General features: G+C 39.2%; 5 protein-coding genes, 1 long non-coding RNA gene and 3 pseudogenes across 13 annotated transcripts; 3 read left to right on the forward strand and 6 right to left on the reverse strand.

The window, feature by feature from the left end:
* Window positions 1-5,456: 5,456 nt before the first annotated feature.
* On the reverse strand, window positions 5,457-841,733 carry TTC28 (tetratricopeptide repeat domain 28). 5 transcript variants are annotated; one of them, XM_037817391.1, is made up of 23 exons: window positions 841,555-841,733; window positions 784,391-784,669; window positions 353,775-353,922; window positions 344,561-344,833; window positions 343,463-343,593; window positions 198,515-199,022; window positions 127,816-129,157; window positions 125,994-126,517; window positions 122,372-122,481; window positions 120,643-120,772; window positions 118,433-118,651; window positions 116,311-116,476; window positions 49,318-49,458; window positions 34,875-35,019; window positions 24,070-24,249; window positions 20,965-21,685; window positions 19,651-19,775; window positions 18,195-18,426; window positions 17,540-17,616; window positions 16,053-16,076; window positions 15,106-15,235; window positions 12,222-12,329; window positions 5,457-10,836 (listed from the first exon to the last, which is right to left on the reverse strand). In XM_037817391.1, the coding sequence occupies exons 1-23, from the start codon at window positions 841,654-841,656 to the stop codon at window positions 9,227-9,229; spliced, it is 7,425 nt and encodes a 2,474-aa protein (XP_037673319.1). In that variant the 5' UTR covers window positions 841,657-841,733; the 3' UTR covers window positions 5,457-9,226. The 5 variants fall into 5 exon arrangements, with proteins under 5 accessions (XP_037673319.1, XP_037673322.1, XP_037673320.1 ...); XM_037817394.1 differs by lacking the exon at window positions 841,555-841,733 and adding an exon at window positions 693,206-693,279 and having other exon boundaries at window positions 784,391-784,457; XM_037817392.1 differs by lacking the exon at window positions 16,053-16,076.
* LOC119519641 lies at window positions 14,417-16,880 on the forward strand. 2 transcript variants are annotated; one of them, XR_005214058.1, is made up of 3 exons: window positions 14,417-14,685; window positions 15,110-15,254; window positions 16,599-16,880. It is a non-coding gene; the product is annotated as an uncharacterized LOC119519641 (long non-coding RNA). The 2 variants fall into 2 exon arrangements; XR_005214057.1 differs by lacking the exon at window positions 14,417-14,685 and having other exon boundaries at window positions 14,716-15,254.
* Window positions 296,914-297,794, reverse strand: LOC119519640 (annotated as a pseudogene).
* On the reverse strand, window positions 383,107-383,583 carry LOC119519639 (annotated as a pseudogene).
* LOC119519638 lies at window positions 390,135-396,684 on the reverse strand (annotated as a pseudogene).
* Window positions 841,734-845,082: 3,349 nt separating the features above from the next.
* CHEK2 (checkpoint kinase 2) lies at window positions 845,083-887,121 on the reverse strand. Its single transcript, XM_037817121.1, is given in 20 exon segments — window positions 845,083-845,317; window positions 846,115-846,183; window positions 849,858-849,943; window positions 850,979-851,096; window positions 851,320-851,484; window positions 852,940-853,026; window positions 854,578-854,603; window positions 854,606-854,676; window positions 856,199-856,260; window positions 863,591-863,644; window positions 865,514-865,622; window positions 872,957-873,047; window positions 875,496-875,643; window positions 875,762-875,886; window positions 883,995-884,322; window positions 886,034-886,153; window positions 886,303-886,383; window positions 886,683-886,743; window positions 886,870-886,944; window positions 887,090-887,121. Coding segments are annotated over 15 exon segments (1,623 nt in total). The 5' UTR covers window positions 884,317-884,322; window positions 886,034-886,153; window positions 886,303-886,383; window positions 886,683-886,743; window positions 886,870-886,944; window positions 887,090-887,121; the 3' UTR covers window positions 845,083-845,227.
* A 248-nt stretch (window positions 887,122-887,369) lies between these two features.
* HSCB (HscB mitochondrial iron-sulfur cluster cochaperone) lies at window positions 887,370-895,120 on the forward strand. Of its 3 annotated transcripts, none has more exons than XM_037817123.1 (6): window positions 887,370-887,740; window positions 888,579-888,675; window positions 889,023-889,112; window positions 889,697-889,841; window positions 892,715-892,762; window positions 894,983-895,120. In XM_037817123.1, exons 1-6 carry the CDS (start codon window positions 887,448-887,450, stop codon window positions 895,072-895,074), a joined length of 765 nt encoding a protein of 254 aa, XP_037673051.1. In that variant the 5' UTR covers window positions 887,370-887,447; the 3' UTR covers window positions 895,075-895,120. The 3 variants fall into 3 exon arrangements, with proteins under 3 accessions (XP_037673051.1, XP_037673052.1, XP_037673053.1); XM_037817124.1 differs by having other exon boundaries at window positions 887,370-887,648; XM_037817125.1 differs by lacking the exon at window positions 887,370-887,740 and having other exon boundaries at window positions 888,628-888,675; window positions 889,023-889,117.
* Window positions 895,121-910,977: 15,857 nt separating this feature from the next.
* On the forward strand, window positions 910,978-938,303 carry CCDC117 (coiled-coil domain containing 117). Its single transcript, XM_037816954.1, has 5 exons — window positions 910,978-911,272; window positions 911,964-912,014; window positions 934,610-934,834; window positions 935,261-935,398; window positions 937,123-938,303. Exons 1-5 carry the CDS (start codon window positions 911,091-911,093, stop codon window positions 937,358-937,360), a joined length of 834 nt encoding a protein of 277 aa, XP_037672882.1. The 5' UTR covers window positions 910,978-911,090; the 3' UTR covers window positions 937,361-938,303.
* A 4,638-nt stretch (window positions 938,304-942,941) lies between these two features.
* XBP1 (X-box binding protein 1) lies at window positions 942,942-947,851 on the reverse strand. Its single transcript, XM_037816953.1, is given in 6 exon segments — window positions 942,942-944,087; window positions 944,390-944,473; window positions 944,476-944,535; window positions 945,385-945,513; window positions 946,397-946,493; window positions 947,592-947,851. Coding segments are annotated over 6 exon segments (1,158 nt in total). The 5' UTR covers window positions 947,822-947,851; the 3' UTR covers window positions 942,942-943,529.
* Between the last annotated feature and the right edge of the window lie 31,082 nt (window positions 947,852-978,933).

The following is a 978,933-nucleotide window of genomic DNA, read 5'->3' on the forward strand; positions in this document are numbered from 1 at the left end:
AATTCTCTGAGACCCTGCTCATATTTTTCCATTCTTTTCCCTATCTGTTCTTTTGTGTGTAGGATTTCAGATGTCCTGTCCTCCAGTTCATGAATCTTTTCTTCTTCCTCTTCAAAGCTGTTGTTATATGTCTCCATTGTGTTTTTCATGTCTTCTGTTGTGCCTTTCATTCCCATAAATTCTGCCATCTGTTTTTTCAAGCTTCTTAGTTATTCCTTATGGTCACCCAGTGTGTTCTTTATATCCTTCATCTCTTTTGCCACATTTTCCCTCATCTTGTTGATTTGATTTAGAAGATTTGTTTGAACATTTTTAATTAGTTGTTTCAACTCCTGAATTTCATTTGGAGTGTAAGTTTGTTCCTTTGATTGGGCCATATCTTTGTTTCTCCTAGTGTGGCTCATAATTTTCTTGTTGTCTAGGCATCTGGTTTTCTTGATTACCCCAAACAGATTTTCCTAGACCAGATGGACCCAGGTCTCAGGAGGAGTGTGTAATCAGTATCTAGTTACCCTGAGGATGAGACCCAGCAGACTGTCAGACTTTTCTGTGGGACCTTTAGACTCTGTGATTTTCCTATCCTGCCCAGAAGGTGGTGCTTTTCAGCCCACAGTTCCCCACTGGTGTAAAGATATGCAGTGCCTTTAATTCTCAGCAGATCTTGTCCCAGGCAGGGGCCGAGGGTACAAGCTTAAGTTTTTCTGTCCCTCCACCCACTCCCAGGCCCTGGGGTCTGAATTCTCTGAGGGAGGGCAGTCACTTCAGCTGGGCCCCATCCACCCCCTTTTCCTAGGGAAGATACACCCTTTACAGAATTATCTCCTTCAGTTGACGTCTTCCTTTGTCTCTCTGATATCTTAACTCCACCCTTGCCTGGGATAACACTGACAATTAAAAATTCCTGAGGCTTTCTTTAATGAGCTACTTAAAATGAGAGAAAAAAAAGAAAAAAAGAAATAGATCCCCTTTTTAGATCCAGTCCCCAGCCCCCCAATTTTTCTGGTAAACTGGAGTGAGTACCCAGTTCTATGTGCCCCTTTTCTTGGGACACAGCCATTTTCCAGTATTCTGAGCTCAGCTGTCTCCAAAAGCCTCTGTTTTTATTTATTTATTTTTATGTTAGTCCCACCTCCTCTCTGCTTGGGGAGACCTCAGGGTTCCTTTCCTGCTTGCTTCAGGCTTATCTGTGCTTGAAGCTTGTATTCAGCAGTCCAGATTTGTTAATTAAAAGCACAATTGGAGCTTGGTTGAGTTACTTACCCTTGCACCTAGTAGACTGCTTCTTTTTCCCACAGAGGAGTCTTCCAACTCAGCCTGCCACACACTGGGGGCGGGACACCAGCTCTGCAGTTTGGGGGGCTTTACTTACAGTTCTATGCTGTAATCTCAGCCCTCCACCCATTTCAGACTGGTGTACTATGTGTCCCCAGTCACAGATGACCTGCAACAGTTGTTCCAGACTATCTACTAGTTGTTCCTGGCTATTTACTAGTTGCTCTAGAGGCTAACTTAATTCCACATCTCCCTGTGCTGTCATCTTGCCCTGCCTTGATAATGCCCTTTTATGCAGAAAATATTTTAATTTTAATGTTCATTTTATCTGCTTTTTTTTTACTTGTGCTTTGGTGTAAAATCAAAAAGTCAATTGCTTACTACAAGATCCTGAAGAAATTTCCTTATATTTCGTCTAAGGGTGTTATAGTATTAGCTCTTATACTTAGGTCATTGATCCATTTTGAATTAACTTTTGTATATGATGATAGGTAGGGGTCTACATTCATTCTTTTACATGTGGATTTCCAGTTGTCCCAGCATGGTTTGTAGAAGAGACTATTCTTTCCCAATTGAATGGACTTAGCACCCTTATCAAAAATCAACTGACCATAGATGTCTGGATTTATCTCTGGATTTTCAATTCTATTATTTTGCTGTGTATGTGCATCCTTATTCTGCTGTCCTGTTTTCTTTAGTGTAGCTTTATAGTAAGGTTGGAAATCAGGAAATGCAAGTCCTCCAACTTTGTTCTTCTTTTTAAATATTGTTTTAACTATTTGTGGCCCCTGAAATTCTATATGAATTTGAGGATCAGCTTTTCCATTTCCATAAAGAAGGCTACTGGAATTTTGACAGTGGTTGCATTGAATTTGTAGATTGCTTTAGGCATTATTGACATCTTAACAGTGTTAAGTCTTCCAATCCATGAACGTGGGATGTCTTTCCATTTATTTATATCTTTTTAAATTTCTTCTCATTGTTTTGTAGTTTGGGTTACATTTTTTCCTAGGTATTTTATTATTTTAGATGGTGTTATGAAGAATATTGTTTTCTTGATTTCCCTTTCAGATTGGTCATTATTGATGTATAGAAACTCTACTGACTTTTGTACTTTTTGTGTATCCTGCAACTTTGCTGAATTCCTTTATTAATTCTAGTAGCTGTCTTTTAATGCATCCGGATTTTCTACACATAGGGTCATGTAATCTGTGAATAGGATAATTTGACTTCTTCCTTTCCAACTTGGATGACTTGTATTTCTCTTCCCTGATGGCTAGAATTTCTAGCACAGTGTTGAATACGAGTGGTGACAGCAGGCATTCTTCCTTGTCTTGTTCCTGATCTTGGGGCCAAAGCTTTTGAACTTTCACTATTAAGTATGATATTTTCTGTGGGTTTTTCATAAAAGCCTTTTATCATGTAGAGAGAATCTTCTTTTCCTAGTTTATTGAGTGTTATTATCATGAAAGGATGTTCTATTTGTGTTATTTTGGAGGTGGATGAGATGCAAGAAGCTGTGATTATTATTTCAGTTTAATAGTTATTGATTTCTTTCACTTTTCTCTTTCCTCTTGCACCAATTTTTGCATTTTTTTTTTTTACCAAACATTACATTTTTTCTAGAGGTTTATCTAGATTATCTAACATTGGTGTCATTGCTAATAATATTTATCACTCCCTTCTTCTTAAATTGATTATGAAATAGTTCAGACACAGGAAACGGGAGAGTTGCATATCTTAGTGCTTTGTCCTGAAGTCACCTGTCATGCAGAGTCCAGTCCCTTTGCTGTCCCTCCCCCATGTGGTACCACTCACCCTCCTTCATTAGTGGATTATCCTCCCTCATTGCCTGACACCTTAACCACGTATGTGTGTCCAAACCATGAAGTGTTATTTTGCTTTTTACATTTATTGGCATAACATTTTTCATAGTATTTTCTTATTGTCAATCTCTGCTGCATCTTTTGTTGCACCCCCTTCCCTTCCCTTTTATTCTCTCTCTCGCACACGGAGACACACACATGATCAGCCTTCCCAGAGATTAGTCTGTTTTATTTGTCTTTTCAGCAAACATTTGCCCTTCTTAATCTTCTGTATCTTTTTCTTTCATCTAATTTTTCATGTTCCCTTTCTTCTTTTCTATCTGGGTTTGGTATTCTTTTTGTAACATTTTAGGTGGTAGGTGTTTATCGTTTGTTGAGACTTGCTCTGTGGCCTGTACACGGTCTGTTTTCATAAACTATTCCATGTGTGCTCATGAAGAACATGTAGTCACAAAGTCAGAGACCCAATTCTCCGTAATTCTATTTCATAAGCCTGTTTTCTATACCTTCCATATGCATCTTAATTTTTTTTGTCTTCTTGATCTGTCAATTATTTTGAGTAGTGGGTTAAAATCTCCTATTATGATAGTGCATTCTTCCAAACTTGTAGTCCTGTCAATTTTTGGTTTATGAATTTTGAGTCTATATGGTTAGTTGCATATAAATTTAGAGTTTTGCCCTTCTGATAAGTGTTTTTATCACCAGGAAATTGATCTTCTTTGTTTCTAATAGTGCCTTATACTTTAATGTCCATTTTGCCAATCAACTTTTGCTATCAACTCTTTGGGGCCCTTATTTTTCTTTTTAAAACAGTATATAGATTTTAAAGAGCATATGGCATATTGTCAGTCTGTCACTCTGTTTTCAATTAAGTTTTGTGCACTTATATTTACAGTGATTACTGATAATATTTCATCCTTTTTTTATATGTCCTGCTTTTAAAATGGTTTTATTGTCATTTCCTCCTTTTTCTATTCATTTAGATCAACTAAGCTTTTAAAAATATTAACGTATTTCCCCTTCACTAACTGGTTTAGAAGTTACACAAGTTATATCCTCTATTTCTGTTTTGTTAGTGATTTTGCATATTTAACTTACTTTGAAAATAATCTACTCTTTCTTCTCCTCCCAAACAATATTGTGGACTTATAACACTTTCCCTTATTTTGCACATAATTCTCTAATATTTTAATTTTTTATTACTATCCAAATGAGATATTTTTTCACAGAGTCAATCTTTGTTTTGATTTATTCACATTTGCTTAGTCTTTGCTCACTATTCCTTCATTATTCTCAGGTATTTCTATACAGGATTGTTTTCCTTCTGAAATAATTCCTTTGGAAGTTTCTTTAGATATGGGGATCTTGTGGTGATAAACTCTGTTTTTCTGTCTAAATATTTCTTCATCTTGTTCTCTAAATGATACCTTGGTAGGATATTTAATTCCAGATTGACTTTTATTTTCTCTCACCACATTGAAAATTAATCCGTTTTTCTAGATTCCTTTTTTGTTGTTGTTGAAACTGCTGTTCTCATAATTGTGTTGTTCGTTTGTAAGTGGCAGGGCTTGTCTGCGGTGGCGTAGAGGATTTTCTCTTTATTTTTGGTATTCAGCAGTTTAATTACTCAGTGCCTACATATGGTCTTTTCAGTATCCTGTTTAGCATTCATTGTCTTTCCTAAATATGTTATGTCTTTCAACAAGCTGAAAAAAATCTTAGCAGTTAGCCCCTCATTCCCTCTCTGGAGCTCCTTTTGTGGTGTGTGTCCCACCGTCTCAGTGCCTCTGAACCTCTTTTATACTTTCAGACTTTGTCACTGTGCTGCAGTAAGTACTTTCTTCAGAACTATCTTTAATTTATACCATGTTCTGCTTTATCTAATCACAGCTGTCTGATCTGCCTGCTTAGTTGTAAACTCAATAGTTACATATTTTCTTTCTTGACAGTTATTGGTTGTATTCCACTTTTGACACTGTGCAGCTCTGCTGCCGTTTTCTGCCGTCACCTCACTGAGTTCCTGCTCTCCGACCTCTCCAAACCGTGCCTCCTGCCTCCCGCCCGAGGCGTTTGCAGGGTAAAGGAAACGTTACAAGCGATGGTGCCTGGCAGTGAGTGGATGGGGCCCGGGGAGGGCAGGTTCCTGAGGGAGGCAGCCCAGTGACGGCGGGGGAGTGGGCGGGCAGGTGCCCAGCAGGCCTGCGGCGGGGGCGACTCACGGGGGCTGTGAGCATATGTAAGAGGGTAAAACTCCAGGCAGAGATATGCGCCCGTTAATGGCACACGATCACTCCCTGTACTGAACAGAAACCTGCTAAGTGAGGACCATGTAAAGGAAGGGATTCAACGACACAGCACTTAAAACCCAGGGAACTCATGCTTTAATAGACACTGAAGTCACAAAGGAAGAAGGCCAAGTGCCTAAGCAATCTCAATAAAAATATGAAGTTCTTTTTACATGGTAAATTTCATAATATAAAAAGTTTTAATGCTGTCTGGAAACTGTGTAATTTATAAAAAAAAAAAAAAAAAGTCCGTGTAGGCTACAGCAGCCTGACGCCGCCCCCAGCCGCGAGCTGCCGCGAGGGGAGGGCGCGACGGGCGCCCTCACGGGGGCATCTCGGGAGGCTCCGGCACAAACGAGGGCCCAGTTCACAAAGCACACATACAATCAATTCAGCTAAAACAACAACTATGTGAACGGAAGTTTCACAATGTTCACTTTTTGCCTACGTAATAAAAGTAAACCAGATTATTGTGTGTATTTTTTCCAACCTGAATTGAAACAGACAGCGCTACCCTTCTCCTTGTGGGTCTGCAGGTGTGTGTCCGGGAGGCCGTGGGACAGGCCCTGCCCTGGGCTGGCCGCAGGCATCACCTCGTCCGGAGACTCGCTTTGGGGACAGATGGGGACAGGGAAAGGACAGTGTGAGCAGCCTGGCTCCAGCTGAAGCCCAGTGGGTATAAGTGGGGACTATTTAGTTTTTTAAATGGGATCCATATCAGTGTGAATCAAAATAAACGTTTAACAAGCTAATTTTTTCTTGGCGTTTTGACTTAGTTAAAATTTCCAAAGTAATTGAGTAGTTGGCTTGGTGGGAACTAAGAGTCTGCTGCCTTGCTCGACGGTCACGCCAAGCTTTCTGCAAGAGGGAGGTTTTATTGCCTGTACTCAGTGTATTTGCATCTGATGGAGTCGAGTAGGCAGGGCAGTTCAGGTTCCTGAGCTGGAAAATAAACATATCCAATGCTTTCTTCAATTGGGAAAGAAAAATGTATGTAAATTTTACCCACATCCATTCACTCCTTCCAAGTGAGGCAAAAAGCCAGGGGTTTGTGTGGGAGTCACTTGTTCCTTTGTCCACACGGGCCCACACATGTTCAGGGCTCCCGTGCATGCCAATTAATCTCATCCACAGTGGGACACTCACTTTCCCTAGATTGTAGAAACAAAACGTTATTCCAATTGTGTTTTCTCTCTTCTATACCAGATGTCGGCAGATTTGCTCTTAAAGGCCCAGATATTAAATATTTTAGGCTTTGCAGACCAAGAGGTAAATTAAGACTACTATGTAGGTACTTATAACTAGTGTATGTGTGGGGGGGAGTGGCTGACCAGATTTAGCCTATGGGCCATAGTTTGCCAACCCCTCATCTTTGCAAATTATACAACCTCACATTAATTTTAAGTGCATTCTTTTTTCAGTGTAGCCTTAACATTCACTTTGATTTTATGATTTTATATGCATTTCACTTGCATAGAAACACTGGGAAGGACACTCAGTAAAGATAAAGAATGATTTTTAGATTGGGTCTATTATTTCATCATTTTTGTTTCTCCCTTCTTATTGAAGCTTGTATCTAGGACAAAAAAAAAAATCACAAATATCATTGTGGCTCCTCAGTATGAAAACTAGAACCGCAGTGGACTTAGGACTAAAACTAGGCTAGAGTCCACGAGTCTTCCTAACAGGCTTGACCAGCCCAAGGTGATGAGGCCACGGGACACTGTCAGGGTGATGGCGGGCGAACCCTAGAATGACGACATGGGATCACACCACTTGTCCCCACTGGGGGCGAGCACAGACCCACGCCTTTACCTGGGGCGCCACGGCACTTGGGAAAAGGCTGCGAGATTTGCTGAGAAAGGGGCAGCTTAACTATCAACATGTGGAGTCAGAATTTACTTTGAGGTTTATTATTCTATGGCTGAGAACCCGATTTTGCCATCTAAATGCACTGTGCTATAAATTTGGCTTTCATGTGCTACCCTGGTACTTTTATTACCATTTATTTTTTCCATGCTAACGTAAAATGGCATCCTCAAAATTGCGTGCTTCTTTATAATGTATTTCTCTTCTAATGTTGGGGTCGGTATTAGAATGTGACATTTTTATTGTTTGCTTTCATCAACATGGCCGTGGGGTTAATGCAAAAACCTCTCTGGATAGCTGAGGAGACAAACACAAGTTGGATAAATATGATCCCTTTCACCCTTCAGAGCAGTACACTGAGGAACACAGATGAAGTGGTCAGTGTGTGTGGAAAGTGGGATCCACCCGAGGCCAAAACCCGCCTCCATGTCTTGCGCCCACTGCCCTCCTGCACCGCCCTGTCACGGGGCCCGGGCTGGCGGGACAGCCTTTGTGTGGTCTCCATCCCAGTGAGGATGGTGGAATTATCTCCAACTAAACTGAGTAGTAATATGATTTTCAGCATTTCATGTCTTTACTAAAATAAATAAATGGTTATTCCTAAGTAGACTTCCCTTTTCTCATCCCAGCTGGCAACACTGTCACAGTGGTAGGAAAAGTTTGCTTTCCCTGTTTAGCAGTAATTTGTGTATATCCCAGCAAAGGCCACACCTGCTTCTTGGGACATGGACACTGAAACCGTCTGTGGTACACGGAGGGGCTCGTCCTTCATTCAGCAGGAGCAGGAGAGGCTGGGCACAGCGAAGATGAGGCTCGGCGGGCATTGCACGGCACAGGAGGGTGCCGGGACTGTGTGACGTGGCAGTGGACTGAGACAGAAGAGACTCGAGAGGCCTGCAGACAGGGACAGAGACTACAAGCACACAGCTAATAAAAGGGAATAGGAGCTGGAAGGCTAGATTCTGGTTAAATCTAGTTAGCCATGGATGTATTATTAATTTTGCTTGTAAAGAAACTGCATAATTTCAACTTTTCCCCTAAACTTGATAGTTATTGATGACTATTCAAAATTTGACATTTTAAAAAACTTTTTGAGCTTTTAAAAATAATAGTTATAAATGCAAAGTACTATTGATAATAAAACCAAGTTGTTTATCCACGTACAAAAAAGGTCAATAATGTTTAAAAGCACAAGTTGCATTTAAAATCACAATTGCATAGTTCTAAAATGCCTGGTTAAGAGTTACATAAATTTTTTAAGAAAATTCAAGTTTGGTTGACTGTGGGGCCCAAAAGGACATGTGTAGAGATCGATGGAGCTGAGAAGAGTTCAGGGTGGCAGCACTGTTTCATCCTGAATTATTGCATTGTTATTATGATGTTACAATACTGTGAGACCAAAATTGCTACAATTTAATTACAAATCATAGGCATTTTGAAAACCATTATTCTGGTTTTGGCTAATATAACACTATCACGTGGATTCCAACGTAGAGAGATTTTTATATATACCAGCCCCAACCAGTACCTGAAAGCCTTAAGAAAAAAAGCTCTATTTGTATTTTTGCGTATAAAAGGTACTGCATATATACCTCTTAGCAAAATGTGTGCTCCCTTTCCTCTCCCCACCTCAGGAACATGACCATTTTTGTACAAAAATCCTATTGAAGAATCACAGCAAAGGTGAAAAGGTGGGGAGGTCAAAGGTAAACATTTGGTGCAGTGGGCGGACAGTTCCATGAGCCTCCTGTACCGACCCCATGTGGTGACTCTGGCCCAGGGTCCTGGCAGAGGAGCTCTCGGCATGTGCTGGGCCGTGTTTGGACGAGGTGATGCCCGTGCCAGGAGGGTCGCTGTCCTGAGGAGGTGCAGTGGCTGCGTGGGACCTGTGCATTCAGACAAGGCGCGTAGGCAGAAGTGACTATGAGATCCCCTCCGTGGGCTGCTGCACTTGGCCGCGGTATAAAAGGTACTTTAGCATTTGGAGGAAGGGAAAAATCTTCCTGGGGACAGAAACTTGTAGCCGTTTCCAGAAGGAAGTCTCAAAGGGCGCGTGGGAGCCGCAGCAGGAGGGCTGGTGGACTGTGGCAGTGCACTCAGCCTGGTGGTCTCCGTGCGCCAATGTCCATTGGGTGGATTTTTGTGTGGCATTTCAGGCTGTGGCAAAGAAAGCTCCTTAAGTTCAAGCTTATCTCCTCCTTCCTCCTTCTTGTGCCGAGGTGACAAATGTAATAGGCTGAGGACATCTCTTTTGGAAGTCATCGTTCCAGGGGTCCCACGGAATATTTTCATTGGTCCTGTGGGATGCTGGGGTGTGCTCTGCCAAAACATCTTGAGGTTGTGGATAGCCTGCACCTTCTCATCGATGTCTGCCATTTTCAGTTTGTCTATGTCGGGCGCGTCAGCAGGACTTGAGCGCGCGGACCCAGCGGAAGAGTAGGAGAGAGCTGGGGACGGGGCACTGCCAGCAGGAGACGGAAGCCCTGAGCTCGGGGACTTGGAAATGTGGGCGCTGTACGGAGAGCTCGGGTACTTCAGTTTACAGAGGGGCTGGTCAGTCAGGGAGGCCTGGGAGTCGGAGCCAGGCGATGGGCGGCCGCTGTGCTGGCTTGGGCTGGCCTTGGTGGGCGTCTCCGAGGCGGTGGGGCTGCTGTATCCAGAACTCACCTTGGGGAGGGACGAGCTTCTAGCTGGAGGCTTTGGTTTAACAGGGACTGGGGACTCCTGGCCCCGCTGGTGGGAGAGGATGGGCCTGCTGAATGCGCTCGTCTCGGACGCTCTGAAGACAGAGGTGCTGCTGGGGGCAGAGGCGCCCTCTTCGGAGCTGTTAGTCTTGCTCACTTGGCTGCCGCTCCTCTGAAGACGCTCCACTGCCATGAGGTGACTCTGCGTCTCCTCTAGAATTTTCTGGGCCAGCTCCTGTGGATCAAGCTTTGGGTTGCTCTCTTCTTGGGATTTCACGGTACTGTCTGTTTCGGTGCTGGACTGGTCCGATTCTCCCGTATCTGAACTTGCTAGTTTTCCAACCTTCTGGAAAGGTGAGTTTGGGCTGGGAATCAGAGTCATTTTAACAGGAGAGTTTGGAGTGCTTATGCTCCCCTTGGAGCTCACTGAAACTTTAACTCCTCCAGCTGCCCCCACTCGGGACTGCTTGTGGTCTGGTGAGAACTGTGTTTTCCTGTTTTCTTGGTAGGTTGCCAGAGGCTCAGTGCTGATGATGGAGAACCCCTCATACTCCTCCTCGTCTTTGCTGCCTGTGGCGCGGGCCTGGGGGGACATCTGGCTCCGAGGCAGGGTGGACCTCTGCGGGGGAGCGTTTTTCGACTGGTCGTGGTCCTGCCGTCCTCTGGGGCCCCCACCTTCTAAGCCACCCTCGGGCTTGGACACGAAGCTCATGGAGGAGGCGATGGAGCTCAGACTGTACACGGAGATGGCGTCCGAGGCGATGCTGTCTGGACCGGTGGGCGAGAAGGGCGGGTGCTGGTAGCCCGAGGGCAGGGCGTTCGAGACGGACTGCGCGGAAGCCAGGGACTCCAGTGAGGACGAGCTGTCGAGGCTGAGGCGCTTGGGCAGCTCGGTAGAATCTGAGCACAAAAACACAAGTGCCCAAGGGGCTGTTAGAATTCTACCTGGTTTTGATTTTTATTTCAAAATCACAAGCATCCTTATATGCATAGAAGCTAGCAAAGAGTTATAGAAGTGTTACTTAGAAACTATTTGAATTAATCTTATAATTCTGAATAACACAGTCCTGTTGGGAAAAGAAGTAAATCTGACATAGGACAAAACCACCCTAGCAGAGCTCACGGCCCCTCGTGCCTCAGGCCTCCTCCCGGCCCCCTCTGCTCTTGCGGCGCAGGGTCAGCAGGGAGACCCCGGGTCACCTTCCCCCTTCTGTGGCTGCCGTGCTCCTGGGGCCAGCCCTCTGCTGGGTCCCACCCTAACCCCTGCTCGCACCCAGCCCACCATCCCTTCCAGCCACAGCCACGGCTCCGCTCTGCGTTCCGGGAAACCTCCCAGGAGTTGTCTACACTTGCTCTGTCTCTGTGCTGCCTCTTCTCTCACTCTCTCTCACCCATCCCCTCAGGCTTTTGTGCCCTGCTTGGTGGGACTGGCCTCAGCTGACCACTCCACTGCCTTCCCAGGCTCCGCCTCATCTTTCTGACCCCTGAACCCCGGAGCACCCAGGATACTTCCTCCTCCCATCCTGACCTTCAAGCTCTCCCTGGGGATTCTGTCCACATTTGTGTCTCCACCCTGGCCTCTCCTTGAACTCCAAACTCATCTAAACTACTGCCTAGATAGTTGTCTAATGGATGTTTCAAAATGGAACGAGTCTAAGACTGAACTCAAACCCATTCTTCCTGCCACGTTCCCAGTCTCAGCAGAAGGCAGTTCCCTTCCATGGGCTGTTCCAAAAAACATGGGATTCCTTTGGACCCTCTCTTTCTGTCACATCACACATCCTTCAGCAGAGCCCGTTGGTTCTGCCTTCAGACCGTAACCACGTGCCAGGCAGCACCCACCCTTCCACAGCGGACAGCACGGTCCCACAAGAGCACCAGGGAAACCAGGGCTGCCCTCCTGGCACCTCGCAGTTGACGCCCAGGCCCACGGGACCCGGTGCCTGCTCCTGCCAGACCCCTGGCCCCTCTCTCCTCATTCAGCTCAGCAGAGGGACGGGTGCGTGGTGCCCCCTCGCTCTCTTGTCAGCTCCTGACCTACTTCAGTTTTTTTCACAACACTTGTCATCTCACAGATGTTATGTATATTATTTTTTCTTGTCTGTCTCCCCCTACTGATCATTACTTCCATGAGAGCAGGGAGCATTTGTTCACTGCTCTAGAATAGTCCTAACGTGCACAAAAAAAGTTGATTCATTTTCCCCCCTTCTCAAAACGTCACCAGGCAGGATGGTGCCTCTGTGCGGGGCCACCTGGGGGTAGCGTAGGTGCTGAGGGGCCCTTACCGAAGAGGGACAGCAGGGACTGGAGTGCAAAGTGCATGGCCCGCCGACTGGCTTGCTTTCCAGTTTTCAGAATTACTTCTTCCTGACCAACTTCACAGAGATCAAAACCTGGAGGAAGAAAGCATAAAAACATCTGTTTTCTTAAGAAAGATTCCATACCGTGAAAATGGTTAGAGCTGTAGGGTCCCGTGCACTGTGACTGGCGTGCCCTCCTGCCCGGGCCCCTCGCTCCGCCCACTGCAGGTGCTTGTCCCCCACACATCCGGACGCCGAATGGTGGGGAGGAGGGCCCTGCTCTCAGCCCGATCAGCGGGGGCCCACGGTGCTCTGGCCACCTCTCCCGTATCATCCACACGCCTGGGCTCTTTGTCTTTCTGTGCAGGCAGCTCTCACCTCCAGGCTCTCCTTGGCCCCTTTCCTACCCTCAGACAGGGCCTTTGAGAGCTGAAGTCCAGACTTACCAAGGCTCATTAATGCTGTCATTTCCCCTCCCACAGAACAGCAGATACATGACTGAAGAACTGGCCATGTCATTTGGGAAGGTGGAAGCTTCTCCAGGACAAGAATGATGTCTTCCTAAAGCTTAGGGTTTGCCACCTTGGGCCTTCACAGCTGCCCAGCACTTAGTGATGAAGAATCTGCTCTTTGGGAGGGAGCGCCCTTCAGGGATTGAGCCACTGCAGCGGCACCCAGCAAATACACCTCACCAGGACAAGCTCAGGAGGAAGAGGCCAACTCCAGAGCCATGGCCATGGGCTGGGCCCACAAATAGGGCGCACCCGCAGGACCTGTCTTCAGCATTGACAGTCTCTACCCAGTGCCCTCAGCGAATTGCTGAGCACCGCTGGACACGGGCAAGATGCTTGAGCGAAAGCTCCAGGGGCCAAGCCCCCAGAGCACCACACCCCCTCCTCTGGCCTCACAGGTCAGTGGATCAGTGGTCCACTAAGACACAGGGCCCACTCTCATCAGCCCTCAGCACGTGGGGCATCTCCTGACTGAGCGTGCTCACCACAGGAGAAATTATATGGATATATAAAATACATTATTTTATTTTTCCTAAAGGATTCTATTACTGGGCTGAATGCCATCATTCCCTTTGGAATTAGGGTCACTCAAGGAGCCATTCAGCATTCTGGTTGCTGTGGGAAGAGCTTTCCTCTCTGAACTGGAAAGTAAACAATCTTTGAAAGCAAAGAAATGGGAAGGTATCATCCTCTGAGAACTCAGCACTTGACAACAAATGACTAATAGTAACATAAACATAATGATTCAGTCAGAATCCTCCACTGTCACCACTGAGGCCTCCCTCGTCTGGGTGGGAGTGGGTGGGCCTGCGGCCTGGGAAGGGCGTGTTCTCTGAGCCCAGGCCCGGCTCACCGCCACAGCTCTGTTCACTGGAAGGATTTAAAAGACTGAGTGTCAGTGGAATTTGGAAAGTTCAGAAAAGTGTAGGGACGTCAGTGAAAATCACCCACAATCCCAACACCAGAGAAAGCTAGTGTAAGATGTTGTTGGGTTCCCTTCTGGAAAACCATCTTGGGTGTGGACCTGGCATGTCTCACTCTGGCCTCCAGTTGTTAATGACTCTATTTATTTAGATCCTCAGGAAAAAAGCAAGTAGTGCAAATGACAGAGGACAACTCCAAGAGGATTTGGAGCCCACAGGGCTGTGCAGGCCCCCTTCAAGAGACATGGATGTTCTGGAAACAAATGGAGCCACTGTGAGTTGAGGCAGTTTAGGACCAGTCATCCACAAAATAAGTTAGAGGAGATGGTCTGGCACTCAACAGCCAGGCTTTACAAGCGGGGACAAAACGTCCTTGGTAAGGACTCACTGCCCCAGCACCTCAGATGGCTGGTCCCTGTGCGGGCTGAGTTGGACCCTGACATCTTTCTAAGGCTCTCCCCTTCCCTCAGGCTAAAATCCAAAATGTTCCTGCAGCCCTGCAGGCTCTCCTGCTCCTGGGCTCCCTTGCCCCAGCTCCCTGGGCCTCCGGGCCGTCGTGCCCTCTGCCTGGATCATCCTGCCACAAACATCACATGCTCTCTGCAGCCCACCCTGGCCACTGGGTCAAGACTGCAATCTGCTCCCAGCCCCCACCCCTCCAGCCACCCCTGACTCTGCTCTGTTGGCCACATGGCTTCTTCACATTCTCTGGTGTCCCCCTTAGGTAATGCCTGTGCTATGTTAGCTCATCTTCCTCTTAGGATGTAAGGAGGGTGGGGATTTTGTCTTTTGCTCATTAAAAATTTGTTGAGTCAATGCTTCCCAAACAAGTCACACACACACACACACACACACACACACGAGTGGGGCAGGAGAAGCATCTCACAGCCTGTGGTGAGTAAACAGCGGTTACATAGGGAGTGAGCTCAGCTGCGTCACCCCATTGAGGAAGGTTTCCTGGATTGAGCAAGGATTCTGCTACGTGCCATTCAAGATGCCTGGGCCAAATCAAAGGTGATTTCAATGGTATTTCTTTCTGCCAGTTTCCAATAGCCAATGATAGAGACCACCACTGAAACCATTATTCTATGAGTATAATTTTAAGTTTTCTCTAGCTCTTAATCAGGGCTTGACCCCCCAAAATACTGGAATCTACCAGATTCATATTAAGATAATGAGAAAAAACAAGGGAGATTAAATTATAGCCTAGGGGAACTGGGACAAAGCTGGAGAGTCATTTGGGAATCCTGGGAAAGCATCAGAATCTCTGTTAGGTATTTTTAAATAAAAAAAATACCTAAGAAAACAGTGAGATAAGACCTAAGAGTCTATCACTCTACCCAACAAAAGCCAGGAGATAAGTAAATAAGTAAGTAAGTAAAAAAATAAATAGGAACTAAAAATCCCGACTGAATCAAGGACGCTTTGTCCTACCTAGAGCTGCCAGGAACTCGTGACATCCTGGGAGCCGCCACAGCTGGACACTGATGGAGACCTGGATGGGAGCCGACGCAAAATCCTGCTCCTTCTCGCCAGCCTGGAGCTGGACCAGCACCTGGTGGAGCTGAGCAAGGCAGACAGACGTGAGCACTCTCCTCCCAGTGCCTGCTTCCCCCGTGACCTTCCTCGGGATTGTCCCCAAGTTACTCTCAGGCCTCCTGCTACTGTCATCACTAATTCCGTCACCCTGCACGTGCATGGACAGCATCTGAAACCCTTCAAGTCCTTCCTTCCTACTGCTTGTTATCCTCACTTTGGGGAGGGTCAAGGGGCAGTGGGGTCAGAGCGGCCAGGAGGTGAGGTGCCCGGGGCTGGGCTGGCCTCACGCAGGCAGGGGCCGGGAGCAGGGGAGGGGGCCCAGGGAGAGACGGCGGGTATGAGACTGGCCACCTCCTGCTCTCTTTCTTTTAAACTCATCTTTATGATCTTGAGGTAAATGGTGAAGAGGAATCCAGCATAGTTTAGTGCCTGAGAACTTGGGGAAAAACCCATGTCCCCAGCTCGGGTGGCCCTGGCAGATTCTGTCAGTCTGTGAGCTCTACCTAGCTCTCCGTGCAGGCTCATGCCGCAGTGCTTGCTCAAGTCGGTTCTGCCCCTGCTGCTCGCGTGGAATTGGAGAGGTCAAATCAGGAGCACAGAAGGGTGAAGCAGGAAAGGGGGAGCCCGAGCAGAGGACGGGGAGAGTCCACCAGTGCGGCAGCCCTGGCATCCCCAGCCTGAGCTCCACAGCCCAGAGTGGCTGTTGGCACATTCCTGCGTCTCCACTACAGACGGACATGAAGCCAACGGCACGCGCACACCGCGTTCACAGCACCGCCAGCTCAGGGTGTGGGGGGTGAGGGGCTCACCTGGTGGCAGTTGCTACTTAGAGTGGTACTCACCATTCCAACCATATTTTTAACAGCCTTCGGCCAGCAGATTATAAGAAAAAGAAAGAAAAAGAGAGAGAAAGAAGAGTTTAGACTCAAGCACAGGTTGTTAATGCAACACGAGCTGACCACCGCTTTAGGAAGCGCCGCACCAGGCCCGCGGCTCTGACCGGGAGGGGAGAGGAGTGAGAATCAGCAGGGACGCGACAGGAGCACGCACAGCCAGGCTAGGCCAGACGCTCTAGGGGCAAGGGGCTCAAGGCCGGGTTCAGCCGGGCCCTGCCCTTCTGCGAATGGAGGAGAGCAGGGCAGGCCGGGCCTCGAGCGGAGAAGGGCACCACGGGGGCGTCTATATGCCGCTCTGTAAACTGAAGCCCGTGGTTCCAGAGCAATCCAGGAATCTGCCAACCCCTGCAGGCAGACGCTTCCCTGGGGCCTGGCAGTGTATCAGGTGGAAAGTCCCTGTGCTCCCACCAAAAGCAAGAAATCAAGCAACTGGCTGTTTGGTTTGGACCCAGCCCTGCCCTGCAATGTAATTCTAGCTCTCTTTTTCTGCAGAGCTCAGATTTCCAGCCCTCCTGGGTTCAAGATGTTTGGATATGCTTTGTTCTGGAAGTGTCTTCCTGATGTTATTCAAAAAGCCGACATAACACACTGACTACAAAGTGAGTGGGAGCTCAGTGGAGGGGCAGTCGCTGAGTGGAGCCACGTTTCCCAAACCCCTGGTCGAGGAGGGCCGGGGGAGCCACTCTAGGTTCAGAGGTTCCTCTGCGGGGGAGCAGTGGTATTTCCACATAGAAAATTCTCTGCCTGAAATAAAGCCTGCAGACATATCTTTAATAACAACGTATGTTATTTTTTCAAATGATTACACTCTGAGATAACCAGAGAAGGCTGCCTGCTCTGTGTCCTTCGGGGCTGCTGCCCCACCAGAAGCCCCCCTGGCATGGGCCAGCCCCAAGGGAGGCAGGGGAAGGGCAGTGGGCACAGGGTGCTCCAAGGGCAGTGGGAAGGGCCTGTGTTACAGTAAGAGGAAAACATTCTCCAAATTCCTGAATCAGATTTACATTCTTCAAAAAGAAACACGGTTTTCAAAGCCACGAAGCAATGTGAGGATTCTGTCTTCCTGAGAGGTGACTCTGCCCACTGCTGTCTCTCACTGTCCCTTGGCCACCTGTGGCGGCCCTGACGGGCTGGTGCTGCCCCTGCTCACACAGGGAGGTGGCTGTGATGCTTGTCATTCAGCTGAACAAGCTGGCAGCTGGGGGATGATGGCAGGGCCCCCCCAGCACCCTCAGGTGCTCAGTGAGACCTTGCCCCTTTGTGCTCAGCACAGTCTGTTACTCCCAGCCCTCACCTTTGCCTCCTGGTTCACAGGCTGAAAGTGGACATGCCACTGCGTCACTTGCAGGTTCCTCTTTAGGACCTGATCACCAATGTCTTTCCCAATGGGTACAGCCCTCAGCCCTGTGCCCCAGCAGTCCTGGCTCAAGACTTACCCGGCTGATGAGCTGCTCGCCTGTCTCAGAAGCAGTGATGAGTTTACAGAGGGCTTGAAGGGCAGGGTTGGGCAAACCTAAACCAGGACAAAGGGGGCAGGGCATTACCCAGAGGGCCTCTGGACCCCCAGTCCCACCTTCCCAGGGAAAGTGCCGGACATGCTTGGTACTGGTGGCGCTCGAGAGCTCAGGCCTGGCAGACGAGTGCTTCCTGTCTGGCCAGGAGAGCCTGTGGTCTCTAAGAAAGGCAAGTCAGGGATGGGACCAGCCCTGGCCCTGCTGTCGCCTCCAGGTGGGTGGTCACACTCCTAAGACCCCATCCCGGTCTCTTGGTGGCACCCCCACTGTACCGAGCACAAAAGGCAGCCCTGAAGGTCTGTTCCCCATGCCCTGGGGACAGCCACACAGCTCTGTTGGAGCCACGGCTGCGATCACGATGTTCCTGGCAGCTGGTGTTCACCCAGGATCACCTCCCGTCATCTGGGACCCCAGCCCCTCCCGCTGCTGCTCTCCAAGCCGCAGCTGTGATGCATCAATGATCGGGTGGCGGCCGTGCCCGACTCCCTGCCATTTCTCAGGACTAGCTCCCCCTCCTTGTGAATGTGGGGCCCACGGTGCCAACCATGCTGGCCGTCCCGGGGCCGCCCGCGCTTACCCAGCAGGGCCTGGAGGGTGGAGCTGCACTGCTGCAGCCGGTCGCCCGGGTCGGAGGTCGGGAAGAAGACGGCTGCAGGCAGGCCGCTGGCCGGGGGGTCCAGCCGGAAGCCCACAGCAGTGAGGAGGGCCTGCCAGCCGGGGATGCCCCCCACCTTGTTCTCCACACTCTGCTGGGACGTGTACATGGCGTTGCGCTGCCCATTCTGGATGCGCTGCAGGGACTTCTCCACCTGGTGGGGGAGGACGTGGGAAGGCGTGAGGCGCCGCTCTGCCCATAGGCTCAGGTCACAGGGGACCCCACCCCGTGGGAAGCCGTGCAGGGCTGAGGACCGCTGCCTCCAGCAGGCCGTGTGGTGGGTCCCTTCACCAGAGGGTGTGGCCTGGGAGAGAGCCTGTGCCCTGGGGAGTCCCTGCCTCCCGCTCCAGGCACTGCTACTGAAGGCCCAGAAGTGACGTGTCTGCAAACCAACCTCAGGCCAGGGCTCCCACCACTGTAGGACCCACTCTCAGATCCCTGGGTGGGCAGCACCCTCTTCCCATTCCCCAACTCCTCCCTCTCCCTCAGCAGGGGCTCTGGACCCCTGCCCCCACCCCAGAAGCACCCTCCTGGCTCCCGGGGCCTAAAGCAGGGTGTGGCACAGGCGGGCTGGGGTCATCGGGTCGCTGCTCAGCCTCTGACAGCACTCCCTGGGGGGCCTCAGGCCCCACGTGAGGAGCCCAAGGGTAAGAGTCATCTGAGATGTCACCTGAGGCTTTTTTGACACTAAAACTGGAGTGCCATGGGCTCTGTTGTCACAGGCAGGAGGAGGTGGGCCTCACTCCTAGCAGCTGTGAGGAAATGCCAGGAATGGGCATTCCTGGCAGGACAGATGACCAGCCAGCTGCTGTCCCTTGGTTGGAAGGGCCCCGGAGCCACACTGCCCATGGGGCCGAGGGGTACCAAGAGGCACTTGGAAGGAGGTAGGGGCAGTGAACTTGACCCCCTGGCCCCACAGCCTCCACAAGAGAAAGCCAAGACAAGAGAAAACCCTTAAATGTGCCTGAGGGGCCTCGAGGCAGCACGGGGGCAACCAGCCAGGGGCCTGGGGAGAAGAAAGCTGAACTGGTGGAGGGCAGTTCAGTCACCTAAGAAAAGTGGTCTAGGGGCTGCAGCCAGGAAGGACGGCAACTTTGGGGGCTGACGGGGACCTTAGTGGAGACAGCAGGACTGGCGTGTGGGCCCCACGGGGCAAGTGTGGCTCCGGGGCATGTTCCCCTCCCGGGCTCACTCAGGGCCCCATGCAGACTGCTGTGTTGGGGTGTGTGACACCCACAGGCTCGCCCGTGATGTCGGGGTGGCCCAGTCACAACATCCTCTCGCCGCCTCATGCCTCCTGGTGCCAGGGCTCCCTCCGGCTCGCCCCTCCCCTCCGTGCACTTTCAGCAGCCCCAGGGGGGCTGAGTGAGAGGCTCACCAGGTGCAGCAGCACCCGCAGGGCGTCCCGTGCGTGCTCTGGGTGCTGCAGGATCTCTGCGAGGGCCTGGCCGACCAGGGACGAGGGGCTGTGCAGCTTGACGTCGCTTCCGATGAGCACGAACCCTGCGGGGTGCCGCACAGGGAGCACCTCAGACACCTTCCCCATCTCAGCGGGGCACTGGGAGGCCCTGGACCCCGGTCCCCTCCCCAGACCCCCACCCCATTCCCCAGGCCCCTGCCAGCCCCCCAGCCCGGCTGGTTGCAGCTCATCTCTGTCTCACGGTTAACCCACCCGGACGGAGAGCAGTGGGAACAACTAACCGGCTGCGTGGCAGTTTGGGGTCTCTTTGGCCCCTCCCTTTTAAGAGTCAGTGTTGCTCAACTGTTGAGGTAAGTGGAGACGCTGCCCCACCGGGCCCCTCTCTGCTTGGAGTCCCCAGGCCGGGGCTGGCATGGCGGGTCCCTGACACTCGTTCTGCTCGTTCCTGGGCCCTGAGAGAGGGACAGCCGGGGCCCAGGTGCACCCGCGGGGGCCGGGTGGGGGCAGCGGGGAGGAGGGATGAGGTTGCGGGGCCTGGGTGGGTCAAGAGCAGTGGGTCCCCATCCCGCCTTCCTCCTGCCTTCCTCCCGCCCAGGGTCTCGGGGCCTGGGGAGAAGGCCCGTGGGACTGACCTGCCTCTGAGGAAGGGGGAAATGGTTTTCTAAGAGAGTGAGATGAGGCTCTTATCAGAGTAACGAAACAGCACCATTAAAAAATGCTTTCCCAGCACAAAGTTGTGACTTTTGTGTCTGTCAATGGAACCAAACAGGGCCTCTTTTCAAAAACATCACATCTATAAGCACACTGGGGAGTCGGGATGGGGGCCCCACAGAGGGCAGAGGGGCCCTTTCAGGAGCGGCAGCCAAGCACAGGGCCGGTTCTTGGACCCTGTGGCACCACCGTCACCAGGCCCCTGCTCCTGCGGAAGGCACTGAGCTTTAGAGAGGGCGAGAAACTTGCCTCAGGCCACAGAGCCAGGACATGGAGTCCGACCAACCCGTGTCCCAGTCCCCAACCGGGGTCTTCCCGCCACGTCACTCTTTTCCACGGTCCCGGGATTTTAAATGTGGGCGCCATAAAACAGGTCATCCAGAGGGATAAATTTTACAGGCATCTTCGGGGGCAAACTATTCTGCTGCTCTCTGGTCAAAATGACTATATGAATACCATAGTATTAAAAAACGGATTTGGAGGGAGTTAAGAATCACGGCAAACACGGCTCTTCCTGGATCTTCCCGTGGCCGCCTTCCCTGGGCCCCCACCTGCCCCTACCTGCCCAGTTGGAGGGGTGGGCGAAGGGCTTGCTGCTCTGCACGGACTTCATGGCCTCGCCCAGGGCGGCACTGGCCTTCAGCCCGTTCAGCAGGGACGAGTAGAAGGCGTGGATGAACATCTTGGAGGCGGCCACCGGCACGGGCCACAGGGACACGAGCACGCACTGCGCGCCGGCAGCCAGGAAGGCCCGCGTCAGTGCAATGACCCCGTCGGCCGTGACCTTGCTGCTGGACTCCTGCGAGGAGCCAAGGACCACCAGCTTCACGGGCAGCCGCAGGTCCAGCACGTCCGCGGCCGTGAGCAGCAGCTCCTGCAGGGGCGGGCAGTCCGAGATGCTCTCCACGTCACTGGCATCATCCTGCACCCGCAGGGACTCGGGGATCATGTAGGGGTGGCCGAAGGAGCTCTTGCTGCTGGCTGGGTTGCCGTCCACACTGGGCGTGAGGACCAAGGCCGAGAGCTTCCAAGAGATGTGGGTGGCGAAGTGGACGCACTCGGCCTGGGTCAGGGCGCTCATGACCCGCTCCTTGGTGGCCACGCTGCCCACCAGGGGCTGGCAGCCCAGCAGCTCGGACACCATGTAGGCCTCCTCCTCGGCCGACGGCATGGGCCCCCACAGCCACCTGTCCATCACCGCGGCCGGGAGCTTGGGGTTGCCGACGACGGCCGCCATGGAGGTGCAGCTGGGGTATATGGGCGGACTCCTCCTCAGGTGGGCCTGGGGTGGGGTGGGGGACACAAGCAGACGCCCATCAGCCACGTGGCCCCCACAGACCCCATGCACGCTGTCAGTCTTTTTGACACAGATGTGTGATTTAGAGAACCACGTGCTGTGCTGAGCTCTTGAGAATGACCAGGACTGGATGACGTGTGGGAGACTTCCTGATTGTGGCGACCCTGGGGCTGGCTGAGGTGACGAGATACGTAGGAGGGAGGCTGTGGGGCCCGATTGGCCCTTTCTGTCCCTCACTCCCACATACCCCTCTGTGTTGCCCCTAAATAAGGGGAAAACCCACTCCAGATAAATCAGGGGTTTCCAGGAGTGACTTTGTTTAAATTGTGCAAAAAGCAGATCAATCTCCAGTGAGACCAAGTCAAATTAAGTCCTTCAGGGACTCTATGTACTGGAAAGATCATCGATCCCTCTCTCTTCACAGACTTCAAAATACAAACATCACTGAATTATAAAACCAGCATAAAAAAGTCCAACAAACTTTTGATTTTTCCCCCATGAGGACTTGTGATGCTTTTTGGAAAACATCAAGTATCAACTTATTTCAAAACTGCAGTTTTGGTGGCTCTGTTTGGTGGTGCTTCATGCTGTGCTGTCAGGGGACGGGTTGTTTCCAAATCCCTGGCTAAGCTGGCAAACGACTCACTGTCATCAAGAGAGGAACCACTTGCATAAGAAGGTGAGGTCTGGCCCGAGGTGCCTGTCGCTGGGCAGCCCAGCGTCAGATGTGGCCAGCGCCCCCCACATCTGGGATTCACAGTCAGCCATGGCAACTCAAGTGAAAATGATTTCTTTTGCTTTGAACTGATTCTGTCTCATGAGACAGGGAAGGTTCAGCAACAAAAACAGCCAAACCTTGAGAGATTCCAAATGGAGTCGAGAGGTCACTCTGGTGGACATTCTTATGTACTATATAGATAACACCTCTTAGGCTTTAATGTATTGGAATAGCTAGAAGTAAATACCTGAAACTACCAAACTCCAACCCAGCAGTCTGGACTCCTGAAGACAATTACATAATAATGTAGATTACAAGGGGTGACAGTGTGATTGTGAAGACCTTGTGGATCACACCCCCTTTAGCTAGTGTATGGATGAGTGGAGGAATGGGGATAAAAACTAAAGGACAAATGGGGTGGGATGGGGGGATGATTTGGGTGTTCTTTTTTCACTTTTATTTTTTATTCTTGTTCTGGTTCTTTCTGATGTAAGGAAAATGTTCAGAGATAGACTGTGGTGATGAACGCATAACTATGTTATCATACTGTGGACAGTGGATTGTATATCATGGATGATTGTATGGTGTGTGAATGCATTTCAATAAAACTGGATTTAATAAAAAAAATAAAATAAAATAAAATAAACTGAAAAACAAACAAACAAACAAAAACAGCCAAACCTAAGATTTCTAAAAATCCACAAGACAGAACCCAACCCCGTTAGAAGCAGCCAATGACTCACATGAACAACCAGGCCAGGCGGGTCCGTGTGGCGCCTCACGTGGGGCCTAGAGCCCAGCTCCGAGCCCAGCTCACCCCCCCGGCGGCTGCCTGAGGCCCACTCTGCCAGCCGTGGGAGATTACAGACAGACGGGGTCTGGGGCACAGTGGGCAGCTCAAGTGCATCTTAAGGTTGGAAGTCTGTGTTCTTCGTGGTAAAGCTTATTCTTTTCCTGTGGCTGGGGCAGGAGGGATTGTTGCAAGTGGAGCGCCAGTGGGTGGGAGTCTCGGGGGCCCATGGAGAGTCAGAAAGAAGTCAGGGTTTCGGGGGTTCTCAGAGAGTTTGGGGCAAGGGAATGGGGTTCAGGTTTGGCTCAAAAGTCCAGACCAAGGGTGGCCATGGGTGGCACCCGCGGCTCTGGGGAGGGCCCTCTGCTGCCTCCTTGATTTGCACAGACCTTTCTCCCCAGACTGGTTTTTCTGGCTGAATGAGACCCGAGTCCCTGTGCCCTGCAGGCCCCCCGCTGCCTTCAGTTCCTTCACTGCCCAGCCGGACTCTTCCACTCGGCACTGGGTCTTACCCGTCTGCCCTCCCTGGCTGCGGCCCCTCCGCTGGGCAGCTGGGGGCTGTGCTGAGGCGCCCGTGGCCCTGAGGGCCGCGTAGACTGCAGTGAACAAGCAGCTCCCTCAGACTCAGCCTGGCCTGAACCTGCCTCGGTGCATCCTAGAAGCTCACACCTGATGCCACAGCCAAGAAATGACCAGAGAAAGACGACCCAAACCATGGCTTCTGGAGGCACGAGGGGTCATGAGGGCCATGCCCCTGCCTTCGGACAGGTGCACCCTAAGGCCATTGTGCCCAGCTGAGACCGTGTCCCACCCCATAGTGGCGGGAACATCCCGTGCCCTGTGCCCATGCTGTGAGGTTACCTTGGAGTGCGGGCCGAGGGAGCGGACGGACGGGACGGCGATGAGGGCGAAGCGCTCGTAGAGGTACTCGTTGGAGGAGCTTCCCTTCAGGAGGGCGAAGGGCATGAGGTAGAGCTCCCCCTCCAGGACCAGGACGAGCTGCCGGTGCCGGCCCACGGGGCCGCTGGAGTGCATCAGGCCCTGTGGAGCAAGCATGGAGAGGCTCAGGCATGGCCCCACCCATGGGCGCTTTTGGGGGCCAGAGAACCCTGAGTGGCCAACAGAACCCTGAGTGGCAGGCTCCGAATTGCCGGACACGGATGGCTGGCTGGTGGCGCTGCCCACGCGGGGAGTCACCAGGTGGGGTGCTGCACAGACTGGCTGTGGCGCTGCCCTGCAGGCCTGGAGGACGGGGCATCTCATCTGTGGGTGCCCTGGGGCAGAGCAGGAGGCCAGGTCACCAGACGTGAAGAGCGATGTCCACAGAGACAAGGGCAGGCCCGAGCAAACGCAGCCGGTCTCTATGGGGGTCGGGGATGAGCAGAATGGCAGATGACCCACAAAGAGGTCTGTGTGCCATGCTGTGCCCCAAACGCCCAGTGTCAGCACAGGGAGCCCAGGAACAATCAGCAGTGACTCCTCGCAACCCCGCGGCAAGAACCTGACCTAGTGGGCTACACTGTCCATTTCAATGGACAGGGGACTGGAAAATCACAATAAGGATGGAAGATTCTGGAAATTAGGATGACATCTGCTGCAGGAGAAGGTTTCCTACAGGGGGAGGGGCCAGTCTCTGGGGCTTCCGGAGCCTTCCGGCCCTCTGCTCCTTCTCTGCAGAGATGCTCCTTGTCCCCTTGGCTCTGGACGGCTCTGCCCCTTGCTCCTTCTGGGATGCCTGGGGACCCAGCACATGGAGGTGACACCCCTCACTCCCGAAAGGCCCGGAGAGCTGCCTGCAGATCCACAGCAGACAGACTGACCAGCAGACAGACGGAACCCACTCACTCCTGTTCTCTACAGACACATTTCTTTCCCAAAGAATTGCAGATGGAGACTAAGGCATACGAATCTTGATAAAATAAACGGGCAAGAATTGTGAAACCTGGACTGACACAGGCCGGGGTGTGACTGGAGAGGAAGCTGCTACTCAGGCACTTGCCGCCCAGAGCCTGCGGGAGGGAAATGTCCTGGCCGGGTGGGCGCCGGCGCTGGCCCAGAGTCTGTGCGGGGGGCTGGGGAGTGCTGGGGACCCCTCGCCCTTGCCCCTGTCTGCAGGGATGGGCTGACGAGTGGGCGCCCACCAGGACGCTGCTGTGCTCCGGGGGAGCCGATGTGCACGTCTCCTCATCTGACTTCTGCCGTGGGCCCTTGGCTAAGGGTGGCAGAAGGCGCTCGGCTAACCCAAAGTGACACGTGCCTGGTGGGACATTCAGTCTGAATGGCCCCCTCTGGCTTCTGTGCTTTTTTTTTTTTTTTTTTTTCAATTCTAGCTGCATCTAAAGAAAGCAGAAATAAAAATGAAAAAACGATTAGGGCAGTTCGCTTCTTGTTTGCTTTAAGAGCTATTTTCCAAGACAGGGTTTATAGTAAACAAATTGCTGGACAACCCAGAAAGGGGGTGTATCACAGTTGTGGGATGAGTTTCTGGGGTGGCACTGGCAGGCAGGGGCTGGGCAGGCTCTGCTGGGGGCTGCACCTAAGGTGGGTGTCGCAGCCTAAGACCCCTGGGTGTCACACGGGGAGGGGGCTCTGGGGGCCGCACTCCCGTGCCGTTTCAGGGTGCCACGTGCACCTGGAAGCAGGACCACAGTGCCAGAGCCAACTGTCCCCCGATCTCAGTGTGGGGTCAGCAGCTGTGACAGTGACGATCTGTTCACTGCCCGGTGAGCACCGGGCTGCCTGAGACGGGTAATGAGCTGCCGACGTTGCGCGGGGCTCAGCCCACCTGCCATGTGCCAGCCGGCCCGGCCCTCGGTGGACCGAGCCATGTGGCGCTGTGATGAGGTCCTCCCTGAGCCCCTGCTGCCTGGCTCAGACCCGGTGAGGTTCTGTCACGCATCCCACAGGCCACTTGTGGACAAATCCCAATCACAGCAGCCCTTGACCGCTGGGGAAGGCAAGGGGTGTAGTGTTGGGGCTGGAATCCGTGTAGAGAAAGCGTTTGCTGGTGGGGTCTGCAGAACTCTAAACCTCCCCCACCAAATCTTAGCTGAGGCACCGGCCGGAAGACTGGGGAGTCCATGCTGTTGAACGCTGCGAGTGTGTCCTCTGACACGTGATTTCTGCTCCCGACAAGGGAGTGACCATCTGATGTGGCCTTATCATCATTAGCCTTTTGCCCAAGCTTGGCCTCAGCTGCTTCCAACAGCCATTTAATTGTGTTCACCGGTGCCTGCCGGGCACTGTGGAGAAGGCGGGCTTAGGACACAACCCCTGCCTGTGCACTTGCGATGCAGTTAAAAGAGCGTAACACACAAGAAGCCATTCTTTAATAAGACAGCACTAAATGCTGGAGCCCACCCGGCCAGGACATGGGGGCCGGCCTGTGGGGGGCCCTGGAGGGCAGGTGTGAAAGGTGGTCCTCGCAGGCCATCAGCTCTGCCTCACATCCTGCCACGTGGCCAAGGAGCCGCCGGGAGGCAGCCTGCAGCACAGGCGACAGGACTGTGCACGGCAACTCAGGCGTCGAGAGAGGGGGACAAGGAGACCTGCCGGGGCTGGGTGAGCAGTGAGTTTAGGGGACCAGGAGAGGGAGAGTATCTGAGTTCAAGCCTAAGAGGTCGGAGACTTTTCTTTTAGCCATTTTATCCCAAATTTACAGTCCGGATCCCCCGGGGCAGTGCCTGGAGCAGGCACAGGGCCCGGCTTGTGTGTCCAACCCTGGGCAAGCACCCGAAGGTGACCTGTCTGGGCAGCATGAAAGGAGGGGGTGACCGCAGCAGCTGCTCTCTGAAACGCAAGGCTTGTGGGGACAAAGGCTGGGCCGGCAGGTGACAGCTCCAGTTAAAAGGCAGCAGGAAGGAATGATGCTGGGAGAGAGGCCCTGGAGACTGCCTTCTGAGCCCTGCCTCCGGATATGCAAGCACTGCCCTTGTCACGAGAGAAGATTAGCCCTAATCCACTGTGAACCTGAAAGTGGAAAATCAAGTGACATCTCTATCCAAATTACATATCTTCCGCTAGACTGAAAAGGAGAGACAACTCAAGGAAACGCTACTCTGTGTCTTGGCATGTCACTCTAGGATGGGGTATTTACCACCTTCCCACATCTTGAGTTTGGAAGATAGAACGGCTTAGGGCTCAGCCCTACCCTGGCAGCTAAGAGTGAGTTCAATTTCCAGCAAAGACTCAGACTTCCTGACCCTTGCAGTTTCTAGAAATGGGATTTTTTGAAGTAGACCAAGACAGGGAGGCCAGGTAAACAAAAATCTGTTCATTCCCAAAGGGTGCCTCCTCTCCCTCCACAGACGGGCTGTGGCCCTGACCACGACCTGGAATCCCAGGCAGCGAGTGCTGCCCGAGCTCACTGTGTGCCGGGCCCAGCAGCTCACAGAGAAAGGACACGGCAGGCCCGACGCCGTGGCAGGCAGCAAGAGGGTGCAGGGCAGGGGTAGGCATGGCAGGGAGAGGAGGTGGGTGCAGATGCGTGCACGCTGGCGGAGGGGCTGTGAGCAGCTGTGAGCGCACCGCCGCACAGCTCCAATGCCTCCCCCCGCCCGTTCTACAAAGTGAGCAGGTGTGGAGCTCCCTCAGCAGCAGGACGGAGGGACGGTGGGTGGAGGGCACAGACATGGCCCCTCTGCAGCTTTGCAGCCTTGGTCTCTCTACATAGAAAGCACCATCTCTGCACAACCTGTGTGCTCTGGAGGCCCTGCCCCGCCAGTGCCCCAGCTCCCGCTGAGTGCCCTGCCCTGGTGGCAGAGCAGCCACAGTTCTGCCTGCTCTCTGGAGGGGGCCTGGCCCCAGGACACTCATCTCTGCTCTCGGGTGGGCTGGAACGCACCTTCTCAGTGGTTGTCCTTTCTCAGTACATCCCTCAGCCCTAGAGAACCACAGTTCCCTTATATTTTATAGTTACATTTTTGTCATAGTTAATAACTTTATGAGGCTTCTATCTTCTGATTAGACCCAGATCTCTCTTCTGGGCTGGACTTAGAAGGAGGGAGAGCTCTGCCAGGGGGACAAGGCAGGGAAGCAGGATTCTGGGTAGCGGGGAAAGATTGACCAAGGCAAGGAAGTCTGGGCCGGCTGCGGTGCCGGCAGCTCTCAGAAGCTCGGAACTGGGAGGCAGGGAGGCATGGGTGAGGCAGCAGCAGGTGCAGGCTGGGAGATGGTGGTTCTGAGCCCTTCAACAGGGCATGGACCTCCCTGCCCAAATCCCCAGCAGCTCTAAAGCCACATCTCACAGGCTCAGGACGACTAAGCTAGCTGCGGTGGCACAGGGAGGACGCCATGCCTGGTGCCAGGGGGCACTCGGGAACATGGATCCAGTGTGAATTGACAGACGACTTCAGGTGCTTGGAATAAGTTGAACACAAGCCCCTATTTATATTCTTTTCTCCTGAGCCTCAATAATTTTTCCAGGACAACTCATTCCCTTTCCCTCCAGTGTTCACAAATATTCATGCAGCTCAAATGTCCAAACGGCCTTCCTAGAGCATCCTGCTCCAAGTTTTACCCCCAGGGAATAAGAAAGACAAATGTCACCACGCCCTGCTCCTCCTCTTCCTTATGACCCTGTCACGGTCACCCACAGCTGTCTACTGAGTCACCACAACACCAGGCACCCGTGGAAGACGCCACCACGCAGTTTCCTTGAAGTCAAATCTCCCCGCCTGCAGTTCTGGACAACCCCCACCAATCCTGGATGTTTGTTTGGGTGGTGAATTCTTTCTTTTACTGTTTTGGCTATTGTAGAAGTTTCTGTATATACCATGGCAACCAGAGTCTTGAATGCTTCAGAAAGTACCAATATCAAATGTTTTGTTCCAAGTGTCCTGTCCACAAACCCCCTGGGGCCCAAGCGGCTCCGTGTCACTGGAGGAACAGAAGGTCTCTCAGGGTTTCACAGCCTCACAGGCCAGAAGCGTGACCATCCCTGATCACTGCGGGGGTGGAAAGGACGGACGCTCCTGGGTCTGTGAGTTTTGGGCTGGGTAGATTTACCACGAAACAGACTTTACCGTCTATGATGAGGATTCCAGGTGCAAAGGACTGCTGGAAATCTAGACACCCCAGAAGTACATATAGAGCTTAGGATTCAGAAGGCGTTTGGTTATGCTGTGCTGAATGAAAAAATGAGATTTTTCCTGACTCGTATTTTTGAATGAGCAAATCGATCAAACAGAACTTTTTAGGTTGAAGAACCTTTTCTGTGTTGCTTCTGAGCAATCTTGTCATCCCAGATAGATGTATCCAGTTTAAGCAAATATCTCATACCTATGGGAAATAACCCTCAATCAAGCACTGAAATCTACCAAGACCATAGATACTGTTTTCCAGCCCCAAAATGGAAAAGTAAAATTTCAATCCACTCAACTGTGTTCTTTGGCCAAACAACAGACTGCAGGTTTGCTTAAAGAGCCTGAGGGGGGTGGGAAGGGCGGGACTGGGTGTTGGAAAAGTATGTCCCACCGCCCCTTGGAGCCAGAGGGGCCTGCCCGATACTCGGCGTCCAACGTCAGCCAAATCAGCCTAAAGGGACCACGCGGGCAGCAGGAGCCTCCTGCAACAGGGCAGATGTCTCTGTCTTGGCTGCCCTGGAAAAATGAGCCCACACACACTGCCCTGGCAGGAGGATGCCGCAGTATATCCGGAACCTGCCAGAGAAAGGCCGGTGGCTGCTTGTAGACTGTCAGCCAGAACAGAGCCAGGACACAGGTGAAACTCACCCGACAGCAGGGACCCAGGTGAGAAAGCTACTTACAACTCGTGGGAAATCACTGACTCTTCTGGTGCTCTCACCATCAGTGGTTCGGACAGCTTGCAAGTAACTGCTTCCATTTTTCCTCCTCCTAATCAGTTGTAGAACTGATGGAAGTCCTTGAGTGACATTTGTCCTCATTTAAATATTACTACAGATGTTTCAATCAGAAATCAACTAGATGGCCTGGCGGAGGGGCTGCCAGCCCCAAGGGCCTCTTCCTCCATCCCACCCTGTGGAATCCACGTCCGATCATTTCTATGGATAAAAACTCCCTGGCTGTCTGCAAACACGCCAATCTATCTGGAAAACGGGCACCGAGTGGTCAGTTCTCATCTCGTGTTGCATCTGATCCAGGGTAAGCTGGCTCATCACACTTCTTGATTTTGAAAGTAACATTTTATGAAACTCCATTTGCCCCAGTGAAGTACTTGTGGTCCTGACCCAGCCACAAGCCAGGCTATCCTCTTGGCAAGTCCTTGGCAGAGCCGGACCCCAGCTTCACGTTCTCAGATGATCGGTTTCAGGTGAACCCCCTGAACTCCTGCTCCTGGGTTTACGAAGCAGCTCACCTGTCTGACAGATGTGAACATCAAGTTTAAGTAAGTTTAAACTTGGGGTCTTAAGCTGGTAACTCAACAGCTTCATCGATCAAGAGCGAGGGTGAACCAGGACTTTTCTTTCCCATCAAGGTCCTTCTCTTTTGCTGGCTGCCCTAACAGTGCCCGTAGAATTGGGAACATAAGGAGCAGCGGGTGTAAGTCAGCTGAGATGGAGACTCTATCACCAGGATGAGTCCAAACTCCAAGGATCCTGAGAAGTCCTCAAATCCAAACCCTGGAAGAGTGACTTGATCCACTCCTAGGAAGTTTCCTACTCTAAATTTGGTTCCTGGTTATAGCAATTTCTGGCTTCTCATGATGCCTCTGTCTGTAAACTGTGGGGCTCATTTGGATGTGAAGTAAATAAGCAGCTTCCCAGAGAGCAACCCTGCCTTGCGACCCGCACACCACAGGGGCCTGGTGTGGAACTCTGCTGGGTGGAGGACAGCCAGTCCCTGGCCACCCAAGGGTGTGGTTCTGTGCCTGCAGGCCGTGGGGACAAGACTGGGAAGTCCTGGCTCAGAGGCCACCGTTACCACTCTTCCCTTTAACTTGATTAAAGATGAATGCTGTGGACACACACAGGGTCCCAGTCCCGTTTGCACTAAACACTTGCAACTTCCATCTGGTGACACTCTCTGCTTTGGGTGTCAGACAGGGTTTGATTTAATGTCTGATGAAGGCTTGTGTGCACACGCCGCGCTCTTCCAAGATAACTGGACACGGTGGTGCCAGCCTGATCGCAAAGGACAGCGCAGTTCAAGGAGAAGCCACGGCAGTGATTCCCTCAAGCCAAATTGAATCAAATACTGGTGCACGGCCTAAGGTAAGATATTATTCTGTTCTGCTTTTCGCACTGTCTGACTTAGTCCCTTAGCAGCGGGGCTGCAGCTAAATGAAGGCAGTTGTTCAAATAATTATCATCCCCAGGTGAAGAGGCTAATCGTTTTAGTCTTGAACTGTCAGTGATTCGTAATCTTGGACTTTTGGTTTTGATTTGTATTTTCATTGAATACAATGAAAATGGAGAAGGACCCGGCAGCTGACAGCAGCAGCCGGCGGGAAGCTGGCTGATGGTGTCGTGTCGCCCTCTAGTGGTCCCAGAGCAGGGTGGGATCCCCTTCCCCACCTGGAACCCCCCACCCCCGGCTCTGCGGCCCCTGCTGCGGAGGCCCCCCTGCAATGCTGGAGGGCTGGTTGGCTCATTCGCACAGCGAAGCTCTGCAAAGCTCTGGAAAGCTCCCAACTCTCCGGAACGCAGTGAATGCAGAGGGGGCCACGCGCAGCTCTTAAGAAGCCATCCCACTTTCTTGGTGACGGGCCGTCTCCTTTCAGGAATTCACTTAAACAGGCATTATTTTGGTCATTGTTCTAACCTGATTGAGACCCGAGTCTGTAACCGCCCCCCTTCCACAACCCTTGAAGGAAGGGCAGGCTGTGCAGACACAGGCCACCGCCAGCCCCCTGAGCGGGCTGTTATCCCTTAAGTCACAGAGTAAAGTCCTCGGGGAGGAAACTCCAAAGCCACATGCAGATTTGATAAAATCATAGCATCTTCTTCAAGGATGACTCCTGGTGCTGGAGCAGCTTCCCAGGTCCAAGTTAACGCAGAAGCCTCCCCGTGCCCCTCGGCTTCCTCTCCGAGCTCTCTCCCCGGGGGAGCAGACCCCTCCCACAGTCTCCGTCCTCAGCCCAGCTAAACATGGGATGCCTCGGCCAGTGAAACAGCCCGAGGAGTGGTCCCACTTTGGGCACATCAAGTGCACTTTTGATCCCTGAAAAGCAGGCCTAGCGTCTTCCTTCTTCCTCACAACCCCTTGGAAAGCCCCCAGGTTCCATACAAAGAGTGGCTCCCCTCAAACTTTATTAACTGCTTCCCTTCTTGTGTCTTCTGCTTTCCATGCCAAGCTAGACCCAAAACGCAAATGCAGCTTTGGACCACAAAAGCATTCCATAAACTTTACTGAGTGCCATGTGCCAGCTACTGGGGACATGCCTTAAGGGTGTGGTGGTGGGCAGTGAGGCAGAGAACCGGAGGCAGCAAAGAGCTAAGTCCTGAGTCCAATTAGGAATCGGTGCCATGAAAGGCACTTGGGTATGGATGGGGCTGTGGTAAGGGTGGAGGGGAAGGGGTGCAGGTACAGTGCAGGGAATAGGACAAGGAAGGCTTCACAGAGGAGGGGACACTTGGCTGGGTCCAGAAAGATGAGAGGAGCTTGCAGGGAGTAAGATCCCTCCAGCTGAAAACGGCTTCTGCCTTAGTGAGTGCCAGGGGCCCTGGGAGCAGAGGCTGACGGTCACAGGGCAGTCTGCCCCCATCAATCTAATTGACAGCTAACCTCCATGTTTGCCTTCTGCACCACTGTTCCTCACCCCCCACCATCATTAATCAAATGTAATTTGGGGGCCCTGAATGCAAATGAGTAAATGCAAAAGAACTCAGAAGGCCCAAGAGAGCAAAATAATTGAGGGTTCAAATATCCTTCAGAGGAGCTGGAGGGTCAGTGGAAATGCAGCGGGGAAGGCTGGTAGTAAGTCACTGAAACGGTGTGCATGATGGTGAATGGCAGTAAAGAAAACTGAAAAACCACTCTAAGGGTCTAGGGATATATTTCTTCCTCTGAGGCATGGCGTATAAGTCAGGGTAAGTTATTATGGCACCGGAGAAGCTCCGAGCGGGAAAGCTCTCTGCGGTCTGCAGTCCTGGAGACCTCACTGAGGCTGATGATGGACAGGAAGGGAGGTGGGCTGAGAGCAGGCCGGGCCCACACACCAAGGGCAGGGCAGAGCTGACTGTGATACAACCTGAAGGTCTGGAAGCACCGGGAAGGCCTGGGCAGGCAGCGGCCGTGACTGAGGGCTGCAGGTGTGTGTCCGCGCATGGGGGCCACTGCTGTCCACATGCTCTCTTATCTGGTCTGGTCCCTGCTCTCCCCTGATGTGTCCGGTGGGTTATCCTCATTTCATATGAGGAAATGGATCCACGAGGAGGGATAGCAGCTTGGCCAAGGGAGCCAGCTAGGACAGAGCAGACAGGAGTCCAGGTCTGCTGGCTCCTAGAGGCTCTACACTTTTCAATACACCCCACATCCCTGAGCTAAGGAAAGGCCAGAGGGTACTGGCAGACAAGCTGCCTCTTTCAAAGCATTAGGTGAGCTGAGGTCCCTGGGAGGCCAGGCAGCAAAAGGTACAGTATTTCCTGCGGACAAAGAAATCATTGTCAAGTTGCGATTTCCTGAGGATGCACTTCACCTCTGTCATGGCTGGAGCAGAAGAAAGGGTTGTTAAGGGGTCACTCCGACATCTGCAAGGCAGAATGAAGGAGGGAAAAGCAGCCTGGCCAAGATGGCTTGCTGCCTGCTGTTTGCGGACCGGCCATGCCAGCTTCCCTACCTGAGAGTTGGTCCCTCCAGAGAGTGCGGCCCCATCTGCTGCAAGTGCCGTGGGCTTTCCCAACAGGCCATTTACAAAGGCATTTGATGGTCTCAGAATTCAGATTCAAAAAGATCCCCAGGTCCTGTGACTTACCTGACCATTAGAGAGCTGTGTCTGAATTAACAGGTGATACACGAAGACACGTATCACAAAGGGCAGGTGAGACATGCCACAGAAAACTAACCGCAACTGCTTCCAACCTTCTCAAGAAAACTCAAAGGCAAGCGTGCCTTTACAACTGGAGTCTGTGTGATGAACTCAGAGGTTCCTGACAATGTCAGAGGCCGAGGGAAAGAGAAAGGTGGGACCTGCTTCTCTGAGACCCATTCCCGCCTGAAAGCACAGCCCTGCCGTGAAACCACCTAGGCAAGATTCTAGAATGAGATGTGGGGAGGTGGGGGAGCACCCCCGGCAAGGCGTGAGCACAGGATGGAAGACGCTTCCTGGGAACGGCAGTGCCACAGTCACATCCCCCATGGAACCTGCCAGATGGGGAGTGGCCATGATGCAGGTGCCCCAGGCCCACTCTGCAGCCGGTTCCTACCGCCAACTGCAAAATGTGCACAGCCCTGGGCCTCCCCGCAAGTGTGCTGCACAGGCCAGGAGGGGGTGTCAGGTTGCTGAGAGCAGAGCAGAGCTGGACTGGAACCCACATCTGCCAACTGGAATCTCAGCCTTGCTCACAAACCAGCCAACCAAGACCGAGTCCACTTCAGCTTTGAAACACTGAGCGAGAAGCCCTGTGTTCCGGAAAAACTCCTGTTGTCTCAGGAGCCCCTTCTTGCATATCAGGGCGATACACGTGGGCACTGGCCAGTAGACGACGTGGAACAGCAGGAGGCTGCAGGTGCCAGGGAGGCACTTACCCCTTCCATGGGTGCTATGAGCAGGTCGTACAGGGCGCGCAGCGGGGGCTTGGCGAAGGACCCCTGCCTCCTGGGAAGAGAGGAGGCCCCGTCCTTGGCGGGCGACATGGTGTTGCTGAACAAACTCGTCATGCTCTGGCAGCTCCTGGGGGAAGAAGGCCAAGGGGTTAGTCGGGCCGGAAGGGGGTCTGGGGTCCCTCCCCACCAGTGCTCCAGGTGCCCCACCCACCCCCTGGCCGGCCCCGTTCGCCCCTCTCTCCCTGTTCAGGTAATTTTCACCGTACAGTCAGCACCGACAGAAACCGCAGGATGAAGCAGCTGCACACAACGGCTTACATTTCTATGGAGCTTTCTCACATCATCAGAAAGGCCTAAAGTGCTGTTCAAAGGATTTAATGACATCCCGTGTGGAGCAGTGTGTGCAGCAAACGTGAGGACCGTTAGGAAAGCAGCAGCTGCCAAGGGCAGGAGGAAGACAGCGCCCTGCTGCCAACTTGTCCGCGGATGCGCAAGGGGCATGTGGCCCCGACCGCGGCACGTCCCGCAGCGGCTCCTTCAGGAGGGGAGCTGGGAGCTGGCCACCAGGAGCGGCTGACCGGCGGTGGTGCCTGCAAAGGGCACCAGTTCAAGCGTGGCTGGGTTGTTTTGTTTTGCTCTTTATGTCCCAGTACTTCTAGTTAGTTTTACTAGCACAATGGCATTTTCAACCCCCAAGGACCCAAGTTTCACACTTGCAACATAGGATGAGACCACTCCTTCATTCATTTATTCACTCTCTCATTTAACAAATGTTTCCTGAGTCCCAGCCATGTGCCAGGCACTGCTGTACACCCTGGGGATCGTCAGAGAACAACACGGGTGAGTGGGTGAAGAGCCGGTGCAGGGGAAACAAACCACATCCAGCGCGGGGCCAAAGTGCCCCCCAGCCCTCCTCTCCAAGCCCGGCCTGCCGCCCGGCACAATGGGCCCTGGCACAGCCTTCTCATGACTCTTGTCTGACCACTGAGCAGCCAGTCATGTGCAAACCTTGACTGGACACTGCACACAGTTCTGGCATTTCTGCCGCGTAGGCTAGGAGCCCTAAGGACAGGAGCCATGTCATCAACAAGGCACACTGCAGAGCTGCAAAACGTCCTCTGGGCTGCTGTTGGCAGCAGCTCCTTGACTGCCTTCTCTGCTGGGTCAGCCCAGCAACCACCAGAAAGCTTCAGTTGTATTTCCCAGGTATGGCTTCTGTCCCTGGTCGTCCCTGACCTTGCAGCATTCGCTGGAACCTCCCACTTGACCCAAATTCTAGTGTCGAGCCAAGCCAGGCTCTGAGCCCCGCTGGGCTCCTACCCTGGCTCCCTGACAGAGACGAGGGCCCGGAAAGCCTGCTCACATCCCCTCGTCGGCCTCGCTCATTCAGGGAACGTGTAATTACAAGGGATCGGGGCCGTGTTGTGTCTTTGCCAACAGAGCCACTGAAGCACAGATAACCCTGCAGTGACACTCAGAGGCTCACTTAATTCCAGCGAAAACCCTGCAAAGAGCAGTTCTTCCCAGGGGAGACGCCTGGTGTGACATGCGGTGTCTGCCACAGCGCTGCTTGCTCCTCAGCAGATGGGACCTGGGCCCTAAAGAGGCAGGTGCTGCAACGGGACAGCAAGATAGGGTGGCTCCCTTGTTCTACATGCCAGGTCAGTGTTGACCTGGACTGGGGGCTCCAGCCCTCCCACTCGAGGTCCGTTGGGCACCTGAACCCAGTCAATCCAGCTGGGGGATTGGGGGAGCCACATGTCTCCAGACAATGCTGTGGGCACAGGTCCTCACGGCAACTGCTGGGCGCTCCACAGGCCACCAGGCCCTTCTGCTCTGAACTAAAACGCTCCTGCTGGAGGAAGGTTCCCCAGCTCTCGGGCATTCCCCACAGGCTCCCCTGCCTGCCTCTGTGATGTAAGGAGCCCTGGGTAACCCAAGCTGCACAGGACAGGCATGCGGGCTCCTTCCAGCTAGCTCACAGCATGGACAGCTACTTGCTCCAAGAGCTTAGATCCAAGTGCCCAGTCCATGGGAGCCCCTCCCCTGATGAGTGGGCTCCTGAGGGCACGGGAAGTCAGGGCGAGCCCTGGAGCCTGGGCAGGGAACCCCTGCTGGCAGTGTGGCTGCAAAAGCATGGTTTCTGGAAGCACCCCAAGGACATACCAGGGAAGGGCTGGAGTCAACAGCCTAGCACTAGCCACCAATTCAAAAGAGGCCGAGGCATGGAGGGAGGGGGTGGGGCCTGAACTGAAGGACAGGGCTGGCGGCCAGACCTGCTGGGCCTGCAGCCCACCTTGGGCCAGTGACTTACCCTCGGCCTTGCTTTCTGCCTGTGCAAAAGGGATGTCACTGCGGGAGTGTGAGGATTGGATGGTGGAGGCACAGCCCCAGAAAGGACGAAGGCACCATGAGTATCAGCCCTGGGAAGGATCCGTGAGGGAGACCTGGGGCAGGAGGGTGCCAAGGCTGGGTCCACAGAGGGGGCCAGGCTGGGGAAATGGGCCTAGAGCAATTCCAGAGTCCCAGGCTGATGGCTGTGATGCCATTTTATTGAATTCCAGGACATATCGGAGGCATCTAAAGAGGCCCAACAGTGCTAACCTGTTCCACAGACGTGGCTGCCCACAAGGTGCTGGGCACGGCGGGTCCACAGAGGGGGCCAGGCTGTGGGTCTCTGCACCAGGCAGCTTGGCACAGCCGAGGGCCGTGAAGAAAGGGAATGGCGCCACCAGAGGTGGTGGAGACACTGAGGCACGAGTCATGGACTCTAGTTGGCGGTCAGGGAGGGCTGAGGGGAGGCTTTTGGGAGAGTGCCATTAAGGCTGGGCCACAAGGGATGATCTGGACAGAGAGACAACACGGGGAAAGGCAGATGCTGGGAAATGGAGCCTGGGGTGCTAGGGGTGGTGAGTGTGAGGGACGTGGGTGGGAGAAGGGAGCAGGCCAGGTGGGCCTGGGGTTGGGGGTTGGAGGGAGGCTTGTGTGCCAGGAGAAAGCTCCGGGTTTTCCTGTGGGGAGGGTGGAGGCAGGCCTGCTCGCCTCTTTAACAACCAGCCTCCCTCGGGGATGACCAGAGGGAGGCCATCTGCAGTGTGCACCCCTCCCTGGGAACTTTTCCCCTGGTCCCCAGGCCAGCCTCAATGGAGCAGCTAGTCAGACGTCTGTGTCCAGGGCTGGCAAACACACGGCTGCTCAAGGAACCCGACTATTCTGCGGAGGTTTCCCGGGAGACCCTCCGTGGGTATCTGGGTCTGCTTCCAGGCATGCACAGCCCTCACATGGAGGCCGTGTGTCTGCATCTGCACCTGCCATGACATGCGATTCTGTCCTGCCCTCTCCCAGGCCGGCCAGCCTGCCTGCGCCCCATGTGCACCTGCTGACTCTGCCACCCGGATGCCACACCACGCGTGGCTGCCTCTCAGCCTCCCACTTAGCAGCTGCTGGGCCTTAAGCCGGGGCCTGCCCAGCCTGGCTGGGGTGCACCAGAGCCAGCTACACGGCCTCTTGCCCCAGTCAGGCAGGAAGCCCCTCTAATCTGTGTTTCTATTCAGAGGAGGACACTTATTCCTAGAGATATCTTTTTCAAAGTAAAAACAAAAGCCCAGAAATATCCGTCTGTGGTAAAACAAAAAACAAACAAAAAACCCGAAATCATTTGAGGCCACTGCCTTGGGCAGGAAGGCATCTGTTGTGAGGCCTTGGGCCCTCCCTTCCCCAGCAGCCTGGGGGCAGGGGCTGCCTGCTTCTCCATGCTGGTGGCCCCACACTGGCTCCCTCTGCCTCCACAGCGCCTGCAGGTCGTGGGGCCACGAGAACAGTCCCGGAACCACCATTCCACAACAGAGCCTCAGAGGGCAGGAAACCAAGACCAAGAACGGATGAGGGCCCCCTGGCCCCAGGCCCTCGGAGGCTGGGGCTGGAGGCTGGGCCCACAGCTGCCTCGCCTCCACGAGCCCTGGGCGCCGCTGCAGCCCGTGCTGTGAGCAGGTGAGGCCTTCTAGATAGGATGGTCTCCCTTCACGCATGGCTTCTGTTCTGTTCTGTTACCTGCTACAGCTATTTTACTGGGGTACATCTGCCTAGAGTTCTGCATAAAGATAGATTTGTAAAAATTTAGAAGAGTGAAGCAGTCAGCTGGGGCGCCTCAGCCCTAGAGTCTGACAACAGGGAGCGTCTACGGTGACCTGAGTGGGCCAGGCTGTGTGACTCTGGCAAGGCACGTCCCTCTTCTCCTCGCCTCTTTTCTTTGCTTGTAAAATGAAGGGCTGGGGCTAATGTCCTCACAGGTTCTTTCAAATGGGCTGGTCAGGGCACGAGTACAGCGTCCAGGTGCTGTAACCTGCCCAGGTGACAGGCATGACTGGTCCACACCCCCATGGTGGAGGAACCTGGGCCAGGGAACACCCTACGGAAGTGTGGTTCTGGGCCCCGAGCCCCAGGGTGGTGGACTGCTCACAGGGGCTGCCAGGCGTGGGCGGGGGGCAGACCTCCCCTGCTGGCCTCCCTCCTGTGCGGGCGTGTGCCCGGGCATCCCTTGCCCTGCAGAAGGCCTCGACTGGGAAGGGTGGGGCCCACAACGGCAGGACCTCGGTGACTGTGCTGCTCCCACTTCTGCAGCACCTTCCGGCCTGGGTGAGCAACTTCACTCTGCCTCCGTTCTCTGGACAATAAGACCAGGGAATGTTTCCTTCATGAATCAGGATGGAGCCTTGAAAGGGGGTAGAGAACATGCTTCCTCACGTGCAGGTTGGGAGCTGCAGGGTGGCTGCACCATCCACACACAGAGGCCCCAGGAGAGAACGCGCTGCACCACCCCCCGCACCGGCCTGCCCTCCATGCCCATCTCGCCCTCTCAGGTCCTACGAGGTGGGGCTACTCCTCCTGTTCAGGGAAGAAACTGAGGTTCAGGGAGAGCAAGAGACTTGCCCAGGGTTGGCGGACAAGGCAGAGGCCAGGCCTCTGGCCGAGACCTCGTGCCTGTCACCTGGACAGCGGGGCAGGGGTTTCACTGTCCTCCCAGCGGCTGGTTCCATCCAGGTGGTGCTGTCAGCGAGCCTTCATCACCCCCCAGCAGAGCACGGAAGCAGCAGGGCGGCCCCCTCAGCTCCCGGGGGTTCCGTTGCGCGGCCAGGCTGGCGGGGCGGCGGCTGCACCACCCCAGGACCCCAGCAGGGGGCGCCAGCGCACCGTCCTCTCGCCGGCCTGTTCCGCAGGGACCCGGGTGGGCTGACAGCCTGGCTCTCGGCGGAGAGGGTTTCCTCCTAGCACACTGTCTTTATTAGCTCATTCCTTAGATGATGTTTATTAATCTACTTCTGGAGAAATATTAATTTTCTCCATTTACAACCGTCTGTGTGATGGCAGGCAAAGGAGAGGGAGCAAGCATATATCCAGGGGGAGAGGAGGTGAACCGGCGACAGGGAGAGCTGGCCCTCAGAGGCAGGAAATGCAGAACCACAAGAGGACACGTGCGTGGCTACCGAGGGGGCAGAGGCATCAGGGGTGAAGCTTGAGTCTGGGCTGATGACAAACACCACCTGGCCCAGGCTGCACTCGCTGCTCGTCAATCTCCTTCTCAGGGGATGAAAAGTTCTATTCCCGAGGCAGGAGAGGATTTACAACCATGGGACAGGCCTGAAGCAGACGCTGCACTGCACGGACTGTGGGCCCAGCTGTGGGGGGCACTGGTGTGTGCTGCCCTGGGGGCCAAATGGAGGGGGAGCAGGCAGTAGGGAGCCTCCATCCAAACTGCAGTGCTCAGGAACACTGGGCCAGTTCCCCTGGTTTCCACCAAGGTGCCATTTAAAGAAGGGACAGGAGAATGTGGCAAGCTGCTCCACGTGCCCCCCACTGGTTTCCTGGCCTTTCAAGTTCAAAGGTGGAGAGCTAAATGAATCAACTCTGCTTGAGCCAAATAAACTCCTCTCAGGTTGCTGGGATGGGAGCCCACCCCTGTGGAGTTGGCAGGCCCGGCCCGCCACGGTTCAGGCTCTCGGCTCAATGCCCTCCGTCCTGTTGGCCTGATCTGGCTCTCAGAGGCGGCGATTCTACAACACTGCGGTCTTGAAGACTGAGCCTCCCCACAGGCCTGTACAGGGAAGTGAGTACTGGTCAGCAGCAGAGAGCAAGAGGAACAGGGTTCAGAGGCCGCTCAGGGAGAATGAGACTGAAGATTATGGGGACAGTGGAGCCGGTCTGGCCCTTGGGTGCCGTGGCAGGGCTGCCTGGGCAGGCGTGGAGGGAGGGGCCAGTAGGCTGCAACTGGGCACAATCCAGAGACTGCATGAGAGGCCAGAGCTCCATAGAAACAGGCTCTCTGGGGCCTTCTCCTGCAAGCACAGTGGACCTGAGGCTGTGAACAGACACCGTGCTGAGGAGGGGCAGGAGCTCAGGCAGGGCCCAGGAGGGCAGCTGGAAAGGGTGCCGTTTCCTGAAAACCCAGAGGCGATCAGAATGAGGAAAGAACTAGCTGCCTGGGGTTTGGTCCCCATGGCACCAAGGAGAAATGATTCAGTAGGAAAACACTGCATCACTGAGTGCTTATTTGGTGCTCGCCCTCCCGGAGCTTACAGTCGAATGAGGATGAAGCAAGGTCTGTCTGAGAGCTGCTGTGTGAATGTGTGAATGAGCGTGAGTGAGTGTGAGCGAGTGAGCATGTGTGAGCCCGTGGTCTTAAGCCTTGCATGCAGACTGGAGAGAGAAGGCCTCTGGGAGTGTCTCGTCTGTTCCCATCTCTTTCTGTGACCTACCCTTTTGCTACTCTGGGGCTCGATTCCATGGCAGGCCCACAGTCCTTGGCTTAACCTGTCCAGACACCGGGCAGTGAGGTCATCACCTTCTGGGGCAGATTCTGGGCTGGGCCAGAGCTCGGCTTTGACGTGTGTAGACCATTCTAGTCCTCACCATGGGCTGGGAAGCAGGGCTCATCCCCATCTCCACTTCCATGTTGCAGGTGAGTAAAGGGGGCTCTGGGTTAAGCATCTCACCAAAGGCCCTGGTGCCAGAGGCGGAGCCCTGCTCCTCGAGGCAGTCAGGCAACAGGAGGTCTGCAGCCTGGGTGCTCGGTCCTCTGGGGAGTCCCAGGCCTTCACTGCCAGAGAAGCACAGGGAGTTGGGGGAGGAAGGAGGTGGCCCTCCTGGCTCTAGAACAGGCCGTGGCAGCCCCATTCAAGGTGTGGTCACCGTTCCTGAGCCATGCCATTTCTTCCTTGTGTGGACACACGGCTCCTCATCTCAGGATGTTTTCATCATGCTTTTTCACTTTCCAAGGGTCCCATGGAGGGGTGGGCCAGGCTGCTCAGCCTGGTCCTGGGGGCTGTGCCCTGCAGTCAGGGTTGTCCAGCTCTTAGTCTGGCAAGCCCACAATTCCCCCAGCGGGGCGACCCTCCTCACAGGTGAGGGGTACTCCAAAGGGCACCCGGCAGGCAGTGAGCCAGGCCCCCACTCTGTTGGGATCATGCTGCCGAAAGATCCCTTGATTCCTTTCTCTCTCACCCTCGGCCCTGACATGACACTCCAAAATCCCCTCTGAGGCTCTGAACGCTGGGCTGTGTCTTCCGAGGGACTTGGCCTCCAATTTGAACAAGTGCCTGGGTTTTAAGGCACCAATAGAAAAATTAATTGGCTAAATCCATTATATTCAAATAGCCAGAGATGCTTCAATTCAATTAAAATAAATTAAAAAAAAAGGATACTGACACCACTCAGCGACTCCCCTCCATGAACATCCTTATGCAAAGGGCTGTCTCCTCTGGGAGAAGAACACTGCCAAACGCTGCATTTTAAGTACTTATTCAATAAGCTGTGGGCGCTTTCTGCCTGCTCACCTCCTTAATTACCAGGCGCCCAGCTCCATGGGTCTGGGGTTTCCTCAGGAGAATCATGAGGCTGGGCGGGCTCAGGCAGGGCCCCCTGCTCTTCCCATGGTGCCTGGCAGCTCTTGGGCCCAGGGATGGGTCTGGGCTGCAGGTGGCTTCTCCCACCTTGCTCCTGAGCTCTCCTGAACTTGCTGGGTCACTGGGCAGATTCACTTTCTAGGCAAGGGTCGTGACACAGCCTCCACCAAGAGGGCCTGGGCCTGTCCTTCCGCAGGAGGTGCCGCTGCAGTGGAGGGGCCCAGCCTCTGCCCACTCGGGTCACTTTGCTATGGACCTTGCTCCTTGCTGTAATGTGTATGAAGCTATGTGTCTAAGCCTGGAAATGGTTGCCTTGGAAGAATACGATGCCCAAGCCAGCCTTGCACGTTGCACAAGTTTTTCCTGCTGACCCCAATTAGGCATCAGGACAGATGGCCTAGCTGGGCAGTCAGTCAGGGACAGGCTTATCACATGCTCAGGGATGGAGAGAAGACAGCCCTGTGTGTGGCAGCCTGCCTGGCTGGTGTGTGCTCAGCAGCACAGCACAACCCCTTTCCGATGGGCCTTGCTCCCTGAGGCAGTTTGTGGGTCCAAGCCTGTCTAGCCCCCCACCCCCACAAACAAATACGTGGGGTTTCACTCATGGGTTCACACTGAGCCTCCAGAGTTATCTGGAGAGAATGCACTACCTCAGTAGGTAACGAGCCCTCTGTTACTGAAGGAGTTCAAGGCTGGGTGGCCACTTGGGAGGGGTACTGGAGAGGGGAGAGTGGGGTGTCTTTGGGGTCACACAGACCTGGATGCTAACACTGGCTCTGCCACTTACCAGCCATGGGACTCTGGGCAACTAATTCAGCCTCTCCGAGCCCCAGTATCCTTAGCGTTAAAAAGGGGGTCGTAATAGTATCCCTCGTGGTTGTTGTAAGGATTAAATAAGATAATACATATAAAGCACTGTGCCCAGTGCTGGGAACATGGGGTGTAGGGAGTAATCAACAGAAGGTCAGGGCCATCATTCTTCTTCTTCATCGTCGTCGTTGTCGTCATCGTCATTATCATCATCATCATGACCGTCATCATCCTCATCGCTGCTGTTGTTTTATCAGCCTCATCATCATTATTTAATGTCTCCCAATCCTGACATTCCTTCCTTTTCTCAATAAATGGGCAAGGACCTGTGCCTACCGCACAGGCACCGTGCTAGGCACCTTGGGGGAAATACCAAGAGAGACCAGGCTTGACCAGGCCTTTGGCGAGGGTGTTGGGAGCTGAGAGCACACAGGTTTGAGGCGGGGCCAAGGCAGTGTGTCCAACAAAGGCCCTGAGGGGGGAAAGAGCAGGTGGAGGAGTTCCCCTGGCTTAGGACAGAGGGTCAGGGCAGGGGTGGAACACGAGGTGGGAAGGATGGCAGGGCTGCAGAGTGAAGGGCTCGAATGCCAAGCACAGCCACCCTGACCCAGCTCTGCTGGGGGCCCCAACAGCCCTGAGCATGAGAGTGGTGCCAGTGGAATGAGCTCCAGCCAGAGGGGAGGATGGCGACCAGGCCCGGGTGGCTGGGGTGGTGACGTGAGGCCCTGGCTGCAGGGCAGCAGGGTTGGAGTGGAGCCCCGCTCTGCGAGGGGCAGATCTCATCTCTGCCACTGACAAGTTACGGACTTCAGGCAATTAACCTCGCTGAGCTTCAGCAACCTTGCAAAGCTGTTCTCAGGATGACATTAAATAGTAATTTAACGAGAACAATGAACTCTCAAGGAAGGGCCGTGGCAATAGGAATAGACAGAAGGGATGGAGACCAGAAATGTGATGGGGTTGAACCAGCAGGTTCTTGGCAGCAAACTGCATTTGGAGAGTGAGACTGCTGGGGATGCAGATGCAATATCGCATAGGGCGATGCAGAGAGGAGCAGGTCTGAGGGGTTCAGGGTTCAGTACCCCTGAGAAACAGCTCTAGGGTGCCATCTTCAGGCAGAGGTGTAGCAATGCTTCACAAACTTCAATTTGCATACAAAGCCCCTGGAGACTTTGTTGAAGTGCAGGTTCTGAGTCACTAGGTTTGGGACAGGGCTGGGAAACCACACAGTCCGGCCTGCATCCATGGGGGGATCTGTCTCCAGCAGTGCTGCATAAACTTTACTCCTTCTCTCTTACCTGTTTTTCCCTCTATCTTGATTTTCTCACCCCTTTATTTAGTTTTTATTTGATCTTGTGGCATCTGTATATGTTTTGGTAAACTGTTTTAAATAATTTCTGGAACAATAAAGTGAAGAAACGTGGTAAAGAAAATATTATTTATAAATTGTGCTGTAAAGTATATCGGCAAACTTGATACTTAGAGACAACCCACAGGCCACCCTTTTCCATTTCGAATAAACTTGCCACCACCAGATGGCAAATTTAAGGTGCTTTCAAGGTGACTTTTGATGGATGTTTCTTAATTTCACCCCTGCACCTCATTTTATTTACTGTTGCCTGGAGAGAAGCACAGAATGTGAGTGTGTGCAGGCACACCAGGAGGGTGCACACGGGAGGCCTGGGGCCTGGAGGCAGTGTACCAGGACAGGCAGGGAGCCTTGATGTGGGCTGACCATGCTCGCCGGTCACACGCCAGGACAGGGACTCCTGCCTGAGCCCCGGTGGCTGAGCCCACCTATGGAGCAGCTGTTTGCAGGGAAGGCGCCTACCAAGAAGAGACATAGGATGGGGGGATATGGTAGGGGGCTGACTGGGAGCTCAGGGTCCATCAACAAAGAACAGGGGACAGGGATGGCAGGACACCAGCCACAAGCTGAGCATTAACCTCAGGGGTTCAAGACTGTCACTGATACCCAGGAGAGTCATGTTTGCATTGACTCAAAGTCTCTCGGTACCTGGGAACCAGAGAGAGCCTGTATGGGGGGGGAAGCATCAAGCTGTCCAAACAGGTTTCTGGGTGGAGATCTGATTCAGAAGGTGGTTGATTTACCCCCAAAGGCACAGAAACCTCAGACCCACAGCAGGGAGAGAAGGAAACTCCTTACTAGACAGCAATCTCTATTACACTTCATTGCATTTGTCGCACCTCATAACTTTACCAGCAGGCATTGTTACCCCCATTTTCCAGATGAAAAAAAAAAAGGCTCAAGGTCACTCACTAATAAAGGGTAGAGCCTGGTTCCAAAGTGAGGTCTGCCTGGCCCCGGAGCCCAAGGTCTCTCCCTTCCACCCCACGGCTGATCAAGGGAAATGTCCAGGCCTGAGCCTTTGGGTGGACAAGGGCCTCTGGGTGGACAAGGACTTCTGCAACCTCACTACAGCGTGCTTCAGGCCAGCTGGTGGAGCATTTACAGGGCACTCCAGCCACACATTCATGCAGAGGCCAGCACGATAGGCATGCAGAGAGGGACACAGAGTCGCACAGGCCTCCAGCCCACTGAGCAGGCTGACCGTAGGGGGACAAATGGCCAACAGTTTGACTTTCCTCTAGTAACTGCTTTCTACTATGTCCTGCTGACTCTGCCTTCCCCACCCCTGTAGAAAATCTTGGGCAGATCCAAATCGTCAGCTTCTTATGTAACCTATATCTCATCTCCTCCCACCCCCACTGCAGGTCAGATGCTAGCTCACAGGATTTAGAAGGCAGGTCTGGCCCTGGGGCCACTCCTCCTTCCCCACTGTCAGCCTAACCCTCAGGTGGTGAGGGCAGCAGCCAAAAAGGAGAAGGAGGGTGGCAAGCATAGTTGATGCCCTCCACATGGCTCCCTCAAGAAGCACATGCATGAGCACTTTTGAGCCGTATGGGGGCCTCCCCATGCACCGTCCAACATAGGGCAATCGGCTCTGGCTCCCCCAGAGCCCTCTCAGCCCTGTCCCAGCTGTATACCCCATAACTCTCGCTGCTGAGGTCCCTGGCCCAAGCAGGCAGCCCCCTGGGTGGGGAAACAGCAAGTTGCTGAAGCCCCTGTGACCGACCAAGCAGGAAACATGTACATCCATGCAGGTCGGCCGTGGCCACCCATCCTCACCCGGTCCTTCTCTTTAGTCCCTTCTCCCTCTCCCATGTCACAGGAGCTGGCCTACACTTCCGCGCACTACCCGAGCACAGGACCATCCTGCCAGGTGGAGGTGCTTCTCCCTCCTTCTTGCAGGACTCCCACTCTTTGTGAGAAATTTTCTTGGAGGGCCCCTGGCCAGGCTGAGGAGCCTATCCTCACTTTGATGTCCCCCGCCTCCACCCCGCTTCCAGTTTTCTTCTAAAGATGGTAGTGGGGCTGGAGTGTGAGCTGGAGGTCTTGGAGACCCAAGGGAGATGTGGCACCTCTCTTTAGACTAGGAAACAACACATCTCTGTCCTTTGTTTGGGCTCTAGTCACCAATCCCTGGGCAATAGGAAGGCTCCATCCCCTCTGCCCGCCCCCTATCTTGTTACACATGCGGCCACAAGATATGAGACCTGGGATGCATGCTGCAGTAGAGTCAAACATTTCTCTGGGATACTGGTTCTCATTGATCCTGGACAGGCACAGAGTCCAGGATGCAGTCAAAGCCTAACTCATAATAACTCCTCTTTTCTGCAGCGAACGTGATCTACTGACCTCCATGTTCATCCCCCACCCACACACACTGACCTTCCAGTTCCCAGCCCAACTTCCAGGCAACGCTGCCTCAGGGCCCAAACCGGGGTCAGGATGTTAAACAAGGGAAGGGTTCTTGTTTTGGTTCATGGGTGGTATCTGCCCCAAAATGCAAATGTATATTCTGCCTAAGTACACAGGCAAGAAGAAAAACAGTGGTTGCAGAGACTGCAAAAAACAAAGGCAGAACAAAGACCAATTCCTGGAGAGCAGGAGAGAAAACTCTAAAGCCAAGTCTTGCTTGACTTTCACTAGCTTTGCAGCCTCATACGCAAATTGGTCCAGCAATCGACCACGGAAACGGAGAGACCCTGGAGAGGGGAGCTGGCACTGCCCCAGCAAGCACAAGGCCCCCCGCACATGGCCTCTTCTCCTTCATCACTGTGGGCTCCAGGGACGAGCCCCTGCCAGCCTTTGGTGCACTCACCTGCCATGTGAAGGAAGTGTGGGGCATGGCTATTTCTCCAGGTGGTCAACACCTGCTGCAGGTACATACAAAGTCCATCCCTTCCAAAGTCTACCCACCCACGTCACCTTAGGAATTCAAGTTTAGCACTATCCTCTCCCTTCGCTCAAAACAGTCAGAAGTTGCCATGTGTACGGTTCCTTCTGTGCACTAGGTGGCCTGTCAGGGCTTAGATATTTATGTCAGCACCTCTAATTCCCACATTAAAGGAGCCCTGCAAGGGAAGCAGCTTGTCTCCCTTTCGGACATGGGGAACCCTGAAGCTCACGGTGGCGAAATCACCCACCCGAGGCACAAGGCCAGGAAGCGAAGGGAGGAACCTCCTGGCACTCCAGTTCACTATGATAGCATCGAGTGGCAGAGTCAAGGATCACCTGCCTCACGGGCTAAGCAGCCAGCAGAGCAGGGGCTTGAGCCCAGACCTGCTCCACAGGCCTCCTCATACCTGGTTGCGTCCCCACAGGAAACTAAGAGCCGAGTGTGATTCCTGGGAGGGGGGTGGGGGGAATGAAGGAACTGGGGGTGAACAGGCTTGAGGTTTTGGCTTCCTTTCAACCAAGCTGCCAGTACCTACATCCCCAGACCCTGGCTCCTCTCCCACTCAGCTCGCCCCCCGGAAAGGAAGCATACAATTGTCACCCAGATAGCACAACAACGAGAGGAAACCAGGGCACTGGAGCATGGATGGGGTACCCAATGCCCCACACAGCAGGGCTGCCAACAGAGGCCGCCTCTCATCCACATCATGCCTGCTTCCCTCTCAAGTGAGCCCTCGAACCCAGGGCAGGGACTTATGACAGTCTGTGAGAGCTCTATCAAAATGGGACTTCCAGGTTGTTGCCAGGCAACCAAGTGACAGTGGCCAACACCCCCACTCTCCCTGCCTCCCCCTGTTTTTTGGGACCCAGCTCAGTAACACCCCTGATAAGAAGAAGCAGTGTGCTCACTTGGCGATTTCAACCTCAACTCAATCTTAAAAGCACTAAGGCCTATTTGGTCAAGTAATAGGGAAAGGGGCCTCGGGGCAGAGGTGAGAGTCTGGGCCTGGATGAGGCTGTCCTTAGACCCCGTTTCCCCCTCCAGCAGTGCTGGCATCTCCACTTGACCCGACCTCCTCGACACTCAGGCTCAGAAAATCAGCGAAGGGGTCTGGCCCAAGGTCACCTACAGGAGCTGGCAAAGCAGGATGTGAAGCCACTCTGAATGGGAAGTCAGTTCTGAGGCTATGAGGAGACGCAACCAGCCACCCCCTGGGCCGCTCATCCCAGACTCATGAGGACTGTGCTGTCAAGCCTGGCTGTCACTGCTTTCCCATGTGAACCGGAGTGCTGCTGAGAAGCAGAAGCCCTGACAAGTGGGGATCCTGTGTGCCTGACACTCGCTGTGTAAAACGGGACACAGAGCCAGAATCCTGACCAGCCGGAGGGAACGTCGGCTGAGAGCACAGTGTCCGTGCCCTGCACCTGGCCTGGAAACAGACCCCACACGCACCTGTTGAAGAGGTTATTGCGGCTGACCATCCGCAGAAAGCCGGTTGGGTCAGTAACCGAGTTGAGTTTGTTGTTCATCTCTTCAAACTGCTGGTCCATGAGGTCTCCAGCTTCACTCTCCGTCTCGCTGCTGGCACAGGCCCTGCAGGAAAAGGTGGCAGAAAAAACCAATCAGAGAAGAAAAGTGCTGGGCTAAGGGTGTCAGCTCTGAGGGCTCCTGCCCTTCTGCCACCCAGCAAAGCTTTCATGAGTGCCTCCTGATGACACTGTCCCACCACACTTATTTATAAATAATTAATTCCTTTATTTTTAATTTTGTAATTTAAAAAATTTGTTTCAGATTTATTTTTGTTTTTTTTTGTATAAAATTATTTATTTATACACATGGGAGGTGTCCTGAATTTCAAGAAAAATGATTTATTCTAAATATAGAAAAAGTCTGAAGTCAAATAATAAAACATCAGTTGAGTTTGACTTTTAGAATCAGAAATACCATTTTATTTTTATAAAATATGTTACCTTGCTTTCAGATTTCTTTAAGTTATGAAAGTTATGGGTTTACAGAAAAATCATGTATAAAATACAGGGTTCCTGCATACCACCCTACTGTAAACACCTTGCATTGGTGTGGTACATTTGTTACAACTGATGAAAGCACACTTTTATAATTGTACTATTAACTACTCCATGGTTTAACTTAGGGGGTTGCTGTTTTTTTGTTTGTTTTTGGTTTTTTTAAAACATATTTGTACCTTTTATTATAATCATTGAGCACCCTAGTTTCCCTGAGTTATACAGTCCCACTCTTTATCTTTTGTCTTTTGTTCTGGTGTCCCACATGGTCCTAACCTTCCTCTTTCAACCATGCTGACAGTTATCTTTGTTCAGTGTACTTTCATTGCTGTGCTACTATCTCCCAAAATTGTTTTCCAAACTTCTCACTCCTGTCTTTTCCTTTCTGTCTGCAGTGCTTCCTTTAGTGCTTCCTGTAAAGCAGGTATCTTGTTCACAAATTCTGTCATTGTCTGTTTGTCAGAGAATATTTTAAGCTCTCCCTCATATTTGAAGGACAGTTTTGCTAGATATAGGATTCTTTGTTGGTGGTTTTTCTCTTTCAGTACCTTAAATAAATCACACCACTTCCTTCTTGCCTCCATGGTTTCTATCGAGAAATCCACACATAGTCTTATCAAGCTTCCTTTGTATGTGATATGATCGCTTTTCTCTTGCTGCTTTCAGGATTCTCTCTTTATCTTTGACGTTTGATAATCTGATTATTAAGTGTCTTGGCATAGACCTATTCAGATCTATTCTGTTTGGGGTATGCTGCACTTCTTGGATCTGTAATTTTATGTCTTTCATAAGAGATGGGAAATTTTCATTGATTATTTCCTCCATTATTGCTTCTGCCCCTTTTCCCTTCTCTTCCTCTTCTGGGACACCAATGACACATACATTCCTGCTCTTCATTTTGTCCTTAAGTTCCTGGAGACATTGCTCATATTTTTCCATTCTTTTCTCTATCTGTTCTTTTGTGTGTAGGATTTCAGGTGTCTTGTTCTCCAGTTCCTGAGTGTTTTCTTCTGCCTCTTTGGGATCTGCTATTGTATGTTTCCATTGTGTCTTTCATCTCTTGAGTTGTGCCTTTCATTTCCATAGATTCTGTCAGTTGGTTTTTCGAACTTTCGATTTCTACCTTTTGTAAGCCCAGTGTTTTCATTATACAGTTCAGCTCTTTTGCCGTATCTTCCCTAAACTTTTTGAATTGATTTGGTATTAGTTGTTTCAATTCCTGTATCTCAGTTGAGGTGTAAGTTTGTTCCTTTGGCTGGGCCATAAGTTCGTTTTTCTTAGTGTAGGTTGTAGTTTTCTGTTGTCTAGGCATGGTTTCCTTGGTTACCCCAACCAGGTTTTCCCAGACCAAAATGGGCTCTGGTCCCAGAAGGAAGAAGTATTCAGTATCTCGTTTTCCTGAGGGTGTGTCTTAGAAAATTGGTACACCACGTGAGGCCTCAAGTCACTGTGCTTTTCTGCCCAGCAGGTGGTGCCTGTCAGCCTGTAACTCCAGACTGGTGTAAGGAGGTGTGGCCCGTGGCTGTTTTCACCCAGGCTCTGGGATCTAGTTCTGAACGGAAGGCAGGCAGTAGAGCTGGGCCCCACCTCTTTCCTCTTAGGGAAGATAGACCCCCTAGGGAGAGGTCAACAGCATTTCAATGGTCTCTCTCTGCCTGTGCTATCTCCACCCTTGTCTGGGTCAGATCCCTGGGAACTGAAAATGGCCGAGGCTTTCTCTACTGAGCTGAAACAGGGACAGAAAGTCCTCTTTAGGGCCAGTCTGCAGCCACCCTCTGGCTCTCCAAGGTCAGTCGTCACCCAAAGCCTCTGTCTGTTGGGGATTTGTAGCTTGTATCGAGCAGTCCACATTTGTTAATTAAGAACCCAGCTGGAGCTCAGCTGAGCTGTATTCACTTGCTCGGAGAGAGCTAGTCTATACCACCAGGAGGCTTTGCAGCTCAGGCCATGGGGGGAGGGGGCTCCCAGCTTGGATCCACAGTTTTTACTTACAGATTTTGTGCTGCAATCTTGGGGATTCCTCCCAATTCAGGTTGGTGTATGATGAGTGGATGGTCACGTTTGTCCCCCTGCAGTTATTCCGGATTATTTACTAGTTGTTCCTGGTTGTTTATTAGTTGTTCCAGGGGGACTAACTAGCTTCCACTCCTCTCTATGCCACCATCTTAGAGCCCCTCCCTGATTTATTTTTTTGAGGAGAAATTCACATAGCACAAAATTAACCACTTTAAAGTGTACAATTCAGTGGCATTCAGTACATTCACACTCTAGTACAACCACCGCCTCACTCCAGTTCCAAAATATTCTCAACACCTCAAAAAGAAACCTAGTACCCATTAAGCAGTTGGTCTACATTCATCCCCCTGCCTCCAGTCCCTGGAAACCACCGATCTACTGTGTTCTGGCACTATGGATTTCCTATTCTGGTCATTTCATAGAAATTGAATCATACACTAGACTTTTTATGTCTGGCTTCTGTCACTTAGCATAATGTTTCTGAGGTCCATCCACAGTGCAGAATATATCAGTACTTCATTCCTTTTATGGCTGAATAGTATTCCATTGTGTGGAGAGACCACAATTTGTTTATCATTCATCTGTGGGCTGACATTTGGCTTCTTTATGCCCTTTGGCTATCATGAATAGTGCTGCTATGAACATGCATTTACAGGTACTTGTTTGAGTCCATTTTGAATTCTTTAGGGTATATACCTAGGAGTGAAATGCTGGGTTATATGGTTATTTAACATTTAACTTTATTTTTATTTATGTTTTTATTAGAGAAGTTGTAAGTTTACAGAAAAATCATACAGAAAATAGAGTTCCCATAAACCTCCCCTCACACACAGTTTTCCCTATTATTACTATTTTTTATTAGGTGGTAACTTGTTACAATGGATGAAGCAATATTATTATAACTTTTAACTATAATTCATTGTTTACATTAGGGTTCCCTGTTTATGTTGTACAGTCTTTGGGATTTTTAAAAAATTTTTATGCTAGTAACATATATGTAACCTAAAATCCCTCCTTTTATCCACATTTCAACTTATAACTTAGTGCTGTTAATTACATTCATGGTGTATTGCTACTATCACCACCATCTATTACCAAAACTTTTCTGTCACCCCAAACAGAAATTCTGCATGATTTAAGCATTAACTTTCCATTCACTATTCCCACCCTGGCCCCTGGTAACCTGTATTCTAGTTTCTGACTATATGAATTTGCTTATTCTAATTATCTTATTATCTAATTATCAGTGATCGCATACAATATTTGTCCTTTTGTGTCTGGCTTATTTCATTCAACATGATGTCTTTAAGCATCATCCATGTTGTCGCATGTATCAGAATATCATTCCCTTTTATGGCTAAATAATACTCCATTGTATGCATATACCACATTTGTTTATCCATTCATCCTTTGATGGACACGTGGGTTGCTTCCACCTTTTGGCAATTGTAAAATAATGCTTCTATGAACATCAGTGTGCACCTATCTGTTCAAGTCACTGCTTTCAATTCTTTTTGCTTTATACCTAGATGTAAGATTGACAAGTCATATGGAATTCTATAATCAACTTTCTGAGAAACAACAAAACTATCTTCCACAGTGACTGCACCATTTTACATCCCACCAACAATGAATGGGTGTTCCCATTTCCCCACATCTTCTCAACACTTATTTTCTGTTTTTTTAACAGTAGCCATTCCAGTGGGAGAGAAATGGTGTCTTATTGTGTTTTCATTTGCATTTCCTAACAGCTAATGAGGCTCAGAATCTTTTCATGTGCTTACTGGCGATTTATCTTCCTAGGAGAAATGTCTATCCAAGTCTTATGCTCATTTTCTAATTGGGTGTTGTTTTTTTGTTGTTGAGTTGTGGGATTTCTTTATATATTCCAGATATTAAACCCTTATCAAATATGTGGTTTCCAAATATTTTCTCCCATTCTATAGGTTGTCTTTTTACTTTGATGATGAAGTCCTTTGATGCACAAAAGTTTTTCATTTTCTTGAAGTCTCATTCATCTTTATTTTCCTTTGGCTATTTATGCTTTTGATGTAAAGTCTAAGAAAGTAACACAAGGTTCTGAAGATGCTTCCCTGTGTTTTCTTCTAGAAGTTTTATAGTTTTGGTTCTTATATTAAGGTCTTTGATCCATTTGGAGTTAATTTTTGTATGTGGTATGAGGTATGGGGTCCACCTTCATTCTTTTGCATATGGATGTCCAGTTTTCCCAGAACAATTTGTGGAAGAGACTATTCTTTCCCCATTGAGTGGGCTGGGCATCCTTGTCAAAACTCAATTGGCTATAGATGTGGGGGTACATTTGTGAACCCTCAATTTGATTCCATTGATCCATATGCCTGTTCTTGTGCCAGTACCAGGAAGTTTTGATTACTGTAGCTTTGTAGTAAGTTTTAAAATCAGGAAGTATGAGTCCTCCAATGTTGTTCTTCTTTTTCCAGTTTTTGGCTATTTAGGGCCCCTTACATTTTCATATAAATTTGATGATTGGATTTTCCAATTCTGCAAAGAAAGCTGTTGGAATTTTGATTGGGATTTCATTGACTCTGTATATTGCTTTGAGTAGAATTGACAATGTAACAATATTTAGTCTTCCAATCAATGAACATGGAATGTCTTTCCATTTATTTAGGTCGTCTTTGATTTCTTTTAGCAATTTTTTATAGTTTTCTGTGTACTACTCCCTAAAACCCACAGTTAATTCTATACCTAGGTATTTGATTTTTTTAGTTGCTATTGCAAATGGATTTTTCTTTGTTCCCTGTTTGGATTGCTTACTATTAGAGTTCAGCAACACCACGGATTTTTGCATGATCTTGTACCCCACCACTTTGCTGAATTCATTTATTAGTTCTAGTAGCTCTGTTGTGATTTTTCAGAATTTTCTATATATAGGATCATGTCAACTACAAACAGGGAAAGTTTTACTTCTTCCTTTCTAATTGGGATGCCTTTTATTCCTTTTTCTTGTGCAATTGCTCTGTCTAGAACTTCACTACGTCTTTGAATAACAGTGGTAAGAGTGGGCATCCTTATCTTGTTCCTGATCTTAGAGGAAACATTTTCAGTCTTTCACCATTGAGTATGAGATTAGATGTGGGTTTTCCATATATGTCCTTTATCATGTTGAGGAAGTTTCCTTCTATTCCTAGTTTTCTAAGTGTTTTTATCAAGAATGGGTGCTGGATTAGGTCATATGCTTTTTTTCTGTCAACTGAGATGACAATGTGATTCTTTTTTCTTTGTTCTATTAATGTGGCTTATTACATTAATTTATTTTCTTATGTTGAAACACTATGCATACCTGGGAAAAATCCCACTCGATCATGGTGTACAACTGTTTTAATGTAATGTTAGATTTGGTTAGCGAGTATTTTGTTGAGTACGTTTTGAAATCAGGACATGTGAATACTCCAACTTTGCTCTGTTTCAATGTGTTTTGGCTATTTGGGGTACTTTGCAATTCCATATGAATTTGAGGATCAGCTTTTCCATTTCCGCATAAAAGGTTGTTGGAATTTGATAGGGATTGCACTGAATCTGTAGATATTAACAATGTTAAATCTTCCAGTCCACGAATATGGGATGTCTTTCCATTTACCTACGTCTCTTCAATTTTTCTCAAATGTTTTATAATTCTTGTGTACAAGTCTTTCACCTCTTAGGTTAAATTTACTCCTAGATATTTTATTCTTTTAGATGCTATTGTAAATGGAATTATTTTCTTGATTTCCCTTTTGGATTTTTCATTGTTGGTATAGAGAAACGTGACCGATTTTTTGCATATTGATCTTGTACCCTGCAACTTTGCTGAATTCGTTTTTTATTGCAGTAGCTTTCTTATTGATTCTTTGGTATTTTCTATATATAAAATCATGTTATCTGCAAATAGGAATAGTTTTACTTCTCCCTTTCCAATTGGGATGCCTTTTATTTCTCTTTTTTGTTTAATTGTTCTGTCTAGAACTTTCAGTACAATGACATATAGCAGTGGTGAAAGCAGGCATTCTTGACTTGTTCTAATCTTAGGAGGAAAGCTCCCAGACTTTCACCATTGAGTATGATGTTACCTACAGGTTTTAAATAAATGCCCTTTATCATGTTGAGGAAGTTCTCTTCTATTCCTATTGTTCTGCGTGTTTTTTATTTATTTATTTATTTATTTATTTATTTATTTATTTATTTATTTATCATGAAAGGATGTTGGCTTTTGTCAAATACTTTTTCTGCATCAACTGAGGTGATCATGTGGGATTTTCCCCTTCATTTTATTAATTGGCATATTGTATTTTCTTATGTTGAGCCACTCTTGTATTCCTTGGATAAATCCCACTTGGTTGGCATACCCCTTTTATATAGTGATTCTTAAGATGAAGTCTGATTCCTTGTTTATAGCCTATTCCCCCACCTCAGCTGTGTCTGAGTAAGTAGTGCATTCCCACTGTCTAGCAAATGTCCAACATAAATTAGGTACTCAAACAATGTTTGCAGAAGGAATAAAATTATTTGCTGTATCTACGATAGGCTGGGCTAAGCACTATCCCCAGAGTAGAGCTAAAGTGAATACGGCTGTGTGGCAATCCTCCAGCACTCATTCCACTTCGTTCCATTCCAGAAACAGCAACTAGGCACCTACAATGTGCCAGGCACTATGCTGGGCACTGGGGAGATACAGCCTAAAAAGGTGTTTTCCAGATGGAGGAGACAAACATGCACACAAATGGCTGCAGCGCCAGGCAGAGCAGGGACTATACGAAATGAAAGCTTGAGAAACACTGCTGATTGGGGGCCCACTTCCAAGTTCACCATGAGGAAGTTATAATTTTGAATTAATAAATCCATATTTCCCCTATGACAGACTATAATAGAATATCTCACAATGGGTTTCAAATAAACATAAATACCCAGGCGTGCTTTGATTCATCAACATGATTAAAATAACAAAAGGCTAATTAAATGAAAAGCCCTGTACTGTGCCCTGGTGCGATCCAGACAGACATGACGAGAGCAAACACATCCGAGGGCGAGCTGCCCAGCTGCAGCACCATCCTCCACCTCACACCTCCCCTCTACCCAGGGAAAATATTTCAAGCTCAGTGGAAAAAAAAAAAAGTGGGGGTTCTTTTGGTGTCATGATCACATTCAGACTTTGTTGGAATGCTGAGTGATGGCTCTTCCACAGATAACTCCCAGCCCACAAGACAGCCTCTTTTAGAGTTTTCTGCTGACTAAGGATCCGTGTGGAAGAGTGGAGTGAGCCAGGGAACCAGAGGCGGACAGACTCACGGACATGCAAGCCTCTCAGATGCTGGGGAAGGGGGTGCTCTGTCAGGGGTGGATTTCCTGTTGGGAGAGAGGGAACAGGCTCAGAGCATCAAGATTTGGGTTTAAGGTGAACATGTCCCACTTCAAACAGGCAGGCTGGTGAAGCCTGTGACAGTGGGTTACATTACAAAGAAGCCTGATGGGTGCCCTCACCAGTTGTTATGGAGGTCGAATGAGCTACGGTGTGAAGCTGCTTGGTAAACTTGAATGTTCTACACACATGCCCATGCCAGGGGTTAGGCACCAGTGTCCCAACTCAGCCATGCTCTTTCCACGAGTCAAGAGGCTAATCCTAGAGAGGAAGCATTGAGAGTGGCACACAGAAGTTGGACTTCTTGGCCACCTTCTCCCCTTGGCTCTGGAGCTATGCGGGACAGCTTGTAAAGGCCTGGCCATTATCTGCTTTCCTTCCGGCCCACACAATCTTGCACTGGCCCTTCAAATGCAGCACAGCACCTGGCATGCAGTAGGTACGCAATGGGGCCTTATTGAATGAATGCATGATTTATGCTGGAGAGCATTATACAATGTGCAGAGTGTTTTTACACATATTTAATTTTATCTGTATGACAACTCGGAGAGGTAGCTCTTATTATTTTCACCTTATATCTGAGGAAACTGAAGCTCAGAGACGCCAAGGAACTTGGCCAAGGAGAAGTGAGCATAGAGCCAGGACGCACCCAGCTTGGGTCTCTGGCACTGACTTCCCCACTCCTTCCCCCTTTAAGGCTGTAAGCCTCTCAGAGATGCCTCTCCATGCTGGGGTTTGATCGGGGTGAATAGAGGAAGTGAGGGAAACCAGGAAATTTCTCAGAATCTAGGCAAATCACCACAGCTTCCGTCCTGCTGGAGAACAGAGAAGCACGTTTCAGTCCTCTCACGGCCCCGCAGCTTCAGTGAGCAGGTGAGCAGGCGAAGGCTCGAAACGCTCCCTTGGGCTCCCCTCACCGAGACCTGGTAAATATCACTCAACAAGCTCCTCTGTCCAGGGACACATTTATCATCTGAATGTGACTGCCTGCTTGGAGCTGAGAAATCTGCTTGTCATTCAGCACTTTGCAAGGGGGAGAAGAATTGGCTGGCACGGGTATCAGCCTCCATTATCTTGCAGTTCCACTCCTGCTGTCAGCCGTAGACTGAGCCCTCAGAGTCTCATGCTTACTGAAGTTGTTTCCTACTCCCTGACCCGCCAAGTGTTAACAGTGAAGGGAAAAACAAGCAGGCAACGTCACAGTTGAGGAAACCTCCCGTTTATGAAACAATCCCCATCCATAAAACAGCGGTCCTGGGACAAACTTACCACTAGTCCTCATACAATCATGACCCCTCCCCCACCCCATTTCTCTGAGAGATTTTCTAGAAGTGGCACATCACACAGAGAACTGCTCACCAAAGACTCTGATTCAATTCACTTTGATTCAGCAATGATTACTAAGTAGGACTTATCTGCAAGAACAGCAGGAGCTAAGCAGCCCAGAAGCACATTACACCTGCCTTCAAGGCATCTAGTGAGAAAGACTGAATGAACAGTCAATTTTGGCTAAAGAGGCTTAAGAAGGAGTGCAAGGAGGCATCATCTATAACCACATCTGTAACTATACAGTTATAACTCTGTACTCAGGGAGGGCAGAACGGCTGTCCTGGAATGAGCTACAGTATCTGAGAGGTGTTTTGAAGGATCCAACTCTGACAGGCAGGGATGGGGGAGAGAGCCTTCCAGGCAGATGGGATAGTATGAGCAAAGGTGTGGAGAAGACACAGTGGGGGCCTATTTGGGACCCGGGAAATAGCTCAGCTGAGCTGAAACAGAGAGAAAGAGTAGGAGAGAAGGATGAGATAATGGTGAAGGGTCTTGAACTTGGAAGGTAGTTGGGAGGTGTCCACCCAGACCTCAGAACAGAGAGGTGGTAGGCTCAGGGCTGCTCTCAGAGACTGGCCCCGAGAGGAGAATGCTGTTTCCTCAGGGAAGAAGGAGAACAGGTAGCTGCCTATTGTCAGCACCTGCCCAGAAGCAGCCCTGAAGACCAGGATCAAGCTCGATGAAGCCTGACCGGTCCCCCGCACCTACTGGGAGCCCCATTCTCAGGAGCTACTGTCATGTAAATACATGAGTGTACCTGGGTCTAAACATCCCAGGGCAGGCAAGTTGCCCATGAATCCTTGGGCTCTGAGAGCTGCATAGTGGTTCCTCCACTGTCCTAACCACTCACTCCTGGCTGCCCTACATTCAGACTAGCCTAGCTGGAACGCCACTTTCCTGATTCCTTCCTGTTTCTCGCTCTCTGTGGTCATCAGCAATGGTTCTGGCCTGTCCTGTGGTGGGCCAGCTATCCCATCAGCCTAAATTTGAGGACTAGGGTGGCAAGGCTGAGAGGAGAAAAGTGGCAACAGACAGGGGAAACGTTACAGAAGAACTCATTTGCCTGGGAAACTAACTGAAGGGAGGGTGTAAAGGACAGCAGCTCCCACAGGCACCTAGTGGTTAAAATATGGCTGATGGGCAACTGGTGGCAAATAGAGAAACTGAAAGCAGAAGCTAGTCTCAGGCGGAAGAGAAATGGGTTCCGTTTGGATACACTGAAGGTGCAGTTGTGATATTTAGTTGGGGGTGCCAAGTGTGCAGATTGTTGATTCAATTACTTAGCCCTCCTCCATCCAGAAGGCCTGAAATGCAATCTACTGCTTAGGAGAGGTCAGGAACTGCTACTCGAGGTCTCATTCATTTGCTCATTCAATGAATGTTACTAAGTATAAATACCCTGCTATACCGGGTTCTGGTTCCAGGTAAAATGGAATAAGCACACTCTACCCAGTCCTTCCTACTGAACACAAATATAAACCCTGGGCAGACTGTAGGAGCAGCTATCTGAGGACTCTGAAAAGTAAAGAGTATCAGAAAGAATTGGTAAGAAGACCCAAATTCAATGTGCCACCAAGTTGGCAGAAGGCTTCTTGTTTTGTTGCCCTACAGAATCTTTCAGACAGGCCTCAGAACAGCCCAAAAGGCAGAAGTGGGCATCCGTGCAGACAGAGAGAACTTGTGGAAGCCCTCTATTTCTGACTCAGAGAGAGCAGGGAAAATCTCCCTTTTTCTTCTGTTTTTCTTTTCTCTGTTATCTCATATCCTGCCCTACAAGCAATTCCACATGGTAGTGGAAGTGACAGCAGTGGCAGCAAGGGGCAAAAGAGTCTGAAACTCTGAGGGAGACAAACCTATCTGTCTGATCAGGGGAGACATGGTCTCAAGAAGGGTGGGAACAAATCCCATGTTTTATTTTCCTGACTGTGAAAGGAAATACCATGCAATGGGATGGCTTAAAAAATGGGAATTTATTGGTTCATGGTTTTGAACCCAGGATAAGTCCAAATCAAGGCCTCATCAAGGCAATGCTTTCTTCCCAAAGACTGGCATTCCGGGCTGGCTGCTGTTGATCCTTGGCTTCTCTGTACATGATGGCCTCTCCTGGCCTCTCCCTTCTCTTCCAGTTTCTGTTGACCTTCAGCTTCTGGCTGCCCCCCCCCCCCCCCGTAGGCTCATAAAGGACTCTAGTAACAGGATTAAGACCTAACCTGATAGAGGTGGGCCACACCTTAACTGTAGAAACCTCATCAGAAACTTACACTTTCACACACACAGGAATGGATTTAAGTTTAAGAACATGTTTTTCTTAGGTATACAGCTTCACCCACCATACGCCCTTTCTTTTTTCTTTCTCTATCTTCCTGACACTTGGCCCATGACATGAGAGGAAATGTGGGAAGGAAACAGAAGAGCAGGGTAAATAAAACAAAGCCCTGGTTTTATTTGGCAGGAGGACCAAAAAGGGGAGCCCCAGGTAAACAGAAAGTACTAGTAAGATCACAGAGAGGTTAGGAGCTCAGAAAGGGACCTCATAAGGTTGTTTATGAATTCCTGGACTCATCCCTATGCTGCATACGCATACATCTGACCCTGAAGACTTTGAGAACTTAAACACAAGACAGACCACTGCCCAGTTCCTAGACAGGCCACTGGATAGTGCACCTGTGGGACAGATCTGAATAGCACTGCAAAGATTTTGAAAATGGAACTTGAAACAAAAGCTTACCAGACCTGGTTACCAAGTCAACTGCCTGCTAAAACAAATTATCAACTCCCAGCTAAGAAAAAAAAAATCAACATCATCCACAGGATTTAAATAAACAAGACTCAGAGTGTCATACCATGATATATCCAGAATATAATCCCAAATTACCCAGCATATGAAGAACCAGGAAAATCTCAAGTCGCATGGGAAAAGGCAATTACCACATCGCAATGCTAAAATGACACAGATGTTGGAATTACCTGACAAAGACATGAAAGTCACTATTATAAAAATTCTACAAGTAAGGGCAAAGACTCTTGGAATGATGGAAAGATAATAGAAGAGCTCAATAAAGAAACAGAAAACATAAAAAAGAACCATATAGAAATTTTGGAACCAAAATATAACAACTGTAATAAAAAATCTAATAGGATGGACTCAGTGGCAGAATGGAGATGACCCAAGAAAGTCAATGAACTTGAAAATAGATCAACAGAGATTATCCAATCTGAATAATAGAGAGAAAAAAGATTTTCAAAGGTGAACAAATCTCAGGGAACTGTAGTTCAATGCCAAAAGGTCTAACATCCATGTCTCCATAAGGAGAGGGGAGAGAATGCAGAGTCAAAAAATATTTGAAAGAATAATGATTGAAAACTTCCCAAATATGATGTCATATATAAACTTACAGATTTGAGAAGCTGAATGAACCCCATACAGAATAACTCCAAAGAAATCCATGATCAGACACACCATATTCAAACCACAGAAAACTAAAGACAAAGAAAAAATCTTGAAAGCAACCAGAAAAATAGATGCATTATGTAGAGGGGAAATAGCAATTTGAATAACTGTAGATTTCTCATCAGAAACCATTCATGCCAGAAGGAAGTAGAAAAACTTTTAAAGTGTTGGAGGAAAATAGTTGATAACCCAGAATTTAATATCCAGTGAAAACGTCCTTCAGAAATGATGGTGAAATACAGACATTCTCAGACAAAGGAAAATTATGGCAGACTCTAAAATAGCTCCCAATTATCCCTGCCTCCTGTTCACACCTTGTGTTTCACTCCCCTGAGTATGGATAGGACCTGTGTGACTTACCTCTAATCAACAGAACATGGAAAAGGTACTGGATATCACTTCTGTGATTACAGAGCATAAGACTGTAACTTTTGTATCACTAGCAGATTCTCTCTTTTGCTTTTATGGCTTGCATTTTAATGATGCAAGCAGCCATGTTGGGGAGGTCCGCCTGGCAAGTAACTGAGGGTAGCCTTTGGCCAACAGCCAGCAAGAAACAGAGGCCCTCTGTCCAACAGGTTAACAGGAACCGAATCCTGACAATAATCATGTGAGCTTGGAACTGGATCCTTTCCCAGTCAAGCATTCAATTGAGACCCCAGCCCTGGCTGAAACCTTGATTTCAGCTTTGAAAGGAAACCTGAAACAGATGACCAAGCTATTCCATGCCTGGATTCTTGACCCTTAGAAACAGTGAGATAATAAATATGTGTTGTTTTAAGCCACTAAAATTTGCAATTTGCAGTTTTTGTATTAGAGGATAACTAATACAAAAACTAAGAGAATTCACTTCCAGCTCACCTACTCTAAAAGAATGCTAAGGGAAGTTATTTAGACAGAGGGAAATGCAACCAGAAAGAAATCTGAATCATCAAGAAAGAAAGGATAACAATAGAAAGGTGAAGTATCTTGGTAAATATAACTGACTATTCTTATCCTCTTGAGTTCTTTAAAAACATGTTTTGTATTTTAAAGTAAAACATTATAACATTTCTGATGGCATTTTAATATATGTAGATATAATATATAAGACAAAACCTTGTATTTTGGGAGTTGGGGTGGTAAAGGGTCCCATATGGTGGCAAGATTTTAATATTTCACTTGAATTAATAAAATATCAATAAATAGACTGCAGACTATCAAAAGTTAAGTATGTATATCATAATCTCTGGAGCAACCATTAAAACAAGTATAAAAAGAGAACAAGTAAAAACACAAAAGTAAAATCAAAAATGGATTACTAAAAATGTTCAAATAGCCCAAAAGAAGGGAGAAAAGGACAGAGGAATGAAAAAAAGAGAAACAAACAGAAAACAGAAATAAAATGGCAAACATAAACCCATACACACTGATAATTATATTAAATGTAAATGATGTACACATAGAGAGCAGCAGAATGGATTTTAAAAATGACCCAACTAAACGCTTCTGTAAGAAACTCGTTTCAAAGACAATGATATAGGGAGGTTAAAAGTAAAAGAATGCAAAAAGACATAACATGAAAATGCTACTCCATATAGGTTACCAGGAGCCACAGTAGGGGTAGGGAATGGGGAGTTAATGCTTGCATTGTACAAACTTTCTATTTGGGATGATGGATTGTGGTGATGGTAGCATGACACTGTGAATGTGATTAACAGCAATGACTTATGTATTTGAATGTGGTTAAAAGGGAAAATTTTAGGTTGTATATATATTACTAGAAGAAAAATATTTTAAAAATCCACAGGACTGTACACACAAACAATAAACCCTAAAGTAAACCATGGACTATAGTTAATAATACAATTACAAAAATGTTCTTTCAACAATTATAACAAGTATTCCACACTAATGCAAGGGCAGTATATAAAAACTCTCTATTTAATCATGATTTTTTTCTGTAAACCTACAACCTCTCTAATAAAAAAGAGGGAAAAACACTTTTCAAAACAAAACTGGATTAAAATCAAAGTAGACTTCAAAGCAAAGAAAATTATCAAGGATACAGAGGAACATTATGCATGAAAAATGTGTCAGTTCACTAAGAACACACAGCTGTCCTAAATGTCCATTCACCTATGGATAGTGCTTCAAAATACACAATGCAAAAACTAACAGAACTACAAGGATAAATGAACAAACTAAGATTAATTAGAGTTAAGAGATTTCAACATTCTTCTCTCAGTAGTTAATAGAACTAGTCAATAGAAAATCAGCAAAGATATAGAAGAACTGACCAACATCATCAACCAACTGGATCTAACTGACAGTTAAAGAACACTCCATCCAACAACAGCAGAAAATATATTATTTCCAAGCACACATGAAACATTCTCCAAGACAGAGCATATCCTGGATCATAAAACAACTTTAACACATTTAAAATAACTGAAATCATGCAAAGTATATTCTCTAAACACAATGAAATCAGACTGGAAAGTAATAAAAGAAAGATAACAGGAAAATCTTCAAATACTTGGAAGCTAAATAACACACCTCTAAATAATCATCAAAGAGGAAGTCTCAAGAGAAACTAGAAAAACATTTTGAACTGAAAAAAAGAAAATACAACATAATAAAATTTTCAGGATGTAACTAAAGTAGTTTTTACAGAGAAAATTATAGCATTTAATGCTTATATTGGCAAATAAGAAAGATCCTGTATCAATACTTTAACTTCCCACTTTAAAAAAGTAGGGGGAGAAAAGAGCAAAATAAACAAAATGATGAAAGAGAAAGAATTAGAATAAAAGCATGAATCAATGAAATTTTAAACAGGAAACTACTAAAAATAAATAAAGAATTGATTCTCGGAAAAGATTAATAAAACTGAGAAACCTCTAGCTAGGAAAAAAGAGAGAAGGCACAAATGACCCATATTAGGAATGAAAGAGGAAACATAATTACCAATTTCACAGAAGTTAAGCAGATAATAAGGGAATACTATGAACAACTTCTCACACACAGATTCAACAACTTAGATGAAGTGGACCATTTCCATGCAGACCACAAACTACTAAAACTCACCCAAGATGAAAGAGATATCCTGAGTGGTCCTATAACTTTCAAAAGAATGGAATTCATTGATAAAAACCATTCAAAAAATAAATCTCCAGATCCAAATGGTTTCACTGGCAAATTTTACCAAACATTTAAAGAATTCAATATGTTCTCTTCCAGAAAAGAGGATGGAACATTTCCTGAGTCATTTTATGAGACCAATATTATCCTGACACCAAAAGCAAAGACCATGAAAAAAAAACCTAAACAAACATACAAACCAATGTTTCAAATAAAAACAGGCATAAAAATGTTCAACAAAGTATTATCAAATATAATCCAGCAATATATAAAAAGAATTATACAGTGCAGTTAAGGGGGTGGGGACGTTGTTACTCCTGAAATGCAAGGCTGGTTCAATATTTGAAAATTAATCAATGTTATCCACAACAGTAAGAGATCGGAAAAAAAAAAAAAAAAGAAAACACCTGATCCTATCAATTAATGCAGAAAGAGCATCCAACAAAATGCAACACCAATTCATGACAAAAACTTAGAGCAAACTCTGTGCCGGTTTGGATATATTATGTCCCCCACAAAAGTCATGATCTTTTAACCCAGTCTTGTTGGGTGTAACCTCTTGATTGTTTCCATGGAGATGTGACTAACCCAACTGTGGGTGACACCTTTGATTAAATTATTTCCATGGAGGTGTGGATGCTGCCCACTTGATTGGTTCACTGGATTACTTAAGAGAACTCAAGAGCTGACATCAATGCTTGCTGATGCTTGGAGATGCTTGGAGATGCAGACAGAAGGACATTTGGAGATGCTAAGCTAAGAGATGAAGCCCAGAGTTTGCCCTGGAGAAGCTAAGACAAGGACCCCTAGACACTTAGAAAGAAATGCCCTAGGAGAACAAGCACGGATGCACAGGAGCTGAGAGAGAGGAGTGAAGACAGAAGCCCAGAGACATTTTGGAGAAAGACATTTTGAAACACAACCTGGGAGCAAAGGACCAGCAGACACCAGTCACGTGCCTTTCCAGCTGACAGAGATGTGCTGGACACCACTGGCCATTCTTTAGTGAAGGTACCTCTTGTTGATACCTTAGTTTGGATACTTTTATGGCCTTAAGATTGTAAATTTGTAACCAAATAAACCTCTTTTATAAAAGCCAATCCATTTCTGGTATTTTGCATAATGGCAGCTCTAGCAAACCAGAACACTAGGGATAGAACAAAACTTCATTAACTTGATAAAGAACATCTACAACAAGCCTATAGCTAACATTATACTTAATACTGAAAGACTGAATGTCCTCCTACCCCCACCTCCAACACCAAAATTGGGAGCAAGGTAAGTATATCAGCTCTCATCACAGATATTCAACATAGTACTGGGAATCCTAACAAGTGCAAAAAGGAAAGGAAATGAAAGGCATGCAATTGGAAAGGAAAAAATAAAACTGCCCCTATTAAAAGAAGATAGGATGCCAATGTAGAAAATCCTAAGGAATCTATAAAAAGAACTGTGCATCCATATGCCAAAAAGAAATCTCATACTAAATTTTGTACCTTATACAAGAATTAACTAAAACTGAATCATAGATCTGAGTATAAAATGTAAAACTATAAAACTTTTAGAGGAAACATAGGAGAAAATCTTTGTGAACTGGGGTTAGGGAAAGACTCCTTAGACATTTCACCAAAAGAATGATCCCTAAAAAAAAGATAAAATAGACTTCATCAAAATGAAAAAGGTTGCTCTGTGAAAGACAATGTTAAGAGAATAAAAACACAAACTAGAGACCGGGAGAAATATTTATTTGCAAATCACATATCCGTCAAAGGACTTGTATCCAGAATACATAAAGAACTTTCCAAACTCAACAATATGAAAACATACAGCCCAATTTAATAACAGGCAAAATACTTGAACAGTCAGTTCACCAGTGAGAATATATGGATGGCAAATAAGTACATGGAGCAATGTTCAACATCATTAGCCATTAGGGAAATGCAAATTAAAATCATTTCCAGCAAGTTCCACCAGTGTGGCACTACAGCAACTTCCTCTCATCTCCACCTCCAACAAATAAGCCATGGCCATAGCTTCCCCAACAAGTCTGAATCTTAGCCCTGGAGGGTGAACCTCTTCCTTCAGTAGTCTAGCTCAGTCTTCTGGTTAGTGGGTGCTCCCTATATCTGTTATTCCTGTATCCTTTACAGTTCTCTTTACTTGTTACTAGCCAATCCCTTGTTATTCCAATCTCTGTTATAGTCAATAATTCTTCATCTTGAACTTTTCCTGTCCAAATTACTACGTGGTTTCTTGCTCGCAATTTGCTCCTGACTAATAATTACTGTATGTTAATTTTTTAAAAATACTGCTATTGCCAAACCCTGGGAGAGACTTGGCATAGTAACAAAAACTTTGGTGCCATCCAGCCATTTGTCCGGCCAATCCTCAGGAAGATTCGTTGAGTGACCAGTGCATGCCAGGCCCTTAGCTGGGGCTGGAGTTACCCAAACTGAAGACAGCCTCTGTCCTTGAGAAGCTCGGAGAAGTTGCTAGATACACTAACATTTACAACACCAAATGATTCGTTTCAGAGGGGTGCGTGTATGTGTATACAGAGAGAGACTCAATGAACAAAAGTGGGTGTGAGTGTGCATGGGGGTTGAGAGAGAGAAGAAAGAAAAAATGAATGAATAACTAAACAGTGTGTGATGGCTTGGAATTATGTACCCCAGAGAAACATGACCATAATCCATTCCTGTGAGTGTGAACCCATTGCAAGTAAGACCTTTTGATGAGGTTACTTCAGTTAAGGTGTGGCCCAACTGAATCAGGATGGGTCTTAATCCTGTTCCTGGAAGACTTAGAGAGAAGACCACTGAGAGAGAAGCCACTAGGAGCAGCCAGAAGCTGCAAGTCAACAAATGTGGGAAGAGAAACAAGATGCCACCATATGCATTGCCATGTGACAGAAAACCAAGGAACCCCAAAGATTGCTAGCCAGCCAGAAAATACCAACCCAGGGAGGAAGCAAGCCTTCTAGTCTCTGAAACCATTAAGCCAACCCACTGTATGGAATTTGTTTTTAGCAGCCAGGCAACTAAAACACAGTGGCTGTGCAGGAAGAGCTCCTGGGGTACTTGAACTCATGGCCTGATTTTAGCCACTCTCCTGATGTCCCAGATTCTGAAACAGGAACAGAGAAATGCTGGCTTTTTAGATAAAACTGGTAGTCACAGCTCAGCAAAGAGAACATTAGAAGACCTTGAGGGGGAAAGGGGATGTGAACCGGGTGGCAGGGTAGGAGCAGCAGAAAAGGAGGGTATTCCGGACCGACAAGCCAGGGATGTACCAAACGTTAATATCCCACTTCTCTTTTCTCCCCATTCTACTCACATCCCATTCCTTATACTCAGCTATGGATCTCCGGCCCTGACTACCATTTCCAGTATGTCCTGCCCACTGGAGTTGACTACCACATTGTTTCCCCTTCCCTTGTTGCTTCTCTGGGCCTAAGGATTCCGGTTTGAATTTGCCTCCCAGGCGGTTTCAACTTCTGGACCCTTTGGGGGCAAGGAGAGGACTTTGCTATTGCTTCGTGCCCCTGACTTGGCACTTGCCCACTGGCCATAGTCCTGGCTCATTCCTGCATGAGAGCTGGAGGGAAGGTTGGGGTTCAGATCATTTGGGAAAAGCAGAACAGTGAGGGAACAAGGATAAAGCCAGTACCAAACTGGTACTAAGTGTGAGACAGTAAGGTATGGTCCTGGGGAGGGGTTTAGAGTGGGAGCCAGTCCCAAGGCGGGGCAGCGACTTCTCATGGTGCATACCTGCCCTGCCAGCATCTGCCCCTGGGCCCCGGGAGAAGCCTGGCGCCCCCACCTTCTGCTCTGGGGAATATAAATCATGCCGTCACCAGAGGCAGGCTCTAGATACTATTCACATGCAGCTTTCCCCAGAGACATGGAAATGGCCCATGAATCAAGCACTGCAGAGCCGTGCCAGAGCTCATCCTGTTCTTGGGGACAGGGCTTGGCAAGAGGCTCCAAAGAGGATTATCATTTGAAAGCCTGGCCTCCTGATCTCTCCAAGTACAAACTCTCTGTCATCCTTTTGACAGTTGCGACTCTGAAACTTCACACAGGCACACATTTATTTATGTCTCAACATCCTTTGCTAACTCACTCTTTCTTCACCTCCCCCTGCCCCCATCTCTAGGCTTCTCTTGCACTGATAACCAGTTACTTGCCGAAAAGTAATCACTTGCAAAGCTGATGACACAAATTATGGATGGGAAGCCCCCTCTTCAGTTTCCTGTGCACAGGCAGTGAGGCAGCACCTGTACCACTAGTCACAAGCCCCGAGGCCATCAGATCAAGGGCAACAAAATGCCCCTTCTTTCAAAGCAAAATTCTCTTTACAACTGATGGAACTTGAAAAAAACAAGAGTTCACTCGCTGCCCACTGTGTGTAATCATTTTGAGCCTTCTGACACAAGCGTCTAGGTCTGACTGCCAGCACCCTGTGTTTTGGGATTTCCAGAACCAGTCTGCAGAGAATGTCCTGGAGATATGAAAGACGCACGTGACAGGTACCATAGGTGTTGGCTGTGCTTTGCAGAGTCAGTCTGCTGACAGCTGAAAGGAGCTCCAGGGCCCTGTTTATCCCAGAAGCCACTTAGCAAGGGTACCAGAAACGAAAAATATGGTACTTTGGGGACTCAAGATTTCCAGATCTTTCAAACTTTCCCATGTGAATTACTTGCTAGGCCCTCTGTGTTTCTTCTTAGTTATTATCAGTAAACCTTTAAAGTGAAAACACCCTGAGGCTTACTCTTAGGGACAGAGCAAGGAAAGAGGGAGCTGGAGAAAAAGAAGCACAGAGGCTGTTGGAAGCCTCTAAAGCAGGGAAATAGGCTACATCTTGGGAATGGGGGAATAGGGGGTGTTATGTAGTAGATACCTTTGGGGCATCTGCCCTAATCATAAAGATTCTGCTCCTAGAGATTACCTCCCCAATTCACAGGGTTGCAGGGGTGAGTTCCCAGTGCCAGGTTTATACTCTATGACCCTTCTCCCCATCATTGCTGACTGGACCAGAGGCGTACATCTGCTTCAAGCTGGACCAATCCTTTCCCCCCAAAATTAGCCCATCGGAATTCAGGGAGAGCTGAGGGTGACTTCCTGTGGCTAGCTCTGCTGGCAGCAGGTGAGCACAAGAGCTGCTTAGGGTGGCCGTTTCCCCATTTCCCACTTTGGGACTAGGAGCAGTGAGGGCCTATTTGCAGGAGGAGGGCAGAATGCAGAGGCACTGAGGAGAACCAGATCGCCTCACACAGCCCAGGGGCTCCCTGCAGCTTTCCACTTCCTGATGGCTTGCCTTTGGATTTCATGGGACTCCCCACCCCCATAACCTTACTGTACATCCCTCTTTTTGGTTTAAGCAAGCTTGAGAGGTTTGCTGCTACTTGCAACCAGACCCTGTCTAATATGGAGGGAGAGGAAAGGGACTGCTGAAAAGTGTCCTTTGGAGACCTGGGTGGCCCTACTGTGCAGAGCCGAGCCACAGCTGCCACGTGGTTCTGGCATCATTCAAACTTGTATGACATACTGATAGAGCAGGAAGAGTCAGTGGAGAGAAGGTGCACTATCTGTACACTAGAGAACGGTATGTTAGTATAATCACCCAGGAAGGCAGGGACAACATGAAGGCTATTCTGCTCAGAAAATCCCTCCCAGTGAGCCCCCCCAGATCATGTACCAGACTCAAAGGACTGAAGGGAGTGTAGTGCAGCGGAGACAGACCTGGCAGCCAAGCCCTTGCCTGCAGCACTGCCGGGGGTATTACAGTATCTTATCAGAAATACAAAGTCACTGCCAGAAATTCACTCGCCTCTCTAGAAATGCTTATATTTGGATGAAACTAGATTTAATTTCTTGCTCTTGCATGTTATGCCAAAAGTTTCTTTTCTCTGTATCATCTCAAGACTCTTAAACCATACTGTTATCTAACTGTTATTTATAGAATAAACCTTCTGTTGGTCTGAAGTCAATGATTACATTTACCCACTAGGAATCTATACACACACGTACGAGCAATCAATACGTTCTTATGTGTGCTCTGAATTGTTATAGTGATAAAAGAATAAAAATCCGTTCCCAAAATGCCCTCTTAAGAAGACTGTTTGAATTAAAAACAAAAGAAGCCTTCCAGCCTTTGGGATCCAGAATAATTGTGCAATTTTAACTCAGAAGCATCTTGTGAGAACCCTGCTATCTCATGGCCTGGAATTATCTAGTCTGTACTTAAGTGTTAAAAGGAGGGCATGGGGTTTTTCCCTAGCTTTTCTTCTTTCAGTAAACACAGTGATCGAACAAATGAGAAGGTTTCACTTCCGCTAGCTCAATAGCCTGTGTGTAAGAATATGGAAAGGCTGTAATTGATTGGAAGGCCTCATTACTTGGTCTCTTATTTTTGAAATCTCTACTGAGAAAGTATTGGCGATGAAAGTCTCCCCTGGCCATGCGGACCTCAACCCTCTCCACAGATCGGATTTGCGACATCGATAGAGGCCAGATCACTGTGTATGGTCGTAGACAGAGTCAAAGCTCGGGGTCTAGGAGACTTGTGTTTGAAACCCTTCCCTTTCGGTGTGTGACTTGGAGCCAGCAAAGCTCTCTTGGAGAAACAGTTTTTCTTTGTAGGTAAAAGAGGGACAATTAGAAGATCAATGAAATGGTTAGCACAGCACCTAGAGTAGAATCTGAGGCCTGGTACGCACCAACCCTGTGACTGGGTGTGACGTGAGGGACTAGACACACACACACATGCAGGACCAGCGAGGAGAGGAGGTCGGTCCCTCCCCCGCAGGGCAGCCGGGAGGATCAAACACCAGCTCGCGCAGAAGCTCCCTATAAAGGGGAACTGTACGAATGAAGGGCATCCTTGTGTTATTGTAAGTTCTTAATGGAACTTTTAGCCATACTGATACTTAGCAGCAACCTGTGCCTTCTTTGGTGAAAAATGCCAATGGCTAGGAAAAAAACAGTATAGTCATTTAATCTTCTTTACTCGCTTTTACTTCTAATAGGATAACCTACATGTGGTAAATATTTAAATTGGTTCAAGAGGTAACAGTGAAAAAATAAAAGCCCCTCTCCTCCCGCAAACTAAGCACTGCTACCACTTATGATTGTATAAACCTGTGTGAGAGAGATGTACACAAGTGCATGTGTGTGTGTGGCGGTGGGCAGGGGATGTTTGTCTACTGCATGTACAAGAGACAGAATGTTAGAATGGGACCTTTGTAACTGAGGTGTCAATACAGCAAATACCAGACACTAAAGGGACAGCCCATGGCCCAGGACTCTTGGGCCCCAGCCAGACCAAGGATCTGAGAGGAGGGAGTGAGGAGACTGGTAAGAGATTTCTTTACGAGAGCTTGTACCTTACAGTGAGTCCTCATCCCTTCCCTTTTGGGAGAGGAATAGGGGGCACCATCCCTGACCCCAAGTCTGGTAAGGGGTTGTGCCAGTTTAGATACATTATGTTCCCAAAAAAGCCAAGTTCTTTAATGCAATCTTGTGGGGGCAGACTTATTAGTCTTTTGATTAGGGTGGAACCTTTTGATTGTTTCCATGGAGATGTGATTCACCCAGCTGTGGGTGATACTTTTGATTAGATTATTTCCATGGAGGTATGTCCCCACCCATTCAGGATAGGTCTTGATTAGTTCACTGGAGTATTTAAGAGAGAAGCTAAGAGCTGACACAGACGCAGATGCTTGCTGATGCTTAGAGATGCTTGGAGATGCGGACAAAAGGCTGAGATGAAACCCAGAATTTGCCCTGGAGAAGGTAAGAGAGGACCCCCAGAGGCCTAGAGAGAAATACCCTGGGACAAAGAAGCAAGGACTCACAGGAGCTGAGAAAGACGAGTGAAGACAGAAGCCCAGAGGCATTTTGGAGAAACATTTTTGAAACGCAACCTGGGAGCAAAGGACCAGCAGACACCAGCCACATGCCTTCCCAGCCAACAGAGGTGTTCCAGATGCCATTGGCCTTCCTTCAGTGAAGAGATCCTCTTGTTGATGCCTTAGTTTGGACACTTTTATGGGTTTAGAACTTTAAATTTGTAACTGAATAAATCCCCTTTATAAAAGCCAATCCATTTCTGGTATTTTGCTTAACAGCAGCATTAGCAAACCAGAACAGGGGTTTCTTCATGGGAGTACTTGGAAGTGTGCACCATGAAGTTAGGAGAGAGGCTAGGAGAACTGGAGCCTGACTGGGTCCTGAGTGGGCTCTCACTAGCTCACCCTTGGCCCTGCAACTCCAAGAGAGTGAGGCTGGGGCAGGAGCAGCCTGTGCTGCTAGATTTTGTCAGGGACAGGAATGTAAGAATGTTTCCTGTGGACCAGATACAGTCCATAGGGAGGGGAGAGGCAGCATGGGTCACCTTGGGTCCTGTCCAATAATACCACCTGGAAGGGTTGAGAAGACATCTCAAGGGAGCACCCAGAAGGATAAAGGACTGGAGTTGCTTCCATCCAAGTCCAGCAAGCAGCAGGGAACCTCCAAAGAGCCCAGGAAGGGACAGTAAAAGTAAGATTCCACTTTAACCATCTGTTGGCCCAAAGTTCACAAAGCCACCTGGCCAAGCAGGAACTGTCCTGTCTCCTCACCTGCCCTCCTGCAGTCCCTTGTGTTAGCAGAGAGGGGGATCTACTCCCCCCTCACCAACAGTAGGCTTCCAGCCCAAAGCAGACCCAAGGTGCGTGCAATGCTTTCCATGCCCTGGCAGTAACGGGCCCCACCCTGGCTGCTGCCCACAACCACACTCAGGTAATGTCATAATTTATCTGATGAAAGAGTATATCCTGGGTTCAGTTTTCCCTTCTGCCATGAAACCATAATGTCCTAGGCCTACAGGAGAGGGGACACTTTTGTCCTTCTTCCGGATTCTTTCCCAGAGTTAGGCTTTTGCTAAAAATTGGGGAGAGAGCTACCCTGCTCCTTCCCATTTCCCAAAATGGGGCCCTAGGCTCAGAGCCACCATCCTGTGTCAGAGGACTACGGAGAAGCAGCCATACTTGCACATCCTGCCTGGGTAAATCCATAATGATCTGGCTCCTGGCCTCTGAGAAGCAAACTGAGGGAACTGAAGTGTGAAAAATACATAGTCCAGAAGAAAATGTACTCATTATACAGATGTTCTTGAGAGCCTGCCCTGTGCAAGATGCCATGAGAGATCCCACAAAGTGCAAGAGTCTGTGTCTCCAAGGAGTTCAGTCTAGGAGGGGAGCTGACATGCAGACAGATGTGCCTTGACCACAAGCCAGGAGCTGCAGATGTTGGACGTGGCTGGGAGAGGCAATGCGGAGTCCAGGAAGACAGCTTGTGTCCTCCAGAGAGAGTGGCCCTTGAGAGGAGTTTTGAGGGATAATCAGGTGGGGATGATGGGGTAGGATATTATGGGGGAGGATGAGGGAGGAAACAGCTAAAGCAAAAGCATAGAGTGGTGGCATTTGGATAAGACACATACATGTTGCTTGGTAATCTTCTTACACCTGCACACTGATGGGGCATCAGTAGCACGTGTGCCGTACAGGCCGCCCGCACTCAGCAGTCAGAGTGCCGAGTCAGTACTTGAGATGCCCGTTCTGGAGCTCCAGCCTACCTTTCAGGGACTATCTCCCCCACTGGCTGGAAGAAACCCACCCCATGCAAACCAGGGCACTCCATTCCAAGATCACACCTTGCAATGTGCCCTCTGCTCTGCTTTGGCTGTGCCCTTGGCTTGGAATCCCTGCCCTGCCTACATATGTGGAAATTGTGCCTTTCCCTCAAAGACTAGCTCAAATGCCTTCTCCTTTACAAAGCTTCCCCAGAATACCTCCATCCCAAAGCGAGCTTCCCTTCCTCTGCATCTTAGGAAACAACTCCTAAGATGCAGACCTGCAGTCTGCTTGCCTTTGCCCCCTTGTTAGATGATCACGTGTGGCCACACATCACATCTCTGGTCCCCAGAAGGCCGGGGCATTGGCTATGGCAGAGCATAGCACAGGCTGGGTGACTGCATGAAGAAGTTTAAGGGCCTCCTTGACCTCAGCACCAGCACCTGAGGTGACTGCACTTGCCAACCAGGGGAGACAGCACCACAACACCAGCCCGGTGCAATCGATACAGTGCAGCTGGTTTTACTGCAAAAATCCCGACCACATAGTGCCCTCTTGGGAGGACCAAATCAGTTACTAAAGAAACAAAACTTGGCACCCTTAAGTAAACAGTGGGTTTGTAGAAGTTGTAAAATGCCTTTCTTCCATTTCTTTCCTAGAATCCTGAAACTTTCTCCTGTCAGGTGACTAGAGAAAGGGGGAACTATCACACAAAGGATTTTTATAAAGCAGCTTTGGGTTTTGTATCATGTTTCTGAAGCTCTGAAAGATGCTGTAGCTTGGAATCTGGTCCAAAATTCATGGCACTTCCTAGAACATCAGGGTTTGGCTATTCCTTTCCCCCCACTGGCTGGGTGCTGTATAAGGGCTCATGGTGACCCTGCTGCACTGCATCATGGGGCGTGAGGGAGTGCATGCATGTATGCATAACGCGAGGCTATGTGAGGGTGTGCGATTTTGAGGGCGGGGGTGCCTATAGTGTATGGTAATGAATGCATGAGATGTGTGTGTGTAAGTGTAGTGTGTGCATGCCATGTGGGGGCTGTGTGAAAGAATGAGGGTGTGTGCAGACAAAGCATCCTATGGGGTGAGTAGTGCTGGGCCTTTCCACTGCTGGGTATCTGAAACAAAGTAGCTATTCTGATCTATACTCCCCTCCCCCCAATTACAAATCCAAAAGGCAATAGAGTGGAGGCACGTTATTAATAACAGCTGAAGTCAATTACAGAGCATCGGGGCCTACCGCCTTGCACATTATCATCAATTCTTGTAGCAGAGCACTGAGGCAGAGTGTATCTCTGTTAAAGAAGAAAGACTCAGAGGGGTTCAGGCACCTGTCCCAGGCCCTGCCAGTAGTAAGTGGCAGGACCCGGCCTGGGAGATGGTGAGTGGGTTCAGACCTGGGCCCTGTCCCTCCACCTATCCAGCCTCTAAGGTATGGAGGCTCCTTGATCCAGGAGCTGAGAAGCTCAAGAGTTCCCAGAGGTGCTTCCATTATCTCGGCCCTCTTAGCAATGGCATCTGCTCCCCTATGCACACTTTTAAATGTCATTTGTTTCTATGTTCTTGTGGAAAACACAGGCTACAAATAATTGAAAATGATCTTCAAAGATCCCCAAGAGGTCCTTCTCCCTAGTTCATTAATTGCTGAGCAGGTTTCTGGGAGGCATATTTGCATGTCTGGTGCACAGGCTATGGATTATTTGGGGGCATTTATACAGGGGTGTGAGCAGGGTGACGGGAGTGTGCCAAGTGTGTGCATCCCTTTTATTAACTGTTCAAGAGAGACCCACCTGAGGTGGTGTTTAAAGAGTTCTGTTTCCTACAAGTGCACTAATACAAGTCATATTAAAAAGCAAAATGACCCCTTTAACAAATGAAAGAGACGAAGGTTTCTGATAATGAGAGCATTACAGCAAAGCTCACACTGGGCCTGCTTGTAAAGGGAGTCCTGCAGCCAGACCTCCGTGGAATGCTGTGAGAATGGCCCCCTTCTGAGTTGTTATAAATACAAAATCCCTAATATGTCATAATGAAAATGCATATTCTAATACATGATCCCCTTAATGAGGAAAACTGGAAGAGGGTATGTGGTAGCTTTATTTATAACCCTCTAAATCTAGGTAAATTGCACACATTTAAAATTTCCATACAAATAACGTCACCAAGAGCTACCAAGCAGAGTCTATTTGGTCTGGATAACAAGACCACTTAACAGAGAAAATCAAGGTGTGTCCAAATGCAAGGCAATGACTGAGGGGGAGGGGGAGTTATTTTTCCATACGGGTGTAGTCCCTAAAAGCTAAAATCACTCCGTGTTCCCTAGATCTTTTCTAAGACCATTCAAAACCAAGAAGCAAGAGTTGGAGGGGGAATGTGACTCCTGTGCTTCTAGGAGGAATCACGGAAAGCCTTTTGATTCCGTCCCCCCATCTCTGTGATGCTCTTTGCAGAATCACATTTGTTATTGTTTAAGCGGAACTTTGGGGAGGGAAACGGTTCCCTGTTCACCTGCAGTTTACAGTGTTTGTTTCTTGAGAAGATACCCAGAAACACTGGGTTTCTGAAACAAGTCAAGGTAATATAGGATTTTCCTTTGTTAATATTGAAGTCTTTCACCTCTGGGAGAATACCTATTCTTTCTCCTCTCTCTCTCTCTCTCCAAGGAGCTCAGCTTATTTCCTTCTCTCTCTAATTGTATTTTCTAAAAGAATCTGGTTCCTTTTCTCTATTCCAGATGCTCTTGATATAGTACTATATGAAAAGCCCCTGGCTGGTGTCGTTCTTGTCTTTTTCTGCCACATTAACCCAGTAGGGGGTTTAACAGCCCGCGATTCTGAAAAGCTGTTGTCAAGTCATGAAAGCCCCCAAATGCAACTTAAATGATTATTAGCTAGTGGGAAACGTCCTCTGCATTCTAATACCTCCATTTAAATAACAATAATAAAGAAAATAATAACAATGGTGGTAAACTCCATGCCTGTGCAGCCTTGATTATACCCTACCACCCATAGGCCACACAGTCTATAGCTAATTTCTATAGGTCCTGGGGGGTGAGGGTGCAGGTTTTGGCTTGGGTGGGCACACACTCCTGATTTTACAGTCAGCCAGCAGGGGTCGCCCAAGTCATCTAACAGCTGAATCAGTGCTGCAGTGACATCCTGGATAATTCCTTTAAACAATCTAAGGCACAGACAAAAGAGCCAAGGGGGTTCCTTGCTCTATTAAAAGCCCTGAAACACATATATATTTGCCAAATGAAAAGATGCAGAATTAATTGGAAAAGAGATGGGATTTGTATTCCTCAGCTCCCTTGGGGGTTTTTTAATTCATAAATATTTGTAAAGCATTTGATAAGTATGAAGCACCATATATGTGCTAAACAAAACAAGCTTTTGCAGACATCAGAATGGGCTTGTGGTTCATTCCGTATCAGTTCAAAACGCATGAAGTTTAAGAATAAGTAAAGCAATAATAATAGTGCCATATAATGACCCTTTATCATGTGCTAGGTATTTTATCTAAATTATTGCTATTCCTCACAATAATCCATCAAGGTAGATATTATTATTATGATTCCCATTTTATGGATTGTTTTTAAAAAGCCTAAAGCTCTGAGAGATTTGGTCACTTGCCCCAGGAAGCCCAGCCAGTAAGTGGAAGAGCCCAGATCTAAACTGGGCTTTATACCCAACTCTTTCCAACTTCCCACTGGGTGTTCTTTCTACAGCGCTGCTGCATAGCTGGCATAAAGTTATGAATTCCTTATGCCAAGGATTCCCTAAAGGAAATCCTACCACAAGGAAAAAAAAAATTTAAAAAGACCAACTATTTTCAGGAATAATTAATGAAGTACAAATTGTTTAGGTAATACACACACACACACACACACACAATTGAGCTGGCAATGGGGCTTCTAAAATAATGTCTCAAGTGGTTTATATTTCCTTATGTATATTCAATACTCAATAAAATATCTACAGATGTTAAAACTATAGTAAATATGTTCTGCAGTCTTAATTGCTAAATGATTACGAAGTAACTAAACAAGAAGTGGCAGGTTGCCCTGTGGCTTTATTCATCTTCTGGAGAGCAGCAAGATCGTAAAGCCTCCTCTAACACAACAGGTTTCTATGGTTACGTGAGACGTAAATATATTATATGTCCTGTGTAATGTGAAAGGACCAGCCAGGCGCTGTGTGTGCAGCAGACGCCCGGAGGGAGAGCACTCATGTGGATGGCACTCCACAGCCAGCTAAATATTTGTTTCCAGGTTTACAATGGGGTGGGAGCAGGAATAAAAGCTATTGGTGCTAGAGAGACTGTCTGCACAGCTCAGTGAATGTATCAGTGTGTTGGCTACAAAGAAATGCAAGGAAGGAAATGGCTTCTGCCTGCCTTGTTTGAAAACTGGGGCTTAGAGAGCCATGTAAGGCAGAGGCTTGCCCAGCATCCCTTCTGGAAGCAGGATGGCCTGTCTTCCACTGGCTGTCTGCACAGAATCTACACGTATCTGAATCATTCTGCTGGTGGTCTGTACTTTTTTTTTTTTAAACCTTGAAGAAGTGTAACAAGATAGTGGCTGCCGAGAAGCCAAATGTGAAAAGTAGTCTCCATTCAAGATAAGATAGGATTGGAGAACTGCTGTCTCTGAATCCACGATTTACTATTTGCATCATGAGAAGCAAGAAATTGTAATAATCTGCATCATTAAGACTCAGGATGAAATACTGGAAAATTCAAATTCAAAGAGTGAGAATAATAACAGCTTAGAGTTCTCCACTGCTATTTTTATTGAATCATTTGTGATACCTGTAGAGCAATGTTAAATGAAGAAATGCTGTTGCCTGTTAAACAGAATCCCTAAAACTTATCTGAACTACACCCGTCCCCACCTTATCCCTGAAGCGTTCTGCAGATCACCTACCCTCAACTGCATGTATTCCAGAGGCCCTGGAATCCAGGAAAGTTATTACCAGGGTAGCCACTTTTTCATTCTTCCTTTTAATGATTAGAGAAAAGAAAAAGAAGGACAGGACAAAAATTCCTAGAGAGAGCTAGGAATTCTGGAGAGAGAGCTTTTACCCAAAGAAAGTGCTCATTGGTATTCTTTGGAGCAAAAAGTAATGCCAGACATGTGTGCTTTTAAGGTTCTAAGAACACATTAAACAATTCTTCTTTTTAATGTAAATGCTCTTCATGCTTGTTAGCCAAAGGAAGGCTTAAACAACCCCTTTAATACCTGACCAAGTCAAAGGGGATGAGCTGGGTTAGGGAAGTAACATAGAAACCCCTTTAGGAAAGAAAGAGCACATCTGCTGACATCTGGCCCTCCTGGAGAGAGTAAGAAATGTGTTGATGGCAGGAATGGAGAGGGAAGGATGAGATGGAGCAAAGGGAAGGCTGTGGTGATCCCTGGACCGTCCTGCAAGAGCAGACTGCTGGCTGGAATGAGGTTTCCTGACGAGTAGCTTGGATTGATTTCATGACATGGAAATATCAGGCTGAGGCTGTGCCAAAGGTCCCTCTCGGGTTTTGGGCCATCTCAGCTGGCTGCCTTGGGTGCTGAATACAATGCAAAATCAACATTTCCAGCCTGAAATGTAGGGTTCCAAATGTGCCATTTGAATTTCATTTTAATAACTGAGGTTAGGCCATGTCTTTGGCCCAGATAAAAGGAGGAAGAGGGTGGAACCAAATCAAGGATGAGACGGGTGTGGGAAAGGATGGAGCAGATGAGCTCTCCACTCATCTACCTGCCATCGTCTCCCTTTTACGTAATGTGATAATCTCCTCTACTGCGTGGCTCACTTATCTGTTCATCTCCAATCCTTGGCTCGTGTCACTCTACATCCTTGAAATGTTCCACCCTTTCTTTAGACAACCCACATCTCTTACCGCTGATAAACTCTGCTTAATATTTATGTCCTCCACGAAGGCAATCTCCCTAAATCCAATAGGCTTTGAACACCCAGATGTTTCCATCTAGCTTTTAGCATTCAAGGGCTTGATAACATAAAATCTAAGATCACTTCCAGCTCTAAAATTTTAGCCATAATTTATCAGGGTAGCTGAAGGAGCACCCACAGTAATGACAGTCTTCGAGACTGGAAGGGTTCTGGCCACATGCCACAGCAGATCTTTGTTAGGCTCATGCCTTTGTACCTGTTTGTTTGGACAAATTCAGTAAGTCTGGCAGTATCTGAGGGGTGGGTTAATAAATCAATGTGTTTATTAGATTGTGCTGAGTGAAAAGAGCAGTGAAAAAAGCTGGTAATGTCTATTCTTTCACTCACTCATCACATATTTTTCAGTCACTTCCATGTGGAGACAAACTGAGGAGTCATACACACAGTCTCTGCCCTCTTGGAGCCACAGTCAGGGAGACACACAAGTAAACACAGCTACAATACTGGGTGACAACAGGCAGATGATACCCAGGAAGCTGTGGCACAGCTAGAAAAATGAGAAGATAGATATACACAAAGCAATTCTAAAGCAACTCCACACACATGTGAAATAAAATGATATAGCATGGAATGGGCCAAAAAGCGGGGGGGGGGGGGGGATACGACACGAAACAAAGTTTCAGTGGTTGAGAAATTTCAAATGGAGTCGAGAGGTCACGCTGGTGGGCATTCTTATGCACTATATAGATAACGCTTTTTAGGTTTTAATGTATTGGAATAGCTAGAAGAAAATACTTGAAACTATTGAACTGCAACCCAGTAGCCTTGACTCTTGAAGACGATTGTATAACAATGTAGCTTACAAGGGGTGACAGTGTGATTGTGAAAGCCTTGTGGATCACACTCTCTTTATCCAGTATATGGATGGATGAGTAGAAAAATGGGGACAAAAACTAAATGAAAAATAGGGTGAGTGGGGGGATGATTTGGGTGTTCTTTATTTTATTTATTATTATCTTTACTTTTTTCTGGTATAAGGAAAATGTTCAAAAATAGACTGGGGTGATGAATGTACAACTATATGATGGTACTGTGAACAGGTGATTGTACACCACGGATGACAGTATGATATGTGAATATATCTCAATAAAACTGAATTTTAAAAAATGGAATGGGTAAAAAGTGCTACAGGCCTTTGGAAAAAAGGAAAAAGAGGACTGGTAATGTGGAGTTAGAGAAGGCACTGAGAATTCAGACGAGTGAAAAGGAAAGAAGCGAGTAGACCTTTGCTGAATGTCAAATGCTGTGCCAGGGACTTCCTGGATCTTGCCTAGTTTTAAGGCTCACAACAACTTTGTGAGGCAGAGATCATAACCCCCAATTCACAGACGTGAAAAGTGAGTCAAAAGAATGTTTAACAACATGCCCAAAGTGGCATGGCTACTAACTGGAGGGGTCAAGATCTGATTCTTAAATTTAATGCTTTTCCATACACGCACCTGCTCTCCCTCCCTCTCTCCCCATTACCTGTAGTTCATGCAAGGCCTGTCCTCCAACCAGCCAGCCCCTGGCATTCCCAGAGCCCACCCACATTCCTTTTACCCATCGGCAACCATTATAATGTGTTATTATATATCGTTTTGTTCAGATGTCTCCCCCAAAATCTGTACACAGTTTTAATTACATAAATTACATTGTACTATGTAGCTTGTTCTCTTATTTTTGCACTATATCCTATATTTTTAAGATCCAGCTGTCCATGCTATTATGTATCTTCCCCAAATTTTATTATGAAAAAATTAAACACCCAAAAAAGTTCAAAGAGCTTTACAGTGGCTACCCATATACCTATTGCCCAGATTCTATATTAACATCATTTTTTTAAATTTTATTTTGAAATAAATTCAAAGTTATAGGAACAGCTGCAAAAACAATACAAACCCCATACACAGAACTCCAGCATTCCCTGACCCCCTTCCCCGGATACCCCAATCCACTAACTTTAACATGTTGTCACACCACTATTTCTTTCCCTCCCTCCCTCCCTCCCTCCCTCTCTCCCTATCTATCATCCATCATCCATTGCTCTGTCTTCTGAACATATGAGAGCTAGCTGCACACATCCTTGAACAAACACTGTAATTCACATATACGATTCCCATGAACAAGAACATTCTTTTATGCAATCCCATTAAGTGCAGCTAAGAAGTACAAGAGATTCAACAGTGATACAAAGCTTACATTCTATATTTCCTTTTCCTTATGTCTCAACTGTGTCCCTTTGAGCCTCCTGTCCTCCATCCTCAGATCCCATCCAGGGTTATCCTTGGCATTCAATTGTCATCTATTTAGACTGTCTTTTTTTTTTTTTTTTTCTCAATTGTGGAAACATATATACAGCCTAAATCTTCCCATTCCACCCCCTCCCTAGTCTTCCATTAGTGGGATTAATCACATTTAGAATGTTGTAATGCTATCACCTTCCCACCATCCATTACTAGAAATTTCCCTTTACCTCAAACAGCAACCCTACACTCATTTCTTAACTACCCATTGCCCCTTTCCCCACTTCTCTTAACCCATACTCTACTTTTCATCTCTATGGTCATATTCTCTGATAATTTCTTTGTGATTGCTGTGGGGCTTAAAATTAAACTTCTAAATCCATAACAATCTTGTTTTTCTTTGATACCATCTTAATTTCAATAGGACACATAAACTATGTACCTGTACTCCTCCATTCCCCCACCTTTATATAGTTCTTGTCGAAAACTACATATTTTACATTGAGTTCAAAACCACTGATTTGTCATTAAAATTCATGTATTTTATATCATGTAGGAAGTAAATAGTGGAGTTACAATTAAAAAATTATTGACTTCTATTTGTATTCCATTGTGGTCAGAGATTGTGCTTTGAATATGTTCAATTGGTTTTTTGGTTGTTTGTTTGTTTTAATTTATTGAGGCTTGTTTTATGTCCCAGCATATGGTCCATTCTAGAGAAAGATCCATGATCACTAGAGAAAAATGAGTGTCCTGGTGATTTGGGATGTAAGATTCTATATGTGTCTGTTAAAATTCTCTATATCTCTTTCTCCTTTCTTTGTTTCTCTGTTGGTAGGGTTCCCTTTAGTATCTGAAGTAGGGCAGGTCTTTTATTAGCAAAAGCTCTCAGCATTTGTTTGTCTGAAAATTTTAAGCTCCCCCTCAAATCTGAAGGAGAGTTTTGCTGGATAAAGTATTCTTGGTTGGAAAATTTTCTCTCTCAGAGTTTTAAATACGTCATGCCACTGCCTTCTCACCTCCATGGTGGCCGCTGAGTAGTCACAACTTAGTCTTATGTTGTTTTCTTTGTATGTGGTGAATTGTTTTTCTCTTGCTGCTTTCAGAACTTGCTCCTTCTCTTCAGTATTTGAGAGTCTGATCAGAATATGTCTTGGAGTGGGTTTATTTGGATTTATTCTATTTGGAGTTCGCTGGGCATTTATGCTTTGTGTATTTATATTGTGTAGAAGGTTTGTGAAGTTTTCCCCAACAATTTCTTTGAATATGCTTTCTAGACCTTTACCCTTCTCTTCCCCTTCTGGGACACCAATGAGTCTTACATTTGGACATTTTATTTTATCTATCGTATCCCTGAGATCCTTTTCGATCTTTTTCTCCATTCTTTCTTTTTTTTTTTTTTTAATTAAATTCAGTTTTATTGAAATACATTCACACACCATACAATCATCCATGATATACAATCCACTGTCCACTCTCCATTCTTTATTTTGTTCTTTCACTTTCTGTTCTGTGGACCTCCAGGACACTAAGTTGTTGTTCAACTTCCCCTAATCTTGTATTATGAGTATCCAGAGTCTTTTTAATTTGGCCAACAATTTATTTTATTTCCACAAGATCTTCTATTTTTTTTTTATTTAATCTTGCAATTTCTTCTTTATGCTCTTCTAGGGTCTTCTTTATGTCCATTTTATCCTGTTCTATGGTCTTCTTCATGTCTTTTATATCCTGTGCTATGTTTTCGTTCCTCAATTGTAATTGTTTGATTGATTGTGCCAAGTACTGTGTCTCTTCTGATATTTTGATTTGGGTGTTTGAGATCGGGTTCTCCACATTGTCTGGTTTTATCATATGCATTAAGATTTTCTGTTGTTTTTGATATCTTGGCATTTGCTTTGCTTGATAGGATTCTTTCAAGTTGTAAAAAAAAAATATCAATCTAATTTTTCAGAAATACAAGTTGGTGGCGTACACTTTCTCCAACTAACCAGCAGATGGCGTCTGCGAGTCACCTATACGCTTCAAGTCAGTTCTCCCCAACTCTGTCTCTGTGGTGTGTGGGGAAATGATTTTTGTGGGGTTCAGTTGGTGAACTCAGTTTGGGTTTGTTGTTGGAGCTGTCCACCCTGAACGTGGGGCATGTGTCTGGGTGGTCAGGGAGGCAGGGCAGCTTTAATATTCAAACCTCCCAGGTGTTCCTGGAGGTTCAAGGCTGTTGCAAGAGCCTAAGCCTTCATTTCAGTTTTGCCCCAGATTTTCTCTGTCACTGACCCACAAACCACCGGCATTGACGTAGCATCCTTGGGTTTTCCGAGCGGGCCCCCCTTCTCAGCTGTGATCTTCCAGGACCTCTGCTGAGGGAAGGCTGTGCTATGTCACTAGTGCGCGTTGTCCCTCAAGGGAAACCCCGGGCCTCCGGGCCGTGCAGGGGCACTCTCTGCCTGATGCAAAGATTAGCCTATAATTCTTGACTTGTGCAAGTTCTGAATGAAAGGCAGGTAGCAGAGCTGGGCACCACCCCTTTCCTCTCAGAGAAGATAGATGCCTTAGGGGGAGGTCATTAGCATTTCAATGGTCTCTCTCCGCCTGCACTACACCCTTGTCTGGGTCACAGAACTGGGAACTGAAATGGCTGAGGCTTTCTCCACTGGGTCGAAAAAGGAACAGAGCCAGTGCGAGGCAACCCTCCGGCTCTCCAAGGTCAGTCGTCACCCAAAGTCTCTGTCTACCTTCTGGGGACTCGCACCTCATAGTGAGCAGTTCACACTCGCTAATTAAAACCCCAGTTGGAGCTCAGCTGAGCCACATTCGCCTGCTGGGAGAAAGCTTCTCTCTGGCACCACGAGGCTCTGTAGCTCGAGATGTGGGGGAGGGGTCTCTCAATTTGGATCCACAGTTTTTACTTACAGATTTTATGCTGTGATCTCGGGCATTCCTCCCAATTCAGGTTAGTGTATGATGAGTGGACGGTCACATTTGTCCCTCTGCAGTTATTCCGGATTATTTACTAGTTGTTTCTGGTCTTTTTTAGTTGTTCCAGGGGGACTACTTAGCTTCCATGTCTCTCTATGCCGCCATCTTAGATCCTCCCCTATATTAACATTTTAGTAAAATTATTTTATCACATATCTATTCAACTATTTTTCCCTCTTTCCATTCATCAATTCATTCTGTTTTTCGGATGTACGTCAAAGAAAATTACAGACTTCAGCTAAAGTTCTCCTAAATATTTCAGAAGGCATATTATTCGCTAGAGTAAAATATTTGCTTATAGTTTCTAATGTAAAATTTATATACAGTAAAAATGCAAATAATTACATCAAACTGCACAAATCTTAGGAACATTTCAGTTAGTTTTGACAAAGGCATGCACTTGTGTTCACAAACAAATCAGGACTGCTTTCACTCCAGAAAGTTCCTGCATGTCCCTTCTCACTCAATCCTTACCCCCACCCATCCCAGAGACAATGCTATTCTGATATTTTTCTAGATTAATTTTGTTTGCTCTAGAACTTCATATAAATGGAATCATACACTCAGTATATATTCTTTTGTGTGAGGCTCTGTGCTGGTTTGTATATATTATGTCCTCCAGAAAAAAAGCTGTATTCTTTAATGCAATTTTGTGGGGGCAGACATATTACTGTGGATTAGGTTGGAACCTATTGGTTCAGTATCCCTATGGAGGCATGGCCCCAGACATTCAGCGTGGGCCTTGATTAGTTTACTGGAGCTCTATAAAAGCTCAGACAGAAGGAGCTTGTAGCTAGCTGGAGCTGAGACAGACATTTTGAAGATGGCCGTTGGAAGTTGATGAAGACATTTTGGAGAACACCATTTCAAAACGCAACCTAGGAGCAAGTGGACGCCAGCCACATGCCTTCCCAGGTAACAGAGGTTTTCCAGATGCCAGTGGCCTTTCTCCAGTGAAGGTACCCTTCACTGATGGATACTTTATGGCCTTGAGACTGTAACCTTGTAACCAAATAACCCCCCTTTTATAAAAGCCAATCCTTTTCTAGTGTCTTGCATTCCGGCAGCATTAGCAAACTAGAACAGGCTCCTTTCATGGAGCAAAATGTTTTTGAGAGTCATCCATGTTGTTGTTTGTAGTTGTAGTTTGCTACTTTTTATTGCTGAGTACTATTCTATTGCATGATTAAAGCACGGTTGGTTTAATCATTCTCCTATTGACAGAAACCTGAGCATTTTCCAGTTTGTGGGCATTGGGAATAAAACGGCTAATAACATTCATGTATAAGCTTTTTTGGTGAATGTGCAGTTTCTTTTCTCTTTGGTATATTACTAGGAGTGAAACTGCTGAGTCATAGGGCAGGTATATATTTATCTTCATAAGATACTATTAGAATTTTTCCCAGAGTGGTTGTGTATATATATATTCACTTCAATAACAAATGAGCATTTCAGTTGCTCTATATCCTAACCAACACTGTGTTGTGAGTCTTTTAAATTTTATCCATTCTGATGGGAATGTAATGGTTTCTTCTTGTGGTTTAAATTGCATTTCCTTGATGACTAATGATATTGGTTATCCACATAACTTCTTTTATGAAGTATCTATTCAAATCTTTCCTCTTTTTAAATATTGAATTGCTTGCTACTTTGTTATTGAGTTGTAGGAGTTCTTCACGTATTCTGGGTTCTAGTCCTTTATCAGATATATGATTTGTGGCTTGCCTTTTCATTTCCTTCATGACATCAACTGATAAGCCTAAGTTTTAAATTTTGATGATGTCTAACATAATTTTTTCCTTTTATGGTTATTGTTTTCTGTGACCTGGCTACCCCTAAGTCAGGAAGATACTCTGTCCTACATTTTCCTCTGAAAGCTTTATGGTTTTAGCTATCATGTTGATGTCACTGATCCATCTTGAATTGATTTTTTGTATTTGGTATGAGGTATGGGTTGAGGTTCATTTTTTTTTCCCATAGAGATAGCACCATTTGTTGCAAAGATTTTCCTTTCCCCATCGGATTGGTTGATCAAAAACCAAATGATCATATAAATGCTGGTCTATATCTGGGCTGTCTATTGTGTTCCACTGACCTACTTGCCAATTCTTATGCGTCACACCATCTTGATCACTAATATCTTTACTGTAAGTCTTAGAGTCAGGGAGTGTAAGTTGCCAATTTTTTTCTTTTTCAAGATTGCTTTAGATACTCTAGGTCAAGTGTCAGCAAACTTTATTTTTTTACAGGCCAGATAGTAATAGTAAATATTTTAGATTTGCAGGCCATACGAAGTCTGTTGCAACTACTGAACTCTGCTGTTGTAGCATGAAAGCAGTCATAGATGATATGAATACAAGTGGGTGTGACTGTGTTCCAATAAAATGTTATTTTCAAAAATAACAGCTGATCTGAAGACTATGGTTTGCCAGCCCCTGTTCTAGGGTTTTCACATTTCTATACGAAGTTTAGAATTAACTTATCAATTTGGGGACAATGATTGAGATAGTGTTAAATCTATAAATTAATTTGGGGAGAGTTGACATCATATCAATATTGATTTCTTGAAATCTACTTTGTCTGGCTGAAGTACACTGAATGTTAAACCAAATATTATGGATTGAATTATATTCCCCAAAAGGATATCTTCAAGTCCTAACCCCTGGTCTTGAGAATGTGACCCTATTTGAAAATGGGATCTTTAAATGTGTTATTAGTTAAGTAAGATGAGGCCAAACTAGATCAGGGTAGATTCTAATTCAGGATGACTGGTGCCTTTATAAGAAGGGGGAAATTGGCCATAGACAATCAGACAGACAAAGACTGCCATGTGATAGAGGCAGAGAATGAATAATGCCACAAGCTAAGGAATACCATGGATTGCTGGCAAGCCACAGCCAAAATCCTACAGACTTCAGAGGAAACGTGGCCCTGCTAATGCCTTGATTTCAGACTTCCTGCCTCCGGATCTGTGAGACTGCTGTTTTAAGCCAATCTGTGGTACTTTGTTATGGCAGCCCTAAGAAACTAAGACACCAACCTTGCATTCCTGGGATAAACCCTAGTTGGTCATGCTGTCTTTGATGTGCCAGTATTGGTCAAATATTTTTGGACCTACATTCATAAGACATATTGGTCTATAATTTTCTTTTTATTTAATATGTTTAACAGATTGTTTTTATTAGGGATATGTTGGCCTCATAATAGAAGTGAGAAAGTGTTTTCTCCTCTACTTTCTCTAAGAGTTTGTGTAAAATTGTGGTGTTTTTTCTTAAATATTTGATAGAATTCATCAGTGAAACCCTCTGGGCCTTAGGTGAGCTTTTCATTGTTGTTTTTAGAAGCCTTTTGATAATGAATTCAATTTCTTTTATATATATATATTCAGATTTTGTTTCATCTGGTGTTGGTGGTTTTGGCAAATTGCAATTATCCAGGATTTTTTTCCATTTCCTTTTAGTTGTTGAATTTATTGATATAAAGTTGTTCATAATATTCTCTTATCCTTATATTTTCTTGGCTAGTCTCACTAGGGTTTATCAATTGTTTGTTCCTTTCAAAGAACCAACTTTTAGCTTTGTTAATTTTTCTACAATTGTTTTTCTGTTTTCTATTTCATTGATTTCTGTTCTTTATCATTTCCTTCTTTCTATTTCCTTTGCTCTTTTTTTTCTAGCTTCTTTAGGTGTATCCCTAGGTCACTGATTTTATACTTTTCTCCTTTTCTACTACAAGCAGTCAAAGCTATAAATTTCTCTCAAATCCCACAAATTTTGATATGCTGATTTACATTATCATTTATTAGAAATACTTTCTAATTTCCCTTTTGTTTTCCTCTTTGACCTATGGATTATTTAGAAGTATGTTTAATTTCCAAATATCTGGGGTTACAAAACATACTCTATAGTATTTCAATCCTTTTAAATTTATTGAGATTTGTTTTATGGCCAAGCACATGAGTCTACCTTATTAAATATATTATGGGTATTTGAAAAGAAAATGTATTCTTCATTTTGAGAGTATTGTGTGCTATAAATATAATTAGGTCAGCATGGTTGATAGTGTTTTTTGTATCATTTATATGTTACTATGGTTTTGTTTTGTTTTTTTATCTAATTGCCCTATCACATACTGAAATGACAGTGATAAATTGCCAACTACAATTGCAGAAGTGTCTATTTCCCCCTTTAATTCTACCAAATTTTGCTTCATGTAATTTGAAACTTTGTCATTAGGTAAATATACAGTTATGGTTTTTATATCATTTGGATGAATTGATCCCTTTATCATTAAGAAATGTTATACTGGAGAACCTAAGATGGCGGCTAGGTGAGACAGGACAAAAAAACACTTCCATGAAAAATACTAGATAAAAACCAGAAAGTGACCCAGAACACCACTTCCAGAGTAGCGCCAGCCAGACAAGGTCTGCTAAATCTACAGGGACCATGCATTTGGTGAAACCAGGAGTCTGCATTCTGAAACAAGTGAGTGAGTCAGCTGAAAGTCCCTTGGCCATGCTGCGGTGTGGGGAAACAGTGGGTTGGTGTTTGGAGACGGACTAGTTCTTTAAACAAACAAAAAAAAGCCCAGGAGCAGCTGCAGATACGATGGGAGCGGGCTGGGCTAACACCTCGGTGTCTGGCATGGAGGATACCCCTTGCCACACCCACTGCTGATTGTCTCAGGCCCAGGGGAGCAAAGGCGAGCCAAAAGGAGAAAAAAACGCACAACTTGCAGCCATCTCCCCGGCGGGCGGGGCACTCCTGCCCGGGGCCAAACCCACAGCACAGAGCCACGCCAAGAAACCCAGTGTGACAGGGAGTCTTTCCTGCGGCACTGCGCACATGCCACAATATCCGCCGTGGACAGTGGCCTTTAATACACCCACGGCTGATTGTGCTGGAGCTGGGAGGGTGGAGCTGTGCAGAAAGGGGGAAGTTAACGCATCCCATTCAACCATCTTTGAAGAGGGCTGGGAATGCCCCTGCACGGCCCGGTGTCCCAGGGCTTCCCTGGAGGCCGGCACACACTTGTGACGTGGCACGACCCTCCCTCCCTCAACAGAGATACTGGAAGAACACAGCAGGCAAGGGGGAACCACTCGGAAATCCCAGGGAACCTATGCCAATACCAAGGACTTTTGGGTCAGCGGCAGAGAACAGCCTTAAATCTCCGGGAACACCTGGGAGGTTTGATTATTAAAGCTGCCCTTCCTCCCTAACCTCTCAGACACACTCCCCTCATTCAGGGCGGACAGCACCGACAACACACCCAATTAAGTGCACCAATTGGACCCCACAAGAATCAGATCCCCACACACCACAAAGACAAAGTTGGGGAGAACTGACTTGAGGGAAATAGGTGACTCACGGATGCCATCTGCTGGTTAGACAGAGAAAGTGTACACCACCAAGCTGCAATTCTGACAAATTAAAGATTAAGTAAAGCAAATGCCAAGAGGCCAAAAACAACAGAAAATCTTAAAGCATATGATAAAACAAGATGATATGGAGAACCCAAACCCAAACACCCAAATCAAAAGATCAGAGGAGACACAGTACTTGGAGCAATTAATCAAAGAACTAAAGATGAGTAATGAGAGCATGGCACAGGATATAAAGGACATGAAGAAGAGCATGGCACAGGATATAAAAGACATAAAGAAGACCCTAGAAGAGCATAAAGAAGATATTGCAAGAGTAAATTAAAAAAATAGAAGATCTTATGGAAATTAAAGAAACTGTTGGCCAAATTAAAAAGACTCTGGATACTCATAATACAAGATTAGAGGAAGTTGAACAACAACTCAGCCTCCTCGAGGACCACAGAACAGAAAATGAAAGAACAAAAGAAAAAATGGGGAAAAAAATAAAAAAAATTGAAGAGGATCTCAGGGATACGATGGATAAAATAAAACATGCAAATTTAAGACTCATTGGTGTCCCAGAAGGGGAAGAGAAGGGTAAAGGTCTAGAAGGCATATTCAAAGAAATTGTTGGGGAAAACTTCACAAACCTTCTACACAATATAAATACACAAAGCATAAATGCCCAGCGAACTCCAAATAGAATAAATCCAAATAAACCCACTCCAAGACATATTCTGATCAGACTCTCAAATACTGAAGAGAAGGAGCAAGTTCTGAAAGCAGCAAGAGAAAAGCAATTCACCACATACAAAGGAAACAACATAAGACTAAGTAGTGACTACTCAGCAGCCACCATGGAGGTGAGAAGACAGGGGCAAGACATATTTAAAACTCTGAGAGAGAAAAATTTCCAACCAAGAATACTTTATCCAACAAAACTCTCCTTCAAATTTGAGGGAGAGCTTAAATTTTTCACAAACAAATGCTGAGAGCTTTTGCTAATAAAAGACCTGCCCTACTTCAGATACTAAATGGAGCCCTACCAACAGAGAAACAAAGAAAGGACAGAGAGATATAGAGAATTTTAACAGACATATATAGAATATTACATCCCAGGTCACCGGGACACACATTCTTCTCTAGTGATCACGGATCTTTCTCCAGAATGGACCGTATGCTGGAACATAAAAACAAGCGTCAATAAAATAAAAAAAATAAAAAAAAAGGAATTTGTTCAAAGCACATTTTCTGACCACAATGGAATACAAATAGAAGTCAATAACCATCAGAGACTTGGAGAATTCACAAACACCTGGAGGATAAAAATGAGGGGTTTGAAAACATTCATGGATAATGAAAAGCTGAGGGACTTTATCACCAGTAATCAATCCTATAAGAAATGCTAAAGGGAGTTGAGCAGGCTGAAAGGAAGGGACACTAAACAATTGACTGAAACTACATGAAGAAATAAAGATTTCCAGTAAAGATCACATGGTAAATATAAATACCAATACTACTGTATTTTTGACTTATAACTCCATTACATAAACTGTAATGATAAATCAATGGTTTTGGACTCAATGTAAAATATGTAATTTTTGACAAGAACTACATATAGGTGGGGGAATGAGGGAGTAAAGGAACATACTTTATGTGTCATATTGAAGTTAAGTTGGTATCAAAGAAAAACAAGATTGTTATAGATTTAAGATGTTAAATTTAAGCCCCATGGTAAACACAAAGAAAGTATCAGAGACTATGACCATAGAAATGAAAAGTAGAGTACGGGTTCTGAGAAGTGGGAGAAGGGACAATGGAGAGTTAAGAAATGAGAGTAGGGTTTCTGTTTGGGGTGAAGGGAAACTTCTAGAAATGGATGGTGGGAAGGTGATAGCATTGCAACATTCTAAATGTGATTAATCCCACGAATGAAATGCTAGGGAGGGGGTGGAATGGGAAGATTTAGGCTATATGTATGTTTCCACAATTGAAAAAAAAAAAAAAAAGTCTAAATAGATGACAATTAAATGCCAAGGATGATCTTGGATGGGATCTGATGATGGAGGAGAGGAGGCTCAAAGGGACACAGATGGGACACAAGAAAAAAAAAAGGAAATATAGAATGTAAGCTTTATATCAGTGTTGAATTTCTTGAACTTCTTAGCTGCGTTTAATGGGATTGCATAAAAGAATGTTCTTGTTCATGGGAAATGTATATGTGAATTATATTGTTTTTTCAAGGATGTGTGCAGCTTGCTCTCATGTTCAGAAAACAGAGCAATAGATGATGGATGATAGGGAGGGAGGGAGGGAAAGTGGTGTGACAGGATGTTAAAGGTGGTGGATTGTGGTATCGGGGGAGGGGGGTCAGGGTATGATGGAGTTCTATGTATGGGGTTTGTACTGTTTTTGCAACTGTTCCTGTAAGATTGAATTTATTTCAAAATAAAATTTATTAAATTAAAAAAAAAAAGAAATGTTAAACTATTTATCTTGAAGTCTATAATATCAGGCTGAAGGCTCTCCAGTCTTCTTTATGCTTACTGTTTGTATGGTATATGTTTTTCCATCCATTTACTTTCAACCTCTCTGTAAATATCTGTAAATAACAAATAGTTTGGTTCTCTGTGAGATCCTCTCTCCCCGCCCCATTCCTCCTTTCCTATTGCTTTGGATTATTTTAATATTTTCTACAATTCCATTTTAATTTGTCTATTTATTTTTTTAGATATATATCATTGTATTTTTTAAGGGATTGCTCTAGGGATTACAACATACAACCTTAACTTTTCAGAGTATCATTTCAAATAAAGTAGAAGCCTCACAACCATTTGGTCTATTTAATACCACCTCCAACCTTTATTGGATAGCTATCCTATATATTGCATTTAGAGAGCATTACAAATATCATAAGACAATTTGATATTTTTTGTCTGATCTGTCTTCAAGTTCATTGGCTCTTTCCCCTGTCATTTCCATTGCATTGTTAAGCCTAACTAGTGAGTTTTCAATTGTTGATATTATATTTCCAAAAACATAAGGGAAAACTAGTTTTTTGTTTTTACTCACATATTTCCCATTTCTGATGCTCTTGAACCTTGAACATCCAAGTTTCCACTTAGTATTTCCCTTCAGCCCAAAGAACTTCTTTTAGCATTTACTGTACCATAGCTCTTCTGATGATGAATGCTCTCAGTTTCCTTTTATCTGAAAACATCTTTATTTTGTCTTCATTCTTGAAAGATTCTCTTGTTTATAGAATTCTGGCTTGATGGTTTTTTCTTTTAGCCTTTAAAAAAATTCATTCCACTCTCTTCTGTCCTTCATCCAATCTCATAAATCCTGTCATTTCAATCATTGTTCCCTTTAATGTACTGTGTTGATTTCACTAGCTGCTTTCAAGAATTTCTCTTTATCTTGTTTGTTGACATTTGGTATGATATGCCAAGGCACAGGTTTTTTTCTTAGTTATTCTGCTTGGGGTTCTATTCTTGAAATCAGGAAATCTTTTGGCCATTATTTCTTTAAGCACTTTTCTGTTTCATTTGCTTCTCCTTTTTTTCCTCGGCTCTAAATACATGTATATTAGACTTTTTGATATTGTCCTATAGATCTGTGAGGCTCTATCAATTTTTTTTCAATCATTTTTCTCTCTTTTCTTAAGATTAGACACTTTCTATTGATCTGTCTTCAAGTTCATCGGCTCTTTCCCCATCATTTCCATTGCACTGTTAAGTGTACCTAGTGAATTTTTAATTGGTAATATTATATTTCCAGTTTTGGAATGTCCATTTTGCTTTTTTAAAGTTTGTAGTTCTCTGCAGAGGTGTTTTATATTTTTATTCATTGTGAGCATAGTTCATTGGGCACAGTTGCAACTGCTTTAAAATGTTTGTCTGCTCATTCCAACATCTGAGTCATCTCCAGGTTGGTTTCAGTTAATTGCCTTTTCTTTGAGAAATGAGTCGCATTTTCCTGGTTCTTTGCACATCAAATAATTTTGTAACATATGCTGGACATTGTGAAGGTTTCAATGTGAATTCTGTTATATTCCTCTAAAAGAGTGATAGATATTTTAATGCAGGTAATTAACTTGGTTACATTCAAACTGAAAATTCTGTCTCTTGGGTGGGAATCCAAATCTTAGGTTAGTTTGATATTGTTAGCTAGAAGTTGTCCCATTCATTTATGGTTCAGGGGTCAGTCTGAGATTTGCGCACAGTTTATACACAAAATTTGGGTCTCTCACTCACTCTCTCCATGCTGGGATACACCCCCTATGCCCACATCCCCACCCCCACCACTTTCCAGAGCTGTGTTTGTCCTGAACACTATCATTTGGTTCTCCAGACCAGAAAGGCTGACGTTTCCTACTGGAGTTTTAACTGCCAAATGTGGCCACTGACTGTAGTCTGACCTTAGTCTAGAAGCTATAAAAATGAGAAATCCATTCTGAGCCATTCCCTTCTGGTTTTGACACCCCTACAGAATCTGTCTGCTTTGGTTTACTCTCCAGTGTCTTCAGGTAGTTGGGTTTTGTTTTTAATTTTTTATCCAGAGTGTTTAGTTGTTGTCTGGTGAGAACTGTCCCGGAAGCAGCTGGAAGTGGAACTACTGCGGATCCATGGCTGCATCCATGATGTGCAGCCATCACATTTTACCTATCCGCTCTACCAGTGACGGACGCTCAGGGACTCCAATTCCTCTCCCACACAAATATCACAGCCCAGTGCCCTTTCTACCACATGCCTCTGTGGTGGGAAGGCATCTGCATGAAGATTCCACCCCAAGCAAAAGCAAAGAGGTGACATGTGCACCTGGTATGTGAAGGACGGAGAGAAGACCAGCATGGCCATGGGGAGGAGGAGTGGGAGCTGAGGCGGGGATGTGCACAGAATGAGTCACTGCAGCCCAAAGCAGGCAAATAATGGGGCAGCTGTGTTTTAAGTGGGCTCTTCTGCCTGCAGAGTGTTTGTTGGGCTGGACTGCAGAGAGACTGGGGTCCAGGAATCTGGTTTAGTGTCCACTTTTTTCAGCCCAGACTTGATGGGATATAAACCAAGATAAGCATGGTTGGGGGTTGGGGATCAATGCAAAAACAAAACAAAACAAAACAAAACTGATGTGAACCTCTTAATTTTTCTGGGGATGAAGGAGAGGTGCAATATTTATAGTCACTTTAAATTTAGTTTGCCAGGCTGGGCCTCAGGAGACTAGAGATGAAGAATTGGAAGGAATATACTAGAACTCATGTCTGTGGGTTTCATGTCTTGGGAGGCTGGTGGTATCACTGACAATCAAATTGGAGGAAAAGGATGACTTCAGGCTTGGAAGAAGTTTCTATATGATCTCCTGGGCCTCTCTAACTTCAAATCTCTCCAATTCCATGTTTCCAAGTATGGTTTTATGATCATATTATTTAAGTTCTTATGTTTATTTGTTTCACTTCTGTACCTTCAACTTGATGGCAACATTCTGAAAGCAGAAACCAAGTTTTGACTTCTTTAAATAATATCCTATGGTATTTTAAAGAAGTTCAGCACTTGACTTTTTATAATCTTTTAATAACTGCTAATATACTTGCTGGATCTTTAAATAAATCTAATATCTGTATTACAGAGATAACAACAATTTCCGCTTTGGTCACCAAATCTGGGGAAGCAACCCTGCTTGGCAGAAATACACAGAGAACCAGGTTTGAATCCTAGTTCCACCACTTTCAAGCTGTGTAGCCATTGGCAATCAACTTCATCTCTCTGTGCCTCAGTTTCCTCATCTGTAAAATGGGCTAATTCCATCCATCTCACAAGGTTGTTGAGACATTAAATGGGGTTCGTACAGTATCTAGCATAGTGCCTGGCACAAAGAAGGACTCAGATTAGTCATGAGGAGATATTTTTATTGATATGGGTCTTCTTTAATAACCCTTCACAGCGTTGCTTGCTTCTAATATTTGATTGAAGGTGAGAGGCAAAGTATTTTAAAAATAAGAATAGATTCCATTTACAACTCAAAATATACAGTAAAGGAATATCCCCCTACAGTTGGTCATGTTCCATCGGAGAGAAGTATGAATACAAGGGGACTCAGTAGAATACATGTAGCCTTATTCTTCCACTGATTAGCTGTAAGACATAATGAAAGGCACATACTTTTTCTTCACCTAGTTTAATGAACTGCTCTTATCTATTTTCTAGATTGTAATAATTGGAATAAGTCATGGAATAAGAATATTTTCTACTATAAAATATCCTATATAATAATAATTTATTGTTAAATAGGTCAAATTATACCTCTCAACGCTTCAAATAACTTTATACATTCAACATCAGCTCTATTTTCAGAACGAAGGCTGCAAAGCAGTTTTACCACACTCATCATTAAACACAATCACTGTCCTCGAGAAGCAAGGAGACAGACATATCAAGAGTTAATGGATAAGAATGTCCTTGGAAAGGAATCCAGGAAACTTACATTGACAACTCCAGGGAGGAGAATTGGTGGCAAGTAAAAGGGATGGGAGGGCAATTTTCCATCATTTTCTATTTCGAACTTGTACCATGGACAAGTATTATTCATTCAAAAACGAAGATAAACATTTAAATAGTGAATGAGTAGTACACATACACGAGACAGCTCTCAGTGCATCAATGCATACTTTTGATACACACAGGAATGTACAGCTTTCCCTATAGTGTCTAAAATCCAACAATGCCTCCGGTGATCTGGCCAGGCCATCTCCCTTGCACAGTGACTTGGCAACAGTGCTAAACCTCATTGGGCCAGGCAGCACAGACTCTTACCATGCTAAGGTATTTTCTTTCAGTGATTATGGACACACGTTCTCTTCCCAAAGTGGCATATGCAAGGATAATTATACTTCCCACCAAGATGAGATTCTTGCAAAGAAGAATGTGAAAACCCTTGGATGCTGAAGAAACTACTGATTATCTGCCACAATTCATAATCTACATACTTAACCCTCATTTCTTCTTTCTCCATTGACTAGTACATGCTCCGAGGTCCCTGAGAATCTTTAACCTAAGCAAGCTGACGTTCTTTCCAGACTGCTCTGCCACAAAAACATTACTATTCTTCATAAAATGATCAGGCCAACAAGGGTCAGGAATGCTGACTGTGATCATTTTTCATTTAAGAAAACACCCTATAAAGCCAAAATAACTTAAGAAAACATGTTTTCCCATGGTTAAACTGAAGCCCTGCAAGCTCCTTTGACAGCTCTGCTTCTGCAGTATTTACAGACAGCTAATATGTCATAGCCTCATCTGTCCTTCAGAAATCAAAAAAGCACATTTCTTTCCACTGTTTTCTTTTATGTTTATTGTTACTGACACCGAGTAGTTCAATTTTAATTCTAAAAGAGAACAGGGTAAAAAGAGAGCGTAATGCCATTCCAGAGTCTTGGATTCCACTTAGTGAGGCCTTTGCTGTGCCTGGTGGTTTAAAAGAGAAGGGATTTGGGTTTGGACTGTGCACAGTTAAAACCCTGCTTGTCCCTGAGATAGGTAATTTTCTACCAATACTATCAAAGCCATTATGAGGAAATATACGTATTTTATACTTGACTTACTCTTACAACATTTGCTGGATGAAATCAGAATATTATTGTCTAGTGCTCTCTAGATCTAGAAAATAAGTCTCCACTCTTGTATGCACTTGCTTGACAGCAGATGCTCAACATGACTTTTAACTATACAGCAGGTTTTCAAAATGGCTCCTTTTTTTTTATTCCTTAAAATAATACACCACGTAAAATATTTAAGCCAAGAGACCCAGGGAGAACAGAGCAAATGATCTTGAGATCTCAGTGGACAATTTGGGACCATGTGGTCTTTCAAAAATGCAAACCTGACTATTCCATGCTCCTAGCCCTGCTGCATGGCAACAACCCCGCTCTGGGGCCTCACAGCCTCTGGCCCTGCACACCTCTTCAGCCTGCTTCTGGTGGTGTTGTGGTTGAAGTTCTCCCTGTATGTTATGCTCCAATTGTGCTGCCCTCAGTGTGGCAACTGTTTACCCCATGCCTCAGCTTGTGATGCTCCCTCCACCTTGTCCTCAGGCTGCTCTGCTGGCATGGCAAAGTCCACCTTCACTCTGGATGCAGCTCAAGCCGCACCTCCTCCAGGAAACCTTTCCTGATTGAGCCTTCCTCAAGGCACAAGTGACCCCTCTGACCTCTGACCTCTCAGAACCCCCTGCACTTCTCTCAGAAATGACAGCAGCGACTATGTGAAGGCTTCTTACATGCCCAGCTTTGCGCTACTGCTTTTCAGAGCATTTTCTTTCTATTGTTACAAAAACCATAAGAGATTAAATTACTTGCCAAAAGTTACACAGCTAATAAGTGGCAGAGTTGGGACTGGGCATATTTGATTATTTTTAGACTGAGCGCTCCTTACGGCAGGACATATGTTGGCTTTATCTCTGTAACCCCAATACCCAGCAGAGGCCCAGGCATGTAGTATGCTTTTGATAAATGTTTGCTGAATGAATGAATAAATGAATGTCTCAATAATTGGATTTCTCATAAAATAGACTGATTGCAATACCTTCCTGTAATATGAAATACTGAAAATTCCAACATAAGAAAATAAAAGATTTGGAAAATTTGCAGGCAGGTAAACTTGGTGCCCAACATATTTGTGAAACTTACACCGTGTGGCAGAGTGTCTCTACCTGCGACAGCTACAAGCCTACTGGTTTGTGAGTTCCTCAAGGACAGGAACTGTCCTTTCTCTAAATCCTCAGGGCCCAGCACAGTGACTGGCATATTGGAGATACTCAGCAAATGGTTGCTGGTGAATAAACAAATAAAAGAACAAGATTTAAAACTCTATTTGGACACAAGGCTAACTTACTTTCAAAAATAATTTAAAAATTGTCCACACTATTTTCATTCCAAACATTTCACAGCTGTTCTTTTAGCCATAGTTATATTCACCAACACCTTATTTATCTCCTCTTTGCTACCTGCTCCTTAGCCCACTTTTATTTAAGCAGCTCCAGATTTATCCAAGAATCCACATGTTCAAACTATGTAGAAGTTAAGTAGATGAGATTATTTGTATAATATTGACTTACATTTGGCTCATCTGCAATCCTAGAATTACAGCAGAAAATAAATTCCATTTTCATAAATACTGTTATAAACCCCAGGCAACATTCATATGTCTCAAATATCATTTGCTAGGAAAAACTCCATTACTATCAGACTTTGCATGAGCCTTTGCAGATCTTTGTAACAAGAGCATTAATTGCTTGTGGAAAGAGTAGTAGACTGAGGTTTGAAAACCTGGGATCAAGGTCTGACTCTGTCATCTTTAGCTGTGTGACCTTGGATAAATCGGTCAGTCTTTGAAGCTTAATTTCCTCATCTCAAAAGGAGGGACCACAATAGTTATCCTGCCTATTTCAAAGAGCTATTGTAAAGATAAATGAAGATGCCCAGTAGGCGTTATTCAAAGCACTATATATATATATGTATGTATATATGTATATATATATAAAATAGGTGATAGTATTGTTAGAACTAATACCTCATTCCATTCTTGGGTCCTATACATGTCTCTTTTTCTCTTTTCTAGACTATGGGCAAAGGATTTACATGTGAAGTCTCTATTTCTTTAGTATTGCTGCTCACTTTCAAATGAAGTCAAATATACAACAGTTCCAAGTCTGTTTCAAGGTTGAGCTAAAATCACCAAAGTAATTATTTGGGGAGGGTTCAGGGAATTGAATGTAAGATTAAATGATCACTTTAATGTTTGTATGGAAAAGTGGTGAATTCTGAAGGACTGTTGAATTATTACTTTCATAATATGGCTAGTTATGAACTGCTTTCATTTTAAAAAATATCTAGGGTAATGAAGGATTTATTTTTTTAAAAGATTATTCAAACGAAAGGACTTTTATTTTACGTCTCAATGAGAATTCTCTGTGCATTCATACTCAGGCCTAGTAAGATAGCTTAAATGATGTGTCAAATTGTACTGTGGCAGAATCTCTTCATTTTCACTTTGTGGAATTTTCTACATTTTTCTTTCTTCCATAATATTGCTGAGGTCCAGTGAGAATGGAGAATACTCAGTACTTGGAGAGCTGACGGAAGTTTTCCGAAGTGGAGGGGAAAAGTCCATCAAAACCTCCAAAGGGATGGCAGAAGTCTGGAAGGAGTGGATGAATCATTTTCTTTTGGTCCTGTTCTCACCCTCAAACAAAATCATTTGAAAACGCAGTTCTAGAGCCCCAGGAGGCATGTTGGCATTTATTTTATTTATTTTATTGTTAGAATGTATAAAAATGCATTACAAAGAGCACAGAAATAATTGCAATTGCTTTAAAAGTCACAAATGTCTGACAATATTATTGTCATTTTGTTTTTTATGTCTTCATACTGTTTTAAACTTTTAAAATATATATACAACTCAAAATTTCCATTTTAACTACTTTCAAGTATACAATTCAGTAGTACTAATTATGTTCACAATATTGTACTACCACCACCAATATCCCTTTCCCCGACTCTTTCATCACCCCTAGCAAAAACCCTGCACCCGTTAAGCAGAAACTCCCTCCCCTACTCCCATCCCCAACCCCTGGTAACCTAAAACTACTATCCATCTCTACAAAATTTGCTTCTTCTAGGCATTTCAGGTGAGTGAGATCATATAATATCTGTCTTTTTGCATCTGGCTTATTTCATTCAACATGATGTCTTCAAGGTTCATCCTTGTTGTAGCATGCATCAGAACTTCATTCCTTTTTATGGCTGAATAATATTACATTGTGTATATTTGCCACTTTTGTTTATCCATTCATCTGTTGAAGGATACTTGGGTTGCTTCCACATTTTGGCTATTGTGAATAATGATATACTATAAATATTGGTGTACAGATATCTGTTTGAGTCCCTGCTTTCACTTCTGTGGGGTATAAACCAAGAAGTAGGACTGTTGGGTCATATAGTAATTCTATTTTCAACTCTTTGAGGGACCGCCAAACTGATTTCCGCAGTAGCTGCTCCCTTTTACAATGCTACCAGCAATGTATAAGGGCTCCTACTTCTCCACATCCTTACCAACACTAATTATTTCTGTTTTTTAATAGTGGCCATCCTGGTGGGTATAGAGTGGTATTGCATTGTGGTTTTGATTTACATCTCCTTGATGACCAATGATGTGGACCATCTTTTCATGGGCTTATTGATCATTTCTGTATCTTCCCTGGAGAAATGTCTATTCAAGTCCTTTGCCCATTTTAAAATAGATGTTGAGGACACTCTCTGTTTTTTGAGAAGGTCTTTCTAAAGCCCACTTTTGATTTCCAGTTCCAGCATTTAACAAGCTGTGCAACGTTGGTAATTTGTTGAAGGCTCTGAGTTTTTCATAGGCAAATTGGGTACCATAATCACTGCCTCACAGGATGGTTGCAAACATCAAGTGAGTTCAGATGCTTGTGTCTGGCTTACCGAAAATGTGAAGCAAAGACCATTTCTCTCTTCTTTATCCAAAAAAAAAAAAAAAAAAAAAAAGCAACCTGAGAGGTTCTAATAGGGAGTCAGAGTTAAAGTGTGAACACTGTCACATAACAGAGTATGCAGTAGGGTATCGGTTCGGTTTGGATGTATTATGTCCCCCTAAACACCATTATCTTTGATGCAGTCTTGTGTGGGCAGGAAATGTATTTGTGTTCATTGGGTTGGAGACTTTTGATTGGATGTTTCTGTGGAGATGTGATCACTCAACTGCCAGTGAGATCTTTCACTGGATAATTTCCATGGAGGTGTGGCCCCACCCATTTAGCATGGGCCTTGATTAGTTTACTGGAGCACTATATAAGCTCAGACAGAAGGAGTGAGCTTGCTACAGCCAAGAGGGACACTTTGAAGAATGCACAGAAGCTGAGAGAGTAGCTGCAGATGAGAGACAGTTTGAAGATGGCCGTTGAAAGCAGACTCTTGCTCCAGAGAAGCTAAGTGAGGACAAACACCCCAAGAGCAACTAAGAGTGATATTTTTGAGGAACTGCAGCCTAGAGAGGAACGTCCTGGGAGAAAGCCATTTTGAAACCAGAAATTTGGAGCAGACACCAGCCACATGCCTTCCTAGCTAACAGAGATTTTCCAGATACCATTGGCCATCCTCCAGTGAAGGCACCTGATTGCTGATGACTTACTTTGGACACTTTATGGCCTTAAGACTGTAACTTTGTAACCAAATAAACACCCTTTATAAAAGCCAATCTATTTCTGGTGTTTTGCATTCCAGCAGCATTAGCAAACTGTAACAGTATCTTATGCATCTGGATGCTCATGCTGAATTAATATTATTTATTAGTGTAAAATGAAATCAAAGCTGTATCTATCTACTGAGAAATCCTATCTGACATGGGAAATTAAAATGACTGGTATGTTACAGAATCTGGATTCTCTTGCCTGTTTGACTCATTTTCAAAGGCTGAGTTAGATAAATAGCTTTCCCTCCTTGCAACTTAGTTCCAACAATAATTCTTTATTTCTTTTTAACTCATCCATTTTTAATATTCAAAAATACCATATTCCAAAGGCCTTATTCAGTATAAACTCTGCTGAGTTTTATCCCTAGGGCTACTTCTACCTAAGTAGGAGGAAGTAAACAAGAAGAAAATACAATTAAGCATTAGCCTACAGTTGAATGAAAGTTTTACACACACACACACACACACACACACACAACTCCCTTTGTTCTTTTTTTATTTCACTCTGGTGATAGTTAAGTTCACTTATTCTGTGTCCTTGGAAATAATAGGCTAGTCCTATTCCAGCATTGATCAGAAACTTCCTTCAATTTTAACATAATTATGAATAGACAGTATCTATATAAAAAAAAAGTAGGTCCATTTCATTTACTCACTCAGAAACTGTCTCCTGAGAGCCAACGATGCTCTGGGCACTGCCCTGAGTATGTGATATAAATTGGGCAGACCCAATCCCCACCCTCCACGGGCCTCCAGTCCGACGGAGGAGACAGACATTATTAACCCCCAGATAAGTAACTAATATTGTGATTAGGGACAGCCAAAAAGGAAACACACAAGGTGGTAAGATAGAAGATAACGATGGAAACCTCCAACCGGAAAACTCTGCAGACTAAATGGCTCCTTTGAAACAAACCCAAAGAGATTTCCTAAGTTCTCTACAGGGATGTGCCCCCAAAGCAAAATTAAGAAGGAAGTCTAAAAGAAAGAAGAGAGGGTTTGAAGTGGACAGATAAAGGAGAGGAAATCAATGTTGTGTATCATTCAGTCTCTTTCCAGTTAATCTCATCAAGAAGGCTGCCTTCAGCCATGACATAAAAATCAATACATGATGCACACAGTTTCAACCTTACCAGCCTATGTTAATAAAAATATATATTAACTTACAGTGTGATTTGAAAGTTATCCCACGTCTATAGCCTTTTGTGGATAGGATATGTTAATCCAACTTCTAGTTTTAGGTAGAAACCCACTGTTGCTTGACCCGACTATGATATAGGAGTTGAGGACACAGAAAACAAACTGAAACCCGTATCAGTAATGAACCTGAGGGAGCCCTGGAGTTGGGGCATGGGAGGGAACAAATGTGGGCCAGCTATTTGTCAGCTCTGGAGGTGGGGGTACTTAGTTCTTTCTAAAAGCAAGAATCTTTTATTAGGGCTGCCAGAAAATGAAGTGTTATCTTCTGATGTCTCTAATTAGCAGGGAAAATAGCAGCATGCACAGAAATAAAGAAAAAGACAAGTTTATGATAACTTTGTCTTCATCAGCCAGTATGTTTTTGGAAGTGACAGATCCTTAAATCAATTCGGCCTCTCCCTGCTTATTAGAAGTGACTCCCTACTGCATTAGCATAAGTCAATCAAAAGCCAGGCAAGAACCTCTCATTACTTTTGAAGGCTTAACAAGTCTAATGTGTTACTGGGAATCAGAAGAGTTTCATGTGCTGGCCTCGGGGTCAAGTTTTATAATATGGATGTTAGTTCAAGGTCTGTCATTAACCACCTATCTGGGGACATCCACCTCTTTGAATGTCTAGGATAATACTACGCTTTCTTGGTACTTTACAGAGGCAGAGATGGGAAGGGAAGACTAGAAAAATATAGGAAATGACAAATACACGTTATCTGTTGTAACATGCTTTTTCTACATTGTTGCTGACACATGAACCATACATTAATGATGCTGTGTTGACATTGTGTCCAGGAGAAGGTGTGCCTTGTTCTCTCAGCCCCCAGCACTTTGTTCTTTCACTCCCTCACTCATCCATTCATTCCACAGACCTTCATGGAGTGCCTCTTATGTACCAGGCACCGTTAAGAGCTGGTAATGTAGATGAAACGCACAAGCACAGCCGCATCCTCGCTCTGGTGTGCAGAGACATTCGTCACGGCGGCCAAGCTTATTTGTCCAGCTGTATTATTTAATTCTAGTTAGCCAACAAGTATACATCAGAGTGCTATGTACTGTGTGCCAGGATCTTCTAAATCCTGGTGTGGAGTAGAAGAAGGAAGGGCATGGCAGGTCAGCGCCACAGCAGGTATCCTCCGCTTTAGCCAGTCCAGTCTCCTTCATACCTCCCCGCATTTTGGGCTTCTTCCCACCTGTGTAAGCAATCACTGCCTTGGACTTCTGTGAAAGGCCTTTGGAAAAGCCATGCCCCGAGGAACAGGATCACGGGCTGGCAGAAGAAGAAAGCAAATGCAAAATCATGGGAAGGTGCCTGGTGCTGAGGTGACAGGGGAAGAACTTGGCCCCTACTGAATACAGAGATGACACCAAGTAATAGAGCAGGACAGGCTAAATGGAACAATGGGGAAGGTAGGGGGAAGATGGAGGCTTTAAAACAAATGAAAACATTGGGAGTAAAGGTGTGTCAGATTGGGAGGTGCCTGAGAAAAGGTATAACTTTGGCTATGCTGAGTTGGAGGTGAATTCCAGGGGACCTGCTTTGTATACAGGGCAAGCCTCAAAATCAGGTGAGACATTGGGGCAGGAATACAGAGCTATGTCCTTGGGGAAGATTAAGTTTCCAAGGGAAGAGCCAGGAGAAATGCCCACTGTTTTGGAGTAAGAGGAAGGTGAGAAGCCAGGCAAAGTGCTTTCAGAGTCAAGTACCAGCGTGTGCTGTGTTGAGGGGGCAGAGAGAAGCAGACAATGGTCAACCATCAGATGCTGAAGGAGCATGAAGCCCAAGAGAAACTCGTCTTATTCTCTTTCCAGATCTCCCTGGCACTGGGTGTATTATCGTTTACTACATAAGCACTCTCCTTCCCTATTCTGGGGAGGAATATATTCCCTGTCCTACTGATGTTGGGCTTGATCCATGACTTGCTTCAGTCAACGGAATGGGTGTGGACGAAGAGGGGACCAGAATAGTTAAATGTGTCTGATAGTTTTCCTTGGTATCTTGTGATACTGATTTCAGCAACAAGAAGAGTTTTTTGAGTAGCTGCTGGTCACTGAATAATGAGATGCTGGGAGCTGATGGAAATCCAGCTGGTGCCTAAAGCAGAACCAACCACTGAATCACAGACCCAGAGCAAGAAATAAATGTTTGGGGTTATAAGTCCCTGTAATTCTCGGGGGTTATGTGGCATTATCCAGAGGAAAACCCAACTAATATTGTGAGAGCTGTGGGTCTGACACAGCAAAATCTGCTCCTTTAAGAATGACACCCCTCCACGGCCTCCTTTCCACTGTGCTCAAATGATAAAAGTAAAAACGGGATGAAAAACACTGTCTATTTTAGCCTGTGCAAAAAGGAAATTGGTAACTATACTGGGGCTATTTTGACAAACCAAGATAAGTCAAGAGCTATATATTAAATGTCTTAAATATTGATTGTTAAATACACAATCAAACAGAAAGAAAAGGATTTCACTGGGACAAAGAGCAGGACAGACAAAGTGAGGGATATTGAGATTTGATTAGTTCAAAGAATACTTACAGAATTGGTTGAGGCAACAGCCCCCCAACAGTCAATATGCAATCCAGAGAGAAGCACTGGATATCTGGACTGATCAACAAATTCAGCCCTGCCCTTTCTCCCTCCAGCCCTGTATAAGCAAGAATGTCAATCCAAGCTTCAGGACCATGAACAAAGGATCTGGGACAAGAGATGAAAGAGGAAATATCTGGTGACCAAGAGTGCCCCTGCTGGGTCTTCATGGCACCTACCAAACCAGGCCCTGCCCTAGGGCACGGGTGCAAAAGTGTCAGCCCCTGGCCCAGAGAAGCATGGGCCATTCCAGACCCCTACAACTGTCAAATGACAAGCAGATGATGGTTTCCTTGTATCACTGCTATCTGCTTTTTATCTTTAGGTGGATTCTACCATTTGTCAGATTATCCCTCCTATGTACAAGGGGGAAACTCATCCTTCACTATTTCAAGAACTCTGCTTTAAAAAAGTTCATGAGAAATACAAAAGGGTATTCAATTTAGGCTCTCTCAGAGACTATACAAGAAGACAAACTACGTTGATCCTTCTTGCTAAGCTGCTGATTTATACTAAGAAGCTTACTGAATTCTTCTGAGACTCATTTTGTACTCAGGTTTTGGGAAGAAATCCAAATTGAGGAATTAGGGGCAAAAGACCAAAGTTGACAACATGTCCTACTCATTCTTGTACCTGTATCCTTCAGTGCTCTAGAGCCTAGCCTAGCATCATCTTTGTTTTTTCTCCTCAAATAGCTATAGCTGAGCCTGAGGGATCTGTTTTGTACATGGGGCTTTTCTCACCTTTGGAACCAAGCCATGTCAGAAGTGGAAGACCACAACCAGAGAGGACCTACAGGCTCAGCCAGAACAATCCCACCCCATCAGAGAGGGACCCCAATTTTGCATCTTTCAAGAAAGAGCTGAGCCAGGAAGGAGAGCTGTAGAAGGCTATGATTCCTGCAGCAAAAGACCAGTCTCCTCTTACAACCACACTCATCATCTGCAAAGCCCTGGGCCCTTTCATTCCTTCATGCCCTGGCCTGTGAGGAACTCCTCTGCCTAGAGTGCTTTCCTGCCCTCACCCTTCAGGGCTCAGCTCAAATGCTGCCTCCTTGGAAGCGACTTTAACCAGTGCCATGCCTCCAGGAAGGCAGAGCGAGGCACGGCCTTCTCTGTTCAGCTCTTTGTCACAGCGCTTCTCATGTGGTGGATTAATAATTGATGTATTTGTTGCATGCGCCACACTGTGAGCTACTGTAGGGCCAAGAATTCCAGCTATTATTCATGCATCTCTCTCCAGGCTTGGTACCAACCCTGGCACAGACTACATGCTCATAAAATATGCTCAGAATTGTACTACCCTAATTTACAATGAAATTGGAAAGTCTTTGTTCTAAGGGACAAAAAAAATAATGCCCCCCAAAATTATATCCACTTTTTCTTCATAGAGTTCTGGTAAGGATATGGGGTAAGGAAAATATCTGACATGTAAAATAAAACCTAACTAGTTTGGATTAATTGGGAGGTCAGTCTTGATTAGCAAAAACCAGAATTTGAAAATATCCATAGAGATAGTTTAAAACTTTCAAGTACACATTATACCTTGAACTAGGCTAATGACACAACCACAACCTAGCAACCATACAGGTGCTTGGGTCCTTGCTTTACAGAACAGATACAAATAATTTGAATTGTTTTTTCACATTGATAGATTAATATGTCCTTATGCAATCTTGCTTTTGCAATTCATTTGCTTAAAAACCCTAGCTTTGATGATGAAAAAAATTTATGGATGGTGGTGATGATAGCACAATACTGTGACTGTAACTAATACCACTAAATTGTACACTTAAAAATTGTTAAAATGGAACACTGTGTTATACATAAACGTTAGCGCAATCAAATTTTTTTCTAAAGCAGCTTTTTCCTATCTTTTCTTTGTGTGGGATGTCTTTGGAATTGGATTAATCATAATCCTTGTTTCATGATACCCTTTCATCATTGGTCCATGCAGGTCTGCTTTCACTTATTTATTTACTAATTTTTAACACTATAACAAGCACCCACAAAACTATCACCCTAAACAAAAGCCAGGACCTCAGGAATTGTTACCTGTCAGTGACCCCATCCCCTGCTTCCCCAAGCCTAAGGTAAGTACCATCCTGAACTCGTTGGCTGACATGCTCTGATCATCCTTCCTATATGGTTTTGTTGTAGCTATCTGTTTTCCCAAAAGCAAATTAAATTTAGTCATTTTAAAATCTATTGAAAGGATTGTCATTAAATAAAAATGCTGTTTTTTAAAAGGATGTAGATAGTATTCTGGGACCTACTTTTTTCACTTTTAATAGTATATTTCTAAGATTTAGCCATATTTGGGGACTCACTCTGGCTCATCTGTTTCTGCTGCTGCATACTATTCCATTTTATGAATACACCATCATTTGCTCCTTCAGTCTCCCATTGATATCTTCAGGTTTTTGCTGTTGTTCACAGCACAGCTCTGGCCATTCCTATTCATGCATAAGAGCTTCCCTTGGGTATTATACCCAGAATATACACCTGGGTCAAAGGGTGTGCAAATAGCTTTAGGAGGTGATGCCAAACTGTTATCAATTTACTCTCCCCAAGCCAAGCCTAAGGCAGTCTATGGAGCCACATCTCCTCTGACACTTGGTATTGTCAGATTTGTTAATATTTGCCACATGTAGTCAGTCTAGAACCAAGTGGAGTCATCGGCGTTTATGAATTAGTGTAACATAAATTATTCTATGTTTTTAAATAAGAAAATGCATTTGACTACAAAAATAACTTTCACTGTAGGAAATTCATAAATATAGAAAAGCATCAAGAAGAAAGCATACATAACCATATTAGTTTATCAAGGTTAAAATTCATTTACAAGGAAGGAACATTTACCTGACTCTAAGGGCAGTCTATAAACTGCAGTTTATTAAAGACCCCTTGAGAAAACTCTTTCCAGAGCTGACCTACTATTGAATGCTGCCTGCCAGTGTTCTAACCTGTCGGCTTAGCATTCTCACTAAGTGTCAATGCACTTTCCCAGGTGCCCAGGGAGCAACTTACATACTGCAAAACTCTGGCTAAATACCAGGGATAAAAACTGAAGATGCATTTTGAAATTCATAACATGTGAACATGGGAGGCCCATGTTCCACACAGTGGTTCCAACTTCTTTTGATCTGAGAGGAAGGGCTGGAAGTCCTTATTAAACACTTAATAAAAGCAATTCTTATTTTTAAATCCATTTTCAGAAACTTCTTTGTAGTGTTTTACTTCCTTTCTGCAGCAAGAAGCCATTAAGGAGAGCAAACTGGTCTGCAGAATAACAAGGACACTAGTGCTGGGCTGTGGGTAATAGAATGAAGGTGCTCCCCAAGGCAAGCAGACTCAGTTTCTAGGGACAGAGTGTATTTTGCCTCCTCTGGAGAAGGAGAATCCTAAATCGGCCGAGCATGAACAGAGAGTCTGCTCACATTGCTTCTTTGGGTGACTAAATTTCAAGTTCACTGATGCCTCCCTGTGTTGGGAAGTGAAAATCCCAAGAGGAGGACACAGCATATGCTTCCCAGGATGTCATCATCAGCTCCAAAGACACACGAAATGAGCAATTACAAAGCGAGGAAGAATGACCTAAGAGACATCACTAGGTACCACAGAGACAGGCAAAGAGCTGTCTTGGACTGACAGAGATGTGGGTGGTCCTGATGGACTCCATGTGATATTTGAGCAAGGCTCTAAAAAGTGAGTAGGTTAACTATGGGAAAAGATGAAGGATAATTCTGAGCAGAATGGAGAAGTACTTCATTTATCAGAATCAGTCATTTGTTCACTCAAACTCTGGGTGAATGAAACTGACAATGGAGCCTTTGCAAGACATTTCCAAGGAGGTACCATTTAAGCAGAATGTTGAAAGAAGAGAAGTTACTCGCCATACCAAAAGCAGCTGGTAGAACTTTATAGAGAGAAGGAATGGCACATGCAATCCCAAGGAGATAAACAAAGGCTGGGCATGGGTAGATGCCAAGCCGGAGAACAACTAGAGGTGCCGCTGAAGGGGCAGTCAGAGGCGAGAGCACATGGGTCATAGAGGTCGGTATAAGGAATGTGAGCTGGAGTCTAAAGACCATGGAATCCTTTGAAGGGCTTTAAGATGGGAGAGCAAGGAGATGCAGCCTGAAACACATCTTTGAAGGACCACTGTGGCTGAAGGGTTTTTGAAGGCAATACCTTCTCCAGAGAGGATAGAGATGGTGGTGACCTGTGTGGTGCTTGTAGCATTGGAGAAGGACGTAGATGGACTCAACTGTATTTTATAGGGAGAGTCTGCAAGACTTACTTACAGTTTGGAAAGAGGAAGAGAGAGAAGAGAGGGTGATGTTTCAGCTTTTGGCTTAAGCAACTGATTATATGATATGATTATATGATAGTGCCATGCATCAGGATGAGATTGGGGTAGAAATGTGGAAACTCAAGAATTGGGCTTTAGATATATTGGAGTAGTGATGCCTGGAAAATAGCTAGGCAGAAATGTTTAGGCTGGCTGCAATATATGTCCAGAGCTTAGAGATGCCTGAGCTAGAGCAGAGGGGAAGAAATTTACAGGGCATGATTAGAAAGTAGAGAGGAAGGAGAAGGAGCTGGAACATGGAAAATAAACACAGAATGCCTTCCTAGAGCAAGATCACAGAGCCTGTCTCTCAGATTTGGATTTTGTTTTCCTTCTGAATGACAGAGCTATTTGACTGTGGCTGATTTATTTCTGATTTAAAAAGTAATATATGTGCATTGAGAAAAAAACTGAAAAATTAGGAGAAGAATAAAAAATAAAATAACAAGCATCCATAACCCCACCATCTAGCTATAATTACCATTAACATGGTAACCTATTTTCTTCCAGGATTTTTTCTTACTTTTCATACATATTTTGCATATATTACAAAATCAAAATTATACCATATACAATAATTCTATATCCTACTTTTTACACCTAATATTTTTTCACAAACTTTTAGTGACATAAAACATAATTTTAATTCTGAAATATTATATTGGGTAGATATAAGATAATTTGTTTGCCATTGAATAATTACTGGACATTTAGTTTGTTTTCGATTTTTCTATAACAAGTAGATTTATGATATATATCTCTATGTTTAAATCTTTGCTCCATTTCTAAAATGAGAATTTTGGGGTAAAAAGGCATGAACAATTTTAAAGAGTTTTGATAATACTGGCAAATTAGTTGTAGAAATGCTAACCCAATTTATATTCCTCGTGTATGAGATGCTCACCCCATCGCATCCTTACCATCATTGAACAATATGGTTTAAAAAATTATTACTAATTTTATAGATGAAAAATCATTTCCTTGCAATGGAATGGTGTGGCAGAAACAGAGTCTCACAAAAAAAACTCCATGCCAGTAAATACAAACCAAGTCATTGAAGTGTTCAATTTTAATATTATAACAAAAACCTGGGATTAAACTCACACATAAAAAAGAACCAATTTCTAATAAAACTAGATCAAAGCAACAGGAAAGACCTTATTACTGACAGTCCATGCTGGAGACCAAAGCTACTGAGGGCAACCCAACAACGTGATGCTGAGCATCAGGCTACACAACATCCTAGCCCTAAGGACTGGTTCTAATTTGTTAGCTTTCTGTGTGGGGCAGAGGAGAACAGATTAAGATGGGGAACACAGCAAGTTACAGTTCCTCCTCTCTCCTAGTCATTGCTGAAGAGCTGAACTATAACTCAAAAGCCATTTTTCAATTCAAAAGGCAGCTGGTAGCAGAATTACTCAACCTCCAGTATCATATAAAACAAATGCTCAGGCACAAGTGTTTGGAGTTAAATCATCGTGCCCAATGAGGAGGGGGCTAGGAAAAGCATGTCAAAGGCGAATTTTTGTGGTGAATTTAAAATTAGACATATAAAAACTGGGATCAAGTAAAATCTAGATTTTCACATGGGGCTGAGCTCTGTCAATGGATGGCCTGGACTGAGATGTCCTGGATGTGGCTCCCACAATGCCCCCAGTCACTGAGAAGCCACCTTTGCACGGGCAGAGGTATCAAATGGCAGGTGCCACACACTTGGGTAACTTCATGAGCTTGTCTCATTTCAGGCTCTAGACTGTGGCCTTGTAAGTTTGAAAACCTTATGTTGTTAACATGCCCAAAGAGCTATGACTCTTGGGAGCAAACTTTTACTAACCAAGCTCACAGAGAGTTGCCCAATCCAGGCTGCCAGCTTATTATGTGCACTCTCTACCTATAAGTCAATTTATATAAGAAACCAAATGACAATTTGAAAGGCTGACCAGGCTTCCTGTGACTGGAACAAGGGAAGAAAGGAAGACAATTTAAGAGGTTCCCACCAAGGTGAACTAGGGTCTGTGCACATACTGCCTAGGGTGTCCTTCATCTATCCACTTCTCATCATCTTCACAGCGCAGCTCAAATATCCCTTCCTCAAAGAGGACTTTCCAATCCCAGGCCTCTGCACCCCACTCCTGAGCCCTCTGCTTATACATTCCTACTACACCCTGAATTTTTGATTAAGCATTTATTACAATTTTAATTAAAAAGTTTTATATATTCTTGTTTATTGTCTTTCAGTTCCCTGAGATCAGGGAGCAGATCTGCCCTATCCATTACTCTATCTCCAATCTCCAGTGTAGTGCCTTGGGCACTGAGTAGATACTTGTATACTTCAGACCTTGGGCACTGAGCGGACACTCAAATACTCATGGAAGGGAGGGATGGTGGGAAAGGTAGGACAGCATGATGACCTCGTGCCTACCACGAGAACAGCTGTGCAAAGGGACTTCAAGGCCCTTGGCCAGGAGTCTCTGTCTCCCTTTGACAGTGTCAAAAATGGGCACTGCCAAAGTCTGCCTTGCCTACTCTCCCTTTTCTTGTGTCTCTAAATGAGAAGAATGATCAACAATTTTCCCCCAACTCTTGCTTTGGATATGCCACACCTTTTGGTCAGGTTACGGTCTAATCACACTGGTCTAAGTGCCTTTCTGTCTCTCAGGCAGCTTTGCATCCAGCTGTCCTAATCTATTCTATGGTCGTTTATAATTTAAATCACACCAAGCAGCCTTACTTCCACGTTCTTGGGGGAGACCATACTGTGAATCCCCTGAGTGTGATGCTCAGGCTTACAGCAGTTATAGGGGAAATCAGACAAGGATGTGGGCATGTGGCGAAAGCCTGTTCATACTTAATAAAAACAGAAGCTAGAGATGACATTCTTACACGCTTTGGCTATTTTCTCAAAATGTGATATTAATTTTGATAATTAAAAGCAGAACCAGCACTGGCCTGGGTGTCTGGGTGAGATCTAGATCCTTTTGATCCTGGCTGTGCCATAACTTGGCTGTCAGCAAGTTGCTTTTCCTGCTGGATTCTGTTCAATAAAGGGGTTGGATTCGATGAGCACTGCAGCCCCCTCCAATCTTGCCATCACAAGATCCAGTGATTATTTTTCACCTAAGAACTCCTCCCTGATTTCACAACAACTGCAAAGACCAGTCCAGCTGCTGGCAACCACCACACACTCAGGAATCGGGGCTAAGCATCATCTGAGAAATCTTAGAGCTATCTCAGGATTTTCAGGGTGACAAATGATTTTGCTCAAGACACCAGCAGATGTTCTTGGGAACTGACACTGCAGGGAGCTTCAAGCTAACGATCTTCCCGATGCATGTTAATCACTGGAGGAGGACTGATGGGCTGGGGAAGTCGGGCTACACCCAGCTCTAAGGAACTCTCGGCTTCCAATTTTCCCCAGAAGTAGGATGTCTGTGGAAATTATCTTCTAGATGTAAAATAGTTAACCATTATGATAAAATGTAGGCTTTCCATAACCTTATACCTTTTGCAAAAAGCAGTTCCCTTCTTTCTTCTTGGTATTTGGGAGTTCAACTTCCTTCATCTTGGCCTCTCAACACATAGATTCATGCAATATTTTGGCACTGGTACTAGATTACTCTCTTGAACCTGTTCAGCTATAGTACAAACAAACTCACTATGAATCTATTTATAACCCCTCAAAACTCAACCTTAATTAGCTGGTATGTTAAATTCAAACTCTTGTTTATGCTTAAACAGTCTATGACCCCCTCCTTAGAGAAAGGGAACCTCTGATAAGGCCTTTCCCTGTCTGAAGGGAAACTAACAAAAAGAATAGACGAGGTCACTGCCTAGACATCCCTGAAGATTGGGAAAGTGACTAAACTAGGGGAAGGGGTAGCAACAGACAAGGTGGAATTTAATAAAGGATTATGAATACTGACTCTTCATGCAATTTTCTTTTTCATAGTTGCTAGGGTACTAGAATAGCTAGAAGGAAAGAACTGAAAAGGTGGAACTGTAACCCACAGCATCCTTTGAAATTTGTTCTATAGCTACTCGTTAAATTGTAATTTGAAAGTTATACCTTTATTTATATATATATATATATATATATATATATATATATATATATATAGTATTCACAATAAGGAAATAACTGAAACTATGGTACTATTAACTCATAACAACTCTGGAAATTTCCTATATATCTACTTGTTAAATTATACTTTGAAAAATATTACCTTTTTATATATATTTTATATCTTATAATAAGGAAATAACTGAAACTGTGGAACTGTAACCTATAATATTTTTTGAAATTTGCTCTCTAACTACTTGTTAAATTGCACTTGGAAAGTTATCACTTCTACATATATATGTTATATTCAACAATAAAAAATATGATTAAAAAATAGAATAGGCAGCACACTAAGGGGTTTGCACTCTAGGGACATATACCTGGTTCTACTGCAGGAACTGTGAATACATGGGGCACAAAAGTGTGAATTCCAAAATATTTCTTCCATTGACTCATATAAGATGGATACAAAAAATAACTTTGAGATTGTATCTGGAGATGGGCTTGGGAATGTTTTACTACCTACCTTGAGTAGTAAGACTCCACACCCAGGGCCTCTCGGACACTGGTGATGTGCTGCTCTAAGGCTGAGCTGGTTGCCATTGGGAGGGCTGTACTGCTGCCAGCCTGGAAGTCACTGGAGTTTTCCACTGCATTATCACCCAGGTAGTGCTCGTGAAACTTCAGAATCCCTGAGCCAAGACAGGCACAGCCAATATTAAACGTGGTTGTGGGGGAGGAAAGTAGGGGGCAGGGGACAAAAATGCCAGTGCTATATGACTTCTTTGACAAGCATGCCATCCCCCAAACCATGTGAAGAAATCTGAAATACAAAGTCTCAAGAGGGCTTTCAAAATTTTGGTCAGTGCCCTATTTACAGCTTTTACTATCAGGTTTGGCTCTTGAAAGCAAGAAGGTCAAAGTACAGTTTTTGCTTCTGATGATACATTCAGAAGCTCCTGGAATTACAACTACTTCATATGTATTTCAAAGCAGATGCTTCTCAGAAACACGAACTAGGGAAAGTCTCCCCTCAGGAATAGTGTATGAATATGTCAAGGTATGTTCCTTGTAGAAACTGAAATCCTGAACAACAATATAATTAGCCCAGTGAAAATTGTGTTACTCAAAGACCTTTTATTTCACAAAAGTAAATCAAAATAAAGATACAGTTTTGAGGCCAGAAAAAAACATTTTAAACAATTTTTAAAAATAAGACTAGCTAGTCAATGGTCATTGATAGATTGAGAGTCAAAAATGATGGCAGGATGAAACTGAGGCAATCCACAGTGGTTTTCTGGCAATAAACACAGGACATATTCTCAAATGGTAATGAAGTGTGTCAGCCCTGGAAAATGCTGCTCCTCTCTGATTGGATTAGAGCCCCAGCGAACGCTTCAGAGCCTCATTAGGAGCAAAACAGACGGGAAGGAGAAACAATGGGCACCTCATTATCCATGGCTCATTATTATAGGGACTTGGATATACCACCTGTCAAATCATGCCCCCTAAACATCACAACCACAGGGAGAAAAAGCTGGGTACCCTCCAGGTATCACTCGTCCTCACGGTGTTATTGCTGCGTCTGGGAGCTGTGAGACACAGGGATTCCACTGTGGCAGGCGTCAGCCACGTCACCATGAAAATCACACTTTAAAACCTTTGACATGAAAAGGTTGGAGGTAAGAATGTTCTTTGTGAGACAGCCTATAAATAATAAGAAATTAAGTGGGAAAAGATGATATAAAATAATGCTGACTCACAGAATGTATAGGCTCAAGTGCTGAGAACCTAAGAAGCTTCTGGGGGGCTGTCCTCCAACCATCACTTTCTTTTTTTTTTTAAACCAAAGGGACAGAAGCATAATCAAGAAAATCTTGTCAAACCTTGCTGGCAGTTGAACTTTCTGAAATTGGCTTACAGATACCCAAGAATCGCATTCTTCAAGATTCCCAATTATAAGATCCACTTCCCCAGTCAATAAACTCTAATTGGCTCTGGTGTGCCTCCAACATGGTAAAGCCATCAGCATTTTATTATGCAAAAAATATGGCCATAACAGCTAATTAGTGGTTCTGTATTTAGTGGAACTGTTACAGCCTGAACATTTAAGGTCGATTTAATCAAAGGGGATTTTTACTTCTGAAAGAGATTTACAACAGAAGTGTTTAAAAATGGGTTCTGTTAAACTCAGAAATTCTAAGCATAAGACTCCATTTAAATATTGTGGTAGGCTTGCCATGATCATTCTAGTCTCTTTGGCTTTACCATGACAAAGGGTCACAATTATTAAATCATATCCAGAAAGAACTCATTAGGACTCGCAGTTATCACTTTATCAGCTAATGAACAACAGCTGCCTATGAATAGGGCTGCTAGGAAATTAATCCTCCTGCTCTGAGTCCTCCTTGACAAAGGCGTCCACATGCACTGGCGAGGAGCAGAGATTTCTTGGGGCAATGAGAAAGCTGGGCATTCCTGTTAATGGACTGCCCCACTACAGAATATCCTCAGTGGCCGAGGTTCTGCTGAAACCCAGCAGGGGCTCTGTGGTCTGAGCTACAATGACACATCTCTCCCACCTCTACTCATTAGACATTGCAGATCCAGCATCCTGATGGCCCTGCTACCCCAGAAAGAGATCTTACCTGCCCCGGGAGCCAGCAGCCAGCTGTACAGGTAGCCTGCAGCCAGGGAGTAGTACAGCACTAGTCCCCTCTGGCCATTAACCATCTCTAGGATCTGGTCAACGGTGACCGGGGAGTAGGGGTCAGAGTCCTGCTGTCCTGTCTGTCGCTCCACCAGGAGGTCAGCAAATGCCCTCGTCCGTCCTCTTTCTGCCACGGCCAGGGCTTCATCGTGATGGCCTGGGGGACATGGGGACAGGCCGAGGAGTCCACAGTGAGTGTGCATACTGAGAGAGGGACGGAAAGCCCAGAGTTCTGGACAGAACCTCACGGCCTCTGCACTCTGAAGTGTGACAGGTCTCACACTGTTTCAAATTCAACTTCCAGTTTCAGGTGATGGGCGCAGCATCAACTCTTAGAAAATCCCACGTTTTAGACCCAGCGCAGCTGATTCTGCATCACCCTCCCCTTGTCTTGCGGTCAGCACCGTGAGAGCCGACTTTATTCAGCGCGTGCGTCCTAAGTCCTGTCTGTTCTCTGCTCCACATCTGGAGTTGCTCCCTGATCTCCTGGCTTCTGACACCTCAAACCCCATTCACTTCACTCTCTGGCCCTGAGGCTTTGCACCACTCCTCTGGTTGCTCTCTCACTCCCATGCCCAACTTGGATTCTACCTGGGCACTGGCAGATGAGATAGATCTACATGACAAGCCTCTGGCCGTCTTTCTAGTCTCTCTGCGATACAGCCCCTCTATGCATCACATTGCCCAGCCCCATCTCACTCCACATTCCCCCCTTAGTAAGCCTCTGCACCTTCACAGATGCTGGTCCCTGCACTGGGCATGCCCTACCCCTTTCACTGACTGGCAAGCTTTCCTCAGCCTTTCAGTCCAACTTTAATCCTACTGCCTCTAAGAAAACTAGTCGGTAATCTAGTTTAAAGTGCAATAAGAAAACACAAAAAAAACATAAAAAGATGTGATTAAATTGAGGATTGTTCATGAATGCTGGAGGAATTCAATGCAGAGGATTGATCAGTTTGCATCGTAAATAAAGAGGTGCTAAAGAGAGGTGCAAAGACAGAGATAAAGAGGTGCAAAGAGAGAGAGAGAACAGAAGCAGGAGACCAGATGCTGCAGCTCCAACAGCACTTCAAGGATACCCTGCTTCCTACAGCTCCAGTATCAGCAGCAAGTGGGGATTTATAGGCGTGTATGCAAATGTCTTCTTTTACTCTATTAAGTTATTAACAGGAACAGCAGGGACAATTTCTGTGCACATTGGAAAATTGGCCCCAAAGTGCTAGACAGACTTAACACTGTGATTATAATAGATAATAAATTATAATCCCAGGCCTTGAGCATATTTAATAGATACATTTTTTCAAGGGGAAGCTTGAGTATTCACATACAAACAGCAAGGGACAAGTTATTGAAAAGGCCTGGACAACCAACTTCAAAGGCATTGCTAGTGCCAATGAGCACCTCCACAACCCTGGGTGGAAGAAAACAGTCTGGAGAGATGTCTAGGCCTGGGAAGAGGCAGAGGATGGGGAGTGGAAGGACAGGGGGTCTGGAGGGGGGCCACGTCAGCAGCCAGGCCCTGGCATGGGAAGATGCAGGCTGCAGCAGAGTGACAGCGCACAGGCAGAGCCACCACCATGCAGGCCTGGGAGACTATGGCTTCTGCCACAACCGGGGGGAAGTCCCTGCTAGGAGATACATTTACTAGACAGCAGAAGTGAGAGGTGTGTGGCTGAGGAGCAGAGAAGAGGCCGGGTGTCTCCTCAGCTATTGCCCTAGTCAGGAGGAATTGATGGCCTGTTCCCCTCCCCTCCCCCTGCCATGCTCCCTCTCACCGCTCACACTGGGGCATGGCTCCCTGTCTCTGGGATACCTTCTCTGGCTCCTGAATCTGCTTGCTAAGCTGCTTAGTTTCCACAGCACCTGATTTACTAGACCCATTAAAAAAAACTCCTTGATTTATGTTTCTTGATAGTCTTAAGCACTTCTTGAGGTCAGAAACCAGGCCTTCTTGGCGTCAGCTCCCCAGAATCAGCACTTGGCACACAGGAGGTGCTCTATATTTGTGGAACAAATGAGTGAGTGTTCAATGACTGGATTGTGGTGTGGCCTTCACTGCCTGTTGCAAAGAACCCTGTTTATAACATAATCACGAAACAACTTAGACACGCGCATGCACACATCGGGCAGATCCCCAGCGCCTCTCACCTAGGCTGACCAGCACCCGCTGCAAGGCCTGGTAGGATGACGTCTGCAGGTCGAAGAGGGAGAGTTTGTAGTCCGTGCTCAGCTGTGCCTCATGCCGGATCGTTTCAAACAAGGCCGATGCCCTGTAGAGCTGCAAGCAGACAACTTTTGTTCACATCTTGGGGCCCAACCTAAAGATTTTTTTAAAAGGCTTGAAATGAATCTTCCCTATAAATTATGGCTCTGTAACCAATTTTTGACAGACGAGGGGATCTAAAAGTCAGGAGCTACAGACTTATGGTCTTAAAGATGTATTTAAAGGAAAGAAAACCAGCTAATAGTCCAACCAGGTGCTACATTTTGATTACAAAAAACAGAACGCCTCTTCTTTAGTCATGAGACCATATTTACCACCCCTGCCCCCCACCTCACCATGATGCAGGATTAGGGTGGGAACAGGTGTGGAGGAAAAGGTGCGGCTGGAAGCCACACTCCGAGGAGGGAGGTGAGCATCTGTGGGCGGCTTGGTGCACACAGCCCTCCGTGCAGTGTGCCTGTGGGCCCCCTGGAAGGCTCCCCAGGGAGCCTCAGCCACCCGAGGAGCAACAGCGCCATACCCTCCAACATGGACTGACACGGGCACCCTCGGGACTGGGCACCCCGCAGCCCTAACGGAGACCCTGCCCCACGGCTTGGACCACAAGACTGTTCTGACTGATACTTATATGCTGGAAACACAGCATCGAATTGTAAGTTTATGCAAATTAAAAATAGAATCCTAAGACTAGGAGACAGACTAGGAGAGAGGAATGTATTCCCAGCTCTGCCACTAGTTTACTGTGTGACTTCTGGCAAGATGTGGAGCCTCAGTTTCTTCCTCTCTAAAAAGGGGAGTTATTCTACCTCAACAGGGTTATCTTGAGGAATAAATTCAATGAGTCAAAGTCCTCTGAAAAGCCTAAATCACCATATCAATATGAGTTTTTATTTTCACAACTAGGAAATTAGAGGAATAATTCTTCAAATTCTCATTTGAATGGTTTAGAAAGTACAATAAACTGCCATCACTGTCCAGCCTGCTATGGCACAAATTCAGTCACATGAGATCCTAAGTTCTTATGAGCACCTCTGGGTAGAAGTTTGATGTACTTATCCTTGTTTCTCCTTTACCAGCACAGTGTCTTCCAAAGTAAGTACTCACAAACTGGCTAAACGGATGAGTGTGCGGCGTGAAATGTAGCTGGCTCACAACTCCTCCACCTTCACTGAGGAAGCCCATAACTAGGTATCTTATCTCCAGAACCAGCATCATGGACTTCTCTTCAAATGTTTGTACATATGCAGAAAAATGAACTTACTTATTGCAAGGCAGAGAGAAAGAGAGAGCAAGAAAGTATCTATTGATTTAACTAGAAGCTTGCAAAGACATTAAATGCAAATTTTTATATTATGAATTCTTGGATTACTTCTCTCATGAAATGTATGTAATTTCATATTAAGGTTTAATGAGGAACAACAGCACATAATAAGAGAATTCCAAAGAAATTAATGAGAAATCTATTATACAAGTGAGCAAGAATCTTAAGAATGGCACAATACTTCTGGGCTGGTACAGGCTGGAAATTCTGTACATAGACCAAGTGTGGATGGAGATCAGCACCCTGGAAAATGCCGTCACTACTAGGAAGGTAATCCCAAGTACTTTTTTGCTTCCAGAAACAAAACCCATTTGGGTCAGTGTTCTGCTCACCTGGTGTTGGGCCTCCTCCAGGTTTCCACTGGCCCAAAGGGAGAGGCCAAGGCCATGGCGGATTTTGGCTTCATCTTCTCTTCGGCCCAGTTGCTCAGCTAACCTTAAACCTGAAACCAGATAGGGAAATTTTAAGGAAACATGCAAGACACTTCCACCCTGCCAAGGAGTCCAAGAAGGTAATTCTGCTTCAGGTATATATAAAGAATGATAACAACAAAGCTAGACAAAATGCAAGACAAGAGCTGAATCAGCTGAGGCAAGGTATTCTCTTCAAATGCTGTGTTGGGAATGACCTTTCCAGGACAGTCCAAGATGCCCCAGCAGAAGCCCAAGTGATGGCTATCAGCTGGAGACAGGTTTGCAGGGCAGGCAGAAACACTGAAACAAATGGAACTTCACCTGGCCACCTCCCAGATGTGAAATCCTTAGCTTTGCAGATGAAAACTCCTATCTTATAAATTTATCTAACCTGATTCTTTGGCTGGCAGAATCCTTTCCTGACAGTTCCACAGGCAAGTGCAGAAACCAAGATAATGCTTTTTCCTATTACGGGTACACAGTACCCAGTAGTGTTGCTGGTGCCCCCTGGGAAGCAGAATACCCACACTGCTTGACCCTGCCTTCTCTTATTGATGCTACTGACACATTTGGTGTCAATCTGCTTTTCCTTTAAGTCTGGGACTTTGATGTGACCCAGTAGGGTTTCAAAATGAGTGCAGTTGAAAGTCTTCAACGAGCCGAAAGTCTTGAATGAAACTGTCCCCGTTCCAATGCCCTTCAGCTAGGCACCTGCAGTGTGGGTCACTTACCCACAGCTGCTTTCGATTTCAGGACACCAGCAACCACTGGGGTTTTGTGAGAGCCAAATCCGAGGGCATCCATTTATTGTCTTGGTCACTCAGCAGTCTCAGCTTCACTTTCCCCCTCATTATCTTTCTCTCTGCCTCTAGGAGTTACAACGCGCAGAAAGACAGCATGTGTGCTCCCACACTACAACTCCACACACAAAGGAAGGACTGCTAGCCTGATTCCTGGGGATGGGACGCTGCCTCTGAGCATGCTGGGCCTGTGCAATTTTAGACTTCCGAAAAGGAACTGAGTCAGTGGAGAGGTTAATGAAAGTGACACTCAAGTTCAAGCTCGTAAAATGTTATGCCTTTCAAAATGTACATGACTCTGAAAACAGAAATAGCATTTTAATTTTAGATCACGTCATTGGGTAACAAAAATAATACTTGCAAATTTTTCACATTTTAAAATAACTCCCTTAAAAGGAACACAAATCAATGAAGATGGTTCTTAGGTGAAAACCAGGAGGATACTGGATGTTTTAACCCTCAACAAGCTAAACCACATTAATTCTCAAAATAGATGTCCCTGCTACTCTGGGTATGTGAGTCGGAAGGAAAACTCCTTGAGGTAAGCCCCTCTTAGAAAGTACATTCTGTGAGAGCAGGGACTTTCCTGGGTTCCCTGCCGTATCCCCAGCACCCAGGACACTCCCTGGGTCAACAGTGAAGTGCTAAAAGCATGCTGGCCAGACATGGCATCTGTTCTGCCCCAGCTTTTATTTGCTCCTGCCTCTTAGAAAACTGGTCCACCCATCTAGCTCTCTCAGAGCCTGGTTTGCCAGGAACCAGTTGCAAAATCCCAGGAAAGTAACTAAACTGCTGCAGGCTCTCTTTCTTCATTTGACAAAAGAGAAAAAGCTGAACGAGACCAGTGGTTTTAACAAGGGGTGTCCATCCTAATCACTCGCAGAACTTGTTTAAAAGACTCAGACCAGGCCCCAACCGTGAGATTCTGTTGTGCTGGGGCTGGGGTGCTGCTGGTATGTAACCTCATGGGATAGCCAGAGGAGAGAGCCCACAGGGGTAATTCCTGTTCCCTCCTTGCAAGTGGCTGCAGACCCATCTCACAACACCCTGAAAGAGCCTTTCAGGTGTCCTGCACCGGAGAAGAGGAATCTGGTCTGGCCCATGAGGGGAGGCACCTGCTGTGTGCTTTCTGGTGGAGCATGTTCACGAAACAGGCACCTTGGAGACAGAACAAATAAGATTTTAGATCTCTGCAAGACTTAAAAGAAAAAGAAACAATAGAAAACAAACTTGAGAGTTTTCCTTAGATATAGAATTATGTTACAATGCCTCAGCGAAGAAGCTGCTTCATGAAAATATTTCAGGAACTATAAACTAACATAGCTGAAAGGTTGTCATATGCTGGGCCTGAATTTAACAGTTCTCACAAATTCAACCGAAAATCATCCCCAGACTGTTAGAATCTTACCACAGTTAAGTTTCAGGAAAACAAAGGCTGACACATGTTTAATGCATTGAGGCAGTGTGCAGCCTCGACAAGGCAGGAGCCAAATGAAGTGGCTTCCAGACTCTCGGTAACATTTTGGCCCAGAGGCCAAAGCAGTGCCTGATCTGGGCAAAGAACAGTGAACAGTCAGTTCTTCACCCATTCTCCACTTTGCTTCCTGCTTTCCTCTCCCCTGCCTTTCCACCTGGGGCTCAGGAGTAACCAGGGATACAATGCTCCAACCTTTCTCCGTTCTTGAGAGGTTAGAAACAACTTCGGCAGGATTTTGCATGGCTCTGGGGTCAGGGGACCTGGCTGAGCCTCACTTGCACTGACCAACTGATGGTAATGATCAAATCACTGGACTTCTCTGAAACTAAGTTGACTTAGCTGTAGAATGGGAAAAGGTATACTTCTCAAAGTTATTGAGAATTAAGCCAGATTAAATAAACTGTATGTGCCAAGTCATTTGGAAACTGTAAATGAGAAGTTTTGGCTGAAATTAGCAGAGATTTCTTTTTACTGGTGAGCTAAGAAGCATCTTATCTGCCCTTGCCCATGAGAGTGGAAGTGCCTGCAAAAGCAGAAAGCCCCATCCCAATGTAAAGAGGTAGAGGATAAGCACAGAAGGGTAAACACAGAGGTCATGGGGACTTCTGCTTTGGGAGGGAGGAAGCTACAAAGATCTAACTGCACTCAGGTAATGGCATAGGACCTGACTGTGGAGGAGTAAGTTTCTAGGTCCACCTGTGACCAGACTTTGCCGTGGCAACAGCCCAAGCATGGCAGGCAATATACACTGGGAAAGAAGCCTGGTCTAATGCTCGAGTGACCCTTAGACTAATGCTTCTGGATTAGACTTCAGCTGCCATATCGGCCTAGTTGTTTTCTAGAGAGACAACAGGGCTTGAAGCAGATGGGTATTTTTCTTTGATTCAGGCCCTTAAATCTTACATGATTAGCTCTCACTTGATCCATCTTGTGTGAGAATATGTTGTTCACCCAACTGAGGGCCCTGCAAAGCAAGGAGGGTATTAGCAACTTAGGAAGCTGGCTAGCAGTAGATGCCGCTGCTGAGAGACTAAAACCACCTGGGTTTACCCGAGAGAGCCAGGTAAAGGATTACATGAGTAATATCACAGGACATGAGTTACATGAATAACTCCACTGGTTCTGGAGTTGAGCTGACGATGTGGTCTCTGCAATCCTCACTCCAAGCAGAGGTGGCCACTCAAATTGTCCATACTTCCTTCTGAGTGGACTTTGAACTTGATCTTGAGTAGAATGTGGAACTACAAGAGGCTTTTTCACCTACCTTCTTGTAAGTACATGACTGCCTGGGAATAGTTTTGCAAGGCATGGTGGGTCCTTCCAAGGCTACTATATGACACTGTCTTAGCCACCAAGTCGTTCATCTGTGCAGCGATGCTTAAGTGCTGTTCTTGATAGACCACAGCCCTCTCGAAGGTGCCCAGAGATTCATAGGTCAGACCCAGGTTCCCATAGGCTCGGCCCTGGCATGTGGGGTTGTTGGTTTCCTCTGCTATCTGCAGATCAAGCTGGTGGTACTGGAGGGCTGTGTCATACTCCCCCATCTGCTGGTAAACGCCCCCCAGGCCACAGGCCGCATCACTCTCCAGGGCTCGGTCTTTCATCTCTCTAGCTATGTTCAGCTGGCGTTCAAGGCAGGAAATGGCTTGTTCATAATTCCCTAATTGGCTGTGCAGACTTCCAAGCTCTCCATAGGCCTGGGCTTTATTGAAGGCCTCCCCGAGCTCATGGGCAACCACCAGCCTCTTTTCAAAGCACACAAGGGCTTGCTGCAAGCTCCCCATCGCCCTGTGGGGATGTAGACAGAAAAGCAATGATATTATTTTGTGCAGGTGCAGACATGCTAAAGCTCCTGAGAAAATGAAAAGCATTTGTCACTGTCACTTACTATAGAAGCTCTTAACTCCTCTTCTAGCTAAAATCTATCATGTGCCCTTAGAGTGAGATGCAGGGGAATTTCATAATCTGGAAAGCAATTCAAAAGTCATCCCTTAGTGACCTTCCCAAGAGCTTGTGATTCAATGGGATATACACCCCGGAGGAAACATAAAATATATTAATAGGCACAATGATAGCAAGTGAACTGTTTGGTTCTCTGAGCCTCCCAATTTCCACTACCGCTTAGACTATTCTTTTGAAATCACTTTACAATAACTATAAATCTTTCACCCTGAGCTTCTCAGAGCACTCTGTGGGTGATAATTTAGTTTGACCCTTGCCCTTGCTCCACTCCAGGAGCCCTAATCCCCTTCCTATCTGGAGAGGTTGTATATTCTGCAGACACCCAGAAGCAGACATAGACACCTCCTGGGTTCCCCACAGGATCAGGAGAAAAGCATCGCCTTGGCTAACAGTGTGTCTTTTTGTGCTGCTAAGAGATGACATGATAAGAGTGGGAAGAGCTTGGGTGTTGGCAGCAGACCAAACCCATAGTGTGGGGCACATGACTCCCTTTCCCCGAGCCTCAGTTTCTGGATGGTGATAAATCCCACCTCCCGGAGCAGATGATTGTGTATGTATAGTCATGCAGGATCTCTCTATACATTAAGCAAGATACCCATGTGCAGTGCCTGGCATGATGCATGGTACATGGCATATGCTCCTTTACTCCCCCCATTATCAGATGGCTTTTCCTAAAAGCACACAATGGGTCCAAGTAATTGGTGAGCACAGAAGTCCTCTTAATGAAAACATTTATACTGTATGGGAAGCATTCAGAAAACATCAAACTGATTCATTCGCTTTTCCCATTCCCATTATCTCTTCACCCTCCCATTATGATGTAGTCAAAAAGGCATAGCATTTGGAGTCAGAGAGCCCTGAGTTTGACCCTCAGCTGTCCCTTTCCAGCTGTGTAATCTGGGGCATTAACCCAAACTCTTTGGGCCTCGGTTTCCTCCTCCACAACACACAGGCAATCACATTACCCGCTTAATTCACAGAATTGTTGGAAGAATCAAATGAGATGATGTCTATGAAAATGCATTGTAGTTAATAAACTGCCACATGGACATTAAGTTGCCATTACTGTCACAATTGCTCTTTTTGCAGGTTTTTCAACCACATTTGTCCTCTGTCATTTTTACCTGTGTCCATTTCCTAGGCCCCGGTAAGCCTTGGCTTGGTCTTGCATGCGATTCAGACTTTGAGCAACAGATAAATACTGTTCATAGTACTTGATAGCTTCCTCATAGTCACCTAGGGCCTCGTAGCAATCCCCCAGGTTGCCGTAGGCCCGCCCCCTGTCCAGCACAGACTCGTTTCCACTTAGCTGCTGCAGCATGGCCAGCTGCTGCTCGAAGTAGCCAATGGCTTCTTCCATCACATTCATGTTCATCTTTGTGATGCCCATGTTTCCATAGACCTGGGCTTCTAGACTTGGGTCTTTCAGCTTCTGCCCTAGATCCAGCTGTTCTTCATAACACTTGAATGCCATTGTGTACTTCCCAAGGGCCATGTAGACAGCAGCCAGATGCCCGTGGGCTCTGCACTCCCCTGGCAAGTCGCTGAGCTCCTGATACACCTCCAGTTCCTGTGTGTGGTAACCCAAGGCCTTGTCATACTTCTGGATCATTCGGTAGGCTGTGCCTAGAGCTGCATATGCACTGGCCTCCAGTCTTCTGTCATTTGCTTGGTGAGCTAAGCCCAGCTGCTGCTCATAGAATTTTATTGCACCATTTACATCTTTTTTACAGATGAATATATCACCCAGGTTCCCTAGGGCTCGAAATTTAGCCTGGGAATTATTCAGGGACTGGGCTAAGGACAGTAGGTACTTCTGACACTCCTCTGCTTTGCTGAAATTCAGCAGGGCCTTGAATGCTAGGCCTAAGTTGCAGTAGGCTTTTGCTTGGCTCAATTTGTCGTGAAGGTCTTTGGCCAGTGCCAGATCCTGCTCGTAGTACTTCACCGCCTCCTGGTAATTTCCAAGGCAGTAATGGGCATAGCCAAGATTGTGGCAGACCTTCCCTTCTCCCTCCATGTCCTGAAGGTCAGGAGCAAGCCGGAGATACTGCTCATAATAGGGGGCAGCCTGGACATACTCGCCCCGAGAGCAGTGGAAGTTGCCCAGGTTGCTGAGGGCCCGGGCCTCGCTCTGGATGTCCCGCAGCTCCCGGGCGATGTTCAGGTGGTTCTGATAGTGCTGCAGGGCCCGGTCATGGGCACCCAGGGCCTGGTAGGCCACAGCGAGATTCCCGTGGGTGGAGGCCTGCGAGGCGCGGTCATTCACTTCCATGGAGATTTGCAGCTCCTGCCGGTGGTACTTGACAGCTTGGTCGTACATGCCCAGTGCGTTGTAGGCATTGCCCATGTTCCCGTAGGCACGGCCCTGGGCAGCGTAATCGCTCAGCTCCTGCGCGATGCACAGGTGGGTCTTGTGGAGCTTCAGCGCAGTGTCATAGTCACCTTTCATCTGGTGTATTATCCCTGAAAAGGGGGCAAAAGGACAAAAAGATAGGAATTGCTGATTAGCAATTTAGAAAAAAACATACTCTGCAACACGATTAATACCAAAATACAATCCAGATGAATTCAAGAATTTAAAACAGACGGTAGAATTAAATATTTATCAGTGCTCCAGAGGGAGGGTAGCTTTAAGCTTTGATGCAACAGAAAAAAACAGATTTGATTACAAAAATAAAAGATTTTTATACTACAAATATCTAAAATTAAAAGGCAAATACAACACTGGACAATATGTGAAACATACATGAAAAAGTTCAACAGCTATTGCATATAAAGATTTCACTTTTTTTTTCTTTAAAAATATCAAGACCTCAATTTCCAGAAATGAGCAAAGAACTATAAGTATAAGCAAACAACTCACACCCAAGGAAATAGAAAGGGTAAACAAAGGGGGAAATGCTAATCTCTTTTAATAATCAAAGAAATGCAAAATAAAGCTACTCTGAAGTACCACTTTACTTCTATTAAATTAGCAAACAAAACCTATATGATGAGGTTTCACTGAAATCAGTAAACACATCAACCCGAGCAACCCTGGAAGAAGCAAAATGGCAAGATCCACAAAAACCGCTGCACTTGAACCCTGCAGTCCTACCCACAGCAACGAGTCCTCAGGAAACCAATCAACCAGTGCAAAAGCTCCTGCACAGCAATCTGCACCGCAGCACCATGGTTGAATGAAAAGAAATATCTCAGATGCCAAACACTGGGGATGGCACGAGTACATTTTGGTATATCAACTCAATAGAGGATTATGTAGTTAGTGAAAATGTAATTATGAAGTCTATGCAGAAAAATGGAAGAAATGTTCTTATAATAATGTTAACTGGAAAAAGCAGCAAACAATACTCCATGGTACCTGTGACAACCATGGAAATAAATGTATGCACATGGACGGACCTCAAGGGTATTATGCAAAAATAAAAATGATTGCCTTGTTAGGTGAGGATTCGGATGATTTTTGCTGCAAAATTTCTCTTAATTCTGCTATATTGTTTTTACAGTCAACAATAACAGCACTTCAAATGTTCCTCATAAACTATGCTATAGGTGCTAAAACTAGGCTTTTGTTTTTACAACAGTTCAAAATGAGATATATCAGAAATGTCATAATTAACAGGTAGTTTCAAACAAAGGATATCACAAAAGTAACTTAGAGACAACTTTAAGCAGAGCCTGGCTTATCCAGTTGGGGCTGGGGTGCAGGGTACTGGAAAAGGTGGAGGGCATCTAGTATGCAAACAGGTTTCTCTTTGCCTTGGTTTTGAACACATTTACCATGCAGAACCTGCAGAAGTACAAACATTGCAACACCAAGATGGGCTCTTGCTAAGAGGTCTGAACTGAAATTAGATGCACCCAGAAAGCTGTCAAAATCCAGCCTCTGCAATTTGCTCAACTCTATGGCACCCACCCATTCATTCGTTCAGTCACTCACTAGGCTTGTGGTGAGCAGCAGGGGCAGAGAGAGAAGTAAAAACCGCAGCCTCTGCCTTCCGAGAGCCCACTGGGTTGCAAGGGAGATAGTCATGAAAGAAAGCACACACATGATACATGCTGAAGTGGGGAGGGGAGGGAGCCTGCCCCTGCCCTGATGGCCCCGACGCCCTGTGGGCTGTCCCCCTCGGGCAGGGCTGCTCTGCCACAGGAGATGGGCCTTGCTCCTGGGCCCAGTCCTCTCTCTGATATCAACTGGACTTAGGGTATTAGATATATCCTTTAGTGTCTCTGAGCTTTATTTTGTTTTTCTATGAAATGAGGAAAATAATAATCATGGTACTAGCCTTAGAGGGAGGGAGGGAGGATCAAATGGAATACTGTATGTGTGCGTGTGTGGGACACTGTAAAGTGACATTCGAATAGTAGTTCCTGAAATTATTACGTGCCTCCAGGAAATGGAATCCCTGACGCAGAGGTTAGACAAACTATGGTAATTCCTCTGTGTACTTTTTTATATTTTATAATTTATTTTATAATTTAAAAATAATTAAATTAATTATGGAACATTCATACAGTGGAATATCATGGTGCCAAATGGTGAATTAGAGACTTATTTATTGACATAGGAAGAAGTTTACAATATATTATTAAGGGGGTATATGGTTACAAAATGGTATTTTAATAAAAACATGAATAGGATGGTGTGCACATATACATTTACATTTATACATATATATAGCATAAAATTTATTTAAATGTTAACAGTAGTCATCTTCAGGTGGTGAAATTGCAGTGTTTTCTTTTTTCTTATCTGTATATTTATACTCTATGATAAACACATAAGCCTTGGTTTAAAAAAATTACTGAAAGTATTTTTGAACTCTGATACAGTAAAAGAAGTACCATTCCTGGGGGTTGGGTCTGTCAACTTCGCTGGGTCAGATCTGTCACCTGCATCCTAGGAGTTGGCTGGAAGGATCAGAGTTTCTAAGAACCCATCTCAAGGTCAGAAACTCCAAGCTGCTCAAGGTGAAATACCTAAGCCTCACCTGTTTAACCTTTTAATGGTGAAAAGTTATCAGTGACAGAAACAGTCAAATTCTAAAGACCTGAATTTAACATTGGATAAGCTGGCTGGTCCTAAACTGTTTTTATCTAAAGGGAAAATGTCTACATTTCAAATTATCAGGTATCCATAGAGGAGTAGAATAATTTACTCTCTCTCACCTCAGCTTTTTCAAAGAAGGTCAGAATTCCTGTCTGGCCCTGGGTCCCTGGTTTTGAGACTAGCCAGAGCTAGGGTGGTCACAAGGTGCCCACATCTCCCTCTGAGCACTTTCTCCCACTGAGAAGCCTTTGCAGTGACCTTTTTCCCACAGCGTTTGGATTTTATTGCAGTTTTTTAAGCCAGTATGATCACTTGCTGGTTGCTAAGATGATGGTAAGAAGACATAAGAGGAAGCAGTGTGAAAATCGGACAATGAGACCCTTTAAGGGTCTCTAAGAAGGGAATCAGAGGGAGCTTGTTTTCATGTATGTCCCCATCACCCCTATCCCAGGGCTCCAGGCTGACCTCTCCCTCACCCCCATATGCCCGTCATGGCACAGGAAGCTGGGTAAGCATCTGGAGGGCACAGTGTAATGGAAAAGTCAGAAGTCCTGTTTTATAAGCCTGGCTCCCACCTCATTCAGCTGAGTGTCTTTGAGACAGTCACTTAATGTCTTTGAGCCTTTGTTTCCTTATGTTTTTTAATTGAAAAATTTTTGGTGGTTTTTGTTTCTTTATTAGTGAGGTCAGTTGTAACCATCACAAAGAAATGTGCGAGAAACATTATAGTGAATATAGCAATATGCTTTGTAAACTATACCTTGTTATAGTGATATGCATGACCAGAATTCAAGGGGTGAAAGAAGGCAAAGGAATTCTATTTCTTTAACTCTTGTGGCCTTAAGAGCCTGGGCTAGTTAATAGGGAGCAGTTGGAACGATAATGGCTGCCCAGGGTTCATTGATTTGTGAAAGAAACTGCCTGCTGGTTATGGCAAGATGATCTGAACTCCAGCCAGCTTCCCCAATATGCTCCCCTCTCCTCCCTGTCCTCCTCGTCTTACACTTCCAAGGTCCTATAAAGAATCATGGGGGGATTCTCAAAACAAAGACTTGCATGCACAGGGAGAGTAAGAGGAGATGGATGTGGCTGAGACGGAGTTTACTCATCTGCCCTGTGTGGCCACCGCCCCTGCTGCTGCCAGCCAGGATAATTCCGAACCGAACATTTCCCACTCTTGGCAGCCTTTCTCTTTGTTGAGGCAACATAAAAGCGGCCCTGAGAGCTGCCAGCAGAGTGACTGCACATGCTGAGGAGATAATCTGCAGATCCTCCTTCCCTTTTAAGACCACAGCTTGATTTTCCAGGGCTGTCACTCAGATGCAGACTTACAGAGGGCCTGTCAGCAGGGGCATGCTAGGTGACAACGTGCTGCAGGGAGGGGAATTAAATGAAGATTAGTGAGGCAGAAGATCCTCACAAAGCTGAGTTCTCACAAGGCATGTGGAGAAAGGACACATGGTTATGAACTGATACATCACCACAGTAGGCCTCCAAGTGTGGGTCAGGAAGGTCTCTGCCACAGGGCTAATAATACGTATTTCTAAGGGCTGTTGAGAGGCTCACGAGATCATGTTTGAGATGCTAGACAGGTGTCTGGGACACTGTAAGTGCTTGGTCCATTTTGCTTTGATTCTTAACAACTACCAGCAAAGAGCAAGGGAGTTGTGAACAGGAGCTGGTAATAAGCCAGGCAGAAACATTCATACTAAAACTAGAATGTTCAGCATTTTCACAGGGAGTTCTGGCTGCCTTTTCTCTTGTGAATTCTCTGTAAGGAGGGCCTCAGTGTACCTCCACAAACAAAGGAAGTGCTCTTCTCTTTTATGGAAAATATTATTCTTCTGATCACTAGTAGTGCTTATATTAATATTGCACCATCCAAAAGGGGCTTTAAGAGCTCATCTGTCCTTTCCCTCTCCTTTAAAACAGCATGAGTTCTGCTCTATCCTAGCCAAATCATCAGCTATCCTCAGAGGAAACAGGATTTGAGAACTGGAGGAGGCCCTCCCACAGGCTAGCTTTATAAAGGACACAGTCAAGGCCCAGTGAGAGGAAGTGAGTTTGTAGAGCAGAGGCAGGGACTCCTTGATCCATGTGCCTTCAGCTGTACCAGTACATCTGCCTTAAAGGTTAGCAGGAGAAATGAAGGCATTGCTACTAGTCTTGACAGGTGTGATATGGCCAGTAGTAATAAAATTTCTTGTGTCATAGAGCTACATATGGAAGTATGTACAGATGAAACGACACGGTATTTACAATTTGCTTTAAAAATACTCCAGTGAGAGGGAGAGGGAGTAAACATGTATGAGTGCTTATGAAAATAGATGAAACCAGATTAGCAAAATGTTGATAATTAAGGGGGGTATGTTTACATGGGGGTTCACTTTACTATTCTATCTACCTTTGTGTATGTGTGTGAGTATGAAAGTGTCAATAATAGAAAGCTAAATCAAGTAATAAATATATGCAGAGAGGTATGCACTGCAGATTCTTCTGCAGCCCCTTTTGGAGTCAGAAAACTCTTCCTCATAGCTGAGTTCTGATGTGGATGTTTAAGTACATTCCATCTTTGGGTACTTAAGAGAAAGAAATCAGCTGGTAGCCAGCCTCCATAGCTCCACCAGCATGCATATCCTTTTCAAGGCCAGGATGGGACATGTGTAGACTGAAAACAATGCAGAGCTTTGTTTACAGCCATGATATTTAGTTTTACCTTTAATTTAAAATTATCTTAAAGGTTAGGGAGATATTTTCTATCTATCACAGAGGCAGGGTGGGAGGAGATGATAAGAACAGCTGAGAAAAACCACTCCACAGAAACACTGCTGCACACTCTTGACTGTTCCTCTCAATCCTTCACTGCACCTGGAGAGGTGGCCCCAGGTCCTCCCAGAGGGCACATTATCCCAACTTTAGAACATCTTTAGGTTTCCTGGACCCTCTCCTTCAAAAGTTTTCACATATTGTACTTAAAATATCCCAAAGCTTGGGATGGGGCTGAGGGGACAAACGTGTTTAGTAAACAGTTGCCTAGAGTCAAAGGCGTGAAAGCAAAATGTTCTATTGTGAAAAGCACCACTACATGTCTTAAATGTCTTATCTAATTCATTTTCAAGTTACTACTTATGTACCTGGAGACAAGTCCCCATTATTTTTGCCAGGAGAAGACAGCAGAGGTACAGATTTTTTTAAATGGAAGTAATTCCAAAATTATTTATCATATGACTTCAGCTATGAGTGTCTTCCTGATAGGCAAACTTTCCCCAAGAGCTCATCTCATTCATGCCTCAGAACAATCCTGTGAGACTGACATTGTGGTCTCTGAGACCCAGAAGTTTCCAGAACATACTCAGCCTGGCACAGCTCAAAGTGTCAGGGTTGGTACTGGAACCTAGGTTTATCAGACTCAGGCGACCCTGTGTCCCTTGGCTGGAATGCTTTCTAGTGAAAAGCAGACATGATTTTGTGCCCATTTCTTCTTTATTAATAGCATACTTTTGTGTCAAACCAACCTTGTGGCAGCTATATAAGAGCAGATTGATTATCTGTCTAAATTTGTATCTAGTGAATAGAGAAGTATACATTAGACAAGAGACAATCGTAAGAGACTCAGGAATGTAGTAGAAGGAACCAGATGGAATCACCTGTGTGGGCACGACCTCTGGAGAACTCTTGGGCCTCACATGTTTCTTCTTTGACCATTTATCTTAATTACATCTGTCCACTTTTTTATACCAAACCTACCAGACTCTTAGTATTCCTCTGAAGGATAACTGAAGTTATTAGCCTGTTATCTTCTTTTGCTTCAACAGCAATTTAGGATGTCTTTGCTGACATAGTGAGCTCAGTGGCAATTCTGTCCCAAATCCCAATTGCCCTTCCCTTCTGTTTCAGTTCTGAGGAGCCCATTGTAATAAGCTTGAGGAAATCCCTGCCCACACTACCCCTCCCTCCCACACACTGTTCCGGAAACTACTTGTCTTTTTAACCAAACTTGGAGGAAATAAAATGCAGTCAACAGAGAAACAGAAGTCCTAATTGCTAGATTCCAGGGCCTTCAGGCCCCCTTGAAGCTGCTTGGGAGCAAAGGCAGTTCCACTGTGTCCCCTCCAGCCACCAACACAAAAGCCTGGGTCAAATGAGAGGTGATAAGAAGCCAGTCTGCAGCGCATGGAGCCCAGGAATATTTCGCTATCTTCACACATGGCTCCACTTCTCATTTCCCTCAGAAAGTTAAAAAACCAAGACTGCAGGTGAATAGCTCAGACATTCCCTGTGCCTGCGCAGCTGTAAATCCTAAGGCGGTGGGAAAGATTAATTGTGCTATGAGGTAGAGGAAGTAATAATTAAAACTATTAAAAAGGAGAAGGCTGGAGAGGGGATCTCCAGTGATGGATGATGAGGCAGGAAGTGCTAGGCACAGGCCCCCCCGGCGGCTGTGGCCAGGCCACTGCAAGAGAACTTGATGGGAAGCCCAGAGCCGAGTGAAAAATATCCTGGGCCTGCCTGGCCAAGCCCTGCCATTAGTCACCGTTTGGAAAAGGCAAAGCGTGCCTGGTTTTCATTCTGGATCACAGTAAGAGGTGGGAGGCACCCTCATAAGTTAACAATGCAGAGAATGTTACAGGGGGTAGTTTCAATACGAAACGAACATTTCTTTTGTTCCCAGTGCCCGGGGTAGAATCACTGAAATGCTGAGATAGCCACTTTTTACTCCTCCTTTGAGCTGAGCCTCTGAAAGCTGAACAAGAGCCACCTCCCTGGAGCACCTTCTGGGGGTCCCTCCAGCTTGCAGAGTAAAGTGTAGACCAAATACAAAGGCATTTGCATGCTCTCTGGGCCAGCTCCAACTCCAGTCATCCCCCTGCTGCTGCCATGATGCGGCCAGGAAGCAGCCGCACTAGGCCTGCGGTTCCCCTGGCCACGGGGCCTGCAGATCCCTGCACCCTGCCCTCCACTCCTGTGCATGACTTTCTTGCCCCATTCTCTTGGCGGGATTGCCTTTCTCCCCTGCCTGTGATGGACTTTCTAATGTCCCCTACTGTCTTCTTGAGATATGTGGGAGACTGCACATCCCTATCCCTGAGAAGACAGGTCAGGAGACTTGCTCTGCCGGGTGGTATGGGAATAGAAACGCTGTGCAACATTCTGCACTCTGTCCTCCCCCGCCCCGCAGGCTGTGGAAGCAGGGTGTTCCAGAGGGGGGCAGCCAGAGGAAGACAGAGCCACAGCATGCCTGGATTAGTGAGCTGCCCCTGAGAACTGCATAAACCTATGATAGGCTCTGTATGAAAATATTACTTTGTGCCTTTAAGCCACTGAGATTTAGGGATTGCTGTTACTGCATCAGAACCCAGCCCATTTTGACAGATGTGCCACCCATAATCAACCCTCGGAGCCACTGTCACAGCCTACATCTTAAACTGTGTCCTAGCAAAGTCTGTGTGAGAGACACCGAGTAACAGAACAGGGGCATTTGAGCCATCTACATATCTGGATGCTCTAAATCTTAGCCCTGGAGCAAGTGAGAGCACTAAAACCTGTGAACTTGAACTCAATTACCTTGGACCCACACAGAGAGCAGACTTCTGAATTGAAGTTTGCATTATGCCCTAGGGTTGGTTAGATTTGCTTTTTATTTTTAATTAATAAACTTTACTTTTATAAATGGAAACAAAGGTTTTATTCAAAAAGTATCAATTTTGGCTTTTCTTTTACTTTTTTTTTAGAAAGAAGTAAAAAAAAAAAGTATCAATCTTTCTTTTCATGGCTCCTGTTCTCTCTGGATGCTTCTTCTCAATCTTACTCTTTTAAATTTTTAAATAGACTTTGTTTTTTATGGCATTTTAGGTTTACTGAAAATTGAGCAGCTAGTAAAGAGAGTTCCCATACACCTTCCCACACCCCGTTTCTCCTGTTAACTTCTTGCCTCACTTAAGTGAGGTCCATTGATTACAACTGATGAACCAGTATTGATCAGTTATTATTAACTAAAGGCCATAGTTTACATCAGGGTTTACTCTCTGTCTTACACAGTTCTGTTGGTTTTGATGAAAGCATAACGTCATGTACCCGCTGTTAAACTATCATACAGAATAGTTTCACTACCCTAAAAATCTCTTGTGCTCCACTCATTCATCTCTCCCAACCCCTGAATCCCTGGAAACCACTAAGCTTTTTACTTCTCCATAGTTTTGCCTTTTCCAGAATGTTATATAGTTGGGATCATACAGTAACATTCTTTCAGACTGGCTTTTTTTTTTCCTCATTAATATGCATTTAAGGTTCCTCTATGTCTCTTCATGGCTTGATAGTGTGTTTATTTTAATCACCAAATAATATTTCATTGCATGGATGTAACACTATTTATCCACTCATCTACTGAAGGACATCTTTGTTGCATCCAGTATTTGGCAATTATGAATCCAGCTGCTTTAAACATTTGTGCGCAGGTTTTTTGTGGACATGGGTTTTCAGTTCGTTGGGGTAAATACCTAGGAGCAGGAAGGCAAGATCATATGGTAAGACTGTCTAACCTTGTAAGACACTGCCAAATTGTCTTCCACACTGTTTGTACTGTTCTGCATTCCCACCAGTCACAAGGAAGAGCTCCTGTTGCTCCACCTTCTCACCAGCAGTTGGTATCGTCAGGTTTTTAAAAATCATTAGCCATTCTCATAGGTGTGCGGAGGCATCTCATTGTTGCTTTAATTTGCAATTCCCTAGTGACGTGCTACTGAGCATCGTTTCACAGGCATATTTGTTGAGGTGGGTTGAACTGCATCTCCTCCAAAGCTGTGTTGACATCCTGACCTCTGGTACCTGTGGATGTGACCTTATTTGGAAATAGGGTCTTTGCAGATGTCATTGAGTTAAGATGGGGCCATACTGGGTTAGGGTGGGCCCCAGATTCCATGACTGGTGCCCTTATGAATAGACAGACACAGACACACCGAGGGAAGGAGATTTGAAGGCAGAGGCAGGTATTGGAGTGACGCAGCCACAAACCAAAGAATGCTAAGGACTGCTGGCGGCCACCATTTCAGAAGAGACAAGAGACGATTCTTCTCTAGAGCCCTCAAAGGGAGTGTGGCCCTGGTGACACCTTGATTTCAGACTTCCAGCCCCCAGAACTAGGAGAAAATCAATTTATGTGGCTTTAAGCCACTATTCTGTGGTAATTTGTTACCTCAGCCCTAGGAAAAGAATATATTTGCCATCTGCTTGTCTTCTTTGGTGAGGTGTCTTTTCAGATCTTTTGTGCATTTTATAACTGGGCTGTTTGTTTTCTTATTTTTAAGAGTTCTTTGTATATTTTGGGATACAAATCTCTTATTGGATATTCATTCTGCAAATATTTTCTTCCGGCCTGTGACTTGTCTTTTTATTCTCTTAACAGTGTCTTTGGTAGAGCATAAGCTTTTAATTTTGATGAAGTACAAATTAACAAGTTTTTAAAAATGGACTGTGACAAATAAAAGGTCACCTAGATCTTCTCCCATGTTATCTTCTAGAAGTTTTATATAGTTTTGCATTTTACATTCTTGTCTCTGATCCATTTTGAGCTAATTTTTTGTGAATTCTTCACTGAATTGCCTTTGCTCCTTTGTCAAAGGTTAGTTGACTATGTTTAGGTGGGTCTGTCTTTGGACTCTCTAATTTGTTTCATTGTTGGATCATGTCAGTTCCATGACTTTGTTCCTTTTCTTCAGTATTATGTTGGCTATTCTGGGTCTTCTGTCTTATCCACAAACTTTAGAATCATGCTGTTGATAGCAACAAAATAACTTGGGATTTTGATTGGGATTGCGCTGAATACATAGATCAAGTTGGGACTAAATGACATCATCATAATAAGTCCTCCTATTCATGGACATGGACTCTCTCCATTTTTTAGACCTTCTTTGATTTCTTTCATTAGAGTTTTGAAGTTTTGCTCATATAGATCTTATGAATATTTTCTTAGGTTTAAAACTTTTTTTTTGGTGCTCATGTAAATGGTTTTGTGTTCTTAATTTCAGATTCCAATTGTTCATTGCTGGTACCTAGGAAAGAAGTGAATTTTTGTATATTAACCTTGTATCCTGCACCTTTACTATAATTACTTACAAGTTCTAGGAGTTTTTGGTCTATTCTTTGGGGTTTTCTATATAGACAATCATGCCATCTTTGAAAAAAAAGACAGTTTTATTTCTTCCCAATCTGTATACTTTTAATTTCCTTTTCTTGTATTACTGTATTAGCTGGGACTTCCAATACGATGTTGAATAGGTGAAATGGGATGTTCTTGTCTTGTTTCTGATCTCACCATAAGTATGATGTTAGCTATAGGTTTTTAGTACATGTTCTTTATCAAGCTGAGGAAGTTCCCTTCCACTCTTAGTTTGCTGAGATTTTTTTCAATCATGAATGGGGATTGGATTGTGTCAAATACTTTTTCTGCAGCTATTGATTTTTATTCTTTAGCCTGTTAATGTGTTGGATTACATTAATTGTTTATGGCAAGGAGTAAATCTCATTTGGTTGGAGTATACTTTTTATACATTGTTGGATTAAATTTGCCAATATTTTTAAAGACCTTTTACATCTATATTTATGAGAGATATTGGCCCAAAGTTTTCCTTTTTTGTAATGTCTTTGTCTGGTTTGGCATTAGAGTAATGCTGGACTCACAGAATGAGTTTTCTCTGCTTCTATTTCTGGAAGATGACTGTTGGTGGTGTTCAGTTGAATTACATCCTTAACCTATTTTATTTTTGTCTGACAGAGGTGTGTTGAAGTCTCCAACTATAACAGTGGATTTTTCTATTTATCCTTACAGTTCTGTCAGTTTACATGTCACATATTTTGATGCTATTATTTTAGACACATACACGTTAAGGATTGTTGTGACTTCTTGGAGAACTGACCCCTTTATCATTATGTCATGTTCCTCTTTATCCCTAATAATTCTCCTTGTTCTCAAGTACGCTTTGTCTGAAATCAATATGGCTATGTCAGCTTTCTTTTAATTCGCGTTGGCATGCTGTGGGGATTGTATCATGACCCCTACAAAAGGTATATTTAGGTCCCAATCCCTAGTCCTGTGGGTATGAACCCATTTGTAAATAGAACCTTTAAAGATATTAAAGTGTGCCCAAACTGAATGAGGGTGGGCTTTAATCCAATATGGCTTAAGTCCTTATAAAAAAGGAAGTTGGACACAAAAGCAGAAGCATGGGGAGCAGCCAGAAGCTGGAAGTCAATGGAATCTGGAAGAGAAAGGAGAAGATACTGCCAGGTACACTGCCATGTGACGGAAAAGCCAAGAAGCCCCAACAATCGCCGTCAGTCAGTACCAAAAGGTAACAGTCTTTGGGAGAAAGTATAGCCTTGCTGATGCCTCAATTTTGGACTTGTCCTAGCCTCAAAATTATGAACTAATACATTCCTATTATGCCAACCCATAGTATGGTATGACTCCTTTTTGTCTCCTCTATAAGCATATTGATTTTATTTCTTTAAAAAATAAGTTATATTGGTTGCCCTAAAGTTTGTGATATATATTTACAACTAACTTAAGTTCACTTTCAGATAATACTATACCACTTCATGAGTAGTGCAGGCTCCGTATACCATAGTATTCCCAATTCCTCCTTCCCATCCCTTCTAACATTGCCATTATTCATTCCACTCATTCCTAAACTTTAATTACCCTGCATATTGTTGATATAATTATTTTGAAAAAACACATATATTAGATAATTAAAAACAAGAAAAAGGTTTTATTTTACTTTAATTTACTTCTTCTCAAATACTTTTCTTTTCTTTATATGGATCTAAGTTTCTAAACATTTTCCTTCTTTCTGAAAAACTTCTTTTAACATTTTTTGCAAGACAATTCTACTGGCAACAAATTCCCTCAGTTTTTGTTTGTCTGAGACAGTCTTTATTCTCTTTCACGTTTGAAGGATAATTTCACTGGATAAAGAATTCTAGCCTGGTGTTTTTTCTTTCAACACTTTAATATTTCACTCAACTCTCCTCATGGTTTATGAAGTGAAGTTCAATGTAATTCTTACCCTTATTGCTCTATATGTAAGGTTGTTGTGTTTCTTTTTTTTTCCTCCCCCTTTGGCTTCTTTCAAGATTTCCTTTTTGTTTTTAATTTTCTGCAGCTTGAATATGATATGCATAGGTGTGTGTGTATATACATAGTTCAGTATATATCCTGCTTTGTGTTCGTAGGTTCCTGGATCTGTGTTTTGTTATCTGTCATTAATTTTGGAAAATTCTCAGCCATTATTACTTTAAATATTTCTTCTGCTCCTCTGTCTCATTCTACCTCTTTTGGTATTCTCATTACACATATGCTATACTTGTATAATTGTCCTACAGTTCTTGAATATTATGTTCTATTTATTTTTTTATTACTATTATTTTTCTCTCTGCATTTCAATTTGGAAAATTTTTATTGATGTAACTTCAAGCTCACTGATTCTTTCCTCAACTGTCAGAGGCATTCTTTATTTCTGCTACAGTGTTTTTGATTTCTAGCATTTCCTTTTGACTTTGTCTTAAAGTTTTAATCTCTCTGCTTATATTTCTCATCTGTTCTTACATGATGGCTACTTTTTCCATTATAGCCCTTAGCATATTGATCATAGCAATTTTAAATTCTGGCCAAAATCTCTGCTGTATCTGAGTCTGGTTTTGTTGCTTGCTTTGTCTCTTCAGACTGTTTTTTCTTGCATTTTAGCAGTCATAATTTTGTTGTTGTTGAAAGACAGTATTGGGTAATAGGAACTGAGGTAAATATACCAGGAGTTACACAGTTTTTTACTGTTTACTGTAGCTGTAGGTGTCTGAGGCTTCAATTTCCTCTGGTGTCCTTGTTTTTATCTTCCCTGTTGTCTTAGGGTTTCCCCAGAACTTCTTAAATCACTTTTTCAGTTTTTTTCAGCTGAACCCTCTGTTATTATATAGGAGCGCTTTGCTATGGTACTAAAGTTGTGTGTGTTGGGGAGAGTGCCAGCTGGATATATTATGTCCCCCCAGAAGCCATATTCTTTAATGTAATCTTGTGGGGGGCAGACATAGTAGTTGATTAGGTTGGAATCTTTTGATCGAGTGTTTCCATGGAAATGTGACTCAATCAACTGCGGGTGAAACATTTGATTAAATTATTTCCATGGAGATAAGGACCCCACCCATTCAGAGTGGGTCTTGATTTAATCACTGGAGTCCTATAAAAGTGCCCACAAACAGAAGGAGCTCAGAGTGGCTGAGAGGGGCATTTTGGAGAGAAGCTAAGAGCTGACACTTGGAGATGCTTGGAGATGTTTGGAGACGCTAGCCCAGAGTTTGCTCTGGAGAAGCTAAGAGGGGGCCCCTGACTCTTAAATGCACAGGAGCTGAAGAAGCTAACAAAGACCCAGAGACATTTTGGAGAAAGCCATTTTGAAATGCAACCTGGGAGCAAAGGACCAGCAGATGCCAGCCACATGCCTTCCCAGCTGACAGAGGTGTTCTGGATGCCACTGGCAGTTCCTCAGTGAAGGTATCATGTTGTTGATGCCTTGGTTTGGACATTTTTTTTTTTTAATATTCATTTTATTGAGATATATTCACATACCATGCAGTCATACAAAACACTGTATATTCGATTGTTCACAGTACCATTACACAGTTGTGCATTCATCACCAAAATCAATCCCTGACACCTTCATTACCACACACACAAAAGTAACAAGAATAATAATTAAAGTGAAAAAAGAGCAATTAAAGTAAAAAAGAACACTGCGTGCCTTTGTTTGTTTGTTTCCTTCCCCCAGTTTTCTACTCATCCATAGTCTGGACACTTTTATGACCTTAGGACTGTAAATTTGTAACCGAATAAACCACCTTTACAAAAGCCAAGCCATTTCTGGTATTTTGCATAATGGCAGCTTTAGCAAACCGAAACAGGGGATGTCCCGGGCTTTGATGTGGCAGTGAATTGTGTGTGTGGGGGGGGGGGGTGGGGTGGGGGGGGGTGCGTGTGTCTCTAATCCTATGGTCAGGTCCCAGGCTTATAGTGGGACTGTGCCCCTGGACAGTGACCTTCACAAGTCCTTCCCAGATTTTTCAGGGCTGGAGTTTGGTATTTCCCTTCCCCAAAGTTGGTTAGGCTTTTACACAGTAATTTCCTCTGAAAGCAGGGGAGAACAGAATGCTGGGCTTATTTGAAATGGGTTACATTTCCCTGGGCATATTTCAAATGGTTACTTTACCCCCCTCTCTGTGCTGGAAGCTCTAAGAGTTTTTCCTCTGATCTTTATCATGAGAACCTGGTGGGGCTCCTAGAGGTAAAGACTGGGCTCCCAGGAGTTTTTAGCTCTCAATGTAGCCCACTCTCAGCCTTCAGTAGTCGATCAACTACAGTTTACGTTTTCCTACTAGTTCCTAGCTCCAGGGGCTTCTTCTCCTGGTAGGCTGTGATTCTGTGTATTCATCTGTCTCTCTAGTTTTTAGGGCATTGCTTTGCCTTATGACCTATATTTTTGATGGATCTAAGAAGAATTGTTGATTTTCAGTTAGTTCAGCTTTTTTCTTGTTGTGAGCATGGGAGTGATGACATCCAAGCTACTTGCATGTTGGAGCAGAAACAAGGAGTTGATTTGTTTTAAATTGAAGGTTGCTACTAGAAAAAGCACATTGAAATCCATTGAAATCTTTGCTGTGAAAATTTTGAGGATATCATTACATTTTTGTCACCGGAATCCCCTATCTCTAAAATAGCTCTTGAGAAATTTCTTTTAGAATTCAGCTTTCCTAACCCTGAGGAATGTTAACTTCCATCTCTTGGATAATGAGAATTAGGTGTTTTTCTTTTTTGCTTGAAACCCTGGGAAGTTCTGATTCAACTCTACTCTAATAACTATGTTGGTCCTCATGGGCTGTGTATTTGGGCTCTTTTACCTGATCTTGGTTTCCTACTTTTGTTTATATATCCTTGGTCATGATTTTCTATTTCTATTGTGTCATCATTTGACATTTTAAATGAAACAAAATTCTTTATGCAATAAAAGGAATTATAAACAAGCAAGGAATCAAAGAGTCCTGATAGATCTGTTACATGCATTGGTAATCTGCCTACCCCCTTAGCCTGCCATTTCTCAATTTTTCTTTCTGAGCTTTGAAATTTGTTTAGTGGGCCACATTGTACCAGTTTGAATGACCCAGAAGTGCTGGTTACTAGGAGGCAGTGCTTTCTGGTGGAGACCTGGCAACTGGAATCAGAAGAGCACTTTTTCAGCTCCACCACGTCACCATCATATGCTCTTAGGAAAGTTACTACTATTTCCTGGCCTCATGTTTTCACCTATCCCAGAAGGTTATTATGAAGCTCAAATGAAACAGTGAGTGCCAAGGGGTAATGCTCAGTTTTCTAGAATATTAGTATTATTCCAAACAGCTTCAAATATCATAGTCCTCAATATTACAAATAACAAAAATCTAAACCTACCACTCCCTCTAGCATTATTTTGTTATAGAGTGGAATCCACTATAAGTCTTAGACAAATCATATTTCCTAAGTGAGTAGAAAAGGGAACTTGATAGCAGATCATTATGGGCTCTGAGAATATTATAACCAAACTTTGCATGTGATGTGAGAATGGGGCCCATTTCCCTAAGTGTATCCCCTAAGTGTGGGGGGGGAGAAGGTACCCCTAAGGGTCATTTGGAAATGTGGGGGGCATTTTTGGTTATTAAATATCTGGGGATCACACCGGCAGTTGGGGGAGGGCAGGGATACTAAACAGCCTACACCATATGGGAAAGTCCCGTACAATGAAGAATGACCCCACCCAAAGTGCTAACAGTACCACGGTGAGAAACACTGAATGCTCTAGGGTGATTTTATACTCTGGCTAATTAATAATCTAATTAATAATCTGAAAAAAACAACTCCATTTCTGGACTGTCATCCAGCTGAAGTTGTTAAAATAAATCAGCAAAGCTAATTAATTGGGAAGTCTTTTGGCTGGTTTCCAATAATTTAAGCAAAAGACTGAGAAATTAGAAACCTTAATTTTAAAATCTGGCTTACTGACTGATCCTCTTCACTAGCTTATCTGTAAAATATAATGCAATTCATTAAGAAGGCAAATTAGAAGGCATCTACATATGGGTTGCCTCCCTCATTTTGTTATGTTAATCAGTAAAAGAGAGGAGAAACCTTCCTAAATAATAAAAATAGTAGCAATGATAATAATGACAATATACAAAATTTTCCGTTGGTAATTTCATTCAATACCATGACACCAAGAACCAGCTACATGGCTTCATGTAGCTTTCACTTCTCTCCTAAGCTTTAGTTCCATAAATGCAATTACACGCTGGATATATTTACTTGGATATACCTCAGCTAGGCTGAACCTCAGTATTTCAAAAATTATCTTTTTTGAATTATTCAGCTGAATTAAATCTAACATTTTGTGATACTTGCCAGTTTTCAAAGCCCTTGGAACTCCATTGTCTTATTTGATTCTAGAACAAAGGCAGGGCAGCAGGTTCTGCTTTTGAAGACACTCACAAGAGCCACATGTCCACTAAATTACAGAGCTAGCAGGCCTACCACCTCCTGGCCCAGCCCTTCTTCCCTGGGATATTGTGCCCTTCTGAGTGTCCGAGGCAGCAACTGCTGCAGAATTCAGCTGTGCAGTCTGGGGTGAACTCAGCCCACCTCACAGCTCTGCAACATTCCTTCAGCTCAGAGAGGATGAGAGGAGGGCACAGCCTGCGGAGACCAACAGAGGCCCCGGGAAATGGACCAAGAAAGGCAGGAGGAGCTGAAGAGCTGGCCAAAAGAATGGCCCTTCAAATGACTTCACTTTGCAAATTCAGTTCAAAGACAGATGGATTTTCCAGCTAGACTGGAATGCAAATTATGAAATCTGCTTTCCTGAGGCAATAGGGTCTGAAAAGCTTCATTTAAAAAACTTACACTGGATTGAAAACTCAAACTTGATTGTGTGAAGTGTTCTGGCTAGATTAAGCATAATGCTACCATAACAAGTGATTCACATATTCTGCTCATTTTTCTATTAGCACATGGACTTTGGGTTAGGACAATTTTGTAAACTTGGAAAAGAGCAAAATGGAATAAAAATTATAACTCCATTTACTGTTTTCAGTTTTTCTTACCTTTTTGTTTAATTGAGAGGGATTTACTTAGAAAATTGGAGGCTCTTGAGGCTGGCTTGCTCATGCACACCACAGAGATGCTATTTGAACATGTCTTCCTAGAATGCTCTAGTGAGCCAGTTAAAGTTTGAAACTCCATTTACCTCCCCTGATCAAGCCGTAGGCTCACAGCAGCCAGTGGGGAATGCTAATGAAGAATACCATTAGTCTCAAGACCCTGAGTATACAACTTTAATGTTTCAGAGGCTTTTGTTTAGTTCTCTTGTGCATATTTTTACATTGAGATCCTACAGTAGGTTCAAAATTGAGCATAATAATCTTAAATATTTTTCAATTATAAAAACAGTACATGATTGCGGCAGGGCCTAAAGGCTAGTTCATCCAACACTCATTTTCAAACTTCCTTCAGTACCTGCCTCTGCTTAAAGGGCTGGAGAGCCAAATATTCACTTTCCAAGCCTCTCTTGCAGCTAGGCTTGGTTAAGGAACACTATTTTGGTCAATAAGACAAAAGCAGGAGTCTTCTGGGGTTTCAGGGCAGTTTTTGCTTTTTTGATAAAAGGATACAGAACTGAAAAATGGCAGGTTAGGAGACAGAGGAAAATTCTTCTCCATGAAAAACACTAGATAAATGACAGAAAGTGCTCCAGAAAACTGGCTCCAGGATCCCACCAGCTGGGAAAGGACTTGTACTTCCATAGTAATTGAGCAACCGGAGAAGCAAAGAGCTTGCATTCAGAATCATGTACATCTTTGATCCGGAGAGCTGCTGAGAAAGGCAGCCAGATTCGCACTGTGATTGGAGGGGGTTGGAGTGGGACAGTGGCCAGGGAGACGGCAGGGGAAGCTACGGCCAAGTGTTGCAGGGAGTGCCTTCCACGCCCCGGGCACATGCCTTGATAACTGGCGTGGGTGACAGCCCTTTACACACCCACAGCTGAAGATCCTCAAGTTAGGAACAAGCCGCTGCAGCAAGTGGATGACTGTGGAAGTGGGTTATTTTCCACTCCCTGAGCAACCATCTTTGAAGTGGGCTGGAAGCCACCCCTTCACAGTGTTGCAGCCGAGAGCCTCCTCAAGGGAACTTGGGATTTGGGTGGCTTGTGACAGCACAATTCCCCTTCCACAGAAGCCCATGGGGTACAAAGCTGAGAGGCAGGGAGGGAAGCTGCACGAGAAGTGACAAGAGCCTACATCAAACCCAGGGACTTGTGGGTCCACAGCAGAGAGAGGCTGAAGGGAGTCTGAGCTGAAGAGGCGGATGCATGCAGCAGCCCCAGGGTCTCACAGCCACAACCCTGGAAATGGCTGGGAATACTGGGTCTTAAAGCCTTCTTCCCTGCCAAACTGCACAGGGCACACCCCCCACCCTCAGGGCTGGAGATCCCCACTGCACACAGAAAATTGGGGCACTGATTGGACCTCCACATGGTTTGGACCCCCATTCACTGTATAAATGATGTTGGGGAGATCTGAATTGAGAATAAGAGGTGACTCGGGAATGCCATCTGCTGGTAGGTCAGGGAAAGTGTGCTGCACCAAGCTATAGCTCTATCAAATTATAGATAATTGTTTAAATAACCCTGCCTATTCTACAAGAACTCTATCAAGGTAAACAAATGCCAAGAGACCAAAAACAACAGAAAATGATAAAGCATATGTAGAAACCAGAAGATATGGGTAACCCAAATGCCCAAATTAAAAAATCAGAGGAGATACCGAACTTGGAGAAATTAATCAAAGAAGTAATCACAAACACCAATACCATGGCTCAGGAAATAAAGGACATCAAGAAGACCCTAGAAGAGCATAAAGAAGAATTGCAAGAGTAAATAAAAAAACTGATGATCTTATGGAAATAAAAGAAACCGTGGATCAAATTTCAAAGAATCTGGGATACACAGTACTAGATTAGAGGAAGCTGAATAAAGAATAAGTGAACTGGAAGAGTGCAGGCTTGATAGTGAAAGTACGAAAGAAAGAATGGAGAAAAAAATTGAAAAGTTCGAAATGATCTCAGGGATATGATGGAAAACATGAAGCACACAAATATAAGAATCATTGGTGTTCCAGAGGGGAAGAGAAGGGTAAAGGACCAGGAAGAGTATTCAAAGACATTGTTGGAGAGAACGTCCCAACCCTTCTAAATGATGTAAATAGGAAAATCATAGATGCCCAACTAACTCCAACAGAATAAATCCAAATTTATTTTCTGATCAAATTGTCAAATACTGAAGAGAAGGAGCAAGTTCTGAAAGCAGCAAGAGAGGCAATTCACCACATGCAAGGGAAACAACATAAGACTAAATCGTGACTACTCAGCGGCTACAATGGAGGGAGAAGGCATGGTATGACATATTTAAAATTCTGAAAGAGAAAAATTTCCAACCAAGAATTCTTTATCCAGCAAAGCTTTCCTTCAAATTTGAGGGAGACCTTAAAAACTTGAGACAAACAAATGCTGAGAGAATTTCCTAACAAGAGACCTGCCCTACAAGAAATATTAAAGGGAGCCCTACCAACTGAGAAAAAAATGAAAAGGAGAGAGAGGTATGGAGAAGGGCACAGAACCAAAGAGTTTTAGTAAGGCTACATTAAAGGAAATAAAAAGATGAGGGGGAAAATATATCTGACAAATAAAAACCAAAGGATATGATGGCCAATTCAAGAACTGCCATCACAGTAATAACATTGAATGTGAATGGATTAAACTCACGAATTAAAAGACATAGATTAACATAATGGATTAAAAAATATGAACCATCAATAATCGATATGTTCCTTACAAGAGGTTCATCCTAGACCCAGAGACACAAAGAAATTGAAAGTGAAAGGATGGAAAAAATATTCCATGCAAGCTACAGCCAAAAGAAAGCAGAAGTAGCAATATTAATCTCAGATAAAATAGAATTTAAATGCAAGGATGTCATAAGAGACAAAGAAGGACACTATATACTAACAAAAGGGAAAATTCACCAAGAAGAAATAACAATCATAAATGTCTATGCACCCAATCAAGTTGCCCCAAAGTACATGAGACAAATATTGGTAAAACTGAGGGAAGAAATAAATGTTTCCATAATAATGGTGGGAGAATTCAGCACATCACTGTCTCCTATAGATAGATCACAGACAGAGGAACAATAAGGAAATTGAAAAACTAAACAATGTGATAAATGATTTCAACTTAACAGACATATATAAGCATTACATCCCAAATCACCAGGATAAACATTCTTTTCTAGTGCTCATGGGACTTCCTCCAGAATAGATCACAAAACAAGCCTCAATAAATTTAAAAAGATTGAAATTACTCAAAGCACATTCTTTGATCACAATGGAATACAACTAGAAGTCAAATGGAATACAACTAGAAGTCAATAACCATCAAAGATTTAGAACATTCACAAATACATGGAGGTTAAACAACACACTCCTAAACAATCAGTGGGTTAAAGAAGAAATAGCAAGAGAAATTGCTAAATATGTAGAGACGAATGAAAACAAGAGCACAACATATCAAAACTTATGGGATGTAGCGAAGGCAGTATTGAGGGAGAAATTTATAGCTCTAAATGCATTTATTAAAAAGGAAGAAAGAGATAATCAATGAACTAGTGGAACAACTGAAGAGCCTAGAAAATGAACAGCAAACTAATCCTAAACCGAGCAGAAGAGAATAACAAGGATTAAAGCAGAAATAAATGACATAGAGAACAAAAAAAAACAATAGAAAGAATACATAAAACCAAAAGTTGGTTCTTTGAGAAGATCAACAAGATTGACAAGCCCTTAGATAGACTGACAAAATCAAAAAGAGAGGAGACCCAAATAAAATAATGAATGAGACAGGGCACATTACTGCAGATCCTGAAGAAATTAAAAAAAAATAATGAGGATACTATGAAAAACTGTGCACCAAAAACCAAGATAATGTAGAGGAAATGGACAATTTCTTGGAAACACATGAACAACCTAGACTGTCCAGAGAAGAAACAGAAGACCTCAACAAACCAATCACAAGCAAAGAGATCTTATCAGTCATCAAAAAGCTTCCCACAAATAAATGCCCAGATGGCTTCACAGGGGAATTCTACCAAACTTTGCCAAAAGAACTGACACCAATCTTACTTAAACTCTTTCAAAACATTGAAGAAAATGGAACACTACCTAACTCATTTTATGAAGCTAACATTACTCTAATACCAAAATCAGGTAAAGATACTACAAGAAAGGAAAACTACAGGCCAATCTCCCTCATGAATATAGATGCAAAAATTCTCAAGAAAATACTTGCAAATCAAATCCAAAGACACATTAAAAAAATCATACATCATGACCAAGTGGGGTTGATTCCAGGCATGCAAGGATGCTTCAATATAAGAAAATCAAACAATGTAATACAACACATTAACAAATCGAAAGAAGAAAATCAAATGATCATTTCAATTGATGCTGAAAAGGCATTTGACAAAATCCAGCATCCTTTTTTGAAAAAAAACTCTTCAAAAGGTAGGAATTGTAGAAAACTTCCTCATCATGATAAAGGTAACAAATGAAGAACTCACAGCCAGCATAGTACTCAGTGGAGAGAGACTGAAAGCCTCCCCTCTAAGATCAGGAATGAGACAAGAACGTCCGCTGTCACCACTATTATTCAACATTGTGCTAGAAGTGCTAGCCAGAGCAATCCAACAAAACAAAGAAATAAAAGGCATCCAAATTGGAAAGGAAGAAGTAAAACTGTCATTATTTGCAGATGATATGATCTTAGATTTGGAAAACCCTGAGAAATCGACAACACAGCTGCTTGAGCTAATAAACAAATTTAGCAAAATAGTGGGATACAATATTAATGCCCATAAGTCAGTAATGTTCCTATATACTAGAAATGACCTAACTGGAGAGACAGTCAAGAAAAAGATTCCATTTTCAAAAGCAACTAAAAAAATCAAGTACCTAGGAATAAACTCAACCAAAGATGAAAAGACTTATACATAGCAAATTACATAACTTTACTAAAAGAAATAGAAGGGGACTTAAAAAGATGGAAAAATATTCCGTGTTCATGGATAGGAAGGCTAAATGTCATTAAGATGTCAGTTCTACCCAAACTTGATAGATTCAATGCAATTCCTATCAAAATTCCAACAACTTACTTTACAAGCTTAGAAAAGCTAGTTATCAAATTTATTTGGAAGGGAAAGATGCCTGGAATTGCTAAAAAAAAAAAAATTCTGAAAAAGAAAAACGAAGCAGGAGCACTTATACTTCCTGACTTTGAAGCTTACTATAAAGCCACAGTAGTCAAAACAGCATCACTCTGGCACAAATATAGACATACTGATCAATGGAATCGAATTGAGAATTCAGAGATAGACCCCCAGATCACAGTCTGCTATCTTTGATAAGGCCCCCCAAACCACTGAACTGGGACATAACAGTCTATTCAACAAATGGGGCTGGGAGAGCTAGATATCCATATTCAAAAGAATGAAAGAGGACCCCTACTTCACACCCTACCCAAAAATTAACTAAAAATGGATTAAAGACCTCAAAATAAGAGACAGTACTATAAAACTCCTAGAAGATAATGTAGGGAAACATCTTCCAACCCTTGTATTAGGAGTTCACTTCCTAGACCTTATACCCAAAGCACAAGCAACAAAATAAAAAAATAGATAAATAGGAACTCTCAAACTTAAAACCTTTGGTACCTCAAAGGAATTTAACAAAAAGGTGAAGAGGCAGCCAACTCAATGGGAAAAAAATATTTGGAAACCATGTATCTGACAAGACTGATATCTTGCATATATAAAGAAACCCTACAACTCAATGACAATAGTACAGACAGCCCAATTATAAAATGGGCAAAAGATATGAAAAGACATTTCACCAAAGAGGCAATACAAATGTCTACGAAAACACATGAAAAATGTTCATCTTCAATAGCTATTAGGGAGATGCAGATTAAGACCACAATAAGATATCATCTCACACCAATTAGAATGGCTGCCATTAAAGAAACAGGAAACTACAAATGCTGGAGAGGATGTGGAAAAATTAGAACTCTTAATCATTGCTGGTGGGACGGTATAATGGTTCAGCAACTCTGGAAGAGAGTCTTGCAGTTCCTTAGAAAACTAGATATCGAGTTACCCTTCGATCCAGCAATTCACTTCTCAGTATATACCTGGAAGATCTGAAAGCAGTGACAGAAACAGATATTTGCACACCGATGTTCAAAGCAGCATTATTCACAATTGCCAAGAAATGGATACAATCCAAATGCCCTTCAACATATTAGTGGATAAACAAAATGTGGTATATACACACAATGGAATACCACACAGCAGTAAGAAGGAATGAGGTCATGAAACATATGACAACATGGATGAACCTTGAAGACATAATGCTGAGTGAAATAAGCCAGACAAAAGGAGAGATATCATATGTTACCACTAATGTGAACTCTGTGAAAAATGTAAAATAAATATTTTATATTGTAGAATGTAGGGGACATAGAGATAGATAGCAACTAGTGAAGGGGGAATGATAATCTAATAAGAACAGATAAGCTATGGAGGGTGTTCCCATTTGCTAATGCTGCTGTTATCCAAAATACTAGAAATGGATCAGCTTTTATAAGGGGAGTTTATTTGGTTACAAAGTTACAGTCTTAATGCCATTAAGTGTCCAAGGTAAGGCATCAACAATCGGGTACCTTCACTGAAGGATGGCCATTGGCATCTGGAAAACCTCTGTTAGCTCGGAAGGCATGTGGCTGGTATCTGCTTGCTTTTAGGTTGTGTTTCAAAATGGCATTCTCCAAAATGTTGCTCTTGGGACGTTTTGTCCTCTCTTAGCTGCAGCTCCTCTTCAAAATGTCACTCTCAGTGGCTCTGAGGTCCTTCTGTCCATGAACTCCTTTATACAACCACAGTGATCCAATTAACATCCACCCTGAATGGGCATGGTAACACCTCCATGGAAATTATCCCATCAAATGTTTCACTCACAGTTGATTGAGTTACATCTCCATGGAAACATTCAATCAAAGGATTCCAACCTAATCAACACTAATACATCTGCCCCCACAAGATTGCATCAAAGAACATGATGTTTGGGGGACATAATACATCCAAACTGGCACAGAAGGTAATCTCAATGTCATGGGAATGCTCAGGAATGAATATAGCTTGCAAACTTTCTTGGGTATGGTAGGATCATGTTGGAAGCAATGCAGTTATTTTAGGTTATTTGTTTTTCTTATTCCTTTGTTTTGTTAGGGTTTGTTAATTTTCTTTGGGTATGGTAGGGACATATTGGAAGCAATAGTTATTTTAGGTTATTTGTTTTTCTTAATCCTTTGTTTTGTTTGAATTGTTTTTTTGTAATTTTTTGATAAAGTAAAAAAAAACTATTGCGTTAAAAAATTAGCTTCAATGTGGTTATTTTAGGTTATTTGTTTTTTCTTAATCCTTTGTTTATAGTTTGTTCATTTTCTTGGGGTATGGTAGGAACATGTTGGAAGCAATGTAGTTATTATAGATTATTTGTTTTTCTTATTCCTTTGTTTGGATATGGTTTATTAATTTTCTTGTGGTATGGTAAGAACATATTGGAACCAAAGTAGTTATTTTAGGTTATTTGTTTTTCTTAATCCTTTGCTTTGTTTCATTTGAATTTTTTTTTGTTGTTTAATTGTTTGATATATAAAGTTTAAAAAAAAAGATTTAAAAAAAAGGATAGAGAACGAACTTGCTTAGCACCACTGCCCCACCGCCAACCCCTCCAGTGTGAATACTTCATGATGTCTGGAGCATCAGCAGCCATCCTGTGATCAAGAGATATAAGGGGCCAGCATGAGAGAAAGGCCAAGAGAATTGTAGAGATACAATTACCTTTAAGCCTCTGAACCACTGTCAGGTGCCTCATACGTTTTGTTTTGTGAGAAAAATAAGCTATTTGTTTAAGTAATTTTAAATCGTATTTTTCTACTGCTAACAGCCAAAAGATTTCTATGTAATATTCAATGTAGAAAATATGAAAAATTAAGAAAAACAATATCTATCTCTCTATCTATCTATCTACTTATCTATCTTTCACCTAGTGACTCTCTGAGATAGTCATTGCTAACATTTTAGGGTACTTTCTGACAATCTTTTTTCCCCCTCCCTGTTTGTTTTGTTTACATTATTGTTTTGTTTACATTATTGTAAACAATAATGTGGATTGTTTTGGATTGTTTTGTTTACATTATCAAGATCATATGATATATACAGATTATAAAGCATAATTAAAACCAGACCAGGTTCTCAAAAGAGGATATTAATAAGAGTTATTTTGATAACAGATATCTGCCATTAGGTCTTTGCTTAGACTTTTCCAATTAAAAACTCAATAACTTAGGTCATTCCATATGAATTTAAAGGATATAGATGACCATTTATCAAGTTTGTTGGTAATGAAAATGGTCATTATACTGCTTTCTATAGCTCTGCTTTGTAGAAGAAAAATGTTTTTAGTTTAGTGACTCTTCTAATAGTGTTCTTACCATGTAAAAATAATTAAGTCTTTTCTAAGGAAGTCCTGACATCGACTGTACCAATTATGGCTTTTGGTGGTTATCACACTGGACAAGAGATTCCATTCTAACTGGGGCTGAAGGATGTGAAAAACAAATATTTTCTGGTATTGGCCAAGGGATCAAAGAGCAGCTGATGGGTACGGGGCAGTATCAAAATTTTCTTGGCAATAGAAGCCACCTTACAACACATCAGCAAATTGAAGTATGGGAGAATGATAAGATTTAATTTAAAAAAAAAGCCCCTAAACCTTTTCATACCAACACATCCTAATTCTTGAGTTTTTAATTTTAATTAATTTTTGGTTGGCCGGAAGAAGTCTCCAAGTACAATTTTTTCAAGAAGAATACTATGTGGATGGAACATTTTTTCATTTCTTGCTTATCTGAAAATGTGATCCTATTGTCTTTATATATAAGAAGCAAACTGGGTCAGTAAATCTTTTCCCCTCAAAAACAAACAAACAAAACCTCTATTGTTTCTGGCATTTGGATCACAGAAAATTCTATGGGTATCTTCTTTTTTTTTTTTTTTTCTTAGTAGATAACTTGCTTTTTTGTGCCTAGGAGATTTTGAAATTTATCCTTACAAGTCAAAAACTGAACCAGAATGCACCCAGGTGTGGGGATCTCTTCTCACTGAATTTGCCCTTTCAGTTTGCTTGATCAAGTCTTCTAAATCCAGAGAAAGTTTTACCTTTTCCAGTTTTATCTTTGATTATTGTTTCTTTTTAGATTTTTATGGTTCCTTTCTTAAAAATGTCTATAATGTTTAGGTTAACTCTTATTCTCTCTACTGTCAATCAACTTTCCCCTCGTTTTTCATCTCATTGTTCTTTTCTTCTATATTCTAAGGAAGCTTACTGTCTACTTAACTGATTTGGTTTCCCACGGTACAGTTCTGCTCAATTTTATCTTTACTGCATATTTTACATTTTAAAGTTATTTGCAATTCTTCCTTCTGCCACCCATTTCTTTTTTCATCTGATCCTTTTTTTTCTCATTGCAATCTGCTTTGTCCTTAAGATTTTATACTCCTTTTACAAATTTTCCTTTTATTTCCTACAGTAAAGCATTTTTTAAGGTCTGTTCACCTTCTGAGAATCAATGTTGCCTCTCCCTTATTCTGTAGAAATTTTTTCACTTACATCTGTTTTTCCTCCGTGTTTGACTTTCAAATAAAGGGAACTCCATCTAGACACAATACATGCCCCATACATAAACTACATGGTTTGTGCTCCAATAGGGTTTGACCCCAACTTCCATGCACTTAAGTGTTGACCAAATCCCTGTCTCAGATCCACAGCTAGAGGTCAGAATGATGACGTGTGTACAGTGCCTCGCTCAATTTCCAGGATATGGTAACAACCATTTTAATAGTTAATATTATTGAGAACTATGTACCAGGGGACTGTTTTAGGCAACTTATTTGTGTTAATTTACTTCTCGTAAGAGCTGTATGAGTAAAGTCAGGTTATTATCTTCATATTCCAGATGACGGAACTGAGTCACAGAGAGGTTAAGGAACTTCACTAAGGACACACAACTATAAAATGGTAAGCTGGGATTCGAATCCAAGCAGTCAATTCTAGGGTTCAAGCTCTTAACTGGTGCACACATTGATATCTGGACAATAAACCTGGATATAGGTAAAGAAGGTGGAATGTGGGGAGACACTAACTATGCCCAGTGACTTCCAAATCATCTCTAGATCATTCACCTGAGATCTAGTCATGGGTTTCCAGTTGCCTCAGGCTGTTACTTCAGGCATTTGAGGGAAGGGGGTGGTAGTAATTCGTTAGGACAAAATCCCACAGGTTCCTGATAATGAAGAGATGGAAGCTCACCTGGCCTAATCAACCTCATGTTCCATGAACTCTCCACTCAGGCTAGCATTCCTCTGTGTTCTTCAAAGGAATAAAACGAATACATTGCACACCCTAAAGAAATAGTAACGGTGGCAATTATGAGGACTGAATGTTATATATATCACCCCTCCAAAGAGCTCATCACTCTCTCCCCTTTATCTTTATAATATTACTTAGAGGGATGGGAAGTTATTAATCATTCATTTCCCAGTTGGAGAAATTGAAGTACAAGGAAGGGAAGCAACTTACCCAAAGTCAGACAGCTTGTTACTGTACTTTGTACCTGTTTCGTAACTGATCTCATTAGGATCAGGCTCTGTGAGCCCTCCAGGGTGAAAAATAACCTTATTTATTAACCTCTGTTAATTTGGACATAATTTTCTAAAATGCCCTTAGCATTCTTTCAGCACACATTTACTGTAGCTCCGTAGTGGCTTCAGGGATAAAAGGTGATGAACACAAAGTCCCTGCTCATGACCTGTTTGGGGAGGCACAATCCCAGCACAGGTGCAGGAACGGAGGCCTGTAAACAATACACACACACCCCTGGCTGCTAGGCGCTCTTATACCCACTGATGTTGCCAAAGGCTCTTTAAAATGGGGGTGAGGAGAAATGCTTTTACATCTTGAACATTGGTAACACAAAACAGTACAGATCAATACTGTGTAAGGATTGTAGCAAGAGGATGCATATTTCTTTTCACGATGTACCTCTTATCTGCAATAGTTAATAAAGGTCTGTTTGAAAAAAGGATTATCACCAATCATTAAGACGACAGGCCAGTTGGCTTACCAGTGATTAGAAAAAATCATTAATGAAATTTATTCAGCATAAAAGTACACTCATAAGTAATTTACAGATGCTTCAAACATACCCCATTCATTAAATAAGAAAACGTTGCATTGCTTATTACATAAAACTGGATAGGGGACAAAAGGATGAGTTTTCTCTTATGTGGCACCTGCATAAATTAGGTGAAAAAACACCACCCCAGGTGCTTAGAGACTGCATATACCCATCTATGATTCTTAAGAGAATCTGGAGAAATGGAAATCAGAAAGCAGCAAAGTCACTGCATTCTGTTACTAAAAGACACTGTACTCCTGAGGTGAAAAACAACATATGAAACAAGAGAGAATACTTTGGTCCTAGAGAGGATTGGAGAGTAGTGGGGAGAGAGAAAATGATTTTGGTTCTCTTCTCCAAGTAGATGTGAAATGATCTACTGCAGCATGGAGTGGTTTCTACTCTGACCAGAGGCCCCGGTTCCTGAGGTCATGGATGTCTCACTCTGAGAGCAGAGCTTTATACAGTGCGAGAGGTTGCCAGTGAAGGATGTGCATGGCTTCCCAAAAGAAGCGGCCTTTCCTTTACATGACAAAATAATCTAATCATGACATTGTTAAATCTAATTCCTGGGCTGGACCCTGGAGGTGCCATTCAAACTGATCAAATTCACAAGTGTAGCTATGAATTCACAAGTATAACTATGGCTGGACTTGCCCATGGGGAACTCTGGGGTCTCAGCTGTTGTAGCCCACTGTTGGATGGCAATTCCACCATCTCGTGGTGTTTGAGGTTGATCCGTACACTACATTCCTCTTCTGGTCCCGCTCCCTATAATGATTCACTTAAATATAGAGAGACCCTGCAGTTTTTTACCTTTTAAAATGTGGCCACCAGGGTTTGATGGGTTGAGCCCTCTACCATAGGTTTTACCCTTGGGAAGACGGTTGCTGCAAAGGAGAGGCTAGGCCTCCCTATAATTGTGCCTAAGAGCCTCCTCCCGAATGCCTCTTTGTTGCTCAGATGTGGCCCTCTCTCTCTGGCTAAGCCAACTTGAAAGGTGAAATCACTGCCCTCCCCCCTACGTGGGATCAGACACCCAGGGGAGTGAATCTCCCTGGCAACGTGGAATATGACTCCCGGGGAGGAATGTAGACCTGGCATCGTGGGACGGAGAACATCTTCTTGACCAAAAGGGGGAAGTGAAAGGAAATGAAATAAGCTTCAGTGGCAGAGAGATTCCAAAAGGAGCCGAGAGGTCACTCTGGTGGGCACTCTTATGCACACTTTAGACAACCCTTTTTAGGTTCTAAAGAATTGGGGTAGCTGGTGGTGGATACCTGAAACTATCAAACTACAACCCAGAACCCATGAATCTCGAAGACAGTTGTATAAAAATGTAGCTTATGAGGGGTGACAATGGGATTGGGAAAGCCATAAGGACCACACTCCACTTTGTCTAGTTTATGGATGGATGAGTAGAAAAATAGGGGAAGGAAACAAACAGACAAGGGTACCCAGTGTTCTTTTTTACTTCAATTGCTCTTTTTCACTTTAATTATTATTCTTGTTATTTTTGTGTGTGTGCTAATGAAGGTGTCAGGGATTGATTTAGGTGATGAATGTACAACTATGTAATGGTACTGTGAACAATCGAATGTACGATTTGTTTTGCATGACTGCATGGTATGTGAATATATCTCAATAAAATGAAGATAAAAAAAAAATGTGGCGACCAGAAAACTGAAAATCACGTATGTGGCTTGCATTATGTTTTCTATTGGACAGCCCTGATCTGGCCCATTTATCCACCCTTCAAACTGTGAGCTCCATGAAGAGAATGAAGTTTCCTTCTTCATCTCTAGATCCCAGGAACTTACATGAGTGTTTGGCTCGTATCAGGGACTCCATAAATCTCTGTTAAACTAATTTGAATTTCCAGGGATTGGCTCTCTAAGGGCTGGATCCTTCTTCCTATTAGAAAGTGTAGTACAGAGAAAAAGCATGAGCTTTGGAGTCAGACTTATCTGAGTTCAATCACAAGTCTAGTAAATTGCTTAATTTCTCTGAACCAGCTTGCTCACCTGAGACACAGGATAAGGGGAGGATTAAATAAAATACTTATGTAAAGCACATAATCAACTCCTGGCACCAAATGAGGGAACAGCATTAGGACTTGGATCTCTATTTTCAATCATTTCTGTGCCCAGTCCAGAAGCCCACTGAAAATACGCACACAAGGATTTAAGTAAGTGGTGCTTGAAGCTGAGAGCCCAGGCTAGGTGAGAAACAAGACAGTGAGGAGGGAACTGTACTCATCACAAAGACTGCAAACGAGGCCTGTCTGCCTTTTGACAGTCAGCCAAATCTGGATAACGGTAGTCAATTTCTCTCTCTCCGAACGCAGTGCAATTGTTCCATGTAACAATGCATCAAAGGCTTTAGGTACTTATGCCATGGCTTCCATCTCCTGCCTTCCCAATGACAGCAGTCTCAAAGCGTGCCCGTGTAACTAGTGAACGGAAGCTGTTCCCGATGGAGGTCATGGTCACAGTGCTGAAGAGAGACGTTTGGCCACCCTGTAAGCCAGCTGTTTTCAACCTTGAAGTGTACATTAGAATCACCTGGAGAGCTTTTAAAAATCCCAGTGGCAAGCCCAGACCCTAGAACAATTAAGTCAAAATCCCTGGGGATGGGCATCAGTGTTTTCTAATACTCCCAGCTAATTCCAAAATGCAGGCTGAGGTCCACTGCTATTAGCATGTTCTCAAACACTTGGAAAGAGCAGGAGTTCTGAGGTAACGGAACTCTCCTGGCTCTCACATTTCTTGGCTGTGTAATCTTCGACACGTTACTTACCCTCTTGAGCTACATTTTCCTCAACTCTAAAATGGAGATAATAATACCTCCCTCATGAGGTGTGGTGAGGGTGTAGAGTGCCTGGCACACAGTGGGGACTGAAGGAATGGCGGTTGCTATATCCTCACTATTCTCCTCACCCCTGGGGAAATGATTCCTGCATGTGGTGGGGTCAGTATCACTTTCTTTCATGTTCGTCCTCCTCTGGCAAAGGAGATGATGCACAAAAAAGTTCTTTGCACACAGAGGTTTCTCAAAACGTAATGTGCCTTAGAATCACAGGGGACCTTGTTAACAGGCAGATGCTGATTCCCTGGGTCTCAGGTGGGGCTGTGTCAGTGTCTGCATTTCTAACCTCTTCCCAGGAGCTACCGACATTACTGATCCATGGGTCACAGTCTGAGTATCAAGACTGAAACGGTAACACTCCTTACGGAAGTAAAGCACGACCAGAATTTCCTTAGAATACTTTTGGGAAATACCAGTCTACTATCTATTTTCTTAAATCTTGAAAATGTTTGGGATTATTTTGAGAGACTTTCTAGCAAGATTAGCACTTACAAAGTAACTAATGTGAATCAGATCCTACATGAAAAACTGATTGTTTACCTTGTCTTTTGTTTTGTTTTGTTTTGTTTTGTTTTGCCATCAGTTAACATCTGATTAAACTTAGTGCACATAAATATGAATCACAAGTGTGGAAAATATACTTGCCCTCATTTTTTTCTGAGAGTTAAAGATATATCTCCCTTTGTTTGCTCCTATGGAAAGGCAGAAGAGTCATTTCAACCTCTAAGAAGCTTTGGGCTTCTTCTATCACTTCAGGAAGATAACAATAAACTGCCTCTTTTGTGCTCCTAGTTTTATCTTCATAATGATGATAGTGCTCACAACAGTATCAATAGTTTCATATTATCATAATAATCTTAATCCTGTTTGTCCCCTATAAAATGATGGAGGAATTTTTGTTTCATACATACGCATCCAGCTTTACATTTAAACATATTCCTCAAAAAACTGAGCAAGAAAAACTCTGGGAGAATCAAATCCTATTTTAGATGCAGAAAGATAGCTGGCTATTTAATGATTTCTATGGAAGATAATTTTGAAAATCATCCTTGAAAGTCTAATTTGTCTTTAGGAAAATCTGGATTTTCATTTTGCTACATGAGTGGATTAAATCACTTCAATTTGTGATTGCCTATACAAAGTTTCCTTCTGGTCCTATGAATTGTGATTTTTCACCAACGAGGAAAGACAAGATAAAAGTAAATTTAGAAAAATGTTCCCAAATTATAATATTTAATTCGAAAACACATTTGTATATTGCCTGGGGAGCCAGAGGTCATTTCTGTCCACCCCTAGCAGCCACCCTCTTTCGCAAGCTCCTCAGGTCATGCAGTTAGGACTTTCGGACAACAATGGCTACAGCCAGGGTGCCCATCAGGCACTGTGGGGCCTGCTGTGTAAGTATGTAAGTCAGTACCAGGTGCCGGAGGTACTTTTTGGAGTGAAAAATCCAAAAAAGCCCTTTGGATTTGAAAGATTTATTTAATAATTGGGTATTATATTGAGAGTCTTGCTTCTGAGCTAAGCTAAACAAGCTTTTCTTAGGTAAATACTTTTGGCTGAAGACCAGTTCCCTGATCAATTTTGTGCTATATGTATCTACCAATTACTAACTCCATGACCTTGGATAAATTGCTTACCCTTTCTAAACCTCAGTTGCTTCATCTCTAAAATGGTGGAAGTATCTACTACAAAAGTCTGTTCTAAGGATTAAATGAGATAATGCACATTAAGGGCTTAGCTCAATAAATGACAGCTATTATAATTTTTATTATATAGCACTGAGTATTCTATTTCCTCTTCTGATTATTTCCTTCTGTCTCTGGGCTAATCCTAAAACAGCACTGGAAAAGACACCATTGATTGGTTCAAAGATTCAAAAAATTCGATTTCAGATATTTGTGGCCATGTTGGCATGTAAGCTAGAGGCAAACCATAAGAGTTGTAACATCTTGGTGATTGTGCTGGTTTGAATCTTGTTTTGTACCCCATAAAAGACTGTTCTTTTAATCCACTCGTGTGGAGACAGACCCATTGTGGGTGGGACCTTCAACAATAGAACAATCTAATGACTGTTTCCATGGAGATGTGACCTTGCCATTCAAGGTGGCTCTTACTCCTTTATGAGAGCTCACTGAGAGACAGAGCTCAGAGAAGCTGAGAGAGACATTTCTGAGAGAACCTTAGATATGTAATCCAGAGTTTGCCCCTGGGAGAAGCAAGCAAAGACCCACAGGAGCTGAGACAGAAGAAAGCCATTTGGAGAAAGACACTCTGGAGAAAGTCACTGAAACCAGAAGCTAAACCTGAGAGAGAAGGTTCGGCAGGGCCAGCCATGTGCCTTCCCATGTGACAGAGGAACCCCAGATGCAATTGGCCTTTCCTCAGAGAAGGTATCTACCTCTTGATGCCGTAATTGGGACATTTTCATGGCTTTAGCACTGTAAATCTGCCACCTAATAAATCTTCATTGAAAAAGCCAATCCATTTCTGGTATATTACATTTCAGCAGCTTTAGCAAACTGGAACAGTGACCACAATCACTGAGGTTCACATTCTAGAGAAAAAGGAAAATGTTTGGTTATATGGACAAAAGAAAGAGAGAAGGAAAGAAGGAAGGAAAGAAGGAAGGAAGGAAGGAAGGGAGAAAAAAGAACAAAGGAAAAAAAAGAAAAGAAAAAAGAAAAAAGAAAAGAAAAGAAAAGAAAAAAGAGAAGAAGGGAATGAGAAGATACAAAACAACCAAGTGCAAAAGTTAGGATCTTTGGGTGCAATGTGTGAAAGCTACTGATATATATTTCTGAGGGTGGCCTGGCGGAAGCCATCATGTGCTACCAGAATTGTTGCTCCATAATATTACACATTTTAATAAGACAGCCTTTTAGAGAAGGAAACACTGAATGGGGAGAGGTGTTTGTAATCCCCCATCTAGCAGTTTCAATATACTTTATAAATGTAACTCTCAGCCTGGTGTTTTCAACAGAACTGTCATTAGAGTGTAGCAACATTCTAGCAGCAGGAAAAACGTGTTCTCCTCTTGGCTCAGCTATGAACACAGTGTGTGATCTCAGATTAGTCAATATATCTACAGGAATATAAATATTCTCATCAATAAAGTGAAGGATTTGGACTGAATACTATCTTATAGCCTAGTTCTATAAGATATAGTTCTAGCATCCTTTTAACTGTAGAACACACTGACGCTCTGATTTTCTAACATGGTTTTGAAAATGCTGGGAAGTACACCACTGACGGCCTTAGTCAATTCACAAGCCAAATGTACCAATGAACAGAGGCTGCCTAAAACAATTGTATGAACTATAGAATATACTAGTGGCTCTTGAAAATAGCTCCAGGTGCTTCTGGAGGTCAAGGAGGCTGAAAAATGAGAAGAGTTCACCAGGTTTGGCCTCTGGATTTGGCATTTTGAGATTGCAAGAGCAGTCAAGTTCCATGAGGGTTTAGAGTGGTAATCAAACTTTGGATAAGGGCCAGAAGACCTTGTTCTCAATCTTGGCCCTGACTTTAGCTGGCAGTATGATCTTTTTCTTTTTAAACTTTTATTTTGTAACAGTTATGGATTCATAGGAAGTTATTAAGATAGTACAGAGTTTTTCTTTTCCTAAAATAAATACCTTCGAGTGGAAATGCTGGGTCACCTGCTAAGTCTTTGTTTCCCAGAGGGGCTGAACCATTTTGCATCCCCACCAGCCATGTCTAAGAGTTCACATTGTTTAGCATCCTCACTAGCACTCAGTATTTTCAGTTTTCTTTATACCATTTTGCATCAGTTGATATAATCATGCAATCTTTCTTCTTCAGCCTGTTAATATGAATGATTTTCAATACTGAACCAGCCTTGCATTCCTGGTATAAACTCCACTTAGTTCTGGTAAATAATTATTTTTATATATTGCTAAAATCTATTTGCTAATATTTTGTTACGTTTTGCATCTATATTCATGAGTGAGACACCTCCCCCCAATACGTATATCTGTTATGTCTTTGCTTGGTTTTGGTATCAGGGTAACACCAGTTCATAGAATTGAGTTGGGGATTGTTCTCTCTTCCATTTGCTGGATGAGATTGAGTAGAATTGGTGTTAATTCTTCTTTAAAAGTTTGATACAATTCACCACTGAAACCATCTGGGCCTGAAGATTTATTTTTGGTAGGTTTTTAATTATGAATTTAATTTCCTATGTAGTTATAAGACTATCAAAGTATCTTCACATTGGGTGAGTTGTGGTAGTTTGAACTTTTCAAATCGAAGAACTGGTCAATTGGTTTTAAGTTGTCAAAGTTATATATGCAGAGTTGTTCAGTATTCCCTTATTACCCTTTCGATGTTTGCAGGGAATGTAATGACATGTTGTTATGTTTTCAATATTAGTAATTTGTGTTTTCTCTCTTTTCTTCTTTGTCAGTTTCGCGATAGATTTGTCTTTTACTGATGTTTTCAAAGAATGAGCTCTTACCTTATTGTTTTTCTCTATTGTGTTCTTGTTTTCAATTTCATTGATTTCTGCTCTTATCTTTATTATTTCCTTCCTTCAAGGTTGCTTGGGGTTTATTTTGCTCTTCTTTTTCTAATGTAAGCATTTAGTTCCATTCATTTCCCTCTCAGAACCACTTTAGTTGTATCCCACAAATTTTGATATGCTGTATTTTCATTTTCATTCAGTTCAAAGTATTTTTTAAATTTCCCTTGAGACTTCCTCTTTGACCATGGATAATTTAGAAGTGCGTTATTTTTGCAAGTGTTTGGAGAGTTTCCAGCTACCTTTCTGTTATTGATTATTGTTTTGATTCCATTATGGTCAGAAACATACTCTGTATGATTTCAATTATTAAAAATGTGTTGAGGTTTGTTTAATTGTACAGGATATGGTCTACCTTGATATATGTTCTTTGGGTGATATATGTACTTGGCTGTTGTAGGGTGGAGTGTTCTATAAATGTCAATTAGATCCTGTTGGTTGAGAGAGTTGTTTTTCTGTATCGTTGCTGCTTTTTTGTCTACTTGTTCTACCAATTGTTTAGAGAGGGGTGTTGAAATCTCCAACTATAATTGTAGATTTGTCTATTTCTCCTTTCAGAACTATTATTTTTGCTTTGGATATTTTTTCATATCTGTTATTTGGTGCACAGAAACTTAGGATTATAATATCTTCTTGGTGGATTGACCCTTTTATCATTAGGCGATGTCCATCTCTGTCCCTGGTAATTTTCTTTACTCTGAAGTCTATTTTATCTCATATTAATATAGCCACTTCTGCTTTTTTGATTAACGTTTGCATGGTATACCTTTTTCTCATCCTTTTATTTTCAACCTATATACATCATTAATTTGAAATGAGTTTCTCATACACAATATAGAGTTAGGTAAAGTTTTTTATCCACTTTGCCAATCTCTGTCTTTTAATTGGTTCATCTGAAAAATTTACATTTAATGTAATCATTGATATGCTAGGGCTTAAGTCTGCCATTTACTTTTTGCTTTGTGTTTGTTCTCTGTTTTTCATTTCTTTATTTTTTCCTCCTTTCTTGTGGGTTCTTTCAACATTTTTTAGAATTCCAGTTTGATTTATCTATAGTGTTTGTGAGTACATTTCTTTGAATAGCATTTTCAGTGGTTTCTCTATTATGTTACATATACATTATATATAACTTATCAAAGTCTACTTGTGTCAACATTTTACTAGTTCCAGTGAAGTACAGAACGCTTACTTCCCTTTACATTCCATTACCCCCTCCTACTTGTAATTGTCTTAATTTCCTCTAAATCCTTTGAGAACCACATTAGACAGGGTTATTTTGCTTCAACTTTCAAATGTAATTTAGAAAATTCAAGAAGAGAAATTATGTCTACCGTATTTACCAACATTTTTGCTCTTACTATGTTCTTTCTTCCTCTTGATGTTCCAGGGTTCCTTGTTTTATCATTTACTTTCTGTTGAGAGCACTTCCTTTAGCCATTTGTTTAGAGAAGGCCTGCTGGTGACAAATTCTCTTAGATTTTCTTTAACTGAGATTGCATTGATTTCCATTTTCTGGGTTGATGTGATTCTTTTCTTTCAGAACTTGAAAAATGTTTTGCCATTTCCTTCTGACCTCCATGGTTTTGGATGAAAATCCTGCTGTCATTCCAATTGTTTTTTCCCTATAGTTAATGCATTACTTCTCTTTGGCTACTTCCAAGATTTTTTCTTTTACTTTAATTTTCTGATGTTTGACTGTGATGTGAATTGGTATGAATTTTTTTTGGATTTATCCCATTTGGTGTTTGCTCAGCTTTTTGAATTTGTAGGTTTATGTTCCTTGCCAATTTAGGGAGAATTTCAGCCATTATTTCTTAAAATATTTTTTCAGCTCCACCCATTTTCTCCTCCCTTTTTGAGACTCCAGTGACACATATGTTGAATCTTTTATTATAGTCCCACATGTCCCTGAGGTTCTGTTTGTCCCCACCCCCTACACTCCACCTCTGTCTATTTTCTCTCTGTTGTTCATGCTGGGTAGTTTCTCTGTTCTGTCTTCAAGTTCATTGATTTTTTTTCCCTCTGTCCTCTCCATTCTGCTGTTGAGTCCATCAGTTGAGTTTATTTTAATTTAAGTTACTTTGGTTTTTAGTTCTAAAATTTCCATTTGGTTCTTTATATCTTCTCTTTCTTTGCTGAGACTTTCCATTTTTTTCCATTTGTTTGAGTTGTTCACAATTGTTTGCTGAAGCACTTTAAATGATCTTTGCTTTAAAGTCTCTGCCAGATAATTCTAATACCTCTGTCATCTTGGAGTTAATATCTACTTTTGCCTTTTCTCATTCAGTTTGAGATCTTCCTAGTTCTTGGCTTGAAAAGTGATTTTCAATTGAAATCTGGACCTTTTGGGTATTATAAGACTCTGGATCTTATCTAAATCTTGTATTTTAGCAGGTCTCCTCTGACACCCCTCTGGTAGGTGAAAGAGGGTTCCACATTGCTACTGCCAGGCGGGTGGAAGTCAATGTTCTCCACTCAGCACCGTTGAGGAAACTCACCACCAGAGAACTCACCACCATGTTGTTCTTGGGTCCCAAGGTCCCTAGTTGGTTGGCCTTCTTCCCTCTACCTTTCTGTATCTTCTTATGTTTGTTTTTATGTAGTGTGTAGAGTTTTTAGTTGTCCTTTGAGTCAAGGGAAAGGTGCTTCTTGTAAATGCTGGGCATGGGTGGGAATTCAGACTCCCTAGTAGACCTCCACTGACACCATGGTTGGAGGTAGGCTTGTTACTGCTAAATGGTGGTGAAATACCTGATTCCCCAGTGAGTCTTTTCTGAAACCAGCCCAGAGAGGAGATGAAGGGGTACTTCATTATAGCTGGGTGGGGGTGGAAGTTCAGGCTCCCTGTGTGGTCTACACTGACACTTGTGGGAGTGGGGGTGGCCTCATTACTGCTGATCAGGGCTTCCATTATTACTGTTGTAATTATTATTATTTTATAGTCATTAAATAAAAGATCAAGAAGACTTGGAAACAGAATGAATACAGGGAATAAACACAAAGAAGAAATAATTCCAAAATTGATTACCCTTCTAACTGTACCTCACTAATGAGTGATTTGAATATACCCTAAAGCAGTGCTTCTCGAGCTACCTTGGTGAAGGGCCAGTTTTTTTTGCGTGTTTGCTGTTTATAATTTGTTGCAGACTAATATTACTGTAAAAAACAATAAAATATCACAGTGTTGCTATAAAGGTTTGTTCTAGTTTGCTAATGCTGTCAGAATGCAAAACACCAGAAATGGATTGGCTTTTACAAAGGGGGTTTATTTAGTTACAAAGCTACAGTCTTAAGGCCATAAAGTGTCCAAGGTAAGTCATCAACAATTGGGTAACTTCTCTGGAGGATGGCCAATGGTATCTGGAAGACCTCTGTTAGCTGGAAGGCATGTGGCTGGCGTCTGCTCCAAAGTTGTGGTTTCAAAATGACTTTCTCCCAGGATGTTCCTCTCTAGGCTGCAGTTCCTCAAAAATGTCACTCTTGGTTGCTCTTGGGGCGTTTCTCCTCTCTCGGCTTCTCCAGAGCAAAAGTCTGCTTTCAACAGCCATCTTCAAGCTGTCTCTCAGCTGCAGCTACTCTCTCAGCTCCTGTGCATTCTTCAAAGTGTCCCTCTTGGCTGTAGCAAACTCGCTCCTTCTGTCTGAGCTTATATAGTGCTCCAGTAAACTAATCAAGGCCCATGCTGAATGGGCGGGACCACACCTCCATGGAAACTAACCAATCAGAGTCATCGCCCACAGTTAGGTGGGTTGCATCTCTATGGAAACACTCAAAGAATTACAATCTAATTAACACTGATATGTCTGCCCACACAAGATTACATCAAAGAAAATGGTATTTGGGGTGACATAATACATTCAAACAGGTACAAAGTTTCAGAACATTTACTCTTGATTTCTGTACACATCTCATCATAGACAGCTCACTGACTTGCTCAGGACCATGGAGCTAAACTTAGGTTGTACAAACTTCAAATTTAAAACCTGACTTCTCAACTGAGCATTCTACTTCCATGCCCCTGCTTATATGAATCAAGGTAGGCCAGGTTATGCTGTCATAAAGAACCTCCAGTCTCAGAGGTTTAATGCATACATGTTTCTTGCTCACTCTGCAGGTTCTGTCAGATACTCACATGAACTGCTTTCATCTGAGGGCTTCAGCGGGAATGAGGAACCACTTATAAGGTGGCTCACTTGCATAATTGGCTGTTGGTGGTAGCTCAGTTCTTTTCTACAAGGGCCCCTACAGAGGGCTGTTTGAGCATCCTCACAAAATGGCAGCTGACTTCCTAAAGAGCAGGTGACCCAAGAGGGACAGAGCTAAGCAGAAGCTGTATCCTTTATATGACCTTGCCTCAGAAGTCTGATAACATGACTTCTGTCACATTCTATTGGTTATAAGAGAGTCACTAAGTCTGGCTTACATTCAAGGAAAGGAGAGTAAGCCTCTAGATTTTGAAGGGAAGAGTGCCAAGGAATTTGTGGACATATTTTAAAACTACCACACTCTTTAAACACATTATAAATCAGTCTGTGGCGTGAACTATAGTGTCAACTAGCCAGAGCCTGAAGCAAACAAATGAATGACACAGGAATTATAATCTCAAGGTGTTGTCAAAAGCTGTTATAATTCTTTGTTTTTCTGAATGTTTAATAATGGGAAAGGGATGTATAGCTAAACTCTTGGGAAATGAGGTCCAAAAATCTTCAAATATGCCAATAAATCTCTTTCTGCCAAAAATTTTAATAAACAACCCTGGGCAAATGGTTACAAGCATTTGCACAAAGGAAGCTTGAATAACTACTACAATAGGAGGGCTGAAGGTGTGAGCGTCTATTTCTTTTCTCCTACCTGGTAGCACCACTGATGCCTGCTCTGGCAGAAGCCCATCTCTCCATTTGCATAGACGATCAAACAGAAAATAATCCAGGAATATGTTGCTCTTTAGAATTGTAATGTTACTGATTTTGTCAATGCAGCCCTGGCTTTTGGGAAAATCCTGAGGCTTATCAAGGTCAAACAACTTGCCCATAGCTAATCCCCACAGGCAAGATGTGACAGACCCTGTGCTCCTCTGACTCCAAAGCCTGAGCTCCTAATCACTAGGTGGCATTACTTCTCCAAAATGCCAAAACAAAACTCAATGTTTAGGAAAGATCTGAGGTGACTTCTATTCCATTAAAAAGGAATCAATATTGTTGAACCGAACACAAAGATCTGAACAAAGAATAGAGGACAGTACAACTGAACAGAGAATAACAGTGACTACTAGTTCTCAAGACACAGATATTTAAAAAAATATACGAGCATGAATCATGAGGCTCAGAATTTTTCTGTTTATTAACTATTAGGATTATAGAGTAACTGCTTTCATCCTGAGTTTGGGGAGAATGGGATGCAGTTGAGGGGACTGAGGGAGATGGAGTGAAATCAAGCTACCAAAACAAGTGCATTTAATGAATGCTTTCTGTGGGCCAAACTTTGCCAGGGGATGTGATTACAGACTAAAAAGGCCTGGTGCTGGGACTTCAAGGAGCTCACAGCCTAGATGAGAGGAGAGACATGGAGAGAAATAAAAACAACACATTGTGATGCATGAAACAGCAGAAAACAAAACACGGTTATACAAAAGGAGCAACAGCCTTCAGTTGTGCTGCTGAGCCCCAGGTCTCTGGTACATTCACAGAACAAGTTGATGATGGTGGGGAGGATGACCCCAAGGTAACATGGAGAGGATACAGTAATCTCTGTCAGGCCATTTTAATCGGGACTGCTTTTAGGAACCTGGACCACTAGATAAAAAATTTTAAATTGTGAACCTAATAAAAATTAGGGACTTTCCATAGCAGGAGGGAATACAGAAACGGTAAGCCTGATACAAGGAAGGAAAATGCTACAGAAACCTATTTGCCTGGGCATTAGAAACCTCAGGCTCCCACACTGCTTGGCCACGAACCAACTCTGCGATTTGGGGCAAATCCCTTAGTGTCTCTGAGCTTTGGTTTTGTTTTGTTTTGGTTTTCTAAACATTAAGGGGACTGGATTTTACAATCCCTAGGAAACTTCCCTAGCTCTAAAATTTCTGATTCTAATGCTCCAAGGAAAGTTTCTCTCCCTTCTTAGCTGCCATCTTTCCTTGCACAGCTCTTTTTGGCTTCAGGCTCTGAGTCAAATCTCCTCTGTCTTCTGTCCTGGTTTAGCTTATACAAATGACCAGGATCATAATCCCAACCACAACCACCCTGTAGAAAGTACTGCCACAGAGTAGCAGCTCCCATGATAAGGAAGGTGCTCTTTCTTAGTATAGAAGCCAAAGACAAACTCTTGCTCATTGGCTTGGGACTGCGTGTGGTCCTGGCTTTCTGGGTGATCTTGGATGTATAACTTTCTCTTCCTGACTCTCCACGGGGTTGTTGTAGGGACAAAATCAAGTGATTTGGAAAGCACAGTACAAATACAGAGTATTATGGTAATGACTGTGTTGACTGAACATTTTGGCTTCAGAGGCTCCTTCAGCTGGTAGGTCCTGCTAGGACAGAGCTGTATGCTATATTGGTCCTCGAGATGAAACTTGATGTAAAGCAGACACAGCCTTGAGGTTGGGGTGTCTCTGACTCTCTCCCCAGAGCAGCTGGTGGCTCTAGAACTAATCGAGCTCCAATGGACTCTTTCTATAAAGAAGCTTTTAATGTTTCCACGAACTGACAGTAATACCACCCCCATCAATCCCAGACAGATCGCAGTTTATGGAACACACCAGTTTAGAAACTCTAATTGTAGATCTTTTCTCTCCCTTCCCACTTAGGTCAACATTTGTGCCAAGTTCCAGGAAATTAAGATCTCTATCTGTTAAATCTGACTTTTAGACTCCCAAAAATAGTTTTAAGGGACAGTGGGCATTTAACATAATTCAGGTATCCATGGGTACACTGGTTTGGATCTGTTCTGTACCCCAGAAAAGCCTATGTTCTTTTACTCCAATCTTGTGGAGGCAGACCTATTGTGGGTGGGATCTTTTGATAAGGTTGTTTCCATGGAGATGTGACCCCACCCATTCAAGATGGGTCATAATCCCCTTGCTGGAATCCTCTGTGAGAAGATAAAAGACAGATGAAACTCATGAGAGCTCAGAGACGCTTAGAGAGAAAACACCCAGAGACATTTTGGAGACAGCCAATGAAACCAGAACCAGGAGAGAAGTTAAGAGATGAAATCCAGAGTTTGCCCAGAGAAGCTAAGAGATGACCCCCAGATGCTTAGAGAGAGAAGGTATCATCCTGTTGATGCCTTAACTGGGACCTTATCATGGCCTTAGAACTGTAAATTTGTGAACTAATAAACCCCCATTGTAAAAGCCAATCCACTTCTGGTATATTGCATTCTGGCAGCTTTAGCAAACTGAAACAATGGGCATGGAGTTTCAGACTTGGCCAACTTCATGTAATCTTTTTCTTCTCAATAGAGGCAAAGATTAATTAAATGGACAAGTAAAAATAATTAATTTTATAACTCTTTTGGACATTCATTCACATAAATTCATAAATCAGATGTAAGTCTTTTTCAGATCAGATTCTTCAGTCTTCACTTTTAATTTGGAAGATAAGGTTACTGAAAATATCAGTCTCTGGGTTAAGCAGCTTGGTCAGAGAATATAAAGCTATATTTAATTCTAAAATGCAAAGGAGGAGGAGGAGGAGGAGGAGGAGATGTAATATCAATAAACACCAAACACATTTATGCAAGTAGGTTTTATTAACTGCACTTTAACAGCTGAAGAAACAGACTCAGAGAGGTCTCATGGCTAGTAAGCTACAGTTCTGGAATTTGAACTCAAGTTTGGGTCACTCTGAAACTCTCTCCATCCTTCACTCAAGTCTCTGCTGAAATGTCACTTCTTCACACAGACCTTTAGCCACTCCACCTAAAAAATCCCAACTGTCACCCCACCCCCTTCTCTTCATCCTTTTGCTGTCCTTTTCTATCCCCTTAACTGGCTTTATTTTCCTCCATAAAACTTACTATTTTTTTTTTTTTTTTAGCTTAGAAAACATGTCCAGTCACTAGAATGTAAACTAAACAGGGATTTTGTTTTACTCACTACTTTATCTCCAATGCCTAGAAATAGTGCCTGGGACATAGTCAGTGCTTGCTAAATATTAAATAAACAAATGAGTAAAAGGTCCTAAAGAGCATACCTTTTTTGTCACATCTCACTAAAAGGATATAGTAAGAAAGCATAGATGCATATATGCACATACATAAATACATATGTGTTCTACTTCATAATTCTACCTATGACCTGGTGTTGTGATCTTAGAATAAAGGTTCAAGTTGGTTGCTGAGACAACCCATCAATATTATTACTAAGAGAAAAGAGCAGAGGTATTACAGACACTGGAGGACACGCTCACCACTGCAGCTGCATCCTTTCCCACACTGCAATCTCTCCTTTCTATCAGATCTGTCACAAAAACACACAGGATGCTCTTCATGAAGAGTCTGAAAATTTGGTCAGATGATCTTGATCCTATTTTTGCCATAGGAAGGACAACTTAATACCAAAACAAACTTCCCAGCTCTTTCATACATTTAATTTTGCAACCACGAAATCTCTTCTGACTCACGAGCAAAAGCCATGGGACCAAAAGATTTATTTAGTAAGCCAAAACAGCTTCTCCAGTGATTTTTGGCTATTTAAGTGATTTTGCATTTAAAATAGGTGCCATTTCTAGATCTTTCTGAAATAGTTAGGAGATGTACCTAATAAAAATTTATTTCAACCAAAAGGAATTAAACAGACTGTGGAGCTTTTGGTTCATCCGGCTTTATGTGAGACTTAAAATCATTATCTCTTGAGACTGTCACCTGGGAAGGTAAAATTAACAATAGCAGCAGTGATGCCTTCCCAGGCACATCGTGAGGGCATGCTTTACTCAGATGGGATAAGTGCCCAGGAAGTACTGTTCACCAGATCAGGACTATCTTTCACATAATAGACACACTGGGATCTAAATCACACATCGAATAGCCAGCCATTCAGCCCAGAACAGACGGGTAGAACACGCCTGTGAGAGGGAGAGGAGTTAGGGAGGAGATGTGCTCTTTTTCCTGACACCCATAAGCAAAATACAGCTACTCAGACCCATTTTGTGTTTTTATAATTACCCAAATTCTCTTCCTTTGTCAGAATTCATTCTCAGTAACAGCTTGAGCAATGTAGCAACCGCGCTCTGAGATGACTTGTAAACCACAGACACAAATATTTGGGCCAAGAATGTGGAATCCATTGCTGTCACATTCCATTATTTCTGGTGGAGCAATTCACTAACATTTTGGAATCTAGATCATAAATTATGCAGAGCCTCAGCAAAAGAGCTGAGGATACAAACTGCTGTAATAAAACTCCTGTTACTGGAGCCATAAAAACAGAACAAAGGAAAAGCAAAGAAAAACCATGGTTGGACTTTTCTGATATGCCGTGTCCACTACTGTTAATGATTTCACAAAATGAAAATGTAACACTCTGGAAACCATTAGATTGGCCAAAAATGATTTGAGGGGCATACTGTCATTCATAAACACCACTAACATCACAAGATTCCCCAGGATAAGATAAGCTTTTTGAAGAATGTTTGAATACTGACATAAATTAAAGCGCCTAAATGTACAGCAGAGCCATTCATATATTTTTCATGACACTCAAGGGATGTGAAATGTCCTTCAACCATGGAACTCAGGCAATGGATGCATTTGCTGTTGGGATATATTATAAAATGTCAGAGGGAAAAGGAGCTTTGAGTCACATGTAACCTGGAGCCAGTCATTTCCCCTCTCTGTGAAAACTGAGTTAATGGCAGAATTGGGACCAAAACACACATGTCTTGACTCCCAACCTACTGAGCTTTATCTTGGCACATGATGTCTTTAGAATGGTAGGTGTTCAAAACTTATTTGGTGGACAGATGGATATAAGAATGGAAGATAGGTCAATGAATGGATAAGCAGGCAAATGAACCAACAAGTAATAGAACCATCCTCTCTGGGGCAATGTTCTTAGTCAGAAAAGGTCAGAGAGGACATATCATTGAAATATTTCAGAAATAAAATAGAGAACTGAAGACTCAGAGGGACTATGCTTAGCAACCATTCCAAAAAAGCCACCACCTGACTCCCAAGAATTCTTTCTTTTCAATTAAAACATTGTGTTGGAAAGTAATGGTATATCCCAAAAAGAAGAAAGAGTATAAAAGTAAACATGGGCTCACAAGTTTCTTAACCCAAAACTGCTATTACATGACAACTATTTACTATGACTCCATTTTTCACAGTGCATCATAAAAGAGGAGAACAGAGAAGGTGAAGTGGGGAGAAGTTTAGGACAGAGATGGGGCTAAAAGTCAGGCATGTACTTTATGAGCACACTACTGTTTCTGCAGTTATTACAAACATATTTAGAAGAAAACAAAATGCCTTTCAAGATCACATAGAAGGTTTAAAATGTTAAAACAGGGAAAAGGGGTCCAGTAAAAGTTAAAATCATATAAGGGAAGAAAATTATTTTTCCACCAGCATAGGAAGAAACTTCCTCCAGTGAATCCCAGAGCACAGATGGAATTAGCTCTTATCATCTATCTTGGTCAGGAATCTTCCAGTTTTCTACCAGAAGAGCTACTTAACTTTCCCCAGAGCTTTGACATCACCCGGAGGAGGAGTGAAAGGCAGCAGAGAAGAAAGAAGGAAGAGAGTGTAGCGGTGCCAGCAGGGCCGCCAGTGCCGCAGGGGCAAAGGAGGTCTCGGTCCCATGCCACCACTGTTTCCTCAGCCCACACTATGTGCCAGGCACTGTGCAAAGCACTTCACATATACGGTCTCCTTTAATCCTCACAACTTTCTCCCAACACCAGATTCTATAACTAACTTCATTTACAGGTGAGGAAACTGAAGTTTAAAGAACTTACATAACTTTCCCAGGGCCATACAACTCATAAATGGCAGTGCTGCCATTCAAACTCAGGGCTGTCTGAAACCAGGGCTCAGGCTTTCCTGTCTCCTGGCTGCCATGACTCCCTCTCCTCTGAGAATCCCAGGAAGCCTTTTAATAGCAAAGATGGCTTGGAAATTGATTCCTTGGGAAGGTATTGGAAATAACTTCAAGTTCTTCCAAACTATGATCTGAGATCCCTGGTCAGAGTTTTAAAAATCCACGTTTACCATCACAAAACAACCAGCAATTTGTTGTCTTTCTTGGTAAAAAGCTTCTGGGAAGCCAAAATTGCTGTGCTATTCCTTGACCAACTCTACATGTCACCATCCAGCTAACTGAGATGGGTGGAGACACCTGTAAGCTTATTTTTAAAGAGACAAATCTCTCACAGTATAATAACCACAGTACCATTTAACGAGTGCTTGCTATGTGCTAAGCACTACTAATCAATTCACAAGGCATCAAAGATTTACAAGCAGCCAGCCACGCACTGGGAATACAAATGCATCAGAGGGGGCTGCAGCGGGAAGGGGAAGATGACCAGCAAGCAGACCACTGCAGAGCCCCGTGGAGAGCACGTCCACGAGGCCAGCACAGAGCCCTGCCACCACGAGGGCACAGAGGAGCACTGGCTTTAGATGCTGAGACAGCTTCTTAGAGGAGGTGGTGTCTCGACAGGGAGTTCCACAATCCTTACAACAATTCTGTGAAGTTGGGGTGGAACTTGAGGGTTAGAAAGGTTTCAGTTAGTAAAGGTTAAGTAACTAAAAGGTTAAATTAGAAAGGTGCACAGCTATGAAGTGGGGTAAGCGCAGGTTTGCGTCCCTTCAAAGACACTCTCTGTACATTACACTCTGTGGCCTAACTTCAAAATACCCTCCTTAAGAGTCTCTGCTGCAGGATTACCTTTACCTTGCAGGGAAAAACAAAAGCAAAACAGGAAGCTCAAACTATTTTAACCTCTAGGTACTCTCTGAAGTCAATTAAGAGGAGTTATTTGTTTAGAACCTAACAGTCATCAAAGCATTTTCATACTCATATTCTCATTTGGATCTAAAACTGATCTTGTGAAGAACAAATATTTTATTATTGCCATCATCTTTGCTCCTCAGAAAGCTGGGAACTAGGAAGGTGAAGTGATTTGACCAAAGTCACACAGAAGGTAAGGTTCAGAGCTCAATTTGGGGCCCTTGAGAGTCTAACTGCCAGTCCAGACATCTCTGCGCTTCAGAATGTTAGATATAATATTTATTTGAGTTTATCCTTTTTTGGCATCCAAGACTGATTGCCTTATGCCAAAGTTCATGGAACAGCGGCAGTAGATGGGGACTTAGAATCTGGGGTGAGCTCCCCCCAGTCAATGTTTCGATTTTTTATGGGTCTCTTTCATTTGAAATGTTTCTGGTCAGAAAGAATTCGGTCAGTGATAACAGAGAGCTTGTCAACAAGAGATGAAGAGATCAAATAACAACAGGTACTGCTGACCCCAGATAACTACCTCAACTTCAATGGATCTGACTATCATGAAGAGGAAAAAGCAGTATGTATTTTAGTTAGCATTTCCACCTTTCTTTTAGCATCTTAGTTTTGTGCTAACAAATGTTATATTCTTCCCACACATGTTATAAAACTATGATGATAATAAAAACATCTCTGAATGTGCCAGGGCACTGTTCTAAGGGTTTGGCATATATTAACTCATTCAATCCTCACAGCCATCTTTTGAGATGGGTACTATATAATTACCCCCATTTTACAGATGAAGAAACTGAGGCAGAGTGTAGCTGAGTACTTTGTCAAAGGTCTCAAAGCCAGTAAATGACACAGCTGATATCCAAAGACAGGCCACGTGACTCTAGGACGCACACTCTTCACAACTATGCTATATGTAGGGTGACCCTATATTCTGGTGGTGCCTGGGACTGTCCTAGTGATACGGTATAGGGTTACCTTAGCTATACAACACTGTAAAAGTCCATAATGTTGGCATTGAAGGCAAGCTTGTGGATGGGGCTTCTTAGGGATCAAAACTGAGGGGAAACAGCACAGGTCAGCATGGTTTCTTTGGTATGAGGAGGAGGAAACAGAACAATTCAATGGGATACTTACGCAGAATGCCACAGTCCTAAGGGAGAGAAGGGAAGTAGGGGAAGAAAGATCACAAAAAGGTTCAGTAAAGGATTCTAGCGCCTAGGTGCTTCATATTCCCTTTGTCACATACAAAGTAGTAAGAGTTCTTTGCTGATGACAAAGAGGATCTTTTTCCATAAGGCATTTAAGAAGCACCAGGAGTTGTAAAAGCAGACATGCCAGCTCGCCTGATGGTGCCGCGAACTGGAGAATGCCATCTGTTTTGTTAAGGTTGACAGTCTGAAATTTCTGGTTAAAATCCAGATCTCCTTGTTGTGGAGGGCTTGATAACATTTAGTCCATTACCTTCTGCTTACTGAGTCACAGAGCATATTATATCTCCCTCCAGAGCACTCCAACAGCTGGGCCATGTTATAAGCTGTCTTTGTCTTATTCACTATTACATAATGGATTTGGTGGAATCTTCCATTTGAATCAGGGAAATACAATTACAGAATTGCTGTTGTTTCAAGCAAGTGGCCAACTCTGACATTCTGGATCAAGAACATAAATTAGTTGCTTTTTTTGCAACTGGGGCTGTTCTGTGGAGGACTTGTTTTACAAGCACGTTGGACACATAACAACAAAGCATTTGCTTCACTTTTTAATTGCTCTTGGAAACATTTTAAATGGCACCAATGCAATTTTTACTAGAGAATGCAGGCCTAACTTCCTAGAGTATTAACTCTTCAGTAGGAGGACAGAAAGGACCAGTTTTTTTTTAAATCAGCTGAAAACTGAGACAGTATTCAGTAGCTGTTTGAAAGTCAAGTGGGGACAGGCTGAGTCAGCAATACCAACCAGAAGTTGCATTCTGGCTTTAATCCAATTCAACAAATGCATTTTCTGCTGTGTCAGAGAGAGCCTTAAGAGGAATTTCTGGAACAACATGCTAGAAATGGTTCTTGGTGGAAAGCTACTTTTTGAAGTCACTGTGAAATTACTAATTATGCTGAAGAGAGTCTTAAACACAGGAGCCTCTTGCAGATTTCATGCTGGAAAAGAGGGGGAGACATCAGGGGAGGTAGATGAGCAGCCGCACTTCTGCCCTGTATGAAGTGGGGATGAGTGAATGAGGATGAACAGAAACTGGGGGTAAAGATAAACACTCAATGCCCAGTTTCTTTCTGGTTACAATGTCAAGTTGCCCTGGACTCTTAGAAATGCTAAAGCTTTAATGCTTTTGAAATATCTTTAGCTATTTTCTTTAGAGGGTTGTGTGATTAGTATAAAGAACTCTGATTTAGGATTCAGATAACTCTGGGCTCAAACCCAGCTCTGCCACATGCTTTCTATGGGACCTTTGACAACCTAACCTCTTTGTTTTTTAGCTTCTTTGTTTCTAAATGGAAATAGTAAACTTGATCTTTCTGGATTTTTTAACAAAAGTGTGAGACAATGCAATGGAAGCTATACCAAGCGCAGTGTTGGCACACTGGAGGCATTCGATAAGTATCATTCTTTTACTATTCTGCCCACCTCCACTCCACTCGGAAGGTGTGCTAGAGATCACAAAGGTCCTATCCTATGATGTCTATGGACCCTGTTATTTGAATACCTAGGAATTCCTAAGGCTAGATGTTAAACACAGAGGAGAATAGACTATAAAGTTCATGTGCTTAAAAGACGAAACAGTGGCATCCTGGTGATTTTCTTGTCTAAAAGATATAAATATTAGGGTTCTTCAAACCTGGACAAAGAATTTTAGTCATGCTTTGTAAACTTCTTGGATGAAGACCCAAAAAGGTTAATATATTATTTAGTTAGACTGCTAATCAGACTGTCTCATTTAGCTATCGAGAGAAGGGCTGTGTAAAGGAAGGTGAAAAATTTGTTTCATTCAGTATTCCTACCAACCGTAAGGATTAAAACTAAATGGTATCATAAAGTCAGGTCTAACTATTTCTCAAGCTGGTTATATCTTTGGCTCATTTAAAAGGCCTTACCTCAAAATCAAAAGCTTCTGTACCTCAAAGGAATTTGTCAAAAAGGTGAAGAGGCAGCCACCTCAATGGGAGAAAATATTTGGAAACCATGTATCTGATAAGAGACTAATATCTTGCATATATAAAGAAATCCTACAACTCAATGACAGTAGTATAAACAGCCCAATTATAAAATGGGCAAAAGATATGAAAAGACATTTCTCTGAAGAAGAAATACAAATGGCTAAAAAAACACATGAAAAAATGCTCATCTTCACTAGCTATTAGGGAGAAGCAACTCAAGACCACAATGAGGTATTATCTCACATGAATAAGAATGGCTGCAATCCAACAAACAAGAAACTACAAATGCTGGAGAGGATGTGGAGAAACTGGAACTCTCATTCATTGCTATTGGGACTGTATAATGGTACAGCTACTCTGGAAGACAGTTTGGCAGCTTCTCAGAAAACTAGATATTGATCTGTCAATTCCACTACTCAGTATATATCCAGAAAATTTGAAAGCAGTGACACAAACAGACATTTGTACACCAATATTCACAGCAGCACTGTTTACAATTGCCAAGAGATGGAAACAACCCAAGTGTCCTTCAACAAACAAGTGGATAAACAAAATGTGGTATATACATACGATGGAATACTATGCAGCAGTAAGAAGCAACAAGTTCTTGAAACATATGGCAACATGGATGACCCTTGAAGACATAATTCTGAGTGAAATAACTCAGATGCAAAAGGAGACATATTGTATGTTACCACTTCTATGAACTATCTGAACAATGTAAAATCAATTGCTTATAATATAAGAATATTGGGGACCTAGTGATGGACAGTAGCTAGTGAGGGGGAATGATAATCTAATATCAGATATGTTAATGATGGTAAATTCAAAGGTGTGGTAATGGATAGGGGTGATGATTGTTTGTTAATGGGATTATAGGCATCAGACCTGTATTGAAGTCCAATAGGATTGAAAGGGCTTGTTTAAAGGCGTGTTTCCCACAGATCAGCACCACAAATATAGATAGGTGCTTGCATGATATACTTCTAAGGTATGACACTGGCACAGAGTTGACAACAGAAGGGTATATGGGAAAAATCTATACATTGCATACTTAGGACTATAATTAATAGGAATACTATACTCTATAAAAGTTTCACTCACTAAGTTTATTCGTCAGAAACTTAAATCCTTCAGAGTGCCCCTATGCCAGCTAAGTTCCCAAACCCAAAGGCAATAGCCTCTTCAAGAACATCAATGTGTCCCCTTTGCTTATAAAGTTGACACCCCTTTTCAACATGAACAGGTTAGGGTGGTCACTGTCCAGACATCCCTGATAATCAGAAAAGTGATTAAACTAGAGGAAGGTGTAGCAACAGATAAGATGGAATTTAACAAAGGATCATGAATACTGAATCTTTATATAATTTTCTTTTCCTTAGTTGCTAGGGTATTAGAATAGTTAGAAGGAAAAAACTGAAATGGTGGAACTGTAACACATAACATCCTTTGAAATTTGTTATATAGCTACTTGTTAAATTGTAATTTCAAAGCTATACCTTTTTGTATATAAGTTAGATTTCACAATAAGGAAGTAACTTAAACTATGGTACTATAACTCATAATAACTTTGGAAATTTCCTATAAAATTCCTATAGTTGTATCATGCTTTGGAAGATAGTACCTTTTTGTATCTATGCTGTATTTCATAATAAGGAAATAACTGAAACTGTGGAATTGTAACCTATAATATTCTTTGAAATTTGCTCTCTAACTACTTGTTAAATTGCACTTGGAAAGTTATCACTTTGTGTATATATGTTATAGTCTACAATAAAAAACATGATTAAAAAAATAAAAGGCTTTAGGAACCAAGTTCCAACTTCCATATACATTGTCTTTCAAAGGAAAATTATAGAATCTCAGTCTTTCAGAGTTGTAAAGAGACTTAGAAATTGTTTACACTAATAAGAATGTTGAGGTACATTATAAAATATACAGAAACAGCTGCTGTTCCCCAGAATTAATCTCTGTAGACTCTGGGAACAGAAGAAGCAGCAATATTACCTGGACTAAAAGAAAATAGCAAGGCACAGTAAATATGAAAGAGGTAAGCAGGGCTGGGCCATATAAAATAATTCTTTGAACTTTAGACTCCACTTACGAATTGCTAGAATTTTCCATAGTGCTTGGCTGTTATCATCCTGCATCCATTTGAGATACTTCAAGTGCATACCCACTGTGGGCCAGGCATTAGCCACCAGGTAACGAGGACATAAAAAAGCCAAGATAACACCCCACCAATTCTCCAAAGTTATGATCTAGTTGGTAAATAATTATAATACTTCGTAAGTGCCATGTAAAAAATGTTAGGGGAACACAGATAAACCACTAAATCTGCTAGAAGAGTCTGAAAGGCTTCATGATAATGCAACATTTGATCAAAGTATGAAAGAATAAGTGTGACTTTACAGGTTTGGCGGGAGAAAGATATTCCGGGCAAAGAAATGGCATGAGGAAAGCTAGGGAGGTGTGAAAGAACCCAGAGGTTTGGGGAACAGTTAGTAGGAGGGGTGGGAGTAGCAAAAAATGACATTAGTAGGATAAATTGGGGCGGGTGCCTCAGAAAAGAGGCACTACCCCCAATTTAAATGATACCCCTTGTTATATTTTCTGACATCACTAACACTTTTCTTTCAGGCTCTAAAATGCTTGTTTCATGTACCACTATAGACCCAGTCATGGTATAGTTCCTGGCACATAGTAGGTGCTCAGTAAATATTTTTTGAACGTTGAAAGTTGTTGAAGAACACATACGCCAGGACAAGGATTTAGGTCTTCACCCTGAAGGCAACAGGGAACCAAATGCAGGGTTTTAAGTATAGAAATATGATGAAATTGTGTAGGCAAGGGTTCCAAGAGGTTACCTTGGAAACAATGTGGAAAACAAACTGAAGGCGAAGCTGGAAAACTAGTATGGATTTTGGGAGGCTAAATTCTCAGGCCTTCTGACCAACTAGATCTGGGCTGTGAGGGAAGGAGGTGGGGGGCCCCAGGATAACTGTGAGATTTCTAGGTTAGGTACCGAGAGGATTGTGTTGCCATTTTCAGAAATGGGGACTATAAAACATGAAGTCACAGACTTGGAAACAGGCCAATTTGGGGCAGACAGAGGTGTCTAGGAGGCAGGAGTACAGGCAGATGTCTCAGTCAGAGGACAGGTCTGGATTCGGGGAGTTGGTAGGTTGGTGTACGGTGGTAGAAGTCACAGGCATGGCATGGATGGAATCAAGAAAGGCATACCACTTCAATTCTATTTGCCCCAGAGTGCAATGTATTTTTAAAAGTTAAACTTTTAAATAAAGTATAGCATATATTCAGAAAGGTATAAAATCAACCACATAAAGCCCAGCAACTTCTTACAAAACTAACAGTCATGTAACTATCTCTCAGATCAAGAAGCAGAACGTTACCAGAACCCTGCAATGTATCTGTTACTATCGAAGGTATTTACTGCCACACTCATGGTGATGGCATTGGGGCTTGGCATCTTCACTTCTAAGAGCAAGCTGCCTTTAAACAGAATTCACCATGAAGGAAACCACAGAAGGGACTCAAATAATCACCTGCTCTGTCATCTCAAAATGCCAATCTATAAGACCTGATTCTGATAGGCTATCTTTTCTATTTAATTTTTTCAAAAAAGAAGTCAAAAGCAAACTCCTCCAAACTCACCCCCAAACAGATGGATTATTTAAAGAATGAACATGAGACCAAAAGCAGAGCCAAATAATTCCAGAAGAAAGACCCCAAAGCTCAGTGCAGTCACATGGAACAGGCCCAGGGTGCAGTGTCCAGCACAGATGGCGGGACCCAGGGTCACATCTGCACCCACCATTGCTGGCAAAGCACAGAGCAACATAGGAGCTGCTGCAGATGGAAAGACTTAGGGACAGACAGGTGTGGGTGGCAGCAGCCAATGACTAACATCATCGTGAGGTCCCCCTGCTCACTGCACGGGACCAGGCAGCACTGCTCACACAAAGAGGGGCCGACAGTAGGGTGAGTACGCGAGTGACAGTGCTCCCAGCAGGTACTGCCCACCTACAATTGGGAAGACAAAATTGTGCTCAGAAATCAGGGTTCTCCAAAGTTATCATTCAAGTGTTCCTTTCTGAAGTCCTCACAGAAGTGTTATCAATGCTCAGGAGTCGGCTGCCTAACAGGAAATGCCCCCTTGGAGGCTTCTGACTCATGAACCTATTCAGCCTCCCATGTTCATAATCATTTGTGTAAAGAAGAAAAAACCTCCAAGCGCTAATTAGAAAGATAGAGCTGTTGTGTTTTCTTCCCGATCACCTTATCTTCTTTACTCAGTTCTTGAAGACTCAGCTATTAAAAGAAATTAAGTAATTCATCAAGCCCATTTCAATTACCTGCTGCTGATAACATCAGATTACAATTAGCATCTACAAATGAACCAAGTGCCAACTGCCAAGCTGAAACATAAGCTAATTTACTGCTAGACTCTGCCTGCTGGATACAGAACTCCGGGACCTGGCAGCCAGCACCCACTTCATTATTCCAGCAACAGTTTTTGCTGCCTCTCCTGCAATAGTCCAAAGGACTGCTCTGACCAAGATTTACTGCCCCGTCTGCCTCTGCTCACATGTTTACAGATGTGCTGTATCTGTTAGCAAATCACGGCTCCCTTTAAATAGCAATGTCTAGACAAGCAGGGTGACAAATCTTGACCTAAAGGAGGGAATAAATATTATTAATATTTATTAAGCACTGATAGGCATGGGGCACAGCACAGGAAGTGCATGTCATAACCTTAATGAGGGTCTGAATCATTTTCTGCAAGGCCTCTGCTGCTTGATCAGAAAAATCTCCTGCTTTGGTTGATGCTTTCCATTTCTCATTTCAAACAGGGAAAGGACATTTTTGTTGCTTTCTTTTAGATGTCTAGAATAATCTGTTTAAGGCTCTGGGACACATTAATTTTTTTGCATTTATATTTTCCCTTTTTGTGACCCTTAGTAGGAACTGCTTTAGATGAAAAGCAGAGGTGTGTGGTTTGCCTTCCTGTATCATAGACATCTTCAGACTTTGACAATCTTTGTAGTCTTGTCTGTTTCCCTCAAGCAGAAGAGCTAAATGTATAAGTGTAGGGCTTAGAGGGGCCCTGTGGGCTGTAGCAGAGGAGAGCATGCAGATCTGGGTTTGCATCCTGCTTCTGCTGCTTATAAATGGGATGTATATGAACCAGTTCCTTTACTTCTATGCCTACCACATAGGTTTGGAGAAGAGGATTAAATTAAAATAATGTATGTAAAGAGTCTAGTTCAGTGCAAGCCACTAAGACATAATCACTTCTGTAGGAAAAGAGAAGAAAGGGCTGCTCCATCCTAATGGTAACTACTCCAGGAACATTTGCTCTCCTGTACCTGAGCATGAGCAGAGAGCACTGCTTCAAGGTAGCCAGTAACTTTCTGGTGGTGCTTCCTCTTTTTTCATCTTCCTGTGTATGGAGAGGGGTGGGTAGAGTAGGTAGAGGGCATCTTTGGCTTTTAGCCCTAAGCCAGGTAATTCCAGCGTGGCTCCCACTCAGACCTACCATTCCACTGCAAATGTTGTCTAGGGAAAGGATTTGAGGACATGGAATCAAAGACCTGACTTCTAGTCCCAGTTCTGTCCCTTACTCTGTGACCTCGGATGAGTCACAAATGACTCTGGATCCTCATCAGTGAAGCACAATAATAGTAGCTTACCTCACAGGGCTGTTGAGAGGACAAATGAGTAACATAAAACACAAATATAATGGATTCACATTGCTATATCAAGAGCTGCCATGTGAAGTTTCGTAGACCCTTCAACATCTAGTGAGGTTATTTTGAATATGGCCCCATAAATCACACTGAGGATTTCCAAAGAAAAACACAGTTTGTATAAATTGATAACTACCTACCATTACAGACATTTAAACTGTGATGCTAGGCTTCTCTCCACTTAAAGAAAATCCAACCTATAAAAATTAAAATACATAAAACAGATAAAAGAGAGTAATTGCTAAATTATAGAAGATGTTTTTTCCTTTTATAAAAGAAATTTAGTATAAGCTTTTTAGGATACCAAGTTTCACATGTGCTCACAGTAATAGTTTAATTCATAACATCTATTCAGGAATAACATATAACTAAGGTGTGGTTTTGGTTTGCTAAGGCTGCCACAATGTAAAGAAATGGGTTGGCTTTTAACAGTGAGGATTTATTAAGTTACAAGTAACAATTCTAAGGCCATGAAAATGTCCAAATTAAGGCGTCAGAAGAAAAGTCTCCAGCATCCGAGGTTCCTCTGTCACACAGGAAGGCACATGGCAGCCCAATGCTTAGCTTCTGGTTTCAGTGGCTTTCTCAAAATGTTTGCGGGCTTCTGTCTCTGTTCGCTTCTCTGAGCTCTCTCCAAGATGTCTCTGCCTTTTATCCTCTCATAGAGGACTCCAGCAAAGGGATTAAGACCCACCTTGGATGGGTGGAGTCACATCTCCATAGAAACAACCTAATCAAAAGGTCCCACCCACAATAGGTCTGCCCCCTCAAGACAGGATTAAAAGAACATAGGCTTTTCTGGGGTACACAGCAGTTTCAAACCAGCACAGGTGTAATATGTGTATGTATATTACATAGATGTAATATAAACAATGTTGTTCCAGTTTTACTTGGGAATTCAGAATTTCTGATTCAAGATCACCACAATTAAATTTTAGATATAATTTTTATAAAAGTTATTTAGATGAGAGTTCTTGATTCCTAGAATTAGAACAGCTGACAGACACTGTTTCTGACTCCTTTTACTGCACTGTAAATAGGGGAATGATGTATGCCCACGACAATTGCTACCAAACTTTTACTCCAACACATGACTCCCAGGATGGTTTGAAAACACTGAAGAAAAGAGGTCAAGTATTATTTGATGAGCTTTTAATGAGTATTTTGTGCTACATGTCTCCTAAGAATAAAAGTATCAAGTTTTGTAATCTAACTGGGCCTCAACTCTCTCATATACAAAATCAATTAGAACTCTCTACCTTACAGGTTTGTGGGGAGGAATAAATATGAAAATGAATATAAACATGTGGCATAGAGCAGGTCTCAATATATACTTGCCAAATGAAAAACGGTAAGCTCTTTAGGGGCAGGAACTATGTTGGTTTTATTCACTGAAAGATAGCACAGTATCTATCATCACTAATTGTTCAATAAATATTTATGGTGCAAAATAATGAATAAGTGAATAAATGATTTAATGAATGCTACTCCCATTTCCCTTTCCTTCACAAATAAGCTACTTTCTAGATATAAAATGTCTTTCTGATGAAAAAAGGACAGCTATTATTTAAAATTTCAATTATTTTCCATCTGTGAATGACTGGATATCTGAACCCAGGCCATCGTTGGGAAGCAATTTCCGTCTCTTATTTGACCCAAGACCACAAACAGAACCCGTCCCAACACCAGTGCTGGTGGGAAGTAGCTCCTGAAATGTACTGACCTTTGTATCTATTCTGGGGCCATGGTGGCAAACTAAGGGTCACCTTCATCTCAAACTCAAAAAGAAGAAAAAGAAAGAAAGAAAAAAAAAAAGAAAGTTAACCATCCCTCTAATGGTCTCCCTTTCACTTTCTTAATTGCAGTTTCTCTCAAAGTGTGATGAGAGGCATGTCCAACTGGTTCCCTGGTGCGTGAGAAGATTCCTTATTATTGGAGTGAGAAGACTTTAACTGAGTCTTTAGTGCAATATGTCTGGGGTTTGATCCAAACTGCCTAAATTGGAACCATAAAGAAGGCCACCAAAAAACCAGTCTACAGAAATACTATCATGCAACTACACTTTTTAAGCATAACAGACAAAATAGCCATTTTCCAAGATAGAATTTACATCATTATTTTCAGAGGGAAGACATGCTTAGAAAGAGGCTAAGTTATTCTTTATTGTTAATAAGAAATCTAAAGAGTCAAAATCATTTCTACTTTTTTATTTTAAAACAAATAAAAGGTAGATAACAAATATTAGTGCATACTGACCACCAAAGGACAAAGATCATCCATTACTATTGTCTCTACCTTCTCCCTCTCCCATCTCCACAATTTCTATTCACTTCACCTTCAGATGTGCACAGGAAGTGTCTGTTGTCAAAAAATCTTCTGAGTGACCCAAATGTCATTTTCCTTGATTTCTTTGAGACAAGTGATATACTCTTCTTAAAGCTTTCTTCTCCCTGAGTGCCACCTGAATCCCCTCCACCCTCTGTGAGCCTGACAGTCTCCCTGGTCTGCTTCCCTTCTTTATCCCATAGATGTCATTAAAACATTCTTATCCTAATACTTGTTTCCATTTCTATTCTCTCATTACATCAAGTGAGAGAAATACATATTGGCCATGTACAAAATCCAACTTATCACCTGCTTCCCCAAACTAGTTCCTCCTCTCAGCTTTCCAAAGAGGCAACCACCTTTTCAATCACCTGGACACAACATACTGGTTTAAACTTTGACCCATTTCATCTGACCATACAAATATATACTGAGTACCAAGAGACTACAGAGTAGAATGTAGTTCATACTTCCAATGCTTTAATCCAGTAGATGTAACAATACAAGTATGCAAATAACTATAATTTATGATGGATTATAAATAGAATACAAGAAATTGTAAAAGAGCTACCAGGGTTCAGACAAGGGAAAGCACTTCTGTTGTTATCAAGAGAGGCTTCCAATGCTGAATGGTATTTGAGATGAGCATGAAAAGATGGGTAAAATTTAGACAAGAAAATGCAGACACAGGTGTTCTAAGTAGAAGAAATAGCTTGAGAAGCATGGGCCAATGTACTGAGATGAAGTCTGGAAAAACCTAGTTTTAGGTAAAGAACATGTACTGAGAAGTAGAATTAAGAATGGAAAATAGGTGTGTCTGTAATCATAACCTTGATTGTGAGGTGAGGCCTCTGACCACCGCATGCTGTGAAATGGGCAGCTACTAATGACTTGAGTACAGCTTTAGGAAGATCAGTCTAACATTGATGTGTGGGATGGAGGAGTCATGGGAAGGAGGGAATGCTGGTGAGAAAAACCCAATTAGTAGGTTAATGCAACGAACTGGGCAACTAGGATGGCTGAAAGAAAAGAATCTTTAAGAGAATATTTATTTGGCAACAGTTAGATTGGGAGTTAAATGAAGAAAAAGGGGAAGAAATCAAAGAAGACTTTAGAGTTCTAAGCTGAAAAATGGGTCCCCAAATATGTCCATGTTCTAACTCCTGGAACCTGTGAATCTGCCTTCCATGGCAAAAGGGATTGTGCCAATGTAACGAAGGACCCTGAGATGGGGAGATTATCCGAGATTATCCTAGTGGGCCCAGTGTATTCACCAAGGTCCTTATAAGGAAAACCCAGGATAAGTGAGGAACAAAGGAGTAGAAGAGAAAGCAATGTGCTGATGGAATTAGAGATTGGAGTGGTGCATTTGAAGATGGAAGAAGCAGGACCAGCTGAGGAATACGGGCAGCCACTTGAAGCTGAACAAGGCAAGGAAACAGATACCCCTCTGGGAGTCCCCAGAAGGAACCAGCCCTGTTGACACCTTAGCTATAGCTCAGTGAAACTAATTTCAAACTTGGCCTTCAGAACCGTAAGAGAATATATTTGCATTGTTTTAAGTCACTAAGTCTGAGATAATCTGTTACAGTAGCAAGAGAAAACTAATACAGATGGCTTGAGGAATGGGACTGTCATCAGTAGAATTAGGAAAGCTATGAGAAGCAGCTAATTTGGTAAAAAGATATTTCATATTTGGACTCGCTAAATTTGACATTTCCACATGAGTCAGGTGGAGTAGCCACTGGGCAGTTGGAAATGTGAAAATGAGTCTCAGGCAAGAGAGCAGAGCTCGTAAATATAGATTTAGAAACAATGTGCATTGACATAATAGTTGAAGGTATGGGATAAAAATGATAAAGGGAGAGACACAAAGAAAGAACAGAAAAGCATCAAGGAACAAAAAACAATAACACCCACATTTTACAAGTGGCAATAAAGCGGAAAGGAGCCATTAAAAATAACGTAGGACATTTGAATAATGACAGGAAGAGAAGCCTAAGAGAAACGGTAGAGTAAAAAAGTACGCTGCAGAAATGTATATCTATTAATACCCAAATTTTGAAAAAATGGAAAATCTCCATACACACATGCATATATTCACATGTATGTTTATACTGACATGCATTTATGAACATGGCAAAAAGGTATGGAAAAATTCTCACCAAACTGTTAACAGACCAACCTTCCTGTGCATAACAACTGTGAACTCTAACAGGGATTAACAAAACCTACCTGAAGGCAATGGAGAGCAACCAGAAGTGAGAAACTGTAGGGAGGTTGGAGTTGACACTTGGAAAAGGGAACGGCATTGGCGGAATTTCCTATTTTTCAAATGCCTTTTTGAACTAGGGCAGGCCCCAGTTAGTGCCACATTGTAAGGCTAAAACTGAGAGAGAAACACACAGTCTTACTGGCTTCAAGAACCAGAGGAAAAATCCTAAAGAGAGCCACAATGGGAGCCTTAAATTCTGCATATAAACTATCCAAATCTGTCTGACTCATGAAATACACATGTGCAAGGCAGAATATAAGAGGCTCAGTTTCAGCTAAAAGACTTGAACATAGATTTCAGCTGACACCCATGTCAGGGAAGACTGAGTTTGGTGCTTGAATTCAGCCAAGTTAACTGCCTGCAAAACAACAACAACAAAAGAAACCCACCAAGAAACAAAAAATGAATACTGTTTGGGGAAATATATCAGAACCCAAAGTCTCTATAAAAGTATCATTCACAATGTTGGATACAACTCCAAATTACTAGACCTAAAAGAAACATTAAAATGAGACTAATACTCAAAACAAAAGGCAATTGATGTACAATTCTGTGAATATACTAAAAACAACTGAATTGCCCATTTAAAATGGGCAAATTGTAAGGCATGTGAATTATATCTCAATAGAGCTGTTACAAAAAAAAATTACCAAAAAAAAAAGATAAAAGATAAAAGAAAAAACAGGCAATCCATAGAGTCTAACTCCAAAATAACCCATATATTGGAATTAGCAGACAAACTTTTAAAAGCAGCTGTTATATAAATAGGCTCAGCAATGTATAAATGTAATGAACAAGCAAATAAACCTTGGCAAAAAAACTGAAATATTAAAAGAATCAAATGGAAAATCTAGAACTAAAAAAATATATACCTGAAACAAAATTCACTTGTGCTGTAAAGAATTAACCTGGCCCATAAAGAGGACTTTGCCATCAGCTTCTGGGAGGTAATCTCTAAACCCTTGAATTGTCCTCCCTAACAAGAAAGCCTTTGTTTACCTGAAGGCTTCAGGCCATGCCAGATAGTCTATACTAACAATGTGATTTATGGTGGGGATTTTGGGTCATGCAATATCAACTTAACCTCCAGAGGAGGTAAGTCACTTGGGCAGTTAATCCTATCTACATGACTGAGCCAGTTTGGATGTATTATGTCCCCCCAAACACCACGTTCTTTGATGCAATCTAGTGTGGGCAGATGTATTAGTGTTGATTAGATTGGAACGTACTGATTGTTTCCATGGAGATGTGACTCAATCAACTGTGGGCAAGACCTTTGATTGGATAATTTCCATGGAGGTGTTACCCCACCCATTCATGGTGGGTCTGAATTAAATCACTGGAGCCAAATAAAAGAGCTGACAAACAGAAGGAACTAAGAGCAGCTTAGAGAGACATTTTGAAGATAGCTGTTGAAAGCTGATGCTGTCATTTTGGAGAACACCATTTTGAAACGCAGCTTGGGAACAAGCAGATGCCAGCCACGTGCCTTCCCAGCTAACAGAGGTTTTCTGGATGCCAATGGCCTTTCTCCAGTGGAGGTACCCTATTGTTGATGCCTTACCTTGGACACTTTATGGCCTTAAGACTGTAACTTTGTAAACAAATAAACCCCCTTTATAAAAGCCAATTCATTTCTGGTGTTTTGCAAAATAGCAGCATTAGCAAACCAGAACAATGACTAAGCCCCATTAAAAATTCTGGACACCAAGCCTTGAGTGAGCGTCCCTGGTTGGCAATTCTCCACACATATTGTCACACACAACTGCTGGGAAAAGTTAGCACTGTCCATGATGCCACTAGGAAAGAACAACTGGAAGTTTCAAGCTTAGAACTCTCCTGAACTCGGCTCCATGCTCCTTTATCCTTGGCTGACTTTAATCTCTTCTTTCACCATAATAAACCACTAAGCATGTGTATAACAGTTTTCAGGGAGTTCTGCGGGTCTTTCCAATGAATTATCAAGCCTGAGGAACCCTAGAACTTGCAAGTGGTGTCAAAAGTGAGGGGAAACTTGGGCATTCCTGAACTTGCAGTTTGTGTCAGAAGTGAGGGTGGTCTTGGGGACTCCCAAATGCTGTACCACTGGATGCGTTGCTTTTCTTTTTCTTTCTTTTCTCTCTCTCTCTCTCTCTCTCTCTCTCTTTTTTTTTTTTTTTTTTTAGATTTTGAGGTAATTGAGTGTTAAGCAAAGTCTCAGCAAAGGTTTGATTTTGCTTGTTTTTGCCCTTAGGAAAAGTAGATTCTTTTATATGGTTTCGCTCACAATTTAAGTGATTATAAATGTGTTATATATATATACAGATGGTATAGTGGCATAAATAGATTCATAAATATCCATCATTCATTGCTACACTCTGAATGCCAACATGTCATCTTTGGACTTAACAGAATTAAAGATAAAATGACACACATTCTATCTTTTTGGAACACACTTGGGTTTCTTCTCTAGAGTAGCAAATCGTTGGATAACACATCATTTCCTGCACTACTGGACACATTCAATGAGGTAATTATTGTTGAACAACTTTGCAATGCCCTTTCATCTTCAATTAAGTTAACCATAAAATGTAAAAACACAAGTACTGAGGAAACTCTGAGTTTTACAGAAAAAAAATAAAGTTGACGTGTTGGGGATAGGAATGTTCGTTACCCACTTTTATCCTAAGACAATGAGAATATCAGTTTTTCTGTTTTTGCATTTTGGTGTGGCCTCAGCTTCTCTACCTCAACCTCCTTCCTGGTAGAGCACCATATTTGTGCAATTTTGACATTAAAAAACAGAACCAAAAATAAAAACAACACTCAGACTCAAGCCCCCAAGCCTCACACATGCGAAAACCACCTGTGCTTTTGCAAAGTTTCGCAGTGGTTTTAAACATGGCATTTTGTCTTTTTCACATTTTCAGACAATACATTGTGATGCAAAAGTCACATGGCCATTCTGAATGGTCACATGACTTTGGGGGGGTGGGAAGGGGAGAGAGGGGCTGTGCTTTTTGGAGAGGGAGACAGGCTAGCAGAGCCCTCCTGTTACCTTTCGGGGTAAAACTGTGTTCTAGGAAAAAAAAATCTGAACTACCTACAGAAACGTACACTACTCTTTTTCTCGTTTCTTCTACACAGGTTATTACTGGTAATTCTGCACACAGACTCCCAAGTTATATAATGCCATTCAAATGATATGATCTTATGAATTAACACATCAACCATCTTTACTTTGTCAATACCAAAACCTCATTTTGAAACCATTATTATAGGGGAAGTAATATATTTGTTTGCTAAATCTTAGGTACTTAAACAGATGTGTAGAAATTATCTATAAATAATGGTCACAAGACAAAAATATGGCTGGATGGGTTTTAAAGCAGAGTTAAATTACAGAAGAAAGAGCAAATTTGAAGACAGATTAATAGAAATTGCCACATCTGAAAAATAAAGAGAAAAAAAAGACTGAAGAAAAATGAACAGAATTTCAGTAATATATACATGGCAATATCAAAAGGTCTAATATACAAGCAAGTTGAGACTCATAAATAGAGGAGAGAGGGAATGGGCCAGAAAAAAATAACTGAAAAAATAATAGCTAAAGAGACTCCCCAAATTTAGTGAAAGCTATAAATCTGCCAATTCAAAAAGCTCAGAGAACCAAAGGGAGGAAAAACACCAAGAAAGCCACAGTTAGGCATATCCAATAGTCAAACTGTTAGAAACCAAAGGTAGAAGAAAGCTTGAGAGCAGTCAAGAAAAATTGACACATGACATAAAAAATATTAATGTCCACTGACTTCTTTTTAGAAATAATGGAGTCTAGAAAACACTGGAAAAACACCTTTAAAGTGTTGAAAGAAAACAAAAAATTAGTACTTTTTTATAGAATTCTATATCCAGCAAGAATATCTTCAAGAATGAAGGTGAAAGAAAGACATTTAACGTAAATAAAAATGATGGGAATTCATCGCCAGTGGACCTGCGCCACAAAAAAATGCTAAATGAAGGTTTGTGAGGCTGAAGGGAAATGATACCAGATGGAAACGCAAATCTTTAGGAATCAATGGGAGCACCAGAAATGGTAAATAACTGGATAAACACAAAACATTATTTTTCCTCTTAATTCTTTAAAATGACTGTTTAAAATAAAAAATATAACATTGTATTGTGGGGTTTAAAAAGAACGTAGATATAATAATATATGCGATAACTACAGCATAAGTACAGAGGGTGGGGAGCACAAAGACCTATAATGTGACAAGGCACTTACTTCTATAGTAAGTGGTACAATAATAGCTCAGAGTAGACTGTGAAAAGTTAAGGCTCTATAATGTAATTCTTAGAGTAACCACTAAAAGAAAATGCAAAGAGGCAGAGTAAAAATGTCAACAGATAAATTAAAATCAAATCTAAAATATCATATTAACCCCTAGAGGGCATGAAAGACAAAATACAGGAACACATATAGATGGCATAAACAGAAAACAAACAGTAAAATGGTAGACCTAAATCCAACAATATCAGGTAATTACTTTAAATGCTAAATGGACTAAATTCTCCAGTTAAAGGCCAAGATTGTAAAAATCAATAAAAAGGCAATACCTAACTATATACTGTCTGTAGTTAACAAACTTCAAATATAAAGACACAGAAAAGCAGAAAGTAAATGGATGGAAAAAGACAATCCACACAAATGGTAAAGATAAGAAGAAGGTAGGCATGGAGTATATTAATATCAGAAAAGGTAGACTTCAAGACAAAAAGAGTATAACCAAAAATTAAAAGGGACATTTCATAATGATAAGAGGGTCAATTTATTGGGAAAACAATCTTAGTGTATATTTGCCTATAAGGGAGTGTCAAACTACATGAGGCAAAGTTTCTCAGAATTAAAGAGAGAAAGAGACAAATACACAATAATAATTGGCGATTTTAACAAACCCTTCTTAGCAATTTACAAAACATCTAGACAGAAAAAAATCATTAAAGAAAAAGATGATATGAACAATACCCTCAACCCACCTTGACCTACTTGTATCTGTAGAGCACCAAACCCACTGAAATCCTACAGAGCTTGTTCTCTGACCAAAACAAAATTAAACTAGAATTGGATAACAAGAAACTATGTAGGAAAACCCAGATATCTGGAAATTAAACAACACTTTTAAACAGCACATGGGTTAAAGAAAAATCACAAATAACTTTAGAAAATATTTTAAAATACTTTAATGAAAATGAAAATATATAAAAATTTTGTAAAACAGTTAAAGCAGTGTTTAGAGAAAAATTTATATCTTTAAATGCTTACTGGAGACAGAAGAAAGGTCTGCAATCAATGCCCTAAAGCCCAGCTTGAGAAGCTACAAAGAGGACCCAAAGTAAGTAGAATGAAGAAAATGATAAGAATAAAAGCAAAAATAAATGAAATAGAAAACATATAAGCAATAGAAAAAATTAACAAAAGCAAAAGTTGGTTCTTTAAAATGATCTAGAAACCTGATAAATCTCTAGCAAGAGTCAGCTGGAAGGGGAGAGGAGGGAGAGCATGTATGTGCAACACAAACGACCAACATCTGGAATGAAAGTGGGTACCTCTTTATACATACCACAAGCATTAAAAGGATAAGTAAATATTATAAATAACTCTATGCCAATAAATTCAACAACTTAAATGATATGAACAAAATCCCTGAAAAATGTAACTTACCCAAACTGACACAAGATGAAAATGAAAATCTGAATAGTCCAATATGCACTGCCTCCTAAACCCCAGGTTCCAAGCCCTCTAATCTATTCTGCATGCCACTGCTGGACTCATCTTCCTTAAATTCTAAATTCTTAAATTTTTTGTTCTCATTCTTACATTTCAAAACCATCAGAAAGCTCTTGCCTGGTTTTCTATCTAATCTTCTACTACCTCCCAGCATATTCCTGAAGGCTAACATGCCAAGCAATTGCAAATCAGCGCCTTTTTTCACGTTTTCCTTGACATCAATGCCGTCCTATTCCTGTTCAAATCTCACCTACTTTTCAAAGTCCACCTGAGTCTGACCTCTTCCAGGGAAGCTTTCCAGGCCCTTCCCAGCCCTTTTAGGAATTCCATGGCACCATCATTAACACTTCTTGTAGGCAGGCTGCTGTGTCTTATATATTAGTCTTATTTTCCTGACTAGATTATAAGCTCTTTGAGGGTAGGGATTTTTTTTTTTTTCAACTTCTGTATCCCTTTAAAGCAACTATTCCAGGATTAAGCACATAGTAAGGATTTAATAAATACTTATAATCTGCTGAATGAATTTATGAAGCCAAGAGCTTATTTCTATGGTCCTTGTCAGAAACACTAGACTCTCATTCTGATCTCAATACCATCTTAAGAGCCATCTCTAGGGATTTGAAAATCTTTCTCTAACAACTGTATTCAAGAAATATATGGTTAAAATAAGCATGGGGGGGGTCAAGGGGAGGGAGGAGCCGTGCCATAATATAGAGATAGGGATGCCTTGGTTGGCTAGATCACATGGGAGAAGGGGGCTGAGTTTTATATTCTGTTGCTACTTATATCTGATAAGCATACAGTAATGCCAACAAAGCCGCCTTTTTGTACTCTCCCCACCTCAAATTCCTATGGGCATAGAACCAAACATCGGGCTCCAAAGCACAGGGATGAGTTCAGTTTATACTTCCAAACTCATCCATACCTTAGATTCCTAACGGTTACCCACATCTGTTTTGGCACAGAGACAAAATAACATTATCTTCTAAAAAGTAGCCCAAATTACTAATTACTTATTGTCTTCTGACATTACATATATATTCCCCGAAATTTATAAATTTCTTAATCACAACTGAGTACTATCAAAATAGTGACTGCAAATCTACCTTATTTAAACAGATATTTCACAACAAAAACAGTTTTACATCTCTATTAAATCAATATCATTTATAAATACATGTAATACTGAGGAAAAAAAAAAACATTTCCTGTGGAGTTAAATTCACTAAGAAGTTCCTTTAAACAAAAATCTTCTCAAATTCTCTCCCATTGACGACTTCCTAAGAACTTCTCTTTCATTTAAACCAAATATATCTTTATATACTCATTTCATTCCCCTTCTCTCTAATTAAATAAATCTGGCTGCTCTTTTCTCTAGACAGATGGAAAGGTTGGGGTGTTTTGTTTTTCCAGTATCTCAGAATTCTAATCCAAAGAGCACTGTGATGACAGGAAGGACTGTGTGATTTAGAGCAGAGAGCCTCCAAGGAAATACATCTGAAGGAAAGACAAAACACACACAACAAGGAGATTCTTATGACTACAAACACAAAGGTGCCTGTAAAAGATAATGGGTTACACAAGCTATTTCCAGCCCAAGGCATGACCCTTGCAAGCAACCCCCTTCTTACCCAGATTGGAGGACGCTCGCCCCTCTGCAGCCCGGTCCTTGAGATTCTCAGCAATGCCCAGCTGCTGCTCGTGGTACTGTTTAGCCCTCTCCAAATCCTGCATGCACCTGGCTGCATGGCCCAGGCCCGCGTAGGCCCGCATCTCAATGGCCTTCTCCGTCAACTCCTGTGCCAGCTCCAGGACGTAGTTGTGGTAAGACATGGCCTTGTCAAAGTTCCTCCGGTAGTGGTAGGCACTGCCCAGGTTGCTGTAGGCCCGGGCTTCTTCTCGCTTGTTCCCCAGGTCCTTGGCTATCTTAAGATGCTGCTCATGGCACTGCACAGCATTCTCAAAGTCACCCATGGCAATATACACAGCTCCCATGTTGCCGAGTTCTCGGGCTTCAGAGAGTTCGTCTTTGGATTGCTTGGCGAGAAGGACACACTGCTTGTGACTGGCCAGTGCGTTGGGGTAGTCTCCAATAGCTGTGTACACATGGCCCAGACTGCTCAGGGCTGATGAAGCTGCCTAGGGAGAAAGGATAATGCAGAGAAATGGAAGCACATCAGAAAAGGGCTTTTGTTTGTTTCTGAGTTTGCCTATAACTATCCAATCCAATTCCTAATGGTATTTCTATCAGTGGGCCATAGACCTAAAAAGAACTAATAAAGAGCACATCCAAATAGCAAGTTCCTAATTAAAGACAATGGAAAATTAATCTGTCAGTTTGAACACTTTATCCCATAGAAACTGGTTTTATTCCAGATAATCTTCATCTTAGTTTAAAAGTTTATTGACATTTTTAATAATAATTATGATACTGTATCTCTGTTAATACCTTTTAACCTCAGTGGTATAAGAAACTGCTGAAGAAAGCCAACATTGATTATTACATATAACACAGCATAAGAAAGACAAATCCCATGCTTGGCTATTTGCACTCCTGGGCACTTCTCATTCTTGTCTTCTCCCAGAGCAAATGGATACAGTGATGGTAAGGAAGATGTTTACAATGATGACCGTTGACTGTTGTGACCTAGGAACCACTGGACAGTCCTGTTCTCTTGTCTTTGTTCCCTCAACGTGACCCCAGAAGTGCTGGTTTCTGTGGAGGGCTTAGATGTGATGGGTTCCAGAGGGAAACAATGGGTGGGTCACACCCCAAACCTCTGAATGGGGTGGTGTCCTTTAAGCCTCTCCACTCCTTCTCAGGCTCACAATGGCTCTTCAGGCTTTTCTATTCTTTCCTAGAGACTCTTCTGACCCTAGACTCTCTGTGGAGGTAGAGAGACTATCTTCCTAATCCCCATATATTCTTTGCCACTCATCTATTTTTCACCCAAAGAACAGTACACAGGTGCTTTCTGTCTTAACGGTTTGAATGACAACATCTCCATGTAGGTATAGCGAGTCACACAGGGGCAACAGAAATAACAAAGGAGATGTCCATGGGGTCTAGAGTCTTTCCAATGGCATATAGTCTTAGGTTTTAGTCTTGAGTTTGTAGCTCCTTTGCAGACATATGAAAAGGAAGTTATACTGGGCTTTTTCTGCCCTTCTTTTTTGTTAAAAGTTAGAGGTTTGCCTACCCTTCCTCTACTTCATCCTGTGCCTATAGGCAGAGCCAGGCAGCCCCCCTTCCTCATGATGTTCCCTCTTCCTAACAGACACATGCCATCCCGGCAGAACATATTACATGGAGACAAGCGATCTTCCCACGGGCCACCAGGCCAGGGAATAACAAAAGGATGCTGTCCTTTCTGGAGTAAGGGCATTTTGTTATGAGATGATTTCTAGGTCTGTGCACTTCAGAGCACTTTTATTAACATTTTATAGATGTGAGTGATTTGCTAGCCTATTTCTTTGCCTGTGAAATAGCAGTTCTTGATCAAAATGAATAAGTGATTGACCATCTTTGTGGTGCTTGCAAATAGCATATTTGGAAGTGTTGGCTTTTGTTTTAAGCTGCTTTTTTTCATTTCAAAAATGTTCCAAATGAGAGGATTCAGGAAAATAGAGAGGAAAGAAATACTTGGAAATTTACTTGTTGTGTTTTTTTCTGAGCGTTGGAGAGCAGAAACCATTTCATAGAAGTCACAATGCTGTAGCAGTGAGATTCTGGCAGAAACATTGAGGAGGTCACCAAAGAGCAAGGCACTACATGTGTACCTGCCTTGGGTCTCCCTCTGGGAGCCTCACGGGGGCTGTAGGGTAAGACGTCATGTCAACACATTGTGCCTGGGCCTTTCTACTGCTCACCCTCTCCGACCTTCCCATGTCCCCACCCCCACCAATCTCCTCTTTTCCTCTGCTGCAGGCCCAGGGATTCCGCTTCTTTCCTTTACTTCAGTAGTTGGCCCTTCCCACTGGACTCTCTGGGGCTCTTCTCCACCCAAGCCTGGCCGGGGAGCAGGTGACACCTGCCAACCCTCCCACCCATAAACCTTTGCTGCCCTCCAAGTGAAACACAGTTTCTTTCACTAAGGTGCTGGTATAGCTTAGGGTCAGACATGCCAGGTTCAAAACTGCAATGCCCTTTACTACTCGGTGAACTTAGTAAGTTACTGAACTTCTCTGGGTCTCGGTTTTCCAGCCAGACATTTCTAGGCCCCAACAGTTACTAAGGTCTAAGTGTTTTCAAACCCAGGCATGAGCCCCTGTCAAATGTGTAAATCACAAAAAATTCACTAGATAATTCCAAATAGTAGATCTGGTTGGAGTCAATGAGCCCGTGAGCACTGCAGGGGATGGACGGATAAGGCTCAGGGCACAAGGCCCCAGGTGTCACTGTTCTCAGGAACTTCTAGTTGATGGCAACTCCAAGTGAGGGCCCTGGGATCTTCTGCCTCTGGCTCTTCATTTCGCTAAATGCCAGGGAGACACAGGAGCTTGTGTTCTGAGGCTCTCTGAACATAAGGAAAGGGAATATTTGGGTATTTCTCCTCTGGGGCATGGGGGGAAAAGGGAAGGACTGCTGCATTCACTCTTCCCTGGAACCCTCCAGTCACCAGACAATGCTGTCAGGCTGGGACTTTGTGGCAGGTGTCCTGGAAATCAGCATCCCTAGAGAGGACGATGTAGTTTATGAAGCACACATCAGAACTTCTGGAATTGGAGGGGCAGCTTGATGTAGTGTAAGAGTGGAATAGGATTTAGAGTTAGAAGCTCTGGCTGTATAATCTTAATAAGCCATTTCACTTCTTCACTTTTGTTTCCTTTATTTGTAAAGTGGTGCTAAAAGTAACTCTGTACCTACTTCGAAAGGCTGGGATGGAATCAGATGAAGCAGTGCATGTGAGTGCCCTTAGTAAACTGTAAAGTGCTCTGTGAATGCATCACTAAGTTGTAGATGGATGTTTTATGACTGCAGGCTGGCTATGCTGAGCTATGTTACCAAGCAGATGCTTGTAATGGCAACTGAAAAGATCAGTCATTATGATCAAGCATCCATATTCCTATCAGTTGCCACAGGAAATGAAGTCCAAGGTTTTACAGCCCCTGGGCAAATAACATGTGATGAGATTTATCAGCTAAGTGAATTACAAATTAATCACTTGTTTTTGTTCCCATTCCTGTAGAATAAGCTTAGATCTGAAACATGGTTTCAGGCTGTTAATGAGAAACTGAAGACTAGTTATCTACCGGGAATCACAGGACCCACCTCAAGCAGATGCTTCATTTGCCACTAAGGTTCACGCTGCCTTTGTATATTAATCTCTTTGAGATTTCTGTGCTAGAATAGCACCAGCTGCTTCCCACAGTGGAAACATTTTGGAACATCTGTATTTGAATACTAAAATGCACACAAACGTTATGATAACAGACTATCTGGTTAGAATAAGACAATACACTTTGCTTTTAACAAGATATAAATTACTCATGTTCTCCCGAAATCTTAATTTCCAGCTGCAGACTAGGCACTTAGGAGTCAGTCACCCTTGCTTTGTGACCCTAATGCTTGCAGAAGTACTGCATCTGACAAGCCTGTTTCGTGGGACCTGAAGCTAGAGTAGGAAATTTGCTGATATTTCCTCAAACCGTTAAGGGTTTTTAGTTTGGGAAAAAAATGGAAAGTTTAAACCACACGAACTATGTATCACAGTAATGACACTACCATTGAACATCATGTTGAAGATTTAAACCTGTTTTCCTTATATCTAGCATGGGTTTTTTTTTCCCTTAATGTATGTATTTTTCATAAAGGTTATATTTGTGGGAGGATTAAATGCACAGTACTGTTATGCATAGAATATTCAATATAATTGACGATTGAGTCATTGCATATAGTTAGAAAACTAGGAAATGTACCTACACCTACTAGCAGAAATACTGCTTTTTTTCTTTACTGCCTCAAATCCACTTGCATCTTGTATTCCCTGCCAGTTCAGTGTCCATGCACCCACAACCCAGGAGGAAGAGGGGTGTTGGAGAACAGGGGTAGACTCTGGAATAAAGCGTGCCTGGGTTCAAATGACAACGTGTGTGCTATTCACAATCTATGTAATGTCTCTGAGTCTCAGGTTCCTCATCTATAAAATGGGAATAGCAATACCTCACAGAACTTTGATGAGTATGAAATAAATAGCACTTGTAAAGAGATTGGTTCAGTGCTTGGCATGCGGAAGGGACTCAAAATTTTCAGATTTAAGTTTCTTTTTCTACCCCAACCACCAAGATAACACCCACTTAGCTTTACTCATTTAAAACATGTCCTAGAAGATGACCAGGAACTAGAACATGAAGTTGTGTCAACAAAACTAGAAAGACAACAAAGAAGCTTGCCCTGTTGATTGTGGGAAGTATAATCATTTTCATATCCTGAAGACTAGCATAGCATTCATATTGCTCTTCTGCAAATGTATTCACAAAAAAATTCACCCTTTACCCAGGGGCTATATTTTGTAATCACTGGTATACTTAATACCTAATGTTGTAAAGACACTTTACTTCAAGTGGTCAAGGCCTACACAGACAATGGTCCATTTGTTCATTGACTAATGCATTTAAACAAATTCTCTAGTGCCTTCTACATATAATGTACTATAGGGGATACAGAGAAGAACAATTTGTATCTGCCTATGAGATCATAGTCATGCAGTGTGGACAGAAAGACCAAAACCATTGCATGGTGAATTATATGGAAGAGTCCTTTAAACTGATTCTAAAGTTTATATAGAAAGGCAAAAGACCCAGAACAGCAAATACAATATTGAAGAAGAACAAAGTTGGAGGACTGACTCTACCCACTTTCAGGACTTACTATAAATCTACAATAATCAAGACAGTGTGATATTAAAGAAAAAAAATAGATCAGTGGAACTGAATAGGGAGCCAAGATAGTTAAGTGATCTTTGATAAAGAAGCAAAGGCAATTCAATTGAGAAAGGGAAGTCTTTTTAACATATGGTGAAATACACATGGGGAAAAAAGAGGAATTTAGCCCCAAATAGCCAAAACTATCTTGAAAAGAAAAAAGTTGGAGGACTCACACTTCCAAATTTCAAAATTTACTTCGAAGCCACAGTAACCAAAAACTGAGTGATACTGACAAAAGGATAGATAATAGACATACAGACCAATGGACCAGAATTGAGAGCCCAGAATAAAGCCAATAATTTTCTACAAAGATGCCAAGTCCAATCTATGGGAAAAGAACAGTCTCTCCAACTGGATTTCCACATGCAAAAGAATGACATTGGACCCCTACCCCACACCATATGCAAAAATTAACTCAAAATTTATCAACAACTTAAATATAAGAGTTAAAACCATAAAAATCTTAGAAGAAAACATAGGGGGAAATCTTCATGACATTGGATTTGGCAGTGGTTTCTTAGATATATCTGACACCAAAAACAGAAGCAACAAAAGAAAAAAATAGACAACTAGAACTTTACCAAAATTAAAAATGTTTATGGATTGAAGGATATTATCAAGAGAGTGAATAAATAACTTCCAACAGAGAAAATAACTGGAAATCATGTAAGTTATAAGGGTTTAATATTCAGAGTATATAAAGAACCTCTAAAACTCAACAATAAAAAGACAAACAACGCAATTTAAAAATGGGCAAAGCACTTGAATAGATAATTCTTCATAGAAGATATATAAATGGCCAATTAGCCCATGAAAAGGGGTCCAACATCATTAGCTATTAGGGAAATGTGAATCACAACCACAATGATATACCACTTCACACCAACTAGGATGGCTATTACTTAAAAAATTAAAAATGCTAAGTTTGGACAAGGATGTGGAGAATATGGAACTCTCGTGCATTGCTGGTGGGAACGTAAAATGGTGCAACTGTTCTGAAAATCAGTTCAGTGGTTTGTAAAAAAGTTAAATATAGAATTACCTTATGACCTAACATTTCTACTCCTAGCTATATACACAAAAGAATTGAAAGCAGTGACTCAAACAGATAATTCTGTGCCAAGGTTCATAATAGCATTATGCACAATAGCCAAAAGGAGGAAGCAACCCAAGTGTCCATTGACAGATAAGTGGATAAACAAAATGTGGTAAATACACACAGTGGAATATTATTCAGCCATAAAAAGGAATGAAGTTTTGATACAAGCTTAAACATAGATGAACCTTGAAAACATTATGCTAAGTGAAATAAGCCAGACACACAAGGGTAAATATTATATGATTCCACTATATGAAATGTCTAGACTACGCAGATCCATAAAGACAGAAGTAGATTAGAGGTTACCAGTGGCTGGGGGGAGGGAATAAGAAGGGGCAATGATTAATGAGCACAGAGTTTATGTTTGGGGTGATGAAAAAGTTTTGGAAATACATAGTGATGATAGTTGCACAACATTGTGAATGTGATTCATATCACCAAAGTGAACACTTAAAAATTTTTAAATGGCAAATTTTATGTTATCAATATTTTGCCACAAAAATTTTTTAAATGAATCTAGAAACTGACCTCACATCTTCCACAGAAATTGACTCAAAATGGATCACAAGCCTAAATGTACAATGCAAAATTATACAACTTCTATAAGGTAACATAGGAGAAAATAGAGGCAATCTTGGGTTTGTCAATGAGTTTTTAGACAAACATCAAAAGCACAATCTGTGAAAGAAAAAATCGGGAAGTTGGATTTCATTAAAATGAAAACCTTCTGCTCTGAAAAAGACACGGCTAAGAGAATGAAAAGACAAGCCACAGATAGGGAGAAAATATACGCAAAACACAGATCTGATAAATACTTGTATCCAAAAAATACAAAGAAGTCTTAAAATTCAACAATAAGAAAAAAAAAAACCCAGTTACAAAACTGGAAAAAGATCTGAACAGACACCTCACCAAAGAAGACATACAGATGGCAAATGAGCATATAAAAAGATGCTCAACAATATATGCCATTAGAGAATTGCAAATTAAAACAGCAATGAGATACCACTACACACCTCTTAGAATGGCTAAAATCCCAAAACTGACAATATCAAATGCTGATGAGAATGTGGAGCAACAAAACTCTCATTCATTGATGGTAGGAATGTAAAATGGTATAGCCACATTATAAGACAATCTGCCAGTTTCTTACAAAGCTAAACACAGTCTTACCATGTCATCTAGCAGTCACTAGGTACTAGTGACTAGTACTAGTTCCTAGGTATTTACCCAAATGAGTTGAAAACCTATGTTCACACAAACATCTGTGCACAAAAGTTTGAAGCAGCTTTAACATAACTGCCCCAAAGAGGAGGCAACCAAGATCTCCTTCCGTAGGCAAATGGATAAACAAATTGGTACATCCATACAGTAGGATATTGTTCAGTAATAGAAAGAAATGAGCTATCAAGTCTTGATAAGACATGGAAGAACCTTAAACGAATATTGCTTAGTGGAAAGAAGCCATTTGAAAGATCTACATACTGTATTACTCCAACTGTATGACATTATGGAAAAGGTGAAACTAGAGAGACAGTAAAAAGATCAGTGGTTTCCAGAGGTTCGGAGAAGAACAAGGGAGGGATGAATAGACAGAGCCAGAGGATTTACAAGGTAGGGAATGCTGTATGTTTCTGTAATTTCACAAATTATGCATTTAGTTAATAATAATAATAATGATAATATATCAATATTGGTTCATCAGTTGTAACAAATGTGCCACACTAATGCAAGATGTTAATAATAGGAGAAACTCAGCAGGAGAAAAAGGAAACTCTCTGCCCAATTTTCTGGAAACTTAAAACTGCTGAAGAAAATAGTCTATTAATTAAAAAAAATTGGTAAATTGGAATTTTCCTCATCAGGAATTGGGCAATTCTAGGAAATGGAAACAGAATGAGCAAAGGCATGACATATGACCGAGTTATTTATGATTAAAGAGCAAGAAGCCACTTATACCTGGGAGGAGGGATAGTGGCAGGAGGAGTCTGGAAAGGTAGGTTTGGATGAGTTCTATCTCTCCATCAATTTGTAAAATCTAAAGCATTTTCCATGTACATTGTTTCATTTGATAATTATAACAATCCTCTTAAATGTGTACTGTTACACCTATTTGTGAAATAAGAAAACTGAGACATGCCTAAAGGACACTGTTAATAGCAGAGCTTGGGTTTAGATTCACATACATCAGACTTTAGCTCTAATGTGCATTTGACTACACACTGTTTTGCCTATATTGATGAATTTAGAATCTATCCGGGGACAATTGGGGCCACAGAAGGTTTAAGGAAGGCAGTAGCATGATCGGATTTGTACTTTCATGTATTGCCATGAAGTAGATGAAGATGAACTGGATGAAAAGCTGGGACATCAGTAATAACACCAGTAAAAACACACTTAACTAATATAATGACTATTTGAAAAACAATTAGGTATATTTTAAACACTAATGTAATTTGGGGTCCTCTTTAGAGTGGTTCACACACATTCTGTGAACATATTCTTCCAGACAGGTGAGACTACACCTCCCCGCCTTCATGAAGTGAGACGTGGGCTACATGGCCTCCTCTGGGCAATGAGCGTGATTACTTTCAGGTGAAGCTTTAGGAACCAGGGCACACTTTACTACATTCTCTCTTCTCCTTGCCATCTAGTGCTCCATCACAACCAATTTCACATGAGACAGAGCAATAGATGATGGATGATAGATAGGGAGGGAGGGAGAGAGGGAAAGAAAAAAATGGTAGAGTGGCAGGATGTTAAAGTTGGTGGATCTGGGGTATCAGTAGAAGGGGGTTGGGGTATGCAGGAGTTCTGTGTATGGGGTTTGTATTGTTTTTGCAACTGTTCCTGTAAGTTTGAATTTATTTCAAAATAAAATTCAACAACAACAATAACAACAAAAATTTCACATGAGAATACTGCAATATGGAGCAGGGCCCTGGCTGATCTGTAATGGACATACAGTAGACACAGAAATAAAAATTTGTTCTTTCAGTCCACTGAGATTTGGGTATCGTTTCTTACTCCAACATAGCCCTATGCCTACCCTGACCAATCCAATACTGGGCATAAATTAATAATTTTGTGCTTCAATCATAACTAAGTCACAGTAAGCACCATCTAGTTTTCAATTATGTGCCAATAATCAGGTTTCTGGATGATTACATTTTAGGCATTTTTATAGAAAAAACAAATTTGAGGAGAATTAAGTAGTAAAATCAGAGACTAATTAGCTAATGTTTAGAAACCTGTATTAATCCAGATACAAAGGTATACCTTGTGGCAATTTACTCAAAATGCCGGCCTACTTAAGGAGGAATATAAAATATATAACTCAAATAAAACCTGTGCAAAAGACTGAATCACATTCTGGAGGACTACACACTTCCTATTCAATGAACGTATTCTATCCTGAAAATCTATCTTTTATCAATAACTGAGCTGATAAAGTAATTCTGTATAAAAGGTTAAATGATGGTCATGAACTTCTAGAACTGCTTACTCAATAGTAACACAAAACCAATTGGACATGAAAAATCAAATCTCAAAATCTGTTTTGTTGAGGGCACTGTCCTTGGCTTCACCATTTATAAGGACTGATGGAAAAATTTCTTTCAGATTTCAATGCCTCGTCCAAGCAGCAGCTATGTTTTTGTTTTAGAAAAATATGAACTTTGTAAGTAGTGCATTTCTCTCTTTGCTTCAGCCACCAGGAAGCTTAATGCAGAGCCAAACATAGAGCCTCTCTTTAACAAGCATTTAGGATTCCACAGTATGTGCAACTCTGCCTGGCTTCAGCCTACGTTCTGACTCTAACCCTCTCATTACTCTGACTTCTTCTCCTTTATGTTTTGTTTCCTGTTCTCACAAATCCTTCTTGGATTAAAGCTGAGAACAAAAACAAGCTGACAAAACACAAGTAACAAAACAGCTAAATATTAAGGATCTTGAAAGGGAGAAAGTTTCCTGAATGGGATTTCTATGAGATGTGAACTCACAGCTACAACCTATAGAGAGAAGAGCAAACAACCACCACATAAACAGGGAAATATGTAATTAGATACTCTTCAGTTGCCTTAAATTATTTCCATGTTATATCTGTTCAGTCTAACCAGTGTTTCTAGTCCCAAACCTAGGGTTGAAGGAATATTGTGAAATTATTACTGAAAACTAAATGGTGTGATTTGTGCATCTGAATTCTTTTCTACCATAATAGTTGGTTTGCATCTATTACTATAAGCTTAGAGAGCTGTTAGTGATAGTTACAGTTTCTCCATGGTAATCTGTCAGCTTTTTCTAATACCAAGGGGGCCAGAAGCTTTCATAATAATTATTTTTATCAAAATTATATTAGGGTTGGAGGAATAATGCAATGTCAGAAAGATCTATTACCTAGACTTAAGAGTTGCTATCACAGGTGATAAATTATTTATAATGCCCAGCATTAATACAGCAATGTTTTCAAATCAAAAATTTGTAAATGTCCTTTGCAGATGCAAATTAACAGATTAATAAGGAAACAAGCTTTCTGGTATGAGAAGCTGGGATGACAGATTAGCTATTAAGAGCAATTTATGGGTCATAAGATATGAAAGTTGGCAAGAAACACTACCTCTGCTGGCTCTATAAATAGTATAAGTGCATTTAGTTTCCCAGAGGTATCCTGTTAGACATTTTAATTATACCATATAAACTGCCAGAATTTATAATGATTTCATTTAAAAATAAAACAAAACTTGATGCTTCACGTAAACTTGATGCAATACAAGAGGCATCTCTGCTATGTGCTGTAACTGCCAAGTTGCAGCCAATGGAAGAATGTGTGCTACTTCCTCGGGAAGGACTGAAAACCGTGGGCCCAACCAAGGATGCATGTCTTTCCTTCCTTTCAGAGGAAAGACATGTTACTCCCTAGCATCTCTTGCAGGTTACTTGGGGATTCTCCTGTCTCTTCCACAGCCTAACACTTTCAAGAGCAGTCACATGCTATCCATCTAGGAAGACTTTTACAAAGAACTTCATTCTATGTAGCTCTTTGGCCACAAAATGATGACCAAGTCAAAAGCCTAGAGTCTCGGTAGTTCTATTAGGGAGCCAAGCTTAATTGGGAGTAGATTCATTTGCCCCTTGAAATAATCGGTTAAGATTTTTCTTGGAAACCTATTTCCCACTGTTTCACCTACATCTTAGGTTTGATTTGAAGGAGCGGTAGGCAGATAACTTGGTCTCAGATGAGCTTTCCATGACACAATAAACTTGAGATTCTTAATTAATAATTTGACCTGGGTTAGAGGACATTCTACCACAATAATGTTTTATCCAATCAAAACTGTTTCATTCCATACTTGACAGCCAACTTGAATTTCTGTGGGCCATAAAACATTATTCTGTAGGGGGTCAGAATGTAGTAAATCATCCTTGAAAGACAGTATTTACACTGAATCAAAAAAAAATCTGGCTTTTGCAGGGCAGGATACAATGGAGAAACTTGGAGAGGGAGAGAGATGGAAAACAACCATGTGCGTGTGTGCATCTGCACACACATAGGAGAGACAGAGGAGTTATTTCTAGAAAAAGCCCAAGAAGAGGACAATTAATTTTCAGAGGTCAGTAAATAACTTAAACAAGAAATATCTAAACACTAACATTCCATGTAGGAATGGATGAAAAGGAATCCTCAAGGATCCTGAGAGATGCTAGAGAACTAAGAAACAACTGAGAACTTCCACTTCCACCCATGAAGAAATATCATTACGATCCTCCTGCTGTAAATAATAGGTCCTAATGTAGGCTGAGACTTTCTTAAATGCATGGCTTCTGAATGTTCAGGAACAAATGGCCCACAACTCTAGTTCTCTGTAGGCTCACTCATTCCAGCAGATTCAACCGCTATCCCTGTTGGATGATTCCAAACCCATATCTCAGATGAAGACAGAATTTTAGGACTAGAAGAGGTCTCTATATTAGATTTCCAAACTTCGTTTAATTTGTTTGTAATTCTTGTGATTAAACATGTAGCTGCTGGATGAACTTCGACTGGCCTCCACTTTTCTCCCCATGATGGCCCTTAACAGGACTCTGTGGCCCCCTGCAGGACTCTTCAGAGCAGAGATTGAAACCCACTCACCATTCTACCCCTCCGTTTCTTTAGATATAGAAACTAAGGCCAAGAGAGGTCAAGTACCATGACCAAAGGTCGACCTGTTAATGACCAGCAGAGAAGGCAAGACTAGAGCCAGTTCTTCAGGCCCCCAGCTGGAACCCTCCTTGCTCTGCTTTCTTTCACACTCACCTCAAACTCAGACCCTCATTGTCTTTGCCAAGTCTCCCCTACTCTTGTGACTTACATGATTAATATAAAAAGCAAATGTTGTTACCATCAGCCAGTCAAAAGCTCAGCGTTATCGCCACCTGCTCCCTGTCCTTTGGCCCTCATATTCAGCAACCACCCAAGGCCAGCTTTATTAGACTCCTGATATTACAAATTACGTTTGTTTTTATTTAATAATCTTTACTTTAGTGCCAGTTATTTATATACTACATCTATTTAGAATTAATTTGACAGTTTTATTTTAAATGATAACTATAATGAATTAAAAAACTAATGTGACAATGTTAACAGATGAGGTTTGTAATATATTTTAAATCCACACTGCTTATCTCTCTAAAATCCTAGCCAGCTATGCAGTGACAAATTCAAAGGCAAACTTTGATAAGGCATATAACAGTTTCTAACAGTCGACTGATTCTGTCTCCTGAATAATAACAGACTTAGCAACTTAGGGTATCCATTACCATAAGTGATTAGAACTGCCTGGGTTTGAATCCCATGTGTGCTGGCTATGTAAAGGAAGTTTCTCTCTCTCAGTCTTTGTTTCCTTATCTGTAAAATGGAGGTAATGATATATACTCCATGGGATTATTATGAGCATCCATTTAAGGAGCTTAGAATTGTGCCTGGCACCCAGGGGAGTGAATCTCCCTGGCAACGTGGAATATGACTCCTGGGGAGGAATGTAGACCCGGCATCGTGGGATGGAGAACATCTTCTTGACCAAAAGGGGGATGTGAATGGAAATGAAATAAACTTCCGTGGCAGAGAGATTCCAAAAGGAGCCAAGAGGTCACTCTGGTGGGCACTCTTACACACAATATAGACAACCTTTTTTAGGTTCTAATGAATTGGGGTAGCTGAAACTATCAATTCTAATGAATTGGTGTAGCTGAAACTATCAAACTACAACCCAGAACCCATGAATCTTGAAGACAATTGTATGAAAATGCAGCTTATGAGGGGTAACAATGGGATTGGGAAAGCCAGAAGGACCACACTCCACTTTCTCTAGTTTATGGATGGATGAGTAGAAAAATAGGGGAAGGAAACAAACAAACAAACAAACAAAGGCACCCAGTGTTCTTTTTTACTTTAATTGCTCTTTTTCACTTTAATTATTATTCTTGTTATTTTTGTGTGTGTGGTAATGAAGGTGTCAGGGATTGATTTTGGTGATGAATGTACAACTATGTAATGGTTCTGTGAACAATCGAATGTACAATTTGTTTTGTATGACTGTGTGGTATGTGAATATATCTCAATAAAATGAATATTGCAAAAAAAAAAAAAAAGAATTGTGCCTGGGCAGGGAACAAGTATTCAATTACTGTTAATACAGATGCTAAATACCAATAAAACAAGTAAATTAAGTAATTTTAAAGTCATATATTCATATTCATTTAACCTGTTTTATGTATTTATTTAAAATTTAAATGTACCAAATTAATCCTCCTTCTCCTCCCTAATTATGTTAATTAAAAACCCTGAAAATGCCACTTCCCTTGTGTGGCATTTGTCACTGTTCCTTTAGCACAAATTATTTGGGCATGCAAGCACATAAGCATCCCTTTTTGGGAATCCCTAAAGAAAGAAGATATTACACCAAGATCTAAAACAGGAATATAATATGTTCAATGAAGAAAAATTAAATTTTTAATTAAGATCCTAAATTATTTTTTAAAATGTTAGCTCATCATAAAAATATTCAAGCTGGCATTAAATATAGGTTACATTGATCACTTAAATTTCTAATTACAAGTGCGATCATCATGTTAGTTTTTAAATTTGTTTTTCAGTGGTATACTTGTTTTGGATGAATGTGAATATTTGAAAATGTGCTTATGTTTCAAAGGAAATAAGTTCTAAAGCAAAAAGAGACGCATCATCCTTTTAATTTAAAGTAATAAGACAAGATACAGAAGGAGAATGGCAAGAGACAGTTTACACTGGAAGCTTCTTGGAGACATAGGGCTGCCTCTTACTCAGCTTTCTAACTTCAGGGCCTAGCATAATGCCTGGCGCACAGCAGATGCTCAACACACACTGAAGGAAACAAATTGATAGCCAAGTGACTGGTTCTGCACAAGGATATAAAAGAAAAAAACTTCATCATCCAAGGTAGGAACTCCAGAATGAATGTAGGGAACCAACACCTCTCAACCCCTAGTTCTCCATAAGCAAAATTCTGGTACACTCAAATTCACACTGGTTTACATTTTTCTACAGCTGCAAGAGTCAAGGACATGGGACCCTACAGACATAAGTATTTCCAAGTTACCATCTTGTTGTCTGTCTGCATAAAAGTCACGGAGCCTCACATTTGTCCTTATCTTTCCACCTCATCTAATCAATCACACTCGTGCTAAGTCTTAGAAAATCTACTCTCTTTTACCCTTGCATTAAGCACATGAGTCATTAAGTGTTTAAACAGGAGCCACTATTATTTGTTATAATACTACTTTTCCTAAGAATAATTTTAATGGAGCGCAAAATTAGAGTTTGGCAAAACTGGTAGAACACAGACTCTTTCTGGGTACCATTAAAATCTTTCTTAGAAAATAATATATTATGATAATATGACTACTATTCATTGAAAGCCAGGCATACCATATGGCACTGAATCAAAGATGCCATTAATTTTAAGATGCAGTTTACAATAGGTGCCACAGATTTTTTTAAAAATTGCCAATTAAATAATGACAGGAAGCTTATTTTTCAGTTGTAAGATCATCCTGATTTCAGAGATATTAAGACATGAAAAATCACCGTGGAGTCAATGAATTATGATGTATCAGGTGCTTTATTTACATTATCTTAAATCCCCAAAGGCCCTATGTGGTAGGAATTTTTACCCTCATTTTGCAGATGAGGAAACAGACAACATTGAGGAACTGGTCCAAAGTCAAATGATTAAAATAAACGGCAAGGTTGGAATTTAAATTCAGACCTACCTGACTGGAAGCATGTGCATTTCCATTAAACTGCATTGCCTCCCATGAGGAAGAAAGGAGGCAAGGTCCCTTGCTCTGAAAAGGACTCCTTATTCTTGCTGTTTACAACTAAGTGCAAAGAACAATTTAGCAGGCAGGTGTTTCTAATTTGCAATATCTAATAAAACATAGCTATTGTCAAACTGGATACAGACTCAGAATTTTATTAGGGTTGAGGAAGAAAAAACCTGCAACAATTCTATGCTGATTTTTTTTGAGTACCCTACAATTTTTCACTCCCTTCTTCCTAGAGATAAAAACTACCTTTGGAAGTCTTCAAGTTTGCTAAACTGCCCTTGAGCCTAAAAGAGACGTCTTTTATTTGATTAATATTATCCTCAAGATTATATATAAACGCAGAGGTAGGAAGTAAAAAGTTGAGAGAATGTGCCCGGCCTAGGACTGGTTAATGTATCTAGCATGCCTGAAAAATCCCAGAAAGCTGCTGACGAATGCCTGTAATTATAGACATTCAGAAGATGGGTTGTGATTCAGGGATAAGCTTATTCCATTTAGGGATACAGATGGTTTTCGACACTGGTAGTGGGATGTGTGTTCAGACGGGACCGGTTAAATGTGTCTTAGTCAAATGCACATGTGCTGGGGGTTCAACAGGAAGGAAGAATTAACCCAACTCCTGGAATGGCAGGGCTCATTTCCAGAAGGTTCCCTTCAAAGCATTATGGTATCAAATAGAGACTGCTGGAAATCATGTCATTCTATGGAAACCTCAGCAGCCTCTTTCTGAAAAATTATGGGATTAAGAATGGATTGGTTTTCCTCCCCAGGAAAGGGAGGGTGATGATTTGGTCACCGTCACTGTTGAAGAGAGAAAGCAGCCAGTTGGAGAAGGTGAGGCAGTGAGTGATGACACTGCCGATGATGCCCCATTCCAGATGGGGGTGGGATACAGCCCGCTCCTGCTATGGCTTCTTCCCAAGGAAGTAGCAGCACATTTTCCCCTTACTAAAGCACATTCTGTATTATATCTAATTACACTTAAAGCTTATTTTACTTAATCTATAGTTTAGAACAGGGGAAAGGAAGAAAATGAAGGAGAAAACAGGAGGATAAATAAATTTTGTTTCCCTATTTCTAAGATTACTCATAGTGACTTTTTACTCTATGTTTACTTATGTGGCTGTAATCTAAGAAAAATTGGTGGAAGGAGAGGGAGAGTCACTTAGGGAGGGTAAGAGGTTATGGTTAACTTCTTAGGTATAGAAGGCATGCAAAATAAAGAATGGAAAGAAGTGAAAAATCCCAGTACTAAAATATTAACATATCAGAAATAGTTTTTCATAAATGTGAAAGTATGATACTTGAATTTCACTGCAAAGAAACAAGGAAACTTAATTTCCATTTGATGAGTTGTCAAAAAGGCAACTTTAGTATTTTAACTTAACTTTTAGTGTAACAAAATTAAACTTGCTAAACCAGTGATAATGGCAGAGGCTACTGTATACAGCCTGCACTCTAGGCTCCAGTCAGGGATTTGCCAGACTTTTACAGCATATTCCAGATGTGCCCAAGTGAGTTACATTTTCCCCTGGGTTTTTATCTTCTTTGTAACAAGACAAATAGTGGCCCTCACACTCCTCATGGGTGTCATCAGAGGCAAAACCAGAGTAGGGCATTAAACACACGTTGGGTACTTGAGAGCAATGTGGTGATTAAGTCAGCTGGGGGTATTGAGGATGTGCTTCAAGGGTTTGGTAATAAGAGGCTGGGAGATATATTCATCATTGGATACTTAATAAAACCCTCTGCATAACAAAGCCCACTGGGAATTCTAAGTACCTCGTGCATACTGTGGATACCAGCTGCGCTCAAAGGAGACCGGCTTCCCCACAATGGCAGAATCTGGGCTGGTATCAATAGGCACTTTGCTTCAAGAAACATCAAGACAATGAACGATTTGCTAAACTAGCAAGGACACTTATAATTTATTTATTCATTTATTCATTTAACAATCATTTTAGTATCTACTATCTGCTGGGCTCTAGGAATACAAAAATGAATGAGACAAGGTGTCTATCCCAGAGCCACTCATAGCCTAGAAGGAGGAGAGAGACTGGAAAAAAGTACAATACAGTTCTGGGTGAATAGGGCCATGGAAACCCCCAAGTTTCTCAAACTTCTGCCATAAATCCCAGTAAAACAATTGTGAAAGAACAATAATCATAAAAAGGTATAAGCTCATGAAAACAAAAAGACTGAGAAAGATGACAGCAAATGAGAGAGAGCCACATTTTGGAAGACGGAAAGCAGATGGATGAACGGTAACTGATTTAGTCAGAATAGGCAAAAGAGAAACCAAACTGCCTGCAAGAAAGGGTACTCATAGGAAGCGAGCCAAGTCAGCTGCAGGACCCTGGAAAGACACAGGAATTGAGGCAGTAAGGGGGGAAAGGAGGCAGGGCTGAAAACAGAGGGTGGGACGTAAGCTAGCAGAAGAAGCAGTTAGACCCTAGATCTGCCCTCCCAATCAGGCAAAAGATGGAAGCATACTTTCTGGAGCTGTTTGCAGAGATGAAGAGAAAAATAATATGCTACACCAGAAACAGAGATCAGTGAAAGTCTGCATTACAAATGGTGAGATTCTCTTTGCCCAGTACCTCTCTCCCTACATTACCTCTCTCCCTCTGCTCCTCTCAGTTCCCAGGGTGTTGGCAGCTACATTAATTTCTTCTGGAAGAACACTGGAAGTTTCTGGGGAAATTGGACTAAAGAAACAATGTACACATACCAGATAAAGGGATCCCCCAAATAAAAAAAGTTTACTAGCTTTTCAACGCACATCAAAACATAACTGTGGACAAGACCTACCCAACCATACAGAGGCTAAACTGTTACTAGTGACTAACTCCTGACATAAGCAGTCAGTCAGAGATTACCAGATGTTTGGGGAAATCTCTAACTTATAAGACAGCAACCAAAACAAAGAGATAAAAGGAATTCAGCAGAACAGATTCAATGAAAGGTGAACAACAACAACAAAACAACTTTTGAAAAACTATAAAGTGTTCAAAGAGATAAAATAACAAACATATTTAAGCCATGAACCAAGAACAGGGTACCACTTAAAAGAAACATTCAGAGAACGAGAGATGCCTTCAAAATTTAAAATGACAGCACAAAATACTGCAAATGAAGAATATTACTTCTCAGGAAGTAAGATAAAAAACACAAAGAAATAGAAAAGAAGAGGGGTAATAAAATTAGAGGTTTAATCCAGAAGTTCAACATCTGACTAATAAAAGTTCCAGAAACATAGAAAACAAGGAAAATGGAGAGGAAGAAATTAACAAAAATCTAAAATAAGAAAATTTCCCAGAATTGAACATATGAAACTCCAGGTTGAAATGTTTAATTCAATGGGGGAAAAAAGTTCCACTGTAAAGTTTCAGGGCACCAGAGATAAAGAAAAGATCCTAAAATATTCCAGAAAGAAAAATCTGATCATATACAAATAATTAGAAATAAGGGAATCAGAGAGGCATTGGGCTTCTCAAAAGCAATGGAAAACTAAAAGACAATGGATTGAATACTGTCAAAATTCTGGGAAGATAACATTCCAATCCACAATTCTATCCCTAGCCAAACTATCAACGAAAGTTGAGGGTAGAATTAAAGAATGTTGAGCTATGCGAAGTCTCACAAACTTTAGCTACTGTGCACCTTTTCTCAGGGAACTCATGAGGATACTTGGGCCAGTTTGAATGTATTATGTCCCCCAAGCACCATTATCTTTGATGCAATCTTGTGGGGCAGATGTTTTAGTGCTGATTAGATTGGAATTCTTTGAGTGTTTCCATGGAGATGTGCCCCACCCAACTGTGGGTGATAGCTCTGGATATTTTCATGGAGGCATGGCCCCACCTATTCAGGGTGGGCCTTGATCAGTGGAGCTACTATATAAATGAGCTGACGGGCAGAGAGAACTCAATGCAGCTGTGGGTGACATTTTGAAGAGGAGCTACAGCCAAGAGGGACACTTTGAAGAAAGCACAGGAGCTGCAGATGAGAGACAGTTTGAAGATGGCTGTTGAAAGCAGACTCTTGCTCCAGAGAAGCTAAGAGAGGACAAATATCCCAAGTGCAACTAAGAGTGACAATTTTGAGGAACTGCAGCCTAGAGAGGAACATCCTGCAAGGAAGCCATTTTGAAACCAGAACTTTGGAGCAGACGCCAGCCACGTGCCTTCCCAGCTAACAGAGGTTTTCTGGACACCATTGGCCATCCTCCAGTGAAGGTACCTGATTGCTGATGTGTTACCTTGGACACTTTATGGCCTTAAGACTGTAAGTGTGTAACCAAATAAACCCCCTCTTATAAAAGCCAATCCATTTCTGGTGTTTTTGCATTCCGGCAGCATTAGCAAACTAGAACAATACTCCAGCAACATAAAAATGTAAACCAAAAAGAAGATGTAATCCAGGAAAAGGAGGCTACAATATAGGAAAGAGACAAAGGGAATTCTCAGGATTACAGAGGAGGGAAGTCTTAGAATGGCAACTGTGCAGGGGGCCTAGAGAGCAACTAGTTGAGTTTAGAGCAGGACACAAAGGCCTGCAGGAAAATTTTCCCTGGAATAAAATAAAATACAATAAAATGTATAGATTAACTGATAGGTTTAACACTCTAGAAATGAGTTGGAAAGTGTAACATTAGTGACTGGGTACATAGAAAAGCAAGCAAAACAATGGTAACAAATCCTATAGTAATAGCTAACTCCAATGCCTCAATACAGAAAGCCCACTGTGGCAGTGTGAAGGACGGGCTGTGGCAGGGCACAGTAGGAGCAGGGAGCTGGGGTAGCAGGTGACTGATGGAATCTAGGAAGAGGTTAGAAGGGCCTGGGCACAAGCAGGAATGGAGAGAAGGGACCAACTTAAAGCGATAGAAAGCTGGGAGGGTGAATTCTTCCCCCAGGAGCTCAAGCTGTAACCTTAACTATAAATAGTCTTGCTGAAGAGCTGAGGCAAAGGGAGAATTTTAAATGAGGGAAAAAAAATGGAGTGTCATCCTAATCACGGTTAATTAACTGGATGTAGCACTCAGCTTTGTTTTTCTTATTAAGAAGCCTAAGTAGTTTCAAGAGGATTAAACTAGTCTAGTTACCACTAGACCACTGTGCTGGGCACATAATAAGCAGTAGCTCTAATAGCAACAACGGAATTAAGAAGGCATTATTATTCCCCATTTTGCTTTTGAGGCAAAGGGAGATGTGTGCCCATGGTCACATAGTTGTAAGTATCAGAGTTGAGATTCAAACCCAATCTGTTCTCTTAAACACAGCATTCATTCTAATACTACTGAATACTAATTTAACACTTAAATTCTAATACTACTTAAAATAGTAGCTCTCACCTCCTGAAGGAGCCCTTTGTGTCAGGCACTGGTCTAAAAGTTTTACATGTGTTAACATGTTTAATCTTTCCAACAAGCCTGTGAGATACTATTATTATTCCCATTTTACAGGTGAGGAAACTGAGGTACAGAGAGGTTAAATGACTTCCCCAAGACTACCCACTTAGTAAGTCACAGTGCTAGGATTTGAGTCTAGCCATTCCACCTCAAGATCCTTTGCTATACAGTATGCAAGTCTCATGCCGCTAGACCATATCACCTTCTTTGACAGTGTTTTGATTCCTCTAAATCTCCTTCTTTCCCCATATCCAATGATAGGTAAGTCCTACTGAATCTACCTCTGGGTGTGTCAACTGTAGTAAGTGGTGGCTGGTCAACATGTTTTATTTGGTTCATACAGAATTTTTTATTAGGAAATTTCACATAAAAATCCAGGTTTCCAACTTCCCTCAAAAACAAACAGACAAACAAATCTGACAAGCACCAAATGGCCCATATTCCCACATAGGAAAAATCACTTACTGAAAAGTGACTGTCCCATTAGACAATGTATGCATGCATTTTCAAGTTGCCCATAGACTCCACCACTGCCCACATCTAAACTTACACTTCACTCCCTTGCAGCACGTGCCTGGCTCCAGTGGGCACTGGCACGTGAGACCTCTGTCCTTATGTCCAGCCTCCTCCACCCTGGGCTACCTTCTCTCTCACCTACATTGCTCTAATAGCCCCGTAACTGGTTGCCAGTCTCTACCATCTCCATCCTACTACTCTATTGACGTTCCTAAAGCATAACTCTCATTATGCCATCCCTTTGATTAAAAACCTTAGGCCTGGCAAGAAATGATTTTCACAATGTGATTCCAAAATATGCCCAGTCCTCCTGGCATATTTCTGTCAAATTTTTCATCATAAAGTAACATATTTACATGCAGGATATATTTGTTTCAAATTATGCTAAAGGCTCCTTCAAAAATCCTGATTATAAGATCAATGGAGAAATAAAGGATGGAGAAATAAATAAATGGAACTGGAATAATTGGCTAAAAGTATACAGTTCTTCAAAATAAATACCACTATCACATGGATAAAAAATGAGAAAAATAACAAATAAAAACACACAAAACTAGAAGCAAATATAGGTAATTAATCTTTCCTTGCCTAAAAACAATAGAAATCATAACAAAAAAAATCAAAAGATATAGACTGTAGTTTTTAAATTTCTGTAAGTCAAAATCATGGCAAGTGTCATTAAGGAAACTGAACAGTAAAAATATTTCCAGAAAAAAAATCTGCCACAAACAAGAGAGGCAGAAGAGAATAAGGAACAAGAATATACAATTTACCAACAGAATGTAAAATACCAATCAAACATATGGAAAAAATTCATCTTCATTAGTAATTAAGGGAACACAAAATAAAACAAGAATCCACTTCACCTTTTAAATAGCAAAGGATTACAAATTATAATCTGTATTGGTGAGAATGAGGTGTGGTGGGTCTTCTCATAGACTGCTGATAGGAATATAAACTGGTGAAGCCTTTATGGAAATCAATTTGACAGAAAAAATCAAAAGTCCTAAAAATGTCCTCTGATCCTGTAATTTTCTTTCTAGACTCAAAACAAGGATTTCAACTTTGGCATTACTGACATTTTGGTCTGGATAATTCTTTGTGGTGGGGATGGGCCTTGCAAGACCTTCAGCAGCATCCCTGTCCTCTACCGTCTAGCTGCCAGGAGCAATCACCCACCACCCCCACCACGTCATGACAACCAGAAATGTCTCTAAACCAAATGTCCCTTGGGGAGGAAATATTTCCCAGTTGAAGACCACTGCCCTAGACAAACAAAATAATGAGAAAGTTGGATGAAGATTTTTTTAGAAAAGTTATCACATTATAGGAAAAAAATTATAAATGTGTTAAATGCTCTGTAATAGCCAAACAGTTAAATAAATAATGGCACAATAATATTATGAAATATTATACAGTTATTTAAAGTAACATTTTCAGAATATATTTACTGAAATGAAAACATGCTCGCCCAATTAATTAGGATACTGCTAGCTGCTGGAACAAACACCAATATTTTCACTGATTTAACACATGCAACGTTAATCTCTTGCTCACAAAACATTCCAAGGTGGTACCAGATTGGCAGGGGTAGAATGGGGTGAGAATGGGGCCCTGTTCCAGCCAGGCATTCAGAGAACCAGACTGCCGGCAGCTCTGACATTTTTCACCACGTGGCTTCCAGAGTTATCCTGAGTGTCAACGTCCATCTGGCAGAGGCAGAAAGCATGGAGGATCATCAGTGGGAGATTTTTATGGGTTAGGCTTAGAAGTAGCAAAAATTACTTCCTCGTGCATTCCATTGTCTAGAACTGAGTCACATGCCACAGCTGGCTGCAAAGGAGGCTGGGAAATGTAGTCTAGTGGTGAAAAGGTTTGGTAAACCAATAGTCCAGTCTCCACTACAGTCATGATAAAATGTTAAGTAAAAAGAATGGTATAATACATTGTACATACAATGCAACCTCAAGCTATCTTTTTTCATATTCCCAGAAACAGGAATTGCTTGCAACCCAGAAATTCTACCTCTAAGTATGTTCTCTAGAGAAATATACACAAAAAAATACGTACAAAGATAAGACAAAACATCAGAAATGGCCTAAATGATCATATAGGAAACTGCTTAAATAAACTATGGTAAAACCATACTATGGAACACTAAGCATAGAAGAAATAAGGTAGAACCATATGAACCGAATTGTAAATACCTCTAAGGTATACTAAGAGCAAACAGAAGCAGAACAATACATAAAGTATGACACAACTTACATTTTAAAAACATAAAATCAAATCAAATAGTTCTTTTTTGTGGGGTTGTCATGAGCATTTTAGGATATTTAGCAGCATGTTCCTGACCTCTACCCACTAGGTACCAGTAATAAGCCCCCTTCCCCACTCCTAAGTGTTACTCTAGGGAGGGGAGGGGGTGTAGAAAGGAAACATTACCTGTATGTTTAAAAAGATTTACCATAAGAATATTTCCTTGTATTATTTGTATACTTTTCAGTTTTAAAATGTCAGAAACAAAATATACAAAATTATTAATAGTAATCATCTTTGAGTGAAACTATGGGTGGCCTTTGTTGTTTCCATATATATTTTCTACAAATATGCTTGTTTTAGAAAACTAAAAATAAAATGAACTTTATTTTTGAAGAAAATTACAAACACTAAAAAAATACATATATAAAATGTTAACAGAACATCCAGGTGGGAAATGAGATAACGTCATTTTTGTTTGCCTTTTTGATCTTTGCTTTCCAAATTTTCTACAGATGCATGTATTAATTTACAATTTAAAAATGTTTGGTTTGCTTTTTCAAAATCCTAGTTTTATCACCTCTGAATTAAAAAGAGCAATCCTGAATGAATTAGGACCAAATGGGTCGTACCTGGCTTCCCTTTATAAGACAGCTCAGAAACCACAGAGCTCAGACACCAGGGCTGGAAAGGAATGGCTTAGAACTGGAGGGCTAGGAAGGGGGGCTCTGCCAGGAATTTAAGAGCCCGGGGAGGGCAATTAGGACACAGAATGGGTAGCAAAAAGATACTAATGCAGCCTTGAACACTCTTCTCTAACTAGCAAATAAGGAGCAGCAGAAACACCCTGACTGGTTAGAAGGCTGGAAGTGGCCTTGGGGCCACAGTTAGGCAGGAGAAAGATTACAAACCTCTGCTGAGATTAGCAGCTGAGAATAGGGTCTCAAAGATTTGATCAACTTGATTCACAGGCAGAAAGTTATATTGTGTTACTATCTAAATAAGTAATGATTTCTGTTTTCATCTTTAAAAAAGCACAATTACACTTTTTGAAAAATCTTTATTCTCCTGGCTTATCCATTTATGAAGGGAAAATAGGACTCATTCAGCATCCACGATGTGCAGGCAATTTACCTATATTGACTCTTTTGTAACTCACAGCACAGTACAGGTGGATTGTGTTATCTCACCTCAAAGAAAACAGGGGGGCAGCTGGGTCATTTAGCCAGGGGCACACAGTGAGTAAAGCCTCGAATCAGGATTTGATCAGTCTCAACATTCACTCTTCCATTCAACTAACCAACCAATATTTACTGAGCACCTATTATCTGCAGCTAGGCTCTGCGGATGTAAGAATGACTGTGATACATTCTGCTTTCATGAAGTGTGAACAACTGGAATACAGCAGAGACTTCAAAAAAGAAATAACATTACAATGTCTAATAGAGACTGAGGAAGTGCAGGAGATGAGGTGAAACATAGCAAGAAAACTTAACCTTATCTAGGGGTTGGGGTGCCTGAAGAACGGGTAAGAATTAGAAAAGTGAAGTAGGGGTAAAATGCAGGAGAGGAGGGCAAAGAGCAAGAGACAAAGAGGCAAGAGAGGGTATGGAACTTTCAAGTTACTTTTGAAAAACCTCAGTATGGGTGAGGCATTGAATTCAATGGAGAAAACGAAGATGAAAGAGGATGGCAGGGGAAGCCTCAAGGAGTGCCGAAGAGGGAGCATTGAAAGGCTGGAAGGAGAAAGGAAAGGACATGGTTACTACTGGGGAGCAAAAAAACTGGAAAGAAGCCAGGGTGGACACAGGGAGATCAGTGAGGAGGCTGTTTAACAAGTCCAGGAGAGAGATGAATGTTCCCTGATCTAGGGTGATGGCCCTGGAATTACAGAGACATGAATAGTTACGAGAAATATTTAGGTCATAGAATTGAATGGAATTAATATTTGTATAGCATCCAGAGGCCAAATGAATACTATGAGTACCTATTATGTGCTCGGCTGTCTACACATGTCGCCTCTAACTCCCAGAATCCTATCATCCTCATTTTACAGATGAAGAAGCGGCAGCTCAGAGAGGTTTAGTAGCGTATGCCAGGCCTCAGTTGTGGCAGGGTTTGAACTCAAACCTAGGTCAGACTGACTTCAGAGCCCAGGCTCCTTTCAAAATACCATACTGCATCTGAATGCATTCTAAAACTTCAAGATCCTGCTTTTATTCAGTAACCTAAAAACTGAGAGAAACAAGGATAGTGGAAGAATTTTCTTGGCATCATTATTCCATATCTTAGATCTATAAAACTATAAAGATGTCAAGCTGGTGGGAACTTGGTCATCAGAGAACCGTGGAGTTTTATTGCTGGCCCAGAAGAACTTTAGAGGGGCACGACTGTCTAGTTCTTCCCTCTTTCCAAGTCACATTCTACCAAAGCTTTCTACATGGTAATTCAGGCTGGATTTTCTCTGATTTCCATTTTTTGAAATGTTTCAAACAAAAAAAGTATGAAAAATAATATGAATACCCATGACCCACCTTTAAGAAATCTTAACATTCTCCCATTTGCTTCAGTTTTTTTTTGTTTCTTTCACTTTTTTTAAAGAAAAAAAAATTACAGCTAAAGATTACCTCACCTTCCGTTTCCAGAGTAATCACTATCCTTAATTTGGTGTTTACTATTCCCATACACATTTGCTACTACTACTGTATATTAGAGTCCATAAAAATAGATGGTTTTTGTATATTTTCAAGTTTCATATAAATGGTAACACAAGGCATACACCATTCTTCAGATTTGATTTTCTACACTTATTTGTATATGTTTGTCTTTTTTTTTTCTTTTTTTGGTAGAAGACAACATAGTGAAATGAGGCAAACATGGACTTCAGGGTCAGCCGGGTAGGAACTGTAGTGTTTTTTTGTTGTTGTTTTTTGTTTTTTTCACTTAGGCCCTTGGGAGTTACTAAACCTTCCAGAACTCTAGCTCCCTGATTTGTAAAACAAAAATAAAGACCTACTTTACAAGGCAACTGGGAAGTATAAGATAATACCTATCTTAAGTACTGGCACAAAGTACATGTTCAATAAATGTTAACCATTTTTTTTGTCACAATAAAGAAGTACACCTTCAATGGATGGTGGCTATTTTATTGTAACCTGTAAAAGTTCTTTACACTGTTCAGGAATCCTGAGTCTTAGAATGGTCCCAAGGTCCCTGGTCCTGACTGTGCTCATAACATAGGGGGTGTGATTATTTCTGGGTCAAGCCGCCATGTATTTTTGTATCCCCCTATCCAGCAGGGCTGGGCTTGTTTGTCTTTTAGCAGAATTCAACCACTAATTCTTCTATCTCTACCTAATTCCATTCTGTATGACTGTGATCCAGGCTCTAACTTGCCGAAGTCTTTTCAAGCCAAATCCTGTCCTCTAGCCCGACACCCCTGGACCAACACCATCCCATACAATTTTGTTAGCCATAAGCTTAATGAGCATCTGTGTCTTCAATAAAGTTACTAAACTTGGGCTCAGGATTGATGCCAGCAGAAGCACTGCTGTTTATGTCATCTCTGCCTCACCCATCCCAAGGAGATTGATATTGTACCTTCCAAAGCCCAACTTATGATTATGTTATTGTTCTGTTTAAAAAAAATACATTTTTACACATTGCCTTATTTTTAATACTTTGATTCCATTTCTCATACCTAACTCTGCCTGTCAAACTGCACCCATTCCTTACGATTCCTCTCAACTGCCAACTCTTTCATAAAATCCACCCTGATTCCTGCCCCCTCCAAAGGGTGACCTCTCTTCTGAAAGCCACAGCATGTGCCCGCTACACAGAACCTGGCAAGTAGTTAGAATTGTGTAGTCCTGATTAAACTGCAAGCCACCCCAGGGAAACGCATCCTACTCACTTCTCAAAAGTGCTTCTTAAGAAAGTGCTGAATTGAATTCAACAACTGTGAGGACCTTGGTACGCTGTGATGGGATATTAGCTGATATACAAACCATGACTGCCACTAAGACTAGGTGAACCTGGTTATTCTAATGTCCATGCAGATTCTATATCTCTATCTAAAGAACAGTAGTGATAGCTGTCTTTTACAAGGAGACTTCGATCTATTCTCATATCAACTCTGCAAAGTAAACGGAATGGTGCCCATTTTCCAGATTTTAGCAGGACCATGATTTGAATCCAGGTCTGTCTAACCCTGAAGTCCATGTTCTTCCTACTCCATGTGTCCAACATAATTAACATCAGTGACTCTCATCACTCTGCAAAATGACTCCCTGCCACAGAGACCTAGGCTTGACGCAAGGAACAGATGAATAAATTTCGATACCTTCAGGCATGACCAAATGGTAACTCATAAAAGACTCATTTTTTTCCCATAGATTCCCAAGCATCTAGTACTACCATCCTGCAAAGAAAATCTCAATCATTTGGGATATTAATTAAGACAAAAATTTATTAAACACTCATAAATGCGAGATGTTACAGGGAATACCAGACAGACACAGCTATGCGTATACACTCTCAAAGAAAAATAAGTGTCTAAATGATGACAACTCCTGGTAGCAGTAAATAGTACTTTATTACTTGCATCTCCCCTACCCTTCTCTTAACATTGTTTATTATTTATTTAGGCTCCTGGATTTGAGACGAAATGCCAAAAACCAATATGTGTTTCGGGTAAAATACGAGCTTAGCAGAGAGCATAAAACCCACTCATATCAGCCCTATCTTCATCATAAGGTTTCTTGTGAAATATTACCAATTGTGATTTCATGTTTCTTTGCTCTCTCTCAGATCAAAACAGGGAATAAAAGGGGCTTAAACCTTTTAGGTGAATGCAGTGAAGAGATGAAAGTTAGATGCTCTTTTCTCTTAATGCCACACACACACACACACACACACACACACACACACACACACATTCACTCACAGAGAAATGACTGTTCAGCCTCACTTACTTCTCCAGATTAGATCTGGACTTTTTTCCCCTTATACATAGGCTCAAATTTCTAAGACCCATTTTTCTCAGAACCTCCATTCAAAGTAGAGCAACACAGTTAATTAATACACCTGACAAGACAAAAAAGATCATGTGCGCCCAAAGTCCAGACTACAATTTACACCTGATGATAATTCTGCCTGACTGCCCACATTCCAGGGTCAAGTTGATATTAAATTTTAATAAAATGACACTTTCATCTAGTGGTTTTCAAAGGTCTGAGAGAATTGAGATTAACATAGAAAAATGTCAGGCTGGTGAATGATTGACCTATTTGGCTGGTATGAATTAAATGAGAATTTTCAATGATAAAAATGTTAAATGAACAACAGAATAAAACATTTGATGGGATAAACACATCCAAATTAAACTTTTGAGAGCAAGGCCAACTCTGAAATGAAGGTATGATTTCCTAGATGAGGGAAAGAACCCACATAGGCCCAAATTCTCTTCCTTTCCCCATGCATGAATTCCTTTAACAAGTCGCAAAATCGTTTATTTCACCATTAGAGATCAGGCTTAAATGAAAGAAGTAACACGTTGGAAGAAGTAACACGTTGATTTTTATGAAGTAACATTGATTTTTTTTTTCCTCACTGATTCATGCTAAGATTTAAGTATCTGATAAGTAGAAGAAGGCTGCTCTTCTTGCAGACCCCATTACACAAACTACTGAGTAGCCATGGGGTGTCAAACAACAGGGGGAAATTACTGGAAATTGGGAAAGGGGAAGGTAAAGGTACTAGAATGTAAAGCAAAATATTAAAATTCTAAGCCCCCTGGAAGCCAGCTTGCAAAATCTAGTCCCACGATTGTTCTAATTATACATTGGGTCAGCTGTGGGATGCTCTGCAGTAATTGCTAATTAAAACACAACAGCCCAGATCACAAACTGGTAAGTGATGATAAATATAAGCATTTAAAGAAGGGAGGGAAAAACCTAAGGCGATTTTAGTTAACATGTGCTCTAACCGTCTCAGATTCTTTGTATGAAATATTTGTTGACTGTGGTTTCTGACATGAGTCACAGTCATACAGTGCCTCTAGATCTTTTGTTGTTTATGGAGAAGTGACAAAATGTGTTCACTTTCTAATCATCTTTCAACTTTAATAACATTAGATGCTAATTACAGCATTTGTGCTAGCCCAAGCAGCAGTTAAGTGTCCAGAGTCAGTGCAAGAGAACCTAGTTTATCACGTTGCTCCCACATTAGGCCATAAAGGAAAATTTAGCCTACTCTGCTGATGTACAAATCTGGTTAATATGTCCCTTGCAGTACATGAGCTCTGATTAGTATTTTCTCTGTTAAATCATTTAAGATCTGGGAGCCGTATTCTGCCTTAAATAGCATTGGGACTTCATAAACAAAAGAGATAGGTCCTCTCATCAGGGGTTTGAAAAGTCACTGAATTTTGGCTATGGGGCAGCGAGAGAAAGAAAACAGACATATTTCTACCCGGGGAGCCACACTGCATTCTAGCTGCCATCCTTATTAGTACTTTACTCAGCACTATTGCAAGAAGCAGCCACTCAAAAGTAATTTAAGTGCAACTGACTCATGTTGTTACAGATAATGGGGAAAATTCTGTACTCTGGACAGAAGGGAGGGGGCACAAAGGCAATAAAACTTGAAGGACAAGAGAAGGACAAGCCAGGACAAGTAATTCATTTCAACATTTCAACACTGGATAATATGAAATGTCATTAGGAAGGTAAATTTGGGACAATCTCTCAAATGTAAATGATATTTAGATTGTCCCAGTCGGGGATTGTCTATTACCAAGGTTATCTAGAAGTTGAATATAGTATCCCTAAAGGGAAAATTTTTAGTGCAAATAACTAACAAGCCACTAAGACTCTGAAGAGAATGCCACTTAATCTCTTGGGGGCTAAGTATCTGTAAAAAAGGGCATAAAGAACAGGCCTTTGATAAATAGTTCTTTACTGCTGTGACATCACTATGGGTTAATCCATCCCCAAAATTGTAGCATTCCACTACAGGAACTCACATGGACTCGGAAAACAATGACCCCAAACCCTTTCCTTGGCTGCATGGAATGAGAAAGATATGGAAATGAATCACGGCTCTACTAATTAATATGCATGACCTCAGGCAAGTTATTATCCCTGTGGGCCTCAATTTATTCAGCCTTAGCAGAGTGCCTAGAACCCAGTAGGTACACAAAAGAAAAGGAGTTTTTCTAAACTTAGTATTGAAACCCCCAGGGTAAAAGGATATTAAAATCAGTATCACAGGGTGGACTTCAGAGACACTGGAAAGCTGAAGACAGAGCCATAGTTCAGGGACACATGGGATGTTGCTATTTTTTCTCTCTCAAGGACTTGGCCTCACTGGTGTTGAATCTGGATGAAGACCCAGGAGAGCCCTATGCTTGTAAATATGTCCTTAAATGAAGTACATAGTCTAGGTGAAAGCTCTTCTGGAACAGTGATGAGTTCTGGAAATGAGAGGGTGTGGAGTAGGAGGTACTCAGTAATTCCCTCAACCCTGGTAGAGCCTGACTTGCATGGACATTGTCTAGGGAAACTGTGTCCCCGGCAGGCAACCGAAGTGCAAGAAAAATGCTACGCTGCATCTATGACTGCTCTTTGTAGCCACTTTGCTTCTACATCTACATGAGTTCTAGATCTACAACTCAATAAACCTAGAACTTGTGGTTTTGTGTGCATGTGTTTGTGTGTGTGTAGGTGGTTTCTTCCCTCCATTCCGTAACCTGCCTAAAATATGCCAAGGCACTTAAATATTTGCTGAATGAGTAAAGGACACATGGATTTTCCAAGACACATCCACAATAGCTAATTTCCTAATGCTTAAAGACAAGGTAACTGCTGTGGTTCTCATTCTCCTTTGTCAGTCCTGGCTACAAAACGCCACCTTATATTAGGCTCTTCATCAATATATGTAATTAAAACAACAGAAATAGCAGACTGATGGAATTGCCAGAAAATTACAGGGTGGGATTGTGAAAAGAGCACCACATTGAAGGAATGAGAAGAGCCAAGTTCAAATCTCAGTTCTGACCAAGTCTGAAGTTTCTAACTAGCCAGAAAACAAGGAAGCACAAAAATTCTGGAAATCTAGTAATAAAAATAGCCACACATTTATATATGGCCTCTTCAAGTTTATGAGGCATAGAGTTCACACTTGTTCAACTGTAAACTACCTTTTTCTACATAAATTAATACTCTATAAATTCAAACTATAACAATACACAGCCATCTAAAATATATTATTTTAGCCTATAACTAAAAAACAAAATGTTTTCAAAGCTTCAAAGACGGAGAAAGTCCGTAGTCAACACTTGGATCTGACTAATCTGACTTAGACCGGAAACCAATATGAGCCTCTGGGAAGAGGCCTATCAGAAAATTATGTGCACAGATTTTAGACTGAAAGTGTTTATCCTCTATATCAGAGGGTCAATCTGCAATCATTCAGAGGAGCAATTGCTCATGAGAATCATCTGGAATCTGCCAAGGAAAATTACTTTATAGCCACTGACTCAAAATAGATCAATTGAATTAAAAGGTTTGACAAACGTACAGCCTTGTAAACAGACTTAGCATACACCAAAGACCATTGTTTTTGTAGTTTTATATCTTCACACCAAGTGATCTACAGTTTGGCTACTACTCACTCAGCGGAGAGACCTCAGGAAAGTCATTTCACTTTTCCGTACTTCAGTTTCCTAAGCTGTCAAGAAGACTTGATCAGACAGCCTATGAGGTGCCTTCCAGCACTGAAATCTATATTCATTCATAACTGCTACCACTGTGCTACCATTTTAAAGACTAGGAAAGGAAGGCAGAGGTTCCAATGATGGATCACATTAATTAGGCTTTTCAGTGGAAAAAAATGCCTTCCCTGCCCTTCTGTTCCTTATATCCTTATTTGTTGACTAATTTTCTTCCCTATATTACTGGCCTCACTACGGAATTTATCTCTCCGGAAATAAAAGCAAGGCCAGCTCAAGTTGACAAATTTCAAAAATGATTTTAAAGCATGCTCACATGTGTAGGTGTGCAGGTGTGGTTCTGAGTGTGGATGTGTTGAATCAGAAGACTGGGGTCATTACTACTTATCTCAGTGATACTACAAGAATCAAATGAAATAAGTGTGGAAAAGGATTTGTAAATTGTTAGGCATAGGGCAAATAAAGGCATATTTTTATTAGCTTTTCTTACTTGTATTAGTTAGGGTTCTCTAGCAAAACAGCATCAACAAGAGATATCTATAAATACAAGATTTATAAAAGTGTCTCAAGCAACTGTGGGTATGCACGAGTCCAAATTCCATAGGGCAGGCAGAAACTGGATCTCCAATGAAGATGTTCGATGATTCCTCAGGCAGCAAACTGGCAACTTTGATGAACGTGTTCGATGAACTCCTCAGGAAATGCTTCGCTGGTCAGCCGAAAAAGTGAAGGCCCTCTGTCTGTCTTGCTTAAAAGTCTTCAATTGATTGGATTAAATCCAGCTGATTGCATTCTCTCATTGAGGAAGACACACCCTTAGTTGACATCATCAGTCACAGCTGCAGCCAATTGACTGATGATTTAATAAACCAGCCTGTTGACTTATTAACCAGCAACAAATATCCTTGCAGCAATGGTTAGGCCAGTGCTTGCTTGACCAGACACCTAGGTACAATCACCTGGCCAAGCTGACACATGAACCTAACCATTACTCTAGATACAAAGGGTACCTTGAAATCGGAGGGGAAAAAAAAGCCAGACTTGCATATTGCTGCTAACCTTTCTTCTTTTTTTTTTTAATTAGACAAGTTGTAGGTCTACAACTTCATGAAAGGGTCACTAAATTTTTACTAGCAAAAAATAAAACACCAGAAAGGACTGTGAATGAAAAGTATTCTGCCATTCAACAGACCTTTTTTGTTAAGCTCTTTACTATAGATCTGATGGGTCTATAGTACTGGGGACACACATGCCAAAGTTCTGGAAGGGTAGGTGCTCCGGGTTACTACTGCATCCCCATCCAACACAGCACCCGAGTCTAACGCTTCTTTAGCCATAAGATATTTGGAGAGAGAGATATGGTAACGTATGAGCTACAAGCTGTAAACTGGGAGACGGTAAAGAATAGATTGTGCTTATGCCATCTTTGCTCTGTGTAATCCTACTGAGCTGAATTTATATGTCTTATATTGCCTCATTTACATACGAGGGAGAGCTGAAAAAACCAAGAGGACTTCACTGAGGGAAAAAGGATTCTCACATTTTCCACAAAGGTCCAGCAACAGCACAGTCAGTATTGATCCTGAGATCCACAAATGAACCATCATTAGTCATTCCTACCACTGAAAGTAATATTATTTTCAATAGTAAATATTATAGAAAATATTATTTTCAATAATAATCTTCATGTGATGAAAACATTTAGCTCAAGTGTGGAGAAGGAGTTAAATAACCTCAGATATTGGCCAAAGATTAAGGTAATAAGAAGGCTTGCTGTACTCAGTTTCAGCATATTCAGCAGGTTATTAAACGGCCCAAGTCAGAGAACCCTTTGCTACTAAAAGCAGAGTGTAATACTACACAAGATACACATCATCCTAATGCTGTGGTCCCAAGAATCATCTCCTGTACAAGAAAGATGGAAGGGGAATAATTAAGAACCCCAATTTATATTGCTGCCAGACTGCAAGTCTAAGGAATCATTTCAATGGCAAGTTTGATTACAATCTACATAAACTGGTCAGTAAAACAGTCTACAGTTTTGCACCATTAAAAGAGAATGTAACTTGCCAGAAAGATCTACAAATGACCTAAGAATAATTCAGTCATGATAATAGAACGAATTTCACCATACATTTATTATCTAGGTACATGGCGATGTACATCAGGTGAAGTACAGCCAGGTTATGTCTAATTTATGGATTCTGTTCAATAAAAATGAAATGTGAGTGATGGAGGAAAGTGATAATTGTACATAATCTCCTAATGTCATCAGGAGATTTCTATCTCAGCAGCAAAATCAAGGTTAATAGTTGGAGTAAAGGAGAAATAGGCTCGTCATCATTAGTGACAGGAATATGCATCTTTAAAGAGCCGTATGCTTTATCAAAGTTAGTCTTTTTGTTTCAGAATAGGCATGAAGGGACAAGAAACAACACAGTATAAATCATCAGATCAAAAAGCATTTTTTGATCTCAGGACCCCTTAATACTCTTAACAAGCATTGAAAATATCAAAGGGCTTTTGTTTATGTGGGTTATACATAGCAAAATTTAAAGTACAAGAAACTAACTTTGAGAAACATTTTAAATATTTGTATATTAATCCATTTAAAGATTATAAACCCATTACAGATTAATATAAGTAACATTTTTATGAAAAGTAACTATATCCTCCAAAACAACAAAATAATAAGAGTGGTATTGTTTTACATTTTAAAACATCCTTATTGTTTGCTTAGTGGAAAACTGCTGGATTCTCATATCTGCTTCAGCATTTGGTCTGTTGTGATTTCTTTGGGTTGAAGTACATGAATAAAATCCAGCCTCACCCCTATATGTAGTAGGAAAAGGGATTATTGTGGATATTCTTCTTTGATACTACACCAAAACTTGACAAACTTTTTAAAGGTTATCAGCAATATGGAATCTGAGACCATATCGATAAATGTATTGTGCTTTGTTACATTAAAATCCATTTGTTGCAGGGGTATTCGCCTACCCCACCTCCATGGTTGCTAACATGACCACAGACATAGAGGACTGGTGGTTTGATGGGTTGAGCCCTCTACCACAGGTTTTACCCTTGGGAAGACGGTTGCTGCAAAGGAGAGGCTAGGCCTCCCTATGGTTGTGCCTAAGAGCCTCCTCCCGAATGCCTCTTTGTTGCTCAGATGTGGCCCTGTCTCTCTAGCTAAGCCAACTTGAAAGGTGACATCACTGCCCTCCCCTCTACGTGGGATCAGACACCCAGGGGAGTGAATCTCCCTGGCAACGTGGAATATGACTCCCGGGGAGGAATGTAGACCTGGCATCGTGGGACGGAGAACATCTTCTTGACCAAAAGAGGGATGTGAAAGGAAATGAAATAAGCTTCAGTGGCAGAGAGATTCCAAAAGGAGCCGAGAGGTCACTCTGGTGGGCACTCTTATGCACACTTTAGACAACCCTTTTTAGGTTCTAAAGAATTGGGGTAGCTGGTGGTGGATACCTGAAACTATCAAACTACAACCCAGAACCCATGAATCTCGAAGACAGTTGTATAAAAATGTAGCTTATGAGGGGTGACAATGGGATTGGGAAAGCCATAAGGACCACACTCCACTTTGTCTAGTTTATGGATGGATGAGTAGAAAAATAGGGGAAGGAAACAAACAGACAAAGGTACCCAGTGTTCTTTTTTACTTCAATTGCTCTTTTTCACTCTAATTATTATTCTTGTTATTTTTGTGTGTGTGCTAATGAAGGTGTCAGGGATTGATTTGGGTGATGAATGTACCACTATGTAATGGTACTGTGAACAATCGAAAGTACGATTTGTTTTGTATGACTGCGTGGTATGTGAATATATCTCAATAAAATGAAGATTAAAAAAAAATAAAATAAAATAAAATAAAATCCATTTGTGTATTTTACATTTTGAATGGATTTTTTTATTATTCAATTAATTATTGAGATATATGCACATACCATGCAATCACCCAAAGTGTACAATCAATTGTTCACAGTACCATCATACAGTTGTGCATTTATCACCCCAATCTATTTTTTGAACATTTTCCTTGTACCAGAAAAAGTGAAAATAAGAATAAAAAATAAAAGTAAAATAAAACACCCAAATCAACCCCCCCCCCAACCTATGTTTCATTTAGTTTTTTGTCCCCATTTTTCTACTCATCCATCCATACACTGGATAAAAGGACTGCGATCCACAAGGCTTTCACAATCACACTGTCACCCCTTGTAAGCTGCATTGCTATACAATCATCTTCAAGAGTCACACTGGGTTGCAGTTTGATAGTTTCAGGTATTTATTTCTAGCTATTCCAATGCATTAAAACCTAAAAAGGGTTATCTATACAGTGCATATGAATACCCATCAGGGTGACCTCTAGACTCCATTTGGAATCTCTCAGCCACTGAAACTTTGTTTCTTTTCATTTCACATCCCCCTTTTGGTCAAGATGTTCTTAATCCCATGGTGTCAGATCCAGATTCATCCCCGGGAGTCATATCTCACGTTGCCAAGGAGATTTACACCCCTGGGAGTCAGGTCCCACGTAGGGGAGAGGGCAGTGAGTTCACCTGCCAAGGTGGCTTAATTAGAGAGAGAGAGGGCCACATCTGAGCAACAAAGAGTTACTCAGGGGGAGACTCTTAGGCACAATTATAAGCAGGTTTAGTCTCTCCTTTGCAGTAACGAGCCTCACAAGGGCAAGTCCAGTGATAGAAGGCTCAGCCCCACAAACTGTCAGTCCTCAGTGTTTGTGAGAACATCAGCAACAATCCAGGTGGGGAAGCCCAACACCTCTGCATTTTCCCCCAGCTCCTCAGGGGGGCCCTGCATATATATTTTTATTCTCTGCTCAAATTACTTTGGGATGTGTTGCTATTTCACACTAACCTATGCAAACCTACCAGGTCTCACTTCCTATTACAAGTTCCATGTAATTATGGTATTTAACAAACTGTAAGAGTTAAATTGTTTATTAAATATAGATCTTGCACCAACTAAACATCTCTTCCCTTGGTCTCACATGGAATTTGAAGTTTTAAAACTCAGTCAATATTGTCCTTTATTACCCTTTGGCCCGATTTGCCCTAGTCCTAACCACATCTGCTTCTGAATGGATTTTTTAACATCATACATTGGTTATTTGGAAAATATTGTCCACTGAATTTACAGATCTTCCCAATATATTTGCAGATTTCATTAAACAATATCAAAGCCTTATTGTAATTCTCATCAGAAAAGTCTTTAAGTATTAGGAAGCTATCAAGCTTATAGTGGCAGATAAAAGTTTTCCAAAATTCTAACTTTCTCTTGAAAATGTGAACTGACAATAAATATAAAGCAACAGGCACACACATCGAAAATTCATTTTTGATAAAATTTCTGCCAAATACCCAAGTCTGGATAACCATATATGTCAGTCTTTTAAGTAAAAACTGTGTTGCATGGAAAAACTGCCACTTCCTCTTGCAAATCAAACGACTGGCACAAGTGCTTTTCTTTGAAGCCATCATAATACTCTGCTATGCAACAGAGGTGATCTGTGAGCACCACCCATTTGGTCACACAGAATATTAAAAGGTGTGTACTCAAGGGTTGAGATTTAATAACATTAATATTTTTTATTGCTTTATTGAGGACATTCTTAAGTGAACCTGGCCTTTTCCCCCAAAAAACTGTGTTTGTGGCAGTGAGGAACACAATGACTTCTGGCACATTTTGATGCCACTGCCCTGATTCATGCTAAGGCACTAGCAGTTTTTTCCACCATTGCTTTTGCACCATCAGTGCAAATATCAACATAATAAAAAAGGATAAACAACATTTTAGTACGTTATGAAAACAGTGTTGATTTCATGGATATCCCAGAAAGCAGTCAGGGACCTCAAGTGTTCTGCAGACCACACTTTGAGAACCGCTGGAGTAGAAAAAAGACTATTTGAAGTCTTTCCTCAAACTTAGTAGCTTTGTGCTCTTGGGCACATTACTTAACCTCTCTTGGCCTTAGTTTACTTACTTAACAAAATGAGGATAAAAATAACCAATTCATAGTCTTGTGAAGAAGATCATATGATATGAAACAAATAGCAAAGCAACACTAATAATACATGGGAAAATTATTCGAAGAACAATCTGTAAAATGTATAAATAACAGATCAATTTAATACTGTTTTGAAACTGGGAGACTTTTAAATGCTTTGGACAAATGCTTATATTTTTTTGCCAGTAAACATTTGTAAACTGTCTCAATGTAAAAAGCAATTATAAATGTTTACCCTGAACTATTTATTACTGCAAACTATCAGTTTATAGCACTAGGCACCATTGACACCTTCCCCAACACTCTCAAGAAAACCTTTTATTTTTCTTTGTTCTCTGTTGCACACAAGGTTGCACTCAAAATAATCTCTGTTATTTCAGAGTTTTCCTACTCCAGCTGCTGGATCCCATCTGGTGTCCTCTGTCTAGGACACCTACTTCAGGAATGAGACAATTAAGGTGATGAACCAGATCCTTGTAGAAAATCTAGATTTCCCACTTCCTTAAGAATGTCAGTAGGAGAGACAAAAAATGTTTATTAAAGTACAATTACACATCTAATTGCTGGATGTCAAGTATTTATGGGACATTCTAATTCTACAACTTGTTTTGCTCCACTGAGGCACTGTACTGGTTTCTATTGCTGCACAACACTATCACCACAAACTGAGTGGCTTAAAACAACACCCATTTATTATCTCACAGTTCTCTGGGTCAGTACAGCCACAGCTGAGCTGGACCCTCAGCGAGGTGCCGGCAGGGCTGGGTTCTCTTGGGGGGCTCAGCTGGGAAGGACCTGCTTCCCTGCTTGCGTGGCAGTTGGCAGCATTCAGTTCCTTGTGGCTGTAGGACTGAGAGCCTCAGTGTTTTGCTGACTGTCCAGCCAGGGTCCACCCTCAGCTCCTCAAGGCCACTGGGGTTCCCCAATATGGCTGCTTGATTCCGCAGAGCCAGCAAAGGGAAGAGAGACTTTGGCAAGATGGGTGCTGCGATCTTAAAGAACATAATCATTTATATCCAGTCACTTTTGTCATATTCTTTTGGCTAGAAGCAAGTCACAGGTCCTGCCCACACTCAAGAGAAGGGGATCACACAAGGGCAGGGATACCAGGAGGTGAGATGGTAGGCACCCCCTTAAGAGTACTTGCCACGGACATGCTGGAGCTTGGCAACATTGCTAGTGGGAAAAAAGAAAAAGTTGAGAAAAGCCAAGATCAAGGTAAGGGGAATTCATGGGCTTGATGGTTTTGGAGAAGGAAGGGTACAGTCCTATTGCCAATCTAAATGTACATCCGTAGAGATGTGACCAATTCAGGTGAAATCTGATAGTACTGATATTTAAGAAGGTCTGACTTGGTGGGTTGGATATGGGTACTTGCTATGAGCATGTGGCAAGATCATGACTCCAGGCTAGGAACCAGTCAGAGCAGGATCCCAGAGATGAGCTGGGAAAGAAGAATCTAGGCCAGGGGAGGAGAACTGGTAAGAGGAGGTAGAAGCCTGAAGCCAGTTCTTGTCCTGGAAAGTTAATCAGTAAACCCAGCAAGAACCCAGCCATAAGGACCAGGTGAACAAGGACAGAGTGAGGGTCTGATTAAAGCATTCTGGGAGCTTGTGGCTGTCTGGGAAAACCACAGTTGAGGGGAGCAAGACTAATCCCAGATTCCATTGGCTAATGACCCAGGGCTACCTTTGCTCGAGAGACTAACTTAATCAGGGACTTACTAGATAAAGTTGAACTTAAAGGTGCTGGTGTTGGACATGAGCAGGAGAAGACAGGAAATGGCACTGATAGTTTTACATTACCCAGGATAACATACGGAATCCAAATCCGTAAGAAATCTCACTATAATCTAGTCTTGGTCTGCCCATTTCATCTTATCTCCCTCCATGCTAGACACTCCTTGCATTTATGTCTGGAGCATGGCGAGCCTCCTCTGTTTACTCTGCCTAGAATGTCCTCCATCTGGGGATTCCTACTTACCCTTCAGGACCTAGTTCAAATGTTACTTTCCTGCGAAATGTGCCCACTGTTCCCTGTGCAGGCCTCTGTGGTAGCTCTTATTATCCAGTCATGATGGTTTACTCTGTGTCTCTTTACCCCAACAGATGATGGGTATGAGAGGAAAAGAGTTACAGCTATCCATTTAACTTTGTTTCCCTAGCACCTGGAATAGTGGCTGGCATCTAGTGGATATTCAATAAAAATTACTGAAACAACAAACCCAGGAAGCAGTTAAATTGTGCTTTATTGATCTTGCCTTAGGAGCCTAATTTTGCTACCCACCCAGCCCTTGACTCCGCACTATCCACCCACTCCTGGTGATATTAATGGCAGCTCTGTGTATAAGCCTGGGTTCACATAGCGGTTGCTCTTTAATGAGCATTAATGCAGTTGAAGCCTGACACAGAGGGCTGAAAAAACAGCACTAAATCTCTTATGGACAAACTGCAAATCTGCGTGCACAGTCAGACATTTCCCCTGTTGACCCTGAGCTCTGATCACCAGATGTGAAAAATAAAGCAGAACACAACACCCACATGTTTTCAAAAGAGAGAAAATCCCAAATGTAGTTCACAGCTGCCACTGTGGGTAACCCAGAAAATCCACATGACCTGAAGGTGATTTTAAGCCCCTCTCCCTTTGCTGACAAGAAAAACATAAGCTTTGGCACTTGGTATCTTTAAGTCTGCAGCTACAGTAAAAGTATTTCCTCTTCAAAATTCATTCTGCATGTAAAAATGGCTTCCTTCTGCCCTTCCCTGTGATACTTTAATGACTAAACCTAACGTACAAGCACAAAGTTGGATCACAGATGCAGCAGTCACTAGTTCTGAGGCCATCTATTGAGTCCAGCACTAAGAAATATTCAGAAGCTGTCTACGGTCTACTGGGCAACTGAGGAAAAGGCTGTTTATTATCCTCAGGCATGCCAACATTATCGGTCGATGCTTTTCTATGGTGAAAGATTTTAAGTTGAAACGAATCTTTCAAATTTAATTGTTAATGCTCAAGATGACCCCAACAGAGAGTGGTTGGAAATAAGGCCTCAACTAATCTACAAGGTCCCTTTTCTGCCTCTTATATATGGATATTAAACCCTGGAAATTGGAACAAATTATGCATACATCTTTCATTTTATTTTAAAATATGCATAGATCCATGTTTTAAAATGCCCCTTTGGCCTAGGACAATGAAAACACCCATTTATAATGAGGGACAAGCATCAGATATGCTGACAAAAAAAGAATTAATTTACTTAATATGTCGTTAGAGTCAGAGTTGTGGAGAGAACATGTCCAGGAATCAGAAAGGTCCTTCTCTCAAGATGCTCTCAGCACGACCCTGAAAACAGCAAGTGCTATTCCATGGGGAGAGTCGGCCAGAGCCAGCGTCTCATTGTGGCACCCTGGCTTGTCTGCCCACTCTTCAGTCCTTCCTTCTTTCCATTCAACAAATACTCATTGAGCAGCTACTCAATGCTAGTACTACAACAGGCTCCTTCCTCCAAGAAGGGAGTTCATATAGTGGCATAAGTAAGAAATTAAGGACGTAAAAAAGGAACTTTTAAACCACATTAGGTGAAGACAACTAAGTCCCTTTAGAAACCATGTTTGGCTTTCTTCTCAAACAACAACAACAACAGCAACAACAAAACAAAAAAAAACAAAAAAACCCAAACAAACAAAACAAAAAACAGGTTGAAAAGGAACTGAAATTTAAAAATATTTAATTACACTGGTCATTATTAAAGTTTAAAGAAAGCTACTATAATGATTCTGGCTTTTATAATGCATGAGCTTCATGAACATCAAACATCTGTTCACTAGAACTTAATTATTTAACTGGATTTGATCCGTTTTTACAACTCCACAGTTGGCCACAGCAGTGGAACTTTGCAAATGATTAGAGCTTGAACTTCCTAAAGAGATTTCTTTGAAGAGGTCTCTCTTCAATGACAAGAGGTATTTTATAGAGAACAAATATAATTAAATCAGTGACAGTTTAAAATTTAACATGTACATAGTATCTACCTGAATCAACATTTTTACCACTATGTCAGAAAAATAGAAAATGGAGAGAAATGTTTTTTTAAGTTCATGCAGGAAGGTTTATAAGAATGTTACAAAATCTGACATGAAGAAATAAAAACTCACCAAAAGTCTGATTTAAACTTACCCTTTTACATGGGCTTTGGTTTTTAATCAAATTGACATACAGATATCAATAGTTTATAAAATACTTCACATGTTGTTTCTTTTACTTCTTTAGAGCAGTGTTCTCAATGGGGGTTGATCCCCACCCCCCACCCCGTTCCCCCACCAGGGGACATTTGGCAATATCTGGAGACATGTTTGGTTTTCACAACTGGGGGGGAGGGGGAGGGGTTTTAATCCATCTAGTGGGTGAAGGCCAGGGATGCCGCTAAATATCTAGTAATGTGCAGTATAGCCCCCTCCAAAAAGCATTATCCAACCCCATGTATCAGTAGGGCTGGGATAGTGTCCATAGCAGTGTTTCTTGAGCTTTAATGGACATGTGAAGCACCTAGGATCTTGTTAAAATGTTGTACGTCTGGTGCAGAGCCCGAGATTCTGCATTTCTCACTAGCTCCAAGGGGATGTTGCTGCTACTGGTCCACAGAGCACCAACATTCTATAGCAAGTGTATTATTCAATGTGCTTGTCTTGCACAGCCCTTCTCTAGAATCTGCTCTCAAAGTTCCTAGTGAGTGGACCACATGACTCCACCCTTCCAGGCCCCACTCAGTATACTTCTATGGGCCCCAGAATCCAACTGAGCTAGTTAAATGATCTCTCTTAAGAATTTATAGGACTCAGGGACTCCAAAGAGTTTCTTCTGCAAACCAGGACCTAGTAATCAATTCTGGGAGGTAGGACCTGATGCAGGGATAAGTCCAGGGTACCTGTGTGTGGCCCATGTGCACAGAGAAAATGAAGGTCCTGAGGAAGACAGAGCGAGAGACAGAGAGAAGAGAGACAGAGAGAACAGCAGGCAAATGCCTGATGAGGCGAATGAGAGACAGTGACCTTACCTGGGTTCCAATCCCTCCTGAAGCCCTGGCTGACTTCCTGCCGCAGAATTCATTAGATACCTCTATATCCCGTGACTATACTCCCTAATTTAAGCTTTCTTCACTTTAAAAACTACCTAATTTAAGGTTTCTTCATTTTAAAATACGGCCACAATGATTGTCCTTAACCCTAAGACGTGTAACTATGGCTCAGAGGTTAACTAACTAGCAAGAAGCAGTGAGTGGCAAAGTGTAATCTTTTGCCTCCAAACTCTGGGCTTCTTCAACAACTAACAATCCATTAACAATCCATAATAAACCTGATAAACTACCAGCACATCTCACAGAAAAACAAGGGTGCCTCAAATTTTCATTCCACAATCCCAAATTACCTATTCCTGCTTCCACAAGGGAAATATCTCCATTAAACTTTTAAAATCAAGATAAACTACTTTTATGCCATGGCTGAACAATCACACAAATATGCAAAAGTATAATAATGACCTAAAGAAGGGGATTATTGCCCAGATATATCAAAATAGCGTGTAATTTTTAATAGTTTTATCTAGCTATATTCACATACCCTACAATCATCACAGTGTACAACTATTCACAGTACCATCATATAGTTGTGCAGTCATTACCAGAATCAACTTTTGAACATTTTCCTTACTCCAAAACAACAACAAAAAGTAAAAAAGAACACCCAAAGCATTCCACACACCCCTCCCCCCATCCCACCCTATTTTTCATTTAGCTTTTGTCCCCATTTTTCTATTCATCTGTCCATACACTGGACAAAGGGAGTGTGAGCCAGGAGGTTTTCACAATCACACAGTCACACCATGGAAACTATAAAGTTATGCAATCATCTTCAAGAATCAAGGCTACTGGGTTGCAGTTTGACAGTTTCAGGTATTTCCCTCTAGCTATTCCAATACACTAAAAACTAAAGAGGGATATCTATGTAGCTCATAAGAATGCCCTCCAGAGTGACCTCTCAACTCCATTTGAAATCTCTCAACCACTGAAACTTTATTTTGTTTCATTTCACTTCCCCCCTTTTGGTCAAGAAGATGTTCTCAATTCCACAATGCCGGGTCCAGGCTTATCTCTGGGAGTCATGTCTCATGTTGCCAGGGAGATTTATACCCCTGGGAGTCATGTCCCATGTAGAGGGAGGGCAGTGAGTTCGCCTGACACATGGGCTTACAGAGAGGGAGAGAGAGGGAGAGAGAGGGAGAGAGAGGGAGAGAGAGGGGGAGAGAGAGGGAGAGAGAGAGAGAGAGAGAGAGAGAGAGAGAGAGAGAGAGCGCACCACATCTGAGCAACAAAGAGGTTCTCTGGGGGAGACTCTTAGGCACAATTACAAGTAGGCTCAGCCTCTCTTTTGCATCAGCAAGCTTCACAAGGGCACATCCAGTACAGCTGTGAGTGATGTTTTGAAGAGGAGCTACAGCTAAGAGGGACACTTTGAAGAAAGCACAGGAGCTGCAGAGAGACAGTTTGAAGACGGCTCCAGAGAAGCTGAGAGAGGACAAATATCCCAAGTGCAACTAAGAGTGACATTTTTGAGGAACAGCAGCCTAGAGAGGAATGTCCTGAGAGAAAGCCATTTTGAAACCAGAACTTTGGAGCAGACGCCAGCCATGTGCCTTTCCCAGCTAACAGAGGTTTTCCAGACGCCATTGGCCATCCTCCAGTGAAGGTACCTGATTGTTGATGCGTTACCTTGGACACTTTATGGCCTTGAGACTGTAACTGTGTAACCAAATAAACCCCCTTTTATAAAAGCCAATCCATTTCTGGTGTTTTGCTTTCAAGCAGCATTAGCAAACTAGAACTAACCAAATTGTTAGTCCTCAAAGTTTGTGAGAGTATCAGTAATAAACCAGGTGGGGAAGTCCAAATGTTTCCGCATTTTTCCCCGTTTCCCCAGGGGGGTCCTGCAAATATGTCATTGTTCTCTGCTAAATTACTTTGGGATGTACTGGAATTTCACACTAACCTGTACAAACCTACCAGATCTCACTTCCTATTCAAAGTTTCATGTAATTATGGTGTTTGAATAAACTGACCGTACAAGTTAAATTATTTAGTGTGCTGCAGAAAATATAGATCCTGCACCAAATAAACATCTCTTCCCTTGGTCTCACACAGAAGTTGAAGTTTTAAAATACAGTCAATATCGTCCTTTCTGCTTTGGCCTGATTTGCCTTAGTCCTAACCAGATCTGCTTCATTCATATCTCTAACTGAGGTATGAACTCTTTTTCAGCTTTTTTAACAGTTGCTGTATGCCCTAATACTGACTCATAGCTGCTGAGTTCTAGCTCTGAGTCTCAGGTGTTACACAGATACCCAATGTTCCAGAGACCGACCAGGTTATATACAAAGAGCTCAGCATTTCAGAATTTAGAGATAACCATTACAACTCAGGAATAGATGTGACTGCTGTCGAGCTTACAATCTAGGGACCAGCGTGTAACTTTTTTAAACTGAGGTAAATAATATACAATAAATAGCATATATTTGGAGTATACAATTTGATGAGCTTCAACACATGTACACATCCATGAAGCCATCACCATAAGCAATACAGTGAATATATCCTATCCCTCCCAACAGTTCCCTCATGCCCCTTGGTAATCCCTACTTTTTATCTCTACCCATCCTCTCCCTAAACACCCTCCCCATCCCCAGGCAACCACTGATTGCTTTCTGTGCCTCTACAGTTTATATAAGTGGAATCATACAGTACATACTCTTTTTTTGTTGGGTTTATTTCACTCAACATAATTATTCTGAAATTCATCCATGCTGTTGCAGGTATCAGTAGTTTATTCCTTTTTATTAGTGAGAAGTATTTCATTATTTGGATATACCACAATTTGTTTATCCATTCACCTGTTGATGGACATTTCAGGTTCTTTCCAATTTGGGGCTATTACACATAAAGCTGCTATACACATTTGTGTACAAGTCTGTGTGCTTTCTTCTCCCTAGGGTACTTACCTAGAAGTGGAATGGTGGCTTATATGGTAGGTGTATGTTTAACTTTTTAGGAAATTGCCAAGCTGTTTTCTGAAATGGTGGTGCAATTTTACATTCTCAGCAGCAGTGTATGGGAGTTCTGGTTTTCCACCTTCTTGCAAAAACCTGGTATGGTCAGTCTTTTAATTTTAGGCATTTTAATAGGCATGTATTGTTCATTGTGGTTTTAATTTGCAATTCCCTAGTAACTACTGATGTTGCACATCTCTTTATGCCATATTTGCCATTCATATATGTTCTTTCATCAAGTATCTGTTCAAAGCTTTTGTCAATTTTTAAATTGTGTTGTTTGCTTTCCTTTTATTCTTTTAACAGTGTTTTTTGAATAGCAAAAGTTTTTATTTTGATGACGTCCAATTTATCAATTCTATTTCTTTAATAGATATAAGGATATCCAGGCCAGCTATTTATTCTTGAGTGAGATTTAGTAGTTTTTGTCTTTCCAGGAATTTGTCCATTCTATCTAAGTTGTCAAATTTATTGTTATAAAGGTATTCATAATATTCTCTTATTATCATTTTAGTATTTGTAGTGTATTTGCTCTTTTTTTCTTGATACTGCTAATTTGTGTCTTCTCTGTTATTTTTTTCCTGATCACTGGCTAGAGATGATCAATTGTATTGATTTCTCAGAGAACCAGCTTTTGGGTTTATTAATTTTCTGTATTTTTCCTACTTCCTATTTCATTGCTTTTGGAGCTGGTCTTTATCATTTCCTTGTTTCTACTTACTTTGGTTTAATTTGTTCTTCTTGTTTTAGTTTCTTAAGGTAGAAGCTGAAGTCATTGAGATGGTACCCTTCTCCTTTTATATTATAGCCACTTAGTGTTATAAATGTCCCTCTAAGTGCTGCTTTAACAACATCCTACAAATGTTGATATGTTGCATTTTCTTTAAGTTCAAAATACCTTCTAATCTCCATTTTGAATTCTTTTTTGATCCATTTGTTGGAGAAGCTAAATGATTTACCTGGGGACAGAGAGGTGTGAAGGAGCAGGAATTTGAATCCTATCTGATTTCAAAGTCCATGTTCTTAACCAACTTTTCACTACCTTCTTCACACCTCGATAGTTTCACATGTGTTGTTATTTCTGCCTGCAACACTCTTCCCTATCTCTTCCTTTACCTAATTTCTACTTGACTTTCAAACTCACCTCAAGCATTATCTCATCTACAAACGAACATCAAATGGAAAAAAAAGAATAAAAAACAGAAAGGATGCTAATACTTTTAGAGGTAATATATATAGCTATCTCATTTATTCCTTACATTCAGCTTGTATGGCCAGGGTCATAAGGCTAGTAAGTGGCATAGTGAGAATTAAATCTTTGTGTAGTTCCAAAGCCTAATGGGGTGTCTGGGAAGTCCAAAGCAGTGGGATTCCTAACCAAAGACAGGCATCAGAACTCCTTGAGAAGCTTTTTAAAAATACAAATAACTAGATGTCACTGCAGGTCTGAGGAGGGTCACTCTAAGGCAGTAAAGACTCTTCTACTGGGAGGAACTATCTTTAAAATTTGTCTTTAAACCAACAGAATATAAGTATTTTCCAGATCATTTAAATATAAAAATTAACTCCCCCAATTAGATAATAAAGTTAGCTTTGAGGGAAAAAATTAAGCTAAGCTTGTAGCTCCGGGTAGAATATCTACTGCCTTTAAAAATCAAAGGACAAATAAGTCCTCCATTTGGCTTTGAAACACACAAATCCAAAACTTCAGTTAGCCACCTAAAATTTGGGGATCAGTAGATCAAGAAGATGATTAACTTTTAACAGTTATCATAATGAACTTCTACCAACTATTCCCACGAAGGCTAATTCCAAAACCACTGAATTCAACCTTGTAGCCCTATTCTAAATGTAGACCAAAAAAAAAAAAAAAAAAGACGGAACTAATTAGCTTGTTTTGAGCACTCCAGATTCAAACAATTTCACTCTCTATCTTCTTCTTCTTCTAACCATTTATTTGAGATTGTATAATTAAAGTCAAAGGGTTCTCAAAACAGTGTTATAGGAGGAATAAGCTGAGAAACAAAAAGCAGTTTATTAAAGGCCATAAAAGCTTACTGGCCCCAGTTCTCCACCAACCCTTCAATTCGACATCATACGAATCAGGAGTTAAGGACAACGATCTAGAGTTGACAGTAATAACCCTGAACTTCATCCTGAGTATCTCTGGGTTAGACAGAAGTTTCCTTTTCTGCCTAATAGAAAGGCATGACAACATTGCCCTTTCTCAGTGAGACAATTTTAAGAATATAGTTCTATAAAACATTTTGAGATGATTAAGTTAAAAGTAAAAATCCAAAGAGGGGAAAAATTATATTTCTAATGACTACCTCATGGTGTGGTAATGAATAGGACACACACATATAAAATATGTCTGGGATCCAGACGGGATACTCAGAAAGTAGGAACCTGTTCCTAGTCTGGTTACCAGCTGACAGACACCAGTTGGAAATGAAAGAATGGAAAAAGCCGTTGTGGCAGTAGCCTGTATGCTGCAACAGCAGATTCTGACTGGCATCACTTCTACTATGAAAGGTAACAGAACCTGACAGAGAAAAATGAAGGCTCCTTCTCCACTTGCAATGGCCACATCAGCCTAAGAGGCAGTATGTTGTACCTGAGAAACATCCAAGAGCAAAAGCAAATGTCCCTGGCACAGAAAGGCCCCCTTCCAGCTAAGCTGAGGCAGAATTTCTTGCAGATAGGCACAATATGCATAGAGCTCTGTTGGCTGTAAAAGGCTTATTGATCCTGCTGAAGCTTTTTTTTGCAGTCTGTTAAATCTAACGCAAGAGATTTAGACAAGACATTTTACAAACCATTCACAGGTGATTGCAACCTTAGACTGCACCTTCACACCAGGGGGAGGTTTTTTATCTTCTCATCGCACAGAAAAGAAAATAACCCTTTTATTCTCAAGTGATACCTGGACATCGTAGGAGATCCTTAAAAGGAGATTTCCCCACAGCATTTCCTTCACATGTCATGACTGATATTCATCTAGGGGATTTTCTTGAATTACACTAATGTTATAGGGTACAGAGAGAGGCTGGAAGGGGTTCAGCAGAAATGGGATATTTTCCTTTCAAAGTATACCCTACAGCGTTAGCTGGGAAGGGTCTGAACATTAAGTGTGAGTTGACTTTTTCTTTACAGGGAGGAAAAGCTTTCCATAACTGGAAAATATTGAGCTCATATGCATTCCATTCCCAGGATTCTAATCCTCCTCACCAAGAGGAATGACCTAATAGGAAGTCTAACTTCATTATTTAACCCTGTGTGTGAGCTTTAGGCAAAAAATGTTTAAATAAGAGATGTGTGTGTCTCTATTAGAAACTTGTGCCAATAAAAGAATATATTAAGTATTCTATAAGTATTTCAGTGAAATATAATAAATTTTGGTACACAACACTGGTGATTCTTCTATTTGTACTTATTTATACATGTTCTAAAGTTAGTATCTCTAGAGGCAGGGCAAGATGGAGGCATAGAAAGGTATAGAATTTAGTTAGTCCTCTAGAGCAACTAGAAAATAGCCAGGAACAACTAGCAAATAGTCTGCAACAACTGTTGGGGGATATCCGTGACTGAACATGCATGGTATATTAGCCTGGAATGGGTGGAACGGCTGAGACTGCATCACAAAACTGGAAACCTGATACTGAATACAGTCTCCTCCTGAGACCTGGGCCCATCTGATCTGGGAAAATCTGGAGTAATCAAGGGAACCAGATGCCTAGACAACAAAAAATTACAAATCACTTTAGGAAAAATGAAGATATGGCCCAGTCAAAGGAACAAACTTACATTTCAACTGAGATACAGGAATAGAAACAACTAATTATTAATCAAACAAATCTTCTAAATCAATTCAAAAATCAAATCAATGATTTGAGGGAAGATATGGCAAAAGAGATGAAGGATATAGAGAAGACATTGGGCAAATATAAGGAAGAACTCAAAAGTTTGAAAAAACAATTGGCAGAACTTACAGGAATGAAAGACACAATACAAGAGATAAAAAACACAGTGGAGACATACAAAAGCAGATTTGAAGAGGCAGAAGAAAATATCCATGAACTGCAGGAAAGAACATTTGAAATTCAACATACAAAAGAACAGCTAGGGAAAAGAATGGAAAAATATGATTAGCATCTCACATGAAGCAAATGAATATACATGTCATGGGTGTCCCAGAAGGAGAAGAGAAAGGAAAAGAGGCAGAAACAATAAGAGAGGAAATAATCACTGAAAATTTCTGATCTCTTATGAAAGACAAAAAATTACAGATCCAAGAAGTGCAGTGTACCCCAAACAGAATAGATCTGAATAAACCTATGCCAAGACACCTAACAATCAGAGTTATCAAATGTCAAAAACAAAGAGAGAATTCTGAAAGCAGCAAGAGAAAAGCAATCTATCACATACAAGGGAAGCTTGATACAAGTATGTGCAGATTTCTCAGTAGAAACCATGGAGGCAAGAAGGCAGTGGTGTGATATTTAAGATACTGAAAGAGAAAAACTGCCAACCAAGAATTCCATATCTGGAAAAAGTGTCCTTCAAAAATGAGGGAGAGTTTAAAATATTCTCAGACAAACAGACAATGAGAGTGTTTGTGAACAAGATACCTACTCTTCCGGAAATACTAAAGGGAGCACTACAGGGAGATAGAAAGACAGGAGAGACAGGTTTGGAGCACAATATTGGGTGGTAGCAGCACAATAATGTAAGTACACTGAACAAGGATGACTATGAGTATGGTTGAAAGAGGAAGGTTAGGGGCACGTAGGACATCAGAAGATAAAGACTGGGACTGTATAAACTTAGTGAAACCTAGAGTGGTCAATGATTGTGATTAAATGTACAAATATGTTTTTACATGAGGGAGAACAAATAAACGTCAACTTTGTAAGGTATTAAAAATGAGGTGGTACTGGGGAAAAATATAATCAATGCAAACTAGAGTCTATAGGTAACAATAACATTGTAATATGCTTCCATTAATTTTAACAAAGGCAATATACCGAGGCTATATGTCTGTAAGAGGGGGATATAAAGGAAGGGTAGGGGATTCTTGGTGTTGGTGATATTGTCTGTTTTTTAATTTATTTTTATCTTTTCTTTTGTTGCTTTTTAGTTGTCATTTTTTTCTTTTTCTTTTAACCTTTTTTTGCGTCTTCCTTTTCTTTGTGGAAGAAATGGAAATGTCCTTATATAGATAATGGTGGTAAAGGCATAACTATGTGACTACACAAGGAACCACTGATCGTTTACTTAGGATGGAATGTATGGTGTGTGAATAAAACTGTCTAAAAAATAAACAGAGGGATACAAGTGCTGGAGAAAATGTGGAGAAATGGATGTAACTAACCACCACTGGTGAGGAAGTAGAATGGTGCAGCCCATCTGGAGGGCAGTGTGGTAGTTCCACAGGAAGCTAAGCATGGGGTTGCCCTATGGTCCTGCAATTTTGTTATTGAGTATCTACTTGGAAGACCTGAAAAGAGGGACATGAATGGACATTTTCACAGGGGGGTTTATGGTGTTAATATTCACGATTTGCAGTGGATGGAGGTGGCCTAAGGGTACATCGACTGATGAACGGAATGGCAAACCGTGGTGTATATATACAATGGAATATTGAGCTGCTATAAGAACAAGTGATGCTGTGAGGTGAATGGACATTGAAGACAGTATGTTGAGTGAAATAAACCAGAAATGTAAAGAAAAACATTATAATGTCTTACTAATATGGACTAAGTATAATGTGCAAACTCTGAGAATTGAGTCTGAGAGCACAGGTTATCAAGGGAAGGCTTATTGTAAAGGTTCCTAGATTTTAAGCTCTTACAGCAGTTATATCTATTCCTGAGTTGTAATGGCTATTTCTAAATTCTGAGATGCTAAGCTCTTTGTGGATAACCTGGTTGGTCCCTGGAACTTTGGGATTCTGGGTGATACTTGAGACTCAGAGCCAGAGTCTGGCAGCTATGAATGTTAGCATTACCCCATACAGCAAATGTTAAGGGGTCTGAAAAAAGAGATCAGACTTCAATTAGAGATACGAATGAAATGGACTTGGTTAGGACTAAGGTAAGTCAGACTAAAGGGTAAAGGACGATGGCAATGGTGTTTTTAAAACTTCAACTTCTGTGTGAGACTAAAGGAAGATATGTTTATTAGGTGAAAAATCTATATATTTTTTAACACACTGTATAATCTAACTTGTATGGTCAGTTTATTCAAACAATATAATTACATGGAACATTGAATAGTGAGTGAAATTTGGTTGGTTTGTACAAGTTAGTGTGAAACCCCTATACATCCTAGAGTACTTCAGGCAGAGTATAAAAATGTATTTGCAAAGCCCCCTTAAGGGACTGGGGAAAAATGTGGAAATATTAAATTTCCCCACTAGGGAATTAATGATATTCTCACAAGCTTTGGGGGCTACCAATTTAGAGGCTGAGCTCTTGATCCTGGGGCTTGCCCTTATGAAGTTTGTTACTGCAAAGGGGAAGCTAAACCTACTTAAAATTGTGACTAAGAGTCACCCCCAGAGAACTTCTTTTGTTGCTCAGATGTGGTCTCTCTCTCTAAGCCAACTCTGCAGGTAAACTCATTGCCCTCCTTCCTACATGGGACATGACTCCCAGGGGTGTAAATCTCCCTGGCAATGTGGGTCATGACTCACAGGGATGAGCTTGGCCCAGGCATCATGGGATTGAGAAAGTCTTCTTGGACCAAAAGGAGGAAGATAAATGAAACAAAATAAAGTTTCAGTGGCTGAGAGATCTCAAATAGAGTTGAGAGGTCATTCTTGAGGTTATTCTTATGCATTATATAGCTATCCCTTTCTAGTTGTTAGTGTACTGGAATAGCTAGAAGGAAATATCTGAAACTGTTGAACTGCAACCCAGTAGCCTTTATTCTTGAAGACAACTATATAACTATATAGATTACACTGTGTGATCATGTGATTGTGAAAACCCTGTGGCTCCCACTCCCTTTATACAGCATATGGACAAATGAACAGAAAAACGAGGACAAAAAGTAGATGAATAATAGGGAGGGATAGGGGATATGGGATGATTTGGGTGTTCTTTTTTACTTTAACTTTTATTCTTAGTCTTTTTGTGTGTGGTAATGAAAATGTTCAAAATTGATTGTGGTGATGAATGCATAACTATATAATGGTACTGTGAACAACTGATTGTACACTGTGGATGACTGTATGGTATATGAATGTATCTTGATAAAATTGAATTTAAAAAAAAGTGTCTCCAGATTTTCTGTCAACAACCTGTTCGTGCCACAAATACTGACTAAATAATCCAGCATGTATAGGAACTGGGCTAGAGACAGAGGCAGGAGGTTAAGGAGTGGGGAGGGGAATATACAGATAAATAAAACATGGTCTATGCATTTGAAGAACTGTCTATTGGAGGAGAAAGAAACAGAAACAAATGACAACATAATATAACTAGTTTAATAAATAATATGCATAGCTAAGGAAACTTAAAGAAAAGATCATAACATCTGAGCCTGGGTTTTGAAACACAAGGTAGGAGAATGAACCTGGAGTCTTAGTTCTAAACTTTAAGTCCAAATCCCTAAGGGGTCAAAACGCACAGCCTGGTCTATAACTTTTCTCTCTTACTCCTCCTGGAGTCACAAGACTACCTGGTACAAGAGTCGCTGGTGTCTGTAGATCACAGCTGGGAGCAGCTCCAGGTTCTGTTTGGTTTACAAGTCCTATGGGGGATCATGGAATGTTAGCACTTTACACATGGCTGACGGGGACAAGCTATGCAGAAGCCATAAGAAACTTGGTTTTAACTAACCAGGCGTGGCCTTTAGAAAAGTCCATGAAAATAAATGTCTGGAAGAGAGATATTTGCTGTTCCAAAGAATCAAGGAAGGCCACCACCAGGTCATTTACCCTTCTAACCATACATTTATTCCAGCTTGGATAACAGCAAAGAAACTATGAGAAATGGTTTTATTTACTTATAGGAAACACAGAATACCAATAAATGACTTAAAATTTAGGGGAAGTTTTCTTTCCGATTTAATAAGAGGCTTAGATACTTATTCTAGACTTATGCATTAGGGGCCCACAGTAGTTCATAATGTATGAGAAAGCATTCAGCAGAGAATTAGAAGCTGTGGCTAATTTTTTTTCTTTTTTATTAGAGAGGCTGTAGGTTTACAGAAAATTGTGCAGAAATACCGCACACAAACTTTTCCTTATTATTAACATTTTGCATTATTGTAGTATCTTGTTACAAACAATGAAGCAGTATTATTACAATTTTATGCTAACTGTAGGCCATAGCTTACATTAGGGTTCACTATTAGTATTGTACAGTCCATGGGTTTTTTTTAAATTTTATTCTAGTAACATATATAGCCTAAATTTCTCCCTTTTAACCACACTCAAATATATAATTCAGCGTGTTTATTACATTCACAGTATTGTGCTACCATCACCACCATTCATTATCAAAACTTTTCCACCAAGCCCAACAGAAATTCTGGATGAATTAAGCATTAACTCTGCATTCCCTACTCTTACCTCCATCCCAACCCAAGCCCCTAGCAACCTGTATTCTAATTCCTGACTCTATGAATTGCTTATTCTATTTACTTCATATCAGTGAGATCATACAATATTTGTCCTTTGAGTCTGGCTTATTTCACTCAACATGATGACTTCAAGGTTCATCCATGTTGTCACATATATTCCAGTTATTTCTGAAAGTATTAATCTCCAACCATTTAAGGCTGATATTAGTTTAGAAGCCAATGATGGGGAATGTCTGCCCACCAAAAGAGAAAACCCGCTTCTTCATCCTCAGCCCTTGTTGAAAGCCACAGCTGGCCATGTGTACCTCAGGATTTCTACCACCCCATCACCACTGATTAAACCAGGCATGAGCAACGGACTGAAAGAAAGCCAATCAATTGGATGACCAATGACCTATTTTGTGGCCTGGAATGAAAAAAGGAGCTTCAACCAATCAGATGAATCCATTTTCAGGAATTTGTATTAATAAGTATTAAGAGGATGAGTTGGTAAAGACTGAAGCTAAGGTGAAAGGATGCACAAAAAGAGAGGCTTAGTGAGGCCTCCTTGGGGCGTGAGAGAGCCTCCGGAAGCAGCAGAGTCCTCTTGGGAGAGATACTCCAAGGCCTACAGGATTCAGAAAGCTGCTGGCCCTTGCTGGAGTCTCCATTTTAGCGTATATGTATCCCTCACGATAAGCCCTTCTCTTAATGTGATGTCCATGGATTTTCTGTTCCTTGAAACTAAAAGAACCTGAGCACAATCTTCATTTTACAAATGAACAAACTGAGACTCAATGTGATTAAATAATCTGTTGAATCAGAGAGCCAGAACTGAATTCTGTATGTGGCTCAAGTTAGAAAAGTAGTGTGAACATACAAAATAATTTGACTGATCTCTCTTGCAGATTATGAAAACATTTTTTCTTTATTTTAGTTAGGATTCTTTTGATATTACATTGTTTATATATTTAAAAATTTTTCCATTTTAATTTTAAAATGTATTTCCTTTATTGCTTTATAATTATTAATATGTATTATTATTAAGCATTAAAATTCTGGGGTTTTTTCAGGGATAACTTTGGGAGAAAATCAAATACACTGGCATAAAGGGTAATAAAAAGTTCTCCCAATCAATTTATATTTGAACTTTGGATAATTTTTCTCATACTTTACTACTTTAAAATTGATTCATATATTATCACATAAGTTTGCCCATAATTTAATTATTTTTATTTTAATTTTCTTTCATTATAGGGGTCTCTAAACTTCACAAAATGTACACATTTTTATTAATGTACCATTTATACCCTCTTCTAGAAATATTTAATATATTAATATGTGAATATTTGTCCATTATACAACTAGTGAAGTAGTGAAAACTAAATTAACATAATAATAAAAACAACCTAGGAGTTGATTCCCTAGTTAAACATATGTATTCCAAGTATCACTCAGACATTAAAAATTCACCAGTGGTACATCAAACCACTCAAAACCATGAATTATATGGAATACAAGAGCACAAGGAGGCATAAGTAATGCATATTCTACAGCTTAATACATTTTGAGCTAAATGACAATGGAAGAATTTGCTAAAACTTTTAGAGAAAAGGGAATTCACCAGAAACTGAGAGGTCTCCATTTTCTATCATGCCAGCCTCAATTTCTAATGGAAACACTGGATAGACTTAGGGAGAAGCTGAGATCCCCTGATGTGTTTATCAATATGTAGTGAAACAAAGGGGTGAATAAAATCTCTGAACTCTCAGGGACATGCTAGGAAAGCACAAAAAACAAAAAACAAAAAACAAACAAAAAAACAAACAAAAACAGAATTTGAATGCTGACTTGTTTCAACTTGTTCTGAACTTGCACAGAGAAAGTTCTTAAAATATACTCATTGACTCACTAATCAATTAGGCAATGATTACTTCCAAATTCAATTGTGATCTTATACATACAATCTCAAGGAAGGGACTAATACGTATTACATGTGCTTCTTATCGGAGGTTTTTTTGATACACAGTATTACGAGGTTTAGTTATATCAAAAAAGGAAAGACCGTTCGTGGTATTTAAGCTAGCCCACTTATATTGCAGATGGGAAATTAAAGCCCAAAGACATGAAATGACTTTCCCAGAGTCACAAAGAGCATCAGTGGCAAAGCCACCACCCCAGATCACATTCCTCTTAGTTCAGACTTAACTGCCTCTCCAGATATTCTTGGGATATCTCTTTGCTTTTTAATTCTGAAATGGGCTAGTCCCAGCAACTGGGGAAGCAGCATCTGAACATGCGTTTGATGCCTGTCTATTGCCTTCACCCAACTCCATACAGCACAGAACAATCACTTTCACCCCCACTGTAACTCCAGAGTAGACAACGGCAAAGTCAATTAGCCTCTACGTCTGCTCAAATTTCTCCTTCCCATTAATATCCTAGTCTTCAAGGTGAAACACTGCTTTAACTGAGGTTCTAGCTAAAGAGATAAGAGTGGAGTTTAAATATGGATTTTCAAGCTATATGGGAAGAATAGTCCTACCAGATATGAAAACATAAAGTCTCTAGAATGAAAACAATATGACGACAGCACCTGAACAGGCCAAAAAAGGCCAATGGAATAGAATAAAAAGTCCAGAAATAAAACAAAGTGTGTGTGTGTGTGTGTGTGTGTGTGTGTTTGTGTGTATGCGCGAGAGTGTATAAATGATAAAGGTGGCATCTCAAAGCACTGAGGCAGAGTGGAGTTTTTAATAAAAGTTGATGGGGTAAAATGAATAACCATTTGGAAAATGATAAAATTAGATCCATACTTCTATTTCATGCTATACACAAGACTAAACTCAAGATATATCATAGACAAAAATGTAAAAACTGAAACCATATGTGCTGATTGTTCTATTATTAACTTGGTTAAGCTTGGAACTACATTTCCTAGAATCCCTTTCCTTGTATGGTTTTAGGACCTAGCAGGCAAAAAGAGGAACTTGTAAAAAATCTGGGTGGTGAAAGTGAAACAGCAGCCATAACTCTCTGAAAGTTTTTATGCTCAAATATGATGGTGGACAGACACAGAGGCACCTGCTAGGTCCCAGCTTGTTCTCCTCCTTCTCTGCTCTGCATCCAGGTTTTCTTTATGATTGCTGGTCCTGCTGACCAACCACAGCACCAGGCCCATCATCAGATGCTTGGCAGTATTTATACAGAACCAACGGCTTCCCCAGAGACCCCTCCACAAGGTCCCCCTTCATTACCCTATTTCACTGGCTAGGCATGCTTGGTTTCTCAAATTTCTCGGTAAGCTCCGACTTGTCCACTTGCACCAGTGTTGCAGGAGGATGGATTAGTGACTTTTCCACTGATCCACCAAAACCCCCTTGTGGACCTTTATTTACCCAGCTCATCCTATAATTGCCTAAGATCTAATTCCTGTAAGTCCCTTATCCCGTAACACTCATAGTTGATCTGCTTGCATGACTGGTATAATTATTGGTCCTGGAAGTGGGATTCCACAGAAACAAAATGACAAGCAATGGAATCTAGAATTGGTTGTCTGATCTGACTAGATTTAAAGTCATGAATGACTGTTGCCAGAGACAAATGGGACCCTAGAAGCATACGGCATGTAGTAGCAAAACAAATAATGAAAGTCATCTGAAATCAAATGCCAATAAAGGGCGAGGCTTCACATGACTAAGAAGCTGCAGTCATAGTACATGTTAGTGGAAATAGAGCACAAGGACTAAAGACTTGATTGCTTGCTTCTAAGTGTGCTGGAGAACTTGAAGAAAGGAAGCAATGAGCTCAGCACTTTAAATTCCCAGCCCAAGGACAGGGTGAGGACCCAGAAAGCTTCTATGATTGCCCCAAAAGAAACCCTTATTTTCTGAAGCTGTAAGTTCAAGATTTCTGAAAACTAATTGGGCATCCCTGAAAAAGGGAGGAGATATCTGGGCATATTCCAATGAAGCTGAGGACCTTGAATCCCCAAGAATTAGTCCTCTCTTGCCTGGCAACCTGTAACAACCTCTCCTGAAGCAATGGATATGAAGGAGATGCTCCTCTTCCTTGAGACCTAACCCTCATCCCCACCCCCATTCATCTCAATGCTTCTAGACCGGAGTTCCCAAATCTCAGCACTATGGACATTTTAGGTCACATAATTCTTTCTGGTACGGGACTATCCTGTGTACTGTTGGATGTTTATCAGCAGCAGATACCAGTAGCATCCCTCCCCCAAGTTGTGACAATCAAAAATGTATGAAGCCATTGCCAAATGTCCCCTTGGGGACACAACCACCCCAGTTGAGAACAACCGTTCTAGACCAATAACTAGACTCAAGCCCTGGCAGTGCCAGGGGGTCAAGTACAAAGTGTGATCCTGAGGAAGTTCCCAAAACACAGGATTTTGCCAATTCATATCAACAGAAACCTGAGGACTATGTATGGAAATGGATTTAATGCTGTTGCATTAAAGTAAAAGAAACATAATGCAGGACAAACATTCATAGAGGTTCACTGAGCTAACGGTTTGTCTGGATGGTTGACTAAAGCCTGGAACTCCTATTTCTCCTTTCTTCCTTTATTCTCTCTTTATCCTGCCTTCTTTTAGATCAAGAGAGCAATTTTTAGGATCCCATTTCATCTCCTCTATTAGCTTATTAGCTTGCTCATGATCTCACAGTCATACTCTTTCTCTTTCTCCCTCTGTCTCCCTCTCTCTTTATCTCGCTCTGAGTGGCTGATCTCACAGTCTTCTTCAGCTGGGATTCTATGACAGAATTAAGCCCAGATGCCCTCAGGCATCCCCTGCATAAAATCACTTAACCTCTCTCCTATGCATTGTAGAAAGGTACAAATTACATTCCATCCTTGGGAGGACTGAGATAAGTCACTCAAATCAGGTTCTGTGTTCAGTGCTTGAGATGAGAAACCCCAGTTGAGAAAGGCTGGTAGCGTGTTCTGATTTGTATATATTATGTCCCCCAATAAAAGCCATGTTCTTTGATGCAATCTTGTAGGGGCAGGTGTATTAGTGTTGATTAAGTTGGAACCTGTGGATTAGGTTGTTTCCATGGAGATGTGACCCACCCAATTGTAGGTGGTAACTCTGGTTAGAAAATTTCCATGGAGGTGTGGCCCTGCCCATTCAGCATGGGCCTTGATTAGTTTACTAGAATCCTATGTAAGATCTTAGACAGAAGGAGCATGTTGCTGCAACTTACAGAGACATTTTGAAGACGGCGATTGAAAGCAGAGTTTTACTAACACTTCGGAGGTACTAGCCCCGAGTTTGCCCCATGAGGCTGATAACAGAGACATTTTGGAGAAAGCCGTTTTGAAACACAACCTGGGAGCGAGCAGACACCAGCCACATGCCTTCCGAGCTAACAGAGGTTTTCCGGACGCCAATGGCCATCCTTCAGTGAAGGCACCCTGTTGTTGATGCTTTACCTTGGACACTTTATGGCTTTAAGACTGTAACTTTGTAACCAAATAAACCCTCTTTATAGAAGTCAATCCATTTCTGTTGTTTTGCATAATGGCAGCATTAGCAAACCAGAACACGGGGTTTATAACATGCCACTTATTGCAGTCTTCCTGTAGATAATATTATAACACTTCATTTATAATGTAAGAACCTTAAAATAGTATGTTTTTGTTTCTCCCTCCTGTCTTTGTTCTTTATTGTAATACATTTTACTTATACATACGTTGTTTTAAACCCCACAATACAGTGTTATTATTTCTGCTTTAAAAATTGTTCTTTTAAATATAAACTTTTACATAAATAAATAAATGAGGTAAAAACATTTATGTTCACCCACACATTTACATTTCTGGCTCTCTTCTTTCCTTTGTATACATTCAAGTTTCCCGCTGATATCACTTTCCTTCCAACTGAAAAACTTCCTTTGACATGTCTTCACTGCAAATCTGCTGGCAACGATTTCTCTCAGCTTTTACTTGACTGAATATGTTTTTATTTCATCTTAATTTTTTTAAATGGTAACATATGTAACTTAAAATTTGTCCTTTCAACCATTTTTAGTGTATAATTCAGTAGCATTAATTACATTCACAATGCTGTGCTACTATCAGCACCATCCATTATCAAAACCTTTTCATCTCCCCAAATAGAAACTCTGTATCCATTAAGCACTAATTCTCCTTTCCTCCCCCCACTCAGTCCCTAGTAATTTCTAATCTAATTTTTGTCTCAGTGACTATTTATTTCAGGTATTTCATATACGGTATCTGTCCTTTTGTATCTGACTCATTTCACTTAACAAAATATTTTGGTTTTTTTAACTTCCAATTTTGAAATAATTTCAAATTTACAGGAAAGTTGAAAAAATAATACAGAAACAATATAATAATATCTCCAACATACCACCCACCCCAAAACTCATTTGTTACATCACATTTGTTATGTCACATTTGTTATATCATTCATTCTTTCTTTTTCTATGTCTGTCTATCTATCTATCTATCTATCTATCTATCTATCTATCTTCTAAACATTTGAGAGTAGGTTGCATACTCCTTGAACTACACACTATACTACAGTCATGTACATTTCCTGAGAACAATGACTCTTACTTATGTAATCACCTTAGATATAGCTATCAAGTTCAAGAAATTTAACATTGACATAAAGCACACAGTCCATGTTCTAATTTTTTCAATTGTCCCAACTTCATATCCATTATGAGATCTAGTACAGTATCATGTATTGCATTTAATTGTCATTGCCTCTTCAGTCTCTCTTTAAAAACTGTGGTAAACATATATACAACATAAAAGTTTCCATCCCAACCACAACCAAGCAGACAATTCAGTGGCATTAATCACATTCACCACTACCACCATCCACACCAGAAATTTCCTCTCACCCAAAACAGATACCCTGTACCCTTTATGCATTGACTCCTCATTTCCCCTTCCCCCAACCTGTACTCTATTTTCTGTGAATTTACATGTTCTAGTTATTTTAAATAAGTAGAATCATATAATATCTTTGCTTTTGTTTCTGGCTCATTTCATTCAACATGATGTTTTCAAGGTTCATCCATGTTGCAGCATGTATCAAAACTTCATTCATATTTATGGCTGAATAATATCCCATTGTATGTATATATCACATTTTGTTTATCCACTCATTTGTTGATGGACACTTGGGTTGTTTCCACCTTTTGACATTGTGAAATGTAATGCTGCTATGAACACATCAATGTACAAATATTGCTTACAATTTATGGGGGTATATACCTAGGAGTAGAATTGCTGGGTCATATGGTAATTCTATTTTTGAGAAACAGCCAAACTGTTTTTGACTGTGGTTGCATCATTTTACATTCCCACCAGCAATGCACAAGTGTTCCAATTTCTCTACATACTCATCAACACTTGTTGTTTTCCATTATCTTTAATAAAAGCCATTCTAGTGAGTGTTAGCTGGTATATCATTGTGATTATGATTTGCATTTCTTTAATGGTTAATGATGCTGAGCACCTTTTCATTTGCTTGTGGGCTATTTGTATATATTTTTGGAGAAATCCTTTGTCCATTTTTTAATTGGGCTGTTTGATTTTTTGTTGACTTGTACTTCTTTAGATATTCTGGATAGTAAATCCTTATCAGATATATGATTTACAACTATTTTGTCCCTTTCTGTAGGTTGTTTTTTCACTCTTTGATTCACAATAGTTTTAATTTTGAAGAAGTATAATTCATCCATTTTTTTTCTTTTGTGGCTCATGTTTTTAGTGTCACATATGACAATCTGTTGCATAATACAAGGGTCTGAAGATTTTCCCCGTTTTTTCTTCTAACAATTGTATGGGGTTGGCTCTTATATTTAGGTATTTGGTCCATTTGGAGTTGATTTTTTTTTTTTTTAATCATCATTTTATTGAGATATATTCACATACCACGCAGTCATACAAAACAAATTGTACTTTCGATTGTTTACAGTACCATTACATAGTTGTACATTCATCACCTAAATCAATCCCTGACACCTTCATTAGCACACACACAAAAATAACAAGAATAATAATTAGAGTGAAAAAGAGCAATTGAAGTAAAAAAGAACACTGGGTACCTTTATCTGTTTGTTTGCTTCCCCTACTTTTCTACACATCCATCCATAAACTAGACAAAGTGGAGTTTGGTCCTTATGGCATTCCCAATCCCACTGTCACCCCTCATAAGCTACATTTTTATACAACTGTCTTCGAGATTCATGGGTTCTGGGTTGTAGTTTAAAAGTTTCAGGTATCCACCACCAGCTACCCCAATTCTTTAGAACCTAAAAATGGTTGTCTAAAGTGTGCGTAAGAGTGCCCACCAGAGTGATCTCTCGGCTCGTTTTGGAATCTCTCTGCCACTGAAGCTTATTTCATTTCCTTTCACATCCCCCTTTTGGTCAAGAAGATGTTCTCCATCCCATGATGCTGGGTCTACATTCCTCCCCAGGAGTCATATTCCACGTTGCCAGGGAGATTCACTTCCCTGGGTGTCTGATCCCACGTAGGGGGGAGGGCAGTGATTTCACCTTTCAAGTTGGCTTAGCCAGAGAGACAGGGCCACATCTGAGCAACAAAGAGGCATTCAGGAGGAGACTCTTAGGCACAAATACAGGGAGGCCTAGCCTCTCCTTTGCAGCAACCGTCTTCCCAAGGGTAAAACTTATGGTAGAGGGCTCAACCCATCAAACCACCAGTCCCCTATGTCTGTGGTCATGTTAGCAACCATGGAGGTGGGGTAGGCGAATACCCCTGCATTCTCCACAGGCTCCTCAAGGGGGCACTACATCTTTTTTTTTTTTTTTCCTTGTTTGTCTTTTTTCTTTTTTTTTTTTGTTTAACTTTCCCTTCTTTTTTAAATCAACTGTATGAAAAAAAAAGTTAAAAAGAAAAAAAACATACAATAAAAGAACATTTCAAAGAGACCATAACAAGGGAGTAAGAAAAAGACAACTAACCTAAGATAACTGCTTAACTTCCAACATGTTCCTACTTTACCCCAAGAAAGTTACATAATATAGCAACATTTCAGTGAACTTGTTCCTACTACATCCATCAGAAATTAATAGACCATAGTCATTTCTGGGCATCCCCAGAACGTTAAATAGCTTATCTGTTCTTCTTGGATTATTGTTCCCCCTTCCTTAATTGCTCTCTACTGCTAGTTCCCCTACATTCTACATTATAAACCATTTGTTTTACATTTTTCAAAGTTCACATTAGTGGTAGCATATAATATTTCTCTTTTTGTGCCTGGCTTATTTCGCTCAGCATTATGTCTTCAAGGTTCATCCATGTTGTCATATGTTTCACCAGATCGTTCCTTCTTACTGCCGCGTAGTATTCCATCGTGTGTATATACCACATTTTATTTATCCACTCATCTGTTGAAGGACATTTGGGTTGTTTCCATCTCTTGGCAATTGTGAATAATGCTGCTATGAACATTGGCGTGCAGATATCTGTTCGTATCACTGCTTTCCGATCTTCCGGGTATATACCGAGAAGTGCAATCGCTGGATCGAATGGTAGCTCTATATCTAGTTTTCTAAGGAACTGCCAGACTGACTTCCAGAGTGGCTGAACCATTATACAGTCCCACCAACAGTGAATAAGAGTCCCAATTTCTCCACATCCCCTCCAGCATTTGTAGTTTCCTGTTTGTTTAATGGCAGCCATTCTAACCGGTGTTAGATGGTATCTCATTGTGGTCTTAATTTGCATCTCTCTAATAGCTAGTGAAGCTGAACATTTTTTCATGTGTTTCTTGGCCATTTGTATTTCCTCTTCAGAGAACTGTCTTTTCATATCTTTTGCCCATTTTATAATTGGGCTGTCTGTACTATTGTCATTGAGTTGTAGGATTTCTTTGTATATGCAAGATATCAGTCTTTTGTCAGATACATGGTTTCCAAAAATTTTTTCCCATTGAGTTGGCTGCCTCTTTACCTTTTTGAGAAATTCCTTTGAGGTGCAGAAACTTCTAAGCTTGAGGAGTTCCCATTTATCTGTTTTCTCTTTTGTTGCTTGTGCTTTGGGTGTAAAGTCTAGGAAGTGGCCTCCTAATACAAGGTCTTGAAGATGTTTTCCTACATTATCTTCTAGGAGTTTTATGGTACTTTCTTTTATATTGAGATCTTTGGTCCATTTTGAGTTAATTTTTGTGTAGGGGGTGAGGTAGGGGTCCTCTTTCATTCTATTGGATATGGATATCCAACTCTCCCAGCCCCATTTCTTGAAAAGACCATTATGACTCAGTTCGGTGACTTTGGGGGCCTTATCAAAGATCAGTCGGCCATAGATCTGAGGGTCTATCTCTGAATTCTCAATTCGATTCCATTGATCTATATGTCTATCTTTGTGCCAGTACCATGCTGTTTTGGCAACTGTGGCTTTATAATAAGCTTCAAAGTCAGGGAGTGTAAGTCCTCCCACTTCGTTTTTCTTTTTTAGAGTGTCTTTAGCAATTCGAGGCATCTTCCCTTTCCAAATAAATTTGATAACTAGCTTTTCCAAGTCTGCAAAGTAGGTTGTTGGAATTTTGATTGGGATTGCATTGAATCTGTAGATGAGTTTGGGTAGAATTGACATCTTAATGACATTTAGCCTTCCTATCCATGAACATGGAATATTTTTCCATCTTTTAAGGTCCCCTTCTATTTCTTTTAGTAGAGTTATGTAGTTTTCTTTGTATAGGTCTTTTACATCTTTGGTTAAGTTGATTCCTAGGTACTTGATTTTTTTAGTTGCTATTGAAAATGGTATCTTTTTCTTGAGTGTCTCTTCAGTTTGTTCATTTCTAGCATATAGAAACATTACTGACTTATGTGCATTAATCTTGTATCCCGCTACTTTGCTAAATTTGTTTATTAGCTCTAGTAGGTGTATCGTTGATTTCTCAGGGTTTTCTAGATATAAGATCATATCATCTGCAAACAATGACAGTTTTACTTCTTCTTTTCCAATTTGGATGCCTTTTATTTCTTTGTCTTGCCGGATTGCCCTGGCTAGCACTTCCAGCACAATGTTGAATAACAGTGGTGACAGCGGGCATCCTTGTCTTGTTCCTGATCTTAGAGGGAAGGCTTTCAGTCTCTCACCATTGAGTACTATGCTGGCTGTGGGTTTTTCATATATGCTCTTTATCATGTTGAGGAAGTTTCCTTCAATTCCTACCTTTTGAAGTGTTTTTATCAAAAAGGGATGTTGGATTTTGTCAAATGCTTTTTCAGCATCTATTGAGATGATCAATTGATTTTTCCCTTTCGAGTTTTTAATGTGTTGTAATACATTGATTGTTTTTCTTATGTTGAACCATCCTTGCATGCCTGGAATGAACCCCACTTGGTCATGGTGTATGATTTTTTTAATGTGTCTTTGGATTCGATTTGCAAGTATTTTGTTGAGGATTTTTGCATCTATATTCATTAGGGAGATTGGCCGGTAGTTTTCCTTTTTTGTAGCATCTTTGCCTGGTTTTGGTATTAGATTGATGTTAGCTTCATAAAATGAGTTAGGTAGTGTTCCATTTTTTTCAATGTTTTGAAAGAGTTTGAGTAAGATTGGTGTCAGTTCTTTCTGGAAAGTTTGGTAGAATTCCCCTGTGAAGCCATCTGGCCCTGGGCATTTATTTGTGGGAAGATTTTTGATGACTGATTGGATCTCTTTGCTTGTGATGGGTTGGTTGAGGTCTTCTATTTCTTCTCTGGTCAGTCTAGGTTGTTCATATGTTTCCAGGAAATTGTTCATTTCTTCTACATTATCCAGTTTGTTGCCATACAGTTGTTCATAATATCCTCTTATAATTTTTTTAATTTCTTCAGGATCTGCAGTTATGTCACCTTTTTCATTCATTATTTTGTTTATATGGGTCTTCTCTCTTTTTGATTTTGTCAGTCTAGCTAGGGGCTTGTCAATCTTGTTGATCTTCTCAAAGAACCAACTTTTGGTGATATTTATCCTGTCTATTGTTTTTTTGTTCTCTATGTCATTTATTTCTGCTTTAATCCTTGTTATTTCTTTTCTTGTACTTGGTTTAGGATTGGTTTGCTGTTCATTTTCTAGCTTCTTCAGTTGATCCATTAGTTCTTTGATTTTGGCTCTTTCTTCCTTTTTAATATATGCGTTTAGTGCTATAAATTTCCCCCTTAGCACTGCTTTTGCTGCATCCCATAGGTTTTGGTATGTTGTGTTCTCATTTTCATTCGTCTCTATATATTTAGCAATTTCTCTTGCTATTTCTTCTTTAACCCACTGATTGTTTAGGACTGTGTTGTTTAACCTCCAGGTATTTGTGAATTTTCTAAGTCTCTGATGGTTATTGACTTCTAATTGTATTCCATTGCGGTCAGAGAATGTGCTTTGAATAATTTCAATCTTTTTAAATTTATTGAGGCTTGTTTTATGTCCCAGCATATGATCTATTCTGGAGAAAGTTCCGTGAGCACTAGAAAAGTATGTGTATCCTGGTGATTTGGGATGTAATGTCCTGTAGATGTCTGTTAAATCTAATTCATTTATCAGATTGTTTAGGTTTTCAATTTCCTTATTGGTCTTCTGTCTGGTTGATCTATCTATAGGAGAGAGTGATGTGTTGAAGTCTCCCACAATTATTGTGGAAACATCAATTGCTTCCTTTAGTTTTGCCAGTGTTTCTCTCATGTATTTTGTGGCACCTTGATTGGGTGCATAGACATTTACGATTGTTATTTCTTCTTGCTGAATTGCCCCTTTTATTAGTATGTAGTGGACTTCTTTGTCTCTCAAAACATCCCTGCATTTAAAGTCTATTTTATCTGAGATTAATATTGCTACACCTGCTTTCTTTTGGCTGTAGCTTGCATGAAATATTTTTTTCCATCCTTTCACTTTCAGTTTCTTTGTGTCCCTGTGTCTAAGATGAGTCTCTTGTATGCAACATATTGATGGTTCATTCTTTTTGATCCATTCTGCGAATCTATATCTTTTAATTGGGGAGTTTAATCCATTTACATTCAACGTTAAAACCGTGAAGGCATTTCTTGAATCGGCCATCTCATCCTTTGGATTATGTTTGCCATATTTTTCCCTCTCTCTATTAATATCCTTTATTGTACCCATACCGAATCTCTTTAGTACTGAACCTTTCTCCAAGTCTCTCTGTCCTGTCTTTGTTTCTCTGTCTGTAGGGCTCCCTTCAGTATCTCCAGTAGGGCAGGTCTCTTGTTAGCAAATTCTCTCAGCATTTCTTTGTCTGTGAAAAATTTAAGCTCTCCCTCAAATTTGAAGGAGAGCTTTGCTGGATAAAGTATTCTTGGCTGGAAATTTTTCTCACTCAGAATTTTAAATATATCGTGCCACTGCCTTCTCGCCTCCATGGTGGCTGCTGAGTAGTCACTACTTAGTCTTATGCTGTTTCCTTTGTATGTGGTGAATTGCTTTTCTCTTGCTGCTTTCAGAACTTGCTCCTTCTCTTCTATGTTTGACAGTGTGATCAGTATATGTCTCGGAGTGGGTTTTTTTGGATTTATTCTATTTGGAGTTCGCTGAGCATTTATGATTTGTGTATTTATGTTGTTTAGAAGATTTGGGAAGTTTTCCCCAACAATTTCTTTGAATACTCTTCCTAGACCTTTACCCTTTTCTTCCCCTTCTGGGACACCAATGAGTCTTATATTCGGACGTTTCATATTATCTATCATATCCCTGAGGTCCATTTCGAGTTTTTCAATTTTTTTCCCCATTCTTTCTTTTATGCTTTCATTTTCCATTCTGTCATCTTCCAGGTCACTGATTCGTTGTTCAACTTCCTCTAGTCTTGTACTATGAGTGTCCAGAATCTTTTTAATTTGGTCAACAGTTTCTTTAATTTCCATAAGATCATCCATTTTTTTATTTAGTCTTGCAATGTCTTCTTTATGCTCTTCTAGGGTCTTCTTGATTTCCTTCATATCCCGTACTATGGTCTCATTGTTCATCTTTAGTTCTTTGAGTAGCTGCTCTAGGTGCTGTGTCTCTTCTGGTCTTTTGATTTGGGTGCTTGGGCTTGGGTTATCCATATCGTCTGGTTTTTTTCATATGCTTTATAATTTTCTATTGTTTTTGGCCTCGTGGCATTTGCTGAACTTGATAGGGTTCTTTTAGGGTTTGTAGACCAGTTGAAGTCCTTATCTCTAATTTATCAGATCTAGAGCTTCGTGGAGTACACTTTCTCTAACTAACCAGCAGGTGGCGTCCACGAGCCACCTGTTCTCCACAAGCCAGATCTCCCCTGCTTAGCCTTTTTGGTGAGTGGGGGAGTGAGTCTTGTGGGGCCCAATTGGTGTACCAAGCTTGCGTGTGTAGTTGGTGTTGCCTGCCCTGTATGTGGGGCGTGTTTCTGGGCAGTCGGGGAGGGGGGGTGGCCCTAACAATCAAATCTCCCTGATGATCCTAGAGTTTTAAAGCTGCTGCAATAGTCTAATCCTTCAGTTCAGTCCTGCCACAGTTTGTCTCTGCCACTGACCCACAAGTCTTTGGTATTGGCGTATGGCTCCTGAGACTTGCAAGTGGGCCCCTCTTCCAGGTCGTGCACCCCGGGTCCTCTGTTGAGGGATGACTGTGCTATGTCACAGGTGAGTGCCGTCCCCCCAGGGCAGTTCTGGGCTGCTGGGCTGTGTAGGGAGGCTCCCAGTCTGCTCAAATGATGGCTGAATGGGGCTTTGTTAATTCACACTGCTCCACCTTCCCAGCTCTGGGACATTCAGCTGAGGTTGCAGGGAAGGCTAATGTCCACGCCCAGTTTTGTGGTGTGTGCCTGTTATTTGAAGCACTTCCGTCACACTGGGTTGTCTGGGGCAGCTCTGGGCTATGGGGCTGGCGATGGGTAGGAGTGTTTCCTGTCCACCAGGATGGTGGCTGTGAGCGGACACCGCCCTTTTCTTGGGAAGTTGTGTTGTTTAGTGAATTTTCTCAGCCACTGGATTATTGCCTTTTGTCTCAGAGCTCTCTTCGTTCTGCTCTTGACTTGCCGTGCCCAAATTGCAATTCTTTGAAGCTTTCTGTATTGAGCTTCTTAGAGTAATTGTTTTAGAAAAAGCAAAAAGGATTTTAAAAAAAAAAAAAAAAAAAAAAAGAAAACGGCCCTCCTCAGAGATCTAATGGGTTATTGAAATGCTAATAGACAAAGCAACCAGGGCCATTAAGGAAAGGTGCACAGGGCAGACAGATCAGCTTTGCTTCGGGATTTGCATATGCGCCTCAAGGCCTGAGCTCCGCCCTTCCCCTCTCTGTGTTCACCAGAACTCCAAAAATCCTCCGCTTTTATTTTGGAGTTTTTCGTGTTGTTTTTTTTCTATGCCTGTCTTCTCTCTGCTGGGCTGGCTGCTCTCAGAGTCTCTGGTGTCTGGTCTCAGTCTATCTATGGTTGGAGTTTGAATCAGTAGAATGAGTTTCCGATAAGAGCAGCCACTGCAATTCTCCCTTCTCCTTCCCGGAGCTGACAGCCCCTCCTCCCCCGGGACTGAGCCTGGCAGGGAGGGGCGCGGGTCCCCTGGCCGCAAAAACTTACAGATTTCGCTGATCTCAGCAGTTCCACGTTTTCATGAGTGTTGTATGAAGTATGCCCAAAGTCAGATTGCTTTGTGGTGTCCAGTCCACGCAGTTCCTGGTTTTTTACCTACTTTCCTGGAGGAGTAGCTAAAACTTACAGCTCACTAGTCTGCCATCTTGCCCCGCCTCACCTGGAGTTGATTTTTATACATGGTGTGAGGTAGGGGTCCAATTTCATTCTTTTGAATGTGAATATCCAGTTTTCCCAGAACCAACTGCTGAAGAGACTAATCTTTCCTCATTAGGGGACTTGAACTCTTGTCAAAAATCAATTAGCCAGGACAGAATAGTCTTGTAAACAAATGGGCTGGGAGAATTGGATATCCATATCCAAAAGAAGGAAAGAGGACCATTACCTCACACCCTATGCAAAAATAACTCAAAGTGGATCAAAAACCTCAATACAAAAGACAATCCATAAAACTCCTAGAAGATAATGTAGGGAAACAACTTCAAGACCTAGTATTAGAAGGTAGCTTCTTAAACCTTACACCCAAAGCACAAGCAGTGAAAGAGAAAATAAATAAGTGGGAACTCTTCAAAATCAAAAGCTTCTGTACCTCAAACAAATTTGTCAAAAGGTGAAGAGGCAACCAACACAATGGGAGAAAATATTTGGAAATCATATATCTGATAACTGATACCCAGCATATATAAAGAAATTTTACAACTCAACAACAACAGTACAAACAGCCCAATTATAAAAGTGTCTCCTATAACTGTGGGTATGCACAAGTCCAAATTCCATAGGGCAGGCAGCAAACTGGCAACTCCAATGAAGGTATTTGATGAACTCCTCAGGCAGTGAACTGGCTACTCTGAAGAAGGTGTTCAATGAACTCCTCAGAAAACGCTTTGCTCGCTAAACGAAGAAGAAATGAAGGTCCTCTAACTTTCTCACTTAAAAATCTTCAACTGATTAGATTAAATCCAGCTGACTGAATTCTCTTATTGCAGAAGACATGCCCTTCATTGATGTAATCAGTCACAGCTGCAGCCAATTGATGATTTAATAAACCAGCCACAAATGTCCTTGTAGTAATGGTTAGGCCAGTGCTTGCTTGACCAGACACCTGGACACCATCAACTGGCCAAGTGGACACATGAATCTAACCATCACCAAGACATAATGCTGAGTGAACTAAGCCAGACACAAAAGGAGAGATATTGAATGTTACCATTAATGTGAACTCCCTGAACAATGTAAAATCAGCATCTTACAATGTAGAATATAGAGGACCTAGAGACAGAAGCTAGTGATGGGGGAATAATAACCTAATATGTACAGACATGATAATGAGAGTGAACTTAAAGGTATGGGAAAGAACAGGGATGACGATGGTTCATTAATGGGATTATAAGTATCAGTGCTGCATTGAAGGTGAACAAGATCAAAAGAAATTGTTTAAAGGAATGTAATGCACAGAGCAGCACTATAAATATAAATAAGTGTTTGCATTACATACTTTTAAGGTATGACACTGGTACAGAGTTAACAACAGAGTGGTATATAGAAAAACTGCCCATTACATATTATAGACTATATTTAATAGGAATACCTTACCAAATACTAGGGGTGAGTAATTAGGGGCTGATAAGAGCTCTGGGATGCTTTGTGTTATGATAATTGTTTAAAATTGAGAGTGATGATGATTGTACAACTAAGCAAAGATAATGTGAGACACCAATTGTTTATCTTGAACAGAATATATGCTATGTGAAATTAGGAACCCCCTACTTAGTAAGTCAAGCCCTCAATCCTCAGGCTTGCTCTTGTGACACTTAGGGCTATAAATGGGAGGCCAAGCCTTCCTGTTAGATATGCCTAAGAGGCACCTCCAGGGAACCTCTTTTGTTGCTCAGATGTGGCCTTTCTCTCACTAAGCCCAACTCGGCAAATAAATTCATTAACTTTCCCCCTACATGCGACATGACTCCCAGGGGAGTGAATCTCCCTACAACATGGGACACAGCTCCAAAGAATGCATCTGGCCCTGGCATTGAGGGATTGAAAATGCCTTCTTTAGCAAAAGGGGGGAAAAAAGTACCAAAAAAGGTTACAGTGGCTAAGAGATTTCAAATGGCATTGAGAGGCTCCTATGTTACTCCTATGCAAACTCCAGTTAGATATCCCAAATGGCCACAGTATGCCAAGCCCTAACCAACAGTAGTCCCGAAACACCTAGGTCCCTATCTGAGATTCTCTAAAAGTTTCATTCACTAAGTTTCTCTCTCAGAAACTTAAATCCACCAGAGTGTTCTTATGCCAGACAAGTCCTAAAACCCAGAGACAACAAGAAGATGTAGCTCCCTTTCCTATAATGGCAACCCCCCTTTTCAAAATGAACAACTTAGGGTGATCACTGCCTAGACATCTCTGAAGACCGATTAAACGAGACGAAGGGGTAGCAACGGACAAGATAGGATTTAACAAAGAATTACAAATACTGAATCTTTATATAAATTTTTTTCCTAGAAGCTAGGGTTATTAGAATAGCTAAAAGGAAATAACTGAAATGGTGTTACTGTAACCCATAACATTCTTTGAAATTTGCTCTATAGCTACTTGTTACAATGTACTTTGAAAGTTATCACTTTTCTGTATATATCTTGTATTTCACAAAAAGGAAAGAACTGAAACTGTGGAACTATAACCCATAACATTCTTCAAAATTACCTATATAACTACTTATTAAATTGTACTTCCAAAGTTATCACCTTTCTGTATATATGTTATATTTCACAATAAGGAAATAACCGAAATTGTAGAACTGTCACCCATAACATTCTTTGAAATTTGCTCTCTAACTACTTGTTAAATCGTACTTTGAAAGTTATCACTGTTATGTATATATGTTAAATTTCACAATAAGAAATGTATTAAAAGATCAATTAGCCATAGATGTGAGAATTGGTTTATATGCCTATCCTTTACCAGTATCACATTGTTTTGGTTATTTTAGCTTTGTAGCAAGTTTTGAAATCAGAAACTATGAGTTCTCCAATTTTGTTTTTCCTTTTCAAGATTGTCTGGGGTACTTTGGGCCCCTTAACCTTCCATATAAATTTAAGGATTGGCTTTTCCATTTCAGCAAAAAAAGGCTGTTGAAATTCTGACTGAGATTGAGTTGAATCTATAGATCATTTGAGATACTATTGGCATCTTAACAATATAAGTCTTCCAATCCATGAATGCAGGATGTCTTGCCATTTATTTAGGTCTCCTTTAATTTCTTTCAGCAATGTTTTATTGTTGTCAGTGTACAAGTTATTTTGGTTTGCTAAGGCTGAAAAAATGCAATATGCCAGAAATGGACTGGCTTTTAACAATGGGGATTTATTGGCTTACAAATTTACAATTTTAAAGCCATGAAAATATCCCAATTAAGGCATCAACAGGACCATACCCTATCTGAAGAAAGGTTGCTGGCAATCTGGACTTCTCCGTCAGGCAGCAAGGCACATGGTGGCGTCCACTGGCCCTTCTCTCCTGGGTTTCATTGCTTAAGCTTCTGGCTTCAGTGGCTTCCTCTCAGCTTCTCTGAGGCTTTTCTCTGTGAGCTTCTCTTAATTTTATCTCTTCACTTCTTTATGTGTCTATCCTCTTATAAAGGACTCCAGTAAGCAGATTAAGACCCACCTTGAATGAGGTGGGTCACATCTCAATTGAAATAACCTAATCAAAAGGCCCCACCTATAATAGGTCAGCACCCACAGGAACGGATTAAATGAACATGGCCTTTTCTGGGGTACATACTTTCCTGGGGTGCATACTTCCAAACTACCACACAAGTCTTTCACATCTTTGGCTAAATTTATTCCCAGATATTTTACTCTTTTAGGTGCTACTGTAAATGAAATTGTTCTCTTGGGTTTTTTTTTGGACTATTTATTGCTGGTATTTAAAAACACAATTGATTTGTGAGTATCAAGCTTATGCCTCACAGCTTTGTTGAATTTGCTTATTAGTTCTAGTAGCTTTTTGGTGAATTCTTTGGAATTTTCTCTACATAGGATCATGTCATTTGCAAACAGAGTTTTTACTTCTTCCTTTCCAATTTGGATACCCGTTATTTCTTTTTCATGCCTAAGTGCTCTGGCGAGAACTTCTAATACAACGTTGAAAAGCAGTGGTAAAAGTGGGCATCCTTGTCTTGTTATTGGTCTTAGGGGGAAAGCTTTCTGCCTTTCACTTTTGAGTATTATGCTAGCTATGGAATTTTCATATATGTCCTTTATGATATTAAGGAGGTTCCCTTCTATTCCTAGTTTTCTGAATGTTTTTATCAAGAATAGGTGCTGACAGCTCTGCAAATAAACTTACTACTCTCCCTGCTATGTGGGACATAACTCCCAGAGGTGTAAGTATCCCTGGCAATGTGGGACGTGACTCCCAAGGATGAGCCTGGTCTTAGCATCACAGAATTGAAAATGCCTTCTTGATCAAAAGGAGTAAAAGAAATGAAACAAAATTAAGTTTCAGTGGCTAAGAGATTTCAAATAGTCAAGAAGTCATTCTGGAGGTTATTGTTATAATTCTATAGCTATTCCTTTTTAGTTTCTAGTGTATTAGAATAGATAGAAGGAATTACCTGAATCTGTTGAACTATAATCCAGTAGACTTGATTCTTGAAGATGTTTATACAACTATATGGATTTTATCATGGGACTGTGTGTGAAATCCTTTTAACTGATACTCCCTTTATCCAGTGTATGGGTAGATAAGTAATAAAATAAAGACAAAAATATATATAAATAATAGGGGAGGATAAGGGGTAATGGGATGTTTTGGTTTTTCTTTTTTCTTTATTTTGGAGTAATGAAAATGTTCTAAAATTGATTGTGGTGATGAATGCACAACTAAATGGTGATACTTGAGCCACTGACTGTATACTTTGGATGAATTATATGGTATGTGATTATATCTCAATAAAATTGCATTAAAAAAGAATAGGTGCTGGATTTTTTTCAAATGCCTTTTCTTAAGTCAATTGAGATGACCATATGTTTTGTTGTTTTTTTTTTTTCCTTTATTTTATTAAGGTACTGCATTACATTGACTGATGTTCTTACATTAAACCACCTTTGCATTCCTGGGATAAATCTCTCCTGTATCATGTTTCAAAGATGGGACTTAATGTGGTTTGGTCATGGCAATGCAAGAAAGTGATAATGAATCTTGAGAAAGTCTACAGAAAGGGAAGATATGTCATGTGGGTATACACTAAAAAGACCAGGCTCTTCTGTCAGCACCGAAAGCTAAGCAAATACATGAATGAAGTATTTATAATCATAAGTAGGATGGCTAAAAGATTCATTCAACAGAATTCTAGGAGGAATACTATTAGAAGCTTATAAGTGGCACTTTGAAAATAAGAAAGGAAGCACTGATTAATAAAATGGCATCATATAGGCATACCTCAGAGAGATTGCAGGTTTGGTTTCAGATTACCAGAATAAAGCAAATATTGCAATAAAGCGAGTCACACAAATTTTTTGGTTTCTGAATGCATATAAAAATTATGTTTACACTATACTGTACTGTATTTGGTATACAATAGCATCATGTCTAAAAAAAACAATGTACAAATCTTATTAAAATGTGACAGAGAGACATGAAGTGAGTACATGCTGTTGGAAAAATGGTGCCAATACACTTACCCAATGCAGGGTTACCACAAACCTTCAATTTGTAAAAAATACAGTATCTGTGAAGCACAATAAAGCAAAGTGCAATAAAACAAGGTATGCCTGTTTAGTACTCTTTTATTTGTGGGGATCTCGCCAGATCAACTCCCCAGATTAGCTTGTGCTTTCCATTCCCTCTGAGAACCCACTGCCCAGAGCCATGCACACGGTTCACCTGTGACCCTGTCTTCTTCCCTGTGCTCCTTCCCTGTACCTAATTCCTTCTCCTGGAGTGACAAACTCACCAACAGTCTATTATGACTGCTCCTGAACCAGTTTAAGCCACATTTACTCAGTTTAGGTTACATTTACTTGCTATAGTAACTGCATAATATAATGTAAACTGATGGGTGCAACAAGAAAATTCTTGTTTCTCTACAATCTACTTTGAAAACATTAGAAAGACAATGAATTTGAGAAGAATTTGATACAGGTAAAATACTATGAAAGATGAGAAAAAAATTCACAAAAATCTAGCACAGTGTTACAGTCATATTTCTTTGCAAATGTCTTTAATTCTTTCATCTCTTTGAAGAAATTGAAATTGTAAATGGGTATGGTTTATGCAAAAACAACTCTGCAGAACTCTAATGCCTGCATTCAAAAAAGAAGGTGTGGATTCTACATCTTAAGTTTGGTAATTCAATATTTTTTTCCAGTTTAATTAGTTGAAATAATATGTTTGGATGTGTATGCACCCTTATCATGATTCCTATTCTAAATTACTTTTTCATTAACCAACCAATTACTGGGGCTGACTGGGTTAGAGAGGAGTTTCAATTTTATGTAACATATATGATCAATAACCTATAATAGGCTGGAACTAATGAGAAGGTTCATTTTAGATGACATCCTAAATTTGAATTAATATCAACTTGGGCAACCATGCCCTGATAGGATGTTTCTCAAACTGTGGTCTACAGAATGGCACTGCAAACTGTTTACTACTGTGCTGGTTTGAGTGTATCGTGTCCCCCAAATGCCATTATCTTTGTGGTCTTGTGTGGGGCAGAAGCTTTGGTGCTGGTTGGATTTGCTTGGAATGTGCCCCACCCAGCTGTGGGAGATGATTCTGATGGGATGTTCCCATGGAGGCGTGGCCCCGCCCATTTGGGGTGGGCCTTGATCGGTGGAGCTATATAAATGAGCTAACTTGGGGGGAGAAAACTGAGTGCAGCTGGGAGTGATGTTTTGAAGAGGAGCAAGCTTGCTAGAGAGGAACGTCCTGGGAGAAAGCCGTTTTGAGGCCAGAGCTTTGGAGCAGATGCCAGCTGCCTTCCTAGCTAACAGAGGTTTTCCGGAGGCCATTGGCCATCCTCTGGTGAGGGTACCCAATTGCTGATGTGTTACCTTGGACGCTTTGTGGCCTTGAGACTGTAATTGTGTAGTGAAATAAACCCCCGTTTTATAAAAGCCTATCCATCTCTGGTGTTTTGCATTCTGCAGCATTAGCAAACTAAGACAACTACTGTCTCCAATGAGATATATATACAGAAATTAAGAACAAACATTGGGAATTTTTTTTATCAATTTGCCAGTAATTTTATGTCTGTTTAATCTAAAAATTTAAAAATGGGACTTGTATTTCTGTCCTTTTTTTTTCATTTTATTTCATTTTTCCAGTAAATTTTTTTGTATTTTATAGAAGTCTCAATCTGCGATGGATTAGAAATTTAAGACTGATCCTTAAGCACAGATACTTTAAGAAGCATCGCCCTAATACAGTGTGAGCGTTCATGCTGCTAACATGTACTATAGACTACAGAGCTAGAAGAAGTATAGATCTACCCCAGCAGAGTATTTCTTAGAGTTTTAGCCTTGAGTTTTAGGGAGTAAGGAATAGAAATCTACCGTAAATGCCCACCTTACTGCTTTAGTGACACCCCAGGAAATTTGGGATGAGGTTGTTATGGGGGCCATGTAAAACAAGAGTACCTTCTGGCAAAGGGAAGACAAGCAGGCTAAGATGAAGGTAAATAAGGGGGGAACAAGGACACAGGGATAAATGTAGAATAGCTTTTCCCCTATTTCCTTGAACCCAGACATTTCATTCAATAAAAATTTACTGAGCATCTATTATTTGCCAGGCACTGTGCTAGGTCCTGGAGATAAAAAATGCACAGCATAAACAAAAGTCTATGACTTCAGAAAATGTCTACCCTTCTAGAAGATAAAGACAATAAAGAGGATAAATTCATACACATGTCTATTTTGCAAAATGGCATCAACTGTTAGGCACATCCCAATTTCAGGAAAGTTAAAAAAGTGAAAGACACACACACATATATGTCAAGAATCAACAAACATGGCAATGTTAGAAAATGAAAAGCTCAGGGCAGGGGGCAGGCAAAGCAGGGAAGGTGGATAGGCAGGGTTCCAAGTCGGTTTGAATCAAGGCTGGAGAAGGTGAGGGAGTGAGCTAGTGGATATTTGCAAAAAGAGCAAGTGCAGAGGGCAAAGGCTAGATGGATGGAATGCTTTCAGAAGGACAATGGGAATTCCACTCAGAGGAGTGTCTCCCAGCCATCACATTTGTAGTCATCCTCTCTCCTCCCTGCTCCTTTCAAATATGGGAGAACGATTTTCCTGAGAAACAATTTATCTTGATTTTCTAATCAAAAGGTAGGCAAATAATAATATAATGATGGAGAGGAAAAAGACTCAAGTAAACACACCGCTACACCTAAATCAGTTGACAGATAAGAGCTAATGAATGTATAATGACCTAATTGGCTGCAAGAATTGTCCTCTTGCTAATAGGGTGTAAAGAAAGCAAATGAAACTGAAAAAGTCTCAAAAGAGAAACATAAAGCTCTACATTTTTTTCCCCCAAGTACTAAATGCCTGCTCTGAATTCTCAGCACCTCTACTTCTAGGGGCTCCTAATACATTATTCAATGTTTTTAATTCATGACAAATTACGTCTAAATTTTCTCGCTCATGTTCCTTTATGGGACATTTTAATCTTGTCATCTTTTTTCATGTACCGTGGAAGCACGAAGAGAACATCCAGCACAACATACCCTTCAGAAACAAGCTAATGGCACAATTTGGTGTCAATTTCACAGCTCAGTGAAGTGAAAGTGATCTAGCTGGCCATCCACATACACCTAGGAGGAGGTCTACTGTGAGTGCCCAGCCTTGATGCTGCTTGTGTCATGCCCACAAGCAAGATAAGTTCAAGTGGAGACATTATGCATTAAGAGAGAACGCAGTTATCATTCAGATGCCCTTATAGCTAGCTGGAACAGAATGAAAAGAGATAGCAGAGCCAGACCTTCATTTTTATTTTGTGGAAAGTTGTTTTTGAGAAGTCATGCACAAATGGCAGGGAATAGTAGCTTCCCTTTGGGGTTCTGATAATGTTTAGAAGCCTAAATTTTCTTTACAGATGCATGAGAGCTGAATAATGATTTTAACAGTTTTTCATGCTTCATGATGGGGAAAAATCACAGACTTCCAGCTATGTTTATACAAAACCAAATGCAGTAGGAAGATTGTGTAGCTCCTGGCATTAACAATTATAATAACACCAATACCATTATTTGCTGGCATACGACAATGAGCCCATCTCATCCTTAGACCAATTTTGTAGAGTAAGGGAGTTCATATTAATGGATTTCCCTGTTTGATAGGTGAGGAAGCTGAATCTCTGGGCATACAATTAATAAATGGGGTAGTGAGAACTTAAATCCAGTTTTTGGGTGGGAGATTCTAAATCATTACAAAATAAATGAATACCTCACCTATATTGCATCTTATGACCCATAACTGGAATGTTCTAAGCCATAGTACTCTGCATGTGCCAAGTGCTTTCATATGATGCACTAAAGTAAAAGAAATGGAATTCACAAATGAACGTTAAAAGTGGTGGCTCTTCTCTTTGGCATTTTTTCTTCAGTATTGGATCAAACTGAAGAGACTGCATTTGGTTTCTCTCTGTCAATTTATGACTCAGACTACAAATTATCATTTGCCACTGCCTCTAGAATGCAGGCCAAGCTCTTCAACCTAGCAAATAAAGACCTTTCACAACCAGGCTCCTTTCCAATCTCATCTTCCTATATAAACCTCCACTCCAATCAAAGGATGCTAGTTAATATTCCTCAATATGCCTTGAATTTTTCCATTTCCCCATCTGAAATGCTTCCTTTACTTTTCTCCTATAACACTCTCACCTACCCTTCAAAGGACAGCTTAAATCTTCCTCTTCTATGATGTTTTTCTACTACTAAAGCTAAAAGTAAGTAGGGAGTTCTGGTCTCACTATTCACTTTTAGCTTTAATGATAGAAAAACTTCATCTCTAGGAGCCCAACATTGTGCCTCACACATACTGGAATCTCATATATTAACTAAACATTAGGAATATAATGTAATAGAAAGAACATGGTGCTTGGACATAAGAGACCTGGGTTTGAATCCTGTTTTGCTACTTCCTGAGCAGGTCATTTACCTCTTCTATAAAATGAGGAATAAAAATATCCATCTCAGGGCTGTTTGGAGGATTGAATGAGCTATGGTATACAAGATGATCTCTAGGGCTCTTTTCTGATCTCTAACATTCTGTCATTCCTCAAGGAGCTAATCTTGCTAATTTTCATAGAATACCTTATATTGCTACTTACTTACTGGTTTCGTGTGTTTGTATTTTATATCCCACACAGCCCTTAGCATGGCTGTATATGGTAATGATCCCAGTCACCAAGTACTTGGCACTTTATAAGTATAAATTATCTCATTTGAATCCTCACACCAACCGAATGACATAGGAACTATCTCCATTTTCAAACGAGAAAACTAAGGCTGAAGAGGATTAAGTAACAAGCCAAAGATTCCAAGTGGTTGAGTTCAGCTTTCACCTGAGGTCTCTGACTTCAAAGCTCATGCGATTCCTATTGGGCTCTGTGACCTCTTGAGGAAATGAGGAGGAGGAGGAAGACCAAGTATCACAGGCTAGGAAAAATAAGATAGAATAAAAGCTGGGGATGTGCTAGCTTTCAATGAAAAATGGTTTTTTAAAAGGGAGGAAGATAGGGTCTTTTCAGATTCTACACACCCCAGCACGTGGTGAGGAAGAAAATGCATTTCTTGAAAGTAAACAGCATGCAAGTGTACAGTGAAGCGGTGGGAAACTTTACTAGAGCCCTGGCTGAGGACAAGATCTGTCTAACCCCAGAGAGCTAAGCCAAATAAAGCAGGGAAATGATTAAGATCATCAAGATACCAGGCGCTCCTTCTAAGATACTACATTTCTCCTAAGAGTAAACAATGGATGATGCCGCTGCTGGATGCCTACTAAGACCACCAGGGACAACACCATAAATAGCGTCTCTAATGACAACACTCATGGAAGAAAACAGATCGTACGGTTTGTATATCTGGACACTTCAATCATGGAAAATTGAGGGAGGCCCACTGCTGGCCAGTTCTTCAGTATGAACTTTCTCATGGTATGGGTGTGTAAGTTACTGGGATAAGGCATATAATGAGAATCATGTGTGAAATGTGCCTAAGTGAAGCTCAGAGTTGCTTTCACAGCAGTTCAACTCAGTTCAAGAATCACTAGTGGCTGCCTGTGCGTTGCTTGAGGCAGTGGGCAGGGCACCGGAGGTTAGGGGAGAAAACAGACACCAATCCAGCCTTCAGGATGCCCACACCATGAGACAGGGCAGAAACAGACTGTTCCAATACAGTGGAAGAAGCAAGATGACACCTCATTATTCTGAGCATACAGGGGAGGACACCAGAACCCAGACTAGGGGAAGAGAAATAGGGAAGGCTGCTAGGAGAGGTGATGCCTGACCTAAGTTTTAGAAAACAAGAACATACGACCTTGACAAAGAAGGTGGAGAAAGGCCTTGCCAACAAAAGCAACAAAGAAGCAGAGGTAAAGGGAAGGCCAAAAAGTTTGTGATATATGTGGAGAATTACAAGCTGTTCAGCCTTCTAGAAATTATAGCAGATGAGACTTCAGAGAAGGTAGAACCCGTCTTGCATGATTTTGACTATCGTGAGTAATTGAAAGGTTTAAGCAAGATAGAGACATGATCAGATTTGCATTTTAAATGCATTCCCCTTTAGAAGCAGCTAATAAAATGCTAATTCTTGGTAAATGAATTTGTGACTTGTTAAGAAATAATATCATTGTATGATAAAAATTCTAAAAGAACTCAGTTACACTGTTTGCTGCTTACTTGTATAGGGTCTAAAACACCAGTCAGTATTAGTAAGTGGCCTATGATAAATGACCCATTCAACCCTACAGTAAGGCTGGGGACAGAGAGGGGTCTGAGTGTCCCTAATGGAAACAGCATGTGCTCTTGTATTTGTATTCATTGAACACACCACATGTGGTGCCCACACATGGCTGAAAACTCCAGGAAACCTTAGAGCCCCCATCTATCTCCCTGACAGTTCTCACTGTAGCCAGCCTGGAAATCAGGGGCCAGGCTGGGGCTTGAATTTACTTTACTCTCCACTACTTTCTCAGGCTCTTATTCACCATGGAAAAATTAGAGCTCACTCCAGAGGTGCTTTTAAGTTAAGGAGGACATTAGAATTTAAAATAGAACACAATTCGCAACATTGTCAACTATAAAAATATGGTGAAGATAAGCAATATATACCCTACAGCATGCACTACTCAAATAAGTTGTTTTTTTTGTTTGGTTGGTTGGTGTTTTTTGCTTTTGTTTTTCAGTTCAATAGATAGTTAAGAGGAAGAAAGATTTGGAATATGAACCTGTATGAACCTGATTTGCTGGTTGCTCCTCTGTCTGTCATAATGCACACCCACAGAAGCAACTCTAGAGATTGGTCTCCACTGATGTTCATTTAGGGAGAGTGAAAGGATCCCACTCAAAGTGCCTTCAGGGCTTCTAATTCACAGGGCCAAGAAAGAATAAAGATCCATACTATTTTTTCAAACCACAGTTGTCTGGCATGTTTGTTTCCAAACTCTTTCCATGATGACTTCACAATTCAGTAGTCTAGCTTCCCCACTTTCTACATAGTAAGAACAAACTGAAACTTAAAGCAGTATGGGGTATTTAGCAGAAGGGAAAAACACAACCTATGCAAACTGTTTCCTTATATAGAAGCTTTATCATATGAGTAAATACTGTATTCCAAATATAAAAAATACACATGTTAATTGCTAATACATAGGACTCAGGAATAACATTAAATCCTTAATTCCCCAAATCATTTAATTTTTTTGCTCTATTATATAATTATTTATACAGCCTGATAATTTATCCCAGGAAGAGAAGCACAAAAAGAAGATAAATTAAGTAACATAAGTGGGGAGGGCAGAATAACACAGAGGTTGAGAGCACAGTTTTTGGAGTGAGATAAACCTGATTATCAAATCCCACTTGGGAGCTCTGACCCTGAGTTTTCTTACTTGTAAAATGAGGTCACGAGCAGTATCTGCCCCACTGGGTAGCCATGAGGATTAAATAAGTGAACGCTTAAAAAACTTTTAGTTCAGTATGTGGCGCACAGAAAATGCTCTGTAAATGTAAGTTCTAATTATCTTTATCATCATTACTTCTCATAGTGTAGCAAGGTGACTCACCATCCCTGCAGATCTTAGAAGTAGGTAGAACACAATCTCCCACAGGTAATTTTTGTAAAAATACACATCTTTAAAATGAATTTTTAATTATAAAAGTAATACATGAAGACATTCTCCTTTGCCAGAGATAATTTAAATGAATTGCTACTTGGAGTCAGAGGTCTGAATGAGATAATGTCTTGCAATCTCTAGCAGCTCTAGGAACTGATGAATTTCCCAAGGACAAGGGCAAAAGGGCAGCACCTCTGCCCAGACTGGTAATGTGACTGGGATTCAGCCAAGCTTCACTGCCCCTCTGCAGCAGGGTTGCATGCCCTCCATGGCCACTTTGAGCTCTCACTGAAGATGAACAGGCCTTTAATGGTAAACACATTGTCCAGCCAAATGAGATGATGGATGTGTTTCCAGCTCAGGAAACTTAATAAAAATTCTTTATCTATTTTATTGAAAACTCAATTCTGAGACATTACCTCAGAGGTCAGTTCTGAAGACCAGCCACTTATTCCCTGTTTGTTGCTGAGACCAATCCACTGTTCCTCAGAGCAGAATCTTTGAGGGTTTCACTCTTCTTCTTGTGATTAAAATGAGGGCTCTCAGCTACTTAAATATAAAATTTCAATTAACACCTTACTAAGAAGTTAAGTCTGCACCTAAGAGAGGTGTCTAATGTAAGTAACTGGCAAATCATGGTCTTGGAAGACAGTAGTGGAGATTCAAGAACCATTTTCAGTATTTCAAAAGCTTCTAGGAAACTGTAAACTGTACAATCTAATTAATTCATATTTCTTTGCTGCACCTGGGATTCCATCAGCACAGTACAGCCACACTGACTATTCATACTGATCATTGTCCGTGTACATTTTTTCTTTTTAACGTCCTATATAACATAGACAGAAAAGACTATGCAGACATTTTTTGATTTATCCATTTGTTTTATTTCAAAATTCAAAACTCTATTTCTCTTATGATTTTAAGTTTGGTTTTCTTGTCACTCTATAACATTTTAAAAGAAAGACTATAATTGAAACTCAAACACTTTAAACACTTTATACATTTAATACATTGTTTTCTTAAGTACTCGAATTATCTGACAAACAAGCCCTTTCAAAGCACATAGGTAATTCTTATAATTAAATGTTTAAATACAATAGTTCTTGGGCAATCTAACATATTCCAACACTGTTACAAACAGTAAAATTTCTAACTCAAAATCATAAATCTAATCAATTACTCAACTATATGTTAAAAATTACATGGCTGATCTACTAATCTAATAGGCCAAATTCTCAGACATTAAAAGTACATATTCCCTTACACAAACTATTAATACTTTGGTTTGAATCACTTATATATTTCAATACATAATTTCACATCATTGGTTAAAATAAATATTACCATTCCTATATATTAGACTATGAAACACAGGGCCAAAAAAATTAAATAAATTAAGGAAATGATAATGACATCCCAAACAATATTGAGGGTTACCTTTGCAAACAATTTTTAGAGTTAACTTCTCAGCTTGGTGAGGCTGCCTAGTGACTGGAGAAAGTGGCTGGGATATCAGTCTAGAGATTCAGACATCAGGGAATTTTTCTCAAACCCAGTGGCAAGGAGAGCCCCTTACTGTGGTTGGCAGGTAGTGGATGTCAGAAGCTAAAGACAGGGATGGTTAACTAGCCCAAAGCCAAGTGCTTGAGCTATATTATCTAATTTTTAAGTCATCATCTAGGTGGCTGTGTCCTTGACAGGAAATTGGACTTTTGGGGACCAAAAGGCCCAATGGTTACAACTTTTAAAAAACATGGCAATGATAGGTTTTGATTGGCATTTATTTATATCTCTACTTAATTAAACAATGGTAGAATAAACTCATTATTACTCAATATTGGGTCTGTTTGAAAGTCCAAGTTTTAAAATATTGGAGACTGAAAGGGGTCATATACGGGAACCATAAAGGCACTCTAGTAAGGAGAAGTTTGGAATCTACTGGCTTAGAGCAGGAGTCAGCCAAATCCAGCCTGCTACCTATCTTTGAAAATAAAGTTTTACTGGAATATAGCCATGCCCATTTGTTTATTATCTATGTCAGCTTTCATGCTACAATGGCATAGTTGAGTAGCTACAAATATCTGGCCCCCAAATATTTACCATCTGACCCTTTACAGAAAAGTTTGTCAATACCAGGTTTAGAGGAATAGCCACAGAACTGGAAATAAGAAAGCTGGACTTCATAACTGACTCTGACACTGTTGGGAGAAAGAAAAATATAGCAGTTATGAATTACTAACTAAAATGTAAAGTGATGCACAGATATATGGTGGCATATGATTAGTAATTAACTGTGTGATCTTAAGCTATTTATTTAATTTTTTTGGCCCTGTGTTTCATAATCTAATATACAGGAATGGTAATATTTATTTTAACCAATGAGGGGAAAATATGAGAAAACCAATCTTTGAAACATTAAAAGACAGGGTAGTTATAGTCCACTATCCATTAAAAAAAATCTTGAATCAGAAACTGTATTTCTTATTCTCAATATTCTATCATCCCATGCAATTAAAAATAAAACAAAGCCAAACAAACACACACCAGACCATAAGAATTTATTCAAGACCCTTAAGATACTTGGGTTTTAGCCATGTCAGCTAGCTACAAGACATTCTCCATTCAGTTACTGAATTCATTTAGAAGAAGAAATTAAGTTGTATTATATTCAGTGGAGACACAACTCAGAAATAGCCATAACATTATTTGGTATCATAATTGTGCACATGAAAAGGCTACATGGTAACATGCTACGACTCTCTTTCCAGACAGCCCCAGGCTAATACGGGTGATTTCATTTCTATCTTATGTTCCAACTCATTTGACAGGGAAATTCCAGAAGATTTTCAAGAGCTCCTGTGCTATTATCAAGGACTAGCTACAGCTATTGGGAAACATCAGCTAGCCTCCCTGACGAAAGCAGAGTTCCAGTGTATCACTCTAAGAAATAAGGTAATGTAGTCTCCAATCATCATTTTTAATCTGCTACACCTGCTATGCTCTATTTTCAACTATTGAAATGTATTGAATCGAGAATGTCTGTAAGATCAAGAAAGGGAGGGGAAAGGCAGATGATGGTATATTTCTACAAAGCTAAAATCAGATAGTTAAGCTGTAACTGGCATGATTAAACCTATAAATGCAAATGGTGTTTTCTCATCTTTCTAGAAGCAGTTACCTAGATGAAACAGCTGAAACCAGAGAGAAGCTGTTCACTTGCAGTAAGTTAATGCTGGATTTCTTTTTTTCTCATTTCAGACTGCCAGGTTCATCTCCATCAGCAGAGTCTTCTAAAAACGTGGACATTAGGGGAAAGACTCAGGTTTGTATTCAAAGCCTACAAAAGACCTGGCACCATCCTCTGGCAAGACCTGACGTGGGGACAGATGTGATGGTATTTAACTCAGTCAGCAAGCCCAGATCAATGTCCTGCCCCTTCCGTCTCTCCACCAATGGGAGTTATTAATTATATGGTTCAGCTACTGATTTACAAACACGTTGAGCGATTCACCACCAATTGTAGCAAGCCAAAAAACAGCATAATGTGGGAGTAAGATACCCAAATCTACACCTTTTCTGTTAAATGCAGAAACAGGATTTTAGTATTCCTGTGTTTGTTCACTTGATAGCCATGATTGTATTTTTTTCTGAAAACAAAAAAAAAAAACCATGTCATTTTAAAGACATCTACTAAAAATAGGACAGTTATTTCAGAGAGTGGACTAAAAACAAAATATATGAAAAGAAAATTTAAATATTCTTGAGAAGGAGTATACATTTCCACTTACGGGAAATTTTCTAAATGCAGCTTAAAGAGAAAGTCACCATATAAAAAAAAACCCTATGTAATTAAATGAATTTATTTTTAAATGAACACATTTCAATAATATAAGGGAAACAATAGTTCAGACTTCTAGGCAATTTAAGTAAATTTATTTTTTGCATATACAAAAGTCAGAAAAATAGTCATATTATAGCATTTTATGGCACAACTCTAATTATAAATTGAATCTTCAAGAGAGATTTTAGTCACATTCCAAAAAATTAAACCTGCAATTTACTTAAATCCTTCCTAAGTACAATAGAATGCCACTGCCAAGAGTTCAAAACAGCATCTGTGTAGGTGTGTTGAAACTGAAATAAGCATACTTGAATCTCATTTTTAATATTTTTGAAGCCATTATTAAAAACAGAATCTTTTAAAATAAATGTGTGTTTAAGGTGAGTTCAGTAATGTTTATTAGTCCTTTTTTTTAAGCTTCTCCCTTCAAATAACCTCTAAGACCATCAGGAAGACCTTTTGACTCTCTTCGATGTTTGAATATGGTTGCTGTCAAACTTTCTTTGCACTAATTTTTTCTCTGCTTGTCCATAAATTTGACTTAGTAAAATTTCACTCAATTCTATACTGGGAGAGGTCTACTACGTAATACACCTGTGCTAAGCACTAGCCTAAAAGGAGAATAAGGAATAAGATACAGCTCCTTCCTTAAGGAGTTCACAATCTAGGTGGGGTAGTTAAAATGTGGAAGAAGACGTAATTTCAGTATAGCTTGTTAGGGTTAAGAATGGGGAATTAAGAGGTTCTCTGAGAGCACAAAGAGAGCCCTTTACCTCCACTTAGATATTCAGGGAAGGGTTCATGGAGGGGATGACAGCTGGCACCTGAGCTGAATGTTAAAGTAAGAGCTAGATACGCATTTAATAAAGATGGGAAGGATCTTTCAGGAAGAGGGAACTGCATGAAAGAAATAAAGGAACCCCAAAGTGTAGGAAGATAAGAAACAATTCATCATTCCTTGAGGATAAAATGAGAGGCCAAGGAGTAGCCAGATAAAGTTGGAGAGAGATGTATAAACAGATTACTTATCCACATATAAACTTGTGTGCACACACACACAATTTGTTTAATATCTGTCTCCCTGACTAGCATGCCAGGTCAACAAGGGCAATGACTTTGTTTTGTTCACTACTATATTGACAGGGCCTATAACAGAATCTGGCACACAGTGGTTGTCAATAAGATTTGTGGAATGAATAAACAAACTTACAGGTCATATTTGGATTTTATCCTGAAAGCTCTAGAGAAGCACTGAAAGATATCAAGCAGGAAAGAGGCATGGTCAGATGTGTTTTTTAAATATTTTATTCTGGCTGAAATGTGGAGTTTAAGTGGTGTGGATTTAAGGGGGCTAAGTTTAAAGGCAAGAAGACCATTTAAGGAATTATTATAAATAGCCCAGAGAATAGCCCAGAGAGATTTCTTGACCACCCTCCAACGACACAGTCTTCCCACTTCCATGGAAAGGGGACTAGAAAAACTATTCCTGGCCCACGGAAGACACAAGAAGTCTTCTTATCTGTCTTCTGTATAGAAACACCATATCCAGTGACTATTAAAACCCCAAGTTTGTGTAATACACAGCAGTGGAGCCTGGATTTATACTTCCAAAATTATATAGGCTCTCAAATGAAGAAATAAACATTAAAAACAAGTAGAACAAGTCCTAGACTGGTGAAATCCCTGCAACTCTTCAGCAGAAACAAATGCAAAGCTACAATCACCCCTAATAAAGATGATCTCACAATTTAAAGACATCATGGGCCACACAAGGCAAGCCACTCACCAGGAAGAACTTGAAAGACAACAAATTGATACACCCCCAAAATGTGACCTCATATAACTGTAGTTCTTATCAGTGCAAACACCAAATATTTCCTGACACTCGCCTTCTGGCACTTAAGATTGCACCTCTTGGCCAACTAGTAGGAATGAGGGGCCAGTGAGCAGTTCTTTCCAAGCAATCCATGACAGTTCCAGTGTGAGAACTTCTAGGGCACTTTTCCCTCTGGTACTACAACTAGAGATGCTCAAGATGGTGGCTGATTTCTCAGTCTGGGACTCTGCATGACTATAATGAGCAGAGACTCTCTGGTGACCTGCAAAGAACATGTAGCATAAACAAAATATGCACCTTTGTGGTTCTAACCCACTGAGATGTATGGATTGTTTATTTTCAGCATAATCTAGTCTGTCCTGTTTGATATAAGAATAATTTAGAAAAGATTAGAAAATAAATGTTTAACATGATTAAAGAGATTAAAAAAAAAGAAGAGGCACTAGAAAGGAAGTGTTAGTACCAAATATATATCGTGTTTTTAAGAAATGTGACTGACATTGGGGGTTAAGAAATAGCACAGTAGCTAAAAGGGGACACAAAATCAAGGCATTTTTTTCATCAAGATAGAAGACCTGAACATGTTCATAGGCTGATAAGTGAAGAGGAAGAGGTTAAAAAAAGGTTTAACGATAGAAAAGAGACTATCACTAGCTTATTAACCTTACCTAAGTTCTTCAAGCAAATCTTATATGAAGTCTAGCTGATTTTTATCACCACTCTCCCCATAGAAATCCTTTCTTTCTCCATACTAATGAAAACCAGTGAGCATAGGACCCAGCAATTCTTCTCCTAGACATACACTCAGAAGAACCGAAAATAGAGACTCAAATAGATACGTGCACACCAATGTTTAGAGCAGCCTTATTGACAAGAGCCAAAAGGTGGAAACAACCCAAGTGCCCACCAAGCGATGCATGAATAAACAAAACGTGGCATATGCATGCAGTGGAATATTATCAGCCTTAAAAAGGAAAGAAGTTCTGGAACATGCTATAACATGGATGAATTCTGAACATATTATGCTTAGTGAAATAAGCCAGACACAAAAGGGCAAATATTGTATGATTCCACTTATATGAAATATCTAGACTAGGCAAATTCATAGAGATAGAAAGTAGAATAGAGGTTGCCAGGGGCTAGGGATGGGAGAATGGGGAGTAGATGCTTAGTGAATATAGTTTCTGTGTGGAGTGATGAAAAAGTTTTAGAAACAGACAGTGGAACAGTTGCATCACATTGTGAATGTAATTAATATCACTGAATTGTAAACAAAGTTGATTAAAATGGTTCATTTTAGGTTATATATATTTCACCACAGTAAATATTTTTAAAAAATCATTGAGTAAAACATCCCCATTTTTCCCCCAAAGAATAAAATACATGTCCCCTGTACTTAGTATTCCTGCCTTCCACTTTCATTAGCTGAATGTGCATAAGTAAAACACAATGGAGTGTCATGTTATAAAGGAAGTTTTTTTTCTACAATTACATCCAACCTGATAGAGAGGATCTTCAAAGATATATTTTCTTTTTTTTTTTTTTTTAATCTTCATTTTATTGAGATATATTCACATACCACGCAGTCATACAAAACAAATCGTACTTTCGATTGTTTACAGTACCATTACATAGTGGTACATTCATCACCCAAATCAATCCCTGACACCTTCATTAGCACACACACAAAAATAACAAGAATAATAATTAGAGTGAAAAAGAGCAATTGAAGTAAAAAAAAACACTGGGTACCTTTGTCTGTTTGTTTCCTTCCCCTATTTTTCTACTCATCCATCCATAAACTAGACAAAGTGGAGTGTGGTCCTTATGGCTTTCCCAGTCCCATTGTCACCCCTCATAAGCTACATTTTTATACAACTGTCTTCGAGATTCATGGGTTCTGGGTTGTAGTTTGATAGTTTCAGGTATCCACCACCAGCTACCCCAATTCTTTAGAACCTAAAAAGGGTTGTCTAAAGTGTGCATAAGAGTGCCCACCAGAGTGACCTCTCGGCTCCTTTTGGAATCTCTCTGCCACTGAAGCTTATTTCATTTCCTTTCACATCCCTCTTTTGGTCAAGAAGATGTTCTCTGTCCCACGATGCCAGGTCTACATTCCTCCCCGGGAGTCATATTCCACGTTGCCAGGGAGATTCACTCCCCTGGGTGTCTGATCCCACGTAGGGGGGAGGGCAGTGATTTCACCTTTCAAGTTGGCTTAGCTAGAGAGACAGGGCCACATCTGAGCAACAAAGAGGCATTCGGGAGGAGGCTCTTAGGCACAACCATAGGGAGGCCTAGCCTCTCCTTTCAAAGATATATTTTCAATATTTGACATATATTCTTTAGACTTGTTCTTTTCCTTTGTCATTTACCAGAGGTCATTTTGGGCAGGGCCAATAATTTCCCATTTTTATCTCAGTTGTATTAGTTTATAAGACTTACATATCTTTTTGCTAGTATTAGCACTTTTATATTTCAATTTCCCACTCACATTTATAACATAAGGGCAAAACGCAATAAAATATCCAAATAATTTCAGAAATTCACAAGGATGGCCATGAGAGAAGACATTTGCAATGTCTAAAGCTGGCAAGTGTCCTGAACTTTAAAGCATATGAGAAATGCTTGCAGATCAACAGGATGGCAGCTCCAATAAAACAGTGGGTAATAATTTATAGAAGAGGAAACTCAAAGACTAACAAGCATATGAATAGATGCTCAAATTAGTAATTAAGTAACTACTAATTAAGGAAATGCAAATTGAAAAAGCAAGGAAGAAATAACATAATATTTTTTAGGCCAACAAAAATTAGAAAGTTGAAAAATGCCAAGTGTTGATGATATGGGACATAGGAACCCTCATGCACTGTTGGTTGATGGAGGTATAGACTGATATATCTACTCCAGGGAGGGATCTGACAGTATTTGGTTAAATCAAGTGCATGCATATCCTATGACCTCACACTTCCACCTCTGAGTGTATATCCCAAAGAAATTTTCACACAGGTCCACAAGGGAACAAATATAAAGGCGATCTTTGAAGCACTGTTGTGGTGGAAAGTCAAAGGCAGTCTGGTTGTCCATCACTGGGGGAGTTAGGTGGTAAAACGAGGTAGATGCACAAGTATCGTGGACTAACAGCAACAGTGTTTTAGAAGCAACAGACCAGACACAAAAGGGCAACCGAATAGCAACATGGACTGATCTTAAAAACATAATGCTGAGTTTTAAAGAAAGGAAGACGTGAAAAGATATATATGCACAATGCTACTTAAATTTAAAATATCTAAACACAAAATAATATACATTTTATAAGAACACTTGCAAAACAAATGATTTACATAAAAAGCATTTGGTATGGGGAGAAGAGAAGAAGAGCAGAGAATAGGGGTAAAAATAAATTTAAAAAACAATAACATAAAGGGGTCTTGAACAGACCAATGTGAGAGTTTTATGAATTAAGTGAGAAGACTAATTAAACTCTCTGTACCTGAGGCTTGAACAAAGAGAAATGCTGCATATTTGTTAGAAACAAACTCATCGCTAAGTGTAAGAAGCACTCAGCTTATAAACTGATTCTGACATTGTCCTGAGTCTATGTTTACACAAAAGAACAGTTTAAATCCTAAGGAGTATACAAATAGACACAATAAAAATGATCACACCCTTGACCCAGCAGTATCACTACTGGGAATTTAATTTAAGAAAAATTCTTCAACATATGAATAAAATCCTTCATACAAAGATGGGTAAAGTTGCCATTTTAAAGCATCAAAAATTCTGATGCAGCCTTTACATCCCCAAATAGGAAAACAGTTCAACTTTGGCATAGCAGAGTATTATCTAGCCATTAAAAACACTAGCACAAAGATACTGAAGAAATAAGAGAAATGAATTATGAAATAATGTTTACTGGAAAAAAGGAAAAACATGACAATTTATATGTTAATCATTCATCATTTTATTCATACTGCTAACATTGGCATTTTCTGTTTATCCATCTGCCTTTCTCTCTGAACCATGAGCTCTTCAAGGGCAGGGATTGAATCTCGTTTATCTTTATATCCAAGTCATCACACACTGTTCCTAACCCATAGTAGGTGTTCGTTAAATATTTACTGAATGAATAAAAATGAATTTAATAAAACTTTTAAGATGCAAAAATAAACAATGTATACACAATCTGATACAATTTTTACTTCTATGTAAAACAACAATTTGTAACTGCAGTAATGGTAGCAATTTACCATTTTTTTACAGTTTAGACTTAGGTTACTAGAGATAACTAACTGATGTTCGGAAATACTTAGGTATGTCAAAAACCATGAAAAATGGCTGTCTCTAAAATATAAGACAAAAGCTAGAAAAATCTACTATAGACTAAATTAGAAAATCACATTTCTAAGAAAAAAAACTGTGTTGCATGTTCAATGGATAGAGCATCAAATATGAAAAGACAGCTCAGTGGGTTTGCATCATGATATTTTTTTAAAGAATTAGCCAGCCATATTTATGTATGATGGCTAGAATCCACTAAGAGCAGCTGTAATGGAAATGTCAGAAGAAAGTACTTCACTATTTGCCTTTAAAAGTGTTGTGCTGCATTTTAAAGACACTTAGATATTTGGCATTAAAAACTATGGTGACAGGGTCACATGCTTTCTCTCAGAGGAAATCTCAAGAAGAGGGGAAAAGGGCAGGAGGAGACACTGTCTGGCAGTACAGGTAGAAAGTCAGTTTTCAGCCCCAAATTCTCTACTCCTGATAATAGCAAATAAACTATCTATGCTTTTTTCAGAAAAATATTTTCCTTCAATTCAGATTTTTTCAGTTAATGCTGTGTTCCCTTGGATGAGTGCTTCAGAGAAAAGAGAGGAACAGATGTGGAAGTCTGGTAAAAATTTATTAGGAACTAGGGTAGTTTGTGCTTTCTTCAGGGCCAATCACGCATCCTAAAGCATAATCTCATGGGACATAAACATGCCTCTAAACAATTCTCTTTTTATGAAGTAGGACCAGAAGAGGTAGAAAACTAGTAGTTGTGATTTTGTTCTATAACATTTTACATTAAAGAGGACCAATTTTGGACTCACTCTCCAGGACACTACAACGTCCATTCTATTTAGCTAATGGAACAGAAAGGGTATATTTTGCCTATCTGGCAATGAATACATGTAGAAGTTTTTCTCTTGTTTTCTTTTCGATAAGTATATGATAGTAGAAAGGCATCCCAACAAGAAAATACAGCTGGAAAACAGCCCCTATTTCTTTGTGGTAAGATCTAGAATTATCGTTATAATATAAAGTCTTCTATCTAGGCTTCTACTGCTATTTGAAGAACAAAAAGAGGAAACTATTTTTAAACAGTTTTACTGAGATATATTCATACCCCATACAATCCATCCAAAATGTACAGTCATTGGCTCTCTGTATAATCACATAGTGGTACATGCTTCTTCAAAATCAATTTTAGAACATATTCATTACTCCAAAAGGAAAAACCCTTTATACCCCCCCCCCATTATTGATACTTAGCATTGGGGTGGTACCTTTGTTACAACTGATGAAAGAATATTAAGATATTACTTATAACTATAGTCCCTAGTTTGCATTAGGTATATTTTCCCCAAACACCAACCTATTATTAATACCTTGCAATAGTGACAAACATTTGTTCTAGTTCATGAAAGAACATTCTTATATTTGTATCATTACCCAGAGTTATCATTCACAACTGGGTTCTCTGTTAAATATATACACTCTGTGTATATAGACACACACACACGTGTGTGTTATATATATATGTATATATATACATATATGTGTATATATATGTGTGTATATATAACTGCTAAATATACACACACACACACACACACATATATATACACATCACATTTTGTTTATCCATTCATCAGTCGATGGACACTTGGGTTGTTTCCACCTTTTGACAATTGTAAATAATGCCACTATGAACATCGGTGTGCAAGCGTCAGTTCGCATTCCTGCTTTCAATTCTACTAGGTATATACCTAGTATGGGACTACTGGATCATATGGCAATTCTATACTTAGCTTCCTGAGGAACCGCCAACCTGTCTTTCACAGTGGCTCCACCATACATTCTCACCAGTAGTGAATAAGTGAGTGTTTCTATTTCTCTACATTCTCTCTAACATTTGTACTTTTCTGGTTTTTTTTTAATAGTGGTCATTCTGGTAGATGTGAAATGATATCTCATTGTGGTATTGATTTGCATTTCCCTAATAGGTAGTGATGATGAACATCTTTTATGTGCTTTTTAAACATTTTTGTATTTTCTCCTTGGAGAAATGTCTATTCATGTCTTCGCCCATTTTTAAATTAGGTTGTTTGCCTTTTTGTTGTTGAGTTGCAGGATTTCTTTATATATTCTGGATTATTATACCTTATTGGATATGTGGTTTCAGAATATTTTCTCCCATTGTGTAGGCTGCCTTTTCACTTCCTTCACAAAGTCCTTTGAAGCACTAAAGTATTTAACTTTGAGGAGGTCCCATTTATCTATTTTTTCTTTTGTTGCTTGTGCTTTTGGGGTAAAATCTAAGAAACCAGAGCCTACCACAAGCTCTTGAAAATGCTTCCCTACATTTCCTTCTGGGAGTTTTATGGTCCTGGCTCTTATATTTAGGTCTTTGATCCAGTATGAGTTAATTTTTGTATATGGTATGAGATAGAGGTCCTCTTTCATTCTTTTGGATATGGATATCCAATTCTCCCAGCACTATCTGTTAAAGAGACTGTTCTGTCCCAGTTGAGTGGACTTGGCAGCCTTAACAAAAATCAATTGACCATAGATGTGGGAAACTATTTCTGAACTCTCAATTCAATTCCATTGATCAATATATCTATCCTTATGTCAGTGCCATGCTGTTCGCCCCCCCACCTTGTTTCATTAATGTGGCGTATTATAGTAATTAATTTTATTATGTTGAACCACCTTGTATACCTGGGATAAAACCCACTTGATCATGATGTCTAATTCTTTTCATGGGCTGTTGGATTCAATTTGCAAGTATTTTGTTGACAATTTTTGCATCTATAATCATTAGAAAAATTGGTCTGTAATTTTCTTTTCCGGTAGTATTTTATCTGGCTTTGGTATTAGGGTGATGTTGTCTTCATAGAATGAATTAGGTAATTTCCTTCCTGTTCAATTTTTTGGAAAAGTTTGAGCAGGAGCAGTATTAATTCTTCTTGGAATGACTGGTAGCATTCACCTGTGAAGCCATCTGTTCCTGGGCTTTTCTTTGTTGGGAAGTTTTTGATGACTGATTCCATCTCTTTACTTTGTCATTGTTCTGTTGAGGTCTTCAGTTTCTTCTAGAGTCTGTGTTGGTTGTTCTTGTGCTTCTAGGAATTTGTCCATTTCATCTAAGTTGTCTAATTTGTTGGCATACATTTATTCTTAGTGTACTCTTATGATCCTTTTTATTTCTGTGGTATCAATAGCAACATTCCTGCTCTGGTTTCTGATTTTTTTTATTTGCCTCTTCTTTTTCTTTGTCAGTCTAGTTAAGGGTTTGTCAGTTTTATTGATCTTCTCAGAGAACCAACTTTTGATTTCGCTGATCCACTCTACTGTTTTTTCTTCTCAGTTTCATTTATTTCTGCTCTCATCTGTTCTTTCTTTCCTTCTGTTTGCTTTGAGCTTGGTTTGCTGTTCTTTTTCTGTTTCCTCCAGGTGTGCATTCAGGTCTGATCTTAGCTTTCTTCTTTTTTAATAAAGGCATTTAGGGCTATAAATTTTCCTCTCAGTGCTGCCTTTGCTGTATCCCATATAAGCTTTGATATGCTGTGTTCTTGTTTTCATTCGTCTCGAGATATTTACTGATTTTTCTTGCTATTTCTTCTTTGAACTACTGATTGTGTAAGAGAGTGCTGTTTATCCTCCATATTATTTGTGAACTTTCCAGTTCTCCACCTGTTAATAATTTCCAGCCTCATTCCCTTAGGGACAAAGAAAGTGCTTTGTATAATTTCCATCTTTTTAAATTTATTGAGATTTGTTTTGTGATTCAATATGTGGTCTATCCTGGAGAATGATCCAAGTGCACTTGAGAAGAATGTATATCCTGCTGTTTTGGGGTGCAATGTTGTCTATATATCTGTTAGGTCTAGTTCGTTTATCATATTATTCAAGTTCTCTGTTTCTTTATTGATTCTCTGTCTAGATGTTCTATCTATTGATGAGAGTAATATACTGAAGTGTCCAACTATTTTGTAGAGACATCTATTTCTCCCTTCAGTTTTGCCAGTGTTTGCCTCATGTATTTTGGGGCCCCCTGGAAGGTGCATAATTTATGATTGTTATTTCCTCTTGGCTGACTGCCCCTTTTATTAGTATATAGTGTCCTCTTTCTCTTATAACACTTTTTTTCACAAATAAGACTTTATTTTGTCTGAATTTTTAAAACAGATTCTTGGACTGGTGGCTCATAACCATCAGCTTGTTCCACTTTAGCATCCATCTCATCTCCAGCTGCTTTTCCAGAACTACTAACTTCACCGTGAAGCTCCATGAGTTTTCCCAATTCAAACTTGGGCTTCTCCAGCATTTTTACTTTTTAATAAACACATCATAAAGAGGATAGATAGATGCTCCATGAGTTTTCCCAATTCAAACTCAGGCTTCTCCAGCATTTTCACTTTTTAACAAACACATCATGAAGAGGATAGACAGATTGGCAAGCCTTTTCTATGTCTTTACCAATGTTGTCTGGAATCAATTTAATGACCACTTGTTTCAAGTCATTTGTCTGCACCTCTTGGGTCATGATTTCCATCATCTTCTTCCAGATTTGGCAGACCTGTTGCTGCTGAGTGTAAGAAGTCTTCCAAATGTGATTGTTGTGTTTTTTGATAAAACCAACACAGAACAGATGAAGCAAATAACCATTGGTAGTTTTGACATCGACATGAGCTTCAATCATGGTCTGCCATTTTTTGACCATGGAACACATTTTGTCACGGGTAAGATACATGCCATGGAAATTGGTTAGGTAGTTTTTGCCCTGCACATCCTCAGTCATTAGCCTGAATTTTCTAAATGCAACTTCATCATTCTGCAGATCAGCAAGGCTCACTTCAAAAACACAACCCTTAAGGCCACCAGATGCAATTTTGGTTCCTTGAGTCCTTATAACTAGTGTTTTTCCAGTATTTCTTACATTAAACATTGCTGGTGATTTCATATCGTACCAATTTTTCTTAGAAAATGGATCAACCACTTTCTTCTTGGCTCCTTTTTTGCCACCTTTTGTAAGGTGCTTATTCTTGCCAACCACAATAGTGCTGCTCAGAGAGCTAAAAGGGCTCTTATAACATTTTTGTATTTAAAGTCTATTTTGTCCAATAATTAGTATAGCTACCCCAGTTCTTTTTTTGGTTGCTGTTTGCATGAAATATCTTTGTCCAACCTTTCACTTTCTCCCTATTTGTGTCTTTAAGTTAAAGGTGAGTCTCTTGTAGATAGCATATAGACGGATCATGCTTTTTAATCCTTTTTGCCAATCTGTGTCTTTTGATTGGGGAGTTTAATCCATTAACATTCAATAATATAACTGTATAGGTAGTACTTACTTCACCATTTTATCCTTTGTTTTTTAAATGTCATATTTTGTTTTTGACTCTCTTTTTACCCTTTTAGTTACCCTTAGTGATAATCTTCAATTCTACACTCTCCTCCAGACTTCTCTCTCTCTCATCTTTTCTTTACAGCTTGCAGAATTCCCTTTAGTATTTTTGTAGGGCAGGTCTCTTGTTGATGAACTCTCTCATCAACTGATCACAACTGATCTGTGATATTTTAAACTCTCCCTCATTTTTGAAGGACAGTTTGCCAGATAAAAAATTTTGGGCTGGCAGTTTTTTCTCTGTCAGTATACTAAATATATCATACCATTCCCTTCTTGCCTCCATGGTTTCTGATGAGAAATCAGAATTCAGCCTTATTGCATTTCCCTTGTATGTGACAAATTGCTTTTCTCTTGCTGCTTTCAGGATTCTCTCCTTATCTCTGGCATTTGACATTCTGATTAGTATGTGCTTCAGAGTAGGTCTATTAGGACTTATTCTGTTTGGACTATTTGCACTTCTTGAATATGTATATTTATGTCCTTCATAAGAGTTGGTAAATTTTCAGCCATTATTTCCTCAAATATTCTTTCTGTCCCTTTGCCTTCTCTTCTTCTGGGACACCCATGATGCGTATGTTTGTTCGCTTTGTGCTGATATTCAAATCCCTGAGATCCTGCTCATTTTTTTCCTAGTCTATTCTCTATCTGTTCATTTATCTGTAAGATTTCAACTGTCCTGTTTTCTAGCTCACTGATTCTTTGTGCTACCTGTTCAAATCTGCTGTTGTATGCTTCTAGTGTAATTTTAATCTCTTACATTGTGTCTTTCATTCGCATCATTTCTGTTTTGTTTCTTTTTATATTTTCACATTCTTCTTTGTGCTTAGACAGTGTCTTCTTAATATCTTTTATCTCTTTAGCCATATTTTCCTTCCTCTCCTTGAATTGATTTAGGAAATTTGTTTGAACTTCAATGATTAGTTGTTTCAAATATTGTCTCTCATCTGAAGTTTTTATCTGTTCCTTTGGGCCATATCTTCCTGTTTCTTAGTATGGCTGGTTTTCTCATTGATTGGCTATGTGCTAAGGCTCTTCTTTGTTACTTGCTTTAACTTATTCTAGACCTTTAGAATAGTTTATATTTTAACTGATCAGAGTTTTCAGCTCTTAGTCATCTGAATCTTGCCCTGGATATACAGTACAATTTTTGAGATTGCACTATTTCTGCAATTGCTTTATCCCTTCTTGTCCCCTGTTCCTCTTCCAGGAATGTTGATCTGTTCAGTTTGTTTTCTATTTGCCTCTATATGTTTTTATCACTCCTTTTAACCTCCAGCTGCTTTTGCCTGGAGGGCAAATTCTGGGAGGAAGGTCACTCTGGAGAGGACATTTCCAAGTCAGTTTTTCCCACTCAAAACAGGGCCAGAGGGATCCACAATGGGGATGTAGATTGGTTCCAAAGTGCCCTGGGTAGGAGACAAGGATGGACACCCAACTTCTCTGTTAGCTCCCCAAATCTGTGCTTTCCTGGCCTGCCAAGAAGATGGCTCTCTTCAGTCAACTGTTTCCCACAGTCCTAAGGTAGTACTGTGCCTTTTATTCTCAACCAACTCTGCTCCTGCCAGGGTTGTGGTTGAAACAGAGGCTGCCAGCTGCTTTTGACCAGGGCAGGTTGATACCATAGCTCAGATCCCAGACCCAGTAATCTGAATTCTCTAATAAAAAGCTGCAAACTGTGCTAGGCCATGCTGCCCACCTTTTCCTGGGGAAGGGCTGCCCTTCAGCAAATTGTTCCCCACCATCCCAAGAAGGCACTCTGTCTCTAATTCAGCCCCACTTCTACCCCTGCCAGGGTTGGGACTGTAAGAGAGGCTGCTGGCTGCTTTCTGTCCTGGGGGACTTGAATCTGTAGCTGTCCTCAGAGCTGGGACCCAGGAATCTGAATTTGCTAATCAGAGTTGGTTTCTAGTCAGGCACCTGCCCTGCTCTTGGGGAAGAACTGCCCTTCAGCAAACTGTTCCTCACAGCCCTGAGATGTTACTGTGTCTCTAAACCAGCCCCATAGAAACCTATTTTTAACATGATAGATTTGGAAAACAAAAGGCAAAACAAAACAAAACAAAACAAAACAAAAATCAAGAAACCAAACAACAAGCTTTGCATAAACAAAACAAAACAACAATAATGAAACCTGTAATTGGAAAAATAGCATCCCTAAAATGAATCTGTTCCTTTTACATAACTTGTTTGGCATGATTTGGACCTAGCAACTACTTGCATAAGGAATGACATGCAAGTGTCTTCTGAATTCAGGACCAATTCAGCTATAGACGGAGGGGTCACTGTCAGGTGAAGTCATAGGGTTGCCCTTTTCTGTTGACATTGGTAGTAATTACCAGGGAATGTAGCACCAATAAGATAAGCACCATTGGCCTGCTCCTATTTCAGAAGCATAATTGCCTCCTCCCTCCCTATCTCATTCTTGGCACTGAAAAGGAAACTGTCACCACATTCATTAAACCAGGGATTCCCTAGAGGAGAACCTCCTGCCATGCTTCTGCCTCTGCTCTCTTGCCTGGCCCACTTGGGGTGGTAAAAATCTGTACATTTCTTCCTAGCTAGACTCATGAATACCTTCTATTTAGACTCTCTTGATTTCTCCCCAGGATAATTTGCTCATTCTATAAATAGTTATCGAGTGCATATGTGTGACATACTATTCTAGATGCTGGGGACAACACTAGGAGTAGAAGGAGAAAGACAATAAAAATATTAAATTAGTCAAAGAAACAGTTAGTATAGTAGATGGCAACAGTATTGTGGAAAAAAATAGGGAATATCAGCAAGGGTTACAGTTATAAACAGGATCATCAGAGCAAGCCTCGACAAGAAGGTCAAGTGTGACTGGAGCAAGGCGTGGAGGAGTGGGAGAGGAGATAGGATAGAAAACTGGGGACCAGGCCTTGAGGGTCTTGTAGGACACTGTAAAGGTCTTGGTTTTTATTCTGCTTGAGATAGGAAGCTATGTTGATGGTCTTGAGCAGCAAAAAGCCATACTCTGCCTGACTTAATATTTTAACTGTATACTTCTGGTTGTTGTGTGGAGAAAGAACTGTAGGGATGAAGGAGGAAACCAGAGACTAGTTTGGGAACTTTTACAATAATCCAGCAGATGGATGATGGTGACTTAGACCAGACAGCAGTAGTGGACGTGTAAGAAGTGAGCTTCTGTATATATTCTGAAGATGAAGCTAAGAAAATGTGCAGATTGTTTGGATGTGATGTGAGAGGGGAAAAAAATATAAAAGGAATCAAGCAACTGGAAGAATGGGGTTGCCATTAACTGAGATGGGAAGCCTGCAAAGTAGAGTGACTTGGGGCTGGGGAGAAGGTCAGAAGATTTGTTTTGGACATGTTAAGCTTGGGAGTTCAGTCTGACATGCAAAAAGAAAAGTGGATAGACACCTAGATACATAACTCAGGAGTTCAGGGAGAGGCAGAAAATATAAACATGGAAGTCATCACCATTCAGGTGGTATGAAAAGATATGAGACCACTTGAGAGCACCAAAGGAATAAGCAGAGACAGGGAAGAGCTGAGATTCTGGAAGTCCTGGGGTACATCAATATCTCAAAATTGGAAAGAGGAAGAAACATCAAAGGAGTTCTGAGAAGGAGTGACCAGTGAGGCAGAAGAACAAACCAGAGAGCTAAGGGAAAAACGTTTTCAATGAGGAGAAAGTGATCAACTGCATCAAATGCTGCTAATATGTCCAATATGGACTAATAGCATGAGGACTGAGAATGGATCGAAGTATGTGGCAACACCAAAGTCATCAGTGACCTTGACAAGGGCAGTTACAAGAAGGGGCAGAGGTGGAAGACTAAATGAAGTATGTGTAAGAAGAGAAAGGGAGAGAAATTAGAACCAGTGATAGGTGACAACTCCTTTGAGAATTTTGCTATAAAAGGAGGAAGAGGGTCAGTAGCCAGAGGAGGAATTAATATCAAGAAGATTGTTTAGTGTTAGCTTGGTTTTATTTTTTAAGATATGAGAATTAATGAATGCAATCAGATAGGAATGATACCTAGAAAGAGAAAAATAAGTGACATAGGAATAAAAGAAGAAAATTGCTGAAGCACTGTCCCTCTGGAATGAAGAGTCCAGTTCATCTATAACACAAGAGGGAAGGCAGACTGTCTTGGAACAGTTGTTGGCAGTTGCACAAACAGGGGTATGTATTCTTTTCTGATTGCTTCTCTTTTCTTCATAAAAAGAGAAGGAAAATAATCAGCTCAAAGTGAGAGTGGGGGAGGAATTAGTTGTGTAGGAGAGTGGGAGACTAAATGGACAAGGAATCTGTAATATGACTGCCAGGCAACACTAAGGGACCTCTTGCAGTTTGTGATGATAATCTTTTTTTAATGCAATTTTATTGAAATATATTCACACAACATAAAATCCATCCAACGTATACCATCAGTGGTTCATAGTATCATCATATAGTTGTGCAATCATTTCTACAATCAATTTTTGAATATTTTCATTACTCCAAAATAAAGAAAAAAATAAAAATAAAAAAGACACCCAAAACATCCCATATCCCTTATCCCCCCTATTATTTATATATATTTTTGTCTCTATTTTATTACTTATCTGCCCATACACTGGATAAAGGGAGTGTCAGTCAAAAGGTTTTCACAATCACACAGTCCTACGAGAAAGGCTATATAGTTACAAAATCATCATCAAGAATCAAGTCTATTAGATTACAGTTCAACAGACTGAGATATTTCTTTCTAGCTATTCTAATACACTAGAAACTAAAAACAGAATATCTATATAATGCATAAGAATAATCTCTGGAATGACTTCTTGACTATATTTATAATCTCTGAGCCACCGAAACTTTGTTTCATTTCTTTTCTCCCTTTTGGTCAAGAAGGCATTCTCAATCCCACAATGCCAGGGCCAGGCTCATCCCTGGGAGTCATGTCTCACATTGCCAGGGAGACTTACACCCCTGGGAGTCATGTCCCTGGTAGGGGGGAGGGTAGCGAATTTATTTGCAGAGTTGGCTAAGAGAGAGAGGTCAAAATGAGCAATCAGAGGGGTTCTCTGGGGTGACTCTTAGCCATAATTATAAGATATGAGAATTAATGATTACATGCAGAAAGGAATGATACCCAGCAGAAAGAGAAAAATAAGTGACACAGGAGTAAAAGAAGAAAATTGCTGAAGCAATGTCCCTCTGGAATGAAGAAAGAGTCCAGCTCATTTATAACACAAGAGAGAAGGCAGACTGTCTTGGAACAGCTGTTGGCAGTTGCACAAACAGGGTGTATGTATTCTTTTCTGCCCAGTGAAGTAGAACAAACCAGAGAGCTAAGGGAAAAAACTTTTCAATGAGGAGAAAGTGATCAACTGTGTCAAATGCTGCTAAAATGTCCAATATGGACTAATAATGTGAGGATTGAAAATAAAAATAGTAAATTAGTCAAAGATACAGTTAGTATAGTAGATGGCAACAATATTGTGGAGAAAAATAGGGAATATCGGCAGGGGTTCCAGTCATAAACAGGATGATCAGAGCAGGCCTTGATGAGAACGTCAAGTGTGACTGGAGCAAGGCGTGGAGGAGTGGGAGAGGAGATAGGATAGAAAACTGGGGACCAGGCCTTGAGGGTCTTGTAGGACACTGGGGTGACTCTTAGCCATAATTATAAGATAAGAGAATTAATGATTGCATGCAGATAGGAATGATACCGAGCAGAAAGAGAAAAATAAGTGACATAGGAGTAAAATCTCCATGGAAGCATTCAGTCAAGAGGTCACACCCTAATCAAAAAGATTAATCACTCTGCCCCCATAAGATTGCATTAAAGAATATGGCTTTTTCTGGAGGAAATTATATATATCCAAACTGGTACAGTAAGCAAGGAAATGGTTATGACTGATCATGAAATCTAAGCTGAGGAGAGATGTCAGAGACAGAGAAAAGGTGATATAACCAGTGAAAATGCAGATTGAAGGGTTCACAGTGCATGGGTCAAGGACTGTCTCAGTTGAGACACTAGAAGAAGTAAGCTAGAAAGCTAAGAGGTGGTGGTCAGTATGAGCTGGTTTAAAGATTGAGATTGTGGAGGAGTTTCAGTTATTAGTCATGACAAGAGAGAGATATGGTCATGGGCTTGAGTGTGTTAGGCAGGGTGAGTTAAGAAAATGAGAGGCCAGGGCGTTGTGAGGATCATCTATATTATGTGAAGAGAGTAATAGGGATCCAAGAGCTGAAATCACTGAGAAATAAGGGAGAAGGACCCAGAGGATGCTATTTCCCTGCAGCAGTGAGGGACAATAGATGATCGAGTCTGATCACAAGAGGTTTCTAAGGAGGGGGATGGATGGCCTGAAGGTAGTCATGAAGAGTGTGAAGGACCCCCATGGCACAACCAGGCCCAGCAGTGCAAGACTGTTGGAGAAGCAAAAGCAGGCACATTTGAGAAGGCTGTAGGGGGGCAGGGTCTTCAAGAGAGATCCAGGTTTTGATTAGAGCAAAAAGGTAAAACACAGAGGATTCTGCTCATGATGGACCATGAATTCCAGAGGTCACAGCGGAGGTGGAAAGGGTGGGAGACAGGGACAGAACAGGTGATGTGCAGAGCTACTTGGGGACTAAAATGCAGATGAGAAGGGGATAAGTGTGGAATCTAAGGCTCCCTCTGGTGTCTGATATAAATAACAATTAAAGGTATAATGAGATATGTCCTGGTGCACTAAAGGCAAATGGTGGTAACAACCTGTGAATGTCAGGAGGTGGGAGGGTTGGGAGAATGGCTTTCCTTTTTGAAAGGAAAAAGATGGAAGCAAGAAAGACTGAATTCTCAAGGGTAATATAAATTTTAAAACATTTATATAGTTCAAGATACTATTCTGTCCACACCATAATTGTTTCCAGAAGTAAAAATCTGAAAGTAAGAAATCACTGTCCACTCACATTTAGGTAATTAATGTAGCTGAAAGTGTCTCCCAAACCAAATTTCCATTATTCCATCATTTTCTCTCCTTAGTGTCTTGCTATATGAGTCTTCACTCTCTGGGCACACGTGTTTGAAAGCAAACCTACTGTGAGTGAGGGATCTGGATTCTAATTCCAGTTTTGCCAGTTTCAGGACTTTGTGCTAGTCACTTAGTTTCCAGGTCCCAGGTTCTCATGTAGAAACTTAAGGAAACTTAAGGAACTGGGCAAAGTTTGCACTTCCTAAATGTTTATGATGTAGATAGACTAATACTATACTGATAGATGTTAGTAGATATGGTACATGAAAAGGATTAAAATAAATTAAAGTAACCTACCTTACTTAATGCCTCTCTTTACGATTAACAAAATGCCTCAGCACATTTAAGGTTATCAGAAATCTTGTAGTAAAGAAGCTCTCTAAACTGACTTTTTAACCTTGGATTTCATCACACACCTACTAGTCCATAGAACCCTTTTATTATTGGGACACCTTCTAACCTCTTACAGAATACAGTTCAAAACCTAGTCCAAGAAACACTGGGCTATATGGTATTTAAGGTCCTTTGAGATCTAATATTCCAAGATTCTTTATTAGAAATGTTTAAGACAGGACTCCAAATAAGCCAACAATATACAGGTTCAATGAAGTGTTTTGAAAAATAGATGAAACAACTTCAGATTTCAGATGTGTATCCCTTCCCTTGCTACAGTGAAATAATAACAAGGAGAAGGGTATCAGGAGTACTGGAAAGTGAAGTCAGAGCTAAAATCTCCCTCAATCTACTGGGATGCTAGGCAATATCAAAGTTAAGGGCAACACTTCAAGCAGAGAGTGGTTCTTGTTTTTCACAAAAGGGTAGTTTTACATCTTGAACTATTACAACAACTAACACAACTCTGCAGTCATTTAAATCTGACACAAATGTTTATTTATCTCAGCTACTATCTTTGTAAATTAGACTTTATGCAAACAACAGCTCTGAGCCACTAAACTAGAAAAACTGAGTTTTCCACACTTCAGCAAGACTAAATTAAAGTTCCATCTTTCAAAGCAATATATTCATTATCCAGTTTGTTTCTTTGAACTTCTCTTATTCACATCAAAGTATTTCAAGTAAGTCTTGTATGTCCATACTATCTCTTAATCACTAAAACTTAATATAAACTAACAGTCTCTTTCTATACCTTCATCTCTGATAAAACGAAGTATGAGATTTCCTTCTCAAAGTTAAAAAAATGCATAAAATAAAATCTATGCTAATGGGAGCCCTAGACTGACAGATCTAGGGATAAGACTGCTCAGTATTCCAGCAGCAGTGACTGGCTCTCTCACGTGTTATATACAAATAACTCAGTTAATCCCTTCGGCAGGGACTGGCCAAACATTGGCCTAATGGGTCTGATTTTTCTCTCTTAAGGGCAGGTAAACAAGCCAAACGTGTCCTTCCAGAAAGGAGAACCAGAACTTTTCTTATGGGGCTGGTTCATGAGACCTGAGAATGACTACCAGAAGTAAAACTCTCATGAGATCATGAGAGGGTAAATGTGGTTGACAAAGTAAGCATATCAGGTACATGGTGGAAGCCAAATGATAGAATCTAACTAAATAAGGGTTGGGTGTGCAGAACAGGGCTGTGCCATGAATTAGGACCGGCAAAGACAAGGAAGAGGACAGGCAAGCAGAAGGTGATCGGTAAGATTTCCAGAATCAGGGATGAGATGTCCAAAATGACTTTTAAGCAAGCCCCCAGATAGGCTTTGCTGGTAGGGGGTTGGGGAGATGAGAGGCAGACTCACCTCAAGGGACTGGGAGGATACAGGTACTAAGCCTGATATCTGTGGAACCCAGCCTGGTGACTTCTCAGCATCATCCTGAGCACTTTTTAAAAACACAGATTCTGGGTCCCATACCAGATTTACTAAATCAAATTTTCTGGCCTAACAGCTCACACAAGTAATCTGAAACAAATGGCCAATTAATCTGTCATATTACAGTATAAAATCAGCGAGAATTAAATTAAATTTAGAACAAATGATCTAAAATCTTGTTGTAAAAAAAGTATGTCCACCTTATCAAAGAGGTATCTAAAATGAATCATTTAGCTACACAGCAAATGCGGTAGAAGAAATGACCTGTCAGGAAGGGCCACTGCAATGGCAAACAGCATACATGGGCATATTCCATTTATGCAACTTACAAATGCCCCACCTAAAAGAAAAGCAAATCCTGTACTACTTCACTCTATTACTGCCAGGCCCATCCTATCCCCTCAGCTACACATACTGCATCAACTTGACCATGCCAGGACACACTCCCCTGCAGGGAGGACTGGAGAGCACCCGTTTCCTTTCTGTCTAGACAGTTCCAAATCACTACTGCTAAAATACCCCCCTAAACTGACAAGCAGTTTATAAGGACTTTCAAGACTCAAGGCCCAGGCAGGCTGGTGTGTGTGAGATACTCAGAGCTCCCACAGGCTAGAAGTTCCATCCTTGGAGAACTGGGGTCAAGCTCTCATAGGGGCCAGGCAAGGCATAATTATTATTACTAAATTGTTCAATCCCAGGAGCTAATCACTATTTCTAATATAGTTTTCTTAAGGGTAAAATGTTATAACCAACCAATTTCCAAGTCAATTTTAGAATACAACTTAAATTTTTAAGTCTGGGGATATCAACTTTAATTAAAAGCTGATATTTGAAAGAGCCATTTGGAAAATTCTCTGCATAACTTCTGCAAACTAGATACAAGAGTATCTGAGATGGCTCTTTTTTATATATATATTATAAAATGCAGAGATGCTAATAATGGTAACTTGCTGCTCTAGAGATTGTGCAAATGCAAAGCAGATGGGTCTTATTGGGTGGTTTGAGGCCTGTCCTTATTCTCTCCACTCCTATTTTCCTCTGAGAGTTTTGCATGGCATCAATGATTTATTTTATGTTGATAATGCCCAAGTCTTCATTTCTAGCACTGATCTGAGCTCCATTTCTATCTACTACAAACTTCCACCCACAGACCACCTCAAAACTATAATGTTAAAAAGTCACTGTATCTTTTTCTATTCCTTCTTCCTACTTCACAGTTTTGCCATGGTATTCTGTTTTCCCAAATCACTAATTTTTCTTTTTTATTGAGGTAAAATTCACATACCATAAAATTAATCATTTTAACATATACATTTCAGCAGTATTTAGTACATTCAGCATCATCACCTCTATCTTGTTCCAAAATATTTTCATCATCTCCAAAGGAAACCCCATACCCATCAAGCATTCTCCTCCCTGACCTCGGCCCCTGTAACCACCATTTACTTTCTGACTCTGTGGATTTATCTCTTCTGGATATTTCATATCAAGGGAATCATACAATTGTGATCTTTTGCCTGGCTTCTACACTTACAAATCACTAATTTTAAGTTACTCTTGGAATCTTCTCAAATTCATTTACCACAAAAATCTAATCTATTGCCAAGTACTGCCATTTCTTACTTAAATATGTCTCTCAGAATCTCTCAATTGCTACTACCCTCACCCAGTTTAGTGCCTCCTGGTTTCCTGCTGGAATCTTTGACCCCACCCAGCTCAGTCCATCTGATGCTCACTGTCTCCTTGATCTGATCTCCCAAACCACACCATATCCTCTGGGAGAGGAGAGTCCATGTCTCCAGCTCCGTTTATTTCTCAGGCACATTCGGCATCATATATACTCCATAAAGGCTTGTTTGACTGACCAAGGCTCATGCGTATGCCTTTCACCAAGTTACTTCCCCAGATCAAGAATTTATGACGGCTCTTCCTTACCTTTTATGTGAAGCACACAATTTTCTTTTATTCATAATTTATGTCACTCCTCCTCCTAATTACCTCTACTTCTCAATAAGCACTTTCTTGGACAATGACTTTACTTTCCCTCCTCTGGGCACCTGTTCAAACTCTTACCTCCACTGGAGTTGCCCTATTCTCCCTCTCTTTCTGCCAATGCAATCCTTTTCAATCTTCAAAATCAACCTGAAGTTCTACAACTTATAGGATAAAAGAAATAAGTAATAGACCTCTGAAAACTGAAAAGGCCTTTCATGATTACCAAGCTCAGTGGGATCCCTGGACCAGGTGCATCAGTATCACCTTTCAACTTGTTAGAAATGCAAATTCTTGGGCCCCGCCACAGTCCTGCTTAATCACACACTCTAGGAGTGGGGCCCAGCAATCTGTGTTTTAACAAGCCTCCAGGTGATGCCAATGCACACTGAATGTTACCCATGCACATTATTTACAGACCAGGAAATCACAGAGTAAAGAGTGATTTATCTAAGCCAAGACTAGAGCCCAGGCTTCCTGATTCACTGTACTGTTCTTTCTCACTAGAACATTCAACGGGAATTCAATCAGCACTTAGTAGTTCCTCCTGCACTTTCTTCAGTGCCACAATTTTAATCGTGGCTTCTCCCATTATAATGTAAATTCTTACTCACAAATAACTAACATATTTTGAAAACCAAATTCCATATAGGGTTTGTAGATTACTGGACTCACAGCAGACGATAAATAGTAACACTTGATTGCTTTGAAGTCATGGCCTTCTTTTATGGTTAAAAATAAATAATACACACACAAAAAACTACACTGGAAAAATAACATTTATAGTAATTTATATGATTTTCCCAAGACAAGTTAATGGCACTAGGGTTGTAGGCTTACTCTTTAAAATCTTCATAATTGTCCTGGAATCAGCTCTCATTAAAGGTTTACTATCATTCACTAATCTTTCAACAAATTATTAATGACCTCCTGCTGATGGTGATGAATAAGAGATGAATGAGACAGTTTCTGGCATCAAGAGATAAGTAATAATAATAGCTAAAATCTATTAAAACCTTACTATGTAGTATGCATAATGTTAATGTGTTACGTGCATTTAATCTCTTTTGGACTCTGTGAAGTATGTTCTGTTTTTATACCCATTTTACATATGAATAAACAAAGGCATAGAGAGGTTGAACAGCCAACAACTTTTTTAACACAACAAAAGCTGTATTACATTTGTGCTTCAAATATTGCAATACATTCTGTGCACTAGTTCAAAATAAACATTTCATGACAAGTGACACAAAAGCGAATAGCAAGCAAAAAAAATCCAGCAATATGTACATTACTTTTTTCTCTAATAAAAAAAAATTCAACTCTGAACTGGGGAAATTTCACTACAAAATGCAAAAATTTGCCTTTTATTCCATATAACCATCCTGCTTTCCTACATCAATGCTATTCACTAAGTTCCTGTATCAATTCTTATATACATGTGAATCAAAAAATTATTAAAAAAACAGTGCTTTGTATTCTTTAAAAGGTGATGTTGATAGATGAGAGAGCCTGAAATGCATACGTTTCCTTCATTAAACCTTCTTCATTGTCTATCTGGCAAAGGATCATGCTGAGGTAGTATTTAAGGAAGGCTGAGCTGAAAGGCTGCAGCTTGAACGAAGTCTTGATAGCAGAATACAAGTAGTAGCGGATTAGTCAGGCTAGAAGATAGGAGTCATGAGCAGGGTGGTAGTAAATGATGGCGGAAAGGCAATTAGGGGCCAGATCACGAAAGGCCATGCCTAATGAGTTTAGACTTTGACTTGAGGGCTATAGTGAGTCATTGGTGGACTTGAAACAGGGGAGTATTGTGCTTAGTCTTGCACTTTGAAATTTCACTCAGACGTTTTAATGAGAATGGAGAAGGGAGGCAGAAAGGACAATTCAGAGGCTATTGTCATGGTCAGGCCTCTTCCATCATTTGTTTAATGCATGGAACATAAGTAAAAAATTTAAATGTGTTCAGAAAAAGATGATGAGGGTCTCCATGGCAGAAGTTCTGGGATGTTGAAGAAAGGATGTTTAAAAGATAAAGATGATATAGATGTAATATATTTATTATACATTCCCCATCAGCCTGGAAGCAGCCTTGGTTGTGGAGCATGGGAAGTCTGCATACCTGCCAGGTTTCTGCACTAGGCATCAGCAGGACCAGAGAGACCACGTGGGAGGGAGAGGAGATGAAGAGCCTGGGTTAGACCTACTGAGCTGAAGGTGCCTGTGACACACACTGGGAGAACTGTACAGAAGGAAGTCTGAAACATGGTTTTGAATTAATAGTAAGTACTAGGGTAAAGATACATCTCTAGCGATTTCTAAGTCATTCCTCCCTTGTTCCTCACAGATAACAGTACTGAAGATTAGGTTCAACCACATGAAACTGCTGATATTCAACCATTTTTTGATCTACAAAAATGGTAATTTCAACAAGATATTCAAATTCATCCATGAGCTCTTTGAAAATAAGAGATTATGTAGATACATTAGTATTTCATAGATAGCCTAAAAGAAATAAAGTGACCAACATACATTTATGGATCATTGTTTTTTATGTGGTTTTCTGAAATTACCATTATTAGCAACTTACACAAATTACACGATTAACGGAACTGTAAGACCGATCAGTTATTTGATTGTAATTTCAAGCAAAGATTTTTGTGGGGTTATGCATCCATCCTGTGATTTTCTGCCTATGCGAGGAACTAGTAGTTTTTCAAGATGCCTTGTCAGTGTTCATTAATTCACTCCCAATCAGCCTTGTAGAGGGAGAAAATGAGAAGAGGTGGGAAGCAGATCACCTGCCGAAACGTACTTCCATTTAACACTTGCCTGCTCAACTGAGGTCTAGATAGAGGTGAGTAATCACTAACCCTGCACCAGCCAGGGGGAGAGAGGGGACGAGGAAGAAAAGCAAAGGAAGCGAGTCAGGTGCTCTCTCAGATGTACTCAGATATTGTACCTCTACAACATGAGGGCTCTAAAACCAAGGGCGGGCCTGAAATGGTTCTCTCCTAAAATACTATATATCTCAGGAGTCACATCTTAGGTTAATAACCAGTTTTAAACTCTACCAGGAATTAATTTAAACTCTAGCAGGAGAGTCACCTATGATTCATAATAGAAAAGGAAAGAATCTTGGGGCGAAAGGCACAAACCTTTATAACTTGTGGAAAGATTAAGAGTTTTGGACTCACCAAGAGCCAGATTCCAGTTCAAGCTTTAAAATCTGTCAATTTTTCAATGCCAGGTTGCTGAAGATTAACTATACCGGCTTATTTATATACTTAAAATTCTTGGGACAAGACAAATATTAGAGTAATGTTAAAATAAAAAGTCAAAGTCATTTGGCCAAGACAAGACAGAAAATAAGACACATGCTCAGAAAAACTATGTAGCAACCTATGAATCATAAAAAATCTTCAAGTAGTGATCTTTAGAAGTTATCTCATGGACATTCCTTCAAAGGCACCTAGGTAGAGGTGAGAAAGCCCAAATTTGAGGGATAGCAAGAATTATTAGAATTGTTAAGTGTTTTTCTTGTAGGTTTTTGTGGGGATTAAATGAAAAGCTATATATATGAAAGTACCAGGTAAACTGCTTCAAGACACCACGTATCCCATTCTTCCTTCTGAGGAAATGGACAGTAAGTTTATTATCTCCTCAAAAGGAATTATATTGAAAACAATATAAATTAGGGCATCTGCAACCTGGATGTATCATTTTTGGCCATTCTCATTATCAGCAAATTAAGCCACCGCACTGTGAAGAGAGGTTGCACTGGATGCCCCAATTTTTCTCTCCTTCCACTGGGATGTGGTGTTGACTGTGGGATTGCTTAGGCCATTAAGATATTAGCACATAGGATGGGAGCCGAGGCTTGACAAGCACTTGCTCTTCTGCCTTCATCATAAGAACATGACCAGGCTGACCGGCTGGAGGATGAGACATGGGACGGAGCCCTGTTGGGACAGCTGTCCCAGGGGAGGCCTCAGAAACCTGAGAGAGGCTGGCCAAGATCAGAGGAGCTACCCAGCCACCACCGATCTGACCTCAGATGACTGCAAACACATATGCAAACCCTCCAAGCTGAGCTCAGATGAGTGACAGGAAGCAAAAATCAATGTGAATTATTTTATGCCATTATGGTTTTATGGTTGTTTTGTCATACAACATTACTGTGACAACAAAACTGACCTACACACATTTGAAAATTATTTATTCAGTATCCCTATAAAAGCCCAGATGCCACCAAAAAGACTACTGGGCAGCATCTCAAGGAAGCTATGTGTTGAGTGTCTATGAGTGAGAATGTGAGAAACCATTTTTCTTCATGTGTTTGTGAACAGTTAGATTTTAATACAGAGTGCAGCAAATATGGGACCATTCCTATTATGCCACTCTTTAACTCAAAGTCAGAAGGCATCAGGATATTTAATTGCTAAGATTATATGCATTTGAGAAAATTATATTGTGTAACAGTTTACTACCTAGGCGTAAATGGGGGAGTAGCAAGGTATTATACTAAAGACTAGACAAAATGACCTACAATATCTTTCCTATTTCCAATTTTGTGATTTCTTTTTCTATACCTCAAAAGAAACCAGTTACCTAAATTAAATAGAAATCCTGGTTTCTAATTAGAAGAAAAAGCAGCTGGGTTTCTATCCCCATTTCCTGGCAAGGCTTGTCCAATATCTGAGAGTCTAATCTTAGTATATCAATCTAGAAGAAACTTTATAGGCTGAGAAATCCATTCCTTTTAAGAGCCACCCAGGACACTAAAACAGCTAGGTGCCAGGGAAAATCACACTGTAGCAAATGGGAACAAAGCAAACCAAGATATCTGTTTTGGAATTTGGTGGAGGAGGACCCACATCACTGCCTTCTTGTGATCCTTTTCCTATGTCCAATTCTTTTGGTAAGCAAGAGAAATAAAATAGAGCAAGAAGAAACATGGATGTCTGAGAGTCAAAATATTGAATGCACTAATGTGTATACAAAGAGGAAGATCATTATACAAATAACACCTGGTACTATTAATCCTATTGTCAAATCACCCTGCGTGAATTAAACCTGCAGTACCTAAACAGAAGGGGGGCATTCCCTAGGCACAGTAAAGCCAATAACATCAATTAGAGTGTTTCTAAATTCTAATGCCTTTGCTTAAGATTTCAGTAATTGTTTTTTCAATCTCTCTAAAATGATTTATATCCCACATTCCTACATAATAGTACAGGACAGAGACCAAGTCTTTTGGGAGTAGGGCTAGTCAGCTGCAGAGAAATCCTTTCACTGACATTTTCAAAGTTTAATGCCAGGTGTTTTACCTTCTTTAAACCTAAAGGGCATTTCCAAGTCCAGTGCCATCAAGAACAGGCTCTTTATTGTCCATTTAGAGGGAGATGCATACTCTGCTCACTCAAGGGATTAAAAGCAAATGGAGGATATGAGCCAGACTAATGGGCTGCCCCTGCAGCCCTGGTGGAGAGTTCACTTAAAAGGAAAGCTTTGGATGCCGATGCAACTTCTTAGATTTAACCAAGGTTCCTACTCAAATGGCCCTCGTAACAGCTTTAGTACTGAAATCCTCCAGCTCATTCTTTCCAAGGCTGCTAGAAACAAGAATACTGCAGAGAAACATGATCCAGACTACCGCCTGCAGTGGGCACAGGAAAGGAGCACCACAAGTTCAACAGCAGAGACAGTGTGGGGCGCGTGCCAACAGAAGTCCTTTTAAAAGACTGATTCATGAGGTCTTTCATACAGTACACTGACACACATCCATGAAGGCAGACTGACTTCAAGACTCGTCTATGTTAATGATACATGTGAAAACGAAAGCCAACTGACGCAGTAATGCATACTTAGTAGCAGGAAACCATTGAACCAGAGTGGGCTCTGTGACATACTAGTTTTAAACTATCTGATTCTAAAAGAGAACTAGTTTTTCTTTCAAGTAGTAATGAGAATTCCAGATCTTCTACAAGTATGCATTTAAGTGGGAAATGCAATGATCTCCAGCGTAACTTCATGTCTCACTCCTACGTTATTCCCTTTATAGATTAATGAAGAGTTCATTTTTGTTGTTATTCCTTATGTAGACATCTAGTTTCTTCAGTGTTTGCCCTTAGCCACCCTGAGAAAAAGCAATATTTTTTTCTTCAGCCAAAGTTATTTAATTTCTACTTCTATTTTGGTGAGAAAGAGTAACACTTTTATTTATTATGACAAAATTTATTTTTCTGACTCATTTTCTATTACCGAAAAAACCTCTTTACACTCATGACCATCAAGAAAAGATGCTATACCTTTAATAAAACGCCCAACTCTTATCTGGACTGCGAACACTTGAACACTGCCAACACCCAGGGGCCTTCTGGCAGCACCCAGCCTTCCAAAGCTGTTCTCTGGCAATAGTGTTTCACGCAAGTACTAATTTTATTATAACTAGTTTATGATTTTCCCTCATTTCCATGCTATTTTTAAATATGGGGCTGTAATAGGAGGTATCTAGAGGCCCAGAAGATGAGGGAACCATTACACAGTGCTAGGTCTCTGTGGTATCAGTGACCTTTGGAAGTTAAGGATTCAAATGCAATGTCAAAGAGCAGTTGAATACAGGGTTCCTCAGGGGAACTTTTCCCAAGGAAAAACACATGGCTTTGTTCTCTTCTTTTTCCTTTTAATTCTGCTTTCAAGTCTTTGTAGTCTCTCAACACTTTCCAATTTTGTTCTTCAAAGTTATTTTTGTACATTGCTCATTATAGATAGAACTATTTACCTACAATATTTAACAATATTGTCTTGGGGGATGAGTTTTTGACTTACAGTGTAACGCAACAACACTGATTTGTGTAGCACAATAAAGACAGTTCATGATGTGAACAAGACCTTGCATGAAGAAATGCCAAATTTACTTGATGTCATTCCACATGTAACTCTGAGATACACACTTTCAGCAACACTGGATCTGAATTTACACTAACCAGGGAAAAAGTCTGGAGAAGTAGAATGGCTTTCAAGTATGGTTTATTGGGATGAAGAAAGACACTTATGAAATGGGGTAATGGCCATGTGCCTTTTTAAAATCATCTTACTTCTGACAACTGGGATAAGCAGAGCTCTGACATAGGAAAGTAACAACTAATTCCCTGCCCCCACCCTGCACTACCCCAAAGACTCTAGATATCAGAAAAGATGGGAAAGCCCAAGATACAGCCCAAGCTGCACAACGATAAATAGCAAAGCACTCCAACTTTAAGTTGGAAGAAAACATAGCTTAAAGAGTGGAGACCAAACACTGGCTTAGGAGTCAGAAGGCCTGCAGACTAGTTCCAAATCTACCCCTAAATGGCTACACAGATGAACCATGCACCTTGGTTTTTTCATCTATAAAATGAAAGAAGTACTGTAGATGATTTTTTCCAAAGTCCTTTTTACCTCTAAAATTGTATTTTTCTAGAAATTCTTACATGTCTCCTGGGCCTGGATACAAAGGAATCAGTGATTTATTTCCTGTTGATTAACCTAAATATCTCCATTGATTAGTCTTTTCATTCTTGTGAAAAAACATAAAGGGCAAAAGAAAAAAGAAACACATTAGGGAAGCATTTGAATCCTAAAACTCCATAAAAGAAAAACAAATACTGCAAATATGACTATTCAGTGTTACATTCATTCTAAAACAAAATAGGGAGGGATGAGTAAAGTCACAAGCACATAAAATTATGGCTCTAGCAAGACTATAAAATAGTAACGATCCCTGGATCAGACATTACTTAGCAGATGTACTTTGTCTGGAGCAGTTGAGAACCCAAAGTAGCACTCGAGTTATTTTCCAGACTCTCACTAAGTGAAGAGTATATTCTGTCATTAAAAAAAACAAACAAAAACTTTAAAGTAGCTTCTATATGTTCAGAGGTCAAAGGCTAACCAATAGTTTTTTCCCGTTAATGCCCTTGCCCATTTGCCTACTTTCATTACCTATGTTTCACTTTTCCTAACATAAAAACTGAAGGGCAAATATATATATACATATATACATCCCAGATGCTATTTTATACACCCTATACAGCATTAGGAAAGTTAGTATAAAAGCCACTGTCAATCATTCCTCTATTAGATCCATAGACCAGATCAAACTCTTTAGCCAGAGTCAGCCCCCATCCATTCAACAGTAACCCTCTGAATTTACAAATAAGTGTATCATTGTGAGAGAAGCTATCAACTTTACTGATAAATGATATAAGATTAAGATTACCCAAACGTTCTGAAAGTAATTGCAAAAGTCTTAGACAGGTTTAGCACCCTCTGACTGTATGTGATTCCATAATCATTTGTTCCTTATTCTTCTCGGCACACCTATTCAAGCATGGTAAGTCCTGTTGAGCTGAGCTAACATATTTAATAAATACTTCTTTGTGGCACTAAGATAGTATCTGGTAGTGAGTGCTCTTCATGAATTATCCTAAGTTGCAAAAAAGTATAAAAAAAAAAAACACTTCACTTTACAGGGAGAGATTAACAAAATGAAAAAAAAAAAAGAAATTTAGAGTCTTAAACATGGGTGCTCTGTCTAGCATAGATATGGCTTTATGGATGTCCCTGAAATTTGACAATGTTATCAGAATTTCAAAATATAAACTCTTTCTCATAATATGAAGTCCATCAGAGCACATCATCACTGAACCAGGTCAAGGCTGAGTTAACTTTATAGAATGCTGGTTAGACATAGTTTATGACCTCAGGAAGTGAGTGGAAGACACAAATACTACAATATCAGTGATGCAGTGTAAAAGCCAATGGACTAGTATGAATATAGCTTAATAAAAATGCATTAAAAATTTTTTTAAAATGTCAATGGACTAGAAGTTGGAGTCCCTGATATTAGAACAGCCATTAATTGGCTGAGTGACCTTGGGTAAGTCTATCTGTCTCAGATATGTGTTTCTCAAGGTCCCAGCTGTATCAGCTGTAAAAGGTGCTCTCTAAGATCCCTACCTGATTCAAAAGTTTTATTCTAAATAAATAAACATCAGGAATCAAAATATTCATTAGTAAAAAGCACATATTAAACTACCTCCAGCTATGACAGACTAGTTTGTAGCAAAAGAATCCATTGCCAAGAACAACTAGAAAAATTGAATAAAATTTTTAATCCATTTAAAGGCACTGGAGAAATACAAAGGCATGCAGGAGATGAGACCCAAGATTCTGACAAAATTCACTGATTTGAGCCTGACATTCTCTGGAGAAATATTCCAATTTGAAAGAGTAATGGGAAAAAGGTTGAGAGGTCAACAAGAAAGTGGTTATTAAGAAGCACAGAAACTTAGCAGAGCTCTCAGAAATCACATGGCACTAAGGAGATAAAACCTGAAGTTCAAGGCCACCAAAGAAGACAGGATTTGAGGGACCATGATCACAGAAAAGTAAGCTCAAGAGTCTGAGCTACCCTTACCCTCAAGATAGTCATTGAATTAGAAGTAGTGTGGATATCTAAAAGAGGAGGAGGAGAAAAGCTGAAAATAATTGCAATAAACCAAGTTATTGGCATTCTCAACAGTACTAGGAAGACAAAACCTGGATTCAAAGCTCATTAAAGTGGTGTGTCCTGATAAGTAGGCTTAAAGCTGGGGCTGTTGGAAGACTAACCCTAGGAGTAAAATTGAACCAGAAATTGTTCTGACTGAAATGCAGCTTTGAATCCTCTCATTCTTGATTGGATTAAGTGATCTATTCCTACTATAAATTCCTACCAGATATTAAAGAAAATCATATCTTGAGGAAGATTGAGATTCTCTTAATAGTTTTATACACAATGGCCAGAATTCAATAAAAAATTTAACCAAGCACAACAAAAATAGGACCAAGAGAAAAAACAGAAAATAGAAAGAAACCCACAAATTATTAGACATGAAATTTAAAATAATTGTGATTAGTGTATAAAAAAAATTACAGGATGGAGAATTTCATCAGAAAACTAGAATCTATAAAAACAAATTGATAATCTAGAAACATATAAAAATAAAATTAAGAATGTGATATATGGGCTTAATAGCAAATTCAACATAGTAGAAGAGAAAAGATTCATGATCTAGAAGTCAGGATAGTAAAAAATATCTAAGCTGAAACAAAGAGAGGTAAAAAGAATGGAAAACATCGTATAAAGCATAAGAGACATATGCAACATCATGGAAAGGTATAACTTATGTGTAATTGGAGTCCTGGAAAGGCGGACATAAAAAATGGGGTAGAAGAGAAAATAGCCAAGACTTTTCTAAAATCTATGAAAAGCATTTTCTTAGTTTGCTAGGGCTGCTGTAACAAAATACCACAAACTGGATGGCTTAAAACCACAGAAAATTATTGTCTCACAGTTCTGGAGGCTGGAAGTCTAAATTCAAGGCATTGCTCAAATGCACTGTCTACCATCAGGCACTGCCCTGGAGAGAAGGGAGGGCAGGAGAAAGAGCATGGAACAAGGAAGGGGGCGGGGGAGTAAGTAAAGCTAATCGATAAAAGCAAATAGCCCCCTCTTGCCTCTGACATTTCCTTTCTTGCAAAAGTGCCTGCATATTCTCTCACATGTGTATCTAATAAGTTTTCTGCCTGCTTACTCTAAAAAAGAAAAATTAATCAAGATGTTGGCAGGACCATGCTTCCTTTGAGATCTGTAGGGAAGACTCTGTTCCATGCCTTTCTGATGCCTTCTGGTGGTGGCTTCCACAATCCATGGCATTCTCTGCCTCAGTCACCACATGGCATTCTCCCCTCTGTCTGTGTCCAGTCATACTGGATTAAAGGCCCACTCCACTCTGGTGTGACCTCATTTTAACATGCCTAAGTCCATATGTAATGACCCTATTTCCCATTAGTCCCATTCTGAGTTACTGGGGAGCAGGACTTCAATATGTCATTTTGTGGGGACACAATACAATCCATAACAGGAATCAAGCCATAGATTCAAGAAGTCAGTGACTCTCATACAGAATAAATACAAAACAAATCACACCTAGGCAATTTCAAGGTAAAAAATGTTGAAAACCGAAGACAGAAAAGAAAAGGAAAAAAAAAAAAAACAGCAAGAGGAAAAAAAGACGCATTATCTTCAAAGAATAACTAAGACAGAATTTTCAACATAAAAAATGGAAACAACTTAAATGAATAGTGTGTATGTTTGTGTAGGTATATGTATAAGTGTATATGTATAAGTATATATATGTATCTATAGAAATGAGAATAAATGAACTGCAGCTACACGCAGCAACAATACTGAATCTAACACAATATTGCACGAAAGAAGTCACACATAAAAAAGGATGTGCCACGTGAATCCATTTTTATAAAGTTCAAAAACAGGAAAAACTAATCTATGCTGTTATATATAAGTCAGAAGAGCAGTTATCTTTTGGGGGGTTGTTAATACTGGAAAGAAGCAAGAACTAGACTACTGAAGTGCTGGTAATGTTCCAGTTCCTGAATTGCACAGACGTTAGACTTTGTGAACATTCATAGAAAATACATTTTAAAAATTATTTACGCACTTTTCTGCATGTATGTTATACTTCAAAAAATTTACTTAAACACATATACGTATTAATGTTAACGGCAATCCTTAAATTGCAAATTCATTTTACAAATGATCCATACACAGCTTCCTTCCTCCTTTCTACTCACTGCTTAATATATCTCCCAAATACCCCTTCTTTGGGTTCAAAAAGAGCGTCAGGGATGAGAAGGCCTTGGGAATGAGAAATGGGAGCTTAAGCTTATAGATACATAGATTATGAATTATAGATTAATTTATATATTATGAAATGAATGAGGTACTCAGGGCTAGGCTGGGAACGTCTTGACCTCATTTAAAACATTTCTCTAGAGAACCAAATTTTAAAGAAGCAGTATAAGGAGACCCCAAGACAAAAGGAAAATAATTGTGTATAAATAGTAACTAAAAAAAAAAAAAAAAAAAAAAAAAAAGCATGGGTTGCAAGAAAGATGCTAATAAGAATGTTCAGGAAATGAGTAATTGGCTAGGGTGAGTCAAGAAGATAAATATGATATCTTGAACCCCACAGTAAGGAGTTCCATTTATGGTAGATTAAGCATTTAGCAGTCACTAGGAGAGCCTAGAAGAACTTTAAAACAGAATGAAATATTCAGGCTGTATTACATAAGTTATTCAACCCTGTTGTGGTCTATAAGAAATTCTACGTTTCTAAAGCATCTTTCAGAAAATCCATCAGTCTGGTACAAAAGTTTTAGCAGCCCTTCATGCATATTTCAGTGGAATAAAGAGAGAGGGCACTTAAATTCCCACCATCACCACCATGAGTTTGCCTCAAACAGTAAAATCAGTGCATGGTTTGTGAAGACAGGCTGTTAGCAAAACAGACTGTTAGTAAAACAATCCTATATTGTTAATAAAACAATCCTATATTGATTTGGCAGTTGTTTTTTTCCCAATCATTCTCTTGCAGAATCTCATATGCTGTGAAGATGGCTTTAAAACAAACAAGACAATGTTAGGAACCAGAAACCCGGTCCAGGATTTACAAGTGTTGAATATCTTTCCATTCCCATAATTTACAAAGGAAAATTTTTAATCAGACTCTGTTGAGCCTTGGGAAAGACAGCCACTGACAGAAACATGTATATTTGAACTTAGAATTATTCTTACATGAAAATGTCCTTTTCCTCCTCTCCTTTATGAAAGAAGGCATGCCCACTACGTTTTTTGTTTTTTTTATGTTGTTGTTTTGTTGTTTTTGTTTTTTTGAGTTAGGGTATTCTGCAGTAGAGAAAAGTAAGTTTTTAACCCATAGTGGGAGGGGAGGGAATGAGAGGAAGATTTTTTAAAATCTTTTTTTTCCAAATTATGTTTCCTACTCTTCCATTCCATTCTGACACTAAAATGGTGAGAAGATGGACTCAAGTGACAGGGGTGGGGAGTAGGGGCTGAGTTGGTTGAGAAAGGCTGGCCAAGTGATTCCAACCCCCCAGTCGAGGGGATATTTGACTACAACAAGCAAAGTGATCCATAGAAAGTGACAAGCTTTAGAGGACAGCTTTATAGATGGCTAAGAGAGCAACAAAACAAGAACTAATCACCACTATTATTATTTTAGGGAGCCTACACATACACCAACAATGAACTCATGGTTGGTCTTAAACAAATGAGATCATGAATTTATGGCTAAAATAATAGAGCAAAATTTCATATCAAAGGAAAAATAAATTTTGCACTAATTTGGATTCCGGAGAAAGATGGATCTGAAAGAGTGCTGAGGATGGGTTAAACAGATGGATCATGTTCCTGTGATGTATACATAGTAACTAGAAATTCTCTAACGGTTTTCATGGCTAGAGAAGGAGAAGGATGAAGATGAGGGTGAGGACAGTGGTGTGGTGACTGCTGTGGCAACTAATACTTACTAACCAACTGCTTTGTGCTAAATGCTGTGCTAAATAATTTACTGCATATTACCTCTATTTTATGGATTAGAAGATGGAGGATTAAAGAAGTTTAAGTAACTTACTCAAGGTTATACAACTGGATAAGTGTCATCACCAGGACTCAACCAAAACATATTGATACAAGAGGCCATGATCGTAACCACATTTTGTTTATAAATTCTGATCAGCATGGTTAATTCCTTACATGTCTAATATTTCTAGAGAATTTAGAAATGCTTATTGTCTTAAATATTTTATTCCTCCTGTGATTTTTTTTAGCCTCTTGATTTGCCTAGAAAAATCTCCTACAAGATAATTAAAAGAAAAGTTTAGGCTCAATCATTTATCATACATTATAAATAAAATCAGTTTAATTGATTAATTATTGAACTGTTATCAGAGATTGGAATGGTAATAAATTTAGAAGGTTCTTCACATTCTCAACCTGTAACTTCCAGGAAAGGTCCAAGAAGTGCTTTAACATACCTCCAGAAACAGTGGACACCTGGTTAGTGAGTTCACAGAAGATTGTTGATTAAGGAATAAAAGCAATAAGCAATTTAACAGTGATTTCTTTGGAATGTGATTTCTCTGTAGAAAAGGGGAACTTTGGGATTCCTCCATGTTTTATGGTAATTAGAGGAAAGTACTTTTATTCAGGGAGAACAAAAGATTCTGATTACTGCTTTGAAAACAGAATGTTTTTTATTTTTGTTAGTGAACTAAAATTAAAAAATAAGAAAGGATTCTTAATTTGGATCATCTGTAGTGGTGGATGAGAATGGCATTGTTCTTACAATCTATTCTAATCAGATTTTAATTGTTCTAATCCACAATGAGATAAAATTAAACAAACCTCAGTGATGCCCTTGCAGAATTACAATGGTACTACAGGAAATTATTTATGTTGTTGTTTTTGAAATTATCTTTTTAAAAACTGGACACAGAGTAATTTCATTACAGCAAGGATTACTGATTTTGTACAAAAAAAATTCTATTCTGAGTGGCTAGCAGAACATATTTCATGTTGTTTTCCAAAACCATGAGCTGTTAGAAATTTAAGAAAAATCATCTACCCTCTTTAAGCCTTAATTTTCTCATCTATAAAACAGGAATACTGCCTCTAATTTGCTTCAGTTTCTCCAACATGGTCCCCAGAATAGGTAAGTCCAAAGTTAAAAAATAAGTAAGTGCAAGTTTATCCAGCTGCTGCTCTTCTGTGGACAGCCTGCCACCCATTATTCCAGAGAATCAGCTTCTTAACCACAGAAACCGCATTCCTTAGCATTACAGATTGTCATCAGTACCTTTGAGAGCAACAGCACTCAAACTCCTCCTCGTCCCTGGGATGATGCCGCAGTGCCCAGTATGTCAGATTCTACCAAGTTTTGAGCCCTTTAATTTTGACTCTTTGTGCTCAAATCTCTTAGCCCTTGGCCAGTCCACAGCCCCTCACATGGGTAGCACATGCATTATCAAGCAACAGACTTTTGGTATAACCCAGGGAGCAGTCTTTCTGGGAAACTACTGAACTATATCAAACTATATAAAAACCCATTCTTGAAATCCAAATACCTACTCTGGGTTTTTGGTGAGAATAACAAGAAATAATGTATAAGAAAATAAAAAAAATCTATTTGTAAATGGTAAAGATTAATCACACACCAATAATTCATTATCACTGATAATCGTTTTAAATGACTAGGACCCAGTTAACAATCTAAAAATTATATCCATTATAGAGAAAATACTTGGCTAATTTAGGATCTTTATAAGCAAAGTGCCATATCTAATAGTGACAAAAGAAAAACATTATTAAATACAACAAATTAAAGCAATTCACTGTTGATGACAGACAAGTCACTTTATGTCAATAGACTTCCTAGTTCTCAGGATAAAATGAGAGGTTAGCTCTGATGACCTCTATTAAGTTATGTAAACTACTTTTTTACACAACTTAATAGGTCCATGGGACCTATACCTTACCTTCTGTGCCATCCTGGCACCTCTTTGCAAAGAAGAGATGGCTCCCCAGAGCCAATGCTATAAGAAAAGGCTAGTGGTTACACAATCAGGTGAGCACTCCCAGCACCACTGATGCAGAGAGTGCCACTTGTACCACTCAAATTGCCTTTAAAGGTTAGTGTTCAATTCATTGGTTTCTAATGTTCAGTTGAACCTGGTTTCACCTGTATGTGAATATTTTGCCATTTTACTATTGTGCTGGGAACATGCTGTGGATGTAGAGCTGGGGAGGGGGATGTGGTATGGTTTTGTTTTCCTGGCAAGGGGACAGAGACAGGGCATTCAGTGAAATTTATTCCACATGGATCAGCTCCCACCAAGAAGTGTGGTCACAAGAATTACAGTTTACCTCTCTTTCAACACCAAATACTCTATTCTTTATTTCTAACATTTTATAATGAAAAATTACAAAGATACAGAAAAGTTGAAAAAATTATATAGTGAATACCCATATAGCTACCATCAAGATTCTATAAATTACTAACATTCTGCAAAGTGTGCTTTTGTTAAATGTTTTTATCACATTCTATCCCATCTTTTCATCAATCTTATTTTTGATACATTTTAAATTAAATTGCAGACGTTAGTATACTTCATCCCTAAATACTTCAGCATGTACATCATTAACTAGAGTTCAATATTTATTTTTATGTAAAATTGACATAACAATGAAATGCACAAATTGTAAGTGTACCATTCAATGAGATTTGATAAATGCATATACCCATGTCACCCAAACACATATTAAGAAGCTAAAACAGTCCCATAACCCCAGAAAGTACCCAGACCCCTGCCCAGTTAATTCCTGCCCCAACTCCTGCTCCCAAAGACAAAAAATGCTGTTTTCACCACAGATTAGTTTTGCTTGCTCTAGAACTTAATGGAATCATAAATGTTTTCTTTTGTGCCTGATTTCTTGCAAACAACCTAATGTTTCTGAGATTCATTCACATTGCTGTCTATATTTTACAAATTTTGGATGTATTTTTAAAATATATCCATTCTCTTGCTAAGAAACAATTGAGCTAATTCATATTTTTACTATTATGAATAAAATTGCTATGACCATTCTTGTACAAGTTATTTTATGGACTTGTGTTTTCAATTCTCTGGAAGGTAAATACCTATGAGCAGACTTCCTGGGCCACAGAGTTAGGATATGGTTAGACTTTAAAGAAGCAGCAAGACCTTTGTCTTCGGTGTTTGTACCGTGTTAAACAACCAAAAATGAGATATGAGCATTAGATTTTGTATCTATGAATGCTATAAATGCTAAAATTCAATGCTATAATTTTTGCTTTAAACAGCCATATATATGTTAAAGAAATTTAAGAGGAAAAAAGTAGTCTTGTACATTCACCAACATATTTATTGTTTCTAGTGCTCTTCCTTTTTTCCTGAAGATGTGGATTTTCATTTGATATCATTTTCCTTCAGCCTGAAAAACTTCCTTTAACATTTCTTGTATGAAAGCCTGTTGTTAATTTTCTTGGTTTCCATTTACCTAAAAATGTCTTTACTTTTGCCATCATTCTTGAAAATTATTTTTGCTAGTTATGGAATTCTGGGTTGACAGTTTATTTTTTCTTTCAGCACTCTGAAAATGTTGTTGACTGTTTTCTGGCATCCATTGTTTCAGATGAGAAATCAGCCATCATTTGTACCAATGTTCCCCTGAATGTAAAATGTCATATTTCTCTGGTTGTTTTCAAAATTTTCTCTTTATATTTCATTTACAATAGTTTGACTATAAAGTGCTTGAGTGTAGTTTTCTTTGTATGTGTTCTGCTGAAGTTGGCTTAGCTTTCAGAATCTGTAAATTTACGTTTTATTATAAATTTGGGAAAATTTTAGCCATTATCTCTTCAAATATTCATTCTGCATCATTTTCTCTATCCTGTCTTTTTGCAACATATAAGACTCTATGATATTTTCCCATAAGTCACAGAGGCTCTGTTTCTTTTATCAATCTATTTTCTCTCTGATTTTCAGATTAGATCATTTCTATTGAGACATCTTCAACTTCACACCTTTTTCCTTTACCATCTCAAATGGGCCATTAAATGCATCCATTGAATTTTTTATATCACATATTGTATTTTCCAGTGCTAGAATTTCCATTTCACTTTTTTATAATTTCTATTTCTTTGTTAATATTTCCTATCCATTCATTATAAATGCATTTTACTTTAATATTTGAAAGAAGTTATAACAGCTGAGTTTTTTTCCTATATTTTTTATGGTAACATATACACACACCCTTGACACATATACACACACCCATACATACATAAAAGCATATATCATTTTATTGTGCTTTGCTTTGTTATGCTTTTCAGAGATTCCTATTTTTACAAATTGAAGGTTTGTGGCAATTCTGGATCAAGGAAGTCTATCAGCACCATCTTTCCAACAGCATATGCTCACTTTGTGTCTCTGTGTCACATTTTGGTAATTCTCACAATATTTCAAACTTTTTAATTGTTATTATATCTGTTACGGTGATCTGTGATCTCTGATGGTACTACTGTAATTGTTTTGGGATGCCATAAATCATGCCCATATAAGATGGTGAACTTTATCGATAAATGTTGTGTGTGTTCTGACTACTCTGACTGGCTGTTCCGCCATCTCTCTCTCTCTCTCTCTCTCTCCTTGGGGCCCCCTATTCCCTGAGACACAGTAACATTGAAATTAGGCCAGAAATAACCCTACAGTGGCCTCTAAGAGTTCAAGTGAAAGGAAAAGTTACCCATCTCTCACTTTAAACCAAAAGCTATAAATGATTAGGCAAAATAAGGAAGGCATGTCAAAATCCAACATAGGCAGACAGCTAGGCCTATTGTGCCAAACAGTTAGCAAAGTTATGAATGCAAGGGAAAAGTTATTCAAAAAAAAAGTGCTACTCCAGTGAACACAGGAATGATAAGAAAGCTAGACAGCTTTATTACTAATACGGAAAAAGGTTTAATGGTCTGGATAGAAGATCAAGCCAGCCACAACATTCTCTTAAGCCAAGGCCTGATACAGAGCAAGGCCCTAACTCTCTTCAATTTAGTGAAGGCTGAGAGAGGTGAGGAAGCTGCAGAAGAAAAGTTTGAAGCTAGCAGAGGTTGTTTCATGATGTTTAAGGAAAGAGGCTGTCTCCATAACATAAAAGTGCAAGATGAAAGAGCAAGTGCTATTGTAGAAGCTACAGCAAGTTAACCAGCTAACATAAATGATGAAGGTGGCTACACTAACAACCTATTCTCTGTGGACAAACAGTCTTCTGTTGAAAGAAGATGCCATCTAGGATATTCATAGCTCGAGAGGAGAAGTCAGTGCCTGGCTCCAAAGCTTCAAAGGACAGGCTGACTCTCTAGTTGGGGTTAATACAGGTGATGACTTTTAAGTTGAAGCTAATGTTCATTTACCATTCTGAAAATCCTAGGGCCCTTAAGACTTATGTTAAAATCTACTCTGCTTGTGCTCTATAACTGAAGCAACAAAGCCTGGATGATAGCACATCTGTTTACAACATAAATTACTGACCATTTTAAGCCCACTGTTGAAACCTACAGCTCAGAAAAAAAGATTGCTTTCCAAGTATTACTGCTCATTGACAATATGCCTGGTCACCCAAGAGCTCTGATGGAGATGTACAATAAGATTAATATTTTCATGTCTGCTAATACAACATCCATTCTGAAGCCCAAGGATCAAAGAGTCATTTCAACTTTCAAGTCTTATTATTTAGGAAATACATTTGGTAAAGCTATAGCTGCTATAGATATTCTTCTGATAGATCTGGGCAAAGTAGATTGAAAACCTTCTAGAAATGATTCGCCATTCTAGTTGCTATTAAGAACATTTGGGATTCACGGAAGGAGGTTGATATCAAAATACCAACATTAAAAGGAGTTTGGAAGAAATTGATGCTAACCCTCATGGATGACTTTGAGGAGTCCAAGACTTCAGTGGAGGAAGGAACTACAGATGTGGTAGAAACAGCAAGAGAACTAAAATTAGAAGTAAAACCTGAAGTCGTGGTTTTAGACATGCAATCTCATGATAAAACTTTAAAGGATGAGAAGCTGCTTCTTATGGATAAGCAAAGAAAGTTTTCTTGAGATGGAATCTACTCCTGGTGAAGATGCTGTGAACATTGTTGAAATGACAACAAAGGATTTAGATTATTATGTAAACTTAGTTGATAAAGTAGTGGCAAGGTTTGAGAGGACTGATTCCAATTTTGAAAGAAATTCTACTGTGGGTAAAATGCTATCAAAGCATCATGTGCTGCAGAGAACTCTTTCATAAAAGGAAGAGTCAATCGGTGTAGCAAAATTCACTGTTGTCTTATTTTAAGACACTACCACATCCACAACCTTCAGCAACCACCACCCTGATCAATCATCAGCCATCAACACTGAGGGAAGACCCTCCACCAATAAAAAGATTAAGACTCCCTGAAGGCTCAGATGATGGTTAGCATTTTTAAGTGATAAAGCATTTTTAAATTAAGATATATACATTGTTTTTTTAGACATAATACTATTGCACACTAAATAGACTACATTATAGTGTAAATATACCTTTTATATGCACTGGGAAACCAAAAAATTTGTGTGACTCACTTTATTGCAATATTAACTTTAGTGGTCTGGAACCGAACCCACAATATCTCTGAGGTATGACTGTATTTACATAACATAAAATTTGCCAATTTAACCATTTTTAATTGTACAGTTCAGTGGCATTAATTGTATTAAAAATTACTCCCATCAACACCATCCATTACCAAAATTTTCTCAACACCCAAACAGAAACTGTGTCCATTAAGCAATAATTCCCCATTCTCCCTCCCCCTGGTCCCTGGTAATAGCTTTTTTAAAACCCTTATCTACTATTTCCAACATCTGGGCCATCCTGTGGTTGGTCTTGCTAAATGCCTTTTCTTTTATGTATGAAGCACATTTCCCTGTTTCTTCATAAGTCTAATGATTTCGGAATATATCCTAGATAATGTGAATAACACAATGTGGATACTCAGGATTTTGCTATACTACTTTATCGAATATTAACTTTTTGGTTTTGCAGACAGTTAACCCTAAAAACTCAAATGCCAAACTTTTCCCCAGAAGTGGGCAGCAGGTGAAAACTCTGCTGCTTGGAATCTGCCCACCCACACTTCAGGCATCACCCGGAGATTTGGTCAAGTCCATACACAGAATTTAGGGCTTTCTCCTTTCCAGGATGTCTCCCTCATTTTCTGGTTGCTTGTGTGGTCCCCGATTCTGTCCTCTCATTCCTCAACCAATAAGAATATCAGTTTCCTATAAGTCCCAGTAGGTTTGTGAGGACTGGAGTCTGTACTCAGGCAAAAAGACAGAAAACAGGAATTTCACTCTGTGTTATCCTATTCTTCCAAATGTTAACCCTTCTCCACTTTCTGTCTGCTCTTTTGTCCTCTCTAGTGCCTTCATATAGTTGTTGTTGTTGTTTTCATATTTTTCCCAGTGTTAATAATTGTTATATGTGGCAAGGTTGGGCTTATATGAGGTACTATACCATGACCAAAAGCAGAACCTTCCCTCTTTCTCTCATGTATCTACAGAGAATACAAATAATTCTAATATAAATACCAGGGCACTAGGGAAAAATGATAATCTCTGATTCATACTTTATCTCCTGATTAATTTAAGATTAGAGCCATAAGAGATTCTAGTAGTGCTATTCAACAGAACTTTCTAAGATAATGAAAATGTTTTATTTTGTTTTCCTGTGCTATCCAGTGTGGCAGCCACTAGTCACGCGTAGGTACTGAGCACTTAAAATGTGGTTATTGTGATTGGGGAACTGAATTTTTTATTGTATTCAATTTTAATCAATTAAATTTAAAATAATCACATGGCTAATAGTTACCATGTAGTGCAACATGGCTCTAAAGTTACCTAATCTGGACTTCATGCTTTACAGATGATGAAATGGCAGCCCAGAGAGCTTTTAGAAGAGACCTGCCCATGACATTTGGCCTGCCTCTAATGGCAAAACCAGGATTGGAATATAGATCTTCTAATTCCTAGACTGAATTTCTTTCTACTCTGTATGGGAAGAGATGCAAAATATTATGGTAGCAGATGGTTTCACTGGTGAATTTTAGCAAATATTCAAAGAAAAATAATCACCAGTCATGTTCAAACTATTCCAAAAACCTGAAGAGGAGGGAACACTTCCTAACTCATTCTATAAAGCCAAGAAAACCCTAATATCAAAGCCCTGGATAAAGATATCACAAGAAAAGAAAATTACCAAACAATGTCCCTTATTCATAATGCATATTCACACTGTTGCAAAAATCTTCAATGAAATATTAGAAAACTGTCCCCAACAGCACATTAAAAGAATTATATACCATGATCAACTGGGATTTATCCTAGGTATGGAGAGGTGGTTCAACATAAAAAAAAAAAATCAATTGATGTAATACATCACATTATTATAAAAAAGGGTAAAAAAAAAAAAAAAAAAAAAAAAAAAAAAAAACAGCAGAAAAGGCATCTGACAAAACACAACACCATTTTTTGATAAAAACACTTCAGAAAATTGGGAAAGAAGGAAACTTCAACATGATAAAAGGTATATATGAAACCACAGCTAACATTGTACTCAATGGTGACAGACTAAAAGCTTTTCCTCTAAGATCTGGAACAAAACAAGAATGCCCACTGTCACCACTGTTATTCAACACTGTATTAGCATTTCCAGCCAGAGAAATTAGGCAAGGAAAACAAATAAAAACAATTCAACTGCAAAAGAAGAAGTCATTCTCTGTTTGCAGATGACATGATCCCATATATAGAAAAAATCCAGAAAAATCCACAACAAAGGTACTAGGGCTAATAAATGAATTCAGCAAAGTGGCAGAGTACAAGATCAACATGCAAAAAACAGTGGTGTTTCTATACAACAGTAAGAAAAATCCAAAGAGGAAACAAGAAAAAATTGCATTTAAAACAGCAACCAAATGAATTAATTATCTAGGAATAAATTTAACCAAGGATGTAAAGGACTTGTACATGGAAAATCACAAAATATTGCTGGAAGAAATTAAAGAATATACCTAAATAAATGGAAGGATATTCTGTGTTCATAGATTAGAAGACCAAAATATTGTTAAAATGTCAATACTACCCAAAGCAATTTACAGATTCAATGCAATACATGAAAATTCCAACAGCCTTCTTTACAGAACTGGAAAAGCCAATGATCAAATTTATTTGGAAGGGTAAGGGGTCTGGAATAGCCAAAACCATATTGAAAAAGAAGAACAAAGTTGGAAGACTCACACTTACCAATATTAAAACTTATTACAAAGCTATGGTGATCAAAACAGTGTGGTATTGGCACAGGACAGCCACATAAATGAATGGAATCAGATTGAGAGCTCAGAAATAAACCCTCACATCTATGGTCAACTGATTTTTAACAAGGTTGCCAAGTCCATGCAATAGGGAAAGAATAGTATCTTCAACAAATGGTGCTGGGAAAACTAGATATCCATATGCAAAAGGAATATCTGGTACCTCACACCATATATAAAAATTAACTCGAAATGGATCAAAGACCTAACAAGAACCAAAATTATAAAACTACTAGAACAGAACAGAAGGAAGCATCTCTAGGACCTTGTGTTAGGCAATGGTTTCTCAGACTTTACACCCAAAGCACAAGCAATGAAAAAAAAATGGATAAATGGGACCAAATCAAAATTAAAAACATTTGTGCATCAAAGGACTTTGTCATGATAGTAAAAAGATAACCTGCAGAATGGGAGAAAATATTCAGAAACCACATACCTGGTAAGAGTTTAATATTCAGAGTACATAAACAAATCTTACAACTCAACCAGAAAAAGACAAACAACCCAATTATAAAATGGGCAAATGACTTGAATAGACATTTCTCCAAAGAAGATATATAAATGGGCAATATCCTCATGAAAATATGCTCAATATCATTAGCCATTAGGGAAATACAATCACAATGAGATACTACTTCACACTCACTAGGATGCCTACTATTTAAAAAATGAAAATTAACAAGTGTTGGAGAGGATGTGAAGAGATAGAACCCTTGTTCATTGTTGGTGGGAATGTAATATGAAGCAACCTCTGTGGAAAATATTTAGGCAATTCCTCAGAAAGTTAAGCACAAAATTACCAAATGACCCAGAATTCCCACTACTAGGCATATACCTAACAGAACTGAAAGCAGAGATTTGGACAGATATTCACACATTGATGTTCCAAGTGGCATTATTTGCTATTGCCAAAAGATGGAAGCAACCCAACTGCCCATCAATAGAATTGTGTGAATAAACCACACTGTTTAGTGTGGTTTATTCATACAATTGGAATATTACTCAGCTTTAAAAAGGAATGAAGTTCTAGTTTATGTAACAACATGGATGAACTGTGAAGACATTATGTTGAATGAAATAAGCCAGACACATAAAGACAAATATCATGATTTCATTTACATGAATTAAACAGAATATGCAAATTCAGTCAGAAATTAGAATACAGGTTACCAGCAGCCATGTTGTGGGTAGGAAATAAGGAGTTAATACTTAATTGACACAGAGTTTATGTCTGAGGTGATGGAAAAGTTTTGGTAATGGATGGTGGTGGTGGTAGCACAACATTGTGAATTTAAGTAATTAACACAACCAAATTGTATATTTGAATGTGGTTAAAATGGGAAAATTTAGGCTGCATATATGTTACCAGACAAAATTTTTTAGAAAACATAAAATGTACAACATAAAGAGTGAACCTTAATGTAAACTATGGACTATAATTAAGAGTATAATTATAACAATATTGTTTCATCAATTGTAACAAGGGTACCACACTAACTGTTTGTAACAGGGAATAGGGAAAACTGTGTGTAGGAGTAGGCAGGCATGTGGGAACTCTGAACTTTCTGCATGATTTTTCTGAAAACCTACAACTGTTCCAATAAAAAAATGAAAAAAATGCTATGACTTAAAGAGGACAACTAACAGTATCATAGGTGGAGTGATGATTAAGTAGAACTTGAAAAACTGTACTTCAAAAAAGTGGAACAGCTGAGGGCAGAATGATTTACAAACATCATACATTCCACCTATGTGCACACATTGTCACTGGATGTACAATTTCTTTTGAGGTTGTAACTATTTTATCAACAGGAGAAAAAGAGTTTTTTATAACTCATTACAAGACCATATGTTCTGACTCAGCTGATTTATAATACAAAATATAAAGAGCATTAAGAAAAAATCTAGGTCCTGTCTCTCCAAGACCTATTCAGTAATTTAAACAGTTAAAATTTAGCAATTCTATTTGTTTCTCAAAAGCCTGTAAGATACGCACCACTGAAGAGGTTGCCAAGTCTTCCCCTCCTGAATTTGAAACTCCCTGTGAGGATATGGTTCTCTGCTAAAATGGAATGCTTTTACCTTTTAACCCAATCTCCTGAACTACTGGAAGTAAAATAATTACCTCACCACATTCTTTCTCCCCCTCCCCCTCAACACATACACACACAATGTAAATTTTTGTGTGGCTTTTTTATGCTAGCATTATTGTAAATTAGTTAATAATATACATGGTATAGAAAATGTCTGCAAAGAGGTCCAAGAAAAACAACACTGTTTTTGGAGAAAGTGCTATGGTCAGGATGATGTCATCAAAAATCATCTAATTAATTTCCTGTAGCCACATCCTAAAGGAAATCCAGAAGTCTTGATTTTCTCACAAAGTTGTATTTTAATTTTTTTTTCAGTTAGTAACTGTTAACATGAACCCACAAGTGTTACAAACTGATAACAATTATGCTTCACCTTTATTCTTCAAAATAATAAAGAATGAAATTTCATTTTAGAAGATTTCTTATGTGGGAGGCATTATAAGAATATTAAAAGCATCTTCACTTAATGTGAATTTTAGATTTTAGGTACTGACAACAAAGTAATTACAGAAAAGACCTAATTGTTGGTATTTACTACTATTGGGCTTCACATTCCTTCCTCTCTAGCTCTGAGGAAACCAAGGACAACCACTCATAAGACTCAAGGAAAGGGAGCCCCATGGTGCCCCCGCAGGCCGATGCTGGTAAGGTTTACCCAGGTATGATGGTGGGAAATAAAGTTCAGGAAGAGCTGCCAAGCTGGTTATAGCAACTTCTTTCACAAAAATGAACAGAATTAACTTTCTATTAAAAAACAAAACAAAAGAAAGAAACAAGGAAAGGAGAGAACTCTTTACCTACTGTAATCCTCAATGCTTTTCTGCCAGGCAGATAACATTTATCTACAGTGGACTGGACCTCTGAAGGAGGTTCACCAGGAGACTTGAGCTTCTCAAAGACAAGAACAATGGCAGATGCCTCTTCACACCTAAGGACTTGTAGTGCCTGGCAGCAAGCACTGGGCAAACAGGTTGAATGAACAAGTGAATGAGATGATCAATGCAAGTAAGCCATGTTGCCTTCCCTCTACAAGCTCCCAGTAGACAGTGGGGAGAAGACCACCATCACAAACAAACAAAGGATAAATGCTATACTTGAGATATCAATGAGTTCTAGTTTGCCTGTCAATTTGGAAAAAAAGGTAAAAGACTGATATCAAGTGCTGGTGTGTTTAGAAGAGATTTTTTGGTGAGCAATTTGGATGAATCTATTAAATCTATTAAAATCTGTGAAATAGCAGTTGACTTAGCAGCCCCACTTCTCAAAACTCATTCTAATCCTAAATGTATGTAAAGAGACTTGTACAAGGTCCTTTTTATTGCAACAAATTAGAAGCTCTCTGAACATCCATCAGCATATGGATGCAATACATATTACTATCCAGAAGTTCAAAAGCATGTCATTGATATGTATGTGCTCAGCACGAAAATAGGTTGAAGACCATTAAGTGAAAAAAAGCCATTTGGAGAACAGTATACTATTACCATTGGTGAAAAACAAAACAAAATCACACATTTGTATACATAAATATATAGCTAATTGCATAGAAAATGAGCTAGAACTGTATTGTTTAATAAAAATTTTAGCCACAAATGTGATTTGAACTTTCTAGTAAACACATTAAAAAGTTTAAGAAAAAAACAGTGAAATCAATTTTGGTAATATATTTTATTTAATCCAATATGTACAAAATATAATCATTGTATATTTATGATTATAATACAAATATATTTTTGTATTATATTATAAAAATTTATATTTATATAAATATAAAATTATATTATAAAATATATATTTTGTATTACTAGTTTTTGTACAAAAACTAGTAATGAGATACCTTACATTCTGTTTTTCACTCTAAGCCTTCGAAACCCAGTGTGTGTTTTACACTTAAAGCACATCTCAATTCAGAATGCCCACATTTTCAGTGCTCAACAGACATATAGCAGTAGTGGCTGTCCTATAGAATGGTGTAGGTCCAGAATACACTTCAAACTGAGAAAGGTTACTGGACCATTCTAGTGGTTACTGCTAGAAAATATAGTGTTTCATAGTCTTTTACATCAATAACTAACTCATATATTACTTATGCAATGATAAAAAATATAAAAATTAAAAAGGTAGCATGGGAATATAGTATTATTCCCTATTCCAAGGGTTGTTGGATATCTGGGTGAGCCGGGGGGGATCAGGTAAAGGAGCTTCCTAGATTAAAGATGATTCAATTAAGTCAAAATGATGAAAACTTTCCTGAGGAAAAATGAAATTTAAAAAATACCATTTACAATAGCACACAAAAAGACACCTAGGGATAAAACTAAAGAAAGATATGTAATAGGTCTACACTGAAAATTGCAAAGGTCTAAATAAATGGAGGAATATACCATGTTCATGGACAATAAGATGCAATAGATTTAATGCTATCCTAATAATTCCTCTTGTGAGGGGAGTGGGGAAGAGGAAACTGACAAGGTAATTTTTAAACTTTTTTTTTTCTAGGTATATATAAAAATGTAAAGCACCTAGAATATCCAAAGCAATCTTGGAGAACAAAGCTACAAGAATTGTATTGAAAAGCTCAAGTAATTCAGCAATATGCTACTGGCATAAAGATAAACAAATAGGTCAATAGAACAGAATAAAGAGTCCTTATATATCTTATTCCTAATTTATGTCAAAAGTTGCACTGCAGTGCTGTCCTGTGAATAAATGGTGCTCAGTCAACTGGTTATTCATATGGAGCAAAATACTGAACTTTGATCCCTACCTCAAATCAAACTCAAAAGTAATTCCAAGTGGCAGTAGATCTAAAGCAAAAGGTAAAACAATAAAGCTTCAAAGAATATCATCATGACCTTGGGATACACAAAATTTATCTTAAACAGGACACAAAAACACAACCATAAAAAAAAGTGTTGACAAATTGAACATCAGCAGCATTTGGTGTGATAATTGGGTAGAAAGAAAGGGAACTTCAGCAAGGCAGAGATAATGCAACTAAACTTGAATAAGGAAACATTGCTGAGGGGTCAAAAATGGGGTCTACTCTTAACAGGAACCAGAAAGGTAAAGATATAGAAGGATAAAAGAATAAGGACATGTACAAAGTATGACAAGTAGGCTTGTATGAAAAGATTATAAGATGTATGACATAAGAAGTGGTTGAAGAAAGCAGTGGAAAAAGGTGCAAAAGTGTTTGGACTTTATTCCAGAGGAGCTAGCAAAGGTTTTGTAAGCAGAGAAATTACCTGATCAGCACAATATTTTAGGAGGATAACTCAAGAGCTCTGTAGGAATTGTCCAGCAAAGAGAAGAAACTAGTAATCAGGAAGAGTTTACAAAGGGTTTCACAAATTAGAATATTTACACACCCCAGTGTGACAAGAGGTATACAAAGCTCCCAGATAAAATAAACAGCCTATTTTCCAGGATTGTCCAGTTTACTTGATTATTTGGGGAAAGACAACTGCACACTAAAATAAACACTAATATATTATATGGTCATATGCAACATTCATATGAATCTTTTAAATGGTGATGACTATGTTAATGCCAACAATATTAGCAACACCTTTTTTTTTTTAATCCTTATTATGTCTTAGGCACTGTGTACCTGAATAGGAACTTTATATGACTCAACTCACTTAATTTTCACAAGAATAAATAATTTGCACAAGTATTATTAGATCACTTCCTTCATCCAACACATACAAAGGTGTTTGCTTAGACATTTGTGTTTCCATTACCTTTTCTTTTCACTTTTTATTATTTGTTTTCATTAAGGTTTAACAGTCCCTGACATTGTTGATGCTAAAACTTGGTACAACCACTTTGGAAAATTGGTAAAAATCTTCTAAACCTAAACATCTGTATGACCAAACATGAACAGAAATAAGTGCTTATTTTCACCAAATTATATGTATATGAATGTGTTTAGCAGCTTTTTCATAATAGCCAAAAATAGGAATCAATTCAAATGTTCATTTGTATACTTAGAGGAGTTATATAATTTTAGGGTCACATGGTAATAACTGACAGATCAAAATTCAAGCCCAAGTTTGTCTAATATCTAAATTCATACTCCCAACCACTATGCTATATTGAAAGAAATTATCTACTAATTGCAGCAGCTTCAGGCTATACTCGTAGATCCCAACTAGTATATGCCTTCTCTTCTCTGCATGTAGGAGAACACTTGTTTAAAAAAGTATGAAAAGTTCAGAAAGAAGGCTACTGCAACAGTCCAGATAAAAGATGGTGAGGTAGAAGGGAGGAGACAGAAAAGAGCTTGCTATTACAGAAAGAAGAAAACCCATAACCAATCAAACATGACAGTGAGGGGAGGAGGTGGCTTGGGCACCAGGACAAATGGTGAATGCGGAAGTAGACACAGACTGAAAGCTAAGGCAGTGGCTCCAATGTTAGGCACCCTGAGTTGGTGAGATGGAGGTGGATGTCCAGGAGGCAGTTGGATAAAGAAGTCTGAAGCTCAGGAGATAAATTTGGACTAATAAAACTCTGAAGTCAGTCAGCATATTCGCATATCATATTCCCTGAATAGAGAACAGTATCTCTAATACGATATAATTTATGCAGTCGTCTGACAATTAATATTAGCTCACAGGAAGGTCTCTGTGGGCACCTGAAATTAATTTTGAAACCATTAAAGTAGACAGAAGGTTAGTCAGAATGAAAAATCCTGTGGCGAAGGTATCATCTTCCCTATTAAGTAGCTGAGAGCAATTGTATAAAAGAAACAGCTACTGCTTTTTAAGGTAATCAGACAAAGCAATTTCATGCTGCTATTTTGCTAGTTGGGAAATCTCTAAAATTTATTATAGCCAAAGATGCAAGAGGCAGAAAGATGCAGATTAGTGTCCTCACCAGCCATAGTACTTACAGTGGTTAATTTTCACTTCAAAAGGCAGTTTCTTATATTTTATTTTACTATGAAAATAATGTAAAAGAGAAAACAAGGTACAATTTGAGGTCACAGATACAACATAAGAGTAATCATAAGGAAGTATATTCTCTGAACTTTTCATACTCAAGGTGGTATGACTACTTTTTGGAAGAGTTCCAAAAGTTCTAACCAGTAAAATAATTAAGAAAAAAAAAACAAAGGTATAACAGTAAGGACAGGAATATACAAAATTATCATTATTTACAGACAATATGATTGCATTACAAGAAATTCCAAGAGAATCAACAAAAAAAAAATATTTATTAAAAGACAATTTTCAAATTTCTAATCACAAAACATAAAAAATTAACAGTTTTCCTATATACTATCAATAGCTACTGCAAAACACATACATATATAATCAAAAAAAAGAAAAGAAAATCCCATTCACAACGAGATACCTTAAGTATCTAGGAAAACAATCTTCCCCAAAGTAAAGACCAGTGAGGAGCATAAAAGAATAAATGGAAGAATAGACCAGGTTCCAGAACAGAAGACTGACTACTGAAAAAACATCTATTTATTCAGAATTATTTTGTAAATTTAAGATAATTCCAAAAAAAAACCAAATGGAAGTTTTCTCAAAATTAAAAAAAAAAAAAAAAAGATTTAAAGTTCATTTAGAGAAAAATAAAAGACAAAACACCCTAGACCTTTTTAAAAAAGAATAATGTTATTCTTGTTATTTTTGTGTGTGTGCTAATGAAGGTGTCAGGGATTGGTTTAAGTGATGAATGTACAACTATGTAATGGTACTGTGAACAATCGAATGTACAATTTGTTTTGTATGACTGCGTGGTATGTGAATAGATCTCAATAAAATGAAGAAAAAAAATAGTATTAAATTTAAAAAAAAAAGAATAATGGTATGGAACTTGCAGCAGTTATAAAAATGTATTATAAAGCAATAATTAAAATTGTGTTTTATTAGAGTAAAAATTGCCTGAGAATTCAGTAGGATGATACAGTAAGTCCCAAATCACACCAATATAAAATAACCAATACCACAGTAGAAAAAAAATTAGGTTAAAAGTATTAAAGGGGTTTATAAGATAAATATGAGCATAAAGCTCATATTTATCTTTATAAAAGAAATTTTTAGAGTCAACCCCAACAGTAATCAATCAAATGCAAATTAAAACAGTAAGATAACAATTTTTTATATATCAAATTGGCATTTTTAGTTTTAATAATAGCACCCAGTGTTGGCCAGTGCAGGGAAACGAAACCTCTGATACACTGCTAGTAGAACTGATCACAGATGCAGCCTTTTGGGGAGCAATTTAGCAAAAAGTATCAGACGCCTTAATATGCTCTGTCCAAGCAAGCCCACTTCTAGTAATTAAACCAAAGAAAATAACAAGAGATATGTTCAAAGATTTATCTACAAAGATGTTTTTCTAGATATTATTATATTAAAAATTGTGAAACAACCTAAATGTATAATAGTAGGGAGATAGATTAAATAAATTATGATAAAGCCATAAGACTTTCAGCAGAACACTTAATGAAGTCAAGAAATGTTTGAAAAATAAAGCAGAAAAAGTAAGTGAAAAAACACAAGTTATAAAACAATTTTACAATAGGATTCAAACTATGTTTTGAATATATATAAACAATTTTAATTGTATATAAGCTAAAAGAGTATACCCAAAGTATTAACAGGATGGTAGGCATATGGGTGGTTTTTATTTTTCAAATATAGGAAATTTTCCAAATTCTCTACCATGATCATGCATGCTAACATTAATGTATAAAAGTAATAAATATTACCCTTTTAAAAAATCAAGAGTCTATAACTATACCAATTAAGACGGTGGTAAATATCTGATATTAGCTAAAGGCATGAACTATCTTATCACTCAGTGAAACGTGACTGACGCTGATCAGCTTTAAAACCCCATTAGCCAATTTCTACCTCTCATTCAGCGCCCAGCTGGAGGTCCACCTGCTTCATGAGGCTTTCTCAGGTTTACACCCGTCTCTGTCTTCTCTGGAATTGCAGAATCTTGGCAGCCGTTCAGAAAGCATTCAGCATTTATTGCTCAGGCACTGTTTTAACATTCTCGTTGTGATGAAGCTTTGTCTCAAAGACACTGTAAGCCCATAACGGGAGACCTTCAGCACAGTGCTCTTGCACATTTTAGTTGCTTCATGAGACATCACATTTCAGTGAATTAAATCCCAGAAGACTGGCCAACTAAAACCTTCAACCTAAATAAAATATATATAATTGCAATAGCTCCCTTTAGACATTTTGTGTACTCTTTTATGTTCTGAACCAATATTAGCTTCCCTCTTAACTGATGACTGGGTCTCAGGGATGTGGGGAAAAAGATTTTCAATTAATTGCAGGCAGGTTAGAAGCAGCACTCAAAAGCAATCTTAAAAATTAAGAGAAGTGGTGAAAAAAATCATTTTTCTCAAGACAATCAGGCGTACCCTATAATTCCAGAAGCAAGCACAAGAGAACAGACACACAATGAGAGAGAAGAGAATTTCCAGAGGTCAATCTAGGAGTCCGATAAATATGCCTGGGCAACACTGTGCTGGAAGATGAGCTACACAGCAGAAATATCCCAGAATGAGGCTTCTGTGGTCAAGCCATTGCTAACCAGTAACCTGAGAGGGCCAAAGTGAAGGGGGAAAAGCCAGAAGAGGGTCATAAAGGTTACTGAAGTTTTGATGATCAGAAACTTTAAAGAGAAAATAGAAGGCATTATTCAACTTAGAAAAGGAGAGGCCACAGACCATTAATGATGGTAGCTGGACACTCTCTGTCTTCCCACAGAGGGGAAGAAGGCTTAAGTTTAAAAAGCAGCCCCAGGGTCTCTGGCTTACCTGTAAAGAGGATTTTGCAATAGGCAGGCTTGTGAACTACTGCAGTAGTGCCTATGCAGAGCCAACGGGGAAGGAGAGAGGGTGCTTGGGGTAGGAGGCAACTCTAAGATGGCAGTGTTTAGGAGAGGGAACTGCTACCTGCAATATCTCCAGTTCCATCCTCATAATGCAATTGGTTCTTAAGAATATATAGTATAGCAGAGATTTATAAATCCCAGATAATGCAGGTGATGGAAAATTACACTACTGAGGGAGGCAGAAAAATTTCACTGCTTTTTAATACCTATGGCAGTCTTATGCCCCCAATTAGAAGTCTTTCCACTCTGTCTAGTAATTGAGCGATATATATATATCCTGAAGTTTAGAAAAATAGAGTATAAATGCAGCTCTTGACGTACTGATAGCTATCTGTCCCTTCACTAAATGGCCCTACCTAGATAACTATGGTGTTTTAATTCTTAAGCCTGGCTCTCACTTAATGACATCAGTACATCTGCCTCTAAACGTCAGATCCCTCTTTTCATTGCCTTAATGTCAAGAAATCAGATCATCTGACTTACAAGACTTGCTTGTAAACTGAGAGTGAATAGGCAATGAGATAAATTTCTAAGAAACTATCCTGAGAATAAGATTAAAAACTCATGGTCGTTAATCTATTTTGGTAGCTTTCAAAAGCCTTTTTGTTTCCCAATTTCTTCCTAGTGCTTGACTATGTTCCAGAGACCTTAAGTTGCTGAATCATTTAATAATATAGTCAGTTATTATAATGTCCCATATTGGAATTCTGGAATATAAATGTAACAAAATATATTTAGTAATATATAGATTAATTCATAAACATTTGCTGTTTCTGCCTTAATCTTCTCTTCCCTATTAACAATGTGTTAATAAAAGTCACTAGTTTATGGAATTCCTCTTATGCATCCAGCAACATGCTAGGCACTTTACAAATATTCCCAACTACAGCTGTGACTGGAATAAATAGCATCATCATCATTTCCTGATCAAGAAAAAAGAAGCAAAGAAGAGTTATTATATAGCCAGGAAGTACTGGGGCCAGGATTTAAGTCTTGGCTGACTCCAAACTTCACCTTCTTTCCACTCTGCAGGGACCTTCTCATCATGTCACATCTACCGGAGGCCAACTCTGAGAATATTACATTTCATTTCTCTAATTAAGACTAGGATGATAATTTCTTTCTCATTACAATTAAAAATAATAATACTAAGTGTTGCCAGGGCTCTCAATTTGACTTGATATGCTTCTACTAACTGAGTTAAAAATCCACTGAAGAAACACCATTGAAGGTTTGTCATGATAATACTTGATCTCAAGTAAAGCATAATGTTTGCTTCTCAAAAGTGAATGAATATATCACAATGATACAGCATTCTAATAATTTTACATATGTCTATTTCACACTACATTTGAAGAGAATAAGAACAACACATCCCACCAGGCTGTTAGCTACTGAATTCAGATGCCATGACCTATTTTTTCTATATACCCAATGCCTATATGTGGTAGATGTGTAAAACTCAGTTATTGATCAAAGACATAATCAAGGATTATCAACTTCTGACAGTAATATTTGAAAGTATCTGAAATATTTTGAACAGAAAAAAGACTGCATTGTCCAAAAAAAAAAAAATTTCTTTTGGTTTGCAGACAAACTCCCTACCTCTCGATCCTTGAGTTTCATGGCGAGCACCAACTGATGCCTGTGGTTAGTGAGAGCCTCTCGGTAATTTCCTTTGGAGAAGAATGCAGAGCCCAAATTCCCATGAGCTCGGCATTCCCCTGTCTGGTCACCTGAATTGGATTAAAAAAATAAATAAATAAAACTTCGCTACTTTACAACATTATTTAGAATTTATAATGGCCATCTCGACCTAAAAGCTATCTGTTTACAACCTAGGATTTCACTTGCCTTCTTTAAGAAAAATATTTTTTTTCTTCCACGAGATTCTATGTGGGGAGTAATGGTCCTAGAATTTAAATCTCTGGACAACAATTACTATTGTTGTTATAGCATACAACTGCAATCAGGGATTTAAGTGTCCCGGAAATGAGAGGTTAAAGACCTTAACAAAAACCAGCTGCTATTTGAGTCTCTTCATTGCTCTGTTAATGACCCTTAATTGTGAACTACCATCACCTTGCTGGTTCAGTCATTTGACTCTAAATCTACTATACTATGTTGCCTCTTTACAAGTACAATGATGGCTGATTTACCATATCCCTTCTCCTATGGCAATCCTACAAATCCTTTGAATAATCACCATAATGACAACCATAATTATAGGCCACACTTATTTTACAACCAGGAAACTGACGCACAGAGAAGTCCATTAACTTGCCCAGTGTCACACAGCTGAGGAGTCTAAGCCCAGTAGTTGGCTCCATAGTCCATGCTCTTAACAACTGAACATAATGTCTCCTCCAACAAAATTGTGAAGCATTTAATGGAGACAAAAACTAAAATTTAGATAAAAAGAGCCACCTACCAATACTATATCATTCGGGATATTAAATCTGTGAGCCCAAATCTCTGAGGAGGGCAGTTTATATGTTATGCACATCTCCTTGCCTTTGAGGAGACTTGGAACCTTGTTCTATGAAAAGCCTGAAAGACCTGAGTACTCTACAACAGAGAATGTCCTAAAGACACTCACTTTTCACTGCATAGGAATGCAATGTCATTCACATTCATGTCAGGTTAAACAGCTCTGTTTGTTTCCTTTCTGCACTAAAATAAAAGAGAGAAACACAACTCTACCTAAAGTCTTGGCTACATCCAAATCCTGCTGCATGTATCCAGTGCTCTTCTCTGTGTTCCCAAGAGACCAGTAAGCACTGCTCAGGGCAGAGAAAACGGAACCTCTCAGTTTGAGGCTGCAGGTGCCAATCTTCAGAGCAGCTTCTAAGACGACCACAGAGGCCCCATGGTGGCCGGCCGTCAGGAGCTCCTGCCCGACCACAGACACAACCACAAAGGGACTCTTGTCCAGTTTCATTTTCTGAAGCTGCTGGTACGTGGGCTGAAGGGAGTCTGAGGAAAAACAAAAGAAAACGGGGAAATGTGGGGCGATACACAAAACAATCTTTTCTAATATGCTCTGGAAAGCATGTTTATTATTCCTTTTCATGGCCTATTTCAAGTACAAACTCTCCAACCTGTACTCTAACACCATCTTCACTCTTCACTTACCCCATGGCATTCCGCATCACCAACCTCCAACCCAGTAAGGTCCTTCCTCCTGCTCTTGAGAATGGATGCCCCACTCTTGCCCTCATCTGGTCTTTCCCCGAATGGCTCCCCCTTCTCTGTCATGCTGGCCTCTCCCTCAAGCCTCACCTCTACTGTGCAGCATCCCCTAGGTCCTCCACCCCACATTCATCTCTGTATCTACACTTCCACTGCTTGAATATAATTAGCACTACACAGTTGGCCCTTAACTATTTTAAAATTGTTTCACTTGTGTCAGTTTTAAAATATTTTCCCAGCTAAATCTGAAGACCACTGCAGGACTGTTTTACCTGTCATTGTTATGCAATAAAAATCTCAGCATTGACACATAGTTGAAAGATCCTAACACATCTGGCTTTCAATAAATTTTGTTAAACTTGAATCTGAATGACCAATTAATAAACTCCACCTACATTTCCCATAGAAAATGCAATAAAGGGAGGTCTCCCAACAAAATACCAGTCATCCTCACTGGCAACCCAGTGTCAGTTGCTGCTTCTGTGACCACTATGCCCAAATTAAAAAAAAAAAAAAATTATCATTTTTGTTGTGGTCATGGAAAAAACCATAAAGAAATCATCTGAGTTTACTAAGGAAAGATGGAAAAAAAAATAATATTGATCTCGTTTTCTTTTCATGTGTGGAAAGGACATAGATTAGGGTCAGGAGGCCACAGGGAGATTCCTTCCCTTTGAATTTAGGTTTGAACATAGATGATCTTCAAATTCCTTCTCCCCCTCTCCCAAAAGACAATTGCAGAGCTATTAACTATAGCCCTACAATGAGGTGGCACTTACAGTGCATTTGTTGTTAGCTTTCCTGAAAAATTAATTAACAATAGTTGTTTCACTGTACATATGTTAAAAAAAAAAAAAAAAAAAACTATAAAAATATCGGTCTCTTTAAATCTTGAATCTCCTAGCCAACAGTACTGCATTAAAATGTAATTCTTACAATTTATGACCTCAAGTCTCAACCCTCCACTAAGGAGCTCTCGCCTGAATCAACATTACCACAGAAACCTCAAAACCTACTGGTGCCTAAAGCATTACTTTCCCTTCAATCAGATCACTAAACAGAGAACAAAGAACATTTTTACACCTGTCAAGATGCAAGCAAGGATTTGCAGTGTGCAGTACCAGTAAACACTAGCTAACCAATAGTGTTAAATACAAGCACAAGAGCCAGGAATTGCTAGAATAAAGAAGAACAATATCATACTGAAATACCATAAGCAGAATTTTGGTGGTGTCTGCTGATGGGTAATCACCCATCAGCATCCTACTGGTCAGTTACAGCAGAAACAAAACTAATAGAATTTTAGAGCTAAAAAAGACCTTGCAAATCTTTTAATACCCTCATTTTAGAATTCTGAGAATTTTAGTGATTTGCCCAAGATCAGAGAGCTTAGGACAAAGCTCTAAGTCCAGGGCTCTATGATCACATACCAGGCAACAGTCTTGGTTGCTAGCAACAGTCAAAAAAAAAAAAAAAAATTAAATAAAAAAAAATTTTAAGGGTAGAAAGAAATACACTTCGTTGCTACTGTTGGGGGGTGGGGGGTGGGTAGAAAACCAGGCTCCCAGACCCACAGTCAAAATCATGCTCCCAAAGCTGCCTGGTAAAGACAACACAGCTGTCACAACTAAACACAGGACAGTTTGCAATGCCACCCTTGGAAAATGGAAGTCACTATCACCACCTACCACCAGAACAAATTCTGTATTCTCCTTTCTTCTTTGAACTTTTAGCACCTGATTCAAAGGCGTGGGGGGGTGGGAGTGGGGGGGTTAAAGACCACTGCAAAGGAGGATGGGAAAATGAGGATCTGGTATTTTCAGCTTTTGTATTGGGAAGCAGAAGTATTACATAGGGAATTCCCAAAACACAGGAAGGGGCTTTAGACATTGAAATTCCAAAACGACTGATGCCATCAAAGATAATATGCTTCAGGTAGCAATATTTTTCCCCTATATCAACCATGACTAAGTTTAAAAGCTCCATCTAATTGAGCCTCTAAAACTATGTGACAATGGTAGCAAGATGAGCGAACACTGCCACAGTTAGAGGGCTGAAGGAAATACCTGGAAGATTCCCCAAAGAAAGAGAAGCCTTTAATTGTACAATTTTTCACTACATGAAAATGAAACTGAAGAGAGGTAAAAGATCAAATTTCCATTTGCAATATACAGGAAATAGAATATAAATACATTAAAAGATAAATTATAATGCAAGTTGACACACAGTACATCTTTTAAGAGTTTGAAAGAGGAAATGATTACCGAGAACAATAGGAAAACTTCATGAAAGCAGACCTTCATTTCTTGAAGAAAGAGTAGGACTTAGTCAAGCCTCTGCTTTTTACTGGGAGTAGAGGGGATTTTAGGCAGAAGACTTGACCTAAACAAAGATCCCAGAAGGAAAAAAGTACATGGAATGACAGGGAATGTTGAACAGGACAACTTGAATGAACCAGAGATTATTTGTAAGAAAGGAAGCTGATGTGCAATAATGTAGAAAATACTGAGCTGAGGCTCAAGAGACCTGGATTTCAAAACCACATAGTCTCAGTCTCCTTACTTTGTTAAATGTATAGGTTCTGATTGTGGTGATTATTATACAAAGCTATACATGTGTATATATGTACATAAACAAGAGTCCATTTCACTGTATATAAATTTAAAAGAAATTTTAATGTCAAATTTCTCTTTTTGGCTTTAATTATGTCTCCTTGTTTCATGTCCAATAATCAGAAGCTCTGGTTAACAGATGTATATGCTTTTGATGAATAAATCTGATATGTTTTTTTAAAATGTATAAAAATGTATAAACTGGATTAGGTGATCTCTAAGATACTTTCCTATGCCACTATTCTACAATTCCAATTCCTTTTCTAGGGTACACTTAGGCTTATAGAAAAGGAACTAGTTTTGTGATTTTAACAGACTAGGTGGAACAGAGTTTTGGCAGCCTGCAGCTGTTATGATGTTTTTCTTTCTCAAGTCTATGCATAATGCATTAAGTAGCCAATGTCAACCCAACTCCATAAAACAAAGGCCCTTTGCAACATTGACTGAGCACCTGTTACGTGCTTTCAAAATGTAAAGACTTCAAGAACATTTCCTGACATTTGAAGAGCTTGAAGGCTTGTATTAGAAGCTAACGTGCAATCGAATAATCACAATTGACTCAACTAAGAAATACATTCTACTTCATCAATTCTGAGGTGCACATTTATTCACATACTAACATCTCTGAATTTGGGATTTATTATGTCTGAACTTAATGGTGCCTCACAATGGTTCATCACTTTTATATCTAAATAGGTCTAAAAGAGTTCTTTCAATTTATATGAAAAGTTACGTGATAAGAAAGGAATGTGTCATTATTTGATCATCAGCATTTTCTTCTTTCTTAGGAGTACATTGAACAATCCAGAGTTCTTAGAATTAGCAGAAGGTGTTACAGAAGCCCAAACTAACCCTACCAGGTAGGTATGGGAAGGCTTCCCAGAGGAAGTGACATCTGAATAGAAATTGGAGATATGAGAAACCACAGTGTTTTCCAGGAAGTGCAGGTAGTGTTATTGGAGTATCTGGAGATGAGAATGAAAGGGAGGCAAGGGTCTCATATACTGAGGAGGTTAGCCTCTATCCTTTAGGCAATGAGTTAAAAATAAGAGAAAAACAGATTAGACTTACATTTTAGGAAGATCATTCTGGAAAGAAGGCAAAGTCTAGACTGGTTTCAAAGAGATAAAAGCCAAGAGAGCCAGTTAAATGAAAGAGGAAAGATACAATGAAAGTCCTGTTTTTGGCAATGATAAAAGAGTTGGAGATCAAGGGATAAATTTCAGGCATACTTAGAATACGATTTACAGATTTTGAGGAATAGATGCATTTAACGGAGAAAATGTCTTAATCCAAAGGAATGATATTCTACTGATTATCTCCTTCGATGTAATTAGCATTTTTACGTACTTTAGTAAAATGTCTATGGAGACATTTTGTGATAGTCCAGGTTATCCTTATAACATCCTCCAAGCAGACATGACCCAAAATACCTCACCTCTCCCAAAATCCTTGTGATAGCACCAATTATTCTTGGATACAAAACTAAAATCCAATACTGAACTACAAATCCAGAAAATTGGGAAAAATTATCCTGGAAAGAATTTCCAAAACAGGGAGCCAAGGGATAGGACAGCAACTATTAACATTTGTGGCATACTGATAAGGTAAGAAGGCAAGTAAAGTGTTATGAGATATACCCCCAAAAAAAGCAAAATTGAGAGATAATGTTCATAATATTTGGTTATTTTTTGTTCTAACCTGTTCTTAGGCTAATTCCCTAAAGAGGAAATTAAATTTTATGTTGTATACATGTTACTAGAATAAAAGTTTTAAAAAAACACAAAAAGTGAACCCTACAACACAGAGTGAATCCTAATGTAAACTACGGACTATAGTTAATAGTACAATCATAACATTGTTTCATTAGTTGTAAAAAAGGTACTACATTAATGCAAAGTGTTAATAATAGGGAAAATTATGTGTGTGAGGGAGGTTTATGGGAATTTTATAATTTCTGCATGATTTTTCTGCAAACCTACAACTATTCTAATTAAATAAATAAATAAATGTATGTAACATGGGCAGATACTGTTAGCTGTCTAAACAGTATCTTCCTGCCTTCTTCCTTAGCAAAAGAACCCCAGTTTTTTTTGTTTGTGGGTTCATTTGAGGAATGACTACGTGCCTTGCTAAAGATTATTTTTCAGCCTCCATTACAGTTAGACTAAGCCATGAGATACAAGTGCAAGTGTTACATGGAACTTTGGGGGTAGCTGCTTAAAAGGAACTAATTCAGGTGGGAGGTACCACTCTAACCCTTCTGATTCTTCCTGTCTGAAAGGGATGGCTTGAGTTTTCCCAGCCATCTTGAGCCATGAGGCTCTTTAAGGGCAATATCATGTAACATGACAGTGGGAGGAAGATGGGAGCCCAGGGCCCTGATGACCACTGACCAACCTTTCAGCCCTGGATTGCCTACCTTCATATGATGAAAATAAACTTTTATTAAAACAAACAAACAAACCTTGAGTTCATACTCTAAGGAAAACTTAAGACTCCTCAAAAATAAAAATGAAAAGAAAAACAACTGACATTTGTTTAGCACTTTGTAAGCTGCTTCACATTATTATGGCTTTCATTGTATATTTATTTACATTCTACTTCATTGTGAAAAGGATTCAAAAGACCCGGTATAGAAATAAGGTAGAAAAATACAGAAGTGTGAATGGAAACTAAGGCAAAACTGTAAATATCAAGCCACGGGCAAGGCACACACACAGACAGGCAGGTGGTAAGGCCCAGCACAATTCCTAGAAGTGGGCAGCAGCCTGGGCTCAAGCTTCACAGTGGACAAAGCAAAAGGTTAAACAATCACTTTCAAAATTCCCAGAACCTTCTGGATAGAAATGTGCTAACACACAGGAGAAACACAGCTTTTCCTGGCCCTAAGGCCAGAGGTGATTTCTCCAGTGAGTGCACATACCGGCTGCACGTCCCGTGTCATGCTCTCTACACCCATGACACCACGCCGGCACAGAAGGCAGGAGTGGGGCTGGCGCTGCGGTCCCTTCTGCTCCTTGGTGAAACTCAGGGCATCACCCTGCAGAGAAGAAGGTGTCCTCCAAGGGGCCTGCCTTTACATTCTAGTGCTTGATTCTCAAAACAACATTAGGTGGTAGATATTTTCATTTCCCTTTTACAGATAAGGACTGAGGTGGAAAGAGAGGAAGCAATCTTGCTCATTCTCTGGAATGGCAAATGGTAGAGACAAAATTAGAACCTAATCTTTTAGGGAAAAAAACCCTTTGTTTTTAACATGTTTCAGAAACAAACCTCCTGTGAAAAGTGACTGCCACCTAAAAGAGAATCAGAGGGTTAGAGTTCATTATGGGTAGACAATAGGTAAATAAAAGGTGAGCCCTAACCTGACCCCGAAAGAAAAGTTTGTATGTTCAATGGACATTTTCTATCAGCAGTTCATGAAACAGCTTTCCTGGATCCTCTGGAGCTGATAGAAACGTCACGACAGGTGATAGCCCATAAATGTAATAGTCTTTAGATTACTGAATTAATGGTAGGAAAGAAAATATACACAAGAGAACCCTAAGCAAGAAGCAGTCCTGGTGTTTTTAGAGAAACAGACAAAGGTAAACTCAATCTCAGTTTGTAATTACATTATTAAATTCACAGTTGGCAGTAGCAGTATGCTACAATATCCAAATTTGCTTAAACATTTATAAGATACAATGAACTGAAATTGTTGAAAGAGTATCTAAAAAGGAGAAATGGAAAATAGTAGAAGGATAATGTGGTAAGTTATAAAAAAGAGTATATTTATTCTTATTTTAACATTTTCATTAATGATCTAAGGGAAATACATCATATATAATGATGCAAATATGCTCACAGTAGAAAATAGTTTAACAAATATCTGGTTTGCAAGCACAAGTGAAAGCACAGAAATAAAGCAAAACAGAAATATAGGCAACAACAATACAAAATCAAAAGTTTCAATGTAGATAAATATAACGCATTTATTTTGAAACAAGGGTCTACAAATTTGCTTACCCTGCCTTCTTTTTTAAAAAAAGAGAAATTTTGAAACCTCTAAAAAGACCACACCATAGAATGCAGGGCATATTATGAGAGCTTTTTTTTTTTTTTTTTGCTTTTAGAAGCACCTGGACCAGGGAATTTTCTCTATCGCATTTTAGAATTACAAAACAAACAATTGACCCAACAGATTGGATCTCTATGTAAAGTGACCCAGACTGCACAGCTATGCAGCATGGCAGGGACTTAGAAAGCCACAGGAAGCTAAAAGAAACTGGGAGTTAAAAATGGGCAGCAAATGATAATGGATTTCATAAATTACAACCATGTGACAAAAAGGGAGTACATTAGCATGGGAGATGATGCACAGAACATCACCATGCAAAGCAACAATCTCTATAAAAAGTTGATAAGGGAAGACCACCCGAAATAGATACAGTGGTAAAGGCAATGCTAAAAATAAACAAGATAAATTAAATTGCCTTAAAAGAAGAGAAGAAAATATTGAAGTGCTCCAGGCACCTATAAGGAGTCACTTCTCCAGAGTCGACCTTAGGTCACTCACTATAAGATGGGAAAGGACAAGGCACAGAAAGCCCTAAGGGTGACAGCAGCTCTGAGCTATTTCTCACAGTTCAGGGTAGACTTCCTTACATTTCTCTAAGCAAATTGCTTCAAAGGCAAAACAGTAAGTATGATTTTGCTAATCTAAACTCATTCACTCCAATATTCTAAGGCAACAGCAGAAACACCTCAGAATAAAGATGTGACTTCTTCATGAAGCAAACAAAAAAAAATGTTCCTTGTAAATCTCTTGTGGAGAATAAGAAAATACTAGAAAAATGGAAAGGAGAGGCAGATTGATTTTTTTTGTTGTCCATTTTTCCCCCCCAAGCCCTGGAGCTCCAAGGCTCATCTGTTCTAAGTCAGAGTTTATTAACAGCGGGTCCCCCAGTGGGAGAAGTGAAGACTCAACTTTGTACAGGGTTATAAAATCACATGAAGAGAGGTTTCCTTACCACATTTTTTCTAATACATGAAATCCCCAACTTTCAGGAAAATATTTTTAATAGCTATGAAATACCGTGAGGCCACATGAGCACCATATAGTTCATTAAACTTTTATTTAGCATATATTTTGAATCAAGTACATACTCGAACTATATTAAAAGATCTAATGCTGTAAACATTTTCAAAACTAGATAAAATAAATAATGATACTTCTGTAAATCTTTCAGGATCACTCTCCTTTTATGAAAAAAAAATTAAACTTACTTCAGAGACAAAAACAGAGTTCTGCTTGACATAACCTAATTAATATGAAATATTATAAACTGTCTATTATTTGCCTTAGTATCTCTGTTATGCCCCAAAAGCAAAAATTGATGAACACTTTTAGTCCAATCATCCTGAGCACTCACTCCTCAAAATCAATGTTCCTCTAAGTGAAGCCAAGTTGTTTGGGATCTTAGAACTCCCTCAACCTCCACAGTACTATTTTCAATCCATTCTCTTATTTTTCTAGAATACCAATTGGTTTAATATGGAAGTAATAACAGGGAAAACAGATGTAAACTAGTGTGTGTGTTAGTTTATCTCTCTCTCTCCTTTTAATCCAACATAATCATTTAATGCTCCTCTTAAAAAATGTTAAACACAGCCTACAGTTAGATCCATATTTCTTTATGCAATGGTAGATGTAATGTCTTCTCCTATTTGATTATTTCTAGAAGGCATATTGGTCCACTTGGGCAAATCAATTTACTACTGGAAGTGTTACCATTTAGAATTATAGACTCTTAGACCTACAAAAAACCATAGGAATTATTTAAATAACCCTAAAACCTAGGAAAGTCAAGTCAGTTATCCATAATCATACAACCAGTTAATGAAAAATTCAAGAATATAAACTACATCCACTAACATCCAGGCCAGTGATCTTTCTACCATCCCATTCTGCCTCATTAATGTCAGCTATCAACAGTGATCCTTGATTTTCCTTTGTCTAAAATACCAGATATTGGCAAATTTGATACCCTATCAATTCTCAGTGCCTGAGTCTAAATTCTTGGGAGGCTAGAAATTAATGTCAGACCAATTACTTTTATCATATTTACCTCTCATGGGAGATTTCATGGCAGCTTCTACCATCCCCACCAGAAGCTGAAGACTCTTGGGGTCCTGAGCCAGGCCCGATGCAAAGGCTGCCAGGGCATCGGCATGACGTCCCAGGTACTGGAGGGCAACACCCTGTCGGAAGTATGCCTGGAAATAAGGGAAAGATAATGCATGTTTTACTTATTACACTGTGCTCCAGCAGAGTGATCATGATTCTTCGTTAGAACAACCATCCAGTAGAACCAAGACTGAAGATGATCTTGGCTGTTAAACCTACTAAACAGTTGGCAATCAAATCTGAGTCTTCTAACACCATAAAATGCAAGCTTTCTTCTTGCAGGCAACTTACATTTAGGACTTTCAGTCTTTTCACTTCCAGAACACTTATTAATTTTATCACATTCTTTGGAATTTGCTCCTATATTGCTTTGTTTTAAATGTAATTTTATTGAAATATATTCTATACCACACAATCATCCAAATTATACAATTGTTCACAGCTATATTGCTTGTATTATTTACTAAAGATTTTGAAATATGTCTTATCCCACTTTTAATAGCTCAAGCTCCTCAAGGCCAGAGATTTGGCGATTTCTTTATACTATCTCACCAAGGTTTCTGGTACAGAGCAAGATGCATGAGAGATACTGCAATTCAACTTATCTTATATCTTTTCCTTACGTAATTAAAGGGAAAAACCGATGTGTGATTACTAAGATAATTTTAATAATAATAACATAACATGGCTCCATACTTTGCATTTGATGTTTCAGACATAATATTTAAAAGCTCTTGTCTAAAATACTTGTGTATTTCTTAGAAACAAAATAAGACTGTTTTCCTTTCTCTTCTTCAGTTGGATTAGTTTAAAAACTAGTATTATCAGATACGATTACAGGAAAACACCCCTCCTTCTGGCTAATTGCAGAAAAGGCCAGACAATTAATAAAATATTTAAATTTTATAACAGTTTTAAGAAATGACAGTTCATTTTTCAAGTACGCAGAGTAAACCAAGTAAATGGAAAAAGTATTGCTAGTATGTTACCAGCAAAGAAACTTGTACCTGATTAAGTAATAAATAAAAATGATATATTATTAATGCAGTCATTATTTACATTACAACATCTGTTTCTAAAATACTTAGCCTCCTATTTAACTTAAATTCTCTAACAATACAGTTTCTAACACAAACTTGACTTTTTCAGTCCAATATACTCTGAAATTGTCACAAATTATATTCATGGGATTTAAATAAATTTTTGAACAACTCTTAAAACTACTGCTTAATAAACAATATGTAAGTTTATAATTTAATATTACACACACACATATACATGAGAGAGAACTAGAGAGAGCACTTTTCATGTTTACAAAACATATTTACTTACCTTATTTCATTTTTACAGCTAACCTTTCAGGTAATTTATGATAGGCAATATTATTCAGTGCTTCTATTAAGAAACAATCCATAAACTGAATGAATACTCAGATTATTAAGGGTGATTTGGGCTTCTATTAGTTTGAACTACCAGCAGCTGTTAAAACTCAGAGCCCAGTAAGAATATAACTTGGAAATGCATTTTCATTACTAATTCATAAGATCACTTCCTTTCACTGGACTCAGCTGCTGTTTTAATTTTTAATGTGCTTACAGACATTTTTCACTACTTTTTTCATTTCACATTTTAGGTGGCTTCTATAATCCAAGAGGCGGTAAACAGTACATTCCAGCTAAAAATAACCATAGTTACAAAATTCTAGAAATGCTATATTAAAGCTGAACATATATATATATATATATATATATATATATATATATATATATATATATGCCAAATACCTGAAAACTGTAATTATCATTTATGGAGACAAACAAAAAATGTCTGCTGTTATTAATTTCAGGTATGTATGATGAGAAATGCAAAACTTTGAAATGACACTCCATGATTTTTGGTAACCTCTTACATATTTAAAGCAAAATTTTATTGCTCATTACTTTACTGAAAGAACAACTGATTTCTCTGCCTACTAAATGAAATCACTGAGAAGTGTGATCCTTTAAGAGGTAAGCAAAGTTCAGTGTCAAATGCAAGCTATGGTATAAAGTTCACAGCAGATCAAGAAGAGTATGCATGTTTTTTCATTAAGAATTTAGATGAGAAAAGATAAAAATATAAAATTCCTCCCACATTCTTCACTTCCTTTCTACAGGAGAAAATATTTTTAAAAGACAGAGAGAAGGCTCAAAGGTTTCCTTTGGTCCAGTCCCCCCTTACGCCCTTCCAGAATTCCCCACCCAACCTTACAAGATTTTCTCAGTTAAAAGCTGAGTTATTTCCCTGTCTAGATAGCATAACGAATCAAGCTCTAACAAACCCTGCTCCAAATTCATAGAGTAGGGCTCTCCCAATTTTTTTCCATGCAATATTCATTTCATGTACAAATAGCTGTTGAATGAAAATCAGTTGTCTCTGCTTTTGTGAGACATACAGAGTTCAAGATGACAATGATAAAAACCTAGATGATGTGTTATTGTGATGGAATAAAGAACATTCAGCACAGCGCCTGACAGGTTAAGTACTCAAAAACATTAGCTATTTTCACTATAACTAGTTAATGAGAAAAGAATCATCAGAGATTTTTAGTATAAGAACTCAATTACAGACTAACAGAATACAAGAGGTATACAGTAAATATTTTAAATCAGTATCATATTATTCAATTCCTATCATTGCTTCACTCACTTCTCCCCTTGCTCCATAAAATACTGTAGACAACTGATCCCACATTGCTATAAGGGTTACTCCATGACAAAATCTAAACCATGTGACTAAAAAATATGGGTAGCATCAGATCTTGGAATACATAGCAGCCACCCATTAGGATCCTCTGCCAGCCTCCTCCAAACCAAAGGTCAAGATGTGCTGATAGTCACAGTTGTTTACCATGCTTTAAGTAAAACTGACGTACCCTACTGTAACTTATCTGCTTCTCCCCTACTGGCAGTAGCTGCACATTTTTCTCTTACCCACCTTCACACATTTCCCAGGGAGCTGCTTCATCTGACAGAGGGACAAATTTTGATCACTTAGGATTGAACCACAGCTGTATATGTGCAGCAGGCCAAGGGAAATGGGCCTATGAGACAGTGTTGGACACTTGGTGCCCGTCCAACCTTAGATCATACATCTGCCTGCTTCAGGACCCCCCAAGCACACAGCATCTCCTGGTCACTGGTTATGCGGGAGGTGGAGAAAGGCAACATGGATTGACTATTGGGAGCACCTAGTAAAGAGTCAAACAACGGCCTTATCTGAAGCTTTAGCAGGAAGAAGAGAAACTAGGAGGGAGCTGGTGGACACAGTGGACCTAGGGTGGGATGCCCAGATGATCAAGTGTCTAGAGTCATTCACTGATTTCTTGTTGTTCACCACAAAAATCTCACAGCGATCATCCCATGCATGCTAGTAAATGACCTCACAAATAACATAAAGACAACTGGATTACAAGATTAAGTTTCCATTCCATTCTTCCTTACTTCAATTAACATTCCCTTAAAAATCTACAGTGTCAGGCACTGTGGTGCATACCACAAATATAAAGAAAAAAAAGACAGGAATCAGACTCTAAAGGTGCTCACAGTCTAGAGGGGAAGAATAGAAAAAAGCTATACCTGTGTCAGTGCAATAAATACCTTGGTTGCTGTCTGTAGTAACTGCTTACTGATGATAGTAAGGGTAAAAATGTAACTAATGACCAAAGAATTCACGTCCTGTTGTTAGAATCATTACTGTTGCAAGCATTTGCTTTTTATTAAGTGGACATTCCTCTTATCTCACGGGTTTAAAATAAAAAATGCTCAAGGACTAAACATGTGAATCAGTAAGCTTTTCACCCTTCAAATACCCCTGGAAGCAATGAAGCACCTTTAGGTCTTTACCTTCAACACCCCATTCCTGGTTCACTAGTCACTAAACCCAACAATAACCTAACACCTTGCCTTCCCTTAACTCAAATGAATGCTGAGGTGAACTACTATGCTCACAGGCACATATATATATTTAAAACATAAAATATATAACAAATATATGTCATATGTAATGATATATAAAATCAAGAGTATATACACATCTGCACAATACATAATCTATTAGTTCAAGCAGGTCTCAAATATTCAGCCTTGGATTTTTACTTAATCTGTACTTTTAATTGTCAGATGTTAATATTCCTAATCTGTCTTTCACAGTTTCTGTCTGAACCTTCTTGCAGCTTTCTGAAGGATAAATATCTTTAACTATTCATGGCGACATATGTGCTAACCAATATATAGTTTCCACATCATCACCAATTTTGTTCAACGATGTTTGTAAATCACATGACTGTTTAAACTACTGAATTTTCCCTTATTACTTTATTTAAAAATAAGTGGAAATGGGAAAAATAAAAATGCTGATTTTAGTTTTTAAAAAAGCAGTAGCATTGATCTCTAATTTAACATAGCTGGGTCAAAAGTGAAAATGATCACAAGGTGCCAAAACCAGCAAAGCTTTAACATCACTGGATTTACACAGAACAACTATGTTCCAAATATGTAAAAAATATTGGAGAAATCAAAAGTTATTCTAAAAGGAAAGGCATGAGTTGAGATTTTATTTTTAGTTGTCAAGTAACTCCCTACTCCCTCGACATGTGAGTTATTTTGTTTGATATCTGCATAGTTTTTAATCCTACATATTTGATTTTCATATATTTTTCAGGAATGCATTAATTGGAAAATAAAAAAGCTTATATTACTTAAAACAGATATTCCTCATACAAGCAAAATGTAAACATACACTTAGGACCTATTATTAAATTTATATATTATATATTATACATTATGCCACTTCATTTATGCATAAACATGAAAGCACAGGATGCATATTTATAGTCTTGCATCAAATAGGCACTTGCAAGAATATATGCATGCAAATCATTTTTGCTCTGTATTTGTTTCATTTAAGACAAGGGATAAATTATCCTGAACAGCGTTGCCCAATAGAACTTTCTGCAACAATGGTAATATTCTCTGTACTGTCCAATATGGTAGCCACTAGCCAGCAATATGTGACCTTTGGGCACTTGAAATGTGGTTAGTGTGATGAAAAAACTAAATTTTAAAAATTTTATTTCATTTAAATAGCCACAAGTGGCTAGTGGCCACTGTACTGGACACTGCCATTCTAGAGTTTTGTCTTCCTCTAACAACAAGCCTCTAAACATAAATATAAACAGGAAGAAAGTGAAAGGGAATATAACATGCAAGTGAAATAACTACCACAAAAGCCCTGGACTGAGGCTATGTTGTTTACTCCCAAGGGAGCTGTGGTAGGAGAGAAAGGAGACTCGTGAGGCTGATGTGGAATCTAGTTCTGATTACTTTTTAGCTGTGGGCCTCAAAGGGTGCCAAATGAGTCCGATGTGAAGTATAAAACAAAGTCACCATTAGCAAAGCAAGTGAGGGGCTGACAACAATTAGGCACTAAAAGGAGAGAAGAAATGATACATGGCAGCTTTAGAAAAATGGAGACAAATGTTATAGCCCAATGCAAAGATGATCATAATGATCACCTTGAGTCACTGAGGAAATAGTTATATTTGGTATCTTTTATTTCAAAAGGCGATAAAGTAGGTAATACATTTGTGGGAAATTGTTCAATCAAAATTGTTTTTAAAAATGTTTACACTTTGATATTTGATTGGGTAGGCTTCTGTTATCTAGTAAATCCATTATTTGAAACAATCATTAAATGCAAGTTAAAAATAAGGTCCTCACACTCCACTTTGTCTAGTTTATGGATGGATGAGTAGAAAAATAGGGGAAGGAAACAAACAGACAAAGGTACCCAGTGTTCTTTTTTAATTCAATTGCTCTTTTTTACTTTAATTATTATTCTTGTTATTTTTGTGTGTGTGCTAATGAAGGCGTCAGGGATTGATTTAGGTGATGAATGTACAACTATGTAATGGTACTGTGAACAATCAAATGTACGATTTGTTTTGTATGACTGCGTGGTATGTGAATATATCTCAATAACATAAAGATAAAAAATATATATATATATATATATATTAAAATATATACATATTAAAAAAACAAATAAATAAGGTCCTTTGGCCTGGGTGGAAGAGAAGAAAGAGGTGGTAGAAAATAGGAGAACAAAAGTTTATCCAGAAGAACATGAAACATTCCTTCCTCTCATTAGAGACTTTATCCTGATACACTGAGTATTAGAATTATTACAAGGTTTTCTGAGGCCCAAACCTGATACATATTTTAGAATTAACAAGAGATTAGTCTTGTTATATCAGTCCTGCCACTATAAATTATCATCAGTTTTAATGCATAGATATGTAGGTGTCTTATTTTCCAAAGTTTTTCTACTATCATTGTTGAACAGCTACTATGTATCAACACTGTGCTGGGTGCTTTGCATGGTTTCTCACTAACTTTCACATCATCCCACAAGAAGTTATGACCACCAAGAAAGGGGTGATCACATACAGCTAGGAAGTGAGACAAACCTGCCACCAAACTCTCTTTCTTTCCACTATTCCACACTAAGTCTTTGATAAAAGAATTAATGGTCTGCAATTAACCTCTAAATCAGCTTTTTGTCTGAGAATTCTTGTACTTGCAGAATTCAACCTATGGAGGCAGAAATAAAGGAAAATCAGAAATGACACAGAAAATTTATGAACATGAATATTTAATCTCTATTCCATTAGCAACCGTTGACTGTAGAACAATTTTTAATGAATTGGATGGAGGGAAAATTCATTTCATTAACCTTTCATATAAATGTATTATTATTGAACCAAACAGGCCACTGTACTTGCAACTCAGTTTGATGTTAATTAGATTACAGGCAAGAGGCTTTAAATCCAAAGAGAAACAAAAGAAGCCTCAGCATGCTTGTCAGACAAAGTTTGTTTGTTTGCTGGCTAAGACGGATTTTTACCTGCTCTACAATTTGCTATGCTTCTTTTATTTTCTGACATTTTCAAGTGAATTTTCTCTTGCTTCTATTTGCTGACACTTTATATTAAAAAAAAAAAAAATACCTTGAGAATCAGCAAAGAACACATTCTTCATGTGGCAATGTGTTTTACCTGCTCAGCTGGGAGTAATCATTCCTATCTTTCCAGAAAACTACACTTCTATTTTTCACTAGTTTGTCTTATTGTGTGCTGAAAGCACATGCGAAAGATTGGAAGCTATTTTAGAAAACACAATTATTTGGAACCCAGAATCAGAGGCCCAAATTGCCTAACATAATTTTCTAACCAAATCTGCAGCTGTGAATTGCATTTCTCTCCAACTCTGGCTTTTGGTACATCTATGGAAATTAATCCATTTTTAAAGCAAATCTGGTCTCGACTCTGATTGTTTCATATCTTATCAACTATTTATTTTCCCAAAATTAATCTTTAAACTAATTGTATTAAAAGTGTTATTAAGGAAACAAATTTATGGGAAAACCACATTTTGAAAAAGGAATTAGAAAAATGAAATGCCAACCAGGAGTTAAGTAACTAAGTAGGTGTCATTTTTAGCACTGCAAAGATTCCCAATGTTAGTTTATGTTGGATTATAAAATGTGCCTACCATCATCTGGAGCTTCTCTTCTAAGCTTTAAAAATAAACAGTGGAACCCTATTGTAAATTTTGTTCTATATAGAGGAGTATAATTTTAATAATATTGTTTCATGAATTGTAACAACTGTGACGTCTTTATCAGCGAAAAGTGTCAGTAAGGGGTGGAAGGTACAAAGGAACTTTGTATTATCTGCACGATTTTTCTGTAAACCTACAACTTCTCTAATAAGTTTCTTTTTAAAACTAAAAAATTACAATACCATTTGTAATCTCTCATAAATTGTAGACATAGGTATAAATGAAATAAAAATGTATATATATCACCTGTATGATTAAAAGGACAAAATGCTGGTGAAAGAAATAAAAGATTTAAGCAAGTGGGAAAAAAACACAAAAAACAGTGAAATGAGTTTGAAGTCCCCTAGAGTAGTGGTTCTTAACTTTCCCTATCTTGTGCCTTCTAATTCTATGGGTGTGGCATAGGAGGAGTATTAAGTCATGCTAAGGAGAAAACCAAGGAATTTCCTGCACATTCTCCAAGAAATCATCTGGTTTCAGCATGAGTTCTGTGCCCCTGCCTTACCAAACCCCACCCCCACCCTGGAACACAGAAGTTATGTCTAGTCATAAGGTAAGACTAGAGCAAAACAGAAAAAAAAAACTAGTGGTATGCAGAAAGAAAGGTGGATTAGGAAAAACACTGAGGCCAACAATGTGGGAATTAACAGAGCCTGAATTCTCACTAACTATTGTAGCAAACACTTGGCATCCTGCCTACCACAATGTAGCTGTACCCAAACCATGCCAGATTAAGGGAAAATCCACTCTCTCCAGAAAGCAGTCTATCAGAAATTGCTGTCATAAGCAGCTATATATTGGGATAAAGGGGCTCTTCATAAAACTTTCTTGGGCAGCAACAATTCTACCATTAGTGACCCACTCCTCTGATCCTTCTTGGTTATCAGCTCTTGCTTTTCTCTTCAAATTATGAAACAAATGGGAGTCCACAGTATTATATCAGGGGAAAGGTCAAAGCCATACATAAACATGACCTACCTTATTGAAATGTCAAACTAATTTGAAAATTTGGGGAGGCAATTATTTTTATATAAAAACTTTAGAATAAAATGAAGAATTCTCACAATTTTTTAAAAAAGAAAACATAAGGAAATGCCTATCTCCATTCCTTCTATACCCCCATCCTTGTCTCTCTCTTCTGCCATTAGGTGTTTGGGAAAGTAAAGTGTGAGAAGTACTACCTAAGCCACTGACAACTAATACCTTTGTCAATTGGTTCCATTGCAAGCTAGCAGTAATCGTATCCAGTAAGGAATTAGCACTTGGGAAAAGGACATAAAGAGGGAGGTAAAGGCAGGTGGTGAGAACAGGCTGAAAGGTAAGAATATATGCTCAAAAAACACTTACTCAAATAGTTCACACACATTTTTCTAAATTTCAAACTTCCAGATTACCTCTATCCCCCTTCCCATGATATGTAATCTTTCTACACTGGCATACATGTATTAGGGTGCCAGAGATAACAATGCAAAACAAGAAGAAGAAAACTGACTGCCTCCCAATAGTTAACAGGACAAAAACACAACAACACACTATCTTTTCAAAAGAAAGGGAGTTCCACTTCCAGGCAGGATGGAATAAGCACACTCCACCCAATCTTTTCCACTGAATACAACTATACCCTAGATAGACTGCATGGAGCAGCACTCTGAGGAATCTAAAAGTAAGTAGTAGCAGGTGAATTGAGGAAGGAGACCATATTTCAAAGTACTACCAAACCAACAATGGTTTACCCATTTTATTATTGTTGTTGTTTCCTTCCCATCTTGTATTGCATAGTTTGGATTCAAAGGCAGCTCAAAACCCAGAATGCTCAATGGGTGAACCTCTCTTTCTGTTCAGAGAAGTGGGAAAGGGGATTCCTAAGAGTCAGAAGGAGTGAGAAAAGCTTCTGTTTTTAAATTCTTCTTTCCACTCTCTTCCAGCCTACACTCCAAACAAGCCACAGTGGCAGAAATAGCAACAGCAGTGGCTTCTTGGCAGGTGCCTAAATTCTGAGGAAAAACACTTTTCTCTGTGACTACAGGACCAGTGGTCTCGAGAACATGTAGATATAGGCAGTCTAAAATTTTACATGAAAAGGCCATGGAATTAGAATAGCCAAAACAATTTTGAAAAAGAAAGAATTGGAGGATTCATACAATCCAATTTTAAAACTTACAATAAAATTACAATAATCAAGACAGTGTGGTATTGGTGAAGGAATAGACACATATATCAATAGAACAGACTAGAATCCAGAAACAGACTCACAAATATGGACAATTGATTTTTTTTTTTTAACAAAGGAGTAAAGAAACTCTTTCCAAAAAATGGTGTTGGAAAAATTGGACAAACCATGTTTCTCACCTTATCCAAGAATTAACTCAAAATGAAGCAAACACCTAAATGTGAAATGTAAAACTATAAAACTTTTAGAAGAAAATATTTGTAACCTGAAGTTAGACAAAGAGTTCTTAAATACAACACCAAGGAAGAGCCAGAGTGAAAATGGCAAAGTAGCTCCAAGGATCTGTCCTTCCACAAAAACATTAAAAAAATCAAGAAAAAACTGTCAGGACCAACACTGTCAGAACTCTGGAAAACACAGCAACCAGGCAAATACTCAGAAAAGACCTGAGAAGACACAGAGCTCTCATGTCTGGCTAATCTCTAGGCTTAGTGCAAGCAGGAAGTGAATGCTAAGTCAAAGCAGACCTGGTGAAGTGTTAAAGAAGTACCCTAGCACAGAGCCAATCTACAAAGACTGGGAGAGATATCTTTTTCCTTTTATTTTTCCTCTCATCTCTACTTTTTTTTTGTTGTTGTTCCTGGCATTCAAGGAAACCTCTGTTAAAACACTATTGAACACAAGCTCCGAGAACAGAGACTTCAGAGACAACACATTACAAAGAATACAGACTTTACAAATACAGTTTAGAGAAATCACTAAACAAACGGCTGCATCCCACAAGAAGCAAAAGTAGACAAACCCCGAGAAGGGGGAAGAATCTGATTTCCAGAGTACGACATTACGATATTCAATGTTTTCAGTTTTGTTTTTTTTTTTCAATTACAAAATAATCAAAGAAAAAAGAAAGTATGATTCATCGGCAGAAGAAATTAATAGAAGACATCCTTGAGGAAACACAGATATCGGATTTACTAGACAAAGACTTTATATCAAATGTCTTAAAAATGCTCAAAGAAAGCTAAAGAAAATCATGCACAAAGAGTTAAAGGAAATCAAGAAAACAATGTATGAACAAAGAGAATATCAATAAGAAGTCAGAAATTACATAAAGGAACCAAACAGAAATTGTGAGGCTGAAAAGTTTAGTATACAAAATTAAAAACTCACTAAAAGTTTTCAATAGCAGATATAAGAAAGCAGAAGAAAGAATTAACAAGCATGAATACAGATCAATTGAAATTATCTATTCTTAGGAGTAGGAAAAAAAAAAAGAGTGGAGGAAAATGAATATAGCCTAAACAAGGTGACATCTTGTGTCTGAGGAACACCATAAAGCATAGAAACATAAGCACAATGGGAATCCCAGAAGGATAGGAGAGAGAGAAAGGGACAGGAAAAATACTATAATAAATAATGGCTGAAAAGTTCCTAAATTTGATAATAGACATGAATCTACACATCCAAGAAGCACAACAAACTCCAAAAAAGGTAAATGCAAAGGGAGCCACATAATAAAGCTACTGAAAGACAAATATGAAGAGAGAATCTTGAAAACAGCAAGGGAGAAGCAATGCTTCATGCACAAGAGATCCTCAATAAGATTAACAGAAGAGTTCTCATAACAAAGAAAGGAAGTCAAAATGGAGTGGGATGGCATTTTTAAAGTGCTGAAAGAAGACTGTCAACCAAGAATTCTGCATCCAGCAAAACTGTCCTTCAAAAATGAAGGGGCAGGAGGCACAAAGATGGCAGCATAGAGAGGAGTGGAAGTTAGTTAGTCCCCCTGGAACAACTAATAAACAGCCAGGAACAAATGGTAAACAATCTGGAATAACTGCGTGGGGACAAACTTGACTGTCCACTCATCATACACCAACCTGAATAGGGAGGAATGCCTGAGATCGCAGCATAAAATCTGTAAGTAAAAACTGTGGACCTGAGCCAGGAGCCCCACCCCCCATGGCCCAAACTGCAAAGCCTCATGGTGCTAGAGAGCAACACTCTCTAAGCAAGCCAACATAGCACAGCTGAGGTCCATCTGGGGTTTTAATTAACAAACATGGACTGCTCAATACAAGCTACAAATCCCCAACAAGCAGACAGAGACTTTTGGTGATGACTGACCTTGGAGAGCCAGAGGACCTCTCTGGGAAGGTGGAAGAGCCCACTGGACCAGGTGCTGTCTCTGGCCAACAGGTGAAACTGAGGGTGGCCACAAACTGGCCCTGAAGGGGGGATTTCTGTCCCTTTTTTGGCTCAGTGGAGAAAACCTCAGCCATTTTCAGTTCCCAGCACTCTGACCCAGACAAAGGTGGAGATAACACAGGCAGAGAGACTATTCAAATATTAACGACCTCTCTCTAGGGGTTGTATCTTCCCTAAGAGGAAGGAGGTGGTGCCCAGCTCTACGACCTGCCTTCCATTCAGAACCAGACCCCAGAGCCTGGAGGAAAATACCCACGGGCCACACCTCCTTACACCAGTCTGGAGCTATAGGCTGACAGGAGCCACCTGCTGGGCAGAAAAGCATAGTGACTTGAGGCCTCACAGGGTGCATCAATCTTCTAAGACACACCCTCAGGGGATGTGATACTATTTCCTCCTTCTGAGACCTGAGCCCATTCTGGTCTGGGAAAACCTGATTGGGGTAACCAAGGAAAGCAGATGCCTAGACAAAAGAAAACTACAACCTACACTAAGAAAAATGAAGTTATGGCCCAGTCAAAGGAACAAACTTACACTTCAACTGAGATACAGGAATTGAAACCACTAATGATAAATCAATTCAAAAAGTTTAGGGAAGATATGGCAAAAGAGATGAAGCGTATAATGAAAACACTGGGCATACATGAGGTAGAAATCAAAAGTTCAAAAAAACAACTGGCAGAATCTATGGAAATGAAAAGAAGAACACAAGAGATGAAAGACACAATGGAGACATAAGACAGCAGATCTCAAAAGGCAGAAGAAAACACCCAGAAACTGGAGAACAAGACACCTGAAAGCCTACACATAAAAGGATAGTGAAAAAATGGAAAAATATGAGGAATGTCTCCAGAAATTAAATGACAACACGAAATGCAGAAATGTATGTGTCATGGGTGTCCCAGAAGGAGAACAGAAGGGAAAAGGAGAAGAAGCAGTAATAGAGGAAATAATCAATGAAAATTTCCCATCTCTTACGAAAGACATAAAATTACAGATCCAAGAAGCGCAGCATACCTCAAACAGAATAGATCTGAATAGGCCTATGCCAAGACACTTAATAATCAGATTATCAAACATCAAAGATATAGAGAGAATCCTGAAAGCAGCAAGAGAAAAGCGAACCATCACATACAAAGGAAGCTTGATAAGACTATGTGCAGATTTCTCAATAGAAACCATGGAGGCAAGAAGGAAGTGGTGTGATATATTTAAGATACTGAAACAGAAAAACCACCAACCAAGAATCTTATATCTGGCTAAACTGTCCTTCAAATATGAGGAAGAGCTTAAAATATTCTCTGACAAACAGACAATGAGAGAGTTTGTGAACAAGATACCTGCTCTACACGGAACACTAAAGGGAGCACTGCAGACAGAAAGGAAAAGACAGGAGTGAGAGGTTTGGAACACAATTTTGGGGATAGTAGCACAGCAATGTAAGTACACTGCACAAAAAAATGATGGATGCACAGCTGTATGATGGTATCATGGGCAACTGATTGTACACTTTGGATCTTTGGATAATTGTATGGTATGCAAACAATCTCAATAATATCTACATATATATCAAAAAAAATGAAGGGCAAATAAGACATTCTCAGATAAGCAAAAACAGAAGTTTGAAAGAGGAAGGTTAGGAGCATGTGGTACACCAGAAGGAAAGAGGAAAGATAAAGACTGGGAATGTATAACTTAGTGAAACATAGCATGCTCAACAATTTTAATAAAAGGTACAAATATGTTTTTACATGAGGTAGAACAAATGAATGTCAACATTGCAAGGTGTTAAAAATAGGGTGGGATTGGGGGGAAAACACAATCAATGCAAACTAGAGACTATAATTAACAGAAACATTGTACTATGCTTCCTTTAATGTAACAAAGACAATATACCAAAGCTAAATGCTTATTGGGGGGGGGGGGGGGGCATAGGAGAAGGATATGGGACTCTTGGCATTGATGATGTTGTCTGCCTCTTTATTCTACTTTAGTTTAATGCTATCTTTCCTTTTGTTGCTTCCTACCTCTCATGTTTTTATTTTCTCTCTCTTTTTTCTTTTTCTTTTGTCTCTCTATCTTCTTTGAGTCTTCCTCCTTCTTTGTGGAAGAAATGGAGATGTCCTTATATAGATAGTGGAGATGGTGGTAAATATATAAATACATTACTATACAGGGAACCATCGATTGTTTACTTAGGATGGAATGTATGGTGTGTGAACAAAACTGTCTTAAAAAAAACGGGTTGATGAAGAAACCTTGAGGGCACTATATTGAGTGAAATAAGACAGACACATAAGGACAAATATTGCAGAGCCTCACTGACAGGAACTAATTATAATATGTAAACTCACAGTCATGAAATATAAGTTACCAGAATATAGAATGAGGCTAAAGAATGGGGAGTGGTTGTTTATTATGAGCAGAATGTTCAACTAGGGTGAACTTAAACATTTGGAAATGGACAGAGGTGATGGTAGCACACTGTGAGAATGACTAACAGTGCTGAATGGTCTGCAAATGTGGTGGAAAGGGGAAGCTCAGAGTCACATATGTCACCAGAAGGAAGTTGGAGGTTAAAAGACAAGAATGTATGAAACAGTGAATCTTGTGGTGGACAATGTCCATGATTAACTGTACAAATATTAGAAATCTCTCTCATGAACTAGAACAAATGTATGACACTATAACTAGAAGTTAACAATAGAGGGGCATATAGGAAAAAAATATGTACCTATTGCAAACTATATACTACAGTTAGTCGTATTTTAACATTCTTTCATCAACAGTAACAAATGTACTATACCAAAACTATGAATCATTAATGGAATGGGTTGGTTAGGAGTATGGGAGGATTTGAGTTTCCTTTTTTTGTTTTATTTCTTGTCTGGAGTAATGAAAATGTTCTAAAAATTCAAAAAAATGATTGACGCGCAGCTGTATGATGGTACCGTGGGCAACTGATTGTACACTTTGGATCTTTGGATAATTGTATGGTATGTGAACAATCTCAATAATATATACATATATATCAAAAAAATGAAGGGGCAAATAAGACATTCTCAGATAAGTAAAAACAGAAGTTTGTGGCTAGCAGACCTTCCCTATAAGAAATGATAAAGAGAGCCCTTTGCTCTGAAAAAAAGGATGCTAGGCAACAGCTAAAAGTCTTATAAAGAAATTAGAAACTCTAGGAACAGTGACTATACAGTTAGATATAAAATATAGAGATATAGATATATATAAATATAGATATATAAATATATCTAAATATAGTATTGTTGCATTTTGAATTGTAAATGTTCTTTATATTTCCTACATGATTTAAAAGATGAATGCATAAAACAAAACTATAAATCTATATTAAAGGGCATGCAATGTACGAAGATGTAATTTGTGATGATAACATAAGAGGGGGATACTAATGAAGATATGTAGGTATCAATTCAAACTAGATTGTTATAAATTTAGGATGTTAACTGTAATCCCCAAGATCATCACTAAGAAACTATCTAGAAAATATATACAAAACTGAAATGAGAAGGGAATCAGACTGGTACACTACAAAAAAAATCAACTAAAAACAAAAGAATTTGGTAATGGAGAAAATGAGAAACAAAAGAGGTTTAAGATATATGGATAACAAATACTAAAATGTCAGAAGTGAGTCTTACCTTATCAGTAATTACTTTATATGTAAATTGATTAAACTCTCCAATCAAAAGGCAGAGACTGGAAAAATGGGTAACAACAATATGATCTAACTATATGCTTTCTATAAGAGACTCACTTTAGATCCAAAGACACAAATAGGTTCAAAAGTAAAAGATCAGCAACACATTCTCCAGGATAGACTACAATGTTAGGTACACAACAAGTCTCTTTAAACACATTTAAAAAGATCAAAATCACTTAAGTATCTTCTCCAACCACAAAGGAATAATTGAATCTAGAAATCAGTAACAGAGGGCAAACTAGAAAATTCATATAAATGTAGAAATTAAACAACATATTCTTAAATAACCAATGGGTCAGAGAAGAAATCATTAAGGCAATTAGAAAATATTTTGAGAAAAATGAAAATAAAAACACAACACACCAAAATTTATGGGACGCAGTGAAAGCAGCACTCAGAGGGAAATTTATAGTTGTAAATGCCAACTTTAGGAAAGAATAAAGATCTCAAAATAATTACCTAACTTTACACCTTAAGGACAAGAAAATGAAAAGCAAATTAAGCCCAAAGCTAGGAGAAGGAAAGAAACAGTAAAAATTAGAGAGGAGATGAGCAAAATAGAGAATAGAGAAAAAGAATAGAGAATTAAGAAAACCAAAAGTTCGTTATTTGAAAAGATCAACAAAATTGACAAAATTTTAGCTAGCCTGACCAAGAGAAAAAGAGGTAAGATACAAATTACAAAATCCAGAAATGAAATCAGGGACTGTATTGGATTATATTACATATACCCAATTTATGCATGTTCTTGGTTTTAATCTACCTTCCTGTGTGTATGAAACCACTGTAAATGGGATGTCTTGAAGATGTTAGTTCAGTTAGGGTATGGCCCAACTGACATAGGTTAGACCTTGATCCAGATTACTGGAGTGGAAGAAATTCAGACATAAAGAGAGAAAGCATAGGGAGGAGTCAGGAGCTGAAAGTCAGTGGAGCTCAGAAGAGAAAAGAGAGGAGGACATTGGGAAAGCCAAGGAACCCAAGGATTGACTGTTGACCAGCCAGAAAACTACCAATGAAGAAAGTCTTCTAGCTCTGAAACCATGAGCCAATAATTCCTGCAGGATAAACCAGAACCAGTTTGTGGTATTTGTGATTGCAGACACTCAAAAATAAGACAGTTTTATTAGTACTGTTTTACAGAAAGACAAGGAACTATAAGAGAATAAAATGAACGCTTGTATACCAATAAATTGGATACTTAGATGAAATGGTTAAATTACCAAAAGTAACAAAGGGAAAATAGAAAATTTGCAGAGAACAATAACAAGTAAAGAAAAAACCTTTCAACAAAGAAAAGTATAGGACCAGGTGACTTCACTGGTGAATTTCACTAAATCTTTAAAGAAGAAATGACACCAATCCTTCTTAAACCCTTTCAAAACACAGAAGCATAAGGAACATTTGTCAACTCATTCTATGAAAATAGCAATAATCTGATACCAAGCCAGACAAAGGGAACATAGAAAAAGAAACTACAGCCCAATATCCCTTAGGAATATAGATGAAAAATTCTCAACAAAATACTAGCAAACTGAAACAAACAGCACATTAAAAAAATTATGCACCATGGCCAACTGGGGTTTATCCCAGGAATGCAAGAATAGTTCAACATAAGAAAATCAATCAATGTAATAAACCATATTAATAGAATGAAGAAAAAAAACATTATCATCTCAATTGATGCAGAAAAAGAATTTGACAAAATCAGCATCCTTTCATGTAAACACTCAGAAAAATAGGAATACAAAGGAACTTCCTCAACATGATACAGGGCATTTATGGAAAAAGCCACATCCAACATCACACCCAATGGTAAAAGATTGAAAGTTTTTCCCCAAGCAAGAATGTCTGCTCTTACCACTGCTATTCAACTTTGTACTCAAAGTTCTACCCATAACAATTAGGCAAGAAAAAGAAATAAAAGGCATCTAAGGTGGGAAAGGATGAAATGATGCCTATTCACAGAGACATGATTCTATATATTGAAAAGCCTAAAGAATCCACAAAAAAACTATTACAGCTAATAAACAACTTCAGCAAAGTTGTTTGGTACAAGATGAACATGTAAAAATCACTTGGGTTTCTATACTCCAGCAATGAACAATTTGAAAAAGAAATTAAGAAAATAGTTCCATTTACAACAGTATCCACAAGAATAAAAAACCTAGAAATGAAAAAAAAACTAGAAATAAATTTAACCAATTAGGTGAAAGATTTGTACACTGAATGCTATAAAACATTGCTGAAAGAAATTAAAGAAGGTCTAAATAAATGGGAATGCATTCCATATTCGTGGACTAAAAGACTTCATATTGTGAAGATGGTAATACTACCCAAAACAATCTACAGATCCAATTCAATTCCTATCAAAATTCCAATGGTCTTTTTTGTAGAAATGGAAAAACCCATTGTGTCAGTTTGTATATATTATGTCCCCCAGAAAAAGCCATATTCCTTGATGCAATCTTGTAGGGACAGACGTATTAGTTTTGATTAGGTTGGAACCTATTGATTCAGTGTTTCCATGGAGATGTAACTCAATCAACTATGGGTGAGACCTTTATTGGATCACTGGAGTACTTTAAAAAGAGCCACATAGCCCAGATGCTGGTGCAGCTGTGAATGACCTTCTGGAGAGAACTGAGAGTGACATTTTGAAGAGGAGCTGCAGCTAAGAAAGGACAAAATGCCCCAAGAGCAACATTTTGGAGAACGTCATTTTGAAACACAACCTGGGAGCAAGTGAACACCAGCCACGTGCCTTTCTAGTTAACAGGTTTTCTGGACACCAATGGCCATCCTTCAGTGAAGGTATCCTATTGTGTATGCCTTACCTAGGACACTTTATGGCCTTAAGACTGTAACTTTGTAACCAAATAAACCCCTTTATAAAAGCCAATCCATTTCTGTTGTTTTACAAAAAGGCAGCATTAGCAAACCGGAACACCCATGCTCAAATTATTCAGGAATTGCAAGGGGCCCCAAATAGCCAAAACAATACTGAAAAAGAAGAAGAAATTTAGAGGACTCACAGTTCCCAATTTCAAAACTTAATACAAAGGTACAGTAACAAAGTAGTGTGATACTGGACTAAGAACAGACATACAGACCAATGGAACAGAATTGAGGATCCTGAAATATGCACATTTAACTATGGCCACCTGATTTTTGGCGAGGGTGCCAAGACCATTCAATGGGGAAAGAACAATCTCTTCAACAAATGGTACTGTGACAACTGGACATCCACATGCAAAAGAATGAAATTGGACACCTACCACACACCATATACAAAGATTAACTCAAAATGGACCAACAAAACTAAATATAAGAACTAAAACCATTAAACTCTTAGAATCCAACTCTTGGCATTGGATTCTCAGATAGGACACCAAAAGCATGAGCAACAAAATAAAAATAGATAAATTGTACTTACCCAATTGTAAAGCTTTTGTCTCAAAGGACATTATCAAGAATGTGAAAAGGGAACCAAAATTTGCTACATACACACAAAGGAATATTATTCAGCTGTAAGAAACAATTAAGTTATAAGACCTGCTGCAATATGGAAGAAACCTGAAAATACTATGCTCAGCGAAGAAAGCAAGGCACATAAAGACAAAAATTGTATGATATCACTTATAAGAGATGACTAGAAATAGCAAATTTGCAGAGATAAAAACATTAAAGGTTACTGGGGAAAGGATGAAGGGGGGGTGTTTGTCAAAAAAAAATAATTAAAATGTTACGAGCCAAGAAATCTTACTTTACATCCTACGTTAGTTAACCTCTCATTAGTGAATCTCATTCAGTTTTTTAAAAAAAGAAAAAGTGAAAAGGTTTCTGATAGAATGAGAGAAAATATTTGCAAATCATATATTTGATAACCATCTAGTATCCAAAGAACATAAAGAACTCTTACAATTCAACAATAAAAAGAAAACCCAACTAAAAGATGGGCAAAGGACTTGAAAAGACATTGCTCCAAAGAAGACCAACTAGCACATGAAAATATGCTCAATATCATTAGCCATTAGGGAAATGAAAATCAAAACTGCAAAGAGATACCACTTAACACCCCAAAGGATGGCAATAATCAAAAAAGCAGAAAATAGCAAGTGTTAGCAAGGATGTGGAGAAAATGGAACCCTCATGCAACTGTTGCAGAAAACGGTGAAGTTGAAAACAGTTGGTGGCCCCTCAAAAAGTTAAACACAGAATTACCATATGACTTAGCAATTCCACTCCAGGTATAATCACAAAAAAGCTGAAAGTAGGGACTCAAACAAATACTTGCATGTGAATGTTCATATCAGCATTATTCCTAGTAGCCAAAAGGTGGAAACAACCCAGACTATAGATAAATGGATAACAAAATATGATATATGCATACAATGAACTATTAATCAGTCAAAAAAAGCATGAAGTTGTGATACATGCTACAACATGGATGAACCTCAAAAACATTGTGCTAAGTAAAGTGAGTCAAAAGGACAAATATTGCATAATACCACTTATATGAAATATCTAGACTACGCAATTCCATAGAGACAGAAAGTAGATTAGAGGTTACCAGAGACTGGGGGTGGGGAGGAAAGAGGAGTTATTGCCTAATGGTACAGTGTTTCTGTTTGGGGTAATGGAAAAATTTTGGAAATAGTGGCAATGGTTGCACCACATCGTATAATTAATGCCACAGAATTGTACACTTAAATGGCTAAAATGGCAAAATTTATATTATATATATTTTATATACTTATATTTTATTTATATTTTATACTTTATTTTTACAAAAAGTGGGGGGGGGCGGGCAGAAAGTTTATATCCATTAGCCCAACCACTGGCATTTGAACTTATTTTCCCTAAACAAGTCAGCAAAGATGAGAACGCCTATAAAATAAAGGACTAAGAATGAAAGACCTTTAACTTGCATATACTCTCAGAGGAAAGCATTGAATGTTCTATGAAAGCAAGGTCAGGGAGAATTGTAAAAACTTTATGAAGTGATTAAAGTTGTTACATTTCATTGAAAGTTTACTTTAACTTTTTATCTAAGTTTGAGTTTTGTTACTAATATTTAGCCCATTCACCAACATCTACAAACTGGGTTAAACTACAACCCAAATAAAGTCAAATGAAAAAATCTATAAAGATTGATTCAGGGTTGTGAGCTCTACAGAAAAAAATTTTTTAATTAAAGATGTTTTTAAAAGTAAATGCTTCTTACAATGGAATATTGAGCAACTACAAGAAGGACTGGAGCTGAGAGACACACAACAAGGTGAATGGATCCTGTAGACAGCATTTTGAGTGAAGTACAACAGAAACAAAGGCAAACACTATAATGCCTCACCAATATGGACTAACTACAATGTGTAAACCCAGATTTGAATCTTAGAGCACAGCCTAACAGGGGAATGATTATTGCAATGGTCCCTAGATTGTAAGTGCTTACAGCAGTCAAATCTATTCCTGAATTGTAATGACTATCTCTGAACTCTGAGATGCTGATTCCTTTGTGTATAACCTGATTGGTCCCTGGAACACCAGCTATCCGTGTGACACCCAAAACTCAGAGCTAGAGTTCAGCAGATATGAACATCAGCATTAACGCATACAGCAACTGTTAAAAAAAAAAAAAAAAAAAGTCTGAAAAAGAGCCCAGACTTCAATTAGAGATATAAATGAAGCAGATCTGGTTAAGACTAGGGCAAACCAGGCCAAAGGGTAAAGGTTGAAACTGACTGTGTCTTAAAACTTCAACTTCCATGTGAGACCAAGTGAAGAGATGTTTACTTGGTGTAGGATCTATATTTTCTAAACAATATAACTTCTACAGTCAATTTGTTCAAACACCACAATTACATGGAACTTTGAATAGGAAGTGAGATATGGTAGGTTTGTATAGGTTAGAATGAAATAGTAACACATCCCAAAGTAATTTGGACAGAGAATAAAAATATATATGCAAGGCCCCCCTGAGGACCTGGAGGAAATGTGGAAGTGTTGGACTTCCTAACCTGGATTGTTGCTGATGTTGTCACAAACATTGGGGACTGATGGCTTGGTATGCAGAGCCCTCTATCTTGGGGCTTGCTCTTATGAAACTTGTTGCTGCAGAGAAGAGGCTAAACCTGCTTATAATTGTGCCTAAGAGTCTCCCGAGCGCCTCTTTGTTGCTCAGATGTGACCCTCTGTTTCTAACTAAGCCACCTGGGCAGGTGTGCCAGTTTGAATGTATTATGTCCCCCCAAACGCCATTATCTTTGATGTAATCTTATGTGGGCAGACGTATCAGCGTTAATTAGGTTGTAATTCTTTGAGTGTTTCCATGCACATGCGACCCACCCAACTGTGGGTGATGACTCTAATTGGATAGTTTCCATGGAGGTGTGGCCCTGTCCATTCAGCAGGGGCCTTGATTAGTTTACTGGAGCACTATATAAGCTCAGACAGAAGGAATGAGCTTGCTACAGCCAAGGGGGACACTTTGAAGAATGCACAGGAGATGAGTGAGGAGATACAGATGAGAGACAGTTTGAAGATGGCCGTTGAAAGCAGACTCCTGCTCTGGAGAAGCTAAGAGAGGACAAATGCCCCAAGAGCAACTGAGAGTGACATTTTGAAGACGAGCTGTGGTCTAGAGAAGAATGTCCTGGGAAAAAGCCATTTTGAAATCAGAATTTGGAGCAGACGCCAGCCACATGCCTTCCCAGCTAACAGGTTTTCCGGATGCCATTGGCCATCCTCCAGTGAAGGTACCCGATTGTTGATGTGTTACCTTGGACATTTTATGGCCTTAAAACTGTAACTGTGTAACCAAATAAACCCCCTTTATAAAAGCCAATCCATTTATGGTGTTTTGCATTCCGCAGCATTAGCAAACCAGAACAGCAGGTGATCTCACTGCCCTCCCTCCTACGTGGGACATGACTCCCAGGGGTGTAAATCTCCCTGGCAACACAGGATATGACTCCCAGGGATGAATCTGGACCCAGCATCATGGGATTAGAACATCTTCTTGACCAAAAGGAGGATGTGAAATGAAACGAAATAAAGCTTCAGTGGCTGAGAGATTTCAAACGGAGTCGAGAGGTCACTCAGGTGGACATTCTTATGCACTATAGAAACAACACTTTTTAGGTTTTAATGTATTGGAATAGCTAGAAGTAAATACCTGAAACTATCAAACTCCAACCCAGTAGTCTTGACTCTTGAAGACGATTGTATAACAATGTAGCTTACAAGGGGTAACAGTGTGATTGCGAAAACCTTGCGGCTCACACTCCCTTTATCCACTGTATGGATGGATGAGTAGAAAAATGGAAACAAAAACTAAATGAAAAATAGGGTGGGATGGGGGGTTGATTTTGGTGTTCTTTTTTACTTTTAATTTTTATCCTTTATTCTGATTCTGATTCTTCCCGGTGTAAGGCAAATGTTCAAAAAAAAAAAAAATGTGTGGTGAATGCACAACTAAATGATGATACTGTGAACAGTTAATTGTACACCATAGATGATTGTATGGTATGTGAATATATCTCAATAAAACTGAATTTAATTAAAAAAATGCTTTTAAAAGTAGATGCTTTGGGCATCTCAATGAAAAGTGTGTGTGTGTACATGCACACACACACTGCAATAGTGCAAGTCCTTTGTGAAACAAAGAATAGATAAAAATGAAATAATGTGCTGTTATAAAACAAACATCAAAAACTACTGTGGAACAAAACAGTTACACAAATATATTCATATAAATGTGTTAGTTAAAGTAAAGTCAAAAATATTAAATCATGACATTATTAGATACAATGGGTAGAAATATGTATTTTTTTTAATTAGAGGAAAGGGAGCCCATTTCCCCCTTGACTCTAAATCCTAGTAGAGTAGCAAATGTGCAGGTACATTACCCTTTCCTGGAGCACTAAGGCAAGTAGCAGACAAAGAATGGATACCTACATCTATAAATAGAGGTACAATCGCAAACAATAATCATAAAAGCTACTATTCACTGAGTGCCTACTAATGTACCAGTACTCTTCCAGGTGCTTTACATTTATCCACTCATTCTTTTAATGAGTATTTGCATGATAGCTCTGTGCTAGGCACTGTGCAAATGAAAATTCAGGATAGGTGGAGATAAGACATGGTCCCTGCCTTCCTAAAGCTCATATCTAGTGCAAGAGACAGGCAGTAAACAAATATACAGACAAAAAATAAATTATGAAAGTGCAATAAAGAAACAACAGCTGTATTATAATAAATAATACCTGCAGAGGAAAGATGGCTTATTTTAAAGGATGTTCAGAAGTCAACCAAGGAAAGAGCACTCCAGGAATAAGCACACAGGCCTGAGATGAGAAAAAGCCTGACATGCTCATGAAATTCAAAGAAGGCCACTGTGCTGGGAAAGAGTAGCATGAGTTGAGTCATTTAGTTCCCATAACAAGCTTGGAAAGTAGGCATTATTACCCTCATTTTTAAAATGTGGATCCTGAATTCAGAAGGGTAAAGAAGCTTGTTCAAGTTGTAGAACTAGTGGGCAAGAATTCAATCTCAGGAAAGATGATGCCAAAACCCATGCTCTTTCACTTACAACATTTTGCCTCCCACTTTCTTCCTGCTGCCCAGTGACTCCCCCAGAAAAGACTCTCCTGCAAATCATATATATAGCTTAAAGAAAAATAAGTAAATCACAGAGACCTGATAAATAGGACTTGATGTCAACAAGTACAACTGATACATGCTATTTTTATGCCTGTGTACTTCCTGGGGTCTTATGCACTTCTAAATAGTCACATCTTACTCCTGACACATGTTCAGTAATTATATTATCATCCTCATCACATCGTTATAACCCCCTGATGCCAGGGCTTTCTTTCAATCACGAGCTAATCTAGTTTCCTATGAGACACAAAACGAAAATTACTTTCATTTTATTCATTGAATAACTAAGGTAAAGAGAGGTTAAAGTTCACAATGTCTTCCTCTTAGCACATTACAGTTATCCCAAATGTGCAGTTCTGTTGTGCACATCCTATTCACAGACGCTTTAATTCTGAAAGGGTCTATGCCAGGCACTCAGGTTTCCCATTTTCTTTCTTTGTTTTTGTTTTCTTGGGTAGATATTTATGTGACTGTCCTCCTAACTAAATGGACCAATCTGGGCATAAACCATTTTCTCATTTACTCTGCTTATAATAAGGAATGGTTTATTTCAGCACTGCAGATAACATCTCGAGGTCTCAGGAGGATGACAAATTGAAACAATCTCTTTCTTGCCTAACATTTCTTACCCAAGAGTCAAGTGATGATGTTAAGGAAAAAATCTCTCTTCTCCTGACAATTTGCACTCATTTTCTTAATAGCTCTGCTAAGATTCAATGAATTTCAGTTTGCTTAGAACCTACTTAGTGGCTGCCAACAGGTGCAGGAAGCTTTCATTCATCAATATAACAGTCCTATTGGTGATTCATTCCTATGAAATTACGGCAGAAATTCCCAAAAAGAAACAGCAGGGATGGGGCAAATGAATTCTCTTTCAAAAAAGCCATCAGAATAGCAGAGCAGTTCCTACATAACTAGAAACTTAATAAATTATTTTGATTAAGAAATGTTAAGAAATTTTATTCAGGTATAATGTCAATGTAGTTAACTATGAACTATTCTCTGGGATTACCTATATCTTATAAAATCATTTGAGAACAAGCACAACCACCAAATATAACTGTATAACACTATTATTAATAAAACCAGGTCTTGGTAATACCATATAAAGAGTAATATTCACAGACATTTGGTGTCTTCATTTGCTAAATACAGCTCCAGGTGTATGTACCTCTTTGACCAGTCAGTGTCCCTTGTACCACATAATTCAGGTGTGGTATTTGACAGGTAGCTTCTATGCAGCACTGATGATCACAAATTGCCTTCTGTCATTTAAACTCTCTTCCTATGAAATGTATACATTGAAATTTATTATTTTCTAGTATTTGTTGATGAGTTTTAAACTGCAGAATCAAAATGAGGTTAAAATATGGGAATGTATAAAACAGTGAATCTTGTGGTGGACAATGTCCATGATTAATTGTACAAATATTAGAGATCTCTTTCATGAACTAGAACAAATGTGTGACACTATAACTAGAAGTTAATAATAGAGGGGTATATAGGGAAAAAATATATGTATTGCAAACTATGTACTACAGTTAGTAGTATTTTAAAATTCTTTCATCAACAGTAACAAATGTACTATACCAATACTATGAGTCAATAATGCAGAGAGGGTGGTTAGGGGTATGAGAGCATTTGAGTTTTCTTTTTCGTCTTTCTTTTCTGGAGTAATGAAAATGCTCTAAAAAATTAAAAAAAAAATTGTGGTGATGGATGCACAGCTGTATGATGGTACCATGGGCAACTGATTTGAGCACTTTGAATCTTTGGATGATTGTATGGTAAACAATCTCAATAAAATTAAATTTAAAAATTATAAAATAAAATTAAAAATGATTTCATATTTTTAGTAAAATGCATCTTTGGCAATTTTTCTGTAACTGTTTCTCTGTAACTATAAAGAACTGAGTTCTCTACAAATGTATTCAGTGCTTTAGGTTTATAAGAAGATATAAGTAATCTCAGTTTTCAAAAAGCATTAATTAAAGAATTGTTTCAAAGCAACATACAAACAAGTACATGTAAAACTAAAATATGGATCTTCCCAAACATGCAAAGGAATTGTATTCTAAAAGTTTGTTTTCAAATTAGTTGTTTGGAAAGTATTAAGTATTCCTTCCATTAAAAAAATAAGCTGTAAAGATTGCTTATATTCTCCAGTCAGCTCACAATGATCTAGTTCATACAAAATGGCACTGAATTATAAACTAGCAATACTTCAGAAAGGAGAAGAAATGGAACTTATATTAATTAGTATGTGACAAGTACTTTCATACAAGTAATCTTATTTGATCTTAATAATCCTGCAAAATAGATTTTTATGTTTGTATCTCCAGTATGGATTTGACAGAGAGGAGATACCCAATGACTACTGAACGAATGAACAAAAAATTAACAGAAAGTGAGTTCCTTTCAGGCAGGGGTCATTTTTTAATTCACATCTGTACACATATTGTCTACCATAAATATGTAATTTCTCCATCAGTAAATATTTATTAACTAAAGAATTCCATGCCACCTGCACAATTTCTCTCACTCTTGTTTTTCCTAAATTTACAATTCTGTTTCCAAATTCATTCCTTTAACTCAATTTCTTTTCAAACTCTCCATTCCCTCTTTCTTCCTTTCCTTCAACACTGCATTAGAGAAACTAGATACTTGTTTATATCTTTTATGCGGCTGAGCATGCTTTCCAGCCAGGGCAGTTATGAATTTAACCTAGGAAGCTTTAACCATTACTGTTCTTGGATCACTGAGTTTGAAAAAGGTGCATTTGCCCCTTGGGGAGAAATTATCCAAATTAATATCAAGGAAGTGGATTTATTCTGTCTAGAGGAAATGCAAATAAATTCTGTTGCATCAACTTTCTGAAACTACACTTCTAAAGCAATTTAACCATGCATTTCAAGTTGTTTGAAAGGAGTGCAGGTTCACATTTGCAAATAAGTGTTCTCCTACAGACAAGTAACTTTGATTCTGCAACTTACCATTTCAAATGGTCTTAGAGATGAATATTCAGATCTCACATCAATTTTTTTTTTTTTTTTTTCCAGATTAGGGAATCAAATATATTAAGGATAACAGGAACCGGGTTTCTCACGGTTGTTAAATGTTGTTGAGTTACAAATATGGCAAAGGAGAAAGCTCAAATGAGCCCCATGGGATCAGAATTTAAAATATCAGTGTGGTCATGGTTTTCAATATACATGGAGATAAAAACAAATATATATGTAAATATACATATCATACACAAACACCAACAGCAATGAGCACATCTAGCATATCTTGGTTCTAGACATGTTTCTCTACTAAAGAGAACCAGAGTTCTTTGGACAAAATGCTGATTTGTGGGCAGAGGCAGGGAAAGCACAATGAGGGTGATATGTCTTATGCCACAAAGTAAGAAATTGTTTGTGGAATTATGAGGATGTAGTGAAAGGACACAGAAGCCATCCAGAATGGGCTTTTACTGGCCAAATCTGAAAAAATTTTGAGCATCAATTTACAAAAGTAATAGATTTTTTAACTCACTGACTAGAATAGGAATTTATGAGCTACACTGATAAAAATAAATTGAAACTTTGATGAGAAACAAGGTGGTATTTTGAAACTACCTTCTCACAAAATACTTACAGAAAGAGTAACTTTACAGTGTAGAAACCTGCAGACACCACCTTAATCAAGTAATTACGTATCAGAAATGGGTCAACTTGAAATTAATTCATAATAGAATGCAAAAAGAACACAGGATTAACTTTATAGCATTTCTTCCATATATGTATAACCTGATTCGAAGCATGACAACTCAAAATGAGGGATGTTCTACAAAACCAGCCTATAATCTTCAAAAGTGCTAAGGTCATGACAGTCAAGGGAAAAATGAAGTTGAATACTTTAAGTAGATTAAATACACCTAACATCTAAAGGCAAGGCTTGATGCTGACACAATACTTGATGGTAAAGAAGTCTGAAGCTTTGATGGTAGTAATATATCAATATCAACTTCCCGATTTTAATGATTGCACTGTAGCTATTTAAGAGAATGTCCTCCTTTACAGGAAATGCACATTATAGTACTTGGAGCTAATAAGGCATCACGTTGTCAATTTATTCACAAATGGTTCAAGAAGAAAAAAGTTCTGGGTACTTGGCAACTTTCTGTAAATCTGAAAGTTTAAATTTAAAAGTTTTGAACTATTTTTCAATTTCCTGACATAAAGTAATCTCTCAAAGAGTAATATTAATTAAGAAATTTTCTTTATCTTTGAAAATTAATTTGCTCAAAATACAATTGTGGATTGTTTCTTTCCTTTCTTGTCATTTTTTTCAGTAAAATAATTTCCTTGTGTGACCTAGTATGCTTAGACAAAGGGGTACACAATTCCTATTTAGAAAAGTTTATTCAACATTATTCCTGGATCACACTTATGGAAAGAAAAACTTAATTTTCCATGAAGGCACCCTGGCATCTCACATGAACTATACTCTAATGGGTTTTTTTGTATTAAAAATACAGATTAAATACAAAATTACTGAGTTTAAATAGGAACATATAAAACTTCATACTGAGCAAAAATTAATCCAAAAAAGGTTACCATATATCCACAGAATACTCCCCACAGTAGTTATGATGTTTCCTATATAAATCACATTTGAATGCAATTTTTAGAACCACATTTAACTATATTTTGCAATTCATTAATTGTAAGCATCCACATTTTTCTTCCACCACATAATGTTTCTTTGATTTGGGTTGCCAATATCTTCTAGGATCCATGGAATATAGGAAAAAAAAAAACAACACACACACACACACCAAAAAAAAACAAAAAACAAAAAAAAACAAAACAAAAAACAAAAAACAAAAAAAGTTATTTTTCAAGATTTGAGAAATCTGGTCCACCTTCAGTGTAGTTTCCTGAAATTTCTGCTTCACTGAAGTCAAAACCAGGATTTTCTTTCTGGAATCTCTCCAAGGTAAGTTTTCTCTGCATTTGGTCTTGCACCCAAGGATCAGCCGCATATTCAGATTCTAGAAGAGAAGTCCAACAGTTTGCTGCATCTCTCTTTGTCTTCGTAAGAACAATACGAACCATTTTTCTGTCCTCTTGAGGATCTCGCGGCCACCCACGGCCAGCGCCACATGACGGCTCTGCAGGCCGCACTGGATATCCTGGGCACGAGTGCCTGGAGGAACCTGAACTTCAATGAACACCTCCTCCAGGGTCTGATACCACTGGCCCCACGGCGTCCCGCACAGAACCACTCCACTCCGTTCCTCAAAAGGGGTAGACATACTCCACTTCCCTCCCGGCAGCCAATGCCTCACATCAATTTTTAATGTAATAAAAAGAATCCCAAAAGCTTAAAAATAGGTTCTACTTCATAATCTGCCATCCTGTCTGCCATCTTTGAGGATACATTCATTTTTAATAAGTTCTTTATTGTAGCTCCTAAGATACATTTTTAACCACTACAAGTTCAAAATTATGCACAAAGCCCCTACTTTATTTGATATCTTATGTAAAGATTTCTTGTTAATTATAAAATTGTGACCATAATTAAATAAAAATATAGAAGTGGTAAAAATACAAGAACTGAATTTTTTACATTAGAAATCCTCGAAAAAAAGTCAAATAATTTTCTTTAGCTCCCATATGAGAATATTTAATATCCTATACCAACCATGTTGATTATTGTCAAAATTATCCTGAATACTGATAGTGGCAAATATTAAACTACCAAATATTCTGTATTACTGATAAGTACTTTCAAAAGATATGGCTCAGCAACTTCAGTATATACACTTTGTGAAATAAGAGACAGCAGTACTTTTCAGAAAGAGCAACAAAATCTTCGTTCCCTTCAACACAATTGCTGCAAACCACTTCGACAAGACTAATTCTCTTAATGGCATAGTGATTAAGATAATAACAATCTATGGTAGTGAACGGGGAGTAACCATGGGCTCCTGCTAGCCTTGTTACTGATCAACTGTGTGAATTCCAATTACTTTCCCTCCCTGGGTCTCAGTGTCATCATTTCTAAAGTGAGGGGCATCTCTTAAGGTACTTTATAATTCTAACGTTCCAATATCCTGTTCTATGATATGCAATTTTCTGATAAAAGGAAAACTTTTCATGCAGTGTAGGATCTCAGAAATTTATCCAGCAATTCATGAATCAGGCAATATCTCATTCAGAAAGTAGAAGGGAGTGTAAATGGGGAAGCTCATAAAGGGTGAATACAGAAGTAAGAGGATATGGCTGACATTAAGTTCACATTTTACGTTGCAGGTGGGAGGGGAGGTATTACAAAGTGGGGAACACATAAACATTTATTAGTATGGTATGTTTGTCCATTTCGATAAACAATCACTTCTGGACTAAAACTAATTTATCACCAGGTATTGTTTATGTGCAGTTCTGTAAGATGTGCTTCATTTTCTCCAAACGCCGCTACAGGTCAATTGTTTTTGTCTTCTGGAAAAGTGCTTCTCAGAAAGGGATCCTTCCCAGCAACACCCAAAGTAGGCAGCTATTTTATTTTACTTAATACTTCTTTGCCTTCAATTATTTAGGGAGTGTCTATCTGCTGAGGCATACCAAATTTCTCCTTAAAAGCCTCCAAATGCACTTAGAGCCTTTTGATTACCATACCTGGTTTCATTTCAATGTTGACTTCTTTCAATTTCAAACATCTTTTTCTCAAAAAGGAAACCCAACAGAAGAGCCTTGAATAAAAAATCTGCCCCCACCATCCCCTCAAAGCAGGGCAAGCTTTTCCTTTTAACAAAAACACTTGTAATTGGCAAGAAGGATATGAGCAAGTCTATTTCTTTCCATGTGTTAATGAAATACCTATTGCCAAATGCAACTCTTCCCTTAATTCCAGACTAGCAAACACCATCTTCTGATGATGTAAAATGACAAACTACTAATTAGAAGAAACCTAATTTGAAGTCACAATTCTTATTAATTGGAAGTTACTACAGTAATTATTAACAAATCATATTATCATTAGACCAAAGAAAATGCCTAAATTGATTTATGTATACAGGAGCCTCTAATAAACAGGGTCCACAATCAAGGCCCTCTAAAAAATAAGCAGGGTAGAGAAAATAAATAAATTTTATAGATTTAATGAAAGCTCTGAAAAAAATGAAAATTTTAATTGCTCAGATGCCTTTTCCAGCATTAAATATACCGTGAAATATTGAAATTAAAATGTAGCTAGAAAGACAAAATATTTTAAAGTTTCTGAAGAGTACAACATGTAGTGTCTTCCAAAAGCCTTAAACAATCCCAATGATGACTAATTGCCCCTAGGAGCCGAGGATGCATCTATCTCAAAGGTCAAATGGATTTCAATTTCAACTGGCTTAATTAAGATGAATTGAACACAAACGCAACAGGAATTGTTGGCATTTGGAGACCAGTATATCAAACTATAGAAGAAGAAAAAATTTGCTCAGTCAATTGCAAAGTCACAATAATATAGAAATATAGAAAAATAATAATATTTTATTATTACAATATAGAATATTATGTTTCTCTTGGAATTTACCCAGACTTCCTGATTCTTTTCTTACAGTTGTTTGCATTTTTAAACTAGTTTAACTTATGTCACATAAGCCTTTTTGTTTTGTTTTGTTTTTAATATGGAACCCATACAATTCCCCCATTTCAAGGGTATAAATTCAGTGTTTTTCAGTACATTCATAGAATTACACGATCATTACCATGATCTAATTTCAGAATATCTTCATCACCCCAAAAAGAACCCTTGTACCCATTAGCACCTCCTCCTCCTCCCAGCCCCTAGAAACCACTAATCTTCAGTATGTCTCTACAATTTGCCTCTTCTGGATATTTTTAATAAATGGAATGATATGGTATGTGGTCTTTTGTGTTGTGATGGTTAGGTTCATGTGTCAACTTGGCCACGTGATGGTGCCCAGGTATCTGGTTAAGCAAGCACTGGCCTAACCATTACTGCAAGGACATCTGTGGCTGGCTAATAAACCAGAAGGCTGGTTTATTAAATCATCAGTCAATCGATTGCATCTGTGACTGTTAAATCAATGAAGGGAGTGTCTTCCACCATGAGGGAATTCAGTCAACTGGATTTAATCTAATCAATTAAAGACTTTTAAGGGAGAAGAGAGAACTTTCAATTCTTCCACCAGCCTCTCCTGGGAAGTTCATTGAAGACCTTCATCAGAGTTGCCAGCTCGCTGCTTGCCCTATGGAATTTGGACTCATGCATCCTGCCCTACAGAATTTGGACTCATGCATCTCCACAGTTGCGTGAGACACTTCTATAAATCTTATATTTACAGATATCTCCTGTTGGTTTTATTTCTCTAGAGAACCCTGACTAATACATTTGTCTAGCCTCTTTTCATGTATTTTGAGGGGTTCATCAATGTAGCATCTATCAGTACTTCCTTCCTTTTATGGCTGTATAATACTCCATTTGTAAGGATATATCACATTTGGTTTATCCATCATCAGGTGATGGACATTTGGCTTGCTTTGCTCCTGTTTTTAAAATAATTAATTTTAATTGTAGTAAGAAATATATGATGTCTTCAAGGTTCCTCATGTTGTAGCATGTTCCAGCACTTTGCTTCTTTTTACTGCTGAATAACATTCCCTCATATGGATATACTACATTTGTTTATCCATTCACCTGCTGCATTTGGGTTGCAGCCACCTTTGGGCTATTGTGAATAATGCTGCTAAGAACAATGGTGCACAAATACCTTTCCGAGTACCTGCTTTCAGTTCTCTGAGGTATATACCTAATAGTGCAATTGCTAGATCATATGGTAATTCTATGTTTAACTTTCTGAGGAACCACCAAACTATTTTCCACAGCAACAGAACCACTTAACCAACAACATACGAGGGTTCCTATTCTTCTGCATCCTTGCTAACACTTGTGTTCCGGTTTGCTAAAGCTGTCGTTACACAAAATACCAGAAATGGATTGGCTTCTACACAGGGGAATGTTACAAATTTATAGTTCTAAGGCCATAAGAGTATCCAGACTAAGCATCAACAAGAGAATACCTTCACTGAAGAAAGGCCAATGGTGTTCGGAACACCTCTGTCAGCTGGGGAGGCACATGGCTGGCATCTGCTCATCCTTTGCAACCAGGTTCTGGTTGCAAAATGGCTTTTTCCAAAATGTCTCTGGGCTTCTGTCTCTCTTAGTTTCCCTCTCCGTTCCTGTGCATCCTTGCTTGTTCTCCCAGGGCATTTCTCTCAAAGCATCTGGGGGTCCTTTTTTAGTTTCTCTGGGGCAAACTCTGAGCTTCATCTCTTAGCTTAGCATCTCCAAATGTCTTTCTGTCTCCATCTCCAAGCATCTGGGTCTGTGTTGGCTCTTAAGCTTCTCGTGGGGACAAACTCTGGTTTACATATCTTAGCTTCTCTCTCTTAAAGGACTCCAGTAAACTAATCAAGACCCACCCTGATTGGGTGAGGTACCTCTGTGGAAATGATCTAATCAAAAGATCTCACCTACAGTTGGGTGGGTCACGTCTCCATGGAAACAATCTAATCAAAAGGTCCCACATTACTCAAAAGACTAATAAGTCTGCCCCCACAAGATTGCATTAAAGAACATGGCTTTTCTGGGGGCATAATAGATTCAAGCAAGCACAACTTGTTATTTCATTTTCTTTTTGTTTTTAATAATAGCCATCCTAGTGGGTGGGAGGTAGTATCTCATTTTAATTTGCATTCAGTTAATAGCTAAAATGTTGAACATCTTTTTGTATACTTATTGGCCATTGTGTTCTTTATTTCTTCTTATAGCTTTGAGTTACTGTCTAGTGTCATTTTATTTCAGCCTGAAGGCTCCATTCAGAATTTCTCATAAGGAAGGTATTCTGGTAATGTCTTTTATCTTTTGTTTATCTGTAAATGTCTTTGTTACTCCTTCATTTTTTATGCTCTTCTAGGGTCTTCTTGATTTCCTTTGTCTCCCGTACTATGGTCTCATTATTCATCTTTAGTTCTTTGAGTAGCTGCTCTAGGTGCTGTGTCTCTTCTGATCTTTTGATTTGGGTGCTTGGGCTTGGGTTATCCATATCGTCTGGTTTTTTCATATGCTTTATAATTTTCTGTTGTTTTTGGCCTCGTGGCATTTGCTGAACTTGATAGGGTTCTTTTAGGATTTGTAGACCAATTGAAGTCCTTATCTCTAATTTATCAGATCTACAGCTTCGTGGAGTACACTTTCTCTAACTAACCAGCAGGTGGAGTCCACGAGCCACCTGTTCTCCACAAGCCAGTTCTCCCCTGCTTAGCCTTTTTGGTGAGTGGGGGAGTGAGTCTTGTGGGGTCCAATTGGTGTACCAAGCTTGCGTGTGTAGTTGGTGTTGCCTGCCCTGTATATGGGGCATGTTTCTGGGCAGTCAGGGAGGGGGGGGTAGCTCTAACAATCAAATCTCCCTGGTGATCCTAGAGTTTTAAGGCTGCTGCAATAGTCTAATCCTTCAGTTCAGTCCTGCCACAGTTTGTCTGCGACTGACCCACAAGTCCTTGGTATTGGCGTATGGCTCCTGAGACTTGCAAGTGGGCCCCTCTTCCAGGCCGTGCACCCCCTGGTCCTCTGTTGAGGGATGACTGTGCTATGTCACAGGTGAGTGCCGTCCCCCCAGGGCAGTTCTGGGCTGCTGGGCTGTGTAGGGAGGCTCCCAGTCTGCTCAAATGATGGCTGAATGGGGCTTTGTTAATTCACACTGCTCTACCTTCCCAACTCTGGGACAATCAGCTGAGGTTGCAGGGAAGGCTAATGTCCACGCCCAGTTTTGTGGTGTGTGCCTGTTATTTGAAGCACTTCCGTCACACTGGGTTGTCTGGGGCAGTTCTGGGCTATGGGGCTGGCGATGGGCAGGAGTGTTTCCTGTCCACCAGGATGATGGCTGTGAGCGGACACCCCCCTTTTCTTGGGATGTTGTGGTGTTTAGTGAATTTTCTCAGCCACTGGATTATTGCGTTTTGTCTCAGAGCTCTCCTAGTTCTGCTCTTGACTTGACCTGCCCAAATTGCAGGTCTTTGAAGCTTTCTGTATTGGGCTTCTTAGAGTAATTGTTTTAGAAAAAGAAAAAAGGATTAAAAAAAAAAAAAAAAAAAAAAAAGGGCCCTCCTCAGAGATCTAATGGGTTATTGAAATGCTAAGAGACAAAGCAACCAGGGCCATTAAGGAAAGGTCCACAGGGCAGAGAGATCAGCTTTTCTTCGGGATTTGCATATGCGCCTCAGGGCCTGAGCTCGGGCCTGGGCTCTGCCCTTCCCCCTTCTATGTTCACCAGAACTCCAAAAATCCTCTGCTTTTATTTTGGAGTTTTTCGTGTTGTTTTTTTTCTATGCCTGTCTCCTCTCTGCTGGGCTGGCTGCTCTCAGATTCTCTGGCGTCTGGTCTCCGTCTATCTATGGTTGGAGTTTGGATCAGCAGAATGAGTTTCCGATAAGGGCTGCCACTGCAGTTCTCCCTTCTCCTTCCCGGAGCTGACAGCCCCTCCTCCCACGGGACTGAGCCTGGCAGGGAGGGGCGCGGGTCCCCTGGCCGCAAAAACTTACAGATTTCGCTGATCTCAGCAGTTCCACGTTTTCATGAGTGTTGTATGAAGTATGCCCAAAGTCAGATTGCTCTGTGGTGTCCAGTCCACGCAGTTCCTGGCTTTCTACCTACTTTCCTGGAGGAGTAACTAAAACTGACTCCTTCATTTTTGAAAGATAATTTTGCTGGATATAGAACTCTTATTTTTCTATTATAATTTTTTTAATGACTGAACTACTATAAATACATAAGCAATGGTTCACACACACGGTACTTCTGCAGTGTTTCACCCCTCCCCATCAGGTGCAAGCTTCATCAAGGAGAGGAGTGGGCTCCCCCAACTCTGCTCGGGCATCAAGAGACAGAAGGGGCCATTACCACTGAGCACAAGTGGCAGCTGGAACAGGCATCCCAAGGGGGCTGGCAGCAGCAATCACTGGTGAGCCTGCCAGAAGTCCAAGGGGTTGGCACTGAAGAAATCCCTGACATCATATTGGTGCTGCTGATAGGCATACAGCCTCCATGCTAGCATGCTATATGAGCCTATCCAAGCCTGGTCCTTCACAACCATGTAGAAATAGGGGTGCTCTATGGCCTCTCTTGCAGTGAGCCACAACTGGTGGTCGTATCGCAGCAGTTTGTCCAGAAAATCCAAGGCCTCGGGGCTGACAAGGTGCTGGTTTTCACTGTGAACAAGTGTTTCCATAGCTTACGGGAGTGTCTGCCCAAGATATCATCGAAACATGGATCTAATTCAATGTTGTATTTGTCAATATAGCCATATAAATCTTCTGTCCTCAGAATCTTGGCTATCCTCACCAAATGATCATAATCGTTATGTTCATGGAAAAATGGCTCCTTCTGGAAGATGATGCTTGCTAGCATACAACCCAAGCTCCACATATTCAAACTTAAAATCACACATCTGATAGTCTACAAGTAGCTAAAGGACTATAAGAGGTATAAGTAGCTGAGGATCTTTGAAGTATCAGGAAGCAACTCAGACATTAAATTCTTGACCAGGATGGTAAAACTGAGCCAAACCCAAGTCTACTGTTACTTTCTGTGCTCATGATCAATCATGACATTATGGGGTTTCACATTTCTGTGCGTAATTCTCATGCTGTGACAAAAATCCAGGGCCTTCAGAATCTCATACATGTAAAATCAAATATCATAGTCTGTTAACATCTGGTACAATTGCTTGAGTCTGTGTTGTTTCTGTGTTCAAATACCAAGGCAAGGTGCGGGTAGCTGAGCTTGTGCCTCGACTTACCAGGCCTGGGCCAGGGGACCTGATATCACCCCCTGGGGAGGGTAGTAGGTACGGGCGTGAGTGCCCTCTGCAGCCCCCCCGAGCCTGAGGAGCGAGGTCAGGGCAGCTCCCTTTTCCTCACCCAAAATGCCACTGGCAGGGGAGGCTTGCCGGAGGAAACCGCCTTTCTCCCAACTGCCCTTTCCCCACTTCCTTATCTTACCCACATACTCCCTTGTGCCAAGGCCACTCCTGCCACCGCCAGTGCGCATGCACCGTGGCCAAAACAACCCCCGCCCGCTGCAATGGCTCCTGCGTCCTCTCAGAACCAATCCTAGCCCCTCTTCCTTCAATATTGCCATTTTAGGCTACTTCACCTCCTTTCCTGCCCTGCCCTTCTTACCAGCCTATATAACCTGTGATCACCCCTGAATAAAGTCTCTTTGGCGCATACTCCTACTGGATGAAGAGTGTCTTGTCCTTATCGCCGCCCTCCACACCTTGCACGCCTCTCGCCGAGGACCCGGCCACGTCCTCCGCCTCGCCCTCGCCTCCGGGAAAGAGCCCCCGCCGCCGGTACCCTTTAAGCAGCCCCGAGAGCTGAGGGCTCGGCTACCGGCCGCCCCTCCCCCTAGAAGCAGTAACCCCGACCGCAACTGGTGCCCCGTGTGAGGAACGTCTCCACACGACAGTTTGGCAGGTCGCCCGCTCGCCCGGACGCCTCTCCAGCTTCCCATTTCCTCGCCTGCAAGGTAAGGGCCGCCTCTCCTTCGCCGCTTCCAGAGCCGTGTGAGGTTCCTTGCTCCGAAGCCGCTCCTCCCTTCCCCCACGCTCTCTTCATCCAGTAGGAACTCTTCCCTTCCCCCACGCTCTCTTCGTCCTCTTGTATGCGCACTTCTATGACCCCCGTTCCTCCTAACACTCTCCCTCTTCCCCTCCATTACTTTGCTGTAGTTCTTTGTATCTTTATTTCCTCATTTGGTGCCGTGTGCCTCTTTGCAACCGCCCCCCCTGACTGCTCCCGTTGTCAAAGGGCACTGCTTTCTGCTCTCGCCGTCTCCTTCGGCCTTGCAGCCACAGTTTATCTCATTCTCTCTGCTCGGTAAACAACTCCTCCTCCTCCTCCCCGCCAGCCGGGCCGGCCCGGCTCGGGAACAACTCCCCCTCCTCTCCCCTCAGCTATGGGTAATCGTATATCTACATGTCAGGCACCTCAAGTTCGTGCTCTAGCGGGTCTCCTAGACACGCATCGCTGTAAAGTGTCCGTCCGGCAGCTGCAGATATACTGGAATCTCCTGCTGCCCTTTAACCCATGGCTCACCACTTGCCATCTTTGGGACCCTGTTACTTATGATCGCCTTATTGATCGAGTCACCAACGCCATGGAACATGAGAGCAAGCGCTTCCCTCCCGGCTTGCTCCCCACCTTAATAACCATCCGCTCCTGCCTTCAAGGCTCCCTCCCCCCTGATCGAGGCCCCGTTAAATCCAAGGAGGCACTATCAACCCAGCCAACAGATTCAGATAGCAATACTAATTCAAATCATGACTCGGACACGGAGTCCTTAGTCGAGCAGATTAACAACGCGCTCGAGGTGACTCCCAAAAAGCAAAATAACACTGCGCCACGCCAAGATGGCGAACTTCCTCCTTCTTCTTCCATCGAGGGGAGGAAGTGCTCCGGCGATGGCGTCGGCCCTAAGCTGGGCCGGAAACCGCATATGCTTTACCCCGCCCTTCCACAGGGCGGAGTTAGTCCGCCATCTTATGCCTTGGGCCCCGCCCTTTCACAGGGCGGGGCTGATCCACCATCTTGTGTCTTGGCCACGCCTACCGCGCCGCCATCTTGTGACGCTTGGGGCCTCCCACTCCCGCCTCCCCCTTCAGCGAGCTCCCCCTCGGAGCCGCTACCGGCAGCTGCCGCCGCTCCTCCCACCCTGCCGACTAACAACCCCTGGCTGCCTTCTACACCTCAAGGCAACCCTTGGGGCAACGCTCCCCCTACCCCCACTCCCGCGCCAAGCCCTCTGCAAGCGCGTCCTCCTTTCTCTCGTGCTTTTCGCTGTTTTCCTCTTAACCTTGCCCCCACCCCACAGAGGCCGCATGACTGGTATCCCATTGACTTAGATACTATCAAGCAGCTTCGCAGGGCCGTCAAGGAGGACGGGTTAGGTAGCCCATATGCTTCCCAAATACTACAGGATCTCGCCATGAACTATTGCCTCCCCCAAGACTGGGCCTCGCTTGCCCGTTCAATTTTTAACCCCGGTCAGTTTGTTGACTGGCGTGCTCACTTCCAGGCAGAAGCAGCTAAGCAAAGTGAGCAAGATGCAGCCATTGGAGTCTATCATCCCCCCGAAGCCTATTTGGGCACTGGAGCGTTTCTAAATGCGTCTGCTTATATTAATGCCCCTGCTGCCTTCTGGACTGTCCTCAGAGGCATCGCCTTACGCGCGTTTGCCAACTGCTCTACCTGTTGGCCTAATAAATTCACCAAGCTCTTCCAGGAGCCGAGTAAGCCTTTCGCCACCTTTGTCTCCAGAGTCGAAGAAACCTGCGCTCAAAAGGTAAGTGATCCCCAGGCCCAATATTACATGTGCCCATCCTCAAATCCTGGAAAATCGTACTGTAATTCCCCCAACGAGTACTACTGTGCATACTGGGGGTGTGAAACATTAGCCACTAATTGGAAGCCTCCTGTTCCTGATCGTTACCTTACCCTAAAGTGGACCCCTACAGGGTGCAAACTCCCTACTGTTAACTGGCTCGGCCAAGAAAGTAAGGGATCCTGCACACATCTTAATTTTACAGTGCAGCTCCCCACTAATCCCTCCTGGTTACTCGGTCAAACTTGGGGCTTCAGAATCTATGAGAAAGGAGCCGACCGAGAATCACTTATTCTAATAAAAAAGGAGGCTATAAGCCAACCATACCAAAATACTGCTTTAAAAACACCCTCTGGCATAGGTCCCAATAAAGTCATTAACCCCCTTTTTCCACAGCTCTCCACCCGCACCTTAGTTCCAACTAAACGCACTTCAACTACATCTCAAACCTCACCACCCCAGCTTCCTCTGCCCCCTTCTCGTTATTCCTCTCCCCTCCTCAGCCTCATCCAAGCGGCCTTCACCTCAGTGAACTCCTCCAACCCCAATTTTACCTCCTCCTGCTGGCTCTGCCTCTCCACCTCTTCCTCACTGTACGAGCCCGTTGCCTCCAACCTCTCCTTTTCAGAAAGCACAGAAGACAGCCCCTCGGAATGCAATTGGAATACCTCTGCCGTCCCCCTGACCTTTCATTCAGTCTCCTATACGGGAAAGTGCGTCCGCCCTCGCTCCAATAACTCTCCCGACCTCACTGCCTGTGCCAGCTACTCATCTCCCAGTAGCTCGGCAAAATTTCTCATTCCTCATAACTCCTCCCAATGGCTCTGCTCCTCTACAGGACTTACCCCCTGTCTCAGCACAAATATCATCAGCGAATATAAAGAAACTTGCCTCCTAATTGTCCTTATCCCTAGGGTCTTATATCATAGCGAAGAAGACTTCTTCCTCCGTCTGGAAAGAACTGCAGCTCCAGCCCCACTGCAAAAGCGAGAGCCCATCACCGTCCTCACAATTGCCTCCCTCCTAGGTCTTGCCGGCGCTGGCACCGGAATCGCTGCACTAGCCAGTCAAGGCTCCGCCCTAACTCACCTCAGGGCGGCTGTTGACGAGGACATTCGCCACCTACAAAACGCTATTTACCATCTAAAAAATTCTGTCAATTCCCTCTCTGAAGTCGTGCTCCAAAACCGCCGAGGTCTTGACCTTCTCCTCCTCAAAGAAGGAGGCCTCTGCGCCGCCCTAGGAGAAGAGTGCTATGTTTATGCCAATTCCACAGGTCTCGTCGAGGACAGCCTAAAAAGGGTCCGAGAGGGACTAGAAAAGCGTAAAAGAGATCGTGAAGCCACCAATTATTGGTCCAGTTTTTTCACTCTCATCCTCCCATACATCCTTCCTTTTCTTGGCCCCCTATTAATAATTATTCTAGCTCTCATCTTAGGACCCTGCCTCATCCGCAAAATTGTCCAGCTTGTAAGAAAACAAACAGATGCCCTTTTTTCCTCGTTCGTGCAAATCCAGTATCAGCGACTCGCCACCTCTGACGCCCCCCACTCCAAGATGACAGCCAACCCTCCGCGACCTCAACGCCACCGGTCAACCCGCCGACCGCGAGGCCCTTCTCAATCACCTGAACATCGCTCTCGCCTCGAGTTCCAGCTTCTCTGAACCCCTGAACTTTAAACCCCTCACCTTCGCCCAACCCGCTGCAGCGAAGCCCTTGTCGAGCGCCCGGGCACCACACCAACACTGAGCTCCAGCCTCGCTGAGCCACCGTCAACCCCTTTTTCCCTTCCCTGACCTCCCCCTTCCCTCACCCTTAGCGGGCCTCTCCGGTAAAGCCTCTTCCTCTAATTAGAAAAGAAAGGGGAATTGCGGGTAGCTGAGCTTGTGCCTCGACTTACCAGGCCTGGGCCAGGGGACCTGATATCACCCCCTGGGGAGGGTAGTAGGTACGGGCGTGAGTGCCCTCTGCAGCCCCCCCGAGCCTGAGGAGCGAGGTCAGGGCAGCTCCCTTTTCCTCACCCAAAATGCCACTGGCAGGGGAGGCTTGCCGGAGGAAACCGCCTTTCTCCCAACTGCCCTTTCCCCACTTCCTTATCTTACCCACATACTCCCTTGTGCCAAGGCCACTCCTGCCACCGCCAGTGCGCATGCACCGTGGCCAAAACAACCCCCGCCCGCTGCAATGGCTCCTGCGTCCTCTCAGAACCAATCCTAGCCCCTCTTCCTTCAATATTGCCATTTTAGGCTACTTCACCTCCTTTCCTGCCCTGCCCTTCTTACCAGCCTATATAACCTGTGATCACCCCTGAATAAAGCCTCTTTGGCGCATACTCCTACTGGATGAAGAGGGTTTTTGTCCTTATCGCCGCCCTCCACACCTTGCACGCCTCTCGCCGAGGACCCGGCCACGTCCTCCGCCTCGCCCTCGCCTCCGGGAAAGAGCCCCCGCCGCCGGTACCCTTTAAGCAGCCCCGAGAGCTGAGGGCTCGGCTACCGGCCGCCACTCCCCCTAGAAGCAGTAACCCCGACCGCAGCAAGGGATTCATGACACAGGGTCTTTTACAATGTCTGCCAGTGTAATGATATTGGGATCACCTCGCAAATTCTCCAAAATCTTTATTTCACCCTTGATTTTCATCTTCTTTACTGGCTTGAGAATTTTAACTATGACTTTTTCATTATTTGTGATGCTGATGTTATTTTTTCGTGATATTGATGCTATCAATGGCTTGGCACGGGTCCCAACATGTCAGACAGGTTGGCAGACAAAGTTGAACTTGCTGTTTGGAGATCTGGTAGTCACTGAGTTCAGAGACAGCTGGGGGTAAGACCTTGTTTCAGACCTGTTTCTTCAACAGATTTCTTCAGAAGTGTCAACATCATGAAAACGAAAGGAAAGACTGAGAAACTGTAACAGACTGGAGAAGACTAAGCAGACATGACAATTCAATACAATGTGGTATTCTGGATTGGATCCTTTGGTGGAAACGGCAGTGGCGGTGGCCGGTCTCCCCTCTCCTTACATAGATAATATGGTAGCAGCAGAGGAGGAGACATGTGGCTCAGCTGCCAGCCGCAAGGACCAGAACAAGGCTCTGTATACAGAACCCTTGGTTAACATTTTTCTTTTTCTTTAAGGACTAAATATGCCATCCCACTGTCTTCTGATCTCCATGGTTTGATGAGAAATTCACTGTTAATCTTATTGGGGATCCCTTGTGTATTAGTTAGGGTTCTCTAGGGAAACAGAATCAACAAGAGATATCTGTAAATATAAGATTTTATAAAAGTGTCTCACACAACTTTGGAGATGCATGAGTCTAAATTCCATAGGGCAGGATGCATGAGTCCAAATTCTATAGGACAGTCAGCGAACTGGTACCTCTGATAAAGGTGTTTGATGAACTCCTCAGGAAATGCTGGCTAGCCAAAGAAGAAGTAAAGGTTCTCTCTCTTATCTCTTAAAAGTCTTCAACTGATTGAATTAAATCCAGCTGACTGAATTCTCTTATTGAGGAAGACACGCCCTTCATTGATGTAATCAGCCACATGCAGTCAACTGACTGATGATTTAATAAACCAGCCTTCTGGTTTATTAACCAGCCACGAATGTCCTTGCAGTAACGATTAGGCCAGTGCTTGTTTGACCAGATACCTGGGCACCATCACCTGGCCAAGGTGACCATAACCTAACCCATCACACCTTGAATGTTGCATGTTGCTTCTCTCTTACTTTTTTCAAAATCCTCTTTGTCCTTGGATTTTGACAATTTTGTTATAATATGCCTCCTAGAATCTATCCTGCTTGGAGTTTGTTGAGCCTCATAGATGTGTAGATCCATGTCTTTCATCAGATTTGGTTAGTTTTTAGCCATTATTTGTTCAAATACTTTTTCTGCTTCTTTTTCTTTGTCCTTCTGGTACTTCAGTGATGCATATGTTGGCATGCTTGATGGTGTCCTACCAGTCCCTCAGGCTCTGTAAACTAATCAAGACCCATGCTGCTCCTCACACTGGATAATTTCAATTATCTTGCCTGACTGATCCTTTCTCCTTCCTGTTCAAATCTGCTGTTGAACCCATCTGTTCTAGTTTGCTAATGCTGCTGGAATGCAAAACACCAGAAATGGATTGGCTTTTATAAAGGGGGTTTATTTGCTTACACAGTTACAGTCTTAAGGCCATAAAGTGTCCAAGGTAACACATCAGCAATCGGGTACCTTCACTGGAGGATGGCCAATGGTATCCGGAAAATCTCTGTTAGCTGGGAAGGCACGTGGCTGGCATCTGCTCCAAAGTCCTGGTTTCAAAGTGGCTTTCTCCCAGGACATTCCTCTCTAGGCTGCAGTGCCTCAAAAATGTCACTCTTAGTTGCTCTTGGGGCGTTTATCCTCTCTTAGCTTCTCAGGAGCAAGAGTCTGCTTTCAATGGCCATCTTCAAACTGTCTCTCATTTGCAGCTACTCTCTCAGCTCCTGTGCATTCTTCCAAGTGTCCCTCTTGGCTGTGGCAAGCCCACTCCTTCTGTCTGAGCCTATACAGTGCTCCAGTAAACTAATCAAAACCCATGCTGAATGGGTGGGGCCACACCTTCATGGAAATTATCCAATCAGAGTTATCACCCACAGTTGGGTGGGGCACATTTCCATGGAAACAACCTAATCCAAACGTTCCAACTTAATCCCCACTAATATGTCTGCCTCCACAAGACTGCATCAAAGAACATGGCTTTTTCTGGGGGACATAATATAAACAAACCAGTACTTGGGTTTTTCATTTCAATTACTATACCTTACACCTCCAAAATTTCTGTTGGGTTCCTCTTTATAATTTCCATCTCTTTATTTTCTTCAGACAAAATTTTCCTAATTTCCTTTAGTTCTTTGTTTATGGATTCCTTTACCTCACTGAACATATTTAAGAAAGTTGATCTAAAGTCTTTGCCTAACAGTTCCAATGTATGAGCTTCCTCAAAGATAGTTTCTGACAAATTCTTTTTTTTTTCCTGTGAATGGGCTATATTTTCCTGTTTCTTTGTGTTTTGTAATTTTTTTTGTTGAGAACTGGACATTCTGAGTATTGTGTTGTTATAACTCTGGAAATCTGGTTCTCCCAATCCTCTGGGATTGCTAGATTTTTCTTTTGATGATGATGATGTCAAGGGCTGGAGCCATCAATCTGTGACTTTTCCAAACTACTTCTGCTCCCAAAAGGGAATGGAAAGAGAAAAAAGACTGCTTCTTTAAGACTCCTCTGCTGCTTTTGCTTGAAGGGGCATGGAACAATGGCTGCCCTCAAAGCCTGTCCCCCCACCCCACCCAGCCAGCCATCTAAAGTAGCTGATTAAAAGCAGTGATCAAAGATCAGACCATACACCCTCAGATTTTGGAGGACCAGGAACCCAGGCTACTTGCCACATGGCTGGGAGATGTGGAATGGTAGCCACTAAACAGATTCACTGATATTTACTATAATTTACCAGCCTCTTTGTCCAGACTACAGAGTTTCAAAATAGTTGATTCAGACAGTTCCTACCAATTCAAGTTATTTTGGTGGAGGGAATGATTCCTGGGGCTTCCTACTGCACCATCTTCCCACAATTGTCCTCTATAAGCCATTTTAATATTAGTAAATTTTGTTACGTATTTGTACTCTGGTTATAGTTAAGAACTGTAATAAAATGTAAACTATCTTTGGTTCATAAGATCTAAAACTCTTTTGTGTGCTGAATTTCTTAATTGCAATATATGGGTCTGGGTAACATATTAATATGTTTTTATAATCATAGAGCTAAAAAGTAATAAGACTTAAAAGTTATTTAACAGTTAGGTTTGAGATTTGGACTCAAATACTTTATAATAATATATTTATCACATTCAGTAATCAAAGAAACCTATTTCTCAACTGAAATATGAAATTGAATCTATTAAAAATGAAGTTTCTTTCAAAGACATTTAGACTATATTATTTTAAAGGTCAATGTTATTCTGATTAAAGAATATTTGTTCATTCTAGAAAATTTAGAAAAAATGTAAAAGCACAAGAAAAATAAAGTAAAATTCATCCTTTAATCCAATTACACAGATATCACTTTCATTTTAGTCTACACATTGCCAATATTTTTCTATTCAGACATAGATTATTTTACAAAAATCTGAAATTTCTCTAACCTTTATTTTTGCCTTAAATTCATTTAAACTGGTCTTTTCATTACATAGCCCTCACAGATAAAAGTGAACAGAGCAGGATGATGTTAATTTCCAAGTCATTTATGACTTTATATATGTATATGTATGTATTATATACAAGCAAAAAAGTGGGTATAATACATGTTATACATAAAATGCACATACATATATATGTAAAATTATGTGTTAATAATTTACCTTTCATACAAATATAATTAAATTTACATTTCACAACTGAAGTTATACCATAATTCTATCAAATAAATATATCCATACAGCATGTGTGATTTGTAGAGTAAACCGTTGATCATGTTATAACTACATAATGGAGACTAACTAGATAAGAGAAACTAGAATGGCTTAAAGTAGAAAATATCTTTCAAATAAGTGTGAGAAATTAATACACACACAGTCAAACCTAGACTAAAATTTTTATTAGACCCATGGGAGGAAATTTCAAACACCTTTCAATTCACATCAGCCTTTGCTACTAAAGAACCAGGTTATTCTCACCAAAAAAGCTTCAAAAAGAAATATTATTTTCACCATGACCATTTCTTGTTGGTGGCAGAAGGTAACATATATACATGTACACATAATGAAAAAGTACACCACCTTATGAATGATATTTACAAAATCCATAGATTTATCTAATAGTAAGAACTATTTCCAAAATGTATAGTCCATGAAATTGTTTAAATACAATATAAAATATAATAGAGATTAGACAGAAAAACCTACATGGGAAAGTCAGATGTATCCAAAAAAGTTTCTGATACAAATGGATAAAATGGTTCTGTCTAATCCAACAATTCCAAAGGATTACTTTCATGGCACACAGGTGAGATTTGTAGAATGTGGCACTAGAGATGATTACGCTTTTAATTTGGAACATGTACAAACATCTATAAACATCTAGGAACCCGTTCTGTGTGCAGTAATATTTTCACTGTGTTATGTATTGTGTAAACCAGATACAGCTGCTCTACAGCTTTCAAGAGCTGGTTAAAACTACTTCTACCTATTTAAGAAATTACACAAACTGTAAAAACTTGAATTAACCCAGTGTTCTGGTATTTTTAATTGCCTTGTAAGCTTAGAGAAGGACAAGGAAAAGGATTCTTTATTTCAACAATAAATATATGCTATTGTTTATACACGAAGATAACCGCGTATTTATATATACCCACTGTTTCTCTTTAGCAATATTATAACAGGCAGCAGAAACAAATACCATTTACTATTTTAAAACAGCCTCAGTCATCCTATTAAACATTTGGTATTTGGTCTATGCCTGTGAAAGGACATGCTAGCCACACATACCAATCCTCAATGGTCCATTAATCCAGTGTAGGAGCTCACCACACAACTCAAATATTAGGCTATATTCAAAACAAGCCTTTTCAACCTGTATCTTGAAGAACCATTGGCCAGAAGGAAATAATAAAACTTGCACTCCCTGAAGCAACTTTACCAAGAAAACAGCAAACTCAACTGTGATTTATTTCAATTAATATTAAGTCAATAAAAATTTTTCAGTTTTGGTTCCTGATTCATATTACCAAGTTTTATGGAAATATCCTTAAAAACTAATACATGACAAATTATCTTATATTGAACCATGAATAATATCTAGACACCACCAGCCAAAACTCAAGAATCAAAGTCTTAAGGAAATCATAAGAATGATTTTCTAATATGTTGAAAGACCTGTAATGTTTAAAGGAAAAATAACTGAAAATACATCTATTCTTCTGATTGGCATTATTAACAGCAAGAATTATAACAACTAACAACTATACAGGTCTTCCAATTATGTCGCAAACTCCAGTTATTTTATAATCATAATTCTACAATCAGCATGCAATAAGGAAAAGCCCACCATGAAGACAGGAATGTTTCCCAAAGGAGTTGGAAACTAAGTCTCTCTGACCTTAATTAGGAGGAGTAAGGGGAGGAATTTTCTCTCCTTCCATCTCCTGTGTAAAACAAGAACTTGAATATATCTTTTGTGAATAAGCAATGGAAGAGGAAGGGAAAGAAAGGAGGGAACTAACAAATTAGTTACTTTATATATTAGATACTTGATACAAATTAATGCTCTCAACTATCCTAAAAAAAAGGGGGGGAAAAGATTACTAATTCCAGTTTTCCAATGAGAGCGATGAGCCTCAGAGAAGTTGAACAGCTTGCCCCATGTCACACACATTCCTTAAGCAATTGAACTGGAATTCAAACTCAAATCTGACTTCAAAGTCCATGCTTTTTCCACTGTAGTATGCTGCCTCCCTGACTGAACTTTTGTTCAGCACAGTTTAGTCAAACCTCTCTGTATGAAAAATAAGTAGCTTTAACCAGCTGGTCTTGATATCACAGGAACTGAAATTAAAAAGAAAAACCCACAATAGCCACAAATATTTGGAACCACAAAGGAACATGTCATACTACAGCCTGTAAAGTGCTTGTTAATACAACTTTCAAAGCTAGACCCCCAAAATAAAAACTCATAGGAGAAGAGGGAAAAAATGCTGCTACCAAAATGCTATTAGTAGTAAGCTAATATCAGGATTCAGCTATTGAATCCTGAATTCTGAAGTCCAGAACTATCTCCTTTCCCACTCCTGTGCTCCCAGTTCCCGCAGCCCCACTCCTCTGGGAGAGCTAAGGAGACTGGGTAGCTGAGGAGCCTGCAATGGCCTTTTATGGCTCTGCCTGAGCTTGCTCACAGAGCCCAAGGCAAACCAACTTTCAGAGTTTGGCAAAGGAACTAATTTTCATTGTTTTTATTTTTTAGAGAAAACATCATCACAAAAACATTAATGCTCCAGTTACATAAACAAGAAATATTTATTATGAGGCTCAGTCTCTTTTTCAAAGACTTTTACTGTGTAGAAATCAGAACTTGAAACCTAGAAACATATTATATTAGTTTTGTAAAAACAACAAAGAATCATAAAACCACAAGGCTAAGAGGGACCATGAAGAGTTATATACTTCATCCTCTTCATTTCAAAGAAAATCCCATTAAATGGGAACTTATTCAATATTAAGAAACTTCTCTCAGAAAAAAACATTGACATTCACAGTCAAGAAATTATTTCTTATAACTAATATGAATCACTCATTCTGCCTTCTTATTCAATCTTCAGGATGAGGGGCAGAGGTAAAGGAGAGGTTGTGTAGAAGAAAGGAAAACAAACATTTATTAAATATGAGGCACTACAAGACATTTTTCATATATGGTACCATAAAATCTTCACAACAACCTGTGAAGCAAGTACTGGTGGTCTCATTTTACTAAGAAGACATTGAGGCTCAGAGAGTAAGTAAACTGCCCAAGGCCATAAAGTAGCAGATGGCAGATCCGGTACATGAACTCACGGCTGTCTAACTTCTCACATGTTGGTCACAAATTCATCATTTTTTATACCCAGAATCACCAACCTTGTCAAAACAGGATATCAACGTTTCACACTTTCCTTCTAACGTGTCAGATTGGATTAGCGACAGCACCTTGAATAACTGGGTGATGAAGACATATGCCAGCCAACAGTTCTTATTGGAAACACTGGGCTACTTTATGCTCACTGGAAACTTCTGAGAGCCATGACGGACCAGCTCACCAGAGTTTGAGAGCAGTGATCCAAGCTGGCTGATGACAGGCCACCAAATATGTAGGAAAGATCCAAAAGTCTTAGAGCAGGTGGCTGATGATAGCCCTTGCAAATGACAAGGAGCAGGATTTGTGACCATCATCTTATGTGTCCTTGAAAACTGCCTCACAGCCATCCATGGTGTACACTTCATAGAGTGACAATCTGTGGTATACAACAACTCTTTACATACACACAATACAGATGATTTAGAGGAAGGGGAGCAGGGAGAGGACAGGGTGAAATAAAATTTGATGATCCACTATTCCGGGAAATGGGGTGGGGGTAGGGGACAATGGTGGACAATTGCATGCTACAACAACAGAGAAAGTACTTTATTATTTGGCTATTAAGTTAAACACACACAAACACAAATAAAACAAAAAACAAATTTAAAAAAAAAAGCAAGCCAGCAAACAAACACAAAATACTAAGTGAGGTGATCAGTGTAGCAACACACTAAAGATTTTAAAGGAAGAGCTCTTGAAGGATACTGCCCTTCTCTCCGCAGTTCCTTCTATGTGCCACTCTTCTCCCACTTACAGTATGCTCCATTCTGTCTCATATTTCATTCCTGGAGTTTCTTTAATATAGTTTCACCACAGGTAGCTTCAGATGCAATGATCTAGATGATGCTCAGTCACCATGTAGAAGCATCTAATGCTCCAAGATTTTCAAATTTACTCCAAAACCATTCAGAGCTAAGAAGAGAGCAGTAAGAAGAACAGAACAGATGCCGTCTTACACGTTTGGAGGAATGGGTTTTTGGCATTTCCCTTCAGACTTACAGTATCAATCAGTCAAAACCAAAAGCAAATTTTCCACTTGTAAGCAGCAAAGAGCCAAGTACATGCCCTTCTACTATCCCAAGTTAGTCTAGAATCTGCACCTGGGTTTCAGAGAGTCCAACTAATACTTGAGGGCCCTGAAAAGATTCCCTGGCAGGTAAAATTTACAGAAGAAAATAACTATTACTCTCTTAGACACTAGGAGCAACTGCAGAACTTCTAGACATGGTCTCAGGTCCTAAGGATAAAAGATACAAGTAGGAGACACAGCATCGTCCTCCCCCTCATTCACAGTGGCTCTCAAATCCTCCCACGTGCCACCCACCCTGACAGGTGGGATGTATCTGAGAGACCAGGGGAAAGAGCTAATATTCAACTCGCTGGATCTCTTGGTAGGCAGCCAGGTATTAATTCAAGAGGCCCTGGAAGGACCATGGGGTATTCAAAAGGCAAGGCCAGTATGCTTAAGGAACTGAGCCAATCATAAAGCACATAGATATCCTAAAGTCTTTGGACTACTTCTTATATGAGAGAAGAGACATCCCTGAAGCCCAGCTGAACTGAACCTACTTCCCCATGTTTGAACCAGAACAGGACTGACCTCCACAGGCTCCAGACATACCCAAATTTTAGGAGGTTACCTCCAAACATGTGGAGCTTTCATTCATGATCAAAAGCTACTTAAAAGTTATAGACTACTGCTAACTAATTGATGACTTCTGATCCCCTACTCCCTGCTCAAGTGAACACAGAGAAATGTAATGTCAGGCTCCTTAAACATGCCAACTGGAAATCAAAGTAAAATGCTCAATGAGAAGTGACAGCTTAGTGTTTCGCTCAAGTATAAATTCCCTGATACTCATTCTAAAAAGAATCACCACACTCCTTTCCTGTTTGACATTTCCTTCCTAGTTCAAGCTAAAGTGGCAACTGTGTATAATTACAGATGAACTAAATGCCCTCCAGACCACCTTAAGTGACCTGACACACACACATAAAAAACAAAACCAACAGTCTGCTACTGAGTGTCACAAGGAAATCCTGAGTGCTGTCAGCAGGCAGGAGGAAGAGGCTTGGGGGTTAGAGGAGACACAATTAGAGCCCTTGGAAAAGCAATGCAGAAAGTATGAAATTCCCCCAACTCCATCAGCTTCTCTCTTTCTCTCTCTCTCCCCCTCCCCGCTCCCTCTTCCCCTCCACATTTATGAAATGAAAAGTACATGTGGTCAGAGGTCATATTTGTCTAGCCTGCTAAATTAAAGAAACTCAGAATCTCTGTAATTACATAGAAACAGATGAAACTGTTATCTTAACTAAATTGTAAAAGCACTTTAAATGTCATAAGTTTTGATGCCATTTAATATTTTAAATGGACATTGCTCAGTAGAGTCACTGATGTTCTACCAAGCAGATGGGGACATAATCCACATCCATTACCAAGACTGAACAAATGCTCATCCATCTGCCTGAGCAGTAACAAAGAATATTGGACAGAAAGCACAGGGAAAATCCTCTCTGACTGCAGTTACAGAAAAGAGGACGGGAAAGGGGAAAGGCAAGGCCTAAGTCCTTCTCTCAACTCTTCCACTTACTCTGTGGCCTGAGGCAAGTAAGTCACACAGTCTCTGGGTCTCAGCCTCCTCCTCTTCACTGAGGATAAAATGAGATCAAATAAGTGAAAATATTTTGTAAACTGTCATACACAAGCGTAAATGATTATTATAATCTATATCATTATGCATTGGGGGTAAAATATGAAACCAAATACTTCCTCACTGTAACCTGGAGAACATTTGAATTAACTCTCCAGTAACACATCAATTTTTTGTAAAACAGGATGAATGGCAGGATTCCAGGGTATTAATGTTAATCTCCCAGAGTGCCCAACTCTTTTAAAAAATAACCCAACATTTTGTTTCACTGAAGATAAGACATGTACAGAATCAGCACACCTCTCCAATATGCCCCTAGCAGAGAAAGAGTTAATGTACTCCTTCAATATCTAACTCATTAGCAGAGAGTGGCATAAGCACTGGAGAGAAACAGGTCTATTATTTCCTGCCGTTCTTTATCCCTTCTTACACATATTCCATATGAAACAGCAATGAAAGAAGGCTATAAGAACAGTATTGAAGTGGCAATATTCCCTATTCCAAATAAAGCATACTATTCTCATATCTGTATCACCTTATTTTCCTATTATATACTCTGTACATCTAGCAGTTTTACTAGCAGTTTTAGGAATAGAACACATTGTGTGTAATGTAAAAAAACCGGACTTTCATTATTTTTACTTTCTAGTCTTTTCAAAGTACTAACAGTATTTAGTAGTATTTAATTATTTACTCACAGAAAAAAAAGTTGTTTTTCTCTTGTTTTAATGCGTTTAGCTCAAACTCTCCAAAAATTTGCCTTGGGGTTTGTAAATCAAGGGAAGGTAAAGCTGTATCTTTGATGGAATATGTTTGAGGCCTAGACTACTTTAAACTAGGGTACTTCATACTTTTAGTACCAAAGAACTCTATGGATGGAATAGTATTTCTATAATAAATTTCTTTTGTTATCAGAGGCTCTACCAGACAGCTAAAGGGGTCCATGGTGCGCTGCACACATACACACACAAGCTTAAGAATCTCCAAGTTAGTGGGAAGCTTTTGCAATAATTCAACCAGAAACAAAGAGGACCAGAGTTAATGCACCAATAATGGAGAAGCAGAAAGTGGCTCAAGAGCTATTTAGGAGATCTCTTTGCTTAACTCTAGATCTTAAAGCACCACTCTATGCACACACAGGAAACAAAGATAACTTTTTATAGTAAATACAGTTTAAGAATCACTGAAATCCTCAAAAAAAACACATTTCTCCAGAGCTCTCAGGAAAGGACTGAAAACACAGTACATAGAGAACATCTCCTGACAATCCACATTTGGCAAACAAAAGAACACTCTCAAAATAAATGGATCTCAGTTGTGCATGTGTAGAGAAAGGTTTTTTTTTGTTGTTTGTTTTTTTGTCCACCTAAAAATAAAAACATTTTCTAAAAAAAAGAAAATCAGAAATCATGTCTTAATATAGTCTTCCATCACTTCAGCCTTGCACTCACTTGATCTCGAGAATTCCACATATGCTTTGAGAGGTGAAAAGCCTTTGTGAATAATTGAAGACAAAATAATGAAACCCTAGAATGTCAGAGACATAATATAGTTTTGTAGAATTCATCACGGAGCTTTTAAATTCCCAAATACTACATGCTGAATAATTTATTCCTGTGTCAATACAGGGCCAGCAGATGTTCATTCAGAGCCAATATTAACCCTCCTCAAGCTGAAGAGCAGGAAAATAGGCTCTGCCTGAGATGGAAGAAGCCACTTAGTTTAAGAGAGATTATCTTGGTGTTTATGAGAAAATTTAAGTAGCTTTGGAAGTCAGGAAGAAACATACTACTTAGAAGGCAATCTTTTATCTGCTTATAAAGATAAGGAGTGGAGTTCATGAAAAAAAAAAAAAAAACACACAAAAGGTGGGTACAAAGGGAGCTGATAACACTGCTCTCTCCGTTTAGAAGGGTCCCTGGGGGTGCTTTTCACAGATTCTATCTAAGAATATCTTTTAGTGGCTTACTGATATTTATACCCCTCTTTGGATCACTGCTTCCTGGTGCAGTTTTGTACACTTCACTGTGTTTTAATATCTAGGAGTTCTTCCCTCTACATGTCATCCCCTAATTTCAATTCACTTTAATTAAAATAGGCTATGCATTTAATTTAAGAAGAGAGTAAGGCAGAGAAAAATTGAAAAATTAAGCAACAAGAAAGTTTAAAGTTTCACAATGGTCTATAAAACGTCAAAACTAGAAACCAATGCCTTAGACCTCATTCATTCATTCACTCATCACAGCTAATTACTGAGTACCAACTGTATAAAGTACTATGGTAGGGCTGAAAAAAATAGGGAGATATTTAATCAAAGATTCTAAAGATTTATTAGACAGGGACATAAACATGTACATGTCTAGATATGTGCATAGGCTTCCAGTCAATGTGGTGAATATGGTGAATTGAGCTACTATGTGGAAAGACACAGCTTCCAATCTGAAAACATAGAAATATTAGATAAAATGTAAGAAAATAATTTTAGGCAGCATTACTGAGTATCCGTAAGTGCCAGAAACAAAAGGAAATAAAATCAGAGAGGTGAGAAGAAGCCAAAGCCAAAAGAGCTCCTAGGAAAGGTGAGGACTGGAACCTGCCACAGCCCCAGCCACCGGAGGGGCGCATGGATGCCCCCTTGGTGAGAGGTGTTCAGGCCGTAGGCCTCACGTGTGCTGCTCACTGGACATGAGCTGCCAAGGTCTGCACATGAAACAGGGACTGGAAAAACTCCATCCACCACCCAACGTGGGACTAATGTGAGAATGTGAACATCGAGAGTTAGACCCAACTCAACAGACTAAGAAACTTTTCAACAACTATGTTTAAATATTAAAGAAGAGGAGGCGGGGCAAGATGGCAGACTGGTGAGCTGTAAGTTTTAGTTACTCCTCCAGGAAAGTAGGTAAAAAGCCAGGAACTGCGTGGACTGGACACCACAGAGCAATCTGTCTTTGGGCATACTTCATACAACACTCATGAAAATGTCGAACTGCTGAGATCAGCGAAATCTGTAAGTTTTTGCGGCCAGGGGACCCGCGCCCCTCCCTGCCAGGCTCAGTCCCGTGGGAGGAGGGGCTGCCAGCTCCGGGAAGGAGAAGGGAGAACTGCAGTGGCAGCCCTTCTCGGAAACTCATTCTACTGATCTATACTCCAACCATAGATACACTGAGACCAGACACCAGAGAATCTGAGAGCTGCGAGCCCAGCAGAGACGAGACAGGCATAGAAAAAAAAAAAAAAATAACACGAAAAACTCCAAAATAAAAGCAGAGGATTTTTGGAGTTCTGGTGAACACAGAAAGGGGAAGGGCGGAGCTCAGGCCTTGAGGCGCATATGCAAATCCCGAAGAAAAGCTGATCTCTCTGCCCTGTGGACCTTTCCTTAATGGCCCTGGTTGCTTTGTCTATTAGCATTTCAATAACCCATTAGATCTCTGAGGAGGGCCCTTTTTTTTTTTTTTTTTTTTTTAATCCTTTTTTCTTTTTCTAAAACAATTACTCTAAGAAGCCCAATACAGAAAGCTTCAAAGACTTTCAATTTGGGCACGTCAAGTCAAGAGCAGAACTAAGAGAGCTCTGAGACAAAAGGCAATAATCCAGTGGCTGAGAAAATACACTAAACACCACAACTTCCCAAGAAAAGGGGGGTGTCCGCTCACAGCCACCATCCTGGTGGACAGGAAACACTCCTACCCATCGCCAGCCCCATAGCCCAGAGCAGCCCCAGACAACCCAGTGTGACGGAAGTGCTTCAAATAACAGGCACACACCACAAAACTGGGCGTGGACATTAGCCTTCCCTGCAACCTCAGCTGATTGTCCCAGAGCTGGGAAGATGGAGCAGTGTGAATTAACAAAGCCCCATTCAGCCATCATTTGAGCAGACTGGGAGCCTCCCTACACAGCCCAGCAGCCCAGAACTGCCCTAGGGGGACGGCACTCACCTGTGACATAGCACAGTCATCCCTCAACAGAGGACCCGGGGTGCACAGCCTGGAAGAGGGGCCCACTTGCAAGTCTCAGGAGCCATACGCCAATACCAAAGACTTGTGGGTCAGTGGCAGAAACAAACTGTGGCAAGACTGAACTGAAGGATTAGACTATTGCAGCAGCTTTAAAACTCTAGGATCATCAGGGAGATTTGATTGTTAGGGCCACCCCCCCTCCCCGACTACCCAGAAACACGCCCCACATACAGGGCAGGCAACACCAACTACACACGCAAGCTTGGTACACCAATTGGGCCCCACAAGACTCACTACCCCACTCACCAAAAAGGCTAAGCAGGGGAGAACTGGCTTGTGGAGAACAGGTGGCTCGTGGACGCCACCTGCTGGTTAGTTAGAGAAAGTGTACTCCAAGAAGCTGTAGATCTGATAAATTAGAGATAAGGACTTCAATAGGTCTACAAACCCTAAAAGAACCCTATCAAGTTCAGCAAATGCCACGAGGCCAAAAACAACAGAAAATTATAAAGCATATGAAAAAAACAGACGATATGGATAACCCAAGCCCAAGCACCCAAATCAAAAGACCAGAAGAGACACAGCACCTAGAGCAGCTACTCAAAGAACTAAAGATGAACAATGAGACCATAGTACGGGATATGAAGGAAATCAAGAAGACTCTAGAAGAGCATAAAGAAGACATTGCAAGACTAAATAAAAAAATGGATGATCTTATGGAAATTAAAGAAACTGTTGACCAAATTAAAAAGATTCTGGACACTCATAGTACAAGACTAGAGGAAGTTGAACAACGAATCAGTGACCTGGAAGATGACAGAATGGAAAATGAAAGCATAAAAGAAAGAATGGGGAAAAAAATTGAAAAAATCGAAATGGACCTCAGGGATATGATAGATGATATGAAACGTCCAAATATAAGACTCATTGGTGTCCCAGAAGGGGAAGAAAAGGGTAAAGGTCTAGGAACAGTATTCAAAGAAATTGTTGGGGAAAACGTCCCAAATCTTCTAAACAACATAAATACACAAATCATAAATGCTCAGCGAACTCCAAATAGAATAAATCCAAATAAACCCACTCCGAGACATATACTGATCAAACTGTCAAACACAGAAAAGAAGGAGCAAGTTCTGAAAGCAGCAAGAGAAAAGCAATTCACCACATACAAAGGAAACAGCATAAGACTAAGTAGTGACTACTCAGCAGCCACCATGGAGGCGAGAAGGCAGTGGCACGATATATTTAAAATTCTGAGTGAGAAAAATTTCCAGCCAAGAATACTTTATCCAGCAAAGCTCTCCTTCAAATTTGAGGGAGAGCTTAAATTTTTCACAGACAAACAAATGCTGGGAGAATATGCTAACAAGAGACCTGCCCTACTGGAGATACTAAAGGGAGCCCTACAGACAGAGAAACAAAGACAGAACAGAGAGACTTGGAGAAAGGTTCAGTACTAAAGAGATTCGGTATGGGTACAACAAAGGATATTAATAGACAGAGGGGAAAAATATGGCAAACATAAACCAAAGGATAAGATGGCCGATTCAAGAAATGCCTTCACGGTTTTAACGTTGAATGTAAATGGATTAAACTCCCCAATTAAAAGATATAGATTCGCAGAATGGATCAAAAAAAATGAACCATCAATATGTTGTATACAAGAGACTCATCTTAGACACAGGGACACAAAGAAACTGAAAGTGAAAGGATGGAAAAAAATATTTCATGCAAGCTACAGCCAAAAGAAAGCAGGTGTAGCAATATTAATCTCAGATAAAATAGACTTCAAATGCAGGGATGTTTTGAGAGACAAAGAAGGCCACTACATACTAATAAAAGGGGCAATTCAGCAAGAAGAAATAACAATCATAAATGTCTATGCACCCAATAAAGTTGCCACAAAATACATGAGAGAAACACTGGCAAAACTAAAGGAAGCAATTGATGTTTCCACAATAATTGTAGGAGACTTCAACACATCACTCTCTCCTATAGATAGATCAACCAGACAGAAGACCAATAAGGAAATTGAAAACCTAAACAATCTGATAAATGAATTAGATTTAGCAGACATATACAGGACATTACATCCCAAATCACCAGGATACACATACTTTTCTACTGCTCATGGAACTTTCTCCAGAATAGATCATATGCTGGGACATAAAACAAGCCTCAATAAATTTAAAAAGATTGAAATTATTCAAAGCACATTCTCTGACCACAATGGAATACAATTAGAAGTCAATAACCATCAGAGACTTAGAAAACTCACAAATACCTGGAGGTTAAACAACACACTCCTAAACAATCAGTGGGTTAAAGAAGAAATAGCAAGAGAAATTGCTAAATATATAGAGATGAATGAAAATGAGAACACAACATACCAAAACCTATGGGATGCAGCAAAAGCAGTGCTAAGGGGGAAATTTATAGCACTAAATGCATATATTAAAAAGGAAGAAAGAGCCAAAATCAAAGAACTAATGGATCAACTGAAGAAGCTAGAAAATGAACAGCAAACCAATCCTAAACCAAGTACAAGAAAAGAAATAACAAGGATTAAAGCAGAAATAAATGACGTAGAGAACAAAAAAACAATAGAGAGAATAAATATCACCATAAGTTGGTTCTTTGAGAAGATCAACAAGATTGACAAGCCCCTAGCTAGATTGACAAAATCAAAAAGACATAAAACCCATATAAACAAAATAATGAATGAAAAAGGTGACATAACTGCAGATCCTGAAGAAATTAAAAAAATTATAAGAGGATACTATGAACAACTGTATGGCAACAAACTGGATAATGTAGAGGAAATGGACAATTTCCTGGAAACATATGAACAACCTAGACTGACCAGAGAAGAAATAGAAGACCTCAACCAACCCATCACAAGCAAAGAGATCCAATCAGTCATCAAAAATCTTCCCACAAATAAATGCCCAGGGCCAGATGGCTTCACAGGGGAATTCTACCAAACTTTCCAGAAAGAACTGACACCAATCTTACTCAAACCCTTTCAAAACATTGAAGAAAATGGAACACTACCTAACTAATTTTATGAAGCTAACATCAATCTAATACCAAAACCAGGCAAAGATGCTACAAAAAAGGAAAACTACCGGCCAATCTCCCTAATGAATATAGATGCAAAAATCCTCAACAAAATACTTGCAAATCGAATCTAAAGACACATTAAAAAAATCATACACCATGACCAAGTGGGGTTCATTCCAGGCATGCAAGGATGGTTCAACATAAGAAAATCAGTCAATGTATTACAACACATTAACAAGTCAAAAGGGAAAAATCAATTGATCATCTCAATAGATGCTGAAAAAGCATTTGACAAAATCCAACATCCCTTTTTGATAAAAACACTTCAAAAGGTAGGAATTGAAGGAAACTTCCTCAACATGATAAAGAGCATATATGAAAAACCCACAGCCAGCATAGTACTCAATGGTGAGAGACTGAAAGCCTTCCCTCTAAGATCAGGAACAAGACAAGGATGCCCGCTGTCACCACTGTTATTCAACATTGTGCTGGAAGTGCTAGCCAGGGCAATCCGGCAACACAAAGAAATAAAAGGCATCCAAATTGGAAAAGAAGAAGTAAAACTGTCATTGTTTGCAGATGATATGATCTTATATCTAGAAAACCCTGAGAAATCGACGATACAGCTACTAGAGCTAATAAACTAATTTAGCAAAGTAGCGGGATACAAGATTAATGCACATAAGTCAGTAATGTTTCTATATGCTAGAAATGAACAAACTGAAGAGACACTCAAGAAAAAGATACCATTTTCAATAGCAACTAAAAAAATCAAGTACCTAGGAATCAACTTAACCAAAGATGTAAAAGACCTATACAAAGAAAACTACATAACTCTACTAAAAGAAATAGAAGGGGACCTTAAAAGATGGAAAAATATTCCATGTTCATGGATAGGAAGGCTAAATGTCATTAAGATGTCAATTCTACCCAAACTCATCTACAGATTCAATGCAATCCCAATCAAAATTCCAACAACCTACTTTGCAGACTTGGAAAAGCTAGTTATCAAATTTATTTGGAAAGGGAAGATGCCTCGAATTGATAAAGACACTCTAAAAAAGAAAAACAAAGTGGGAGGACTTATACTCCCTGACTTTGAAGTTTATTATAAAGCCACAGTTGCCAAAACAGCATGGTACTGGCACAAAGATAGACATATAGATCAATGGAATCGAATTGAGAATTCAGAGATAGACCCTCAGATCTATGGCCGACTGATCTTTGATAAGGCCCCCAAAGTCACTGAACTGAGTCATAATGGTCTTTTCAACAAATGGGGCTGGGAGAGTTGGATATCCATATCCAAAAGAATGAAAGAGGACCCCTACCTCACCCCCTACACAAAAATTAACTCAAAATGGACCAAAGATCTCAATATAAAAGAAAGTACCATAAAACTCCTAGAAGATAATGTAGGAAAACATCTTCAAGACCTTGTATTAGGCGGCCACTTCCTAGACTTTACACCCAAAGCACAAGCAACAAAAGAGAAAATAGATAAATGGGAACTCCTCAAGCTTAGAAGTTTCTGCACCTCAAAGGAATTTCTCAAAAAGGTAAAGAGGCAGCCAATTCAATGGGAAAAAATTTTTGGAAACCATGTATCTGACAAAAGACTGATATCTTGCATATACAAAGAAATCCTACAACTCAATGACAATAGTACAGACAGCCCAATTATAAAATGGGCAAAAGATATGAAAAGACAGTTCTCTGAAGAGGAAATACAAATGGCCAAGAAATACATGAAAAAATGTTCAGCTTCACTAACTATTAGAGAGATGCAAATTAAGACCACAATGAGATACCATCTAACACCGGTTAGAATGGCTGCCATTAAACAAACAGGAAACTACAAATGCTGGAGGGGATCTGGAGAAATTGGAACTCTTATTCATTGTTGGTGGGACTGTATAATGGTTCAGCCACTCTGGAAGTCAGTCTGGCAGTTACTTAGAAAACTAGATATAGAGCTACCATTCGATCCAGCGATTGCACTTCTCGGTATATACCCGGAAGATCGGAAAGCAGTGACACGAACAGATATCTGCACGCCAATGTTCATAGCAGCACTATTCACAATTGCCAAGAGATGGAAACAACCCAAATGTCCTTCAACAGATGAGTGGATAAATAAAATGTGGTATATACACACGATGGAATACTACGCGGCAGTAAGAAGGAACGATCTCGTGAAACATATGACAACATGGATGAACCTTGAAGACATAATGCTGAGCGAAATAAGCCAGACACAAAAAGAGAAATATTATATGCTACCACTAATGTGAACTTTGAAAAATGTAAAACAAATGGTTTATAATGTAGAATGTAGGGGAACTAGCAGTAGAGAGCAATTAAGGAAGGGGGAACAATAATCCAAGAAGAACAGATAAGCTATTTAACGTTCTGGGGATGCCCAGAAATGACTATGGTCTGTTAATTTCTGATGGATGTAGTAGGAACAAGTTCACAGAAATGTTGCTATATTATGTAACTTTCTTGGGGTAAAGTAGGAACATGTTGGAAGTTAAGCAGTTATCTTAGGTTAGTTGTCTTTTTCTTACTCCCTTGTTATGGTCTCTTTGAAATGTTCTTGTATTGTATGTTTGTTTTCTTTTTAACTTTTTTTTTTCATATAGTTGATTTAAAAAAGAAGGGAAAGTTAAAAAAAAAAAAAAGAAAAAAGAAAAATAAGGAAAAAAAAAAGATGTAGTGCCCCCTTGAGGAGCCTGTGGAGAATGCAGGGGTATTGGCCTACCCCACCTCCATGGTTGCTAACATGACCACAGACATAGGGGACTGGTGGTTTGATGGGTTGAGCCCTCTACCATAAGTTTTACCCTTGGGAAGACGGTTGCTGCAAAGGAGAGGCTAGGCCTCCCTATATTTGTGCCTAAGAGTCTCCTCCTGAATGCCTCTTTGTTGCTCAGATGTGGCCCTGTCTCTCTAGCTAAGCCAACTTGAAAGGTGAAATCACTGCCCTCCCCCCTACGTGGGATCAGACACCCAGGGGAGTGAATCTCCCTGGCAACGTGGAATATGACTCCCGGGGAGGAATGTAGACCTGGCATCGTGGGACGGAGAACATCTTCTTGACCAAAAGGGGGATGTGAAAGGAAATGAAATAAGCTTCAGTGGCAGAGAGATTCCAAAACGAGCCGAGAGATCACTCTGGTGGGCACTCTTACGCACACTTTAGACAACCCTTTTTAGGTTCTAAAGAATTGGGGTAGCTGGTGGTGGATACCTAAAACTATCAAACTACAACCCAGAACCCATGAATCTCGAAGACAGTTGTATAAAAATGTAGCTTATGAGGGGTGACAATGGGATTGGGAAAGCCATAAGGACCAAACTCCACTTTGTCTAATTTATGGATGAATGTGTAGAAAAGTAGGGGAAGGAAACAAACAGACAAAGGTACCCAGTGTTCTTTTTTACTTCAATTGCTCTTTTTCACTCTAATTATTATTCTTGTTATTTGTGTGTGTGTGCTAATGAAGGTGTCAGGGATTGATTTAGGTGATGAATGTACAAGTATGTAATGGTACTGTAAACAATCGAAAGTACAATTTGTTTTGTATGACTGCGTGGTACGTTAATATATCTCAATAAAATGATGATTAAAAAAAAACAGAAAAAAAATATTAAAGAAGAAAAAGAAAGCAAGAGAAGTAGTAAGCTAAAAACAGAGCAGAATGAAAAATGACCGGGCAGATTTGAAAATGAATGAAACACAAACTCTAGAAATAAAATATATAATAATTTGGGGGATGAAACTCAAAAGGTATCCTACACAATACAGCTGAGAAATAATTAGTGACCAGGAAGATTAACCCAAGGAAATCGCCCAATATGCAGGACAAACAAGAAGATAAAAATTGGAATAAGAAGACAAGGAAAATCGAATAAGTGCTTCAAAATTCATTTAGTTAGAGTTAAAGAAAAAGAGAATAAAGGGAAATAAGAGAAATATATATTTGAAGAGATAGTGGTGGAGGATATTTTAGATTGAGAAAGATGTGAGCCCTTGGATTACAAAACACGCTGTTTCCAAGCAAGCCAAATAAACAATGTAACATACGTCCCTCTAAACTAAGGCAGTTTATAAATATTTCCAGTACAAAATAGACAGTAAATGTTACAGGTATTCAGAAAGGAGAACAAATATGTCTGGCAGGAATAACCAGAAAAGCTTTTGGGGAAATGTGGCATTTGAACTAGGAATTTTTCTTTAAGCTTAGAGCAAAGGGATGAGTACATTCCAAACAGAAAATATGGCATAAGCAAAGGCAGAAATGTCCAAGTTATGGTATGGAGGATGGTGGGTTGTATAGGAAAGTGATTTCCAGCAAGTTACAGCTGGAAGAGACCTTATTTTATAAATGAGAAAACCTCAGCCCAGAACTGCTTTTAATCATACAGCTAATTAGAGGCTATATCAATTTGGATCTATTATATCCCCAGGAAAAGCCATGATCTTTAGTGCAATCTTGTGGGGGCAGACTTATTAGGCTTTTGATTAGGGTGTGACCGCTGATTAGATTGTCTCCATGGGGATATAGCCCTACCTATTCAAGGTAGGTCTTAATTAGATTACTGGGGTCCTTTAAGAGGCTCAGGAAGAGAGACAGAGTCGGAGCCAAGAGAGATACTTGGAGATGCTGGGAGATGCAAACAGAAGGACATTTGGAAATGTTAAGAGATGAAACCCACAGTTTGCTCTGGAGAAGATAAGAGAGGACCCCCAGACACATGGAGAGAATCACCCTGGGAGAACAAGCACAGATGCACAGAGGCTCAGAGGGAGGAGTTAAGAGAGACAGAAGCCCAGAGATATTTTTGAAAAAGCCATTTTGAAACCTTGTGGAATTCGGGATTCAGCGGGCTCGTGACAGCATCCACCCTTCCTCCGCAGAAGCCTGTGGTATGTACAGCCTAGAGGCAGGGGTGCTCCACGGAAGTACCAGGAGCTACCCCCCCCCCAATCCCAGGGACTTGTGGGCCCATGGCAGGGAGGGACTGTGGGGCATCTCAGCTGAAAGGTGAGATGTAAAGATCTGCAGCCCCAGAGTATTCCACTCGCAGACCCAGGAACGACTGGGACCATTGTGCCTGAGAGCAGACTCCCTGACAAACTACAGAAGGCACAGCCCCCACCCCCCACCTACAGGACTGGCAGTCCCCAGTGCACATGGAAAGCTGGTACACTGACTGGACATCCACATGGCTTGGACACCAATCAGTGTACAGACAAAGTTGGGGAGAACCAGCTTGAGTGTAAGAGATGTCTCAGGAGCACCATCTGTGGTAGGTCAGGGAAAGGGTGCTCCATAAAACTGTAGCTCTACCACATTATAGATAAATGTTCAAATACAAATATTCCTGCATATCCTAAAATAACCCTATTAAGATAAGCAAATGCCAAGAGGGCAAAAAAAAAAAAAAAAAGGCACATGAAAGAAACAATAAGATATGGATAACACAAAATGCCAAGAGGGCAAAAAAAAAAGAAAAGCACGTGAAGAAACAACAAGATATGGATAACACAAACATCCAAATTAAGAAGCCAGAAGAGACACAGAACTTGGAGCGATTAATCAAAGAATTACAAAAAAATCAATATCATGCTCAGGATATAAAGGACATAAATAAGAACATAGAAGAGCATAAAGAAGAATTTGCAAGAATACATTTAAAAAATAACAGATCTTATGGAAACAAAAGATACTGTTGATCAAATTAAAAATATTCTTCAGACACATAACACCAGATTTGAAGTGGAAGATGAATGAATTAGCAAACTCAAAGATACGATGATGAAAAGTAAAAGCACAAAAGAACAAATCGTAAAAAACATCAAAATACTTGAAACAGAGTTCAGGGAAATGATAGACAACATGAAGTGCACAAATATAAGAATCATTGGTGTTCCAGAAAGGGAGAGAAGAGTAAAGGGCTAGGAAGGGTATTCGAAGACATTGATGGGGAAAACATCCCAACCCTTCCAAACAACATAAATATGCAAATCAAAGATCCCAAAAAATTCCAAATAGAATAAATCCAAATAAACCCACTCCGAGACGTATTCTGATCAGACTGACAAATGCTGAAGAGGTGGAGAAAGTTCTGAAAACAGTAAGAGAGAAGCGATTCACCATATACAATGAAAACAACATAAGACTATATACTGACTACTCACCAGGCACCATGGAAGTGAAAAGGCAGTGGTATGATGTATTTAAAATTCAGAAAGACAAAAATTGCTGGCCAAGAATTCTTTATCCAGCAAAGCTGTCCTTCAAAATTGAGGGAGAGCTTAAAATTATCACAAACAAATGCTGAGATAATCTGTTAACAAGAGACCTGCCCTACAAGAAAAACTAAAGGGAGATCTACCTGCTGAGAATAAAAAAAGGAAAGAGAGGACTGGATTTGGCCAGAATTGAAGAGTTTCAGTAAGGGTACCTTAAAGGAAATAGAGAGAGGGGAAAAAATACATCTGACAAATAAAAACCAAAGGATAAGATGGCTGATTCAAGAACTGCCTTCATATTAATAACATTGAATGTGAATGGATTAAACACCAAATTAAAAGATATAGATTGGCAGAATAGATTAAAAAATATTAACTATCAATATGTTACACACAAGAAACTCAGACAAAGCAACACAAAGAAATTGAAAGTGAAAGGATGGGGAAAAATATTCCATGCAAGCTACAGCCAAAAGAAAGCAGGGGTAGCAATACTAATTTCAGATAAAATAGACTTTCAATGAAAGGATGCCACAAGAGACAAAGAAGAACACTATATACCAATAAGAGGGACAATTCACCAAGAAGAAATAATGATCATAAATGTTTATGCACCCAATCAAGGTGCTGCAAAGTACATGAGACAAACCATGGCAAAAGTAAAGGAAGCAATAGGTGTTTCCACAATAAGGGCAGCAAACTTCAATACACCACTCTCTTCTAGAGAAAGATCAACCAGACAGAGGACCAACAAGGAAACTGAGATCCTAAACAATATGATAAACAAATTAGACTTAGACATATATAGAACATTATATCTCAAATTACCAGTGTATACACTCTTCTCTAGTACTCATGGAACTTTCTCCAAGATACAACATATGCTGGGGCATAAAACAAGCTTCAATAAATTTAAAAAGACTGAAATTAATCAAAGAACATTCTCTGGTCAGAGTGGAATGCAACTAGAAGTCAATAACCATCAAAGACCTTGAATATTCACAAATATCTGGAGGTTAAACAACACACTCCTAAACAATCAGTGGGTCAAAGAATAAATTGCAAGAGAAATTGCTAAATATCTAAAGATGAATGAAAATGAGAACAAAACATATCAAAACTTATGGGACACAGCAAAGGTGGTGCCGAGGGGGAAATTTATAGCTGTAAATGTATACAATAAAAAGGAAGAAATAGCTAAAATCAAAGAACTAATGGAACAATTGAAGAAGCTAGACAATGGTCAGCAAATGAATCCTAAAGCAAGTAGAAGAAAAGAAATAACAAGGATTAAAGCAGAAATAAATGATATGGAGAACAAAAAAAAAAACAATAAAGAGAATGAATAAAACCAAAAGTTGGTTCTTTCAGAAGATCAACAAGATTGACAAACCCTTAGGTAGACTGAAAAGTCAAAAGAGAGAAGACCCAATAAACAAAACAATAAATGATGGGGGTGAGGGGACATTACTGTAGATCCCAAAGAAATTTTAAAAACCATAAGAGGATACTATGAACTGTATGCCAACAAACTAGAGAATTTAGAGGAAATGGATATTTTCCTAGAAACACATGAACAACCTAGACTGGACAGAGAAGAAAAAGAAGACCTCAACAAACCAATCACAAGCAAAGTGATCCAATCAGTCATCAAAAAGCTTCCCACAAATAAATGCCCAGGGCCAGATGGCTTTACAGGGGAATTCTACCAAACTTTCCAAAAAGAACTGACACCATTCCTACTTAAACTCTTCAAAAATTTAAGAAAATGGAACACAACATAACTCACTTTATAAAAAAAAAAATCACCCTAATACCAAAACCAGATAAAGATGCTAAAAGAAATAAAAACTATAGGCCAGTCTCCCTAATGAATATACTCAAAAATTCTCAACAAAATTCTTGCAAATCAAATTCAAAGACACATTTAAAAAATCATACACCATGACCAAGTGGAGTTAACTCCAGGCATGCAAGGGTGGTTCAACATAAGAAAATCAATCAATGTAATACAACATATTAAAAAATCAAAAGGGAAAAATCAAATGATCATCTCAGTAGATGCTGAAAAAGCATTCAAAAAAAAAATCAGCATCCTTTTATCATAAAAACACTTCAAAAGGTAGGAATTGAATGAAATTTCTTCAATATGATAAAGGGCATATACGAAAAACCCATATCCAGCACAGTACTCAATGATGAGAGGCTGAAAGCCTTCCCCCTAAGATCAGGAACAAGACAAGGATGCCTGCTGTCACCACTATCATACAACATTGTGCTAGAAGTTCTAACCAGAGCAACCCAGCAAGACAAAGAAATAAAAAGTATCCAAATTGGAAAGGAAGAAGTAAAACTGTCTTTATTTGCAGATATCATCTTATATTTGGAAAATCTTCAGAAACTGATGACAAAGGTACTTGAGCTAATAAATTCAGCAGAGTGGCAGGAAACAAGATTAATGCACAAAAGTAGGTAATGTTCCTATTCACTAATAATGACCTAACTGAAGAGGCCATCAAAAAAAATAAAAAAAATTCCATCCACAATAGTAACTAAAAGAATCAAGTACCTATGAATAAACTTAACCAAGGATGCAAAAGACCTCTACACAGAAATTTACAAAACTTTTCTAAAAGAAATTAAAAAGGACCGAAAATAGGTGGAAAGATATTCTATGCTCATGGATAGCAAGGCTAAACATTGTTAAGATATCAATTCTACACATACTCATCTACAGATTCAATGCAATTCCAATCAAAATTCCACCTACTTTGTAGACTGGGAAATGCTAGAGTGCCAGTTTGAATGTATTATGTCCCCCAAAATGCCATTATCTTTAATGTATTCTTGTGTGAGCAGACTGTTGGTGTTGATTAGATTGTAACTCTTTGAGTGTTTCCATGAAGATGTGACCCACCCAACTGTGGGTGATAACTCTGATTGGATAATTTCCATGAAGGTGTGGCCCCGCCCATTCAGCATGGGCCTTCATTAGTTTACTGGAGCACTATATAAGCTCAGACAGAAGGAGCAAGCTGCTACAGCTAAGAGGGACACTTTGAAGAATGCAAGGAAGCTGAGAGAGTAGCTGCAGATGAGAGACAGTTTGAAGATGGCCGTTGAAAGCAAACTCTTGCTCCAGAGAAGCTAAGAGAGGAGAAATGCCCCAAGAGCAACTGAGAGTGACATTCTGAAGAGGAGCTGCAGCCGAGAGAGGAACGTCCCGGGAGAAAGCCATTTTGAAACCAGAACTTTGGAGCAGATGCCAGCCACGTGCCTTCCCAGCTAACAGAGATTTTCCAGATGCCATTGGCCATCCTCCAGTGAAGGTACCCAATTGTTGATGTGTTACCTTGGATACTTAGGGCCTTAAGACTGTAACCGAGTAACCAAGTAAACCCCCTTTTATAAAAGCCAATCATTTCTGGTGTTTTGCATTCTGGCAGCATTTAGCAAACTAGAACAGCTAGCTATCAAATTTATTTGGAAGGGAACGGGGCATCGAATTGCCGAAAACATTCTAAAAAAGAAGAACAAAGTGGGAGGACTTACACTTCCACACTTTGAAGGCTACTATAAAGCTACAGTGATCAAAATAGCATGGTATTGACACAAAGATAGACATAGTGATCAATGGAATCAAATTGAGAGTTCAGAAATAGATCCCCAGATCTATGGTCAACTGATTTTTGATAAAGCACCCAAATCCACTGAAGTTGGACAGAACAGTCTCCTCAACAACTGGGGCTGGGAGAACTGGATAGCCATAATCAAAAGAAGGAAAGAGGATCCCTACCTCACACCCTACACACAAATTAACTCAAAGGGGATCAAAGACCTCAAAATATGAGACAGCACAATAAAACTCTTAGGATATAATCTAGGGAAACATCTTCAAGACCTAGTAACAGGAGGTAGCTTCTTAAACCTTACACAAAGCACAAGCAACAAAATAAAAAATAGATAAATGGCAACTCCTCAAAATCAAAAGCTTCTGTACCTCAAAGTAATTTGTCAAAAAGGTATAGAGGCAGCCAACCCAATGGGAGAAAATATTTGGAAACCATATATCTGATGAGACAGATATCCTGCATATATAAAGAAATCCTACAACTCAACAACAATAGTACAAACAAGTCAATTATAAAATGGGCAAAAGATATGAAAAGGGATTTTTCAGAAGAAGAAATACAAATGGCTAAAAAAACACATGAAAACATGTTCATCTTCACTAGCCATTAAGGAAATGCAAATCGAAACCACAGTGATTACCATCTCACACCAGTAAGAATGGCTGCCATTAAACAAATAGGAAACAACAAATGCTGGAGAGGATGTGGAGAAATTGGAACTCTTATTCATTGCTCGTGGGAATGTATAATGGTATGTACAGCCACTGTGGAAGACAGTTTGGCGGTTTCTCAGAAAACGAGACATTGAATTACCCTATGATCTGGCAATTCCACTTCTTGGTATATACCCAGAAGATCTTAAAGTAGTGACCCGAACAGACATTTGTACACGGATGTTCATAGCATCATTGTTCACAATTGTCAAGAGATGAAAACAATCCAAGAGTCCTTTAAGAGATGAGTGGCTAAACAAAATATGGCATACACATGATGGAATACTATGCAGCAGTAAGAAGGAACAAGGTCCTGAAACATATGACAACATGGATGAAACTTGAAGACAGAATTCTGAAGTCAGACACAAAAGGAGAGATATTGTATATTACCACTATTATGAACTTCCTGAACAACATAAAATCAATATCTTATAATTTAGAATATTGGGGGCCTAATGATAGATAACAGCTAGTGAAGGGGGAATATTAATATTAATGAGGGTGAATTCAAAGATATGGGAATGATAGGGGAAGGATTGGAATTATAAGTTTCAGAGTTGTACTGAAGTCTAATAGTATTGAAAGGGTTTGTTTAAAGGCATGTATCCCACAGATTATCACTACAAATATAGATAGGGGCTTGCATGATATACTTCTAAGGTATGACACTAATACAGAGAGTTGACAACAGAACACTATATGGGAAAAATCTACCTATTGCATACTAGAGACTATAATTAATATATAATTAATAGGAATACCTTATTAGTACCACACAAATACTAGGGACAAATAATTAAGGGCTGAAAAGAGCTATAGGGTGCTTTGAGACATGAGAATTGTTTAAAATGGAGAGTGATGAGGACTGTACAACTGTGACAGTTTGAATGTATTATGTCCCCCAAAATGCCATTATCTTTGACGTAATCTTGTGTGGGCAGACGTCTCAGAGCTGATTAGATTATAATTCTTTGAGTGTTTCCATGGAGATGCGACCCACCCAACTGTGGGTGATGACTCTGATTAGATAATTTCCATGGAGATGTAGCACCACCCATTCAGCATGGGACTTGACTAGTTTACTAGAGCACTATATAAGCTCAGACAGAAGGAGCAACCTTGCTACAGCGAAGAGAGACACTTTGAAGAATGCACAGGAGCTGAGAGAGGAGCTGCAGATAAGAGACAGTCTGAAGATGGCCATTGAAAGCAGACTCTTGCTCCAGAGAAGCTAAGAGAGGACAAACATCCCAAGAGCACAAGAGTGACATTTTGAAGAGGAGCTGTGGCCTAGACAGGAACGTCCTGGGAGAAAGCCATTTTGAAACCAGAACTTGGAGCAGACGCCAGCTACGTGCCTTCCCAGCTAACAGAGGTTTTCTGGACCCCATTGGCCATCCTCCAGTGAAGACACCTGATTGTTGATGCCTTATCTTAGATGCTTTATGGCCTTAAGACTGTAATTGTGTAACCAAATAAACCCTCTTTATAAAAGCTAATCCATTTCTGGTGTTTTGCATTCTGGCAGCATTAGCAAACTAAAACAACCATCAAGTGATAATGTGAAATATGGATGGATTATTGTGGTCAGAACATATGCTATGTGAACTTAGGAACCCCTACTTTATAAGTCAAGCCCTTGATTTTGAGGCTTGCTCTTGTGAAACTTATAGTTGTAAATAGAAGGCTAAGCCCACCTATAATTATGTCTAGAAGTCACCTCCAGAGAATCTCTTTTGTTGCTCAGATGTAGCCTCTCTCTCTCTAAGCCTAATTTATTTTCTGCAAATAAGTTCATCACCCTTTTACCCTCGATGTGGTACAGGACTCCCCAGATGAAGGAGTCTCCCTGGCGACGTGGGACACAGATTCTGGGAATGAGTGTGACCCTGGCATCAAGGGGTTGAGAATGATTTTTTGACCAAAAGGGGGAAAAGAAAGGCAACAAAATAAGGTTTCAGTGTCTAAGAGATTTCAAATAGAGTAGAGAGGCTGTCCTGGAGGTTACTCCTATGCCGCTTCAGCTAGATATGCCAAATGGACATACTATGATAAGCCCAAGTCAACAGTAGTCCCCCAAATCCTAAAGAATACCCGGGTCCCTATCTGAGACTCTATAAAAGTTTCACTCACTAAGCTTATTCTTCAGAAACTTAAATCCTCCAGAGAGTTTCTATGCCAGCTAAGTTCTAAACCCCAGAGGCAATAGCCTCTTCAAGAACATTAATCAGATTCATCCCCTTTTCCTACAATGTTGACACCTGTTTTCAACATGAACAAGTTAGGATGACCACTAACCACTGCCTAGACATACCTGAAGATTGGGAAAGTGATTAAACTAGAGCAAGTGGTAGCAACAGACAAGACGGAATTTAACAAAGGATTATGAATACTGAATCTCTATATAATTTTCTTTTTCTTAGTTGTTAGGGTATTAGAATAGCTAGAAGGAAAGAACTGAAGTGGTAGAACTGTAACCCACAGCATTCTTTGAAATTCGCTCTATATTACTTGTTAAATTGTAATTTGCAAGTTATCACCTTTTTGTATATATGTTATATTTCACAATAAGGAAATAACTGAAACTATGTACTGTAACTCATAATATTTTTGGAAATTTCCTATATAACTACTTGTTAAACCATACTTTGAAAGTTATCACCTTTTTGCGTATATGTTATATTTCACAATAAGGAAATAACTGAAACTGTGGTACTGTAACTCATAACATTCTTTGAAATTTGTTCTCTAACTACTTGTTAAATTGCACTTAGAATGTTATCACTTCTATGTATGTATATTGTATTCCACAATACAAAATATGATTAAAAAAAGAGAAAATAAAGATCAAGTTCATTACATCTCAGTCTCACCGGACACTTGAAATATGACTGTTTAAAAATATTATAAACCAATTTAATATATTTTGTATCACCTATTACATATTGGCAGACACAAGAAGCCTTAAGGAACTAATTTTTTGGAGTGCTCACTTATTTTTAATCTGTTACCTTTGAAATTTGTAAGAATATATGTATTAAAAATTGATAAAGCTGGCAAGTGACTCATAGTAGGCCTCTAACATTATTGATGTAACATTAAAATATCCTAAACACCTTTAAGAATAAAGAATAAATACCACTTTACCATCACAAGCATGGATATAAATACTTAGGAAAACAGGACCCCAAAATAATCTCTAAATTTTATGTAGAAGAAAATAATAATCATTGCTAATATTTACTAAGCACTGACAATGTGTTTGCCGCCATTCTCCCATAATCTTCATAAAAATCATATTCTAGGACTTCCAGGGAAGATGGCAGAATGGGAAGGTCCAGGACTCAGTCCTCCCAAAAGGAAGCTGTTAGACAGGCAGGAACTGTATGAGACAACTATCTTGAGACTCCGAGGTCAGAGAAACACCGTGCAGTATCCAGGGAGAAGTGGGAGGAAGAGGCTGATAAACTATGGTAAAGAGCTGTGGAATGTCCTCTCCATGCGGTGGCTGCAGGAACCTATCACCCACTCTCTCAGCAAGCCACCATGGGGTCCAGTCCCTGGCTGACTGCTGGTGATAGAAAGGGATGTGGAAGTCCTCTTCCCCAGGAACAGGTGTGTGCATGGCCAATCGCTGATCATGGCTTTTAAATGGTAAGTTCAGATTGCTGGTTCCCAGCTGCGAGGACAGCTATTATTTCAACCCACCTTGGACAAAGGAGGTGGCAGCCATTGTTTCAACCCTCTCCAGACAGGGGTGGAGGTGGTGGAGATTTAAACACACAGAGCTTCCTCAGGGCTATAGGGGGACAGTTAGCTGAAGGGCGGCATCTGCTGGGTAGGCCAAGAATGCTCAGCTTCGGGGAGCCATCAGAAAATCTTTGGGAGTCCTTCCTGATCCCCTCCCCAGGGCACGTCAGAGCCGGTCTGCATCACCTTTATGGGTCTCTGGCACTGTTTTGGCTGGGAAAGACTGACTTGGGAAAGTCCTCTCCAGGGTGACCTCCTCTCAGAATTTGCCTTCCAGGCAAAAGCAGCATGAGACAATGAAAGGAGTGTAAAAAAAAACTATAGAGGCAGACAATCTGAGAAAAAGACCTGCCGGCTTCAAACACCTGGACGGGGATGTCTGTCTCCTGGGAAAGAGAGGAAACAACCAAACTCATGTGAACAGGGGAACTCCAAAACAACCAACAAGCACAAGCCCAGGACAAGACAGAGGTCCAAAAGAAAGGACAGGAAAAATCTTACACACTGCATTCCCCTTCGGCAGACCTTCCTGATTGCAGGGCTGAAGCTCAAGAAAATCTCTGTCTTATCACCAGCTGGTTACAAAACTAAGAAGCATACATCCCAGGGAGAAAATTCCAGAGTTTACATTTTAAAATATTAAAATACGCACTGTGCAACAAAAGAGTACAACACAAACTAAGAAACAGGAAATGACAGCCCATCCAAATCAAGAGGATATAAATATAGAAAATAGCAATGAAGGAGCCAAGAATGTGGAATATCAAGCAAAGCCTTAAAAAATTATCTTAAAAATGCTCAAAAAGATGACAGAAAGTATGGAGAAAGAACTAAGTTTATCAGGCAAACAATGAATGAACAACATGAGGATCTAAGTAAAGAAATAGAAAATTTTAAAAGGAACCAAAGAGAATTATTGGGGTTGAAGACAACAACAACTGAAATGAAAAATTCCCGGGAGGGTTTCAAGAGCATATTGGAGCTGTCAGAAGAAAAGAATTAGTGATCTTGAAGACAAAACACTTAAAATAAGTCAGGCCATGGAGCAAAAAAAGAAAAAAGAAATATTAAAAGCAAAAAAATAGCCTAAGACAGCTACAGGACACCATCAAGCACACCAATATACACATTATGGAAGTATCAGAAGGAAAAGAAAGAGAGAAAAGGGCAGAGGAACAGTCAAAGAAATAAAGGAACAGAGAACTACCCAAACTTAGCAAAAGACATGAATATGCACATCCAAGAAGCTCAGAGAACACTAAATAGGATAACCATAAAAAAAAATACACCCTGTCATATAGTGACTACATAATCAAATGCAAAGGACAAGGAGAGAATTCTGAAAGCTGCAAGAGAAAGGCAACATGTTATGTACAAGGGAGTCCCAATTAGACTGAGTGCTAATTTCTCATCAGAACTCATGGAGGCAGGAAGGCAGTGGGTTGAAATACTTAAAGTATTCTTCCAGTGAAGAATTTTATATCCAATGAACCTCTCTTTCAAAAATGAGGGAGAGAGTGGAGATCGCTGAGCACGAAGGAGGACAGAGCTGCCACCACTTCACCTGCAACACCTGCCATGACATGTACAACATCATCCACAAGGTCTATTAATGAGAAGAATGGGTACCATCATTTCACTTAACAGAGCTTCAAAGTCAAGCTAGTGGTGTTTCTGCTATGGCATAGCCTGAAGAACCTATGATATGACCTATCATGTATGTCAAGGGAACTCACTGCATAAGGTAAGAGACTCATCCAAGGATATGTACAGCATGACTTTATCTATACTAAGGTTGTTTAAGAGTACCTTGGGAACTTCCAGAGAAGATGGTGGAGTATGGACGAAGGAACAATAAGAACAAAGCATATCAAAACTAATGGGATGGTGTCAGGGATTGATTTGGGTGATGAATGTACCACTATGTAATGGTACTGTAAACAATCGAAAGTACGATTTGTTTTGTATGACTGTGTGGTATGTGAATATATCTCAGTAAAATGAAGATTAAAAAAAAAAAACAAAAAAAAAACAAAAAACTAATGGGATGCAGCAAAGTCAGTGCTCAGAGGGAAATTTATAGCCCTAAATGCCACATCAAAAAGGAATAAAGAGCTAAAATCAAAGACCTAACTTTACACTCAGACAAACGAGAAAAAGAAGAGCAATCTAATCCCAAAACAAGCAGAAGGAAAGAAATAACAAAGATTAGAGCAGAAATTAATGAAATGGAGAACAAAAAACAATAGAAATACCAAAAGTTTGTTCTTTCAGAGAATCAATAAAACGACAAATCCTTGGCTAGACTGACAAAGAAAAAAAGAGAGAAAAGGCAAGTAAATACAATCTATTGTACTGTCCCCACAGAAGTAAAATAGATCATAAGAGGATATTATGAACAATTATATGCCAACAAATTAGACAACCTAGATGAAATGGACAATTTGCTAGAAACACTTGAATAACCTACACAGACACTAAAAGAAATAGAAGACTGCAACAGACTAATCACAAATAAAGAGTTTGAATCATTCACCAAAAACCTCCCAACAAAGAATAGCCCAGGAACAGATGTCTTCACAGGTGAATTCCATCAATCATTCCAAGAAGAATTAATACCAATTCTGTTCAAATTCTTTCAAAAAATTGAAGTAGAAAGAATACTATCTAACTCATTCTATGAAGCCAACATCATCCTAATAACAAAGCCAGAAAAAGATACAAGAAACAAAATTTAAAGATCAATTTCCCTAATGAATACAAATGAAAAAATCTTCAACAAAATACTTGCAAATCGAATCCAACAGCCCATTGAAAGAATTATACACCATGGTTAAGTGAGTTTTATCTCAGGTATGCAAGGGTAGTTCAACATAAGAAGTCAAATAATGTAATAGACCACATTAACATATTGAGGGAAAAAGAAGTCACATGAGCATCTCAGTTGATGCAGAAAAGGCATTTGACAAAATACAGCATCCTGTCTTGATAAAAACACTTCGAAAAACAGGAATAGAAGAAAACTTCCTCAACATGATAAAGAGCGTATATGAAAAACCCATCGCTACCATCATACTCAATGGTGAAAGACTGAAAGCTTTCCCTCTAATATTGGGAATGAGACAAGGATGCCCACTGTTACCACTGGTATTCAACTCTGTGTTAGAAGTTCTTAACAGAGCACAGTTAGGCAAGAAACAGAAATAAAAGGCATCCAAAATGGAAAGGAAGAAGTAAAACTTTCGCTATTTGCAGATATCATGGAATCTATCACAGAACTTATACATAGCAAGTCTCAAAATATCTACAACAAAGCTACTAGAACTAATAAATGACTCCAGCAAAGTGCCTGGATACAATCAGCATGCAAAAATCAGTGGTGTTTCTATACACTGCTATGAGCAATCTGAGGAGGAAATAAAGAAAAAAAAATTCTATTTACAATAGCAACTAAAACAATCAAATATCTAAGAATAAATCTAACCAAGGACATAAAAGACCTATACACAGAAAACTACAAAATACTGCTCAAAGAAATGAAAGAAGACCTAAATAACTGGAAGAATATTCTGTGATCATGGATTAGAAGACTAAATATCATTAAGATGTCAATACCACCCAAAGTAATTTATAGAGTCAATGCAATCCCAATCAAAATTCCAACAGCCTTCTTTTCAGGAATGGTAAAGCCAACAATACATGGAAGGGTAAAGGGCCCTGTGCTGGTTTGAATATATTATGTCCCCCACAAAGCCATGTTCTTTAATGCATTCTTGTGGGGGCAGATTTATTAGACTTTTGATTAGGGTGGAACATTTTGATTGAGTGTTTTCATGGAGATGTGACTTACCCAACTGTGGGTGACACATTTGAATGGGTTATATCCAAGGAGGTGTGGCCCCGCCCAGTCAGGCTGGGTCTTAATTAGATCACTGGAGTCCTTCAAGAGGTGCTCAGGAAGAGAGTCGGATCAGGAGCCAAGAGAGATGCTTAAAGATGCTCGGAGTTGCAGACAGAAGGACATTTGGAGATGCTAAGATAAGAGATGAAGTCCAGAGTTTGCCTTGGAGAAGCTAAGAGAGGACCCCTAGATGCTTAGAGAGAAATGCCCTGGGAGAAAGAAGCAAGGATGCACAGAAGCTGAGAGAGAGGAGTTGAAACACAACCTGGGACCAGCAGATATCAGCCACATGCCTTCCCAGCTGACAGAGGTGTTCTGGATGTCATCGGCCGTTCTTAGTTTAGTGAAGGTATCCTCTTGTTGATATCTTAGTCTGGGCACTTTTATGGCCTTAGGACTATAAATTTGTAACCAAATAAATCCCCTTTATAAAAGCTGATCCATTTCTGGTATTTTGTATAATGACAGCATTAGCAAACTAGAACAGGCTCCAGATAGCTTAAGCCATCTTGAAAAAGAAGAATGAAATTGGAAGACTCACACTTCCCAATATTAAAACTTATTACAAAGCCACAGTAACGAAAACAACAGGGTACTGGCACAAGGACAGACATATAGACCAATTGAATAGAACTGAGAGTTCAGAAATCAACCCTCACATTTAGGGCCAACTGATTTTGACAAGGTGGCAAAGACCATTCAATTGGGAAAGAATGGTCTCCTCAAAATAGTTCTGGGAAAACTGGATCTCTATTTGTAAAAGAAAAGAGGTTCCCGACATCACTCCATATACAAAAATCAATTCAAAATGGATCAAAACCTTAAGTTTCATAGCTAAAACTATCAAACTCCTAGAAGAAAATGTAGGGAAGTATCTCCAGGACCTTGTGTTAGACAATGGTTTCTTAGACTCTACACTCAAAGCACAAGCAGCAAAGGAAAAAGATAGACAAATAAGACTTCATCAAAATTAAAAACTTTTGGTCCCCAAAGGACTTTATCATGACAATACAATGACAACCAAACAATGGGAGAAAATATTTGGAAACCACCCATCCAATAAAGTATTACTATCCAGAATATATAACCAAATTCTTCAACTTAACAACAAAAAAGACCAAAAACCCAATTTAAAAATGGGCAAAAGACTTGAACAGTCATCTTTCCAAAGAAGATGTACAAATGGCCAAAAAGCACATGAAAAGATCCTCAATATCATTAGCCATCAGGGAAACGCAAATAAAAATCACAATGTGATACCATTTCACACCCATTAGAATGGTTGCTGTTAAAAAAAAAAAAAAGGAAATTAACAAGTGTTGGAGAGGACACAGAGATACAGGAACACTCAATTCATTGCTTATGGCAATGTAAAGTGGTGCAGCTGCTGTGGAAGACAGTTCAATGGTTCCTCAGAAAGTTAAGTATAGAATTACCATTTGACCTGGCAATCTTGCCAAAAAGAATTGAAAGCAGGAACTCAAACAGAGATTTGCACACCAATGTTCACAGCGGCATTATTCACAATTGCCAAAGGATGGAAACAACCCAAGTATCCATCTACTGATGAATGAATAAACAAAATGTAGTATATATATACAACGGAATATTATTCAGCCATAAAAAGGAATGAAGTCCTGATACCTGGATAACCTTGAAGACATCATGTTGAGTGAAATAAGCCAGACACAAAAAGACAAATACTTTATGAACTCACTGTTTTGAAACAATCAAAATAAGTCAACTCACAGTGTCAGAATATAGAATATAGGTTTTCAGGGGATGGGGTAGAGATAAGGAATAGGAAGTTATGGCTTAAAATATACAGGGTTCCTGTTTGGCATGATGGAAATTTTTTGGTAATGGATGGTGGTGGTGGTAGCAAAACATCATGAACATGATAAACAGCACTGAAATATACATCTGAATATAATTAAAAGGGGAAATTGTAGATTGCGTATATGGTAACACAATAAAATTTTCTTAAAAATCCATGTAACTACACTATACAAACAGTGAACCGTAAGTTAAATCATGGACTTTAGTTTATAGTACTATTAGAAAAATGTGCTATCATAAATTGTAACAAATGTTCCACACCAATGGAAGGGTAGTGATGGCGAAGTGGTATATGGGAATACTGTATTTTATTCATGATTGTTCTGTAAACCCACAATTTCTATAATTAAAAAGAAAAAATACCTATGCTAAGTGTTTTCATCATCCTGATTTCACAGGTAAGAAAAGGGAGATTCACGGAGGTTAAAATCTACTTGTCCTTATTTTAAAAGACACAATATGAAGGAAAACAGCTTTAAGAAATAAATTGGAGGTATTCTCTTTACAAAAGCATTTTTCCTATGAAAACTTACTTTCAATGGTAATTCCATCTAGCATACCTAAAAATTTTCAATTGGTTTTCCCAAAATTTTGGGGCCATCTCTATTGAATCAGGAAAATTTTATCTACATAACACTTCATTTTTTAACAAAGAGAATGAACAAGGTAACTAATAACTGACAAACATCTAATCATGAACCAGAAATGTACAAGACATTTTACATTTATTATCTCAGGTAATCCTCTGAACAATTTGTGAGGCAATTATTATTATTCCCATTTTACAGACAAGGAAACAAAAAGGATAGTAATCCTTAATACCTTCAAATTCTAGTAAATATTCTATTCAAATGGGAGCCAATTAATTCCAATTCTCCAGGAAGTCAAAGAATAGTTGTCAATGTCAAAAGCTCTCCCAGATACCTGAAGGAGCCAATATGACACCTGTCCTCGGCAGTCAACACAGTTGAGTACTAGTATTCAAATGCCCAAAAGACCTCATACCCAAACACAGTGGGCACGGCAGAAGGCCACTTTGCTTTACTACGGAGTCAAGAAGAAAGGATTGTGCGGCAACCTGTTCCAGCACCAGCCTACGGCCACTGAAAAGACAGCCAAATATGGATGGCCATGAGCCATATTAGGCGGCTCACACTTCCCTCCCTCTATTTGGGTATAAAGAATAGGATCTAAGACTCCTGTTGCTTTGGGAAGTGAAAGCTTTCAAACCTCAGTTCAAGATTGGATAGCAAAAACCTGTGATAGTGTATGGACAGATGAGTAGAAAAGTGGGGACAAAAAGTAAATGAATAATAGGGGTGGGAGTGGGGGATATGGGATGTTTTGGGTGTTCTTTTTACTTTTACTTTTGTTTTCATTCTTTTTTTTTTTCTGGAGTAATGAAAATGTTCAAAAATTGATTGCAGTGATGAATGCACAACTATATGATGATACTGTGAACAACTGACTGTACACTTTGTATGATTTGTGGTATGTGAATATATCTTAATAAAATTGCATAAAAAATAAAGAAAAAACATCTAATAAATTTTCAGTAAATATTTCTGGAAATGATTATATTTAACTTTTCCCTCTTGACTAAATTCAGCTCATCAATATTTAAACATCCCCAGTTCCCTCTAAAAAACAACAAACAAAAACCCTTCTCTCTATTTTATTTCCCACTCCAGCTATCACTCTTCCCTATTCTTCAAGGCCAAGCTTTTTGAGTGAACTTGTTTCAATAGCTATCTAAGCTTCTTCACCTTTCACTCACTCCTCTACAAACTTCTACCTTGCCTCTCCCCACTTCACTCCTATCAAATTGATCTTGTAACGGTTACTATTACCTATCCCACCAGGGTCTTCAAGGTCCCTGAGAAATCTCCAGGGCTCTAAAGAGCAGAATTTTGAAAACGGTGATGCTCAGAGTTGTTTACACCATTTGTGGGGGCCAGTGCAAAATGAAAATGCAGGGCCTCTTGTTTCAAAAGCAGGAGGGGAAAAAAAGCCTTTCAGTTTCTTCTGTTGTCTCTCTCAACCTGTTATGGCATTTTTTATTTGCTACTTAATATCACGCTCTCTCAGGCTTGAGGATACATGAGGATACTGGGGGACAAGTGCAGACTCTCACAGGTATCCAGGGCCCCACCCTCAGTTTAGTATGCAGTGTACACACCCAACCCTAACCTTCCCTATGCCTACACCCAAGCCCCTGGCAGGGGCAGTAATCACTGGGCAGCTGAGAACCCATTCCAGGACCCTGCACGAGGAGAGGCTCCAAAATCCCAGCACATGTCCCATTGTTCCATCTGAATTCAATTACAAAATACAAAATTCAAAGAAGAAATTATTCAGAATTTTGACATGGTGACTGCATAGCATTACACTCTAAGCACAGGGCCTCCTTTTGAGCACAAGGCTCTGTGTGATTTCACTGATTGCACATCCTTGAAGGTAACCCTGGCTATGCTACATAATACAATAATACCACCTTATATCTGCATAAAATATCATACTCACAAAACAATTCAAATCACATTTTAGTCTCAGTAAATCTATTAATAGAGATGAAGAGGTATCCCATTTCACAGAAGAAAAAACTGACTCAGATTAATGAAATGCATTGCCTAAGGTGTGGAAGAGCTCCTGAATGCAAGCCAAGGACTCTTTCCACTGTAACGTGATTTCTAAGCAAAGGGCAGAAAGGAGGGGCCTAGTTCAGGGGCCATCTTTCTATATGGGTCACTGGTTTACTCATTAGGTAGAAAGTATTTCTGTCAAAATTCCATCAATTCCAGTCAAATTTTTAAAATTCAATTATTTTTTACATTCTAAAAGTAAATGTCCTTGTATAAACATGTAGTTACAGAGAAAAAAAATAGAAAGAGTGGCAGGAAAAGGATTGTGGGAAGATGACAGAGTAGGAAGGTCCAGAAATCAGTCCCTCCACCAGAAAAAAACTATTAAACAGCAGGAACTGTCTGCAACAAATATTTTGAAACCCCAGAGTTTAGTAGAACACAGTTCAGCATCAAGCGAAAAGCAGGAGGAAGAGGCTGGCAACTTGTGGTAAATACTGGTAAATTTCATGCTCCATGCAGAGGCTACCATCACCTATCCCCCAGTCTTGTGGCAGGCAGCAGTGGAGTCCTCAACCTCAACCCTGGTACAGCTTGTTCGTGCCAGGATGGGATTTAAAGACCTACCTTCCCAAGATCCAGGGCTGTCCAATCTGATCACCGACAACTGCTTTTGATCAGCTAATTCAGATCGGTGGGGGCACGGCACAGATCTCTGGGTGGCCATTGTTCCAACCAGCCTTGGGCAAAACTGGTAGAGAAGTCTTAAAGATAGCAACTTTCTTCAAAACTACAGAAAAAAATTAAAGGGCTCCATTCACCTGGCAAGTGCCAAATAAAAAAAGAATGCAGCTTCAAAGAGCCATAGGAGAATGGCCTCCTTCCATTTGGGAAATAGGACCTAGGAAACTCTTCTCCTGCTCTCCCCACTCCCAGAATTTGCCCTCCAGGGAAAAGCAGCTTGGGACAGCAAAAGTTCTGTAAGGAACAACTGAGTCTGACAGCCTGGGGTAAAGGTTTACCTGCTTTAAGTCCTGTGCGTGAGCATCAAGAGATGGAGAAGGTCTTTTCCTAGGGAATAAAAGATGCATTCAAATTCCTGTAAACAGGGACACTCCTAAGGCCATTAGCAAGCACAAGCTCTGGACAAGACTCAGGCTCTGAAAAGACAGGGAGGACCCTACACTTTGCATTTGCCTTGGGCTGACCTTCTTAACGGGAAGACTAAACTCTGCTGGAATGCACTAGCCAATGCAAAGCCAATTTGCAAAGACTATGAAAGGTATTTTTTGCATTGGTTTGTTTGGTTTTGTTAGCTTCTGGCACTCAAGAAAAACTGTTATATCACTATTTGGATAAAAACTTAAGAAACAGAGAGATCAAGGATGAAATCCCCAAGTTAATATTTTAAAATATGAAAATGTACGGTGTGAAACAAAAGATTACAAGACAAACAAAGGAACAGGAAAGGAAAGCCAACCCAAAGGAAAAGGATAAAAACCCAGAAAACATCCACAGAGAAGACCAGACTTTGGACATACAAGACAAAGACTTGTAAAAAATGATCTTCAATATTCTCAAGGAGATGAAAAAAAGACAAGATAAAGAACTACAGGATATCAAAAAACCAATGAACAAACAATATGAGAACCTCAATAAAGAGAAAGTTTACAAAGCAATGAAACAGAACTACTAGAGTTGAAGATTACAATAATTGAAATGAAAAATTCCCAAGATGGTTTCATTTGTCAGCATATTGGAGCTGGCAGAAGAAAGAATCAGAAAATATGAAAACCAGACAACTGAAATGAGTCAGTCTGAAGAGCAGAAAGAAAAGAATTAGAAAAGACAAAAATAGCTGAAGAGAACTGTGGGACACTATTAAGCGTACCAATATTTGCATTATGGGAGTCCCGGGAAGAAGAAGGAGAGAAAATAGCAGAAGGAAGGTTCAAAGAAATAATGACAGAAAACATCCCATATGTGAGAAAAGAGCAGGCATATGTGAGTATGCATATCCAAGAAGCCAAATGAAGACAAAACAGGATAAACTTGAAGAGAAATATGCCCATATACATGGAGGGCAAATTGTCGCATGTAAAGGACAAGGAATGAGTCCTGAAAGCTGCAAGAGAAAAAGCAATATCCTAAGTACAAGGAAGTCCCAATTAGATTAAGTGCCAATTTCTCATCAGAAACTGCGGAGGCAAGAAGGAAGGTGGGTTGAAATACTTTAAAAAAGTGTTGAGAGAAAACAATTGCCAAACAAGAATTTTATACATAAGACTTTCTTTCAAAAATGAGAAAGAGATTAAGACACTCCCAGATAAGCAAAAGCTGAGAGAATTCAGTACCACTAGACCTGCCCTCAAGCAATACTAAAGGGAGTATTTCAGACTCAAAAGAAAGAGCACTAGACAGTGGATCAAAGTGGCATAATAAAATAAAGACTACTGGTAAAGGTAACCATATGGGTAATTATATGCCAGCACTATTATACTGTATTTTTTTTATATGTAACTCCACTTCTTAGTCTTACAGGTGCTAAAATGCAAACACATAAAAAGTAATGATAAATTTATGGTTAAGTGCATACAATGTACAAAGATATAATTTGTAACAAGTACAGAAAAAAGATGGGGGGACAGAGGAGTATCACATAAAAAATGATTGTTATATATTTAAGACATTAAATTTTAACTCCATGCTAACCACACAGAAAACATATGAAAAATATATCCAGAAAGAAATGAAAAGGAGCTCAGTATGGTACAATACAAAAAAATCAAATAAGTATGAATGTAGGCATTAATGAAAGAATTGAGGGTCAAAAAGGTATAAGATTTATAAAGACTAAATAGCAAAATGGCAGAAGAAAGTCTTGCATTATAAGTAGTTATTTTAAATGTAAATGGGTTAAACTCCCCATTCACAAGGCAGATATTGGCAGAATGGATAAAAGAGCATGATCCAACTATATGCTGCTTATAAGAGACTACACTCAATTGAAAGATGTAAGTAAGTTGAAAGTGAAAGAATGGAAAAAAATACATATACCACACAAGTGGTGTTCTAGTTTGCTAATGCTGCCAGAATGTAAAACACCAGAAATGGATTGGCTTTTATAAAGGGGATTTTATTTGGTTACACAGTTACAGTCTTAAAGCCATAAAGTGTCCAAGGTAACGCATCAACAATCAGGTACCTTTACTGGAGGATGGTCAGTGGCATCCGGAAAATCTCTGCTAGCTGGGAAGGCACATGGCTGGCATCTACTCCAGAGCTCTGGTTTCAAAATGGCTTTCTTCCAGGACGCTCCCCACTAGGCTGCAGTTCCTTAAAAATGTCACTCTTAATTGCTCTCGGGGCATCCTCCTCTCAGCTTCTCCAGAGCAAAAGTCTACATTCAATGGCCGTCTTCAAACTGTCTCTCATCTTCAGCTCCTTTCTTCTCAGCTCCTGTGTGTTCCCCAAAGTGTCCCTCCTGGCTGTAGCTCCTCTTCAAAATGTCACTCTCAACTGCACTGAGTTCCTTCTGTTTGTCAGCTCATTTATATGGCTCCAGTGACTTAAATTAGACTCACCCTGAATGGATGGGGTAACACCTCCACAGAAATTATCCAATCAGAGTCATCACCCACAGTTGGGTGGGGCACATCTCCACGGAAACACTCAAAGAATTACAATCTAATCAACACTGATACATCTGCCCACACAAGATTACATCAAAGATAATGCTGTTTTGGGGGACATAATACATTCAAACCAGCACAAGCGGTAACCAAAAAAAGAGCTAGAGTAGCTATATTAATAACAGATAAAATAGACATTAAGTAAAAAACTGTTATGAAGAAAAAAAACAGCATTATATACTGAAAAAGGGGTCAATTCAACAATAAGACTAACAAATTATCTGACAGATTTGAAGGGACAGGCAGACAGTTATACACTAATAGAAGGAGACTTTATGGCATAATTTTCAATAATGGATAGAACATTTAGACAGAAGATAAATAAGGAAATTGAAGACTTGAATGATACTCTAAACCAACTAGACCTAACAGAGGTATATAGAATACTTCACCCAACATCAACAGAATACATCCTTTTCTAGTGCTCATAGATCATTTTCCAGAATAGACAAAAGAAGACTCAATAATTTGAAAAATATTGAAATCACACAACTTCTCTGACCACAATGGAATGAAACTAGATCAATAATGGAGGGACAAATGGAAAATTCAAAAATATGTGGAAATTAAACAAAATATGCTTAAGCAACCACAGCGTCAAAGAACGAATCATAAGGGAAATTTTGGAAATATCTTGAGGTGAATGAAAATGAATAAACAGTATACTGAAACTTAGAGGATGCAGCAAAAGCAGTGCAGAGAGGGAAATTTATAGCTCTAAATGCTTACACTAAAAAAGAAGAAAGACCTCAAATCAGAGACCTAACCTCAAAACTGGAGGATCTAGTAAAAGAACAAACCAAAAGCAAAGTAAGCAGAGGAAGAAAATAACAAAGATTAGAGCAGAGATAAATGAAATAGTTAATTAAAAAACAATAGAAAGAATCAACAAAACTAAAACCTGGTTCTTTGAAATGAGCAATAGAATTGGCAAACTTCTATCTACACTGATGAGAAAAAAAAACTAAGTAACAAAAATCAAAATAATAACTAAAACCAAAAATGAAAAGGGGAATATTACTACTGACCCCACAGAAACAAAAAGCACTGTAAGAGGACACTATGAACAACTGTACATCAACACATTAGATAACCTAGATGAAATGGACAAATTTGTAGAAACACATGAACAACTTACACTGACTCAAGAAGAAATAGAAAATTTCAGCAAATGAGTAACTAGTAAAGAGATTGAGTTAATAATCAAAAACCTACCAACAAAGAAAAGCAAGAAGCATCTGGCTTCACAGGGAAATGTTACCAAATATTCCAGTCTTGCTCAAAACCTTCCAAAATAATGAAGCGGAGGAAACACACCACAACGCATTCTATGAAATTAACATTACTCTCACACCAAAGCCAGATAAAGATATCACAAGAAAATTTTAGACCAGTATCTCTTATGAACATAGAAGCAAAAATCCTCAACAAAATGTTTGCAAATTGAATCCAACAACACATAAAAAGAATTATAAACCATGATCAAGTGGGATTTATTCCAGGTATGCAACAGTGGTTCAACATAAGAAAATCAATTAGTATAATACATCACATTAACAGAACAAAGGAAAAAATAAAACACATGGTCATCTCAGTTGCTGCAGAAAAGGCATTTGACAAAATGCAGCATCCTTTCTTGATAAAAACATTTAGAACACTAAGAATAGAAGGAAACTTCCTCAACATGATAAACGGCATATGCGAAAAGCCCACAGCTAACATCCTACTTAATGGTGAAAGACTGAAAGCTTTCCCTCTAAGATCTGGAAAAAAGACAAGGACGCCCACTGTCACCACTGGTATTCAACATTGTACTGGAAAGAAAAAGGAATAAAAGACATCCAAATTGGAAAGGAAGAAGTAAAATGTTCTCTATTAGCAGATGATATGATCCCATATACAAAAAATCCTGAAAAATCCACAATAAACCTTGTAGAGCTAATAAATGACTCCAGAAAAGGGGTGGAGTAAAGATCAACACCCCAAAATTAGTAGTGTTTCTATGCACTAGTAGTGACCAACTGAAGAAGAAATCAAGAAAAAGTGCCTTTTAGAATAGCAACTTAAAGAAAATATCTAGGAATAAATCTAACCAAGGATGTAAAGGACTTATACACAGAAAACTATAAAACAATGCTAAAAGAAATCAAAGAAGACCTACATAAATGGAGGGACATTCCATGCTCATGGATTGGAAGACTAAATGTCAAGTGTCAATTCTAACCAAGGCAATTTACAGATTCAACTCAATCCCTATCAAAATTCCAACAGACTTCTTTGCAGAAATGGAAAAGCCAGTCACCAAATTTATCTGGAATGGTATGGACTCCAAATAGCCAAAGCCATCTTGAAAAAGAAGAACAAAGTTGGAGGGTTCACACTTACCGATCTTAAAACTTATTACAAAAGCCACAGTAATCAAAACAGCATGGTATGGGTGCAAGGATAGAACTATAGATCAATGGAATTGAATTGAGAGTTTAGAAATGAACCCTTACATTTGTGGCCAACTGTTTTTTGACAAGGGTGCCAAGTCCACTCAATGAGAAAAGAATAGTCTCTTCAACTAACGGTGCTGGGAAAACCTGACTTCCACATGCAGAAGAATGAAGGAGGACCCCTAACTCCAACATTATACAAAAATCATCTCAAAATGGACCAAAGACCTAAATATAAAAGCCAGAACTATCAAACTCCTAGGAAAACACATAGGGAAGCATTTTCAGGACCTTGTGTTAGACAACGGTTTCTTAGACATTACACCCAAAGTACAAGCAGCAACAATAACAACAAAACAAATAGGACTCATCAAAATAAAAACCTTTGTGCATCAGAGGACTTTATCATGAAGTAAAATGACAACCTATGCAATAGGAGAAAATATATGGAAACTACGTATCAAAAAAGGGTTACTATCCAGAAATATAAAGAAATCCTATAACTCAACAACAAAAGACAAACAATCCAATTAAACTACTGGCAAAAGACTTTTCTCCAAAGACACACAAATGGCCAAAAAGCACATGAAAAGATGCTCAACATCATCAACCATTAGGGAAATGCAAATCAAAACCACAATGAGATATCATCTCACATCCACTAGAATGGTACTATTAAAATAATGAAAAGTTAGAAGTGTTGGAGAGCATGTGGAGAAACAGGAACACTTGTTCACTGTTGGTGGAAATGTAAAATGGGACAGCCACTATGGGAAGACAGTTTTGTATTTCCTCAGAAAGTTAAATATAGAATTACTATATATCCCAGCAATCCCACCTCTACTTAAACACTCAAAAGAACTGAAAGCAGGGACTTGAACAGTTATTTGCATACAAGTTCATAGCGGCATTATTCACAATTGCCAAAAGATGGAAGCTACCCAAATGTTCGTCAACCAATAAATGGATAAACAAAATGTGGAATATGTTGTATAGCCATGAAAAGGAATGAAGGTCTGATACACATGACAACATGATGACCCTTGAAGACATCATGTTGAGTGAAGTAAGCCAGACATAAAAGGACAAGTATTGTATGATCTTACTGATAGGAAATAATTAGAATAAGCAAATTCACAGAGTCAGAAATTGGAATATAGGTTTCCAGGGCCTGGGGTGGGGGTAGGGAATGGAGAGTTAATGCTTAATTTGTACAGAATTTCTATTTGGTTTGATTGTAAAGTTTTGGAAATGGAAGGTGATGATGGTAGCACAATATTGTGAGCCTAATTAACAGCACTGAATTATACAGTTGATTGAAGTTAAAGAGACAATTTTAGGTCATATAGATGTTACTGGAAAAAAAATTAAAACAAAGGTCTGTACAACTCAGTGAACCATATTGTAAAGATGAACTAAAGTTAATAATACAATTATAAAAATTTCTTTCATGAATTATAACAAATGTACCACACTAATGCTAGGTGTTAATAACAGGGTGATTTTTCTGTAAACCTACAACTTGTCTAAAGAAAAAAGAGTAACAGATAAAAGTGAGTTTTTTTTCCCCCAGTATAGCCCCTCCAATATACACCTCAAACCACGAGTCTAGACCTACAATCATCAGGAGTCAGTCAGAAAGGACTCCAGAACCAGCAGATGAGACCACATTTCAATGGGAGACAACACACTTTCACTACATGAGAGGATTTCTTAATTTAGTTGGGGAAAGTTTCCTAATATGCCAGGTAGATAGTAAAAACAGGGATGATGGGGAAGTACTTGACTAGGAAATACCTAAATCAAGTAGGGAGCTATTTTCCTCCATCGGCCTTATCCTTACCCTCTGTTCTAGTTTGCTAATGCTGCTGGAATGCAAAACACCAGAAATGGATTGGCTTTTATAAAGGGGGTTTATTTAGTTACACAGTTACAGTCTTAAGGCCATACAGTGTCCAAGGGAACACATCAACAATTGGGTACCTTCACTGGAGGATGGCCAATGGCATCCAGAAAACCTCTGTCAGCTGGGAAGGCACATGGCTGGTGTCTGCTCCGGAGTTCTGGTTTCAAAATGGCTTTCTCCCAGGGTGTTCCTCTCTAGACAGAATCTCCTCTTCAAAATGTCACTCTCAGTTGCCCTTGGGGCATCTGTCCTCTCTTAGCTTCTCAAGAGCAAAAAACTGCTTTCAAAGGCCATCTCCAAAATGTCTCTGTAAGCTGCAGCTCCTCTCTCAGCTCTTGTGCGTTCCCCGAAGTGTCCCTCTTGGCTGTAGCTAGCTCTCTCCTTCTGTCTGAGCTTCTAGAGTGCTCCAGTAAACTAATCAAGGCCCATGCTGAATGGGTGGGGCCACACCTCCATGGAAACTATCCAATAAGAGTCATAACCCATAGTTGGGTGGCTCGCATCTGCATGGAAACACTCAAAGAATTACAATCTAATCAACACTGATACATCTGCCCACTCAAGATTACATCTAAGATAATGGTGCTTTGGGGGACATACTACATTCACACTGGAACACCCTCATTCCACATATTTTATATGTCTGTTCTTTCAGATGGTAAAATTTCTGCTAAACCTCCTCATATTAACAAAGTACCATATTTTGAGAAATGAACTCTCAATTCATTCTAATTTCCTAATTCAGTTACTCAAAAGTCTCTCCCTGAAAACCAGAATAGAACATTTTTTGGTTGAACTAATATGCATGTGTTACAACCATTTGCAATGTCGACCCTTCACACTGGCTTATCACCCAGAAAATATCCAAGGAAAAAGAAGTGCAACTGAATGTTAGATCCAAATAGCACAATCTCTCAGCTCACTAGAGCAGAATTTCTCTGTAATACACTGGTCACAGGCTATATTACTACATCTTTTTATCCTATCTCTAGGTAGAAAAGCCATAATTTAAACTGACAGCATTACTGTCATGAAGTCTGAAGGTTTACAATTTCTAAATGTCAGTTTGAACTTCTGACTAGTTCCTTAGAGCACTACTGCTTGTATCTAAATGAGGCAACTTGTGAGCTCTGCATATATAAAAGCAGTTAATCAGCAATTTGCAGTGCACCATGAGAAAAATCAGCTGGTATGCTAAAATGGTCCCTCAAAGCACCTCCAATTAGGAAAGAAAGCCTTGTCCTATGCCAATAATATCTTCATATTTCACAAAATTCATTCGCTCCCTCAGTTGATGAAACATTTCACACCAACGAACTTATTATTTTGAAGTAACTGTCTGCCTCCAACCTGACATGTGACCACTGGCCTATAATGGAGAGCTACAAGCTGTGAGTGCATGAGGACCGCTATGTTTCTTGACCTCCTCACTGCGGCTTCCACTCAGTTCCCACTAGGTTCTTATTCTTGACTCTGTCCTTCATTACCATCCTGCTCTTCCCTTTTCTACATGGCCCTCATGTCTGCTTTCTTTGGTACTCCAAGTAAAATGGGATGGAATGTTGTCTGAAAAGTACCCTAGTTTCTCTATCATTCTAGAAAATTACTGAACTGTATAAAAAAAATCACGAAGATGCCAATAATGGTAACTCTAACCATCAGATTTCATTAACAAGGCCACCTCACTGCTAGGGTAAAAATAGTTTGTAACTATAACTGCTTATAGTTTAAGCCTAAAACAGAATTCTGGAATATCGAAGTGAATGGTTAAAACTAAATAGTAAGAAAAGGAAAGAAGTCTAAAAGATATTTTAAGAAAATCTCTTCCTTCCATTATCCCTAGTGGTTATATTAGATGTCTGGAATTTATATAATCATATCAGAATCAGATCAGGAAAAAAAACAGTTTGCTTGACTGTGGCCATGCACATTGTGCATTTACACAACAACCTTTGTCTATTATGGCCTTTTAAGTTGGATTTTAAATTGGTCAAGCAAATTTGGTTAAGTAATTGGGTCAAGGAAAACAAAAGCTCCACCAGAATCAAATAATCCATTTTTCCTCATAGGAGACACATTTTACTGGAGTTAGAGAATAAATGCTCTGTATAGCTTCAGAGTTTTTCTCAGTGTCTAAGACATTTGGAGAAAAAAGCCCTTTCTGGGCCCAGTGGCATTCACATGACTTAACTAATAGGTAGCATGTGGGCAGATTCCAAGAAACAGAACCTGGTTCAAAGTAAGCCCAGATGCCACCTGCCAAGCAGGTGTAAGCTAATAACCAGAGACGTTGCATTTGGAGATCATGAGAGGCTGGCCTGCTGGCCATCGTGCAGCACAGAGGGAAGTTCAGAGATACCGGAGAGGTTTCTTGTTAATGTCAGGCTTAGGTGTGTCTTCACAATGCCATCTGGGCACAGGGATGGGAGACTGGCAGGGCAGGGCAAAGAGCTCTGACCTACATGCACTCAGGCTATCCCCATTCCAAGCAATACACAGGACACTACAGAGATAATGCATATCTTGAGATCACCTACTTTTTTTAAATACTGTTTTACTGATATATATTCACATCCCCTACAATCATCCACAGTGTACAATTATTCACAGTACCATTATATAGTTGTGCATTCATCGCCAGAATCAATTTTTGAACCTTTTCCTTACTCCAAAAAAATAAAAATAAAAGTAAAAAACATTCCATCCTCCCATCCCACCCTATTTTTCATTTAATTTTTGTCCCCACTTTTCTACTCATCTGTCCATACACTGGATAAAAGGAGAGATCACCTACTTTAAACACACACACACACACACCAGAAAAGAAAACCAAGGTCCAGAAGTCTTTTGCCCAAGATGATACAGAGCTACCCAAGTCAGATCTGATTCCAAAACACCCAATTCCTAATCCCAAACATTTACAACTAAATCAGAGTTTCTATCGCTCTCTCTCCCTCTAATTTTTAAGCAGCCAAAGTCTTTCCTCAAACAAAATCTTAAGCAGAAGTCCAATACTATGTAACAGATTAAAAAGGACCTGCTTAGATGCAAACAGGGAAAGGAGACAGAGCTTATGTACTAGAACCCTGCCCATGTAGCTGAGCCTACAGCCTCCCATGGGATCCTGGGCAGAACACAGTGAATAGGTGCCTGAGATCATGTGCCTTTCCTTGATACTTTGCAGTATAGCCAGTTTTCAAACACTAAATAGGAGCACATCATTTTTACATAAATTTTTTTTTTTCTAAAACAGTAGTAACATATATATTTGGATGGTAGTCACTTTAAAAAAAAAAGTTTTTTTTTCATTTGTTTGCTTTAAAACAGAGCCCAACATTTTCAAAGCTGTGTACAACTGTATCCTTCCCACTAAGACATGAATATGAAATTTGAAACTCAGAAACATTAATTTTTTTCAATAACATTAGTACACATGAACAATTCTGGTATGATAGATTTATTTAGTTGATATTCAAAATTAGGAAAAACAGTCTTGAAATGAGTGATGGTAAAGAAACATAAGTGTCATTCCTAACAGCTTAGCTATCAGGAAAAAGATATATGAACCTGAAAACACAGAATCAAGCTTAGGGAAATTATATGAAGCAGAAAACATACATGAGATTACCACATACAAACACAAGACATCCATCTTATTCCCTTGGGTGAGTCTTTTCATTAGTGCTAATGGGCTTAGGGCCTCTGTTTAGAGGCTGTTTCTGCAAATGCTTGAAGAACACAAATCTTGTTCTCTTTGGCGAGGTCCATTCTCATTAACAAGAAAAGAATGAAATCTATGTGTCGATATTAACACAGTGCACACGCATATTTGTCTGTGTATTACTTCTAATCACTTCTCCCTTTAATTTGAATTTATTAGTCTAATATATATCTTGCCAAACATTACTAATGTGTGACAATGTAGAAATAGTACCAAAATTAGGTCCCATGGACATTTTCAATTCAATCCTTTTCATCAGGATTGGGAATTAAAAAGAAACTATGTGTAAAAGGCAGTAGCATTGAATGTCACACTCACCACAAGAGGCCTAAAAGCAATAACAAAATACAGCACATCAATCAAATATTTATTAAACACCTATTTGTACAACACTAAGTGCTAAATACTCTGTAAAACCGAACCCAGAAGGAAAGCACAGGCCACAATACAGCAGCTGTTAGTTCAACCTCTTCCCTCTTCCTTTACATGCATAATATGTTGAAAATACCATTCTCAGTGTACCTTTCTTGAATACTGTCTTCTGCTATTTTCCTCTGTAATTTACTAATTGCATTTTATTGAATAAAGAGACAATGTCAAATTTTAACCAAGAATCCTGTGAAGTTAATAAACTCATGGACCTATGCGGGCCTACGCAAGATTTCCAATATAGCCCATCTGATATTCTACCCACAAGAGCAAGGCAAATCTAAACATCACATATTTTCTTCTCAATGAGCTTTTTCTATTAAAATGTTCACTTCTAATTCCCTCTCTCTTCCCTCAATCACCCATTCTTCTAACATTTTCTGAGTATTTAATTAGAGCCACTGGGATACAAAGATGAATTGGTCATAATCCCTGTCTTCTTACAAGATCAAATTCTGATAGGAAAGACAGATATGCAGATAATCAGAAGAGAAAGTAAGACATACTCAACAAACGCCTATCTATAATGCTTTGGAGACCCAAAGGAGGCAACAAGGAATTTGGGCAATGGGAGGTTTCTCAGAGACAGGCTTTGAACCAACTGAACCTAAGGATATCTTAGGCAGAGACAAGAGCTTGTGCAAAAGCACAAAGGCACAAAATCCAACGACACATTCAGGAAATAGTAGTTCCACATAGCTAAAACTGGGGAGATGGGAAGAAACCAGTTCTGTTAGGAGATGAACAAGGATAGTTAAATTGGGGCCAGATTATTAAGGGTTTTGTTTGTTTTTCCAAAGAGTTTGACCTTCGTCTGCTCTCCATTTGTTTTTATAGTGTGTGCCGGTTTGAATGTATTGTGTCCCCCAAATGCCATTATCTTTGTGGTCTTGTGGGACAGACGTTCTGGTGCTGGTTAGATTTGCTTGGAATGTGCCCCACCCAGCTGTGGGTGGTGACTTTGGTGGGATACTCCCATGAAGGTGTGACCCCACCCATTCAGGGTGGGCCTTGATCAGTGGAGCCATATAAAACATGCTGACTCAAAGAGACTGAAGGGAGTGCAGCTGTGAGTGACGTTTTGAAGAAGAGCAAGCTTGCTAGAGAGGAATGTCCTGGGAGAAAGCCATTTTGAAACCAGAACTTTGGAGCAGACGCCAGCCATGTGCCTTCCCAGCTAACAGAGGTTTTCTGGACGCCGTTTGCCATCCTCCAGTGAAGGTACTTGATTACTGATGTGTTACCTTGGACACTTTATGGCCTTAAGACTGTAACTGTATAGCCAAATAAACCCCCTTTTTATAAAAGCCAGTCCATCTCTGGTGTTTTGCATTCTGCAGCATTAGCAAACTAGGACAGATTTTGGTACCAGAGAAGTGGGGTGCTTTTGCTGCTGTGTTTGCAAATACCAAACATGTTGGAGTGGCTTTTTAAATGGATAAGGGGAAGATTCTGGAAGAATTGTGAGGAGCTTGATAGAAAAGGCAAAAACTGCTGTAAAGAGACTATTTATGGAAATATGGACTCTAAAGATACTTCTGATGAGGACTTAAGCAGAAATGATGAATGTGTTGTTGCAAACTGGAAGAAAGGTGATCCTTGTTTTAAAGTGGCAGAGAATTTGGCAAAATTGAGTCCTGGTGTCAGATGGAGGGAAGAATTTGGAAGCAACAACCTGGAATACTTAGCTGAGGAGATCTCCAGACTACGTGTGGAGGACGTATCCTGGCTTCTCCTTGCAGCTTATAGTAAAATGCGAGCAGAGAGAGATAAACTTAGAACTGAACTCTTGGGTTCAAAGAAACCAGAAGTTGATCGCTTGGAAAATTACAAGCTTCCAGGGGGTGGAATCCCTGAAGCTACAGCCCAACATGAGGATGTAACCAAACATGGAAGCCAGCCGCCATTTCAGTACAAGCCAAGATTGGAAAAGGAGTTAAGCAGAAAGGATCTGTGGAAAGTCCTATTGTCTGATGGCTTTGACCCCTGCGTGCTTCATGCAAAGCCAACAGAATTTTTGCGAGATCTTTATAGACGGAGCCATTGCCGGTCTGGACTGGAGGAGACAGACAAGGAAAAAAATAAAGGAAAAATCTCTTCAAAGACAGAGCCATGGAGGTTGAGGTCTGGAGTCAAGAGGTCTCGGGCTGGGAGAGCGGAGCAGCCCACATGCATGGGAAGGGTGAGTTTGCCCTGGAGGTCGAGGGCGGGCTTTCCGCCTCGATGCTCTGGAAGAGTTTTGCCACCTCAGGTCCCAAAGAGGTTGGAGCACATTCCCAGGGAATTGGGGAGAGCCTGGCTGCCACCACACTGTTCTGAAGGGGTTGAGCATGTGCCCCGGAGATGGAAGGGAATCCGGGAGCTGCCCCGATGTTTGAGGAGGGTGGGGCCGAGAAGGTGGTCTCCCCAATGTGTGGGTATGTTGGAGCACTCACCTAAGCGTTTGGAGAGGAAAGGGCTGCCGAAAAGGCCCTTAGGAAGAGTTAGGCTCCCACTCTCTCAAGCCCCAAGGATGCAACGTTGTTCTGTTAATGACTCTCAGACCTTGAAATCTAATGGAGTTTGTCCTGCAGGTTTTAAGAACTGTTTTGCTCCGGTTAACCCTGTTTTCCTTACTGTTTCTCCTTATGGCAATGGGAATGTTTATCCTATGAATGTCCCTCCTTTGTATTTTGGAAGCATATAACTTGTTCTAAGTCCACAGATCCAAGCTAAAGGAAAAGTATGCCTTAGGACTGACCATGCCTGTATTTGATTTTGATGGGATTTTGTACTTAACTTTTGCTACTGAAATGGTTTAAGTTTTTGTGGTATTGTGATGAAATGAATGTATTTTGTATTTGGAAAGATAATGTCATTTTGGGGTCCAGGGGGTGGAATGTGCCGGTTTGAATGTATTGTGTCCCCCAAATGCCATTATCTTTGTGGTCTTGTGAGACAGAGTTCTGGTGCTGGTTAGATTTGCTTGGAATGTGCCCCACCCAGCTGTGGGTGGTGACTTTGGTGGGATACTCCCATGAAGGTGTGACCCCACCCATTCAGGGTGGGCCTTGATCAGTGGAGCCATATAAAACATGCTGACTCAAAGAGACTGAAGGGAGTGCAGCTGTGAGTGACGTTTTGAAGAAGAGCAAGCTTGCTAGAGAGGAATGTCCTGGGAGAAAGCCATTTTGAAACCAGAACTTTGGAGCAGACGCCAGCCATGTGCCTTCCCAGCTAACAGAGGTTTTCTGGACGCCGTTTGCCATCCTCCAGTGAAGGTACTTGATTACTGATGTGTTACCTTGGACACTTTATGGCCTTAAGACTGTAACTGTATAGCCAAATAAACCCCCTTTTTATAAAAGCCAGTCCATCTCTGGTGTTTTGCATTCTGCAGCATTAGCAAACTAGAACATAGTGCTAAACACAGAAGAAAACAGAGGAGGCACAATTTAAAAATGCACTGATTTTCAACAGAGGCTATGCTATGGAGAAAGAAGAACCTTTTCAACAAAGGGTACTAGAACCATTGAATAACCATAAAATTTTAAAAAGACCTTGGATCCATATCTCACACCATATTCAAAAATCAACTAAAAATCAATCGTAGACCTAAACATAAAACCTAAAATTATAAAACTTCTAGAAGAAAACATAGGAGAAAGTCTTTATGATTGGATTTAGGCACAAAAGCCCAATCCATAAAATAATAAATTGATAAATTGGGCTTCATCAAAATGGAAAACTGCTGCTCTTTCAAAGACAGTGGGAGAATGGAAAAAAAGCCACAGAGAAAATCTTTGTAAAGCACATATTTGATAAAAGTCTTGTATTCAGAGTACATAAAGAACTCTCAAAATTCAACAATAAGGAAACAAACAACCCCAAAACAGCAAAAGATTTGAAGATACCACTACTCAGCAATAAAAAGAAATGAATCACTGATATATGCAACAACATATATAAATGTAGAAATAATTATAAGTGACAGAAGCCAGACACAAAAGAGTGCATACTATATGATTTCATTTATATAAAAATCTAGAAAATGCAAACTATTTTATAGTGACAGAAAGCAGACAGGTGGTTGCCTGAGAAGGACGATGCTGGGAGGGAGAGGAGGAGGGATTAACAAGGGCACAAGGTAACTTTTGGGGTTTGTGGATATGTTCACTATCTTGACCGTGATGATAATTTCACAGTGTATTCATAATGTCAAAACTTATCAAATTGTGCACTTTAAACATATGCAGTTTACTGTATGCCAATTATACCTTAATGAAGCTGTTACACAAAACAAACATAAAAGGGTTGTATTCAAACATTATTATTTTATTGCCAGCCTACTATCAATCTTCTTTGCAAGGGAACTGAGTGAGTGAGACAGTAGAAGAAAGGCATTATCTGAGGTTTTCATTTTGAAGTAAAGTTTTCCATAACTATTACAAACTTGTATATGACCAAGTGAATCAAGTAGACAAGGATGAAATATGCAAGTTGGGAGAAACCAAACTTTTCATGTATCTCCACAAGAAGTCTGATATTTATAAAGTAGTTGCTTTGCTTATTTTGCTTATTTTGTTTTCCCTTAAATTACCCACACAACTTATATGATTATTTTTTCCATGACACAAAAGCTTAGTAATAACCCAGTAGCTTTATTTTTCAAGTTTTTTACTATAACAATGGAAATCTACAAAGCATTCTTCCATTCCCTCATGGTAACAGGACGCTGCAATGTTACTGTGAAATCACATTTGAGTGTGTACACTGCAATAGGTAAATTCTGTTTAGTAAGATGAGTGTTTAAACTGACAGAGCAGTGGGTGGTGCTGAATGTGCAAAAACATTTAAAAGAGTGAGAAGACTTTTAGATTTTTAACAACAGGCATTTCAAGAGTTTATAAAAACATGTTTACAAAATAAATACCCTTCAATACTTCAGCTTTCTCACCTATATGCTCTGAAAAAAAATATTTCTAAAAAGACAATTACTAAACAATATTAAATGAGAAAGAGATCCAACCACCATGGAATGAGATCATGGCCTGGTTGGGGTACATGCACTTGAAATTACCTTTTCAAACTACAATTGTAAGCTGGTACACTTTAGATCTGAATCAAGGGCTAAAAAGTGTTCCTGTTTCTCAAGAAATTACGACTTAGAGTATCCACTGCTTATTGTTTGTCCTAAACCACTTTTGTAAAGAAAACAAAACAGCCAGATTTTCCTTAAAAGTTTAGATTTGAAAGCTAATACTCTAAAGAGTGTGATGATTGAGAAATAAAACAAGCTGACTGGCAAGATGTCTGGCCCATTTTCTCTCACTGACTGATGGGTATAGCTCATCTGAGTAGACAGGACAAGGGAGACTCTTGTCTGTTGAACACAAAAGGATTCCACTTAAAGGTAGACTACAGCGTGTTTTTGTTTGCAAACGTACTGAAAAGCTGTTTTTAACACAACTCTCTCCTTCAGGGTTCAAACCATGGGGGCTCCCAAGGCAGTCTGTGATTCTGGAGGCCTCACTCTGACGGACCACTAACAAAGCTGAGCTTGTAAATCTCGAGACAAGATAGGTGCATCACAAAGGTATGTTCAGGACAGAAACAGGGTTATCCTCTGTGCAATCAGTTGTGACAAGGACTATTAAATTAGTAACAGATCACTTAGAAAAAAATCAGGTGCTGAAATACAAAGAATCCTTTCTTCATACAGTCCCTGTACGTAAGAGAATTGTCATGTTTAAAAAATAGAATAGCAAGTTCATCAAAGATTCGTGCTTAATTTAAAGTATCTTTCATCAGCTTTAAAATAAAATGTCAACACTGTCAACTAGCTCATCTCTTTTTCTTGAGTATAAGAAAGATTTATTAATGTACAGGAAATTTACTGAACAACTTGAACTTGGCTTTTAGCATTTATATATAATCCCTCTTTATAAGGTTCTCACAAGGTACAGTGAAAATTAGTATTTGAAAATAGCTTAATAGACAGACACTAATACATATTTATTTATATTTGTATCTCTATCAGTATAACAGGAATATATAGTAGACATGAGATTAAAATCATAGATGTGCCTCATTTTACATTAAGGCTGAATTTTATCTGTAAAGCAAAATGTGTCCTTTCTGTGCAGATTATTCTGTTTGCTGCCCGCCTCCCGTATCTCTACTTTGCCTTCTCTGATCCATCTGTGCACTAGAGGATCTCTTGTGTATCAGATTCCAGTTGGGCTCAGCCAACGAGAGGCGCTGGCAGGGGATCAGAATGCAAGAGGAGAGAGGTATCAGTATTTATTCCCATGACCCTTCGTCTCCCTCTCTGCCTCCCTGGGATTCTTACAGTGGCTTCATTCCTCTGAGACTATAGCTCTCATGTCCTCTTCTTCTTCAACAACCCCAGCTCTTATGAGGCTTCAACAACATTATTCCTTCCCTTTCTCCTTCTGGCTTAGGTTTGGTAGTAATGGCTTTCCAGTGATGCTAGTCCCTAGATATCTCACCATCTTCTAATACTTACTTTAACCCTGCCCAAATCTCTGTCAATGGTGCCCTCATTAAATTCTATTCAGGTAAACCCTGACTTTCTGCATACTGCATTTCTTTAAAGCGAGATACATCGATTTTGAGAAATAAATGAACATTTTACATAAAGACCTTCTATATCTTGGTTAATCTCATATTCCCCATCTATCTGGACCTTCAATGTTATATCAATGACAATATGCACATATCACAACATTTATAGTTATATATTTCTCTAAAAGCTTCCCTGAAAAATTTAAAAGTCTTTCCTCAGAAGATAACTAATCACCTCTCGTTCTTGGTGTTTTAAAACGTTTCCTAGCTGCTAAAACACATTCCATATAATGGGTTGGCTTTACAACTGGAATTTACTGGCTCACGGTATCAGAGGCCATTAGACTGTTTCCTCCCAGGGTCAGAATCTTCTAGCTGGTCGGCAATCTTGGGGTTCCTTAGCTCTCCCATCACATGGCAATGCACGTGGTGGCATCTTCTCCTTTCTCTTCCAGGTTCCATTAACTTCCAGCTTCTGGTTACCCTCCATAGCTTCTCTTTTTTGTGTCCAATTATCTTTCCTTATAAGGACTTCAGTCATACTGGATTAAGGCTCACTCTCATTCAGTTTGGATACAACAAGAGGAACTTCAAAGATCCTATTTACAAATGGGTTCACACCCACAGAACCACGGACCTGAACCTGTCTTTTGTGGGGGACATGATTCAATCACCAACACTTGATAATTAAATAATTTTATTGAAAACATATAATGTGTGATATCTGGAAATGTTCAATCCAGGAAACACTCAAACTAGTACCAGTATGAGTTCAATACCTAACAAGTATAGGGACCATTTATATAAAAAAAGACCCAGATACATATGCAGTCTCAGCTGTCCAGGACCCTATTCATTCTACCCTGCATACTAAATTCTTCTCTACCAAAGCCCAAAGAAAATACCAGCAATTTTTCCCAGATCCATGCAATCCAGTTATTAAGTATATCTCTGCTCAGTGATAAGAAGTAGGGCATCCAGAGCACTGAAATGTAAAAAGCACTCAACTGGCTTTTCAGGCATCATTTTATCAATTGTTAGACACTACACTCAGACCTCCAAAAATACAAACCATGTCTAATAACAGCCCAGGTAAACCAATTAGGAAGAAAATTCTGTTGTAACATGCCCTAAAGTAAATAACAATGACTTTGTATTTATACTAGCCTTCATCTCCAATAGTGTAGACAATTGAGAGATGAATACAATATACTGATTAATCTTCAAATTCAATCCAGAACTTATCAAGTCTAGCCCCACTTTACAGATAAAGAAATTTCTATTTTGATGGGGAAATGATGCAATCAAGAATTTGAACAAACAGCTGATATTTGAAATGCTCTTTACCTAATGGTTTTAAATCACAGAATGTCATAACTAAAAGAAGACTTGGACACCATTTAGTTAAATTCTCTTACAGATGAGGCATTTAATGCCCAAAGTTTAAGAAATCTGTTCAAAGAGCTAGGTCATCTGAACACTGTCAGAACTAAACCTTGGGACAAATAGAAGTACAGCTCCCCCCACCCCAAATGGCCTCATGGAGAATAATGATTAAATCAGACAAGAATTCAGCATGTCAGCTACAACTGCTAGATTCTGAACTACTGTTCTAGCCTTCTGTAATGACCAAACCAGCTTAGGGGATTTAGGCACTTTTCTATGTCACCTCCAGAAGGATGTCTTGGTGTACAGAATCCCAGTGGTGAACAGAAATCCAGACCCCTTTCATATTGCTCCTTATCTCTGAGAAGAGGGAGAGAGAAAGCTTTGGTTTAGATTCAAAATGGGGAATACAATATCAACATCATTAAATACTGGTAAACAGTCATTCGTTGAGCATCTCTGCTATGCATTGAAACCGACAATACGAACAAATATTCAAAGAAAAATTCATCTAAATCATGTGATTGTGTGTATGTGTATGTGTAAAAGATGAGGGAAGAAAGGGGGAAGGCTGAGAAAGGAGGTAAGTAGAGAAGGGGTGGCAGAGAGAAAGAGGACAGAAAGAAAAGGGGAAGGCAAAGAGGAGTTTAACAGACAGGGTAGGCAGAGGAGGGAAAGGAAGAGAGGAAGGAGACAGAAAAGCAGAGAGAGAAAGGCAGAGATACACAGAGCTGGGAAGACAGACAGTGAGAAACAGAAGCACAGGGTAGGGAGAAATGGAGATCGAGGCACACAGGGATCAAGAAACACAGAGAAAGGAGAACAACAGGGAGAGGGCGGAAAGTAGGATGGTGAAGGAACACTATAAACCCTGGCCCGCAGCATGAGCACCATCCACAAGCTTGTTAGAATGCAGAATCTCAGACCTTGCCCTGGAGCTACTGAATCAGAATCTGTATCTTTAAGAATATCCCCAGGTGATTCAGGTACACATTAAAGTTTGACAAGCACTGCTATATAAACTACAGTTGACCATATTTACTCAAGGTTATTTTAACTGCCATCAAAGCAGTGAAATTATTGTTCCTATATGCAAAGTCACAAGGTTCCATCACTTAGAAACTCAGGGTAAACTTCAACCTCAGGCCAGCTGGCCTGCATGCTTTTATAGACACAATCTAATTACAGTTGGTACCAGTTTTTTGTTTTTTTTGTTTGTCTGTTTGTTTTTTGCAGTTGGTTCATATCTATGGAATTAATAATACAACCGTTTGTTTCCATAGAAGTTTTCATTCAAAAGTTCAGAAAATAGGAAACTTTCAAGACTGACAAATGATAGATTCAATCAGGTAACTGAATTCATCATTCATAGTTGGAAAATTTGTGAGCAGTTGCTGCTAAAAACATCTAATTTCTTTAAAAAAATTAAGATATAAATCCATCTCATGATGACACCCATGCATTTAAGATACTCCGCATTTCAGATACAGAGTAGATATATAGGAATTTCATTATAGGACATTTTCATTAAACAGCTAAGAACATAATTACAGGATTTTCAGTGTAAAATCACTGCTGCTTTGAAACTTCGGCATCGTGTTCACACACGGCAATGTTTTTCTCTCACTACAGTCCCAGCCATGTTCACTGAACCCTCCACCAGCTGCCACTTTCTCTCCCCACCTCTCTATTGTTTATAGTTATCTTATTTAAAAAAAAAAAAAACTGGGAGAAAAGATATCTAAAATACTGATTTTCCACCCAAGATTTGCTCTTTGTTCTACACAGGGATTGGAAAGAACAACTATTCCTAACTGATGGGCCAGGCCAGGGCCTCCTGGATGCCAGCAGTCAGCTTTTCCTTCCCCTCAATCAATTCAGTGGCCACTCGCCCCTGCCACCGTAGCCCTGCTAGGTGTTTTTCTCACACTAATGTGAGAAAAGCAGCAAGATTTGTGCTGTAGGGGGGCAACAAAGAGTCAGAAGAACAGGGCTATCCATCCCTATGACCTTGGACAGGTCATTTCCAAACCTAGGAATGCCTCTATCAGTAAAATCAAGTTTAGCAAAGCCCCTTTCAGATCAAACAGTCTATGTTTCTAGCCGAAGCTTGCATTTAGCTGAACCCCTTCTTTCTTCTAATTTATAGCAAACGGCTAAAGGGAAATAAATGCCACAAGAGCAAGGTAGAAGAGCACAAAAAGCTAAAAAGAATGGGAGAACACTGGATATTGGTCCAGTGGCAGAACATCTTACCCCTACAGATAACTTTACACTTTGGAAGTACCTTCACATTATTTAGTGGATCCTTTCATTTACTCAAATTACAAGTATTTATCAAGCACCTACTAAATGCCAGGTACTATGCAAGATGTCTAAGATGCAGAAGAGATCAAAATATAAGGCAAGTTCCATTCCTATTTTACAAATTAAAAAAATAAAAAGAACCTTAGAGTTTAATTGACTTTTAACAACTTCATAAACTTTACGAGTTGCTTCCTTGATATGGTACACAAAGGTTTAATTGCTGACAGCATCCAATGTTTTGTAAGAGATGAGAAAATCAAAGGGATCCCAAATGCCCACGGCTGCTTTACTTACACAATAACACTTACCATCCTAAGAAGTATGGGGCTATTAACAGAATTCTTCCATTGGAGAAGAGAAGATGGAGAACATAAGAGCTTACAGATTCTAATGACATCTTCAAAAATATCACTGTTCAACAATCGCACTTTTAGCACTTACTAGATATTTTAATTATGAGAGCAAGTACCATTGTATGTAGATTTATCGTCTAGAGTAATGGGTTTTACTGCAAGCAAGCTTGTTTAATAGGTAATCTTGAAGAATATAATCAGCAGTTAAGGAAATTAATAAGAATACAATCACAACCAAGAAATAACTACATTAAATTTATAGGGTGATTTGACCAATACTAGCTTCTGAAAATGACAATGATCCTCAGCCCAAATAAAAAAGTAGTATAGATAAAAGGAAAAAAAGCGGTCAAAATAGGCTCCTCAAAAGAATGCAACTATTCTAACACTAAGGAAATAATGAAAAAATATAATTAATCAATTCCTTTGAACAGACCATGATAATTAACATAACTACCCCAAAGAAATTTTTCTTTCTGTAAGGATACTATAGTACAGACCAAAACCATGAAACAGAAGTTGAAGGTAGCCTTTTATTTTTTCCTGAAAGTAAGCATGGAGGAACAAAGCCATTTTTCAAAAATAAGGGCTACTGTTCAAAAGAAACAATTGGAAACATCTATCATATGAAACATCCTGCCTCTCTTCTTTGCTTTAAATTTCATATAAGTTATTTTGAGCTTATTGCTTTGATCAGATTTACCTGTAAGTAATTATATTTAGTCATAGACATTTGATCTATAAATGGAATCCACTAAAGGAATTACTATAACTTCCATGAAGTTGGCAAAGAGCAGCATATTTGATGTGATTTTAGAAAAGCTTTACCCTGAAAAGAAAATGCAATAAATTCACCTACATAGAAGATACTTGTTTACAAAATTAAAAACTCTCAAGAGTATAGTTACACAGCTAAGTTTTGAAGAAATAATTACCATTTAACAGTGTTCTAAACAAATATGTGTTACTCAATAGAGACACTCAATTTGGGGAAGTAAACTGTTACATACATGTATTTTTTTCTTTTCATAGATATCATTTAAATAATCCCTATATAGTGAATGTTGGCCACTAAGCAAAATAAAAGAAGTAATGATCCTTGACCTGAAAGAACATAAAATCCATTGTTGGTGACATGGTATGTAAATCCAGACATAAGTAAAATGTTTCACTAGGAGGCAACATGGAAAATAGAGCCTTAAAAAGGAATTCTCTAATCCCTGATACAGTTGTGGCTCTATCGTTTAGTAGATATTTGCCCTAAAGTTCATTGCGGATCTTCTCTTAGTCTCACTTTCCTCACTGGAACATGGAGACAAAGAGTTAGGCATCAAATAAGATAATGCACATGAATACATTCTGTAAACTGCAAAGTGATATATAAAAATTATGAAGTAAGATGTATATTAAAAAGGAGAGGCCATAAAAAGGAAACCATGTCCTAGGAAGTAGGAGTTAGATATGGTCATTCCAGTTTTAGATCTCTGGTGTCAAATTTACTGCTAGTGAATCTAATAACAGCTACCAAATAATAAGCCTGAACTATGTGACAAGCACTGTGCTAATGGACTTTATATACATTAACTACTGTAATTCTCCCAACAACTGTATGAAGTACACCCGATTTTACAGATGAGGTAGCTGAAGATTAGGTAGGCAGAATTATTTTGCTGTACCTTAATAAAAAGATAGGAAGACTTCAGTCAAGGTCTGACTCTATAGTCTGTGCTCTTAATTGCTATTCTACTCTGACTTCAGAAAAAGTTACTACCTTCTATGTTGATTAGAGCATTAGAATGATGTTTTAGCCCTGATGATCAATTAATTAATGAGAGGGGAAGGGGGAAGAGAGAGAAAAGGATAAGGGAAGAAAAGAAGAAGAAAGGGAAGAGAAGGGAGAGGTAGGGAGGGGAGGGGGTTGGAATACTTCCACCAATAGTTCTTGCTTTTTAATACCAACAAGTCAGAATAAAAGGGATTGGCTCATGATCCTAGTTCCTGCACTGATTTGAGCCATTCTCTCTCTTTTTGACACATGGGTCAATAACAACAACTCACATTTACCGAGAACTTAGTATGTGCCAGAAACTGTTCTAAGTACCTTACATTTATTATTTTATTCAATTTTCACAAATCCTAGAAATAAGTATTATCTGAATTTTACAGATGAATAAACTAAAACATAAAGAGATTAACTCATTTGCTCAAATTTTGCTTCTGGTCAAGATGGAAAAATAGGGACAAGATTTATTCACCTAATGACTTAAACAACTAAAAAACAAAAATTGGGGAAAATACATAAGAAACAAGGGTTTTCAGACATTGGACAAGAAATGGCAGAAAGAGAGAGGAAGAAAGGGGGAAGCCCTATGATTGCCCAAGCTCACTGCCTAGAGAGTATTTCTGGGCTGCAGCTCTGGGAGGAGGAACCCAAGAAGAGTCCAGCAGTCTTGCTTAAGAAACTCAGGGAGTCTAGAGCAATTAGAGTTCACAGGGAAAAATAATGCAGAGGAGAGAGCTTCAGAGAGCGATCTTCAGAGGGTCCCCCACCACAAGTCATCAGATGAGAACTGATCAGCACATCTATGTGAGAAAACTACCTGAGGCTGGAGAAAAAGCAGGTGGAATACTCTCAGCTCACACAGGGCAAGGAATAGTCTTCTCACCAGGCAAAGTTGAAAGGCCTCTTAATGCATGGCACATCAAGTAAAATATTCAAAAGGTTTTGCCTCAAGAGTGGGGCAAAATTAGCCTAGACTAAAGGCTACTCTGATCAACAAAGGTTAAAGCAAGCCTCAAAAAGATCAAACCATTTCCAAGTATCTTAATAGTAGCAAAGCTCCACAAAAAAGCTCAAAAAAAATTTTTTTTAAATACAAGAATATCTAGCTTCTAACAAAGTAAAATTCACAATATCTGGCATCCAATCAAAAATTATTAGGCATGTAATCAAGCAGGAAAACGCAACCCAAAATAAGGAGAAGAATAAATCAACTGAGACCAAACCAGAAATGACACACATTAGCTATCAAAGATATTAAAAGAGTTCTTAGAACTATCTTCTATATTTTCAAGAAGATAGAGGCAAACATGAGCCTGTTAAGGAGACATGGAAGACATTTTTAAAAAGACACAAATCAAACATCTAGAGGAAAAAACATAATGCCTCAATGATGTCATCAACATGGTGATGTACCATATACCCTGGTAAAGTCTCCCATTAGAATTAACAAATAAAAGGACATATTCCACTTGATTAGAATTCTGAAGAACAAAAAAAGACTGGAGGACTCCACAAATTCTGAACTGAAGAAAAAGAAAAATAATCTCCAAGAACATTTATGAAATTTCCCTCCCAGAGCTTCCAGTCAGATCCCTCTCCGTCACTCAATCCAGTGCAGCTTGGGAGTCGTGCAGAGGCAGCACTGCCCAGGTCCCTCTTGCTGCAGATGCAGACTACAGAGTCACTCACAGCAGCGAGTTAGAAGCCCACGCATATCCAGGCACTGGAACCCAAGTCCACAGAGACCCAGGGTGGAACACAAGCTGCTGAGGAGTGTCAAATACAAAAGGGTCCCCAGGGGGAAAAAGCAAAAAATAGAGAGACCACAGAAGAACTGGTTGCAGGAGGTGAGTACACTCAGTTGAGTCTCTGTTGGCTGGAACATCTAAATGCAGAACAGACTTTTCTGGATTGACCCACCTTTCTGGATTGATCTCATCTCAGGGTGGGATGCCTCAAAAGGGAAGAAATCGGAGGCAGAAAGGCCTCACAGAAAAAGAAAGGGGGGAGGCTAAGCTACTGTAAGATAGGACAGGTCCCAGAACTGAAAGGTATAAGGAAAAGGGGGCACTGAGTAAGGGAGAGAATTTAAATAAAAAAGCAAACAGATTGCCAGAGAAGGAACAGAGGAAAGGAGGCTTTCTGCTGGAGGTGAAACAATTGCACAAAAAGTGCAATCTTAAAAATACTGCATATCCAGGGCAAGAATCATATGAAGGAGAGTTGACAAAATCTGAACAGTTCCACATGGGCTATGCTACAGGTTCAGAATAACCTGGAACAAACATCAAAGAAGAGACTTAACACAGAGGCAATCAACAATAAAACCCTAGACAAGAGGGAGAAACTGACCTTCAGAGTTAACACATCAAAAAAAAAAAAAAAATCAGATGCTCAGACATCAACAAAAAATTGCAAGCCCTACTAAGAAACATGAAGATATGACTCAGTCAAGGGAACAAATTAACACTTCAGAAGAGACAGAATTTGGAACAACTAATCAAAGAAGTTCAAACAAATCTCCTAAATCAGTTCAAGGAGATGAAGGGAAATATGCATAAAGAGCTAAAGAATATTTAGAAGATAATGTGTGACTACAAAGAAGAATTTGAAAGTACGAAAAGAAGCAACAGAAATTATGGGGATGAAAGGCACAACAGCACAGATTAAAAATACACTAGAGGCATACTACAGAGATTTGAACAGGGAGAAGAAAGAATCAGTGAGATAGAAGACAAGAAAACAGAAATCATACAGATAGAGAAAAGATCAGAAAAAACTGAGCACTTTCTCAGGGATGTCACTGACAACATGAAGCACACCAATCTACACATCATAGTGTCCCAGAAGGAGAAGAGCAGGGAAAAGGGCCAGGAAGAACATTTGAGGAAATGATGGCTGAAATTTCCCAACCCTTATAAAACATATAAATATGCAAACCAAAGAAGCTCAACATACTCCCAATAGAATAAATCCAAATAGAACGACTCCAAGGCACTTAATAATCAGTCTGTCAAATGCCAAAGAGAAGGAGAGAATACTAAAAGCAGCAAGAGAAAAGTGATTCACTACATACAAGGGAAGCCAAATAAGGCTAAGTGCTGACTTCTCACCAGACACCATGGAGGCAAGTAGGCAGTGGTATGATATAATTAAGATACTGAAAGAGAAAAATTGCCAATGGAGAATTCTTTATCCACCAAAGCTATCCCTCAAAAATGAGGGAGTTTAAAATTTTCACAAACAAACAGAAGCTGAGAGAGTTTGTTAACAAGACACCTGCCCTACAAGAAATATTAAAGGGAATTCCGCTGGCTGAAAAAAAAAAAAAAAAAAAGGACAGGAGAAAGAGGGTTGGAAGAGAGTATAGAAATGAAGATTATCAGTAAGGGCAACTAAAAGAGTAAAAAGAGAGGAAAAAATAGCTCTGACAAATAAAAGCCAAAGGATAAAATGGTTGAAGAAAGGATTTTTACAGCAATAGCATTGAGTATTAATGGATTAAACTCCCCAATCAAAAAACATAGACTGGCAGAATGGATAAAAAAAGATCAATCTATATGCTGTTTATAAGAGACTTATTTTAAACCCAAAGACACAAATAGGACAAAAGTGAAAGGATAGAAAAAAGATATCCCACACAAGCAGTATGCAAAAAAAAAAAAAAAAAAAAAAAAAAAGCTGGATTAGCTATACTACTATCAGACAAAATAGACTCTAAACGAAAAAAACACTATAAGAGACAAAGAAGGACATGTATATTAATAAAAGGGACAATTCACCAAGAAGAAATAACAATAATAAATATTTAGCACCTAATCAAGGTGCCCCAAAGCACCTAAGGCAAACACTAGTAAACCTGAAGTGGGTAATAGACATCTCTACAATAATTGTGGAAGACTTCAACATACCACTCTCTTCAACAGATAGAACATCTAAGCAGAGGATCAATAAGGAAACAGAGAACATAAATAATATGATAAATGAACTAGAGCTAACAGATAGATATATAGAACACTGCATGCCAAAGCAGTAGGATATACATTCTTCTCAAGTGTACATGGAACATTCTCAGGCTAGACCACATCCTGGGGCACAAAACAGGTCTTAATAAATTTAAAAAGACTGAAATTATACAAAGCACACTCTCTGATCATAATGGAATGAAGCTGGAAATCAATAACAGGCATAGAACTGGAAAATTCACAAATATATGGAGGTTAAACAGCATGCTCGTAAACATTCAGTGGGTCAAAGAAGAAATTGCAAGAGAAATCAGTAAATAAGTTAAACACTTTCTACACTTACTTACATCAGTAAATAAGGCAAACAAGATGAATGAAAATGAGACCACGCCATATCAAAACATATGGGATGCAACAAAGGCAGTGCTGACAGGAAATTTATAGCCCTAAACGCCTGCATTAAAAAGGAAGAAAGAGCTAAAATCAAACCCCTAACTGAACACCTGGAGGAACCAGAGAATGAACAGCAAACTAATCCCAAAGCAAGCAGAAGGAAAGAAATAACAAAGATTAGAGCAAAAATACATGAAATTGAGAATAAAAAAAATAGACTCAACAAACAAAAAGCTGATTCTTTTAGATGATCAATAAAATTGAAAAACCCTTAGCTCGACTGACCAAGATAGACAAAGAGAAGATGCAAATAAATAAAATCAGAAATGGGTAGGAGTTATTACCATGGACCCCGAAGAAATAAAAAAGATCATAAGAGGATTCTATGAACAAATGTATGTCAACAAACTAGACAACTTAGATGAAATAGACAATTTCCTAGACACACAAGAACAACCTGCACAGACTCTAGAAGAAACTGAAGACCTCAACAGACCAATTACAGGTAAGGAGATGAATCAGTCATCAAAAACCTCTCAACAAACAAAAGCACAGGAACAGATGGTTTCACAGGTGAATTCTACCAATCATTCCAAGAAGAATTAACACCAATCCAGCTCAAACTCTTCCAAAAAACTGAAGAGGCAGGAACATTACCATTACTCATTCTACAAGGCCAACATTACCCTAATATCAAAGCCAGATAAAGATACTTCAAGGAACGAAAATTACAGACCAATTCTATTAAATATAGATGCAAAAATCCTCAACAAAATACTTGCAAATCGAATCCAACAGCACATCAAAAGAATTACACACCATGATCAAGTGGGTTTTAACCCACTTATGCACAAGTGGTTCAAATAAGAAAATTAATTAGCATAATACACCACACTAATAAAATGAGGCGGGAAAAAAACACATGATCACATGATCATCTCAGTTGATGCAGAAAAGGCATTTGACAAAATTCAGAATACTTTCTTGATAAAAACACTTCAGAAAATATGAATAGAAGGAAATTTCCTCAACAAGATAGAAAGCATATATGAAAAACCCACAACTATCATCATACTGAATGGTGAAAGACTGAAAGCTTTCCCTCTAAGACCTGGAACAACATAAGGATGCCCAGTGTCACCATTGTTATTCAATATTGTGCTAGAAGTTCTAGACAGAGCAATAAGGCAAGAGAAAGAAATAAAAGACATCCAAATTAAAAAGGAAGAAGTAAAACTTTCACTATTTGTAGATATAATGAACCTATATATAGAAAGTCCAGAAAAATCTACAACAAAGCTATCAGAGCTAATAAATGAGTTCAGCAAAGTAGTGGGGTAGGAGATCAACAAGCAAAAATCAGTAGTTTTTCTATACACTAGTAGTGAGCAATCTGAGGAAGAAATCAAGAAAAAAATTCCACTTACAATAGCAACTAATATAATCAAACATCTATAAATAAATTTAACCAAGGATGTGAAGGACTTATACACAGAAAACTACAAAATATTGCTAAAAGAAATCAAACGAGTCCTAAATATATGGAAGGACATTCCATGCTCATGAATTGGAAGACTAAATATTGTTAAGATATCAGTTCTACCTGAAATGATTTAAAGATACAATGCAATCCCAATCAAAATTCCAACATACTACTTTGCAGAAATGGAAAAGCAAATTATCAAATGTATTTGCAAGGGCAAGGGGCCCTGAATAGCCAAAACCATATTGGAAAAGATGAACAAACTTGGAGGACTCACACTTCTTGACTTGAAAGATTACAAAACACCAGGGTCAAAACACCCTAGTACTGGCACCAGGAGAGACATATAGAACAACAGAATCCAATAAAGAGTTCAGAAATAGACCCTCACACCTATGGCCAAGTGATTTTTTAAAAGCCTGTCAAGTCCACTCAATTGGCAAAGAATAATCTCTTCAACATATAGTACTGGGATAACTGGATATTCATGTGCAAAAGAACGAAAGAGGACCCCTATCTCGCACACTATACAAAAAATAACTCAAACTGGATCAGAGACCTAAATCCAAGAACCAGGACTCCTAGAAGAAACTGTAGGGAAGCATCTTTAGGATCTTGTAATAGGCAATGATTTCTCAGACTTTACATCCCAAGCACAAGCAATGACATAAAATATAGATAAATGGGACCGCTTCAAAATTTAAAACTTCTTGCATCAAAGGACTTTATCATGAAAAGATAACCTACTCAATGAGAGAAAATATTTGGAAACCATATATCTGATAAGGGTTTAATACCCAAAATATATAAAGAGATCCTACAACTCAACCATAAAAAGACAACCCAAGGACTTGGGCAAGATGGCGGCATAGAGAGGAGTGGAAGCTAAGTAGTCCCCCTGGAACAACTACAAAAAACCAGAAACAACTAGTAAATAATCCAGAATAACTGTGGGGGGACAAACGAGACCATCCACTCATCATACACCAACCTGAATTGGGAGGAATGCCTGAGAACACAGCATAAAATCTGTAAGTAAAACCTGCAGAACTAAGTCGTGAGACCCCCTCCCCCATAGCCCGAGCTGCAAAGCCTCGTGGTGCCAGAGAGAAGCTCTCTCCCAGCAAGCCAATATAGCTCAGCTGAGCTCCAACTGAGGTTTTAAGTAGCGAGTGTGAACTGCTCACTACAGGTACGCATCCCCAAAAACAGACAGAGGCTTTGGGTGACGACTGACCTGGGAGAGCCGGAGGGTCACCTTGGACTGGGTCTGAAGGGGACTGTTTCTTTTTTGGCTCAGTGGAGAAAGCCCCAGTCATTTTCAGTTTCCAGAGCTGTGACTCGGGGAAGGGCGGAGACAGCACAAGCAGAGAGCAAGACCATTGAAATGCTAATGACCTCCACCTGGAGGGTCTGTCTTCTCTAGGAGGAAAGGGGTGGGGCCCATTCCATTCAGAACCAGACCCCATAGCCTGGGGGAACACGGCCATACCGCCTCACACCAGTCAAGAATTATAGGCTGACAGGCGCCACCTGCTGGGCAGAAAAGCACAGTGACCTGAGGCATCAAAGGGTGGAGCAATTTTCTAAGACACACCTGCAGGGAAACCAGAGACTGAATATTTCTTCCCTCTGGGACCTGAGCCTGTTCTGGTCTGGGAAAACCTGATTTGGATAACCAAGGAAACCATGCCTAGACAACAGAAAATTAAAACCTACAGTAAGAAAAACAAAGTTATGGCCCAGTCAAAGGAACAAATGTACACTTCAACTGAGATACAGGAATTTAAACAACTAATGCTAAATCAATTCAAAAAGTTTAGAGAAGATATTGCAAAAGAGATAGAGGCTGTAAAGGAAGAACTGGACATGTATATGGCAGAAATCAAAAGTTCAAAAAAACAACTAGAAGAATCTATGGAAATGAAAGGCACAACACAAGAGATGAAAGACACAATGGAAACATACAACAGCAGATCTCAAGAGGCAGAAGAAAACACCCAGGAACTGGAGAACAAAACACCTGAAAGCCTACACGCAAAGGAGCAGATGGAGAAAAGAAGGAAAAAATATGAGCAACGTCTCCAGGAACTCAAGGATGAAACAAAGTACAATAATGTACGTATCATTGGTGTCCCAGAAGGAGAAGAGAAGGGAAAGGGGGCAGAAGCAATAATAGAGGAAATAATTAATGAAAATTTCCCATCTCTTATGAAAGACATAAAATTACAGATCCAAGAAGCGCAGCGTACTCCAAACAGAAGAGAGATGAATAGGCCTACGCCAAGACACTTAATAATCAGATTATCAGATGTCAAAGACAAAGAGAGAATCCTGAAAGCAGCAAGAGAAAAGCGATCCATTACATACAAAGGAAGCTTCATAAGACTATGTGCAGATCTCTCAGCAGAAACCATGGAGGCGAGAAGGAAGTGGTGTGATATATTTAAGATACTGAAAGAGAAAAACCGCCAAGAATCCTGTATCCAGCAAAGCTGTCCTTCAAATATGAGGGAAACTGCAAAATATTTTCTGACACACAGACAATGATAGACTTTGTGAACAAGACACCTGTCTTACAGGAAATACTAAAGGGAGCACTACAGGGTGATAGAAGACAAGAGTGCGTGGTTCGGAACACAATTTTGGGAGATGGTAGCACAACAATGTAAGCACACTAAACAAAGGTAACTATGAATATGGTTGAGAGAGAAAGGTGGGGAGCATGTGAGACACCACAAGAAAGGAGGAAAGATAAAGACTGGGACTGTGTAACTTGGTGAAATCTAGAGTATTCAACAATTGTGATAAAATGTACAAATATGTTCTTTTACAAGGGAGAACAAGCAAATGTCAACCTTGCAAGGTGTTAAAAATGGGGAGGCATTGGGGGAGGGATGCAATCAGCATAAACTAGAGACTGTAACTAAAAGAATCATTGTATTATGCTTCCTTTAATGTAACAAAGGTGATATACCAAGGTGAATGCAGATAAGAGGGGGGGATAGGGGAGGCATGTTAGACACTTGACATTGGTGGTATTGTCTGATTCTTCATTCTACTTTGATTTAAGGTTATTTTTCCTTTTGCTGCTTCCTAGCTGTCATTTTTTTTTTCCTCTTTCTTTTGCCTCTCTACCTTCTTTGACTCTCCCTCCTGCCTTGTGGAAGAAATGTAGATGCTCTTATATAGATAGTGGTGAAGATGGTGAACACATAAATGTATGACCATGCAGAAAACCAACGATTATTTACTTGGGATGGAATGTATGGTGAGTGAAAAAAAACATATTAAAAAAAAAATGGGTTGATGACAAAACCTCAAGGGCAATATACTGAGTGAATAAGCCAGACACATTAGGACAGTTATTACAGGGTCTCACTGACAGGAACTAATTATAATATGTAAACTCATAGACATGAAATATAAGGTACCAAGATATAGGACGAGGCTTAAGAATGGGGAGTGGTTGCTTAATATGAGGAGAATGTTGAATTAGGATGAACTCAAATGTTTGGAAATGAACAGGGGTGTTGATAGCAAGATGTGAGAATAACTAACAGTGCCGAATGGTGTGTGAATGAGGTGGAAAGGGGAAGCTCAGAGTCATATATGTCACCAGAAGGAAAGTTGGAGGTCAAAAGATGGGAATGTATAAAACTGAATCCTATGGTGGGCAATGTCCATGATCAACTGTACAAATACTAGAAATCACTTCCATGAACCAGAACAAATGTATGACAATACAATTAGAAGTTAATAATAGAGGGGCATATAGGGAAGAACTATATACCTATTACAAAGTGTATACTACAGTTAGTAGTATTTCAACATTTATTCGTAAACAGTAACTGTGCCAGTTTGAATGTATTATGTCCCCCAGAAAAAAACCATATTCTTTGTGGGGCAGACATAATAGTGGGGATTAAGTTGGAACGTTTGAATTCCGTTGTTTGCATGGAGATGCACCCCACCCAACTGTAGATGATAACTGATGGGATATTTCCATGGAGGCGTGGCCCCACCCATTGAGGGTGGGCCTTGATCAGTGGAGCCATATAAACGTGCTGACTCAGAGATGGAACGGAGTGCAGCTGTGAGTGACGTTTTGAAGAGGAGCAAGCTTGCTAGAGAGTAACGTCCTGGGAGAAAGCCATTTTAAAACCAGAACTTTGGAGCAGACACCAGCCACGTGCCTTCCCAGCTAACAGAGGTTTTCTGGACGCCATCGGCCATCCTCCAGTGAAGGTACTTGATTACTGATGTGTTACCTTGGACACTTTATGGCCTTAAGACTGTAACTGTGTAGCCAAATAAACCCCCTTTTTATAAAAGCCAATCCATCTCTGGTGTTTTGCATTCCGCAGCATTAGCAAACTAGAACATATTTTGGTACCAGAGAAGTGTGGTGCTTTTGCTGCTGAGTTTGCAAATACCAAACATGTTGGAACGGCTTTTTAAATGGATAATGGGGAGTTTCTGGAAGAGTTGTGAGGAGCTTGATAGAAAAGGCCAAAACTGCTTTAAAGAGACTGTTTGTGGAAATATGGACTCTAAAGATACTTCTGACGAGGCCTTGAATCAATGTGTTGTTGTGAACTGGAAGAAAGGCGATCCTTGTTTTAAAGTGGCACAGAATTTGGCAAAATTGAGTCCTGGTGTCAGATGGAAGGAAGAATTTGAAAGCGACAGCCTGGAATACTTAGCTGAGGAGATCTCCAGACTACATGTGGAGGAGATACCCTGGCTTCTTCTTGCAGCTTATAGTAAAATGCGAGCGGAGAGAGATAAACTTAGAACTGAACTCTTGGGTTCAAAGAAACCAGAAGCCAATGGCTTGGAAAATTACGAGCTTCCAGGGGGTGGAATTCCAGAAGCTACGACCCAACGTGAGGATGTAACCAAACATGGAACCCAGCCACCATTTCAGTACCAGCCAAGATTGGAGATGGAATTATCCAGAAAGGATTTGTGGAAAGTCCTGTTGTCTGATGGCTTTGACCCCTGCATGCTTCATGCAAAGCCAACAGAATTTTTGCGAGATCTTTATAGACAGAGCCATTGCCAGTCTGGACTGGAGGAGAAAGACAAGGAACAAACTGAAGGAAAACTTTCTTCAAAGACAGAGCCATGGAGGTTGAGGTCTGGAGTTAAGAGTCCTTGGGCTGGGAGAGTGGAGCAGCCCACACGCATGGAAAGGGTGAGTTTGCCCCGGAGGTCGAGAGTGGGCATTCCACCTTGATGCTCTGGAAGAGTTTTGCCACCCAAGGTCCCAAAGAGGGTGGAGCATATTCCCAGGGAATTGGGGAGAGCCTGGCTGCCACCCCACTGTTCTGAAGGGGTTGAGCATGTGCCCCGGAGACGGAAGGGAATCCGGGAGCTGCCCCGAGGTTTGAGGAGGGTGGGGCCAAGAAGGTGGTCTCCCCAATGTGTGGATATGTTGGAGCACTCACCCAAGCATTTGGAGAGGAAAGGGCTGCCACAAAGGCCCTTAGGAAGGGTTAGACTCCCGCTCTCTCAAGCCCCAAGGATGCAACATCGTTCTGTTAATGACTCTCAGACTTTGAAATCTAATGGAGTTTGTCCTGCAGGTTTTAGGAACTGTTTTGATCCTGTTAACCCTGTTTTCCTTACTCTTTCTCCTTATGGCAATGGGAATGTTTATCCTATGAATGTCCCTCCTTTGTATATTGGAAGCATATAACTTGTTCTAAGTCCACAGATCCAAAGCTAAAGGAAAAGTATGCCTTAGGACTGACCACGCCTATATTTGATTTTGATGGGATCTTGTACTTTACTATTGTTACTGAAATGATATAAGTTTCTGTGGTATTGTGGGATGAATGTATTTTGTATTTGGAAAGAATATGTTTTTCTGGGGTCCAGGGGGTGGAATGTGCCAGTTTGAATGTATTATGTCCCCCAGAAAAAAACCATATTCTTTGTGGGGCAGACATAATAGTGGGGATTAAGTTGGAACGTTTGAATTCCGTTGTTTGCATGGAGATGCACCCCACCCAACTGTAGATGATAACTGATGGGATATTTCCATGGAGGCGTGGCCCCACCCATTGAGGGTGGGCCTTGATCAGTGGAGCCATATAAACATGCTGACTCAGAGATGGAACGGAGTGCAGCTGTGAGTGACGTTTTGAAGAGGAGCAAGCTTGCTAGAGAGTAACGTCCTGGGAGAAAGCCATTTTGAAACCAGAACTTTGGAGCAGACGCCAGCCACGTGCCTTCCCAGCTAACAGAGGTTTTCTGGACGCCATCGGCCATCCTGCAGTGAAGGTACCCGATTACTGATGTGTTACCTTGGACACTTTATGGCCTTAAGACTGTAACTGTGTAGCCAAATAAACCCCTTTTTTATAAAAGCCAATCCATCTCTGGTGTTTTGCATTCCGCAGCATTAGCAAACTAGAACAGTAACAAATGTACTATATCAATACTACGAGTCAACAATTGAGGGGGGTTGGTTAGGGATAGTGGAGGATTAGAGTTTCCTTTTCTTTTTTTCTTTTTTCATCTTTCACTTTATTTCTTGTCTGGAGTAATGAAAAGTTTCTAAAAATTGAACAAAAATTAAGTGTGATGGATGCACAGCTGTATGAGGGTACCCAGGGACAAGTGATTGTACACTTTGGATCTTTGGATAATTGTATGGTATCTGAACAATCTCAATAAAAATGAAAAAAAATAAAAAAATAAAAAATAAAAATAAAAATAAAAATAAGTAAATGCACAACTATATGATGGTACTGTGAACAACAGACTGTAAACTTTGGATGATTTTATGGTATGTGAATACATCTCAATAAAACTGAATTAAAAAAAGCATAAAAAAAGTAAATGGTACACTTGAAAGTAGTTAAAATGGGAAATGTGTTGTGTATGTTGTGTATATGTTAGCACAATAAAAATTCTTTAAGAAAATAAAAAATAAAAAAAAGAAAAGACAACCCAATTTAAAAGTGGGCAAAACACTTGAATAGATATTTCTCCAAGGACAATATACAGATGGCTAAAAAGTACATGAAAAATAGTCAACATCATTAGCTTATTAAGGAAATGCAAATCAAAACCACAATGAGATGTAATTTCATTAGAATGGCCACTATTTAAAAAAAAGAAAACTACAAGTGTCATAGAGTGTATTAGTCAGGGTTCTCTAGGGAAATAGAATCAACAGGAGATATCCATAAATATGAGATTTTTATAAAAGTGACTCACAATACTGTGGGGATGCATGCGTCCAAATTTTGTAGGGCAGGCTGCAAGCTGGCAACTCTGATGAAGGTTTTTAATGAATTCCCAGGAGAGGCTGTCTGGCTGAAGCAGAGATGAAAATTCTCCCTTCTGACTGCTGAAGTCATCACTTCTCTTTTTCCTTTTTCTTTTCTTTTTTTCTTTCTTTCTTTCTTTTTTTTAATCACTTCTCTTTTAAAGCCTTCATCTGATTGGATAAAATGTCTCTCATTGCAAAAGACACTCCCCTTAGTTGACTGTAGATGTAATCAGCCATACATGCAATCAACTTACTGATGATTTAAGTCCACGAAAAATCCCTGCAGTAGCAGTTAGGCCAGTGCTTGCTTGACCAGACAAGACAACTGGGCACCATTACCTGACCAAATTGATACATGGACCTAACCATCACAGATAGGATGTGAAGAAACAGGAAGACACATTCACTGTTGGTGGGAAAGTAAAATGGTACAGCTACTGTGGAAGACAGTTTGGTGGTTCCTCAGGAACTAAGTATAGAATTGCCTTATCATCTGGCAGTCAACTTCTAGATACATACCCAGAAGAACTGAAAGCAGAGACTCGCACAGAGGTTTGCATACTGATGTTCCTAGCATTATTTACAATTTCAAAAGATGGAAGCAACCCAAGTATCCATCAATCAATTAATGGATAAACAAATGTGGTATATACATATGATGGAATATTATTTAGCTGTAAGAAGGAATGAAGTCCTGATGCATGCAACAACATGGATAAACCTCAAGGATATTATGTTGAGTGAAAGAAGCCAGACATAGAAGGACAAATATTATATGAACTCACTGATAGGAAATAATTAGAATAAGCAAATTCATAGAGTTAGAATCTAGAATATCTAGAATACAGGTTACCAGGGGCTGGGATGGGTTAGAGAATGGGGAATTAATGCTTAATTTGTATAGAATTTCTCTTTGGGTTAATTGTAAAGTTTTGGAAATGGAGGGTAGCACACTACTGTGAGTGTAATCGACAGCACTGAATTATACATATGGCAGTGGTTAAAAGGGGAAATTTTAGGTAGTATAGATGTTACTGGAACAAAAATTAAAAGTTAAAATAAAGGACTGTACAACACACTGAACACTATTGTAAACAATGAACTGCAGTTAACAGTACAATTATGAAAATGTTCTTTCATGAATTATAACAAAAATACCACACTAATGTAAGGTGTTAATAATGGGGTCATATACTGGGAGAGAAAATACACCCTAACGTGGACTATGGACTATAGCTAATAGCACAATTATAATATTCTCTCATCAAATGTAACAATAATACCAAACAAATACAAAATGTTATTAATAGAGGTGTGGGGTATATGGGTATACTGTATTTATTACATGATTTTTCTGTAAACTTACAACTTCTCCAGTTTAAAAAAATAAATAAATACAATGCTTCAGATTTTAAAAAATTCATTGTGTGGGATTAACAAGTTAGAAACTAAAGAAGAAAAGTAAATTTGAGGTCACACCAATTGAAACAACTGAAGATGAAACAGAGTATTTCAACAGATCATCAGTGAGCTGTGAAAAACTTCAAGCCGCCTAATATATGTGTAATTGGAATCCCAAGAGGAGAGGGCAAACAGAAATATTTGAGAAAATAAGGAACATTTTTCAGATTTAATGAAAACTATAAACACACATATCCAACAAGCTCAATGAATTCCAAGCACAGGAAACATGATAAAAACTACACTAAGGCACATCATGATAAATTTTCTTAAACAGAGTGATGAAGGAAAAAAAAACTTTTTTAAAGCAGCCAGACCAAAAAAAAGATATTACACAGAAAGGAACAAAGATAATAATGACAGGATCAGAAACAACACAAGCAAGATGACAATGGAGCAAAATCTTTAAATTTCTGAAGGACGTTATATTTAGCAAAATTAGGCAGAAACAAAAGTAAAATACTGTATAGTCTCACTAATATGAACTAATATTAATGAGCAAACTTTGAGAGTTAAAGCTGAGAACACAGGTTATCAGAAGATAGAAAGGGGGTAGAGATTGGACATTTGATGTGGAAGGAGTATAGAATGTTCAACATGATTGATTGTATAGATCTAGAAATGGATAGCACAAATACTGTGTGATGGTAGCACAACATTGTGAGTACACTGAATGAAGATGTCTGTGAGTAAAGTTGAAAGAGGAGGGCTAGGGGCATGTATGACACCAGAAGGAAAGATAGACGATAAAGACTGGGACTGTATAACTTAGTGAACCCTAGAGTGGTTAATGATGGTGACTAAATGTACAAATCTAAAAATGTTGTTACATGTGGGAGAACAAATGAATGTCAGTCAACCTTGTAAGGTGTTGAAAAAGGGATGGTATTGGGGAAAAAATATAATCAAAGCAAACTGGAGTCTATGATTAACAGTAACGTTGTAATATGCTTCCATTAAATGTACCAAAGGCAATATACCAAAGCCAAATGTCTATGAGAGGGGGATATAAGGGAGGGGAATGGGATTCTTGGTGGTGGTAAGTATTGTCTGAGCTTATTATTGTATTGTATTTTTTCTTTTTTAATTTTTTTTTTTTGAATAATGAATATGTTTAAGTGCTGATTAAATATATTCCTTACATCTGTGTTTGTTCCTGTTCTATGGTCTTTGCATCTATCTAATTCGTATAGTGGGTATCTGTGATGGAGTCAAGAGGTCACTCTGGAGGGCATTCTTATGCACTATATAGAGATCCCTTTTTTGGTTTTAGTGTATTGGAATAGCTAGAAGGAAACACCTGAAACCGTCAAATTGCAACCCAGTAGCCTTGATTCTTGAAGATGACTGTATAAGTATGTAGCTTACATGGTGTGACTGTGTAATTGTGAAAACCTTGTGGCTCACACTCCCTTTATCTAGTATATGGACAAATGAGTAGAAAAATGGGGACAAAAATTAAACAAAAAATAGGGTGGGATGGGGGGGGATGGAATGTTTTGGGTGTTCCTTTTTACATTTATTTTTTTGGGCATAAGGAAAAGATTCAAAATTTGATTTTGGTGATGAATGCACAACTATATGATGGTATGGTGAACAACTGATTGTATACTGTGAATGATTTTATGGTATGTGAATATATGTCAATAAAACTGAATTTTTAAAAAAAAGGAAAAGAAGAAAGCATGGTTAGCCACACCACTTCAGACAAGAGCTGAAAACTCCACTGTTAATACAGGTGAATAAACTCTAAGATGAGCACATTTTAGATCTAACTCTTAATAGAAAGAAGCGGTTTTGTTTGTTTGTTTGTTTGTTTTAAACAGGAGTATAAAGGAGAATAAGGTCATCGAGCACTGCTGCAACAGCATAAAAATCATGCTCTACATGTGACAAAACAAAAAAAGTCTCCTTCCCGAAGTTGTTACACATGTAACAATGCAAGAAATGCCAAAACTAATCCCAGAAATGTGGAAATCTTCGTATATAAGAAATGTAAGAGGAGTTAACAATAAGGAACATGCTAAGAAAAGGGGGCGAGGGGACTGATTTGTGTGATTCTGTTTATGAAATCCAGTCACTTATAAACAATCCTTTCTGCTAAAAAGTAATAATTTTTGCTTAAATTTCCATAAGAAATAGCATATTTCTCCTCCACTGTTCCTGTCAATGAGATCCAGGTATTTAATTATGAACCTTCTTACCCACTTCAATCTGGAAAGGCAGTTTTATGGAGTAGAAAAAGCATGAAACCAAAACTAATATTTAATGGTTACTTACTATGTGCCAGGTACCATTCTAAGTACTTTATACGTGGATTATCTGATAATCCATTTAATCCTTACAATAATCCTATGAAGAATGTACTATTATCCCCTTTTTTACAGATAAATGGCCCAGCCCTGGCTCTTCCACCACATCATTTGGGAAAGTTTGCATGAATCACAACTTTTCTGAGCCCTCAGATATCGACACCTGTAAAATGTCACTTCCACCATTTGTTTCATGCCTGCCTTCCCTATCCCACTATGAACTCCCATAGGGTGGACAGTATTTACTTGATAATAGGCACATAAGTGCACTGGATTTGCAGTTGTTATAAGAAAGAATATTGAGTGAGAAGGATAAACCAGAAAAACAAACTACTAAGTTTCTCACAACTCCACCACCACATTATCCAACAAAAGTATCAGGAGACCCAGTGGAAGGAACAGACCAGGGATGAGGAATCTGGGGACTGGTCCCAACTCCACCACTGAAGGGCTATGTGACTAGGGAGCTCACAAATCCCTATCTAAAATTCCCATCCAGTGCAATAGAAATTATAATATCTGCCCTTCTTGATTCAGCAGATTGTTGTGAGGAATGAGTAAGCCTACCTTAAAAGCTTGTTTTTCCTGGTGTAAGATCAGTCCTCAATGATATCAGTTCCCTCCTTTCCAACACAAGGATTCAAGGATAGAACTGTCTTATTAGTAGATGGTGCCTTCTTGTCTGCTGCATTTTAGTAATCTGGTATTTTCACTCTAGATGGTATTTTTTGTGGTATCCTACAAATGTTGGTATAGGGAGTGATTCATCGTGTAAACTAAAATCACTGCTTGCAAGTAAATGCAAACTGCAAATTACAGGGAGAATAGAGGTTTAAAAAATGTACTTAGAAATAATAAAAACTCAAGTGAAGTCACTTAATCCAATATTTTATTGGAAATTGGACCAACTCCAATTCTCTTAAGGGTACCACAGTTTGGTCACCAGATGTTAACACTATTCTTCTGCCAAAGAAAGATTTAAAGGCTATTTTCTTTCTTAAAAAATCATGTTCTATCTATATTTCCAAAACATTTTTCTCTGATACCTCTATAGATTAGATCAAGTCTCCCTTCAATCTCCATGCTTCTCTAAGACATATTTGAGATGCACTGGCAGGAGATACTGGAAGAGAAAGTGTCCATTCTTCATTATTTGGCTAAAGTAAAATGAACACCAGTAGATAGCTAACCCAGCATTCAGATTTATAGCTAAAAGACAAGTTTTGTGGAAGCAGCCCAGACCCAACAGTAGCACTTAATTATTCCATGGTAACTAGCAACACAAGCCTCATTAAGGAGGGCACAGTAGTCATGGAAGAACGTGACTGCTGGTATGATCCAAGCTATCAAAAGAAATAAAGTAAACCACCACTGGAATCAACCAAATGTCAAAGTAAAGTAAATTCCCTGCTTTTTCCCTCAAGATACAAATATGAATATACTAATTTACAGTATCAGAGTAGCAATTATGACTACTACAGCAGGGCATTTTATTACTCTTTATTAGACTTGGCAAGAGCTCTGAGTTGCTTGCTCTACATCATCAGTTGAGCATTCCCTAAACCTCAAAGCTGTTTTAGACATAAACGAGGCACAGAAAATATATTTACCTTGTGCCATCTTTAAAGTGTGGATAACAAGAGTAGATTTGATTCTTTGACAGGATTATTAATGGACCTGACCTTTGATCCTGAGTTCATCAGCAATCCAACACAAGTAAATGATCAAATGAACAGGCAAGCTAGAATGCCTGACATTAGACCAAATCCACATCCCTGTGCAAATACCTACAACTTACAATCTTAATTATCAAATGGGTATGAGAGCTTGAAAGCACATCACTAGACCAAATTGACATCCCTAGGCAAGTGGTTCTATTAATGTCAGGTCAAGTAGACTTCAAGGCAAACTTCCAACCAGAGTTAAAGAGGGACATTTCATAAGGCATCTAATAACAGAGACTCAAAATGCAGGAAGGAGTCTGTTCCTACTGTCACTACTTCATCTCCCATTCTCTTGAATCCTTTCACCAAAACTTCTCTAAGCGAGACCACCAATGATCTTTGTGTGTCCAACAAAATCATCAATTCTCAATCTCATCTTGCTTGACTGATCACTTCATTACCCTTAAAATATATTTCTCTTTTTGTCTCAATGGCTCCATTCTCTCTCCAGTCTTCTAAATCACTGGTTGTTCCTTCTTGGTTTCCTTTTTCTGGTTTCTGACCCTATCTTTCCAAATTCCAAGAACTAGAGTAACTCAGACTTACCCACATTCTTTCCCTTCTCAGTAAATGGCAACTCCATTCTACTAGTTGCTCAGGCCAAATACCTTAGTCTGTGGCTCCTTCCTTTCTCTCATACCTCACATCCAAACCCTCAGCAAATCCACTTAGTCCTCCTTTCAAAAAAAAATATCCAAAATTCAAACATTTCTCACCACTCCATCACTATCACCTTGTCCAAGACTATTTTTTCTTGCTTGGATTATAACAACAGCCTCCCAGCTGGCCTCACAGATCTGCCCCTTATATCTTTTCTCCATGCAGCAACTAGGATAATCCTTTTAAAGCATTTGTCTGACTATGTCACTACTTTTCTAAAAACCCTCTAATTTCCTCCCATTAGAGTAAAACACAAAGTCCTTACCATAACCTTTAAGACCCTACATGATCTGCCCTCCACCAACAACCCCTTTGACCTCATCTTCTACCACTATGACTTTCACTCACTCCAGTCCCAGCCACACTGGTCTCCTTGCTATTGCATGAGCACAATGAGCATATGCCTTCCTCTGGGCTTTTACCTTTAATGGTCCCTCTGCCTCGACTACTCTTTCCCCAAAAAAGCCACTTGGCTTCTTCCCCTTACTTCCTTCAGATCTCTGCTCACACATCACTTCTTCAGAAATGTCTTCCTAGTCTACCCAAGGTAAAACTGCATCCAATCCCCTTCATAATTCTTTACCTTTCCCTTTTACCTGCTCAATTTTTCTTCCTAGCATGTATCATCTTTCATAAATTGCATTTATTTATTGACTCTCTCCCCCACACTAGAATATAAGCTCCATGAAAGCAGGTATTTTGTTTTGTTGAGTGCTGATCTCCAAATCCTAAAATTCCTAAAAAATCCTCAGCTTCACGTAAGAAGTCCTTCACTGCTAAGGTCTCCATTCATCACACCAAAATCACTACTTAAATTCAACAGCTTATGCTATTACAAGATCCAATTTATTGTTATAAAAAGATCTTTAATCTGTAGCAACATCAGTATGACTCTCAACCCCAAAAAGCAATGTGACCTCTCTGCTTGGTGATGTTAAACTTCTGGACAAAATGAATTAAAAAGCTGAGACAAACAGGAATAGTTTTCGATCCACTTTCACAGCTGTTTGGGCTACTGCCCAATCTCCATAGTAAGTGTGGTCTCTTGCTTTGTTTTTGTGAAACCTATAGCATGGAGAATACAACATCTCAATAATGTATGAATTTCAGCCCTCAGGATATTATATTTTCCCTGGTTGCCCAATATTTTCTTTCTTCCTCCTCAGTACCACATTGGAGCTGTAACACTATGATTCCTACCGAACCAGTTTAAATGATCTACTTATTGTCAATGAGATGAATGGCCAATATATCATTTTAAGTAAAAGTCTTCATACTTTTTTCTTTAATTTCAAGTCCCCAGGAAGATTTTCAATTCAAAAACTTGGAGATCAGAAGTACATTGTACCATATCCTCAATCAGGCCTGACCATGCTCCTTTAACCCAGTTTGGCAATGTACATATGTTGCATGTGAATGTACATACTTTCATGGATACAGCAACAGGATCTGTCTTAACACACACAAATACCTGACATACATAATAAAAAGAAGAGCAAATTATTTTTTTTCCTCTTTCTTCCCCCACCTCTCCCTCCCTTTCTCCTGTACTCCCTCTAGCCTCTCCTTTTTCTTCTTGGGGAGAAGAAGGCACCAGAAACCATTTTCCCTTTATAAAACAATCCCAATATTCATTGTTACTGTGGACTTTATATAATAAACATTGTGTAAGCAACTCCCATGTCCTTGTAGGGCTATTTCATCCCTGACTTATGCTGCTCAACCAAATTATTTACATTACAAAATAAATTCAAACAAAAAGCAACATTTCTAAACACCATGGATCCAAGGCCTAAACACCATCTGGATATGAACTGTGGCTTATCTTTCATCAAAGCAGGAAAAATCAGGCAAGGCACTGATAAATTTCATATGGAAGCCCTTAGAAACAGAAAAATATTCATTACTATTGCTATTGCAAACAAATAATAAAGTAACTTCAAGTTATATACTTTTAGGCCCTAAATTCTACAATTCTAAAATGTCATACCTGAAGATACTTTAGAGAACAAATACTCCAACCATCTTATTTTCACATGAGAAAATTAAATCCAATAGTGAGGAAGTGAGTGGTCTAAGATTACAATGATAGAATTTCAGGTCTGCTGATTCTTGAATACCACAGTGTATTTCTCTCAACCTAAAAATTATTCTAAAACAGATTTTGAAATAAATTGAAGTACTGGTAAAATAGTGATAGGAACTTTTTGCAGGTTTTTGAAAGGTAGGAGGTCAAATTCATTGGGAAAAGACTTAAATAATAGTAACACTGTAATAAATGCTTTACATTTATTACCTAGTTTAACTTGTACCAACACTGGAAAGTGGGCACTATCCATATTACTATTTTATAGATTAGGGAAACTGAGGCACAGAACTTGAGTAACTTGCCAAGATCAACTAGTAGTAAATTGCAGAACAAGGATTCAATCCCAGGCAGTTGGATTCCAGAGCCTGTGCTCTTAACCACTGTACTATAGTGCCTCTCTACAATAAAACCATATATTCTAAAAGAAAACAGATATCATTTTTTTGATTAGCTGAAGATTGGAAGATTAACCAGACTACATTTTATTTCACAGAATGATAGAATGCTCAAACTGAAATATAACTTCTCATTAATCCAAGTCTTTCACTTTAAACACAAAGAAATTGATGCTCAGAGAGGTTGAACGATTAGTCCAAGGTCACTCAGCTGTTTGGTGGCAGAACCCATTTGTTATTACAATCCAATGTTCTTCCCATTATTCCACATCGCTTACTTCCACTAATAGACTAGAGAATGTTCCATTCAATGTAGCTATGCTAGGAGTCAGATGAATAGTCCAAAAGGAAAACCTGATTTTGGGGAAACAGAATTTCTGAGGAGTGACACATCAAAGAATAAAGTATGTGTGTAATTTGGTGATTACATGTTCCACAAACAGGCAGAAGAGATTTCACAAACTCAAAGAAAACCAAAGCCAAAGGTTACATTCTCCCTTAGAAAATAAGAGATATTTCACTGGTATTGATCGGCCTTAACCGAGCATGGCCCAAACCGATGCCTGGCAGTAAAAGCAGAGTCTGTCTACTGGCTGTCTGTTCATACTTGGCCCTGTAGCTCAACTTGCAAAGGCTGTAATTTTGAGTTATCAGTTCGTGGATGCAAGTGTTAAACAAAGCTTACAGCAGCAGCCCAGATCATTTCCTCCTCCCCCCTTTTTTAATGAAGCCACAAATTCAGTGGAGTCTGGAGATTTAAATTCTAATCATTTTCCCTTTGCCCTTTAACACTGATGCACCCAAGGGAATCTTTACTTCTAAGCATTACTATTCTAGGCCCCTGAATCAATAAGCCACAGCTCTAAAAGGCAAGAATGCCAAGTAAATGCTGTTCTCTTCCTCTCTCCCCATCCCAATTAAAGAAAATGAAATCTATAAGGCTGTGGAAGAGCCTCCAATAGATGTCCTATTATAATAAAAGCCACTCCACTCAGAACATCTCAAACCAGACTAAACAAAATGCTGCACTCTACTCACACACAGTAGCCTCGTGATAATCCAGCTGACTACATTTAGAAAGAATGCTTCTCAAAAGAGGGTACCTAAATCTCTGGTTTTCTGTCTGTGCTACCTATGCAAACCCACCAGAAGCACTAAAAGCTCATACTGTCCCTCTGTACACGGGATAAGACCTACTAGATCACAGGTGCGAATCTGCACAGAGGGATAAATATTCTTAATAAATATTAAGAATAAAAATGATCATTTAAAATTCAATTTAATAAAGAATTATTGAATATCTTTTATATGCCAAACATTGAGCCATAAGCCAGGGAAATGCTAAACTAAAAATCCAGTCCTTGGTCCAGTAATCTGTAGTAATATTCTTTGTCCAATAAAGCAAAGACAAAGGAACAAAGGAAAATCTAACAAAAATCCCTTATGTCTCTATAGTACTTTATAACTTTTTAAAAACTCTCACATCCTTTATATCTCACTGATCCTCACAAGAGTCCTGAGGTAGGTAAGACAGTTATTACTACCCATTTAACAGATAAAAACACAAATTAATAGTACAGGATTACAACAACTAAGAGGCAAGAGGGGTAACACCACAAATCCAGTACCAAATAAAGAGTCTGTGTTTAATGAAACCACAAATACTGTTGCCTCATAAGTTATATGAAAGAACACAGTCAGACAGCAAGCAATTCTAATCTAACAGCAAAACACTGCTAAGAGGGTGAATAAGTAAACAGTGTAAGAACCAAGGAAGCTTTTGCAGGCACTGAGGCTCTGTGATACTCTAATTGTAACTGTCCTGAACTATTACTGGTGTGTTCTGTACTGTTTTGAATCATTTATTCTCTTTAATTGTGCACATATTATTAAAAACTGTGCCACAAACATAGGTTGAGAAATATTGACCTAAGAACACAGATAAAAAGTAGTGTGCTACTAGAATTAGGACCCACAGTTCTCAATTCCTCTTTCAGTGCTCTTTCTACTGTAACATACAGCCTCTCAGAAGACTGCACAAAGGAAACACAGGTCATATGAATTTCACTTTGGAAAGGGCTCCTTTAACACTTGAGAGGACTTTCAATTCAGGATCCCTGAGTATACAGAAGTCTCAGGAAGTCTCAAAATTCACTCCCAGACTCTAACACACTGCCTGATTTTGTGAACCAGGCCTGAACACCTTAAAGGGACCTGGACAGACTGCAAGCCCTTAGAGCCCAATCCAGATGGAATCTTCAAGGTGACACCAGTTGCCCCAAGATTAAATGGTTCCAGAAACATGGGTACCATAGGTTCAGTATAACCCTGGTCAGGCTAGAACACTGGCCCCCAGCCCACTCCAAATCAAAGAGGATCTGGTAAGTACCTGAAATGGTCATCCTGAGAACTACAGTCCCATGTGTGTGCTCAGGAGAGAGAAAGAGACAATGAGACTGAGACAAAGAGAGACAGAGAGAAGAGACAAGAGGGAAAAGAGAGCAAGTGAAAGTCAGTCTAGGCTCCTTTGAGCCCCTCCTGGTGTGAACACTTCAAATGCCGAGGGTGGCTCCAGTGAATAAAGTATTACTTTTCTCCGAACATCATGACCTCTAAAAGCAAATCAAGTATATCTGACTCAACCAAAGAAATGTTGCTTTGTTCTAACAAAGGAGGGAAAATCTGCTATATTGAACTTACTGATCTTTAACGTGGAATTTCTAAAGGATTTTTCAGGGTAATTTTGACTATTCCCTTTTTCACCTTGTGTACTAATTTTAGAACCAACCCACCCAAATAAGATGCAGCTTCATTATAATATTTTCCTCAAGATAAACATCACTTCCCTACCACTTGAGTAGCTCCAACCTTTTGTCATTATTCCTTGTTCTAATTTCTACTTTATCGCTTCTATATCCTTCTTCCTACCCCAATTAAAAGAAAACAAAAAAACAGAAACTACAAGAGCTGGTTGAGATCTAATGTGATTTATAGGTTTAAATAAGGACTACAGAGCCCAAAATATTTTTTTTTTCATTTCTAACTTTAGTAATTTGGCAGTGCAAACTCATTGCATTGTTGATGATTCTAATATATGATGTACTTCAATTCTACCAGAATTTTTCATTTTCCAGCCAACTGTCTCCTGTCAGCTTTTGTTTGAAATTTCGTAACTCCTGGGGATTTTTGCCAAACTCTTAATATCAAGAACTCTGCATTACCTCTGTAAAATTTAAATCCCAGGCTGGCTTCCCCAGCCACCCAGCTCATTTCTGACCTCTTTCCAATACTATGCATGTATAATCTGAAAACAGGAACTAATTTTAATGTCAGTCTAAAATATAATTAAGAAGTGAAATTTCTAATAATCACACAAGTTGATAAATTTGTTTTAACTATTATCAATCCAAAAACAAGAATTTTTTTTATTCTTGATCTTTTTCATTATCAAAATCTGCATTTTAGGCTTCAAAGCACTCAGTCCCTTGCCTTTGTCTCACCTAGTGCCACAATAATCTAGTAAGTCATCCTCATCTGCTAGCTTTTCCTCTTTAACATTTCCCTTCCTTCAGCCAATGTTTAAAACAGCCTCTCTAATAATAATAAAAGCATGTATGTTGTGGAAAATTAGAAAATACAGATTAGCAAACATTTTTAAAGTAAATAAGTCATATTTCCATCACCCACAGATCAACACTAACACCTTAGTGTGCATCCTATTAAGGCCTTCCCTCTGCCCCATATACAAATACAACATAAATGTGTTTTCACCCAAATCACATTGTATATACACTACATACTCTTCTGCAACCTGATTTTTAAAGTCGCCATTCTATTTCAATAAATTTTCATCTCATCTCATACCCAGACAAAATCCAGATATCCCAGATGGGCCCCATTTGGATTGCCCAAATTAGTATATCTAGAACCATCGTCAGTCAATTTTTACTTTAAGTTATCTATGTCTCCCACACCAAGTACAACCTGTCTTCATCCTTTTGTCAGTCTGCACAGCTCAAGTCCTTCTGCTTAAAGCTCAAAAAATATGCCATGACTTCTCCCTTAAGCCTCCCTATGAATAAAGTCTTATATAGCACCTCTTTGCACTGGAAATGTTTCCTTATTCTACACATACAAAGTTTAATGCAAGACAAAAACCCTTAAATTAGTAGATAATTAATCCTCAATCTGGAAAAAAGAGAACCTTTAAGTTACAGGCCATATTGTCCAGACTGACTGAAAAGATACAAATGGATTTTGTGGACTTAATATGACAAAATACTGGCTAAAATATCTAGGATGGCCCAGATGGTAACAGCAAGAGTGCCAATTCTCCAGGCCACTTATTAATGCATTTCTAATAATACTATTTAAGACTTCTATATTCTCAATTATTGTGTATAAAAAATCTAGTAAGAATTGAATCTAATTTCTTCAACTGTTGGACTCTTGAACATGGGAGATAAACCATATCTATAGTTTCATCAAAGATTAATATTTTGGTTTATTTTTATTTTCCTAAACATTTTGTCATTCAATTTGTGGAAATATTTCAATTTTAAAAGATACAGATAATATTCATCAAATATTGAAAACTCAAAAGTTTTATTCTTATTTTAAATGAATGTTTTAGCTTCTTTAATTCTTGTTTATATTTAGTTGAGAAAGACAATAGGAGTAATAAGGGCAGGAAAAATAGGGAACAGGGAAGATATGATAAGAAAGATATAGAATAGTTTACATTCAGAAAAGGAAGAAAAAAATAGGTTGGTGGAGGGCCAGATAGAAGCGGAAACATAGGGAAAATTAAAAGGCATATTACAGCCAGTCAAGGAACCAATGAGAGAGAAGCAAATATATAATGGCTGAATTGGCTCTTCCACCAAAGGTACCTACTTTGATTAGCATTAACAGGGTATTGCTCACTAAGTAATCATTCCAGCCATATGGCCAAAATAAAAATACAAGTTTAAAATGCACTTAAACTAAGAGTAATCAAATTTAGAAATATATTTGTATTCCTTCATTCATTTGCTGAATATCTGTTGAAACCCCCAATGAGGAAAGCACTATACTGAATAATAAAAGTGCATATGGAGGGATCCGAGACGGTGGATTAGGAGAGACAGAGCAAAATTCTCCTCTGTGAAAAAGGCTAGATAAAAGACAGAAAGTGCTCCAGAATAGCAGTTCCAGGGTTCTACTGGCCAGACAAATCCACTACACCAACAGTAACTGTGTACTTGGTGAAACCGAGAAACTGCGTTTGGAATCGAGTGAGTGTTTGAGCTGCCAGGGAAACAGTGGCTGTGGTGGGGAGAAACCTGGTGTTCTACTTTGCTAATGCTGCTGGAATGCAAAACACCAGAGATGGGTTGGCTTTTATAAAAGGGGGCTTATTTGGTTACACAGTTACAGTCTCAAGACCATAAAGTGTTCAAGGTAACACATCAGCAATCAGGTACCTTCACTGGAGGATGGCCAATGGTGTCCGGAAAACCTCTGTTAGCTGGGAAGGCACATGGCTGGCATCTGCTCCAAGTTCTGGTTTCAAAATGGCTTTCTCCCAGGATGTTCCACTCTAGGTTGCAGTTCCTCAAAAATGTCACTCTTAGTTGCACTTGAGGTATTTATCCTCTCTTAGCTTCTCCAGAGCAAGAGTCTGCTTTCAGCGGCCATCTTCAAAATGTCTCTCATCTGCAGCTCCTGTTCTTCAAAGCGTCCCTCTTGGCTGTAGCTCCTCTTCAAAATGTCACTCACAGCCTGCACTGAGTTCCCTCTGCCTGTCAGCTCATTTATATGGCTCCACTGATCAAGGCCCACCCTGAATGGGTGGGGCCATGCCTCCATGGAAATATCTCATCAGAGTTATCACCTACAGTTGGGTGGGTCACATCTCCATGGAAATCTAATCAGCACCAAAACATCTGCCCCACAAGACTGCATCAAAGAATATGGCTTTTTCTGGGGGACATAATACATTCAAACTGGCACACCTGGGGTCAGTGTTTGGAGGCAGGTTAGTTTAAAAATCCAGAAAGTAGCTGCAGATCCGGTAGTGAGAGCCACGCAGTTGAGCACAGTGGGGAGTGCTTTCCATGCCCCGGGCACCCGCCTCAGTATCTGGTGTGGACAACAGCCTTTCACACGCCCGCAGCTAACTGTCCCAGAACTAGGAACAGCCGGCTGCAGCAGGCGGAGGATCGTGGAAGTGGGAACTTACCATGCCCCATACAGCCATCTTTTCAGTGGACTGGGAGATGCCCCTTTGGCAGCACCATGGCCAAGACCTCCCCTTGGGGATTCTGCTCACCTGTGACACTGTACAGTCCTCTTCTATTGAGGCCTGCAGAGTGGACAGCTGAGAGGCGAGGTCCCATATGGAAGTGTGAAAAGACCTACACCAATCCCAGGGACTTGTGGGCCCATCACAGGGAGGGACTGTGGGGACTCTGAGCTGAAGGGTTAGACTCATGAAACAGCCCTAGGGTACAGAAAATTGGTGCACTGATTGGACCTCCACAAGGTTTGGACCACACTGGCTGCACATACGAAGTTGGGGAGAACTGGTTTGAGGGCAATAGGTGGCCAGGGGGTGCCATCTGCTGGTAGGTCAGGGAAAGTACACTCCACCAAGCTGTAGCTCTGTCACATTATAGATAATTGTTCAAATAAACATGCATATCCTAAAAGAACCCTGTGAAGTCATTTCTTGTATCAGCTGTCATATCCTTTGGTTTTTATTTGTAAGATATATATTCCCCCCCTTTATTTCCTTTAATATATCCTTACTAGAACTCTTTAGTTCTGAGCCCTTCTCTATTCTTCTCTTTCCTTTCTTTTTTTTTCTCTGCCAGTAAGGCTCCCTTTAGTATCTCTTGTAGGGCAGGTCTCTTGTTAGCAAATTCTCTTGTTAGCAAATAAAAATTAAAAACAACCCTAACACAAATGCTCAAATCAAAAAAACCAGAGGAGACACAGAACTTAGAGAAATTATTCAAAGAAGTAATCACAAACAACAAGATCATGGCTCAGGATATAAAAACATGAAGAAGACCCTAGAAGAGTGTAAAGAAGAATTTGCAAGAGTAAATAAAAAAACAGAGGAGCTTATGGAAATAAAGAAACTGTTGATCAAATTGAAAAGGTCATGGAAACACATAGCAGAAGATTAGACGAACACAAAAAATGAGTAGGTAAAATGGAAGAAAATATTTTGGAGAGTGAAAGTACAAAAGAACAAATAGAGAAAAAAATAGGAAAATTTGAAATGGATCTCAAGGATATGATGGACAACATGAAGCGCACAAATATAAGAATCATTGGTGTTCCAGAAGGAGAAGGGTAAAGGTCTAGGAAGAATATTCAAAGACATTGTTGGGGAAAACTTCCCAACCCTTCTAAATAAAAAAAATATGCAAATCATAGACACCCAATGAACTCCAAACAGAATAAATCCAAATAAACTCATTCCAAGACATATTCTGATCAGATTGTAAAATCCTGAAGAGAAGGAGCAAGTTCTGAAAGCAGCAAGAGAGAAGCAACTCACCACCTACAAGGGAAACAAAGAAGACTAAGTAGTGACTACTCAGCGGCCACCATGGAGGCAAGAAGGCAGTGGTACGACATATTTAAAATGCTGAAAGAGAAAAATTGCCAGCTAAGAATTCTTTACCCAGCAAAGCTCTCCTTCAAATTTGAGGGAGGGAGAGCTTAAAATGTTCACAGACAAACAAATGCTGAGAAAATTTACTAACAAGAGACCTGCCCTACAAGAGATCCTAAAGGGAGCCCTACCGGCAGAGAAAAAAAAAGAAAGGAAAGAGAAGAATAGAGAAGGGCTCAGAACTAAAGAGTTCTAGTAAGGGTATAGTAAAGGAAATAAAGGTGGGGGGGGAATATATATCTTACAAATAAAAACCAAAGGATATGATGGCTGATACAAGAAATGCCTTCACAGTAATAACATTGAAGGTAAATGGATTAAACTCCCCAAATAAAAGATACAGAATGGAAGAATGGATTAAAAAATATGAACCATCAATATGTTGCTTACAAGAGACTCATCTTAGACCCAGAGATACAAAGAAATTGAAATAAAAGAATGGAAAAAAAATATTCCATGCAAGCTACAGCCAAAAGAAAGCAGGAGTAGCAATATCAATCTCAGATAAAATAGACTTTAAATGCAAGGATTTCATAAGAGACAAAGAAGTTTACTATATAATAATAAAAGGGACAATTCACCAAGAAGAAATAACAATCATAAATGTCTATGCACTCAATCAAGGTGCACCAAAATATGAGACAAACATTGAGAAAACTGAAGGAAGCAGTAGTTTCCACAATAATTGTGGGAAACTTTGATACATCATTCTCTCCTATAGATAGCTCAACCAGACAGAAGACCAATAAGGAAACTGAAAACCTAAACAATGTGATAAATGAATTTGAACAGACTAATATAGAGCATTATATCCCAAATCACCAGGATACACATTCTTCTCTAGTGCTCATGGAACTTTCTCCAGAATAGATCATAACTGGGACATAAAACAAGCCTCCATAAGTTTAAAAAGATTGAAATTATTCAAAGTACATTCTTTGATCACAATGGAATACAACTAGAAGTCAATAACCATTAAACATTTAGAACATTCACAAATATCTGGAGGTTAAACAACACACTCCTAAACAATCAGTGGGCTAAAGAAGAAATAGCAAGAGAAATTGCTAAATACCTAGAGAAGAATGAAAATGAGAGCACAACGTATCAAAACTAATGGGATGCAGCGAAGGTGGTATTTAGGGAGGAATTTATAGCTCTAAATGCATACATTAAAAAGGAAGAAAGAGCTAAAATCAAAGAACTAATGGAATAACTGAAGAAGCTAGAAAATAAACAGCAAAATAATCCTAAAGCAAGTAGAAGAAAAGAAATAGCAAGGATTAAAGCAGAAATAAATGACATAGAGAACAAAAAAAAACAATACAGGAAATAAACAAAACCAAAAGTTGGTTCTTTGAGAAGATCAACAAGATTGACAAGCCCCTAGCTAGACTGACAAAATCAAAGAGAGAAGACCCAAATAAACAAAATAGTAAATGAAAGAGGCAACATTACTATGGATCCAGAAGAAATTTAAAAAATTATAAGAGGATACTATGAACAACTATACACCAACAAACTAGATGATGTAGAGGAAATAGACAATTTCCTGGAAACACATGAACAATCTAGACTGACTAGAGAAGAAATAGGAGACCTGAACAAACCAATCACAAGCAAAGATATCCAATCAGTCATCAAAAAGCTTCCTACAAATAAAGGCCCAGGGCCAGATGGCTTCACAGGGGAATTCTACCAAAGTTTCCAAAAAGAACTGACACCAATCTTACTTAAACTCTTTAAAAACACTGAAGAAACTGGAACATACCTAACTCATTTTATGAAGCTAACATCACTCTAATACCAAAACCAGGTAAAGATGCTACAAGAAAGGAAAACCACAGGCCAATCTCCCTCATGAATATAGATGCAAAAATTCTCAACAAAATACTTGCAAAGCAAATCCAAAGACACATTTAAAAAATCATACACCAGAACCTAAGATGGCAGCTAGGTGAGACAGGGCAAAAAAACACCTCCATGAAAAATACTAGATAAAAGCCAGAAAGTGACCCAGAACACCAGTTCCCAGCGATGCACCAGCCGTACAAGGTCTGCTAAACCCACAGGGACCAGGCACTTGGTGAAACCAGGAGTCTGCATTCTGAAACCAGCGGGCTGGCTGAAAGTCCGGTGACCACACTGTGGTGTGGGGAAACCGTGGGTTGGTGTTTGGAGACAGACTAGTCCCTTTGAAAAAAAGAAAAAAAACGGGAGCAGCTGCGGTGAAGACGGTGAGAACCGTGCAGTGAAGCACAGCAGGAGCGGACTGTGCCAACATCTCGGTGCCTGGTGTGGAGGATAGCCTGCTGCTGATCGTCTCAGGGCCAGGGGGGCAGAGGGGAGCCAAAAAGAGAAAGAAACCACACCCCTTGCAGCCATCTCCCCAGCAGGCAGGGGACGCTCCTGCCTGAGCCCAACCCACAGCCCAGAGCCACACCAAGAAACCCAGTGGGATGGGGAGTTTTTCCCGCAGCACTGTGCACACGCCACAATATCGGCCGTGGACAGTGGCCTTTGATGCACCCACAGCTAGTTGTCCCGGAGCTGGGAAGGCAGAGCTGTGTGAGGAGAGGGAGATTAACATGCCCCATTCAGCCATCTTTGCAGCAGGCTGGGAGCACCCCTGCATGGCCCGGCAGCCCAGGGCTTCCCTGGCAGGCCAGTGCGCACTTGTGATGTGGCACAGCCTTCCCTCAGCAGAGGTCCTGGAAGAGCATGGCTGAGGGGGGGACCCGTTCGGAAATTCTAGGGTCCCTACGCAAATGCCAGGGACTTGTGGGTCAGCAGCAGAGACAATCTGTGGCAAGACTGAAATGAAGACTTAGACTCTTGCAACAGCCTTAAACCTCTGGGAACACCTGGGAGGTTTGATTATTAAAGCTCCCCTGCCTCCCTAACCACCCAGACACATGCCCCATATTCAGGGCGGACAGCACCAACAACACACACAAACTTAGTGCACCAATTGAACCCCACAAGAATCAGATCCCCACACACCACAAAGACAAAGTTGGGGAGAACTGACTTGAAGGGAATAGGAGACTCGCAGACACCATCTGCTGGTTAGTTAGAGAAAGTGTACGCCACCAAGCTGTAGATCTGACAAATTAGAGATCGGTATTTTTCATAACTGGAAAGAACCCTATCAAGTAAAGCAAATGCCAAGAGGTCAAAAACAAAAGAAAATCTTAAAGCATATGATAAAACCAGACGATATGGAGAGCTCAAACCCAAACACCCAAATCAAAAGATCAGAAGAGACACAGTACTGGGCGCAATTAATCAAAGAATTAAGGACAGACAATGAGATCATGGCACAAGATATAAAGGACATGAAGAAGAGGATGGCTCAGAATATAAAGGACATAAAGAAGACCCTAGAAGAGCATAAAGAAGAAATTGCAAAAGTAAATAAAAAAATAGAAGATCTTATGGAAATAAAAGAAACTGTTGGCCAAATTAAAAAGACTGGATACTCATAATACAAGTTTAGAGGAAGTTGAACAACAACTCAGCCTCCTCAAGGACCACAGAACAGAAAATGAAAGAACAAAAGAATGAATGGGGAAAAAAATTGAAAAAATTGAAATGGATCTCAGGGATATGATAGATAAAATAAAACGTCCAAATTTAAGAATCATTGTGTCCCAGAAGGGGAAGAGAAGGGTAAAGGTCTAGCAAGAGTATTCAAAGAAATTGTTGGGGAAAAATTCCCAAACCTTCTACACAATATAAATACACAAAGCATAAATGCCCAGCGAAATCCAAATAGAATCAATCCAAACAAACCCACTTCAAGACATGTTTTGATCAGACTGTCAAATACTGAAGAGAAGGAACAAGTTCTGAAAGCAGCAAGAGAAAAGCAATTCACCACATACAATGGAAACAACATAAGACTAAGTTGTGACTATTCAGTGCCCACCATGGAGGCAAGAAGGCAGTGGTATGACATATTTAAAATTCTGAGACAGAAAAATTTCCAGCCAAGAATACTTTATCCAGCAAAACTCTCCTTCAAATTTGAGGGAGAGCTTAAATTTTTCATAAACAAACAAATGCTGAGCGATTTTGCTAATAAAAGACCTGCCCTACTTCAGAGCCCTACTTCAGATAGTAAAGGGAGCCCTACTGACAGAGAAACAAAGAAAGGAGAGAGAGAGATACAGAGAAATTTAACAGACGTATATAGAGCATTACATCCCAAATCACCAGGACACCCATTCTACAGTGATCATGGATCTTTCTCCAGAATAGACCATATGCTGGGACATAAAACAAGACTCAATACATTTTTTTAAAAAAGTGAATTTATTCAAAGCACATTCCCTGACCACAATGAAATACAAATAGAAGTCAATAACCATCAGAGACTTAGAAAATTCACAAACAACTGAAGGGCAAAAATGAGGGGGAGATGAAAACATTTCCAGATAATCAAAAGCTGAGGGACTTCATCACCAGTAGATCAGCCCTATAAGAAATGTTAAAGGGAAATGAGCAGGCTGAAAGGAAGGGACACTGAACAATTGACTGAAACCACATGAAGAAATAAAGATTTCCAGTAAAGATCACATGGTAAATATAAATACCAATACTACTGTATTTTTGATTTGTAACTCCACTATTTACTTCCTACAGGATCTAAAATACATATATGATAATGATAAATCAGTGGTTTGGGACTCAATGTAAAATATGTAATTTTTGCCAAGAACTACATAAAGGTGGGGGAATGGAGGAGTACAGGAACATAGTTTATGTGTCCTATTAAAGTTAAGTTGGTTTCAAAGAAAAACAAGATAGTTATAGATTTAAGAGGTTAAATTTAAGCCCCACAGTAAATACAAAGAAAGTATCAGAGAATATGATCATAGAGATTTTGAAAAGTAGAGTATGGGTTATGAGAAGTGGGGGGAAGGGCAATGCGGAGTTAAGAAATGAGTGTAGGGTTTCTGTTTGGGGGGAAGGGAAATTTCTAGTAATGGATGGTGGGAAGGTGATAGCATTGCAACATTCTACATGTGATTAATCCCACTAATGGAATTCTAGGGAGGTTCTGGAATGGGAAGATTTAGGCTGTACATATGTTTCCACAATTGGAAAAAAAAAAAAAAAGACAGTCTAAATAGATAATAACAATTAAACGCCAAGGATGATTCTGGATGGGCTCTGAGGATGGAGGAAAGGAGGCTCAAAGGGACACAGTTGGTACATAAGAAAGGAAGAAAAGGAAATATAGAATGTAAGCTTTGTATCAATGTTGAATTTCTTGAACTTCTTAGCTATGCTTAATGGGATTGCATAAAAGAATGTTCTTGTTCATAGGAAATGTATATGTGAATTACATTGTTTGTTCAAGGATATGTGCAGCTTGCTCTCATATGTTCAGAAGACAGAGCAATAGATGATGAATGATAGGGAGGGAGGGAGGGAGGGAAAGAAAGAAAAATGTTGTGACAAGATCTTCAAGTTGATGGATCGGGGTATCAGGGGAGGGGGGTTGGGGTATGCTGGAGTTCTGTGTATGGGATTTGTATTGTTTTTGCAACTGTTCCTGTAAGTTTGAATTTATTTCAAAATAAAATTTTAAAAAAATCATGCACCATGACCAAGTGGGGTTCATTCCAGGCATGCAAGGATAGTTTAACATAAGAAAATCAAACAGTGTAATACAACACATTAACAAATTAAAAGAGAAAAATGAAATGGTCATCTCAATAGATGCTGAAAAAGCATTTGAGAAAATTCAGCATCCTTTTTTGATAAAAACACTTCAAAAGGTAGGAATTGAAGGAAACTTTCTCAATATGATAAAGGGCATATATGAAAAACTCACAGCCAGCATAGTACTCAATGGTGAGAAACTGAAAGCCTTCCCTCTAAGATTAGGGATGAGACAAGGATGCCCGCTGTCACCACTGTTATTTAACATTGTGCTAGAAGTGCTAGCCAGAGCAATCCAGCAAGACAAAGAAATAAAAGGCATCCAAATTGTGAAGGAAGAAGTAAAACTGTCATTATATGCATATGATATGATCTTATATCTGGAAAACCCTGAGAAATCAACAACACAGCTACTTGAGCTATGAAGCAAATTTAGCAAAGTAGCGGAATACAAGATTAATGCACTTAAGTCAGCAATGTCCCTATACACCAGAAATGAACTCACTGAAGAGACACTCAAGAATAAGATTCCATTCTCAATTAGCAAGTAAAAAAAAATCAAGTACCTTGGAATAAACTTAACCAAGGATGTAAAAGACCTATACATAGAAAACTACATAACTTTACTAAAAGAAATACAAGGGGACCTAAAAACATGGAAAAATATTCCATGTTCATGGATAGGAAGGCTAAATGTCATTAAGATGTCAATTCTATGCAAACTCATCTACAGATTCACTGCAATTCCGATCAAAATTCCAACAACCTACTTTGCAGACTTATCAAATTTATTTGAAAGGGAAAGATGCTTCGAACTGCTAAAAACATTCTAAAAAAGAAAAACGAAGCAGGAGGACTTACACTCCCTGATTCTGAAGCTTACTATAAAGCCAAAATAGTCAAAGCAGCATGGTACTGGCACAAAGACACTCATATTGATCAATGGAATCGAATTGAGAATTCGGAGATAGACCCCCAGATCTATGGCCAAATGATCTTTTATAAGGCCCCCAAAACCACTGAACTGGGACATAACAGTCTATTCAACAAATGCGCCTGGGAGAGCTGGATAGACATATCCAAAAGAATGAAAGAGGACCCCTACCTCACACCCTACACAAAAATTAACTCAAAATGGATTAAAGACTTCAATATAAGGGACAGTATCATAAAACTCCTGGAAGATAATGTAGGGAAACATCTTCAAGATCTTGTATTAGGAGGTCCCTTCTTACACCTTATACCCAAAGCACAAGCAACAAAAGAAAAAATAGATAAATGGGAACTCCCAAACTTAAAAGCTTCCGTCCCTTAAAGGAATTTGTCAAAAAGGTGAAGAGGCAGGCAACTCAATGAGAACAAATATTTGGAAACCACATAGCTGACAGAAGACTGACCTCTTGCATATATAAAGAAATCCCACAACTCAATGATGGTAGTACAGACAGCCCAATTATAAAATGGGCAAAAGATATGACAAGACAGTTCTCTGAAGAGGAAATACAAATGGCCAAAAACACATGAAAAAATGTTCATCTTCACTCGCTATTATGGAGAGGCAAATTAAGACCACAATGAGATTATCATCTCACACTAATTAGACTGGCTGCCATTAAACAAACAAGAAATTAAAAATGCTGGAGAGGATGTGGAGAAATTGGAACTCTTATTCACTGTTGGTGGGACTGTATAATGGTGCAGTCACTCTAGAAGACAGTCTGGCAGCTCCTTAGAAAACTAGATATTGAGTTACCCTTCGATCCAGCAATTTCACTTCTTGGTACATACATGGAAGATCTGAAAGCAGTGACATGAGCAGATGTCTGCACATCAATGTTCATAGCGGCATTATTCACAATTCCCAAGAGATGGAAACAATCCAAATGTACTTCAACAGATGAGTGGATGAACAAAATGTGGTACATACACACGATGGAATACTACACGGCAGTAAGAAGCAAAGAGGTCGTGAAACATATGACAACTTGGATGAACCTTGAAGACATAATGGTGAATGAAATAAGCCAGGCACAAAAAGAGAGATATTGTATGTTACCACTAATGTGAACTCTGTGAAAAAAAATGTAAAATAAATGTTTTATATTGTAGAATGTAGGGGACCTAGCAATAGACAGCAAATAGTGAAGGGGGACCGATAATCTAAGAATAGATAAGTTATGGAGGATAAACTGAATGTTACGGGAATGCTCAGGAATGACCATGGTTTGTTAATTTCTGGGGGGGTATGGTAGGAACAAGTTGACAGCAATGTAGTTATTTTAGGTTAATTGCTTTCTTATTCCTTTGATTGGTTATAGTTTATTTTCTTGGGTAGGGTAGAAACATGTTGAAAGCAATGCAGTTATTTTAGGTTATTTGTTTTTCTTATTCCTTTGTTCGGTTATGGTTTGTTAATTTTCTTGAGGTATGATAGGAACATGTTGGAAGCAATGTAGTTATTTTAGGTTATTTGTTCTTATTCTTTTGTTTTGGTTTTGTTTGAAATGTTTTTTAATTGTTTGTTTTTTTAATTTTTTGATAAAGTTAAAAAAAAGTAATAAAAAATGCATATGGTCCACATCCCTAATCCCTAATGTCAAGATAATTATTATCAACCTAATGTCTCATTATTAGCTTATCAATAGGATTTTTTAATCAAAAATGACCTTAAGATATGAAAAGAAGAAAAAGCACAACTTATCTATTTATGCAGTCCAAATACTATGTTTAATAAGTAAAGTCTCCTAATGAAGATCACAGTCATGTGTTAAACTAAGCCATCAGTCAGAGCAAAATATAGATATAATCAACTAATTTACTATCTTTGATGCCAAACCTAAACATCAACTTGTTGGAAAAGATCTTATGCATTTAACTCACACCCAGTGTTTCAGACAGGATTGCATTTAATAAATTTTACATTTTGAAATAATTTCAAACTTACAGGACAGTCACAAAAATAATACAAAACCCATACAGAGAATTCCAGTACACCGCCCACCCAGATTCCCAGATCCACCAACTTTAAGCTTCTGCCATATTTGCCTTATCATTCTATCTATCTAGCTATGTCTCCTTCTGTCTGTCCATCCATCTGTGTATTTGTTACCTCCGAAACATTTGTTAAAAGGTGGTATACATCATGCTCCTTGAAGACTTAATACTTCGTGTACTTTAATTCTTAAGAACAAGGCTACAGGGGGCGGGGCAAGATGGCGGACTGGTGAGCTGTATGTTTTAGTTACTCCTCCAGGAAAGTAGGTAGAAAGCCAGGAACTGCGTGGACTGGACACCACAGAGCAATCTGACTTTGGGCATACTTCATACAACACTCATGAAAATGTGGAACTGCTGAGATCAGCGAAATCTGTAAGTTTTTGTGGCCAGCGGACCTGCGCCCCTCCCTGCCAGGCTCAGTCCCATGGGAGGAGGGGCTGTCAGCTCTGGGAAGGAGAAGGGAGAACTGCAGTGGCAGCCCTTATCGGAAACTCATTCTACTGATCCAAACTCCAACCATAGACAGACTGAGACCAGACACCAGAGAATCTGAGAGCAGCCAGCCCAGCAGAGAGGAGACAGGCATAGAAAAAAACAGCATGAAAAACTCCAAAATAAAAGCGGAGGATTTTTGGAGTTCTGGTGAACATAGAAAGGGGAAGGGCACAGCTCAAGCCCTGAGGCTCATATTCAAATCCCTAAGAAAAGCTGATCTCTCTGCCCTGTGGACCTTTCCTTAATGACCCTAATTGCTTTGTCTCTTAGCATTTCAATAACCCATTAGATCTCTGAGGAGGGCCCTTTTTTTTTTTTTTTAAATCCTTTTTTCTTTTTCTAAAACAATTACTCTAAGAAGCCCAATACAGAAAGCTTCAAAGACTTGCAATTTGGGCAGGTCAAGACAAGAGCAGAACTCAGAGAGCTCTGAGACAAAAGGCAATAATCCAGTGGCTGAGAAATTTCACTAAACACCACAACTTCCCAAGAAAAGGGGGGTGTCCGCTCACAGCCATCATCCTGGTGGACAGGAAACACTCCTGCCCATCGCCGGCCCCATAGCCCAGAGCTGCCCCATGCAACCCAGTGTGACGGAAGTGCTTCAAATAACAGGCACACTCCACAAAACTGGACGTGGACATTAGCCTTCCCTGCAACCTCAGCTGATTGTCCCAGAGTTGGGAAGGTGGAGCAGTGTGAATTAACAAAGCCCCATTCAGCCATCATTTCAGCAGACTGGGAACCTCCCTATACAGCCCAGCAGCCCAGAACCGCCCTGGGGGGACAGCACTCACCTGTGACATAGCACAGTCATCCCTCAACAGAGGACCAGGGGGTGCACAGCCTGGAAGAGGGACCCACTTGCAAGTCTCAGGAGCCATACACCAATACCAAGGACTTGTGGGTCAGTGGCAGAGAAAAACTGTGGCAGGACTGAAATGAAGGATTAGACTGTTGCAGCAGCTTTAAAACTCCAGGATCACCAGGGAGATTTGATTGTTAGAGCCACCCCCACTCCCTGACTGCCCAGAAACACGCCCCATATACAGGGCAGGCAACACCAACTACACACGCAAGCTTGGTACACCAATTGGACCCCACAAGACTCACTCCCCCACTCACCACAAAGGCAAAGCAGGGGAGAACGGGCTTGTGGAGAACAGGTGGTTTGTGGACGCCACCTGCTGGTTAGTTAGAGAAAGTGTACTCCACGAAGCTGTAGATCTGATAAATTAGAGATAAGGACTTCAATTGGTCTACACATCCTAAAAGAACCCTATCAAGTTCAGCAAATGCCAAGAGGCCAAAAACAATAGAAAATTATAAAGCATATGAAAAAACCAGACGATATGGATAACCCAAGCCCAAGCACCCAAATCAAAAGATCAGAAGAGACACAGCACCTAGAGCAGCTACTCAAAGAACTAAAGATGAACAATGACACCATAGTACAGAATACAAAGGATATCAAGAATAACCTAGAAGAGCATAAAGAAGACATTGCAAGACTAAATAAAAAAATAGATGATCTTATGGAAATTAAAGAAACTGTTGACCAAATTAAAAAGATTCTGGACACTCATAGTACAAGATTAGAGGAAGTTGAACAACGAATCAGTGACCTCGAAGATGACAGAATGGAAAATGAAAGCATAAAAAAAGAATGGGGAAAAAAATTGAAAAAATCGAAACGGACCTCAGGGATATGATAGATAATATAAAACGTCCAAATATAAGACTCATTGGTGTTCCAGAAGGGGAAGAAAAGGGTAAAGGTCTAGGAAGAGTATTCAAAGAAATTGTTGGGGAAAACTTCCCAAATCTTCTAAATAACATAAATACAAAAATCATAAATGCTCAGCGAACTCCAAGTAGAATAAATCCAAATAAACCCACTCCGAGACATATTCTGATCACACTGTCAAACACAGAAGAGAAGGAGCAAGTTCTGAAAGCAGCAAGAGAAAAGCAATTCACCACATACAAAGGAAACAGCATAAGACTAAGTAGTGACTACTCAGCAGCCACCATGGACGCAAGAAGGCAGTGGCATGATATATTTAAAATTCTGAGTGAGAAAAATTTCCAGCCAAGAATACTTTATCCAGCAAAGCACTCCTTCAAATTTGAGGGAGAGCTTAAATTTTTCACAGACAAACAAATGCTGAGAGAATTTGCTAACAAGAGACCTGCCCTACTAGAGATACTAAAGGGAGCCCTACAGACAGAGAAACAAAGAAAGGACAGAGAGATTTGGAGAAAGGTTCAGTACTAAAGAGATTTGGTATGGGTACAATAAAGGATATTAATAGAGAGAGGGGAAAAATATATATGACAAACATAAAACAAAGGATAACATGGCTGATTCAAGAAATGCCTTCACGGTTATAACGTTGAATGTAAATGGATTAAACTCCCCAATTAAAAGATATAGATTCACAGAATGGATCAAAAAAAATGAACCATCAATATGTTGCATACAAGAGACTCATCTTAGACACAGGGACACAAAGAAACTGAAAGTGAAAGGATGGAAAAAAATATTTCATGCAAGCTACAGCCAAAAGAAAGCAGGTGTAGCAATAGTAATCTCAGACAAAATAGACTTTAAATGCAGGGATGTTTTGAGAGACAAAGAAGGACACTACATACTAATAAAAGGGGCAATTCAGCAAGAAGAAATAACAATCGTAAATGTCTATGCACCCAATCACGGTGCCACAAAATACATGAGAGAAACACTGGCAAAACTAAAGGAAGCAATTGATGTTTCCACAATAATTGTGGGAGACTTCAACACATCACTCTCTCCTATAGATAGATCAACCAGACAGAAGACCAATAAGGAAATTGAAAACCTAAACAATCTGATAAATGAATTAGATTTAACAGACATATACAGAACATTACATCCCAAATCACCAGGATACACATACTTTTCTAGTGCTCACGGAACTTTCTCCAGAATAGATCATATGCTGGGACATAAAACAAGCCTCAGTAAATTTAAAAAGATTGAAATTATTCAAAGCACATTCTCTGACCACAATGGAATACAATTAGAAGTCAATAACCATCAGAGACTTAGAAAATTCACAAATACCTGGAGGTTAAACAACATACTCCTAAACAATCAGTGGGTTAAAGAAGAAATAGCAAGAGAAATTGCTAAATATATAGAGACGAATGAAAATGAGAACACAACATACCAAAACCTATGGGATGCAGCAAAAGCAGTGCTAAGGGGGAAATTTATAGCAGTAAATGCATATATTAAAAAGGAAGAAAGAGCCAAAATCAAAGAACTAATGGATCAACTGAAGAAGCTAGAAAATGAACAGCAAACCAATCCTAAACCAAGTACAAGAAAAGAAATAACAAGGATTAAAGCAGAAATAAATGACGTAGAGAACAAAAAAACAATAGAGAGGATAAATATCACCAAAAGTTGGTTCTTTGAGAAGATCAACAAGATTGACAAGCCCCTAGCTAGACTGACAAAATCAAAAGGAGAGAAGACCCATATAAACAAAATAATGAATGAAAAAGGTGACATAACTGCAGATCCTGAAGAAATTAAAAAAATTATAAGAGGATACTATGAACAACTGTATGGCAACAAACTGGATAATGTAGAGGAAATGGACAATTTCCTGGAAACATATGAACAACCTAGACTGACCAGAGAAAAAATAGAAGACCTCAATCAACCCATCACAAGCAAAGAGATCCAATCAGTCATCAAAAATCTTCCCACAAATAAATGCCCAGGGCCAGATGGCTTCACAGGGGAATTCTACCAAACTTTCCAGAAAGAACTGACACCAATCTTACTCAAACTCTTTCAAAACATTTGAAGAAAATGGAACACTACCTAACTCATTTTATGAAGCTAACATCAATCTAATACCAAAACCAGGCAAAGATGCTACTAAAAAGGAAAACTACTGGCCAATCTCCCTAATGAATATAGATGCAAAAATCCTCAACAAAATACTTGCAAATCGAATCCAAAGACACATTAAAAAAATCATACACCATGACTAAGTGGGGTACATTCCAGGCATTCAAGGATGGTTCAACATAAGAAAATCAATCAATGTATTACAACACATTAAAAATTCAAAAGGGAAAAATCAAATGATCATCTCAATAGATGCTGAAAAAGCATTTGACAAAATCCAACATCCCTTTTTGATAAAAACACTTCAAAAGGTAGGAATTGAAGGAAACTTCCTCAACATGATAAAGAGCATATATGAAAAACCCACAGCCAGCATAGTACTCAATGGTGAGAGACTGAAAGCCTTCCCTCTAAGATCAGGAACAAGACAAGGATGCCCGCTGTCACCACTGTTATTCAACATTGTGCTGGAAGTGCTAGCCAGGGCAATCCGGCAAGACAAAGAAATAAAAGGCATCCAAATTGGAAAAGAAGAAGTAAAACTGTCATTGTTTGCAGATGATATGATCTTATATCTAGAAAACCCTGAGAAATCGACGATACAGCTACTAGAGCTAATAAACAAATTTAGCAAAGTAGCGGGATACAAGATTAATGCACATAAGTCAGTAATGTTTCTATATGCTAGAAATGAACAAACTGAAGAGACACTCAAGAAAAAGATACCATTTTCAATAGCAACTAAAAAAAATCAAGTACCTAGGAATAAACTTAACCAAAGATGTAAAAGACCTATACAAAGAAAACTACATAACTCTACTAAAAGAAATAGAAGGGGACCTTAAAAGATGGAAAAATATTCCATGTTCATGGATAGGAAGGCTAAATGTCATTAAGATGTCAATTCTACCCAAACTCATCTACAGATTCAATGCAATCCCAATCAAAATTCCAACAACCTACTTTGCAGACTTGGAAAAGCTAGTTATCAAATTTATTTGGAAAGGGAAGATGCCTCGAATTGATAAAGACACTCTAAAAAAGAAAAACGAAGTGGGAGGACTTACACTCCCTGACTTTGAAGCTTATTATAAAGCCACAGTTGCCAAAACAGCATGGTACTGGCACAAAGATAGACATATAGATCAATGAAATCGAATTGAGAATTCAGAGATAGACCCTCAGATCTATGGCCGACTGATCTTTGATAAGGCCCCCAAAGTCACTGAACTGAGTCATAATGGTCTATTCAACAAATGGGGCTGGGAGAGTTGGATATCCATATCCAAAAGAATGAAAGAGGACCCCTACCTCACACCCTACACAAAAATTAACTCCAAATGGACAAAAGATCTCAATATAAAAGAAAGTACCATAAAACTCCTAGAAGATAATGTAGGAAAACATCTTCAAGACCTTGTATTAGGCAGCCACTTCCTGGACTTTACACCCAAAGCACAAGCAACAAAAGAGAAAATAGATAAATGGGAACTCCTCAAGCTTAGAAGTTTCTGCACCTCAAAGGAATTTCTCAAAAAGGTAAAGAGGCAGCCAACTCAATGGGAAAAAAATTTTGGAAACCATGTATCTGACAAAAGACTGATATCTTGCATATATAAAGAAATCCTACAACTCAATGATGATAGTACAGACAGCCCAATTATAAAATGGGCAAAAGATATGAAAAGACAGTTCTCTGAAGAGGAAATACAGATGGCCAAGAAACACATGAAAAAATGTTCAGCTTCACTAGCTATTAGAGAGATGCAAATTAAGACCACAATGAGATACCATCTAACACCGGTTAGAATGGCTGCCATTAAACAAACAGGAAACTACAAATGCTGGAGGGGATGTGGAGAAATTGGAACTCTTATTCATTGTTGGTGGAACTGTATAATGGTTCAGCCACTCTGGAAGTCAGTCTGGCAGTCCCTTAGAAAACTAGAAATAAATTTACCATTCGATCTAGCGATTGCACTTCTCGGTATATACCCGGAAGATCGGAAAGCAGTGACACGAACAGATATCTGCACACCAATGTTCATAGCAGCATTATTCACAATTGCCAAGAGATGGAAACAACCCAAATGTCCTTCAACAGATGAGTGGATAAATAAAATGTGGTACATACACACGATGGAATACTACACGGTAGTAAGAAGGGACGACCTCATGAAACATATGACAACATGGATGAACCTTGAAGACATAATGCTGAGCGAAATAAGCCAGGCACAAAAAGAGAAATATTATATGCTACCACTAATGTGAACTTTCAAAAATGTAAAACAAATGGTTTATAATGTAGAATGTAGGGGAACTAGCAATAGAGAGCAATTAAGGAAGGGGGAACAGTAATCCAAGAATAACAGATATGCTATTTAACGTTCTGGAGATGCCCAGGAATGACTATGGTCTGTTAATTTCTGATGGATATAGTAGGAACAAGTTCACAGAAATGTTGCTATATTATGTAACTTTCTTGGGGTAAAGTAGGAACAGGTTGGAAGTAAAGCAGTTATCTTAGGTTAGTTGTCTTTTTCTTACTCCCTTGTTATGGTCTCTTTGAAATGTTCTTTTATTGTATGTTTTTCCTTTTTGTTTTTTTTGTTTGTTTGTTTGTTTGTTTTAATTTTTTTTCCATACAGTTGATTTAAAAAGGAAAAAAAGTTAAAAAAAAAAAAAAAAAAAGGAAAAAAATATGTAGTGCCCCCTTGAGGAGCCTGTGGAGAATGCAGGGGTATTGGCCTACCCCACCTCCATGGTTGCTAACATGACCACAGACATAGGGGACTGGTGGTTTGATGGGTTGAGCCCTCTACCATAGGTTTTACCCTTGGAAGACGGTTGCTGCAAAGGAGAGGCTAGGCCTCCCTATAATTGTGCCTAAGAGCCTCCTCCCGAATGCCTCTTTGTTGCTCAGATGTGGCCCTCTCTCTCTAGCTAAGCCAACTTGAAAGGTGAAATCACTGCCCTCCCCCCTACGTGGGATCAGACACCCAGGGGAGTGAATCTCCCTGGCAACGTGGAATATGACTCCTGGGGAGGAATGTAGACCTGGCATCGTGGGACAGAGAACATCTTCTTGACCAAAAGGGGGATGTGAAAGGAAATGAAATAAGCTTCAGTAGCAGAGAGATTCCAAAAGGAGCCGAGAGGTCACTCTGGTGGGCACTCTTATGCACAATTTAGACAACCCTTTTTAGGCTCTAAAGAATTGGGGTAGCTGGTGGTGGATACCTGAAACTATCAAACTACAACCCAGAACCCATGAATCTCGAAGACAATTGTATAAAAATGTAGCTTATGAGGGGTGACAATGGGATGGGGAAAACCATAAGGACCACACTCCCCTTTGTCTAGTTTATGGATGGATGAGTAGAAAAATAGAGGAAGGAAACAAACAAACAAACAGACAAAGGTACCCAGTGTTCTTTTTTACTTCAATTGCTCTTTTTCACTTTAATTATTATTCTTATTATTTTTGTGTGTGTGTGCTAATGAAGGTGTCAGGGATTGATTTAGGTGATGAATGTACAACTATGTAATGGTACTGTGAACAATCGAATGTACGATTTGTTTTGTATGACTGCATGGTATGTGAATATATCTCAATAAAATGAAGATTTAAAAAAAAAAAAAAAAAAAGAGTCAGAGTCTAGACTATAGGTTACCAGGGCTTGATTGGGCATAAGGAATGGGGAATTTATGCTAAAATTGTACAGAAATTCTATTTGGATTGATTGAAAGGTTTTGTAATGAATGTTGTTTGAGGATAGCAAAGCATTGTGAATGTAATTAACAGCACTGAATTATACATATATGAATGTGATTAAAATCACAAATTTTAGGTCATTTATATTTTACTGGTTAAGAGTTAAAATATATATATAATTATAGAAAACAATGAGCCCTATTAAAAATAATGAACTACAGAAAATAATACAATTACAAAAATAGTTTCTCATGTATTATAACAGTTTTACCACATTAATGCATGGTGTTAATAAGGCAGTGTGTGGGAACTCTCTACTTTTTATGTTTTAAGCATGATATTTCTGTAAATCCACTTCTCTAATCCCCAAAAAACAATTAATACAAAATGTGAAAAGGGAAATAAAAGGACTTTGAGACCTTGAAAAAAAAAAAAAAAAAGAACAAGGCTTGATGCTCATTTATGTAGCATCTTAAATACTGTTATCGAGTTGAAAAAAATTAATAGTGATACAAAGCTTACAGTCTATATGCCAATTTTTTCATGTCCCAATAATAATGTCCTTTGGGGCATTTTCTATTTCATTATTAGATCCCGTCCAGGTTTATATATTGCATTTAGTTGTTATTGTCTCTTTAGTCTCTCTCTTTCTCCTTTTTTATGTTAAATTATAGAAGCATATATACAACATAAACTTTCCATCTCAACCATTCCCAAGCATACAATTCGCTGGGATTAATCACATTCACAGTGTTGCCCTATCCGCATCACCATCCTTTACCAGAACTTTCCCATCATCCCAAATAGAAACCCCACAGCCATTATGCATTAACTCCCTATTCTCCCTCTCCTGGTAATCTATAGTCTCCTTTCTGTCTCTGTGAATTGGAATATTCTATCTATTTCATATACGCGAAATCATACATATCTGTCCCTCTCTGTCTGACTTATTTCACTCAGCCTGTCTTTAAGGCTTATCCATATTATAGAATATATCACACTTCATTCCTTTTCAGGGCTGAATAATATTCTGTTGCATGTATTTACCATAGTTTGTTTAGCCATTCATCTGCTGATGTGCTTTTGGGTTGCTTTCACCTTTTGGCTATTGTGAATAATGCTGCTGTGAGCAATGGTGTACACATATCCGTCTGAGTCCCTCTTTTCAGTTTCTTTGGAGTATATATCTAGAAGTGGGACTGCTGGGTCATATGGTAATTCTATGTTTAACATTTTGAGGAACCACCAATCTGTTTTCCACACAGCAGCTGTACTATTTTACATTCCCATCAACAATGTATTAAGGTTTCTCTTTCTCCACATCCCTGCCAGCACTTGTTATTTTCCTTTTTTAAAAAAATAATAACCATCCTAGTGGTTGTGAGGTAGTATTTCATTGGGGTTTTGATTTGCATTTCCTTAATGGCTAATGATATTAAATATCTTTTTATGTGCTTATTGGCCATTTATATATCTTGTTGGGAAAAATGTCTATTCAAGTTGTTTGTCCACTTTTTAAGCAGGTTGTTTGTCTTTTTTGTTGTTGAGTTGTAGGAATTCTTTATATATGCTAAATATTAAAGCCTTATTAGATATATAAGGTTCCAAAATGTTCTCCCATTCTGTTGGTTATCTTTCTACTTTCTTGATAATGTCCTTTGATGCACAAAAGTTTTTAACTGATGAAGTCCATTTAATTTAATTTTGCTTTTGGTATAAAGTCTAAGAACACTTTATGTAATACAATGGTCCTGAGGATATTTTCCCATGTTTTCTTCTAAGATTTTACAGTTCTAGCTCCTGTATTCAGGTCGTTGGTCTATTTCAAGTTAATTTTTGTATATAGTGTAACCTTAGGGTCCACTTTCATTCTTTTGCATGTGGATATCCAGTTTTCTCAGCACCGCTTGTTGAAGAGACTATTCTTTCCCCATTTAGTGGACTTGGCACCCTTCAGACACATGATTTTTTAATTGACCTTTCTCTTAGATAAAAGCCAAGATCTGCCACCCATCTGCTTACTGATCAAGTTCCCCTACCCTCAGTCCAAATTAAAAGTGTGACATCAGTTAATTACATTTAAATATGGGCTCCCAAAGAGTATATCTATCTGTAAAGGACAATGCACGGGAGACTGAAATCTTCTGTTTAACCCCATAAAAGGTAGAGCAGGACTAGCAAACACAATACAACCACTTTATATGAGCTTGTAGGAGGAATCAGTGGAATGGTCTAGGTGAACATCTGTTTCCAGCAGCAGTAGTAGATGGATAAAGATGGGGGGGAGGAGATCCTGGTGCCCGCCCTGAATAATGCTTATTGTAGTGACAGGAGACACAGTGTTTGCAAGTATCACCATTTTTAAAGCACAGAAAATCAGTTCATCAAGAATCCTGCAGTGGCATGCAAAAGCAAGAGCTATTAATACTTTCCTTTACCTAAAATTGTAACTCACTCCTTAATTCAGTCTGATCATCACATGTTATTGGTTTGTGATCTTTGATAATGTGTTGAAAGCTGTTTTCTGGGCTTCTGTGTCTAGTGTTTTGGGCATTACTTCCTTCTAGGCCTGTCCATAATTCTTTTTTATCTGAAGCACTCAAATACATAAACCATGCAGCACATCTGCATCAGACAGATCCAGGTTCAAGTCCCACATCACTACTTATTAGTTCTGTGATAGCAGGCAAGGTCCCCTCTGACCCACTCAAGACCCCACACTCATGCTGTTTCTTCCCCTGTAGAACAGAGTTTCTGAAACCCTCTCACAGTAGGTTTATGATGTAAAGTACATAATGATTCTAGCACAAGGCCTAGCACATGGGAGGTACTCAGTAAACGGTGGATACTACTATCATTATTGTTGACTTTTCTCCAGTTTATCTATGCCTCTGTTTTAGTTCCTCCTGAAGAACTGTGTTGTGGTTTGCTAATGCTGCCGGAATGCAAAACACGAGAAATGGATTGGCTTTTATAAAAGGGGGTTTATTTGGTTACACAGTTAACAGTCTTTAAGGCCATAAAGTGTCCAAGGTAAAGCACCAACAATCAGGTACCTTCACTGGAGGATGGCCAATGGCATCTGGAAAATCTCTGTTAGCTGGGAAGGCACGTGGCTGGCATCTGCTTGCTCCCAGGTTCATTTCAGAATGGCATTCTCCAAAATGTCTGCATTAGCTTCCAATGGCTGTCTTCAAAGTGTCTGTCTTAGCTATAGCAGTGAGCTCCTTATGTCTGAGCTTATCTAACGCTCTAGTAAACTAATAAAGTCCCATGTTGAATGGGTGGGGCCACAGCTCCATGGAAATTATCTAATCAGAGCTATTACCTACAGTTGGGTGGATCACATCTCCATGGAAACACTGAACCAAGAGGTCCCAATCAAACCCACACTAATACATCTGCCCCCACAAGACTGCATGAAAGAATATGGCTTTTTCTGGGTGACATAATATATTCAAACCAGCACAAACGGGAAAAGAATTCCAAAAATTTTATCTCCAACCATGCTTTTATAGCCAAGAATTCAGATGTTCTTTTCACTATAAGTCTAATTACTCTTGGGTCAGAGATGAATAAGAAGTCTATATAATTTCTATATAATCTCCTAGTCCCCAGAAGGTAATTTATTCAATGGAAGTAGTCAATCTCAAAGGCTACAGATATTGTGCTTTTATATCTCTTTACTGTACATTAATTGTTCATTAACAAAACCAAGAGAAGTACAAAAAAGTTGACCACCTGACTCTTGCCAAACTTAACAGGAGAAATATAGAACATAATCACTGTTCTTTGCTCCTGGTCAATTTTCTACCGTTCCTGGCACTAGGTACCCAGCATGACTATCTATATGGGAAAACAACCGGTCCAAAACATTTTGTTTTAACCACAAACAATTTGGTTCTGAACATAGGTGCAACCCCCTTAGAATACTAATGACACCAATGCCTAGAGAAGGATATGGCTTAGTGAAGGGACAGGTGGATTTCATGGTGACAGTTCAACTCACTAATAGAAAAACTGCCCTGATCCCTGTTGAGCATGAAATGGGGTTCTAAAGCCAAAGCTTTGCTACCATTTGTCCATTCTAACTCCTATAATAGGTCCTTTGTACAGATATATCCTGAGGCAGCTGTCCCCATGAAGGCCCATACTGCCCTTGCTCCAGCTCCCTTACCTAAGTGCTTCAGGAGGGGCATTAATTTGGGGCCTCCTGTGCTCCTAACCTACCTGGCAGCCATTCAAAGCTGTCTCTTGACTGTAAATAGCTCCCTGTCTTACAAATGCCCCATATCTTCTGCTTCGAATATACCTAGGGTGTAAGAGGCTAAAGGAGAGCAACGTGCAGGTTTTACTTGGCTCTGCCATAAGAGGTAAACAGCTTTGTGCAGTTCAAAGCAGTCAAGAGTCTCATTTCCTCTTGAAAAAACAATCTCTGCAGCTATTCACACCGTAGGACTGAGGGGGTCAGTCAGAGCTAGAAACACAATAGGGAAGACAGACTTTTTTTTTTTAAGTGGAGACACGTCTGCTCAAAAAACTGAAGTATACAAGGTTCCATCTTCATGTGACTGTGGCTTGGCGTTTGAGCCCTTTTTTCCTAAAGTGGCAGGCCCCAGAAGCAAAAGACAAACAACCACTGTGAAAAAATACCCTAAATATTAATGAGATAGATAAAACTAGAATATATGCATTGTTTTTAAGACATGTATGTAAAAGGGAAATGGCATTGCCAGCAGACATGGACCTCGGCTCTCCTACACACATTTATTACCCTTTCCAAGGCACTCACCTACCTGTCAGCCATCCCATTCCCTCCTCTCCCGCTTCGCATTCACCACCCACATCTCAGTACTAACCCTGTCTCTTCCTTCTCTCCAGTACTGATTTTCTCTCTCACCATACTCTAAGGAGCCTTCATATGATTTTTTCTTACTAGGAGCATTAACAATTGCTTTATCAATGGCTGCCAAAGTCTCAGCTGCTGGTCTACAAACAACTATCTAGGGAAGACAGAGCTGTAAAGGAGACAGAGTCTGGGGAAGTAAGAATGAAAATGATCACCACCAAGGATCAGAAGAGGTGTGTCATCAGTGACAAAATTTGTTTTCATAGTCATACAGGGTTAGGAATGAAATGACGGATTGAAGCAGGGCTTGATCTAATGTTTTATTTTCTAGTAGACTCTTGAAATACACAGTTGATTTTTCTGCTTATTCATTAGTTCACCATTTAACAGTGTGTGTTGTCAAGACAGGAGATTTTAGTGATAGCTCTGAGCTCTTTACAATTAATGACAATTCTACCTTCATACAGGGCTTTCTTGGAGAAGACTTGATTTACTTGGCCATCAGTCTGCAAAGATTTTGTTGATTCTTCTAAGAGGATCATATATCAGTTTCTTCTCATGTACAATTCAGAAGTTTTCAAATGATGTTGACTTAGCATTTTTTGAGATTTAAAAATAAAAACATCCTATATACCTAAGAACAGTTTCTAGGTCCCTTGTTAAGACTTTGAATATGATTATATAAAACAGATTAACATCTACAGTAAAATGTTATTTCTTTCTATTGGTCATTCACTTAGCAAATATTACTGAGCAAACCACAATGTGCAAGGCATTGCACTAGGCTCCATGATGGATCATAGAGCCTGCCTTCAAGGAAAATAATTTCTCATGTGTATATAAGTAGCTACAGCAGAAGGGAGAAAGTATAAGGTTAAAGATGAAGCACTCCAGAGTTCAGAAACAGAAGAGAGCAATTTCAATTGAAGTACTCATAGAAAAAATAGTGATGGTGGATAGTTCAGACAAGAGGCTAATTATTTTACCGTGTAGCAGGATTTCCATTTCTGTCAACTTCTCTGGGCAGCTAAATCTCCTGTGAAATTTACAAGTACTACATCTGCTGTTAGTTCCTGTCTATAACATCTCTCCAGATACATCTTCCATTCATTGAAATGAAAAGATAAGAAAAGGCATAAGGATTTAACTCTTAAATTACAATGAAATTAATAAACAGACTGGAATACAAACATAGTTCACTCAGCTAAGCCTCATGCTCTTTGTATCTAGTGATAATCCCATAGCAACTAGAAAGTACACTTATCTTATTAACGAGACTGGAATTATTTTAATTAGGTATCTCCACATGCACCAACTGTTAGAAATCAGACTGTTTTGAAACAGTTGTTAATGACTTAACACAGCAAACGTTCCCCTGAATTTCAGGCTGAAACCCATGACTGAGACAGATGGGGAGAAGCCTGGCCCTGCTGTGGAGCAGAGGAACAGCCCTGTGGGCCTAGGGAGGCATTCTCCATTGGGGTCCAGCACAACAATCCCAAAGATGCCCTAAAAGGCAATCATAAACTTCAGTAACATCTGCTAAATTAAAAGTTTAAAACCCGTGACAGTAAACATCTAATCATGGGAAGTAATGCTTTATCTCAGAAACCAGTCTCTAAATTTGAAAGTCTTAAAACACCTGATGAGAACACCAGGAGCCCAAGGTCCAACCCTAGTCCTCTGGTTGCGCAAATGAGTTTGTTCTCTTCCTCTACTAGACCCTTCCCCTCAGACCAGAAGCAGAACTGGTAATAGAGTTCCATTTTTGTGCTCCACTTCCTGTTGGTTATCAGGTGGTTTTCCATTTATCATTAATTCATGGAAATACTTCAAATCTTTGAAAAGGCTTTAATAAATTTACAGAAATGTTTCAAGGCCAATTTTGGCCTCCTGAAGAGGCACCTGCCCTAAAAAATTCTAATCTGTGTTGAGAGGCATGTGGCCTGACTAAACCAAGATGGGGATGTATTGAACATATCCAGTTGAACAACAACTACAAGGGAATGTATTTTATGTTTTAACAACCGGATAAGTACTACCCTTCTTAATACTGCTTAGAAGGTAAATGTCTACCTGTCTACTGAGACCTAACACATCAGAAAATGGCACATTAGTAGAAATTCATTTATTCTAGCTTACTTCTAGCCTAATTAGGAAAGAAAGTAACAGAGCCACTTTTCAGCCTGTCTAATATTTTCCTAGACCTGGGAAAAAGACACTTCTGGAGAAGATAGGAGGGAAGAAAGCAAACACAGGCACCCCAGTGCTAATTTCCAAGGTTTGTGGTATGCTGTGCCTGGTGTTTCTCCACTGCTGTGAAGAACAAAGTCCTTTCCCCAGCACCAAGGCTCCCTGGGCTCCAAGGCTTAGGGATATGGAAGAACTGGTACACACACACACACATACACACACACACACACACACACACACACACACAGTGTTTTAGTTAACGTTTTGGTGTTTAGAAAAGATGGAATGTGTTTCGCTTCCCTATTGGACTGAGGGTCAAGGTAGGTGTGGCTTAATAACCCACTTAATTGCGTCACTGTCTGATTAAACTTTTCAAAGCTCTAATCTTTTTTAAAGGAAAGAGAGAAAATTACAATTGTTACAAGGGACAATAATATCTTTAGTCTAGACATTTTTGTGGTATTACACACTTAGTGATTTGCACATATAATGAATGCAAAGACTGAATTACCCTGGTGACAAATTCTTATCTCCTCTCTTTATCTAGTTCTCACACAGCCAACCATTTCTACTCATGCTTAATGACCAAAGGGCCATTCTGTTGAACCTGGCACAATGTCAACTGCATAACCCGAAGAACTGAACTGAATGCCACACAGCCAACATCCTCTCTAAGGGAAGTGAGGTAGGTAGAGGAGAAGCTGAGGGCACAGGGTGTCAGTTAACTCTTAAAATGACTGGTAGAGGTATAGCAGGTTCTGTTCAATAACAGCATGACAGAAAAGATGTTTGTGAACTGAATTTTAGGAATCTCTCATTTTGTTTATATTAGGGGAAGAACTACTGTAAATTCAGCTATAGTTTCTATTTTTCCTGTTTTGCAAACATATTTTCGTCTAGTTGACTGACTTACTAATATCATAAGAAACAAAATTCCTAAAAACTACAAAGGATTGACAATAAATAAATAAGTAAAGGAAGCTTCTAAAACTTCACTATCATATGTGGTAAACACAATTTTCCAGTCCCATTTCCCAGTGAGTTGCTCTACTTCCCAGTACAAATGGGAAGATTGGATCAGAGGTCTTATAAAATCCCTTCCACCAAAAAGACTCCATGATTTTCAAGGTAACTTTCACTTCAAAATACATACAATCAGCAAACACTTTGAGGAAAACATCTCAATTTCCTTTTAAAAGTCAGTGCTTTTCTACATCTGCCCTGCAATGACCACAGGCCACCAACATGTGTTATAAATTAACCTGCAATTAAAATGAGCTCTTCAAGTGAATCCTGAATTACCATCTCAGAATCTGAAGGGGAAAGTGAGCAAGGAGAACTGCTTCTCACATAGGGCAGAGGGTACAGTTCCTAGAAGTTACTTAAGAACTGGGCAACAGAGTATTCCTTGCATAGAATTTCTTCAGATCATGTTTCATTATTCATTAAACTTGGAGCTGAACCATTTCTGAGCTACTGCAGCGTAAAAGAATCAGTTCCAAGCCTCCAGCTGCAATTTATGACTCTTATCCTTGCTTCCTTATCCTCCTTGCAATGTTATACAATATCCGCCTTAAAGATGTGGGAGTTTCGCACCACCCTTCTCCTGCTGTGAAAAATTGGTGATAATCAGGGAGAAGAAAAAGAACAAGTGTTAAATAATATGTCTCTAAATTTAAAACTAAAAAAGAGGTTGCTCTCATAATCATGTCTATTGTTTATTGGCTCATATTATTAAAGAACTGAGAAAAATACCTCTTTCAGAATCAAAGAAATTCAGCGCAGAGGTCATCTAATTCAACCTCCTATCTGATGCTTGAATCCCATCAACAGCATCTCTACGACACCTACTTGAATACTTCCAATAACAGAAAACTCACTCTTTCCAGAGGCAGAGCATCATATCTTAAGACTATTCTGACTGTTTGAAAGTTAAAGTTCTCCATTAAATAAAACAAATATGTCACAACCTATCTCATGTCTCTGTCATTTCCACCAACTTGTTCTTGCACTATTTTTTTTTCTTTTTTTTGGTCGGGGTGGGGGGCAATATAATTCCCACACCTTGCACTACTTTTTAGGATAGTTCAAATCAAGGCTAATTTCTCTTCTACGTAATAACCCTTCAAATACTTAAAGACATTATATTATGTCCCTTCCTCCTAGTAAAGGTATCCATTTCCTTTGTCATTTCTCCTTCGAAACAGTTTAAAAGCCACTCCCATCCTTCACTTACTTGGCTGTAGTGGCTATCTCTAACATACTCCAGTTTATATACATCTTAAAGTTACGTATGCTTTATCACAAACATGCTAAATAATGAATAAAAGTAGATTATGGAACTCTAGCAAGCATTTAGTTGTGAAAAGGAACATAGATTGTGTTAGTGTGGGAGAGAGCAAGAAATTGTGAATTCTAAGCACAGACCTTAGGAATCAACAGAAGATGTCTGGGTCTCAGAAAGAATGAGGTCATTTAAAAAGAGAAAGTAGCCAAGTAGGTTGGGAGGAGCCCAAGAGAGGCTAAAACAAAATGGGGATAACAAAACTGGTATTTAGCAAGAAAGGTATTTAAATGAAGAGTTTAGGACATATTTGTAAGGATGAAAAGATTTAATGATTGGAAATGGAGAAAAATATTAATTTAGTGAAGGAGCAAATACAGTGAAGAGGTTTGATAGAATTCTTTATTTTTCAGCCTTTTCAAAAGGAAAAATTCAATCTTCAATCATTTAAAATTCAATACACAATTTTTTTTTGCCTGCAAGTTTTATTCAATTCCTTTATTTTCAAGTTCATTTAAAAAAAAGTGATGGACTAAATTCTCTAGCTTTACAGGTAAGTTTTTAAATATTCTAGAAGCTTTTAATTAAGTTTGAAAATTCAAAAAAAATATGTTCAATAAGCATTAGTTTTTGTAATTTTTAATATATTCATCAATTTTCCAGAGCTAATTTTTCTAACAGATTCAGATAAAAGTATTATATTTCTATGATGTTTTGTCACCCTCAAAAACTTGTTCTCAAGTCCAGCTGCAGAGTCAGTGAAGCAACACTTGCAGATCCCGGCTATCTGGAGCCAGGAAAAACAACTGTACAGTTGTTTAACTCTTAAGGGAAAGCCTTCCCCCTCACAATTCAGCCACATTTATCATATTTGGTATTCGAAAGAAGTTTTCTTCTAACAGCCCACTCCTAAAATACAAGAATTGGAAAAGAATTTTGATAAAGAAGATCATTCTTATCCATCCTCAGAAACTCAAGAGAGGTTCTGCAAAGGACTGTGCCCCTCCTGAAAGAGTTCATCAGAAAGCAATGCTTATAAGATAGCACACCATGTTCCTTGACAACTAAATGAGAACTACAACCTTTCCAAAAAGGCATAGGATTAAATGTGCCTGCAGGAAAGTACTAGTTTCACAGAAACAGCTATAATGTCAGTTTAATGGCCTTTGCTATTGATGATCTCCATGGTTGCAAAGGCAGTAAAAATAGTGTCTTAAAACGAATAGCTCCGATCACTGTGCACCTACAAGCAGAAACAAATGTTATACTTGGACCATTTAGGTTTTCCTTACAACGGATAGGAGAAACAACCAAAACCAAAATTCTTTGTTGCCACTCTGAGATTTGGCAAACAAAATTGCAACACAGACGTCTCTAGGATCCTGCTCTTTAAAAGATCTAGACCCTGCTGGAGTTTCCTAAAATAAAGGCCCTACATTAATGTTATTTCAAAATATTCAGATATTTTCAAGCATTGTAATTCCAAAGTAATAGGAGCAATACCATAGCATAGAAGTTATAAGCATAGTAAGGCAAGTTCTACAAGTAGGTTGACAAGCCACTGACCCTTATCACCCTGTTCTAGTTGGAGAGGGGATGTGGGAACATATAGTAAGCTCCCCCAAATGCATGCCTTGATAAAGGGCACAAGATTGCCTTCAAACATCTGAAGATCTGTCACGTAGAAAATGAATTAAAGCTGAGCCAGGCAGGCAGAATCAACATCTTAGTCTACTACTATTACAGATTGTCCCAAGTGGCTTAGTACATTTTCCTGCTACCTCTTCTCCATAGCTACTCCTTTCCAGTACATCTTCCACCTTGCAGCCAGAGGGAGATTTCTAAAGGGGTAGGGAGGAGAATCCTGGCTCCACCAAGTTTGGAAAACATCTGTTGACTCTTCACTGCCTTCTAAACAAAACCAAGACTCCTCAGCTTGGCAAAATACAGGGCCCTTATATGACCCAATCTATTTTTCCAGCCTTACCTCCTTAAAACTTCCCACCAAATGTACTATGATCCTGCCATGGTAATCTTCGCCATATACCAGGTCAGCCAGGTGTTTCCAGAATTCCATGCCTATATTCCTCCCATTACCCTTACTTCACCTGACAAAACTGCATTCCTTCTTTAGTGCCAGCTCTGCCCTCAGGGTTAAAGTTTGCTACTTGACTGTTCTTCCGTTCATTGCACAAGTTTAGCATGCACTGTATTTTTTTCCTAAAATTATTTCTCTTTGTGCATTTAGGTATGCTGATGCTTGGTGACAGTGGGCAGGGATGGGACAGATGGGCTGCAAGTAGGAGAGGAGTGCAAAATAGGAAAACTCCAAAGATAAACTTCCTCCATTTAAAATATTTATCTTCATTGCCAGCTTTATTTAAAAAAAAAAAAAAAAAAAAAAAAAACCCTCATCTTGCTGCATTATTTAGCTCTCCAGTTCCTGGGAGCATGCTCAGGTCGGCTTCTATGAAGAATCCAGGCACCAACATGCTTAATGGCTCCTTTAAGATCATACTGTTTCTAGTCATCTGATGTATTATTGAAAAGTAATGTCATTTGTATTTTATTTTCATGAAATACTGAGAGAAAAAGCTTAAATGCTGCAATGAACTCTAGTACTTACACCAACACCAGAAGCAGCCTGGAAGGCAGCCATAGGGGTTAAAGAGAATCTATTTTGTTATAGGAAAACTTAACTTATTTTAAATTTCTAATGCAGTAGGAATGTCTTACACTTCAAATGCCCTGTTAAAATTATTTAGAATGCTAAAGAAGCAAATCCTTGTTTTCAGAAGTTTTTAATTAAGGTTGAGAATTAAAGAAAAAAAAAAGTAGGTAAGTTTCCCCATTCCCATAAGTTGTGATCCACATCACTTATGATGACACTGACAGTAAAATAAACAAAAGACGACTACTCACTTCTGGTTGTTCAGAAGCAAAGTACAATGGCAGCCAAATAAAGTGAAACCCAACAAAGTGGTAGAAAGATGTATAATCTTTAAGCTTTGAAGGGGGTATTAAAAGCAATGGAAGAAGAATGAACTACTGACTATTTCAAATGCAGAAACAATTCTCTATTTAATTCACCATGAAACCTAGACACATGTCAATGGTTAGATTACACAGTCTTCTTATTTTTACCTATTTCTGTCTGTGTATCAATCATTAATATACCACATGATCATCTTATTTTGTGTTCTGTGCAGCATATTGGAAGGGAGCCTAAATTTCTCTTCCAAGTAAAATGAGTACACAAGAGAAAAAAAGGCTGTACTCGGGCTTGATCTTCTTTGGTTGGAATTCACACCAGGAAATGACCTTTCAGAAACAAACACCCTGCACAGATGCAGCACAGCTCTCTAGAGAGCAACAGTAAATCTGAGGTTGATCAGACTGTAACTGGGGAGTGCTTGCAGGAAAGAATATTTGAAACATCTGGGATGCTAGTTGCAACCTTCTGAAATAATGAAGGTGATGGAGAGTGTGGGGAGAACCCAATGTGTTATGGTCCTTGTCAAACTGAGGCATCTCAGGATTGAGAAGTCTATTCTGAGTTGAAAATTACAGCAGAGTTCACCTGTTGTGACAAAAGCATTCTAATGTGTCCCAGAGGCATGTGTTTATGAGATACAGGGGCAAATGTTTATGTTTATATTAGTGGGCAGGAGGGGGAAGAAGTGAAGAGAAGAGGACAGGACAGGACAGCGATGTAAGCCAGTCCTTGAAGGAAGAAAAGTAAATGTGCAATGATCTCAGCACCAAAAGTGGAGTAGGATTCTGCTAATTATCCAGTAAATTCACAATCTGTATATTTCAAACAATTTCCAATTTTGTATAGAAACTTCAAGAAATATCTTTCTTTGAGATAAATGGAGTAATAAGCAATAATCATACAATATTTACAACTTTAAAAAACAGTTTAGGAGAGGCGGGGCAAGATGGCAGACTGGTGAGCTGTATGTTTTAGTTACTCCTCCAGGAAAGTAGGTAGAAAGCCAGGAACTGCGTGGACTGGACACCACAGAGCAATCTGACTTTGGGCATACTTCATACAACACTCATGAAAATGTGGAACTGCTGAGATCAGCGAAATTTGTAAGTTTTTGTGGCCAGGGGACCCGCGCCCCTCCCTGCCAGGCTCAGTCCCGTGGGAGGAGGGGCTGTCAGCTCCGGGAAGGAGAAGGGAGAACTGCAGTGGCAGCCCTTATCGGAAACTAATTCTACTGATTCAAACTCCAACCATAGATAGACTGAGACCAGGCACCAGAGAATCTGAGAGCAGCCAGCCCAGCAGAGAGGAGACAGGCATAGAAAAAAAACAACACGAAAAACTCCAAAATAAAAGCGGAGGATTTTGGGATTTCTGGTGAACATAGAAAGGGGAAGGGCCCTGAGGCGCATATGCAAATCCTGAAGAAAAGCTGATCTCTCTGCCCTGTGGACCTTTCCTTAATGGCCCTGGTTGCTTTGTCTATTAGCATTTCAATAACCCATTAGATCTCTGAGGAGGGCCCGTTTTTTTTTTTTTTTTTTTTTTTTTAATCCTTTTTTCTTTTTCTAAAACAATTACTCTAAGAAGCCCAATACAGAAAGTTTCAAAGACTTGCTATTTGGGCAGGTCAAGTCAAGAGCAGAACTAGGAGAGCTCTGAGACAAAACGCAATAATCCAGTGGCTGAGAAAATTCACTAAACACCACAACTTCCCAAGAAAAGGGGGGTGTCCGCTCACAGCCATCATCCTGGTGGACAGGAAACACTCCTGCCCATCGCCAGCCCCATAGCCCAGAACTGCCCCAGACAACCCAGTGTGACGGAAGTGCTTCAAATAACAGGCACACACCACAAAACTGGGCGTGGACATTAGCCTTCCCTGCAACCTCAGCTGATTGTCCCAGAGTTGGGAAGGTAGAGCAGTGTGAATTAACAAAGCCCCATTCAGCCATCATTTCAGCAGACTGGGAGCCTCCCTACACAGCCCAGCAGCCCAGAACTGCCCTGGGGGGACGGCACTCACCTGTGACATAGCACAGTCATCCCTCAACAGAGGACCCGGGGTGCACGGCCTGGAAGAGGGGCCCACTTGCAAGTCTCAGGAGCCATACGCCAATACCAAGGACTTGTGGGTCAGTGCCAGAGACAAACTGTCGCAGGACTGAACTGAAGGATTAGACTATTGCAGCAGCTTTAAAACTCTAGGATCACCAGGGAGATTTAATTGTTAGAGCCACCCCCCCCTCCCTGACTGCCCAGAAACACGCCCCATATACAGGGCAGGCAACACCAACTACACACGCAAGCTTGGTACACCAATTGGACCCCACAAGACTCACTCCCCCACTCACCAAAAAGGCTAAGCAGGGGAGAACTGGCTTGTGGAGAACAGGTGGCTCGTGGACGCCACCTGCTGGTTAGTTAGAGAAAGTGTACTCCAAGAAGCTGTAGATCTGATAAATTAGACATAAGGACTTCAATTGGTCTACAAATCCTAAAAGAACCCTATCAAGTTCAGCAAATGCCACGAGGCCAAAAACAACAGAAAATTATAAAGCATATGAAAAAAACAGACGATATGGATAACCCAAGCCCAAGCACCCAAATCAAAAGACCAGAAGAGACACAGCACCGAGAGCAACTACTCAAAGAACTAAAGATGAACAATGAGACCATAGTACGGGAGATAAAGGAAATCAAGAAGACCCTAGAAGAGCATAAAGAAGACATTGCAAGACTAAATTAAAAAATGGATGATCTTATGGAAATTAAAGAAACTGTTGACCAAATTAAAAAGATTCTAGACACTCATAGTACAAGACTAGAGGAAGTTGAACAACGAATCAGTGACCTCGAAGATGACAGAATGGAAAATGAAAGCATAAAAGAAAGAATGGGGAAAAAAATTGAAAAAATTGAAATGGACCTCAGGGATATGATAGATAATATGAAACGTCCAAATATAAGACTCATTGGTGTCCCAGAAGGGGAAGAAAAGGGTAAAGGTCTAGGAAGAGTATTCAAAGAAATTGTTGGGGAAAACTTCCCAAATCTTCTAAACAACATAAATACACAAATCATAAATGCTCAGCGAACTCCAAATAGAATAAATCCAAATAAACCCACTCCGAGACATATACTGATCACACTGTCAAACACAGAAGAGAAGGAGCAAGTTCTGAAAGCAGCAAGAGAAAAGCAATTCACCACATACAAAGGAAACAGCATAAGACTAAGTAGTGACTATTCAGCAGCCACCATGGAGGCGAGAAGGCAGTGGCACGATATATTTAAAATTCTGAGTGAGAAAAATTTCCAGCCAAGAATACTTTATCCAGCAAAGCTCTCCTTCAAATTTGAGGGAGAGCTTAAATTTTTCACAGACAAACAAATGCTGAGAGAATTTGCTAACAAGAGACCTGCCCTACTGGAGATACTAAACGGAGCCCTACAGACAGAGAAACAAAGAAAGGACAGTGAGACTTGGAGAAAGGTTCAGTACTAAAGAGATTCGGTATGGGTACAATAAAGGATATTAATAGACAGAGGGGAAAAATATGACAAACATAAACGAAAGGATAAGATGGCGGATTCAAGAAATGCCTTCACGGTTATAACGTTGAATGTAAATGGATTAAACTCCCCAATTAAAAGATATAGATTCGCAGAATGGATCAAAAAAAATGAAGCATCAATATGTTGCATACAAGAGACTCATCTTAGACACAGGGACACAAAGAAACTGAAAGTGAAAGGATGGAAAAAAATATTTCATGCAAGCTACAGCCAAAAGAAAGCAGGTGTAGCAATATTAATCTCAGATAAAATAGACTTCAAATGCAGGGATGTTTTGAGAGACAAAGAAGGACACTACATACTAATAAAAGGGGCAATTCAGCAAGAAGAAATAACAATCGTAAATGTCTATGCACCCAACCAAGGTGCCACAAAATACATGAGAGAAACACTGGCAAAACTAAAGGAAGCAATTGATGTTTCCACAATAATTGTGGGAGACTTCAACACATCACTCTCTCCTATAGATAGATCAACCAGACAGAAGACCAATAAGGAAATTGAAAACCTAAACAATCTGATAAATGAATTAGATTTAACAGACATATACAGGACATTACATCCCAAATCACCAGGATACACATACTTTTCTAGTGCTCATGGAACTTTCTCCAGAATAGATCATAAACTGGGACATAAAACAAGCCTCAATAAATTTAAAAAGATTGAAATTATTCAAAGCACATTCTCTGACCACAATGGAATACAATTAGAAGTCAATAACCATCAGAGACTTAGAAAATTCACAAATACCTGGAGGTTAAACAACACACTCCTAAACAATCAGTGGGTTAAAGAAGAAATAGCAAGAGAAATTGCTAAATATATAGAGACGAATGAAAATGAGAACACAACATACCAAAACCTATGGGATGCAGCAAAAGCAGTGCTAAGGGGGAAATTTATAGCACTAAACGCATATATTAAAAAGGAAGAAAGAGCCAAAATCAAAGAACTAATGGATCAACTGAAGAAGCTAGAAAATGAACAGCAAACCAATCCTAAACCAAGTACAAGAAAAGAAATAACAAGGATTAAAGCAGAAATAAATGACATAGAGAACAAAAAAACAATAGAGAGGATAAATATCACCAAAAGTTGGTTCTTTGAGAAGATCAACAAGATTGACAAGCCCCTAGCTAGACTGACAAAATCAAAAAGAGAGAAGACCCATATAAACAAAGTTATGAATGAAAAAGGTGACATAACTGCAGATCCTGAAGAAATTAAAAAAATTATAAGAGGATACTATGAACAACTGTATGGCAACAAACTGGATAATGTAGAGGAAATGGACAATTTCCTGGAAACATATGAACAACCTAGACTGACCAGAGAAGAAATAGAAGACCTCAACCAACCCATCACAAGCAAAGAGATCCAATCAGTCATCAAAAATCTTCCCACAAATAAATGCCCAGGGCCAGATGGCTTCACAGGGGAATTCTACCAAACTTTCCAGAAAGAACTGACACCAAACTCTTTCAAAACATTGAAGAAAATGGAACACTACCTAACTCATTTTATGAAGCTAACATCAATCTAATACCAAAACCAGGCAAAGATGCTACAAAAAAGGAAAACTACCGGCCAATCTCCCTAATGAATATAGATGCAAAAATCCTCAACAAAATACTTGCAAATCGAATCCAAAGACACATTAAAAAAATCATACACCATGACCAAGTGGGGTTCTATTCCAGGCATGCAAGGATGGTTCAACATAAGAAAATCAATCAATGTATTACAACACATTAACAAGTCAAAAGGGAAAAATCAATTGATCATTCAATAGATGCTGAAAAAGCATTTGACAAAATCCAACATCCCTTTTTGATAAAAACACTTCAAAAGGTAGGAATTGAAGGAAACTTCCTCAACATGATAAAGAGCATATATGAAAAACCCACAGCCAGCATAGTACTCAATGGTGAGAGACTGAAAGCCTTCCCTCTAAGATCAGGAACAAAACAAGGATGCCCGCTATCACCACTGTTATTCAACATTGTGCTGGAAGTGCTAGCCAGGGCAATCTGGCAAGACAAAGAAATAAAAGGCATCCAAATTGGAAAAGAAGAAGTAAAACTGTCATTGTTTGCAGATGATATGATCTTATATCTAGAAAACCCTGAGAAATCGACGATACAGCTACTAGAGCTAATAAACAAATTTAGCAAAGTAGCGGGATACAAGGTTAATGCACATAAGTCAGTAATGTTTCTATATGCTAGAAATGAACAAACTGAAGAGACACTCAAGAAAAAGATACCATTTTCAATAGCAACTAAAAAAATCAAGTACCTAGGAATAAACTTAACCAAAGATGTAAAAGACCTATACAAAGAAAACTACATAACTCTACTAAAAGAAATAGAAGGAGACCTTAAAAGATGGAAAAATATCCCATGTTCATGGATAGGAAGACTAAATGTCATTAAGATGTCAATTCTACCCATGCTCATCTACAGATTCAATGCAATCCCAATCAAAATTCCAACAACCTACTTTGCAGACTTGGAAAAGCTAGCTTTCAAATTTATTTGGAAAGGGAAGATGCCTCGAATTGCTAAAGACACTCTAAAAAAGAAAAACGAAGTGGGAGGACTTACACTCCCTGACTTCGAAGCTTATTATAAAGCCACAGTTGCCAAAACAGCATGGTACTGGCACAAAGATAGACATATAGATCAATGGAATCGAATTGAGAACTCAGGAGACGGACCCTCAGATCTATGGCCGACTGATCTTTGATAAGGCCCCCAAAGTCACCTGAACTGAGTCCATAATGGTCTTTTCAACAAATGGGGCTTGGGAGAGTTGGATATCCATATCCAAAAGAATGAAAGAGGACCCCTACCTCACCCCCTACACAAAAATTAACTCAAAATGGACCAAAGATCTCAATATAAAAGAAAGTACCATAAAACTCCTAGAAGATAATGTAGGAAAACATCTTCAAGACCTTGTATTAGGCGGCCACTTCCTAGGACTTTACACCCAAAGCACAAGCAACAAAAGAGAAAATAGATAAATGGGAACTCCTCAAGCTTAGAAGTTTCTGCACCTCAAAGGAATTTCTCAAAAAGGTAAAGAGGCAGCCAACTCAATGGGAAAAAATTTTTGGAAACCATGTATCTGACAAAAGACTGATATCTTGCATATACAAAGAAATCCTACAACTCAATGACAATAGTACAGACAGGCCCAATTATAAAATGGGCAAAAGATATGAAAAGACAGTTCTCTGAAGAGGAAATACAAATGGCCAAGAAACACATGAAAAAATGTTCAGCTTCACTAGCTATTAGAGAGATGCAAATTAAGACCACAATGAGATACCATCTAACACCGGTTAGAATGGCTGCCATTAAACAAACAGGAAACTACAAATGCTGGAGGGGATGTGGAGAAATTGGAACTCTTATTCACTGATGGTGTGACTGTATAATGGTTCAGCCACTCTGGAAGTCAGTCTGGCAGTTCCTTAGAAAACTAGATATAGAGTTACCATTCGATCCAGCGATTGCACTTCTCGGTATATACCCGGAAGATCGGAAAGCAGTGACACGAACAGATATCTGCACGCCAATGTTCATAGCAGCATTATTCACAATTGCCAAAAGATGGAAACAACCCAAATGTCCTTCAACAAATGAGTGGATAAATAAAATGTGGTATATACACACGATGGAATACTACGCGGCAGTAAGAAGGAACGATCTCGTGAAACATATGACAACATGGATGAACCTTGAGGACATAATGCTAAGCGAAATAAGCCAGGCACAAAAAGAGAAATATTATATGCTACCACTAATGTGAACTTTGAAAAATGTAAAACAAATGGTTTATAATGTAGAATGTAGGGGAACTAGCAATAGAGAGCAATTAAGGAAGGGGGAACAATAATCCAAGAAGAACAGATAAGCTATTTAACGTTCTGGGGATGCCCAGGAATGACTATGGTCTGTTAATTTCTGATGGATATAGTAGGAGCAAGTTCACAGAAATGTTGCTATATTAGGTAACTTTCTTGGGGTAAAGTAGGAACATGTTGGAAGTTAAGCAGTTATCTTAGGTTAGCTGTCTTTTTCTTACTCCCTTGTTATGGTCTCTTTGAAATGTTCTTTTATTCTATGTTTGTTTTCTTTTTAACTTTTTTTTCATACAGTTGATTTAAAAAAGAATGGAAAGTTAAAAAAAAAAAAAAAAAAACAAGGAAAAAAAAAGATGTAGTGCCCCCTTGAGGAGCCTGTGGAGAATGCAGGGGTATTGGCCTACCCCACCTCCATGGTTGCTAACATGACCACAGACATAGGGGACTGGTGGTTTGATGGGTTGAGCCCTCTACCATAAGTTTTACCCTTGGGAAGACGGTTCGCTGCAAAGGAGAGGCTAGGCCTCCCTATGGTTGTGCCTAAGAGTCCTCCTCCCGAATGCCTCTTTGTTGCTCAGATGTGGCCCTGTCTCTCTAGCTAAGCCAACTTGAAAGGTGAAATCACTGCCCTCCCCCCCTACGTGGGATCAGACACCCAGGGGAGTGAATCTCCCTGGCATCGTGGAATATGACTCCCGGGGAGGAATGTAGACCTGGCATCGTGGGACAGAGAACATCTTGACCAAAAGGGGGATGTGAAAGGAAATGAAATAAGCTTCAGTGGCAGAGAGAATCCAAAAGGAGCCGAGAGGTCACTCTGGTGGGCACTCTTACGCACACTTTAGACAACCCTTTTTAGGTTCTAAAGAATTGGGGTAGCTGGTGGTGGATACCTGAAACTATCAAACTACAACCCAGAACCCATGAATCTCGAAGACAGTTGTATAAAAATGTAGCTTATGAGGGGTGACAAGGGGATTGGGAAAGCCATAAGGACCACACTCCACTTTGTCTAGTTTATGGATGGATGAGTAGAAAAATAGGGGAAGGAAACAAACAGACAAAGGTACCCAGTGTTCTTTTTTACTTCAATTGCTCTTTTTCACTCTAATTATTATTCTTGTTATTTTTGTGTGTGTGCTAATGAAGGTGTCAGGGATTGATTTGGGTGATGAATGTACAACTATGTAATGGTACTGTGAACAATCGAAAGTACGATTTGTTTTGTATGACTGCGTGGTATATGAATATATCTCAATAAAATGAAGATTAAAAAAACAGTTTAGACAGACTTGATCAACTTATTATTTTTAATATTTCAATTTCATAATTCGTTGAATTATGGGAAAACCAATGATCTAAAACTATACTCTAGCAAAATATCTGAGACAGGGTCTCAGAGTCTAATTCACAAGCTTAAATAAAATTGGTCTAATATGATCACTGCCAGATGGATTGAAAAATGTCTCTGAGATCACACAGGAAAATGATAAATGAAAATATGTCAAATGAGAAGAGGAGTGCTATGTGTTGCCAGGGTTTGTTTCGGTCTGAGCTTAATTAACACATACTTGAATGACAAGAAAAAAGTATGGTAATATCAGATAAATGAAATCCACTTGAGATAAAGAAGAAAAATTTCAAAGGAAGAAATAACTATTGAAAAGTGAAGACTATCCTTTGGAAGCATACAGGTAAACAATTATAATGTGTATTAGAAAAAGTAATATATTGTACAGATTTAAGGGGAAAATCTAAATATTAAATCAGACTGAAACACATGTTCAATGTGACTATGGTGAAATTGCTTATATTTGGAATTAGTAAAAAAAAAAAAAAAAAAAAAATTTAATACAGATTTACTTATAACATGCTGTAGCAACCAAAAGGTAAATATGGTTTGAAACCCTCTTTTAGAGATATGATAATAATGCATAGCTTAGAGTTTCCCAAATGCTTTCTCATACAGTATCCCTTGAGAGTCTCACATCAGCCCTCTGAGACAGGCGAAACAGGTAAGAAACCTGAGGCTTTGAATGGGTACATAATGTGTCTATGATCACATAGTAGCTAGGATATAGAAGAACTTCCAGAAAACCTAAATTTGCTGACTTCTATTCCAATGAAAGGAGAGGAATCATATCACTGGAAAAAAGTGTAGGCTACTACAGTTATAAATCTTCCTTTATGCTTTATCAAGCATCTCAACCTCCCAAACTGGAAAAATCTAAATAATGATGCAATTTATTTAAAAGGGCCAAATTAATTTCATATGATTTTTTAAACCACCAAATGCATATACTCCCCACATTTTGCAACCTTCAATAAAAAGCTTAAGAATATATATATCTATAAAAGGCACAGAATATCTGGAAAAGTCCTTGAGTAAAGAGATGAACTCAAGCTATCTTTTTTTTTTTTTTTTTTTTTTTTTTAAATCATCATTTTATTGAGATATATTCACATACCACGCAGTCATACAAAACAAATTGTACTTTCGATTGTTTACAGTATCATTACATAGTTGTACATTCATCACCTAAATCAATCCCTGACACCTTCATTAGCACACACACAAAAATAACAAGAATAATAATTAGAGTGAAAAAGAGCAATTGAAGTAAAAAAGAACACTGGGTACCTTTGTCTGTTTGTTTCCTTCCCCTACTTTTCTACACATCCATCCATAAACTAGACAAAGTGGTGTTTGGTCCTTATGGCTTTCCCAATCCCATTGTCACCCCTCATAAGCTACATTTTTATACAACTGTCTTCGAGATTCATGGGTTCTGGGTTGTAGTTTGATAGTTTCAGGTATCCACCACCAGCTACCCCAATTCTTTAGAACCTAAAAAGGGTTGTCTAAAGTGTGCATAAGAGTGCCCACCAGAGTGACCTCTCGGCTCCTTTTGGAATCTCTCTGCCACTGAAGCTTATTTCATTTCCTTTCACATCCCCCTTTTGGTCAAGAAGATGTTCTCCGTCCCACGGTGCCAGGTCTACATTCCTCCCTGGGAGTCATATTCCACGTTGCCAGGGAGATTCACTTCCCTGGGTGTCTGATCCCACGTAGGGGGGAGGGCAGTGATTTCACCTTTCAAGTTGGCTTAGCCAGAGAGAGAGGGCCACATCTGAGCAACAAAGAGGCATTCAGGAGGAGACTCTTAGGCACAAATACAGGGAGGCCTAGCCTCTCCTTTGCAGCAACCGTCTTCCCAAGGGTAAAACTTATGGTAGAGGGCTCAACCCATCAAACCACCAGTCCCCTATGTCTGTGGTCATGTTAGCAACCATGGTGGTGGGGTAGGCGAATACCCCTGCATTCTCCACAGGCTCCTCAAGGGGGCACTACATCTTTTTTTTTTTTTTTTTTTCCCCTTGTTTGTCTTTTTTCTTTTATTGTATGTTTGTTTTCTTTTTTTTTTTTTTAACTTTCCCTTCTTTTTTCAAATCACCTGTATGAAAAAAAAAGTTAAAAAGAAAACAAACATACAATAAAAGAGCATTTCAAAGAGACCATAGCAAGGGAGTAAGAAAAAGACAACTAACCTAAGATAACTGCTTAACTTCCAACATGTTCCTACTTTACCCCAAGAAAGTTACATAATATAGCAACATTTCAGTGAACTTGTTCCTACTACAACCATCAGAAATTAACAGACCATAGTCATTTCTGGGCATCCCCAGAACGTTAAATAGCTTATCTGTTCTTCCTGGATTATTGTTCCCCCTTCCTTAATTGCTCTCTACTGCTAGTTCCCCTACATTCTACATTATAAACCATTTGTTTTACATTTTTCAAAGTTCACATTAGTGGTAGCATATAATATTTCTCTTTTTGTGCCTGGCTTATTTCGCTCAGCATTATGTCTTCAAGGTTCATCCATGTTGTCATATGTTTCACCAGATCGTTCCTTCTTACTGCCGCGTAGTATTCCATCGTGTGTATATACCACATTTTATTTATCCACTCATCTGTTGAAGGACATTTGGGTTGTTTCCATCTCTTGGCAATTGTGAATAATGCTGCTATGAACATTGGCGTGCAGATATCTGTTCGTGTCACTGCTTTCCGATCTTCCGGGTATATACCGAGGAGTGCAATCGCTGGATCGAATGGTAGCTCTATATCTAGTTTTCTAAGGAACTGCCAGACTGACTTCCAGAGTGGCTGAACCATTATACAGTCCCACCAACAATGAATAAGAGTTCCAATTTCTCCACATCCCCTCCAGCATTTGTAGTTTCCTGTTTGTTTAATGGCAGCCATTCTAACCAGTGTTAGATGGTATCTCATTGTGGTCTTAATTTGCATCTCTCTAATAGCTAGTGAAGCTGAACATTTTTTCATGTGTTTCTTGGTCATTTGTATTTCCTCTTCAGAGAACTGTCTTTTCATATCTTTTGCCCATTTTATAATTGGGCTGTCTGTACTATTGTCATTGAGTTGTAGGATTTCTTTGTATATGCAAGATATCAGTCTTTTGTCAGATACATGGTTTCCAAAAATTTTTTCCCATTGAGTTGGCTGCCTCTTTACCTTTTTGAGAAATTCCTTTGAGGTGCAGAAACTTCTAAGCTTGAGGTGTTCCCATTTATCTATTTTCTCTTTTGTTGCTTGTGCTTTGGGTGTAAAGTCTAGGAAGTGGCCGCCTAATACAAGGTCTTGAAGATGTTTTCCTACATTATCTTCTAGGAGTTTTATGGTACTTTCTTTTATATTGAGATCTTTGGTCCATTTTGAGTTAATTTTTGTGTAGGGGGTGAGGTAGGGGTCCTCTTTCATTCTTTTGGATATGGATATCCAACTCTCCCAGCCCCATTTGTTGAAAAGACCATTATGGCTCAGTTCGGTGACTTTGGGGGCCTTATCAAAGATCAGTCGGCCATAGATCTGAGGGTCTATCTCTGAATTCTCAATTCAATTCCATTGATCTATATGTCTATCTTTGTGCCAGTACCATGCTGTCTTGGCAACTGTGGCTTTATAATAAGCTTCAAAGTCAGGGAGTGTAAGTCCTCCCACTTCGTTTTTCTTTTTTAGAGTGTCTTTAGCAATTCGAGGCATCTTCCCTTTCCAAATAAATTTGATAACTAGCTTTTCCAAGTCTGCAAAGTAGGTTGTTGGAATTTTGATTGGGATTGCATTGAATCTGTAGATGAGTTTGGGTAGAATTGACATCTTAATGACATTTAGCCTTCCTATCCATGAACATGGAATATTTTTCCATCTTTTAAGGTCCCCTTCTATTTCTTTTAGTAGAGTTATGTAGTTTTCTTTGTATAGGTCTTTTACATCTTTGGTTAAGTTGATTCCTAGGTACTTGATTTTTTTAGTTGCTATTGAAAATGGTATCTTTTTCTTGAGTGTCTCTTCAGTTTGTTCATTTCTAGCATATAGAAACATTACTGACTTATGTGCATTAATCTTGTATCCCGCTACTTTGCTAAATTTGTTTATTAGCTCTAGTAGGTGTATCGTTGATTTCTCAGGGTTTTCTAGATATAAGATCATATCATCTGCAAACAATGACAGTTTTACTTCTTCTTTTCCAATTTGGATGCCTTTTATTTCTTTGTCTTGCCGGATTGCCCTGGCTAGCACTTCCAGCACAATGTTGAATAACAGTGGTGACAGCGGGCATCCTTGTCTTGTTCCTGATCTTAGAGGGAAGGCTTTCAGTCTCTCACCATTGAGTACTATGCTGGCTGTGGGTTTTTCATATATGCTCTTTATCATGTTGAGGAAGTTTCCTTCAATTCCTACCTTTTGAAGTGTTTTTATCAAAAAGGGATGTTGGATTTTGTCAAATGCTTTTTCAGCATCTATTGAGATGATCAATTGATTTTTCCCTTTCGAGTTTTTAATGTGTTGTAATACATTGATTGTTTTTCTGATGTTGAACCATCCTTGCATGCCTGGAATGAACCCCACTTGGTCATGGTGTATGATTTTTTTAATGTGTCTTTGGATTCGATTTGCAAGTATTTTGTTGAGGATTTTTGCATCTATATTCATTAGGGAGATTGGCCGGTAGTTTTCCTTTTTTGTAGCATCTTTGCCTGGTTTTGGTATTAGATTGATGTTAGCTTCATAAAATGAGTTAGGTAGTGTTCCATTTTTTTCAATGTTTTGAAAGAGTTTGAGTAAGATTGGTGTCAGTTCTTTCTGGAAAGTTTGGTAGAATTCCCCTGTGAAGCCATCTGGCCCTGGGCATTTATTTGTGGGAAGATTTTTGATGACTGATTGGATCTCTTTGCTTGTGATGGTTTGGTTGAGGTCTTCTATTTCTTCTCTGGTCAGTCTAGGTTGTTCATATGTTTCCAGGAAATTGTCCATTTCTTCTACATTATCCAGTTTGTTGCCATACAGTTGTTCATAATATCCTCTTATAATTTTTTTAATTTCTTCAGGATCTGCAGTTATGTGACCTTTTTCATTCATTATTTTGTTTATATGGGTCTTCTCTCTTTTTGATTTTGTCAGTCTAGCTAGGGGCTTGTCAATCTTGTTGATCTTCTCAAAGAACCAACTTTTGGTGATATTTATCCTTTCTATTGTTTTTTTTGTTCTCTATGTCATTTATTTCTGCTTTAATCCTTGTTATTTCTTTTCTTCTACTTGGTTTAGGATTGGTTTGCTGTTCATTTTCTAGCTTCTTCAGTTGATCCATTAGTTCTTTGATTTTGGCTCTTTCTTCCTTTTTAATATATGCATTTAGTGCTATAAATTTCCCCCTTAGCACTGCTTTTGCTGCATCCCATAGATTTTGGTATGTTGTGTTCTCATTTTCATTCGTCTCTATATATTTAGCAATTTCTCTTGCTATTTCTTCTTTAACCCACTGATTGTTTAGGAGTGTGTTGTTTAACCTCCAGGTATTTGTGAATTTTCTAAGTCTCTGATGGTTATTGACTTCTAATTGTATTCCATTGTGGTCAGAGAATGTGCTTTGAATAATTTCAATCTTTTTAAATTTATTGAGGCTTGTTTTATGTCCCAGCATATGATCTATTCTGGAGAAAGTTCCGTGAGCACTAGAAAAGTATGTGTATCCTGGTGATTTGGGATGTAATGTCCTGTAGATGTCTGTTAAATCTAATTCATTTATCAGATTGTTTAGGTTTTCAATTCCTTATTGGTCTTCTGTCTGGTTGATCTATCTATAGGAGAGAGTGATGTGTTGAAGTCTCCCACAATTATTGTGGAAACATCAATTGCTTCCTTTAGTTTTGCCAATGTTTCTCTCATGTATTTTGTGGCACCTTGATTGGGTGCATAGACATTTACGATTGTTATTTCTTCTTGCTGAATTGCCCCTTTTATTAGTATGTAGTGGCCTTCTTTGTCTCTCAAAACATCCCTGCATTTGAAGTCTATTTTTATCTGAGATTAATATTGCTACACCTGCTTTCTTTTGGCTGTAGCTTGCATGAAATATTTTTTTCCATCCTTTCACTTTCAATTTCTTTTTGTCCCTGTGTCTAAGATGAGTCTCTTGTATGCAACATATTGATGGTTCATTTTTTTTGATCCATTCTGCGAATCTATATCTTTTAATTGGGGAGTTTAATCCATTTACATTCAACGTTAAAACCGTGAAGGCATTTCTTGAATCGGCCATCTTATCCTTTGGATTATGTTTGCCATATTTTTCCCTCTCTCTATTAATATCCTTTATTGTACCCATACCGAATCTCTTTAGTACTGAACCTTTCTCCAAGTCTCTCTGTCCTGTCTTTGTTTCTCTGTCTGTAGGGCTCCCTTTAGTATCTCCAGTAGGGCAGGTCTCTTGTTAGCAAATTCTCTCAGCATTTCTTTGTCTGTGAAAAATTTAAGCTCTCCTTCAAATTTGAGGGAGAGCTTTGCTGGATAAAGTATTCTTGGCTGGAAATTCCTCTCTCTCAGAATTTTAAATATATCGTGCCATTGCCTTCTCGCCTCCATGGTGGCTGCTGAGTAGTCACTACTTAGTCTTATGCTGTTTCCTTTGTATGTGGTGAATTGCTTTTCTCTTGCTGCTTTCAGAACTTGCTCCTTCTCTTCTATGTTTGACAGTGTGATCAGTATATGTCTCGGAGTGGGTTTTTTTGGATTTATTCTATTTGGAGTTCGCTGAGCATTTATGATTTGTGTATTTATGTTGTTTAGAAGATTTGGGAAGTTTTCCCCAACAATTTCTTTGAATACTCTTCCTAGACCTTTACCCTTTTCTTCCCCTTCTGGGACACCAATGAGTCTTATATTCGGACGCTTCATATTATCTATCATATCCCTGAGGTCCATTTCGAGTTTTTCAATTTTTTTCCCCATTCTTTCTTTTATGCTTTCATTTTCCATTCTGTCATCTTCCAGGTCACTGATTCGTTGTTCAACTTCCTCTAGTCTTGTACTATGAGTGTCCAGAATCTTTTTAATTTGGTCAACAGTTTCTTTAATTTCCATAAGATCATCCATTTTTTTATTTAGTCTTGCAATGTCTTCTTTATGCTCTTCTAGGGTCTTCTTGATTTCCTTCATATCCCGTACTAGGGTCTCATTGTTCATCTTTAGTTCTTTGAGTAGCTGCTCTAGGTGTGTCTCTTCTGGTCTTTTGATTTGGGTGCTTGGGCTTGGGTTATCCATATCGTCTGGTTTTTTCATATGCTTTATAATTTTCTGTTGTTTTGGCCTCGTGGCATTTGCTGTCCTTGATAGGGTTCTTTTAGGGTTTGTAGACCAGTTGAAGTCCTTATCTCTAATTTATCAGATCTACAGCTTCGTGGAGTACACTTTCTCTAACTAACCAGCAGGTGGCGTCCACGAGCCACCTGTTCTCCACAAGCCAGATCTCCCCTGCTTAGCCTTTTTGGTGAGTGGGGGAGTGAGTCTTGTGGGGCCCAATTGGTGTCCCAAGCTTGCGTGTGTAGTTGGTGTTGCCTGCCCTGTATGTGGGGCGTGTTTCTGGGCAGTCGGGGAGGGGGGGTGGCCCTAACAATCAAATCTCCCTGATGATCCTAGAGTTTTAAAGCTACTGCAATAGTCTAATCCTTCAGTTCAGTCCTGCCACAGTTTGTCTCTGCCACTGACCCACAAGTCTTTGGTATTGGCGTATGGCTCCTGAGACTTGCAAGTGGGCCCCTCTTCCAGGCTGTGCACCCCGGGTCCTCTGTTGAGGGATGACTGTGCTATGTCACAGGTGAGTGCCGTCCCCCCAGGGCAGTTCTGGGCTGCTGGGCTGTGTTGGGAGGCTCCCAGTCTGCTCAAATGATGGCTGAATGGGGCTCTGTTAATTCACACTGCTCCCCCTTCCCAGCTCTGGGACATTCAGCTGAGGTTGCAGGGAAGGCTAATGTCCACGCCCAGTTTTGTGGTGTGTGCCTGTTATTTGAAGCACTTCCGTCACACTGGGTTGTCTGGGGCAGCTCTGGGCTATGGGGCTGGCGATGGGCAGGAGTGTTTCCTGTCCACCAGGATGGTGGCTGTGAGCGGACACCCCCCTTTTCTTGGGAAGTTGTGTTGTTTAGTGAATTTTCTCAGCCACTGGATTATTGCCTTTTGTCTCAGAGCTCTCTTATTTCTGCTCTTGACTTGACGTGCCCAAATTTCAATTCTTTGAAGCTTTCTGTATTGAGCTTCTTAGAGTAATTGTTTTAGAAAAAGCAAAAAGGATTTAAAAAAAAAAAAAAAAAACAAAAAAAAAAACGGCCCTCCTCAGAGATCTAATGGGTTATTGAAATGCTAATAGACAAAGCAACCAGGGCCATTAAGGAAAGGTGCCCTGGGCAGAGAGATCAGCCTTGCTTCGGGATTTGCATATGCGCCTCAAGGCCTGATCTCCGCCCTTCCCCTTTCTGTGTTCACCAGAACTCCAAAAATCCTCTGCTTTTACTTTGGAGCTTCTCGTGTTGTTTTCCTTCTATGCCCGTCTCCTCTCTGCTGGGCTGGCTGCTCTCAGAGTCTCTGGTGTCTGGCCTCAGTCTATCTATGGTTGGAGTTTGAATCAGTAGAATGAGTTTCCGATGAGAGCAGCCACTGCAATTCTCCCTTCTCCTTCCTGGAGCTGACAGCCCCTCCTCCCCCGGGACTGAGCCTGGCAGGGAGGGGCGCGTGTCCCCTGGCCGCAAAAACTTACAGATTTCGCTGATCTCAGCAGTTCCACGTTTTCATGAGTGTTGTATGAAGTATGCCCAAAGACAGATTGCTCTGTGGTGTCCAGTCCACGCAGTTCCTGGCTTTTTACCTACTTTCCTGGAGGAGTAACTAAAACATACAGCTCACCAGTCTGCCATCTTGCCCCGCCTCCTCAAGCTATCTTTTAAAGAGGTTCAAACACTTCACAATTAAAATTTCAATTTCCTAAACATTTTCCTATCTAAGAAAAAGTACTCTATGAAAATTGCCTTGTTTTACTTTATACAAGTACACTGAACTCAGAGAAACCAATCTCAGTGCTCACAAGTACATTCAAAAGACTTATTTGCAACCACAGCTTTGTAATATTCTATGGGTTGATTTTTTTTCCTTTACCCTTTGAAATATTTCCTCTTATTAAAAATATTTATTGAGAGGATAATAGAGGAAAATACACCCAATCACAATTTCTGGTATAATTCTGAAATGTCTCAGTAGGTGCTACCCTCTATGTGTCAATACAAAGAGCTAGAAATTATTTGAATATCATGTGTTCATTACCTACTGAATACAAACACCACCCCCCATCTCTAACCCCATAGAACTTACATTTTGCTGGAGACAAATCAGAAGATTTGTCAGGCTGCAAAATGGAACTTTTTGTTGTTGATGTTATACTCCTAGAAGTATCCTTTTCTTACATCCACCAATCTTACTGCTTCAAAAAAAACATACCATGTTATGGTGAGCTCCACCAATGTGGCTTGGCTCAGTTTCAGCTCTCCAAGGTTTTATGTTACCCCTACCAAGCCTCACGAGCCATTTGGGAAAGTGCAGCCCAAAACACTGACACAAAAGGCTGGATGAGATAGCAACATGCTCTGCAAAGAGAGCTGGGGACATTTAAACCAAAAAGGAAGACTGCAGCGAAAGGAAAGATTTAGAATTCCTATGATAAAACTCCATCACATTCATTCAATCAACAAATATTCACCAAGCACCTTCTCTCTATATAAAGAACATATTCACAGAAAATGGTACACCCATAGCATAGCCATAATGTTAACAACTTTCCATAAAGCAATTTTTCAAATGAGTTTCTTTTAACTGTTTATTCACTCCCCGCCCCCCCCCCCCCAGTCTGGACAAAATTAAGACACAGATGTTTGTCTGTACAATTTCAATGAGAAGTGTCATATGCTGACATGGACCTTAGGAAGAAGAACAAATCACTGTTTCCTATGTTGGACAGAAATTCTAAAACAGCAGACAACATATGGCTGACTTAGATGACTCAGGAATTTACAAGATTTAGATTCTATCTACCTACCAAACACTGTGGTAGACATGTTCACATAGTTACATTACCAAGGCATATGCACATGCATTTTCATTACATTAGTAAGTTACAATACTCCAAGGCATGCTTCCTGACAGGAAAATGGCACAACATTTGGTTACTAATCTACATATCAAGCAAAGTTATGGAAATCCTAATAGTGCTGAGCCTAAAACCTCAAGCCCTCTCAATACATAAATGAGGGCAGCTGGTATGAGTCTTAACCCAGGAATCAAAGCCAGAAATTACTGTGGCTTTGAAAATATTAGCTATCTCTTGCTCTGAATGGTACTAGTCTATGGTTTCTCTAAAATACAATCAACTTCTTACGGTAATCCCAACCCACTAAAATACAGATCTTTTACCTCTTGTCTGACTGTAACTAAGAAAACCAAGTTTTAAACAGCACACAATTAGAATCTTCTATGGGGACAATCTCTGAAGAGTTGAGCAAAGAAGAATTAAGAGGGAAAAAACTTGAGAAGACAGTAATTGGGCCACTGGAGTTTCTTCTCACTAATTATCCCAGCGTGGCCATTTAGCGATGTAACCAAGGAGGAAAGTGTGTCAGACTTCAGCGAAGCTGTATCTTCACCATCTTATGGAATGCACCCTAAAGCCACTGCGTAATTAACTGCCAGGAAAATGCTGAGTGAGGAGAATAAAGAAGCTATAACAAATCAAATATACTGCACAGTTCAACCCCTAATGACAGCAGTTGAACTGCTTAGAACTTCAAAATACCCATCAGCATGCATTCCCTATTCAGAATCTCTAGACAATAGATTTTTGGTTGAGTGAAGATCAAAAACACAGGCTACAAAATGGTTTAAAATGATAGAAATTCTCAGCAATATGACTAGCTTTATCTAGGTGCCCTTCATAATGTGGTAAGAACTTAGCTATTCAGTGATGTGCAAAAGGTGAGCCAAAGGAACCTGCAGGGCTTGTGCAAAATCTAAGAGTATTATATACTGGAGTCAAACACCGGGAGAACAGATTTTTTTAAATGAGAAACCTAAAGGAATTTATTGTGGGATACTCTCCAGTATACTTTTAGTCATTCAAGAAATGTTTATTAAGCCCCTACTATGTGCCTATAGCTAACAATAAACTCCAATCTTGCTTGAACATTGATATTTCAAGGATCAAATGACTAAAAATGGACTGAAATGTGGTCATGTGTTTTGTTTGGATTTGGGAGCTGGGGAAGGGAAGGAAAAAAGGTTGTATTTTATGTGAGCAGTGAAAGCTTATGCAAAAGGTGACCTTCCAAACCTGGTTAGAAAGAATTATAAAGACCTTCCTACAATCAGAATCCAGAGCCCCACTCAAGATCTACTGAGGCAGACTCTCTGGAAGCAGAGTCCACAAATACGTACTTTCTAAACCCCCTTGGCCTAGGTGATTATGATGACTAGGCAAATTTAGGAATCGCCATTCTATTTTTGTATCTATTTTGTCTCAAGAACCTAAAGGCTAAAGAATCCCTATTAAACATTGAATCATAACTAAGAACCCTGTATAGCTATCCAAAACCATAATTTCTCATTGCATCAAAATTTCCCTCTTTCAAAATCACTGCCTGAAGAAAAAGAAGGATATCAGTATTTTTAAATATTTTCATCCCCATGTCCATTTGTTGGAATTATACCCGTCTTTCATGCAAAGTTAAAATGCTATTTATTCCATGAAAGCTTCCCTGATCCCCTCCACAGGAATTCCTCCCTGCTCTGTGTTTCCGTAGCACTTTATAATATGCTTCTCATATTCTTTCTTATATTACACTCGGTTGTTTGAACTGGTCACACTGATAAGAAGTTAAACTCTTTTACAGATGGGACCTCACCTATTCAATCTCTGATCTACTCCAGCACCTAATTCCTTGCTCAAAGTAGGTGCTCTGGACATATTTGCTTAAATGAATGACACTTACCTACAAGAAGAGAACTTTAGTCTTTTATTACTGACTGAAGACACTATTAAGAAACACTGCTGATCTAGGACTCCTGCTGAAAACATATGGTGTTGAACAGAAATCAACAACTTAAATAAGAAAACAACCACCTTCTGGCATTTTTGTTAAACTGGAGTACTGAATTATGAGTGAACTGACCATGACAAAAGAAACTGTTTATTCCACTTTAAACAAAATCTCTGAGTCATACACTAAGTGAAAGATTGTACAGTTAGTTTCTTTCTGTTTCACTTCTTCCAAGTAATCTAAATATCCAAATAGCTTAGAATACTATTTTCCCAATAGCAGCTCTAAAGGGCTGTAGATGATTATAAATGAAAGAAAAATGTCCTAAAATATCCAGTACAGGATATTAATTTGCAAATTTGTCAGAAGTTAAGCAACTGAGTTACCAATCTTATCATGAAAGGCTGATTTATTTCATATTCAGCAACTTTGATTGTAACAAGTTACATCTTTGGTTCTTTGGCAGCTGCTACTAGTGTTTGTACAGGCCCTGTCATCACCCCAGATGACTGCTGATTGACAGGACTAATAGATTTTGTTTTAATTGTAAAAGAAGACAGATGAAAGCTTTTGGCTGGATAACTAAATGTTCATCTTGAGTAATAAATATGCCTTATTTCTCTCCCTCCATACTAAAAATCTACTTTAAATTCACTATTAACTAATAACTAGGATTGCAGTTAAGCTAGCATAAGTACAAGACAAAAGTTCAAGCTTATCTCTTTGAAAAAATACTTTCATTTTTCTAACTTTGACACCAATGAAAAATGACTAAGCATAAATACACCAGATGAAAGTTAAGTACCTTCCTGGTAGTTTCTCTTCCCTGTAGCTGCAGCAATTCTCAAAATCACACTAAAGAAAAAGAGTCTTAACCCTTTGACCTTCTGACTCTCTATGCCCCTCAAGCAATTGAAAGAAAGCACTTCTAAGTCTGTTTTTGTTGTCACAAAACCAAGAAACACAATTTTTTTAACACTCCTTTAGCTGAGACACACCTGGAAAAGAAAATAGATGTTTTCCATCTTTTTGTTATATTTTTAACTTCATTTGTACTATCAACTCGATACATAATCATGACTGACCCAGCAAGATGTTCTTTAAAATTAAAATGGTATAAGTAGAAGAGATCTTACGCTGTGACAGAGTTGCAACATCTAGAGGCTAGAGCTGTTAGTGATCAATAACCAAGTGTCCAGAAAGACCCATACCATTTCTGGTTTGCCTAAAAAATCAATCTACAAAGATGCCATATGATATAAAATTGTGCTTCCATGTATTTTTATTGTGTTAATATACATATAACATAAAATTTCCTATTTTAACCATTTTTAAGTATACAGTTCAATGACACTAATTATATTCACGAAGTGGTGCAACCATCACACCATCCATTATCAAAACTTTCCTGCTTATATCACTCATTAATGTTTTTAAGTTTCATCCATATTGTAGCACATATCAGAATTTCATTCCTTTTTACAACTGAACAATGTTCCAATATACATACACATGTGTGCATGTGTGTATTTATCCATTCATCTGCGGATGGACATGGGTTGTTTCCATGTATTTTTAAACATTTTTTCCACTTTCTTCCTTCCTTTTGTCCTATGTGAGCTAACTATAGAAAAGAAGTCCAGCATATCATCCTTACATGCACCCAGTCCAAAAGCATGCTTAACAGATACTCTGTACTTCAAAATTAAACAAATAAAACTGCAACCATGGAAAACTGATTTGTTTCAATTTAGGAAAATTCAAGTATTAGAGTGAGACCTTTAAAAATAAAGAACTGTTTTTATTCCATTCTACATGGTAATTCATTAACTTCTTGAAGAAATTTACAAATGAAAAATCATCAAAAGAACTAGGAGCATGAAAAGAAGTACTGATGAAATTATATGACTATTTAAGGCATTTGTCAAAATTTCTACAGTTGCCCTTTCAAATCAGCTATAATAAACACCTAGTCAAAGAAAAAAAAAACAAAGTAAATTTTAAATATATTTGATAGGGATGTTATGATCTTCAGTTGTATTTCTCTTAAAAAATTCCAATGATTATTTTCAAGAGGGACGGAGAGGAGGAAATGAATATAAGTATCCCTGTTAAGTAAGCAGAACACAAAATGTTATACTCAGCACAATAACAGAAATAATGTGATGTTTAAAAACATGAAAGAAATGCTGTCTTCCACTTATTTTGTACTTGAATGGCCTACCAGCCAAATGGCTTTGATGAGCAGTAAGGGGTTCGTTCTGCATATAAATGGGCAGATGTACAAATCTGTTGCAGAGGTTAATGGACAAAAGCCTCTTTGGACTCACATAACTCTAAACTGCAAACAATCTTATCCTCACATCTTGTCACTAGTGATTTAAAATTTCATATACCTCTAAATACTATGTCATTTGCACCTTTTGCCATAATATTAAATAAATTAATAATTTTTATTCTTGTGTCTATAAGAAGCTTAGAAGCATTTTATAAACCAGTGTTTCATAAACACTAAAAGTTTAATTTTTATTTTAAAATCAATGATATATATTTTTAATAGTAACAGTTTATAATAATCAATGGATGATACAAATTGCCATTTTCTTATTTCCAGTCACCTACTTCTTCACTTAATATAGTAAAGCACAGTTTTGTTTCTTTAAATGAAAAAAAAAAAATCAGAAATTACATACATATGATGTATCTTTCATGTAAAAGAGTCGAGATCAACAGTCAAAAACTTGCAAACTGCTGTAGATCCTTGACATTCCTAAGGATCTCTGGAACATTTTAAAACCCCAAATTGTAAATGATACTACAGTATACAGCTTCCCCCCCACAAAATTCATTAAAATATGATTTAAAATTTCAAGCAACCCTTTTTAGACCCTCAATTGTTCTATAAATGATTGTATAAATACAGGACTAACATAATTTGTAAAGCCATAAAATAAATTCTACCACGCAAATAAACTTAAAAGTCCATTAAGTTGCACCATTATAAAAGCTTCGTTAACCAGGTACTTACCTGTCTGCGAAACAGAAGCAATGCTTACAAGTGCTATGACTACCACTGTACAGCACATAGACCGTTAGCATGAAGAGGAGGGTGACAGGCACTGCATAACCTGGCAGTCAGATTACACTACAGCCCAAATGTGGATATCTTTATAAAGTGGTTTAATATGAGGTTGCTGGGCAGTCAGCTATGCTCACTCATTAGTTAAACAACTAACAGGTGGCACATGGGCTTCAGCATACACTGTATGCTTTGGGAAAATTGCAAATTTCTACATCACTCTTTAGGGTCACAAGAACAATTTAAATGTTGAATGTTAAATCTGGAAATGCCAAATTTCTTTGGTATATTTAACTCATATATATTAACTTTATGAAATAACTTGGAAAAATACCTAATATAATACCTGCACACAAAAAGTTTGTCCTTCCACTCATTTAATGGATGCTGCATTCAACATAAAGAAATACTCTAAATCTGAGCAACAAAAGATGTTCTCTGAGGGTGACTCTTTCACACAATTATAAGTAGGCTTAGCCTCTCCTTTGCAGCAACAAGCTTCACAAGAGCAAGCCCCAAGATCAAGGGTTCAGCCTACTAAACTGATAATCCCCAATGCTTGCAAAAATATCAGGAATTCCCCAGGTGGGGAAGTTTAATATTTCTACATTCTCCCCCAGTCCCTCAAGGGGGCTTTGCAAATACTTTTTTATTCCCTGACAAAGTTACTCTGGGATGTACCTGGGCTTCACACTAACCTGTACAAACCAACCAGATTTCACTCCCTGTTCAAGGTTCCAAGTAATTATGGTGTTTGAATAAATTGACCATACAATTTAAATTCTATAGTGTGCTACAGAAAATATAGATTTTTGCACCAAACAAACATCTCTTCCTTTGGTCTCACACTGAAGTCGAAGTTTTAAAACAGAGTTAATATCATCCTCTACTCTTCGGTCTGATTAAGCTTAGTCCTAACCAGATCCACTTCATTCATATCTCTAATTGAGGTCTGAACTCTTTTTCAGCTTCTTTAAAAGTTGCTGTATGGGTAATGCTGACATTCATATCTGTCAAACTCTGGCTCTGAGTCTCAGGTGTCACACAGATACCCAAAGTTCCAGGGACCAATGAGGTTAAACACAAAAAGTTCATAATTTAGAAATAACCATTACAATTTAGGAATAGATGTAATTGCTGTAAAAGCTTACATTCCAGGAACCTTTACAATAAGCCTTCCCCTGAAAACCTATGCTCTTACATTCAATTCTCAGAGTTTGCACATTATACTTAGTCCATATTAGTGAGGAGTTATAATGTCTATCTTTTTGTTTCTGGCTATTTCACTAAACAGAATGTTCTCAAGGTCCATTCACCTAGTTGCATGCCTCACAACTTCATTCCTCCTTGCAGCCACTCAACATTCCATTGTATGCATACATCACAGTTCACCATTCCATTCCTCAGTCATGTATCCTTAGGCCACCTCCAACCATTGCATATCGCGAATACTGCTGCTTTAAATACCAGTGTGCAAATGACCATTCCTGCCCCTGCTCTCAGTTCTTCTAAGTATATACCCAATAATGGGGTTGCAGGACCATATGCCAACCCCACACTTAACTTCCTGTGGAAACACCACACAGCCCTCCAGGTGGGCTGTACCATTCTACTTCCCCACCAACAGTGAATAGGTACATCCCTCTCTCCACATTTCCTCCAGCACTTATATCCCTCTGTTTATTTTTTTCAACAATTTTATTCACACACCATACAATCCATTCTAATTAAACAATCAATGGTTCCCAGTATAATCACATAATTATGCATTCACCACCACAATCTATATGAGGACATTTCCATTTTTTCTACAAAGAAAGAGGAAGAGGAGAAAAAATAAATGAAGACTAAAAAAAGAAAAAAAAATAAAGTAAAATACAATTAAAAAAACGATGGCAGCACCAAGAATCCCGTACCCCTCCCTTATATCCCCTTCTTATTGACCTTTAGCTTTGGTATATTGCCTTTGTTACAATTAACGGAAGCATATTATAATGTTACTGTGAACTACAGTCTATAATTTGCATTGACTGTGCTTCTTCTCCTATACCGTTCCATTTTCAACATCTTGCAATTTGGCATTCATTTGTTCCCCATCGTGTAAAAACATTCAAATCTCCCTGGCAACCTGGGACATGACTCCCAGGGATGAGCCTGGACCTGGTATCATGGGATTGAGAAAGCCTTCTTGACCAAAAAAGGGGGAAGAGAAATGAAACAAAATAAAATTTCAGTGGTTGAGAGATTTCAAATGGAGTCGAGAGGTCATTCTGAAGGTTATTCTAATGCATTATATGGATATCCCTTTTTAGTTTTTAGTGTATTAGAATAGCTAGAAGGAAATACCTGAAACTGTTGAACTGCAATCCAGTAGTCTGGATTCTTGAAGACAACTGTATAACTAAATAGCTTATACGGTGTGATCTTGTGATTGTGAAAATCTTGTGGCTCATACTCCCTTTATCAAGTGTATGGACAGATGAGTAGAAAAATGGGGACAAAAAGTAAATGAATAAAGAGGGGTACGGGGTGTAGGGATGTTTTGGGTGTTCTTTCTTACTTTTATTTTTATTCTTATTTTTATTTACTTATTTTTTTTTTTTTTTTTTTTTTGAGTAACGTAAATGTTCAAAAAGTGATTGTGGCGATAAATGTACAACTATAAGATGATACTATGAACAACTGACTGTACACTTTGGATGACTGTATGGGATGTGAATATATCTCAATAAAATTGCATTGAACAAACAAATACTCTATAGACTAAGAGAAATCTATTTTCTGGATTATTTACCTTTTTTTTTTTTTTACTATTTATATCAAGAAATACAGGAAATTAATATCTGAATAATTACCTGCACATCACACTTTACATTCTCACAATAACAAACCTCTTTCAGCTCAACAAATGTGTTCTATTATTTCACACTTCCATGTCTTTTTGCCAGTGATGTTGCCCTTCCTAAAATGAAACCCTCTACCCCAAGTCCACAGGGAAAACTCCTATGTCTTCCTCAAGTATGGGAAACCTTCTCTATCTCCCTCATATTCCTTTCTCAGTGTTCCTATGATTTGTAGCACATACTTCCATTAGAATACTTTATTATAATTTAGTATTAATATATGCTTTCCAACTATATACTGACAGGAATAATGCCTTTTCAAATATTATCTCTTTATCCAGGCCATACTTTAGGTCTGCAGCAACTTCCACTGAATATATTCCATTGAATATAAGACTTAAAATTTCAAGTTCTACCTTGGTATCTTTGAGTCTCACAGGACTCCTCCTCTCACCAGATATGTCCTCCCCCCTGCCCTCCCACCCAGTAGGAAAGGTTCCCTCCCCAGCTAGTTCGCCTATTAGCACGATCAGCTGCGCTGCACCTGGCCCTCAACCAAAACTTCCCTGCCAGCCCACAGAAATATTCAAACAAGCCAATCACATCCTCCTTTGGGAACCAGGGGCACCTCATCCTCGTGTTACTACACAGCCTGTCCTCTTCACCTCCCAGTGGTTCACTCTGCTCCTGAGTGCAAGCCCCATGTGGCCCTACACTGTATGCAGTGTCCTCCTCCCCCAGGCTGCAAATGTGACTAAAAAACTGCTAGTTATTTCATCTGTCCAATGTTGGATGTCATGAGGTTTAGCCACACTGATAACCCTAGGGCGGGAGGAGTGAGGTGGAGAGGAGGCAAATAAAGCAGAGTCCAAGGTAAAAGCATCTTCTATCTAATTCTGTGTTTGTGTCATAGCTGTTTCCAGTAAAGTTCTTTCTCAGCAATTGGCTTTGATATGAGGCCATTTTTCACCTCTCAGCTTCACCACACCAAACTATAACTGCATTAAGTCAAGCATTTAGATCTTTGCTAATTTCCAGTTACCCCCTATCCATATGTTCTTCTTTCACAAACCTCCTGGATTAGATCAGTATGGAATGGCTGCTGGCAGCTGTTTGCCATTCAATTTTGCTACCACTAAAGCATGTGAATATTTCATTGTTTAGGCACTGAAGAGACTCTTAACAAACATTTATTCTGGGTTCTTGGATTAGAAGAACATTTGTGGTAGGCAAAAGGTAAATAATAAACCACAATGCTACTCAACCGGCGACCTGAAAGCCTTTTGACATCTGACTCTATTGCTTACTAAATCACTGTGCTTATAAACAAAGTCCCAATCCTTTGTTTCTACTGCAAATTATATTTCTTTAAAACATGTTTCTTCAGTGGTTTGGTTTATTTAAAATAAACTAAAGTAAGGCACAATATTTCAGTAGCTTGCAAACTAACATAAAAAGTATCAGAATATGGATTCATTTGTCACTGACTTGCTAAATACAGCTGGATGTCTCAACACAAGCTGTCAGAACTCTGGTTTCCTCTGATATAAACCTATTATACAAATTTCAACTATAGTGTACCAATATACATGAATCCTCAGTTCTGTGTGTCAGAAACAAACATAAATTCAATATATTCGAAAAACACTTGCTGAATATCTTTTTACAAGTCAGGCATGTACTATGCTGGGCACATGGGAGATGATGAATAAAAGCCTACCACTCCCTTCAGGGGTTCAAGATCTACTAGAGAAACCGATATAACTAAGCAATGAGCAGTACACAATTAGCTCCTTGAAGACAAGGATGGAATCTTATTCATCACTCCCCTCCCTGATACATTGTGTACAATGAATTAATGTAGAATGAATGAATCAAACTGCAATAACTGCTATAATAAGGATAAAATAGTACAGTGAAAGGATTAATTCCAACCTGGTGGACTGGGAAAGCCTCATGGAGAGAAACACTTGAGCAAGGTCTTGAAGAATGAATTCGATTTGAGCAAGATGAGATAAAATGAGGGACTTTGGGGACAGAATAAGGGAAACTCTTCCTCACTAAACCAGCACAGTCTAATACTATCTCCTCAGTCTCAATTTCTAGTTGGGGGTCCATTTACTTTGATAGTGGCTGTTCCAGTTTGCTAATGCTGTGGGAATGCAAAACACCAGAAATGGACTGGCTTTTATAAAGGGGGTTTATTTGGTTACAAAGGTACAGTCTTAAGGCCATAAAGTGTCCATCGACAAAGGGTACCTTCACTGGAGAAAGGCCATTGGCATCCAGAAAACCTCTGTTAGCTGGGAAGGCACGTGGCTGGTGTCTTCTTGCTCCCAGGTTGCATTTCAAAATGGCATTCTCCAAAATGTCTGCATCATCTTCCAAAGGCCATCTTCAAAGTGTCTGTCTCAGCTACAGCTGTGATTTCCTTATGTCTGAGCTTATATAAGGCTCCAGTAAACCAATCAAGGCCCATACTGAATGGGCATGGCCACACTTCCATGGAAATACCAAACCAAATGGTTCTAACCTAATCCACACCAAAATGTTTGCCCTCACAAGACCGCATTAAAGAATATGGCTTTTTCTGAGGGACATAACATATACAAACCAGCACAATGGCCATCACCATCACTCTGGCACTAAAAGATGTGCTGCTTCCCTCATCAAAATTCAATAGGCATTCCTCAAAAAGTTAAACATAGAACTACCATATGACCTGATAATCCCACTTCTAGGTATATACCAAAAAGAACTGAAAGCAAGGACTCAGAAAAATACCTGTACAACAATGTTCATAGCATTATTCACAATAGTCAAAAGGTCTAATCAGCAGCAATCCAAATGTCCATCAACAGATGAATGGATAAAACAAAAAGTAGAATATACATACAAAGGAGCATTATTCAGCCCTGAAAAGGACCAAGGTTGTGATACATGATACTAACATAGATGAATCTTTTTTTTTTTTTAATCATCATTTTATTGAGATATATTCACATACCACGCAGTCATACAAAACAAATTGTACTTTCGATTGTTTACAGTACCATTACATAGTTGTACATTCATCACCTAAATCAATCCCTGACACCTTCATTAGCACACACACAAAAATAACAAGAATAATAATTAGAGTGAAAAAGAGCAATTGAAGTAAAAAAGAACACTGGGTACCTTTGTCTGTTTGTTTCCTTCCCCTACTTTTCTACACATCCATCCATAAACTAGACAAAGTGGTGTTTGGTCCTTATAGGCTTTCCCAATCCCATTGTCACCCCTCATAAGCTACATTTTTATACAACTGTCTTCGAGATTCATGGGTTCTGGGTTGTAGTTTGATAGTTTCAGGTATCCACCACCAGCTACCCCAATTCTTTAGAACCTAAAAAGGGTTGTCTAAAGTGTGCATAAGAGTGCCCACCAGAGTGACCTCTCGGCTCCTTTTGGAATCTCTCTGCCACTGAAGCTTATTTCATTTCCTTTCACATCCCCCTTTTGGTCAAGAAGATGTTCTCCGTCCCACGGTGCCAGGTCTACATTCCTCCCTGGGAGTCATATTCCACGTTGCCAGGGAGATTCACTTCCCTGGGTGTCTGATCCCACGTAGGGGGGAGGGCAGTGATTTCACCTTTCAAGTTGGCTTAGCCAGAGAGAGAGGGCCACAACATAGATGAATCTTGAAGATATCATGCTAAGTAAAATAAGTCAGACACAAAAGGGCAGATACTGTATGACTCCACTTACATAAAACAGCTAGAATATGCAAATTCAGAAAGTGGATTACAGGTTACCAGGGGTGGGAGGAATACGCATAATGGGTGTAGGGTTTTCTGTTTGGGATGATAGTAAAGTTCTGGCAATGGATGGTGGTGAGGGTAGCACAACATTGTAAATGTGACTTATCCCAAAGAAGTGTATGACTGAAAGTGGTTGAGCTGGGAAAGTTTATATTGTATGCATGTTTCCACAAATAAAGAGAGAGAGAGACAAAAGAGATGATGACAATTAAATGCAAAACATGATCCTGGACTGGATCCAATAATGGAAGGAAAAAATGCCCAAAAGGACATTATTGGGACATATGAAAAAATTGGATTATAGGCTATAAGCTTTGCATCAATATTAAATTGCTTGAATTTGATAACAATACTTAGGATGGTTACATAAGTGAATATCCTTGTTCTTAGGAAAAGTACATGGAAGTATTAGGTATTCAAGAAGTATGATGTGTACAACTTAGTCTCAAATGTTTAGAAAATAGAGAGATGGATTGTAAGGGGGGAGATGGAATGATATGGCAAATATGGCAAAATGTTCAAAGTTGGTAGATCTGGGTATCCGGCTAGTGAGGGGGTGGTATGTTACAGTTCTCCATATGGGTTTTACATTATTTTTGCAACTGTCCTGCAAGCTGCAAATCATTTCAAAATTTAAAAAGGTTTCTTAAAAAATATCCAATAGGCAGTTGGTGAATATTTGTGCAATGAATAACCCAACCTAGTGGGAGCGAAAGAAAGCAACAACAACAAAACCTTCCTTTGGTATCCTTAATTACAGCTGATGAAATTTCCAAAAAGACTTGAAATGCCAAAGTTAACAAAACTAAACAGGATATTTTTCATAGTCAGACTTACACAGTTGGTTTTCTGAATCTACGTTCATATAATTAGCTGATTCATGCCAGGAATTGGACCAGCCATTCTATCTCCTAAAATAGCTACATTCTAATGCCAAGGGGTCTTTACAACTTCCCAAGTTTCTTACTTCCTATTTCCTAGGCTACTTTCATGTAAGGGACAACTTGGTGATCCACCATGCAAGAGCTAATCCTTATCTTTTTTTTTTCTTTAAATTAAATTCCATTTTATTGAAATATATTCACATATCATACAGTCATCCATGGTGTACAATCAGCTGTTCACACTATCATCATATAGTTATGCATTCATCACCACAATCTATTTCTGAACATTTTCCTTATGTCAGAAAGAATCAGAATAAGAATAAAAAAAAGTAAAAAAGAACACCCAAATCATCCCTCCCCCATCCCTATTTTTCATTTAGTTTTTGTCCCCATTTTTCTACTCATCCATCCATACCCTAGATAAAGGGAGTGTGATCCACAAGGTTTTCACAATCACACTGTCACCCCTTGTAATCTACATTGTTATACAGTCATCTACAGGAGTCCAGACTACTGTAACCCTTATCTTTTGGTAAGACTGACAGCATGCTCCTCCTCTCCATTCCTGTTCTTATCTAAGTTGTCTGGCAAGACAGAGGCTGACAGACTCAACAGTTCTCCCTGACCTCCCATCCAATCAAGTTAAGAAAATGGCCTTTCTTTTCTAGTAGAGGTCAGAAAGAAAGAGAAAGAGGGAGGGAGAAAGAGAGAAGGAGGGAGGGAAGGGAGGGAAAGAAGGGAGGGAGGGAAGGAGGAAGGGAAAGGGAAGGGAGTGGGGGGGGAGAGAGAGAGAGGGAGAGAAAGGAAGAAAAGAAAGAAAAAGCAGGGAAGGAAGGAAGGAAGAGGGGGAGAGAGAGAGAGAAGGAGGGAAGGAGGGAAGGAAGGAAGAAAGGGAGGGAGGGAGGGAAGGAAAAAGGGAATGGAAAGGGAAAGGGAAAGGGGAGGGAGGGGGAGGAAGGAAGGAAGGAAGAAAGGAGGGAGGGAGGGAGGGAGGGAGAAAGGAAAAGAAAGAGAAAGGAAAGGAAGAAATGAAGAAAGAAAGCAAACAAAATTTTCATACTTTCATTCGAAGCCTAGAGATGTCCTACTACACAATTGACACTATCACAGACAATATCACTCTTAGAGATTCCTTTCATATCACCTCAAACTTATCTGTCCTTCACCATTCAGGAAGGAAAAATGCTTTCCCAGTTGTGAAATTTCAACAAGGGAACTATGCCCTCTTATCTAACTTTATATTGTTAAAAATTTTAATCCTTTGATAATAAAGTGAAACCCACAGATAACATTTTTCAGGAAAAAACAGCAGGGATATGTTTTGAGCATTATAAAATATATGTGAGAAAAATACTGGGAGGACCCAGAGCCCGTGGCCTCGCCCCTCGTCCAATAGGGAGATACTGCAGCCGCCTACAAGACCAGGCAACAGGCCCATCCCCACCCCAGGGGGGAAAGCATTAAAACTTCCCTCCCCTAATCACTGTTGGTAACCAAATCTCAGGAAACTTTGTTGTAACCAAATCTTGCAAGAAACTCCATTGTCACAAACCTTTATAAGCCTCCCTCACTTGGCACTCCTCTCTCTCTGTCTGTGGAATGGCAGAACACTGACTTCGCTCTCCCAACCCATCACCATCGGGAAAAATCACCTCTTGTTTTTTAAGTTCCTAATTAAACTAATGGGTAACTCTGTGCCAGGTGTATTCTTTGGTCTTGGGGCTAATCTGTGTTGGAACAAATACTTTAGCACTTAGCAATATTTTTATATTTCTTTTTTCTTGCGGAATATACTTTAAGAACTACTTTCCTAAATAAAAGAAAAAAATTCAAAACAAGGGTAAAATTAACATGGGTATTATATATTCAAAAATCTGTATATAAAGAAGGACATTATGCCATAAGGTAAAAAAAAAAAGTTATAGGTAATCATTTTATTAATAATCGAACTCTAAACACTAATCTAATTGGAGGTGAATATGGAGGAAATGCACATTATCTTCCAAAAGAATTTAAGAGAAAATAAATCTATGAGCAACAATATAATACAAAGAAATAATAAATCAAGTCAGAATGACAAAACCTTTTAAAATTAGTTTACCTTACTTTTGAAAATCACTCTTAAGAAAATGAGGGAAAAATGATGACAAAGTCTCCACTTTAGAAATACTTGTTGGTTATACCTAGACCATTTCCACATGTAGTGCAATGCTAGCTCACATCACCTCCACCTTCATCTCTCTCCTGCTTTTCAATATCCCCATAGCACCCTGGATGAGTACCATTGCATCACAATAATTTCTTTCCCCAATTTCCTTTCTAGACTATAAGCTCCTTGAGAATGGAGATCATAATATTTCTGAACCAGCATCTCCAAGGTCTAGCACTTCATGAATTATTAAAGATTGTTTGTGGTTAGTAAATAAGTTGGTTCTCTCAAATTCAGCAATTACTAACTTAATAAATACTCAAAAGGGTAAGCTGAACTATGACAAATTTTGAAATGATGGAATCACCATTAAGTATTACTCAATTTTTTCCTCCTCATTATGCTCTAAATAGCCAGCTCCTGGCAATAGGAGACCATCAATAAATATGTATTGAAATAATTATTCAATCAATTGATCCAAGTTTGACTACAAGTTTAGACCTTAGTAGAAGGGGCTAGACACTTCAAAAATCATAGAACAGCTTGAGTCACTTGTGTTTTGCATCCCACTGTCTCTGTCCAATCCTACCTAAAAGCTGCTCTACACAAGCCATGGCCTCATGCAAAGAAGGCTTCACAATGCAAAGCACTGCACCTGGTATGAGGGGCAATAGAAATTCTAGCACTAAGGCACTAGCATCAACTCACTGCAGCCAGAAGGAATTTCTATATGATGTGAAGAAAAGGTGCTAATTGAAAAAAAGCAGAATGTTTTAAACCATCCCACAGCTCTGATGACTGAAATAATTTATTTTTTTAAACAATTGTGGCCTAACAACATGTTAACTTTTCCAAATTAAGCCCCCTTGTCACCTACTTAAACAGATTTATTTTAAACATCATTTATTTAAACATCATTTATTTAAACATCATTTAGTTTTCAATATTTTTTCAATTAATTATATTCTACTGTAAACCCATGTTTCCCACTCTAATTTTCTGCCTTAAACTAAATATGTATTACCTTTCCCAGATGATACAATTAAATACTTAAAAACAAAAAGTAGTCAGGATTCTGCCTTCACAAAAATGCCCAGAGACACAGTTCTCCTTTTAAGCTGCAGCAATTACCCATCAGCCTAAAGGCCATCTAAATATTACAATTTTCAGGGAACGGCATGACAGGAGAATGCTCCAAGTATGTGTTATAGACTCTTTTCAACATACAGACTATGACTTCTTTGTGGGTTTATTCTCATAGTAGAGACATACTATTATTTTACAATTTGCTTAGGATGGATGTGTAGGTTCTCCCCAACAAGGGCACTGGAGTAAGAATTTTTTAAAAGTGAAGACTGCATTTAACAAAAATTCAAACAAAAGAGGGTATTAAAGGTGTAATTTCAGATGTACTGAAAAGCTGCAATGTCCATTCAAAGTAATGAAGGCACATAGCATTAATCTCCTAAAAAGATTCAAATGCTGTGAGTAGAGCAATTCTGTTTCTTAGTAGGAACAAATTAAGATGATTTCCCTTACAGAAATTGCCATAATTACAAGTAATTATCTTGTACTCTCTAAATTTACCACTATCGCACACTCTGCAAATATCATTCCTTTCAAATATTTTACTTGGAAATACAGGAAAAATTGTTGCTTTGTGAATTGTGTGCTACAGACCTCAAACGGATTGTTTAATGTGTGCTACATAATAGGTGTAGTAAAGAGATGACATTCCCATGTTCGAAGCACTTGGAATTCCAAATTTATGATTTTCCCCACATCAGGCAAAAAAACACTATCCAAAAGAGTACAAACAAAATGAGAATGGCAAACATTCAAATATAAAAGTTGAGTCAAATGTGGGCTTATGCATGAAACAATGGTGAGAATCATTCTGATATGCATGGGACAATCATGAAAAACATGTCAACAGCTGTTGTCGTATTTATAAAAATCTTTGCAAAGCCAAATAAAATGCCACCATTTGCAGCTTACTCAGTTCTTCATTTTCCTTTAATAAGAAAATGTGAGAAAAAGCAGTTACTCATTGGGCATTAGTAGGAAAATAAGCATGTGAAACCTAATTTCACCATCTTTGGGGCCAATTACCATCCAGATTTCAGCTGGCAGTTGAAGTCTGTTTTCCAGCCAAACTAGGATGCCTAACCATTGTGAAAACATGCCAGAGCTTGCCATTCTCTATTATTATTCTCGCTGCCTAGAAAGGCCGCCTCATCTCTACCTGGCGAAAATCGGCCCATTCTTCAGGTCTGGTTGAAATGTCATCACCACAAAGACTCTCTTATAGCCTATTTATTTCTACCCCCAACTCCAAAACCCTCCCCTTCTCCTATATGATGCAGCTGTGACCTCTCTTTTTAATCATTCTCCAGAGAAATTCTTTCTGCTCCTCTAATGATACTTAACATATGTGACTTCACATTTCAGGTATTTGTGCACTTGTCCTATCCTCTCTTGTAGATTGTAAGCTGAGAATGGAATCTTATTCATATCTGCATCTCCTTCAGCTACAAGTGTTAAATAATTATTTGATTATTTAAAATATGTTTGATTTATAAAATTATTCTTATAGAGAATATCACTGAAACAGCCACTAAAATGAATAGATTTCATTAAGAAGTAATTAATGTACATTTTAAACTCTAAATAAATATCTGGTCCTATTTAACCAAAAATTGCACATATGTATATTAGTGTTCAAAAATTATCCATGGTAACATTACAGCCTCTGTGCTTATTAATCTTTCCTAGTTTATGTGGTCAGTGTACATGCTAACTCTACCACACATGCACTTATACAGTCAATAACCTGTGATTTAAGATCCTTCCTTTAGTTAGTACCTCTTAAGGTTAGAATTTTTGGTTGCATTTAAATTTTAAACAAAAAAAATTAAAAAATTTACTCAGTTTCTCCTCATTCTCATCCTGCTTTTATCAACTTCTCAATGTCAGCAATATATTCTATAGATTCATAATACTTTAAAAAATAGATTTAGGAATTTTACATTCTCACTCATTCATCCTTAATCCAGTATGAGACAATGCAAAGATATATTATAGACTCACTTTTAAAAATAAAGTCAGAGAGCTCTGCCCAAATTAAGTTGGATAATTTGACCAAAGTTTGAGTTACTTACAAGAAACACTGGTTCCATAATAGCCCAGCTCTTCTAAATTGCTTGTTTCATGACCACATGGTTCATTAAAATTTCTTGAGAGCCATGGCTAGCATCAGAAATAATCAGGTGGAGGCGGGGCAAGATGGCGGACTGGTGAGCTGTATGTTTTAGTTACTCCTCCAGGAAAGTAGGTAGAAAGCCAGGAACTGCGTGGACTGGACACCACAGAGCAATCTGACTTTGGGCATACTTCATACAACACTCATGAACACGTTGAACTGCTGAGATCAGCGAAATCTGTAAGTTTTTGTGGCCAGGGGACCTGCGCCCCTCCCTGCCAGGCTCAGTCCCGTGGGAGAAGGGGCCATCAGCACTGGGAAGGAGAAGGTAGAACTGCAGTGGCAGCTCTTATCAGAAACTCATTCTACTGATCCAAACTCCAACCATAGATAGACTGAGACCAGACACCAGAGAATCTGAGAGCAGCCAGCCCAGCAGAGAGGAGACAGGCATAGAAAAAAACAGCACGAAAAACTCCAAAATAAAAGCGGAGGATTTTTGGAGTTCTCGTGAACATAGAAAGGGGAAGGGCAGAGCTCAGGCCCTGAGGCGCATATGCAAATCCCGAAGAAAAGCTGATCTCTCTGCCCTGTGGACCTTTCCTTAATGGCCCTAATTGCTTTGTCTCTTAGCATTTCAATAACCCATTAGATCTGTGCGGAGGGCTTTTTTTTTTTTTTTTTTTTTAATCCTTTTTCCTTTTTTCTAAAACAATTACTCTAAGAAGCCCAATACAGAAAGCTTCAAAGACTTGCAATTTGGGCAGGTCAAGACAAGAGCAGAACTAAGAGAGCTCTGAGACAAAAGGCAATAATCCAGCGGCTGAGAAAATTCACTAAACACAACTTCCCAAGAAAAGGGGGGTGTCCGCTCACAGCCATCATCCTGGTGGACAGGAAACACTCCTGCCCATCGCCGGCCCCATAGCCCAGAGCTGCCCCAGACAACCCAGTGTGACGGAAGTGCTTCAAATAACAGGCACACACCACAAAACTGGGCGTGGACATTAGCCTTCCCTGCAACCTCAGCTGATTGTCCCTGAGTTGGGAAGGTGGAGCAGTGTGAAATAACAAAGCCCCATTCAGCCATCATTTCAGCAGACTGGGAGCCTCCCTACACAGCCCAGCAGCCCAGAACTGCCCTGGGGGGATGGCACTCACCTGTGACATAGCACAGTCATCCCTCAACAGAGGACCAGGGGGTGCACGGCCTGGAAGAGGGACCCACTTGCAAGTCTCAGGAGCCATACACCAATACCAAGGACTTGTGGGTCAGTGGCAGAGACAAACTGTGGCAGGACTGAACTGAAGGATTAGACTATTGCAGCAGCTTTAAAACTCCAGGATCACCAGGGAGATTTGATTGTTAGAGCCACCCCCACTCCCTGACTGCCCAGAAACACACCCCATATACAGGGCGGGCAACACCAACTACACACGCAAGCTTGGTACACCAATTGGACCCCACAAGACTCACTCCCCCACTCACCACAAAGGCAAAGCAGGGGAGAACGGGCTTGTGGAGAACAGGTGGCTCGTGGATGCCACCTGCTGGTTAGTTAGAGAAAGTGTACTCCACAAAGCTGTAGATCTGATAAATTAGAGATAAGGACTTCAATTGGTCTACAAATCCTAAAAGAACCCTATCAAGTTCAGCAAATGCCAAGAGGCCAAAAATAACAGAAAATTATAAAGCATATGAAAAAAACAGATGATATGGATAACCCAAGCCCAAGCACCCAAATCAAAAGATCAGAAGAGACACAACACCTAGAGCAGCTACTCAAAGAACTAAAGATGAACAATGACACCATAGTACGGGATACAAAGGATATCAAGAAGACCCTAGAAGAGCATAAAGAAGACATTGCAAGACTAAATAAAAAAATAGATGATCTTATGGAAATTATAGAAACTGTGACCAAATTAAAAAGATTCTGGACACTCATAGTACAAGACTAGAGGAAGTTGAACAACGAATCAGTGACCTTGAAGATGACAGAATGGAAAATGAAAGCATAAAAGAAAGAATGGGGAAAAAAATTGAAAAAATCGAAACGGACATCAGGGATATGATAGATAATATAAAACATCCGAATATAAGACTCATTGGTGTTCCAGAAGGGGAAGAAAAGGGTAAAGGTCTAGGAAGAGTATTCAAAGAAATTGTTGGGGAAAACTTCCCAAATCTTCTAAACAACATAAATACACAAATCATAAATGCTCAGCGAACTCCAAATAGAATAAATCCAAATAAACCCACTCCGAGACATACTCTGATCACACTGTCAAACACAGAAATAATCAGAACAGTGACAAGTAAAGTTGGATATGATTTACTTATTAATGAGGCCTATTTCAAATCTGTATAAACCTATCTGAACTAAACACTTTCCAGATAAGTTATTTTACCTTTATAGATATGTAATCATTATATTTCATTCCCTACCCTTTTGGTCCTTCTGTGCCATCTGCTTTGACTAAAAACTGGATCTCCCTTGAAATTTTGCAGTATGGGAAGTTTGTAATCCACACCCTCTATCTCCTCTTCCAAGTACCCTCTTCTCCTGTTCCCAAAAAACACAGACCCTAATGCTGCTTCTTGGCTCTCTAGGACTGCCGTAACAGTGCCCGATCCCCTACCTCAAACCAGGCCTCTCAGTGACTACTATGGCCCTGATATTTCATGATTCCTCCTCCATCAAATACATTAGTGATTATATGGATCCCTTTTCTCAAGATCTTGCTGGGTGACAGAACAGCAAAGTTAAACAGCGAACAAATACCTACCATCATATTTGCATTTTACTATGGATTTTTAAAGACTTAACACAAAGGAACTGGTTAATAAGTAATAGAAGAGGTATCTGAAAGCAAATAGGTCTATTGGGGTCTTCCAAACATAGCATCCATATAACTGTCTTTTCTTGCAAGCAAGCCCAATCCTAGATTCCTAACCCTAGAGAGGCAGAAATGGCACACCCAGAGGATATGGCCCTTTCCTTAGTGTACTCAGGTCCAGGACCAACCCCTGGGCAAAGCCATGATCCTGCGAGTGCCAGTTTACCCAGCTGGTACTCTGCTTCTTTGTCTGTAAAAATTAAATGTTCTTTAAAGTTCCTTTCATTTTTTTTAAATGTTTTAGTCTAAGTATTATAAATACTTGTATAGCAAAAGCTTAGGCTAAAAAAAAAAAAGGTTTGTTTAAAATAAATAATATTTGTATACTAAAAGACAATGTTTTAGTCAACTGATATGTAATTAACTATATTTAATAAATCCCATGTTCCTTGCTCATTTTTTCTCAGGCAATCACATATACTCCCTAGAATTTGCAGTTCTACCCTTCACATAAACTACTAAAATTAGGTCCTTCCACCATAGTTTTTGCCATCTTTGTATATGTTTGAACAAATTATTGAAAAAGAATGTCAAGCCAAATAGACCAAAGCCAAGTCAGAAAAAGGAAATCATCCTAAAGTGGAATTTATCAAAACATTCAAAATGTTTTAAGTACCTGCGACCATTCATGCTCCATTATATCTAAGTCCCAATAATCAACAGCATAATAATATCTGACTTATCAAAAGGTCACTTTTGAACCACTTCAACTATCTAAAACCCAGGCTAAAAAGCAGAAAGTAGGTATAAAGAGAAAACCTCTAAGCAGTCAAAACAGAAAACCACAGTCCACACTCCACAGTTCACGGACTCATAAGACAACCCTCGCACAGTCTACTGACTTTCATCTTGGTTACAAGCTAAAGCTCAGTCAGCTGCATTTCTTACTCACCACAGATTAGAACAAATTAAAAAAAACAGAATTGCAAAGGTAAGCACATGACAAAAGCACTACTTCAGGCAAGTGGAAAGAAAAAGTAGGAATAAAATTATTTAAAAAGAAACAAAACAGCAATCTGGGGTCATTCAGTAAAGGAGCAAATAGTTTTACTTTCCTTAACAGCCCCTGCAGGATTACTTATTTTAGCAGATAGAATGATAATAATCCTGAGTAATCAGGAGAAGCTTAAACCATGTTTAGTATCTTCTGTTTAAACAAGCACAAAATATGCAATATTTTTTAGAATTTCACATCAAAAAAATGTTTGAAATTTAAAAAGTGTTAATGAATTAAGTTTGAGTCCCTGGGAAATTAACAAAAAAGAACACAGGTAAATTAAATACATTAGTGTAGTGATTTTCCATGGAGACCATGGAATATTAAAATTCCAGCATCATACATGATATAAATCCAAAATATTACTTCCTGCAAAGTAAATGATGCTGGAAATATAGGTGCATTCATAAATACAGATCCACTGTATATAAGTCAGAAAAGTTCAGTCCTTTAAAAGTCCAAACTGAGAGAAATCTACCAGCAGAAAGCTTAGGTGCAGCTTTGACAAGTGACATCAAGTTTCCCTCATGTACCTTTTCTAGAAATGCTAAGTTTTTACACAGAAGTTGTAATCCAAAGTATACAATTTTATGTTTTTCTTAAAATATAAGCAAAAATGACAGAATAATTAAAATAACAAAGACAGAATACTCTAAATAAAAGAATACTCCAAATAAAATGTGCAGAAAAAGGAATACAGTTAAAGGGTTCAAACACATGAGAATACTTCTCTCAGCTACAAAAATCTAAAAACAACACCTAACAAGAAAATTCAGGACAAAAGCTTCATATAAATCCTGAAATGTAAGTTAAATGACATATAATTTTATAGCTTTCAATAAAACTACATAGTTTTAGCACAGCAATAAAAGCAAAGTCTTAAAGCTGAGCCATACATTGTTATTAATGACATAATGAATTCACTGCGGAAGCTAATGCTGACAGGGCTAGCCAGGATTTCAGGTTTCTCTTGCTTCTGCTGTGTTTTCCACAGCATGTCATCACTGTGACTGACTAGGAGAATGAAGGTGGCTGCTGGTGCCCTTTCTCGAAGCTGGGCCAATTAAACCCTGTCACCTCTCATGCTGGCAATGTGTACTGGCTGGCCCCTGAACAGTGAAGGTGCCAAATCAGATTTCCTCATCACTGACTTCCTTCACTTCTTATCAAGTCTATCAACTATTTCCAGCTTCCCAAATGTTCCTAAAAGTAGTTTTCTATAAATGATTGTTCCCTACCAATTTTACTGAACCAAAATTATTTAAGGCTGAAGGGAATAAAGATGTACCCTGGTGGTTTACAACCACAGTGTTGCCTGCCACTATGTCTTCTGAAGGGCTTTGAGATGAATTACAAATAACTGTGACTTGATTTCAATAGCTGCATAGTTAAGATTATCCCTTTAATGAATCCTCACTCACTTATATTCCACATGGTTTTCTGAGAGGGTGAGAAATGGATAGAGATAAACTTCCAAGTTAGGCATTCCTAACAACTGGCAAGTTAGAGAAACTTGTCAACTGGTTGAAGACCACTGATGTAATTCAAACAACTCATTCCATAAATGTATTCATTCACTCACTCACTCATTCAGTTTCTACTCTTTGCCAACACTGTGCTTCAGCTGGGATACAAATTATAATGATAATTCCTGCCCTAGAAATTAAACTGGTAGAGGCAGGCATACTGACAGTTGCAGTGCAGGCTATGACTGTGACCCCTACAAGTACAATCAAAGGAGGGTGCGAACAGTGACATCCAGCAATTACAGAAGGATTCACTAAGCAGGAGAAGGCTGAGTTGATTCTTAAGGTTTGACCGGTAATCAAATGAAGTAGAATTAAGAGTAAGAGGAGAAGGCATTCTAGGCAGAGGAAAGAACGTATGCAAATGAATAGAAGCGAGGTGAGTCACACAGTAGCTACATTGTGGGTGCAATCACACTAACAGAAAAAAAGTAGTGAGCACTTACTCTGTGCCAGACACTATTCTAAGCACTTTACATTAAATCCTCAAAGTCGTGCTAAGAGCTAGGGGCCAGTCACATTACACGGAGAGATGAGACATCTGAAATGCAGAGGAAATAACTTGGTTACACAGCTACTAAGAGACTGAGCTGGAATTTGAGCCCAGGCAATCCGGCTTCAGAGCCCAGCTCTTCATCACTATACAACTTAAACTACATTCTTCTTGTTTTTCTTCTTCTTCTCTTTAATAAAACTAATCACTTCAGATCCTCTATGATGGAAACTGCAATATGCCACAACACACTCCAGTGAACAAACTGATGTGAAAAATGAGTAAGAATCCCTCATGGCCTCTGAACAAGTGAGGGCACGATTGGCAAAGAGTATTCAGAAGATTAGTAAAGCTTAATTTATTTCTTATTCTTTTAGATTAAAATACATAAAAATAGAAGTTCTAATATTTTTCCACACACTCCCCAGCCTAGGGTGTGTTTCCCTCACCTTGGAGACCTCATCTAGACAATGGAGAGGACATGCAGGCTTTTAAGAAGGTGAGTAATGTGATCAGATGTGTTTGTGTGTTTTTAGCAATTACTCTAGAAGTAATAAGAAGGAAAAACCAGAGAGGAAAACCAGAAAAAGAAAAATCATTAGGATGCCATTTGCAATAGATCCAACAAGTGATAATGAGGCGTTAAACTATAGCAGTGGGGAGTCAGAAGTGAAAGATTAAATGACTTGCCCAAGGACACAAGTCAGCAGAGCTGCCAGAACCAAAACCTGGGTCTCTAGGCTGCACTGTTCTGGAAATGGTGTATAAAATGGATTTGCAGAAAGACCTTTATCATGAAATTTCTTGGACTTCTCTGTTGAAGTTCTTTGTCTACTGTGCTTATTAGCTTTCTTTTTTATTTTTAAACTTTTTATATTGAAATACCTTCAAACTTGCAGGAGAGTTACAAAAGTAATACATCCCCTACAGAGAACTCCAACATAATCCTGTTTCTCCAGATACTGAGATCCACCAATTTTAACATTTTGCCATGTGTGCCATATCATTCTATTGGTCTATCAATTTATCTATCTATTTATCCATTTAACTGTTTATCAATCCATTTTCTGAACACTTGAATATAGGTTATATTCATCACGCTCCCCTTGAACATTTATTACTGCCATGTACACTTCCTAGCACATATCTACATATGTATCCACCTTAAGTTCAATTATCAAGTTCAAGAAATTAAACCTTGGCATAAAGCCTACAGTCTATATTCCAATTTTATCATATGTCCCAATAATGTCCTTTTGAGCCTGCTCTCCTCCCTTGTTAGACCTTGTCCAGGATCACATATTGCCCTTAATTGTCAGTGTCTCTTTAGTTGCTTTCTTTTTTTAATTTTGGGAACATGTATACAATACGAATTTTCCCATCTCAACCCCTCCTAAGCATACCATTCAATGGGATGGATCACATTCACTATGTTGCAGAACCCTCACCACATTTCATTACTAAAACTTTCCAATTTCTCTGAACAGACACCCTACACTCATTTTCATTTACCACTCCCCTTTCCCTTGCCCCTGATAACCTGTATTCTAATTTCTGTCTCTATGAGCTTGCAAATTTCTGATATTTTCTTTGTAGTTACCAAAGTTAACATCTTAGATCTGTAACAATCTTGTTTGTTTTGATACCAAATTAACTTCAATAGTCTACACAAACTATGTTCCTATACCCCTTTGTCTCCCTACCTTTATGTAGTTCTTGTCACAGATTACATGTTTATACATTGAGTCCAAAATTATTGATTTATCATTACATTTTATGCATTTGCCTTTTAGATTCTTTAGGAAGTAAAAATGGAGTTACAAGCCAAAGACACAATAATACTGGCATTTATATTTACCCCTGTCACATTTATTGTTGATCTTCATTTCTTGATGCAGCTTTGCTCTATTGTCTAGTGTCCTTTCCTTTCAATCTGGAGAACTCTCTTTAACATCTCTTATAGAACTGAACTGGTGGAAACAATCTCCCCCAGCTTTTGTTCATCTGGGAATGTCTTAATCTCTCCCTCACTTCTTTTATCTTAGATTTTTTTTACTGTAAAATATAACACATATACAGAAAAGTGATAACCTTCAAAGTACAATTTAACAACTAGTTAGAGAGCAAATTTCAAAGAATGTTATGGGTTACAGTTCCACAATTTCAGTTATTTTCTTATTGTGAAATATAACATATACACAGAAATGTGATAACTTTCAAAGTATAATTTAACAAGTAGCTACAGAGCAAATTTCAAAGCATGTTATATGTTATAGTTCCACCGTTTCAGTTATTTCTTTCTAGGTATTCTAATACCCTAGAAACTAAAAAAATATATTATTTATATAAAGATTCAGTATTCTTAATCCTTTGTTAAATCCTGTCTTGTCAGTTGCTACCCTTCTCTCATTTGATCACTGTCTCAATCTTCAGGGATATCTGGGCAGTGAACAACCTAATTTGTTGATATTGAAAAGGGGTGCTGACATTATGGGGCAGGGGGATGCACCTGGCTGATGTTCTTGGAGAGGCTGTTGCCTCTGTCTCTCTCACTTATTTTTAAATTCAATTTTATTGGGGTATATTCACATACCATACAATCATCCAAAGTGTACAATCAATTGTTCTCAGTACCATCATTAGTTGTGCACACATCACCCCAATCTATTCTTTGAACATTTTCCTCATACCAGAAAAAGTGAAAATAAGAGTAAAAAATAAAAGTAAAAAAGAACACCCAAATCATCCTCCCCCACCCTATTTTTCATTTAGTTTTTTTGTCCCCATTTTTCTACTCATCCATCCATACAATGGATAAAGGGAGTGTAATCCACAAGGCTTTCACAATCACACTGTCACTCCTTGTAAGCTACATTGCTATACAACCATCTTCAAGAGTCAAGGCTACTGGGTTGCAGTTTGATAGTTTCAGATATTTACTTCTAGCTATTCTAGTGCATTAAAACCTAAAAAGGGTTATCTATATAGTGCATAAGAATGACCACCAGAGTGACCTCTTGGCTCCATTTGGAATGTCTCTGCCACTGAAACTTTATTTCATTTCATTTTCCATCCCCCTTTTGGTCAAGAAGATGTTCTCAACCCCACGATATCGGGTCCAGATTCATCCCCATGTCTCCCTCACTTTTGAAAGACAATTTTGCCAGATATAGAATTCTTGGTTGGCAGTTTTTTTGCACTCAGCACTTTAAATTTGTTTTTCCACTGCCTTCTTGCCTCCATGGTTTCTGATGAGAAATCAGCACTCAACCTTATTGAGGCTCCCTTGTACATGACACACTGTTTCTCTCTTGCAGCTTTTGGAATTCTCTCTTCATATTTGATATTCAACAGCTGGATTATAATATGCCCTGGCATGTATCTACCGGGGTTTATCCTGTTTGGAGTTCATTGAACATGTATATGTGTATGTATTCACATCTTTCATTAAACTTGGGAAGTTTTCAGCCATTATTTCTGTGAATATTCTCTCTGCTCCTTTCTCTTTTTCTTCTCCTTCTGGGACTCCTACAAGGCTTATATTGGTATGTTTGATGGTGCTCCACAGTTTTTACAGGTTCTGTTCACTTTCTTCATTCTTTCTTCTTTCTGCTCTTCAAACTGGATGTCTTATCATCAAGTTCACTGAATCTTTCTTCTGCCATCTCCAATCACAGCTGTTGAGCCCCTCAAGGGAATTTTAAATTTGTGTTACTGTGGTTTCAGCTTTGTTTGGCTCCTTTTCATGATTTCCATCTCTCTACTGATATTCTCCTTGTGTTCATCTATCATTTTCCTGATTTCCTGTAGTTCTTTGTCCATGTTTTCCTTTAGGACTGTGGGGACACAGGGCCTGGGCCCCCTCCCCTCCACAGTGAAAGTGAGTTATTGCACAAAGCCACCTACTTGACCAGGACAGATGTAAAAGGTCATCAGACCTCCCCAGGGTGTGAAAGAATGTACAAGTGGTATCATAAACAAAGCATTAAAACTCCCCTCCCCTGATCACTGTTGAGAACAAATCTCCATACCCCTGTTTCACATGACTCTGTCGAAACTTTATTCTCACACCCTATGGAATGTCTTTGTCCTAACCCCTATAAACCACCCCTGTACCACCTGCTCTTTGCGGAATGCTAACCTCCATCTTTCCCAGTCAGCCACTGCCATGGAACCATCTCTTGTTCGTAAGTCCTAATTAAACACATATCTAATTCTGCGCCTGGTGTATTCTTTGGTCTTGGGGCTGAGCTGAATTGGAACAAGCTCTTTGAGCATATTTAGGATCATTTTTTAGAATTTGAAAAGCTGTTTACAGAATAATCATGCATAAAATACAAGATTCCCATATACCATCCTATTATTAACACTGTGCATGGTGTGGAACATTTACAACTGATGAAAGCACACTTTTATAACTGTACTATTAACTACAGTCCAAGAACCAATTTTTAAAAGTCTTTGGAATGTCCTGAGTCAGGTTCTCCTCACCGATGGTTCCTAATGCTTTAATTTTCTCTTTTGTCTGGGCCATCACTTCCTGTTTCTTTGTATGTTTTGTAAACTTTGGTTGAAAGGTGGACATTTTGATATTTTAATGTGTTATCACTGGAATTTATACTCTCAGGCCTCTTTTCCCTAAGCCTGTATCCAGCAAGTGTTATGACAGAGCTTTCTTTAATGCCAAGAAATACAATGCAAAAAAAAAAAAAAAAAAAGTAAAAAGAAAAACACATTTCCCAGTCTTTGCAGATAGACCTCTCCTTCAGGGCTTATCTATACAATGAGGTTAGAGAACAGCTGCAGGCCAAAGTATAGGATCCTCCCTAATTGTTCAGCATACCTGTCTTCTTCTTTTGAACATATGCATGTAACCCTAGGAGCAATGATACAGATATTCTCTCTTCCCCAGGAAACAGGTTCCTCCTGGTCCTGGGCACTGCTCTATATGTCCTATAGCCAGCAACCCCTTGCCCCAGGCCACCACTTGACTGCTCTCCCACAGGGTTCTGTAGGAGTGCTCAGTGAGCTGACTGTTACACACAGGGCAAATTCTGAGACAGCAAGTCCCTCAGGCAACCATACTGGGTCAAACATACATGCTCTCAGTATGTGTACAAGGGTTACTCTGCTCCCTCCAAGACTGGGACTGGGGATCTGCACAATGGGAGTGTGGGATAGCTCCTCATATATCTGGTGAGGGGTAGGAGGGGGCCAGCCAGAGTCCCACAAGATCCTACTGCTTTCAAGTAGATTTTTCTTGATTCAGTGCTAGCCCTGTTCCTGAAAGGCCTTTGACTGTTTTCTGTAGCTTTGAGAAAGATGTTTCTGTCAGTTTGTGCTGGTGTTCAAAGCTTCTAAAGGGGTTAGCCCTGAAGCATCTCACTCCACTGTCTTGATCAAGGTGGGGCATGATTAGTTTTAAGTCTAATTTTTTACTACTAAACTGCAGCCCAAAATGAATTATATAATAATATCAATTAGCACAGCATTCAGACAGGTAACTAAGTAATTTAGCATAGCTATATTAAATTTTGAGACTTAGCTTTCTAATCCAGAAACAAAATACTTCATCTAGAAAAAATGCAGGGATTTGAAATACACTTTTTTGTAAAGTAATAAGCTATTCCATGACACAGATTTACAGGATGTAATCCTCACAACTAAGCTTCCAAAGAAGCTTTTTAAATGACACTCTGTCAGAGAAGTCATTTAAGAAGCCAGCTTCACATTATATTAATATGACAAGTATAACAACATAAATACCTCATATGATTCTCAAATGATACAATTAATGTAGCTTATGTGACACATTCCTATTAATGATCTTTTATTATGTGTGAAGAGTAATACAATATTAGATAAGCAATGAAAAAATCCAGTCAGCAGCAGCTTTCCTGAAGGGTTTTACTGCAGTCTTATTTACACAGTGTTATCTGATACTAATCCTTGGATTCTAAAGAACAGACATTGCTTCAGAATTGTAAACAAACATGTTCCTATGAGATGAGCATTTTAATCACTATCATTTCTGCAAATACAAGATAAAAATAATGTGATGCATAATAGCCTGTTAACTATAAGACAAAAATGGTAGAAAGTATATTCTGCCAGACCAGTAAGGTTATATGAATAAACGGATCATGACACTGAAGTGGGAGCCTGGGCCACGAAACCAACTACTGCATCTTAACCATGAACCTCCGTGGAGATGTGTGTAGGAGTATGCGGCTGCCCCCTCCCTGATGTTGTCTAAAAAAGATTATTAGTGAGTGCCAAAATGTCTTGGTTTTCTTTAATAATACACTACAGTCCAATGTTGGTGAGTCATCTGAAATATTTTTGAACATTTTTACATTAAAGTTCATACTACCACTTAAAATAAGAAAGTTTAAAAATACAGGTTTTTACACAGTAATAATTCTTACTCTGAGATCAAACAAATATTTATTGAGCAACTATATTATCCTGGCACCAAAAACAAGGTATGATACATGGTTTCTGAACTCAAAGAACTTTAAGTGCAATTGGGAGATAAGATCGAGAGAGAGACAGACATACAGATAGATAGAGACGGATATATAAAGATATATACAAAAGAGATAAAAAGATTATTATCAATAAAAGACAATCACTAATATATGCCATAACATGGATTGACCTTGAAAACAGTATGCTAAGTCAAAGAAGCCAGCTACAAAATGCCACTGAATTGGTTTTAAAATGGCAAATTTTATTATATATGTGTTTGTGTGTGTGTGTGTGTTAGTACAATAATTTTTTTTTAAATAAAGACAATCAGCCTATGGTAGTTACACAACATTGTAAATGTACTAAATTAAACGCCACTGAAATGTTCACTTTAAAATGGTTAATTTTATGTGAATTTCACCTCAATCAAAAGAAAAAAAAAAAAAAAAAAAGACAATCAGCCTAAAGGGACATAGACTCTAAATGCTCCAAGAATTCAGAGGTAGGTAAAATCAATGTTTCTTTACAAGAAGACGAAAGGAAAAGAATGAAGGAAGACCATTTTGGTGCTGGTATCCAGGGAATAGGGGGCAGGGAGCAAAGATATGGCTAACCTTCAAGTATTGGGATCCTCTCAATCTCACGCTTTAACTTATTTGGGTAAAGAGGTATGGTTATCAAAATTCCCAACTACAATGGGGAAGTAAAAAAAAATTTTTTTTTTTTTAAAGGTACTGTCCAATCCTAGCTGACTCCACCACACTATGTGATTGGGGTAAGTCATTTTACTTCCCTAACCCTCACTTTCCTTATCTGTAAAATGCAGACTAAACACCTTCCAGCTCATTGGATAAGGATTAAATGAATGCATATAGAGCAATTAGAGATGGCTAGCATGGATTAGGTACTCAAAAAGTGGTAGCTATTATTTGTATGAATTAAATGCCATTCTTACCATGATGAGATCAGGACAACTATTCAGAATCCTGCTTTTTAGGGAAATTATAGGGCTTTTGGTGGGAGGCCCACTATGCTCTGAAAGACCAGGTCCTAAACTCCTAGCTTGAAGAGGGTAGAACACAAATAATCACGCTCTGGTGGCTTGCTTGTGAAAAGGTAGCAGAACTTAATTGAATACTCCAGGGCCCATGTCTTGAATTTTAGTATTTCGTTTAACCCTGCAAGTAAGTAGGGAAAAGGGAAGGAAAAGGCATGTATCCCAGCTGCAAGCTCAGTCAAAAACAAAGAAATCTAAAACCTATGGTCATTTTCTTAATAGAGTGAGCCCAGAATTTACAAATGCCAGCACTGGTAGTGGCTGATAGGGCATCGTGATAGCAAGTTACCAACCAATCCCAGTCCTGAAGCCCAGATATAGATAAACGCTACCTAGGACAGCATTCCGTGGATGGGCTTCCTAGCTTTGTTAAAATCACATCAATGCAATATCACTTTTCATCTGTAGTGTAAATGGTTTTTTTGAAACAGTTTGGTAAAACACATGGCATATGACTGTACCACTACAAATGTGTTAGCAGACCTAGCCAGAAACCATGGCAGTGATCTGATCATGTGAGTATTCTGGCAAGAGTAAGAAAATAAACCTAATCTTTGCAGAGATTTACTGGTACTCCACCCGAATTGAATATCAAGTCTCTTCCAAGACAGCTTCCATTTCCAATGTAGAAGTAAGAACTGTTCTCAACTACCACCAAATAATCATACAGTATTTGATGGCTCAGCTTATTTTTGAATCTTCCATGAACTACGCAGAATCATATCTGAATCCTTATAACATAATGATTTGAGATTACAAACACAGCAAATAAACACAACCTTCTGGTAAAGCAATTTAAGCATCACAGAATGAGTAAATATTGCAGAGTGAATCCTAACACTTGAAACAGAGTCTTCCAGAGTCCAGAAATCCATCTGACTGCCAAGAATAATACTTCTGTGGTTCAAGCAATACCAGTACCCAGAGGGGTTTCCACAGACATAACCACATGAGTTACTGCATATTGAGTAAAATAGAGAAAACAGACATTTACAGATGTACAGTTTGTGCTTATAAATATGCAATTTACAAATATATAAGTAGGGGACTTTAGGAATATGCAGCATCTGTTTAAATTGCTTAATTATATGGTTTCTTCTATGGGTTTTCCTCATCCTCTGATTTTTTATGGGGAAGGTGGGGTGGTCAGAGAATTACATGGATCCCTTAACCAAAATAAACAAAACCAATCTCACTCAAAGAAGCTCTATATTGAAAACTAATATATGAGAGATTTTGACTTCAGGATGAGGCAGAAAAAACAAAATCATCTGAGGACAAAATCTCATCAATTAGATATGAGAGAAAACCTTTCAGTTCACCAGGCTATACTAAGGCAGGGCTTGTTAGACTATATAGCAATAAAACAAACGCACAATACCCTCTCTGCATTTCACATATGATTTCTATTTCAGCTCTTATGTAAAACACGGAATCACACATCATGCCACAAAGAAAGAGTCAGTTTAGCTAGTTCAAGTAAAACACCAGGCAGCTGCTAACAGGGACAGGTCGTGGATGGGGAGGGGTACAGCATATTCAGTTTGCTACGTTTGCCTTCAGAAGAATGTCAATAAAAACCACGGCCAAATGAGGTAGGGAGTGGGGGGTCCTGCTATGCAGTGAACCACTGGGTTCACCTAACAGCGCCAGACAAGTTAGCAAAAGGGAGCCCTAGCCAACCTACGGCTGCCAACAACTTGAAGAAAGCTGTCTTTTTTCCTCAATTTGCTGGGGTAGGGACCAGTACCACATTTAGAAACGTTATTTCTGGGACCAATAGCAATTTATTTTGATAGAATCACTGGATTTTTTTTTTTTTTTTTTTTTGGGTTCTCAACAAAGGAGCCATATTAGGAAATAATCTCGCAAAACGCAAAGTGCCCCCTCCCTCTTTTCCCCACGATCGATGCACACAAGCCCGTGCACGCTGACACGCACAGACACACGCCCGTGCACAATGGCCGGCGCGCGCACTCGCACTGGCCCACGCGGCCGCCCGCAGCCCGATGGGCTGAAGGCCCTGCTGCTGCCCGGCCCCAGGCGTTCGGGCAGGAGGCCCCGCGGCCCAGCCTCCCGGGAAACAGCTGCTGGGCGGTTGTGCTGGGACTGCTCGCCCCCCAGCGGGGCCCTGGGGAAGCGTCTGCCAGCGGCTCTGAGCCTATTAACCCCTTGGGGAAGAAGGTGCTACAACACCCACCTGCGGGGCCACAGGAATGTGTTGGGGGGGAGGGTTGCAGACTCAAATGCCACCGCCACCCCCACCGTCACCCCCCAAGACGGGGCGCCGCCGAGTCCTCGGGATCCTGGAAGCTTTTGGCTGGCTCCCGCAAAGCTAATCTTTCCGCTGGCTCCACAAGGTTCCTAAAGGAAACGGGTGTTTCTGAGCTGTCACCCCTGAGAGTCCAGACGTACCAAGAAGACAAAACTTAAAGGGCAGTGGACGCAGACCAGACTTGGTAACTCGTCCCTAAGGGCAGGCGCAAGTCCCTAAAGGGACAGAGCTGCTCCACTGGCCGGCCCGGCAAACTACCGAAGGGGTGGTGGGACCGACACCATTATCATTCCCTTGATCGAGAGTCGGGGCCCCGTCCCCACTCCAGGACACTTACCTTCTTCCGGGGCTGCCATTTCATCATATTTGTACAGCCGATACGTGGAACATCAAGATGCTGGCTGGGGGCTGGGGGCAGATGCAGGGCAGCGACGACTGCAAGTCATGCTGCCTCCCTCCCACCCCCTAATTCTTTCCCATGTTCACTGCGAAGGGAAAAACCCAGGAGAGTCCAGTCTTTTCGCCTTCAGTTCAATGAAAACTATCCCCACACCACGAACACACTTCCCACCGGGCTAGGAAGTCCCCGCAGCAACCCGCGTGCTCCTGCCAGAGCGGGGCATTTTCCCCGGCGGGCGCCTGCAAAAGGAGCCTGAGGCAGGGGGTCTCGGGCCGGCGGCAGAGACCCTCCCTCAGAGAAGAGACTGAGAAGGCGAGCTGCTGCAGAAACCCAACCGGGATTCTGCCATCCAAACCCCTTTTGGCGAATTCTCCTCTTCTCAAAAAAGATCAGACAAGCAATCAAACCCTCACGCGCAGCCTGGAGCAATTCCCAAAATTCTGGGTGTATTTCTCGTTTGTAAAATTTAGCAAAGAAAATTCCAAAGATCTGTAATCAGAGCTTCTTTATGCTGTTTTCTCTTTCTTCTTGGATAACTTGGGGGAAAGGATCTGCCCTTTCCGAAATGCCTACCCTTCCCTTAACACTGTAAATAGGAAAACTTGGTTTGTGTGTTTAGATTTTTTTTTTTTTTTAACTCCCAAGAACCTTAGTGGGGAAAGGCTGGAAGGAAATCCTGCAAGAACCCAACTCCACAGCTCAGTCTGCACTAATGACTTCCTTCCCTTCAGCACAAGCACAGCCTGCCCAGCTCCAGCCACACAGAGCAAACGGTTTCTGGGTCTTAGTGCCACGACATCTGCTCCAAAGCAAAAGTAAAGCATCCAGTTTCAGAGGTACCCAAATGCTACTAAGAAATCAAAGCCAGTAGAGATCTAAGAGGTCACATAAACCATTTCAAAAGATATACTTAGATTTGTGAGTTATATCCAGAGAAAAAAAAAAGAGAATAGGAATGGACTCAAGCCCAAAAAGCTACAAAATCTTAATTTCTGATTTGAAGAAAAATGATTTTCAGGTATCCAACAGGTTAATAAAAAAATTGTAATCAAGAATTTTGCCCCCAAATGAACACAGAGAATATGGTGGGGCGGGAAGTTAGACCCATAATGATCTGACTCCAGAGCTTATGACCTTTCTATGACATGTGTCATAGCTACATGTCAACATTACCTCTCATCTCAATAAACCTATTAAGTACCTATAATTTAAGTAACTCTTATTTGCCAGCCCATGTTCCAGGCACTAAAAATGCAAGTAAGATGGTGCTCCTGCCCTTGAGATTACATTCTGCAGGTAGCCATCATATACAACTCCAATACTCTGTATATAATCTGACATATCCGTATCAGTCTGGACAGATGTCCTACTGGCATGAAAAGTTCAGCAAATTCAAAATCAAATTCAACCCCCCCTCCCAAATCAGCTTTTCTTCCCAGCTTTCTTTTTTCTGTCCATAGCACCCTTTATTCTTCTAGGATCACAAACTAAAACCTTATTATCAGTCCTTACGTCTAATCTATCATCAAGTCTTCTCACTTCTTTCTTAGAAACCTCTTTCAAATTTCAACTGCTGAATCTGAGGTCAGAAACTCACAGAAGAAATATATATTAAGTATTAAGTAGGTGCAAAATATCTTGTAGTATAGAAATAGGTAAAAACTAGGTTCCTGTGCTAGAGGAGGAAGTTATAAACAAGTTAGAACAGAAGACCATTAAGAAGACAACCAAGCACTGCAAAAGTCTGTTAAGTGGCAAATGGGTGATGTCATCAATAGGTGTTACAGGAGTTTAAAAGGAGAAATTATCATAAGCAGGGTTGGTCAAGGAAGGAACTTGAAGAATATCTTCAGAGGAGATAAACTCACTCTGGAGCCAAAAGCCAAGCTGCTTAACAGGGCCTATATGAGGCTTCTAAGATCTGGACCCCAACCCTCTGAGCTCACCTCCTACCCCTTCCCCGTTCCTTACTCATCCCATACTATACTCACTGTCCCTTGAACATGCCAAGCACGCACTTGTCATGCCCTCTGCCTGGATCACTCTTCCTCCAGACACCTCTTAGCTTCTTCTCTCAGTTCCTTCAGGTCTGTGTTCAAATATCATCTCAGAAAGGCTCTCTCTCATCATCCTACCTAAAATAATTGCACCATGACCCTCATGCTGTAACGCTCTATCCTCCTTACCCTGTGTGCTGGTTTGAATCTGTTATGTACCCATAAATGACTATCTTCTTTTAATCCAATCTTGTGGGGGCAGACCTATTGTGGATAGGATCTTTTGATTAGGTTGTTTCCATGGAGATGTGACCCACCCAATTGTGGATGGGACCTTTTGATTAGATTATTTCCATGCAGATGTCACCTCGCCCATTCAAGGTGGGTCTTACTTAGTTTAGTGGACTCCTTAAGAGAGCTCAGGGAGAGAGAGAGAGAGATCACAGTTGACATAGACCCAGACACTTGGAGATGCAGACAGAAAGATGTTTGGAGATACTAAGCTAAGAGATGAAGCCCAGAGTTTGCCCCAGGAGAAGCAAGGAGAACTCACAGGAGCTGAGAGAGCTCAGAGACACTTAGAGAGAAACACTGTGGGAGAAAAAAGCAGAGAAGCTAAGAGAGAAGCCAAGATACATAATCCAGAGTTTGCACTAGGAAGAAGCAAGGAGGACCCACAGGAGCTGAGAGAAGCTAAGACAGAAGCCCAGAGACATTTTGGAGAAAGCCATGGAAACCATAAGCTAAACCCAGATGAGGCCCAGCAGACACCAGCCATGTGCCTTCCCATGTGACAGGGGAACCCCAGATGCTATCGACCTTTCCTCAGAGAAGGTATCCTCTTGTTGAGGCCTTAGTTTGGACACATTTATGGCCTTAGAACTGTAAATTTGTAACCTAATAAATCCCATTTATAAAAGCCAATCCATTTCTGGTATATTGTATTCCAGCAGCTTTAGCAAAAAAAAAAAACACCCTGCTCCATTTTCCTTTATAGCACTTATGACATATATTTATTTGTTTATGTACATAATGTCTTATTTTCCCCACAAAAACATAAATTTCAAGGGAGCAGGGACTTTGTTGTTACAAGACCAAAATGAGAACAGTGTCTGACATAAAGTATTTGTTGGATGAAACAATGAAAGAATGAGAAGAAGGGAATAGTGTGAGCAAAGGAGGCAGGAATATGTAAGATGTATTCAAAAGACAAAATATATTGGCTTGCCAAAAATATAAGGCTTATGTAGTAGAATGTCAGAAGCTGAGACTTCTTTGTTCAACTTTGTAATCCTTGGTTTCTAGAACAGTGTCTGGAACAGAAGAGGTACTCATTATTTATGGGATAAAAGACTGAACAGTGAATGAATGAAATTCCATTCCATTTCATCCAAAGTAAAAAATACTTTGGCAAGGTATGTTGGAACCAAATGGCTGGGAACACTGAATGGAAAGTTAAAAATCTGGACTTTATTCTGTAGAATGCAGAGCATGAAGGTATTAACAGTAGGAAAAAGGGCATTATGGAAGCACCATTTGTATGTGATCTAATATATGACAAAATATTAACTATGATTTATAAGGTTATTTTTTATGTAAGCCCTTAGGTATTGCTTTTTTTAAAACTATGAGCATGATTAAAAATGCTTATTATGACCATTTGACTAAAGTTAAGAGGAGTTAAGTGACCTGTTCAATGCCACACAGCAAGTCACCAGCAATGAAAGGGCTAGAACTCAAGGCTTCTCCTGTTTATGACCTAGTAACTGAGTGATGGGGGAAGGGGAGATGAAGAAGACGCTACAATTGCTTAGAAATCAAGAGAAAGGTTTCTACTTCCTGCTCTGCCCATGACTTCCCATGTAACAAAAATTCTAGGGGACCAGGCAGTTAACATGAATAAGTAAAACAGCCAGGTATAAGACAAAAGGGAATTATGAGGATTGCCAATCTGGAGAGACATGCTTCATGTAAAAGGGATAGCTTCTGTTCAACTCTGAGTCAACTGATGTCATCAGTCCAAAGGTGCCAGATCCTCTCAATTTTCATGAGAAGCTGAAAATTTCCTGAAATTAAATGTTTGCTCAAAAAATTTAAAGCATTCTGACAGGCTAAACAAAACATGCCTATAGGGCTAAATTCTGTCAACAAGTCATGATTTATGACTGCTGACTTAAACCACACAAGACTTCACTTTCCTGTATGTAAATTAAGGGACCTACACAGTTCCTCAGCTGTGGGGCAGTTTACTGAAGGCATCTGTGAATCCATATGCACACCATGCATGGCATGTGGACTGAAGAGTAATCTCCCATCTTCAGATGTTGTTGGACTTAATAAAAGACAAAATCGTTTAAACTGAGTCAGGATGGGGAAAGAGGAATGGAGGGGTAGTCTGAGAACAGTATCATGAAAGAAGAAAGAGAAAATATATTTATATTTCCGTAGAAAGATTCAATCTAAAACTTGAAAGTGATATAAAGCTTTAAACTGTTTCCCAATTTTTAAGGTATATTCTCTAAGGGTCACTTACTTGTAATCCGTATGGCACTTCTCCCCTGCTTTCTGGTGAGTGTTTCAGCTTTCATTTAATAGGTATCACTCAATAGAGACCATTACCTGGAAGCCTCTAAATGCCAACACTGTCTTAAACCATGCTATCTTTTTCTTCTCTGTGTACTTATTTATTTATTTTGCTTAATCCAAATTGAATCAGCAATTATATCTGGAAAATTTACAGAATTACTATTGCGGTAATATACCTTTTCTATTAGGAATTATTTATACAGAGCTACCAAGCTAGCTCAGTTCAAAATGTGGTAATTTAGCATTATAGTTTCAAAGATGCAACATCAAACAATAAGAACACATTTTCGCAGATCCATGACTACTAAAAGGCATTTTTCAACTCTTCCATTTTTTAACATAGCACATTGCAAATCACTTACCTAAAAGCAGGTACTGTAAAATAGTCTATTAAAATAGTATTTTCCTCAATAACTACTTGTCTATTCAAATCCGTACAAAAGCAAGAGAGAGGAAATGAATGGAGAAAACACACCTTTTTTCATTGTTGTGAATTTCTTCAAGATTTCCTAAAGGGTGATATGTCTGACATTGATCACAGGGTAAATGCCTGAAAAAGCTAGCCTCATACTTATTTACATTTATTATGTAAATTATTACTTTTAGAAGTAGACTGTTAAACTCAATGTGAAACAGTATTTGGAAAATATATTAATTTTCCTAAAGACCTCTATTTTCATGTGTCAAAAGAGTATTAGGAAAGTAAAGGAGCAAAGATAGGAAGAAGCATATTTTTGCCTCATTAGTGAATATTTCACATAGTTGGGTGCTTTAAGGATATAAAGGTCTTGTTTTGCTAAAAAAGAAAGCTAAAATAACTTATTACAGTAGAACTTCTACCACACAGCCCAGCTGATGCAGGACCATGTTCCCATTCCCCTGGAAGGAAACTTGGCTGAAAGTTCCTCTGCAACATCCAGGGATGATCACCTCTAACCTTACCAACCTCACCTCCTTCCACTATCAGGCAGCCCCAGAGAGAAGGAAATCCAGCCCTGTTTCTTTAAATTCAACAGGCATTTACTGAGTATTCCTTATGTACAGGGACTGTACTACGCACTAAGAGGAGACAAAAAAAGATAGCAGTCTGGTGGAGACTGAAGAGGAAGATATTTACACAACTAAAAAAATAACAATAATACCAGCAGCCCACTATCTTTTCCATAAACTCTTCTTTTTGATTAAATTAGTCACAGTTGGTTTCTGCTGCTTGGAACACACATTTTTCTTGCATGAACATATTGACAGGTATATATTTTGGAGAGCACCAGGGCTTCCTTTCTAGCCACAGCAGCCACCAATCTCACCTGGACTTCCCTCAATGGTTCCCACTTTGTCTTCTATGATTCAGTCTCTCTGAGCAATCAGAATAATGTTTCCATAATGTAAATCAGATTGTGCATTTCCACTGTTTAATACTCACTTAAGGCTTTCCTTTGCACAAAGACTAAAATCCAAAGCCTTTGTCTTGGCCAACAAGGTCTTATATGATCTAACATTTACCTTGTGCCCTCATCTCTCATCATACTTTCCCTTAACTGTGCTCTAGACACTTCTGCCTTCCTGTACTTCCATCATCACCTTGAGAGTTGCAGTTATGTCTGCATGGAATACTCTTTGGCCTGAACAAGTGGTTCCTTCTCAACATCCAAATTTCTTTTCAAATAGCAAGTTCTCAGAGAGACTTTGACCAAAATTAACTCCCAGTCCCAATCACTATCTATCCTATTACTTTGCTTTGTTTTCTTCAAATCACTTATTACAGTTTGAAATTACATTATTTACTCATTGGACCTCTATGCCACTCAACAGATAGGAAGCTCTTTGGTGTGGCATTATGTACTGTTCACCACTGTAATTCCAGTTCCCAACACATATTAGGTACTCTTTAAATATTTGTTGAACAAATGAATGAATTTAATGTTGGTTAAATAAGATTAAATACATAGATTTTCCTTTTGCAGCAAAATTCAGCAAGGTATGTATACACTTATCAAGGGATATTTGGGATATATGTAAATACCTTCAGGCCTAAAAGATACACTCCTCAAGAGATACAAAAAGGGGCCATTCCCCTTAAATCAGTACTAAGCCCAAAACTAAGTCTGAGGATGCTGTGTTGAAATAAATATAGGCTCCTAAAAAAAAAAAAAAAATTCAATAAGGTATTTTATTGCAAGAACTCCAGTACTATCTCTTTCTCCCTTCGTTTGTATTAGTTAGAATCTTGTAATATCAAAGATGGGTGGATAAAATAATCTTTAGATAGTTTAATAAATAAAAAATTAAGAACACTTTGAAATTCTTAGATGAAGTTCAAATCACTTGTCAAAAGTACAGTCTCATTTGTCAAAACATGAAAATGAAAAAAGGGAAGACACAGAAATAACAGGCTCAGAACTGCCAAACTGACAGGCTGTCTTAAATGAGATCGTCAAAACATTCATATGCTAATTTCTAAAGTGCTGTCTATCTGGCCATCCACAAAAAAACAAAAGAGGGCTTTTTCTTCCTATTTTAAATACATAAATGGGACAGACAGTGGATAATCTGATTACCAAATTAAACAACAGCAATTAAGATCATAAAGAATTGTTCATTTAAGTTCCTACTGCACATATAAGACAATTACTAACTGACCTATTTAGGAGGTAATTCAGAAGACGGGACCCACACGAAAATACTCTTCTTACCTATACCACCTAACACAATTAATGGCAGTCTTCCAGGTGTAAAACACAGTGCAAGAGGTAATTTCCACATTAGCAGATGGGATAATATTCTCTAAATGGCAAAACTTTAAATCACACTATTAAAAAAACACCAATACAGAGTTAAATATTTACTTAAATGTACAACTATTATTTCTAATTATTTTCCTCCTTCACCTAGGATCTTAAAATATAAAATATCTTGTTCACATTTCTCCTGAGCATTCCTCCCTCCTCAACATTAGTAATTCTCCTTGCAATGTTCCCTTTGCTGTGTTGATGAACTCACCATCATATCCACACTCCATGTCTCACCCCACTGCCTGGGGTGAGCAATTCAGTCTAGCTGTAAAACTGAAGTGTTGCTCAAGTACGCTTTGGTAAGAATGTTGGTGTTTCTAGACTTGGACTCAGATATTCTGCTGCTAAAAAAGAATGTGGCCACATATTTCATGATTCCATTTATATGAAATGTATAGAATACACAAGCTGGTAGAGGCAGAAAGCAGATTAGTGGTTGCCAGGAGTTAAAGGGGAGGGTAGAATGAGGAGTGACTGCTAATGGTTACAGGGTATCTTTTGGGATAGATGAAAATATTTGGGTAATGGTTGTACAACTTTGTGAATATACCAAAAACACTGAATTGTACACTTTAAAAGGGTGAATTTATGGTATGGTATATCTCAATAAAGCTGTTATTAACAAATAAAAAAAAAATGTAACCAGCTCTCCCCAATTCATACACATAAAAAATAAATCAGGATCTAGATGGCAGAGTGAGATGCTTCAGGGCTCTGTTGACCCACAGAAGCTTTGAACAACCAGCAAGAACTGGCAGAAACATCTTTCTCAAAACTCCAGAAAACAGTTAAAGAATTGCAGTAACAGAGTGAGTACTAAATCAGGAAAAATGCTACTTTAAAGCAGTAGGATCTCATGGTGCCCTGGATGGTCCCTCACCCACCCCTAACTAGATCAGTACAATCCCTGGTCCTAGTTTCAGAGAAAGCAGAGTAACCCTTATGTACATACTGGGAACACGTATATGTGGCCTAATCTGTCTTGTGGTGGCCTGAGGGACCCACTGTCCCAGGACTTGCCCTACATGTAGAAGGCAGCTTACTGATTGCTGTCAGGGCAAGGGATTACTGCCCATAGGACATACAGTGCAATGCCTGGGTCTGTAAGGAATTTGTTTACTAGGGAAGAGGGAATATTCATACTGGTAGAGGGGGAATTCTTAGTGACAAATGCAAATGACCAGGACAAGATGCATGTGCAGAGAGGACCAGGGAGGCCCCTATGTTTTGGCTTGGAGTAATTTCTAAACTCATAGTATGGATAAGCCCTAAAGAAGAGCACTCATCTAGATTAATCTACAAAGACTGGGAAAGGTGTTTTCTTTTTTCCCTTCTTTCTTTTTTTTGGTTAGCTCCCAGCATTCAAGGAAAGCTCTGTCATAATACTAGCTGAAAACAAGTTTAAGAAACAGATGCCTTAGAGTCTGAATTCCAGTAACAATACATTAAAATATCAAAATGTCCAGGATTCAACAAAAGATTACAAAACATACAAAGAAACAGAAAGTAATGGCCCAGGCAAAGGAAATTAATGGGGAGGACCAGACCTGGGACATACCAGACAAAGACTTTTTAAAAATAGTCCTAAATCTGTTCAAAGAGCTAAAGAAAAACATGGACAAAGAACTAAAGAAAATCAGGAAAATGATAGATGAACACAAAGAGAATATCAATAGAGAGACGGAAATTATGAAAAAGACCCAGGCAGAGCCGAATTCCCTTGAGGGGTTCAACAGCAGATTATAGATGGCAGAAGAAAGATTTAGTGATCTTGAAGATAAGGCACTTGAAATCACCCAGTCTGAGAAGCAGAAAGAAGAATGAGGAAAAGTGAACAGAGCCTGAAGAATCTGAAGGACACCATCAAATGTACCAATATAAGCATTGTGGGAGTCCAGAAAGAAGAGAAGGGGGCAGAGAGAATATTCAAAGAAATAATTGCTGGAAACTTCCCAAATTTAATAAAAGTCATGAATATATATAACCAAGATGCTTAACAAACTGCAAACAAGATAAACCCCAACAGAACTATACCATGCTGTGTTCTAATCAAACTAATGTCAAAGATGAAAAGAGAGGACTCTGAAAGCTCTAAGAGAGAAGCAACATATTACGTACAAGGGAGCCTCAGTAAAATTTAGTGCTGATTTTTCATTGGAAACCATGGAGGAAAGAAGGCAGTGTAGGAAGGCATATTTAATATCCAGCAAAATGTCTTTCAAAAATGAGGGAAGGATTAAGACATTCCCAGATAAGCAAAAGCTGAGGGACTTCATCACCACAAGGCTGACCCTATAAGAAATGCTAAAGGGAGTTCTGCAGGTTGAAAGAAAAGGACACCAGACAACTGACTGTAGCCACAAGAAGAAATAAAGGTCTCCAGTAAATATAATGACATGAGTAAATATAGATATACCAGTACTATTGTATTTTTGCTTTGTAACTCCATTTTCTACTTTCTACAGAATCTAAATGGCAGACACATAAAATGTAATGATAATTCAATGGTTTTGGACTCATAAAGTATAAATATGCCATTTGGGACAAGAACTACATAAAGGTTGGGGTCAGCGGGGTAGAGAAACATAGTTTGTGTATGCTATTGAAGTTAAGTTGATATCAAAGCAAACAAGATTATTATAGATTTAGGATGTTAAATTTTAGGCCCCATCATAACCACAAAGAAAATATCAGAGAATATGCAAACCCATAGAGACAGAAAGAAAGTAGAGTACAGGTTACCAGGGGAGGGGGACAGGAGCAATGGAGAGATTATGCAAAATAAGTGTAGGGTTTCTGTAGGGGGTGAAGGGAAAATGATAGTTACGGAAGATGGTGAGGGTACTGCAATATTTAGTATGATTAATCCCACTGAATGGTATGATTGAGAGGGGTTGGGATGTGAAGATTTAAGTTGGATATTTGTTTCCACAATTTAAAAGAAGAAAGAAAGAAAAACTAAAGAGATAATAACAATTAAATACAATACAGGATACTGGATGGGATCTCAGAATGGAAGAGAAAAGGCTCAAAAGGACATTATTAGGACATAAGAAAATATTAGAATATAGAATGTAAGCTTTATATCAATGCTAAATTTCTTTAACTTGAGAACTGCACTTCAGGTTATTATATAAGTGAATATTCTTGTTTGTAGGAAATGTACATGGAAGTATTACATATTCAAAGAGTATAATGTCTGCAACTGCTCTCAAATGTTGGAAGGAAAGAAGAAAGGCAGGGAGGGAGAGCAAAGGTGACAAAATGTTGAAATTGGTGAATCTGTGTACCTGAGGGGTGAGGGTATGCTGGAATACTCTGTATGGGGTTTGTATTATTTTTGTAACTTCTCCTGAAGGTTTCAAATTATTTAAAAATTAAAAGTTAAAAATAGTTAAGTTAATATGTAATTCTCTTTACTTAAAACTTTTTTCTCATAATTTAAAAAAATATTTGGCAGGTGCCACCACTTGTCTTCTAGAGATCAAAAAACAAAAATAAACAATCAGGAAACTAAATGTCAGCATGAAAAGTTGAGAAAACAGCTCAACAATCTTAGTTGAACAGTTTATTTTATTCAGAGCATTCTGCAAAGAGACCCATAGCTCTAGATGGTCTATTGTCTAGGCACATTCAGCCAATGACATAGAACAAAGCTAATAAGGCCAAATAAAAGGGAAACTAATCTTGATCTTAATAACAACATATGTTAACCTAATACATCTCACTTACGACCACAACTCTTAAGAAAAGCAAAACACAAAAAGCCCATGTACAAACCTTTCCTACCAAAACCTCCCAAAAAAGCAGGTGAAAAGGTTGTTTCTTTTAACCTCGACAATTTAAGAAACACTACAAAGATAAAAATTTAAAATTCCAATACTAAATCTCAGTTACCATCTATGTATTAAAATAATCCCAACTTAAAAAAGAAACCTAAAAAGAAAATCTCTGCTTCCTGAGGTCCAGTCATAGCTTAATGACAAGCAACAGGCAGAACTTTTGCAGATGGAAATCCAAAACTCACACTGTCTATAAAAAATTCTAGTTTCAATCTTCCTTTTATGTATACATATAATCAAATCAAACAGTATCATACTATTTTAATTATTGCTTTTTAAAAATTATGCTTTATTATGTGGCAGGATTAATCTTTCATTAGCTTTATTTTTCAAAATAATCTTTGATAGTCTTAACTATTCATTCTTCTACATAAATTTCATATTATGTTAAAATCCAAGACAAATTCAGTTGATATTTTTATTAACATTGTATTATCTCAAAATACACAATATCCATTTACTCAAGTCCTTTTTCTATCTCTAAATAGTGTTTTACTTTTTTTGTCATATAAAATTATCATAGTTCTTATTTAGATTATTCTTAATTTCAGCTCATCATAAATGTGCCTCTTTTTTCCATTGTATTTTCTAACTTAGGTAGAATGCTACTTATTTTAATGAACTCATTTTTTCCAATATCTTAGTCAACTTATTTGAACTTTCCAGTTATAAAAAATGTGTGCTATAAATATTTTTGTCTTAATTTTACACAAAAATTTGTTTTAAAGTTTTATCTCAGTATAATTCAAAATAATAAAATGTATTTTATATGGATAAGAAAGACTTGCCTAAGAATTTCTAGAGATACAAACAAATAAAATCATTTAAAAAGATAATAAATTAATTCAAAAGAAATATGAAACCTAAGAAAGGAAAATTTAGCTTGAAGCTACTAGTATGAACTTCATTTCAAATTTATATCTAAAACCACTCTGAAATGGATCAGACAACTGAAAAATTCCAGATGTATCTAAGCCTGTTTTTCAATAACTTCTTCAATAATCTCCCCTAAAATAGAAGTTCTAACAAAAACCAGGAGTTGGTGAAGACAGAAATATAAAAAGATATGTTCCTGAATAAGGGGCTTAATCTTTTTTCACAGTCCATTTCACACTTTTCTGAAAGTTAGCATTAAAATATTTACCAAAATAATGCCAGGGTACTCTAGTTTTATCAGATCACTAATGTATCATGCATCCCACTAAAAGACTGTTAAATTGTTAAACACAACATCCAAAGCCCAAAACGTCTCCTCACTGCTGCTGCATGTGTGCATATGTGTCCTTTAACAGATTAAGTTGGGAGTGCTAAATGATTGAGAGGTTTTAGAGCCCTAGTCCAAAGATCCTAATCTTTTTCTTTCTAGAGGAAAGAGGAAGGGGAATAAAACCAGACAGAAACTACCTTGTTCTCCAACCTTTCTCTCAAAACATACTCAAAGTGCCACCTGCTTCCTTCTTCCAGGTCAGACCCACCAACATTCCAAGACCAATTCCTGCTTTTTGCAGAAAGCATATATTCACAGACTTCTTTTTGTTTCTGCTATTGCTAGATAGTAACAGTACAAATATCTTGCCTTTGCCTCAGTCTTATAGGCTGAGCCCCTGGCTCCTTAGTCTTGTCCAAGTGTTTTATTTCTTGTCTCTGATTATCCAGAAATCTGAACCAATTTCTGGTTATTGCCTTCAAGACCACATTGTTACCTGCCATATTATCTGGCTTTGATTTTTGGTCTGTGTGCGGGTTTGGATGTATTATGGCCCCCAAAATGCCATTATCTTTGATGCAATCTTGTGGGGGCAGATTGATTAATCTTTTTGATTAGGGTGTGACCTTTTGATTGGATGTTTCCATGGAGATATGACCCACCCAACTGTGATGACTTTGGATAATTTCCATGGAGGTGTTACCCCACCCACTCAGGGTGGGTCTGAATTAAATCACTGGAGCCATATAAATAAGCTGACAAACAGAAGGAACTCAGTGTAGCTGTGAGTGATATTTTGAAGAGCAACTGAGAATGACATTTTGAAGAGGAGCTGCACCTAAGAGAGGACAAAATGCCCCAAGAGCAACATTTTGGAGAAAGCCATTTTGAAACGCAACCTGGGAGCAAATGGACACCAGCTATGTGCCTTCCCAGCTAACAGAGGTTTTCCGGATGCCAATGGCCATCCTTCAGCGAACGTACCCTATTGTGTATGCTTTCCCTAGGATACTTTATGGCCTTAAGAATGTAACTTTGTAACCAAATAAACCCCTTTATAAAAGACAATCCATTTCTGGTGTTTTACAAAACAGCAGCATTAGCAAACCAGAACAGTCTGTGTCCCGCATCTGCATTGTCCCCCGGCCTCAAACACCTCAGATTCGGTCTTAACCACCAGGTTCAAGATTGCCTTTTCAGGAAATGTTGGTTGTCCTGAGAAGGAAGGATGCGATGAAGGAACATGTTCATTGAGAAAAAGGGTTAAATAAAAAAGAAAAATAGAAGTGAACCTCAGAGTCCATAGTAAAAGAATAGCTATTTGATGGGACTCTAACAGGAGAGACAACTAGGATTATCAGGACAAAAAGTTGAATAAATAAAAGTAGCCACATCAGAGTTGCAGTTTATAAACAGGAAGGTTTTAGTACTGGGATGTTTGAATCCGGAGATGAAGTCATGTGTAAAGGTTGGCTGCAGTGAGATGCTTTTTTGTTTAACTAGCTTTAATTATAGTTAAAATATATTGTGGTAAAAATGCAAACACAATAGAAGGTTACAAAATTAAAACTTAAAAATTCCTCCCTATCACCGCCAATCCTACTCCTCTTCTTGTATATACTTCCTGAACTTTTCTATGAATATATAAACATTTTTTTCTAACCCACATGAGATTATACTTTATATACTGACCTGCCACTTGCTTTTTCACCAAAAGAATCTCTAAGATACTTATTTTATGAGCTACCTCCAATGATTTTAAAAAGCTGCATCATATTCCCCTATATAAAAATTAAATTAACCCATTGGGAGGACTTGTTTACCTATAGTCTGCCTCTTAAAGATTATCTGGTATACTCCCATGCTTGTTTCTCATTGCACCCTCCAGTTATTTCCCAAATGATTAAAATTTCATTAAAAGTGGGATCTCGTATCATTTCATCTTTATGTCCCCAGCACCTGTAATGGTAGCTAGAAGAACAGAGTAACACTAAATACTCACTTGTTGGAGGAATGAATGACTATTGACTCATCTAAAGATAAATGGTTAATAAATGGTAGAAATGTCGTCATAATTCTCAATCCAGCTCTCTTTTTCCACTGAACTATATGGTCCTTTTGAGCCTATCTTAAAAGCTGATAAACAAAAACACCCTACCACCTAAAATATCAAATTCAGCTTTTTCCCTTGGTTTTTGACATCCTCCATAATGTGGGTCTACCCTCTCTCTCCAACCTTATCCCCCCTGAGTCCAACAATCAGGCCACCCTAGTGCATAATTAGTGGTCCTTTCTCTGCTCTTCCCACCAGTCTCGCTTTCCCATCCAGATCGTGGTTTAATCTGTTGCCAGGTTCTAGAATCCCCCTCTTTCTCATGTCCTTCCACCCCAGTCACAGCCATCATTCACAGGCCAGCTTGTCTCATGATCCATAGTAATTACAGTTAGTATATATAGTTGGTACTTAGTTGTTCTCAAGATTGTTTCATACTTGTTAGTATTACTTCTCCAATAAGGTTATAAGCTTCTTGAAGGTAGAAACTATACTTGAACAATAAAATAATACCTGCAATTTATTGAGCAACTGTAATAGAGTGTATTATTTGTTCAAAATATTCACTGCTCCGCTCTACCTGGCCCATCTATACAAAATCCCTCCCTTTGCAATGAGTGTATTTCCTGTGTCAGTGATGTCAGGCTTGGCCAAGTGACTAGCTTTAGCAAACAGAATGTGAGTGGAAGTAGCACATGCCACATCTGAACAGAAGTTTTAAAAGCCGTCACACGGTTCCATCATGCCTCTCTTCCTTCTCCCATGGCTGACGTGTCTCAAATAAGGGCTGATTCTCCAATTTGGAAGAAAGAAACTGTCAAAGAATAGCCAAGGCAAGGAAGTAATGTGAGTAAGAAGTAAACCTTTGTCCTTCTAAGCCTCAGATTTTGAGGATTGTTACCCCAGCATAACATAGCATAAGGTAATATCCCCAGATAATAGTCTTCCTCCTGCTGTCTTCCCTATCCCTACCTTTCCAGTCCACACAACAACATAAGACTAGAGAAAAGAGAAAGAGAAAAATTCCAAGAAGTTGCCATGGGAGTCCTATGGCATTCCTCACCCCAAGCCAAAGTGGGGTTGAGGGCCCCTGTAATAATGGAAGACTGGCATCTTACTCCCCAGATGGATAATTAGTTAAGCCAGCCTGTCTTCAAATTTTAGTATGCAAAAGAATCACCTGGAGGGCTTACTTGAACACAGATCGTTGGGCCCCACACCCAGTAGATTTAGGGTGGGGCCCAACAATTTACATGTGTAACAAAGTCAGGTGTCGCTGATGCTGATGCTGCTGAGAACTTCTGGGTTAGTCATTGGATAGTTGATCTGCTTCGATAACTTGAGAGAACTGGCAGAAAGAGGAGAGCAAAGGGGAGTAGCTGAGACTCCCATCATCTGGCATGGCAAAGATGTACAGATTCCCAAAATGCAGACAGCATAGAAGATGGCTTTGGAAGTCTTGCTGGTATCCCATCCAAGCGGCTTCCTAGAGGCAAGAAGATTTCAGCAACAGGAGGAATTAAGGTGCCAAGAGAGGTTGGAAGAGACAGAATTGGAACCAACTCTCCCACATCAGGGAGGCTCTTAAGAGCCTTCAAAAAAATTCATACATGTGCCCCCATAAGAGAAATAGAATTTGGTCATCTACCAATGTTGACCAAAGAAACTGCAACAATCAATAATGAGTAAACTATAACTGCATCAATAAGAGGAAAGATATTTAACCCTTTCTGTTCCAGTTTGCTAGTGCTGCTGTTATACAAAACACCAGAAACAGATTGGCTTTTATAAAGGGGATTTATTCAGATTCAAATTAACAGTTCTACACATAGAAGTGTACAAATTAAGGCATCAACAAGCATGTGCCCTCACTGAAGTAAGGTGAATGGCGTCCGGAAAACCTCTGTTAGCTGGGAAGACACGTGGCTGGCATCTGCTGATCCTGAGTTGTGTTCCAGCTTCTCTCTCAGCTCCTGTGCATTCTTCAAAATGTTGCTCTTGGGGTGTTTTGTCCTCTCTTAGCTTCTCCGGAGCAAACTCTGGGCTACTATCTCCAAAGCATCAGCAAAAGTCTGCTTTCAATGCCCATCTCCAAAATGCCTCTCTAAGCTGCAGCTGCTCTGTAGTCCTTCTGTTTGGGACCTTTTATAGGCCTTTAGTAAACTAATTAAGACCAAGACTGAATGGGCAGGGCCACACCTCCATGGAAATGATCCAACCAAAGGTATTACCTACAGCTGGATGGGTCCCATCTCCATGGAAACAGCCTAGTCCAAAGATTCCAACCTAATCAACACTAATACATCAGCCCCCACAAGAATGCATCAAAAAACATGGTGTTTTGGGTGACATAATACATCCAAACTGGCACACTTTCCTTCTCTCTTCCACTGGAAGAGCTAAGGACCCAGAAGAGAAGGGCAAGAGAAGCTAAAAAAAAAAAAAAAAAATGCTCCTCCAATGAAGCCTCGGTCTCTGGCTCTGGAGAAGGAAAGAAAATTAAATTGTATATAATATCAGAGTTTTAAATTAGAGCAGAATGAATTTTTTAATACCCGTAAGTACAGAAGTAGTTATGGAATCTGGAATCTGTCCAGAAAAGCAGGATTTAACAAGATGTGGTTGAAGGAAGTGCTTGTAGGAAAATAAAATTGTTTCATGTTTGTACCTCCATAAAATTGGTGAGGAAGCCAGATGCCTGAGTTTTCCTGATTACATGAATATCTTTTATAATCTCTTGATGCTTACTTTCCACTTTTCCTTAGGAAAGCTTTTATCCTTTCTTTGAAAAAGACTAAATTACATGGTGCTACGATTGTACTCCTATTTACTTCCATACTTCAGAAGGGTAAAAATCCTCAGACTTGATTATTTAGAACAGAATTTAAAAGGAAATATCCTCATTCTTTCTCCGTATTAGGACTTACATTTTATCTCTACATGAAGTTTTTTTTTCCCCCTGCTATCACCTCATTTTCAATACTGGAAGAGAGGATATTTACTCAGTATTGACCCTCCCAGAATCTTGATGTCCACCTAACTTAACTGCAGCATTCTTCACTCCATTCATGTCCTCTGCCAGAACAGAAAGAAGCAATACCAATTGGAAATTATTTTATATTACGTCAAATTTCAACTCACAAAAGAACTTGAAATGACCTGTTACTGTGGTCTTTTATAGACTTTGTACCAGATGCTTTCCATTTTAAAGGCTCCCCCAAACTTTACTTTCTTACTGCATTTCTGCACCTCTGTGTCCAATGATCATACAGAACCAGCAAAGCTCTAAAACATCATAGATTTACATTTTCTGGTTACTAAGAGGAAAAGACCAAAAAGCTTCCCATTTGAGAGAAAATTACTTTCTTCAGCTGTCTTCCTGAAACACAATTACCAGGGTGAACTCTGCATGTAGGAAAACTGCAGGAGTACAAAAGTTTAGAGCTAGATAATGAGAATCGGATGGCAAATTTTCATTTTAAAAAATATATCCAAATTCTACAAGCTGTCAATTCCCCAGAATAACTCTTATCTTGGGATGATTGTATCAGTCAGGGTTAGTTTAGGGGCAAATACTAGATAACTCAAAATAACAGTGGCTTAACTAAGAGAGAAGTTTATTTTCTCTGATATAAACAAAGTCCAGAGATCAAAAGTCCAAGGGGGATATATCATCTCAACTATCATCAGGGACTCTCCTATCTTACTCACCCCCCCCACCCCCTCCTATTTTCAACACATGGCTTCAAATACAGATCAAGATAGCTGCTTAAGCACCAGCCATCATATTCACATTCTGGCCAGCAGGAAGGAAAAATGAAGAAAAGCACATCCCTCCTCTAAAAAAATACAACCTAGAAATTGTACTTGATACTCCCGTTTACATTCCACTGGCCAGAATTTAGTCATATGACTACACCCTGCGAGGTTGGAAAATATAGGCTTTATTCTCGATAGTGAAAGGTCCAGCTAATAATTGCAGTTCATTGCTAAGGAACAAATGAGTAGTGGGGAACACCTAGCAATTGCTGCCCCAGTGATGATCACATTTCATTGTTTCTTAACACCAGGACCCTAACTTGTGACCTCAGGCAAGTCCATTTACAATTTCTCATTCAAAAGTCTCCCAACTCTTGGCACGAAAAGTATCAGCCAGGAAAATCCCAGAAAATATAAGGTTATATTGAGAACACCAAAGAGATTCTTAACATAAAGGCAGCAGTAAATTTATTAAGGACTTTAGGTAGCATTTGAACAATGAAAGGAAATAGAACATGCTTGTTTGATGCTCTCTGCTTCCTCTTTCTCCTTGAGACACTCCTTCCCCATAGCAGGTAGAGACAAAAAATTCCACTACACAGCATTAATGTGTATAAAAGATGATATACCAAAAAAAGGAGTAATAAATCTAAAGAAATCATAGAGAACCAAGAATGTGAAACGTGACTTGGCACTAAGACTAGCAAAGAGCAGAACAGTGCGTGATTAATCCTGCATGGCCACATTTACACCTCTAATTTGCTCATATAAATGCATTAAGCCAGATGATTTTGGAGACTTGCACTCTGCATATACACGTAGGTCAGCACCCACATCTTCTGAACTTTATGGGTACCCAGGCTTGGGCAATAGCCACTCCTCACCCTTCCTTAGTTTCCTAGCATAAACCCCTTAATTCTTATTTTCCCCCATTTCCCATAATCAGCATTCTCACATCCAATATTCCTAAACCAACATTTATGGTCACTTTGCTAAGTAACATATTAGGAGGATGTGAAGTGGCAACTATTACTTTAACTTAGACCACATTAGGAAGACCATTTTGAAAATGTGCGCTTTATTCTATTTGTGAAAAATTAGCATCATGTATCCAAAAATGGGAGTCATATAATTTGCTAGTATAAATCCTATTTCATCTATTGAAGAACAGTTGTACACACTAATAACTGGAATTCTTGAAAATTCAATAAAAATTACAAAACCAAGACTTTTATTTGTAAAAATTTAACATTGATTTTTAATTTTTACAATAATTCTACACTTAATGATCTGTGGACATCTAGCTCCAACCAGACACATTATGTAAGACTAGTCAGTTATTTCAACAGCTGTGGTGGCAATTTGTTTCTCTGAAAAAATACTGTTGAATATGACCATTTTCTGCTATCTCAAGAGCCATCAGTTAATAGATCCTCAATTAGTCCTCACTACGGAATTGTATTAGGAATTGTACATAACAAATATAAAATAAAGACATGCCTTAAGCATTCACAAGCTTAGATTTTTTGTTATATCCTGAAAGTGAAAGAAATTTGAAAGATTCCATATGATCTGCTTACTTTAGAAAGATAAGGTATAAAGAAAGAATGCTATGAAAATATGATTATGCATTCTAAAAGGAAAACATCCTCAAAGAATGTTAGCCTGACTTTGGGGTAACAGTCATAATCCCCTCTGGGAAGAGGGGATTCCCAGAGAAACCGAATGGATCCCCGTAGCAAGTTCATAACTGGTCTACTAAATGGTGGGAGCACTTAAGGGAGAGTATCTTCAGGTTCACAATGCAACTGAGAGACGCCTGGATTTGCAATCCCAAAACCCACAGAATATATTTATTAAAGGGATGGCAAAAGTTGTTTAAATTGACAATCTCAGGAGAAATATAAACAGTAAAGAGACATAACTATCTAATTCTCAGTCTATATGTCTTGTCCCTCCTTTAAACTCGGATTACCATTTCTTTCCTCCTCCACTTCTTTCATACATTTATGAGATTACCTCTTAAGATGCAATGTTGAGGGTCTCAACTGTAGGATTGGCTCTCATTTGGTTTTGAGAGAAAAAGATAATAACCACAAATGTCTCTCACTTCAACCACACCCTTTCTTGCTAGATTCATCTTGCTTGGTTCAATCAAAACACTCAAAATTATGATTTCCAAGAACATGTGTTTATTCTGTCCACAGTTATGGCTAAATCAACAACTTCAGTTGAGGCCCCCTACTCATCCTTCTTTCTCTGAGAACTGCACCTCCCCAATAGGACTGAGTTTGAAGCTGTGTTTATTCTGCATGAACCTGTCCCCTGGCTGCAGGAAACTGGACCAGGTTTGGATACCTGACCAGGTTGGGGCTTCAGACTATCTCTTGTGGGAATTTTGGAATCGAAACTCAACTGAAACCAAATCAGATTGATACTCCTAGTAATAATTGATATTCCTATTAGTCTGGACTATCTTCTTTGTAAACCCAGGACCTAAAGTTACCACTGTGGGTTAAATATGTTTAACATGTGAATGCCAAAACAGAGAAGGCTGTTCTTCAGAAAAAGAGGGAAGCATGAACAGCTGCAAAGAGAGAAGCAGTGGTAAGAGACTGTGATAGGCTAAATTATAGCCCCCAGAGATATTCAGGTCCTAATCCCTGGAACCTATGAATGTTACTTACATGGCAAAAGGGACTTTGCAGATGTGATCAAGTTAAGGATCTTGAGATAGGGCAATTATCTTGGATAATCCAGGTGAACGCTAAATGTAAACATAAGTGCCCTTATAAGGAGACAGAGGGAGATTTTGCTACAGAAAGAGACAAAGTGACCATTGAAGCAGGATGTCATGCTGCTGCCTTGAAGATAGAGGAAGGGGCCATAAGCCAAAGCATGCAATGAATGCAGTTCTAGAAGCTAGAAAAGGCAAGGAACCAGATTCTTCCCTAGAGCCTCCAGGAAGAGCATGGCCCTGCCAACACCTTGAGTTTAGCCCAGTGAAACTAATTTCTGACTTCTAAGCCTTCAGAACTTTAAAAGGATAAATTTGTGTTGGTTAAGCAGCTAAATTTGTGGTAATTTGTTACAGCAGCAACAGGAAACTAATCGAGAGACCATGTGGCCTTAAACAGAGAGACTTAAAAAGTGACTACTCGGTTCCTAACTGCTTTCTATTTCATTCCTTCATGAAGACTATCTTGTATCTCTTGCCATTGTATTCCACAAGGTAACCAGTGTTTCATTACAGTAAATTCAACAGTTTGGTTAGGACAACCAAAGTCTTAGATAAGATGCAAAGCAAGACTCAATAAAAATGAAAGTACAAGAAGCTATAGTGTATAATTTGAAAAGTGCTGTAACTCTTTTATGGTCTCCAGGAAAAGAATGCATCTTGCCCCCAAGGTCTAAAACAGTGCCTACAATTTCTACCATAGGAGGCGCCCTTTTGGCTTTAGGTACTGTCTCCAGAATACCCCACCTTAAAAAATGCAACTCTATTTTTACCTGAGAGTGGAATACTGCCAATATAATTGCATCAACTAAACACATCAGCATAGATTCTCTGACAAGCCCATAATATAACAAAGTTCCATATTTTGCCCTAAAGAAATAGACAAAGAAAAGACACATTTGCAAGATGAACACTGGAATAGACTGGGACATAGAAATAACCATCTGAAAAGGCAAAATTCAGTAAGGAGAAGACTGTGGCATGCAGAGAACAGTATAAGAGAAATGAGTATCAGAAAAGGTTAGATTCAAAACTGTGAGATGACAGGAACAGATTTTCCCCACATTTCAGCTTAAGGCCTACAGATTTGGAGAATTAACAGACAGACCAAAATGTACTTCACAAATCGAACCTATCTTAAAAGTTAGTACAGAAATTACATTCTCCCAACATGAATCACTAGATCTTATTAGAATAAAAGAAGCAGTTTTCCTTTTCCAGCCATAAAAAAATGGACAAGTTCATCAATCCTATCATGTTTCAAAGTTGTGAAGCTGTATTTTTGTGAATAATTAATAAACTCTATCAGTCTTTTATTTGCCTTTTTAATTTCATAACAGTAAACAGCACAACTCTTTTTCCCAAAACAATGTTATCCCTTCCATGTAGCATCTTTATGGGATAGGTCATTATAGTACTGGAACTCCTAATACCTCAATCTTCAGTTCATATCAAAAGATAACATGCCGGAGGCGGGGCAAGATGGCAGACTGGTGAGCTGTATGTTTTAGTTACTCCTCCAGGAAAGTAGGTAGAAAGCCAGGAACTGCGTGGACTGGACACCACAGAGCAATCTGACTTTGGGCATACTTCATACAACACTCATGAAAACGTGGAACTGCTGAGATCAGCGAAATCTGTAAGTTTTTGTGGCCAGGGGACCCGCACCCCTCCCTGCCAGGCTCAGTCCCGTGGAAGGAGGGGCTGTCAGCTCCGGGAAGGAGAAGGGAGAACTGCAGTGGCAGCCCTTATCGGAAACTCATTCTGCTGATCCAAACTCCAACCATAGATAGACGGAGACCAGACACCAGAGAATCTGAGAGCAGCCAGCCCAGCAGAGAGGAGACAGGCATAGAAAAAAAACAACACGAAAAACTCCAAAATAAAAGCGGAGGATTTTTGGAGTTCTGGTGAACATAGAAGGGGGAACGGCAGAGATCAGGCCCCAGCTCAGGCCCTGAGGCACATATGCAAATCCCAAAGAAAAGCTGATCTCTCTGCCCTGTGGACCTTTCCTTAATGGCCCTGGTTGCTTTGTCTCTTAGCATTTTAATAACCCATTAGATCTCTGAGGAGAGCCCTTTTTTTTTTTTTTTTTTTTTTTAATCCTTTTTTCTTTTTCTAAAACAATTACTCTAAGAAGCCCAATACAGAAAGCTTCAAAGACCTGCAATTTGGGCAGGTCAAGTCAAGAGCAGAACTAGGAGAGCTCTGAGACAAACCGCAATAATTCAGTGGCTGAGAAAATTCACTAAACACCACAACTTCCCAAGAACAGGGGGGTGTCCGCTCACAGCCATCATCCTGGTGGACAGGAAACACTCCTGCCCAACGCCAGCCGAATAGCCCAGAACTGCCCCAGACAACCCAGTGTGACGGAAGTGCTTCAAATAACAGGCACACACCACAAAACTGGGCGTGGACATTAGCCTTCCCTGCAACCTCAGCTGATTGTCCCAGAGTTGGGAAGGTAGAGCAGTGTGAATTAACAAAGCCCCATTCAGCCATCATTTCAGCAGACTGGGAGCCTCCCTACACAGCCCAGCAGCCCAGAACTGCCCTGGGGGGACAGCACTCACCTGTGACATAACACAGTCATCCCTCAACAGAGGACCAGGGGGTGCACGGCCTGGAAGAGGGGCCCACTTGCAAGTCTCAGGAGCCATACGCCAATACCAAGGACTTGTGGGTCAGTGGCAGAGACAAACTGTGGCAGGACCGAACTGAAGGATTAGACTATTGCAGCAGCTTTAAAACTCTAGGATCACCAGGGAGATTTGATTGTTAGAGCCACCCCCCCCCTGACTGCCCAGAAACACGCCCCATATACAGGGCAGGCAACACCAACTACACACGCAAGCTTGGTACACCAATTGGACCCCACAAGACTCACTCCCCCACTCACCAAAAAGGCTAAGCAGGGGAGAACTGGCTCGTGGAGAACAGGTGGCTCGTGGACGCCACCTGCTGGTTAGTTAGAGAAAGTGTACTACACGAAGCTGTAGATCTGATAAATTAGAGATAAGGACTTCAATTGGTCTACAAATCCTAAAAGAACCCTATCAAGTGCAGCAAATGCCACAAGGCCAAAAACAACAGAAAATTATAAAGCATATGAAAAAACCAGACGATATGGATAACCCAAGCCCAAGCACCCAAATCAAAAGATCAGAAGAGACACAGCACCGAGAGCAGCTACTCAAAGAACTAAAGATGAACAATGACACCATAGTACAGGAGACAAAGGAAATCAAGAAGACCCTAGAAGAGCATAAAGAAGACATTGCAAGACTAAATAAAAAAATTGATGATCTTATGGAAATTAAAGAAACTGTTGACCAAATTAAAAAGATTCTGGACACTCATAGTACAAGACTAGAGGAAGTTGAACAACGAATCAGTGACCTCGAAGATGACAGAATGGAAAATGAAAGCATAAAAGAAAGAATGGGGAAAAAAATTGAAAAAATTGAAATGGACCTCAGGGATATGATAGATAATATGAAACGTCCAAATATAAGACTCATTGGTGTCCCAGAAGGGGAAGAAAAGGGTAAAGGTCTAGGAAGAGTATTCAAAGAAATTGTTGGGGAAAACTTCCCAAATCTTCTAAACAACATAAATACACAAATCATAAATGCTCAGCGAACTCCAAATAGAATAAATCCAAATAAACCCACTCCGAGACATATACTGATCACACTGTCAAACACAGAAGAGAAGGAGCAAGTTCTGAAAGCAGCAAGAGAAAAGCAATTCACCACTTACAAAGGAAACAGCATAAGACTAAGTAGTGACTACTCAGCAGCCACCATGGAGGCAAGAAGGCAGTGGCACGATATATTTAAAATTCTGAGTGAGAAAAATTTCCAACCAAGAATACTTTATCCAGCAAAGCTCTCCTTCAAATTTGAGGGAGAGCTTAAATTTTTCACAGACAAAGAAATGCTGAGAGAATTTGCTAACAAGAGACCTGCCCTACTGGAGATACTAAAGGGAGCCCTACAGACAGAGAAACAAAGAAAGGACAGAGAGACTTGGAGAAAGGTTCAGTACTAAAGAGATTCAGTATGGGTACAATAAAGGATATTAATAGACAGAGGGGAAAAATGTGACAAACATAAACCAAAGGATAAGATGGCTGATTCAAGAAATGCCTTCATGGTTATAACGTTGAATGTAAATGGATTAAACTCCCCAATTAAAAGATATAGATTCGCAGAATGGATCAAAAAAAATGAACCATCAGTATGTTGCATACAAGAAACTCATCTTAGACACAGGGACACAAAGAAACTGAAAGTGAAAGGATGGAAAAAAATATTTCATGCAAGCTACAGCCAAAAGAAAGCAGGTGTAGCAATATTAATCTCAGATAAAATAGACTTCAAATGCAAGGATGTTTTGAGAGACAAAGAAGGCCACTACATACTAATAAAAGGGGCAATTCAGCAAGAAGAAATAACAATCGTAAATGTCTATGCACCCAATCAAGGTGCCACAAAATACATGAGAGAAACACTGGCAAAACTAAAGGAAGCAATTGATGTTTCCACAATAATTGTCGGAGACTTCAACACATCACTCTCTCCTATAGATAGATCAACCAGACAGAAGACCAATAAGGAAATTGAAAACCTAAACAATCTGATAAATGAATTAGATTTAACAGACATCTACAGGACATTACATCCCAAATCACCAGGATACACATACTTTTCTAGTGCTCATGGAACTTTCTCCAGAATAGATCATATGCTGGGACATAAAACAAGCCTCAATAAATTTAAAAGATTGAAATTATTCAAAGCACATTCTCTGACCACAATGGAATACAATTAGAAGTCAATAACCATCAGAGACTTAGAAAATTCACAAATACCTGGAGGTTAAACAACACACTCCTAAACAATCAGTGGGTTAAAGAAGAAATAGCAAGAGAAATGGCTAAATATATAGAGACGAATGAAAATGAGAACACAACATACCAAAACCTATGGGATGCAGCAAAAGCAGTGCTAAGGGGGAAATTTATAGCACTAAACGCATATATTAAAAAGGAAGAAAGAGCCAAAATCAAAGAACTAATGGATCAACTGAAGAAGCTAGAAAATGAACAGCAAACCAATCCTAAACCAAGTAGAAGAAAAGAAATAACAAGGATTAAAGCAGAAATAAATGACATAGAGAACAAAAAAACAATAGAGAGGATAAATATCACCAAAAGTTGGTTCTTTGAGAAGATCAACAAGATTGACAAGCCCCTAGCTAGACTGACAAAATCAAAAAGAGAGAAGACCCATATAAACAAAATAATGAATGAAAAAGGTGACATAACTGTAGATCCTGAAGAAATTAAAAAAATTATAAGAGGATATTATGAACAACTGTATGGCAACAAACTGGATAATGTAGAAGAAATGGACAATTTCCTGGAAACATATGAACAACCTAGACTGACCAGAGAAGAAATAGAAGACCTCAACCAACCCATCACAAGCAAAGAGATCCAATCAGTCATCAAAAATCTTCCCACAAATAAATGCCCAGGGCCAGATGGCTTCACAGGGGAATTCTACCAAACTTTCCAGAAAGAACTGACACCAATCTTACTCAAACTCTTTCAAAACATTGAAGAAAATGGAACACTACCTAACTCATTTTATGAAGCTAACATTAATCTAATACCAAAACCAGGCAAAGATGCTACAAAAAAGGAAAACTACCAGCCAATCTCCCTAATGAATATAGATGCAAAAATCCTCAACAAAATACTTGCAAATCGAATCCAAAGACACATTAAAAAAATCATACACCATGACCAAGTGGGGTTTATTCCAGGCATGCAAGGATGGTTCAACATAAGAAAATCAATCAATGTATTACAACACATTAACAAGTCAAAAGGGAAAAATCAATTGATCATCTCAATAGATGCTGAAAAAGCATTTGACAAAATCCAACATCCCTTTTTGATAAAAACACTTCAAAAGGTAGGAATTGAAGGAAACTTCCTCAACATGATAAAGAGCATATATGAAAAACCCACAGCCAGCATAGTACTCAATGGTGAGAGACTGAAAGCCTTCCCTCTAAGATCAGGAACAAGACAAGGATGCCCGCTGTCACCACTGTTATTCAACATTGTGCTGGAAGTGCTAGCCAGGGCAATCAGGCAACACAAAGAAATAAAAGGCATCCAAATTGGAAAAGAAGAAGTAAAACTGTCATTGTTTGCAGATGATATGATCTTATATCTAGAAAACCCTGAGAAATCGACGATAAAGCTACTAGAGCTAATAAACAAATTTAGCAAAGTAGCGGGATACAAGGTTAATGCACATAAGTCAGTAATGTTTCTATATGCTAGAAATGAACAAACTGAAGAGACACTCAAGAAAAAGATACCATTTTCAATAGCAACTAAAAAAATCAAGTACCTAGGAATAAACTTAACCAAAGATGTAAAAGACCTATACAAAGAAAACTACACAACTCTACTAAAAGAAATAGAAGGGGATCTTAAAAGATGGAAAAATATTCCATGTTCATGGACAGGAAGACTAAATGTCATTAAGATGTCAATTCTACCCAAACTCATCTACAGATTCAATGCAATCCCAATCAAAATTCCAACAACCTACTTTGCAGACTTGGAAAAGCTAGTTATCAAATTTATTTGGAAAGGGAAGATGCCTCGAATTGCTAAAGACACTCTAAAAAAGAAAAACGAAGTGGGAGGACTTACATTCCCTGACTTTGAAGCTTATTATAAAGCCACAGTTGCCAAAACAGCATGGTACTGGCACAAAGATAGACATATAGATCAATGGAATCGAATTGAGAATTCGGAGATAGACCCTCAGATCTATGGCCGACTGATCTTTGATAAGGCCCCCAAAGTCACTGAACTGAGTCATAATGGTCTTTTCAACACATGGGGTTGGGAGAGTTGGATATCCATATCCAAAAGAATGAAAGAGGACCCCTACCTCACCCCCTACACAAAAATTAACTCAAAATGGACCAAAGATCTCAATATAAAAGAAAGTACCATAAAACTCCTAGAAGATAATGTAGGAAAACATCTTCAAGACCTTGTATTAGGCGGCCACTTCCTGGACTTTACACCCAAAGCACAAGCAACAAAAGAGAAAATAGATAAATGGGAACTCCTCAAGCTTAGAAGTTTCTGCACCTCAAAGGAATTTCTCAAAAAGGTAAAGAGGCAGCCAACTCAATGGGAAAAAATTTTTGGAAACCATGTATCTGACAAAAGACTGATATCTTGCATATATAAAGAAATCCTACAACTCAATGATGATAGTACAGACAGCCCAATTATAAAATGGGCAAAAGATATGAAAAGACAGTTCTCTGAAGAGGAAATACAAATGGCCAAGAAACACATGAAAAAATGTTCAGCTTCACTAGCTATTAGAGAGATGCAAATTAAGACCACAATGAGATACCATCTAACACCTATTAGAGTGGCTGCCATTAAACAAACAGGAAACTACAAATGCTGGAGGGGATGTGGAGAAATTGGAACTCTTATTCATTGTTGGTGGGACTGTATAATGGTTCAGCCACTCTGGAAGTCAGTCTGGCAGTTACTTAGAAAACTAGATATAGAGTTACCATTTGATCCAGCGATTGCACTTCTCGGTATATACCCAGAAGATCGGAAAGCAGTGACACGAACAGATATCTGCACGCCAATGTTCATAGCAGCATTATTCACAATTGCCAAGAGATGGAAACAACCCAAATGTCCTTCAACAGATGAGTGGATAAAGAAAATGTGGTGTATACACACGATGGAATACTACATGGCAGTAAGAAGGAACGATCTTGTGAAACATATGACAACATGGATGAACCTTGAGGACATAATGCTGAGCGAAATAAGCCAGGCACAAAAAGAGAAATATTATATGCTACCACTAATGTGAACTTTGAAAAATGTAAAACAAATGGTTTATAATGTAGAATGTAGGGGAACTAGCAATAGAGAGCAATTAAGGAAGGGGGAACAATAATCCAAGAAGAACAGATAAGCTATTTAACGTTCTGGGGATGCCCAGGAATGACTATGGTCTGTTAATTTCTGATGGATATAGTTGGAGCAAGTTCACAGAAATGTTGCTATATTAGGTAACTTTCTTGGGGTAAAGCAGGAACATGTTGGAAGTTAAGCAGTTATCTTAGGTTAGTTGTCTTTTTCTTACTCCCTTGTTATGGTCTCTTTGAAATGTTCTTTTATTGTATGTTTGTTTTCTTTTTAACTTTTTTTTTCATACAGTTGATTTAAAAAAGAAGGGAAATTTAAAAAAAAAAAAAAAAAAAAAGGAAAACAATGAAAAAAAAAAGATGTAGTGCCCCCTTGAGGAGCCTGTGGAGAATGCAGGGGTATTGGCCTACCCCACCTCGATGGTTGCTAACATGACCACAGACATAGGGGACTGGTGGTTTGATGGGTTGAGCCCTCTACCACAGGTTTTACCCTTGGGAAGATGGTTGCTGCAAAGGAGAGGCTAGGCCTCCCTATGGTTGTGCCTAAGAGCCTCCTCCCGAATGCCTCTTTGTTGCTCAGATGTGGCCCTCTCTCTCTAGCTAAGCCAACTTGAAAGGTGAAATCACTGCCCTCCCCCCTACGTGGGATCAGACACCCAGGGGAGTGAATCTCCCTGGCAACGTGGAATATGACTCCTGGGGAGGAATGTAGACCTGGCATCGTGGGACGGAGAGCATCTTCTTGACCAAAAGGGGGATGTGAAAGGAAATGAAATAAGCTTCAGTGGCAGAGAGATTCCAAAAGGAGCCGAGAGGTCACTCTGGTGGGCACTCTTATGCACACTTTAGACAACCCTTTTTAGGTTCTAAAGAATTGGGGTAGCTGGTGGTGGATACCTGAAACTATCAAACTACAACCCAGAACCCATGAATCTCGAAGACAGTTGTATAAAAATGTAGCTTATGAGGGGTGACAATGGGATTGGGAAAGCCATAAGGACCACACTCCATTTTGTCTAGTTTATGGATGGATGAGTAGAAAAATAGGGGAAGGAAACAAACAGACAAAGGTACCCAGTGTTCTTTTTTGCTTCAATTGCTCTTTTTCACTCTAATTATTATTATTGTTGTTTTTGTGTGTGTGCTGGTGAAGGTGCCAGGGATTGATTTGGGTGATGAATGTACCACTATGTAATGGTACTGTAAACAATCGAAAGTATGATTTGTTTTGTATGACAGCGTGGTATGTGAATATATCTCAATAAAATGAAGATTTAAAAAAAAAAAAAAAAAAGATAACATGCCATTAGAAACTGTGTGATCAGTGATGCAGAAGGAAAAAAAAAAATCCCAACATAACTGAAACCTAATCCAGGCTGAAATTTCTGCTACAACTAAGTCATGAGAAATAAAGATACAGATATCTAAAAAAGTCTAGGTAGGGGGAGGGAATGCATGCTTAACATAAATTGGGAAGATATCGCATCATTTGGTGAAGAAAACACAGAGTGTCCTGAAAAATAGCTAACTAAAGTGCCTTCTTATCACTTGGAAACAATAGGAAGCATGGAAGGTCAGAACAGAGGAGCAATCACCCAAAAATGGTTATTCATGAACTTTAAATGCTTGCCACTAAATTACCCAGTAATACTTGAAATGATAGAATAGGTTAATATAGGATTTGAATCAATCTTTCTAGGTTTAAGATTTCCTTCTAATCCACAGAACCTTGGAATCACTGAACTATACTTTCTATGTAACATGATAAAGAACACCAGGAATATTAATATAATATTCTAATATCTTGCCAGGCCAATCTCAGATACATCTCTTTTGCTCAGGTAAAAACTTAATGCTTCTTGTCCTGACCTTTGTAACACTATACCTTTTATTTTTTTTTTTTTTTTTTTTTTAATCATCATTTTATTGAGATATATTCACATACCACGCAGTCATACAAAACAAATTGTACTTTCGATTGTTTACAGTACCATTACATAGTTGTACATTCATCACCTAAATCAATCCCTGACACCTTCATTAGCACACACACAAAAATAACAAGAATAATAATTAGAGTGAAAAAGAGCAATTGAAGTAAAAAAGAACACTGGGTACCTTTGTCTGTTTGTTTCCTTCCCCTACTTTTCTACACATCCATCCATAAACTAGACAAAGTGGTGTTTGGTCCTTATGGCTTTCCCAATCCCATTGTCACCCCTCATAAGCTACATTTTTATACAACTGTCTTCGAGATTCATGGGTTCTGGGTTGTAGTTTGATAGTTTCAGGTATCCACCACCAGCTACCCCAATTCTTTAGAACCTAAAAAGGGTTGTCTAAAGTGTGCATAAGAGTGCCCACCAGAGTGACCTCTCGGCTCCTTTTGGAATCTCTCTGCCACTGAAGCTTATTTCATTTCCTTTCACATCCCCCTTTTGGTCAAGAAGATGTTCTCCGTCCCACGGTGCCAGGTCTACATTCCTCCCTGGGAGTCATATTCCACGTTGCCAGGGAGATTCACTTCCCTGGAACACTATACCTTTTAAAGAAAGGTTTCTTTGAATCCAAATATCATCGTTGAGCCTCTAGAGGGCAGTGACTGCTCAATGCACCTTTGTATCTCCAGTTCTTAATAAATGATGTATAGCTGGATGATAAATGAATGATACAAGGCAATATCACACATCTTTGTTCACAGATTCTGCTTTTTCTGTATACCTAATTAAAGCCCCAAATTGAATACCATACTCTAACCAACTACAAAACCCAAAAGAGAATCTGTATCCATCATTCTTTCATTTATTTACAAGAAACTTCTTATCTACCCTTCATATTCCACTTCTCTGCCTTGGATGATTTTCTTCCTGACGTCCCTATCATCCTTTTTTTAAAATATAATGACATTTCTTTGGTTAAATGGCTGCTATTCTCTTTATAAAGAATAATGGTAAAGACTGACTTGTTTAGTCATTCTTGTACCAGTGGGAGCTATGAGCCTCAAGCAATGAAGAAAAAATTCTTGAGGGAAAAGCAGTGAGAATATGATAGCAGGAGAATTGCATTCTATTACTTGTCCTGGCTGGTAGTTTCATAGGTGTTTGCTTGGTGATAAATAACTGAATTAGATAATGTATTGTTATATATACCTTTGTGTTTGTAGGTTAATTTTGACAAGAAGGAAAAAGAGATGTAAGAAAAGAAACTGCAACTATGAAATAAGAACAGGTTACTTTAGAAAAAAAAAGGAAAACAACTTCAGAGAACCAAAAAGAACTCTTGGAAATTAAAAATATAACAAAAAATAAGGACTCAATAGGAAGATGGTGAGATAAATTCAAGGAAGTCTCTCAGAAAGCAGAGCAAATAGGAAAAGAGACTTCCAGCAAAGAGGAAAGAAATCAACAAAGAAATGATTCAAGAAAATTTCCAAAGGGCATTCATTTCCAGATTGAAAAAGCTCACCAAGTGCCCAAAATAATGGATGAAAATACACTCACATCAAGGAATAGTATAAAGAAATTTGAGAACACTGAAAATAAAGAGATCTTACACACCTCCAGAGAAAGGAAGATATTAAAGGGTCATAACAAAAGGATTTAGAATCAGAATGGCCTTAGACTTCTCAACAGTAATATTCCTTTATAATTAAGCTAGTTTAGATGAATTTCTAATCTTTGCAACCCAAAGAGCTTTAGCTAAACATTATTACTCTCATTGTATGTAGAAAAAGCATAATTCAAAGAATAAAAAGAGAATGTGACACATAATTATTCCTATAAACATGAAAGATTTCTTTAAACTGCAATGAAATGAAAATGAAAAAGTATACAAACTGAAAAACAATAAAATTAATTTACTTAATAAATATCAAAAATATCCTCTTAATACTCTGCTAAAATAATTACTATTGGTTAAACATGGTAGATTAAACACATGCATTTACCCCTTCTCTCTTCAAAAACCCCACTAAATGATGTGAAAAGGATTTTACAAATGGCATGAACTCACAAGGAAAAAAGATCAGAAGAAGCAAATAGCACAGTTTTAAAAGCAAGAAAGCAGATGGATAAGTGGTAACTGACTTAGCAGAACCAAAGAATTGGCTTAGCAGAACCAAAACTGAAGCCAGTAAAGGAAACTAAGAAGTAACCCAATTTACGTTGCAGAATCCCTAAAAGGCTCAGGAAGTGACAGCACCATGTAACTCTGGATAAAGAGATGAAGATGAGGCTAGAAATAGGAAGAAAGGTTGAAATCTGTTTAAGAAGTAGTTGCACTCCCAGATGTTCTCCTCCACTCAAATCAACCGTGACTACTCCTCTCTCTTTGGGCTGAAGGCTAGAGAAAGGAAAACTGGGGGAGAATCTCTGAATTGGGGGCTACTTGGCATGGTTCTCTCTATATATGGTTCAATACTGAAAACATGTGGGTGAGATAAAGGCTTACATGTTTGGCTCTCGTAACACTGACAGATGTTTGATATATATATCAAACATATACCCTCTGGCAGAAAACTGGAAAAGCTGTTGCTAGAGATTCTCACTACACCCAGGGAGAAAAAGACCCAAAGAAATTATATTACTTCCCTAAGGAACTAGCCCAGCCAGATGAAAAGCACATTAAACCAGTCCTGACTTTGCACACAGAGCTTCCATTAAATTTTTATATACCGCACTCTTAAATATAAACAGAAAAATAATGATGACAAACATTTTCTGGAAACCATCTATTATAAAAGGCAGGCACCAAAACAGGAAAAAGAAAAAGGAAAAAAAAAAAAATAAAGAAAGAGAAAAAGAAAAAGAAAAAAAAAGAAAAAGAAAAAGAAAAAGAAAAAGGAAGGAAAGGAAAGAAAACTTAGGGAAAACAGAGAATATGTACATAGATAAAAATTTTAAAAAGCTATTGTTAATACCCTGAAAGCTAATAAGGGGAAATATTGCATGAGTGAAAAAGGAACAGGATATATTTAAAAAGAACATTAAGAAAACAAAAGGAGATACATATTACAACATGGATGAACCTTGAAAACATTATGCTAAGTGAAAGAAGCCAGACACAAAAGTCCATATATATAATTCAATTTATATGAAATATCCAGAGTAGGCAAATCCATAAAGACAGAAAGTAGATTAGTGTTTTCTAGGGGCTGGGGATTTGGGGGTGGGGGGGGAGATGTGGAATGACTGCTAATGGGTATGGGGCTTCTTTTTGGGGATGATGAAGATGTCCTGAAATTAGATAGTGATGATGGCTGTACAACCTTCTGAATATACTAAAAATACTGTATTGTGTACTTTAAAAAGGTAAATGTTATGGTTTATGAATCATATCTAAACAACAAAGGAATCTTTGAAATTAAAAAATATGAATGAAGAAAGGAAAAACTCAGTAGAAGACATGAAGGACAATGTTTAGGAAATGTCCCCAGAAAGTAGAGCAAAATGACAAAGTATGAAATTAGGAGAAAAATGTAAGAAAATTAAAGGACAGATCCAGGAGATCCAAAGTCTCAATAACAGAAACTCTAGAAAGAGGGACTAGAGAAAAGTAGGAAGCAAATTATCAAAGTATACCCAAAAACTTTGTAAAAGTTAAACTGAACACAAAGGATGAAAACAGATCCATATTAAGGCACATTGTTATGAAACTGCAGAATGCTAGGGATAAAGAAAAGATCCCATAAGCTTTTAAAAAGAGAGAGGAAAAAAACAGCTTTCATATAAAGGAAAAAGAATCAGAATAGTACTAGACTTCTCAACAGCAACAACAAAAACCAGAAAACAACGAATAAAAGTCTTCAGAATTCTGAGGGAAAATCATTTTTAAACTAGAATTAAATTGTGAGGGTTAAACATAACCTTTTATGCTCCCTTTCTTAGGAAGCTACCAGAGGGTGTGTTCTACCCAATTTAGAGAGTAAACCAAAAAATATGAAGACATGGGATCCAGGAAAAAAGAGCTAAAAAGGTGAGAAGGAAAGACACTCCTCAGGATGATGATAAAGGGAAATCCTTACACAACAGGTATGCAGCTGCCTAAAGAACAACCAGCCCAGACAAGAGCAAATCGAAAGACTCCAAAGAGATTTCTTCAAAAGGAAGAATATGGTTGAATAACTAATGGATATTTATACAACTGGGAAGAGTTTGAGGTTAAATTAGGGATGAATAGATATTAAATGAAGCAAATGAAAAATCATCAGCTATTAACTTCAGGGAAAATTAAATGATATATAGACAAGTATTCATAGAACACGGCTCAATTGTGAATAGCATTTGCACATAATAAAGTAAATGCTGCACATTAATTTAAACAAAATTATCTAAACACTGGTGGTATGGTGGAACAAAAAGTGTGTGCATGTGCTCGTGGGGGGTGGTGAGGGAGTAGAAAAAGTTAAATCCTCCTTTTTCATCATGGTAAATCAGTAAATGAGGCCTAAAATTGAAAAAAATCACTAAATTGCAATATAAACTTGTTATTTAACAATATGGAGGCAGTAACAAATGAATCAGTCAAAAGAGTTAAAACTTGTTGCCTTAAAGAAGAGGGAATAGTGGGAGAGAGACAGACTACTAGTTTTGTAAGAAACCTTGTATAGCTATTTGACTTTCTAAATTAGAAACAATTTTTTAATTACTGCTCTAATTTATAATTGAAAGTGTCAGAGCAGCAATGTTTTAGCTTCTTGGTACCCTTTTACAAGCATTTCACATCTGGAAAAACACATACAAACAATTTGTATCAATTTGTAAACAAGGGAAATTGAAACTTGAGCTAATCAGTTTCCAGAGCCTTAGTTTCCTCAACAGAAACAAAAGGTTTGTACTAAATAATCTCTAAAATCCCTTCTAACTCTCAAGTTTGATGATTATAAACCAGGACAGCCAAACAATCACCCCCTGCTTTTATTCACTGAATGTTAGAGGTGAAAGTGATTCCCTAAGACAAGGAGGAAGATATATAAATGTAATAAAGATATGAAAGAGTTGAAGATATCCATCTGTTGTTGAAGGATACACTGAGATTATGCCTGACTTTTCTCAAACATGGAGTGGGGGGAGAAAAAGAGAAAGTTAGCCTTAAATTGTAAAGTAAAATACTACTACTCTTGATTGGCTCTTGTTAATGTGAAGAATCAGGCTCAGTTAATCCATCAATAGAGGTTTATTCTTATTTACAGTCCAAGTAACAACCTAAATCCTGGAATTAAGGAGATGCTAGTCAGACACTGAATGAATAAATAAATTATGAATTAATGCTATAAATATACTATAAGTAAATTATTTCAAATTTTCTAAATGCCACTAGTACTGAGAATTTGGATCTACACAGTAAAGTGTGAAAGGAGAATCACTACCCCACGCCTATCCATTCCTGACAGAGAGTTCCCTTCCAAGGAGAAGGTCATCCCTCTTTTGCCTTATATCAGTCCATTCTTCCACACAAAACCCAGAGTAATTTTTATATTTTTTGACCTCTTAAAATATATTTTATATACCAAGAGAATATATTTAAGATTATATTTAGGTTATAAAACAATCCAAGACCTACCTCCCTACCTCATCCTTCTGCCTCTTGCTCTAGGAAATACGATGCTTAATATTGTATTTATCATATCCTTGCCTTTTTCAACACAATTTTATTGCACTATGCCTGAACAAAGTATTACTTTGTGTTTCTTGTTTATTACCTTTATCAATGATGCATGTAATTGTAGTTCATTCATTCTCCCTGATGTATAATACTGCAGTGCAAATATGCACAATTTATCCATTATCCTGGCAATGGATATTTGGGTACTGTGGTTGTTTGAAGCTGTTATGTACCCCAGAAAAAAACATATTCTTTTAATCCATTCCTGTGAGTATAGACCTATTGCATGTGGAAACTTTTGATTAGGTTATTTCAATTGAGATGTGACCCGCCTGGTTCAGGGTGGGTCTTGATCCACTGCTGAAGTCCTTTGTAAGAGGATAAAACACATACAGAAGCTAAGAAATGAAATTAAGAGAAGCTCACAAAGAAACATCCAGAGAAATATAGAAAAAAAAGCCATGGAAGAGAAGCCAGAAGCTGGAAGCAACAAAACCTGGGAGAGAAGGACCAGTAGATGTCACCATGTGCCTTGCTATCTGACAGAGGAGTTCAAGCTCACCAGTAACCAGTCTTCAGAGAAGGTGTCATCCTGTTGATGCCTTAATTTGGATACTTTCAAGGCCTTAGATTTGTAAACTTGTAAGCTAAAAAATCCCCATTGTAAAAGCCAAACCACTTCTGGTATATTGCATTCTGGCAGCTTTAGCAAACCAAACAGGTAGAACAAGCAGTTTCTAGTTTTTTGCTATTTTAAGTAGTATTGATCTCAAAATTCTAATACATATCTCCTAGTGCACTTGTACAAGAGTTTCTAAACATAGGAGTGAAACTGCTAGGTTGTAGAGTATGGACTGTTTGGAACAACTGTGTGGGGGACTTCTGTGATCAGACACATATCATATACCAGTCTGGAATGGGTGGAAGGGCCAAGATTGCAGCACAAAACTGTAAGTTAGTCTCCCAAGCTTGGAGACTGGAGCCCCTCCTCCACTGGCTAGCATGCTGTTTGGAGTCACTTCCCTGGGGGAAAAAAAGCAGTCTCAACCAGGATTAAGGGAAGGAGAGTTCAAGCAAGCTCCAACTGTGAATTTAAATAACAAATTCAGACTGTTGAATGCAAGCTCCAGATACATATAAACCCAGAGCAAGCACGAAAGGAACCCTGAGGTAGCTCCTCCACAGAGAGGAGGTAGGGCAGATGGAAAAGAAAAGAAAAGAAAAGAAAAGAAAAGAAAAGAAAAGAAAAGAAAAGAAAAGAAAAGAAAAGAAAACAGAGGCTTTTGGAGTTAGATGACCTCAGAATACTGGAAAAGGACTGTATCCCAAGAAAAGAGGGACGCAGAGCCAGGTAACAACTCCAGCTCTTGACTGGCACACCTGGGGGGCTGGGGACTGGGTCTGAAAAGGATTTTTTTTTTTTTTTTTTTTTTTTTACTTTTTAGCATAAAGAAAGCAGCAGGCTTTTGCAGTTGTCAGTACTTCTCCAGGCAAGGGTGGAGCTAAGTTATGTCTGAGAGACAAAGTAGCTAGGCAGCTAAAGGAGATAATTCCCTGAATGGCTTATCTTCTCCGAGAAAGGGAACAGGGCAGAGCCCAGCACAAGCGTCAACTCTCATTCCAAGAATTCAGACACCAGTTTAATCCAGAAATAGTTTAAGCCTGCCCTCTACCTTAGCCTCTGACTCAACCATGTCCCTGGCAGGAACATGGTCTGCTGAGAATTAAAGGCACTGTACCACTTCATGCTGATGGGGAGCTACAGGCTGACAAGCACCACCTGCTGGTCTAGATAGGAAAAACATAGAATCAAGGGGCTCCAGAGGAAAGACTGGCACCTTGCAGGGTCTCCTCCCCAGGGAACCTTGATACTGATTACACCCTCTTCCTGATCCTGGGCCTTTCTTGTCTGGGAAAATATAACTGGGGTGGGGTAGATCCTGTCTAAGGAGACAGTCCTCAAACAAAAAAAAACCTTCTATATAGGCAGAGCAAGAACCAGAAAAACAGGAGCTAAGAAATTCTGATTAGTTAAATAGAAGCTATGCTAGAGGTCTAGAATAAGTTGAACTGAATGTCAAAGAACAGACAGAGAACAAAGCCAACAACAAGAAGACCCTAGATAAAAGAGAAAACCACCACCAAAATAAACTAATCAAGGAAATCAGATGCCTAGACACCAGCAAAAAATCATGACTCATACTAGGAAGCATGAAGTATGGCTCAGTCAAAGATCAAACTAACACCTCAACTGAGACACAGGAATTTAAACAACTAATTAAAAATGTACAAACAAATCTTCTAAATCAATTCAATGAGTTGAAGGAAAATGTAGACAAAGAGATGAAGGATATAAAGAAGACACAGGGTGTCCATACAGAAGAACCTGAAAGCTTGGGAAAACAAATGGCAGAACTTATGGAATGAAAGGCACAATACAAAAGATGAAAAACACAATGAAGACATACAATAGCATATCTGAAGAGGCAGAAGAAAGGTTTAGTGAACTAGAAGATAGGGCATCTGAAATCCTACACACAGAAGAACAGATAGGGAAAATAATGGAAAAATATGAGCAGGGTCTCTGGGAACATGAAGAACACAAATATATGTTATGAGTAACCCATAAAGAGAAGAGAAGGGAAAAGGGGCAGAAACAATAATGGAGGAAATAATCATTGAAAACTTCCCAACTCTTACGGAAGACATAAAATTACAGATCCAAGAAGCAAAGCATACCCCAAAGAGAATAGGTCCAAACAGATCTACTCCAAGACACTTACTTAACAGATTGTCAAATGTTAAAGACAAAAAGAGAATTCTAAAAGCAGCAAGAGAAAAGCAATCCATCACATACAAGGGAAGCTTGATAAGTCTAAGTGCAGATCTCTCAGCAGAAACCACAGAGGTGAGAAGGCAGTGGTATGATATATTTAAGATAACGAAAGAGAAAACTGCCAACCAAGAATTCTACATATGGCAAAACTGTCCTTCAAAAATGAAAGAGAGTTTAAAATATTTTCAGACAGACACTGAGAGAATTTGTGAACAAGAGACTTGTTCTACAAGAAATACTAAAGGGATGCTACAGGCAGATAGGAAAAGACGAGAGAGGGGTTTGGAAAACAGCGTAGGAATTGAGATTATCAGTAAGGGTAAAAAGAAAGAAAAAAATAAGAAGTGACATTTAAAATCCAAAAGACAAAACGGTAGAAGAAAGTACTGCCTTTAAAAGTTAAGAACACAGGTCATCAGGAGGTATACAGAGGGTAGAGATTGGGCATTTGATGCTAAAGGAGTACAGAATGTCCAATGGGATTGATTGTCAAGATCCAGAAATGGATAGCACAATACTATGTGATGGCAGCACAATATTGTAAGCATAATAAACAAAGCTGAGTGTGAGTATAGCTGAAAGAGGAAGGCTAGGGGTATGAAGGATAGATAGAGGATAAAAACTGGGAGTGTATAACTTAGCAAAAGCTAGAGTGGACAATGATGGTGATTAAATGTATAAATATAAGAAAGTTTTTACATGAGAGAAAAAAAAATGAATGTCACCATTGTAAGGTATTGAAAATGGAATGGCATATGGAAAAAAATGCAATCAATGCAAACTAGGGTCTATAATTAACAGTAACAGTGTAATATTCTTCCATTATTTGCAACAAAGGCAATATACCAAAGCTAAATGTCAATAAGAGGTAGATATAAGAGAGCAGTATGGGATTCTTGTTGTGGTAGTAGCTGTAGCTCCTTTTTATTTTTTTATTATTCTTTATTTTTTTATTTTTTTCCCTCTTCTTTCTTTCTTTGTGGAAGAAATGGAAATGTTCTCAAATAGACTGTGGTGGTGAATGCATAACTATGTTATTATACCGGGAGCCACTGATAGTATACTTAGGATGGATTGTACGGTCTGTGAATAAAACTGTTCAGAAAATAAACAGAAAGATAAAAGTGCTGGAGAAGATGTGGAGAGAGAGATATACCTACTCACTGTGAGTAGGAAAGTAGAACGGTACAGCCCCTCTGGAGGGCAGTGTGGTAGTTCCACAGGAGGCTGGATGTAGGGCTGCCATATGATCCTGCAACTCCATTATGTGGTGTATACTTGGAAGAACTGAAAGCAGGGACACAAATAGACATTTGCACACTGATATTTATGGCAGCAGTATTCACAATTTGCAACGGATGGAGGTGGCCTAACGTACATCGATGAATGAATGGAGGGGTGAACACACAAATGTATACATATAATGGAATATTGAGTGGCTACAAGAAGGTCTGAAGTTGTGAGGCATGCAACTAGGTGAATGAATCTTGAGGACATTATGTTGAGTGAAATAAGCAAAAAACAAAGGGACAAATATTGTGAGGCCTCGCTAATATAAATTAACTATAATGAGCAAACACTGAGAATTGAATTCGAGAGCATAGGTTATCTGGGGATAGAATGGGGGCAGAATTTGGCAATTGATGATTAAGGAGTATGGAATGTTCAATAAAGCTTACTGTAAGGGTTCCTAGACTGTAAGCTCTTACAACAGTCACATCCATTCCTGAGATTTAAATGTTATTTCTAAATTCTGAAATACTAAGCTCTTTGTGTATAACCTGGTAGTTCCCTGGAAATTTGGGTATCTGTGTGACACCTGAGTCTTAGAATTAGAATTCTACAGCTCTGAAAGTCAGCATTACTCCATGTAGCAACTGTTAAAGAAGGTGAAAAAGAGATCAGACTACAATTAGAGATATGAATGGACTTGGTTAGAACTAAGGTAAATTAGAATACAGGGTAAAGGATAATACTGACTGTATCTTAAAACTCCAAATTCTGTGTGAGACCAAAGTAAAAAAGGTTTATTTGGTATAAAATTTATATATTCTCTAGTGCACTATCTAAATTAACCTGTCAGGTCAGTTTATTTAAACAACATAATTACATGGAATCTAGAATAGGGGTTGACATTTTGTTATTCTGTACAGGCTAACATACCTCAATTCATCCGAGACTATTCTGGGCAGAAAATAAAAAAGTATTTGCAAAGTCCCCTTGAGGGACTGGAAAAAATGTGGAACTATTAAACTTCCCCATCTTGGGAATTCCTGCTATTCTCTTAAGCAATAGGGGCTCCCAATTTAATAAGCCAAGCCCTTGATTTAGAGGCTTGCCCTTATGAAACTTATCTCTCCAATGGTGAAGATAAGCCTACTTATAACTATGCCAAAGAGTAACCCCCAGAGAACCTATTTTGTTGCTCACATGTGGCCTGTATCACTAAGCAAACTCTGCAAATTAACTTAATACCCTCTGTGCTACATGACATGACTCCCAGGGGTGTAAGTCTCCCTGGAAACATGGGACATGACTTCCAGGGATGATTCTGGCCCTGGCATAGTGGGATTGAAAATGCCTTCTTGACCAAAAAGGGGGGAAAGAAATGAAACAAAATAAAGTTTCAGGGGCTGAGAGATTTCAAATGGAGTCGAGAGTCCGTTCTGGAGGTTACTCTTATGCATTATATAGATCTTCCTTCAACTTTCTAGTGTATTGGAATAGCTAGAAGAAAATACCTGAAACTGTTGAACTGTAATACAGTAGCTTTCATTGTTGATGATGGCTGTATAACTATATAGCTTAATCTTGTGAGCATGTGATTGTGAAAACCCTGTGACTGACACTTCCTGGATCCAATGTATGGGCAGATGAGTAATAAAATAAAGGCAAAAAATAAATAAGAAATAAGGGAGGATTATGGGTATGGGATATTTTGAGTGTTCTTTTCCTTTTTATTTTTTTTTTTGAAGTAATGAAAATGTGATGAATGCACAACTATATGATGATACTGTGAGCCAGTGATTACTTTGGATGGATTACATAGTGTGAACATATCTCAATAAAATTGCATTTAAAAATGAATTATACCTATTTACATTCCCACTAGCAAGGTAAAAGATTTCCTAGAGATAATCTTCCTCCCCAATATCTGTGTCAAATGGCATTTCTATAAAACTATTAGCTAAGCATAGTATCTCACAGTGGTCTTAATTTACATTTCCTTGATTAGCAATGAGGTGGTACAAACAATTTCAAAAAACAATTTGACAGTTTCTTATAAAATTGAAATACACTTAACCATATGATCCAGCAATTCCACTCTTAGATATCTGCCAAGAAAAAACAAAGAAGTTGTCTATAAAAAGATTTGTACATGAATGGTCATAGAAACTTTATTTATAATAGCCAAAAAATTGGAAATAATGCACACATCCATTAACAGGTGAATAAACAATTGTGATACAGTGAAACCATTACATATTATTCCACAATAAAAATAAATGAATTGCTAATACCTGAAACAACATTGATGAATCTTACAGACATTATGTTGAGTGAAAAGAGCCAGTTACAAAAAATACATGTAGTAGTATGATTCCATTGTTATGGAACTCTGGAACATGTATAACTAATTTACTATGACAGAAATCAGATCAGTGGTTTATGGGATGGAAGAGAGGAGACTGACTGCAAAGGGGCATGAGGTCACTTTATGGAGTAATGGAAATGTTTTATATCTTGTTTGGGGCAGTGTATACGTTTTTCAAAACTCATTTATGTATTTTACTGCATGTAAATGTACCTCAGTAAAGATCACACACACACACAAAAAAAAAACATAAATCAGATCACATCATTCCTCAGCTCCAAATCTAGCAAGGCTTTCCAATTGTTCTTAGAATAAAATCCAAACTCCTTCCCATGATCCACAAGGCATTGGATCAATTGGCCTATACCCTCCAAATTTCATCTACCAGTCTACCCCTGATTATAACATTCCAGCCACGCTGGCTTGCTCAAAGTTTATTAGAAATTCCAAATTCTCCTTTAGTAAATAAAATACAAGGAGAAAAAAAGAGAGATGGAGAAGGAACATAGAAATATTTCCTAACCACAATGTGTGGTCTTTATTTGGATTCTAGTTGAAACAAATGGTTTAAAAAATCATTTACATCATTTGTGATAGATAGATTGTATTAATAAACCCAATAATGGCTTTTCCAAATTCATGAAGGGGATGAATTCTTGTAGTCCCCTCCCACTCTTATTTTGGTCAATGGGATTTTCACAAGTGTGAAGCAAGCAAGAGGCTTCAAAAGCATTCATATGTTCCCATCTGCTCTTTTGCACAATTGGGCTTTGCTCTTGCTCCTCTTTCTTCACCATGAAAACATGCCCAAGACAATCTACTAAAGGAAAAGACATGTGGGGTAGAATCAGATCAGAACAGTAGAGGACAAGATCAACGTAAGCATCTAGTCTACCACAGCTGACCACAGATGCATGAGTGAGCCCCACAAGCCAAGCTTAGAGCAACAGAACCATCCAGCTGATCCACAGACACCATGTTTACTGTTGTATATTCCTGAGGTTTTATAGTTGTTTGTTACACTACATATCATGACAAGAGATAACTGATAAAATACTTATAAAACATTTAGAAATTTGAACTTACTAGATATTTGATAATATTAAGGAAACATTGTTAATTTTTTTTCTAGTTGTGATAATGGTAATCTAGTCATTAAAGAAGACTCCTTATCTTTTATATATACTTAATGAAATATGTATAAATAAAATAATTTCTAGAAAATAATATGATGTCAAAATAATTGGGGGGAGCAGTGGGAAGGTTCATCAATAAAATAAGATGAACTATCAGTTAAGAATTGGAACTGATAGTGAGTTCCATAAGAGTCTATTTTACTTTCTCTTTACTTTTGTGTATGTTTGAAATTTTCCATAATTAAAGTCTAAAAAAAATTCAAGCCATCCAACCTCAGGTCTTTTGCACTTGCTACTACTGTCTCTGCCTCAGCTCATTCAGGCCTCGGTTATTTTCTCGAGGTATACCACCTTATACCCACTAGAATGGCTATTTTTTTTTAAAGGGAAAATAATGAATGCTATCAAGGATGTGGAGAAATAGGAACTTTAGTACATTGTTGATGGAAAGCTAAAATGGTGCAGCATCTGAGGACAACAGTTTAGCGGTACCTCAAAAAGTTCAGCATAGTACTACCATATGACCCAGCAGTACCACTTCTAGGTATATACCAAAAAGAACTAAAAGCAGGGACTTGAACAGATATTTTTACACCAACATGCATAGCAGCATTTCTCACAATAGCCAAAGGGTAGAAGCAGCCCAAAAGTCAATAAGCAGGTAAATGGATAAACAAAATGTGGTACATACATACAATGGACTATTGCTAGCCTTAAAAAGGAATGAAGTTCTTATACTGTTACTACATCAATCAACCTTGAAGACATCATGCTGAGTGATATAAGCCAGACACAAAGGGACAAATGTTGAAATACCTCATCTATGCAAACTGTCAGTCAGAAGTAGAGGACACATTAGCAGGGGCGGAAAGGGAGAAGAAGTATGGGGAATTAATGCATAAGGGGTGTAGAGTTTTTATTCAGGATGATGGGGAAGTTTGGTAATAGATAGTGGTGAGGATAGCACAACACTGTGAATGTGATTAATCCCACCAAATGGTATGCTTGGTAATGGCTGAGAAGGGAAGGTTCATGTTGTATAGATGTTTTCACAATTTTAAAAAAGAGAGAAAAAGCAACTAAAGAGATAATGACAATTAAATGCAATACATGATCCTGGTCCGGAACTAATAATGAAGGAGAAAAGGCCCAAAAGGACATTATTAGGGCATATGAAAAAAAACTGGAATATAGACTGTGTGCTGGTTTGAATACATTATGTCCCCCAAGAAGCCATGTTCTTTAATGCACTCTTGGGAGGCAAATTTATTAGTCTTTTGATTAGGATGGAAACTTTTTGATTGAATGTTTCCATGGAGATGTGACTTACCAAACTGTGATGATACTTTTGATTAGATTATTTCCATGGAGGTGTAGCCCCGCCCATTCAGGGTGGGTCTTGATTAGTTCATTGGAGTATTTAAGAGAGAAGCTAAAAGCTGACACAGACTCAGATGCTTGCTGATACTTAGAAATGGTTGGAGATGCAGAGAGAAGGAGGTTTGGAGATGCTAAGTGAAAAGATGAAGCCCAGAGTTTGCCCAGGAGAAGCTAAGAGAGACCCAGAGACATTTCAGAAAATGCCATTTTGAAATGTAACCTGACAGCAGAAGAACAGCTGATGCGAGCCACATGCCTTCTCAGATGACAGAGGTGTTTCTGACACCATCAGCTATTCTTCAGTATAGGTATCCTCTTGTTGATGCCTTAGTTTGAACACTTTTATGGCCTTATTGTAACCAAATAAATCCCCTTTATAAAAGCCGATCCATTTCTGGTATTTTGCATAATGGCAGCATTAGCAAACCAGAACAGACTATAAGCTTCCTATCAATGTTAAACTGCTTCAATTTGATAACTGTACTTTAGGTAACAACATAAGTGAACATCTTTGAGCTTAGAAAATGTACATGAAAGTATTAAGTGTTCATGGAGTATGATGCATACAACCTACTCTCACACTCTCAGATGTCTAGAAAAGGGAGGGGGGTTGGATGGATAGAATGATACAGCAAACGGGGCAACATGATAAAAGTTGGTGGATATGGATAGCTGGGTGGGTAGTATGTTGAAGTTCTCTATATGGGTTTTGTGTTATTTTTAAACTGCCCTGTCAGTTTGAAATTATTTCAAAATAAAAAGTACTTTTAAAAATGTTAGTTTCTCAGAAGGGTCTTCTGTGACTACCCTGGCTGAAACAGCCCTCTTATCAAGTTTCATATCACACTGATTTACTGTCTTCTCAGGACTTACCATCATCTGAAATCACCTTGTTCATTCATTTATTTTCTGTCTCTCCACCACCATACTCCCGAAATATAAATTCCATGAGAATATGGGCCCTTCTATCTTGCTCACTTCTGATTTCCCAGCATCTAGCACATGTTTGGCTCATAACAGGCATTCAAAAAATAAAGAAATCAAGCCACAGTTGACAGGACCAAGTTTCGAGTGCACAAGTCAAGACAATGTCTATCAGATAGCAAAAGGGAGGAGAAACACCTCTGAGATGTCTTCAAAGACTATACCAAAAGGGGCACTCAATACAGAGCAGCAAACTGACTCAATCAAATTGTCTCTTAAAAATATACAAACAGTAGGTGGAATGAGAAGAGCTACTTTGCCTTAGTGGTTTTTTAACTACAAGCAGGCTAGTTTCTCTATAACAACCACTGCATTTTCAATGTTTGCATCACAGGGACTAACAAGCCCATCAGGGTGATTTCCAGTACTGTGTACAACCCTGGCAATAAACCCTCATATTGAAAGTAACAAGTGTTTCTTTGTCTTGGAACTTTCAAGACCTATCTAACTACAAGAGGATAATGAATCTGACCTTAATATGATTTTACACCAGTCACTGTTGTTGCACCCAAGAGAATTTCCGTTCCAGTAGGTTATTCTGATTTCCTAATTCAGAATGAAACCTCTAATGACTGAAGTATTATTAGACCTGGTGAATTATAATCAATTAATAAACATTTTCAAAGGGCATTAACAACAGGTAATAATCAGAATCTCAGCTTAAATGAACAGAAGTGTAAATTCTCACTGACACTAACCTCAAACTAATCTTACTTATTCTCTCTCCCCATTGATCCTCACCCATACACCCTACCCCTAGTCTCTTCATCTTTGACATTCTGCCATCCATTCTCAATTTTTCTCTGCCTTTCCCTTTCTCATTCTCTTTTCCTCCCCACCCATTCTCATACCTTGTCATATCTTCTCATTCTTCTCTTCCCCTGCAAGCCTCCATTAAAATGGAACTCTTCATATTTTCTAAATATTTATTGAATGACACAGAAAATTAAAAATAAAACTATAGAGATATGATTTTTACCTATTAGACCGGGCATCTTTTTTCTGAGGGAGAGAAAAAGGCAAGCAGCAAGCTCACATTACGGAAGACGAGGCAAAGCCAAACAGGGGTTATCAACATGCAGAATTTACGAGTCTCCAAATGTGAATTATCAGTCACAATGATTATCACAGCAATTTCACAATGGCTACATACAAGAAAAAAGAGTGCTGCTAGAAGCATTCATTCTGAAAGTGTTTAATGATAGGGAAATTTTTGCAAACATGTCCAAGAATTTTATTTTTCTCTTGTTTTTCAGACACTTGTTTCTCATATATCTAAGCTATACATACACTGTAAAAGGTTTTATGCTAAATAACTTGTCATAAAACTAGAATTTTAAATTTGTGATCTCACCACCAACTTTCTGGCTATAATCTCACGTCATGGGCTCTACAGAAAGACTCAGGAATATAGACTTAGTAGGAATCTTGAAAACTTCAGGAAATTAATTAGTATTTGCATGCTACTTAAAAAGCCCTTCTTTTTTGTTCTGTCAAAATCAGTCTGGCACATTTCTCTCATGCACTAACAATCTGATAATTGGTAAACCAATGTTTTATTTAGGTCCCTTCTACAGTTCTGTGTTTCATTTGCAAACATACATAAGAACCAAGTGACAAGCTGAGTTCCAGAAGCTAGAGGAGGAAAGGGCATTTCATTAGGAGACTAATGCTTTCCACATTTCCTATCAAACTAAACAAAAGTGAGAATAGTCAGGGAGGAAAGCAAACCAAGGAGAAAACACGGTCAACCATTCACAGCTGCCATAGAAGAGAAGGTACCTTGCAAATTTTCTCATTCTATTTTCAAAATCATTAACATAAAAGAACAGTCATCCCCCAATACATGTCAGACTCTTTTTTTCAAAGGTTTTACCTACTAAAGAGATAGGTTGATCATTCTCATTTTATAAATGGAGAAACTGAGGGTTTTTTGAGGTTAAGTGATTTCTCCAAAGTCACACAGCTATCCAACGGCAGGGATGGGATGCAAGTACAGATCTGATTCCAAAACCCCATGCTCTTAACTACCATGATTCTGTTTTTCTGCCTATTCTCTGTTATATATTGCATTCATCTACAAAATTTACTCAACATAAAAATTTAGCTATTTCAAGACAAGTACTTTTAAAAGAATGCAATGTTTCTTTTTAATGTTTCATTTCTGTCACTTGTATGACAGGTGGTATACCACAAAAATTTTGGTTGTTCATTATTAATTTTAATAGAAAAGCAACTACAGTCTACATGTGAGAATAATCCTGAGCTCTCTGCTTAGATAGTTCCATTTTAAGAGATCTTATAATAGAGAAACTATTGCTAATAATTAAACACATGGGAATATAAACTGAAAATGGAACAAAAGTGGGGAAAAAAACAAGCACTTTGTGGAAAATACATAAATGACTATACTTTACTATGGAAAACACTTGGTCATAATTTACAGTAATCCAAATTTATCTAGATACTGATCACAAAACGCAGAAGGTCTGCATGTGACAATCACTGTTGGCCCAACAAAGCTATAAAATGAAACTAAGTAAATAAATGGGAATAGGAAATATGTTTTATTTTGAAGAAGGGCCAGCTTTTCTAGCTGCTGGGGTAAAATGACTGGATTCAAATGTTGAGACAGAATGTGGATTAATTCCTTGGTACTGTTTTCTTCCTTCATTCCCCTAGGAAGAAATATCATGTCACTCAACAGTGATACTTCAAGCCAATTAAAGGGTGGTTTTACACTGCGATGCTTCCACTGCACACCAAGCTGGGAGAATTTCAGTTGTGATGTAGTATCCAAGACAGGGATAAAGTAAGGAAGAGTAGGTAAAATGAGCTCTGTCATACAGGCAGTCAGTCCCATGGGAAGAAAAGAGCCAAAGAATTAGCATTTCCGAACTTGACAAGTGAATATCACATCCACACAGATTCTATATGCACCAGCAATCTTATTCTGCTCTGTCTCCCATATTACATCTGATTTTAAGAACTATTTCTAAGTGTGTTCCATGTTAATAAAGTATCTCCCTTTGCCCATATGTATCAAATAGTACTGTAGATATTTTAGTCTAATCATTGCTTGTTTCCACCTTTCCTATTCCACCTTTTTTGTTCAGATTGGCAGTCATATACACAATACCCTACACACAGCAGGCACTGAAAACTAACTGATCACATTCATTCATTCACTCATCAATTCAGCAAGCAATCAAGGATTTTTGAGCACCAATCATATACCAGATGAAGTTCCTGCTTTCTTGGAGCTTACATTACATTCCAGTGAGAGGGAAAAATAAGAAACAAGTAAATCATTAATTCTATTATATATGTAAATTTACATACATACATGTTATGTTATATGGTGGTAAGTGCCATGAAGAAATTAAGCAGAATAGGATACAGAGAGTGATGGGAGGGTACTATTTATAGTAGGTCAAGAAAGACCTCTTTGATACATGAGCAATATGAAATATCAATGAGATCATGAAATAATGTTAAACATCTCAATATTCAATGAAACATCATTTTGTGAAATCTTATTTCTTATACACTTTTTCAAAGCACTTCCATCTTTTTGACTTGAATAATACTCCCTTTCTGACTTTTTTTCTGAATGTTATCTCAAACTAACATTATATAAAGGTTCTTGTTGTTTATTTTGTACAACAAAATACACCCATCAAGTGAATTTTGTTGATCACCAGTATGCCCTTTGGCAACAAACCATATTTCTGATATGATTACAGTTAAAGGTAATCATCAAATAAAATGTCATGGTTTCAGATTACAAAGTCTTAGCATTCCATAAACTTCCCAAAAGAATGTAACTAGTAAATCATGAAGAGCTCAGATAAAGAATTAAACCCCAAATGTTGCTTGGGAGCTCCAGTTCTAGTTTCTGCTCTGCTCTATCTACCACCTTGGGCAAGTAAGTTACCTTTTCTAGACCTCAATTTCCAAAGGGGGCCAGGGGACATGATATCTAAGGTCCCTCTGGTTTAAAGTTTAATAAATTTTGAATATTGCATCTGGAAGCCTCTAAAGGGTGGCTTAAAAAAAAAAAAGGAAATATAGCTGCAATGACATAGTGGATTAGCTGTCTTTAAGTCAATTTAGTTGAATGAAGAAATGGCTATCCATAATCCTACTTTAGGAGAACAGCCCTGCTTTAAACAGATCAAGTGAGAAATCAGGAATAAACTAGGAACAGTCATCTGGATAGCTAAGGAACTCTAGGTCAGCACTATATATGCTGAGGGAAGTAGGATACAGAAAGAATTATAAACTCAATGCATATTATCATACAGCTCTCTTTTCAGTGCTAGTAAATGGTACACTTAGGCATATACATATATATGTTATATACATGTAAATTCGTAAATATATGTGTATGTGCATGTATGTATATATATCTCATATGCCTAAATATCCTTCTTCCCATTTTACACATGAGAAACTAAGACTTAGAGTAACAAAGAAAATGTTAAAGATCAGGCAGATTTACATATTAAAAGTGGGATTCTAACCCAGATTGGTCTGAATGACTCAAAACCTAAACTCTGTCCACTTCAACAGTAAAAGTGCTTAACAATACAACTAAAGATGATATTCTTCACTGAAGTTCTTAATATTTTATTTATGCAAATCAAACCAGGGATATAAATAAAATCCCCAAATCTTTGCTAAAATCAAATAAACTTCCTTAAGTTCCTTCATCTAAAATTGTCTATGTTATTTCTTCAATCTAAAGTCAAAAGTAACATCACCAACTATGGGACTTTTCTTTTTTTCATGGACAATAAATATTTTATGAACAAAATTCTCCATCGTAGAAATACACTAGATCTTAACATATTATCCACCTACACTCTCTCCCCAGGTGATCTCACTCAGTCCCATTACTTTCTATATCATCTATATGCTTATGACTTCCAAATTATATCTTGACCCTGAACCTCTCCACTAAGGTGCTGACTCCATTATGTTCCCACTTAGGAACATAACAAGCAATTAAAACATAATTTCAAATTTCTCTTGCCATATCTGTTCTATTTCAGACTTCCTATTACAGTGAATAGCACCTCTATTAAACTGATCACTCAAAACTAAATTTAATATTCATCCTTGATTCTTATCTTTCCCTCCTCCCCCATATCCATACTATCATTTAATCCTATCAGCTCTATTCCAAAAATACATTTAGAATCTGTCCTCATCTCCCATTTCCTACCTCTGCCTCCCTAATCCAAGCCATCACCATCACTCACTCAAACTACTACAATAGGACTCACTTCCTAACTGATCTCCCTTCCTGACCCCTGAATCCACACAGCTGCAGAGTGACCTTCATAAATCACTGATCAGAGGATGGCACTTCCAGGTTTAAAACTCTCCAATGGCTTTCCACTGCACTTAAAATAAAATCCAAATGTCTTACCATGTTGTACTACAAAGCCCCATGGCCTGGACTCTACCCAACTCCCTGACACAGCTCTGTGCTCCAGCATGCTGATCTCCTTTCTGTTCTTCAAGTATGCCAAGCTCATTCTTGCCTCAGAATCTTTGGACTTTCTGTTTCCTCTACCAGGAAATTTTGCCCCAGATTTTTACATAGCTTACTCCATTTGTCATTCAAGTCTTAGCTCAAATATCACCTTCTCAGTGTGTTCCAGTTTGCTAATGCTGCTGTTTTGCAAAATACTAGAAATGGATTGGCTTTTAAAAAGGGGGGTTATTTGGTTACATAGTTACAGTCTGAAGACCATAAAGTGTCCAAGGTAAGGCATCAACAATCAAGAACCTTCACTGGAGAAAGGCCATAGGCATCCGGAAAACCTCTGTTGGCTGGGAAGGCACGTGGATGGTGTCTGCTTGCTCTCAGGTTGCGTTTCAAAATGGTGTTCTCCAAAGTGTTGCTCTTGGGGTGTTTCGTCCTCTCTTAGCTGCAGCTGCTCTCCAAAATATCACTCTCAGTTGCTCTCCAAAATGTCACTCTTAGCTGCTCTGCATCTGGGCCTGTGTAGCTCTTTTTAAATACTCCAGTGATCCAGTAAAGACCCACCCTGAATGGGTGGGGCAACACCTCCATAGAAATAATCCAATGAAAGGTCTGCCTACAGTTGATTGAGTTCACATCTCCATGGAAACACTAAACCAAAAGGTTCCAACCTAATCAACACTAACACGTCTGTCCCCACAAGATTGCATCAAAGATAATGGTGTTTTGGGGGACATATATCCCAAACTGGTACACAGTGAGACCAAATTGTTCTCTATCACATCACATTTTTCTTCTTTAAAGCATTATCAGTACCTGAAATTATTTTTCTGCTGTATTTGTTTATCACTGCCTTCCTTACACAAAAATATAAACTCCGTAAGAACAGAAACTTGGTCTGTTTTGTTTATTGTTGTATCCCCAGTACCTAAAAAACTTCCTAGCTCATATGAGACACTCAATAAATACTTGTTAAGTTAATGAATAAATGAATATAATAACCCAGAATTTTTTTACAAGCCAAAATTTTTACTGCACCATCCCCTACCAACTTTGAGGGCAGAATCTATGTCTAATTCATGTTTGCATCCCCAGAGAACTTCTACAATAGCTTGTATATTGTAGGTGCTCAAAAAACAATTAAAATTAATGAAGCAAACTTTTTTCTATTTATTGAGCACTTATTATGTGTCAGGCCTTGTTCTAAGTGCTTTATGTATCATAATATTTGATACTCATGACAATTCCGTGAGGTAAGAAATACCTTTTATGCATTTTATAGATATGGGACTTAAATAAAAAGAGCTTAAGTCACTTGCCCAAAACAACACAACTTGTAAGTAGCAGAGCTGAAATTTGAACCTAGACATTCCTCCTCAAGACAAGTGTCAATGTCAGCTAAATAAATACTCCAAGAAAAAATATGCTAATTTACCCATTTTCTCTCATGACTTTTCAAAGCATTTGAGGTTCTTCTGAACTTAAGCCAAAAGCTTACTTAGGCCATAGCTGTGACAAACTTCCTATTCATCATTTGATATCAGAAGAGAGTAACCTTCTAGAATAGTTGTTTCTACTATAAGCTTCAGGGCAATGCCAGAAGGATCTTTGAGCAATGAAAGAACTATATATATATCATTAACTTAACTCATAATCTCTGGAGGCAGAAATTATACTTATAGCTTACTATTAAGTATACGACCAAATATGAAATTTAATTGGATACTGAAGAAGTTTTAAAATTTCTGAAATGTTTGGCTACACATACAAAAAGTAACATGAGATATACTACTTCACAACAGGATTAGTGAGTAGATATCGGGTTATATTTTTTCATAATATGTAATTCAAATTTGCAAAGACTGATAAGCAATAGCGTTTTGTTCTTGCTCTTAAAAAGTTCTGCTAGGGTCATCACCCATCACCCCAAAGTCTTATTAAAAGCTCTGCTGGTTTGGATGTATTATGCTCCCCAAAATGCCATGTTCTTTGATGCAATCTTGTGGGGGCAGACATATGAGTGTTGATAAGGTTGGAACCTATGGATTGAGTGTTTCCATGGAAATGTGACTCAATCAACTGTGGGCAAGACTTTTGACTGGATAATTTCCATGGAAGTGTTAGCCCACCCATTGAGGGTGGGTCTGAATTAAATCACTGGAGCCATATAAAAGAGCTGACAAACAGAAGGAACTCAGAGCAGCTGTCAGTGACATTTTGGAGAGCTGCAGCTGAGACAGACATTTTGAAGATGGCCGCTAAAAACTGACACTGACGTTTTGGAGAATGCCATTTTGAAATGCAGCCTGGGAGCAAGCAGATGCCAGCCATGTGCCTTCTCAGCTAATAGAGGTTTTCTGGACGCCAATAGCCTTTCTCCAGTGAAGGTACCCTATTGTTGATGTCTTACTTTGGATACTTTATGGCCTTAAGAGTGTAACTTTGTAACCAAATGAACCCCCTTTATAAAAGCCAATCCATTTCTGGTATTTTGCATAAATGGCAGTATTAGCAAACTAGAACAGAAGCTTTAGGAGTTGAGCACTTCAGAAAGTCAAATTTATCTGTAAAGTAGGCAAACCATATGGTTTGTCATTTTTAATATATGGAGCTCTTCTCATCCCTCCCTGGAATCCTCAGGGGTAGACATTCTCAAAAATGTCCCCTATCCATGTGCCTTAAATCTGACTGTAAGTATTCTGTCTCCATGCTCGCCAGGTCCTCTCCCAAAGATCTCTCCCTTGGATACTAAACTCATAATACATCAGGTCCATAAAGGAAAATCCTCCATAACTCTTAACTCCAAAAGAACCTAAAACCACAAAGCTATATAGATTTACCTTGAAATATTCCAGTTAAGGCTTAAAACAAGAAAAGTAAGCAGTCAAAAGGTGAAGAGGAAAGAATAGCAGAACAATCTCACAACTATACTCTAAAGTCTGAAGACTCTTTTGGGTTATCTCTAAAAACCTCAAACATAATTTATATGTCTGATCTGTCTCCTCTGCTTGACACTAAGTATACAGAATAGTGTAGCATCTGTAAATCTCCCTAATAAAAATATCTGTAAACTGCTCCCTGTAGAATGGCCCTCAAAGTCCAGCATATTTTTACTATCTCGTCAGTTTTCTACCATGATATTATGACAGGTTACTTCATTTTAAAGGTTACCATCCCTTCGACTGCCAGATATCAGCTCTCTCAAGAGCAAATAATAATATTTCTGTAATCTACATAGAGTCAATATTTTAAAAAAGGTTATGAGTGAATGAAATGATCACTAACAGTTGTAAAACCTAGCCTGATGGGAAAATTGGAAGAGACTATCAAATCATGGGAAAAATGAAATCCTTCCATCATTAAATTGGTAATTCATCTTCCTGAGTCAAGCCATTGCAATACATTTCATTCTTGATTACATAGCAGTCAATATTTTATATATCTTATAAAATAATCTGGAAACAAAAATAATCTATAACGATTTTATACTATCTTCATTTAACTTTAATGTAAATATAAAAACTCCTATCTTATCATGGAGTATTTGCTTCATTCCTAATTAACTTCACTTCCATCCTTTCTTTCCTATATTTTTTCTCATTTGGTGGACTTTAAATACATTCATGCCAATTCTCCATGTTCTCTCCAACATTATTAAAAAATTTTATATAAAATTGGCATGGGAGATAATCGAAACCAACGTTATTCTTCTCAAACTGACTCCTTGCTGGATCTGTGGGGTGGGAAAAATGTAAAAGTGACTTAAAAGCTAGATTTTCTGAAATCCTACTTCTTCAGATAAATATGAAAAGAGAAAGAAAATGAACATGCAGTCATTCTGCCTTTAAAATGAGAAGTCCATACTGTGAAAATAGAGAAAAATATATTCAATGAGACTGAGTAATAAGCTACTCAAATCATTTACTCAGAAGAAATTGCATTTCTGGTTGTAAATGTTAAAATTATAAAAACAATCCCGTTCTTCAAAAGTCACTAAAATATAGGTATCGTCATAACAGAAATGTAAAACCATTAAGAGCAAAATTATGGTGTTGATAAATTTAAATAATTAGCTGTTGCACTAGAAAGCAATTGTGGTAAGATATACTAACCCATCTTGCCAAAAAGAAGACAGAGTAATAAAGACTATTATGAGATAGAAAACTTGAATTATTTTAAATCATTTTAGTAAAGAAGGGTTATTGCCTGCAAAATTCCTTAGTATGGAATTTTCTTCCTTTGGGATATTTCACAAATATCTTTGTCTTGTCCAAAGTATACTAAAATTACAAATACACACTCATATTGGGGAAAATTGCTTTCACTTATCAGGTTGAAAGAAACAAGAAAGCCTTAAAAAAAAAAGAGAGATTTTCAGAGAAGAGAAGTAAAGCAGAAAAGTGAAGGTATAATAAAAGGACTATAAATCAGAGATATAGGAGGAAGACAAACTGCATTAATTAATTTTCTTTAAGAAATGAGACTAGCTGCACACTGAGATGAATCGTCTCATTTGCCAAGTGTCCCAAGTGGCAAAGTCAAACAAATAATTCTAATTCTTCATTAGTATTTCATCAAGTTTAACTATTTGTAGACTGCCAGAAAGAAAGAAAGATCCTTGAATCTCTGAGAATTACAACTAATCATCTTTTTATGTGTATTTTTCAATAACTTTGTTGAAAACACCAAGTACCAAATGAAAATGGTACAAATATAGAGCAAAACCAAATAAGACATACATCAAGAAGAGCCTACTCTTCATGGGAAGACAAGCTATTATGTGAAAAGAGCAATGCCTTTCAAATCATTCAGAATTGGTTTAAATTCTTTTTCTTATGTCAAAATTACTTTGCTCTATTTATGTGAACTGTCTGAGTCTCATTTCCATATATATACTTCAAGAGCACTTCAGGTTTGTTTTAAGATTAAAGATCATTACGATATTGAGCATCATGTATGTAGAGTACTTGGCTCTTTGCTCAATAAATGTTAATTCTTGAGGGGGGAAAAGCACACATCAGGCAATATCTACTCAAATGTCTGAGGTTTCCTTTTAAACAATCAAAGATTTGCCTGTAGATCTGAATATTCCGAATATTTTCTGAAGCTAAATAACTCTTACTCAATGTTTGGTTGAGAAATTTAGTGGACATAGTTCTCAATTTTTATGTACTGTCACCATAGAGTTAAGTTTTATGGAATGATTTGTTGAGAAATTTTTTTTCTTTGGACATTTGCTTTTCTTACCCCCTCAGTCTTTTTAAAGAACATAATAAAAATCAAAGTCTAGTTTTTATAGCACATGGACATTATTTTCCAAAATGAAAACAGCTTTATAATTTTTATAATTATAAAATTAATATATCATCCTTGCTTTTAAAAATCAAATATTTCCAGATAAATCAAAGAACACTTTTTTTTTAATTGCTTGAAATTTTACCACCCAAAGATAATAGTGGTATATATATGAATACACATACATATATATCATCCTAGACTTCTTTCTCTTTATAAATGCATACACAGATTTTAATTAAAAAATGGAAAATCAGCATGCTTTGAACAGATTTTGTGTGTTTTATAAACTGTCCAGAATAATAAGAACAATGCTAGAATAAAATGAACAAAATTTCACAATCACAACAGCCTAAATCAACTGTTTCTATTTTTGCAATGTCCAGTTCTAACAGTTTCCCACATATTTAGTTGATATAATTATAAACATATAAGACATAATTTAGTATATTTTATTCATCCATTGTAAGCCTGTTCTATGCTGCTGCATGAAAATACTAAAGCCAAATATAACAAATGACATGCTTTGTAAAAAGTATTATCAAAATATCCTCCCTAGTTATTATTTAGAAGTCAATTCCTCATTCATAGAAATGACAAGGTTTAATAACAAACATACTCACCTTTGTTTATAAGATTTTTATACTTTGTTGCTGTGGAGATTAAATGAGGGAAGATGTGAAAATCCTTGGCAAGCCTGCATTACATGAGTCTAACATCATCATTATTAATGGAACATAGTATGCTATGAATGAATACAGCAAGTATACATGCTATCTGTCAATATTCTTAGGGAATGATTTTTCTAAGACTTTGCTTATGGCAGACAAAAATGTCCCTTCCTCTATTATATAACTAGATCCATGATAAGCTATTTAAAAATGTATTTTAATGTACTACTGGGCTTGCAAGTAAGTAAGGAAAAGCTTTAAGGAGTGTGGGGGAGACAGTGAGCTAAAACAGAGTTGGGAGCATGGAGAAACTAAAACTGGGTGAATTGAGTGAGACTCATCCCGCAATTAAGTCAAGCCTCTTAAATGGTACTAAAGTGGTCCAGGGTTTACAGAACTCTTGGCTTCTGACAGAAATAAATGAAAATCCTCCTTAAAGTAAATAATCCCCAATTTAAGCATTTAGGATTCCTACAGATTAAGCTCAACTAAATATGAACTCATGATTTAAAAAAAAAAAAAAAAAAAAGACCACAAAACCATGAAGGAAACAAAGCCACTATGAGTAAGAAATAATAAAAAAATAAAAGCAACACCACAGATTTAAACTCCCAAAGGAATTATTTTCCCAAAAGAATGCTATATTTTATCTCTACATTAAAAGATCTTTATCTTTCCACAAGATCAGTATTCAAAAGCTTTGTTTCTGTGCTCTATTGATAAAACAATAAGTGTAAGGAGGTAAAGAAGATATTCCTCCAAAATTTCACCTTGGAATCACTTAAAAATGTTCATCCATCATAAACTGAAGCTTGATTTCTAAATAACCATAAGACTTTTTTTAAGTCAAGCATCTGTTTCTTGTGGCTTAATTGCCTAGGTTCTAAGCAGGAATTAGAGAAAACAGCACATTTTTCTGAATAACTAAGTCTACATTCAGTGTCTTAGTCAAAAAAGGCTAGGTTACACCATCCCAACACAACCCCAAAACCACTGTAGTTTTAAGTGACAAAGTGTTGTGGGTTTGTTGTTGTTGTTGTTGTTTCATTTGTTTGTTTTTGCCTTGCTCTGGCTAATGTCCATTGCTCAGCTCTAAATAGTTCTTGCCCAGGGATGCAATCCACAAGAGCTTCTCCATCTAGAACAATACCAGTCACCAAGGCAGGTAGAAAAGAATATGGCAAATTGTGCACTGATTCCTTGACATTCCCTTGGTCAGAGCATGTCATATGACCATATCTAACTTTGAGGGGAGAGGGGAATATAATCCTATCATGTGGCCAGAAGAAGGAGATCCAGAAATACTGGGTGAACAGCACTACAGGCCACAACAGTTATTTTAACTATTAAAATAGCACCTCCATTAGTAACATAAGCTAAGAAATGCTGAACCGAATGGAACTGAAAGTTTATATAATAATTCCACTGCTAGGCTTAAATGGAAAGCCATGAGATGGTCTCAGAGAAGTAGGAGCTTGACAACAGCCTCAGGCATTAGTTGTTTCAGGATACTAGATTCCCATACCAACTGAGTAAATGGAGTAGTTGTCCAGGGCTCCACTCTTCCAAGCAATTTACCCCATTAATTTAATGTTTCTCTAATTCAAGAAGAAAATGTTTAACACATCACAACAGACAGAAGTCAAATGAAAATCACCATTATACACTGTGCACTTAACAGAAATGTCTCTGATGATTATTAGCAATGCTTCTTTGCCTGAAACCTTACTCAGTGGCGTAGTAGTTTAAGCTGTTTAGTCAAGAAGAATTTTTTTTAAGATGTAAGAAACAAAATGCCAAGCTGTTAAGTTTAGAAATTATCCATGAAATCCTCAACCTTGTCATTCTTTCCTGTCCCCTTGCTTTTCTCACTCAGATCTCTCCTTCTCTTCCTCTTCTCATTGAAGTTAAGAGATAAAATATTTTTTTAAGACTTCCTTTTAAGGAGAACCCTGTCTTAGTTTAAAAAAGTATCCTAATAGATGCTTTGGAGATAGTGAAAATCAAGATAGCCAAGCTGCTGTTCATAAGAAGTTAATGGGTGGCTTCTATCTAAGGATAACAGATTAAACAAAAATATATACCAAAAAAAAAAAAATTCCTGAAACTAAAATGAGAGATTTTATTTAAATTCATAAACCCAAAGGGACCACACACACACACACACACACACACACACACACACATATACACATACATACATACAGGAAAAGGAAAAACAGCAATAAAATTTTAGAACTGCAAAGAAGATAGACAAGTGGTAACAGACTAAGCAGATATAAAAAGCCAAACCAGGCTATAATTTAAAAAAAACAGGAAATAACAAGTGTTGGAGAGGACGTGAAGAAATTGGAATCCTAACATATTGCTAGTGGTGGGAATGTAAATTGGTTCAGCCACTGGGAAACAGTTTGGCAACTCCTGAAAAAGTTAAATGCAGACCAACTATATGAGCCAGCAATTCCACTCCAAGGTATATTCCCAACAGGACTGAAAACAGGTACTCAAATAGATAATTGAATACCAATGCTCATTGCAGCATTATTCAAAATAGCCAAAAGGTAGAAATAGCACAGGTGTCTATCAACAGACAAAAGGATAAACAAAATGTGGCACATACATACACTGTCATAATTTCCAGCCATTAAAAGGAATAAAGTACTGATACATGCTGAAATATAGATGAACCTCAAAAACATTATGCTGAGTGAAATAAGCCATGCACAAAAGGATAGATCTTCTTTGATTCCACTTACATAAATATCTATAACAGGCAAATTCCCAAAAACAGAAAGTAGACTACAGGTTACCAGGGGCTAGGGTTAAGGGGAAATGGGCAGTTACTGAATAATTTTGGAAATGGATAGTGGTAAAAGTTGCACAAGATTGTGGATTACTTAATGCCACTGAATTATACACTGAAAAATGATTACAATGGCAAAGAAAGAAAAAGGCCTGAACAAATGGAGAGGTATAATACAGAGGGAGGGAGAGAGGACAAGAGGGGAAGAGGAGGAGGGGGGGGATGGGAGGGGGATGGGAGGGGAAGGGGAGAGGAGGAGGAGGTGGAGGAGGAGGGGGGAAGAAGGAAAGAAGAGCAAGCTAAGTCAAAAGTTAGAGAAAGAACAATTTACATTGACAAAATCTCTCAAAGGCTTGGGAAGCAGCAGTACCAGTTACCTCTAAAAGAAGGTGTGGAGATAGGGCTAAAATTTAGAAGGACTGGTTGAAAGTCTGTTTAAGAAGCAATTAGCCCCTCAAATTTAGACTGTTATCTCTAAAAAACTTCCCACAAAAGGAATAGAATTCCCTAGAGAAATGGCTGATCCTAGTTCTGAGACAGAAAATATACAAAATGTGCCAAAACATCTTGTCATCCCAAAAAGTAAGATAGTTTTCAAAGACCATTAGAATCATGTCAAGAAGACTCAAAGGCCAACTTGAAGGGACTTCAAGGAGCAGAGACTGAGCACTGACAAGGATGATAATGGCAACAGACTGATACATATCAAGTCCATTTAACTCCAAGGGTTCAAAATGATACTTTAAAAAATTCACTGCCTCCCTTGGAGGATGTGAGAGAATCAATTCATCACTGTGCAAATGGAGAAAAGGGGGAAAGAATCAAACATTTATCCTGCTTTTCTATAGCAGCCACATCATAGGTAACCAAATAGCTAATGAGGGAAAGGCTGCTTTATAGAGGTTTTCCAGCTGATATTTGCATAAGAAATGAAAGAATTAGAATATCCTCATTTTGCAACCCAAAATTAATTAAAAGATCTAGGCAATGATCATCAGTGGCTGCTAACATCACAAAAAGAGAAAGCAAGACATTAGTGCCTCCTAATAAAAGTACACAACAACACTTTTGAAGTGTCTTGCAAAAAATAAAATAAAATAAAATCTGAATCAGGGAAATCTGAACACTGATTAAATTATCTGATGATACTGAGGAATTTCTATTAATTATATTTAGGTGTGATGATGGTGCTACAGTTATATTTGTTTTTTTAAAAAAATTGTCTATATTTTAGAGATAGATATTGAAATATTTTTGAATGAAATGATATCTAGGATTGCATTTGTGTATGTTTGGAATGTTCATAATGAAAAGTTTTTAAAAATCAGTTATATTCTGCACACCTATATCCCCATTTTCAAGCTACATTATATCTGTTCCCCAAATCCACCAATTTATCCTCTGGAGAGGTTAACACAGAGGTCTCTGGTAAATGGGTCACCAGAAATGGTTTAGTGCAGGATATTGTATAAAAACAGGGATTAATTGAAAGTTTACTTAATGATTAGATTATTCTCCAGTCCTTCTCCAAGTTGTCTTCAAGAACACCGGCAGTCATAAGAACACCCTTCAAGCTGGAAATTGAAATGGTTTTCAATGCAGAATCTAATCAGCCCAAGAGAAAAGACCTAAAGACTGACACGAGGAGATCCACCCGTCCCCCCAAAGGAAATAGCTCAGCCAATCATCCTATAGTGAAAACCCCGGAAAACCAGTATCATCATGTAACCCACTCAAATATTCAACTAAAGTCAAGGATCACCAGACAGGCAAGAAAAGTTTATTAAATATGAGAGACAGAGAGTTAAGATACATAAACACACATACACATACACACACACACACACACACACACACACACACACACACACCACAGGGGAAGGGAGGGAGAAAGAAAGAAAACTTAGAAGAAACAGACTCAAGAAGAAGAAAATTTCAAACTATAATATCCTCAGAGAAATGAGAAAATATTACATTTATGAAACAAATATGGGAAAAAATAATCAGAGAAAATAAGATAGAAATGCAAAAAACTAAACAGAAGAGTTAGAAGAAAAAGCCAAAGAAATATTTAAGAAAACAGATTAAATAACAAGAGAGATGGAAAACAGGAGAGAAAAACACTGGATTAGTTCATGAGATCAAATATATTACTAAAAATAGTTCAAAGAAAATAGAACAGAGAAAACTGCAAGAAGGAAATCATTAAAGGAATAATTCAAGGAAATTTCCCAGAATTAAAGGACATGAGTTTTTAGATTGGAAGTTGTCCATTACAATGAATGAAAACAGATCCTCCCTATAGCACACTGTCAAATTTCAGAGCACTGAAGAAAAGAAGATTCTGTAAGTTTCCCGGCTTAAGAAACTTTTCATCTAATGCAATAAGATTTTACATAGCAACAGAATTCTCAACAGTCACAAGAAAAAGACAATGGCTGGATCAATTCCCTAAAAATCCAGAAAATTATTATTATTTCCAACCTAGAACATTATAACCAGCCAAATATAACCAGCCAAATTATTCATCTCTTTTAACAGTAAAATAAAGACGTTTTCAGACATGCAAGGTTTGAAAATTTTTACTTTCCATGTTCCATATCTCACAAAACTATTAGAGAATGTGTACCACCAAAACAATAAAGGAAACATGAGAAAAGAAGACGATATAGGATCTAAAACAATGACTCAAACATAAGAGAGGAATAAGTGGTATCCCTTGGATGATGGTAAATGGAGAACCCGAGCAACAGCTATGGAGCAACTTAGTCCAAATTAGAGCTCCAGAGAGATTTCTTCAAGAAGATAAAATTGTCAGAATGCCTCACATGTTTGAATGTATTAATATAAATTTTTACACACTGCACAGACTTAGGGGATATAATTCATAATATATATTCACAATTTCCAATTTTCTCTTTCCATCCTCTTTTAAACCCATGCCAAACAGGCTTTCACCCCCACCACTCTACTGAATCTGCTTCTGTCATGGCCATTAGCAAACTCCATGTTGTTAAAACCAACAGCCAATCCTTGGTCCTCATACTAACTTGATTTAATAGAAGCGTCTGATAGTGACAGGCTGAACACCCCTTCCTCCTTGAAACACATTTTTCATTTGGCTTCCAGGACCCAAGTTTTCCTCCCAAGTCACTGTGCTTTCTCAGTCTCTTTTGCTGATTTCTCCTCATTTCCCCAAACTCTTTACACATGACTATCTCAGGTTTCAGTCCTTGGGTTCTCCCCTTTTCTGCCCATACTCATGTACTCTATAGCAATTTGCAAATGCATATCTCTAGCCCTGTTCCCTCCCCTGAACTACAGATTTATATTTTCAATTTCTCCCCTGCGCTACAGATTTATATTTCCAATTTCCAGTCTCCCCTTAGATGTTTACATCTCAAACTTAACATGCTGTTATGGTTTGCTAATACTGCCCTTGTGCAAAACACCAGAAATGGATTGGCTTTTATAAAGGGGGTTCATTTGGTTACAAGTTAGTCTTAAGGCCATAAAATGTCCAAGGTAAGACATCAACAAAGGGTATCTTCACTGGAGAAAGGCCATTGGCATCCGGAAAACCTCTGTTAGCTGAGAAGGCATGTGGCTGGCATCTGCTTGCTCCCAGGTTGTGTTTCAAAATAGCATTCTCCAAAGTGTTGCTCTTGGGACATTTGTCCTCTGTTAGCTGCAGCTGCTCTTCAAAATATCACTCTCAGTTGTTCTCAGGTCCTTGTCTGTGAACTCCTTTATACGACTCCAGTGATCCAATTAACACCCACCCTGAATGAGCAGGGTAACACCTCCATGGAAAGTATTCAATCAAGCATTTCACTCACAGTTGACTGAATCACATCTCCATGGAAACATTCAAAGAATTCCAATCCAATCAACACCAATACATCTGCCCCAACAAGACTGCATCCAAGAATATGGCTTTTTCTGGGGGATATAATATATACAAACCGGCACACAGGACCAAAACTAAACTCCATATCTTCCCCCCAAAAATCTGCTTCCCTCACAGTTTTGGCCATATCAGCAGCAACTCCATTCTCCTGTTTGCTCATGCCAAAAACCTTGGCATCATCACTGACACCTCTTTTTCCATAATATAGCGTACCCAATCTATCAGACACTCCTGTTGATTCTACCTGCAAAATATGACCACTTCTTACCAACTCCACTCTTAATTACCAATTTGTCCAATTCTTCATTATCTCTTACCTAGATTTTGCTATAGCCTATTAACCAGTCTCCTCGCTTCTGCCCTTGTCCCCTACATCAATTCTCCATGCAGGATACAGAGGAATACTTCTATTTTTTTTTTAAATTTTTTAACTTTATCAAAAAATTAGAAAAAAAATCATTTCAAACAAAACAAAGCAAAAAATTAAGAAAAGCAAACAGCCTTAAATAAATACTTGGCTTCCAACATGTTCCTACAATACCCCAAGAAAATAAACCATAACAAAAGGAATAAGAAAAATAAATAATCTAAAATATCTACATTGCTTCCAACATGTTCCTACCATACCCTCCAAAAATTAACAAACCATAATCAAAGGCATAAGAAAAACCAAACACCCTAGAATAACTACATTGAAGTTAATTTGTTAAATACAATAGCTTTTTTTACTTAATCAAAAAATTAAAAAAATCAAACAAAACAAAGGAATAAGAAAAACAAATAACGTAAAATAACTGTATTGCTTCCAACATGTCCCTACCATACCCCAAGGTAGTTTGCAAACCATAATCATTCCTGAACATTCCCGTAACATTGAGATTACCCTCAATAGCTTATGTGTTCTTATTAGATTATCATTCCCCCTCCACTAGTTGCTGTCTATCTCTAGGTCCCCTACATTCTACAATATAAAATATTTTAAATTTTTCATAGATTCACATTAGTGGTAACATACAATATCTCAGAGCAATACTTTTAAAACCTAAATCGGATTATATCACTCCTCTGCTCAAAAGACTCTAATGACATCTCATCTCACTCCAAATAAAAGCTGACATCATTACAAGAGCCTCATGTGGTCTTACCCAATCCGACCCTTCCTACCCCTCCTCACCTGCCCCAGCCACTCTGCCTCTGGCTACTCCTGATAACTTCAGGCAGGATCCCAGCTCAGGTCTTTGCAGGCCCCTCTGACTGGAACATTCTTACCCCAGACACCTGTAAGGATCACTATCTCACAGTCTTCAGCTCTTCACTCAAATACTACCTCAATAAAGCCCTCCCTGATGACCCTGTCTGAAATTATAACCACACTCCACCCCCAATATTCTCCTCTCCTTTCTTTAGTATTCTCCACAAAATATAACACGATATACTATAAATTTTACTTATTTATTCTGTTTATTGTACAACTTCCCCACTAGTACAGAGACTCTAGGAGAACACGGACTTTTAACTGTTTGTTTACAGTTATATCCCTAACAGAGAATAGAAGTTCAATGCACACTTATGGAATGTATAAAAAGGAACATAGAAAACTAAACAATTGAAAAATAAAGCATTTCTTAATGCCATGGAAAAAGTATGAGCAAAAAGGGAAAAGTAATCACGGCATACTACATATCTCAGGATTCAAAAGCATTTATGCAGTCATAACAAATAAATTCCAATATAACTCAGGGTTCTCAAACCTGGCTGGCTACCCATTAGACTCACACAGAAAGCTTTTTAAAAACACTGATACCCAGCCCCTCTCCACGCCCCCCCGCCACCAGACCACATAAAGCAGACTCTGTAAGAGTGGGTCTCAGGTATATGTATTTGTTCATTCAAGTTTCCCAGTGATTCTAACATGCAGCCAGGATAAGAAGCACTAATCTAACCAAAATCACAATAGTAGAAGGCAGGGGGATGAGAAATAAGCACGTGAGTGTTAGAGATAAGAAGTGTGAATGAAAGTTAAATCTTCATATTCCATAACTAAAAGTCAATAGATAATTGCTAAAACTGAAAAATCAATGTTACATTATATTCCAAAAAGAATTGTCTAAAAGAATCGAACAATGTTTACTCTGGGAATGAGAAATGGAAATAGGGTTGGAGATAGCTGCTTTTTTCTAATAAGCTAGGTAGAGTATTTTACTATTGGACGCTGAATTCATATAAATTTGATTTTAAAAAGCTAAATTTAAAAAATTGTAACGGGAATGTTGAAGTTGGGACAATTAGCAAAGGAAGAAAAGGAGTGAGTGCTCTTTATGGAGCCCATAATGAGACAAATTCCCAGTGACAGAGTGGCCAAGACTTTTACAAAAGAATGATTAGCAATCAATTTTAAGCTGTTTGTGGTGAACAGAGTCTATTGACCTGAGCCTTCAGTTTTAAAAAAAAAAAAGAAAAGCCAAAACATGTGAGTAATGGTGGTGCTAGCAAACTTTGGCGATTCCCCTAACATTGGGATCCCATCTCTCTTAGATGAATACAGTTCAACCCCATAGAAGGTAACAGTCTTAGAATTCCATCTGGAAATTTTTTTCTTTGTCCTTAAAAAGGTGACATGGGAAATGTAGGAAGATTAAATATACGCAATCTCAAACCTAGTCGGAAATGTGTTCAAATGTAAACAGGGATCCTCAAAGTTAAGTTCAATTTCCAAAGGAGTTTTAAACAATAATAATTTGGGAGACAGAAGTCTGTTTACATATTTAAGAAACTATCTTTAAATGAGTACACCCTAAGCAAGATCTAAAGAAGAGGATGGCAACTTCAAAGAAGAGTTTACATGTTAATCCTTTATTTCTATTGTGTATTTGATACACTCGAAACCCAGGTTTCATTTGAAATGATAAAATATACCCAAAGGTGACTCTCTCTTGGTTTCACACTAAAACTATTTTATTATAAAAGTCCTGTCTTGCTTGTTTAAAATTTTTCTTTCACCTGAGGGAACATGAGCATGCTAGACCATCTAATCGGGCTTCTGGGCCCTAAACCGCCCCTAGAAGAGTCCCTACAACATTCTAGAATGACAGGCAAAATTTAATATTTCTTATTGACTTCCATTTAGACAGTTCTAGTTGTGAACTTTTATAAGAAATGTAGAAGAATATGGTTTCTCTCTTTACATTATTAATTGGACCTTTATAAATAAAATATTGACAATTTCTTCATATTCCATATATGTTTTTCTATATCCCTTGCAAAACCACTGGTCAGGAAGATGCAACTATACAGAAAGGTGAAAAAAGAAGGGAATTATAGGCCTAGTTCAAAAGTTTTGAGTATACGATAGGAAAAACAAATTTTATTGGCACTTTATAATTGGTTGATGTGAACAATGAAAAGAATGTGAATTATGAGCAATTTTCACAACCTTCATTAAATGAATCCATTGACTTAAGTTTTTTATTTTGCTTATGACAAGGAGACTAGTCCACCATTCCTTAGTCCCCATTTTACAATTATTATTTATATTACAAAAGAAAACATTTCTTCCCCCAAAATAAGAATGCAGATTTTACAATGCAAAACTAATGATCATCCCCATTACACAAAAGTTGACTAAACAGCTGTAACATATAGAGATTGCTAGGCCCTACAGATTGAAGAACGTACAATCCATGCAGGACATGGCTGCTGTCCTGCAAGAACTTAAAATACAGTTGTGGAGACATCACAAAGTGGTAAGACAGCAGTCTAAATTAGCCAATTAGGTAAATTCCAATATTATGATTTTTTAAGAAAAAACAACTTTATTGAGATAATAATCCACATATCATGACACTCACCCTTTTAAAGTATACAATTCCATGATTTTTAGAATATACACTGACTTGCATATCCATCACTGCAGTCAATTTTAGAGCATTTTCATTACTCCAAAAAGAAACCCCATACCCATTAGCAGTCATTCCCTATTCCCAACTGACCCCCTGCAACAACTAAACAATTTTCTGTCTCTATGGATATACCTACTCTGGACATTTCATATAAACGGAATTATACAGTATGTGGCCTTTCGTGCCTGGCTTCTTTCACTTACAATAAAGATTTCAAGGCTCGTCCATGCCGTAGCATGCATCAGTACTTCATTCCTTTTCATGGTTGAACAATATTCCACTTTATGGATATATCGCATTTTGTTTATCCATTAATCAGTCAGTTGATGGACATATGGGTTGCTTCTACTTTTGGGTAATATGAATGATGCTCTTATGAACATTCTTGTACAGGTTTTTGTATGGACATATGTTTTAATTTCTCTCGGGTGTATACCTAGGAGTAAAATATCTGGGGCATTTGGTAATTCTATGTTCAACTTTTCTGAGGAACTGCCAAATGTCTTCCAAAGTGGCCGTGCCATTTTATAATCCCACCAGCAGTGTATGAGGGTTCTGATTTATACACATTCTCACCAAACTTCTTATTGTCTGCCTTTCTTATTTTAGCCATCCTGTTTGGTCTAATACTATGATTTGGGAGCAAATAATATACCTTAACACTAATATCCTTCCAAATAATACAAATAAAAAGCATTAGAAAAAAATGTGTGTCAAGTGTCAAACTCTTGGTAAAGACTGCAAAAGGGAGAGAAGTCTCCAAACAGGAACCATCACCCCTTAACCTAAAATACCACTACTGCAGCAGTCTGACAGCTGTAGCATATGTCTGTTAATATCCATTCATACTTTTTGCTGCTAGAACTCCACTGTCAGTGTGTTTAAGATCACTGTTTATCACCAATAAGTCCATATGGCTCTATCCACTTTGCTTGCAAAATAGGAAGGAATTCAGAGGCAATGTGAAGTACAAGTACTTTCAAAAATACTTTTTCTTATACAAGGATCCATCACTACAAAGAGAAAATTATTACAAAATGGTAACAATAGAAGTGGTCTAGTCTAGGTCCAGTCTATCCTTACTATTCAGATTAGTTTTATCCTTTGAATAATATATAATTTGCCAGGACACAGCTAATTACATTAAAGTCCACAATATGCAAAAACCTTAACATTTATCATAGACAATTCCTTATCACAATAATCCCATAATTTTCATCAAGTAACAATTCCTATTGGTTAAGCAGTAACAATCTTCTGCATGTTTTCTGACAGCCTGAGTTTCAAAAAGCTGTACAAAGAATAAAATAAAGATTTAGTCAGCAATTTCATAAGGTGAGACAAGAAAAAGAGAAACTAGAAACAGATCATTCACTTGAGACAATTCATACTGTGGCTGGAATAAAACTAGTTTCACTACTCCATTATATTTGTCTTTGATTCGCTTGCAAACTTGCAAAACCAAGCATTTTATTCAATAAAATTTCAGAGGCCAGAGAGATTTTTTTTTAATGGTGTGATATCTGAACATTTTGAAAAATGTTTCTCATTGGCTATTTCTAGAGCTTTTCCAAAAACTTATAAACAATTACAGAGCACTTATTACATGCCAAGCATTGTATTAGGCACTAAGTATACAATGAATGAATAAAAATAGTCAATGTTCCCAAGGAATCCACAATCTAGTGGATATGGTAAATGTAACTATCATGAAAGCTAATATTTACTGAGCACCTACCAAGAACCAGGTACTGTATTAAAAGCTTTACCCAAATTCAAATGCAAGCTGTCTGAATCTGGAGCCTGTTATTAATTATATGAAGAGGTGAAATATAAGGTGTTCCAAGTAAAGGAAATCATATGAGCCTCAAAACATGAAACAGCACAGTATGTGAAGGGAACTGTGATTAGTCGAGTGTACACAGGAAAGGAAATTAGGAGTAACAAATTGAGTCTGAAATAGCAGAGGTCAGGTAATGGAGGATCTAGGTTGCCATGCTGATGGAAAATTAAAGAGGACCTAAATAAATGGAGAGATACATCATGGTTGTGGATTAGAAGATTAATATTGTTAAGTTGTCAGTTTTCCCCAAATTTATCTACAGATTCAACGTAATTTCAATTAAAATTCCATGTAGCATTTTTGTGAAACCTGACAAGCTGATTCTAAAACTTATACCAAAATACAAAGGACCTGGAATAGCCAAAACGATTTTGAAAAAGAACACAAATTTGGAAGACACACTACCTGACTTGAAAACTTAGTATAAAGAGACAGTAATCAAGACAGTGTATTGTTGGTAAAATGATACATGTATAAGTCAATGGGACAGAATAAATAGTCCAGAAATAGACCCAGATAAATACAGTCAGTTGACTTTAATCAATTGAGAGTTTTTTTAACAAATAATATTGAAATAATTTTATATCTATATGGAAAAAATAAAATAAAAAATAATTTTATGTCTATATGGAAAAAACTAACTTTCACCCTTAGCTCATACCACATAAAAAATTAGTTCAAAGTGAATCATAGACCAAATGTAAAAGCTAAAACTATAAAACATCTAGAAGGAAATATTCACAATCTTGGAGTAGGCAAGGATTTCCTAGACATAAGACAAAAACATGAACCATGAAAGAAAAATCTGATGAATTCAACTTAACCAAAATTCTAAAGAACACCTGCTCTTTGAAAGCTACCATTAAGAAAACGAAAAGGCAAGCCACAGACTAGGAGAAAATACCCTCATACATCCAGAACCTACAAAGAACATTTGTAACTCAAAATAAGAGAACAATCCAATTAAAAATTAGACAAACAATTTGACCTAACACATAAAAAAAAGATATACCAATGTCCAATAAATAAGCTTAGGAAAAGATGCATAACATTATTATTCTCAGATAAGTGGAAGTTAAAACTACAATAAGATATTGTTACACATTCACAAGAATAGCTAAAATTAAAAAGAATAGCAATACCAAGTGTTGGCAAGGGCGTGGCATAAATGCAATTTTCACTTATTGCTGCTGCTGGCAATGTAAAATGTGTATAAGCTCTTTGAAAAAATAGTTAGCCAGTTTCTTAAAAAGCGAAGTGTCCCATTTGATCTAGTAATTCCACTCCTAAGTGTTTAGCCAAGAGAAATGAAAACACATGTCTGCACAAACACTAATGTTCATAGACTTTTATTCATAATAGCCAGAAACTAGACAAATATCCACCAAGTAAACAGATAAACTAATTGTCATATAGTCATACAATAAATATTACTAAGTAATAAAATCGAACAAATAACTGAAGCAGGCCACAACTTCTATAAATCTCAAAAATCTTATGCTGAGAAGAGAAGACAAACACAAATAAATATATACATTCTGTATAATTCAATTTACATAAATTCAAGAACAGTAAAAAATTAGTCCATGATGATACCAGAGCAGTGGTTGCTTAGAACCACAGATGGTAGTGAGGAAGGAAGACCACAAAGGAGCACAACAAAACATTTTGGTTGATGGAAACATTATATACCTTGATTGGAGTGGTAGTGTCATGGGTATATGCATTAGGCAAAACTCATTAAATTATGTGCTTAAGATGGATGTATTTTATTGCTTGTAAATTATACCTCAATAATTTTTTAAAAAATTGACAAAAGCCTAGGCCATTAAAACAAATTTCAATAAATTTCAAATGTAAAGACTCTGACAATGATGCAATTAACCTAGAAATCAATAACAACAATAAAAAATCCTAGAATACATTTGGAAATTAAGCAATAAACTTTGAAATAACCCTGGAAAAAAGAAGTTGTTACAAAGGATGGTAGAAAATATTTTGAAATAAATGAGAATAAAAGTACTATAATCAAAACCTGTGGGATACAACTAAAGCTGGACTCAGAGGAAAATGTACAGCCTTAAATGCAGATGGGTGAAAGAAATAAGACTTTAAAAAAAATCAATTGTATAAGCATCCATCCCAAGAAGTTGAAAAACCAACAGCAAGAGGTAATGTCGGCAAGATGGCAGGGTATGACAACCCTGGAAAACGGTCCCCTTAGAAACTGTGGAAAATGGGCAGAATGTGTCAGAATCCATTTTCCCAAAACTCAAGAAATTGACTGAAGATAGACAACAACTGAATGAACACTGAATCAGGAAAAAGAAAAGCAACTCAACACTTACAAGAATCCTCACTAAACCAAAGTGCCAATTTCTCATCAGAAACCATGGAAGCAAGAAGGCAGTGGGGTGAAATATTTAAAATGCCAAAAGAAAAAAAAAATAACCAATCAAGAATTCTATATGCAGCAAAACTTCCCCGCATAAATGAGGGTCAGAGTCTCCCCCAGAGAACCTCTTCTGTTGCTCAGATGTGGCCTTTCTCTCTAAGCCAACTCAGTAGTTAAATTCACTGCCCTCCCCTCTATGTGGGACATGATTCTGAGGGGTGTAAATCTTCCTGGGCAGTATGGGACATGACTCCCGGGGATGAGCCTGGACCTGGTATTGTGGGATTGAGAAAGCCTTCTTGACCAAAAGGGGGAGGAGAAATGAAACAAAATAGTTTCGATGGCTGAGAGATTTCAAATGGAGTCAAAAGGTCATTCTGGAGGTTATTCTTATGCATTATATAGACATTCCTTTTACCTTTTAGTGCATTGCAGTAGCTAGAAGGAAATACCTGAAACTGATGAACTGCAACACAGTAGACTTGATTCTTGAAGACAATTGTGTAACTACATAGCTTACATGGTGTGACTGTATGACTGTGAAAACCCTGTGGCTTACACTCCCTTTACCAGCATATGGACATAGGAGAAAAAAATGGGGACAAAAATTAAATGAATAATGGAAGGGATGGGGGGACAGGATGTTTTGGGTTTTTTTTTTTTTTTTTAACTTTTATTCCATGCAATTCTTATCAAAATCCCAGAAGCCTTTTTTGCAGAAATGGAAAAGCCAATCTTCAAATTCATATGGAATTGCATGGAGCCTTGTGTAACCAAAGCAATATTGAAAAAGAACAAAGTCAGAGCTCTCACAATTCCTGATTTCAGAACTTACTACAAAGCCACAGAAATCAAAACTGAGTGGTATTGGCATAAAGATAGGGAAACAGACCTACGGAATACAATTCAGAGTTCAAAAATAATCCCACACTTATTTTTGACACGGGTCCAAGTATATCAACTGGGAAAAGAATGGTCTTTCAACAAAAAACATTTTGCTGTTAAAACTGGGTATTCACATGCAAAAGAATGAAGTTGGACTCCTCCCTCATGTATACATACAAAAATTAATTCCAAATGGATCAAGGATCTAAAACCAAGAGCTGAAACCATAAAACTCTAGAAGAAAACATAGGGGGAATCTTCATAGCCTTGGATTTGGCAGGGTTTTCTTGTATGTGACTCCAAAAGCACAAACAACAAAAGAAAAAATAGATAAAATGGACTTCATCAAAATTTAAAACTTTTTTGCATCAAAGAACATTACCAAGAAAGTAAAAAGAAAACCAACAGAAGAGGAGAAAATATTTGGAAACCAAACATCTGACAAAAGTTTAATATCCAGAATATAGAAAGAACTGTTATAACTCAACAAGAAAAAGACAATCCAATCAAAAAATGGGCAAAAGACTTGTATAGACATTTCTCCAACAAAGTTATAGAAATGGCCAAAAAGCACACAAAAAGATGCTCAACATCATTGATCATCAAGGAAATGGAAATAAAAACTACAGTGAGATACCACTTTATACCTTCTAGGATAGCCATTATTAAAATTAAGAAAAACTGAAAATAAGTTTGGGCAAGGATGTACAGAAATTTGAAACACTACCTTATTAGTAGAATTTCAAAATGATGTAGACACTGTGGAAATCAGTTTAGTGGTTCCTCAGAAAACTGAACATATAATTGCCATATGACCTGGCAATCCCGCTTCTTGGTATATACCCCAAAGAATTGAAAGCAGAGAGTCGACCAGAGAATTGTACACCAATGTTCATACCAGCATTATTCATAACTACCAAAAGGTGGAAGCAACCCAAGTGTCCATCAACACATGAATGGATAAACAAAATGTGGTATATACATACAATGGAACATTATTCAGTTATAAAAAGGAATGAATTTCTGAGACATACGACAACATAGATGAACCTTAAAGACATCATGTGGAGTGAAATAAGCCAGTACAAAAAGACAACTATTGTATGATCTCCCTTATATGAAATATCTAGAATAAGTAAACTCATAGAGACAGAAAGTAGATTATAGGTTACCAAAGGTTAGGAAGTGAGAGTAGTGGGATGTTACTGTTTAATGGATGCAGATTTTCTATTTGAGATGTAAAAGTTTCAGTAATGGATGTTGGTGATGGTATCACAAGGTGGTGAAGAATGTTATCAATATTAATGAACTGTACACCTGAAAGCGATTAATATGAGACATTTTGAGTTGTGTGTGTATGTGTGTGTGTGTGTTACTAGAACAAAAAGTAAACAGCAAAAAACAGCAAATTAAGCTCATAGAAAGAAGGAAGGAAATAATAAAGATAAAAGTAGAACAAAAAGCTAAGGTTGATTCTTTGAAAAGACTATTAAAATTTGTAAATTCCTCAAAAGACTGATTAAGGAAAAAACACACAGAAAGAAGGCTCAGATAATCAACATTATCAATTAAAAGGGGGCAATTACTGCAGGCCACACATAAATTCATTACTGTAAAAATGTCAATTCTCCCTAAATTGATCTATTATTGATCTATTATAGATTCAATGCAATCCCAATCCAAAATCCCACATATGTGGAAATGACAAGCTGAATATAAAATGCATACTGAAATTCAAAAAAATAGCCAAGATAACTCTGAAGAAGCAGAACAAAGTATAAGCACTTACTTCCTGGATATCAAGACATAATAGAAAGCTAGAATAATTAAGATAGCATAGATTTGAATCAAGAACAGACAAAAAGACCAACAAAACAAGAGTCCAGAAACAAACCCACAAACATATGGTAACAAATATATTGTAACAATGGTGTCAGTGCAGAACAGAGGGTAAAAACATGAGTAACTAGTGCTTCATCAATTAATATCTATACCGATAAAAAAGAAACCTACCCCATCTCTTACCATTCAAAAAAAAAATTCAGATGAATTATTGATCTAAATGTAGAAGGTAAAATGATAAAGTTTTTAGAATATAACATAGAACAATATCCTCAATATCAAACAAGTTACAAAAAAGTACTTTCATAAGAGAAAGGAATAGCACATTGGATTACATCAAAATTAAGAACTTCTGTGTTTCAAAAGATACCATCAAAAGAACGAAAAAGCAAATCACAGAGTGAGAGGAAATGTATGCAATGCATATCTTGTACACAGATTATATAAAGAACTTTACCACAAGTCAATAAGAAAAAGACAAAAACACAACTAAGAAGTCAACAAGAAACATCAATAAGCACTACACAAATGAGACTATCCAAATGGCCAATAAACAAAAGGTGTTCAAAATTATTAGTCGTCAGGAAAACAAATAAAAGCCACAGTGAGATATCACATAATCACCTGAGAGATACATAACCACCAGAATTGCTAAAATGAAACAGACTAACAATATTAATATTGTGAATACCAATATTAATTAATATTAATAAAAGTATACAAAATTTTGAATCTCAGAATATCTATCTGTAGTATAAACTGATAAAAGTCAGTTTAACCCATATAATATTTATTCCTATTTTACATCTTAACATTTCAAAGTACAATCTCATATAAGTGTGAAGAAATCCTATTTGTTGCTCGACATATTTTAAATTGGAACTCTTATTCATTGTTGGTGGGACTGTATAATGGTTCAGCCACTCTGGAAGTCAGTCTGGCAGTTCCTTAGAAAACTAGATAAAGAGTTACCATTCGATCCAGTGATTACACTTCTCGGTATATACCCAGAAGATCGGAAAGCAGTGACACGAACAGATATCTGCACGCCAATGTTCATAGCAGCATTATTCACAATTGCCAAGAGATGGAAACAACCCAAATGTCCTTCAACAGATGAGTGGATAAAGAAAATGTGGTATATACACACGATGGAATACTACACGGCAGTAAGAAGGAACAATCTCGTGAAACATATGACAACATGGATGAACCTTGAAGACATAATGCTGAGCGAAATAAGCCAGGCACAGAGAGAGAAATATTATATGCTACCAGTAATGTGAACTTTGAAAAATGTAAAACAAATGGTTTATAATGTAGAATGTAGGGGAACTAGCAATAGAGAGCAATTAAGGAAGGGGGAACAGTAATCCAAGAATAACAGATATGCTATTTAACGTTCTGGGGATGCCCAGGAATGACTATGGTCTGTTAATTTCTGATGGATATAGTAGGAACAAGTTCACAGAAATGTTGCTATATTAGGTAACTTTCTTGGGGTAAAGTAGGAACAGGTTGGAAGTTATGCAGTTATCTTAGGTTAGTTGTCTTTTTCTTACTCCCTTGTTATGGTCTCTTTGAAATGTTCTTTTATTGTATGTTTTTTTTTTTTTTTAATTTTTTTTCATACAGTTGATTTAAAAAAGAAAGGAAAGTTAAAAAAAAAAAAAAAGAAAAACAAGGAAAAAAATATGTAGTGCCCCCTTGAGGAGCCTGTGGAGAATGCAGGGGTATTGGCCTACCCCACCTCCATGGTTGCTAACATGACCACAGACATAGGGGACTGGTGGTTTGATGGGTTGAGCCCTCTACCATAGGTTTTACCCTTGGGAAGACGGTTGCTGCAAAGGAGAGGCTAGGCCTCCCTATAATTGTGCCTAAGAGCCTCCTCCCGAATGCCTCTTTGTTGCTCAGATGTGGCCCTCTCTCTCTAGCTAAGCCAACTTGAAAGGTGAAATCACTGCCCTCCCCCCTACGTGGGATCAGACACCCAGGGGAGTGAATCTCCCTGGCAACGTGGAATATGACTCCTGGGGAGGAATGTAGACCTGGCATCGTGGGACGGAGAACATCTTCATGACCAAAAGGGGGATGTGAAAGGAAATGAAACAAGCTTCAGTGGCAGAGAGATTCCAAAAGGAGCCGAGAGGTCACTCTGGTGGGCACTCTTACACACAATTTAGACAACCCTTTTTAGGTTCTAAAGAATTGGGGTAGTTGGTGGTGGATACCTGAAACTATCAAACTACAACCCAGAACCCATGAATCTCGAAGACAGTTGTATAAAAATGTAGCTTATGAGGGGTGACAATGGGATTGGGAAAGCCATAAGGACCACACTCCACTTTGTCTAGTTTATGGATGGATGAGTAGAAAAATAGGGGAAGGAAACAAACAAACAAACAAACAGACAAAGGTACCCAGTGTTCTTTTTTGCTTTAATTGCTCTTTTTCACTTTAATTATTATTCTTGTTATTTTTGTGTGTGTGCTAATGAAGGTGTCAGGGATTGATTTAGGTGATGAATGTACAACTATGTAATGGTACTGTGAACAATCGAATGTACGATTTGTTTTGTATGACTGCGTGGCATGTGAATATATCTCAATAAAATGAAGATAAAAAAAAATTCTAATCTTATCCAGTAGCTATCTTCCAATTAAATTTCAAATTTTCATATGCAAATAGACCAGAAAGTCTCAGAAGCCTTTTTGTCATGTTATTTATTTTGCTTTTTACATAATCTCTGCAATATTGGAAAACAGTTTCTAAAAATTATCACTCACTTATTCACCTTTTAAAATACCCATTCTCTTCGGATGCAAAGAATTTTTTGAATGCCATTAAGCTTGGGGTTTTATAGCGTACTCTGATATTTTTAAGTTGAAAAGCTGGTTGGTACTAAAGCTTTCACTATTATCCATAAAAGCATACGATTTTTCACCAAGTCTTTTAAGACTAACATGGTTAATATGTAATATGGCATTCCCAAACATATTTCCCATATGGAACAGAATAGAATTACTATTTTTGATACTAGCCTACAATTAAAGCCTTGAAAATCCATCTGACAATAATCAATTAAGATATAACAGCTATTTCTATAATGGAGCACCAATATGTATATAGTATAGCTTAATCCCCTTTATCCCTGCACCAAAGAGGTTTGAAGCTTGGAAAATGTTCATCAACTGATTTCAATATCACTAGGTATCACTTACTGAATAGCAACACAGTAGGAATCATGCAGATTCCTTCTGAAGAAATTATAGAGGAAAATAACAAGATAGCATGCAAAAATCCTTCTAAAGAATTTTCCACAAGACTCAAACAAAAAGCTTGTCACTGAAGAAATCATGATAATGTAAATCTTCTCCAATTTTTACATAAATGAGAGGAAAAGGGTTAATCCTTTAAATCAATGATGAAAACAAGCATATCCTAATTTAAATTATATATTTTATCAGTAAAAATTAATTATATAGCACCACAATTCCCATAAAAGTCCATGGCTAGCTTTGGCTTATAGCTGGGCACTATGTGGCAGCTTTTTTTTTTTTTTTTTTTTTTTTTTGGAATTTAGGTTGGATTTTCATATTCTGTCATATGCCTCATGCACTGCCTCATGACTGGTAGGCACTCAACAATATGCTGTATTTTTCTGCTAAAAAGCATGGGATTTGGACCTTGGCCCCTGACAACTAAACCAGACATGTTCTGCCACTCATTCTCTGTGATCCAAACACACTTGCTTCATTTCAGGTTCTAAACTTCACAATATTCTTTTCCCTTCCAGACTACTGCACATGCTGTTCCCTCTACCTGAACCCTCATCCCACCCTCATCCACTTTCTTCAGAACTCAGAAGAAATATTTCTTCGGAGAACTTTCAGAGTAGGTCATTTCTTCCTGTTATATGCACTCATTGTGCCATTTACAACAATTGTAATGAAGTCTGTGATTGATTAGATTAATATCTGGCCTTGTCCTTACAATATGTGTCATGAGTTTCCACAACTGATGCCCTGTGCTTTTCACAAGCAGACTCAACAGTCAATAGTTGTTGAATAAATTATTAAGTTCAAATCCTAGCTTTGTAATTAACAAGGTAAATTTAAAAAGATAACTTATCATTAGGCTTCAGTTTCCATGAAGATAATGAACAGTCAGACTCAAAGAGTTGCTGGGACTTATGGTAACTCGAAACTTTAAAATGTTGTATAAAAAATGTTAATCTATTATTATTCCCGGCAAGAATATTTCACATTTAATGTTGAAGCCATATCTTAATAGAATTAGCTAAAGTCTTTAAAAGAATCTTACAGACTATCAAGATGCTAATAAGTAATGGAACTATCTTACAAAATTAATAAGCAGTCATTAGTTCCAGTCAGTAGCAGCCTGTGACTGATTCCAAGCCTGATTTAATGATTGCCAATTTCATAATAACTGTCCATCTCACATGAAAGCCTGGCAGGCCCACTGTAATTCATGATTCAGAAAGAATTTCCTATGCAGTTTGAACAAATACACTAGTCAAAGTGTGGATCAATAGTGGAAAGATGAGCTTCTCTAATTCACTCATGACTATGCTTGAGTCAACAGACTCATGTAAATCAATAATTTGTTATATTTGCTACACTTACAAACCTCGATCTTTAATATAAACCTGGCAATAAAACAACATTTTTTTTTCTTGTGTTCTACAACAATCTGATCAAGAATATGGTAAAGGAAAAAAATTGTCCCTTTCATCTGGGTAATAAATATAATCCAAATTATTCTTAACTTCTCTCAGGTGTCTCCTTCTGGTAACTGTTTACATGAGCACAGGACTTTTTAAAAAATCTATGTAAACAACTAAGCTGGATAACCAAAGGGTAATTTTTAATCACATAAAAATTTATACCTCGTTTAGACACTTTTCATAGGTGGTCCTACAGTAGCTTGTTCTTAATATATGTATTATGTATGTACATGTGTGTATATCTATATATATAAAAACATATACATATGTGTGATTAGACATGAATATATATATATGTTCATGTGTATGTCTGTACAAAAAACTCAGCACTGGCTCTACTGCATTATAATTATGTAGTATTTACCTGTATCCTCTCCTAGAAAGTGAGCTCTTTGAAGGCATGGTCATAAAGAAACATTTGCTAAATGAATTTTGCAGTCTCTCCCCTTTATAACCTTTTCCTGACGCCTGACTCACACTACACAACCGTTTGAGGTTGTCCTCTCCGAGTTCTGAAGAAAAACAAGCTCTTAATAAAAAATACTTTTCTGATATAATGTCTGGCATTTACTTCAAAACAATCTAGGATGATGGGGAGAAGGCTAGGATGATTTACAGTTGAAATAAAATTGTCTATAAGCTGATAATTTTTGAAGATGGTTAACATGTACATTAGGTTCATTATATTATACTCTTTATTTTGTGTATGTTTGCAAATTTCAATAAGACATCTTTTCTCAAACCAAAAAAAGTAACTTCTCATATGAGTTTTGTATAGATGGTTCACTTTTTTTTTTTTTTTGAGATCTTTGTTCTTTCTTTTTTTTTTTTTAATTAAATTCAGTTTTACTGAAATACATTCACACACCATACAATCACCCATGGTATACAATCCACTGTCCACAGTATGATAACATAGTTATGCATTCATCACCACAATCTATCTCTGAATATTTTCCTTACATCAGAAAGAACCAGAACAAGAATAAAAAATAAAAGTGAAAAAAGAACACCCAAATCATCCCCCCATCCCACCCCATTTGTCCTTCAGTTTTTATCCCCATTTTTCTACTCATCCATACACTAGATAAAGGGGGTGTGATCCACAAGGTCTTCACAATCACACTGTCACCCCTTGTAATCTACATTATTATATAATTGTCTTCAGGAGTCCAGACTGCTCGGTTGGAGTTTGGTAGTTTCGGGTATTTACTTCTAGCTATTCCAATACATTAAAACCTAAGAGGTGTTATCTATATAGTGCATAAGAATGTCCACCAGAGTGACCTCTCGACTCCATTTGGAATCTCTCAGCCACTGAAACTATTTAGTCTCATTTTGCATCCCCGTTTTGGTCAAGAAGATACTCTCAGTCCCACGATGCCGGGTCCACATTCATCTCCGGGAGTCATATTCTTCATTGCCAGGGAGATTTACACCCCTGGGAGTCGGGTCCCACGTAGAGGGGAGGGCAGCGAGTTCACCTGTTGAGATGGCTCAGTTAGAGAGAGAGAGGGCCACATCTGAGCAACAAAGAGGTACTCAGGGGGAAGACTCTTAGGCACCATTACATGCAAGTTTAGACTCTTCTTTGTGGTAATGAGCTTCATAAGGGCAAGTGCCATGCTCGAGGACTCAGCACATCAAACCGCCAGTCCCAATGTTTGTGACAACATCAACACCAGTCCGGGTGAGGATGTCCAACACATCCGCAACTTCCCCCAGATCCTCGGGGCTGGGGAGGGGGAGGCTGTAAATATATTTTTTATTATCTGCCCAAATTACTCTGGGATGTGTCACTGTTTCACTCCAGCCTATACTAACCTACCGTATCTCACTTCCTATTCAAAGTTCCATGCAATTGTGGTGTTTGAACAAATCGACTGTAGAGTTGTACCATTTAGAAAATTTAGATCCTGTACCAAATAGATATCTATTCCCTTGGTCTCATATGGAAGTTGAAGTTTTAAAACACTGGTAGCACGGTATAGTAAGTACACTGAACAAAGATGTCTGTGAGTAAAGCTGAAAGAGGAGGGATAGGAGAATGTATGACATCAGAGGTAAAGACAGATGATAAAGACTGGGACTGTATAACTTGGCAAAAACTGGAGTGGCCAATGACTGTTACTAAATATACAAATACAAAAATGTTTTTGCATGTGGGAAAGCAAATGAATGTCAACCATGTAGAAATTTGAAAAGGGGATGGTATTCAGGAAAAAACATAATCAAAGCAAACTGGACCCTATGGTCAACAGTAACATTGTAATATACCTCCATTAAATGTAACAGAGGCAATATGCCAATGCTAAATGTATATGAGAGGGGGATATAGGGGAGGAATATGGGATTCTTGGTAGCGGTGTTATTTGCTGTCCTTAGTAGTATATTGTATTGTATGACATGTTATTTTTCTTTTTATCATTTTTTTCTTATTGCTAAAAAAAAAAACAAATTTTTCTTGTAGTAATCAGTATGTTCAAGTGCTGATTGTGGTGATAAATGTACAACTTTATGATGATACCATGAACAACTGATTGTACACTGTGGATAAATGTATGGTATGTGAATATAACTCTATAAAATTGTAGGAAAATATATATATAGGAGTAAAAGTGTTGGAGAAAACATGGTGAGAGGGATCATGCCTCACCAATATGGACTAACTACAATGTGTAAACTCAGAATTGAATCTTAGAACATAGCCTAATGTGGACATAATAATTGTAATAGTCCCTAGATTGTAAGCTCTTACAGCAGTTAACTCTATCCCTGAATTGTAATGCCTATCTCTAAACTTTGAGATGCTGATACCCTAACGTATAACCTGATTGGTCTCTGGAACAATGCATATCTCTGAGACACCTGAAACTTAGATGGTTCATTTTTAATATTACACCTGGAAATTTTTCCTTCAATATTTACACTCAGGATAACACAGCCAAGTAGTGGTAACTAACCAGTCCACACTCTGAATTTCTAATGCCAAGTCAGGGAGATATTACCGCTTGCTTTTTACTTACAGTAGTCATGCCTCAACAATGAATGAAACAAGCCAAGGTGAGAGTTAATGTGTCACAGTGAGAGCTTCAGCCACCTGACTTTAATCCTATCCACTGCATTCTTGATTCTAATTTGAGGAGCTGAAAAGGTATGGGACATATTGACTTTGTCTAATTTAAAAGGCAGCATTTCCTTTTGAAATAAAAAATCATTTCTTATTAAAAATGAGATTTCCAAAAACATTTAATGACATGATAGAAATTCATGATATAATAAGAAATAAAATAGAAAAAAAACACATTAATTTCAGAGGGTTACCAAATTTTGTAAAAATAAAAATGTATACTTATACATGATCTATATGTTCATGCATGTAGGTATGTGTACATATACTGAAAAAACCTGGAAGGAAATATACCAAACTGTTAACAGAATTCTGTTGTAAATATTTTTATTTTATTTATATTTACTATATGTTCTAATGTTCAATAATGAGCAAATATTGCTTTTATTTTTATAAACATTATTTTTAAGTCATACTGCTCATTATATGAGGTGCTCTTTGTATACAATACAAAACAGTTTAAGATTTTAAGATAGCATGTTTTGAGCTTAAGAAAAATGACATCAGACTTTTACTAGGGACACAGTGCTTTGCTAATAAAATTTAAGAATAAAATAACTGAGTACTTCACATTTTTGTATCTCCATGTATTCTTCCTTCTATTCTATCCAATAGGGTATAAATTGTGACTAGGAATCAATTGCTTTATTTATTTGACACATGCATTATTGTACCATTAGAATATAATGTCTTAAATAATAGTAATGAGAATAATTAAAACCAACAATTATACTCTTTCTGATATATTAATGAGTGGAATAATGATTAGCAGTAGAATCTCTCTGCGATAACCCAGCTCTACTGGGAAAAAGAGAACAATTTGGCAAGTTAACTAAATCAATTAATCATTTCCATCTGCTGAAACCGTGCACACTAAAATACTGCCCCAGCTTTACTTTAATGGAGAAAATGGCACTTTCATTGGAGTTCATATCATAGCAACAGAAAGAACATGCTGAATAAGGCCTTCCGAATGGACTGCTTTTGAGAGCCAACAAAAGGCCGGAAGCTGGAAAATTAAGAAGAGAAAAACTTACAGGGAGTATTCATACTTGGCAGCTACTGGTGATCTAATCAGACCCAGTACAGAACATTCTTGTTTTACTTCTCTGTATTTTCATAAAAATGATTTTTCCATTCCAACACTTATATATGCCTGTGCAGGGCAGTGAGAATAGCTTTCACTGACTCTCAATACATATGGTATGCATTCAGTGACATCATTCACCATTATCTTTGCCAAGTTGAACCTCTCCTATAGACCACCAAAACACAGTTTCACAGTCCTCGAGGGGCTAAGCCTGTTCCAAAGCAACAGGTTGTTCCTGCAGAAAGGAGAGGTTATTAATGTTTCATCCATATATTCTATACCTTCCCTATCCCCTAATAAATAAAAAACTTTGTAATCTTGTAATGTATTCAGGTTTTATTAACTCTTTCATTGTTGTTTTGTACAGTGAGTGAATACATGCTTGATGGCTCTCATTACCACATTGCTCTGGCAGGTGCTATTTACTGTCATTTTATGGAAGAGATTAAATAGTGAATTTTTATTATGAACATAGATGAAAATTACTATGTGAGTTGTAAATCATAATTTGTATAACTGGTATTTTAATTAATGATTATGAAACAAAAATCAAAGCAGCTTTGCTATCAAAGAAAGCTTTCGATAATATTTTGATTTTTTTTTATTTAAAGTTAAACATCCTGCTTAAAGGGTTCCCTAATGGGTTGTATGATCTTTCAACATTGTAAAACCTTGTTCATTATTGTCAAAGAGGTATTAAAGGCCTTTCTTAATTATTTTGTAAACCTGCCAAAACATGAGGAAACAGCAACATTACTCACATCAAATCATATATTTTTTCATTGTTCAATAATATACACATGTAAATATACACATGTAAGTACAGGAAAACTAAAGTAAAGAGGTATCGTTGAAAGATTTTGGGTGGAGTCATGCTTCATAGCATGCTGGTTACTGAGGAAGTTTAGCAAGTAGCAGAGCTCTCTAGCACAAACTATTCAGGGTTTTAAGACAAATGTCAAGAAATTAAGTATTTGAGCAATGCGATAGAGTAGAGCATTCTCTTTTGAAAGTCCTCAGCACCTTTTCCTTTAGCTCTTCGCATATGATGTTAGGATAGGGGATAGCCACAATACATGGTATATGGGTGGGATCTGAAATTCTGTACATTACAAAAATAAGTCATGTATTACATAACAAATTTACTACATCTTTTTATAAGCATGGATAGCAACATTTCCATTTCCAACAAAATTTCGGTAAATTCATGTGATTTGGAAAGATGATCTTATTATCCATATTTTAATGAAAATAATATATTAACATGGTAATGCTATGATTTTCTAACATGTAATGTTTCTTAAGAAATATTTAAGCATTTCAAAAACAAAATCTATTTATAAATGAAAGAGACTAGAATGCTTCTGAAACATCAATGATTAAATTGTAAAACACATGCCACACCCAGGATGATACAATACTTTCCATAAGTTATCAATAATATTGACTACAACTCTAAAACTACACCCACTTTTAAGGCTGAAAAACTTAGGCTCAGAAACAATATTTTGCCCAGGGTTGCACAGGAAGTGGCTGAGTTTGGTTTTCAAATCAACTGTTTCTAACTCTAAAGCCCACAGCATTCTTTTATATCAAACTGGTCAAGCTTAAGGAGGCATACAATAAAGGTATAAAGCTCAAGATCTCTAAGGACCAGTTAGATACAGAGGAAATTGGGACTAAAACAACAGTTTCCAAATTACGAAAGCAAACAGGACAAAATCAGAAATCTTCTAGCGTTCTTTTAAAGCCAGAGGTAAAGAATAAATCTATCAAACTAAGATCAAATATATATAATAATTATTTAGTTAAGAATATAAATAACTAAAACTATTCAGCAACCACTCCCCAACTCCCAGTATTTACTGGACTCCCTGCTTTATTCCATTCCTAAAATTTGTCATTCTATTTGTTGCTACAAATCATGAGATCAAACTGCCTTCCCAAAAGTAAAACATGTTGTATCCTAAATATTAAAGCAATCAAGTGTAAGTAAATGGATGAGGAGTTTCTTCCAATCTCCATTTGCCCAAAAAAAGATGTGGTGTACCTACCAAAACTAACAATCCAAAGAAAAAAAGAAAGATGTCCAAAAAAGACAGGCAAGGACCCCCCATAAAAGGAATGCAGACAGAGAACTTCAGGCAAATCCTAGGGAGACAGTATCATGGCCAGTGAACCACCAGTTAGCTCTAGTATAGAAACCGAAGGCAGGTTATCTTTGCAGAAAGGAAAACAGTAACAAGCTCTCAGCCATCAGACTTCAAGAATTTCCGTTCCCATTAGCAGGGTTAACCAAGAATCCCACAATTTATTCTAACTGAAAAAATTTCATTAAGTCATTTAAATTTCGTGAATACTGCTCATAATCCTATTAAAGCGATATTCTGACTATTCTAATTAGGACCATAGGGAGAAAATGCTTTCATCTGTTTACTTCCCCAACACTGCTTCAATATTTCATAACATATTAAATGTGAACTCATTCAAAATCTCTACTGAGTAATTTTCTCTGAAGCTATTTGACAAGCAGTTTTTCAAACTATATAGATAACCTAATGTTCTAGCAGCTTGCTAATGCTGCCGAAATGCAGAACACCAGAAACAGATCAGCTTTAATAAAGGGGGTTTATTTGGTTACAAAGTTACAGTCTTAAGGCCATAAAGTGTCCAAGGTAAGTTATCAACAACTGGGTACCTTCGCTGGAGGATGGCCAGTGGTGTCCGGAAAACCTCTGTTAGCTAGGAAGCCATGTGGCTAGCATCTGCTCCAAAGTTCTGGTTTCAAAATGGCTTTCTCCCAGGACATTCCTCTCTAGGCTGTAGTTCCTCAAAAATGTCACTCTTAGTTGCACTTGGGGTATCTGTCCTCTCTTAGCTTCTCTGGAGCAAGAGTCTGCTTTCAATGGCCATCTTCAAACTGTCTCTCATCTGCAGTTCCTCTCTCAGCTTCTGTGCATTCTTCAAAGTGCTCCTCTTGGCTGTCCCTGCTTGCTCCTTCTGTCTGATCTTATGTAGTGCTCCAGTAATTTAATTCAGACCCACCCTGAATGGGTGGGCCAACACCTCCATGGAAATTATCCAATCAGAGTCATCACCCACAGTTGGGTGGGGCACATCTCCATGGAAACACTCAAAGAATTACATTCTAACTAACACTGATAGGTCTGCCCACACAAGATTTCATCAAAGATAACAGCGTTTGGGGAGACATAATACATTCAAACTGGCACAACTAATGTGTACACACACACACAGTATACACAAACTATAAACGTGAAATACGTTCAGCAAGTTGTAAAAAGCCAAAATCTTCGAATATTCTACCATTAAATGCCTCTGGCTTCAGCGTGGAAATTTCAGATTCATGAAAATGAAGACTTCTGTTGAGTTTCAGCTTCATGGGTTTCAGTGAATTGAAAGTGAATTACTGGTACGTTTATATTTAAAAACACCTGTTGTCTAAGATCACAGATAACTGAAATGTTTTTGAGAATTAGTATATAAGATTAAATTAGTATAAACACACACAAACACACAAACCAAATTTATGTTGAGGTAACATGTCTGACAGGATTCATCTATCAATCAAGAAAGAAGCAAAAAAGGTATCTAAACATTTATGACCAATGTGCTTTACTCCTTTACTCCTTCCTAGTCTTCAGGGCCTAAAAAATAAAAATGATGGAAAAATTAAACAGCATGCTATGGTAGATAGAAGAGAAAATTCAGTTCTTCTTGTCCAGACTGTGTTACTAACTAGCTACATACCTTAGTCAAGACACTTAACTTCTCTGGGCCTCAACTTCATCATGCATAAAACAGGAAAACAACAACAACAACAACAACAACAACAACAACAAACTAGTCTAGCTACCTCAAAGTCCTCAAGTCCTAAGATGGCATTCTTATCTTTTTAGGCAACTTTAACATTCTTGGATATCTAGTTTCCCAAGCAACAGCAGATAAAAAAAAATTCAATAAAAGTAAATGGAGGTGTAATACAAAGCAACTATTGCTAATAGCATACGTGACAGCTGACAAAGAAGGAGGTGGCTAATATTTTAACTATCAGATTCAGGAACCCCAAATGCACAGCAGTCTGGGTCCATTAGGAATAGAAGAAAATAGCTCTTCAGTCCATGTTTATAAAAGCGTCTTATTTCTCTTCTGTCACTTCAATTTTGCTTTGGTCATTTTACCAAATTAGAGTATGAAAAAAAAAACATTCAAGATAGAAGTAAAATTGACCACTTTCAAGGGCTGAAAGTTAAAGCAAAACACAGAACTACTTATGAGCCCTATGTTCTTCTTAAGACGAATTAAAGAGAGAGAAAGAAACAAAGAGAGACCTTTGTGCATGCCTGTAAGTGATATTTTGCAGTTCTACTACTATATAGTGGCTCTGGTAGGAAATAAGGTAAGTTGATTTCAGAAGAATCAATTTCTATAGGTCCAAATAGATATAGGTGGGGAAAACACTGGGTCATAGAAGTTTGAGACCTAACACCACTCAAAAGCAGCAACTGAAAGAAAGCAAGTCATAATCTTTCCCAAATTCAACCCTTAATTGGAAAACTGAAGAATAAAATAAAACTTACCTTCACCAAGTTGAAAGATCCAAACAAATTAACATCTGTATAAATATTTTGTAATTATATAAAAGACTTTCACAATCTAGTGTCTTATATAGACATCTTCTAAATCTGTAAGGCTTGGAGTAATTCCTACCAAAACTTTCCCTTCTTACGGTGACTATCTGGAGGTCAAATGCGTAGATATGTATAAACTATAAAAGCTAGTATGTTTCTCTGACCAATACTGCTAGATTCATTCATAAGCAAAAGCAGCAAGATTATCTAGTTAGGTCAAACTATTGATTTCAGGTACAATGAAGTAGCTTGTGATGGACCAACTCTTCTATCAAAAAAATCTAAAAAAAATCTGATAACGTTTCTTTTAAATTTTCTGTTTAAAGGCATCAGAGAGACATGATGAAGAAACTAGTAGTAGAGAAACCAAGATTTCATACAGAAACAAACAACAGAGAGGTGAGCAGATAGTCTGCTGCCCTTCTTTCCCTGGGAGCATTGCTGATTCCGGGCAAAGGTCAAGAGGCTAAGAATCCATCCAGGCTTTCTCCCAGGTAGAAATCAATAACAGATGGAGAACAATAAAATCCACAAATATATGGAAGTTAAACAACACACTATTAAACAATAAATGGGTCAAAGAAGAAATCTTAAGGAAAATCAGGAAACAGCTTGAGAAGAATAAAAAGGAAAACACAACAGATCAAAACTTTATGGGGGAGAAGAGGCAAGATGGTGGCATAGAGAGGAGTGGAATTTAGTTAGTACCATGGAGCAACTAAAAAACAACCAAGAACAACTAGTAAATAATCTGGAAAAACTGTTGGGGAACAGCCATGACGGTCCACACATCGTACACCAACCTGGATTGGGGGGAATATCTGAGATCGCAACATAAAATCTGTAAGTAAAAACTGCAGAACCATTCTGGGAGCGCCCGCCCCCCCACCCATGACATACTGAGCTGCAAAACCTCACTATGGCAGAAAGCAGCACTTTCTGAGCAAGTGAATATAGCTCAGCCCAGCTCCAACTAGGGTTATAATTAACAAACGTGGACTGCTGAATACAAGCTACACACCCCTAAGAAGCAGACAGAGGCTTTTAGTGATGTCTGACCTTGAAGAGTCAGAAGACTCCTCTGTCCTGGGAGGGGGAGCCCAGAAGACCAGGTGTTACCTTTAGCCAATGGGTGAAACTGGGGGGCCATGTACTGGTTCTGAAAGGGGGCTTTCTGTCCCTTTTTCTCTCTGTCAGCCTGAGTGGCTCAATAGAGAAAATGTCAGCCATTTTCATTTCACAGCACTCTGACCCAGACAGGGGTACAGACAGCAGTCAGAGAGACAAAGGAGCTAATCAAAGGCAGGCGATAACTCCCTAGGGGGTGTATCTTCCCAAAGAGGAAGGAGGTGGTGCCCACCTCTGCTACCTGCCTTCCCTTCAGAACAAGACCCCAGAGCCTGGGGGGAAACAGCTAAAACAGAAACTAAAGGGGCCACACCTCCTTACACCACTAGGGAGCAACAGGCTGACAGGCACCACCTCCTGGGCAAGTTAGGAAAAGCCTAGAGGCTAGAGACTTCAAAGGAAAGACTGTGAATCTCTAAGACACACTTGCAGGGAGACTTGAAACAGAATATAACCCCATTCTGAGATCTGAACCTGTTCTGGTCTGGGAAAAGCTGATTGGGGTAACCAAGGAAACCAGATGCCTACAAAATGGAAAACTACAATCTACACCAGGAAAAACAAAGATATGGCCCAAAGGAACAAACTTACACCTCAGTCAAAATACAGTTGAGATACTGTTTCACTTTAATGAAACAATCAATTAAAGACTTGCAAAGAAATATGCCAAATCAAATCAAAAACCAAATCAACAAGTCCAGGAAGGATATGGCAAAAGAGATGAAGGATATAAATAAAACACTGGGCAAACATAAGGTAGAAATCGAAAGTTTGAAAAAAAACAACTGGCAGAATCTATGGAAATGAAAGGCACGACATGAGAGATGAAAAACACAATGGAGATACACAACAGCAGATCTCAAGAGGCAGAAGAAAACACTCAGGAACTGGAGAACAAGACACTTCAAACCCTACACACAAAATAAGAGATAGGGAAAAGAATGGAAACATACGAGCAATGGCTCAGGGAATTAAATGACAAGCTGAAGTGCATAAATGTAAGTGTCATGGATGTCCCAGAAGGAGAACAGAAGGGGAAAGGGGCAGAGGCAATAATAGAGGAAATAATCAATGAAAATTTCCCATCTCTTATGAAAGACATAAAATTACAGATCCAAGAAGCACAGCATGCCCCAAACAGAATAGATCTAAATAGGCCTACACCAAGACACTTAATAATCAGATTATCAAATGTCAAAGACAAAGAAAGAATCCTGAAAGCAGCAAGAGAAAAGCAACCTATCACATACAAGGGAAGCTTGATAAGACTACATGTGGATTTCTCAGCAGAAACCATGGAGGCAAGAAGGAAGTGGTGTGATATATTCAAGATGCTGAAAGAGAAAAACCACCAACTAAGAATCCTATATCCAGCAAAACTGTCCTTCAAATATGAGGGAGAGTTTAAAATATTCTCTGACAAACATACAATGACAGAGTTTGTGAACAAGATACCTGCTCTCCAGGAAATACTGAAAGGAGCACTACAGACAGATAGGAAAAGACAGGAATGAGAGGTTTGGAACACAATTTTGGGTGATGGTAGCACAGCAATGTAAGTACACTGAACAAAGATGATTATGAATATGGTTGAAAGAGGAAAGTTAGGAGCATGTGGGACACCAGAAGGAAAGACCAAAGATAAAGACTGGGACTGTATAACTCAGTGAAACCTAACTGATTCTATGAAGCCAAGATCACCCTAATACCAAAGCCAGATAAAGATACCACAAGAAAAGAAAATTACAGACCAATATTCCTTATGAACATAGATGCAAAAAATCATCAACAAAATACCAGCAAACTGAATCAAAGAGAACATTAGAAGAATTACACAATGACCAAGCTGGATTTATCCCAGGAATGCAAGAGTGGCTCAACACAATAAAATCAATTAATGTACCATACCACAGTAAAAAATCAAAAGGGAAAAATCACATGATCATCTCAATTGACACAGAAGAGGCATTTGACAAACTCCAGCAATGCTTCTTAATAAAAACACTCAGAAAACTAGGAATAAAAGGAATCTTGCTCAACATGATAAAGGACATACATGAAAATCCCACAGATAAAATCCTACTCAATGGTAAAAGACTAAAAGCTTTCCCACTAAGATCTAGAACAAAACAAGGGTGTCTACTGTCACCACTGTTATCCAACATTGTATTGGAAGTTCTAGCCAGAGCAATTAGGCAAAAAAAGAAATGAGGCATCCAAATTGGAAAGGAAGAAGTAAAACATTCACTATTTTCAGATGATATGATCCTATATACAGAAAGTCTGGAAAATCTACAACAAAGCTACTAGAGCAAATAAACAAATACAGCAATGTAGTGGATGGGATAAAAGATCGCAACCACAAATCAGTGTTTCCAAACACTAGTAATGAACTATCTGAAGAGGAGATTAAGGGAAATATTCCACTTAAAATAGTAACTAAAAGAATCAAATACCTAGAAATAAATTTAAGCAAGGATATAAAGGATTTATATATGGAAAACTACAAAACACTACAAAAAGAAATCAAAGACCTAAATCAAGAGAGGACATTCCATGATCATGGATTGGAAGACTAAATATGGTCAAGATGTCAATTCTACCCAAAGCAATTTATGGATTCAACACAATTCCAATAAAAATTCCATCAGCCTTTTTTTCAAAATGGAAAAGCCAATTGTTGAATATATTTGGAAAAATTAGGGGTCTTGAAGAGTCAAAACCATCTTTAAAAAAAAGAATGAAATCAGAGGACTCACACCTTCCAATTTTAAAATTTATTACAAAGCTACAGTGGTCAAAACAGCATGGTATCAGCACAAGGGCAGATACACAGACAAATGCACTTGGTAATAATCCCTCAGGGCCACCAGGGAAGTTCATACCTGGGAACTGTGTTCCATTTAGCAGGGAAGGTAGTAAGTTTATTTGCAGCGTTTGGCTCAGAGAGAGGCCACACTTGAGCCACAAGGAGGTTTTCAGGGGGTGACTCTTAGGCATTAATTATAATTGGGCTTAGTTTCTTTACTACAGAAATAAGGTTCCAAAACACCAACTTAAGACAAGGACAAATTTATGTCCCATAGAAGTATGTAGCAATATAAACTTCAAGGTGTCCAAAAGGGCCCTGTGAGTCAAGACACTTGACCTTGTCCTACCTTTACCTTATTACCAGGGTTACGTTAATTGACAGGTAGAACATAATTTATATGCTTGCCTTGCTTCTTCTGTAAAGTTGTTTTGCTTTTGTTTTTGTTTGGCTGAAGATGAAGCTTTCACCTGCAGCTGACTGCACACACTTTCAAAGAAGCATCAGAGTAAAACAGTGTAACTATGAGTAAATTTGGTTGTTTCTGTGACATGTAACATCTTTCTAAGAATAAAAAATACAGCATTCCTGTATACCTCCCTATTGTTGACAATCAGCATTGGTGTGGTACCTTTGATCCAATTAATGCAAAAATATTAAAATATTACTGTTAACTATAGATCATATTTTGCTTTACATGTATTTTTTCCATAGACCACCCTATTATTAACACCTTGTGGTAGAGACATACATTTGTTCTAGTTCATGTAAGACTATGAATCACAATGATCATTCACAACAGAGTTTGCTGTGTTATAGAGTCCCATGTTTCATCTTCTAGCTATCCTTCTATGACTTACATAACCCCAAACTTCTTTCAACCAAAATTGTTATTGCAAAGGAGAGGGTAAACCTGCTTATAATTGTGCCTAAGAGTCTCCCCCTGAGTACCTCTTTGTTGCTCAGATGTGGCCCTCTCTCTCTAGCTAAGCCACTTCAGCAGATGAACACACTGCCCTCCCCTCTACATAGGACCTGACTCCCAGGGGTGTAAATCTCCCTGGCAATGCAGGATGTGACTCTCGAGGATGAATCTGGACCCAGCATCGTGTGATTAAGAGCATCTTCTTGACCAAAAGGGGGACGGGAAATGAAATTTAAAAAAGCTTCAGTGGCTGAGAGATTCCAAATGGAGTCAAAAGGTCACTCTGGTGGGCATTCTTATGCACTAAATAGATAACTCTTTTTAGGTTTTAATGTATTGGGATAGCTAGAAGTAAATACTTGAAACTATCAAACTGCAACCCAGTAGCCTTGACTCACTCTCTCTCTCACTCTATCTCTCTCTCTATCTCTCTCTATATATATATATTTTTTTTCAATTGAGACTGTTCACATACCATACAACTATCCAAAGATCCAAAGTATACAATCAGTCGCCCATGGTACCATCATACAGCCATGCATCCATCACTGAAATTAATTTTTTTTCAATTTTTAGAACATTTTCATTACTCTAGAAAAGAAATAAAGACAAAAAAAGGAAACTCAAATCCTACCATACCCCTAACCACTCCCCCCACTCCATTACTGATTCATGGTTTTGGTATAATACCTTTGTTACTGTTGATGAAAGAATGTCAAAATACTACTAACTGTAGTATATTGTTTGCAATAGGTATATATATTTTTTCCAAATGTCTCTCTATTATTAACTTCTAGTTATACTGTTATACATTTGCTCTAGTTCAAAGAAGGAGGAAGAGTCAAAGAAGGCAGAGAGACAACAGAAAAAGAAAAAAGAGATAGAAAAAAACATGACATCTAGAAAGCAACAAAAGGAAAGATAGCATTAACCTAAAGTAGAATAAAGAGTCAGACAACATCATCAATGCCAGGAGTCCCATACACTTCCCCTATCTGCCCCTCATATGCATTTAGCTTTGGTATATTGCCTTTGTTACATTAAAGAAAGCATAATACAATGTTTCTGTTAATTATAGTCTCTAGTTTGCATTGATTGTATTTCCCCCCAATCCCACCCTATTTTTAACACCTTGCAATGTTGACATTCATTTGTTCTACCTCATGTAAAAACATATTTGTACCTTTTATTACAAATGTTGAACACCCTAGGTTTCCCTGAGTTATACAGTCCCAGTCTTTATCATTCATCTTTTGTTCTGGTGTCCCACATGGTCCCAGCCTTCCTCTTTCAACAATATTCACAGTCATCTTTGTTCAGTATACTTACATTGCTGCGCTGCTATCTCTCAAAATTGTTTACCAATTGTTTACCCCTTACTCCTGTCTTTTTCTTTCTGTCTGCAGTGCTTTCTTTAGTGTTTCCTGTAGAGCAGGTATCTTGTTCACAAACTCTGTCATTGTCTGTTTTGTCTGAGATTTTAAGCTCTCCCTCATATTTGAAGGACAGTTTTGCCAGATACAGGATTCTTGCTTGGTGGTTTTTCTCTTTCAGTATCTTAAATATATCATTCCATTTCCTTCTTGCCTCCATGGTTTCTACTGAGAAATCCACATGTAGTCTTATAAAGCCTCCTTTGTATGTGATGGATCGCTCTTCTCTTGCTGCTTTCAGGATTCTTTCTTTGTCTTTGACATTTGATAATCTGATTATTAAGTGACTTGGTGTAGGCCTATTTAGATCTGTTCTGTTTGGGGTACGCTGCACTTCTTGGATCTGTAATTTTATGCCTTTCATAAGAGATGGGAAATTTTCATTGATTATTTCCTCTATTATTGCTTCTGCTCCTTTTCCCTTCCCTTATCCTTCTGAGACACCCATGACACGTACATTCCTGCTTTTCATTTTGTCTTTAAGTTCCCAGAGACATTGCTCATATTTTTCCATTCTTTTCTCTATCTGTTCTTTTGTGTGTAGGCTTTCAGGCGCCTTGTTCTCCAGTTCCTGAGTGTTTTCTTCTCCTCTTGAGAGCTGCTGTTGTATGTTTCCATTGTGTCTTTCATGTCTTGTGTTGTGCCTTTCATTTCCATAGATTCTGCCCACTGGTTTTTCAAACTTTCAATTTCTACCTTATGTATGCCCAGTGTTTTCATTATATGATTCATCTCTTTTGCCATATCTTCCCTAAACTTTTTGAATTGACTTAATATTAGTAGTTTCCAATCCTATATCTCAGATGAAGTGTAAGTTTGTTCCTTTGACTGGGCCACAACTTCATTTTTCTTAGTGAAGGTTGTAGTTTTCTGTTGTCTAGGCATGGTTTCCTCGGTTACCCCAATCAGGTTTTCCCAGACCAAAACGGGCTCAGGTCCCAGAAGGAAGAAATATTCAGTATCCAGTTTCCCTGAGGGTGTGTCTTAGAAAATTGGTACACCCTGTGACGCCTCAAGTCTCTGTGCTTTTCTGCCCCCATGTGGTGCCTATCAGCCTGTAACTCCAGACTGGTGTAAGGAGGTGTGGCCCATGGCTATTTTCCCCCAGGCTCTGGGGTCTGGTTCTGAATGGAAGGCAGGTGGTAGAGCTGGGCCCCACCTCTTTCCTCTTATGGAAGATAGACCCCCTAGAGAGAAGTCATTAGCATTTGAATGGTCTCTCTCTGCCTGTGCTATTTCCACCCTTGTCTGGGTCAGAGCGCTGAGACCTAAAAATGGCTGAGGCTTTCTCCACTGAGCTGAAACAGGGACAGAAAGCCCCCGTCAGGCCATTACCCAGCCACCCTCTGACTCTCCAAGGTCAGTCATCACCCAAACCTTCTGTCTGCTTCTTGGGGATTCATAGCTTGTATCAAGCAGTCCACATTTGTTAATTAAAACCCCAGCTGGAGCTCAGCTGAGCTGTATTCACTTGCTCAGAGAGAGCTGCTCTTTAGCACCACGAGGCTTTGTAGCTCGGGCTGTGGGGGAAGGGGGCTCCCAGCTTGGATCTGCAGTTGCTACTTACAGATTTTATGCTGCTATCTCAGGCATTCCTCCCAACTCAAGTTGGTGTTATTCCAGATTATTTACTTGTTTTTCCTGGTTGTTTATTAGTTGTTCCAGGGGGACTAACTAGCTTCCACTCCTCTCTATGCCACCATATTAGAGCTTCTGGTAGCCTTGACTCTTAAAGACGACTGTATAGCAATGTAGCTTACAAGGGGCAATAGTGTGATTGTGAAAGCCTTGTGGATTACACTCCCTTTATCCAGTGTATGTATGGATGAGTAGAAACATGGAGACAAAAACTAAATGAAAAATAGGGTGGGGGGGATGGTTTGGGTGTTCTTTTTTACTTTTATTTTTTAGTGTTATTTTTATTTTTTCTGGTATATGGAAAATGTTCAAAAAATAGATTGAGGTGATGAATACACAACTATATGATGGTACAGTGAACAGTTGATTGCATACCATGGATGATTGTATGATATGTGAATATATCTCAATAAAACTGAATCTAAAAATATACAATTGAAAATTTGATGACACTAAAAGGAAAGTAAAGGGAGGCGGGGCAAGATGGCAGACTGGTGAGCTGTATGTTTTAGTTACTCCTCCAGGAAAGTAGGTAAAAATCCAGGAACTGCGTGGACTGGACACCACAGAGCAATCTGTCTTTGGGCATACTTCATACAACACTCATGAAAACGTGGAACTGCTGAGATCAGCGAAATCTGTAAGTTTTTGCAGCCAGGGGACCCGTGCCCCTCCCTGCCAGGCTCAGTCCCGGGGGAGGAGGGGCTATCAGCTCCAGGAAGGAGAAGGGAGAATTGCAGTGGCTGCTCTTATCGGAAACTCATTCTACTGATTCAAACTCCAACCATAAATAGACTGAGACCAGACACCAGAGACTCTGAGAGCAGCCAGCCCAGCAGAGAGGAGACAGGCATAGAAAAAAAACAACACGAAAAACTCCAAAAAAAAAGCAGAGGATTTTTGGAGTTCTGGTGAACACAGAAAGGGGAAGGGCGGAGATCAGGCCTTGAGGCGCATATGCAAATCCTGAAGCAAGGCTGATCTCTCTGCCCTGTGCACCTTTCCTTAATGGCCCTGGTTGCTTTGTCTATTAGCATTTCAATAACACATTAGATCTCTGAGGAGGGCCGTTTTTTTTTGTTTTTTTTTTTTTTTTTTAAATCCTTTTTGCTTTTTCTAAAACAATTACTCTAAGAAGCTCAATACAGAAAGCTTCAAAGAATTGAAATTTGGGCACGTCAAGTCAAGAGCAGAACTAAGAGAGCTCTGAGACAAAAGGCAATAATCCAGTGGCTGAGAAAATTCACTAAACAACACAACTTCCCAAGAAAAGGGGGGTGTCCGCTCACAGCCACCATCCTGGTGGACAGGAAACACTCCTGCCCATCGCCAGCCCCATAGCCCAGAGCTGCCCCAGACAACCCAGTGTGACGGAAGGGCTTCAAATAACAGGCACACACCACAAAACTGGGCGTGGACATTAGCCTTCCCTGCAACCTCAGCTGAATGTCCCAGAGCTGGGAAGGGGGAGCAGTGTGAATTAACAGAGCCCCAATCAGCCATCATTTGAGCAGACTGGGAGCCTCCCAACACAGCCCAGCAGCCCAGAACTGCCCTGGGGGGACGGCACTCACCTGTGACATAGCACAGTCATCCCTCAACAGAGGACCCGGGGTGCACAGCCTGGAAGAGGGGCCCACTTGCAAGTCTCAGGAGCCATAAGCCAATACCAAAGACTTGTGGGTCAGTGGCAGAGACAAACTGTGGCAGGACTGAACTGAAGGATTAGACTATTGCAGTAGCTTTAAAACTCTAGGATCATCAGGGAGATTTGATTGTTAGGGCCACCCCCCCTTCCCCGACTGCCCAGAAACACACCCCACATACAGGGCAGGCAACACCAACTACACACGCAAGCTTGGTACACCAATTGGGCCCCACAAGACTCACTCCCCCACTCACCAAAAAGGCTAAGCAGGGGAGATCTGGCTTGTGGAGAACAGGTGGCTCGTGGACGCCACCTGCTGGTTAGTTAGAGAAAGTGTACTCCACGAAGCTGTAGATCTGATAAATTAGAGATAAGGACTTCAACTGGTCTACAAACCCTAAAAGAACCCTATCAAGTTCAGCAAATGCCACGAGGCCAAAAACAACAGAAAATTATAAAGCATATGAAAAAACCAGACGATATGGATAACCCAAGCCCAAGCACCCAAATCAAAAGACCAGAAGAGACACACCTAGAGCAGCTACTCAAAGAACTAAAGATGAACAATGAGACCATAGTACGGGATATGAAGGAAATCAAGAAGACCCTAGAAGAGCATAAAGAAGACATTGCAAGACTAAATAAAAAAATGGATGATCTTATGGAAATTAAAGAAACTGTTGACCAAATTAAAAAGATTCTGGACACTCATAGTACAAGACTAGAGGAAGTTGAACAACGAATCAGTGACCTGGAAGATGACAGAATGGAAAATGAAAGCATAAAAGAAAGAATGGGGAAAAAAATTGAAAAACTCGAAATGGACCTCAGGGATATGATAGATAATATGAAACGTCCGAATATAAGACTCATTGGTGTCCCAGAAGGGGAAGAAAAGGGTAAAGGTCTAGGAAGAGTATTCAAACAAATTGTTGGGGAAAACTTGCCAAATCTTCTAAACAACATAAATACACAAATCATAAATGCTCAGCGAACTCCAAATAGAATAAATCCAAAAAAACCCACTCCGAGACATATACTGATCACACTGTCAAACATAGAAGAGAAGGAGCAAGTTCTGAAAGCAGCAAGAGAAAAGCAATTCACCACATACAAAGGAAACAGCATAAGACTAAGTAGTGACTACTCAGCAGCCACCATGGAGGCAAGAAGGCAGTGGCACGATATATTTAAAATTCTGAGTGAGAGGAATTTCCAGCCAAGAATACTTTATCCAGCAAAGCACTCCTTCAAATTTGAGGGAGAGCTTAAATTTTTCACAGACAAAGAAATGCTGAGAGAATTTGCTAACAAGAGACCTGCCCTACTGGAGATACTAAAGGGAGCCCTACAGACAGAGAAACAAAGACAGGACAGAGAGACTTGGAGAAAGGTTCAGTACTAAAGAGATTCGGTATGGGTACAATAAAGGATATTAATAGAGAGAGGGAAAAATATGGCAAACATAATCCAAAGGATAAGATGGCCGATTCAAGAAATGCCTTCACGGTTTTAACGTTGAATGTAAATGGATTAAACTCCCCAATTAAAAGATATAGATTCGCAGAATGGATCAAAAAAAAAATGAACCATCAATATGTTGCATACAAGAGACTCATCTTAGACACAGGGACACAAAGAAACTGAAAGTGAAAGGATGGAAAAAAATATTTCATGCAAGCTACAGCCAAAAGAAAGCAGGTGTAGCAATATTAATCTCAGATAAAATAGACTTCAAATGCAGGGATGTTTTGAGAGACAAAGAAGGCCACTACATACTAATAAAAGGGGCAATTCAGCAAGAAGAAATAACAATCGTAAATGTCTATGCACCCAATCAAGGTGCCACAAAATACATGAGAGAAACATTGGCAAAACTAAAGGAAGCAATTGATGTTTCCACAATAATTGTGGGAGACTTCAACACATCACTCTCTCCTATAGATAGATCAACCAGACAGAAGACCAATAAGGAAATTGAAAACCTAAACAATCTGATAAATGAATTAGATTTAACAGACATCTACAGGACATTACATCCCAAATCACCAGGATACACATACTTTTCTAGTGCTCACGGAACTTTCCCCAGAATAGATCATATGCTGGGACATAAAACAAGCCTCAATAAATTTAAAAAGATTGAAATTATTCAAAGCACATTCTCTGACCACAATGGAATACAATTAGAAGTCAATAACCATCAGAGACTTAGAAAATTCACAAATACCTGGAGGTTAAACAACACACTCCTAAACAATCAGTGGGTTAAAGAAGAAATAGCAAGAGAAATTGCTAAACATATAGAGACGAATGAAAATGAGAACACAACATACCAATACCTATGGGATGCAGCAAAAGCAGTGCTAAGGGGGAAATTTATAGCACTAAACGCATATATTAAAAAGGAAGAAAGAGCCAAAATCAAAGAACTAACGGATCAACTGAAGAAGCTAGAAAATGAACAGCAAACCAATCCTAAACCAAGTACAAGAAAAGAAATAACAAGGATTAAAGCAGAAATAAATGACATAGAGAACAAAAAAACAATAGAAAGGATAAATATCACCAAAAGTTGGTTCTTTGAGAAGATCAACAAGATTGACAAGCCCCTAGCTAGACTGACAAAATCAAAAAGAGAGAAGACCCATATAAACAAAATAATGAATGAAAAAGGTGACATAACTGCAGATCCTGAAGAAATTAAAAAAATTATAAGAGGATATTATGAACAACTGTATGGCAACAAACTGGATAATGTAGAAGAAATGGACAATTTCCTGGAAACATATGAACAACCTAGACTGACCAGAGAAGAAATAGAAGACCTCAACCAACCCATCACAAGCAAAGAGATCCAATCAGTCATCAAAAATCTTCCCACAAATAAATGCCCAGGGCCAGATGGCTTCACAGGGGAATTCTACCAAACTTTCCAGAAAGAACTGACACCAATCTTACTCAAACTCTTTCAAAACATTGAAAAAAATGGAACACTACCTAACTCATTTTATGAAGCTAACATCAATCTAATACCAAAACCAGGCAAAGATGCTACAAAAAAGGAAAACTACCGGCCAATCTCCCTAATGAATATAGATGCAAAAATCCTCAACAAAATACTTGCAAATCGAATCCAAAGACACATTAAAAAAATCATACACCATGACCAAGTGGGGTTCATTCCAGGCATGCAAGGATGGTTCAACATAAGAAAAACAATCAATGTATTACAACACATTAAAAACTCGAAAGGGAAAAATCAATTGATCATCTCAATAGATGCTGAAAAAGCATTTGACAAAATCCAACATCCCTTTTTGATAAAAACACTTCAAAAGGTAGGAATTGAAGGAAACTTCCTCAACATGATAAAGAGCATATATGAAAAACCCACAGCCAGCATAGTACTCAATGGTGAGAGACTGAAAGCCTTCCCTCTAAGATCAGGAACAAGACAAGGATGCCCGCTGTCACCACTGTTATTCAACATTGTGCTGGAAGTGCTAGCCAGGGCAATCCGGCAAGAAAAAGAAATAAAAGGCATCCAAATTGGAAAAGAAGAAGTAAAACTGTCATTGTTTGCAGATGATATGATCTTATATCTAGAAAACCCTGAGAAATCAACGATACAGCTACTAGAGCTAATAAACAAATTTAGCAAAGTAGCGGGATACAAGATTAATGCACATAAGTCAGTAATGTTTCTATATGCTAGAAATGAACAAACTGAAGAGACACTCAAGAAAAAGATACCATTTTCAATAGCAACTAAAAAAATCAAGTACCTAGGAATAAACTTAACCAAAGATGTAAAAGACCTATACAAAGAAAACTACATAACTCTACTAAAAGAAATAGAAGGGGACCTTAAAAGATGGAAAAATATTCCATGTTCATGGATAGGAAGGCTAAATGTCATTAAGATGTCAATTCTACCCAAACTCATCTACAGATTCAATGCAATCCCAATCAAAATTCCAACAACCTACTTTGCAGACTTGGAAAAGCTAGTTATCAAATTTATTTGGAAAGGGAAGATGCCTCGAATTGCTAAAGACACTCTAAAAAAGAAAAACGAAGTGGGAGGACTTACACTCCCTGACTTTGAAGCTTATTATAAAGCCACAGTTGCCAAAACAGCATGGTACTGGCACAAAGATAGACTTATAGATCAATGGAATCGAATTGAGAATTCAGAGATAGACCCTCAGATCTATGGCCGACTGATCTTTGATAAGGCCCCCAAAGTCACCGAACTGAGCCATAATGGTCTTTTCAACAAATGGGGCTGGGAGAGTTGGATATCCATATCCAAAAGAATGAAAGAGGACCCCTACCTCACCCCCTACACAAAAATTAACTCAAAATGGACCAAAGATCTCAATATAAAAGAAAGTACCATAAAACTCCTAGAAGATAATGTAAGAAAACATCTTCAAGACCTTGTATTAGGAGGCCACTTCCTAGACTTTACACCCAAAGCACAAGCAACAAAAGAGAAAATAGATAAATGGGAACTCCTCAAGCTTAGAAGTTTCTGCACCTCAAAGGAATTTCTCAAAAAGGTAAAGAGGCAGCCAACTCAATGGGAAAAAATTTTTGGAAACCATGTATCTGACAAAAGACTGATATCTTGCATATACAAAGAAATCCTACAACTCAATGACAATAGTACAGACAGCCCAATTATAAAATGGGCAAAAGATATGAAAAGACAGTTCTCTGAAGAGGAAATACAAATGGCCAAGAAACACATGAAAAAATGTTCAGCTTCACTAGCTATTAGAGAGATGCAAATTAAGACCACAATGAGATACCATCTAACACCGGTTAGAATGGCTGCCATTAAACAAACAGGAAACTACAAATGCTGGAGGGGATGTGGAGAAATTGGAACTCTTATTCATTGTTGGTGGGACTGTATAATGGTTCAGCCTGGCAGTTCCTTAGAAAACTAGATATAGAGCTACCATTCGATCCAGCGATTGCACTTCTCGGTATATACCCGGAAGGTCGGAAACCAGTGACACGAACAGATATCTGCACGCCAATGTTCATAGCAGCATTATTCACAATTGCCAAGAGATGGAAACAACCCAAATGTCCTTCAACAGATGAGTGGATAAATAAAATGTGGTATATACACACGATGGAATACTACGCGGCAGTAAGAAGGAACGATCTGGTGAAACATATGACAACATGGATGAACCTTGAAGACATAATGCTGAGCGAAATAAGCCAGGCACAAAAAGAGAAATATTATATGCTACCACTAATGTGAACTTTGAAAAATGTAAAACAAATGGTTTATAATGTAGAATGTAGGGGAACTAGCAGTAGACAGCAATTAAGGAAGGGGGAACAATAATCCAAGAAGAACAGATAAGCTATTTAACGTTCTGGGGATGCCCAGAAATGACTATGGTCTGTTAATTTCTGATGGATGTAGTAGGAACAAGTTCACTGAAATGTTGCTATATTATGTAACTTTCTTGGGGTAAAGTAGGAACATGTTGGAAGTTAAGCAGTTATCTTAGGTTAGTTGTCTTTTTCTTACTCCCTTGCTATGGTCTCTTTGAAATGTTCTTTTATTGTATGTTTGTTTTCTTTTTAACTTTTTTTTTCATACAGTTGATTTGAAAAAAGAAGGGAAAGTTAAAAAAAAAAAAAAAAAAGAAAAAAGACAAACAAGGAAAAAAAAAAAAAAAGATGTAGTGCCCCCTTGAGGAGCCGGTGGAGAATGCAGGGGTATTCGCCTACCCCACCTCCATGGTTGCTAACATGACCACAGACATAGGGGACTGGTGGTTTGATGGGTTGAGCCCTCTACCATAAGTTTTACCCTTGGGAAGACGGTTGCTGCAAAGGAGAGGCTAGGCCTCCCTGTATTTGTGCCTAAGAGTCTCCTCCTGAATGCCTCTTTGTTGCTCAGATGTGGCCCTCTCTCTCTGGCTAAGCCAACTTGAAAGGTGAAATCACTGCCCTCCCCCCTACGTGGGATCAGACACCCAGGGAAGTGAATCTCCCTGGCAACGTGGAATATGACTCCCGGGGAGGAATGTAGACCCGGCATCGTGGGATGGAGAACATCTTCTTGACCAAAAGGGGGATGTGAAAGGAAATGAAATAAGCTTCAGTGGCAGAGAGATTCCAAAACGAGCCGAGAGATCACTCTGGTGGGCACTCTTACGCACACTTTAGACAACCTTTTTTAGGTTCTAAAGAATTGGGGTAGCTGGTGGTGGATACCTGAAACTATTAAACTACAACCCAGAACCCATGAATCTCGAAGACAGTTGTATAAAAATGTAGCTTATGAGGGGTGACAGTGGGATTGGGAATGCCATAAGGACCAAACTCCACTTTGTCTAGTTTATGGATGGATGTGTAGAAAAGTAGGGGAAGCAAACAAACAGACAAAGGTACCTAGTGTTCTTTTTTACTTCAATTGCTCTTTTTCACTCTAATTATTATTCTTGTTATTTTTGTGTGTGTGCTAATGAAGGTGTCAGGGATTGATTTAGGTGATGAATGTACAACTATGTAATGGTACTGTAAACAATCGAAAGTACAATTTGTTTTGTATGACTGCGTGGTATGTGAATATATCTCAATAAAATGATGATTAAAAAAAATAATAATAAACAGTAGACCATGCAAAAAAAAATAAATAAATAAATAAATAAATAAATAAAAGGAAAGTAAAGAAATCCACAATTATTGTGGGATACTTTATACACCACTTGTAATGGATAATACAATGAGACAACAAATCTATAAGAATATATGAACCATGAATTTAAAAAAAACTCATCCTAATTGATGTTAATAGAACACTGCATATAATAACATTAGAATTCACACTATTTTCAAGTACACATGGAATACTTGTCAAAATTACTATATGCTGAGTCATAACAAGCCACAAAACATTTCAAAAGACTGAAGTCATTCATAATATATTCCTGTCCACAACAGAATTAACGTAAAAATCAATAATAAAAGATAACTAGAAAAACTTCTAAATGTTTAGAAATTAAATACTAGATTGCTAAATAATGAATAGGTCAAAGAGGCAATCTCAGCAGAAATTTGTAAATATTTTGAATGGAATGACAATGAAGTTATGATATATCAAAACCCGTGGAATGCAAATAAAGCTATACTTGGAGGAAAATTTATAGCCTTAATATGAAAAAGTCAATTATCTAAATGTCTATTGTCAAGAAGCCAGAAATAAGGCTAGCAAATCAAACTCAAATTAAGATGAAGGGAGAAAATAATGAAGATAAGGCCAGAAATCAATGAAATAGATAATAGAGAAATCAACAAAGCTAAGAGGGTAATAAAATTGAATATCCATTTAGGGTTATTATAACAAATCAGAATCATATCTCCTTGGTTAATCAAATCTTTATGATTTGAACAGAAAGCATTTCTGCAGAAGATATTATTTGTCATATTCTGAGAACAAGATTTAAAATGAAATTCTAGTCCTATGTATGATTGACTTTTAGCTGGAAGTTTAGCATTAGAAAATGTGCCTGTCAATACCTCCCCTTTCCATGTTTGGGATAAGTTAGATACAATACTTAGGTATGTAAAATATTAAATATTCCCCATATCTCTGCTTCCCTTCACAATTATAGCACTCTAAAGATGATATACCCCAACTTTGCTAACCCTCAACTTTCGCAAATGCCCCCCCCTTCACTCTTACACTTATAAGAATATGGTGGCTGGCAACATCACCCCACTGAAACCACTTACCAAAGCCAACAATACCTCCATATTGCCAAATGCAAAGAACACTTCAGAACTCTGACACAACTGACTGTCGCCCTTTACTGAAAAAGTTCTTTCTCAGCTTCAGTGACACCACACTCTCCTGGTTTTCATCCTACCACACTAGTGGCTTCCTCTCAGTCTACTCTGTTGGCTCTTCAGCTAATGTTGGCCTTCCACAGGTTTCAGTACCAAGCCCTCTTCTCTTATCTAAACTACACATGATCCATGGTGATCTCTTACTATCTCATGGCTCTAAATATCATTTACATGCTGATAATGCTTCATTTTTACCTCTAACCTGACCTCCTCTCTGAGCTCCAGATTCAAATATCTGACTGCCTATTTGATATTTCCCTTTAGAGTACTGGCAGTATCCCAAATTTAGCATGACCTAAGCAGAACCCTTGATTTCCCCCCTCTCTCTCCCCAACAGTTACTAAAGACAGAAGCCTCAAACTCATATTTGCCCTCTTTCTCCTCCTTATACCACATGAGCAAGTCCTATCAATTCTAACTCCAAAATATATCTCATACACCTCTACTTCTTTCCATCTTCACTGCTACTACCACAGTGCAAGGTTTCACCCTTATTTCACCTAGATAGCCTTTTATCTCTCCATTTCTACTTTTTGTCCTTCTACAGTCTATTATCCCCCCAGCATCCAGAGTGATCTTTTAAAAATGCAAATCAGGGGAGTGATGTCATCAACAATGTGATATAAACAGCTGCCAAAAACTTCTCAGATATTCAGCAAAAAAGGGGAGCAACCCTGACATGTTTGGACCTCTGGAGGAGGGTATGGATGGGAGAAGAACCCTACAGATGCTGATTGAAGAAGAAGAGAGATATAAGGTAGGAGAACTCCATGCCGGGCTGGCTGGTCCTCTCCACTCCCCCTCACTGGGTCTCCCACAGCATGGAAGAAACACAGAACAAACAGTTACCTCTCACTTCCCAGTGGGCACCAAGACTAAAAACTCGATCACAGCAGTGAGACAGATCCCCATCATTTAGAGATCAGGGGGATAGGGAAGGACATTTAAAGACCCAGATCAGCAAGGGGCAAAGAGTCTGAGAAAATGCGGGCAGAAACTGTTCCAGCCGTGGGTCTGAAAGCCCTTTCCTCACCTTTGAGGAACATAGTATCCAGAAGTCTGATACTTGCCTGGAAGATGGCTGAAAACTGTGGCAGCTGGGGGAGTCCTTTGCCACAGAGAGAGTGGGAAACACAGCCCCACACTGAGTCAGACTTTACCCAGCAAAGTGAAGGCACAGGAAAATCACAGCTTTAGCCATGCCCAGTCTGACCAGGGCACCTGGAGGCAATTCAGCCTCACCCAACCAGATTCAGCTGGGCTTCAAGAGATAACTGTGCCCCACACTGCCAGACTCAGCTGGGCTTTAAGAAGTAATTCAGAGAGAACCTAAGATGGCAGCTAGGTGAGACAGTGCAAAAAAACACCTCCGTGAAAAATACTGGATAAAAACCAGAAAGTGACCCAGAACACCAGTCCCAGCGATGCATCAGCTGGACAAGGTCTGCTAAAACCACAGGGACTGTGCACTTGGTGAAACCGGGAGTCTGCATTCTGAAACAAGTAAGCCGGCTGAAAGTCCTGCGGCTGCGCTGCGGTGTGGGGAAACCAGGTGTTAGCGTTTGGAGATGGATTAGTTCCTTATAAAAAAAAAAAAAAAAAGAAAGAAAAGAAAAAAAAAACCAGGAGCGGCTGCAGTTACAACGGTGAGAACCGCGCAGTGAAGCACGGCAGGAGCAGGCTGTGCTAACCTCTCGGTGTCTGGCGTGGAGGATAGACAACTGCTGATTCCCTCGGGGCCAGGGGGGCAGAGGAGAGAGCCAAAAGGAGAAAGAAACCACACTGCTTGCAGCCGGCTCGCTGGTGGGCTGGAGACACAGCCCAGAGCCACACCAGAAAACCGAGTGTGACAGGGAGTGTATCCCACGGCACCGCGCAAACGCCACAATATCAGCCATGGACAGTGGCCTTGGCTGCACACACAGCTAGTTGTCCCAAAGCTGGGAAGGCGGAGCTATGCAAAAAGCGGGGGGGGGGTTGAGACACCCCATTCAGCCATCTTTGCATCAGGCTGGGAACGCCCCTGCACGGCCTGGCGGCCTGGGGCTTCCCTTGAGGGAAGGTGCGCACTTGTGACGTAGCACAGCCTTCCCTCAGCAGAGGTCCTGGAAGATCACAACTGGGAAGAGGGGTGTGCTCGGAAATCCCAGGGACCCTACATCAATGCCAGGGACTTGTGGGTCAGCAGTAGAGACAATCTGGGGCAAAACTGAACTGAAGGTTTAGACTCTTGCAATAGCCTTGAATCTCCGGGACCACTTGGGAGGTTTGATTATGAAAGCTGTCCTGCCTCCCTAACCACCCAGACACACACCCTACATGCAGGGCAGACAGCACCAACAACACACCTAATCTGGGTGCACCAATTGGACCCCACAAGAATCAGACACCCACACACCACAAAGACAAGTTTGAGGAGAACTGACTTGAGGGGAATAGGTGACTCACACACGCCATCTGCTGGTTAGTTAGAGAAAGTGTACGCCACCAAGTTGTAGAGCTGAAAAATTAGATTGGTATTTTTTATAACCTGAAAGAACCTTATCAAGCAAAGCAAATGCCAAGAGGCCAAAAACAACAGAAAATCTTAAAGCATGTGATAAAACCAGACGATATGGAGAATCCAATCCCAAACACCCAAATCAAAAGATCAGAAGACACACAGTACTTGGCACAAATAATCAAAGAACTACAATCAAAGAACAAGAGCATGGCACAGGATATAAAGGACATGAAGAAGAACATGGCACAGGATATAAAGGACATAAAGAAGACCCTAGAAGAGCATAAAAAAGAAGTTGCAAGAGTAAATAAAAAAATAGAAGATCTTATGGAAATAAAAGAAACCGTTGGTCAAATTAAAAAGACTCTGGATACTCGTAATACAAGATTAGAGGAAGCTGAACAATGACTCAGTGTCCTAGAGGACCACAGAACAGAAAATGAAAGAACAAAAGAAAGAATGGGGAAAAAAATTGAAAAAATCGAAATGGATCTCAGGGATACGATAGATAAAATAAAACGTCCAAATTTAAGACTCATTGGTGTCCCAGAAGGGGAAGAGAAGGGTAAAGGTCTAGAAAGAGTATTCAAAGAAATTGTTGGGGAAAACTTCCCAAACCTTCTACACAACATAAATACACAAAGCATAAATGCCCAGCAAACTCCATATAGAATAAATCCAAATAAACACACTCCAAGACATATTCTGATCAGACTCTCAAATACTGAAGAGAAGGAGCAAGTTCTGAAAGCAGCAAGAGAAAAGCAATTCACCACATACAAAGGAAACAAGATAAGACTAAGTACTGACTACTCAGCGGCCACCATGGAGGCGAGAAAGCAGTGGCATGACATATTTCAAATTCTGAGAGAGAAAAATTTCCAACCAAGAATACTTTATCCAGCAAAACTCTCCTTCAAATTTGAGGGAGAGCTTAAATTTTTCACAGACAAACAAATGCTGAGAGATTTTGCTAGTAAAAGACCTGCCCTACTTCAGATACTAAAGGAAGCCCTACCAACAGAGAAACAAAGAAAGGACAGAGAGATATAGAGAATTTAACAGACATATATAGAACCTTACATCCCAAATCACCAGGACACACATTTTTCTCTAGTGATCACAGACCTTTCTCCAGAATGGACCATATGCTGGGACATAAAACAAGCCTCAATAAATTAAAAAAAAAAAAAAAACAAACAATTGAATATATTCAAAGCACATTCTCTGACCACAATTGAATACAAACAGAAGTCAATAATTTTTTATTTGTAACTCCACTATTTACTTCCTACAGGGTATAAAATGCATAAACTCTAATGACAAATCAGTGGTTTTGGACTCAATGTAAAACACGTAATTTTAGACAAGAACCATATAAAGATGGAGGAATGGAGGAGCATAGGAACATAGTTTACAGGTCCTATTGAAGCTAGGTTGGTATCAAAGAAAAACAAGATTGTTATGGATTTAAGAGGTTAAATTTAAGCCCCACAGTAAACACAAAGAAATTATCAGAGAATATGACCATAGAGATGAAAAGTAGAGTATGGGTTACGAGAAGTGGGGGAAGGGGCAATGGGGAGTTAAGATATGAGTGTAGGGTTGCTATTTGAGGTGAAGGGAAATTTCTAGTAATGGATGGTGGGAAGGTGATAGCAGTACAACATTCTAAATGTAATTAATCCCACTAATGAAATGCTAGGGAGGGGGTGGAATGTGAAGATTTAGGCTGTATACATGTTTCCACAATTGAAAAAAAAAAAAAAAGACAGTCTAAATAGATGACAATCGAATGCCAAGGATGATCCTGGATGGGATCTGAGGATGGAGGACAGGAGGCTCAAAGGGACACAGTTGGGACATAAGGAAAAAAAAAGGAAATACAGAATGTAAACTTTGTATCAATGCTGAATTTCTTGAACTTCTTAGCTGCGCTTAATGGGATTGCATAAAAGAATGTTCTTGTTCATGGGAATTGTATATGTGAATTACAGTGTTTGTTCAAGGATGTGTGCAGCTTGCTCTCATACATTCAGAAGACAGAGCACCAGATGACGGAAGATAGACAGCAAGGGAGGGAGGGAAGGAGAGAAAGAAAGAAATGGCAGTGTGACAATATGTTAAATTGGTGAATCGGGGTATCAGGGGAGGGGGGTCAGGGTATGCTGGAGTTCTGTGTATGGGGTTTGTATTATTTTTGCAACTGTTCCTATAACTTTGAATTTATTTCAAAATAAAATTTAAAAAAAAAGGAAGTAATTTAGCTCCAACCAGCCAGACTCAGATGGTCTCTAAGAGGTAATTCAGCCCTGCCCAACCAGACTCAGCCAAACTACAACAGGCAACTCAGCTGCACCCAGCCAGACTCAGCAGAGCATCAAGAGGTAATTCACCCCATCCAGCCAATCTCAGCTGTACTCCAAGAGGTAATCCATCCTCACCTGGTCAGCCACAGCCTCAGATCCAGAAAGTAAACACCTTCTGAGGACAATTAAGCCACCAAACAGTGCCATCTGCTGGGCATACTGAAAAATGCAAGGGAATTTTAGGAATTCTCAGAACCTCTCAAGACTTTAACCCAGGCACAGCATACTAGTCTACACCCCATGCATGTGAAACTGCCTCTTTTTAAGATGAAAATATAGATGACCCAACAGTTAAGGCAGTGCTCTAAAATGAACCCAGGGCTTCAGGCTGGTGAAAAACAGAATACACTAGTGCCAGCAGACTTGTTTTACCCACACACACAGAATTTGCTGTGGTACCCATTGCCTACCCACCAAGAGGCAGGCTGCTATGGGTGCCTAGTTTTACAGGGAGACTGGGGGTTGAGGTAAGCTGACAACTGGCCAGCGAAAGAGATGTATAGGCAAGGCATGAACCAGAATAACAAGAGCTGAAAAATTCTGATCAATTAAACAGCAGCTACATTAGAGTCCAGAATAAGTTGAACTGAACATCAAAGAACAGGTAGAGAACAAAGCCAACCAAAGAGAAAACCAAAAGTAAAACTGAAGACAATCTCTAGAATAAACTAATAAAGGAAACCAGATGCCTAGACACCAAAAAAAAAAAAAAAAATTATGAATCATACTAGGAAACATGAATATCTGGCCCAGTAAAGGAACAAACTAACACTTCAAATGAGATACAGGAGTTGAAACAACTAATTAAAGATGTTCAAACAAACATGCTAAATCAATTCAAAAATCAAAACAACAAGCTGAGGGAAGAGATGCCAAAAAAGATGAAGGATATAAAGAAGACATTGGGTAAACATAAGGAAGAACTTGAAAACTTGAAAAACAAATGGCAGAGCTTATGAGAACAAAAGGCACAATCAAGAGATGACAAAAACAGTGGAGACTTACAACATCAGATTTGAAGAGGCAGAAGAAAGGATTAGTGAACTAGAAGACAGTGTGTCTGAAATCCTACACACAAAGGAACAGATAGGGAAAAGAAGATAAAAATATGAGCAGGGTCTCAGGGAATTGAATGACACCACAAAGCACACAAATACATATGTAATGGGTGTCCCAGAAGGAGAGGAGAAAAGAAAAGGGGTAGAAACAACAATGGAGGATATAACCACTGAAAATTTCCCAACTCTTGGAAAGACATAAAATTACAGATCCAAGAAGCACAGCATACCCCAAGCAGAATAAACCAAACAGACTTACTCCAAGACACTTACTAATCAGATTGTCAAATGTCAAAGACAAAGAGAATTCTGAAACCAGCAAGAGAAAAGCAATCCATCACATACAAGGCAAACTCAATAAGATTATGTGTGAATTTCTCAGCAGAAACCACGGAGGCAAGAAGGCAATGGTATGATTTATTTAAGATACTGAAAGAAAACAACTGCCAACCAAGAATTCCGTATCGGGCAAAACTGTCCTTTAAAAATGAGGTAGAGTTAATTTAAAATATTTTCAGACAGACACTGAGAGAGTTTGTGAACAAGAGACCTGCTTTACAAGAAATACTAAAGGGAGTGCTACAGGCTGATAGGAAAAGACAAGAGAGAGGTTAGGAGACGAAATGAAATGAAGACTATCAAGAAGGGTAAAAGGAAAGAGAGGGAAAAATAAGTTATGACACATAAAACCCCAAAGACAAAATGGTAGAAGAAAGTACTGCCCTTACAGTAATAGCATTAAATGTTAATGGATTAAACTCCCCAATAAAAAGACACAGACTGACAGAATGGATTTAAAAAACAGGACCCATCTATATGCTATCTACAAGAGACTTACCTTAGACACAAGGACAAAGTAGGTTGAAAGTGAAAGGGTGGAAAAAGACATTTCATTCAAACAACAACCAGAAAGGAGAGGGGGTAGCTATATTAAAATCAGACAAATTAGACTTCAAATGTAAAATAATTAAAAGAGACAAAGAAGGACACTATATATTAATAAAAGGGACAATTCATCAAGAAGACATAACAATCATAAATATTTATGCACTGAGCCAGAGCACCCAAAAAATACATTAGGCACACACTGACCACACTGATAGGAGAAGTAGATACCCCCACAATAATAGTTGGAGACTTCAATATACTTCTCTAATCAATGGGTAGAACATCTAGACAGAGGATTAATAAGGACACAGATGTTGAATTGTACAATAAATGAACTAGACATAACAGACATTTATAGAACACTACACCCCACAACAGCAGGATACACATTTTTGTAAAGTGCACATGGAGCATTCTCCAGGATAGACCACATGCTGGGCCACAAAGCAAGTCTCAATAAATTTTAAAATATTGATATTATACAAAACACTCTCTCATCTTAATGGAATGAAATTGGATATCAATAACAGATGAAAGGCTAGAAAATTAAGTACTATGTGGAGGCTGAACAACACACTCTTAAACAACCAGAAGGTCAAGAAAGAAATTACAAGAGAAATTAGTAAATATCTTGAGCCAAATAACAATAAAAACACAATATAACAAAACTCATGGAATGCAGCAAAGTGCTGAGAGGAAAACTTATTGCATAAAATGCCTATGGTTTTTTTTTTTGGTTTTTTTTTAAAAAAGAGCAAAAATCAAGAAATTAACTGTTCACCCAGAGGAACAAGAGAAAGAACAGCTAACTAACCCCAAAGCAAAGAGAAGGAAAGAAATAACAAAGATTAGAGCATAAATAAATGAAATTGAGAACAGTAAAATAATAGAATAAATAAAACCAGAAACTGGTTCTTTGAGAAAATCCATAAAATCAATGGACCCTTAGCTAAGCTAACAGAGAGAGAGAGAGAGAGAGAGAGAGAGAGAGGATGTAAATAAATAATATCAGAAATGGGAAAGGGGACATAACCACTGAGCCCACAGAAATAGAGACAATGAGAGGATACTATGAGCAACTATATGCCAACAAACTAGAAAACTTAGATGAAATGGACAACTTCCTAGAAAAGCATGAACAACCAACATTGACCTGAGAAGAAATAGACAACCTCAACAAACCAAGCATAAGGGATTGAATCAGTCATCAAAAAACTCCCAAAAAAGAAAAGTCCAGAACCAGATGGCTTCACATGTGAATTCTAACAAGCATTCAGGAAAGAATTAGTACCAATCCTGCTCAGACTCTTCAAAAAAAAATTGAAGAGGAGGGAAAGCTACCTAACTCATTCTATGAAGCCAACATCATCCTAATACCAAAGTCAGACAAAGATACTACAAGAAAAGAAAATTATATACCAATCTCTTTAATGAATATAGATGCAAAAATCCTCAAAAAAAAAAAATACTTGCAAATCAAATCCAGAAGCACATTATTATACACCATGACCAAGTGGGATTTATTCCAAATATGCAAGGTTGGTTCAACACAAGAAAATCAATTAATGTAATACATTACATCAATAAATCAAAATGGAAGAACCACATGATCATCTCAATTGATGCAGAAAAGGCATTTGACAAAATTCAATATCCTTTCTTGATAAAAACACTCAAAAGGATAGGAACAGAAGGGATCTTCCTCAATATGATAAAGGCAAGATATGAAAACCCACAGCTAACATCATACTCAATGGGGAGAGACTGAAAGCTTTCCCTCTAAGATCAGGAATAAGACAGGATGCCCACTGTTACAACTGTTATTCAACACTGAAGTTCTAGCTAGAACAATTAGGCAAGTAAAAGAAATAAAAGGCATTCAAATTGGAGAGGAAGAAGTAAAACTTTCATTGTTTGAAGATAACATGATCCTATATATAGAAAATCCTCAAAAATCTACAGCAAGGCTACTAGAACTAATAAATGAATACAGCAAAGTGGCAGGACACAAGATCAACATGCAAAAATTAGTAGTGTTTCTTTAAAATAGTAAGGAGCAATATGACGAGGAAATCAACAAAAAATTCCATTTACAAAATAGCAACCCCAAAATCCAAATATTTAGGAATAAATTTAACCAAAGACACAAAAGACCTATACACAGAAAACCTCAAGAAATTGTGAAAAGAAATCACAGAGGACCTAAATAAATGGAAGGACATACAGTGTTCACGGACTGGAAGACTAAATATACTTAAGATATCAATTCTACCTAAATTGATTAATAGATTCAATGTAATACCAGTTAAAATCCCAACAACTTACTTTGCAGAAAAAGAAAAACTAATAATCAAATTTATTTGGAAGGGCAAGGTGCCCAGAAAAGCCAAAAATATCTTAAGAGGAATGAAGTGGGAGGTCTCACTCTACCTGACTGTGAAGCACGCTACAAAGCTACAGTGGTCAAAACAGAATGGTACTGGCATAAAGACAGAGATACTGACCAATGGAATCAAATTGAGTGTTCAGAAATAGACCCTTTCATCTATGGACAACTGAACTTTTTTTTTTTTTTTTTTTTTTTTTTTTTTTTTTTAATCATCATTTTATTGAGATATATTCACATACCACGCAGTCATACAAAACAAATTGTACTTTCGATTGTTTACAGTACCATTACATAGTTGTACATTCATCACCTAAATCAATCCCTGACACCTTCATTAGCACACACACAAAAATAACAAGAATAATAATTAGAGTGAAAAAGAGCAATTGAAGTAAAAAAGAACACTGGGTACCTTTGTCTGTTTGTTTCCTTCCCCTACTTTTCTACACATCCATCCATAAACTAGACAAAGTGGTGTTTGGTCCTTATGGCTTTCCCAATCCCATTGTCACCCCTCATAAGCTACATTTTTATACAACTGTCTTCGAGATTCATGGGTTCTGGGTTGTAGTTTGATAGTTTCAGGTATCCACCACCAGCTACCCCAATTCTTTAGAACCTAAAAAGGGTTGTCTAAAGTGTGCATAAGAGTGCCCACCAGAGTGACCTCTCGGCTCCTTTTGGAATCTCTCTGCCACTGAAGCTTATTTCATTTCCTTTCACATCCCCCTTTTGGTCAAGAAGATGTTCTCCGTCCCACGGTGCCAGGTCTACATTCCTCCCTGGGAGTCATATTCCACGTTGCCAGGGAGATTCACTTCCCTGGGAGACAACTGAACTTTGATAAGGCAGTCAAGCCAATGCAACTGGGACAAAGCAGCCTCTTCAATAAATGGTGTTTGGAGAACTGGATAGCCATATCCAAAAGAATGAAAGAGGATTCCTATCTCACATCTTATACTACAATTAAACTGAAATGGATCAAAGACCTAAACATTAGAGCTAAGACCATAAAACTTTTAGAAGAAAATGTAGGAAAATACCTTAAGGACCTTGGGTTAATAGACCTTACACCTGAAGCACGAGCAGTGAAAGAAAAAATAGATAAATGGGATGTCCTCAAAACTGAACACTTTTGTGCATCAAAGGACTTTGCTAGAAAAGTAAAAAGGCAGCCTACGCAATGGGAGACAATAATTGGAAACCACAAATCAGATAAGGGTTTGACACCCAGAATATATAGAGAGATCCCACAACTCAACAACAAAAAGACAAACAATCCAATTAAAAAATGAGCAAAAGACATGGACAGACACTTTTCCAAAGAGGAAATACAAATGATTCAAACACATATGAAAAGATGCTCAACTTCACTGGCTATTAGGGAAATGCAAATCAAAACCACAATGAGATCTCATCTCACATCTACTAGAATGGCTATTACATAAAAAAAAAATACAAAAAAAAAAAAAAAAAACAGAATTCTAAGTGCTGGAAAGGATGTGGAGAAGGAGGCACACTTATTCACTGTTGCTAGGAATGTAGAATGATAACAACCATTCTGGAAGACAGTGTGGCAGTTCCTCAGGAAGATAAGCATAGAATTGCCTTATGATCCAGTAATCCCATTACCAAGTATATATTCAGAGGAACTGAAGGCAAGGACACAAAAGGACATTTGCACATCAGTGTTTATAGCAGCATTACTCATGATTTCCAAGAGACAGAAACAGCCCAAATGTCCACCAATGGAGAGTGGATAAACAAATTGTGATATATAATTATGATGGAATATTATGCAGCTGTAAGACAGAATAAAGTCACAAAGCATATAACAATGTGGATGAAGCTTGAAGACATTATGTTGAGCAAAATTAGCCAAAAACAAAAGGAAAAATAATGTATGGTCTAATATGAACTAACTTTACTGAGCAGATTTTGAGAGTTAAAGTTGAGAACACAGGTTATCAGGGAATAGAAAGAGGTTAGAGATCAGGCATTTGAAGGCTGAAGTAGAGAAGGTTCAACAGGATTGACTGTATAGATCCAGGAATGGATAGCATGATCTTGTGTGATAGTAGCACAATATTGTAAGTACACTGAACAAAGATCGGTGTGAGTACCGTTGAAAGAAAAAGGCTAGGGGGATGTATGACACCAGAAAGAAAGACAGAAGATAAAGATTGGGTCTGTGTAACCTAGAGAAAACTAGAGAGGTCAATGATAGTGATTAAATGTACAAATGTAAGAATGTTCTTACATGAGGGAGACCAAATGAATGTCAACTTTGCAAGGTGTTGAGAATGGATGGTTTTGGGGGAAAAATACAATCAATGCAAACTAGAGTCTATAGTTAACAGTAACATTGCATAGGCCTCCAATAACTGTAACAGGCAATATACCAAAGCTAAATGTCTATAAGTGGGCGCAATAAGGGAGGCGTACAGGATTTTTGGTGGTGGTGTCTGAACTCTTTAATGTATTTTATTTTATTTTTATTTTTTTATTCATTTTCTTTTTTTCTTTTTTCTTTTGTCTTTTCTCTCTTACTCTTTTTTTTTGGCAGAAGAAATGGAAATGTCGACATATAGATTGTAGTGGTGAATGCATAACTATGTGATTATACCAGGAACCACTGATTGTTTACTTAGCATTGAATGTTTAAAAAATAAACAGAGGGGTACAAGAGCTGGAGAAAATGTGGAGAGAGGGATGTACCCAATCACTGCTGGTGGGGAAGTAGAATGGTGCAGCCCATCTGGAGGGCAGTGTGGTAATTCAACAGGAAGCTAAGTATGGGGTTGCCATATGGTCCTGCAACCCGGTATATACCTGGAAGAACTGAGAGCAGGGACACAAATGGACATTTGCATACTGCTGTTTATGGCAGCAGTATTCACGATTCACAACAGATGGAGGTAGCCCAAGGGTACAAAGACTGATGAATGGAATGGTGAACTGCAGTGTATACATAAAATGAAATACTGAGTGGCTGCAAAAAGAAATGAAGTTCTGAGGTACACAACCAGGTGAATGGATCTTGAGGACAGTATGTTGCACGAAATGAGCCAGCTATGAAAAGGCAGACATTATAATGCCTCACTAATATGGACTAACTATAATGGGCAAACTCTGAGAATTGAATCTGTGAGCATAGGATATCAGGGGAAAGCTTATTGTGATGGTTCCTAGATTGTAAGCTCTTACAGCAATTACCTCTATTCCTGAGTTGTAATGGTTATTTCTAGATTCTGAGATGCTGAGCTCCTGTGTATAATGGTCAGTCCCTGGAATTGGTATCTGGGTGACACCTGAGACTCAGAGCTAGAGTTCCGTAGCTATGAATATCAGCATTACCCCATACAGCAAATGTTAAAGAAGCTGAAAAAGGGATCAAACTTCAGTTAGATATGCACAAAATTGCTTTGGTTAGGACTAAGATAAATCTGACTAAAGGGTAGAAGACGATAATGACTGTATTTTAAAACTTCAGCTGCTATGTGAGACCAAAGGTAGAGATATTTATTTGGTAGAAAATCTTTATTTTCTGTAGCAGACTATATAATTTAACTTGTATGGTCAGTTTATTCAAACACCATAATTATATGGAACCTTGAATAGAGAGTGAGATCTGGTTTGTTTGTAACAGGTTAGTGTGATGCCCCCACACATCCTAGAATAATGTGGGCAGAGGATAAAGAAGTATTTGAAAAGCCCCCTTGAGGGACTGGGGGGAACTGTAGAAATATTAAATTAACCCACCTGGGGAATTCCTTATAATCTCATAAACACTGGGGACTACCAATTTAGTAGGCCAAGGCCTAGATCTTGGGGCTTCCCCTTATGAAGCCTGTTACTGCAAAGAAAAGGCTTAACCTACTTATAATTGTGCCTAAGAGTCACTCCCAGAGAACCTCTTTCGTTGCTCAGATGTGGCCCCCTCTCTCTAAGCCAACTTGGCAGATGGACTCGCTGCCCTCTCCCCTATGTGGGACATGACTCCTAGGGGTGTAAATCTCCCTGAAAATGTGGGACATGACTCCTGGGGATGAGTCTGGACCCAGCATTATGGGATTGAGAAAGCCTTCTTGACCAAAAGGGGGAAGAGAAATGAAACAAAGGAAAGTTTCAAGGGCTGAGAGATTTCAAATGGAGTCAAGAGGTCATTCAGGAGGTTATTCTTATGCATTATATAGATATCCCTTTTTAGTTTTTAGTGTATTAGAATAGCTAGAAGGAAATACCTGAAACTGATGAACTGCAACCCAGTAGCCTTGTTTCTTGAAAACAAGTGTATATACGGCTTATATTGTGTGACCGTGTGATTGTGGAAAAGCTTGTGGCTCACACTCCCTTTATCCAGTGTATGGACAGATGAGTAGAATAATGGGGTCAAAAAGGTAAATGAATAATAGGGGGGATGGGGGAGATGGATTGCTTTGCGTGTTCTTTTTCACTTTCAGTTATTTTTTTTGGAGAAATGAAAATGTTCAAAACTTGACTGTGGTGATGAATGCACAATTATATGATGATACTGTGAACAAGTGACTATACACTTTGGATGACTGCATGGTATGTGACTATATCTCAGTAAAATTGCAAGAAAAAAATGCAAAGCAGATAATTCTACTTCCCTAATTAAACCCAGCAAATAGCTTCCTACTGCTTTTAAAATAAAGGTTCTACATGGTTTGACCCTGCCTACCTATTCAGACTCACCTCCTACCACTGTGCCCCTTAGGCACCATACTCCAGCCTGCAGCCCCTCTGTCAATACAGAGAACACACAGAATCTCTCTTACCTCAAAGCAAGATGCCTCTCAGCCTCCAGGTCTCACTTTAAAAGTCACCTTTCTCAGAAATGTTTTCCCTGACTATTTTATCTAAATTAGGTCTCTATTATTCTCTAATACTTTGTTTATTCACCTAGTATTAATATGTTAAATATTAACACATAGGCCCGAGATGGAGTCACTCAGGCTAAACCCAGAAATTTAACTTAACTGCTGTTTCCTATAAATGCTCAGCTCTCCCAGTACCCAAAACCTAAGGCCAACCAATTACAGTCCATCCAACTTAGCTTGTAAGTCTAGCCCCTCTGGTTTGGCATTACTCAATCTCAGGTATTTATGATATTATTAATTAAAAAATAAATAATTTGATTTAGCCTCATGACAGATTTACACAGATTTTTTTCTTACTAAAACCCTAAAGAGACTTGGCAATCCTAAGAATCATAGGGGAGACAATTAGTGAATATTTGGGCCTTCCTACTATGTTTGCCAGGAAACCCCATGATTCAATCTTGAGATATCTGCTCCCTTCCAACTCCACGCTATGGAAAACAAGGTCATCTGAGTGTTTTACATTTACTGCTAAAAAACATTTTTCCAGCAAAAAGGATATGAACCCATTTTTAACAACTAAACTTCCACTGCCTGTATTAGCTGCCACCATCACTGGGGTACAGCCGGGCTGATCCCCAAGGACACTTTTCAAAATAGCACTCATACCATCAATACTCACTCTGAACAGTCATGGGGATCCATCCTTGAGGCACCTCAATGTGGCAGAACCTGCTCTAGTTCTGCTCTCTCAGGCTGTCAAAGAAAAAATGGCAGGAGTTGGGGGGAGTTGGGTGAGGAAGCAAAGTCAATACCAGAGAGCTTTCTATGTGCCTGGCACTTTATGTATGCCAGCTCATCTAGCCTCAAAACAACCTGATGACACAGCTGCATCATTACTCCCATTTTATAAACAAGGAAACCGACCCCCAAAAAGATTAATGATTTTCCTCTTGGTCACACAGCTAGCAGAGAAAATAGTAGAGCCAAGGTTCAACGCCAAGCCTGCCAGAGAAATAACCATATTATTTTCACAACACCTAAAGGAAGTAGGAAAAAGGCAAACCACCTCAAGATGGTCCAAGGCAAGTCTTGGATCAAATCTTTGTAAAGGATCCTCTATAATCTTCCAGCAGACCCTCCACCTAAGCTGGGTTTTGTCCAAAAGGCAGAAACAATACTCTGCCAACAGTACTTCCCAAAATGACATGTTAACCTTTGGCAAAGAGACAGCAATGGAAAAGAAACCCAAACTGCAGAAAAAAAACACAGCACATCTCCCTGCAACATCAGTTTTGCTCACTGGAAAGTACCCTGAATCATCTGTTATTAAAGCAACTACCAATATGCTATGGAGTAAATATAAACAAAATTTACATGAATTAAGACATTTAAAAATGAATTCTCCCAGTCATGACAGTTAGTCACCTCTGGCCAAACTTCCCAAGAAGCAGTAATAAGCTCTGTCTTTAGGGATACTTTTCAAGAAAAATTTGAAAAGCATTTAAGCAAATTTATCACAGATTAAGTAACAATTTATGTAAAGTGAGGAAAAAGAAAAATAGTTTCCAATTATTTATTATCTTATCAGCATAAAGGTAGATTATCAAAAGACTGGTTGCTAAATATAGTGGATTAGAAATCTAAGGAACAAGACAAAATAAAAGTATAAGTTTTCAAACCAAGCAAAATCACAAAGAATTGGTTTGCCTTTAATTGCCTTTAATGGAAAGCCACAAAACACAATTATTCAGAAGACCATATTAATAATTATTTAACACGGAATGAGCTAGTGATGACCTACCCCTCTCCTTTTTCAATTGTTTTAGTTCCTTATAATTTATCAAAGCCTGAAATATTTTATGTGTCAGAAGTAGAATTAACTAGCCAAATATTTTTATGGCAGTCTCTCTATGAATTTTGGAAACCTCTATCAATAAAAATTTTTAAGCCTGCAATACTATATGGCAGGCAACTACAAGAGTATTCATAACCTATTATACCAGAATCTAGATTAAGATAAATCAGCCTTTCTGGCTTCATTAGCAAGTTGCTTGCATGAAGGATTTGCTTTAGGAAAATAAAAGGCTAATGATGCCATTATTTAACAGTTTTTTATCCTCTTCTATCAATCTATACAGTCATTTTTGATCACATGTTTTCACCATTCAAAATGGACCACAACAGTGGTAGCCATGAAGGTAGGAGCTATAAACTTAGTAATAGGAGACCTTTCAAATGTAATTTTTCTATATAGGTGAATTTGCTCCTTCTTTTTCAAAAATATATTGACTTCTCGTAGGCTTCCTTCTTCCCACAATGCACAGAAGGAATAGAAACCTGACAGGACAAATACCAAGAAAGAAGGCCAAAAGGTATTCCTTACTTAGAAAGATTTCACGTACCACCTACCACACTGAGAACTCCATCACTGGAGTTACATCTTTGATGAAAGATAGTTTTCAGAAAGATCCTTTAACCCATTACACCAACAATATCCATTAATACATGAACACTGACTAATCATTTACAGTGTGCCAGTGCTGAGCTAAACACTTTACATTGATTTTCTCATTTAGCCTTCATAAGAAACCTATGAGATAATTGCTGTTATTCCCAATTTAGAAAGGTTTTTTTTACCTTTAAGGCTCAGAGAGATTAGGTTATTTGTTCTGTCACACCTTTAAGTAGTAAAGCAGTAAAATGATGCCAGATCTGCCTCACTCCAGAACTCAAATTATTAAAATCTAAAAAAGTAGGCTATTAGATAACTCTCCCTTTATCCAGTGTATGGATGGATGAGTAGAAAAATGGGGACAAAAACTAAATGAAAAATAGGGTGGGATGGGGGGGGTGATTTGGGTGTGTTTTTTTTACTTCTATTTTTAATTCTAATTCTGATTCTTTCTGGTGTAAGGAAAATGTTCAAAAATAGATTGAGGTGATGAATGCACAACTAAATGATGGTACTGTCAACAGTTGATTGTACACCATGGATGATTGTATGGTATGTGAATATATCTCAATAAAACTGGATTAAAAAAAAAGGTAGGCTGTTAAGGAAATCCAATGTCGAAAAAGTAAGTTTAAATGGTGTTCTGGTTTTCTAATGCTGCCATTTTGCAAAATACCAGAAATGGATTGGCTTTTATAAAGGGGTTTATTTGATTACACAGTTACAGTCTTAAGGCCATTAAGTGTCCGAGGTAACACATCAGCAATCAGGTACCTTCACTGGAGAAAGGCTACTGGCGTCTGGAAAACCTCTGTTAGCTGCAAAGGCACGTGGCTGGCATCTGCTTGCTCCTAGGTTGCATTTCAGCTCCTCTCTCAGCTTCTGTGCATTCTTCAAAGTGTCCCTCATGGCTGCAGCTGCTCTGTCTCTGTGCCTGTGTGGCTCTTTTTAAAGTACTCCAGTGATCCAATAAAGACCCACCCCGAATGGGTGGGGCAACACCTCCATGGAAATAATCCAATGATAGGTCTCACCCACAGTTGATTGAGTCACATCTCCATGGAAACACTGAAGCAACAGGTTCCAACCAAATCAACACTAATACATCTGCCCCCACAAGACTGCATCAAACAACATGACTCTTTCTGGGGGACATAATATATACAAACTGGCACAAATGGTAATAACAATAATAACTGTGGTGGTAATACTAATTTTTGCAAAGTGCTTAATAAATGCCAAGCACAATACCAAGTGCTTTATATTTTTATCTAGTATTTCCTCCTCTTCCTTCTACTGTCCCCTTTTTCCTCCACCTCCATAAAACTTACAATGAAGGCAGAATAGTACATCATAGTAAATAAAACCTGGAGGATGAAGAGCATGCAAAGTTAAATTCTGAATAATTCATGATTTTATCAAAGTTCACCACTATTAAAAATTATTTTTAATAGAGTGTGGTTGAAATTTTATAAAGTCATTTGGACCAATTGACCGAGATGGCAGCATAAGACACTCCAGAGTGCCATTCCCCCGCAGAATCTTTGAACAATTAGGAAAAATTGGCAGAGCCATCTTCCTCAAAGCTCAAAGGAACAATTAAAGGGTTTCAGTAACTGGACAAGTGCCAAAATTTAACAAAAGTCAGGAATATATATATATATTCAAGTGCCCAACAAACCCCAAACAGGATAAACAGGAAGAGAACCATGCCCAGACACCTAGAAGTCAAACTGTTGAATGCCAAGGACAAGGAGAGAGTTATAAAAGCCACAAGAGAAAAGTAATGTTACATACAAAGGAGTCTCATTAAAATTAAGTGCTGATTTCTCATAGAAACCATGGAGGCAAGGCAGTGCTACCAAATATTTAAAGTGCTGAAAGAAAACAACTGCCAAACAAGATATTTTATATCCATTGAGAATCTCTTTCAAAAATGAGAGACATTAAGATATTCCCAGATATGCAAAAGCTGAGGGAATTCATCACAAGACCTGGCCTACAAGCAATGCTAAAGGGAGTTCCTCAGATTGAAAGGAAAGGACATTAGACAGTGAACTGAAGCAACATAAATCTGAAAATACCTCCAAAAAGATAACCATACGGGTAATCATAAATTAACCAGTACTATTGTATTGCCTTGTTTGATATGTTACTCCATCTTTTACTTCTAACAGGTTCTAAAATGTGAATACATAAAAGTAAGCATAAATCTAGGCATTTGGAATACAATGTTTAAAGACATAATTTGTAACAAGTAAAACAAAGAGGTGGGGGTACAGGGGGTACAGGAATAGTGTATGTGTATGTTATTGAAGTTAAGGTGGTATCAAATCAAATGTGACTGCTATAGATTTAGGATTTTAAGTTTAAGGCCCCATGGTAAGCAAAAGAAAATATATGAAAAATATACACAAAATGAAATGAGAAAGGACTCAACATGGTACACTACAAAAAAAAAAATACAATTAACCATGGAAGTACACATTATAGGAAGAATTGAAGGACAGAAAAGGTATAAGACTTACAAAGACAAATAACAAACGGCAGAAAAAAATGCCAGTTTAAAGTCTCTAAGTCTCTAGTCAACAGGCAGAGCCTGGCAGAATGGATAAAAAAGCATGACCCGAGAGAACCTAAGATGGTGGCTAGCTGAGACAGGGCAAAGAAACACCTCCGTGAAAAACACTAGATAAAAATCAGAAAGTGACCCAGAACACCACTTCCAGCATAGCACCAGCCAGACAAGGTCTGCTAAATCCACAGGGAACGTTCATTTGGTGAAACCAGGAGCCTGCATTCTGAAACGAGTGAGTGAGCTGGCTGAAAGTCCCATGGCTGTGCTGTGGTGTGGGGAAATGGTGGGCTGGCATTTGGAGACAGACTAGTTCTTTAAAAAAAAAAAAAAAAGCCGGGGAGTGGCTGCAGATACGATGGGGAGAGCCGTGCAGTGAAGCACGGCGGGAGCGGGCTGGGCTAACGCCTCAGTGTCTGGCATGGAGGATACCCCTTCCCACACCCGCTGCTTATTATCTCGAGACCAGAGGAGAAGAGGGGAGCCAAAAGGAGAAAAAAAACACATTCCTTGCAGCCATCTCCCCAGCAGGTGGGGGACGCTCCTGCCCAGGGCCAGACCCACAGCCCAGGGTCGTGCCGAGAAACCCAGTGTGACAGCGAATCTTTCCCACAGCACTACACACACGCCACAATATCGGCCGTGGACAGTGGCCTTTAATACACCCACAGCTGATTGTCCCGGAGCTGGGAGGGCAGAGCTGTGAGAAAAGGGGGAAGTTAACGCGTCCCATTCAACCATCTTCGAAGCAGGCTGGGAGTGCCCCTGCATGGCCTGGCGGCCCAGGGCTTCCCTGGCGGGCCAGCATGCACTAGTGACATGGCGCAGCCCTCCCTCAGCAGAGGTTCTGGAAGCGCACAGCTGGGAAAGGGGAACCGCTTGGAAATCCCAGGGACCCTACACGAATACCAAGGATTTGTGGGTCAGCAGCAGAGACAATCGGTCGAAAGACTGAAATGAAGGCTTAGGCTCCTGCAACAGCCTTAAATCTCTGGGAACACTTGGGAGGTTTGATTATTAAAGCTGCTCTGCCTGCCTAACCACCCATACACACGCCCCACATTCAGGGCAGACAGCACCAGCAACACACCCAAACTTGGTGCATCAATTGGACCCCACATGAATCAGACCCCCACACACCACAAAGACAAAGTGGGGGAGAACTGACTTAAGGGGGACAGATGACTCACGGACACCATCTGCTGGTTAGTTAGAGAAATTGTACATCACCAAGCTGTAGTTCTGTCAAATTAGGGATCAAGTAAAGCAAATGCCAAGAGGCCAAAAACAACAGAAAATCTTAAAGCATATGATAAAACCAGATGATATGGAGAACCCAAACCAAAACACCCAAATCAAAAGATCAGAAGACACACAGTACTTGGCACAATTAATCAAAGAATTACAGACAGGCAACAAGAGCATGGCTCAGGATATAAAGGACATGAAGAAGAGCATGGCACAGGATATAAAGGACATAAAGACCCTAGAAAAGCACAAAGAAGAATCTGCAAGATTAAATAAAAAAATAGAAGATCTTATGGAAACAAAAGAAACTGTTGGCCAAATTAAAAAGACTCTGGATACTCATAATACAAGATTAGAGGAAGTTGAACAACAACTCAGCCTCCTCGAGGACCACAGAACAGAAAATGAAAGAACAAAAGAAAGAATGGGGAAAAAAATCAAAAAAATTGAAATGGATCTCAGGGATATGATAGATAAAATAAAACGTCCAAATTTAAGACTCATTGGTGTCCCAGAAGGGGAAGAGAAGGGTAAAGGTCTAGAAACAGTATTCAAAGAAATTGTTGGGGAAAACTTCCCAAACCTTCTACACAACATAAATACACAAAGCATAAATGCCCAGCAAACTCCAAATAGAATAAATCCAAATAAACACACTCCAAGACATATTCTGATCAGACTCTCAAATACTGAAGAAAAGGAGCAAGTTCTGAAAGCAACAAGAGAAAAGCAATTCACCACATACAAAGGAAACAACATGAGACTAAGTACTGACTACTCAGCAGCCACCATGCAGGCGAGAAGGCAGTGGCATGACATATTTAAAACTCTTCAGAGAGAAAAATTTCCAACCAAGAATACTTTATCCAGCAAAACTCTCCTTCAAATTTGAGGGAGAGCTTAAATTTTTCACAAACAAATGCTGAGAGATTTTGCTAATAAAAGACCTGCCCTACTTCAGATACTAAAGGGAGCCCTACCGACAGAGAAAAAAGCTGAGGGACTTCACCACCAGTAGATCATTCCTATAAGAAATACTAAAGGGAGTTGAGCAGGCTGAAGGAAAGGGACACTAAACAATTGATTGAAACTACATGAAGAAATAAAGGGTACCACTAAAGATCACAAGGTAAATATAAATACCAATACTACTGTATTTTTGATTTGTAACTCCACTATTTACTTCCTACAGGATCTAAAATACATAACTGTAATGATAAATCAGTGGTTTTGGACTCAATGTAAAATACGTAATTTTTGACAAGAACTACATAAAAGTGGGGGAATGAGGGAGTATAGGAACATAGTTTATGTGTCATATTGAAGTTAAGTTGGTATCAAAGAAAAACAATATTGTTATAGATTTAAGATGTTAAATTTAAGCCCCACGGTAAACACAAAGAAAGTATCAGAGAATATGACCATAGAGATGAAAAGTAGAGTAGGGGTTCCGAGAAGTGGGGGAAGGGGCAATGGGAGGTTAAATTACTATAGGGTTTCTGTTTGGGGTGAAGGGAAACTTATAGAAATGGAGGGTGGGAAGGTGATAGCATTGCAACATTCTAAATGTGATTAATCCCACTAATGGAATGCTAGGGAGGGGGTGGAATGGGAAGATTTAGGCTGCATATGTTTCCACAATCGAAGAAAAAAAAGAAAAAAAAAAGACAGTCTAAATAGATGACAATTGAATGCCAAGGATGATCCTGGATGGGATCTGAAGATGGAGGAGAGGAGGCTCAAAGGGACACAGATGGGACATAAGGAAGAAAAAAAAAAAAAAAAAAGGAAATATAGAATGTAAGCTTTGTATCAAAGGTGAATCTCTTGAACTTCTTAGCTGCATTTATGGAATTGCTTAAAAGAATGTTCTTGTTCATGGGAAATGTATATGTGAATTATATTGTTTTTTCAAGGATGTGTGCAGCTTGCTCTCATATGTTCAGAAGACAGAGCAATAGATGATGGCTGATAGGGAGGGAGAGAGGGAGGGAGGGAGGGAGGGAAAGAAAAAGAAATGGTGGCGTGACAGGATGTTAAAGGTGGTGGATTGGGGTATCGGGGGAGGGGGGTCAGGGTATGCTGGAGTTCTATGTACAGGGTTTGTAATGTTTTTGCAACTGTTCCTATAAGTTTGAATTTATCTCAAAATAAAATTTCTTATTAAAAAAAAAAAAAAAGCATGACCCAACTACATGATATTTACAAGAGACTCACCTTAAATTCAAAGACTCAAGTAACTTGAAATTGAAAGGGTAAAAAAGTATACCATTTAAAGAGTACCCAAAAGAGAGCTGGGGTAGCTTTACTAATATCAGATAAAATAGATTTTAAGTCAAAAATTGTTACAAGGGGCAAAAAAAGTCACTACATACCGATAAAAGGGTCAATTCAACAAGACATAGCAATTATAAATATATACGCACCTAATGGCAGCGCTTCAAAATATAAGAAGCAAATATTGACAGAATGAAGAGAGAAACACACAGTTCTACATAAATAGTAAGAGACTTCAATACACCACTTCCAAAGATGGAAAGAACATCTACACAGAAGACCAACAGGAAATAGTTAAGACTTGAACAATACTATTAACCAACTAGACCAAATAGACATATACAGAACACTTCATCCAACAGCAGTGGAGTACACATTCTTCTCTTAGGCTCATGGATCACTCTCCAGGATAGACCATATCTTACATCAAAAAACAAGTCTCAATAAATTTAAAATTTTGAAATCATATACTATATCTTCTCTGATCACAATGGAATGAAGCTAGGAATCAATAACAGAAGGAAAACTGAAAAACTCACAAATATGAAATCCAAAGTGAGCAGAAGGAAAGAAAGAGCAATGATTACAGCAGAGATAAATAGAGAATGAAAAAAATTACAGAGATAATTAAAAAAACCGAATGCTGGTTTTTCAAAAAGATAAATTAAATCAACAAAACTTTAGCTAGATTGAAGAAAAATAAGAGAGAGTACACATATAAAATCAGAAATGAAAGGGGGAACATTACTTCCACCACTACAGAAATATAAAGGATTATATCAGGATACCATAAAGACTATAAGCCAACAAATTAGAAAACTTGGATGAAATGGACAAATTCCTAAAAACACACAAACCATCTAAACTGACTCAAGAAAAAAACAATTATTTAATTGGAGTTAGACATGAGTTAAACGGGAGTTACAGGAGATTACTCGTTCCACAGCAGCAATAGGCCAGGAAAGATGGAAGTTAGTGTTCCTCAAAAACAGGTGGTGCCAGGAGTGGTTTATAAGGGTTAGGACAAGGAGGGTGTGAGAACAGAGTTTCAGTAGGGTTTTTTGTGACACAAGGGTATGGAGATTTATTATCAACAGAGATCAGGGGAAGGGAGTTTCAATGCTTTGTTAACAGTACATTTTTTCCTCCTCTGGGGAGGTCTGATGACTTTTAACGTCTGTCCTGATCAAGTAGGCGGATATGTGAAATCACTATGGAAAGGAGGGGGCCCAGGCCCTGGGTTCCCACAGCCAGACACAAAACAACAAATACTGCATGCTCTCACTGATATGAAATAATTAGAATAAGCAAATGCATAAGTTGAGAAACTAGAATACAGGTTACTAGGGGCTAGGATAGGGGATAGGAACTGGGGAGTTAGTGTTTAATTTGTACAGTTTTGTTTGGGGTGATAGAAAAGTTTTTGTAATGGGTGGTGGTGATGGTAGCACAACATTGTAAATGTAATCAACTCCACTGAATTACATATTTGATTGTGGTAAAAGGGGAAATTTTGGGTTGTGTATATGTGACTATAAAATTTTAAAATCATAGGACTGTACAACACAGTGAACTCTAATGTAAACCATAGATTATGATTAATAGTATAATTATAATATTGTTTCATCAATGATAAACAAAGGTATCCCACTAATGCAAAGTGTTAATAATAGGGAAATCTGTGTGTTTGAGGGGGAATATATGGAAACTCTGTATTTTTCACGATGTTTCTGAAACCTACAACTTCTCCAATTTAAAAAAAAAAAAAACATTTCGAGGAGTGGTGAATGAACATGAATAGATAATTTACCCTCAAAAATTAGTAGTGGTCAATAGATATATACAAATGTCACCCTTACTAGAAATCAAGGAAATACAGTTTGACAAAGAAACTATTCTTCACCTCATAAAAATGATTTTTTTTTTAAATTATTACTTCCAGCATTGGCAAAGGCATGGTTAAATAGCACTCTCATATGCTGCGAAGAAAATATAAATTAAAACCCTTTTGGAGGGCAATATCATTGTCCACAAAAAAGTCATATTATCATGTAATTCTGAGAATTTAATTTAATGAATAATCACAGGCAAAGGTTCATGCAAGCATTATTTTAATGCTGAAAGATTAGAAACAATCCTCAAGTCTCCAAATAGAAAAGAAGTTAAATAAACAATTCATTTAAAAATTAAAAGTCTCTGCATAATTAAATATTATTTAATCATTCCAAATCATGTTTTTCAAAGATATGTATAGCCATGAAAACGTGTTAAAGAAATATTAGAAGGAAAATGTTCATTGGGCTTATTGCTGGGGGGTTAAATTTACTAGCAATTTTTCTTTATATTTAATATACCTTTCAAATGATGCATAAATATAATGTGCTGTTATCAATTTTTTTACATCCAAAGTTTTGTTTCTATTAGCTATTTTCTAGTGCAAATCTTTTAAGGAGAAGCAGATTCACATATTTTAAGAACAGATGATTGAAAGTAGGTTCACTCTAGGGAAAGGGAAAATCTTTAAACTTAGACAACCAGACTGCATTTTCCCCTTTATAAATAATTTTGTTTAAATGGCCAGATCATCTATACTCCATAATGTTTCTAATAAAGAGGACATAAATACTGCAATATGGAGCATGTACAGGTGCCATGAATATAACAAGAAATCCATTCTCATCCTGAAGCCTCATGGGAACATTAAAATAAATAGAAAACTGGATAAATAGAAAGATCTATCTATAAATAGAATGAAGGATGGATAGATAGAATGATATGGCAAATGTGACAAACTGTTAAAATTGATAGATCTGGGTATCTGGAGGCATAGGGGGAGGTTGGAGTTCTCTGTATGGGGTTTGTATTATTTTTCTAACTATCCTGTAAGTTTCAAAGTATTTCAAAATAAAAAGTTTAAAATTTAAAACAAAAAAATAAATAGAAAAAACTGACAAAATACATTTTTAAGAAGACTAACTCGCCTATTAAAATCTAAAAGTATTTTAAAGTAATAATTCTACCATATAGTATTTACCAATATTTGAATGACATTTTAGATTAAAATAAATCCAATTCAGCAAACACCTACTGAGTATCTACTATTTTCCATGTACCATATGAAATCATTACAAAAATGAGACAGAACAGCATTTCTGCACTTAAGGGACTGGAATTCTAATGGACAGGTCAAAACATTAATCAGAGAATTTTTTTTTCTACTTCTTATACTAATACTATGAACAAAGTTGTGCATATTCTTATTTTTGTAGGTATGGGACATTGAGCTGTCCCATTTTCATTCAAACACTAGCTCTGCCATATGATCTTAGTAAAATAAGGACCTCTCTGAACTTCAATATGCTCATCTGTAAAACTGTTAGGGATAACAACTACCTAGTATTAGGGTTGAAATAGATAATATATCTTATTTGATTCACGGCAAGCATTCCATAAGTTTTAGATATAATTACTCTAACAAATACCTTTCACAGCTTTAAACTTTTCTTTCCAGGTTCTACTTCCAGTAATGGCCAAGAAGCTTATATACATACCCTGAACAAAAATTTTTCAAAAACAACTATTTGAAAGCAAAGAACAACCAAAAGCAGAAAGAAAATGGAAAGGAATCAACCCTTGAAAGAAGGGAACTGCAGTGGGTAAGAATTGTGCTTTTTATCCGGGACCAGTCCACACAGGTAGAACTCAACAGAAAGCCACAGTTAAGGATGGATGTGCTTGTTATCAATTTATTGCCTCTGGGCTCCAAATTCACTCTTAAATACCTGCTTTGTGATAATGGATGGAATTCTCTTTTGCATTGAGCATGATATTGAGCGCTTTCAATAGAGGACACTGGAGCACTGGAGGACCACTGCAGGAGAAGAAGCATTCCTTTTTTTTTTTTTTTTTTTTTTTGGTTGCTGCATGGGGCACCAGTGATGTGGGGGTGAGAACATCTAGTGGTGCTCTGTCCCTGCCATGGGCTCAGAATGTGCAATCTCTAAACAACCTCACAGCCCGAGCTCAACCTTCCCATGGCCCTCTCAACACAGACGCTGCATGCTCCAGGCCTCTCACCCACACGGGTGCCCCCAACTCCCTCTGCTCCTGCCCCTTCCCCGCAAGGTCTGTCTCCTGCAGTCCTCCGGGAGCCACAGCCCTACCAACAATGGCTCCTGATGGACTGGTGCACCCACCTAAGAAGGTATATTAGAAATCCTAAAAGAAAATGAAAGAAACCCACAATATTCTTTGAAATTTGCTATATAGTTACTTGTTAAATTATAATTTGAAAGTTATCACCTTTTTGCGTACATGTTACCTTTCACAATAAGGAAATAACTGAAACTGTGGAACTGTAACCCATAACATTCTTTGAAATTTGCCCTCTAACTACTTGTTAAATTACACTTGGAAAGTTACCACTTTTATGTAAACATGTTATATTCCACAATCAGTAAAGAGCTATTTTTGTACTCTTATGGTATTTTCAGAAGTTGGCTGAGATGTACAGATTCCATTATAGCTGCTTTTCATTTGGGACTTTGGATTAGATCCAGTTCTTCAAAAGATGGATTCTGTGAATAGAAACATGTTTTCAGAGATTTAAAAAACAAAAAAAACAAAAAAAAAAACAATAAAGAGCTGCCCATTTTGGAAAACAGAAAAAAATTAAAAAGAAAAAAGAAATGAAAACAAAACATGTATAAGTCTCAAAATACTCCAGAGCATTCTGATCCTTCTCTCCCACATACCTCTCATCTTACCACCTCTACTGCCAGTCCTGAGAGCCACTGGTCGATAAATTAAATAAATTACAATGTAAAAACAAAAGTAGAAACAAATGTGTTTATGTAGTAGTTGTGGGAGGGGGACTGGAAGGGAAGTGACTGATAGACATCATCAAGAATATGACCCCACACACACACAAAGGTGAAGAATCCTGCTATAGTCAATTAAGTTCATCCATATATAGCACAGCACTCTAGATTGACAACTTAATAATCTGTAACACAGAACAACTTTTATTCACTTCAGCTGGGAAGACAAGAGAAACAATCTACCTGGGTGATACACGGCTATGCTCTGTTTGTCTCCAGAAAAAAAAAATTAAGTCTAATTTTAATCTACCAAAGTTTCCACACAAAATCAAACTGTCCCAAAATATACCTGTTCCGGTTTGCCAATACTGCCATTTCGCAAAATACCAGAAATGGATTGGCTTTTATAAAGGGGGTTTATTTGGTTACAGAGTTACAGTCCTAAGGTCATAAAAGTGTCCAAACTAAGGCATCAACAATAGGGTACCTTCACAGAACGGCCAATGGCATCCATCCAAAAAACCTATGTTAGCTGGGAAGGCATATGGCTGACGTCTGCTCCAGGGTTATGGTTTCAAAATGGCTTTCTCCAACATGTCTCTAGGCTTGTGTCTCTTAGCTTCTCCAGAGCAAACTCTGGCTAGCATCTCCAAAGCATCAGCAGCATCTGGGCCTGTGATGGCTCTTTTTAAAGGACTCCGGTAAACTAATCAAGACCTACCCTGAATGGGCACAGTCAAATCTCCATGGAAACATCCATTCAAGACGTTATATCCTAATCAAAAGGATTAATCAATTTGTGCCCCCCCCACAAGATTGCATTAAAGAATATGGCTTTTTCTGGGGGGCATAATATATCCAAACCGGCACAGTACCAAAGAGGATACTTTATGATATCTGAAAGGAATATTAAAGAACTAATAAAATATGGTGCTTGGAGTGGTTAGTTCTAAGGTACTGGAAAACTATCAAAAGGGATTCCTTGATTACACGTTTTGAGATACTCTTAAAACATACTTATATTCACATAATCCATCTTTTGAAGAACCGGATCTAATCTAAAGTTCCAAATGAAGAGCAGCTATAATGGAATCTGCATATCTCAGCCAACTTCTGAAAAATGCCATAAGAGTACAAAAATATCTCTTTACTAATTGTTTATCAATTTCAAATTTTGTTTGAGATTACATTTCACAAATCATGACAGAGTGACTGATTCAGATCTGGAGAAGTACATTTACTATCAAAGATGGAGAAAAATTAGAAAGCTAAATTCATTTTAAAAGAAGATGACAAAATTTCTCCTACTATACAATGAAATGATTGATAAAATTGGGATAATATTCTTGGATTTTCCATTTTAGGTAAATCTTTCCCTATACCCTGTCAGCAATTAATGGCTCCAGTCAAGGCAGCAGGGCAAATGGTATTGTGGGAAAGAAAGGGCTATGAAATAAAGGAACTTCCAAACGTTAGGAGGAACTAAAAAGTCCACCCCTTCCACCCCAGTAGGTAAACGGGAAAAAATTAAAATTAGGGACTTTTGCCCAGCTTCCCATACGAAACCCTGAGAGGAGACAATCATGTAGGGTGGTCCTGGGACCACATGATTTAGGGGAAGGAAGAGCAGAGACCTAGTGGAAGAAGGTAGGCAAGGTAGGCGAGCTTGAGGCAGTACTCCTGGCTCCCCATGGCCTACATATGTAGAGCATTATCCAGAAGTTCCATAAGCTCTAGAAATATCATTCCCAAAGGACAGAGAGAGCAGTCCCAGCTGGGCAATCAAATCAGTCCAGGATAAGACTAGGGAAGCTCCCCACAGCAGATATCAGTGAAGACCAATGATCAGTGCACTATTCCAAGACCCTCTCTACTACCATCACAAAAATCACATAAGGATAACCCCATAGCACTTAAACAGCATCTTGAGGAAGAATAGGGGAAAGAGAAAAGAGAGGCTATCTGAAAGATAGAGCATATATTTGAGAGAAGCTGAATTATCCAATAAGACTGATGTTAACTGGCAAGTTTAAGTATAATGCCCTGTCTCCCTCCTTGCCTATCACCACCCTGTTGAGTAAAGAGGCTTGTGAGAAAATTAGAGCCAATAGCAAAACCTAAAGAAGTTATATTTTCTTTGGATATTTGAATGTATGATGAGAAAACTTCAATCCTCCTACATTAACAATATGTTTGCTAATAACAGTTTTCATTTCCCTTCCAAAACCAATCAAGTTTCAAAAATAATATCATTAATAACCTCAGAGAGATAGGACACTGTAGCCATGAAACAAGAGAGGGTGTTTTATTTTTTTCCAATACTGTGAATTTTATTTAATACAAAGTCAATCTCGGTCTAGCAGATATAACGTTTGAACTCATTTTACAGTAAAAAAGTAACATGCAACAAAGTATTCATAACATTTAAGGACGCAGAGGAAATTTTTACTCTATTCATGATACTCTGAAATGGAATTGGAGTGCATGCAACATAGATCTGCTCTGCTGGAAGAGTTTAAACGGACAGGTGTGCTATCAGTGCAGTAACATAAAGAACAATTAAAAACTCATTTTTATCCTAGGCCACATACACTACTATAATTACCAGTTATAAAATCATGGTTTTAAACACTTAATTGAACTACTAATATCTGCCTTATTTTACAGGGAGGTATTAGGTCTCTCCTTCACTGAAGCTAAACTTTTGCCATTCATCTTGTCTTACCTCCTCATTTCCTTTCATACTTTGATCTAGAATCCTTCTATAGGTGGCATCTCTTGAAAAAAGAACCTAGGTCGAATGTTTAAGAGAAGTTCCTGGTTTTTGTTGAGATAATAGTAAACACAGTAAAAGGTAAAACTTTAAAATAAGCCCCAACAAATATAGCTAACAAAGAAGTGAAACAAAAATTATGTTTATGGAGATCCTGCTGAGCCAGTTTCTAAAATTAAATAACCCAACTTTACTACAATCTTGAATCAGGAGCAGCAGTGTTAAACTTGGCAAGATTTGTGAACTTACAAACTTCCAGTGATTCCTTCCCAGATCCTTACAACATGTTTTTAAATGAAGGGACATAAACTCTTAAAAAATAATGTATGTCAGAGGCAGGGCAGATGGCAGCACAGGGAGGTGTGGAATTTAGTTAGTCCCCTAGAGCAACTAGTAAATAGCCAGGAATAACTAGAAAATAGACTGGAATAAATGTTTAGGGGACATTTGTGACCAAACACACATCATACATCAGTCTGGAATGGGTGGAACAACTGAGATCGCAGCATAGAACTGTAAGTAAAGCTTCCCAAACTGTGGAGCTGGTGTCCCTCTCCCACTGGCATGGCAGCGGAGTTGGAACACTTCCTTGTGGGAAAGAGAAGTGATATCTGCTGGGAGCAAGAGAAGGCAGCTCAACCAAGCTCCAATCAGTTTTAATTAACAAATTTGGACTACTGAATACAAGCTACAAGCACAGATAAACCCAGAGCAAGTAGGAAAGGAACCCTGAGGTCTCTCCCAACAAAGAGGAGGCAGGGCTGATGGAAAATAACAACAATGAATAAATAAAAACAGAGGCTTTTGGAGTTGGCTGAGCTCAGAATACTGGGAAAAGGCTGTGTCCCAAGAAAAGGGTCACATGGAGCCAGGTACCAACTACGGTCAACCAGCGAAACTGGGGGACTGGAGACTGCCTCCGAAAAGGGGATTTCTTTCTTTTTTTTCTCATTCTAAGTAGCTCATTAGAGAAACCTCAGGCATTTACAATTGTCAGCGCTGACGCAGCCAACGGTAGACTTAAAATAGTTAGAGAGACAAAGGAAGAAGTCAAGCAAAGGAGGTAATTCCCTAAAGGGTTTATTGTCCCTAAGAAAAGGGGGAGTGGGGCCCAGCTGGAGTGGCTGCCCTCCCTCAGAGAATTTAGACTGCAGGGTCTGGGGAAAGAGGGAAAAAAAAAAAAAGAAAAAAAAACAGAAACAGCTTAAGCTTGGCTTCTGCTTCACCCTTGGCCCCTGGCAGGGACAGGGTCTGCTGAGAATTAAAGGCACCCCATCTCTTTATGCTAGTGGGGAGCTGTGGACTGACAAGCAACAACTGCTGGTCAGGACAGGGAAAGCACAGAGTCTAGAGGCCTCAATGGAAAGTCTGACAATCTGCTGGGTCTCATTGTCAAGGAAACTTGATAGTGATAACACCATCCTCCTGAGACTTGGGCTAGTCTTCTCTGAGAAAATCTGATTGGGGTAATCAAAGAAAGCAGATGCCTAGAAAACAAAAACTTACAATTCACACAAGGAAAAAAGAAGATATGGCCCAGTCAAATGAACAAACTTTCACATCAAGTGAGATACAGGAGTTGAAACAATGAATTAAAGATGTGCAAACAAATCTTCTAAATTAAATCAACAAGCTGAAGGAAAATGTGGCAAAAGAGATGAAGGATATAAAGAAGATCCCGGATGACCATAGAGAAAAATTCACAAGCGTGATAAAACAAATGGTAGAACTTACAGGAATGAAAGGCTTTGAAAAACACAATGGAAAGATGAAAAACACAATGGAGACATACAATAGCAGATCTCAAGAGGCAGAAGAAAGGATTCATGAATTAGAGGATAAGATATCAGAAAACTTACACACAAAAGAACACATAGGGAAAAGAACAGAAAAATATGAGCAGGGTCTCCAGGAACTGAAAGACAACATGAAGTATATGAAAATATGTGTCATGGGTGTCCCAGAAGGAGAAGAAAAGGAAAAGGGGGAGGAAACAATAATGGAGGAAATAATCACTGAAAATTTCCCATCTCTTGTGAAAGATATAAAATTACAGATCCAAGAAGCATAGCATACCCCAAAGAGGCTAGATCCAAACAGACCTACTCCAAGACACTTAACAATCAGATTATCAAATTTTAAAGACAAATAAATCCCAGCATAATTTGGGCAGAGTAAAACTGTATTTTGCAAAGCCCCATTGAGGGACTGGGGAAAAATGTGGAAATATTAAACTTCCGCAACTGGGAAATTATTGATATTCTCACAAGCATTGGGGACCACCAATTTAGAAGGCCAAGCACTCGATCTTGGGGCTTGCTCTTGTGAAGTTTGTTACTGCAAAGGAGAGGCTAAGCCTACCTAAAACTGTGCCTAGGAGTCACCCCAAGGGAACCTCTTTTGTTGCTCAGATGTGGCCTCTCTCTCTAAGCCAACATGACAGGTAAACTCACTGCCCTCCCCTCTATGTGGGACATGACTCCCAGGGGTGTAAATCTCCCTGGCAACATGGGACATAACTCCCAGGGATGAGCCTGGACCCGGCATCATATTATTGAGAAAGCATTCTCAACCAGAAGGGGAAAAGAAATGTAACAAAGATTCAGTAGCTGAGAGATTTCAACTGGAGTCAAGAGGTCATTCTGTAGTTTATTCTTATGCATTATACAGATATCCCTTTTTATTTTATAGTGTATTAGAATAGCTAGAAGGAAATACCTGAAACTGTTGAAATGCAACCCAGTATCCTTGATTGTTGAAGACGATAGTATAACTATATAGCTTACATTGTGTGACCATGTGATTGTGAAAACCTTGTAGCTCACACTCCCTTTATCCAGTGTATGAACAGATAAGTAGAAAAATGGGGACAAAAAATAAGTGAATAATTGGGGGGGAGAGAAGTAGTATGAGATGTTTTGGATATTCTTATGTTGTTTCCCTTGTATGTGTGAATCACTTCTCTCTTGCTGTTTTCAGAAGTCTCTCCTTCTCTTCAGCATTTGACAATCTAATCAGTATGTGTCTCAGAGTAGGTTTATTTTTGGAATTCATTGGGCATCTTTAATTTGCATATTTATATCATTTAGAGTTAATTGGGCATATTTAATTTGCATATTTATGTCATTTAGAAGGGTTGAGAAGTTTTCCCCAAGAATTTCTTCAAATACTCTTCCTAGACCTTTACTCTTCTCTTCCCCTTCTGGAACACCAATGATTCTTATACTTGTGTGCTTCATGTTGTCCATCACGTCCCTGAGATCCATTTCAAATATTTCAATTTTTTCTCACCATTTGTTCTTTTGTGCTTTCACATTCCATCACTATAACTTAGGTCACTAATTAATTCCTCTACTTTTTCAAATATGGTGTTACGTGTCTCAAGAATATTTTTTATTTGATCCACAGTATCTTTTATTTCAACAAGATCTGCTATTTTTTCCATTTACTCTTGCAAATTCTTCTTTATGCTCTTCTAGGGTCTTCTTCACGTCTGTTATATCCTGAGCCATAGTATTTATGTTTGTGGGTACTTCTTTGATTAATTGCTCCAAATTTTGTGTCTCTTCCAGCTTTTTAGTTTGTTCATTTGGCTTGTCCATATCTTCTATATCCTTCAAGTGCTTTGTAATTTTCTGCTGGCTTTTGAGCATTTGCTTGTCTTGATAGGGTTAATTGAATTAATTGAGTATTTATATATAATTTGGTTTGCTACAGTGCAGTTTCCCTAACCTTACAGCAGGTGGCAATCTCAAGCAGGTCTTCCCCAAACTTCTCCTGAGTGGTGGGTGGAGTCAAACCAGGTGGGGAATCAATCACTGCCCAGATCTCCCTGTGCTCTGGGGAAATCCCCAAGTGCTCTGGGGAATCCCGGTCTTGGGGCTGCAACATGGGCCCAGAGAAGATAGGCAGGGAGCCTGATCAAGGGCACCCTGCCGGTGGAATGTGGGTCCTGCCTGCCTGTTCTCTGCCTGCCTTGTGCCTGCGAGTCTCTGAGGTGTGGGAGGGGCTCCCAATCGCCAGGCACCTCACCCTTCCCTGCTTCTCACTGTTGCACCCCCCTGGACTTCCTTGGGGGGAGAGCAATCGCAGCTTGCTGGGTTCCCTCACAGGAGTTCCCCACTGTCTGGCTGTGGAGGACCACTCCCCAGTAAACTGTCAAGGTAGATGGATGGGAGTGGAGAGCCACTGCTCACGCCCTTGCCCAGCGGTGGTTTTTCTGCTGCTGGCCTGGTGTGTGTATGTGGGGGGGCAGGGTCCAGCTGGGGAACACACTCACCACATTCCTCCAGCCGCCATCTCTCCTCCGTTTCTGTTGGGTGTCCTCTCCCCGTACTGTGGGGGACCCTCTATGGCTGGCCACACCCAGGAACCACGGTCCCTCGTGTCCTGCGGTCCCTTTCCAGATACTCTGATGGAGGAGAAGCCTGTTCTGCCTTACCTACTCTGCCATCTTCTTGGATGTTCTCTTTTACTCTTACTTTTTATTTTTATGGTTTAGAGTAATGAAAATTTCAAAAATTGATTGTGGAGATGAATTCACAACTATATGATGATACTGTGATCGAGCCTGTACACTTGGGATGATTGTATGGTATGTAAATGTAACTCTATAAAATTACATTTTAAAAAAAATAATGTATATCAAAGAATTCTTACAACTTGTGACAAACACAGGGTGGGTTTTTTTTAAGAATAAAGAGAAAAGGAATAGTTCTTGAAAATTAGATATAGGATAGCAGAAACTTAAAAACTTAATAAAAGGATTAAAAGATTAAACTGAGAAAATATCCCATAAAGCAGAGCAAAAAAAAAAAAAAAAATTAGGATCTGGTATGACTTCAAACTGAGAAAGCCTGGTAGAAGGGAAACCCAGGCAGAAGACAATCAAAATTCTGAGGGAAAATTATTTCTAACTTAGTATTCTATTACCAGCCAAAATATCAAGTATAAGACAGAAGAAAAAGGTATTTTTTAGACTTTCAGGGTCTTAAACTAAGCTATCTCATATCTACACTTTTTCAGGAAGCTAGCTACTGGAGGAAGTATACCACCAAAAAAGAGAATGAAAACAAATATGGAAACCAGGGATCAGGATTCAACATAAAGATGTAGGCAAAGGGAATTTTCAGACTGATGAGGAAAGAAGAGCCCAGGACAGCAACTGTGTATGAGGGGTAAAGGGCAATCACTCCTAAGTGAAACGCATCAGAAAACATCACATCCCCAAGAAAATGACATTGACAAAGTACTCAGTGTTTGAATGTAATGAGAGGAGATTTAGAGAATTAGGGGATAACTGGGGAATGAATTACTGACACACAGAAAACATACACATAAAAAAATATGGCATATAGAGAACAATAAAATGGGGGGAAAATAATTGTTAACTTGAAGGAAAATAAAGTTTTACAAGAAAGTAAAAGTAATCATAGTATACCAAATGACTCTGCTTTGAAATGTCTTTTCAGGTAAATACTAATAGAGAATAAATTCTAATGGGGGTACAGGAAGAACTCACGTGCCAGAAGAAGAGAAGAGTCAAATCCTCATCTTTCATTGTGGGAAGTCAATAGATAATACTTCAAAATTAAGAAGTAATAGCAAAAGCATATGGAGGTAAATTCCAAAACAAACAGCAAAGAGTTGAAGAGCAAGGAAGTTAGATGGTTGGAAGAGGACCAGGGTGGGGAAGGGACGAGGCAGGGCACTATCATGGGAGTACGGGACTTCCTTAAGCCTTTAAAAGAGGTTTATGGGCAACTTTGATAAAAATCAAAACTAAATTTAAAACATTAATCAGGGAATTTTAACGCTGGCATTTTTTTCTGCCTGCATAGATAAGATTTTAGACTACTGTTTTAATTTACTCTTTAAAGCACAACATACAAACTGAGAAATCATGATATGTATGAACATTGGAGGAAAGCATATGTCCTGAATGAATGTATGCTCATAACAATATGTCTATGCCTATCATTCAAAGGCAAGTATATGAGGCTATTTGCAATTTGAGACAGTAGCCAAATTAAGAAAAATATAATTCTGCTCAGTAAATCACTGGTGTCACCTCTTCTACCTGATACAAATTTCTGTATCATAATTGAAGCCCTAGATATCTGTTCTTATTGAAAGAAACAACCTGGCTAACATGAAATTATGCAAATTATCTACTGTAGCCCCTTAGCAGTCTGAATGCTACTAGTTCAGAATTTATAAAAATTCAGAAAAGATAAATTATTCTTGTTGAGAACACACTACATGTTTAAAAATTAAGGATTAATTTACTGTACTTTTGAATCAAGACCCAGCCATTAATTTTAATTTTTTAAGTATTTAAAAAATGCATTACAACCCATACAATTGTCAAAAAATTCAAATCATGATAACCAAGTGTTGGCAAGAATGCGGAGTAATGAGAACTCTCAAACTTCTCCTGCTAGTGGCAGGGCGACTGGAACAAAACTTTGAAAGACAATTTAGTATTACATGATAAAGCTGAATATTTATACTCTGCAACCCAGCAAATTTAAATCCAAGGTATATACCTTAGAGAAACTCTTTGACAAGAACTATTCTTAGCAGCATTCAAAATACTCACAGCAGTGTTGTTCACAACAGCAAAAACAGGGAACAAAACAATTGCAATTACATAAATAAACTGTAGTATATTTATGCCAGTGAAACTCTGTACAGGAGTGAAAAAGAACTGACTATGACTATACTCATGAAAATGGATATTATAGAAACGATGTTTACCTAAAGAAGCAAGTCCCAGAGAAATACTTATGGGATCATTCCATTCATTAAAAAGTTCAAAACCAAGCAAAATTAGACAATATATTGTTTAGGGATCTGTGATGGCTAGGTTCATCTGTCAACTTGGCCAGGTAATGGTGCCCAGTTGTCTGGTCAAGCAAGCACTGGCCTATCTGTTGCTGCAAGGACATATCCTGGACTTAAATCATCTGTATGTTGATTGCATCTGTGGCTGATTACAACTGCAGTCAGCTAAGGGGAGTGTCTTCCACAATGAGAGAATTTTAAGGGGGAGGTGATGACTTCAGCAGTCAGAAGAAAACTTTCCTCTCTACCTCAGCCAGCTAGCCTCTCCTGGGGAATTCCCTCATCAGTGTGCCAGCTTGCAGCCTGCCCTAAGAAATCTGGACTCGCACATCCCCACAGTTGCCTGAGACACTTTTATAAAATCTCATACTATTTACAGATATCTCCTGTTGGTTTTCTTTCTCTTGAGAACCCCGACTAATACAGCATCTATATCTTGAAAGATGGCAAAACTATAAAGAAAAGTAAGAGAATGATTTATTACAAAAATCAGAACAGTGTTAACCTTATGAGAGTAGTGGATGCACAGAGAAGCATATACGGGAGGTATCTAAGATACTGGCAATGTTCTACCTCTTTTGGGGGGTAGAGATGACATAACAGTTCACTTAATAGTTAGCCATTAAAGCTCAACATATATGTTATATGTATAGTCATGTAAGATTTCACAAAAAGTAATGAAAAGTTAATCCTATAAAAAGAGAAGCATTAAAAATAAAAAGAAATACATTGCAATTAATGTGCACTGTGAATGGTATCCTTTTCATTACTTTCTTCATTTTACGTATTTGCAATTCCGTAATGTATACTATACCTAAAAGTAATAAAACCTCACATTCTTTTACTTCTTCATTTCTTGTTTTTTTAACTGTAATTAAATACTAAGTTCAGTTCAATAACTGCTCAGAAACTGTCATGCACCAGGAATGGATAAAGCACTGGGGATACCATTGTAAAAATGGAATGGTTGATGACTACACTAACCTCCTTGATTTGCTTGAGCTTCTGCTTTATCCAAGGAACTATGAAGAAGAGAAGTCGGCCAACTAACTAAGCTGACATACCAATGATCCTTTGCAGTGGCCATGGAAGCCCCACCTCCACCCCGCCCCACCCCACCCCATGAGGAAGGGAAACTGTAGCAAGCAAGTCAAGGCCAGCGATAGAGTCTGCTGACAGTTGCCAGGTAGCCGGATTTTGCACAAACATCCTGTTCCTGCAGCTTGCTAATTAACTATTACCTGCCCAAGGACACTCCACCTGAGTTAACCCATACACTCCCTCATTCCCCCTTTCCCTCACTCCTTTTCCCGTAAAAAGCCATATAAGCCACTTCCACAGCCCTGTTTTTTGAGCAGAACCCCCATTTGGTGCTGCTCCAGATACATATTGCTCTTGCTTAATAAAACCTATATTATTTTAGCAGCAAAGTCCTCTGGTGTTTTTCCTTTTAGGAATTTTGGAACTCTAGTTCCTAGGGCTTCAGCTGTTCAAAGCTAAACATTGTAATAAAGAAGTCCCAGTCCACTTCTACTACCCCTATCTTCAAAAGGCTTGGGGACACAGACAGACAAATAGATAAATATTTTAATGAATATGATGTTTAAAGCATTATTTGCTTAGTATTTAAACCTTCTAAGCTATATTAGGAAAATAAAAATAAGAATAAAATGCATCTATTATCCCACCACCTAGAGCTACCACTCTTAATTTATATAAATTGTTTTAGCAGTCACTGTGGTTGAATCCTCTTCACCATAAATACCACACCCTTGCCAATGCCTGGCCTAGTACTGGACATGTAGCCCACTCCTCAGCTACAAGAAATAAGTTGAAGTCAATGTCGTAAAAGGAAGACAGGAAGAGACAGCTCCTCTTCTTCCTCTGGCTATTGTTGTGTCTAAATATGAGACCTAGAACTGCTGTGGCCAACTTGCTACTAGCCTGGGGATGAGACCACCATAGTATATTTCCTCACATGGAACGGTGGAATTTATATGACCATTGACCTACTACTGGATTTTTTAGGTGGTTCACAATTTTTCATTATTTTTAAATAATGCTATAATGGATATCTTTTTGAAAAATCTTTGCCTGTACTTTATATTATTTCCTTAAGTATATATCTAGGCACAGAATATTCCAATGCATTATATGATTATAAGGAAACATGAAGAAGGGATACTCTGTCCAACATGGAGGCAGTTTTTGACTTCTTACTATTCCTTCTCTGCCAAATAATAGGTAATTATATCAGGCTGACTGGATAACTTCATTTCCTAATTTTCTCATTATAGGGGTATGTCTTTTAATTTTATTCTTCTCCAAATCTTATTAGCATACAATGCCACCTTGCACTATCTCTTTACCTCTCTGCAGAGATTCCCTTTATGCTGTATTAAATTTATATTTTCCAAGAATCTCATGAATTTTCTACCTGCTGAGAACTAATGTCATTTTTACACAAATTCCAAACATTGCTATGTTTAAATCAAGCATTTATTTTAACAAACTATAGAAATATTTACTAAATATCAATAATGTACTAAATACTGTACAAGATCTAGAATCAAATATTCTTCCTACTGAATATAGAATTATAATTATTTTTACCTGAGTCTATTTCATTTTCTTTAATAAATCTGGTATTAATTCTTAAAGTAACTCATAAAGTATGACATTTGGGGAGAAAACAAATGTTTTTCTAGGTTTCAGGGATATATCTCATTCTAAAGTGCTGGTAAGTCTGTTTTAGGAAGCTAAAATCCCAGGAGTTTCAAGCTATGTCCTCTGGGACCAAATGAAAATAAAGATTTATTTAAAACACATATTCCCATTCTATCATTTGATTTTGCAATAGCTCTCATACTGAAGAGGTATTTAAGAAATATATTTTTATATAAAATAGACTAAAATTAATTTATTGTAATGATTTTGTCATCCCTTGAAATAATTAATACACCCAGAATGTCACAAAATAGAAATTTGGTAGTGAATTAAATAATAACAATAAATTCCAAGGGATAAATATATGACATGTTGTAATAGTGGAGAAGAATATAAATAATAAATAGAAGTATTTAAGAAAACTAATAATCATGTAATTATCAAACATATATATACAATTTGAAATTTCAAGAGCTATGAGCATGATACCACTAACAAATACAATCCAATAATTTTCTTTACAGATATCACTGCAAGAACATTTCTTCTTTTTATCAAACGGTTTATTTTCCCTATGTACCTATGCTACTCGGCAGAATCTTACTAGTTGCTACCATATCTGTAAGCTTATAAACAATACAGTGAGGTATGTGGCACCTCAAGTTCCTAGTACAAGGCCTGAAACAGTCAGGAAGTTATAAACTTTTGAAGGAGTGAATTATTTAGAATGTTTTGGCAAGCACAATGTTTTTATCTCAAAATAATTTTAAATGGTTTTGTTTTTACCAAAGCAACATTATTGGAATAATTTTGTGGCCTATAAATCAAAAATTCCTATTTATAATTACTACCCTTTTGTCTCAGCGAAGAATAGATGATTACTATGTAAGCTTTTGAATTTATTTTATCTGAATATTATTATGATGACTGAACCAAATCTGTCTGGTGTTGGGACATATGCTACAAAGGGGTGAGGTGGAGTTGGAAGATCCCAGAAAACAGAGGAAAAATTGTTTCTTAAAATGCAACAGAGTAAAAAAGTTCCATTTCTAAAGCACAGCACAGCCTTAAAAGTACACTCAGATTATGTCTCACAGAGGATAAGTAAAACGAACTAAATAATACAAGATGTTGAAAATTCTTTCATACTTCTTTCAGGGAAGACCTGGCTGGTAACAGCATTCTATAAAAAACAGTCTAACGGCTGCAATTGTGCATCATTTAAGGAGGATTAAGGAGAGACACCATCTAATTTTTTTATATCAAAGTAGTAAATGTAAATGTGCACATGAGAAAGGAGATTGAAATCCATGAAACACTATATGTCGAATTTCAGGAAAACCCAACATGACTAGAGAACTAGAAAATCCAAAAAAAAAAAAATCCATTAAACCATCTTATGTCTGAAAAATTGGAATGCATCTTTTTCGCAAATTAAAGACAGATTGTAAAGAGAGGGTGAGAGCTAGAAAGTTCCTGCTCATCAAATTAAAAACAAGAGCCCTGTTCATAAAGAAATAATAAAATAAAATAAAATAAAATAAAATAAAAAAGAATACTTATGTGGTCAAGTCGCATTCTTTGTTCTAAAGTTTTTATAAGCAACTTGGAGTGAGCATTTCACATGTGATTCATAAAGAAAAATAAACAGTGTAACAGGGGCTCTCACAGTACAATGGTACATTCCAGGTGATAGGTAAGCAGGAAACACACCCTGAATACCCAGAGAAAACACTGCTGTTCACATGATCAACAGCTGGACTTGATTAAAAAGAAAGACCAGGTTAGGCTCTATGGCAGGTTCTTCCATCGTTACATGAGGAACAAATGACATAGGCTACATTTCTCACAGCCTGTTTTCTAGTGATCTTAATGGCTCCTCCTTTACCCACCACCTGCCCCCACCCCCAGGCAACCACCTCTTCTCCATCTCTTCTTCTACAGCCTTTCAGTGTTCTTCTCATTTTACAAAATCATTTTTTAAGAAGGAGATCACAAGAAAATAAAGCAAGTGTAAATAAAAGGTCAGTTTCACTTAAAATTTGTACTTCATTTTCACTTTCACATGCACAATAAAAAAACAAACTGAAGTTTCCTCATCAATCGTTAAGCAAAAGTTAGAAACGTGCACAATACTACTTTCAGTAGATAAAATAGAGCTGGGGCAGAATTCCTGCATTCTGAGGATTAAAAGTAAAACGCAGGATAGTTAGCAGAAGACAAATGTAATATCTTTCTTCCTTAAAAGTTAGCTGAATAATACAGCAGAAGGTTAATACAAATGCACTACCATGGAAATATGTTTTTGTTGAACTATCAACTAAAGAGTTACATTAAATACCCACAATTCCTTGTAAAATCTCTTTGTTTCTCTGCTGTCAGCATCTACATTTTACAGCTGCCTCTTTTAGTGTGGACCCTGTCTTAAGAAATTTCAGGAACTTAAAACATTAATATCCAGGAGCCTAAAAAAATCACGGCATTAATAATTAACACAGACGGGAGTAAAACAGTTTCAGCATTCTTGACTGTACACTGAATAGAAAGTATATCTAAAGACTGGAGATAACTATTTACAAAACAAGAATAAAAATATCTCTTTTGGCTTGGCAAATGCATTTATACCTGCAAAATTCCTTTAAGCCAAAAAAAGCAGACGGGTTAGCATCCAGGTCTGAGGTACCATTTACCAAAAGATTAACATCCCAAGAAATTGTTTCTTATTTATTATCCTTTTCCTTTAATAATGAAAGTGAACACCGACACCGTAGTTTTTTTTTTTTTGGAGATAAATTTTCAACCTGATGGAAAAAACTAATTTTCTGGCAGTACTCCATTTTTTTCTCTCATTTAATCAATATGATTCCTTTTTTTCCTCATCCATAGTCCAATATAATGGCAGAAGTAGCTCCCATCTCCCCTGACACCACCATCACACCTGCTGATTTTTCAAAATATGCCACATTTCAAGACAGCACCAGCTACTCGCTAGCACCCTTGACTCTTCAGTTTAACAACATGAGCTCTCTTAGCATCTTCACCTTGGCTTGCCTTATCCTACCCAGCAAACTGTGATTAATGCCAATCTATTTTTCTTATTTTTCAATATCTAACATATAGATCCACACTATAAAACAGAACTTTATAGAATAATGGAAATATCATATAATTGAGCTAACTAATATGGTAGTCACATGTCGTTACTGAGCACTTGAAATGTAACTACTATGACTAGAAACTGATTTATTTTATTTTATTGTAATTAACTTAAATTTAAATAGCCACATATGACTAGTAGCTACCATACTGAATAGCACATATCAAAATCGAGGGGCTTTTATTCTACCAGAATAATTCACTTTATCCTGAAGATGATGAAGAGCTACTAAGATACTGGATTTACATTTTAGAAAGCTTTCTCTGGCTGCTTTGTGGGTCATGAATTTGTGGGTTGGGAAGAGAAAACAAATGCCTAAAAGTCTGAAAAGTACTCTCTGGACTTAGCAATTAAAAGATCATTTGCAAACTCAAATTGAGCAGTTATGGTAGAGTAGAGGGCGCAGAAATCTAGACTGGAAGTGGAGAGTACAAACACAGACAACTCTTACAAGAAGCCTGCTCTGAAGGACAAAAGAAAAGACAAGGGGAACAAACATTATGAAGAACCCATAATGTGCCAGAATTTGAAACAAGGACCTTCACATTGATTAGTCCATTTAACTTTACTTAATGCTCAAAACAAACTTGTAGAGTTTTGTCTCAAGTTTATAAAAATCAAGCTTCAGAGGGTTAAGGAATTTGCCCCAGGAAATGACACCCTGATGGGGCTGGGATTATAAAACCAAGGCCTTCTTCATGCCAAAATTCATTCTCTTAAATAAGATCAATGTAGAAACAAGGAGAGAAATAAAGGATCTGTGCAAAGATTAAGAAATAAAGGATCTGTGCAAAGATTAAGAGTGAGGGAATAACTGATGGGGCAAGGCCCCATAAAAGATAAGTAGACATGAAACTCAGTCCAGGCAAGAGACTAGAAGAGGAAAATTGCTTCCTCTGAGATGGAGAGTTAGAAATCAAGTGAGCGTGAATGTATATATGATTATAGTACAAAGGGTTCAGGGTTGACAGGAAATAGATAAAATTAAAAACTGATGATCTCCTGGTTAAGACTAGAGCAAAAGCGGTCCAAAGGGTAAAGATTGAAATTGACTGTGTTCAAACTTCAACTTCCATGTGAGACCAAGGGAAGAGATGTTTATTTGGTGTAGGATCTATATTTTCTAAACAATATAATTTCTACAATTTGTTCAAACACTACGGTTACATGGAACTTTGAATAGGAAGTGAGCTATGGTAGGTCTGTATAGATTAGAATGAAATAGCAACACATCCTAAAGTAATTTGGGTGGAGAATAAAAATATATATTTGGGGTCCCCCTGAAGAGCTAGGGGAGAATGCAGAGGTGTTAGACTTCCTCACCTGGAGTGTTGCTGATGTTCTCACAAACACTGGGGACTGACAGCTTGATGTGCTGAGCCGTCTGTCTTGGGGCTTGCCCCTAAGAAGCTTGTTGCTGCAAGGAGAGGCTAAACCTGCTTATAACTGGGCCTAAGAGTCTCCCCCTGAGTGCCTCTTTGTTGCTCAGATGTGGCCCTCTCTCTCTAAGTCACCTTGGCGGGTGGTCTCGCTGCCCTCCCCCCTACCTGAACCTGACTCTCAGGGGTGTAAATCTCCCTGGCAACGCAGGATATAACTCTTGGGGATGAATTTGGACCCAGCATTGTGGGATTGAGAACATCTTCTTGACCAAAAGGGGGATGCAAAATGAAACAAAATAAAATTTCAGTGGCTGAGAGATTTCAAATGGAGTCAAGAGGTCACTCTGGTGGACATTCTTATGCACTATATAGATAACACTTTTTAGGTTTTAATATATTGGGATAGCTAGAAGTAAATACCTGAAACTACCAAAGTCCAACCCAGTAGCCTTGACTCTTGAAGACAATTGTATAACAATGTAGTATACAAGGGGTGACAGTGTGATTGTGAAAACCCTGTGGATCATGCACTCCCTTTATCCAGTGTATGGATGGATGAGTAGAAAAATAGGGACAAAACCTAAATGAAAAATAGGGTGGGATGGGGGGGTGATTTGGGTGTTTTTTTTTTTTTATTTTTGTTTTTTATTCTTATTCTGATTCTTTCTGGTGTAAGGAAAATGCTCAAAAATAGATTGGGGTGATGAATGCACAATGATTGTACATCATGGATGACTGTATGGTATGTGAATATATCTCAATAAAACAGAATTAAAAAAAACAAAAAACTGGTGATCTCTATTTACCCCATAAAGCAGAAGATAAGACCTTTTGTGAGGATAAAAAGAAAAGTTTAAAGATGCTGGTTTGACGCGGTCACTATGAAAAACAAGGGAGGCAAGAAACTCAGACCAGCAAAAGTCCTTCCCTTTTATCACCAGTCCTTGGATCTTAGTGTTTAGCTAATAATGTTGGGTACTTGATACCTTAAATGTATGTATATATATATAATATATGTATATAAATTGCTTAAACCAATGTCTTCTTATGCAAAATCAAAATTATTTTGATATTTACACAATTTTCAGCTAACATTTTTTCATCAATACAAAGATGTGAAGCTTCATTTTTCACTAGACTTATTATAAATGAGGGGAAACTAAATGTGCTTAATTGGTAATTTTTTATGGTTAATGTTAAAACCATGCATTTGTACCACAATTTGCATTTTTATAAAGACCTTCCAGATCTATTACTTTGAATTCTGAACTCTAAAAGAATCTTCTTAATTTAAACAAACACATAAAGTCAAATATTTTTAAAAATCTCAAGTGTTCATGAACTTCCTTAAGAAAAAAAAATATATATACTTATAAAAACATGATGTTAAGAATAAAATAATTTAAAATATGTGTAAAGTTGTAAACTTCATTAATGAAGCATATAATTACTGTCATTAGTAAATAAAGCTAATTTACCTTTAAATGTCATTTAAGTTTGGGCAGGAAAGGAACAAAGTTTAAAACTTTAAAACACCATAAATAATTTCCAGCTTTCACATCTTAAGGATATAGAGCACTGCCTACACCCTTACAACAAGAAAAGGTGGATAACATTTCTAGAAACCATCAGAAAGCAGAGGTTGCAGGACAACAAACTACCCTGAAAGCTAAGGAAAGACAGGTGCCTTCAAGAAGAAACAGGAAGCGAGCACCTGCTTACCTGGAGCAGATATCAGGTGCTATACAAGCTGGTAGAAAAAATTCAGTTAAAGTTTTTAACAAAGTGCTAAAAGCCAATGTGGGCTTTTGTAAGAGTGCAAAACCACTGTGTTCTAGTTTGCCAATGCAAAACACCAGAAATGGATTGGCTTTTATGAAGGGGTTTATTTGGTTACATGGTTACAGTCTTAAGGCCATAAAGTGTCCAAGGTAACACATCAACAATCGGGTACCTTCACTGGAGGATGGCCAATGGTGTCTGGAAAACCTCTGTTAGCTGGGAAGGCACGTGGCTGGCATCTGCTCCAGGGTTCTGGTTTCAAAATGGCTTTCTCCCAGGACGTTCCTCTCTAGACTGCAGTTCCTTAAAAATATCACTCTCAGTTGCTCTTGGGGTATTTGTCCTCTCTTAGCATCTCCAGAGCAAAAGTCTGCTTTCAAAGGCCGTCTCCAAAATGTCTCTGTAAGCTGCAGCTCCTCTCTCAGCTCCTGTGCATTCTTCAAAGTGTCCGTCTTGGCTATAGCAAACTTGCTCCTTCTATCTGAGCTTATATAGTGCTCTAGTAAACCAGTCAAGGCCCATGCTGAATGGGGGTGGGGGGACATGCCTCCATGGAAATTATCCAATGAAAGATCTCGCCCACAGTTGAGTGATCACATCTCCACAGAAACACCCAATCGAAAGTCTCCAACCCAATCAACACCAATACGTTTCCTGCCCACAAAAGCCTCCCTTGTGATGCAGGCCTGGGAGAGGGAAGCAGCAGCTGCTGTAGGGAAAACATGGAGCCATAAGACCAATGAGGGAAGGGAGCAAAACCTGTCACCCTCAGGGGATAGGTACAGACCCATTAAGAGAAAGACCTGTGGGGAAAGGAACACAGGAAAATGTGCTAGGCCCAGACCATTAGAGATCCCATAGTTCTGAAGGGGGCCACAGACACTGAGAAGACCTCCACAGCAACTGCCTAAGACTAGGACTGGATCAGGACAACAGAGAGCACCCCTTCCAGGCCATCTTGACACCAAGGTAGAAGCACTGCTAACAAATAATAGCAGATCACTGCTGGAGTGGAGGCATGACGATGGAGAAAGACCCTCTTTGACATGCAACCAGAGGAAGCTCTAAAGCAAGGGTAGACCAGACATTCAGAAAACTCTACCATAAACTGGCCCTTACCCTAAGCACGAAGTAACACTAGATGCATTTGGAGCCTGTGGTAGACTGAGAGTAATGATAGCAACAACAAAACCCAAACCCAGTTCAGCTTCTGACTCAACTGACACAATCCTACAATAATGGCCAAGCAAAAGAAGAGGCATGACCATTTCCAGGTATATCTACTGCTGACCTCGGTCTCTACTGTTCTAGCAGAAACAATGCTAGATGAGATGATACAGGAAAATTCTAGTAGTGAAAACTAAGTTTTAGCAGAAGGGGGCTTCCTGTTGAGGCCTAGATTGAAAGGTTATAACAAAATTGGTTATTATGGAGACCAAGGTTTACTGTGGATGATTTATATAACAAGCAAAGCAGTGCTCAGGTTCCAATGGTCTCATTTGGTTAAATATTGAAAGTCTATACACATGGATACTAGATGGGCTTTTACTTGCAGAGCAAAGGAAAACATCTGCCAAAACCAGGAGGTGGCTACAAGCTGCTATTGTGTCATTAAACCTGAATATCTCTTAAAACAAGAAGTTGTTGCCCCCAGTGACTATGAAAGGCCCTGGCATAAGATAAAGTATACTATTTCAGATTATGCCATTATCCTCAAGATTGCCTCATGGTTTTAGGATAGGGAAATGTCCATTATCTGAAGTCAAAGGAGTTAATAGTTCAGATGCATTATGGGTGACCTATCATTTACTTAGTGGTGGAATACAGACCTACAGAATTTTCACAATATGAATTATATCATCACACCAAGCACAGTTCCTGCAGTTAATAACTGCCATATAGAACTCAGACTGCCCAGACAGGACAAAAAATTATCCTTTGGTAGACCAAATTCTAGAACAAAGACTGATTACTAATGACATACCTACAGGAATTCCTACATGTAATGACCATGAATCCACGTAATGCCTCCAATCACAAAGGCTCTCCCAAGAAGCTGGAAGCTATCTAGGTCAATTTGCTCTCACAAATGAAAACATCCTTCTATTTTTGGCTACTTTCTCTCAAGAGTATTCAAGTAACTTGAATTCTGGGGCTTAAACTCTATTGAATGACAGCCAACATCATGGCATTATGCAATGCTTCATACACAAGAAGGTGACAGACCCAAAGAGCAAACCTGGGAAATTACTTCTGATCTCAACTGGCCTTGTATTATACTCCCCCATGAGGTTTAGACTCTAAATTTCTACTAAGGGAACCTAAGATAGCACTGTCATAGTCATTTCCTTATAGCCCATTCCCTTAATCACAGAAGAAAGAACAAGGGAAGGAGGCAAGTTCAGGCCTTCCAAAAATCCAAGCAATGGAAGAGTACCAGTTGCATAAGATGTCCCTGGACCCGGCCTCATATATCCCTAGCACATTAGACTGCACTTCTCCCAACCTCTGCCAATGGCAACAACTACCTTAATTAGGTCTCCAAGTTGGTAAACTAGTTCTACCTCTTGTTTTCACCCTCAATTTTGATATTGGATCAATTGAGAATATACTCCTTCTTTACATGATGCCAACAGTGATGTCCCTCCTCATTCCCTCATTCTTAGCATTATCACAGATCATTCCCCTAGTTCCTGGAAATTGCTAACATAAGACCTTCTGGAGGGAATTCCTACATCTATGGAATAAAAATAGTAGCAGATAGAAGAACTATAAGGAGAGAATGAAAGAATTATTAGAATGTCATGAAAGTCAAGACAAGAGGTTTTCAGAGAAATGGATTACTTAATAATACAAAATATTGTCATTGAAATTAAAGTTCTATGAGTATGTAATAAATTCCAGTCAAAGAAAACTAACTGTAAAACATTAATAAATTAATAAATAAATAAAACCACCCCACTCTCTTTCATTTTTCACCCCACAAAAAGACAACTTGCCACCAAGGGACTGATGTGTACCTAACTGTAATAATGCTATGGAAAGCTAAAAGTTAAAAGTTTATTATATATATACAGAATTCATTTTAAGAGTACTGCAATAATGAGATCCTACTTTTGGTTATTCTCTTTCAAAGACTAGAATCTTAACATAAATAATAATTTTTAAAAGGTAACATTTCAAAAGTGACTTACAGAATATACTTCTTTAACGGAGGCCATGTTTAAGGTCCTAGAGGAAAAAAAAAACTGCACATCTCTCATTAAATATCATCCTTAACTTATGTAAATGTAAATTTCTCTTATGTAAATTTCTCTTTTACCAGTTGTTCCAGTTTGCTAAAGCTGCTAGAAATGCAATATACCAGAAATGGACTGGCTTTTATAAAGGGTATTTATTAGGTTACAAAATTACAGTTCTAAGGCCATAGAGTGTCCAAACTAAGGCATCAACAAGAGGATACCTTCACTGAGGCAAGGCCAATGGCATCCAGAACACCTCTGTCAGCTGGGAAGGCACATGGTTGGCATCTGCTGGTCCTTTGCTCCTGGGCTGCGTTGCTTTCAACTTCTGATTCCAATGGCTTTCTCTTTAAGCATCCATGGGTTCTCAGCTTCTTCAGGGCAAACTCTGGGCTTCACCTCTTAGCTTAGCATATCCAAATATCTGGTTTCAACAGCTGTCTCCAAAATGTCTCTGGGCATTTTCTCTCTAAGTGTCTCTCTGAATCTCTCTTCAAAATGTCTCTGCCTTTTATTCTCTCATAGAAGGTACCAGTAAACTAATTAAGTCCCACCTTGAATGGGCAAAGGCACACCTCCACAGAAATAACTACTTAAAATGTCTCACCCACAACTGGGTGGGTCACATCTCCACAGAAACAGCCTAATCAAAAGATCCCACCACAATAGGTCTGCCCCCACAACATGGCATTAAAGAACACAGCTTTTTATGGGGTACAAAACAGATTCAAACCAGCACACCAATTAAGGAAAATAAAGTGTCATTGAGATAGTCTGAATGAGACCCTCCAAATTTTATCTCAAGCATTCCTAGCCCTAAAAGATAAAACTACCAGCCCCCCATTTACCAACCTCTAGTTTATCTAGATCATCTTGTTGTACAAGCTTAGTGACTTTATTTGAAGAGGATTTTGGTATGAAATCTAGTTTTATGGAGCCTATGAGATTTCTGGCAACTTCCTGCAATTGCCCTTAGTTGAACTGTAAAAATAACAGGAAACCTGACAAGATCTTGTAACTTCCTGTTTGATCTCATGGACATCTTCCAATTTTTAAATCTTATAGAGGCCTCAGTAATCCTGCCCAAGAAAAAATTAGGATAAATCTATAAAAAGTCCCAAACTCTCCAGCACTGATACAAAATATATGCTTGTGAAATGAATTAGTACAATCAATGAACCTTTGCAAAATAATTACAGAATTTGTAGGTTTTTTTAACATTTCAATCAAAGGACATTTCTAGAAAGTTATCAGCAACCTCCATGCCCATTTAAAGTAAACTCTCAACTTTCACAAATGATAATCACAAACAATCTTTTGATATCATATATATTTTCAATATCTTGATCATGCTCAGAACTAACTAGCCCAGTTATGAAACATATTATGGCTTCCTGGATCCTATATTTTCTTGTTTTTTTTTTTCTATACCACTCATCTCTCTGGGATGGTTTGAATCTATTATGTACCTCAGAAAAAGCCATGTTCTTTAATGCAATCTTGTGGGGACAGATTTACTATGGGTGGGATCTTTCGATTACGTTGTTTCCATGGAAATGTGACCCACCCAACTGGGGTGAGATCCCTTGATGAGATTATTTCCATGGGAGGTGTGACCCCACCCATTCAAGGCAGGTCTTGATCAGTTTACTGGAGTCCTCTAAGAGAACTCACAGAGAAAAGGAGCTCAGAGAAGCTGAAAGACACATTTTGGAAAGACGCTAAGACATGTAATACAGAGTTTGCCCCGGGGAGAAGCTAAGAGCTGACACAAACTCATTATTTCTAAATTCTGAGATGCTGAGCTCTTTGTGTATAACCTGGTTGGTCCCTGGAACTTTGGGTATCTGTGTGACACCTGAGACTCAGAGCCAGAGCCCAGCAGTTATGAATGTCAGCATTACCCCACACAGCAAATGTTAAGCAGTCGGAAAAAGAGGTCAGACTTCAGTTAGAGATACGAATGAAATGGACTTGGTTAGGACTAAAGTAAATCAGACTAAAGGGTAAAGGACAAGAGTGACGGTATTTTTAAAACTTCAACTTCTATGTAAGACCAAAGGAAGAGATGTTTATTAGGTGCAAAATCTATGTATTTTGTAACACACCATGTAATTTAATTTGTATGGTCAGTTTATTCAAAGAGCATAATTACATGGAACGTTGAATGGGGAGGGAAATCTGGTTGGTTTGTACAGGTTAATGTGAAGCCCCAACACATCCCAGAGTAATTTGGGCAGAAAATAAAAATGTATTTGCATTTTGGGGGAAAATGTAAAAATATTAAGTTTCCCCACCTGGGGAATTAATGATATTCTCACAGCACTGGTAGCTACCAATTTAAAAGGCTAAGTCCTCAATCTTGGAGCTTGCCCTTATGAAGCTTGTTACTGCAGAGGAGAGGCTTAGCCTACTTAAAACTGTGCCTAAGACATCGTGGGACTGAGAGTATCTTCTTGACCAAAAGGGGGATGCAAAATGAGACGAAATAGTTTCAGTGGCTGAGAGATTCCAAATGGAGTCGAGAGGTCACTCTGGTGGACATTCTTATGCACTATATAGATAACACCTCTTAGGCTTTAATGTATTGGAATAGCTAGAAGTAAATACCTGAAACTACCAAACTCCAACCCAGCTGTCTGGACTCCTGAAGACAATTATATAATAATGTAGATTACAGGGGGTGACAGTGTGATTGTGAAGACCTTGTGGATCACACCCCCTTTACCTAGTGTATGGATGAATGGAGGAATGGGGATAAAAACTAAAGGACAAATGGGGTGGGATGGGGGGATGATTTGGGTGTTCTTTTTTCACTTTTATTTTTTATTCTTGTTCTGGTTCTTTCTGATGTAAGGAAAATGTTCAGAGATAGATTGTGGTGATGAACGCATAACTATGCTATCATACTGTGGACAGTGGATTGTATATCATGGATGATTGTATGGTGTGTGAATGTATTTCAATAAAACTGAATTTAATAAAAAAAAATAATAATTTTAATCCTGAAAAAAAAAAAAAAAAAACTGTGCCTAAGAGTCATCCCAAAAGAACCTCTTTTGTTGCTCAAATGTGGCCTCTCTCTATAAGCCAACTCTGCAGGTAAACTCATTGTCCTCCCCACTACATGGGACATGACTCCTAGCAGTGTAAATCTCCCTGGCAATGTGGGACATGACTCGGGGGATGAGCTTGGCCTGGCATTGTGGGATTGAGAAAGCCTTCTTGACCAAAAGGGGGAAAAGAAATGAAGCAAAATAAAATTTCAGCAGCTGAGAGATCCTTCTGGAGGTTATTCTTATGCATTATATAGATATCCCTTTTTAGTTTTTAGTTTACTAGAATAGCTAGAAGGAAATACCTGAAGCTGTTGAACTGCAACCCAGTAGCCTGGATCCTTGAAGACAGTTGTATAACTATATAGCTCACACTGTGTGACCGTGTGATTGTGAAAACCTTGTGCCTCACACTCCCTTTACACATTGTATGGATAGATGAATAGAAAAATGAGGACAAAATGTAAATGAATAATTGGGAGCGATGGGGGGTATGGAATGTTTTGGGTGTTCTTTTTTACTTTAACTTTTATTCTTATTCTTTTTTGTGTATGGTAATGAAAGTTTTCAAAAATTGACTGTGGTGATGAATGCACAACTCTATAATGGTTCTGGGAACAACTGATTGCACATCGTGGATGACTGTATGGTATGTGAATATATCTCAATAAAACTGACTAAAAAAAAAGAAACAAAAAAAAAACCATAATCATCTCAATTAATGCAGAAAAGGCATTTGACAAAATCCCACATCCCTTGTTGACAAAAATACTTAAAACACTAGGAATAGAAGGAAACTTCCTCAACATTATAAAGGGCATATGTGAAAAGCCCTCAGCTAACATCCTACTTAATGGTGAAAGACTTAAAGCTTTCCCTCTAGGATCAGGAACAAGACAAGGATGTCCATTGTCACCACTGCTATTCAACATCATACTGGGAGTTCTTGTCAGAGCAATTAGTTATGAAAAAGAAATAAAAGGATCCAAATTGGAAAGTAAGAATTAAAATTTTCCCTATTTTCAGATGACATGATCTTATATACAGAAAATCCTGAAAAAGCCACAAGAAAGCTCCTAGAGCTAATAAAGGAATTCAGCAAAGTGGCGGAGTACAAGATCAACACCACAGATCAACAGTGTTTCTATACACAAGCAATGAACAATCAGAATTAGAAATCAAGAAAAAAATCCCGTTTATAATACTAACTAAAAGAATCAAATATCTACTAATAAATCTAACTAAAGTTGTAAAGGACTTATACACACAAATCTACAGAAAATTGGTAAAAGAAATCAAAGAAGACCTAAATAAATGGAAGGACATTCTGTGTTCATGGATTAGAAGACTAAATTTTGTTAAACGTTAATCCTACCCAAAACGATTTATAGATTCAACACAATCCCAATCAAAATTCCAACCATGTTCTTTGCAGAAATGGCAAAGCCAATCATCAGATTTATAAGGAAGGGTAAGGGCCCCAAATAGTAAAAGCCATCTTGTAAAAGACTCAGAGTTCCAATTTTAAAATGTATTACAAAGCCACAGTAATCAAAACAGCATGGTATGGGCACAAGGACAGACACATAGACCAATGGAATCAAACAGAACTCAGAGATCAACCCTCCCATTTATGGCAAACTGATTTTTGACAACAGATGGTCTTTACTCAATTGGGAAATAGTAATTTCTTCAAAAATGATGCTGGGAAAACTGGATCTCCACTTGTACAAAGAAGAATAAGGAAGAAAAATCAACTCAAAGTGGATCAAAGACCTAAATAAAAAGCCAGACGCATCAAACTCCTAGAAGAAAATATAAGGAAGCATCTTCAAGACCTTACGTTAAGCAATGGCTTTTTAGACTTTACACCCAAAGCACAAACAACAAAGGAAAAAATAAATGGGACCTCATCAAAATTTAAAACTCTTGCACCTCAAAGGACTTTATCATGAAAGTAAAAAGACAACTTATACAATGGGCGAAAATATTTGGAAACCACATGTGTGGTTTGAATTGATTATGTACCTCAGAAAAGACCATGTTCTTTCAATTCATTCTTGGGACAGATCTGTTGTGGGTGGGACCTTTTGGTTAGGCTATTTCAATTGAGATGTGACCCAGCCCATTCAAGGTGGGTTTTAATCCTTTACTGGAGTTCTTTGTGAGAGGATAAAAGAAAGAAAAAGCCCAGAGAGCTGAGAGAGAAATGCCCTGGGACAAACAAGCAATGACTCACAGAAACTGGAGGAGCCAAGTAAGCCACTGAAACCAGAAGCTGAAGGTAACAGAACCTGGAGATAAATACCAGCGGACTCTAGCCATGTGCCTTCCATATGACAGAGGTGTCCCAGATGCCAGGGGCCTTTCTTCAGAGAAGGTATCCTCCTGTTAATGCCTTAATTTGGACATTTTCACAGCCTAAGAACTGTAAATTGTAACGTAATAAATCCACATTGTAAAAGACATCCATTTCTGGCATATTGCATTCTGGGAGCTTTAGCAAACTGAGATACCACATATCAGATAAAGGTTTAATAAACCAGAATATATAAAGAAATCCTTCAACTAAACAAAAAGACCAACAATCCAATTTAAAATTGGGCAAAACACTTGAATAGACATCTCACCAAAGAAGATATACAAATGGCCAGAACAGCACATCAAAACATGCTCAACATCATTAGCCATCAGGGAAATGCAATTCAAAACCACAAAACCATTTAATATCCATTAGAATGGTTGTTATTAAAAAGTGGAACATTATAAGTGCTGGAGACGATGCAGAGAAAACGGAATATTCATTCACTGATGGTGGCAATGTAAAATGGTGCAGCCACTGTGGAAAATAGTTTGGTGGTTCCTCAGAAAGTTAAGTATAGAATTGCCATATGACCCAGCAATCTGCTACTAGGTATATATCCAGAAAAATTGAAAGCAGAGACTCAAACAGATATTTGTACACTGATGCTCAAAGCAACATTATTCACAATTGCCAAAAGATGGAAGCAATCCAAATGCCCATCAACCAATGAATGGATAAACAAAATGTGGTATATACACAACATGGAATATTATTCAGTCCCAAAAAGGAATGAAATCCTGTTGCATGCGACAACATGGATGAACCTTGAGGACATAATGCTGAGTGAAATAAGACCAGAACAGAAGGACAAATATTGTATGATCTCATTGACTTATGAGCTAATTATAATAAGGAAAATTCAGAGTTAGAATCTAGAATATAGGTTGCCAGGGGACAGGGTAGAGTAGGGAATGGGAAGTTAAGGTTTAATGTACAGGGTTCCTATTTGGAATGATGGAATGTTCTAGAAATGGATGGTGGTGATGGTAGCACAACACTGTAAAGATAATCAACAGCACTGAAATATATATCTTAATGTGATGAAAAGGAGAAATGTTAGGTGTATGTATGGCAACAGAATAAAATTTTAAAATCCATTGAAATGCAAGACACAGTGAACCCTAAATTAACATGGATATAGTTAATAGTACAATTATAAAAATGTGCTTTCATCAATTGTGATAAATGTTCCACTCAAATACAAACTGTTAATAGTAAAGTGGTATATGGGAATCTTGTATTTTATCCATAATTGTTCTGTAAACCCACAATTTCTCTAGTAAAGAAAAAAATAGTATTGAGGTCCCATGTACACTTTCTCCAGTTTCCTCCAATGGTGACATCTGTATAGTACAATATTGTGCCAGTTTGAATGTATTATGTCCCCCAAAATGCCATTATCTTTGATGTAACCTTGTGTGGGCAGACGTATCAGTGTTAATTAGATTGTAATTCTTTGTTTCCACAGAGATGCAACCTACCCAACTGTGGGTGATGACTCTGATTGGATAGCTTCCATGGAGGTGTGGCCCCACCCATTTAGTATGGGCCTTGATTGGTCTACTGGAGCATTATATAAGCTCAGACAGAAGAAGCGAGCTTGCTACACCCAAGAGGGACACTTTGAAGAATGCACAGAAAGCTGAGAGGGTAGCTACAGATGAGAGACAGTTTGAAGACAGCCGTTGAAAGTAGACTCTTGCTCCAGAGAACCTAAGAGAGAACAAACACCCCAAGAGCAACTGAGAGTGACATTTTTAAGGAACCACAGTCTAGAGAGGAACGTCCTGGGAGAAAGTCATTTTGAAACCAGAACTTGGAGCAGACACCAGCCACATGCCTTCCCAGCTAACAGAAGTTTTCCAGACACCATTGGCCATCCTCCAGTGAAGGTACCCAATTGCTGATATGTTACCTTGGATATTTTATGGCCTTAAGACTGTAACTGTGTAACCAAATAAACCCCCTTTCATAAAAGCCAATCCATCTCTGGTGTTTTGCATTCCGGCAGCATTAGCAAACTAGAACAGTGACAGATGCTAGTAATATAAAATTCAGGAAGGTACAAAAGGGTATACAATAAAAAAATAAATCTCCCTTCCATTCCTGTCCTCTGGCCATCCAGTTTGCCTCTCCAAAGGCAACTGCCATTACTAGGTTGTTTTGCATCCTTCCAGGGGTATTTGATGAATATGCAAATATCTACAAATATGTGATTGTTATCAGCCTGAGATTGATATGGAAAATAGAGACATTTAAAATATCTTGGGAATAGGAGGTTTAATCTGGGAATTAGGATTTACATGGATATTGGAAGAGTTGAGGGAGTGAAGATCAGGGAAGTGGCCTTGGAAGCCAGGGAAGCAGACACTGAAGACCTCAGCGTTCTCAAAAGCTGATTGGGCAACTGCTGCAATTCTCAAGTGTCTTTGAGAAAGCTCCCACCATATGTCTTGGATTCACCAATAAAGCAGGTGATTCTTAAGCACTCGTCCAGGAGCCACCGTGAATCTAACTTCTGCCTATCTGCGTCCAGCTGTACCTTCTAAGAATAATGGTTTTGGCTTCTCCCCAACTCTCCTATGAGTCCCTCTCACTGACAAAATCTAACCCAGATTTATATGGGGAAGGGAAGAGGATTCTGAGAAATGTAGAGTAAACCTTAGAAGGTCAGAAGGTTGTACAAAATCGCCCAGATAATGGACAATAGATTTTTGACATGGGAAAACTTCTGTATCCCAAATCTGACTGAAATTTTCACTTGTGCTTTAAGAAAGGGGTCTGATGTTTTTTATGAAAGGCAATAGGTTGTAGACAACAAAAAAGACAGATTAAAGGAGAATCAAGGGAGTACAGTGTCTTGAAAGCCAATGAAGTCAAAAGTTTCCACAAGAATGAAACAGTTAATGGTAAACAGTATTGTCATGAGGACAAAAGGGAGGAGGAAAAAGAAATCTACTGGTTTTGAAGTTGAGCTAATGGTCATTAGTGAGATTCAGGTAGATTTTGTGGACTAACCAGAGTAGAGATGTCTTTGTGACTGGTCAATATCATCATAATAACCAATCACATAAATGAAGAGAAGTTTATCAAATCAACTTTTGCCCTACTTTACCATCTTTAAATTACATTTTTTAATCCTTTCAGCTATATTATTTATATTATTAAATATTAATACCCAAATGGAATGTAATATTCCATAATTGTCAGAGCAAATTAGAGTATACCTTGAAAATACTTCTTAGTATATGTCTATTTATATGTAAATTATCTTCACTTGAGTTAAAAACACATCCTTGAGTCATATTGTTTGCGATCCTTTGATTCTCAGGCCGTCTTCAAATTGTCTCTCATCTGTAGCTCCTCTCTCAGCTCCTGTGCATTCTTCAAAGCGTCCCTCTTGGCTGTAGCTCCTCTTCAAAATGTCACTCTCCTCTGCACTGAGTTCCTTCTGTTTGTCAGCTCATTTATATGGCTCCAGAGATTTAATTTAGACCCAACCTGAATGGGTGGGGTAACACCTCCATGGAAATTATCCAATCAGAGTCATCACCCACAGCTGGGTGGGACGCATCTCCATGGAAACATTCAAAGAATTACAATCTGAACAACACTGATACCTCTGCCTACACAAGATTACATCAAAGATAATGGCGTTCTGGGGGGCATAACACATTAAAACCAGCACAGTCACCTATTCAAAAATGAAATAATTATTTAAAAGTTATATAACCACACACTGCTTTGTTTTATGACTCTAAGAGTCACACAGACCTGGAGGTTTTGTTTTTCCCTGGTCATTTCCTGTTTTACTGCATCTCCAACCTCTGAGCTATACAGAGTAGTGAAGTAGGGAAGGGACAAATGACTTCTCAGGAATGAGATTCTGCGTTCACAAGGAGAACATCACAGTTAGAGAGCTATTGGTCAAGTCTTCCTGAGTTTGGACAAAGAAATTTTCTCATTCATTCACTGATACACAGCATGACAACTACTCATGAAAGATACAAAGACAAAAATAAAAGTCCCCAGTGCTATAATCAAGGCACCGATAAAAAAGAATCTATGATGAGAGGCTGACATCAATGCTGGAAGAGGAACTATAGAAACAAAATGAATTTTAGAGACCATTTAGTCTCCATTATTATTTTTTAGTTGCTATTAAGCTAATCTTATCCCTCATCCATGAAGAGAACTATAGCTTTCTTTTTAACTTTATTATGAGATTGATAACTTCAGCATTTATTCCCTTAAAGTAGAGGATTAGTCAGAAGCATAAATTGGGAATAACAATAAATTAAGGGATTTCAATCAGGGATTATATAAATTACCACAGTTACTAGACCCTTTAACCTAAAAGGTACATTCTGGGGAACTAGGTAAAATGAAGTACTAGAATATTTTCCCATATAACTTCCAATATCAAACTTTAACAACTAGTTATATCTCTCTTCCCCAAGAATTTAGGATATCCATATAACTTTAAAAAGGAAAACACTGTTTTTAAGTTCTTTCTCAAGCCTTCTAAATCATAAAGAGTAAAAAAAAAAAAAAAAAAAGCACCTCCTTCATATATCTGTCAATGAGCCCAAACAACTAAATTAATACACTTAATGAGAAGTCTTACCCTAGAGGTTCAAGGATTTTAAAAAGCATCTCCTCACTTTTGCAACCAGAGAAAATAAAAAGAAACCTCTGTAACCAGAAAGCTGTACAGTTTATGGTACAAATGATACTGATGAGGGTATAACTATCATAACTATAGGCAGGTGAAAGTTCAGAGTGAACCAAATTTTTGCCAAATACTATGTCTATAGAACCAAACAACAGAAGAGCAGTGCTTTAAGCTGCTAATCTATTTAAGTTACCTGGGTTGACAGCACAGCCTAAACTAACTCTAAAATCAGTTACTAGGAAAATATGCAGGTAAGTATGAGGGTAGACTTCCATGAGGGGAAAAGAAGGGTGTTTCATACCTTCATAACTCCATAGGGAGAGTGTAGATTGCCTTATATACAGAAGTAGGTTTTTTTTAAGGGGGAGAGGGGATAACACAAAGCATTAAAATCAAGCCTCAACACCTATCAGTTAAAATGCTAGTTTTTATCAACTCTTTACAATTTCCAAGATTTAGTAATCAATGAAAAAATGTGCTGAACCACCTTCTAAAAATAATATCTAATTTGTCAGCCTCAATGTATCTGAAGAATAAAACCAGATTTAAGTGTCCACTGGTGCTTTCAGGAAACTCTGAAACCGGTACTCCCAATCAGAATTTCCTAAAATCACTGATATAATACATTATATAAAATAATTCTAACTCTCTACAGCAGAGAACACATGCAAATGGCATGATTATGTTTCTGCACTCTTTATTTAATATTTCTCAATTCTATGAATCCAGCCTTCATTTACAATATTTGTTGAGCACTTACTATGTGACAGGCACTGAACTGGACCTGGGACACATAAATGAAAAAATAATGTCCCTACCTTCAAGAGGATCACAGTTAGTGAGGGATTCATACAAGACAGTCAATTACAATACAGCATGACAAATTAGCATGTAGGGTAGGGATAAGGAGAAGGTATTATGGCAGCACACAGAGAGGCCCACGAGGAGAACCTGTAAATGTCTAATTGCTTCATTGTTAAAATTCCCATGCTTTAGGTAAATGCTATTGCTGATATGTTAATACATAAAGGCCTTACAGATAAGTCGTATGCAGGAATTATTAAAAATAATATTCTGTTGATGGCCACTAACCCTAATTCTGTGAAGTTGACTAACCCTAACTCTCTGAAGCAGGACTCTTTAATTAGACATTGTAACACAAAGCCCTCTGAGATCTAGAAGAAAATTACCATAGTTGAGACTCAGTAAAGCAATAAGCCACTGTTAGGGTTTTAAGTGTATCTTATCCCTCAATACTTTAGGTTTCAAACAAAGGTTGAGACTCATTGCCATAATACATTTAAAGTAAGATTCAATTTCTAAAAATTTAAATCTATAATTTTTAGGAAAGAATAGCATAGTATAGAATAGCATAGCAAAATAAATTATAGTATAGGGTAGAATGAGATACCCCTGTATATATAACAAACCCTAGATATCATTACACTCCAAATATTAAGTAGATAGAATCCTCTCTTAAAACTGAGATAAAACAGTGCTATAGCAAAAGGAAAGTTAAAATATCTGTTGAAACCTTCACTGTCTGATCAGTAAGAAAGGAAGTTCTGCATGTTAAATCAAGCCACTAATCACTAACAAACTCGTGCTGCTGTTCAGCATGCCTAAGCATACAATCTTCTTGATATAATACTGCCTCCTGGGGGTTATAGTAAATTACTACTCTTCTGAGAAAATATTAGAAGAAATAGAAAATACAGACATTATTTTCTACTAACAATACATTGCAAAAGGTTCATGTCAAATAACAAGCAGACTTTTCCTAAACAATCTTTTTTTAAAAACAAGTGTCATATTCATTTGTCTCTGAATAATCAGGAATTAAGTATATACTAAAACTTAATTATAGAAAGTGATTATTAACATGATTACAAATATCAGGCCTTATTTAGCACTTTGCATTTTCAAAGCACTCAGCCAACATTAAATGATTAATCTTATAACATTCTTGAGGTCAATATCACCACCATCTTTTTACAGAAAAGTAAACAGCAAGATTAAGTTAAGTATTAGAAATTCAAGAACTAGTCAGTAACTAATCAGCAAAGTGCCTCAGGAGAATGGCTTAATGTAAAATATGAAGCACTAATACCTTAACTCATCTCCAATATCCTCTGACCTACCTCCAGGAAAAATTAATTACTCTTTTATCTGTGGGCCCAAAGAGTTTTATGGATTCCTCTATTACAGAACTTCACACTTATATATTCTAGTTACGGAATTATCAGTCTTTCCACCTAAACTCTGTATCTCCACAGCACTTTGCACAGTATCTAGCATATAGCAACACAGCAAAGAATCATGCAGGCTTTTGTTCAACAAACTATTAAGCATCTACTAGGTATCACATACTGTTCTCAACACAGTTTATACAGTGGTAAAAAAGAGAGCAAGTTCCTTGGTCTCATGAAGCCTATATCCTAGTGATGAGAGGCAAATAATCCAAAAACAAACAAACAAAACCCAAAATTATCTGGTAATATAAAGAGCTATAGAAAAAATTAAAATGTGATGCCAGGTGACTAAGCGGTGACTTTACATTAGGCAGTGATATTCAAGCTGATATCTGAATACAAGAAAGAACTAGCCGACCTATATGGGGAAACCCAATTCCACGTGGCAAGTGCAAAAGTCCAAAGGGGTGCAGGGGACTGCAAATATTCCCAAAACAGAAAAAACAGGTTGTGTTTAGAATACAGCAGGCAAAGGGATGAGTGGGCAGAGGCCAGATCAGGGCTTTCTTGAACCATAATAAGAATTTTTTCTAAATGAAGATGGGAAGTTGTTTAAGGCTCCATAATATGTGTCTGCTGTTTTGAACTGCTGTATATTTTCCTAGCAGGTAGTATTAAGGAGGAAAATTAATACTGAGAAAGGAAAATTACTATGATATTGATTACAGAACCATTCTGTTTAATAACTTACTTTTTAATGAAGAGTTATTTTATAATTAAATCTTCAGAGTATAAGATAGAGCAGCAGTGTCTACTAACATTTTAATAGAAGTTAGAAAAATGAGATTTTGACTATAATCATTGGAAGAAATTGAAGAGTTCCTGCATAAACCAATGTACATTCCAAATGACTATACTAGGATTTTATGCTCATCACTTATTAATTTTGCAAAGCCTAAGAATTCTCCAAATAGCTCATAATGAGTGCCAGACAGACATCTGGAGAGGAGGTTCCTGAGTGAAAATATGGAAGTGTCATTAAACATAATAAATCTCTTCCTCTAACCAGAGAAACCAGAATGAAAAAATAACATACATTTAGGACAGAGAACATTTATCATTACATTAACTGAACAAAATACAACAGTAGACTAAAAATAAAGGTCAGGTTCATATTTCACCAGAAATGATCTAGGTGTTGCAGAAACCTAGAGGCTAATTAATGTCAAGTCAAAACACCAAGATTCGGTTCAATTTTATTTCAAGAATAATCATTGCAGAGAAAATATTAATATTTTTTATTCTAGATGGTAGGTTCTTGAACATTATATTAAACTTTGTGTATCTTCCAATTTTTTAATGTTTTAAAAAATGGGGTGGGGGGGTCAGCCAAGATGGTACATAAGACAATCCAGAGCACCATTCCCCCACAGAACCTTTCAACAACTAGGAAAACCTGGTAGAACCATCTTCCTCAAAACTCCAGAAAACAGTTAAAGGGTTGTAGTAACTGGACAAAGGCTGGATCAAGAAAATGCAGTTTTTAAATCAGTAGGAGAAGCTCTTGGCATTCTTGCTGGTGCCACCCCCACCCCCAGGGCCCAAGATCTGCCTTGCAGGCAGAATCAGCATGCAAATAGCTAAAGCACTGTAAGAAACAATTAAGTCAAAGCAGTCTTGAGGAAGTTACCAGCTTTAAGACATACAACAGAGCACCCAGAGGTGGGGAGGGAGTTATCATAAGGAGCAGAGGGGACATTCAAATTCCTGTAAAGGAGGAAATTCCTGAAGCCACTAGCCACCACAAGCCCAGAACAAGACATAAGCTCAGAAATGACAGAAGAGGATCCCCCACTTCACATTCTCATTGAGGAGATCTTCTTGATGGGAGGGCTAATCTCTGAAGGAGAGCACCAGTCCACTGCAGAGTCAACTTGCAAAGTCTGTAAAAAGTGCTTTTGGCCTTGATTTATTGGTTATTTGGTTTATTTGCTTTTGTTAGCTCCTGGCACTCAAATTCATTAGTTGGATACAAATTTCAGGAACAGAGAACTCAGTGACTAAATCCCAGAGTTAATATTTTAAAATATTAAAATGTACAGTGTGCAATAAAAGATTACAAGACAAACAAAGAAATTGGAAATGATGGCCTATCCAAAGGAACAAGAAAAAAATCCAGAAACCAGCAACAAAGAAGACAACAATTCAGACATAATGTACAAAGACTTTTTAAAAATGATCCTCACTATGCTCAAAAGAATAAAACAGGGAGAAGTCACTAAAGGCTATCAGGGAAATGAAGAAAATACTATGAGAATCTCAATAAAGAGATAAATATTTTTAAACAGAACCAGATACTGGAGTTGAAGTCCAAAATACCTGAATTGAACCCCCACCCCCACCTCCCTTCCCCCCTAGAAAGGTTCAACAGTGGATTGGAGCTGGAAAAATAAAGAATCAGTAAACTCAAAGACAAGACACTGAAAGATTAAGGTTAAGGAGGAGAAGAGGAAAGAAAAAAAAAAAGTAAAAAAAAGACTAAGAGACCTGTGGGATGCCATCAAACGTACCACTTATGCCTTACGGGAGTTCAAGAGAGAGAACAGAGAAAGGAAAGACAGAATATTCAAAGGAACAATGGCAGAAAATTACCCAAATTTAGCAAAAGGACATGAACATACACATTTAAGAAGTACAACAAACCCCAAACAGGATAAACTCTAAGAGAACCATACCCAAACACATAGCAGTCAAACTGTCAAATGCCAAGGACAAGGAGAGAGTTCTGAAAGCTGCAGCAGAAAAGCAACAAATTATGTACAAGGGAGTCCCAATAAGATCAAAAGCCATGTGTTTATAAAGGCAGTGATAGGAAATATTTAAAGTGCTGATGAAAATCAGTAGCAAACAAAGAATTTTATGTTCGGTGAGAACTTTCATAAATGAGGGAGAGATTAAGACATTCCCAGATAAACAAACTGAGGGAGTTCATCACCTCTAAAGGAGCCTTAGAAACAATGCTAAAGGCTACTTCAGGCTTAAAAGAAAGGACCCTACACAGTGGAGTGAAGTGTCTTAAACAAATAAAAATCTCCGGAAAGGTAATCATAGGGATAATTACAAATGCCACAGCTATTTAAACTGTATTTTTCAGTATGTAACTCCTCTTTTTACTTCTCATGGATTCCAAATAGATAAATAATAAAGCTATACCTATGGTTCTGGAATACCATATATAAATAGACAATTCGTAACAAGTACAACAAAAAGGTGGAGGGACAGAGGGGTATAAGAATAGTGTATGTCTGTGCTACTGAAGTTAAGTTGGTATGAAATCAAATGTGACTGTACAAATTTCAGCTATTAAACTTAAGGCCTATAGCAAACACAAAGGAAATATATGAAAAGTATATACAAAATTAAATGACATAAAACCAAAAAAATAAAATAAATATGAAAGTAGGCATTAACAGAAGAACTAAGGGGAAAAAGGGTATTAGATTTACAAAGACCAAATAGCAAAATGGCAGAAGAAAGTCCTGTCTTATCAGTAATTACTTTAAATGTAACCTCTCCAGTAAAAAGGCAGAGAATGGCAGAACAGATTTTTTTAAAGCATTACTTAACTATATGTTGTTTACAAGAGACACACCTCAAATTCAAAGATAAAGTAAGCCAAAAGCGAAAGGATGAAAAAATTATAGTAACCAAAAGAGAGCTGTGATAACTATGTTACCATTAGATAAAATAGACTTAAAGTCAAAAACTATTATGAGTGACAAAGAAGGTCACTACATAGTGATAAAAGGATAAAAGGGTCCATTCAACAAGAAGACATACAACTATAAATATATATGCACTTAATGGCAAAGCCCCAAAATATATGTAGCAAGGACTGACAGATCTGAAGGGAGAAGCAGACACTTCTACCTTAAAGGTAGGCAACTCCAATAAACTACTTTCAAAAATGCATAGAACATCTACAGGGATCAACAAAGAGACTGATTTGAATGATACTATTAACCAACTAGATCTAACAGACATACATAGAACATCTTACCCAACAGCAGCAAAATACCCACTCTTCTCTAGTGCACATGGGTCATTCTCCAGGATAGACCATATGTTAGGTCAAAAATCAAGTCTCAGTAAATTAAAAATACTGAAGTCATACAGTGTATCATCTCTGACAATAATGAATGAAGCTGGAAATCAATAGCAGACAGAAAACTGGAAAATTCACAAATATGTGGAAATTAACATATTCTTAAACAACTAGTGGTTCAAAGAATGAATCAAAAGGGAAATGAGGAAATGTCTTGGTGCCATGAAAAAGAAATACAACATACCAAAAATGATGGGATGCCAGAAGGGCAGTGCTAAGAAGGAAATTTAGAGCTTATGTTAAAAAGAAGTAAGAGGAGGGATGTTATCAACCTGGCAACATAAGACATCCCCTGAAAAAATCTCTCCAGAGATATGGCAAATAAAAGGACAAATTCATTTGCTTAAAACTCTGAAGGACAGTAGAGACTGGAGAAGGACTCCACAAATGCTGAAGAGAAAGAAAAAGAAAAATACCAGGTGGGAAATCGATGTCCCAGGACTCCAGTCCCACTCCCTCCCCTCATTCAGTCCCACACTGCTCAGAAGTAACTCAGAGGCAGAGAGACCGGGATCCCTCCCTCCCACCACATTCACAGATCTTAGAGCCACCCAGACTAGCATGTTACAATCACATGCATATCCAGGCACCTGGTCCCAAGTCCACAGGGATCCAGGGCAGAAACAAGCTGGTTGGGAGTGCACCATTGTTCCAGTTTGCTAATGCTGCCAGAATGCAAAACATCAGAAACAGATTGGCTTTTATAAAAGGTGGTTTATTTGGTTACACAGTTACAGTCTTAAGGCCATAAATTGTCCAAGGTAACATATCAACAATCAGGTAGCTTCATTGGAGGATGGCCAATGGCGTCTGGAAAACCTCTGTTAGCTGCGAAGGCACGTGGCTGGTGTCTGCTCCAGAGTTCTGGTTTCAAAATGGCTTTCTACCAGGACATTCCTCTCTAGGCTGTAGCTCCTGCAAAGTGAGGTGTTTGTCCTCTCTTAGATTCTCAGGAGCAAAAGTCAAAGGCCATCTCCAAAATATCTCTGTAAGCTGCAGCTCCTCTCTCAGCTCCTGTGCGTTCTTCAAAGTGTCCCTCTTGGCTGCAGCAAGCTTGCTTCTTCTGTCTGAGCTTATATAGTGCTTGAGTAAACTAATCAAGGCCCACGCTGAATGGGTAGGGCGACAACTTCAGGGAAATTATCTAATCAGAGTTATCACCTACAGTTGGGTGGGTTGCATCTCCATGGAAACACTCAATGAAAGAATTACAATCTAATCAACACTAATATGTCTGCCTCCACATGATTGCATCAAAGATAATGGCATTTGGGGGGACATAATACATCCAAACTGGCACAACCATGAATAAGGGCCCCCAGGAGGAAAAAAAAGAAGCCATGGCAGGAAATTGTTATACTAACTCAATCCTGTTTGTTGGCTGGATCACCAGTCTGCAAAACAGACTTTTCTGGAGTGACCAACCTTTCTAAATTGACCCCATTTGGCTCCTTGGGGAGCGATACCCTAATGGGGAAGAAACCAGAGGCAGAAAAGCCTCAAGGAGAAAAAATAAATAAATAAGGAAAGGGGTTAAATTGAACTGCAGTTAGGCAGGATGTTGCCAGAACTGAAAAGTGAAAGGAAAATGGGGTAGTGAATGAGGGAGAGAATTTAAACAAATCACAGGAGCTGCAGAGAAGATTCTGAACAAAAACAAAGAAAACAGATCGAGACTCCCGGAAAAGAGACAGAGGAAAGCAAGCTTTCTGCTGCAGGTGAAACAAGTGCACAAAAAGTGCAATCTCAAAAATTGTACCAAATATTCAGGGCAAGAATCAGCAGAAGAAGAGCTGAAAAAAACCTGAATAGTTAGGCACAGCCTATTCTAAAAGTCTAATATGGTCTAATAAAGCCTAAAAGGCTAATGAAAGATGGAATAAGCATCACAGAAGAGTCTTAACACAAAGCCAATCAACAATAAAAGCCTAGGCAAGAGAGAGAAGCTGACCTTTAGAGTAAACCTACCCAGATAATCAGATGCCTAGACACCAGCAAAAAATTGCAAGCCATACTAAAACACAAGAAGATACAGCCTTGTCAAGTGAACAAATTAAAACTTCAGAGGAGAAACAGAATTTGGTACAACTTATCAAAGAAATTCATATAAATCTCCTACATCAATCTAAGGAGATGAAGGAAAATAAGGCCACAGAGATAAAATATTAGGAAGACATTGTGTGAGCATAAAGAATTTTAAAGTATAAATAGAAAAATAACAGAAAATATGGAGAGGAAAGGTAATATAGAATGAATTAAAATACACTAGAGGCATTACAATAGCAGATTTCAAGAGGCAGAAGACTGACTCAGCAAACTATAGGACAGGAAAATTGAAATCAAACACACTGAAAAGCAGATAGAGAAAAGAATAGAAAAAATTGAGCAGCGACTTGGGGATTCCAGTGACAGGATAAAGCACGCAAACATACGATTCATGGGTTGTCCCAGAAGAAGAAGAAGAGACGAGAAAAGGGGGGCAGAAAGAATATTTGAGGAAATAATGGCTGAAAATTTCCCAATTCCTATGAAAGACATAAAAATACATGTCCAAGGAGCACAACATACTTCAAATGGAATAAATCCCGATAGACCTAGGAGAAACATACACTAATCAGAATGTCAAAAGTCAAAAATAGAGAACTCTGAAAGCAAGAGAAAAGTGATTCATCACATACAAGAGATCCTCAATAAGACTAAGTGCCAATTTCTCATCAGAAACCATGGAGGTCAAAGGTAATGGTACGATAATTTTAAAGCACTGAGAGAGAAAAACTCCCGGCCAAAAATCTTTATCTGCAAAACTGTCCTTCAAAATTGAGGGAGAGCCCCATGTGGGACCTGACACCCAGAGGTGCAAATCTCCCTGACAATGCAGGATATGACTCCCAGGGATGAATCTGGACCCGGCATCGTGGGATTGAGAACATCTTCTTGACCAAAAGGGGGAAGCCAAATGCAACAAAGTAAAGTTTCAGTGGCTGAGAGATTCCCAAATGGAGTGAGAGGTCACTCTGGTGGGCATTCTTATGCCACTATATAGATATCCCTTTCTAGGTTTTAGTGAATTGGAATAGCTAGAAGTAAATACCTGAAACTATCAAACTCCAACCCAGTGGTCTTGTCTCTTAAATACAATTGTATAACTATGTAGCTTACAAGGGGTGACAGTGTGATGGTAAAGACCTTGTAGATCACACTCCCTTTACCCAATGTATGGATAGAAGAGTAGAAAAATGGGGACAGGGACTAAATGAAGATTGGGGTGGGATGGGGGGGATGATTTTAGTGTTCCTTTTTTACTTTTCTTTTTCATTCTTATTTTTATATTTGTGGTTGTAAAGAAAACATTCAAAATTGATTGGGGTGATGAAGGCACAACTGTAAGATGGTACTGTGAACAGTTGATTGTACACCATGGATGACTGTATTGTATGTGAATATATCTCAATTAAACTGAATTTTTAAATCTTCTTAAAAAAATGAGGGAGAGTGTCAAATATTCACAGATAAAAAGAAACTGAGTTTGTCAACAAGAGACCAGCCCTACAAGAAATACTAAAGGGAGTTCTTCAGGTTGAAAGGAAAAGGCAGGCAAGAGTGGCTTGGAGTAGGGTGAAGTAATGAAGATTATCTGTAAAAGTAACAAAAAGGGTGGGGGGGGGAGACCAAAAAAAAAGGATATGACATATAAAAACCAAAGGATAAAATGGCTGAAGTACTGCCTTTACAATATAATACTGAATGTTGATGGATTAAACTCTCCAATCAAGATACACAGTAGCAGAATGGATAAAAATGCATGATCCAACTATATGTTGTTTACAGCAAGACTCACCTTAGACCCAAAGATACAAATAGGTTGAAAGTGCATGGTTGGAAAAAGATATTCCATGCCAACAGTAACAAAAAAAAAATTGGGGTGACTATTATCAGACAAAATAGACTTTAAATGCAAGTATGTTATAAAAGACAGAGAAGAACATTATATATTAGTAAAAATCCATCAAGAAGAAATCATAAATATTTATTTATGCACCTAATGGGTGGGGGGGAATACATGAGGCAAACACTGGCAAAACTGAAGGAAGAGATAGATACCTCTACTATAATAGCTGAGACTTTAATACACCATTCTCATGAATACACAGAACATCTAGATGGAAGATCAATAAAGAAACAGAGAACCTGAATAGTATGATCAATGATCTACACATAACAGACATACAGAACATTGCACCCCCAAATAGCAGGATAAACATTCTTCTAAAACGCGCATGGAGTATCTTCCAGGATAGACCTCATTTGGTCACAAAACACGTCTCAATAAATCTAAAGAGCTTGAAATCAAACAAAGCATTTTCTCTAACCATAATGGAATGAAGCTGGAAATCAATAATAGGCAGAGAACTGGAAAATCCACAAATATATGGAAGTGAAATAAAGTCTCTTAGATAATCCATGGGTCAAAGATGAAACTGCAAGAGCAATCAGTAAATATCTCAATACTAGTGAAAATGAGAACACAACATAACAAAACATAGGGGATGCCATAAAGGCAGTCCTGAGAGGGAAATTTACAGCCCTAAATGCTTACATTTAAAAAGAAGAAAGAGCTAAAATCACAGAACTAACTGCACACCTGGAGGAACTAAAAAAATGAACCGCAAACTAACCCCAAAGCAAACAGAAGAAAAGAAATTGAGAATAAAAAAAAAATAGAATCAACAAAACCAAAAGTTGGTTCTTTGAGAAGATCAGTAATATTGACAAACCCTTAGCTAGACTGACAAAGATAAAAAGAGAGAAGATGCAAATGAAATCAGAAATGAGAAGTGGGCATTACTACTGAACCCACAAAAATGAAAAGGATCATAGAAGATATGAATAACTGTATGCCAATAAATTAGACAACCTAGATGAAATGGATGAATTCCTAGAAACACAAGAACAAACTACACTGACTACAGAAGAAATAGAAGCTCTCAACAGACCAACAGCAAGCTAAGAGATTGAATCAATAATCAAAAAACTCAGGACAAGAAGGCTTCAATGGTTAATTTTACCAAATATTACAAGAGTAATTAACACCAATCCTGCTTGAAGTATTCCCAAAAACTGAAGAGGAGGGAATACTTCCTAACTCATTCTGTGATGTGAACAAGAGCCTAATATCAAAACCAGATAAAGATACAAGTAAAGAAAATTAACCAATATCCCTTATGAATATAGATGCTAAAATCCTCAGCAAAGTACTAGCAAACCAAATCCAACAGCACATTAAAATCATTATAAACCATGATCGAGTGGGATTTATCCCAGATATGAAGGGTGGCTCAACATAAGAAAATCAGTTAATGTAATACACTCCATTAACAGAATGAAGAGGAAAGAAATAAGTTATCACTTCAAATGGTGCAGTAAAGGCATCTGACAAAATACAGCAAAGCTCTTGGATAAAAACACTCAGATAACTAGCAATAATAAGAAACTTCCAAATCATGATAAAGGACATATGTGAAAAATCCACAGCTAACATTATACTCAATGATGAAACGTTGAAAACTTTGCATCTAAGATAAAGAACAAGACAAGGATATCAACTGTCACCAATGGTATTCAACACTGTACTGGAAGTTCTTGCCAGAGAAATTAGGCAAGAGAAAGAAAGAAAAGGCATCTCAATTAAAAAGGAAAAAGTAAAATTGTCCCTGTATTTTCAGATGACATGATCCTATAGACAGAAAGTTCTGAAAAGCTACTAGGGCTAATAAAAAAAAAAAATTCAGCCAAGTTGCAGGGTACAATACCAACATGCAAAATTAAGAAGTATTTCTGTACCCTGCAGAGGAAATCAAGAAAAAAATTCCAGTTAGAGTAGCCACTAAAAGAATCAAATATCTAGGAATAAATTTAACAAAGGATGTAAGGGACACTTACAGGAAAACTACAGAAGACTGCTAAAAGAAATCAAAGAAGACTTTTAAAAATGGAAGGATATTCTGTGTTCATGGAATGGAGGACTAAATATTGTAAAGATGTCAATTCTCATGAAAGCAATGTACAATTCAATGCAATCCCAATCAAAATTCCAACAAACTACACTGTAGAAATGGAAAAGCCAAATATCAAATTTATATGGAAGGCTAAGTGAAGTGAAAAAGCCATCCTGAAAAAGAATAATAAAGTTGGAGGACTCACACTCCCCCATCTTAAAACTTATTACAAAGCTACACTAATCAAAAGAGCATGATACTGACACAAGGACAGATGTATAGACCAATGAAATCAAACTGAAAGTTCAGATATCAACTCTCACATCTGACCAACTGATTTTTGACAAGTGTCCACTCAATGGGGAAAATATAGTCTCTTCAGTAAACAGTGCTGGGAAAACTGGATATCCATTTGGATTAGAATAAAGGTGGACACCTACATCACACTATATACAAAAAAATAATAATAATAATTAAAAATGGATCAAAGGCCTAAATGTAAGAACCCAAACTTTAAAACTCCTTGAAGAAAACATAGGGAAGCATTTTCAGAACACTTTTCTAGGCAATGGTTTCTTAGACTTTACTTCAAAAGCATGAATAATAAAAGAAAAAATAGATAAACGGGACCTCATCAAAATTAAAAACTTTTGTACAAAGGACTTTATCAGGGCAATTTTTTTAAAAACCTATAGAATGGGCAAAAATATTTGGAAACCACATACCCAATAAGGAGTTAATAACAAGAATTTATAAAGAAATCCTACAACTCAACAACAAAAAGACAAACAACCCAATCAAAAGATGGACAAAAGACTTGAATAGACATCTCTCCAAAGAAGATATACAACAGCCAGAAAGCACATGAAAAGATGCTCAACATCATTAGCTATCAGGAAATGTTAATCAAAACCACAATGAGATACCATTTCACATCCATAGAATGACTACTATTAAAAAAAAAAAAAAAAAAAAAAACAAGTGTTGGAGACAATGAGAGAAATAGAACATTAATTCATTGTGGTATGAATGTAAAACATCAGCCACTATTGGAATCAGTTTGGCAGTTCCTCAGAATGTGTAGCATACACATTGTATACATACAGTGGTATGCACACAACGTATGCATACATACAATGGAATGAATTGTAAAAAGGAATGAAGGAATTCAATGGAATGAATTGTAAAAAAGGAATGAAGGAATTCATTCAAAGGAATGAATTTTCCAACTGTAAAAAAGGAATGAACTTCTAATACTTACCACAACATGGATGAACCTTGAAGACATCATGTGGAGTGAAATAAGCCAGACACAAAAGAACAAAAATTGTATGATCTCACTGATATGAAATAATTTGAATAAGAAAATTCATACAGTCAGAAACTAGAATACAGGTTACTAGTGGTCAGGGCAGGGGTAGGGAGTGGGCAGTTAATGCCTAATTTGTGCAGAGTTTCTCTTTCGGGTGACGCAAAAGTTTTGGTAATGGATGGTGATGATGGTAGCACACTGTTAATGTAATTAACACCAATGAATTATATACCTGAATGTGGTTAAACGGGGAAATTTTAGGCTTTTTATATGTTACTAGAATAAAAAATTTAAAGAAAAGGTATCATAGAACTGTACAATTCAAACAGAAATCCTAATGTAAACTATGGACTATAGTGAATAGTACCATTATATTCTTTCATTAATTGTAACAAAGGTACCACACTAATGCAAAGTGTTACTAATAGGGGAAGTATGTGGGAACTCTGTGTTTTTTAAAAAGTCCACTACATTATTCTGCCTTTGATACACTAACCAACCAGTATCCATCCCCCCTCAATCTGTTCAATCTCTCCAGTTCTTCTTCACAGGTATTTTGTGAGGGATGTAACTGAAAGCAAATGAGGAGTAAGCTTGTTTCCAGGCTTGTAGAGACAGTTCTGCAGCCTTCCCTCCAGGATCTGCCCTGCAAAAACCTTGTGTGTGGGAAGGAACATATTCTTTATAAGGTTTCTGTCACTATCACAGCAAATATATTCAGAAGATTGGTGTGCCAGTTTGGATGTATTATGTCCCCCCAAACTCCATGTTCTTTGATGCAGTCTTGTGGGGGCAGACGAATTAGTGTTGATTAGGTTGGAACCTATTCGTTCAGTGTTTCCATGGAGCTGTGACTCAATCTATTGTGGGCAAGACCTTTCACTGGATTATTTCTATGGAGGTGTTGCCCCACCCATTCAAGGTGGGTCTTTACTGGATCACTGGAGTACTTTAAAGAGAGCCACACAGGCCCAGACTCTGAGCAGCTGTGAGTGACATTTTGGAGAGTAACTGAGAGTAACATTTTGAAGAGGAGCTGCAGCCTGGAGAGGAATGTCCTGGGAGAAAGCCATTTTGAAACCAGAACTCCAGAGCAGATGCCAGCCACATGCCTTCCCAGCTAACAGAGGTTTTCCAGACACCATTGGCCTTTCTCCAGTGAAGGTACCCAATTATTGATGCCTTATCTCAGATACTTCATGGCCTTAAGACTGTAACTGTGTACCAAATCAATCCCCTTTATAAAAGCCAATCCATTTCTGGTATTTTGCATAACAGCAGCATTAGCAAACTGGAACAACTGGTAAAACTCCAATCCCTTCTCCTATCTTGATTTAGAAATCTCTTAAAAATTTGACAGAGGTTGAAAAACACTTGTATCCAGAATATATAAAGAACTCTTACAATTCAACAATAAAAAGGCAAATAACAACTAAAAATTGGGGAAAACTCTAAATAGATATTTCACCAAAGAAGAAATACAAATGACCAATAAGCACATGAAAAGATGCACAGTCTCATTAGCTATTAGGAACATGAAAATCAAAACCACAAGGAGATACCACATCATACCCATTAGGACATCTAAAATAGAAGGACAGACAACAACAAGTATTGGCAAGGATATGGAGAAATTGTAACTCTCATTACTGATGGAACTGTTAAATGGAGCAGCCACTTTAAGAAACAGTTTGGCTGTTTTTCAAATTGTTAAACATATGACCCAGCTATTCCACTCCTAGGTATATACCCAAGAGAAATAAAAATACATGTCCACATAAAAACTTGTACACGAATGTTCATAGCAGCATTATTCATAATAGCCAAAAGTGGAAATGCCTCAAATATTCATCAACTGATGAATGGATAAATAAAATGTGGTATAGCCATATAATGGAATATTATTCAGCAATAAAAAGAGTAAAGTATTGATATATGCTATAACATTGATGAACCTTGAAAACATTACACTAAGTGAAAGAGGTCAGTCACAAAAGACCATATTTGTATAATTCCATTTATATGAAATGTCCAGAATAGACAAATTCATAGAGACAAATAAATTGATGGTTGCTAATAAATTTGGAGGGAGGAAGGAGTGGGGATTGACTTCTGTGCCGGTTTGGATGTACTGTGTCCCCCAAAACGCCATGTTCTTTGATGCAATCTTGTAGGGGCAGACGTATTAGTGTTGATTAGGTTGGAATCTTTGGATTGGGCTGTTTTCAGATGTGACCCACCCAACTGTGGGTAATACCTTTGATTGGATTATTTCCACAGAGGTGTGGCTCCGCTCATTCAGTGTGGGTCTTGATTAGTTCACTGGAGCCCTATAAAAGCTCACAAACATAAGGACGTCCACACAGCTGCAGCCAAGAGAGACATTTTCAAGACAACCATTGAAAGCAGACTTTGTTACGCCAGAGTTTGCCTGGGAGAAACTAAGAGAATAACCCCAGATACCTAGAGAGAAATGTCCTGGGAGAAAGTCATTTTGAAACACAACCTGGGAGCAAAGGAAGAAGACACCAGCCATGTGCCTTCCCAGATGACAGACGTATTCCAGGTGCCATTGGCCATTCCTTATGCTTTTATGGCCTTAAGACTGTAACTTTGTAACCAAATAAACCCCCTTTATAAAAGCCAATCCATTTCTGGTATTTTACATAACGGCAGCATTAACGAACTGGAAAAACTGCTAATGAGTATGGGGTTTCTTTTTGGGGATGATGAAAATGTTCTAAGATAAGACAGTAGCAATGGTTGTACAACTCTATACTTCAGAATATACTAAAAACATTGAATTGCACACTTAAAAAAGTGAATTGTATGGTATGTCAATCATATCTTAATAAGGCTGTTATTGAAAAGAAAACAAGGGAAGTCTACTATAAAAAAACTTTATAGTATATTCTACTATAAATAAAACTTTGCTCTGAAAGATATATAACAACTCCTACTGGTAATTCAATTGCTCACCTTTCCAAATGTAGATATGTAGAACATTCCCAAATGTTCTATATGTCCTTTTCACTCGTCATCTTTTAACTTAAAATATTATATCATAACAGTGCCCAGGCTCCTATAAAAGAAACTATATACACAGCATTTGAGTTGGTTCTTTGTTTCTTTGTTTTTGTTTAAACACAATTTCATCCCCGTTTCCTAAACCAAAAATGTGGGTAGTAGAGCAGGCTAAGAATTATCTCCAATAAATTGGATGTTGGCAAGCACACAGAAGAAGGGACTGAAAAATATATTGTAAAACATGGTCTACTATCCAATCCTCCATGAATAACACCAAAATGATTATAGAGAACCAGAATTGTTCGCACTTAGCAGTATGGCAACTAGCCTATATGGCATGATGCATTTATATGGAAAAATACATAGTGTGCCGGTTTAAATGTATTATGTCCCCCAGAAAAAGCCATATTCTTTGATGCAATCTTGTGGGGCAGACATTTTAGTGCTGATCAGATTGGAATTCTTTGAGTGTTTCCATGGAGATGTGCCCCACCCAAGTGTAGGTGATAACTCTGATGAGATAATTTCCATGGAGGTGTGGCCCCACCCATTCAGCATGGGCCTTGATTACTGGAGCAGTATATAAGCTGAGACAGCAGGAGCAAGTTGACACAGCCAAGAGGGACACTTGGAAGAAAGCACAGCAGCTGCAGATGAGAGAGAGTTTGAAGACGGCTGTTGAAAGCAGACTTGCTCTGGAGAAGCTAACAGAGGACAAATACCCCAAGTGCAACTAAGAGTGACATTTTTGAGGAACTGCAGCCTAGAGAGGAACATCCTGGGGGAAAGCCATTTTGAAACCAGAACTTTGGAGCAGACCCTAGCCACGTGCCTTCCCAGCTAACAGAGGTTTTCCGCACACCATTGGCCATCTTCCAGTGAAGGTACCCGATTGTGATGTGTTACCTTGGACACTTTATGGCCTTAAGACTGTAACTGTGAAACCAAATAAACCCCCTTTCATAAAAACCAATCCATTTCTGGTGTTTTGCATTCCAACAGCATTAGCAAACTAGAACACATAGTATATACAGAGAATGGAAATCCGACTTAAAATAAAAAGACCTAAGTTTGAGAACAGCCAACCGGATAATAATAAAGTCCTCTTATATTTTTAGCCCTTTATATTTTACAAAGAAGTCCCACATACATGATTCCATTTAGTCAAATCACAATCCCTTTGAATCTGTTTTCTTCATTTGTAAAACAAAAATACCCACCATGCTGACCTCATGGGGTGGAACCAAGGAAAAAATGAAATAGTGAATGTCAGTGCAATTTGAAAGTTGTAAATACTACTACAAAAACATTAACTGTCTAAAGACAAATTGAAAAACATATTACTTTTAATCAAGGAATAGTTGAATTGATGCTATTTATGCAATTGCTATTTATTATATATTTGTCAGATAACTTGCAGAGTATCCTGGCTATGAAGAGACAGAAAAATTTCCCCTATCTTTATAGGGCTTAGAAAACTAATTCTCTTAATTCTGCTAATGGTGAGCAAACTTTATTCACACCACATTAAAGGTGCAGGAATATGGGCATGGTTATTCATGATACATAATGAATATTTAGAGAAATATGCTGTATGTTAAGTTATTTTTTCCAAAAGTAATTGTTTTTTGAATTAGTGATTTGGTAGATTGCAAAACTATCAGTGAAATGCTATTTCAATGAAAAGTATAAGGGCATAAGCACAGGTAAGATTTTGTACAAGGCAAATTAACACTAAAATCAAAAATAAAACTACTTCTCTGTGGCACTATATAGTTAAAAACTATGTACATGAAATATTCTACATCTCACTCTTTGGGGGTAAGTTGTATTAAATTTGAGAATATAATTAAGAAAGTCATATGAAATCCTTCCCACTACTTGGGATTTAAAAAAAAAAAAAGAAAAGAATATCCATGTCTTATAAGGGCAGATAAATGGCAAGTCCTTTATCTCCATCTCTCAATTGCATGATTTAATCTAACCTAAATATTACCTATACAAATCAAATGTAAGAGGATTTTATTATTATCTAGTAAGCAGGCTAGGTATTCTTAAATTTTGACCTTTGGTAACTAATTCTTCATGCTCATATTTTTATTATCTTCCCTGTTTGAAAGGAACTCTTTGCTTATGAAACTATTTACCAAACTTCTATAATCAACTTTGTACAATGGCTCATAAACCTGTATCAAAGTTGATATAATCCTGACAAGATCCACAAAATCACTCAATAGTATACTATTCACTCCATGAGGTCCAGGTAAGGGGGCTCTGGTTCCATATCATTTAGAAGAAGGCTCTAAATTGAGACTTAAACATGGTAATAAGTTCTATGATATATTAAGGCCTTACTTCAACTAAACACTGACCCAAAGGTCAAAAGTCATTTATTCACCAGGTGTTTTTTGAATCAGAGTAATAAAACGTCCCTCTCAAAATTTAGCAAGCTGGCAAACATCCAACTAATTGCAACCCTCTTTAGTCAATAAGAAAATATAAGTTGTCAGCCATAATTCTTCCATTCTTTCTTTCAACAAATATTTATTGAAGGTTTACAACATGCTCAAGCACTTACTAGCTTGATTACCCAACATAGTTTACAATGCTACAGCACCACTGTATAAAAATAATAGTATAAAATAAATCTTCTTGCTTAGCCTTTTAAAAAAAGTCAAGGATTTACGTCAAAACAATACATTAATTAAATATAATAAAAATTGATGTAGTATGTGTGAAAGTAGATGAAGGGAAAATAGATCAGGGAAAAACTTAGCAGTCTTTCCAACTATACAAGGAACTTTATAGCTCTATAAAGACATAAAATTCTTATAATAATGAGATTGTTAATATATATTGAATTTTTATATTTATATACTTGAAAATTCATAATCCCTTAAAAGAACATACACCAATCCAATTCATCAATCTCCACAAGACTAATATTATATATAATAATGTACATAATGTATAATAGTCTTAACATGAGTTAAACACAAGAGGGCGCACAAGTCTGGGAGATTCTTCAGAAAACCAACAGCACATTGCATTTTACTCAGCAACTTGCAGCTCTTAATACATGATCATACGGATTTATAAAGGATTCTTCTTTCATGTACTTGAGGTCAAATGCACTGAAACTATCTCCCTTTCTCAATATTCATTCCAGAAATCAAATTATTGCTTATCTGAAAATCCAAATTCCTCACCTAAATTGGCGTTAAACCTAAATTTAATATTTTATCATTAAGAAAAATTATTACTTTTAATCAGAAGTACTAAAGCCTCTTAGTCCACCTTTTCCTTGGAAGACTTATTATTAAGAAGGTAGCCAACTCTTAAAAAGCTTATTTTCAATATTATTAAAGCTTATTTTGATGGTTAGGTTCATATGTCAACTTGGCCAGGTAATGGTGCCCAGGTGTCTGGTTAACAAGCACTGGCCTAACCATTACTGCAAGGACATTTGTGGCTGGTTAATAAACTAGAAGGCTGGTTTATTAAATCATTAGTCAATTGGCTGCAGCTGTGACTGATTACATTAATGAAGGGTATGTCTTCCACAATGAGAGAATTCAATCAGCTGGATTTAATCCAATCAGTTGAAGATTTTTAAGTGAGACAGATAGAGGACCTTCACTTCGTCTTTGGCTACCCAGCGAAGCGTTTCCTGAGGAGTTCATCAAACATGTTCATCAAAGTCGCCAGTTCGCTGCTTGAGGAGTTCATCGAACATCTTCATTGGAGTTTCCAGTTTGCTGCCTGCCCTAAGGAATTTGGACTCATGCATCCCCAGAGTTGTGTGAGACACTTTTATAAAATCTTATATTTATAGATACCTCTTGTTGATTCTGTTTCCCTAGAGAACCCTAATTAATACACTTATCAGTTGAATGATTAGAATCATAATAAATTTACTTGTGGAAAATAAACCTCCAACTTTTAGAAATTTATGCAAATCTACATCTTAGTAATATCAGCTGTTTAATTATTGGGCAGTGATTAGTCTATCCAAAACATCTAATTTAAGAGCTGCCAACTGATTTCAAATGGTAGGCCATGAGTTCATTAGTTCACTCTCTCCTGGACCATTGAGCCACAACCTGTGAAGCTTCTGCATATGAGGCAATTAAACAAAGGCAGAGGCAAAATCTAAATAATTTGGGAGCACATTCTGCCTAATCTAAGATTCACAGCAAAGGACTCAACTACTACTGCTGCTGCCGCTACTACTACTACTACTACCACTACTACTACTACTACTACACACACACACACACACACACACAGCCCCAGGTGTGTGGCTCCCTTCAGTTCTATATAGCCCTAATCCTGGCTGTGGCACATGAAATTATTCTGAGTTCCAACTTTTTTGTATTCTTCCTAACTCCTACACAGAAGAGGCACCTCCCATAAGGATCCCCATAGACACACACTCAAAAATATTACTTATCACTTACACAATATCATTCTAAGGAAACAAAAGAGAGAGATGGACTGGCTGCCTTCTGACCTGTAAACTGCAGGTTAGATAGTGTGGGCAAAGGCCCACAGTCCAGAGCAAAGGATAAGGAATATATCATTTTAATGATCAAAGGTAAGGGAACAAACCAAGGAAATGACAATCAGGAACCTAAGAATGGTGAAAAACCAGTCAACCAAGGAACTTACATGTAATATGAGCAGGTAGTGCAGACCTGATACTATAGTCTATCTGAACTAGAGACTCATAATATACTTCTTGCCAGGTAACTGATTTGGGACCAGAAAGGAAAGGGTATTTTTAACGGACATTACTAGGGCAATCAGTGAAATCTGAATTGGGCAAATGTAGTGGAGAGCAGTATTGTATCAATGTTAATGACCTGATTTTTTTTAATTAAATTCAGTTTTATTGAAATATATTCACATACCACACAATCATCCATGGTAGACAACCATTCACAGTACCATCATATGATTATGCATTCATCACCCCCATCTATTTTTGAACATTTTCCTTACATCAGAAAGAATCAGAATAAGAATAAAAAATAAAAGTAGAAAAGAACACCCAAATCATCCCCCCATCCCATCCTATTTTTCATTTTGTTTTTGTCCCCATTTTTCTACTCATCCATCCATACACTAAATAAAGGGAGTGTGATCCACAAGGTTTTCACAATCACATTGTCACCCCTTATAATCTACATTGTTATACAATTGTCTTCAGGAGTCCAGACTACTGGGTTGGAGTTTGACAGTTTCAGGTATTTACTTCTAGCTATTCCAAAAACCTTAGAGGTGCTATCTATATAGTACATAAGAATGTCCACCAGAGTGACCTCTCAACTCCATCTGAAATCTCTAAGCCATTGAAACTTTTTCGTTTCATTTTGCATCCCCCTTTTGGTCAAGAAGATATTCTCAATCCCAGGATGCCAGGTCCAGATTCATCCCCGGGAGTCATATTCTGAGTAGCCAGGGAGATTTACAACCCTGGGATTCAGGTCCCACATAGTGGGGGAGGACAGCGAGTTCACCTGCCAAGGTGGCTCAGTTAGAGAGAGAGAGAGGACCACATCTGAGCAACAAAGAGGTACTCAGGCGGAGACTCATAGGTGCAATTAAATGCAAGTTTAGCCTCTCCTTTGCAGTAACGAGCTTCATAAGGGCAAGTCCCATGATAGAGGGCTTGGTACATCAAACCACCAGTCCTCAATGTTTGTGACATCAGCTTCAGTCCAGGTGAGGAAGTACAACACTTTCACATTTTCCCCCAGCTCCTCAGGGGGCCCTGCAAATGTATTTTTTCTCTGCCCAAATTACTTTAGGATGTGTCACTATTTCACTCAAACCTAAACTAACCTACCATATCTCACTTCCTATTCAAAATTCCATGTAAGTGTGGTGTTTGAACAAACCGACTGGAGAGTTACACTGTTCAGAAAATATAGATCCTGCACCAAATAGATATCTCTTCCCTTTGTCTCACATGGAAACTGAAGTTTTAAAACACAGTAATGACCTCATTTTGATGGTTGTACTGTGGTCATATATCAGAGTGTTCTCAATATATAACGGAAGGATTTAGGGGTGATGTCATATCATGTCTGCAACTTACTCCAAAGTGGTTCAGAAAATAACAATATTAATAATAGGCAGAAACAGAATTGCAAGCCAAATGTTGTAAAATGTTAACAATTGGAGGATATGGATGAAGGGCATGAAAGATTTCAAAATTAAAATTTAAAAATATATAAATAATTATTATTGTTAAATGCTCTGAAAATAAAGTATAGTTTATTTAAAAAGAAATGTCTAAACTAATAAATAACATGAAGCAATTCTAACTTTGGTTCTTAAAAGTCTATTTAGGCATCAATTAGAAAGAGAAGATATTTCTCTTTAATTAAATTGCAAGGCACTCCTTCAAGAGAATTCAAACAAAGGTAATAATGTAAACATTCTAGAAAGGTATCTACAAGAAACTTTAAAAATAGGATAATGTAAAAACAATATTTTTCAAAACTGAAGCGGTATAATTATCACTTCTAAAATACTAGCCAATCTCCAGTAAGAAAGAAAATCACAATTTAATGACTAAATTTATTCAATGACTTTTGAAGTTTTTATAATAACACAGGGATAAAAAGAACATACCAACTTTGGTATTAGTAATACTTTAATTTCCAAAAACTATTAATTTTATTATTGGTTGTCTACCAAACTTACTTTAAGATATTTTAGGGGAAAACTATTTCTTTACCAATGTTTCTGGAGTTGTCTTCATAACTTCTAATCTCAAATCTTTATTAAGACTGTTGAAACATATTTTTATGAAATGACTCTGGAAACCTCTAGGATAGTGTGCTTGTTTGAATGTATTATGTCCCCCCAAACACATTATCTTTGATGCAGTCTTGTGTGGGCAGGAAACTTATTGGTGTTGACTGGGTTGGAGACTTTTGATAGGATGTTTCCATGGAGATGTGATCATTCAACTGTAGGCGAGATCTTTCATTGGATAATTTCCATGGAGATTTGGCCCCACCCATACCACGTGGGCCTTGATTAGTTTACTGGAGCACTATATCTCAGTCAGAAGAAGCAGACTTGCTATAGCCAAGAGGGACACTTCGAAGAATGCACAGGAGCTGAGAGAGGAACAGTTTACAGAAACATTTTGGAGACGGCCTTTGAAAGCAGACTTTTGCTCCAGAGAAGCTAAGAGAGGACAAAAGCCCCAAGAGCAATTGAGAGTGACATTTTGGAGAGATGCTGAAGCCTAGAGAGGAACGTCCTGGGAGAAAGCCATTTTGAAACCAGAACTCTGGAGCAGACACCAGCCATTTGCCTTCCCAGCTAACAGAGGTTTTCCAGACACCATTGGCCATCCTCCAGTGAAGGTACTCGATTGTTGATGCGTTACCTTGGACACTTTATGGCCTTAAGACTGTAACTGTGTAACCAAATAAACCCCCTTTTATAAAAGCCAATCCATTTCTGGTGTTTTGCATTCTGGCAGCATTAGCAAACTAGAACAGATAGTATTCTCTTCGCATTAAGATAAAAAAATGCTAGCAAACTTTCATTACAGGATAGAAACTTTAAAAGTTGAGTATTCTAATAGATTTTAATAATATCACCCCAAAACACTTATTTACATTGTAATCAGTGTCACTGTCAATTACAAATGACAACAAAACTTTCGTTTCATTTAAAACAATGCAGTCACACACCTTAGTGATAAACACATACCATCTGGGAGCTGGAAGTGAAACTTGTTACTTATCATAGTTTATAACTCCATAATATGGATAGAATGTTTTCTAAAAGTACTAGGACAAACAAAACTGAAAACTTAAATAGCTGAGCTCCTATTTCCTGAATTTCCTCTATGGCAAGACTTCCCATCTTGCCAGACTTCCTGAATCATTTCCTAAGGACACGGCATCCATCTTAAACCAGTTGGCTCTGTCCCACAAAACCCTGGTTTCTAAGGAGATGCTGTGGAGTCTGACATTGCCTCAGCATGCCATTTAAGAGAAAAATTCCTCTCAGTACAAACCTGTGATTTTCCTTTTAAATAAGCAACAGCAAAATAAAAATAAAATGTATAAAAAAGTAAACAATGTCCAGTTGCCTTATGGAAGCCTCAATTTAACATCAAATAGGAAAGCTGCAAATAAAATGGTGACAAGCCGAAACATACTTTTGTTTATAGCCATTTCTTAAAAAACAGAACAAAGGTTACTTTGTGTCTTCTTACATGTACCCAAGTAAAGACTGAAACATTCAACCACTTTACCTCACCACTTAATGTAAAGTTTTATCTTTTTAAAACTCAAAAACATCATATTGGTATATTCATAATATGGAATATTATGTAGATGTTAAAATAATTAGATATGTAAATTGACATAGGAAAATAAACACATTAGAAATACAAATATCCTCTTGTTACAAAAGTTCGTGGGTGTGTGTTCACACATATTGCAGACATATTGAAAAAGATCTTGAAAGATATGCAAACTGGATAAAAACAACTAACTCTAGGAACTGGAATGGGGGATGGGGTGAGGAGTAGACAAGGAAAGAATACAATTTTTATTGCTTGAGGTTTTTTATAACTAGCATGAACTACTTTTGCAATAAAAAAATAACATGTATGTTTGCGTGTGTATAGGTGTGTGTGTCTATATACATAGAGAGAAAAAGACACACACACAATTGATAGACTGACAAAAAAGACTTGAAAATAGCTTCAAATGAATACAGATTATGAACTAATCATACAATCTTGTGTTTAAGACATATGAAATAGTAATGTATATTAATAACAATAAACCATTTATTCCCAAAGATAAACTGGTGGCAAACTTTGTTTTGGTAATGAAATCCATAACATTAAAAGAAGTGAAAGCTGGCAGTTATGGATTTATCTCATGGTAGAAAAAAAAGTTTCACTTAAATTTAAGGGAAGTGTCAACTTCTTGGATATGAAAAATCCTCTTTATTGATTATCATTGTAACAGTCTACAAAATGCTTCAATTATTTTAATAACTAAATTTTCACCTCCTTAAGAACAATAAAATTATATAAATGAAGTATAACAATCTATTTTACTTTAAATATTTATTGTGAATTTAATATTTGACTCAATTTGAATTTAATATTATGAAGGAGTATGCATAGATGTTAAGAAAATTTGTACTCTAAACAGAGATTCTAACCCTGGCTTTTTTGCTTACTCTGTAATCCTGGGAAAAATACTTAAATCTCCCTGAACTTCATCTTACCTAGCAAATAAAGGCAGAACCACCTGTAAAAGATGATTGTTATGATGATCCATCTGCAAATTTGGTCAGTCTGTCCAAAGCATATCTCAGATACCTCAACTTCTCTCCATTTCCAGCCCTGCTCCTCTAGCTAGCCCAAGTTACCATCATCATTTGCAACCCTAATTCTGTTTTTGCCCTCCTACATTCAATTCCCCCAATGGTAGTTTTTTGTTTTGTTTTATTTTGTTTTGTTTTGTTTTCACCATAAATTAAATTATGGAGAAGCACTTCCAGAATGGCAGAGCAAAAACCTCCAAAATTTTGCTATTCCATAAAAACAATGAGACCATTACTGAAACTTGTCAAAGTCAACTTTTTCAGAACTCTGGAGATTAACCAATGACTTACAACAATCCAAAGGAGCATTGCTTCAAGAAAAACTGTTGAATTTCAGTAAGAAGAGCAAGCTATGTGTGGTTTTAACTTACACAATTTCCATTCCCCTTTTCCCAGATCTGTGGTGGTCTTGAATACCAACAGTCTCTCAACCACAAAAGCTGTGAAAACCAGCAGCCTAAGAACAAATGGAGGGGGAACAATGATTTAGTGCTCCCCCAACAGTTCTATCCACAGAGAATTGCCATTATTTGATCTGTTTGGCAATTTCCTGGAAAAGCTCCATCCACAGGACTAATAAATTTTTTTTTATTGGCAACTATCGTAATATATGTTTTTTGTTTTTGTTTTTTACTATTCTTGAAACTTTTCTTTACATTTGAAACTTTATCAAAATAAGTTACAAAAATAAAAAACTTTGCTTTTATTTTTCTCTTTACAAAAGCTATATGTGTCTATTACAGGAAAATGCAGAAAGCAGATACACAAAACCAGAGAAAATTGTAGACACTAATAATCTACCCACCTCAAACTATTTAAAACACTAGTTACATGGTACATATCCTCATATACTTTTTTAAATTTTATTTTAGCTAGGACTGGTCATTTTTTTGACCTGAGTGAGAGATTAATCAGTCCCCAGGGCATGTGTCTATCTCCCTAGGGCTTTTGTCAAACAAAATCAGCAGCAATGGTTTAACATCACAGATGTCTAGGGCAGCAATATTAACTAGGAGAACAAGAGGCTGACCAAAAACTTCAAAAGAAAAATCTAGAGAATGAGATGTCCATAGGGAGGCTTTGAAAACTCCAAAATATTCCTGGGAATCTATGAGGGCTGTGAACATGCCCAGAGAAAGCTGAAAAGGCCCCAATCTCTCACCTGTGGCTGTCCTTGAGGCTTGATACAAGCAGTAACTGAAGGCTAAGAGAAAGTTGAAAACTGCAGAGATTGAAGGCAAGCCCTCATGTACACAGGAAGTCCATTAGCAAAATTTGGGGCACTGGTCTAAGGTATTTAAGGAAATCTCTGTCCAATCATAAGCTGACCGCTAAGCTAACGAAGCAGAGACTTCAGTGGCTATACATGATAAAGAATACAGACTTTTACAGAATTATGCGGGAAAAGGCACTAAATCAACAAAAAGCAACAATAGCAACAACAACAACAACAACAAAAAAACCTTGAAGGGGAGAGGGAACTGATTTCTAAAGTTGCCACATTATATTAAATATTCAGTTTTCAACAAAAGATTATAAGACACACAAAGAAACCAGTGAGTAGAGTTGGACTTCCAGACAAAGACTTTGAATTAGCTATAATAAACATGCTCAAAGAACTAAAGGAAACTATGTCTAAAGAATTAGAGGAAAGCAGGAGAATGATGTCTCACCAAATATTCAATAGCAATAAAGAGATAAAAATTATTTTTTAAAAGAATCAAATAAGAATTCTCAAGATAAAAAAATACAATAACTGAAATAAAATATTCACTAGAGTGGCTTGCAGCAGATTTGAAAAGATCAGCAAATTTAAAGACAGGTCAAATCTCAGAAACAGAAAGAAAAAAGAATGAAGAAAATGAACAAAGCCTCACAGACATATGGGACACCATCAAGCATACCAAAATAAGCAAAATGGGGTCCTAGAAAGATAGGAGAAACAGAAAGGGGTAGAAAGAATATATGAAGAAATAATGGCTGAAAACGCCCCAAATTTTATAAAAAATGTTACACATCCAACAAGTTCAAAGAACTCCCAGTAGGACAAACTCAAAGAGATCCATTTATCTAGACAATCCAGTCAGACTGATGCAAAAGAATCTTAAAAGCAGCAAGAAGCAATTCATCCATACAAAAAAAAAAAAAAGATTGTCTATAAGAGACTGATTTCTCATTAGAAACTACAGAAATCAAAAGGCAGTGGAGATTTCCAGGAAGAAGACGGTGGCATAGAAAGTAGTGGAAGCTACTTTGTCCCCCTGGAACAACTAATAAACAACCAGGAATAAGAAGTAAATAATCTGGAATAACTGCGGGGGAACACATATGACTGTCCCCTCATCATACACCAACCAGAATTGGGAGGAATGCCAGAGATTGTAGCAAAAAATCTGTACGTAAAAACTGCAGCTCCAAGCTGGAAGGCCCCTCTCCCCACAGCCCGAAATGCAAAGCCTCGCAGTGCTAGAGAGCAGCACTCTCCAAGCAAGAGAATATAGCTCAGCTGAATTCCAACTGGGATTTTAATTAACAAATGTGGACTGCTCAATACTAGATACAAATCTCCAACAAGCAGACAGAGGCTTTTGGTGACGACTGACCTTGGAGAGCCAGAGGGTGGCCACAGACTGGCTCTGAAGGCAGCTTTCTGTCCCTCTTTTGGCTCAGTGGAGAAAGCCTCAGCCATTTCCAGTTCCCAGTGCTCTGACCCAGACAAGGCTGGAAATAGCACAGGCAGAGAGACTATTCAAATGTAAATGACCTCTCTCTAGGGGGTGTATTTTCCCTAAGAGGAAGAAGGTGGTGCCAAGATCTACTACCTGCCTTCCATTCAGAACCAGACCCCAGAGCCTGGAGGAAAACATCTACGGGCCCCATCTCCTTACACCAGTCTGGAGCTACAGGCTGACAGGCGCCACCTGCTGGGCGAAAAGCACAGTGACTTGAGGCCTCACAGGGTATACCAATCTTCTAAGACACAGGGAGACTCAGGGAGACATGATAATATTGCCCCCTTCTGAGACCTGAGCCCATTCTGGTCTGGGAAAACATGATTCGGGTAACCAAGGAAATGAGATGCCTAGACAACAGAAAACTACAACCTACACTAAGAAAAACAAAGTTATGGCCCAGTCAAAGAACAAACTTCCACTTCAACTGAGATACAGGAATTGAAACAACTAACACTAAATCAATTCAAAAAGTTTAGGGAAGATACGGCAAAAGAGATGAAACATATAATGAAAACAGTGGGCATACATAAGGTAGAAATAGAAAATTTGAAAAAACAACTGGCAGAATCTATGGAAAGGAAAGGCACAACACAAGAGATGAAAGACACAATGGAAACATACAACAGCAGATCTCGAGAGACAGAAGAAAACACTCAGGAACTAGAGAACAAGGCACCTGAAAGCCTACACACAAAAGAACAGATAGAGAAAAGAACCGAAAAATATGAGCAACATCTCTGGGAACTTAAGGACAAAATGAAATGCAGGAATGCATCTGTCATTGGTGTCCCAGAAGGAGAAGAGAAGGGAAAAGGAGCAGAAGCAATAACAGACAAAATAATCAATGAAAATTTCCCATCTCTTATGAAAGACATAAAATTATGGATCCAAGAACAGATCTGAATAGGCCAATGCCAAGATATTTAATAATCAGATTATCAAATATCACCTACAAAGGAAGCTTGATAAGACTATGTGTGAATTTCTCAATAGAAACCATGGAGCAAGAAGGAAGTGGAGTGATATATTTAATATACTGAAAGAGAAAAACCACCAACCAAGCATCCTATATCCAGCAAAACTGTCCTTCAAATATGAGGGAAAGCTTAAAATATTCTCTGACAAACAGACAATGACAGAGTTTGTGAACAAGATAGCTGTTCTACAGAAAAAAACTAAAGGAAGCACTACAGACAGAAAGGAAAAGACAGGAGTGAGAGGTTTGCAACACAATTTTGGGAGATAGTAGCACAGCAGTGTAAGTACAGTGAACAAAGATGACTGTGAGCCTGGTTGAAAGAGGAAGGTTAGGACCACATGGGACACCAGAACAAAAGACAAAAGATAAAGACTGAGACTATATAACTCAATAAAACCTAGGGTGTTCAATGATTGTAATAAAAGGTACAAATATGTTTTTACATGAGGTAAAACAAATGAATGTCAATATTGCAAGGCGTTAAAAATAGGGTGGGGTTGAGGGGAAAATACAATCAATGCAAACTAGAAACTACAATTAACAGAAACATTGTATTATGCTTCCTTTAATATACAAAGGCAATATACCAAAGGTAAATGGCATTGGTGATGTTGTCTGGCTCTTTATTCTACTTTAGTTTAATGCTATCTTTCTTTTTTCTTTTTTTTTTTTTCTTTTTTTTTTTTTTTTTTTGCTTCCTATATGTCATGTTTTTTTCTCTCTCTCTCTCTCTTTCTTTTTTCTTTTTCTATTGTCTCTCTACCTTCTTTGACTCTTCCTCCTTCTTTGGGGAAGAAATGGAGATGTCCTTATATAGATAGCGGTGATGGTGCTAAATACATAAATACGTGACAATACAGGGAACAAATGATTGTTTACTTAGGACAGAATGTATAGCTTGTGAACAAAACTGCCTTTAAAAAAATGGGTTGATGAAGAAATCTTGAGGGCACTATATTGAGTGAAATAAGCCAGACACATAAGGACAATATTGCAGAGTCTCACTGACATGAACTAATTATAACATGTAAACTCATAGACATGAAATATAAGTTACCAGGATATAGAATGAGGCTAAAGAATGGGGAGCGGTTGCTTATTATGAGCAGAATGTTCAACTAGGGTGAACTTAAACATTTGGAAGTGGACAGAGGTGATAGTAGCATGTTGTGAGAATAACTAACAGTGCTGAATGGTGTGTGAAGGTGGTGGAAATGGTAAGCTCAGAATCATGTATGTCACCAGAAGGAAAGTTGAAGGTTAAAAGATGGGAATATATAAAACAGTGAACCTTGTAGTGGACAATGTCTGTGATTAACTGTACAAATATTAGAAATCTTTCTCATGAACTAGAACAAATGTATGATACTATAACTAGAAGTTAATAATAGAGGGGCATATAGGAAAAAAATACATACCTATTGCAAACTATATACTACAGTTAGTACTATTTTAACATTGTTTCATCAACAGTAACTAATGGTACTATACCAAAACTGTGAATCAATAATGGAGGGGGGATGTTTAGGTATATGGAAGGATTAGAGTTTCCTTTTTTTGTCTTTATTTCTTCTCTGGAATCAGAAGATGAAAGCAATGCAATATGGGAGCAAAGGACCAGCAGACACCAGCCACTTGCCTTCCCAGTTAAGAGAGGTGCTGTCAATGCCGTCAGCCTTTCTTCAGTGAAGGTATCCTCTTGTTGATGCCTTAGTTTGGACACTTTTTTGGTCTTAGAACTGTAAATTTGTAACCTAGTAAATCCCCTTTATAAAAGCCAATCCATTTCTGGTATATTGCATTCCAGTTGCTTCAGCAAACTGAAACAGCTAGTGAAATTGAACATCTTTTCATATGCTTTAGAGCCATTTGTATTTCCTCTTTGGAAGTGTCTCTCCTTGTCTTTTGCCCATTTTTCAATTGGGTTGTCTTCTTATTGTTGAGTTGTAGGATCTCTTTAAATATTAGGGATATTAAACCCTTATCCAATATGTGGTCTCCAAATATTGTCACCTATTGAGTAGACTGCCTTTTTACTTTCCTGACAAAGTCCTTTGATGTGTAAATGTATTCAATTTGAGGAGATCCTATTTATCTATTTCTTCTTTCATTCCTTGCACTTTGGGTGTAAGGTCTAGAAAACCATCTCCGTCACAAGATCTTTAAGATATTTCCCTACATTTTCTTCTAAAAGTTTTATGTTCTTAGTTCTGTTAGGTCTTTGATCCATTTTGAGTTAATTTTTGAATAAGGTGTGTGTGCCAGTTTGTATATTTATGTCCCCCAGAAAAAGCCATATTCTTTAATGCATTCTTGTGGGGGCAGACATATTAGTGTGGATTGGGTTGGAACCTATTGGTTCAGTGTCCATGGAGATGTGAACCACCCAACTGTACATGATAACTCTGATTGGATAATTTCCAAGGAGGCATGGCCCCACCCATTCAGCGTGGGCCTTGTTTAGTTTACTAGAGCACTATATAAGCTCAGACAGAAGGAGCTCATAGCTAGCTGGAGCTGAAACAGACATTTTGAAGATGGCTGTTGGAAGCTAATGCAGGCATTTTGGAGAATGCCATTTTGAAATGCAACCTGGGAGCAAGCAGACGCCAGCCATATGCCTTCCCAGCTAACAGAGGTTTTCCGAATGCCAATGGCCTTTCTCCAGTGAAGGTACCCTTTGTTGATGGACACTTTATGGCCTTAAGACTGTAACTGTGTAACCAAATAAACCCCTTTTTATAAAAGCCAATCCATTTCTGGTGTTTTGCATTCTGGCAGCATTAGCAAACTGGAACAGTGTGAAATAGGGGTCCTCTTTCATTCTTTTGGATATGGATATCCAGTTCTCCAAAAACACTTTGTTGATGAGACTGCTCTGCCCCAGCTGAGTAGACTTGGTCGCCTTATCAAAAATCAACTGTCCATAGACGAAAGCGTCTATTTCTGAACATTCCATTTGATTCCATTGGTCAGTACTATCTATCTTTATGCCAGTACGATGCTGTTTTGAACACTACAGCTTTGTAATATGCTTTAGAGTCATGTAGTGTGAGACCTCCCCCTTTATTTTTCTTTCTCAAGATATTTTTAGCTATTCAGGGTACACTGCCCTTGAAAATAAATTTGATTATTGGTTTTTCTATTTCTGCAAAGTAAGTTGTTTGGATTTTAATTGGTATTGCATTAAATCTATAAATCAATTTGGGTAGAACTGACATCTTAACAATATTTAGTCTTCCAATCCATAAACACTGTATGTCCTTCCATTTATTTAGGTCTTCCTTGATTTCTTTTAGGAATATTTTGGATTTTTCTGTGTATAGGTGTTCCAGTTTGCTAATGCTGCCACTATGCAAAACACCAGAAATGGACTGGCTTTTATAAAGGAGGTTTATTTGGTTACAAATTTACAGTCTGAAGGCCATGAAAATGTCCAAATTAAGGCACCAACATGAGTATACCTCCACCAAAGGAAGAAAGTGTCCAGAAAGCCTCTGTTAGCTAGGAAGGCATGTAGCAGGCATCTGCTTGTCCCAGGTTGTGTTCCAGCTCCTCTCTCAGCTCCTGTGTATTCTTCAAAATATTGCTCTTGGGGCATCTTGTCCTCTCGTAGCTTCTCCAGAGCAAACACTGGGCTAGCACCTCCAAAGTGTCAGCAAAAGTCTGCTTTCAACAGCCATGTCCAAAATGTGTCTCTCGGCTGCAACACCTCATTCTGTCTGTGAACACTTTTATAGGATTCCAGTGATTCAATTAAGATCAACCCTGAATGGGTGGGGTAACACCTCCATGGAAATTATCCAATCAAAGGTCTTGCCCACAGTTGATTGAGTCACATCTCCATGGAAACACTCAAAGGATTCCAACATAATCAACACTGAAACATCTGCCCCCACAAGATTGCACTGAAGATCATGTCATTTTGAGGGACATAATACATCCAGACTGGCACAATAGGTCTCTTACAACCTTGATTAAATTTATATCTAAATATTTTAATATTTTGGTTGCTATTATAAATGGAATTTTTTCCTTGATTTCCTCCTCAGATTGCTCATTACTACTGTATAAAACACTATTGATTTTTGCATGATGATCTTGTATACTGCCACTTTGCTGTACTCTTTTATTAGGTCTAGTAGCTTCACTGTAGATTTTTAAGGATTTTCTACATATAGGATCATGTCATCTGTAAACAGTGAACATTTTATTCCCTTCTTTCCAATTTGGATGCCTTTTATTTCTTTTTCTTGCCCAAATGCTCTAGCTAGAACTTCCAGCACAAGGTTGAATAACAATGGTAACAGTGGATATCCTTGTCTTGTTCCTGATCTTAGAAGGTGTGATGGTTAGTTTCATGTGTCCACTTGGCCAGGTGATGGTGTCCAGGTGTCCGGTCAAGCAAGCACTGGCCTAACCATTACTGCAAGGACATTTGTGGCTGGTTAATAAACCAGAAGGCTGGTTTATTGAATTATTAGTCAATTGGCTGCAGCTGTGATTGATTACATCAATGAAGGGCATGTCTTCCGCAACAAGAGAATTCAATCAGCTGGATTTAGTCCAATCAGTTGAAGACTTTTAAGTGAGACAGATAGAGGCCTTTCACTTCTTCAGCTAGCCAACAAAGCATTTCCTGAGGAGTTCATCAAACACATTCACTGGTGTTGCCAGTTCGCTGCCTGAAGAGTTCATCAAACACATTCATCAGAGTTGTCAGTTTGCTGCCATTGGACTGCCAGACTGCTGCCTGACCTACGGAATTTAGACTTGTGCATCCCCACAGTTGGGTGAGATACTTTTATAAAATTTTACATTTAGATATCTCTTGTTGATTCTGCTTGCCTTAAGAACTCTAAATAATACAGAGGGAAAGCTTTCATATATCTTCTTTATAAGGTTGAGGAAGTTGCATTCTATTCCATTCTTTGAAGTGCTTTCATCAAGAAAGGATGCTGAATATTGTCAAATGCCTTTTCTGCATCAATCAAGAAGATCATGTGGTTTTTCTCCTTTGATTTATTGATGTGGGTATTACATTAATTGATTTTCTTGTGTTTAACCAGCCTTGCATACCTGGAATAAAACACACTTGGTCACGGTGTCTAATTCTTTTAATGTGCCGCTGGATTGAATTTGAAAGTATTTTTGGGGGGATTTTTGCATCTATATTCACCAGAGAAATTGGTCTGTAATTTTCTTTTCTTGTAGTATCTTTATCAGGCTTTGGTACAGGGTGATCTTGGCCTCACAGAATGAGTTAAGGAGTATTCCTTCCTTTTCAATTTCTGGAAGGGTTTTAGCAGGATTGGTATTAGTTCTTCTTTTAATGATTGGAAGAATTCACCTGTGAAAGATCTTGTCCTAGGCTTTTCTTTGGTGGGAGGTTTTGATGACTGATTCAATCTCTTTATTTGTAATTGGTCTATTGAGGACTTCTATTTCTCCTAAATTCAGTGTAGGCTGTTCTTGTGTTTCTAGGAATTTGTCCATTTCATCCAAGGTGTCTAATTTTTTGCTCTAGTTGTTCATTGTATCCTCTTAATGATCCTTTTTATTTTTGTGGGTTCAGTAGTAATGTCCCTTCCTCTTATTTCCGACATTATTTATTTTCATCTCCTCCTTTTTTTATTTTTGTGAGTCTAACTAAGGGTTTGTCAATTTTACTGTTCTTCTCAAAGAATCAATTTTTGGTTTTAACAGTTCTCTCTATTGTTTCTTTAGTCTCAATTTCATTTATTTCTTCTCTAATCTTTGTTATTTCTTTTCTTCTGCTTGCTTTAGGGTTAGTTTATTGTTCTTTTTCTTGTTCCTCCAGGTGTGCAGTTAGTTCTTTGATTTTAGCTCTTTCTTCTTTTTAAATGTAAGCACTTGAGGGTATAAATTTCCCCCTCAGGACTGCCTTCGCTGCATCCCCTATGTTTTCTTATGTTGTGTTCTCGTTTTCACTCATCTTGAGATATTTACTGATTTCCCTTGCAATTTCATCTTTGACCCACTGATTGTTAGAGAATGTTATTTCACGTCCATATATTTCTGGATTATCCGGTTCTCTTCCTATTATTCATTTCCAGCTTCATTTCATTATGATCACAGAAGATGCTTTGCATGATTTCATTCTTTCTAAATTTATTGGCACTTGTTTCATGACCCAACATGTGGTGGATCCTAGAGAACGCTCCATGAGCACTTGAGAAGAATATATAGTCTGTTGCTATGGGCTGCAATGTTCTACATAGTCTGTTAGGGCCAATTCAATTATACAATTCATATCCTGTTTCCTTACTGATCTTCCACCTAGATGTTCTAATTATTGATAAGAGTGGTATATTGAAGTCTCCAACTATTAGTGTACAGGTGTCTATTCCTCCCTTCAGTTTTGTCAATGTTTGCCTCATGTATTTTGGAGACCATGATTAGGTGCAAAAATATTTATGACTGTTATTTCTTATTGGTGGATTGTTCCTTTTATTAATATATAGTGTCCTCCTCTGACTCTTATAACAGCCTTTCTCTTAAAATCTATTTTGTCTGATATTTGTATAGGTACCCCAGCTCTTTTTGGGTTATCATTGCATGGAATATCTTTTTCCAATCTTTCACTTTCAACCCATTTGTGTCTTTGGGTCTTAAGTGAGTAAGGCGTAAATAATATATAGTTGGATCATGCTTTTTTATACATTCTGCCAACCTCTGTCTTTTGATTGGGGAGTTTAATCCATTAACTTTCAGCACTGTTACTGTAAATGCAGTACTTACTTCTGTCATTTTGTCCATTGGTTTTTAAATATCTTTTTTCTCTCTTTTCCTTTATTGCAACCTCCTTTTCTGTATAGTTGATCTTTTGTGATGTGTCTGACTGATCTATTTCTCATTTCTGTTTCTGCATATTTCGAAAATAATTTCTTTGAAGTTATCTTGGGGGGTGGGGGGTGGTTACACTACACAACCTACATCTGTAACCTACTAATTTATTTTTTTATCTTCATTTTATTGAGATATATTCACATACCACGCAGTCATACAAAACAAATTGTACATTCGATTGTTCACAGTACCATTACATAGTTGTACATTCATCACCTAAATCAATCCTTGACACCTTCATTAGCACACACACAAAAATAACAAGAATAATAATTAAAGTGAAAAAGAGCAATTGAAGTAAAAAAGAACACTGGGTACCTTTGTCTGTTTGTTTGTTTGTTTCCTTCCCCTATTTTTCTACTCATCCATCCATAAACTACACAAAGGGGAGTGTGGTCCTTATGGCTTTCCCAATCCCATTGTCACCCCTCATAAGCTACATTATTATACAATTGTCTTCGAGACTCATGGGTTCTGGGTTGTAGTTTGATAGTTTCAGGTATCTACCACCAACTACCCCAATTCTTTAGAACCTAAAAAGGGTTGTCTAAATTGTGCGTAAGAGTGCCCACCAGAGTGACCTCTCGGCTCCTTTTGGAATCTCTCTGCCACTCAAGCTTATTTCATTTCCTTTCACATCCCCCTTTTGGTCAAGAAGATGTTCTCTGTCCCACGATGCCAGGTCTACATTCCTCCCCGGGAGTCATATTCCATGTTGCCAGGGAGATTCACTCCCCTGGGTGTCTGATCCCACATAGGGGGGAGGGCAGTGATTTCACCTTTCAAGTTGGCTTAGCTAGAGAGAGAGGGCCACATCTGAGCAACAAAGAGGCATTCGGGAGGAGGCTCTTAGGCACAATTATAGGGAGGCCTAGCCTCTCCTTTGCAGCAACCGTCTTCCCAAGGGTAAAACCTATGGTAGAGGGCTCAACCCATCAAACCACCAGTCCCCTATGTCTGTGGTCATGTTAGCAACCATCGAGGTGGGGTAGGCCAGTACCCCTGCATTCTCCACAGGCTCCTCAAGGGGGCACTACATATTTTTTTCCTTGTTTTTTTTTTTTTAACTTTTTTTTCTTTTTTAAATCAACTGTATGAAAAAAAAATAAAAAAAAAAAACATACAATAAAAGAACATTTCAAAGAGACCATAACAAGGGAGTAAGAAAAAGACAACTAACCTAAGATAACTGCTTTACTTCCAACATGTTCCTACTTTACCCCAAGAAAGTTACCTAATACAGCAACATTTCTGTGAACTTGTTCCTACTACAGCCATCAGAAATTAACAGACCATAGTCATTACTGGGCATCCCCAGAATGTTAAATAGCTTATCTGTTCTTCTTGGATTATTGTTCCCCCTTCCTTAATTGCTCTCTATTGCTAGTTCCCCTACATTCTACATTATAAACCATTTGTTTTACATTTTTCAAAGTTCACATTAGTGGTAGCATATAATATTTCTCTTTTTGTGCCTGGCTTATTTCGCTCAGCATTATGTCTTCAAGGTTTATCCATGTTGTCATATGTTTCACGAGATCGTTCCTTCTTACTGCTGTGTAGTATTCCATCATGTGTATATGCCACATTTTCTTTATCCACTCATCTGTTGAAGGACATTTGGGTTGTTTCCATCTCTTGGCAATTGTGAATAATGCTGCTATGAACATTGGCGTGCAGATATCTGTTTGTGTCACTGCTTTCCGATCTTCCGGGTATATACTGAGAAGTGCAATCGCTGGATCGAATGGTAACTCTATATCTAGTTTTCTAAGGAACTGCCAGACTGACTTCCGGAGTGGCTGAACCATTATACAGTCCCACCAACAATGAATAAGAGTTCCAATTTCTCCACATCCCCTCCAGCATTTGTAGTTTCCTGTTTGTTTAATGGCAGCCACTCTAATCGGTGTTAGATGGTATCTCATTGTGGTCTTAAATTGCATCTCTCTAATAGCTAGTGAAGCTGAACATGTTTTCATGTGTTTCTTGGCTATTTGTATTTCCTCTTCAGAGAACTGTCTTTTCATATCTTTTGCCCATTTGATAATTGGGCTGTCCGTACTATCGTCGTTGAGTTGTAGGATTTCTTTACATATGCAAGATATCAGTCTTCTGTCAGATACATGGTTTCCAAAAATTTTTTCCCATTGAGTTGGTTACCTCTTTACCTTTTGAGAAATTCCTTTGAGGTACAGAAACTTCTAAGCTTGAGGAGTTCCCATTTATCTATTTTTCCTTTTTTTGCTTGTGCAACAACCTACATCTGTAACCTACTATTTTAAAAAGATACCAAGTTAGCTTCAACAGCATACACATTGTCTGCTCCCATATCCCCGTTTCCCATTTATGTTGTTTTTGTCCCAGTTTACTACTTTATATTTTGCACATCCATTATCAAGGAATTTGCCTTTTCCTTCTTCAATTTTAATCTGATTCTTATATGAATTAAAGAGTAGAGGTGTCTATTGAGGACACAGTGCTACTGGGTTTTGCATTTATCCTTTTAGTTACCCTTGCTGATGATCTTCATTTCTTCACTCTACTCCAAGCCACTCTCTCTTGCCTTTTCCTTTCAACCTACAGAACTCTCTTTAGTAGTTCTTGTAAGGGAGGTCTCTTGCTGACGAACTCCTGCAGTTTCTGTTTATTTGTGACTATTTTAACTCTCCCTCATTTTTTTAAGGACAGTTTAATAGGATAAAGTGTTTTTGGCTGGCACTTCTTTTCTTTTAGTACCTTAAATATATCATACCACTGACTTCTTGCCTCCATGATTTCTGATGAGAAACTGTCACTTAGTCTTATTCAGCACTTCTTGTATGTGACGAATCGATTTTCTCTTGCTGCTTTCAGAATTCTCTCTTTATCTGTGGCATTCAACATTCTGATTAGTGTCTCACATTGGGTCTATTAGGATTTATTCTGTTTGGAGTATGTTGAGCTTCTTGGATATGTATACATGTGTCTTTCATAAGAATTGAGAAGTTTTCTGCCCCTTGTCCTGCCTCTTCTCCTGGGATACCCATAATGTGAGTTTGTGTGCTTCATGCCATCACTCAAATCCCTGAGACACTGCTCAATTTTTTCTTTTCTTTTCTCTATCTGTCCTTCTGTCTGTAGTATTTTGATTGTCCTGACTTCTAGCTCATTCTAATTCTCTTCTGCCTGTTCAAATCTACTGTTTTGTGCCTCTACTATATTTTTAATCTCTACTACTGTAGCATTCATCCCCATAATTTCTGTTATGTTTCTTTTCATACTTTCAAATTTCTTTATGCTCACGCATTGTCTTAATATTCTTTGTGAATATTTTCCTTCATCTCTTTGAATTGATTTAGGAGATTTGTTTGAACATATTTGATTAGTTGTTCCAACTTCTGAGTATCCTCTAAAGTTTTAGTGTTTTTTTCCTTTGCTGAGCCTTATCTTCCTGTTTCTTAGTATGGCTTGTAATTTTTTGCTGATGTCTAAGCATCTGATCATCTTGATGAGTTAAGTATGATGGCCCATTTCTCCCTGTTGTCTAAGGTTTTACTGTTGACTGGCTTTGTGTTATACTTTTCTTTGATACTTGTTTCAACTTATTATAGACCTTTAGAATAGCCCATGTTCAGCTTTTCTCAGCTCTTTTTTATCTGATTCTTGCTGTGGATATGTGGTACAATTTTAATAACTGCACTTTATGCAACTGTTTCACCTCCAGGAGAGAGCTTTCTTTCCTCCATTCCTTCTCTGGGAATCTTGAACTGTTCTGCTTGTTATTCTGCATACTTTTCTCCCCAGCTCCTTTGATTTGTTTAAATTCTCTCCCTCATTGATTGTCCTGTTTTCCTTATACTTTTCAGTTCCGGGAACTGTCCTATCTTATAGCAGTTCATTTTAACCCCCTTTTTAATTTTTTTTTAATTTTTTCTATGAGTCTTTTCTGTTTCTTGTTTCTTCCCCATTAAGGTATCCTGCCCCGACGAGCCAGATGGGGGTCAATCCAGAAAATTCAGAAAAGTACATTTTCACTTTAGGTGTCCAGCTGACTGAAACTGGGTTGAGTAAGGGCACAACAGATCCTACCAGCCTTTCCATTGTGGTTTCTTTTTTCTCCCAGTGGGCCTTTTTGTATGCAGCACTCTGTAGTGGCTTGTATTCCACCCTGGGTCTCTGCGGACTTGGGCCCCTGTGCCTGTATACACATGGAGTTCTAACTCACTGCCATGAGTCTTCTCATCTCAGTCTGTGGTGGGTGCTTTGCTCCCTTTGTGTGACTCCCAAGCATCAGGACGAAGTGAGGGGGTAGGGGAACAGGGACCAACCAGCATCTGGGACAGAATTCTCCTACCTGAGATTTTTTTCTGTTTCTTCAATTCAGCATTTGTGAAGTCCTTCTCCAGTCTTTACCATCCTCCAGAGCTCTAAGCAAGTGGAGTTAGCCCCTTTATTCACTAAATCTCTGTGGTGGCTTTTACAGGGAGTGTCTTATGTCACTATTTTGACGATGTCACTATCTCATTTCAGGGTTGATGTTGCATCCCCTTGCACTTCATCCAAGAAGCAATGAGAACATGTGTAATCCAAATACGACAGAGGTCAATTACAGTTAAACAGTATACAAGGGTACACATAAGAAAAAGCCGAATAAAGAGAGGCATAGGGCAAGGTCTGGTATTATCTCAAACGTATGCTACTGTGTTTTTTCCACATGGAGTCAGACCATGTCACTCTCCAGGCACAGCAATATATTTTTTCAATCATGGAAGCTCACCTGATATTCAAGTGTCGTGAGTTTCGTATGCGGTATCATTACATAGACATGACTGGTGGAATCAATGTCCACATGGCTGAATGCAATCTTGAGCTTCCCCTCACCCTTGAGGTAGGGGAGGTCAGGTTGACATGATCTCTATGCTTTTATTTGTATAATATAGCCATTTCCCCATGGAATTAAAAGTTTTTCAAAAACATCCTGGAAAAAAAATACTGATGAACCTCTACATAGGTTGATGAGAAAAAAACAGAGAAAGCATAAATTACCAATATCAAAAATGAAAGCATAACACTACAGATCCTACAGACATTTAAAGAATAAGGGAAATATTGCTAACAACTTTATGCCAATGCATGTGACAACCTAGATTAAATGAAAAAATTCATAAAAAGAAATAGACTATCAAAAATGATGCAAGAAGAACTAGAAGACTTACACAGCCCTATATCAATAACAGAAATTGAATTCAAAATTAAAACCTTACCACAAAGAAAAGTCCAGATAAAGAAGGCTTCACTGGTGAATTCTATCAAACAATTAAGGAACAAATAATACCAATCCCATACAAATTACTTCAGAAAACACAGGAATGCATTTTACAAGGCCAATATCACTTGGAAATCAAAATCAAAGACATAATAAAAAAAAGAAAACTATAGCTCAACATCCCTCAAGAACAAAGATTTTAATATTTCAAGTTTTTAGCAAATCAAATCCAACAATATATAAAAAGGATAACACATAATAAGTAAGTGGGATTTATCCCATGAATGCAAGGATGGTTAAATAAGTCAATTTACCATATTAACAAAGTAAATGAGAAAAAAAAATAACTTCAATAGACAAAAAAATGGCAAAATTCAACACTCATTATTAATAGGAATTGAAGGAAACTATCAACATGATTAAGGGCATCTAAGAAAAACCTACACCTTCACAATAAAAGGCTCAATGCTTTCTCCCAACCCAAACGTCACGAATGAGTAAACAAAGTTTGCTCTCACTACTTCTATTCAACATTGTACTGGATGTCCTAAACAGTGCAATAGGACAAGAAAAGGAAATAAAAGGTATACACCTAGGAGAGGAAGAAGTAAAACTGTAGTTACTTGCAGGCAACATGATCATGTACATAGAAAATCCAAAGGAATCTACAAAAAATTTACCATAACTAATGGGAAAATTTAACAGGGTTACATGACATAAGTTCAATATATAAAAATCCGTTCTAATTCTATAAACTAGCAATAGATAATCAGAAAATGAAAATGTTTTTAAATCTATTTACAATAGCATCAAAAAGCAAAATACTTAGGAATAGATTGAATGAAAGATATACAAGGCCTAAACTTCATGAAACTACAAAAAGTTGGAAAGGGAAATAAAAGAGCCAAATAAAGCTAAATAAATGGAGAGCGATGCCATACTAAAATAATGCTAAGATGGCAATTATCTCCATTGACCTAAAAATACAATGTAATCCCAACCAAATCCCAGGTTTTCTGAAGAAATTGATAAACTGACTCTATAATATATATAGAAAGGCGAAGAAATAGAATACCCAAAACAATTTAGAAAAAGAACAAAGCTCTGGAACTTAATACTACCTAATTTCAAGACTTACTTCAAAGCTACAGTAATTAAGACAGTATGATTAGGGCATAAGAATAGATACATAGATCAATGAGACAAAATAGAGACCAGAAATAGACCTATACTTTTATGGTCAGTTGGTTTTTTAAAAAGGTGCCAAGTGGCTCAATGGGAAAGGATAGCCTTTAAAATGAATGTTGCTAGATGGAACTTTGAATAGGAAGTGAGATACGGTAGGCTAGTATAGGCTGGAGTGAAATAGTGACACATCCCAGAGTAATTTGGGCAGATAATAAAAAATATATTTACAGCCTCCCCCTCCCCAGCCCCGAGGATCTGGGGGAAGGTGCGGATGCGTTGGACTTCCTCACCTGGACTGGTGTTGATGTTGTCAAACATTGGGACTGGAGGTTTGATGTGCTGAGCCCTCGAGCATGGGACTTGCCCTTATGAAGCTCGTTACTACAAAGGAGAGGCTAAACTTGCATACAATTGTGCCTAAGAGTCTCCCCCTGAGTACCTCTTTGTTGCTCAGATGTGGCCCTCTCTCTATATAACTGAGCCATCTCGACAGGTGAACTCGCTGCCCTCCCCGCTAAGTGGGACCCGACTCCCAGGGTTGTAAATCTCCCTGGCAATGAAGAATATGACTCCCAGGGATGAATGTGGACCCAGCATCATGGGACTGAGAGTATCTTCTTGACCAAAAGGGGGATGCAAAATGAGACAAAATAATTTCAGTGGCTGAGAGATTTCAAATGGAGTCGAGAGGTCACTCTGGTGGACATTCTTATGCACTATATAGATAACACCTCTTAGGTTTTAATGTATTGGAATAGCTAGAAGTAAATACCTGAAACTACCAAACTCCAACCCAGCAGTCTGGACTCCTGAAGACAATTATAAAATAATGTAGATTACAAGGGGTGACAGTGTGATTGTGAAGACCTTGTGGATCACACCCCTTTTATCTATTGTATGGATGAGTAGAAAAATGGGGATAAAAACTAAAGGACAAATGGAGTGGGATGGGGGGGATGATTTGGGTGCTCTTTTTTCACTTTTATTTTTTATTCGTGTTCTGGTTTTTTCTGATGTAAGGAAAATGTTCAGAGATAGATTGCGGTGATGAACGCATAACTATGTTATCATACTGTGGACAGCGGATTGTATACCATGGATGACTGTATGGTGTGTGAATGTACTTCAATAAAACGGAATTTAATAAAAAAAAAATGAATGTTGCTAGAACATGGTTATCTATATGGAAAAAAATTAAACCTTGACCCTTATTGAACACCATACCCAAAATTTAACTCAAAATTAATCACAGATTTAAAGGTCAAAACTACAAAAAATTATAGAATAAAACGTAGGAGAAAATCTTTATAACCTTGGGTAAGACAAAGCTTTCTTTCACAGGACACAAAAAGAATAAACACAAAAGAAAACTGAAAGAAAATGTCTACCTGAAGTTAGAGATAAAGTATCATAATTTAGTAGTAAGTCTGGGCTAGTTCCTCTTTGAAAGCTTGCATTATGTCTTGTTCATACCTCTTTTGCAGTCCATACCATATGAAAATCATTATTCCATTAAGATAAAACAGACATAAAAATAAAAGACTTTCAATCTAACTTCTGGAGATTTTGGATCTTTACATAAAAGATTAACAAAAAGAGAGTTAAAAATTGGAAGGTAGCTTTTCACACATCAAACATTTTACGTGAAGACTTTAGAAAGGCAAAGGATTACTGTGAAAAACAATCAGAAAAGTCAAAATTAAAAGAGAAAGGAATTGATAAAATTTCATTATTAAGTGAAACTTCCTATACATAATGAATATATCCTGAAAAAATAATTATAAAATCAAGTTTTTATAAAAGGAAATATTTGTATGTAGTGGGGTAATTTCATTATATATTCATTTTACTATGAATCATATTGTATAGAAAGGGCTTTTTATGATTTTAATAATGAACCCTAATTTATATTTCATGTAATTCAAGATGTTCCTAAGTTAGTTTGCTTAAAGCCAAATATGGAGCTGAAATATAAATGCAAATTTAAATATACAATAACTTCACTTATGAGGAAAAAACTCAGAGACCAAAACTTGAGAGAAATTATCCTAAAAGGCTGATTTTTTCAACTATAATCACGAATGTCCATTTGTTATAGCCAGAGGGGTAAAAACCACAAGAGGTTGAAAAGACCAAGTGGAGACAATACAGAAAACTGAAAGATAAAAGTATAAAGTTTTTCATAAATATAAGAAGGACACAAGATAAGTATATTCAAAAAAAAAAATGGAGACAATTTGAAAATTAAGCTCTCTATACTTAAAGGATCATTGCATCAACCACAGTCTTTTTTTAAAAAAGTAGAGATGACATATGCCAAGCCCTGGTGGAATAAGATACTAATTTGAACCCTCAGGAAAAAAGTCACAACCATAATTATAATTTCTGAACACCTACTATGTACAATAAACATAAATAATTTCTAATCCTTACATAATCACCTTACAAGATAGATATTATTATACCCATTTTAAGAGATTCAGACAGGTTAAGAGATTTGCCCAAGGCCATAATGTCATTAAATGGAGGGTCAGGTATTTGAACCTAGATTTATCCTTTAAAATGGAATTTCAACTCCCAAATGGTATCACATAAAATTTTTCTAAACAGTTTTTGTTCCATTTATAATGATTAACAGTTATTTTTAAATCCTTAGGGAAATTACAGAATACTAAATAATTCATGAAGTAGCAGCAATACTGCAAATTCCACTGAATGAGGCCAAAAAAACTATCAAAGTCAAAGGATAAAGTACTGTGATATATTATTAATATATTAAGAATCTTTTTAAAACCTCTAGGAAATATCCACTAACTTTTGTTAACCCAACAGAAAGCCAAGAAGAACATCAAATAGTTTCCTGGTTCAATAAAAAATATCTCAAAGACTTCAATCACATTTTAAGAAATCATTTCTAAAATAAAATAAGGGTTAGGGAGAGGGTAGGCTCACTAAAAATAAAGTATGTATAAGACAAAGATAACAACTCAAGCCTTGCACTATTCAAGGAAATATAGATAATTAAAATGATTTACTAGAAAAAAAGAAATTTCCCTAATAAATACCATTCTGAAACAGTCATTGACAGGAAACAAATATTAATGATTTTAAATTGAAGGAAACAAACATGATCATCACAACCCATCTAAAATTCTTGAGGAAAAAGCAAGTTCCAAAACCTATATAAATAATGACAATGTATACTATCAAGAAGCTGAATGAAATAAAAATTCAACTCCCAAACATATAAGAAAAAACTGTACTTGGACATGGACCTTCCAAAACACAAAAAAGGAAGCCATTCACTACAGTACCAGCTCAATGAAGCCATTCTATATTCTGCCAAAGTACAGATGATCAAAATATTAACAACTGCACTTAGCCAATGAAATTTTATTTTATTAAAATACAAAATCAGCACAAAAGATTCTATGAAAGTAAATGAAATTTCTACCTTTGGCCATTTGGGATTGAGAAGTCGGGCTTTGATTGCATCGTCCAGTGCTTTGTCATACTGCTGGATTTTCATGTGAGCTGCAGATCTATTGCTGTATAAAATGCAGTTTTGAGGGTCAACAGCCAGGGCTTCATTATACAGAACAATAGCTGTGTGGAAATCTCCATCATGACAGGCCTGGTTACTCTGACGAACTTTCTCAACAAATTCAGCTTTGCTCAGTACTGGCCCATCAGGACTTCTTCGGCCAATAGTCTTAGCACCAAAGAGAGGAATCTACAAACAAAGAAACTAGGTCAGACATAGTTCAGGTAATCTAGGAGGGTTCCTTGTCTGAACATCAAGAGAACCTGAGCCTTCTTCAAATTCTGCTTTACATCATAGCTAAATTTTATGGCCTGTAAGACAGGAAGTTTTCCATGAAGCAGCTAATATAGTACCTCAAATATATGTGCCTGAATACATATGTATATATGTGTGTTTATTTACTTATTTATATGGATATATATTGAGAGGATAAATTAATGAATTCAAAAGAGTACTCATTAGAGAACCAAGGGAAGAATTTTCACACAGCAGTATCAGGAAAGACAGGCTGCAGTTCAAAGCAGGACTTGAACTAAGTGAAAATTTTTTCTAAAGTATAATATTCTTCCCCAGTTTCTCCATTCCAAAGAAGATTTGATCATCTTTGATGTAGCACTGCAACATGTACAAAATTAATAGACTCCTGGGGAGTTTGCCGTACAAAAAAAATTCCAGAGAGGAATTCCACAGAGAGGAGGGAAAGCAGTTCTAATCTCCTACATAGTCAAACACTATTCTTCCTCTGTGGACAGAGGGATATCATGTCATAGATTTCCAGGACAATTCAATTTTAAAATAGTTCGTTCTGTTTGGCAACAGAAAATATTAAAATATCTTGAAGTTTCAAATATCAGCATCTGAACTATATCTTCAACTTCCTCATATCAGAAGTGGCTAACCAATTTGTTTTCCCAAAGAAAAATATGAACACTAAATACATAACTGAAAAATAAATGAGCTGTATAATATTTACCAAACAACCAGGATTTTCCTTAACAGTCTGGATTTTTAATTATTTTATCCTATCATCAAACTAAAGTGTAGGACATTAACAATGTGTAAGGCTGATTTCATTTTGTTCCTGGTCATCATGACTCTAGCTAAAGCCAGTACTAGAATAAGTAATAGAAACAAGCTCTACGTGTATGAAAATTCAGGGTACAACATAAAAATGACAACAATTGTTAAAAGTAAAATAAACTGTTAGATTCATAGGCAACATAAAAGTGAAAAAGACATGATCCTACTATTAAAGTATCCCCTATAACTCATAAAAATGGCAAACAAGTTTAGTTTATATCTATACAGATAATCATCAAATTAAATTAAGAAAAGAAAGTGCCTGTAATCTATTACCTCTATGTATAGTAATATAAAGCAGTATTTCCCAAAATGTGATTGCAGTAGCCCTAGTTCCTCAGGGTATGAGGATGAAGAAATTGATACATATTTCTTCTTCAGTGGATGACCTCTCAGAGCACTGATTTTGCACACTGCGCATCTGGAAGGGGAGATATTATCCCATCCACAGAGCTACAAAAGACTTTTTTGGTAGAGCATCTAGCTTGAAGAGAAATTTCTTGAAACACTGATGTTAACTATTAAATAAGGCTTCTGAGAGCAAATAAAAACACCATGTAAAACTTAGTGTTAGTGCAGCAAGATTATGAATACTAGAGGAGAATTTCACAACTACCACAAAAGTGTCCGAAAAATTAGAGAAAAATGCACTTTAGTAAGTGGTGAAATGAAGCTTCTAACTTATCAAACTATTCCTGTGTTTATTCAGCTGGCTACAATGTGCTCCTTCAAAGGTTAAGAAATAGAAATTTTGTCTATGGTTAAAAAAATAAAGATGGCTTTCCTACTCCTTCTCTATCTTCTAGTCAGTCAATAAATTGGAATGACAAAGAGAAAAAGAACTTTGCATGTATTTCTCAGATTATGATTATGGTACTTGAAATAGTGGGGGACATTAAATTTAGAGACTATTACTTCAACAAAGTGAATACCATTTCTTAAGGAGATAAAAAAATATATACTATCTTCTCACTTAATTGGAGCAACTGGCTGATATTCTTTTTTCCCTCATGGGATCTAAAAGGAAGGAAGAGAAATATTGTGATTTTGTTTAATATACATGTTCAGATGACAACATATATAAGATTGCTAATATATTCCTCTGACAAACTCGTCTTAAAAGGGAGAAGACAGTGTTTTCTGTAGGCCAAATGGGCTCAGCATTTTCAACTATACATTATTTCTACCCACAGATTTGGCCCTATTATAAAAAATAATTATTCAAATGATATGGAAAAAAACCTTATAACTTCTTACATCAAAAAAGTTATAAGGGACTTCCAGTCAACCAAGATGGCAGTGTGCGCTGCTCTAGGATCCATTCCCCCCCAGAATCAGAAACACTAGAAAAAACTGACAGAGCCATCTTCCTCTGACCTCCAAAAGTCTGTAAATTGGCAAGTGTCAAACAGAGAAAAAGACCACTTTAAAATGCTAGGGAGGTGGAGGCGGGGCAAGATGGAAGACTGGTGAGCTGTATGTTTTAGTTACTCCTCCAGGAAAGTAGGTAGAAAGCCAGGAACTGCGTGGACTGGACACCACAGAGCAATCTGTCTTTGGGCATACTTCATACAACACTCATGAAAATGTCGAACTGCTGAGATCAGCGAAATCTGTAAGTTTTTGCGGCCAGGGGACCCGCGCCCCTCCCTGCCAGGCTCAGTCCCGTGGGAGGAGGGGCTGTCAGCTCCGGGAAGGAGAAGGGAGAACTGCCGTGGCTGCTCTTATCGGAAACTCATTCTACTGATCCAGACTCCAACCATAGATAGACAGAGACCAGAACCAGAGAATCTGTGAGCAGCCAGCCCAGCAGAGAGGAGACAGGCATAGAAAAAAAAAAAACAACACGAAAAAATCCAAAATAAAAGCAGAGGATTTTTAGAGTTCTGGTGAACACAGAAAGGGGAAGGGCGGAGCTCAGGCCCTAAGGCGCATATGCAAATCCCGAAGAAAAGCCGATCTCTCTGCCCTGTGGACCTTTCCTTAATGGCCCTGGTTGCTTTGTCTCTTAGCATTTCAATAACCCATTAGATCTCTGAGGAGGACCCTTTTTTTTTTTTTTTTTTTTTTTTTAATCCTTTTTTCTTTTTCTAAAACAATTACTCTAAGAAGCCAAATACAGAAAGCTTCAAAGACTTTCAATTTGGGCACGTCAAGTCAAGAGCAGAACTAAGAGAGCTCTGAGACAAAAGGCAATAATTCAGTGGCTGAGAAAATTCACTAAACACCACAACTTCCCAAGAAAACGGGGGTGTCCGCTCACAGCCACCATCCTGGTGGACAGGAAACACTCCTGCCCATCACCAGCCCCATAGCCCAGAACTGCCCAGACAACCCAGTGTGACGGAAGTGCTTCAAATAACAGGCACACACCACAAAACTGGGCGTGGACATTAGCCTTCCCTGCAACCTCAGCTGATTGTCCCAGAGTTGGGAAGGTGGAGCAGTGTGAATTAACAAAGCCCCATTCAGCCATCATTCGAGCAGACTGGGAGCCTCCCTACACAGCCCAGCAGCCCAGAACTGCCCTGAGGGATCGGCACTCACCTGTGACATAGCACAGTCATCCCTCAACAGAGGACCCGGGGTGCACAGCCTGGAAGCGGGGCCCACTTGCAAGTCTCAGGAGCCATACGCCAATACCAAGAACTTGTGGGTCACTGGCAGAGACAAACTGTGGCAGGACTGAACTAAAGGATTACACTATTGCAGCAGCTTTAAAACTCTAGGATCACCAGGGAGATTTGATTGTTAGGGCCACCCCCCCTCCCCGACTGCCCAGAAACACGCCCCACATACAGGGCAGGCAACACCAACTACACACGCAAGCTTGGTACACCAATTGGGCCCCACAAGACTCACTCCCCCACTCACCAAAAAGGCTAAGCAGGGGAGAACTGGCTTGTGGAGAACAGGTGGCTCGTGGACGCCACCTGCTGGTTAGTTAGAGAAAGTGTACTCCACGAAGCTGTAGATCTGATAAATTAGAGATAAGGACTTCAATAGGTCTACAAACCCTAAAAGAACCCTATCAAGTTCAGCAAATGCCACGAGGCCAAAAGCAACAGAAAATTATAAAGCATATGAAAAAACCAGACGATATGGATAACCCAAGCCCAAGCACCCAAATCAAAAGACCAGAAGAGACACAGCACCTAGAGCAGCTACTCAAAGAACTAAAGATGAACAATGAGACCATAGTACGGGATATGAAGGAAATCAAGAAGACTCTAGAAGAGCATAAAGAAGACATTGCAAGACTAAATAAAAAAATGGATGATCTTATGGAAATTAAAGAAACTGTTGACCAAATTAAAAAGATTCTGGACACTCATAGTACAAGACTAGAGGAAGTTGAACAACGAATCAGTGACCTGGAAGATGACAGAATGGAAAATGAAAACATAAAAGAAAGAATGGGGAAAAAAAATTGAAAAAATCGAAATGGACCTCAGGGATATGATAGATAATATGAAACGTCCAAATATAAGACTCATTGGTGTCCCAGAAGGGGAAGAAAAGGGTAAAGGTCTAGGAAGAGTATTCAAAGAAATTGTTGGGGAAAACTTCCCAAATCTTCTAAACAACATAAATACACAAATCATAAATGCTCAGCGAACTCCAAATAGAATAAATCCAAATAAACCCACTCCAAGACATATACTGATCACACTGTCAAACACAGAAGAGAAGGAGCAAGTTCTGAAAGCAGCAAGAGAAAAGCAATTCACCACATACAAAGGAAACAGCATAAGACTAAGTAGTGACTACTCAGCAGCCACCATGGACGCAAGAAGGCAGTGGCATGATATATTTAAAATTCTGAGTGAGAAAAATTTCCAGCCAAGAATACTTTATCCAGCAAAGCTCTCCTTCAAATTTGAGGGAGAGCTTAAATTTTTCACAGACAAACAAATGCTGAGAGAATTTGCTAACAAGAGACCTGCCCTACTGGAGATACTAAAGGGAGCCCTACAGACAGAGAAACAAAGAAAGGACAGAGAGACTTGGAGAAAGGTTCAGTACTAAAGAGATTCGGAATGGGTACAATAAAGGATATTAATAGAGAGAGGGGAAAAATATGGCAAACATAAACCAAAGGATAAGATGGCTGATTCAAGAAATGCCTTCACGGTTATAACGTTGAATGTAAATGGATTAAACTCCCCAATTAAAAGATATAGATTCGCAGAATGGATCAAAAAAAATGAACCATCAATATGTTGCATACAAGAGACTCATCTTAGACACAGGGACACAAAGAAACTGAAAGTGAAAGGATGGAAAAAAATATTTCATGCAAGCTACAGCCAAAAGAAAGCAGGTGTAGCAATATTAATCTCAGATAAAATAGACTTCAAATGCAGGGATGTTTTGAGAGACAAAGAAGGCCACTACATACTAATAAAAGGGGCAATTCAGCAAGAAGAAATAACAATCGTAAATGTCTATGCACCCAATCAAGGTGCCACAAAATACATGAGAGAAACACTGGCAAAACTAAAGGAAGCAATTGATGTTTCCACAATAATTGTGGGAGACTTCAACACATCACTCTCTCCTATAGATAGAAGACCAATAAGGAAATTGAAAACCTAAACAATCTGATAAATGAATTAGATTTAACAGACATATACAGGACATTACATCCCAAATCACCAGGATACACATACTTTTCTAGTGCTCACAGAACTTTCTCCAGAATAGATCATATGCTGGGACATAAAACAAGCCTCAATAAATTTAAAAAGATTGAAATTATTCAAAGCACATTCTCTGACCACAATGGAATACAATTAGAAGTCAATAACCATCAGAGACTTAGAAAATTCACAAATACCTGGAGGTTAAACAACACACTCCTAAACAATCAATGGGTTAAAGAAGAAATAGCAAGAAAAATTGTTAAATATATAGAGACGAACGAAAATGAGAACACAACATACCAAAACCTATGGGATGCAGCAAAAGCAGTGCTAAGGGGGAAATTTATAGCACTAAATGCATATATTAAAAAGGAAGAAAGAGCCAAAATCAAAGAACTAATGGATCAACTGAAGAAGCTAGAAAATGAACAGCAAACCAATCCTAAACCAAGTAGAAGAAAAGAAATAACAAGGATTAAAGCAGAAATAAATGACATAGAGAACAAAAAAACAACAGAGAGGATAAATATCACCAAAAGTTGGTTCTTTGAGAAGATCAACAAGATTGACAAGCCCCTAGCTACACTGACAAAATCAAAAAGAGAGAAGACCCATATAAACAAAATAATGAATGAAAAAGGTGACATAACTGCAGATCCTGAAGAAATTAAAAAAATTATAAGAGGATATTATGAACAACTGTATGGCAATAAACTGGACAATGTAGAAGAAATGGACAATTTCCTGGAAACATATGAACAACCTAGACTGACCAGAGAAGAAATAGAAGACCTCAACCAACCCATCACAAGCAAAGAGATCCAATCAGTCATCAAAAATCTTCCCACAAATAAATGCCCAGGGCCAGATGGCTTCACAGGGGAATTCTACCAAACTTTCCAGAAAGAACTGACACCAATCTTACTCAAACTCTTTCAAAACATTGAAGAAAATGGAACACTATCTAACTCATTTTATGAAGCTAACACCAATCTAATACCAAAACCAGGCAAAGATGCTACAAAAAAGGAAAACTACCGGCCAATCTCCCTAATGAATATAGATGCAAAAATCCTCAACAAAATACTTGCAATTCGAATCCAAAGACACATTAAAAAAATCATACACCATGACCAAGTGGGGTTCATTCCAGGCATGCAAGGATGGTTCAACATAAGAAAAACAATCAATGTATTACAACACATTAAAAACTCGAAAGGGAAAAATCAATTGATCATCTCAATAGATGCTGAAAAAGCATTTGACAAAATCCAACATCCGTTTTTGATAAAAACACTTCAAAAGGTAGGAATTGAAGGAAACTTCCTCAACATGAGAAAGAGCATATATGAAAAACCCACAGCCAGCATAGTACTCAATGGTGAGAGACTGAAAGCCTTCCCTCTAAGATCAGGAACAAGACAAGGATGCCCGCTGTCACCACTGTTATTCAACATTGTGCTGGAAGTGCTAGCCAGGGTAATCCGGCAAGACAAAGAAATAAAAGGCATCCAAATTGGAAAAGAAGAAGTAAAACTGTCATTGTTTGCAGACGATATGATCTTATATCTAGAAAACCCTGAGAAATCGACGATACAGCTACTAGAGCTAATAAACTAATTTAGCAAAGTAGCGGGATACAAGATTAATGCACATAAGTCAGTAATGTTTCTATATGCTAGAAATGAACAAACTGAAGAGACACTCAAGAAAAAGATACCATTTTTTTCAATAGCAACTAAAAAAATCAAGTACCTAGGAATAAACTTAACCAAAGATGTAAAAGACCTATACAAAGAAAACTACATAACTCTACTAAAAGAAATAGAAGGGGACCTTAAAAGATGGAAAAATATTCCATGTTCATGGATAGGAAGGCTAAATGTCATTAAGATGTCAATTCTACCCAAACTCATCTACAGATTCAATGCAATCCCAATCAAAATTCCAACAACCTACTTTGCAGACTTGGAAAAGCTAGTTATCAAATTTATTTGGAAAGGGAAGATGCCTCGAATTGCTAAAGACACTCTAAAAAAGAAAAACGAAGTGGGAGGACTTACACTCCCTGACTTTGAAGCTTATTATAAAGCCACAGTTGCCAAAACAGCATGGTACTGGCACAAAGATAGACATATAGATCAATGGAATCGAATTGAGAATTCAGAGATAGACCCTCAGATCTATGGCCGACTGATCTTTGATAAGGCCCCCAAAGTCACCGAACTGAGCCAGAATGGTCTTTTCAACAAATGGGGCTGGGAGAGTTGGATATCCATATCCAAAGAATGAAAGAGGACCCCTACCTCACCCCCTACACAAAAATTAACTCAAAATGGACCAAAGATCTCAATATAAAAGAAAGTACCATAAAACTCCTAGAAGATAATGTAGGAAAACATCTTCAAGACCTTGTATTAGGCGGCCACTTCCTAGACTTTACACCAAAAGCACAAGCAACAAAAGAGAAAATAGATAAATGGGAACTCCTCAAGCTTAGAAGTTTCTGCACCTCAAAGGAATTTCTCAAAAAGGTAAAGAGGCAGCCAACTCAATGGGAAAAAATTTTTGGAAACCATGTATCTGACAAAAGACTGATATCTTGCATATACAAAGAAATCCTACAACTCAATGACAATAGTACAGACAGCCCAATTATAAAATGGGCAAAAGATATGAAAAGACAGTTCTCTGAAGAGGAAATACAAATGGCCAAGAAACACATGAAAAAATGTTCAGCTTCACTAGCTATTAGAGAGATGCAAATTAAAACCACAATGAGATACCATCTAACACCGGTTAGAATGGCTGCCATTAAACAAACAGGAAACTACAAATGCTGGAGGGGATGTGGAGAAATTGGAACTCTTATTCACTGTTGGTGGGACTGTATAATGGTTCAGCCACTCTGGAAGTCAGTCTGGCAGTTCCTTAGAAAACTAGATATAGAGCTACCATTCGATCCGGCGATTGCACTTCTCGGTATATACCCGGAAGATCGGAAAGCAGTGACACGAACAGATATCTGCACGCCAATGTTCATAGCAGCATTATTCACAATTGCCAAGAGATGGAAACAACCCAAATGTCCTTCAACAGATGAGTGGATAAATAAAATGTGGTATATACACACGATGGAATACTACGCGGCAGTAAGAAGGAACGATCTCGTGAAACATATGACAACATGGATGAACCTTGAAGACATAATGCTGAGTGAAATAAGCCAGGCACAAAAAGAGAAATATTATATGCTACCACTAATGTGAACTTTCAAAAATGTAAAACAAATGGTTTATAATGTAGAATGTAGGGGAACTAGCAGTAGAGAGTAATTAAGGAAGGGGGAACAATAATCCAAGAAGAACAGATAAGCTTTTTAACGTTCTGGGGATGCCCAGAAATGACTATGCTCTGTTAATTTCTGATGGATATAGTAGGAACAAGTTCACAGAAAGGTTGCTATATTATGTAACTTTCTTGGGGTAAAGTAGGAACATGTTGGAAGTTAAGCAGTTATCTTAGGTTAGTTGTCTTTTTCTTACTCCCTTGTTATGGTCTCTTTGAAATGTTCTTTTATTGTATGTTTGTTTTCTTTTTAACTTTTTTTTTCATACAGTTGATTTAAAAAAGAAGGGAAAGTTAAAAAAAAAAAAAGAAAGAAAGAAAAACAAGGAAAAAAAAATGATGTAGTGCCCCCTTGAGGAGCCTGTGGAGAATGCGGGGGTATTCGCCTACCCCACCTCCATGGTTGCTGGCATGGCCACAGACATAGGGGACTGGTGGTTTGATGGCTTGAGCCCTCTACCATAAGTTTTACCCTTGGGAAGACGGTTGCTGCAAAGGAGAGGCTAGGCCTCCCTATATTTGTGCCTAAGAGTCTCCTCCCGAATGCCTCTTTGTTGCTCAGATGTGGCCCTCTCTCTCTGGCTAAGCCAACTTGAAAGGTGAAATCACTGCCCTCCCCCCTACGTGGGATCAGACACCCAGGGGAGTGAATCTCCCTGGCAACGTGGAATATGACTCCCGGGGAGGAATGTAGACCCGGCATCGTGGGACGGAGAACATCTTCTTGACCAAAAGGGGGATGTGAAAGGAAATGAAATAAGCTTCAGTGGCAGAGAGATTCCAAAACGAGCTGAGAGGTCACTCTGGTGGGCACTCTTACGCACACTTTAGACAACCCTTTTTAGGTTCTAAAGAATTGGGGTAGCTGGTGGTGGATACCTGAAACTATCAAACTACAACCCAGAACCCATGAATCTCGAAGACAGATGTATAAAAATGTAGCTTATGAGGGGTGACAAGGGGATTGGGAAAGCCATAAGGACCACACTCCACTTTGTCTAGTTTATGGATGGATGAGTAGAAAAATAGTGGAAGGAAACAAACAGACAAAGGTATCCAGTGTTCTTTTTTACTTCAATTGCTCTTTTTCACTCTAATTATTATTCTTGTTATTTTTGTGTGTGTGCTAATGAAGGTGTCAGGGATTGATTTAGGTGATGAATGTACAACTATGTACAATCGAAAGTACGATTTGTTTTGTATGACTGCGTGGTATGTGAATATATCTCAATAAAATGATTAAAAAAAAAAATGCTAGGGAAGGCTTGTGGCGCCGTCACTGGTCCCTCTCCACCTCTCCCCAGCTCACTGTGGAACCAGCCGTGCTCTCAGTGGGGAACATGGTCCCTATCCAAGCAGTGCAAAGGAACCCCTCTGTGGATACTGGGCATACATATGTCTCTGCCAATCTATCTGAGAAGCTGAACCTCTTATCAGAGAGACGGCTTCCAAATGTTTTCTCCCATTGAGTTGCTGTGTCTTTACTTTTTTGACAATTTCCTTTGAGGTACAGAAACTTTTAATTCTGAGGAGTTCTCATTTATCTATTTTTTCTTTTGTTCCTGTGCTTTAGGTGTAAGGTCTAGGAAGCAAAGCAACTTCCTAATACTAGGTCTTGAAGATGTTTCCCTACATTATCTTCTAGGAGTTTTAAGATGCAGTCTCTTAGGAGGCCACTTCCTAGACTTTACACCCAAAGCACAAGCAACAAAAGAGAAAATAGATAAATGGGAACTCCTCAAGCTTAGAAGTTTCTGCACCTCAAAGGAATTTCTCAAAAGGTAAAGAGGCAGCCAACTCAATGGGAAAAAATTTTTGGAAACCATGTATCTGACAAAAGACTGATATCTTGCATATACAAAGAAATCCTACAACTCAATGACAATGGTACAGACAGCCCAATTATAAAATGGGCAAAAGATATGAAAAGACAGTTCTCTGAAGAGGAAATACAAATGGCCAAGAAACACATGAAAAAATGTTCAGCTTCACTAGCTATTAGAGAGATGCAAATTAAGACCACAATGAGATACCATCTAACACCGGTTAGAATGGCTGCCATTAAACAAACAGGAAACTACAAATGCTGGAGGGGATGTGGAGAAATTGGAACTCTTATTCATTGTTGGTGGGACTGTATAATGGTTCAGCCACTCTGGAAGTCAGTCTGGCAGTTCCTTAGAAAACTAGATATAGAGCTACCATTCGATCCAGCGATTGCACTTCTCGGTATATACCCGGAAGATCGGAAAGCAGTGACACGAACAGATATCTGCACGCCAATGTTCATAGCAGCATTACTCACAATTGCCAAGAGATGGAAACAACCCAAATGTCCTTCAACAGATGAGTGGATAAAGAAAATGTGGTATATACACACGATGGAATACTACGCGGCAGTAAGAAGGAACGATCTGGTGAAACATATGACAACATGGATGAACCTTGAAGACATAATGCTGAGCGAAATAAGCCAGGCACAAAAAGAGAAATATTATATGCTACCACTAATGTGAACTTTGAAAAATGTAAAACAAATGGTTTATAATGTAAAATGTAGGGGAACTAGCAGTAGAGAGCAATTAAGGAAGGGGGAACAATAATCCAAGAAGAACAGATAAGCTATTTAACGTTCTGGGGATGCCCAGAAATGACTATGGTCTGTTAATTTCTGATGGATGTAGTAGGAACAAGTTCACTGAAATGTTGCTATATTATGTAACTTTCTTGGGGTAACGTAGGAACATGTTGGAAGTTAAGCAGTTATCTTAGGTTAGTTGTCTTTTTCTTACTCCCTTGTTATGGTCTCTTTGAAATGTTCTTTTATTGTATGTTTGTTTTCTTTTTAACTTTTTTTTTCATACAGTTGATTTAAAAAAGAAGGGAAAGTTAAAAAAAAAAAAAAAGAAAAAAGACAAACAAGGAAAAAAAAAAAAAAGATGTAGTGCCCCCTTGAGGAGCCTGTGGAGAATGCAGGGGTATTCGCCTACCCCACCTCCATGGTTGCTAACATGACCACAGACATAGGGGACTGGTGGTTTGATGGGTTGAGCCCTCTACCATAAGTTTTACCCTTGGGAAGACGGTTGCTGCAAAGGAGAGGCTAGGCCTCCCTATATTTGTGCCTAAGAGTCTCCTCCCGAATGCCTCTTTGTTGCTCAGATGTGGCCCTCTCTCTCTGGCTAAGCCAACTTGAAAGGTGAAATCACTGCCCTCCCCCCTACGTGGGATCAGACACCCAGGGAAGTGAATCTCCCTGGCAACATGGAATATGACTCACGGGGAGGAATGTAGACCCGGCATCGTGGGATGGAGAACATCTTCTTGACCAAAAGGGGGATGTGAAAGGAAATGAAATAAGCTTCAGTGGCAGAGAGATTCCAAAACGAGCCGAGAGATCACTCTGGTGGGCACTCTTACGCACACTTTAGACAACCTTTTTTAGGTTCTAAAGAATTGGGGTAGCTGGTGGTGGATACCTGAAACTATTAAACTACAACCCAGAACCCATGAATCTCGAAGACAGTTGTATAAAATGTAGCTTATGAGGGGTGACAGTGGGATTGGGAATGCCATAAGGACCAAACTCCACTTTGTCTAGTTTATGGATGGATGTGTAGAAAAGTAGGGGAAGCAAACAAACAGACAAAGGTACCCAGTGTTCTTTTTTACTTCAATTGCTCTTTTTCACTCTAATTATTATTCTTGTTATTTTTGTGTGTGTGCTAATGAAGGTGTCAGGGATTGATTTAGGTGATGAATGTACAACTATGTAATGGTACTGTAAACAATCGAAAGTACAATTTGTTTTGTATGACTGCGTGGTATGTGAATATATCTCAATAAAATGATGATTAAAAAAAAAGATGCAGTCTCATACTGAGATCTACGATCCAAGCGGAATTAATTTTTGAAAAGGGTGTGAGATAGGGGTCCTCTTTCATTCTTTTAGAAACAGATATCCAATTCTAGCAGCTCCATTTGTTGAAAAAGCTGTTACGTCCCAATTCAGTGAACTTCAAGGCCTTATGAAAAATCAGTCGACCATATATCTGGGGGTCTATTTTTAAATTCCCAATTTGATTCCATTGATCAATATATCTAACTTTGTGCCAATACTCATGCTGTCTTGACTACTGTGGCTTTATAGTAGGTTTCAAAGTCAGGCAAAGTAATCCTCCCACTTTGTTTTTCTTTTTTAGAATATTTTTAGCAGTTCGAGGCATCTTTCCCTTCCAAATAAATTTGATGACTAGCTTTTCCAACTGCAAAATAGATTGTTGGAATTCCGATGGGAATAGCATTAACTCTGTAAATCAGTTTGGGTAGAACTGACATCTTAACTACATTTAGCCTTCCTATCCATGAACACGGAATATCACTCCATCTCTTTAGGTCACCTTCTATTTCTTTTAGCAGAGTTATATAATTTTCTGTGTAGAAATCTTTTAAATCATTGGTTAAGTTTATTCCTAGGTACCTAATTTTTTCAGTTGCTATTGAGAATGGAATCTTTTTCTTGAATGTCGCTTCAGTTATGCCATTTCTACTGTATCCAAACATTACTGACATGTGTACATTAATCTCATATCCCACCAGTTTGCTGAATTTATTAGATCAAGTAGGTGCGTCATCAATTTCTTGGGGTTTTCCAAGTATAAAATCATATCATCTGCAAATAAAGAGAGTTTTACATCTTCCTTTCCAAATTGAATGCTGCTTATTTCTTTTTTTTTGCCTAATTGCTTTGACTAGAACTTCTAGCACAATATTGAATAATAGTAGTGACAACGGAAATCCTTGTCTCATTCCTGACCTTAGAGGGAAGGCTTTCAGTCTCTCACCATTGAGTACTATACTGGCTGTGGGTTTTTCATATATGCCAGTTATCATGTTGAGGAAGTTTCCTTCAATTCCTAACTTTTGAAGTGTTTTTATCATAAAAGGAAGCTGGATTTTGTTGAATGGTTTTTCAGCACCTATTGAGAAGATTATTCAATTTTTCTCTTCTGATTTTTTTAATATGTTGCATTACATTGATTGATTTTCTTATGTTGAACCACCCTTGCATGCCTGGGATGAACCCCACTTGGTCAGGGTGTATAATTTTTTTAACGTGTTTTTAATTTGATTTGTAAGTATTTTGTTGAGAATTTTTGTATCTATATTCATTAGGGAAATTGGCCTGTAGTTTTCCTTTCTTGTAGCAGCTTTATATGGTTTGGGTATTAGAGCAATGTTAACTTCATAAAATGAGTTAGGTAGTTAAACTCTTTTTGAAAGAGTTTAAGTAGGAATAGCATCAGCTCTTTTTGGAAAGTTTGGTAGAATTCCCCTGTGAAGCCATCTGGGCCTGGGTTTTATTTGCAGGAAGCTTCTTGATAACTGATTGGATCTCTTTACTTGTGATTGGTTTGTTGAGCTATTCTATTTCTTCTTTATTCAGTGTAGGCTGTTTGTGTGTTTCCAGGAAATTATCCATTTCCTTTAAATTATCTAGGTAAAAAGACAGCCAACTCAATGGGAGAAAATATTTGGAACCACCTGCTGGTAAGTTAGAGAAAGTGTACTCCACAAAGCTGTACATCTGATAAATTAGAGATAAGGACTTCAATTGGTCTACAAATCCTAAAAGAACCCTATCAAGTTCAGCAAATGCCAAGAGGCCAAAAACAGAAAATTATAAAGGATATGAAAAAAACAGATGATATGGATAACCCAAGCCAAGCACCCAAATCAAAAGACCAGAAGAGACACAGCACCTAGAGCAGCTACTCAAAGAACTAAAGATGAACAATGAGACCATAGTACGGGATACAAAGGATATCAAGAAGACCCTAGAAGAGCATAAAGAAGACATTGCAAGACTGAATAAAAAAATAGATGATCTTATGGAAATTTAAGAAACTGTTGACCAAATTAAAAAGATTCTAGACACTCATAGCACAAGACTTGAGGAAGCTGAACAACGAATCAGTGACCTGGAAGATGACAGAATGGAAAATGAAAGCATAAAAGAAAGAATGGGGACAAAAATTGAAAAAATCGAAACTGACTTCAGGAATATGATAGATAACATAAAACGTCCGAATATAAGACTCATTGGTGTTCCAGAAGGGGAAGAAAAGGGTAAAGGTCTAGGAAGAGTATTCAAACAAATTGTTCGGGAAAACTTCCCAGATCTTCTAAACAACATGAATACACAAATCATAAATGCTCAGCGAACTCCAAATACAATAAATCCAAATAAACCCACTCAGAGACATATTCTGATCACACTGTCAAACATGGAAGACAAGGAGCAAGTTCTGAAAGCAGCAAGAGAAAAGCAATTCACCACATACAAAGGAAGCAGCATAAGACTAAGTAGTGACTACTCAGCAGCCACCATGGAGGCGAGAAGGCAGTGGCACGATATATTTAAAATTCTGAGTGAGAAAAATTTCCAACCAAGGATACTCTATCCAGCAAAGCTCTCCTTCAAATTTGAGGGAGAACTTAAATTTTTCACAGACAAACAAATGCTGAGAGAATTTGCTAACAAGAGACCTGCCCTACTGGAGATACTAAAAGGAGCCCTACAGACAGAGAAAAAAAGAAAGGACAGAGAGACTTAGAGAAAGGTTCAGTACTAAAGAGATTCAGTATGGGTACAATAAAGGATATTAATAGAGAGAGGGGAAAAATATATATGACAAACATAAAACAAAGGAAGATGGCTGATTCAAGAAATGCCTTCACGGTTATAATGTTGAATGTAAATGCATTAAACTCCACAATTAAAAGATATACATTCGCAGAACGGAACAAAAAAAATGAACCATCAATATGCTGCATACAAGAGACTCATCTTAGACACAGGGACACAAAGAAACTGAAAGTGAAAGGATGGAAAAAAATATTTCATGCAAGCTACAGCCAAAAGAAAGCAGGTGTAGCAATATTAATCTCAGACAAAATAGACTTCAAATGCAGGGACGTTTTGAGAGACAAAGAAGGACACTACATACTAATAAAAGGGGCAATTCAACAAGAAGAAATAACAATCATAAATGTCTATGCACCCAATCAAGGTGCCACAAAATACATGAGAGAAACACTGGCAAAACTAAAGGAAGCAATTGATGTTTCCACAATAATTGTGGGAGACTTCAACACATCACTCTCTCCTATAGATAGATCAACCAGACAGAAGACCAATAAGGAAATTGAAAACCTATACAATCTGATAAATGAATTAGATTTAACAGACATATACAGAACATTACATCCCAAATCACCAGGATACACATACTTTTCTAGTGCTCACAGAACTTTCTCCAGAATAGATCATATGCTGGGACATAAAACAAGCCTCAATAAATTTAAAAAGATTGAAATTATTCAAAGCACATTCTCTGACCACAATGGAATACAATTAGAAGTCAATAACCATCAGAGACTTAGAAAATTCACAAATACCTGGAGGTTAAACAACACACTCCTAAACAATCAATGGGTTAAAGAAGAAATAGCAAGAAAAATTGCTAAATTTATAGAGACGAATAAAAATGAGAACACAACATACCAAAACCTATGTGATGCAGCAAAAGCAGTGCTAAGGGGGAAATTTATAGCACTAAACGCATATATTAAAAAAGGAAGAAAGAGCCAAAATCAAAGAACTAATGGATCAACTGAAGAAGCTAGAAAATGAACAGCAAACCAATCCTAAACCAAGTAGAAGAAAAGAAATAACAAGGATTAAAGCAGAAATAAATGACATAGAGAACAAAAAAACAATAGAGAGGATAAATATCACCAAAAGTTGGTTCTTTGAGAAGATCAACAAGATTGACAAGCCCCTAGCTACACTGACAAAATCAAAAAGAGAGAAGACCCATATAAACAAAATAATGAATGAAAAAGGTGACATAATGGCAGATCCTGAAGAAATTAAAAAAAAATTATAAGAGGATATAATGAACAACTGTATGGCAACAAACTGGATAATGTAGAGGAAATGGACAATTTCCTGGAAACATATGAACAACCTAGACTGACCAGAGAAGAAACAGAAGACCTCTATCAACCCATCACAAGCAAAGAGATCCAATCAGTCACCAAAAATCTTCCCACAAATAAATGCCCAGGGCCAGATGGCTTCACAGGGGAATTCTACCAAACTTTCCAGAAAGAACTGACACCAATCTTACTCAAACTCTTTCAAAACATTTGAAGAAAATGGAACACTACCTAACTCATTTTATGAAGGTAACATCAATCTAATACCAAAACCAGGCAAAGATGCTACAAAAAAAGAAAACTACAGGTCTATCTCCCTAATGAATATACATGCAAAAATCCTCAACAAAATACTTACAAATCAAATCCAAAGACACATTAAAAAAATCATACACCATGACCAAGTGGGGTTCAATTCAGGCATTCAAGGATGGTTCAATATAAGAAAATCAATCAATGTATTACAACACATTAACAATTCAAAAGGGAAAAATCAAATGATCATCTCAATAGATGCTGAAAAGGCATTTGACAAAATCTAATATCCGTTTTTGATAAAAACACTTCAGAAGGTAGGAATTGAAGGAAACTTCCTCAATATGATAAAGAGCATATATGAAAAACCCACAGCCAGCATAGTATTCAATGGTGAGAGACTGAAAGCCTTCCCTCTAAGATCAGGAACAAGACAAGGATGCCTGCTGTCACCACTGTTATTCAACATTGTGCTGGAAGTGCTAGCCAGGGCAATCCGGCAAGACAAAGAAATAAAAGGCATCCAAATTGGAAAAGAAGAAGTAAAACTGTCATTGTTTGCAGATGATATGATCTTATATCTGAAAAACCCTGAGAAATCGACGATACAGCTACTAGAGCTAATAAACAAATTTAGCAAAGTAGCGGGATACAAGATTAATGCACATAAGTCAGTAATGTTTCTATATGCTAGAAATGAACAAACTGAAGAGACACTCAAGAAAAAGATACCATTTTCAATGGCAACTAAAAAAATTAAGTACCTAGGAATAAACTTAACCAAAGATGTAAAAGACCTATATAAAGAAAACTACATAACTCTACTAAAAGAAATAGAAGAGGACCTTAAAAGATGGAAAAATATTCCATGTTCATGGATAGGAAGGCTAAATGTCATTAAGATGTCAATTCTACCCAAACTCATCTACAGATTCAATGCAATCCCAATCAAAATTCCAACAACCTACTTTGCAGACTTGGAAAAGCTAGTTATCAAATTTATTTGGAAAGGGAAGATGCCTCGAATTGCTAAAGACACTCTAAAAAAAAAAAACGAAGTGGGAGGACTTACACTCCGTGACTTTGAAGCTTATTATAAAGCCACAGCTGCCAAAACAGCATGGTACTGGCACAAAGATAGACATATAGATCAATGGAATTGAATTGAGAATTCAGAGATAGACCCTCAGATCTATGGCTGACTGATCTTTGATAAGGCCCCCAAAGTCACTGAACTGAGTCATAATGGTCTATTCAACAAATGAGGCTGTGAGAGTTGGATATCCATATCCAAAAGAATGAAAGAGGACCCCTACCTCACACCCTACACAAAAATTAACTCAAAATGGACCAAAGATCTCAATATAAAAGAAAGTACCATAAAACTCCTAGAAGATAATGTAGGAAAACATCTTCAAGACCTTGTATTAGGCGGCCACTTCCTAGACTTTACACCCAAAGCACAAGCAACAAAAGAAAAAATAGATAAATGGGAACTCCTCAAGCTTAGAAGTTTCTGCACCTCAAAGGAATTTCTCAAAAAGGTAAAGAGGCAGCCAACTCAATGGGAAAAAATTTTGGGAAACCATGTATCTGACAAAAGACTGATATCTTGCATATATAAAGAAACCCTACAACTCAACGACGATAGTACAGACAGCCCAATTATCAAATGGGCAAAAGATATGAAAAGACAGTTCTCTGAAGAGGAAATACAAATGGCCAAGAAACACATGAAAAAATGTTCAGCTTCACTAGCTATTAGAGAGATGCAAATTAAGACCACAATGAGATACCATCTAACACCGATTAGAGTGGCTGCCATTAAACAAACAGGAAACTACAAATGCTGGAGGGGATGTGGAGAAATTGGAACTCTTATTCATTGTTGGCGGGACTGTATAATGGTTCAGCCACTCTGGAAGTCAGTCTGGCAGTTCCTTAGAAAACTAGATATAGAGTTACCATTCGATCCAGCGATTGCACTTCTCGGTATATACCCGGAAGGTCAGAAAGCAGTGACGCGAACAGATATCTGCACGCCAATGTTCACAGCAGCATTATTCACAATTGCCAAGAGATGGAAACAACCCAAATGTCCTTCAACAGATGAGTAGATAAAGAAAATGTGGCATATACACACGATGGAATACTACACGGCAGTAAGAAGGAACGATCTCGTGAAACATATGACAACATGGATGAACCTTGAAGACATAATGCTGAGCGAAATAAGCCAGGCACAAAAAGAGAAATATTATATGCTACCACTAATGTGAACTTTGAAAAATGTAAAACAAATGGTTTATAATGTAGAATGTAGGGGAACTAGCAATAGAGAGCAATTAAGGAAGGGGGAACAATAATCCAAGAAGAACAGATAAGCTATTTAACGTTCTGGGGATGCCCAGGAATGACTATGGTCTGTTAATTTCTGATGGATATAGTAGGAACAAGTTCACAGAAATGTTGCTATATTAGGTAACTTTCTTGGGGTAAAATAGGAACAGGTTGGAAGTAAAGCAGTTATCTTAGGTTAGTTGTCTTTTTCTTACTCCCTTGTCATGGTCTCTTTGAAATGTTCTTTTATTGTATGTTTTTTTTCATACAGTTGATTTAAAAAAGAAAAAGTTAAAAAAAAAAAAAAGGGGGGGTGGAAATATGTAGTGCCCCCTTGAGGAGCCTGTGGAGAATGCAGGGGTACTGGCCTACCCCATCTCGATGGTTGCTAACATGACCACAGACATAGGGGACTGGTGGTTTGATGGGTTGAGCCCTCTATCATAGGTTTTACCCTTGGGAAGACGGTTGCTGCAAAGGAAAGGCTAGGCCTCCCTATAATTGTGCCTAAGAGCCTCCTCCCGAATGCCTCTTTGTTGCTCAGATGTGGCCCTCTCTCTCTAGCTAAGCCAACTTGAAAGGTGAAATCACTGCCCTCCCCCCTACGTGGGATCAGACACCCAGGGGAGTGAATCTCCCTGGCAACGTGGAATATGACTCCTGGGGAGGAATGTAGACTGGCATCGTGGGACAGAGAACATCTTCTTGACCAAAAGTGGGATGTGAAAGGAATTGAAATAAGCTTCAGTGGCTGAGAGTTTCCAAAAGGAGCCGAGAAGTCACTCTGGTGGGCACTCTTACACACAATTTAGACAACCCTTTTTAGGTTCTAAAGAATTGGGGTAGTTGGTGGTGGATACCTGAAACTATCAAACTACAACCCAGAACCCATGAATCTCAAAGACAATTGTATAAAAATGTAGCTTATGAGGGGTGACAATGGGATTGGGAAAGCCATAAGGACCACACTCCACTTTGTCTAATTTATGGATGGATGAGTAGAAAAATAGGGGAAGGAAACAAACAAACAAACAGACAAAGGTACCCAGTGTTCTTTTTTACTTCAATTGCTCTTTTTCACTTTAATTATTATTCTTGTTATTTGTGTGTGTGTGCTAATGAAGGTGTCAGGGATTGATTTAGGTGATGAATGTACAACTATGTAATGGTACTGTGAACAATCGAATGTACGATATTTTTTGTATGACTGCGTGGTATGTGAATATATCTCAATAAAATGAAGATAAAAAAATAAAATAAAATAAACACATCAAAGGCTTTATGTCAATTGAATGAACAAGTAAAATGTTACATCCAGTTCAAAGGACAATTCAAAATATCATACATACATATATATAGGCAATCAGGAATGCTGAAATGAATAGAAGCAAAACTGGCCTTTGCAGCCCAGGTATGCAAGGGTGATTCAACATAAGAAAATCAATAAATGTGATACAGCACATTAACAGAACAAAGGAAAAAATAATACATGACTATCTCAATTGATGCAGAAATGGCTTTTAACAAAATCCAACAACACTTCATCATAAAAACACTCAGAAAACTAGGAATAAAAGGAAACTTCCACAACATGATAAAGAGCACCTGTGAAAAACCTACCGCTAACATCATACTCAATGGTGAAAGACTAACAGCTTTCCTTCTAAGGTCAGGAACAAGACAATGATGCTCACTGTCACCACTATTATTCAATACTATATTAAAGTTCTAGCTAGAGTGATTAGGCAAAAGAAATAAACAAAAGGCATCCAAACTGGAAAGAAAGAAGTAAAACTTTCCCTGTTTACAGATGACATGATCCTATATAGAAAATCCTGAAAAACCTACAGCAAAGCTCCTAAACTTAATAAATGAATTTAGCAGAGTGGAGGGGTACAAGACCAACACCCAAAAATCAGTAAGGTTTCTTTATACTAGTAATAAACAATCTGAAGAATAAATTAAGAAAAAATTCCACTTACAATAGTGTTCTGGTTTGTCAATGCTGCCATTTTGCAAAACACCAGAAATGGATTGGCTTTTATAAAAGGGGTTTGTTTGGTTACACAGTCTTAAGGCCATAAAGTGTCCAAGATAAGGCATCAACAATCGGGTACCTTCACTGGAGGATGGCCAATGGCATCCAGAAAACCTCTGTTAGCTGGAAAGGCACATTGCTGGCATCTGCTCTGGAGTTCTGGTTTCAAAAGGGCTTTCTCCCAGGACATTCCTCTCTAGGCTGCAGCAGCAAGTTCCTTCTATCTGAGCTTCTTATATAGGACTCCAGTGATTTGATTAAGAGCCACCCTGAATGGGCGGGGTCCATATCTCCATGGAAATTACCCAATCAAACATTTCGCTCACAGTTTATTGAGTCACATCTCCATGGAAACAATCAGAGGATTCCAACCTAATCAACACTAACACATCTGCCCCACAAGATTCCATCAAATAACACGGCATTTTGGGGAACATGATACATCCAAACTGGCACGAATGGCAATTAAAAGAATGAAATATCTAGGAATAAATATAACCAAAGATGTAAAGCACTTGTACACAGAAAACTAAAAGACACTGTTAAAGAAATCAAAGAAGACCTATATAAATAGGAACACATTCCATGTTCATGGATTGGAAGACTACATATTGTTGATGTCAATTCCACCCAAAGGTATTTACAGATTCAATGCAATTCCAATCAAATTTCAAACAACCTTCTTTGCAGTAATGAAAAAGCCAATCACCAAATTTATATGGAAGGTTAAGGGGCCTCAAATGGCCAAAGCCATCTTGAAAAAGAAGAAGTTAGAGGACTCACACTCCTCAATATTAAAACTTATCGCAAAGCCACTTTAATCAAAACACCATGGTACTGGCAAAGAACAAACATAGAGACCAATGGAATCTAACCGAGAGTTTGGAAATTACGCTAGTTTGAATCTATTATGTCCCAAACAAAAGCCATGTTCTTTAATGCAATCTTGTGGCGGCAGACTTATTAGTCTGTTGATTAGGGTGGAACCTTTGATTGGGTTATTTCATGGAGGTACGGACCCCACCCATCCAGGGTGGGTCTTGATTGGTTCACTGGAGTACTTTAAGAGAGCTCAGGAGCCAATACAGGAATTGATGTTTTGAGATGCTTGGAGGTGCAGAAATTAGTATGTTTGGAGATACTAAGCTAAGAGATGAAGCCCAGTGTTTGCCCCAGAGAAACTAAAATAAGATCCCCAGATGCTTAGAGAGAAATGCCCTGGAAGAAAGAAGTAAGGATGCACAGGAGCTGAGAGACAGAAGCAAAGAGAAAAGCCCAGAGACATTTTGGAGAAAGCCATTTTGAAACACAATCTGAGGACAAAGGACCAGCAGATGCCAGCCACATGCTTTCCCAGCTGACAGAAGTGTTCTGGATGCCACTGGCTGTTCTTTATTGAAGGTATCATATCCTCTTGTTGATGCCGTAGTTTGGACACTTTTTTTGTGGTCTTAGAACTGTAAATTCTAACTCTAAATTCTAAATCAATACAAGGACATCATCAACATGGTGACATAAACAGCTACTTAAAACTTCTCTCCAAAGATTCAACAAAAAAAGGACAATTCTGAATTGTTTGAAATTCTGGAGGAGTATATTGTGCTGGTTTGTAAACACATTGTGTCCCCCAGAAAAGGCCATGTTCTTTGGTGTAATCTTGTGGGGGCAGACGTTATCAGCATTGATTAGGTTGGAACCTCTTGACTGAGTGTTCCATGGAGATGTGATTCAATCAACGGTGGGCAAGACCTCTGATTGGATGATTTCCATGGAGCTGTTACCCCACCCATTTAGAGAGGGTCTGAATTAAATCACTGGAGCCATATGAAAAGCTGACAACAGAAGGAACTTGGAGCAGCTGTGTGACATTTTGGAGAGCAGCTGTGTGACATTTTGAAGATGGCCATTGAAAGTAGACTTTTGCTACTTCAGAGTTTACAGGGGAGAAACTAAGAAAATACCCCTAGATGCCTAGACAGAAATATCCTGGAAGAAAGCCATTTGGAAACACAACTTGGAAGCAAAGGAAGAAACGCCAGCCATGTGCCTTCACAGCTAACAGAGGTTTTCTGGACGCCATCAGCCATCCTTCAGTGAAGGTACCCTATTGTTGACGCCTTACCTTGGAGATTTTATGGCCTTAAGACTGTAACTTTGTAACCAAATAAACCCCCTTTATAAAAGTCAAGCCAATCCTGGTGTTTTGCATAATGGCAGCATTAGCAAACTGGAACAGATATACACTGGAGAAGAACCCTGCAAATGCTGAATTGAAGAATGAGAAGAAATAACAGGTAGCAATCTCCCATCCCCCTCATGCAGTCTGAGTATGGGAAAGGCACAGAATCAGTAGATGGGAACCCTCCCACCATGGACACAGACTATAAAATCTCCCAGAGGAGTGAGAAGTAACCCCATCATTTGAAGACCCAGGTAACAGGCAAAGACATCTCAAGACCCAGGTAAGTGAGGAACAAAGAGACCGAGAAAAAGTGGACAGGTACTGTGTTTCCAGCCCTGAGTCTGAAAGTCCTTCCCCCATACTTGAGGGAAGCAGCAGCTGGCAGCCACTTCCTTGCCTTGGGGATAGCTGGAGTACTGGGTAAGATGAGGGAGTACTTTGCCACAAGTGGAGGCCCATATTGAGCCAGATTTTGGCCAGAAAGTGATGGCATAGGAATTCTGCAGTTTTAGCTCACCTGTGGAAACACACCCTGTGCTCAAGGGCAAAGCAGCTTTTGAGGAAAATTAAGTTACAGAATAGAGGCATCTGCTAGACAGTCCAGAAAGTGCAAGGGAATTGAAAAACTTTTAAAAAGACTCTCCAAACCTTTTCTTAGGATCAAAGGAGCTGGTCTACATGCCCTGTACAGAAATCTTTCCCTGTTTGGCTGAGAAATAAGACCCAACTGTTATAGCACTGCTCTAAAACAAACCCAGGTCTTGCTGGCTGAAGGAAAACAGAGCACCATTGGAAGCCAACGGATTCGTATTATGACACACAGTGAACTAACTGGGGTGCTCAGTGCCTACCTCCCATCCCTACGGCAGTCCACAGTGGGCACCTGATTTGGGAGAGAAGACTGGGGGAGTGGCAGAGCCAATCTGACAACTGGCCAGCAAGAGAAACAAAGAAAATATAGAGATCAAAGACAACCAACAAGAAAAGCCTAGGCAAAAGAGAGAAAACAACCTTCAGAATAAACTAACCAAGAAAATATAGATGCTAGACAGGAAAAAGTCAGGAGCCACACCAGGAAACATGAAGACATGGTCCAGTCAAAGAATCAAAAAAAAAGCTCAACTGAGACTCAGGAGTTGAAACAACTAATTAAAGATATTCAAACAAACCTTCTAAATCAAATCAAGCTGAAAGAAAATGTGACAAAACAGATGAAGGATATAAAGAAGACCAACTGGAGGAGGGTGGGACAAGATGGTGGAGTGGTGAGGTGTGGAATTTAGTTACTCCTCTAGGACAGCTGGCAAATAGGCAGTAACTGTATGGAACAGCCATTTCAGGGTCTTCTGTGACTGGTCACGCACTGTACACCAGTATGGAATGAGTGAAATGGCTGAGATCGCAGCAAAGACCTGTGAGTTTTCCCAGCCAGTGGGCTGGTGCCCCTCTGCTCCAAGCATGGCAAACTGTCTTGGAGATGGTTCCCTGAGGGAAAAAGAAACAATCTCTGCTGGAAGCAAGGAGGCAGACTCAACTGAGCCCCCAATTCCAGAATTAACAAATTTGGAATGCTGAATAAAAGTTCAAAGCACAGATAAATGGAGAGCAGGCACAAAAGGAACCCAGGGGATTCTGCCCAGAAGAGTGAAGGTGGGGCTAACAACAAATGCCAAAACAGAAACACAGACTTTCAGATTTGGAGTTATTCGGAATGCTGGAAAAGGGCTGGGCTCCAAGAAAAAGGGGCACATAGAAACGGGCAACAACTCGGGCTCTAATTTGCAAACTCAGGGAGCTGGGGTCCAGCTCTGAAAAGGGATTTTTTTTTTTTTCCTTTTCTTTTCTTTCTAACCAACTCTTTATCTTTGTACTCTTCAATAGCTGATCAGAGCTCCTACTTCAGCACTGCTCCAGGCAAAGGAGGAATTAAAACTGTTTGAGAGGAGAGAACCTAAGATGGCAGCTAGGTGAGACCAGGCAAAAAAACACCTCTGTGAAAAATACTAGATAAAAGCCAGAAAGTGATCCAGAATACCAGTTCCAGCAATGCACCAGCTGGACAAGGTCTGCTAAATCCACAGGGACTGTGCATTTGGTGAAACCGGGAGTCTGCATTCGGAAACAAGTGAGTGAGCCAGCTGAAAGTCTGGCGGCCGCGCTGTGGTGTGAGTAAACTGTTGGTTGGTGTTTGGAGGTGGACAAGTTTTTTTAAAAAACCCAAATGTGGCTGCAGATATGGCAGCGAGAACCACACAGTGAAGCACAGCAGGAACGGGCTGGGCGAACAACACAGTATCTGGTGTGGAAGATAACCTTTTGTACACCTGCTGCTAATTGTCTCGGAGCAAGGAAGATACAGTTTAGCCAAAAGGGGAAAAAACCCACGCCCCTTGCAGCCATCTTCACAGTGGGTTGGGAACGCTCCTGCCTGGAGCAGGCACCACAGCCCAGAGACACACCAAGGGACCCAGTGTGACAGAAACCATTTCCAGCAACACGAGCACATGCCACAATATTGGGTGTGGACAATAGCCTTTAGTGCACCCACAGCTAATTGTCCCGGAGCTGGGAAGGCAGAGCTATGCGAAAAGGGGGAAATTAACACGCCCCATTTAGCCATCCTTACAGCAGGCTGGGAATGCCCCTGCAAGGCCTCGTGGCCCAGAACTTCCCTTGAGGTATGGCATGCACTTGTGATGTAGGACAGCCATCCCTCAGCAGAGGCCCTAAGAAGGGCATGGCTGGGAAGAGGGACCCACTCGGAAATCCCAGGGACCATACGCCAATACCAAGGACTGGTGGGTCAGCGGCAGAGACAATTTGTGGTGAGACCAAACTGAAGGTTTAGACTCTTGGAACAGCCTTAAATCTCCAGGAACACCCGGGAGGTTTGATTATTAAAGCTGCCCTGCCTCCCTAACCGCTCAGACACATGCCCCACATTCAGGATGGACAGCACCAACAACACACCCAAACTTGGTGCACCAATTGAACCCCACAAGAATCAGATCCCCACACACCACAAAGACAAAGTTGAGGAGAACTGACTTGCGGGGAATAGGTGACTCGCGAATGCCATCTGCTGGTTACTTAGAGAAAGTATATGCCACAAAGTTGTAGATCTGACAAATTAGAGACTGGTGTTTCAATAATCTTTCATATCCTAAAAGAACCCTATCAAGTAAAGCAAATGCCAAGAGGCCAAAAACAACAGAAAATCTTAAAGCATATGATAAAACCAGATGATATGGAGAACCCAAAACCAAACACCCAAATCAAAAGATCAGAGGAGACACAGTACTTGGAGAAATTAATCAAAGAACTAAAGACAAACAACAAGAGCATGGTACAGGACATAAAGGACATGAAGAAGACCCTAGAAGGGCATAAAGAAGAAACTGCAAGAGTAAATGAAAAAAATAGAAGATCTTATGGAAATAAAAGAAACTGTTGGCCAAATTAAAAAGAGTCTGGATACTCATAGTACAAGACTAGAGGAAGCTCAGCAACCTTGAGAAACACAGAATGGAAAATGAGAGAACAAAAGAAAGAATGGAGAAAAAAATTGGAAAAATCAAAATGGATCTCAGGGATATGATAGATAAAATATAACATCCAAAATTAAGACTCATTGGTATCCCAGAAGGGGAAGAGAAAGGTAAAAGTCTAGAAAGAGTATTCAAACAAATTGTTGGGGAAAACTTCCCAAACCTTCCACACAATATAAATACACAAAGCATAAATGCCCAGCGAACTCCAAATAGAATAAATCCAAATAGAATAAATCCAAATAGATATTCTGATCAGACTGTCAAATACTGAAGAGAAGAAGCAAGTTCTGAAAGCAGCAAGAGAAAAGCAATTCACCACATACAAAGGAAACAACATAAGACTAAGTAGTGACTACTCAGCAGCCACCATGGAGGTCAGAAGACAGTGGCATGACATATTTAAAATTCTGAGAGAGAAAAATTTCCAACCAAGAATACTTTATCCAGCAAAACTCTCCTTCAAATTTGAGGGAGAACTTAAATCTTTCACAGCCAAACAAATGGTGAGAGATTTTGCTAATGAAAGACCTGCCCTACTTCAGATACTAAAGGGAGCCCTACTGACAGAGAAACAAAGAAAAGAGAGAGATAGAGAGAAATTTAACAGACATATATCGAACACTACATCCCAAAACACCAGGATAAACATTCTTCTCTAGTGATCACGGAACTTTCTCCAGAATAGACCACATGCTGGGACATAAAACAAGCCTCAATAAATTTAAAAAAATTGTATTCAAACCACATTCTCTGACCACAATGGAATACAAATAGAAGTCAATAACCATCAGAGACTTAGAAAATTCACAAACACCTGGAGTTTAAAATGAGGGGAAGATGAAAACATTCCCAGATAATCAAAAGCTGAGGGACTTCAAAACCAGTAGATCAGTCCCACAAGAAATGCTAAAGGGAACTGTGTAGTCTGAAAGGAAGGGACACTAAACAACTGACTGAAACCACATGAAGAAATAAAGATTTCCAGTAAAGATCACATGGTAAATGTAAATACCAATACTACTATATTTTTGATTTGTAACTCCACTATTTACTTTCTACAGGATCTAAAAGAAAAAGTGTAATGATAAATCAGTGGTTTTGGACTCAATATAAATATGTAATTTTTGACAAGATCTACATAATGGTGGAGGAATGGAGGAGTATAAGACCATAGTTTATGTGTCCTATTGAAGTTAAGTTGGTATCAAAGAAAACAAGACTGTTAAAGATTTAAGATGTTAAATTTAAGCCCCACGGTAAACACAAAGATAGTATCAGAGAATATGATCACAGAGATGAAAAGTAGAGTACGGGGTATGAGAAGTGGGGGAAAGGACATTGGGGAGTTAATAAGAAATGAGTGTAGGGTTTCTGTTTGGGGTGAGGGGAAATTTCTAGTAATGGATAGTTGGAACGTGATAGCATTGCAACAATGTGAAAGTGATTAATCTCACTAAAGGAATGCTTGGGAGGGATTGGATGGGGAAGATTTATGCTGTATATATGTTTCCACAAGTGAAGAAAAAAAAAAAAGTCTAAATAGATAATGACAATTTAAAGCCAAGGATGATCCTGCATGGGATCTGAGGATGGAGAACAGGAGGATCAAAGGGACACAGTTGGTACAAAAGGAAAAAAAAAATGAAATATAGAATGTAAGCTTTGTATCAATGTTGAATTTCTTGAACTTCTTAGCTGCGCTTAGTGTGACTGCATAAATGAATGTTCTTATTCATGAGAAATGTATATGTGAATTATATTGTTCAAGGATGTGTGCAGCTTGCTCTCATATGTTCAGAAGACAGAACAACAGATGATGGATGATATATAGGGAGAGAGGGAGGGAGGGAAAGAAAGAAATGGTAGAGGGACAGGATGTTAAAGTTGGTAGATCTGGGGTATCAGTGGAAGGGGTTTGGGATATGCTGGAGTTCTGTGTATTGGGTTTGTATTGTTTTTTGCAACTGTTCCTGTAAGTTTGAATTTATTTCAAAATAAAATTCAACCAAAAAAAATCAACTAGAAAAAGAAAAATGTTTGAGAGTAACTATTCAGGTCAAACAGATAATGGCCTAAAGGGTACATCTTTAAATGGGCTATACTGGGACTGACAAAACTTGGGGGCCAGGGAAAAGGCTTAAAAAAGTATTTCTTTTTTTATCACTATTTTAAGTATCTCTTCACAGAAAGCCTCAGATATTTCCAATTGGCCACAGAATCTAGGCAAGAGTGGAGCAAAGATAGGTCTGAGAGACAAAGAAATGTACCTACTGGGGGAGACACTTCCCTAAAGGGCATAACTTCCTCAAGAAAAGAGGAGGGTGGGGAACAGCTCAAGTGGCGGCCCTCCTTCAAAGAACTCAGATCCCGGGGAATGGAGAGCAGAAACCAGCTTCACTCAGCCATGTCCCTGGCAGGCACTGGGTCTGCAGAGAACTAAAGGAACCTGTGGCAACTCTTTACATTAGTGGGGAGCAGAAGGTTGAAAAGCACAACCTGCTGGACAGGATAGGAAAAGCACAGAGTCTACAGGCTTCACGGGAGGGTCTGGCAAACTGCACAATCTCATTCTCAGGGAAACTTCATACCTTCTAAGACCTGGGCCTGGCAGGGAAAAATCTGACTGGGCTTGATCATATCTTGGGAGACCCTCTTACAAAAATCTTACATAGAGGCAGGGAAAGAATCATAAAAACAAGTGGTGAAAAATTCTGATCAACTAAACAGAAGCTAGGTGACAGGCCTAGAATAATTTGAACTGAACGCCAAAGAAAAGACAGAGAACAAAGCCAACCAACAAGAAAACCCTAGGTCGAAGAGTGAAAATGAGCACCAGAATAAACTAATGAAGAAAATCAGATGCCTAGACAACTAAAAATAATGAGCCATACTAGGAAACATGAAAATATGGAGCAGCCAAAGGAACAAACTAACACTTCAACTGAGATACAGGAATTGAAACAACTAATTAAAGATGTTCGAACAAATCTCCTAAATCAAATCAATGAGCTGAAGGAAAATGTGGCAAAAGAGATGAAGGATATAAAGAAGACACTTGACGGCCATAAAGAAGAAATCATAGGTCTGAAAAAAGAAATGGCAGAACTTATGGGAATCAAAGGCACAATAGAAGAGATGAAAAATACAGTGGAGACATACAACAGTAGATTTAGTGAGGAAGAAAGAAAGATCAGTGAACTGGAAGACAGGACATTTGAAATCATATGCACAAAAGAACAGATAGGAAAAAGAATGGAAAAACTTGAGCAGGGTCTTAGGGATCTGAATGACAATATCGAGTGCATGAATATACACGATATGGGTGTCCACGAAGGAGAAGAGAAGGGAAAGGGTGCACAAAGAAAAACAGAAGAAATAATCACTGAAAATTTCCCAACTCTTATGAAAGACATAAAATTACAGATTCAAGAAGTGCAGTGTATCCCAAACAGAATAGATCCCAACAGACCTACTCCAAGACACTTACTGATCAGATTATCCAATGTCAAAGACAGAGAGAATTCTGAAAGCAGCAAGAAAAAAACAATCCATCACATACAAGGGAAGCTCGATCAAACTATGTACAGATTTCTTTGCAGAAACCATGGAAGTGAGAAGCCATTGGTATGATATACTTAAGATTAAGATACTGAAAAAGAAAAACTGCCAACCAAGAATTCTATATCTGGCAAAACTGTCCTTCAAAAATGAGGGAGAGACTCGGGCAAGAAGGCGGCATAGAGAGGAGTGGAAGCTAAGTAGTCCCCCTGGAACAACTACAAAAAAACAGAAACAACACGTAAATAATCCAGAATAACTGTGGGGGGACAAACGAGACAATCCACTCATCATACACCAACCTGAATTGGGAGGAATGCCCAAGAACACAGCATAAAATCTGTAAGTAAAACCTGCGGAACCAAGTCGTGAGACCCCCTCCCCCATAGCCCGAGCTGCAAAGCCTCATGGTGCCAGAGAGAAGCTCTCTCCCAGCAAGCGAATAAAGCTCAGCTGAGCTCCAACTGGGGTTTTAAGTAGCGAGTGTGAACTGCTCACTACAGGTACGCATCCCCAAAAACAGACAGAGGCTTTGGGTGACAACCGACCTGGGAGAGCCGGAGGGTCGCCTTGGACTGTGTCTGAAGGGGACTGTTTCTTTTTTGGCTCAGTGGAGAAAGCCCCAGTCATTTTCAGTTTCCAGGGCTGTGACTCAGGGAAGGGTGGAGACAGCACAAGCAGAGAGCGAGACCATAGAAATGCTAATGACCTCCACCTGGGGGGTCTGTCTTCTCTAGGAGGAAAGGGGTGGGGCCCTTTCCATTCAGAACCAGATCCCAGAGCCTGGGGTAAAACAGCCATACCGCCTCACACCAGTCAAGAATTATAGGCTGAGAGACGTCACCTGCTGGGCAGAAAAGCACAGTGACCCGAGGCATCAAAGGGTGGAGCAATTTTCTAAGACACACCCTCAGGGAAACCAGATACTGAATATTTCTTCCCTCTGGGACCTGAGCCTGTTCTGGTCTGGGAAAACCTGATTTGGATAACCAAGGAAACCATGCCTAGACAACAGAAAATTACAACCTACGCTAAGAAAAACAAAGTTATGGCCCAGTCAAAGGAACAAATGTACACTTCAACTGAGATACAGGAATTTAAACAACTAATGCTAAATCAAATAAGAGAATTTAGAGAAGATATTGCAAAAGAGATAGAGGCTGTAAAGGAAGCACTGGGCATGTATACGGCAGAAATCAAAAATTCAAAAAAACAACTAGAAGAATCTATGGAAATGAAAGGCACAACACAAGAGATGAAAGACACAATGGAAACATACAACAGCAGATCTCAACAGGCAGAAGAAAACACTCAGGAACTGGAGAACAAAACACCTGAAAGCCTACACGCAAAGGAGCAGATGGAGAAAAGAATGAAAAAATATGAGCAATGTCTCCGGGAACTCAAGGATGAAACAAAGTACAATAATGTACGTATCATTGGTGTCCCAGAAGGAGAAGAGAAGGGAAAGGAGGCAGAAGCAATAATAGAGGAAATAATTAATGAAAAATTTCCATCTCTTATGAAAGACATAAAATTACAGATCCAAGAAGCGCAGCATACTCCAAACAGAAGAGATATGAATAGGCCTACGCCAAGACACTTAATAATCAGATTATCAAATGTCAAAGACAAAGAGAGAATCCCGAAAGCAGCAAGAGAAAAGCGATCCATCACATACAAAGGAAGCTTAATAAGACTTTGTGCGGATCTCTCAGCAGAAACCATGGAGGCAAGAAGGAAGTGGTGTAATATATTTAAGATACTGAAAGAGAAAAACCGCCAACCAAGAATCCTGTATTCAGCAAAGCTGTCCTTCAAATATGAGGGAAACTGCAAAATATTTTCTGACAAACAGACAATGAGAGACTTTGTGAACAAGACACCTGTCCTACAGGAAATACTAAAGGGAGCACTACAGGGTGATAGAAGACAAGAGTGCATGGTTTGGAACACAATTTTGGGAGATGGTAGCACAACAATGTAAGTACACTAAACAAAGGTAACTATGAATACGGTTGAGAGAGGAAGGTGGGGAGCATGTGAGACACTACAAGAAAGGAGGAAAGATAATGACTGGGACTGTGTAACTTGGTGAAATCTAGAGTATTCAACAATTGTGATAAAATGTACAAATATGTTCTTTTACGAGGGAGAACAAGCAAATGTCAACCTTGCAAGGTGTTAAAAATGGGGAGGCATTGGGGGAGGGATGCAATCAGCATAAACTAGAGACTGTAACTAAAAGAATCATTGTATTATGCTTCCTTTAATGTAACAAAGGTGATATACCAAGGTGAATGCAGATAAGAGGGGGGGATAGGGGAGGCATGTTAGACACTTGACATTGGTGGTATTGTCTGATTCTTTATTCTACTTTGATTAAAGGTTATTTTTCCTTTTGCTGCTTCCTAGCTGTCATTTTTTTTTTCTCTTTCTTTTGCCTTTCTACCATCTTTGACTCCCCCTCCTGCCTTGTGGAAGAAATGTAGATACTCTTATATAGATAGTGGTGAAGGTGGTGAACACATAAATGTATGACCATGCAGAGAACCATCGATTATTTACTTGGGATGGAATGTATGGTGAGTGAACAAAACCATATTAAAAAAAAAATGGGTTGATGACAAAACCTCGAGGGCAATATACTGAGTGAAATAAGTCAGACACATTAGGACAATTATTGCAGGGTCTCACTGATAGGAACTAATTACAATATGTAAACTCATAGACATGAAATATAAGGTACCAAGATATAGGACAAGGCTTCAGAATGGGGAGTGGTTGCTTAGTATGAGCAGAATGTTCAATTAGGATGAACTTAAATGTTTGGAAATGAACAGAGGTGTTGGTAGCAAGATGTGAGAATAACTAACAGCACCGAATGGTGTGTGAATGAGGTGGAAAGGGGAAGCTCAGAGTCATATATGTCACCAGAAGGAAAGGTGGAGGTCAAAAGATGGAAATGTATAAAACTGAATCCTATGGTGGGCAATGTCCATGATCAACTGTACAAATACTAGAAATCACTTCATGAACCAGAACAAATGTATGACAATACAATTAGAAGTTAATAATAGAGGGGCATATAGGGAAGAACTATATACCTATTACAAACTATATACTACAGTTAGTAGTATTTCAACATTTTTTCATAAACAGCAACAAACGTACTATATCAATACTAGGAGTCAACAATTGAGGGGGGTTGGTTAGAGATAGGGGAGGATTAGAGTTTCCTTTTCTTTTTTCATCTTTCACTTTATTTCTTGTCTGGAGTAATGAAAAGTTTCTAAAAACTGAACAAAAATTAAGTGTGATGGATGCACAGCTGTATGAGGGTACCCAGGGGCAAGTGATTGTACACTTTGGATCTTTGGATAATTGTATGGTATCTGAACAATCTCAATAAAAATGAAAAAAAAAAAAAAAGATCCATCTACATGCTGTTTACAAGAGACTCATTTTAGATCCAAAGACACAAAAAGTTGAAAGTGAATGGATGGAAAAAGATATTCCACACAAATAATAATCAAAAAAGGCTGGGTTACATAACAGACTTAAATGCAAAAATAAAAGACAAAGAAGGGACAGTTCACCAAGAATAAATAATAATCCTAAATATTTATGCATCTAATCAAGGTACTCCAAAGCACATGACACAAACACTGGCAAACCTGAAAGGAGTAACAGGCATTTCTACATTAATAGTGGGAGACTTCAACACAACACTGTCTTCAATAGATAGAACATAAGGATCAATAAGGAAATAGAGAACCTAAATAATACGATAAATGAACTAGGCCAAACAGACACATATAGATTGTTGCTCCCCAAAAAAGGAGGTTATAGATTCTTCTCAAGTGCTCATGGAACATTCTCCAGGATACATAAATATGCTGGGGCACAAAATGGGTCTTAATAAATTTAAAAAGATTGAAATTATTCAAAGCACTTTCTCTGATCATAATGGAATGAACCTGGAAATCAATAACAATCGGAGAACCAGAACTTTCACAAATATCTTGAGACAAATGAAAACAAGAATACAACATATCAAAACTTATGGGATGCAGTGAAAGCAGTTCTGGGAGGGAAATTTATAGCCCCATAGGACTATATTAAAAAGAATAAAGAGCTAAACCCAAAGACCTAACTGAACAACTGAAGAAACTAGAGAAACAGCAGCAAACTAATCCCAAAACAAGCAGAAGAAAAGAAATAACAATGATTAAAGTGGAAATAAATGGAGAAAAGGAAAAGAAAAAAAAAAAAAAACAAGAATCAATAAAGCCAAAAGTTGGTTCTTTGAGAAGATCAGTAAGATTGACAAATCCTTTGCTAGACTGACAAAGACAAAAAGAGAAGATACAAATAAAATCAGAAATGAGAGGAGATACATTACCATGGACCCCAAAGAAATAAAAAAGATCATTAGAGGTGACTATGAACAATGTATGCCAACATACTAGACAACTTAGATCCAACGGACAATTTCTTAAAAACACACAAACAACCTATTTTGACTCAAGAAGAAATAGAAGACCTCAACAAACCAATCACAACTAAAGAGATTGAATCAGTCATCAAAAACTCTCCCAAAAAGAAAAGCCCAGGAGTGGATGGTTTCACAGGGTATGCCGGTTTGGATATATTATGTCCCCCAAAATGCAATGTTCTTTAGTGCAGATAAATTAGGGTTGATTAGGTTGGAATCCTTTTATTGTTTCCATGGAGATGTGACCCACACCAACTGTAGGTGATAACTCAGATTTAATGTTTCCATGGAGATGTGACTCAATCAACTGAGTAAAAAGTCTGACTGGATAATTTCCACGGAGGTGTGGACCCTGCCCATTCAGGGTGGGTCTTCATTTAATTACTGAAGCCCTATAAAATAGCTCACAAACAGAAGGACCTCAGAACAGCTACAGTTGAGAGACGTATTTTGAAGATGGCCATTGACAGCTGATGCTGATGCTCAGACATGCTTGGAGTTGCAGACCCCTGATGTTAGCTACAGTCAAGAGAAACACTTTGAAGAATGCACAGGAGCTGAGAGTGGAGCTGGAACACAATCTGGGATCAGCAGATGCCAGCTACATGCCTTCCCAGCTAACAGAGGTTTTTCAGCTGCCATTGGCCTTCCTTCAGCGAAGGTATACTTGTGTTGATGCCTTCATTTGGACATTTTCATGGCCTTCAGGCTGTAACTTTGAAACCAAATAAACCCCTTTTATAAAAGCAACTCCTTTTCTGGTATTTTGCGTAACGCAGTATTAGCAAACCGGAACGTAGGGAATTTTACCAAATATTCCAAGAAGAATTAACACCATTCTTGTTCAAACTCTTTCAAAAAATTGACAATGAGGGAACACTACCTAAATCACTCTATGAAGCCAATATCACCTTAATACCAAAGCCTGATAAAGATACTAGAAATAATGAAAACTAGAGGCCAATCTCCCTAATGAATACAGATGCAAAAATTCTCAACAAAATATTTGTAAATCAAATCCAACAGCACATTTAAAAAATTATACACCACAACCAAGAGGGTTTTATTCCAGGTACGCAAGGCTGAAATCAATTAATGGATTACAACACACATCAACACATCAAAAGGGAAAAATCACATGATCATCTTGACTGACGCTGAAAAGGTATCGGACAAAATTCAGAATCCTTTCTTGATAAAAATGCTTCAAAAGGCAGGAATTGAGGGAAACTTCCTCAATATGATAAAGGGCAAATATGAAAAACTCACAGCTAACATCGTACTCAACAGTAAGAGACTGAAAACCTTCCCTCTAAGATTGGGAACGAGACAAGGATGCCCATTGTCACCACTGTTATTCAATATTGTGCTAGAAGTTCTAGCTAGAGTAATTAGGCAAGAAAAAAAATAATAAAAGGCATCCAAATTGGAAAGGAAGAAGTAAAACTCTCATTATTTGCAGATGATGATTCTATATTTGGAATATCCCATAAAAACCCCAACAAAGTTACTTCAGCTAAATAACAAATTCTGCAAAGTGGTAGGATACAAGATCAACACGCAAATATCAGTAGTGTGCTATACACTAGTAATGAGCTAACCAAAGAGGTAATAAAGAAAAAAATTCTATTTATAATACAACTAAAAAAATCAAGTATCTAGGAATAAACTTAACCAAAGACGTAAAGGACCTGTACACAGAAAACTACAAAACACTGCAAAAAGGAATCAAAGAAAACCTAAATGGGTGGAAAGACATTCTGTGTTCATGAATAGAAGGCTAAATGTTAAGATGCCAATTCTACTCAAATTGATCTACAGATGCAATGCAATACCAATCAAAATTCCAACAACCTACTTAGTAGAATTGGAAAAATTACTTATCAATTTTATTTGGAAGGGAAAAGAATCTCAAATAGCCAAAAATATCCTGAAAAAGAATAATTAAGTGGGAGGACTCCTACTTCCTGACTTGAAAGCTTATTATAAAGTCACAATAGTCAAAACAGCATGATTCTGGCATAAAGAAAGGCAGATTTATCAGTGGAATCAAACTGAGAGTTCAGAAATAGACCCTCAGACCTATGGGTAACTGATTTTTGACAAGGCCATCAAATCCACTGAACTGGGACAGAATAGTCTCTTCAATAAATGGTGTTAGGAGAACTGGATAGCCATATCCAAAGGAATAAAAAAGGACCCATACCTCAAACCCTATAAAAAAATTACTCAAGGTGGATCAAAGACCTAAATATAAGAGATAGTACCATAAAACTCCTAGAAGAAGATATAGGGAAACATCTTCAAGACCTAGTGACAGGACGCAGCTTCTTAAACTTTACATCCAAAGTACAAGCAACGAAACAGACAACAGATAAATGAAAACTCCTCAAGACTGAATTCTTCTGTGCTTCAAAGGACTTTGTTAAGAGCATGAAAAGGCAGCCAACCAATAGGAAGAAATATTTTGGTAACCATATATCTTATAAGAGTTTTGTTTTGTTGTGGGGTTTTTTGTGTGTGTTTTTTTTTTTTTTTGCCTTTGTTTCTGGCATACTTCACTCAAAATGCTGTCTAAAGGAATAGACATTTCTCTGAAGAGGAAATGCAAATGGCTAAAAAGCATATGAAAAGATGTTCTCTAAAGCTATTAGGGAAATTCAAATCAAAACAACAGGGAGATATCATCTCACACCTATGAAAATGGCTGCTAACAGGAAACTACAAGTGTTGGAGAGGAAGTGGAGAAATAGAAACACTTATTCATTGCTGGTGGGAATGTAAAATGGTACAGCCACAGTGGAAGACAGTTTGGCAGTGCTCTGGTTTGCTAGAGCTGTCATTATGCAAAATACCAGAAATGGACAGGCTTTTATAAAGGATTAAAATAGATTACAAATTTAGAATCCTAAGACCATAAAAGTGTCCAAACTAAGCATCAAGAAGATATCTTCATTGAAGAACGTTCGAAGGCATCCAGAACACCTCTGTCAGCTGGGAAGGCATGTGGCTGGTGTCTGCTGGTCCTTTACTCCTGCGTTGTGTTTCAAAATGGCTTCTTCCAAGATGTCTCTGGGCTCCTCTATCTCAGCTCCCATGCATCCTTACTTTTTCTCCCAGGGCGTTTCTCTCTAAGCATCTGGGTATCCTCTCTTAGCTTCTCCAGGGCAAACTCTGGGCTTCATCTCTTAGCTTAGCATCTACAAACATCCTTCTGTCTGCATCTCCAAGAATCTCCAAACATCAGCAAGTATCCGTGTCAGCTGGAGTCCTCTTAAGTAATCCAGTGAAGCAATCAAGACCCAGCCTGAGTGGTGGGGTCAACATCTCCATGGAAATAATTTAATCAAAGGTATCATCCACAATTGGGTGAGTCACAGCTCTATGGAAGCAATCAAGAGGTTCCATCCAACAAGATTGGGTTAAAAGATCATTACTTTTGTGGGGAACATAATATATCCAACCTGGCACAACAGTTCCTCAGAATACTAAATATTGATTCACCCTATGACCCAGCAATCCCATTACACAGGATATACCCAGAAGATCTGAAAGCAAGGACACAAATATTTGCACACTGATGTTCACAGCAGCATTATTCACAACTGCAAAAGATGGAAACATTCCAAGTGAATGGATAAACAAAGTGTGGTACATACATATGATGGAATATTAATCAGCAGTAAAAAGGAATGAAGTCCTGAAATACAAGACAACATTGATGAAAACTGACATAATGCTGAGTGAAATAAGTCATACACAAAAGGACAGATATTGTAGGATTTCACTAATATGAACTAACTAGAATACATAAACTCAGAGTCATAAAACTTAGAAAATAGGTTACCAAGAGATAGAATGAGGCAAGAGAATGTGGACTGGTTGTCTAATATGCATAGCATTTTTAACAAGATTGAACTTAAATGTTTGAAAATGGATAGAGATGAGGGTAGGTCGTTATTGGGATTAGAAGTAATAGTGCTGAAGGTAGGTGAATTTAGTCGAAAGAGGTCGTTTAGAGTCACGTAATGCCACCAAAAGGAAAGCTAGAGTTTAAAATATAGGATTGTATAACACAGTGAACTTTGTGGTGGACAGTGTTTATGATTAACACTACTGTGCTGGTTTGAATCTATTATGTCCCCCATAAAAGCCATGATCTTTTTTTTTTTTTTTAAATCTTCATTTTATTGAGATATATTCACATTCCACGCAGTCATACAAAAAAAAATCGTACATTCGATTGTTCACAGTACCATTACATAGTTGTACATTCACCACCTAAATCAATCCCTGACACCTTCATTACCACACACACAAAAATAACAAGAATAATAATTAAAGTGAAAAAGAGCAATTAAAGCAAAAAAGAACACTGGGTACCTTTGTCTGTTTGTTTGTTTGTTTGTTTCCTTCCCCTATTTTTCTACTCATCCATCCATAAACTAGACAAAGGGGAGTGTGGTCCTTATGGCTTTCCCAATCCCGTTGTCACCCCTCATAAGCTACATTTTTATACAATTGTCTTCGAGATTCATGGGTTCTGGGTTGTAGTTTGATAGTTTCAGGTATCTACCACCAGCTACCCCAATTCTTTAGAATCTAAAAAGGGTTGTCTAAATTGTGCATAAGAGTGTCCACCAGAGTGACCTCTCGGCTCCTTTTGGAATCTCTCTGCCACTGAAGCTTATTTCATTTCCTTTCACATCCCCCTTTTGGTCAAGAAGATGTTCTCCATCCCACGATGCCGGGTGTACATTCCTCCCCGGGAGTCAGCCATGATCTTTAATGCAATCTTGTAGGGGCAGACTTAGTAGTCTTTTGATTAGGGTCGAACCTTTTGATTGTTTCCATGGAGATGTGAATCAACCAACTGTGGCCAAGACTTTTGATTAAATTGTTCTATGGATGTGTGGACCCCACCCTGAATGGATCTTGATTAGTTCACTGTAGTACTTAAGAGAGTTCAAGAGCAAACACAGATGCTGCTGCTGATGCTTAGAGATGCAGACAGAAGGATGTTTGGAGATGCTGAGCTAAGAGATGAAGCCCAGAGTTTGCCCCGGAGAAGCTAAGAAAGGCTGCCCAGATGCTTAGAAAAAAACGCCCTGAGAGAAAGATTAAAGGACACACAGAAGCTAAGAGAGACAGAAGTCCAGGGACATTTTAGAGAAAGCCATTCTGAAATGCAACCTGAGAGCAAAGGACCAGCAGACACCAGCCACATTCCTTCTCAGCTGATAGAGGTGTTCCAGATGCCACTGGCCTTCTTTCAGTGAAGGTATCCTCTTGTTGATGCCTTAGTTTGGGCACTTTTATGGCCTTGGAACTATAAATTTGTAACCTAATAAATCCCTTTATAAAAACCAATCCATTTCTGGTATTTTGCATAACAGCAGCTCTAGCAAACCGGAACAACTACAAATAAATAAGTTCTTTCATGAACTAGTACAAATGTACAATACCTGTACAAAGAGTTAATAATAGACTGGTATATGGGGAAAAAACTACCTATTGCAAGTAGTGACCATAGTTATTGTGAGCAACGGACTAAAGTTAACAGTAATATCCTAATATCTTTCATCAACAGTTACAAATGTACCACACCAACACTAGAGGTAAATAATGGGAGGGAGATAAGGGGTATGGGGTGTTTGAGCTTTTTTAAGTCTATCTGTTATTATTAATTTTGGAGTAATGAAAATGGTTTAAAATTGAGTATGATGATTCCATGACTACATAATTCTATTCTTTGGATAGATTATATGGTATATGAATATATCTCAATAAAACTTGCAGTTAAAAATAGAAAGATTTAAAATAAAGAAAAATGAGCCACAGAAAAAATTGGTGAAATATTAATACATTCCCAGATAAACATTAGGGAGTTCATCACCACTAGACAAGCCTTATAAGATACGCTAATGGGAATTCAGCAGTTGAAAGGAAAGGACACTAGACAATATATCAAACCCATAAAGACCTCTGGAAAGGTGACTAAATGGGTATATATAAGTGCCAATACTATTATATTCTTGGTTTGTAACCACTTTTTACTTCTTACAAGATGTAAAATGCAAATGCATAAAAATAAAGATAATGCTATGGTTTAGGACACATAATGCATAAAGATGTAATTTCTGACAAAAACCACAGAATGGTGAAGGGATCAATGGATACAAGGACATAATTTGAGTATGCTGTTCAATTTAAATTGGTATTAAACCAAACAACATTAATACAGATTTAGGATGTTAGGTTTAAACCCTATGGTAACCACAAAAATAATATCAGAAAAAATATGCACAAAAGGAAATGAGAAGGGATTTTAAGGAGTTCACTACACAAAATCAATTAAATACAAAGAGGAGGCAGCAATGGAAGAATTAAAGAACAAAAACAGTATAAGACAAAAAAAAAAAAAACAGCAACATAGCAGAAGTAAGTCCCACATTATCAGTATTTATTTTAAATATAAATGGGTTAAATTGTCCAGTCAAAAGGCAGAGATTGGAAGAATGGATAAAAGAGCATGATCCAACTATATGCTGTTGACCTTAATGTCAAAGAAAAAAGTAGGCTGAGAGTGAAAGTAAAATATAAATATAGATATATAGATATACCATGTAAATAGTAACCAAAGGACAGCAGGGTTGGCTATACTAATATCAGACAACTAATAGCAGACAAAAAAATATCTGACTGTCCGGCGCTTCTCCGCCCCGCCTCGAGTCCTTGGTCGGCCGGCGATGGGGACCAGAGAGATAAGGGGAGAGAGGGTGCGGACAACGTCTTACCCGGAGCGCTTGTGATCACTCAGGACTCGCAGCAGTGGAGCATGTAGGCTTTTAATGGGACTAGGCAATACAGGTTCCACCCGGGGCGAGACGCCTCGGGGGAGAACAACCTCGATGCGGCCGTCAGGCGCGGCTCCTTGTGGGCTGTCTCACCCTACCCCGTCCGGGTAAGACCTTTTATACACAATTAACAACCAATAAGCTTCTAGGCTAGTATCGCGTATACAGGATTTCGATTGGTAGGAGCGGGTGGCGGATACATGCGTCACTATGCGGAAACAGGATGCAGGCGCCATCTTGGCTCACTCGGTGGGCGGGGGTAACTCTAGAGCAGGCTGCAGCGCATACGCTAGGCCCGATTCGGGAGGCGGCTTTCCACAGAGTGGGAGCCGGGACCGGGCGGGCCGCTGGGCATTACTCGATCGCGGGCTCGGCGCCGGCTCCCCGGGCAGCAGCGCAGACGCCCGCGCCCCGGCACCCCTCGGCCGGGCGCTCGCGGCTTCCCAAACGGCACACACACGTGGCCCGGTACGAGCCCACCCGGGCCCGGGGGCTTCCCGTGCGCAGAGCACCCGCCCGCAGCAGCGGCGGCGGCGGCGGCTTTCCACATCTGACAACTAATATTAGACAAAATAGACCTTAAGTCAGCAGTTACAAGGGACAAAGAAGGACCCTTTATAATGGTAAAAAGGCCAACTCATCAAGAAGATATAACAATTATAAACATACAAGCACTGAACAACAGAGCCCCAAAATATATGAAGCAAAACTGACAAATTTGAAAGGAGAAATACAGAGTTCTATATTAATAGGAAATTCCAATATCCACTTTAAATAATGGATAGAATATCTAGAAGAAGATCAATAAGGAAATACAGGGTTTGAACAACACTATGAAGCAACAAGACCTATCAGACATATATAGGACAATTCACACAACAACAGCAGAATACACATTTATCTCTAATGCACATGGATCATTCTCTAGGATAAATAATACATTAGCTCACAGAACAAATCTCAATTAACTTGAAAAGACGGAAATCATAGAGTATTCGCTCATAACACAGTGGAATGAAGTGAGAAATCAATGACAGAAGGAGAACTAGAAAATTCAAAAATCTGTGAAAATTAAACAATTCACTCTTAAATAACCAACGGATCAAATAAGGAATCACAAGGGAAATTAAGAAATATCTTGAGGCAAATGAAAATGAAAACCCAACAGACCACAACTTATGGGATGCAACAAAGGCAGTGCTGAGAGGAAAACATATAGCTCTAAATGGGTACATCAAAAAATAATAAAGATCTCAAATCTGGGACCTATGCTCATGACTGGAGGATCTTAAAAACAAAGATAAAAATAACACACAGCAAGCAGAATGAAGCAAATAATAGACTACAGATAAATGAAATAGAGAATAGAAAATTAGATTAAAACAAAAGCTGGTTCTTTGACAAGATCAATAAAATCAGCAAGCCTTTAGCTAGACAAGCAAAGAAAAAAGAGAGAGGATACAAATAGAAGATAACAGAAATGAAAGTTGGGACATTACTAACAACCTTAAGAAACAAACGGGATTATAAAAGGATACTATGAACAATTGTACACCAAAATATAAGATAAGCTAGATGAAATGGACAAATTCCTAGAAACACATGAATCATCTAAACTGAAGAAGAAACTGAAGATGTCAAAAAATAACAAGTAAATAGATTGACTAAGTAATCAAAAACCTCCCAAAAAAGAAAGTGCAGGACCAGATGCCTGAACTACTGAATTTTACCAAACATTCTAAGAATTAACATCAACACTTCTTAAACTCTTCCAAAAAGTTGAACAGGAGGGAGCACTTCCTAATTAATTCTTTGAAGCCCTCATCACTCTAACACCAAAGCCAGATAAAGATACCACAAGAAAAGAAAATTACATAGCACTATCCCTTATGAATACAGATGAAAAAATCCTCAACAGAATACTAACAAACTGAATCCAACAGCACCTTAAAAGGATTCCACACCATGATAAAGTGAGATTTATGCCAAGAATGCAAGGGTTGTTAAACATAAGAAAGCTAATCAAGATTAAAAATTGCATTAATAAAATGCAAGAAAACAACACATGATCATCTCAACTGATTCACGAAAGGCATTTGATAGGGTCAGCACCGTTTTTTATAAAAACACTCAGGAAACAAGGACTAGAAGGGAACTTCCCTGTTAGGGTTAGGTTCATGTGTCAACTTGGCCAAGTGATGGTGCCCAGGTGTCTGGTCAAGCAAGCAGTGGCCTAACCATTACTGTAAAGACATTTTTGACTGGTTAATAAACCAGAAGGCTGGTTATTAAATCAGCAGTGAACTGACTGCATCTGTAACTGACTGTATCAAGAAAGGAGTGGCTTCCGTGATAAGATAATTCAATCAGATGGATTTAACCCAATCAGTTGAAGACTTTTAAGGGAGAAGAGAGAGAACTTTCACTTCTTCAGCCAGCCAGCCAGCTTCTCCTGGGGAGTTTATTGAAGACCTTCATCGGAGTTGCCAGCTTGCTGCATGCCTTACAGAATTTGGACTCTTGCATTCTGCTCTATAAAATTTGGACTCATGCATCCTGCCCTACAGATTTAGACTCATGCATCCTGCTCTATGGAATTTGGACTCATGCATCCCGACAGTTGCATGAGAGATTTTTATAAAATCTCACACATACAGATCTCTCCTACTGGTTCTGCTTCCCTAGAGAACCCTAACTAATACAGGATATTAGTTAAAAGGCATATGATAAAGGGCATATATAAAAATCCCACAGCTAATATCAAATGGAAAGATTAAAAGCTTTCCTCCTAACTTGAAGAAGAAAACAAGGAAGCTTGATTTCACTACTACTACTCAACATTGTTCTGAAAGTGCTAGCCACAGCAACTAGGCAAGAAAAGGAAATAAAAGGCATCCTAATTGGGAAGAAGTAAAGCTATTCGTATCCACAGATGACATGCTCCTATATACAGAAAATCCAAAAAAAAAAAAAAAAATCCTTAATAAAGCCAATAGAGCTAATAAATGAATGCAGGAAAGTGTCAGAGCACAAGATCAATATGCAAAAAATCAGTGGTGTTTCCATACACCCGAAATGAGCAATCTGCAAAGAACTTTAAGAAAAAATACCATTTACAATAGCAACTGAAAGAATCAAATATCTAGGAATAAATTTTAAAAAGAATATAAAGGACTTGTGTGTGGAAAACTACACATCATTACTGACAGAACTTACATAAGCCTTAAAGAAATAGAAAGATACCCTGTGCTCATGGATTGGGAGACTTAATTTGATTAAAATACCAATGATACCCAAAGCAATTTACAGATTTAACACAAGTCCAATCATACTTCCACCAGTCTTCTTCAAAGAAATTGAAAAGCTAATATTCAAATTCATATGAAAGGGCAAGGGATGCCAAATAGTCAAAATCATCCTGAAAAAGAAGAATGAAGTTGGAGGACTCACACTTCCAGAATGCAAAACTTATTACAAAACTATAGTAATCAAAACAGTGTGGTACCAGAACAGGACAGACATGGACCAATGGAACATAATTGAGAGAGCAAAAATAAGCCCACATATTTATGGCCAATTGATATTTGAGAAGGGGACTAAGTCTTCTCAATGGAAAAAGAAGAGTCTCTTCAGCAAATGATACTGGATAACAACATGCAAAATGGATATTAACAAGCAAAAGAATGGAAGTAAATCCCTACCTCACACCATATACAAAAAAAAAACTCAAAACAGATCAATAACCTAAATATAGAAGCTAAAACTATTAGAAGAAAATACAAGGAAAAATCTTCAGGACCTTGTATTGAGCAATAGATTCTTACACTTTATATCATTAGCACAAGCAACAGAAGAAAAAAAAACCTAAACAATACTTCTTCATAATTAAAAATTTTTTCTACAAATAACATTTTCAAGAAAGTAAAAAGACAACCAACAGAATAGGAGAAAATATTTCAAAACCATATATCTGATAAAGGAATTCTATCCAGAATACATAAAGAATTCTTACAACTCCACCACAAAAAGTCAAACAACTCAATTTTAAAATAGGCAAAGGACTTGAATTGACATTTCTCCAAAGAAGATATGAAAATGGCCAATCGTCACATGAAAAGACATTCAACATCATTAGCTACTGGACAGACGTAAATCAAAACCACAATGAAAAACCAGCTCGCACCGATTAGAGTGGCTATCATTTTTTTTTTAAACACAGAAATTAACAAGCATGGAGAGGATGCAGAGAAATCAGAACTCTCATACACTGTTTATGGGAATGTAAAATGGTAAAACCATTGTGGAAAACAGTTTAGTAGTTTCTCAGAAAGTTAAACATAGAATTACCATATGACCCAGCAATTCCACTTCTAGGTATATACTCAAAAGAACTGAAAGCAGAGACTCAAAAAGATATTTGCTCATCAGTGTTTATACAAGCATTATTCACAACAGCCAAAAGGCGAAGTAACCCAAATGTCCATCAACAAATCAATGAACAAACAAAACAGAACATATACATATAATGGAATATTATTAGCCATAAAAATGAAGTTTTGAAACAGGTTACAACATGGATGCACCTTGAATATATCAGTGTTGAGTGAAGTAAGCCAGCTACAAAAGGACAGATAATGTATGATTACACTTACAGAAAATAACTAGAATATGCAAACTCATAGAAACAGAAAATAGAGTACAGGTTACCAGGGCAGAGGAAAGGGAAAATGGGGAGTTAATGCATACCAGTACAGTTTGTCACTGCAGTGTTGGGAAAGCTCTGCTAATAAATGGGGGAGAAGGTAGTGCAACACTGTGAATGTGATTAATCCCACTGAATTTTGCTTAGGAGTGTTTGAGATGGGGAATTTCATGTTGACTATATGTTTCTACAATTTAAAAAAAAAAAGAGAGAGAGAAAAATATACCTAATTATTGGCAAAATGTTAATTATTATATCCAAGTGATGAGAATTGTACCAGTTTGTATGTATTATGTCCCCCAGAAAAAGCCATGTTCTTTGATGCAATCTTGTAGGGGCAGAAGTATTAGTGTTGATTAAGTTGGAATGCTTGGATTAGGTTGTTTCCATGGAGATGGGCCCCAACCAACTGTGGGTGATAACTCTGATTGGATAATTTCCATGGAGGTGTGGTCCTGCCCATCCAGCATAGGCCTTGATTAGTTTACTGGAGCACTATACAAGCTCAGACAGAAGGAGCAAGCGTGCTATAGCCAAGAGGTACACTTTGAAGAACGCACAGGAGCTGAGAGAGGAATGTGAGGAATGTCCTGGGAGAAAACCACTTTGAAATCAGAACTCTGGAACAAATGCCAGCCACATGCCTTCCCAACTAACAGAGGTTTTCCGGACACCATTGGCCATCCTCCAGTGAAGGTACCTTATCTTGGACACCTTACGGCCTTACAACTAACTTCATAACCAAATAAACCCCATTTATAAAAGCCAATCCATTTCTGGTGTTTTGCAAAAAGGCAGCATTAGCAAACTAGAACAAGAATATACAAAGATTTATTATGGATTAAATCCACTTTTCTATATGCTTGAAATTTTTCATACTTATACACTCTATTTTAACTATTACTGTTAAATTTAGTTTTTCACTCCTTAAGACAGTCTTAGATGACAGGATCAAGTAATCCTGCATATTTTAACATATATCCGTGAAAATAAAAATGGGAGTGCACAGCTGGGGAAAGAAGACTTTAGAAGAATATCTTTAATGATGTTTTAAAATATTAGAATTATTCTTTTTACTTTCTAATGGACTTTAACACCTTTATTAAGATATACTGCACATATCATAAAATTCAATCATTTGTTTCCAGAAAATTCAATCATTTTAAAGTATAAAGTGATTTTTAGTATAGTCACAGAATTGTGTAGCCCATCACCACAATCTAATTTTAGAACATTCTTATTAACCCAAAAAGAATCCCTGGAACCATTACCAATCACTCCCCATTTCTCCCCACAACTGCAAGTTCCTGCCAACCACTCACTATTCTATTTTCTCTCTCTGGATTCGCCTATGCTGAATATTTCACATAAATGGGATCATACCATATGTGGTCACTTGTAACTGGCTTCTGTCACACAGAATAATGTTTTCAAAGTTCATCCATGTTGTATCATTATCATTACTCCTTTTCTTTTTGTATAATACTCCATTGTATCAAAATTCCACATACATCCATTCATCCATTGATAGACATTTGTATTGTTTCCATTTTTGAGCCATTATTAATAATGCTGCTGTGAACATTCATGTACACATTTTTGTGTGGACATATGTTTTCATTCCTCATGGGTATATACCTAGGACCAGAAATCCTCAGTCATGTGGTAACTCTATATTTAGCCTTTTGAGAAACTTGCCAAGAAGTTTTCTAAAATGACCGCACCACTTCACATTCCTACCAGTGTATGAAGGTTCCAGTTTCTCCACATCCTTGTCAACACTTGCCATTATTCATCTTTTATACCTTAGCCATTAGGTGTGAAATGTAAAGTGGTATCTTGTGGTTTTGATTTGCATTTTCCTTATGACTAATTATGTTGCACATCTTTTCACTCACTTATTGGCCATTTGTATATCCTCTTTGAAGAAATGTCTATTCAAATCCTTAGTCTATTTTTTAATTGGGTCACTTGTCTTTTTTATTATTGAGTTGTAAGTCTCTTTATATTTTTTGGATAGAAATTATATCAGACATATGATTTGCCAATGTTTTCTCCCATGCTGTGGGTTTTAATTTCACTTTCTTAATGGTGCCCTTTGAAGTGTAGAGGATTTTAATTCTGATGAAGTACAACTTATCTAGTTTTCCTTCTGGCACGTCTGCTTTTGGTGTCATGTCTAAGAAAGCACTGCATGCCTAATCTAAGATCACAAAGATTTATTCTTGTGTTTTCTTTGAAGAGTCTTATGGTTTAGCTTTTACATTTAGTTCTTTGATCCATTTTTAGTTAATTTTTTGTTTATGGTGTGATATAGAGAGATAAATTCATTCTTTTGCATGTGGATATCCAGCTGTCACAGCACCACATGATGAAAAGACCATTCTTTCATCATTGAATGGACTTCTTATTCTTGTTGAAAATATTTTGACCATAAATGTTAGGGTTTATTTCTGGGCTCTCAATTCCACTGATAAGTTTGTTATCATTTTGCCAGTACCAGTTTGTCTTGATCATTGCAGCTTTGTGGTAGGTTTTGAAATTGGAAGGTGTGAGTCTCTTCTATCTTTGCTCTTCTTTTTCAAGACTGTCTTGCTATACTGAGTACTTTGCATTTTCATATTGATTTTATAAGCAGCTTATCAATTTCTGCAAAAAGCTTGGACTTTGATGACTTGAATCTGATCAATTTGGGGAGCAGCACCATTGTAACAATGTTAAGTCTCATGATCCATGAACATGTGATGTCAAGTTTAGACTTATTTTAAAACTACATTCCTAAACAGCCCAGTCTAACTGCTAAAACAGAATAAACTTCAGCCCCAAAGAACTTAATGTACTCCAGCTTTACTTGGTCCTGCAGTGTTCAATCATTATGAAAGAAAAGTGGCCCAGTTACACAGAGATTCCAATAATATTTTGTTAAAATCTGTTTGTCCTTTAAATCTAATCATCACCTTCTCTATTCCTATCTCCACTTTCTGTTTTCTACTTCTGTGGTTGATTCTTTTCTAGTACATGTCTTTTTCTTTTCCTCAATTCTGTCACTCTCTTCCCCTCCTAATTTTCAAAAATTATTTTCTCTTGTGCCTCTAATCTCATAAAAAAACAAGCACTAATAGTTTCCTTTACACACAGTTTGGCAAAATGTAAGTATCAAATGTCAATCTGATTCTCCTTTTATAATGACTGACAACAGAGCACAATAATACTCAGTAATTGTCATCTTCAAAGTTAAATTCTTTATGCAATACTGCAAGCACAAAGAATATTCATATCAAATTTTTCCTAATTTTTCTGAACTAAGTCTATAGAAGGCTGAAACATTACTATAGCAATTTTTGAACTTCCACTTTGTTTTCTACTTGGAAATCATGGAAATGCCAAGCACAAAAACCATGGAATGGGGAAGCCACATACAATAATGGTACTTTTCTTTATTAAACAGTCACAGCTAACCTTTTTTTACTATTGCAAAACCACACCACAAAATCAGGTTTTCTGTGTTGTTTAGAACACCTACTATACCTTAGCAATCCTACTCTTATCCACAAAATTGTACTACATACTCATTACAAATCATCAATTATTTGTCAACTAGCATCTCAACAAATAACATTTACTATCACTGCAAATCAACTTTACACTATCAATCATTTAAAATACAAATTCTTAATAATAACAAAAGGTCATTTCTTTAATAAAGATCAGCTTTGATACAAAAGGAAATTTTCTTAGATAAACGTCTGTGGGTTGTCAATTATAATCACAATTATGATTTTTGAGGTAGTTTTTATTGCTAAAATATCTACAGAGTGAAGTAGTAGTTTATTTGGTTCATACTCAGTAGACATTCAATGAACACAATATGTTCCAAGCATCATCTCTGGATCATATTCTGTCTCTAGTTTCTTCCTGTATAAAAGAATGATCTATCCCAGCTACTAAGGAGTCACTAAAATAAAGGTACTATTAAGTTTAAGTCCAAATATCAGGCTTTCTTTCCAACAGTTTTAAAAAATACAAATCATTCAATGGAAACAAGAATGTTAACCATAGAATACAATTTTAAAATATTGCTTCTGCTTTTGGGAGAAATAGGTAATGAAAGAATAATGAAAGAGCAATAAACTGAATAAGAGCTATGGTGTAAAAACCAAAGCTTTACATCACACTTACATTATTTTTAATAATACTTACAAATGCACTGTCAAATACCCTGGATAGCAGCCTAAATTGAGCAGGCTTTTAGAGCGCAACTGTGTGGTATGAGATGCTTTTTCTTTTACTGGTCTTGGAGCAGTCAGAGGGACTTGGGGATCACAGAAAAGTGACAGGGACAGGAAGAGGTTTGGGGTTTGTGGTTACTTCTTTGTGGTTTTACTTATTTTTTTGGTCTGCGGTTTTGGGAGGGTTGGGAGGGATCCCCACACACACCCTTTGGTTTTATTTTTAGTTTGGTTTTTTGTTTGTTTTCATTTGATTTGGTTTGTTTATTTGTTTTACCTGTATCTGAGGTTTTATGGTTTGCTTCTAACTACAGTTCATTAACAGACGAAGATTAACAACAAATAACAAATTCCTATAACACGCAAAAAATTGTTCTAAATATCCATCTACATCCTCTTTTATTTAATAGCTCTTTGGAATGATTATCACTGTTCTCAATATACAAATGAGAACACTGAGATGGAAAAGAGTTAAGATCTGCCCAAGTTCAGACAGCTAGTAAGTAGCAGAGCCAAGATTTAGAGATATGAAAGTAGATCTGTTTCCAAGACCATACTTAACACTTTCAAAGACCATTCTTCCCCACATTGGGGGGTGGGATTTGAAGCAGAAAATTGGAAAAAAGAAATCACTAAATGATGAGATTAAAAGACATCAAAAATCAACTGTATTTCTATACACTTAAAATGAATAAGATGAAAAGGAAATTAAGAAAAACAATTCCATATACAATAGCATCAAATAGAATAAAGGACTCAGCAATATTTTTTAATTTTAAACTTTTTATTTTTAAATACTTTCAAACTTACAGAATGGTTACAAAAGTAATACAAACCCCATACAGAGAACTCCAACATACCCCTGTCCCCTCAGATAACCAGATCCACCAATTTTAACATTTTAGCAATAAATTTTTATAAGGGGAAGACATGTACTCTGAAAACTACAAAACAGCATTAAAAGAAATTAAAGACCTAAATAAATGGAAAGACATCCCATGATCATGGATCAAGAAGATTAACATTAGTATGATGGTAATACTCTCCAAATTGAGCTACAGATTCAATTTGCAATCCCTATCAAAATCCCAGTTGCCTTTTCTGCAGAAATTGATAAGCTGATCCTAAAATCCATAGGGACCCAGAGTAGCCAAACAATCTTGAATAAGAAAAACAATGCTGGAGGACTCACATTTCCCTATTTCAAAGCCCACTATAAAGCTACAATAATAAGATGGTGTGGTACTGCCACAACAGAATAGGTAAATATAGTGGAACTGAAAGTCCAGAAATGAATCCTAACATTTATGATCAACTGATTTGCAACAAGAATATGAAGTCCATTCAATGGGGAAATAATTTGGACCCTGACATCAAACTACACACAAAAATTAACTCAAAATGGATCAAAGACCTAAATGTAAGAGCTAAACTGAGAGACTCTTAGAAGAAAACACAGGAGTAAATCTTTGGGATCTTAGGTTAGGAAATGCAATGCTTTCTTAAATATGACACCAAAAGCAGATACATCAGAAGAAAAACTAGGTAAGTTGTACTTCATCAGAATTAAAATCCTTTATACTTCAAAGGGCGCCATCAAGAAAGTGAAAATAAAACCCACAGAAGGGGAGAAAACATTGGCAAATCACATATCTGATATAACTTCTATCCAGAATATATAAGGAACTCTTACAATTTAATAATAAAAAGACAAATAACCCAATTAAAAATTGGACTAAGGATGTGAATAAACATTTCTCCAAAGAAGATAAGAGTTATCATATGACTCTGGATTTCCAGTCCTAGGTATATACCCAGTAAGAATGAAAACATATGTCCACACAAAAATGTGTACATCAGTGTTCACAACAGCATTATTCATAACAACTCAAAAGTGGAAACAACTCAAATGTCCATCAATGGAAGAAAGGATTGACAAAATATGGGATATTCATATAATGGAATATTATTCACCAACACAAAGGAATGAAATGCTGATACATGCTTCTACATGGATGAACCTTGAAAACACCGCTATGCAAAAGAAAGCCAATCACAAAAGACCACATATTATATGATTCCATTATGCAAAATGTCCAGAAAACTCAGAGACAGAATGTAGGTTAGTAAAATTGCCAGGGGCTAGAGGGAAGGGGAATGGGAAATGACTGCTAATGGATACAGTGTCTTTAAGGAGTGATCAAAATGTTATAAAAGTAAATAATGGTTCTACTTCTAAGGTATGACACTGGTATAAAGAGTTACCAGAGCAGTATATGGGAAAAACTACCCACTGCATACTATGGACTATATTTAATAGAAATATCACTAGTACCATACTAACAGTAGGGATAAATAATTATGGGGTGATAAGAGCTTTGGGGTGTTTTGGGTTATGATAAATATTTAAAATGAGAGTGATGATGATTGTACAACTAAGTGAAGATGGTGTGAGACATTGATAGTTTATCTTGGACAGAATATATGCTATATGAAATTAGGAACACCCTACTTAATAAGTCAGGTCCTCGATCCTGAGGCTTGCTCTTGTGAAAATTATGGCTGTAAAGGGAGGCTAAGCCTACCTATAACTATGCCTAAAAAGCACTTCCAGAGAACTTTTGTTGCTCAGATGTGGCCTTTCTCTCTGAAAGCCCCACTATGCAAATAAATTCATTACCCTCCCCCACGTGGGACACGATTCCCAGGGGAGTGAATCTCCCTGACAACGTGAGACATGACTCCCAGGAATGAGCCTGGCCCGGACATCAAGTAATTGAAAATGCCTTCTTGACAAAAAGGGGGAAAAGAAAGGTAACAAAATAAGGTTTCAGTGGCTAAGACATTTCAAATAGAGTTAAGAAGCTATCCTGGAGGTTACTCTTAGGCAAACCTTAGCTAGATATTCCAAATGGCCACAGCATGCCAAGCTCAAATAAACCATAGTCCTGAAAATCCTAAAGAATACCCAGGTCCCTATCTGACACTCTATAAAAGTTTCATTCACTAAGTTCATTTTTCAGAAACTTAAAACCTTCAGAGTGTTCCTATGCCAGATAAGTCCCCAAACCTAGAGGCAACGGCCTCTTCAAGAATATCAACCAGATGCATCCCCCTTCCCCAAAATATCGACACCCATTTCAAATATGAATAAGTTAGGGTGGACATTGCCCAGATATCCCTAAAAATTGAGACAGTGATCAAATAAGAGGGAGGAGTATCAATAGAAAAGATAGGATTTAACAAAGGATTTTGAATACTGAATCTTTATATAAACATTATTTTTCAGTCTCTTAAGTTATCAGAACAGCTAGAAGGACATAACTAAAATGGTGGAACTGTAACCCAATAACATTTTTTGAAATTCACTCTATAACTACTTGTTAAATCATTCTTTGAACTTTATCAATTTTCCGTATGTATTAGTCAGTGTTCTCTAGGGAAAACAGAATCAACAGGCAATGTATGTAAATATGAGATTTTGTAAAAGTTGTCTCACGTAACTGTGGGGATGCATAAATCCAAACTCTGTAGGGCAGGATGCATGAGTCCAAATTCCATAGGGCAGGCAGCAAGCTGGCAACTCTGATGAAAGTCTTTGATGAACTCCCAGGACAGGCTGGCTGGCTGAAGCAGAAGTAAAAGTTCTCTCTTCTCACTTAAAAGTCTTTAACTGATTGGATTAAGTCCAACTGACTGGATTCTCTCATTGTGGAAGACACTCCTTTAGTTGATCACAGATGTAATCAGCAATAGATGCAATCAGTTGACTGATGATTTAATAAACCAGTGTTCTGGTTTATTAACCAGCTGTGAAATGTCCTTGCAATAACGGTTAGGCCAGTGCTTGCTTGACCAGGTGACTGGGCTCCATCACCTGGTAAAGTTGATTCATGAACCTAACCATCACATTTTATATATGTTATATTTTACAACAAGGAAACAACTGAAATTGTTGGAACTGTAACCCATAACATTCTTTGAAATTTGTTCTATAACTACTTGTTAAACTGTACTTTGAAAGTTATCACTTTTCTGTATATATGCTATATTTCACAATAAAAAATGTAAAAAAAAAAGGTAAATAATAGCAATGGTTGACAATTCTGTGAATATACTAAAATCCACTGAATTGCACACTAAAGAGGTTAATTTTAAGGTAGGTGAATAAAACTGTTTTTGTAAGACAGTTTTTTAAGAGACATATCCAAAGCATAAGCTACAAAAATGACACACTGAGAGATTAAAGCACCTAGTTTTTCCATTTTTCTTCTCCAAATGCAATCCAGTCCAAAAGTCTTGTCTTCCTTTACATGCCTATTGTGTCAAATGACAAAAAAAAAAAAAAAACCCTATTGACATGAAACCAACTAAATGAAATTCAACTTAATAAAAACAATATCCCTGAAATATCAAATAACTTTCAATCAAACAATTCTATTTTAGCATTGACTCTGAACTAAACATAAATCTCAAATTCAAAATATCACATAAAGACTACAAATACTCAGAGGTTTAAGCAAATTGCCAACTTTTCTGAGTAGATAAACAGTAAATCAGATTTGCTTTGATGAAAATATAAATATTTACCTGCCTTGAAGGAACAAAAATCCTAAAAGCTTAGTGTTCCCAAACGGTGACTAGAAAGAAACATGCATTTTGTTTCAGAATTAATTTTAATCTAGCTAAGGAATAGATTGTTTATGCTAAGTAAAATATACCCTGCTTTTGCCTAGAACATACTAAAAACGTGACATGATAAGTACACAGAAAAGTTAAGTTGGGATCTCAGAAAAATTACATACATAGTAAATCTGACAGAGGTATTAATCTCAAGAAGCTCCTGAAAATATCTCAAGAACTCCTATTTTGGAAACTCTAGTCATTTAGTTTTCCTATGTATATTTACTGACCGTCTGCCACATGCCAGGCACTGCACCGGGCACGGTAAGTTATAAACAGAACAGATTCCTCCTCGTAGGAAGCTTACTAGCTAAAAGAGTGCTTCCCAAACTCGCCTGATCATAACAACTTCGGGGGCTTGTAAAAAAAATTCAGATTTTGCTCCCCTGCCTTGGAGAATGGGAGCCCGTGGTCTGGAATGGGGTGTGTAGTCTATATTTTTATCAAGCACTTCAAGTTATTCTTAAGCCCTGCCTGGTTTGGGAGCCCGAAGTGGGGGCTCGAAACGCCCAATATTCGGGGCCATCCCATCCAGCGGGCGCCCCACCTCCAAAGTCCATTTCGCTCAGCATCCTTCACCCTGACCGATACCCCAAACACACCGCGAAGGTGGGATGAATGGAGAGCTTTCCAAAATCACTCTGGTCTGAGCCACGGACAGAAGTGTTCCCTCCTGGGGACAGACAGCTCACTTCTTGCGAGCCCCACCTGGGGCTAGCTGCACCTGAGCCTCTCCGGGCTGTGCGGACACCTGCCTCCCCGCGGCTGCCGTCTCCCCCGACAGCCGCCGCCTGGGGGGAGTAGAGGTGGGGGACGGGCCGCGCGCATTAGGCGCCGACTGTATATACTCCCCACCCCCTACCCCGCGCGCGCTCGTATACACAAACACACATACCACACACACCACAGATTCGCGCGGCAACTGAGGCAAGAAAAACTGCGGCTGGGGTCCCGCCACTCGGCGGCGCGAGTCTGGTCTCGAATCCCAGCGGCCGAGCGGCTTCCGCCTCGCGGGCGCTCGTCAGCCGCAGAGGCCCGGCCCCGCTCGCACCCACGGAGTTTCACAAAGAAAGTCTCCCGGCCCGCGCCCCTCACGCACTCACCGGCGCCAGCGCCGGCGGCGACTCGGGCTCCCGCCGCCTGAGGCTCCGTGCCGGGATCAGCCCCGGGGTCGGCTCGGAAGCCGGCGGCGGTGGCTGCTCCATCCCCGCGGGGTCCCGGCCGCTTCGGTCTCGAGCTAACGGTCCCGCCAGCTAGGCGCGCGCGCCGGTCCCGCGCGCCATGTTCCCCTCATAACCGCGCGCCGCCGCGGCGCACCCCCCTTCACCGCGCACGCGCACACTCCCCCGCGCCCCGCTGGGAGCGCGCCCCCAATCGCGCACGCGCGCACGCGCCGCGCCCCCTCCCCACGCGCCCCGCCTCGCGCCCTCCGGAGCCGGCCGCTGTTCCCGGCTCTGTGTCCACCCCCTCCGCGTCCATCCCGACAGTCCGAAGGCCGCGCGGTTCCCGGCTGGACGCCGCCGCCTGCCGCTCTGTGGACCACCCTAGGTCCGTCCTCTCCGCCAGTCCAATTCCCCTCGCTGCCCCTTTCGCTTCACCCGGAACGATCCAGGCCAGGCGGGACTTCGCCCAAAGAAGGGCGAGATTCCTGACGCGGAAATTTGTAAGCACGTGCACGAAGTGTAGGTGACAAAGTGGGGTGCCCGCGTCCCTTGGGAAAAGTCAGACTTTAGCAGAACCTGGATTCCAGTCCCGTATCTACAAACCAACCTCTGTGTGATTAGGGTCAGGACTCCCTGAAGCCTCAGTTTCAACCTAACTACAAAGGTCAGACAATGCTGGAAAAACTCAAATAATCCAGGTAAAGTCTCACACCGCCCTTAGTACTTAGCAGGAGGTGATCACGTGGTAAGACCTCCTAAATAGTTTAATTAATGCTTAAGTGCCGTGAGCTCTTTGGGAAGAGAAATCCAGGTTCAAGTCCCACCTGTACCTCTTACAGACTGAAACCTTGGACAAGTTATTTGACCGAGCTAGAAATCCTCGGTTTCCAACATCTGATTAATACCTCACAGGGTTCACATGAGCTTTCAGGGAAATAATACATGTAAATCCCTGAACACAATGCCTGGACCACACCAAGCTCTCTCAGCTTCACTGATATAATCACCACCCTATCCTTCCAAGATGCTAAAAGTTTAATAAAAGGGGCTCTGCTCCCAAAACTTGTGGTGTAATTAGCTGGGAGTTCACCCAAGCTTGGGACTGCAGGGACTGTTACTTGCCACATCTTCGCTTTCCATTCTCAGCCCCAAACCTCTCTGAAAATCCTAAAGTTGTCGGAAAAACAAAAGTGTGGGGGGGGGGGAAAGTGTCTCCAAAAGTCTCTTGGAATTTTTAAATGGTTGCAAACTCTTCTAAAAGGCATTGTATTACCTGGCCTGTTTCACATACAAGTAACAGAAAACCCAACTCATTTTTGGAGTAAACAAAAAAGGCAATATATTGGACCACATAATTGAAAAAGGCAGAGACGGATCTAGGCACTCAGACAACCACCTCTGAGCTCTAACCTCTCTGAGCTCTGCTTTCCTCTAATGACTTCATTCTCATGCAGGTTCTTTCCAGATAGTAGCCGCAACTAGTTCACTTCTGACCAGTTTGGCCACCAGAGGAAAGGAGGGAATGGTCCTCAAGAGTTCCTGCCAAGGTCCCAGGGTTGATTCTCATTGGACCCACTTGGTCTTGAGCTAATCACCACAGAGAGACGGGCCAGACCCAGCTACCTGGAGCCTTTCTAGGAAGGGAATAGGGCCATTTCCACCAGGAAGAGGTGGAAATTGCATCCCTCTTTAATAGGCATCCAATCTAGGGCTGGCACAAAAAAGAACCATCCACTGCACCATAATCCACACGAGTCCAGTCCATTATGAAGCACCCTGTAGAAGGAAGGGGACAGCAGTGACTTCAGTCACTGGGAAATGCCCCTCCACCTCTGCTCCCACCCTCCTCCCCAGGCCTTGCATTTCCAAAATCCACTTGGTGAAAGGTATCCCATTCACCCACCTTGAGTGACCAAAAAAGAGCTCTTGACTGAACAGATGATGTTACATCCCTGACCAAAAACTATCTATGGCTCCCTCTGGCTCCTTACATGGCCCTCACATTTACTGATGGAAGCCTACATTGATGGATCCCTTATCATGTGCCATGATTTTATGAGCCTTCCCCCACTGAATTCTAACAAACACCCTAAGAGGTTGGTACTCTGCTCAGCCAGACAAGCAACTTGCCCAAAGTCAAATAGGAAGGGCAGATCTCAGGTTAGCAAAATATTGCTCACCTGTGTCCCACCACTAATGTTGCCATCTCTGCTCCATATGCTTATGATTCAAACTCCTGTGCCCACCTCCAGCTCAGAGGCCAGTGGGAGGAACTGTATGAAGGAAGGAGCTTCTGGGGAGCCTTTCAGCTTCTGTATTGGGGGGCAGACACCTAGCCTTACCATACCCCCATGATGCCAAGAGATAAGGAAAAGAACTTCCCAAAAGAAAATTAGAGTGAGGCTGGAAAGAGAAAGTACATGCTGGGTGGCCCCTAACCAGCAACTGATATCTCCCCATTGTTGAGTGTATTTGTTTCCTTGGCTGTTATAACAAGTTAGCTCAAATTGGGTGGCTTTATTAAAACAACACAAATTTATTCTCTTACAGTTCTGAAGGTCAGAAGTCTGAAAGCAGCAGTTTTACTGGGCTAAAATCAAGGTGTTCATAGGGCTGGTTCCTTCCAGAGGCTCTGAGGGAAGAATGTTTCCTTGTCCTTTTTAGCTTCTAGTTGTGCTCTGCCACAGTGTGTGATGTTAGGCAAATCAACCACTCTTCCAAACCTAGATTCCTAACCTGTAACATAAGGGTGGTCAGAGATCCAAGTTCATAGGATCACTGTGAGAACAAGATGAGACCAGCCAAAGGCAGAGCTCTGCACAGGGCCTGGTCATTACTGGGTCAACATGCCTTATCTCTATTTCCAAATTCCAAAAAGCTCTGAAAACTCAGAGTCATCCATAACTCATTTGGCATACAAGTCTGACATAAATTGACAGGAGGCTACTCTTTCCCTCTTACTATGAATATTTGCTGTAGAAATATTAACATGGTGGGTTACAGGACTCTGCTGGGGTGTTACACATAATACACTGTAGACACGCCATGTCACCTTCCTAATATTGGAAGAATACCACATTTCACAACTTATCTGGTCCCAACATTTCAGACTATTGACCAGTGTCTTTATAAGGACGAAATAAGGATGAGAATTTAAAACTGGCCATGATATATATGAACCAAGGCATATGCCACCTGGTGAGGATTTTGGCAACCAGCCCCCAGTCTCTACAAACCCCATACCTTGGCTTATGCCTCTTCTGTGGCCTTCTCGGGGGCCTTTAGAATTGGTATGCAGCTCTGCCAAGCTGAGACCAGGGCTACATCCTGGAAAACCTTCCCAGTGACATCCAACATAAAGTGCCAGAAGAAAAGCATACAACAACTTCACACAAAAGAAACATGCCTTCAGCTAAAGAGCTGGCTACACATCATTCCGTACATTAAGCATTAACACAAAACCCAGGTTCCATTAGGTTTTTAATTGTGTATCAATGATTGTGGAAAAGTAATTGTTCCCATAATTAAAATACAAGCTATAAAAAACAGATTTGAAGAAAATGGCAGCAGAGTTCTAGAAGACACACTTCTTTCAGTGTTCACACTGCAGAGTTTACGAGACAGCAGCACACACGGTCAAGTGCTTCGTGGGGCCAGCATCCTCCGTTTCCCCTTCCAGGGGCCGCTTCCGACTAGTGGAAGGCTGGAAATAAAGGAAAAGGGAGAAGTGTTTAAAAGAAAATCATTGGCTTCTGTAAGACTATCAAATTTCCCCCAGTATGCTTCTGGTAAATTTTGGGTGTTTCGTGTGAAATGTCTAGTACCAGGAATTACTGTTTGTCATTGATATCTAAATCCCCACCACACTCCTCTTAACTGGTATAAGTTTATACAATTAATGTTTCTCTCCCTTGTGTCTCCTGACTACTCAATGATGTATACTAAAAATAAGCAGCATTTAACCAGGCTCCTTGGTCTCCAAAATTATGAAGTTTAAAGGATCCCTCCACCAGGATCCCCAAATCTTGCTCTTTTGTGGGAAGACAATCATTTCTTTGCCTTATTTTATTTCCCCATTTATAAAATTGGGAGGGGGGAATTGAGAAAAGGAGAGGCATCTCTCCCCAAAGAAGACAGCAGAGAAATGAACAGGTATTAACTTGTGCTTACAAAAGAACTTTAAAGGGTTAAAATGATAATCAATAATCAAGTGCTTGCCCAAAATTTAAATTTTTCAACAAATTTAAATTGAAGACTCTGATAGAATCCACCAATTTTGCCTTGCAGAAGACCTTTCGAATAATGATCCCTTGCTGTTCTTCTCTAATGCATTAATTATCCTCTGAACTGCTAAATCTTCTAAGGGTGCTAGAGCAGATCAAGTTGAAACAAAGAGTCTGCTACATTATTCCTTAAAATTGTTAAGCAATTGCTACAAAGGAGAATCTTCAAATGTGTCATCCTTGCTGTGGAACCATCAGCCATGATAATCTGCAATACCTGGGGTAGAGCCATAGACTTATTTTCCACCAAAAGCAGATCCTCAAACTTTTTCTTCATGTCCTCATCCTGTGAAGAATTTAAAAACATAGGTAAACTGTGTCTGAAAGAAAGATAGTTTCTAGAAAGATAAGGCCAGGATGCAGGAAGCAGGAAAGTGGGCAAAGAAAGGCTGGGTCTGTCCCAACAACAGGCATCCCCTTGCCAAAGTTCCCAAAGGAGGGACCACATATTCTTGCCCCTGACTTCCCAGTCTTCTAATCAGAAGTCAGTGCTCAGTCAATTCTTGTTGAATCAAAACCCAAAGACTAAGTGCTCTCTCTGTGGGTCAGAGAACCACAGAACCCAGCACTCAAAAGATGTTCAGAATGCAACAGTGTTATTGTTAATACTGATTCTAATGGATACCATTTTATGCAGGTTAACCAAAAAAAAGAAAAGAAAAAAAAAACTTTCAGAACCAGCATCCCAGATACAGAGGAAGATGGCAATCAGAAGACCAGAAGTTGAGGCTGGCTCAGTCCACGCCAGGCTGATGCCATGCAGCTCTCATGAATCTCTCCAGAGAACCACCCCCACCCCACCCCCAGCAAACTTCCACAACATTAGGGCCAGGTACCAGACCATCCTAACAAAATGACCTAGTACCCTGGGAAAGTTAGCCCAGCAGGTGGTGTACAAGTCACGTGATGGACTTCAAAAGCCCGTGATCACTCAGAGCTCAGGTCTAATGAAGAAGAAAAACAAACAGGCCAGGGCATTACAGGTGGTTTGTACCGCAGAAAGGGGAGGTATAGGATGGTGGAGGGGCAGTGGAAACACACAGAACTTCCCTCCAGAGGGTAGCTCCCACATCCCTAGACACTCGCTTCCTTAGGGTTGAAGGATTTGGATTTGGGAGCCCTGAGAGATGGCCAAGTGCAGCTCACCTTTCCTCCCATAAGGAGAAACATCAATGACTAGGAATGTGGGCTTGGGACCAGCCAGAATCCCAGCTCAGCCAGTCACAAGCTGTGTGTGCAGAATTCAGAGCCACAGCTGTCTAACTCCGAAGTCCCGTGTACTTCCCCACTCCTCCCTCCGCCCCTCCCTCTAAGCCAAGTGTACCACTGAGGATAGAGGGGGACACCCCAGACCAAAGGCCTCCAATTATTCAGCAATTGAGGGATGTAGACCAATTAAGGTGCTAGAGTAATAAAGGCGTCATCTGTCCTACAAGTAGTAGTTAGAATCACTGTCTTCAATCACTGTTTACTGAATCACTCAGCTTAACTCCCCACTGGAGTCTGCTCCATGCTCTCCCAAGACCTCAGGATCTCATTTCTCATGCCATGTCACTCTCAAAAGGTCCAGCCCTTAGTTGCCCCTGTACCTGCTCACGCCACAGCCTCCACTGGGAATGCCCTCCCTGCCTTCCTGCCCATCTACCTCATCCACTGAGGAAGTGCTCAGGCACCAGACACTGTTACAGGCATGGGACCTCCGTATCAGAGGGACTATATGTTTGAAAATGTGGACCCAACCATCCCCGTCACCTCCAGGCCACCCAACCTTTGGACACTCTTCATACTGTGTGAACCTGGAGTACCCAGGCCCTTATGGGCAACTGACGCAGCCTCATCCTGGGAGTCCCCCAAACTCTGCACCTACCTCTATCACCACATGCAAACCACTGCACTGCAATTACTATGGTCAGGGTTGCGCTCCTGCCCAGACTGCCAGCTCCCCAAGGAAAGAACTTGTCATCTTCCTCTTTGCATTGATGGTAACTAGCAATGCTTAACAAATGAGCTCACTAAGTGTCCTTGGAAGGAATGAATGCACTGACAAATGAAACCACACTGGAAAGCCCTTCATATGTGCATCATCAGTGCAGTCAAACAGAACTGACCACAAACCTACTTATACCTATATTTAAAACAAGTCATCAATTAGTAATAATATTGAGAAAGCACTAAAGGACATACCACAAGTAGCAATGTATACTTATAAATACCCTTCCTTTGAGATAGGGAATTTAATTCAGAAATATTAAGTTACCATATTCCTGAAAGGCAAGCAGTAAAGAATCTTCTATTTCAGGTAGCAAACATGAGGCACAAGGGGACATACGGGATATTCCCAAAACTAGACTGTCTGTTAATGACTAAACAGCATCAGAGCCAACATCCCCAATGCTGCAGTCCAAAACCAGACCCAAAAAAACCATTCCCTTTCTTCAAAAACACTGAACTTTCCCAAATAAAATCTAAACTACCATTAGCAGTTGTTTTAAATGGAAAATCTGCATCTTTGTTCTACCTTTTGCTCCAAAGGAAAATAGGGACAAAAGTATTCAAGTGAGACTCCTACTGTAGGGCTGAATTTTGCCTTTTCCTTGTTTCATTTCTTTCATTTTTTCATTTGAAAGAAAATTACAAGTAAAATAGGTTATATTTGTTTTGTAAAATTTGGGGCAGATGCAAACCCCATGCCCAGACCTAACTGCTGACTCCATTTCTGTCAAGACTAACACAGCTCCTCTACATTCACATTTGGCCCCCAGGAGTTTCCCTATTAGGCACATTAAAAGACCCAAGAGGCATGTTTCTCTTTTCATCAAAATTAAATCCCCACATGCAAAGGTACCCTTTGTTTTCAAACTCCTTCTCTCCAGGGTCCTGCTGTTTCAAATATGTGTGGTCTATGAAGTGCTAAATCATCTGACAGATTTCTCCTGAAGGACTGCTGTTTTCCAGGGCAACATCCCAAACACATATATCTGCCTTTTTTCCCCCGCCCTTCTCTTTAAGGATTTGTTGTTCTCAACCTGAGCTGGCCTGAGCAAAGCTGTGAGGTGTGAAGGTTGAGAAGGAAGAATGGGGACAGCCTGACAGCCTTCCCAGAAGAACAGTGCTAAGGCTGGATTGCCCCAGGAGTCCCTACAACAGTGCACCTAACCCCAAGGAACGGTCTCTAGCCATCTCTCAAGCTAGCTTGTTAAATCCCACAGGAAATGGAGAGACCAAAAGTAAGTTATGAAAGGGCATGGCCGTGCTGAATGGAAGTGCACTTAACAGAAGACTAGACTTCCACCAAGAAACTTGCTCTATGCTGTAGCTAATTCCAAAACCACAGATTAGCCCAGCAAAGTCACAAAGGACTTCTAGTACTGGCAGTGTGAATGAGGTCAGCATGTAACAAGAGCAGCCACTACCCCCAGCAGGAAGAGAGAGGGAAAGCAGACTTGAAAGGCACAGGTGATGGCGTGCACTAGTGGCATGCTTACTCACCACGAACAAGAAATGGGACCTCTGATGCCCAAATCGCTTCTCTTTGAGAAACAGCCCAATTCTCCCCAGGAAGGCTGCCTTCTGCCCCTCCTCCCCCTGCTTCTCTGATTTAAGGTTGAAATAGCTGGAATGCAGCCCACCCTACCTGCAAGGCGCCTGGGAGTGGAGGTGCAAAGGGAGATCAACCTCTCAAAGGAACGCAGCCAAACTGCCAACTCAGGACAGCCAAGTAGAATCAGGAACAGACAATAATGTGAGCTTGTATATACAAGAGGCTCATGTGACGTTGAAAAAAGGTTACATCCCCAAACACAGAGAACACACACACAATTCCTCTAAAAGCACAATCTCAAACAGCTCTAACAAAGCAAATCTGTTCCGTCTCCTTCCTCTTTTCTCTCTCAAGAAAAATTCGGGGCACAGCATCGCCCCTGGAATTTTTAATGCTAGCGGGCAGTGCCCCACACCCACCTGAAGCCACGGGTGTCGTAAGGCTTCTTCTGTTGTAAAACGTCCCTTTGGATCTACGACCAACAACTTCTTGACGAGGTCCAGAGCTAAAATGACAAGACAATTTGGCAAATCACAGTGCAAAGAGTAAGTAAATGAAAACAGCAATAGCACAGGATACGAGAATCATAGGCCAACGTCCCAAGAGAGGTGAGGAGGTCTGAGTTCTTCATGGAACTCCACATGGTGGGCAGGGTCACTAACCCTCCTCCCTGTCTGCATTCTTCAGAGTGCTCAGAGAGATCAAGGAATGATGCCACCCCATCTCTTCCTGCTTGAAAGTCACAACCTTTTAACTCTGTTCCCACTCTTGTTGCTGGACTCAGATTCAAACTAATTTAAGCTGAACTTCCACCCAGTCTTAAGATACTCAGGGTGCTCAGCAAACTCTGAGATCCGGCAGATTGGTGGTGAGAGTTCTTCGGTCAGAGAGAGGCTCCCTGAAACCGCAGACATGTCAGAAATAAAGCTTGAACTACTCCAGCAAGGAACGACTGGAGAGTGGCTTGTATGCTGCAACCATATCACATCCTTACATAAACATTCTGAACATTTAAACACAATCATCTATGCTACATTATTGCAAATTTAGTTTAGTGGTCCACTTTTGTCTTGAGACTATAAAGTTGCACTTTAAATTATGAAACACAAAGTAACATTTAGCTTTTACCAGCTTACTTACTCAAAGGAAACCTTGCAACTAAAATGTTACTTATTATCACACACTTAAAGAGATACTAGGCACTTGCATGCATCAACCCTCAGAAAAACTCTTTAAGGTAGGAGTCATAGTGCCCCTTTTATAAATAAAGGAAATGGGAGTCTCAGAGAGGGGTAGGTAACTTGCCTAAGGTCACACAGCTAGGAAATGGCAGGCCCAGGACTTGAGCCCCTGGGCTTCCTATCTCTGAAGCCCATGCTCTTAAAAACTTCCTCTGCCTCTCAAATGGGTACAAAACTAACAACAGAAAATAACAGAGTTGACAGAAGAATATATCACCGAATTTGAAAAGAAACTCCCACCAACAGCACACACCCCATTTTAGGCAAACCACAAATTCTTAACCTTTTCGTATCCATACCCTTCTCTGAGACCTCTGCCCAGACTTCAGGAAATGAAGTTGTATTTTTCCACTGGGTGATCTGATCCTTCAGTGACACTTGAGTCTTATGCTCAGAGAAAGGTGGATCCCACTAAGGCTTAATATTGGTAGAGAGAGAAAGGAAAAGAAATCAAGTGGCAGTTCTCAGTGTCATATGGATACGTAGATTTCTTTTCATAATAATGAAAAAATCAGATTTTTCTTTAAAATTGATGGTCAAATGTGACCTAATTTAAACACAAACTCTCTACATGGACACATTTCTGAATTCATCTAATTATCTCCAACCGGACTCAGAAGCAATGAAAACCTTTTCTTACCAAATAAAAAAGAATAACTCCTAAACTCCAGCAGTCCACAGCACGGTTATACCCAGCAGTCCCAAAGGAAACAAGAACTTCAGGAGCCAGGTAGGTGGGGGTACCACATAAAGTTCTCATGAGAGAAGTCTCCCCCAAAATCTTGGACTGCCCAAAATCAGTAATCTAAAATTAAGGACAAAAGGTAATAATTTTAAGTCATAAAATAAAAATATTAATACAGCCTGCCAGTCTCAAAAGACTTGCCAGCTAGATCAGTTACTATGTACAGTTCACACCTGTCATGAATTGAGAAACTACAGGTCCATGTCTTTGCAATGTAAGGCATTTGTTTAATTCTGCTTAATTGTTGATGCTAAGCCAAGGAACCTCAAGACCCAGGTTTTCCAACTTATCTATGTTCTCTTTAACCAAAAAGGTTTATAACCCTTATCACAGACACTCTATGGCTCTTAAGTAGTTACACCTAGATCTTCTCAGACCCCAAATTCTCAACCCAGAGATGCAGGCCCAGTGGAATACACGGGGCGCGTGGAGAAAAATAGTTATAGCTGGGTCCCACCCTCAGCCATTCCGACTCAAGTGGTTTGAGTGCAGCCCTCATGGCTTCATTTAAAAAATATATATTTATAATCTCAACAGGAGCTTCTAAAGTGAAGCCAGGCTTGAGAAGCACTGTCTTAGATGGAAGGCAAGGTCAGGCCAGGGATTATGGTTCGCTCACTGGTCCATCTAGGCCCCTCCTCCCCACCTCTGAGGAGCTCACTGTTTATTAGCCTCTGGGTAGAAGCACTACTACCCCATCTCTAAAAATATAGCTGCTGTGAGTGAGAAGGTCAGATTCTCAACCTTTTTTATGCTCCTACTTTTTACTGGTTCATTTAAAAGTTTCTGGGTAGGGTAGGAAAAAATAAAATAAAAATAAAATAAAAATCATATAAAATTTAAAACTCACCACCCTCCTCCCTACGTGGGACATGACGTGGGATTGAGAAAGCCTTCTTGACCAAAAAAGGGAAAAGAAATGAAACAAAATTAAGTTTCAGTGGCTAAGAGATTTCAAATAGAGAAAAGAGGTCATACTGGAGGTTATTCTTATGCATTAAATAGATATTCCTTTTTAGTTTCTAGTGTATTAAAATAGCTTGAAGGAAATACCTGAATCTGTTGAACCGCAAGCCAGTAGACTTGATTTCTGATGATGCTTATACAACTATATAGCTTTTATCATGTGGTTGTGAAAACCTTGTGACTGGCACTCCCTTTATCCAGTGTATGGGCAGATGAGTAATAAAATAAAGACAAATATATATATATATATATATATATATATATATATACACACATATAAATAAATAATAGGGGGGTATGGGGTATGGGATGTTTTGGGTGTTCTTTTCTATTTTTTTCTTTATTTTGGAGTACTGAAATTGTTCTTAAATTGATTGTGGTGATGAATGCACAACTATATGATGATACAGTGACCCACTGGTTATGTTCTTTGGATGGATTATGGTGTGTGAATATATTTCAATAAAATTGCATTAAAAAAAAAAAAAAAACAGTTTCTGAGCAGAAATCTACTGGAGGGGCCACATTTACAGAACATAAATTTCTTACCTTTATAAGACAGTCCTCTTTTTGAGATGAGAGTAGAACATTTTCTGGCTTTAAGTCTCGATGTATTATGCCATTTTCATGAAGGTACTATGCAAAAAGGAAGACATGACCCTTGGATTATGGAGTAAGTACACAAGTATAGACAAGAGTTACCAACACATCCTAGAGCTGGATGAAACTGAAAGCCTGGTTTCTCACACTGAGTCCCCAAATTCACAGAGAATGCTGGATAAAGGCCTTAGTTTTTACATATTTGCTTTTGAGAAAATCTCAAAAAAGTAAGATGAAAAAGGTAACTTACAACAGTAAACCTTTTATTTTATATTTCAGGGTAATAAATATTCCTTTGAAAGGTGACTATTTTAAGAAAAATGTAAATGGGTAACATCAAAAATATTTTGAGGCCATACTAAAGTCATTATAAACATTCAACCAATGGTAGGATGGTATCTTGGTTATTCCAGCCCTGAGAATAATATTTTTAAAGGGGATTTGTAAAATATCTGTTTAAATACCCAGAGTTAATTAACATCTTCCTCAACACAATGGCTGATTTAATCTCTGAAAACTCTATGGCCTGAAATAGCATATAAAAATGAACACATAAGGAAACCTCAACATATGATATCCTATAACTTTTGGGAAAAAAAAAAATTTCCCACCTCCACTACTGTACACCTGGTCCATCTTAATATTCCTGGCCACTAAGTATAAGGGAGGTAATAAACCAATAAGAGATCGAAGTACTGGTTAGATAACAGCTTCCATTTAAAAGAGCTCACGTTCATGGGCTTCAATCTTCTCCAGCTACCCCTCTCACCCAGGGCAACAATTCTTCCCAAAAACTTCCACTGGGAAAAGGACCTGGTGAAGCCCCCAGAAAGGGCAAATCCAGGAGGAGCAGCCCCCAGAAAACTTCCCTTAAACCTCACTCAATACAAGAACTGCCACCAGTCACTGCACATTTTGCCTGGAAGGGGATCAAAGGGAAAAAACTAGGTGGAGAATCGCCACAGGCAAATTTAGTTTGAGAAATGACGTTCCCTGACACAGGGGCCCGCCTGCTTTTCCTCCACCCAGCCCTTTCGATGGATTGAGAAGAGAAGGCAGCATGCATTCACCATCTGCTGCACAGTGCAGTTAAGGGGATGCTGCATGTGAAGGGAACACCCAATACGTGCCATGGGAAAGAGACCCATCTGTCACACTCACCCCAACATCCCAGCCTAACCCTCCCTCAGACTTGCCCAGTTCCCCTACTGAGGGCTACGTGGAATTTCTACAAGGATCAGGCAGAAGTAGAGACATCCATAGTAAGAGAATACCAATAAGAGACATGGCCGAAACTTCCCACCTCTTTTATTTAACAAACTAAAAAAGAGACATGGGACCCCACCTTTTTATTTATTTTTTAATTCCCATTCTTACTGTCTCTTGAGCTTCAGATGGGGAGCTTTGTCATCTGAGTCAATGGGTGGGATATTTTTGCCAAGAATAAAACACAACATGCACAGACTCACTTCGCTACAGACTCCCTCCCTGTCAGTTTTAAACCACAGACCCTCAACTTTGGCCTAACTCAGGAGGTAAGTCACCTAAAAAAAAGCAGGTTGTCAAGAGAATTCAGAGCTTCTCTACCTGTACAGCCAGGAGCATCTGGTAAAATAGAGTTTGCAGGTAGCTTCTTTCAGGCGCCTATTCCCCACCACCCTGTCAAACAACTCTCCTCCTTCCATCCTGAAACCACAGGCAAAGCAGCAGTTCATTTGTGAGAGGAACCTCACTTGGATGGAAGATAATAATATAAACAAAACAATTCATTAAGACAAGCACAGAGTTGCCATTTTTATTCACTCTTGACTCGCATTTCTAAAGCCAATTAGATTAACAGTTTCATCCACAATCAGATGTCCCAGTTGGAAACCAAGGAACAAGAAAAGTGTGGCATGGACACTGAAGACACTTGCAGAGCTTTTAAAAATGTAATTCAGTAGTTCAGAGGCAAGGCCCAAGAATCTGCATTTTACCATCCAACCTCAGGTGTTTCTGAGGCTGATGTAGAAGAGTGAGCTGGAGATTACAATCAGACAACCATGGTCTGAACCCCCAGCTCCACCACTTCCTAGCTGTGTGACTGTGGGCAAGAGTCAGTAAACTTCTCTGAGCTTGTTTCCCCCCGCCTCTTAAAACTGGGATGATACCACCTGCTTTGATGGCTGTTGTAAAAAATAGCAGGCAAAGCACCTGGCATGTATTATTCACTCCCTCAGCACCAGCTTCTTCTTCTGTAAAATGTGACTAAAAAGAGTGACCCACCTGTAAGGTTTTTGTGACGATTCAATGAACGGATTCATGTAAAGTGCTTAGAGCAGTACATGGATCACAGTAATTGCTTAGTAAAGTAACGGCTACTGTTGTTACTATTAAACTGTGCTAAACTAGATCCAGTCAGACAATAATTTCCTATTCAACAGTAACAGCTGTTCCCTTAAGCGCCACAAGGGGCCATCCATTCTTTCTCACTAGAGCTATGACCGGGGTGATGTTTAGTAAATAATCTCAGTGGTCAACCTGCAGAGCCACCATTTGCCAACCAGGAGTAAAGCATTTCTTTCAGCCGTGACAGCTGATCCCAGAAATACTATTTTTGTGGGACTGGACATCAAGACAGGCTTTTCCCAGGAATAAGACAGAAAATGATTTGGGTCACACCAAAGAAGACAAGACTTTATGGCCACTGAAACTAGCAAGATGTTGATATTCAGGTGCCACCAGGCAACCTGGTTCTTCGATCCTGAGCAGAAAGATCTACTAGGCAGGTGTTTCAGAGCAATAACATCCACTCGTAGTTGAGCACCTACATGCACCAGACGCTGTTTTTGGAGGCTTTCCCTTCCTGATGGCTTTTAATCCTCACAATGATCCTGACAGTAGGAGCATAATTATTACACCCATTAAACCAGGAAAAGGAAACTCAGAGACATGAAGTAAACTCACCAGGTGCAGTCAGCCAGTGACCTGCAAACAGGATTCAAACCCAAGGGACTCCAGACCCAGGGCCTAGAGCCCCTATGCCATCTGCCTTTAGAAACACTGGAGGCTTTTTAGAATTGATACAACCTCCCACACATACGCTTTGAGGGTCCCCACACACACGTGTATATTGAGGACCCCCAGGACTAGAAATGCAAGCCAGCATTGGAGCTTTCGGTGGCTTATAAGCATTGAAATGGAAGCTTAAAGAAAATGTACTACTTACAATTCCAAAACAATGTAATAATCTTCTGCATCAAAAAAGTCTTTAATCTTGATGATGCAAGGCTAAAAGAGAGGGGGAAGGGAAAAATAGTGAGAAGCTCCCAAGAGGAAAACCACAACAGCAGTAGAACGTGGGACATCTGCCTGGGATGCTTTGAAGTTACGTGCAGGGGAAAGCAGAACGGAACCTAGCTGGTTCCTCAGTAAGGACACGCAAGAAACTCTCCATCCCACAAAGCTGGTGAGGGACTGGTTCATATTTCATACACAAGGATGACAGCCAGGAAGGAAGGCCGGGTCTCCTCCCAGGCATCCTTCTCACTGCTCCAGAGCAGAGGCACTCAGGGGCGGCCTAAAGATCCTGAGGAACTCTGACAGACAGCATCTATCAAAGAAGCAGGCCAGGTGGTTAGCCCAGTCCTGCCACCAGACAGCACTGCTCTTCAGCTCAGACAACCGAACCACTGGGTAGCAGGGACCCACGTGACAAAATCCTCCCATTTTTCAAAGAATAAGGGAAATTCTCATTTTATAAGAACTTAAAAGCACACACCCCTTGGGGGGGTGTAAATAGAGACAGACACACACACACACACACACACACACACACACATACACACAGCCCTATGGCTTACAGTGTGTGACCTCTGTTCAATGCGGGGTGCATGGCAGAAACTTCAGGGGGTGGCAGTACTATACAGTTTTAAATGCATATTTAATAATATGATTTTATGCTGACATGTTCAGTCATCACCACCATCACCACTATCTAGTTCTAAAATTTTTAATCTCCTCAAGCAGTTTCTCTGTACCCATTAAATACTCTACTTCCCACTCCCCCTTTCTCCAGCCCCTGGTAACTTCCAATCTAACTTCTGTCTCTATGAATTGGCCTATTCCAGATATTTAATACAAGTGGAATCAAACAATAGTTGTCCCTTTGTGGCTGGCTCCTATTGGTTTTACAATACAAAGGATAGACTGTAAAGCCCAGTGGCAGGAATAAGTAAAAGGTCTGGGGAGCAGACAGGGGGATTGGGGTTACATCCAAACTAAAGGGGAGGAGAGCTATAAGGTTTTTAGGTTTTAGATTTTAGATGGTGGCAAAAACCACCAGAGTGATCTTCCTACAAAGCAAATTTCATCACATCTGTCGCTGCAATGAAGATCCTCTGTGGGGTTACACCCCCCACGGTGAACTGTGATAAAGCAGTAAATGAACACTGTGACTTCACCCAACACAGATGGACTTCAGAAACACAATGCTGAATGGAAAAGGCAAGTCATAAAAGACTGAAGGAGTATGACAACATGTTTACAAGGCTCAGCAACAAGAAGGAAAACAATGTATTGTTCAGGAATACATATAAACACATGCACATACATACATATATGTAAACAACATATACATAGGTGGTTTTTAAAAAAGCAGGGGATGATAACCACAACATTCAGGATAATGGGTTTACCTTTGGGAAGAGGTAAGGGGTGGGATAAGGGAGAAAGACACAGGTAGCATCAACTATATGGTCAAATTTTCATTCTTAATTTGAATGGCAAGTTCAAAGCTGTTCTTTTATTAGTGTGCATTATAATTTCCATTTATCATATATGATAATATAAGTGTGTGAAATATTATTTTTAAATATTTAAAGGAAGGAAGGAAGGAAAACACAAAAAAAGAGAGAGAAGGAAGGAGGGAAGATAAGAAGAGAGAAAATCTTAGGCTCCTTGCTGCCCAGAAGCTAAAATCCAACTTCTCAGCAGGGTTTACCAGGCTCTCCAGGACCCTGCCTCATCCTGCCCCTGACCCCCAGCCTCTACCCCAGCCTCATCTCCTGCTCCTGGTCCCCGGCATCTCCTCTCTGGCCACCCTGAGACTCCCTGTTCCCAGGGCCATACCTTGCTCACATTAAAAGGACCCTCTGGGCCCCTTGGCCTCCTACAGTAGATTCAACGCAAATGTGCCTTCAGCGGGGTGCCCACTCTCTCTGCAGGAATTCTGACCTTTTGTCACCTCGTATTTGTCTCCCCACCAGGCTTTGAGGTACAGGAGGGCAGAGAAAGGAAACTCAAACCCACCATGGGTCTCCTTTGACCAGGCACTGCATGGGCTAAGTCAGATCATATTGATCTTTCTAGGTCCGACATCCAACAGAGCTACTGGCATGCAGGAAGACACTCAGATGCTGCCAGATCGATGCCAACAACACTAGTAACAGCTATACCACTTACTGGGGGTTGATGATATGCCAGCCAAGTTACAGTCATGGCACACACAGCTGTGGGAATCAGGCTACAAGTCACACCACTCCTCATGTATGATCACAGTAGACTACTTGGCTCTGCAGTGGACACTTCTGTTGTCACGACAATTAAAATACTGAATTTATATACCCAGAAGATCTGAAAGCAGTGACATGAATAGATATTTGCATGTCGATGTTCACAGCGGCATTGTTCAAAATTGCCAAGAGATGGAAACAATCCAAATGTCCTTCGATAGATGAGTGGATAAACAAAATGTGGTATGTACACACGATGGAATACTATGCAGCAGTAAGAAGGAAGAAGGTCGTGAAATATATGACAACATGGATGAAGCTTGAAGACATAATGCTGAGTGAATAAATAAAGCTAGTGAATAATAAAGCTAGACACAAAAATATATATTACCACTTTATGAGTTCTATGAAAAATGTGAACTCTGTGAAAAATGTAAAAAGTGTCTTATAATGTATAATATAGCGGAACTAGAGATAGTCAGAACCTAGTGAAGGGGGAACAATAATCTAATATGTATCAACATGTTAATGAGGGTGATCTTAATGGTATGGGAATGGTCAGGAGTGACTATGGTTTGTTAACAGGATAATAAATATCAGTGACGCATTCAGGGTACACATTTGTAAATGGTTGTTTAAAGGCAAGTAACCCACAGAGTAGCACCACAAACCTAAATAAGTGTTAGCATGATACACTTTTAAGGCATGACACTGGTGCAGAGGGTTAACAATGGAATCATATGGAAAAACTACCCATTACGTATTAATGATCATACTTAATAGGAATATCTTACCAACTCTACACTAATACTAGGAAAGAATAATTAGCAGCTGATAAGAGCTCTGGGATGTATTATGTTATGATAATTGTTTAAAGTTGAGAGTAATGATGATTATACAACTAAGAGAAGATAATGTGAGAAACTGACTGCTTATCTTGGGATAGAATATATATTAAGTCAAGTTAGGAACCCACTACTTAATAATCAAGCCCTCGACTTGAGGCTTGCTCTTGTGAAATTTAGGGTTGTAAATAGGAGGCTGAGCCCTCCAATAATTATGCCTAAGAGGCACCTCCAGAGAACCTCTTTTGTTACTCAGATGTGGCCTTTCTCTCTAAGCCCAACTCAGCAAATAAATTCATTAACCTCCTCCCCACGAGGGACATGACTCACAGGGGAATGAATCTCCCTGGTGACATGGGACATGATTCCCAGAAATGAGCCTGACACTGGCAGCGAGGTATAGAAAATGCCCACTTGACCGAAGAGAGGAAAAAAAAGAAAGGTAACAAGCTGAGGTCACAGTGGCTAAGGGATCCCAAATAGAGTCGAGAGGCTATCCTGGAGATTTCTCTTATGGAAGTTCCAGCTAGACATCCCAAATGGCCACAGTAAGCCATGCCCTTACCAAAAGTAGTCCCCAAATACCTAGGTCCCTACCTGACATTCTATAAAAGATGAACTTACTAAGTTTTATCTTTCAGAAACTTAAATCCACCAGATTGCTCCTATTCCTATACCTGACAAGTCCTAAAACCCAGAGGCAACAGCTTCTTTAAGATCAACTATCAGATGCAGCCCCCTCCCCCATAACATCAACACCCCCTTTCAATATAAACAATTTAGGGTGCTCACTGCCTAGACACTCCTAAAGATGCAGAAAGAGATTAAGTGAGAGGAAGGGATAGCAGAAAACAAGAGAAAATTGAACAAAGGTCTATGAATACTGAAACTTTATATAATTACATATATATTTTTGGATGCTGGGGTGTTGGAATGGCTGGAAGGAGGTAAATGGCATGGTGGAACTATAGCCTATAGCTTCCTTTGGATTTGCTCTATAGCTGCTCATTGAATTGTGCCTTGAAGGTCTTCACCTTTCTGTATATTCCTTGCATTGCATAATAAGGAAGGAATTGAAACTGTGAAACTGTAACCCATAACAAATTTTGAAATTACGTACACGACTGCTTGTTGAGTTGTATACTGAGAGATGACACCTTTCTGTATGTATGTTATATTTTATAATAACAGCTGGATTGTGGAATTGTAACCCATGATATTCTTTGAGATTTTCTAACTACCTGTGAAATCATACCTTGAAAGTTATCACTGTTATGTATATAGGTTAAAGTTCACAATAAAAAAAAAAAAGGAAAAAGAAAACACTGAATTTGCATTATAGTAATTTATTAAGAGGATTAGAAAGGAATGAAGAGCTAATATCCTCATACATTATAGCGGGAAGGCAACAGGTCATCTAAAATTGATAAACCAAGAGGCAGGAGTTTATGTATATTATTTAGAAATATGGAGGTAAATTCTAGTGAAGAAAGTTATAAGAGTTTAAAAACACTTGCAAAAAGGAGAGGCTGAACTTGCAAATAATTGCGCCTAAAAGTCTTCTCCTGAGTACCTCTTTGTTGCTCAGATGTGGCCCTCTCTCTCTAGCTAACCCAACTTGGCAGGTGAACTCACTGCCCTCCCCCCCAACACACACACATGGGATCTGACTCCCAGGGGTGTAAATCTCCCTGGCAAACAGGATATGACTCCCGAGGATGAATCTGGACCCGGCATCGTGGGATTGAGAATATCTTCTTGACCAAAAGGGGGATGCGAAATGAGACTAAATACTTTCAGTGGCTGAGAGATTTCAAGTGGAGCCGAGAGGTCACTCTGGTGGACATTCTTATGCACTATATAGATAACACCTCTTAGGTTTTAATGTATTGGAATAGCTAGAAGTAAATACCTGAAACTACCAAACCCCAACCCAGTAGTCTGGACTCCTGAAGACGACTGTATAATAATGTAGATTACAAGGGGTGACAGGGTGATTGCGAAGGCCTTGTGGATCACACTCCCTTTGTCTAGTGTGTAGATGGATGGGTAGAAAAGTGGAGACAAAAACTAAATGACAAATAGGGTGGGATAGGGGGGATGGTTTGGGTGTTCTTTTTTTACTTTTATTTTTTATTCTCATTCTGATTCTTTCTGATGTAAGGAAAATGTTCAGAAATAGATTGTGGTGGTGAATGCGTAACTATATGATTGTACTGTGAACAGCTGACTGTATACCATGGATGATTGTATGGTATGCGAATATATTTCAATAAAACTGAATTTAAAAAAAAAAAAAACACTTGCAAGGACAATTAGAAGGGGTGCTGCTGGTTTCTGTAAAAAACCTTCTAGCACTATTTGACATCTTGATGAAAATATCTTTTTTTAAAGGAGAAGCAGAAGCAAAGCCATCTAAGGAAAAGGATCAGAAGTGAGAGAAAAGGAAAGAATGGGAACGATTTGGTTCTGCTTGGCTTCCTTGCAGGCAGTGCCAGCTCCCATTTCTGAAGTGGGGTGAGGAGCAGACAGAGTATTCAGGGGTCCCCAATAGTCAGAGTTGTGTGATCTGTCTCCTCTTATCTCTGCTATCTCCAAGGGCACTGGCTGGAGCTGTGACAGCTGAAAACATCTCTCTACCAGAAACCAGCAGTACTAACCCAGATCACCCACTTGGGTCATAGAGGGAAAAGAGATCAGGGAATTACAGATTGCAACCATTTACCAAGCATGTTCTCTGTACCAAAAGCTCTACAGGTAGGTCTCATATAATCCTCACGCTGACCTTCATTTTACAGATGATAAAGCAGAGGCTCCGAAAGGTTAAATGACCTTCCCAAGGTCTCAGAGCCAGGAGATGATGGAGATGGGATGAAAACCCAGGGCTGCTTCCCCGCTACACTAAAGCTACAAGAGGGAAGGGGTCACAAGTCTATCTGTGCTCAGCACTGCCCAGTCCTAGAAGGCAGACAGCACAATAAGTGTGACAATGTCCAATTCCAAAGGCCAGGCTCTCAACCGCTAGGCTCTACTCACTGTCCCCAGATGTCCAAACACACTCATGGTTCCATGTTTGACTCCCAAGAGCCTCCACGTGCCCTTGTAAATTGCCAAGAAATAGCACCAGGGACCCTTTTTAGGATTCTACATTCTGTTCTATGTTTGGGGATCCTGTGACATTAGGGAAAATTCTGAGAATCCTGTTTACCTTAAGGGTGGGTTTGATGCAACCCCACCCCAGAAAATTAGAGACTTCCTATCTTTAAAGAGAGACTCCAAATTTCTTGGAAAAAGGAGAGGAATTCAGGGAAGAGGAAAAAGTTACAAGAGAATTACAAGAAAGCCAAGCAGAAAGGTCAGCCACTCATATTCTCATGGGTTTTCAAGTTCCACCCACTGAGTCCTAAAGAAGCCGCTAAACTATTGTGCTAACAGCAGTGGTTTTGTGTAGTGGTTTTATACTTAGTTTCTATTTGTCATCTGGGGAATTTGGGGAAGTGAGAAAATGGAGAAGAAAGCTTTTAGTTGTTTGGGGATTAAGTAGCATGATAAAATAATCCTTAGCTAGGCAGGCTAGCAGTTGTTTCAAATTTAACTCCAATGCCTACCTAGCTTATGATTTCATGGGTGCTCATAAATTAAGAAAATGAAAGAACTAATTAAAAAGAGGATGGGATCAATCTCATATTTTTAAACTTAGGCACACTTTCCCTCAAGACAAAGTCACGACTGCACAGCAAAGATTAGAATTAGTGATACACAATAAAGTCACAGAGACCATTAAATCAGACACAAGGACAGGATATTGTCATACTTATTGGATACCTTTAGATGTTTTTGGTATACTCCAACTGAAATCAGCAGCATCAAAAAGTATTAAAAGTGTTAAAACTTCAGGTATTAAAAAAAAGAAAAAAAACAGGTAAAATAAAACCAAATTTACTAATAATTAGGCGACCTGTATCTTTTGATGAAGAACTAACTCAGTGGAAACATCATGTAATCATTTAATTATGATACCTTTATATTATTATTTTATCCCCTAAAATTAGTATTAGTCTTATCCCCTCAAAATTTGGTGGAAAAGCTCCTCCCAGCAAAGTGACAGCTAGACACATACACATACACACACACACACACACACACACATATTAAGGAACCCAGATTAGTACTGGGTTCAAATATACTGAAATTCTTTGGGCTCTTGCCATGTTTTGAGATAAATGAATTTAAATAAGAATCATATTTAACAGCAATACTTACATGATTTAGTTTTTTCAAAATTTCTATTTCTGTTTCAACGTTGAGAGCAGGATCCTTTAATAAATGAAATAACAGTTTATTGGTAATAATAATAATAATAATAGAAAATACTTAGAAAATATTTACAATTAAGCTTAGTTGAGTGAAAGCTGTCTGAGTTCCAAACCCAGCTCAACTCTTACAAGAAACAGGGCCCAGTTAGGGCAATGAATTAAATAACTCACCTAAAAACACTTTTCAACATGTTCGCAAATAGTAAGCATTCAATAAATGGTGCTACCGTAATATGCCAGAACCTGTACCTACCTCTTTGTTTACAAAGACCATCTTAAGCCTCATAATCCCCAAATGAATTGGGTTCTATAATTATCCCCATTTTACAGATGGGGTAATCAAAGCTCAAAAGAGGAAAGCCACTGCCCAGTTCCCACATCCAGAATCACATCTGTTTCCACAGTTCTCATACCTATCTGGTAAGCTCTACTCTCCTCATCAGCTGTGGAATTGTTTACAGTCACAAAAAGGATAAAGCAAACAAAAAGCCTGCACATGATGGTACCTAATTAAAATGTAGAAGAAAATGTCAAGAAAAGTTTTTATTAAGACAGCAGACACAGGTTCCAATTTCAACTGCAGGCTGACATATTTACTCAGACTCTGACAAGAGAAAGCTTCGAGGTATTGAAATTGTTCTCTGTTATATCCCAAAAGGATGAACTGAGTAACTCAACCTCCCAGGCTACACCCTCCACAAGCAAAGAGGATATAGAATTACACATTTAGTAAAAGAGACTTCAGCTAAGAAACCCAGATGTTTAATTTTAAAAGCCTGCCTCTTCCTCATTATCAAATCAGGGTGTACTCTGATGACAGAGAGGTCTACAAGAGTACATATACAAGAATATAATTCATAGAATGAAATGAAAAAGTAAAATTTTGCCCCAAGTTAAGAATCTGGTAGTATTGTCTTCCCTCCAAAATGGGAAACAAATCCAGAATCACAGGGGAAAAGTCTATAGCAAAGTGAACACAGAAAGGAAATTCCTCTTGCCGGGTGAGAATGGCATTGTCTAGGGAAAAAAGATTGATCTCTAAAGAATGTTAAAGTATAATAGCCAGAAACAGCTGGCCACAAAGGAAAACGTGATTAGGGGCCCTGTTTTACATTACTTTGTTGGCTCACGTGTGAAAAGACCAATACATTTGGCAGTTTCACCTAGGTAGTAAATGTGGATTATAAAAAATGTAATGAATGGCTACTATATAAAAAGACTATTAAAATAATTTAATTAAAACAAAACAAAAGAAAATCTACAAACACTAAGATATTCTTTGCCACATTACCCAGAAAAGCAAAGAATTGGAAATTACCTAGACGATAGCCCAGAGAAACAGTTGAGTAAATGATAAATGAAATTGATGAAATAGTCTTGATCATTAAAAAGGATATATTAGCAAAGAGTTTACATTATAATGCGTATGTGGAAAAGCTGAACACAAAATTGTATACATAATGTGATTTCAACCATCTAAAAACATGAATTCATATGAACAAAGACTAGAAGGAAAAAGAAAACTGAAAACAGCTGCGAGGTTACTGAGGGGGCAGGATTATGGCTGAGTTGGGTTTTTTTTCCTAATTTCCTCTCATTTATTGTAAAAACAGTCTTGTAACAACTTCGAACTTGGAAGGAAAAAAATAACTATCTGCTGTATACATCATTAATATTTTTAGAACCAAATTATCTATAAGCAAAAGTTTCTAGATAACTCAAAAAAACTCAAAATTTTTCAATGCTCTTTGATACAAATTCATGTCTGAGCAGTAAGTTCTTCCTGAGATGAAAGCCAACACTCTGCAATTATTTGGGGAAGTTAAGAAGTGTCCGTAACATCTGAGCAGCCACAAACACAGGTACTTACTGTCTCTCTTGCAGAGCCAATTGCAAACTTCCTTTTGCTGATGATCTTTACAGCTACTTTCTTACATGTTTTCCTCTCAAAAGCCAGCTTCACCTCTCCACAAGCACCACTAAAAGGGAAAAATAGAAACGATTACTGTCAGGATGTGTTTAATCACCGTATCCACCACTCTTGAGTTATGATAAGCTAACAACCTTACATTACTTATAACAACCTTCCATTTTTCCCCAATTCCAGAGAACAAGGTGAAATCTTACCAATGCAAAATGTCAAGGACATAACTGGATGGGGAATCATCCAAAAAAATTCCACTTACTGTCTTACTGTCACCCCAGATTGTGAAATTCTCAGAAAGACAATAAGAACAAATTGGAAAGAAATTACTTATCCCAGATGACAGAAAAATCAAATAGAACAGCATCTACCCTGGTCAAAAGTGAGTACCTGCTGACTAGGCAATTCCACTTCTAGGTATATATGCAAAAGAACAGGGACTCAAATAGATAATTGTATGCCAATATTCATAGCAGCATTATTCACAACAGCCAAAAAAGTAGAAGGAACCCAACGACCCATCAACAGATGAATGGATAAGCAAACTGTGGTATATCCATATAATGGAATATTATTCAGCCATAAAAAAGGAATGAAGTTCTGATATCTGCTACAACATGGATAAACCTTGAGGACACGATGTTGAGTGAAATTAGCCAGGCACAAAAGATCTAATATTATATGATTCCACTTATGTGAAATATCTAAAATAAACATATTCATATTCATAACTAGAGATTACCAGGAACAGGGGCTGGGAGGGAAATGGGGAGTTAATGCTTAATAAGTACAGTGCTTCCATTTGGGGTGATGAAAAAGTCTTGGTAATGGGAGGGTGGTAATGGTAGCACAATAAAAATTTAAAAAAAGAAAAAAAAAACGAATACCCAAAACAGGTAACAGGAAATAGAAACTGCAAATGAATTACTTGATACATTTGATCACTGATACATTTCTCTTTCCTTCTTACTCTATCTTCAAAGGAAGCTCATAAGCAGATGAAAGCATAAATTGCACACCAAATAAAATCACAGTACCTAAGAACCAAAAGAACGCTTGGAACCACCTGTTACAAAGATTTGTAGCTCACTGGGATACAACTAATGGGAAGGAATGCTATTCGGGATGCTACCACTTGATGCATAATTAATCCTAAATGGAATCTGTCGTCCAAAGCACGGGTCAGCCCAAGGTAATGGCTACAAGAGTAGTGATCACCCATTACCTGCCTAAAGTTCCCTTCTCCTAGGAGCAGTCACCCTTTGCTTGAAATCTTCTCTGACTTCATGTAGCTCTAGTGAATTATCTACCACGGGACACAGCCTCCACTCCTAGGACCGTGAGGTGGACATGTTCCCAAAATTGGGCCAACTGGAGTTTTCCCTAGAATTAAATGCTGATGCTGAAACAGAACAGTTCTTTCTGCTGTGGTTTCTAGATGAAGAAGACGTGAATCAGGGGCTCTGGCAGCCATTTATCCTGCCATATGGAGACAGCGTTTCTACAGGAAGGCAGCACAGAAAGAAGCTGAATCAAGAGATGGAGCCACAGCCCTGGAGACACTGAGGAGCCCTCGAACACAGCCAGGAACAAAGCCAAATAGAGACAACAAGAACTAAAAGACAGAGAAATAAAGCTCTAAAGACCTCCTGGATACAGCCATGCCTGAAAGCAAGCTATGCCTCTGTACTTCCCAGATACCAGAGCCAATAAATTACCTTTCCTATATAACCTAGTTTGAGTTGAGTTTCTGTCACATCCTACAAGTTAAGAGGATTTGTGTTGGATTCTCCCTTAGAAATATAAAATGTCAGGTCCCAAGCCCAGCAAGGTATTTTTTTGTTTTTTTGTTGTTGTTGTTGTTGTTGTTTTTAAAAAAAGGACAATAATACTTTTTAAATGAAAAGTATTTGAGTAGGGGAAATTTAGGATAAGAAAAATTAAATTAAGGATCTTTTAAATATTTAAATACATGCCAGACTCCCATATATTTCCTAAAGGAGAGCATAAATTTGACTGGGAGCTTCCAGGCAAGCCAACACGAATGTAGAAACATAACCAGTGTCTTAGTTTGCTAATGCTGCAGAATGCAAAACACCAGAGATGGATAGGCTTTTATAAAATGGGGGTTTATTTGGCTATACAGTTACAGTCTTAAGGCCACAAAGCATCCAAGGTAACACCTCAGCAATCGGGTACTTTCACCGGAGGATGGCCAATGGCGTCCGGAAAACCTCTGCTAGCTAGGAAGGCAGCCGGCGTCTGCTCCAAAGCTCCGGCCTCAAAACGGCTTTCTCCCAGGACGTTCCTCTCTAGCAAGCTTGCTCCTCTTCAGAACATCACTCCCAGCTGCACTCTCTTAGTTTCCTCTCTCTGAGTCAGCTCATTTATATAGCTCCACTGATCAAGGCCCACCCCGAATGGGTGGGGCCACGCCTCCATGGGAACATCTCATCGAAATGATCATTACCCACAGCTGGGTGGGGCACACTCCAAGCAAATCCAACCAGCACCCAAGGGTCTGCCCCACACAAGACCACAAAGATAATGGCATTTGGGGAACACAATACATTCAAACTGGCACAACCAGTTACTGAATTCAGTGTCCATAAGCTAAAATTTCTCCCATAGATGCTCATGAAGAGGACACTGTGCTTGATTCTAAGTGGCAGGAACAGGGGTGATTATTTCCTTCTATGTAATTTCTACTTTTCTTGCCAAATCTATAAATAAATAGAAAGGCTTCTGGACCAGAAGAAGGGCATTGGATAATGTGGGAATGTCCTGTACACCTTAAGGAAGCAGTTCTCTTAAGCATGATCTGGGGACTCCCAAGATGCTCCCAGGGGTCCATAAAGTCAAAATTATTTTCAAAATAATACTAAGACATTGTTTGCCTTTTTCACTATCATTCTCTCACGATTGATTGTCCAGTGGAGTTTTCCATGATGCATGATGTCACAAGAGACTGAACAAAAAGAAGCAGATTTCAGAATCCAGCCACCTTTTATTAAGCTATCAAAGAGATTTGCAAAAATGTAAAAACAATGCCTCTCTTTCACTAGTCTTTTTTATAGAAAATAATTATTTTTCATTTAAAAAAAGTTATTTTTCTTAACATGAAGTGAATCTACTTTTAATTAATAAATATTATAAGTTCTCATTTTTAATTTCTAATACCATAAGTATCAATAGATTTAAGCAACATAAACAAAAGCAAAAAAGTATAAGGGATCCTGAGACCAAAAACTTTGTCCTAAGTTATACACAATCTTTATAATGCCCTCCAGTCCTTAAGATGGCATAAATTCTGAACAGCACAGCTATAAGGAATCAAAATAATGCCCAGAGGAACCAAGTGATCACATTTTTCAGTGCCCAGCACAGAGCCTAGAATGAAGATACTCAATATTTATTGAACAAATGTCCATTTTTGGCACATACAAAGAATATAAAGAATTTTCAAGCTGGACAAATTCATACTGTGGGTGATACGTATTTCCATATCCATGGCAGACATTACTGATCAATCCCAGTGACCTTACTCCAGATAAGCTGAGATGGTCTCAACATAATTCTTTCAGCAGCCACTACTGAGTATGCAGAAATCACCTGGCAATGGAACCCAAAGGGGATTCTGTGATTTGGGATCCAGTCCGCTGACCTCCAGGTAGGTTGGTTAGGGATTTAATTCCCTCTCTTTTTCTCCCTCCCACTCCCCTATTCATGCATACAACAAATATTAACTAAAACTCAGGTATGGAATGCACTGCAGCTTTGAGGGGGAATGGGCTGCATTTTTTCAGCATTGTTCATTCAACAATTTCTGAGGACCTACCATGTGCCAGACTGTAACACTGGGGAAAATATAAGATGCAAGGACCCTACAGGAGCAACACAGAATGGAGGACAACATGAGGAAATGAGGCTTCTTAAGTGGAAAATGTCAACCTTCAGGCCCAGCCTCTGCCCTGGGCCATGGATCAACAAATAAGTTTAAAAATATGACAAAGAATTTTACTATGTTTAAGGTATTATGTTCTGTACTCCACTCTCTTCTTTCCTCCCTGCTCACCTTTTACTCCCCATAAAAGTTTAGCTCTTTAACAAGTTCAGTCATGGGGCAGACAGACTCTAAGGTGGGCCCATGATCATGGCCTCCGGGTATTTACCCCTTTGTGTAATTCCCTCCCCTTGAGTCTAAGTGGGACCATTAACTTGCTTCTAGCCAACAGAATAAGGCGAAGGTGACAGGGTGTCACTTCTCTGATGACATTAATGTAATGAATTGATGACTGTAATGTCTATCACTCCTTTGCTGGGTTTGAAGAAGCAAGCTGCCAGGTTAGGAGCAGCCCCACTGAGAGGGTCACATGGCAAGGAACTGAGGGTGGCCCTTGACCAGCAGCCCAGTCCATGAAGATCTCAATACTGCCAACAACCAACCACGTGAGCTTGGAAGTAGATCGATCCTTCCCCAATTAACCCTCAGATGAGAACCAATTCTGGCCCACATCTTGGTTGTAGCCTTGCAGAGGACCCAGCTAAGGTGAACCCAAACCCTGATCCACAGAAACTCTGAAATAATAAATGTGCTGTTTTAAGCTGGTAAGATTGTGATAATATTGTTAGGCAATAAGAAAACCAATTCAGTCAGCATGACTGTTAGAATAATGTTAAACCTATAGGACCAAATTCTACTATGTTTTTAGTTGGGACATTAGTGTTATGGGTAAGCAGGGACAGAAAAGGGTTTAGGGTACATTGACAAAGAGGGTGAGATGTCCAAAAATTACTGTCCACCCTCCAAAGTATGGGAGGGGGATGCCCATCCAGGTACTACATTTCCCAGCCCCAGTACAAACTGAGGTAGCGAAGTGAATACTTCTGCCAACACAATGCGAGTAGAAGGAATCTGTACTATACTTGGGATAGGAGTTTTTCAAAAATAGATGTGCTTTCTCCACATTCCCTCACATTCACTGGCTGAAAGCAGGGAACTCTGAGGCCCTAAGAGATAGTAGGGCCATAAGATGGAAGGAGCCTGAAGCCCTGAATCACCACAAGGAGGAAAGCTGCCCTTCACCAGAAATATCCACACTTACTGGTTATGCCACTGAAATGTAAGGCTTTGCTATAGAAGTTAGCATTACCCCAAATGACAGAGTTTATCCACTCATGACATAGCTCCCTACTTCTGTCTGGGGTCTGAGTCTCCCAGATTGGGAGGAAAATAGTTCCTGGACATTCCTGAAGCACAAGACTCCAGAACTTAATAAATTTACTCAACAAACATTATTGATGCTAAAATGTACTCAGTGTAGTAGGGGAGACTGAAAAGTAAACCAACTACCATAACAGAACATCAGTGCTGTGACAGATTCTTTAGCAATAGCTAACTCCTTGTGGTGGGGAGAGGATCAGGAAAGATTTCAGAGGTGGCCTCTGAGCTGCATCTGCAAGGACAAGGACTGCAGCAAGCAGACCTGGGGGTGGGACTGCCGGCTCTCTCAAAGGTACAAAGGCCTCAAGTACCCATATACCAAGACACCTTCCCACTTGCCACATTTCAAGTTGCAGGCAATCCCCCTCAAAACAAAACAAAGCAAAACAAACAAACAAAAAAACACATCTTGGTAAAAAGTTATCAGGGAACACAGAACAGACAAAACAAGCTTGAAAATGAAGAATAAAGCTGGAGAATTCACACTTCCCAACTATAAAATCTACTACAAAGCTACAGTAATCAAGACAGTGTGGCACAGCATAGGACAGACATATAGACCAAAAGAATAGAATTGAGAGTCCAGAAACAAACCCTCACACTTAGGGTCAACTGACTTATTTCTTTCTTTTTTTTTTTTCCACTCCCTTCTCCCTCAACTGACTTTTGACAAAGATGCCAAGATCACTCATCAGGGGAAAGAATAGTCTTTTCAGCACAAAGTGCTGAGACAACTAGATGTCTATATGCAAAAGGATGAAGTTGAACTCCCACCTCACATCACACTCAAAAATTAACTTCAAGTTGACCACAGATCTAAACATAAAGACTAAAAACTATAAAACTCTTAGAAGAAAACACAGGAGAGTCTTCATGAACTTGAGTTAGACAATGATTTCTTACATACAATATACCAAAAGCACAAGTAACAGAATTAAAAATAGATAAATTGGACTTCTCATCAAAATGCAAAACACACTTCAGAGGACACTATCAAGAAAGTGAAAAGAAAACCCACAGAATGTGAGGAAACATTTGCAAATCATGTATCTGATAAGGGACTTGTATCCAGAATATATCAAGAACTCTTACAACTCAATAATGAAAAAATAAATAACCCAATTTAAAAATGCACTGAGGATCTGAATAGAAATTTCTCCAAAGAATGGCTAACAAGCGCATGAAAAGATGTTCAACATGATTACCTATTAGAAAATTGCAAATCAAAACCATAATGAGATACATCACTTCACAACCTCTAAAACGACTATAATCAAAGACAGACAATAACGAGTGTTGGCAAGGATGTGGAAAAATTGGACTCTTACATTGCTGGTGGAATTGATTGTCAAATGGTGCAGTGCTCTCAAAATTAGTTTGGCATTTCCTAAAAAGTTACTACAGGACCCAGCAATTCCACTCCTAGATATATACCCATATGAACATATGTCCACACAAAACTTGTATACAAATGTTCACAGCAACATTATTCACAATAGGCAAAAAGTAGAAACAACCTAATGTTCATCAACAGCCGAATGGATAGACAAAATGTGGTATATACACACAATGAATGAACATTATTTAGCTATAAAAAGGAATAAAGTACTGATACATGCTACAACATGAATGAACCTTGAAAACACTATGCTAAGTGAATGAAGCCAGTCACAAAAGACGACATATCGTATGATTCCATTCATATAAAATGACCAGAAAAGGCAATTATTTAAAGACAGAAATCTATGGGCTAATCTATCAAGACAGAATAGTGGTTGTCTAGGGCTGGGGCAGAGTGGTGAAATGGAAAGTGACTGTCTTTGGGTACAGGGTTTCTTTTGAAGATAATGAAAATATTTTTAAATTGATTATGGTGATGACTGCACAACTCGGTAAACATACTAGAATCCACAGATCTGTACACTTTAAATGGATGAACTACATGGTATGTATATTATATCTCAATAATCATATCATTAGGTACAATTTAAAAGGAAAAATCAATTTCAATGGATCATTATCAAGTAAATCAATAATATGGCTATCACAAGTAGGTACCCTACAAGTATCTTATGAACAGATAAAACAAAGAAAAAAATCTAACTGATAATACAGGTTTATAGCAAAATAAGAATAAAATGCAATTTCCATAAGAAAAAAATTACCTTCCAAGAGTTTTTGACATGATGTATTCATCTCTTAATTCCTTAGGATAAATTGACTGATCATCCACGGTCAGATCAAAAAATACAAAAACTAAGAAGAAAAGGGTAGAAACAGGTCTCATTTATTCAATAACAAGAAGACAGCTAATGATAAAATTTAATAAGCTTATGTATATAAGAAGATTGTTAAAATTACATATCATGTGTATCCCTAAAAGCTCATTTACTTAGACTAAGGCATATTGTGAAACCCTCGGGAAATGATGATACTGAAATTTCATTCTTAATGGAAATGCAGAGCATCACTCTTCCTATAGTGCAGGAAACCCATAACATAAATGCTATTCTTATTTCTTGACCTCAGTATTAATCAACTTCACTAATCTAAAATACCCATACAGATTAGTACAGGCCTGGAAGCAGAAAGGAATTAGGCTGAACCTAGAAAACATGTTCTAGGCAAGTAAACATCCCAATAAAAATTAGAACATACTTCACCATACTAGCATCTTCTCTAAGCCACTTACACCTTTACATCTTTGGTATTTTTTAGTATAATTGTATAATCCATCTTGAACCTACCTGTGAAACTATAAATAGCATTCCAAAAGATACCCTTTATTTCTCCAGCAAAACTATATATATGTATGTATATACATATAGTTTACTAATTTACCCATCCACATGGGCCAAGCCTGTAATCAACTATCAAATATTTCAATTATATGAAGTCATCTATGGTAAATCTGCAACTGCCTATAACATCTTCAGATGAGAGACATTTAAGACCCCTGACCTTCTCAGATTTCATGTGATAGATCTTTACCTCCTTGGAGTGACCTAAAGATCCAGTCTCCAGTGCAAATCTGAACCACCTGCATGTGCTTTAGTTCAGGCTGATACAAAGGAAGCAGAACTTGAAAACTGAGAGACCTGTTGGCCACCCAGAAGCCAACTGTTCCCCTACTTGTGGCTATTTATGAAGTTATATATTCCAGTGGCATCAAGGATCTGGGAATTTGAGGGGTTCTGGGGATGTATTTCTCCAAAATATCAAGGTCTATTTCAAAGGTTGCAAACTCAGCTGTCCACACAAGCCAGGAAGATAAAGTACACAAGTGAGGCTGGGTTGAGTGTAAGGCAACATGGAGGAGTGGGGACTTGGGAAATGGGAAATTCCAAAAGAGGAATGGGAAAACACATCTCCCATCTAAGGCAGGTAGCCCCTACTCAGCACATGCAGGTCCCTGAGATGTGGGAATGTAGACTTGTTGAGGCTAGATATTCCAAATTTTCTAAGAAATCTGGACTCTCAGCTTAAAGATATAAATATCAGCAAATGCCTAATAAAATGTCTGCAGGCTAACTGCAGGACATAGAGTGACAATTTGTCATATCTTAATCAGGGCTACCTTTAGCCTAATTGTCCAAATTAGAAAAGATGCCCCTTGGGCAGACCAATGAGAAAAAGGCAGCACACAGATTATCAAGTGGAAGTCAGGCCAAATTTCAGCACCCAGTTGCCCCCTTAACCATGTGCTCACAGACAGCAGAACCTTATGCAGCTGCCCTAACCATAACTGTCAGACAGAAAACAAAATAGCCACAAAGAGGGAAAACTACCTAAGCCAATCATAAAATGTGCTTTAGGATGCCCATCACAGCTGTGGTTCCCCAAGGCCAGTCCGAAGACTGGCTATAAGAATCACATGGGCAGGATTTTTGAAATCCCCAGACCTAACAGATCACAATCTGTGGGGCAGTACCTGGGAATCTGTATTTTTAAGATGTTACCCCTCAGATAGGTTTGGGGAACTCTGTGTTTTGTTTTGTTTCCAATTTAATTAAATTAACAAGAATAATCTTGTCCAAGAATTTTAAATCACTGTGAGCTACATTTAACACAGTAGGTTGTCTTTGTCACTAATTCTTTCTACTATTTGCTCTGAATGACAATTGTTCATTTCAGGTGGATATTCATGAAGGTTTAGTAGGGGGTGCTTGACGACTGCTGATAACAATAAACATCTTTACTTGCACAGGTCAACCATGTGGTACTTAAGAGGCTGGAAGGTCTAAATTAAGCCTCTTACAGAAAAGCCCATAGCCTAATGCCCTGCATATAACAGGTGTTCAGTAAACGTATACAGAAATGAATGAATGGAAGGGAGGGAGGGAGGAAGGATTGGTTTTGATTAATGGCCTAAAACAACAACTCGCAGATATCTAAAACTGATATGGTGCAAACTGAATCAATGAACTATAATATCTTGAGCAATATGATAATTTGTTTCACAGGATATGGCTTTAAATAAAGCCAACTGAACCAATTAAATCAAAGAAATTCTATCTTGATAGAACTTTTTCATCCTTTTAAAAATCAATTAGATATCTCAATAAAGTTGCTTTAAAAAAATCAATTAGGGCTGAGTTGAATCTTGAGTTCTAATTTACTAAAACCATAGTCTGCAAGGACATAAAATATCAATTTTCCTTTTACATCGGAGAGAAACAATCAGTAACCATAAGATATTAGTACCTTTATTATTCCACACTGAAAGTGCAATTTCAGAATTGTTATTCAAAGGAAGGCGTCTTCCTTTCCCTACAAGCTCTCTATTTACAAAGGTTCCGTTCCCACTGTGATCTTCTATGTATGCGATGTAAGAGTTTTTAGGACCCATTTCCTAAAATAGAGAACATTTTGTTTCAAAGTTTTAACAGCGGGGATTTACAGTAGAAAGATATTGAAGAGAGATGAATAGATCACCAGCTATTTCAAGGATATGGAGATTTGTCACCTACTCTGAAAATCCGAAAGTGCTTCTTGCTATACGTCCGGTATTTATCTGTTCTCTTCAGCAATGGCTCATCAAAGCAATATTCACAGCTTCTGTCCCTCCCAAACCAGTAGCTGTCGTTAACACATTCTGTAACACAAAAGCGCACACAAGAGGGCTGTTGAATTTCATATATCCAACACCTTTTAACAAAGCTGATAAATTCTACTTGTAGGAAAATAGCTCTAAGAGGACAATAAAAATAATAGACCTGTTTACTAAGATTTTATAATATTAAAAATTAGGGAGAGAAAAAAATAAAAAATTTCCAAAAATGGGTTTAATAAATTATGGATTATACAAAATCATCAGATAATAAGCAGCCATTAAAAGTTCTCAAGCAATTTTTAATGACCTGGAAAAATACTTACGATAAATATTTGGATAAATACTTTTAATACCTTCCTGCTTATCCACCATACTGAGTATAAAATCTGCACTCTTCCTCACTGCCTGCCAGATGCTAAGGATCAGGCCCCTGGTTCTCTTCCTGCCTCACCTTGTACCCCTCTCCCCTTGGCTTAATAAATCCAAGCCCCAAGGGTGTCCTTTCACTGCCCCAAGCATGTCAGACTCAACAGCGGCCTCGTGTTCTTTACAGTTCCTCTTCCCCAACTACTTAAATGACTCATTACATCTTGCCTTTCAGAATAGGGCTCAAAGGCCATCGCCCACTCAGCTTTCTACATAAACAGATCCCCACCTTGCCACCCACATATCATCATTGTGATGTCCTGTTTTACTTTCTTCTTAATATGGACCATAACTGGAAATTATCTTGATTATTTGTATAATGCCTCCCCGCAAAACCCTCTTAAACACTGAGAGGACAGCCTTGAGTTCCTTGCTTAAGGGTACAGTTCCACCACCCAGGACAATGCATGTGGTAGGCAATCAAATATTGAAAAGAAAAACTAAGGAAAATATTAGCAAGGCATATCACAAAGGACCAGTTTCCCTAATACATATAGAAAGTTCCTAGAAATTAATAAGAAAACAATCTAATAGAAAATAGGTAACGGATATGAAGAGACAATGTATAAGAAATGGAAATACAAATAGTTCAACATATGAAATGATGTCCAAGCTAACGCAAGGCAAGAAATCTTAAAAAGCAAGACTACATTAAGATTCTGCTTTTCACCTATCAGATTGTCAAGATCAAAAAGTCTCAAAAGACACTGTGTTGGCAAGAGTTGTGGGGAAAAAACACTTTCATATGGCTCCAGTAGGAATGTAAATTTGTACACAATCGAGGGAGGACAATTTGGCAATATCTATCGAAATTACATATACACACACCCTAGGAAAGCCATGTCTAGGAATTTATCCTACAGATAGAATCATATATATTATGAAAGGACATAAGGACATAAATACAAGGTTATTCGTATAGCATTATTATTTTAGCAAAAAGTTTGGAAACAAATGTCTGTTAGCAAGGGGCTGGCTAAATTTATAAAAAGGAGTGGATATCTTTATGTTCTGATAGAAGGAAGTCTTAAGATACATTGTTAAGTATAAAAAGCAAGTAGTAGAATAACTTGAAGTGCATTATCATTAGTATTAAAATAAAGAGAATAAAAGAGTATACAGACACTTAATAGCTTACACATACCTCAAACACCTCTGAAAGGATACATAAGAAACCAGCAACACTGAGAAGCAGTTGGGGGAAGGACAGAAGTTGGATGAACACTTTGCACCTGTTTGAATTTTGTACCTAATACAAATATAATGTATTCCAAAAATTAAATCAAATTAATCCAGTCTAGTGGGGGGCAGACATGCAAAAGATGATGAGCAAACAGGATAACTGTCCAGGGGAAGCACAGATGCAGGATTGCAGCAACTCTGCCCAGAGTTATCGGGGAGACTTCACAAAGGAGGCAAAGCAGAAAAGAGAGATTGGACCTCTCCCTCTGCAGGGCAATTTGGCAGAATCCATTACAAATTAAAGCCAGGTCTACCCTTCGACCCAGCAATTTTACTCAGGCTACACCCTAGAGAGACATTTGCCCAACTGCCCAAGGAGACTTCTACAAGGACTTTCACTGCAGCCTTGCTTGCAGGAGCAAAAACTGGAAACAACCTGAACATCCATTAATAGGGAAATGAACAAATGAACCATGGTATCCCCACTAGAAGCCAGGAGTTTCTGGAGCCGTGGAGAAAAAGAAAAAAAAACAGGCATGGAGAATACAGGACACTAACAGTCCAGGAATGGTGAGCAGAGAGGACAAGAGGCAGACGTGGATGGAAGGGCCTACCCTGACATCTGCTTATTGGGAGAGGCCTCCAGCAGCTGGGAGGAGAAGGGCAGGGAGAGCAGGATGGAAAGCAGGAGGTCTCCGGGAGGAACCCAAAGAAGGACAGGCTACACACATCCCCCTCCACTCCCAAGTTCTGAGCAGGGAAGAATGAGGGGGCTGGTGACAGGGTGTGTGGGGAGGGGAATGGGTATTTTGGTTTTGGTGAGTAAATTAAAAGTTTAGATAAGTTCTTTTCCTTTGCTGGGGATTCTAGACATTTTCAGATCTTACTAAGGGAAAAATTAAAGATGTCTGTGAAAAGTTAGCCCATCTTAAGCCCAAGTCAACAGTAGTCCCAAAAACCTTAAAGGATACCCGGATCCCTGAGACTCTATAAAAGTTTCACTAAGTTCATTCCTCAGAAACTTAAATCCTTCAGAGAACTCCTATGCCACCTAAGTCCCCAAACCCATAAGCAATTGCCTCTTCAACAACAGCAAACAGTTGCATCCCCCTTTCCCGTAGTGTTGACACCCCTTTTCAACATGAACAAGTAAGAGCGGTCACTGCCTAGACATCCCTGAAGATCAGGAAAGTGATTGAACTAGAGTAATTGGTAGCAACAGACAAGATGAAATTTCACAAAGCATTATGAATACTGAATCTCTATATAATTTTCTTCTTCTTGGTTGCTAGGTTATTAGAATAGCTAGAAGGAAAGAACTGAAATGGTGGAACTGTAACCCAAAACATCCCTTGAGATTTGTTCTACAGCTACATGTTACACTGTAATTTGAAAACTATCACCTTTTTGCATATAGGTTATATTTCACAATAAGGAAACAACTGAAACCATGGTACCGTAACTCAACGTTTTTGGAAATTTCCTATATAATTACTTGTTAAATCATACTTTGAAAGTTATGACCTTTTTACATATATGTTATATATCACAATAAGGAAATAACCGAAACTGTGGAACTGCAACCCACAACATTCTTTGAAATCTGCTCTCTAACTACTTGTTAAATTGCACTTGGAAAGTTATCACTTCTATGTACACGTTATATTCTACAATAAAAAAATATGATTAAAAAAAAAAATTAGCTCATCTTTCCCTTTGATCCCGTTCCCTCCCTACCTTTGGTTCGATCTTCCCTTTTCTTTCACTGTGGGGCTCAAAAAAAACATCACTCACCTGAGGTCACACAGCAGGGGATGGAACTAAGACTCGATTTCAGCAACCTCACCTTGCACGCTCAGCCCCAGCTACACTCCCACCCTTATTTTCTTCCCACTCAAGCCTTTTTTTGGTTAGTTTCCCTGTTTGTTTTAACTTTTTATTTATAAATTGTTTCTAAATAAAAATAACTCACAGGACAGTTACAAAAATGATAACAAACCCCATACAGAGGACCCCCAACCCTCCAGATACCCAGACACACCAATTTTAGCATTTTGCCCTCTTTGCCATACCACTGTATCTACTTATCTATCATCTATCTATCTATTAACTGAACATTTGGGAGCAGGTTGCACCCATCATACATTTGAACACAAAATGCTTCCACGTACATTTCTTACAAACAAGAATATTCACTTATGCGATCACCTAGAGTGCAGTTCTCACATTTAAGAAATTTAACGTTGATATAAAGCTTACATTCTGTATTTCAATTTTTTCTTATGTCCCAATAATGTCCCTTTGAGCCTTTTATCCTCCATTCTGAGATCCCATCCAGTATCCTGTATTGCATTTAATTGTCATTATCCCTTTAGTTTTTCTTTCTGTATAGTTGTGGAAACAAATACAACATAAATCTTCCCATCCCAACCCCTGTCAAGCATACCATTTGGTGGGATTAATCTCACTCGCAATGCTCAGTATCCTCACCACCTTCCGTTACTATCACTTCCCCTTTACCAACAGAAAATCTATACTCATTTTGCATTAACTCCCCATTTCCCGTCCCCCATCTCTAGCAACCTCTACTTCTGTCTCTCAGTTTGCATATTCTGTGATATTTTCTTTGTGGTTACCATGGGGCTTAAATTTAACATCCTAAATCTATGACAAACTCATGTGCTTTGATACCAACTTAACAGCTTCAATGGCATACACAAACTATGTTCCTGTACCCTTCCGTCCCACCTTCAACTAACTCGTGTCACAAATGACATAATTATACATTATGAGTCCAAAACCATTTATTTATCATTATATTTTATTCATCTGCCTTTAAGATCCTGTAGGAAAAGGTGGAGTTATAAATAAAAAAATACAATAGTATTGGTGTTTATTTTTTCCCATGTCATTATCTTTACTGAAGATCTTTATTTCTTCAGACGGTTTTAGTCAATTGCCCAGTGTCCTTTCCTTTCAACCTGCAGAACTTCTTTTAGTATTTCTTGTAGGGCCTGTCTAACGGTGACAAGGTCCCTCAGCTTCTGCTTATCTGGAAATGTTTCATTCTGGCCCTCATTTTTTAAACAGTTTTGCTGGACATAGAATTCTTGGCTGACAATTTTTTGCTGCCAACACTTTAAATGTTATCCCACTGCCTTCTTGCTTCCATTGATTCCAGTGGGAAATCCCATTCAAATGCTTTTAATCTCTTCCTACCAGGTTCTCTCTAATTTCAAATAGGAACAAGTCTCCTTTGGCTGACTAATTTATTTCCATTTCATGGCCAAAGTGTATCCCAAACTTTCTAACCCCACACTCACTTCTTTACCCAATTACAGACTAAAGATCACAGGTTTAAGGTCTGAACGTCCTGGGTTCAAATCCTGCCTCTTATCAACTTCTGTTTGACTGTAAGCAATTCATCCAATGCTCTCTAAGTCTCCGTTTGCTCTTCTGAAAAGTGGAGGCAAGAAGAATACTCCCTTCATGGGATCATTGTGAAGTTTAAATAAGATGGATGGTCCCAAGACTCTACTCAACAAAGGAATGAATACACATGTTTCTCAAATACATAAGGAACGTTCTCCAGGATAAAGCACAGCAAGAACAGAAAACACCCTCCATAAATTTAAAAGCATTGAAATCATACAAGGTATGTTCTCTGACAACAATGTAGTAAAACTGAAATCAGTAACACAAAGTAATTTGGGAAATTCATAAATAGGTGGAAATTAAACAACACACTCCTACGTAACAAAGAGTCAAAGAAGAAATCACAAGAGAAATTAGAATTTACTTTGGATTGAATGAAAATGAAGACACAACATACCAAAACCTACAGGATGCAGTTAAAGCACCACTTAGAGGGAAACTGATAGCTGTAAATATCTATATTTTAAAAGAGGATTTCAAATTAATTACTCACCTTCCACTTTAAGACATTGGAAACAGAACAGCAAATAAAACATAAAGCAAGTGGAAGGAAGGAAATAATAAAGATCAGAGAAAAAAATTATGAAATAGAAATAGAATAGAGAAAAATCAATGAAGCCAAAAGTTGATTCTTTGAAAAGATCAACAAAATAGACAAACCTTTGGCTAGACTGAAAAAAACAGAGAAAAGACTCAAATTACTAATATCAGGAATGAAGAGGGGACATTACTACTAACTCTACAGAAACAAAAAGGACTATGAGGGAATACTATAAACAATTATATTGCACATGACATAAATGAATTGTACGAATACCTAGAAAGACACAAATTATGAAAACTCACAGAAGAAATAGGAAATCTGAATAAATCTACTACAAGAGATAGAATTAGTAATCAAAATACTTACCTCAAATAAAAGCCTAATCCCAGAGGGCTTCACTAGCAAATTCTACCAAATATTTAAAGAATTAACACAAATCCTTCATAAAGTCTGCCAGAAAACAAAAGAGGAGTGAACATATGCCAATGCATTCTATGAAACCATAAAGTCGTCAGAAAACAAAAGAGAAGTGAACACTTGCCAATGCATTCTATGAAGCCAGTATTTCCCTGATACCAAAACCAGAGTAACACATCACAAGAAACAAAACTAGACCAATTTTCCTTTTGAATATAGTCATAAAAATCATCAAAAAAATACTAGCAAACTGAATTCATTAATCCATATGATCCTCTCAATAGAAACAGAAAAAGCATTTGACAAAATCCAACACTGCTTCATGGTAAAATGTACTAAAAAAAAAAAACTAAGAATAAGAGGGAATTTCCTCAACTTGATAAAACCCACAGCTAACATCTAACTTCATAATGAAATACTGAAAGCCTTCCCTATAAAATCAGGAATAAGACAAGGATATTTACTCTTGCAACTTTGATTCAACATTGGACTGGAGGTCCTAGCCAGCACAATTAGGCAAGAAAAAGGAATCCAGATTGGAAAAGAAGATGTAAAACTATCTCTATTTGCAAATGACACAATCTTGTATGTAGAAAATCCTATGGAATCCACAAAAAAACTATTTGAGCTAATAAGTGAGTTCAGCAAGGCTGCAAATCAACATATGAAAAATCAATCATATTTCTCTACACTAACAATGAATAATCTAAAAATGAAATAAGGCAAGCAATTCTATTTATAGTAGAATCAAAAAGATACTAAGGAATAAAATTAACAAAAGAAGTGCAAGACCTGTACACTGAAAACTACCAAAACACCACTGATAGAAATTAAGCACCTCAATAAATCAAAGGACATCCCATGTTCATGGACTAAGAAGACCTAATATTGTTAAGATGGCAATACTCCCCAAATTGATCTACAGATCATAATCCTAGCTGGTTTCTTTTCTGAAACTGTCAAGCTGATCCTAAAATTCATATAGAACTGCAAGGGACCCAGAATAGTTAAAACAATCTTAAAAAAGAACAAGTTGGAGGTCTCACAAAGACCTGTTTCAAAACTTACTACAAAGTTATGGTAATCAAAACAGTGTGGTACATCATAAAGACCAGGGCATTAAATTGAGAGCCCAGAAAAAAACCCACAAGTTTAATTTTTGACAGTGGTGTCGAGGCAATTCAATGGTGAAAGAACACTATTCTTCAGCAAATGGTGCGGGGAAAACTGGATATTCAGATGCAGAAGAATGAAGTTGGACCCCTACCTTATTTTCTCACTTTTAAAGGTGATTCATTCCACTTCACTTTTCTGCAGTATTTCCCTCTTCTCCCACACACCATACATAAGCCCTAAGCCTATCTTTAAAATATAGTTTAAATTGGTAAAAGGTAGTTTCAAATGTTCATTTCTAAATTTAAAGTTGTACCTATGGAATATCATTATATCATTTATTTTTACTTTTTTTCCAACTCATCAAAGTTGGACATTAAACAAAAAGGAAGGGCAGTGACAAGGTACAGAATGATACATTAGTCATTCATTTCTCTACATTATTTTCTATTATGTTAATGTCAAACTTTTTTAAATAAAGAGATCATTTTAATCTGAGAAGGAGGGAAAAAGTTATTTCAAATGTACCCATAGCAAAGTCTTACTACTAAAATCAGGAGCTATGAGAGAGGATGAATGTATTTAAATTGCAAGGTTGGCTATTTTGATACAAAAGCAAATAACAGATAACCAAGAAATAGCCTTGCCTAGCATCTGATACTACAAAACTGATGCTCTGAAGCCACAACAAACCACAGCAGGGTTATAAGTTGGCAAAGCTTCTGAGATTCAATGAGAAATGTTTGCAAGTTGGAATGAATTTGCACTTTTCAAGAGACAGAGTCCACAGCTCTCTTCAGATGGAGAGTACGTTGCATAGGCCCAATAAACACTTGTTGAAAGAGTAAGACAAGGAAATCCAGAAAACAAGTAAGAGCCAGTGCATTACCCAACATTTTCCTCGGTTTCACCTTTCATCACCTTCAAATTCCAGAATCATTCCAGGGGTGTCTCAAGCTTTCTGCATTCTGCAACAATATTCTGTAATCTCTTTTTGGAACAAAACATTACACTATATAACAAAGGAACTTACCAAGATTGGTGAATCCATCCTGGAGGGCCCATAACCGTGCCCAAGGGGCAGGGACTGGCTCCTCCGGTTCTTGGTCCTCAGGGATAGAATAGAGTTCCTGAGTAGACACTGTGTCTACAGAACTCAGGGTCCCCGAGCTGGAGTGCGAGGACTGGCTGGATGTAGGCACAGTGCTGGAAGAGGAGCTGGATGTGCCCTGGAGCTGGGAGGCAGTACCGTGGGACTGAGAGGGGGTGCCCAGGGACTGGGAGGCAGCTCCCTGGGACTGGGTGGGGGTGCCACTGGTGGACCGCTGACACTCCACATCCTCCTCCCGAGACATCACGACCTCTAAAAGTAAACATCCAACAAGTTGAGTTACAAGTAACAAGACTTAAAGTTCAAGAGTGAAGGATGGGTATGTTACAACCACAAAAAATATCCAGGGCAAGGATGTTCTACAAAAATTAAAATTCTAACAGTCTAGACCTATCAATTCTTCTGGGCTAAGCTTTTCATTGGATCACTTTCACTGGACCAGTTTTTTTTTGTCCAAGGACTACAAATCAAAGCGGGGGAGGGGGGATTATCTGAAGGCTATAAATAAGTAAAAAGCAATGTAACTAAAGCTAATATAGGGTTACCATATGATCCAGCAACCACGCTCCTAGTTATTTACTCAAATGAGTTAAAAACTTATGTCCACATAAGTTTGCACACAAATGTTTTTAGTAGCTTTATCCATAATTGCCCAAAATTGGAAGCAACCAAGATATTCTTCAATAGATGAATGGATAAATAAACTATAGTACATTCATACAATGGAATATTATTTAACAATAAAAATAAATGCACTATCAAGCCCTAAAAAGACAAGGAGGAACCTCAAATGCATACTGCTAAGTGAAAAAAGCTAGTCTGAAAAAGCTACATACTGTATAATGCAAACCATATGACATTCTGGAAAAGGCAAAACTATAGAAATAATAAAAAGATCAGTGGTTGCCAGGAGTTCTGGAAGTGGGGAGATGAAAAGGTGGAGCATGGGGCAATTTTCACGGCAGTGAAACTATTCAGTATGACATTATCCATACACGACATTATCCATTTTTTCATAACCCAGAGTGAAACTTAATGTAAACTATGGACTTCAATTAATAATAATGTCTCAACAATTCGTTCATCAATTGTAACAAATTTTGTACCAATTGTACAATTGTAAATGTACCATACTAATGCAAGACCTTAATAGAAGACAATGTATGGGGGCAGAGAGGGGGAATATGGGAATTCTCTGAACTTTCTGCACAATTTTTTCTGTAAACCTGAAGCAATTCTAAAAATAGTCATTTTTTAAAAAAGCAATGTAATTGAGCTTGGAGTGTGTAGAAGACTTGCAAGTTTATATTCACCCAATTTTTTTAAATTAGGAATGAAACCTAAAACATATTCATTAATACAATCAAGATTATTCTTAAATTTCATATATATTTTGGAGAATGAAAGAAGATAAGAGGCCAGGTGCCTTGGGATAGAATATGGCAAAGAGAAACTGTATAGTAACTTCAGAGCTCTAAAATTACATAAACATATACTTGTCAGACCTCCTTTTGGAGGGGAGAGACCATGTCCTTGGTCTATTCTAGAATCCTCAGTTTCTAACTCAGGGTTGGGCTTCTTAATAAGGCAGAACAGAAAAACAAGGAGACTGCTCTAAACACCACCACTAAGCTCTTTGTGATGCTAAGTAACTATGGGGCTCATCTTTTCAGAGAAAATCTTGCAGGAAGCATTCTTAACAGTCACCGAGACCACAAGAGAGGCGCCCACTCTTGCTTTAGAATTAACTGATGGGTTGTTTATACTCTTATAACAGCTACAGTCAAAGCAATTCACAATGCTGATCTAATCTGATTTTTTTAAAAAAACGGGTGAATTCTTTCCTGCACCTCACACTCAAGCCTAATCCTCCAGTAGAACATTGTAAACAACTTTACTTGAACTGCATTTACATAGCTTTCAAGACACCAAGGCCCTGAGAAGTTTTCCTTAAAACACACCAGGAGAGTAGGTGAGTTTGCCACTCCAGGACCTGCTGGTATAATATGGCCTGGGCCAGATTAGGTTCTTCTGCAGTTTTCTGAGCAAGACTTCTTCTCCACCTGCCTCCAGTTCCAGCCCTGATAATTAAAGGAAGATTGAGGGTGTCAAGAGGTAGGTGCCAACATCGCTGAGGACAAGGCCCACTCGGACAGTAATAAAGAACCCAGGATGGGACCACTCTTCTCAGCAATGGAGAGAAGGTGTAATGGAATGGTTAGAGACATACAGATCTGGAGTCAGGTGCTTGAGTCAAATCTCTTATTGACCCTGGGCAGGTCGCCACCTCTCTGAGCCTCAGTTTTCTCATCTGAAAAAAAAAAAGCAGGTACATCGTGAAGATTACAGAGGTGAAGCACACGTAACGGCCCATCACCCAGTAATTGGGAGCCAGTCTTAACAGGAAGCCATGCAAAGTGGGAAACCAAGAACTAAAGTGATGGCAGCAAAACTCCAGGATTGTAAACAGAATTCCAGTCCCAAAGAAACCTACAGCCAGAAAAAGCCTTACAAGTGCAAAGCAACCTTTTTATCAAATAGAGAAACTGAGTCCCAAGAAGGACTGGCACCCGCCCACTCATTCCCCATCACCCCATCCTGCACACTTACTTATGAACGCTCGCAGGACATCTTGCCACACAGGTCAGTGGGCTTCCAGTTCCTGGAACGCCTGGAAGCCACGAGTGGGTTCTCAATAAATATTTGTGATTGAGCCTAAATTATGGTAATAATTACTAACACTTATAGAACTCTTTACAAAGCATTCGCTATGATTTTGAAGAGCACAACGTGGTACCTTCTTATCCGGTAAATTCGGGCCAGTTTCAGCTTGTAAGTCACGAGGTTAAGTGAACTTCACCTCGACGTTTTTCTACAAAGAAGGAAGAGAGTCTTGACGCCCCCGCCCCCGCTCAAATCCGACAGAGCGGAAGCTGGGGAGGCTCCGCAAGCATAAGACCGGGAGGACGGGATTCGAACCTCTAAACACCAGAGAAAAGAGCCCCTCTATGACTCACCGCGCGAGTGCCCCCAAGAGCCGCACATTCGCCGAAGCCGCCTGACTGGCGCTAAACTGTAGATACAAACGCCACCCTCATCCAATCAAAACACCGTCTGGCGCCGCTAGCCCAATGAGAAGCAGCGGATGTGGCCGTCGAAGCGTAGCCTCAACGCCTGCTGGGAGTTGTTGTTTAGGTCGTAGAGCGGAACTCGGAATTCAGGTTTCCCTCGAGTGATCCCGCCCCACCAGCTCCTAAGCCAATCAGCAGCACTGGTCTGATTGGCCAGCCACACCCTCTTTTCCTCACCGGCGGCAGCGACGACATAGGCTGCCAGCCAGATGTGGAGTGGGAGGACCGGAGTTCTGCTCCGGGGATGGGGGTTCTGGCTGGCAGGGGTGCCCGGGAGGGGACCGCCAAGCTCCAATACTGCGTCACAGGCACGAAGCAACTCCTCCCGGTGTTGGAACTGCGGCGGCCCAGGGGGCGCCGTGCGAGGGAACGCGTTCTTCTGCCCGCAGTGCCGCGCGCTGCAGCCCCCCGACCCCTCTCGGGACTACTTCAGCCTCATGGATTGGTACGGGCAGCAGCTTCGGGAAGTGGGCCGGGGCAAGACGTCAGGGACTGCCGTGCGAGAGAGCAAGGACAACCGGGCTTGGGAAGGAGAAGGTGGGACTGGGGAGGAATGTGGGCGGAGCTCTAGAGAGCGGAGTTTGGGGGCCGGGCCGGGGATGCGCCCTGAGGGGGAGGAAATTGAGGGGCGGGGCCTGGGGAAAGGGGAACTTGAGAGGCGGGTTCAGGAAGATTCAAGTTGATTGAGACTTGAGAAAGGAGTACTGAGGTGTAGCTCAAGGTGAGGGAGTAAAAGCGTGAAAAACTTAAGATTGTAGAAGGGGAAGGGAAAACTGGGAATTAGAGGGTAAAGGCCGAGAAATGGGTATTCCCATCTTTTCCTCTGAAGTTTGAGAAACTTGGAGAGGTGGTGACGTCTGGGTGGAGCTGCACTGGTAAGGTGCTAGGACATACTATGGGAAGAGAAAATGAAAATGACTGGATGAAAGGAAAGTGGGAGATGGGGATGAAGGGACCTGGGCCTTGGAAAGATATGATGGGATTTGTGATTGTCCCTTCCCTCAACTCTAAGATCTGACCCCACCGGTCATTTAGCACTTATTAAGGGCTACAGTTACACTAGTCTTTAAGTTTGTCAAGCGTGCTTACCTTGTTCCTGCCTCAGGGTCTTTGCACTAGCAATTCTCTCTTCCTGGATGACTCTTTCGTCTGATCTTTGACTATTCCACATCAGTTAGGTTTCATTTCAGTTATTTCTTCACCCATCCCGTCTCTATGACTCTGTTCTGTTTTCCTTCGTAGCACTACCACTTTTTGAAATTATCCCTGTTTACTTGTTTTTTACATCTTTCCTCATGAAAGCAGGAACCAGGCCTATAGTAGACAAATCTTTAATTATTTGTCGCATGGATTTCATCTCCTGATTTCCTTTCAGCAACCGTTCCTTCAGAGTTGACACCATGAAGCTCCAGCATAGGTACCAACAACTACAGCGTCTTGTCCATCCAGATTTTTTCAGCCAGAGATCTCAGGTAGTCTTGTTCGCACCCCAATCATACCAAACACATATGTACCAACTGGGTGGGTGGCAGTAACTTGTGTTGATGTGATTATCCGGGACAGAGCTGGACAACCAGCTCCACCCTGTGGCAGCCTGACCCCTGCCAGGTAGGCCCTGGAGTTTTCATGCACTCGCAGCTTTTATCTGACTTCCCAGCAAACCTCGAACCAGTCAGTTGAAAATAAAGACTGCTTACCCCATATCACTTCTCCTTTGGCTTCCTCCTTAGGTTCCCCCGTCAGCATTTTATAAAATAGTTTGTGAATGTAAGATGGCTGATTTGGAAGGTAATCAGGCTATCTTATCTCCCTCTAACAGATGGAAAAGGACTTCTCAGAAAAGCATTCAACCCTGGTGAATGATGCCTATAAGACTCTTCTGGCCCCCCTGAGCAGGGGACTATACCTTGTAAGGTGATTTCCCAACCCTTCCATGTGTGACTGCCTGGTGTCCATTATACTGTGAGAAGGTTGCTCCCCTGTATTAAGCAGAAGAGTGCTTGAGAAGCGCTTGAGACCTGAGTTAGTCCAGGAACCCAACAATATTTAATCTCTACAATGCTACCTGAGTATAGTTTTCTCAGACTATTCTCTGCAAATGTTATATGCCTCAAATGCATCTTTTAAACCATTTTCTATAAATTTCAAGGATTTGATGGTGATGGCTTTTAGAGAATAATTTTTGCTTTGTTTTGGGAGAAGGGGATAAGCATCTTAGAATCCAGAAAATTCTAGAATAGAATAGGATCTTTACAAATATCCAGTTCAACCTCCTGAGTGGAGGAATGACTCCCCTAGGGTCACACAATTTCAAGTTAACTCAGGATCTCGACCCAGTGTCTTCAGTTCAAGCTTTTGGCACTCTGCCCTCTTGCTTTCATTATTGGTTCAGTTCAAGTTAAACCAATGAGAGATAGCATGTTCTAAAGGGTGAGTAGGATTTGCATGACTCTAGCCATAGTTCCTTATTTTCCCTGCTTTGTGCCCCAATAGCTAAAGCTCCGTGGAATAGAGATTCACGAAGGGACAGATAATGAAATGGACAGGGAATTCCTCATGGAAATAATGGAAATCAATGAAAAACTCGCAGAAGCTCAAAGTGAAGCGGCCACAAAAGAGATTGAATCAGTTGTCAGAGGTAAAAGATAAAATACTGCCAAATGCATTTAATTGCTAATATGAGTATATGTCTAAGGTTAATTGAAAAATGCATGTGAAGAGAAAAAGATTGGTGGTCATAATGATTTGGGGAATATGTTTTTTTCTTTTTTCCATGCTCAAACCAATTTTGTCTAGAGATTATAGAGATTAGACTTGCAATATCCCTAACCTTCTGAAACACAAGAGGATTAACTCTATGGAAACCAAGAATGAAAGACTTTTGTAGATTACCATGCTCTTTTATTTAGATAGTTATTATCTCAAATGAGGAAAATGGACATCTGAAGTTAGTGGAAATGCCCAAGGTCACACAGCAGATACAGAGCAGAGCAAAGATTGAAACCCTGATCTTCTGACCCCAGATTGCTTCATTTTCCATATTATTCCATAAAACAGACTCCAAGGGTCTCACTCAGAATGCATACACTCATGCATTCTCACAGATGTTTCTGATGTGCCCACTGTGTATCAGGCACTGTGCTCGACACTGAGAATACAGCAATGAACAAGAAAGACATGGCCCATGCCTTCATTGAGTTTATATTCCAGCTCCACATGTCCAAAATGGAATTCACAAAGTTCCCCCTCACCGCCATCACCGCCTCCTCCTCCAACACCCCCCCCCCCCCCAAAAAAGCTAACCTGTTCCTCTTCCAATTTTCTCTGTCCAAGAAAATGTCACCCTCCAATTGTGCAAGTCAAATACTGGGGAGATATCCTTAGAAACTTTATTCTCCCTTAATCCCTTAACAATCTACCACCAAGTGTTGATGAGTTTACCTCCTAAGGATGTCTCATATCCATGCACTCATCTCTATTTTCATGGCACCACCCTCCTCCAAGCTACTATTGTCTCTCACTTGAACCACTGCAGTAGCTCCTGGCTGGCAAGTCTGTACCTTCTGGCCCCCTATAATCTACTCCTACACTTGTGTGATCTTTTTAAAACCCTAATCTAGTCATATTGCCCCTAACCTTGCTTAAAAGCTGTAGCTGGTTTTCCACTGCTTTCAGATTAAAGAGGAAACTCCTTAGCATGGCTTACAAGTCCTGCATGGTCTGGCCGCTACTTACCTCCCTTTCATCCCCTCTCCAGCCACACTGACCACTTCCAATCTCTAGTGTATACTAGACACCACCTACCCCAGGGTCTTTGCACCTGCTATTGCTTCTGCCTGAAACCCTCTTCTCCTCCACCCCATCTAATTAACACTTCCCTCCTTCAGATCTGGGGACAATCATCACTTCCTCAGAGAAGGCTTTCTTAACGTCTCTGCCTACACCTTTGGGCAGCAAGTGCTCCTCCTTTTTAGGGCTAATCGTATTTATAACTATTACTGTTCTATGTGAGACTTTTTTGTCAACGTCAGCCCCTTCCATTAGGCTGGAAGTTCTGCAAAGGCAGAGATCATGTCTACATTTTGCTTCCCTCACATCCTCAGCCCATGGGGACTTAATAAAGATTTGTTAAATGAGTGAGTAAATAATTAACAAACAAGTTTAAAGCAGTAAAATAGAAGTTGTATTGGGGGGGGACTGTCAGCTGGAGATACATGGACAGCATTAGGACCAGGTGAGGTGGGGAGAAGAGAAACTTGGGAGTTATAGTCAGAAACCCTGGCTGCCATGCTTAGAAAGGCAGAATAATATGAAGCTCTGGGATGAGATAGACCTGGGTTCAGTCCCAACACAATCACTGCCTCTCTGTGTGATCTTGAGCAAGTGATTTCATTCCCTGGGAACCTCAGTTTCCTCATCTGTAAAATGGGGACAGTATTCATTGTGGTTATTGCAATGATTAAATGAGATAAAGCACATAAAACAGTCAGCACAGTGCCTGGCACATAGTAAGTGCTCAGTCAATGGTGGTGGTTATTTTAGCTCTCAGCAGACTTCTCACTTTGAGCAGTTCACTAACCTTCACTTGGATTAATTCCTAAATTTCCTCCCAAACAGGTCCCTGAGAAGACCCAGGTAAAGTGAATGTTTCAGGGCATAGTGCTAGTTACTGTTGGGGTCAGGACATCATAACCTCCAGGTGCCTAGTCTGATGCTTTTTTATTCATATCACATAGCTACCTGAGAGGTGAGTTTCCAAACACTGAATTAGGAGTCCAGTGACTTGGGGATCTATTCCCAGCTCCTCCACTCACCAACTGTGTGGTGAGGGAAGATCTCCCAATTCCTGTGTATATCTTGGCATATAATGTATTTGAAAGTGCTTTGAAAGCAGACACCATACAAATGATTGATACTGTTCATATTTGGAAAATGTACTTACTGTGGAATTCCTCATTTCCTAATGAGGAAACAACAGAAGTATGAGGTAGCTGCTCCTTTACTTTGTTTAATATCTTCTCTTTTAAGGCACAATATGATGTTAATGTCTCATTTTCCTGGGAGTGAGTCTGTATAATTTACAAATGGTTGTCTGAAACACTCTGTAATGCTCTGTAAATAGGTGATCGTGGCATGTTAATTTTCTTCTCAATAAAATTTGAAGGAGTCAGACTGCTTGATGGAGATAACTAATGCATTTCCTTGCTTGTTTTGTTTTTTATTTTTATTTTGTTTTGTTTTCTTAATGATTCTACAGCCATTTTATGAGCCTTAGTGATTTCCCCTCAGGCCTTTCACACGATAAAAAACGTAAAGGAACTAGCGTCAGTCAGTGCTGCACTGAACAGGAGCTGCCATCATGGGATGTGTAGAGACAAAGCTTTTGAAGCCTTACCTTTGAATCTAAGCTTCCTGCTTTGTCATGTTGAAACCAGCATGATTAAAAGGTGTTGTCTTGATACTATGAGTTTATATAAATAGAAAATTTATGATACTTATTGTCTCTTTCAGCTAAACAGAAAGAATATACTGACAATGTGAGCAGAGCTTTTGAACAAGGTATATTCTTCGTTTCCTGACTTTCTTAAATATGGAAAGAAATTATAAGCATTAAGGAATAACCATTCATTCACTAAGTAGCTGTTATATACGCATCCTATAATAGATACATGAGAAGGTATAAAATATATACGAGTCTACATTTCTGCCTTCGAAAATTCAGTCTTGCTGGAGAAACATGCTGTGTACCCAAAACAGTGAGATACCAGTTAAACATTATATATGAGAAAGTGTTTCCATTCCCCTTGGGCAACTAGGAGAAAATAAGATGAGGTATGTGGACTGAAGCCAAAATTGTCAGGGTTCTGAGGGCAAGGCTGAACAGTCAATATCTGGTAAAGTCTGCTCACCTCTTCTACAAAGCCAAGACAGGTTCCCATTGCCACTGGCTCTCAGGCTGAAGAGACTGAATCTATCTACTTTTGAAAAAAAGAACAGCCTTTCTCTCCATCTCCAATCTTCAAGAAGGTATTCATGGCTCTTCAACTTAAGTGTCTTTTTTTTTTTTTTTTTTTTTTTTTTTTTTTTTTTTTTTTTGCAAGAAGCAGAAAGCACTGCAAGCCAGCCCGGATAAAGGGAGCATGTGATAAGGAATCAGAGCTATCTCCTAGAATCCAAAGAGAAAGTCCATGAGATGGTTACAATACAGTGTGATAAGAGCTTTTCCAGGGCAACACTTGGGAGCTAGAAAGCAGTGTGGAACCAAACCAGCTGCAGTCCTGGGCTCAGTCCCTCTGCCAGTCCACTCCATCTTCCTCTCCTCTCCTTTCTATCAACCAATCCTATCCACTTGCTTATTAGTACACATTGCTCCCAAATGGCCTCCACCCCCACCATGTGACTCTTTGGACCTCCTAGGTTTATTAACTTATAAGAACAAGGCCTTTCACCATCTGATTAGAGTCTCCTTGACCCAACTTGAAATTCCTGGATGAATGTGATTGGCCTACCTTGAGCCAAATGTCCACTTCAGCCCAGTCAGTTAGAGCCGAGGGGGTAGACTCACTCAGTGTGCTGCCCCTTTGCAGACACTGCAGGAGTCGATCTAAGAAGTGGGTAGAGGCAGGGTCTCTTAAAAAGGGGGGAGAAATATAGATTAACAACCCAAGAGACAGGAGCCTGGCCCTACATGTCTGCCTAAATTGCACTGTCCCCACCCACTAGCTAATAAGGTTAGGATGTGTTCCAGCAAGGCCCACCGCCAGCTTCTTAATGAACAACAATAGAGCAAACACCCATATTTCTCCCATCCAGCCAAGAAACAGAACATGACCACCACCTTCCAAGCCCCAAATAGACACTTTCTGTTGCATCCCCCTTCCATGGTAACTACTCTCCTGAATTTTGTGTTAATCATTCCCTTGCTTTCCTTGACAGTTTTAGCCATATGTTAATATAACAGTATATTGTTTAGTTTTGCATATTTTTAAATTTCGTATTAATGGAACCCATACTTTATATATTCTTCTGTGACTTGCTGTTTTGCTTATGATTATATTTTTGGAGTCATCCAAGTTGATATGGGTGACTGTAATATATCTTCATTTTAGCACTCATCACATTGTATTGTGTTTAAGGCAAGGTTTCTCAACCTTAGCACTATTGACATTTTGAGCTGGATAGTTCTTTGTTGGAGTTGGGGGGCCTGTCCTGTGCATTATAGGATGTGGAACAGCATCCCTGGCCTATACCCACTAGACGCCAGTATCACCCCCCCTATTGTGACAACTAAAAATGTCCCCAGACATTGGCAGATATCCCTTGTGGAGCAAAATCACCCCCAGTTGAGAGCTGCTGTTTGAAGGCATCTTTCCCAAAAACTGTAAGCCCCGTGAAGGCTATGCTGTACTTCAGCACTTGGCACAGAGCAAGCACTCAGTGCTTCCACATCCTCTTCAGAGTTATGGCCACCATGTGTGACATGAGAAAACGTTTAAAACACATCCCATTTATTACTTGGGGACTGTCCTAAAGAGAATCAGTCTTCTCATATTTAAAGTCTGAAAACTGTAAACAAGCATGATCTTGCCCCATCTTGGTCAATCCCTTTGCCCTCTAGAAACCCAGCTGTCCTCTCTCTCCACTGCTCAGATTTACTGAGTAATTAATCAGTCCTGCAGAGCCCAGGGGCTCAGCTTTGATTGGTCTGCCTTGGTCAACAGGGTTAGTTTCATTCTTGCTTGAAATGAAGCCTGACATCCATGTCTCTGTTTATTTCAGATGACTTTGAAAAAGCCAAGGAAATTTTAACAAAGATGAAGTACTTTTCAAATGTAGAAGAAAAGATCAAGTTAAAGAAGATTCCACTTTAATAGTGGCTAATTTAAAAGATCTAAAAATAAAGTCTTGTATATTTCTTTTTTGGCTTCTGGTAATTAAGAATAGGTTTGCTTTAACCACTTATATCATCCTAATTAAACCTGTGACTCAAGCATTAATGGATAGCCAGAGGAAAGACAGCCTATTCAGAACTTGCGTGATCTGACACTTTACCCTCCTAGGGTAACACGGCCCCCCTCCCACCCCCACCCAGGCCAGTGGATGAGGAGATGGAGATGGGCCATTTTGAAGCCTTAGATCAGAAGTCAGCAAACTTTTTCTGTAAAGGGTCAAATGGTAAATATTTTAGGCTTTGTGGGCCACACAACCTCATTGCAATTACTCAGCTCTGCCACTGCAGCACAAAATTAGTCATGGGCAATACAGAAACAAATGGACATGGCTATATTCCAATCAAATTTTACTTACAATCCAGATGGTAGGATGGGTTTGGCTCTGGGTTTGCCAATCTCTGCCCTCAAACCACATCTTCCTTCATTAGGCATGACCTTCACTAGGATAGACAAGTCTTCAAGTTAGACTGTGCAGCCATGGGGCGTTCTATTTGGTTAAGATGCAAAGCTGCCTAAGATCTCTTTGGCCAATTTTTCAAAATGTAGATATCATTACCAAGAATTAGTCTGGTATTAAACATGAACATTTTCCACTCTGCCTTGGTGGGATGAAGCAGTTTTAATTTCTCTCTGGATACACTCTTATCACATGCTCCTATAATTCAATTTGAAGCAGCTCTACTTTCCCTTCCATTTCTTTGGAAATTCAGTTTAAATTCTTGATTCATTTCCAGAAAGAAGAAAAAAATATATATTTTAAGTCTCTGGATCAGGGAAGATTAAAATAGGAAGTAGAAAATCCTAATAAATTGCAGGAAACAACATTCAAATTCTTCTACAGAGAATCTCTTGTTTATAATTGAAAAACGTCAGGGGTCTGAACCAAAATGTCAATCCTACTTCCAGAGCTCAAAACTGCAGCTCCTTCATATTCTTCCTCATCCTTGTCTAAGAATTTATATATGATTCCTGATCCATTTATACTCAGTTAACTTTTTAGGATTTACTCATCTTCAGAAGGCAAATTAACCACAGCAGTGGTATGGCTTACTGATACTTGGAAATATCAGTACAATCTCCACCTCCCTCAAAATTTACAAAGAGAATGAGTTACTTGTCTGAAAACACACCAGGAGTTCTTTAAGTAAATAATAACGATGTAAACAAATGTTCTGATTAAATTGTGTGCTTCTGCAAAGAAGGAGATGAAAGGAGCATTTGAAATACTTCTGTAGACAATATTCATTCCTTCTTCAGAACAATGATCAAGACCAAAACAATCTGGCCGTAAAAGGAAATCAGATAAACATTTTCTCAAACAATATCTTTGGAGAAACTCCAAAGAAACTTTCCCTTACCTGTTGCTATCCACTGGAACGGCCTGCTGGGCCTCCCAGCAAACCGTTTCTAACTTGGGGAATAAATTTTAAAAAAGACATTGTTTCTGAGTCATGGCTTCTGAGGTCAGTGGGATTACTTTTTTTTTCCTCCTCTTGCAAATTTTTTCCCTTTTAGTGTAAACTCCAAGTTTAACTGCACTTCTAAATCCAGAAACCCTTTCAAGTGTTCCCTAAGAAAGCCCAGTGGGAGGTGGGCTCTCAGAACTCTGAAAGGTTAGCCACTCCATTTGGATTAAAGTTTTTGGCCAAAGAGTGAAGCAAATTATTAAGCACACAATGCCCTCCCCCTCCTCCCACCTCAGCTCCTTCCCTTCCCACACCCACATCATTCCTAATACACTGCCTGGTCAAATCAGATTTTGATTAACTTGTGACTGTTTCTTCCCAGACTCTGGAGTCGGCCCTGGGTTTGAACTCCAGCTCCACCACTTGCTGCAGGTCTGTGGTTGTGCTAAGCTTCATTTTCTCATCTTTAAAATAATCATAATAATAGTACCTATCTCACAGGTTGTTCTGAAGTTTAAATGAAATAAATTATGCAAACTGCTTTTAACAATGCTTTGCACAGAGTGAACCTTCAAAAGTGATCTATTTTTTTATTACAACTACTACTTTTATTATTTTTACTTTGACAACAAAGTCATGCTCTTTGATGCAGAATAAATATTATCCTTTCAACAGTTTCAAGCACCTACTTTGTATAAGAGATACTCCGTGAGAGAGATATACAGAGCTGTCAGGCTCTTCCTGTCTGTTGGAGAAATGATTTTTATACCAATAACCAAAATAATAATTCCCATTTGTTGAATGACACGATTTGTGTGCCAGGCACTATGTGCAGTGCTTTCCATGTACTCTGTCAAATTAAATCCAACTCGACTCATTTTATAGGTGAAGAAGCAGGCTCCAAAAAAATAAGAGGTAAGAGGTGGCATTCAAACCTGGGTCTGTCTGCAAAGACTGTGCTCTTAGAGAGGCTGAACACACAAGGATTAAGTACCTGCCTAGGAGGTTAAACCATTCGTAAATTTATAACAAGACACTGCATGTTTAACAACATAATATTTGCCAGAGCCTGCATGTATTAATGTATTAGGATTCTCCAGAGTCAACATATGTACATAGAGAGATTTATTACAGAATTGGCTCATGCAACTATGGAGATTGGAAAATCTGAATTCCATAGGCCAGGCTACAATCTATAAACTTTGGAAAAGGTGATTCTGAAATCTAGCATGCCCAAACTCTGTAGGGCAGGCCATTAGCTGGAAACTTGGATGAAGGTAAAGTTGGATTCCCTAGGAAAAGCTGGCTGACTGAAGAAGAGGCAGAAATTCTTTCTGACTTCTGGAATCCTGAGTTCTTTTAGACCTCCAAATGATTGGATGAGGAGACTCCCTTAATTGCCAAGGGCAATCTCCTTTGTTGATTGTAGATTCAGTCAGCAGTAGATGCAGTAAACTGACTATAGATGCTAATCCGTCTACAAAATACTCTCACAGTAACCATCTGGCCAGTGCTTGCTTGACCAAACAATTGGACATCATAACCTAGCCAAGCTGACTCACTAAATTAACCATTACACTATACTGTGCCGAGAAGAAGCAGGAATTAAACTGAGCCCCCATTTCCAAAGCCTGTGCTTGTGGCTTCTCTAGGCTTAAGCAGGGATTACTCCCAGGTGTGGTAACCAGGGAAGACAGCTTCAGGAAAAAGGAGGAGAATATAGAAGCAGAGAAAAGCTGTGGCAAGGTTCCCTATAACCACTCCCAAGATCCATAGGATTCAACATATAACATACCCACAACCATGGTTTATTACAGTGAAAGGATTCAAAATAAAATCAGCAAAAGGAAAAGGCACATGGGGTGAAGTACAGTGGAAACCAGGCATAAGTTTCCAAGAATCCTCTGCCAGTGGAGTCACACAGGACATGCTTAATTCTCCCAGCAATGAATTATAACAACACATGTGAAATGTTGTCTACCAGCAAACCTCATTAGACATTCTGTGCTCAGAGTTTTATTGGGCGCTGATTATGTAGGCACCCTCTGCCTACGATGTACCAAAATTCCAGACTCCCAGAAGGAAAGCAGGTGTTCAGCATAAAGCGCATTGTTTGTACACAGTTTAGGCACAGCCAGCCATTCTTAGGGGATAGTGGGAACCCTCTCCAAATCCAAGTTCCCAGACTCACCAAGGACCAGCCTTGTGGGTAGGTCTTTCCAAGAACAAGCAGTTTGGGGCCTGCTATGTTAACACCTTCCTGAACAGAAGCTAGGCAAAGATCTTATCACAGCCAGGAGGATTATATAACAAATACTGTATAACTAAAGAGGAAAGCACCTTCATCACTAAAGGGCTGCTGCCTGTCTCCACAGCTGCCATCAGACAGAGAAAAATGCTGTTTTCTGAATCTACAAAGCAGTCGTGCCACCCAGTGTGTTCTATGGTAAGACAGATATGACCACAGCAGGCTTGGACCTAAACCCTTTGACAAAGACAAATTATTTGACAAAGAATTCCTTTGGTTCCATCAGTTTTTGTGTCATGTTCAATGTATCAGATGTAGCCAGATTAAAAAAAAAAAAAAAAAAAGAGCATCTTTCTATCTTCGGGAGTCTCTGTGGAGATTCAGAAACCAATCCTCAGAGTGCAGAGGGGAAAAGGGATCCAGGCAAGAAACAACCAAGTCATCCAAGGAAAGGCAAGGGGCAAGTTAGGCCTTGCAAAGGAGGTGATCTGTGAGCAGAAGGTTAAAAAATGAGACAGATCTCACCAGGTGGATTAAGGAAGAAAGCAGTTACAAACTGAATTTGATATAATGCAGATTTCATGGACTCAGACAGACATGGGTTTAATACCTGGTACCTCCTCTTACTCACTGGGTGACCTTGCGCAATTCTCTAAGCTTCAGTCTTCTCATCTGTAAAATGGGAATAACCATAGTACCAACTTCATCATGAGGAAGTATACATGCCATCAGGGGCACAGAATATGTAGATAATGCACACAAAGGGCTTAGGACAGGGCTCTGCACTGTACTCAGCAAATGTTATTAGGAAGTATAGAATGGAATGGTAGCAGAGACGAGGGACACCTAACCTGGACCAGAAGTTGGAAGTACAATCATGGAGGCTTCCTGGAGGTAGTGTCCCTCAAATTAAGTCTTGAAGAATAAGGCATTTTCAAGTAGGTAACCACAAGAAATGGCCCACAAGTGAAGAAGCATCTCATCTTGCTGCAGGGGGAGAGGGAGTGTCAGAGACAATATGGAGAAAGAGGCAATCAGATCAGGAGGGGCATTATGGACCCTGGGGGAAGTGAGACCCATGTGAGTGACCACAGTGGTAGGGGTGAGAAGCAAGGGTTCCTGAACTAAGGCAGTAGTCATGGTGAATGGACAGATTCAAGAGTGCCTAGGAGAAGGAACCACCAAGACTTGTCAACTGTTTGGATATGGTGAGGGCCAAATTAAGGGACCTCAAATTTCTGGTGTGAGCATTGGGTGATGGAGAGGCCCTTCCCTGAAATGGAATCTAGGAAGAGGAGGACCAGCTTGGGGACGGGGGCTGAGGAGGGGATGAGCTCCATTTTGGGTAGGCTGTCTTTGTGTCCTGTGGGACTTCCAGTAGGAGATGTTCCACAGGCAGTTGGGGACTGATTTGCAGCTGAGGATAGATGGCTGGACAGGAGAGAGAGATCTGGGGTCAGGCATTTTGTAAGCACTTTACATTCACCTTCTCACTGAATCTTCCAGTTTGCCCTTTCAGGCAGGAGCTCTTGTCCCCATTTCATAGATGGAGAAACTAAGGCTTTGAATAGCAAGGAAACTTTTCCAAGACTGCATAATAATAGTTTTGGGGAAATGAAACCCAGGTCTCTAACTTCAGAAAATGTGCTCCTAACCATTCACAATACTGCCAAGAGTTGGCTGAGGAGTTGTCATTTATCTGTATTCTGCTTATTTATGTTTTCTTTCATCATTATATTTTTATTAATGATTCATGATTATATTTTCTATTTTGACTGATGTCCTTTGTTTCAAATTCTCATAGAAGTAAGGAAACTACACTCTTATCTCTATGTATTTCTTGCTGATGGTAGCTACCAACCCTTCTCGCTTGGGTGAGAAAACCAAAAACAGCACACACCAGTAGTGGGCAAGGTTGTTTTGCATTGCAAACTGACCTGAGCCAGCTCGGTCAGGCATAGCTATTGGGTTCCTTTCTTTAGGTATCAGAGGCCAGCAAGAGAAGGAGGTGGCTGATGGTTAGCTCTTCTCCCATACCTTTATACCAGATTTTATTTTTAACAATTTTATTGAGATGTGATTTACATCCCATAAAATTTCCCTGTCTAAAGTGTACAATTCAGTGGTTTTAAGATATTTACAAAGTAGTACAAATCATCACCAAAATCTAATTTTACAATATTTTCACCATCCCAAATAAAGACCTTGAATCTATTAGGAACCACTCCCCATTTTCCCCCACCACCTCCAACTCTAGGCAACTAATAATCTATAGAATTGCCTATTCTGGGCATTTCCTAAATGGGATCATACAATTAATACTGTTTTGTGACTGGCTTCTTTCACTTTGCATAAATGTACAGTTTTCATGTAGATGTGTTTTTATTTCCCTTAAGCATATAACTAGAAGTGGAATTTCTGGGTCATTAAACTCTTTGTTTAATCTTTTGAGGAACCACCAAACTGTTTTCCAAAGTGGTTGTACCATTCACAATCCCACCAGCAATGCACATATGAAGGTTCCAATTTTTCCACATAATTTAGCCATCGTAGTGCATGAGACATGACATAGTATGTGCTGGTTTGGATCTGTTATGTACCCCAGAAAATGCCATGTTCTTTTAATTCATTCCTGTGGGTGCAAACCTATTGTGGGTGGGATATTTTGATTAGGTTGTTTCAATTAAGATGTGACCCACCCAATTAAAGGTGGGTCTTAACCCTTTAATGAAGTCATTTAGGAGGATAAAAGACAAAAAACAGCCGAGAGAGAGCTGAGAGAGAAACACCCCGGAGGAGTTAAAAGAGGATCCACAGAAACTTGGAGAGGAGGCCACTGGAGCCAGGAACTGAAAGCAATGAAATCTGGGAGCGAAGGACCAGCAGACGCCAGCCATGTGCCTTACTATCTGGTAGAGGAACCCCAGAAACCAAGGGCCTTTCTTCAAAAAAGGTATCATCCTGTTGACGCCTTAATTGGGACGTTTTAATGGACTTAGAACTGTAAATCTGTAAACTAATGAATTCCCATTGTAAAAGCCAACCCATTTCTGATATATTGCATTTCAGTAGCTTTAGCAAACTGAAATGTGGTATGTCACTGTAGCTTTGATTTGCATTTCTGATTAATGGTGTTGAGCATCTCTTCATGTGCTTATTAGCCATTTGTAGATCCTTCTTGGGAGAATTTTCTATTCCAATCCTTTGCCCATTTTTTAATTGGGTTATTTGTCTTTTTTATTGTTAACATATATACAACATAAAATTTCCCATTTTAAGCACTTTCATGAGTACAATTCAGTAATATTACTTTCACAATATTGTGCTACCATTACCACCATCCATTACCAAAACTTTTTCATCTCCCTAATTGGAAACTCTGTACCCATTACACAGTAACTCCCCATTCCTTCTCCCCCAGTGCCCAATCACCTGTAATCTACTTTCAATCTCTATGGATTTGTTTATTCTAGGTATTTCATTTAAGTGAAATCATACCATATTTGTCCTTTTGTGTCTGGCTTATTTCACTTAATGTTCTCGAGGTTCATCCATGTTTTATCATGTATCAGGACTTCATTCCTTTTTATAGCTGAACAGTATTCCATCGTACATGTATGCTACATTTTACTCATCCATTCATCTGTTGATGGACACTTGGGTTGTTTCCGTCTTTTGGCTTTTGTGAATAGGCTGCTATGAACACTGGTGTACATGTATTTATCTGAGTCCCTGCTTTCAATTCTTTGGAGTATTTACTTAGAAGTGGGATTGCGGGGTCATACAGTAATTCTATGTTTAACTTTCTGAGGAACCTCCAAACTGTTTTCCAGAGTGGATGCATCATTTTACATTCCCACCAGCAATACATAGGAGTTCCATTTTCTCTACCTCATTATCAACACTTATTTTCCATTTTTTTAATAATAGTCATCCTAGTGGGTATGAAGTCATATCTCACTGTGGTTTTGACTTTCAGGTCCCTAATGGCTAATGATGTTGAACATCTTTTCATGTGCTTATTGGTCATTTGTATATCTTCTTTGGAGAAATGTCTATTCAAGTCCCTGACCCATTTTTAAATTGGATTATTTGTCCTTTTTTGTTGTTGTTGAGTTGTAGGAGTTCTTTGTATATTCTGGATATTAAACCCTTATCAGATGTATGATTACAAATATTTTCTACCAATTGTGAAGGTTGTCTTTTCACTTTCTAGATAATGTCCTTTGATGCACAAAAGTTTTAAATTTTGATGAAGTCCAATTTATCTATTTTTTCTTTTGTTGCTCATGCTTTTGTTGTCATATCTAAGAATCCATTGCCTAAAACGAGGTCCTAAAGATATCCGCATATGTTTTCTTCTAAGCGTTGTATAATTTTAGCTTTCTATTTAGTTTGTTGAACCATTTTGAGTTAATATTTGTATATGATGTGAGGCAGGGAATCCAATTTCATTCTTTTGCATGTGGATATTCAGTTCTCCCAGCACCATGTGTTGAACAGTGTATTCTTTCCCCACTGAATGAACTTGGCACACTTGTCAAAAATCATTTGGCCATCTCAGTCAGTTGGGATTTTGACAGCGATTTCATGAATCCTTATATAAAAGTGGAGAGTATTCAATATCAAAATAACAATATTAAGTCTTCTGATCCATGAATATGGGATTCTTTTCATTTATTTAGATCATTTTTAATTTCTTTCAACAATATTTTATACTTTTCAGTGTACAAGTCATATACATCTTTTGTTGAAATTATCCCTAAGCGTTTTTATTGCTATTGTAAATTGAATTGTTTTGTTAATCATTTTCAAATTATTTACTGTTGGTGTATAGAAATAAAATTTATTTTTGTTTATTGAGCTTGTTTGTATCCTGAAAACTTGCTGAACTTATTAATTATAATAGTTTTTTTAGATCATTTCTTGGGATTTTCTCTATCTAAGATCATTTCACCTGTGAACAGATACGGTTTTACTTCTTTCTTTCCAATCTGGATGCTTTTTTGTTTCTTCTGCTTGCCTAATTGCTCCAGTACAATGTTGAATAGAAGTGGTGAGAGTAGACATCCTGTCTTACTCCCAATCTTAAGGGAAACATTCAGTCTTTCAACATTAGATGTGTTGCTATTTATGGGTAATTCATAGATGCCCTTTATCAGGTTAAGGAATTTCCCTTCTGTTCCCAGTTTGCTGCATGCTCTTATCATGATAAGCTGTTGGATTTTGTTCAGATGCACTTTATGTATCTATTGAAGTGATCATGTGATTGTTTCTTCGTTAGCCTGTTGTTGTGGTGAATTGCATTGATTGATTTTTGAATATGGAACTAGCCTTACATACCTGGAATAAATCCAACCTGGTCATGGTGTATAATCCTTTTAAAATATTACTTTATTTGTTTTGCTAGTATTTTTTGAGGATTTTTGCATCTATATTCATAAGGGATATTACTCTGTAATATCCTTTCTTTGCGATGTCTTCATCTGGTTTAGGTATCAGGGTAATACTGGACTCTTAGAACACATTAGGAAGAAATCTTTCCCTTTCTGTTTTCTGGAAGAGTTTGTGAAAGATTGATGTTAATTCTTCTTTAAATATTTGGTAGAAGTCTCCAGCGAAGGTATTTGGACCTGGGCTTTTCTTTGTGGGAAGGTTATTGATCACTAATTCAATCTCTCATTATAGGTATATTCAGTTTTTCTATTTCTTCTTGAATCAGTTTTATTAATTTGACTCTTCCTAGGAATTTATCCATTTCATCTAAATTATCTAATATTTGGTCATGTATTTGGTCATGGTGTTTCCTTATAATGCCCTCTTTCCTGATTTTAGTAAATTGAGTCTTCTCTCTTTGTTTCTTGGTCAGTCTTGCTGAAAGTCTGTCATTTCTGTTGATGTTTTCAAAGCACTAACTTTTGGTTTTGTTGATTTTTCTTTATTTTTCTCTTCTCTGTTTCACTTATTTCCACTGTAATCTTTGTTAATTCCTTCCTTCTGCTTGCTTTAGGTTTAGTTTGCTCTTCTTTTTCTATTTTCTTAAGGTAGAACTTTAGGTTATTGATTTGAGATCTTTCATCATTTTAAAAATAGATGTTTATAGCTATAAATTTTCCTCTAGTTATTGCTTTCACTGCATCCCATAACTTTTGGTATGTTGTGTTTTTGTTTTCATTCGCCTCAAAGCATTTCGAATTTCCCTTGTGATTTCTTCTTTGACCCTTTGGTTCTACCATGTTTCAATGAAACTAAGTCTCAGACAGAATTCTGCCCCCATAAGCACATTTACCACGCAGGTATGAAACATCCATACAATTAATTCTAGAAGCTCCAAGTTTCAGCAGTGTCCCTCATTGTTTATCAAAAAACTCCTTGCACAAAAAAAGGTTAATCTGAGGCAAATGCGAAAGTATTCCAATGGCAGGATTTGGTCAAGAACCCTCCCACCAGCATGAGACACAAGACCATTTAAGAATCAAACCTGAGTACGATAGGGTAAACAGCTCACTAGATTTTTATACCTTATTAATGCAAAGATGAAGACACCACTAAAGTAATTCTAGTTAATCCACATCTCTTAAACACCACTAGTCTTATCAATTAAAAAACCATTCTAACATTATTAATGTTAATGAGCAGAAACATCTAGATTTGAGAGGCGTGAAAGAGAGCTGAAGCACTTATAGGAGCTGCCTTAAGGGGGTGGCATTTGATGAAATCTCCCGTTCACCCCAGGAGTGAGCATGTGGCAGCACATACCCACCCTGGGATGGATCGACACCAACATGTACATCGTATCCCATTGTCTGTGCAGATGTAATTTAAAGAAAATTATAGGTCATATTATGGTCAAATACAGGGAAAATTATTATTGGATAGAACCTTTTTACAAAATCCCATTTTATTTTTTAACACATTGGGGAGTTGTGAGAACAGTGTGTAACAAATAGCTGAGAAAGTATATGGGAGGCCCTCCTTGGTTCCTTAGAACAACGTGGAAACAAGGGAGATGCTTCACTGCTCAGACCAATGGTCCATTTATTCTGTCCCAGTCACGGGCACAAAGGAAACCAAGGAATATCGTGAGCATTCTCATTGATGTTAACCACAAAGGGCCATGTCAAAATTCCTACCTTCCTGTGTTCAAGCCCATTCTTGGCAGAATATGTTCCATAAGTTACTCCATAGAGTTTAAAGCAAGACCACTTGTTACTGTTGGCAATCTACAGTGTCTCCCTCCTTCTGGCTCCAAAAGCACCACAAATATTTGGTAAATGGAAAAGCTCTGTTCAAATGCAAAGGGCAGCAGTTTGTTCTTAGGCAGAAGGGTGGGTGTAAGCAAAGGTTTGGAGGTGATTAAGAGGAACCAAGAGAAATTCAATAGAAAAGGGAAGAAGATCCCAAGAGCTGGATGCAGAGATTGGGTGGGGGGTGGTAGGAGACAAAGCTGGAGGTATAAGCAGGAGAGGGATCCTGGAGGAATTCAGGGCCAGGTAAGAAGGTTGGACCTTCTTCCAAGAGTACTAGGGACTCATGGAAGGGTTTAGAGCAGGTGAGTGTCACATAATATTTTCACAATGGAAAAAGCTCTATGGCTTCACTGTAACTAATGGCTGGAAGGGACAAAAGTGGAGGCCGGGAGCCCAGGTAGGAGGCTCCAGCAGGCAGGAGATGATGGATCTTAATAGGGTCATGGTAAGTGACCCTATAAGGGTTGCTCTGCAAAGTCCCACTCACTTACATGAGGAAGCCCCCATTCACCAGGACTAGTGCTGCCATTTCCTTTCTCTTCCTCTCCAGGCTTCCTTGTTGAAGTTGGCCTGAGAAGCCTCATGAGGATGCCTCACCATGGCTATCTGTGCTCTCCATGAAAATGCCATTGTCCAGATCAACCATTAGTCAACAAATATGTGGCAACAAAAAAAGCAGATGGCGACCTATAGCTTGAAAGAGACTTTAGAAACAGTTAAGCCTAATGCATTGTTGGATCATGACGCCAACAACCCAACTATAAAAAGCCATTTTGAAGAGGCTTGGAAAAATCTGAACACTGACTAGATGATTTTAAGGAATTATTACTTTTTGTAATAGCAAGAAAGAATGTTACTTTGAGTGTATTATACAGGTGTGTGCACACACACATCAATAAGAAAACAGTCAAGAAGGATATTCATCTAAATGCTAACAACGAAGGTTTCTGGGAGAGGGTATAAAAGTGATTTTATTTGCTTCTTTATACTTTTGTTACCATCACCACCACCACTAATTTTCTACTAAGAACCTGTGTTAGCTTTTTTTTTTTTAATTCAGTTTTATTGAGATATATTCCCATACCATATCATACAATCATCCATGGTATACAATCCCAACGTACCATCTTATAGTTGTGCATTCATCACCCCATTGTGTTAGCTTTTTAACAGAAAACATTGTTTCTTTTAAAAGATCTTTTAAAAAGATAATTTTTTTTTAAGAAAGATTATCTCCAGGAAAAAGGAGTCAGAATATTGTCTAAGGGGTCTGTCTGGCCCATCAATCCCGTGAGTGGTAAGCTAGAAGTAAACCTCCAGGAGGCACGGCTGTACTCTCACTGTCACTGGGAAAAGGAGATACTCTCTGTGGCCACTATTTCTGCAGCCACTCTCCCTGGGCCAGTACAGGAGACAATGCACAATAATCCTCTGTTTTTTGCTTCCAGGGATCCAAGGCTCCAAGTTCTCTCTCATAAACACTATAGTGAGGCTTTCATTGATTACCCATCTTAGTTTGCCAGGCTGCCATGGCAAAACCACACATTGGGTTGGCTTAACAGTGGGAATGTACTGGCTCAAGTTTTCAGAAACTAGAAGGCTTGCTTCCTTCCAGGGTTAGTAGCATTCTAGGGGCCTAAAATCCTTGGGTTCCTTGGATTTCCTGTCATGTGGTAATGTCCTTTCCTTTCTCTTCTGGGTTCTGTTGACTTCTGGCTCTCAGCTCCTCCCTGTGGCTTTTTCTGACCATGTCTGAATTTTTTCTGCTTATAGAGTTCTGCAGGAATCCAGATTAAGACCCAAACTCACTCTGTTGGGCCACACCTTAACTAAAAATAACATCTTCAAGAGATGCTACTTATAAGGGGCTCACACCCACAGGAACACAGATGAAGATTAAGAACAGGTCTAAATTGGGGGTACATATTTCAATCTACACCAGGTACTTAGATCTCTGTTATATTTTCTGTATACCTTTCTTATGTTTCAAATATCTTTTTCTATAATAAAACACATTAAAAAGAAAAAAAGGAAATATTTAAGTATAGTTTTTCTGCCAAAATGTCTGGTAGATGTACAGAGAAATTCTTCCAGTATAGAACACTTGAAAGTATATATTTTTTAATTAACTCCAAATATATAGCTGAGCTGGGTAGAAAGGAGAGGAAATCCTTGAAGACCATAAAAAATGAATAAGCCTTACCCAGAGACAACTCAGAACCTAATCGGCCTTTGCCCTGAAGCGTCAGCCAGGCTTTTCTGGCCTAGAACTTGGGTTTTAACAGGCTCCGGGGGCAAGGAAACCAAAGCCTGAGCCTATATTAGGTGAAGTTGTATACGAGACTTACATAAAGGCAGTCTCCCTGGAAGGTATTACCATAAGTGGGTGTTTAGAAATAAACCCGCCCTACAGATGGAGTTGGTGAGGATTCATGCCTGTCACAAGCATCCCTCAAACTTGGAAAGATAGGCAGGGACCAGATCCTCCAAGTCCAATGTGACAGCTGACTAAGAATATATTCATGCAGATTGTGTGGGCAATAAGGAAAGGAGAAAAGGAAAACAGCTGGTATGGCACTCCCCTGAAGGCAAAGACTTGGGTAGAGGGTGGCACGAATAGGTAGGGCATGACATTGCAAGAAAAGATGAGAGCAAAGAAAGCAGACAACCGACTTTCTAATGTTTCATATGACAATCTCTAACACATAGGAGCTAGGACAAGTGGAAGTGCCATCTCACCTAAAGAGGATGGAAATAATGTCTTGTTAGTGATCCCTACCCCTCTTATTTCACTAGCCATTCTTTTTAAAACTTTTATTGTGGCAACATATTGTGCTGGTTTGGAGCTAAGTACCCCAGAAAAACATGTTTTTAACTCAAACCATTCCTGTGGGTGTGAACTCTTTTGATAAGGTTACTTCAGTTAAGGTGTGGCCCAGCTGAATCAGGACGGGTCTTAATCCTATTACTGAAGGCTTTATAGGGAAGGCTGCAGAGAAAGAGAAAGCCATACAGAGGAGCAGCCAGAAGTGGAAAGTCAACAAAACCTGGAAGAAAAAGGAGAAGCCAAGAGAGGCCACCATGGGCATTGCCATGTGACAGAAAAGCCAAGGCCAGCAGCCAGACCCAGCATACCACAGTCTTCTGGGACAAAGCATCACGTTGATGACACCTTGATTTTTACTTCTCCTAGAGTCAAAACTGTGAGCCAATAAATGCCCATTGTTTAAGTTAATCTATTGCATGGTATTTGTTTTGGCAGCTAGGAAACTGAAATACACACACACACACACACACACTCACACACAGATTCACTTATTTTCTATGTGTATGTACCTTGATCTGGGAGGATTTTTTTTTCAGGTGAGGAATTAGGTGGCAATTTGTAGAAATCATCCAGGAAACTATCTTTTTTTATACCCAGTTGAGGTAAACAGGGTGTTACTTTAGAGAGATGAAACTAGATTGTGAATGGCACTGAAAAAACTGAAACCTAACCCATTATATTGTATTATGCAAAGGGAGTTTATTCTCATTTTTTCTTAGACCACTATGAGGGCCATGGAAATGGAGACAAATGTAGAGAATCTGGAAGCATTTTACAGGTAAAGCCCATATATAGTCCTTGCTAACTGATTATACATAGGGATAAACAAAAAAGAGGCATCAATGATGACATCTGATTTTTGGTCAGAAAGAGAAAAGCACCTTGGGAAAGCTGAAGCTGGCCTGGCACTAACAAGCAGATCTTTGCGTCCTGTTAAATATAAACAATTTCATAGAATCCCAACATCAAAAAGGCCACTCTGTGACTATAATGGGCCAAGATTAAAAACTAGACCACATTGTAATCATGTCTGAAAACAGCCAAAGACATGAACGTTGTCTGAACACAAAAATAAACAACATCCCTCTATCTTGGCTAATATGAAGGACTATTCCTTCTTTATCAATTACAGGTTTAGCTTTGCTTCCTTCCGCCCACCTTCTTGATAAGATTGATTTAAGATACACAGTCATAGAATTATCCCTGCCTCCTGACAGTATTCAATCCAGAACAAAGCCTTGCTTCCTTGAACCTTCTTCCAAATCACCTCACACAGGCCCAAATCTTATAATAATAAGCCCTTTCTAACACCCTCTTACTGAGATGACCCACGGTTCCCCATGGTACACCATTCTCCTCTGCATACTCCCCCTTTGGACACCACAGTGAGTCAATAAATCCTACTTTGTTCCACTACAGATGTGTTATTGGTGGTCTTTGTGTGAAGAGCATTAACCTTGGCATAAGCAACTCGGGCTGCATGGTGGTGCCAATACCTTGAGATGGGGAAAATGGGTTAGTGGTTGGGGTTGACCAAATTTGCTGGCCCCTCTGGGAAGCCTGTGCAGGAACTGTTGTAACTGACTCTGGATGCCCTAGACAGAGGATGGACGGCTTACCAGTACCTCGCACAAAGGCCCTAAGGCTTTTACACATCCCTTAGGCTGCTCCCTTGTAGGCATCAGCAAAGTCATTTATATTAAAACATAGAAGGAATTAGTAGCTGATATTTAATGAGTTTATTCTCTGTGTCAGGCAGTGTTCTAAGAACTCTAGATGTTTTAATTCATTTTCTCCTCACATCAACCCTAAAGGGTAGGTACTATTATTGCTTGGGTTTAACTACTGAGGAAACTGAAGTACAGAGACTCTTCACAACTTGCAGAATGAGCATTCAAACCCAGCACCTTCTGAATATCAGACCATAGTCTCAATCCCTAACTACGAGGCTGGAAGGCAGCCATCTTGTTTGTAGTCCGCAAGGACTGCAGGTCCCAGCATCCCTCGCGGCAGCGGCTCTCCACACACAACAAATCCCGGCGTGCCCCTGGGCGGCCCGGGGTGGAGGGTTCTAGAAGGCGTGACGTGGGGTCGGGAGCGGGCTCGGAGGCGGGTACCTCTCGGCAGTCACTGTGGCCGGAGCCGCCGGGCCGGGGGACGCGGGCAGCCGGGGCCAACCGAACAGCTTCCTTGTCTCGCCGGCCATGGCCGCACTCGGTCGACCCTTCAGCGGGCTGCCTCTGAGCGGCAGCTCGGACTTCTTGCAGCCGCCGCCGGCCTTCCCCGGCCGGGCCTTCCCGCCGGAGGCGGACGGCGCCGAGCTGGCCCCGCGGCCAGGACCCCGCGCCGCCCCGAGCAGCCCCGGCGGGAGCGCGGCGCGCGGACGGTGAGGAGCCCGGCGGGCGGCGGGCGCGGGGCGGGCGCGGACGGGCTCGTGAAACCCTCCCACGAGCCTCTAAGGGAGGCTTCTCAGCCCCACTTTACAGACGAAGAAACTGATCCCCAGAGACGTTAAATGTAAGTCGGCGAAGGTCGCACAGTCCCGGAGTACGTTCGGCCTTCTGTCCGGCTGCACCTCAGAGAGGCGAGGAGACTTTGCAAAGTCGCGCGGGTCCTACCGGCGCCACTGGGCTTAGAACCCGGGCCGACTCGAGCCGGGATGTCCCCGCGTCGCGCACACGCCTCTCTCCTTTTCCAGACCGCGGCGCGTCCGCTAATGGCAACTTCCAGTGTATCTCAGTTTCCTCGTCCGCAAAGTGGGCTCAGAAAATCTGTCATAGGGGGATCACGGAAATAAAGTGTACAGTGCGTGCACCCAATATGCTTTTCCTCCGTTGTTTGCCCAAATTTATTTCCCACTACCGACAAAATGAGAAGTTTACATTTCACTCTAGTTTCGCCCAACATTTACCTGATTGCTTTTGTGATCTCTGTATACATCCCACTCAGCAAGGAGAGAGGGACAGTTGATACGTGTCGGGTGGGCAAAATTATTGGAGCACGAAAAAGCGGATGCTGAAAGAACAAGCTCAAATAGATTTCTCAGTTGACTGATTTGTTTTTGTTTGTTTTTACAGTATTTCGGTTCACTGTAAAAAGAAACACAAGCGAGAGGATGATGATAATGAGTAAGTTTCAGGTGCCATTTATTCCCTTAATGTTCACTGTTAATTTAACCTATTTTTATATCCTAAACGACTTGTTTTTGTTTTGTGTTTTTAATTAAAGAAGTTGTGGGTTTACAGAACACTCATGCATGAAATTCAGGATTCCTGTATTCCACCCTGTTATTACTAAACTACTCTTTTTTTAAGAGGAAAAATCAAACAGGTGTCTCTGCAAGGAGGCACAAGAAGCCAATAACATTGGCTTGGGGAAGGGAACTGAGGGGCTGGCACACAGAGGCCAGAATGAGACTTAACTCTATAACTGGCTGTAAGTTGTGAATTGGAACTATGTGAGTTATTACTTGCACAAAGAAAAAATTCAAACTGTCTAGAAGGATTCATATTGAAAAGTCTTGTATAAACTCCACATTCCAGTTTTCTTTCTCAGAGGCAACCCCTGTTACCTGTTTCCTCTTCCACCTTTTGAAGATAGTATAAAAACTTACAAGCTTTATAGGAAGATACAGTTGATGTACTGTGCAATACATTGTTCTTTTCATTTTTCTATCCTATAGCTTGTTCCATATCAGCACATAGACTTCTATCTAATTTGTTTTTCAACAGTTGAATGGAATTCTCTTGTAGGGGTAGGTATAGATAATTAACCAGTCTCCTGCTGATAGACTTCTAAGTTATTTTTAATTTTTGTTATTACTAACAAAGCTATCCTGATTTTTCTTTTAAAATCATTTGTATATATTTGAACTATTTGTGGAATTGCTGGGTCACAGTGTGTGCATTCTAAATTGTGATTAAAAAAGTGTTGCCAATTCTCCTATTAACAGCAAGAATACCTGTTGCCTGTCTAATTTAACTTGTATGGTCAGTTTATTTGAACATCATATACATGGAACCTTGAATAGGGAGTGTGAGATCTTGTTGGTTTGTACAGGTTAGTGCGATGTCCGGATATATCCCAGAGTATTTTGGGCAGAGAATAAAAAAGTATTTGCAAAGCCCCCTTGAGGGACTGGGAAAAAATGTGGAAATATTAAACTTTCCCACCTGGGGAATTCCTGATATTCTTGCAAGCATTGGGAGTACAAATTTAGTAGGCCAAGTCCTTGATCTTGGAGCTTGCCCTTATGAAACTTACTCCTGCAAAGGAGAAGCTAAGCCTACTTATAATTATTCCTAAGAGTCACCCCCAGAGAACCTCATTTGTTTCTCAGATGTGGCGTCTCTCTCTAAGCCAACTCTGCAGGTAAACTCACTGCTTTCCCAAACATGGAACATGACTCCCAGGGGTATAATTCTTCCTGACAACGAGGGACATTATTCCCAGGGATGAGCCTGGCCCTGGCATGGTGGGATTAAGAAAGCCTTCTTGGACCAAAAGGGGGAAGAGAAATGAAAACAAAATAAAGTTTTAGTTGCTGAGAGATTTCAAATAGAGTCAAGAGGTCATTCTGGAGGTTATTCTTATGCATTATATAGATATCCGTTTTTAGTTTGTAGTGTATTAGAATAGGTAGAAGGAAATACCTGAATCTGTTGAACTGTAATCTAGTAACCTTTATTCTTGAGGATGATTGTGTAACTATATAGCTTTTATGGTGTGACTGTGTAATTGTGAAAACCTTGTGACTGACATTCCCTTTAACCAGTGTATGGAAAGTTGAGTAAGGAAATAAAGACAAAAAATAAATAAATAATGGGGGGTGGATAAAGGGTATGGGTTGGGTGTTCTTTCTATTTATTTATTTATTGGGTTTTTTTTTTGGAGTAATGAAAATGTTCAAAAATTCATTGTGGTGATGAATACACGATTATATGATATGGTGAACCATTGATTGTACACTTTGGATGACTATCTGGTATGTCAATATATATCAATAAGATTGCATAAAAAAAAAAAACTGTTGCTCCATCTTCTCTCCAGAACTGTATTTACAAACTTTTTGATTGACATTTAACTGATAGATGAAAAATGCGTTTCATAGATAGGCAGTCGAATAGAAAACTGAGTAAAAGAATTCCACATAGAGGGAATGCAAATGACCAACCAGCAAATGGAAAGTTGTTCAGCCTCATCAGTGTATAGGGAAAGGCATAATAAAACCACAGTAAGATTCCACTGTACTACCAGATAATGGAGAAGTTGTGGAGCTTCAGGTGCTCCATACACTATGGATTGGGAGTATTGATACTTTGGAAAACAAATTGGCATTATCTAGAAAACTTCAAGGTGTGAATATCCTTTTACCCAACAGTTCCCTTACTAGAGAATTTCAGACATATGACCAGGAAACCATGTGCAAGAAAGTTCATAGCAGCCTTGTTGTAATAGCTCAAAAATGGAAAGAATCCCAGTGTCTCTCAACAGAAAAACAGATAAAGTAGACTATAAATTCATACAGTGGACTCAGAGCAAAAAATGAATGAACTACACTTGGCACATGTCATTGTGGATGTATCTTACAAGCATAATATGAAAAAAATCACAGGATCATACACAGTATAATTCCTTAAATATTAAGTCCCCAAACAGACAAAGCTGAAAGTTATTTAGGGATGCATACCTAGGTACAAGAAAAAGTATTTTTTTAAAAAAGCAAGCAATTAACATAAAAGACAATAGTGTGCTTACCTCTCAGCATTTGGGAATAGAGTACCATCTTAACAGTCTGGCAGTGTTCAGTATCTTGGATGATATTTTCATAGATGTTTGTTTTGTAATTATTATAGTGTGTGTGTACGCTTTTTTGCATACAGAATTTTACAGTTAAGGTCAAAGACATTGGATCACTTTTAATTTGTGTTTGTTTATTATAAGGGTTGAACATCTTTTCATTTAAGCTATTTGTGTTTAATTTTGTACGAGTTGTTCATGTTTCTGCAAATTTGTTACTGGCTTATTGGTTGTTTTCTCATTGAGTTTTAGGGAAACTAGCAATTTATTATGGGTGTTGCAAATGTTTCCCCCAAATTTGTCGTTTGTCTTTTAACTTTGTTTATGGGTTTTGTTTTGTTTCCCAGCAGAAATTTTGGATTTTCTTACCTTGTTATGTAAATTCTTAAAACTGTAGTGTTGAAGATTGCCTTAGTTTAAAAACCACTGAACCAGACAGTATCTATGTTCTTCATTTCTTTGGGGTTGCTGTGGATACAGAGGAACCTTTTTTGCTTTTGTCTTTGGGGGTTCCCTACATTATTGAATAAACAGTTCCATGCTGAAGGAAAAAAAAGTTTAAAGTGTGGAAAGTGTTGACTAAAAAAGTTAACTGCCTTTGATTTACAGATGGAGAGATTGATGCCATGGGAGGAGAAGGGACTGGATATTTGGATGTCTAATGCCCTCAAGCGTGCTGTCACTTTCATTAACTCTTTTTTCCGCCCACTTCCACCAGTTTATTTTCAACCAATTTGGCTTTTTTAAACTTTTTTAATTCTGGAAGTTTACAGAAAAAATCATGTTAGAAATAGAGCGTTCCCATGTACCCCCCTATTGTTGACACTTTGCATTAGTGTGGTAACTTTATTACAATTGATGTAAGAATATTAAAATTGTACTATAAACCCCAGTCCAAAGTTTACATTAGGTGAATTTTTCTCTGTATACCACCCTATTATTAATACCTTGCATTAGTGTGGTACGTTTGTTAAAATTCGTGAAAGAACATATTATACTTACACTGTTAAGTATAGTCCATCATTTACAATAGAGTTCACTGTGTTATACGGTACTATGTTTTATCCTTTAATTTTTATTCTAGTAACATATATGCAAACTAAAGTTTCCCCTTTTAACCACATTCACATATATAATTCAGTGTTGTTAATTATAGTCACAATACTTAATACTTTGCTACCACTGCCACTATCATTTCCAAAAGTCATCCTAAATAGAAATTATGTACAAATTAAGTATTAACTACCCATTCTCTACTCCCAACCCAGCCCCTGGTCATCTATATTCTAGATTCTAACTTTATGAGTTTGTTTATTCTAATTATTTTAAATCAGTGAGATCATACAATATTTGTCCTTTTGTGTCTGGCTTATTTCCTTCAGCATAATGTCTTCATAGTTCATCCATGTTGTCACAAGTATCAGGACTTCGTTCCTTTTTATGACTGCATAATATTCCATTGTATGTATATACCACATTTGTTCCCCATTTTTTTATTAGAGCAGTTGTAGTATTACAGAAAAATCATGCAGAAAATACAAAGTTCCCATATATCCACCTCTGCCCAAGTTTTTGCATTAGTGTGGTACCTTTGTTAAACAATATTATTATAATTTTGCTATTAACTATAGCCCTTAGTTTACATTAGGGTTCACTCTTTGTATGGTATAGTTCTATGTTATTTTTCATTCTGGTAACTTGAATAACCTGAAATTTCCCTGTTTTTTTATCCACTGTCAAATATACAAGTCATTAGTGTTAATTACATTTACAGTGTTGTACCATAATCCCCGCCATCCATTACCAGAACTTCGTCATCTTGAAGAGAAACTTTGTACTGATTAACCATTAATTGCCCATTCTCCACCCCCACCCTGACCCCTGATAACCTGTATTCTAGTTTCTGACCATGAATTTGCATATTCTAATTAATTCATATTGGCAAGATCATATAATATTTGTCCTTTTACGTCTGGCTTATTTCACTCGGCATAATGTGTTCAGGCCCATCTATGTTGTCACAAGTGTCAGGATTAATTCCTTTTTATGGCTACTTGAATTCCATTGTATGTTTATAACCACATTTTGTTTATCCATTCATCAGTTGCTGGACACTTAGGTTGCTTCTGTCTTGTGGCAGTTATGAATAATGCCACTGTGAACAGCAGTGTGCAAATATCTGTTTGAGTCTCTCCGTTCAGTTCTTTTGGGTATATACCTAGTAGAAGGATTGCGAGTTCATATGGTAATTCTATACTTAGCTTTCTGAGGAACTACCGAACTGTCTTCCATAGCAGCTGCACCATATTAATTTTACATTGCCATCAGCAATGAATGAGTGTTCCTGTTTCTCCACATCCTCTCCAACATTTGTAATTTTCTAGTACCCATTGTAATGGGTGTGAAATGATACCTCATTGTAGTTTTAATTTGTGTTTCCCTAGTAGCGAGTGATGTTGAGCAACTTTTCATGTGCTTTTTAGCCATTTGTATTTCCTGTTTTGAGAAATGTCTATTCAAGCCTTTTGCCCATTTTTTAAAAAGCAGTTTTATTGAGATGTATTCACATACCATACAGTCCATCTAAAGTGTACAATCACTGTCTTCTAATATTCACAGAGATGTACATATATCACCACAGTCAATTCTAGGACACTTTCACCCTGACAGGGTTCATTATGTTACACAGTTCCATGTTTCATATTCTGGCTTTCCTTCTAGTAACATACATGACTCTAACCTTGCCTTTTCAACCACAGTTGTACCCACGTACCATTGTTATTAGTTACACTCACTATAATGTGCCCCCATCACCTCTCTCCATTTCCGGACATTTACAAACAACTTTATTACATGTTCTACACAGATACACATCAGCTCCCAATTGTGTGCCCTCATTTTTCTTCTGGTGACCTATTTTCTAAATACTAACACCATGAGTTTCCTAGTTATATTTAGTTCATATTAGTGAGGCCATACAATATTTATCCTTTTATATATCATCTGACTTATTTCACTCAACACAATCTCCTCATGGTTCATCCATGTAGTCTTATGCATCATGACTGTATTTCTTCTTACAGTTGCATAATATTCCACTGTATGTATATACCACAGTTTGTTAATCCACTTATCAGTTAATGGACACCTGGATTGTTTCCATCTTTTGGCAATTGTAAATAATACCACTATGACCATCGGTGTGCAAATGTCTGTTCACGTCCCTGCTTTCAGTTCTTCTGTGTACCTAGTAGAGGGATTGCTGAATCATATGGCGGTTCTTTATTTAGTTTCCTGAGGAACCGTTGAGCTGTCTTCTGTAGCGGCTCACCATTCTCTGTTCCATTAACAGTGAATAAGTGTTCCTGTTTCTCCACATTCTCTCCAACACTTGAACAGGTTTTCTTTTTTTTTTTAGTAGAGGCCATTCTAGTAGGTATGGAATGATATATCATAGTTTTAATTTGCATTTCCCTAATAGCTGGTGATGTTGAGCATCTTTGTATGTGCTTTGTCACCATTTGTATGTCCTCTTTGGAAAAATGTCTGTTCATGTCTTTTGCCCATTTTTTTAAAAATTCAGTTTTATTGAGATATATTCACATACCATGCAGTCATCCCTGATGTACCATCTTATAGTTGTGCATTCATCACCTCAATCTATTTTTGAACATTTTCCTTACACCAGAGAAAATCAGAATCAGAATAAAAAATAAAAATAAAAGTAGAACACCCAAATCACCCCCCCCATTCCACCCTATTTTTCATTTAGGTTTTGTCCCCATTTTTCTACTCATCCATCCATACACTGGATAAAGGGAATGCAATCCACAAGGTTTTCACAAACACTGTCACCCTTTGTAAGCTACCTTGTTATACAATCGTCTTCAAGAATCAAGGCTACTGGATTGGAGTTGGATAGTTTCAGATATTTACTTCTAGCTATCCCAATATATTAAAACCTGAAAAGTGTTATTTGTATAGTGCGTAAGAATGTCCACCGGAGTGACCTCTCGACTCCATTTGGAATCTCTCAGCCACTGAAACTTTATTTTGTTTCATTTCGCATCCCCCTTTTGGTCAAGAAGATGTTCTCAATCCTACAATGTTGAGTCCAGATTCATCCCCAGGAGTCATATCCTGCATTGCCAGGGAGATTTACACCCTTGGGAGTCAGGTCCCACGTAGGGGGTAGGTTTTGCCTGTTTTTAAATTGGGTTGTTTGTCCTTTTATCATTGAGTTGTAAGATCTCCTCATATATCCTAGATATTAAACTCTTATGTGATATGTGGTTTCCAAATATTTTTTCCTGCTGAGTAGGCTGCTTTTTTTTTATCCTTTTGATAAAGGTCTTTGAAGCACAAATGTATTCATTTTGAGGCTTTTTCATTTATCTTTTTTTTTTCTTTTGTTGCTTGTGCTTTGGGTGTAAGGTATAAAACCACATCTAACCACAAGATCTTGAAGATGCTTCCCCACATTTTCTTCTAGGAGTTTTATGGTTCTGGCTTTTATGTTTTAGGTCTTTGATCCATTTTGAGTTAATTTTTGTATAAGGTGTATGGGAGGGGTTCTCTTTCATTCTGTTGGATATTGATATCCAGTTCTCCCAGCACAATTTGTTGAAGAGACTGTTCTATCCCAGTTGGGTGGACTTGGCAGCCTTGTCAAAAAGCAGTTAACCAGAAATTTGAGGGTCTGTTTCTGAATTCTTAATTCCATTCCGTTAGTCAGTATTATCTATCTTTATGCCAATGCCATGCTGTTTTTATCACTGTAGCTTTCTTGTACACTTTAAAGTCAGGAAGTGAGAGTCCTCCAACTTCATTTTTCTGCTTCAAGATTTTTTCTCTATTTGGGGCCCCTTACCCTTCCAAATAAATTTGTTAATTGGCTTTTCCATTCTGTAAAGTAGGCTGTTGGGATTTTGATTGGGATTGCATTGAATTGGTAAGTCAGTTTGGGTAGAATTGACGTCTTAATGCTATTTAGTCTTCTAATCCATGAACACGGAATGTCCTTCCATTTATTTAGGTTGTCTTTGGTTTCTTTTAGCAGTATTTTGTAGTTTTCTGTGTAGGTCCTTCACATCCTTGGTTAAATTTATTCCTTGATTTTTTATTATTTTAGTTGCTATTTTAAATGGAAATTTTTTTTCTTGATGTTCTGTTCAGATTGCTTGTTACTAGTATATAGAAACACTACTATTTATTGCATGTTGATCTCATACTCTGCTTCTTTGTTGAACTTGCTTATTAGCTCTAGTAGCTTTCTTGTAGGTTTTGGGGGACTTTCTTTATATAGGATCATGTCATCTGCAAATAGTATGATTTTTATTCCTTTCCATTACTGGATGCCTTTCATTTCTTTTTCTTGCCTGAATGCTCTGTCTAGAACATCAAGCACAATGTTGAATAATATTGGTGATAGAGGGCATCCTTGTCTTGTTCCACATCTTAGAGGGAAAGCTTTTAGTCTTTCATCATTGATTATGGTGTTAGCTGTGGGTTTTTCATATATGCCCTTTATCATGTTAAGGAAGTTTCCTTCTATTCCTGTTTTTCAAAGTGTTGTCATCAAGAAAATATGTTGAATTTTGTCAAATGCCTTTTCTATGTCAAGATGATTATGTCGTGTTTTCCCCCTGAATTTGTTAATATTGTGTATTACATGAATTAATTTTCTTATGTCAAATCACCCATGCATACCTGGGATAAACCCACTTGATCATGGTGTATAATTCTTGTAATGTGTTGTTGGATTAGATTTGCAAATATTGTGTTGAGGATTTTTGCATCTATATTCACCAGAGAAATTGGTCTGTAACTTTCTTTTCTTGTATCTTTATCTAGCATTGGTATTAAGGTGATAACTGGCCTCATTGAAGCATTCCTTCCTGTTCAGTTTTTTGGAAGAGTTGAGCACGGTTGGTGTTAATTCTTGGAATGATTCGTGGAATTTACCTATAAAGCCGTCTGTTCCTAGGCTTTTCTTTGTTGGGGATTTTTTTTTTTTTAGGAGAAATTGAGATTTATTTTTTATTTATACACAACACTAGACTAGCTCTTTATATGCATTATCAAATTTAGTTCGCCCAATAAGTCTGTGAGGTAGAAATTATTAGGTCTGTTTCACAGAAGAAAAACTGAGGCTCAGAGACATGAAGCAACTAACCTGTTGGGAAATTTTTGATGACTGAGTCAGTCTCTTGTAATTGGTTTGTTGAGATCTTCTCTTTCTTCTGAGTCAATATAGGTTGTTGATGTGTTTCTAGAAATTTGTCCGTTTCATTTAAGTTTTCTAATTTGTTGGCATATAGTTATTCATAGTATCCCTTATCCTTTTTTTTTTTTTTTTTTTTTTTTTTTTTAAAATCATCATTTTATTGAGATATATTCACATACCACGCAGTCATACAAAACAAATTGTACTTTCGATTGTTTACAGTACCATTACATAGTTGTACATTCATCACCTAAATCAATCCCTGACACCTTCATTAGCACACACACAAAAATAACAAGAATAATAATTAGAGTGAAAAAGAGCAATTGAAGTAAAAAAGAACACTAGGTACCTTTGTCTGTTTGTTTGCTTCCCCTACTTTTCTACACATCGATCCATAAACTAGACAAAGTGGAGTTTGGTCCTTATGGCATTCCCAATCCCACTGTCACCCCTCATAAGCTACATTTTTATACAACTGTCTTCGAGATTCATGGGTTCTGGGTTGTAGTTTAATAGTTTCAGGTATCCACCACCAGCTACCCCAATTCTTTAGAACCTAAAAAAGGTTGTCTAAAGTGTGCGTAAGAGTGCCCACCAGAGTGATCTCTCGGCTCGTTTTGGAATCTCTCTGCCACTGAAGCTTATTTCATTTCCTTTCACATCCCCCTTTTGGTCAAGAAGATGTTCTCCATCCCACGATGCCGGGTCTACATTCCTCCCCGGGAGTCATATTCCACGTTGCCAGGGAGATTCACTTCCCTGGGTGTCTGATCCCACGTAGGGGGGAGGGCAGTGATTTCACCTTTCAAGTTGGCTTAGCCAGAGAGAGAGGGCCACATCTGAGCAACAAAGAGGCATTCAGGAGGAGACTCTTAGGCACAAATACAGGGAGGCCTAGCCTCTCCTTTGCAGCAACCGTCTTCCCAAGGGTAAAACTTATGGTAGAGGGCTCAACCCATCAAACCACCAGTCCCCTATGTCTGTGGTCATGTTAGCAACCATGGAGGTGGGGTAGGCGAATACCCCTGCATTCTCCACAGGCTCCTCAAGGGGGCACTACATCTTTTTTTTTTTTTTTTTCCCTTGTTTGTCTTTTTTCTTTTTTTTCTTTTTTTTAACTTTCCCTTCTTTTTTCAAATCAACTGTATGAAAAAAAAAGTTAAAAAGAAAACAAACATACAATAAAAGAACATTTCAAAGAGACCATAGCAAGGGAGTAAGAAAAAGACAACTAACCTAAGATAACTGCTTAACTTCCAACATGTTCCTACTTTACCCCAAGAAAGTTACATACTATAGCAACATTTCAGTGAACTTGTTCCTACTACATCCATCAGAAATTAACAGACCATAGTCATTTCTGGGCATCCCCAGAACGTTAAATAGCTTATCTGTTCTTCTTGGATTATTGTTCCCCCTTCCTTAATTGCTCTCTACTGCTAGTTCCCCTACATTCTACATTATAAACCATTTGTTTTACATTTTTCAAAGTTCACATTAGTGGTAGCATATAATATTTCTCTTTTTGTGCCTGGCTTATTTCGCTCAGCATTATGTCTTCAAGGTTCATCCATGTTGTCATATGTTTCACCAGATCATTCCTTCTTACTGCCGCGTAGTATTCCATCGTGTGTATATACCACATTTTATTTATCCACTCATCTGTTGATGGACATTTGGGTTGTTTCCATCTCTTGGCAATTGTGAATAATGCTGCTATGAACATTGGCGTGCAGATATCTGTTCGTGTCACTGCTTTCCGATCTTCCGGGTATATCCCGAGAAGTGCAATCGCTGGATCGAATGGTAGCTCTATCTCTAGTTTTCTAAGGAACTGCCAGACTGACTTCCAGAGTGGCTGAACCATTATACAGTCCCACCAACAATGAATAAGAGTTCCAATTTCTCCACATCCCCTCCAGCATTTGTAGTTTCCTGTTTGTTTAATGGCAGCCATTCTAACCGGTGTTAGATGGTATCTCATTGTGGTCTTAATTTGCATCTCTCTAATAGCTAGTGAAGCTGAACATTTTTTCATGTGTTTCTTGGCCATTTGTATTTCCTCTTCAGAGAACTGTCTTTTCATATCTTTTGCCCATTTTATAATTGGGCTGTCTGTACTATTGTCATTGAGTTGTAGGATTTCTTTGTATATGCAAGATATCAGTCTTTTGTCAGATACATGGTTTCCAAAAATTTTTTCCCATTGAGTTGGCTGCCTCTTTACCTTTTTGAGAAATTCCTTGGAGGTGCAGAAACTTCTAAGCTTGAGGAGTTCCCATTTATCTATTTTCTCTTTTGTTGCTTGTGCTTTGGGTGTAAAGTCTAGGAAGTGGCCTCCTAATACAAGGTCTTGAAGATGTTTTCCTACATTATCTTCTAGGAGTTTAATGGTACTTTCTTTTATATTGAGATCTTTGGTCCATTTTGAGTTAATTTTTGTGTAGGGGGTGAGGTAGGGGTCCTCTTTCATTCTTTTGGATATGGATATCCAACTCTCCCAGCCCCATTTGTTGAAAAGACCATTATGGCTCAGTTCGGTGACTTTGGGGGCCTTATCAAAGATCAGTCGGCCATAGATCTGAGGGTCTATCTCTGAATTCTCAATTCGATTCCATTGATCTATATGTCTATCTTTGTGCCAGTACCATGCTGTTTTGGCAACTGTGGCTTTATAATAAGCTTCAAAGTCAGGGAGTGTAAGTCCTCCCACTTCGTTTTTCTTTTTTAAAGTGTCTTTAGCAATTCGAGGCATCTTCCCTTTCCAAATAAATTTGATAACTAGCTTTTCCAAGTCTGCAAAGTAGGTTGTTGGAATTTTGATTGGGATTGCATTGAATCTGTAGATGAGTTTGGGTAGAATTGACATCTTAATGACATTTAGCCTTCCTATCCATGAACATGGAATATTTTTCCATCTTTTAAGGTCCCCTTCTATTTCTTTTAGTAGAGTTATGTAGTTTTCTTTGTATAGGTCTTTTACATCTTTGGTTAAGTTTATTCCGAGGTACTTGATTTTTTTAGTTGCTATTGAAAATGGTATCTTTTTCTTGAGTGTCTCTTCAGTTTGTTCATTTCTAGCATATAGAAACATTACTGACTTATGTGCATTAATCTTGTATCCCGCTACTTTGCTAAATTTGTTTATTAGCTCTAGTAGGTGTATCGTTGATTTCTCAGGGTTTTCTAGATATAAGATCATATCATCTGCAAACAATGACAGTTTTACTTCTTCTTTTCCAATTTGGATGCCTTTTATTTCTTTGTCTTGCCGGATTGCCCTGGCTAGCACTTCCAGCACAATGTTGAATAACAGTGGTGACAGCGGGCATCCTTGTCTTGTTCCTGATCTTAGAGGGAAGGCTTTCAGTCTCTCACCATTGAGTACTATGCTGGCTGTGGGTTTTTCATATATGCTCTTTATCATGTTGAGGACGTTTCCTTCAATTCCTACCTTTTGAAGTGTTTTTATCAAAAAGGGATGTTGGATTTTGTCAAATGCTTTTTCAGCATCTATTGAGATGATCAATTGATTTTTCCCTTTCGAGTTTTTAATGTGTTGTAATACATTGATTGTTTTTCTTATGTTGAACCATCCTTGCATGCCTGGAATGAACCCCACTTGGTCATGGTGTATGATTTTTTTAATGTGTCTTTGGATTCGATTTGCAAGTATTTTGTTGAGGATTTTTGCATCTATATTCATTAGGGAGATTGGCCGGTAGTTTTCCTTTTTTGTAGCATCTTTGCCTGGTTTTGGTATTAGATTGATGTTAGCTTCATAAAATGAATTAGGTAGTGTTCCATTTTTTTCAATGTTTTGAAAGAGTTTGAGTAAGATTGGTGTCAGTTCTTTCTGGAAAGTTTGGTAGAATTCCCCTGTGAAGCCATCTGGCCCTGGGCATTTATTTGTGGGAAGATTTTTGATGACTGATTGGATCTCTTTGCTTGTGATGGGTTGGTTGAGGTCTTCTATTTCTTCTCTGGTCAGTCTAGGTTGTTCATATGTTTCCAGGAAATTGTCCATTTCTTCTACATTATCCAGTTTGTTGCCATACAGTTGTTCATAATATCCTCTTATAATTTTTTTAATTTCTTCAGGATCTGCAGTTATGTCACCTTTTTCATTCATTATTTTGTTTATATGGGTCTTCTCTCTTTTTGATTTTGTCAGTCTAGCTAGGGGCTTGTCAATCTTGTTGATCTTCTCAAAGAACCAACTTTTGGTGATATTTATCCTCTCTATTGTTTTTTTGTTCTCTATGTCATTTATTTCTGCTTTAATCCTTGTTATTTCTTTTCTTGTACTTGGTTTAGGATTGGTTTGCTGTTCATTTTCTAGCTTCTTCAGTTGATCCATTAGTTCTTTGATTTTGGCTCTTTCTTCCTTTTTAATATATGCGTTTAGTGCTATAAATTTCCCCCTTAGCACTGCTTTTGCTGCATCCCATAGGTTTTGGTATGTTGTGTTCTCATTTTCATTCGTCTCTATATATTTAGGAATTTCTCTTGCTATTTCTTCTTTAACCCACTGATTGTTTAGGAGTGTGTTGTTTAACCTCCAGGTATTTGTGAATTTTCTAAGTCTCTGATGGTTATTGACTTCTAATTGTATTCCATTGTGGTCAGAGAATGTGCTTTGAATAATTTCAATCTTTTTAAATTTATTGAGGCTTGTTTTATGTCCCAGCATATGATCTATTCTGGAGAAAGTTCCGTGAGCACTAGAAAAGTATGTGTATCCTGGTGATTTGGGATGTAATGTCCTGTAGATGTCTGTTAAATCTAATTCATTTATCAGATTGTTTAGGTTTTCAATTTCCTTATTGGTCTTCTGTCTGGTTGATCTATCTATAGGAGAGAGTGATGTGTTGAAGTCTCCCACAATTATTGTGGAAACATCAATTGCTTCCTTTAGTTTTGCCAGTGTTTCTCTCATGTATTTTGTGGCACCTTGATTGGGTGCATAGACATTTACGATTGTTATTTCTTCTTGCTGAATTGCCCCTTTTATTAGTATGTAGTGGCCTTCTTTGTCTCTCAAAACATCCCTGCATTTGAAGTCTATTTTATCTGAGATTAATATTGCTACACCTGCTTTCTTTTGGCTGTAGCTTGCATGAAATATTTTTTTCCATCCTTTCACTTTCAGTTTCTTTGTGTCCCTGTGTCTAAGATGAGTCTCTTGTATGCAACATATTGATGGTTCATTTTTTTTGATCCATTCTGCGAATCTATATCTTTTAATTGGGGAGTTTAATCCATTTACATTCAACGTTAAAACCGTGAAGGCATTTCTTGAATCGACCATCTTATCCTTTGGATTATGTTTGCCATATTTTTCCCTCTCTCTATTAATATCCTTTATTGTACCCATACCGAATCTCTTTAGTACTGAACCTTTCTCCAAGTCTCTCTGTCCTGTCTTTGTTTCTCTGTCTGTAGGGCTCCCTTTAGTATCTCCAGTAGGGCAGGTCTCTTGTTAGCAAATTCTCTCAGCATTTCTTTGTCTGTGAAAAATTTAAGCTCTCCCTCAAATTTGAAGGAGAGCTTTGCTGGATAAAGTATTCTTGGCTGGAAATTCCTCTCACTCAGAATTTTAAATATATCGTGCCACTGCCTTCTCGCCTCCATGGTGGCTGCTGAGTAGTCACTACTTAGTCTTATGCTGTTTCCTTTGTATGTGGTGAATTGCTTTTCTCTTGCTGCTTTCAGAACTTGCTCCTTCTCTTCTATGTTTGACAGTGTGATCAGTATATGTCTCGGAGTGGGTTTTTTTTGGATTTATTCTATTTGGAGTTCGCTGAGCATTTATGATTTGTGTATTTATGTTGTTTAGAAGATTTGGGAAGTTTTCCCCAACAATTTCTTTGAATACTCTTCCTAGACCTTTACCCTTTTCTTCCCCTTCTGGGACACCAATGAGTCTTATATTCGGACGTTTCATATTATCTATCATATCCCTGAGGTCCATTTCGAGTTTTTCAATTTTTTTCCCCATTCTTTCTTTTATGTTTTCATTTTCCATTCTGTCATCTTCCAGGTCACTGATTCGTTGTTCAACTTCCTCTAGTCTTGTACTATGAGTGTCCAGAATCTTTTTAATTTGGTCAACAGTTTCTTTAATTTCCATAAGATCATCCATTTTTTTATTTAGTCTTGCAATGTCTTCTTTATGCTCTTCTAGGGTCTTCTTGATTTCCTTCATATCCCGTACTAGGGTCTCATTGTTCATCTTTAGTTCTTTGAGTAGCTGCTCTAGGTGTGTCTCTTCTGGTCTTTTGATTTGGGTGCTTGGGCTTGGGTTATCCATATCGTCTGGTTTTTTCATATGCTTTATAATTTTCTGTTGTTTTTGGCCTCGTGGCATTTGCTGACCTTGATAGGGTTCTTTTAGGGTTTGTAGACCAGTTGAAGTCCTTATCTCTAATTTATCAGATCTACAGCTTCGTGGAGTACACTTTCTCTAACTAACCAGCAGGTGGCGTCCACGAGCCACCTGTTCTCCACAAGCCAGATCTCCCCTGCTTAGCCTTTTTGGTGAGTTGGGGAGTGAGTCTTGTGGGGCCCAATTGGTGTCCCAAGCTTGCGTATGTAGTTGGTGTTGCCTGCCCTGTATGTGGGGCGTGTTTCTGGGCAGTCGGGTAGGGGGGGTGGCCCTAACAATCAAATCTCCCTGATGATCCTAGAGTTTTAAAGCTACTGCAATAGTCTAATCCTTCAGTTCAGTCCTGCCACAGTTTGTCTCTGCCACTGACCCACAAGTCTTTGGTATTGGCGTATGGCTCCTGAGACTTGCAAGTGGGCCCCTCTTCCAGGCTGTGCACTCCGGGTCCTCTGTTGAGGGATGACTGTGCTATGTCGCAGGTGAGTGCCGTCCCCCCAGGGCAGTTCTGGGCTGCTGGGCTGTGTTGGGAGGCTCCCAGTCTGCTCAAATGATGGCTGAATGGGGCTCTGTTAATTCACACTGCTCCCCCTTCCCAGCTCTGGGACATTCAGCTGAGGTTGCAGGGAAGGCTAATGTCCACGCCCAGTTTTGTGGTGTGTGCCTGTTATTTGAAGCACTTCCGTCACACTGGGTTGTCTGGGGCAGCTCTGGGCTATGGGGCTGGCGATGGGCAGGAGTGTTTCCTGTCCACCAGGATGGTGGCTGTGAGCGGACACCCCCCTTTTCTTGGGAAGTTGTGTTGTTTAGTGAATTTTCTCAGCCACTGGATTATTGCCTTTTGTCTCAGAGCTCTCTTAGTTCTGCTCTTGACTTGACGTGCCCAAATTTCAATTCTTTGAAGCTTTCTGTATTGAGCTTCTTAGAGTAATTGTTTTAGAAAAAGCAAAAAGGATTTAAAAAAAAAAAAAAAAAAAAAAAAAACGGCCCTCCTCAGAGATCTAATGGGTTATTGAAATGCTAATAGACAAAGCAACCAGGGCCATTAAGGAAAAGTGCCCAGGGCAGAGAGATCAGCCTTGCTTCGGGATTTGCATATGCGCCTCAAGGCCTGATCTCCGCCCTTCCCCTTTCTGTGTTCACCAGAACTCCAAAAATCCTCTGCTTTTATTTTGGAGTTTTTCGTGTTGTTTTTTTTCTATGCCTGTCTCCTCTCTGCTGGGCTGGCTGCTCTCAGAGTCTCTGGTGTCTGGCCTCAGTCTATCTATGGTTGGAGTTTGAATCAGTAGAATGAGTTTCCGGTAAGAGCAGCCACTGCAATTCTCCCTTCTCCTTCCTGGAGCTGACAGCCCCTCCTCCCCCGGGACTGAGCCTGGCAGGGAGGGGCGCGGGTCCCCTAGCCGCAAAAACTTACAGATTTCGCTGATCTCAGCAGTTCCACGTTTTCATGAGTGTTGTATGAAGTATGCCCAAAGACAGATTGCTCTGTGGTGTCCAGTCCACGCAGTTCCTGGCTTTTTACCTACTTTCCTGGAGGAGTAACTAAAACATACAGCTCACCAGTCTGCCATCTTGCCCCGCCCCCTTATCCTTTTTATTTCTGTGGGGTTTGTGGTAATGAACCCCTCTCATTTGGTTTTATTTATTTGTGTTCTCTTTTTTTTCTTTGTCAGTCTAGTAAGAGTTTGTCAGTTTTAGTGCTCTTTATATGGAACCAACTTTTGGTTTGGTTAATACTCTTTTTTATTTTTCTCTCCATTTATTTCTTCTTGTATCTTTGTTATTTCTTTCCTTCTGCTTGCTTTGGAGTTAGTTTATTATTCTTCTTGTTCCTCCAGGGGTGCCGTTAGGTCTTTGATTTTAGCTTTTTCTTTTTTAATGTAAGCTTTTAGGGCTATAAATTTCTCTCTCAGCACTCCCTTCACTGTATACCATAAGTTTTGATATATTGTGTTTTTGTTTTCATTTGTCTCAAGATATTTACTGACTTCTCTTGCAATTTCTTCTTTGACCCGCTGTTTGTTTAAGAGTGTGTTATTTAACTTCCATATATTTGTGGCTTTTCCAGTTCTCTGGTGTATTAATTTCCAGCTCATGCCAATATGGTCAGAGAAGATACTTTGAATAATTTCAGTCTTTTTAAATTTATTGATACTTGTCTTGTGGCCCACCATGTGGTCTGTCCTGGGGAATGATCCATTTGCACTCGCGAATATATAGCCTGCTGTTTGGGGTACAGTGTTCTGTATATGTCTGTTAGGTCTATTTCAGTTATATTATTCACGTTCTCTGTTTCCTTATTGATCTTCCATCTTGATGGTCTGTCTGTTGATGAGAGGGGGGTATCGAAATCTCCAACCATTATTGTAGAGGTGTATATTCCTCCCTTCAGTTTTGCCAGTGTTTCCCTCATGTATTTTGGTACACCATGGTCAGTTGCATAAATATTTATCATTGTTATTTGTTCTGGTGGATTACCCCTTTTACTGATATATACATGTATATAATCCTTCTTTGTCTGTTATTATAATAGCTCTCAACTTAAAGTTGATTTTGTCCTATACGAGTATAGCTATCCCAAGCTCTTTTTTTGTTGTTATTTGCATGAAATATCTTTTTCCATCCTTCCACTTTTAACCTGTGTGTGTCTTTGGGTCTAAGGTGAGTTTCTTTAATTAATATGTATTTGGATCATGCATTTTTTCATCCATTCTGCCGATCTGTATCTTTTGATTTTAGGGGATTTAATTCCATTACATTAAATGTTATTACTGTAAAGGCAGTACTTATAGGCATTTCGTCCTTTGGTTTTTATGTCATTTCTTTTTTTGTTTTTTCTCTCTTTCCTTTGTTGCAACCTTCTTTTCTGAATAATTGTTCTTTTGTGATGCATCTGAGTGATCCCTTTCCCATTTCTGTTTCTGTATTTTAAAAAAAAATACTTTTCTTTGTTGTTATCCTGGGGTTTTGAAAAGATACCAACTTAGCTTCAATAGCACACACATTCTCTGCTCCCATAATCCTCTGCTTCCCCTCTTCATGTTGTTTTTGTCCCAGTTTGCCTCTGTATTTCATGTCCATTTATCAGGAAATATGTCTACTTCTTGTTCATTTGCATTCTGACTCTTATGTAAATTAAAGACTAGTTTATATAGAGGTTACAGTACTATTGGATTTTGCCTTTACCCTTTTAGTTACCTCTACTGAAGTTCTTCATTTCTTCACACTATTCCAAGCCACTCACTCTTTAGTAATTCTTGTGGGGCAGGTCTCTTGATGAACTCTCTCTGTTTCTGTTTATCTGTGAATATTTTAAACTCTCCCTCATTTTTGAAGTTCAGTTTTTCAGGATAAAGAATTTGGGGCTGGCAGTTTTTCTCTTTCAGTGCCTTAAATATATCATACCACTGCCTCCTCCCCTCTATAATTTCTGACGAGAAATCGGAACTTAGTCTTATTGAGGATCCCTTGTATGTGATGAATCGCTTTTCTCTTCTGCTTTCACAATTCCCTCTTTGTCTTTGGCATTTGACACTGTTGATTAGTATGTGTCTCGGAGTAGGTCTATTAGGATTTATTCTGTTTTGAGTACCTGTTACATGTATATTTATTGCTTTCATAAGAGTTGGGAAATTTTCGGGCATTAGTTCCTTATATATTCTTTCTTGCCCCTTTCTCTTCTCTTCTCCTTCTGGGACATCCCATGCTGTCACTCAAATCCCTGAGAATCTGCTCAATTTTTTCTGTTCTTTCCTCTATCTGTTCTTCTGATTACATGATGTTAATTATCCTGTTTATATTGATTCTTTCTTCTGCCTGCTCTTTTCTGCTGTTGTATGCCTCTAGTGTATTTTTAATCTCTGTTTTTGTGGCGTGCCTCTCATCCTCCTAAATTATGTTTCTTTTTATACTGTGAAATTCTTCTTTATGCTCACACATTGTCGTCTTAATATCCTTTAGCTCATTTTCCATATTTTCTGTCATCTCCTTGAATTGATTCAGGAGATTTGTTTGAACTGAGTCAATCTCTCCCTCTTGTCTAGGGTTTTATTGTTGATTGGTTTGTGTTAAAGCTGTTCTTTGATACTTGGTCTCACTTATTCTGGACCTTAGAGTAGCCCATGTTTAACTATTCACATTTCCTCAGCTCTTCTTCATCTGATTCTTGCCCCGAATATGTAGTAGAATTTTAAAGATTGTACTTTTTGTGCAATTGTTTCCTCTCCAGGAGAACCCTTCCTCTCCCCTGCTCCTTCTCTAGGAATCTTGATCTGTTCTGTTTGTTTTTGTGCAGAATTTTCTCCCCAGCTCCTATGATTTGTTTAAATTCTCTCCCTCACTCAGTGCCTCCTTTTCCTTGAACTTTTCAGTTCTGGGACCCATGCTGTCCTAGAGCAGTTGTCATCCCTCACCCCCTTTATTCTGGGATGCTTTTCTACCTCCGGTTTCTTCCCCGTTAGGGAATCCCACCCTGGGGAGCCAGATGGTGTCAATCCAGAAAGGTGGGTCACTGCAGAAAACCGTTTCGCATTTAAGTGGTCTAACCAACGGAGACTGGATTGAGTGAGTGCACCTTTTTGCTCACAGTTCTGCCATTGTCTCTTGTGTTTTGTTATTTTCCCCCAGGGGCCCTTTTGATTTCAGCCTGCAGCATGACTCAGAGGCTTGTGTTCCCCCCCTGGGTCTCTGTGCACTTGCGTCCCTGGGTCTCTGTGGACTTGCGACCCTGTGTCTGGATATGCATGGGGTTCTAACTTGCTGCTATGAGCAGCTCTATAGTCTGTATCGTGGCTGGGGGCACCCGGGCTATGCTGCTTCTGCGTGACTCCCAAGGTGCACGGCGCCAAGTAAGGGGGAGGGGTATGGACTGGTGGGTCCAGGACAGAAATTTCCTGTCTGTTCTTGGAGATTGTTTTTCTTTTTCTTTGTTTCATCATTTATTGAGTCCTTCTGCAGTCTCTGTTATCTTCCATAGTTCTAAACCAGTGGGATTTGTCATTTTATTAGCTGATTCTGAGGGGAGATTTTTCCAGGGGCTGTCTTACTTTGCCATATTGATGACGCCCTCCTACTCACTTCCATTAACTTATATGTCCCATACCTTATTTTCTTAGTGATTTAATCATCTTCAATCTCTAGTTATCTGCAAAGTAGCCCACGGTTGTGAAATAACGTCCCCAAATCATTTCGCTGTAGGTCAGAACGCAGTTCTCACGCTCATTTGCATTTAATAAATTGTTAGATTTGCCAGGTAATTACCTGTTCCCTCTAGATTTGTTATGCTTTTTTTTTTTAAAGCTGGTTTCTTATATGTATATCTTTATTTTCTTCTACTTTCCAGAACATTACACCTTTTTTTCAACTATCCAAATAATACAGAAATATTTGATGTATAGATCACGTTCTTAATATTTTCTTATGAGTTAAATACTATAAACCAGACATGTTATTTAATAGTTTATTCCAGTCAAGTTCAAGAGAGCATTATTTGCCAGATTTTTTATTGCCAAAAACATTAATGTCGATTTTCTCAATCTTGACATGGAATGCAAATTTCCTCTTGTAACAGATGCTTCTCTCTTTGACTGTCAGTAATCAGTGAATTTCTTGACTACAGAATTATGTTTTGGTCTTGAGATGGCACTTGCTAATGCCCAAGAAATAAAAATATTTTGGGTCTAAATACATAAACAAAAGTTACACTTGTCTATTGAACTTGCTTCAGGTAGCTCTCAGCTAAATACTGGGCATTTCTTGGTGCTTGCAAACAGTAGTTCATGATAAGAGCTTGAACAGTTAAACCTTAAGGAGGCAGGTCAATTTAGTGAAAGTGCCACAGGGTTAGGATTTAGGAACTCGGGGATCTAGTCCCAAACATGCAGTTTACTGCCTTGCTGTAGGGCTTTGTAGCCCTTAAGCTTTCCTATGCCCTACTTTCCAAATCTGCAAAACAAAGAAATAGGATTTGTTGAACTATCTATGGTCTCTGAGGTACAAATTTGTCTAGGAAGTGAAGATAGTATGTTGCATGTGGGAGAAGAGTGGACTCCATTATTGGTAAGGGACTGATAGAGCCAAATGACAGCCTCTGACATTTTGGAGTGTGTTCAAGTTTGCTAATGCTGCCGAAATGCAAAACACCAGAGATGGATTGGCTTTTATAAAAGGTTGTTTATTTGGTTACACAGTTACAGTCTTAAGGCCATAAAACACATCAGCAATCGGGTACCTTCGCTGGAGGATGGCCAATGGTGTCTGGAAAACCTCTGTTAGCTGGGAAGGCACGTGGCTGTCATCTCCTCCACTCCTCCAAAGTTCTGGGTTCAAAATGGCTTTCTCCCAGGATGTTCCTCTAGGATGCAGTTCCTCAAAAGTGTCACTCTCAGTTGCTCTTGGGGCATTTGTCCTCTTTTAGCTTCTCTGGAGCAAAATTTGTGCTTTCAACAGCCATCTTCAAACTGTCTCTTATCTGCAGCTACTCTCTCAGGTTCTGTGCATTATTCAAAGTGTCCCTCTTGGCTGTAGCAAGCTCACTCTTGTCTGAGCTTATATAGTGCTCTAGTAAATTAATCAAGGCCTTGCTGAATGGGTGGGGCCACACCTCCATGGAAACTATCCAATCAGAGTTATCACCCACAGTTGGGTGGGGTGCATCTCCATGGAAATGACCTTATCCAAACGTTCCAGCTTAATCCCCACTAATATGTCTGCCCCCACAATATTGCTTCAAAGAACATGGCTTTTTCTGGGGGATATGATATATACAAACCGGTACAGAGTGGAACAGGAAACTAGGAGTATCACCTGCACTTAGTACCCGGAACACGCATGATGAGGCAGACATTTTTTGCACTAAGGAAATATAGGATGGTAATCACACTGTTTCTCCATATCACTGTTTCTCCATATGACTGATTTGATGGAGCAGCAGCAGTATGACAAAATGTGGATGGTGCAGAATTGCTAATTGCTGCTTTGTGGCTTTTTTTTTTTTTCCACTCCCCACTTGACCTTTCCAGGGCCAAGTGAGTTGGAACGACTTCAGCTTCCCACATGGAACACTTCTGGTCTGGAAAGACACACTCTCACAGGTGCAGCCTAATTTGTCGAAAAGCAGAAGAAAATATCTGGAGGCTGTGAGAATGATGGGGAAAAAACCATGATTTTCCACCTTGTAATCAGACACTGTCAAAAATTCTAGAATTTTTTGCATATAAGAATTTGACTAAAGATGGGGATGATATACATTTCATTTGTTTTCTAGCTAATTAAGAATTAAGGGTTTTTCATTGGATTTTTTTACCCCCTAGTTGTCCAGTAAGAAAGAAAAGGCTGACTGAAGCGGGGCTTTCTCCTGGTCCTAATGACTGGATTCTTTGTGCACATCAAGATGTAGAGGGTCATGGAGTAAATCCGTGCACTAGTGTACTTTCTCCATCTGGCATGTTAGACATCATTTGTGAAGAAATGGATCAGACAACTGGAGAACCACAGTGTGAGGTTGCCCGGAGGAGGCTTCAGGAGATTGAGGACAGGTGAGTGGACAGCATTTATAGCTGGCTTGTTGCTGTTCCTATGTAATGTCTCTGTTTTTAAGCTAGTCTGTCTAACTTATCTTTTGGTGATACTTTGATCCTCACCCTCTCAGAATATAAAGATCAGGGTGTTCAAACTATGCACTTTGAATGTTAAGGTCAGCTAGCTGTTATCTTAGAACTGAACTAAGCATTTTCACTTAGTATCTCTGAATGTTCATTTTGGGTTTATGAGATAGTTTTCTGGGACACATTCTTCAAATTTGGTTGCATCTTACAGAAGACTTTATTGTTTAATGAAATGTTGAACAACCTTTCCGTATTTTTTTTCCACCTAGATGTGGCCTCATTTTGTACTTGATCTTTTTATTGTAGCTTAACTAAATTATTTTCCTTTCTCCGCTGCTTCTGCCTTAATTTATTTAGGATAATTGATGAAGATGAGGAAGTTGAAGCCGACAGAAATATTAATCATCTCCCCAGTCTTGTCCTTTCTGATACCATGAAGACAGGCTTGAAGAGGGAGTTTGATGAAGTCTTTACAAAGAAAATGATTGAGTCCATGTAAGTTTTCCATTTAATTATAATCTTTGAGGGAAAATCTAGTATCTCTAGACACTGCCTGTCCTATGCTAGTCATCTCTTTCATCGCCTTCTGACCACCAGGCAAGTGAAAGAAAGCACAGTAGGTTGTGTATTTAGCCCAGGTTGGAGACAGACCTTTTCTTAGTGTATAGGGGGTATGGAGAGCAAATGCTGTGCAAGCAGGAGTTTGAAGTGTGCAGGAGTGGCTGCCTTATTGTTACCTCTTAGTTCTTTCAAAGTCCTAAAATGTACTACAGTCTAATATTTGGGATTGGAAGGACTGGCAAGAGAGATCCCATTCTCTTAATTCTTGTGATAGGACATAGGATCCTCAGTATAGAAGCCTCTTGTTTATCTGGCTCTCAGGAGCACCCTTGAGACTAGGAAACTAAACAAAAAGATGTCTCCTAGCAGTCAAAATAGTTATCACACAGGCCACAAACCAAAGCTCATATTCTTGGCTCCTAGCATAGCCCCTCAGGGCCTTTAGCAGAGCCATTTTGTTCTTAATTTAGGCACGGTTTAATGAGCTGGGGTAACTGGCTTCCTAGCTCATCAGTGTAGAAACACAGAGAAAGCAAGTTAGAACAGAAGAAACAATGTTTTGGTGTGAGAGGACCTGACTGGAAACTTGAAAGCAGACATAAGAACCTGAAAAGCACAGTGGCCTGGAGCAATTAACATAAGAACAGATGACTAGTTCTGTTATCTCTGTAGCCCTTGAGCCTAGAGATGATAACTAGTCCTCATCCTCTTTGTAAAATAATGGGCATTATAAAGTGCCATTCAGATATCATCTAGAAAATACTTTTAGAAAGACTTGGTACTCAATGAGGGTAAGTTTCAGTTATATGAAAAAGTGTCTTAGAACACCAGTCCCAGTGATGCCAGGTAGATGAGGTATTATTGCCTGTGGACACAGTGTAGTCCCAGTGATGCCAAATGGATAAGGTAATATTGCCTGTGGACACAGTGTAAGTGATTTCTGCTTAGAGATTCAGCTGCTGCTTGATGTTTTCACAGAGGGTTTGCCTTAGTGCCCTAGCTTGAGCTCATACCACCTAGCCCTGAGGGTGGGTAAATAGTTTAGCCAGAGTAAGCCTAATATGTAGCACTTTCTGCTCTTACTAGTTTTCCGGAAGCTAGCCTTTGCGGGTGTTATTCCTTATTTTGCTTTACTTGCTTTTGGGTCCCAGAAACCATCACTGCCAGAAGAGGAACACAATCATTTTGGCATAACTACAGCGATTATATTTTATAGCTATACCAAGGAAAACGCATATGAGATACTTTTAATGTATTTACCCAGTATTTCATTTTCATTTATAATGATTTAATACAAGATAGCTGTCTGACTCAAGTTAACAGCTTATATCTGCTAATATTAACCACAATTTAAAAAAAAAAAAACATGTTAAATTAACTCCAGGGCCTCCATTTTCACACTGGATGTTTATATTAGTTTTAATCACAGCATCAGTACAACTAGTTGATTTACTTAAACAATCATAGTTCTCCATGCAGTTCTTTATGTCTTTGAGTGACCTTTCTAAAGATGAGTTTGGATTGTCAGAAGTCTCCTATTTTGATGCCATCAGTTCTTCCCCTAGGATATTATGAAACAGTCATTAGCTTTTCAGCACACATCTTTTATTTCCATGTCCTACAATTTTTTATTTAAAAATCTATATTTTATTTCTTAGGAGCCGTCCTTCCATGGAGCTTGTGCTCTGGAAACCTCTCCCTGAACTCCTTTCTGATAAGCCAAAGTTGCCGTCTAATGCTAAGAACTATACAGGAGAGAGCCAAACTAAGCATGCAGCTGCTGGCACTGCCTTCCCTCAAAGAACTGAACTGTTCTTGGAACCTCAGCAAACAGGGATGTCACTTTACAATAACTTGGAAACAGCTGCTTGCACAGAAGAAGAGATGGAACTCTAGAAACCAGTTTCTACACTTAAGTTATCAAATTTTGGAAGGCTTCTTTGCTCAGCCATCAGCCTACTTGGAGAGTGTAGGGACTTGAAAATTTTATGAAACGGGTGTCATATCTCCACCTGTGATTTGGGGTGGGACTCTTCATTTTGGGTAGCCATTATTGTCTTCAACTTTTTGCCAAGGAATTTTGTCTCAAGGGAAAAGCAGTTTTTTAGGGGGCTTATTAATGGAATCTTAGTTTACAGCCTCCACAAAGGCAAGTGTAGTAGCCATATGAGTACGGTGACATAAATCATCTGTCACATTGTCTAAACCATTCAGACACTTGGAGAATATTCTCCTTGAAATGAAAAAGATACATTAAGAAAGAAGGATGCTTCTACTACAACTGTTTCCTAGCAGTTGAGTCACAGCTTAGTCTGTAGATTCCTGGGAGCTCTGTTTACAGTGGTGAATATATATAGTTGGTGAGAAGGAGGGAAGAAAGCAGTAGTGTAAGCCAATTGTTAAAAAATTAACAGAGGCCCTGAAACTGGTAAATTAGTTGTCAATTCAGTATTGCTGTATCGATTAATTAGCCAGTAGTATTGTGGCTCACCTCTTTGCCTCTGCAATGAGAACACAAAGAAGAGGTTTTCCCTTCAAGGCTTGTTTGCCTTGTACTACTGTTGCTCCTTGGTTTCCCTTGCATAGTTGATAAGCCTGGTTGTTCAGTAATGTTTACACTTAATTAACTTTGAGGGATAGTTTAAAAGATTGTGGGGTAACCCATGTGCAAATTGGCTGTGGGAGAAGCATCCCTTAGTTAAATGTTAAATCCTGAGGAAGTATTGGGTCAACTAAACCCAACATCAATAACTTGTGGAGTTAAAAAAAAAAAAAAAATTGTACCTGTATTAACTAGTTGAGTTTTTTTAATGTTAATTTAGAAAACAATGAGTAATTACCTGAGAACATATGGGCAAGTGACATTGAGATGCTCTGAAATAGCCAGTTTGCCTGGTGCTTAAATTGTTGTGCAGTAAGCCTAAAAGTATAGAGAAATAGCTTCTTGCTAGCAGGGAATCTTCATCTTCTTCAGTTTATCTAACCCAGGCTCAAGGTGTCCTTGGGAGATAACGGGGATTCAAGTTTATTATTTCTCAGGAAGGGCTCTTCTGTGTGGCAAGGACTCGTAGTGCAATGTAAAATGACAATTCCTTTACTGCTCCTATCCATTCTGAGTTTTAAATGAGTGGAATATTGGTCCTTTCATCACACGATGGGAAACTGCAGTTCTTATTCCATTTTATTTTTGGGGGGAGATCTTTCTGTTCCATTTTATTTTCTGGGTTTCTTTCCCATCCCCACCCCCACCCTTAAAGGAATCAGATACCTTGTTTAAAAAAAAATGGTTTATGTCAAGTGAGCTGAATTTTAGAAACCGGCTCCCAGGCGTTTTTGAAACCCATGCTGAAATCCCTTCCCTTGTTACAGATGGCATAGATATCACAAGTCTGTTAATTGGACTTGTTTCTTTCTTCTGCCTGTTGTTCCTGCTTTCCCTATTTCTGTCTGGATAGTCAGGAAAAATTTAATGTTTAATATTTAAACAAAATATTTAACGTCTACACAGTAAAATTATTCAAACTTCAAACCAGTATTGAAACCAGTTGGAAACCAGCGAATAGTTTCTTAATCTCAGACTTAGAGATGTTAACTGTGTTCTGTTGAAATGCCCACGTGTTTGATTCATGCCATTAGATAAACTCCTGCCTTGAGGTCATTGTTTAATGGGACCAACTTGAAAAGCCTGTAGCCTTAAAAGAAGTCTCCATGCTAAAAAGTTTATTCTAGTACAGCTCAAAAAATGAAGTTAAGTACTGGGAGTTTGGGGTTTAGTCCCAGTGTTAGGAAGGTGTAATGACTGCCTTCCAAAGAAGAGCCCAAAACATGACTAAAATTGTCTTCTGTTGTTGGACAGGCCTCTGATCAAAGGTCAGAATGATGAAGGAAAGACAGACCCCAAAACAAGGCTCTAATACTATTGGTAGATATAGGAAAGAGATAAGATTCTGTTCATTAAAATCCAAACAGAACTTGTTTCAGGAGTCAAGTTATTTGACATATTTATTTCTGCAGGAAAATGGATGTTTAATGCTCCTTTTTGAAATTTATCGTCTCGCATATGTTTGTACAAAGATTGTTTTCTTCATTCTTGTGGTGCTTACTCATCTGAGCCGTCTCTACAGTCCCAATGCCTCTGCTTTGTTTTTCTTTTAAAGCATAAGTCTTTTGCTTTGCCTTAATGTTTTCCTAGGGAATTAACAGGTCTGTTTTATTTTGTACAACTTTTGCAGCATGGATCAAACATTGGCTTACTATGCTAATGTGTGAAAAGAAAAAATTATCTAAAGCAGTTGAGCTTTAATGAACAAATGTATATTTTGAGTAGTGTGTGTGAATAGGTTTTTTTTTCAGTTAATATGAAAAGTCCAGTTCTCACAAATATTAATCAAATTAAGAATTGCTACTTGTTCTTGAAAAGGTACAAATGTAAGATATAGAAAAATAACTTGGATGGAGGCCAGAACCAAGAGGTGAATATTTACCCACAGGTTCATTAGTTATTTTGAATCTGAAACTTGGTTTTGTTTTTTTAAATACTAACAAAAATGGTGCAGTACTAGGAACGTTCCACAAGATGCTGTCAATTATACTTTAAAATGAGAATCTGGTGTTTCTGTATTTTATTATTTTCAATAAAACTTTTAAGTGTCTTGGACTTTTTGAGGTATTTGTATTCCTGCACTTAAAATCAGATACCTCTTTGCCTTCCTTTAAACTGTAGTTAAAGCAGTATTCGCTTCATTGAGGGACTTACTTAAATTTATTCTTAAGGAATGATTATGTTGGGTTAGAGGTAACTTTCATAAATTAGCTGTTTCCAAAATAGGCAGACCATGTTTTGCCATTCTAAAACTCATAGAAAGCTTTTCACTCAGCTATTCACTTCTGTTGATCATCAGTATTCAGATGGCTATGGTGACTGCATCTTCAAAAATGTTCAGATGTGGAGTTGGAAATGGCATATAGATTTCACAAAGATTTGGAACCTTTGAAAATAGGGAACAGGAAAAGTCCATGAAGTTCAGTTACATGGTAGTTCCTTTCTGAAGAGCAGACAAGTCACTGGGTGGCAGTATTGCCTGCATTTTCACATCCATTTTTTGATAAATGTTGATTTATCAAAAATCAACATTTGTTAGGCAAATGTTGATTTTGTTATTTTGTTGATTTTGTTAGGCAGGGCAAGTTAAGTTTCGGTTACAATTAAGAAAACAAAGGATACTGTTTTGTTTCAAACCAAAATTCAGAAATCACAGCTAAAAGTTGTCTATATTTTATAGGTTTGGAAACTAAAAGTTAACTAAATAGTGACATTTACTGTTACTATCCAACTCACCAGGTCCAGTGTTCTTTCCACTTGACCAGTTGGTCTTAAGAGTCCTTTTGCAGTAGTACCTAAAATGTTATTCATGTTTCATTGAAATGGTCTACCGTAGTGTTCAGGCAGAGTAACATTAAACTCCTTGAGGGAATATAGTTTTGTGCATACCAGTTTGGTTCATATCTTCTAGCTCCATTAATTCCCTGGTTCCTTCCTTAGAATACAGTGGCATTTTAGAGATGAATCCTTAGAATACAGTGTATAGGCTATGGCTCCAGCTAGACAATGATGACATCTTTCAATGCCTGATTGATGGGCAAACAAGCCAGTCTTCTGTCAGTTAATGACCTTTAACAGTCAAAAAGGAAAGATGCAGTTCTTAGGAGACTAGAAATTTACTGATACCTTAAAATACTTCTGGAATAGGTAGTATTACTTTCTGCTACAGTTCTGTCCCTATTTTCTATGTACTCTCATATCATGCCTAGTAGACAAGCAAGGAGGTAGTTGTAGATCAGTCTTGCAAGGCCCAGGGAAATGGTGTACAGGCATCTCATCACCTGACTCTTTAATCTCAGTTATGGGGCAAATATGCATTTAATGAAACTCTTGTTTTGGTTTTGGGAGAAAAGATCTTGAGTTTTAGTTTTAACCTTTTCTGTTGTTGTTTCAGTATGAAAATGTCCTTGAATACCAGGTGTTTTCTCAAAACTGAGCACAGTGTTTAATAATTTCCACCCATCTGTGCAGGAAATGAAAACCTTGTTAATCTATACTGGTTATGTATGTTCTGTTATTCCCATTAGTACAGCTGCCTCTTTCATGTGATGTCACTAAATGTAAATTACCTGAGCCTCAATCTCCAGATGCTTAAGCTATTCTGGGGGCTAAAATTGATCTGTAATTATATCTGCCTATACAATCCCTAAACAGATTCTCAGCTCTTAATTTTCCGAGCTACAGAAAATCAGGTGAGATAAGATTCTCAATCATGGGGACAGCCGATGGAGTCCTTAAATTTACAGTACAGAAACTCAGAACTTTAAATTTGCATTTAAATTTGCATAGGAGTGGGCTCTGGCTTCAGCAACCTGTTCTTAAGGTTGTCTTGCATTCAGGTATGCTTGTGGACACTGGCCTCCAGTCACCACACCACACACGTTCCCTGCACTCAGCTGAAGCTATGTGTTGCTGCTTGGAATTCTTTGAACCGTGCCTCCTTTGTCTGCTCATTCACTTTGACCTATTCTAGGTAATGTTAAATGGAAAACATGACATTTAGATCTAAATTGTCATAGAATGATTTCATCTGCTGGCATAGATGAAACGTCTGTAAATGAGGGAAGTCCTTGAATATCTTGTAATAAAATTCTCAAGATGTACCATGAAGGATGAGGTTAGAAAATCTCTATAGTTTCGAGGTTGTATTTAGTGTTTTTTTGTTTTTCTTGAACAGGTTTATTCTTTTGTGAAACAAGTTTTTGAGTAATTGTAATTCTTTAAGAGATTAAAACCCTTCCAAGGTAGATCAGGAGATAATAGCTAACTTTTGAGTACTTAGTATGGTCCTGGCATACACTAAGTGCTTAAAAAACATGTCTCTCTTAATCCTCTCAGCAACCTTCAATGATATTGACCATTGTTCCCCTTTAAAGATGAGAAAATAAATGACATTAGTTGCCTGGTGTTACCCAGCTTTAGCCAGTGACAGAATTGAACCCAGGGAATGTGAGTATAAAAATGCTCTTAATGCCAATATAACAGCAAGAGGATCTTAATATTTAAAGACATGTCCTTCTCTAACATTTATAAGACAGTATTGCCAAACGGTGGTTAACGATTCAAGTGCTGGAATAGATAGACTCAGGTTTACATTCCTAGCTTTGCCACTTGTTAGCTGTGATACTGGCCAGTTAAGGTTTTTTAGGCTGAAGAAACTCTCAGAAATGTATTACCTACTCAAGGAGTAGATTATATCACTTATGGTAACCAGAAATTGAAGGAGGCAGTAATTAAGGTGAAAAGCATCAGTAACTCTAAAATTTGGCATGTTCACTGAAGTTGGATAAATTACTACCATGACAAATAAGTGAAACGTCTAGGGAGAAGAACACAAAGCCTGTGGTCCAAGAAGGAATCAAAAGAACAAGAACACCACATTGCACTTTTTAATTGCACGGGTAGTTTTAAATAAATGGAGAAAGCACCTTTCAAAAGCTACTCTAGCAGGGAAAGATTTCATCAAGCATTTACATAGTAAATTTCTATAATTTTACAAAAGATTCTTGATCTTTACTTGAACTGTACATGAGGGAAAAGTAGCCCCCCTCAGGTAGGTGTTCTTTCTGCTTGCAGAAGCAAACTAAAGGACCTAAAATCAGAGGCAAGCCTGGGATGCCAAGAAGGGGAAGAGAAGGGCCATTCATAAATTCCATGTCTATTTTAAGACACTTGCCCAATGACCCTTACATAGTTCAGGGCAAACTACTGCCCTTAAGATACAGGTTCAACCTCAAAAGCTGTAGTTGTGAATTAAAAGTAATGTATCTGAGTACCTCAGACTGCTGAATGTCAAAAGACAATACTCGGGGTGATCTCTGAGGTTTGAATAAATAGAGGAATTCTCTAGGACTGTACCCCTTCTATTTTGGCTGCTCAAATGAAGCACACACAGGCTTCTCTGCCATCCTCCAGGAAGTGATGTAATAGTCAAGGAAAAGGGCAACAGTATTGAATCACTCCTTAGACACTAATCAGCTGGGGAAAGAGTTCGTTGGCAAAAGTGTCCTCCCAAGAATGGTCTACATCAAGAGAGGAGGACATGTCGCTGAAGGGCGAAGGGGATCCTTCATATCCACAGTCATAATAAGAATCCAGCAGGCAGGAAGGTGGCTTCAGGCAGTGGCTAGCTGAAAGTAGGTTTGAGATACCCAGCTCTGGAATGAAGTCATCTTCTACAACTTCTTCCTTCACCGAAATGGTGAATTCAGGACGATCGTTCTCTGAGGGGCTGAAAGGTGCTTCCTCGATTTTCACTACCACATTAGCTTGGCTCTCTGTCTCAGAGGGTATCTCTAAGACTAGGGGCTTGGTATATATGTGGTCAAAATGAATTAGTTCATTAATGGCTTCCAACTTGGCTGATGACGGCCCCAGTGATGGAGAAGGGGAGGCTGGTAAGGAACCAGGTCCTTCTGGGTAGATCTCTGGGAGCTCCTCCAGGGTGGTAGACTCTGGGGAAGGACATCTGAAGAACATGACTGGGTCCAGGTTGTCCAGAATGCCCCAAAGGATATCAGACTGCAAGAAGCAAAAATTACATTGAATCCACCTATCGCACTACACTTGAGAATCTACCTAGAACATTTAAGTATTGAGTTCCATGGTGTAAATGAATCACTACGCTATAGGATGATCTCAGGACCCATCAGGCCCACTTATCTACACTTCACTCATGTCCTGTATCACCTAGAAATAGGAAGGTAGATGTGCCTCTAACCCCACCAAACTTCTGCTGCCCTCATCTGTCTGGTCAGGGATGCCAGACATCAAATAGGAGGAATTAACTATACAGCTCCTCAATAAATCAGAATGATCCCTACCTCAGAGTCTGAAGAGTCAACACCATCAGAATCCATGGGGAGATGTTCTGGAGGGGTGACAACTGGGCCTGCACCTGCTGCAGAGGTGCACGTAGTCTGAGTGCTGCGGACTCAGCAGACCCGGCCACTGTCCTCACTCCATTCCCCTGTGAGGAAAGACCAATGTGAATAAACAGCTTGAACAGCTGGTGACCCCAAGGAAATGCAAGCGAGGCAGCTATGATTCTTAACTTTCAAGAAAGCTAGAAAACTATTCATCTCCGGTTCTTCTTTGGAGCTAACAGTATTGTTACTTCCATTTTCTTAAGTCCTTCCCAAGAAAGGATGAGAAAAGGCAGGTTAAGACTAACTTTTCACTGTGATGTTTTTGCAGAAACATTTTTCCTACCCACGACAAAGATTCAGACAAGACTGATAATTCTTAGTGATGATATTCTTATATAATGAAGTTCTGCAGTGAATTTAAGCCTAGCATCTTTTTGGATATTGCTTTTTAAAAAGTTCTTCCTGAACAAGAAGTTCTTATTACCTGCACAGAGTACAATTGCCCTATTATCAACCTTAACCTTCACTAAGTGTCATCTTATTTGCTATTCTCCATAGGACTAAAAATCATACATCACCCTTCTCTTATCGGAGAGAGGAACTATCACAATGAATCCTTTCCCTACTCAGATTTATCAAAGAACTACTATAATTTATTAGCATTCAAAGTCTGATTTGACTTTCTTATTTTGGTTCTTTAATGTCTGCATGGTTCAACTTGTTGGCTGTCAGCATTTGTTATACTTGTTCTTAGACAGCCATGTAACATTTTAATTATTAGGTCTTAGTACCATTCACTACACACTTTAAAACTGTCTTCATGGAAAGGTTTTAAAACCAAAAGATAATTTCAAGAACACCTGATCAGAGGTCCAAAATGTAAACATAATCACTGGATCATGCTACTTAGAACCAGTTCTCACATAAGGCACAAAATAAAGAAGATTTACCTTGTTCTCTGTCTCCTCTTCAGTAACCAGGGCATCCATCCCCAAGCACTGTCTTAACTCCTGGTTCTCAACTACAAGGCCATGTGTTTTCTCTCGTAAAAGCTGATTTTCTAGCAAAAGTTTTTGGTTCTGGAAGAAAGTTCATAAGATGCTATTAAAACATCTAATTCCTTCAGGTAAGAATCCACCTGACGAAGTTTCACTGAAATTGGTTCTTTCTTTCTCCTTGCACATTTGGAAAACTCTAAGCTTATACAGTTCTTCACAGTAGGTACTTACTAGAAAGCAGGGCCATAATTATAAAGAATAAGCTATTTAAGAAGATCCATTTTGTGGGGTCAAGAATAGCACAATCCATCCAACTGCTAATCCAGACCTCAGCAAGGGGTGAGTTTGACTAATATAGGTGGAAATGAGTTAAATGATGGTGCATTTTTTTTTTAATCTTAAACTGACAGATAATGATAAAAATGATGAACCATAAAAATCAAAATATGCCCCAATTTACTACTCCTGAAGGACTCATGTTTCTTTTAAGAATTAGCTAATAATTCAAACTTTAATAAAACAGTACGAACAATCCTTATTTATTCAGGAGGTGTAACTGGCAATAATTTAAGATTAGAGAAACAGCTGAGCCCCAGAAGAGAAAGCAAAACTTCAGTAAATTTACAGCCACACTAGAAAGGGTCTCAAGTTTAAGCAATGATTTCCTATCTGCATCTGCCAATTTCCTAGAGCTAACTCAGCAAACATTATTGAATTCACTGTGCAACAACCTTTGAGACAGATCTGGCACCAAATGCCAGAGGGTCTGTCAGAAATCACTTCTCTCTTCACCACTACAATTACCTATCTACCTTTACTTACATTAATTTAATTTTTAATTGCACATTCAATTAAATTCTAAAAGCGTTGCAACAACATGGGACCAGAAGCATATATCACAACATTCATCAAGGAAGGCTATACAATGGATGAAAGATAAGAGATTCGCCTTAAGTATTTTTACCTCTTCTTCCAAATCTACCACTTGTTGTTCCAGCTCACTCATTCGAGCTTTCTTTCGGTCTCTGGCAGTCTGAGCTGCTACTCTGTTCTTCAGTTTCCTGGGAACAGAAGGAACATACCACACTGAGTCATCTCAAACCTTATTTATATCTTTATTTGAAAACTTGGCCAGCTGGTGCTTTCATTTTAATTTAGAATATAAGGCAGCCTAACATAAAATACACTTTAGGCTCCTCCTCTCAACAAAACAAAACAAGAAACACACACAGCCTTCTGTCGGTCTGACTTGAAGGCTGCTTTATTCTCCCCGATATTGCTTCATCCACCTCTGTCTCATCCCGGCCTCAGCACAGGGGCTAGACACAAACGCTATCCATCTTGCATCATAGGAAACTTTCCTCCTCCCTCCTCCCACCCGGCCGCTGCTTCTGACTCCAACGCCCCCAAAAGGGATCCAACCTGTACAGATTAAATCTATTGAAGACTGCAATCGCGCTGTGACTGACGTAACACCCTCCCTCCCCAAACCCAAATGAGATAAGGGAGGAGTGATGCCCTCTCGCCCTAGTGTTGAGATCCTGGGCAGTCCTCTGATGACTGGGCCTGTCTGCTCAAGGAGGCACTTAAAAATCACAAACGGCATCTATACCAACCATAAAAGCAACCTGTACAGAGAACTAAGTATTAGACCCATTGTAAGCACGTCTCAATCTCCTAAAGACCTCATGAAGTAGGTACTATTTTAAGGACGCGGAGTCTGAGCTTAACCAGCTTACAGCCCTCACAGCCCTTTCAACAGCTCTGTAATTTCAGCTCCGCGCCCCTCCAGAAAAAAAAAAACAGGTAAACCAACAAGAGGCTAATCGAACCCACGTTACAGCTAAGAAGCTGAGGTTCAGAGAGGCTGAGCGACCGGTCTGCAGTCACACAGCAAAGAGCGCCTGGAACCCGGGCGCCTCCATGCCCCTCTCTGGCTACCGCTAGTGAGAAAGAAAAGGAAAGAAAAAAAGGTCTGGGCAGCCCTGGACGCCACCGGCGCGGCGGCCCCGGTCAGTCCAGCCTTCCCGCCCCGCCCCGCCCTGAGCCACGCTGGCACCCAGCGCCAGGCCGCGGGCGCCCGAACACCGCAAGGCCGTCAGCTCCCAGCCCTGGCCCTGCACCCCGCGGGTCCCGCGCGGACCCCGACCCCCGCCCACCTCCGCAGCGCCTTCTCCTCCGGGCTCAAGTGCGTGAGGCGCTGCCGCTTGCGCGCCTGGGGCTGCCCCGCGTCCGCCGCCTCCGGGCTGACCCCTCGCGGGCCCGGCACCATCAGCGGCAGAGCCCGGCCGGCCGGGGCGGCGGCGGCGGCTGTGGCGGGCTTGCCGGACAGAAGCAGCACTTTAGGGGCCCCGGCGGCCGGGCTCGGCGTGGCTGCCACCACCACCATGACCAGACACCTTCTCTGCCAGCGCGCGCCGCCGCCGCCTCGCGGGACGCCCTGGCCGCGCCCAGATTTTCTACGGTCGTGGCTCTCCGCGATTGGTCAGCGCTGCGTGACGCGCGTCCAGGATCGGTGCCCATTGGACCTGTGGGCCTGGTGGAGGCGGGGCCAGGGCGCCCAACGTGGCCGCCGCTGTCCCCGGTAGGGGGAGACACCGGCGAGCGGCGGACCCTGCGCGGGGGCCGGGGTGAACCCCGGGCCGGCCGGGAGCTGTCGGGGCGAGCCGTGCTCGCGCGGGAGGATCCCGGAGCGAGGCAAAGAATTTCCTCAACGAACGAATTCCCCGCCACAAACGGACGCATTTTCACCCGGAATGATAGAGTTTAACCTCAGACCGACAGATTTCCAAATTTTTACCAAGACTAACAGATTTTTACCTCAACCTGATAAAATTTTATCTCGTGCGCCACCTTGGGCCCCGGGTGGCGGAAAGTCAGGAGAATGCTGGAATCGGGTCCTGGGTTAGAAGAAAAAGCTGAAATGAAGTTTAGCACATAGTGAGGGCTTAATGAGCCATAGGTCTTATCATCTCCAGGTGGTGTAATACACTTTTTTCTCTGCGTTTCTAAAATGAGAGTATATTATTATTTAATGTGGAGAAAAGAAAAATTCATTTGTGTGCATGGGTGCCCGGAGGCTTCTAAACGGCTCCTGCTTGGTGTTAACAGCGCAGTGAGGCACCCAGGGACCAATTTAGATAAAAGAATATTGAAATAGAGAAACCTGGGAAAACGTGCCAAATAGGCATTTTGAAGCAGATTGCACAATGTTAAGTTCCCTAGAATTTATAAGGCAATACTTTCGCAAGTAGTTATTGCTCCCTTCTCTTCTGGGTTCTAGGGATGGAAAGATTAGCAAGACTCTTGTAGATGGTAGTTGGAAGAGATATAAAAAGTGAAATGTTGGGATAGCAGGATTCTAGGTGTTTCTTCAGCGTTATTAAGTTAGATGAGCTCTTCAATTATATTATGGTAGGGCAAGGACAGGATGAGAAGGACAGAAAGCGATTCAGTCTATTGATAACCAGGCCCACAGTTTCTGTTACTCTTGGGCTAGGCCACTGGGATGTTGGCTATTCATGGAAGCTGGGGCGGCCCAGCTCAGGACATCCTGAGCACGGGCTGCTTCTGTGTGCTGGGACGGAGGTGGGTGAGCAGAGACCCTGCAGGACAACAAAATCTTCCTCTTTTTTAACCCTCATCAGTCTTGATCTACCCAAATCCAGACGACTAGCAGCTTACTCCTGACTTCTTGGGAGAAGCCTTTGTGGTGCCTTGTTTTGAGACCACGGTTATGTTAAAGGACCTTGGAAAAGCTCCAAGAGACTGAGAAAAGTCTCGCAATTATGCCATACATCCTTTTATTAAGTTAGCGTTTATTAATTCTGAGATCATTTCTGGCATGGTGTAAGAAATTCCAGGGAAACTAAAAACAAAGAAATGTAAAAAGTTTAGGCAGAAAAAAGAAACTGCATGAGGCCCCTGTTAGTCCAGCAGGGTGCAGTTGAGTAACCCTGTGTGGCAAGGGACAGGGAGCTGGGGCAAAGAAGAAAAGGTTGATTGATTGCATTTTGGTCTTGGTTAATGGAGATGAAATGGAATGTTGAAATTGACTTCCCAGCTTTGTTTTCAAAGCTTTTATCTTTTTGACAAGCATTTTAAATCATGCCCCCGAATGTAATTTGACTCCATACAGATGAATACAGAAGTCTAAACCCTTGAACAGTTTCATGTCCTCTCTGTAAGATTAATCTGATAATTCGTGCATCAGATGTCATTAATATTTGAAGCACTGATGAGCAAAGAATCCAGTAAAACATTAAGTCTAAATAATCGCCACTGTAAAAAAGAAAAGAAAAAGAAACAGTAACAACCCAAAACTAAAATTCAAGAACTGCTATGCCCAATACCTGGCCACTAGACACATGTGGCTATCGAGCACTTCAAAATGGAGTTAGTTGGAATTGAAATGTGCTACAAGTGTGAAATACTGGATTTGATCACTTAATTCAAAAGTGCAACATATGTCAATTTTTTTATTATTACATGTTGAAATGAAATTATTTTTGATATATTGGAATAAACTATCTTATTAAAATTAATTTTACCTATTAATTTTTAATGAGACTTGTTCCGGTTTGCTAATGCTGCCGTTACGCAAAATACCAGAATTGGATTAGCTTTTATAAAGGGGATTTATTGTTACAAATTTACAGTCTGAAAGCCATGAAAATGTACAAATTAAGGCATCGACACGAGTATACCATCATTGAAGGAAGGCCAATGGCGTCTGGAAAACCTCTGTTAGCTGGGAAGGCATGTGGCTGGCATCTGCTGATCCTGGGTTGCGTTCCAGCAACTCTCACAGCTCCTGTGCATTCTTCAAAATGTTGCTCTTGGGGTGTTTTGTCCTCTGTTAGCTTCTCTCGAGCAAATACTGGGCTAGCATCCCCAAAGAATCAGCAAAAGTCTGCTTTCAGCGGCCGTCTTCAAAATGTCTCTCTGAGCTGCTCTGAGGTCCTTCTGTTCGTGAGCTCTGTTATAGGACTCTGGTGATTAAATCAAGACCTGCCCTGAATGGATGGGGTCCATACCTCCATGGAGATAAATTAATCATATGGTTCACCCACAGTTGATTGAGTCACATCTCCATGGAAACACTCAAAAGAGTCCAACCTAATCACTAATACGTCTGTCCCCACAAGATTGCATTGAAGAACGTGGCATTTTGAGGAACATAATACATCCAAACCAGCACAAGATTACTAGAAAATTTTAAATCACATGGCTTGCATATTCACTTTATTGAATATAAAGTGATTTTAATGGGGAAGTTGGCACAGGGAAAGAGAAGAGAAAGAGAAATAAAAGTGGGATAAAGTTCCTGCCTTATTCAGAGAATAGGTAAAGATTAATCCTAACATTGTTAGAATACATAGATGTGTTAATAGTGATTTTAGAACCAGGGTACATGCTCCCCTAAGAGTACACAAAGACTTCCCAAGCCATATATGGGTGCATGGATAAAATCTCTCGTCCAAAATCCATGTTTCTGAAAACGTGCCTCTGGAGCAGATTCTTTTTCCCAACTGCCTTTCCACAGTTGACATTTTAGCACACTACAAAGGAGAGACCCACCTCTCACCCATGCTTAATCTTCTTAAGGTGTGTTGCCCTGAGGTAGAAAAACCTCCGAAGCTCCAAACAAATAGACCTTTCTAGCTATTGGTGATGATATTCAGAAAGGAAATGACCCTCAGCACTGAGTATCAAATCTCTTTCCAACTCCAGTGATTCTAATTCTTTGCTTTCAATAAAACTGATGGAAGACAAAATTGAGCTGTCAGCTTATAGCTAGGTAAAAATAATTTTTGATGGTAGATCATTAAGTGACTTGTCTTCTAACTCAAAAGGTGTTCAAAGAATTGAAGGACATTGCTATAACCAAACACCTTCCATTCTCATCTACTGAGTTATATGAACCTGTTTGGGAACACTTATATTTTTAAAAATGAAGAAAAAGAAGGAATAAAATGGACACTAACCCTGTTACATTCTAGCAATAAGTGCAATTCATTAATACAGAACATATATTTTCAATACCATTTTACTTTTCATGGTTAATATTTATCAAAATTTTGGATATATATTGTTTTGATAAAATTTTTACTAATTTTAATTGTAATGATAGCTCAATGCAAAATAATATTTTTATGGTAAGAAGAAAATTTTTAAATATTTAAATTTATACACTTCTCTTGCAGAGTAGCCTATTAGGTAATCAATAATAGACCTTTTTTTTAATTAAATTCAGCTTTATTGAGATATATTTGCATACCATTCATCATCCATGGTGTACAATCACCTGTTCACATACCATCATATAGTTGTGCATTCATCACCCCAATCTATTTTTTTTTTTTTTTAATCATCATTTTATTGAGATATATTCACATACCACGCAGTCATACAAAACAAATTGTACTTTCGATTGTTTACAGTACCATTACATAGTTGTACATTCATCACCTAAATCAATCCCTGACACCTTCATTAGCACACACACAAAAATAACAAGAATAATAATTAGAGTGAAAAAGAGCAATTGAAGTAAAAAAGAACACTAGGTACCTTTGTCTGTTTGTTTGCTTCCCCTACTTTTCTACACATCGATCCATAAACTAGACAAAGTGGAGTTTGGTCCTTATGGCATTCCCAATCCCACTGTCACCCCTCATAAGCTACATTTTTATACAACTGTCTTCGAGATTCATGGGTTCTGGGTTGTAGTTTAATAGTTTCAGGTATCCACCACCAGCTACCCCAATTCTTTAGAACCTAAAAAAGGTTGTCTAAAGTGTGCGTAAGAGTGCCCACCAGAGTGATCTCTCGGCTCGTTTTGGAATCTCTCTGCCACTGAAGCTTATTTCATTTCCTTTCACATCCCCCTTTTGGTCAAGAAGATGTTCTCCATCCCACGATGCCGGGTCTACATTCCTCCCCGGGAGTCATATTCCACGTTGCCAGGGAGATTCACTTCCCTGGGTGTCTGATCCCACGTAGGGGGGAGGGCAGTGATTTCACCTTTCAAGTTGGCTTAGCCAGAGAGAGAGGGCCACATCTGAGCAACAAAGAGGCATTCAGGAGGAGACTCTTAGGCACAAATACAGGGAGGCCTAGCCTCTCCTTTGCAGCAACCGTCTTCCCAAGGGTAAAACTTATGGTAGAGGGCTCAACCCATCAAACCACCAGTCCCCTATGTCTGTGGTCATGTTAGCAACCATGGAGGTGGGGTAGGCGAATATCCCTGCATTCTCCACAGGCTCCTCAAGGGGGCACTACATCGTTTTTTTGTTTTTTTTTTTTCCTTGTTTGTCTTTTTTCTTTTTTTTTTTTTTAACTTTCCCTTCTTTTTTCAAATCAACTGTATGAAAAAAAAAGTTAAAAAGAAAACAAACATACAATAAAAGAACATTTCAAAGAGACCATAGCAAGGGAGTAAGAAAAAGACAACTAACCTAAGATAACTGCTTAACTTCCAACATGTTCCTACTTTACCCCAAGAAAGTTACATACTATAGCAACATTTCAGTGAACTTGTTCCTACTACATCCATCAGAAATTAACAGACCATAGTCATTTCTGGGCATCCCCAGAACGTTAAATAGCTTATCTGTTCTTCTTGGATTATTGTTCCCCCTTCCTTAATTGCTCTCTACTGCTAGTTCCCCTACATTCTACATTATAAACCATTTGTTTTACATTTTTCAAAGTTCACATTAGTGGTAGCATATAATATTTCTCTTTTTGTGCCTGGCTTATTTCGCTCAGCATTATGTCTTCAAGGTTCATCCATGTTGTCATATGTTTCACCAGATCGTTCCTTCTTACTGCCGCGTAGTAATCCATCGTGTGTATATACCACATTTTATTTATCCACTCATCTGTTGATGGACATTTGGGTTGTTTCCATCTCTTGGCAATTGTGAATAATGCTGCTATGAACATTGGCGTGCAGATATCTGTTCGTGTCACTGCTTTCCGATCTTCCGGGTATATCCCGAGAAGTGCAATCGCTGGATCGAATGGTAGCTCTATCTCTAGTTTTCTAAGGAACTGCCAGACTGACTTCCAGAGTGGCTGAACCATTATACAGTCCCACCAACAATGAATAAGAGTTCCAATTTCTCCACATCCCCTCCAGCATTTGTAGTTTCCTGTTTGTTTAATGGCAGCCATTCTAACCGGTGTTAGATGGTATCTCATTGTGGTCTTAATTTGCATCTCTCTAATAGCTAGTGAAGCTGAACATTTTTTCATGTGTTTCTTGGCCATTTGTATTTCCTCTTCAGAGAACTGTCTTTTCATATCTTTTGCCCATTTTATAATTGGGCTGTCTGTACTATTGTCATTGAGTTGTAGGATTTCTTTGTATATGCAAGATATCAGTCTTTTGTCAGATACATGGTTTCCAAAAATTTTTTCCCATTGAGTTGGCTGCCTCTTTACCTTTTTGAGAAATTCCTTTGAGGTGCAGAAACTTCTAAGCTTGAGGAGTTCCCATTTATCTATTTTCTCTTTTGTTGCTTGTGCTTTGGGTGTAAAGTCTAGGAAGTGGCCTCCTAATACAAGGTCTTGAAGATGTTTTCCTACATTATCTTCTAGGAGTTTAATGGTACTTTCTTTTATATTGAGATCTTTGGTCCATTTTGAGTTAATTTTTGTGTAGGGGGTGAGGTAGGGGTCCTCTTTCATTCTTTTGGATATGGATATCCAACTCTCCCAGCCCCATTTGTTGAAAAGACCATTATGGCTCAGTTCGGTGACTTTGGGGGCCTTATCAAAGATCAGTCGGCCATAGATCTGAGGGTCTATCTCTGAATTCTCAATTCGATTCCATTGATCTATATGTCTATCTTTGTGCCAGTACCATGCTGTTTTGGCAACTGTGGCTTTATAATAAGCTTCAAAGTCAGGGAGTGTAAGTCCTCCCACTTCGTTTTTCTTTTTTAGAGTGTCTTTAGCAATTCGAGGCATCTTCCCTTTCCAAATAAATTTGATAACTAGCTTTTCCAAGTCTGCAAAGTAGGTTGTTGGAATTTTGATTGGGATTGCATTGAATCTGTAGATGAGTTTGGGTAGAATTGACATCTTAATGACATTTAGCCTTCCTATCCATGAACATGGAATATTTTTCCATCTTTTAAGGTCCCCTTCTATTTCTTTTAGTAGAGTTATGTAGTTTTCTTTGTATAGGTCTTTTACATCTTTGGTTAAGTTTATTCCTAGGTACTTGATTTTTTTAGTTGCTATTGAAAATGGTATCTTTTTCTTGAGTGTCTCTTCAGTTTGTTCATTTCTAGCATATAGAAACATTACTGACTTATGTGCATTAATCTTGTATCCCGCTACTTTGCTAAATTTGTTTATTAGCTCTAGTAGGTGTATCGTTGATTTCTCAGGGTTTTCTAGATATAAGATCATATCATCTGCAAACAATGACAGTTTTACTTCTTCTTTTCCAATTTGGATGCCTTTTATTTCTTTGTCTTGCCGGATTGCCCTGGCTAGCACTTCCAGCACAATGTTGAATAACAGTGGTGACAGCGGGCATCCTTGTCTTGTTCCTGATCTTAGAGGGAAGGCTTTCAGTCTCTCACCATTGAGTATTATGCTGGCTGTGGGTTTTTCATATATGCTCTTTATCATGTTGAGGAAGTTTCCTTCAATTCCTACCTTTTGAAGTGTTTTTATCAAAAACGGATGTTGGATTTTGTCAAATGCTTTTTCAGCATCTATTGAGATGATCAATTGATTTTTCCCTTTCGAGTTTTTAATGTGTTGTAATACATTGATTGTTTTTCTTATGTTGAACCATCCTTGCATGCCTGGAATGAACCCCACTTGGTCATGGTGTATGATTTTTTTAATGTGTCTTTGGATTCGATTTGCAAGTATTTTGTTGAGGATTTTTGCATCTATATTCATTAGGGAGATTGGCCGGTAGTTTTCCTTTTTTGTAGCATCTTTGCCTGGTTTTGGTATTAGATTGATGTTAGCTTCATAAAATGAATTAGGTAGTGTTCCATTTTTTTCAATGTTTTGGAAGAGTTTGAGTAAGATTGGTGTCAGTTCTTTCTGGAAAGTTTGGTAGAATTCCCCTGTGAAGCCATCTGGCCCTGGGCATTTATTTGTGGGAAGATTTTTGATGACTGATTGGATCTCTTTGCTTGTGATGGGTTGGTTGAGGTCTTCTATTTGTTCTCTGGTCAGTCTAGGTTGTTCATATGTTTCCAGGAAATTGTCCATTTCTTCTACATTATCCAGTTTGTTGCCATACACTTGTTCATAATATCCTCTTATAATTTTTTTAATTTCTTCAGGATCTGCAGTTATGTCACCTTTTTCATTCATTATTTTGTTTATATGGGTCTTCTCTCTTTTTGATTTTGTCAGTCTAGCTAGGGGCTTGTCAATCTTGTTGATCTTCTCAAAGAACCAACTTTTGGTGATATTTATCCTTTCTATTGTTTTTTTGTTCTCTATGTCATTTATTTCTGCTTTAATCCTTGTTATTTCTTTTCTTCTACTTGGTTTAGGATTGGTTTGCTGTTCATTTTCTAGCTTCTTCAGTTGATCCATTAGTTCTTTGATTTTGGCTCTTTCTTCCTTTTTAATATATGCGTTTAGTGCTATAAATTTCCCCCTTAGCACTGCTTTTGCTGCATCCCATAGGTTTTGATATGTTGTGTTCTCATTTTCATTCGTCTCTATATATTTAGCAATTTCTCTTGCTATTTCTTCTTTAACCCACTGATTGTTTAGGAGTGTGTTGTTTAACCTCCAGGTATTTCTGACTTTTCTAAGTCTCTGATGGTTATTGACTTCTAATTGTATTCCATTGTGGTCAGAGAATGTGCTTTGAATAATTTCAATCTTTTTAAATTTATTGAGGCTTGTTTTATGTCCCAGCATATGATCTATTCTGGAGAAAGTTCCGTGAGCACTAGAAAAGTATGTGTATCCTGTTGATTTGGGATGTAATGTCCTGTAGATGTCTGTTAAATCTAATTCATTTATCAGATTGTTTAGGTTTTCAATTTCCTTATTGGTCTTCTGTCTGGTTGATCTATCTATAGGAGAGAGTGATGTGTTGAAGTCTCCCACAATTATTGTGGAAACATCAATTGCTTCCTTTAGTTTTGCCAATGTTTCTCTCATGTATTTTGTGGCACCTTGATTGGGTGCATAGACATTTACGATTGTTATTTCTTCTTGCTGAATTGCCCCTTTTATTAGTATGTAGTGGCCTTCTTTGTCTCTCAAAACATCCCTGCATTTGAAGTCTATTTTATCTGAGATTAATATTGCTACACCTGCTTTCTTTTGGCTGTAGCTTGCATGAAATATTTTTTTCCATCCTTTCACTTTCAGTTTCTTTGTGTCCCTGTGTCTAAGATGAGTCTCTTGTATGCAACATATTGATGGTTCATTTTTTTTGATCCATTCTGCGAATCTATATCTTTTAATTGGGGAGTTTAATCCATTTACATTCAACGTTAAAACCGTGAAGGCATTTCTTGAATCGGCCATCTTATCCTTTGGATTATGTTTGCCATATTTTTCCCTCTCTCTATTAATATCCTTTATTGTACCCATACCGAATCTCTTTAGTACTGAACCTTTCTCCAAGTCTCTCTGTCCTGTCTTTGTTTCTCTGTCTGTAGGGCTCCCTTTAGTATCTCCAGTAGGGCAGGTCTCTTGTTAGCAAATTCTCTCAGCATTTCTTTGTCTGTGAAAAATTTAAGCTCTCCCTCAAATTTGAAGGAGAGCTTTGCTGGATAAAGTATTCTTGGCTGGAAATTCCTCTCACTCAGAATTTTAAATATATCGTGCCACTGCCTTCTCGCCTCCATGGTGGCTGCTGAGTAGTCACTACTTAGTCTTATGCTGTTTCCTTTGTATGTGGTGAATTGCTTTTCTCTTGCTGCTTTCAGAACTTGCTCCTTCTCTTCTATGTTTGACAGTGTGATCAGTATATGTCTCGGAGTGGGTTTTTTTGGATTTATTCTATTTGGAGTTCGCTGAGCATTTATGATTTGTGTATTTATGTTGTTTAGAAGATTTGGGAAGTTTTCCCCAACAATTTCTTTGAATACTCTTCCTAGACCTTTACCCTTTTCTTCCCCTTCTGGGACACCAATGAGTCTTATATTCGGACGTTTCATATTATCTATCATATCCCTGAGGTCCATTTCGAGTTTTTCAATTTTTTTCCCCATTCTTTCTTTTATGTTTTCATTTTCCATTCTGTCATCTTCCAGGTCACTGATTCGTTGTTCAACTTCCTCTAGTCTTGTACTATGAGTGTCCAGAATCTTTTTAATTTGGTCAACAGTTTCTTTAATTTCCATAAGATCATCCATTTTTTTATTTAGTCTTGCAATGTCTTCTTTATGCTCTTCTAGGGTCTTCTTGATTTCCTTCATATCCCGTACTAGGGTCTCATTGTTCATCTTTAGTTCTTTGAGTAGCTGCTCTAGGTGTGTCTCTTCTGGTCTTTTGATTTGGGTGCTTGGGCTTGGGTTATCCATATCGTCTGGTTTTTTCATATGCTTTATAATTTTCTGTTGTTTTTGGCCTCGTGGCATTTGCTGACCTTGATAGGGTTCTTTTAGGGTTTGTAGACCAGTTGAAGTCCTTATCTCTAATTTATCAGATCTACAGCTTCGTGGAGTACACTTTCTCTAACTAACCAGCAGGTGGCGTCCACGAGCCACCTGTTCTCCACAAGCCAGATCTCCCCTGCTTAGCCTTTTTGGTGAGTGGGGGAGTGAGTCTTGTGGGGCCCAATTGGTGTCCCAAGCTTGCGTGTGTAGTTGGTGTTGCCTGCCCTGTATGTGGGGCGTGTTTCTGGGCAGTCGGGGAGGGGGGGTGGCCCTAACAATCAAATCTCCCTGATGATCCTAGAGTTTTAAAGCTACTGCAATAGTCTAATCCTTCAGTTCAGTCCTGCCACAGTTTTTCTCTGCCACTGACCCACAAGTCTTTGGTATTGGCGTATGGCTCCTGAGACTTGCAAGTGGGCCCCTCTTCCAGGCTGTGCACCCCGGGTCCTCTGTTGAGGGATGACTGTGCTATGTCGCAGGTGAGTGCCGTCCCCCCAGGGCAGTTCTGGGCTGCTGGGCTGTGTTGGGAGGCTCCCAGTCTGCTCAAATGATGGCTGAATGGGGCTCTGTTAATTCACACTGCTCCCCCTTCCCAGCTCTGGGACATTCAGCTGAGGTTGCAGGGAAGGCTAATGTCCACGCCCAGTTTTGTGGTGTGTGCCTGTTATTTGAAGCACTTCCGTCACACTGGGTTGTCTGGGGCAGCTCTGGGCTATGGGGCTGGCGATGGGCAGGAGTGTTTCCTGTCCACCAGGATGGTGGCTGTGAGCGGACACCCCCCTTTTCTTGGGAAGTTGTGTTGTTTAGTGAATTTTCTCAGCCACTGGATTATTGCCTTTTGTCTCAGAGCTCTCTTAGTTCTGCTCTTGACTTGACGTGCCCAAATTTCAATTCTTTGAAGCTTTCTGTATTGAGCTTCTTAGAGTAATTGTTTTAGAAAAAGCAAAAAGGATTTAAAAAAAAAAAAAAAAAAAAACGGCCCTCCTCAGAGATCTAATGGGTTATTGAAATGCTAATAGACAAAGCAACCAGGGCCATTAAGGAAAAGTGCCCAGGGCAGAGAGATCAGCCTTGCTTCGGGATTTGCATATGCGCCTCAAGGCCTGATCTCCGCCCTTCCCCTTTCTGTGTTCACCAGAACTCCAAAAATCCTCTGCTTTTATTTTGGAGTTTTTCGTGTTGTTTTTTTTCTATGCCTGTCTCCTCTCTGCTGGGCTGGCTGCTCTCAGAGTCTCTGGTGTCTGGCCTCAGTCTATCTATGGTTGGAGTTTGAATCAGTAGAATGAGTTTCCGGTAAGAGCAGCCACTGCAATTCTCCCTTCTCCTTCCTGGAGCTGACAGCCCCTCCTCCCCCGGGACTGAGCCTGGCAGGGAGGGGCGCGGGTCCCCTGGCCACAAAAACTTACAGATTTCGCTGATCTCAGCAGTTCCACGTTTTCATGAGTGTTGTATGAAGTATGCCCAAAGACAGATTGCTCTGTGGTGTCCAGTCCACGCAGTTCCTGGCTTTTTACCTACTTTCCTGGAGGAGTAACTAAAACATACAGCTCACCAGTCTGCCATCTTGCCCCGCCTCCCCCAATCTATTTTTGAACATTTTCCTTACACCAGAAAGAATCAGAATAAGAATAAAAAAAGAAAAGAAAAAAGAGCACCCAAATCATTCCCCCCATCCGACACTATTTTACATTTACTTTTTGTCCCCATTTTTCTACTCATCCATCCATACACTGGATAAAGGGAGTGTGAGCCACAAGACTTTCACTATCACACTGTCACCCCTTGTAAGCTACATTGTTATATAGTCATGTTCAGGAGTCAGGGCTGGGTTGGGGTTTGACAGTTTCAGGTATTTACTTCTAGCTAATAATAGACTTTTAAGCATGAAACTGTACTTCACTGGAATAAAAATCTGAGGAACTAGAATGGAAATACAACTTAAAAGAGAACAGAAGATTGTGAAAACCTTGTGGCTCACACTCCCTTTATCCAGTGTATAGACAGATGAGTAGAAAAATGGGTACAAAAATGTAAATGAATAATAGGGGGGGATGGGGAGATGGGTTGTTTTGGGTGTTCTTTTTTACTTTTATTTTTACATTTATTTTTATTTTTATTTTTTTGGAGTAATGAAAATGTTCAAAAGTTGATTGTGGTGCTGAATGCACAACTATATGATGATACTGTGAACAACTGATTGTATACTTTGGATGATTGTATGGTATGTGATATATCTCAATGAAATTGCAAGGTTAAGAAAAAAAAACAGAAAATGATGTGAAATTTATGACTCTTAAAAAAGGAGTTTGTTGTGTTTTTTGTTACTTTTGATTTTGATATAATTTCAAACTTAACAGAAGAAATGCAAGTATGGTACAAAGAGTTCCTGCCTACTCATCACCCAGGCTCCCCAGTTAACAATTAACATTTAACAGAGTTTGCCTTAACATTATGTATGTACAGGTTGTGTGTGTGTGTGTATATATATATGTATGTATATACTCATATACATACACATACATATATTTGTGTATGATATACAGATATTCACCATTTTTTTCTGAGTCTTTTTTGAATAAGTTATAGATGTGATGCCTTATAGATGTGAATAAGTTATAGATGTGAAGTTTTAGGTACCCCTAAAAACTTGTGTATTTCCTAAAACCGAGACGCATGCTCCTACATATAACTGCAGAACAACCATCAAAATCAGGGAGTTAATATTAATATCTAATCCCCAGATCCCGTTCTAATTTCTCTGAGTGTCCCAATGACTGCCATGTCTTTTTAGTGTCCTTCAATCTGGAACAGTTCTTCCATTTTTCCTTGTCTTTTCTGATCTTGATGCTTTTGAAAAGTAGAGGTCAATTTACTTCGTAGAGTGTCCCTCCATTTGGGTTTATCTGATGTTGCCTTATGATCTATGCATTTGGGAAAGGAATACCCCAGATACAAAGCTGAGTTATTTTCAGAGCATCATATCAGGTGGCACATGGGTCGATTTGTCCCATAACTAGTGATGTTAACCTTTACTAGTTGGTTAAGATGGTACCTGCCAGGTTTCTCCACTGTGAAGTTAATTAGTAAGTATTGCACTTATTAATAACAAATATTTTGTGGAAAGATATTTTGAGATTTGTAATTATCCAGTTCTTCATCAGATTTTCATCTGCCAATTTTGGCATCCATTGATAATTCTTTTCTGAATTATTTCCAAATAGTGATTTTTCTAATTCCATCATTCCTTCTGCATTTATTACTTGGGATTCTACTGGAATGTTGAACTTTCCCTTTTTATTTATTTATTCATATCAGTATCAACTCATGGAGCCCCATTTTATTCATTGAGTTAAAATCTAATCCTGCATTCTTTATTTTGATTGTCAAACTGTCTCAGACTTGGCCAATGGGAATCTCTTCAACCTGGCTCCTGTGTCCTTTTTGAAAAGTCCTCATCATTCTTTGAGCACTTCCTTATTTTCTGGTATAGCAAGATACTCCAGGATCAACGTTTTTTTTATTTCCTAGCTCCAGCCCTGGACTTGCTATTTTTCCAAGGAGCCCTGGCTCCTTTTAGTAGAGAATGGTATTTAGAAACCAAGATATAAGCACTAGGTGTGTTTCATAGATACATTCTATACTCTGCATATAGAACTATAATATATATGTATATGTGTGTATATTCATATTCACATATATATAGAAAGATGTAGAAATAGATATGTGTGTATCTATATCTATTTTTATATCAGTCTATGTATATTAAAAACTCATGAGTTCATACCAATAATTCCATATCCAATTCAACACCAGAGGGTTTATTCTAGCCTTTTTTTTAAATTCAGTTTTATTGAGATATATTCACATACGATACAATCATCCATGGTGTACAATCAACTGTTCACAGTGCCATCATATAGTTGTGAATTTATCACCACAATCAATTTTTGAACATTTTCATTTCTCCAAAAAGAATGAAAATAAGAATAAAAAATAAAAGTAAAAAAGAACACCCAAATCATTCCATTCCCCACCCCCATCCCACCCTATTTTTCATGTAGCTTTTGTCCCCATTTTTCTACTCATCCATCCATACCCTGGATAAAGGGAATGTTAACCACAAGGTTTTCAATCAACCGTCACACCATGTAAGCTACATAGTTATACAATGGTCTTCAAGAATCAAGGCTACTGTGTTGCAGTTTGACAGTTTCAGGTATTTCCTTCTAACTATTCCAATACACTAAAACTTAAAAACGGATATCTATATAGCACATAAGAATGCCCTCCAGAGTGACCACTCGACTCCATTTGAGATCTCTCAGCCACTGAAACTTTATTTTGTTTCATTTTGCTTCCTCCTTTTGGTCAAGAAGATTTTCTCAATCCCATGATGCCGGATCCAGGCTCATCCCTGGGAGTCATATCCTGTGTTGCCAGGGAGATTTACACCTCTGGGAGTCATGTCCAACATAGAGGGGAGGGTGGTGAGTTCACCCGCCACGTGCGCTTAGAGGGAGAGAGGGCCACATCTGAGCAAAATTAAACACTTTGTTATATCAAAGGACTTTGTCAGAAAAGTAAAAAGACAGCCTACGCAATGGGAGTCAATATTTGGAAACCATATATGAGATAAGGGTTTAATATCCAGAATGTATGAGATCCTTCAACTCAACAACAGAAAGACAAACAACCCAATTAAAAACTGAGCAAAAGACACGGATAGACACTTTTCTGAAGAGGAAATACAAATGGCTCAAAAATATATGAAAAGATGCTCAACTTCACTGGTTATTAGGGAAATGCAATTTAAAACCACAATGAAATATCTCACACCTACTGGAATGACCATTATCAAAAAAAAAAACACAGAAAATTACAAGTGCTAAAGAGGATGTAGAGAAAGAGGCACACTTATTCAGTGTTGGTGGGAATGTAGAATGGTGCAGCCACTCTGAAAGGCAGTGTGGAGGTTCTTCAGGAAGCTAAGCACAGAATTGCTATATGATCCAGCAATTCCAATACTAGGAATATCTTCAGAGGATCTGAAAGTTAAGACACAAGCAGACATATTTAAACCAATCTTTATAGCAGCATTGTTCACGATTGCCGAGAGATGGAAACAATCCAAATGTCCATCAACAGACGAGTGGATAAACAAACTGTGGTATATAAACACAATGGAATATTACACAGCTGAAAGATAGAACAAAGTCACAGAACATAGAATAATAATGTGGATGAACCTTGAGGATGTTATGTTGAGTGAAGTTAGCCAGAAACAAAGGACAAATACTGTATGGTCTCACTAATATGGACTAATATTAATGAGCAAACTTTGAGAAGTAAAAGCTGAGAACACAGGTTATCAGGAGATAGAAAGAGGGTAGAGATCAGGTATTTGATGCTGAGGGAGTATAGAATAGTCAACAAGATGGATTGTATAGATCCAGAAATAGATAGCATAGTACTATGTAATGATAGCACAATATTGTAAGTACACTGAACAAAGATGTCTGTGAGTAAAGCTGAAACAGGAGGGCTAGGGGTGTGTATGACACCAGAAGGAAAGATAGACGATAAAGACTGGGACTTGATAACTTACTGAAACCTAGAGTGGTCAGTGACAGTGACTAAATGTACAGATATAAAAATGTTTTTACATATGGGAGAACAAATGAATGTCAACCTTGCAAGGTGTTGAAAAAGGGATGGTAATGGGGAAAAAAATATAATAAAAGCAAACTGGAGTCTGTGGTTAACAGTAACATTGTAAGATACTTCCATTAAATGTAACAAAGGCAATATACCAAGGCTAAATGAGTATGAGAGGGGGATATAAGGGAGGGGTATGGGATTCTTAGTAGTGGTGTTGTTGTCTGACCTTATTATTGTATTGTATTGTATGGTATTTTTTTATTGTCATTTTTATTATTCTTTAAAAATTCTTTTTCATAGTAATGAATATGTTCTAGCCTTTCCTTTTAACTCTGTTCTCTGACAATAAGAAAACAGGCTCCCATTAACCTCAATATACTTACGTATTTGCTAAATCCTCATGTTTGCAAACTTATGTAACCATTCTATTAGCCATGGCTGATTGAATTGAATCCTCAACCCCAAAACAAGCCAACTCCCAAAATGGTATACCAGGTAAATATTTACAGAAAGAAAGCATATGTAGCAAGATTAATCTCAAACAAAACAGAATTTAAGGAAAAACGCAAAGAAGGAAAATTAAGGAAAGGACACAGAGGGTGTTTCATATTGATTAAAAGATACAAGTTATCTAAATGAAGAAAATGACTGATCCAAAATCATGATGGAAGATAACTAAACCTCTCTTAGAATCAACAGATGAAGCAGACAAAAGCGATTGAGCTTGATCTGATAGAGACTTTCCACCCAACAAAGAACACATTGTTTTTTCAAATGTGAAATATTCCCCAAATTTTATTCTATTTTACTTTTTTTTGAAACAGTATGATTATAATTATGCTATTAATTAAAGTCTATAGTTTACATTAGGTTTCATTGTGTTGCACAGTCCTATACTTTTATAACAGTTTAAATATTTTTATTCGTGCAACATATGTATCACCTAAAATTTCCCCTTATAACCATATTCAAACATATAATTCAGTGGTGTTAATCACATTCACAATGTTGTGTTGCCTTCACCACCATTCATTACCAAAATCTTTTCAACACCCTCAACAGAAACTCTGTGCCAATTAAGCACTAATTCACTATCCCCCCAGTCCCCTGGTAACCTATATTCTAGTCTCTGGCTCTATGAATTTGCTTATTCCAATTATTTCATATCAATGAGATCACACAGTATTTGTCCTTTTGTATCTGGCTTATTTTACTCTCTACGTCGTCTTCAAGGTTCAGTCATGCTGTCACAGGTCTCAGAACTTTGTTCCTTTTATAGCTAAAAAACACTCCATTGTACGTATAGACCACATTTTATTTATCCCTTCATTTGTTGATGGACACTTGGGTAGTTTCCATCTTTTGGCAATTGTGAATAATGCTGCTATGAACATCTGTGTACAAATATCTTTTCAAGTCCTTACTTTCAATTCCTTCGGAGATATACCTTGAAATGAAATTGCCAGGTCATATGATAATTTTACACTTAACTTTTGAGGAACCATCAAACTGTTTTCCAGTGGCCATACCATTTTACATTTCCACCTACAATGAACAAGCATTCCTATTTTTCCATATCCTCTCCAACACTTGTTATTTTTGTTTTTTTAAATAGTAGCCATTCTAGTGTGTGTAAATGGTATCTCATTACAGTTTTGATTTGCATTTCCCTAGTGGCTAAGGAGGTTGAGCATCTTTTCCTGTGCTTTTTGGCCATTTGTATATCCTCTTTGGAGAAATGTCTGTTCAAGTATTGTGCCCATTTTTAAGTTGGACCATTTGTCTTTTCTGTCATTGAGTTGTATTCTGGATTTAAACCCGTATGAGATATGTGGTTTCCAAACATTTTCTCCCATTCTCTAAATTATCTTTTCACTTTCATGAAGTTACTTGAAGCATAAAAGTTTTTTATTTTGATGAGGTGCCATTTATCCATTTTCTCTTTTCCTGTTCATGCTTTTGGTGTAAGATGCTAATTGCCTACCACAAGATCCTGAAGATGCTGCCCTATGTTTCCTTCTAGGAGTTTCATAGTCTGGTTCTTATATTTAGGTACTGGAAGCATTTTGAATTAATTTTTCAATTTGGTGTGAAGTATGGGTGCACCTACATTCTCTTGCATATGGCTATCCAGTTTTCCCAGCACCATTTGTTGAAAAGACTATTCTTTCCTCATTGAATGAACTTGGCACCATTGTCAAAAAATTTTTATTAGAGAAGTTGTGGGTTTACAGAACAATCATGCATAAAATACAGGATTCTTATACACCACCCCAACACCAACACCTTGAATTGGTGTGGAACATTTGTTACAATTGATGATAGCATTCTTTATAATTGTACTATTTTTTTAAACAGTAGTAGCCAGAATTTACTGAGAGATTCTATGTTCTAGGCCCTGTGTGAAGCAATTTACAGGGATTACCTCATTTAAAACATCCAATACAAAGGCCAATGAAATATGTCCTATTATTATTTTTTATAGTATATTTTATTTTTTACTTAAATAAGAGAAGTTGTAGTTAACAGAAAAAAACATGTAAAAAAAATACAACACTCCCATATACCCCTTATTGTTGGCACTTTGCATTTGCAAGGTATCTTTGTTTCAATTGATGAGAGGTTATTAAAATAGTACTATAAACTATGGTTCATAGTTAGCAATAATTGTATTTTTTCCCATATACCATCCTATTATTAACACCTTGTATTAGGGCTGTACATTTGTTATAATTCATGAAAAATCATTCTTATTCTTGTATTAACCATAGTCCATTGTCTACAGTAGCATTTATTGTGTTATACAGTCCTATGTTTTATCTTTTTATTCTAGTAACATATACAACCTAAAGTTTATCCTTTTAACCACATTCACCTATATAATTCAGTGCTGTTCATTACACTCATAATATGTGCTATGATCACTACCATCCGTTTCCAAACTTTTACAATCAACTTAAATAGAAATTCTATACAAATTAAACATCAACTACCCATTCTCTACCCCCAACCCAGCCCCTGGTCACCTATATTCTAGATTCTAACTCTGTGAGTTTGCTTATTCTAATTAGTTCGTATCAGTGACACCATACAATAACTGTCCTTTTGTCTCTGGCTTATTTCACTCAGCATAATGTCCTCAAGGTTCGTCCATGTTGTTGCTGGATCAGGACTTCATTCCCTTCTATAGCCACATACTACTCCACTGTATGTATATACCAAATTTTGTTAATCCACTCATCAGTTGATGGACACTTGGGTTGCTTCCCTCTTTTGGCAATTGTGAATAATGCTGCTATGAACATCAGTGTGCAGATATCTTTTTGAGTCCCTGTGTTCAATTCTTCTGGGTATATACATGGTAGAGAGATTGCTCGGTCGTTTGGTATTTCTACACTTAGCGTCCTGAGGAACTGCCAAACTGTCTTCTACAGTGGCAGCACCATTTTACATTCCCACCAGCAATTAATGAATCTTCCTATTTCTCCACATCCTCTCCAACACTTGAAGTTTTCTGTTTTTTCAATAGTAGCCTTTCTAGTGGATGTACGATGATATGTCATTGTGGTTCTGATTTGCATTCCCCTAATAGCTAGTGATGTTGAGTGTTTTTTCATGTGCTTTTTAGCCATTTGTTTATCATCTTTGGAGAAATATCTTGTCCATTTTTATTTGGGTTGTTTGTCTTTTTGTTGTTGCATTGTAGGATTTCTTTAAATATTTTAGATATTAACCCTTTATCAGATATGTGGTTTTCAAATATTTTCTCCCATTGAGTAGATTGTTTTTTCACTTTCATGAAGTCCTTTGATGCACCAAAGTTTATAATTTGGATGAGATACGACTTATCTATTTTTTCTTTTGCTGCTCATGCTTTTTCAGTGTAAAGTCTAAGAAACCTTTGCCCAACACAAGGTTCTGAGGACACTTCTCTATGTTTTCTTCTAGGAGTTTTATAGTTTTTGCTTCCTATATTTAGGTATTTGAAGCATTTTGAATTAATTTTTCTAGTGTGAGTTATGGGTCCACCTATATTCTTTTGCATATGGGCTTTTCTTTGTTGGGACATTTTTGATTACTCATCCTATGTCTTTACTTATTATTGGTCTATGGGATGTTCTATTTCTTCTTGAGTCAGTGTAGGTAGTTTTTGTGTTCCTAGGAATTTGTCCATTTCATCTAAGTCATCTAATTTGTTTGGCATACAGTTGTTCATATCATCCTCTTTTCCCTTTCTATTTCTGTGGGGTCAGTAGTAATGTCCCCCTTTCATTTCTGATCTTAGTTATTTGCATCCTCTCTCTTTTTTTCTTTGTCAGTCTAGCTAAAGGTTTTCCAATTTTATTGATCTTTTCAAAGAACCAACATTTGATTTTGTTGATTCTATTAGTTTTTATTCTCTATCCATCTCTGCTCTAATCTTTGTTTTTTCCTTCCTTCTTCTCACTTTGGGTTTAGTTTGCTTTTCTTTTTCTAGATCCCCCATTTGTAAGGTTAGTTCTCTGATTTGAAATCTTCCTTCTTTTTTGATGTAAGCATTTAGATTAGAGGTATAAATTTGCCTCTCAGCCCTGCCTTTGCTGCCTCAAGATATTTTCTAACTTCCCTTGATATTTTCTTCTTTGACTCCTTGGTTGTTTATGAGTTATTGTTCAATTTCCACATATTTTTGAATATTCCAGTTCTACCCCTGTTATTGATTTCTGGCTTTGTTCTGTTGTTCTCAGAGTAGATATATTTTATGATTTAAATATTTTTAAATTTATTGAGACTTGTTTTGTGACCTACTATATTATCTATCCTGGAAGATGGCCCATGTGCTCTAGAGAACAGTGTGTTATTTGCTGCTGTTGGGTGAAGTGTTCCATGTGTCTCTTAGGTCTAGTTTGTTTGTACTATCATCAAATCTTCTATTTCCTGATTGATCTCTGTCTAGGTAGTCTATCCATTATTGAAAGTGGTGTATTGAGGTATCCTACTATTAATGTAGAACCATCTATTTCTCCCTTCAAATCTGACAATATTTGCTTTGTATATTTGGGGATCTCCCATTAGAAGCATATATATTTATTATTGCTATGTCTTCTTATTGAATTGCTCTCTTTATCAGTATGTACTGACCTTCTTTTTCTCTCATAGAAGTTTTGACTTAAAGTCTATTTTATCTGATATTAGTATAGCTAATCTAGCTCTCTTTTGGCTACCATTTCTGTGACATATGTTTTCCATCCTTTTACTTTCAATCTACCTGTGTCTTTGAATTTAAGGTGAGTCTCTTGTATACAGAATATAGTTGGGTCTTTCAATTTTATCCGTTCAACCAATCTCTGACTTTTAACTAGAGAGTCTAACCTATTTACAGTAAAAATAACTTCTGAGACTGCATGACTTTCTTCTGTCATTTTTCATTGTGAGTCTTATACATTTCATATCCCTCAATTCTTTTGTTTTTATGCTTTATATGATTTTTTGTAGCGTACCATTTTGAATTCCTTCTCATTTCCTTCTCTCTCTCTCTCTCTCTCTCTATATATATATATATATACACACACATTTCATATATTTTCTTTGTTGTTACCATGGGGCTTACATTTAACATCCTCAATCTATAACAAACACGTTTTATTTGATACCAACTTAACCATGATAGCATACACAAACACTGTTCCTATACTTCTCTATCCCCCACCTTTTTGTAGTATTTGTTACAAATTGTGTCTTTATACATTCTATGACCAAAGCAATGGATTTATCATTCCTTTTATTTCATTGCATTTTAGAACCTGTAAGAAGTAAGAACTGGAGTTACGTGCCAAAAAATACAATGCAATAGTACTGGCATTTATAATTACCCATATGGTTACCTTTACCAGAAGTCTTTATTTCTTTATGCTGCTTTGATCCACTGTCTAGTGTCCCTTCTTTCCTTTTGGTCTGACTATGTCCCTCTAGCACTGCTTGTGATGAATTCCCTCAGCTTTTGTTTATCTGGGAATGTCTTAATCCCTCCTTCATTTTTGAAAGACAGCATCACCGGATATAAAATTCTTGATCGGCAATTGTGTCTTTTTTTTTTTTTTTTTCAGCACTTTAAATATTTCATCCCACTGCTTTCTTGCCTTCAGGGTGTCTGGTGAGAAATCAACAGGTAATTATTGGGACTCTTTTGTAAATAACACGTTGCTTTTCTCTTGCAGAAACATGTTTTTCTCCAAGTGGATGTCAACAAGCTCATTAAAAGCAGCAGCCATGTGCTACACTTATTTGTGCTTTCAAGTGTTTAGTACAGTGCTGAGTTCATACTAGGCATTCAATAAATATTTCTTGACTGATTATTGAACTCTTAGATTGCCTCAGATAAGCTTTAAATGATAGAACATCGTTAAAATTACCTTGGAAGCTTGCTATATGATGCCATTTTCTTGAAAGCAGAATTCAACAAAAGGTTGGTCTATCTTGGACTGGAATCAAAGCACTGGAATGTGCTCGTTTTTAAGCACTAAGACAACATTTCCAGTTGCCTACGTAATATCTATCACTTCTTCCTTATTAACAAAACCCAACTTTCTTCAGGATTCACAGTTAAAACATTCAGCTTCCAGATCTCCTTGGAGCTAAGAATGGTCATGTAATACAGTTCAGACCAGTGTGTAAGTGGAAGTTCTGGACACAGAAGATTCCAGGAAAATGTCTTAAATGGAGAAGACTCAGCTGGGATGCTTTTTACCGTTTGCCTAATACCCTTTACCCTTTTTCCTTCTTTTTTCCTGGAATGCTGATTAAAAAATCTGGAGGTTGAGATGGCTGAGCAGCCATCTTGTGAGAATGAGGAAGAAAGCCACATGCTAAAGATTGCAGAAAGGAAAGATAGAAGGAGGCTGGGTTCCTGGTGGCATCCTGGAGTGGCCATCTAGCCCTGATCTAGCCCTGGATTACCACTTCTGGGATCCCAGGTTAAGTGAGATCTCTATGCACCACAGTGGTTGGGTTCCTGTTACATGCTATAAAACACAATCATCACTTTTACTGGCACTTTTATCTGCCACATTGCCCAAAGGTAGATCTCCCACACACTGTCTGTGTTTTTCTTATGAATAAGCTATGAGCACCGCTGAGTCACAAGTATGCTTGAGTAGGGCATCAGGGACATAAATTTTATCAGTGGCACTTTCTTCTGATACCAAGAAAAGAGATGAGTCACTTACCATTATAACATCACTAGTTTGTGGATGGGAAAAATGAGGTTCAAAGGGAAGAATTAATCAGCTTACAGCTAAGATTACTTCTCCAGTTTATCTGTCCACCCCACACTCCAGTCCTACCATTTTCTTGGAATGTCCTTTTTCCCCTGGTTTTCCTGAAAATCCCTGCTCATCTCTCTAGATCAGGGTTTCTCAGCCTTGGCACTATTGACATTTTGTACCAGGTAATCCTCTGTGGTAGGGGGCTGTCCTGTGCATTGTAGGATGTTTAGTAGCATCCCTGGTCTCTACACACTAGATGCCAATAGCTCCTCCACTGTGACAACCAAAAATGTCTCCAGACATCGCCAAATGTCCTTGGGGGGAATATCACCCCAGTTGAGAACCACTGTTCTAAACTCATCTCGAACATCACAGCTCTCTGCCCTGCTCTGTTCCCATGTGGTCCTTTACAGACTTCCAGCATAACACCTGTAACACTTGAGACAAGTTCACCAGTCTACATCTTCATATATGACTGTAAGCTTCTTGAAGGTAGGGTCTGCATCTGACTCATCTTCATATCTCCCCATTTATTGACCAAATCAATTGATGCTTAATTTGTACATAATTTCTATATAGGATGACTTTTGGATATGATAGTGGTGATGGTAGCTCAATAGTGTGAATATAATTAACAGCACTGAATTATTTATGTGAAAATGGTTAAAAGGGGGAAGTTTAGGTTGTGTATGCTCCTAGAATAAAAATTAAAACATAAAACATATTACTGTATAACACAGTGAACCCTATTATAGAGAATGGACTATAATTAATAGTGCAAGTATAAAAATGTTCTTCCATGAATTATAACAACTGTACAACCCTAATACAAAGTGTTAACAATAGGGTGGTATATGGGAAAAAATACACCTAATGTAAACTATGGATGGTAGCTAATAGTACCATTTTAATAATCTTTCATCACTTGTAACAAAGGTAACTGTCACTAAAAAAAAAAGTACAATTATTAAAAAGTGCTGTCATCAATTATAATAATTGTTCCGCACCAAAGCAAGGTGTTGGTGGTCGGGTGGTGTTTGGGGATCCTGTATTTTATGCGTGATTGTTCTGTAGACCCACAACTTCTCTAATTTAAAAAATAAAAACTGATCCAGGAGAAAAATGGAGTTAGAATTTCAGAATTCTGGCTCTTTGATCCCATGATTTTGACACTCATTTCTAAAGACTCACAGGTCTCACACTTCTGCTTGGTGAAGTATTTTATAGGTTCCCATGCAGTATTCAACAGGTAGATTCTAGCAGGGAGATAACGCATTGCTCATTGTTCTAAACACCATTTAAAATGGGAAAGGAAAGCAAGCATTTTAAGACAATCTTCTATATTCTGACAAGGAAAAATGAAAAACTCAAATGATCTGGGAAAGAACAAAGGGCAAGATTCTATATAATATTTTTGTTTTCCAAATGGAATCAAAGTTGAATCATTATCTTGCAGAAGTGCTATGTACACCCCTTGCCCAGGGTCATTTCTCCTAAAGTTATCATCTGAAACATTGGTCAAGACTAAGAATCCAGCCTTGGTGCAGAGGCCTCCATTACTCTCTAGAAGTGGGTGAAGTCATTTCATTTAGCTAGGACTTTTGATTCTAGTGCTCTTATTTAATTTTATTAATATGCTTTTGAAAAAGCACTTTATGAACTGTTTTAAGTCACATTCAGTGGCCGAGTGTGTGGGCAGGAAATCCGCCTGGTCATGTTGACGAATATTTCTTTCGTCCCTGCAGCTGCCCTCCCCTTTCTGGAGAAAAATTGCAACACTTCCTGAAGTTCACTTGGGCATATTAGATTTCTAAGAAATTCATAATCCTTTGGCCTCCGCAAAACTCTGCAGTTCGTTTGTTCAGTAAATTAAACAGGATCTAAAAGGCCACAACAACAAAAGGAAAGATTTGTTTCAAAAGTGCAAAGATAACCTGCTTCTCTGGTTTTCACTTGGCATTGACTCAGAGCAGTAAATGGCTCTGTGTTTTGTTTGGTCTTTTTAAAGAAAGCACAAACTCTCCATTGTCTGTACCTATTCTCTCTGCCAAGAGAAGCAGGCTTTATCTAACTGAACAAAAGTTAGAGCACTGCAGGCCCTCTTCATTAATAAGAGGAGAATTAATATCAGTTCACGGGTACTGAATTTGTTTTTAATAAATGTTTTGTTTTGGCATAAATTTAGATTTACAGAAAAGTTGCAAGAGCTAGTACATAGAATTACCATACACCCCATACCCACTTTGTTTCCCTGAATGTCTTCAGCTTACGTGACTGTGGTATATTCGTCAAAACTAAGAAACCAACACTGGCACTCTATCAACAAAACTCCAGACTTTATTCAGATTTCAGCAGGTTTTCCCTTAGCAGCCTTTTCTGTTCCAGGATCCTGCATTGATTTGGATTACTTAGCTTCTATATAGTGTATCTATTTTTTTGCAAAATGTTTCATGATTAATTTTTAGTAAATGATATTTATTTAAAGAGATGCATTTTCTCAAGTTCTACCCTCCCAGGCTTGTAAACTGGGGCTTTGGCTCCAAAATTGCAGCTACTAAATCTCTCTCCGTTTTGTGAAGTGGAATTGCCTTTAATTGATGCTATGAGGTTTTGTTTGTTTGTTTGTTTGTTTGTTTTTGCATAATCTGGTTTACCTGGAACTGGATTTCCTGAGAATGGTCTAAGGACTCTCAACATTAAAAAAAAAAAAAAAAAAAATCATCTGTTTTATTTATAACTGACTTTGCACATCTCATATTCCTGCAGGGAAAGACAGCAAGCTATACTTCTGCTCTTCTCTCATCAATTTTTTTTTCATGAAAACAGCCAGGATTTATGCTGTTCTCAAAGCCAGCTGGGTGAAATACAGTGCAAACTCTGGTTTGTTGAACAGAAGGGTATATGAGAAGAGAAAAGCTTCAGATACAGAGGAGGAAGTAGAATTATGTTTGCTTCAGAGAAGTCACAGGGAGAGAAAACATCCAAATTCCCATCTCTGGATTCCAAAAGAACCATCACTCCCACCTGGAGGTCAGAAGCACTGGTTTATGAAACAGACATACCTGGGTTAGGATTCCAGCTCCACCACATACGAGGTGGGTAACCTTGAACAAGCTACTTAACCTCTTTGAGCCTCAGTTTCCTTGTCTGTAAAACAGGAAATGAGTGCTAAATAAGAAAACCTATGTAACACAGCGCCTGACATAAAGAAAGCTCTTAACATGTGTTATCATTACCAAAGGCAGTCCACTCTAATGTCAGTAGACATTGCCAAGCTCTTCCTGATCTACCATTGATCTCATCCTTGCTTCCCTCTTTCAGTAGTAAATAGCAAAGAAATTTGATAGTTCTCAGAAGTCTAAGTAGAACCATAGGGTATCCAAGTCTTCAAAATATGTCTAAGCATGTTTAAAATTTGGGGGAGTCCAAGGATCAGGTCCAGGAAGAAGGAAAAACATCATAGTGAAGGACTCTGGGTGAGTTTTCTCCAGTTGCCCTCTTGACCTCTGGGTGGGCTAAACTGGTCCCAGGCTGCCAATCTTCTATCCAGCTGGAGTGCCCTGGAATGAAATTTCCAGCAGAGGATTGCAAACATTTGCTGAGCACACAGACCCATGACCTATGGCTGGATTCCAGGGACACGGCTGGAGTTAAGATTGCATCATAACTGGGGGTTGGTGGCTTGTGGGACTGCTCTCCGCAGACAAGGCAAGCAAGGCCATCAGATCTGGGAAAGAAGAGGTTGGGGTCTGCAGTTTTAAAATGTGTTCCTGTTGTTTTCAACAAAGCACAATTGGTTGCACTTGAAAATGAGTTTTATTTCCCAGGACACATGTTGAATTATAGAATTTGTTATAGTCCTTGGGACCCAAAACGCTTGTCATTGTCTCCACCTTCTGTGATCTGACACCCATTCTTGGGTAGCTGAGAGCTGATGGCCCAACTGCTGGACTCGAGCCATAAGATGTGGGTTGGTCCTTGGCTCTGTTGTCTGACCTGCAACAAAACATTAACCTCTTCAAGAGCTTCAGGTTGTTTCGTTTTGTTTTGTTTTCAATGGGAAAGGCAGGAGTGTGCATGTAAGCCACCTAGCAGAGTGGGGAAAAAACAAACACACACTGAATGCAAATAATTGAGCACAAGAAGGAGCCTGTCTAATGTATAGTTACAGACTCCAGAGGGGCCTGAGCCCCTCTGATTTCACTGCAGGAATCTGCTTTGATACCTGAAGGAGGATGACAGCCACAGAGGCAAGCCCCTGGAGACCCACCTGCACACAAACGGCCTTCTCAGCACATGGGAACGGCGTGTGCAGGTGTCTGAGTGTGTGCAAGCTCATGGAGGGGGAGGGAAGGGGGTGTCTGTACTTAGGCCCAGCAGGCGAAAGGAACAAATACAGAAACTGAGATCTTACAACATTCCAGAGATATATACTGGGTGGGAGTCCTTTAGACTCACCTTCCAGGTGACTTTATGGGTCTCAAGGTCCATGAGCCTGATTTTCTTCTTCCCTTCTGGAACAGATAAAAGGATAAAGATGACTGGCTGCCCTGGGAACAACTTTGGATGGGAATAAACAGTTCTCAAGCAAAGTGTTGCTGCGGTGTCTTGAAAAATTGGATTTGTTTATGCTTGCAGGAAGTGGATCGTTTGATTCTAAGTTCCACTTATAAATCTGGGAGGAAAAATGAAATAAAAACTTTCTAAAGGGACTATCCCAATCTGGATCAAGTGAGTGTACTGTATTCCCCCAGGTACCAGAGCAAGAGGCAGGAGAACAATTTGCCTTTGTACAGACTTGGGCACTTCAGAAAATCCCCACCCTTGATCTGTGCTCAATTATTTGCACTTGGTGATTTTTTTTCCTTGGTGTCTAGGGACTGGGTAAACTTAGCCACAATCCTTGCAATAAATTGATATTTCCAGCATTGTGATCAGAACCGCTGCCAGAAAATGTTGATTTGGAGTCATTCATTCATTCATTCTGAACACTGTGCTGTGTTCATCTTGCTCTTAGGGGAATAGAATCTAAAGGAGGAGAAAGACATGTAGATAATCCCAATGCATGTAACTACAATCAGTCCTTAGTAGTGGTGCCAGGATTCCCCAAGGCTATCAGAGGGAAGGCATCACAAAGGAGGGTATGTTTGCATGGACCTTGACGGATGAATAGGAGTTTGCACAGGACTTAGTCCTTTTCTTTCTGCCTGTTAGAGAAGCTGGAGGCCATCTGGTACCTGAGGTAGACTCTCAAGAAAACCATAATAGTTCATCTCTTGCTAAAAATGACCTGAAACTAACAAAAAAAAAATGTATATTCAACCATCAACCCTTGCTACTGTTCTGGAAACCTACTGGGTAAGAAAGATCCTTCTGGAGCTCTATAACCCTCCTGAGCCTCCCTTGCTCCTCCCTACACTCATTCCCACTCCTCTTCAGGACTTCCTTAATATTTCTCTTTGAACGAACCCATTTTGGAAAAATTGGGAAGCAAGGGGGGGAGATTTTCCCTCCTCTTTCCTTAGTTCAGCCCTAGATTCTGCACTTGCTACCCTCCTTCCCTGCCCTGCTTCTTTCCCTGAAGCAGCTGAAAGGGGCTTCCAGGTCTCTGGGCTTGGGCAGTATCACTGCTCTCCTTTGGCATCCCAGAGAGAGTTTATTTCTTGGGATCAGGAGCTGGGATAGGAAGCCAAGCTCCTGAGACTGGAGGCTGCCTCCGCTCACCTGTCCCATCTCCTCACTTTGCACAATGAGAAAGCCAAACTTTATATTTCATCAGTTTTCTCTCTGCACCCCACTTGGCTTGGCAACCTACATCAACACCGTTTCCTCCTTGGCATTTCTTAAACATGTCCCACTTGAATTAAAAACTCAAAAGGGAGGGCCCCGTGGACTTGACATGCTCAGCTTGCCTTCTGGTCTCAGCAGGTGACTTGACAGGTCGCACAGGCTCTCCTGGGAGAGCAGGCAGCTGATGAAACCCCGGAGGCCCTTCCAGTAAGCTCCTGTGTTTGCATATCCTGGTTCCAGAACAGGAACCAGTTGTTGGAAATTGATGGGGGAGGTAAAGTTCCTGATTGAGTGGATTTGCTTGGGCGGTCTTCCTGAGAAAGATGGAATCTGCACGTCTGTTTTCACAGATTGACATCTCTTTTGTTTGAGCCCTTTTTACTTTTAAAAGTTCTTGGAACCCTTTTCCAGGAAGTAGCCAGGTAATAGGAAGGCAGAGGAGCAAGGAACAATGAGCCTTGTTCTCATCCTCCTTATGCCAAAGCTCCCTTTATTTTCAAAGACAAATGCATGAGGGTGTGTGACATAAGTCAATAATAGGAACAAGAGCTAGCGAGAACTGGATGTGTGACAAGAACATGCAGGGCACTTGGCAGGCATTCTGTCTTTTATTCCTGCAAGGTAGGAATTGGCTCCATTTCTTAGAGGAGGAGGGTGAGATTCTGAGAGGTTAACCCCAATGCCAGTTGGTGGGGAAGCTGGGATCCAATCCCAGGTACCCATGACTTCAGGGGTCACCTGGCGTCCTGTAGCCCAGACGTGGGAAGGACCCAGACCTGCCCTACTGCTTTCAGTTCTTGGTGCTTCTGAAACAACTCCCCTTTTGGTGATTTGCATTTTATTCAATAGAAACTGAAAACCCAAGTTGGAGGGTCTGAAACCAGCAAAAGACTGTTCCTTCCAGTCTTTGTGCCCATCCCTTGGCTGGGACTACAGATTGGTTGAGGTCTGCGTGACATTTTCTGTGCAAACAACAGACCAGGAGCCAGGCGGAGTCCACACCTCGTTGGGTAAATAGCACCTGGAGGCCCTGGATGGGTAAAACTGTGTTCCTCAGCAAGGCCCCACTTCCTTAGGAGTCATCAGCATCTCGGAGATGTGCTGGCAATGCAGGAGAAGGCGCCTGAGGAATGGGAGCTGGGAGCCCGGAGTTCTGGTCCTGGCACTGCCATTATCAACTCAGAAATAGAGGAAGTTAACTCGATGATGTCTGAGTCCAACCTGGCTCCAGGAGTTTGCACTGACTCGGGCAGTGCCACCCAGAGGTTAGACATCCAGGGTTTAAGTTTGAGCATCACCACCTACCAACTCTGTGATCCTAGACAAGTAATCAACTATGCTCACCCAAGAGTAATAGTAGGACCCACCTCCCTGGGGTTGTCAAGAAGTTAGAGTTAATATCTTAGAGTTAAAGCTTAGTTGAGTATCGGTATATAAGAAACAGTAATTACACATTAGGAATTACTGATTCCCTAATTGTGCAAATAGTCACTGAATGCCTGGTGCATACAGGGCTCTGCACTGGGTCTGTGGATGATAAAAACATAATTGCACATGGAGCTTTTCTCCAAGAACCCACGGTCCAGAAGGAGATGTAAAGTGTCCACGAAGAGCTACGGCACCTAAGTGACAGGGTCAAGCATAGGGGTGGGAATCTGCTCTGACACTTTGGGAACAGCTGCAAGGGCCCGGACACAGCAGGGCTCAGGGGAGAACACGGACTTGGTGGTCACACTTCAGTCCCGACTTTCACACGGATCAGCTGGAGAATCTTGGACAATTTATATAACTGCTCTGAATGATTTGCTCCGCCCCTAAAATGGGAATACGGATGTTAATTTTTCAGGGGTATGGTGATGATTGAGAGGGAGCATTTGCCAGGTGACAGGGAGATAGTAGACAGCATGCAGCAGTGCTAATTCTCTTACCCTCCCCCGATTCTCCCACCCTCTACATCCTGCTCCTCTCGGTTCCCCCCCCCCAATGGTTAGTCAAGAAAGCAGAGAACTTAGACTTAAAAGGGACCCTAAATGCTGTGGAGTCCTCCTCCATGTGGGGATCAGAAGTTCAGGCAGAGAAGCCAAGCGATTTGTCCCAGGAGGCACCGAACTGGCATTTAGGAGCTTCCCTGCAGGGCCGGGCCTAGGGTAAGGCAAGTGAGGCACTTGCCTGGGGTGCAAAACCTGAGAGTGCCCCCA

The sequence above is a fragment of the Choloepus didactylus genome, chromosome 23, assembly GCF_015220235.1.
Source record: "Choloepus didactylus isolate mChoDid1 chromosome 23, mChoDid1.pri, whole genome shotgun sequence".
In the NCBI taxonomy this organism is placed as follows: domain Eukaryota; kingdom Metazoa; phylum Chordata; class Mammalia; order Pilosa; family Megalonychidae; genus Choloepus; species Choloepus didactylus.

Excerpts from the sequence above, each read along its gene's own strand:
- TTC28 (XM_037817391.1), bottom strand. The coding sequence starts at position 841,656 with ATGGAGCAGCCACCGCCGCCGGCTTCCGAGCCGACCCCGGGGCTGATC. Across the intron at positions 21,686-24,069 it reads CCCTCGGCCCGCACTCCAAG|GCCCACCTGAGGAGGAGTCC; the intron begins GTAACCTCACAG and ends ACCCCACCCCAG. Across the intron at positions 19,776-20,964 it reads CCACCCCTCCAACTGGGCAG|GGTTCGTGCTCATCGGAAGC; the intron begins GTAGGGGCAGGT and ends GGCACCCCGCAG.
- HSCB (XM_037817123.1), top strand. The coding sequence starts at position 887,448 with ATGGGGGTTCTGGCTGGCAGGGGTGCCCGGGAGGGGACCGCCAAGCTC. Across the intron at positions 887,741-888,578 it reads CCGGGCTTGGGAAGGAGAAG|CAACCGTTCCTTCAGAGTTG; the intron begins GTGGGACTGGGG and ends ATTTCCTTTCAG. Across the intron at positions 889,113-889,696 it reads TGAGCAGGGGACTATACCTT|CTAAAGCTCCGTGGAATAGA; the intron begins GTAAGGTGATTT and ends GTGCCCCAATAG.
- CCDC117 (XM_037816954.1), top strand. The coding sequence starts at position 911,091 with ATGGCCGCACTCGGTCGACCCTTCAGCGGGCTGCCTCTGAGCGGCAGC. Across the intron at positions 911,273-911,963 it reads GGGAGCGCGGCGCGCGGACG|TATTTCGGTTCACTGTAAAA; the intron begins GTGAGGAGCCCG and ends TTGTTTTTACAG. Across the intron at positions 935,399-937,122 it reads AAGAAAATGATTGAGTCCAT|GAGCCGTCCTTCCATGGAGC; the intron begins GTAAGTTTTCCA and ends TTTATTTCTTAG.